Source organism: Anser cygnoides, chromosome 8 (assembly GCF_040182565.1).
Source record: "Anser cygnoides isolate HZ-2024a breed goose chromosome 8, Taihu_goose_T2T_genome, whole genome shotgun sequence".
NCBI lineage: Eukaryota > Metazoa > Chordata > Aves > Anseriformes > Anatidae > Anser > Anser cygnoides.
Genome location: NC_089880.1, coordinates 24,410,507 through 25,335,000, shown reverse-complemented (window position 1 = coordinate 25,335,000; position 924,494 = coordinate 24,410,507). Strand labels below are relative to the sequence as shown.

Sequence of the window (924,494 nt, the reverse complement as noted above, 5' to 3'; positions counted from 1 at the left end):
CCAGGTACCAAGGAATATTTTTCCCAGACCTCACTAAAAGTCCCAGCTGTACACCCCCTGAATTCTTGCAGGAAATCCTGTATTTCCTACTATTTTCTACAGTTTCTTGGAAAACATTCATAGTATCACTGCAGACTATTACCATAGGGATAATAGTGCCTGGCTCACTAGAACAGGGGCACCATACATTGCTTCTTGATGAAAGGACTTACATCACCCAGCTGTCCTTACAGAGAATTAACCAAATAATCTTGCAGGAGGTCATTTAAAATTCCTTCCAATGTGAACAGGAGCAGCAAGCCCGGAGTCCACTCCCGCTGCTTGACAACAGAGAAGCAATTTGGCTTGAAAATAGCTGCAGTAAGAACATCTACACCGTCAAACAGCTGAGCTCCCTGGTTAATTGTCAGATCCTGCTTCTTCACTTGTCCATGGTGCTTTCCCCATGATCCTTTTGGGAGTGGACTAGCTAATTCCTTCAGAGAAATCTCAGTGCATCCTCTGGAAGCAGTTTGTCCCAGCAACTCCTTGTGTTAAGATGTAGGAGCATGCTGTCTGGCTCTCTGAACACTATCACCATGAAACATAGCCCTCATTTCAAGTCCCATGATGTCATACATATCCCTAGTGGGAAATCCCAGCCCCTGTTAGAGGCTATGGCACAGTCTCAAGATATTTCCGTGCAGAACTACCTGAAGTAAGCATACAAATAAATTCTTCTTAAATTTCAAAGCCATAGGGATGTTACATGTGGCTGAGAAGGGATCAAGAGAATATTGTGAAGCATCGGACAAAGCCCACTCACTTTGGAAAAGGCTAGCTTTGAACTTCGTGGATGCAAACTACATTTCTCTAGGTAGAGCCAGGAGCTTCTCCCTGGAGTGGAGGCCTTTAGAAGCAAAGATGTAGCTGACTAAAGGAAAGTTAGTAAGATGGTAATTCCAGCAGTCTTGGTACCCGCTGCGAGATTTCCTGGAAGCATCGCTTCTGACAGTGAACAGATACAAGCTCATTGTTGCATGGACATGCAATAGGATGTTTCACCTGGCATTACACCAGCTGCGAGACAGACAATGCCTGAATCAGCATAATGTTAGATAGGGTCTAACATGATTTGTCTGCTCCATTCCATCATAATAATTGCCTGGACAAAATCCCTTCTCTAAATGTCTTTGAATTAACAGACAGAACTTGCGTCATTTCAGTACTCTACATGATAGGAAATGCCCAGAATGTTTCTGATTTTGAGTGAAGTATTCAAAAGGCACCTGGCTTTTGAAACATGATTGAAAGAACTTCCTTTCAAAACCTGGAAATCATATGAGTATCATAAGTCTGTTTCTGAAGCCTTCCTAGCACACGGATAAGCCAAATAGCCAAATACAATGTGCATGATTCCTCTGCCCTTTTAGAGAAGGCACTGAAGCCTTGGGGGAAGTTAGTTATCTGAAGGAGAGGATGATAGGGTAGAATGGCTCTTTCAGAACTAGTCTAAGACTGTGAATGACAAAAGCTGCATGATAACCTGCACGGTGCTGTAGTCAAAAATGTAGTAGTAACACCCTCCACTATAAATGAGACAGAGGAATTTGGGTAGATTGCTGTCGGGAGGAGGTTTAAGCACTTCTGGCCTCTGGCTGTGCATTGAAGTGTCAACAGTTTGAGTTCGCTTTTAAACACATGCAGGATACCAAAATGTGAACTCTGAACATAAATGTTCTTCAGAATCAAGGAAATAAACATGTATTTCTAGGAGTACCAGAACTAATGAAGCCTGGCTTACCACAGATAAGTGTCTATGGGTAATTGTTTTGCTGTCTAAGAGTAAGCTTGTATTGTAAATTGTCTCACATTACCCAGCCTCTGAGTTCCATGACATTTTCAGCAGTTTGATATTTTTGGAATCTGCACTCCTCTGTTATACTTGTGGTTAAAATAAATCAGCAAATTTTAACGCTGTTGGGATGGGGGGTGGACAGAGAGAAACAGACATATGAGGCATGCAATGGCATGTTTCTCACTTCCTTAGGAAACAATCTTAAAAGATAAAGATGGCAGAGCCCTACCACATTCTGGTGGAGCATAGTTTTAATTGGTGAGTTGCCTGTCAAGAAAATCCCCTTACTAAAGAAAACTTAAAAAAAAAAAAAAAGAGGTTATTGCTATTTTATGAGTCATCTCTATCCAGAACCTGAAACTACACAGCAACTAACACCTTTGTTGGAGGTAGAAAAAGATGAATTACTTTGTAAAATACAAGTCAGATGATGAGGATAAAGTTTTACAGTGGATAATTCCCCTTTTCAACAACAGATTCAGGCAACATTAGTTGTTCTGAGAATGATCTAAGGTTTACCCATCAAGTCACTTCCTGGAGTTAAACATATTAGAGAATCAGAATAGTTAAGGAAAGACTCCTGCACATACTTCCTTAATCTGATTTATGTTCTCTTTATCTAAGACTTCACCTCTTCAAGTCATCTTTTGACTAACCTACTGAAAATACAGAAGACAGAATTTGGAACATTCCTGAAATTGTCAGTGCAAGACACACATCCGTCATTCACCTGGCAACACTTTCCTAGGTAGCATTTTAGGTTGAAAAACAGAACAAACAAACAAACAGAAGAGAAAGTTTTTTGTTGTTGTTATTTTTTATCAGTAAATTAATAGCAAGTTATATATTAGGGGGGTTATAACCTAGCTCAGTGAAATTAGGATGTAACTTAGAGGCCAGACTCTGAATTTGCACATATTTTTAAAGAATTCAATTTCCCCGTCTAAAATTAAAAAAGACATCAGGAGCAGTAAATGATTCCTAACATTGCAAAAGATATCTAAGATTGAAGTGAGCTGTGGATTGCTAAATATTAATTAGTTAAGCACAACAGTAGCTCCATACTCATCTTAATAGTGTTTCTTTCTTTTCATGTTGTTTCATGGTATCTGCCCGAATGCTGGCCATCCACAGGATGACATTTAGAAGACCCTGCCACAGGGTTCTGTCTGATTTTTAAGTCTGTAGTCTTTTAAGACTCTATACTGGGTGAGCCCTTGAATCTTGGGGACTCTTTTGAGCACTTTTGTGACAAAAAGTGTGCTTTCCTATCTCTTCCTCCACATGGTTAAACTGGCTTTCCCCAGTGTCCTGTCCCTGGCACATCTTAACCATTTTCTTTCCTTAATCAAAGGAGGAAGCTCGAGACTGAAAAGAGCACACCAACACAAAAAGGCTTCACAGGGACATTCGGCGCACTTTATCCTTAAATAAAACATAAGGTCACATATTACTAGAAAGGCAATTCACTGCACTGTTTCCTAGGAAGTCCTTGGAACAGTCAGATAATGTGCAAGGGAATAGGACTGGTAGCAGGACAGATGTGCTCCTGCCTTTTATTATTTAATGTCCAAATGATGTTTTGATCAGCCTCTTGAGGAATAACAAGCTTCTGCCAGATTATATTTTCATAGAAACCATCTTCTCCAATTCCCATGTCAGCCAGATCTCTTTGGCAGTCCCTAACTCACAACTTTAGTATCAGCCCCGCTATTTCGTATCAGTAGTGGATCATTTATGTCAATGGCATCTTGGTGCCAGCTCTGCACCAGCATCTGTAGGAATGATACAACAAGGGGGCAGAAGGAAAACAAGATCAGTATTAAACAGACATCATGTGGGCCATATTCAGAGCCTGTGAGCAGCACATTGCTTCCAGTTTAACACCATTCCTCCTGAGTAGTGCCTCCAAGCCACTCCCAAATCGTTAGGGAACAATTGAGACATAAATGGGCAGAGCCCAGTTTTGCAGGTGATAGATGGAAAAAAGAAAAAAGACAACCAACAGGAAAAACAAGGGGGAAACGAGGCCATGGGAAGCTTCTGAAAACTTGTGGGTCAAGTCGGTGACTTTCATTGTGCCTCTGATTGTTGTACCTGCCAGTCTATTACTGTTAAATGCCCTCTCAGCTGTCATTGGAACCATTCTGGTCCAGTCCCAGGGTCAATTCACTCCCTAAGAAAAAGAAAAGACAAAAACAGCCCTGGGGAGACTGAGAAGTAAGTAGGAGCCTGAGTGAGGCACTGACTGATAAGAAAAGACATTCACTCTCTCTGAGCTGGCCGCAGCTCAGAGGTAGGTGGGAGTCTTCAGGGAATTGAGCTGCCCAGCTCATTCCTGAAACCAAAGAAGTCGACTTTGGAATCGGCTTTGCTTGGTGAAAGGACCATCTTTTCACTCTCGCAGAGCATCCTGATTTGGCTTTGTGCCACCGCCACACTTCAAACACAATCAAACTCATTCTCAAACATTTTTCCGTCTCCTCTCCTCTCGGGAAAAGTTCCCAATTGTTCAGCTCGACCTTGCTGTTTTCCTATTCCCCTGGAAAGAGCTTGGGAAAGCAGAAACCATGCACGGCCTTCTGATGAGGTGAGATAACTTTGGTTCCAGGGAGATTTCAACAAAATGCCACAGCTGTATTTGACATTGGTAAAGCTAGGGCAGAAAGCTTTCTGCATTGAATTCTAGCACATGTTTTGGCTGAGATGGGCCTTATCCTAAAGCAGCTGTCCATGTATTTGACTCTGCTGTGAGGCACAATGCTTCAACTGCCTAAATGCATATTTACACAATGTTCACAAATCTGTTATGCTGGAAAAGATTTATCCTTTAATTATCCAACACAGGCAACCACCTTCATTGGGATCCATCCCAAGTTTATTTAAGAGGAGGAAAAAGTTATTAAGAAAATTACCACAGCATTTCTTTTTCTTTTTGAAACCAAGAATTTTTGTATCGATGCATAAACCACAAGAATGATCATCACTCTAATAGTTTCCTGCGGGTGAACTCTTTCAAGTTGAGCTGTCAGTTAGAAGCATGGGTGGGGAGCCCATTTGGAGGAGAAGTGAGAATAATTCCCTTTCACAACACCCCCTGAAGGCAGCCGAAGATCAGAATTACTCTGGGACAACTCACTTCACCCTCCACATGCTGTGGGCAGGTCTCAGCCTTCACTTTCAGCAGTGTCAGCATGTACCGAGGAAAAGTCATTCTTCAGCAGGTTGATACCTCTGGAAATAAATACACGATGTTCTCTGATCTGCAGGTGAACAGGAAACATTACACCACTGGATTTGTGCTGCTGCTCCCAAGTGCTGAATCATTCACGTGACTCACAAAAGGAGGTGTTATGTGGGCAATTCAGTTATAGGAGGGGGTCATAAAGCAATAGTTTTCTACATGTTTTTTTTTTTGTTGTTGTTGTTGCTGTTGTTGATTGTTTGTTTGTTTGTTTTTAATGCAGGTTACATCTCTAACCTAAAATGTGAAGCCCTTTTTAAAACCAGTTTTTTTCTGAGAAGTTCCTAACCATCCAATCTACCAAAGAAGATTTTTTTCATTAAAAAAACAAATATATATATATATATATAACAAAGATTTGATACATTTACAATTACTTTCTGCACTAAAAATGTTAACTGTAGGCAAAGCAATTAATTCGGGGGTGGGGTGGGGTGGGTGGGAGGAGGTTATGTTATTGGAATAGGATATTCACCCTTCATCTTCCAATATGACTAATGATCCTCTTCTGATGAAGGCATTGTATGCTTGGCCCCTTGATAGCCAAAATCTCTTCCAGCAGTGGCCCCATGATCTTCCACTGACCTTGCAATAACTCTCTTCCCCCCACCCCGGCTATTAGAAGTGGCTTCTAATTTTGCCTAGAACTTGCTGTCATTTTTCATTAAAAAACTGTTCATTTTCTTTAAATACTTGCAAAAAAATAAAATATTTTAGTAAGTGTTTTTATTGAAAACCAGTGGCTGATTTTAGGGCTTGGTGATTTTTTATTTTTTTTAAAACATCAAACACACATTTCAGCTTTGAAGATGTTTCAGCATTGGCACTGCTTCTTTTACCTCTGAGATTTTTACAGGAGATCTGGACAGAAATGAACATTTTCTCATGCTTTCACATAAAAAGTAAATGCCAAGTAAATTTCCAAGCCACTGGAAGCTGAGGTACCTGATTTCCAGGTTGCCCAGTTTCAGAGACATCAATGGGACTGATGTTACAGATCGGAAATCAAAGTCCATTTTTTAAGATGTCCACCTGAACTTGCCCTTTTTTTATATTAATGTGGCAATAGTGTTTCCCCACTCTAATTCACAGCATCACTGCACAGCTATCATTGCACTGCTCAGTTGTGTTTGGGAGAGAGATACAAGAGAACAAATGCCCATTAAAAACAAACAAGCAAACAAACAAAACAAATAATGATATATAAACTAAGACAAATCAGAAGGAATGATACAAGGAAACACATGGGAGGGAGCAATATGGTGTTAATGTAAAACAACTTTGTGATTCCGTATTTGTCATTTTTGTGCTGGACTAGGAATTTGTTTTGTGCCGCCTGGGGTCCCATGGTGCTGAGATCCTTTCTGGTGATGGTGTTCACAGTTGTCCTTACTCTCTCTCCACCCGCAAGGCAGCCAAATGCTTCTCCAAAGCACGTGGCATGCATAGTATAGACTGCCTATCCCTGCTCCTTACTCACGGAATAACCTTGAATGAAAAGTCACCCCCTGCCTACACCTTAGCTTCTCAAGGGCTTAATAACGCCTACAGCAAAGGTAAGTCCTGGGGTAGTTGCCAGCAGTTTAAAGGCATTTTGAGATCCTTTGATGGAAGGATGATAGCTGAACCTGCATTTGAAATAAATTCTCAATTGTCTTTTTGCTAACACTTTTTTTTTTTCTACTTTTCTATTCTTTAAGCTGTAAATAGAGCTTTCCTTTTCATCTGTTTAATAAAAAGGAAGAATACAAATCTCTTTGGTAAAAATGCCTTAGTAGTACCACAGTATTTTACTTTAATTAACAATGCAAATTTAAAATAGTCCTAGATTTTGACTCATTAATTAGACTAAAACATTACCATGATTAAATGTAACTTTAATTATTATTGCTGTATAAAAAGTGCTGTTTGGACTTGGTAGAAACAGGAACGGAGATATGAATTGTTTCCTTTATATTAGGACAGGAGTTTTCAGCCTTTTCCCATCTGAGGACCCTGAACAAGTTTCCAGGGAGGATGAATAACATTCAGAAAATTCATGTGGGATCCTGTATCACACAGTATAACTTGATTTTACCCCATTCTTAGAAGTTTCACAGGCTGAAACCCACTGACCTAAATGGTCTTCCCCCACATCCTTCTATGCATGAGCCTCCAGAGTTCAAGCCTGGTCCATGCTATGGAGTGTGACGTTGAGACATCAATTTCTAGTGCTGGTAGGGGACTGAGCTTAGCTTTGACAGGTGAAAACTGTGCAAGAGAGCCCCAGGGCAGCCCCCAGCCTGGAGGCTGCAAAGGCAGTTCAGTCTTTATCACTGGGTATCTCTCTATTGCTTCTGCAGGGATGGTTTTTGAGCTGCAGCTCTCAGAAAGGAGCACCATAGGGAAGGTAGCTGTCAGGAGCTGAAGATGTTAGGTTTTTCATGTTTGTTTTTCTCCTTTCAAGTCAGCAAATCTAAGTTCTTTCTGGGAAATCCTGTCATCTACAGAGAGTGAGACAAAAACAGATCTTTTTCTCGCTAATATCAAGGAAGCATGACAGCCGTGGTCCAATGCTCTGGCATTGGAGCAGACACTGAAGTCTAATTAATTAACAACATGATTGGGATTTACCAGAAAAATCCACTCTCATTGAAAACTGTCAACACAGATTTGCAAAGGAACAATGATGATTACAATTGCAAATACAGCTGGGTGTTACCTCCATGCCCTGAATGCAACTGTTAACATCACTGACTCACTGCCATGACAGCAAACCACTGGGATCCTGTTGTGCTAGGTACTTCCCAAAGGGATGGTACAGATGGTTCCTGCTCTAAAGAGATGGTTTACACTAAAGTCTCCCCCTCTTTGGCTAGACAAATATTCCTTGACCCCAGAGAAAGAACGTACCGGTCCAAGTTCTCGGTGCCCACTGCTTCTGCTACTCCTTCTGCAAACGATTCCAGATATGTGGGTGGACAATGAAGAGAGGTTGTTCTTACTCTTTCTTTGGCCTGAAAGATCATGCTACAGGTGTGATTTTCCCAGACTTCCTGTTTTTCATCCTTCTTGGCAAAGATGTAGTATTTCTGTATTTCTGCTTCATTTCCATGTTGTACCTCCCTTTCTCCCTCAGTCGTGCCTTCTTGCTTTACCGTCACCTCCCTTTGTTTTGGTGTTATTTGTGAACTACCAAGGACATCCTGAGTACCCCAGTGTATAACGTGGGATGAGGGCTTGAACATCTATTGTTAGTGAAGAAGATTAATTAAATTAGAGGAGTTTATTCCTCTGAAAGTGTATTCTGTACCTTTTTACTATCTGGCTGTTCCTGGGGACGGTTGCACTACGAGCACCAGTCAAAATTTATAAACTACCATTTTTTGTTTGTATTTAGAGACGTCTTCAATAGGTACACTCTCTGGGTCATTATCCTCCAACATCATATTTCCTCCTTGACTGCCTAAATTGCAGTTCAGGTTGTTGCATAAGCATCTTGAACTTTACAATTTCCTAAATGATACATGTCACATTCTGTACTCCTTTTTCACTTATCTCTTTTCACCACGGCAAAGCTGTCCACCAAGCAGTTGAAGAAAAGCTACCTCTAGATGACTTGAGATGCCAAGAATTACAGGTTTCCGTTTTAGGAACCTCTGGGTAGAGGGGGTAGATTTCATCTACAGGCTCAGCCACATTTGTTTCTGCTTCTCCCACTCCCTGTAGCCCTTCAGAGTGAGCCCCAGCACATCTCAGACCTAACGTGCATCCTCCATGGGAGATGTTTGGCTGCCTCCAGCAACACCACAAGTCCCTTTCCTCCCTTGTCCTTCTGTTACTCTTCAAGAAGCCGTGGCTCAGCACTTAAAAAAATGCAAGTGCTTCAATGTCATCCACAGTCCAGATACTAACGTTTTGAGATTACAAGCCCACATTATTCTACAGAGCAGCCTAACTCTGCTGGCGTGAAGTCAGTGATAAAACTATCACTGGCTTCCATGGAAGCTAAGTCAGGCCAAAGCAGGGAGCAAGTGCACTTGAAAATTTCACCTGCAAGGTCTTCTGGCCATCAGCAGTATATGGCAGCACTTCAGCCGTGTCTGGTTGCCGTGTGTGAGGCTGGAACTGCTTTCACTCTGACTTGCTTTTTCCGTATAGCTTCCCTCAAAGCAGAGTATTATTCCAGAATTAACGAAAGGTTTTGTAGAAGTTAAAAAAAAAAAAAGCAACAACCAAACAAACAAAATAACCAACCACCAAACCATGAAGAGAAAAAATATTTCACAAATGAATCACAGTGAGGTTGAAACAATAGAAACTTCCATATCAGCTAAATTATGGGAAGCATTCAGTCTAACTGAGGTCTCTTCCCTTAGATGCTGCAGGAGACAGGGGTGTCTGGTTATTGTTAGTGATGAGAAGAGGGTGGGGAAGGGCTGGGAGTCTCCGAGTGCCTCCAGAAAGCATCCAGGATACAAGATCTCTCCAGCAGCCAGTTGTTCCCTGCATGCTCTGCAGGCTGGACAGCATAGCATGCAGACAGCCTTCCCTGGCTTGGGTTCCTTCCAAGATCAAAAATTGAACCCACCTGAGGTAAGCGGACTCACAAATCACCTTATCTTGCGTGACATGACGGACAGATGTTTTCCTGTTATACTGAACTGCACAAATGGGACATGTTTTCCTCCGGTCAGGTTCCCAGGTTAATGCCTGGCACATGGAGCTGCCTGCTTGCCTTTCGCAGGGGGAGGCCAAAGGCAAAGTGCAGACACCACGGGCTTGCCAGCAAGTCAGGGGCTGCAGAAATCAACCAGGAGGTCCCAAAGGTGCTAACAGCATCAAGCCACCGCTGAAAATGTTCTTTGTGCTGTTTCATTTGGGCCATAAAAGATGGAAGCAGGGACACGTACATGAACTACACAACCACAGTATCTGCTCCTTTCCTGTTTCCTGTGATCTGAATTGCCACACTTAATTGAGGAGGACTTCTGAGGCCAGATGGGCACAGCTATGTTCACAGGAGCTGAGATGTCAGTGTCATGACATAACGATGCTTGCAGCTGCTTCTCTGCCCATCCATCGGCTGCCAACCTGGGAGTACTCCCCAGCCCGTGGAGCACAGGGGTTAGTGCTGCACCAGGACAACCTGCTTCAAGGACAGGCAGGAACACATCAGGCCCAGTTTCTGCAGCACGGCAATGGTTGTCTGGCACCCATTCTCCAACCCCCAGTTAGCAAATTGTCTTCTAGAAGCTCAGAAACACACCTGCTACAGTAAAGCAGAAAGGCTTTACATTAATCATTCTGGGGAGCCTTTTTAACTACAGAGGATATTCCCATCAGAGCCTCTAATGTAACAGCTGTATGCTCTCCCTTCTTTTTCTCCTAGGAGACAGCTCTGCTAAGCAATGTTAAATATGTAAATTACTTCTGAATTTAACTCCTCTCTCTTCAGTGACTAAAGATAGCACCTATATAAACAATCTCCTTAAATTTGGTGATGTGTTTGAGTCACATGAGTTGTTCTCCTTCTTTATATTTCATCCCACACCAAAATAATGCAGGACATAAGGAGCTTCCTTGCCCACAGAATTCAAGGTGAAACCTTGGTGATGGTCATGATTTGAGAGCACTCAGCTTCTTCCAGGGTAGGAGCTTTCATTTTGCTTTCTCTATAGATTTATGGTCAGGACTACAAACTGGTAGATCAATGTTATGAAGTTTCTGATGATGAACAAGGGGACTGAACATGCTTCTAACACTTTTATCAAAATTTTGAACAGGCCTTTTATGTTGTCCAGCTTTGTGGGCTCAGCCTAAGCTGTTTTGTTGGACAACCAGAATTGCATGAAATATTGCTCAGTACAGTACAATAGCTGGCACCAGACCAACTGAATAAAACAAGGATTTGCAGAGATACTTTGGTAGTCCTTTACCTATTTTCATATGTAGCACTCCTTGTGTTTCTGCACAAACAGGATTTGCACATACAAACCAGATCTACCAGCACCCATTAACTAGTGATTTGAAGGAAGGATCCCCAAATATTGTAGTATACTGCCATCACAGAGAAAAGATAAATAGAGTAAGAGCAAAATGAATCCTTATTCTTGCTCAAAACGGTTTCCCGATGAAGAGAGACAACATAAAAAGCTGACCTGTATGTAGAGCTTTGTAGAACTTCAGGATGGTGTTACTAGCTTGAACCCAACCACCCCAAAAACTGACAACCTTAATGAAATCATCTCATCTTTATCTACAGAATAACTTCATAAATAAATAAATAAATAAATCAAAATAATAAAAAAAATAATTCCTGTTTAAATTATTGACACGTTGAAAATATTTTTAGGATTTTTCCTTAAGCATATTTTCCAGAGAAAAGAGAGAGTGAAGTTTTTTTTAACTGTCTGATACATTGAGAAAATTCACAGCAGTTCTGAATTTTACATTGGAATTCAATGAGGCATTATGGATTTAAGTAATGTAATTACTGTATTTTATATTCATAGCAAAATTGACAAAGAGGTGTTGCTTAACAGTCTATAGAGATTGAATCACCAAATACTTTTGAAGTATAGCCTGTACTTAGGAAGCACTTGAGTTAACTAAAAAAAATTGCATTGCTAACTTATAAATTCCCAACAAAGTGCATCTTTTGGCTGGATATTGCTGAATTTTCTGGAGATGCTCAGAAGAGATCTCTATTACTTTCAAGTATACAGTACTCTGTTTTAGCTGTGCCATATTCCACTACCGAGCTAAGATTAAAATCTTCGTATGGCAATTTGTAATTTCTGTAGCACACAATAAATTGATTTGCCAGAGAGGGGAAGAAACATGATTCTTAAAATGATAAGATTCATTAAAAATGAAACCGAAATGTCATTTCAAAAAGATCATAAAAGGTAAAACATGCCATTCAAAAAATTGGTCAGGCTCATTACATTTTCTCCTTCCTGAAGAGAATTAAAAAAAGAATCTGATATAAAACAGCTTCTGTTAACCCCATATATTACTATTGTTTAGTGTATAAAAGTTTTCCTTATGGATCAGTGGCAATTATTTTAGAGCAATTATTTGATTTCTTGAGTGGCTGAAACAGAATAATTGTTTTCCTGGGTCCCATATTTAAGATAGCAAGCATGCAAGCAGATAGCGAGCATTTTCAAGGTCAAAATCAGAAGTTGTATTAGCACATTCCTGCTTTCAAGTTAAGCATGTGCTTAAGTGCTGTGCTAGACTGAGACCTGACACCTGTTTAAATCAAAACATAACTCCATTGAACTCAGTAATGTTGTATCTGTACGTAAGCAGTATATGTGAGAAGAAAATGAGACCCATATGGTTTTGAAAAATCATAGCAAAATGTTGAACTAGTGTTGTGGATTAAAAGGAGACCTAAAACTCATAGAAATACTGTTATTTTAGTTGACAGCGCCATACTTATCTGGTATATCCTGGCTGTCTATGATATATTTAAGATTACATAGCCTCATCAATTTATACCAGCTAAGACTTTGACCCTAGAAGTAAATTTTAAGTGTATTATGCGCTCCAGAAATCGAATCTTGAGAATTACACTCCTTTAATCAGGGAAAAGTGACATCATACGCTTATCATTGCACAGCTCAAATTTCAAATGTTGCACTGCTAGCAGCAATCCAACCAAGTGAACAAATAAAAGCTTCAGGACTGAAGACAACATCTGAGAAAACAATGAGGATTCTGCCTATGAAGAAGATGATGGCATTCATTAAATCAACTTTTTCTTTCTAGAAAAAATATACAGAAAGAGATGTTCACACACAAACAGTACAGCGACACTGTGATTGTATAAGTCAAGAAGATAGCTAATGTACCTTGGACTGAGCCTTACAGTCCACGGCTAGATGCTCAATAGGCATTGTATAGCTACACTTCCACGATCTGTTTCTGTCACCCCCATACATACATGTCCTCACTGTCGTTGGAGAGAATTGTGAGAGATAAATATCATTCCTCATACTGCTTATGTTGTACTGTATCTCTTCGAACGACTTTGTGAAGGCCTACTGAGTGGACTAATATATATTTCTTCTTCACAAATGTCTGTTTCTAGATTGACCTATTCAAGGACATAAATAAGCAATAACTAAAGATGAAAAGAGTTGGCCTCGATCCCCAGCTGCTATAGTCTGGCAAAGATCCACAAGCATCCACATAGCTAAGGTAAAGATCTGGAGCTGTCTGGTTTCTTTAAAGATAAGTCCAGAAACTGATTCAGTGAACTGCGAGTGAAAATTTTCTTCTGAAAACAGTGCAGTACTTATAACTCCCATCTCATGCCATGAATGCTGCCACCAAGGAAATATTTAGCACAATTATGTATGCACAATTTCCATTATTTTGCTCTTTTTTATTTAAAAGGAAATTACCAAGTATTCTCAAGATGCTGGGAAAAAAAAAGAAAAAAAAAGAAAAAAAAAAAGACAATGCCCTGCACAGTTGTTTTTTCCAGTGTTCTAGAGCAGTCCTGAGGAACACTTCAGTTTTATTCCCTTGCAGAATGACAGTATGCACATTGTGGGAAGAATCAGCCAAGAGGGCAGTGTGAATACCTGAGGAACATCTCAGACCTGAGAATTAGATGCCTGTCTACCTTACGACTGGGGCCAGTAGAAGAGTGCTACACAAGCTTCTTGAAGAACCAGTATAGGCAGCAAATCTCAATGAGCAAACGTGAAGTCAGCAATATTTTATATCAAGTGAGCAGAGAGATAAACTCTGATACCCCAGAGTGGATTCTGCAGTTACACATCACTGGTGCATCAGTCTGAGTCGTTACTCAGTGGAATACAACAGTACAAACCCCAGAGTACAGTAAATGAAATTATTAGGAGCAAAGATAAAAATGACAGATGTCTCTGCATATGCCAGACAGACGAACTGCTAAAGCCCTGGCTACAAGACATTGTGGAAAATAGGAATTTACACAGCCTCAAGGGGAAAGTGAACAAGCTTATGGAAGAAAAATCCACTGAGGTTACCATCAGCTTGTGCCTGCCTTAGCAAGTTCAATGTGACAGCAGTTAGAGGTCAAGAAAGCATTAGGGAGAGCTATAGTATGCATGCACCCTGTTCTCATACCCTTTGCTAATTCCCTACTTGCCAGCAGTAAAAAGAAGCGCCTTGGTGGCAAGCATATAAAGGCAGTAGATAATGCAGTAGTGACATCGGAACAGAAGCTCTGCTACCTTGGCAATGTGCTGTCTTGGAAAGGCACGACTGCGGAGCACAAGCCAGGGTAGCCCCAAGGAGATGAATGCAGTGTGTCTGGAATGAAGGCGACATCCGACTTCACACAAAAGCAAATGTCTACAACACAGTTGTCATTACTCTTTTGTATGCCTGAAAAGACGGGACAATTTATAGCTGTCATGGCAAGTGTTCTAGTCAATTCTTCACGCACTGCCTCCAAGTCTTGGCTGGTACAGCAGGGCACAATGAGATCGCCACAGCTGAGATCTTGCAGTATTGCCAAATCCTCCTACACTCTTCAAAAAGTCTGGGGCACGTGTCAGTTAACAGCAAATTCAAAGCCACTTCTGATGGCCCACTCTGACAGGTCATAGAGCTGAAAGACTCTGAAGAAATGTTGTCAGCCCCTGCTTAAGCCATGGGGCACAATGCTGACAACCTTGGCTGGGACAGAGGACATCCCGAGTTGTCTCAGGCTAAGAAGATACGGTGCAGTATGAACAGTGATATGGGAAAGCAGGCATAAGAAAGTCTGGACAGCAGGTGTAAGGAAGTCAGAAATCTGCAGTATACACTGCTTTGGTGGATTATGAAACTTCGACTTGTTTCTCACCCAGAAGGCCACTCAATACTTACAAAATGTCATGCAGAGAGGAGATTCTTCCTTGCTGATGTCCTCCACCCTCTGAAGCACTTGCAGTCCAGACAGTCAGTGAGCACAAATCACCATCCTCTTCAGGGACCTGCAGATTGAGTGGTGGGGCCAGCACCGCCACCTGGCAAGGCATGGCTTATGGGAGCAGACATACAGATCCACTAACTCTTCCTGGTAACTCAGTATTCTTATCGTGCAACTTCAGCATTAACATTTACTCCTGAACCCCACTGAATCATTTTATGTGCCAGAATGATCTCTCCAGAAACACCCCTATTTTTCCATCACTCTTGTTGCATACACTTCTTTTTCCTAGTAAATAGATTGGCTTTGAATTTATTTTCTCCACAGAGTTCTTGCTTGCTCTCTCCCTCTTGTGTTATCTTTCTTTCCAGTAACCCATCTCTGTCGTTATCAGTTTTTGGCCAGTCTTCCAGTTAAAGAACAACAGCAAATTTCATGACCAGTAACACACAATGTTCTTGAAAATTTGGTTTTGTTTCATTTAAAATCAGGTCTGCAGGGTAAGAAGATCTATGCTAGTCTCTTTAGTGACACACCAAAAAATATACCTTCATTTTAAAGCTGGCTGTTTTCATTACTCTCCTAGACAGCATTTTAAGCCCAACAATGCCATTCCTCTCCAGGCCAACTTTGCATTGATTAGCTAAGTAGGTTTCGCTGCAAGACACTGTGATTGTATTTGCCCTAAAAAGCAAGTAATGCTTTTAAAAAAATACAAGTTTGCTAGGCAAGATTGACTTTTTATAAACTCATACTGCTTATTTTCATGATTAAAATAAAAGTAAAAATCCAAGGAGACAAGACGCTCCACTTCAGGTATAGCAGCCCCCGAATGGATTACTTGAAAAGCAATTGCAACATTTACACATTTTATTTGGAGTTTGAAGATGGAGTGTGTTGCTCTACTCTGCTGTTTCACCGTGTCCCTTCAAAAGCTTAAGTCTTTTAAGCTATTCCCTAAATATCCTAGGATGCATAATAACTTCTTATCTCTGTATGTTTGCATGTTCCCTTAACAGTTATTGAGGCTTGATCTTTCTAACCTGACTTCACATATTTTTCTTGGAATAAGATTTATTTTTAAAGGGGATCACAATTTCAGCCAACTTTTGCATCATTAACCACCTCCTCCTCTTTATTTATTTATATTTTAATAAGCCACTAATTTCCCAGTCAAGAAACGGGCAGATTTGGCTAAAAGCCAAACTCAAACACAAAGACAACCGTAATAGAAAAAGCTACATGAAAACATTTTTTTAAGAAGGAATAGATAACATTAAACATCAGTTAGAAGCTATGAGCTGCAGGTAACTGATAAAGGGAGCAAAAGATACCAGGAAAATTACTGTTGGCAGAGTGAAAGCCAAAGACAAGTGCTCAAGCAAGAACGTAACAACAGAAATTCTAACTATTACAATTGCCTGTTACTTAACCAGAGAGTGTAGAATTGCTGATAAGAGACGACTGGAAAAGAAGAAATATTCAGCAAGTAGTTTAGCTCTGGGTATGGAATACTTATAAAAGAAGATAGTAACATGGAGAAGGATGTTTCACCTTAGAAACTCTGGTCTACATGGATGCATGAGCTCCTAAATACTTAACCATATGTCATTAGATTATTCACATGTCCTGAAAAGTTGAGAAATTCAAGAGAACCTACACATGTTCAACACAGGGTGAGTTTCTGAAAGAATATACAGTTCTACTCTGCCAATTTTAATCCAGTGAGCCTGGAGCCAGACTGGGCAAGAGAATAGAAAAGTTGATAGACGATTCTGCTGAAAGGCAAATAAAAAATGTACAGCAGAAAATATAACTAATGCCAGCCAAGAAAGTTTTCTGGAAAATAGAGTTTGATATGCAGATATATCAGCTGGATAGCTAGTTGGTAAATGTTATGTGTGAAATCTGGGTATTTATTTGACCATACAATGTACAGCATTCCACATACAAACTGGCATTAAAACATATCAATAAAAGGCAAATTTTAGGCAAAACTTGGAGAGAAGACTTCAGAGGGGACACACAGATGAAATGAAAGGAACTAAAGACATGGCTTTTCCATGACTAGATCAACAGAGGAATGCACAGCCATGTAGAGTAGTGGTTCTCTCTTTTTGTAGTCCTAGTACAGTAACACCAGCTCTTGTGTGAGTAATGAAAATAGATGCCAAAGTTTGGAGAGGCTTTGGGGAAAAAAACATATGTAAAGAAATATAGAAAATAATTCTTAACAATAGACTTAGAGCTTGGCTGGTTATCAGAAAGGATAGAGACAAGTTGATTAGATGAAATAAAAATATCTGCAGCCAGTGAAAACACCACAGGTGAAAGGACTCTTTCAGCCAGCAGAGAAAGGCATAGTTACAGTCTGTGCCTGAAAGGCAGAGCAAGAAACTGAGAAATAAAGGACACATTTTGAGCAGCGAGGATGATTAATTTTAGGACAAACTACCGGGGGAAGTGGTGAATTCTCATACGATTCAGGTCAGCACAAGATGGGATCCATCAGCCACTGACAAGAGATCTGATTAAATCATTTGCAGACCATTTTTGGCATTAAGGTCTCTGCATCACTGAGGAAAACTTGCGTTAAGCCACACCATCTGACCCAATAACCTGCGGCAGGAAAATGTCTCTGGTCAGCTGCACGTTACAGCCCCACTCTTCCTCGCTCCCACTCGCAGAATGGATTGCTCCCTCGTAAAGTGCCCATCCTGGCAACACAGGAGCTTAAGAGATGAACAGAGCTGGCTTTGAATTGAAGGGGAACTCATATACATACCTTACCAGCAGGGAAACACATACTTTACAAGGCAAACCGCACCTAAGATTTTTTTTTTCCTTCCCTCTCTTTTCCAATCAATCAGGCCCTGTAAGTTCGACTCTATATGCACCTCTCTTGCTTTCTGTCAAAGAAAAAAAATCAATTCTAGGTGAATATACAATCTCTTCCATTCAGGACCGGTGCTGGCAAAGCACAGGATGATGGGAATTTGCTGCTGGCATCATAGAGATGGGCTGTGGCCACAGAAATGCAATGAGATCGCCACATGCTGACACCGCTTGGATGCGGTCAAGAGTTTGGGGATTTGGGGTGCCCTGCTCTGAGAAGCAGGGTGCAGCGATCAGGGCTACAGCTCACTCAGGAAGCAGCAGCCACCATGGGAACCCCTGCCTTCTGGGGACGCTGGTCCCGTAACCATCGCTGTCCTACCCTGCCCCAGGCTCGGCCCTTGGCAGCCTGTTCATCACCTTGTCACAAACCGTGTCGCGACAGAACCTGGCCACCCTACAGAGCAGCAGGTCTGGGCAGCCATGAGATGCACAGGTCTTGGGTCCCCAGTGGGAGACTTTTCTGAGCACTGCTCAAAGGCTGAAGGGACAAGATTTTAGACTTGCACGCAATTTGGGCTTTGCCAGATCTGAGCATAGAGACCTTCAGTTTTCAAGTCCGTCAATCCAGTTTCCCATGCCAACTTCATATTCACTGGAGGAAATAAATGAGAAAGAAGGGGTGGGAGAGATGAACTTTGTAACAAGCCACATCAGTGTAGGGAAGCAGGGAAAGGTAAGTAGAGTTTATTTTATCAGCACTACACAGGAAGTCTCAGTACCAAAAATTGCTCTCATCCCAGCCAGCGCTCCATGTTATTTCTGGCACATTTGTAAACTGGTTTGCAAAAACACCCTAGGAGTCCCTCAGCATGCCCTGCCTCTCAGCTCCCTCAGCCTTGAGTGCTTTACTGAAAATGAGGGCTGATCCTGAACAGCCAGGTGGAAGCGTCTCTTGGGGCTGGTGACACTGCAGCCAGCGTAGGCACAGATTCCCGTTGCTAAATCAGAAAAGCTGCCTCTGGGCAGAGGCTGTTCAAGAAGTCAGCTTTGTCACTATTGCTGCCCCAACCAGTGAGATTAAGCTAGCTTAGGTACACAAATATAGAGAACTTGTACCTTCAACTGCAGGACAGCTCTAGTTTAAGGGAAAGGTCCTGAGCAAGACCCCACTGCCTCATTTCCCTGGGAATGATCTGTCACATCCATGCCATATGAGACCTGATTAGGATGCAACGAAGGGTGTTTGTTTAATTTCAATTACTCTCTTTAAAACCAAACCCTGCTCCTGATTTCTAGTGCAAAGGACGCATTTTCAAAGCTCCATTTCTAATTTTGTTTCGAAAAGAACCCGCGAGTTGTTCCCCGAGCTGGTCTCCCTCAGAGGGAGGCTCTCCTCCCTTCGCAGCCTCAGCAGTCCGGTTTCCAGGCACGAAGCTGGAGCAGGGGGGTCAGACTCAGGCCCACGGCTCTGCAGAGACCCATAGAGGGCACCAGACGCTCATTTTTAGTGCTGTGGCCAGGTGCTCGGGCTGCCCGGCCCGGGGGCTGCGCAGGGGGCTGGGGGCTCCCGGGGTGAGCAGTGGGAGCTCCAGGGAGATGGAGCATCCGCACTCCGATCTCACCTGCTGGATCGGTGGGTATGGCCATTTGCTGCCATTTCCAAATGAAACCATAATGTAAGGTCTTGGCTTGATGCGAAATTTCTTTCACAAGTGTCTGATGAAATGGGGAAAAGAATCGGCTGAAACGTTTTCTTTTCCATTTCAAGAATTCAAACAAGAAACAAAACATGCTCAGTGACATGAAAAGTCTCTTTACACGGGAAAATCCGAGCATTTCACTTGGAAAATATCAAAATGATCTGTTCTGAATTCTCTTTTTTTTTTTTTTTTCCTCTTCTATAATAGAAATAAAATTAATTTAGAGTTTGGTGTCACTGAATCTGCCTTTTTCACCAAAAAAAAAAAATCTCTAAATAAAAAAAAATCCAAAAAATCCAAAAATCCAAACATTTCCTCCCCTTCCAGCCACAGTTGTTTCAGATCAGCTCAGGGCAGAGGAAGTATTTCAGTGGCCTTTGGAAAGACCACACTCTGAGAAACCCATTTCACTATTTACCCACCGCCAGTGATAAACAAGAGGTAAATGAACGGGAAGAAAGCGAACCCGCTGCGTGACTCACTATCATGTGAGAAGTGTGCTGTCTGCCATAACCACAAGCCATGGTATATTATCACAATGGTTTATTTAATCTGGGAGTGAACTCTAGATATCATCTAACACATCTGCTCCCATCTTGCGGCCCATGGCTCCTTGTCCTACGGGCAGAGCCTTTCTGAAGCCCATTTCCACAACTGATGGGGCAAACGGGAGCTCGGGCAGCCCCACACCACCGTCAGCCCGATGCACGCTATGATCCAGGGCATCTGTAGCACCTACCAAGGCTGAAATATTACACAGAGAGCTGCACAGAGACTTACCACAACCCAAACATGGATGTAGCTTGTTAGACAGATAGGATCTAGGAAGTAGCTCTCAGTAAACCTAAATACATTTGGGAAAGGGAGGGCAGGAACACCAGGCTCGGAAGCCAGATTATGATCAAAATACCAAGGCAGTTCCTCTCTCTTGGTAACTGTCCAAACTAGAATCCTCAATCCCAGCCCCTCCAAGTCTCTCTGGGTTTGAAATCTGCTTGCTTCTGTGAGTTTCTCAGTTCAGGCTTCTCCCTTGTTTTCAACAACCTTTACTCCCCCTTGCCTCCCATCTTTCAAATGTCTCCTAGCTTCTTGCAGCATGGAGGATGCAACCTTCACAAGCTTTTCATCAACTTTAGTGAGTTGGACTGAGCCTTACATTCCTGCAGCAACTGGAATTTGGGTGCTTTTCTAGCACCAAATATATCTCTATGCCTAGGACAGAGTTTGCTCTGTCTTCTACCCCCCCTCCCCCCCCCCCCCCCCCCCTTTTTTTTTAAGAGATTAGATTATCCTTAAATAATATGTTTTCCAACTGTTTTGTGTGGCAAAACCTCTCTGCTTCCTATTTTATACGTGGTTTACATCCTGTGCATGTGGCTTAAGAGAGCAGCCGTTCAGCTTCAGGGGGTAATTAATCCCCAGCACCGTAATCTGCACAGAGGCATTTAATCTTTCAGGAAAGATGCACCTGAAAGGAACTTTTTGAGAAGCTCAGGGCTGATAGAAACCACTGAGTAAAGCCAACAGCTTAGCCAGAGGCTGGGAACCTCCTTTCTGCTCTGATCAGGTTTCCTCAGCAATTAAATGCGGAGCCATCCAACAGAACTATTTTGTCTAAGGGTGATGAGCAGAAGTCCCTGGGATTCAATTTCAAGATCTTCTCAGAGGTCCCTGTTGCATAACCTTGGTTCTCCCAGGACAGTGTTTGATCCTGCTCCTGCTGCTAGAGGAGGCTTTCTTGGCATCACCTTATTTTGCCCTCATACAAAAGATAAGTTTCCAGATCATGGATCTACAGGGCAGAGACCCTCCCCATCACACAAACTCCAAATTTATGTTGGTTCTTTTGGGTCTGGAAGTGCAACTAAGGCCACGGCAATTTGAAAGGTCTTCAATTATGTAATCACAGAGTGATACATCCTTCACTTCTGCCACCTTACTTTGCACTTAGTTATTCTGGATGCCTTTTTCAGTCTCTCCAGCTTCGGGATGTTCAGACCCTTCCAAGAGAGACAGTTCCAAACCTTCTGCCAGGGATTTCTCTGGAACTTAGGTGATTTTCCAAAGCTATTTCTCATTTGGTTTCCTTGACTTTTCCATTCATTCTGTCCCTCCCTGTCCCCTCCAATAGCTCAACCTTTTTTTGTTTAGAGGGTTGGCTGAGGACAATGGGAAGCAGCACGGTAATCCTGCTCTCAGAACAGCAGGGAACTGGCACTACATCCTCCTCTTATGATGTACGCTCAGGTGCCCAGACAGAAAGCATTAGTATGCCAACAACACTCCCTCCTGTAGCATGTTGTCCAGAGATGTTTTACAGCCATGCAAAACTTAAATTTATGGCTTGTGGGACTTGTCCTCACTGAACTCCCTGCAGGGTCTCCGTGTTGGGACCACTGCACTAAGATAGCCCTCAAAGGAGATAAATCCTTCTTCCACCTCCTTCCCTGTTTCTACCTTTCTGTTTTAGCCTCAAAAAGGAGTTTTCATCTTTTTGCTCATCTACGGACCCTTAAAGCATGGTTGCATGGAGAATGTAGGTGGGTTTGCTTTTCTGATTCGCCCATCCTCAGCACAACCTTTTCTTCCCACCCAGCCCACCAGAAGCACAGCTGCTGCCTTCAAACCAGTGCCATCCAATTGCATTCCCACTGCCCTCATGCCTACATCTCCTCTGGAGCACCTCTGAAGCACTCGGCTCAGTTGGGTACAAGAAATAAAGCTAGGTCCTATCCTTTCAGTAGGGCCGTAGGCCCCTTCAGCCAAGTCATCTCCCCGCTACCTGCAAAGTTACACCACTGCAACCAGCGCCTGGGTAAAACAGCTGCCTTTGCAAGGTCTAGTGCTTCTGCCAGGCACACAGGTGCTGGGACCCCTTCATTTGCAAGAGGTGAGGCTCACAGGTCAGCAGCACACATCAAAAGGACCACATAAAGACCTACATTCAGGGCTATGCTTTCAAACCGAGGAGACAGACAGACAGACAAAAAAGACATTAAGCAGATAATAAGTTTAAGGCAAACATCTCTTGTGAAAATGGCTCCCTGGAAGCCTACAGGCTTTTCCTGCCATTAATGAGGTTTCTGCTCTAAGCTAAGAGATGTCTGTAGTGCATATCACATTAATGTGTTCAGGATAATGGGGCTTTAAATCAGCAACTAGTACTGGACAAGCATGGGATGAGGTCAGTCTTAACAAAACTAAAATTAAATTACATTTGAACTGGTGTCAGATGAAAAGATGTTTTCCACAAAGCTGTTTTTTTTTTTTTTTTTTCTAGGAAAAACAGAAGGGAAAAAAAGCAACCTATGAGTCATCAAGTTGAAATAGGTTATTCACTCATCATGTCCTGCAGCCACATTTTCTCTCCAGTAAAATAGGTTTGAAATTTGGTGTCTTATGAACTACTCAGGAAGATGAGCTCAGTAGGAGGGACAGGAGGGATGAGAGACACTGCCCTCTCAGTCCACTGTTTGCTGCTCTGTCCCACCCGTCTCCAGCCCTGGGTGGCTGCAGTGGCTGCTTGGACATCTTCAGGGACTGGCTGGCGCTGCTTAGTGTTCCCTTCAGTGACTCCCTCTGCACCTCCCTTCTTATGTTTTTGATAAACTTAGTATTTTGCCCCATTCTTTCATTTGTTCTCTCTGTATTTGCTTGGTTTCTCCTCATTATCTGCTTTAGAATCTCTTTGTCGAGTATTGCTATTAGTTTTCGTTTGTTTGTTTGTTTGTTTTTAGGGATGGGTTGATGATATTTCTAAGGGGAAGACAAATGGGAACAATGGATATCTTGGAAAAAAAGACTAAAACAGAGGAAACAGGTAGCAGTGGTTCTTCTGAAAAACTCCAACCTCCAAGGACTTCCTGAGCCAGACGGGGTGGCTTTGTGTTTGATAGCCATTGATAGACTTTTCCCCATGGACTTGTTCAGCCATCCTTTGAACCTCTGTAGGTGTTCAGCAAACATAACTTGCCCCAGCAAGGTGTTCCAGAGCGTAGCTATGAGCTGGCTACTGCCAAAATCGTTACTTAATCTCATATTACACATTGAAAATGTTTACTATCATTATGGTGTCTGAATTGCTGGTAGACTTTCTGATAGATCTAACACACTCATCTAACACACTGATCATCCACTGTCAGTGGATTCCCATATCCTGAACTCTGTTGCAGGGTTTTTCAGGTGAAACATGCCCAAAATGTAGTTACTGAAATCAGCTTTAGTATGACTTTTTTGTTTTTTAATCACATGAAGAGAAATAAACTGTATTTGAAAGAAGAGATACAATTGAATATAGGGTAAGAAATGGTGAGCTTTAAAAATTCGTAGGGTTGTGTGTAAGCCAGCAGGTCTCCACGTATTAGCTGCTCCGAGAAAGCTGTAGGTGCCCTGTTACAGGAGCTGTGCCAGAGCCTGTACAATGGGGAGAAAAAAAGGGGGGGGGGGGGGGAGGGGGGATAAATAGGGCTATATTTAACTAATCAAGTCTCTCCTTATCCTCCCAGTATTGTGAACAGCAGGAAAGCAAACAAGGCAATGTTTAATTGCCTCTCAAATACAGGGGGGAGAGCAAGCCTGAAATTGAGTTTTAGGCAGAAATTTCCACAGCTCTCTCAAGTTTCTTTGCTCGCTGGTAAAAGACACCTTCAGCAGCTCCTCCCCAAAACCCTGTCCCGAGGGACCCCGGGGGAGAACAAAGCCGGGGATTTATCAGCGCTGCCGGGCGGCTCCGCACCAAGGGACCCCCAGGGACCCGCAGCTGGGTGCCGGGCGGCCCCAGGGGGGCGAGAGGGAGCCGGGCAGGCTGGAAAGTAAAAGTCACCTGCAGGGACCGCAAGGCAGAAAGCTTAACCTGAACTCCACCAGGTTTTCATCAGCATTTCCAAAGGGGAGGCAGCAAACTGTGGATTGAAATGTGACATCGCCGGGCAAACGGACTGAACCGCAAAATGAGTAACTTCCTCCGGGAGCTCCCCCGGAGGGACGGGGATTGCTTTAAGGTGCACGGCCTCTGTTATGTAAATTGTCTTGAACCCTAAGAGGTTTTGCAGATTTACATGATAAGTAATTGTTTTCTCCCCCAGCTATTAAGCGCGGTGTGGGGGAGAGAGCTCAGGGCGAGAAGGAAAGCAGAAAGCGGGAGGGAGGCTGCAGGCGAGGAGGATCTTGCAGCAGACTGGTGAAGGAGACTGGAAGTCATTCGGTAAAGGGAGCAAAAGCTGCACTGGGGACAGGGCTGTGCGAAGGGAACCCCAGTGGGTGTAACGTGGGGGCCACCAGGCCCCACCAGCCTCCCAGGGCACCCGGTGCGGAGCCACGGTGCAGTCCAGGACCAAAGCAGAGGGAGCCATGCCTCTCTGAAATACTTCTCCGAAGTTCACAAATCCTGAATTCAGGCAGTTCTAGAGCCAGGGGCAGTGCCTTTGGATTTAAAAGGGCCCCATGGGTTTTTCTTCCAGGAATTTGCCTTTCAGCTTCTATGGCTTCACGTGGCAAGGAGTGCCTTTCCTTAAGGACGCACGTAGCCATGCTGCATTGCAGAGGGGTGTTGCTTCCCCCATGCGCAGCGTTTCGAAAGGATCCTGCCATGCAGGAAGTGTTGTAGGGGTTGTCCAAGGGTACGGATCATATATGGATCCTTTGAGTCTGGATAAGCAATAAAGAGGGGTCGCAGAGACTGCAGGTGTGTGAAGCTCAGGGTCTATGCTCGGGGTGCTCCTCCCGTGAGGAGCAGCAAGTCAGGCTTGGGAGCCTGCAGTGGCACAGGGGCTGAGATGAATACATGAGATAAATGGATGTGGGGAAGCAATGTCATTTCAGTGAGGGGAACGGGAGCTGAAGGCTGACGTGGAAGTGATTTCTGTGAGTCTAAAGGACATTTGCAGTTCTTCCAGGGAAGATTTTTCATCGCTCATTCCTCCAGGTCTTGTCACAACAGAAAGCTTCATTTTCTTCTCAGTGGTGCAACTCCCTTCACATCAACAAAGTTACGTTAATGGAGGCGTGCACAACGAAACCCAGGGCTGGAAGAACAAACCTCCCTCATCATGAGTCCCCTGGTACAGCATGCGAGAAGGCCCTTTCCTTTCAGCCTTGGAGAGGCTATCAAATTGCTTTTAATGTTGCATCTCTCAGTGCTGGGCCACAAGACGTTTGTTTGCTTCAGGTGTCATGGGAGCTGAAAAATCTTTTTGGGGAATGATATTATCCCTCTAAAGCCTTATCTTAAGGGAAACATATGTGATCTTGCAGAGAAGCCTCTCTCGGTTGCGTTTTAACTTACTGGTCTTGTTACAGTGCGACTTCACACCAACAGCACTATGCTGTGGGTCACAGCCATGCGAACCGGGGGGAGAAAGTAACTCGTACACTGCTGACACTGCCGGAGTGGGAACGGGTGGGTTCTGTGCTCTGAGATAGGGCAGAAGAGGTTCAAGTTACTGACAGATTTGGAGAAGCTTTTTAAGTGGGATCTTCAAAGGACATGTTACTTGTCCTAACTCTGATGGTGTCAATGTCACAAAGAGGGCATTGTTTGAGTACTTTCGGTGTCTCACCTTTAATGTCTCTAGCTTCTGCTCCTCCTGTATAAATGTATTTGTCTACCTCACCCATGATTTACTCTAGAGGGAAAACTTTTACTCTATGGAAGGCTCCCATAGTCACTGTGATTATAAAGTCTGTGCTGCATAATCGCACCGAGAAAAAGAGTCTCTCCTGCAATCTAAATGTTCTGATAGAAATTGAATTCATAAATTGTTAGCACGGTTCTGTAATAAACAACTGAATTCATTCATACCTTTATTCTCTCCTTAACTCACAATTGTTATGATTTTCCAATTGTTTGTTCATTTCTTTCTGTGGCAGAACACTATTTTCAAAACGTTTTAAAATTATGGCTGTTTTTACCCATTGTTATCTTATTTCATTCTAATGAAAACTACGATATCAGCAGAAATATGATCATGGCTCACAGGCAAATCTCTGAAGTAAAAATACAATGAACTAATAAAAATGTAAGCATCGCTATCATTTTTCCAGCTCCTTTGGGCACAGTTGTCTCTCCTTGGGATAGGTTTGTACAGCACCTTGCCCAGTCCAGCCTAGAGCTTATCTAAGGTTTGTGGGCATCACTTTTAGACAAATAGCAGTAGAAAAACAAACTCTACTAGCATGAGTTCAGCCCTGCTGCCAAGCAAAAAGCTTCATGAGACCAGCTACTCCTCATCCCTTCTGAACCCGGAGGAAATCCATCGATTACACACTGTATCTCCGAGGTCAGCGGTTTGGGGTTGTTTTGAAGTGAGGGCCTCATCTAAAACAAACTTAGATCAGCACATGCACGTACAGCCTCCCCCCCACACAAACCACATACATCACTTGTGTGATAAAACCCCTTCAAAGCAAGCAGTCCACCGCTCTCAGATAATTTACCCCTGTAAGGAGAGAACAAACAGCATGATAGACACGAGTCACTCTACCACCAGAAGCCTCTAAAATCTTCTGGTGATAAAGGTGGCATGAAAACATGGCTAGAAAGGAAACAGGAGCAGTTAGAAGCATGGGTGTTTTCATGGGAACTGTGGTTAAAGAGAGAACAGGAAACATTAAAAAGCAACAGGGGAAAAATGAGAAGGAAAATTCTGGCCTTTAGTGGATCTGAAGGAGCCTGTAGCATCTCAAGACAAACTCTTCCATCTTCCCCACCTCCTCCCTGAATGTCCTGCTGGAAAGCTGGAGGTGGGGTTTCTGGCAGAGGGGAATGTGTCCTTTACTGGCGCTGCTCAGATCTCCCTTCCTCGTGGCACTCCTGCAGCAGCTGTGGTTTTGCTCACTGGACCTCTGCAGGTAGGAGGAATCTTGTACCCAGTCTGGAAACACCAGTAAGGGATTAAAAAAAAAAAAAAGAAAGAAAAAGAAACCCTCCCCCTGAACTCAGTCAGTGTGCTAGGACTAGAAAAAGAGCTGCTGTTGCCACCACTGTAAAGCACAAATCACTTTTGTTTCTGCCCAGCAACGTCTTACCTCGTCCATCAGCCCAGGCTACTCCCCTGCCTTGACTGCAGCATGACTGGAAACTTCCAGCTAGAGGATTTTTACTTTGTGGGTCAGGTTTCTTCTTGAGGTATTAGGAAAAAAAAAAAAAGGCATTTTTTGCATCTTATGTTCCAAAGTGGCCTGAGTCAGAACAGCCTCCTCAAGCACCCCAGCCCTTCTCTCAGTGCCGAACTGTGGCCCTGCTCCTGGCCCTAGAGATATTAGGGCAAGGCAGTGGTTTGTGCCAGGCTTCTCTGTCCTGACAGATCAGAAAGGTCTCCGTTTTCTTTGTGAATTTGTAAGAGAACATTTTGCCTTGGGATTTCTGGGTCGTTGGTGCAATCCTAAGGCTAAGAACTACTCTAAAAACAACAAAATATGTATTTTTCTGCCTTTCACTTCTAGAAGAAATGAGAAGAGCCCAGTTTAATATGCAAGCCTTGAAGAGGTCAAGTAAAATCTATTCCTTGTACACAATCTAATGCTCTCGCTGTAAATTCAGACTTGTTCATGACCACAACAAAGCCCTTCAATGGTTGAGGAAGATCATTACAGGATTTTCCTTGTTATTACAGCCCAGCAGAGAAAGCGGTTTCAGCACAGCTGACAAGAGTTTCCATCTCACAAACTCTGCAGATGGGCCACAGGCTTCCAAGTGCTGTATCGGGCAGAGATGAATTGGATTAAAGATAATCTGCAATGTGAAATCCTGTTAGAAAAGCCTTTGGGTCTCCACTGCTTCCAGAGCTGAAACTCTCCTGGATTGAAAAAAGGCAGCTGATGTTTGTTTTGACAGCTGCGAGGAGTGAGAGGTGTGTGCGTGCGTGCCAGGGAACAACACATATGGTGGCCATGTGACACGACCCACAACCAGATGAAAGAAAATTGTCCAATATCTCCAGCAGCGTGGTTCAAATTCCACTTCAGCCAAATTGGCGGGCGTGACAAATGCCAGCTAGTCCCTGTTCCCTACACTGATTTAGGAGGCAAAGTACTCCATTTGATCACCTGCGTGCTGTGGTTTTCATCTACTCCTAAAATTTTGGGACACCAAAATAGGGAAAAGCTGCCAGTTGTTAAATCATCTCATTGCTTCTCCAGTTCAAGTTTCTCACTCTTCCTCTTCCCTTTTTAAAAACACTTTTTCTTTCTGAGGAAGGACTCAACCTGTAGCTTCATGGGCATTTCCAAAACTGAGTTAGGAAACTCCTTGTTCACTGCTTTTCCAAGTAGTTCCAGCTTGACTTGCCATCGGTAGGTACCAGGGAGGTGTAAGGACTGTTTTGCTTCCCAGCCTGTTAGTGTAAAACACTGCAGTGTAACCATCTCAGCGAGGGAAGGATCCGGCTTCTCTCAAGGTGCTCATCAAAGAACGGGTGATACAGTTCATGTTGAAAGGAGACCACGTCTCAGTTTGACTACCAAACCTTTCTATGGACAAATTATCCAGGCTGAGCTACTGCAGAGCAACTTTTTGAGGAGCTGGTCTGGTTGCATGTGTCCCAGATCATTCTGGGCAGAAAACTCAACAGAAGGAGCAGTGTATTTAAATGATATAATCACAATATTTTACTCTGAAGATGCTCAAAAACATCTTGACTTTTCCAAAGCTCTACTTCATGGGGACATCAAAAGAAAAACGTTTTTGTGAATTGTCCAGTGGGTAATGTTCTCTCCTTGCCCTGAATGGATCCTGTCCACACAGAAATCACGTGAGTTTCATTTGAGCCCTTAAACTGAATTATTAAATGAGCAGAAAACCACATATAACATATAATTAAATGAAAAATTACCTTTGGTGATCTTGAACCTTTTTCCTAACCATTTTAAATTGGTATTACCAGAAATTTATTCATTCAAGACTGTCCACACAAGCTTTGCACTAAATCCATTAGGATAATTATTACACCTTTAATTCAATCAGCTCGGTGTTGATTGCAGACCAATGACTGCTAAGTGGCTGCAGATAGCCTAGAGTTTTGTCAAAAATGCCATGGCCAGTCCTGCAGTGAGCTTTGCTAGAAAACAAGAGTAGCTTGAAAGCTTGAGCATGAGCAAAGCCCACTGCTTTTCTGGTCAAACTAAAAGTCCTTTCCCCAACTGGCTGCTGAACATCACTTTAACAAGATATGCTTAAGAAAGAAAGACTGTTCCTGACAGTAAATGGGATGGGGGGGTAGGTGGGGGAAGAGGGAGGGAATTACGCATGACTCAACTATTTCCTTGCTACAATTTATTAGATTTTAAATGTGTGCATGTTGTACCCATCAGCCTCTCTGCTGCTATGGAGTCAGTGCCAGAATTATGACAAATGAGATTTTTCTGTTCACTACAAGTTTTATCTGAATTATCTACCATGTTAGAGGTCATGGGTATAACACTTCATTTTTCTCTGTACCACAGATATACTGAAAGTGAATGCCAGATCATGAACTATTTCACAGGCCTGCTGTCATGAACTCATGTGAAAAAAAATGTAATGCACAATTAGCCTTATCTTCAGGAGTTCCCAAGGACGAAGTCCAGTCTACACTGATTTATCTGATCTTTCTTGTGAACTAGAAAAAGGATAGTGTTGGGGCACTGCATTCACCCCACGTGACTGTCTCAGAACAAAAGCAGTATGAAAAGAATGGATAACAGTACCTGTGGAATCGACCCTTAGATGTCTTACAAGAACTGTCCTTTGAAGCAAATTGTCTTCTTCTAAATAATGACTTGGTAAATACAAACCACACGGTGATACCCAGCTGACCCCCAGAGGAGAGGAATCTCTGGCACCCGTGGAGAGGCAGAGTTCTAGGGAAAGCTTTCTTTCTGCAGCTGCTCTTGACCCTAAGATAGCGCTGGAATGGCCAAGCCCACATCTTCCTCTCAAAGACAGTGGTGGTGCCTTTTTGTCGACATTTGGGGTTACAAGAGAACTCCAAAGCACTGAGAAAACAAAGCAAGAACATGCGAAATGTGGGATTATCCCAGATGGTGCACTTTAACTTCAGTTGGCAAAACCACGACCCGAGTCACCTTGTGAGATGGATTGCAGTGCAACTGGATGTATATTATCCGTATTATTGGCCTAATATTTCAAGCTGATCTTCTGCTTACAGTTCACGTCAGCACATAGACTGGCTTATTCAACCTCTTGAAAACATCTTGCAGAGATAAAACACATGTGTATATACTATAATCTTTGGTAAGTCAGTATCTTCTTTTGTGAAACAGTGACGTTTATGGGGGGGGACTGATCATTTTCAGATGTTTTGTTTAATTCAACTGAGCAGTTAGACAGATACTAACAACACAAGAATGGTCCCGAACTTTTTAGAGTCAGAATCCCTTCATCACCCTGGACCAGTCAGTGATCTGCAGTCCTGTGAATGACATTTCGACTTGGAGTTTCATTTTCAGAAATTGAAACTTGGACGTGTCCCCAGTTTTAAAACCTTTTACAACACCGTCCCTTTGAGGAGCTCATGGGATTTGTAATTAAGTGCGATGTCATTCTTTGAGCTAAGCATTATTCTCCCCACACATTTTTTTTTTGTTTTTTTTAAATAGATGTGAACTTGAAGTAGAGACAGGGGCCATGGTAGATGCAAAGCAATGAATTAGGGCAGAAAGAAACACTGGAGACACAGTCATTTGAACATACACCAGCTACATGCAAAGCCTGGTGAATAAAAGCTTCCAGCCCACTGTAATACAACACCTGAAAAACCACTTGATATCCCAGAAGCTGGCCCCACTATGTAACAGGAGATTGCTTGTAAATTTAGAAAAGAAATAGCCAAGCTACTGAACTACCGTGGGAAACTTGCCAGGGCATCACCTTAAGAAAGGCAGCCCTGGCTACTGGGACTGTGGTTGCCTCTCATTAAATGCACGAACAGCTTCTGGAATAGAACATTTCTCTGTAGCATTACTCTGGCAGACTGGAGAGGACAAGCCCTGCTCTCAGCTAGCAGGAACCTGACAGCCATTTTCTGACCATGCTTTCCCTGCTGCTATTTGGAAAGGATCATCCAGGCTTTCCCTTATGGGACACAACTTAGGAAAGCACATCTTTTGTCCACAGCTCTTCCATGTGCGGTTTAAGCATAATTGCAAATCAACCACAAGGAAGACATTAGCAAACATATTATTGGAGAAGGAGAAAGTAAGAGAATATTTTTCTGTTCAACTGTACGGTCCAGAATGCTTTTTGGTTTAAATGGCGTGGGTCTGTTGATTTCAAAAGACTGCAACAAATGGAAAAACTCAGGTGACATCCAGACACCTCAGTCGTGTTGATGACCATCCAGACTTCCACAGGAATCAGGACAACAAGGACTGAAGGTTTTCACTGCTGCACAAACCACCAAGATCAACCACTCTTCCCAGTTGTCCCTAATTACAGTGGAGCAACCTCTTTGATTTCAAGGCCAGGAAGCTACTTCTACTGCAGAATCAGGATGTGGCTGGCTGAGATTAGGGTATGAAAATCTTCACATATAAACTTTGTTTTGATGAATGTCCTATTTTTTTAAAGGACTGAAGCAGAGATTATCATTGCTCAGCAGTCAGATTGTCAAAATATCCCTTTTGCTCTCTTCATCTAAAAAGTTGAGTCAGATTTATAGTGGTGTTTAAATACTTAAAGCTGATGAACATGAAGAATCAGATCTGCCTCCCAACTGCAGACAGATACAGAATAAAATACCAAAAATGGAAGACAGTTAACTGCACTTTTTTTCCACAAGATGAAGTGAGCACTTAGAGCTGTGACTTCCCTGAGCTATTTTGGATGTCTTTCTAAGGATGGGATAAACTGCACTCTAAAAAAGCCCATTTCTCTCTCAGTCCAGTGATGTTTTTCAGAAGCACTGAGACATTTATCTGCTATTGTAGTTGTATGCTTGAACTGCACAAGGATTGCCAATGTGGCATGCTTTATATTTGCTCTCCATTTGAGGACAAAGTCTTTCTTACTAACACCATTTCTTACAGCATTTCAAGGCTTGGCTAATATTCAATATAGATCAATACGTGCAGATCTGGGAGGGTCTATATTGCAGATTCCTTGGAAGTCCTGGCTATTCTGCAAGAAACACACATCAAGTTTTATTCCTTATGGCCTTTACAGATATTGATGGAAATACAGTGTCTTCTGTTAGCTATCAATGACTCAGCTTGGCCTCATCATATGAAGCTATTCAGGAATAGTGAGAAAAGAGGAAGAATGCATTGAACTAATTAAATTGAAAAGTCCAAGTGAGACATAGAGCTAGAAAACTGACAAAAGGATGGAAGAAACAGATCTCAACAGCTTTCAGACACTTTCCTCCCTCTCCTGATGGTTACTTCTTCTTGTACAACATTTGGTCTAAAATCCTGTGCAGTGTTATGGAAGGAGAAAGAATATTTGCTGACTGTCTTGCTTTCCCCTTGCAGAGGGGTGAAGGAGTCTAATGAAATGCTGCAATTATACCAACGGAGTCAGAATTGCACTGTGCTCATTCTTCAAATCTAGACACTACTCTTGAAGACTGTCTGGAAAGGCATTTGCATCTGCATAATGTAGCAAAGCCTGAATGAGGGTTCATGTGTACATTTTATCAGATATTATAGGAAGGCTGGCCAAGCTTTAAGTGTAGGATGTAAAGACACTTTCATGAATTAAAACAAAAATGTTTTATATTTTATATTTTATATAGAAGAGGTGAATGCTGCAGAGCAGCTAATGATTTTGAGGCTTATATAAAATGCAGTAAGAAGCTTTCAAGATCATCTGCTCCTGAAGGTTTTCTGCACCCCCAACAGATGGGTTTGTGACATACGAGCCATTCTCCCTGTCTCTTGCTCTCTTCTTTACCACACTGCCACTTTGGGGAAGGATAGAGGGGAAAAGAAAAAAACAACTGGAAGTCTCTCCACCAAGAGTGATAAAACGTTGCTTTTCCCTTTGTTTCAGGATTTCATTCCCAGAGGTTCTTTCCAGTCTTGGGCAAGCTTGAAAATACTATGATGTTTTCACAGTTTCTCTCATTCATTTTGAGACCCAGAATGGGGTCTGGAGGCAGATTGCTGTGGCAACCTATATAAAATTTTCCTAATTTAAATATGGGTTCTGTGTGTTGGGGGAAGAGCACAACCTACAGTTTTGCGAAGCAAAAAGGCAGCAGGAAAAGTGTGGCTTAAAATTGAACTTCCAAACATGTCCTAGAGGGAAAGGGATATACCATCTCTATGTGTAATGGTGTGGCAGATAAAAACATTTTCTTAAAGGTTATTTCATTAGCTGTGTCTGCCATTGTCTCTCATATTACTCTTTTGTGCAGAGAGGCACACTACCTTTATCACACAGCACAACAAGAGTTAGCTCTTCTCCAGGACACTGGCTTTTGAGACTTCCAGTAATGCAAACACAAATTACAGTGTGGGTGAGATCTCTGTTGCAGTGGCAGCACAGCTGTGACAGAGTTCCCACTGCTTGAGTTTCCCATGAAAAAAAAAAAACACTCTCCAGTCAATGGGACATATTTTGTAGCCTGCCTATCCAAGTCACTCTTTTTTTTTTTTTTTTCCTGAGCTTTTCAGAGCTGGTTCTGTTCTGAACATCCAACAGCAGCAGCAGAACTTTTCTTCACCAGATGACTTTGTTATAACCCAGACAAGCTGCCTCTGTGTTCAGCAGCACGGACAGGATAGAAATGCGTGCCAAGTGGGAGGAGTATGGAAAGTGTGATTTTGTGGTAAAACTCTTGAAAATTGGTTTAGAGGAATCTCATGAAGCTCAAGAACTGAGCATTACTTGAATTTCATCCAAGTGATGGGATCTGGGCTTCTGATCTGGAGTCTGTGAAACACAGCAGAGGAATCTGCTGGACAACAGAGAAATATCCGTCAAGTCTTAGACACAGCACCCCAATCCTGAGAGTTTCTCCAGTCCTCTGCATTTTGATAACTCAGCCAGGACTCCCCTGTTTTCCAGCGGGTCCCACTCCTTTTGTGCACTTCAGTTTCCTTTTCTTGCTCACATCCATGCTAAATGACTAGGAGAGACTAGGAGACTTGGGGAGATCGGCCTTCAGCTCACAGGAGGATGATGACCAGAGGACCTCGGCCCTGAGGCCTGACTGCCAAATCAGTTTGTCAATCATACATGTGCAAGTTCAATCCATGTTAGCATTTGAGGGCAGCAATGTTTCACATGCCAGCACTGGCAAGGCAGAGGAGAGATCCAGCCCAAATAGCCCCAGAGGCAGCAGACAGCCCAGAGGCACACAAGCAATTGGCAACACCCCACGGAAACCAGGAGAAAGGCTTGGCTTGCCTGCATTTGTTGTTTGGGGATGGGGAGGAATCCATATCTGCTTGGATGCAGATAAAAAAGTCTCTTCCCTTCAGGAAGTCAGCTGACACAGCAGGCTTATTAATGTGCGATAAAAGGATTCACAACGCTCTTCCTTCCTTCTCAAAAAGCCCCAACCCCAACAACCCAAATATATCTCCGTGTTGGTGCAAGCCTCCTGATGACTCGAGCTAACAACTCAGAGTAACGCAAAATTCATTTCCAGAGTAGACCCGTTTTCCTCAGAGAGCCCAACAGCCCACGTGGCACCCTTTTCATTCCCTTAAGCGGGTACCCTTGGGGTACATTTCTTTTCCCAGGGCTTATGTTCAAGCAGCTCTGGTCTCCTTGCATCATATGAAGCCCTCTCTAACAGCATCTCTGGCTTCTGTACTGCATCCTGCACCCACCAGCATGGGCAAACCCTTGGAAGTGCTGGAAGCAGACACAACGGCATGAGCTATGTGGTAGCTGCCGGCAAGCCCCAGTGCTTCCTTGGCAGCCAAAGTAGCAGTTTCATCTCTGTTACTCACTTAGCCTACCCTGGAAAATGTTTTAAACGTTGGTGTAGTTACAATTAGTGTTGCCATGTTGGCAAACCCTCCTAGCATCAGCATCAGCATGATTTATGACTTCTGCCCTGAATGAAATAACCCCCACCCAGAGACCAGGTAAAAGCTTTCTGTTAGTCCCGTCTCGGGACGAGGATGGTATCCTATGACTCAAGCTTCTTCTGGGGTGTAAGCAGTCCCAGTGCAGCCGTCCATGTGAGAACTGCTGGGTTATCCAAATTCCTAGCTGTGGCAGGAAACGAGCCAGCGGGACAGCTGCATCTGAAACAGACGGGCTACTTTGAGATGCTTCCCAGTGGGATTCTGAAGGGAGCCACTTCTCTCGCTGAGAAGCTATCCTGTTTTCTGAGAGATCTACTTTGAGTCTTGTGGCTCTTGGCTACAAGACGATTTTGCTGCGAGGCAGACAGGGTTGGGAAAGTCAGCCACTCCCTCAAAGAAGGCTTCTGCTAGTCTAGAAGTATCATTAAAAGTGAAATCACATTCTTAACTTATGCTGGCAAGTGATTAGGGTAGACCCAGCGTGAGGCTGCCAATGGCGATATGTCACAGTAAGCATGAATAGCTTGGGTAGGTTTTATTTCTTTAACAACGCATTGCAACCCATGGGTCATGCGTCTGCCAGACTCCAGCATTTGAATCTGCATCACCGACATCTGAGCAGCCACTGGCTGACATCTGATACTGCTCCACTGAGCTCACTAACTCTGTCTACTTGTCCTGCTGAACTTTTTGTGGCCACTCCATCCATTACAGCTACCCAAAGGGACAGGAAATCAATGCTGGTATCAAGCAAATGCAAATTCTGAGTCAGCCACATGGAGCAAAGGAATCACAGCTTCCAAATATGGCATCAGACACAACGTGGAAGCGGAGAATTGTGGTTAACACAGCTCTGAATATTTCTGGGCATTTTACCCAACACAGCAGGAGCGTCTTCAGATGAATGAACTGGGCTCCTGACACTGTGCGTATAAATTTTCAAGTGGGTTTTACTGTCTCCTTTCTCCAGAGGGAACAAGGGCCACGATAGACACACGCGTACACACACACACACACAAAATCAGTAACAGAAACACACACAGACAGAAGTCCCCAAGATCAGCTTGTTGATGTAAACCATAATAGAAAACACACTTTGGTTTGCAGAAGATCCTCTGGAGACTTTCAAGAAAAAAAATGAAGTATGCACACTTTCTCTCTACTATTTTTAAGCCTTGCTTTCAAATGGATGCTGAAGGTCACCAGAGCTCGCAGGCAGCAGTTTTGACAGATGAGATCTTTAACTGATTGGGAAGAAAAAGGCAGGGTGGGATGTGGCAGCAAAAACATACTGGTATGCCATTGGCACGCCTTCTGAATTGCTCAGTGTCTGTGGTAGGACACTTTGCTTGTGGACCAGCCATCTGGTGGGAGAGTCCTTAGATTTAGGAGGATCTGTCAGATTTCTGGTTGCTCCACGCTTCCTCCTGGGATGAGGAAAGTAGATGTCAACGATCCACGGATGCTTTGTGCAAAAATGTAGCATTCCATTGGTCATACGCATGGAAAAGTCTAGCTGCAGAGGGCAGAGATAAGATTTGAAAATGATACTTAGCAGCTCTGTTAAACTGCCAGCCCCTTCCTCTTCTCCCTCAGGGTCCTTATTTTCTTATAGCTGGGGCTAACAAGAAAGGATTATTGTCAAGATAAAAGAAATGCACAGAATCCAAAGACATTCCCTGTTATTACCAATTTAGGTATTCCAGTCTGCCTGCCTTTCTTGCCTGCCTTTCTCAAAACAAATCCAGAAGGTTGAAAACATGTTCTTGGAGCTGTAAAATCCTAATTTTGGGGACAGTACTAGCAAATCTCTTTTTAGACTATTTCAGTCATTGTCTGGATAATCGGCCTTTGCCATTTTGCATCTTTAGTTCAAATGCCTGTGGAAAATTTGGGAGAAAAAGATGTTCTGCTAAAAAGAGTCACTGATTTCACAAAATGCTTACAGCCACCACCACCACAACAATGGAAATCAGTGATGAAATATGGACTCAAAACCAAACCTTCCAAAGCCCAGGCTAGCATTCTATCATGAAGAATCCTTCCTCATGAACAATCTGATATTCTTTACAACTACCATAAAAGTTAAAAAAATGCAGGAAAATTCCAACCTTCTTTAAAAGTACAGAAGGCAATTTTTTTTTGGTTTTCAGAACCAGATCAAAAAGATTACTCTGTTTGTGATTTAAACACATTGCATTTTTGCAGCCAGCAGTCAAAGCATTAGAATAAGAACATTTCTGTCCTGAATGTCTGTGAATTTACCATCTGCAGAGAGAAAAAGGCTCAGTTGCCTTTCACAGTTCACATACCAATGGCCTGGTTCTGCCTCGAGCTAAATTCCCTTGGATTTCCACCACTGTCCAGTGAGGCCAATACAGTTCCCTAAATATCTATCCAACGTGTAGAAAAGTCAGTCAAAAATGTACTCAGTACAAAAACAAGTCTCCCCTCCCTACAATGCTAAATATTTAACTATTGCCAAGTAGCGAAGGCACACTAAATTCAGAAAGTGTGGATTGGTAAAGCTTCCCTTCACTTGAAAAAAGTTTTATTTTTTCCCCTCTCAAGCTTCATAAAATACATAGAAGATCTTCAGTCTGGAATTTCAAAATCATAATCTTTAACATTTTAATCTTCTTCCAGCAGGTGGAGGTAGATGTGTGCTGGATTTCCTTTGGGAAAACAAGTGAGATATGTAGTTCATAAAGCAACTCTATGTGCACCTAAACAACTGCTTGCAATATTTGATATATGATCTGGTGTTTCCCTTTAGTTACCGCTCGCTTTTGTCTCATTCTCAACACACCTGAAGGAATGAAGAGGAGAAAGTTTTCTGCATTTAGCATGCAAAAGTACCTTTTCTCCCTTGAATCTTCTGGAAACCCTGTGTGTATACAATTAAAAACTCAGCATAACATTGAAAAAGCTCCTATTACTCTTTAGTTTTTGTCTCTTATTTTCAACTTTTTCCACAATCAGAGTTCGGAGATGGAAAGTCAGTATTGTTCTGGACAAGGTTTTTCTTCATAAGTCTTCTGTTTCATAAACAGGGACCAAATGTTTGTGGTAAAAGGAGTTCGATCACATTTGGAAAGCTCCTGTGAAGCCCTTTCTTTATAGCCTGCCTCTCTTTGCCTCACACTTTGCTCTAAATGCTTGTTAGAAGGAAGAGTTTTGGAATATATCCTCCATGTGGATTCCCTCAGACAGACTGTTCTCAGGTCAAGTCCACGAAATTACTGGTGTCTGGACAAATATGAGAGAGGGGTCACAAACCTTGTGGTTCTCAGGGGGAGCTTTCTCTCAACAGACCTCACTGTGTATGGAAGGGCCTCTCTCCACTAATGGCTCAGATGCTCAACTCCAAACATTCCTATCCCACGTTGATCAGATAATGATCTTTAAAAAATTATAACTGCCATCGCAATGGAGGGCAGAGGAAGCTGGAGACTCAAATTCCTGGAGGATTTGTGTTCCAACCTGATGGAATCCCTGGCTTGTCAAAAGGATTAGCGTGAGCCTAACAAGGCTCATCCGCATCTTCTCGTTTGAGCACATTTGGGCCAACGAGGATTTTTCTCATTGGGCTTCATTTGCAGCCCCCTTTTGATAAGGGCTTTCCCTGGAAAGCCTCAGTTGTCAGGGTTAATGGTTTAAGCAGTGTTGATAGATTCTGTTTATGTTGGGTGAGGGGGTTCAGGTGGCCCAGTCTAATGTAAGCTTTCCATCAACTGTAAACAGCAGCTTTTTATGTCAAAGCTGTGTTTCTGCCTTTTGACAAAGCATTAACAGATCTACTGAAAGGAAGAACCTGGGGTGACGACAGTGGGAAGAGCAACGAGGTTTAATAGGTCATTTCCACCACAAATTCTGATAATTTGACAAAGTGGCATGTCTTTTCCGCTGAGGCCCTGCGAAGAGTTCACATCTGCCATATTCTGGCTCCTGTTCCCAGTTCTGCTCCAGGAGCTGTAGGGAACTTTCTGGCAGTGGCCATGGAGCTGGAGGAAAAGCCTCTGCTGTCTCTGCCCAGACTACTGTGCCAATGTGGACTGAGCTGGGGAATTCTGCCTCTGACCGCAGCCTTGTCCTGAAGTATTTGTTTGAAAACAGCTTGGTTGAAATGGGTCCTGCCTGGGAGAATTTTTCTCCTATGGATTCAGAGGAAGATTCGTGCGTGTGGCCTATATGCACAGCTATTCCTAGTCTGTCAGCTCTGTGATGATGACAGGACTAAATTAAGCCTTACTCTATGCCTGTGGTCTGGCATTAAGACATGACACCTTGTCTGGTATCTTCAATATCTGGTCCCACCCAGGAATTAGACAGATCCAAGACTCTTTGGCTTACAAGATCAGGCAGTTATGAGCAGGATTGGCCACTGGCCCAGCACAAGAGCATAAAGAATGTGGAGCTGTATATCATGGGGTGCAGGGATACCATCTTTCCTCTTACATTCCCAACTCTTGTGGCCAGATATGCTGAAAGGGAGCACGCTACAAAGCATGTCCTTTGCTCCAGGAACCCAGATGAAATTGGTCCATGGGCCGAAATGTTGACCCTTGTGCTTACAGATGAAGGATTCAGTTGAAAAGTGCAGTGTAAACGTAGGAGTCCTCCTAGGAGCAGAAGAGAAATGTGGGAAATTAAATTCATGTTCATTCAGAACAAATTAGATAGGCTAGAAGGAGGAAGGTGTCCTCTGGGAATTGTATGGCTAATTTACTGAAGATTTTGTCCTGTAAAGAGACCATCCATGCCCCAAGAAGCTTATGATGAAAATCCACAGCAACAATATTTTCCCTTTTACCTCAGTCACCTGTAAAGGCAAGCACAGTCGTGGTTTAAAGGGGAAGTGTCTGATGATGTTTGTGCAATACACTGACCCCATTTTGCCCAGAGAAGCTGTGGATGCCCCATCCCTGGAAGTGTTCAAAGCCAGGCTGGATGGGGCTTTGGGCAACCTGGTCTAATGGGAGGTGTCCCTGCCCATGGCAGGGGGGTTGGAACTGGATGATCTTTAAGGCCACTTCCAATCCAAACCATCCTGTGATTCTATGATTACTTCTTAGCCTGGGTGCATCTCAGAAGCTTTAACACACTGGGACTCCACTCAAAAGACAAAGACCTTCAAATCCTGTGATGGTATGTGGATAACTTTAGTTGGGACTTGCCACAGCCATGTTTACCAAGGGCACATGTATGTGGCAGAGTAAAAAGGCACTTGGGTCTGCTCGAGATCCTCCTTTCTGTTGTAACAGAAACCTTAGAAGGCAAATGGGCAGCTGTGTGGTGTGTGACACTCTTCTTTTGGATGCAGGTGCGAGGATTAGGGACAAATCAGAGATGGAGGGATTTAACTGAGATCACACAACACAGTCTCACTCACTGCTTGTGATTCCTATGGAGCATACAGGTTCCCAGCAAGGCATCTCCAACATCTGCTCTACCAACAAAGAACCAAGCTGAGACCACCTCCTTTCTTTCTGCAGGGATCTTTTCCATCACTTGCAGGCCTTCAGGATAAGATGGAGCTTATCTTTATAACCACTTATTAATGTCGTCGACTGATGAACTGGCAGGAGAACAATCTGGCGGAGCAGTGAGTCTGCTGAGAAACGACCAGTGGGAGGGCTGGGTGAGACAGCAACGGACTGTAATCAGGCTTGCACCATCTGATTTTGCTTCTCTTATGCTGATGGATTCTTGGCTCAGACCCAGTAACTAGCAGAGGGTAAAGGATGGCAGCTAGCATTTTGGCACAGGAATTAGCAGAGCTATCCCAGGATGGCATTGCAGGATGTCAGAAAACCATCAGCTCAGAGAGGTGCTAGGTGGTAAAAATGTAGCTTACAGGGTTAAGCCATGTTATAATTAACTTGCTTCACAAGTCCAAAACAGCTGAAAAATCCGTTATCTCCATTTATTAGTTTAATCCTTTAATCCACCTTGCTGTCCAATTAGATTAATGAAACTAGAATCCTATTTCCAGCTTGACCTGTGTTATCACACTTACAAAATGGGAATAAAGGAATTTATGTGCCTGGAAGGGGCATGGAGGTTCCTGGGTGAGGACTGCCACACAGTTTATTTTCTGAGGGCTGAATAGCTCATTAGTGACCTGAAGAGCATTGGAGGGCTTGGGGGACTAATCCACTGTTGGAAGACAAGCTGATGTTCACACTATGATGTTGCCTAACAAAAAAATTAATGGTTCAAAGGAGAATTTATTGCTTTGCTCAAGTGCTCCTGAACTCACAGATTTTATTTTTTTTTAAATACATAATGTCTGTGGCCAAATTGCTTTATATATTAAGAAATGGGTCTGCTTGCAAGCAGGATCTGTGATAACTATTTAATGGAAACCAGTGAAATGTTTTGCTGGCATTTCTGTAGGACTTTCCTTAAATTGCTAGAGGTGTTCAGAAGAGTTTTACTGACAAGTGCTGACACTCTTTTTCTCTCTTCTTGGGCCAGATTCTGATCCCATGACTCAATCTCCAGAGTATTTTGACTTCAATAGTTGTCTTGACCGATGAGATTGCTTATGGATAAAGGCCAAGGCTGAGCCACTCCTGACACCAGCGTCTTTTAGAAGTCAGTGGGGTTGAAAGAGTAGCTACTCACTGGAGAAAGACTCTTCTGAAAGGACACTACTACTCCACGCTATGCAGTGCTTGAGGTGCATATGGCTATCTCAGCATTGATCTCAAATTCACTCTATGTGCCAAAGAAAGCTAGGCAGAGAGGCAAAAGTAGTTAAGGCACTCTTCAGGATTTGGGGGACCTTTAATTCTCTCCTCTAAGACAGGTTCCCTGTGTGACCCTAAGGCAGGCCCTCAACCCTGAAGTGTTTCATTTGCCAAAGGGGCAGGGTATCACAGTGTTCCTACACAGGAATGAAGCAAGGAGAAAGTGTTAGCGACCAGGATGTCTTTAATGTGCTGGTGAAGATAAGGTGTCATGGAAGCCATAAGAACTTAGAATCTGTTGAAACAAAGCTTTAGGAATTCACTGTTTTTCTTTATTTCTCTCTCAACATTATCTGCATTAATAGGTTAGGGCACATGTAGAGCACAGTATTTTTCAACTGTCTTTCAACTCCTGCCACTTGTTCTTTGCCCCCAAAGTCCTACTGACAGAAATGAGATACTACATGGTAAATCCACCACAGACCACATTTTTTAGTCATTCTGTACTGTGTGATATCTGAATTTACATGTGTTAGAGACTGATGCTTTGGTGAAAGCCACAGGGACGTGAGGTAACACACTGCTTTCTCATTCTGAAACCATGGTGTGGGAATGACATGAGCTCACCCACCACTTTTGCACTGGGTAAACAGCCTGCAAAAGTATGAAAAAAAGGTGCTTATGATTGTAAAGGATCCTGGGAAAACTTTAAAAAAGCCAGTGTGGTGAGCTCTTTCTAGCCCAGTTTCTGGCAGTCACATTGTTAGAAGATAAACCTTGGCCCTGCAGACTTTTGATTCCCAAACAAGTATTTTCCGGCACAGGAGCTCTTTCACAGAGCCTTATTTGATGGCCCGTAGGCTGTAAAATCATAGAATAATTTAGGCTGGAAGGCACCTTTGGAAGTCTCTTATCCAATCAATGCCACAAGACTTCTGTGGATTTCACCAGGACCTATCTGGAGGAAAAGGAATGATAATACAAGGGAGATAGCTTTGGGAACTGTAATAGCAACATCTTTGATGATTAGGATGGTTTTATTGCTTTTCCTGTTGGGGAAATTAATAAAGGTGTCTTCATAAGGCAGCAACATCCAGTGGGCTGGGAACAAGGAATTAACAGCCAGACCTTGGCTCTGTTTTGAATATACATTCACTTGTAGTATAAGGCTGAATAGAACGATTGTTCTTTTTGAATTGCCTAATGCAAATTCTATCATCATCTTCAGCAGCAGTAACAGAGAGCTTTGTGTAGTGGATAAAACACTTCCCAGGAGTCACGAATCCTGATTCCAGCTCTGACATTGGTTTATTCTGTCACCTCAGACAATTCACTTTACTTCCATGCCCTCTTTTTGCCCTCATCTGCAAAATGTCCTTTGAGATGTACTGATGAAAAACTCTATATGTAAACACAGACAATGCAAGTTATATTAATTGGGCATATACTTACTCCTGCTTGAGTGACTGATGCCTTGATATAAAAATCCTGGGAAACACAACTTTTTCTTGAGACTAAGTCAGGTGAAAGCTGCCAGAGAAGCGGCATTTTTAGCCTTCAGTATGTGTTTATTTGACTTGAAAGATTCTAGGATTAATGCAGCCCAAGCTCGGGGCTTGATCAAGTGAGCAAGTTGTCCCTGCTATCTGTAAAGCAGAAATACATCTTGAAAACTTGACTAGAGCAATGCTTGCCACTTCCAAACACAGAGCTCTGAGCACAGGCCGACTGCAGTCTGTCTGCCGGGCTCATAGTGAGGTGAGGGACAAGCAGCATGTGGCAGCCCAGAAGTAGTTATGAGCAGATAAACTGGGTGATAAGCTTTCTTTTTTATTAAACATTCAGTTTGGCTCAACAAGTAAAATGCCACTGGGGAAAAGCCCTCAGCTCCTACATCTTCAAATATGCAGAGGTTATACTCAGCTCTTCAGAGGAATCCAGGGACGATATGAACTGGTTTCATTTCTGTTTTGGAGCTGATTCTACACAAGGAAGAAGCAAGATCTGTCATTGTGACTGAGTGGGCACAGAAATCCCGGGCACAGAAATGGGAGAGCACCTTTGTCCCGAAACCTCAGCGCTTTCTCTCAAGCCAGACAGACTGTACAGCTGCAGAGCGACTGCACATCAGGTCTAGAACATGCCTTTTCTAGAACATAAAACAGTCATTTCCAGATGGTGGAAGAACAAAGGAGAAAGATCATAATTGGATCTCACAGTTTGCGGTTTTATTTTCTCCCCTCCCTTGGCTCTCTGATGAGAGTCAGCGATTTGAAGAGTTTGTGGGCATAGTTTTCACTGGAGGAGCTTTCATTTCATGGTTCCCCATTTGTGCTCATTGCCAACTTTACAGCTAATTGAAACAAAACTGAGCTTGTAGATTAAATGGCAGCCCCTGAGATTTGTTTCTGCAATTACCAGCCCTCCTCCTAGACAGATTCTAATTCAATAGTGAGTTCCTGGACCCACACGCAGAAAACACTGGGAAAAATCGCGCTGCCTGGGTGACATCAGAGTTAACTCTGTCCAGTCCATTATAGCCCCTGCATTCCTCAACAACAGTAGGTGAGACCCTGGCCTGTTGAAATCTGGGAAATTTGCCACCAGCTTCATATAGTTAGATAGAGGCTAGGATTTCACCTGGGAAGACTGAAGAAACTGTCTGTTCTTGACAGCACAACATTTCCAGCTTTGCAGCTAGCCTTGCAATGGCTTAAATTTTTTGGAGTGCATTTTCCCTCAGTGTGGTCAAAGCTATTCATGCGTTTCATAAAACACATGCTCAGCTTTTAGAGCAGAACCCTTTGCAAGCCCCTAGCAGATACCCTTGTGCCCAGATTGAATTCCCTGGGCGGAAAGAAAAGGGGCTACAAAATGCAGCATTTGCAAAAAGCTTTTTGAAAGTAGTTTCCAGGGGTTAAAAAGAAACCAGTCACCTCTGAACTATTTTCACCAGCAGAGATAATCTGTTGAAATGTATTCACAGATCAGGGAATAAATATGTGGTTAAGCAGATTCATAATGTGATCACTAGGCAAGAACAAAGTTGGCTTTTGCTGGATCTTCTTATTGGCAAACAGAGCTAGAGAGAACGCACACTGACTGGCAATGTTTTCTACTACCATATCCGTTTCCATGGTGTAAAGCAAAATTCATCTGCCAACTCACTGACAAACTTTCTCCACTTCTAATTCAATTGAACCTGCTCTCCTTCCAGACACTGCAGCTGGAGAGTTAACCTGATGGAACAGAGCAGGAACCAGCCATATCTGGTTCTGGATCACCTTTCCTTGCCCCCTTTCAGCTCACCAGCAGGAATGTGAGCAGGGAACAAACCCTAGATTGCTCTAAGTGATGTTACACGCCAAACAGCCCTTGGCTCAGCCCTGGGAAACAGGCAGTTATGATCCAGCTTTTCACTGAACATCAAAGGATATAGTAAAACTGGAATAGGTATAGGAGAGAATGGCTGGAGATCTTCGGTGAGAGAAATCGTTAAATGGCCTAAGTTGCTTGAAGGTGGAAGACAGATATGCTCAAGTTCTATAAAACTACAAGGGGCATGGAGCAAGCTATGAGGGGCGGGCAGTCCTGTGCAGTGCTCCGAGAGCTGCAGGACATCAGCTGGAATCGGCTGGAGGTGGGTTCAGAGCACGAGAAGGGAGACAGGTCCTCATATATCTGCAAACACGGTTAAACTATGGAGCTCTGCCACGTGTCAGCCATTTACATGGGTTCAGAAGGTAGTTAGACAAAAACATGGAAGAAAAATCAATTGCAGGGCTATTAAAACACAGCAGATACCACTTCTGGCTCAGTCTCTGAACCACAATTTTCCAGAGGCTGAGAGAGAACACCCTGAGGAAGTATTTATATCATCTGCCTTGTCTTTATACTTTTTCCTGGACATCTGCTATAAACTACCAGCGCAGACAGGATCCTTAAGGAACTGGGTATAAGAACACAAGAGCTATCACCCTGGGTCAAGCCAAAGATCCTCCCTAGTGGGAAGGAAATCCACCTATAGCTTTAGCCTTTACATGAGGTCGGCTGCCTTAGCATCTCTGTCTTCCTGTCCATCTCCCTTCTGAAGCTGTCTGATTCAAGCAAGCACAGGAGACGGAGAGCTCAGTGGTGCTACACTCCTCCGCTGTGAACAGGCAGAGAGGAACCACAGCTTATCCGCTCTCCCAGGGAGAGAAAGCATGCTCGGCCTAAGCCCTGTTAGACATCAGAGAATTCACGCAGGGTGGGATGTATTGGGAAGGGGGCAACATGTGTTCTGCCCTCACCCAGTGATTGCTTTTGTTGTCAAGTCAGCAGCTGAGGCCTGGTCCCTTTCCCCAATTCAATCCACGCTGGGCCTTCCACATCTCTGCTCCAAAGACCTGTTTATGAAGACAAAAACGGGGACTTGGCGGCTGCCATGCAAATGTCACATTTTATGAGCAAGACAATTGCTCTAAGAAGGGCTTTTTTCTTCTTTTTTTTTTTTTTGGCAGGCTCTCAACCCATGGCCTGGGTCTCCGTGCCCCCCGGCTCCTCCACCACACAGCACAGAAATGGACCCTGCAAATTTCTGTCTGAGGCCAGCCTTGGCAACGCAGCCAACGAGAAGAGAAACAGCCTGTGCTCTAATAAGTAAAATATTTATTTCTTGCTTTGGCTAACATACCCTCTCTCAATAAAATATTTTTCCCAGGAGGAAATCTATGAAAGGGAGGGGGCTCCTTTATTATGTCCCCAAATCACTCTTTTCTGCTCCCCTTCAAAAGCCTCGAAATCAAAGGACATTGTGCTCTGAAGCTTTTTGTTGCCATTCTTGACTTTGTTATCACTAGTTATTACAATCATTACATTGATTACCATTATGAGTTCTCAAGGGGCCCTGGCTAATCAGCACCCCATTCCAGGAAACGCTCTGACAAATCTCTCACAGCATATGCATTCACAAAGCTTGTAGTCGAAAAAGACCAGCTTAAACACTGTTAACCCGTTCCCATGCCAGGGAACTGCAGTACAGAAAACGCAAACTGCAGCTATGCCCAAAGTCTTTGTCAGAGGGAGCAAAGCTCTTAACTCTGGTCCTAAAGAGCAGAGCCTGGTCCTTTTTTGCTGGAGTCTCAGAAGACCATTCTGCCCCAGGAAGAGATCCCGGAGAGATGCTTCACCTGCTGAAGAGTCACTGATGATGTCCTGCACTTTGGCTCACCACTAACCTCACCAGTGCTCCATGTCTCCAGCTCACATGGCAATCTGTAGGATGTAGGGCAGGCCCCAGTGCAGCTGGAGGGTAACTCCAGGTTACAGGCTACCAGGAAAGTCAGCATGTGCTGCCTTTCAAAAGAAGAAAGTTTTGCTGCTCCTGAGACCACCAGCAAAATTTTAATCTCTTTCTGGGTACGTCATCCCCTCCAGTCATGGCAACTGCTCTGTCTTGGTAGTGACATGTTACAGGTGCTTTTTCGCTATCCCAGCCTGTGACTTGTATCAACGCCCTCAAGCTGGGGAAGAGGCAGAAGTCCTGTATCCACCCCATGAAGATTCTGAGCTTTGATGGAGCAGGATTTTGCCTTGTAAAGCTACAGGTATACAGTCAAATTTTGATTCTTACAAAAATGCAGCCATCTACTCAGAAATGAGGCTGTGAAATCTTGCTAACCAAAAGACACATCCTTGACCATCTCGACAAGTTCCTTCCCCCAGTTTTGCTGGCAGGGGATTAACATGAAGAGAAGTAGCAGACACCTCTGCTGTTGTACAGATGCCTCTTCCTCAGAATGCTTTTTGCTCACTGCTTACCTGGATTTCAGGCCAGGCTCACGTGCACTTCCAGATAATTCTTCTTAGCCATCTATCTCGGGATCCTTGTTTCCATAACACCAGAGATCAGTTTTGTTTATATGCTTATAACACCTATGTGAAGACTGCATGAAGCTGTGTTCTCGAGAAAAACACCTGAAACCTCTTTCCTTTACTTGTCTCAGGCTTTCTCTGCAAAGCTATTGCACCTTGGTCTTCCAAATTTCCAAAAGTCAGCTGTGGGACAGTCCAGGAGGCACAGCCGTGATCTGAGCTGGCCCTTATTAGCTTCCCAAAAGTGTAGATGTGACAGACATAGCAGGAACATCTCAACCTTGCAAAAGGTTTCCATGGGGACTCACCTTATTATGTCCCAGAGAATCCAACTCAGTCATAAATCCCTACTGCCCCGCAGCATTATATTTTGTGACAGGAAATCAGCTACAGCTCTCAGATGGCAAACCCCCGCAGATGTCACTTCCTTTGGCTCCATTTGAACTAATGACCTCAATGCAAAGGGATCCACGTTTCCCTCATAATCCGCAGACTCACTCAGGTTCTTCTTCTAGGTCACCAGCCTCGCAGAAACCACAGTGTGGTGGGGAGGAGGAGGGAAGAAGAACAACACACAAAAACAACCCCAGACTCTGTTATAGAACGACAACAGTAAAAGTCACATGGATATCAATGGCAAAAACACACATAAACTGCAACGGAAAGAGAAAAGAAAACCCTATTTGGGATTTTAAAAGAAAAGTTGAGCATGCATACACAATACCCTTTGGCAAAGGAGTCTGGGCCGGAAAGTGTTGCAACTCCAACATGCTGTGCTCAGAGAAGGTGTTAATGGTCCAGCCATCCTGTCGTATTGCACACAAACAGGAGAGGCCCTGCAGAGCTGTAGGGGTCTTTAAGATCCCCACCCAGATGGAAAGAGCAGAGAGAGTTATGTAGGATTAACGCGAGGGAAGAGGAAGGAAAGGGGTGAAGGAAAGGTAATGTCCCAAGCACTAGAGAGCTCTGAGCTAACAAGGCAGGTTTGCTGTGTCTCACACCTTGAAATGGGGATGCTGTGGCTGCCCCTCTCCCACACCTTGGGGTCTGCTTCTCGCACTCACGGCAGGGCGCCAGGGCTCCCCTCCTCTCCGGGACTCTGTGGGCCAGACCTGTGATTTATTGACCAGCTGCATTTAGGGTCACCAGTCCCAAACTCCTCTGAGCTCCCAGTAGGAGCCAGAAGCTTCAGGCACTCTGCTCAGAAGGCACATGCGTGATGTATTTGCAGCTGATGCCTATAGCTGAGGTCTCTTCCTAATGTGGTCGGAGATCCGGGCTCTTACACATGGGGAAAGAGATATTGGAAAGTTTATGACACTAGACTATGCACGTTTCCTTAATAAGAGCTAGCAAAATCTTCACACGTGTCAACCTTCCTGGCCCTACAAGCCACACACCAAAATCGTCACATATCTACAGGCTCCCAGGCACAAAGCTCTGGGTGAAAGCCAGGAGTGTACGTGCTTGTGGTTTGGGAATTTACATGCTGCACGGAATGGGTGGTATCTTCCCCAAAGCCTGCCACCACAAACACAATGGGATACCCAAGAGCTCCTTTGCTTTGCCAGTGATGCTGTAACAAGATCTCATGTCCAGAGAAAAGAATTGGTCATATCCCAGTACAGGCTACAGCCTTCTGAGTGTTAATAGTGAGGGAGAGACGTTATTACTTTGCACAGGACCACAGGGTATAGCTGATTCTTCATTGTCCAAAGGGTTTAATAAAGATTGAAGTTTTCCAAATCGGCCACAGATTAAAAGGGCTTACATGAGGGAGACACTTGATGAAATTCTGCTAGCTAGCCTCTAAAAAAGATCCATTTGTGATAGTATTGAACACTCATGAATCTCTTCTGCAACACATAAAGCCCAGGCATAACCTGCGTAACCAGCTCCTATGAGAGGTATTTCATGTCCAGAATAAAGCACAGCAGACAATTCAGACAGTGAGCTGAACTTCTGGAGAGGCCAGCACTGGCTTTTGCATTTGCAGACATGATTCACCACCACCATCTCCATAAGCATTCTCATCAGAAATGTTTGGAGACCATTTTTAACTGGTCATTCAAGGGGCAGCTCCAGAATTATAATCAACTGCACACTGCTAGGCAAAGTGCTGGACTGTTGAACTCGTGTACAGTTTTCCTGTGGATCAGATCAAATTCCTGATGTAGGAAAAACTATTAGGGCCTCCGTTCTGTTTTCACTTCTGAGAGCTTAACACACATGTTACTGACTTCAACCAAGTGATTTCCAACATATACCTGTGAGAATGCAGGATCAAACCACAATGTGTTATGTTTCAAAATATTTTTTCACAATAAGCTGGTTTGGTGAACTCACTTTTAACCCCTAGAGAGCTGACGGTAATGAGATCATGCAGAGAAAGGATATGGAGTTTCACCCCAATCTCCAGGAGACAACAGGCCATATCCAAAAATCCTCCCTCAAATCAGTAGTACTTTTGGCCATGGAGCAATACCATCTGTGGAGATAATTCAAAGGAAGGAGCAAGGTCAGAATTTCAGCTGTCAGATGAAGATTTGAAGCATACATATCTGGGATGCTGTACGGATACGTTTGCTCCAACATGGGAAGTGCTTTCAGTCTGTGCTTTTCCTAAAGCCTCGCCTCCTGGAGTCTTGTGAATGTCTGAGACATTTTTTCTATAGTCCTTTTTCTCTCCTCTTTCATTTAAAAAAGAAAAGAAGTTCTTTAGAAATATATTTTCTAATAGGAACAGCTTCAAAATGAGTCACGAAGGTGGGTCCACTCTAAATATTGTACTTTGGATAACTCTGCTGTGACTTTTGCTTTAGCAACAGAAAGCATGACAGGTTGATTTGAGGCACGAGCTAGATCAAATCTGAGCTGTATTGCTATAAGGAAATGAGAGTCATAAAAGTGGCTCCCATAAAATCACGCAGCAAATTAGTGCGATCAGAATCCCGATCTTCCAGATCCTAGTCCAACACTGTAGTAACAAATCTGCAAGGGGAAATGTTTGTCCCTGCCCCATCTGCATCACGCCAGGATTTAACTGGTGCATTTAATCCTTCATTTTCAGCACTAACATTTTACATTCAAGAAAAAAAAAAAAAGCGGTGTTTGTCAGTTCTAATTAAATTATATGTTCTATTTTTCTAATTAAATAGCTTAAAAGGAAATAAACTGGAAGAAATATCCTAACAAATGATTTAGAAATATTTCATATGTATCTAAGAAGAGAGCCAAATATAAATTGACAACTTAGTGCAAGAGAACTTCAGTCTGGGTTTTATTGCAATAACAAAAGTGCGTATTTAAAAGCCTTCACACAGAGCATCTATTCAGAAACAAGCCCGAAGACAGTCAGGGAATTAAAAGGAGGATAGTGTTTTGAATTAATCTAGAACATTTTTGCGGATTAGTTTACAAGCACAGAATGCCTCAGGGGGCTAGGGAGAGCGCAGAGCACTGAAGTCAGAGGGATCTGTCTTTTTCCTGTTGCTAGTGATTAGTTCATATCTCTTTGACACCATGTTTACAAGCCCCTAATTGCCTCATTAATACCTCATTATTACTTAGAAAGTGAAGAAGCTTTTAGCTTTGAAGCTGCTTTGCTGCACTTGAAGGCAAATATAGGGTGAATTTTGAACGTGTTGGTACTAATTAAAGTTGAAGTCTGTTTCCTGTTGCTTGTGGGTGGGTGTTAATAGCTTCAAAGAAAAAAATTAGTCTTCAATTTATATTATACGCCTCCTAACTTATACACAGAGGAATAAGAACAAGTAAGAAGCCCATTGCTGCAAACTGGATTTACAAGGGGACACATACCCAAACATCTATTTTCTTTTTGTGCTTTTTACAAGCGGACCAGACTCTATGAGCACTTGTTAACACTGCATTAGAAAGTCTGCAGCAGACTGAAGATGGCCAGTACAGTCCACGCAGATGCAGCACACATCCTCCTGTGCTGTCACACGTGCGCAGGGCACCATAGTTACTTTTTGCACCAGAACGAGAAAAAAGAAACAGATAAACCACTGCATAAAACAGGCCCAGGTTCATCTGTCACCTGCTCAGGATGGTCATCGTTCCCAGGGTGAAGTTTGCTACAAAGCAAAGCCAAAATCAGGCACAAAACGTGCATGCCATGAACTTTCACTTCCAACCATACGTACATATTACATATATATTCAAATATAGTATGTATGTGTACACATAATGCACAGCACATTGCTGCAACCAGTAAGTGCACTTTTTCTGACTTAAGCCTTAATCTGTAAGATCTTTGACCAATTTTCAGTTTTCAAATCACTGTTGAAACACCTATTTCAGCACACAAATTGCAAACAAACCAGTGACCACAACTATGGTTACTAGATTATTGCATAAATGAATACATGAGATGTTTAGAAGCTGACTTGGGCTATAGAGATGCACTGGCTGATAATGATTTTGAGGAATTTTCTTCCAGTTCCAAACAGAAGAGAGACAGAACAGACATTAACCACAACAAAATCATTTCCATGGGAAATTTTTAACAGAAATGTGCTTTCTTTCAATTATCTTGTTTTCAGGGGTCTGGGGGGTGTTGTGTATGGAGGAGGGGGTGAAGGAGAAGGAAAAGATGCCCATTTTTGGTAAAAGCATTCAGTTTTTTAATAAGAATTTTGGACGAGAAAAAGAGTGAAAAATAGCCTTTGCGAAAAGCAAATGGAAAACCCTACATAGACTGAAAGATTTGGATACAAAAATAAAATGTTTTTCATACAAATTAAATTCCCAAAGAGGCATTTTTCACCAGTATTGTTTTTCAGTGGTGGGGGCAGAGGGTGGGCGCAGAAAAAAATCAAGTCGATTAGGTCGAACATTCCCAAACGGAGTAGTCAGGACTTGGCTAACAGTCCCCAAGGCTCAGGATTTAGCCCAAAGGGCTCAGAGTCACCGCTGATTATTGGACCTTCTTCTTGCTACGGGCCCAGGACAGCGGGGTCTTGGCTATCAGCACTCGTAAGGCACAGCTCAGAACAACGCAGCCTCTCACGTTCCCCTCACACCTTGCATCTCCTCTAAGAGGACATAAGTTAATAGAATTCTGACATCATTTCATTTTTATATTAAAAACAATCTACGAATGTCAATGACACTAAATTACATTCTTAACTTGACAGCATCCCTTTACATACAGGACCGTAAAGAATACAAATATGAAACAGGAAATTCACCTAAAATTACTGGTCAGGAACCCAGCCTACAAAACGGCTAAGGGAGGACCCCCTCCTCCTGAATTGTATTTACAATATCTTTGATTTATATCAAACATTTTAAAAAGTATTAAAACAAAAATAATTAAGGCAAGCCAAATCCTTTTCTTGCCAGCACGCAAGGCTTGTCTGACTGGACATATTGAGGCTATCAAAACGTGGTGTGTATTTATAACCTAGCGCTCAGACAACTTGGAACGACAAACGCAAACAGCCACAAAGAAGTCACTTTGTTTGCTTGGCACAAACAAACCCCCAAGATGAAAAGCAGCCTGGCGTTTATTTTGGGCCAAGCTTCCTCATCTGGCAATCCCCGACGTGGCACGAAAAGGGCAGTGTTACCAAAGGACACAAAGCACATGGAGATGCATCACTAGAGCAAACACAGGCCAGGGTGCCAGATCTTGGTATTCCCGCTTCTTCCTTCCCAGAAAGGATGTCACTTTCCCTTCCTTCTCCTCAAAGCACATGGTTTTCGGGCTTTTTTTTTTAAATTTTATTTTTCTTTAAGGACCAGGCTTGTCAGCACGGCCTGTAAAGCTCTAACAGCTATAATTTAAAGCTGAATCGTGTTGATTGAAAACATGGCCAGCATCTGACTGCAGACATGTCTGAAGACTTCCACATGCGTAGCCAAATGAGGACTGGTGAAGACATGGTGAGATTTGCCAAAAATATTAAAGCAAGCTTAGTAGGAGACATGATCCACAACTGTGAAGTGGTAGTAAACAGCCTGGGAAATGCCCGTTCAGAAATCTGGTAGGTTCCCTAAACCAGTGAGCCATGGAGACCCAAGATGCCTGGGAGATACAAGGAAACAAAGAGAGTATGGTAGCAAATCTTTCTCAAGAGGTTTTTCAGAACACCGCATCCAAATCCAAGACTGGAGGAGGAAATCTCAGTATGCTCTGGGTTGATTTGATATTGGTATTTCATTTACCCTTCCACAAACATGGCCAAGGCACAAGAGATGCAACTGAGGAGAACAGGAGGGGAAAAAGAAATCCAGTAGAGGGGTTAGCCAGGGAATATGCAGCTTACAGGATGGATAACACATTTTTGAGGGGCAGCAAGCTCACAACTACCAAAAGGTAATGAACAGTTTGCAGGAGCCCAGGTGCAGTTTGGTTTCGGGAGTGCTGATATATGTTGCCTCAGTTCAAAGCAAGTATCTTACCATCTTCCATGGCTCCTTCAGGGGAGGATCTGGTAAGGCTTGTAGTCCTTATCTCAGCACGGACACTGGGCCTTGAGTCACATTGTCCCATGCATGGGTAGTGGGAAGCTTGGCTGTTTGACGGCATGATGCCTTCATTCTTCTCATACCTTCATTCCCTCAGATAGCTAAAGGCTTTAGAAAGTCTTTATAAAGCCTTAACCTTCTGATGACTTTCAGGATTTAAAAGGAGGGTCTTAGGTGATTTCGGGTACTTCTCTCTCTTGCCACTTAAAAAAAAGCATTTCCCACAGCTCCTTAAACACCGGAATAGATATGTGTGTATTTTTCAGTATACGGATTCAAATCCTTGGTTTCTTTGGCAAAAGGCCATGTACATTCTCATGGATTTGTTATTGCCTGCTATAAATTTACTACTCAGAAAGAATAATATTTCATTTGCTTTATCGTCGGTGCCTCTAAAGAGGGTGAAAATGGATTTAAGTCTTTCATTGGGCACCTTGATGAGGGCAGAGAAGGAACAGAAAAAGAACCATAAAAAGTATGTGTTAAGAGTTGATATAAGGCTCCATCATTTACAATACAGTTGATAAACTTAGGTCTCGTTTGTAATGAGTTACAATGCCAAGAGATTTGTTCTGTAAATTCTGTCCAGAACTTGGCAACACCATTTCTAAGAAGGAAAACAATCTCCTAGGTCTAGTCCGTGTAACCCTGGGGACTTGGGCAATACTTTCCATCTGAATAAGCAGAGGGTTTGATCTTATGTTGGCTCTGATGCTTTTCCGATTTTATACAGAGGAATATGGGCAGCAGGGAGAATTCATCAGCACAGGTGGGAACAGGACCTCGAACTCATGTTCAGTTTACATATTCATGGTACATATAACACAACTTCATGGAGTTAAATCTATCGAGCTAAAGCCATTCCCCAGGCAGCTCTACTTATCCCACGATCCTTTATAGCCTCCACAGTGACCTCGTTTAGAGAACGCAGGGCAGTGATCTTATCTCCCTGTATCAGACCCCGAATGTGGTAGGTTTGGGATGAACAGACCAGGACCCGGACTCAAGCAGGGAGAGATCCAAGCACCCAGAAAAGTGTGCTTGGTTTGGCGTGATGGTGTAGAGTGAAATCAAGGATTCACCCTGTTTGTACTCTGGAGCTTGTCCAGAACTTACGTCCAGACCCAGGCTTGCCTCCATTTATCTAGATGTTAGGCAAGCTTGAAGAGTCTGACCACGTGGCTACCGTTATATTAGTATCTGAGTTATATTAAGTTTATATTACTGAACAAATTTATGACTTGAAAGCCTGACCCTTGTCATTGGGGATCCAAGATGTGGACAGATGAAGCAATTTGCACGAAGTAAAGCAAAGGGTGGGTTACGAAGCTGAGGATCAAAGCACAACTCCTGAATCCCACATGGCTGGCCAGCTCCCAGGGTGATCCTTTCTCCAGTGATTGAAAGATCAGTAAATTACTCTCTAAATGTTTCCAGCATGAACTCTCCAAAACACAGCAAATGGGATTTTTCACACTTTGACTAATGAAAACTTGGCACATGGCATGAAAAATAAAATCCTCACTGCCAGCAGTACATATATATAAAATAATGTTTATTTCTACGGGGCTTGTGAATAAGCAAGACATTTTTCATCTGTGAAAGGCAGTTTCTGTGTGTATGTGTAAGTTAGCAACAACAACAAAAACCGTGACTGATGATCCCAATGAACATTATCCTAGTGAGATTCAGTCATAACTTCTTGCTTCTGAAAAGAAAGTCTCTTTTTTTATTTCACCCTGAAAACTTTTGGGTTTATTGTAGCTATATTTCTCAACTTTTGACAAAAATGTGCACATAACCAGTCCTTTTGTTTCATGTTTACAAAATAGCTATCACCACAGGGCTATGTACCAGGGCGAGGCATTTATAGGTAGAGATTCAATGAAAGGATGTGCCCAGAAAGCACAGCTCAGTTTTTACATTGCCTGCAAGATCTACTTCTACAGGAAAGCAAGGCTATTTCCTGAAAAAGTGGGGATAGCTCATTCTTCTTGACAGCTTCTGATATTTTTCTTAATCTGTTCTTTTTTTCCCCTGTTTTCTTGGTGCTCTCCAGATGACCAGTGCAAACATCACAGATACTAACCTAACTCCTCACACAGGCAGACTGAAAGTGAGTAGCACAAATTGGGAGCAACAATACACTGTAAACACCCTTTCAAAACAAAGTCAGTATTGTCTCTTTGTCTGCTGAAAAGGTTCTGAAAAAAAAAAAACGAAACACTGAAAATCATACCATCTGAGATAAACTGATATTGGTACCCTATTGGCACACGGATAAAAGGTGACCCAGCCACAAACAGTCCTCCAGCTCACAGCTAACATTTGATACTCATAAGGACAGAGCTTAGTAGAGAAGCCCTTGTAGACTTTTTAGGGACTTGCAGAAGTGGGAAAGGTTTACTTTTTCTCAAGTGCAAAGGGATTACTGGGGCTATTGTAAACTTGCTTCAAAGAAACAAAAAAAAAAAAAAGAGTGTTACAGTTCTGCAATATTCAGAAGATATGTAAGAAGAGAGAGGTAAGTTGTGATATGCTTTAGCATAGCATAGCATCAGGTTTTATTTGATTAATTCTTCCCTACAGCTTGTAATGGATATACACAGTGTGATTTCAGGGCAGAAGTAGCTTCAAAGTACAGTCTGAGTATCACAGATTCAAGCAAGCACAGCTGGATCTCAAATATATAAGCCACTTTGAGTTATGCAGGAGGAAGGAAAGGGGAAGATTACTATGATCTGAAATGTTAAAGCTTCTTTCTCGTGATTAAGTGCATTTACATGTTTTACTCAAACCAGCAGAAGCTGTTTCCAGATGGCAGAAAGAATCAAGTAAGGAAATTTTGCCACTCTATGTGTGTGGGTGTACAACACATACATGTCCTGCTCCTCACCTGAAGCTTCACAAAGATAGTGCAAAACCACGGTTGTTGATTTGGATAGAGAACTGGCAGTGTTACAAGAAAAATACAGGTATTGAAAAAGCTCCTGTGGGAGAGGAGAAGGGAGACCGCATGGAGAGGGGTAGGATTGCCTTCTAACAACCACCACCAGCTTTCATCATAAGGGAGGCAGCCAAATTTCTCCTGCAGCAGATGTTCTAGATGACTAGGTACACAGAAGTTAATGCATACTGGCTGTGGTGGCTCCAGTAGCCCATTTATCAGGAAACATTGCCACAGGCTGTGATTTACCCTGGAGAGAATACCATTCCCATGCTGACCCTGCAAATGCACTGCTGCAGTGCTGGCAAACTACAGTGCTGGCAAAGCCTTGGGGACTCTCACCTCTCCCAGGAGTTCTGCCTAAAGCAGAATCTTTCTCCTCCTTAGTCTAGTGATCTCACTATCCTTCTTTAACTTCTTAGGCAAATGTGTTATTCACCATTTTTAGTAGGCTTAGGATAATGTGAAGGTCTCATCAAGTATTTGCGTAAAGGTCCAGAGGAGCAAAAGTACACTTTGTTCTGGACCAGAATTAAAAAACAGTATGAAGATGACCTGATCCAAAAAGACATCTGGTGCCCGTGCAAGAGGCAGCAAGGCAGGATTGCTCCTTTCTATGTTATCTTATAAACAGGTACGGTCTTGACCACTCAGGATTGATCTTGGACTCCAATATACTCTTGGAAGCATTAACTGTTCTTGATTTGAAACAGCAGGGAGTCTGAATGACCCTCCTTTGAAGACATGAAAGCTTCTTAGTGAAACTTGGCAGCTGGAGTCCAGTCACCTTCATGGGGAAATAGTAGACCATCTCTGAGGAACTCCACAGCTCAGGAAGGGAAAATGGCCATTACCTGAACAACTTTCCTAGAACCTGGCCACAGGCCCAGTCTTCTGCTCAGGAAAATGGGGACAGGACATGAAGAAACGACCTGAGCTATAATTGCTGATGCATTAAATCTCCACCACAGGAAATATCAATATATATAATTATATATTATTATATATAGTATATAGTTATATGCACTGTTATATATTGTATTATGATACATACTATATTTTATGCATTTATAATAATATTTCCCATGTGTATATATATATGGGAATTGTATCAGAAAGATGTGGGCACAGGGTTCCTGAAATGAGCTCAATGGCTATCACTGAGCTCTAGCCATAGCCCTCACTCCTAGGTGAGACAGGGATCTGCTTGGGATGATAGCTGTCCCTCTGACCTAATTTTAGTCAGGCTAGATGAGTTCCCTTCTAAACCAACTTGTCTAAGATTCATGAAACCAAGCACACGGACCCATATGGCACTTTGAGATTAGGGAAGTTGAGATCCTGGACGGTTTGTATTGTTAAGCTCACAAAACACTAAGATAAATAATGGAAAATGCTTCAGCTGCTATTTATTTAGGGCAATTTTGCCATGTGACATCAGAAAATATTCCATGGTGGAATTTATTAACATAAAAATGGACTTGGTGAGACTTTGTGATCTATTAAACTTCCAGCTAACGAGACTTTTGTTTATCCAATCGACAGATGGTGTTTTTCTGAACCAGTTATGTTGATTCACAGCACTGAAGTGGTTACTGGAAAAAAAGGACCATGAGTTTAATAAGGAGCAGGCCCATACACAGGCAACAAATATGAGATGTGTTTCACCAGCTCCAAAAGAAAAAACAAAAAGCGGTTTTTAAACCAAATCACCAGAATATTTGCATGCCCACTATGCATGCTCAATGATCCTGGAACAGGAATGCCATGGGTAAACCAGCTATTTCAGACACATGCATCGAGTTAATTGGATTTCCTTGGAATATTCTGCTCTGGGTTAGAAGAATGACAGTCATACATAGACTCCTCCTTCAGAAATGCTGTCTTGGAAGGCTGGTTTATCTGTTTTATAATAAAGACTCATCCCACTTATGAAACTCAGACTTCTCACTAATAAACACTAACAAACATAAAATTATATCAAGGTTGTAGAAAGCAATGGCAATCTAGAAACCAGGAAAAGAAAACAAAGTGAAGGACTATAAAGAGTGGAACCTTTAAAGGACTCTGGAGCAGCTGAATTCCCAATCATTCTACAAAAATGAAGCGATTTGAACTGTTTATGAAATTAAGTGGAGCTTCTGGAACTGCACACTGAAGTATGCTGAACAGGAAGAAAACTCTTTGCTTACTAGGCCTCAAGGAAAAAAAAATCTGTTGTGCTACAGAAAAGAAATACAGCTTTTGCTGTGCAGCAGGGAGCTTACTCCTGCATGGGTAGATGAGTTGCTTTCAGACCTTTCTTTCACCATCTCTCTGACTTAACATGTTTGAGGAATGGAGCAGTAATGCCAGGGCTTAAGGTGCAGACGAAAGGTCTCCAACAGCCAGGATCCACCATGCTTGTAGTAGAAGAATAGCACTAAAGGGCAGGTGTCTTCTGCCTCTACATGCTCAAATCCAGAATATCTTTGGGAGAATAGGGGAAAAAAAGCTGAAAAGCATTTACTGGAGTGTTAATAACACTCACCTACACCATCGTTTTGTGCAAGCGTAGGTGTGTATATATGTGTGCACGTAAGCTCACTGGTATATACAAACACACACACACAGTTTCATATACCTTCCTAGGTGTGTGCGCATGTAATATTATATACATACACAAATTCAGACTAAACTTTATACAGAGGAGAATGCATACCAGAATCTAACACTGCAAAAGGTTTTCTTCAGCATATTTACACGCCTAGTCTCAGGCAGGATGTGGTCTGTCATTGCAGAGGCCACAGCACAAGGTGAGACTTCGCAAAATGTAATACAAGCCATTAATGCTAGTAGGGCTGCAAAATTCATACCTAGTCCTTAGAAGGGAGGATGTTAGGATTGAGAGGGGATTTTCTTCAAGAACTAGGTTGGTTGTTTCTGGGACGCTGAGACAAAAGACGCTGAATTGGACACATGAGGACAAACAGGCACGGAAATATAAGACTGAGTACAATGACTACATCATATTGGTTGCAATATACAGGGGAAAAAAAGATGTAAAACATGTTAAAACAGTTGTGATAATTGAGCAGTTTCGGTGTGACAGCCTTAATAAGTAGAGCGCTGTTCCTCTAGCAACTGCATGTTTTGAATCATGAATTGCACGACTGAACAATGATGTTATACACAAATACAACTGCTACCATCAAAATCAATCTTCAGTGGGAAAATCTGTATTTGCTAGACACATCACAGCACAGGTGTCATGGCAAATAACGGGTCGTGACATGATAGCTAGCAGTGCAACTGCTTTAGGCTTGTTACTTTCTGAGTCCAGGACAGCTACGTATAATGCCACCTGTGCATAGGGCAGCAGAGAAATCTAATTAGGATTCTTACTTGGATCTCAGCAACCTGATCTGACATTGCAGTTAACCCTGCTCTGAGTGAGAGCCAGAGAGCTCACGACATCCTTTACGACATAAATTATTCTATGAACTGCAGCATACAAGAAGAGGGATTCTCATTTGCCATCTCTGGTGGGAGCAGAAGACACCTTCAGCGTCATTCATGGAAAAAGGACAAAGGAAAAGCTGGGTTCTGACTTGCAGTTTTGGTGTAGGACAGCTTTTGGGAGAGCCTGTGGGTCAGCCATTGTCCCTTGTTAAAGGAAAGGACTCAGAAATACAGAGACTGTGCTTTGAAATCCTTCAAAAGAAAGTTCAGCATGGAAGAGACAGAGAAATACAGGTATGGCATAGGCCAACGGTATGAAATATTCCCTGGTAGGAAGGTCAGAGGAGAGGAAGAGACAAAAGGGTAGCTAGCCCTGTAAGGAGCATGTTCTGGTAAAAGTGCTACACCTCCCTGCATGCAAATACCGATCCTTCACAAGCTGTTCCCTCCAAGATCTAATGATCTTTACCTGTTGGAAACTCACTGTAATTACAAGTTCCAATGCCAGTTTCTCATTAACAAAGAAATCTACTATGGGGTTTTGCTCTCAGTGATTAAAGATATTGTTAAAGCCTCCACAAATATTTTTTGTACCCACACTGGCTCGTTATTGAATCTGGCTGTCCTCACTTCCTGTCTCAGTACAACTTACTTGTTAATTTGCTGCCTCACCGCACCCCTGAAGTGGTTGCCTATAAGTGGCTGGTGAAATGATTAATATTTATTTAGGAAAGCTCTTTGAAGATGATACATGACATAAAAATCAGCCAACGCTATTATGCTTCCAAAAAAACAATACTGCTTTTGTAAGATTAAAAGCTTATTCCCCCATTAGATTTCTTGAAGTTTATAAAAACAAAATAACGTAACCTTCCCTTTGCAGTTTATCCCTCTTATCTCTTCACAGTTTTTAATAGTCAGTATTTCCCATCTGATTACTGCTAATCACATTGTTATACTGCTTTTACAGCCTTGGGGTTTATTACAAAGCTTCTCCCTTACTCCATATAGGAACAAAACAGTAGCAGGTAGACAGCAATATCCATTTTCCAAAGATCAGAACCATTATTTAATGTTTTTGTAAATATTTACTTTAGAAGCAGGCTAAACGTTACTTAAGATTCGTTCTAAACTGCTGTGTTTAAAGGAAAAAAAAATCACGAGGACATATGGAACTCATCTGAAGGAGAAAAAAAATGTAACAATTACACAAAAGAATTAATTTCCCTTGCTGTTACCAAAGTGTTATCTTCATAAAAGCTTGTGGCATGCTTTTGAATCTTTGGTTGAACATTGTGATACATATCATGTGGTTTGTGGTCTCTACTTCCTAATGCTTGAAGCTCTGGCTGGAGTTTCCCCAACCTGACTGTCCCACCAAATCGGTACACACCCACATCGCGCTCCCACTGGGATTTCTGCGCCTGTTCTTTTTTTTTTTTCTTCTTTTTTTTTTCCCCTTCTTCTTCTTAGTCATCTTACCCACAAGCAGCATAAATCAAGGCGAGGCTGTGTTTTCACTGCTAGGCAGTTCTTGCAACATCAGGGCTGAGTTCAGGGAAATGGCTGGAAAACTTGCTATACCCCCCCACACCTGCCTTTTGGCTAAAGGAAGATGAGCACAGTGCCAAAGATGTTTGTTTATTCTTGCCCTGGGTGCTTTGATATGTATGTCATTGATGAGGGTAATCGCCCTACCTCACAACGCGGCACCCACGACTGAACAGGGCCTTGCATCGTCTTACAGACCTCTTGGGCGTCTTCTCCAGCGTGTGAGATGTTGGGTCACGTCACTGGAAGTGTTCCTGCCAGATTTCTGATGAGGCCCCTCTGCTGTTCCACTGCTTTGGAAAAGGTTTGGGAAGGATCCCGAAAGGGGACGACCAAGTCATGGCCACTCAGACAGGCAAATGCACCCGTGTCCCATGGGAAGCTGCTGTGAACAAGTGTAGCAGCCCCCCGTGCTATAGTATCATGACAGCATCAAGCTTATAGCTTTTAACAGGCTTGTGGCAGCTTTCTAGGGAAAAACTGCGTACTGTGTTGTGACTGGACTTTTAGCCCTTGTGGCACCACACCTGCTGGGACGCGGATTCATCCAGACATCATCTGAGCCGGGGGCTTGGGCACGTGCAGTGACCACCCAGCACCCTGCATGTCCCTGGGTGGGCTGGAGGCGAGCGCTGAGGCACGTTTGGGAGAAAGGTGGGGCCACCAGAGAGAGAGTCATGGCGTGGGCATGTGCATCTGGGCCCTGCCCTGCCTGTCCTGAGTCGTCACGCCAGCAGCACAAGGGAGACAAACTGGGGGGCCCAGAGGCCCCAGGGTGAGTGGGGCAGGTGCGAGCTTGCTGCTGACAAGATGGCCTCACTGGACCCCATGCCGCAGTGAGGAGGCAGAGGGAGAAGCAGATGCGTATCCATATTTCCACTGTGCTGACTGGTGCTGACGCAGTGGTTAGGAGAGTGCTCCTGAGCTTCTGGAGCCCAAGAGCAGAGTTGTGACGATGCACACATGATGCTGTGAAAGCCTCTCCCCATGCTTGCCTGTGGCTGTGGCTGTTTATGGGCAGCCCCAGCCCTCGGTGTGCCTCTCACACTGTTCAGGAAGCCATGGCTCAGCCAGCCAGGCCTTGGCAGAATCCCTCTCGACTTTGCCCTGAGTTTTGCCACAGCAAGGGCCCTGCCTTGTACCAGCAATTAATATTTTTCATCAAGGAAACCTGGTGGCTTCGATTCTTCTCAATACAGCAAGGAACTTCCCAGTTTGGGGAAGGTTTTAGGCCTGGAGGTGGTGGACAGGCTGGGATCCCATCCCTGAAGCGTGCAGCGCCCTGAGAGGACGCTGAGGCAGCTCCTGCAGGCGGTGGCCGCCAGCCATCATTAGCCTGTCCTCGCCTCAGAAATCCACACAGCTTTAACAGAGACGGGCATTCGGGAGGAGGCTCAAGGTGTAGCTGACGGACTCGAGCGCCTGTGGCAGTGATCTCCAAAGAAAGTTCCAGGCTCAGTGGTCCTGGATGTGACCCCGTCAGCAAGGATCAGCCAGGAGGAGGGCACTTTCTCCTGAGTTGTGACTGGAAGCAGGGCAGATAACCAGTGATAGCACTAGAGCGAATGGCCTCAAGTTGCACCAGGGGAGGTTTAGGTTGGAGATTTGGAGAATTTTTTTCTCAGAAAGAGCAGTCAGGCATTGGAATGGGTTGCCCAGGGAGGTGGTGGAGTCACCGCGCCTGGGGGTGTTCAAGGAGAGGTTGGACCTGGTGCTTAGGGACACGGTTTAGTGGGTGATATTGGTGGTAGAGGGACAGTTGGACCAGATGATATTGCAGGTCTTTTCCAACCTTAATGATTCTATGATTTTATGTCTAACCACCCAAACACCCTTCAGAGAGGTTTTCTTCAGCCCTCCTGAGGTACTGAGGAGACAGCGGATGCCCAGGGTGGCGATGGCAGTGAAGATGGCCGAGGCTGGCTCCGTGTGGTGTCCATGTTCTTGACCTGCCCTCCACCACGACCCTCCTCCAGGCTTTGCTGCCCCTGCCGTGAGAGGTCCCTGGGGAGGGCAGCGCCCCTGAGGAACAGGCACCCCAACCCCTCAGCGCCGAGCAGGGCCACAGCGGCTCTCAGGATCCGGCCCCCCTGTTTGAGCCCTTTGGGGACAATTTGCGGGGCGGCAGCGTCGGAACTCCCCCGAGTGCCGCCCTCGGGCTCTGAGGTGAGCTCAGCGCCACGCAGGTGCCGCCGCAGCGCAGGGGCGGCGGAGGGCAGGTCGCCGCCCTCAGCCCGGTCCCTGCCGCCGCTGCGCTGGGGCGCGATCTCCCCCTGGCGGCGGCCCCGTCCCCGTCCCCGTCCCCGTTCCCGTCCCGGCCGCGGCGGCAGCGGGAGGCGCGGGCGGGCCGGGGCGGCTGCGCGAAACTTTCCTGCGGAGCCCGAGCTTGGCCTCCCCGGCGCGGTGTGCGCCGCCGCCCCGCCGAGCAGCGCCCGCCGGTCCCGGGGCGCCGCGGGAGCGTCTCTTCTTCGCCGCCGAAATTTAAAAAAAAAAAAAAAAAAAAATTTTTTTTTTTTTTTGAGCTATTTCTCCCCCCCCCCCCCCCCCCCCCCCCCCTTCCAACCTCCTCCCGAAGCGGCGGGGAGGGAAGGGAGCTTCTCCGGTCTGCAAAATCAAAGCATGGCGGAGGCTGGCGATGAGAAGCGTCCTGCCCCGAGCATCCAGCGGCTCTGACAAGCCCGGAGCCAGCGCGGGTGGGGGGTGGGAGAGGGCGGGAGGGGGGAGAGCATGGGAGGGAGGGGGCGGCCAGTCCTTCCCCCTGCACTTGTCAGATGCAGATGGGACTGGCAAAGTTTGTTTGAATAAAAAAAAAAAAAAGCCAAAAAAAAAAAAAAGGGGGAAGAGCAGGAGGAGGGGGAGGGAAAAAAAAAAAAAAAAAAAAAAGATCCTAGAAATCCAAAAAGGCTCATCTGGGAAAGGAGAGAGAGGAGAGCGAGAGGAAGCGGGATGCAACTCAACCTGACGCTGATCTGCTTCGTCTTCGGGGGGTTCCTGCCCGACGCCGCGGCCCGGCGGGAGCAGATGGACACGGGGCAGTGCGACCTGCCCCGCTCGGTGAGCCGGGCCGGGCCGGGCCGGGCCGGGCCGGGCCGGGCCGCCGGGGGATGCGCGGGGGGAGCCGCCGCCGGGAGGGCGAGGGGGGCGCGGAGCGGGGGGCGAGCGGGGCCGGGGGGGGACACGCGTGGCCCCGCAGGTGTGGCGCTGCCCCCCGGGTCCCCCCGGCACGGGAGCGCGGCAGCGGCCGGGGGAGGGAGAGGGGAGACGGGGGGACACCCTCGTTGTCGCCACGCCGCTGCCTGCGGCACCCAAGGGTCCCCGCGGGGGTCCGGCGGGGCCGCTCCGTGCTGCTCGTGGTTGTCTGCTCGCCGTGGTTCTCTGCTTGCTGGGAGCTGCGCTGTGGGTTGTGTAGGGAGGTGCACCCCCCTACGCACTGCTCCGTCCCCACGGGCTACCCGTGGGTGGCTTGCCCGTGGGTGGCTGCCACCGGCACTGACCGTCCCCTGCTTTCCTCCCGCCAGCAAGGAGAGCTCAACTCCTTCCTCTGGACCATCCGCCGCGACCCCCCCGCCTATCTCTTCGGCACCATCCACGTGCCCTACACGCGGGTTTGGGACTTCATCCCCGACAACTCCAAGGCCGCCTTCCACGCCAGCTCCAGCGTCTACTTTGAGCTGGACCTCACCGACCCCTACACCATCTCGGGGCTGGCCAGCTGCCAGATGCTGCCCCACGGGGAGAACCTGCAGGACGTGCTGCCCCGCGAGCTCTACCGCCGCCTCAAGCGCCACCTGGACTACATCAAGCTGATGCTGCCCCACTGGATGACCCCGGACCAGCGGGGCAAAGGGCTCTACGCCGACTACCTCTTCAACGCCATCGCCGGCAACTGGGAGCGCAAGAGGCCCGTCTGGGTGATGCTCATGGTGAACTCCTTGACGGAGACCGACATCCGCTCCAGAGGGGTGCCGGTGCTCGATCTCTACCTCGCCCAGGAGGCCGAGAGGATGAAGAAGACGACGGGTGCGGTGGAGAGGGTGGAGGAGCAGTGTCACCCGCTGAACGGGCTCAACTTCTCCCAGGTAAGGAGGCTTCTGGGCCTCGTGGCTTATCCCAGGAGCTGGGAGCCATTCTCCTCAAATTTTTGTCAGTTTACCAGAGCGAAATTGAAGCCTGTTGCAGTGGGGTGGGATGCTCGAAGGCTTCAGCGGCCTTTGCATTTGTCTGTCTGTGCCATCACACTGGTCCATGCTGTGTGAAAAAAAAACTGTGATGTGCACAGTGAGCACTATGAGTTTATCACGTGTATTATTTATTTGAGAGGCAAATGTCCAGGGTGTGAATGTGTGTGTCTGCTGGCTTGTCACTTGTGAGGGACGCCTCTGGTCAGTTTCTGGAGCTGGGTAAAAAGTGCTTTTTTGTTTGTTTGTTTTTAAATAAAGCAGCTCTGTGGTACTTGTCACGAAGGGGATAAAGCATGAACAATGAAAAAAGAAATTCAGCATTGTTCAAATAGATTTAAGTATGTGCAAACTGTTGGTCATCTTTTAGTAGTTACTCTGGGTCAAAACAAACTGACTCGAGTTGTCCTCATGGTCTGGGGGAAATTAAGTGTGTAATCTGCATGGCTTTTTTTTTTTTCATTTTATAACAGGTAAAGTTCAGAAAAAAGAAAAGGATGTAGATTAAGAAAAAAAGTTATTGGTGTAACTGAACTCCAGAATTCTTTCAGTGGATTTAGCTTTAAATAACCAAATACTAAGGCATGAGGTCTATTTCATTTCAGTGGATTAATCAGGAACACAGTCACAGCTATTGACTTTGCTTTGTGAAACTGTTTATGTGAAATCAGATTTACTAGAAATTCAGGAAATGAATGTGTGTGTGGAAGAAAACAAATAATCCAGGGGAAATTTAAGACGGTATCAGTTACTGCTACGATATTTCATTTTTAACCTTCTTTTCGGCGTTAATTTTAGATCAGTTATTTCCAGCTGTATCTTACTGTCCTAGTTTGAGCAAAAAAATTCTTGGTGATGTGTGAGTAAGAATTAAACGATTGATCTTTGGTGTGATTAAAATGTCCTTGGAGTGCCTTCAGACCTTTCTCGCCTGAAGTCTAGTGGGAGCTGTCTTAAGAGCAAAAAGTCTAGCTTTCACTGAGAGTTGGTTCATCTGATGTCCTCTGCTAGAAGACTAACTGCATTCAGACTTCACAGGAGAAGACTGGTCGCATACACTTTTTTTTTCTTCGTGAGGGGTTGTTTTTCAACAAAAATAATAAAAATTAAAAAAGCCCCCTAGACATTTTCATTAGTTAAGATACAGGCAAAACATGGAATTCATTTTTCCTTCTTGTTTTCAAAATGCTTAAGTGCCTGTCCTTGCTATTGAACCGCTTCTTTAAGGTGAGGTAAAAATAATTAACCATTGCAGACCTCTAGTAGCATTTGGTTGTATTAGGTCAAACATGGAAGTTAGAATCGGGCATGTACAAGCACTTGGTTAAAGACGTACCTCTTGGAAGCTTTTTAAATATGAATCATATTACATTCTTTTTCTTTTTAGAGAGAGAGAGAGAAGGAGTGAGAGAGACAGGAAAAGGGACAGAGCACAAAACTCACTGCTGCTCTTACCCTAAGTCTGGTTTTCGCTCAGTCACTACACTCTAAATAGAAGCAAAAATTTCCCCTTCATTTTGCTGCAATAGTAAACTAAAAAAGAGCAGTGTTACCGCCATAGGCAATTAAAGGACAATCATTTCTGCAGAAAGTTTGAGTTGATTAAAAAATACATTTTAATTATTTCAGAGAATTGATATTACTACTTATACACATCAGCATACAGGAGGATTTTTCCTAGATTGAAGGTTTTTCTGGGAACGAGTCCACCAGAACAACATGAGACAAAATTAAATAAAACAAACCAGATATTTATTTTCTTGCTTCCTCTAGATTTCATGCATCCTGACACCTGGCTAGTTGTTTAACAATAGTAATTTGTAATGTTATCACACCGTCTGGCAGTCCTACTGCTTGGTGTATTTCTGTGCTAATTTAGTGGAGTGGATTACTATTGCTAGGTTTCACCTCTTAATTCCAAGTCTTAGAGCCTTCCTTAAGCAACACATAATTAAACCACACTAAAATGGAAATCAGAAATTGAGCAGCTTTTGTCTTGTGGGGTGTTTGCAGTTTGATGAGAACATCTGTGATAAATTACAGTCTCGAATCTGCTAAGGGCATCAGCGGTTTTTACCTGTTTTCAGCATTACTATTACAGGAATACTGCATGTAATTCCAGCATTTGGAGTTCAGGTTTTCAAACTGTGCCTTGCTGAATCATGTCAATGCTTTTGTTCCCTCTGTCCCCAAAGTCCAGTATTTTTGCCCTTAGCAAATTAAAAAAGAAAAAGGCTTTTTTTACTTCCCCTCAAAGGCAGCTTTGTGCTACTGCAAATATTTAATCTGACTACATGCACCAAATCTGTTAATCTGATACCGTGAGGAGGAGGAAATCTAGGAGTGGTGCCGGTGTGGTACTTGGTTTTGATCTGCTCTGAAAGAAAGCGGATACACTTGCATTTTTGACCAAGAACGATCTTTGAAACGTTCTGTGCGTCACTTTGAAATGTTGATTGTCTTAGCCGGATGAAAAGATTAAGGTGGCTCATATAATTGGCTGCTTCCTGGAGAGCTAGCTCTTGCAGGTAAGAGCACAGTGCATTGTTTTGTTTCTCTTATTGTAAGCTCAAAAACTTTGTAGTTTGAGACCATGTTCGCCCTGGAATTTCTGGTCAGTGTTTTGTGCAGCTTTCCCAGACCCACTGCCTTTGCTCTGCCTTCCCACCGCCTGGCTGCACAGCTCTCGGAGCATCCTTGCTTCTCCTGTGGCTCTGGCAGCCGCTGGTGACATAAAATCTATGTGTTGGCCCTAGGTCTTATATAGCTGGTGGCAGGGCTTCTAAGGCACAGCTAAGGGCCGGGATGGGAGCCTGACAACAAGGGAATTCAGATCAGATTTAGGCCAGGTTGAAATTTCACAGCTCCTTTGTTTTCACTGAAGGCAAGACAGAGAAAGCTAAAAAACGCGCAGAGAAGAAGCAGCAGACAACTTTTCTATCTGACAAGACAGAGGTTTATTTACAGAGTGACCAGAAAAGTGCAAAATCAAATGTTCCAGGATGGAGAACAGCTGATAGAGGGATAGAGGGAGTTCAAGGCCTTGTCTGTTTGGGATCCCGGGCAGAGGTAATGCACCAGGACAGGCCACGCGGGCTGGCCCGCGCATCCTTCGAGGCCTAGATTAGGAGAGGGCTTTCACCTCCTCTCTAGGACCCTCTCCCGAGACTGAAATACACTGTTTGGGCCAGGAGGATGCTGAAGGTAACTGCTGTAGCTGCTCAGGTCTGTCAGCATCCTCTTGACAGCCCCTTCCCTTTGCAGAGGGCAGGCACTGGGCTGTGACTGCTGCGGGGGGCTCCTGCTCCTTGCCCCGGCGGTGTTTGTCCTCGGTCTACTGCTCGTCCCCACCAAGAGCCAGCGAGGCCAGCAGCAGCTCCACACAAACTGCTCGTCCTGGGGGAGCTGGGTGTAGCTCTTGTTTCACATCTCAGGCCTACCTCTCAGCAGGGTTCCCAAACTGAGAATGTAAAGGTGTACGTGTCCCTTCCTCCAAGCTGAAAATAAAACCTTTCTCCCATCCCATCACACATTCTCTCACTGCAGGGAGAATCTGCATGCAGCCGTGCCAGATGCCCTTAATCCTAAGCATTGTAAGGGGAATTTGGCGTAGGGATCCGACTTTATCCTGACCGATCTGTCAGGGAAGTTGTTAGGCCAAAGGGGAGCCATGACCAGCCCCTTTTCTCTTCCTCTGGTCGGGGTTTTCTAAGCTGTGACTGAGTATTCTCTGGCCGGTATCATTTCAAACTGCAGGGGGAGATGTTAAATATCAAACCGGTGTTGATTGGATCAGAGACTGCCTCAAAGAAAGAAACCTTAGACTGTGCCAGATTAAACTTCACACTTCACCATTCTTCCCCTTTCATTTCTTTGCCGCCTCATTCTCTGCACAAATAAACCTTGTCTCCCTACTTTCTACCAATGAGACAGCATTCAAGGGGCAGAAATTACTTTGTTAACAAAATCAGTCTTCATTTCCCAGGTCCTGCTGTTCCATCAAACCCTGGGACATGGCAGCTTTGATTACTCTGGTGATAGGATTAGAGGAGGAACAAGTGCTGTTTAATAAAAGGCCAATGGGTGGTCCATCAAGTTTGGTCACTGACAGATCTGCAGTCTTGAAGCTAGACCTTCAATGGCAAAACAGCATGACATCAATATATAGACAGGGCCACGGTTGTGGACTTGCTATTCCATCTCCCCTGTCCCCTCAAAAACATTAAACATTTCTGTAATCCCAAAGCTGAGGTTCTGGGAGCTGACAGGAGCTGGCATAACTCACTTCATGGGGAATTTGCCTGTTTGCATGAATGAAAGATCTAGGCTCCAAGTTTTCAGAACCAGATTAAAGGGCTCAGTTTCAGAGCTAGTTGACTTTTGACAGCCTGTGTAATTTACTTGAGAGAATATTATTGTTTTGTTGTTTTGTTTTGTTTTGTTTTGTTTTATTATTTTATTTTATTTTATTTTATTTTATTTTATTTTATTTGTTAGGAAATGTGGTATTTGCCTAATAAAAATTGTGCCTTTTTGCTTTAAAAAAAATTTCAGTCTTTATCAAAAGGGCAAGATAATCGAAAATCGTTTTCTATCATCCGTTTAGATTGCCGATTATTGTTGGAAGAAATGTTGTTAAAAGGCTTGATTACGCATGCGTGCACATAATTTTCAGCTTGCTGGCTCTAATTTAATTATCACCCCCTTCACCTCTCTCCCCAACCCCAGAGTAAAAAACAAATACAAAAATTCCCCACTAAAATTGCCCTTGGGGTAGAAACTTGTCCAGCAGAAATAGAAATCCCTCCACTAACTTCCTCTGAATACCAGTGGAGCTGCTTTACGTCTGTGCCAGGGAACTGCTGAGGGTGAAACTGTGTAGGTATTAAAACAAAGGTAGTTGCAGCAGCACCTGAAAGGATCAGCAGCTGACGTTTTGTAGGTAAAACTGACTGTACGTGCTGCTCTTTACAGCCGGTTACTGTGCACTTCTTCACCATAGTCCCCTTGAAAGGCTCACCCTGGCGTTTGGGGCCTATGAAGAAAATAGCCAGTCAGTTAATGACGACTCGAGCTGGCAGTTCATCTCTTGTAATCATTGGGTATATAACTGCAGGAGGTGTATATGGAGCAGGTGAGGTATGAGCTCTTCTCTCCCCTGATCCTTCACACCTCCCTTGGTAAGATCCAAGCCCGAGACAGTCCTGCCGGCCTTCCACGAGCAGGCCCGAAGAGATCTTTGCTGGTTGATTTGTTTGCAGAATTATGGGTGCTGCTAGTAAGAGATTTTAGGCAGGAAATGCATCTGTGTAAGGTGGGCTGTGAAAGGAACAACCCCCAGAAAACCATGGCGAACAAGGTGTGTTTGAGGCAGCTGAACGTTACCAACGTATACAAGTCAATTAGCAGGATTTGGGCATTTTTTCCCTGTGCGTGTGGTGAGAGATGAGTTGGGGTCAGAGCATGGTCTGTCTCTCCCCAGCAGCGGGGAGCCCCAAGAAGCACAGGGGGCACCTGGGCACATGTTTTGCTCCCTGGGGGAGATCCACTCCCCAGGCTCTGCTCAGGGAAGTGATCAGAAGAGGATCAATGGCCTGAATCCATCCCTATCATCAGGCACAAATTCTGCTTTCTAACCCCTGTTGTAGGATCTTCCCTGGATAGTTTGTCACCTTCAAACTGTTCCCTCAGTGAGTGCAAAATACACCCCTTTTCAGTAAATGATATTCCTACAACGATGATTTTCTGTTTGTTGTCTGCTCTCGGTTTCTGATGCTCTTGCAAGAGCAGTCAGGATCCTGCCCTGGGCCCAGAGTGCTTTACTTATAAACAGAATGAACCATTGACCTTAAAAACCTCAACTTGAAGTATAGTGCAACCTACAGTCCTCAGAAAGTCTTTAACAGCCTCCCCTCAGCTCCCTGGTGAGTAGCAATCCACGTTATAAAGCCAGCCCACATCATTCAGGCTTGTCGGAGGTTCCTGTATTGAAAAGCCCAGAAATGATCTTAAGCAAGGGCACTCATTCACCTTGCACTCCTGTGGAGACAGAGATCAGTGGCAGGGCTCCTGGCAAAGCATATTTGGAACTTCAGAGGGACATACTGTAAAATAACAGGTTTCCCCTGTGCTGGGCCTTACGCTCCAAAACCATTAATCTCTTCACTGTCGTTAGGAGTTGATGAGACAGGTAAAAAGCAGAAGGAATCAGAGAGTTACTGCTTGAGCCACATGAAATTGGTGTGATTTCTTTCATCTTTTGGTCCTGTTTAAGGAGTTCCCTGAATGCTTGGATAAGGGATTTTAAGATATTGTCCTCAGGGCACATACCATTTAGGATAGTACCAAACCTGAGTTTTTCATCAAGGACCAGTGTTTGGGAACTTCATTTTTTAACTTTCAAGAGTTAACATTAAACATTAGAGGAGCCTTATTTTTCAGGGAAACTTGTCTGCCTCATCCCCACATGCTTTCCCAGGTTCCTATTTCAAACCTATAAACAATTCAGATCCTAGATGCTTCTGGACTTAAAATCCACAAAAAGCACTGCGGGGTGGCCACAAAGCTTCAGTATCTTTCTGAACCTCTCAAATTATTTATGTGTGGAAGTCTCTTAAGACATTTTTTCTGAATATTGCAACAATTTGTGGACCTGACATTCTTTCTATAACCCTTAAAGCATTATGGGTTCCAGCTTGCTTGAGATACCAGAAATTAAACTGGTGCGTACAGAGCTTAAAATTGCAGATAACACTGTTTGAATGTAACATCCCAGTTCTTGGACTGGGAGTGGAACAAGGCTGTACTCTTTGCAGACTGGGAACAGACGTGCAACTAAAACGCATGACTGGTTGTACCCACCGCAACTAGTAATTATGGCATCTCGCTCATCTCCATGGATTTGCTTGCTCTAGTGTTTAAGAGCACAGTATATCTGTCTTGTGTTACTGTTGTTTATTGGATCTAGTTGTCATTTAAATGCACAGACAATTAGAAGTGACACGGTTAATACCTGTATCAGAATCTCGAGCAGGGATTAGTACAGATGACTGCTACTTTTATCACCAGTTATTCCAACAGCAGTGCTTGCCGTTTGACTTTCCAATTTTTAGAGCTTCTGCTGCAAGTCATTTCAGGACTTCTAGCACAATATAAATGAAAGTTGCTAAAAACTGTAAATTAAAACCATGTGTTCAGCATTTTGGGATGGATGTTGTGTGACTTGAGGAGGCTCATTAGCAAAAGTATTTTTAGTTTGAATAAGATCAAAGACCCTAGATTTTCCACTCTGAGGGTCATTTGACATAGGCCTAGACACCCCATTTCTCATCATGCATGGACTCCCATAGCCAGTTTTGCCTGAAGAAATCATCATCCCTGAAATACTGTAATTATATTTATTATCAGTGAGTCACTGCTGATCACCTCTGTCCAGGCACTGCAGCAACAGTGAGTGTTGAAGAGTCCTGCAGATGTCAAAAGGGAGTTTGACTTCTTCAGAATCAGGATTGCAGCCCACACCTGTGGGTAGTTACATGGTGGAAGACCACTGGGTATGAACCAGATCCTATATGTTGCGCTCATTCCAGAGTGTCCCTTGAAGCCAGGGGTAGCAGTGAACCGTTCCCAGAAATTCCTGTTGTCAACAAAGATCGTACAAAAAGAAAGCATCACAATTTCTTCTTTTCCTAGGCTCTGTTAACATGGAAGTTATGGAGCCTTTCAAATATGTTCCAGTCCAGAGGTTCTTCATGCTTGGTTATCCCTACAAAATCACCGAGTCCACCGAGATGCTGATCCAGGCTGCTAAACACAGTTCAGAAAAGCTAGCAATCCAAACACAGCCAAAATGTTAGCTTAACAACACAGTTAAGGGGATAACACTAAATGCTTTATGTTTTCCCCAGCTTCATCAAACTTGCTTTTCTTACCCTAATTCTTGTATTGGGGTACCCACTGGGAGACACGAATATCCCCAATACGGAAAACGGAGAAGGAGCTGCCTCTGTAGAGCAAAGCAAAATTCATCAGGCTCACCTCCTGAGCCAAGGAATGAGAAAAAGGAAACAGAAACCTTCAAGTTATTTTCAAACCTCTTTCCATTTTAATAAAAGTCAACTTATGAGGAACACAGGGAAAATATTTCTTTAAAGTAGGAGCTTCTATGTCTTGAAAGTACCCCCTCAATATTTTAGAGACTTTATTAAATCCAAGGTCTCCATTAGGCTCCCTCACTTTTGTTAACAATCACAATGAAGACTGATTATTCTCTGTACACTTTCTGCCACCACACAAATTTTGCTTTCCTTTGATTTCTTGCAGGCTTTTCCTATTACAGGTGACAGCATAATAGTGATGGGGAATATTTATTTAAATGTGAGACAGAATGCTCCCACTCTAGGAGTTTGCAGAGTCAGCAGAGGGGGGAGAGGGCAAAAGGGTGATTTGAGAAACATGCCCAACTTTTTGAAGGTCTTTGTATTTCTGGCATGTGATTGATTTACCATTTTAGAAATAATCATCGAGATTAATGTTATTCCAGCAGTGAAGTATGATGAGATACATCCCAATGTGTCCCATTGGCTCTATAGCACTGGTAAAATCATCACAGTACTGTTAATTGCAAAAATGTTAAGCCTTACAGCACATGCAGAGCTGGTTCTAATATAGAAAAGACCACTGGGATCCAACTGGGATGCTAACTGGTGGTTTGTTTTCAAGCTCAGGTAATGTTTTATTTCTGGGATATCACAGGAAGAAGAGGGGGCAAGTATGCCAAAGGGTCTCAAAATGATTGTTTTTATGAAAGCTGGCTGTACAAAAAGCCTTTCTTTCTCATAATGACTTTCTTTCCTGATTAGTACAGGAAAAAGCCAGAATGAACATCCTCGAAAAATCTCATTATTTGCTTGCTGAAGGAAATAACTCATTAACACACAGAATTGAGCAAAACTGAGTTTCTAGTACCAAGTTACGGCCAAACTATTTTTAATACAACCAGGCCTTCAAACACTGGGATGCTCTATTGATTGACAGCTGCAAGCAAACTGAAATTCAGTTCCTTTGTCATTTCTCCTTTCAATTTCCAGAACAACAGAAAGATATTTTCTTTCCTCGAGGCTCTGAAAGTCAGGCCGTGAAACCAGGTTATACCATCCTGGAATTATCCTGTTCTTTTGGTGGCAAGGTGAAGTTCAGAGGGTCACAGCAGCAGGTATTCACAGGCATGAAACAGTATTCGACTTTATGGATTGGCTTGTGGCTGTATGCAGACTTGTGCTGACTAGCTTTTTACCCAGCTAATTGTGTGAGGCCAGGGAGGATTTTCTTTATTAACTCAAGTGGCTTGGCTGTGAAATGAGACATACTGTACAGTATATAATTCAGCTCACTTTCAAAGGCATTTTTGTTGAAGCTGGGTATCCAGAGAGACCTGAGCCTTCAACATACATGCATCTGAAACAGAAATTTAATAATTTAAAGTCAGCTTTTACACTGGTTCATGTTCCAGCAAAGGAACAGTGCTTGCTTTAAAAAATACTCTATTTATATCTTAATGCAAGAAGGTTGTTGGTAATAGGTTTTTGTTTGTTTGTTTTGTTTTGTTTTTCTGATGTACCCCTGCCACTTTGATTACTTGCTGTTTGTTAACTAGGGCCAGACAAGTTTGTAAGTGACTTAGTATGTAGACTCTTCAGCAAACTATGGCTCTGAAGTTGAAATGAAACATGGGTACTAACTTCAGTGCTTGATGTACATTCTCAAACCTCCTGAAGTATGAGTGGTTGAGAATCACTTGTGTATCCTTTTGTGTTTTGGGAAGTGCGAACAGCTATAATCTCCCAAAAGGTGTCATATTTTGGCATATTTTGGATGGATTTTGTCATTACTGACAAAGAGATGCCAGTGGAAGATATCCATAGGAATGCAAAACACAATCACCAAAACCCACACAAGATCCCTTATCATGCTCTTTCTAAAGCTGTTGCAGATTCATTTGAATTACACTGGAAAGATTTATCTCTTATTAATGGAGCGCTCTTCATTTTTTAAAATTGAGTTGTTGTGCAACACATCAAGTAACAGTGTCATAACACATCATAAATCAGTTTGTTCTCTGAAGGATTCTAGATGAGTTAATCTAACATCCTGGACACAGTTCATGAGCAGTTAATTTTAGCAGTTCTCTTTGATATATATCAGTTAAAGCAAAGCAACTCCAGCCATTACGGGGAGTCAAAACTGGTTAACGGCAAAGCAAGTACAGACAAAGATTGTTCAGAGATAAAGCCTCTGGCAGATCATTCAAGGAATCTTTGCTTTTTATAGAACAATTGTAGCTCTAATACCAGCAGCGCAGACACTCTGGGACAAAGAGAAAACACACACACACACCAAACCACAGAAGAAAACCACACACACCACTTGGTAGTCGCATCGAACAAGAAAGTCAAGCTAAAGTTCACCAACCCTGACGTAGTTACCAAAGAACTCCATGGCAGGCAATGAGATGGGAAGAAATACCCTAAAAAAGGCATTCAGGAATTATTCCCATTGTTAGGGGGAGAAACTGAGAACTTCTGATTTGAAACACAAAGTCATCCGGCAGCCTGCCAAATGCCATTTATCTCAAGGTCATGCAATAAAAATAACCCAAGAGTTAGCTGTAAAGCAGAGGAGCAGGAGGTAGCTAAACAAAAATAGAGGAAGGGATTCCTCTCTCTTTCCTGTGGATGTTCGGCATGCTACTGACAAGGTTTCAAGGCCTGGCACTTGTAACGAGTCTAAAACGTTAAGAGCAGTAACACACACTCCGAACAGAGAGTATAGTTGACTGGGGCATTGTGGAAGGGACTGCGGTCTGACACCAAGCCACTAAACTGTCACACATTTCTGCAAGAATTAGTCAGGGAGTCTAATTAAAAAGGAAAAGTCAGCCAGAAAAAAATTCTCTTGGAAGTTAAGTCTGAAAGGATTGATCCCTGTTACACAGTAGAGACAACAAGTATATATTTACTGTTCAGATTGGATGGTCATGTGCATTTTCCCCTTCTTCCACTAACCAAAGTATCAGAGCCTTCCTACAATTTTTAAGAGAAAAATAGGCTTAGCAACTGTCAGGTTCTGTAATCCATCATCACTACCAGTCAAGGAAGGAAAGGATGTGCTTTGCAGTGATCTCTTGCACCTGAGAATATAGCTTTGAAAATACCAGTGCAACGCTCCCCGAAAGGCTTGGCAGCCATTCTTCCATTCTCTGGAGCAAAGCTCAGTGTGGTTCCTGTTAAAATAAATAAGACAAGTATGTGGTCCTTGGAGCTCTGGGGCTCTAAACCATATCCCTGTGCTTTGCAAAACTAGGCAAGGTGTGTTTACTACTGGTTTATATAGAAAGGAGTTTTGTGTAGCTAAATAATTCATGAAGATAATTAGGAAGAAAAAAAATAGTTTGTCAATATTTAGCTAATTTATTTGTGATAGAGTTAAGCTTAAAAAGCAGGCTGAGTGAAGTTACCTGTGGTTTCATGTTGAATTGTTGTTGCAATGAAAAAAGTGACCTAAACCTAGTAAGCCGTCAGAAGGACGGTTTTAAACTGAAAGTGTTGTGGTTCATGTATCTCTTGCCTTGTTCAGCCAGCACTGGTAGAGATCACTATACAGAGTCCCATATATCTGTATGGTCTGAGCTCTGGTCCTTCAGAACAGAAAGCAAGCAAGCTGGCAGTCTCGGTAAGACCTAGAAAAACTAATTTTAGCAGGATCCGGGAACCCTGATCATTTTTATATCTACATCTATATCTGTATCTGTATCTATATCTATATACTACAGTTTTATATCTATAGGCTTTACGTAATGAGTTGGAAACTGAAGTATGACCTCAGAAGCAGAAGCATCCCATTATTATGCCTTGGGCTAAGGCTGTGATTTATCTGCCTATAGATTTCTCTTTTCAACTTATTTATTTCTCTTAGAAAAAGGTTACTTGTATGTGGCAGGACTGGAGTCAATGAAATAGTGATGTGAAGGGCCACTTCCAGAAGTCCAGGCTGGTTGCCATCTCCAGAGCCTTGTAGTTCTTCAGGCAAGAGACAGTGGGACACATCTACATCCCTTGGCAAATAGACCATCTCCACCCATCTTTGCACCTCATTTTAGTTCCTACTGAAACTGATTTTCTCAAACCCAAATGTTCTTTAAAAATGGCAGACAGCAAAGAATTGCATCATTAGCAATGACTTTTGTGTTGCAACAACTTTTGTTGAGGGATTATTGTGTTGAAAATCCACAGATTTTGGCACAGGCTGGAGAACTCAGCAGTTCCACTTTGCATGTCCTGCCATCATTCAACAAGCGGACTTTGTTTCTCGACGTCGCAGTAGGGCAGCCAGTTGGCTTCTCCCAACCTCTTTAGGTTTCCAGATGTCATAACAAAATGAGAGAGAGAGACTTAGCCATCTTTCATTTGTTTACGCTGGAGCTGCTAGGCAGAGACCAAGCCACAACACTGCACAGCTTTTCAAAAAGGACTTAATAGGCCTCTCTGTAAACAGATCTAAATATTTGCTCCAGTGACATTTATCGCATCACACGTCTGGCGCGAGTGTTTCGTCCTTGTTTTGCTTGCATGTTTGGATTCTGTTATAAACATTAATGAAGTGCTTGAATACAAATGAATAATCCCCCCCTTCTTCCCACCCTGGAGGGGAGGGGAATAGGAGGGCATGAAGTAATGATAGTTCAACCTTCAACCCGTAATTGTTCAGTACATTTTGATGACAGCTTTCGTTCTCACATGCTTTAAAAGACTTTATTCGGCATGTACATCCATGCTGAAGGCATTGCACCTTTCTTCAAAGGCAGCTGCAGCTGGGGTTGGGCTGGGGGGCAGTTAGCACACAGTACTGTGTAGTTTGATGTTTCGTTGGTCTTAGCAGGTTGCCCCGCTGCTGGGTTGCCAACAGGCAGCATTGTGCCCCATCAGAAGGCATTTAGTAGGGGATATATTTAATATAGTCTTCCCTTGACATCTGTTTTTGGCTATTGGCTGGACAGAATAATGGGCCTGAAACACCTCGAGGTTCATCTACCTCATGCTGGAGAACTGAGGTGCTAGGTGCCTATTTGCTGATCATAAGAGGTCAAAAGGATGAAGTTGTGAAGCATATCAAAGCTTCGCCTCTCAACCTCCTTCAGACTGAGAAAACACTGAATATCTCACTCCTGTGTGGGAGCAGTTACAACACTATTCCTTCTCCTTGTCTAGTTAAAAAAGTCACAATATGTTCCATGCACAAGGAATTAGCAGCACATCCTGCCAGGTCACACAGTACTTTGCTCAGGACCTTGCTGAGCATCTTCAGTTTCCAGAGCTGGCCTTGTAGGAATGGTGGTTTGGTTTGTTTGGAAGCTGGTAGAAAACGAAATTCTGTATTAGCCAGGAGAGTTTCTTCAGAAATCCCTAAACCCATGCAACTAAGCTCTTGGTTCTTTGTTAAGAGCAAAACTGCTGCATTTATTCTGTGGGGCATAAAAAAAGTCGTAAATGCCTAGAAAGTAATCAGGAGTTTATTCTTGAGATGATCTTTAAGAAAAACATCATGCTGTACAAGAAATCTGCGGGTTAGCTGTCTGCAAGAGTACTAAGTGGGAAGGATTTATTTCCCAATAATCAGGCTTTGGGAGGTCAAGATTAGTACCCGAGAAAAAAAAAAAAAAAAAAAAGAGTGCGTTTCCTTCATCTGAATGATTAGGTATAAAATGGGTTAGAAATAGTCCTGCCTTTGGATCAGTATGTATATGTAACCATTCAGTTTGCACATACTTGAGTAGTATTAGAAAGTGCCTGTCAACTCCATTAATTACCAAATTGCTTATTCATCCTATACATTCCTTGCATAAATCCGTATCAACTTGGCCTTTCGTAACAGTATTTGTTTATATGAACCGGAACTCTCGATCCTGAGGAGTCTTAAAACGCCTCTCGAAAGAATTTCTTCGTCCGCCCCTACAGGGACCCAGCCTAAGTGCTATTGAGAGGATGCACTGTGGGGTGATTTACTGGTGGGTGGGTGGGAGCAGTGAAATTGTCTGCAGAGGTGTTCCCTTGTCACCTCTGTCATGTTGGTAGTTAAAATGGAGAACTGATTTTTACAGTCCTCAGCAGCTGTGAAGTGCACACCAGAAAAAGGAAAAGCTGGGGGAAAAGGATAGAAAAAAGAATTTGCTGATACTTTTGTCATCCTCTGCCTGATGTGCCAACACTAATGGAGGCTTTTTTTTTTTTTTTTTTTTTTTTTTTTTTCTGAGTTATAGTCCAGTGCACTCCAGGGTCCCCATCGCTCAAGCATTCTGCTGTTTGCTCATTTGCTGGAACACAAACATGGAAGTGTATTTGGAGCTTGCTGGAGCTTTAAAAAAAAAAAAAAAAAATTAAGGCAAGCTGCCAGATCAGAACCTAATACACAACATATGTTTACAGGGTTATAGTCTCTTGCCATGCCGGCTTTAGCGGCGTTCCAGTATGAAATAGAGTAAATGCCTTCCAAGACCTTTTATCATCCATCGTGCTTATCAAAACAGTAAAAATACTGTTTTTATTTCAGCAAACGTGCCTTTCCTCTTGTCTGAAGCCTTTTGAATTCCCTCCTGCATTTGGGATCAATGGAAGAGCACGCCCTTGGTCTTGTTTATCTAGTTCTCCTCTTCACAAGAGCTCATCTGCCTCGGAGCTGGCCGGGTTCATCCACCAGTTTTGCCAGAGTCCCTGCACGGGACCCCTGGTCTGTAAGGAGAGGATTCTGACTTGTGCGTTTGTAGTGTAAATCATGGCACTCTACGAAGAGTCTGTGAAAAAGAAGGGGTTGTGCAAGTGGAAGGCACAGAGGACTGAAGCGAGGGAGGTGCTTTAAGCTAGCTTGGGTAACCTCAACTTGTCCACATGCAGGGGGTGCCACTGGTTAGCACTTAGTTCAGGCCACAGGCTAGCAAGAATTAGCCAGCAGTGATTCGGTTTACCTTTCGTCACCTTTTTTGTATCTTGAGTATATTGTATCATTATTCAATGTGAACCCCAATTTGCAGCCAGAGTTGTTGATAAACATGTAAATATGTATAAGCCACTTCCAACCCAGGAAAATGAACCAGGCTAGTGCTAGACAGCAGAAAGCCAAACCAGTCCCATCGTCCTGTAAAGAAAAGCTGCTTGCCTCAAACTTCAGCCCTCTCTCCGTGCCTTCAGCACTGCAAGGAGGCTGGTGTTTGGGGTGGCCAGGGCGCCCTGCAAAGCTCTGTGGTTCCCTTCTGGGCTCTGCTACCTGGGCCTTGCACAGTGCTGGTAGCTCCTCGTGAAGCATCGCCCTCTCTCAATCCACGGAAGACAGGAACATAGAGACTGAAATTTTCTGCACTGGAGAGCTGCAGGCTCACACCAAGGGCTCCTGTGACTGCCCCAGATTTAGGGGAGTAACGGACAGTGCTGTGAGCCACAGGGAATGGAAAACAGGGACTGTTATGCCAGGCTGCTGTCACCTCCTGTGGCTGCTCTGCCTGGCGTGCAGCAGAATAGCTGCAAAGCTGCTATAGCAGCGGCTGGATGAGGCCTGCAGAATGGGTGATGAGTAACAGTGCACAGAGCCCCGGAAAATTCAGCTTGAAGTGTCTAAAAGTGCAGTGGCATAAGTCAAAGTCTTTTCTTGATGGGTATATACAGCTCTGAAAGAGCAGCAGCCAAAGCAGCTATAAGCCCATCACTTTTTATTCTCCTGCTCGTTATTCTCGTGTAGGATTTGCCTCACACTATTTACAAAGCATGCTAGACCACCTGAACCCATGGGATCTGCATGCACTCCTCCAGGCTAACCATGGGCTGTGCTAGCATGCTGTATGTCTTAGCAGGAGGCAAGACTCGTCTGGAGCCTCAGACACAATCCCGATGTGGCCCTTTGTGTGCATGCAAGATGGGCAAGATATTAGAGCTATTTATTTTTGGAAAATCCTTTCTTTCTTTCTTTCTTTCTTTCTTTCATTTTTTTTTTTTGAACAGAAACAGTGCTCATGCAATTATTTGTATTTTGAGGAAAAAAATGTTCCTTCAAATGTCTCAATTTCAAACTTGAAGTGAAGCTAGAAAAACCCGAGTCTCATCAGCAAATCAACAGTCTGATGACTGACCCAAATGGACATTTTTGTGCCATTAGTTCATAAAAACACAATCAAGACAGAAAAGACTGAATTCTTAACTTTTAGCTGTGGGTACAATTATTATTCCCTGCTGAACTGTGGAAAGCAACAGAGAGGTGAAAGTCTCTAGGCAGCTTTGAATGAATATGTTAAGAGAGGAGAAAGTTGTTGGGTGCTTCTTTCATGGGAGGTCTCTAACACAACCCAGGATACCTCACTAGCAGGTCATTTGACATAGGGCAACTCTACCTCTACAGCTATGTTCTCTACTGACATTGGTAGAGTTACAGTGGTTTACATCTTATGAGTTGTTCTTGCCCACAGGAAATTTCATGTATATTTTTCATTGGATTTCCAGCAGGTCAGATTACTCCACCTCTGCTAACATTTAGTAGTGTCCTATGCTGTGAGCAGGCATTGTTCTTGAAGTAGTTTTGTATCAAAATGGGAGGCAGGACGTGGCAATTTCACCTCAACATCTTATCAGGGAGGTCTCTTCTAGGTTGTCTTAACTAAAAGCTCATTTCGGAAATAAAAATCACATATATGGAAGCCACATTGACAAAAGTATAAATACAGATGTTGCATCTCTTGCAGCTCCAGGACTTCATTTGTTGTAGCTCAGATGACCCAGATCTCTCACCTTTACCCCCTGACCACAGCCAGGCAGCTAATGGTTTTGTTTTAAGAGAGATTGAAGAGGTTGTAATGGTTTGGACTTTCAGTCCCTCATCTCTGTCTTCGCTCCCCAGAATTCTCTTCTTTCCATCACTAAGGAAATGAGCTACCTGTGTGCTTGGTTCAGCTTTTGAGTCAAACGTTTAGCCTTCTGCCTGCAATTCTTATTTGTCTTTACTGTTTGGTTTTAAAGAAATTTCTGTATCTGTTCCCCACTCTATTTCAGTTATGCATAGTTTTATGTGACTGGTAGGAGCAGAGCAAAGTTTAAAAGACTCAGCCAGTAAAAGTCCATATTGGCTAATTCCTTGAACATGGTGAATGCTGGGACAGTGACGTTTCTTGGACATAGGCTCTGTTTCCTATATTTCGACAGTATTCTAGCTCCTAATCACTTGTTCTGTGCAGAAAGCATTTACTGTATGCTCTGCTGCTGCCCAAGTGCAGTTGTAGGTTGCAGATTATGAGATTTCAGGTTCGGCGTATCAGCATGGGTTTTAGTGCTCCGGTGACACAGCCAAATACTGTTGTTATGATAAAATTCAAAATTCGTCTCCGAAGCACCTCTTCCTAGCGTTGCCTCATGCATTCTCAACTAGCAACGTATTCCTTTGTCTAAGTGACTTCCAGTGTTGGAACTTTTTCATAGCATATTTAAGGTTTTTCTTTACTACTTCCAGATGTAGTCTCCTGTTTTACCATTCTTTGACTCTGTAAATATATTTTCTCTGGTGTTAGTACCGCTCGGTTATTTGGATAGAGCTGTCGTGATGTACAAGATGTCTCTATTAGGAGATTTCTTTATTAAAGAATTTTTGCATAACTACGGACAAACAAACAGGCTTCTCCAGAGACTGGATTTTAGTTTTCTTGTGTTTGTTTACCAACACTCACACCCTTTCTGGGACAGTTCATAGAGACACCTCGTGGCTGTCAGGAGCTCTACAGAGCTCATCGCAGTCACATCAGGCTGATTTATACAAAGCCTTCACATGCAGAGACATATGTGGAAGAGTTACAAGAGAGAAATTATCTAACCTGTGAATTTCTAAGGACTAGAAATGTTTTGAGTTCTGTTTTGATGGAAACAAGTAAGCAAATCTGTTCTAAAGTAGAATTATACCCCCATCACCACCTGAAACAACACAACATATTGTCTGAGTGCAATTAGAACTATCAAAGAAAGTTTTCTATTTAAACCTAAACAAAATTCAGTTAGTTCCTCAAGTCGCATGTCCCAGTTTATCCTCCCACTCTCCCCATTCTGTACAAGTAATGCAGACAGCTCAGGCTGCAAGAATGCAATTTTTTGGTGTGATTCTTAGCTTTTAAGTGAAAAGCCACACTAGTCACTGTGAGAAAAGCAAAAAAACAAGCCCCATTCTCTTCAAACACAAGTCAAGAAGAGTGAATTAGACAGTAAGCTTTATGCAAGAGAAACCCAGACTGACTTCTTTAGGTTTCAGGTCATCCATTAATGTAGATAATTTAAACAAGGGAGTCCTGGTAAGATTGTTCACCAGGCAATAAGTCTTTCAAATGTTAAGTGAGCAAGACTTTGTATCTGCTATCTCCCTGACTTGGCAAAGTATACAGCTTTTCTTCTGTTTGATAGAAACTCTTCCATGAAAGTGGTACTTTCAAGAACAGAAGCCCTTAGAGGAATAAAGTATATAACCAAGTAGTTTTACTGGATGTAATTGCTCTAGATCTGGCTGAATAGAGGCTTTGTGATTTTATTGGTCTTCTATCTTTAGATCCAATTATTCAAAATCATATCATATCATAATCAAATTACAATTATGTGCATATATATGTTGAAAGGACAAGAAGGGAAGTAGAAATAGTCATGAACTGTTTGTCATTTCTGTTACTAATCCATTTCTCATTGAAAACTGAATTTTTTGAAATGTTGGAAACTGTCTTTCCATAACAAAGGAGAATGAAGTCCTTCGTGTTCTTTGCACAAGGCAGAAAGAGTCTTTTCCTGGAGAAATTAGTCTAAAGGTCCAAAGATTCCCTCAAAATTCAGGGGTTAGTTCCTACTCCCAGCTTGAGTAGAGAGGCAAAACAGAAACAAGATGGATAGAGGTATGGAAAGTATGAATTCAGAGCATTTTGATTGTAAGGGTCAATCCCCATCCTCATGAACATATAAACACCAGAACAAGAAGTGCTGGTCCACCTTTAAGATCTCTAGAGCATCTCGGGGGAGTAGGAGAGTGCCTTTACAGAAGATGACAACTCCAAGTCAGTAGAAGGACTTTATAAAAACTTTCTAGCCTTAATCAGAATTTAAGACCACCTAATTGATTAGATCTAGGTGTGTGTGTTGAGCATCATGCTAGAGCTGAGACCATATCCATGTCTAGGGGTACTTCCACACATTTTTTCTAAATGCCCATGCAGACTTCTCAGGTTGGGTGCAGCTAATACTTCTTTCTATTCTGTGAAAAGCATACACTATGTAGGGTAACATTAAGGTCTTCCAAGCATTAAAGCTTAAAAAATTCACCATGTTTACTTCAACTTTCCCTTTCTGAATTGCTTTGACAGCCCTGTGCTTTTCTAACTCGTTTCAGGGAATATCCAGTCTGCCATTGGAATTATTTGAATTGTACAGAAAGAAAGGAGGGCCTGTTTCGCTCCGAATTCCATATATTGTGTCGCTGGAGCTTTTCATGTTCCATAAACAATGCTCTCTTTTTCTAACCCTCTCCCCCTCCTGCTCATAGCCTGACTTTCTATAATTTTCTTGACATGGACAACTCAGCATTTTTGTGAAAAGCTATGACTGATTTTCTGCAGCTTTACAAACAGGAGCTTGCTAGTGATTTCAGGAGGATCAGGTAGTTTGATGCAATCGAGATTGGCTGGAGTCTTTGGAACTTCAAACACGTCTCAGCAGTGCATCTGGTTGTGAGTGATTGTTTTCCCATAAAACATTCACCGTCTCCCATTGGCACGTCTCCTCTCATAACTAAGGAGACATTTGGAAGAAGGTTGGTATTTTTAAATGTCTTCTTAATCCCTGTAGATCTCTATCTGCATGCAAGCTAGTGGCTTCATTTTTCCACACACCGCTTTTTTTTTAGTTAATAATTCAGTTATTATCCAAGTGAAATCCCCAGAGGTACTCAAAGTTGTAGGAGCTCTGGAATTTAAGTTCATTTCAAGCTTCCTATGAATCTTTTAATATTTGAATGGTGTTTCATGGTCTGTCTTTCTTTGGTGACTTATGAAGTTGGATCCCAAGAGAAAAATCACAGCCTAGATAAGTTGCCATGGTAGATATTGCAAAACCAGTAGTGCTTCTGTAGCTCATCAGTGGCTTGATACTTCAGTATTTTTTTTTATTTCTTTACAAAGAAGATGGATAATTTTCCATCTTGCCAACCACACATGGGAAAGATGAATAACCAGGATTTGGGAAGGGTGTCTGATTGGTAACACTGCCATCTGGCTACGCTTACCAGTGCATTTTGCATACCACTTCTGGGATACTTGTGCAGTAGTGAAGGGGTTATTGCAGCATTTGATTTCAACCGTATAAAGGCTTTAAAAGAAGTGCCAAGCTCCTGTAGTCTGGAAGCAGCAACACTGATCATGTGCCATGTCACGAAGGGGGAAAAAAATCCCTTTCAATGTTTGCACTGAACATGAGTGTCACTTTAAAGCTCTAAGTTGCTTTTAAAACTGCCTTGCAGCCCAACTGCTTTGCGGTGGACCTGAAAGGTCTTGGGTTAATGTCATCTAATGCATCCTAATGGGTAGTCTAATTGTAACTGCCATTCCAGCTGTCCCTTGTGTGTTTAACTCATGTAAATGAAAAACACAGCTTTCCAATTTACTCCTCAGCTTGAAATATTATCTTCTCCTTAAGTAATGTGTTTTAATTGCAGAAGCAAGATATATTATATATGGGAAGAGTGGGTGAGAGCATGAAGATCGTATATAAATAGCAAGGCTTCTTAGCTGTTTCTTTTCTTCACCATTGACCTGTCTTCTCTCAGCTGACTGCCGACTAAACAGACACCGAATAGGTGCCCCAGCTGATCGAGAGGGAGGATAAGAGGGCAGGCAGAGATGTGCCTTCAGTATCCCAGCTCCCATCTGCTGCAAGATGTCCGGACAGGTAGAGAGCAACAGCAACATACCGAAGCATGCACATGCCCACTTGATGTCAGTCTGGAGTGACTCTCCTGATTTACAGAGACAGAGAAGATCAAAACCTGGCTTAAAAATTAGGTGGCAGAGGCAGAGACAAAAAAAAAAAAAAAGTCAGCAGACACTCGGAGGCTGGGAAAGGCTGCCAACAAGCATTCCTGCCCTTGCTTACGATTCTCCCCCACATATAACTGGCTGTGTGCATCTCGGAGCAGCCAGCATAGTGATCTATTCATAAAGGGCCAAATTCAGGAACCGACCTGCAAGGCTTGAGTACACTGACTACACACAGGGAAGGTGGAGCGAGGGCTCAGAGGGGCTTCTTGGAGTTGTGCAGGACAAAAATCCCCTTCTTTCCAGCTAGCTGAAAAGCAGGCACACCAGAGGGAAAGACTGGTGTAGTGGTTAGGGGTTTAACCTGGGACTTGGGGCAGCTCTCTAGTCCATCAGAGACTAGGTCAAATTTAACTTCTGGGTTATTTTCTTTCTGTCAGGACAGGGGAAGTACGGCTCAGCTCTCTCTTGGCTTAATATTGGCAGCATTAGGAGAAAACTTACGGTGTGTTGGGCTCACAGCAGGAAAGTGATGGCCTGGGTAAGCAGCCTGGTCACAGCCCATCCCACAAACGGAGGCAGTCCTGTGCAGAGCACCAGCTCCTTGGGCCCCCTGCACCCTCGCAGCACACAAACCAGCTCTAGGCAGGGCTTTGCCTGGTCCTCGGGAGAGGAGACGTGAGGGGTGTAGGCAGAGCTTGGTAGGTTGCTAGCAGCCATTAGAGGATGTGGTTTTCTCAGAGCATTTTGGTTTTCAGTGTTTTGCAGCGAGCAGGTAAAGATTAATACTGTCCTGAAATGGGCTTCTGGCCCTCCTATCACCTGGCCAGCGCTCTCAAAATTGAGACAGGATTATTCCATTTAGTCATTCAGGGAGAGGCGACTAGGCTTGGAAAGCAAAACAAAACCTAACCCCTGTTGGCATTTCACAGTGTGCACCTGGGCTGAGCTTCTTGAGTCATCCAGCCGTCCAAAAAACAGAAGGTACCAGCACTTCCAAACAGACAAGCCGGGGAATGACCTTAAAAGCTCCTGTCTGTGTTTGCATGTCCTTTGACTGGAGCTGGAGGTAGCCAACAGGCAAATCACTGGGTGGTCCTAAAATGGTGGCTGTGGACACAGTGAGGCTGAAGGAGTAACCCAGTGACCTGAGATGCTTCTTGATTGCTCCCATCTGCTGAGAAGAGAGACAGCGTCCTGTCGTCCCACAGGGGTAAGGAGGAATCTGGGAACAAGCCATGGAAGAATTCATGCACCCCCTTCCATTTTATAAACATAAAGGAAGTTAAAAGGAGAAGGATATCAAAACACGAAACATTTCAGGAGATTTTGAATATACTGCTCTGGTTGAAATTGAATTAATGATGAAGACCAGCTGCTGAGTTTTGCACGGACACTTTAAATGAGATAAAAAAACCGAGATGCTGCTTCCACCCCATTTATGTGAGGTAGGAACCACTGTTCCATATCTGCATGGGGAACAGAAGGTGCTCGCCAACAGTGGCTTGTTTGTGCGGACACACAGAGACAGCTTGAGCTGCCCAGGGTCAAAGAGAGGAAGGGGGCAAACTCCTGTCACTTACAGGTTAATAGAGTAAAAGGGAGCAGTGCTTTCATTTTCCCATAATCTGCAGCTGCCTGTGTTTTTGTGACGTAGGTTAGAGCTCTGCAGGGGTGCTCTAATCCAAATATTGCCCCACACTCACTGCAGGCCTGAAATGGAGAAGAGCCAGCGCTGCAGATCTGTGATTTGGTCTTCCCCGTACCTGACTGCTTGGCCTGTCACATGCCTGGTCCCAGCAGGGCACACTGGGAAAGTAGATTTGTAGAGCACATATTGTCATCTAATGACAACTCTTTCTCTATGCCATTTTGCAGGATTGCTTTGAGACCCGGTGTTGCCTTGGTGTAGAGCCCCTGAGGTGGAAAGGGTAGAGGTTGTGAAGGAGACAGGATTCTTCTCCTCCAGATGTGCAGCTAGCTGGCTTAGCTGTCCTGTTCAGGGCAAGGGTTTGTGTTTTTGCATTATGGGTTGTGTGTTCTTTGTCGCCTGTCATCCAAGTCACGCCAAGGGAAAGCTGTTCGCAATGCCACATATTTCTGTGTCTCTTTTCAAGGCCTGGTATATATGTATTCCCATCTGTAATACATACCAAGGCAGAAAGTAATAACATGGAGAGAAGGAGATTTGAGTAAAACTTTGCTATATATGCAGAAACAACACATGGCTTCTGGAATGAGATTTGTCTGGTTTTTAAACTCCTTTGTTAGACATGGAGAAGTGCAGGTAATACCATTGCACTAATAGTTGCAGACAGAGGGGGGAGATTTGTGAATAGTTTGATAACCTGAAATGTGGGCAGGAGAGAGAGACACATTCCTCCTTGTATGCATTTATTTCAAACTATCTGTCTGCCTTTCTTTTTTAAATTCCTGGTGTTAAATACAAATTGATCAGAAGTGCTACGCATCCCCTACAAACCAGTATGGTGAGGAAAAGCAGTCAAAGCCTAAGCACATCCCAGAAACTGCCATACTCTACAGAAGACCCTAACAGCGTATAGCGAGGAAACAGGTACTTTTTTAGAGTTGTAACCTCCAAAATTGACATCCTCTGCACCTTACCAAGACTCCCTTGGGATTTGGGGTTCAGGCGTGCCTGAAGAGGAGGAAAATGCACCTTGTCTAGACACATAATAGCCTTAATTTCTTTGGTCATACTAGTAGCTTTTAGTGGCAACTGTATTGCAGAGGCAGGGAAGGATTTCACTGTGGTGAGAATTTTATAGCTGCAAGTGTGAGGTTTGAGACCATGCACTGTCCTCCTTGGGACCATAGAAGCCCCTAGGGAAGTACTGCACAAGCTCTAGGAGAGAGGCTCAGCCTGAACATTTATAAGCTGTGCTTATAAAAGTTCAGAAAACATAGCCCTGGTCTATGGCATTTCACCATCAGGAGGAGGGGAGTTAAGCCAGTTTCTTCCTTTTTCAGAACTTTAGGCACAAACTGAGGTGAGTCTGTGATCCAAACTGGACTGCCCTTATCCAATATTGAGATCCCTAGCAGGGCCTTCTGAATCACCTGTGGCTTGAAAAGAATGTTTATTGGGAGTTTCAGCCTGTTTTCCTGCTCTGTTCAAGACCTAAAAGAGATAGCAAATCTGATTTCTGTGACTTGTGAGCTGTATTTAGAAGAGATTTTTACATTTGGAGCTCATTCAGGAAATGTTAATTTCTCCTGTTATTAGTTAGTGGTGTGTAATTGGTAACTGGTCACAGTAGGAACACCGCTAATCTGATTAGTGAGCTGTTCCTACAAAGGGACAGAAAGACCACCTGTGAATGACATTTTTTGCATGTGCCTGAAGAGTGCTTCCACTGCCAAAGTCCCTGTTTAGGCCTGGGAACGTTGCTCTTCTCGGATAGCTTCTCTTTGGTCACCTCTTCAGCAAAAGGGCTGTGGATGACCAGATCAGCACCTGAAGAAGCAGTTACCAGTGGTAACATTCCACTGAAAATTTACTTGCTTTAGCTCAGCATTGGCTTGTCCTCTTCTGTGTTTTACCATGCGTTTTAAGATCTCGTTTGTTTGGGAAGAACAGCCAGTCATTGCACTGAGCGGGTGCTTCCTTGCATTTCAGCTGCTGGCTCTCCCCATGCTACGTGCAGGTAGGAGGTCTTACAGGGCCTTATATAGGTTATAGGGCTTTGCTTACAGCAGAGGAAGCTGACTGTTTTTCCCAAGTTCTGTTGGTCAGGGCATTGCAGGTTTAATAAGAGAGATAATCACAAGGCACAAACGCTTCAGAAAGGAATTTCTTTGGTGAAAGATCCTATGTATGTGCACCTGGCTAAGCTGGATTTCTCCACGTGCTCCATACAGAAATAGCTTTCCTTACACTCTGACTGCCTCTGCATTTGTGACCCCCCTCTCTGTGGCTCCAAAGGGTTTCAGACAACCTGGACACTTAGGGGCTACTCTTGCTTCTCTCATATGGTACAACACTTCCCAGCACTTCCCATTTGGCCCTAGTAATAAGACGAAGGCTCTTTGTAAGAGTTTTTTTCCCTAGGTGGCAGTTGCTGTGTAAGACCATGCAGTGACTGGACTCCATGATGCAGGCAGTGCATCCTATTGCGTCTGCACTGGTAGCTTCTACTTAAAAGTACAATCTTGGCGCAGGGTTTGCACACAATATATTTAAGAAATAGCCCACAAGATAGACGGGCTGCTTCAAATGCACGTGTTCATTCAATGTCCTGCATTTCAGATCCCTAGAGTATGTCAGGCTCTGCCAGGCTTTAACTCTGAATGATATGAAATTAAGAAGTCAGTTACTAACAGCTACAGCTTGATCACATCTGTATGCAGAGAAGCACACATGCTGAGGGAAACTGGAAAAACAGAACTACAAAAGAAGCGATTTATCCCGTTTGTTGTTTTCCTCCTTTGGCATGTGAGCACAGCTGGGAACTGTGCTCTGCTGGGTGTTTACAAGGGGGCAGGCAGTTCATGGAAAACCCTCTGCTGAAGGTGAGCAGGGAGTTTGGATCTCAACTCCTCCACTCAGTGTGAGGAGCAGAGCTCGACTGACCTCACAACATGAGAAAATGAGGCTCCATAAGCAATTCTGCTAAGAAGAATGGCAGAAGAAATGAAAGTAAAGGAAGCCTCTTCCGAGAGGGGCAGAATTTCAGTGGCCTGTTTTCTGCTCATTGTTAGAAGATTAACTGCCGGTCATGTTCCCAGTTAGGCACTCTCAGAGCTTATTTGATCCTGGACAACAGGTTTATTTGCCTAATTTATTATTGCTCTTAGACTTTTAAACTCAAATATAAATTAAAAGTTTTTGTTCTGTGCAATTTAAAAGCATGTCCAGGATGGGGGAGCCCAATATTTGGCTTGGCTTCATGTTCTGAGATCTATTTCAAGAGCTTCTGGGCATTAGTAGAATGGTTTTGGAGCTGGTGTTTGTTTTCTGAAGTATTTTGGTACTTAGAGTTTCTGTATTAAAGGTCACTGCCAGCTGTTAAGGACTGAGGAAGAGCAACTGTTGGAAGGAGGCTGCCTGGCAAGGCAGTTGTTGGGGAATAGCTTATGAAACGCGACAAGGTTAGGAGCCTTTTTTGCCATCACAGATAATTTTTGCAGGCATTAGGGATAATATACCTATTTGGAAAGAAACATTTCCAAAGAGGTGGTGAGTGAGCAAACCCTTGTGAGTTACAGCTAAAAAGATCTGCTGATTGTTCCCTAAGACAACTCAGAATGTTGCTGCATCCAAGAAACTGTGAATCCTTCAGTAAGCTTAATAAATGTATAGGGAATGTGAACAGGCTGGCCCTCTGAATGACCTAAGAGAAAGACACCTCCAGCAAAAAAAAAGTTAGTGCAATCCGCACTGACGCAAGAGAAACAAGAATAATATGCTGAATTGAGGTTTGGTACAAAAGGAAAGTGAGCTCCCATTTAAGTTTTATTCTGGTAGTGAAACCGTACTTTTTTCAGAGTTTCCATCATTAAAACAAGGAGGACCTTACTTTGTATTTAATCCTGTCTTGGATGGCAGCATTGTGGGTCTACTGGATCAAATGCTGAGTTAGGACCTAACCAGTTCATCCATGGTTCATCATTGTCCTTGGTGTGCTGGATGACCCAGGGCAATTTCAACTCACAAATTTTGTTGGCTTACTGAAGAACACTGAATTTTTATGGATGGTATTTATATCCCCATTATGTGGGGAGATTGTGGGCAAGGCGATCACAGCTTTGAATCACTTCCACTCAACTGCATCTACCAGATTTGCTAAACTCTTCAGGGTACCATGCCTCTTCTCTCTTCGAAGCTCGTCAAGATATCCTATCCCGCCAAAAAGATATGTTTGGGATGTCAGTTATTGGAATATATTGTTCTTGGCCCACAGGGAGTCTGACACAGCAGCTCTGGCTTAAATATAGCGATCAGCCTGCAAAAGCCAACAAAATCCCACAGACCAAGTGATAACAACTGTTTCACTTTCTTAAAGCTCCCAGTAATCTGGGGGATGAATGAGCTTCGTAGCTGAGAATTGTTCTTAAGTACAATTTACTGGGGTTTGTTTTTTAATAACCATATTTATTACATTTTTTTTTTTAAATAAAGTCTTTTCACAAGATTTGCCAAAGAACATAAAGGTTTGTCATAACGGATCAGATCACTTATCCCTGTAAGTCCGGTACCCCATATCTGCCACTGGTGACTTGGCTCAGCTTGAAAAATCAGCTTGTATAGTACAGCTGAGTGCAGGCGTGGATTTACTGCAGGGCTAAAAGCCTCCTTCCTTCCATCTCCTGCTAGACTGACCGTGGTAGCCTGGTGTTAGCATCCCTTTCTTGAGATTGTCGAGGATGCACTGCCTCTGGTTGGGAAAGGCTCAGGGAAGGCCAGTAATCTCCAGAGGAACACCGAAGGCAGCTTTCTACTGAAAAGGTGTCCTCTGGCCACATCAGCACAATTGGTCCTTTCCCTTCTTTGACATTGTTCAAGGCTTCAAGGGAATTTGATATAGACTGTTTCACACCGTGGCTCAGGTTGTCTGGAGGGTAGAGTGGTGGGAAAGAGAAAAATGAAATCTGAAATGCACTGGGCAGGTCACAACTGTGCATAATAACTGCCAAGAATAATAGGATGGCTCTCGTTCTTTGGGTAATCTACAGGACAAACAGAGATTGACTAAGAACTGCAGCAGTGATCAAAGGCTTTGAGCTGTTTCTGGTGTGGGTTGGTGTCGCAGGTGCTTCCTCTACTTCCCAAATGAAGCTATAGCAGCTAAAAGGAAGTATCACACAAGCTGAAGGGACAACCTCACGCTGCTGTTCCTAAGGTTGCAGAAAGCCCAGAAAGCATTTCTGTGCTAGGATTGTTTTTTTTCCTCACGCGTTACCATTACAGAGCTATGCCATTATGGAAAACTAAGACTGCTGTTCCAGCAAGGGACTATCTAAGTCTGTCTGTCCTGGTGCAGTCAGTGCCATGAATGCCAGTGGGTGAAGGATTGTTGTGAGGGAGGACATGCAGCTGCTCTCTGCTATGAATGGGCCACATAACCTCGGGCAGTGGTGCTCAGTTTTCCTTCTTGTCTTTATCTGTATCCCACCATGCCGCTGCCCGTTGAAGGAGGCAGCTTAGCTTGCCATGCCAGGGAGACGCGGGAGGAGGAAAGAAAAAATGAAAATCCCACATGTATTGGATAGGAAAAAACATCCCAGTTGTGATCTACTGTTGCATGCATAGGTCAGGGAAGGATTACACTGCGGTTGAGGAAGAGGATTGTATCAAGGGACAAGTCCTGTTCCCAGTTCAGCAACAGACTTCCTTTTGGACCCTAACACTTAATTCTTTGTGACTTTGTTTACTCACCTGTCTGAAGGGAATAATACTGCCTACATCAGAGGCACATTGTGCTACTCTTTATGTTGATGCACGTGGTGTTAGTTAGGAACATTAAAATGCTTTGAGATCCATAGAATCTTAAAAATTAAGTATTAATGGCCAGGGCTGATGCTTGAGATTTAATTTCCAGGCACTCACAAGTCAAAGCATCACCTTTTTTTTTCTCATTGTGGAGGGTTACAAAGCGTCCAGTGGACGTAAGGCAATATTGCCCTACTGAGAGCAAGTGCAAATTTTGGACATCCCAACTAAAATCTAGTTTGATTTTTTAAACTTTGTATAGGTTCTAGTTTCCATAGCAATTTATTACGTTACTTTAATTTGATATTTACTTACAAAATGCTCCTTTGAGTTTGTTATTGTTAGCTTGTTAGTGTTAGTTATTTGTTGTCCAGTACCATTCGGTTCCATATGTGGTATTTCAAGCTTTACATTACGTCTCCCTTAGCTTTGGAGAACTAAATTATTTCTGTGCTAGTGAGCTGAAATTTAGAAGGAACTTCAGATTTACTTATTCATCAAGAACCTGTTTTTGTTACAGGCTTCACTAGCTCATGTAAAAATCCTTTAAGGAAGACACCAAACAAGAAAGTCATAGAATCATGGAATATCTTGAGTAGGAGGGGACCCACAAGGGTCATTGAGTCTAACTTCTGTCAAGCATCAATTCCTTAATTCTGCCTGATCTCAAGTTGTCTGACATTGGAGGTCAGCTACAGAATATATTTTTGTTCAGGGGACTTCCTATTGTGTGAAAGGTGCAAGGTTTATAGGCTGTAAAGGTATATATATAAAAAACAACAACAACAAAAAAAAACCAAAACTTTGGGACAGGTTGTCTAAGGTCATTAGGGGGGCTGTAGGTTTAGGGCCACTGATTTAAATACCCTCCATGGGTTTACAGCAGGGAGCGAGCCCTTTGCCCCTAACAGCAGTAGGACATTGAGTTGCAGCCACACCAGCAAAGCTCTGCATCCAGCCGTGCCTTGGGAGCAGCAAGTGCTTCACTCCATCTGCTGGGAGATGGGACACTGGGCTACCCGGCAATTAGGCCAGCCTGTCTTGGGGCCACCAGGCTGATAAAGAAGCCCAGAGCTGGAGAGAAAGCCCTGTTCGTGTCTTCACTGGAGGTGGACAGCTGTGTGGGGCTTACTTGCTATTAAGTGTCATTTCTCTTGCTGTGTTAACCATCGGAGGCCTAAGAAGGCAACGTGTTCCGTTTGCTGTCTCCAAAGATGACTTCCTGATATTTGGCGTTCTGTTACAGAGGTGGTATCTGTAATTTTTGTCCTACTGGATAAAGAACAGGGCATACAGATACTGGGGGGTAGGGTCAGGAATGATGCACTGAAAGGGAAAAAGGGTATATGTGCTTGAAATGGGTATGTTATAAGGCATGATTTGAATCATGTAAAGAGGGGATTAGCTGTAAAAGCTGTAGCAAAAAAAAATAGTTTGAACCTCTGATGTCTTTTTTCACATCCTGGTCTAGAACCTGGGTTTCTTTCTTTACAAATCCTTACTTCTAGGCTAAGCTGTGTAATTTCATTTCGTTTTTCTTATCAGATATCTTTGTGGATGTGCAATCGAGATTTCTGGGGTAACACGTTGTCCCTTTCCTATCCCTCTAGCCAGCCTTGTGGTCTGTAAGCAGGGGTCACCTCTTCTACTTCAGCAGTCTCAGGGGTCTTTGCTGGCACTCACCAGGATACTGCTGGAATTTCATACCACTGTTATCTGTTGCCCGTGGAAAATTAGTCACAGTTTTGCATACTGCCCTTGTATATAAGAGATACTTCCTTGGGAGTGGAGACAGGAAAATGGGGGAGGGATTGTAAGGGAGCGGGGGTCCATCCCTGTGGTGTGCATGTCTGGATGCAGAGGAAAGCGATGAGGGAAGGGGGGGAGGCATAGTTTATTGTGCTAAAGGCAAACAGAGAGGACATTCTGCCGGTGATTATTGACACAAGCCTCAGCAGTCACTCCGGGCTTCCCCTCCGGCTGTGAGTGACGGGCAGAACAGGCCGCTGCCTTGTTCGGCGGGGCCTGCTGCAGACAGGCTCCTGGATCCTCCTAGGGGCGGGGGGACAGGACAGAAAGGCAGGGTCCTTCGGCTGGCCCTCTGGGCAGACATTTTAGAAAGGCTACAACTGTTAAATCAGGGGCATCTTCCCCAAGGAGACGCCTTTGGGTTCTCCTCAAAGCCTGCCATTCTGGTGCTCAAAATTAGAGTTATTTCTGTCAGGGTTGGCCACGTGGGACGCATTCAGCCCGTCACTGTGGTGCCTCGCTCAAGCTCACCTCCATGGCCAGTGCCCTCAGGGCCCGGGTTGCCTCCTGCTCGGCTGATGCTGTTGCTGGTTAGGAGTGACAGAAGTGGGCCTCCAAAGCAGAGCAGCTCATGCACAAGGCAGGAGATGGTTGATCCCTGACGTGCTGCTTTGGTCTGTGATCCGGTCCTGTGCAGGCTGCCTGCAGAGCCACACCTCAAGGGCTGGGCCGACGCAGGGAACCTGAACCGCAGGCATGGACGTAGCACATCCTTGGTGCGTGCTGTGCCTGGACATACAGCCAGAGAGTGCTATTGTGCATTTCATTGTCCTTTGGGTAAGGACCTGGATTTTGGTTCTCAGAAAAGCCCCCTGAACGACCCTGTGTGCCCTGGCAATTTATCTTTGCTATCGTGAGCAGTAAACATCCCGAGGAGGCTGTGTGAAAATCTTACGGTGCCTGGTTAAGGCAGAGCAATCAAAGCACTACAGTGGTCAGCTCTTGCGTTGTTGTAGGACTTTCCCTTGAGTAAATAGCTTCTGCAGACTGGGTGGAAGGCTGTTTAGGCTTTAGATGTACATTCACATATACCTTGAGCAGGAATAAAGTACATAGGGAGATAGGGAAGAATGGGGAATTAAGGAAGTCAAGATAAAGTAAAAAATGTAGGAGAAAGCACTTGCTGTGGCACTGACCAGTGTTCAGGACTGTAGTAATTCCATAGTGCTACAAGAAAGTCATGGCTGGCAAATGAGATGTAGACCAGCTGGAACTTGCAGGAAAGATTTTGCCATTGAGTGGTACTTGGCTGTCTGGGCAGGTATATTTGGAGGTGTGAGGAGCTCTGATTACAGGTCTTTGTGTATGGCAAGGTTCCTACATTCAGAGTTCACAGCCTGGAAGGACCATTGAGTCAGTAAGTCCAACCTCTTATTTATCACAGGTCACTGTATCAGTCCATTATTTCAGTGGAGAAGCCCACAGTGGTTGGGTGGCTGAAGCATATTTTCCAGAGAGATGGCCAGTTTTGATTTTGATGAGATGAAAAGATGATCCACCTTTTCTCTTGGGAACTTGTCTTAATGGTTAATCACACCCTTGTTTTAAAATTTGCACTTATCCTTGTACAGATTTTTCAGGCGTTAGAAGCTATGGGGTGACTTCTTACGGGTACCTCAGACAAGAAAAGGCAGGATGAGGGCAGCTGATGGCATGGAGAACTTCCTCAAAAGTGGAAAAATACAGGCAGCTGCCTTTCAAGGAGAATGGGTCCTTTATTAGAGGTAAACTCTGGCGCTGTCATTTCTGTGAACTTCAGCTGTGTGAGTTAAGACCAATAAATACGTTGCTCTGCCAAGGTCTGAGCTAATTGAGGGCATGCCCAGTGTTTTTAGCTGACCTTGAGGGAACACAAGTCCCTTTCGAGTAGCAGAGTGCTATAGGTATTTGAGATCTGGGGGTAACTGAGGCTTTGCTGTAACCAACTTGGAGCTTGTGAATGTGTTAAAACATCACCCTGAAGCCACAGACATGTGGAGAAAAAACCCATTGTATCAAAGTTGTGGTTAAACAGGACAGTCAGTGAAGGTCAGTGGAATACAAGGCAAATAGTGTGTTCAGGAAAAAACATATTTTCTTGTTGTTTGAAGCCAAGACCAGGGTGTTTGTTTTTGGAGAGGGCCATTTGCAAACAGGGAAGGGCTGCCAGAGATAGGAGAAGCATTTTTGATGCATAGCAGGTGCTCCTCGGACCTGAGCGAAGAAGGAGCCAACTGGGAGGATGTTTTTTTCTGAACATTGTGAACTAAAAGAAGATAAACAAGTTTCTAGGTCTGTAAAAAGTAACAGGAAAACAATGATTGCTGTGCTGGAATAGGTGAAAAGTTTGAGCCACATGATGTGGGGTATTTAGCCGGGGCATCCAGGGGTCGTGCACTGGGAATGTGTGCAGGGAGTTGTGTAATGAGCATGGGACTGATCTTCAGCTGAAAGAAGAAGCTGCAGAGCAAGGATTTTTAGAAGGGCTTCTCTGGGTGTGAGTGTATGGGGTCATAACTTTTCCACCGCATCCTACCCACCAAATAAATTTTGTCTAGTTGAGGGTGCTTCATGCTGCACGGCTTAACAACTGGATTTTTCCTTTCATGGAGAATATCAGTATTTCTAAATAACTTTCCCAACAGGAGCGGGAAGTCAAAATGCTTGCCAAGGAGACAGAAGACTCAATGAAATTAAAATTTCAGGAGAGTTTTGAGTTAGAAAAGTTGCCATTGGAAAGCGTTTAGTGTTTCAACCTAAATAAAATGCTTAGCTTTGTCAGGATAACGTTACTCTTACATGGACATCAATTCCTAATGAAACATGCCAGTGTGCTAGAAACAGTCAATTTTGAACTATTTTAGTTTCAGTGCTGTGGACAGGAAAATAAATTAGAAGAAATGTGATTTGGAAATGTATGTTTTTCCTGCTTGCTTACACTAGGTGAGAATTTGGCTCAGACAGCAGGTCACCGTCTAGTCTTATTGGGGGATTTAGGACTGAATGTCTCAGAGCGCTGGACATATTTGAATTGAGGCCACTTGCAGCCTAAACCTTGAATTCAGTAGTGCTTTGCAGCTGCAGATAAGGATGAGGTCATACGCCAGATTGTGGTCTCCACAATACATCATTACCAGGATAATCACATCTGCAAGAAGGACTGTTAGCGTCATGCATTATTGAATGAGATCAGGTACTTGTATTTCTGAAATAGGTCCAAGACTATGTAATTTGCCTGCTTATTAGTTTCCAGGGTGAAGCTGCCAAGAGACCATTACCAGGAGTTATGTGAATTGACAAGGAAGGCTCAGAGGACAGCTTGAACCCTGTGATGGACAGGCGGAGATTTTGCAGGCAATGGGCTATCAGTCTAGTTTAAAAAAAAATAAATCATAGTCAACAGACATTCAATTTCTGGTATATTTGCTATATCTTTTTCTTTCCTTAATTGCCTGATTTCCAAAGGCAGCTTTCTCTGATACCGACATTGAAGATCAAATCCAACTGGTTTAATTGGATGCTGTTCATTCAAGACAAACAATTTTGGTGCTGAGAGAATTTCATGTTTTAAAATGTCCGCTGCCTGTTGAGCTCTTTGGCATCACTGGGGTATGCCTAGAGGCAGGCCAGCTCACTTTGTCATTCTACACACAGATGCCAGCTCTTCTGACTGTGTTTGTACTGAACAGATGTTGTATAGCCATATTAACTCCACTGCAAGTTTGAGACAATGTGTGATGGCTTTCAGCGTGGTACACCCAGCTATATACTCACAGCCAGCATTTGTTTTGGAGCTGGCTCATGTCTAACAAATTTGGAGCATAAAGGAAGTGCAAGCCCACATCTGCTGCAAAATCCATCTAGACATGCCCTGAGACAACTGGATTTCATAGATTGTGACACTGCACCTGAAAAGTAGGGTTTGGCATTTACTCTTCGTGCCAGGCATACAAAGGATAACAGACCAGAACAAGGAGGCTGCAAATTGGATGCCCAAGCCTAGGCAGTTGAAGCCAGGACTGCCAGAAATGGCTGCTTGTCCTGGTTGTTCCAGCTGCAATGGACAACTTGAATCCTCCTTAGGAAAGTCCTGACTCTTTTTTCAGGCTGATTTCCAGCACTTTTAAATCAGGACTTCTAAGGCATCCTAAAGGGAGCACTTCAAAATGGCTAGACTCTTTCCAGGAATGTAGTCTTAAATCCATTCTGTGTGTCCTAAATGAGTGGTTAGAGCTGCACAAATTCATGGGTTTTATAATCCGTAAAGATGTCTCTGGTTTAGCCTTCTGCATAAATGGTGAACCCTACTGAGGAATTAAGCCTGTAGCTTCTCTTCAAGCTACAGCAGAATGGAAAGACTGACGTCTTGATTTGAAACACTTCACTAGAAAGAGGATACGCCCTGGTTCCAGCGACAGCAGTGATGTCTTTGATCTCCTCCACTTCCTTCTCCTGGCATGTTGCAGTTGTGACATTTGGTGTCTCAACAGTGCCTCAAAGTGCAGGTTTTTGGGTGCTGTTTTGTGGCCGGGGGGAGGGGGTGGCATATGGAACAAATGTTCTGCATTCAGTCGCTCCCCTGGGCTTCAGTGCAGGCTCAGCACACTAGTAGATCTAGACAAAGGAACATGGTATTTCTAAATTCTGGGATTTGAAAAACTATTAAAGTCATTTTCCCACTATAATGTACAAGGATTCTTGAAACAGAAATAAGTTCCTGTCTCTGCCACTTACCCAGAGCTCTAGAGATGCAATCAACCCAGCAGTCGTCCCCTCGCCAGAAATAAAAATATCCATGATGGGGTTTTATTTCCTTCTTCTGGAGACCTGGGATAAGCAACACATGATTTGGTGCTGCTGACATCTGGCAGCATCGTTCCTATTTACTGTAAACACGAGTCATCGCCCATGGAGTATTTTATTGCTTGTGGTTTCCATCTTGTTGTATGCAGCAATTATGCACATGGCGCAATCTTTCCATCTCAATAAAAATGTTTCATTCTCAGCAAGGAACATAAGAATAAACCCAGCAATTCGTATGGGCTACTGTGCTGAGTTAAACGCGATGTGATGGGGAGGGCAGGGTGTTTTTCTCCCACGGGGTCTCTAGGTGGAACCCACGGGCTCGGGGGCAGCAGAGGAGGGCTGGTGTGTGCGGTCGCTTCTCCGGACGGCGGCGGAGTGGGGGCCTCGCAGCCTTGCTTTGTGTCCTTGGCAAAGTGCTGTGCAGCAGGATGCCTCGCGAGTGCTGCTGGAGATGTCCCTTCGCATTAATTGCTATTTCTGTCTTTATAATTTCTTTTTCTGGTTATCCAGGAGCTTAGAGATGTTTTTCGGTGAAGGATTCATGAGAGGATCTTTAAAAGGGACCACAGCCAGGGGAAAGTCGTAAGCATGAGTGGAAAAGCAGTGTTTTAAATTAGCGTTAAAGCTCGGAGGAAGTCACTTAGGCCCAAATCCACAAGTTGATTTGAGACTCTTATTCCTGCTTAGGTATCCTGCTTTCCATTTGGAGCTAGATATCTACAGGTCTTTATGATCAAGCACTTACTCTTCGTTCTTCCCTTGGCTTAATGGGAAACCGAGTACAACATTTGCCTGCTTTGGTGGGAGGTGTAAGTCTGGGGCTCCAGACACCGGAGCTAGTCTTAGCAAGTCACCCAGCCTCTCTACAGTCGCTGGGGAGGGACAGGCTCTCTGGGGTGATTCATCTCCACCAAAGAAAGGTGGCTGAGATACGTGGGAAGCATCGCTCCCCGGTGGTGCCAGCCTCTCTCCATTGGCTGTCAGTGGAGCCTAGCCAAAGAGTTTAGGCTAGGCGCCTAAGTTTTAGACAGCTAATGGTATGGGAGGTGAATTTCACCCCCAGGAACTTTGGGTGGAATTTAGGCTGTCTGAAAATGACAGTTGTGCAAGCAATAATAAACAGTCTGTAGTTCCATGTCTGGAATCTCCTTATAAACAGGGGCATGCAAATCTATTAGATAAAAATCTGAACATTTTTTAATCTCCTGCCCAAACTTGAACAGAATCTTCTCTTGGATTTGATGAGAATCCCCTTCACTCTTCAAACTCTACATATCTCCTGTTCTCACACACAAGGAACCTTCTCCTTGGTTCACAGAGGGATGGGGAAACAGGAGCTGTCAGATCATCTTGTCTCTGGACTTCCCTGACATGGCCAGGACGGTGAGGCTTGGTGCTGGGAACCTTCTGGGAAGAGACGAAGATCACACTCTGGCGTGATTCCTGGCTGTGCTGTTGATCGAAGTGCTCCAGATAAGCTGGCTAAGATGTAGATAAGCACCCCAACTCCCGAGTGCTTATCCAAACCAAACCTTTCAGCATTTATCCACCTTGACTGTACATGACTTTGCCCTTAGCAACGGAGATTACACCCACTTTTTTCTCCTCTGTTTCCAGCAGAGGAGCAAGAACCTACATGACGACAAGTAAAACACCTTAGGCTTTTAGGTTCCCACACCTTTCTTCTTTCTTTTTCAGAAACCAGTCTGTTATGTATTCGTTTCTCATTGTAGTCACTACCTGTGAAACTGCAAATTCTGGTAGAGGTGCTAGGGAACTCATTGCGAAGGTGGGCGCTTCCTAACTCCACTAAAATGGGGTAGGACACTGCATGTGGGTCTCGTTTTCATCAGCATCAGTAACCAATTCCTGGGGACAGGCCTGCAGGCTCATGGCAACAGTGCACGTCTTGTGCACATCTGATGCTCATTGGTTCTTCTGGCTGTCTACAAGGGGGGGAATTTTATTTATTATTATTATTTTGTTTCTTCTTCGTTCCTAACTTGGAATGTTTTGTTGCCCTTGTTTTTTTTTTTCCTTCCTTCCCTTGAGATCCTAAAGATAAGTGAATAGAAATGGCCACGGGTCATGCATTGCTCCATTTGATGTCATAAAAATGCTCAGATGCCTTGTGGCTGTGTTGTGCTCATGCACTCAGTGTAAAACCACCCATTTTACTTAGCGTCAGGAAGAAGTTTTCTCAAAGTTAGTGACAGAAGCCATTCTTTTCCTTTTTCCTTTTTATTTTTTATTTTTAGTGTTTCCAAAGTAGCATGGGGTATATGCCACTTTCTGTGACCACTAGGCATTATCGCCTAACAAATTACCTGTTCTTGCAAAGACCTAGGGTTTCTTCTTTCTGCCTGTAGTGCATTGTATTTTTTTGTGGCTTTTGGTTTTTCAAATTAAAGATTTTAAGTTGTTATAGATTACGTGGAAGTGTTTTGTGGCTTGTGGTGTGTAGAGTTATGTGGAGTCAAGTTTGGTGGACCTTTCTGAATAAAGGTTTTTATACATCGACTGAGAGGGGCTGCATGTGATGAACCAAGAGATTTCTGTGCTCAGGTCTGTGAGTTCTTTGGCTTCTCCATTCATTTGGGTACATGTAGTAAATGTACTGCACTTTCTTTCAAAAACTGCCTTAATCTTTACATTTATGGGGAATTCAAACTGTCCAGAGGTGTGAACTCACCAGGCAGCCTTAGACATTCGTGTTCTCTCATTCCTTATTCATAGATCGAGCAACTCATTGGCAACGGTATAAGAAGCTTCAGTTCTTACCTGGAAGGTCATTTCTGAAAAGAGGCCTTTCTTTTTCCCACGTATCTCTCCCCTCAGCCTTTCAGTTAAGGAGGCCTGGTTCAAGAACACATTTCTTACACAGAAAACTGGAATAGAAGTAGTTATGTTCATAGAAAAAGATAGTTTTATTTATTAACTAGTTAAAATATATTTTCATATTGTATGTGTGGGATATTTTATGTGTATTCTGTGATGAATATTGAAAAGTTTCCATTCTGCATCCCCTTTTTTCTTTCCAATAAATGTTCTGTTTTCAGTCCCTTTTTTGATGGATTGGACAATTCTGATGCAAATGATTTCTTTAATTCCATGAAGTGTTAATTTTTGTCAAAAGCCCACTTTTCATCAAGCATATTTTGATTAAAAACATTTCAGCTATTCCTACTGTCAAGACTCCAGGCACAGATGCTAATTGGTATAAATTGTGGCAAGGCTGTGTATGTACAGCAGCTTATTTCCTGGAATCCTTTGAATGGGCATCAGATGGAAAAAGCCTTTAACCACAGCGATGTGACCTGCATTTGACCATGGTATCTAGAACCAGTGGGTCCATATCCTATGGGTTATCCAAGTTTGGTTATATTTTCTTTTAAAATATTGAAACAGTTTTCTGAGTAAGTGAAAACTCTTGCTGGCAGAATGTGCTGAAATACACACGAATATCAGAATACTGGACGTAAACCTTAAAAATTAAAAGTGCAGTTGAATGCTTCATTTCGCTTTTGCCCAGAACGACAACCAGACATGCAGAGAGAGGTTAAAGAGGGAAGGTACAAAGAGTATTTACAACAACAGCCTAAGAAACATCACAGACAACCCATGTCATGTCACTCTGAACTAGCTTCTGGCTCCCTGCTTACAGCAGGGCTGTAAAGTCAGGGCCTGGTCCAGGTGAGTGTTGGAGATCTCCAGTAGTGAATCCTTTCATGAGTCCATTCCTCCGTGTTTTTAATGTACATTCCAAACCAAAAGAGGTTAAACGATCCCTAATACTCATCCTAACCACACCGAAGCTCTGGCCTCTTTAAGCTGTGACCTCTAAGGGCAATATTTGCAAACAAAACTGTCTGACCAGGGCGGGTGTCGGTAAATGTTAGTGGTTTCTTGGCCTTGCAGACGTTGGCCAGGTCTCTCTCTCAGACAGTTCTGGTTGCAGGAAACTTGCTTGAGTTGCTGTCTTAAGAATGACGGCAAAATGAGAGCATTTGGGAGTCAACAGAGTGGCCCTTCTTCGAGGGATGAGCCTGCAGAAGCCAACACATGCTTGGGGCTGCACATGGAAAATGTCTACGGCACTTGGGCACTTGGGAGGTTGCAGTGAGGGGAACTGGAGCAGCCCTGCCAGACGCTTGTGTGGCTGTGGGTGGGTTGGGGGGGGGATGTCTGACCACCAGCACATGCTGCTGTGTAATGTCTGCATTTACGTGCATGTGTCTTCTCTATGTGGACTTCAGCCTTCAGCCCGGAGTGGTCAGGTTATCCTCAGCTGATGTGTGTGCCTGCCAGCCCCACGGAAATCAGAGGGGAATTTGTCCTTGTATTTTCTATTTTCTTTCCATGGAGTGAGAGCAACACTTTCTTAGGCATAAAATTGAGCATTGAGGATAGCTTGTGCACTCAGAAAAGCTACAAATGGCCTCTGCAAGTGCAGCTGGATGGCGGTCAGAAGGATCTATTTTTACTTGACTTGCATTTGCACAGAGGCATCCATGCACGACTTTCTGTTGTTCCTGAAGTCTTTCAAGCGTATGGTAAATAGAGTTTCAATGGGTTGGAACCTATTGCTTCAGGAAATGTTACAAATTGTTTTTCCACTGCAGTGCATGGAGGGTTTTTCATGCCACCCCCGACATGCAGCGAAATCCAAGTGGTCACCAGAAGGGAGTGGCCAAGAGCGTTTTAGGTGAGGTGAAACCCATCGGGCTTGCAGAGAAAGTCGTAAAGGCATCACAAAACATATCCTAGTGTAGAGAAGCAATGCTCAGAATGCAGTGAAAGCATGTTTCTCTAACTAGATTAGCTTACATCTTGTGGTATATAAAGAAATAAAAATTCCTTAGATTGCAGTGAGCCATGTTTTTCTAGCAAAATAGATTGACTTAAATCTTGCAGCAGGAGGGAAAAAAAAATCCTGCCTGTAAGACACATATTTATTTAGTCCCACTTGCCAGGCTGGATTTTTTTGATGCCTGTGTTGTTTAGTGATAATCTTTGGCTATAGCTGTCTTTGGGGCCCCTTCTTTTTTGGCTAGCTGTTTTTCTTATATGCTTATTGAAGAGAAGTTACCCATAAAACCTGCAGGCAAAACATTTTTCTTTACTGATCACCATTACAACTGTTCTTCATCTCTCTCGAACCTTTGCCTCACAGGAACCTGTCTATTATGTAGGACATCTCTTGACCATGAAACACATGGAGACACAGGAAAAAACATTTTTTCTGCCACATGAAGTGTTCTCACCGATTTTTCCTAGAAAAACTTTGTATCTGTTTTGAGAATGTCTTTCACACAGCACACCCTTCAAGATGTCAAGGTCTTATCCAGTTTTCTTCCCAAATTAAAGAAGTTGATGTATATGGGCAGAGATCCAAGGGTTCCATTGTGTTTTCCATTTATACCGGTTAGCAGATCTCATTTGGTGAGTTGAAAATGTGAGAAATTGAGCTGAATTCCCAGCACAATGAACTGTCATAGGTAGTGCTGATGTGAAGACTGGATGGAAAAGATGGACGGGTTTGCTGCTTACGGGAGACATGCAGAGACGTTGAACAGAAATAAGTTCTCACTTCATGGAAAATCTGAAGTAGGAGATCACAGCATTGAACTTTGATTGTAAATTTGGTGGGGAGTCTAGTGGGCGGAAGGGGAATCCCTCCCTTCTGCTAGACCAAACCATCCATCAGCTTTTGTGGCATCATGCTTGTGGTCTGGGTTTGGAGGAAGGCGGTCAGAGGCCTGTTGGAGAATTAAAGGTTTGGTTCAGATCACGGACTGCCTATTAACTGAGCACTACAGAAATCTTTGCCTTCTCTTCTGAAAAAGCTGATAATCCTCATTGCCTATGATGAGATACTGGATGGAGGACTACTGTTGTGGTATTGTCAGTCAATTCCGTTGTTTTGAGAGGCTAAAAATAGACAACAAAACGAGAAAAAAAGAGTTCTCTCCTGCAGTGGGCATAGACTCAGAAATAATTACCTTCTGGCAAATTGTGGTGCCTCCAAATCCTTCTCTGCAGTTTGTTGAAATCCCATCTTCTGGGAGTCACCTTCGTATAGATGGGGTATGTACTGGATGTTAACTTCTGATGAACATGGTAGGATGTGTAGAGACTATCCAGATTTGTGAAACTCCAGAAAGTAAGCGCTCAACTTGTACGCGAAGTGAAGAGTGGATAGAATAAACCTGGAACAAGGTATCTGTGCGGGTGAAATAGAAAAATCCATCTACCTTGAAAGCCTTCTTGAGACAAATAGAAAGCAGATGGAAGGCGTTTAGAAGAAATTCAGGCTGGCTGAATTGCATTGAGTCAGATAAAAGACTTTACTAAAGAATATATCTTCCACTTAACATAGAGAGGAAGTCCTACAACTCATGTGCGCTTCAAGTGATGACATATGGTTCAAGTATCATGGTCCTCTTCCGAGCAAACAGCACAAAGGCTTGTCACCACCCTGGTGAAGCATTCAGAAGGCTGTGACAGGGCTGAGTCTATTCTCTTGGAAGAGAAAACAGAGCCAAGGACTCTGATGACAGCAGATGAACAGAGATGATTTTGTTTTAAGGAAAACAGCATGTATTTAGAGGCCTTGAACCCCTCAACCGTAAAGGATTTGCCCTTATATTGCATAGATACTTGGCAGATATTTCCAAATATTGACGTCTATCTGTCGTCTCTGAGTTTCACAAAGGAAAAATTGGCCATGTACACCTTCTTCAGATGCCTGTTTCATGGTGTGAAATTGCCTTCTTCATAAACACACGCAGCAAAATAAACCACATCTATGAGGAAATCTTTTATTTTATGGATTGCTTTTGTGAGGCTGTAAAAAGTACATGTCCTCTTGTTACAGCTGAAGTTTAACTCCTCCGAGTATGTGAATTGTTTTGGGGTTCACTGTGACTACCAGCAAGTCTCTTTGTTAAAATAGCAAAGTTTGTGACAGTGGCAAAGTGCTTATGGATAACTGCTTTCAGATTTGAAATGACACCTGTTGGTCTTCAAATTTGAGCCAAATTGTGACAATCATTTCTCACCTCAGTGCAGAAATACAACACATAACATACTCGTTGAGAAATCTCAACTTTTGAAGATAAAATGAGCCCCCCAAACTGCCTGAAAGCAAGCCTCTTCCCCCATTATCCCTGGCCCTAATTACTAAGGAAGAAATTTTAAGTACACACAAGGCAGTTGAGGGTGTGTGTTAGTCACCCAAAAATAAACAGAGAAATTAACTAAAATAAAATGATTCATTATAAATTATTCTCCCAGCTACATTCATAATGATGTGAGAAATATTCCAAATAGTATTAGAAAAGCACTCCCTCCGCCCCTAGTATTTCTGGCACCTCTAGAAACAGCAAGTGCTGAAACTCCCACGTGAGGGATGTTTCCTGTGAGCTGTACTGCCAGATTGTACCTGTATTTTTGGATAAGTATTTGAACATTTGCCTGCTTATGGAAAAAGAGCCTGAAGCCTAAACTTTTCTGAGGGTAGCTGTTACCAGGTGGATCCCCACATTTCTGTGCTGGGGCTGAGCACAGGTAGTTAATAGGAACAAATGCGGAGTAATGCCTAGAAAAGGTGAAATGTGAGCTAAGGCAGGATGAGGCTCTGGAGAACCAAGATCATGTGGTTGCAGCCCTGCTTAACTCCTGGAGATCAGAGTCCTCACATTGATTTGACCTCTGGCTTTTTTAAGGGACAGTGACATCTTCCTTCCCACTGGGCCTTCAGCGATGCGGCATTGCCTGTCACATCAGATCCTTTTACTTGCTCGTTGTAAAAAACAAGACATGCCTCCTTCCTTCCCCAAAAAACAACCCGAAGCCCCCAGCCTGGTAAGTGTCAGGGTCTCCTAAGGTGCTCTGAGTGAGTGTGTGTGTGTGTCTGTGTTACACATGTGTTTAATTCACATATTTTCTACTGGAAGGGATGTGAAAGTGTGAGTTTAGAATTTGAAACAGAACAGTTTGGGGTTATAAAAATTTAGCTTGGCTCAGAAAACCTGTGTGTAAGCAGAGACTTAATTGACTTCTGCTGCCTCCGATGGGTCTCTGCCAGTCATTCAGGCTAGATCGACGGGCTGTCACGTAATCTGTGCACTGGGGGAGTTAGACCAATACTTCCACAAACCGGGCATTTATTCTAGGCATCCCAAGGGACCCCTGGAGGACCAGCCCCCAGGTCTGGAGCCTCTCTTGGGGCGCTGTTTGTGAGAAAGAAATTCACCTGCTCTGCGTCGGTGACTTTGTTGCCGCTGTTTAATTTGCAGGCGTTGCCTTGCCTTGCCTCTTTTTCCTTTTGCTGTTGTGTCTTGCAATCTCTTCTGAAACTGCTAAATAAACACTCTATTGCAATGTTAGAAGTTCCTGAAGAGCAAGCCTACCAAGTGCTCTGGAAGGAGAGGCTCACAGTGCTGCTTGAGGTGGAAAACAGTGCTCAGTAACTTCAAATTGGCTTAAGCAATAAAAAGGAATTCGATGGAGAAGCCTGATGAGTAATCACCATTGAATTCACATGGCAAGTTTTATGATACCCCAGCACTGTTTAGCAATACCTTCCCAGAGTCTTTTTCTGCTTAAGGTGGTCTTCATGTCATCAAACTCTTCAGACCTTCTGGTCCGGCATTAGTGCCGTAAAAATCCTAAATCCCTCCCAGCAGGGAGAGCATGAGAAGTAATTTCAAGACAAACTCTAGGTCTCGTCTGGGCTGTGTATCTGGAGAGGAATCCCTCCAAGTTTACTGAAACAGTTTTGCCATTCACTGAAACACAGCATTCATTGAAAAACAATGTTCCACCAAAACACTGAAGGGGAAGTTTTATTCTGTTTCATTTGTTTAAGACCAGGGATTTGGCCTGGGAGTTTTGTTTATTGAAATATCGAAGGAAAGTCTGTCTGGCCCCATCTTTGTAGTATCTGAACTCTTTCCAAGTTTTTGAGGGTGGGGATGCAAACTCAGTCTTCTCAAGCCCTTTTTAATTTCTCACCCTAAAAATAATATGACAGTATTTTTGCTGTGTCTTCACTGGCATAATGGGGTGTGTTTTTACCCAGTAGTAACTCATACACCGTGGTTACATGCAACAAAAATACATCGGTGCATTGCAGCAGAGTAACTCACCTAGATCAGACAGGGACACGGAGTGTACAGAGCTCAGTATCTCATGGGGAAAAAGGGCAAACAGCCAGATCTTAGTTTAGGGGCCTTCATAGGTAGGTATTGTATATTAACAATCTCAGAGTACATTAATAGAATATCACGATCTGTGGAAAGGTGAAATTTTCATCACTGTTTTTCCATATTGTGGAGGAAAGCCTTAGTTTTTATATAGCATTTGGAAATTGTATGTTGAAAATAAACCATGTATGTGTGAAGAAGTGATCAGAGGGGAGCAGAAGGGTGAACTTCTGTACTTAATCTTGAAAATGGTGAAATCTGATGCCATCTATGACAGCTGGGAATACAGATAACCAAAAAAATCTCATTTTTTCCACTACTCATGAAAGATATGGTATATATTTTTATTTGCTCTAAAATGTTGCTATTTAAATTGAGAAAATGTTTTTAATTTTATCTTTTTAGTTTAAAAAGGGTCTTCTATTTGCTTTTCTTTTAAACTTAATTGATTTATAATGATGAAAGCCCAAAACATTTTAGAAAATTTGTTTTCCATTACTGATTTTAATTGTCATAGTAACATTTTCATGATGTGTGTGTTTTTGCTGAAAATGACCCTTTTCGTTGAAATATTTCAGTGAAAATACTTTGACTGGCATCTCCTTGGCTCATCAGTACTTGTGCCAGATGTAATTTAATGATGGCAAGATTGCTAGATAGCTAAGATATGTGGGGTGGGATCTTTTTTTAAAGCTGTTAGGGAGTTTGTTACTCAACTTCTTTGAAATTAATGAGAAAAATGTGGACTTTGAAAAGCACGAACACCAGTTTCCTTGCGCTTTATTTTGACACTTGGTGGGAGGGATGCAGCCTTCATTTACTTCAATTGGAAAAGTGCTTCCACTGCGTGAAGAGGTTTTCCTGATCCAAAATTAGGCAAGAATAGCCAAAACAGTGTTAGGAAAAGAAAAGTCTTCTTGGTCAAGAAATGAGGAGACATTCACTTCTCCTTTCACTAATTAATAAAGATTTTTAGGTGCGTTACAACAGGGAAATCCTCTCTTGCAAACCTGAATCTCAGGTGAGGTTCCTTAGGGTCCCACGACCCTCTCAGAAAACCTGAGGCCATTTGGAGACAAATGCTGGAAGGAGCTTGACCTGCAGTTGGCCTGGAATGAGTTACCTCTCCAGCTGGAAACTGTACAAAATGGGATGTTTTCATATGGCTAGACATAACCCTAATCCAGAAGGATTGCTTAGGCTAAAATAAGCAACTGGAGATGTGAATGTTTCCTCCAAACCACCTTCCAGTGCTTCCTGAAGCTCATCCATCATTGTTTAGGTGTAACTATTCATAATGCAGTAAATTGGTGATCTTGATGAAGAACAGAGATGGAGTTTGATATAAGTTGATACAATTCCAGTTGGTAGAATTCAGTTTGATTCACTTGACTGAATTTAACCAGAGTTAAACTCCTTTGGAGGTTACAGTGATAAATCAGAGAAATTGATGATCCCAAAGATAGAGTTCCCCAGGTGAAGGAGAGGGAGTAAACCTGACTTGCCCATTGTAGAAGTCAATAAGAGCGAATTTATATTGGGTTGTATCACTCAATCCCTTCTGGTCTGGTGCACAATATTTGTGTGAATATCTACATTGTGAATGAAACAAAAGCCTATCAGCATCTTGATGCGGAGACCAAGCAAATGGTAAATGCAACTACATTTAAAGTGTCACACATCACTGAGGTGAGTGGAGCTGCAGGTGGCAAACAACGCGGTGTAATGGAGGCTGGGCTCAAGCTACATGGGAGCCAGCATAGGAAATGTGGGCTAAAAGCAACAGTCAGGAAATGAATCTGGAAATTATTGTTGAAACAGCCCACTGCAAAGCTGCAGAACAGAAATGGCTGCTGACCTCCTAGGGTAGGTTGTAAGAGCCTGAATGAGTAAGCAGAGGAAAATACCTAGTCTGGAGATCAGAAACTTGTGCTTGCTCTGCCAGATAATTCAAGGACAAGGGGACATTGGATAAAAATGGAAAGGTGATGAAAGAAAACACATCTTCACAGGGTATGTAATTAAAAAGGGGAACCCATTGCTTCAAGGTGTCTTTGAGATCAGGAACTTAGCCGGAAAAAAAAAAAGTAGGCAAAACACAAACCCCCCAAACCTGTGATATTTCCATGGATAACAACAATATCCAGTTTTGTCAGCAGTTCTGCTTCATTGCATAAAGTCACCTCTGACTTGGCAGGGTTAATACTCTCTTCCTATGAGACTGATACTCAAACTCCTTGCTGTTGGCTTTGTTTCTCTGGAAGTGCTGGCACCACCAGGAGTCAGGCACAGAGCGGGACCAGGCTGACTACTGATTTGGTGCAATATCCCTGGGTGATGCTTTTAAGGCATCTGGCTCTCCGTCTATCCCAGTAAGGAACATTGTTAGGACTGGGGCCGCCGGACCACAGACAAGCATTATTGCTCTTGGAAGCAGTTGTCTGGGATAATGAGGTGATAGACAGTCTCCTTGAGGAATGCTTAAAAGATGTTAATCTCACCTAGTGAGAAGGGACTGCAAAACTGTGGCACGTATCACGTAATTAAATAGCTCATTGCTACAGGATATTGTGGAGGCCAAGATTACAGATGGATCTGAGAGGGGAGTAGACATGTTCATGGAAGTCCGTGAGTATCTCCTAGTCCTGATGCGACCTCCAGTTCAGGCAGTCCTTAAAGTGACGATTTCCAGGCACCGGCAGGACATACCATGGAAAGTGACCATTTTCTATGTCACTTTTTCTTTTATGCTCTTTCCCTTTCAGTCAGTATGGAAGACAGAATAGTTAACTAGATGGATGCATACTTTGATTCTTCCTTTGTTTTTATCTTTACGTGCTTAAGAGGACTTAGAAATTCCTGAAGGGCAGATGACTCACGTTGGCAAGGGGCTCAGAAATCAGAGGATAGTCTAAAAACGCTGCGAAGCTGGATGGGAACAAAGCAGACATACTATGCTCAAAGAGTACTTAAGCATATGGAATAAGTTACTGGGGAATGGCAAGCGCTGTAAAGACATTATATTAAGACTTTAAGATGATACTTCAAGGCAATACTTTCTAAGTTCAAGGGACACCTCCATCTCTCTCTTGAGGAGGGGCTTGGGAAAAGAGCAGCCTTTCGGAAAGGAGTAGGATTAAGAAGATTGCTGGGAAATGGCAGGCGGATCGTGCTGGATGCCCTTTCCCTGTTCCTAAAATTTCTACCGTCCTCCTGAGAGGAAGAGAAAATAAACCGAGGAATGGTAATGCTCGGGGTTACATAATCAGGGTCGGAGGCTGCCGACCTTGCCGCTAATGGTTTATGGGCAGCCACAGGCGTCCGCCGCTGCCCCGTGTTTTTGTTACACATTATCTAGCCGTTGCCAAATGACTCTGTCCCAATATGCAGGAAATTACTTGAGAGCTATATTTAGCAAGATGAGCCCATATCTTGATTTGGCTGGAAGCTGAGGCAGATTGAATTAATCTAGGGGAAAGATGGAGCGTGTGGGGTCCCAGCAGAACATTTTCCCCCAAGTTTCCTGAGGTCCTTTGGCCTCCCCAGGGTTTCTGTTGCAGACCAGCCCGAGTGCCATCTCTGTGAAGGCTGAAGAAAGGGGTGGGTTTGTGGGCTCCTGGTGCCTCAAGGAGGCCAGTCCCAGCTGTGCAGTGCACTGGGGACAGCCATGGTGTGAGTGAGTCCTCCTAGGGGACCGCAGGGTGGGCTCCGTCCTCCTGGACGTGGTCGCCCCATCAGGTGTGATGCTTCCCAGCACTCTGCCACCTCCAGCTCCCTGCTCTCATGCTGCTCTGGTTTCTCAGCTTCTTCCTAAACACAGGGATTGGGAGGTCCGTGCTCTGCGTGGTCACCATGCAGATAAAGCCAGCTACACGTCTGGTGCTCCAGGAGCAGGCCTTGTCCCTCCTTGTCCCACCTGCAGGCCCTCGGTCACAGGGCAGGCGGTGTCTCTGGCTCAGCCCCAAGAGAGAAGGCACCCGTGAGGCCTGAAATCTGCACGTGGAAGGTTTCCCCCTGGGTTCCTGCTTCCCCGGGGCCATGCAGGTTGCCTGCCCTTCCTGCTGTTGTCTTCTTGAAGGTGTGTGGGGAGTTGTTTTGCAGCGGGCCTGATTCACAACCCACAAAATCAGATTGGTTTGGGATCAGACCCCGTAAGGGGTTTGTGTTGTGTTGAGGCACACAGGAACACAAAAGAGCGGAGCCTGGTTATTTGCTCAGTAATTAGCAGCTTTGTCCCCTAAGGGAAGACAGATCAGTGCTGGGATGAGTCTCCAGCCGAGCTGCCTGACATTCCCCTGCAGCTACCGTGCGGCAGCCAGGTGTTGCGGTGAGGAGGGATTTTATCAGCACTGCGCCGCATTAGTGGCATTTACTGTGCAGGAAGCTTTCAGGGTGTTACGCTGGATATAGGCTCCTGTGAGGCAAGGAAGGAGATCTCTGGGCTAATGCACAGTCCCAATTTTATTGAACATATTGAGGTGTTTTGTGTGGCCTTCCACACAGTGGCGTGTAGCTGACAGGAGGGAAACAGCAGGACACATACTCAGTGAGACAAGTGCCAGGGAGAAAAGAAAAAGGAAAGCTTCTAGCTTAAAGAGTTACCTTGAAATGTCCCCATTTCTCTCCTGTCTTTTCATGTGTTCATTACAGTCAGTTTTGCTGATCCCTTGGCTGAAAGCAGAAGGTGCTGTGAGGGAGAGGGGCAGTGAAGTGATTGTGCCCTGAGTATGGCAGCAGCAAAGCCCCCGAGGTCTGGGAGGGCACTGTGGGGTTCCCGGATGGTCACAGGCTTCTCTCGTTTTTGTGTAAGTCTTTCTGTGCTGCAGGTCTGAGCTGTTGGGGTTGTGTGAGGTTGTCTTCTTTTGCGGTAGGCTGTAAGTGCGAAAACTTCAGGGAAACTTCAGGGAAACCTGAACTTGGGCGCTTTTGTGGGTTGGGGCTTTCACTACTTTCTTTCTTACCAAATTAATTGGTGAGATTCTTCATAAATGTCCCGTCGTTTTGGCTTCTGACATCTGCCCCTTCTAGCCGGCGGCGCAGAGGCTGCGCAGAGCGGTTGGATCCGTCCGTCCCCTGCAGGAGGCTGCGGCAGTCGGTGCCACCACGGCGCTGGGAGAGCCCACCCTGCGAGGACGCGGGTGGCTGCTGGCATCTGCAGACGCCAGCTCACAGGCAGCCCGCGCTGCCTCCCACCGTCAAAAACATACTCTTGGTTTCGGCAATCATCACCATTCGTCTCTTGTAATTCCGTTTTCCCGAGCACTAAAATTAAATCAGCAGTGACAGAATCTTTATAGCTCAGAAATATTCTGGACGATTTCTAGAGAAGCTGTTTCCAGTTTGGTTATTTATGTTCTTTTATCATGGATTTTATAGTGGGAATGGGGAACTAAACGGCAAAAAAACACATGAAACATGCTAAATGATTTCCTTCTTGAGCCAAACCTACATTTGTGCTAGGCAAAGAGCTGCCGGTCTGCGTGCGCGCCGTTCAGAGCACCCAGACCGTAGCCGGTGCTTCAGCTCGTAGCCACAGTTTGCAGAGAAAAGCCGGCTGGACCCTCGCTGGAGCTCAGCTCTCCTGGCACGTTTTCTTCCTTTGGAGGTTGCCACCATTTGCTGGAGAAAGGTGAACTTTGGCTTTGTTGAATTCAAAGATTTTGATAATTTTCCTCCTCAGAATTTTTGCCATTATCAGCATCCTTCTGAGAAACATTCTTACATCAGTGTTTTATCATATAAAACTGTTCCTTATGTAAAGCCGACTATTCTCAGTGATAAAATCTCTTTACGGTTCCTATCCCGGTTTCAGTCCTAGCCTCTCCATGTTACTGTAACTTTTTATCGTGTGCTATAAATAAATAGTAATCATGTACAGAAGGAGTCCTGATCTCGCGAGGGAGTGTCACGATCTAGCCATGACGATGATGTATTGCCGGCTGAACTGATGACCCCGTTACTGATTGCAATTTTGTGCATGGCTTGGATCAGGGCTAGAGATACAGCCAGCCTGCCTTCCTGCAGGATTCCCAAATTTTCACGTGGCACCGAGCCACGGGACGTACTGTGTGCCTTGGAGGGTGGAGGGACGGAGCGGCTGTAGGGCTGGCTCGGCAGCCAGCATAGGCAGCGATTCCCTGGGTACCCCGCTGCACCCACGATGGAGGGCACTGGGGAGGCGGGTGGTGCTCTGCCCATAGCCTCCTGTTGCGTCCTTTCCTTGTGCCACCATCCCTTTTTTTGTAAGGAGCCCCACCCCCAGCTCATGCTTACGGGAGGTGGATTTTGGGTGCTGTCTGTGGCTCAGGAGCTCAGGCGGGCTGCGGATGCAAGGACTGACCGTGGTGTCTTTCCATTCTCCTTTATAAAGAAGAAAGTGCACCAATGCTGATGATCCTTTTCAGGTTTTCCTCTTGATGATTTTTGCAGCTAAAGCTGATTTTCAGGTCTGTCCTTTTCCTGAGGCCCAAATAGCTATCCCCAAGATATTATAAAGAAATCCTATGCAGCAAACAGCACAGTGCAGGAGGGAGGGAGGGAGAAATAAATAATAATAAAAAAGAATTAAAAGGAGGACCTTTGTCTGCCTTTAATAGTCCAAGTGTTTCCTCAGACATTGCAGGCAGTCTGCCCTTCCTGCAGGATGGCTGGCTGCAGCACAGGAGATAATGGCATATCTTTTTATAGGATGTTACAGACTGTAGGTGGAGAGCCCAGTTCAAAGTGCAGGTCACTGAGCTCCTATAAATCGTCCCTGACATCCCTGATAAAACCTGTGCTCTCCCTTCCTCGTTGCGTCTTCTTTCAGCAAGGGGAAAGGGCTGGTAGTAAAGATATTATGTTTCCACTTCAGTCAATACTTTGATGTTTAAAGCTGTTTAATATTCATTAAAACTGCTCTTCAAATGTAATTGCAAGAATTATGCTTCCCTTTTTACGATTGTCTGTAAACGTTATGGGTCGGGCTGTTAAAACCATGCCCGTGGCAGAGGCGTTCTGGGGAATGGTGCAGCCAGCACAGAGCTCTCCCCCTCTCCTCGCCTGCAGGGAAGCTGGATCAGGCCTGAGGTCCCCCTGCTCCCCTAATAAAGGTCAGATGTATGGGGCAAATAGATTATTTCCTGCGAAAAGCCTTTTTTGAGTTAATGGAGAGTATTTGGAAATCTGCGCCGAGTGTTGTCATCCCCACCCTCCTCTCACACACTCCATTCCTACCAAAAGTTTCCATTTTAATCTTTTCAGAAAGAAACATTTTGATTTCTTGTTTCACCACAAAATTCATTTTGAAATTTGTTGAAAAGTTGTGTGTACCTTCTTGTCTTTAAAAGGGTTTTGTTTAGGGGATGGAAAAACTCTGAGAGATGAAGTGAGACACTTACAATCCCCAAACCAAAACTTTTACATGACTAAAACTAAGAAAACTGGAAGGAATAAAAAAAATGGTCTTTTCTTGGCAACCTAATGCAATATTTCCCATTACTGCTGACTGGGAGTTTTTATAAAAAATCTACTGTTCCCCCACCTTGGAATGAGCTATTGGGTATCTTTGTCAAGATCTTTCTGCAGCTCCTGCAATTGCAGATCTGTCGCCTGAAGAACATCTCTTAAGATCCTTTCATGTCTCGCTACGACAATGCATCTAAGCATTTCACAACGCTTTCATCAGAACACACTTACAGGGAAGTGCTAAAATCTCCATTGTTTGGATGGAAGAATGATGAGAGACTGATTTATCCCATCTAATTTTAGTTACCTAAAAATTAGACATCTTGTCTAAGCTGCTTGTCTGAGGGCTTGTTAGAGGTGATTTTCTCCCACTGTTAGATCTTCTCGCAGGGGCTGTGGAATGTGGGCAGGGAGAATGTTTTTGCCTTTAGGAAATTTCTGAGCCGTATTATCCAGGGAGGCAGAAAAGGCAGGAACGGATGTATTTCTTCTGTGGTAGCATAATGCTCCAAATGTCTTCAGAGATGAGAATTTGGACTTGGTGCTGCATCTGGGAGAAACGCTGCTCCTCTGGCCATCTGCTTTTAGTGGCAATACGGCTAACGAGGCTGGGGAGTCATCGCTGCTGGAAGGGAAGGTAACCTCTTGCTGTCTTCATCCTGGGCTGGGAGACGTTTACTGAGATGACCAAAAGGCCCGAGAGGCTCAGATGGCCCTTTAACTATGGCTACATTTAAGAGAGAAGTTTGCTTACAGATGCGAAAGCTTTGAGACATTTAGCCTCAGCAATTAGAGCAGGTGGCAAGAGCTTTCAGGAGAATATTTCCACCTGTGATGTTAAGCTCCCATTGGGATTTCTTTGCAGTCCGGCTCCTTGCTTCAAGAACTGTCATTCAGCTCCAAACACACTGCAAGAGCTACAAAAGAGCCACTGTCCTCTGCTTAATCCATGGATTGTATGTCTCTATTGGTGCCTGGCTGAAGTATAGTACACACAGCCCTAATAGAAGCAATTAATGTCAATCAAATGATACCTCCTCCCACACACCATTTGAACTAATACAGCCATCTTAATTGCCCAAGTTTCTTTGCTTTCAGAAGTACGCTCCACTTAATGATGCCTTTTCTAACACTGCAAGTCTGTTGCAGCAGTCCTGTTTCAACCAGAAATACTTTTCAGCAACAATTCTCTCTCCCTGCTCCCTTTCAGTCCTTTAACTTTTGCTTCCTTCATCCCCGAGCTATGCACAGACCCGTTGGCTCCAGCCAGTACTAATTTCCTTCGTTGTCCTAGAGAAGCACTCGCATAAAGGCTCTGACATTTGACAGGGTGGTATTGTTCTGGTTGTGTTAGCAAAGCTTCTGAGTTGTACAACAGCGTTTGGAAATGCTCTTCTTAGCAAAGGGAGACGTCCTGAGAAAGGAAAAGCAAATTGGCACGCAAGGAAAGAGCAATTGCTCAGGCACATTAAAGCTGAGGCAAAATGTTTCTTTTTAAAGAGCTTTAAAATAGTCCCTAATGTAAAAGCTTAGCAGCTGCAGCAACACAGAACCTGAATAATTTCCATGTATTTGCTGCAGCAACATGGAGCCCGAATAATTTCCATGTATTTATGTATGTGTGTGCCCACACGTGTGTGTATTTTTTTTCCAATCCGTTGCGCCAGAGCTGCACTGAGTGGCACAACATCACATGCTCTCAGGTTGACGCTGGTTTGTTTGCCACTCAGGTGTGAAGAACAACTCGTTGGGTTATGTCAAGCTGAAGTGGGCCATCTGATTTCAATTCCAGCTCCCAACAATTAATGCCTTACACACTATTTCGGCACAATACCCAGCTTACAGCCTATTATGTTTATCATCAGACCATGAAGTATTAGTTACAGCAAGCCAAAATATGTCAGATACCCCTGGCTTTCTCTAGCATTCTTGAGAGAGAGTTAAAAAGAAAATGTTTGTTCTGTGAGCAGGAAAGTGAAGCTTTGAAACCTTTAAACGCACATGGTCAGCCTGTGAGATCGAGCTTCGATTCTCCTAGCCAAACTGGCTGTAATGGATTTCCAAAAGAAATTAAACTCCAGCACTGAATTAGGAGAAGGAGAATGATGTATTCTGTGCGCTAGATGGAAACAGGTGGACATCTAGGTGTAAGATAGGAATCACAAGGGAAATGGTTCATTCTTTTAAGCACGGGAATGCAGAATTCTCTAGGCAAGAAATAGGTTTCATTGTGTTCTGCGAAAAGGTGGTTATTGTCTTAAAGTATAGGTAGGTAGATGGATATGTTTATATGATTTTAGTGGAATGGGAGGAGGGCAGGTAGGTGATGGGATTCTGCAAGCCCACAGCACAGAAACAGTTCATCATGCCCCTTAAAGCAAGCGTGAAGATCCAAAGCCCTGTCCACCCATTTGCTTGCTGACCTGTCAGTGTGGTGCTGCTGCTGCAGGACCTGAACGCTTCCACGTGCAGGCAATGCAAAGTGCTGCCTGTGTGGGTTCGGGACTCTTTGATGAGATACTGGCACCTGCAGAGCGCCTCCTGAGCTTCCCTTGTACGTGGAGGAGCCCAGATGTGGTAACATCTCTCCACATGCAGCTTTTAATCTCTCTGTCCTTCAAAAAATTAGCTAAGAAGTTGCTTTAAGCAATCTTTTTAAGGAAGCTGAAGACATATATCCTTGAAGTATCCTGTTCTGGATGGGACAAGATAAACCCAAGATGTGCATATATTCACTTTATAAATGTGTATGTTTTAATATCTCCACATATAAGAAAGGAATTAAAAAAAAAATAGAAAAATGACTGGCCCATTCAGTAAGGAAAAGAGAACGTCTAACCAGGGCTAAGTGTTTGTCTTGTCATTTGGTGGAAGTGGAGGAAGATTTCTCAGACGCTATCATGATACTAAGAGTATTAAGAGTTATTTAATAACAGATATTTTAGCAGTAGTGTGGGCAATCCCAGCAATGTGTGTAGGGCACAAAGCTCTCATCACATCAAGAGGATGCTTTGCAAGTAGATGACTGGTAGGAGACTTAAGGAGTTTTACCAGCAGTACACTTCATCTTATCACACAGGTTTTTGTTCCGTCTGTATGTGTAAATAACCTTTGAATAAGCTATTTCTGCTTGGGGGGCTTATGGCTCTTTAACTCAGCTTGATGCGTTCATGCCTGTAGCTGTGGAAGGATCTACCAATCCCCAGTTTTTCACTCAAGGTGGAGGCTATCATCTTGTAAAGAGATTGTGTGCTATGCATCGGGTAATAGATCTCGAATGAGTCATTACCATGAAAAAGTGCTCTCTTGCCGATGTGCTGATTACTGGTGCTGCACAGAAGAAATTCAAGATTCTTGTCTGTGTTTTTTATAATTCCTAAAGTGCTCATCAATTCTATCCTAGCAAACATACACAAGCAGATAAGAGAAATGTTTGTAGGACCAGAACTGAGCCCTTACTGAAACAAAGCTCCTTGTTTCTGCAAAAGTGTATGTTACATTCATGGCAGCAGGGAAGTGTAATCCTCCCTGTATGCCCACAGGAACAGCCCAACTGTAGAATGATGGGGTAGCCGAGGCTGGGAGGCACCTCTGGACGTCACCTAGTCCAGTTCTCCATTCAAATGAAGACCAACTCCAAAGTTAGATGGAAGCTAAGGTTGTTCAGGCTACTCCTTAAGGAGTTCCAAGAATGAAACTGAAGCTTCCTGCATCCTAGTGTGGAGCCCCTCAATTTCACCTCTAGCCCATATTTTGTAAGTGGTTTAAAACAGGAGTTTAAGAACCAGGTTTATCTAGTCTGGGTTATGGGTTGGTAGCATCAGCTATTCACCAGTAAAGGGAGCATTCAGAGAGAGGACACCAAGTCGAAAGAGTGAGTAATAGAAGGAGCAGATGAAAAAATAGGTGTTTCACTTCGAATGCATTAGGAAAAAAGGTTTTAGAGAAAAAGCTGAAGGTTTTAGAAAGGCACCCAAATGCTTTCATTTTATACAGCTGATTACCTAATGCAGTGCTCCAAAGTTCAGGTTTTTACTAGCTGACTAATATCTAAAGACGTTTTCTGCTTGTTTTCTCTGCAAACCTCATGGCACTGACAAGAAATACATTGTCCATATGGGGTGAAGAATGGCATTTAAGTATCGTGTGTTGAAATCCCACTCACTTTTACACATTATGCTTCAAAGCCCTGCTTCCTGGATACAAAAGTAGTTGTGTTTCCAGCAGAAAGTTTACATAGTTTAGCATGAAGTGAAAGCACCAGGGTATGAAGCCAGCCATGTATATAAACCATTAAACAATTTCAGCGCAAAGCTGCACAAAATGTCTATTAAATTTAACAGTACTATTAAAAATCCACATTTAAGCTTTCTTTGTTTCTAGCAAAGAGGCTTTGAAACATGGAAAAGTTGGTTAAAAAATCCCCAACAATAAACAACCCAAACCCAGCCTTTGCCGGGTACTTAATTTCATAGCAAAGACGAAACGTCCTGGTCCCATGCTTCCCAATTGGTCTTGCTCCAATCCTGAGCTGACTTTTAAGTTTTCTGCAGTGTAAATGTTCCCTTTATGAAGTGGGCTATAACCAATGCCCATGGAAGCCTCTCCTAAGGAGGTGTTATTTTAATATATGAAGGGCAGTCATTTCATTTCATAAAGATAGCTTGTTCCGCGGAGGAAATAAACATCACACTTGACAGATGCAGGGACGCTCAAAGATCCTCAGCTCCTTGGGGGCAGGGAAAGGCCTATAAAGCTTTTCTGTATTCCCCGCATTATGGTGCATGGGGCTTTAGATGTCTTCTCTGAAAACCGATTCTGTGGTATTACTGCAACCACCTAATAATTTTATTTTTGCTTTTAAATACTACGCACGAGTGCTGTAGAATGCAAGGAGAAGCTTGATGTAATGTGGAAGAGTGCTGATAGCAAATGGAGAAGGGTCCCTGAGTGACTACACAGCCTTCTCTACATTCGGCAGTAGGGAACTTGCTGGGAACTTGCACCGGCAAAGTGTGAGGCATTCAAAACCAGTTTATGCCTTATCAGTATCTGGGAGCAGCATCTCTGTTGGCAGAGTGCAGGCTGGTGGGCTTCTGCGAAGCTGGATTTTGCTCTCAGCAGTTAGCCTCACCGTCTCTCCCAACGGCACAGGAGTCTGAGATGGTGGATTGGAAAAAAACAACTGCTGCTACAAATTACCCCCTTCTGAAGACGTATTGTCCCAGCATGTTGAGGGTGACTGCCCCTTTCCAATACGGGCACAGATCAGTGTTTTTTCTGATAATTCTTTTTGGATCTTGCATTTGCTCTGGGCTGATCAACAACTCCTTCTGACTCCAGGTCTAGAGGCCAAAAAGCTGGCTTGGCAATGGGAGGGAAGAGTTCAGATGAAAGGGATGGGAAGACTCCTGCCTTATCTGTTAATCCAGTGCTGTATTTGTTATCCAGAAATTACGGGGAGCTGGCTGCTGAGCAGAGGAGAGGCTTATCCACAGCTATTCCAACCGCATTTCTCAACGTCATGTTTGTTGTGCTTGGAAGGAGCTGGCTAGCTCTGTCGTCTCTCTCCTTCACTCCCTCGTCCTGAACATAGTAGCTATACTATATTCTTACTGGAGACCCGTGGCACTTAATGGGGAACCAAATTTGCTTCATTTTTCGCTTGTTTGATGAATGAAGCTGGGGGTGAGGTGATGTGGGGGGAAGCAAGGAGAGAAGAAAATTCACCTTGAGAAAACCCAGGTTTCCTTAGTGATCAAAAAATGTTACGCTGAGGACAACATATTTTGCAGGAAGTTTGACCAAAAAAGGGAAAAATGCTCGGACTTTTTACAGTGCTTACAACCTTTCTGCTCAATGCAAGCAAAGTGTATTGGAGAAAAGAAAACTCTGGAAGAGTGAACTTAGGTAAAATTCCCTCTGTGTCACTGCAGGAACCTATCTGCGTGCCATTCTGTCACTTGGCATCACTGCTGCTTGAATGAATGCAAAAGAGAGAGGCTGTGCTGAAATCCACCATGCTTTCTAAATAGAACTTATGATATAGGAAAACGTCATTTAATTCCCAGGGTAAATAGCTCAGATATGGAGGATTTTTTTTAATTTTATTTTTATTTTTTTGTGGGCAATGTATAACTTCCCTTGTAATAGAAATAATAATTTCATCATTAGCAAATGCTGTTGTTGGCACTCGTTTACCACTGTAGTAATGGTTCTGTGATAAAACAGTTTGTTATTTCTTTCTTTCTTTCTTTCTTTCTTTAATTATTTATTTTTCATGATTCATAATATGTCGTGCACAAGCAATAGATTTTACCAGTAAAGAATGCAGGGGAAATGACGTCTCAAAATAGTGTTGTATGATGTATCCACTAGTGTTGGGGAATTTGTTATGGAAGTGCTGCCATTTTTACCTGCTTGAAGGAAATACCACAAAATTAATTACATAAAGTTTGAATTAGACTTCTGTTTCCTTTTTAAAAGCTAGCAGAAATGGCAGCATCTACTGTGTGTTTTTTTTCCTTGCAAATTTTTATTTCCTCTTTAGATTTTGCTTTTCAAAAGTTTGTGTTTTTATCTAAATTGGTTCAAGCTGTCACCAATATGTATTTGCTTTTGATTTTTTTTTTCACACTGCAATTTTCCCTAAGAAAACAATGCTCATTTCACTGCTGTGCATTTTTCATATAGATACTGCGTGCGTTATATCCCATGCTGTATTTCAGCAGCAGCCAGGCAATACTACCACAGAAAAGTTTCTTCGTGATGGAGGACTTTTTCTGAGTTTGGGAAAAATCTGGGAAGAAACCAGCCAGTGTGATTTGGCAGTTCCGTTCTTTTTGCTTTTGTTCTCCTTGGACTGGATGATGGGTTTCTTACTCACTGGTTTCACTGGGGCTTCTTGTGGGGTACAGTACTACACAACATCAGTAAAATCATGAGAATCTGTCCCTTCCAGTGTGAAGAGTTATTATAAGTCCACTACTCCAGGGGCTAAGAGAATTAGAGAATCTGCTAAATAAGGGCTTTGAAATGCTTTTTCCTACTTATACATACTTGTTTTGAACAGGGAACTAAATTTCCTAGGCTCTGATGATGATGCGAAGGAAGGGAGGTGATGGACAAGCTTTGCTTTCTGGCCCTACCCAGTCTGGAAGTCCTTTGTGGGTTAGGGTTTACACAACCCAAATGGGTCAGGTCTCAGGCATCGCAGCCTGGCTCCGTGGTTAGTCACTCGTAACTGTGAAAAGTGAGGACAACATGGGGGCAGAAAGTTCTCCTTTTGGCCTAGTGGCATGTTTTTAGCACTCCGTGTTTATTTTGCTCAAACATAAACAACAACGCGAGATGTAGGGCACAGTGAAGCAACGCTGGGGGATTTTGTTACTGATGTTCCCGGTGTCAGTCTCTAATCCCTTTCCAACAAAGGCGAGATGATGCAGCAGCAAAATGGCTGCCCGCACTGCGAGAGACACCAGGACCATTCACAGTTGCCGAGACAGTGAAACAGTATTTTGTGGAAGAAAAAAAAAAAAAAAAAAGAAAAAGCTCATTCCTTAATATATGGTCTTATAGGGTAAATATTTATCCAGCCATCTAAAGGCAGGAGTAATCGCTGCAGTTTTCCCTTCACTCAGAGACTGGAGATTTTCCCTGACTGCAGAAAAAAAAAAAAAAAAAGTCCAATTTTGTGTATGTGGAGAAATCAAAGCATTGCCCTTGAAATGGGTTTTTCAGCTGTCTCCTGGGTATTCTGGGGTTAGTTTTCACCACGTGAGGTTCTGAAGTGCATACTCAGAGGTTCAAACACAGGAAAATTGGCTATCACTGCCAGCTCTGTTGGGTGGGGAGAAAGCAGTTCCTTTATAGAAAAAGGGAAAAAAAAAAAAAAAAAAAGGAAAGACTTTCTTCTTCTTCTTCTTCCAAGGGACTATATGAGAATGAGCTGGAAGAAGTCTTGACTTTTATTATATCCTGTAATCAAATTTGAGCATCTTATTTGCTTCTTTTCTCCAAGACCACCCTGGTGGTAACAGTCCGCACACACACAATTTTGGTATGCATAAACCCATAAATTTCATAACAAAATATAGGGGCTGAGGTTGTAGGAGGACTGTAAGGCAGAAGGTGCTGAAATGTAAAGTCTGTGTATGTTTGAAGGGATGTCATTTATTACATACTTCTGCCTATAAAAAAAAAAACAACCTTACTGTTACCACACAGACTGTATAAATATATATTGCCTAATGCAAGATGGTGTGGTGTAAAGATTTTATTGGCATGCAGTAGCTTAGCCTGAGCAGTGAGGGCCTGAGCAAGCTCTGTATCACCTCAGATGTCTGCCAAGAAAACATGTCCTTGGCGTGGGCAAGAAGAACATCCCCAGTGACGCTGCATAGGTGTAAATCTAATGAGGATAATAACCTGTGTGCTTCAGGGCATCAGCCCATTAGTAGCTGCCTGGGATTTGGAAGGAATTTCTCTTCTGGTTGTGTGATTTTGAAGTCACTGATGGTGGGGCACCTCACACTTCTCTCTGAAGCCTCTGCTGTTGGCCGCCGCTGGAAGAGGATGCTGGATCTGACTGACTGGCTGGAAGGGCCCGGCCTGGCAATTCGTGTGTTCCTCCGCAAGTTCTGTGCCGCCACCTGTTTTATGTGGTTTGGGATACATTTGGATGGGGCACTTTGTGCACATCCCTGCAGTGCCAGCTCCTATAAAGCTTCTTTCATAAATGCCTGGAATGATTTAGGCTGGAAGGGAGGATCTGCAGATCTGCAGGCCAGCTCTGCACTCAAAGCAGGGCTGACTTCAAAGTCAGGTCAGGTTGCTCAGGGCCTTGCCCAGTCTAGGCTCTTAAAATCTCCGAGGGTAAGAAGTTTGCTGCTTCTCTGTCTGTTCCACCACGGGGACCTTCCCGCAGCTCTAGCAGGAGTGGCAGGGGCACTTGTAGGCACAATCTTAACCTGGTGGAGGTTCTCTAGACCTCACAGAAGCGTTTGAGAGCACCCTTGGCCCAAATTGTTTCTGGCAAGGTCTGTCTTTCTGCAGTGACCCTGGGAGGAGCACAGATGTCCCCATTAGATTTGAAACCTGTGTAATAGGCAGCAATAGGTGCCTGAAAGCAGTCTCAGCCTGTATGTCCAAATACAAAGTTGTCCAAGGCGAAGGAAATAGTGACAGCTTATGGCGGCGATCTCCTGTAATGTGGTGTTCTGTGCTGGCTGTTAAAAAAGACCCCAAATACTGGAGGAGGCAGTTTCCTGGATTTCTAATGTCATAAAACTCCAATTCCTGTCATTTGTCTGAGTCTTGAAGGCAGCAAGTTGTAGATAGGACTTCAGAACGGACTCACTGTTGTACACCTAAAATCAGTAGAGATTTATCCTATTGAAAACGGCCTTGGATTCCAACAATGTCAGCTGATATTCGAAGCTTGAAAGTTTGATGTGGGCAGTCCTTATTGCAGATGGTAGAAAAATGCAGACTATTACTGTTTCTTAGGGCTGGAGAAACACATTTCAATAAAAACTTGGGAAAAAGCACATCTGTCTGTTAGGTGGCAAGGAAAAAAAAAGTGGGAGGAAATATTAGGAAATTCCATCTGATAGAAAAAAAAAAAAGGCAAAAAAATATGCCAAAATCTTCTAAAAGATTCTGGCAAGAAATCATTGGCAGCTGCTAAAATACCACCAAATTCTAGACTTCACTGATGAAATCTGCTTCCCTGGAACTGCTCTTGGAAAGTCCCTAGCCATGGTGTTCGCCAACAGAAAACAAAAACAGGGGTGATACCACTTGGGGAGAAGAGATCCCAAGATTTTGGATGATATTATTCCATTTCACTCTCCCTGAATTGCTGTTTCTTTCCTTCTCTACTTTATAGACAGAGGCCTAATGGTTACATGCTTCTTCCAGTTTTCTCTATCACAACAAGTCCCAGAGAATTTTGTGAGAATGAGTAAGGTTTTCCTATTCCAGCCTAAAGAGAACTAAAAAATAAAGTCAAGAACAATTCCAAAAAATCACTTTTTATGCCCATCTATGAAGCTTCTCTACATTTTATTAGGAAATCTAATTGAAGTTGCTCCTGCAGGGTAAACCCTCTGCACACCGTCTTATTTACAGAACGCCAGTGGAATAAGTGGAGTGATGGAATCTGGAAAGGTCTCGCTGCAATTCAAAAAGCAACTTTCTCCTTCCTCCCCTACCCCGCCTACCACCGCAGCAGGGGAAAAGTACGGGAGTAAGAAAAACAAAGCTCCTGCGATGCTAAAACTTGCTGCTCTGACACATAAAACATTCTCTATTTTTCTTTGAATTATACCCAAAAAAAAGGGGGAAAAAAAAAAGGAAAAGAACAAAAAGGTTCATGTATAAGTGTGCTGCCCAAATGATGTGCCAAACTGGCATGGGCAGCTTTGGCTCCCCTGGGCTGGGCACGGGCCAGCGGGGCTGTGGCTGGTGCCTGGCGGGCAGTGCCTGGTGCGGGGTGCTCCCTGCTCGCCCCAAGCATTTCTGCCTCAGAAATGGGTAAATTAAATGGGGGGCAGGTCGCTTTTTAGTGTGGGAAGGGGTCTGCTTCTTGAAAGAGGTGGGAAAAAGGGTTGCTTGTCTTAGAAACCCTGGAAAGGAGGATGTTTCAAGAAAAAAAAAAAAAAGGTAGTGTTTCTATTCGGGTACATTTATATAATATTCCCTTTGGAGATGTAGCTTGGTTAACCTCTGTGGGACGAGCTCCCAGCTACAGAAACCTCTCCTCGGGCACACTGGCCAGAGAGCCTCGGCAAACAGCCACCCCCACGTGCTTTGTGGAAGGTGCAAGCAGAGATTTGGGTTTGTGGGGAAACGGGAACACAGCACGCCCAAACAATGACTGCACCAAGAGCTTTGCTTGTTTATTTTACTCTATTTTTTTCTTTTTTTTTCTCTTTTTTTTTTTATTATTATTTTTAAAGGAAAACTCTTCTTTTCCAGTTAACCATATGGAATTAATATTCTCTTCCTCTGTTTGATCCCCAGGCCAGTGCAACTGTGTTTTGCCTCTTGTTTGGAGGGACTGAAATACGGGGTTAAGGTGAATGGGCTCATGTGGTTTCTAACTGGAAGGGTGTTCAGTTCTGTGGCTGAAAATTCTCCTCATTAGAAAAATGTTGCCTGAAGTCTCCAGATTGTCTTGCAGAGCCTCTCTTGATGTTGCTGGTGATCTCTATGGTGTGTAACGTGTGTGCATGTCTACAAGCCATGGTCTTGGTCAAGGAAGCAGCTGGCTGGTGAATCTCCTTCACGACATGAGATGTCCGTGGTCACGTCTAAAAACTAGGACACCTGGGTTGTGTGTGCAGTCCCCCCATGGACATTCTTTGGTGGCCTTGGGTAAATCATCTCTCCTCTGCTATGGGGAGAAAGCCACTGATTTTCCTCATAAAAGTGCTTTGAGATTTAATGATGAACAGCACAATTTGAGATCTAGAAAATGATGATAATAATTGCAACGAGAGTTTAGGTTGGACTTGTCATTGAGGAATTTTAGGGATAGGTCAGCTGGGGAGCGAATACCAAATTTTAACACTATCTGATTTAAATACGAGTTTGCAAGCTGTTAATGAGTGGTGTATCTGTTCAGCCCCTTTTGTCTGGCCTGTCTGTCAGTTATCTGGAGCCTCCTGTAGAGTAGCAGACTGTTGTAATCTCTTTCAGATGCTCCCAGTGTCTGTCTGTCTACATCTTGGCCAGATCACGAGTGGAAAGGGTGTCATCAAAACCAGAATTAAACAACTCAGCAGCCATCCAGTGTCAAGTGCTGGAAATTTGAGGGTGAGAGAAGCTGAGTTTCTGCTCGCTGTGGTGGTTTGTTTGTAAATGCAGAGGGCAAGTTGCTGCTTCTCAGCTGTGATTTGCTAGGTCACAGTGATCTGTGGCTCCAGAAAGCTGTGATGTAAGTAGGATGGGGAAGGAAATATTTTGTCAATTGCTGAAACTGGCCATATGTTGCAATCAGATGTGCAGGAATTAGGAAAACAGGAACAAGGAAACTGTGTACAGCATCAAAGGCAGAGTTGGCTCACACTTGGAAGAGTGGAAGCATGGCCTGTATTGTTTGTTGACTTTCTCCCAGTTTGCGTGCTTGGAGCACTTGAGCTCATGGGCATGTTAAGGGTGTGTTGACACTAGAAGGCAAAACTCACGTCTCGTGGGTGCAGCGAGCCTGTTGGGCAGCTGAGCTATCAGAAATGGGTTTAGAGTGCCTGGAGTCATGGCAAGGATACGTCTGAAAAAAAAAGGTGACGTTTCAATGGATGTTACAGAACCAGGCCTGATACTTGGAGCCATGTGGCTATTGCAGGTTGTTACGGGCTCTCCCCTGGGCACGGCCTGTCTGTACACAGCCACGCGGGGCTCGGTTTGTAGATGCTGAGCAGGCTCCTTATCACCTTTTTGTTCAGTATCAAGCTCTTGTCGTTCTGTCAATGCTTGACCTACAATGAACACGTTTCTACTGGAAGTTATTTTTGGCTGGTTTCTAATTGTCTAGTAAGGCTTGATTTTGTGCTGCAGCCACGCTGTTTCTTTAGTGATTTTTAGCAGATTTTTTCCTCTCGTTTGGTTATTTCTCATACTTAGTGGCCTTATTCTCCCATTATTTTGATGAAAACTGCCTAGGCGTTTAAAAGTTATTGGAGAGCTACTGAGACAGGTAGACCTGAAGGGAGCACGGTTAGATAGGACAAAAGAAATTAGGCTATAAAGAGCATTGAATGAGAAGTTCAAGTTGTCTGAGAAAAAAAGCAACACCACACACTTGCACAAAAAAAATATCTAATACGATTAAAAGTTGGCAAAGAGGTTGACTGTTGACACTAGGCTGATGCAACATCTGTGGACATGTGTTAGGAATACAGGTCCAACATGCACTCCACCTCTCTTTCTACTTATTGATCCACATGTACTATTTCAAACCTCCCTATTTTTCAAAGAGTCTGTAAAAAAGTGTCTTCTCCAAAGAATGGATTTTGTCTTTTGTGGTCATGAGCACACTCTCCGGAGTCCATGGAAGCTTGTGCTCTGGGGCACTGCAGACTGTGTGTTACCAGACGGTCTCCAAATGTTTGCATGGATTGCAAACACCACCCAGAGTCTGTCAGAAATGACCCTGCAAGTAATGTCAGCAGGGAAGGAGCACAACATGCATGAGCTGGATTTACTGCCACTCTTGAAGCTGCCTGAATGATGAAGATGGAGCTGCTAGGTCTCTAAAACCGTGCTCATCAGTGATCTCAGATTGATGGCCATGACTGAAAGCACTGACTGTATTTTCTGAAGTTAAAACAGGAAAAAGTGGGTACGGTGGGGAGAAGGAAGGAAGGGGTATGTGTTGCTTTCAATATTTTTGAATCATCAGTTTTATTTAAGACTAAAAAAAGAGATTTGTATCTATCAAAAGCAGCATTACTGCGCAGCTAGATAATTAACATAATCAGGTACAATTTCAGTATAATTAGCACGCTGTAATTAGAACAGTAGTTAGTATAATAAGAACAAGTATAAAATTAGTACAAAGCTATTTTAGAAAGAGGATCTGTTGTGTTGTTACTTAATCTGACCTGGTCAGTAAAGCTGTTGCTGTCATTTTGTGTTTCGGGTGACTTCTGATGCTTGTGTAGTTGCATGGCAGAGGAACTGGTGGAGGGTGGCAGGGGATGTGACAGAGCTGCTGTTCTCTGCTCTGCAGGCTTTGCCAGAGAGCATGTTGTCCGGGCTAATAATCTTCATGGGAGGATGCCCAAGTGTATAAATTAGCCCTGGGTGGATTAGCAAGATTTTCCTGCCTGCATCCATCAGAGCGCACATTTTGGGGCAGGGTGTATTGTGCTTCTCTGGATAAAAATTGTCCTGGATCCTGTGGTTCTTGTCAGGGATGTGTCGGTTTTCACCAGCCAAAGGCATGATGGCCTTTTGAAACAAGGCTGGACATTCATTATTGGAGAGGTTAAGCTGCATGAGAGCTATTTAATTACAGTCCTGTGATGGCTTCTGCATGCTTTCCCTGGAATTGATTGTACTTTCAGGAAGGTGTGTAAATCAAACAACCGGCACATCAGGCGGGGGGGCTGAGCAGGAGGAATTATTGGATGCCCTCATAAAACTTTAAAAGGCTTGAATGTCAAGTTTAAACTCTTGGGGCCTTAAAACTTGAGTCTCAAGGCACTTCTACCTGCTGTTTCATCACATAAGCTTTTCACTGTTCATGAGCTGCAAACCCAAGATGATTATGACTTCTATTTCCCTGCAGTGTATTTAATTTCCCTTTACTGTTGTCATCATACCCATGTCTGAACCACCTTTCATCTCCTCCTACCACTCATCATCCTTTCAGTTGTAGCCAGTGATGCATAGGCTTTTTAAATAGAGTGTTCCTCGTAGGCTCTTATATCAAAATCTGTTTAACCTCTGGTGCTTTCAAGCTTAAGGCAAAATCACTGCGTATTAGCAGTTCTAATGCGTAACTGCACTCAACAGGAGAGTTAGCAAATCTGCAGCGTGATAGCGCGGCGCGGAGGGGCTAAGCGTGCCGCCAGCTGCGCCTGGCTGCTCGGCCTCACTCGGGCTGCTGGAGCCATGGGTGCCCTCCCGCTGGGTGCTGCGGCCGCCGGGCACCTCCTGTGCCCCCCGGCTGTGGGTGCCCACCCTGGTGGACCAGTCCTAGCGGTGGAAGGGCTGGAGGTGGTCCTGAACCCATCAGGCAGAGTGAGGAAGGCAGTGGGCTCGTCCACCCTAACGCCGCAGACAGGCTTGCTTTCTTTTTCATTTCCTTGCAACGCATTTTTCTGGGGAAACACCAAGTTTCTCATCCTCTGTTGTCCCTGTGTTCTGGGGAGCCCCCTGCATCCTCCCTGCTTGATCTGTGTGCTCTGTCTGTCACCAGTGTGGTTTTAGATGTTGGGCCTCGGCTATAGCATCTGATTGCAAACGCATCATCCAAAATGTTTTACGTGTGCTGTAAGCGATACGGAGATTTGCAGTCAGATAAAAGTAGCAGCATCCACAGCAATGGATTAAACTGGCAATGTAGCGGCCCAAATTTTAATTTTGAGAAATGTTAGGGTCACATGTGGTTGAATCTCCCCTTTTTTTTAGGGTTAGCTGGAGCAAAGCAACAACATGCGACAGTTCCTAATGTCTCTGCCAGGAGCTAGCTCAGGAAAGCTGGGTTGTGTTGCTGTTTCTGTGGCATCTGCAATTTCTTCCTATTAGTTCCTTCCTCACCCCACAAACCAACCCCTGTAGTAGCAGTCTGTAGCAAAACCAACAGAAAGTGCATCTGGGGAGGGGACCCCGAATTCAGCTTTTGCCCCCCCCCCCCAGTTAACTCAGACATTTGTTGGGTCAAAGCAGCAACACCTGTGACAACAGAACTCACAGATGATGGTTCGGTTTAGTAAGTGTTCCACAAAATGCCCACTCAGTGCATGATTCTTCGTTAACACTGAAGTCCAGGGAGAATCCTATCATTTGATCATTACGCAAGAGAGAGAAAAATTCTATGCTAGACCTATACAATGCTCATTTCCTACAGTAAGTGAGCCTCTTGGCTCAGTTTAAGGTTTCTTGCCTATTTCCAGCCCACATATTTATTCTATCAGTCCAGTTTTATAACATGCTAGAAATAATTCACTCAATTTTTTTCAAAGAGTCAGAAACCATTGCTAGGCATTGGATTGCAGAGTATCAGAATGCTTTGCTAATGAGAAATGGGCAAATGAATCTAAGGAAATAACTCCACTTTCCCTGAATATTTCCTCATGCCTGGGACCAAACCCAAAGCCAAACTGAGCCTTACTACTAGGATGGATTTGTGTTTTTCCAATGTTGTTTTTGATTGCTTCTCACATCCCATCCCTGCTTTGGAGCTTGGGTTTGGATAGAAGCACCAGTGCTGAAAGGTTTTGAAATAGTTGTTTCCGTCCTGTCCCTGGCCCAGTCAGCCACAGAATTAGTTAGAAATTTTCGTGGAGCCTCTGAAAATTCATTTTCAGCCATGAACTTTGGGGAAGTCTTTGGATGGCCTGGGAGAGGCTGTGTTCGGGGGCTTTCAAAGCCATCCAGCAAGGTTATCGCTTTGGCAATGCAAACTCTAAACTGGAGATCATGGAGATGCATCTTCATTTGGTTGTATTTCAGCACCGCTGCTAAGGTGCAAGGAATAAAAGGTTGAAGGAAGGTTCCTCATCTCAGCCCATCTTTTTGAGGAGAAAACGGGGTGCTTTGATTCAGCAAAACCTCATCAGTTGTTATGATTTGGTTTTGCAGACCTCAAGCCTCGGAGGTTAGGGTCTGGCTTCTATTATATTCCAACCAGAAAGTTCCTGGAGAAGAGGTACTCTGCTCAAACCGTCTTGAACTTGTCCTAACTTCAGTTTAATCCCAGTAAAACTGTGTAGGATTTGATAGACAAAGGAACTCTTGTAGGATATTTATCATACACACACACGCACACACGAATGTATATATATTGCAGTATTATGAGGCTCTCTTTCATTTGACCACAGTGGTTTCTACTTAGCCACAGAAATCTCATGCATATACTGGCCAGCTCCTATTTTCATTTGTGCTGGGGTGAAATCAAAATCTGCTCTACGTGCATCAGATGCAGGCAGACAGTATGGCAGCACTGTGCCACCAGGGGAGAGCTCTGCGCTGAATTTTGTCCTGTCCCTCTCTAGTCCTTGGTGAGCTGCAGGCTAAAATGGACCAGAACGAGCAAAACGAACACGGCGATTATGTGCTGGCTGTACTGGATGGGAGCAATATTGAGAAATTTAAGCTGCATCCTTATAAATGCTCTTACAGTTTATGCACATGACTAAATTAATAGCAGGCATAACTCTTTCAAAAGTCACTTGACTTTAATTGACATATCAATATAATTGGCAATTATCTTAATTGATATACATGGCATAAATATTGTGCTCTGGAAATCTTCCAGTCTTTCTTTATTAGACTATTAAGCCACAACATATGCAGATTACATGGAAATACCACTGAGGCATTTGTTAAAAGAAATGCCTTTCTTATGTCTCTTTCTTATGTTTTGTATATATATATATATATGTATGTATATATGCAGAAAACAGTTGTAAGGACATACTGAGCATTGTCAATACAGTCTTTTAAACAATTTCAAATGATTCCACTAAAGGGTTTCTACAAGTTTCACACTCTGCTTTTGTGGAAATCAGCTTTCAAGTCAGTCAGGCTAGAGATTAGATCCAAAGATTTAAAACCCCTATAGATCAAAAGCAGATGCTCTTAGAAGACATTTCAGCCAAGACAAGCCGTCTGGGGACATTGTTACAGCGGGAGAAGACAATTTATCATTAAAACATGAAAGCCTCTGTTCAATAATAACCAGATGTATTAAAAAAAAAAAAAGGAAAGAAAAAGAAAAAAGAGAGAAAGAAAAAAATAGGGGTGTCAAGGTCTTGATTCATTTGTCTCCCACTAGAAATCATCTTTATCCCATACTTAGGAAACGAGTGCAGATTCTTTGATGCCAAGACATAATATAAGAAAAATTGAAACATTTCACATTGTAAATCCTTGGCAATTGTCAAGAAAATTTTAATTATATAAAAATCTGTGATGCCGTAGGTAAAGATAAGGAGCAATCAAGTTAAAGAGCAGTTTCCGTGACTTATAATAAAAAGGGGGGAAGATCCAATAGAAGCTTTCAGACTCTTCTCTCTTTATTTGTACTGGTTTTCACCTTTTCCCATCAACTGCTCTTTCACTTTGAGCTAATGCAACTCAGTGATAGTGCTTAGCTTTAACCTAACACTTCCCCTCCAAATATGTCGCGAATTTTATTTAAGCCATCCCCATATAGAAGAGGGATTACTGCGAGCCATAGACATGTAGGGAAACCAAGGCACAGAGAAATGGGATGACTTGTCCCTTAATATGCACCATACTGATAGGAGAGACAGGAAGTGAAATTTTTAAGATTTTGTTTTTCCAGCCTCATTCTCTAACCACTAGAGAGCATCCCTTCCCAGTGAAATAAACGTATAGCTCTGCAAGGCAGGAAATGCATTTGCTGCCAGTATATGGGAAGTGGGAAGTCCTCTTCACTCCCTATGCTTGTTTTACAGGCCATGCTATAAGGGAGTGGGTGTGATTAACAACATTTGTTATAATATATTTAAAATCACTTCCAGGTCTGTGGTTAGATGTTTCAGGCAAAAGTTCTCTGGAGAACAAGTACATCTAAGGACTCCGAGCGAGCAATGTGAAGTCAGGACATGTTCTTTGGCATTGCCACCACGCAGGACGCAGAGCAATCTGCTGAGCTCCCTGAGCCACCCGCGAAGTCAGACGCAAACCTTACGGCTTTTCTCGTTGGAATACAGCGAAACTTTCTGAAAGGCGTGTGACACGCACGTACTGTCAGATAGGTGGGAGGGAACTTGTGGAAACACGTTCAGAATGAAAATTTTGGTCAGTCAAAAGGGGAGAACTGTCCGTCCTCCACAAATCCAGAGGAGAACACACAGCTTCAAGGGTTTTTTTAATACCAGCTCTGAGCCAGGCAGATTTGAACTGAGGTCTCTGATTCCCTAGGTATCCCGAGGGATGAGTTCTCTGTCAATGACTGAGAATAAAACCTTCATCCTGGACTTGGGGAATCTTCCCAATAAAACTGTTGTCAAAACTAATAAAGAAAGAGATTGCCAGGTTGAATAAAAATATGTGAACCTCTTTTGCCTACCACATTCAGTATCTTACATGTGAGGCTGTATAATCGTCTGCTTTCTGTCTAGCTTCTGCTTGTGGTGTCTTGATAGCGGTTTGGAAGAAGGAACCAACCGGTCAGACAGGAGAATGGGATGATTAGCCATTATCGGCAAACGGCAGTATTAGAGAGGGGATGGAAGACAATTCAGAGAACAGCACCTAGACTCTGTCACCAGAAATGTGAAAGATGTAGGACGTGGTGGTGTGTGGATTTCTGCTGCTCATGGAGCACAGAGCACAAGTCACAAGTCTCCTGTCTGGAGGTGGTTTATGGGTTCTGATGGAGCCCTGCTCGTAGGGTTCAAAAACAGGAGATTTTGTCAGGGTGAAAACATTTTCCAGGAAAAGTATAAGGAGACTGTGCCAAGGTCTGGAAAGCATATCAGCATGCCTGCCCTCTAGGAACTGGAAGCCTTTAACAAACTAATTGCATTCCTTTTTCTATAGATGAGAAAAGAAAGACATTACCATCCTCTAGTCCAACAAGAACAGCTCTGGTATAAAGTCTTCAGCTTTCCAGAAAACTCAGCTTGGGTTAGCTGGAGAACTGTCACCATGGAAAAAAAATTAAATTCACTGTATTTTTGTTTCTTCTCTGTGTGCCAAGCACCATTCATTTCAAACAAATCTGTTTACTGTGCTTAGCGTAGTAATGTAGATGTAAAGTATCAGGAAAGCGTGAGATGGATGCCAGCTTTTGACTATGCTGTTGATGTCTCTGAAGGCACATGTGGTGGTTCAGGGAGCAGTGCAGACCTGCGGAGCCCCTGGGGATGACAGCACTTCAGTGACACGTTTGCAACATGCAGCTATTGGCTGAAGGTACAGGGTCTGGTGTTGGGATTTCTGCTGTTCCGAGTGGGGTTCTTCTCCTCTTCATTCAGGAAAAAAATGCTGCGCATCTGCCTTGGAAGGCACATGTTCGTTAGCAGAGCGGGATAAAGGAGAGAAATCAGGCCCAGGGCCAGATTTACAGCACCGCTGTCATCAGAAGGCTGAGCACTGAACTTCTTGTTCTGATTTCACCACAGAAGATCTGACTTAATTGGATCCAGGCTGGGTCTGTACATGGATTTGGAAACCCCAAAAGTCTGTGAGTTCACATCTGGGGTTTCTGCAGGAAAAACTGGAGAGAAGGGGCTCTTCGGCAGCGAGGGGAAGAGAAGATTAAGGAAAACAGACTGACAAAAGGGAATGACGAGTAGAGATGTTTGTCCCTTCATGGCCACATGTTGTTTCTGATGTACCTGTATCTTCTGCACATGTACAAGCTCACCTGTGCTGCTCTTGTGCCGGTGCCCTGCGCAGCCGGTGGTGATCCCAGCGCCTGCTAGTGAGAAGGCAGAGATCCGCCAACATGTGGTTGTTGATGGCCCTGACACTGTGGTTGTTGTAGCTGTGCCTAAACAGAAGTTGCTCAGGGCACACCAAGTGGTTCGTGTGGCCACATACACCATTTACACAGTGTGGGAGATCACACACATAAAAGTTTAGTGCAGAAGTGCACAAGCACAGACTCACACAACCCTCGGGCCTTTTCTGTTAACAATCAGACCCATAAAGTGCATTAAAATAAACCTATTTTTACAGCTCTGCACTGCTGTTCAACCAAGCATTTCAAGAAGCAAACAAAAGCACCCACTACTCTGGAAATATGAGACTTCATTCCTATCCAGGAGCACAAACTGTACTTAGGAGGGAGTTATGAAACCCTGTTTAAGTTCAGATTTGTATTCAGTTTTACATACCTTTGATTCACCTTTCTGTAGGAGGTGTTTTTACTTTTGATAGCTCTATACTTTTGTTGACAAGCCATTTCCAAACAGTTTTTCCTCGGGCTTATGAGAACGTGTGGCAGAAACAAGTGAGTTTTTTTATTTTCCCTTTTTCCAATGTAAATAGAAACAAGAGGACAGCATGTTCAAGCGCAGAGGCCCTTCTTGCCAGCAATTTTCCAGATGCCTACCCACTGGATTACAGAGGGCACGAGAAGCCAGCACCCTTCCCCAGCCCAAAGCACCCGCAACTCCTTCGGTCACAGCCCCTTCACATCTCATCCCTCCTGGTCACACAGCCAGGGACTGAATTTCTCTTCAGGCACCCAAACACTTTGTGGCTGGAGAGCTCCCATTTGCAGCTAGGGCCACCTCATAGCACAGGCTTCAGGATTCAGAGCGTAGCGAGAGGTGACTTTGGGCTGGAGAAGCAGCTATGATCAGAGAGGCATCCTCTGAGTCTCAGTTCCTAGCTCTAACACAAAAAATAGTAATTCTTTATGTCTTCAGAACTGTGTCTTACAGCATCCAGAACAAAAGGGTCTTGATTTTATTCAGAGATCCAAACGCAAAACAAAAGAGCCTTTATAAGAATTGATTGTAAATGTAGAACTGTTTCTTCTTCTTCTACTTTTTCTTTGATTTCCGTGCAATCCTTTCAAATAACATCCCAAATCCTTTTGTGTCTGTTGAGCTAAGTGAGCCACTTATTTTTCCCAAACTGCTTGGCTGTAAGAGCTTTAAATATTGCAACACTTGACATAAAACAAAGATTTTTGCTGATAAGCGTGTGTAATGGTTCAAATCTGTTCCAGCGAGCAAATCTGGTTTCTCAAAGGTAAATGATACAAAAAAACTGGCCTTTGATTAAATATTCCAATCATTGCACGCTAATGGTGCATGAAGCTGTGATTTATCAGCCAAAACAATGTGCTGGAAAATGAACATAATTCATTAAGCTTGAACCAAACTCCACTTGAGCTTTCCACTCACAATAATTCTTAGGAGAGGGAGGCTGGTGTCATGCAGCAGAGGCCTGTTTGGAGCAGACTTCCTCGTTTTTCATTCTGCTCTGCCATTGCGACGAGCTCTTTGCCACCCGAGCCGCGCTCGGCAGAAAGCAAACACCCGAGCATCCTGAGCACAACGCAGCTCTTCCAACCATGAATGAAGACGACAAGGAGTTGTTTTAACTCATGCTGTGCGCAGGCAGAGAGCTAAGCACTACCGCACAGCTTCGGCGGAGCCTGGCATGGCCCTCCTGTGGCTGCCTGCGGGAGGAGGCCCTGGTGGCAGATCCCCTTGCCTTGGCCTCCTGCCTCTGCCTTGCGAGAGCAGCGCTGTGCACGAGGGAGATAATTACGTGTCAGGCCACAACATGTTTATTTTCAGGCACACCGATGTGAGCTGGGGACATGGCTTGATCAGAAGCAGTTTCATGCTCTTTGCTACCTCCGAAGGGTGTTTGACAGGGCTCGAACGCAGGGCTGGAGCTGGTGTGGCTGCTGCTAGCAACACGTGCTGCTCTGTTTTGGGAACATCCTGGGGCTGGCTATCATGGAATAACAAGGGGTTAGGTCTGTTTATTAAAAAAATATGCCTATTTTTTTACTATGCCTTTACTACAAAAGCAGTTGCGGGAAGGAGAGGAGATGATGCCAAACTGATAGTTGGTGTGGCTCCGGAGGTTTGTGATACCGCTGAGGTGTTTGTGCCATTAGATTCAACCCTTAGTGTAAATCAGGGTCAGGAAGCAGTTTAGTCTGTTCCCCATAGTCTCAAAACCTCAAAACCACCGTGATTAAGTTCCTTCTCACCCACTTTGCACATCCAGCCCAACACCGAAGACGTAAACCAGAAGAATTTCCTGCCCTTCACATCACTTTATTTCAGTGTTCGCACACACGGAAGAGAAAATAACAAAATGATTTATAAAGTTTAACCAAAACCGACTTGTCAAGCCCGCGAAGCTTTAAAAGGAGACAAGGGGAGGGGGAGGAAGATATTTTTGGCAAGAGAGGTGTATACAAGCGTGAGGAATTCGCGCCCCGGCTGATAGGTGGTCACGGGGCTGGAGCAGCGGCGGAGCTCACCGGCTGCACTGCCCCAGAGGGCAGCCGGGTCGTTGCTGCTCCGAATGAAGCCAGAAGCCCATTTATGATGGGAAAAGCCCAGAACTGCTTGGGAATGTTGCCTGAAGTGGCGTACGTGTGCTAACATCAAGCTGCGTAGTTGCCGTGTGTTTTGCCCACGTTGCTGCAGCACAGGATTCCCGAACTCCAGCTTGCCCCCTGCCCTCCATGGTCCATCTAGGGCTGAGGAAGCAAACGTGGTGGTGGGGCATCACATCTACTGTGGCTTTTCTGCTCCAGAGCTGGCATGGAGTGTCCTCTTTGTCCAGGCTTGACGGTTTCCATCAGGGATGATGGATTGCCCTGCCTGTAGAAGTAGGTTACACCTGTGGTTAGCTGGCAGGGTGCACGTAGCTGTTCTGGGAAGCTGGCGTGCCACCGCTGCATCAGCTCAATCAGACGCTGGTGTGATTGACTAATTTGCTTCTCCTTTGATCTAGCAGAAAGCACTTGACAATTTTGGAAGAGGAAAGAAAGGAAAAGCCCTCTCACCTCTGCTGCGTTGTGTAAACAGAGCACTGTGGGCTGTGCTGATGGTGTTAGACCATGACCGAGTCCTGCCTCTTGGGAATGGATCAAAGCTGGCCTCTGCGGCTGGAAAAGAAAGCGTGGTGCTAGTCAGGGAGTGGGATGGATGAGCTCCTTGTTCAGCTTGGTTCGGGGAAATCAAAGGATGCTGCAGGCTGTGAAGGCACACCAGCAAATCATTGCTGATTGAGGAGTTCATGGCACTGTAGACTCAAGAAGCACAGGAGGTGGGGAGCGGGTTGTGCTCATGGAAAGCTGAAGGTGTGGCGGTGGATGGCATGTAGCTGTTGTGTGGGCACCGGTGTTCCCCTGCCTGCTGCGTTCCCTCTACTGCTGGCTCTCTTCGAGACTTGAATTAGATCCCAGGGTAAGAGCTGTGATCATAAGATGAGCCTGCTGTTTTTACGGACAAGACCTTTATAAGTGGACAGAGTGCTAAAGAGGGAGGAATGAGCGTAGGGAAAGTGATGATTAAACACCCTGGAGATCTAGGAGTTTTTCCAAGCTCTGGAAAACTCACACTCTCCGTAAGACCTTTGGAAACTCCTGCATCATCTTGGCCCACCTTGAGCAGACTGAGTGCACTTCCTTTCATCCGTTCTTTATTTACATTATCAGATCTTCTGAGCAGATACCATTTTCTGTCAGGGTTTCTACAGTACCTTCCAATAGATACAATGTCGTAGTGAGTTGCTGGCAGAGGCACAGGTCTTCCAAGGTACTCAGGTGCCTAATTCCTTTCTGGTTAGATCAGCTTCTGTTCACTTTGGAGACCTGGGCTTAAGTCACAATGGACCACAAATGATCCTCCTGGCACGCTGCAGACTTTTGCAAAGTAATAAAATATTTTTTTACATTTAAAATCCAAGTGCCTGCATTGCTAACCTCTCAGACACATTTTGATTTATTGGAGGACACAAATTTTAACCTTCAGCTTCCTTCTCAATATTCATTCATTACTTTTTCCATTGTAGTTTACATTCCCTGTTGCTAAAACTAACAAAATGTTCATGTTAACAGAATGCCTTCTCCCTGCTGGGCCCCAAATTAAACATTCCTGGAGAGGCAGGAGGCAGTTGCTTTATTCTGCGTTGCGAATTAACATGTTTGCATAACTTAATGGTCAGTGCATCAGACAGGAATTCCAGAACAGATCAATCTTCAGCGCCGTGTTTGACTTCACGGGCCAAGCATCCTTCCCTCTGTACGGCAGTGCTGCGTGGCCTGCTGGAATGGCCTTGTGGTACGGGGCTATCCATCACTGGCTTTGCGTCTGGTTTCTGTGAGGAAACCACAGAGGAGGAAAATACGTCAAGTGGCCTACTGGAAAGCAGACTTATCACTTTGCAAAGCAGCGTGCAAGTGGCAGCACATCCCATTGAGAAAAATGGCTCCAACTTACGCAGGAGAGGTCTGAATTCTTCCACCTTCAGTGGAAGGACCTTGAGAAACCATCTTTGTTTTCAGCTGTAGCGCTCAGCGCTGCAATACCCCAGCGGAGGGGTCTGGGAAGCTCCACTCTGGTTCTGCCATCTCAGCTGCTGTTGTCTCAGCTGCAGCGTGTGAGCTGCTTTGGAGGAGGAAACCGCCCATGAGCATATTATTTCCTGCCCTGTGCTCTGAAGCATTTTCTTCTTTAAGAAAACATGTCAGGATTCTTCCTAAATGTACTCTTTTTTTTTTTTTTTTTTTTCTTTCTCTCCATTTCCCTTGCCAAGTTGAGGCCCGATCCACTCTCAGTCAGATAAATGGAAAATACTCCCCAAAGGGCAAAGGTCTAAAGGGTGGTTTGGATTTGAAAGAAGAGGAGGGGAGGTTACTGTGCTTACCTTTTTGACTGATGCACAAATTGCACGGAGTAGCAAGTAGCATCACCAATATTTCTGAAATCCTGGGTGGTGCTACCAAGCTCACAAGGTGCTGATTGAAATCATTACTACATACCTCACTATTACTATTTATTTGTTTTAACAAATTGCTGAGGCAATCATGGGCAGAGATCCCAATATCCTAGCTGCTATACAAGCAAAAACCTAAAAAATATAGCACAGAGTGCATAGTCTCTGAGCTAGATTTACACATATTTATTGCCCATGAGCACAGTCTTACCCTACTTCTAGTTTCACTAAAGTCTCTGTGAGGGTGTGACAATGTCGTGGATAATATGTGCAGGGAATATTTGGGTTAGTAATTAAAATATGAACACTCTTAGGATCTGAAGCATATATTCCAATTGATGGAGCCCACACTTCATGTTGCCACATAGATCTACCCAAAAATGCACAACACAATTTTTCCATAAGATTTTGTAGCAATCTGGGAATAGAGAAGGATGATTCCCTGAAGAACTGATAGAGCAGAGTTATTAAATGGCCTCTTTCATTCTTTGCTAGCAGATTTTCTTCAGAAGTTTAGGATTTAAAAAATTTCTGGAACTCACTAAACACACTTTTTGCCCCAGAAATATTCACACTGGTATCTTAGAACTGATAATAACTGCTCCAGAAAAATGCAACATTTTGCAGGATGTTAAGATTTGAAACATTTTTACTAGTTCTACTTCTTAGAAAATTTGCAGTTTTTTTCATATTTATCTTATACCCCCTGCATTATTTCTCACATCGAGCTATTTCTGATCTATCCGTCTCATTCAATTTCATCTTAGTGTCATTTCAGTATTTATTTCCAGCTGGACTTCTCTCACTTTTATCTCTGTGTCCAGTCACCTTTCACAGCCAATCAAGTTAAAATACCAGGCATTTATCACTCTCTGGTAGTATCTTCTTACTGCTTTTTGCTCAACACCTTGTGTTTTTCATATTTAAGGAACAATGGTAGGCTTGGCAGGCAGGCAGTAAACATTCTTCTTTTATTGTTCAAGTCCATTTAAAATCATCGCAATATGCTTAAAGTTGGTTTTTTATGTACATCAAAAAAGAATTAAAGAATATATTGAAATTTACAGGTAGGCAGTGGTCCTGTAAAACTTGCATTGTCCTTAATCAAGCATTGGAGTTGACAGTTTAAGTTAACAAAATCCTCAAATATCCGGGATGTGTCTTTAAAAACCAGATACCCCATTTTCTGAAATTTACTGCAGAGGACTGAATTTTTTTAGTGTATGATCATATATTTTCACTTTGTGTATTTAGGAAATATGAAACGAATACATGTTATCAATGTGTAAGAGCTCTCCAAGTTCTCCTTTTTAATAAATTCCCTCTTATGCTACAAGAAATTGTTTTGTTTGGATGGATAACCACTAACTCCTCTCTGCCATATTGCAAATTATGAAGTGGTTTTGGATGTCTGCTTTCTAAATGAGTGTATCTGATGTAATAAATGCCCAGATGTAACTGTTGTCTTAAGCTGGTCAGATTATTCATTACAAAAAATATTGTTTCGTAACAACATTAATTCTGCTCATAACTGTTCAGTGGACAATTTATGGGAATGCAGGCCGTGCCACAGCTTAATTTATAAACTGTTAGCACATGCTTTTCATTATTTATTAATTTATTATTAGTTGTTTGAATTATCTGATGTAGACTCTATTATTTGATTGGACAACAAAAGTGTGATGAATAGGATCAAAATGAATTGTAAATTCAGATTTGTAATGCAGTAGTGTCAGGCACAAATTTATAGAAAAGGTAAGCTTTGCCTCAGAGGTCATCCATCTGCCCACAGGATGGGTGCATGCAGAAGAAGAACAGGAAAATGGACTTTGCCACTGCACTGCTTTTAGTGTACTGGCAGCCAAGCTTCTTGCCAGTTTTATTTCATGTGAAGAAAAGCTGCAAGACAGAATCACAGAAGACGATGTGTAAGAGAGACAGGAGAGACAAATGAATTAGTTTCTTTGAAAATGTAGTCAAAAGGTATCACAAGACAACTGAAAATATAAACTAACCCTCTGATACCAAATGAGAGATAGAGGATGTTCTTGAAGAGTCCTGGAGGTGAAGAAAATCAATAGCCAAAGAGAAGAAGACGGCAAAATAGAGGCATGGGCACTATCATCAGCATGATGGGTCTCATAGCAACAGTCTGGAGAATTGTTTAACTCAAGCTCTGAAAAAAAAGATGTTGTAATGACTCCAACATGAGATGAAGAGAGAAAGGATTTTTAAATGTGGATGGAAAAGAAGGCCGTGTCTTACAGATACTTTGCTGGGAAAATCTGGAAGACTTTGACTTAAGTTGGATGTGAAGACCTACAGAGATGTCCAGTAGATGAGGACACCCACCCGTACTGTGAGCCTGAAGGATGGGCAGGGGGCATGTTGCTTACAGTGATCAAAGGAAAATGGAGAGGGCCTGAGAGAGAAAGACACCAAGCCTTGTCTAACCATAGTGAGCCTGAAGCTGGTGATTGGGCATCCTTAAGGAAATGCAGGAGAATTGGGCCAGAACTTCTCGTAGCACAAGAAGGAATTACTCTCACCTACAGGACCCATGATTTTCCCTGGAAGGGAGGAGGTGGAACTGGTGTCTTTAGGTTGAATAACATCTATTACAGGTGTTGTACTGACTAGGAGAGGGGAGAGTTTTTCAGGAATTTGGTGAGTCTGGTGGTATAAGGTCAATTTTGTCTTAACTAACGCTGGTCATGTCCTCAGCAGCCATCTGCTTGAATCTGATCTGTAGTGTGTGCATAATGCAGAGGTGTGTGAGGTTGCAAGTTGTGTAGGCTTTCTTTCTCTGTTTACTTTCATCCTATATATAAGTATAGGATGAAATATATATATTCATATACAAGGATGAATGATACGTTAGATTTTGGATGTACACCTTGCAGTGCATACAATGAAAATACAAGTATTTGTCCTAGGAAACAGCACTTGCTTTGGTAGCAGCAATTGGGTTCTTCAGTTTGGAGATGCACATCCAAACCAGCACAGACAGCAAAATATTCATTGTATCTGCTGGTCAGCCAGCAATGCAGGGGAAGGTTCAAGCCATTCAACAATATCTGTCATGAAGCTGCTATTTATTCTTCTTTATTATTCTAAAGTTCCATGTGTTTTTGCTATTCTGTGAATATGCTGGTCTGGCAAAGTTCTTACAGATCCCTAAAAAGGTGACTGTTTTTAGAATTATGTGTTGTTTCTGGTTTCTTTTTTTTTTTTTTTTAATTTTATTTTATTTTTAAATAGCTAGAAATCAATTGATCTTTTTGTAACTGGCAAGCAGGGCTAAAGCATACTTAGAGAAAGCTATATCCCATGGAATTCTTGGCTAGCTTTCTTAAACTGTGGCAGGACATCCTGATGCTATGAAATTACATGGAAAAAAAAGTCTTGGAAGAAAAGGTTGGGATTAGTAGCTTTGTTACTGAATGGATTTGATGAGTTCCTGCTTTGATAGGAACATTATGATGTTGAAAAGTAACAAAATCTTTGAAGAGCTCTGGCAGATTTTGAAATGAAAATTGAATGCAAAACTCTGGAACGCTTTAAAGAATAGGCACTTCATGTTTATTAAGCCCCCTCCATGACTTACAGGTACAGAGCTTGTCTTTACAACAGAAACATCTGGCTTCTTTGCTGTCTTTATTAAATTATTCCAGTGATTCAGGGGGGAAAAATAGCACTGAGAGAAGGGGGAAGTAAAGCAAAAAAAGATACATTTACAGAGAGGGACAGTGAATAATGCCATAATTTCCCTCTAGTTGCACCCCAAATATTGCATGGGGTGAGCCTGACACAAGGGGGAAGGAGAGGGAAAGGGAGAGAGCGGACATCTGGACAAGCAGTTTTTCAGATTACCAGAAATTTGTGACATGTTACTTGGAAAAGATGTAATTAAGATTTATTTATTTTTGAATGCTCTGCTCTTTTGTATTGTTTTAGCACACATGGCATTCATATAAATCAATTATAATAATAATAGCCTATGAATATAGCGTCTCATCCACAGCCCACTGAAGTCTATGTGAGGCTTTCCATTGACTTCACTCGGCACCGAGTCAGGCTGAGAGCCTTTGATCAAGCAGCAACAGCCATCAAATTCCCCCACGTCCCTCTGTGTGGGAGAGGTGGCAGTTCTCATTGCACATTTTGCTGTTGAACACGGCAGGGAAGAGTGCGTGTGGGTGACTGGTGGGGCAGAAGCTTAGCTTTTCGGTCACCTCTCCTTCACCACCGACCTCGCCTGGTTCCCGGTGGACAGGTTTTTGTTGCTGGGCTTCGCAGGTTCATTTGACTGCTGGGAAGCTAAGAGGGTTGTGTCAAGGAAGTCTTCATAGGTGGGTCATGCTGACAAAAGGGAGTGGGAGATACAGAAAAATCTGATGAATCTTTGCTGAGGAAAACACCGCATTCTTAACCTTAACTCCAATCCTGACTCCCAGCTTTGGCATGGCCTAAGGCCAGCCAAAGGCCTGCTGAGGCCTCCTGAGGGCCTGCAGCTTTGGAGGAGCCCAGCAGAACATATGTGCAGTCAAAAAGGATCCAGAAGCCGCCGACAAGCTGAGTTGAGTTACCACCAGAAAGGTCTGGCCACCAGAAACAGTTCTGAAGCAACACACCCAGCTTCCCAGTTGTGCTAAGGGCACATACAGCGTGCTATGGCAGCTCAGCTGACAGGCCATAATTGCTTTCTCTATGAAAGTACATTTGTTTCTGAATGTGTGACCACGTGGAAGATAAACATGGGGACTGGGAAAGCACTGTTACAAAAGCAACATTATATTCTTGGTTTTAGCCAATCGGAAAAGTAATCAACTCATCTTTAGCTCAGCTATGACTTTTATAACTCATTCATTTAGCTACTGTCATTTCCCCAGTAAATGTTTTCTGAATGTAGAACTAGGAAAAAAATCTATTGTTTAAAGCAAACAATTCCATGCCACATTAAACACAGTGGTTTTCTCTTCATTATCTATTGATGAAAAGGGAAAGATGTCTCCCTAAGAAAAATACTATTACATTAACATAAGAAATGATGGTAAAGGAGTAAATCACATTCCCTATGTAACCACATAGCAGAAAAGAGTCCTCATTTCTTAGTGTCTTTCCATTATTAGTGAAATCCAGACTGCTTGGAATTACTTTTAAGCGTATGCATTCATAAGTAGAGTAGAAATAATTCATTTAGTTTTGAACAATTGTGTTCCAAATAAATTCCATTCCATGGAGCTAGTAGTGGCTATTTGGTAAAAGAGACAAAAAAAAAGACAGGCCTTGCTCAGGCTATGGCAATTTGGATTCATTTTCTAAAGGGTAAAGTTATTTTGTGCTCTGTATTTGAGCCTGGAACAAACAAACTCAGACATGTTTAATGGAAAAGATATTACACTAGTAATTTTTACACTATTGATATGCCAGCAAAGCCCTAATCCAATGTCTGTTAATGCTGGTTCATGAGGCTTGGTCGACTCCAGTGGTCTTTGGAGTACACCCAGGACAGTTTTCTTGTACTTGGTAATAATCCTACTGCAGGGTAGAACCTGATAGCCAGAATTCAACAGGAATTTCCTCATTTATTTTCTTAATGTTTGAATCAGAGCGATGTGGTGATACTCACCCCACCCTATGTTAACAATCTCAGGATTTGGTGTCTCATCATTTAGGCTTACCTTATTATGAAAGGGCAACACAGACGCATACAGAGGGCGACTCAGCTCAGCGCTCTCAAGCTGCTGGCTCTGGCTGGCTCTGGCTGGATGCTTCCAGCTCTTGATGCACTGGGATGGAAAGAGCCTGACTGGTGAGATTAGGCAGCTAGCTACGAGACAACCGAAATCAGATCAAATCAACCCCAACTCAGCTGATCACCATGTGGCTGACTAAGAGTGTTCTTAGTGCATAAAAGATTCAGACAAATTACTTGGCACTTGAAGGTCATTGGGAATGTCATAGAGAATCAAAACGATAACTTTAATTTGAATAACCACGAGTGTAATAGAAACAACAACAACAAAAAAGTAATGAATGCAGTACTTTCTGTTTTCATCTAAAAAAGCAACTAGTCGCAAACACATAAGAAGGAGGACAGGACATGGACAAATCTTCAGCATTTACAGATAGTGTGAAATGCTGCCATCCTGAGAATTGTTTTGATTAGTAGCAGTATCAATTTCTGAAATGAGATCAGGGCTCACTGTAGATGGTACAATGTAAGTGCATGGTAAGGGATGTCCCTTACAGAGCATGGAGAGTACTAAACAGAGCTAGTATTAGAAGAAAGCAAAGCTAAGTGACTTGCGAAAGCTTGCTCCATTGTTACTCAGTGAGAGAGCCCAGACTAGGACCCGGCACTCCCTTCACCTTTTCTGCTGCTCTGTTCTCCCGTTTTTGGACAAAATTAAAGAACAGGGATTTCAATCCTAAATGAAATTATTACTTGAAATTGTTATACAGCTTTAAAGAGAAACCTTGACTCATGTTTACAGTAGACACTTATTTGTGTTAGTCTTTGGGATTAATGCATTCTGCTACTCTTTCTTTTCCCTTGAAATCATTTGTGTTGGTTTTGCAAGCATGTACAACTTCTCACTGGCTGGGAGCCATCACCGCTTGGGCTGTGCTCTCCTTATCTCCCCAGCTAGTCAAGTTCAGGCATGATCAGTCTTTATGTGGGAGATCACCAAGGAGAATCCAGGGTGCCAGAGGAGCTGCTGGTGAGGTTTGCGAGGTGGGTTTTCTCCCTCTTGAGTCAGCACGGAAGCTGTGAGTCAGCCCAGTGTTGGGGGGTGGCACATTGCCTTTGCAAGCGAATAATCCACTGGTACTGCTTAATATCAAAAGGATGCCTTAAATTAAAAACAAAACCAAAACAGAACAAAAAAAAAAAGTGTTTTAGTGTTTTAGACTTTGCCTTAAATAAATGCTTTACTGATACTCATCTTAGATGAGCAAGGGAAGACATGATGAAACACAGTGAAATATTGACACTGGAGTAAAGGTCGGTAAAGGTCTGCTCAGTCTCCTTGCTCAGGGCCCTAGGAATACTCAGGGAAAGCAAGACTTGTCTGAAAAATAATGAAGAGAATTGCCCTTTCCACATAAGATGTCATTCAGTAAGCAGTGGAACCAATTGCTGTAGAAAGGTGCCTGGAACATGACATTTAAAGAGGGCTGAAGAGGAGGTCAGTGTGGCCGTACCAAGCTCCAGGGCTGTCACACTGAGGTGCTGCTCAGAGCCATCTGCTTTTGCAGCCAAGATATTCAAGAGCATATGTCTCTGGTGAGAGGTGGAGTTGCAGGCTATTTTAGACTGTGAAGAGGAGGTGCAGGGGTGATCGAATAGCACCCTATAACTATTTGAAAGACAATTACAAAAATGTCAGTGACAAACTGTAAGGAATGCCAGAAGATAAACCAGTGAGCAATAACAAATGACAGCTTGGGAGGCTGAAGTTACACATAAGGAAAAATTTTTCATTAGGAGGGTGGAGGAGCACTGGAAGCACTCCTGGTTACCCAAGCTGTCATGGTATCTCTCTACTTGGAGGCTTTCAAGGCTTGGCTAGACAAAGCTTTGGCTGACCTGACCTAGTGTCAGCATTAGTCTTGCTATGAGTGGGAGGTTGGACCGAAGACTTGTGGAGATCGCTTCCAACCAGCATTTCTGTGATCTTGTGATATCCAGTGTGGAATTTTCTTTAAGTTATGTCATTAAAGGTCGACTCTGGGGGACTTGCCAGTCTCCATTACAAATCCCTTGTCCTGATTTCCCTTCTGCTGGTGTCTTTGATCACCTACGCTGCCAAATCACATCATACTAACTTGCAGCATATCTCAGGCAATGCACCTACATAAAGAGTGTTCTCTGTGCTTGCTGGAAAAATCTTTGCAAAACAAAAAGCATGGGTATGCTTTATGTGGTGCATGCACTGCCTTCTACAAGTCCATTTGTCAGGCCAATAGCCTGAAAAATCATTGTTGGCCCCCAGTTGGCATTATTTATGCCAGCTTTATTTCTAGAGAGGTTGTGAAGTACTTCCTGCATATTTATTTGAATCCTTGGTTACTAGCTTTATCTGACAAAAAGGCAACTCCAGCTTTAACCAGCCCTTGACCACACCATAGGTTACCTAGTACCAGTCCATTATGAAGTCCTGTGGCATGAAAAACCCACACATATTCAGTGAAACTATGAGAAAATAAGGAAGATTTGAGGCTGTATAGTTCTGCCTGCCGTCTCTCATTGCTATTGCCATAGAGACACAGCCATAGTAGGCCCCCATCTGAAGTGCAGCCAGACATATTTTATATAATAAGAAGATATTTTGAAATATTTAGGCAGATAAGTGAAAAGCAAGTGGCAATCTACTCCTTTTATTTTTTTATTTTTTTTTTTGTCAGTGGCTATTTGCTTTCTGGGCTGGAATAATTTACTGTTCATTTTCTGTCCAATAGGAAAGATAAATGAGGGTGAATTCTTCAATGAGCAAAACATACATTTGGAAACATCATTTTAGTATCAAAATGAGATTTCCATAAGACCTTGCTGAATGAAGCTGTAGCAGTATGTCTTGATCCCTCACTAGGAAGAGAAAAACAGCCAGAAATTTCAGGACTAAATCGTCTTATAGTTCATCATCTTCTTTCTTTGTTATTTTTTTGTTTATAGAAGAAGTGAATTTATTGAGCATGGAAAAATACCAGATTGACAGCTCTGGAAAATAAAAACCTCCCTTAATCCAGAGTGCAGATGTGGCACAGTCAGGATTAATGCAAAATACCTCCCTGCTATCCAAAGAAATAATTGCAAGTTGTTTGGCAGAGGATGGATGCTTTACCCTGGTACTTATCCAAGCATGTTTCGGGGGCACCAGTGGCAGGCAGTGCTGCAGTGTAATAGTCAGTTGTGCTGCGAGTTTCTCTGTGCCACTTTTGGTCCCAAGACACTCTGCCAAGAGGAGCGTGAAGTAAAGGAGAGGGGCAGAAGACCAAGTAGGGGAGTTTATGCTTGATAAGAAGTCACTTAAGTCACTGAACAGGCTGTCAGTAATTCACTGCAACAGAAATCATGGGGATCCAGAGTGAAACCGTAGGGCTGGCAGCGTTTGTGGTTTCTGCAGAGACAATCCTACCATGAGCAGGAAGAAGCTGAATTTGCTGTAAGGCTAGGGGCTTGGAGAGCTCAGCTTCCAGCTCGGGGGCTCAACACCCTAATGGTTGTGAGCTGGTTGGCACTGGTTAAACAGGTACGAGGTGGCACCGTCCGGCAGCAAGGCCGCGTGGCCTAGCGCGTGGGCAGGGACGCAGGAGGCCTGGCTCTTCTGGTTTGTTGCACCGCCTCCTGCCTGGCCCTGGGCAGGTCTTTTCACTTGTGCCTCAGCGTTTCTGTCTGTAAAATTAGGGCGTTGACATTCCAGCCTAGAGGAAAAGTGAAATTGCCTTAATCCCAGGAACATACTTCTCTCATAACACAAATCTTGAAGTCCACCTGCTGATGTCTGCTGTCAGTAATACCGCGCTGTCAGTCAAAATGGATGACGGATTGTTCCACCAATACTATACAGCATGACTATATGAGACTTGGCATGCACCCACAAAGCTCCTAAGTCTGTGCCTGACTTGAGGAGTAGGAATTAATGCGTTCTGCAAATGCCACCTGCCCTTGGTATTACCTATGTGCTATGGCTTTGGGTCCAGCATGAATGAGGGGGGTCTTTGCACCTGTACGGACTTGGATATAGTGCACATGGAGAATCCCTCACCTCTGGAGTCAGGGAATTAATGCTTTTAAGAGAGGATCCAGGCTCTTGCCCAATTTTTCCTCTTCACCTAACAAGCCTGTAGCCTGGGGAAAGCTGTAGGTGGTTGTCAGTTGGTTTTGGTGCAGTCAGTCTTTATTTTACATGCTTCAGGGGCACTCTGTTGTGTGGAGGGAAGGTTGTTTGTTTTTATTTTGCATTTTTTCTCTGAAGTATATGACTTTTTCATCAGGGTGAAAATCTGTCAAATGGCCATTTCAGACTGCCTAGAAATTATGAGGCTCTGGAATCTATTAAAGCATAAATGTCAAAAGAAAATTACTGCAGTTTCTCTGGCCTTTCTTGTTTCACTCCTTGATGTTAACTTTCCTTGTTTGCTGATGTGTGCTTTTTATGCAGGGATTAAAGAAAAAAAAACTCTTCTGAAGAAAGATGCTACCATTATTAACTATTTATCCATGTCTGCAATGTGCATGCTCTGTATATGTATATATGTATGTATGTATGTAGGGTTTTTCATCAAGATAAACCGGCTCAGAAAAATGCTGTGGTTAGAAAAAAAGAGGGATGGGGGCGGTGGGGGGAGAGAGAGACCGGATGCCAGAAAACCAGAACTAAATCTTTCTCTTTTTTCACTGTGAATATTTTTGAATTATACTGTAATGCACCATAACAACAAACAACATGTTTTCTTAAATGTAAGTAGATTTGCTATTGAGGAAGTCTGTGCCAAAGCTATTTTTAAGTAACAGATGTCAGGGTCCTGAACAAAACCTGAAGTGTGTATAGCTATTATGAATTACATTTGCATTTAGAGGTGGACTGAAGACAAAGATTGTTAAATTTTACTAGATTGTCTGCGAAAAGTTGCCATTTAGATGACTACGTGGTATGAGATTGGTTATAGCATATGTGCCAGCCCCTTCCAAAGCTTAACCTATAATCCTTGATTTTCTTTTAAAGCACTTTGTACTTCCAATATACAGTTAAAATAAAATTCAAAGGGTCAGATCCTCAGCTGCTGTCAATTGGCATAGCTCACCAGGAGTATTTCTGCTAGCCCTAAGGACACTGGAGAGAGACTTGGTTGCGAGTAGGTGTCATCAGGGGCTGTGGGATGTCCCAGGCAGAGGAAAACAAATGGTACCAGGAGCAAGTACAGGGAGGTAGCGTGTATCCCTTCTACTGAAGTGCTGGAAATAACTTCCATGTCCATAGCAGTCATCAGGAGTTACTGAGGTACACAATATTGGGAAAGCAATCTGTACAGGCAAAATAAAAGAGATCCCAGAGTTTCACTACGTTGTGAACTCTACTTCAGTTTCTGTCGGGGTAGATGTGTTTAGCGTATTACATATTTGAATACAGCACTGGGAAAAGGTGTGGGACAGTCTGGAGGTTCCAGGGATTTAAGAACTGGAAACCTACAATTAATTTTAGTTGAGGAATTACAATGGATTTAGATGTTTTAAGCAGCAAAGAATGAACTAAGGGTTCTGTGCTGTTCTGCAGGACTGGAGTAAGTCCAAGCACAATTTGCTGATGTGAGGGAAGTTATGACAATACCATGCCTGGAAGTACAGGACGGCTTCTCAATTCAGTTCAGCAAAGCCTGGGGGCCTGATGCACTCCTACATGAGAGCTCCCCTGCACTGCGGCGGAGGTGTTGATTATTGTCAGCAGGCTGCGATGCTGTAAGTGAAAATCAGACGTGTTTTACAGGGAACACTAGGAAGGTTGGCAGGAGACCCTTTTTCCATGTTTGCAAATAACATGATGTGAAATTCAGCAGCTTTGTGGCTGTTGAACAGGGCCACAGAGAGTCTATTAGGGCACATGTGTTTCCAAACTTTACCAGTGCCGAAATACCTCCCAGTAGCTGTGTATCAAAGAATAAGGCATTAATTTTCCTGAGCACATGCTATAGCACTGAGCTGCACCAGAAGGGAATTTTGCAGAGTTCAGTTTGGTTGGTGTAAGTCAGCACAAGGGATCACTAAAACCCAGTAAGATAACATCGTGATCCTTAGAAATGAGCTCATTTCAGAGGCTGCAGTGATACCACATCCCAGTGACACCCTTGATCGTCGTCCCTGTTAGGGCATCCATCACTAGCAGATGTGGTATTTTGCCTAGAAGTGTGCAGGACATGTCACATGTTTTATTATTGCCTCATCATGTACGTTATAGGACAAGCTATACAGAAAACTCTGGGGAGAAGATTTAGCAGTTTTAATATATGTACCACACCTTATTGTATGTACTGTCTCACTTGTTTTGTGATCCACCAGCATTTGGTGTGATTACTCTTAGCAATAAAAATCTTCAAGGTCAGGCAGCAGATCCCAGAGCAGGGCTACAGATATGCACCAAAAAAAAAAAAACAAAAACAAAACCAAAACAAAACAAAGAAACTTTTTTTTTTTGCTTTAGCTTTTTGACTGTTGAATGGATGCTGAGATTCTCTGTGCTACTGCCTATCTGGCTTCAAAACTGGGGTGATGGCAGATCCAGTGCTAGATTTCATGAATGGTATTTTTCTTTCTTGGAAGTTCTGTATATTTGCAATATATAGCTGTTTATACATTGGGGTCTTTGGAGTTTTGGAGAAAGTTAGTATTAGTCCTGAGTCTAGAACTGGAGTTGAATCTCTTTAGTACTGCTTCCAGTGAGTTGAGTTAGCTGGAACTAAGGCAAATACCTTCCTTCTTGATTGCTACCAGTGTTGACAATCAAATAAGTAGTTTGGGGGTGAACTCAAAAGGAATTTTTTTTCATATTCTGGATGAAATTAGCCAATAGTAGCTTTAACTCAAACAAAAGATTTTACTTGACTTCAGACCATAACAATTGTAGAGTATTTTGAAAACTCTGTGTATTACTGAGATGTGTTAGTCTGAAAAATCAGATTTTATAATAACTTTTTATGAAAACCTTGTAGAAAAATGTTTTAAATTATTTTCCTTTTTCCATTGAAACACCTTGGTAAATATTTTTTATTATTTTTTAGTGTTAATAATTTAAGTGATGATAATTTAAATTGATTATATGCCATGTTCACAATTTCTCAGATTTCTAAAAAGCAGACACAAAACCAATAAATTATTTCTTTTTTACTAGAAACTACATAAAAGTTTAGCTCAAGAAAATACATTTGTTAAAATGCCTTGCAACACATCGCTTTTAGTTTTTCCTTAGAATGACAAAATTGATTGAGTAGATCTGCGCAAGAGAGTTCATCAACTGGGTTTTCATGAAATCCATGTACCTCTGAACAGCCCAGAGTATGAAGTGGAAGCCAGCTGTATTATCTGGGAAAAATACAGTGTGTACCCTCATTGCAGCTCAAATGGTGCAAGCTGGGGTCATTCCACTTGACCAAGCAACCAAAGGAAAGACACAGATGAGCTGAAGATCTGGCTGCCCATGCTGATGCAGAAGGGAACATTCCTGAGCTATTCCATCAGCTGAAGTTGGGTGAAAAGGAACCTGAGTTTCTCCTCACAAGCTCTCAACAGGAGCTAACAAAAAGGAGGCAAGACCATGCATGGTGAGGTCGGAAGGGATGTCTTCATCCTCTGGGAGGCCCAACAGTGCGGAAGGGGTGGGGGTGGCAGGCCACCACCAGGTCCGGGGTCTCTGAGTGGAGGGGGACGATACGCTGGAGAAGGCAGTCTGGGAGAATGTAATGATAATAGCAGTGCTAGACCTAGGTTTGTGAGAGGAAACAAGAAGATTACCTCACAAAATAAATATTACTTATGCTATTCACTTAAGAAAGGAAAGTTAATGCCTAGGCATCATGCCTAAATATAAGAGATTTATCCTCCTTTTAGAACTGTGCTCCTTCTGCCAGAAGTTCTGCATTATTGCATTATGTTCTCCTGTGGGACTACACCGCCATCTGGTTCAACCTATTGTTCTAAGGACTTCTAAGGCTATGTTTAAGTATCAAACATACGTTCTGTATACAGTTATGCACACAATTATTTATGCGGTTACACACGCACACACACTGTTTATTGAGAAGAGCCGAGGTTTATGATATGTAAGCAATGCCCTACAGGCTGCAGTAAGTGTTCACAAGACTTCCAACCCAAGGCACAATTGTTCCACTTATAAAGAAAATCCCTAGTCAATGTATGTTTTATTATACTGCTGAGGAATGCATTTTCCTTTCCAAATCTGATTCACTTTTACTTACTGTCTATTGAAACATCTCTTTTTTGTAATTCAGAGGGACTTGCAAGACCCTCTGCCAGTAGGACTCTAGTGAAAGCCATCTTGGATAAAGAGGGAGAGGTTGCTGCTATAGTCTTTATCCCAGTATACAATGATAGGAGCTATAGTGAGCATGACTGGAGGTCCTTACCCAAAACAAGCCACCATGGGAGCTGCAGGCCCTTGTGTGGGGATTGATAGAGTTGTGCTTGTCTGCGTGAAAGTCTCTTGCATGGTGGTAGGAATTCCAGGGAGCCTCAAGATGAATCTCATCACTGTGGCAGGATCAGTGGTTTGCTAGCCTTGGTAATAAGTGCTGAAATCAGAGAAGTTTTCGGTATTGAAATGTCCCCTGGAGAACAGCGGGTGCTGATAGGTAATGGAAATGGTGCAGAAGCTCAGGAAACCCAAGTGAAACGGAGAAATTGGCAGTGCCGGGACAGAGTCGTGCAGGTGGCACACCAGCTGATGGAGCCAGATTCTCTGCTCGTGCCATTGATGATCCATCCTGTAAAGCCCTGTCCTGTCCTCCAACTGAGACACCCTGGCCATACATATGAATGCACAACCCCCCAAATTACATCTGATGAGCTGTCCCTGGGCCCCATTCTGTGGGCTGTGCGCCTCACAGGGAGGCTTTACATGCACAGGGGGTCTGCAGGAGGTCGGGATGGATGATCAGCACTCCCCTGAGCTGAGAGTTTCCAATTGACTTTCCCATCCTGATATCCAAGGGCTTTCAGCCACTTATAACTGCACTTTAATTGTTTGTAATTTAGCTGGAGTCGAGGAATTGCAAGTCCACAAGACAAGGAGCTTGTATTTCGGTCCTGGCTGAGGATAGAGTTGCTTGTAGTAGATTAAACCCTCCAGGTGTTGAGTCACTGGGGTGGCCTTTGGAGGTCTGAGTAATGCATGTCCATACCCAGGGCACCCTTCCTGCCTTCAGACTTCCCTTTCTGCTTGGAACTGGTGGTATATGAACATCACCTAGAGCCGGGGTATGTGAACGTCGTCTGCAGCCGGGATGGGAGCGCGCTCATCATCTGCTTGTGCGTGTGTGTGAGTGCAGGCTGGAAAAGCATTGCTCCACTCACAGATGGCCAGGAGGGGAGTAACCACAACGCTGCAGAGAACCTTTTAACACTGTGGGCTAGAGCTTTACAAGCAAAAGAAAACCCCGACGAAAACAAACAGCCCCTGGGCTAATGATCTGCTGCTCATGTTGTGTGAATGAGGGTGTGAGACAAAGAGGCTGGAGAAGGGCAGGGTGGATATAGAGCTGTTCAGCACGCTCTGTAGCTGGGGGTCTTTTTCCTATCATAGCTCAGTCAAGCATAACCTCAGGTTTCAACAGCTGGTTAGCCACATCCATTCCAGTTTTTATTTTATTTTTATTTTTATTGTTATTTTTTAACCAGGAAGGCTGTAGTGATTTCCAGCATGCTGCCTCTCTGCAGAGCCTGTGAGCTTCTTCCGTGTGAAGTGGGGAGGAAGGAGAAACGTACTTGAAAAGAAAAAAAAAGAAAAAAAAAGAGCACTGGTATTGCTGAGGAATGCTCCCCACAATGCTGAAGTTGCATAAGTGGCGTCTTTGTTTCAATCAAAAATCTGCTTTTTGGGTTGAAACAAGGCCACCACTAATAAGGCCAGGAAAAAAATTTCCTAATGGTTCGAAGTGAATTTAGGATTTTGATGGAGCATTTGATTTTGGGTATGGTTCATATAGCTGAAGAAACAGGAATACAGTCCCTCCACAGCAGCCAATACATACAAAAATGCCACAGTGCAGACACAGCCCAGGCACCCTCGCCACATGGCTAATGGATCTGAAGGGGAACCATATTCCTCTGTGAGCAGGGGAAATGATAAAGTGACAGATAAGGGAACTCACAAGGAACGGCGTAAGGTATTTTGCAGCATTTGGGATACATTTTATGGTGAGATGGATTGATTACAGGTGCTGGGTTTTGGCCATACAAGTCCTTGATGGCAGTGAACCAGCCCAGGCTGAATTTGGCTTAGATAGTGCATTATATAATCCTCTGAAGTTTGCACGGAGTATGTTTTCCTATCTGAGGCTTTTTCCTTCATTTCCTTGGTCAGTTCCTGAAACATTCCCTTTTCCCTCTTTTAACATTCATCACTGGTTAGGGAGAAATGGACAGCCTGTGTCCAATGAGCGTGGTGTTTTTTCTGCCCTACATGTCAGTCATATTCAGTGGTTCCAGAGGAGAAGCAGATGAAGCTGTTTGCCACAAAATACAAGTGCTATGTTGTGCACCTCCATGATTCAGCCTAACATCTCTAGCTGTGGACCCATCCTGTAGCCACCCTGCAGGCAGTCCTTTGCCCCCTTGAGTCAACCGTGTCGCCTGTTAACCTAAAGTTGTTTCTCAGAAATGGGCATGTTGCCCCTATTGTGTTTAGTCCATAAGAACGGGGTCAGATCCCACCCAGCCATCAGACAGAAGCTGGTGCTAAACACTCAGCGTGTAAGTGCAGTGATCTTTTCCCACGTGTTTCTGGCCAGTTTGGGGCAGGCAGGCAACTTCCTGACCTGGAGGCTACATCTGCAATGGAGAGCTCGGACCATTCCCAACAGTAAAAAATACTGGACAACTTCACCGTGAAGTGTTTCTGAGTATCCAGAGCTGGCTTTCCCAGCAGCTGCTAGTCAAATTGCACCACCTGAAAGCAGTGAAACCCCAAAGGAACAAATGGAGAGATAGCAGAAAACCACTATCTATCACTTTCACAAGCAACTCACCTTTTCTTCCTGCAGCAAGAGTTTTTTTCTGTCCCAGGTAATTAGATTTGACACATTTTAGCCACGCTAACGTTCAGCTTTCAACACATCTCTCATATTGTGGTCAATTATTTTTCAGCAAGGCAAACACCATCTGCAGTTACACCAGTGCAAATAAAATCACATGGGCCATCAGTTCTCATGCTTCAGGGCATAAGCTCACAACAGTTGAGGTCAGGAAGAAATCACACCGCTCACAGCAGATCGAGGCTTTGACACCTTCTCCTGTAGCATCTGGAAGGGGCGACTGCTGGAAGCGGGGTTACAGCCCTGCTGGGCCAAATCCTGCTCTGATGAAGATCGGGTCTTTACAAGGCTTTTCCATGACAGAGTATTGTTGCACTTACCACTTCGTGTTCGTCCCTCGTGAAACTAAGCCTACGTGATTGGCATTGATTACTTTTCGTTCTTGGCTGAGCGGGCAGTTGCAGCAAGAGCAAGTCACACAGGAAATCTGTGGCAGAGCCAGAAGTAAAAACCCAGCTGCCTTGCCCCACTCCAATGCGAAAGAAGCAAGACCAGTTTTCTGTCTCGCAGAAAAAGCCGTTTTAATGAGAGCAGCCCAGAGGGGGTTGCATGTGTTGCAGATGAATGATTCAATGTGTGTCCCAGTGCACAGATTTTCCTCGACCAAAAAACACAGATTCCATACTTCTTGTTGTTGTGCTTTCTTCTGTGAAGCTTTGTGCACATTTCTGCCTCAGTTTCCCCACCTAATAAAACCTAATGATCTCTCCCTATTTTTGCTCAGCGAATTAAGATCTCTAGTTGAAAACAACTGAAGCTTATTACATCGGTCCTTTTCTTGGGACTGGCATAGTGTGATTGACTTGCTTTATTGCAAGGGAAGAAACTTGCCTCTTCTTCTCTAAGCTTTGTGTCCTGATATATTGTGTCATGGCCAGGGTGAGTGGTGTTTCATCATCGGCCATGCCAGATGGTTTCTCCTTTTGGACAAAGCTGGGTGGACTCATGAGATTTTGCCTACATCTAATTACTGCCCTCGGATGACATTGGAAGATTTCCTTCCCTTAATCATGTTGAAAGGACTTGACAGTCTGTATTATGGCTTTACAAGAACACAAACTTGCGGGGAATTTTATGGATGGAATAAATTTCTTTAAAGGAATGCCAGTTCTCTAGGATACTTGAGATTTGGGGTTTGACTGTGTGTATATTTATTTGTATATATTTATATGGTTCTCTGTTTCCACATGCCTCCCTCTGTGGAATAGTAATGGTTTTGCAGATTCCCTGCTCTCATGACCACCGCGAAATTTTGATGCATTAAACTGCTTGAGCAAGATGCCGATGCCCTCCATCTTCTCCTCTGGGGACGGACTACAAGGAACCTGGGCTTAAGGGGGCAGCCAGCTGGTGTGCTGGTGTGAAGCCATTGCTTCCCCAAGGAGCGGAGGTTACAGGCCTAACAAGCATCCAGCAACAAGAAGTGGATCTAAGAGTTTCTGGGTGGTAATATTAACACTTCGGTAATGGCTTAGAGGAAAGCCCTAAGTCCTCTTGGACCTGGCTTCTGCCTGGTTGAGAAACCACGGAGCTCAGATGAGCGTTGTTCCAGCTGGAACAGAGCCTCCGCAGTGCTCCGTCCTGGGGAGGGAGAGAGGCAAAGGCGAGAAATGAGCCCAGTCAACAGGAAAGACAAGATGGAAATATCAGAAGATTTGAAGAGAAGCATGAACCCTGTTTGCTCTCTGGATACTGCTGAGCTACCCCTTTCACCTTCAGCTGTTCTCAAGAGGAAATGAGAGGGAGTCCAAAGTTGTGCTGGTGCCTTCATAGCAGCTCCCAGAGGGCATCTTCTCACATACAGACACAAAGAGACACATACACATCTCTAGTTCCCTGTCTTGCACACTTCACATACTCAGGAATGTCTTGCAGGATCGTGGTGTCAGCATTTCCAACAAAGACGGTTAATAAGACTGTGCTTGCCAAGCAGTGTGTGCATATAGCTGGGAGAACAAGTTTTTGTTTAAACAGCAAAACAAGCGAATAGGTTCCCCATTCGTTCCCTCCTCCTGTCTGCAATTCAAGTGGACTCCTAGTCCTGGGGTATTATTCCTGGCTGAGAGGGAAAGTTTATATGAGTCCCTTGTTACTGCTCTTGGCAGCTCATCCCACTATTCCTGTAATACTGCAGCACAGGTCTGGCCAGGCAGCAAAATGCAAAAGAAGATGGGAATTTGGGAGAACCAAGAAATGCTTCAGGTCAGGAGCAATGTGCTGTGAGGGGAGATGAAGATGTGGAGATGGGGTGGACAGATGAGCTCGTTCAAGCCTCCAGTTCATGCCCTGAGCTGGGGGGATAAGCTCAGAGCAGGAATAAGACAATAATTGCCTCCTGGAGTGTTTTGCCTGGATAAAATGCTGTGAGGATATCCATTTTCAAATGCAGAAGTTCCTGAAGAGAAAAAAAAGACAGTAGTCAAATTGTTGCCCCTTGGCACAGGACACAAAGTGCTAGGCTTTAGGTACAGCCCAGAAGAGTCGGGTTTGGCCTTGGCGAGGTCTTTCCTAGCAGGACAGGCAGAAGAGATGAGGCAAGATGTAGAGCTTCCACCACAGGAGATTTTTCAGGAGTGATTAGACATGCATCTGTTAAGAACTGTTTGGGCCTAACTGAAAAGAGGGTCTGGACCTTCCCTGGCTTATTTTCTGCAGTTCCATATTAGACCTAAAGATATCTCTGCATTACAGATCCCAGGAGACTAAACTGCACGCTGCAGGCAGGCATCACGGTGACGGTTCCCACAGCAGCAGAAGACTGCTTAGGTGATGCACACCCAGATAACCCTAACGGAGCTTTCTCCACCGTCCCAGACGATTTGGCTGGGACAAGGTGGAGGGAGGTCATTGTATCTGAACACTTGCACAGTGCACACCAGTCAGGCATCAGTTTCTATACCCAGCCTGCAACTCTAATGTAGACAGCTCCTTGTCCACTGTTACAGCCTCTCGTGCTTCCACACACAGGGCAGAGCAAAACTAACCTCTAGGCAATTGTATGCATGTGTACAGGGGGAGGAGATCCTTCCTGGTCTGAAGTCCTGAAACAGAAGGGTTTTGTCATATCCATGCTCTGCAAGCAGGGTGGGGATTAAGACAGAGTGAGTCCAGACAACTCTGTTCTCCTCAGCCCCATTGAAAAGATGAGAAGGGAAATGCAGAAAGTCATTCCAGTTGCCAGAGAGGCTGTGGTGATCATCTAACCTGATGAAGAACTGAAGAGGGTTCAAAATGCACTTTCTCAACAAGTTATTTTTTTTTATATCTTTTTGATCTTAAGTGCAGAAGACAGTAACTCCCTGGTAGCTCAGATTAGTGGCATGTTTCATAAAGAATGCAGACTTGAGACATTTTCTCCCAAAGTGTTAGCCTTGAATCCATGAATCATATTCTCTTTAACTGGCACAATCCAAAATCTCTTCATTGCACTTGTGAAGAATCTGGCCCGGACTTTCGTACCTGTCATATACACGTAGAGTTTCTGCTTTTATATGGTTTAATTTTCAGTTTGTCCTGTGTGAAGCCAGGAGTAAGAACTCGATGATCCCTGTGGGTCCTTTCCAACTTGGAATATTTTGTGATTCTGCGAAATGGGAATGGGATTCTGCAAATTGTGGCAATCACTGAATTTTGAAAGTGTTGCCAGCAGAGGTCTTAAAGCTTTAGTACTTTACCATCCAGGCCTCTGTTCTGTGTCTTTGGGAAGGATGCCTGACATCCTGAACTTCTGTTTTATAAGGGAGGTTTGCTTGGGATTAAGCCTGTGAACTTGTGTGGCTTTCATGGTAATTAATTTTAATACAAGCACCCCTGTGTATTTGCAGAGATGTAAAAATATGGTCGGATCAAAAGCATTTGATTTTGCCTTTGGATGAACGCAGAATCCAGCACTTTAGGGAAAAAAAGAATGCTGGGTGTGCTCTGTGCGATCCAGGTTCCTACAAGATGCAGTGTGAATATTTAGTAGTAAGAAGAAGGGTTTTTCTCTTCTAAATTTCACTCCCATGTAAATGGAATGATTTGAGTTGTTCTAAAGAACAAAAGGATGGGGCATGAAAGGTTAATCCTGTCTTCCGCCCTTCCTGTTCCTGCCCCGCTAGAACAGCCCATGGTGGTACCAGGGCCTGGGCCACACAATGCAGTAGCAGCTAGGTTAGGTCATGCTTGTATTCATTTTATTTTCTGAAACTGTGTTTGTTTCTATCTCTCCTTGATAAAGCTGTGGTTCGTGCCTGACCCCAGGACCTGGGGGGAAACGAGCACTTTGGAAAGGCACTAGTGAGAGGGGCTGGGTTTGAAGCCCTGCCGAACAGCCTGGCCCTTACAACTTGCCGACCTGTGACTTGCAAAGTGGTCTTAGGAGTGCTTGAAGTCGTGATCTTTGTAGGCGTATTCCTTGAAGGAGCCTAGTTTCTATTGTGCATGATCATGCCCTTCTTTTCCACTGCTCTTCCTCCTTTTCCATGGTTTACCTTTGGTCCCTCTTGGGGCAAGACTGTGGGAATACGGGACTGCAGACATCTCCTGCACCACCGTGTCCAGGCTTCTGCTTTCCATGGCAAACAGACTAATTATTTGTTCATGATTGCTATTAAAGGTGTTGCCATCATACAAGTATGTGTGGTATATAATTTTTCAATTAGCAGAATAACGACACTAATGGCAGATGCTGTAACACTATACATACTATAGACAGTAATAACACTACCGACACTACAGTAAGTTAGTTCCCTTGCCGTTCCTCTTAATCAGACCCACACAGACTTCTTGAGGGCAATACTCCAGGGCCTGTCCTCATGGAGTGAGGTTCACATTTGACATGGGATTTTCTCTGTTCTTCCCTCTCCACTCCCACACCCGGGCAAGAGAAATGCGGCAGGTCCCAGATGAGAAAGGAGGGAAGGAACAAATCTGGCTCTCTTCCCCTTCCTCTCTGAAGTCCTGTGTTCCAGGCACCTCAGGCTGAGCTTGGATTTTCCACCCTAAATCCCGTTAAGCCCCTGATCCCCCTCACAGGGAACAGCGATGACACTGTAACCCAGGGCAGCGGAGCGGCAGCTGGGACCTTCAGGCCTGCGGTACTAAATCAAAGGTTTCTTGCTGGGTTTAGGTAATCCAAATGGGCACAGTTCCCTTTTGTTAACCAACAGGCCCGAGGGGACCAAATTGCAATTATTTAACTGAACTAGGAGTACAAAAAGATTTTTAGAAGAAATAATAATAGCCATATTAATAATACACGTGGACAGTATGTCATAAATTAAGGGATTGAATGCCTTTGGAGTGGGGCTCTTGCCCATGTGAAAATTTCCCTTTTGCCTTTTTTCTTCAGAGAATAGCTTGTGCATTTGAAATAAAAATTAAAAGACTTCCTGCTAGGAGAGAAAAGAGTGCAGAAGCCGCAAGAATCCCAGCTACTTCCTCTTGCTGCCGCGTCTGCTAACACCCCGTCTCACTGCTGGCTGGGACTTGAAGCCATCCCTGGAGAAAGCTATGTCCACCCCCATTTAGGAGGTTGTTTTAGGGCACTTCCAAATAAAAAGCCAAATCCTCCATTACTGAAATGCCCTGAGAAGCTGGGGGCGTTGTGCCTGGATGGAGTCCTGTGTCCTACACGTGGTGGTGGGCTCTACCTCCCAGATGAAGGTCACTCAATGAAGGTCAACTCATGCATGTCATATGTCTGATTGCATTCAAGCCACTTGTGGAGGACAGATAAAGTTAGGCTGAATTTGGGAATGTCTGAAGGTAACACTCCAGGAAGTTTAGTTACTCCAAAGCTGAGGCTTAGACACTGGGGGACATCTGCCTCGCTTGGCAGCCAGGCTTCTTACATTGCAAAAATTTCTTGGAGCTGTAACGGGGTATGTGATGGAAGACTGGCATAGTCTACAGCTCCAAAAATCTTTCCATCCCACAAGATACCCATAGCCAACACTGCTTCCAGCTTCCTAATGGATCACTGGGTGGGAAGGATGTCTGTCCAGACAGCTATACTGCACGTGGGTGTATTTGATGTGCTGCCATCGAATGCCTTCTGATCAGAAGCCAGCGGGGGATCTATAATGTAGTTTTGGCTTTACTTTCTAAGGCATCATTAACAACAAATCTGGCTTTTGCTAGAGCTGGACCTGCCTCCAGCTGGATGTGGGAGAAGGCGAGAACGCAGGTGACGATGGTGACAAGACAGAAGTTATTTCAGGACAGACTTCCCTTGGAGCAATTTTTACTCTCTGAAGTGTGTATGTACGGGGGGAGAGAGCTGGTTGTCAGCTACCAACGCAGCTCACTCGGGCTGCAGCCAGGCTAGCTGGAGATGGTCCACATGTAAGGCAGAGGTGGAAATCCCTTCAGCCTTGCAGAAATAGCTCAGTTTGGAAGACATCTCCAGGGCCAACTGAAAGCAGGGCCAGCTTCAAAGTTGCAGCCCCTCTGCGTGCTCCCATGAGCAAGTGGTCATCTGAGTCCATCACAATTAAGTCAGACGTGCTGTCTTTCAGATAGCGGTATGTGCTAGCTCTGCATGTTTGGAGAACAGCGGCTTCAGGAGTGGTCTAAGACACAGCTGGGCTGGCTGGTCCCAGCATCACCTCCGGCAGCGTGGCCGTGCATCAGAGAGGAGGTTATCTGCGGGCTGGAGCAGCTGCAGCTGGAAGGGAAGGAGTGAGCACAGCCATCGGGGCCATCCCTGCCCTCTGGGGGCTGGAGTTAGACCGCCAACACAGAACAAAAACATGGAAGGGGAAAGAAGAGGTCAAGTAACATACACAAAGTCCATGAGGGAGCTGGGAATAGAAAGAACAGGTTTTTGGAGCCAGGACATACATGGTAGGCAAAGTTGCCTCTGGTGCAGCGCACTCTGGGCCGTGCTCTTCTCCTCGAGTGCTCCCCGATGTCCTGCGTCCCTGTGCCAGCTGCAGTTCAAAGCACAGCTTTGTGGCTTCGAGAAATAGGCCTCCAGGGAAAGGTGAGGCATTTCTGCTGGAGAAATCCCATTTTATATCAAAAACGTTTTTCATCTTTTACAGGAAGAGGATAAAAAAAAAAAAGCAGACAAGCAGCCCAAGACCAGGAGGCGTGGGGGAGCATTAGCCAGGGCAGTGCTGGGGCTGGGGCTCAGCAGAAGCAGCTGCTGATGCTGGCTGAGCATGGACACCTCCTGTTGACCTCCCGTGCCTCAGTTTCCCCATCTCTGGAAGCAACTCCCAGGCGTTATTCCTGTGTGTGCTCGCTTAGGCGATGCAGGGCCCTCACATTTTGCGATGTCCGGGGCCTCTCAGATCTCCTGCAGCTCAGACCTTCAGCAGGCCGTGAACACATACATTTGTGTGATCAGAGCAAGAACCGTCCCTCCTGGAAGTGGTTCCCTCATCCCTGCACAGTTCTGCTCATGTCCCTAAAGACAGACAACACCTGAGTTTGCGTAAGGTGGCTGCCTTCCCACACTGTCAGAGGAGAGGGTCCCGTTGGCCTGTCTAAAACATGAGAGCAGGCCCGCAGCAATCCTGACTCTTGGATATCCTCAATATTACCAGAAGACGAGAGACATCAGGCACGTCATCTACAGGGGTAGGAGATGGCAACAAAAGCAGTTAGGCTTTTATTTATTTTTCTCCTAGCCGTGTGCTGTTTTTCTGCAATGCCCCCTGCCTCCCGAAAGCACCGAGCACCTCTCGCTGAGCCCTCTCTGGTGGCTGTGCCCCGAGCGTGGCGCTGAGCAAACACGGGGATCACCGGCGGTGCTCGGTGACCTTCGTTCTGCTTTGACCTGTCAGGCTCGAGATCTCTTTGGTGAAAGTCTGCTATGTGTTAGCAAGTAACTGTTCAAACACAGATGCTGCCTGTGTCAAGGAGGTTTTTTGCTTAGAAAGTACAGACAAATATTGATCCTCTATTGAGCCTGGAGAGCAGGCTTGAGTAGCGCAGTGACATGTGATGGGAGCTGAAAGAGGTCCCACAGCACAGGGATTGAGGATACTAAAGGACCTCTTATTTACCGATCAGGCAAAGCTTGACGTGCATCTAATCCCCCTGGCCAACGTGGTCACGGGGGTTTAGCTTTAACCAATTTCTAATTAAAAGTGTTTACAGATGAGCACTTTATTTACCCAGCATTAATTATAAAGGGCTTTGCACTAGCGAGAAGCAAAAGAGTTTCCTGTCTGCTTTTGCAAAACCCTTGCCGGGACCTCACTTTCCCCAGAAGGTCCATAATAAAGTTATTATAATGACAGTCTTTGTGATGAGATCCTGAGCAGATGGGGGCAGGAAAGGTGGAAGCATTTCCACTACACATGCACCGATTGTCACAGGTTTAGAAGTCCTCTATGACTGCCTTTTTTTTTTTTTCTGCCTGGCCTCTTGCCAGTTGCCATCCAAGGTCTGGGCCCAGAAGTCATTAGTTTAAACCCCAGTGTAATCATTTTTAAGTTAGACATGTGTAAAATGAAAGCGGGGGGATGCTGGCCGCGTTAAGGTGCTCTCTGCAGTCTGTGTGGCTGGAAGCGGGCTGTGTGCTCGGGGGTGGAAAGCAGAGGGAGACACCGGACCCCAGCTCCGTATGTCCGTGTCTGTCCGTAGTGAACAGCAGCCCGCCTCCCAACAGCTCCAATGCAGCCAAACCCTGAGTATTTTTTCACATTTATCTGCTTATTTTGGCTCGAGGAAAAACAATTTTTTTCCTCCACATCATGCCCATTTTGACAAGATTTCTCAGAAGGAGAAAATCCAATTGGGAAATTTTCATTTCAGAGCAATTGTGATTTTTGGTTCTGTAAAAAAAAAAAAACACAACACACAAAAGTTAATTATAAAATGTCAAGTTTAACAAATGTTTCATTTTCTTGGTTATTTTCAGTATATTTTGATCTGTGTTTCTCTACTGGTAGTATTTTATTGTGTCGTAACAGCCTGTAATTCTATACACATTTGTAACGAAAAAATTTCCAGAACTGCTGTTGTTGGGAAATTTTGGTTCATGGGAACGCAGGCCCCGGGATGTTGACATTTCCCACACAAGGCGCAGTTCTGGCAGGTTTTAGCGATAGCCACCACGGCATGCAGGACTGTTAACACAGTGCATGGGAATAAGAGATCAGGTGGCAAGAGCATTACACCAGCCTCAGCCGCCTCCCTCGACAGTGATGTCAGTTGGTTCTTTAAGAAATAAGGGGCTTTGTCAGACCTTTGGTTGCTCTGTCAGATTGTTCGGTGCTTTTTAAAAGTGATTTTTAAGCTTGTAAACAAAAGGTTTCTTTAAAATTCAATAAAGAAACTCCAGATACCTTATCCAAGATCCAATATACAGAAAAAAAAAATGCTAATTCTGGGCATTGCTTGTGTACATGGGTGCTGAATTCAGCTTTCCAGAAGAGCTGCAATGGCACTGTTGTGGTTTAACCCCAGCAGGCAGCACAGCACCACCCGGCTGCTCACTCACTCTCCCCAGGTGGGATGGGGGAGAGTCGAGAGGCAAAAGTGCGAGAACTGATGGGTTGAGATAAGGACGGTTTGCTAGGTAGAGCAAAAGCAGCGTGCTCAAGCACAGACAAGCCAAGAGCCCTCCGCTGCTTCCCATCGGCAGGCAGGTGTTCGGGCACTCCCAGGAAAGCTGGGCTCATCACACAGAATGGTGTCCTGGGGAGACAAACGCCATTGCTCAAAACATCTCTCCTTCCTCCTTCTTTGCCCCGTTTTTACTGTTCCACATGGCACACGCGGTATGGGACATCCCTCTGGCCAGCCTGGGCCAGCTGTCCCAGCTGTGTCCCCTCCCAGCTCCTCGGGCACCCCCAGCCCCTCGCAGGCAGGGCGCTGTGAGAAGCTGGGAAGGCCTTGGCTCTGTGCAAGCACTGCTCTGCAACGACTGAAACATCGGTGTGGTGTCACAAAAAATCCAAAACATGGCATCTTATGAGCTTTTATGCAGAAAATTAACTCTATCCCAGCCAAAACCATGACAGACGTAATGCCCAGATAATCAAACACTTATTCCCATGTGACGGAGGCTTTCAGTGCAGCACTGTGATTCAGACGGCTTCTCTTTAAATTGCTGAGGAGCATTCGCCTTGAGACAGACATTCTGGTAAAGAAGTGTATTTGATCATGAACATGCATTTTAGGAACAGTCTGCAATCTTGGCCTCTTCTGCCTTGCATTTCCTTCGTACCGTGTATACGAGCCTGTTCTTACCACAGTGCAGTGCACAGCCTTGCAGCAGTTGTTTTTAAATCCTCTCGGCGTTACTGCAAAACACCATCCCTTAATGATACGGGAGAAGGAGGGAGGGTCCAGGAGGCATCATTAAAGAACCTCATTAATCTGTGGATCGGAAACCATTTTGGATCGCTGTGTTGCATTCGTTACGGTGTGTGCTAGCTCCTCCTCACGTCCCCATGCCACCAAGGATGCTTTTAGCCAGCGTCCTGCGAGGATGCTTTGGGGTGATCGCGTGCTTCTTCCGTGCCTGCACACATCCCCACCTTGTCTGGCCCGTGGTGAGAGCTCGTGGTATCTGAGACCAGGGCTTTGCCAAGGCTGTTCTTCGCTGTGAATTTGCATAAGGCTTCATTATTCAGTCCTGCAGCTCCCCGGTGATCCTTGGGGTAAAGCCGTGTTCCAGGCTGGTGCCCCGTCTGCAACAAATATGCCTGTGAAAGCCCGATTAATGCCAAATTATACTTAGGGGAAATCTTTACCTTCAGCTATGATATTGTAAATTATTGAATGCTGCAGAGAAATTACCACACAGTCCTTCTAAAAATACCTACCTCTGTCATAGTCATAGAGAGCTTCAAAAGGTTTATTGAGGGGGACTGGGAGATTAATTTCCGTTAAAGATGCAATTTCCATATTAAAAAAAATATATATATATATAATTTAAACGGTGCCATAAAAGCTAAGTTAAAAATAAAGGGGAATCATATGAATTCAGGCCATGTGCTTACTCCAAAGCTTGCTAGACTTTCACCACTGTGAAGCAAGCAAGCAGAGGAGGGACGAGGGATCGGTGGCAGACCGGTGTTTGCTGCGGTTGCGGTGCCGACAAATCCATCACGCTCGCTCCTGACCATCGCTCCGGAGCTGTGTGAGCATCGTGCTGGGTGCAGCACATGCAGACAGTGAGAGGTGGTCCTCATGGGAGGAGGAGACAGCCCAGGGATGGATGGCGGGAGTAGAGATTCAGCTGGAGAGAATTTCTCCTCCAGGCCCTTGGAGTTTCAGCTTTAGGTTCCCTGTGGGCTAACAAGTGCCAAGCTCAAGGTGAAGGGACATGGGTGTGATTTTACCTGGTTGAATCCAGTCCAGCTGCACAAGAAGAGGCAGACATTACTATTTGCGAAGTGAGGACAAGGTGAGCATATCAGTAAGACAGAAAGGTTTTACAGACAAGCAAGACACTGGGAGAAACATAACTTCTCCAAAGCCGGAGAAAGGGGCTGGGGCAGAGCATCTTCTGCACAAGTGCACCTACCTCAGGGCCTTAGGAATTATGTGAATTGCAGTGAATTGCTTGTCTCTTTCAAGAGAATTGCCCATTTGGTGGAAAGCATCCCATGAAAAATATCTCCAGTGTTCCTGGCAGCAGCAGCCGGGTACCATGGGCTATTCCCATGTATTTTCAGCTGCTTTTGTTGTTATTGTTGTTTTCTTTTCTAATCTGACATGGAGGCCCTTTAACCCATGCGAACCTGCAAGTCTTAGAGACTTTCCCCACCAGTTTACAGACTATAAGTAATAGTTTTGTCAGTCCATTGCTATCGGACCTCAGCGACTGAGGGAAAATCCCTTCACATGCAGGTCCTTTATATACCCCAAGTGCTGTCTAAGGCTGGTAGGATTTCCTCGATCACCCTCCACTGCCTCTCCTCCGCCTTCTCACTTGTTACGTGATTTCATTTTAACCAATGATGAAAGACATGAAAGCAGATATGCACAGCAAGATGTAAAGCCCTCCTGTCTGTCAGCATGCCTCCAAAAAACTGACTGTCACAGGAGAACAGACTCTCATCTGTAAAATCTGGTAGCATGGAGTACAGAGAACTGTAACCCGAGAACTGGAAAATTCAGCGTCTTCAAAATTAGGGGCTGGCTTCGGTAGGCAGAGGGATGTTTGGACAGTGGTCCAAGGTTATGTTAACTGGAACGTTTCCTGACGATGGCAGCGTTGAGATTTTGCCATGGCTGAGAACCAGCCTCCTTCCTTCTGCAAAACCAAATTGGAAATTTGAAGGGGATCGTAAGACTTTACGTTCTGACAGCACTTCTTCAGCTCAGACACAACCTAGGCATGGGTAAATGAGACCTCTTGATGTTTGTGCTGTGAGTAGAACTGGATGGCAAATGGATTTTCCAGTTTATTGAGGTTCTGGGAAGCAAGCAAAAGAAATTTTGCTCTGTGTTGGAACAAAAAAGCAGAATTGTTTTGGGTCATTTGAAACATTTTCAATATATTCAAAGCACTTCATTCAGATTTCAACCTCTTATATTTTAATAGAAAGTAGAGTCTATTTTAAAGAATGTAATTTTGCAGAAAGAAACCAAGCTTCTCAGTAGAAGTACAGAAACAGACCATTTAAGTCTTAAAGAACAGTTTCCCTGAATTTTTCCAGTAAAGAAATATTTTTATAATGACTATGATTTTATTTTTAAACCATTTAATTAAAGCAAGAGTTTTTCTAAAGAAAGCTGGACATCCAGTTGATGTCGGCTTTGTCCATTTCTTGTCTTCCCAGGTCACTCCCTTTCTTATCAGATCTAATGCACAACCGGAGCTAAATTTGATCCCTTGGGTTTCCTTTCCTCGCAGCAAACATCCCGTAGAGCCACCATGCTTAAGTGGATCTCCTTAGAGGTTCCTTTTCTCAGGGGACAGCTTTAGCCATTGGTCCATGTCTATTGAAATTCCCTTGTTGGCTTCAGAATATTTTATGATGAAAGTTTAATGAAAACTGATGCATTTCCCTGGAAATTTTCCATATTAACAAATGGGTATTTTCCAACAAAGAACATTTTGTCAAAACACTCCTACCCAGTTGCGCCTGCCTCTTACCTCAATTAGTTTCTTAAGAAACACACACAAACAGCTCATGTATAACTGGATAAAAGAAATTTAATAGTCTAATAAGGGGATAAAATCTGAGAAAGATTAGGAGAAAACAGGGAGATTAGTATTAGTTTAGAACGAGGCGGGGGAACGCGTTCAGAGCTATGTAATCTTGAAGATGTAAGATCTGCACTTCTCTGTGTGCGTGTTTCTGTGCGGGCTGCCACGTTCGATCAGAGAAATCACCCAGGTAGATCAAATTTATGAAGTTGCCCAGTGATGGGTCTGCATTGTAAATAAAGGCAAATTAGCTGGCAGTATGTTAGCACATATTTCACTTGTGTCACAGTGTAATAATGAACCTTGTATCAAAGTCTGCAACACCATCTGAGTTTTATATGCCCCATTTCCTACATGTTTTGAACAGTGGAACCAATTTATAATGTAATGATTTTTCCATACATAATTTCTTTCTTATGATTTCCATAACTTGGAGTTTTTACTGTGACTAGGGCTGAAGGCAGCCTCGTAAAGGATATGAAAAGAAGGCTGGCTAAAGTGTCTCATAAAAAAATAGCTCGAGTGATTTGCTAGTTACTCTCCATGGGTTTGATTGTGCCTTGAATTTTGTACCATGCCAGGAGCCAGCAACCTGCATTTCCAGCCACGCTCGCACTGTGCAGCCTTTCACACCAGGCGCTCGGCATTGCTGCTTGCTGGCCTCCTCTCGCTGGAGAGCAGGAGCCTGGAAAGTGGGGATCCGTGGGCCAGGAGGAAAGGTAGAGCTTGGCTGCCTTTGCTCATTCACTGGCCAAAGGGGAGGAATAGAAATTTTCTCCTGGTTTAAGCCAATCTACGGGTGGGTTGATGAAGTGGCTAGAAAAGCTCCACACAGAGCCAGAAGTGCGACTACATGCCCTGGGCTGAAGCCGAACTCTGTCTCATGTCAAAGACAAAAATAAAAGCATCTGAAGATTAAAAGGGGGTTGGATGTGTTGTTTGCCGTGTCACTGGGCACCATTAGTAGAGGAACCAGACGGTCTGAACCACACTGGCAAACTGGATCGGGCAGGTGAAGAGGTGAGCACAGCTGCCACAGGTGAGCAGGAACAAATCAGGGGATGCCCCTTGACTTATGGGTGAGCTCTTATAGATAAATTTTCTCACCGTCCTAGAAATGGCAGGTTTGGATTCGTTGACTCCTTAATATTCACGAAGTGATGCCAAACAGAGCAAATAGTTTGCTCTATGGAAAAAAATATAGAAACGTGAGGGAACCTACCCGAACATTTGTTTCGGCCATTTCAAGACAAAATTCTTCCAGTGTCCATTTCCAATTGGAAATTAATCATTCAGGAAGAGTTTTAATCTAAGCAAGTTTAGACAAGGAAAACCTTCAACACTGAAGTACTTCATTTTAGGCACGAACAAAAAGGTAGCTTGACCCAAATGAAAAGTTTGCTTATGTTTTAATTTCATTGACCCCCTCCCCTGCCCCTGCTCCATAAATCTCCTCCAAAGCAAGCCTAGGTTGACCCAAAATGCTCATTTCATTTCCACCTCTTTCCAGCAGCAAATTGAAAAAACAGGGCATTATCTGTGAACCCCTGTATCTGCTGCTGCTGCTGCTCCTGAGATCGTGCTGTATATCCACCATCCTCACACACTGCTGTGCTGAAAGGCACCTCTGAGCCCCATATATCAGGGCTTCCTTAAACATTGCAAGTGACCTTTACCCCCCTCGCTATCCTTTCTTCCTGGGTACTTAATCCCTGCACAAGCAAAGTCTGAACTGAAGCCACTCCAAAATTCTGCTTTGGGAACATGTACTGCCTTTATCAAAGCCTTGACCTTCTGCAACACCGAGGGAAACCTTTAATAGAGAGATACTTTCTTTTTCCCACCTGGGAAGAGGTTTAGTTAGACACAGGTGCTTGGTTAGCTGATGCAGGTCTTTTGCCCAGTGCCTCCATCCTTGCACAGAAGGATGCTGAGGGATCAATCAAGTGAACAGAGGGGAGAGGCAGGTGGGGAACAGGGAACACCTGGCCTAAGAAACACCAGCTCCATAAATCTGGGACGTTAAATCCTTTCATCTGTGTACTTTGTAGCTCTGCTGGATCATTTCTACCATGGGCCTAAGGTCAGCTTATTTTTTCTCTTGCTCTTTCATTGTTTGTTTGGTGATCTCCCCAACATACAGTTAAGCTGCAAAAAAAAAAATCAGGGGGTGCCATTTATTTCTCTGTACGATTCCCCAAGTCCTGGTGACTATATATCAGAAGTGTATCCTGCTAGTACTGAAGTCTAATCTTGTCACAGGCAGATAAGGAAACTGTCCATTTAGTACCTCAGATGATGTGGATTTTGGCCACAAATACCACAGAAAACAAAACATAGATATTATGATAGATTGATAGACCAGACCATGTAGTGTTCCCTCCTATTGCTTTCCCCATTTTTGAGTTCCACAGAGTTTCCTTTTGGAAGACTTCATCCTAAGGAATCTCCTCTGCTGGGTTTAGAAATGGATGTGGACAGTGTACTGGTATGAAGCAGGTGCTCCTCCTGATCAATACATCTGCTGGCTGCTAATTACCTCATTTTCCTAGAAATGTATTACTTTCAATCCAGATAAATTAGTATTGTGGGTTCGTGCCACGTGGCTTTTGCCTCAGCTGGATAAATAGCATGAATCATTTTCTTCTTTCAAAGCCTCTCAGCCACTCAGCTCAAAATACCCATTTAATCTGACTTTATAAGTTAATAAATCACTCATGATAATTAAGCATGAGCTCCACCTGCCAGCAGAGCGCTGGGAAGGGCTGGTGCGATGCCGTGTCTCTCGGTATAGTCTGGTCCTGCTCCTCCTGCCTGTGCGCAGCCACAAGCAGCAGCAGAGCTGCCTGGGGAGGGATGGACTTTGCTTCAGCTCTGCCTGAAATACCCTGAGCAAGGGGGCTGAGTGGTGTGGGCAAACACCACCTCTCGTGCCTTGTGGATGCAGAGGTGCCTTACAAACCTTTCAGCACCAGAGCTCTCTCCCCTGGGGAGCTCGGAGCCCAGCCCTGCTGCCTCTGCGGGTGTTAAGAGCAGGGTGATAACTTGCAGGCTGATGACTGGCTGTTAAACGAGGGTGCATCCTCCTGGGGATTAGCAATAGCTGGGGCTGTTTGCCAGAGGAAGAGCAGGTCAGAGACTGTACTCAAGGCAGGAGAGCTCAGGGCTCACGTCCTGGACCCAGAGGGGCCTGGAAGCCTTGCTGTACCTTGGGCTGCGGGGTGGGAGGAAGGGGGCTGTATCCCACCTGGCTTCACCCACTGAGGAGTTAAGGCAGCTGAAAGGACTTCCTCGGGAGGCAGTGAAGAGGAGACACGTACAGTCCACATGCCTCAGACACGCTTAGAATATGTTTCCTTCTACTGACTAGAGGTGGAGCCTGGATGGCTAATCCAGCGTGTCCACACTGTGTTTATGCAGAGCCAAGCTGGGGACATCTGCCCGTAACTCAAAAGCACTCTCACCTGGCAGCATAGCTGTTCTTGGGGATTTAGGATTATGTGTAGGCTTACATATTTTGTAGGTGTTCCAGTCTGAAATCAAGGTGTATTTGCAGAGCCATTCTGAAGCTCTATCACACGCACAGGTTTATTTGGGTATCTGAGCTACTATGATCAGCAAATTTGTCTCCTATATGTTAGCAAAAATGTTTGAATATGTATTTCCCAGGCAAGCCATGCATACCTTAAGCTCTGGTTGCAGCAGCCAGCTTGGTGTCAAACGTGACTTGACTGTCAGTGGCTCTTTGCGTTCTCAAATTCTGCAGTTGTTGTGTCTTTAGCCGTGGGGTTTTGAAAGGGAACATAATCTGTCCTTGAACTTGTATTTTCCATTAAAAAGGTAGTCTGTGCAGTGTAGCATTGGGCAACGGATTATTTATTTTTTAGAGGTGCTCAACATTCAGCTTTGCCCCGAGTCTCTGAAGACTTGAGCAGTAATTGTGGCCGCAATGGCTTGTGCCTCTGGAATTGTCTGCCACTTACTTCCAGCTCCAAAAGCTGTAGGTGCAAAATCATCGGTCACTTTTCAGTCCTGAAGCTTTTCCCCTGATACCACAACTCCCTCGTGCCTACCCTGTGTTTTTTGGCTTTGCTGTGTGCAGAGATTTATACACAGGAAATGGAGAATATGACATTTTGTTTGTGGCTCTGTGTGTGTGTAATATCTTTAATATGAAACTAGTTGCCACTTAATTATACAGGCTAAAGACCTCCATTCAGTGTGTTGTATACAATTTATGAGTCTCAGTTCTCCCAGACACATTACAGCCGTGTGGCAACACCCAGGTGACTAACATTCCTTTTTAATTTAATTTCCTTACATAAATAGCTTCATTAAGGATCAGTTATTTGGGCACAGAAAATAGCAGTGGAGTAGGTAAGGCTAAGCCATTGAATTTAGTGCCCTGCTACTGTTACAGCCGAGAGCAGCACCAGAGCTCAGTGTCGGACTCCTGCTCGACAGCTGCCTTCACCTCTACACCGGGAATCTCTCGGATGAAGGTGGTGGAGTTATTTCAGAGTCAATTCAATGTACAAGGTAGGATTGGAGTTTCTGGGAGAGCAACGCTAAGGAAGTAGTGATAAGGTGATGGAAATGGCCTCAGGTTGCGCCAAGGGAGGTTTAGGTTGGGTATTAGGAGAAATTTCCTTACTGAAAGGGTTGTGTGGCATTGGAACAGGCTGCCCAGGGAAGTGGTTGAGTCGCCATCCCTGGAGGTCTTCAAGAAACATGTAGATGAAGAACTTAATAGCATGGTTTAATGGTGGACTTGTCCATCCTAGGTTAAAGATTGGACTAGTTGATTTTAGAGGTCTTTTCCAACCTGAAACATTCTGTGAAGATGCTTTCAGTGTTATGATTAATTTTGACCCTTTTGTTGGGATGTCCACTTTGTTCATTGATGTCTTATTGATTAAAAAGAAGTTCCCTAGCTTACTAGGTAGGTTCTCATAGCACTTAGAAAATTGATTCCTCTCTTTGATTATACAGATTTAGACCTGGAAACAATGGTAGTCAGCGAGATATTGCTGAACTCCTTGATAAGCTCCCAGTGGTCACCTTGAGGCACTGCTGTGCTTCTCTCTGCCTGCGTGGGGTATAAACGTGGGGCTCACAGGACTCGAGTCCCAGGATTCAGGCAGTGAAGGAGAGAGAAGCGCTGGAAATGGGCTGAGCAGGCAGGTGTCTGTTCATTCTCTGCACCAGAGTTGTGATGCTTACACTGCGTACCTGCTGTCAAAGCATCTGCTCGCTCTGCAACAAAATTCCTAACCGACCACGGACAAATTATCTTCAGACTCTTAAATTATTTTTTCCCTGATAACCACGTTAACTCACTCCTTTCACATGATCAGAAATACTGTTCGCGTATCATAGTAACATAAAGATCATTTCCTGAGGTAGCCAAATTTTTTTTCTCCCCCAAAACCCCAGTTTGCAGGCTCCCAGGTCCTGCCAAAATTGGGAAGAAACATTGCCAGAAAGTTGGCTATGTGGATGGCTTTGGCATTTTCAGGCTATCTCCACAAGATTGTACTGTTAGAAGTATCTTTTAGGAACACAGCAAAATGCAAGGGAAGTTAGATGTTTCCGTAGCTCTTACATGACATTGTGTAATTGTTTGTAAGTGGTATAAACACTCATTGTCCAGGACATAAGCCAAATCTTAGCTGTCCGCAGGTAGGACAGAACACTCTCAGTGGACGTACTGTTATATCATTATCTATTATGCTGAAGCATCTGAGTTTTATTACTCTCGTAGATAGGATATCAGGCTCACAGGGCTGTAGGCCTGAATGTGTGTTGAAGGCATAGCAATGGCTGTTTCTTAAAACACCAGCCAAGTGTAAATCTTACAAAAGCCCTTTCGAGATGGGTGGTCTTGCTCGTTGGACACAGGCTTTCGCTTTTCAGCAGGGAAAGGGTTGAGTGATGATTATCTCTCACTTTTTCCCATTTCTTTTCTTCTAGTGATAAATAAAACGAGTCTTGCTTGAAGTGATTGCTTTTTAATGATGCATGTCAGATGTGAAAGCAGTATCTCTCCTGTTTGAAAAGGGCATGTAATGTAACAAGCTGGCTGAGTCTTGTTCCCAAATCACCACTGTTCAGAAACATTCACCCTATCAGCATGGAAATAAATGAGCTCTCGTTGCCTGCAGAGGCTGGGGAGGCCTTACCTTGTCTGGATATTACCTCCTTGTTCTCTGTGGGGGGAAGAAAGATATAAAATAGCAGACCCCCAACTTTTTTTTTTTGATTGCCAGACGACCTCCAAGTAGAAAATATGTGTGATCCCTGAATACCTGTCCAAGGAATTACATTTCTGTAGGCTCATAACACTATTAATAACTGCACTACCTCCCCGCGGGGTCCCGGCTCTAGTTTGGGTATTGCTGACCTAAAGAATAGGCTGAGTGGTTTGGAGAGAAAAATCTTAGAGGCAGCCGGACCTGTGGAGAAGCCCTGAGTAGGTCTTTTGTGTTGTCTCGAGGTTGTTCACATGAACACAGGGGACTGGGAACTTGCTGCTGTTCATCAGCTTTCCTTGCATGGAAGCTGCTGCCCGCCAGCTGGCCTGCTGCTATGGATGGTGCTGCCACTCCGTGGCAAATACAGGCTAAAATGGGTTAGTCTGGAACTTTCTAGAGGAACATGAAATGCCGCAGCTAAGGAAAGGAGGGGAAGGCTACCCAGGGAGATCGATACCAGGTATGGATGGTGAGCGTGTTGGTTATTTTCCTCAGTAAACTTCCCCAGTGCTGCATGTGGAAGATAAGCCTGGGCTTGATACAAACTGTGAGCTATTTGCAGAGCATGTCATGGAAGATACCGAGTCCAAGAGGCCAAAATGCACCAGCTCCCCCCCCCCTTCATCCTTCAAATTCAGTGCACAACCTCCCAGAAACTCGGATACTTTCCAACGCATTACCCAGTCCAATTTGAAGTGACCCAAGCAGTGAACCAGCACTTCCCCTGGCAGCTTGTTAGGATGTTTTCTCCCTTTATCCAACTCATATTTCCCATTTCTTTATTTCAGCTCATTACTTCCTTTAGCCTGGCTGAGGGCAAATGTGCTTCACCACTAAATAGCCCACAGCAATCATGGCTTCAGTCATGTACCATTAATCCCAGGAGTACAGCAGTACTCGTTCACCCTGCTGCATGCTCCAGGAGACAGTGGATGATTGACACTGGTCATAAATGCTTTATAGTGTTAATTCTTTAACGTCCTGCTAATTTTAATTTGCTCTGTTCATCTTGTGAGGGGTGCAATAACAGATGCTGGGCAGAATACTGCCCCTTGTCCGCTGCCTATCACTGCTGGAAACATGCCTCTCCTATCATAGTTTGCACAGCCTCAAGGCATGGAACAAAAATGAAGGCTATTTTTGTGTAAATAAACACCAAACTGCACAGAGTTCTGCATCTTTGGTGGCCAAGAAAAGGGATCTGTGTATTGGAATCTGCTCTGTGAAGTAGGCATAACCTTTCTCATGCCCCCTTATTATATGCAAGGGTTTTGCCTGGCTACTTAAACCCAACCTCATTTTTGGGAGGCCTTTATGCACTGAAATCCTTTGGTGTTTCAGCTTCAGCCTTTGCCAAGCACTTACACAGGTGGAGCATGTTAAGGCCACGAGCTGAATTGCATGAGATGGTTTTGTACTCGTTGTTACTTAGCTGGAATGTGCTCTCAGTTCCGCAAAAGAAGGTGGTTACATTGGGTTCATCCTTTCCCTCAGAATACAATAAGCACTGACTGCACAAAGTTGCCTTTTTGGTTCATGTACGTTGTCCTGCACATCTGGCAGAGAGTGGGGAGAGCTGCGTAGTTTGGATGGAGTTTGAGGTATGGACGGACCAGTGCAAGCTGGGGTGATCCCAATCCCAGCTGTCACTTTGGGTTTGTACCTCTCCAGGGCTGGCTGCACTGTTTGGTCCTGTCATTTCTTAGCAGCCTGTGACACAGAATTCACGTTTTCACAGCTGTCCGTGCCATACTTCTCGAGCCGATCCCATCAGCATTTCACTCAACACGTCGCTTTTTGCAGGCTCCAAGCCCCTGTCAAAACCACCAGACTTCTGGGAGAGTTTTGAATGAAGCAGTTGGAACTTGCGTTGTTTCCAGTGCAGGCAGTGGTTTGCAGAAAGTTCAGTTCATGGCGGTGTGAGCTGAAATGCGTTGGGCTTGATTTGGGAGGATGAGCACCCCTTAGCGAGCAGTGAGGGCCCTCTGACAGGTTCACAGAGATGCAAATGCAAGTTTGGAATAGCAAGCTGGATAAAGAAATCATTTCACCCGTCTCTGTTTTTGCTTTCAATTTACAACTAATCATAGATTTCCTTTGTATTTTCTAAAATATCCATTTTTAGCCTAATTGCAGACTATAAATCAAACCCTAAAGTAAGCAAGAATGTCTGACTGTCAGCAACTGCAAGGGGGAGATGTGACAGCGAACTGCCCTGTCTATCCAAACTTACATTTAAAAAAAATGTGGAAAGACTCGGGATGTGATGAGAGATGAATTCCACAGGTCACCCTGTACTTTTCTTTCCCTTTGAACAGCATCTTGCAAGCTCCAGGGGTAAAGAAAACATTCTTTAAAAACCAACTGGGGGAAGACAAAAGCAGCAGGCAATGCTGGCTTGTAGCTAATGGGGCTGCACAATTCCAGGGGGTCATTTTGTCACCGTTGCTCCTGCAAAATCTGAAGACGGCTCTGGTATCAGCAGAGAGGGCGATGTCGCTGTTTGCATCACAGCATCCTTTACACTGCGGCCTCTGATGAAAGCAGCAGAAGGCTGTGGAAGTCTTCGTTCCTGAGCCCAGATGGCAGTAAATTGTACTTAGTAAAAGCATGCAAACCAGATACTTACAAACCCGAGGGGAAAGCCATGAAATATTCATGAAGCCTTTTCTTATGAAAGAGGCTTATTCATATATATAAATATATATGTGTGCACACTTTTGAAATCTATTCAAACCAAATAAGACTTTCTTAGTCACCTTGCGTAAAATAGGAAAGCAGATGACTTAGATTCTACCTCCATTATGCAGTCATTAGGAGACTGAAATAGCTCTGGAGAAGGAGCCTCTGGTGCTCTGCTGCCTTCTAAAGATGTGTGCTTTCTTCTGGCCATGTTGGTGTTTTCAGCAGAGAGCTGCTCTGAGGAAAATCACTTGCTGCTACTCAGTGTAGTAAATAAATCAGCCTTTATAATTTATCACCTTCTTTGCAAAAATAATGCATAATTACTCAAAGGTACCAAGGGAAGAAGCTTTTTAGTACCTTGGGAGTGGCAGGGTTTATGTTATGGGGAACAGCCATTCGGTGTTATGCCTTGGCCTGAGCAGCACCACCGCCAGCATCCCTGCCCTCTCCATCCTGCCACGTCGTTCCCAGCGCGTCCTGCCCTGCCCGAGCTGGGGCTGTGCTCTGATTCAGGCTGGTGTCTCCAGGAATCATGGCTGCGCCAGCAGAGTTTGGAAACCCCGCTAGAAAACATGGCCCTAAGTGTGCCCAAGCCACATAGAAGCCTGATTCCTTTGCCAAGATCTTAAACACAGACAGCCATATTCTGTGCTTGTATTGCTAATGCTCGATCTGTCAATAAACAATCCAAGCTTTTCGTCGTCGTCAAAGCCCTTTATAAAAACAAGAAAGAACAAGACAGGGGAGCAAAGAGACTGTAAATAATAAACCGAAGATTATTTTAGGAGTTTTGCTTGATGTCTGAAAATAAGGAGCTCGGAATTAGACTCTTGCTTGCTTTTTAAAGCGAAGTCATCTGATTTAGAAAAAAGCCTTTTATTCTTAGCCTTATTAAAACATACGAGAATGTTTGTGGTTGCCTTTGCCAAGGTGGCTTCGGCATTTTCTTTTCTGGGAAATTTGTAAGCGATGTTTGCCACATGCTCCCCATGTATTACGACAGTGACAGGAACAGCGAATTAGGAAGTGAAATTGCTGTGACATTACTTTAATAGGAGAGAAGCAGCTGATAGTGTTTCTTTTTAATACTGTTCTGTTCCCTTTCTTTGCTCCTGAAATGTCAGGTACCAGAATAACCAAACGGTTGCAGGATGGAAGGTATTATAACCATGTGTATCAACATTTCCCTACTTGATCACAAGCTTAAGGGTCTCTCTTCCCTGTTTGGCATATATTCTAGACTGAAACTAGTTGGCACAGCTTGCCCTTCGCACCTTTATCAGTGGTGGGAATCCCTGTAACGGGAAGAGAGAAGGAGTTTCTGCTCAGAGTAGCTGTGCAGGGTAGGGCAATTTGCCACATCTCCACTTAGCTGAATTTTTTCTTAATCTTTTAGCTTTCTTTCTGGTCCTCATCTTTCTAGACCTCAGCTGGTAAATATTTGTGGAGTTGTTTTAACATGTGCTAGCCAGAGATATGTCAACTTGCTGTCTAATTAATATGTTGTAAATTCTTCAAGAAGAGACCATTTCTTACTGTGTTTGAAGAAAGTTAGCACAATGTTTTCAGTTCCCATGGGAGTTACCCAGCTCGCTGCAGTGAGATGTCTGGCCTGAGACGGTGATTTGGATTCTCTTTCTAACCCATGGACAGAGAGAGGCACCTGGAGAAGATGACTTGCTCCTGCTGCACTTCGATGGGCATTGCTGCTGGCTGGGGTCTCTCCTGGCTCAGGTCAGCTGAGTCAAATCCTGCAGCTAATTTCAAACCCTGCTGTCTCAGGTAGTGGGTTTTATGCTTTTATCTTGTCTTCAGGAGAACGTGTCCTAGGTCAGGCCATCGCGTTGGTCTCGGTTTGCTTGTGAAGGTCTGGCAGATGGAGGCTGTCCCAATGATACGTGATTTCTTGGGCTGGGGAGTAGATACAGCTGCACATTGCAGTGACCTGGTGCTTCCCCTCCAACTCTTGAGCTTCTTTCTCTTAAAATATTGGACTTGATCGGTGTATGTTTTCCTTATAAACTTGCTTTAAACTGGTGGAGGGAGGTGTTGGGTAAAATGAGGTGTGTAGCATTCATGCAGTGGCTTTTCTGGGATGAATGGGTCTGGGGCAAGCAGGAGAACGCAGCTTTGGGTAGTTGTTCTTCACTGGTGTAGCTTCAAGGCAGTGATTTGGGACGTGCCACAGGAGGTGGTGACCGTGGGCTGTTGGGATCCATCTGCTCTGTCTCCTTCCCAGTACAGTTTTCCATTTCCGTGGGAAGTCTTCTTCTCTTTATTTTTTGTTGTTGCTGGAAGAAAAAGGGTCTGAATGAGGAATGTGAAGCTCCTGTAATGTAGGTGTGTGCAATCTGACCTTGATGCAGTTCTGTGTCTATACAAAATTGGACAAGAGCAGAACTGGGGAAGTGCATAGCAAGCTGAGTTTGAGAAGTGCCTTCCTTGCTTCACCAGATGGGATCAAGCCATTAAGGATCATGCCTGATGTGGCTTTGGATCTGTAATTCCTTGCGCACCTCTTCATTAGCTGCCATCAGGTACTTAGGCAGGGCTCTCAATGACCACAGTGATTTCCTTTCCCTCTCCAGGTATTCTTCTGCTCACATTCCAGTCCACAGGGTTAATATGTTCATCATGTTTTATCTATGGCCAAGTTTGGCAGCCAAACATTCGCTCTCACCTGTTTCTTCATTTGTTTCACGTGTGCTCCATTTACAGAGAAAATATCACTGGCAAAAACAAAGTCTGACATCACCGTGCCTGGGGTCTGTTTATTTATCCTTTCATCACCTAGTAAGTATCTAGGACAAACAATATTGAACTGGAAGACATGTACGTACCTTTCATAACCTCTTCATTTTGTTTAAATGCCCCAGCCTTGGGCTGTATTTAACATGAAGCTCTGGGAACTGCATTCATAAACCAGATACTCAGCTGTTGTAAGTTACTGTAGCTGCGTTAAAGTCAGCGATACTGGGCTGATTTATAGTAGCTGACCTGTGCAGGAGCCAAGGAGAACACATATAAATGGCAGACATTCCAATAACTAAATTAAGCATGGGAAAACGCAGGCTGGCTCCTTGGAAAATACTCCTAACCAGAGCTGTAAGTGTTTGGAACAGGTACCCAAGCAAAGTGTTGGAAAGTTTGCCTTTGTGTGTTTTGCAATATGGAAGGGATGGAGCATTTTGAGAGCTAGGAGCTACCCAGAAATATATTAACCAGATGCTGCACATGCCTGGGTAGAGAGCGTAGTAATAAAATGACTTCACTCCTGAGAAAAATGCTTAGATTTAAACCTGGCCATTTCTTGGGTATTTCTGTACCGAGCCACAGCGTTTACTGTGTGCACCTCCCGACACTGCTCGACATAGCACATGGCAGGGTAGAAATAAGACAAAAACTGTCATACCAGGTCTGGACAAAGAGCTGGCCAGTTCAGCTGCCAGTGGTCAGGTGCACGTTTATAGGCAGGTACGCAGCCATCCCCACCTACCTGACTGTGCAGCTCACCACCTCCTCTGATGGAGGCCACACTTGCACTAAATATCACTCGATGGGCTTTTCCTTAAGGTCTAAAATTAAGACATTAATTTGCTTGGCCTCCCGCCACGCCGTGGCACTGTGCTGCAGCACTGCGTTGGAGTGTAGCACATACTGTCTGTGCGGGTGGCCCCTCTCTGACACATCACCCTGCTCAGCTTCAGTTCCCTGGTGGGAGGCAAGAATAAACCTGCTTTCTCCATCTGACATGACATCGTCCACAGTCCCTATTCTGCTGTTTGAAATTCATACAAAGCCACTTGCCCTGATAATGGCAACGTTTCCCCAACAGCCCGTGGTGCATGGTGGTGCCATCTACTCCAGATCCTCACTTCTCTTGCCCTTCATTGCGCTGCTCTGAGTGGAGAGCACGCTTGCTGCAAACCTGCCAGTGCGTGGCTGGAGGGAGCCTTTTCTCATCCCTGTCACCTTTTGCACCTGATGTTTGTCCCATGAGCTGTGCCAGCATCTCCTCCTGCCTCTTCACAACCTCCCGGGGTGTCTTGAAAGAGCGTAGCCCCTTTGGTTTCAGCATAAAACACAGCTGGGCTCTGTCGGGGAGGACTCAGGTTAGATCAGCATTTTTCATTGAAGCATATTCCAATGCCTGGGCGTTCCTGAGCCGTTAACAGTGCCCATCACGCTCTCAGCTTTGCAAGCTGCCACAAATCAGCCTGAAGAGTAGCAAATAACTAGTTAGAGCTGTCAGGCGGCCATGAAATCGGTAAATTCGCTGACCAGCAGGGCTATGCAAAGGTGTTTTGTCTGGCCTTGCCCTCCGCCGCTGTGCTGTTTTCCAAGTGGCATACCATTTTTCATTCCCGCTCTCAACCTGGCAGCATGCAGTCAAGTTCTGTAATAACAAACAGTGAAAAAGGACTGGGCTTTATGAACTTTAGGAAGTAAGGCAGAGAATAAAACATGCTCCATTAACCTGCCAGAAAAGATACATGGAAGACATAGGAACGACTCTTAAACCACCCTGCTAGAACATGAGGATTTTTTTTTTTTTTGCTAAACTGATTTCCTTATGAATTATTTTTTTACTGCATAATAACTACCAAGAAAAGTATGTTTTAGTTATTCACACTGACCTTTTAAACTTCCAAGAGAACTGCATATTTTCTGAGGCCCCATGTAGGGCCTATTAATAATTATGCACTCCCACTGAGCTCCATTGATTAGTTTGGGTCCTATTTCACACTGTAAAATGAAAAAAAAAAAAGTCCCTAGTGTTTGTATATGTTTTTTCTTTTTATGTTCAGCTCTCCTCGGCTATAGATCAAGTTTTGCTGTTAGCACAGATTTCGGCCCGTATCGATGCGTTGCTGTGTCGTGGGCTCTGAAACCCAGAGAAAATGCAAAATCAGATGGCAGGGAGGAGGGCAAAGGGTGTGACCTGTGGTCCAGGAGTGACACTGGGGTTCAGCTGGTGTGATAAGGGGCAATATGAGCGACAGGACTGTGCGTTACTATGCTATGGTCCCACTCATGCCTACGTTTTCATTTCTGCTAGCAAACATTTCTTTGTGAATAAATCTACTTTCTTGGCAATGCTGTGTTAGTACTTTAGTTTCATTAAAGAGCCTGGAAACACCCCAGTGGTTCAGGCTGAGATATATAATACTGCTAACACAGATTTGTTTCATAACCCACAAACTATTAAAAATATTAGTGTCCTCCTGGGAGTTGCCTTTAAAGATTCCCTTTCTCTTTCTCTCTCACTTTCAGAGCTGGGCTAAGACAGCCAGCAATAATGCAAAGCAAGCTCAATTTATTCGGTTAAAAAAATAGATAACACAGTATTTTACTACTTCTGAGCACTTTCTTAGTCTGAATGTTGCTTTGTGTTCCACTTCTTATCCAATGTAAATAGCCATAAAAGAGAGTTGCCGAGACAACATGTGGATATTTCGAAAGGTAGACTTTACCCGTCCAAAGGGAGATGGCTTTTTGTTGGGAGTGAATTTAGTCTGGGACTTTGTAACGGGATATGCTGGTCCCTTCAAGACCGAGCAGGGAACTCCAAGTCCCTTCAAGACTGAACAGATCTGTATGCGTGTTGGGGGTCTGACAAAATCGTAACTGCAGGAAAAGGAACGGTCCCTGGCGGGCAGTCGAGCAGTGACTGGGTCCAGCGTTCAAGGTGAGGCTTTGAGGTGTAGGGGCAGCAGAGGTGTCCGGGAGCCGCAGCCATCAGGGCAATTGGGACCCGTGGGGCTGGAGCAGGGAAGGGAGGCTGGCTCTGGTAGTAGCTTGCTCTCCTTTCAGCCAGGGTTGCTTAGGGATGTGAAGGTGCCGGCACTTTTGCGTTGGTGGGGAGACAGCCGCCAGCTTACGTTTTGCTTTTAGTGCCAGAACTCTGCTGGGGAAAGAGTCTGGAAAGCCAATGGAAGTGCTAACAGGAAGGAAGCTCCAGGTGGCTTTGAGTTTTGTTAATGCACCTTTTGGAGTGTTTGTTTGGACTTTGCCACTGGGCGTCCAGGCAGGAGATGTGATGAGGTTAACAAGGAGCCCAGAGCCCTGGGGGGCAGCGGGGAGCACCCTCCCTCGGCTCCAGAGAGCAGCCAGGATGCCTGGTTCAAAGTCAGCAGAAAAGCCCTGTCCTGGATGGGGCACTCTGAGGACCGTGGTGTCTTCTAAACACATCTCTTGGCATCGACACCTCCTTACTTTGTTCAGTTCCCCTAAATGCTGCCGATTTTGAGAGAAACGGAAGGTGAGCGTGATGTCTGTAGCATTTTCTGTGTCATGGGAAGAGGAGTGCACGTCTCCGCTCTGCTAGTGCTTGCAGCAGCCCCTTGGCCTCTGTGCCTGAGGGTGCTCCCGGTGCTGCTTTTGTCGCATCAGACAGCATCACGGAGGAACTGGAGCATCGCTGCTAGAGACAGGCAGAAGTAACATTCATCCGAAAAGCCTGTATTTCAGGAGGGAAAAGCACATTTCCAGCTTTAATTTGGATGTTCAGTTAAGCAGTGAACGTTAGCTTTCCGCTTCTCTTATCTCCTATGAGAGTCGTAAGTGGGGGGAATTATTATGAAAAGCTCTTCTTATGCTGCTTCTGTTATTTAATGCCCTTCACAATAGCATGAAGAGGACCTGGTAGAGATCAGAGCCTCCCAGCCCACCATCCCCCTGTGTTTTCTGCTACCCTTGTAGCATGGGCTGCTATTATGTAGTTAAGGGCAAGAAAGGGCGCAGAAAAAGCGTGCTCTTTGTTTTACAAAGAGCGAAGGGAAGCACAAAGAGAAGCAATAACTTGTGCAAAGACACGCAGGGAGTCACAGACAGAGCTAGGAACTGTGATGTAGCTCTTTCATCCCAGTCAGTATCTTACCCGCAAAATAATCCAGTTTAGTTCTTCTTAAAAAAGCAAAATTTATAAATATTTGCTTAAATCCCAGCTAGTTTGCATAGCAACCTTATTCAAATAGAAGTTTTTATGTAAGATTGGCAAGTCAGAGCTTGGGATTCTTTTTTCTGGGTCATTTGAAGAAAGTGTGAAGAAACTTCTGAACTGCCGAATCCAAATCTGAACCAAATTTTCCCCCCTTTGAACTCTGCTTATTGCAGACTGTAATAACATTCATCCACATTTCATAGGGTATCCTTGCAGATGGAGGAAATACAGTAGCGCTGTTTGACACAGAAGAAATTAGATTTACGTGAAATTCCCTTTCCCTGTGTCCCTTGCTTTATTTCCAACAGACCTACAGTTAACAATCAGCAGTGTTTCACTTTCAGACAGTGTGGTTTTCATTACAGAGGCTAAGGGAGTTTAAAATATTCTCCGAGCACACAGCACACATAACATCCTACCCCATTTCTTTTGATTTCCCTTTGCGGCACTAGCGTTACAGATGCTGTACAGAACGTGTTAGAGGACACTGCTTTTATTTGCCATCATTACAAGGAGGAAATATATTTAGAGCCATCTGTTCAGAGTCTTTGATTTCAGCTGAATGTAAGACATCTTTGATGAAGAGCTGCTTTTGGAGAAAGGTGGTGTCAAACCCTGGCAGGCAAACAAACCAAGGGAATATGGCATCGCGACATGCCTCCAGCTTAATCGGCAGGTGTGGACAACACAGCTTTACCAGGAGGGGGAATTTAAGCTCTCCCTCCTGTCAGTTACCTTTCCCCAGTTGGAAGTAAGCTCTTTTCAGGTTTCACTTGGGGTCAGCTCCACACGGCGTGGAGGGAGAGGCGAGAAACCTGAACTTGTGTAGTGATTCCATATGTCGGAGGCTTCCGTGAGCGCTCGGCAATCGAGCAGGGAAGGTGCGGTCCCTCCACCTCGCTTTAGGAAGCGTAGGTATCCTTTTGCCAGATCCAGACCCTGAAATAAAGTAGGCACAGCGTTTTTAGAAAGTGAAGTATGCTTTTCCTAGGGATGGGAGTACTTTAGGAGGTGCTATAGAAATTGAGCTGGACAGAGTTGTGTGCCTGTTTCCAAAGGAATGGCGAGCTTTCAAAGACAACACTGGGGATTTTGAGAGGCAGAGAGAATTTTCAAGTATAATCCCTGTCTGTTGGCTTTCAGGTCCATGCTTGGGTGAAATCTAGAAGCAGTTGTTTTCCTCATAGGGGCTGAGATACATTCACACACTGGATTATACCTTGCAAGAGCTTGTTTCCAGAACAGCTCATTAACTGATGCCAACATTTGTAAGGATGAATTATATGGGGTTGCTGAGACCGTAAAAGGTGTGTTGTGACTCTCCTTCTACCCACCTGATCTCTAGGTGGCCATACTATGTCCATAATAGGCCATATTACTATCAACTACTCTCTGCCCTAATGGAAAAGAGTAAAATAAAAGATCTCGGAGATCTAGTGTTTTGTAAATAAAGGTAAAATTGTTTGTTTGTTTGTGTGTTTGTTTCTACACAGTTTAGGAGTGTATCCTTGAAAGAATTTGTCTTAAAGAATTTGCTTTCTACATTTGAGTTCCATAATTATGACAAGCAATAATCAATTTATGTACACTTTTCTTAGGCTGGTATACCACATGCCACAAATATCCTATGATATATGCATCATTGTAGGATTTGATATAATAACATCTTTTTGCTGTGTGAAAACTGTTTATGAGCATGAATTACATAGCTGAAGTCGTATCTCACTTTTACTGGTGTAAATGCATGGTAGCTGCAGGGAGGTGGCTAATGCTGATCTCATTTGTCAATATAAGTAGGATATCAGTCTTTGCAGAAGAATCATCAGAAACATTATCTTTGTCAAAATAGGCCAATGTGGGATAAGAAAAAAATAATTTTCAAAAATTATGTAAATCTAAGACTGTATGTTTAATTGCCAATGGCTGGAAATACTGGAAGCTTCACAGTTCAGACTTTGCAGTGAGTAGGGAGGATCCAGCTCTTCATAAAGCTTTCTTTTACTCTCTAAAGTGCTGATCTCTTATACTGTTGCTTGTAAAAGCAGGGAAATCCTCAATGAAAATTTATTATCATGCTAAACAGTTTGTGGGACACTTCTTAAAAAAAATAAAGGCAATCAAAACACTTCAGAATATATGTATGTATATATATATATGCATACACACACGTGTATGTATAAATCAGCAACATAAGAGCAGAGCAGTGTAGGTTACAGCTTTCCCTGGAAAATCCTCATCAGCAGAATGCCAGGCTGAATTATAGATCAGGGAAGATCCCTGGTGTTCTCTGTACTGAATGCATTATGGTGGAGTTAGTTCATTGACTCTAGTGTCAACACTGGTGACATATTCAATGCAGCTCATTTAAGAAATGCTATCAAAACTTTTTTGGTGGACAGTTGAGTTCTTGACAGTATAGCTTTTTGGTGTTTTCTCTTTTTACCTAAATGTGTCTGTTTTCTGTGAGAAGTTGGATCAATATTGAAAGCCTATTGGCCCAACCTAATATTGTTCATTCCAAGAGACTTTGGTGGGTGGCCAAAGGATTAGAGATATTTCAACAAAAGTGCAATATTTTCCATTAAAAAAATCCCCTATGATTTTCTGGGAAACTCTAGTACTTAGCTTCCCATGTATCTTCTCTTTGTCATCATTGTCAGAAACTAACTGGCATTTCTTGCTGACATTTTTAGAAAAGAATATTTATACTAGAAACAATGCAAATAAAAATAAGTTGGCAGAAACGAGTGACATTTACAGTATGATAGAGTCCTGACATTTTTATGCCACCAGTGGGAATATTCCCTGTTTGATGACTGATTCTGTCGTTCTTCCATCATCCTTGTAGACCTATTCAACTCAACACAAGTGCCCAGCTAGATTCCCGTCTGCTCTCTAGTGAAACTCGTGGCTGAAACGAAGTCTAATGTTGTAGATAATGAGCAATGCTGTTGACCAGCTGTGCTGTGGTGAACCTCGGCCACCACTTTAGTTAGAATAGCAAAATTTGGATCAGAAGTACTGCTCAATACATCACTGATTTTATCTTCCAGCTCAGGGGAATAATTAATTCATAATCTCTGTGGAGTAGGCGCAGAGAAGGTCCTGCAGTACTTTATTACTTGTCGAAGTCCTCTATAGATGAAACTTCTCTTTATGCTGAGCTCTAGCACAAGGCATATGCACTGGTGATGGGTCTTATTCAGAGATCTGAATTTCATTTAGGAAGAAGGATGACAAACTGGAAGCCTTGGGAAAGACTTCAAGATGAGATTCAACACCTGGGTACTTAGTCCATGCCCACGCATTTTATGTTCATAATACAAAATACATGGTTCCTTCTGATTTTGTGTTTCACGTGGCAGGAAGCATTTTGATTTTTCAGAAAGTGTTAAGAATCCTAACTTTATGTGAGTACTCATTGACATCCTTTCAATATTTTTGAAGTTAGTACATTTTTAAGGACATATTAATTACTTTGCTTCTGTTTAAATGTAAACAGCCTTTCCAGTCCAGCAGACTTATGGTTTTCTTGTGGATTTCAATGCAGTTCGTTGGTTAAGAGAGAAAAGACCTTGGCCTGCCCGAGTGTTGCAATTTTTCTGAATTTCTCCCTTGTTTTGAGCAAAGCTATGATGTAAAAAGACTCAACCAAGCCACTGGCCAAGAAAATAAATACATAAAGAGATCTCATGAAACTGTGAAAGAAAAAATACCTCTCAGACTTTGTGCCCATTCATAAACTCTTTTTAAATGGTCTTCCCATGTAAAATATCACATTTTCAAGCAATTACTGTTCATTACCACAACCGGTTTCATTAAGACAGGTTGAGCTACATAAAAAGGTTTGGTTTTGCATTAAAAATAATACCTCTTCCTTCCCCACTGCTCCACAAAAGCTGACTTGTAGCCTGGATACTCAAGATGTGAATACAGTAAGATTAGGATAATGGTGTGGCTGGCAGAGATGGTGAGCATCTAAATCTAAAGTATCCCAGCAACGTTTTGTAGCCTGATCCTGGACTCCAATAGTGCATGCATGCGGGGATTTGTACAAGGCAAGCAGACAAGTGGTGTAGGATCTGCTGTTGTTCCTTCTTGTAATGATTTTATGTAAGAATCAGGGACAACATGGCCTGTTTGATGGGCATAGATGACTCAGAAATGGGTCCTGACCCCATTAGTTAGGCTCGGTTATCTGAGTGCACAGCCATGTGTGGGATAAGGGAAGGGGGAAAGCGCCTTCATTTAGGACAAGACAGAGCATATAGAAGCTGCTCCTCTTACTTGGAAGCATTAAAAGGCTGATAACTGTTCTACAGTCCAGACATTGACTAAGGATGTGTTGTGTGTGTGCTGGGATGGATTGGTAGCAGAGAGGACAAGGTGGTCACCCTGAGTGAAGTTCACCTTCTCCAAATGGAGCTCATTAGAAGAAGCCACACTTCACTACAGCCAACCGCCCTTGTGTTATGATGCAGAAGGTGAGAGTCTAAAGCTGTTGTGACAAAAAAGTTTCCAATGAAAACTTGAGGGTATCTCAAATGCTTGCTATTTTTTTTATTGAGGCGCCCAAATGCTTGCTTATTTCTTCCAAGTACTGCAACTGTTGTAGTGAAAAGATATTACCTCTTCCAACAAAATTTGTCCTGCTTATAAACCCTCCACATAGGTTTGTGGTGTTAAAGAAGATTAATGTTAGCATTATTCTGTTAAGATACAAATAGGTCAACACCAGTGGAATCTGAGAAATGCTGAAAATTGATTGATTAAATTCTGACCAAACAGTTTTCCTTAAAAACAGGGCACATTCATTGATGTTGAGTATGATTCATTGGTTTGTGCTGATTTTGATGGCAAGTGAATGATTTCATATTTCATTTCACTAATGCTCTGGTATAGGCTTACCTTTATTGATTTGCTGTTTTTTGTTGTTTTTTGTTTGTTTGTTTTTTTCATTTTGGCATAAAGTATCTTCTCTATTATACTCTAGAATTAAAATTAAAATAAAAATGAGACATTGTTAGTCTATCAAATGAAAAATAAATAACTTTGCTGTTATAGACATACAGTGCTTACGCAGATTCAAAATGTATTGCTAGTTATTGTGTTTCCTTTTTTTCCCCCTAAGTTTTGCTCCGGGAGAAATTTTGAAAACTTGCCTTTTTTGTTCTCAATTTGGAATGAAGACAGGCTTTGTGCTTGGTCTCCAGCTGAATAGAAATGCTGCTTCCTTGTACTGCAGAGGGAGAGCAAACAATAAAATGATGCTGACATCTCTGGAGAAAACACCCTCCAGGTGAACAGATTTTAAAAGCTGGAAAATCAACATGCTTGGAGCAGGAATCATAATTCAAATCCATTTGGTCTGTGTCTGGTTACAGAACCAGTAAAAACACTTATGTTTTGAAGCAATGGTCTGCCTTTCCCAACCCTTTTGCTCCACTCAGTGCCATGGAAGAGATGAAGAGCTGAGCTGAGGAAGCAGACAGAGGTAAATTCTGGCTCTGCGCTGGTTTGGTGACTGGGAGAGCACTGGCAAACAGTGCTGCACTGATTTTTTGAGGTTAGTTCTTGATCACGAGAGGCTGGACAGGGTTCTGTGAGTAGAAGAAAGGGTCTGAAACAGGTTGGCTGGAGACAGACTCCAACCACATGCCATTTATCCTGTTGTTAGAAGTTTCTGATTTTTTCAGGGCACGTGAAGCTGCTCACTTTGGTGAGACAAGACAGGACACTGACACTTCTCCCATGAGACATTCTTCTCGGCCGGTGAAAGCTAGAAAGAAAAGAGGCCAGCTTCCAAATTCTGAGGCAATGAAAAAGTCAGGATCTGGAGGTGGGGTTGAGACAGTATTGGATCAAAATGATTCAGAAGAGTTGAAGAGTTGATGTTCCTTGGCAGGTGCTGAAAGTTGCAGGGCTTTATTTTCATTTTTCTCTCAAGAGAAACAAGTGCATGTTCAGGCACAGATTTTCAGAGGAATTAGGATTGCTGCTTTTAATCTGCACATTCTCTGAGAAGAAAGAGATGAATAAACTGCAGGTGTCAAACTAGCTAGGGTAGCCAGTTAAGTAGCCATCAGAAAGAAGAACCCCTTTAAAGCCAAATTCTTCTAGCAAACCCAACCGTCTGTTCTGTAAAGCAACCCACAATTCCTAGTACGCTAAATTTTATAGCCCATAGGAAAAAAAGAAACACAAACTCAGGGAACGAGGAATGCCGCAGAAACTGTTTTGTTAGAGGGAGGTTTGACTTCTCTTCCAAGGCAGCGTTCTTGGTTTTGTTGTTTTACTTTCTCTTTTTTTTTTTTTTTTTTTTCTCCTCCTTGTGGTAATGGCACCCTTAGCAGGTTTTGTTTCGTATGTGCCAGGTAGTAATTAAAATTAGGAATGTGGTAATCAGCATCTTAGCCTTGGGTGCTAGAAAGAGATGCAGTAAACAATGCCAAAATTTGTTTCAAAACCAAAGGAGACCGATGGTGAGGACCTGTACTGAGGCACCTTTTGAATTCAGTGGTTCCAGTTGACTCCTGCAGGAAGGAGATGGAAATGTAGCCCAGCATTTCGGTTAAGTCTTGCTGTCTGCTGTGCCATGCGGAAGGCAACAGGTTGCTTGAACTTTGCTGTGACTTGGCCTGAAGTCTTGTGAGTAACAGCTTGTGACAGAGAAAATCATGTCCCTGAGGTCTGTCTGTGGAGATGAACCAAGCCTTGCTACACAGCCCCAGCCCTACAACACACTGTGCAGGCCATTTGGGGCTGTTAAAGCCATTTTTCCTTTAACTCCCTTGCAGTTCAGCAGCGGATGAGGAAACTGTGAGGAGCTTTTGCTTCTTCAGGTAAAAGCTGGACTGACATCAGCTTCACCTCCACCAAGGAGAGGGCAAAGGAAGGAGCACAAACTCCACCCTCCCATCCTGCTAGGCCTCTCCCACCTCCTTGCTGGGAAGTCAGGGGCAGGGACACAGCCATGCAGGCCCAGAATGGCTTCGCACACACCATGCCCCCAGGAAGGCCTACAAAGGGACCAAAATCCTGGTGGTCACCTGTTATAACCCAGCCCCAGCTTGGTCACCCCCTGACTGCTGCTGCACAGGGCCGTGGTGGCCACACAGGCATTGATTTGTGTCTGGCACCGCAGGCTGCCGGCACCTTCTCCTCCTTCCCCCCTGGCTACCACAGGCTCCTCTCCACTGGCCATCACCCCACGTGCAGCCACACAGCCACGGCCCAAAGAGCTGGGATCTGCTCCAGTGGGGCCAGCCAGCACAAAACCCAAACTCTGCTTCTTTACTTGTTTTATTACAGTCCGCAAGAGCGGGCATTGGCTGTGTCAGGAGACTGTGGTCTCTCGGTGGATTGTGTTTGTGGTCGGGCGCTCGGGAGTCCAGATTTCTAGCCCTGGTGCTGCCGTGTGCTCAGTGTGTGGCCTTGGAAAACTCTCCTAGCTCTGCTGCGCAGCAGCTTTTCCTTCTGTCGGGTGGGGAAGTGACACCTGCTTTGCTGAAGGGCCAAACCGCAGCTGGGATAAACAGCGGTGTCTCGCTAATGAGGATAACCTTTTGTACTAGCGGCTCAGAGGAAAGGCATTAAAATAAAGGGTGTTATGTGCAAATCCTGCAGATTCTGTTCCAGGCAAGAAGATGCTGAGCTCACCGGTCATTCTTTGCCAATTATTTCACAATAATGTATATCATAAAATCGCACCAGCTACCAAAAATTAATACATTGGAGTAATTCTTTCAGAGCAAGCTAACTGATAGAGCACGCTTGTGTTTAGCCAGGGGATGCTGCGTGGTGGTGTGGCGTGGAGGGGGACGGAGCTCTGTGGCTCCCCTTCCTCCTTCCGCAGTGCTCAGGAGCTGTGCTTGGAGGTTAATCTGTTTGGTGGGTCCTGATTCTGTCCTGAGCTGATTCTGCTCACTGGGTGCAGGTTTTGTGATGGTGAAAGGCCATAGTCTGACTCCTGCATGTTGGATGTGCTCATTTTAGTATTGTGGAAAATGGTGTCAGTATCTGACTTCGCTCGTTAAGAAAACTCGGAAACTAAACTGTGTTGAGACAGCCTCTGAGCATACTGCTTAATTAGAGACACCATGGTTTAGTTGATGCTATGAGTAGGGCTGCATATGCAGAGAGAGTTGTGTGCCTCAGTTTCCCCAATTACAAAAGGAATGAGGGTATTTTTTTCATTGCACTAAGAAGAGGGAATTAATTACTTTAGCTTAGATCACTGTCTGGGTTAAATCTCTGGATGGAAACCTCTTTCCATCCACGTTACCACTAACAAACCTGTATGACTCTTTTGTCTCTGAGCAGTCGAAGGCAGCTGAAGACCTGAATCCTTGCTGTGAATAGCAGGCATTGCTGATGTCTCTGTAAAGATGGACATCTCAGGTTAGAAACCACGTTGTGGGGTGATTCCTATGTGTGTGCATGTGACTTAGGAAGAAGCCTGCTTCTTTTGCCACAGGCAGGAACTTGGTGAAGCAAAAAGTGGTTCCACCATGTTTTTGTCTGAGAATCTTCAGTGTGTATTGTCCTGTTCCCTGGAGAAGTGGAAGGAGGTCTGAATTGTCCAGGTTCTTATTATATTTGGCTCCCTCCATGCCTGCGGCGGTAACCTCAGCAGAATCCAGCATCAGCTGCTGCAACAGGAGATCTTTGTAAGGTGTGAAGGCATCAAGCTGAAGAAGTATATGGTAAAACAATACCACATGTTGAAAGCACAATAGGAGTAAGTCCATTTTGGCACAGCCTTCCACATGAAATCCTTTTTAATTTCAGTGACGTCACATTCCTAGTCTCAAGGAACCTATAGCAATATTTTCTGTGCCATAAATAAATCCACTTGGGGACTAATAAACTAAACTGTTGCTAATTTGTAATGTGCCACTTTTGCAGCAGTATCCAAAATTCATATGCACTAAGATTCCAGGGATGGAAAGAATGAGGTGGCTTGTCCCTAACCACTGGTTAACTTTTTAAGTTACACTGGTGAGTCGGGTGCAGTTTGGCTTTTAGTGAGGCCCCTGGGGAAGCAAGGCCATCTTAGCTACAGTCTTTAAAAAAAAAAAAAAAAAAAAAAAAGACTATTAAAATAAAAGCATACATATAAATAACATAAAATTCAGGGAAATGATGTCTTTGTGACCGAAGCAGGAACACTTGTGCCATTCAGGGGCCTTACTTGTACTTTTGCCTATCACCACTGATAAGCATGAGCAACCTTGCCTCATTTTATAGGCACAGGCAGGCCTTTATGTGTACAGGGCCTCTCTGCTTAGTGTGACTGTGTGGTTCAAGGGGGTTTTTAGGGGGTCTGGCTGTGAGGGGAGGGGAGGGGAGTGTGACAGATATCTCAGCAGGGCAGGTTGGTGCCCTCAGCGTAGCAGGTAGCAGCTGGTTATTGCTCTCATTGCGAGTGTCCATGTGTATCTTGTTCTCCCCATTTCACTCTGTTGCGATCTGCTTTTGGGGTCTGATCTTAGATTAGGCTGAACTTTTTCCGTTGTAAGAGTAACAGTCCAGAAAAAAACTGAAATGCTACATCTCCGGGGCAGATATGTGTTAGAGGTGTTAAAAGACTGTTTTGATTTTGCCCCTTTTGTTGCCACTGTTGAAGACAGTGATAGATCTCTATTTTGTCACATCTGGAGTGGAAAATGTTGCTCTTTCAACTTTTTGGGCTCGTATCGGCATGAAAGCAAGTATCAAAGGACTGGGATTTCTCTCAGGACACACCACTTTTTTCTGACAGCTCTTTGGATGGTTCATGACTGGGAAGGAGTTCAAAGCAACCTCAGACAGTTGAGTACCCTCTTGTTATCACAAAAACATCAAATCCCTGCATAGCTTTGCCTCCTCTTTAAAAACGGTTTCTGTCCAGGGCTGGCCCCATCCTGCCGTTATGCTGATAATACGTAGCATCTCTCACAGTGAAGTGGCACTCTCTCCCAGGATGAAGCTGATAGATACCCCTGCGCAAGGAAAACCCACATTAAACTAGTAATCAGATACACCAGGAATGTGTTTGCTTTACAGTGGAAAGAAGGATTTGCCTGTTCTCCTCTGAAGGAGTAACAGTCTGCCACAGGCTTCCTATGTGGTTCTAAGCAAACGGGTTAAAGCATGTCTCTCACCCGTGAGAAATGATCCCAGATCATCTTTTCATCCTAATGTTGTCACTAGAAGGGTGCACAGTCAATAATGAACACACTGGGCATAAACCAACAAAGCCCCTCACGGTCTCCTCAGCAGTACTAGCTGGGGCACTGAGCAGAAACACCGACAGTGAAGGTCATGAAACACCGCAGACAAAGCGCCTGACAACCTGAGCTGACAACCCGCACAAAAAGTGCTGGTTTTGTTCTGTTCTTCACTAGATAACAGCTCCCGTCCTGTTAGCGTTTGCCTGGAGCTGTATGGCAGCGCATGGCGGCCCTCCCTGAAGGCCAGGGAAGGCCTTCTCATGGAAGATTTCTCTGCTTCCAGCAGTTCTTCTGCATTTGCATCCATCTGGAAAAACTCTGCCTGTCTCACCTTGTGATGAAGGTCTGTCTTCTCACTTGCGCAGGACCCACCAAATGCGGTGGCCCAGCAGATAAACCAGTATAGGTTTAGGTAGGGCCTAACAGTAAGAAGTATTGTTGAGTGTTTATTGCAGGGTCAGGATCTCTCATATTAATCTTTCCCTTCAGCGCTGGCAACCCACCCGAAAGTAACATCTAGGAGTTCAGGTATACGGGACCTGTGGGAACTCAGAAAGTTGCTGCCTGTCTGCAGAGCTACCCTAACAGGCCCTACAAGCGCTCTTAAATGATGATTAAGTCAAGCTACCTTGTGTGCAGTTGCGCCGGGCTGGGGGTTGGCACGGGGACAGCTATTTACACTTTATCTGACGTGCTAACATCGCAGTAATTCAGCTGTGGTTTGTGTTCTTAGTGCACGAAACTCCTTCCTACCCCATCTCTCCCCAGCATGCTTATAAACTGTAGGGAGACACAAACTACTCTCAACATGAAAATCAACTCGGGGGTGTCCACATCAGCATTTAGTTTGGATCAGGACCTTGCTTTTGCAATGAATCCCCCAGTCTTACCCCCGTTGCACCTTGGTACTTACTGTGGATTCAACAGGCATTCAGTCCATGGGACCAGCCTAGTGCTAAGCCAAAGTAAACCTCCTGAAATGTATATAGTGTTTATTATATCAGGCCCCACTCTCCTGATCCATTCCTGTCGGGCCACACTACTTGCCAATTTAGCCAATTCAGACTCTCATTTTTAACAGCTTCCCCCAGCCCTTCCTCCATCTCACACGTTACAAGAAACCCTTTTCATGCAGTTTCACTGTAGACAATGTGAGCTGGTGCAACTCACAGGAGCAGGATTTACTCACCTGAGTGAAGTCTGTGCAGCTGGCCTATGAGTTACAGAAAATTATCTTTGAGTCTTTCAGCTGTAACCTGGCGTAGGCTGACTTGCACCAATTAAATCTGTTATTACTTTGCTAGCTTTATATTCATGTTCACTCCTGTTTATCAATATATTGTGTGCCAACAGCATTATTGCAAGGCCAGAGGATTATATTATCCAGGCTATCTGAGCTCATCAGGTCTTGCCAGTCTTATAAATCCTTCCTCATTAGTAAAGGATCCCAAGTGATTAGCTAGTATGCGATTGCCAGGGCCAAAGTAAGCCTTCTTTCCCTGACATTATTCAATATACTAAGTGGAGATAGAGTCTTTTTCTTTTCCTTCTTCCATCTTCCTTCTTTCCCTTTCTCTTTCACTTTCCTTTCCTTTTCCCTTTCCCCTTCCCTTTCTCTCTCCCTTTTTTTTTTCCCTCCTGTCTTTTTCCCCCAGCCCTGCCGTCTGGTCTTTGCTGGGCTGGAAAGTCACAGAAGCTGTTTTCTGTCAGTTTGTTGATATCTTCTTCCTCTCCTAGCCTGGCACAGAATCTGCTTTTGTTAGTTTTCCTTTCAGGAATACATGTGCACTTCAGCATGAGGTCTGACAACCTTTACCCTCCAGGCATGACTAATTCCCATTTACAAGACCACTACAAAATCCGTCAGATCAAAAATGTCAGGAAGCCAGGAAAACCCCATCGCGTACGGCCGGCTGGGGCTGGTCCCCCTGTGCTGTGTGACAGAGTGCACTCTGTCGGCCGTGCTTGGGTGCGATAAGGTCAAGTAGAAGTGGCACCTTGAAGGGAAGGGGGACGGAGGGGAGGGAAGGAGGGTTTTGGTTTCGCAAGCAGCCCGTGATGCGTTGTTTAATACCGTGCTCTTCGCAGCCAGACACCGTGGCTGTACTAACAGCCAGGATTAAGGCAATGGTATAAATTGAAAGTAAGGACTTACGAGATGTCTTATGGTGTTGGAAAACCTGAGGTGGAGGCTTTCATGGGGTTGAGTTTGAAAGTAGGAAAACAGCAGTGCAAAGCCCCCAATAAGTTTATTGGAAGTTGCCTTCAAAGTTTTGCCTTTATGTGGTTTAGGAGTGGTGATAGTGATAATCCAGGCTGGTTTTTCAATCTTTTTTTTTTTTTTTTGATACTATCTTTTATAGAAACATGTCTTAGCACTGAGAAGCAGGATGGGGAGAGTGTCCCAAATCCTACTCTGGTTATCTAATCCAACAGCTTATTTTCAGCCAAACTCTCAATGACTTCAGCTTCTGGTGAGGCCAACTCTGAGGGCTCCTGAAAAATCCCTCCCTAAGGCAGAAATCAGTGTTACACTGACAGTCTGTGGTTGAATCTCTTGACATGTTCAGTCATTGCCCAAAAAGCCAGTGCAGATGAAGAGGAATAAAAATGTATGCAGATGTGAGGTCTGAAAGAATGAGAGCGCTCCGTGAGCGAGACCTCAGGAAGCAGGAGGTGGCCTTGAATCAACCACGGAAGAGTTGGAAATGAGGTTTGTGTTTAGCTGCCCAAAGGGAGCTGGAAAAAGGAGTGAGAAAGAGAAGGTCTCGGGAGAGCAAACCCCAGGGAGAAGGCAATATTGAAAATAAATGAAGGATCTCAATTTCTGTTGCAGGCATGACCCTTTGACTTCAGCAGGGCTGTACCAAATAGAATTTGGCTTTATGGACACAACTTGCTTACAAATCTGAGCTGGAGTGCACAAGAGAGGCACATAGGCAGCTGATTCAGCAGCAGCTTTGCTGGCTTTTTCACTTGGAATTGTGTGAGCCCCTTTTCATTTTTCCCCTTTGGATTTCAGGAGGAAAATTTCAACATTGTTAAAACCTTCTCAGTCACATCTCTGAAACCCAAACCTGGTATGAACTACGGGAAGGTGGTTTGTAGAGCTTCTGTTCTAACCTGGAAAGTTCTGAATTCTCTCTGTGTGGGCCTGATCCAAGATCCATAGAAATCAATCTTAGGCTTGCCATATACTTTAATAGAAATTGGACCAAATTGCAAAAGTTTCCTATTCCTCTGGCTGATTTCTATGGATTTTTGCCCACTCAATTTAAAAGAACAATTTATATCATGAAAAACAAACCACTTTCGTTGTGTCTTTCTGTGTTTATATTTTCTTGGTTAATGTTCTTTCCTTACTGTAACTGGCTGAGAAACGGTGACTGTGACTTTTGTATTGTTTTAACGGGACATGAGGAGGAAAAGTGGTTTAAGTACTTGCTGAAGGAAGTTTTATCACTCAGCTTGAAGTTAGAAAGGTTGGTGTTAAAGAAGTCCCACCTGAGCACTCAGAAGAGATGAGATGCCCATCATTTGATGGCCAATTATTATGTGGTGTTTGAGACTTTTAGTCTGGAAAGCAGCTATGCCATGGCAGAAAATACCATGCTAATTGAAGACAGCTCCTGTCCGTGACTGGTTCTTACCACCTCTGTGCATCTCGGTCCTTTGGGACATGGGTTTATGAGGCTGCACCAAGTGACTCATCTCCGTCTTCCTGTTACCCTTTCACAAGAACGAAACTCATTGTGTCTCATTCTCCTCTTACAAAAGGGGATTTATCCAAGCCCACATCCTCTAAGTACAAGCTAAGTCTTTACCACTGGGCAAGAACTTTCTTCCCAGCTCCATTGCAAGTCAATACTGAAGTACATTGGCAGAACTCTTGTATGAATTAGGTCTGGAACAGCAGAAAAATTGTATGGGAGGTTGAGCTGAGGTAATAAGTTTTCATTAGTTGAGTCTGTAAATCTCTGGCATGCAGTATCCTGCAGCCTACTGGGGTTTCCCCAGCCTTCAGCACCATGGGCCTTCAGCACCTATCGCAGCTCTGGGCCACCCGTGCAGGGTTTGAGCTCTGTTGCATGTCAGGATCTGGTTGTGTTACTATGCGTAGGAAGTTTACACAGAAAGTACCACTTGCGAGCAGCCTGCCTGACCATGCTCCACGTTCAGCCTCAGCTGGGAAGCCCAAAAGCTTTGCTTGTGCAGGGCAGAGAGAGGGGAGGCATCAGCTCTCTGGGGTTCTCTCTAGGATGAAGTCCTACGTGGATTCCTTGAGAGCTGAGTTTACTGCTCAGCCTTCCCTTCATGTCATCTCTGCTTTATCACCTTTTTTTGTAGGACTTGGAGGAACATAGTTACCTGGAGACCTGTACCCTGTCCATCAACTTTGTAAGAACAGGTGATAAATTTTGTAGCCTTGAACAAGAAGGCTCCCATACTAACAAAAGATAAAATGCATTCACGTCCCCTCAGGCTTCCAATGCATTATACGCTTTATTTTCTTGGGTGAAGAAATATGGTGGAAATCATCCACTTACTTCACCAAAAAGAAAATTGAAATAAACTTAGGACCGTTTCATCTTTTTTTTTCTCCCTTTTTTTTTTTTTTTGTGCTCTAAACTTTTCTTAGCTAATCAGGCTTGTAGTTAGCAGCTCATTTTGACGGCTTGTACTAATAATTTTGTACAGCTTGCAGGATAAATGTCCACTGATGGAAATGAGAGTGATCCTTTACTTCAGTCTACTGTATGCTGTATGTTTGTACGTAAAAAGAGCGAGATGCCCAGGACTTTCCTTGTCAGCCTTTCGTGGGTTTATGGTTTGGATTTTTTTTTTCCCTCTTAATGTTACTAATTCAGAAGTAATAAATATTTTAGAACAAAGTTGGAGGGACTCATTTAGGGTTAGATCTGACCATAAGCATGTGATGAATGGGCTTCAATTTAAATGCCAGTGGTTGGGGTAGCGGCAGGCGGTGGCTGCCACTCGAATCATGCAACTCTTACACGTTCCAGCCACAGTGGACTGAGTTTAATGAAGCAAATTCAGTAGGGATTTAGCCTGACCTCTGGGATTTCCGAAGCTGCATTTAAGAACCCCAGTTAAGGAGGGAGGAAAGATGTCTGAGTAAACTTGTCTCTCTGAAGGAGATATCTTCATCACCCATAAGAAACTGTTAAAATTGCTCCTTTTCAATTTGTCCCTTTGGTCAATTTTTGTAATGTATAAGCAAAGGCAGCAGGATTCCCTCACAGAGTGTGATCGGTGGAGTGGTATATCTTGGTGTGACTCCATGCACTTGAAAGAGTTACTGCTAGATTATACTAGTGAGAACCTGAAAAAACATCAGCTGTAAATATACAGTATAACTGATGTAAAGGCAAATGTTTGAAAACCTCCAGGATGCTGATTTAGCTTGGCTGTACTTCAGCCAAGCCAGTATTGGTCTGAGATGAGTTTTATTGACATAAAGCTGCTGCAGTGCATGAAGCTACATTTCTGTTTGCTGATAGGCAAGCGAGGAAGTGTGTGCCTCTGAGCAGCAGGCTCTGCTAACGTGTAAGTGGTGGCAATTCTTACGTGAGCCTCTTAAAGGAAATGCTGAGTGCTGCTGGGTTGCATGGACCAGGTCCTTACAAAGGTCTTCTGATTTTAAAGTTTGTCATATTCTTCCTTCAGAAGGATGGAATGGGGCTGCACCGCTGGCTTGGGAGTGTATAAGACTGTTCCCTAGCTGAGGATGTAGTTCAAATATTAATTGCCAAGCTTACTATTATTAATCTATGATTCTTATTAGTTAGTGTGGTATTAACCAACAAAGTGATGGTGCTTAGCAGCAAAAGATCTAGAATGTAGTAACTGGGGATTTAATGCTTGTTAAATCAACTGTTGGAGGAAGCTGAGCAATTCCTGAGACTGGCTTTGCTATTTTCTTTTGAGTGAGCTAGTGTTGGCCTTTTTCAATTGAAAGCCATATAAGTGTTTTGGGAGGTAGGGGGGAATCCAAGAACTGTATATCATTTTAGAAAAAATAAATAGACCCTGTCATCTATTACAACACTGTCACATTGGTTTGCATTTACAACTGAAACGAAATGAGGCTGAAGACTGTTCATTCCTATTATTTTCGCCTGATTTGTTTCTTTCTTTGCTTTCATGTGTGGGTGGGTTTTTAAAGTTTTTGTCTTGCTTCATTTGGCAATTTTGTGTGTGTGTGTCCCACATTCTGATGGGTTGCAGTTCATCTGCAGGCTGCAAGGCTGAAGCCCCCAAGGGTGGGCAGTGTGTAGTTCCTGCTTAGCACTCAAACAGGTAGCAAGTGGGTAGGTTATAATTTAGGGAGGAGGAGAAGGAGAATAAAGATAAATGTTTCAGAAGTTTTCAAAATGTCCAATGACCACAGTTCATACGTAGGAGGAGATGTCCTTCCCTTCCTTCTCCTGCCCTCTTTCTGAATGATTTTGCAGAGTGGCTGTGGGTGAGGCTTAGCTAAACTGAAAGTGTCACAGCCTGGAATGACAATCAAAAGAGATGCATGTTGTTATAAACACTCAATCATTTTCCTTCTTTCTTGTGGAGTTGTTATTAAGCCCAGAGGTTCAGAAGTTCAAAAATATAAAGGAATAATTTGTACAAGAAAAGAAAGGAGTCTATTTCACAAGCCATTGATGCTTCCACTGGGAATTAGCAGTAGCTGTTTGAGTAGCCAGGGTCATACAGAGCAATGATGCATTCTGCTCCCACTTAGGAAACCCCTAATTTTTAACTTTTTAACAGCCACAAGCTTAAGTTTCTGTCAATGAAAAGTGGAGAGAATGTTTGAGGAGCTCTTATTAAAAAAATAAACTTCAAATGATGATTGACTCCCCTTTTATGTCTCTAGAATGGGGCACATAAATCTCAACAGTTTTCTCTTCAATGGCTACTTGTTCTTTTTGGTTGGTGACAACTTTTATTTTAAGCGAGCTCAATTCTTAAATTAACCCTTGTGTTGACTCAAGCCTCCTTGTTTGTCTTTGCTTTGCCTCCCACAGATGGAGAAAAGCTTAGCATATGGTAACAGATCCATTCCCATTTCCTGGTTGACATGAAACGTGGGCATCGGTGTCGCTTGAGGAGGGAGAAACCAGACTTCAAGAATTCTGCTTCCAAAGAAAGCAGAGCTCTCAGTTAGCGAGACTCCCCTTTGAATCTTTGGTGTAGGACTTCTGATAGACAGATGAGCACAAAAGGTTTAACTCATTTGAGAACAGATACTCAAAGTCAGATGTGCACATTCAAACTCCCAGTCCCATTCCATACGGATGGGTTCTGGCGCTCCCTCCTTTGTCATGCTTTTAATAGAAACTGTATGGATACAGCTGTTTTGCAGTCCCTGGATTTTTCCTGTATTTAGAACTAAATCCAACCCTTGAAGCCTGCTAAGGAAATACCTAATATAAAACCCATAAAAATCTCAGGCAGCATCAGCCACTGAACCTACCAGAAGACACATCTGAAAAATCGGTAGAGTAGCAAAAGTGCTGTGCCCACGGGTGTCCATTAGCTAGTGGGTGTCCTTCACAGGTATGCAAGCTCTGGAAGCTGGGCCTGCCTGTGTGTGGCCAGTCAAATTTGGGAGCTCTATCTTATATCTTTCTGTCAGTGACCTGTTACACAGTCCTGGGGCCTAATGCTTATGTCAACATGAGGTTAGGTTTCATGGCATCCTCAGCAGAGCAGGAATGTCCTGGCTTATATTCATCTCCCCAGGAGAGAGAGAGGGTGGGAGAAAAGCATTCAGAAGCTACTGGGCAATCTTCTGCCATTTCTTGACAGGTAGTGATATAAATCAGGGGCTTGAGTGGGACACGAAGGCAAGACCTTGTTGCTCTGTTTAGATCCTTATCACCCATGATTAATTCAGTGCTATAGGTGGAAAGATAAATGTGGCTTCCTGTGATCTTAATTGTTTCCACCAGCCTTTGAACTGACGCATTCATCTGGTAGCATTTAGGTTTGAATACAAAAGACCAAACTATGCCCAAGACCACATGGTGGGCAGCAGAACCAGTTCTCAGGTCTGCTGGTGCCATCTGGAAATCGGTCTCTTGGTTATGCAGTGCAACTGGGGCATGGGGACTTAAGGTAATCCCAAATAGGTGGCTAGGATTATCATATGGAAGCTTTTAGGTGCCAGAGGGTCTGGATTTATTGCAGAGGAGATTGGCAAAAGTGCCGTGGGATGGCTAGGGATGGACCAGAGACTTCATATGATGCTACAGGGATTCCTGCTCTGCCATTCCCAATGCTCATATGACAGGAGAAAACAGTTTGGATTGCTTTTCTTGAGCGACTCCCACTGTAACTGAAACAGTTTCTGTGGATCTTTCGCAGAACTACTAGTTTCTCGCATCAGGAGACCTTCCTCTCCTCCCAAGATTCTTTAATGGATTAGGTCTGCAGTCTTTGCAAGTAACTGACTCATACTTTCATCCATCTACCTTCAGCGCTGTGCACAGGACTTGACTTCACTTCGACATTCTTGCATACAATGGATTCCCATGGTAATAACTTGAAAAATACAATGCTAGCTTTACTCTAACTTTGCTATTTACCTATGGGAAATTCTGAGAACGGCAACAATCCTGATATATTTAGTGGAGGGGGGTGCTTTAAAAGCAGAAAGATCTTTGGCAAATGCAGCCTGCAAGGAACAGAAACAGTTTATTTCAGCTGACAGCTTTGGAGAAAACCAGCATTGCTAAGTTTCAAATTAGTGTGGGTAGACACTAATAAGAAAATTTAGGGCTAGCAATTCAGAGTGAATAGTTTATTGCTTTTTGGTTAATCCCTTTTCAATTTCTATCAGCATAGAAAGAGGAGAACTCTTTCAGTCATTTGTGCCCAAAGCAAAATGTGATGAAAATAGGCAAACTGAAATGTAATTTAGCTCCCTAAAAGCAAAGAGGAGTGTTCACCCCTTCAGGGAAAAAAAAAAAAAAAGTCAGAATTTGCCATTTAAACAAGACTCCATGAAGTCTTTGTTTTAGTAGTGTTTGTATTCTAACACTTTGAATCCAGTAACTTCTGGTTACCAGAGCTCAGTAAGGAATGTTTCCTGGGAAACTTCTTTTGCAATTTATTCAGTTTTCTACCCTGTGTATTAACTGACATTTTTCTCTGATGTACTCATGCTTTGGAGTCATTTAATGAATAATTCCAGACCTACAGCTCATTTCTAAGTGGTCCTGAGCATTTGCCATTCAAAACCCAAGCTAACTTTGTTAGAATTTATTAATCGTATCTCCATATGTGATGAACAATTAAATGTCAAGCATAACTGCTCTTGTACAAAATACAAACGCAAGGCAAAATTTCCTACTAAGAGAGTTAGCAGAGCATGGCTGGAGCAAACTAAGGTGACCAACTTACATCTGCAAAGAACTCGGTCTATAAAACCACCCGAGTGCATTCCCCTTCTTGCCTACTTCAGGGAAGGTAAAAAGATCACTGAACAGGGAAGAAGTGCAGAAAAGCTGCTATCTTCAAAATGAGCTGATTTCTCACAGGTTTGTGGAGGATGACATTTCCTTCTCACTGCATCATCCAATTCCCCTTCCTCAGGGTGATGCAGGCAGCATGTCAGCAGGTGAGGATCAGCACAGCTCTGCTGGCGTCATCAGAACTGTGCTAAATTACACCGGCTGAGTCTCTGGCTCTGCAACCCTGCTCCTAGTTGTTAGGTTTGAGAAGATAAATCAAACCTGGAGGTGGTCCTCAGTGCTACACTTAGTACCACCGCTGCTTTGGGATTCCCTATTGGATGTTTTCCCTACTGTCCTGACACATCTGAGTGGGCTGAAGCCAAGAGCTCCAGAGCCACAGCTGCCCACGATTGTGGAAAAGGCTGCTATTGCTCTATAGTATTCCAGGGCAGCAGCAAAGAGATTTGATTTGGGGATTTGCTTTTTCACCTTAGCACATCCTGGACTTGTCTGAGCTGTGTCCCCATGCGCGATGTCAGCAACACCTGCAGGATTTCTGGGAATCTTCCTGGTGAAGCACAGTTTTAGAGGGAACAACCTGCTGAAAAATGTTTCAGGGGATGGCAGCATGTGCCAACTTACTGCTGTGTGTGGGCAGATTTACAGTGGATCAGTATTAATCAGGCAAGGAAATACAAGGGAGGAGAAAAGGTTTTTTTTCTTTCTTTTTTTTTTTTTTTTCCTCTGCTTTAAGAGTGCGTTACCTGCCCAGAGGAGGGGATACATCTAAGGATCAGGGAGATGTGGCTAAGGGGACAGAAGGTGAATCTGAGGCTTCTCTCTTTACCAGGTATTTCTCTTCTGTCTGAGTGGATGAACCAGAATGGTGCTTGAAAACAGCAGTAACTCTGATATTTATTTATTTTGTATTTACATGGGGAAATAGCCCACCTTCAAGGATATTTGAAGCTTTGCAAAGAATGTTTTTCAAGGTCTTTTCTTACTGGTTAGAAAAAAAAGGAGAAAAAGAAAAAGGAAAAAAACGTTAGCTAAATGAAGTGCTTTCCCCAGAATTTGCCAGTTCACATAAATTTTCACAGCAAGAATGCAACATTTGGCTTTAGCAAAAATCTGTGAAGATTCCGCTTGATTTCTTAACAGCATATCCCCTCCAGTAGCTGGTTTCATAGGCATTCTCTGACTGGAGACTGTTTAGCCTAGACATACAAAGGTTCAAGTAATGTGATCTTTTAGTCCCAAAGGTAATGAAAATATGGTAGTTATAGCTGTCTCTAGAAAGATAACCTCCCATAGTTCATAAACAACAGAATTGCACTGAGGGAGACTTATATTAGTAGAAAATAGTGTCTGAATTTATCATTCTGACCTTGAAAGCTAACAGAGTAGTTTGTTTCAACTAATTATTTTTATAAATTTCTTCTGTCTTGGCAACTTGACTTGCGAATAGATTGCAGTTTCCTTGAACCTATTTATTAGTGGAATTTATTTGCTGAATAACTGATGTAAATAACTCGGTGAATAGAAAGTAATTATTCTTGGCCTTCACTTAGTTTCAAGACAAGCACCTGGCTGCAAGTAGATGATATGAGAAATTCGAGCTGCTGTGATTTGATGGGTAGGTCGCCTTCTTTCCCTGGCTAACTGAATATTGAATAATCTTTACACAACTTGCTGCTTCCAGGCAGGAGTCCTGTAGACTGCAACACAGCTATAGTGCCATACAGTGTGTACTGGAGCCGCCGTGCCATATGGGTAGCAGCAAGTGGCTCTGGTGCATCCTCCTCTACCCCCAGAGAAGGCTTCCCCTATGTGTGGGCTTCCCTGGCTGCCCCGAGCTCTGAAATGACAATTCTTGTCTTTGGGTGCCTCTGATTCTCCATTTTCTCTTTTCTCTCTCCCTCCAAAAGGCAGCTGAAGCGGGAGCTGCTGCATTCATTTCTTGTTAAGCTCATGGACACATCCCACCATTCCCCCTTGTCCTATCATTATCTACATGAGCAAAGAGTCCCTCTCCATCCTTTTTATAAGACCCCTTTAAGTATTGGTAGGCCGCAATGAGGTCTCCCCGGAGCCTTCTCTTCTCCAGACTAAACATCCCCAGCTCTTTCAGCCTTTCTTCATGGGAGAGGTGCTCCAGCCCTCTGATTATCTTTGTGGCCCTCCTCTGGATGTGTTCCAACAGGTCCACATCTTTCTTGCGCTGGGGACCCCGGACCTGGACGCAGCACTCCACGTGGGGCCTCACAAGGGCAGAGCAGAGGGGGACAATCCCCTCCCTCTCCCTGCTGGCCTGGGCCGCAAGCACACACTGCTGGCTCATGTCAAGCTTCTCATCTACCAGAACCCCCAAATCCCTTTCCGCAGGGCTGCTCCCAATAGGTTCTTCTCCCAGTCTGTACTCATGCTTGGGAATCACTGAGAGCATTTTCAAGGGCATGTTTCCTGTTTTCCCTGGCTGCCCAGCGGCAGGCCCGCAGCAGCGGCCTTGCGCAGTGTGGTGGTGCGACCTGAGCCAGGCTGAGCTGAGCCTCCCGCAAGGCGCCTGCCTGTCTTTCCGGCGAGCTAGGGTTGATCACCTCTGGTGCCTTTCTCCAGACTTTGATTAAAATAAGCCTTCGAGAAGTTACCTGTAGGATTTCTGTGGCCATCTATAGTTACCCAGAACTACAGTGGCACCGCTTAGTTGGTTCCCTGCCAGGTGCTCTTTGTGCAGGCTTTTTGCCAAAGGAGGAGGTGGCCTGTGGCATGTGCTGTTCTGCACCCAAAAATCCCTCTAGCTGATGGCAAAAGGATCGGGGAGAACCCTTCCTTCCAGGCCTAAGTACATTTGGGCCAGTGCAACATCTTTAATCACAAAACCCATGCAGCTAGTGCTGGGCCAGGCCCTTTCCTCAGGTACTTCTCAGGCAATGGGCCTGTGATGGGCCGTGCACCCAGCACAGGCTCACTCCCCAGGAGGGGTGACAGAGAGAAGGGCTGGAGCCACTGCCCATGCTCCCCAAGTCATGTACTTTTGGAGGTCTGCATTACCACCCTGAAGCAGATCCAAAGATGTAACTATGAATCTCTCAAAGCAAGGAAGGAAAGAGGGGTTCTCCTGGTGAGGCCACATGGGGTTCTCTGTGCCCCAATAACAGCTCCTGGCACTGGGGACATCCCATTACCTGTCATTATTAATGAAATGGGTTCTCAAGTGAGCAGGCCGTGAGATCAAGTCCTGTGTTTATCAACAGACACAGGGTACCCCATGCTTGTTCACCATTTCCCCCATGTACTGCTGGTGAGGTTGTTTTGCATAATAAAATAAGTTCAAACCTTTTCCTCTGCTGTCCCAGATCTTGATGTGCTTTTTTTCAGTTCTGCCCTGCCGCTGAACTCGCAGGGACACAATCACCTTCAGGGTTAGGAAACATTCCCTTTTCTACAGATGCCAACTTGGTCATGCTCATGTGGAGACTAGGGAACCGAGCCAGTTGTTACCCCAAACAGTCCTTGGCCAGAGGCAGTTAGTTGCTCCATCTGGCTTGCTGGAAAGTGTACCCGTTCCTAAAAGGCAGTCATTTATTCTCCAGCGTGCTGTTATACGTTGAAATTGGCACCTGTTTGTGCTGATACCCAGGGCTGTGAGCAGGAAATTCAGGTCTTTATGTCCCTTTCAGCCCTTCTTGCTGTGGGAGCAGCAGTCTGGAAAGGGGCCGTGCTGGCATCGTGAGGTGTTAAGCTGGGATGGCTGAAGGAGTTAATCTGCTGCCTCACTGTAATATAATAGAAAGAAAAACATGCCTGTGGGGCTAGTCCATTTTACTATGTAGCTTCAGCTGGTAATTAAAAAGAAGCAGTTCAAAATTAAGCAGTAATATGAATAAAACCCCAGATTAAATATACCCAGGACAGGCTGGATTTTCAATGGGTGGATGCATAGCATATCATTAAACCAGTCTTTTAAAAAATAAAAAATAAAAAAAAAAATCTCAGGCTGGCTGCCTAAAACCAGGAGCTCCCAAAGCTTTGCTCTGTCCCATGAGGGCGCCCCTTTCACTGTGGCTCCCGTGCCACCAGGGCACGAGCCGAGCCGTATGCCCTGCTGGGGCATGCTCCCACATTCTTTCTGTTACAGTGGAGACAAAAAAGTAAAATTGAAACCCCAGATGGTCCCATAACAATCTTACTTGTGAGTCAAGAGCGCAAATGTGGTTTTAGGTTCTCGGGAAGGATTTCATGTGCCTCCTTTGAGAGCGGTGATCCCTGAGATGGGGACAATGTGCCCATTTAAGGTGGAGGAAAGTGATCATGGGCAATGCCCTTCGGGTCCCAAGTGCCTTTCCAGGCTTCTATTTCAGAAATGCAACCGCTGAGCAAAGTAGCAGGCTCAGCTGGGCAATCGATGTGACCTTCTGCGTGTCTAGACAGGCAGCTGGCTGCTCCCAAATAAAGCACTGCATCCAAGCACAGTGGTGATTTGGGGGTAACCGAAGGGGGAGCAGGGAGGCGAGAGGGAAGGAGCGATATGAGAAGAGGCACTGTCAGCCACAAGCTCCCCACCTGGCTGGTTTCCAAAAGATGGATGTTGTGTGTCTGAAGAAAGCTCACCCTCTGCTCACCTCATGTCTTACATTCTTTCCCAAACTATCTGTTACTGGACACTTTCGGAGGTGTTGGACTTATCTGGGATGAGTGCTTTCATTTCAGTGACGCCGTGGCACCTCTCCTGGAGCACTGCTCCTGTCCACAAACCTGCTCATTGAACTTTTAGCTCCCACAAAATTCGGTAGTCATGGGGGTGGGATTTCGCTGACATTGAGGTAGCATTTGGGTTTTTGAATACAGTGGTTTGCTAGGAAGTGGTGAGATACTCATAGGACAGGGATCACTGAGCGGAGCCTGGGGCCAAGGCAGGCTTGCAAGGTTGGTGGCACAGGAAGGGACAGAATGGGGACCAAGGGACACACAGGAGCCAGGCTGCAGCTCAGCCCAGGGCATCACCAAGTAGGCAGCAGGGCTCTGTCCGGTTTGTCCTGGGTGAGAATTTATTCTGTGCCTATGGGTTTCTTTTGGTCTGGAGGTGTTTGACAGTTATCATCAGGTATCGCACAGCCCAGCTCCTTTCTCCTCGTAGAGCTGGGTGCGTTCACATCAGGGGAGTGCCTGTTATCTCTCTAATGGTCTTTCTGATGCCTTTATTATCTGAAAATTGAATGAGCCTGTTTAAAATCAAACCCAATTACCAGCTACTCAGCCCTGGAAGAATCGCTATTCCTCTGGCATGGACTGGTGTCAAATGTGTAAAGAAGGGGAAGAAAACAATTTACATCATCAGGGCCACTGACTTGATTCAGAACTGATTTTTTTTTTTTTTTTAGGTTACTAGTAGGAGGGGGCATCAGTTTCATAGGCAGTGTTCTGTTGTCTCGGAGGCTAACAGATTTTTAAGTCCCGGAACTGAATAGTTTAGGTGAGTCCTGGTTAGAAGCCATTTTCTTCTGTGCCACTTTCGGTTCAGCTATAAACAAGAAAAAAAAAAAATTGTCTCCCTTTGAGAGTGCAGTCTCATGCCAGAGGTATGAATTGATTGTGCTGTTGATTTACATTCTTGCTTACAAGATCTAAGACTGCAGCCCAGAAGCCTAACCGGCAGCACTTGGACCTGCAAGTCCTCACTGCCGGGCAGTGAGGTGGCCACTGCCACTTGTTGCACTTCAACCAGGAAAACACTTGCTGAATCAGGCTGCTTGGAGTGTAACTCTTTCATTGCAAATATTTAGCCTTTTGGGTAGGTTCAGCCATCAAAATTCATCTACTGAACTCAGTACAACCTAGGGAATAAAATTTCTCATGTTAATCTGTGCAGGGTCAGGTCCTCAACCAGCAAATTTCTTAAACATAGACCTAAAACCTCGAGGCTTCCGGGATAAGTGGGATTTTAGTCACTTATTTACAAGCCTAACCAAAAAGGTCATATTTAAGAAATTAGATCTATGTAAGAGTACTGGATGCAAGTAAATCCCGCATACAAAATCCACAAAAGCAATACATTTAGACTGCAAATTTAATAGCTGTAATTCTATCCCTTTCAGTGTTTCAGTTTTGATTAAGTTGCAAATCCTTCCTTCTGTTATTTCTTAATCTATTTGCCTAAGCTTGAATTTGGGCATTGACCAAAGCGGAGAGTAATCCTGCCCAGTTACTGCTCCCTCCTGCCACCGATGGAGAAAAAGAACCAAATTGTTCTGTTGTCCCCAACATTTTGGGGATGTTTTGGCCTATTTAATGTGTGACATTTATAGTATATGTATTAGGAATGATAAATTGTTTCTCAAGTGCTATCAGGATGGAAATTAACTGAGCCGGGAGTGTTACTCCACTGTCTTTATTTGTTGTCTTAATTCCCTTGTACAAGGGAAGACCTGTATATAAGAGAACAAACTAGAGCTAACTGACCTGTATCTATCAGGTAACCCACAAAAACCCCGCACAGCTGCTCTCCAGGCTACAAGTAAATTATATACACGCTCAAGCTCTGATGAAGCCAGAAACTTTGTGCAGAAGCAGTAGTATAGTACTGTCAGCCCAGGGAAGGAATGAGAGCTGCTGTCAACCAGGAGAATCCTTCCTGGTCTATGGCAATGGCGTGTTGAAGTCTTGGTGTTGAAGGAGCAGGGGACCCATGCACATTGCACTGTTTTCTGTCAAGGAACTGTTTCAGAGTTTGTTGTTGTTTTGTTTTATGCTTCGATTCAATGAAACACTAAGAAAATAATAAAAAAAAAAATGGCTTTAGCACTTCAAAGTTCATCATGGGAAGTTTGTGTAAAGAGAAAGGTCAAGAGGTTGAAGCTAGTGCTAAGCTCCTAGAAGTCAACTTAAATACTTCCTCGGGACCTTTGTGTGTGCAGGGCTGAAAGCTGGAGCTCTTATCTCCCCGTAGCATTCCCAGCACCAAGAAAATCAGTCATGGTCTCAGGGCTGTGAGCTATTAGCATGAATGCTCTTCACCAGGTCATGCCTGCGTGTCAGCATTACTAACCTGGTAGGATCTGCCATTGTTAGGGGTTTCTCCAGGCACCTTGGTCAGATTCAAACTGTTTTATTAAACTGGTTAATTGGTAGTTTGAAAGGGAGAGAAAAAAGCAGGGTCCTTAGGTCTCCTTGGTCAGTGCCAAGCCACAGACTGTTAACTACTCCTGCCTTTCAGAAGCAATAACTGTGGGTTTGGGGAACATATGGAACCAACTAGCCGAAAGGCTTTTATGAGGAGCTTTAACAGGGGGCACGGTTTTGTGAGCAGAAATTCCAGTGGATGAGTTAATAGTTTCACTTTCCTTAGCTGTCCCTTTATAGGAACAACAACAACAAAGTCAGGCGCGTTCCTCCAGTGGCCCCGGCTGTACAATGTGCCGATGCATCCAGGATTTCTCTTGGACACTGAGAGAGTCCTTTATAGCTCCTCCAGGACCTGTTTTTTTAGAGCTATTTCCTGATGCTGACCTCATTAGGTGAGTTTCACAGCTCACTAATTCCTAGCAACAGTGCAAAAGATTCAAGGAAAGGGGAAACCCGTCTTCTGGAAACCAATGGAACTGAACAGATTTGGGCAAACACTTTTATTGCTTTTCATTAATCTGGAAAATCAGGGACTTGGTTTTTTCTTTCTTTTCTTTTTTTTTTTTTTTTTTCCCTTTTCTCCAGGCCATTATTTTGAACTGAAACAGTATATTTGATTTTCTATTTGAGTATAGAGAATGACAACAACAGAACAAGAATCTCAGAAGAGCAGTATAGCTCAATACTTATGTTGTGGTTTGTTTTGAACCGAGCAGGAGAATGGGCACTTCTTTTCTTGAGTGGCAGTGTGGGTTCTGACGGGATATAGTCACCCAAACGCTTCCAGTAATGCTTACTTAGTATTTGCTTTGTGGTGGCACTTGTCCAAAAGAGAGAGCAAAAGAAAACAATAGTTCCCTGCCCAAGAGATGACATCATAGCATGAAACTTAAGTACTTGTTTTTGTGGTATTGTTATTAATCATGGTTCTATGCAGGGGTCATCCTGTAACTCCAGCTACTGGAGTCATGTGAATGCAGTGTTTATGGTTCAGCCTTCGTAAGTTTAGGAATGGAAAGTGATTTCTCCATCACATAACAATGAAATTTATCTGCACACCAGAGTCTGGTGCAAGAGTTTTCTCAGGGTTTCCTTTCCGTCTCAAGTCTTTTCAATAGCAATTGCACCAGAAGAACACAGATCCTTTTCAGTTTAACGCAAATTTTATTTCTTCTGTTATAACATCTGAATTTGTTTTCTATTTTATTAGCAAAATAGTTCATAAGAATATTTGGGACCACTCAAGTATGTTACTGAAGTATGGTAACAAGGCTTCCTTGTCTTATTTTAAGACGGCCTCTGAGATACCATTGTGGCACCATTTGGGACTGTAGTCAGACAAACCGAAGAGGTGGCCTGAGGAACCTTTCCACTTGGTTAAAAGTCCATAGTATTGCCTCCTAAACAAGGTGATGGGCACAGAGTTGAGCAGTCGTTAGAACTGGGGTAACTATAAATTTTAACAAAATAAACTGAAGTGTCCAAGATCAGTGGGGCCAAGGACCAAAGGTTAAGGCAGTGTGGCAGCACAGGTACTCTTGGGTAGTGGGGAGAACAGATGGCATGAATATAAGAAATGGAGCAGCCTTGTTCACCAAGAAATTAAACCTGAGGACCCTGCCAATCTCCCCCTTCCTGGGCGTACCTTGATTGCAGGTCACCCATAATGCAAGAGCTCTCGCCTTGTCGCAGGTCTGCCTCTGACCTTGCCAGGGAAGAGCTGGTCTGGTACAGACCCCTTATCCATGAGATGGCAATACGCTATGCAAAAGTGCTGCTAAAAAGACTGCCCAGTGGTTCGTGGGGCTGGTGGTACCTGCTTTCTTCAGCAGTAAAGCTGGACCCATGGGTTTGCCATAAGGGCCGAGCTGGTGTCTCCAAACATGCTCATAAAATCTGTGTGTTGAATGCTTCTTTCCAGAGAATGACACCAATTGGGTGAAAAGGCTTCCTCCTGGCAGGGTGAAAAACCCCTCCTGTTGTCCGTGTTTGATCGCTTGCAATTCAGGGCCAGAGACAGCTGCGCAAAAATGGCTTTCAAAGCACGCAGATGTGAGGTTCATAAATTGCGTGAATAAAAATGCACTTTCCCAGAGCCAAACCCTTAACTTCCCATCACTTCCCAGAACAAATACTGTCTGCTGTATTTATTAGGTGGGACTGTGTATGGGCAGTCGTTCTAAGTGTGTTTATTTTGAAGTCATCAGTTGTTCGGTAATCTCAGGCACCTCTGGGAGATTTAACTCAGATAGAGGTTTAGGCTGGAGGTCGTGGGGTCACTGATATTAAGATAGGGAGAAGGAAAGGAAGCAGCATTGTTTTTGTGGCATTATCTGAACAGTAAGGAAAAATAAATGCAGCTTTTAAGATGGCTTTAACCAGACTCTGGGGGAAATAGCCTACAAATCCAGCAGGCAAGTGACTGCTACAAGACCCTGCATCTCTTCAAGTGTGTTTTGGGCCACCCAACCAAAACCCACGGTGATTACAGCGTGATTAAGCAAGACTTCTCTAGAAATCTGCTTAGGTGGCTGAAATTTTGCTTTAGCGTATGCAAGAGCTTCAGTTTCTACTTTCAGCTCCCATCCTAGAATAAAATCTCTCGAGCTGCTTTTTGGGCAGTTGCTTGAACCCAGAGATTAGCTTCCCTGCGGTGTCAGCAGAGTGCCAGAGCTCAGCTGGCCACCAGCACTTCGAGGTCCCATTGCAACACGGGGGCAGTGAGCAAGAACACAAATGTCCTGACACGGGCACTGCCACTAGTGAACTCTGGGGTCCATCTCCTGTGGCAAGCTCTGAATAATTCCTTCTCTCTCATGGTGGTGTCTTTGGTGTCTTATATGAAGTGAACTCACACTGAGGCCTTTTCTGCAACCAGACGCTTATTTTCAAGGAACATGCAGGCAATTTTCTTTAAGACCTCTAACCCTCTGCAAATATGACTGAAATCAGCTAATAGGTTCCAAATTTATTAGGAGGAAACAAAGAGACAGAGGCAGAGCATGAACACAGAGCACTGGTTTCCTCAGGAAGCCAGAGTAACCCCCCAAAAAAAAGGCATTTGGAATAAAGGAAGGATTTGTTTATCATCTCCTTAATATTTTACCATAAAACACTCTGACTTATGCTCAGGGTTCTTCTGGTTGTTTGTATATATATGTGTGTGTGTGTACACATTTTTGTATATAAAAATCCAACAACATCCATTGTTTAAAAAATCAAAAATGAGAAGGATTTTACTAAAAGCATTTTGGGAAAACCTCTACTCTCGGTTTTCCTGTCAAAGTTTTTCTAAGCTTTTATTTTTATTAGTCAAAATGTTTAGAATCCCCAGGAAATCCTGGGATGAACCGTTTCCTCTTTGAGCTGTAGCCCTTAGGGGAAAAAGAGAAAGCTCAGAGCCTTTCAAAGCTTAGAAATTTTTAAGCTGTGTTTTTTTGCATATTTTTTAAATTACAGGAAAACTAAGTTAGGTAGATGCTTAACTTTAGGCGATGGTCCTGGGAAAGTTAGATCTCTTTGTAGAAAAGCCTGAAGAGACCCTTAGATCTGAACAAGGAAATCTCTTAGGCTTGGATCTTAAGAGGGTACCAGTTGCAGAACTGGGGTATAACAGGTTCAGTTGAAAGACCATCTTTATATTGTTAAAAAGTAAATTAAAAAAAACATTTGCTTTCCCTCAAGCAGAATTTGTGTGTGTTAGTTAACATCTAACGGCTTCCTATTAAGAGGCTGTTAATGCCCTGGAGATACTTTTATTTTCTCATTCCTTAAAAAAAAAAAAAAAAAAAGAAAGAAAAGAAAATCTCAGATCATATTTGTTATATACCTGAGGTTTTTCAGAAGTAAATCCAATTGACAGCGTTACAATTCAATATATATGTTCATTTAGCAAAAGGGTAGGTGAAGGGGGAAAGACTAAGGAAGGGAGACTAATAGTGAATTTCCTAAAGTTTCTGGTATTAAAAGTATTAAGAAATTCCCCTGCTACAACAGGGACTTTTTAAGTTTTTAAGATTATGATTTATTTTTTTATTTTTTTTAAATCTTCCAGCTTTATTTGGGCTTTGGATTTGAGCTAGCTGTCAGGAAACAGAGGCAATAGAAGCTTCCTACTTCTGGGACTTTTTCATTCCAATGTCTCTCATGTAGCCAAGTTATGTGCAGAGAGTGCCTAAATGTCCTCAGACCACTTGGCCATGAGTTCCAAGCAGTGTATGTATTGTGAAATTAGACTTTATGAAGAATATCAAGGATCCTATAATAAGGACTTCTATTAGAGAAGGATGGAATTCCCTTCCAGTTGGGAATACCTAAAGATCATTCCTTACTGCTGCGTGCCAGGATGGGTCAACAGACTTCAGGCACATACGAGTTTTTAAAAGTTTAGCCTTTAAGGCTTTGCTTCTTTGATACTTGATATCTTTAACTCCTCTCCTGTTTTTATTGTTTGCATTTCTACAGGTGCTGTTTGCTCTAAACCAAACTCTGCTCCAACATGAAAGTCTCCGAGCAGGTAGTTTGCAGGCCCCGTATACCACTGAAGATCTCATCAAGCATTATAATTGTGGAGACCTGAATGCCGTCATATTCAATCACGACACTTCTCAGGTAAGCAAAATTGTTGTGGATGGGCCAGCTAACTGAGAATAAATCAGTTGTTTTAATAGCAATGGTATTTTCCCTTAAAAGGCAGGAAGAGTTCTCCTACCAAAGCCCCTGATCTAAAATTTCTGCACTGGATACAGTGACCTCTGTTCGTTAAAATGCTTGGCATCTGTTTCTGCCAGATAAACGCATACATAGCTCCCCTCTTACAGGTATCATATGACAACAAAGTGTTTAATTCAGCTGATGAATAGAGGTACAGAGAGGTTAAGAGCCTGGCATAAGGCCTGTCAGGTGCCTATAGCACAGCAAAAAGTAAAACTCCGGTCACAGGGTCATCACTTTATACCCTATCTCCTCTTTTCCCTGTTCCTTTTGATGCCTTGTGTTTTCTTCTCTACATTTGCCTGGTGAGAGACTGGGGTTTCCTTGGTATTCCTCTGGCTCTGGGGAAGTGACTGCCTGGAAAACTTTCCTAGGAATGTGCCTGAAAAAAAGTTAATTATGGATGTTTGTGGGGCTGTTGAATGTGGTCCCCTCATTAAGGGGGGAAAAAAAAGCTTTGTAATATTTGAGCTTATATTTGGAGAGGAAGTGAACCTTATGTAAATACTCTATAAAGTAAATAACTTCTCAAACATGTCATAATTCAATAATTTTGTATGTGTCTCAGGCAGCCCTTCAGTCTCTGTTTATCTTAGTTATCCAGTGCTATTAAAGACTCTCAATGGAGCAGAAATCTGCTTTCAGACTAGTCTGATAGTTCATGGCAAACTCTGGGATTCTCTTTTAATGCTTAGATTCCTCTTTCTTCCTTCCCATTAATTCTATGAAAACTTGGTCTTTGATTGTCTTCTAGTTCTTTTTTTTGATAAATGTCCCGAGGTTCCTGTCTCAGGTGCAACAACTTGCTTAAAGGGGACCTGTATAACCTTTGGCAGTATTGTATACGTTTTGCCAATGAAAATCTACTAAATTATGATAGTGGTTTACCATTAGGAAATGGAAATCAAGGATAATTATGTGACCTCAGGAGAGAACTAAGACAGTGTGAGCTCAGTCTGTCAATCTAGGTGGAGGCCTCTGAGACTTCCTACCTTGCCATTGTTATCTTGAGTTGCACAGGGCTCTGTGAGCCACTTTTTGCTCAGAGAAACAGCTGAGAAAGTGAGGATGGCCCCGTCTGCCTGTAAGACAGCCACCCTCCACAATGTGGATGCTTTCATAGTGGTCTTGTATGCCCCTCTTAGAAGTTCTAGGCAGAAGTGTAAAAGACATCCATTGCAGCTTTTCCATGTCATCTATCACAGAACTAACCTGCCCCTCAACGGGCAGAAAGAGATCAGCTTGGACAATCAGAGGTCCTTAAATTCTAGACAAATGGTCATATCTCCTCTTTTTCCCTAACCCGTTACTATTTTCAAATAGTAGAAAGAGTGGTTGGTGGTAATGAATGGGATCAAATCTCTTTGCTCTCGCAGTGAATCCAGTCCTAGAGAGTGAAGCATTGTTTTAGCATGCCTAAGTAGGACATGGCAGTGTGGTTAACCTGGCAGTACTAAAGGAGAAGTCTGTGTAGCACCAAAGCTGCCAGAGCTATTCTTTCTGGGCAGCCCTGAAAAGAAAAGGGAGGAACCAACTCAGGTAAAAATATGTCTGTAAAGACGTGATGTGTGAGTTGAAAAAGTTAGAGAGCTCAGGACTTTAGAAGATCCTGGAGAAGACAACTAACAATTCCTGTAATGTGAAGGCAAGCACATGAGATAAACACATCATGATTTTGAAGAAACAACTCTTGCAAGATGTGCTAATATATTTGCCATGGATGCAAAGAAAGAAATACTAGTCATGAAATCATGAAGACAGTCCTGACATCTGGATATCTTGTGTCATCTTTTCGTGGCTATCAAACAATGTAATTTTGCCAGCGTTTTTTCTCAGCCTGCGTCCCTGAGACAAGTTATGCCCTTTCACACTGACTGCATTGACTCACAGACATCTGTGATTTGTTGACACAATGTCCTATAACAGACCTGTGTTTTAGACTTGAGAGGCAAAGAACGCTGTAAAAACTTTTTTATCCCTGCAAATTCTTGGATCAAATGTGAGTTTAAAAACAGTGTTAAAGGAAGAAGAAAGAATACATAACCAATGAGAGTTCAAAAAGTGGTGTTAGTCATGGTCCCAGAGTACACACAGTTGATAGAGATTATAACACTTACAGGCCATGGAAAATTAAAATCCCTGTATATATTACTAGTCCCTGAAGAACTCTAAATGTTGTGGAGTATTTTCATCTCATGGGTTGTTGTTTTTAATTTGGTTAAAGAGGTTTTTTGTTTGGTAGTGTTTTTATAAACCAGCTTTATACCATTTATTTTTAATTGCATGCAGAACAAAACAGAAAATTAAAACCTAAAACAACTCTCTATTCAGGTCAACTTTTGCCAGTGGTAATTCCAAAGTTTACTCTATCTGTTTTTTGCAAGGATGATCTCCCTGCCACAAAGTTTTTGCCATTCAGTTATCAAATTTGATTAGCCTGGCTTAAATGTTACATATGAAGCATTCCCCATGGGATCTTTCTTTTCAGCCATTAAGTCTAAGCACAGCGATATATCACGTGCCGAGAGTTTATTGCAGTCCTCATCAGGTGACAAAAATGGTAGGCCTGCAAGTGCACAGTGAAACAGTGCACTTGCACAAGAACAGTGAAAAAATAAATAAACTTTGAATATCCCAAGTTGGATGCATCAATCGCTTGAACTTCTGGGATTGGTATGGGTGCCTGACCTGGAGACAAGAGCATCAAAGTGCTTTTGGAAGGGATGCCCAAAGCACTTCGGAGGTCTGGCAAGTTCTTGCACCTGGTACCATTAACGCAACTTTGAAATACCACATAAAAACAAACAAAAGATCAGAAATAGAGGAGTGTTCATGAGACTCAACGCTTACTTGAATGGTGAGGTCAGAAATTCAGCTCCATACCATGGGACTGTGCAGACCTGCAGAAGGCTGTGACTGTCACTCTTTGAGGGTTCGTTTGAGGGCTGTTTGTAAGGTTACTAGTGCCTGCTGGTTGCCTGAAGGTTAGTGGGAGCTGCAGAACAAAGGTCAGTCTGTCCATCAGTTCCCTCAGTTCAAAGCCGCTATTTTCGGTAACTAACGTGCTGGAAAGTAGGTGGGAAAATCCAGCATCACCCCGGGGACAGTGGGACAGGGAAGAGGAGTATTCGTGTAGTAACTTGCTAAGTTCCTCTAGCATCAATCTTGTGAGACAGAGCATCTTCGGTAGCTGTCTGCAAGATGCTAGATGCCTTTACAGCAAAACTCATCTTGGAGCAGAAAGAAGGAATAGAAATAATAATACTAATATAATTGATCTTCTGTGTTATGGATGACTTTCCTGAGCCTCTTCAGCCTTGCTGAGGGAGTTTGGGAGATCTGTGGTTCCTCAGCGTTGGTCTCATCAGCTTCTGTGGCATCTGGGAGGAGAGAGTAGCCTCTGTGCCTAGGCAGAGTGCTCTGGGGAGGAAAAGTACAGGAACGGGGCGTTTCCTAGACCGAAGCAGGAGTTCAGCCACCGGGTCAGAGGACAGCTCCTTTGGCACCTGGGGAAGGGGATGGGGACCGGGACAGGGACAGGGATGGGGACAAGGACAAAGATAAGGACACGACCGCCCCAGGGAGCTGCTCCCTGCCTTGGGGCTGGGGAGCCAGGCTTAGCCGGGGCGAGGTGTCTGAAATGGGATGTGGGGGCAGGCCCCCAAATCCCTGAAGTTTTCCAGAGAAATCAGCACTGATGAGCACTAAAGAAACTCTTCTCAGTTTTAGTGTTGGTTTTTTTTTTTTTAATATTTTTTTATTTTAATTAAGAACAGTGAAAGTGGGAAACACCTCTGCTTTTCTGTGGTTATATTACATTCCTCATTCCTTTCTCTTTTTCTCTGTCTCTATTCCTTTTTTTTTTTAATTTTGTTTCCAACCACCATTTTTCTGAACATATAAATCCTTATTCAAACTTAATAAAATTTTAAGAGGCTGAGTTTATTCAGTTAGACTGTGACCCAAAAGTGGAGTAGGAAACATCTCTCCTGCTTGTTCAGCCTTCTGCAAACTCTTGGTTCTCTTGTGACTTCTTCAATCAAGAGACTTACGCTGGAGTTTCTGGGCAAAACGTCAACATGATACTGAAGAGAAAATATTCTAAGTTAAAGATAGGATAGGTTTATCGTGATAGGATAGGGCTATCTTGTACCCATTAATTCTGTGATCAATTTTGAGATGTTCAGTTGTTTAAGGACAGTTCTGTAAAGCAGCTTCATCTTTGCCAGTATGGATTTGCCGGTTCTATGTTTCCTTGTATTCTTTTTTATGCTTTATAAAGAGGGGATTACGGGGATATTTTTCCTTTAACCCTTTGCAAAGACTATATGTGTGATCTCCAGCTATAGTTTTTCCTCTGCTGTCCTCGGCCATTCTTCTGACCTAAGGAAGGCTCCTGTCCAGGACAGGGTAGTTTCTCCTCTCTCATTGCTGATCTGGCATACCAGATGCATGTCGCTACACTGCTTTTATTATAGACTGTTTTCTTCAAGCCAGGTCCCACTGCTTGCATACTTGTTATTTGCCTGTCCTGTTCAGGGTTATCAATATAATGCAAGGGTTATACCTGCCATTTATAAAGCATCTTTCATCCAGAGACCTCTTGTGTTTTGTGTCTCTTTTAGAGAATATTGAAATAATTTAGAGAATATTGAAGTAATTGAGTGTATTTCCGTATGAAAATGAACAAATCAAGCTAGACCAGTGAATAATGCAGTTTATATGCTTTCTGTTCACCTGAGTGTAACAATATTCATGTTGCCAGGAGAGGTTGTGTTATTGCTTCATCCTACACAGAAAGGCAGGCTATGCAATGAAGTTGCTTGGTGACCACCCTGGCCTTGCAGGTATGTCTCAACCCCTTTTGGGTGCTGAGGGCTCATTGTGACTCCTTCTTAAAGCTCTGCCCATGATAAACAACTGAGCTTTTTGTATAACTTGCTGGAATTATGTCACCTGTATCTTGAATTGGTTCTGCAGTTCAAAAGGCCAAGGATTCATGCAGAAATACATTGTTTGGGTAGTGGACATTGCCTTTTGAAAAGCATGTGGTGATCCTGATATTAGAGATCCATACGCTAACAGCATGTCAGTACTCAACCTCCCTAAACCACAGAAAAGGTTTAGTTCATCACTTCACAATATACTTGCTGTTCATGAACAGGTTGTGTTATATACCCCTTTAAAAATGTTATTCTGCATTTAAACCTGTCCTTTAAGATTTAAGAGTCCTGATAATTCTAATTATATCATTAATTTGCCCCATTCTCATTTTGGATAAAATATGACTGGATTTTTGGCTCACTCCTCAAATCAATGAAAGCTATCTGTGGAATGCCCCAGCTTCAATAAATTCAGAAACACACAGCTGAAACCATTAGGTAGAGTGTTGAATGATAAGCAGACCTAATTTGTCCAAGGAATGGAGTTTTATCTATGGGAAAGGAAGATAAATCCTTAAACCAAAGGCACAGCTATTGTAACACAACACTTTGGAAGCATCTTATCATTCTCAGCTGTAACAAAGTGCAGACGAACTGGCACAGCTTCTCGTCCTTCCAGGGAAAGTGATTATAGGCTTTTCAGCAAAGCAAGTGCAAGGTTGTCCCAGGCACCAAGTGAGCTGGTCCCAAGAGTTTCTGGGTCCAGGTTGAGGGGTCGGTAACACTTCCACAAGCATAGGTTGCTGGTGAAACTGATGGCAGTCCCAACGTTGCTTGGGTGTTTGGTGACATGCATTCAGATCTGCTTGTGTTCCAAGAGCAAGCGGTGGATGTCTCCCGCCTTCTCTTCTCTTGGCTGTAGTACAGGATGCTCCTGGAGAGATGTTGCTTTCCGATAGTTCAGAAGAGCTCCTGATCAGCTGTGATGGGGTCATTCGTTCTTTCCACTTGCACCTGAGTCACAGCTTCGTGTCTTGGTGTATTGTGAGCATTTGGAAGTAAAAAAGCAGTAAAAAAGGGCGGCCAACATCTTCAGAGTCTAATTTTCATATTATGTCAGAACAGGATTTCAGATTGGAGCAATATTGTATTTTGGCTTATGTATTTTAGAAAATTGGTTACAGATCCAGATTGTGAAAGTCTACTTGTTGATGACAGTGCTGGGGAAAACACTGCAGAGATTATTTTTTTGTGAATAATCTGGAACGTTCCCAGATAATTTCCACGCTACAGGTTTTGAAAATAGGTTCTTGCTTGGAAATTTTCATTGTGTGCTTGCATTTAGCGTTGTCTAACTTGGAAGTTCCTTCTTTCCTCTTTTCTGTTTCCATGGAAAAGGCAATGGGAGAGTGAGAGAAAGCAGGAGAAAAATTGGAACAAGACATTTAAAGGCAAAGATTTTTCTTTCAGAGACTGCTGTGTTACTAGAAAAGAAACATTTGCTTACAGAAAAGGGCTGATTTACATTAAAAACATTTAAGGATTGTTGACTACCTGTATTTCTTAGTAAGGGAATAAACTATGAAAGAGCATGAAACTGACTGGGAAAAACATTTGAAGTTGAAGATGGTAGCATGCTGCTTTCTGTGCACTGCTGTATGTTTGCTGTAAAGCATTTACTGTCCCTTCTTTTAAAAGAGCTGGTTTATGAAGTGTTTCTTGGAAAGACTTCTTCAAGAGAAATGAGAAAGACTTGTTGGTTTTTGAAACAATATCTTGTGAGTTGAATATACAAAATGTTTCTTCCCTCTTTGTGTTTTATCCAGAGGATGTGTTTGTCACCTCATTAAGACAGGGAGGGAAAAATTGGGGGTCAATTTGGTTGTCCCGGCTGACTTAGCAGGATTAGTATCCAGACATTATCTGAAAAGTTGTTATTCTTGAGTACTCCTTGACAGAGCTTTTCCTGGTCCAACACTTACTGTGCAAGAGTGAATAGTGAGCCCAGTAGATCAGGTTCTCCAGTGTAAACTGGTTTTGCTCCCTGATAGTGACTTCAGACCCGGAGCTTCTTTTCTCGAGGGGAGATGATTGCTGATAAGCCCAAAGTCAAGCCATGTACAGTTCTAACCGCTTAGTGGTAAAACAGTTTCAAGGATTTGTCTCTATTTAACTGATCGCACCTAAATTATTCCTTACTTTTTTCCTGATTGGTCCCGATTCCATTCTGAATTGCTTTCTTGGCAATCTTCTGCACCTTTATGTCCTATTCTAGACCTCCTAAACAATCCCAAACTCCCAATCTCACGCTGGTTCAAAAGTCATCATCTTGCCTCTGGTCCAGCTGCTGTTGCGTTATCAACGAGCGTTTCCCTTTTTGTTCCTTGCTAAGATGTGTGAAATTTTGCAAACTGTATCTTTTGGGTCATGCATCCCATGGGTTAAAATCAGGTTGCAAACTTCACGTAAGCATTCAGGCTTTCCCTAGCACCCTACCAAATGTGTATGGGAAGAAACTCATGGCAGAGCCCTGACAATATATGTTCAAGATGAGCAAACCTGAGTTTGTGCCCACTGCTGGCCAGCTGATCTCCCACTGTATAACAGAAGACAAAATGAAAAATACCTTTGGCAAAAGAACTGCAATGCCTTAATAAACCAACCCCCAAAACAAACCTTCTGGCCCCATTTTTTTCACTTTATTGCCCTGCTTTGCCTTTTGATCAGTACCTTTCCTTGGGTGTCATGGCAATATAATAGGTGATGGTTTTAGTGTCAGAATAGAAAAAAAAAAATCTTTGTCAAAGGAAACAAAGCATTTGGAAGGGAAATAGAAAAACGTGAACTTTTCCATATGTTTGCAAGGTCATGAAAGCTGGCCTCAAAAAAATCCCGATGTTAAACGGGTTTTACGTGGGGCAGGAGTTATCAGTCGGTAGTTAAGATTTACCTTCCCCACTGAAACCCAAACCTTTATTTGCATACACTGCAGGCTTGTCATCCTTATTCAATTAATGAGCAGGTCCCTGTAATCTGGTCCTAAATATACACTGCATAGCTGGGTTAAGCTCGCAGAAAGGGGGCCGGGATCATTGTTCTGGCTGTTTTGTTAAGGCTTCTTTAATCAAAACATTCGTTCAGATAGAGGGGCCGGCTGCATATTTTGGCATCGCTACCAAGGGGAGCAGGGACAGGCTTGGGGTGGGGAAGGAGGCTTTGGGGGAGGGGTTGGTGTAGCTTTTTTTTTTTCCCCAAGTGCTTGGAAAGCAACTATTTAGCTGGTGTGGAAAAACAAATAGAAAACATACATGGAGGTCATGACTTTGCAGGGATTTGCTGAAAGTCCTTTTTTAGCAGGGATAAAAGTATCACCCCCCAAGCTGCTTGTGAGGTGCACAACCCATCCCTGTGGCCTTTCTCCTTTTTTTTTTCCCTTTTTTTTCCTTTTTCCCTTTTTTCATTTTTTCCTTTATTCCTTCTTTTTCTACAGTCTACAGTCAGGCCAGCAGTGGCTTCTGAAGCTTTTGTTTCGCCTGCAGATTTTTTTTTGAAGTATCACATGCTATCTTTAGAGAATTCAGCAGTTGTCAGCCTACTTTTTCCCTCTTGGTCTTCTTTGATTTGTAATTTTCCTCCATTTATAAATTTAGATGCTCCTGTGTTTCACGGAGCTGAGCTTGCTAATTTGAAACTCAAAGATCTCCCTTTTGGACACTAAAATTGCCATGCCATGCTAAGTGATACCCAAGCTAGCTTTTAATCGGGTAGGCCAATTACAGAAAGCTTTCTGGCGAGATCTGCAATGCATCTGCAACACATACATGAACTCTGAGCAGTGACGTGGGCGGGCAGGGGTTAGCTCACAGCCAGACATGGCTGCCCTGACCTGGTCCCAAGAAGCAGACTTGCTCTTAAACTGAATCTCCTTATGCTCTTGGTCTTTGTCCTTCAAGTTTTTCCTTCGCTCGCTTCCCTTCCCCTCCATTTTGCATTTTTTCCCCTCCAGCCTCATCCTGGTATTTTCGATGGGCTTCTGGTGCTGCCCTCTGCCCTGCAGTACTGGGTTTGGGAGAGGAGGGGAGGCTCTTCTCCTCTTCCTGCCACTGCTATTGCCAAGGAAAATGGTACAGCCAGGCTGCCTGCACCGCTAGCCTTCTGCCCTTTTTCTTGGCAGCAGATGAAAGCAAGAACACATTGAAAAGAGCAGGGCTGAGCTTGCTGGCTTGCAGGTGTGAGACACCCCGACCTCAGCTGCTGCCCAGCAGCCCGAGCACCCAGCTGCGGGATGGGAACGGGGCTCCTTAACAGTGCAACGCAGCCCTCTGAAAGAGAGGACTGAGAGTAGAAATGCTGAAAAGCGCAGCAACGTATCCAAGTTGCAATGACTCAGAGCCAGAAAATAATTCAGGGTTTGTGAAGCCCCTCTCCTTCAGCTCCCAGTCTGCTAGACCACACTTTCTGCTGAGGGAGAGGCGACTGCCCCTTTGCCTTGCCATTTCTGCTGTTTCCTGCTGTCAGGGCTGTGGGGCACTGCAGGCTCTCACTAAGCCAGGGGACGCAATGGAAAATCCATTCCTGCAGTGGAAATGCTGAGCTGGTCCAAACCCCAGAGCAGTTCCCGAAGGGCTCCCTGGAGCAGGGGTGGCCGCAGTAGGGCAGCATGGTGGGCGAGTGGGTGGGCAAGCGTGGGTGGGAGAAGCTCACCTGCTTTTTGACATGCTCTCAAAACCCCCAGGCCGCTGGCTGAAGAGAGAGTTGTCTCCCGAGAACTGCTCTGCATTCTGCAAAGGCAGGGGGAGCAAAGTTGGATGAGCACGGGTTGGGAATATGTTTAAGCTTTCTGTGATTTCCAGTCAGTCCGAGTCTGTATCCAAGTTTGGTGGCAGGGCATGCTTCTGATAAACCAACTTAGCAGCACAAAATCCACCAAACCAACATACCTATCCTGGCCCTGTCTTCCAAAACTTGCTGGAAGTGCCTATAATACCCTCTTACCTCCCATCATGGGTAGGTGTTTGCTGTGGGAAAGGAGAGATGGGGCTGATTTATCCTGAAAATCTAAGACTTCTTTTACAATCTACTCAGGCTTCTAATACATTACTTCAAATTGTGATGCTTAAAAATCAGAAATTGTCACCTTAAAGCAGCAGGCATTGAAGGACGGGCTAATTGCAACATGCCTGAATCAGACACCATTTTGCAGTCCTGGTTTCCATTTTGCATAACGAACTGGAAGCTCGTCTCCTTGGCAGCTGCCAACTCTGGGCTGAATCAGAAGAGCCAGACACCCGCCCCCTTCTTGGCCAAGGTCTCGATCAGGATGGAAACTCAGGAGTGCTGGAGGAAAACCAGCCGAGTCGGCAGCAGAGTTTGTGACTCCAGCAGCCACGTCCTCCTCGTGGAGACGCTTCTTCTTGCAGCCCATTTACTTTGCTCTATTGGAATTCTTCGTATCAGAGGCTGCAGTAAGTGGATATTGCTCTCCCAGATGCCAGAAGGGTTCATAAATCAGAGAGAAACAGGTGTCTTCCGAGTCCAGGGTAGTATATTTTTCAGCACTGCAATAAAAACCACAATGCCCTGTCAAGGCTGGCTAACAGGAGGGTATCCTCCCTTCATAAACGAGTGATAACTGGAGCTCAGATGTCAGCCTCTGACCCAGCAAGTGCTGGTGTGAATTTAGGGCTGTTCGGTCTCCCGGAGGAGCTGGAGGGTTTCAGGATGCTGCTTTGGCTCTCCGGAAGCCCGTGTAAGCCATGCTGTCAGCTCTTGAGATTCTTATCTCGGGTATTGCTCTAGACCTTATAAAAGTTCCTGACCTGCTGGAACAGGAAAAATCTTGGGAAGCGTGATCCTTTACTTGTCTCCTGGCCTCTGCCCACGTAAAGCTCATAAACCAGGCAGCTAATGATATATAATGGCTATCATGTTAAAAAAAATGGTGGTGGTGGTGTAACAACTGGATAAGGATTACTAGCATGGAGGCTGAGCTGTCTTGTCAGGGAAAGATGGATGGGTTTTGTGTTTAGATGCGGGACTGGAACTTGAGAAGCTGATGGCCTTGCCATGGTCTTCTCTTGTGACTCGGAGTGAGTCTCCTCCCGTTTTCTCTGTCTAGCCTGTGAACTCCCAGGGGAGAGAGGGGCCATAAGGCATTATTATTAAGAGATTTCCATGCAAGGAGTAGTGATGGCACTGTACATGGGGCAGTTTGGAGTTCAATGATGCACATGCCGTGAGGTTGGAAAGCCTTTAGTTGTCTGCTTACTGGGAGACAGGGAGCGATGGGTTTCTTAAGCTGAGAGGGTTGAGCAAGACAGAGGAAGATAATGTCAGGAAAGGCTTCAGGACAGGAAATTTTCTCAGACTATGTGCCTTGAAGCAATCAAACTTCACCTCAGCTGTGGCTTTTATTGTCTAGGGTACAACTGGTGCCTAATGCCAAAAGAGGGAAATCACAGTGCTGTGTGGGCATACGCTGATAAGGAAACTGGTTGCCTCTGTATATTTGAAATCATTCCACTCCTAAACGGGGTTGCTGAGACCACTGTATTATTTTCTGTGGCAGGGATTGATTGGCTTCCCATTTCCCTACCTGAGCTACTTCTCCATCTCTAGCTGAATTGTGGATGAAGGTCACTTCTGCCCGCACACAGGCAGTGTCAGCCCTTTAATCTGATATTGGTGGTACTGATTTTTTGTTGACATAATCCTATTGTTTGAACAGACATTCCAGGAATAGGCTAGCATCACTGGAACAGAATGAGGCTAAAAGGGGTTATTGAAGGAATGGGAAATGGACAGAAATACAACATATAGTAGTAGGAACAAAAACACTATTCCTCCACATCTGATTATGATTTGATACTGGACTGAATAGCAGTTCCACTGTAGCCAGTGGATCCAAAGCAGGGAAAAAAATGTTTTACAAAGTTGAAGGTGCTTATGTGTGTCCAAAAAATTATTTTCAGATCAACATTCACAGCTTTGGCATTGTGCCTCTGCCCAGAAAATTTGTCCAAATATTAAAAAATAGTAAATAAGAAAATGTATTTAAATGTCATCCAGTGTTTATGAAGTTTCAGCCGAACTTTGGCAGTCAGCCCTAACTGTGATAAAAGACCCTGCACCAATATATTTTTCTTTTCTCTTTTTTTTCCCCTTTCTTTCTCTCTGTCTCTGTAGACAAAGCTGACAGCATAGTATAGATCTTGAGATATGGCTGATACATTTTTTCTAAGCTGAAGTATGTTGTTAGCTCTTATGCTAATGATTGCAGCAGAATCCCAGCCTTCTTCCACAAAGTATTTGTGGGAAGAGAGGTTACCGCTAAGCGTCATCTTTGATTTTGGATCTTGCTTGGGGTCCTGTCTTCTACAAGTAGATTCAGCCAGTGCCTTGTATGTAACATCTGTTCTCAGGTCGGAAAGTCTTGCTGTCCCCATTTTACAGATGGGCTTTTGAGAGACAGGAGGAATAATGCCAAATGCTTCAAAGATACTTAGTGGAGGTTAAGTGCTGAGTTTGCTTTGAAGGTCTAAACCCAAATGACAAGTTTGTGATCATGCATGAGATTTGTATTGCCCATGGGAACAGACCCATTTTTTCAGGGTAGTGTCATAACCACTCCACAACCCTTCCTCTTTCTTCTTCCTAAAGCTCCTACTGACTTCAAAGGTGAAGAATTATGGCCCGCATCCCACAGCACTGTGAGCTCGGACATGTGTACAGACCTTTACCCACACATATATTCCATCAGGGATACTGACTCAAGTAAAATTACACAGACTTGGGGGGGCATTTCTGCAAGACTGGGACTTACCCTCTTTTAGTTCTCATATTCTCTCCTTTAACCTCAAAAGCTTGACAAAGAAATGCACGGTGTACCTAATGACACCCAGGGTGACACCTAATGACTAAGTCTGGGGTCCATCTGTACTGCACATTGGAGAGCTGTAGTCCAGGGTAAATATGAATAGAAAAAAGGCAGAGTTCTAGGTGCCTCTGTCAAACAAAATATTCTTCCTTTTCAATAGCTGTGAGTGAAATATATTATTGAGTTTCCATGAGAAATATGTATTTCTGTGTGTGTATGTATATATGTATGTATGAGTTAGCTGGATTCTCAGAAAAGTGCATGGCTTGCAGAGACTGACTACAGAACCTCTTTATCCCTTCTAACATGCATCAACTGCAACGCGAGCCCAGGTGATGGGTCGCACTGTGCTTTTCTGCTGATCCAACTCCTGCTTTCCTAGATGAACAGCAAAGTAAGAAGTTAGGATTTTTCAGCAGTCCCATCATACACCCCACTATACATTTGAGTACTGATAGCAGTAGTCAGCTATTATTGCAGAGATGGTCAGTCCCTTGCCCATTGGCACAGTGAATGTTTCATCCATTCACGCAGTTTGAAATGACAAATACCTACCTTTAAATATTAAAAATAATTTGTACACTGAATTGAAAGAAAAATATTTGATGAAATGGAACAGGGAAGGTGCATCCCTTCGGTGTGTTCATCAGCCTATTCTTTTAAAACAACAAAATTTCTTCCTCCCCTCCCCCCAAAAACATTAAATCCTGACTGCGGTTAAAAGCTTCCTAATTGCATGCGACTGTTTCTTGACTTCCTGATCCCTGTCTGGTAGTTAGGAATCCAAAGGGTTTCTTAAATCAACAGGAGCAGCTGCCTCCTTGAAGCCAGGCATGGTGTATGTCACTGGCTGTGGAAAGGAGCGGCGATACAGGGAGGAGCGGAGGTGATTAATGGGGCCAGTGTCGTAGCTCAGAGTGTGGTTGCACTACTGTGTACGGCCGTACTTACTTCAATCATTTATCTTCTAGCCTCTGCCACACACACGCACAAACATACACAGGCGCGGTCGGTTTTTTGCCAGTGACGGAGCAGTCATTAGAAATACAGGAATGCACAAGGTGCAGAGGGATCTCTAGCTGATGATGTGCCTGTAGGGTTGATACCTTCTTTCCTCTTGTTCTTTGGACAAGCTTTAGAAATGCTGACAAAACCCAGTCCTTTTTCTGAAATTTATCTCTCTGTCCTTAGCAAACTCTTTCCCACAGAAGGAAAATAAAGGAAAGGAGGAAAAAAAGGCAAAAAAAAAGGCAAGGAAATGGCTCCATTTCATGGACTATATTTTAGGTTAGGTAAGGAAGGGAACCGAACTATGAGTTGAATGTGGATGTAGGATTGCAAGTGTAGAATTTGCATGAGCTGAAGCCATTCAATCCCCCGTATTGCAGCTCCTGCCTTGTGCAGGTTGTCCTCACAGGCAGTGCTGTACCTTGCTCTCCCTGAAGCACTGCAGGTGATCCGAGAGCAGGTCCCCATCGGTTCCCAGCCTTCACTTCCCTTCAGCCAAAAACAAGGGAGAACACTTCCCTTACATGGGTGTCGAGCCTTCAGATGTTCCCAGAAAATGTCACCTTCCATTTTGGTCCCCAAGAGCTCCCATGACTCCTGGCTTAGCTACATCATCCCATCAAATACAGGGTACAGAGGAATTGCAAAGTCTTGGCATATCTGTATGGACCAACTGATTTACAGTTTTACCTTGCAGAGGTTATAGCAAGTGTAAAATGGCTACTCATTCCTCAAACATTATTCCTACGGTAATCTCTCACTGCTTTTCACCAGGAATTGAAGCTGCTGCATCCTTTGCTATCGTAGCCAGCGATGTTTTACCCCTCTGACGCCAGCAGGCTTCTCCTGCGTCCCTTTGAGACAAGCACAGGCTCTTGCCAGACAACAAGGCAGCTTCCTTGTGCATTAACAGGAAACTGGTGTCTCCAGTTGGTCTGGCTTAATGGGACTGTTATTATTGAGTGCTGGCAAAGGGCTAAAATGAGAACAAGGTGCAAAGTACTTGCTTGCTGTGAGGACTTTACAATATACATTGGAGAAGCCAAGCCATCCTGGAGAGCCCGGAGGAAGGAGTGACTCAGGCTAATACAATTGAATCCGTAAGGAGGGACGTGCTGTGGGAAATACTGGGAAATACGGTGATTTGGCAAAGCAGGTTGGGGAATCACAGTGTTTGAACCTCAAAGGTCCACCTGGTCCTCCTGGCTGGTGCAGGTAGAGCAGCAGGTTGCTGTCAGCAGCACTGGGGCTCTTGGCTCTGGAGATGTGGTGCCCGTTTCTGGCTCGCCCAGCTGGGTACGGCCCTTGGTGCAAATCCAGGGCAAGGCCTGGACTTGTCCTGCTGAATAATGCATGGTGAGAAATCTCAGCTTCCCCGTCCCCCACACACATCAGAAGAGTTGTAGCTGAGGCTGCAGTGAGAAAGCTTTACGGAGAGCCACTGGGAAGGTGAAGGTTAGTTCTTTCCCTAAGACTTGCTGAAAGCTTCTGGAGAGACAATCTGAGCGAAGAACGTGGGAAGAGACAAAAATCGTTGTGGTAAAATCATGCGGCCACATGGGAGGGTAAGAGGTGGGCTGAAAAAAGAAGACTAAAGGCAGGTTCGAAGAAAATGAGTGCAAGAATCTGGTATATTAGAAAACCAGAGGAAGAATTAAAGCAAAAGAGCCCTTGCATCAAGTACAGCACGCTGCTTGAGGGATGTTCCCCTTATGGACTGCGCATGCAATACCATTACCACTGACTCAGATTAACACTGGAAATCCTGGCAGATTTGCATTCACCTGGGGACTCAGAAACCCGAACTGGGGTTTTGCAGCTTAAGCTGCTTTCCAGTGGTGAGGCAAAGAAAATCACCGGAAGGTGCCTGATCCTGTAAACAGTCATCAGACACTGCCCACCTACAGCACTTGTCGCTGCACTGTAGGCTCCCATGTTCTCACGGCAGACCTTGCGCTCATTGTGTCAAAACAGATCAACTATCCTAAAAATCAGAGACTTCCAGCTTGTCTGTCCTTTATAGCTTGGGTCTTGGCCCTTTTCTGGGTTAGCTGCCCTTGCTAGAACAATCCTAACAATGCTTTGGGTTTTCACCATGCTTCTTTGTGTGTGAACATCTCTCCTTCTAAAAGTAGGGACCAAAGGAGCACTTCTTGTGGCATTGCCTTCCTCTCCCCCAGAACATCAGGAATATTCTAGGGACTTGCGTGTTGCAATTCGTTGTCTTCTCTAGTGAGATCTAATAGCATCTAAAACTGAGGGAAAGGTAAGGAGTTTTACCACATTTACATCTTCCTTTACATCAACATTTCCTACTATTTTAACCATTTGGATTATTAAAAATCAGCATATACAAGCCAAATCTTGCAGCCCTTATTCAAGGTGAAGGCGACTTCAGCTGAGAACAGATTAGAGGACTTGTTCTGTTATTAATTGGCCAATGAACTGGGTTGAACAAGCAGAGAAGAGGTTTTGGTAAGTTACCCAGGTGTAATGCCTAAAAGCTCAGTCTGCTGAAGGAACGGAGAAAAGTCAAAATGAACTTAAGTTCCATTTAGGAAACGTTTGCAGCCTGCTGTTCCCTTCCGAGATGAGGAAAGGTACCAGCTATTCTGAAAAATTGCCTGTTGTTGGGGTTTTTGTTTGTTTGGTGATTTGTATATTTTTTGTAGAATTCCCAGCAAGCTCACATCCTCTGGTGTTTTTTTTTTTCAGCAATGTTCAGATGGCTCAAGTAAGACTAGATTAAAACCTCCAGTGTTTTTGAGATTACTTAACCGTTGTCACATGTCCTTTTTGTAAGCCCATTTTCTTTAACGGAGCTTGGTGCCTCCAGCTGAGCCTGTCTCTCTCTCTCCACTGCAGGTCCCCAACTTCATCAACACGACGCTCCCGCCCCACGAGCAGGTGACGGCTCAGGAGATAGACAGCTACTTCAGACAGGAGCTCATCTACAAGAGGAATGAGAGGATGGGGAAGAGGGTGATGGCACTTCTGAGGGAAAACGCAGACAAGAGCTTCTTCTTTGCCTTTGGAGCAGGTACAGCAGTGCTCTATTTTATTTGGATATCGTGATTAGAAGTAAAGTGGTTTGAATGCTTTGGGGTTCTTCCTCTGGTCATGCAGGAAGCTTTCTCGGGGGATTTGCACAAAGGCTTTTGTCTGTATAAACCTGCTTCTAAAACGAAGTGATTTGCTGCAGGAGGTGGGCCTGGGTCCATCTGAGTTGTGATAAGGCTGTGCTTTCTGTCAGATTGTCTTGGTAGAGCTGTGAAGCTGTTAACACTTCTCACACCTTTGTGTTTGTTCCCTTCCCCACCCAAACCTGTTGGCTTCTTAGGTTGTGTTTGCACCATGGTTGTGTTGCTGGCAGTGGGTGTAGGGTGCCTGAAGGGCCTTTGAATTTGCAAGGTCAGGTACTGGTGGCAGGGAGGCTGGGGGAACGTGAACCTTGCTGTGGCAAGGCACCAGTGTGTGGCTCTGGGTCCTGGGCTGGCATTTCAAACCTTCTGGTGTTTCTGCTCCTTGTGTTTCTTGATGTGACTTAGCTGCTTTGGTGTGTCCCAATAGATTGGATGTTTCTGAGCCTTGCACAAGTGTATGATTTACATGTATAGCTAAATAGCAGCATTTTAAGTCTCTAAGTAACAATCTGATGCATCCCTCTGCCTGTTTTAATTTTCTACATGGAGACTGCAGAAAGAAAATGTCTCTAGAACTTTTGTACATCTGCAACAGCATAGGCAACTGTCCTGTCTCTCTTCTTGTTTACCCTTTCAAATGGAATTCACGTTTCAGTGTGATAAGAGCATAAATAACTGCTCGGGCCCCTGCTCAGCAGAATCCTGAGTGCCGGCTTCAGTGGTTCTTTAAACTGTCCTGACTTCAAGGCAGTTTGAGATTTCCATGCCGAGAACTGATCTGCTCCTCCTGCTCCATCTCGCTAACAATTTCTCATTTTTGACAGAACTTTGCTTCTCGTCCCATGGCTCTCCCTGTGAACTTTGGCAACGACTTGCCTCTTGCTACTCACTTTGGTGGGAATTCTGATTAAGGACTGCAGGCTTTAATACAGATAGATGCATTTTGATGTATTTATTTTTTGAGTGGATCCAGACTGAATTTTCCCAAGCCTATTTAATCTCAAGCTTGCCTGATATTTCTGTATGAGGAGTCTTGCTCATCTGTTTTTACAGTAGGAAAATATGTCATTGTGGTTCTTAATTGGACAGGGACTAACTTTAAAAAAAAAAAAAAAAGTTTGTCTAACCCATGGAGCTAGGTTTATTGGAGATTATAGTACATGATGGGTCTGATGGAGTCTCCAGTTCAGGAAGTCCCTAAGCAGGTAACTCCTGGAGCCAGGGGGACAAACTGGGCATTGCTGTGTGTGGGGTTTGGGTTCCCAACTCCTATCTGCATCTGAGAACAGCTACCCAAAACAGACAGGCAGCTCCACTTCTGAAAGCTGGCTTGTAAAGAGTAAGTCCCATTCTGTCTCTCAGTGCCCATTTTGGCTATGCTGGAAAAAGCTTTGTCACTGGATTGTTTCATTTTTCCAGCACTGACTGTAATAAGACAGAGTAGATGCATGTGGCAGAATTTATTGGAAACAAGGGGTGGGGGAGAGGCTGAGGAAAGCTTTTTGTTTTGGGTGCTTTGTTCCAGCATCCCTTTGGCCTTTCGCACTAAAACAGTCCCTCCCTGCAGGCCATCTGCACTTTAAGTACAATTAATTCCTTCTCTGTTCTCCAGAGTTTTTTCTTCATGCCATAAGTACTGAGGAAAATTATTAATTATTCAATGCCAAAACTTTTATGTGGCCTAAGTGCAAGCAAGTTCATTTTCTCTTATGATTCAAAAGCAGTTTTTGTCCTGAAGGTGTAATTGTAAGAGTGACATTTAAAAAAAAAAAAAAGCATTTTGAAAAGGCATCTTGTATTCTGATATCTACCTCTTGATTTTTAAGGGTTTTTTGTTATGTGCTTTGGACGTGAATTCAAACTGTTTTCTAGGTCCTTGAGGGTTTTTTTTTTTTGTATGTATAAAAAATGGTGTTCTTGATGAAAGTTCAGGCTTTCACATATTCCCATGAACTCTGAAGTGCAAAATTTTAGAAATGCACCTTTGATTAGGACAGGCATGAGAGAACCCTGCTGGAATGTGCTTACTCTTGGAATAGTGCAAGAAGTTATTTCACTTTGTTTGAAAACTGGCGTATTTAAGGCTGATGGGATAGAAAAACAGTAATTAGGGAAAAAATATTCTGGATGAAGTACCCCCAAAAGGTTTTCTTCTTGTGTTAAGCATGATCTTTTTATTAAAACATACATTTTGAGAATATCGGAATTTATATAATTGAATTCTTATTCATTTCGAGGTATATTGGTTTCCAAATTTCATAATTTCAGTCATGGTTTCTGGGAAGGGAAAAATTGGATAAAACTGTGCTGACAAATAAAATTAGGAAAACAAAATGTTTTCCTAAACATGAAATTTTCTCCTGCTACGTGAAAATAACTCTGGAAAAGCTTCAGCAAATGCAGTGTTATGGTCTTGGGCTGCAATAAGGTGACTCACTTGGCCTTGGTGTCATCCTGTAACTCGCAGTACACCTGGGGACAGGGTCCCACTCTGAAAATCACCCTCCAGAGGCAAGGAGCAAGAATGTGGTGTCCCTGTTAAACTCTTGCTGTGTGCCACGTAGAGCTGAGCTGCAGAGACATCAGGGTGCATTGCAGGGGATGTGCTTTAGGGTGTCTGTTTTGTGAGCGAGCACAAGGCTAGGAAACATCGGGCACACAAGTACTGGGGATGAAGAAATTGTAAGGGGAGAGGTACTTGAATATCCAAGAAAGCTGAGATTAAAACAGGTTTTAGATCCATGAGATGAAGTGAAACCTTTTTACTCTGCTGAAAGGTTTTTGCTCCATTCAGAAATATTAAAACAACAACAACAACAATTTGCTCAGTTCTACCTTGAGCTTTTCAGTTTTCTGACTTTATTTTAAATAGAAGGTAGACTTTTCAATAGATTCCCACTTCTACCGTTCCATGGCATTACTCATACTCTAAATACATTGGTACAGGTCAAGCTTTCAATTTATTCCTTTATAAAACACAAGTGAAAATGTCCATTTACTCTTTCCATTTTTACTTCTTTCTCCTCTCCAAGAAAAATACAGGATTTGGGTAAAATGGGACGCAATTCTATACCCAGTTCTGTACACCTCATTCTTCTCCTGCCATGGTTTACCATAGTCTGGCTTAATGTGAAAATTCCGCTGCGCCTATATGCACACTAACTGTACTCTAGTAAAGAAATGGCATTTATTGTTTGTGCAGTTAAATGTTATTTTTCAGGTAACAGGCGTGTTAATTTTTCTCTCTGAATGAGTGAAAGTGGTTAAATAGGGTAATTCTAAACAAAAAAGATTTTTCTGCTTGCTTTTTTGTTTTGAAAATCCATCACGGACTGTCAGGAATTATTGATCAGTGAAGCCCCTCAGCCCTGATATATACATGTGATTAATAAAGGTCCATTTACAGTCAAGAAACAGACACTGCCAAGAGCACATGGGCTGTTAAAAAGAGTTAATATTTTGGCAACTAAGACTATACACATGAAGTCAATGTTTAAGAAAAAATCACTCTGGTTTATTTCATTTTTATGGGCAAATAATTTTCAAGTAACACTTATGATAACAGATGGATAAATTTATGTCTGCAGTTAATTTGAACGATAATTTCCTTAGGATGTTTTACTTAGTTGCATTTCTTTTTCTTTTATGAGAGCTGTCAGTTTTGTAACTGAGAGCTGGATTTATTGCTTCAGAAATTCGGATGCTGCTCTAGTTCATGATGTTTATTAGCAGCCAAGTCAGTAGGCTTTAAGATCTTTTTTGGTGGTTTTTTTTTTTGAAAAAAAAAAAAAAACTTTCTGTGCTGAACTGTAAGCACCATAGTGGCTCCCATGGCAAGGGGGGAATCGAGCTGTCTCGGGGGCTCAGTCCTGTGGCAGAGGACAGTTTGTGTTTTCCCAGCCTGCAAGGTCTGTGCAGCCCCCTCCATCCCTGGTGTGGTGGAAGAGCACGTGTGGGATTTCCACAGCTCCTGGTAAAGTTGGCGTGTACTGCCAGAACTCACCACTTGACAAAAACAGGCCTCTTTGGTTCAGATGTCAATAGAGGTGGCTGAGATTAGGCTTAAATTTCTGAGATGTTCTGTAATAGAAAAGATTGGGGCTCTGCTGATGTCTGCATGATCCCATAAAAACAGAGGAATAATTCTGCTGGTGTTCCTGCTTCAGTGGTTTTGATTGTTCCTATTCAGGAAAGGTGAATTCCTTCCCCATTCTGCTGAGGTTTTTCTCAGACAGTGTTAGGCTGGCAGCATCATTAGTAATGAGTCTGTCATAAACTAAATGGTTAAAAATAATGTTACACATGGTCTCCAAAGTCTTTTGCAAACGCTATCTGGTCAGAATATTAAATGCTATCTGGGATGCAGAAGTGTGTTGCAAGTCTTGTGGCTGTGTTTTCACATGCTGGAGAAGTAATTGCCGAGCTTTTCTAAAGGATGGAGGTGGTGTGAGAGCACAGGGTGAGTGCAAAGCCTCCTGTTCCTAGTCCTCAGCTCCAGCTTTATCACTGCTCTCTACAGAGGTTTCCCAAGAGGAATTTCATCACACCTCATCATAGATACAGAAGATACCAAAGGCAGGGACAGATCCACCATTCATCTTCTAAAATAGAGTGACAAGGTGGCTCAGGTCATGCATGGTCTGGATAACCACTATGACATGCTTATTTTTCTCCGTAAACTAAAGAGAACCTGGGGAGATGGTTACAGGTGATGTAGCTGTCTTGAACGTTAAAATAAATAAAATAATGATGACCATCACTGAGGTGGAAGGTAGTGGATGTTGAATTTGGGTGAGAGGAAAGATGGGGAGAGGTGGGAATCTTTGTTATGGGAAACTACAATTCTGTTCAGTAGTTCCGGAAAGGGAATGAAGTGATGGATACTATACACAGCTTAAACACAAAAAATTAAAATCCAGAGGGCCTTTGTGAAAGCTGTTAGCACCTGCCACAAGATCTGGCACTCAGGTTCACATATGTTACTTGAAAGTGATTTTTCAAAAGAGAAATACCTTGAGCCTGCCATGCAACTGCACACTGAGGACTGGGGATTTACAGACTTTGAATATGCAAATAGGTGTCTTGCACTTCGCGCTGATGAAATATTGCATGCAAATTAGACACAAAGCTGCACCTACTTCTGTGCCATTGGGAACTAACTCGGCCTCACATCAGAGGCCCAGTCCTCCTTTTTCCAGAAATTGTGTAGCTCTTTCCATTCCTGTTCTTCCTCTTGGATCTCTGTAGGACATAGGAGGGGGGGAGGAATAAAAAATAATAATAAAAAAAAAAAAACACCATACACTTGCAGGCTGGAATATAAAGGGACTTTATCCCCAGGGTCAGACATCCTGGTCCAGCACTGATTAGTGGTGCTACTGACATCACTAGTGCAGTTCATCAGCGGGCTGTCTCAGTGGAACAAGAAGTTGGCGACTAGGAGATTGAACTTGGCAAGCCTACAAAAGAGGAAAAAAAGGGTGAATTAACAGTTTGCAGATGCTAGAACTCCCTTTGCTCGTGTTTATTTGGGCATCCAGATGCTTATAGTGAGGTTGGCCTGTTTTTGTGTATGGACTTTTTAATGTTAATTTTTAAGGTAAAGCATCACTTTGCTTTTAAAAATATACTTGCATGCTAATTTTGACCAAAAACATGTAATTGATTTGTTTAAAAGTCTGTATTAAACAGGCAGGGTCTGATTCCCTTTTCAGACACTGTTGTAAATCAGGAGTTACTCCACTGGGGAACCGCTCGTTCCAAGTGCAAATCCAGCCTGTAGCCTTTTTAAAAGAAAAGAAAAAAACAGAACCACACAACTTCAGCAGAACTTTCTGTACATTGATCATGTATCATATGGAGGTTTGGAAGCCTCTGGATATTTTCTTTTCACCTGAAGCTTAAATCGGCACAGAGAAAGAACCTGAGCTAGGGAAGCCAAAATAAACCTGCCTCCACTACCTTATTGTGAAAAGGGAAGTGCCATTGTGAAGGCTGATTCCTGTAATCCTGATCTGAGGAAAAACTCCTGTTGTACAACAAGATATTAATCATAGAAATGCTATACAGCATATGTGATGTTTAGCTATCTTGAGGCTGCTATCACCTGTACCAACAAAGGAAGGTAGGACACCTAGCAAGTGAAAGAACAGATTTATGTCGCTGTGCATGTATTTGCTTGGGTGTCACCACCAAAACTGCTGAGGGAAGTTTGGCCAGCCCTGGACTCCCTCTGGTCTGCTGGAGAATTCCTCATGCTCAGCAGGGAGTCCTGCCTGGCTGCTTCTCATCGTTGCTCCCAATGAAGTAGATTGCAGCCCAAAATCCAGGCCTTCGTGTTTGCTAGTTCCAGGTATTTAAGTAAATGTTAAATGCAAATAAAATAGGCCTTGAAAAGTGCAGTGTATGCATTTACCATCTCTGGCATAATTGTTCCCAGGATGAATGGGAAAACTCGCCTGTACACAGTAGGATTTTGCTTTAAAGAAACGTGTATGTTAATGTCAGGCCCTCTGGGTCCCTGACATTTTCATATCGTATTTATTATTACATCTGTGCCAAGTTCTACTGTATAAGTCTAATTCTGCCTGTCTGTTGTCAAAGAAAAGAAAGCTATATTGGCCCCTTCTGTCCTATAATATAGAGATTTTGGCTATACCCTAGCTGTATTTCTCCTCAAAATTTGAGATGTAAAAATGTAGACATAATTCAGGAAACTCTCTTATTGGAACTGCAAATAATCATGGGAGATTTACACCCAGGCTTAAGCGCTCTGCTGAACAGGAATGGGCTTAAACATGGGATGAAATGTTCTCCCCCCCCCTAGCCATATGCAAGAACTTGCTGTGAATCTATAGGCCACCCTGTAAGCTCTCAGGAGACCAGCAGAGGTCCCATATAATTCTAGATTTCATAGCAGGGGTGTTGAAATCAATATATGGATGCGAGACAGTTCATCACTTTCCATCCCAAAACAGTCTCATCAGAAAGTTCCCAACCAGATCCAGCAGCGCTGTTAGCGAGATCTGTAAAAGTCTGTGTGGAGAACCCCAAGGCTGGCAGCGTTCCTCTTACCACTGAGACTTCTGTGGGATGCTAGTGTGAAAAGGCAAATAGGATGCAGATGGCAAAAGATCCAAGGATCTCGTCTCTGACGTGATTATCCCAGCTGGTAGCACAGATTTAAGATGTTACTGCACCCAAATGCACTTCCAGTCACCCAGCTGTGTGGTGGTGTCCCAGAGCAGCAGGAAATTTGGTGACTCAGCTGCTTAAGTTCAGAACCCTGTATGTTAGCACAAATCCTTCGGTGGTGTCTCCCATTAACACAGACTGACAGGGTTGGTGTGGGTTCATGTTCCCTCCTGCCTGGAGGAGCAGCACTGCCCCCAAGGTGACCTAGGCCACCATGGTTATGTCCCCTAAGGCTCCTCGGTCAGGGCTTCAGGCTGCCAGAGCAGGAGCTGAAAGGGAGACTTGATAGTGAGAGACCAGCTTGTACTGCTGAGCTTCTACAGCTTCAGGGCGTTTCTGATAAGTTTTAGGGGCAAGTTGCAGGAGGACTGTGCATGGAGGAAGTACTGGTGATCATCTTGATGGATTACAAAGACAGGGCATGAATGCTGGCTAGAGTTAGTTGTTCCGCAAAAGATACAGAACTGAAAGCCTTAAAAAGCCTGGCTGTAAATTATGTGGATTTTTTGAGAATTTTTACTGGTATGGAAACTGGGAATGGAAATCTCATTAAAGCGGGCGTTCTTGAGAGAGTTCCAGGATTTCTTGGTCATGGTTATGCCAGGAATACCATCAGAGCAAACTTGCTGAGAAAGGATTTATGGATTTGGGATCAGATCCTATTCTCGCTGAATTAATGGTACTTCTGGAGCTGACATCAAGGTGACTGGCATATGCACCTGGATGAGACAACATTTATTTGTCATTCCAATGCTTTAATCTAGGCTGTTACTTTCACATTACTGGAAAACATCAATACCTTCTGTCTCTTTTTAAGCCTATTAAATTCCTGTTCCATTGTTGTTTTCTCTGGTAGATCACAAGAGACGTGTCAAGGAAAAGAAAATGTGTGTGCAATATACCTCTGCCCAACAAAAATATTTAAACATCAGAAACGTAAAGTGAAGATAGAGTTACTTAGAGAGGCAGAGGGGAAATAATTAGAGTGCCAGCCAGCCAGAAGAGATGTCGTAAACTTCAGTTATTCACCTCTCATAGATGTTGAAAACAAACTCTGCCACTGTTCACCCATTTTATAGTGGCGTGTAGAAAGCAGCAGAGATCTGTGGACAAAATTGGTCTAATGGCAATGACAACTGGGCTCAAGCCCAAGTCCAATAGCTGAGCTGCCATCTAAAACTGGAATAAGATCGGATTCATTCTTGAATCTCAGATCCCTTTCTGCTCTGTGTAATAGATCTAATGAAATGTGAGTCAGGTCTAGACTGATGGGGAGCGAGAAGCAACTCCAATCCATGGAAAATGTTCATCTTTCAGATTTGTAATTAACCTTTTTAAAAACTAAACTTAAGAATATAAAAGGTCTTAACAAGAGTGGAAAACACTGGAGTGCTGGTTTTGGTAGAAGCTTCAGAGCTGTGGCCGCTGCAAGTCCGCAGGTGACTGCCTTGGAGGTAGTGCTGGAGTTCTTGCTATTGGTAGACCAATTTTCTAGAGCTGTGAACTAACTTTAAAAAAAAAAAAAAAGTCTTCAGAACTACCAGTCTTTACTCCTATTGACTTCCAGACAGGCAATGAGAAAGGGGAGGCAGGTGAATAAGCAAAACGTCAGATGAATGAATGTGTTTTGTAACTTTTTCTGTCTCTCTAGAGGTATTCACTGAGACTTACCAAGTACTTTGATTTTGATAAACTGTTTTTCACCAGCCAGTGACCTTTCTGCCAGAGAACTTCCAAACACCTTTTTAATCTAAGTGCTAACACTTTGTTGGAGTTTAGCTTTGGATCTGTCCCTGGCAGAAATGAAGTCTCTGTCACTGTCCAGGAATAATGTTGCAGGACTGAAACCTAGGTGACTTATATCTAAAATAAATAACATGAGTATTTTTAGTATTTTTCTGTAGTTTGTTATGGGAAATACCTTAAATTCTGAGGTTTGCGGACTATTTTAAATTGTATTTATATGCTGAAGGTAATTCGAGAGAAAAATCAAATGCCACCACTGGGTTAACTTGGTATGAAATTCAGCTCCAGTTCTCAGTATTTACACAGAATTCACATTCACTTTGTGTTTTTCCTTAAGGTGTTTGAGGTATAGTGAAACTGCTGTGAGGTTCTTATCACTTAGCGATCTGGTCTGGTTCCAGCTGAAAATTTTGCAGTACCTCTGACTGAGAGGATTGGTTTAAAAGTAACAGAAGTCTGCCAAAGAAATAAAGACTTCATTATTGACATCAATGCTATTTTTAATCTGGTTTCCTACGGAAATGAGGCTTAAGAAATCACGGTGTTTGTGAGTGTCTGCATATAGGTGTGTGTGAATGTCTTTTCCCCCTTGTAAATTTTTAGTCTGTTGGCTGATTATAACCCAAGTTGACAGATGGCTAGAGTCTCCAAGATAAGTTCTTCCATGCGTCACGAAAACAAGTGATTGGATGGAAGAGAAAGAAATTGATGGTGCTCATCCACTGGAAGAGCACAGCGTGAGCTGAACTTTTATTAGACCTCAGAAAATCTCTCAAAATCTCTAAGGGAGGAGGTGAAATCTCTCCATAGTTAATGGCGCTTTATTGGTTCCTCTGCGTGCAGGAGGATGTGGTATGTAGTACGTGTATCAGTCATGGCATGGTATGAGCAGAATAATGATGTTTAGAGTAAATAATTATCTGGAGTATCTCAGGATCCGCATATCTCTGGACTGCACTCTAATGAGCAGTTCATTCTCAAGGCCAGAGCGACATTAGGTAGCAGCTTGGTAAATGTGACCTAGGTATGCCTCCAGGACTCTCTATAAACCTAATGAGTCGTGGGCACTCAAACCGTGCAGCCTCGTTACTGCTAATTGGCTAAGTGTGCCATCAACCATGCCTGAAAATGTTCTTAAGTAGCGAAGGGGTGAAAAGAGCATCAGAAACTCTTACCAGCCCAAGAGGCAGCCTGGGGCAACATTCCTGCGTGCAGAGTTCAGGAACACTTGAAGGTTGTTCCCTTGAGACCTGAAAGGGCTTACTGGCAATCAGGAACAAATTTGAGAAACACAGTAAAGAGTAAACCATGAGCTGTGGGGGGAAGCAGTTTTGCAACCTTAGGTGATCAGAAAGGGGGATAGCTGTTACTCAGCTGTTGGAGAAGATGTGCTGAAAACATGGTGACGAGGACAGTGTTTGAAACCTTTCCAGAGCAAAATACAGATGGGAGTTGGAAAAGTCAAGCCGGAGTTGGTTCTTAATTATTTTTTTCTTTAGATTTCTGAAAATTGTCTAGTATCTTGGTAACAGCGGTAACCGTTAGGGTGGGACGCTCCCTTTTGATCTGTAGGTATCTGAAAGTTCAGCACATCTTCTGTGTAAAATCATCAGGTTCCTCTCACCCGTGAATCCCCATAGGACAAATCCTCCCACTTAGCTCAGATCCATGTTTTAAGACGGAAGGAATTGCCCTCTGGAGACATCTTTCCACTGGCTACAGAGGAAACCTAGAAAACGGACCTCCAACAGATGCCTGCCTTTCTGGTGGGAGGGATTAACTGAACCCTGAGAGCAGGAGTCAAGGATTCAGTGCTCTGTCCTTACCTCCACCTGACCTTGATCAAGCTGCTCGGCAAATTAAGACCTCCCTGAGCAACATTTTGTGTTGCTGCCTATGGAAGAGCCATGTTATTCCTGAGGAAAGTTAGCAAGCAGCTGGCTGGCCCAGGAGTGCTGTCTGTCACTTCTTGGAGAGCGCCTTGGTGTGTGCTGTAGGGGTGAAGAAAGCCCTCTGCCGCTAGCTCTGGAAAACTCACACGGGGCTGGATTTCATCCCCAAGACAGAGGGAGAGCTGTAATCCCCCACAGCACCTAGCAGTACAAAGCTTCCAAGTCTTACTGTGTGATACAGTTGAAGCCCAGTGTTGGCCAACCCTTTCGTTCACTGCTCGGATCCTTTGCTAGCCCTAGCACTCAGCAAACTTTCCACCTTCGAGTGCATAGAAGGGAGACGCAGACATGCAGAGGGGTAAAGCTTCTTTCCTCAACTGTCCTGTCTAGGGAGGGAAAGACACTTCTAGTAGAAGTGCAATCATTCGTAAGCTTGATATCTGCCTGAAACTGGAAAAAAAAAAAAAGAAACAGAACCGCTTTCTATTCATCGAGGGTGGTTATCCTCGTGAGGGACAAAACAAGCAGCCAAAACCAAAAAATGTTTTGACATACCATGTGTTTGTTAGATCTTTGCTGTTTGCTTAAAGCAGCAACTAGGCCAAATGAGTAAGCACTGTCAATGAGAAGCGATTCAGACCTTGAGACCCTTTGCAGCCTTCTGATATGACTTGTCTTACTGCATGCAAGGCCCAGGAGGGGTGGAAATTGGAGGGTGTGTGGGAGGGTTGTTTTTGTTTTTTCTAGTATTATGAAGAGACGTACCAGACAGCGTCCCCCGTGGAGCCTCTCACCAAGTCTGTAGCATTTATCCAGCATCTCCTTGAAACACAAAAAGCTCAGAAGTTGTCTGCCTGAATTTACGCTCACAGTTCAATCATCTCCCACACAATAAAAGCTCCAGTGTTGGCCTGCCTGTAACTCTTGTGCTGTGCGGTGCTCCTGTCAAAAGGGAGCCCTTCCTTCTAGCATTTTTGTTTTTCTTAATACCTGCCAATCACACGGTTTGCCTTTGCCTAAAGTTTGTTGTCTTTGCAGTTGGTCACAGCGTGAGCTACCAAAAACCTTGCTGAGCTTGACGGGATATTCTGTTAGCCTAACCCTAACACATGATCTTGCACCTCCCCAGCACACAAAGGGCCTTTTCACTGGCCTACCACAGCTCGAAGATTTCATTTCATGTGTTACAATTAATCTGTATTTATTGCCACTTATCTTAAATGGCCAACAATATCAAGAGTTTAAAAAGTGCTTTTAATGTCAAACTGGGTCAATTAAAACTGTACTTAAAATATTTGCAAAACTTCTACCCTGAAAATTGCCCCCTCAATCTGCTGTTAAGCAAAATGTTTTAAACAAATACACGCAGTTTGAGGAAACTGACATTTGGTAAAATTCCCCTTGATATTTTAGCAGAATCGAAGATCAATTTCCTTCTATGCTTTTTTTTTTTGTAACAAGGGAAAAATGAATACTATTTCAGATAGTTATGAATATTTGGAAGACATTAAAGCCCTGCTTTCATCAAAACCCTTAAGCATTTCGACTCCTTGTGTTTAAACCTGAGCTTCAAATTGTGGGTCCAAGATTGTTTTTTAAACTGCTTTAGTATTGTGTTCGGACACAGGACTGAAAGCAGTATAACACCTTCATTCCTTTTTGTTATTTAGAGCTGTTGGTACTAGTGTACGTTGAGCTTTGTTGCAAGCTGATAATGCCTAGAAGTCATCACTTTTTTCCATCCCAGAAAAGCTCCTAGTTTTGCCTTGAACTTTTAAAAAGCTCAGTTTGCAGGATGGCCTCATTAAGTCATGTGAAGTAAGTGCTGGTATGGTGCCCCTGAGAATTCTGGACTCAGGCGGTGCGGCCAAGGTTGTGCCGTGTTAGGAGGCTGACATCCGTCACATGGAGAAGTCCTAGGAGGGCCCCCTGGTTAGAGCTTGGTTGTGCTGGACGCAGTAGATGCACAGATTAAGTGAGATCCCAGGCCAGGGGAATGAAATACCGAAACTGAAGGTCTGTCCACGTGGAGCCATTTGGATGTTAAGCTCTGATCCTCAAACGCTTACGCTTTTCCATGAGCAGTGACATTAATGAAGCCTGGTTTCCTATGGTTTTAAGTCATTTGCTTGGATTCCCAGTGGTCTAATAAGGTTTGAACTGCAACTGAGGCGTTTCTGTTAATTAGGGCATTCGTATTATCTTTATGGGTCTCTGATGTCCCTAATAAGGCTCACCCTGCAACTTTTTCTTCCGCAGGAGAGTTCAGTGAGTCTCTGTCCAGTCATCTATTTTCATAAAACATGTAGGAAAGGACTGTCTTGGAGACAGCTTCTCTTCTGTCTAATAGATTTGAAACTTGCCTGTGGGTTCAGAAATATTTCAGGGGAGATCATAAAGACAAAAGCATATATACAGAGGGACAGCAGGATCCCATAAGCCTCATGGTTTTTTGGAAACAAGGTTAAAATTGCCATATTTATCTAGTGTAAATATTGCACAACTTGAAGACACCAAATGGTTTTGATCATTTCTTTAGTAATTTTTTTCTTGTAGAATATATAATTAAACAAATCTGTCTTTCCCAAGTGATCTAAGTCCATTTTTAAAGGTTTAGGGATGGAAACACATCTTGAATTCCTCTTGTGTAAGACATAACATGAGAAAATATTTTTTGCTGCTTGCCACCCATAACAAAGGCATCATTATGTTAGTTTTGAGGAAAGCATTGGTTTTTGGAACCTGTGTTCTAATGAATGCAAAGATACTGGCTTGTAGACATGCTTTCATTGCTCATCAGTTGTTGCCTTTGTTATTTGTTTGTTTTAATTTTAATCTATTAACTGTATCAAGAAGCCAAGTGACACTGACTAATTGTATCCCAAGAAAGACAAATAGCGCAAAGTTAACAGCTTGCAAACAAACCATAGACTGAAATCTGTTCACATAAACTATTTGTTTTCTTAAATGCTTGCATGCAGGAATAGCGCAAGTTTCCCACTGTTGCTGTCATCCTCAGATCACTGAGTTCTGTCAGCCTGGTTTCAGACGTGTGGCACAGAGCCTTACATGGACCTGATTCATTTATGTTCTCCTCTTGGATCTGACAATAATGCCTGTCTCTGGAAAGGATCAGGCTTGAGATCTTTTTGAAGACCATTGCCTTTGGCAGTGTGGAGTAAGATCCTTACAGACTCTTATCCTGGACAAGGAATATTACTTTAGATTGATGTTATTCGCGTCTTTCAGTTACTTAAGGAGCCATTTGGAGATCATATGTTAAAACTCAGAGCTTTTTTGTTCGGAGGTACCAAAGTGCTGTAGCTGGCTTCACAGGAGGTTGGTGATGACAAGCTGAAAAGTGTAACAACAGTGAGGTGAAAACTCTAATTTGGTGTCGCTGTGGAGTACGGGAGGAAACTAGCTGCAGTTTCTCGTGAGATGGACTGGCCTAGTTCTGCACATCTGTTAAGAACATTTGAACCCATAGGGTAATTTCCCTTGAATTTGATGGAAGGTGGAAGTTTCATAGGGTTATGTTCCTATTTGGAAAGAGGTGGCTTTGGCAAGAGGAGGAGGTTTCTGTTAATGTTCCCGGTCAGGAAAAAGCTGTGATGTAAACTCTAACTCACTCCTTACTAGGGATTGGAAAAGGAGCTCATTCTCCAAACAGATCCATAGCAAAACACCTTTCTGCTGGTTTCAGTGATCGGGAAAGAGCTTGTATTTTAATGGCATTTTCTACTGAACTTCCCTGTTCAGGATTCTGCAGGCTTGTCAGATCTTCATCTGTTTCCATTAGATCCAGAGAATGGAATAAGGAGACTTTATGGCCAAATTTTGTCTGTAAAAAGGGAGATATTTGATTGAGTCTCACCAAGGGGTCAGCAGCGGAAAGACTGGATGGAAGCATCCGCTGGGCATAGTCACCAGTCTGAAATTAACAAAATACAAACCCCAGTTGTGTTGAAAATGTCTTCCTGCTGGGTGAGAAAGGGAAATAAATACAGGAAAATAAAACTTGTGTCTTGCAAGCAAAGGGGCTATGTTAAGTGCAGTCTAGTTACAACGCTGGATCCCTGTAACTGTGGGAAAATGTGATGAGACAGTGTACCCAAGCACATTTGTTGTTTCTTGTTAATTCTGCACTGTTGTGCATAAACAGGCAATGATGGATTGTCCTGGAGTTCTATGCATAGTATCGAAGAGAGCTGGATTTAATTGTCCTGCGTTTATTGTACAAAAGGAATGAATTATGAGCCACTTTACAGCATCTCCAGTGAAAGTGATTATCAGCGCTGTTCCTCGCCAGAGATATAACTCTGTCAAGTAGACTCCCTTCTCTCTTAGGTTCTTTGGAAAAAGCCCGTGAATCTGCTGTCTCCTGCCAGTTAAAGCTCAGGGTGAAACACAAAACCAAAAGCTTCCAATAACTACATATTCAGTTCAGATGTTGTAGGAATTTCTTACTCTGTTTTTTTCTTTTCCCCTGTGTGGAAGATCAGTCAGGATTTTTGGAGCAAGCAGCTGAAATAGTGCAGGAAAATGTTTTCCCAGTTGATTGCTCTTTTGATTCTGTAGGTGAGCGGTGTGGTTGAGAACACTTGGCTGTTGGCTTTAATTAGCTTTGACCTGGGCTCATGCACGCTAATAATACAATTGGTCATCATGCCATGGAAAGGCAACCTTCATCCACAGGCACCCAGCCATATCTCATAGCTGTTTTCACGCTGCTCCTCCCTGCAACACTCAGATAACCCCAGAAATAGGTTTAAGCTGAGGCGGATGTATAAAAGGAATGTTATGAGCCCTGCCTCTGAGACTGGACCATAACTCATCTGCAGAGGAGCTGGGAGTTTTGCTCTCTACGTTTTCTATTGACTACTGTGGCATAATAAAGGACAGCGGAATGAATTGTAGGGACCATAACCTCCCTTGCCTTCTAGAAAGGTTGGGGGGGGCACTACTGACCCCAGTGCTGCAGAACAGCAGCTGCAAGGGGCGGTTTTGTCTTAGTGTTTAAGATCTGCAGGAGTTTTTTCACTACACAGTGCGAGCCAGCTCTCTTCAAGGTACTCGCATGCTTTAGGGAGTACGGGTCCTGTCCCCTCTGCTGGGAGGCTTCCTGGGGCTGCAGGCTTCCACCTTGCAAACAAATGCGAGATTCCTGTGTGCTCAGAGATTTTTGTGCCTGGGGATAGCCCAGATAAATTAAACAGCACGTGGATAGACAACAATGTATATGCAATTGTGCAAATTCTTACAAATGGGTGCTTTTCTGTACCCCCTCCATCTGAACAGATTTCACATGAATTTTTGGACAGGTCTGCAGTTGCCAGAAAGTCTGTTCTTGAAAAGAAATAATTAAAGTAAAAATAAAAATGTAAAAGGCTGTCGATCCTAATGGCACTACCAGGTAGCATGTGCAATTTATTTAACTGTGATTCTACAAATGTGTTAGCTCATAGCTGTGGTAACACTCATGGCAGCAGTCCCTGGGCTGAAAACTGTCCCGCTAATTAATAACAGCTAACAACAGAGGTTATACCGCATGTCATAGTGACAGGTCATGAATCAGGAGAGGAGCATATGTGGTCATGTCTTCTGTATGCAGAGAACTATTTTTGAAACAATTCCCTATGTAACTGTACTGATGCCTTTTGGTAAATCAGCTGTTTAATGCGCAAACTAGTGATGATTCCTTCATTTCTTCCACTCTGTCATTCGGTTGATTTGTCTTCAGTCTGCTGACTCCAAGTCAGAACAGTATCAGCTGCAACAAGAAAAATTTTGAAAAAAGGACTTGGAAATTCACCATGTGTTTTGCTGGCTGAAAAGACTGTCCGAATGTTGAGCAGAGAGGCTGGGAGAAGCTGTGGGGTTCGGTGGCTGGCTGAGCCTGCCACGGGGTGGGGAGCTGTGGGTGGCCACTTGTCCATCACCCAGAAGTAGGACAGAGCTTCCCTCGGGAAGAACTGGATGACAGCCTTGGGACAAAATGGGCCCTCACTCCAGAATGCCAGTTCATGGGGACTTCTTTTAGGAAAATAAGGGATCGGTTCTCCAGGGAGGGGTGGGAATCCTCGTAGGATTAATATTTTTATGCAGCGAGACTTCTAACTTTTTCCTTGGCAAATAGCTCTTTGATGGCTTAGATTCGTTTTGAATGTGGGAAACAGAAGTTTGTGTCCAGTCCAGACTCTTAAGTTAATACAGGGAAGTGAGTATTTGCTTTGTGGTTGGAGCAGTTCCTGCAGGAGGAGGACAGCAATGGGTAGAGCATCCCCAAGAAGAGCAGCAGCATATGGGTGGCACCTGTCACAGACGTTTTAATTGCACAGCATTGCTCTTTTTAGGATTCAGTACATGTGGATCCGAGGTCTAGATTTTCAAGTACCCAAAATTGTAAGATAGTTTGTTCTCTTTACTCAAATTGAAGTTAAGTGCTCAGTAACCAGACTGCTGAGGACTGGATTTTCAAAAGGCCGGAGCCCTTAGACAGCACTTCTGAAACCTGGCTGAATTTCAGTGCGTGCCTAGCTTTAGAAAGCTTTTACATCTTCACTGAGCACAAAGGGACAGACTGTCTCGTAAGTTCATGCCTTCATTAGGAGGAACTGAACCCTATTGATTTCAGCATGCATTACGGCTGGATCAGACCTCTTCAGGGAGTGACCTGTTAGCACCGTGCTGAAAGGCACCGCCGGGGCAATGAGGCAGCAACCCCGACAGCAGGGGAATGCAGAATGGCGTGAGGTGAAGATCGGACATCCTCCTCACTGACAGAGGCTTCCCCGTAATAGAAAAGGGGGGAAAAAAGCTTGGTAAGTCAAGTGGCTTGATTCATAAGTGAACTTGCTCTGAAGTAAACACAATGCCGTATGCGTCTCATTTGCCAATGAGATCATCTGTTTCTTTGTTAGGGGGGGAAAAATGTGTTTCCCTTCCAAGTCCAGGGCCACTCAGGCAATTTACATGAACAAATAAAGATGAGGTTTAGCAGCACTAAATAAATAAAATACAACTCTAAGTGGCCACCAAAGAACAGATCTGCTCGAATGGAATAGTGCTGGGACTTGAGCCAGATGGCTGCTGTTTGCCATGCCTGCTTATAATTCCCAATCCAAGCACTGCTCAGATGCTTGTTGCTGAAGTCAAGTTTATGGCTGTAGCAAAACATATATTGGGAGATAAACAAGTTATGCTAGAGATGAACAGCAGGGCAGAGAATATAAAGTAAATCTGTGCTTTAGACATGGTCTTTACAGAAAGTAATTGGGCTCTTGCCAGAGCAGCACGGATCTAAGCTGACTAGGGCAATGAATATTCATCGCTTAGGAGAAGAGGTAGATGGCTTGTTTCTGATATCTTCTGCCAGCTGTATCCTATAGTCACTCAAAGGTATTAAATGAAGTCATTCCTGATTTTCTCCTCTTTGAGATTAGGATCTGGTCACCCCTTAGTTCAGTGCTTCTGACCATGGAACAGGTGTATACAATATCATGGATTCAGTTAACATGTAGAGCCCTAAATGCTGTTGGTTCGTTGCTATTTCCTCATCCAGCTGGTGTGTAGTCTGCTACGCATCAGTTCTCAATGCGATGAGACTTCCCTCCAGCTCAGCTCATGCTGCACGTCTGACAGTTTGGTGCAGAACTGGTCACTGCGACTGGTGCACTGTGACACCCTAGGTCTCTTATCTACAGCTCAGTCCTGAGTGAGACTGCACCCTAACAAATCATCAGTATGTGTAAGATGTTAGCAAAGTACCTCATACCATTTGTGATTCATAGAATTGCTTATGACTTCTGGACTGATGGAGATGCACAAACTGTTTCTGCAATGGATTTATTTCAAATGACTTAGCTACAGATATTTCATCAATAGCTAGCAGAAACGTGCTCCTCCAAAGTTACTTCACCCATCACAGTTCTCCACAGTTCTTTAAGATGCCAGACATGAACCTCTGTCAGCATTTCACTGCCTCCTTTGATAACAGAAGAAACCAATATAATCAGCTTAAATTAGACATCTAATGTGTAGTTAGACATCTAATGCTGAGTGGGATTAATCTCATCAAGACATCTAATCTGAGTTTCTTCTGTGCTGTTATCTCTGACTTTCTTGTTTGAAAAATCACTTTGCAATCTGATTTTTAGATGAAAGGCAATTAGCCACATGCTAAATTCTTCTTTCTGCATCATAGCCAGAGCATTGCTGAGAAACTAGCTCGTGAGTTCTTACGATATATTCTTGCCATGATGGAGCTGCTGTGCTGATAGGCTGGGCTGAGGCTTCTATTAGTTCTTTTATGTGCTTATTTATTTGCGCAGGTTTCAGGAAGAAGTCAGGTTTGACAGCCCTATCAAACCACTATTCAGTTACACACAGAATGTTTAAGTAACTAATTTTAGATCCCATCGTTCTCCTCTTTCCCTCTTTTATTACCTTCCCTGCCCTGTCTCTTTTGTGCCTTCACACCCCAACCCCAATTAAAAAAAAAAAAAAGAAAAGAAAACAAACACCCAGAGCATAAATATAGTATTAGACTGTACACATAAGCTGGAAAGAACCTATACTGTGCCACAGTGCTTATTGGCAAGTACTATTAAACCAATAAAATCTTTCAGAAGTTCAGTTACTATAACATAAATGTAACTGACGTGAAAGTCATGGGCTGTAACCTATGTGCAGAGGGAGAGTTGGATGAGAATATTGATGGGAAACTCAGAACATGATGCTAGAAAGGCAAGTACTTCGCATCCGGATGCATTTGGCCTTTGGGTTTCACATCTGCTATGCTCAAGCATTGCCATGAATGCGTATTTGAATTAGTTACTCCTGTCTGTAGTTCAGCAGATGGGATATACTCATTCAGGGCCTTTTTTTTTTTTTTTAAAAAAAAAAGTGTTTTTTGTATTAGCCCATTATTTTAAATGTGAAGACCTGGAATCATGGTAGCTGACTCCAGGTACTTTAGCACAGTAATTTCATCAAATATCAAGAGATTATAGGCTTTTTCATTTATGTTTCAGGAGTAGGAAGTCTGCCTCTCTGGAGAAAGGCATAACTCTCTCAGGAGATTTATCTCACTCTGTGTCAGTCTCTCTCCATTGACTAGAATAGGGCATAAGTAAAGTGCTATGATTAAAAACCTAAAGTTAGGTGAAGTGAGGGCTGGTAATTGGTGTATCCCAAGGAACTTACAGGGGGACCAAAACAGCATAATTCTTTCTAGTTGACAGATAAGGGACTGTACTAATATGCCCAAAGCAACAACAGAAAGCCTGCGGCCTATTTAGGAACAGATCGTGGGTGTTCTGAAGTCCAGTTCTGGCCTTAACCATTTGCTCACCCCTCCCACTGCACACAGCTGATGTTTTACATCCTCCCTCCCACAAACAAAATATATATTTCTAAGACATTAAGATACGTATATCAACATATACAATAATATAATCTCAGTAAGATATACCTGCACCTCCCTGAAGTTGCAGTACCAGATGGGCATTATTGATACAGTTTTGGGGGGAAAAAAAGCTCATATGGACAACCCAGCTATGGCTGATGTTGGATCAGAAATGAATCCACTGAGGATTACTGAATCCAGAGACATCACCTGGCTCAGGAAGCCTATGAACTGCAAAAGGCTGGAGGCTGTGAGAGTTTAGGGGGAAAGGATCTCTACAGAGCTCTTCTATTTTCTGTGTTCTTCACCAGACATCTGCGTTGGCCATCCACAGTGATGGGAGGATGAGTTGTATGGACCTTTAGTGTGATCCAGTACTATTTCTTTTAGTTTGTTGTGGCAGAAAATAGTTATTGTTTGGTGGGCTTTGCCTAATCCTGACAGACACTTCGCATGTCACAGAAAGCAGCTAAAAGTTGACAACATAACTTGTGCTGTGCCCCGGGGACAGCAAGAAGAGCCTGGGTAGGCTCTTGTAGCCTGCTCAAGGAGCATGAAGCATGAGCTCAAACTCTTGTTCACCTCTCAAATAACTGCACGGACATGAATGCAGTCAAGAATCTAACATGAGCAATCTCGTGGGATGTTGTGATGCTGCTAAATTTAAAAGACAAAAGCTATTTTTAGCATAAACAGTTAAGAGTCCCACAAATCATGTTGAGAGGCATGGTTCTGATTATAGATCTGTAACACATTTGCTGTGATAAAAAACAGAGCTGAGTCAGGTGATCTTGTTAATGCAATATTTGTACACTTGGGTAATAGATGCAGCTGTGGAAAAAAAGTTTAAAAAAAAAATCAGCAGTTTTATTTTACTAGCAATTATTCATTTATAAACTGTAGCAGAGGAGTAGCCAGAATCTGAGGCAAGACCTGCTAGTCTGGAGGTCTTGAAAGACTATAAAATGTGAAACATGTTCCACTCCCAGGACAGATGTCCTTTCCCCCTTTGCTGACTCTCCTCAACACCTGCTGCACTTTAGACATATGCTTACCTTCAACTTGACTTCATTTTGACAGAAACGCTGCTTAAAGTTTAACATATGCTCACGGGCTTTGCTGGATAAAGACAGACTGAGGTGTGTGCCTAAAACTTTTCTTAAGTTGTCCTTCTAACTAATTTCTTTTAAGATTGATAAGAACTTCTGCTATTAGACTTGCTGTTCTTGGTTTTATAAGGAGCTGAGTGTGCTGGGAGATGCTAAAAGTGCAGACCCTGGTCAGCCTGGTGAGTATTTCACATTTCTGATGGGCATTACTGCAGGGACTGCTTTCTTAGCCAGTGCATGTACAGTTGGCTATAGTGGAAGTTCACCTCTCGGCAGACAAGCTCCTGTTGTAAAACAAGACATTTTTACTGGGATGGCCCTGAGCATCTGAATAGGACCCTGTCCACAGTAAGGCTGCATATAGGGCAGGGAAGCTTGACATGGGGTGAGCCAGTATTTGCCCCAGGTCATCGGGCAACAGGGATGCTCACAGGGCTTACCACAACTGTGGATGATAGGACTTCTTACAGCACTGGTTTCCAGATCGATTTGTTCTGGTTTCCCTTGGCTCCAGCCAGCTGTTTCTCCAACTTCAGTATGTGTCTAAACTAACCCCCAGACAAGACTGTGAGCCCTAAGTATTTTGAGTCTGGGGAACATGGAGGGAAAAATACATGTAGAAAAATTTACTTACCTCACCTGCCCGGTCCCCTGTTGGTCTAAGGATTTACAAGAAGCTCTCCTAAGAACAGAGATCCTGGTTTTTGTGCAGCTGAGTTTGAGATCAAACAGGGAGCACTGTTTCAGAACTTGTTTCAGATACTAAATTCAAAGTTTGTTAGGGATTTGGAGGATTTTTCTCTACTGAAGAGTTTTTTGTTTGTTTTCCAAGCTGAAAACAAGATCTGGCAGATAGAACTCCAGGTAATACTGTCATTTGCTTAAAATTAAAATCTTTGCCAGATCAAAAATATGGATGTACTTTGGGAAGGAAGTTCAGTTGGAGGTATTATGTTCCACTAGTGGGATACCAACATGAGCAGTCCTGGTTTGTAACTGTAGAACAATCTTTCATCTTGAGCTGTGTATATGTGATGTTGTAAAATCAAAATTAGTTCACGAGTACACATCAAAAGCTAATTTCATCCTTTTGGGCCCATGAGAAGCCTTTGGCATCTAGGTATCAGTCTCACGTCTTGGCACTTCGTTAGCAGCCACATAGCACTATTTAGTCAGCTGCTCTGAATGAGAGCTGTGCAAAGAGCTGCTCCCTCCTGTGACATGTCCCAGATCAGCTTGTGCCAGACTTGCACAGACTCCCACCATCTCTGCAGCATAGCTTGTTCCTCTGGGCTGGACCTTCTTTGGGCCACTGAGCAATTTCTCAGGAGTTTTTTCAAGTAAATGTGGATATTGGACTTTTTTCTAGATCATTTGTAGATGTGCTTTCTGCCTCTTTCTTTGCCCTGTTGAAAGGGAAGTGTCTCAAACTGAGGTCCAGGTGTGACTTCAGGGCCGTTTGCAGGTTACTCATTGCAGTGCTACTTGTGTGGCCGATGGGCTGCCGATCCCTTCTCAAGCCTGTTGCTTCCCATTCAGTAAACGTGCCTCAGCCTCCATCCTGTGCTCGCTTTCATGTCTGCTTCCCTTGTAATTGGCCTGCAGAGATGTGTGAGGAGCACATAGAGCCCCTTTGGGATGAAGCCTGATAGTTCTGCACTACAGACCGCAGGCAGGAGGCCAGCTCCACCTGAGCTGGAGATCGTGGTTGTCCTCCAGCCAACCTCCTCCTGCCTGGCCTCGGCAGCCAGTGGTGGGGCTTTGGGTGAAAGGAGGTGGAAGGTGGGGTGGACCTACAGCAAGAAGGCAGGGCTCCACGCGGTCGCGGTGTGTCGTTCAGGACTTGGTGGCCCTATGCCAGCGGGCTGTGGCATGGTGCCAAGGGGACACGGCACGGGGCCCGACAGCTCACATCTGCTGAGACAGAACATGAGAATCCACAGTGGAGCCAGCCTCTCCCCCTTCCCATTTCTTCTTCCAAAAAATGGCTAATGTAAATAAATTGTCTGTTCACGTGTGTTTTGGCATCTGAATGGAAACACTTGTCTGTACACCCCCACCAGCCCTGCTCCCTCCCTCCCTCAGCGTTTTTGCTAAATGAGCCTTTCTTGCTCAGCCTCAGCTCAACTTGGAGTTATTCTGTTGGTATTTCCCTCTAGGACTGATAACGAGCCGAAGGAGTGGGCTGTAAAGCTGGTGACATAGACCAGCCCTAATAATGTCCGGAAGCTAAAAGGTCCCTAAGCCCTGAGTGATGCAGCAGATAAACATTCAGCAGGGACTCGGGCTGCCCCAGGCACCCAAAACCTGTGTGTCAGGCTCTGCCACTGGCTCTGCTTGGCCTGTTTTCTGCAGGAGCCCAGGCTTCTTAAAAGCTCCTACCTTGGTGCTAGCAAAAGTATGGCAGTATCCATTGCATAACTTTTCCTAGCTCAAGAACCAGAACGAACTATACCCAGAAATGCCAGTCTACTCACTGGGGCTTTTATATTAACAAAATATTGAAGCAGGGTCCAGCCCTAAGCCGTAGGAGGTCACTATGTAGAATGAACCATCATGATCGCCTACCTCGAACTCCTGCAGGAACGAGACCTTTCTGGTATAGTGTATCTTCCTCTTCAAAATATTTTTTTTTACCAAGACTAAGGGGGGGGGGGAGGCACAAAAATAGAGTTACTTTTCTGTGTCCCATATTCCTCTATCTCTGTGATCCTGTGATTGGTTTTGATATGAGTATCCAAAGGCTGTGGTTACAGGCTGTTCAAAGGTCTGCTCTAGGCCGCTCAGTCCACTGCTGCTGCTTTAAAGAGAGTTGGCTACACTAAAGCTCAAGCCTGAATTGGCAGTCATCACCCATCAGCTTGCTTTCAAACCAAGGGTGGTCTCCTGTCACTTCCAGGTGGGTCAGTTGGAGCTAAATTTCAACTTAATTCTGGCACAGGGTGAGCAACAGAGAGGCTCTTCTGTCAATGCATCTGCCTTAGTAGGGATGTTGAACTTACGAGAATGTTTCCATGGCCAACCTGCTTTTTCTTCCCTTTAAAACTTATCTGTGGGCCTCTGAAGCTTAAAGAACTGTTGGACGTGGAGTATTCATGATTTCTGCTCATGACTTTTTTGATTTCCCCTCTCAACGCGAAGTTTACATGAAAGAATCAGATATGCATGCATGTGTATTTAAGGAGAGAACTTCTTTATGTGATAGTTAGGGCTAAAAGAAAATAAATACTCTTATACTAGAAACAGATGGTAAAAAATATGGTGAGCATAAAAGAGGTCAGTGCTTTTTTCCCCAGCTTTATCACCAGCTGAATCATCATGCTTCTGTGTCTATGGTTTCTGCTTGTCCTGTTTCCATATCATGAAAAATCGTATGATTTTAGTCAGGGTTTTACTTTGTAATATGTACTGGGGAATTCACTGAAACACGAGTTCTGCATGGACATTCTTCACGTGGCTATAACTTAAAAATCTTGTCAGCAAGTTATGGGTGGGGAAAATAACATTTAATAATAGAACTTCATTAATAATACAAAAAGGTTATCGCAGGGAAAAATGCTCATACAAATTCATTTTGACCAGGTCACTTTTTCACTTTGAGTTGTTTTGTACAGACAAGGAGAAGAGAGCTGGTAAAGTCACATATTGCAAAATGCTTCGCATACTTCCAGTTGGAAAAATAAATATTCAGGCAATTACAAGGGCCCTTGTTAAAGGAGGAGATGGAAACAGATTGTCATCCTCCTCATGGCGCATGTTTCCCGTGCTGCGGGATAATCAGCCACTGAGACATCCTTAATCTTTCTGGATTATTTGCAGCTGCACCTGCCTGAACTTTCTCTTGCCTGATTAACATTTGATTAAATCCACTTTTAAAATGCCAGCATGACTGCAGTGCTGGGGGGGGCGCTTGCAGAGATTGTTTTGCTCTCCATCCTGATTGCATCTGAATTAATTATGCGAAGTGCAATGACAGGAACAATATTGATGTAACAGAAGTTTATTAGGTTGATGTGGTCATCCAGACAAGAGGGCTGTGAGCAGCTTCACATGCTTCAGCTGTGGCCTCCCATGAGGAGAAAATGTCATCTCATTATTATTCAGATTGACCTGATTTGGGTAATTTCTTTCTGGGAGTTGAGGTAGTTTTGGAATCTCATTAGCTTACCGACATTTGCATGTGTTAATAGAGTTCTTGCTTGTTTTCAGTCTTCTGTCCCTTCCTCACCATTGCAAATGGAGTTGGGTCAAAGTCTGCGGGGAGGGAAGCAGGGGAGAAAACTCCAGATCTCGTTTTGGCCCTGCAGTGCCGCTTTCTGTTGTGTGAGCCATTACCTGTGCCAGAGGTGAAGAAGCCCTGGTTTGACCATAAGGGCATGTAGCATTTATTTGGTCTGTTGGGTGTTTTCACCTGTATCATGTACGTGATTGCCAGTGCCTCAAGTCTGTCTGAATTTCTGTCCTGTTATATGAAAACACAGGAGCAAATCCTGCCAGGAAACAAACTCTTAAGGACATAATCCACGCTCAAGTGCGGTTATCTGTGGCTGCAGACTTAGTGGGCTCCTTTTTCAGCGGGCTGTGGTGTGATGGAGGGATTAACGGTGAGCTCTGCTATGCCCAGACTTCTGGGGTGAAAAGGGGGCTTTGGGGACAGTGTTTGGCAGCTCCTTGTAGAGTAATCTGGGTAGTGGGAAACTTCGGTGAGTTCCTTACGCACAAATACCTCCACCATGCAACCCAGAAGCAAATGGCCCTGGATCTGGTTACTCTGCCCAGGTCTTCAATGGAGTATGCCACAAGTGCTTTCAGCCTCTGCAAGCTAATAACAAATTGATAAATGCCTGGAATTCTTGAAGAACAGCAGCTTTACAGCAATGTTCTCAGGCATCATGAACATCTGTTTGCTGTGATTTCTTTTTCTTTCACTAACAGATGTTTGTGCATAATTTGCTTACAGAAGTCTGAGCAGATACTTCCATCTTGCTCTGGGATACCTGTCTCTCTCCCACTGGATCCTGTGGCCCGTTGGTTTAAAAGCACAGCTTTCTCTAGAAGCTGCAGAGCAGCTTTCCTATCATACCAGTTGATGTTTTGAACCTGTAACAAATCAGAAAAGGAAAAAATTGCTTTCTTTGAATCCAAGTATTTTTTCCAAATACATAACAAAAACTGTTCTCCCAAAAGTTTTTTTGTTGTTTTCCACTCCCCTTTCTAAAACTAAAAATGAAGGCTGATAACTCATTGAAATAGAGACTTGGGGGAAGATTCTTGGGAAAGCTTTCATGGAGGAAATAAGGAATATATTTAAAATCTTTCTGCTGAAAAATGGCATATTCTGTGGCACGTGTGCCTAAGAATAATGCTGGTGGTTTAAAGAACACTTGGAAAATTCATTTTCAGGCTAGCTGCAGATTCAAGGTTACTTTTATTTTATTTTTGCTTTGCCTCACTGTTTGCTGTGTGCTCATCTTCCTTTCTACAGCAACTCTCTTCCTGCTGCAGCAGACCAGCAGTGCTCTCCCATCATCGCATCCTTACTCAGACAAAAGGTCCTGTGGTGGGAGCTGCTTGGACCTAATTTTACTGAGTGGTGCCCCATTCACTCCTGCAGATCTCCCCAGCGACTGCACATTTGTCTAATGTCTTTCTCAGGAATCTGGTGAACTCCCTGGACCTAGAATCATAGAATCAGGCTGGAGAAGACCTCTAAGATCGTCAAGTCCAAGTTAAAACCAGGACTTTTTAATAATTTCAGAAAGATATTTTGACTAGTTGTTTTTGTTTGTATTGCTTAAGGAGGTTTTCTTGCCTGGCTGTTGGAGGCAGCATGGATGAACAAAAACATCTGGGCTAAAAAAATAAATTGAAATTAAATTAATTATAAGCTAGCTTCAGCGAATTACTGTGGTGTAGCAGAGTAGTGGTAATTAAAAGGCTGCAATGTCCTTACTTTATATGTAAGTTCCTAGTAAAGGAGATGTGCTGTACCTTTCAATCAGTTTTATTAAAGGACTTAAAACTGCAGGGATCCTCCAGCTTTGGCTTGTATTCCGGGGGAGTCCCTGTGGCTGTGCCACCGGAGGAGAGCTCTCGATGGGCTTTTTTAAACTCCTTCCAAGACAGTGGTTGAAAGTCAGTGCAAATGAATGCCGTTATCATCACCACACGTGCAGGATGTTGAAAAGTCGGATTTCTCTTCCAGGGGAAGAAATGTGTTTGTACTCTAAGTTGAATCAAAAAAAAGGAACATTTAAAAGGTTTTGGAACAAAAATTCCAGCCTGCCCCAACATGAGCCTCAGTGGAAACCCTACTGTGTTTCCCCCTTGATGGTGACCAAACACTGCCAAGTAATAAAGATAAGAGATTAGTCATCACGTAAAGGTATGATCTGTGGAATCATTTTGACGTTGATGTTAATATTTCAATAAGGCATGACAGTCAAAAGTAATAAAATGAATGCTATTAGAAAGAAATGATGACAATTCTAACAATACGACAACCTCCAAATCATCAAATCAGAATTTTCTCTTTCAGTAAATCTGTCAAAATTGATATCTTCTGCAAAGTGTTTTGGAGCTGAAACAGCATTTCCCAGCAGAAAAATGTTGCTTAAAATATTCTATAGTTATGCAGATTCAGTGCATGTTATAAAATTAATAGTTGTTTAGGTTTGTAAGAGGAAAACCATGTAGAATTTATTAGCAGAATGTTCTAATGAAGTGCATCTTTTAATCAATGAATTACTGAAATTCTGGCTCAACATCTTTCTCCACCTCCTCTAGCAGCTGAGTGCCAGCTGGGCTGGAAATGCTCTTGTTGATGTAACTGAATGCAGACAGCTAATTTGGTAGTGTTTTAACCTACTTTGTACTCGTCTTTATCTTTACTCCCATTTTTCACATGGCCTCTTGCTACAAGCCATGCACTAGATGGTAGGACAAAGAGAGATCTGACGAACACACTTTGTTTTGTGGGTTTATGAAGTTGAGGAGCTAAAGGATTGTTTTCATTACTAACATCCTGCTGTAGTAAAAAATTCAAATTTAATACATATGACAATTGTTATATTACTTAATCCACTGTTTGTCTTCTAATTTAGCTCGAGTTTGCCTTGTTATTTGGTATGTTAGAGGAAGGCTACAATTTAGCTATTTGGCACACCCTTCTTATCACATGTACTTTAATGTCATATGCTGATGAAGCCTCCAGCTGTAAGACGTTACAGGATAGCAATCTCAGCTTGTCCTTGCTGACTTGGGGAGGATGCATCTGGTGTCAATTTTGTCAGAGCTCACCATCGTGGTTTGGCAGATCTTTTTGCTTACAAGAACACAGGTATACAAGATGCCATGTGCTGAGCTGGGGAGAAGGCTGTTTGGATGCTGGGCTGTGTGCCTGGTGCACAGATTGCAGAATGGGTTCATGCCTTTAGGGACCTCTGGTCCCATGGTGGTGAGCAGCAGCTGTGCTGGTTTTTATGTTATCCAGAAGGGTGCCTGCTGGGGATAGCACTGGAGATCAGCAGAACCAGGTGCTTTAGCCGCCTGGGAGCAGCTCCCAGCAGGGACCTCCCCAGACCCGTGCCCCTACACCATACTTAAGGCAGTGTAAAATGGAGCAAGTTTCATGAGCTGACCGGTACCTTGCATGGGCGACCAGGCACATGGTGCTCAGGGTAGCTGCTTGGCCTGTTTCTGTTTAGCAGTGCGTGTACCCTTTGAGAACAGATCCCTGATGGGAAGTGCTGAACCATAGCTCTTCTCTGGCTTTGGAGCTTTGTGCATCTGACATGACTCAGAGCTTAAGGAAAGCCACCAGACTCTGTGGTAAAGACCAGACATGCAAGCAGCATGTCTGGGGATGTCAGTTCATGAATCTTCTGCAATTCTGGGTTACTGCTTTTTATTAAACTGGATTTTATTAAGCTAGTTCGCCAAACCTAAGAGCAACAGATTTTTCTCTTTCATACTCCAGAAGTCATGAGAAGGTAGAGCCAGGCATTGTGCTACTCCGCCTTTCATCCCAACAGGGTAAATTGGCTTTCCATCAGCAGGACGCCAAAGTGAGGTTTGCTCCGCATGCTTGAGGACAAATCATGCGGAAGCCTTTCCCTGCCAAGCAAGTTCCACAGAAGGATAACTTCTGTGCAAGGTCCCTCTGAGGTTGTTGAGCATCATCTGGTCAGTGCAGAGGCAAGTCTGGATACCGCTGAGAGGAGGAATTGCCACAGAGTAATCTGTGGAATTGTAGGATTTGGGGGTTGATAGGATTTGTGCCTCAGTATCATGAGTTGCTAGAAAGGTTTTGAATGGTACTGACCTTCGGTTCTCATCATTTTGGAGTCTTCTGAATCTCCTGTCTAATTCTAGGCAGGCAAAGTATGGATTCATTGAAGGAAACTGAGCTTGTGGGTCACTATTGCTGGGGCAATAGAGCACCACCCTGACTCAAATCAAATCCAAATCTTGTCTAGTTTTTTCTTGTTTTAGTTAAATACAGGAATATTTGGTAAAATAGTTGTTGAAATTCAGGATAATTGCATAAAGTCACAGATTTTATGGGTTTGTTTTGGTTTTGTGGTGAACAAAATGATTCCAGTGGCATTTTAGGAAGAAAGTCACAGGTGAAGATATGACTATCGGGCTTCCTCTTGTCTTGAGGATAAACAGAATTCAGCCCATCAAAGGCGCGATGTTTGCATGTAGCCTTTTCATTTGTGTGCCACACATGTGATCAATTTAACTGGGGAGGATTTAGGCAGGGTGGGGAGGCCGATGTTTCTTGTGACATGTGGAATGTTAAGCCACAAAAATGCAACCACAAAATCAGCAGATTAGAATTCCCATTTGTAAGGAATAAATAATCATTATGGTGAGATAGTCCATGAGGGATTAACACGGCTGCTTCCAATTCCGTTGTTCGAGGTGCTGTGACACTTCTTTTTTTCAAGCACATACCTCCCTTTTTTTTCATTCTTATTTTCCTTTTATTCTTTTTCGTGGTGAGAATTGTAGTTGTCACGGTGATTTATGGGGATGAATGCCACTTAAATTTGTCTCTGTGTGTACCTCTTTGTTTTTCTTCCTACTAGTGGTTGTGTTATGCACCTGTTGTTCCCCATTGGGGCCCACGTGCTCATGGAACCGATGCTCACGTTGCAGTTGGTTTACTCACAGTTTTACAACACTTGTTAGTTACATCTGATAGATCTGTTCTGGCTTTGTGCCGAAGAGCTGCCTGGCAGCATAAATCATCTTAGCATCGAAGAGAAGAGCACGGTATCTATTTCAAGTTCCCACCCACCAGAGCCTCATAAATCTACACAAATGTTTCGAGAAACAGGTTTGATATTGGCTGGAATGAGCTAATGCTGCAAAGCCCTTCCTAGTCCTGAACTGAGTCTTGGACTCTGACTCCTCCAGGCTTACAGGGTTAACTTAGATTTATAGGCTATGTCTACATCACTCTTAAAAAGCACGCTTCAGAGCAATGCAGAGCATGTTGTCTTTGCAGCTCCACAAGCTTCTCATCCATACGGAGGCCTTCCAGACAGCGTGCCTTGGTGCTGAGTACCTGATGCCTTATTAACCTGATGCTCTGTTAACCTGCTCGGCATATGCAGGCATTTATCTGAACAGGTGTTGACAGCATTCTCAGGCCTTTTCTCAGACTGCAGTGTGTGTGTATCCTTAGTTTGCCCTTTTAGTGCAAAAAGGAGGAAGGGGGCATAGATTGCTTTATTAGAGTAGAATAATGCACGCTGCTGAGAGTGACGCTGGATGCTCTGAATTGCCTCCAGACGAGCCCCCTCCTCCCCTCTCTGGAGAGGAGCTGGCTTTCTCGCTCAGACCTGTAGGAGGTGGTGTGAATGATGATAATCCCTGTATTTGCCTATCTCAGTGCTGTCTGACTTTCAGGGTGCTTGATGAGGGCTTGATGCAGCAAAGCACTTGCTGTGCCTAACTCTGGATGTGTGAGGAATCCCATCGACTCTACTGAAACGAAGTGCTGTGTTTGGCGTGGTGTGTGTTGGTGGGAGTGCGGCTGCACTACCCGAGAAGATTCATGTGATTACACATCCTTTCTGCACGGCTGGTTCCACAGGTCAAATGGGGGCTTCAGGAGTTTCGTGTTGGCTTTAAATGAACTCATTTGTGTTGGCAGCAGTGACTTGCAAGGCAAGATGCATGAGTGGTTACAATATTTTGCTATAAACCTCAAGGACTGGCTTTGGCATTTTCTCTGGCCTTATACTAAAGGCCACTGCCCCTTGTTCCACTTGCAAGTGTGTAGTAGACTCACGAAAACCAGGTGTGATGCCAGAGACTTCACTCCATTTTGCACTTCAGACAGGTGTTTTTTAGTGATGTTAAGCCAAGGAGATCTGGGTGGATCTACAGCATTTGTAAAGGAAAATAGTAGTAGTAGCAAGCCTTTAAATAATGTAGGTCCTGCACCAGACTTGTAGGTTGGAAAAAAAGAGGGAGTAACTGCTGGATCTGAGACTGCGAAACATCTGGAGTCTTCAAGCTTTCTTGAAAAACTATTCGTCCGTCTAAGTTGTATCCCTTGTATTGTTTATGCAAACCTCAGCAAAAGAGAAGGACATGCAGACCATCACTGCTTTGGGATAGCCATGTCACAGAACGAGGGCACTGGTGACCTGCTTTTTAATTGCTCTCTTTTTAGTGGATACACGTAAAGTTTTGACACATTCATAAAAGACAATTTCACCAGTGGCTCATTAAAGTTACGACAGAGGTGTAACCTCTGGTTCAGCAATTCCCTAAAGCAGAGAGAGTGGAAGAATATGGTGAAAAATGTTAATCTGTGATATATGTGTTTTTCTCCTATTTCTTCAAGCATAGAGATACTGGCTAGGTTCTGGGCTAGAGTGGCTGCTGGGGGAAAATGGCTTTCTTGTTGATTTTAAAATATTAAATCCTCTGAGTATCATTTATGTCCTGAAATGTAGTAAAAGAAATGTTGGCTCTCTGTGCTGTAACCTTTCCTATTTACAAACAGATGTGTTACTGCCTTAAATCAGGATTTGGTATAAATTGATCAAAAAACCTTCTTCCAAAATTAGCCTTGCAAAATTCCCATAACAATTGCATGACAGAAAACTGGCCGAGTACCTCTGTGATGCTCCCCAGCCTGTGATTTGGAGAGGTAACTAAATGAAAATGCGACCTGGCTTATTTAAGTGTATAGGACTCTTTCCTTTGCATGCAGTTGTTGCTATGTGAGTGAAGCTGTATCTCTGTCTCTGAGGCCATGAAGTGAATTTTTAGGCTGTGTAGTTAAATACTTCATTACTTAAATATGCATTGTCTTTGGGGAGCACCTTTCTCCTCTCCCCCTCCCTTCTCTAATATACTTCATCATAAACTTCTGCAAAAATGTATAAGTAAATAAAATAATCCAGGTTCCTTTTTCTTAAACAAAAATTTAATTAAATGGAAGTTGGATCCCTTTGGAATACAGAGAAACAGCTTTAAAGACACTCTAGACATTGGCTTTAAGGATTTCCTTCCCTCTTTTTGACTAGCAGAATGCAATCCTAGGATTGTATTTCTCTGCTTCAATGCTAAAAGAAGTCTTAAAAGAAGCCATATTCAAAGGCCTAACCCAGACATTTTATGGGATGTCATACATTTTCAGCTGTTCATAACATAAAAAATAAAATAAAATACTGCAGGTTACTTTATCAAAGAGAAAGCTGATTTGTAATTCCCAAGGTAGAATTATGAAAATACCTTGAGAGCATTACAGGAACAGACATTTATGAGAAGTAATAAAATTAGCTGACTGGAGTACAAATTTGCTGAATGCTTTTGGAGGAGAAAATATGTTCCTTCCCCCATTGCCCAAAGAAATTCAGATGAAAACTGTCAGTTTGAGAGGCCTTTTCTGTGACAAATCAAAGCCATTCTTTAGCAGAGTACTGTTTCTGCAATGTTTCCCTGGGAAGATGATGTAGACCTGATCCTTCTCCCACTGACATAATAGAAAGAGCTAATGGTATCGACAGAAGCAGTGCTGAGTATTAACAGAGCTTTCTGTAGGAGAATGGGGCTGATTCTGGCCATCCTCCATCCCCAGGCTGTTGCTTCGCTGGCTGGGTTGGTGTGAGGGTGAAAAGGGGTGGATAGGAAGGAAGACTTAGCAAGGGGTCAAACACCAAATGGTTTTAAAGACATTGGGGATCTCTCTCCATTTCCCTTTGATAAGCTCTTGCAATGGTTTTTACTTGCTCTGGCAAATTAAATAGATAAAGTACCTTACTTCTCTTTTGAATAAGTCTTATGTCACTTCTGTCTGGGTTGTTCGTTTCTCTGCTAAACTAATTAATCTTTCCAAGTTCATTGCTAATTTTCCTAGCAAAGATATGTGTAACTGCAGTCAGTGCATCTATGTCTTATGCTAAATTGACCAAACTACTTAAATCTCCTTCTGTGAGGCCTGTTTCCTGGTCCTTGAATTATTCTGTTGATCTTCTTTGTATTTGTGGTTTCTTAAGAAAACAAGGCTTATGTGGGTATACTGAAAGTGGATTTATGTGTCTGTCTGCTCCCCTCCCTCCCTCTCCCCATTAACCCTTGACTAATTTCACAAAGACATGAAAAGCATTAAAAATCTTTAGGCTGTGCATGCTACCTGAGAATATACAGCCAGGAAGGGAGGGAAATCCTATTATTGCCCTGCTGAGGGAAAAGCTGGAGCATGTGTGCTCAGCCTCTATTAGACATCCAAAAATCCTACTGGAAACAGCCTGCCAAAACTGGTTTTCTTAAGTTATGCTGCTCGTGATGATGCTTGTTTTCATGGCTGGTCACTGGAGCTATACATAGTGGTCCTCTTTTAGTCTTACTGTATTCGGATACTGGACCAGCCCACCGGGTCTCTGGGCTGTGCTCCTATCTGCATCTAGCCCAGGACAGCAGCACACCAGGAACCTGGGTCTGTGGTCACTGGTGTATGTCCAGACTCGTTGTCTGAGGGCACTAGCCAGTATGCCCTGTCTGCAGAAGTCCTTCTCAGCACTGGCCGTGTTCCTGCATGCCTTGTTTGAAGAGGCAACTCTGTGCGAAGGGCTCTGTCTTCATAATTCACATCGCCGACAGTCTGTCTCGTGCATGTGGACTTCATCGTCAGTGTTTTGAGAACAACTTCCAAATCATGGATGAAAATGTTGACTAGTGCTGGGCTCACTACCAATCCCATTTTTTTTGGCTAGAAAATGCTCCAATCACAGATGATTCTCCATTTACAACTACTTTTCAAAATCTTTCTGGATAGTCAGTTCTGAAGTATTTGAGATTTCCTGTGAATATTGTATAGTTCTAGTTCTGTAACCAGAAGCTTGATCTCTGATCTCCTTTGGATTACTGTTGTAAATTGATTCAGTTTTACCAACTAATGCTGAATAATCTCAGAAAGGATTTATTTTTTTCTTGATATGATTGTTTTCTCTAATGTCATACTGACCACCACAGATGATCTCACTTTTCTAAGTATCTTTTCCATTCAGTGAGTACTCTATCCCATATTCTTCTTTTTTCTATGACTTATTCCAAACCAGTTCATTCAACCAAAGTCAACTGAATGGATTTTTAAAAAAAAAAAAAGACATAAATTTGAATTTTCTTTGTCTCCCCTGTATCCTTAGTACAGTTTGTTTGCTTGCCTGAAGTCTATAGTGCAGTAAATAGCACCGAGAGAAAAAAGAGGATTTGGAATATCAAGTACTTTAACAGTACAAGAAAACTGAAACTTAAATGCATTTCCTTTTCTCAGATATGGATTTAATCTCCATTTCTGAGTCTGTGCCTAATTTATTGCAGAATTCTCTCACATGTTCAATTAAATTGTGAGTGTTTAGCAAAATTGCTTAAGTGAGAGAACATATGCCTTCCGGATACGTATGGTCCCTGGACTGAGTATGATTTCCTTTTTGTCTTCCATTGATTAATCATTTTGTTTTTCCCTCTCCCTAAATCTAGCTAATGAACCAACTTTCCTTAATCCCATGTGAAAATACTGTATGTCCCATCAATAGCATTGTTCATAAATCTTATGTTCCCCTCTAGCTAATAAGAAACAACAGTTGAGATATCCATCATCTCTGCTATGGGTTGGAGCTCTACAGAGCAACAGAAGGAGGCTGGATTACTCCATCTCAACATCTCCTCCAAGCAGTTGTTTACATGAGGCAGAGGTTAAAAATGTGGGCAAGCAAACTTCAGTCTCCATGTACAATTATAAATGATCTTTAAGTTTGACTAGAGAACAGACTACTGTTAGTAACAAACAGTACAAATAAATAACACGGGTTGCACCTCCAGGCACTGACTTTGTCTAATTTCTTTTGTAAACTGGAAAATTTTCATCGAATGCATCCTAGCTTGGCATCATATCCCTTATTTAGACCTCTTGCCATTCTTCCTCAATTTATTGCTCAGCAGATAGGCACTGTTTTTTCACAGTTAGGGCAGCTTCTTCCCCACATCACCCTTTATAAAAACAACTTCTGCATCTTCACAGAAAATATGCTCTCCACCTCCATGTCCCCACAGCACTGGTATGAGAGAGAACATATAAAGGGTTTAGTCCATGAGCAGCTTCTGACTGACAGCAGAACCAAAGTCCTAGAAAAAGACTAATTTCACAGTTCTCTTCAAGAAGAAAAGAAAGGTAGGGAATATCTTCTCTACAAACGGGAAGACACTGAAGGGAGGAAGAACATCTCTGTAGCTCAAAGCAAGCGTTAACAGAAGAAAAAAGGGTATAGATTGGCCAGCAGTGAAGACAGACTGGATGCTCCTTCAGCATTAATTGGCTTAGGGGTAAAAACAGAATGCCTTTAGGAGAAGCACTAGGCAAAACCAGGAGGACATCAGGTTAATTGTGAAGAAGATTGTGTGAAGTCGTGTCTTTGGTAAGACACTTCTGAAATGCTTTCCTGCTCAGATCAAAAAGTCTTCATAGGATTCTCTAATCTTCAGGTCAGCTATAGCTTTTCCACTTCTTTCTCAGTCATCTTCACCTTTCTTTGATGCCTACTTTTGTCAGAAGCAAAAGATGAGTTAGGTGTCATTTTTATTAGTGACATTTCAGCAAAGGAAAATACTGAAAAATAGCTGTTTAGAATCCAGTCAATCCCAATAGCTGTTAGAATCCAGTCAGTCTTCGTATCACTTGAGTCTTTCTGTTAAGTGTGTGTATGCATAAACATACATGCACATTTTACATATGCACACATACCCATATATAAGTCATTTGTATGTGTAAATGATATATATATATATATATCGATGTGCAAAAGCAGTTGTAAGAAGGTTTTCTCCACATTCATATCTTTTGACTCTGCCAATTCCAGGAAAAAAATATAATAATTCTTACTTCCTGCTTATTACTCCATTGCAAATCTCTTAGCATTTGAAAAGCTTTGCTGCTTTCCTCTCAGGCTGAAAGCAATAACAAAGCCTTTCTACAGAGCAGCAAAACATAATCCTAAACTTTTCAGGGAAGGCTTCTGAAGTTCCTAATGTAGCAGTGGGCTTATCCGGTTCTTAGTGTGTTGCTGTTTCTGTTCCTTGGTGTCCTTAAATTATTCCCAATCAGTTTTAGATTTAAGGTGCTCATTATTTCTATTTCTTGATGCACGTTCAGTGCTTTGGATAACTTGCATGATTTTCCTTTACTGTAGAGAGAATTCCTAAAAGTAACCAGATTCAATCCCAGTGCTACTCACACAGCATAATTGTGCTGAAAGTAGAACTAATTCTCTTGCTCCAAAATCTCATTTTGTTTCAATTAAAACTATACAGTTTTGTAGACCCAATTTGGGTCAAGGGTGGCAAAGAAATAATTGAAATACATTGTTTCTCCCATGTTCTGAATCTCAAAAAATCCTAAAATTTTTTTCTGATGCATTCAAAATAAAAACACCTTGATTTTTGTTATTTTTTTAAAAAGAAAATTTCTGAATATTTTAAAAGAGAAAGCTTGAAATTCAGGAACAAAATGTTTATCTTGGAAGCATGCATAATACATTTGGCTGATCCAAAGTAATTTTGCAAATACTGGTTTTGTTTGCCCATGACAAATGCCTTGAATTTTTTTTTTGATTTTTTTATTTATTTTACTGAAATAGTTTCTGAACTGGAACAAGAAGAATCAATGTCTACGTACATTTACATATGCAATGCGTATTGTCTTTCCTCGTAAAAGAAACAACGGGGGATATGACAAATGATTTTTCATTTTTGTCATTGCTGTTTATTATTCTCATTGCTTGGCATGAAGGCCAAATTCTGGTTCATGGCTCCATTACAGTCTGTGTCATACTATGCAGAATGGGAAGTAGATCCTGTGCTAATATGGTTTTGAAGGACTGAAGCCAGAGTGTGTCAGGCTTCATGATGCATTTCAGTCAACTAATTGTGGTTCATTCTGTAGTCACAAGGAAAAGCGTTCAAGATATAACCTACAGTTGTACATATTTCTTGACCTAGAGGCTACAGGAATGAGGCTTTAATGCTGTTTACCACCTTGGGGAACATTAAAATGATGGGACTGGAAGGGCTGTTTAGGTTATAGCAATCTAATTATACCCAGTGGAGAGAGTACCAAAGTGTTCAGAACCAGCTGGTAGGGGAAATCTCCTGTGGATCCAATTGCTTTTTTTTTTTTTTTTCAGTTAAGAAAAAAGCATCTTTAATTAGCTGAGCAACTAAACCCTGCAGTTCTTTATGCAGTTCATACCTACCAAACGCGGGGAGTTTTGTGTTAAGTGGGTATCTTCTGGTGCTTCAGTATCTCAAGAAAAGTCCTCAAGTTGTGTGGGGTTTTCTGGTTCTTGTTTGTTTGTTTGTTTTTGTTTTGCTCTGTAGTTGCCAGCAGCACAGCAGGTACAGATTTACTCCATCTTAACACATGCAGAAGGGCTTTCTGTTGGTCGACATAATGATACCGATTTTAAACTGCAGATTGCTTTATATGATGTGTCTCAAAATATCTGTTTGCTGTTCCTCTCAGAAAACACTTGTTTTTCTTCTCAAATTCTGCTGTGGCAGCTAGTTGGAAAGTGAATGTAAGGTAGGACTCTGCCATAACTGCCTGATTGGTGTTAGATAAGAAAGGAGAAGCCTAAGCCACTGTGCTCTAATGAAAATAGTGAAGCTTGCTGGGGTAACTAGAAGTAAGGAAAAATAATGATTTGTCTCCCCTAGCATGTTAAAGTATTTCTGGTTTGCTTCTGAACCTTATAAAGCTTCATTTGAAAATCTAAGTAACCAAGCTTAGATCTGGGTTTGTTTTCAAATGCTTCCTAGGCTTTTGTTGGGACAACCACTGCATTTTATCGTGTGTTTGTACATGTGCATAGATATAGATACAGATTAAACATCACCAATACCTAGTTCCCCAGGTCACGGCCCGCTTAACAAAATGACTGTTCAATCCGGGAGTGCTTTCTTTAGGATAGGGTTTCTGCCTGTTTTCAAGGTAAGACAGAACATTCAAATATTTATGAATGTTACAACATTCCAGATTTCCTTTCCAGGGCTACTTGAGGCCACTTGAAGAAGTAAATCTGTCGTGGTGATGGAGACAAGCTTCATTTGCACACTTCCTTTCATCTGTTTCCAAACAAATGGTTCATTCACACTTCCTAGGTCAATGGTAGCAACTGTGCTTGGTTTCTCTGTGGATTGAGCGGGACCGATTGTGGTCATTTACATGAATCTGGCCTATTAGTTAGGGAAGGGTTTATACGCTCTAGGTACGTGTTCTCTTTGCTCTTTTCATGTATTTGATACACTCAATTGGACTACTAATAATTGAGACCCTGTGTTTACCCTGGAGTCAGGCAGACTGGGCAATTATCTTCCTTGCACGACTGTTCATCTACAGATCTTTCTCCATTAGAAATTATTCAGGTCTCTTCCCCACTGCAGTCACAAGCTACTGCAGTGGCTAATGAATTCTGATTGCTCTGTATGAGGACAGATTTGAACCTGTGACTTCAAGCTGAGGGATGACCTTTTTAGTGTCTCTCTAGTCCTCTCCCCGCCTGCGCCTTTCATGCTTACATCAGTGCTTTCTCTGTTCCTTAATGAAGTGACAACTCCAACCATTTCATAGTCATTTTTCTCTTGACCTCCCACAGTTGCTGTCAAGTTCAGTTTGACTTTTCTGCAGATGGGGCTCTGTGCCTAGAAATCTCTTTCTAGCCCTAAAACTGAAGTCCCTCAGCTGCCGCTGAGGAAACTTGGCTGGATGCTGGGAAACTCTATCACCACAGGGCTGGAAGGAAACCTTCCTCCCAGCTGTGAAATGAGAGCAGGCTGGTTGTACCTCCTGTCTCAAACTAAGAGCCCGTGTCCTACAGGCCTCACAGCCCAGGAGGAGGGAGGCCAGCTGGAGAGCCAGCATTCCGGTGGGCTCGGGGCCTTGGTGTAGTCCTTCCTGATGAGTAGCTGTCAGTGCCCCTTGCTGTTATGCTTAGCTGGTTCCTTGTTAGCTTTCCTCAGAGGGAGGCTGTGCTATCCTCAGGGAGTTCCGGAGACAGCTTGAGCGGCTGTGGATTTTCATCTCCAGTGCTCATCTGGAAGGCACCTGTTGTGTTGGGCTGAGGAGCTCAGTGGGGTCAGAGGTGGCTGGAAAGCTATGATGGGGCTGGAGAGCAACCCCTGCTGTCTGGTGAAATCCCAGGCGTAGGGAGCTGGCAGCTGAAGCCATGAGGGAAACCCCTATGGGTGTCAATCGTGCAGGCTCCACATCCGATATTTTCCTTGGGGAGGAGGTGACCAACTGTGTGTCCTGTCAGCTTTAATGGGAAGTAAGCAGGTAGATGGTGGAGGGGAGACTGTGCAAGGTCACCTCCTGGCCTGCCTTCTATGGAATCATGTCATTAAAAGCAGTGGTCACCTCTCCCTGGACTTACCTGATGGATGTTACAGCCAGGACTCAGCACTGAAGAGCGCGTTGGGCCTCGCTGCCCAGCCTGATTCCCCAGCTGAGGCACGGAGTAATGTCTTAGCCAAATGTTCGCTCGAGCACACCGTAGCTGCTTAGTTTCTCCTGTGTGAAAGAACTTCCTTCCCTTTAGGGTATTCCCTTGATTTTTGAAAAGTCAAGCAAATATTTAAGAGTGGATTAGAGTCTAGCTCAACGTATCCATCATTCATCATCAATTATCCATGTCATTAATATGATTACACCAGCTCTGGACTTCTCCATGTCTGAATGTATGGAAAGTTAGGAGGGACTAAAGGTAGAAATTTATAGCGAGAAATTTTCCCTCCCCCCTCTTATTTAATGGCACACAGGCTTTGACCTAAAGTGTAATTTTCTGCAACATTTAAGGCAGATAAAGTGTCTTTAGCAGCCAAAGGAAAGCTCAAAGGTAACATTATCTAACTAGCAAACAGATGGAGGATTTAACATTCTTGGTAGCTGAAATTTTGGACTGTGGCCAAACCATGTTAATGGATTTTTTAGCAGTCGTTCTTTTTCTATGAAAGTGCAGGACACAGATTTAAAAAAAAAAAAAAAAAAGTCAAGGAAAACTTCTAGCAATATAGGCAGGAGCAAGGAACGACACCAACTTGATCATGAGCAGTGAGTGCAGAGGGGGAAATAAAAGCTTGTGTTTCAAAAATTGGGGCATGGCCTGTAGCATTCTATTAAGGAAATACAATAGTTCTCCTCAGAAGCCCCAAATCTGTGACTTAATGCAGGAGGCAAGCCTGTTTAATAGTGAGGGCAACTATTGTTGAGTGTTAACCTTGCCTTCATATGACAACTGCAGAGAAAGATGTCTTTGGAGAGCTCTTGTTCCAATGAATTGCAGGAAACAAAGCAAAGTAACCAAACTCCCTGATCCACCAATATGTCCTTGAAAGAGCATTCCAGCTCTTTGTATGCTTGCAGCAAGCCATGATGCTCCCTTATGGTCTCTGGTATTTTGCTGCGTTGCACAGGGCTTTCCCAACTACCACAGCCATAAGCCTTCTTCCTCCATAGCATATTCTGTCAAGGTTTTAAGCATGACAGAGCAGGCCCTGAAAAAGCTATGCAGTGGAGACCACAGGGCTCAAGAGACAAGAATGCTTTCCAGGAATTATTAGTGAAAACTTTCTGGTGTACAGAGGGAAAATGAGGGTGTTTGTGAGCCTTGGGAACCTGGAGTTACCCACCAAGTCCTATCGGTTACTATTATCTGAAAATTGTGGTGGTTTGTTTGTTTGTTTGTTTTAATGTCAGTATTTCATGGCTCTTATCTCAACACTTGTTGACTGAGTTTTGTTGTTATCCTCTACAAAAGATTTCAGTGTCTCTAGCAGGGAACTGGGAAGTATCGTGGCTAAACTGCCTAACGATCGATAGGAATAAAGATGTTAATTCAAGAGGATTCGGTTGAACTGCCAGGCACCTCTACAGAGATCTGGAACCATTCATTTTGCAAAGAAAAGAGGCTGATACTGTAAGGGTGAAAGGCATTTCCTTTGACTAGCCTTGCTCTTTTCCAAACAGAGGTTTGGGAGCAAATGGATGACATTAACACTACAGTGATTACAAAATGCTGAATAAATCATACAGAGGTCTAATTCTACCAGATCTCATTACCACCGGATTGAACTATTCGCTAGCTTGCATGCCTCCAGTGATCTGAGTCAGCACATCAGCTCTGAGCATCCCAGGATTTGGGAACGCTGGAAACAGATTTGGTTCCAAACACTGGCGCTCAAGAGCATTCTTACAAGTCATTTTCCAGCAAGCAAAACCGAAAATATTACAAAGAGAGAGTTGGAGGCCAGCAGAAACTCCAGCTGAGCACTCTGAGCTGCTCCAACGCCAGAGCATCCATCTTTCAAATGTCTAGTGAGATGAATTTCCATCAGGCATTTTCACAACCAGGCCACCAGCAGCGGCCTTGGACTCGGTGTCTCACTCCCCATGGTGCATGGACAGCAGGAACTGTGGTTTAGACCTCACTGAGAAAGCAGGATGGTGAAAATTTGTGAGAGCTAATTAAACGAGACGAGGTTTTGCCTGGCAGGCATTCATGCCAGACACACTACATCCTGGGAAACCGTTTTAGGCTTTGCCATAAAGTTCTTGTGGAGCGAGAGCGGGATGTCTTGCCAGACTTCACTTCAACTATAGTACTGCAGCTTTTCCCTTTGTTTTTCAGAATTAGTGTGGTCATAAATTATCTATTTAGCACAAGGTTAAACACAGGACAATGTGAAGTCTTCATAGATGAAAGGCTCCAGCATAACTAGGGAAGTGGTCGTACATAATGTTATCAGGCTGTGCTTCAGCCGAACATCCCACTCTGCTGTGCAAAGCATGCCCTCTGGGGAGAGCTCAAGATATGACCATTGGTCTTAGGAGGCCTATGTTCATATTTCTGCTCTGCTGCTGCCCTACCTGTTGGTCCTGGGACAAGGTTTTAGCTTCTTCATGCTTCTTCCATATTCCCATTGGTAAATAAGAGCGGTACAGTTCTCTCCTCTGCTGTGAAAATACTGCACTATTGTTTGGGGACCACATCCAGGAGGGCACAGAGGGGCTGAGCAGCAGCGCATTCCTCCTGTGGAGACCTTCCATACCACCACGTGGAGCCAGGGCTTCCCCCTGCCCACCGGCAGCTCCTGGCTCTACCCGGGAGGCTGCAATGTCTTGGGGAATCACTGCAGTGACAAGTGGCAGGTGAAACTGCAGTTGATTTTTTCACTGCGGATCCAGCTTTGCATCCTGAGTGAAGTATTTCAAATAGCGTCATGAATCAAAGACGGGTGAAAGGACAAGCCGTTAGCAGGAATTTGCCTCTGCCCGGACACCCCAGCACACCTGCTCCTTGAGCCCTGGGTTACTACAGAGGAAAAACCACTCTGGCTGTATCATTAAATATAAAAACAGTAGCAGGACATGAGGAGCAGATTATGTTCCTTCAGAGCTCCTGGGGGACAGGTCAGGCTTGCACCAAACCTGGCCCCTGCGTTTGTGCCTGAGGTCTGGAGGTGGGAAATGATGGCATATGTAGTTCTGGTCCATTTCTAATACCGTGTTGGATCTGCGACTTAGGGGGGATTCACATAAGTAATTCCTTGGCTCAGAGCTGAAGGTGCAAAAAGATCTAGCTGATACTGAGGAAAGTTTCCATTGCAGTAGGTAGTAACTGAGCTTTCCAGAGAAATGATGCTAATGCTAGCTGAGACTCTTAGTGTGTGAGATATTACTTAGACAAGATTGGGGTAGCAAGAGAGAGATTGCAGTTACAGGTCTATAATCTGATTATTGATTCTGTACAGATCTGTATTTATCATGTTCTTCAGCTGCCTCCCGCATTTGGAGCTCATCTTGTGTCCATCTTTCTCAATTAGTGTCATAGTTGCCTTAGTTGTTGTATTGTACGGATTCACCTGTTTCTACACCACGTATGATACGATTTAATTAAAGGCAGAGCTAAGGAGAACCTCTTCCAGAGAAAGAAACTTGAACACTTCTGAATACTGGAACACTTCTGAGATGTATTTCAGAGGGAGCAGTGAGCAGGTGTTAGGAAAAGAGAGATGAGTTCTGTGAATAAAATAGTGGACTGGAAAAGCAGTAGCACACAGACATGTTCACTGATTCATTGGAAATTAGAAGCAGATACAACAGTTTGGGGAAAAAGTTCTGCAACAACAAGTCCACCTCTGTGCACAGACACTTAGGGTATTGTTCCCTGGTTCAGGAAGGAGAGGTTTTTGATGTTGTATGCCAGTCCAGACTCATCCAGCCCAGATTTTAGTCTCTTGTGGGTAGACATCAGTCGTAAACACATTGGAAAACCTAGACACTTTTCTTGGAAGGAAACAGTTTTTTTGGGGTGGGTGTGTGTGTTTTTTTTTCTTTTCAACGCACCACAAATTTCAAAGCTGTGTGGTTTGGGCAATAGCCCAGAATTCTTGGTTTTCTATTCTCCTTGTTCATCTTAAAAAGCATAAATATCATATTTCCTCTACAGGAAAATACATACATGCTTATGTATCTGTGTTTATAATACATCTGCATCTCTGTGAACGCAGAATTGTTAATACTATGAGTTTTCAGGATCGAGGTACTGGATGCTGAATACAGCAAAACAGCGTCATGGAAAAGGAGCTTGACACTGGAAACAAAACCGATCCCTGTTGTGCCAGTCCCGTCCTCACATCTTACCCCTGCAGGCTGCCGGCAGCCCCAGTGCCACGGGCTGGCAAGGGGTCTTTAATGTTGTCTGCTAATTGCTGATGGTTGGCGCAGGTTGCAGATGGAAGAACGCCAAGGCAGAGCAAACCAGGTGCTGGGGGAGGCTGCTGGCAGCTCAGGAGAAATTCTCTGCCTTGTGAATCAGCGCTGGCCGTTCCCCCGCGAGCTGTCAGGGGACGATGAGGTCCTCTCCTTCCCGGTGACTCAGGAGCCTTAAGCATGGGTTGCAGTTACTTAAGGATTCAGTAGCATACTTTGCAAAGAGACTCCTTTGCTCTGATCTCGTGGCCAAATTCTTTTCTGGAAAATTGGATGGGATGCGTTTCTCCTGCAATTCCAAATGCACAGAGTATTTATTCCTTGCTACTCCTGTAGCTGTCAGCTAGTCATGGTTAAGGTATGTTGTCTTTTCTGGGATCAGCTCGAAGATTCCCTGAATATATTAGCTATAAAAATAATATTTTTAGAGTATAATAGAAAGGAAACTAGGTTGCTACTGCGTAATAATGTGGTACTCATGATCTTAAAGTGTGCTTGTACGTATTAGTTACTGAAAGATAATTTCATTCCTGTCTACATCTGCAAAAGCAGCATGCTGCAGAAAGTATATCGCAGTTCTACATAATGACTGAAAAAACTGTGGGATCTGATCTCTTATTTAAACATAGTATTTACAGGAAAGCTGTTCTCGAGAAACACACAATTCATTGAATCTCAGTTCTTTCAGCTCAGTTTCCAGCTATCTCTCCTTCTTTGACTGTTTTGACTGTGTTCAGTGCTCAGCCCAGATTTGGGCTTCATCCAAACAGCAGTCAAGTGATCAGAAAGTGGGATCGGTGAGTGATGGGGCAGAGGGTGCCCAAGCATGGGTGTAGTGTAACGCACAAGTGCAATGCAAACACTCTCACTGAGCTCTTGCACTCAGAGGTAGACTTCAGATAACGTGTTGACAGCATCAGTCAAAGAAAAATAACATTCTACCCAGCCCAGTGCATTTCACACTATGTAGAAAATTGCCAAAGGGTTGTGAAAGGCGCTCTCTGTTGAAATAATACGGTGTACATAACCTCTGCTTTCTGCATGCAGTTGCAGTGACACAGGATGAAAGGGATGATAATACCACAAGAAAATCCAACCAACTCTGGATGCAGCAGTAATGATACTGAAAAACAGTGGTTCAATATATTACGTTACTATAGGGTTTTTACTTCCAAGATTATAGTTCAAATCATCTTTCTCACCAGCAAGTTGCATCGCCTGTTGGTTCAGGCCAGGCTGTACACAGCAGTAGTAGTCGTTCAGCAATTGGCTTGTTGAATTTAGGCAGCTTAACAAAACACAAGTATGTTGTAGATTGCCTGCAGACCTGGAAAAATGGTTATCTGTCGGTTCCAAGGTAACTGTGTTTCTGACGAAGCGACAGGGCGTCCTGGAATAGGAACACTCCAAGTTTCATTTATTTTAGTACAGCACCAGGAGATATGGTTGGACTGTGGCTGAGAAACAACCACAACATAAATCATTATAATTAAAATAATAATAATTGTGTAGCCACACATTAAACAGACTTCTGTGAGCAACCCTGCTTATTTCAGTGGGATGGCTTTCTAATTAGCTTGCACTTGTTAAGTAAGGGTCACAGCGTTGGACCCTAATTCCTGTTCATAAACTGCTTTGAGATCTTCTGAGGCTGCACATGAAGTTTTATTGCTATGTATAATTTACGTTCTCTGTTAATCCCTACAGCTATTATTTGCTCACGGGGTGTTCTTGGTTGAAAGCTCCTTGTGCATCAAGCACAGTTCAAGCCAGCTGGCAGTTGGCTTGAGATAACGATACTATGACAGGAAAGCTGACCAGACATTGCCAGAGCTATTAGATGGCACATCTGCCTGCTTTATGCCAGGATCAACACTCTGCTGCAAGTACCGGTCTCTTGCTTGCAAACAGAAACATCTTCCAGTGTAGGTGAAGTGGGTAACAGCTCTTCAGAGAGATGCAGGCAAAACCTAAAGCAATGGCTTCAGTGGGAATCAGGGTGTTTCAGCTATGCTTTGTCTTGTTTGGGTTAGTATCACCACTAAGGGCAGTAATATATGCTAGAAAACGAAAAATGATCGAGTCTGTTTGACAAACCTGAAACCTGAATTTAGCCTAAAGGGAGTTTCCCTCAAACCATTTTGACAGGAATGTTTTAATTGGTTCTGTTTAGCTGTTAGCAATGAGAGCACACAAAGTGTAAGTCATTGAATGAAAGCTGATTTTCCTAGAGAAAAATAGCTGTTTTCTGCTGTTATGCTGATAGCGAGTTCCCAGTTCTGGTTGTTAGAATAATACTGCCGACAGAGAGAAAAAGAGAGAGAGAGAGACAAGGAGGATCATGTTTCATGGGCCATAAACTGGGGCACACTAAAATAATCCTCTCAGATATGGCCAACTGAATATGAATCCACGTAATCTTGAACATACTCTGCGTGAACTCAGAATTAATCATTAGAAAAAATGAACCCATGAATACAGAGCTAGATGTCAGGAGGAATATTTTGTTCTCATGGTGAAATATTCAAGATCAACTTGCGGCATTGTCCTACAAAGAGCGTCGTAAAAACTAACCCAAAAGATGTCATTATGAATTATTTGCTAGGAGCCTGACTATCCCTTGCTCGGTGTATTATGATGCCATGTGGCATTTATTTTCCAAAGAGATTAGGAAGTGCAAAGTCCATCATTAAATAAAGCTCAGCTGGAAAACTGATTTTTTTCATGATAGCAGCCTTGGGCCCTCTAAGACTGATGCTCAGTAATCCACTGAATTTATACTTCAAACAATTTGAAAAGTGATCTTTGGTTTTCATACAGACAAGCCTGAAGGTCTGGTGGGGCTTCTCATCTTGGAAGTAGAGTTGATTATGAGCATTGTGGTGATGGTGGGAAAGGCATCAGTTGCAGTATCTTGAAGTTCATTCCAAAATTCAGTCATCAGTAATTTTATCAATATACAGACATGTAATGGGATAAATATGTCCTTCTGGGAGGAAAGCAGATCATGCTGCTTTTAAAGATGGCATAGCAGGGGCACAGACCTGTTACTTTCCTTACTGTTGCTGAGGAAACCAAGTGACTGTTTCTTGAGAGAAGCAGCCCCAGCATCTCATCTACAACAAAAAATATTTTCAAATTGAGTTTTGATTCCATTTTTCTTTTTTTCAAAAATATGAGGAACTTTGGAGCACTGCAGTAGACATAGATTCCTCAGCCCTTGGTTCATTGCTACTTTGAATGTCTGGGACCACTGTAAAGATCTCTTGACTTATCACCCTCTTTCTGGAGCCCCATGATATACCTCAGAAAGGAATGAGAGACAGGGGAAAGTGAGACTTCTTAATGTGCCTTGGGAATTCACGACAGATCTTGAACCTCTCTAGGAATGTTTTTCTTGTTTCACTCCATTGGGAATTGGCTCTGACATAGTAAAAAACATTTTCAGAACAAGCCTCTTTCATTTTCTTGGCCTCTCTATTGCTCTTGTCACTGACCCAAAGCCTTTTGATATTTTTTTTTTCTTTTGACGTTCTTGAGCTAATTGGCCTCAATGAAAAGTGTTTTGTTTCCTGCAGAAACTTGGCTGTGAGAAAAAGTGTGGAGGTTGGGAGAAAGCTGGGACAGGCCAGTGCCAAAGGGCTTATATAATAGCCCAGAATAGTCAGCCAAAATATAGTGTGAGAGCTTTATAGGTGGAGCTCAGTGGGATGAAAAATACTGCAGGGTTTGGATGCAAAAATGCCAATAGAGCAGGCAATGAATTTCATATTTCAGTCAAGGATGATCCGAGTTTAATCCAACACAGGGAGCAGATAATTACTGAAGTGAAACTACGTGTTTGGCCAAATTCCTGCAGAAATGGTTATTCTCTTATACTTAATAACATGGGGCCTTGTTTAAGCAAGTGTTTTCCATTCATGTTCTGCTCACCTCTAAGTCCGTGTCCTCAGTGCTCTGGAGCTCTGTCATCTTTAAACTAGATGAAAGTCTGGAGAGTGAAGGAGATGCCTTCTAGGCACTTTTCTGTCGATTTCAGTGGACTAATGTTTAGGTTGCACACAAGGTAAGACTTCAGGTGTGGCAGCCAAGAATAAAGAGCTAGGCTGGACAGGTACGCAGCCCCAGAAGTTAATTTGAGCAGTATGAGTTGAATTCAATGGGATTCCCCTTATTAACAGTAAGGGAAGAAGATGGGACATTCTGCGGAGATCTTTCGATCTGCTAAGCACCCATCCTGGGCCACTTGAGTTGGCCTTCGCATGAACCACTTGTCCATGGCTATGGCCTAAACAGCTGGGGAAGTTTCCACCGTCATACTTGGGCTTTACAGCACTGCCTATCTTGAGGAAAAGAGAGAGGCTAAGGGTTGGGAATTCATCCGCATTAACAGAGACCTGTGCTCCATCTGGAGTAGTAGAAATAATTTGTCTTGTTTTGTTGGCTGAACCAGATGATTGAAGGAAAAGTTACATTGTATCAATGATGAACAAAAACTTTTTTTTCCTCATCAGAACACAAGCCTGGAAGAAAACTCAGGTTGTGCAAAATGTTTGTTTAATTTAATGTTCACGGTTATGTTCTTTTTGAAAAGAAATGTACATATATTACATCTCTTTAAAGTATTTCTGAATGCTTTGAAACAAAACCATGGTGTTTTTTTTCTTTTTGGAAACAGCAAAAGACAGTTTCAGTACTCTTAAATTATTCATCATGAACGGTTTTGACCCCAAAATTAAGTTTTAGGTGAATAAATTATAAAATGTAAATGGTCCCTACCCAATGACTGTACAGCTCCTAGCTCCATCACAAGCTCTGCATGGAAGCCTGAGACCCATTCACTCCTCTGTAGGATTGGTACGTATACACAGGCATGCAGCCGGGGCACACGCAGAGGCATAGCTGCACCCTTACTGTAACATTCATCACAGATGAGGGACAGGGAAGATGGGACTGCTGAGTTTATTCTTTAGGGAGCTTTTCTTTTCCAAAAATAAGACCTTAACTGGGGAAGTGGTAACTTTTTTTTTCCCCCTAAAGAAACAGTCAGTGTTATCTTCCCTGTTACTCTAAGTGATTTTTATGTTCTGTCTTTTGTAATCTTTGGGCCAGTGCAATGATGTTTTAAATCACTGTGACTCAGCTAACACGAGCTTTTAACCCATAGTGCTACAAAGCACGCAAGCCCTGACTTATCTCAAGCAAATGACTGCTTCCCCTGAAGTCAGCTCAGGCTGCTGGTGTTATTAAAGTTAAGCAGGATTCTCTGTGTTCAGCCGTGTTCAGGTTTAAACAGTAAGGTGATGACACTTCTCTTTTGTTATTTCTTGGGGCTGTTCTCCTTCCTTCTGGAATGTGTGGTTTAAAAGCAGTCCATCATGTTGCAGACTCTATAAACCGTGGGCTGCTTAATTTGTGTCATTCGTAAGAAAAAAATAAATAAATAAAAACAACCTTCATCATTCTTGGTATTACATCCTGCTCTATTATCCAGAGCATTGACCTTGACCAGCTAATGATAGGTATTTAATACATGTGCGTGTGTGTATATATAGATATAAATATTCATTATGTGAGGTCTGGGAGGTTGGGATCACAACGGAATGTTGGCAGTGCCAAGTTTCGTTCGATGGTTCAGGCCTCCAGCTGTGCCAAGCTCTGGGCTCCCTTAATGTACCATTAAAACAAAATCCAGGCTTTGCTTGAATGTCATCCAGCTTTATTAAGAGAAAGATCAAGCATAATCTTATTAAGCTTGTCACTCAGAAACTGTAAGGGTGCAGCCTTGGTGTGTCTATTCGGTCCACATGTGTGAACAATTTTGCTTCATGATAGTCAAACAGGGGCTGTTATTCTTTAATGAATGCTGTGAATAACAGAGCTACAAATTGGAATGTGAGCTTGGTGATGTGTGTGCACACTTGTGTATTAACAGAACAGAGGCATAGGAATAGATTGTTTGCTTGGATTTTAACATATTCCTCAAGCGCGCTTGAACCCACGTAACCACAATGTTTTTCAAAATCTGTTGTGTATATTTTGCGGTTTCTAAACTTCCATAATAACTCAACTTCTGAACATGACCACCTATCAGAGTGGACATCCATGTCTTGGGGAAAAAAATCAAAGAACAGGACCACTGGATTTCCCTCTTTTTGGTTTCACTAGAAGTCTGTTCACTGGGCCAAAATTATAAAAAGATATTCAGATAAAATGCACTTATCGCTGCTGCTGCTGCTTCTCCTCAATGTTCACAGCTCAGCAGCAGGAGATAACAGTGAAAACCACTAGTGTGTGTTTATACCAGCGTAAAGCCGGAGTAATGCAGTGGTGATTCAAATCAAATATTTCTGCTTGCTCAAAATGTATAAACATGCAGTTTTTCTATATACATACACATTTATACAGGAAAAAAAAAAGCTACACTGAAATAAGTCAGGATGTTTGGCCATGTGGCTGAGAATAGATCTGTGTGGGTGGAATTCACTAAGACAAATAGTAATGGATGGAATGTAGATACACATTTGATGGTCTAATTAGGAATGTATTTGTGATATAAAAATACTCCACAGGCATAACATGTACAAATCAGTACTTCAGGAATACAGCTTTCCTTGATTTTTGGTCAATTAAATTTAACATCTGTGAGCAAGGTACCCTTTGTGCATGGGAATGTGGACGCTTGATGTGACTGCGTGCACAAAGCAGCTTAAAGTGGAAGAATTTGCAGGAGGAAACTCATCACTGTCATGTTGTCATAGGCAGTATCCAAGACAGGTGGCATATGAACTTGGGAGGGATATTGTTTGTATTCATACATTCACAGCTACGAGGGAATCTCTAAATACTGTAGGACTCTTTTTATGCTCTTTTTCTCACTACAGAGATGGTCTCTTTCATAACAGATAGGATTTATTGGCCCCGCCTAGTAGCGGCTCTGTCATTGCTGGCTAGGAACCCCCACTCCTTCCACCATGGGGCCTTTAGCCAAAGGACTGTCCTTCCTTCCCCTTGTGTTTCCCTTTCCTGTTTTTCTTTTAAAGAAAGGAAGAAAAATCACAACCAAAAATTACCTGATTTTCCTCTAAAAATACTGTGGTGGAAATGCCCTATGGAGATCCTTTTTCTAATTTATATGAACATCCCTCAGAGTCAAAGCTGATCTGATCTATCGTTCCCGGCTATAGGTAATCCAGATTTTTGACATTTAGATGGATGAAAAGAGGTACTTTCTGAACCAATTTTCTCTTGTTCTGCAGCTCTAGGCATGCTTTGCACTTCAGAAGAGACAGATTTCCAGATGGAGGTATTCTACATCCCTTCCCTCAATGTGTGTTATCTCAGGGTCTTCCAACATCGTATTAAGCAGCTTAACCAACGCGTGTTGTGCATTCATGCCTTCATTTTCTCCTTAAGGGTAATGGTATGTAAACCCACAAAACAAGGGAGATCAAAACAATATATGTTAGAGCAGGCGCTTAGCAAGCACTAAGCCTTGAGTTTGAGTGGAAGATAGGAAGACCCAATGCTTAGCTCCTGAAATGCCACAGCAGCACTACCTGTACCTGGCAGTGCACCAGTGCCTCAGCCCCAGGGGCCGAGTTTGAAAGTTGTTTTTTTGAGGCTTGTTTCTCCTGCTTTTGCAGAGGGAAAGGCCTTAGTCTACAACCGTAAAGCACCCCTTAAGAAAGCCCAGTTCCTACACTACTGAGGTTCGCTGTGGTAGTGGAAAGACATCAGCTGAATTAAAAGGCTCGGGAAGGTCTTCTAGGGCAAGTTTCCTCTGTGTGGTTGAGCACAGTTTGAAAATTCCTAGACTAATTCAGAGCAAGTAAATGGTCTACATAACACAAAGCTGTTTTCACTGGAGATGCTAGCTCAAACCTTGAAAGCCATGCCCTGTGCTAAACTGCCCTTTCAGCAGAACCAGCTAAAAGCACACAGAGCAAGGCTGTATATAATTGCTTTTAATCGAGGAGCAAGGACAGGCTTGGAAATGTGCTTGCTGTGGTGTTTTCCACAATATGGTAGAAGGAAAAGACTGAATCCAAACTGGAGGGCAGGCTGGATGTGTGGTGCTGAGCAGTGGCACGGCTCAGCACACAGAGCCAGAGGGGAGTCAGCAGGACGGGGGACGCCTATCTGAGCACCACTGAACTGGGGTTTGCGAGCTCTGCTCTGTGGAGGACTTGCCCTCAGGTGGTGGTGGAGACCTCAGCCATGGAGCATGTGTTGCCTCCAGTTGTTTGCACTGGCAGGGCAGCCTCTGAGTGCCACCAGCACTGTACCGGTTAACTCAAAGAAAAGGCTCTTTCCAGGTTTGGGTGACTTCACCTTACCTTATTCACAGCCTGATTTGTGAACTTTCTGGTGTGTTTTTCTGCAACAACAGTGACATCCAGTGGCCAGCTGGGTTTTTCTTGGAAAATGATGAACCATCAATGGTCTTAAAAATGCAAAGTTTTTATATTAAAAAAAAAAAAAAAAAAAAAGATACTGACTGGGAAGGCTAGGCTTTGATGGTATTGAAAAGTTTCCTTTTTGATGTCTGGTAAAATGGCTTCCATTTTCCTATGCAGGGCACTGTGCAAGAAATTGGCTAGAAGGCATTGGTACTTTCTGCTCCTACACAGAGTTTGTCCTTATCCATAAACATCTGAAGGCCAGCATTTTTCTGAGGAATCATTGGTTTTGTGCTATGGCATTACCATGTTTTTCACTTGTGAGACATCGTGGTTCAATGCTGTTGCCACAATACCAGTAAACCACTAGAAAAGGGCTACTGGAAAAGATGAAGAAATCAGTAGTCTGTTAAAATAGTGAGGTCAAAACCAGAAAGAATAATCGAGGATTCATATCCTGTCAACTGGGAGCTTGGTTTTTAGTTTTCAAGCCTGTTTTCAAACCAAAAATGACAGCCTGGCTGTAGTCTTTTTGAATTTTTTTCACAGATTTGTCAGAGCTGTGGACATTACCACCAACAAACTGTCCTGGGTGGTTGAATCTCATGCTACAGCGATGTTATAGATGTTTTAGTTTGGTTTAGAGCTATACCTGTGCAGGCTGTAGATGCTGGGAGGAGCCTAATGATATGATCAGTTGGCAGATTCAGAGCAAGCATACAGAAGTGCTATTCCATATGGTGCGCAATTACATTGCAGACCCATCACCACAGCATATTGTGGAAGTCAAATGTATACGTGAGGCCAAAAAGGGATTAGTCAAATTCAGTAGTCCACCTCTGGCAGTCCTAGAGCCTACAATGATTTACTAGGGTCCTCCCCACTGTTTCCTATGGAGAGCTACTAAGTACTCATGCTTCTGTGGATGGGTTAAATTTCCCAAGCTTTTTTGTATTGGCATTGCCCATTGCAGGGGCACATGAGGGGCACAGGCAAATGCTTCAGTCCTGTCCACATGATTTTCTTCCTACAACTTCCTTGTCCTGGTAAATTGCTCCAGCTCATACAACAACTACCTTTTAGAAAAATAAACACCTAAAAGATGTAGGCTTTGTTGCTTGCTCACAAAGGACCTTTTTCTTGCATTTATACATGCTTAGTATGGTCAGGAAGGGATTCAACTCATCATACCTCAAACCTACAGAGATAATAAGGTATTGTGAGCTACTCATCCACCTCCCTCTGCCCTTTAAAATTGAATCCTTGATATTCCCATGAGCTATTTCCTTAAGAATATGTACTGAAAGGGTTATGAAGAACTGTTGGACCTTCTGTCCGCAGGAAACACTTTTAATGCTGTGTAAGAAAAGCTAGAATATGAAGCAACCCCAAAAGGTCATCAAGTAGAGATCAGCACAGCCCCTGCCTCCCTTGCAAACTCTGGCACAGAAAGGATGGTGAGGGACAGGGCAGAAGAGGGAAGGATGGAGAGAAAGGATGGAAGGGCTCCATGCAGTGCTCAGGAGCTTCTGGGTAGTGGTGGGGCAGCTTGGTGGGCCGTCATATCACGTCTGATAGATGCTGAGGCTAAAGGAGCTGTTTAAACTCATGGTCGATGGAGAGAGAATTGCACAAAGGGCATGCATCCTTCCTAAAACTACTATTTGAGATGGTGAAATGAATTGCTCTGTGGAGGTGCCTGAGCTCTCCAGTGAGACTGACCAACTTGGAGTAGTCACTTCATTAGAAACGTATGAAGAGCAATGAACCCTGTTCTGAGCTCAGTTGTTGCTGTGGTCTGACACGGAGACCAGAAGATGTGCCAGGGAGGTGACCTCACTTCAGTTCTTGCTTATGTTGTTTTTCTTAACCAAAGTGAAACAGCTGGTTTAGGCTTGAAGAGAAAATTGAGTTTTCTGTTGGGTGTTGGCTCTGCAAAGCCACCCTGATGGCACCATGTTGGGTCTGAAAGCAGAGAGCTGTGCCAGCACAGCGCCGGTCCCAAACTGATAAGCTCAGGGAAAAGGATTGTGCCCCATCTTGGGCTGACCCCATTGAGGTCTCTGTGCATCGGGCTTCAGGCTATTTCCAGAGGAGATCTTCCAGTGCATGACATTTATGTGCTTGCAGAATTCATGCCCTCAACAGGAGGGATGCTCAGGAAGGTTAAGCTGAGAGGAAGAATGGAAGGGGGAGAGAGGCATGAGGAGCTTTTATTACACAGAGGAGCAGTAAGAAAGTAGAATTAGGCAGTGGGAGTCTGCCCCTCCTTCAGACTGAGATGCACTGAGCATAGCCTTGCACTGCAGTTCTCCAGGCCTCCCCAGGGAAGCACAAATCTGTGCTCCACTACCCTGCCGTCAGTCTGGAACGACCCCTCAACTTTTGGCCCTCGTCACTCCAGTCCCCACCCGGCTATGGTGTGGCCCTTCTCCAGAGCATGTCCTGTAAGCGCTCACGGGTAGGAGGGGAGAGAGGTGATTACATGCAAGGAAAGAATGGAGAGCCATGGGGGGATTGCTGGACGTCCAAAGTGCTGCACATTTTGGCCTTTTATGTTTTATTGCTTTGCTTCCCGTGACTGTCTGAAAGTGCCTGTGAGTCAGTTCCTCACAACTGCAGAGAATAACAACATCAAACAAGAGAGGGAAATGATTTCTCCATCTGCCTTGGAGAAGTGGTGGCATGATGTAAGGAGGCTATGATGAAAGCCTGCTTTACAAGACCATTGCACATGGTTTGTACAGAAGTATTTTTAAGGCACGCTCCTGCCAAAACATGGGAGGAAGAAAGGCTCATTCCCTGCACCCCCAGCTTTCCTTCCCAGCTTTTTGCGTAATACTGACATTTCAAAGTGCAAAAGCATGTCCTGCAACAGGGGAAAAGGCAGCAATCTGGGGTGACAGACTTCGGGGAAAGGTGGGGTGCAGAGTTCCCAGCTTTTTCTGAGCACTGGGCACTCTCCTCTATGGGGTAACCCTTGGGGTAGCATCAGCAGACCTGCAGGGGATGGTCTGAGTTGGTTGGGTTTTGGTTCACTCACCCATAGGCTCATCTCTCTCAGCATCTATCGTCCATCGTGTTTAGGCACTGTTACTGCCCAGCACTTGCCCCAGAGCACGCCCAGTTCTGTGCTGTATCTTTTAAAGACACTTTCCCTTTGGAAAGCCTAACCTGCAGCTCTCAATTTGCACCTGAATACCAGCCTCCAGGAAGCCTTTGGTAAATCTGGTATGTTTGGGACAGAGGTAGGGATGCATCTGGGATGCTGATGACTATGCTGCATCCTCCATTCCCTGACATGGAGTACAGCCTGATTTGTTTCATGCAGACGTGGGAAGAGGGAACACTGGGGCACTTTCTGGAAAATTTCCTCGCTGGATCTCCACAAGCATGAATTTTTTTTATGTTGACAGTAAAATCTAAAATCCAAATTTTCAGGCAGTCCTTGCAACATACTCATCACTAGATGATTCTATCACCTACCTCATCTGTTAACCAGGTGTCATTTTGTTATGTGCTTGTAAGATGCTTCACAGCAGAAGGATACTCAGGCTGGAGGAAACCCTCAGCTGCATCTAGATCCAAGTTGAAAAAGCAGGATGTGTGTGCAAATCTACCTTTTGCTCCTTGTCAAGGAGTGCTTGAGATAATGATTTGAAGCAATCCTTGTCTCTAGAGTAAAATTTCAGAAAAGTGGTTTAGGAAGACAGAAACAAACCTCTAGCAGTAATAGCAGTCTAAACCATGAGAAAAAGAAGAGTGAAAGACCCACTAGTTATTAGAGGATAATATTCATTAGAAAAGAATGACTTAATGCAAGGATAGAAGCACCTATCGTGTTGGATGCAGAGTGGAGAGGAAATTAAAGTTTGGAAGGTCTGTTTACAAAACTGGTTCTCCATCATGGATGTGGGACATCTGCAATGTCAGGAAATAGTAACGTGGTTCCCCAGTAAATTCATGTCGTTGTCCAGTGACCATTGGTTTGGAGTCAAATGCTGTATGGCAAACCCAGAAAAAATTCCCTGCCTGAACTGTTTGCTGCAGCTCCTTACCGCAGCCTCCTCTTGACGTGTTCATCACTCAGCCTCCAAGAATATTCAGTTGGACCATCGCAGAATAAGAGAAACAGCATACTTCTAGAGGCAACACGCAAAGGAACAAGTAAATATTTGCCCCAGTTGTGAATGTGCAGCTTCTGGTATTTGCATTTTGCCCGCACTAATTCTTGTGAAGTCTAACTGCCATAAACACTCCGGTGGTGCCAAGAGCCTTGAAAATCAGCGTTAAGAGAGAAAGAGGAATAGAGACTGCTGCCTCCTGATTGCAAAGCAGCCTGAGGTCTAAATGGCAACAAAACGTTATACATAACGTCTGATTCACTGTGTGGAGAATGTAAAGAATTGAGACCTCCCGACACAGTTTACATTGGCCCTTTTTATGACTAATTGTGCAGAAAATAGCTCTGCTTGTAGTGTGCATGGAAACAGTTCAGGTTTCTGCTGTGTGTCAGTTAATGGGCTAGCAAGGCTTTTTCAGCACGACTTCAAAGGCTCTGGCAATGGAGGTCCTTTGTGAGGGAATTATCTCCTGCTCCTTTGTACCCCTTTATCCTTCTAAGCTATGGAACAAAGAATCACAAAACGAAGAGATGGAGTAATTTGTAGTAGATCTCTAAACCTAGATAAAATACATAACATTTGCTTAGAAACATTTTTCCTGCTTCTGCCATCAAAACAAATTTGTATTTTTATGTGTAGGAACACCCAAGTTCATTTAACTTCTGAGGGATGCAATCGTATGCTTGGATATGCTATTGATGGGGTCACCAAGATGTCTATGATGGTAAAGGAGAGCTTTAGTTTCTATGGTCAATTAGAAAATGCATAGTTGTGACCGTTAGAGTTGGCTGAGAAGTGTATTTTTCTCCCCACACCCCTTTTGCCCAGCTTATTTCACTAAAAAAGGAAGAAAATGTACCTTTTCAGAAGCACATATACATGTATTAAGGAAATCATGCATGTGGGGTTTTTTTGTTTTTGTTTTTGTTTTTTTTACCTCTTCATAAAAATCAAAGTTGCTTATTCTTTCTTTCTTCCAGTGAAAAATGAAACCTTGGGGAGATAAGAAAACACGTTACATGCATCTGCTTTGTGTAGTTCAAAACACGGTTCTTAATTAAAAAGAAAAAACAGGGATGGAAGATGGCTGATTAATGTTAGCAGCCATGCTGTATAACATGTTCTTCCAGTGTTTCCAGTCTTAGATCCTCTGTCTGAGAAAAAAAAAAGGCACAAGAGACAGGACAAAAATCTTGTCCTCATCAAATTTAACCTAGAAACTCCCACTGCGTGCAGTGAGCCGCTCTAGCCAGTCCTCTGCATTTGTGTTCAAACTCTGAAATGTCTATTCAGCATTGGGCCTTGTCCTCAAGGAAATCTCAGGAGTATTTCCTTATCCTTAGAGGGCAGAAGGACTGCATTGACACCTTTCCTGATAAGCTGGAGCCGGTAACTGAGAGAAAATTTAAAGTGTGTGTGTATATATATATACACACACACACAGACTGCAACCAGTTAACTAGATATTTTGTTCAAACATTTTACTTAAGAGTTCATTGAACGCTTGAGCAGTTTGCCTGGTATCACCGTGAATTTCCTAAGCACAAACGTGCAACGGATTGATGTCACAATATTGAATTTTATTTGCAGGATTTATTTATTTATTTATTTATTTATTAAACTTAAACTGTTAGGAGAGGCTGTACTCAGGTACAGAGTTCCACTTCAAGTCCCTATCTAGAAAATCTTTTCTGTCTGCTATCTCTTCTCCTCTCCTACTTCCATACTTGCATGGAATTCCCAAGGTAGTTGGTGTTCTGACCTCTTGGATCCAGTTTTCATCAGCTGTCATAGTAAATTTGGTTAATACTGCAGGAATATTTTATCCAGGTTTAGACTGAAGAGGAAATAGTGATGCAGAAGTAAGAGCATTCCTCTGTGTCTTTAAGTTATCCGATCTACCTCTGGATGCACAAACTTTTCAATAGTTTTACTTGTTTGTGTGTGGTGAGATTTTTGCCTTTTGGAATGAAATTTCCTGGCCAGGCAGAGAAACCTTTTAAAGTTTTCAGCAGAAGCATATATATGTACACACGTGCACATGTACATATACACATATGAAGTACAGTGTGTGTGTGCATGTATGTATACATAAAATCCGCTGATGATGTATAAAAAAAAAAAAAAAAGTATGGCAATTATTACATATTTGTTTGCACATGTTGGCAGCCAGAGTCAGGGACTTGATGTTTGTCCCTGACCTAATCCATGCTGAACTCACATCTTACCGCACTTTCCTTTCTGGTCCATCTTGTTTCAGCAATGAGCTGCGTTTGAAACTGGTGGCTGCTATATCAAGATAAGTCTTGTTGAACAGGTGTCTACATAATAAATATTGTTATCATGAGCTGTTCCAGTTCTGGAGCATTTGGGGGCTTTGTTGCTGACATATGGCCAAAAGCAAAAATCTGTGCGCATCCAGAACCAGAGTGAAAAACGTGCTGGGCAGTCCATGTTTTCCTCTACCGTCGTGCACAGCAGGTCCCTAGGCCAAGAGGGTTATCAGCTTTCGTCATGGTCTCAACAGAGAAGGCAGGAAAGGAAGGCCAGGAGATATCACCTTTTGGTCCTCATCCATTGCTTGGAAGGGATTCACAGGCTTTGCTCAGGAGCTGACATTCCTGACGGGCCTGCCATTTTGTGGATGAGGAATCAGAGCTATAGCAAGTTACTTTTTTCTGGACTTAAAGCAGTTAAAATTGGATTCTTTTGTACTGTTATAATGTCAAAGATTTGCTGGACCCAGGACAGTTTTTTCCATTAAGAAATCTCTTGGCATTTAGGACTGGTTCAGGGAAAGTAGAGCTCTACTACAGTGAGCATGGACACAGAAACATCTCTGACCTTGACACTTTTGACTTTGATTCCTCAATGTCACTTTGCCAGTGACAGAATCGGGGCCATTGTTTGCTTTGGCCACTGCATAAAAAAACAGGATATGATCAAATCCAGTTAATCACTCACAAATGTCTCGTTTCTCAAATCTCTGAGGGTATGTAACACGTTTTTGGGACTGCTCTCTACTCCTTTGGCTTTTGTTATAAGTAAGTTAGGAGAAAATCAAATTTTGAGTTTTCTTAAAAGGAAGTGGAGGAATCCTGGAACACGTTAGGGCTCTGCAAATGTACGTTTAATCGTTTAAAGAAACGTCTTTTGGCCAAAAGCTCTTACCACTGCTTGCAAGTTGCACTAAAAGCCATACAACTACATCATTCTCACAACTGATGTGAATTAGCGCCCTTGTTGGCAGTGTAAGCAGAAAGACGCAGGCTTAAGGAATACTGGAGACTGAATTACTCTCAAATTCATAGCGACTTTATGCAGTATGGGTGAAGTATCCTAGGGCTGACTGCTCACAGTTGCATAAGCTCCTTACGTAGTGGCATAGAATGGGGAGAGTCTTGGGCATGTCCCACCTGCCTTGTTTTTTTTTCTGTGAAAAATATTTGATTCTGTAGTGGAGATGGGCAGTTTGGCATCTCCTACAGGCACGTACTCTGTGCTCAAGACAAACACTCTCTCTCTAAGCAGCAAGCTTGAAGCAAACCAGAGGAGCGCACTTTTGCATGCTGTAGAACTCACTGCTGCAAGATGTCATGGGGCAAAAAGTAGACAGAGACAGAGGCCTGAGCACATTCATGGTGAATTGCTCTATTCAGAGCTGGCAGCGAGACGTGATGACCTGGGTGTAAATGGGGGTCACCCAGCCATGCAGAGAGAGAAGCTAAAGGACATAATGGGGGAGGATTGTTCTATCCTTTCCCGCTCTCTTTCATTTATATATTTATATATATTTAACGTTTACCGTGGGCCACAGTTGGAGACAGGTTAGTGGGCTACGTGGACTTCAGTGTAACCTGTTAGTGGAGTTCTTGCGTTCTTACTTTGTACCTCAAACCCATCCTGAAAACAATGTGGAATTTTGACAATAAGTTGAAAGCTTTGGAGGGATTACATTGCCTTATTGAGTCTGTACCCAAAGCCCTTTGAGGATTCCCATTGACTCCAGCAGGATTTGGTTCAGACCTCAAGTGTATAGGATTCCCTTAAGTAAACTCTTTCAAGGCCCATACATGCTGCAATACTTACTGGGCTCTTTGTTACTTCTGTGAATAGGAATGCGACCTTTACACTTCTAGCAAAGTGCACTGGTTTACAGGACTAAATCTTCACATTTGGGAAAAGATAAGGATAAGGTTACTATCTCAGCTCCTCCCAGCCCTGCCGTGCAGGTGGCTGAGCGGTTGATGAAGCAATTTCTGAATCGCAGCCATTTTAGGTAGATGAGCACTGAGTGCAGCAGCTTCAGAGCTTCTTCATAAGCAGACATCCATGAATGATGATGGGCAGGGTGGATATCTGGGGCTGTAAGTTGTTCCAGTCCATGAGTCAATGCCCAAGTAATATTCTTTTCACCACTGTAGGGTCATTTGGATATCCACGTTAGAAGGATCTTTAGTCCATGCGTATAGTAAAAATTTCCATGGTAGCAATTTGCAGATTCCTGGACAATCAAGTGCTATTAAAAAAGAATACATTAAGGTTTTGGTTTATACACCCAGTCCCTTGGTCATGTGAGGGTTGGGAGGGGTAAATAAGACAGAAGATCGTATCAGGCTGCATGCTGTCTGTTCCCCTGCTCATTGCCAAAGGCTGCAGTGGGCTCAGTGGTGAATAGTTGAGGTAACTCCAACAAATTGCATAACATGCCTTTCTTGCTTTTGGAGCTAGCCTAGCTTCTGGTAACCTTACCTCCCAAACCTGTTGTTGCAAAAGGAGAAAGTCAAATGAGTGAGAGAAGCAGTTTAATTGACAGTGCTATTTTCTACCTGTATTTTAGGTCACTTCCTGGGTAACAACACTGTGATTGATGTACTGAGACAAGCAGGATTTGAAGTGGAGCACACCCCTCCTGGACAACCAATTGGAAAGTAAGCAGCTGCCTGCAGATTATTAATCACTTTCTTTCCTTTTCTTTTTTTCTCTCCCTTTTTCTGTGACTAAGCAAGATTATTGCATTAGTACAGGAGGTGGATGAGGGGGTGAGGTACCTTCCTTTCCCATGCAAGTTCCAGACAAAAAGTGCATTGTAAAGTATCTGTGGCATGAGTTTGAAAACACAGGGAGCTTCAGTGGCTGTTTTTTTTCACTTGTGAACTTTATTCATATCACAGCTGCTTAAAACTACTAGATCAGAGGCACCACAATTTCTTCCTGTTTTCCAGAAAAATTGTTCTGGTCATTTTCCTCTATAGTTGTTTTGAATTTTTGCCTCCATGGGGTTTTGGTTGCCTCTCCATCGCAGAGCAGTAAAGTGCCACCAACTTCATTCTTCAGGCCTCTCTGTAAGGCTGCTCTTCTTCAGGTGGGATTTCAATTTTGCCTGAAGGACCAGATGTGATGTAGCAGATGCATCTCACACACTCTGGAAAGTGTGCTGGGTAGGTAAAAAATAATTGGATATTCCCCAAGCATCTCCATCCATCTGATCAAGTGTAAAACAGGCAAGAAAGATTGATTACTATGCTCTGGGCAATCTTTGTTAGTATAAGCTAAAATATGTCATGAAATTGTCTTCAAGCAGTGAAACAGATTTTCTTCTTCCCCTAGACTTCTCTTTCTTGGCAATTTAGATGAGGTCTCTTTCTGCTCGAGGTCTAGGAATATCTTAGAAAATAAAACTGGAAGGGATGGCGAGATACCATTTAAGTTTGCAAAGTTAACCTTCCCCTTGCATTCTGCAGACAAAAATTGGCTGAGATTGCTCCATTATAGAATTGTTATCCTCCTTAAGAGAAAGTCTTAGCAGCATGCTCCTGTCCCTGGTGGGGCAGACATGACATGGCCCAAATATGAGATGAGTTTCAGTATGGAGGATTAATTGTGGGGCTAGGAGACCACATCTGAAAAAGCTATATTTCATATACTTGGAAAATCTGTCTGATTCACCCTTGTTTGTGAAATACTCACAATGATTCACACAGAATACAATATGGCTCAAGTGTACATAAGTGTCTTTGACAGAGCATTTATCCTAAATGCTTCTTGGAATATGTTGAGCCATTAAAGTCCAGTCTTAAGTAACAATGGGGGGAGGAGAGGAAGAAAAAAACATCATATACAATGCAGCGCATATATTCAGAGGAGGTTTAAGAAGCACTTGTGACAGAGAGAAACATCAACGTGACACAGGGAAGAGCAGTAAATTCTGTAACTGACTGAAGCTGGAAATTTTGGCTAAAATTAACCAAAATGCCTGTGTCTAAAAATACAACATGACAGAAAGCCCAAACAAGCATTACCAAAACAGCTGAGTTTTGCAGTTCCTGCAGGAATATAGTTCCTACATTTCTGACAGAGAAACTTTCCTTTCAGAGAAGCAGGCACTTTCCGTAGCAATTTTCATTTAGTTGAAAGTATCACCTTCCCATGGAAAGTATTTCAATTGGAAATTGTGAAACTATTAATTTATTGGCTGTTAGCAAATCTTTGAGAGGAGAGAAAGATTCAGTAGCGTGAGAGAGATCCAGGAACAATCTTAGCTCTTTATGGTATTGGGATACGTCTTTATTAAGTCATCACAGGCTTGAAGTAACACGGTGGGGCAGGAAATGTGAAACAATGCTACTACTTAATGTTGACCTACTGGCAATGTGGGGTACCTCCATGTATGCATTCCCCAACCTTGGCAGCAGCATCTCATGTTCATGACGTCTTCCCTAAAATTGTCAGTCCCTGGGGAAAACGTACTTGAAGGCAAGAGGACTTGGGCTGCTGCCTAGAATAATGCATATGCCCTCAACTGAATTATCCTACAGATGGTAGCTTCTGTATCCGGATCCAGAGCAGAGCATTTGGCAGGTTGGTCCCTTTGTCTGGACTAGGGCCCTAATTCTGGTGGTGGCTGTCCTGAACAGTGAACAAACAAAACTTATATTGATGCATATTGTATATATCAACATATATACAGTATTGATGTGCATGTGTTGGGTATGTTGATGTGCATGTGTACTGAACTGAGTTGAGAGAGGGCATATGGCTGTATTCCATAAAGATTAGATGCTCTGTTGATGAACCTGTATGTGTCCCTATGGTCTGATGACCCATGCAGATCGGTCCATCTTAAATGAGAATACAGAAAGAAAAATAAATGGCATGGTAAAGAAATACAGGGTTGTTACTAAATTGCATGGTGCAGAAACAGTAGAAGATTATAGAAAGTTCAAATAAATAGAATTTATATGTCAGGGAAACATCTTGCTGCTTTTAATTAAAAAAGACTCCCAGACTAGCATGTCAGGACTGTGTTTTCACTGTCCTACACCTGGGGCTGCATCCATCAGAAGTGCTTGGAGCTCCCCTTTAGAACAGAGGAGTTTGCTGCAAACCATGCTGTAGCAGATGCATCTTAGAGTAGCCTGCATTTAATGTTTTCTGGGTGAGATGCAAAAGAGCCTAATCAAGCACAGTAATGACAAAATTTGACAGCATATTCTGAAACATGACCAGTTAATTGGTATGATGCTGGTCTTATGTTGTTATTAAGAGTCTTATGGAACCTTGCATCTTTGTCTGTGCTTCTGGTTTTTTGTTTTGTTTTGTTTTTTCTTTTTCTCCTCCTTCCTTTTTAAAAAATGAAATAAAAACATTTGAAAACAGCTAGAAAGGCCCACAAGAGGAACTGTTTTGTAGTAGTGGCTATGCTAAGCATGTGTACACATACAGTAAACAAGTAGAAGCTCAAAAAAAAATGGAGCTGCTTACAAGAAGTTGTTTTATGGATCATAGAGATGCAGGTGTTTTCATCTTCATTCTTGTACAATCATACATGAAAGAGGAAGTCTTTCTCTCCTCTGCTTAAACCCAAAGGGATGGTTCTGCTTTAATTCCAAGTAAGTTGTTTAAGGGAGTCAGGCCCACTTCATTGCGTTCTGGCACTGACAATTGAAGAATTGGATAGTGTGCAGGGAAAATCAGCTGGACTCCAATGGAGAGAATTGGGGGAGTGTGGACAGCACATGGAAAAAAATGCAAGGATTGGGAAAAAATGAAACAGCTGTATGGTTATGTTTTGGCCAAGGGAATTCAAAACAGGATTTTTGTGCACAGATTGTGCCCGGAAAGGCCAAGAGGAACGATTTGAGCTGGCACACAGGACCTTTTGGAAGTAGATCATATTGAAACTAAGGGTGGTTTTGGCTGAATATTTTGGCTGACAGTTAAGTTGCAGGACAATCTTTCTCAGGTTAAGTCAGAAGCCTAGCTACTTGCAACGATGAAAGTAACTACATCCTGGTTACTAGCAGTACTGTCTTGGGGAAAATAAATAAATTATTCTTGTAGATCACAGAATCATGGAATGTTAGGGATTGGAAGAGACCCTGAAAGCTCATTCAGCCCAATCCCCCTGCCGGCCCCCTCCCTCTGTCCGACACTGACAGGACAGGGGCTCCACCGTCCTCTGGGGGCATCCCCCCAGTGCCCTTCTCTCTGGCACACCAGGGGGTTACTCCACCAGGCAATCTCCTGCTCACACGCGCTAGTGCCCCTCAGTCTGTCCTCCTCCTCCCTGAGCTCAGCCACCGTTTGAGCAGCCGTCTCCCTGAGCTCAGCCACCGTTTGAGCAGCCCTTCCCCCTGAGCACAGGCGGTCTCCCTGCTGCCCTCCCCCGGCAGCGGCAAGCTCAGGCGCTCCCTGCAGCCAGAGGCCTGAACAGCCGCGTCCCTGGTGGGCAGGGACTGGGTCGCCACAGTCTTTTTGTCTTTTTTTCTGTTTTTCTCGGCGGAGGGCCCGGGCGCAGTCGCCGTGGCCCTGGCAACGCCCAGTCCCTGTCAGCCCCTCTCGCGGCCCGCTCACGCCGCTGCCCTGGGCCGCCCCTGAGGAGGCCAGGGCCGAGATCCCCCTGAACTCGTGGACGGGCGCCGAGGCGGCTAGCCTCGACTGCTGAGGATAGATCTCTGTTCCTAGAATAGTATTATTGTTGTTGAGATTGAAACGATTAGTAGTTTGAACTTCATTGTTCAATAATAATGAAGCAACGTTACCATAAATAGGTGGGGTAGTCTGGAATTGTGTTTAATCTCTAACACCTTTTTCAGAAAGGACAAAATACATTTTAGAAGGAACTACTGCTATTCCTGTGTATCAGAAAAGCATTGAGAAGAGTTAAACAGGACAAAGACAAAAGCTGTAAATGCCTTCAGTTACGTACAGTTTGGGTAAAGCCAGGATATTCTTGGCTTTCTGCATCTAAGATGCTAAGCACAGGTTGTTAGATGGCTCCTCTTTGAGACAACCAAAGCGATTACTTTGGGTCTTATTTTTCTGTTGTCTAGTGACAACCACAGATTTGATCCAAGCTCTTCCTTTCTTAAGGTGCTGGAGAAAAAGTGAGGCCTTAGCAGTCTAGAAGAGAGAGCTAAGACGTGGAGGGTTTTGGTGGCTCCAGAATCAATGAACTGGCAAAGAAAAGTTCATGTAAAGTACATGTAGCTGGTGCAGAGCTATCAGGAGCTACACTAGCACCTACTGGATTTCTGAAATCTGCTAGCTCCTGTTGATCTGCCTGGTGGCTCTGTGCTGACTTTTCTGAGCCCCTTCTAAAATCCCACTATCTGACTATTGGAAATACCTTCTTTAAAGCTTCATCCCTTTCTGTAAAGGACTCTGTTGTACTCAGCATGCAGAACAATGCTGTAAACACTTCAGAACTTACCCCCACATTGCCTTCATTTGCTTATTTTGTTGCCTGAGGGAAAGCATCCTGAATCTGTTTGCCCGACAACCTTCAACAGCATTCATATTTTCTTCTTATTCTGTTCGCTGTCTTTGTCGTCCCCAAATAAAGGCATTGGAATATGAACAGCTGAATCAGTATCTCATTGCTTTGCCCTGAGATGAAAAAGGGTAGCTTTTAATAGTGGGGCTTCTGCCAGTTGGCTGTCCCTGCCCCTCTCTTTCTTCAGAGAGCAAGGGAAGCTGTCTGCTTGGGGTGGGGAGAGGAGGAGACGGGAGAAAGTTTCCCTTTAGATGGATTCCAGTGAGTCGAGCAGATAAAGGGCCACAGCTGCTTCACATTTAATTGGAAACAGCCAAATTGCGAGATCAATTCAGGAAGCACCTGTGTCCAGTGATGACTCTCTATTGTTACTGAGTTCTCAGAATCAGCTCTGACCTTCTGCCATGCGCCAAGCCTTGACATACTGCACACAGTTTTCTAGGCCAGAAAAACACACGGCGGTGCTCATTTCCATCAGACTGCTCTTTCAGATATTATGCTCAATGCTGCCTTCTTTCAGAATGGGAGAATTCAGGACAGGCTTTTATTTCTGGCCATCTGAGAGTTTATTGCAAACTCTCAGAGCTCTGCTGTAGAAATTAATTAGCCTTCCTCCTTATGGTTGAACTTCCTGGCCCAGTCGAAGCAACATGTCTTTGCTATTGTAGCTTCCTTTCCTTTTTCTGAAGCAAAGCGTTTGCTTGTTCTCCTTTTTTCACAGCATTCTACAGGTGTGACCCTGGCTCCCCAGCATCAGCATTGTCTCATGATGGAAGTGTCTTTCCTCTACTGTAAATGTTTTCTTGTTCCCCATGGGATGAAAGCACACCTGATCCACACAGCAGTGCAGCCTTTTCACTCCATCGGGATCCATGACCTTCAAAAGGTGGTGTGCAGAGCTGGATGGAAAATTTTTGATGTAACTTGCCCCGTAACTCCTACTTAGTAAAAACGCCAGTTCAGCAGACATCAAAGCCCTCAGGCATCTTCCAGCAGTTGCCATGTTTGTTGGGATACCCAAGTGTCTTGTTTGGGGTGCCAGCATGGCAGGGTTCCTCCACTCTCATTCTTCCTGGACCACTTAGCTGTTAATGTTTGGGATACCCTTAGGAGAACATTAAAGTTGTGAAATAAGTAAAGTTTTATTTCTAAAAGAAAGAAGAAAAAATTGTGAGAGCTGTGGCACTTTCATTGGGAACAACTGAATTAATTAAGGAAAAAAAAAAAGACCTGGGGAGATATTAGGCCATTCTGGATCTTGTCTCTTCTGAGACTGGGAAAAATGCACACTTTTTATTTCTGTGGGTGGAATAATCTGCCCATTGGGATGCTGCAATTCTTCTTAATCTTATTGTAAACCTCTGGATCTTTCACTTGATCTGAGCCTGAAGATCACACTCCCTTCACAAGCTTCCTTGCCCTCAGAAGAAAAGCAAACCCATTATTTAGGGGTTTTCTTTGACAGCATAATTTGCAGTAAGTGGTGTATAGGGATTAAATGGGGTTCATCTGCATGCATTGGCAAATTTATTGCCTCATCTAACATTGGAGAATATAACTACTTAATGCTTAAAACATTTAGTCATGAAAATATGCACAGTACATTTTCAAGGGTTTCCCGTGTGCCTTTAGAATATCCTCCTTTGCGATTTAATTTTCTTTGTGTCTATAATTGCCTTACAGCCACAAAGCATAGGGTCTGAGCCAATCAAAGTAACTCGTAGGGGGAAAGAAATTGAAGGAAACCTCCAAGTCATGGTAAAGAAGCAAAGTCAACTTACAAGTTCTCAGCCATAGAAACTTAATTATCCTGTCACTTCCTTCCCATTGTTTAGGGCCAGTGTGTGTGCATGTTCTTTAGGCCATCTTTAAACACTGCCTGCCTTCTGAAAGAGTGGAACTTGCTACAAAAAAATAGTACTTATTTTTACTACTCATCCTGTGAAAGAGCAGGATAATTCACGGTGTTGGTGAAAGAATATGGAAGAGAACTTCTCAGGAATTTTGCTTGACCGTTTTTCCCAGTGGGGCATTCACTTTTCTCTATAGTCAGATTTTATCTTTGGAAAATTTCTAGTTTATTTAGAAAAATATTTTCGTATTCTATATGATTGTATTCCTCGGGAACTTGCACACAGAGCCACTGGGGAACCTTGGCCTGGCTCTGTTGGCTCAGAGGGCAGCTTGCTTGTTGAACTGTCATGAAGCCAGCACTATGGTTCCTAGTTTTTCAGCTGCTCTCCAGCGCGTCGGTTTTAGATCTGGTTCTCATGCTCTATAAACTAATAGTCAACTTAGAAAGCCTTGGAGACTTCAGAAGATCAGAGCTAGTTCTTTATTTCCTAGCCAAATTTTGGAATTCTTGGTTCCAGAGGGAAGTTGATTTTTCATCCTCTTTCTGCATCCAGCCAACTCTGATGCAGATCTGTTCACGCTAACATCGTTAATGTAAGATTAAAATCCTGGTCCGTAGTTGCTAGAGATAAAGCTGATCCAAACTGTACTGATATCAACATCAAGGCTTCCATATGTGCCAGTAGCTTTAGAGCAGGCATCATTAACATGAGATTATAGCTGATCGTCTCCTGTCTTTGGTTGTGAGGTGCCGTGAAAGAAACAGTAGAAAACAGAGAGCTTGCTCACATATTATTATTAGAGTCGATGTAAAAAGACTGGCTTTTCTAGAGGAGTGTCCGTGGGTGTCTTAGCTAGCTGAACTTGTTTGCAGTAGATGTCTGGCTAGTTTTAGATGTTTAATCATTTTGTGAGATGAATTCCCCTCCTATTTGGAGGACTTGGGCTCTGTGTTCAAGTGAGACAATGTCATCAGACTCATTTAAGCCTTTGGAAAAATTGCACCATCCTCTCTCCGGCGTTATATTGAAACGGGGAGATTGTGTGAATTTTCTGTTTGTGTATTCAGCCTGCACTTGTCCTGTGGATTGATGGCCTCCGTCCCAAGTGATATCAATCTGGGCTGAAGTGCAGCTGCACTTTGTAACAGCTCAAGGGGCACAAAGGTATCAAGTGGTATTGTGTGGTTTGAAAGATGTCGTTTATCTAAGGAAGTTTGTGGTCTGTTTGCTGTCACTTTGTCTAGGCAGTGCCGACTTCCCTTACCTTCACTATCATGTTGTCAGGCAAAGAGACCTCACACGTTAGGCCAGATAGCTTTTCCTCTTCCAGAGCTGACTTTTCCTTCAGCCAGGAGGTCTGTGGGTTGTGCTGCCATCAATAGAGCTACTTGATTTAGCATAAGTGTAATTACTTATAATTCTGCTTGAGGGGATCTCTTTCACATGCATGAGTTCCTAAAAATGGAACAGGGCAAGAGAGTAGTCAATGAATTTTTCATTGACACTTTTGCTCAAAATTCCTTCAAGAACACAGTCTTAGGAAAAAAAAAAAAAAAGAAAAAAAAAGTTGGGGATACAGTTTTCTGCATAGCAATACAGTGACAAATTAATTTTACATCTTCCATGAGTGTTCAGCTATTTATAGGGACATGCTTCACAGTCCAAATGGGGTTAGAAGCTCTCCAAAACAAAATTGTGTGACTGGTGACATGGCCGGATAACAACTTGCAGATCTTGTAGCAAGTTTTGAAAGGTACTTACTCTTCTGAATTGCCCCCGCAAGAAGATGGTCATTCTTACATTCACATGAAATGAAATCTTCTGCCGTTTCTTGTCTATTTCAATGCAAAATAGGCTTCTTTTTAATGACTCATGATATCTTAGCCAAGCCAAGTGACTTTACTCTGGCCCTGACCCAACTTTGGGTCTGAAATCTCTGTGTATTACTGTAGGAGAACCATGGTGAAGGATCAGACTAAGAACAATGTGTATCAGCTGCTCCTTCTAGTTAAGTGCTAGGAGCAGGAATGCCAAAGAAGTAAGTTCTTACAACATGACTAGTAAATTAAGAATAGTGAATATATGAAGCACTTGTCAGAGTGAATAACTTAAAAGCCAGAACATATTTTCATGTTGTAATCATTGAGTCATTTTTATTAGAAGTCAAAGTAAATTCCCATGTAATCTGTAATGTCGAGTTTAATTCATGCAGTAAATCATACATTGGGACTACTTTACCCAGCTCCAGATCAGATATACTTCAGAGAAGCTTTCAAGTTTTAAAACTCTTCCACAAGCTAAACTGATCTCCAGAACCTTTGGAGGTTCACCGTTCTCTGGAGCTTGTGCTCCATACAAGTGAATGTCATGCCAATATGTTTCCCATTTCCTGGGAATTAAAGTGCTGTGTTTGATGACTCAGGACTTCCCAAGAAAGCAACTCAATCACTTTGTCTGAAGCAGCCTCCAGTGTCTCAGAGGACATGTCTTCTCATGTGCATGACAGTGATTCATGATTGCAGAGTAGAGGATCAGCTCTCTTATTTTTTTTTTCCTCCCACAAACTTAATTAATAAAACAAATTTGTATTAATGGGTGTTGAAAGACTTTGGCTTTCCACCTACACTCCCAAATGCTCTACATTCCAGGAAGAATGAAAAATGGACCTGTGAAAAGAAACAGGAGGGAGGAAAAACAGGTCAGATGGAGTATATGCATATAGAGGTAATGGGAGTCAGCTGATACAATGGAAGAACATCCTTCATGAAGACAATTTCCTACAATCATGATTGCTAAAAATACAGTGATACGATATTCCAGTTTTAGAATTAATACATGCAAAGATTGGAGTGTCTGACAGGAAATGGATGTTTGGGTCTCAGCCTTGATTTCTTGTTCAGGCTGGTGTTGTGTGGACTGCAGTTGTTGTGCTTGTGTAAAACGGTTGCCACTGCGACAGACCTCTGAGCCTCCAGTCTGTCAGCAGAAGCAACTGGAGGATTTACCCTATTGTGACCACTGTGGACCTGGCAGAGCCCATCTGTCTGCCTCAGCTGTTTTCATCAGCACCAGCAATTAGCCTAAATTTACACCTAGTGCAGCTGTAGCTTCTATTGACCTCAGTGAGACAACAGTTGCTCCAAACGGGCACCAGTGTTTGTGTAAGGAGTAGCACTGGGATATTTCCCCTTTCTTTGCTGTATGGGAAGTCACACCAGCTCACATCTTTGTGAGTGCCACTCTGCAGGTCACAGTTTGCAGAGCAAATAAGACCTAATTTGGTGCTCTCGTTTGTGGATAGTAGTACAATGAATCCTATCTACTGACTCCCATGAAACACATCAACTCAAGGCAAGATTTTCCAACTAACTTGCAGTAACTCAGTGGCAAAGTCATAGAGTCCAAGTGCTTTTGTATCCAGTGCCCCGTCTGGCCACTAGATTTGAATCTCCCACCATCTGATCCCAGCTTCGCATTTCCAAATTGCTCTTGCAGAAATAAAGGCAGTCACAGAAATACTTCTGTTGAGACACCACATCTCTGTTTATGTTTGAAGGGACGATACAAATCTGGAGTCCCCAGCGATCAAAGTGCGCATTCACAGAGATGAGCCCCATGTTGTGTTTGAAGTGAGCGCAGCACTTTGAAACAAGGATGAAGCAGGAATAAATCAGGATGAAGGATGTGGGGCATTAACTACTTTACATGAAATCCCTGCTGGAAAGACATGGCCAGTGTTCCAGCGTTTTCCTTGGAGAGTGCTCAGAAGTTGCATACCAGCTTATTTGTGGAAAGCCAAACAGTTCCCCTATTGTCCTTGATATGAAACACTTCCCAGATAAACACATCCCCCTTCCATTGAGGAAAAACGATACAGCCTGTCCAGAGCTCTAACACAAGGGACTACACTGGGCTGCCGTTCAGCCTCTGTCATGTTGCTGGTTTCTGTTGGCATTGAGCTTTGCTAAAAGCTACAGTTTGTATAAATGCTAGTATCATTAAGAAAAGGCTAAGTTATTGAGTGAGACTGGGATAATCTTCAAGAGCTTAATAACGTTGTGTGCCCGCATCCTTGCGTCTCTGTTCATTATACCCCTGGAATGTAAATCCCAATCCGCACTGGCTAAGCGAGGTTCACATGGATCTCAAATACTTTTGTGGTATTGTCTCCTCCTGATTTCTGAAGGGGAAAGAATACATTGCTAGCTGACAAACTCACGTGGTTCTCTACAAGGAGAGCAGTAAACCTCTGGTGTTGTAGTGGGTTTAGATTGTAACATTGCCTGCATTTGTGGCATTTTAAATCATTGCACAAGGAATTATTCCCAACATCCATGGAGTCTACACATCAAATTCTAGCACTGGGAAGATCCAGAAATCCCTGTGTGAACGTAGGAGAGAAAAAGATTTCTGAAATCAGCAGTTTTAAGAATCAAGGCTGTCTAATGCTAGGGTAGTACTGATGGTGGTACAGTCCAGGTCTGTAGGTGGCTCTTTCTCTGCCTCTCTCATCCGGGCAGATGCAGATTTGAAGGACCGAGTTGTGCCCTAACCTCTGACCCAGCTTTGGGCACACACAGAGTTTTGCTGTGCACCCCTTTTCTTCCTCTGCAGTACCACTCCATTGCTCCAGGAGCAGCAGTCATTCTGCTCATTGACTGACAGTCAGTGGGTGCAAGAGAGCCACAGGATGGTTTTTTACAACCACTTTGCCAATGCAAACCTTGCTTTGCATTTGTGGCACAGCAATCATCTTTCTTCTCTCAGAGGCATGTGATTTCTTGCTAATGTTAAATTAATATTTTGCATGTGTATAAACTTTACGTGTTGATCATGGTTTTTGGTCACATATGAAATGGGAAGTGTAACTTCTATTAACATTTACCAGGCACAGAGGTTTTAAATCCCTGAGGCAATTTTTGAAACATCCCCCTCAAGCAGAAAGGGGATATAGAGTTGAAGCAAAGCAGAGTTAACAGAGTTTTTTATAGTTTGTTTGTTTGTTTTACAAATACAGCCATGAATTTAAGTCAGTTTTTATGTATTCAAGCATTTATTGCTGAATGGTTAACAATTCCCACTCAAATCAGTGAAAGAAAGCAAATGCCATGCATAGGCATGTTTTAAATGAAGTCATGGAGCAGGACACGTTTTATTTTTTATCAGTGGCTGGAAGGCATGTCCTTTGAGGAGAGACTGAGGATGCTTTGTTTGTCTGGTCTGGAGAAAAGAAGACTGGAAATGACAGACCTGATGAAGGCTAGGTGTCGTATGGGTTTTCTCATCATTGGACTGGTATCTAGGAAAGGGCTGAGCTCACACCTGAGCCTTTTCTCAGAAGGTCTTTCTCCTTGCTGCGTATTTTCATACAAATAAGGACATTTAATCTTTTCTGATATCTGTGCTACTTGGGATAATTCTGTTACAACGGGTTGTCGGATAGTTACTGGAGAAGGGAATAGACAGAGGGACAGACAGGCTTACGTGCAGGGTGTCATCATTTGGTTAGGAAACTGAGCTAAAAAGAGCACTGCTTGAGTAGCCTGTGCTTGAGTTCAGAATAAACTTCTCTGTCTCAGAGGGCCCGCTGGGGCAGCCCCAAGTGCTTATTCTCGTTGCAGAGAGATGAGTCAGATGAATCATTCATTCTGCGGTCGTAATTAAAACATCTTGTGTGGGTAACCTCTCAACAACACGAGGGGACAGTTTTGCAGTCCGGCCCACGCTTATCTGTCCGTAATGCTCACAAGGCTCCCAGCAGCTCAGCGTCCCTTAACCTCTGCTGTATTTCTTCTCACTTATCTTCATGTGGGGTGGGGACTTATTCCCATGGGTGGTTGGAAAGCTGGGGCATGACGGGATTTTTAACTCCCTGAGGAAAACTGTGACAGCATAGCTAGTTTAGCATTAGTTAAGCTACTAACCGCTAAACCACTGGGCAATCCCTGCCCTGTTGGGATGTGATGGGCCACGCTCAGGCCTGTCAGGAGAGCTGTAAAACCACTGGCAGCCGTGTGCTGCTCTGAGTAAATACAAGATATATCTTGGCTACTGCAGAATATGACACAGGGGTCATTTGAGTCTCCTTTTCAGTGCCTGAGACTTACCAACACATTCTTGTACAGATGTTTCCTTTGTAGAGCTGCTTCTAGTGAAAGTAGAAGATTTATATGGGGCTTTCCTGTTTCTGGTCTTGGTGTTGGCCGGTGCTTGCTTATCAATCTCACACCTGGGGTATGGAGATACCGCCTATCCAGGACTGATCTGAGCTGCCAGGGCAGACAGCCACAGCAGAAAAAAAAAAAAAAAAAAAAAAGTCAAGGGCTTTCTGTGTCTGATAGCAACACAAATTCAACCCTACTGTGGATAACAGAAACTGGAGTTCCTCTGGGGCCCTTTTATTGAAGGCAACATCCCCAACCTGCGCTGCAAATTCAACACCTAGAGGGGAAGTTAGTCTGAGGCAGGAGGAGTCCTCGCTTATTAAATGGTGAGAGAAAAAATGAAGCCCCTTACAGGTAGAACTAGCAAACAATGACACTCAGTGTGGATTAGGAAGACAGAGGCAGAAGCTGAAGGCAGGTTGCAAGCACAGAAGTGGAACCCTTGTTCCTCCAGACCCTTTGAAAATAAAGTGTATGTCCAGTGCAGGGCCGTGTGGCACAGATGGCCTGATCCCATAAGGCTGGAAGGAGGGGACAGTCTCTATAGACAGATAAGATGGTTCACTTTAATAATATATTAAAAAAAAAAAAAAAGCAATCTTAAATTACAAGATTATTCTGAGAATAAAAGAGTGATTTTGAGGTAAAAAGTCCCCTGTTAGCAAAGGAATATTGGCTTTCCTGTAATGTGAGCTGGGTTGCAGCACCTCCTCAAACCAAACCAGGTTTGGTTGTTCTGAAAATGTTCCAGCTTTCCACAGTGATAAGAGGCTAACATGACTGCTAAAACCGAAGCCAAATGCCAGGCATAGTTTTGATGGGTCTCTGACGTCCGTTAGACTTGTTAAAAGTGATATTACATGCTTTTTGTAGCTAGGCAGTGCAACAAATGCTGGTCTGCGATACCCTCTCAGAGAACTGGCACTTAGATAAAACATTTCCAGGCAAACAAACAAATACACACAGACTAAGCAAACACACACGCACATACAATGGTGGGAGGAGGATTCCTAAGTGACATACAATGCTCTGGGGACAACAAAACAAGTGGTTCTCATTTTCCTGGTGTTTCATTTACTGCCACGTGAGGTTCTCTTCATGGGAGGAGAGCTGGGCTTGATTGCTGGTATTGTGTACGCTCGTGTGTGTGCGTGTGAACAGTTTGTGTAGAAGTTGGGTTTGCTCAAGCTTGTGACAAGAGCCGTTTGTCACATTCACAAAGTGCCCCCAGTGAAGGGGGCCAATCCTCAGCCTAATTATGAGGCCTAATGAGGCCTCAGCCTCAGCCCTGCCAATCCTCAGCCTAATTTACTGCTTTTCACTGCCAAATGAAATCTGTAGACTACATGAAGAGCACCTGAGGGTGCTGATAACTCCCTGTCCAAGGAAGGCAGCTGGCTGAATTCCTCTGCTGAGGCAGCAGAAAGCCCCTGGTAGCCATGCATGGATGTTCCTTCCCTTTCCTCCGTGGGAAGATGAAGGGCACCAGAACACCCACCACTCTCCTTCCCCCTTTTCAGAAGCTCTGTAGAGGACCTAGGAAGGCTGATGTGACTTTCTGGTTTTATTCCTCATCCTGTATGAATTGTGCTGAGCTCTGAATACCTTTTCCGAATACATCTCACAGATGTCAGAAAAAAATTTCCCCTTTTTGGCTTTCATTTCCCAATGAAAGCATTCAGCAATGCCTCTCAGGGTCCTCTCCAAGGATGCAAGCAGCATCCTCTCAATATCAGAACTGGTGTTGGAGAGAAATGATGGAGCTCAGGAAAGCCCCTGCCTTGCAATGCTGCTGCAAGGCACCAGCTCGGGTCACGGAGAGTTTTCCTCTTCTAAGTAGAGCAAGACCTTGGCCCTCATGTTAGTAACTAGCTGGTGAGATTTGCCTGAATTCATTAAAAATCAATTTTTCTTGTGGCCTCAGATATTTCTAGATATTCAAACTGTATTTTAAGATCTAGTCTCATAGGTTTCAATTAACAACCAAAAAAAAATAGAATAAAGAAGCTACTTTTCTTCCCCAAGGCTTCAGCAGCAATATGCATGCTTCATTAACAAAGAATTATAATGAAGAATGGATTTGTCAGGCAGAAATGAGTATTTGATACAAGCAGTTTTATCAGCATGAGCTAATATACAGTGGGAATTCAAGTGAAACCAGGCTAATATATAGAGGCCTTTTGTGAAATCTGTTAACGTTAGATTTGATAAAACAGCGTTAGACGTTAAAGCAAGTGGAGTTTGGAGGAAGAACTCTTCTGCCTTCATTATATTTCAAGGGCTCTGTCCATTACCGTGAAGTAAAAATGCCCACAGACAGGCTGAAATGTTGTCTGAATAGGATTTCTGACAACTGTTTAGTTCTTTTCTTGGAAACACTCAGGCTTTGTGATAAAAATGATGCAGATGGGCTATAACAATATTTTGGAGAAAGGCAGCCTGGCTCCGTGTTCCTTTTTTTAGCTCAGTAGCCATTAATGGCTAAGCAGATCAGATGTTTTACCACGTCAGCTACAGAGAGGAAAAGTGGATTTGGTGTAACAGAGATGTCGGGTCTCTTACAGGCATGATCTTCTTAGGGCTGTTCGGTTCCACACTTCTGCCTGCTGCTCAGTTTAAGTGGTCTATGTCTCTCCTCTTCTAGAGATAGCAGCTGCTTATGTGCCTGCGTTATCTGTTGTCTTGTAATCTAAGAGTCTGTATTGAACAAGGTACTTAAGGAAGACAATTGACATGCTTGTACAGATCTGTGATCCACCCAGTATCTCATCCCTGCTAGAGCCCAGCTTCAAAAACATCAGGAGAAAGTGCGGAAAACAACACCAGGCTACACTGAATAGCCGGTCCCTAATATAAGTCTAAAGTCAGCAAAAATGTACTGAGTTAGGCATTTAGTACTGTGCTTGGTTGATGTCTCTGTAGAGAGTTTATTTTTAAGATGTGATGAGAAATATGTATTCCTGCAGATGTTTCCCTCTCCAGGGGATCCAGCAGAGAAAGGAAATCAGTTTCTGAAGGACAAAATCTGGGAGCAGAATTCGATTTGGATAGCAAGCAAGAAAGATACACAGAATGGTTATGTTTTAACAGTAATTCTATCAAGGAATCAAAAGTGTAGTAGCAAGTTGGGTTTGTTTGTTTGTTTGTTTTTTGTCAATCTGTTGCTTAATATTGAAACCTTGGATGACAAATACTGGGATGGAGCAAATTCATCCTTAATTTTTTTATGCTTAAACAGAAGTTCAGGAATGGTTTGGGAATAACAACACATGAGACAAGAGAGTAGTTTTTGCAACTGAGTCAGCAGACCTGCCTTTATGCTTGTCCATACAGCTCAGTGTCCCAAAAGTTGACCTCGACTGGAGAGGAGCAGACAGCCACAGACATCACGAGTGCGACTGACTTAAAATGAAATTAGGAGAGAGGTGAATTTTGGTGACTATTTCTAGTTTGGTTATGGCAGCTGGGGGAGAAAGAAGGATTTTTTCTAGACCTTTTCTTGTTTTCTTGTCTCTGGGGTCTGAGTTCATAACTGTTGAGATAAGTCATTGGTATTTGGTCATCACTGTCTAGTTTCTAAGACTCTGCCCAAACCATAAGTAAACCGTAGAACCAGAACTGGCCCCAAACCTAAGCCTGAACCAAAACTATGGAAACATCAGAATTAGACCTGAAAAAACTTAATGTTGCAGATTGGGCTGAACTGGATAAAAATGTTATGCTTTGCAAGACCTATTGAATGATGGAATTTAATTTCCAGCACCTGAAAAATCTGCTGTGTATAATTAATATGACATCACCTCAAACTAACATAGAAAGCTCTGAGATTTTATAAAGAGGAAACAGAGATTATATTGCCCGGTAATAAGTCCACCATTCTTCTTTATTAAAGTAATACACGTGTGCTTATTAAAAAGTTAGGTTAAAAAAGAAAGAGTAATATGTTTGCTCTCATTACTAATGGTTTTCAGGAAAAAAAAAAAGTGTAGAATAAAGCTTGAAAATACTCCAGTTTAATAAGAATGCAAGCCTAAAATGTTGTTTTGTGGGGTAATCACATCACTTTAGATTCATCAGAAAAACTGTGTGTTATTGGAAAAATTGGCCAGAAGTTAGGTTTTCTACTCCAGAGACAGTGCTGACACTCCAGTATTTGTTTCTGTCCAAAATCGGGGAGGAAAAGCAGAAATACTGTAAATTCATTGCAAAGTCAGCATGCAAAAATTCATTAGAAGAAGATTAAACATTGCGGTTAATGTTATGTGACAGGTCTTCCAGTGGTACATGGGCATATAGGAATTGTAATTTGAATGCCAGGCCCTTTCTGTCCTCTGTGAAGTGGACTTCCAGAACAAACCAGATTTCCCAGGGCAGCCACGTAGCTACATGATCCCACATTGAACCAGGATGCTGGAGCAGAAAATAGACTGTCTTGAGCTGTGGGACAGGTTCCTCTCCAAGCAGCTTTGAGTACAACTTCCATGAGGCAGTGAGGCTCCAAAGGCAGCAATGTTATGAGTGTTCTGCATAAACCACACTACCTAGGTATAAATAGCTTAACAATTAGCTGGCATGGTGATAGTAAGAGTGTGAAGATTTAGGGAGCAGGGTCTGAAGTGAGGCTATGAGCCCTTCTGTGTGCCATAAGGGCAGAGAAGGATCTTATTTACTTATTAACGTGGGAGATAGAAGCAAGACCGGAGAGTCAGCCCATCCTTCCTCTGTGGGCACAGCCCGTCTTCTGAGGCTGGAGCGCACTGCTCATACATCTTAACGCTAAAGAAGCATGAACAAAGGATGGTTTAGTTCAGGAACTGAACCAAAAAACAGTTGAGAAGGGGGAAATGAGTTCACAGCAAAATGAAAAGGAATATTCTGAGGACGTCTTTGAAAGCAGGGGTTGGGTTTTGTCATTTGTATTTATTAGTTGGGTTTTCCTTTTTAATTGAGATCAATTTTTAAACAAAAAAGGACACTTTGTAGCGTTTAAGTCTTTGAAAACAGAGGACTCAAAAAAAAATCAAAAGCTTTGTTCAGAAAGTGCTGAAATGAAACATTTTGACTTTTCTGAAATAAAAGGCCATTTGAAAATGTGGAAATGGCACATTACAAATGTTTTAGCTCTCTCATTTTTTCAGTAAATTCAACCACTCAAATTGCAAAAAAGTTTACATTTCTTCTGTGCCGCAGATCAGCTCCACTTTTAATGAAATGGAATAGGCAAGAAAACTTCTACACACTTCTTTCATTTTATAGTTTCTCAGACTAGGAAGGAAAACATTAAAATCCATGGGAATAGCTTGACCTCACAAGCTTTTCACTTTGTTTATGCACAGAGTTGAGTATTTGCATTTATATGTTTATACGGAGGACCAAATTCCCTCTCAGACTAAGGTCACAGTTCTTGAAAAGCAGTGGTTCTTCCCAGACAAATACTGTGATGTGGATTTTAAGTCCAGAGATACCATCCAAGTTTTGGGTGGACTGTAATCTAATTTAATTACTTAACCTAATTTAACTGATCGTGAGTTGTAGTAGACTGGTGCAAAAATGAAAACAACTTTGTTTCCAAATTCTGTTAAGAAATGGCAATGCTTTAACTGTAGCATACAGGCCTAAGGCACAGCATACTAAATAAAATAACCTCATTATAATTAAGCCAACCAGAGCTTTTTTTCAGGTGATTGAATAGCCAGGGATTTCACAGGTATTCTGTTTTGCTGTCTCTTGAGCCCAAATTCATCCTCAGCAATTTATGGCACTTGTCTGAATCAGCTCAGATAGGTTAGGACTGCATGGTCACTAAAGGAGAGGGGTGGGCATCTCCAAAGAATCCAGATGCAAATACATAGGATAAATCAGCAGCCTGGGTTTTCACCTTTTTTCCTTTGACTGTAGGGGAAGCATATGGTGATTGATTAAACAATTGGGCTGAACACCTGAAGCAGTATGGGACAAATCTAGTCCTCCGATCTCTTCTTTGGAGTTACTCTCTTTTGCAGTAAGGAATAAATAAATTCACGCTTTTGACGTGAAGGAGGTGAACTCCGTGATGGTACATACTGGTGTCACCTGGTAATGTGAGAGACCATGGCTTAGATCTGTACTGTACATCAACAGTGGGAGGCCCTATAAGCTGTGCTGGGGTGGGTTAGGATTTCTGCCTGGTTTTCTGTTCTCCTTTTGTTTGCTGCTGTCCCAAGAGCTATGGAAATCCGAGTTTCATCCTAGCATGGAAAAGAAAGAAATGTCAAGCTTCTTGTGGGACAGGACATTCTGGTGCCCATCTTGTGGTGGGGATGACTGTTCTCTCTGAGAGATGCGTAAGGAAAAAAAAAAAAAAAAAGCAAGAAGCAGATGTCTCTGTGGCCTGTGGCAAGGGGAGGCAAGATGCTTATGAAGGACTGATGGATTCTTGCTTTGACAAAGACTCCCAAATTGAAATTTATGGGAAAACGTCTATAATAAAATGTTCTTAACTTAGTGCCTGGCTACAGTCCTGGTGCATCCCAAGAACGGTGGCATAAGGATAAAGCTGCCACATCACACATTCCGTGCTATCACCACAGCTTGTCTCTCGAAACAAATTCTTTCCTTGTCTGACAGTCTTGAAAACTGAAGCAAGGAGCAAAGGAAAAAGCTCGGCACCGGCGCCTTACTTTCAAAGTGGATGCAAACCATGGCAGTGTGCTGAACGACGCTTTTCCATTTCTCACAACACAAAGACAAGATGCAAATAACAAATTGGCCAACTTGGGTTTTAAGAGATTCTGCACGTATCCAAGTGAACAAAGATGTTACCGCAAAATCACTGAAAAATAGATGAAAGATTTAGTTGTATGGAAGGTAGCAAAGTGCTTAAAAGCGTTGTCTTGGGGAGTAGGTTCCTTGTTGTTACTGACGAGTGGTTGAAGTGAGTTGGCTGTAAGAGGAGGTGCTTCTGTTGGGGTCTCTGAATGGCATCTCCTATCTCATGAGCTAAAGCGAGGGCAAATCTGTGGCCCTGTGGAGGAGGTGTTCCACTTGGGAGATGGACAAAGCCCTCCGAGCAGATGATGTGAGGGCAGGAGGGGTGCTTGCCTGGCAGGCAGGAAGGCACGTCGGCAATCCCAGGTGGCTTGGGGTTGAGGGGAAGTAGGGCCAGAGCAATTGTGAGCATGGGAATTATGAAAAGAAGCTATTACAGGACTTCATGATGCTCATTTTGTTTTTCCGACCAGATCCCCTCTGTAAGCCTGGCAAATCCTGATGATGAGTCAAATTTCTATAATCAGTGCCAACACAGAGACACTGGAGACCACAAGGCAGAAAGAGAAATGCTGAGACAGTCTAATGGAGCGTACAACTGCCTAATCTACTTGCATGTTTTGTTTTGTTCTTTTAATTCTTGAAAAGAATTAGAAAAGGATGGCAAATCCACCAGAAGTGAAACAAAACCACAGGGGTCTTTGTCTGTTGGATTAAGCATTTTCAAGAATGAATAAGAACAAATGTTTTCCTGTTTTCACTATTTTCTGTTCCATAGGATAAAGCAACTTAGGTTGTTTGCTGAGACTCCCTGGTTTTCTTATTTGAACTTCATGATTTCAGGGAGGTTGTTTTGCAGAACTGTGCTTCCCAGGGAAGGAAATTAAGGTCAGAGATGAGAGAAACCCACCTAAGGGTCTGAAATATTTTTAGTTTCTCAAACACCATCCCATGTGGGAATGATACATTTAAAAATGGGTGGAACCTCGGAGCCTGGAGTTGTATCAAGTTATTCATGAAAAATCTCTGAGATCTTTGTATGGACCAAGATATTTGGGTGGTTTCTCACTCCTTCTTGAGAAAAGGCACTGTGGCCTCACAAAGTGAAAACTAGCTCTGCTTTTCTGTGGCTTTAAAAATAGCTATGTATCTTGAAAAGCTGTCTCAGCAGTAGTGAAGGAGTGAAAAAAAAGTATATTATATCCCCATGGTTTCATCCAGTGCAGCTGTGCTAACAGAGTGCAATGAGACTGAGACCAAAGGAAAGGCATGAAATAGTCCATGAAATCATCAGTGAATCTAACGGTAAAGCTTCATGCAGTGAAGAGATCTATTGCCCAGGTATCCTATTGCAAATATTGGGGGGGTGGGAGGGGGTGTCTTTTTTCGGGGGGGGAAAATCCAGAATAGGAATAAATTCAGGCCCATTTTAAATGTATTAATAAAAATTTTAATTAAATCAGTGGGAAGGTTATCATCTGATAGGAAGTCTACCTTGCTTTGAATTAAAATATCTTTATTCTTACAATGTATTCGGATTAAATGTGCATATTCTGCTGGTTTGAAAATTTTATTTTTACTTTTTGTTAAACGTCTGTAGGATGATGATCGGATTTGGAAACAACTAGCTCTCTAGGTTTTATTAAGTCAATTTCAAAAAACAAATCATTTTTACATGTCTAAAACTTGACGACTGGCTTTTTGTTATTGTCACTGTGTCTGTTTTTTTAGACCATTTTATTTTTCACATGCTGTGTGTGATTTTGTTTTCATTTATTAGGAAGAGTTGTTGAGTCTGCAGATGTTTTTACCAAGGATATTTCACCCCTCTGATTCCCAATATTCTCAAGCTTCAGTGCTTCAACATAGCTTAAAACATATAGATGCAAGCACGCATCAACATATAATCTTCAACAGTCTTTCTTAGGTCTTGGGATAATTATTAGTAGTGCAGGAATAGTGGAACAAATATTGACCAAGTGTAATATGCAGTTGCCACAATGGATATATTCCCTGTGCATCGACTCTAAAGAACAAGTGGTTAGTTTATAACCCTCTTTGGGTTACAACATTTTAACATTTCTTCAATGTTTATTTATTCTCTTCCCAAAGAATGTTCTGAAATATCGAGTTTACAACCTGTGGCTCATGTGATGGCAGTGGAAACAATTAAGCCAGAAGCTTTCAAAGCCACCATTGGGATTTTGATGCCCAAACTCATTAATTTTAATAAGAAGTGAGCTGCCAGTCCTATTAAGTGGTTTCTAAAATCTCAACCCGTAAAAACACCTCTCCACTGATTCCAGTTTACTAGGAGTTCAGAGCAAGATAAACATGTGTAACAAAATAGTAGGTGTTAAAAGGTGGAAAGTATGTGTTCAGATGTCTCTGAAAGCATTCAGGGAACCAAGTGGTGGCCCCAGGCTTTTACTGGCAGATGTGGCCTGATGTGGGGGCTGCTCCTGCCTAGAGCATCTCGAGGAATTACTGATGCGATCTTGCTGCCAACTGATCAGAGCATGAGACATGGTTTTGGTTCCACAAAGCCAGTGGAAACAGAAATTTGGCAGCAGCTCAATTTCAGCTTCAGGTTCTTGCATCTGCTTCATTCTCCTGCCTTCTTACCATGTTTCTGCCCACTGCAGCCTGGTAGCCAGGGTCAGGGCTCTTCACCTTGATGTGCATGTGAGTGGATGGCTTGTAGGAAGATCTGAGTGTTAACACAACACCAAAGAGCAGAGGTATCCAGGGTAGTACCAGCACGATCTATCTTTGGGCAGTAGCAATCAACCTGTATTCCCATTGCTTTGGCATAAGCACAGGAGGAGATGAGGCCAGGGATTTCTGCTGCCCACTGCCAGTGCAGTTGCCCACATGCTGCTTGTGTACGGTTGGTCCAGGCCCTTCCCAGCTGCCCAAACCATCCGGCCAAGTTTGCACCATGTTGTCTTCCAAGCCACGAAGTGGCTGTATTCGCATGTTGATACTTCACTGATCCACCACCATGGTTGGATAAAAATTAAGAGTGTGTCTGCTGTGACCTGAATGAACCCATCCATTGCAAATCTATGAGAGCCTTTCCTTTTACTTGACTCTGGAGATGGTATTGCTACGCAGTCATAAGCACAGTGAAGAAAACATGAAAACTTTGGAGAGCTCCAAGATCTTTCAGAGAAAGTTGCTGCACTGATGAAAACTCATCCTCAACGTGAATCATGGAAGAAAGTCTTACTCGGAAAAAACATCTAGAACCAGTAGATCTCTCTGTGAAATTAAAATAGTGTGTGGAATGAGTGTGAATGAGTTCAAAACTGACTCACTGGAAGTCTGAATGCTTGGAAAAACAGGAAAGTATGGGACTTCTTGGTGTCTGTTATTAATGAAAGCAACATTGGAGAATTTTAGAATTAATTTAAGCAAGTATCTTTCTTTTCTGTCTGTCATATGATCTCTGAAAAAAATCATTAATGTTGGCTACGAGTGACAAAGTTGCTGTAGTTGCCAGTGAGTCTCATAGCAGTGATAATTAATACTCAGTAGCTAGTAAAGATCAAAGGACCTTTAGGTGAAACATGATGCGGTGGAAATAGATATGACCATCCTGAGTGCTATTGTAATGGACATCAAAAATATCGAAAAGAAAAAAGCTGCCATTATTAGTAGTAGATGTGACTTTTTTGGAAGAGAACAAAATGTTCTGTAAATGAAACATGTGGTTTCACTTGCAGCACATTTTGTACATTGTCACCAATGAAGTTTAGGATTTCTTATTACTTTTTCATTAAAATGTCTTACTGGTTTCACTCAGGAGGCAAAGCTTTTCACATGGCTTTAATTGTTTCTGTCATAAAAGTCATAGCATCCATGTAATAGAAATAGTTTCACAGACCACAGCTTCATATTGCCTATTATTTCTCTTCCATTTTCTCTACCTGCAACTCATTGGACCATCCTCTCTTGCAATTAAGACCAAATAGGAACTTCTACTGAAGTTAGAAAAAAAAATCCAGTTGTGTCAGTAGTGCTTTATTAGATTTTTGTTTCAGATATCATAGCTCAAAAATGTAAATTGACGTGGCCACGTATCAAAGAAGAGAGTTTATATTGACTTTTTTTCTAAAATCAGTGAAACTCTAGAAGATGAAATCAATAGAAGGCCTTTTGCTGCAGATTTACGGTCAGATGCAAGAGGTGGTAGTATTTCAAACAGGAGAAGTGAAGAGCTCCGGCAGTATTGTTTCATGACCCAGGAGAGGTCATTTATCCCCTTTCTTTTTTGCCTAACTTCTTGATTATACAAAAAATGCTATAATTTGGACCTCACAAATCCCATCCCAGCAGGCCAGCCATTAGACTGTGCTTCTGTCAGCAGTTTGGGCATTCCCGTCACCAGTCCTAACTCAGATGAACAAATATAATTACTGTTGCAGTCAAAACAATTATTTGTTTCCCACAGATGATATCCAAAGTTGAAAAAAAGAAGGGATCTAATGTTACCTCATTCGTTTAAGTTTTGCTTCTGTTAGGGCATTCATTAGTTGACAATTTGTTTTCCTCAGCGAGTGTCCCAGTTTTGCCATTTAGCCTTCAGACCACTGCGGGAGGTGATGGTAACCCATACAGGAGACTCCAAAACCTATAAGTAGTTAAAATTCAAGAGATCAACAATAGCTTATCATCTGTCTCTTCACCATTTTTCAGATTGGTGTTTACTTGGCAGTTTTCTAGGAAATACGCTGCTATGTTTAGCCACTGCTCCAGAGCAAAGCCTCTCTCCTTGTACACCTCCTTAGCAGCTAGCAGCACCCACCGAGTGGTGTAGTCCTCCGTCTTCACCTTTTCTTAGCACTGTCCCTCACGTGTTCACCAAATGTTTAAATGTGTTTTGCAGTTCAAGGACGACAAAGACAAGTCCAGCCTTGGAAGGGTCCTCAGCAACAGCCCTGCCTGCCCTCCAGCTTTCTGAGCAGGTCCCACTGACGTCTCCTTCCCTGGAGCCCCTGCAGATGGACGAAGAAGACAGCCTGTCTCCTCACCTCCTGTTGCCGGACAGTATCAGCCAGCTGGAAGAGTTTGGCAGGCAGAAGAAATGGCACAAGAAGCAGTACAAACATCATCGCCAGAGGCAATTCAATGACCTCTGGGTTCGGATAGAAGACAGGTGAGTCATAACTTTTATGGCTCTTGTCCTCATCCTGTTGTCTCCTAAATAGTTGCCCTTTACTGATCCCAGCCTTTGTTGATAGACCATAAGAAGGGTTGGAGAACGGCTAAATGGGAGAGATGGAGAGTGAGGTGTTGTTTTTGGAGCATAATGAAAAACTTGGAGGAAGGCTCATAGGAACATTTAATCTAAAGTAGAAAGAACACTAATACTCAGAATATTTAAAATATACAGAAATAAACAGTTACCAGAGTAAAAACAGGAAAAAATGATGAGGGAAAATATTCTTTTTGCCCTACTTCCAGTAATTATTTTCCAATATTTACTGTCAGTTTTCAGCCCAAAGACTGAGCCATTTTCCAGCCATTTAGACTCCTCCTGGGAGTTTTCAAGATTCTGAGATATCTGACAGTCTTCTGTGTTCTGGGGCTGAAATGTTTTAACACCTCAGATTGCTTGAAAACAACAAACTGGGAACTGGCTGCTCACCTGTACATATCATTATTGTCTCTCTGTTGGCATTAATCTTATTCCCATTTTCATAGCACTTAAAGTGCTTTTCCATAGCAATCCAAGTAAGTCAGAGTCTCTCAGAGGCTTCTGCCTTTACTAAGGAAAAACCTCTATGTATTTGCATTCTTTTGTTATTATTATTACTATTCATTCTTTTTAAGGAGCAGTTGCCCCATTTTTATTGTGGTTTGTTGTTTTCTTTTCTTGGGATAAGTGATATAAGGGTTGTTATTTCAGTGGTGTATAAAAATCTTACTGTAATAAGGGTATATCTGATGTTAATGCCAGCTTTGTTAAGAAGAATCAGATCTGTTTTGTTCTCAAAGAGTGTTCAGTGTTGGATCCTCTCTACGGAGGTTGTTTAAGCATGAACTAAAAAGTATTTGGTCCTACATAGTTCATTACCTCAAAAACGAGGGAATTCTGTATATGCCTTCTACCTAGGACATGCCAAATCGTGGTGTCCCACGATGGCCCAGCGTTCCACATGGATGTCTGGGTCAGCTCACCTTACCAGTAATGTAAGTGGGGTGCTTAAACAGTCAGATCTTGCAGGAGCCTGGCAGTTAGCCACATTCCTCCTGCCCCCTTCTCATCTATCCGGAAAGGATATTGGATATTGGGCCTGATAGGGCTATGGAAATGTGCAGCTGGGAGCTTAAAGCAGTGGTGCTTGCATAGCTTTGGCAGACTTTTGTGCCTTTTGTTGTTTTTATTTCAGTAAGAAATATTCCTAGGAAAAGTCTTTAAAAGGGTAGCTCTCCAGGTTACAGTTAAATTATTCACTCTGTGCTCGTGAGAGATTTCATCTGAATCAAAACCTTTTATCCCTTTACTTCCATTTCATTAGGGTGCAGATTGGGATGAGGAAACATAAGTTTCCGCTCCCACCACGCTGGTGATGAACCAGACTCTGTGTGTAGCCTGCTTGCTGAAAGATCCCAGGGAGGTATTAGTGGGAGATCACAGCCCTAGAAATGAGGAAAGGCTGGAATAAGGGAAGTTTGCCTTGGTGCTTTCAGATGGATTTAGTGCTTCTGCAGTTCTGGAGCAACTTCTGGTGTTTTCCTGGAAACAAAACAAAACAAAAACTACAAACTGTTCAGCTAAATCACAGACTCACTACCAGCTCTGGTTTCCCCATAAATTGGATGGGGTCTCAACTGTCATAAACCAGCTGCTGCATATTGTGCTTTTGGCAGTTGTGTTTCATCAGTATTAATTGCAAGCTGGACCTTGCACAAGGCAATAAACAGTGTGTTCTTTCTAACTGGTTCCCTTCTGATTGGCAAGAAAAGAGCAGAAATTTGTGCCTGTCGCCAGACTTTGTAGCACGATCGTTCTTGGGAGGAAACAGGTAGGAAGACTAATAATACGGGCAAAGCACGTGAACTTACGTTGTGTTGCCCCAATAAAGTTCACCAGCACTCAACAGTGAGACTGTTAGCACTCATTTTTGGAGGATAACTGATAGACTGGAAGCTCATACTCTGGCCTGTCCACATATCCATTACACGATTGCATATACTTAAATTGGAGCCCCCCCTCCTGTTTCTGTATGGAACGTCTCTGTGTGGACTGAGCTCCGTGCATCTAGTGTTATCCTGAGCTGTGGCTCAGTCTCTCCTAATGGTTCTTCTTCCACTTTGAGTTTCCTAACTTACCTGTTGTCACCTGAAACTTGACTTTGAGACAAAGTAGAGGGATTTAGGTCATTGTTATGTTTTTGGGGGAGGTAAAAGCTGTATAAAATTCATTGTTTCCATGCAAGGTCTTCAGAATTCAGCTGTCTGAGCCACCTTTCAACCTGAAAAGTCAAAGGGAAATATACAGGTGGAGGACAAATCCAGGCAAATTTAAACCAGATTATTGATTCTTGTATGAACCTCATTGAACTGTGAAATGACCGTGGTTCATACAGCTCTTTTCCAATGCTTTATTGACCGTGGATTACAGGACTTTATGAGCCATGAATTGCAGGGCTTTTATGGACTATGGATCTCTAGGCTATCTCATACACTCCTATGGAAATCTTAAGGTGTTTTTTTAAGCTACCAGCACAGAAACAAAGGAAATGAACACAGGAGAACAATCTTAAAGGAACATCAAAGGTCTGACTCCAACTTATAAAAGCCAGGAAATCCATAATTAATGGTTCCACTAAGACTTCAGCTCACACAGTCTTTCTGGTCTGATCCGAGGTTACAGCTACAATCTGAAATGGCCTCATGAAAAATGAGTCATCATTTAATGTCACATATCATTATTAGTATTTACTTTCAGCTATACCTTGGAGATTGTCCTTTCGTTTTTGTTCTGTCTTAACAGCTGAGGCATTTGAGTTGGCACCCCTGAGTGGACGGTGTTTAGATTTGTGTGTTTGAAGGTTAGTACTGCTGTGGAGGATGAGAAAGCTCCTGCTCTGTCTTCTCCCTGTCTCTGACAGATCTGAGATTTGCTGATCTCCTGGGTAATAGGCTTCACTGAACAATTCAGTGAAGGCTATTAAAAAAGTAAAAAACACTGATGAAATGTGTGGTTTCCTCTCCCATCTGCCTCCTTCCCTCCAAATCTAAACAAGATGAAAAAGCCCTGCCTGGCTACAATTTGTGTTTGAAATTGTTTGTCAAGAACCAAAATGAAATGGAGATTTCAAGTAGCAGGATATTTTTTCTAACTACTTGATTTTGCAGAAAGGCGCAGATCTGAAGTCTGTCATTGGGAGGAATTTGAATGGAGACAATATTAAGACCCTAGCTAGCTCTTGTAGCCAGAAGTCAGTTGGGGCAGCAAGGAGGGGACGCAAAACCCTTGTGCTGTAAGGCTGTAGTCTCGCACACAGAGTATGTTATTGTTTCTGTTGACACTGTGTTAGCTAAGCTTCTCCTTGTAATATATAATTAATTACAGATCATTCACTGGCTTTTCATGAAGAGCTGCTAAGTAAATTGAAAGAACAGAGATGCCTGTGATGTTTCAGAGTAGTGAGCAAAGGCCAAATCAGTGTTGCACCTTTGTTCTAGGTCAGGCAAACAGTTTAAGGTTACAGACAGCCCAAAACAATGGAGAACCTCTCCCAAGAGGAGTAGGAGCATTACAGCTGCCGTGGCCCTCAGTAGGGCGGGAGGGAAGCTCCCTGGGAAAAGGGAGGGAGGGGAGTTAGTAGCTGGGAGGATGCTTCAGGAGGCGTGAGGTTTGGAAGGAATGATGGCAGCTGGAGGATGCAAAAGCGAGAAATGCAGCGATGGGAAGAAAGAATTAGAGAGGGCATCATGGGCAAATCAGAGGTTCACTCCCACTGCCGAGGCAGAGATCTGGGCAAAGACAGCATTGGGGAAGACGCTGAGGATGCACAGATGCTTCACTTGTATAGAAAAGGAATTCAAGGAAGAGAATCAGACAAGAGAAAAAGAGATTCTTGTCCCAGATGTAAGCTTAGCCCTGCAAAACCTGCTATTAATGGGAAATAAAATGAATTCCCCCTGTAATTGGAAATGGCATTTCTCTGATAGCCTAGTGCTGACTGTTCAACCCCAGACGAATGCAATAACATCACAAATATCAATTTCTTCTAGAAGCAACAATTATTTTAGGGGGAAAAAAAGTTATACCAGTGATGGATGAAGGGAGACAATGTGTAATAAACTGCACTGAGTGTGCCTGTGTAGAGTGAACCTTATCAGTTTGGATGGAATTTAAGCACTTAGCCTGTTATCCTTTCTTTCAAGACAATGCAGTGATGGAAAACAGAACTCTGTCAACTCAGACAAACTTTTAATTTCACTTAACTGCATCTGAAAGGTAAATTTCAGTAAATGAATCCAAATTGCTTCCTTTTCACAACACACGGTGCTGAAATACAGTACTTAACTTCATTAAAGAAAAGGCTGCTTTTCTTTAGAGGAGACCTAGACACTTTTGAAGTCTAACAGGTAAATTGTGGTCAGATGATTTCCCTCCATATGGTGGCTTTGAGATAGAAATTTCCATCACTGGGGCCTTGTTTGTTTAAATTACCCTCTCTGCCTCTCTGGTAAGGACACTGCGCAGATTCTGCGTGCCCACTGATGCACATGGGGAGGGGGGTCCCTCCCTCCTCCAGCCTGTCTCCACACACCCAGGCAACCAGTTGCCACCATTGCATTTGCCCCGAGTTCAGCCTAACCTTAGCTAAAGGCCGGGGATTAGGAAGTGCTTTGGGAGCTTTCTGACTTCTCACCGGGTCCCTGTCTCCCAGAGGGGCTGTTCCAGCAGGCAGGAGCAGCGGGAGCAGAGGTGTGCTGAAGTCGCACCTTCCTCTCCCCTTGTCACACCTCATTGCTGTTTGGGGCTTAGCTGTGGTGTGTGGCCCCCTGGCCTTCCTCCAGCACTTCTGTCTGCCGTTTCCTTCACTGTTCTCCCGGCAGGATTTCCGTCTCAGGAAGCTTTCACGATCACAATCCCTATCAGCAACTGCCTTCAGCCTCCAGGGCACGGCATAGAAATACCTACGCATCAGAAAAAACTCGTGGTTTGACAGCTGGGATACGAGACACCTCCATCACGCTGAGTGGTCTCAAAACACCTCCCGGAGGAATTCTCCATCCCAGTTCCTCTGCAGACAGCAGCTTTGTATCTCAAACCAGCCTAAAATCTGCTCCTAGTTTGGCCAGTTTTCAGTGAACTCTGTTGGATATACAGGGGCCAGAAGATGGCATTTTGGCCACTGAAGCGGCATATCCATAGGTCTTTTTCTCTCTCCCCATTGCATTCCTCTCTTGAACTTACCATCATGCTTCTGTGAAAGGCTCCTCAGCTCCTCCTTAGCAGAGAGCAAAGCATGGCCTATATGCTGCATTTTCCCCTCCTTAGTCTCTTTACCGTTTCTATTCAATCCCCTCTAAGATGGGCAGATGGCTTGATGCCTCCTTTACACAAGCGCTGACGTTGGCACCTCTCACCCAGCCCTTCACCCAGCCCGAAGCACTCAAGCCCTCCCGTGGAAGTAAAATAACAGCACAGGATAACTCGGATAGCTTGGTGCAATATAAATAAGAGGCAAATCTCCTGACTGTAACATACGATACAGTGATGACATATCCTTCATCCCTAGATGTTTTCTGTAGAGGCTGCTTGGATTATCAGGTTGGTCAGAGTGCACAGAACGTATTAATTAAAGCTGTGAAACCCGCACTCAGCACAGAATTCTCCTGTGCATCGCAATAACGGATGGGAAATCTTGACATTTGTGTCCAAAACTCTAGCGTCCCCGTGCTAATAGACCCTCCCTGTCAGCAGGCCATGAGTGATAACTTCTTTCCCCTTGTAAAGTCAAGGAATTACTTCGTTATTCTCCAGATGGGGCTGCAAAGATGTGCAGGCACACTTTCACCTGCTAGACCCACAAAAAAGATCTGCATGTTTTACTTTGTTCTGTTGATTTTACGTAGTTGAATGTTGCTGATGTTTGCGTATTTATTTTCACTATTATTTGTCTCATTGCTGATATAAATTATTAATGTGAAGCAGTACGTGTACCCTATTTTAAAGAAAGCTAAAAATGCATAAAACTAAAATCATTAGATATAAAGAACACTGAAGTCTCTTGGAAATAGAGATATGATTGGGATATATATAGATTTCAGTTTTCTTTCATGAAACTAAATTCTTTATTGGTAATGTGTTAGGTATTTTATTTTCATGAAATTTAAATCCATCACAAATATTAAATCCATATTTTTGAAGGCAAGCAAGTAACAAAATTGGAGCACATAAAAGCTAAGATTTTTGAACAGTGAGGTATGCTTCAGCACTGGATATCCAAGAACGCTTTCTGCTCCTTCCTCCTCAATGCTGATTAAGGTTGAAAATACAAGATGTTTTATGGAACCTATTAAGAGATTTCTCTTCTTTCTTGTTTTCTACTTTTTTGGTATATGTTAAATAAAGGTATTCCATATTCCATGTTTATATGTGCCCCATTTTTGTGTACTTCTGACTTGGACGAAACATAGCCCTGCCATAGCACACCCTTTTAAGCCTTTTTAAGCCACTGCATCTGCCTGATGCAGCACAAATAAAATGTTTGCTTAGGATTCAGTTTCAAAAATGAGCAGCTGCTGAGTTACGATAATCTCTTCACTAGCACTTTTCAGTGATGCACATCCCCACTTGTTCCACTGTTTCTCTCAGCCAGCCCAGTCACATTTCCTTACCCACTGCCAGCACTCCTCTTAATCTTGAACAGCCTGTTCACTTTTCAGTTTTGTGATTCTCCATTTTCTGCTTGAATTTTCTTTTTCTCCCATATTTTTTCTACTTGCCCTGTTCAACGGTGGCTATGTGTGGTTGGCATGGGCCCTGGAGGCAGGTACAAAGGGACCCCTCCACCATCGCCATCTATAAATACATTCCCTACATTGCAGTTCTTGATACAAAAAGAGGTTCTCCATCAGCAAGTTTATTTTACCTACAGTTTATTTTGATGTTAATATTAAGCTACCATGATTGAATAGGTTAGGCTCTTCTGAGATTCCCATCCATAACTGCTCCACCATAAATATTAGGTTTCAGGATTGGAGCTATCATACAAAATGTCTCCTGTGCAGAGAATCAAAAAAGCAGTGTGTTTATTCCACTGTAAGAATTAACACTAAATGAGTTTGACTGTCTTCTGTGTTCATGCAAGGCTTTTTCTCCCTCTATTTTTAATCTGTACCAACAGCATATCCCACTGTGGTCTGGTATGCAAGAGCTTTGCTGTGAGGTTTGCAGACACTTGTATTTTTGTGTTGTGAGAACAGAGCATTTGTGTGTTATTGGAGTATGTGTTCTTCAGCATCTGAAAGGGAGTGCAGGCTGTGCATGTAATCCATGCACATGTTTGTTGTTGCCTGTGAATAACCATGTACAGCAAATGGGCTCTGGAAGAAAGCTTGTTCGCAGATGTCGTCATGGCCCTTCCAATTCATAAATATGAGCCTTGACATTTATATTTTCCATATTCAAGGCTTTCACTGGCCAGATGTTCTGAGGATTGTCTCCTTGGAGCTTTTAATTATGGCTCCTCATGGCATATTGTCTATCGCACACACACAAAAGGAAAACTGTCTTTCTGACTCATATCAAACAGATAAGAATAAATGCTGTGGGTACCCTCAGGTAAATGGAAATCTTCTAAACCTGAAATGCACTTTAACACAGCTCTACAAAGCTGTTCTTATTCACTCAGCTGAAAAATAAGTTGTCGGGTTTAACAGGCAAAGAAAATTCAATACACAGTAGCACTTCTTCCCTGCTGTTTGGGTTGGGTGAAGAGTGTGGTTTGTGTTAAACTTGCAAGGCTGACTGCAGCTGCAGATGCTGTAAGAAATGCTGAATATGCTTATGCCCAGGGTGAGCTGGATTTCTTAAACGCAGGAGTGGGTAGTAAAGCACCTGCGCTCCCTAAATTGCAATACTTGATACAAAAAGAAGTTCTCCGTCAGGAAGTGTTGGTTTTTCCCTATTTCCCATCAGTGAGGAAAGCTAATAGAGTTGCAAAAGCTGGGCGTGGGTTGAAGGTGGGACCTCTGAAAGCACAGTGTTTGCTGTGTTAAATGCTGGCTGCCTCTCCTCTCTGACAATACACAGATATGGCAAAGACATCACTGGCCATCTAAAAGCTAGCACAAACCTTCATCTCAAACACTGCAGCCCTGAGCTGAACTTAGGCATTTGAGTGACCTTCGTATCTAGCAGGTATCTAAATACCGAAGAGTGCAGATGTGCTCTTTCTCAAGGTTAAGCTTCAGGCTTAGCAGAGCTAAATAAAATCCGTAACATTGCAGAAATATCTTTTAGGGAAGGCACTTGGTTACCGTAAAGAAAGAGAAGTCTGTTGTTAAAATTCCGGGGAAATACACATGCGAAACTGTCGATGCTAGACCAGAGGAAAAGGTCAAGGGATACAGGATTTATTTTGGGTTCTGCAATTCCCCTTCTGAGTAGTGAGCTTCGTGCCCTGCGAAACTAAGTGAAGCAAAGTATGACAGAGAGGAAGATGACATTATTGTTGTGGTGGGCAGTTGGCTTATAAGAGGGGCTTAACCACAGTTATGCTCTGGTAGTAGGTTTATCTAAGAAGACAGATTCATTGTAGAGTGAAATGGGAGGAAACCTGATTCCCTGCCACTCCCGGCAGTGCTGAAAACCCAGCAGGACCTCAGAGGGCAGCTGTGGTCTACGTCCAGTTACTGGGATGAAGGAGAAGTAGGGTTTATTTAAATTCATATGGTTTTAATGCTATAAAAGCTGGGTTCCTGCAATTATGAAAATGCCAGGCCAAATTCCCATTTCACTCAGATCTCCCCTTTACAATTCGTGAATAACTTAACTGAACAAAGTAAGCATTATACCTGGGGTCTGAGCCCGCCACGCTGGAAAGCAAGGGAGCCAAGCCAATTTCTTGAGAGCTGCTGGATATCAGGGATGCTTCACATAGCGCTACCATGGGGAGGCACGGTGCAGACCGTGCTCACAAAATTCTTTGGCTCCAATCTATGGAGACACTTCAGGGTCCTGGTTATGACACCTGGCAGGGAAAGCTTTTGCGGCCTTTCCAGCCCTTCAGGCCAGCAAGTGGCTTTTTGTGAGTCACCAGTGGCATCTCCAGGCCTTCAGAGGGTTTGGCAGCATTTGTGGAGGAGTTTGTGTTGCATTGGTATCAACGCAGTTGCTTTGCAAGCAGCAGGAAGAATCCCAGCCTTGTGGGCATTGCAGCAACTTAATTTCTTTCACGTTACTGCCTGGTAGATATGCCCTATGAACCTTTTTTTTTTTTTTATTTTTTTGAGAGTGAGTCTGCTGGAAAGAAAAAGAAGGCAGTGCTTTTGTTCAGTGGAACAAGCTTGAATTCAATACTGCTCCAAATAACAGGTTCGAAGATCTGACCCAACCTTAATTATTCTTATTAAGAGAGACTCTGGAAAAATACAAGCAGTGAGGAGGAAAGTGAGCCCAGTGAATTAGAGAGAAAAATGTGATACAGACCAAGCAGAGAGAAAAAAAAAATGTTATATGGAGATGGAAAACGAACAGGGAGAAGGAAAAAGAAAATTAAAATCAAATGGAAAAATGCAGTACGTTGGACATCCATTTAAGCCAGTTTATATTTTGGTTGTTCATTCTGTTCCTTAATACATTGCACAGGCATCTTCTTAGCTGAAATAATTGTGTGTCTTAGAGAACAGTCTTGGAGAAAATACTTAATTTGACAGGATGTTTTAGGTATTTCCCCAGTACTGCCTATTCTAAATCATTTTAAAATCTGGAGGGGAAAGTCGATATCTTTTACAGTGTTTAACAAGAAAGTGACAGGGTCAAATATATACATCTCTATGAACGTATGTGTTCCCCAAGCACATCTAAACAGGCATGGTTAATTCTGTGCATCTGCAAAAAATATCTGAGCCATAGGGCCCACACAGTACCAAACAAACACTTGAGTGCACATAGGAGAGGCCAGACCAAGTCACTCTGTTTCTAATTAATTGAAAGGTTGAGCCCAAGAAATAAAATAGGGATTACGACTTTGGCCACCCCAAAAATTGCAAATTGTTTTGTATGTGGGGCTAGTTTAATGTGAGAGACAGACAAAAGAGAGATATTCTGCTCATGCTTGGGGTTTTGTTCAAAACCACCTGATTGCAGTACCACCAAATGAACCCTTTGCATGTTGTATATCAGCAGATTGCCCCAGAAACATCACAGATTGCATCACTGGCAAGATTTTTACCATTCTAAGATCATCTGTATATTCAAACCTTGATGTTCTTGCTTACTTTGGCTATAAATACTGCAATCATTATCTGTCCAATGACCAGTGGAAGAAATATTTGGTTATTTGAGCCATGATGATGAGTGCCTTAATTGCACATACAAATCAGGTACACAACCAGATGTGTACAGAGGGCGGGGGGGAGTTTGTGGATGTTTTTGAGGCCACATCACTATTCAGGCTCTGGCGAACACATCCTGGCTCAGACGTCTGCGCAGAGCCTGTGAAACAAAGGGCTCCGAGCTATCCCCTGTAAGCAAGGGCCAGGCCCTGGGTAAAACTGGGATGCATTATCCCGGCTCTGTGATTGCCTCGTCCCAGTGCAGAATCACAGGGGGATATTCTTAGGGTATTAGAGAATCATCAAAGCATTTCTTAGAAGGGCAAAGGAAAGAGCTAATGTTGTCATCTCCTGCCTCAGGACCACCCAGACACTCTGCAACAAATCATGGGTCTTCAGCTACAGTATCTTGAATTATTGTTCACAGGGATTTTAAAGAATTTAATTTCTTTTTTCTCCTTTTTTTTTCTTTCTTTTTTTCTTTCTTTCTTTCTTTTTTTTTTTTTTTTTTAAGGATGACATGTAGTTTCCTGACGGGCTGGTTTTAATAAGGTCAAAATCTTTGTTGTTGCCAAATCAGAGAGGAATATAACATCTTTAAGTCATTAGATGGGAATGGGGTAATTACTCAGAGGGTGTGCTTCAAAGGTTATTGGTTTTTACAGCATTCTGTGTATTTACACCACTCTGCAGTTGTCTGAAAAGGAGCTGCGGGCCTGATTCTGCTGCTGCCACGTGTGGGTGCAGGATTTGTGGGTGAGATATTTGCAAGGTTTTCTTGCAGCATTTCAGGGCAGGAGGTTGAATAGGGCCATATGCAGTGTCCTGTAGGGATGGGGGAAACCTAAGCCTGACCACAAGGTACAAAAAAAACTTCCCCACCTGCTGAAAGTTCAGTTCAGAAAAGTGCCTTTGGAGTGCCCCATGCTGGAGATGCTTCTCACCTGCTCTTTCCCTACCTGCTGATCACATGCACATGTCTCTCTTTGCACCGCTCTGTCCTCATGCCCAGGGGACCCACAGGCCGTGGCACTGTGACAGCAAAGTCCCCTCCTCACCTTTCCCCATCTCAGATGCAGCGTTCCCCACGGCCTCCATCCCTTCCCGTCCATCCCTCTCCCCTCCTCTGGCCCCACAGCAGATGAGGCGCTTTGCCCTAGCAGCATGTCCCACCCATGCCTGGAAGGACGCTCTGCCTTTTAGGATGTCTCTGTAGCATTCTGCCTCGATGCGGGTGGATGTCACAACAGGGCCGAATTTGTCATCGCAAAGGTGTTCTGCAGGTGGCCTGGGCCACCCAGACCTGTAAATTGCAGCAAGAGCCTGCAAAACGCTCCACGATCGGTTCGTGCCGGCGGTGTCACGCTGACACCTCAAGGCCTCGTCTCAGATCAGAGTCAGGGGAGGAATAGAAGTGAAGTGCTTTAACGAGGTCTTGACAGTTCATTGATGGGTGATGTGGGGATAAAAACAAAATCTCCCATCTTCCAGCCCCTGGCCCATCCACAGAGGGGGCCAAAACTGGACCAGAGACATCAGAGACATCTTCTTTCTCATAGAGATATGCCGTGGTCCTAACGAAGAGTGGGGCTATCAGAAGATGCACTGCCCTTTGCCTCTTCACGGGGGTTGGAGGCTCCCAAGCACCCACTTTAAATAGGGGAAGAGCTGTCTGTCCATCTCCATCAGAGCCAGGGCCTTGAAATAAGGCTGGATCTGAGCTCCAAGTTGCTCTCAGGTGGGGATATGGTTCCCATTTGCATCTCATCGGAAGGGAGGCTCAGATGGAGAGCGGCAGGTTGTTGAAATGCCCCCGATGTTGTTGCTTGACCCCTTTATCGACAGCGTGGCTGCAGCTGCCTCTCGGTGACTCTCCGGCTGTGCTGCTCACAGGGAGGGTGGATTCTTGCTCTGTGGAAAACAACCAAAGGACTGGGCTCCCAATAACCCCAGGGTAAAGAGAAAATAATAAAGATAAGGCTCTTCCTTGGCTCATCCCGCGTTCTCTGTTGGCCACAAAGCAGTGTGTGAGATTGCTCGCTCAATGAGACATGCAAAGGCAGTTTACTACACTGCTGCGAACGAGTAGTGGCCTCCCCTGGACCAAAATCCAATTCTTTAATCTGATCCAGGTTGGATTTTTCTCCCTTTTTTTTTTTTTTTTTTTTTTTGGATGAACTGAACCTTGCCAAAGCATGAGCCTTTTGGCCTTGATCCCATAATGGGCTTTAGGACGTGCTGAGTTGTAGGTATGTGAAAACTAACCTTGCTGGGAGCACTCGTGCTTGCAGTGCTTAGCGTCCTGCTAGTCTGGGACCAGGAGACTCAGCATCTTGCAGGATTTATCCCTCAGGCTGCAAGAACAGTGTCCATGAGAAAGGCAGCGATTAAGAGAGATATAAAGGTTGGGAAACTGTAGCTTATGCTGATCTAAAGAGTCCCTTCCAGAAACACATTAAATCTTAATCTAAAAATATCAGGAGATGGAGACTTTGCATTCCCTTTGAGAGGTTACAGTAATGGTCTTCACATTTAAAACCTTGTAACATTTCTAGTGTGATATTTTCCCCCCAGCTTACTCTTTTTTCCTTTTGGTTAAACACCTATGTTTTTGTTTTGTTTTGTTTTTCTTTTTTTGTTTTGTTCTGTTTTTTAGAACGGTGGTCAGACTTTTTTCCAGGCAGCTTGTTTACATGCCACAACAGGTTGGTCACAATGCTTTAAGCAGATAGATTTTTCAAATCTTGATTAGTAAGTTTTGGTGACATAAACAAGTCTGGTTAGTTCCAAGAATAATTGTCTTCACTAGCAGGACATTATTTCTGATCAGCAGAAAAATTATGTGATCAACTCCTTTCACATCTGTTTATTAAATGAAAAGGAAAAAAATAGGGCAAAATTTGTTTGAAAAGAAACAGGAAGCATATACTTAATATCACTTAAAAAAATCAGAAGGTTAACATCAAATCACAAATGCAAAACAGCCATTATTGTATTTACTCAAAAAGTTTTCCTTCAGTTTACTAGCTCATTAGGTTTTCAGTTGAAAAATGCATGTTTTCAGGGTTCAATCTATGATGGCACATCATCTTGATAAGCTTCTTTCATCAGATGTTGTATTGTAAGAAAGGCTGTCTGAGTCCACATTTGTTTACATTTATTAAAAATACTTGTCATGTGTTTATATAGCTCCTTTGATCCAGAAAAATCCCCAAATACTTTATAAGTTATGCTTAAAAAGGCTACTTCCTCCGCCCTGAACAGAAACCATGTTGGGACAGAAGGATGGCAGCAGATTAATTGTGCATAGAAATATCACTGTAATTGAGCCAGTGCTCGCTCCTTCAGTGCACCACCAGTTTTCCATCATCTTGAGAACAGTTACTGGGAGTATAAGAGTGGTTTGGGGGCAAAAATCAGTCAAAAAACCATCTTCCTGGAGATTGCAGAGGGGCAGCATGTGAAATAAGTGGCTCCTAATTGGGAGCCAGAGCTTCTCATGCACTTTCTTCTACTTTGCCAATAGAGAAGCAGCGGTGCCTACTGCACAAAGCACGGGGCTGGTAATACCTCAGAGAGACCTACAGATCCCAGTTTGGGGCAGCTCACTTCAGAGAAGATGCAGATCAACCAGGCAGAGTCAGGGGAGAAGAGAAGAAAAGATGGAGGGAGGGCACGTGAGGACTTGCAGAAAAAGGCAGAGGGAATTTTTTGTTTGAATGAGAGAAGGCTGAGGTGAAACGTGGTTAAGTCTTCAAGATACGTGAAAGGCTGATGAGAATAGGAAAGGAATAAAGCTGCCTGTGGGGACAAGAGGAGTCACGAACTTGTGCTGTAGCATGGGATATTTGGTGAAACATTAGGCAGTAATTCTGCATGTCAAGTCTCTCTGCAGAGACTCTTGAATAGCAATCACTGTAGGTTTTTTTTGAGACTGGATTAGACATACACGTCAGGAGGGGCTTAGATCCTGTTCCTGTCTTTGGGACAGATGTGCCAGAAAGTCCCTCTTGGCCCCATCTTCTGTGACCCTGATGCAGTGTCACTTGTGGTCAAATGGGCCCTGCTAATGTGAATAAACCAAGTCACACTAAAACTTTATTTGTGAGTTCCTTGCGAAGTCCTTGCAAACTAAACCAGAGCAGAAATTCCCACAAAGGGCTGTGTGTGTGTTTGTTTTATTTTTCAATTTTAAAATGCTCCCACATCATCAAGGTGCTTCGACATGCCCCCAGCGTAAAGGACTTGACTCATTTAATTGGATTCAGTAGGGTCTGTTCACAAAGCATGTGCCTGGGGCCCCATTTTTTGGGAAAGTTTTACACGTTCTAATGGTGGTAAGACAATGTATGACTAATGCACTGATTTGAAAAACTGCCCTATTATCTGATCAAAAGTACAAGCTCATGAATATGATACCCCAGGTCATTTGGCTAAACGGTACCTGGAGTCTTCCAAATTTTTAAAACAATCCCATACACAGAAGCAAAAAATAGGCATACGAACAGTGGAGCCAGTGGTTGCCTGTTCATCATAGCTCATGAGGAATGTTTTATTAAAGATGTTTTCATCAGACACAAAAACCTCAAACATGGAATATCCTGGGCTGGCAAGAGAAGGTGTGATAATAATTTAGATTATTATCCTCCAGATCCGTGATTCATTTATATTATTCTCTGAGTACATTTCAGGAATGATCAAAACCTCCCTGAGGACAGTGGAAAGTGTCCAGTTGAGTTCAGGGGACTCTGTTTTTGCTTTCATCCGAGGGTCAGTGAGATCCTACGTACAGAGGCAAACGGGCTCAGAGGGAGTTTGGAGACGCCATCTCCTGTCACCCGAGCCACCACTAGGATTAGTTTGTAATCTCACATGGCTCTCTAGACCTCCTCCATAGCCTGCAGGAAGAGAGAGACCCCCAGCCACACTACACACCCTTAGGGACCTACACTGGAATGAGGCAGACCACCTTCTGGAGAGGCTTCTCTCCACGTTTGCTATAGAAACAGCTGAGTTACAAGCTTGAACCAGAGGTTTTATGAGGAGTTTTGTAGCATTTGTTAAAAGGGTCATTCTCTCTAATTATCTCTAAACTACCTTGGTGGTAGGCTAGCGTGCTAAAAGTAGAGCTGCATTTAAGGAAATATATTATATGGCTAAACCAGGATTCCTTTGCTATTAGTATGCCTTGTACACAGGCATGGAAACTCACTGTTATTCCCTCTTAAATCACATAAGGATTTTTTAGTAACAAATAACTCCACCTAACAATATTTGTCCTAACAAAGAAGCGTTTATAGAAATTTAATGTCTTGAAACCAATAAATGACCTCACTGACTGAGAAGAGGGGTCAAAAACTTCTCAGGTCTTTTGACAGGAAACCCTGGATTTTAAGTAAATTGTTTTCTTTTTCTCAAAAATACCTTCTTTTTTTTTTTTCAAGGGAGGAAAGAAAAAACAAAAACAACAAAAAATTTGACAAAATACTTCTGGCAGTTGACTAGAAGATGGAAGCACATCATACAGAAATGCAAACTGTTGATTTAAGGTTTCTTTAGGAATTCCTTAGAGGTAGCTGGCTGATGAATGGGCTCAGTTCCCTGGCCAGCCTGATCTCCTTCCCCAGACATCTCATACAGTACGTCCCCAAGGTGCAGAAAGGCAGTTTGTGCAAGGGACATTTTAGTCTCACTGGCGGATGAAGCCATAGAATGAGTCAGGAGTAGGATATACCCAAAGTGTATGCAAGTCCCGTATGGCACTGTGGCAATAATTTTTAAATTGAAGGTGAAAACCAGACCCTTCTTGCAGTCTGAAATTTAATTTAGGGCTAAATTGCTTATTTCTGTAAGTGACAACCTAAAGAAGATTACAAGCACCTTACCCATACATACTAGGGAAAAGTGGTGCAGGGTAAAAACCCCAAAGCTGTGTACCCGCTATCATCGTTGCTAGATCTGTGCACCACAGTATCACTCAAAAGGATAAATGAGATCCGGATCAAAGGTTGGAGCATGACTGCATTTCTGTTGAAGTACTCAACATGTGTAGTTTTGTCAGAAGTATGCTTTAATGATGCTTTATATTCGCAGTGGGTATGCCATTCATACTTGATGTTACATACGTTACAGGAGCTTGAATAGACAGTACCTAATCTGGCATCATTCTTGCCAGCACTAAATTAACTGCTCAAAAACACCGGACAAATCTGAAACAGCAGCATTAACTTATCCCAGATCTATTCTTTTTATTAAGTGGCTGCAGCAGTTTTGATGCAATAGCACAAGTTCTGAAGCTGTATGCCCTGTATCATCCATTAAAGATATAAACCAACCACTTATTATGGGAATTTAGTTAAGAGCTTTCTCCAGCATGGCTTGATTTCAAATTCTTTATTTACAGCAGTTTGTACCTCTGGAACAAGTACCACTTCTCACTGTCAAGAAATAATGTTGTTTAGATGTATTATCTGCTCTCATTAAGCAATTCCCATGTCTTTAATTATAGACTGCCTTTTCTTTTTGCTCTAATTCATTACACATTAGTTAAGATCACTTCTAGCAACATAACAACTGTCCCACCCAGAAGATGTGGTGACAGTGTAAAGAATGAGGGAAGAACTGAAATGAATTATTCCAAAATCTGGGGTGAAGTGTGACACGCAGCGATTGTCTGTTGCGTTTGATGTTGACCTGCCTGTGCGTTTACCAGTGCCCTCTTCTGGGTGGACTCTGATCTTCTCACGGTTTGTGATTGACTCCATGCTTCTGAGGCGTCCAAGCTAAAAGCTATGACTGATGGTGATGGCGATATGCCATCTTATTATTGCTCAGACAGAAAAAGACAAAAGCATTCACTGCTACTAAATTCTCTTTCTGCACATGAATCCGGAGCAAGGTATTGTTCCTTTTGTCTGATGTTAGGCAATACACAGCCGTTTTTCCTCCAAGGTCAGGATCTCAGATACAGTAGCTAAATAAGTTATAGGACTGCATAGCTTCTTACCCCATAACAAATTACGTGAGGGCCGTTTTAGTAACCCTAAATCCCCTCTATGGAAGATTTAAGAAGTAACGCAGAGAATCTGCAAGTATTAGTGTCACATCTTGTTTTCAGAGGAACTTGTCTTTTTTCTTCTTGCTCCACAGAGGTGCCTTAACTCCAAAATCCACTTTGCACAGTCTGCATGCAGTTATGCTGCTCCATGACAGCTGGTGGATTATGGATCATCTAATACTGGGTGCAAAGGAAGGATTTTATGAAATGGAGATTACAATTTAAAACTTCCTAATCAATTGCAAATGCATCTTTTTGACCTTCATTGTCATGGGAATTGTGATGAATTCCAACGTGCACATTCAAAGCAAAGTACTGACTCAAGCTACAATCAATAAGCAGTCGCACCGCTACTGAGGCAAAGCCACAGCCAGGGAAACTTCACATTGAGTCTGGTTTTGGCAATATGATAGGATCCAAAATGTCTTAAAGCCAAGAAAAGAAAAGAAGCTGCTTGGTCTCCTGTGCTCAAGGTTATCTGTTTTGTAAGGGGATCCCGGGAAATTCTTTATGGTTTTGAGACAGGGGAAGGAAATGTTTTCTGATCCTCCTGGACTTAGTATCCACTCCATGGTGGGTAAGGCATGGCTGTGACACATGCCAAATTTTGAGACCTTTGGTGGCAAGCAATATCTAAGAACATAAGAACTGGGTCATCCTGGTGGATTCTACCAGCAGCCAGAAGCTGAGGGACATCCTGAATCAGATCTGTTTCCAGACCATCACAGTTAGTGTCCCCTGGGGATCTCCCTCCATGTCTAATACATGCAAATAATAATAATAATTGTGATTGTCATGGTTGTTGTTACTACATATAGAATGACAGATCACAGAGCAGAAATAAGGGCTCTCCTGTTTAATTTCCTTCTCTTTTGTTTTCTCGTAGCACCACCACGTTGCCTTCCTATATCAGGATAACCAACGGCTACATCACAGTCAAACCTCCCATTTGGATTTCGAACCGGCTGGATCAGAGACCACACTCAGACCGCCCATCCCAGCCTCAGCCAACGAGCTCAGCTTCAGCCACCATTTTATGGCCATCAATAACTTCTCCTCTCTACGTGGCCATAGCTTCATTTCTTCTGAATCTACTGCAGCCTTCCTGACCACATTAGTATTACGTGCAATCCCTTGGAATAGAGAAGAGAGATAATTTATGAATGAATTGGAGGTTATGACAACATTTGCAGACTGGACCTTCTCAGTGAATCAGTAGTGCCTTCTAGCTGATTTTGTCTCTTTGCCCAGATACGTTTTGAAACTCTAAAGCTTTATTGTAACACTGACTTACATCTTCTTTTTGTAGAAGGATCTTTATTTCCCATAGTGCTATGGGGTTTTGTAAAATATTCATGTTCATATAAAGAAAAAAAAAAAGAAAAAGAAAAAATGTATTTATTCGACTGGTAAACTTATTTTTTCTTGTTGTATATGTTAATAACATCCCTAGTAATCAGTAGTGATGGTGAAACAGATAAATTAATATTGCCTATATTTGTTTTCTAACTGACAATTCTGCAAATGCCTGAACTGACACCAGATGAATGGCTTGTTTCTTTAACCATTACTTTCTACAGCAACTATCCAATAAGTACATTTTGCTGCATTTCTGTATTTTGCTTTTTAAAAAAATTCTCATTAACATAACTTAAACTGAATAAAGCAGATCCTGCTCTCTGTGGCCTATGCCCATTAGAAAAATAGGTGTGCATTCTTAGCTCAAGTCAGCTGCTACAACCTAAAATTTCAGATATTTTTTATATGATTTAGTAAGTCATTAGTCAAAATAACCCTCTAAGATCCCCTGTTGTCTTTAACTCAACTATTTAACTTATGTGGAAATTATCAATTTCCGTCTTTGCCCTGGGCTTAATTCATTATCTAACTCAAGACATCTTTTTCTTAATAAAAGATTTCATTTTAAATCTGGAATTTTCCCACTGGAATTATTTTCTTCTCTCCCTCATCTTAAATAAATACAAGCCCACAACCTTTCCCAGCATAAATGAGACCAGAACTTGGTCTGTTTATAGAGTATAAAGATGCAGTTTCCTGCTAATCTATAGAACTGCTTTGCACCAGTTATTAATGCAAGTAAGCAACCTGCAGGCGGGGAAAAAATGTATAGAAATTCATCATCATCCTGCTAATGTGCTTAGAGATGGTATCTCCATGCTGAATTATGATTTGTCCAAAATTATTTCAAGGCCACAGGAACCAAGCCCCTGTGTCATGGAGATGTGCAAGAACTTTCCTGTTTGTAGACTATGGTGCTTCTGTTGACTATGATGGAAAAATTAAGACAATTTGAATGTAGTGAAAAATTTGCTCACTTTCCAAGCAGCTACTTTTCATTAATCAGATGAACAACATCTGTGGAAAAAAAACAAGTCCATCTTTAAAACTACCATGCTTAATAAGGCATGCTGATTTTTTCCCCAACAAAACAAGATGAAAAATCACTTTTGATACAGAAGTTTCAAACAGAAAATTAATTTTGCTTGAAATAGTCTTTTTTTTTCTTGAAGTCATCTACAAAACAAAAATATGAAATCTGTGATGAAAATATCTTAGTTAAAAAGAAAATTTAAAATTTAATTTTTTTTAACTGTGATGCAAACCTTTTTTTTAATGAAAAAGTAGTGCTTTTTCACCTTGAAAAAATAGCAGATAATGATGGCAATAACAATAATACTGGTAAAAATCCGACTGAAAACAGTCACGTCACTTTCCCAGTGGCCTTGCAGCGTGGTGCTCAGGACTGGAGACAATTCTATGTACTCTTCAAGTCTCCTCAGTGAGAGATGGTTTAGGATTCACGGTTGGTTTGTCATCATACCAGTTAATTCAAGAAAGGAGTTTAGGAAATTGTCAGACTGTAATATGCATATGGTTTTATTTGAAACCATGATAAATATTGAGCTTTTTCACCGTGCATCCCAACCCACTGCTTTGCAAAGGCAAGGGAGAACACAGATGGCTTTTTTGACCTACTGCGCACCATGACCTCCAGCTTTTTTTCTACTTTTGTCAGAAGGATGTGTAGATTTGTGGTCAATTTAAGTGGGTGCAGCAGCCAGTGCTGTAAGCTACCCCTATATTTTAAAGTACAGCAGTTGATAAGGCTGAATGGAAAACTTCGAGCTTTGCCACAAATGTGAGCTTCAAGCACACCCTGTGCATATTTTTATATTGTGTATTTTGGCTAGCAGAAGATTAGAGATGTTAGTTTTGGAGAGAAGCCATTCACCTTGCATAATATTTATTGCACTGGGCTGGATATTGGAAACATATTTTGAGAACTTTCATTTCAGTTTTATTTGCGCTATTACTCTAGAAATGCCTTCATTTGAATATAATAGCTTAACAGACCTTCAAATTCAACCTTAATGCGCTTAAAAAGATTGGTTCTCCTGCTGTATTCAAGACAGAGCTCAGACCTGAATAGTAATGTATTATTCATAAAAAGGGAGCTGAAAATAACATACATAGGCAAATCTTAAGGGTGATGATAAGTTACATAGTAAAAGCAAATAGCCAATGAACCAAAACCCATTGAATTTTATTTGTTATAATCTGATCAAATCCAGAAATGATTCTATGGTACCATCCCAGAAATAATTCCAGGTGTTGGAAAACTTACAGAATAAATAGGCTAGACCATATAAAGATAAGAGAGACAGAAAAGAGCAAAAACAGAAACAGCTTGTCCAGGACCATAAGGAAAACCACCAACAGGACCGAGACTGGGACTTACAGTTTTGTTCCTAACCTGTGGCTTTCTCCAGAGGCCTGTGAGGCTTTTAGGAATATAATGAGCACAGATGTCACCGCACTCACAGCTGTCACCATACCACACAGAACAGTCACTCGGTTTGTCACTAATGAGTTTTTTGTGAATCACTTCTCCATTGGACAGTAATGCTAAATACTTACTAGCTCAGATATCACGCTATGTTTGGATATCACAGTATGTAAATAGCTTGGATATCAACGTATGTTCTGACATATTTGCATTTCTTGGCATTTTGTCTGTAATTCCTGTGAAATGAATGAAGGTTGCTGGAGGTCACCGAATTTCAATTGTGCTCCTGCCCAGTGTTTGTCATTCTGCAGTGCAGGTTTCAAAGCAAGGTGCCTTCTGGGTTTGGAGTCAACACATTTGATTTCTGCCAGCTAAAAGTGTCTAGCGCACCCAGTCCTCTGAGCTTCCTCTGATTAGGGGAGAAGAAACCACTCGTGATAAATTTAAGATTAAATAGCTTCCCGTAGATCCTAGCTCAGGAACCCCATGTGAACAGCTATAGCGCAGTTCACTGACCAAGCATTTCTTTTATTGTTGTCTTTCCTAAGGTGTGACTTAGGGTAACTTTTTTTAATCCTTGGCATGTAAGCATAGCAATAGTAGAAAATGAGACCCTCACTGTGATTGATAGATTATTTATTCATCAGCAATAGCAGCTCAGTATTAATTAATATACACCAGTACTGGTGTGTTTAGCACAGATCTATGCACATCCATTGCAACGGATCATGACTATATTCCACGTGAGTTTAGAGTGTGTATCAGATTTGATGCAAGCTCTTGAAGTAACACTGACTACCGGCTTCATGGGACTTCAGTTTTATTCTGTGGGTTTCTCAGAAAATGGGGAGCCAACTGTTTTGTCTTTCCTAAGGGAAGCTCAGATTCCCATGAAATTGATTCCAGGAGCAGGGGATTTAAAAATAAATGAATAAATTCATGCCCACTATGTAAAATAGCAAACTTGGATGGTACTATTTACCCGTGAGAAACACAATCAAGAGAGTCATGCAATGTGTAGCAATCAAGGACATTTTGTTGTGGTTGAGTCCAAAGCTGAATGAATGCATGATTCATCCTTTCAACTCAGCTACAGTTGACACTGCTGCAGCTCACAGTACCTGTAATGGTAACATTATAAAGGAATGCTAATTATCTGTCAAGCTATTGCCCCAGTAGAATAAAATATCCCATACCACCAGCAATAGAACTAACTTCTGCTGTTTCATTGTTTTAATGCTTTTCTTGCCAGTGTTTAAGTATAGATGCTGTATTAACATGCATTGCCACTTGAAGAACCAGCTAGTAAGTTGGGACAGAAGGTATATTATATTTTATGACTGATGTAGTTCTCTGCAATCCCTCGGGCTATTGAATAATGCAATACCTCTTCTGGAAATAAATGATGAGTGTGATTTATAAATATGCTTTATACAGGTGTCAAAAATCTGCTTTGTTGAACTTCCCTTCCCATTCCTCCAAGCTCCGCTGTGATTTAGGAACACCCAAGGTACAGAGCTGTGTATTTATCTAAGTTCTTCAGTATACAATTGTGGAGAGAGACGGAGGGGCAGGCGGCGGGGAAACGAGAATTTAACCTATGTTTAGTGCATTGATTAGTCAAATGATATGTCCCAATCAGTCATTACCATGTACCACTGTTAGGGAGGAATTTCCTATCATATATTTACATTAGAGAAACCAAAGTGCCAAAGTCATTATCTCAGCATAAATGTTATCATTCCTAACTTTGCTTAGTACCATATTTCTATATTGTATCCAAAAAGCATATGAGCTTGTCATATCTCTGAAGTGATCAATGTTCCATGGAGTGTGTTAGATTTCAGCTTCAATTTAGGCTTTTTTCAGCTTAACTGGAGCAGAAAGCCAATTTCCTAATTTTGAGCGTATGGGTATGTGGGTATGTATGTGTGCGCGCATGAGCGTGTTTTGTCCCAACCCAAATGCAAATTTTCCTGTGACTAACTTTTCAGGAGGTACCTTAATCTAACTAAAACCAGTGAGATCTTTCCAATTAGCAGTCAATACTTTTCTGCCACAGGAATGATCAGCCGCCCTGCAGGCCCATGCTCTCACTGAATTTTAAATTGCATGTTTGTCAGTTTTCAATTCAAATGTATTTCAAATATTTTTTCCTGTTCCGCCTCCTGCTTTTGTGAACTGTTTTGAAGAGTGTAATAAAAAGATGCTTTCTAATATTATTTTGTCAAAATATTTTTGTAGCATAATATATTAATAAAATGTTATTATAAATCCATAGCACAAGAATCTTGTATGTCTGAGTTCTTTCTTTTGCACCACAATCTAGGGAATCACTGAAAAGGGGAATATTCAGTTTGCAGCATTTCCTTTTCCTCAAGACCAACATCTGATGAGGAATTAGTTCTCTGGGAAAGGTTTCTTGTAAAATAATTCAAATAAAAAATAAAATAAAAATTAAAATGGAGCAGTGTCTCCCTTGGGGATGGACCAGAAGCTACCTCTCCACACCAAAGTGCAGAGACACAGAAAGCTGCTCATTTTTCTTGGCATATTCCTTTCTGTTCTTGCATCCAAATCCTGCCTCGCAGCTGACATTGCAGACTTCTTCCTGGTCACAGGATTGTTGCTTGCTTATTAATTAGGTGCTAAATCATTTGCTCTTTAACACACTATTTTGGAGAGGGCTCCACCAGCAAAGCTGGTTTAGAAATATCCACCACAGGAAACACAGTGCAAGTACTTGAGCTACTTTGAACTGAGCTAACTAAGGCACAGGAAGGGATCGCCACTGAAACACCGCGGGGAAGCTCTCTAAAAACATGGTAAAAAAAAGATCCCATTGCCCAAAATACACACCACAATCTCCACCCTGGGTGTCTGAGATGGTCCAGAGAGTCCACATGGTCCAGCCCTGGCCCTAACCGTCCCTGCCCCTGGCCAGCCTCGCACTGCCAGCTATTGCTGGCCCTGACCAGCCCCAGTCTGCCAAATCCTTTTGCTGTTAAGTGTTCTGCTCAGCCACAGGTCTGAAAAGCTGAAAAACCTTCCGTCAGCACAGCCAGATATTGGCTCAGTGGTGCCGTTTGCTTAAGCTTCTCCTTCCCTTGACCCGTCTCTGTACTCTTAGACTGTAATTGCAGCTTTTTACTCTAACGTGAGATTTTCTTGTTTATAGATTTGCACTGGGAAGAGGGGAAGCTGTGATGAGAAAAGTTCAGGGCAGACAGTTTGGGTTTCTTGTGGAATAGCTCGGGATCTGCGCTGCTGTCCAGCAGCCCGTCTCCTTTTTAGATCAGCGCTTTCTGGGACGCTCCAGTTCCCAAATCGCCTGAGTGCCAGCCACGAGAGCTCCCCTCGCTGAAGGAGCTGGGTGTTAAGTTAAATGAAGCCTCAGTGTGACTCCATCTTTCGTTTTGCTCAGCAGTTTCCAGTATTTTTGGCTTGTGAACTCCCAGAAATTTTCCAGAGTGCAGACCACCCCCTGCCCCAACTGACTTGTAATGTACCGAAGTGCCGTCTCTGAGTCGTCTGTTGCAAACGCCGCAGAATTGGGCCAGAGATCCCCAGGGGCCTGGGGACCACAGGCAGGTGTCCCTGAGCCAACGTCCTGCACCCTTCTCTTGACCAGGCTGAGGATGGTCATGGAGAGCTGCACGGTGCAGAAATATCCAAATGCAGTCTGCTGTGACATATATCTCTTGATATGTTTTTTTCCTTTTGATCACTTGGGCTTTAATTAAAAAGCAGAATATTCTTGGTTCTCTCTCTCTGAAAAGCATTTAAGTGGGTGAAAAAGATTCCCAGGAAAGCTTTTGCTTTTGAAGGGGTGGGGAGTCATTTTCTAGCAGAAAACTCAAGCGTAACTTGTGTGTGTGTCTTCTTTTGGTACGCCTTTTTTTTTTTTTGGTTTGATCTGCTTTGCTTTTTTTTTTTTTTGGCTTTCCCTTCTACTCCCAGTATTTATTGACAATTGATCTTATTAACTTACCCTATACTATTAGAGCTTCCCTGCTGCCTATTGCCTGCTGCCTGTTCTTACGAAACTCCTAGAAATTATTATGCTTGAGACCTCCAACCCCATGTAAGCAGTTTTAAGAATTGCTGGCCAAGGTGCAGTTCCAGTAGACAGCGATCACATAACTATCGTCATTCTAGAAACGAGTCTACAATGTGGCTTAAAAGCAAATTTATTGAGGCAACGCATCTGAAGGAAAACACATCATTGCCTGTGCATTTAACCACTACTGAATCAAGGCAGAGATGTTTTTATTGCACCTGATTTGTGGAGGGGCTAAACATACTTTACCAGGCAGGGGGAAAGCTGGCGTTTAGCTTAAAGTTATGGTGGTCTGTGCCTCTAGCTGCAGACTCCAACGAGGACTTTCCCAAAGATGTGCCCACCTATTGCAGCCATGGAAAGGAGCTGTGCAGCATCTCCAGGGGCTTGGCTGGAGCAGAGGGGACTGCTTAGAAATATATGTAATGGTGAGAGCCCAGTTGGATGTACAGATGGAGCCAGAAGAACAGCAAAAATCACAGAGGATCTTCAAAGACAAAAATAACCAGACACCCATAAGTCTGCTGCCAGTAATTGAAACAATAGTAATGGAAAAAATAGCATGTGTATAGCTTGCTAAAGAGCTGGATGGTGGGAATATGATTACTTAATTTCACTGGGGTCTTAAACTGTAAAACACTGAAAGTTTTTATTGAGCATTACAAATTCTGTATTAGCTTTTTTAACAGACTCTTTCTCTCACTTTAAATAGGAGCCCTGTGATATCTCCCAATGCGTTCAGTGAGTTTCAGGCGCTGGGTTTTGGAAGGTCAGACGGCAACAGCAGTGCAAACGCACACGGGGCCTGTCCCACCTGCCCTGGGCTGAAGGTGCCTGGCTGCCAGGTGTGCTCCCCCTGCACCAGCCCATGCCCAAGGATGTGCTTAGTGCCAGTGCAGGAACATCTGGAGAGCTCTGTGGGGCTCAAGCACCAGGACTTGAGGACAATGGGTCAGAGCTCCACGCCTGAGTCCTGGCACTACCACCATATTTTGTGGCTGTAGAAAAAGGAGTAAGGACTCTAAACCCCAACAGGTACAACATCTTTAAGTTAACCTGTGCCTCTGTAACAGCCCATAAACCTAACAAACCACTCTGCCCTTTCTCCGGGTTTAACTCCTGGCAAACTGCATCACGTGTGCAGTGAGAGCCAACGTGCAGGCAGAGGCCTTCCCCTGACTGCAGTGGGCTTTGTGTCAGCTCCTGAACACCTAAGGCATTTAAGCAGCGTGTCCTGCAAGTATAAACACCTTGCTCTAAAGCATGCCAGCACTTTGTTAGGTTAGTCGCCTCTTTTAGGTGAAAACCACCACCCGAAGTACTTCAGTGTATTCCACTTTCACATTTAACATGGATCAGGTTAAACTGGCAGAACAAATTACACAGAGCCAAACCTCCATCGAGCTGATTTTCAGAGGAATGATAACAATAATAACAGCGACAGTGAGTTCATGCTAACAGCCCTCATTCACACCTGGAGCTCCCTGCCTTCCTGGAATGAGAAGCAGTTTGAACAAAGGGACCAAGATAATGTGAGAAAACATCAACAACAGGCCGATAGAGGCAAAGTAAATGAAAGACAGATGTAGAAGGGAAAGTGGGAGCTTTCTGCTTTGATTTGCACAGACCCCATATCTTTATTGTCCTAAGGAATATCAGTTTGTTGTCCTAACGCTATCAGTTCTCCAGTCCTCTTGCATGACTTACGATGCACCTTTTCCTTCTTCATATGAAACCCATTGGTTTTAATTATAATGTGATGGATGCACAGCCCAAGACAGTGCTACGTGGGTGAATTGTTTGAACAGCAGTGCAGTGGGCCCTTTTGCTTTTCAGAGATTTCTGCAGCTGTTTATCTTGGCAAGGGTAGGTTTGTCCCCAGCTTCATCCTGTGTGAAGTCCTTTCCACCCACTCAAGTTAGCCTGTGCATTCACCTCATTTTTAATGGGAGCATTATTATCTTCTACTATGCACTGGCAAAAGCATCTCTCAAAAGGGGAAAAGACAGAAACACACACCTACCCGTCCTTCTTGAACAACTGTCTTCGTTCCCATTGTAGGAAGCGAGCACTTGGAGGAATCTGCCAGGAATTGTTTTTCTCTTAGCAGCAATCCAGACCAGAAGTGGACACAGAGGCTGTGATATCATCGCTCAGACAGAAGGCTCCTCTTGAAGATGCATTAGTTCAGATAATGTGCGCACTGCAAGCACAATAGCTGTGGTTGTGTGGTTGTATGACAGACAAAGCTAGTTGTGTTTCCTGGCTGTGCACTGGCCTAGCATGGCCCTGAGAGCAGGATCCAGCCCACACAATGACCCCATCCTGCTGCTGCATTTTCCTCCAAGGGAAATGCAAATAGTTCATGAAGATCCAAACTTTTTTTTTCTTGGCCCTGCATGTGGCCATGTGTGTTGAGTTGATGAGAGGAAAGAGGGTTGGGTTGGAGACCTCTCTCTCCTGATGTTATGCAGAGCCTGGGGCTAGAGATGGGGCTTGGTTGCCCACCACTGGGGGGCTGATGAAGACACACCATCGCCTGTGCCCTTCCACGTGGCCAAGCGGGCTGCTAGAAAGACATGCAAAGTGAGATCATGATGCACGTGGAGCTGGATGGATGGTGTCTCTTCACAACACTTACCTTCACTTTCCTTGAAACCGCAGCCTTCCTGGGACATCGTCACACAAAAGCAATAACTCTAAGGGAAGAGGGGGGAACACTAAAGCATTGGTGTTCATGGAAGACTCAGACATCAAGACAAAAATGCATACCAGGCTTGGAGACTCTGTAGCAAGCTGCCAGCAACAGGCCCTGCTTGAAAGGAAAGTACCTATCTCAGCACGTAGTCAAGAGGAATGAAAAAACTCCAGTCATTCAGAGGCAGGGAAGAGGAGAAAAACACTCATAAATGTGCTGGTTTATGTTTCTCCTGAACTTTGAAAATAATTTTTCTCTTCTGCCCAGATATTACTCACAGAAGCACATGATACCGTATCTGGGAAAAAAGTTGGGTGGATGGAAATGACCTTTGGGGAGAAGGAGAGAAGGAAGGGAGCAGCCACATATTTCTCTGTGTGCCTTTCTCACCTTGCCCTTTCTCTGAGCCTGAACATATAAATGAAAGAGTTAGGGGAAAAAAATGAACACTTGGGTCTAGCCTAAGGCCAGTGGGAAGCTTTCCACAGCTGTTTGGTGGGTTCAGGGAGCTGACCTCACAGCTCCACAATCTCCCGGTGCTCCCACTCTGCAAGAAGCTTGATTTCTCCCATAGGCACCAGAGAAATGATTTTCAGCATATTTTCCAGTCTCAAAATGAAAGAGAAAAAACTGAGGGACTAATGAAAGTATGCTCATAAATAACACTGAATGGGAAAGGCTACGTTTGCTATGGCTTTAAAAATAAAAAATGCAGTTCTTCCAAGCACTTCTGAAGCCTTGGGTTAGACTTCACAACACCCAGAGGTGTCAGGTGAAGGAACAACCCCAGTCCCACCATAATAAGGTGGGAAAATGAGGTGGACAGGGGATTTTATGACATGCCTGAAATCACAAGGGACAGGTATGGGATCAGGACTCAGAAGGCAGCCTTTCCTCTATGGTACACTGTTCTCAGAAGCATGGCTCATTTATTTCAATTAATACAGCTTTATAAGAGCTCCCCTGCCTCCTTTTTTTGGCATGAACTGCTGCAAAGACAGTGAATTAAAAGCACCAAAGGGCATAATTTTTATTTAGTGTTTAAAGAAGCCATTTCCATAAAAGCAGAATATGTGAAATTTGCCGAGAAGAGTACATTTAGAAATAACCTAAAGAATTAGAACACACACACAAAAAAAAGTCTTAAAAATCTTTTTCTCGGAGCAGGCTGACCTGACAGTTCAGATCTGGAGTGGTCTTTCTATGTAATACCAGTTAAGTGCTTCGACCTGGGACTGGTTGCTGTCACAACATGCACTCAAGCATTGCAGGAGCATGTGTATCATGGGTATCTCTGACCACATGAGATGAAGCATTTTAAAAAGCATAAAGCTAATGCATGTAATCCACTGCCTCATTATTTTCTCTCTTCAAAAACATGCAAGGTGGGATTCAGTTCACCTACCATGTGCTGTCTGAAAGCTTATCACACAAACGTCTTTCATTCAGTGGTGCCACCCCGAATTACTCTTCCTCTAGCCCATTATCTCTACCCTAGGGCATTTGTTTAAGAGGTGCTGATGTGCTTTGTCCCAGCCAGCTTCTGACCTGAGAACAAAATTATGTGTACCGTTTGCAAAGGCACATCACTGTTTGCTTCTTATAAAGTATGTCCAGCTTCAAAATCATTTTTAAAAAGAGCCAAACTTGCCCACGGCTGAGTAATATTCAGTGTTTGTGCAGCTCCAGTGTTTGGCGTGACCTTGCAAAATCTCTCTGACGTGGCCAGGCTGTGTTAGGGCAGAATCTGCCGGGCAAGCTGGGGAGTGGACAAGGTGCAGAATGGGCCATAACCCTCACTTAAAATACTTGCCTTGCAGGGTCTACCTGGAGCTCAACAAAGACAAAACTTGCAGTCTAATCTACAATTAGATCCCCCACGTCGTCTTCCACACAGTATATTTTGGTGGGAATTGCAGCGCTGAGTGGTGCTGAGATATTCAGCAAATGACCTTGTATAGTATATGTAAGGTAAATGTGAGATGGTTCCCTATGAGACAGAATTGTGAAGTTTTTAACTTTGGCTTCGAGTGACTTCTTGTTGAAATGAGTTTTAATACTTTGAGTTCAGAAAGGAAGAAGAAAAAAAAAAAAAGCAACATGGCTTGGCTTTGCATAAAATTTATAATCCCAACTGAAACAATACCATTTTCAGTTTTTTCAATTTTTGCAGTGCCAAAATAATACATCTTTCACTGATAAGTAGCAGAAATGCTGAAATGAGACTGAATGGGGGAAAAAACGACATTTGTACTCCAGATGAAAACGTTTCTAACATTGTTTCACTACTGACTTGCACCTCCCTTCTCTCCCAGCAGCAGCAGACTCCCTGTTTGCCCTAGTTTTGAAGCCAGGAGCTGGATGTTGCTTACCTGTTGTGCAGGCCTCTGGAACTAGAGCACTTTAAGTTCTTCTTTCTGAGCTTGTTAGACCAGTCATTAAGAATAATTGCTAATGGATGGTCTCTATCCAAATCAAACCTGTTGCAATCCTCCCATACTTCAGACTGCTGAAGACCTCAACTCAATTTTCTGTTAGCAAACATCGTCCTGAATGCCATCTCCGTGTGGAGCAAAATGTCACTGCAATGTGATAATTTGATGATGATATTTCTGAAGTGCTGGGCTGCGCAAAGTAATAATCTTTGGTTAAACCATAATCACAGCACTGCAAACCATTGGCTAATCATGGAAACTTCATATTCAGTGTGGTCTTCTGTGCTGTTCCAAGATGTTATGAGAAATGGCCGTAAGCAGGCCAACAGGAATGTATTTATGCTGTTATTCACATCTTGTGGCATGCACACCACATGCCAGAGGTCATCGGATTTTGGTTTGTTTTGAAAAGCAGGGATCATGAGCGAGACTCAGTGCTTGAAGATGAAGAGGTTTGCAGCCCTCTGTCTTCTTCCACTAGGAGAAATGAGGTGCCATGTCCAACTTCATTTAAATAAATTGCACTCTCCTTTACCCATGATTTCTTCCAGGTTGGTGTCATGCCTAGAGAATCATGTAGGGTGGTGCTCCAAGATGCAGGTGCTGCTACCACGTTCTGCAGATACAAAAAGGCTGCCTGACTTGTGCAAGGGCAGCCCATGTCCAGCTCCGCTCTGTCTCTGCGTACCACTGGGCAACACCCCCAGCTCTCAGACACCAACATCCTGGGGACATGGCATCCGCAGACATTCCCTGAAGCAGCATTTTGGCCGGCTGTGCTTCCCCCTGCTTCTCCTCTCTGCTGGGACATGAACACACAAACCCCACCGAGACAGCTCAGCACTGAAGACGCAGCACAGAGAACTACCTCTTGCCTGGGTGGTTCCTGAACAGCTGTTTCAGCTATGACATAACTGCTTTTAAACTTAAATATATATATATATATAAAAACTAGTTCTGAGCTGGAAACATATGGATCATTTCATAAAAAAGCAAGAGCAAGATGTAAGCTGGCCGTGTAGCAGGTAGCGGACACAGCGGAATTGCAGAGTACACACAGCATCCCGTCAGCCCCGTCTTCTGCTCAGCTTTCACTCCTTAGGGGTCCGATCCTGCAGTCCTTTCTCAAGCAATAACCTCATCCGTGCCATCAGGGTCTGCTGTTTCATCTGCTGGTAGCCTGGCTGGAATGTGTTTGCTTTGGGAGTGATTGTGTGCTTTGCTGGTGGGCTGTGAGGACAGATAAAAGGTAGTGCCCAGCTCAGCAGAGCAGTTTCTATTGGGGTGAATGACCTCATTAGTAAAAGATCCCTTTAAAAAGCTGGGTCTTTTGCAAAGCCAATGTAGGTTAGACCTCTTTGGGGCAGGTGGAGTTGAAGCATGACCAGGCTCAGCTCAAACCCGTTTTGTTCTTGTTGTCTGCTGCCCTGTGAAAACATGTTTCTTTCTGATGCCAGTTGGGAAATCCTGAGTGCAAAAATCAGTCAGGCTGGGCCTGGAGGTCTGGAAATCTTACAACACTCAGAGGATGCCTGTCTTGTTCAGACAGTGTTGCTGCAGCAGGTCCCACAGATGCTCTGTGACACTGGCTCTGCACCTGAAATTCTGACAACACCTCCCCCCCCCCCAAAAAAAAAAAAAAAAGACAGAAAAGTCTTGCTGTAAAACCTGATTATTTTCTTACTGATACATGCAAGGAGGAAGGAGGGATTTTGTCAAAAGCAAACATACAAACCAAAATAAATAAATAAATAATCATCATCATCATCATCCTCATCATCATCATCATCCTGTGGGGCTACATCACCAGTTTTCTGGACCACAAGCTTTTCTGTGTCAACTTCCCTCCCTGTGAATGATGACTGGAAGCTCCACCTTGCAAACAGCCCTCTCAATTAAAGGTCTCTCCTTGAATATCATCCCTCCTCTCCTGAGGTCAGGGGGCTGGAGGCATCTCAGGCACGTGAGGGTAGGTGCATGGGCATCTACCACTTCCCTCCTACCTTGTAGAGCAGCTCCCTGGGCAGCAATAGGTGGCCCCTTCCTCCAACCCAGGGACACTGGGGACAATAAAACAGAGCACAATCTGCTGAGTATAAAGTTGTGGTCTAAACCAAGAACTGGTGGTGCGAGTATGTATTGAATACCTACTTTGTAATTAACATCTTTGTGTTAGGAAATAGTAATGACTAAGGGAGCTTGAGAGAAGACTGATGTGAGTCATCTCGACACCTGTGGAAATCCTCCTGCTGGCACTGAGCAGCCTCAGGTTTTTAGGGGCAGACTCATGAGCCAGGCATCCAGCGCTCCGTTAGGAGATGAGCAGGTGAAGAAAGCCTCACACAAGCAGAAGCCCTCAGGAAGGAGCAATTTCAAAAATGCGCTGGGAAATGTTTCAACATCACTAAAAGGATTTGCTTGGAAGTCTTACATCGCTGTCAGGTATCGCAGCTCCAAAAGACACTTAATTAGTCCGCAGTTAAATCACTCTGATTTTAGATTAAGGATTGCACCGTGGAGTTGCTGTCCTGTAGGCTAAATATTGTCACTTAAGGGCGCTCTGGCATCAGAGATCAGAGCAAATGAGTGGCTTGGAAAGGAATTCATGCTAGCTCCAGAGCCAGAGACTGCGTAAAGAGCCACCCCAAGCTGTCCTTTGCAAAATAAGAGAAAATGGGTGATTCTCCAGTCCAAAACCACAGTGCTCCTCAAGCCTAATTCCAGCACGAGGGAACTGGGACACTTTGGGTGCAAGTGGCCAAGGCTGTGCGCAGGAGAGGGGCAGCCCCAGGGGCTGCCGGGCAGCGTGGATCCTTGGTAGGGGACGAAGCTGATGGAGACAGCAAAGTACATGGATCACCAGCCGTGCTGAGCTTGAATCTCCAGCGTGCTGCCCCGCAGAGACCCTTTAGCCTGTACATCTCCTGTTTTTCACTTGCACTGTAATAGAGGGACCTGCTGCAGCTCTCAGACAGCGGCTGTCAGTGTCCGCATCCCCACGTGCTCAGGTCTAGCACTAGGACTGGAGGTCAGACCCAGATGTGATCTGCCCCAAAACCTGTTGCATGTTATTTATCTTTTTGGCTATCAGGGATTGGTGTGATATTCATTTCCCCTATAAACTGTGTGCTCTGTGTAAAGATGGGGCATAGCTGTTGAAACAAATTTGCTTTAAGTTACAGCAGAAGCAACAAATGAAGCACTCCAAATTTATTCCATATAAATGCTGCACCTATACAGTGAAAGTCTTCATTTATCTCTATGCAATTAGATTTGGTTTCCACCTCTTTTACAGGAGCGTTTTAGTCCAGAGAGAAAAATGAAACACATACAACAGCAGGAGGCCACAGTCAGAAACGCTCCCTTCATCCAGGGAAGAAAGGGCTCTTACATTGTGAAAGGGAGCCTCCTGTTGTTTTCCAACTGGCATTTTCTGGCCAGCTGAAAGCTAAAATAACCCTCCTTTTATGCTTGTGATACTGTGATCTAATAGCTAAATGGATTTTAGTACAAAGCATAATTTCCTCCTTTGGTTTCACTTATCACTTAATGGAAAGGCCCCCTAATGTATTGATCACCAAAACATTCTGCTTATATCCCAGAATGGAACTGCTCAATGGAAGTAAAAAACAGATTGCCTTATAGCACTGCACTTATTTAATAACAACAATAATTATTATTATTATTATTATAATATCTTGCGGCCTGAACCTGCCGCATGCTCACAGCATGCATGCAGTTTCAGACGGCCATCAGCAGGAAGGCACAATTAATTTCTGCACGACATACGGTTCGTGTCTCCTCACATTTTGCTGAAAGGCAGGCACTGTTTCCCAGCTCTCCCCACTGCAGCAGAATCACCCCTCTGATGGGGCAACTATTGCAGGTGCAACACCACCGAGATGAGTGAAGGAGAATTGCCTTCTCCTCAGGGCGTTCAAGTAATGCATCTGAAAAGGAAAGCTGCAAGACTGCATGTTTCACTATGGAAAGAAAATACCTTCTTGGATCTAAAATCAAGAACTTTGTGGAAAGAAAAGTCCAGGAAGCTCACTGGGTTCATATCTTCCATTATTGATCCCTATAAAGAAACGTTCCTGCTCTTTGCTTCACTAGTCATGGGAGACTCTTCTGACCAAAGACGGGCATGTGCTTCAGCTTCTTGCTTCACCCAGCACTGATGTTAACAGCCATAAATTAAGATGCCTCTAAAATAATAATAATTAAAATAGGAAAGAAGTAAAACAATTCATTGTTTTGGAAGAAAATATCCCTTGAGCCTAATTAATGAAAGTCAAACAGCATTTGAAAAGCAGGACATTGAAGCTAGCTTGAGCTCACAGAACATTAGCATTGCTCTGGCAAGAGCACAAGTGATTTTCTGATAGATGCTGCAATTTCATAAAACAATACATAAACTAAAAATGCAGTATCACCCTCCCGTTTGTAAACTCCCTGTTACTCTGTCATCTTCTTATTGTTAGCTTTTTAAGTATTGTCTCTCTTAGGTTTTAAATACGTCGTTAGCATGATTTGCCACCAGTCTTTTTGTCTCGAAGAAGAATATTTTTTTCCACCAGAGAGCATAACAAAGCCAATTTTTAATGTGAGGGAATTCAGGCTTCAGCGATAACTCCACACTCCTGATGGTTTAAGTCAAAAAGCAACAGAAAAGCACTTGATACTAGCAGAAGGATAATACCTGAAAACCTGATGTGAGGTGGGAGGTATACAAAAAGAATCCTTGCCTGTGGGGAAAAGTCTCTGAAAAATTTTGTAAAGGATGATGGAGGTGAAACAGCTCTCTCTGCCCTACTCCCACCTCTGAAGCAGGGCACCACCTGCACCTAGAGATGCTCTAAGAAACGAATCTCCTCCAGATCATAAAGTTAGTTTTAATACACGAGAAAAAAACGAGTTGACTTGTCTTGATTGACTGTGGAGCACTCAAAAAAACGGTGTAATTTCTTTCCCTCCCAGCCCAGGAAAACCATAGCAGAGGGCAGGAGCCAGCAGCCTCCCCACGCCTCGCCTGTTCCCTTCACATTTCTCCTTGTAAAACTCCTACTGCCATAGCGCCATCTACAGACAGTTACAGAAATCAGAGATTTTGGTTGCTGCTGAGAAAAGCAGGGCTTAGCGTTGTTTGAAGATTTGTCTCGTTTTATTGCAGTAATAATTGTTGCTGACCAGTACAGCAGCCCTTAATTCTTCACTGTGCTCCAGTGATTTGGTCCCAAGCCCCACTGAGGCCACCTCAGAGGCATCTGCCGGGCTCACGGCTGTCAGGATCAGTCTCATCCTGATTTTGTGGGTTGGGGATCTCAGCGTGGTTAGCTTGTTATTAGCATAAAGGTGCTGACAGAGCACCCACGGTAGCAAACAGCTTCAGACACTTGAAAGTGTGACTCCGGGGACAGTGGTACCTGAACTAGAAAATAATATTGCACTACTGCAATGACTACATTTTCCCTAAAAACAGTGCAGAGAGAGAGAGAGAGAGCAAACACTTGCTACTTGTTCTGATTTTTGAATGTTATTGTATCTCTGTGACAACCTGAAGAATGGCAAGCATTTTGAAGGGTAAAAAAGAGATGGCACACAAGTGCAAATTAAAAATCTGGGCACACTGAAGAGAAAAATAGCACGCTGTCCTTTAACCACCAGCCTTGCAAAGATGAATACAGGTTTCATTCCAGATTTCCAACTGTATCATAGACAGTGCAGGACCTGGGACTTTTGTGCCTTCATTTCCCTGTTATATAGAAACATAACACCGACTCCTCCATTCTTTTTAACCTCTTCTTTTTTGCTTTCAGATCTCTGTGTGGTTGGTCAGTACCTCATCCATGTCTTGCACTATTACAAAAGTAATGAATAATATTAATGAAAAAAATTGCAATTGTCTCTCCTCATAGCAAAGATTTACAGATGTTTTCTTGTACTTCCAGCAGAACAGATTTACAGGCAAAATTAAGCTATTCAGTCAAAGGCAAATTATGGAAACAGGAGACAAAATTGATGATTGTCTTGCAAGCACTAAAACACTTCTTAACCATGAAGCCAAAGGACTCTGATAGCCAAATATCTATTTTTCACTGTAGCTGTGTGTCCCAAGAAGTAAAAGCTAGATTAAACAGAAGGCAACAAAATGCAGATCTCCCTCAATTGCTGTATAAGAACAAAATGTTCATTTTCCGTACATCCCTAAAAGAACTATTATTACCCATGGTCATAAAATTCCCAGTGAAAGGATTTTGAATTGAAAATACATTTTTGGTCATTTGTAAAGAAAAGACAATAACAACATCATCAAAATCCCCCTGACGGGCTGGTTTTGTTGGGAAAAGGCTCATTCTTCTAGAACTGTACCTTGTCTAATAAAAACAGGTCCACAAATGAATATCTGCAAGTTTCTGTAGGTCAGAGTGCACAGGGACATGGTAAAAGCATCTGGAGATGTGATTTTTTAGCCTGGTTGTGACTGTGAGGCTAACGTGGGTGGAGGCTGCTGTAGAGGGGCACCTTGAACATTAAAAGCTGGGCAGTTAAAAGTGAGTGGACGAGTGGACGTAATACTGGAAAATCACTCCCTCAGGAGGCTCTACTAACACTGGTGTTGTGGAGTCCAGCACTAAAAATAAAATAAAATAAAATAAAATAAAATAAAATAAAATAAAATAAAATAAAAAAAATTAAAATTAAAAATTAAATTAAATTAAAAAAAATAAAATAAAATAAAATATAAAAATATCAGAGCTAAAAGGAACAGTAGGGATTTTTTTTTCTTTTCAGCATTTTTGTCATTTTAACTATTTCTTGCAAGTCATCATCAAACAAAATACTCCTTTTCCAAACATCTCTCACTAAAATATGGTGGTACAAACCATCTACTAAGCAGTTACAAAGAACACACAGCAGACTTTAAATTACCATTTGCTTTGGACTATGTGTGTTAAAGTGAGGTAATAAATCACTCTCTAAACAGGTCTGTCTCTGAGACAAAAATTCAAGTCCCTGACATTTGTGTGCATTTATTGACTTTGCTCCAAGTGTGTGCCAGTGACATATGACTACGAGTCCGACAAAATGATACTTCCCCGTGTGCAGACACGTTACCCTCAGAGAATCCTTCCTAAAAAGCAACAGATCTATGGGGCAGATCCCGCTGCTGAATCTCCGCCAGATCAAAGCAAAGACGGATGTGAGGATCTGGCCCTCACGGAGAGTCCGGAGTATGGCTTGGAGATGGATCAGGGGCAGTGATGGGGTGTGGAGAGAGCCTCCTGCCCTGACGCAGGGAGTCTTTGTGGATGAGACGAGCAAACGGTACTGGCCCAGGCAGTCCTCTGGGGTGAAGAGCTCAGGGCTAGGATAAGGGGCCTGGAGAAAGGGGGCAGACGTGCAGCAGACCCACAGGGGGACCATCCCCATCCTGTCTGCTGGTGTGGGGCTGAGTTCTGCTGCTGAGACTTGTCCCACTGCACCGCCGTGGGCAAGGCAGGCTGCAAAGGATTTCTACCATGGCACTGCGCTGATTTGTACCAAGGGCCTGGTGCAGTCATCAGAACGGCTCCCCACAGCACCGGCCCATCCCCTTCCCAGGAAGGTATCCCCCAGCATCAGAGGGGCTGAGACCCTCAAAGGTAAGGAATAAATTCTTCCCACGTGTTTTCTCCAACGCAATGAAATAATGCAGGCCACAGATGTGACGCTCTGCTGTCAGAAAAGTGAGAAGATGGCTGTGTTTTACCATCGGCTCTGAGGTATAATTTCCTGTAATTGTGCAGCGCTTTAGAGGTGCTTGTGAACTTGGGCGGATAGCTCCTAACTAAGTTGATGAATAACCCAGGACTGACTCATCTCCTAAACAGACCGAGCACTGAAGGAGGGAGCGTGCAGAAAGGTTTTGCCTTCCATTAGCAACACTATCCAAACAACTGACCCTCTCCCTGAGAGATTAGTTCACAGCAGGTGAACTGTAATCTGCTCTGATCGGCAGGCAAGGAGAGCATTCATTCCAGCTGCATTGCAGCCCGAGCTTTTCTTCTCTTTTTTTTTTTCCCCACACATTGTGAGCTCCCGACAAAGGGCTCCAGCTATCAGATCAAGCAAACATTTTGCCACTTATTTGCAGAAATGGTTCTGGTCCTGAGTTGGGATGGTAACCAGCTAAAGACTGGCTGATGAGTATTTTTTCCTGGCATCACCTCCAGCGCTTTCTCTGCTGGAAAATGGTCATTTGCTAATGTCCAGAACAATAGGCAAGCTTTTGATCAGGGTCAATTTTGTGCTGAGAAGCTGTTGCCAATTTATGATGTTGAGGATAATCTGCTGGAAACTATTATTTGAACATTACATGGTATTACCATCCATCTGATGCACTCAGTTGCCAATTGAAGGACATTTTCCACAAAACAATCACACCACCTCTAGATTTCTGGTTCAGACCTGCAAGAGAGTCCTAAAAAATACCGTTAAAAGATAAGCTAAATTCCCCAATTTGCCATATATTAGAGCTCACGGACTCATTAGTTTTTATGGCAGTTATATTTCCCTAAAACCAGCAGCAGTAAACTTTTCATTACCTCACAGCTGGTAGCCATCCATCCCTCCTTTCCTGTTTCTTTCTCTCCCTCTTTGGCCAACAATCTTATCACTTCCCTCCTTGTTACCTTGATACCTCTTCTCTGCAGGTATCAGTCAGCCTTTTCTCCCAAGACTGAATACCTGACAAAACCAAGATAGACTCAGAGTCATTGTTCTCAGCTGAGATTTAGTTTGAAGGCGATGGCTTGTATTTTTGGAGTGAGAAAGCTCTTGAGTGTTTGGAAAGTTAGCTGTTTAGGTTTGTGTGTTTTTTTCCTTTCCAGTCTATACCTGCAGGTCTGGTAAAAGGTGTCACCTCTGCTTGCACATACAGCCTTGCTCTCCAATCCCCTTTACTACAGCAGGGGATGTTTACTAGGGTTGGTGCCAGCTGTTGGCCCCAGGAGCTTCTGCAGAGCTTGCGATCCGACGTGGGCCCAGTTTACCAGGCTCGAGTCACGTACGGCTTGAAGAGACATCTCGTGGCCATATCCCATACTGCAAAGAAGTTATTTTGTGCATCCAACACCGCTTGTGTGCAGCGGGGACAGGAAAGGCCTGAGTGTAACCAGTGACAGTGGGCCAAAGAGAGCAGAAGATGCCAAACCACACACCATGCACGTAATTCAGCACCCCGCCATTCTCTCCAGGTGTCTTCAGATAATGGAAACATTGGAGACAGTCGCACATTATGTTCCTGTTTATTTAGCTGGGACTTCTATGTATGTAGGAAAGAAACAGCTCGGTGAGGGACGGCAAAAGTCTGCAAAATCCTGAGACACTGGGAGAAGCCAGAAAGGGAGCAGCTGCTCACTGTCCTTGTGCTCAGGACTCAGAGCCATCAGGTGAACCTTCGGGAGCCATGTTCAAGCAGGAGGAGGAGGAGGCGATTCCTCTGGAGCCTTCCTCCTGGTGTCTCAGAATAAGGAAGCCGAGGGCTGCCCGGAGGAGCCAGGAGATGAGCTAACCCCTCGGCTGCGAGTGGTGAGGCTCTGGTTGCTCTGCGGCTTGTGGCAGCATGTAATGAAAGCCTCGCTGCCCATGGCTCCCTTGCCAGGGACATCTGGCCAGCCTGACCCACAAACGTCCCCTCAGCGCGTCCAGCACTTGGCGTGGGGCAGTCTGTAGCAATGCAAGGCAACAGCGCTGATTCGGGCTTTCAGGAGGGTTCATCCTCTCACTGCAGTCCTTCCTCTCCTGTGTGACCCAGTCATGGGCAAGAAGGACCACAGAGGGTCGGGTGCTGGGGGATGCAGTGCTCAGGTCCCACCCCTGGTTTGCCATGCCCCAGCTGTGTCCCCTTGGGCTGTTAGGACCTGCTGGAGGTCCAGCTCCATCTCTGTCTTGGGAGGACAGGAGGCAGGGGAGCTCTGGCTTCACCTCCTGCAGTCCTTGTTCAGTCCTCGTCCCCACCAGAGCACAGAGAGGCACCCCAAAATGTGTCCAGCCCCAGGTTTGAAGCCCGGTCCCACTGCCCCACACGTGCTGCTGTGTGAGCCATGCCCCAGGCTTTGGGAGATGCACTGCACAGCCCACGGCTCGGAAGGAAAGGGGTTTAAACTAATCTTTGTTGGTTCCTGCTAAATGCTTCCTCCGTGATTAGCACCAGAGGTGATTTTGATAGCAGGATTCATTGTCAAAATAGCTTATAAAACAATTCCATAAAACTGTGTAAATCTTGTGTTGATCTTGCGTTTTACAAGGAGTCTTAAAGCCATATATCCCAGCGCCATTTACAACGTTGTTGCAGGTGTGGGACCAGCCTCAGAAATATAGCTACTACTTAAACTGTGTATTTTATGAGCCTGGGGAAACATCCGTTTGGGCTGTAAAAGGAGCTCTCCAGCCCCCTTGCTGCTTTGTGCGAGAGACCGTGCCACTGCCCATTGGACTTCAGTGCCTCCTGAGGCACAGCCAAGGTGCGGGGACAGGATTCCTTTGTCAGCACACCTTAGCAAAGTTTTCCATTACGTTGAACTTTGGCTTCAGGAGGAGTTGGGCTCCTCAAGCCCAGGTTTCATTGCAGGCTACTGAGCACGTTCAGGCTGCCAGCAGACACGGCGCTGTTTTGCTATGGGCTGCAGCCATCCCTCCAGTGAGGCTTGCAGGCTATTTACTGGTGCTCTGGAGCGCAGGGAAACAGGTGGAAAAGGGAAAAATGAATAGCCCAATCATGTAAATCAGATAACAGAAGGCATTTAAGTCAGCAACATATACTGCAATTACATAATAGGTATTTAATAGGCATCAGGCTGAGTCTGCTGGGGGTAAGGGAAGAGTCAAGTGATATTTCTCCCCTTGAGTTAAAATTTATCGGGATTTTAACCCTGTATTAATGCTCCCTTCTGTAGCAGCCCCTGGCATGTTATATTCTATGGCCTCTGAGCTCTCCTGCAGCTCCCAGCACGACAGTCATGAGATTGTTTATATCATGGGGACTGAGCCCTCATCCCATAGTGTCTACTAAATATAGCAGCCATTAGGCATCAAGCCATCACATACCTCTGCTCTGTGGGGTACATGGGCAACCAGCTGCCTCACTGCACTCCAGAAAACACTGCACTTTTCAGCTGGATACATGGGCTCTCCATTTGTAACCTGGGAGGCAGTGAGATGCCCTTGGGTTCGAGGCTCAGGACTCTAGGTTTGAAGAAGGTTGTGTTCTTTGACATTGGCCAAGCTGCTTTTGCTTCCTTTAAGGTGTGATGAGGCTTTTCCACCTGCATGTGACCTGGAAAGAAAAACATGGGCGAGCTGCAGAGCGGTGCCACCTTTGTGACATGGACTATGGGCAGTCCTCTGCCCCAGTGACCCCACCTTCATGCTCCTCTTTGGATGCCCAGCACCTCCCTTCCCAGCGGATGTGTCTCAGCATCCTCTTATCTCCTGCTCATATTTTCTGTGTAAGACCAAATATTGACACTGTTCAGGAATGCCTCTTGGTGGTGGGCGCATCTCCTAACCTTCAAGATAACCCTTGACCTCTCCCCTGATCCCTGAAATGCACAAGATAAATGCAGGAAAGGATCACAGCAACACGCTTAAAAGATGTTTTACAGCAGTTGGAGGGTTAAGCCCAACATATGACTTCTGTGTTGCAATAGCTCATTCTGAAGGGTCTCAGAGACACAGAGATACAGATGGATGGGTCAGTCTCATATCATCACCCCCCAATGAACTGAGCTCTTCTCTAGCTTCTCAAAGCTCTAATTCATGATGTACCTCAGATTTAACAACAAAGACAATCTCTTCCTATTTTCCTAAAATAAGCCTCTTAAAATAGCTTTCAGCTCTGGAATTTGACAGCATCATAAACCAGTACGGTGCCTGTGACTTGTGATGCCCTGAAGAGACACCAAGCTGCCCACCCTGCCCAGGAGCAGGGCCTCAGGGCACAGACACTGAGCTCGTGCAGACCCTGGCATGAATCATCTCAGCTGCCACAGCAAAATCAGTGCAATCAGGCATCCAATGGTCCTGGAGAGAGTTTGGAGGGGCTGGGATCGTCTGCATGTTTGTTATACGTTTGTACCTGGCACACTAGATTTCTTCCTTAACCAAGTGCTGTTAAGATGCTGTCACAGTTAAATTAATAATACAATGTCATATCAAATGTTTTATGTATTAAATTTAGAACACTAATTAACCATGATAATACTTTAGAGATGAATTTATGAAACCCCATTTCCTGAAACCCACGTGCATGTGGCTTCACCAGAGCTTGATAAAATGCTGGGCTCATGCAACAACTCTCCCTTCAGCCAGGGCACCGAGCTGGGGTCCTTCCTTCTCCCCTGGCTATTTATTTCTAGGGGACAAAAAGGAGTCTGATAGAAGGCTGCTCCACGCACAAACCTGGCTGAAACCTGCCTGAGTGATTAGGCAGGGACTGATAGACAGATGTGGGCAGAGCAATCACGCAACCCCCTGTTTCCTTTGGAAACCAGGCTAAAAATAGGGGACATGCAGTAGAAAACCAGACAGGAAGGCAGGAACGGGTCTATCAATAGCCCCCCACTCCTGCCCTGTTTCCTGCCCATTAGTGTCTCTTGGCAGATGTCAGGTAACCTTTAGAAACCCTCTAAAGAAGCATTCATTTATCAGACACTTCTTAAATTGTGACAGGGATTTGGACCCTACACGTGCGTGAGCATCCCAGAAAAAAAAAAAATAAAAATCTTTGTTTCCATTCTTAATACTGCCACAGACCACCTGCTTATTTCATATTACATTTTTAGCTAAACTACCACGTCACACTGATCCACATCTCCATTCCCTTGGTGCTGCCGTGGCTCTGCCTGCAATCCCAAGCAGAGCAGGGGAGAAAACATCTTTAGCAGCAGTGGTCCTTCCAGGATGTTAAGTGCTTAAATTCTGGGTAAGATCAATTTGCTGTACATACAAGCTTGTCAGCAAGACGTTAATGACGGTGGGTAGGAGAGTACTGTATAGGTTTCAGCATGGCATGTTAGTATGTTCTTTCAGAGGTGAGAAAAAAAGGGGTTTTCGTGGGAGAAATGGATCAGCCCTTCCTTCAGGCGCAGCTGCCGGTGATGGTGTGCGATGCTCACTAGATGGCGAAGGCTGCCTTCCTCCCTGCACGGCGGCCGCCCCGCAAAGCTCCGACTGAAGCAACTGGAGATGCTGCTGGGGATGGAGGAAAGGGCTTGGATCGCCGAGGGGAGATGTAGGGGAGACGTCTGGAGCCTGCTGGGTGCAAAGAGGAAGAGAGGGTATATTAAGGTTCAAAGGCTGGGAAGGTTTTCCTTGAAGAGATGGTGCCGCTTGTTTGGGAACTGCCCCTTGAAACAGATATTTAGGTGAGGTCCCAGATATTGAGGACTGGTGAGGAGAGGCAGAAAGAGAGATACCTGTGTAAGGTTCTCCCGTGGATTTCCTCCAGGCTTCAGGAGTCTCCCTCTCTTTTCACCAGCAGGACCAAGCTGACATGCCAAATAGTCATCCCTCAAATCTATCTAGGGAGGAGACAGGAAGATAGAAATGGTCTGTGGCCATCCCGAGTGCCTGAAGTGCTCTTGGGGCAAAAGACAGCCTAAAAGATGACAGCTATCTAACAGAGATGCTCTGTGGCAGCATCTGTGGGCCACAAGAGGTCTTGCTGCAAGATACCTGCTGCTGTCATGAGCAGAGCCCTGGAAGCAAGCTTCGTGCCACCTTCACAGCACCCTTCCTCCGCTGCCCCAAGGGTGTTGGCAGACACAGGATTGCAATAAGGTGGTCGAGAGGAGTGTGGCAGAGCCTGATTTAACTCCTTACACAGAGGCTGTAGATATTAAAGCCGAAGAAATCTCATGGCTTGCTAGGTTGGAAGACTCAGCTGCCCCAGGGACCTGCAGTCTCTCAGCCACAAGTAAGGAGGCACGAGAGAGGACAATGGTCTATGCAGAATACTTGGCTACAAGCCCAAAGTATTCTGAACAGAAGAAAAGAAATAGAGAGGAAGCTGTAAGCCAAGCAAGACTGTTTTGAAATGGTTCATCTGCACCAGTGAGTCATAAAACAACACAGCAGCTATGAAAGTGAGTTAGAGGAGGGTAATTTCAGCCCTATTTTCAGCAGCTGCCAGCTCACGGCAATGCCCTGTTCTTGCAAGTCATCACTGTTTACCAAGCAAATTTCACACCCTTGTAGCCAGTTTCTTACATCCTCAGCTATCTACGGACAGCTTCTCACCCACAAGTGCCAATATTTTCAGTAACACCAGCCTGAGAGGAGGAAGAAAGCCCTCCACAGACGTCTGCCTTGTCAGATGAAGAAGCACCTGAAGCATGCTCAGCCCTTTTATTTCCAGGCTGCCCACCTGCACTGCTGGCTTTATTTTGGCCACGGCCGGTCTGTAACGCAGCTCCCAAAAGCCACATTTAGGCATAAGCATCACAGGCTTCCTGACAACATTGAGCTGGAAAACCTCAACTCAGCTGTTCTCCTGGGGGATGCTGGCTACCTGGGCCCAGGTGTGTTCAAATTCACTTCTGCTCTGTCTTCCCAGACCATACGAGCACACAGCTGAAATCTGCAGACAGGGGCAGAGTGGGTGTGCGCCCTCAGGGGTACCCAGATCCATCATGAGTGCAGGGTTCATGGAAGGGCAGGGAAAACAGAACCAGCTGGTGCCAGCTCAGGCAGCCAAAATGTAGCTTTACAGGGTGGAACATCACCCTTCACTCCCCATGAGATGCCCTCGTGAGGGTGAGAGCCCGTCCACACAAACTTCTCAGCAGCAACACCAACAAGTCCTCACCTGAGCCTACAGACATGCGCTAACGCACACCAGTGATGTGTGTGATATATGCCCGGACATGGGTATATAGGAGAGCCAACAGGTTTTTTTGAACATTGCTCACAACCATTTGGCACAGAACGAGCCCTGAGGGTAATGTTTAGCAGCCAGAGTTTTTATATTGTTTCCAGGATCCATTATACCCCATCCTACATCTTTTGCAGAATAATGCAAGCAGCCTGCTATTCAGAAACCCAAGGCTGTTCCTTCCCATCTCGCTGGGATATGGAAATACCTGGAAGGTGGTACTGACATTTTTCCTGAAGCTCTTTTCTGTTTAACAGAAGCAAAGTCACGTTGCTGAGAGACCCCTTAGTAACAGGAAGCAGTTGTCCGGTTTAAAGAACCAGCTAGAAAGCAAACAGCTTTGCCTCCTTTTTAAAGCCCCTCAGGACAATATTTACCTTTCTAAAATATCATTGTGCCACGGCTTTGGGACTTTGCTTGACAAACTTGGGGGTCTCTGAGCAGTTCAAAGTGGGCTTGACCTATAGCTGAGCATGGAAAACAGGAACTGCATATAAATAACTAAATTACAGAGAGATCAATTCTCAGTCAACTCATTAGCAATGCCCGGCGTCTTTAAGTGATAACTCCAGTCTCTAAGACCTTTACGTAATTACTTGCACAAGGCACATTTTACCCTTTGGTTCGCAAGTTTCATAAATGAAGGTTAAGTTTACTTAACCACCCAGGATTTACCAGCCATGTTAAAGCATAAAATGCGCATGCTGCCAGGTGTCTCTGCAGAAACTGCCTTGTTGATTCAGAGACTCCAAGGTTAAATGGTGGCTCCTGAGTCCAAGTTAGCTTCCCACAGGGGAGCAGCAGGATCTGCACTGTAACATTGTACCACAGTTCAGCTGAGGTTGATTTAACAAGGCTTGGAGTTAAGATAGCAGTGATTGCAAAAACCTGAATGGAAATCAGGGGTTTGCTGTGCACTGCACTCATAACGGGAATCTTGAGTATGTCACATTATAGTCTGTTTCTGAAAGATGCATTTATGCATTTTTGTTTAACTAGATACCCATTTCTATCCTCCATCTCCCTATACTATTCACACACATACACATCAATAGGGTGCATGTTTATGTAGTCTGCATATGTCTTACTCCACACTGTCCATACAAATTCTCAGCTGATGTAAATCAGCACAGTTGTATTAACGATTTGGCAGGTCATATTAGTTAAAGACCAATTTATTTATTTATTCATTTATTTTTTCAGTGTGTTTGGTTTATACCTATGAGTTTGGTTAACTCCTCTCTGAGAGCATTTTGGGTGTCCTGGCTGTAATCTCCTCCTTTTCACACACATTCAGATTAGCTAAGTTTTTCAGCCACTTTTGGAGCACCCAAAGGTTCCTGGCAGAGGAAGGATCAGTGTATCTGCTCTTCCACTGCCTCCCAGTGGAGTGAGACAGACCACCCCAGTCAAAGGTTTGGTTCTTGTGGCCTTTCAGCCATACCATAACTGATCTGTCACTCAGAGCAACTCACTGGTGTTCTGACAACCCCATTATCACCCTCTGAACCTGGGGAAAGTGCACAAAAGCATATGGTAATGTAACCTGCCACTCCTTTTTACCCTGACCAAACAGTGACTTGCACTCAGTCAGCCTCACAGCAGGAGAAAGCTCAGTTTTCCTCCGTCCCCAAAACTACAGAGAAGGTTCAGGCAGCTGAACCAGAAAAACATTAATTTAATCGTATTCTGTTCAAATTCCCACTGCTATCCTCTTTTTTCTAGAGACCAAAAGAAGATCAGTGAATGAGGGTTCTTTCACTGTGATCCCCCATAAGACTGACTATGCAGGGAGGCCTACAGTCCTAATGCTCCTGCGTGCGAAAAGTTATGTCCAAAAATTTATGTATTAGACATCTTTTGGCAACTACATCCACTAGTTGAATGTCGGAATATCACAGAGAAATTCATATACACCCAGTATTCCTACCAACAATACAGGAAAGTTCTACTGGGTCTTATTTCTGCCTCCACTTTCCCCAAGCATCATGGAGTTGCAGTTATCACTAAAAGAGGATCTCTATCTCCAGGTTTCAAAGTAAATAGATGGCCACCAGAGCAAAACAGGTAGATAGCCACGAAGCCCTGGCTGAAACTTCTCATGGTCAAGGAAAAGAGTCCAAAAGATTTTGATTCAGCTGTAAAACTTGGCTTTGTGACTTAACTAGGGCTATAACCTGTTCTCAAGTGCTGCCATGTTTCTAAGTTATCTGGAAAGGCAGATTTTGAGCCATGATGCAGCCAAATAGTGAGCAGAGTTTGGCCTCTGCTGATCTGGAAATGTAAGCTCTGCTCACACTGAGCTCACTGTTACTTATTTAACATTATATTTAATAATCTATAGTTGTTCCTATTATTGCAATTATAGCCACTGATGAAACACATTACTTATATCTGAACAGGATTATAGCATCTCGCTACCACTGATTAACCACATTTATCAACAGAAACTTGATAAACAGCAGGCAGTTTTCTAGGAGCTGAACTTCTAGTGCAGTCAATGGGGAAAGGTCAGAACATCCACCCTTCACATTTCTGGGTGTTTCTATGCTTCATATTGTTCCCAATGGATTCCTGGTGCAGCCATCATGATCTAGGAGTACAAGCAAGGCAATGTTTGCAAGGGAAGGTAATATTTTTTGTTAGAACACAAATGGTTGGAAAAAGTAGGTCAATCTTTAAAGCATAAGCCCCTCTTCAAGTCTTCCATAATTAACAATCTCTGACAATTCTTGTGAATCAAGTGCAATTTTAAAGTCAGGATGGAAATGGTGCAAAGATTTTGTAAAGGGCTTGACACAATCAGCTATACGTTGCAATAACTATATAGTTTTGGGAAAGTTCAGCCTCTGATCTGACATTTTAGCAGCTAAGAGCTCTGGCTAACAGATCCCACTCTGAATTACTCTCTCGGAGCCTTATCAAAAGGAAATGGAGCCTTTTGAAATCACTGGCATCTGTGGAAGACTGGTTTATCAAATTTCCCCCAGTTCAAGCAGAAAAACTCTGTTTTCCTTTGCTCTTTAACCTCTTATTTTAAATGTCATTTTACTTTGAACTGTCAAAAGAGGCAGTGAGGGAAGCAGCTTGCTTACCATCAGATGGAGGTGAAAACTGAAACTTTACCCGTCCTTAGTGAGCTTATCCACATATCAGTGGCATGCTACACCAGTGTGTTTATTTTTGTGACTAGAGCATATCCCTTAACCTCAAAGATCCGAACATTTCTCTGGAATGTACAGACGTTTCGTATCATTTATTTCCCAGTGGTCTTTCCCCACACCAGTTACACATATGCATACATAAACACACACACTTCTATTCACATTCTCTTGATCACGCTGGCATACACAACCAGACATCAGCTTTATACACACGCACATTCCTATCCATAGCATCAGTCTTATCTAGCCCTCTGTGTAAAATAATTGCACACATTCCTGTATTTAATGTACATATTTACAATGCATATTTGAACATAAATGCTTATGATTTCTGCTGCATTTACTTATACAAGCCTACATGCACAAAAACGTACCCAAACATTTGTGTGAAAATGCACATATATGGAAAACCAAGACTGCAAAGGGCACTGACACACACCACTGAGTCCCATGGCTGCTCAGAACCTTGCTGGATTGCTTCTCTAACCAAAGGAGAGCATTTGGATAGGCTCCAAACAACTTCCATCAGCTGAACATTTCAATTTCACTTACTTCTGTCTTTGTGTCAATTTTAAGAGGAAAACTACCTACTAGAGGTACTGACCAAAATAGCAGGCCAGATTCCACCTCAGAAACCCTATAGCAACTAGGATTCTCTGAAGTTCCTGCATCATTGCTCTAGTATAACTATGTCCCCTTGCCATATTGACCCAGGATCAAATGATTGGACTCCATTTTATCCGCTTGTGCTGTTTACCATGGGCCAGGGTCTTCAGCTGGTGTAAATCAACACAACTCCACCAAAGCCATGAAAAATGAGGTGCGTAAGTTAAGCATCTGTCTCAATGGCTGATGTTTATCTTTGCTCCCATGGCCTCAATTGCACTTAAGATGAACGTAAACCCATGAAAAAGGAGTTTAATGGGACAAAGGTTTTCTACTGATCATCTGCATGCAGCTGAATTTTACCCTATTTGATTGCTAAACCAAGTTTAACAGATACGCATGTTACAAATAATCTGTCATGCTCTTAGGCGCGTTCCACCCCAGGCCACAAAATGTTCACAGTAATTGAAATATACAACCAAATTCCAAGCTAGCATAAATCTCCACTGATGTCAAGTGGTATGGAAATCCATATGATTTGAGGGCTGTAAAAAAAAAAAAAAAAAAAAAGAAAAAAGAAAAGAAAAGAAAAAAGCCTTCTAGTAAGAGACTTACGCAGCTCAATCTGATTAGTCTACCGCAAAGAAGATTAAGAGGTGACTTCACTAGGATGTCCAAGTACAACTGGAAAAAGAAAATACCAGGTACAGAACGGGTCTTTAATCTAGCTGAGAAATGCCTACCGAGATTTGATGTTTGGAAGTAAATGCCAGACAAATTTGAATAAGCGATAAAACATAGATTTTTTTTAACATGGAGTCATCGATCAAAGGATAGGGTGGACTCCATCGTTGAAAGTCTTCAGACCAAGGGCAGATGCTTTTCTTCATGAGATATTTTTGTCTAGCATAGCTAGTCGTGTTCAACACAGTGATAATAATATCAGCTGTTTCAACCTAAAATCATCTAAGGGGCTATGACTATTTATAAGAAGCTAATGAATTAATATCAAGAAGAGCCACTGTAGTATCGACAGGATTAAGTTTACTACAGATTGATTTAACTTCCTCTTGAAAAGCTTGCAGAACTGTGAAGTAAAAAGATAAAGCCTGATAAAATAGAGAGCAGAAAGTCAAACTAATGATCCCTTATCTTCATAATTACTTATTTACTTTAAAGCCTGGTCAATTGGTTCCTGGAGTCACATCAGTTTTAGAGCTGCAAAAATGAATTGTTAATTTCCTTCCAATTATAATGCAGGTAAAGAGATGAGCACTCTCAAGCCCGAAAGAAGAAATAGTACTTATCACACAGAAAGAAACCTGAATCCCATGAAGTGTTCTGTATCTTCCTAAAAATGCATTCCTCTGTAGCAAAATCGCTGGTTTTCAATGGATCCCAACCACCAAGCGCTGTGGTTGCTCCAAGTTAGAGCATTTATCCTAAGAAAGGCCCAGGTGCCAAGTTCATTTTAAAAAAAAGTTTCCAAAAAATGTCTTTGCACCATCTGTTCTCTAGCAGTGGTGCATTCCTCAGGCCGCGATGTCATCAGCTTCTCATTATTATTCTTAACGGTTCTTCTAAGTCAATCAAAATCAAAGACAGAACAACAGATTTGGGGTGTTTGTGCTCTGTTTGCACGCTACGTTGTGCAGGAGGTACATACAGTTATTTGGTTATTTCCATCCATGGCTCTTTGGCAGCAGAGCTTGAATTCAGAACCCCAGCTTGTCAAATAGATTGTGATTATAAATTGTAGATGAAAATCTAAAATTGGGAAGGGGTGGGATTGAAACCAGCTCACTCCAGGCAGCTTTCTAATTTGAGCAATTGATTCAAATCCCACCCAGAACCCCCAGTGCAATGCAGGATCCCTGAGTCTCTCGGGAACCAGTCCCATCCTTTCACTGAAGTCAGTGGGATGCTTTGTTGTGACTCTGCTGGAAGTTTGGGAAGGTTTTAAGCCAGGGATGTCCTGATCCAGGATGCACACTCACCCTTTGCAGTTTGTTACAAGGAAAACTTCGATGCAGAACAAGGGACTGCTGGTGCCGAGACCGTGCATTGGCTGCCTGCACTTCTGGGAGGGGAGATACCTGCAGAGGAAGAAAAGGTTGAGGGAAGCTGTGTTCCAGATGCAGAAATAAAACCCACTTGCCAGCAGCAAAACCCCAAAGTCCAGACCTCACGAACACATTATTGGCTTCCCCGTGGCTCTGCTCAGCTAACAGCTGTGTGAGTAGCTGCTGCTTTATCTGGCCACACTCTTTAACTGTGGTTTACGGAATAAACCTGCAGAGACTGGGTTTAAGCAGCCAGGGTGGAGGTACAGGGCATTTCCCTGGGATTAGCAGCCACCTATGGGATTGGCTGGTGGCACCTCGATGCCAGAGAAGGCTCAGCAGCACTTCTAGGACTGGAGGGAGACAGGAGCCAAACTCCAGCTGGGGGAAGAGGCACTGCCCTAGGAAAAGGCACAGCCCCTGAGGACATTTTTGTGGTATTCACTGGCCCATAGCAGTGATGAATGTTGTTGGATAGAGCCATGACACGAGACCTGATGGACCATGCTTCTAAATGAATACCAAAATGAATAGTCGTGTGCATATTTCCCTAGCAAGCTCAAGCCCAAGGCAGCAGGGCTTCTCCACTATACTGTGCCAGAAAGCAGAAGCAGATAGAAATCACTTCAGAGCAGAGACCATGGTCTGCACTTGGCAAATAGGAGATCTCCAAACACTTAGATGACAACAGTTTGGAGGATAAATGGTCCTACTATTCAAGTCCTTAAACGACTGGAAAGTAGTAATCTAACAAGTGTTTTTATTACAAACTCCTTATTCCTGAGCCCATCAGACAGATAAGCATTGAATACTTTACAACACGTAGCTGAACCGTAGCCCCCTGGGGGATCACCACATGGCAGAAAATAACCTGAAAAGTTTGTGAACCTACAGCAAGGTGCTGCACAAAGCCCATCGCAAACCTTCTTTTAAGAGGTTCAACTCCGATTCAAAGGTTGGCAAACTGTCTGGTTCCCTTCCCTCTCCCCCACTAGTTTGTTTTTGATTATTTTGGACAGGGTTCACAAGAGGAAATAAATATGCCTCATTTCACGAGAGAGGGGAAAAAAAATAACAACATGCTTGATGGTACTTTAAAGAAACTTCTTTTCTTTCCTTTCAAAAACAACAATTCAAGTAAATTAATAGGTCCAGTCTGATGAGTATGAGTCACTTTTGGTACAAACTAACCACAAAAGCTGGAAATCTGTTTTTAAATTTAGAGGAGAAGGCAGAAAAGAAAAAAAAAAATAGAAGAAATAATTTGTGGATTTTTTTTTTGAAGTACACGCTATTACCAGTGATCAGAAGAGAACTATAAGCTGCCAGCATCAGAGATCGTAATGTAACCTTTAAGCCATGGCCAAGCAATAAACAGAACTCTTTAGTGACCAAATAATTACAGAGTTTGAAATCGGAAGATTATAGCGTGTAACTAATGCAGAGAATAAACTCCACTCCACATTTTTTTACAGCTTGATACGCCATTAACTTGAATAGATTTTTTTCTGTCAATTTGCATAGATTAGCCTTCGCAAAATATCTCCCTTACTGACTTCTCAAATTATTATTTTTTTTAAAGCTGTGATCAGTTGCTGTGTCTCTGTCTACCCATACTCTATTTTTTCCTGTATCTTCCACATAGATATCCTCCCCAAAACATAAACTGATTTGCTGTGGATGTGCATGTGTTTCCTATTGACAGCTGTGGGATCCGTGTGGGTGTTTGTCTGTGACTTACAGACACGCACATGCAGACCCATATGCCCTTAGCACTACTACTCTCTTGAAAACTTAAGTTTAAGTGATTTCTCCAATATCATATAGGAAGAGGTATCAGAGACCAAGGGAAAATACAGTTCTCTAAAGCAGCAACCCATTACGTTTGTAAAGAGATGTTTCCTTTCTACAGCCTGGAATGGCTACGACAGAGAAAATTGGGCTCCTAAGGACAACTGTAATGTGCATCCCTGGCTTCAGATCACAGTCGCTTTAGCAACATACCAAAAGACACGCTAGCTCTTCTCTTCTCTGGCTTAGCTCCCATAGATTTCTCCTCCATGTGCACTGGGTCACTAAAGAAGCTGCAGAATGAAGCCTCCAGCTTTTTGCCCAGTCCTAGAACAGGTAAAACTCATAGCCCAGACGTACAACCAGCAAGCTGGTTTTCCTTGGGCTCAGCTACAGCTCCCCTCCAGAACGATTTTCCTTTCTTTCCTGGGTTTTTGGATTCATTTCAAAATCATGCACATCCCCAACAACAACAACCAAAAAACCCTTCCCAACCTCCAAATTCTACAGTTTTAAAGAGAAATAGTATCTGTATACATATATAGTGACTACATACACACACAATACAGCTTTGCAAAGAAATAATCAATGTATGTTGTGAGTACACACACATATATAAATTAGAGACAGGACACAGCATTTTCCCGTGCCTCAGCCCCAGAGACAGCTGATGTATTTGGGCTGAAAGATTATGTAGATAAAACCTGAGGCAGCAGGAGGGTGGGATAATTTAGTCCCAAGGGTTAATTGACTATGAATGATGTTAAGATCACAGCCTAACTAATAGCTTGTAACATGAGCTTTACCTACAAGACACAGTATCTCGTGATGTCACACACATTCCTATATTCCTGCACTATTGCAGTTTCAGTCTTATATGGAATATGGTGCGTGTTTTATGCTGTGCATTGTTTCTTTTATATATGCTACATCTTGTGTGGCATATTCATACGTATTGTGTAAATTTGTACATGAAGAAGACTGGCCCGGTGCTGCTGGCACTGCAGCAGGCGGTGGCTCTGCCCTACTGCCGGCTCAGGACCATTTTCCCAGGCTGCAGAAGGAGATGGGCGATGCAGTTTTCTGCCTTGGTCCCCCGGCTGCATGCAGCTTCCAATTTTCTGAATTTCATCAGTGGGTTAAAACAAAACCCGCGAGAGGATTTCGGCTCTCCTCTGCGTCAGGCAGTGCCGGAGTGGAGAGACACGTGGTTGGTTTTTTGTGTTTGTTTGTTTGTTTTTTCCCCAGGTGGGCAAGCAAAAGCGTAAACGGGATTGCCCGAGACCAGAAAGCAGCCGGGTCCCGGCAGGAGCAGCTTTTTGCTCCCCCCAGACCCACCCAGCCGGCAGCCTGCCTGCCCGGGCTGGAAGAAATAGAAATTTTTGTTCTCCCCCCTCCCGCCCACCAAACCTGTTGCCCAAGGCAAGTGCCCACCGCAGCGCCTGCATTCCCTGTACACCAGCGGCTCCGCGTTTACATCCTTGGGCAAGGAGAAAAGCGGGGGGGGGGGTCCTCGGATTTCTGGTGATTTCGTGATTTTTTACGAGGGGCTGCGGGTTTGCAGCCGACCCCCTTCCCTACAAAAACGTTCGCTTAGCGCTCATCGCCCTGCCCCCAAACCCTTCCCCCGGCGGGGGGACACGGGAGCGGGGGGCCGGGGGGGCACCACCGGGGCTCGGTGCGGGGCTGGCAGCGGCACCTCCTCGGGGAGCCCCGGGGAGCGGGGGGGCGCCGGGAGAGGAGGAGGAGGAGGAAGAGGAGGAGGAGGAAGATGCGCGTTTCGGTGCCCGGCCACCCCGCAGCGCCCCCGGCCGCCCCCGCTGCGTGTCCGCACCCACCCTTCGGGGATCCCTGCAGCCGCTGCGGGTCGCTCGGAGCTACAAACACACGTGCAAGTATCGCTATACATAGGAATTTAGGGCTCTTTTCTGTAAATCTGGACAGTCCCGCGCAGACGGCAGCGTGTTTTAGCCACTCTGCGTGCACACACCGTGTGCGTATGCACCCGGACACGTCTTAAGGCTGTTAAAAATACCTTAAGTTGTGTGCATCGTATACAAACATGGCAATGCTACAAATTCTCATTCTCTGTTCTCATTGAAGAACACAATTCATGTAAGTACGTGTAATAAAATTTATACTTAAATTGAGGATATACATACATTTACTTCGATTTTTTTCTGCAGTATGTAGAACGGTACAGAAAAATTCCGAACGACATGTAATGCGTATATAATGTGCCTCGTACACACGAGGCGTATTTCATCGCCACGACAAATGCATCGTGTAATGAATTACGAATTTGTCATGTGTGTCATGTACAAATACACAGCTACAGCCGTGTGTTTGGGCGCTAAGCGTGTAAGTTACCGGGGAAGGAACAGGGCGAGGTAGGAAGCACAAGCCCCGGGAAGCCATCTATCAAAGAAAACCCACCCTGGGGGACACAAACACGCTGATTTGGTTTCGGAGCCTGGCTGGGCTCGGCGGGAGAAATGCCGCTTGGAAAGCACGGGGCACGGCGGGGCGGGGGGGGCGCACCGCGCCGTCGCCCCCGGCCCCTGGCACAGCTGCCCCGGGGCAGGGAGGGCTGCTCCTCCTCCTCCTCATCATCCTCCTCCTCTTCTCCGCACGTTTGTCCTCGGGAGGAGGACGCGCGACTGCCTGCAAACAAACCACCGCAGCGAAATTAAAATAGAGATGTAACAGAAACAAAAATAAAGGAAAAACCGCGTCGGAGCGGAACCGGCAGCCTCCCTCGGCGGAGCCAGCCCGATCCAAAGCCCCTCCTTGATCGCACTGAAAGAAATGAATCGAGAAAAAATAAATTAACGGTGGCTTTGGCTGACTCGGGGAAAAAAAAAAAAAAAAAAAAAGGTTTTCGACATTTCTGCAAATTATTTTGCGCCAGCCGATGTGATTGTGTAAAAGATCTTTCGGGGTCCAGCCCGCGAACGTCTCCGGCAGCGGCGGGGGCGGGGGGGGGGGGGGGGGGAGGTGGAGGAAGGATAGGAAAATTAAAAAGGTGTGAGAAGGTGCTGCTAGGTAGAAAGAAGGAAGGAAAATAAGAGATGCTAAAAGAGAAAGGAAGAAAAAAATACTCGGCACATTGCTCGAAAGGCAGTGCGAAGGGCTGTGCGGTGGGGAGGGTCGGGGTGATGAGCGGAGCTCCGGGATGATGAGGATTTCGCTAACTGTACGGAAAGGGGGGAAAAAAAAATAATAGGAGGGGGACAGGAGAGAGAAAGAAGGGAAGAAAACTACAAAGCAGGAGGGCTCCGGCTCCAGCTGCGCGCCAGGTGCCGGCGGGCAGGACGCAGCCCTCGGCCCCGCAGCCCGGCTCCGAGCATCCCGGGGAGAGCGCGCCTGCCTTGGATGCCGCTCGCTAACGACCAACATCTTTATTTGCTAATTAGAAGTGCCTGGCGATGCCGGCGCCCCGAGGCTCCGCCGGGAGGGGGGCACGGCCACCCTTCTCCCCCGGGAGACCACCCCGCTCGGGGCTCCCCGCGATGGGTGCCCCCTTCCCATGCACCTGCGGGGGGGGGGGGGGGGGGGGGGGGGCAGCACCCCTCGGGCGCCCGTCCCCGAGCCAGCAGTGTTACCCTGACACCGGGCTCGCGAACCGGGCGTCGCTCTCCATCAAGCCTTAGTTTTAAGCTAACGCGGCGAGATTATTATTATTATTATTTTTTATTTTTTATTTGTTTCATTTTCTTCCCGCCCCGGAGCGGCGCGGTTCCCACGCAGCCGGTGCATTTCCCTCGGCGGGGCGCAGGGGGTGCAGCGGGACCGCACGGCGGGCCGGGCTCAGAAGAGCCGCTGGGGCTTTTACTCCACGTCTCTTTCCTGCTCTTTATTTATTTATTCCTCCTTTTTCCTTTTTTTTTTTTTTTTTTTTCGGCCGTCCCTGGAGCGAGGCGAGCAAAGCCGCCCCAGCAGACGCTTCTCCAGCCGCTCCTGAGCCCTGGCATCCCCTCCTTTTGGAAAGCCGAGATCCACGTTTCCAGCTTGGCAGCCAAATTCCCGGCAGCCCGAAGAAATAAACGCTGGCACCTCCTGCTCCGGGACGGGCGGGTCCCCGCCGCCCCCCCTGGTGAGGGATACCCGTGCTGGAAAGGCAGATTTATTGTCCCTAATCAGCAACTCGTTTAGGTCATTACAAGCCCATTACCGAGGGACCGGGAGGGTGAAGAGAAATTTGGCTACACCTCTTCATGTGAACCAGCGCCTCTGAAAATCGGAGGAGAGGAAAGGGTCCCAGGGAGAGACCCCTGTCATCCCTCTTCTCTAGGAATGCTCCCCCCTTATCCCTTCACCCTCATCTGTTGCCTTCCTTCTGCCTCCTTGAAAGGGGTCCTGCTACATCTGGTACCCCCACCCCTGCCTAGACCCCTTCCAGCACCGTTTGCAGCCAGGGAAATGCATCTTCCCAGCAAGGCCTAGGGAATTAGTCTGTTACAATGGTTTTGGGGGTTTCTTTTATACCACCACCATCCCATTTTACGTCCTTTTCTCCTTATTCCTTTCCCCCGACTGACAATAAAACCACTGAGGATCCAGCGCTGCCCTTGCTGTGGGTAAACTGGGGGTTGCCACGCTCAGGCTTCAGAAGTGCATCCCACCAGGGAGGAATTTGGGGCAGATCGGGTCCACTTGGATCCACACTAGGGATCCAGCTCAGAGGGAAGGAGAGGGGGCAACTCAGCCCCCTGAAAATCAGGGCTCCTACCCCCCACCCCCCCAAAAGGGCCCTGGTGTGGGTGGCATCCTGCAGCATCCCTGGTACCTACCCTGGCCCCCTGGGTACTGGGGGTGTCACCAGCCTCATGGAGCTGGGGGGCTGCACAGATCTCCACTGTGGGGCCAGAGACACCCCTGTCGTCTCCCCCCTCACCCCTTTTACCTCCACCCTGGTAATTATGCAACCTCTCCTGACCCTGCTTTCTATCCCTTTTATCCTGGCCTCAGTGCCTGTTCGCCCAAGCAGGCAGGGCTGAGCCGTTGGAGATTGCTCTGAGGTCCTTCCATCTGGCACTTTCTCTCTGTTCCCCCACTCAATAAATAAAATAAGGGTCACCTTTTTTTTTTTTTTTACTTTTTTTTTCCTACTTTTTTTTTTTTTGGATCACACACCAAGGCCCATCACAAATGAGACCCCCGAGGCTTTGATGCCTGTGTTTGGACACAAGCAATTATCTCTAATTATTGTTTTGCTTTTCAGTTTGCCCAACTTTCCAACAGCCTTGAAAAGAAACTTCAAGGAGGGGGTTCAGCAGACTGAATGAGACATTTCTCCAAGAAAGCCCCTCCCAGAGCCCCCTCTCGCTACCATATTGAGAGAAACAAAATCTTCACAAATGTTTAAGTACAATATGGGTTTGGCAAGGGGGTTTCTTTTCTTTTTCTTTTTCTCTTTCTTTTTTTTTTTTTTTTTGAAGATGATTTCTAAAGACACGGGAACATTTGTACAAATAAGGCGCAGATGGGAGTGGGGCGGGGGAGCACACTGGAGCTGAATATCTGGGAAGGGAGGTGAAATGGTTTTCAGCTGGGAAGGAAGTGGAGAAACAGAGATTAAAACCCCCTTAGACTTTCCCACCACTCATAAATAATACATTAAATTGCACTTATTGCTTTCTGCTCACTGAGAAGCACTGGGCAAAGGCCTTGAGTCCCGCAGAAAATCCTGGGGGAACGGTAGGATCAGGAGGCAGAAATGGGGGAAAAGAGTGATATTTTGGGAAGCTGTCCGAAAGGATGGGAGACTAAAAATAACGTGCCAAGTCTATGCCCATACATGTGGCACACACCTGCGTAGACACACACGGAGCTACATAGGCAGGTTTTCTCCTGCTGGCAACATGCATGAGGACAGCCTTACCTACGCACACTTAGGCACGCAGACGTGCAGCCTGGGCACAAATGTGCTCAGAGAGTGAAACAGATGTATGCACACACAGAGGTACATACAGGGGTGTAAGTGCACAGAGGGGTGGGCTTCGGTGGTACGTGCACATCCGCGGGTCCATCACATCCGTGTGCGCATGCACACAAGGAGGTGGGCAAAAGATGCAGAGGAACAGGCAGATGCACTTGTACCAACAGCCACATCCCCCTGCACCGTACAGATACTTGGTAAGTCACTAAAGCCATCTCAGTAATTCACTTGGTAGCTCACTAAAGTCATTTAAGAGTCAGGAAAGGCACTCTGTAAAGTGATGATCATAACAACTTTGCACCACAGGTTTTCTGCTGAAAATCCCCAGGCTGTGTGTTTTCACTGCTAACCCACCGTTTGTTTAGCAGCCCTTCAGAGCAACCAGAGCAAACTGAGCAAAATACGCACAGCCTGCTAAGAGCCATCTTTGGCTGAAGGACACCGACCTTTTTCTGCAGCTAAAAATTCCTCCGCAAATCAATGCCATCCAGTCATCAGTTCCTCACGAACCGGCCTAATGGGCCATCGCTTCTCCGCCCAAGAAAAGGAAAACGCAGCCCTGCTCCTAACCCGGACCTAATTGCACAGGCCAAGAGTGGCAAAGGTGGGGGAGCCTTTGTTTATTGCTTCCATCCTTTGGCAGTAGCACCGCCGAGAAGTGTTGCTCTAAATATTTGTCTTTCTGCCCGGCTGTCTGTCTGTCAGCATGTATGTCTAGAGAAACACTCCAAGTATAGATACATAAACACGAAGTGATAACCATGTGTAGTTGTACACACAGTGCACAAATACAGCGTATCGCTACATGCATGCATGTGGTATATATATATAAATATACACCAAAATAAACACAGGCATGTATGTCTCTTGGGTATTTTATTTTACCACCCGATTATTAGCAATGGTAGCAGTAATGGACATATTTCTGTAGACCTAGACCAGTAACATAAGAGCATATTATCCTTTTAGGAAAGTAATTAGCATCAGGGATCTGATTCCTTTTGCTACCCTTCTAATTAATTATACTTGGTAATGCCGTCATTAAGAAGAGCGGAGTGTTTGTTCTTTTAATCTCCGTGTAAGGGACATGAGTTGGGAACAAGCTGCTTTGGGGTAGGTTTGCTGCGCTCTTTATTCCACCACTCAGCCCTCCGCTTTTCTTTTCATTTTCTTTTTTTCCAGCCAGAGCCTGCACCCCCCCAAACAAAACAACCCCAAACAACTCCCCCCCGAAACCTCGCTCAAACTCCTCCCCACTCAAAAAAAGGAAAAACTAGGAAACACAGTGAATTAAAGAAGTCTTGACTTAAAAACGACCCATATGTTTCCAAATGCTTTCCAAATGATCCCTTTCTGAATCCGTGTGTTGTGCGCGGGGCGGCGGGCGGGGGGACACCCCGCTACAGATTGCGGCTCTGATCCCGGGGTTTTTTCCTGAGCTCGGGGGCTGTCTGTGACCCTTCTGCCAGGGGTCGGTGCACTCGCCCCGAGGGCGGCTGTCCCCACTGCTCTGGCACAACCGCCGGCCCCGCTCCCACACGTGGGGTCCCGGATCTAAACCGCTAATTGCACGGGTTCACAGATCCTCCAGCGCAGCGCCTCGCCGAAAACCGGCTCCTCGCCGGGCCCGCATCTCTTGGGGACCACACACAAGCACCGCACAGAGCCTTTGTGTGGCAGAAAAAAGGGGACGCATAATAGAAAGGGCGAGAAAGAGAAAAAGAGTTGGTAAACACATTGGCTGCGGTACCTAGAAACCACGGCAGTGCGACAGGTTCCCAAGAGAAGATCAAAAGTTGGCCTTTGGGATAAGCAACTGAGCAAACTCAAGTATGTTTCTATAATGAACTGCACAAAAGCAGCAGAAGGGGCACTGCGCTGGACTCAATGAGCTGCTCATAATGCGCTGATATGTATATTATATAGATATTCCTCTACCTGGCGCCCGTGTCCTGCCCAACATAGGTGTGTGCGTGGGCAAAGTACAGCACATAAATCTGCCATACGCACCGTGCACCAGGCAATCTGTAAATAGATGTGCACCGCAAAGAGTTTTGCATGTATTCATGTCCATGGGGAAACAGAGCCAAAAATTCAGAGCTATACCATGAGAGCTCAGTGCGGGTAAGTATACAACTTTACATCGTAGAGTCGTGTGGGTTTAAGGGCACTGGGTCTGTTCAATAGTGCTGATGAAGCAAAATAAGTGCATATACATCACATATGCTGAAAAAAAAAAAATCTATGCCTTTAAATGCCCACTTTACATAGTCACATAGTTCTGTGTATATATTTCAGTTGCAAAGATGTACAATTGATTCTGGGTGTAGTGTGCACAGATGGCTGTGTGCATATTATTATTGTATATGAGCTACTTTTACTTATCATAGAAAATATCACACTAACACTGCTCAAAAATATTGTATTTTTCACTCAAAAATATATAGTGACAATTTTACTGAGAAGATGGGGTGTGTTTTTGTATTACAAAACTTCAGGAGCCTGAAAGACCATTAATAGTCATTCATCTGTCACCTGACATGACATCTGTCATGTCACTTAGCTTTCCATTAAGAAGAACAGGGAGCAGTTGTATTAAGTTATGTCCCAGCTATCTTCTTAAAAAGAAAAGCCCCCATTTGTTCCAGGAGCTAATACGCTAGTTTCCTTCACTGCTACTCACTGAGGCAGTAAGCATGGATGTGACAGCCAAATGGCTGATATAAATGCACACGGACATTTAAGGTCCAAAAAGAACATAATACAGTGTAATCCCAGTTTAACATTATTTTAAAATAACAGGGAAACACTTGAACTCTCCCTACATAATCATACGAGTTTTGCCCTGGATACGATTACGTGTTTTTCAGGCATGGTTAGCCATATGTCTAAACTGAAATTAGACAAAAACAAACCAGGCAACTTAGCAGTGCCTCGTGCTGAGCTCAGCACTTTTTAAAAGGGACAATATTGAACTCATTCAACTGAAGTGTAGTCATAGCAATTGCTTCATTGAGAGAAATATGTTGTTAGAAAACTAAGTGGGCATAGGAGCTGAGAGTAGTCCATTGCTTTAGAAGGGGAGCACCTGATGTGACCTAATTATTTAGCCTGCAGTATAAGTTACAATCAGTTTGCAACCCATGTGGTAAATCTTTACCTTAATAAGCACTGGTTTCTTAAAAACTTAGACGGTTTCTTCTCTCTCTTAATTCATAGTCTTTCACTAAGAGTATGTCTCCCCTTAACGAAATAACCAGTATGAACTTGTAAAGAAATATGCCAGTGGGGACTGGGAAGGGTCAATCCATGAAAATGTGTGTGGGGAGTATCTGAGCTGGACAGGAAAGAAGAAAATTGGTGTAGAGCTGTTGGTAATAGTCATTTTTTTTGGAAATAGTCATTTTTTAATCATTTTTTGTCATTGTCTGCAGTCTCTTTTGGGGGCTCACAGCTGAGCAGGCTGGTTTAGGGGGCAGCATGTTAAGATGTGCTTTGCATTGCTGATGAGACAATGGCATCAGGCTTCTAACGGAGACTGTCATAGGAATGAGTGCTTAAAGTCATCTCCAGTTTGACTCTCTCATCTTTCTGGAGGACCCACCTCACTCTTGAGTGATTCTAGAAGGAGTCTAACTAACTAACTGACTGATGCTAAGCAGTTTTCACATATTCTGAATCTGCAGGTTCCCAGGCCAATCATTTTAAGCCTCCCGAGGGTGCACCACCTGCTCTCAGATGACTGTTGAAGTCATCTCAAAGTAGCTCCTAGGATCTTCACACTGTGGGCTGAGAACCACAGGGGAAAGATGTCTTCCCCAGAAGATGTGGTCTGCTGTGGCTCTGCAGCAGTCAAAGTTTTCACGCTGCATACCCATAACTAAGCACACTCCTTGCACTTCCAAAGGAAAGGTCATCACCTTTCCTTTAACCACTCCTACAGGGGAGACAAGTTGAGCCAAACGCCAGCAGTGTGTGCAGTGTTACAAAGTCCTCGTCAATAGGCAGCTTGGAAGCCACCTGCAGTCACAGTGCCGTACCATGGCCTCAGCAGAAGCCACCTGAGAAGCATCTTGGCTTTTGGGGACCAGCTTTACGATGAGAAGGACATTTCTCTGTGCCTTCCTGGCTGCACTGTGAGTTGGGTGGAGAGTGAGACCGATGCTTCCCTGGCATCTTTCCTGTGTGGGTTGCTGGGGTTTGTGTGCATTGAACCAGCTGTACTGAAACAAGTAGGCTGGGAAGGAGAAGCTGGGGGAGCAGAGGAACACCTCCAAGTCTCACAGTTGCCACCAGGGATAAGGCTACTCTCATGCCAGCCGTGGAGCTGTCACATGCAGCACTGGTGTCTGTTTATTTACAAGAAAAGAGTCTTTCTGACACCACTATGAGCCTTTCCTTTGGCTGACGGCTGAAGAAAGAGATGGAGCTCAGGCTGCCAAGAAACTTGGGAGGAATTTTAGGAATGTGTCAATTATCTGGAGAGAGTGATTAGCAGTGATTCATAGGGGCTTAGTGTCTCTTCCTCGCTGCTTTCTGGCCACATGACTCGACAGGTGAGTTTGCCCAACTTGTGCTCGTTTTGGCCGCTTGAGCCCGTTTTGCAGCTGATGACTTAAGAGGTGTCATTTCCCCAGCAGTAGCTGGGTGTGAGTTCAGCCTGGGTGTGAGCCGGGTGTGAGTTACAAGCTGAGAGGGAAGATGGAAGTTATTCCAAGTCAACATCCTCCAGAGTCTTTAAATACTTCAGTTCACCTCAGCCCCGCCGAATGCGGTCCCTTCGCTTGGCTATAGCTTTTCTGTCAGCCTCCCACACTCTGCATAAAACCAAACTCCAGCCCTCTGTGTCCTTTAAATTATTTGCCTTTATTGTACAAGCTCCAAGAACAAAGCTAAAGAAAAACAATGAAAATAAACAAATTTTAAACACAACCACATTTCATGCCCATTCCTCAAGCCAAGCTCTTGTTATTCCAGAGAACGGGGCCACAAGTATGAAGGACAAAAAGTGATAAACGAGTTCATCAGACAACCAGTGGATCATGGTTCTTGCTCAAGAAAAAGTAGCTCACAGTGCTCTTTTTAGGTCATAGATACCATGAGACTTCATTAATGACTCACAAAGTGCGCAGAGAGCTTTAACTGAAAACTATTTTCTTTGTGTGCAAAATAAACTGATATTAATGGCTGGAGCAGGAACAAGTTGGCAAGCTATAGGCAGACCACAGTGTGGTCAGCACAAATTACTGTCATTTGCTGGAATAATTGCAGTGGCAACTGTTGCTGTTGTTGCTAAGTGTTGCTTTTTTTTTTTTTTTTTTCTTTTTCCCTGTGTGTCTTTGTGGTGCACACTATTTATGGCCGGATTCTGCCATTCTCGGGGATTCAAGGCTGCCCCCTCTGAGATCTGGATCATCCTGGCTAGGTCTATTCTTAAGGGTGGACAAAACTTAATTCCCCCCAGCTACACTGACTGCCCGAGGCAGGTGACTCTATTCACATCAGATTTTGCGGAGCGTAGGAAGAGATTATGGCTTATTCTGTTGCAATTTAGTGGCTGCACCCCCTAAGTTGGTGGGCAGGAGGGGGTGGACAGTTGTGCAATGTGCCCGGTGCCCTGACACGTGATGGAAGGACACCCTGTGCCACTTGGCAGGCACGTGGCTTGGAACTGCTCTGAGCTTTGCGCAGAGCTGCTGGCTGTCTCCAGCATCCTACTTCGGTCACGTAGGACCTTGGTGTGGGGAGGATTCATGGCATCGTGCTGGGTGTTACCAACTTCCCTAGGGGAGTAGAAATCAGACGAGAAGGTCTAGGGCCAAAGGATCTTTCTCCTTTTACTTCTGTGTCCAAATAAAGGTAACTGAATTGTGCAGGAGCAAAAGCTGATCACCAGAATGGAGTCTTAGCAGAAAGAGTGGAAGAAACACACATCGCAAACCAAGGAAAGGATTAAAGAGACAAGAACGTGTTTTTTTTTTTTTCAGTCACTAGAAGCATTTTAAATATTGTGAACCAGAGAGCTGATTTATTAGCATCCAATTACCCTATGAGAGCAGAACAAAGAGCCGAAGCTGTGCCTGAAGGGAAGGTGATGCTTTCTAACACGGCTAGCCCCAAGCCCCCCCAGAGAAGTGTACCTGATAATTAAAATCAAAGAGGGCCAGGTGCAGCCTGGGCACAAAAGACAGAACAAAGAGGTGAACTGCTCCTTGAGTGAGAAAGTGCACATTTTCCCTGTTGCCTTTGACACAGCCTTGTGCTCTCAAGTGATCTCTAACTTCTGATGTGCCAGGACTCTCCATCACACACTACAGGAATATGGGAGGTGTCACCTTTGAACTCTTCATGCTCATATTTAGGCTCACAATGACACCACTCATAAAGGCTGGATGCTAAGATCCCTTGTTTTATGTACCTCTAAACCTTTCTCAGTCGGGTTACTCCCACTTTGTACTGAGGGTGCCAGATCAGAGTGAGAATAAACCAGGACAGGTCTGAGCTGGGATGTTCCCACTACCTGTCCTGCTTGTGAAAACACAAGGTCAGAAAGACCTGAATTGTCTCTGGGTTTTGGTGGCTGATCCAGACTCAATTCTTTTTTCTGTGTGTGAGAATTTGAAAATTGACAGTATGTTCCACCTCAAAATAATTCAGATGAAAGAGCATCTGAAAACTGTGTCAGGAAAGCACAGCTTCAAAATCTTCAAAATCTTAAGACCAAGCATTATGGCTGAATCTTTATTTTCCATTATTAGTCACAGAATAATGGATGATTTTGACTTTTCATCTGAATTAATGATTCAAAAAATACTAATATCCTGGAAAGTATTGCAGCACATAAAAATCATACCCATCACAAGATAGATCAGAATGGATCAGATCTCTCCTGTTCCTCCAGTATCTGAAATTCCCTTCTCCATTCTCCCTAGAGGATCTGTGTTCTAAACACTGTCGTTTTATCTTCAAATCTATTTCTGCGTGAAAAATATCATTTGAAAACAAAGCAAAACAAGCTTTTGGTGCAAGCCATGCTTTTGGACCCCTGACTTACGCTGAGCCCTCCATTAGGAGCAAGGAGTGAAATGGTTTCTCCGTGCAGGAGATCACAGAGATCTGGCTGCAGCATCCTTCATGATGAATGAGTCTTTTTTGCTCCCTCTTCTTTCTCCTGCTTCCTCACCTACTTTTATCTGCATAAATATTAATACTACAACTCCTAATTAAATCCAGGAATATATTTACCTTCACAGATGAGATACTTAAGCGGCACAAGAGGGGCCTCTTGTTTCCATGAAACTTTGCAGCCTGTAAAATGCAGTGGTTCTTCCCAGGGTTATTGCTGCTCAGTAAATAATGGGAAAAGATGAGGAATATTTCTGAAATAGGTCAAGTACACTCCAAACAGAAACATGCTAATAGGGAGAGATGTAAGAACAATGTCAAATGTCAATGATCACAAAGTAGCTCCCGAATATATATTTACTGAATGCAATGCTTCTCCGCTGAACAGAGTTGACATAATGACATGCTCTTAGTGGAAACTTTCCTAGTTATTTTATCAGAGGTGTTATTATTTTATTTATTTATTTATTTATTTATTTATTACAGACGTGCAGCTAGAAAGTTCCTACTCTCAGAAGACAGACTCTTTGAATAATAATAATACAAGAGAGGCCTGGAAGAGGCTAACAATGCCTGTTTTTCTCAGCGTGGGTTTTATAAAGCCATCAGCTTAGCTCCATTTCTCTCCACACCCAGTGCAACAGTACAGCCTAACTGGTATCGACTAAACCATTGTTTGTGGGAACGTCACATGGGCTGATGCTGAAGTCCAGATAAAACACCCCAACTGCAGCTTCATCGTCCACAGAAACTTATTTCCCTGTCACAATAACATCTAGACTGATTTGACATGAGATTTGATAAACCCACGCTGTCTGGTCCTTATCAGCTGTGCGTATGCAGGCAGTTTGACTGATAATTTGTTTTAATATTCGTGCTGCAAACACTTGCAAAACCGCTTTCAGGGTGGACACCAGTGTATCCATGTCAAACAGGACATACTGAACGGGGTTTTGCAAAAATTTGTCTGGAGCCTGGCAAATCATTGCTCGTGAGCTGGATGATGTGTGATGAAGCAAACCAGGGGGGCTGTTATTTCAGTAAGGCTGTGGGCAAAGTTCAACTTTCGTACTGTCCCTCCCTCTCTTCTATTCTGCTGCTCCTGGCTGATCAAAAGCCGGTGTGACATGTCAAAAAGAAATGCTCAGCATCATGCTGAAATTAATAAGCCAGGGTGTCTTATGCAAGACACATGAGCTAAGCCTGTCCCACCGCTCACTACCAGGAAGGCCTCCGCTGTGTTTATCTTCTGCTGCTGCTTCAAAACTGCCACATCCCACGAGACCAATGGGAAAAAGTATCATGGGATTTGTTTGCTTTGGATGCAGTTCAACTCAAAACCACAAAGATGGCTCCATAACCAACTTTTGATCAGAGCTGATCAAGTCCAGGGATAGGCAGACTTGGAGGGAGGTCTCTGAGAAAAGCATGGAGCAGCTCAAAACCAGAGGAGAGAAGCAGCCGGAAAACTTGGGTCAGAAATCTAGAAAACATTACATAAGAAATGGCTGAAAATGAGTGGGTTTGTTCAGCCTAGAAAAGACAAAGATAACACAGACTAGTAGTCCACAAACACATGAATGAGTAGAGGTAGGTTATAGAGCTTTATGTCTTCTATGGGATGGAGAGAAGGAGTCTTGTTTTGAGTTGCAGCAAGGGGGGGGATGACATTAGACATTACAGGGAAAACTGCTCAAAGGGAAGATAGGGAAGGGCTGGAAGACGTTGCTGAGGGAAGCTGTGGTACCCCTATCACTAATGAGTTTCAAGAAGAGGTTCAATATGCGTGTGCCAGGAATGGATTAGGCCTGACCTTGTAGGCCCTGGATGAGGATAAATTGACACCTTCACAAGGCCGCTTCCCGTGCTGTCTTCTAGGACTTGATAATTTGAGCACATGCAAAATTTGCTGGCCACGCTTCCTCAGACACACTCACGGTTCGGTCCACTAACTGCTGCCTCTGGCGTTTGGAGGAGGCCTCACCCAAAGTCTCGCCGGAAAAGCACCAGGCAGCCCGGTCAGTGTGAGCTCCAATGCACCTCAATGCTCTAAAGATGGCGACACAAATTTATGTGAGGGCGAGCAAACTTCTTACCTTGGTGAATCAATTCTGGGATGGCTGGGGACCGGGACACAATGTGAACCTGGCTCCATATCTGAACTGCCCCCAGCCCCAAGATGTTTACATCCAAACTGTTGGTTGGGGGCCTCCCTGCAACTTTCCCATGTCGGCAGCTATTGTGAAGCGCCGCATGAGGCTTTTTTTTTTGTATGTGTCAGGAAGCCTTTCAGGGATCCTTATTTTATCTAAATAAGGACAAAGAGCTTGTGCAGTGCCAGCGCTGCCCCACTGGAGTCAAAAGGCAGCTCTGCTCAAACGCCAGTGGCGTGAGGCCCGAAGATGTGCAGCTCCAGAGAGGACCCAGGAGGCGACAGCCTGTTCCTGCCAACCAACAACGTGGCTGTTTATCCAAAGGAACAGTGCTCTGTGTGAATGATGATAGGTTTATTTTGCAGTCAGCGTCACAAATTATGGCACTTTTCCATCTATTGTCCTATATGCTAAGTAAACATCATAAACCATTCTGTGCTATGGGCTTCTGAAAATCATAATGCAAGAGTCACCATCAAGGAACAATGAGAGAGCAAACAAGGAAGCCAAACCATATACGTTAGCTTTGTTTTCCATATGGCGGAGTAGTGTATGACTTGGTTTCTCCTGTCATGTCTTTTATGGTGTTTTTTAAAGCTACTATGCTGTGTTATATGGCTCCATTCATAAAATTAAATTGTACAGGACAGGAAATCATTCCCTTTTTCATGATCGTATCATCTAAACCCATGCTGCAGGCGACAGGCAAAAATTACTAGTCCTGATGCATATTTAAGGAGTTTCTTCTGCTGCATGGATCCCACATCAATAAGAACCTCTGCACATGCAACAAGGCAAAAACCCACGGGGTAGACTGAAAAGATTTTTGTGTGTGCGTGTGTGTGGTTTGGTTTAATTTAAAGATGTGCAGATAGAGTTTTCACTCAGCGCGCGGTACTGATTAGTGCAAGGCAGCAAACTTGCCTGGAGATCTTATGGCCCCAGAAATCAAGCTGTGGGCTGGTAGTGATTGGAAAGGTTTAGAGGGTGATGATTTGATAATTTCTTTAGTCCAGAAGCCTGCAGAGAACACACACATGCAAAGTCTGGTCTAGGGCTGCCCGATATCCCAACTGCCCTGAACACAGGTACTGAAGACTGGTCAGTATGGACATACTGACACGGGACAGACCCACCTAGGGGCATCCCAGAGAGGGGTATCTGCAGGCAGCCCCAGGCAATGGCACATGTATTCCAGGCCTGTTTGGTCCATAGGCTCTGGAGGTGCTACAAACAGCTATTTAAAACTAGATAAAATAGATCTTATATGTGCAACAGCAGTTTGAAAATGAGGAGATGAAAGATAATGCCCATCCCTAGATAATAACCCGGTCCTATCTGAGTTTGCATTGATAAATGAGCAAGGCCTAGCTCCTTGTGGCTCTCAGTCACGCCAAACCCTCACGTTGCTCTACTTGCCTAGGATGTGCACGGCACACATGGATTTCAGACACCCCACCAGCATCCAGGCTGAAGCCACATGAACTCAAAATTCATTCCAATGCAAAATTTTCCTTGGGAAGGAGAGACAGCATGTCCAATATTTTTTTATTTAAAAATAAAAATCTCTTCATGTTTTTTCTTACCTGCTGATTCTATCTGTTGGCAAAATACACCACCAGATTAAAATATTGGCTTTTGGAATAGGGTGGTAAATCATAAATGAATGTTGTTTTCAGCATCATAGTAGGGCATTTGGAGGGTTCTGTATGCTTTCCATATCCATGACATGAACACAGCTGTGTACTCACATATGAAAAACAAGTTTTCAGAACTGAACCACAGAGATCATTTATTGTTTGGAGTCCTTTCTCAAGAGAGCTCATTACATTTTATAAAAAAAAAAAAAAAGGAAAAAAAAATCCTTTATATTTCAGCTCTGCTCATTTAATATAACTATGACAGAATACCAAAAATCTGTGGAGCTTTAAATGTAGTATAATATATTACCTTTATACTTTAAAACTATTTCTCTTATGGCTTAGGAATGCTCCAACTCTCTTCTGCAAATATGTACAGCAAATACAGAGTCAATTTTATGTTGCTGTACACTGTACATTGAATATTTCTATATGTGCACAGCTGGAAATATTAATTCTTAAGAGTCTACTTGTGAGCAAATGTACATTAAAGGTCCGTTACACATAATGTATATTTACAAATGCACATCTCTCCTTACCCTGCAAAATACACACAGTTTGATCTTCAGTCATTCATCTACCCGGTATATCCCATTTCCTAAGCTCTTCACTTAACTTCTCCTGCTGTTGACTATCACACCAGGCAGAGCATTCACGGAGCTCGTACTGGGCTGCCCTGGCAGGGAATGGTCCCAGTTCTCTGCTGCAAAGGCATCTGACCTGGTTCTGCAAAAATCACAGGGCACTTCACTCTTTAACCACCTCCCTGGACACGAGCAATGAAGCACTGTCTCTAAACCCTTTCATTCCCTGGGGGTCCACCGAAACCTCTGCTATGCCATGTGTGTTTTGGTGCACTGCACAGTGAAGCCATGCAAATCTGTGTAAGTTGATACAATGATGCTGAAACCCTTCCTGCAGGGTTTGGGCTTGTCACCAGTTAACCCAGCTTCAAAGCCTTATTTAAAGTGAGCACGATTCAGCCCTGAAGTGGAGGGTGGGGGAAGGAGAAAGAAAGAGGGTGGACAGTATTTATCAAAAAATTGTGCTGGGGTGGGAAGTGGAGGGATGGGAAGGGATGCCCAACTTCTTCCCTGGGCATGAGAAATAAAAAGCATTGTGGCAAGTGAGCAAAGCTCCTCTGCATTCCTGCTGTGCCCATCTCCAGAGAGGATAGCAAAGCACAGATGTAGGAGAAGCAGCCAAACCGCCTGGGAGATGGAAAACCCAGCCCCCTGCACCCCCTCCCTCCCTGACTCCCTCCTCATCTATGTTGCTTGGGGGCTGGAAGGATTTTTTCCAGCAGTTTTGCACCCCTGTCCCTGCTGGAAGTCCCAGCCGGGTGCAGGGGCCGGATCCCCATGGCTCTGACAGCTCCGTGCGTGGGCATTCACGCAGCCGGGGTCCCTGCTCTCCAAAACCCAAGCACAACACTGACAGCCGGGTTTTAATCACGCAAGGGCTGATAACCATCAAACGCCGCTAATTTCCAACAAATTATCTAATCCAGATGCTTGCTGGATTTGAGTAAACACTGCACCCAACAGGATCATAAAACAAATAAGCACAAAGCGGTTTAGGGTTTCAGCTCTCGCCTCGCCTAGCCCAGTACCCTCAAATGGGGAAAAATGCAAATCAGGTGATCCTGCGCTTGTGTCTGAAACCAGATCGGTTCCTGGGGGGTCACATGCAAGCCCCCCACATGGTGCGGGTGGGCTGTGGGGTGCTCGGGATAGCTGGTGACAGAGCAAGAAGGGTGAAGCCAGCACTGCTGCAGGCAGAAATAACGACCGAGGCTGGGAGCATGGCGGCCAGGAGGCATTTGTGGTGTGAGTGAGCAGAGGGGCTTTGCAAAAACCTCGGTGGGACCCTGATTCAGCCCCTCTCCCCCTGCCACATGGGGAGTTCAACACCCACAGCATCGCACCGGTGGAGGAGAGCATCTCTGGCTGCTGGCTTTGCACGTACAGGCAGCTGCCTGCAATGTGCCTGCCCGATGCCATTTGGCTAGCTGGCATCGAGCTGCCTCAGAAACCTCCCCAGCTGGCTTTCCAAGGCAGGGAGGTATTTAGAATCCATGTGTTTGGAGAGCCGTGCACACACATGTGAACAGAGGAGCGTGTTTTAGGCAGCGGGAAGCAGTTCGGGAAATGGTTAATAGTTTTTTTCCTGGCTTGAGACAAGAGACAGATCTTGTCTACTGCAGAAGAACATTTAAACTTCAGTTTTGCAAGGGCAAAACTGTGACCTGGAGACAGACAAATATGCATGTATGCACACACACACACAAGGCAGAGAGATATTTTTCCCTTCTTCGGGACCAGACTATTTTCTTGACTGATTCTCCTGTAGGATCACATGCAAGACATTCCTCGAAAGGAAAGACATATTTTCTATAGCCATATAATATTTTGTGAAGTATACATCACAAAATGCCCTTTCTGTAGTGTGTAGGCAGGGTACATGGTGTATATATAAAAATATGCACTACATATGGTGATGGACAGATGCTGTATGAACACACATGAAGTAACCATGCTCTGTCGAGTCCGGGGACTTATTTAAGTAAAGGATTTATTTTACAAATTTCCTTACACATAAACATGCACACACACAAACACACACACACTGGAAACATATGGGATGGAAAACATTCTTTTGCATAAATCTGCAATACTGGATTTAAAGTCACAATTACCCAGAGGTTATGTAAGCTTTGAACAAGGAGGGAAAAAAAAAAAAAACGTAGTATGTCTGAGCAGGCCTTCTGGTGAAGAAGGGGAAATGGCACCTCCCCACTCGCAATGTATTGTCTATTCTGTTTCAAATTGGGAAAAAAAATGTTTTCCCAATTCCATAAACAACACCCATCCTTCTTTCAGCAATTCATGGTGGTCCTAGTTCACAAATGTTCATAAAAAAAAAAAAATAGCCCCAAATATTCAGCTTCCCAACCTTTTTTTCTTCTTTCTTTCTTTCTTTTTTTTTTTTTTTTTTGCCATATGAAGAAATAAACCAGCAGTGTTGCCTGTTCCCAAGAATTTTCCGTCTTCCCCCTTTGCAGCTAAAGCTGATCTCTCCTTGCTGCTTCTCTCCCCTCTGCTCCCCCTCCAGCTCCTTGTATGTATAATCTCCTGCTCCCCTCCAAGTGTGTTATTTGGTTTTGGAATTATATCTATTTACCCGGAGTGGAAGTTGCACAACGGATGTGTTTATGCGAGAAAATTATATCACTGACAAACGCTGATTGGCATGTGGACATTGCAAGAGAAAACTACAGAGGACATTTTCATCAGCTTGGAATAACACAATGATTGTGTTTTCAGCAGAGCTAATGGATCACATACCCCTGCTCACTCTGATAGCTGTTTACACAAAGGACGGCTTCCCAGATGCAGCCAAAAGAAAAAAAAAAAGAAAAAAAAAAAGAAAAAAAAGCTTGGAATAAGAAAACCCACCCCAGCAAACACAGCAATAATAGCAATAATGGGCGATCGGGGATAATCCTGCGGAGGAGGAGGATGGGGCTAATTCTCATTTGCACTAAGATCCCTTCACAGAGGGAAAGGGGCGTTGAAGAGGGTGCAGAGGATGCGGTGCGTGCGGGGCTGGGGGGGACGACCCCTCTCCCCAGCTCATGAGTGCCTCAGGACATGGGTGCCCCCGGTCCCACCTGGCTTCGGCTGGGCTTCAGGAGGCTTCCTCTTCCTGCGGACTTCAGTGAGGTCAGTGCTTGGGGCAGGGAACTTATTTTCTTGCCTTTCAGCAAAGAGCAAGTTGGATTTTTAGCATGGAAAGACAATGATGCTGATCATCTGGTCAGTCTCCGCTCTTGAAAATACTCTCCCCATCTTGAAACAAAAATAAGGGAGAGAAGTGTACGTGGGCACGGGAATCAGAGCCCCCTCCTCACCCAAAAGCCTCCTCCCTTCTCATCATGCACTTGGCCTTCTCTGGAGCTCACCTATTTATCATGCAAATATGTATATCAGGCACAAAGCTCCCAGCCCAGGGAAAACACGTTGCCCACGCTTCCACCACTGTGTCACCAGGGTCTGCCAAATGAGAGCGACAGATAGATACTCATTTTTTTTTCAAACATTGTTTGGAGACCAGATCTGCAACATCCATTTTATCTACCTCCATATTTTCCCTTCCCTTCTAAGAAAAGGTGCCGTTCATCTAAAGATCAAACAGATCAAACAAACGATGTCTCCTTGGAATCCAGACTGCTCATCTACCGCATGCTCCCAATTTCACATCTATTCCTGCCTTTGAGAAATCCAAATCTGCCACATGGTGTCCAGCAAAACCTGCCTGATTTTGCTCTTTATTGCTTTTTGCATGCCTCGGTGTTTAAAGAAGACCCGTCTTTTGAACAGCAGCTCACAATCTGATAATATTTCTCTTTGAAAAGTCAACATACTATCCTTGTTTCGAATTCAATTATACAGCAGGCTTTCTCTCCATGGTATGCAAGCACTGTATTTAGGTTATATTAAATTATGTTTTAATAACATCCACTGGCTTTTTTTATCCACCTCAGTCTTTAAAAGTCTTAGTCCCTCCAAAGGAGGGGGGGAACCAGTTTATTAATGCATCACTTCAGAATTGTTTTTTAATTGGAAACATTTTGCAGAGAAAAGACCATTAATAAAATTCGATTCCAAATCAAACTTCTCTGTGTATGTTATTTTTACTCTGCAGTCAAACGCTTTTATTAGATTTAAAACTTTCACTGTTCTTTTTTATCTCTAGCTGTATAATGTTCTACAATAAAAAAAAAAAAAAGGTCCTAGCGACTCCGAAGTCTGGCAAAATAATATACTTTTTTGGATGTCTGTGTATGTTGCCAATTAGTTTTGCTGTAAATACAGACCTCCATCCATCATCAGTCTCTGGGTGGCTATAAGAGATCTAATTTGTTTCAGATGCCTTGTGCTTTCCGAGCTATTCACCAACTCTGCTGACCTGCTGCGAAGACCAAAAGCTGCAGAAGGATGACTGACAAGGGAAACTGGAGCGAGACCTATCTGCTCAGGGCCTGATCCTGCCTCCCGAACGAGGAAGGAGGCGAGCTCCCCCCCTCCACCCCCCTCCTTTTCTCTCTCTCCTCTTTTCAGAAGCTCGTAGCTTCGGAGAGGAGCGCAAAGGCGTAGGACCCGCGTTAGGGAGGCTATGACAGGGTAATGGAAAACTCTCCTCCTCGATCCCTTCTCCCACCTCCCCTCTCCTCCTTTTACAAGCCGTGCTTCAAACCTCCCGTTCCCCAGGAATTTTACGAATGCCTGAGCCGAGCCAAAATAAACTCGTAAAGAAAAAGTTTCAAAAAAAGGTCACAGACCCATACAGCAAGTGCGAACCGGCAAATATCAAACCTTGGGCCAAGCAGCATGGGGAGGGAGCCCTAGGGCCATATGCAGCCCGGCCACATGCTGTTTGTCCACCCAAAGAGGATTCGATTCCTCGGTTCCCGCGCCCAGCTTTGTGTCCCTCCCCACGGGCATCCCGTCGGCCCTGGGAAGGCACCCATGGAGGTATCAGCACCTCCAAAAAGGAACAAAGTGGGGACAACTGTTCCTTCTGGGACTTTCGTGCTGGGGAGGACCGGATCAGAGCCGCAGGCTTGGGGGCTCATTGCAAATAGCCAGAAATATCCCTCAAAATTGTTTTTCCACAGATAATTGGGATTCCTGTTAAATGCATTGTTTGTGCATGTGTGTGGAACGTGTCTTCTTTTCTACAGAAATAATCCTGACTTGTTAGGGGCAACTTAAAAGAAAAAAAAAAAAAAAAAAGAAAGGAAAAAAATAAAGAATTGGAAAAAAAAAGGTTGCCAGACTGAAAAATGTGACCCTCATACCAGAGAGGCTCAGATCCGCAGTCCCCAAAGGCATGCGGGCAGGGACTGGGTGGGAGCATCCCCAGCCCTCCTGATGTGGTCACGTAGGAGGCAGCTCGAGATGCTGGGATAAGGCATCAAAGGAGGGAGTTTGGCTCAGCAGGATCCGCTCAAGGGTGCTGGAGAAGAGTTCTGGGTGCTGACTATTGTTGCAGTTGCTAAAGCATTTTGCATGTGAAAGCTGCTGGATAACAAACCATGGTAGAAACAGTTCTTCAAGCTGAGGAAGGAGCCACCCTGCAAAGGACAGCAGCTGGGAAAGGAGAGCAAGGCTCTTGCTTCCTTGTGCTCCAGCCCTTCCAGCACAGGCACTTGCACACTCTGCTCAGCCCACACCCAACAGACAGGCTCCTCCACAAAATCCTTTCCCTTGCTTGTTTCTCAGTTCTGCTCCAGAGATGTTTTTGTGATCCACAGCACGCGTGTGCTCAGGATCAGTGTGTACAGATCACCCCCATGGGGTCAAAAGCTTGTCCTAATGCAGAAAGCTCCAGACAGCCATTTGTGAGGCCACGCAGTGAAGCAGATTGGTGAACCGATCCAGCAGAAAATGAATCCTGCTACAAAAGAGCGGGGTTTATGGGTGCATCCACCAGGAGAAGGGTGCACCTGGGAATGAGGAGAAGAAGGAAGTGCTGGGAGGGCTCAAATTAGCATCTTTGCTGAAGTGAAATGAAGTGAAACAAAATGTAATGAAATGAGATAAAAGAAAACAAAACACAAAATTGCACAGAACTAGCTTTGGTGATGCAGAAGGGTCTGTAAGTGTCCTATGGCGTCCGAGGATAAGAAAGCTTTAGGGGAAAAGGATGCAGGTTGCTCCCTGCCCTGGCATCACGTGCCCTGGTAGGGGACATTATCAGAAACCCACCGCTGCTGGCAGCACAAGAAAGGTGGGCATCGTGGGGGGAGCACCTGAGCCCCCAGGACCTGCTGGGACAGCTGGGGATCCTCATGTCCTAACCCACGCCGGCACTGCTGCCATCTGTCCAGGCACACCGTTACAGGCATACTTGTGAAAATGCGATGGCACTTCTCGAAATGAGCATCGCTGTTGCAGTGCTCAGGGAGGGGAAGAAAGTGTTGGGGGATCCCCCTTTTTCTATGGCAGGGCATGCTTCGTTTTCATTGTGTTGGGGGGCGGGAGGGGGCAGAATTACTTTTACTCCAAACCATATGTAGAGCATCAACAAATGCACATCCTGTGAAGTTGGGCGTGTTGCAAGAGGGATTACAACGCAGGCAATTTATAGCAGCTGCCTTAGTAGCCTCTTCTTCCACGCATTATTCTGTCAACATTGTATTTTCCTTGGAAAAACATCTACAGTAGTTTAAATCTCTTTACTGAAAACAGATCTACTACAGGTGCTTTAGAGTTCATCCACGGGATATGAGAAGGTTGAACGTCCCCAAGAAAGGGAAATTTATGTCAGTAATGACTAATTGATTTGCTTGGCTTTAAAATCCCTAATGTATTTTCACATTTTTCCCTCCCTTCTATTTTACAGTGCTAATAAAAGAAGCTACATCATATATTTGTGTTATATGTGGGTTTATTCTGGGAAATCCTTACTTTTGCAATGTGTTTATGTTTTCCCTCATTTCCTTTTACCTTTCCTTTATAAAAGGGCTTGTTTTTATAGCAAATCAATAGGTTAAAGGTGAACATTAATGAAAAAAAAAAGTGTGTTTGGAAAATATATGGTGAAAACAAGGCCAAACTGGAAACCAAATCTTTGTTCACTGGAAATTAAAGACACGCTTTCCCACATTGAAGTGGTCTAAATGCAATATATTGTGGTAGGGCAGAGTAGAACTGCACACTCCACTCCAAAGGCTCCCAAAACCCACCCCCACCCCAAAAGTCTCCAGAAATGTTCTGATCCTCAAAGGGATGAGGCGAAGGGTTAGTGCACCCCTGTTGGGGGTCGTTTATGGAAAAGGTTCCTGCAAGATCCTTTGCAAAAATAAATATTTTTACTAAATCCCTGGAGCTCCTTGCAATTCCCCCTGCTCACAATTATAATTTCCCCATTAGGAAACTTCCTTGAAAAAACCACTTTGGCTCAATAGGAATGTGTTTTTTCAACAAAGCTGAAACATTTTGATTTCAGCCTTTTTCTTTTTCTTTTTTTTTTTTTTACTTTGCTCCACAATCATTCATCACGCTCCAACACAGGGCGTTCAACAACACCAGAATGGCAATGTCACACAGAGGAGTCAAACCTGTTGCTCTGCTTTCATTTGGGAGGAAATATTGTTCCATTCTGAGGGAGGGATAAAATAAAATAAATAAAATAAAATAAAATAAAATAAAATAAAATAAAATAAAATAAAATAAAATAAAATAAAAAAAATAAAATAAAATAAAATAAAATAAAATAAAATAAAATAAAATAAAATAAAATAAAATAAAATAAAAAACTGTGGTGACAGCAAAAAAATTCCCTTAAACTTTGTAATTTGGAAAGTAGCAGAAATTGGTTCTGCCAAGGGTTTTGTTAATGCTGTCACAGTGTGTGCCAGTCTGACCAGACATCCACTTCGACATTTAGACAAGGTCCCTTTCCATGCCTTTCAAGACCACCAGAAAATTTCAACCGAATTTAATGCACAGAGATGGGCGCAGACAGCTTTGGAGGTCTTAGTAGCTCTCCCATGGACTGAAGAGTCCTGTTGGACCAACTCATTTCACTGCACTGTGCCTCAATTTCTATCAGTGCTCTGAGGTGAGCAATGGGAAACACCTTTTACAGCATGTTTTGAGATTTACAAGTGACATTTTATCACGACGTGATACAATGCTCAAAGTATCTGAGCATACCACAGTTTCTGACTTCACACTATTTACAAATTAAAATTACTGAGAAGGCTGTTAATAGTTAAAAGCACTCAATTAGGACTGTAGTCAGCCCCACTAACCAAGCAGAGAACAAAATTATTTACAAAACCACTTGAAAGGACATCAAAAGAAAGAATTCAGTTGCCTTTAAAATAAAATCTTCAGCTCTGTGAAATTCATGACATTCTGCCTAGAAAACTCTCCCTACTAAACACGCATTTTGATTTAAAACGAGAATACTGAAGGGATACTCCATGAATCACTGAAAGCCAGCTAGGAACAGAGGCATTCCTTTAAATTATAAGGAGTAGAGGAAAGACTGGGCTAGGGAACACGAGGTCTCCATATGTCTCTATATGTGTCCATACAGGCTCCTGCACACGATTTATAAACACCCTATGGAGCAGGGAACCTAACTTGCAAGCTGACAAAACCTGTGGAGGTTACAGAATGGATGGTTGCCCATTTCCTCCTGGGATCCTACTGCCAAGATCTTCGGGGATGCAATCTGTTCTAAAATCAATTAATTTTTACAAGGACCACTCCCGCTGAACCTTGCAATATCCATCCTTTGCCACTGTCTAATCGAGTTATTACCCTCAGGTCACGGGAGCTTTGGCACACCAAAGCGTGCACATGGTGGTGTGTGTTGCTGGAAGCTATTATCTCAGGGAGCTCACAGGATACGACAACTTGGGGATGTTGTTTCCACCGAGAACCAGAAATCACTTTCTGGGCTGACTGATGTTTGAAGAGGGGCCATCTGTGCTGCCCAAATTGATGCTGACAACTGTGTTTGATGTCTCTGTCTCAAATAGTAAAGAAAAATCGCTGTTTTGTTTTCTCGACTCTGCATTTTCTAACTTTGTGTCAGTGGAGGATAAGAAGAGAATTGATAGGCTCATACTGCAGGAAAAGAGTTTTTATAAAATACCGGGGAAAAAGAACAGCACTTTTAAACAGGAAGGGTTGCAAAAGCCTGGAATAGGTTGTCTGGAGGGGTGGTGGGATCTCTGAAAGCAAGGCCATTAAGAACAGGTTAAACAAACAACTGTCCAAGAGGTTTAGGCAGAGCTGGTCCGTGCTTGGGGCAGGAGGCGGACAAAGATGACCTCTGATGGCCGTTTCCAACACTATTATCTGTTCTTAATAATGCTTGAATATCCTGTTGTGCTTTAGGTTGAGGGTCTTTCTTACAAGGCGCTTTCTCAAAATGCTGTCCAGAGTTAATTAACTCATACCCAAGAGGCTGGAATGGACATCTGTAAGAGCGTAAGCCCCTACTTCTTCGAGTAAAGAAGCACGCAGGATAGTTGGGACCGGCGATGTGACCCAGGGAGGAATTTTGCTGTCCAAGACCTCACAGCTGCGGGATGGACCCATTGGGCATCCTGCTGGCAATGTTTGCAGGGAGCTGCCCCATGTCCCCGCTTCAGGACTACAACCACACATGGCCTGGAATCAAGGAGCCATCAAACTGGACAAGAGCAGAGGCACTGCCTCAGAAAACAGGAGAGGACTGTCAGAAGAAGCAGTTCAGGAGCAGAAAATCCAGAGGATTATTTTAAGTTACAGTATTAGGTATTAGGCAAGTCAGACTATTAGGTGCATGCTGCTCAGCAGCTTCAGAATCTCTGCTGTGGTAAGCTATTATAAATCACTGGCAAACTGCAATAGTGAATTTATTTGGAGTACTTGTTCTTAAATACCAACGTGTCAGGATTACCTGTTTCATGCTTGAGCCTGTTTATAAAATCATTCTAAAACTGATTACAAAAGCTCTAGAATGATAATGGTTGATATTATGTTTATATTGCAAAAGATTCCACTGTCTGGGCTTAGAGCAGGGAGTACCTGCCTTGGTTTAGTTTAGTGATGTTAGCGTTTCAAGATACCTAAATGTTTTAACCCAGCTTTGGCAGCCATAGGAATTCACCTCAGTTATCTTCAGCTATCTAAAAATTAAGGACGTATTTGAACAGACTCCTCTAGGCTCTCCTCTCAAGCAGGTTTACCTTTCCTTTCTTCATTCCTTCCTACAGCAGATATCTAGCTAGGTGGTATGAAAGAGCCTGTGAAGTCACCACACTCACCATATGGGTTATAGAAGCAGTTGAAATTACATTAGTCATCTAATATCTATACATCTGATGGGAAGTGATAACCTATCCTTGGAAATATTTCTGTATGTTAAATTGATCAGTTTAAAAACCCTTTCCATCTCAGCGCTTTATGTCCGTGACCCAGTGTGATGAGAAATTTGCTGTTTGACTTTCCTAAAGAGATAGAGCCAGAGCTCTGCCTGCTCCAAGCCAGCACCACGTGGTCCTTGCTTTGAGGGGAAATGCTTTCTCCAAGACACCGGAAATCTTTGGTAACAGAAACACGGGGTTTGGGATGTGTTTTCTATCAAATCGAGATATCAGATATGGTTGTTATTATTTAATAATGATAATAGTAACAATTTCTTAGATGTAAAAGTAATACAATAATGATAGGTTTCGTGGAGCATACAAAAAGAAGACTAACAAATATAATCAGTTGCAGAAGGAACTGAAGAAAATCTGGGACATGAAAAGCAGAGTAACAACTGTTTGTGGTGAGCTGGGCTTTCATGATGGGGTTATCACAGCAGCAGCATAAAATGGAAACAGGGTCTACTGTAAAGCTATGTGTCCTCCAGATGGCAACATTGATTGGTATTTCTAAAGGAGTTCAGTAGAAGCAATCTTTCTCCGGGATACCCAGACCAGTCTGACACAAACTTGCTACAGCGCTGTCCTCAAGACCCTGGCCCTTGGCAGGAAAAGGGAACATCTTTGACAATATTCGTGACACTAAAAAGGGGGAGCAAAAGTATGAGCCTTGAAAAATGGCTGAAAAATGATGGAAATCAATACAAAGTCTTCAGATTCAGGCAGATTATTTCTAGGAAACAAAACATCATTTATGACATGACTATCTGACAAAGGACAAAGAAAGATTTTAACCACAAAAAAAAAAAAATCCCAAAGAAGAGATGAAGACCATTAAAGACGAGAAATGACAGTGATCTTAAAGACGTTTGAGTGTCTTCTAAAATCAGTGTATTTCCATTAGGATTTTGAGTCACCAGGGCTGCTGGTGTGAAGACATTTCTCATTTTGCAACAGCAACTTAACCTCTAAGTCTAGAACTGCCAACTGATGGACGTGACAGTGACACCTAGGACTGCAACAGTAATGGTATTTAGTGTCCTTCTGAGGCTTGTCATCGAGGATTTCATAATCATACAGAAAGGAGATAGGAGGATGAATTGTAGTGAAATATGAGACTTGCATGCACTTGTCATGAACAAATTGTAGTCACTGAGCTGAAGACAGGTGAAAATAAAGAAATAGGATAAGCTCCTTTGCTTTTATTAGCTTTACTAAGGTATCATTTCCTTTCCAGTACACGGCAGGTGAAGTTGCACTGCAACCACATGACACAAATTCTGCCTGGATTTTGTGATCTGAAAGGCATCGTTGTCATCTCCTGACATCCTGCTCCTACAATGGCCTTGGTGCAAGGAGAGATAAAGGTCAAAAGCCACGTTAGCAGAGATTTACAGCCAAATGGCAGGCTGGTGAAAACGCTCAGCTCAGGTGACTGCGAAGGAGTGTCACTCAGCGGGCTGAGAGAAATCAGTCTCTGTTTCTGGGTTGGAAGAGGTGATTCATATTGGTTCAAATCTTCCATACTATTGCCATTTAGAGAGCAAATAAAAAATAAACTCTATCAGTTTCTTACACAGTCTCCCTCTCTCCCTTCCTTCTTCTTTCTCTGATTAGTTCATATTAAAAATGCCTTGAGGTTTCTGTGACTCATCTGTCCTCTCTAATAATGTTGGCTATTAATGAAGGGTTTCCTGGAAAACAGAAGAGTTCAAAGTTTCAAAAATCCCTTTTTCCATTGAAGTTTAATTTTTAGAATATTTTTTTACTTTCAGCAAGAATGAGACTGAAAGTCAGAGAACATTTTCCATTAAGATCTGCAGAAAAAAACTTCCTTTACTTTCTGAAAGAGGACTGCAGGGCTTGAAAGCAGCCTCTGCTTTCACCACTGCTGCCAGAACAAGAGTTAACATCTTCTACTTCCCTCCTCTGCCTTACATTAGGTGTAAAAACCACCGAGTTCCCAATTTCTGGGCACAGATGAGCCACTGATCCATTTTTACTTCCTTTCACCTACCCAAGCTACTTGTGATAGTCATATTCCAGTCCGCACTTGTTCCAAAGTACTCCATATACTTGGCCCTACAGAAGGAGATGACCTCTTTGTCTGATGGAGTTCTGTCTGGAATAATACTGTCTGGAATAATTTTGTCCAGGGAAGGGTTAAGACCACGGTTAATGACTTTATTTATCCTTTTAGCTCTCTAAGGTGATGAAATTTCTTCATTTTTTGCACTCTGCTTCCCATATATTTTCCATACTGAAAGGCTCACCAACAGCTTTTGTAGCAGCCCAGGCATGAATTCAGCCTATAATTTCTATTTGTTTATTTATTTGTTTGTCTGTTTTTACAGGTCAGTCCTGTTCCCAGTGCCATGAACAGAACAAACTGAAATCACATACAATTAGGACCTTGGTTCCTTTGTCCATCAAAAATCACAGACCTACAATGTATTATTTTTTTTGAAGAAATATAATTTTGGTAATGGAAAAAAATAGGGCAAAAACATTTGCAAAAAATATCTTCAGACAAACTTTTGAAAAATCAAGCCATACACTTAATGAACACTGGGAACGGTTGCAGAAAGTTTTTTTTCATTAATTAAATTTTCATTGAAAACCACCCAGCCAAATGTGCTGGCTTGGAGCCATTCTTCTCCACAAGCAATTTTGTCACCAGGGCGGGCCCGAACCAAGTCACGGGTTACATGTGGCACCTTCGCCCACCACCATCACAATCTGTGCTCCAGTGGTGGGAGGGCAAGATCTGTTTCTTCTGCCTGTGTCGTCCTCGCCAAAATTAAAACAGCATGATTTAAACCAGCAGTAGCTGACTCGCTGAGATATGCTCTGGGATTGTAGATGGGAAATGATGCAGTGATCCTTCCTTATTTATTTTCTTGGTAAGAGCAAGGCAGCCTTTAAAATGTGACTGATGTGTTTGCGAGCTAATGCCCGGCTATTAGAAGGGGATCGCTGTCCTTTTGGGAAGCACACGTAGCAAAAGACCCTTCTGATGAAGCCGCAAAGCTAAAATGTTAATCAGATGAATTCTACCTCTATGGCTCTGGAGTAAGAGGTTAACAAAACACTTTCTGTGCCAAGAAGCTGTAAAATAAGCTTCATTTTAGATGTGATAGGGGAATATCTTCTTACTAATTGTACCAAGGTGTCTGCTGAATTAGCTGAGATATGATATATCAGCAGTCGCTGTAAAACCTCTGTGTGAAAACATCTAATCGAGTCAAAGAAACTAGCACTGGAATAGACCTCAAGGCAGATCAGCTGTGCCTAAACCTAAACCAGGCTCAGCAACGTCCAGTCACACGATCCATCCCCTGACCCCATGGAGAAGAGCTCTGACTGCATTTGTTCCTATTTACTCCTGCCCGGTCAGACATCCAGCAGCGGGCTCACTCGCAGCCCAGAGTTACCCGCTCCCAGCTGCATGCACTGCCGCTAATATTGGTACAGAGGTGAAGCTGAGACTGAAACCCCATGATGACTTTACCTTTCCCTAGTCTCTGTTCTAAAAACCATACAGTGAGAACCAGATGGAAATACCATCATACCTGTTCTGCCGGTGAGCATGAAATAGCACAATTATTCCAGCAATTGTCCCATTGAGATATTGTGACCTGTCTGCAAAGCCAAGAGAGCGATGAAAGATTCAGACAAAGCATGGTTTCTCTATAACCCCAGACAGATGCAGTCATGAGGTCCTTAGCAAGGTGCCTTCCACAGGGGGTCCAGATAGCACCCTGGCTTAGATCTCCTCCCACTTTCCTTTAACCATGTTATAGTATGACTTATTGGTCATATTCATGTTATATCTTCAAAATTTGGCTCTGCTTTGGGAGAGTGGGTGGGCCTTAATTTTTTCCTCTGCAAATAAAGGATCATTTCCAATATTCTGCATCTCTCTTAGCAGAAGCAATTTCATAGAGGTAGGTTGTTCTAAAATATGTTTTTTTGTTTTGTTTTGTTGTTTTTTTTCCCCCTCAGGCACCAGTAATATGAGGCAATTTATATGACCAGTGGAAGCCAACACTGATTTTCAGTAATTTCTCCTGATTATGTTTATCAATAGGTATCTCTCAGCAAAATGCCAAATCTTGCGAACATGTTTGGAAAGTCAAATATGTTTGTGTAATACAAACCTATGTCATGTCAGGAATTAGTTTGACTAATAGGGCTTTAATTAAATCCTTGTGGGGTCTTGGTGTGAAGAATAGACCCAGCTTCCAAAAAATTTAATTTATAAGATAAATTCACAAATATATCCATCTAATAAATCTGTCCTACATCCAATATTTGTCATAGAAATAACAACAGGACAGATAATTTATTAGACTATTTCCTATTGCATTATAATGACTATGCTCGATACTTTAAACATATTCTTCAGAGCACTGGAATGATGGAGGCTATAGCTAATGAAGATAAAGACTTCCAGGGTGCATTGATCCAGGGGAGACACACTTAGAGTAACTTCCAGACCTACATGTAATCACAGAAATATTTCCCTAGAGAACACAAATTATAGATGACTCTAAGGTAATATCCAACTGCCACTGGAGATACTTTGCAGAAACCACAACAGGAAATGTTTATTTTCTCAACCCTAATAACCTTTTCAATACAAATTATTTTGGACTTTTAAGAAAATTCCATTAATTTCCAATTAATTTTTTTCCTGCAAGATGCTTCACATTTATATACATATCAATATTTTTCTCCACTGCCTTTTTTAAAGTCAGCTCCTTGATTTCTTACTTACACGGCTGTTGTGTACGAAATAAAATGTTACCTAAACCGTCTCCGTTTCTCTTCCCTCAGAGAACAGCATGCTTGCAATACAGATGAGCACAGCAAAAGGTCATTTTTGCCCTGGTGTAAATACATGGGAATCTTAGTAACAGAGAACAGAACAGAAGTGGCGGGTCTAAAATGTAGTCCCAGCAATCCAAAATAACATTCTGGTATTTGTAAACAGTCTGCAGAGTTAGATTTGTCCCTAATCGATTGAGGTACCATTCACCCTTCAATTTCAGAAAGCTCAGAGGAAATATGCCCTTGCAGCCCTTCCTCCCGCACTATGTCTGCTCAGAACACCCTCTTCCTTCCTCCAGCAGAAGAAACCCCAGGTTTTGCATTCTTTACAGTCTATTTCTTTTATTTAGTACCGATAATAACATTAACATTAGTTTTTCATACCTCACAAACCAGTTGCAGGTAAATCTAGCGAGAGACCATATGTCTGGCATGGAAACTGCACAGCCTTCCTGCTGATGTGAACCGATGGATGGCTTCACTTAATTTAGGCTAAGGGGGAGGAAAAGGAGTGAAAGACAACAGCTGAGGAAGGAGGTGGGTTACGTTTTGATCAAGCTTGCTGGAAGGTTCTTGAAGGCTCAGAAGTATTTGATTTATTTCTAATTGTATCAAGTAAAGTTCAGCTCTTAGAGCTTTCTCAGCATTGCTCCTGCTCAGTACGCAGCCACTGCTCCTCAGCCTTTGGGACTTGTGTCTGGGGTCAGGCTGCTGCTCTGACTCCAAAGGCTACTGAGATGAACTCTAGATAGCCAGCTTCTCAAGAGTTTGAATAACAAAACGTATAAAAAAAAAAAAAAGAAAGAGACAGCTTGGGTATGCTGATGATTTTCAGAGGAAAATCTGATTTGCAACCTGTGGTTTGGCTTTGAGCATTTTGTGTGCATGGATTTCATAATGGTGGAAATGAGGCAGTTAGCAGCCTTGGCTGGAACCATCCCGCTCTGGACAGACACGCTCCTGGGAAGTCTCACACCTCCCTAGTCCAAACACCTCTGCTCCAAAACTCTTTGCATGGGATTGCAGGAAGAGATCTTTGGGCAACAGACTCAACTACTGAATCCTAAGGAGTTTTTTGAAGAACAAGATAAGGCTACTTTCCTGCTGGTTTAGAAAGCCTACTGTGCCTGAGGACTTGTTTTCATCCCAAATCCACAAGCAAAGTGGGCACTTGTTTTTTTCACGTGTTTTCACATGCATCGTGCACTAAGCCCCCAGCACTGCAAAGAGTGATATTTCTCTATCACACCATTTCACTTCTTGCTGCAAAGTACATCTATCTCCATGTAAGAATGGAAGAGCAAAAAGTGATCAAGTCCCCCACAACTGCAAAAGTGATGGAAATGGAGGATATATGGTATTTCTGCTCCTGTTTCCCCTCTCATAAACACAAAGAAAGCTGCAAAACATTTTCCCCAAACTTGTAACAAGCTCAAAATAAGCTGCAGAGAAGACCAAAAGCCACAAATTGCAACATAAACCAGGAGGAGAGCAGGAAAGATTACAGGCGCTGGGATGTCTTGGGGTCCTGCACAAAGCAAGGGAATTTGCTAGGTGCTAACTCCCAGGCGATACCCAGCACCGGGCTGTGCTGTGTGCTGCAGCTGAGGACAAAGAGGCGACAGGTCCCTGCCTCTGTCATCTGATGAAAAACGTATGCCTGACCCTAAGCCCAATGATTTAAAGCTGGTCATGTGAGCACGACTCCTTGAGGAGGCTCCAGAGGAATTGCTAACACCAGCTGGAGCGCCAACACAACCAGCTCAACCTCCTGCCTCTGGCTGTGGCCACTTTCCAGTGCTTCACAAGAAGGCAAAGAAAACTCTCGGAAGCCAAGTTACGTAACATTTACACAATATTATAAACTAACACAGTTCTGGTTTGTTTTTCTGTTCCCATGAACATGATATGACTCAATGGAAACTACTCTGCAGGAAATAGGCACATTTTGAATCCTAAGCTTCCAGAAATAAGATACCACTCAAAGGAATTTGGAAGCGGCGTACCTGTTGCAGGGATGATCCCAGGTCACAAATTAGAGCTGAAGAAAATAGAGTTTGGAAACAGTTGGGGGAAAAAAAAATCAATAACTCTGCATCTGGCCCAACTGTTGTAATCATGGTAGCTCTGGACTGAGCCAGGTCATACGTATACATAAGTCATATGTCAGTATAACAAAAATCATTGTGACCTTCAAATAATACAGAAAAAATCTATAGTGTGACTCTATGAGTCCTTTTAAATGTTTGTACCAGCATTTTCTAAGTCTCCTTTCATCTGCTAATTGTAATCTACAGTGGTGTTTGAAATCTGCCTCTGAATTTTAGGGTGTGAAGCCAACTTGAATGCTGTCTCCCCATCAGCTCTCCTGACAAGGATAAAGAAGGACAAAATGTTATGCAGACTTGTTGATAGAGGTGAAACTCAGTGGTTGCCAAAGATGGTTTCTGGAAACAGTGCAAACCCTCCACAGAAACCTTACTGGCATGCAAGACAATCTTTGCTTTTTACTAGTAGGCCCAAAACTAACATTTTCATAATAATTTTCCAGTATCAAAGTGATAGTTTTTATCCAAGACAGCTGAATACTACAGAACTGTGTAACAACAATTCAGTGCCAAACATATGCTATGTATATATTTTAACACCTTTGATAATAATAAAAAATGCATGTTCCTAGCAGTTTTCTCAACTTTCATTCAATAACAACATCCTCAAGTTGATGCTTTTTGTTTTCCTTTCATATTATTACAAACCTGTGTTTAATTCTCAGTGCCAGTTTGGCTTTTTAACCTCTCTTTCTACATTCCACTAGTAATGTCTGATTAAGAAATTAGCCTTTCAAGTGCTATAAAAAAATCCAAGAAATACAGTAACACAATACCATGGAAAACTGATATAATCTTTTCAAAACTATAAAAATTGGTCACCCGGAGGAACATCTGCATGGTAAAAATTTTAAACAAACTGGAAGGGAATCAGATAGCTCATAAAGAACCGAGCGGCTAGAAGAGTCATCGGTCGTTTACATATTTTGCTGTCATCCTGACTTGGAGAAGACTATCATTTTGAAGCATGTTTCTTCAGTTTTAGTTACCAGCATCTGGAATGAATTCCAGGATGGAACACTGAAAGTTTTTAAAAGGAAACTCAACCTTACAATAATTATTCCTTAAATCATTAATATGGTGAAAATGCCAGATGTAAAAATATGAACAAAATAAAATAAAATATGCTCCTAGGTATCAGTCAAATCCCTAATGTACATCTGTCTGTTTTCTCAGTTCATTAATATCTGTTGTAGTCTCAGATATTTTCTTTTATGTAAAAATTTCCACTTGCTTGTTATGTCTTCTGTCTTGCATTAGAGTTATTGCCCTAACTCTGGCTGTGTACATTGTGGAGCCGTGGATCTACTGTAATGCAGGCTTCCCTCCAGCAGAAAATATCAGTGTGTTTGTCTTCTGTCCATCAGCATGGGAAACATTTGGACTGGTGGGTAACCAAAAGGGACCCCATCCTGAAAGAGAGGTTTCACAATGACCTCAGGGCTTTGTCAGCATGGAGCTCCTCACAAGATCCGGGTTTCATTCATGGGCACAAGATATTACACAGAGAGACCTAGCTGTGAGGGACTTGCAGAGCACCAAGGCGTGGCAGTTCAGTCTGCACCTTCACGCCCTATTCACACTTTCAAAGCAGAGGGATGAAAGCAGCAGAGGGAGGCAAGGGCGACGCTGTAGATTGATACAAACTATTTGATGCTCCATTCATTTCAGGATGACAACCCAAACCATTAGGCCAAAATCTATTTATTTATTTATTTTTTATCCACTTGAAGTACAGTAGCATTACTGTACAGACCAGTAAAGTTGTATTTAAATCATTTAGGAGGACCAATTTCATTGAAAGCTCCTGGAACACCTAGCTGGACCCTACCAAAGCCCCAGTCATTCACTCATTTGCACTAATGTCCTCCCTCCTTCCACAAAGGAGATGCCTCCTCAGAGCTCCACTGAGCACTCCAAGTGCCACTTAGCAGTTTTGCAGATTAATGCTCGTCTGAATGTTACTAATTTGGCCAGGCGACTATATAATGAGATGCTTACAAAGTTTATTCATCACTAAAAATAAATGTTAAGCATCTGGTTTGCAGGCTATTCCCATGTGCCATTCAGGTCTGCATGCTGGAGAACCAGATGGAGCTGGAGGGAGACCAATCACAGCACAGAGGGATTACATGTCTGAAAACCATGGTTAACTTAAATAAGCAAGTTGCCATCCCTCCATAAATCCTGCATCTACCACCAGATGTGTGACAAGACTATTGCACAGGGCTTTCTAGCCCAGGCTCCCCTGCTCTGGGGTGGCAGAGGAGAACGCAGATCATTTATGGCAAGGGACAGCTCTCCCTTGAAAACAGCCCGCTTGTCAGCAAAGCTACTCTCTGTTGGTGACCACCTGAAAATAAAGCCTGGATGACTCACAAAGCAGAAAACCATCAAACGGTGGGGGCTACACTGTGCTAGGTGAACCGTCCTTCTGTCCCCAGCAGAGGTGGAAATGACTCATCCCCCGCTAAGCCTGGGGCAAGTTTCTCTCTGCCATGTTAACCAAATGTAAAGTGGGTTTCTCAAGATGTTTTTTGCAGTGAAGCCATAGGTGATGTTTGCTTTCAAGCCCTGATTTAAGTACACAGAGTAGCACTAGATGTAAACAAAGACATTGTCTCTACTGAAAGCATTTACTAGCCTGTGTAAGTGCTGCCAGAGAAGGTTGAGCTGACAGCTGGATACTCCTATTTTCCTTTTCTCTTACTGTGTGATGCTGTGCAAGAAGAAGCACTTTTCTGGTGTCATAGGTTTCACATTAACTGGGAAAGTAAGGTTAGAAGATTCAAGGTCCCCAGGATCCCAGGAGAAAGGAGGTCATTCCTCATCCAAGAGAAGAGAGGAGGAAGGGAAACAACCCAATTCAGCATTAGCAGAAAGAAGGAACAAGCTGGGTTTTGCCAGAGCTGGATGAATCAATTCCTCTAGATAGGAGGTATATTATAATGTAATATAATATAATATAGTATAATAATAACAATAAATAAAGGAGCTAATTTCGTGTTCTCCTCAAAGAACAAGTTCTCTAAGGAAGCAACACCACGCAGAAGCAGAACTGATGGAGACTTTAGAGAGAAGGTAATTTTTCAACAGTTATGGTTTGTCCCTAGAAAGGAGCACAGGATGAGAAGTTCATATCTGGACTCCAGGCACCCCAAAATTCAGGGTTTTCAGATTCTGGGGTTTTGGTATTCAGTACCTTACACTGCTAGGGAAACATAATAAGGTACGCTGCTTCCAGGAACCACAGAGTGCAAGTAAACTAGGTGGATGAGATCATTAGCACAAGAAAAATATTTCTTTCCTCTGAAATCAGAAATCAGTTAAGCTGTTTAAGTGTAAGAAAAAAAACGCATCTCCCACTCTTTAAATCGGCTGTGAATCTTTTAGCTACTGCTATCTGAACATTGTGTCTCACTCTGCCATGTTTACCAGTTTGCCTTGAAATACCAAATGTCAGGATGGACAGAGTAAGATTTTCGACTTGTCTGATACCCCCAGATACCAATAATCTCAGGAGAAACTGCAGCACAGAAGAAGTCCACAGTGCCCCAAACCTTGGACGAGAGTTAATCCAGCTAGCAGACACAAAGCTGCAGGAAACAGGACTTATGAAGCCACACCGCTCACCATGCAGGCTGTCTGCTGCACAGTCCAGACTTCCTTTCCTGCTTGCTGCCACCCCCTGACACGGCAGAGTCCTTGATGTGGGGTGGAGAGGGCCAGAAAGAGCTGCAAGGGGCTGCAGCGGATGTGATCCACGCTTGTCTGCGTGATAGTAAGCAGAGACACAACAGAGCGTCAGGAAGGGTGGTTTTGTGGTCGTGTGGTTCGCCCACGGCCCAGATAATCAGTCTCCACCATAACGTTTTTGCTTTATCGGAAGCAAGTGCTTTAATGTGGCTGTGGCTCAGGCCCCCATCTGTGGTGATAACGCATTAAGGGGACGCTGTGCTGATGGGAGCCACATAGGTGTGATGCATGGGGACATGGACAGGCAGACAGACAGGCTGATGATCTCATGAAACTTCACTGATTTAGAGCCAGGTTAGATGAAAGGGGATGGATTATGGACAGTTGAAGCAAAGCTGGAGAACATATTGGAAGGTTTAATGGCACTGGATCAAAACTGACCATCTCGGGAGGGGAAGGAGCTTCTACATGTTTGGTATAAATACTGCCGCTGGCTAACTTGAAGTAGTGGAGACCTCTTCTGATATCACTCAGCACAGGAGGAGAAGCCAGGCCATGTCCAAAAGCACTCCGTATCCTGGGCATACTGAGGGGACCGTATGAAAATCATATCTAAGCCAAGGGCATGCTAGTAAGATATCCCAGAAAAAAATCCAGCTGTTCAAGGGCTCAGGACACCCCCATGGCATTCTTCTTTACAGAAGGCCTGACGCCAGAACTGAGACCTCTGCTCCAAGGTTTTGGGACTACTTGGAATCACTGAAGTGAAGGAGAAAGCAAACGATAAGAGTCATTGGGTGAGGACTGCACAACAGTGCAGTTGGGACAGTTTTACAGAAGGTCAGATTGCTCCTAGCAAAAATATTTTGTGGGTGGCATGAAACTAGTCCTGCTGGCTAGTGTCCATTTTTACTGGCAGAACTATCACTTATTATCACCTGTGATTTTTTTTTCATTTTTTTTTTCAGTTATGATTTATGGGTTAAGTTTAAAAAATCATAACTAATAAATTTTACCCACTGCTATTTCTGGATCCCTGAAATACAGTTTGGGGGTTCTAGCTACAGGGAAGTTTTGAGATATGACTCTTGTCTTTTAGTCCAAAGGAAAGCGATTGCTCAGAGTCAGAGTCTTGTGTCCAGTACCTAACAAATGGAAGGGGAACAGAAGTGAGACAGAGCACATTCCACAGCCTGGTATGTTTAAGGAAAGGGGTATAGCTTTCACTCTCCCGCTGTTAGACAATAATGCGCTGACTGAAAATGTCAAGCTTCAGTTTAAACAAAATAAAAGACTGGAGGGCCCAGGGCAGAGAATTTAAACACATATTAATTAGGGCTGGTAATACTCTGACATTTGCTGGATTTTTAATAAACTGATGAATATTTCTCCTTCATATTTTAGTGACATGAAATCTTTGCAGCACAATTAATTTCAACGAGTTTTGGTCAAAGGGTGTGGAAGGAAAATGAACATACAACATCATAGACTTGAAACAGAAGTACTCTTTGAGTAACGAGGAAACTCATTGCCCTCTGCATGAGAAAATTGCAGCTCGGGACCTTGAGAGGAATTTATTTACTTGCAGGATATGATTTATTTAAATACAAATAATGATACGAAAAGAAGAGGAAGACAGAGAGAAAATATTAATAAAGCTCCCTTAAGAGTACAACACAGCAGAATGAAAGACAACCCCAAATGTGGAAGTGCAACACAAACTTATGTTAGCATGAAGTCTTAGGTTCCTATGTTCATAAACAGCAAACAGGAAGAAAGAACATTTTCTGGAAGACACTGAAGATTCAGTTGTTATTATAGTAATGAGCACCAGAGCAACATCTCTTGACTAGTTTATAATCCCTTCTGTAGCACTCATGCAAGTTTAAGGTTCAGGAGGTTCCTGCACTTAAACAGAGCAATAACACTTCCACACAACTGGACATTGGATATTGGAGGTTTTCCTAAGTGCTCCCAACCTCTTTGGCACAGTTCCTCCTTTCTCTTTTGCTAGCTACAACGGTGTTTCTTTATGTGATGAGGGGCTTTATAGACTAGGTCCCTGTTGTGCAAGCTATGGTTGCACTCAAGAAGCACAAGTCTAGCCCAGGGCCATCTGGGAAGTTCAGTCATGACTTATAGCTCAGCACAAAATGGCACAGCAATAACATCAGCCACTGCACTGGCACAAATTGAGATACAGCACACAACTAGTGTCTGAAGAAAAGCAACTGGACAAATGCTACCTCTGCACCACTTAATGTGTTACAGAACACGTAGTCCATCACAGCGATCCTGAAACAAATCACATACACATGAGCATGCTCTCTTCCTACTAGTAAGTGAAATTTGTATGCATGTGGGGGTCTTAGCTTTGCTAAGAGAAACCCTAGGGTGCAGTTATCACAGAAAGAAATGGACTGAGAATGTATATACTGTAATAAAGAGATTTTTTGTAGCATTTAAAATGTTAGCTCTTACACTAAGCACAGGGTGTTCAAATCCTACACATAAAGACATTCAAGCAGAGAGTAGAGGTGGACATCCTCTTTCCAGATTTTAGTGAAATTTTATATTTTTAAAATACAGCACTCACATTTCTTCACATTTTTTTCAGTCTATGAATCTACAAAGTTTTGAAATTAAAAACTGAAAACCTTGAAATCTAAGTAAACTGCTGTTTAACAAAAAGTGGAACATTTTTCAAATAAACATTAAAAATGATTTATTTTTACAGTCACTTGGCTTCAAAATGACAGAAAGTGGTTCTGTGTTAGGTTGTGGCTATTATTGTTATTCCTATTATTATTATTATGCTCTCGTTATCGCCAGAATCAATGACATACTGGTATTCACTAAATCCTAAGATTGTCCATCAGAGACCGTCTTGGTTTTGGCTGGGCTAGAGTTAATTTTCTTCCTAGTAGTTGGTGTGGAGCTGTGTTTTGGATTTAGGATGAGAATAATGCTGATAACAGACTGATGTTTTAGCAGAGCACTGCTTGCACAGACCCAAGGCCTTTCCAGCTTCTCGCACCGCCCTGCCAGCGAGGGGCTGGGTGTGCTCAAGGAGCTACTGCAGCTACTGAAACATCAGGAAGACCCATATGCTGGGTATCTTACTGATGTTAATTTGAAAGATTGTCCTTGCCTCAAGCAAATCCTAATTTACTTTTGCACTCAGGAGAACACTGAACAGAAATAGTTGCTTAGCACAGGAACTGGATTGTCACAGATTCCTGATGTCACAAAATACAGTAAAATCCAGTCCATCATCATCAAGAGTAACACAGGAGACCTGAGATGCCCCAGGCAAGCTCAAAACACCACTGCAACTTGGCAAGAAGCAGATCCTGACCTAAACAATTTGCAGATTAGATAGGCACAGGAACTTGTGGGATGAGAAAAAAGAGAAAGGAAAACACTCATTCACTCTTAAAGATCATGAGGTTAAGAAATTTCAGCAACGAGCTAGCAGAGCATGGCATAGTGGAAGAGTTTCTCAAAGTCACAGCAGATCCCCCAAATTCCGGCCTAGAGGTAGAACTACAAGAGCATCCTTTGCAGACAGCACAGTGTGCGTCTGAGAAGAAAGGGCTCCAAGAGAGTTACTACAAGGTTAAGTAGGTAGTACTAACTAGGATGGCATTTAAGTAGCATGGCTTAATGAACTACCGCCACCCACCTGGATTATGGTCACTGATTGTATGGATGTTCTTGCAGAAACTGGGAGGTTTTGCACCTGTGCTCCTTCCAGTGGAGGAAGATAGAGAGGAGACCTGTTTGCCTTTACCCCACTGGAACTTGCTGCTCAGGATTGTGATGTCAACAGTATTGATTTTAATTATTAATACATCAGGCTGGGAGCTGCAGCAGGTCAGACGTGCTGTGGGGTGCCTCTGGGGAAGGGTTTGCTGCCCCAAGCTGTGTGGGCAGCGTCAACCTCTGCCACTCCAGCCACCCTGGGCAGGGAGCCCCTCAGTCCTAACCTGCGCCCCAGCTCCTCTGGGGCTGCTGGCAGCTCCCCAAGTCCCCATACACGTTGGAGATCACCATCTTCCAGACACTGGAGATCATGCCCATAACCCTGATGTTTTCTGAGGCACACAAGAAGGAAGTTGAGGAACGTCTGGTGTTCGGAGCTCATGGAGCTGTGTTTCCCCTCTTGCTCTGTGCAGTCATGGTGTGGGGGCAACATAAGCTCTGCAGGTGAGGAATGAAGATGGTTCCTGGCCAAAACAGCTTCCCTGCCTGGGGACAGTGCTCTTATGATCAGGGGCATCATTTAAGTTTCACCTAGCCCCCACAACTCCACGGAGGATACGCAAATAAACTCCTTTCAGCTCAGTTGGGCATTAACAGCATAAATCATGGCACACAGACTACAGTGCTCCTACTTCCACTTCAAATGAAGTCTTAAACTATGGGCAAAATATGACAGATTTGTAGGCAGTTTCTTAGGGATGGAAGTACTGCGAGGGATTCGTTACACTACGGGCTGACTACTGATACCTGAGTTTCGCAGAATGAATTGGGTTTCCAGAAGGAGCTTAGGATGAAATATGTGGTGAAGGAGCAGTACAGGCTGCAGAACTCACGGCAACCCTGGAGAGACAAATATGAAGTGTAAATTACTGAGGCCAGCAATGACCATGGAAAGAATAGAGAGCTGGGAAATACTGGAGTATTGGATCCCAAATACGAAGAGTTGAGTTCCTCCATTTCCTTTCTAGGGCAGCTCTCCTTATAACCTGTGCAGCTCAAGAGATAAGCTCCCTGTGATTGATGTTGGTGATTTTGGCATTAGATTTATAGCCTGTTTTACCGGAATGGGAGTCTGGAGACCTGGATTCTTGTATCTCAGTGCTATTGATTTCCTGCACAACCTCAGTGAGTCATACAGACCTGCCTTTTCAACTGGCAGCCTGAAGTTTGGTGAACAACCCCATGGCCAGCCCCACTGCGAATCCCTCCTACAACCTAAAAAAAACACTCTGTAAGCTGTGAAGTTAGCTTCAATTCTGTGAACCTCAGTTTCCTAAAATGTTGCTAACGTTATTATCTTTCCACAAGGTCCTTTCAGGTGTTCAGTTTATAAATAAAATACAAATACAGAGATAGGGAAGGTATGAAAAAGCAACCCAGATAAAAGCATTGCCTGAAAACTGCACTACCTTCTCAGCAAGTAGAGCTCTGTCAAAATATGATCCTGTAAAGACTAGGGCCTGCTAAAGTTTTGCAAAACAGAGGGTAAAGGAAATAATTGTTTTTCCTACCTCCCCTCCAATACTTTAGACAACCAACCCTACAGACACCTGATAGGAAAGAGAATAAATAAGTTGATCTGCTGATAGTCAGAAACAGAAAACAGCAACCCCAGAGGATTATCTAGAACTACCCCGAATAATCCCACAGAAAAATAAAATTTAAAAAAGGCTTATAAATACTTGTTAATCATTCTGCACATGTCATCTTATAATCTTGGGGCAGCTTACAATGTCTGCTTAGGGAGCAGCAGATCCAACATTTCTGAAGAGCAGACTAAGTTAGATGACTAAATATGATACTTTTTGATGAATTTTGAGCACCCACTTTGGAGTTCTTGGCCCAGAACTGATTCCTTTTGAGAACTAGTCCTTTGATCTTGCTGCTAGACAAAATAATTAAAGGAACTGAAATGCAATCAAAGTTTCTTTCCAGCTAAAAAATACAATAATATTAATAATAAAACATACTTGGACATCTTTTGTTGGACTCTTCAGATAAAACATCACATAGAAAAAAGATATGGTGTCTCTTGAGCTTATGCCATCAGCTCCTTTCTTCTAAGGTTACATGTGAAGCTGCTCAGATCTTCTATTGGGAGGGACAAAAAATGGAAGTATAAGGTAACCCTGGGGGGAATGCTTGTCTTTGAACCAGAGATATTCCTCTCTAAGGACCGCTACCTAAAATTCTATTTTCCTACCAAATGTCCCCACTGGGGGATTTTGCATTGAAAGCCTCCCCTGTCTGGAAAGAGGGTTGTTGTTTTTTTTGTTGTTGTTGTTGTTTTTTCAGACACAGATCTGGTAATTTGCTTCATTTTTCTTGATTTGGTGCTGGTCAGTCTGCTTGATGGCACCATTTTAGTGACAAAGATGATCTACCTGGAGGTTTTGTGGATAGAGAAAAGGTCTGTGTCACGAGGCTGAGGAAAGATTTGATGAGTTCCTCCTAGCTCCTTCCACCTGGTCAGGGGGTTCAGGACTAGATCAGAACAGCCCAGTGGTACTTTGTCTCCTCCTCAGAGAGGAAGGAGAGCAGCAGACTGGGTGAGGGGTTTTACTTCAGGTCCAAAGGTGCCAGCTGAAGCTTTACTTGGATTGTATGCTACAAGCTTTCCCAAATTAAGCCACTGGGAAAGACACACGGTTGTTTGGAGCGAGAAGTCAAAAACAGATGTGACATGGCAACTTCAGTCACCTCTCTGGAGAGCTGGGGTTCCTCAGGTAGGCTACGTGACTTGTAAGGATTGAAAGAGTCACCTTCAGCAGTGAATTTTGATATCCACAGAGCAAAGGCTGAACGACGTCCAAAATGCTACCAACAATCTTACTTTGTCTCTTCATTTAAGCTAGTTTTGTGTCCTCTTATTGTAAACCAGTGTTCATAAACTGGTGCCTGAAAGTCCTGATTAAAAAAAAAAAAAAGATTTACCTTACCTAAAAGTGCACTGTTTTTATCCTTCATGCTCACCTTCTACTATGAGGAATCTTTATTCCCCCCCCACTTCTTATTCTTTTGCTCCCCTTCTCTTCCCTCCAGTCTCACGTTTTGAGATCCTGACAAGGTAGGAAGGCAGAAAACTGGATTTCCTCGTCACTGAGCCAATTAAAATGGCTATTTTGGTGATGCTCCCAGCCTCAGATATGTTGCCAGCATGAAGGCAAACCCAGTGTGACCACACACTCTGTGTGAGCCCTGGTCTGGCTTTGAAACCCTTTGGAGCAAGCAAATCTCACTCCTTGCAAGCGTTTCATACAACATTCTTTCATTTTACATTTTGTTCTGTGGAAGTACATTTGTTATTAATCACCGGCTTGCACATTAGTGCAGTGTTTTCTAACAGTTAAACCAGATATTCCATCCTAGCAACTCAAATTAATATTTGTTTGAATAATCTATTTAAGATGATGTCTGGCCAACAGTGTGGTCTGGCTGGCAGCACTCTGCTCTCCCAAGCGGACGTTTTCATTTGGTTTGTTCCATATTTTCTTCCTCTGCTCTTATTTTATATCATCCCCCAAAATCTTCCACTCAAATTGCTTTCTCTAGCAGTGGTTCCTCTTGCATTCAGTGCATGTAGGTCAAAGTACCTTTTTCACTGCGTGTCCTAATTGTTTTGGACAGATGGCTCAGCTGAAACCAAATATTTTTGAGGAACTTATTTTTATGGAGTTCTTTTGTGTTACTTAATATTCAAGTTTAGATATGTATTTGGAGTGCAAAATACATGATATATGAAACAAAATATGTGGTTTGCATGCCTATATGTGCATCCATATTTGTTCTATTATTCTTCAGCTTGGACATTGACTGTGAAATAAATCTGGCCACTGATTATACATACCATTGTACTTATATTGTTTTAAGGATTGTCTTCCACAGGATCAAAGTCCTGCTAACTCAATTACTTTCTACTACGATAAAAATGATGAAAAAACTTCAGAATAATCAGACACTTTTGGGGGGATGGATATAAATTCTCTTTTTTTTGAAAGACTTGGAGTTTGAAGCCAACTTTCACAGTTCAGGCTTCTCTCTAGAAAATACAAATGAGCAGCAATTCATGTCCAGTAGCAATTTCTCCACTGAAGCATACTCAGACTCTGGCCCAAAGTCCTTCTGTGTTCTGGGAAAGTATGAAGCTTTTCTGGCTTGGGTTTGCCCCAGACTGCTTTGGAAAGCAAAATTTTTGGAACTGTTCATTTTCGGAATGTTACACTGGTAAAAATTCACTTTGACAACACCCCTCTGAGGTACGGGGATCAATGTAATGTGCTCTGACTTCACAAGATGCTGAGAACACAACCTGTGCTGTGGGAATCAACTTTGCCCTGTCAGCTCTGGTCCAGGCCCACAGAGGATAAATGCATGGAAAGAGGCAAGAGCATGAACTGGCAGCAGAGCTGGGACAAGTTCTCCAGACCTCAGTATTTTTCAGCCCCTAAGGCACTATATGTCTTGTGGGGTATTACTGCTTCTCTTTACTTGAGTGTGTTTTCAGAAATCTATTTAAATCTATGGTGTTTGCAGAAAAATAGCTGTGAATGACTGCTTCCCAATTAAATGTGTACTATTAATATCCTATATCATATGTTAATTATTATATTATTATATAATTATTATACCATATCATGGTATATACCATGATTTTTAATTAATTTTAATTAAATTTAATTAATTTAAATTTAATTAATTTTAATTAATATACCATATCATATGTTTTCCCAATCCAAAGAAGCATTTTTTCACTGAGATTAAGAGACTCTTCCTTTGTCAAAAGAACTAATTGTTTTCTTCTCTAGCTTCAAAACAGTGGATAAATAACAACGTCCAGTCTAAGAATTACCTCCTCAAACAAGGGAAATCAAGAATTATTCTCCTAACCCATTTAAAAAATATATTCAATTTAGATAAATGAATAAGTTTTCCTGAAAATCTATGTTTAAACTGATAGCCACAACAAATTCCAAGAGGAAGTTTCACAAATCTTAACATCACAGATGATTTCTCTTCATTTTATCTTTCAAAAAAGTGAGAATCCTGGAACTGATATGCATTCAAGTCCTTGTTTCATTTAATTTATTCTTATAATCATTAATGGAAGAAAACGGCAGAAGCCAGAAAAGTAATCTGACTTTCTGTTGTATAACAGTTGCCCTATCACATTTCAGACTGGGTTATTTATTCTTGGTGAAGCAGACTGTAGTGTATATCTATCATACACGTATTTACAGTAGCCTATGATTACACTCATCCAACACATGCTGTATCTTGGTTGCAACTAATACTTCTTTTTATGATTATAAAGTAAAGGGCATTAATAAACTGGTGAGATCCCTGCGGAGGTCATATGACCATCTCTTCAAAAAGTCCACTGCCACGTTCTCCCAGTTACTCCAGACAAAGCCAAGGTTTGAGTTTGACAACCGAGGTACATGCAGTGCTCCACTTTATGTCCACATCTCCTAAAAGCTCCGTGCACACTTGGCACAGGGAACTCTGAGCTACCGTCTTCTGGGTGTTCCTCGACAGGAAGATGTTGCCTCGGGAACGCACATTTTGCCCTTTTAGGTGCCTTATGGGTCCTTTGTTGCATATATGCATATATCATCCCAGAAGAAGTCACTTCAGGCTCTCTGATAATAATATCACACTGGAAATATTCTTTCCTACCTGAGGCAACACTAATCCCACCATGACATATTTCCATCTCAAAGTCGAGCCAGATAAAAAGATTTTGACCCGAACAAAGATACCCGTCTTTGACACAGAAGCCAAAGCTAACCACGAAAATCCACACCACAGGTGTGAATCATTACTAAAGGACCACAGTATTCACATAACTGAATGAGACGTCATTCTCTTCAAACTGACGAACCTTCAACAATTTCTGTACATCCATGAAATTTTCACTCAATCAAAAATGATAATAGCATGTGGAGCAAAACAGTAGCCCCTAATTCCTGTCTCAGGCAAGATATTTCTCCTGAAGGCCAGACAAGCTGGGAGGTTCCACCAGGTATTGATAGGCTGGCAGACCACTGAACACATAACACCTTTACAGGTACATATTTTACATAAAGGAGAGATTTTTAAACATGTGCAATATCTTTTCATGTATAGCTGTTGGTAGGATGTAACAATTTTATCATTTGGGGCTTAGGCGTATGACCTTGTCTTTGGTCTTGAGATTTGTCCAGGACAAACACTTTCTATCTGCTCACTTCTGAAATCGAAAAGAGTTTTCAGCTAATCTTTGTATAAACATGTTGCAGTCAAATTTGTTTGGAACAAAAGCCAGTATACTATACTTTAAAAGCTCTTTTTGTCAATGACCTTGGTGTGAGAGCAATATGCTCCATTGCTATTTTTTCTCCTCTATTGTTTGCCTTGAAAAGCAGCTGGTCCTTTATGAATATCTCCCTATTTGACTCAAAAGCAGAGTATTTTAACTCCCTTCAGGAGTTATTGTAACTCCTCTTCTAGCAGACTCTTCCCTTGACCTCACTCCCACCCTCACCACTTACAGAAGATTTCCAGAAAGGTCAGAATGGAGATTTGCAAAATAATTGGTGGAAGATTTTCATTCTGCATCACTAGATGGCAATTTCTAATTATTGTTGTGGCCAAGTCATACACAGAACTGACTGATCTCATCAGAAACTATCACTGATTTATGAAATTAAATAAAGGTGGCAGAAGGAGGAAGGAAGAATATTTCTGTGAAAATCTAGAGGATGTTTCTTTGGTGCTCTAGTTTGTTTTTAATAAAAACTTTGGAAAGAAGGCACGGGGTAACTGTTCCCATTTTTTGTACTAACTCTGAAAAGTTCCTGCATTTGTTAAAACCATCTCTAGCACTAAGCCCTTGTAGCTCCCGTGTAAGTCCCTGGGAACTGCAAGCCCTTCCAGGACTGAACCCTCCAAATGCTGGCTCGCTGTAACTCACTTCACATTCAGCCAATTCCCGAGTCTTTATCCAGGTTTTACTCAGCCTTTACTCAATCAAAGCTCCCACTTAGGGGCAGTAAATAAGGACTTTAGGAACTGGCCCAATGGATAGGTTCCACAGCCTGCAAGACAACTATTATTAAGCGTGGGCGTTAGTCAGCAATAAGCCCTCCTCCACCTCTTAAACTTTTGGTGTTCCCACAAGGAAAGCTATTGAAAGCCTGTGCTTTGTAAGTTCAATTCCCTTTGCTGGCTTATAACACAGCTGCTATATATTATCTTATACATTTGACCACAAAGGTGCATTCTATAGGCAAGATTCATCCACTCCTGCCATCCCTTTTTATTCATTCACCGCTTTTCAGTGTAATGTTTGGGGACCCTGTTCTCAGCCACTTGTACATTTCAGCACTTGAAACACACCAAGAGGGACAATCGCTTGACTGATATCTCCATCTTAGTATCTATACCCGTCTCTCTGTTTCTCTAGCTTTCTACCCAAGCCATTGTGTGCGCCAATTGTGCTATCATAAAGCAGAGTGTTGGGCTGTTTTGTGATGATGAAGAACCATGCAATCACAAGCTTTATTGCATACCATCCCATCCAGTGACCCCTGTTCTTATCATGAGAGCCCATTCAAGGGGAAATTACACCAGACTTCAACGGGGAAAGTGTCCCTCTGTTTCCAGGCTATTCAGGACAAAAGGTGAGAACCACAGAACAAGCCTCTTCTGCTTTAATTGTGAAATGTTTCAAGCAATTGGAGGGGGGGAGGCGGGAGGAGGGGTAAGGGGGATGGGGAGGGAGGGAAAAAAAACAAAAAAAGAAAAACTCTATTGAGATCAGGTGGTCCCATTTCCCAGAGATAAACAAGTTCAATAATATACTGGTCAACAGAGTTACCCTATCTTCAACAGGCTTTTGTTTTTTAAAAAAGGACTAAAATAACCACTTGGAAATGTTAAACCAAGGCATGGCATTTTAATATGAAAATGGAGGCCTAGTATATTTTTGGTCCCTCTGACAACGATTGCCCTCAATTAGATCACTTATACTCAGTAAATTGGTTGCTGCAAGGGGTTTATGATCATAAAAATAATTCATACATGGCAAGTTGCTTTCAAACCTGTTCTTTTTTGTTGTTGTTGGTAGTGTTTTTTCTCTGCTTTTTGCTTATTGCCATAGTAACGACAAGTGCATATTTTGGCTTGCTTCCAAAATAATATTCAAGAATGTTCTTTTCGTCCGTTTTTAAGAGGAATCATTATGAATATTTGAATTATATTTTCCAATTAGGTGAACTGAAGTGTTTTCCAGCAACTCTGTTTTTTTCCCCTCATTTATAGAAAACGTGAAATTTTTATTACACCAAGGACTTTCAAGACAATAGCTACAGAGACTATTTTTCAGTACTGTTTGTAATATCTCATTCAGAGCTAATTTTTAATGGACCGAGTTCCATGGGGATTTGTTTGCAAATTTCATCAACTTGAGTTCCTGCTTCATTTGCTGAAATGCAGTACTTGGAATTGACCCAGCGAGCAGGAACACTCTTGTTCCTTTTAAAACATTACTGTATATTACAATAAACAGTGACTGGTTATCAAAAATAAAATGCTTGATTGTCTAGAGATTTAGAGCACACATTTTGTCTTGGATGAACTGTCGAGTTAGACTCACCACTGACACGGCTTAAACAAACACATATATTTTATTTTAAGCCTTGTGTTTCTTCAGAAGCCAATAGGATATGCTCACTTCAGAACATAAAAGCAATTTCACGAGGAAATGCTTCTGTGATGTACACATCATTTTGTGTCTAGCTATCTTTACTAAAAAGCATAGCTGAATAAATCTCAGTACCTTCTCTCTGTCCTTACAAAACATTACTATTACCACTCATTTAGAGTCTCCAACAATATCGGTGTCTTGACCTTTTTTCTAGCATAGTTTCATATTTTCTCCTCTCACATACTCTTTTTTATTTGCCCTGGTAAAACTCTCATTGTCCCTGTTCCTGTGTGGATGAAAGTGAATCCTTTTACCCACGCTTTCACCCTCCTTCAGCAGTAAAGTGTCTATCAGTTGAGATGGAATCCCAAGTGGCCAAATCATTAGTGATTGATTCGCTTCTGTCTCTGAACTCTAGAAAAACATCTGGTGTTGGGCTTTTTGCTAGTGGGCAGCAATGGCCATTTCAGGTGAAGAGAATAAATACAAAATAGAAGGAAGCATTCATGAACACAGGAGCTTATTTTAGCAGAGCCTGTTCCTGGTGAGTCTGTTGCAGACACCCAGGATTTGCTAAAGTGGCAGAGATGCTGGTCAATGGAAATCAACATTTGCAAACACTCCAGGCTAAAAATGTTGGGACTTGTTGGAAAATTTATGTATTTTCCACCTCTGACAGTATAAACATGGTCAACATGCTGTATACTTCTTCACAGGGGTAGAAATGCCCTCACACATGAAACTCATACAAGACCCTTTTCCAAAACAGGCTGCAGGTGGAAAAGGTCCTGGAACTTCTGAAGTATCATCCAGGGCCTCTCAACTTCCCTTCCCATCTCGGCCTTGATATATTATTGAGTCACACTTGAAAGCTTTTGAAACTCTGAAAAGCCAGATCTACTCATCATTGTTTGTGCCTTGTAGAAGCATCTTGTCCCAAGAAACCGCTGAGATGAAAAGTAGCAGAAATGTCAAAAGCATAAAGCAGCGTTTATGTGGCACTAGGGGAGGGAGAGGGAGCAGAGGAGGGTGATGCAGTGAAGGGGAGCGTGAGCAGCAAAGGAGTTTTACACCAAAGCGTGATGGGCTCTTTGCAAACAAAGGTGAAGGTCTGGGTCTGCTGAGTTCCTCCGATTTCAGACTGCAGTGAATTAGACCGACAAGCTCTGTTTTGTAGAGGTTCAGCTAGCCAGGCAAACAAACCAAAACACTGTGCTGTATCCATCCACTCTTTCCCTACAGCATGAAACAAGCAATTAAAAAAGAAAAACTACTTAGACATGTTTGATCAGAAAGCACTTAAGCAACACAGAAGGAATCTGCAGCTTTTGATATTACATTAATACACTAATATCTTAATCCTTTACCAGTGACAGACTACACATTTAAATCCCTAATGGGACCTGGTTTCCAAATTACATTATTTAATGTTTATTCAGTGAATAATCCAAATAGTATTTAACACCACTGAAGAAAAAACACACACACCCCCTGGGCGGATTGTCTGCTTTTCCTTTGCTTCGTAATTACCCAACCAAGGGCCCTATTAAATAACTCCATTTTTTATGATCTTAAAGCGAAACAAACCCTCTATTTGAATGTTCCACAGAAGAAACACTTCAGGCACATATGCAGTCCAGCTCCACATCCATGTCAAAAAATTTTCCAACGATCAAGACCGTTTAGGTCTATTTGGGGATTTTCTAGCCAGAACGATTTACTACTAAAGGGCCTGATCCAGGCCCCACCCTAGAAAGAAAATGAAAGCAAGAGCCAAGAGAGCATCAAATAAATAGAAATGGCTCATGAATGAAATCTGTGTGTGGAAGAGGGGAAGTTAATAGCCTGTAACATTATAACGTAGTTAAGGCACTTTCAATAGGATTTGTGCCACCCAGCTGTGGACACGGCCGGCAGGGCTGTAATCACCCAAAAACACTCTCGCTCTTCACCGCGGTGGGAGCTCAGTCTGCCATGAGGCTAAGGGAGGCCTCTGCGTGACAGGGCTGGTGACAGCCTCACCCACACCCCACTGCTGTGCACCAAAGGGATGGAATCGCCCAGTCTTTTGGGGAAGGTTGGTCCACATTCAGCAGAAGTCACTTGTTTCCCTAGGGAAAAGTGCTTTTTGCTGCTAGTGAACAGAATACAACCCCTTAGTAGTCAAAGATGAGCCAGTCTTCATTTCTAAGGGGAATGTGTTTTCTTGACCCACTTGCTCCTTGGGTAGAGGAAATCACCACTGACATACGATACGTGCAAAAACAGATGCTCCTGTTGCGGTCCCCACATTTTCATGCCTCTCCTTCAAACCTGTCTTAAATAAAGGCCAGTTTTGTTGTTGTTGTTGTTTCATGGAACATCTCTAATTGAAACCTTCAGTCTTTGATATATAAATCAGCTCGAGTAGATTCTGAAGCTGTGAGTTAAAAAGTGTGTGTGGAAGTGGAGTAAAGTTGGGAAAACGAAGGAAAAGTATTTTTGCCCCTTTTGTGGAGTGAAGAATAACTTGGGGATTTATTTATAACATTCTAAGAAAAACAAGGCTTTTTGAAGAGATCTTGGCTCAGATCTGTTTTATATTTGTCACAAATAGCCAATGGTGCTTGAATCCAGCATTTAACTGTTTCAATCTGCGTAGTTTAAAAAATACCCAGCACAATTCCAGATACACATGTTTTGACATCAGAGCTCCCAGTAATCTGTCAACATTTCCATTAAGGAGCCCTACTTGGAGAGCTGGACATATCAACAATTCCAAGAGCATATGGCTTGCAATAAAGGCGCACATGTTACTGCCATTTGGGATGTAAAGGGATAAACGCAGGGATGCACAGATAGACAGGCAGACAGCTCCTCCTAGTAAGCCAGCAGAGCGATGCTCTTTCTGTACCAGATCATGACCGGCTTTCTCCTAAAAGAGCAGGAGCGGAGTGAAGAGACCCGTGGTGGGTTCACATCCTTTCCTTTATGATTCACAGCCCAGCAAAGTACCAAATGCATGGCAGAGGGACGTGGTTGGTTTTCCCCTGTTAATTCACAGCCGGGGAAGGAGGGGTTAGTGAGACGTTTCCCACCCCACACACCAGCACAGGGGCTTTCAGGGGGACACTGATCTAGAGACTGCATCATAAGTGCAGAAACCTAGAGAGTGCAAGAGCATCTGCTCTCAGCATGAGACATTGAACTTTCCTACCTTAATAATAAAGGGAGATTTTCCCCCAGCATTACTGTTTGCATTTTTGAGACATTATCGGTTAAAGGAATTTTCTTGAGATGAAGACAAATGTCCCCAAAATTCATACTTTTGAGAGGGCTTGAGTATTGGTTTGTGAGTGGGTTTTTGTGTTTTTATTTTTTGACTCTTGACCATAGGGTGTATTACCAGAGGCAAAGAGAAGAAGAAATAACACCTGATTTCTTTACCTACAGAGCAGGGAACCTCAGTTATTAATGAGATACAAGAGGTGACATTTATATAGGCCTCACTGTAACAGAGCCCCTCATAATCACCAGTGGACTCCATCCTACTTTTACACGAAGCAGTGGATATTCATCCTTACTACACCGAGAGGGAACACAAGCACTGGTGAAGTGACGCCCCCAGGGATGCCCCAGCCAGGCTGAGAACCTGCCCCACACCTCCTGCACCCAGCTCCAGCCTGCACTGCTTCGGGCAGCACGGCGTCGCACCGGGTGATGCTGGAAGCCAACACAGGGTGGTGTGGGCATCACAAAAGGGAGAGAGAAGACAAAATGCTCTGCACGTTCTGAAATCTGAATTTACCGGCAGGGTCAGGGAGCTATTTTACTTGCTGCCACTGTGAACTCCGGGAATGGAATCAATTAGTATTAGTTTAAAACATCATCTGTTTCAGTTTAACAGAAAGCTTCTGTTCAATGAAATACAGGATTGGTAAATGAAAAAAATAAAAGTTGATCTGATTTTAGTAACTCCTAAGGTACTATGTTAGGTGTGTCAGAGGTATATCATACATCTGCCACAAATGCGTATGACAATACATTACTCTTGCTGTTCTTCACCTCTTCAGATAAGGAGATCCTAGTAAGTCGTGCACGAGCACAAATCACAAATCTGCACTAAGAAAGATGTTTCACCAGCAGCTGAGCAGATGTGTGACTGAGCATTTTCTCCAATTATAGGTAATAACACAAATAATTTTAAATGTATGTTTGCCCAGTTAATTTAAAATCATCTTTAAAATGACATTGGAAGGATTTCTTTCCATCCACAATCTCTATCTTTAGAAAAAAACACTATATATGCTTTTTTTTTTTTTTTTACCCTAGAATTTTACAATTTATGGAAAAGGATTCATTATAGATCTGCAGAATATGACAATTTTCCAATGCAATTAACTTGCTCCAAGTAATATTGCATTTGTTTTAACAAAAGGTTTTTCAAGTACTATCATACTTTCCAATTCACAATAGTTCTAAAATACTTCAGTTCCTCGTGGGCACCACCAACGTACTCCTCATCTAAACATCTTACGAGGCAAACAGCATACACTACTTTATAGGTAAAACAGGAGTGAAACACCTGGACTTATGTCACCCAAAACAGGTGATGGCAACGCTGCTGGCTCTGTGCAAATATTTTTAGTCTGTTAGTTAAACAATGCCCCATAAAGTAAGGGAGAGAAAAGCAGAGACAAGTTGGGTTTCTATCAGAGAGGACAACCAAGCCCTCAGCAGCGTGATAAAGAGCTGGTGGACCTGGAGAGGAAAGGTCAGTGTGGGCATCCTGCAGACACCCAGCACAGTCAGCGAGTCAGCAGAAAAAGCCCCGGAGAGGGCTACGGAGGGAGTGTGGGGTGAGACGAAACAGCTGCTGGACTTCCTAACTGCTGGAAAATGGCATCACAGCCTGAAGAAGCAAGGAAATGCAAAAGTGGAAACTTATATTTTTACATGGTGATAATGATTTTAGCATCTGCATGACGTGCATGAGCCAAGGCCAGGATCCCTCCTCGCTTAAATCGCTTAAAGTTCTGTTCTGACTGAAAGTAATAATCTGTTTGCTTTTATTGCTGCCTTATAAACTTTCCATCCGCATCTACTGATGAAATGAAGTGGCACTGGGACTGTCAAATAAATTCTTCAAGGAGGGTGGGAAGTTTGGGTTTGATGAGGCAGAGCAGCAGTAGCACATTGCAAATGTGAAGTCCAGAAGAGGATGCTCATTGTTCTTTGGGGCTTCCAAGGTTTTCCAAGCTTGGAAAACCAACCCTGAAGCATGACTAGCAGCTTCCTGCTAGATGTTTGCTAGGCCACCAGTAGACCTCATTGAAGGAAGACCGCTTTAAGTGGGGAGCTGAGACCTCCAGTGATGAAGTATTAAGGAGCTATTCCCTTTCCAGATGGTGTAACTGATGCTGATTAGCCCAAATTATGTCACGCAGCGAATGGTATCAACCCATGCTGTGTACACCATCTCGTATTGCGAGACAACAATGAGGAGAGGAGAACGAGACAATGGAGGCCACGGGAGTCTGGTACACGGCAAGGTCACAAGGTACAGAATGGAACAGGAAAATAGATATTTTCAGCATGCATTTTCCTTTGATGGAGATCTGCTTTGCTTCTGTGCTGAGGGAGAGAATGACACGGCATCCTCCTGGGTTAAACACGCTGCAAGGTAACTGGGAAAGCAGAGATGCGGTCCCACTTCTTTCAATGTTGTTACCCGCTGCTAATCTTTCTAATAATTTTTTCAGATTTCATAATAAATTTTAATAAAATTTTTAATAAATGCAGACCAAACCTATCCTGGACCTGTCCAACACCACACAAAACTCAGTCTGTATTTACAGAAGTGGGAATTTGTATTCTCCACATTAGCTCATCTATTTTGCTATTCTCCAAAATAACCTAGTTCACACTTATAACATGAATGACTGAGAAAAGTTGTTGTTTTTCTTTTTTTAAAAACAAAAGGAGTGTTTTTCACAATTCTCAGTATTTCCTACAGAACAAAAAGATCAATTTAAGTTCTTCCAAATCTATCTGAATGGATAAGTGGGGAGACAAAGAGGAAATCAAGCTCTGAGACTAAAGATGGTCTGATTGCTCTAGGGGTGAGGACATATGTATTTATGTGTATTTAGGTCTGTTGTTTATCATGGGAATACATTGTGCGGGAGCACAAATCTGGAATATAGGGGGGGAAATAGGAGAAACAACAGAATAAAATAAATGATCCCCTTGGGCATGGATCTGAAATGACTGACTTGGTTCATCTCTGCATGAAATTACTATGATTGCATTATTGTTTAGATTTCTAATGTATTCCACTGGAAAGCCTTCAAGTATTTAATTTGAACTCTAGTCCTGCAGGGACCAGTTGGTCCATTAGACACTGAATATGTAGCGGAGAATATCAAATACGTTGTTCATCAACATAGCCAAAGGGAAAACAATACTTGGTTTATTCCAACAAAAAGAAACCCTTGATGCTTATGATTTTAAAGGTCTTATTTTTTAATCCCTCTCCTAGAGCAGAACTGATGAATGTGTGATAACTGACAAATGCAAGAACAGTGCAAAACTGGGGCATTCACAAATCACAGGGTGTTTAGGGAGAAATCCCCTGCCTTTGATTAACATGGTCCTGAATCACCCAGGCTGTCAGTATAAACTTCAGCTTCCAACAAGCCTAAAATATTAAAGATGATTTTAGACATAATAACCTCATTCCCCATGTCTTGCACCAAATCCACACGCAGTCATTAGAGCACTACTTGCTGCGTTCCCATGAAAAACCATAACATTGACCGAGGTTAAATTAATCCATTTGTCAGCATCTGCTGACCTGTGCACCTGCGTTGGAGTTTGTAACAAAATCCTAAACTAGCATCACTGAGCTTCAGGTTCTGGCAAAAATGGCTTGCAGAGTCCATGCTACACTTCTTGAGACTTCCCCGGGGGATGTGACTCAGTGGAGAGATGGATGGATACTTAGAGAAATGTAGCCTGATCAGTTTAACTAGAAATTTCAGAAGATCAAGTTCCCCAAGAGATTTCCTCTCTTGTTAAAATATGTTTTATCATTTGTTCCTATTAAAGCCTGTGTTTGATTTGCCACAAAAAAGCCACTGTAGCATAAGCGGTGCTCAGAGAACAAAGCAGCACAGACGGTATTAAAAAGAAGGAAAGAAAACAAAGCCAAATATTTGAATGAGACTGTTTTAAATACCACCAAAATTGTAACACGACAGCCAAATTCATACATGAGGTTGAAGAAAGGGGGAGCTAATTTCCTCCAGAAAAAAACTGCTGTCCTTCCTTTATATTATGTTATCCTGACTTTTTTCATTCACAAGTGTTCCTGAACACTGTATACACACATAAGTGTTCATATTCCAAATATTCCTCTTAAAAAATTGTGTGTGGGAGGACATTGTGGACATGAGGCTGGAGCAATACCACAGTGAAAATAAGATTCAGGCCTACTAAGGCATCAGAGTGCTGAAAGTCCTGGGCACAGGCTTTCACTTCTGCCCTTTTCCTGGACTCCGACTGTTATAGAAGTGACCTGAGATCTTTTGGGGATGGATAGACAATAGTGATGAAATGACCTGGAGACTAAAGAAATGTAAGGAATTCCCTCTGTCTAGCATATCAAGAAGTTCAAAAGTTGCCACAGTCTCAGTGGCTAAGCAGCAGAAATGTCAGGTGTTAAAATATTTTTTTAAAGAAAATGAGAAAGGCGTAAGAACCACCAAAGGCTTGGTATGAGGTCCAAGATAACTCAAAGAGAATCCGCATACATATTTGACACACTGGGTTATTTTCCATCAGACTAAAATAGCAAGAGAAATTCTATATTCTCATTTTTTTAAAAGTTCATATTAAAACCTGTATCAAAACTGTGATAAAAATATGGGCTGCATATATTCATCCACTAGAAAATGCACATCCACGACAATTTATTTTTTAACACATATTTGCCAGAATTGTTGAGCTTTTGATCAAAACAAACCATATAATATATGACATGGCAACAATGTAAAATGAGCCAGATGAGAAGCTGGAGATTCATAGATTTTCTCCAAAGGGTTTGCAGAAGGTAACTCAAATAATCAAGTCCCCCTCCAGTAAGATTAAATTTAATATCCGTTTTCTGCACTTTTCTTACAGGCATTATAGGGGCCAACATTAACAATGGTTAAAAATGAAGCAATGTAATCCTTTTTTTCTTCTTAAAAAAAAAAAAAATCTAGGAACTCTGAATGTGTTGTTTGATGTGACATAAAGTTTAATATTTTCTAATTCCATCACACCTCCATATCAATAAAGGTTTTTAATAGGTAGGAACAAGTAAGGGACGGGTTTCCATAGAGGTGAAAAGAAAAGAGCAGTAGACTAGACCCAAAGTTGTCTCCTGAGCCTATCATTGGCATTTTTAAGCCAAGAGATCTCATACAATATCTGACAAGGAAAGAAGGTTTATCCTCTATAAATTTCCTGGAAATCTTAATCTACAAGTATAGGAACTGCAAGGAAGAGTGAATTTACCTGCTACTGAACCTGGCTTGGATGTGCTCAGGAGGCTTTGCTGCTATAACACGACTGCCTGCGAGCCTCCGCATGATGGCACCTGGGGCAGGCTCTCAGCATATAAAGCACATCAACACACCACCAAAAATCGAGAAAGCAGTAATAACAGTCAAGCAGAAAAACAGGACTTTCCTTAGAAAGCTGAAGTGATAGATGTTCAAGAAAAAAAAAATAAAAAATCTAGTAATGCTTCTTGTTAAAACTGGTCAAAGACAGTTAGTGCTATCACACTTGCTGGGAGAGATGGTTCTCTGGAAGCTGTTTTGTTGTGCTTTTTTTCTTTTTAATTATATTTTGGAGAAACCAAAACAGTTGAAGTTATGATAAAATTAAAAAACCCAATTTCAACAATTTTTAATAAAATTCCTCTATTTTTTTGTTTTGCAGGGAACAACATTTCTCCTTTTTAAATATATCTTATCATTAGATAATAAGCAATAAGCAGAATATATTTTTTTTTAAATTAAACAACACGTTTTATTATTTTTCCCTTACGTTTAGAATAAGATAAAAAGTGACAGGTAGGTCAAAAAGGATTTAGAAACCTACTTTAGTGAGAAATTTGAAAGTTGAGGAGTTCTTTGTAAGCAGAATAAAGCCAAATTTGGAGTTTCTTTTCTTTTTTTTTTTTTTTTTTTTTTCTTTGCCAGGCAGAAGACCTGTTCTCTGCAGAGCACCAGGAGTCACAAATAATTAACATTCTGATCAAGCTGTCCTGCTAAAAATCCAATCCCTCCATCATATCTGAATCATTAACAGGCCACCCAAGGAAGCGAAAGAAAACTGGAACTTGACTTTCTAAGGATATTTCCGTTATTCCTGGTGGTCTCTGCCATTCTTAGGGTCTCATTTTTGCTAAGCAAACAAACTGGCATGAAAAGAAAAGCTTTTCTCATCCATAGATCGATTAGATTAGATCATATCAGATCCCTGTCGGTCAGCTGAAACCTATAGGGTGCTTTTACTCTTGGCCAGCTACGACTGCAGCTGATGAATGTTAGTACCGAAAAGATGACAAAAAAAGATCAATAAAAGCTTTTCTCTCTTCCTCTGCTTAAATATATTCAGTCACACGGAGGAGAACACAAATACATACGGCAATATAATTATTTAAAACAAATATTTCTGCCATCGGACATTTTCCTTAGAGACGTAGGAACTTTTCTATAAAAAGTGTGATTTCTATTAATTTCCCTTGAAAATAAAATCGTGGCGACAAAAAAAAAAAAAAGTCTGCCCTTATGGAATGTCTTTAATTTTACATTACTTTTTCCATCTGTATTCTTTCTATGGAAGTAAACCTCAATTCCAAGATGTTTTTTAAGATTTACATGTTTATTTCATTTTGTTTAATATCCTAATCGGTTCACAGTAACTTTGACCACACACACATATACAGTGCTCCCAGCTGGTTGAATGTGGTGAGCCAAGCCAACGATACTGTCAAGAATACAGCCCTACAGCTGAAAACCTCGCAAAATTATAAACAAGACCCTTAAAATTATGAACTTAGCATCTCGCGCCAGCAAGCAGGATGATAATGTCGTTTTGCAGGGAAACAAGCTAAAAGCAGTTCCCTGCTCTTTACTACTTTGAAGGTTAGGGGAAAGGGAAAACTGGCATATAAATACCATCGATGTACAGGCTTTCTCCTGATTTGGCCCAACGTTGTGGTTTCCAGAAGCAGGTCTGAGGATGCTGTGTTTTCCTTGTAGGTATGCGAATGACACAAGTTAACATCTGAGTGAACCCTTCCAGCCTGTCAACCCTCTTTCTCTCTCTCTCTTTTTTTTTTTTTTTTTTTTTTGGCAGTTAATTCATTATCTTTTGCCGCTCCCTTCATTGTAAAGCCCAAAACAAACAAACCCGAGGGTTTGTCTGCAGCCTTCAGAGCTGCTTTCGGAAAAACCACGGGGAGAAATCTGGGGCAAGGATCTTCAAAAGTGTTGAAATAAAAACTAAAAACAAACCAAAGCAAACAAACAAACAAAAACATTTCCCTGAAGGCATTTGGTGTGTCCTGGTCCCTGCCATGCTCCCTGCGAGGAAACCCAGAGTAAAGGGGAAGGTGTTAGGTGGAAACGGAAAAAAAAAAATGAAAAGAAAAAATGAAAGAAAAAGGATTTTCAAACCCCCTTTTCCCAGGGAATGCCCTGGGACTGAGCCTGACCATGGAGGGACAGATGGAAACACACAGCCTGTGTCTGCGAGCAGCCCGGGCTCTCCGTGGTACGTGGATGCTCTTTATGGAGACCTCGATGAGCAAGGGCGAGATCAGAGGGTGCAAAGATCAAATACGCCCGTGATCGGAACGAGATAACGGTGGGAGGACACAGAGGCGCTCTGTGCTGGCCGCGGCGCTGCTCTCCTTGCTCTGCCCGTGCAGCTAATCAAAAGCCGAGCCGCGCTGCGCTACGAGGCTTGTTATCAAGATTTCACATCTGGCCCGCACATCTTAATTTAATGATGATACGGCAGCATCCCCTCTCCGCTGCGCAGCCCAAATTATCGCATTGCTTTCTGAGGACATAAATCTCATTTAGATGTTGTTCCCCTTCAGGGAGTTTTACAGGCCAGATAGCAGGAAAAAGATATCCACCAGGATGCGCATGGGGAACTTCGTACGCGGGCAGAGCCTGCAAAGCCGCCCGTCCCCGACAGACACCGCAGCTTTGCATGCTTAGTACCTTTCCCTTCACTCTCCTCGCCAGTCCCTCCCAGGGTATAAGCTGGCAGAAGGCCATGGGAGTTGATGTGCACCAGCTGGGAATGTGGTCCGTCTCGTGCAGACCCCCCTCAAACCACCCGCCTGCCACTTCAACTCACTCCTATTTCTTAGGTGTTTTTTTTTTTTTTTTCTTTTTCTTTTCTTTCTTTTTTTTGGTGGGATTTTATTTTATTTTTTCAATAGAGACATTGCAGGAAAAATCCTGTTCCTGCTTAGTGGAGACCTCCTCTATTTCATGCTCCTCTCCAGGCACCAGGCAGAGGTGAGCATACGTGGGAGGCCGGTGGGACTGGCCCACGGCGGAGGAAGAGCGGAGAACATCCCGAGACATCCCATAACAACATCTGCGTCCTGCCACCCTCATTCGGTGCTTGCCCCCACTTCGCAGGAAAACCAGCGTTCTGGGTCTGTGAGTAAAATCAATAATGGGGAAGAAATTCCCAGCGCCGTAACAGGGACAGTGGTGTCCGCAGCCCCATTCTTTCTCGAAACTGTGTTATTATGGGATGGAGTGTTAAGGATCTGTCAGCATTTCTATTACAAACCTCAGTCTTTAGAGGTTTATAAACGCAGCCATTTAAAATAACACTGCATTAAAAAGTAGGTATGTGAGTTGTCAGCAGTGGTGTTTCTGTTTTCTTTAAGATGGTTTAAAGACGTTTTAGCAGATTATTAGCCTTAGAGAGGTCAAAAATAATCAGAGGTGGTTTTTCGGCTACATTTTTGGCTACCTCTGGATAAATAATGGTTTAATTTGAAAAACATTGAGTACATAATATGAACTGTCTTTAAGCAACAACAACAAAAAAAGGAAAAGCCTCAGTTAACGGCCATGCCATTTATGTTTCAGAAACAGCTCCTGCACATGCACAGTGAATGCTCAATTTTTATAACTTTCCCTGTGATGTGGGTAATGCGATACAACAATAGTGACATTGACAGGGCAGTTTTTCCCATGTCCTAAACTCACATCACTACCCCACGTCACCTCCGGCAGACAGGCCACCCCCGAACAGGCGCTGGCCTCATACAAGACGCTCAGGATGGGGCTCCAGGAGCTCAAGGACAGGGTAGGAGAGCACCTCACACCCTCCTATCTCACCCCAACATCCACCAGCTGATGCTGAACAGCTCTGACCCTGTTTTGCAGCCCTGGATAGACCAGGATGGGTCAGGAGATGAGATGATGCCCTGCCTGGTGCTACCAGCACCAGCACCTTCTCCTACACAAGGAAGCCCAAGTTATGGCCAGCTCACCACCGGCAGCATGGACACAGGATAAAATAGAAGATATTTTGACCTTCATCTAGCTGGGCTTTTGGACTATCTCATCTTAGCTGCGCAAGAAGCACACCTAAGTTCATGGTCAGAACATTTATGGTTTAGGACAGGCCGCTGCTGTGGACCACAACCAGATGAGGACACAACCTGGACACTTCGCAGTCTATGAAACTAAGAGGGAAAAGACTGGATAAGGAGGGCAAAACTGCCTCAAAAACTGCCTGTGTGTCATTAAATGCTGTTACCAGCAAAAAGTAAAAATGGCATTTTTTTCTTTCCCTCCATGAAGAAAATTGCAGGCCTGATATTTTGTTACAGCAATAATTGCCCCTGAGATTGGCTTGCAATTATTTTTGTGAGGCTGACCTTCCAAAGTGAAATGGCATGAACAGCACAGCATCCATTGGCCCAGGTAACAGCCAGCTTAACAGCTTCTAATTATTTCCCATCAACTCTTGATCTTCTTTACTTGATTGTTGCTTCAAAGTATTTCAGCAAAGAGAAGATGGCCTCAGCACTCTCTATTTATCTCAGTGTCTTGGGGAAAGTTTTGGAGAGCTTTCCCCAGGCAGAGAGCAGAGATGGCCTGTGTTGCCTGAAACACATTTTTAACTAACAAAGCAATGGCTTGAGTGCAAAACTTATGATATTACTCAGACAAGACATTTGGGGTTTTCTGACGCTTAATTTTAATGCTTTTGCTAGAAAATCTATTTATTTTTTAAAGATCATACATAGAAACTTGCTAAAAATCTTGACTCTGGACTGTTTACTTTAGAATAGTTATATCAATTTAAAACCTGGAGTGTGGTTATTTTATTCTGGAATAAATAAACAGATTTGAAGCTGGATAAGAATAAATGTAATCAATATTACATTATGGACATTGTCTGCTTCTCCTACCCTTCACTTTGCAGAATCCAACTCTCAAGAAGGATGTGACGATGAACCCTCTGCCTGCAAACAGCAAGTGTTGCTGCTCCCTCAGGTCTTCTTCTGAGATCCCACCACTTTCTCTAGCCCTTCCATCCTTAGAGCTCACCAAACCCACTCTTGAAAGGGCCAGATGATATTGCCTCTTCCACCAGCTCCAGACACATGCTGGTTGCTGCCGTGATTCTCATCTCTGCTGCCCCTTCCTCTCCCATATCTTCTTTCTATAGTCTATTCCTTTGCTCTCTCTAGCCTGCTATATATACATTTATATAAAAAAATCTGATGTAGGCAGCCAAGATTACATTGCTTCTTCTATTTCTGTAGCTGTATTTCCGTGAGCCTGCAACCCAAAAGGCAGCGGGAGGCAATGCCTTAAATATGCCTCTGCAGCACGGAGGCCTCGCCGTGACTCAGCTCCAGAAGCTGTTCTAGCTTTGCTCTCCTTTTCTCTTTCCTTTCCATAAGTGCTTGTCTTTGGGACTTGGTTTTGCTTTCTCTTTCCTGAAAGTGGGACTGAACTCCAGCAATAGCAGTAGCAGAAACAGCGCTGATCTGCCTTTGTTAAAACAACTTCTTTTTGCAGGAAAGGCAGTTCCGCCATCTCTAACACTATTCGAACATGGTCAGAAAAGGGTTTCTTCAGGAAAACTGGTTGGTATTAAGGAAGCTCATTCAAGCGAGGGCCTTAATATTTTGCATTCAAGATTCTTTCATGTCTTTTATTCTGCTTTCTGGAGTCAGAGATCTTTGTATTCAAAGCCCCAAATGTTATTTATAGCGCTTTATGGAGACAGACCCATCAGCATGCCGGCTCTCCAGACCCCTTCATCCGATTTTCGTTAGCACTGCACCGCAAGCCCACAACATTTAGCAAATGAGAAACTGAGATGCAGAGGCACAACAGCACTGCTCCAAAACGAGCCCGTGCCTTCCCAAATCCCACACACGCATCCCAGCCGCTAGTGTCGCCGTCCTCCCTTGGAGGAACTATGGGGTTTTTTGTTAGCAAAAGGCCCATTGTGCTACCTCCTTGCACTCATCCACAGCATCTTCCCACCCACTGCTGCAGTTGATTTTTATTTATTTATTTATTTTTGCACTTTATTGCTCTGCAAAAGCAGAATTTGAGGCGGTGACTTCACTTCGTGCTGGTATCCAGGGCCACCTCCTTGCCCTTTCCGGACAAGGAAAACAGTAAGGATGACAAATGCTGTGGCAGGCGATGAGTAAGGGCTCTCATACCTTCACCCCACTAATTTCTCTCTGTCGCAAGACTTTGGACAAATTTTGTTCCCTCCCTGGTGAATCTCCTGCTCAGACCTCGGAGGAGCTCTTGCCTCTCTCCCCTGACCCTGCACACAGCCACCACAGGCGCTGGATCAACCCCAGACCACAATCCACGGCCCACCTTGTGCAAGTGGATACATTTTGTATTTAATACCACGGTAAATTAAAAAATGGCAGACCACATCAAGCTTTTATTTCACATACAATAAAAGGTTTCCTCAGCCATAAAAAAATGGGCAACGAGAGTGGGAAGAGGCCACCGCGCAACAAATTCCTGCCTTGCAGTCTTGAGAATTTGAGGGGGCGGGCTGGGGGGAGATTTGCCAGTTAATAAAATGTCGTGTATGAATTATACTTCAGGACTGGCCCTAAACGTGAACCAGACGCGGGCTGGTGTGCTGGGATCACCATGCCAGCACAGTGCAGGGGAACGGCCAGTCCTGCACGAACTCGCACGCGCGCTTATCTCCGTGCTTTAAGCTCCTCCTGTCCCCGCTCAAACAGCGATGGACATGTGTGAGCGTTCACATGCTGAAGGACTTAGCTTACAAAGAGCGCTTTGTTCTGCAAAGGTTGCCTACGCTGGAGGAAATACTAAAACAATACGAAACATCACAACTGTTTATCCTCTCGGCTAAAAAAAAAAAAAAAAAAAAAAAAGAATGATGCAAGCACCTAAATATATTTGCCTTGTAAACCTATTTATTTTGTCCCACTTCTTTTTTTTTTTGTGACAGACTGGATGCTGATATTAATAAATTTCCATACCCCAAATTCTCACACATCAGTAGCAGAAAATCCACTGGCTTAAACCTGGATTGCCTCTCCTCTAAGGTGAAACCAAAACTGATTTTAGAATGACCACAGTGACGATACTGCCTTCATAACAACTCAGGCGTTAGGTCCCCTAACCAAATAAAACATTTATGTGCTCTACGTGCTACTCTCACCACTCAGTGCCCGGCAGCCCCAGGAGGGTGACAGTAAGCGATGCACAGCCCTCACCCCATGCTCCTGGCAGTGCAGGCATAAAACCCACAATGGGTAGCAAATGACCCACGGTTAAGTCTATAGAAAAAATAAAACAACCCACGTCGAGATGAGAAGCAGTGTTTTCCATCCCCAGCAGCCCAGATTCATCTTTACCATGCTACACTTGCCCACCGCGCACAACAGTCTGCCTTATAGAGCTTTTTGGCTCAGCTGCGGTCGCCTTCCCGACCTACACACGGGACAGCCCCAGCAAAGCCCGGTGGCTCCGGCAGCCCCGTTTCCCTTCCCTGCGGTGCTCCAGGGCTGCACCAAGCCCCCGTGTCGTTTTTATCCTGCTCGCCGCAGCAGAAGGGGGACGTTTACAGCCGTGCTTTGCAAACGAGACGTCATGAGCACGCCGCGCCGAGGACTCCCACCACTTCCACACCACATACCTCCCATGCAGCCAGCCCGATAAATCCATCAGGGGAAAAATAAAAAAAAAATAAAAATTTTAAAAAAAAAGGGGTGGGGGGTGGGAACAGGATATTTTAATTGACTTGACACTAAATTCCACTCCCCGCGTTGAATCAACCAAGCATTAAATTCATGTGTCTAGTATGGTATGTGCAGATGTGTCAGGGTGCACATGGAAGTGTTTCCACTCATTCGCTGAGCTGTTGTTTTTTTTGTTGTTGTTGAATAATGTGAAACTCATTAAAGGAAAGACCAACAGAATTTGATAACACGATGCAACAGCTATCTAAGTGTTTTGAACAACCCCAATAATTTCAGGTGAGAAATCTGACTTTTCTGCACTTCTTCCTAATATTCACTAGAGGTACAGTATTTCCAGGGGTGTAACTGAGGGATTATTTTATTTTATTTTTGAGAATGTTACTGTATTAACATGTTCATTTAGCTTGTTTTTGCTTGGTTTCGTTTGTTTTTTACACAATAAAAAATGTGAAGTTGAAAAAATTTCAGTATTTGTTCTATTTTTTATTTTAAATAAGAGGCTTGGTAATGCTGAAACAAAATATTTTTTTCAGATAAGAAGTGTGTTTGTTTCTAACTTAGAATATTTTCTATTTAAAATTATATCTAATAATCAGTAAAACTGAAAGGAAAGGCCTCAAAATGCTTTAAATAATTTTTTTTTAGTTAAGGAGATGAAGCCCTTTCTTCAGATTTTTTTGGTACGTGTGAAAATATGAGATTTCAATGAGAAAATGCATAACATCTTGGAAAACTGTGCCAACAGCATTCGCAGGAGAGGGGAACCACAGCTCGATCGCGTCTGCTCTGAAGTGGGAGAGGGCCCAGCTCCCTGCTGGCACGCTCCTAGCAAAGCGAGGGGCGTTAGGTGGGAGAGGACACGTCCTGCGGAAAGAAAATGGTCTCTTCTCCCCGTAGGCAGCCCAGCAGAGGATGCAGCCCCACACTTTTCAAGCGATTCCCATCAAAAAAACGGCTGCAGGAGCCAGTGGGGCTTCGTGGCTGCCGCGTCCTTCTCCAGAGCTGGGATTTTTACAGACCGGGCTTTGTACTGAAACGAAAGCAGCGAGTCCCTTTTGGGCCACAGAAGTCCCTGAAGTCATCGCATTCACCCGCACGAGGCTGATGAGCTCTAAGCGGTTCCTTTCTCCAATATATATACGTGTTTTAAATAAGATTTGAAGTGGGAGGAGGGGGGCAGAAAGCCGCTCTGCTGCCCGTCCGTCCCCGCGCTGGGGCTGTGGAGCGAGGGAGGGCGGCGAGAGCAGCAGGCACCGGGACCAGCGTATTGTTATCTAAGTCACACGCAGCAAACAGCATCCCATATTTCCCTTGAATCCAAAATGATCTACCACAGCAATTTTCATTACTCCAAGAAAAAGAGAGAGAGAGAGAGAGAGAGAGGGAAAAAAAAAAAAAGACATTACTTCTCTGAATTACACGCCACTTTCATAATTCTCCCTGAAGTACCACACAGGGACTGTGTTGAAGGGAGGAAAATGAAAACAGCTGTGGAGGTTTTGGGTTACACTGCAGTTCAGTGCTGCCTTTGGCCCTTGCCCACCAGTGCAGTTTGTTCTAATCCTGGTCGTGAATGTCCGTATTTGTTACTGCTCGCTAAGGCGAGGCTTCTGCCTCGTGGAATAATAAAAACCGTTGTGCGCTTATCTGCTAAGCTGCCTCAACAGTTGCAAAAAGTCACCCAGTCAGCAACGCGGGCGCTGGGGCTGTCACTCAGGGCGCTGCCACAGCACCAGCTGGGACAGGGATGGGGCCGGTGGCCGCGGGGCTGGGGGCACTCGGTGCTGCCCGTGACCCCCTGGCTGGCACGGCCCCTGTGCCCCTGCACTCTCCTTCGACTCCCTTTTTCTTTCTTTTTTTTTTTTTTTCATATCTGGTATGTATGCCTCAAAACAAAGAAGGTGTCTCCATCGGTAAAACTGGCTCCTAAAATAGGGCACATCATTTTTGGAAGGGATTTTGGCTCTTATATTCAGATTTTGACAAATATGAGGCAGCTCTGCTGAAAGCAAGAAATTTAGAGCCGTAATTTGGAGCCAGGAGCCCCTCCTGTCCTCACTCTCTGCCCACCATATCGGCCTGGTCTCCCCTCTGTCCTCTGTCCTCCTCTGCCTCCAGGTCCTCTGCGCTGCCATACTATTTCCTGCCGCTGTGCTCCTATTTTCTCCCTAATCCCTGACTTCCCCCACACTCTCCAAATAGTTCTCCTCAGCCTCGGCTTTATTAACTTAAGCTGTTTATTCTTCTGCCACTAGAAAGTAATTCTGCGCCTTCCCTTTTCCTCTCCTCCCTGCGTCCCCTGTCTTCCTCCCACCCCGTCCCCAACCCCACTGCATGCTGAGAAACCATTCGCCCCTTTGGAGAACTGTGAATTTTTTTTCCCCGACGCGTTTGGGAAAGAAAAGTTGTGGGGGGGCTCCTGGCACCTCCCCACCGGAGGATCCGGTCTGGTTTTAATTTAGATAGTTAAAAATTGCAGCCCCGCTGGAGTCTGGAAGAGGAGCGTGTGTGCGTCGCTGCGTGTGTGGTTATATAGGCGCGCATTGTTTTTGTCTGTATGGAAATAGGGTGACATGTTTATTGCGTGTGTGCACGCGTGTTGTTTTTGCCTATGTGGGAATGGCGCGGCGCGTTGCCTGCAAGCTGCGTGCGGCTGCGTCGTGAGCCGGACGTTTCCACGCGTACGGGAACGTCCGAGGGAGCTGTCGTCTGTGAAACGTGCCACGTAGCCGGCTTCTCCCCCAAACCCACGGAACGTCCCACAGGAACCCCAAAAACCTCCCCCAGGAAAGCCGGCTCCAGATTTACGTATAAAAAGACATACATGGGGTTACGTATGTATGCATGCACGCCTACAAAGTTTTCCATGTAGCCCTCCATGCGTGCCTGTGGGAAGCACCTTGCTGAGATCCTGAGGCAGCGTGGAGGGGAGCCCAGGTAATGCCTCTGCCTCTAATGCACTTCCCTTCCTCTCCGGCTCCCAGCAGAAGTGACTTATTACAGGAGCTTATAAAAATTCCCCCAAAGAATAATTGCAAAATGAAACAAATTGCGCTAAGTGGTGGCCAAGAGCTTCAGTGGGGACGGAGGCCGGGAGGCCGGCTGGGAACCTCGTCTCTTCTCCGCCTCCCCGCGGCTGCGACAAGCCCTGTGGCAGGGGCAATGCAATCCGAGCACACGGTTAGGAGGCAATTAATTGTGCCTCCACCGAAGGGGAGATGAAGTCAGCAACTGCTTTTGCTGCTGGGCTCATCACGGAGCCCACAGTTTGATGGGCACCCACAAGCCTGCTCCTGTCGCTTCGCCATCCATCCATCTAAACAGTTCCTGATGGATGCGCAGCTGCGGCCACCAGCCCCTCTTGGGCCACCTTGGCAAACCCCAGCTCCTTCGTGCTGTTTGTCTCCGTGCTCTTGGGAATTGCCGAAGGAAAAAAATTCCCTGTAGCATTAACCAGTATTTTTGGCCTCTGCACAACAGCTGACCCAGGAGAAGATATTCATGTGAGACAAAAAAAAAAAAAAAGACAAAAAAAATAAATAAAAAATAAAACAACCCAGCACATTCCCTGCCCCTTTCCCTCCTCCTCCCCCAAAATAAAATAAAATAATCACACAAGTGATGAAAAATGGGCCATGTGTAAAGAACAGCAGACCCCAGAGGCAGCTCAGGATTGAACTCCCTATTTATACATGGTTTTACATTATTATTTACTACAGTAATCAATGTAAAAACACTGCCTACCCTAGCAACCCCTGTGTCATATGGTGTGTATACATCACCTCTGGGAAGCAGGTCAGCTCTATAAAGAAAATCAGCCATATTTAACGTGAAACTCTGTAGTTTTTACTATGTTTTGAAAAATGTTTTACAACATGTAGAAATGCTTCCATAAAAGCAGACTTATTAATCCCAGTTTTAAGCTGTCTTTTAAAGTGTAGTTTTCTTACACAAATATTTTCCTTGTCTCCCCACTGCTCCCCCCTTTTGAATAACGTTATGAGAAGGAACCAGACCGGGAAGGCGGTCCAGCACCAGTCACCTCCACGGACTGCCAGATTCCCCCTAGAAGATGTGTTACGGGGGGGGGACAGGTCTTTTGCACGGTACTGCTGCCCACCCCGGAGCAAGGATCCCTCCTGGGTGCCGTCTGCCATGGGGGCTATCTGCAGGATTTCACATGTTTGCTTATGCTTTTCCCAAGGCTCAAAGTCTTTGCACCAAATGTGAGGCTCTCAGCTGAGAAGCTTGAGTTGGGAACCTAACTGGGCCCCTTTCCCCACAAGAGAGGACTACAGACAGCTCTGGTCTGAATTGCCCTCTGTGGAGGAGCTTGTCCCTTATTAATGCTGGAAAGAACCTAGAGCAATTACGTGCCTCATTTAGGAATGAGATGTAAACGAGCCTCGCTGCTGGGTACCTGCCACCACACATCCCCTGCAGCCCCAGGAGGGCTGCCCAGCACGCCCTGCCCGCAGCCCGGACACCGCTGAGCTCCCTGCCGTCGAGCTGGAGGCACCACGGGTCCAACCATGCAAAGCCAAACATCATGCCACAGGTCCAACCCTTGTCTGCACGGGGCTGCCGTGAAATTTCAATTCAGTCCTTTGCTCGTGGAGAGGAGCAGAGAGACCCCAGGAATGCCCCAGGAGAGCACTGGTCCCAAAGCAGAGGGTGGGGGCACTGCGGCAGGTGGGGCACAGCGCAGCCCAGCAGCTCCCCACACGCCTGCCCTGGGAAGGGGCTGGGATGCAGGGGGGGAGCGCTGCAAGCAGCACAGCCGAGCCCCTGCTCCTCCTGCAGCCTGACCACGGGAGCAAAGACACACAAGGGAAGTCTGTTTTTCACAAGTTCATTACTTGAATCTGCCCAGTAACGTCTCTGAGGAGCACGGCATATCAGAAAACTACTATACATATAACATTGTATATAAATATACAATAACTATACATATAACTATAACTATATAATGATGGTTCTGGATTATTGCTTTAGCGATAACTAATATAATAAAAAACAAACAAAAAAAATGTTTTCACATTTACATCAGGCATAGCTTAATAAAAAACAGCTCTCAGATAAGATAAGCTGCCTCCTCTTCACCCCCAATTTCTAATCCTCAGAGCACACCCTTTTGAGTAACAGCCCATTTCACAGATGGCAAAACTGAGAGAGGGAGGACTTGGCAGCTTGCCCGAGGTCACACGTTTCTCTAAAGCCTACCAGCTGGTGTTCAGAAGCGTCACATCTTTGCACTGAGGACTGGGTGCAGCGATGTTTTTAAGATGGGGGGCAGGAGTGCCGGTCCAACTCCACGCATGCTTGCCACTGCCCTCCTGCCTGTAATAAGCTTGACTGCTCGGAGCAGGGGACGCTGTTTGTCTTTCCCCCAGCGCGACCCCGCTCCGCAGCCTCTCTCGCGTGTCCTTCATTGGACCCAGATTTCCACCCCGCCTGCTGTTTTTCCAGCAGTAGCATTTTGGCTCCTGGCAGACTGGAGAGACGTTTCTGTCGGCAGCTCAGGAATTCCCTTTGTGTCTTTCCTGAGCTTAGGCTCACCTTGATGCTAGTCTCTGACCCCTCTTTAATGCAGAGGAATGTGTGAAAAATTTATTCCCCTTTTCATTAAGAACTCATTTAAATTCACCAAAAGGTGACCCAGCTCCCTCCTCTGTGGATATATTGTTCTCCGAGAAGCCGTTTTATTTCTGACTTTGAGTTCAACAGAAAAGTGAGATCTTGCTTCCACCGATCCAATACTTTAATTCTTTGGCATCAGCTATGAATAAAACAGTGAGGAGACACGTTTGAGGTACGTTTCCCATGCTCATAAACAGTCTGACCAGCTACGAGGAAAGGAGGAAATACTGCATGTCCCTGGGCGTAGTGTCCTCCTTTTAGCTTACTTAATTAGCAACTGTGGTAAGAATGGGAATCTGATTTTCCATTAAAAACTTAGAAAAATATTTGTTTTGTTTATTTGTTTCTCACAACACGCAAAGTGAAAGCCAAAACCCGTCATTTCTACTCTGGTTTGTTTTGGTTTTTTTTGACAAGTGAAAAATCGACAATCCTAGACTTGAAGTGTTTTGGGGGCTGCTCCGGAAAAGGTGCCAATGAAAATAACGTCATTCTTTGTGCAAAACTTCATCCAGTTAAAAATAAAAACAAAAAGAAAAAAAAGGGGGGGGTGGGGAGAGAAGCCATTTTTCATCCAAAAAGCACTTTGGAAAATCAAAACCCAATTGTCGACTCACTTTATTCTCAATCTGATTCTTATTAATGGCCCTTAATCTCCGGCGCGCTCGGGGCTGGACGCGCCGCAGCAGGGATGTGCGGGGCTGGGTGCAGCACAACGTGTCTGGGGGGCAGCAAGGACCCCTCACCTTCAACAATATTAGGGGCAGAGGCAGCAAGGGGTCTGTCCGGGCAGAGATACCCGCGGCAATGCTCCAGCAAGCACCCTGATTGCCCGAGAGCTGCCGATGGCCCCGGCGTGCCGGATGGAGCCGCCTGCCCAGCGCAAGCCGCAGCCAGCTGCAGTTTTCTTTATTTGTGTCACTTGTGTATTTGGTTTGCAGAGGGGGGAGGAAAAGGCCCTAATACAATTTATTTTTTAAATGAACCTATTTAAAGCTATGGATGCCGACTTTTCAGTAGTCTTCTGGGGGCTGTTACAAAGGGGCCCTGGTTGAAATCTATCTGAAGGGAGTTAACCACAGCCCTTTGCTCACACATGTGGTATAACGTAGGCTCTTTATTGCTTTTCTTTACTCCCCCCCCACCCCCCCTCCCCACACACACACGTTTAAGATACGCAGAGTAGAGCTTTTCTAAATATCTTACAAGTGTGTTTGTGTGTATGCTGGATTTATGGCAGAGCGGGGAGCGTACTCCTGCCCTCAATTAAGGAAGCCCGTGAGCAAACGGGACTCAGCTCCAAGCTCCACGCCAGAGCCAAGAGGGAGCTGCTGGAGGAGGGTGTAACACAGCCTGGTGACACTGGGAGATGACAAGTGCCCCAGTCTCTCTGGGAGAACAAGCTCGTGCCCCAGGATTTCAGGAGCGAGGGATCCCCAGACCCACACGTGTCCCTCCAGAGAGAGAGAAGCTGATCCAACCCTCCAGACTAAAGCTTGGTCCTGCAAACGGGCACAGCTTGTGTTCATCTGCTCCAACTTTTGGGCAGCCAGAGGAGGCCAACAGCCTGGGAGCATGGTCACCTGAGACGTCCTCTGGGGTCAGAGGCTGGAAATAGCTCCCTCAGGATCAAAGCTTCAGACCATGCCCAAAACAACTAGCAGAGGTGTCTCTGCCTCTCCGCTGCCTGGGCTCAGGCTGGGTGTCTCCAAGCCCAGCTGCACGTCCTCCTCTCCCCCGGGCTCTGCTGCGATGGCAGGGCTTTGGGATATGAGTGTGATGAGCCAGACATCATTTATCACAGCCAGAGCTGGTGTGCCGGGGGGAGGAATATTCAGACCACCTACCACGGCACCTAAGACAGATGTAGGTGTCAGCAATGACATCTGCGTTCAAGAGGGATGAGCAGCTCAGGCACCTACCAGCTGGTGATGCCAGACTCTGGCTCCCTAAGCACAGGGAAGAGGCAGAGAGCCGTGCTTCAGTCATGCAATAATCATGCAAAAATCGTGAGCTGTCACACCTATTTCACCCCCCTGACCACCAAGAGGAGCCAGGAGTCAGCATCGCTGGATCACAGACCAACTGAGCATCTCCTTCCTGCCAAACCAGGTGTCCTGAAATGGTCTTAGACCTACTCCAGCCGCCCTTCAGCTTAGTGTCAAGATTTACAGTGGTTTTCAATAGCAGCCTTTTCGGATGCCTGAAGACGTCAAGCACCGAGTGGTGGCACAAAGGGACAGAAGCTCAGCTGGGGCAGATAAGCCCCAACTGGCTGAAATCTCCAGTTGAAGACTTGGCCCAAAGTTGGCACCCCAATGTTTAAGATTCCACAAACTGCAAATCCAACCCCAGTTTTAACTCTGTGGTGTCTTGCTTTGTTTTGTTTTGTTTAAGTCTTGCTTTGCTGCTCTAATGTGCTTTTAACGTTGTTTCTTTGCTGGTATGCATGTTATATTAGCACACATGCACACGCGTACCCTGTATACACAGAAAGTCTATAAAACAGGGCACTCGTATAATTTTAAAATAGACAAATCAGTTTAAAGCATTAAAGCAAATCTGGTAAAAGAAAATCTCTCCTGGGTTGACATTTTGTTTGCCAAGTTTTAGCTTGGAATGAATTTTTATGACTGAGTTATAAACCCTCGAAAATAGAGGTTTATAATGGAAATCTTGACAAATCCTTAACACAGGCCCCATTGTAACATATTCTGTACATATCCCATTGATCTATGGTAATAACAAGTTTTATATAAAACATTTTAACCATGGGAGCGACGTGGTTATCTTCAGGCTTCCAAAAATATTTTTCAAATAAATAGGTGGCTTTTTCTTTTGGGCAAAATCAAGGAATTGAACATCGAAAATGACATCTAAATATTCATCTGGATTTAAGAAAAAAAAAATCACAATAATCCAGAACCCATGATGTTTCTTTGGCTGAAACACAGCCACTGACTAAGCAGCAACTCCACTCTGATACAACTCTCAGTGCGGGATGGGGTATTAGCCATGAGCAACAGAAATGACTTTCTTAGAGGATTAGCTGTTGGTCTGAAAAAATAAGCAACTTAATAAGCAAGCTATTCCCTGATCAGGGGAGCTGATAAAGCTGGGATTCAAAGGATTTGTCCCCAAACCTTCGTCTCTCCTACAAGACGCCCGCTGCCTTGGCCCTGCCAGCTCCCTGCCCGGTCCCCAGCCATGCACAGACGGACAGCACAGGGACCGACTCGTAACTTCTTTCCCTTCTCAGGCCCACTGAGCACCACGAGGCTTAAAAGAAGAAAACATTTCCTGCAAGTTGAAGGGCGGTTCAAGCATGTCTCTCCCCAGCACCTTCCACCATCAAACCTGCAGTGAAGCACCACGCTTGATCCTGGACACACAGCCCCCAGAGCGTCCCTCTAGACTCCAAACCACGAGAGTGTCTGGATGGGCAGCCTCCCTGGGAGTGGGGATTTCTAAAACACAGGTTTCCTAATATCTGAAAATTTTGCAGTCTTCACTGTTTAACCTGATGTAATTCTTGTCAGATAAGGAAGGTCAGGTTCACAGATAGGAAACTGAGACATGATTACGAGGAGCTAGGGGTACTTCAGTGTCTTCAAAGATAGCTAGAAACTGAACTGGACATGCGATCAAGATGCTATAAGCTTTTTATGAACTGCAGTGCTATGGGCTTATTTGCTTTACGGTGACATATTTTGTCTAAGTGAGATGATTCAGAAAACCTGAAACAACAGGGATGAGTCGCTGCCTGGATGTACTTGTCTCTCTTTTCCTGATTACAGAGGATCCTGAACAAGCAACTTTTGTAAGTCTCCTCAGTAATCCGAATGGCTTATCTTGGCAAAACCAGAAATTGGACTTACACCTCTACCACCCTAGGCAACCCTGGAACAACCTCAATTACAACCAACCAGAGGACAAAAACTGGCATTGAGTGTGCATAAATGGGCATGCAAAACACAGCTGCTTCTATGCAAACCAAGATGTGCGCCCATGGAGAAGTACCGCTGCCGAAGGTCTGATTTGCTCTCATAGATAAAAGCACTTTCCTTTTCGTGCAGTCTGCCCAGACTGTAGGTCTGAATTCCTGCACTTGCATCCAAGGGAGCAACCCATTTCCATCTCTGATGCATTCCTCTTGCTTCCATTGAAACCGATTACTACACTGCTGCTTTAGCATGAACATAAATTTTTCCAACTTAACATGTTGCTTTAGGACTCAGTTCCACTCAACAGTAGACTTCCATATGTGCTGTAATGTTTGTGTTTCTAAGCAATGCCTCGGCAACCACATCAGGGTTGCCGAAATACGAAAACGAAAAGCCTGCTTTTTAATTTTCTTTTTCTGGTGATCTCAGTTGGAAACTCGAAATAAAAGAAGGTGGTCTATCTTCCCCAGAAGAAATGTAGCCCATAGGGCCTACCTGCTGTTAACACACACCAAAAACATTTTGGTGGCATGTGTGTATTAAAAAAAAAATACACATATACTATGCTGGGATTAGTACGGAAGAAGAAATGTTAATTTGCTGACACGTGAGAGGCATAGCAAAATACCTTGTCCTTGTGGAAAATGCCAGCAGGTGTTGTCTAGGGATGTTTTTTGTTGTTTTCTTTTTTGTCTTTTTAAATGCCAGAGTATTTCCACACACACAGCCCTGGCAGCATCCTTTTGCATATTTTGCTGAACGGTTGACAAATTAGCTGCATAAACTTGCATGAATTCCATTCATCAGCTATTTATGAGCAAGCAATAGTTTATTCAGATGCCTTGACCAGAGAGGATAATAGCTGTGCTTTTTTTTTTTTTTTTTTTTTTTTTTTTAAGGGCAAGATCTAAATCTCAATGAAGTCTATAGAGAAATGCAGAGGTTTTTAGGATCATTATGAAAATCTGGTCTGACACATACTATAGAATTTCAGTCAGCTACCCCTGTAGTGAGCCCTAGAATTTATGCTCGACTAAAGACCCCATTATTTTGCTAGGCTTTGAGAATCAAGCATTTATGCCTTCGTTCTAGAAAGCATTTAAACACATGCTTAAGTCCCTCCCTAGTCAATAAAAGCACTTAAACACATACTTTGTTCCTGCTGAAGTCAACTGCATGTTGACACAGCAAGTAGCTTGCTGGGTAGAGCAGACTGCTAACGGGGAGCCTTGGTGAGCTGCGTTTCTGGACGCCGAAGCTTAAAACTGGGGATACATTACTTCATTTTTATAGTGATCAAACCAGGGACTTTCCATCCCATGTGATGTTTGAGGATGTTAAGATTTGGTCTTGCATGGAGCTGGGGTGCAAAGTCAAAACCCACGAGGGCCATTTTATTTTTAGATATATATATATAAACAAAGCACAAATGTTCTCAGCCATTTCATGTCACTCTTAACAGTGTGCCTTGGCCAGGCCAGAGGAAGTCTGCTCAACGCTCCTGTTCAGCCTCTGTTGGGAGGTGTCTATATGCGATGCAGCCCAAGCCCATGCCAAAGCCACCAGCCCTCCCCACTGCAGGGACACAAACCCACCACGGAACGGGCACCCAGCTCCTGTGACACCTCCTTACACAACGCCAAGCTGCTCTGGTGGAAAATACCTCCCCTGGTTCCCTCGATACCAAACCACGGGCTTCTCGCCGTCGAGCAGACCACCCTAAGGCAAAGCACCAGTTCTCTCCCCGCAGCAGCTCCCCGGCCCCTCAGCTGCCCCCACCGCCCCCAGCAGCTGCTCTGCGCCTCGGTGATGCCGCAGGATGTGCTGGCCGCCTCTGCCTTTCCTCTCCCCCGCTTAGGAATTTATTCTAACCTCAGTGAAGTGGTTAGGGGTGCTTAAGAGCCAGCTATGGCTCATTAGAAGTGGTGCTGGGCTGTGGGAGCACGGAAGGTGCCTGGAGGCGCTATGGCAGGTTTAATGGCATTTTGCTCCCCCACAGATACTCCATGAATTCAAGGGGGCAGCAAGACCTAGAAAGCAGCAGCCGTTTCTTTTCCCTCATCCACAGCAATGGGTGATGCCTTCCCTCTGAGGCCCAGCAGCCACAGCCCAAACCCGAAATGCTGCTCTGTGCCCCAGCTCCTGCTCCCCAACACCCACGTGCAGGGCAAGCAGGGCTCGCCCTGCCCACGGCACACGGCAAAGCCCCGTAGAAATGGAAGTCACTGCAATTATAGCTTGCCTGAACATATGGTCTCAAAGCTCTTTCAGCGTGTAGCATGCATGAATATGTATCGTAACTAGATGTCACTGCTTCAGTTACATAATCCTGTGCAAACATATATTTAAGAAGGACCCAACATCCTCTCTTTTTTAAGGGGCTTTAGCAGTGATTAATTCTCTGAGCTTATTAATCACAACATGTGTTAGTGTTTGATAAATTGCCCAAAAGTTGCATTAGCTAATAAGTATAAGAACAAAACGAAATAGTTTCATCTGTTTTTATAATAAGACAAAGAGCATCATGGGAGCATACACGGTGGTCATGAATAAAAGAGAAACATTCATTTATGATAATTGGTTTCAGCTCCCCGTTTGGCTGGTTCTTGTGACCTAAATGTATCCAGTTGTTTCCTTTCTTTCCCGTTGGTTTTTGGGTCACTCCTAATGGTTTAATTCAACAAAAAATGTCTACCATTTCCTGTAACCTCTGTCTTTTTTCATTCCTCCTTCCAAAATGTTTTTTTTCTGTGCAGCATCTAGAGAAATCTCCCTCTCTCTCTCTCTCTGTTTCCTTCCAAGTGAACAAAGTCAATATTGTTGACAGAGAAAAGGTTTAACTCCAGGCAAAAGAAAAAAAAAAAAGTAATAGTCATTTATTTGTCTCCACTTTTGAGTTCACAAGGGTTTTTTGTTTGATCCTGGCGGTCAAGACTTTGACACGGAACATGCCCCCTCTGACCATGAACAATTTATGGAGGGAGAAAGAGACAAAAATCCTCATTCATGTTTAAGAAAGCAAAGGAAATGGCTGTAGATTAATATTTGTGCATTTGTAGCAAAATTTCTGATAGGTCTGTAACACATTCAACCACCCTGGTTGAGAAACACAAGAGGCAAAACTCAGCCCTGGAGAGTTGAGTTTTGTTACTCTTGGACACCTTTCAAAACATCAGCCCTCATTCTGCTTTTCTTAGGGCAGCTTTTTATTCCAGCAGAGAGTGAAAAATATTGCATGGCATTTGCAAGGACGAGGCACATGCTGGCCGGGTTACCTCGAAGCACAAACAGAGAGTGCTTGCCGTGTTCTCGCATCTGCCCTCATGCCTGATGCTCCCCAAATACCACAGAGTGGTTTTACATCTCCTATTCATTCTGCTCAAAGCAACGAGCAATGAATTTTCTAGCACAATGTCCTGAGTTTTGGCTGCTGGGCGATGTGGTGCAGCACAGTACTGGGGAGCCAGAAGGCTGTTAGCACCTGGTAGAGATATCCTAACATGTGCCATCAGAAGTCCCTGCTCTGTTACATTCACCACATTTAAGCTATTTGGGCTGAAATTCTCCTTTGCCAGGTGTCTGCCTCCAGCAGAATTTTCTAGGAAATTGCAGGGAGGGTGGGAGAGAGGAAGGGCTGGCGGCTTTCCAAAACAAGATTAGAGAAAAGTGCTTAGTCGATGTAAAAACAAATTCTAACAATTATTTTTTGGAGACTCTCTCACGCCTCCATCCTCTGGAAAGGGGACTGGAAATTTGGTGTCACCCTGGGAATGGGGATGTGCCTTTTGCATCCAAATTTGGCAAAGTTAAAAGCCTTTGAAAACATCCCGCTAAAGATTTATTAGCTTTTGGGAGAGAAACCTCTACAGATTCTGCTTGCCTTGATCTTGCTCCATTTTGGGGCTTCTGGGGCTTGCTCAGGACTTTCCTTGCTATGACTCCCTTCTTGGCTGCTGGACACGGCTGCGGCTCTGGGCACAAGAAGAGAGAGCCAGAAAGCTGTCGCCTTGGCCCCTGGGTTCTCCATAGTCCCCTGCTGCCCAAATCACATGAAGGGAAAAGCAACAGGACTGCAAATTAAGAGAAATGGGGGAAGGACCACAGAGAAAAATGTCTTCAGGAGAAACTGGGTCCAGGAGGACGCTTACTGCTACATCAGGAAATGGGGACCAGGCAGAAAAATGAGGCAGGATGATCTGGCAATGATACATAATAAAAGCACAGATAAAACAAATGCACAAAGAAGTGGATGAAGGCCACCGTTATGGCCTTAATTCCAGTGTTTCAAGGCTCCTGAGTTTCAGTCTTACATTTCTCAAGCGTTACTGTCTGCATCTGCTATCACTTCTGAGCAGCCAGAGTCCTCCACCAGACCAGGACAGCAAAGTACTTCGCTGTTACATCGACCACCCTTTGAAATAGCTGACAAGCTAAAAAATCACGCAGGAAGATATAATGAGAGGGCAGAGAGTCAGTCCAGAAAATGGCATGATTTTGAGCACGCAGATGGCATGCACAAGGTGTACTGAACACTGCAGCAGTAAATCAAAATCTGCTCTCGAAACACTCACTGCTGTTATCCAGAGACTCTCTGGCTGGAAATCAGTTCCCCACAAAATCATGCGATTAACATAAATAGTCATGTGATTTTAACCATACAATATCTAGGAAATTTTTAGCCCTCAAGAATTGCCGTTCCTTTCAACTCTGAGCAGATGTAATTCCCGTTTCCAGTTATCGAAACCCACCGTCCCAATTGGATTACGCAGATCAGAGGCTTTCAGAAAAAATAAATAAATAAATAAATCCAGCCTGAAGAAACTCCAGCTAAAACATGGGCATCACCAACACTTTGTAAACTACCCATGCTCATTCCTAAGCCTACATAGAGGCCAGGAGTGTAAATAGGTTCAAGACACAAGGGCACGCGTTCAGAGGATAGCTCCAGCTTCAGCTCATAAATACAGAGGTTCAAGCACAAATTGCATCACGAGCACTTGCTGGAGGATGCTTCGGGAGAGATCTTATGCTGTATTTGCCCTGTTCCTGGGGTGCACTGAAGACTACTGCTGGCAGCTGGGTGCGGACCACACGGACCTCTCCATCCGGGCAGTTCTCTGTCCTTCTGCAGGGCTGCTTACTGCAGCAGCAGCCAGCACTGCAAACCCCATGTGCTCCCCTACGAGCAGAGCAAGGCTTGTGACTGCAGGAAGAGCAGCACGTGGAAGGGCCAGAAATCTGCTTTCACGTCAGAAAACCCACTGTCTAGACAAGAGATCAGGAATTATCTTAGATTCCAAGCAGTGATAGTTGACCAAGGGGAAAGGAGGGAAAAGGGGAAAGGTTTTATTAACAAAGATGATGATCCTTTTGGGGTTTGTCATACAAATAAGAGGAAACTATACTATTTCATTGTCTTGGTGCTCCTAAAGACTCATTGCAGCAGGTTTTTTTCCTCATCCTGCACTTTTCTATCAAGGAAAATCTGTCCATTTTATTATCATATGCAGTCCAAGTGCCAACATTTTCAAAGGAGACAGGCTTGTTACTGCCCGAGACACCTGCTTTGTGTCTATTTGCATTAGTCATGGCTGAAAACATAATTTAAGGGAACTGTGCATCTCTGACTATGACAGGCACTTACTTCTTCTTGCATCTCCTCAACAGCTTCAGAAAATTGTTTTTCTCTACCCTTATCAAACTAGAGCAGGTGGAGAAACCAACTTTTATGGTGACCACACAAAAACACCTGTACCCCAGGCCTTCTGACCAAACGGACTGAGTAGCTTAGTGGGGAAAGCCCACACACTGTTGGATACTCATCCTATCTGTGGATAAGCTTAACATCCAGAAAAAAAAAAAAAAGTGTGATATTATAAGTTTTCAATAATCTCCAAAACAATACACCATAATCACTTCATATACCTAGTTTCACTTCTAAAAATTGTTGAGCACAAGCCTGCAATGAGATGAGCCCCTCCACTCATCCATCACTTGTAAAGACGTCAAAACATTAATGGGAGTCTCTGATCTTCTCTCCTTTGCCTTACCCCTCTCCTCACCCTCCTCCACAGTCACATCTCAGAGATCTTGGGACATGCTTTGTCAACCCAGCTGACAAACACCAAGCACACAGATCAATCAGTTTTTCGTTTGAATTTTCTGCCAAATGATATTTTAAAATCCCTGAAAACTCTGCTTTTGTGAAAAATCACACTGCTTAGAGCAGGACAGAGTATTAAAATTCACGTTTTTCTCCTTTGCGGAGCTACTGGTGAAGTCAATACTCAGAAACAAAACCATTTGGTTGGACAAATGCATCTCTAGTTGTTTTTGCAGGTGGCAGATTAATTAATACTGGGTGCCTGTGTTGAAGACTGTGGAAATCTTGCACTGTTCTCTTTGTTTCCAGATCTGCCTGACAATGATATCCACAGCTGCTCCAGAAATATAAAGACATATCTTACCAATACTCCCTGATTCAATATATCCCAATTATCTCAAAAATACTTAGAGATGATCTAGAATTTTATGGAAAAATAGGAGTTACAGTCAGTTTTGCATTATACATTATCTCTGCTACCTGTTTCTGATGAGCACTTTTTTTTTTTTTTTTTTTTTTTTGTAGGGGGACTTTTAAACAAATTCCTGCTGCACTTCCCTCTCCCAAGGTGCTGGTACAAGCTTTTCCACCCAAGCTGAACCGACTGTGAAATAAAAATGTCCTCTCCTTCCTGAGATTTGAAGATTTAGACCACTGTCAATAAGAGGTGGGCTGGATCTCTGCCTGCATGGGCTCTGCACAGTAACTTACATCTTCTGCCTATTTTACAAACAAAACCTTCAGCTGGGCATTTGCCCAGTGCACATGGTAATAGCTGTGCCACATTTCAGTGTCATCGCATCAGCCACGTGCTCTTGCAATGGTTCCATTTCATGATATCCTACATTTCCTCCCATTTTGCTAGCTGTTACACCTAATACAAGATACCTCCAATCTAAAAAGAAGAAAAAGTGACTTTTACATGAAGAGTTGAACACCTCAACCATATTCTTTTTATTTTCACCATTTGATGATCCTGCCTCTTCCCTGTGCCTCCCAGCTCACTACTGAAGGGTGTGTTAGCACGTGCATTTACAACGTGATGGAATTTATCCATCACATTGGTGTTGCATATGAGAATAGGAATTGCTTGCCTTGCGAACCATGCGAAGGACTTTGTTGTCATTAAGACAGTGCAAGACATGACCTGGTGGGGAAAACCCAACCCTCCTCCGGGTGCCCAGTCTCGTCCTTCTATCAGGGGCTGCAGCTTAAGGGGTCTTTTAGAAGAAAGGGAGAAAAACTCTTCACCAAGGCCTGTAGCGATAGGACAAGGAATAATGGTTTCAAACTGAAAGAAGTTAGACTTAGATCAGATATTAGAAAGAAATTTTTACCACAAGGGTGGTGAGGCACTGAAACGGGTTGCCCAAGGAGGTTGTTGATGTCCCTTCCTTAGAAGTGTTCAAAGCCAGGTTGGATGGGAATTTGGGCAACCTGAGCTGGTGGAAGGACTCTGCAGGAGAGCCCGTGCCCAGCTCCCTGAGCTGGCTGCAGGTGCAGCACCAGGGCTCAACCCAGAAACAGAGCTGAGCGGAGGGCAAAGTGCCAGTCCTGCTTCTTTACAGGTTTTGTTCTAAAGGTCTGCAATTTTTTGCCCTTCAGTCCAGCCAGGAGGACAGCAGTATCAGCAGCTGGCTGTGCATGAAGCAATTGAGATTAGCACAGCACGAGCTACCAAGCTATTCCAATGCCCTACAGGTGCTGGGCGAGAAGCAGAAGTGACATCCTCGGTGGCATTTTGCTGCCCTACCAACCTCAGGTCAGACTTAAAACCCTAGTCTAAATACCAATGATAAAGCAAAAGCCTTTGCCAAAAACAAGGCAGGACATTCCTGCCAGAATATATGTTAAAGAAAGACACATAATTATTTTTTAGAGTTGCTGGCACAGTGCTTTCAGGAAACCTTTCCCTTTAAACACTAAAATTAAACAAACACATGAAACGCAGGGAGAAATGTAATTACTTTATAGCTTGACTTTGGTCTATTGCCTTGGGTATCCAGTTCCTTTTCTTACTGATGTGGAAACTCAAATTCCCCCCTTACAGTGTCATTAATTCCTTGGCCTGGGGAGCCCAGCCTTCCTGCTGCATCGTGCACCAGGAAATCCCAGCCGCCCGCACCTTGCTCCCAGAGCTGTGGCTCTGCAGGTGATGGGGGATCTCCCGCCCCTCTCTGATTGAAACAATCAGTTTGACAAAAAGAAACAAACAAAAAATAATAATAAAAAAGCACAATTATAGACACAGGCAAAGATCTAGCTCCTCTGACCCCTTGTCCTCACAAAGCTCCCCTTGCCTGCCAAAAATAATGACAAGGGGTGTCTATTTCTGCTTGCCTTTCTCCTAAGAAAAACACCTTCCCTCTGCCTCCTCATCCCCCCTGCTGCTCTTCCCCCTGCACGCAGTTGGGACCGGCTGAGGTTGGCGCTAAATGGACGCCCGTTCCTAAAACACAGCCGGGATGCTGGCCAAAGGCTGTCGAGAGTCCCGCTGACGTGGGTGAGCGCGGGTGCCTCCCGCAGACCTCCCTCCCCAGCTCCGGCACCCTGCAGACAAAGCAAATAGCCCAAAGGAGCCCCGTGGGAGGAGAAGCATCTCGCCCAGACTCACCTTCCCGCTGCCCCGCGTCCTCGCACGTGGATGAAATCCTCACCACCACGTGCCAGCCCGACCGGGCGGCCGCCCTGACTCCTTCCCCTTGCTCAAGCTGGGGCAGCTGCTCCCGAAAAAGCCTTTCCTAGGCACTGCGCAGATCCTCCCAGCTCCCTTCCGAGAGAAACCGTTTTGAGGTCGGTCCTGGAAGCAGACCGGTAGCAGCCTGCCCATTGCAAGCTGTCATGTAATTTAGGAGGAACCGAGACGGACTGTGTGAGTATATATACCACGGTGACACACGCGCGCACACACACGCTGAATGTGCCTGGCATCCGAAGCAGCCGATGCTGGATTTATCCCTTCCCTTTTTGCCAGTGACTGACATAAGTGCCGGGAACTCTTGGTGGAAAACTGCTTATGAGCTTTGGGACCGATCCAAACCCCACTGAAGACAAAGGAAAGACTTGCGATTGCCTCGGAGCTGGCTTGGGATCAGTCCCATTATCTCTGCCCAGAGAGCAGCACGCAAACAAAGCAGGCAGGCGCTGGGGCACGGTAAGCCTGTGCCCAGAGGCCCCTCCTCAGCTAGGACACGGAGAAGCAGCCAGGCACATCTGAGCCTTCTTAAGACGTTTATCCAAAACCTTCCTGGGAGAGGAGGCTGGGGACTGTGCGTGGCCGACACAGCCACCTCCGGCCTGGGGGGAGTTGGCACCCGGCTTTCTCTGCTATCAGCCATGCTCAGCCTCCCGAGCCAGACTTAAACCGTGCCAGTCATCCACGGGCTGAGAGCCTTCATCCATCAGACACCGCTGGCTCGGGTGCTCCAGCCCTGAACACACCCGTGTATCCCAAAGGACACAAGGATCCCCATGAGCTCACTCTATATTCCAACCAGATATCAGAAGAGTTATGTTTGCAGACTCCCTCCCACCTAAAATCCACAAAACCATTTGTTTTGTCAGCAATTAGGCAGCAATTTGCATTCTTCCTAGGAGGCAGCCTGAAAAATGGTTTGACACCATTTTATTCCACTGCCTCTAGCAGTACTACCTTCCTCCCCACTTACTAATAAATAATAAATAACTGTTAAGTCATGACTTTAAGACATTTGTTGTAACAACACAAGGCTTTTTTTTTTTTTTTCTCATGTGGAGAATAACTGGGAACCATGAACCGCACCAAACCTACCCAAGCAAAGTGCAAAACTAGCCTCCATCCTAGGAGTACAGAGTTGAGGATTCATGACCCTTACTTTGTTGAGTTTAGGCTACACAACATTTGTAGCCATAGAACTATTTCCACTGGAAATAAGGGGTATTGTTTTGTTTTGGTTTGGTTGTTATTTCTTGGGTTTTGATTATTTTTTTAAAACCAACACCCTTCTACTAGTGACAATCCCTAGCATGGGTATTGTTATATCATGACAGCTTTTCTTGGGAAGCTGGTACAAAGCCTCCTTGCACCCCAAGTTTAGAAACACATGTGAATTCCCACATTTTAACAGACTACCATGTGTCAGCTGAATGACAATAAACAGCAATGTGTGTGTCCTTCAGATGAGATGAGCACGAGCCAGAACGACCGACTCTCAGCTCTTTCTGCTGAGGCTGATGCTGTGGTCTGGCTTACATCTGGGATGGGCCGAGGGCCGGCACACGAGCACCTGGGCTCAGTGGTGGCTTGGGAGGTAAGTCCAGCTTAAACCACATTCAGGTACCCAGAGAGAGGCAAATCTAAGCAACAGAGACGCTCTTACAAGTTTCAAAGCCTTCTGGCATTTTTGTGTACCCAAATTCTGAAAATCACAGCTAGCACTGAAAGTCCTGAGCTCAAAACATGCAGCACTGAGCTACTTTTCAATCCTGGCCTGAACTGCAGCCTTGCATAAGCATAAGGCTGTAGGATTTCCCACCCCTTGTCCAAAGAAGTAGAGAATAGAAAGTGGGGATTTAATGGGAAATAAGTTAAACCTCATAGCATGCAAAATGAATTCCCTAACCAGAAGGGTCTTGCCACATCCTCTGTATGGTGTCACGGCTTGAAAATATGCCTTGTTTTCTAAGCTCATTTATTTGCTAGGAAAACCCAGCAACTAAAATATGTCTTAAAGAAATCCCTAGAAAGGCATCTGCAAACAGTTGCACTGAAACTTCAATTGCTGCTGAACGTAATTCACGGCAGAGCGAAACCCTGGAATCTCTGCGAGTGTGGGGTACAAATAGCTCAAGGAGGTGTTTGGTACGAAGGAAATGGTGATGCTTCCTCCATTTCCCATGAATATCATATGCACAGCTCCAGCCATATGTTGTGTTGAATCTGCCACATTCTTCGGTGGTGGGCACAGATGTGGACAGATCTGACAGATCAGGGTCTTAGGGTCACACAGGAGTAAATTGGGGGCAGATGATTTGAGAGTCACAGCTTATTTTTAGAAAAAAAAAAAAAAAAACGAGAGAGAACAGAAAAAAAAAATTGCCAAGAATCATTTCTACCATGTGTCTGAACAAGAAAAGCATTTATCTCACTTACTAAAAACAAAGAAGAGTTTCTCTCAAATAAGGAGTTTGTTTTGAGAGGCTAACAAAGATTTTTCTATGCACTCTATAGATCACAGGTGCTTCAGAAAATATACTTTGCCATGTATTTCCATGCTTCATTACTGGGTATTATTTTCAGATGGTCTCCAACAATGTTCCATCTCTGCAGGCACAATAGCAATTTAACAAATCAGCAAAGTTTCTCCTCAATTGCCTGACTTTCAATATCCTCTGCTTGTTCTTCTGATTAGTGTTATTTTGCTTGCAAGTGAACTGTGGATGATAAAAGACATTAAGGAAGTGGAAAAACCTTTCCTGAGAATAGAATCACTACTGGAAGGTGGAACTAAAAACAAGGAAAATGAAAATCAATGCTAATCCAAACCCTTTAGATCACTAAAATATTACAAAAATGTAGCAGACACTTTTATTCTGCATATCTCCTATTTACATGAACAGGAGTACGTTGCAAACACCCTCTGTGCCTCCTGCTGTATGACGTTTAACTGCAGAGAATGAGGATGCAGTGTCACGTTACTTCATCAGTCCCACAAACTGCACTGCTGAACATTTATTCGTACACTGTGAGGCTCTGCAAAACTAAGGAAGAACTCAAACCCAAGGCCAAACGGCATTTGCCAAAGAAGCAAAAGGAGTGTTTCACAACACCGCCTGCCATTGAGCACAGAGATGTCCCTTTCCAAGGCTGCTTTGAGAAGGAAGACAGAAGAAAACCCTGGAACAAAGAAGGTGGCTAGGACAAATGCTGATGGCAGGACTGTCCCCGCCAGCCCCACCACCTGCCTCTTTGCACAGTGCTTGAGGCCAGTCATTTACAGTGGATTTTTTCCAGGCCATCAGCTCAAATTACTGATGGCCAGCCTGGGACACTTTTATTTGCATCAAGTCGAAGCTTGACCTGGAATGTGCCATGGGTGCAAGTATCCCAAGCAAGGCCCCAGACGTGCTGGAAAATGCTCAGAGAACAATGACACCCCTTTGCTCCCCATGCTGAAACAGGGGGAAGCTGCTGCTGAAAGCATAGCTGGAGCTTTTCCATTTCCTCTTACGAGTCACTGAGGAGTTCTAGGTGTGATCAGTCTTCTTTTTTATTTTTTTATTTTTTATTTTTTCCCCTATGTTTTTCCTTTCTGTTTGGCTAAGAGTAAAAGGCCTGGGTTGACTCTATCATTGTCCCTGGGCCTCGAGGTTTCTTGCAGGCTGTTTCTGGGTCTTTGGAGAGGTCACACCAACTGGCAGAGGATTCAGATGGGACTTGAGCTGTGTGATGCTACGCCAAAACTGTATGAAGTGTAGCTTAGTGATTAACTTCTTGGAACAGGGATCAGAAAGCCCATCTTTTTGGGTAAATACGGACTTTTCAGCGCAGCCATCCTCACTCTGGGCAACGTGTGTCACTGAAATCCTTTTGCCAGATTGCTAGCGATCTACCACCTGGGCACAGTGCTGGAAAGGGTGGGAGATGGGGGAAGGGAAGGTGGTATTTTGCTGCTCCCATCCTTTGGGACCTCCTTGAGCTCATCAGAGCTGTGTTTTGCTCTAGCGCCTAGCACAGCAGCCCAGCCAGGACTGCCAGAAGAGCCAAGGGAGAAGCTGAGGTGCTTTGGGAGAAGCAGTCACTTCAAACTTGTTTTTCTGTCTATGGGATTCATTTTTAGCAAGGGGAATTCCCTAACACAGGTAAGCACAGAAGGTTCTGTGAAAGGAACAGGAGCAGATACCCAGTGGGAGCAAGAGGTGGGACCATCACTTCCAGAGGAAAGGCAAGATCATACTGGATTAACCAGACACTACACTGGAATATGTACCTATAACTTAGTGATTTAGGGCAATTCCCATTAGGCAAACAGACAATCAGGGACTGGACGTTGCCTTTCTGGAAACATTTTTACCCCTTGCAGGGGGATTGTGGAGACTGGATACCTGTGGATCAGAGCAGCACCATCAGGCAATGGCAGCGTGGCACAGCAACAACACACCAGGCTGCCATAGCTCTGGGGACAGACCTAGGGAGCTGGGGTCCATGCATCCCTACCATCCCCTGCCAGCAGAGCTGCTTCCCAGGAGCCAGGAGTTCAAACCAATCTGAGACACTGGGAGGAAGGTTGTTCTTTGTTGGTGGTTTTTTTCTCCCTGACCACTGGTTTCAGCCATTTCTGTCTACCTGTCAGTTGTTTCGCAGCACATCAAATAAGCCAGGTTCCCCAGAAACTCCTCTGTCAGTGATTTTTCTCCTCCAGTTGAAAAATAAACTACCAGTACTAAAATGCATCACCTGTTGGCAGAAGGAGCGGTAACGTTTTATCCACCATCACCTCCCCTTGTGTTCATATCTGATCACTTCCGTACCTGTGCAAATAACATCACAAAATAGGAGTTTTTGCAAGATAGTTCAGCTCCCAGTGCTGTCATAAACTCCTTCTGAGGCCTTGAAAAAGTTGTGCTACTTCAGTAAGTCTCAGTCTAGGTCAATCTGCTGCTTAGGAAAAAAAAAAAAAATCTCTGCCTTGCAGGGCTATTCAAAGCTTAAACGAACATTTGCAAAGCTCTAGGAGAAATGGGGTGAAGGGTGCTTTCAGAGACACAAAACATTATCATCATAAAGTGTAATCTTGATGGTTTTTATGGGCAAGCATCAGCTTCCAGCAGTAATCTTTAAAGCAACGTCCATTATCCAGAAAATCGGCTTTCAGCTAATGGCCTGTTACAAGTCACACTTGGTAAAACTTCATGCCTTTCTTCCTTTTTTTCCCTAAGAGCACTTGGAAATCCCATGACAGCTGCCTGTGAGAAACAACGGATCCTGGCTGGCTGCTGGCGCAGAGCAGAACAGAGAGATGAGGAGCACACGCCTGCAGAGCTTTCCTCTGCACACCAGGAAAATCTCCAGCCCGAGCACCCCGAACACCTCGAGATGCCTCCCCAGGGCGCAGAGCTCACCCAGAGCTGCATCTGCCCCAGTGCACAGTGCTGGTTTGGAGACAGATGCTCCGCATTAGGGCTCTGGATGGAGACGAGGATCTGATTCGGATGCCTCCTTGCTAGGAAAGTTGGGCAGCAAAAAGCAGAAGGGGGTGGTGTTCTCCTAAATGGATTTCTCCCAATTGAGACTCCCAGAGGTTATGCCAAAGGGCCTGAGCCAGGGCGTCTGGAGGTGGGGATGAAACCCCACATGGTCAGGCTGTGCCCCTCAGCACCCTCGATGCACGTCCTACTTCTCTTTCCAGAGATGGTGCTCTCCCTGCTGAGCAGGTCCACGAGGGTCCCAACAAGGTCCAAGAGGAGCAGAAAGCACCAGATCTGCCTCCACCCTCAGTCGTTCAGCACCCACCTCCTGCCCTGCCGCCAAGCTTCTGTGGGCAGCAGCCCCTCTCCCCCTGCCACCTGGAAATGCTCCGTTTCATGGGGAAATGCTCCACTCCCCACCACGGCCACCTGCCTGGGCTCTCTCCTGGACACGTGGGCACAGACTGACCTGGGGGACCTTCCCCACGTGGGCCATCACACAGAGATATCTGTGCTATCTGTACCATCAAATGTTGACGAGGGACAGCAAGCAATGGTCATTGGTACAGAGGAGCACCAAACCATGAATCAGATGGTGGTCAGGGCACAGAAATAACTCCTTGTTTGTCTTGGAGATCCAGGCCTTCTCCTGGAAGAGTGAAGAGCTACTATTCACTGCCACCAACGCGTGAAGCCAAGAAAGCAGTTTGCAACTTGAACTCAGCAGCATATAAAGGCAGAAAGGAAGAGCAAAGAAGACTATGTAATCACTGGGAGGTTATGCCTAGGACCTTTAAACTGTCCTTCCTTGCCCTGCTGCACTCGGCCCTCTGCAGGTGGAGAGTGCCGCTGGCACCATGAGAACCCTCGTCACGGGGAACCTCGTCATCCAGCAGGCAGAGGTGTCAGAGCCACGTCTCTTGACGTTCTTCTTTCTTGGCAAAAAATATGGATAAGATGGAAATAGGTGGCTTGAATGAAAAAAAAAAAAAATTACTATTCATTTTAATCTTTTTTTTTTGTCATGTTATGTCATGCTGCCAAAAATGTTGCCAAAAATGTTAAGTTTGTTAATGTTATGTTATGTCATGCTGCCAAAAATGTTAAGTTTCTAGAACCTGGTCATTTTAAGGTTTTGGTTGCCAAAACCAATGGAAGCAAAGGGTGCTTTTCAGCTTTCAAAAACCAAAGTCTCACAAAGAAAAATGAAAATTGTCACTGCAGATTTTTCCTTTTTATTTACTTTGCTAGAAATAACGTTCTAATGAAAAAGTGATAAAAATTAAAAACAATAGTTGTGCAGTTGCTCACCCAACCTTTTCATGTATATTCTGGATCTATCTGAGCAAAATGCAGCAGAAATAAAAATCTTACTCATACCATGACAGGTCTTTCTATTTTTCTGAAAGTTTATGGCACCACTGTGGGGCCGGCTTTGTTTTTAAACAAGCAACAGCTAAACCCGGGTTTGAAGCCAGCTGAGACAATCTCAGAGGAAACGCCACCACTTTTTTAAAGTGCTATTCTGCTTCCTCCCTCTGAGCTTGGATTTAATGTCTTTTTTATGATACCAAAGAGTGAAGTACTTCCATTTATTCTAATGACAAGCAAAGACATGGCTGGAGAGCGAAGGTAACATGGTTTCTTCCCTGTTCTCCCAAGGATTACTTGGAGAGTTTTGCTCCATAGCTCCAGGCTCTCTGCAGCAGCAGCAGGGTGAGGACACCCACCCAGCTGCCACGTGGAAACCCATACTCAGTGTCAGAGTAGATCTGAAGGTCAAAAATTAAAAGCATTTTCCAGATTGCCTCCTGTTCCCAGCTGCAGCATCCCTGGGCCCTAATCTCCAAACCTACTCCCTCATAAAATTTGCAAGCAGACTATGAACCGATGGGGAGCTGCAGTGAGACCTCCTAATCCCAGCTCCCAGTTGCGATGTAAACCAGTGTCTACCATGGCTGCTGGCTGACACTGGAAAAACAAAACGGGAGGGAGAGACTTGAGACATTTCCAGCTTTTGTCTGGGCCAGGTAGCCCCAGCTGCTTTGTGCAAACTCTGAGCCTCCAGGACTCAGTCTAGGGTCTTGGTGGGAAGGGAGCAGAGAGCAAAAGCAGCAGTGGTGTATGACTGCCATGAGGAGCAAGGCCCTGCCATCTGTTTTGCCCAAGAAACTAAGGAGAAGAGAGGAAAAATAGCCAACAGTTTTTATACAAGGAATAACTAAGCAAACCACAGGCTGGAAAAGACATGCACAAGGCGGAGATAAGATTTAGTTGTACAAAACCTTGTGACTGGGTAAGGATCATGTGTTCTTGATCCCTTCCAACACAAAATTGGGGTTGCTGGAGGGGCACCAAAAAACCTAGCCTGTGGCAGGTTCAAAACCAATGCAAGCGAATGGCTAGTTCAAATGCAACCTGGAATTAAACTGTGGGACTCTTTGCCACTGGATTTGTAACTAGAAGATGATACAGGTTGAAGGGAAGGCTGCGCAAGTTCAAGAAAAACAAACAAACAACAACAAAAACAACCAACCAAAGCCAAACAAACACTAAGGTTCATTAAAAAAATTAAACACCTCCTCTAGCTCAGGAAGTCCTTGGAGAGTAGCTGGGGGATGGACAATATTTGGAAATCTCCTGCTTGTCTGGCACCTTTCCTCTTCTGATTGTACCCACTTGCAGCCTCAGTCAGAGACAAGATCCTGGATTAGCCAGACAGTCAGGGTGGCCACTTCTACGTGCTGAGACCAAAATCTGTGAAACGTCCCATGGAAGCCTGCCCGGGCCTCACCTGCCCTCACTCCTGGACATCCTCCCGCCACCTCCAGAGAAGCTGCCCAGCTCCAAACAAAGGGTGAGGGAGAGCTGAAGTGCTGAAGACGTACAGCTGCCACGACTGCTGCTCTGGCAAACACAGACCTGCACAGAGGCAGCTACCAGTTTCCTGACAGCTTCACAAACAACAAGCCATATAAAACTAATCAAACCGACCATTGAACTTTACCCATAGTAGAAAGAGATCTTTTTTCTTTTTTCTTTTTTTTTCTTTTTTTTTTTTTTTTTGAAAAGGCAGCACAAAAACAAGCTTGGATGTGAGGAAGACACCCAGTCCCTAGGAGCACTGTCTGCCAGAAAACTCTGCACAGCCACACACAGCCCTGCCCCTCCAGAGCCCTTCCAAGTCCTAGACTCCGCCGTGAAACTGTGCAGGACCGCACTGAGGACCATGAGGATTAAGGTTCTCACTGTGTATGGGTTGGAGGGAAGAAGCCGATGAGATGAAAAGTTTCGACTTGATTCCAGTTTTGAGGTTTCCGATTGCAATTACGAGCCGGGATTAGCAGCCCTACAGCAGACCACCACCGCAATCCTCCCCGAGAATCTCCAATGCCGTTTTTAGCTGTGCATGATTATCCTACTGCTACCCGGCTCCGGGTCCCAGTGCTTTCCCCAAACTCCCATTCCTGCGGCCCAGAAAAGACTTCCTAACACTCCTGAATTCAGCTCTGATCTGGGTGTCTCACACTTCGCCAGCACGTGGGAAGAGGAGCAGCCACCTATACATGACACAGCTCGCAACGGGGCTCAGCCGGGGAAGGCGTATAAAACGATATTAGCAACAACTCGGTAGAAAGGAGCCATGTTGGTGTCATTTAACACAATGAAAAGCGTAATTGGTTACAGCTGACAAACACAGAATTGCATTAAACAGAACATTGGATGCTGGGCCATGGTTTACATCAAATTGTCAATCTCAATACGGCAGTCCCCTAAAGAAGCCGCTTTTTCTGTAAACCCTCAGGAAACATAGCAAATCATGGCAACATGTTTATAGTCCTCAAATGCCACACAAGGAACCTGATATGTATCTTTTATGGCGGGATATACTGGAGGGCGTTTCAGCGCGTCCATACTCATTTTCCAAATACATTGCACAGCTTTGTTAAGCCTTCCTGAATCTCCGAGATCTACTTTTAGATGAAGCTGTGCAGTGGGCAATCCTCAAGGCCAAACTCACTCAATAAAAGTGAGATCATGTGATTTATCTCTACGTTGTTTTCTCTCTTAGAGCCCGGCAATTAAGGTCGGAAACGGCAGTGACGACGCAGATCTGTGCAGCCTGCCCCTGAACCTCGCTGACTGCTGTTGCCATATAACCTGATGGCTGCTCTTAGACTTTGGCACTAATTTGCAACCAGAGTGGAAGGACAACATTATTTATGTCCAAACAAATGTTTGTTTCTGAGCTTACAGTGGCTGGAATTCAAGTCATTCCAAGATAGCTACTAACCATCAGTCCTGACCCCAAATCTTACTGGTGTTTGCTCAAAGTAGGTAATATAATTAGGCTGAAGGGAAAGAGTGCTTTATGGGTGGTTTGGCTAACGTTCAGATGGCCTTTGCCAAGTCACTTCTCTGCCTGCTCAGCAGTGCTGAGCGTAGGGCACTGGGGCTGCTGGCCATCTCTTTGAGGTTCCTTACACAACAGGCCCTTTGGGAAGGGGCAGGTTTGTGCAGTGTCCAGCAAAACCAAGACCATGAAAAGGCAGGGAGAGAGACACACACGTTAAACAAAGAAAGCACCTCCAAAACAGGCAAAAGCAACTTTTGTTTGGGAAGATGCACGGGGTCCCGGTGCAATTAGAACACACCCTGCCATACTGGGAGCTTCATGAGTGGCAGAACTTGTGAAGCCTGGTGTCCCGGGAGGTTTGTCGTTTAGATTCTCCAGTGTCTAACACTTCAACTGAGCTCAAGCCACAGCTCTTTCAGGGGAATCTAACCAAGGCTGTTTCCTTCATCCAGCTTTGGATTTCCATGAATCTGGTAAAAAGTTAGTCTTTTTAAGTCCTCCAACTCTCTGTCAGTTTTTCCACCAATCTGACAAACAGGTCAATGGAAATAAAGACAGACAAATAGATAGCGTAAGGAAAAGAAAACAAAAAACTCAGTACACAGAGTTTAATCTTCAACTTCAGAAGAAGAGAATTACTTAGAATTACATAGCAGGAAAAAAAAATTAAAAATTGAATGAGCTCTTTAAAATGACAATCCAAATTACCCACTATGTAGATGACCTACTATTGACATACCTTCAAGGTTTCTTGATAAGGAACTACAACACAAGAGAGGTCTTTACAGCAGGATGGCAGCACCCTGAATTCGTTGGCAGTCTGGGTTTACTACTCTGAGTACTTCAACAGCCTTGCAGAAAATAGCTTTGAGCTAACTTTATTAAAGAACAAACAAGAAGAAGAGTCAACAAAACTGTTCTCTAAGTTTTAAATAGCAGGAGGAGAGGAAGCTTTATTGCTTTATGCTACTACATTACACAGATACAACAACAGCTGTCAACAATAATATTATCTGTATTACAGCAGAGATCCCAACTGAGACTAAGGTCTCATTGTGCTGGACACTTGTTTTAAAAAAAAAAAAAGAAAAAAGGAAAAGAAAAAAAGCGCTCTGTGAAACCATCCCTGCCCCAAAGAAACTTAAGGCTAAATAGGATAGAAGGAAGAAGGGGTGAAAAATTATATGCACCTTTAAAGGATAAATGACTTGCCAGCGGTTGCAATAAGATGTCTGTGGCAGTCCAACGCCATCCAAATCCAGTAGCAGACTTTCCTTTAAATCAACCCTAACAGCATTACAATTGGATCTCACTTGTAATCTAAATGGAGAAATCAGAAACGGATATGGTTGTTCTTTGTTTTATTTTGTTTTATTTTGTCTTGTTGTGGGGGGGTGTTGTTTTTGGTTTTGGTTTTGTGTGTGTGTGTGTGTGTGTGTGTGTGTGTTTTAAGAGCAATCTTATTTAGTCCATGCCATATTTTGCTTACGACTGTAAATTCTTCACAAAATGGGTCCTTTGTGTCTAATTTTCTCCACTTAACCTAGAGGCTGCATTTTTGGGTGCTGTGCCAGACACAAACTTGTTCCAGCAACTGGGCACCCCCCTTCTTCCTAATGCTCCTTTGCATGCTCAAGGCTAACAAATCTGCAAATCTGCTCCACTCCCGCTCCCTCCTCTGCATCTGCAGGAGATACAGGGACATTTAACACAACTGACACGCTCCTGACTCGCTGATGATGATGGGAGGCTCCTGAACGAAAGTTCTCCCACAGCCCTGTAACACAACGTGTTGGTTGAATGCTTAAACTCATGTGGTTAGCAAGAGTCAACATGATAATTTGGTGTTCGTCAGAATTACCACGGTTGGATTACCCGTTTTTCAGCTTCTCCGGTTCTAAGCCGTCTTAGTGGCCTTGATTCATAAAAGACACAGATCTACCCATTTCAAATTGCCCCTTCATGTAAATACTGTCAGTACAAATAAAGTAATTACCGTCAAACCATCTGAAAATGATCAACACACTTCACTACGAAGTAAGTAGAGTGAAGTCCATAATAAGATAGTAATTTGCACCTTTTTTTTTTAATTTGAGGAAAAATTCACTTTCTTCGGTGCATAAGTTAAGCATGGAACATATTATTTAATCCTAATGCAAATCACACCAGCAGGAAATGTCGTAAAGAAAAAAGTAATCTTCTGAAGGAAAAATAAATTATCGACCACGTTAAGAAGGAAAGAAACATTCTCGAATAATTTCTCTCTTTGTTGGTATTGGCTGGCAGCATAATCCTTCCAAGTAAATTGTAATTTCCAAATTAGATTATACATTATGTCATATTAGTTTTATATTAGAAAAACAAACTGACTTAAAGGAAAAATGCCAAAGTCGACTTGCCTGGCAATGTAAAAATTTTGCTTTTCTACTGTGAAATGTTTAACTTTTTTTTTTTTTTAACAAGTTTTACAGCAAACATAAAACCTAAATTAAGGCAAGATATTTACTTTACCTGACCAAGCCCTGTTTGAAACGTAAATAGGAAAAGGAAGACCGAGCATTTTCAGGATACCATATAACCATAGCAACAACTATCTCTGTGTATAAATACATACAGATACTGGCATGGAAATTTATGAGTTATGCCTCAATTTGTTGGAGGTATGTATTCAAAAATATAAGCACCTATTTCACTCAAAAATAACTTACATTTAGAGAGCGTTAAATCTCAACAGGTCAAGTGATCTAAAGTCTGGAAATGCCAGAATTAAGAATGTCTGTGTAACTTTTGCACAGCTCCTTGGATGGCTATGTTATGCCAGAGTCCTTAAATACATCATCCTCTATTTGTGTTTTATTTCACACAGCCCCTGCTTTGGCCACCGGTCAGGATGGACGGTGTTTGATGGATTATTCATTGTGTCTTTATAATCTTCAAAAACTGATGCTTGGCCCAACCCCTGCATAAGAGGCACTGCATCCTTGCTTTTCACATGGTTAACCTATATCACAGAAAACCTTAAAATACTGCTATAATGCTTTAGCTTCAGTGTATATCAAATGAGGTCAACAATGCAGAAGCATGTGATGACCTAGAAACAAGGCCTAATGGCATCAGGGTATGAAGAAAGCAAGGTAGGTACAGGGCTGCAGAGGAAATGAGACTGAAGATGTTTCCTATCACCAGCACACATGAATTCCTGACAGCAACAAGTGGCAGAACGTTTTTGAGACAACCATCCACATGTGAACAAGGAAATTATATTATTTCTGCATCACCTGCTAACTGTCCCAGGAGCAAAGGTGTGTTATCGTCTCTACAAACTTTCAGTAAGATTAGACAGTTAAAAAACAAAGTGTAAAAACAGTCAATTAATCCCGGGTGCTGCAGGAACCATAAACCCACAGGCCTGCCTCTCCAAGCAGCTGGCTGCAGTTGCTCAGGAAGATATTCCACCTGAGCGACACCCTTCGCCTCCTCACCCGTGCTTCTCTCCCCTTCTGACACAAGGCTGGCTGCCTCCTTATTCTCTCCCTTTGCAGCTCAGTGTGGGGTACCAGCACACAGTGTAGACAACTGCGGTCTTAGGCCCAAAGGTAGACTAACTACAGAAAAACTCCGGCTTGGACATTGAGTAAGCTTAGGGAAGCTGGACACAGTCAAAGCAAGGATCTTAATGAGGAAGCTGGGTAGATTCCTGACAACTCTTCCACAAGGATAAATTCCTGAGTAAGTTTTAACATGTGCTTTCTTACATACATATACACAGACAATTTGCTGAAAGCAGTTACTACTCACTAAGAAGTTCTGAAGTTTAAAGAAAAAAAGAAATTGCTTTTATTCTCTTTTTTTTTTTTTTTTTTACAATGCAAATCTTCTGTTCTCTTATGGCATTTCCAAGTGCAGATCAGCCGATAAAAATAAATGCTTTGGTATTAATTAGAGAAAATGAGAGGTAGAGCGCATACAGTATGTCTTTACACATAAAAAGGGAAAGTAATCTGCAAAAGAGGAAGGAGATGTAAGAAAGGAAGAAAGATCTGTGCATCCCAGTCTAGCAGACTGACAGCATCTATGGACCCTGACAACAATTACTTTGAAATTGTGTGTTTGGTATCCCAAAGTTACCTTTGTTGCTAGACTTTTCCCAAATCAACCACAATTGAAAACTGACCTTCCTGTGCCCTGAGGAAATAACTGGACACAGAAGCATCTTAAATGTTAAAAAAGAGAGAGAGAAAAATTTGGCCTCTAAAGACCATTTTGAACTCAAGTTTGAAATGAACTGACAGAGAGGTTTAAATGCAAGTTCTCACTTCATCTTAGCTACAGTCCCGTTACCCACATAACATATTATAAAATACAACAGGGTGGGTTTAGCACTAATATATTTTTATATTGTCAGAGCTACAGCAACATTGCCATCATAAAACACAGACAGATACACAGACATGTCTGTCTCACTTCCTGCTAAGGCTGCACTTACAAGTTTTTTAAAAGGAGCCAAGAGGTTATTATTAGATGTAATAATGTGGTGGTGAACATGAGAACTATGAGGTACAAACCATTACAAAGCCCTTAGTAAAAGGTAGCTCTAAGCCTTGATTCTACACAACATGCTGGCTTCCATAATATTTTATAATCTTTTTTAAAACATCTATTTATCATCTGCTAATCCTTAACAAACTCTTCTAAGTAGGTTTGTCATAAGCAACACACACATAATCATGGGATTTTGTGTGAGAATATCACCCTAGTCACAGTGTCGATTGTAGTCTAAAGCAAGCAAGGAGCCAAGTTGCATAGCCTCACTTCCTTTGTATATTTGACCACATTGGATGTAGATGTCATGGCACACCAGCTTGGAGACTATTCCAGATTGTCTTATTGTGCCAAACTCCAATGATGTATACATCCCCGTTAGTCTTGCCCAATCACATACGTTCATGGTTTACATTTAGATGGCTAGAAATGGTTTACTAAGTTGTAACCCCATGATCATGTCAAGTTTCACGGTGGGCCACAGATATCAGTTTTGGCTAAACCTCATCATAGTGATGTACAAACCCAGCTAGAGTTCATAGGTTATTTGGTGTGGTTCTGATCTTAATCAGCTTCGCCCATCTCATATTCATGTAGCCATCCTAAACGGCTCACCTAGAGCAACAGAGAAGGACTTCACAGAACAATGAAAATAAATGTTATTTTTGCATTTTCTCTTTTCCATCATAACTGAAAAGAAGAGAGTTGATGAATACACAAGCCTGCAAGATGGTTTATGTCTTGATTCCATACTCAATTAGCCCATGGGACTTCCTCTCCCATGATAACATCAGATTCAAGAGTCCCTCTGAATTTGAAAAAAAGGATGACATACTGACAGGAAAAAAAAAAAAAAAATTCTTCCACGATGTAGCAAATGCATAAACACAAAAAATATAATCCTTCAATCTTCTGTAAATCAATAAACAATTATGTGAGCAAGAAATTTCCTTCACTGACATCTCGAAACAGAATTATCCACTGTGGATTTTTTTTTTAACTCTACCCCCTTTATTGGCCCCAGTCAAAGAAAGTACTAAATGAGTAGTGACTGACATGGTGGATCCTTCTAACCCACCCTCTCTCATGCAGGAAATCAGTATTTGGTTTTGATGTGAAGAATCTTTACGTGTTTTCCTTCCAAGACCTGACCCCAGATATTCCTTTCTCTGATGACATTCCCAGAGAGACAATGGATGTGAGATCTGTTTTTCGCACATTCATCAAAATGTCTTTTTTTATCTTTTCTTTTCTCTTTCCCTTTTTAGACAGAGCTCACAAGGATTTTGCCCAAGGACCAAGATCAGGTTCTAAACTCCATACTCAGAGCACAGCCCTTCACAAAACCTTTTGTGACACGAAATGCAAACGGTGGCAGGGAGGGTGGGGGGAGGAGAATAAAAGCAACAATTCTGAACACCAAAGGCTCTCACAATGTTCATAAAACAGCAGTTTCAAGAGAGTCAGAGTCCCAGCCAAGAGAGACAAGACACACACATACACATACATACACAATGAGTCCAGGAGACCATGTCCAGAATGATATAATTGGCTTGCAGGCACACTTCAATCATTCCTTCATTTTGAAGACTGCCATTATTTAGCTTAATAGGAACTCAAAGAAAGGAAGGCGGAAGTTAAATGAAGTAACCTCCCACCCAGCCCTGATGTATTATACTGGTTTCCTTTATGCCGGCTCATTTGTACCTATAGAAACTGTTCTCAATGACACAGAGACCAGGGATTATTATCAATAAAGAACCTGACTTGATCATAGTCACCCATTACCATGAATGCTACTCAACAGCTTCTTCTATTTAAGAAAAAATCCTTTTTTAACGTAATATTTGTTGTCAGTGAATTCCACTGGAAATACATATACTGCAAACATCTGCTTTTAAGCACAGCTACAGCCTTTGTGCCGTGATTTCAGAGGAAGCCTGAAAGGCTCAGTCCAAGATTGTTATCTGGGGACACGTTATTTAAATGAAGATCTTTAATACACCATGTCAGAAGGCCATCTTCAGCTGTGTGGTTCCAGGGAAGTGGAGGCACTGCACTGTGAAGAATTTGGCTCCTTACCTACATAAAATAAACAGTTTCAATGCCTGTAGGTCTCAAAAATAGTAGTAAGGGTTTTTTTTTTTAATAATCCTCAGTCTGGTGTTTCAATAGCTAGACTACACATTGCATCTCCCTGTACGTATAATACAGCTGCTTTATGTTGGCCTTCTAACTGTTCATTATTTTTGTTTTTATAATAAGAAATGTATGGAAACAAATGATCCTTTCAAAGTGCCGATCTGTTAAAAGAAATAACAAACAATCCCAAAGCCACAGAGACTCTTCTATTGGCACAAGAATGGTGGCTCTTAGTCATTTCAGGCCCCAAATGAGATAACACTTTGAAACAACATTCATTAATGTTTGAAATCCCAATACAGAGCAATTTAATTCAACCAGCTTTGTTCTTTAGAAGAAACCTAAAGGGGAAGGAGGGAAGGGTAAAAAGACAGCTTAAGTCATATAAACTTCCACCAAAGAACAAATCAAAACATCTGAGGTTCATTCAATAGGGCTAACTGGCCTCAGCAAGAAGAAGACAAACAAAGAAGCATTGTATTGTTCCACAGAGTGAGGTTTTTCCAGGAACATCCAGTCAAATGCTTTCCAAGCGAACACCATGCAGCTGAGAGTAGGTGGATTTGAAACAGTGAAAGATCAATAAAATCCAGCTTTCCATTTCACAGGAAGTTGACTTAAAACAGTAACGTACTTGTCCGTAGCATGTAAAACAGAAAGGCCACACAGAGGCTGGGCGTCAGATTACTGCTTGATGTGTCTTAATAACATGGCAAATACATAATGAACATCTTCCTTACCCCACCCTGAAAGCCTCAAGAGCCAAAGAGTCCAAGCTTTTCAAGCAAATGAACGTGGATAATCCCTGATAAAAGGCAAAATTCAACCGCATTTTCCAAAAGAACAAATGATCCCATTTCCCCCATCCACCCTGCAAAGAGCTATTTAAATCTGCACTCTGTCACCCTGTCTTAACTCCCCAGGGCTCAGATGTGTGGGGAGCAGAGGCAGGTCAGTAATGAGGAACGTTACTGATGGTGTCCTGACTCACCAGAAGAGCAGTGGGTGGAGAGGGCATCCAGTGCGAAACCAAGCAGATTCTGCTGGTCTTGGATGTCTACTGTTTTACTTTTTGCGTGATCCCTTCTTCCTGGAGTTGTGAGTGGAAATCTGAATAAAAAGCCCTGGTTCAAATGATCTGTGCACGCACCCACATTTGGACCAGCAATGTGACAAGGAGAAGACAAGATCTTAAGTAGCTCCTGCCTGGGGAATAATTAAATAGATAATGACTTCTCAGATTGGAAGAGATGACTGAGATGGGGTGTGGTGGAGGTCTCTGGGACCCTGAGTAATCTGGCCACAGCAAGCAGGAATAGTTTGTTCTCTCTCCTTTCCAGCACAAGGCCTAGGAAGCAGAGAAGGAGGTAGCAAAGAGCAGACTGAGAACATAGGAAAGTAAACAGCTCTTTCCCCAGTACCTGGTGAAGCTAAGGAAGTCCTCGCTTGGGATATTATGAAATGTATAACGGTTCAAAAAGTAATCAAACATTAATCTGGAGGAGAAAAAAAAAAAAAAACTACTTAAATACAAAACACCACCTGTGTCTGATGTGCCTTTGAGGGGTAAAATGCTGAAGAACAATGCTGAAAAAATGTCACCAGATGCTTGCCTTGTGGTTGTAGTTTTCCTCTTGTGTACCCTGTTGATCACCATCAATGGCAGAGTAATGGGTTAGAGAGACCTTTGGCATTACCCAGTGTAACTGATCTTGCATTATGTGAACTACCACATCAACCGCCTGTGTGTGTTCCTAGCCCGCAGCAAACATGAGGTAATTTGGATTAATTTAACCCACCCAGAAGGAGGGTTAAGTTAGGCTGAATTGTCTCACATTTGCCAATGACCAAAACACATATGCACGAAGTTATCTCAAGCTAGCCACCAGGAGCCAAGGTAGTGCCAAGCCCCATGGGACTGACTCTGCATGTTACAGAGTCTGGCCCCAGAGGATGAGTTCATCTCTAGATCTGCTCGTCTGTCTGAGCATCCCACAGATCCTACCAAGCTGACAACATTTCAGCCACAATCTGATCTCTGGGGTTTGTTTTCCAGCCAAGACACCACAGAGATAACCCAGTTGGTTCTGACAAAGCTCTGACTGGTTCTTGTCTTAGGTGCACCGCTGGTTTGGGACATAAAGATTTTCCCAGAGAGGTAAAAGCAAAAATCAGAAGAAACAATTCAGTTCTGCCTTGTTGGCTGGGCAAATCCATCAGCTTTCCAGGTCTATTCCCAGGTTAATGTTTACAGATCTCAGCTCTGGCACCAGGCTCAGTCAGCCTAACCTATCGTTTCTTTACGAACACTCAGCATCGTTCCAGTGATTTCTCAAGGACATATTGCTACCCCAGCTTTCCAGGTTTACTGCATGTGTAAATGTTTTTGCTTTTGAGGGATTAATCACACCATCTCCAGAACTTCAGGGCATCTTTTTTTTCTTGCTCTGGTAACACTGCTGCAAGGAATCTATGCTGACGTCTATAGCCTCCCACAGGAATGCCGCTGTGGGAGCATCTGCAAGTGATTAATAACTGGGAAAGAGGCGAGATGAAAAGGTTCCAGTTGGTGATGAGGCTCCTTTGGACACTTCTGGGGTGTCAGAGCTTTTATGATGATACTCAGTCTTCTTATCACCATTTGCTTGCCTTTCCACAATACGGACGTGAAGAACAGCCTGGAAGCATGAGTGGGAAAGATCAGCAGCCCCAGGGCAAGATGAAGTGACTGATCCTTCTGTGTCAACAGCCAGGTCTGCAAAACCTTGCCTGTAAGTCTCATGGATCTTCTTAATGGTAAGGGGAACCAGATGCTCATTAGTCAAAGATGTGGCGGATGTTCAACCAATAGTGCACTGGTTGAGCTTTTAACCTGTGGGTTTGTCTGTCTGCAAAATGGCAATGGGACCCTCTAGCAGGGCTGGGGGAGTTAGCGATTCCGGCTCAGATGGATTTGTGCAAACTTCTTGCAAGATTACTTGACTCCTTAGTTCTCCAAGTCAGATTTGATCCTCACCTGGGGGCAACAGAGCAGTTCAGCTGGCTAACATGGAACCAGGCTAACTTACACCAGAGGAGGTGGTGAGGGATTGAAATAAAGCCAGCATTTAAAAAATCTGAGTTTCTCATAAAGATGGATCCTCCAAGGCCTCTGTGGAGGGAATTTCCACTGACTTCAACACACAAGGAGAGCTTAGAGGAGCAGACCCCTGAACCTAGGTCAAAGCAATGAACGATACCCAGTTCTGCTGCGAACGACATAAATCAGCCACATTCATTCCAAACTAGGCCCTGCAGCATGACCCTTAACCAACCTTTCAGTGAACCTGAGATATGGTTTTCAAATTTGTAATGAAACCTGAAACTAAGTGATTTTCACCTGGTTCTGGCTTTCACAGAAAACATTTCTCAGCAAGCTTTATTTCCAAGGTGTGATCCCCTAATTTCTTTGTTAAATTCAACCAGTTCTTTGAACCAGGAGAGCCAAAGAGTAACATGATGATAATTACCTGAACTACATTAAACTTCATGTAAGAATATGAGCTCATCAAAGTGGATGCGTTCCATGGTGTTCGCCAAGGAATTTTCAAGACACTTCATTTCAAAACCACATGCCTCCAAAAAATTAAAAGGATAAAACCTATATTGAATTTTCCTCCAACAGTTTCCACAACCAATAACACCACTGAGAGGTTTTCTGGGGCAGGAAGCATCGAGGGAAGATAACAGCAGTTAGTGCAGCACTCAATGAACGTGAGAGCTAGTCCCATCAGGATGGTGCTGGCCTGCAGAAGGGCTTCCATGCCATAGGAACGCCACGACGTGGAGTAGGTTCTGCACCATTAACGTGGGCAGCTCTATTTCAGATTGTCTGCTAGCAAAGACTCCCAAAAGGTCAGAGGACCTTTTGGGAAAATGTACGTTTTGAAATGTACCTTCTGATGCCTGAGCCATACATCAGCTGAATTACCACTGAGGTTGCTCATATCTTTGGGCACGGGTGCATTGACAGCCACAGGAGAGCAATGATGCTCAGGAACTCTCGAAGCTTTGTGTCCCTCTTGCTTTGCAAATATTTGCTCAGCAGAGACGATCCAGTCAACCAGCCTTTGAAACAAGGATCCATGCGTGTTTTCTTTCACACTCGATTTCTAGTCAGGTAGCATTGCCTCATGTTTGATAATACCCTTGTTATAAAGGATACTAACCCATGATTTACTCTGTGAAAAGCATAATGCTAACTGAAAATAGCCTAGGAAGGATATAGCGTCATACCTAACACTACATTAAATGCAAACTGAGAACCTGATATATTTTAGGAAAATTCAGCACACTCTAGACTAATAAACATTTTACAATATTATTGCACATGTTCATTTCACTTTGTACAAATAATCATTCCCTTCACATCTAATAAGTCTGCTTGACACATTTGTGGCCTTATAAAAACACCTTCAAGGGTCTTGTTTTGAGGCATTGATCATTTATTTATACAAAGCTCAAAGACAATGACTAATGATTTTGGTGGTATAAAAGTCTTCAACTGTGATCTTTGTCTTGCTGTTTGTTATCTCAGAACTGTAAAATAATTTAAAGGAGATTTTATTTTAATGAATGAAAAATGGCTTTTTTTTTTTCTCTGGCAGCAGCATCAAATCAATCAAGGAGAAGGAAAAGACCAGACCTGTTTGCCTTTTAGTGTATTTCCAGGGCTGGAAATAGAGTGCACTTGCAATTCTGAGACCTTATTTGCAGTTTGTGCTGCCCACACAATTGACGGAGGTGCCAGAGGCTGGGAAGGCATGAACTGAAAATCAGGCCTCCAAACTTCACCCGTGGGGACATTTGGGGTAGACTTCACCCACTCTCCAGGGACAGAGTTTGGTCTAACCTCACCATAAAACATAAATAACTGATGCTGGTGAATTAGAAGAGTATCAAATCTGTAAGTGTAAATGGGCTCATAAAGCTGGACACCTTGAAGATGATTTGCCTTTCTAACCTCCCTCCTCACTGCAATACCACCTTCCTCCTTGCCTCTGGAAGCAAATCCCAGCTGCCCATCTCTGGTGGGCCAGCTCTCTAAGGAACGCAAATGGAGTCAGCATCTTATGCACGCATGAAATCACGTGGATTTAGGGTGGCAAGTACACTGATCTGCAGAAATGACTGCTCCATGGTATGCTGTGACACAGCAGTCCTGTGCTGACAGAAGGGAACAGCCACTGAACGTGGCATTGCTTTTCTAGGCTTTTTTTTAGCAAGCCACTAAAATGACAACGTTTTCATTAAACTCATGATAGCTGATCTATGCTCCAGAGTTAACCAAAAGCAGAACCTCCACTCGTTATGACCTCAGATACATGTAAATTCAAATGAGGTGCCAGGGAAATATGATAGAAATAGAAGAATTATAAGCACTTACGTAACAATACAAGCATTCTGAACCTTGGTTTACAATTAAAATGGATATATAATTAACTGTATTTTACTGGGCCCAGATTATGTTCAAAGCATACTGAAGTAGATTAGCAGATTTATGGAAACACATGTTAACTAGTTGTACGAGACCAGGTTCCCCCCCAGCCAACTCTCCATCATGCTTTGTTGTCACTGCATTTAACATCGCATGATACCCTATAGCACAATACAAAAATTAAATGCCAGAAAATAAAACAGCTGCTAATCTTGGGAGATCTCTGAAAAAATCCATGTCCTCTGTTTAAGATATTGCACAAGGTTCACGTTGCTGTTAACTCAGTTTTCACTTTCTCCCAGCCCTGGCAGCCCTAGCCAACTGCTCCAGGTACACCTCCATGGGGTAAGACGGCACTACCCTAAAATGAGATTAATAGTTAGGAAGAAAACTCCCTTTACAAAGATGTCCCTGTGGATATCCCGAAGGCTGCACGTGTGTTCAGCCTGGGTCCTGTTGTGGTGTTCTTGGAGGGAGTCCCAGTGAGAGCGCTTGGTCCATGCTGGCACCAGCTGGGACTGCTCTAGGGGATGCTGCCTGAGGATCTGGTCCCTCGAAACCCCTCATCTCATGCATTTACAAAGACTCACAAGCACATTCTAGCAAATCACTGTGGATCTGCAGCTCTCAAGGACCTGCTCTCACTGTGTTTATTCAGCCTTCTTTTTTGTGCTTGTACCCACTTTCATTTCTATTGGAAATTTACCAGAAAATGTACAAAACCCTTAAATCATACTAAAACCCATTAAACCTGAGATTAATTTAGTCTTAAAGGTTAGCTCCATTTTCTTACCACTATTTCTGTCTGCAATCTGTCTTCATCAGACACTAATTAATAAGCAGACACAGCTTTGGAAAACTGCCTTTAATCTTAGGAAAGTGTAAATACTCATGGTTACTAATGTAAAATCTCACTACACAATTCATCAGTAGATTGGAACATATAATTTTCCTTTATAACAGCTTACTGATTTAGAGGACTAAAAGCACAGGTGAAGCTGAAAAGAAATATTACTTTAGAAGTTTAAAGCATTTCGCTTTATTTTTTCCTCTCTGCAGTGCCAAAGCAGTTGTATTTTCCTAAGATGTTTTCATTTTTTTCCTCAGGCGACGGGGTTAGATCCTCCTGTGATTTACACCAAGAGCCTTTGCTTGAAGTCAGGGTTTGTTGCTCCTGATTTACAATGGTGAAAGTCATTTGGGGATTAACCCTGTCCAGAGCTGTGTGCAGAAAGGGGGGTCTGTGACAACTAGGAGGTAAAATATTGCTCTCCAAATTATATTTTTAATGATCACTTCCCTTCATAATGATGCAAGATTATATATTGACTGTGGAGAGCTATTTATATGCCATGACTAAGATATGTTTTCATCAAACATTTTTTTCTCATGCTTAGAACTAATTTGTATTTGATTAAAGGTTTTCTACGCATTTACAGGAAAAGATTATTCACGTTGAATTGCTTTTCTCAACAAAACAAAACAAAAAGCTCGCGAGTACTGCCAAAATAGTGGTTTTAAATACAACTCTTTTTACTCTGTGCATCACAGTAGGGATTTCTTAATCAATGCCACGTTGGCTAGCGCAGATACGCTTGCGGCTGGGCTAGGCCAGAGCAGCAGCCCAGCAGCAGCAGATGACAGACAGCAATCCCTCATTGCAACTGCGTCCTTTACCTGGACCAGAAATTGTCTTTTGTGGGGCACAGCAAGAGCCACAGATCCACAGCATCTAAATTGGAAGACGTCTTAGTATATATCTCATTGGCAAAATGTAGGAAAAATTATTCTTATATCATTCCTGACCTGTATTGAAGACCCACAGTGGTGGCCACTCCACTTCTTCACCAAGCAAGCTATTTTGACAGGTACTAGCTTTGTGTCTCATTCTGCATTTTCTTGGGAAAATAATCTGTGCTGGTTTATCAAACCACATCTGATCGGCTGCAGAGAATGGAATAGTTTCTTTCTCCCTTCAAAATAACGAAGATTCATGGAGCTAAAAAGGGGCTCACTCAAATCTGCCTTTCCAGACCATCCAGAAAACATCACTGCACTCTGCCACCCATAACAGACTGATAAATTATAGACTTATCTCTGCAAAGAGCCTTCAGGGAGTCGGGGGTAAATCCCAAATCACTCGCACGCACACTGCCTTCAGTACCTGACCGAGCGCTGGGGCCCAGATCCATCTGCTTTCCATCATTTTTTCCCAAGAAACTGGGGAAAATGGGATTCATCTCAGCTGACCCCAGCCACCAAAAACAGAGGTGTCTAATTCAAACTGGTCATTTGTCCCCTACAATAGACACTGGAGAGACATATGTCCCTCCCAGCAACTTTGGTACTTACCTTTGGATAATAAGGATCACCCTGAGGAGGTGCAGTCTCTCCCATTGACTCCAGGGGAAACCTGGACTAACCAAGACCAGATGCCTCCAATTAACGTGTCTCTAAATATACGAGACCATTCTCACTGCAAACCCTTCTGTGCCTCAGTTCCTCAGACAACTGAATCTCCACGAAGACCAGAACAGTTTAGAAAAGCAAAACATCCAAAGCAGCGATGCACCCGTAAACCAAAGGGCATCACATAATGGCGAGTCCATGCAAAAAAAAAACAAAACAAAACAAAACGACAAAATGTAGGCAAACCCCATCATTTCTTCACCTCCTGCTTTCCCATTCTTTTTTTCTCTTCCCACTATCTCTATCATCACTCCTGCTTTGTGCTGAAGCAAAGCCACAATATGTTGAGCACATGGGGAAGAATTCTCTGCAGCAGCATTAAGAAAAAAAAAAAAAAGAAATAAAAAGGAAAAAATCCTCTGAAAAACGTTTTAGTTATTAAGACACTCGGATTTTTCAATATAAATAAATTTATTCGTGAGAGCACTTAAGACAAGTTCTAAGGTTAACAAACACTGCACTATGCAACTCACAGCTGCGACAAATATTTAAGAAATCTGATACAGCATGCCTAAAAATTATTCATTTGCAGGCCTCGTTGCTTTTGAAGATCAACTGTTTTATTTGTAATTTTTGACATTTTCCTTCTTTTCCTGTTTGGCCTGTGAATTTGAAAGGGTTGTAAACACGTACTCCAGCTCTCTGCCTGAGGCGCTGGGCTGTTGTCAGAATGCCAAAAAGGAAAAGGAAGCTGATAGGTCCTTTGGTACATACCGATATGAAGGGCTTGTAAAGATAGTATTTGTTTGTTTTTTTTGATCTGACTTTGAATCTGGCTGTAGTACCTACCCTTCAGGGAAAAGCAACTTTTAAATAAATGCTTCAAGATTGTGCAAACATTTCAGTAGTTTCGGAGTCCTGGTGTTCTGGGTCAGGGAAGGAAGAAAATACATGTCAGTCAATAGAGATGGAAACGATAAAAAATGGTTAGAGCTACAGTCATAATTTTCCCTGTGCCAGGTGACGGGTTCTTTTGGCTGCTGCATCACTCGCTGCTGCACTCATGTGCGTTTTGGCCAGCCTATAAAATGCACTGTGGATTTTCTACATGCGCACACACGCGCTTGGAAACAGATTAAAAATGTGGTTCTTTCAAACTCATTATCCTTTAGGACCATAAAGATCTGCTAAAGTTGCAGGGAAAAAAAAATACAAGCTTGCTAGTTTTTCTGTTTGTCCTCCGAGAACTTAGGAAACACAATCTCTTTTCATCTCTTCATTTAATAACCATGTTTCTGCATTTTTTTTAAATCCATTACTTGCTACCTAGCACCCGAGGACCCCATTATGCTGTGACGTGAGGAACAAGCAGGCAAGTTGCACCAGTGCACGAAGCCGTGCAGGGGGCTGCACGAGCTGCTCCCGCTCGCCTTGAGAGCTGATAAGCTGGAGGGCCAAAGAGCAGGAGGAGGAACAGAAGGAAGTGAAATGGCTCGTTCAAGGCCACAGAGCAAATCAGTAATGAATCTGGGAACACAAGCTACATCTTCTGGCCCTTTATCATAGCAGAGTAAATCAGCTTTTTCTCATTTGCCTTCTGTACTTCTCTCCACTAACTCCTAAATATTTCAGCAGATTGCAATGAATGTTTACAGAGAAGTATATTCTTCAAGGCAAAAAAGTTGTTTCTTGCCTAAGGGGTGGCTAGGGCAGCTGGAAGGGCCGGGGTCTGGAGGACTGGGAGCTGCAGGACTCGCTGCCCTGGGAGCACAGAGCCCAGCCCAAGGGCATGCAGCGAGGAACTGGCGCTGACAGAGGCACTTGGGCAAACACAAGTCCTAAGTCGACACGAAGCCAGGCACCAGGTCCTCATTCACCCAAATTGATTTGGTTTTTAAGTGGAAGATCTGGAGGCAGTGGTGCTCAGGGTCAGCTCGTACTAGGGTTGAAACACTCCCGATCTACTGGTGTTTAGTCACATTAATAACGCACTTTTCCCAAGGGACAACCAGCCCTGCAAAGCCTGAGATGCTCCACAACCAAGGCGCTGGGGCACATTTCTCCCCGTTGGCAGTCTCTGCGCGTGAACATACCAGAGACTTGGGCAAGGAGAGGGAGAGAAAGAAGAAAAAGAGGAGAGGACAGTTTGTGCATCCAGAGCATTTTTCCCTGGCTGGGACTTGCCAGCCCTACAAGCCCAACGCTGGCCGTGAAATTCAAAGCAGCCCAGGTTGTTCTGCTACTGCCGGACCACCAGGCCAGCTCCGCGGTGTGCTCCAAGGGAATCTTTCCACCCAATAAAACCCTCAGGCCGCTATTCCTCGGATGCTTGGCAGTGCGCTGCTGTCACGTTTTCATGGCAAGAGCAGCCTGTGGGAGGTGGGATCCCAAGCGGAGACAGTTATGAGGCTGTCAGGCATTTGTGGCACAAGCTGGGGTAGGGTTTTGTTATCCGGCGTCTCGCAGGGTAACGTGTCCTCTCCTCGGCCTCTAAGTGCCCCACAGAAAGCACCGCTCCGTTTTCCCCTCCTCGCCCCCGCCGCTGCGCATCCATCCCACCAGTGGCTGGGGTTTGGGGGAATTTGTCTCCAAATGGGAACCAGATTGGAAAACGGATTAGCAGGAATAAGATAAAGAATTAAACTCAATCAGCAGGCGACCGCGTTTTTAAAAGGCACAGATGCACGCGATTAGCTTGCAGCATGTGTTCAAGTCAGATCCCAACATCAGAGATGGGCTGGGAGAAAACCTCAAATCCCCCAAGAGCCCACCGGGGCCCTGGAGCCATGCCTGGGAAGCGAGGGGACTCAGACAGCCCTTCGGCTCCCCGTCCCCCCGACCTGTCCCCTTCGGTCCCCCTGGGGGGAGAGGGCATCGCTTGCTGCACGCTCGCGGCAGCTGGCAACCATTTCCATGCCCCCAGCGTGGGCTGCGGGACGCGGGCTGAAGTGGAGAAGTTCGAACAAAGCTAATCCCAATATCACAGTGCCTGAATATTCCCAGGCCGCGTTTGGGAGGGGCGAGGGGGAGAAATCGCTTTTTTTTCTCCTCCGCACCCAGGTCACAGAGTGAGTCAGGGGTCAGGGAACAGGGGTGATGCTCCTGCTCCACCCGCTCCCCAAGCAAGGCCAAGGAGGGTGAGAAAAGTTCAGAACAGGCTTCCCACCTCCAGCTGGAGGAGGCAATGGACGTTTCACTGTGCCGAGAGACACTCCAGCGTCTCCTGGCCTCACACTTACTTAAGACCCATCCGAAAAGTAAATATTACTAAGAGACAGAACAGCATCTGCACACTATCAAGTTTTCCTGGATCTCAGGCAGCCGTTGGGTTCACCAGCATCAGGGGGTGGTTTTCTACTGGGGAGACAGGGATGGGGTGGGGAGAAAGTGAGGGGAGGGAGGAGGAAGGGATTGAGTTCGGTAGAAGGAGAGCTCTGATTTTTGGGAAGCCCTTTTTCACTGGCAGAGCCTCACCATCAAGTTCTTGTTGCTTCGACATTCGATACAGGTTCATGAGTTCAGAAGGAAAACATGAAACCAGAAAGGGCCAAATTCTGACCCCAAGCAGGCAGGGAAAGCACTGGCCCAGCCCAGGGAGTGCTGTAATTTAGCAGCCAGACCACCCTATCGTTCCTAGAACAATAAAATAATCTTACTTCTATAGGACTAAATCCCGAGCCCAGCATGGCTCCTTCCAATTGGTGACAGCAGAGTCAAGCTGTGTGGTTTGCAGTGCCATTAGCCAGGGAGCTCTGAGCAGTTTGCAAATATTAATTCAGAGGCAAAAAAAAAAGCCAGCCGTGAGAGAGGGGACATTTCTTTCACTGCTCCTTGCAGCGGGGCAAGCAGAGGTCAAAGAAGAACCGGATTTCATGTGTACACCACCAGGCTTTCTGCTGGACCTCACCTGGGCAATGCCCAAGCAGCCGTGGGAATTGCCGGGGTCAGAGTCTCAATTGTCTCATGTCCCTGGCCATGGTCGAGAGCCACCTGTCTGAAAGGACAACACGAAGAGAAATCCCCTGGAAATGGTAAGTGTGGGACCATTTACCTGCAGGATGGGTTCACCCTGCTCTGGAGCAGGATTTCAGCAAAGGATGGTTTCATCCAATGCGTCTGGCCATAGGGCAGGTGTGAACAAGGGTATTACCCCAGTAAGTTACAGCCCTCCATCGGACATGAGGCAACTGGCGAATTTGTCACAGCTTTGCCATGTCTGGTTATGTGACATGAATCCTCCCCTCAAAGGCTTTTTAGTGTCCTTTCATGAGGTCTGCGTGACAGGGCCAGTTCCGGTGGATTTTGAGTCCAGAGGCTGACCTCCAACACATCTTTACCCATGGAGGGAGATGTCCTCTCAACAGTTTTTAACCAGTTAGCATAAGCAGACATTGCTGGGCATGTTTTAAAGAAATGCTGAACCAAGTCAGATGAGTTACATCCCAAAGGTGCCCATCTCTTCCCACCAAGAGAAGTGGTGCTGACTAACTACACAGACCCGCTTTTTCCTGTAGCCAAGACAGAGGTGAATCACACCCTAAATTCCTGTGAGTTTTCTAAAAGTTTTCTTGGAGAACAGAGAGGTTCCCTGAGAGGTTAGGGCTCAGCCCCTAGCAGAGCCAGGTCCCATATTTGTGGTCTTCTTGCCTCTTCAGTTCACCTAGTCAACCCTCAACAACAGAGAGTCCCAAACACGGATGGCCCCTCTCAACCTCCCCGACATGACCAGGCCAGGGGTGAGCTGCCCCTCTTCTTTCCTCCCCAGCTCCCAGCCCCATCTCACCCCCAGGGGGAATCTTCCACCTTCTGGAGCCCACACGGTCACTCCAGCCCCAGCTGGTCAAATCCAAGAAAAAGATTTGTTTAAGCTTTTTCCAGCACGTATTTTACTGCAGACATTGCTTTTAATAAAGGCTGCACCACAATCCTTTTCATAATGGCACCAAGCAATCTAGCAATATCCTCATGCACTTAGAGAGTGAGTTAATGAAGGAATAGGTTAATTGAAATCGACTTCAGTGCTGCGCACGAGCGGTTGAGCTGAAACGTGGCATAAAATAGAAATGAAAAGAAAACCCAGCTTCTCAAACCAGCCTGTAGCTTTCTGGCCATACACAGAAAAGAATTATTATTTCTTCTTCGTCTTCTAATATGTTCGACAGTAAAACCACCAATAATATGAAAATAAATTACACCTGGGGCAACCTTATATTGCACTAACAGTCTGGCTCTGATTAGCCTTGCCTTTATCATGCATGCATCGTATTAGTCCGTTTCAAAGAATTCACGGAGAAATTCATACTTCGACCTTAAAACAGAGAGTAAAAACACAGCTGAATTTAATTACCCGCTGACCGCATGCACTGGGTTAGGTAATAAAATATAGAAGCAGTAAGATATGTAATGCTTTATTAAGCTATCTCAGATACAAGAGCATGCCTGGCAATTATGCCTGAAGGCTACTGAAGGCTACTCAGAATCTCCTGCGGACCACCCAAAGAGAGCTAAACAGAACCTGGTTCTCACCGCACAGCGAGGACATCCATAAATAACACAGCTATATGCAGGCGAGGTGCCTCCTTGCTCCTATCTCCCTTTAAATCCATATGTTTATCAAACACACATTGCCCTGGCATCAGCCTATTCTTCTCTGCCTTGCTCAAGACACGGGTTTTTAACGCTTACCCGGCGCGCTCTTAAGCCCAGCTTAGGCCACAAGTTTATGAACATTTAAATAAAACAGTCAAAAATTAAATGCAGCCCAGGAATGGCTGGATGAGAAAGGAAAAGCCAAGCCTGCCTCCCCTCCTCATTCCTCAAAGGAAACCTTGGCTGCAATTAAAATGGACAGAGGAGACGGGAGCCAGCCTGCAGAGCCACTCTGCAGATAAAGAAAATGTTTCAGAGCACATGCCAGCGAGAGGGCTGAGCGGGGAGGAGAGAGAGGAGAAAACAAACCCTATCTTAATTCCAAAATTAACAGTTTAAAGGATTCCAGTAAGAGGCACGAGCTGCAAATACTGGTCTGACCAGATCAGTGCGTTCAGGCAGTAATTTTTGAATTACTCTAAACTAACATCAGCCCTTTTTATGTGCTTCACCCGACCTTCTGCTGCCCGTAACATGTAAATTTATGCTAGTAAAAGGGAGCTATACAACGAATAATGAAAAGGTTGTGATAAACAGAGAAAAAAAAAGAAGAAAAAAAAAGTCCATCGAAGGATACATTGCCAAGGAATTGTACAATAAACTGGATAACCCAAGTTTATAAAGAGATTCACATTTTCGGGCCCCCATCCAGGCAAGGGGCCCAGGTTGCAGGTTTCCAGGGGGAAAGACAGCTGTCTGTCCTCTGCTCCCACATCACTCCCACCCCGTGGTGCTGCGGGGTGCCACCGAGAGCTGGTCACCCCAAATCACCGCCAGAGCTGGCAGGCGGCAGGACCGGCGGAGGAAAGGAAGAGCTGGGATGGGATCGGCAGAGATGGAGGCAGATTCCCTGGCTGGAGGGGAGTCTGAATCAAAACCTCACGTTCAGACTTTTTCTGGTGACCACCCCTTTTTCTCTTCTTCCATTTCCCTTCTCAGTTGTTGTTGGCTTAGACTACAGACAAGTTTAGGGTAGGAACACTTTTGCGTGTGGCTGTGCCATCCCTGGAGACACCACACTTGGTTGGAGTCTGCAGGCTGTATATAAATATAATCACTGCCATAAGAATCAAATTAGAGAGGGATCCAATATTCACATCTAGCCCCTCTCACTCGTAACCAGCTGAACCCAACTCACAGATCCCAGAAAATTTCCACCTCTGGCAGTCTTCTCCCCCATACTTGCCATGGAGGTCCACTCCTCTTTTCCTGTGACGGGAAATCTATTTCTTTGTGTATTTAAGTTCGGGTTTTAGCTTTTTTTCTTTTTAATAGAAGAATCAGTCCAAAGCAAAGGCTAAAATTTGAATCAAATCTTCCCAGAAAAAAAAAAAAAAGTAAAAAGAAATAACCAAAGAAAGAAAAACCAACCCCAAGTTTGGGTCACTTTTTCCTTTCCCACATTCCCTGGCTCCTGTTCATTTGTTGCTCTTCTGCATTTCGAGCTATCTGGCCAGGATCAGAGGCAGACTTTCTTAAACATATTGTGGTGTGAAAGGCAGCTCTGGAAGGATTTCTGGCCCCCACTCTCAGTGCGGGATGAGTTGGAAATCTCCAGGTAGAGCTGATTCTCAAAGACTTCCACAGCAATGCTGGAGGGGAATAAAGACCTCTGGAAAATGGCCATACTCACATCTCCAGGAGCTTGTGAACTCTCATGGCAAAGGGGAACTGAGCAGCAGCTTCATCAAATTGACATCTCTCTCGCTGGAAGGTTATTTACACGGATCACGGTTTGATCTGCAAAGCCCTTTAGCAGTGCTGGCTGACAAGTCTCCTACTCCATGCAGCGCTTTTCCCACCTTCGAGCTGGACAAACAGGGAGCAATCGAGTACCTTGCCTGCTGCTGGTGGAGAAGAGGAGCCAGGCACTCAGATCCTAACCGCTGTTCGCACCAGAGTCTGGGAGTTTCCTGGGGCTCTACATTTACCATAGGTTTCCTGAAATCTGTCCACAGAGTTTCAGAGTGGGGGGCTCAGAGATAAAAAAACAGAACCTTGTATGCCAGATCAGGAATTCTTGCAGACAACGCCTGCACGGAGCGCCCTTGCAACAGGCAGTGGGGGAGCCCTGCTTGTTCACATTCTCTTTATAAACAGTTGTTTATTTTATTATCTTTATTTGAAACAGATTATGCAGCAGAAGACTTCTGGAAAAATCTTTTCCATCTGACTACTATTTTTGGCAACATACGGTACGGGATAAAAATGCGCTTGCTCGTGTTTGTTTATTTGTCTTCATCCCAAAGGCTGCGAATGGGGAGAAGGATGTATTAGATGTAACTTTGGAGAGAGCCTGCAACTGCTGGTGCAAAAAGGGCTCAGGTGCAAATCAAAAGCCTTCACCCGGGGCTGTCTGTGGGCCACTTACAGCAAGACAGAATTAATCTTTCTTTGAGAATTCATTTTTCCTTCTATATCTGGTCCTTTCTGAGCTTTTCCTAGAAAAAGAGTTCAGGAAACACAGCACTGAAGCTAACAATCCCTATTACCAGCTCTAAATGAGAGGCTCCTGCTGCAAGAAGAAGACAACTGTGATCCTCATAAGGGAACCAGAAATAAAGGGTGAAAAAAACATCTTGAGAACTGCCTCCCTATGATACACCTAACGCTGCAGTGGATTCCTCTATTGAATTAAAGGCATTACCACTTTTTTTCTAAAGAAATTACCCAAAACAGCTATAAAAAGCAGTACAAGATGATAGTCAGTGGGTCAGATTTTTAGTCGATTAAAAGCTCTGATTCACCTCTGATATCAGAAGTCAGTGAGTCACAGGACAGATTCATTAATTTCAAGAGAGGCTAGAGAATTTTATGGATGATGTAATAAAATGAGGTGTAATAACACCAAAATGCAACTATCCACTTCTCTGCATATGCAAGAAACTTCAATGAAAATTAAAGGTGGAGGTCACTTTGTTTAAATGTACGGGTTATTTTTGTTAATGCCTTGATTACTGAGGGCGGATTTTTTTCCTGCTTACTAGTAATTTTCCCACACATACGAAATCTTTCATTTCCATTCCAACAGAAACGATAAAGAAAAGAAACGGGAAGAAAAGACATTTTAGAACAGAAATGGGGAAATATTGCTCGAAGTAGAAACCATCCTTTGAAATTTGTATTGAGAGGCGAACAAGAAATTATTTCCTGTCAAAAAAACATTTATACAGAGAAAACACCCAAAACCTCAGGCTTTTCCTTCCCATGTACAAATAACTACTGAACCTGTCTTCATGATGTAGCCTTTCTTTATGGGACATGAACACACGCATTCGTAAGCCGTCAACAAGGCTTTCACACAACCTGCAGTGCCCGTAACGTCTCTATAAAATTTTCACTTAAACATTGTTCATTGATCTGCTTGTAAACTTCCCAAACAGCACGTCGCCTAATTAATCATTTTTATACTAGATGCAATTGTGTGTTTAAGCTGCAGAATGGTTTGCTGTGGCTAATCACATCCATGCACTGAGCAAAGACGGAGCTGTTTGACAATTGAATATGAAGCTTTAATTATTCTATTCAGAAACAAAGTTTTCATTAGAGGATCCCAGAGCAGCTGGTTACTGTAATGATGTCCCTAGTGGAATTACAAACAGGATGAAAAGGGTTGGACAATGTTATTTGACTTACAGCATCGCGATGTTCATTTTGAAAGCCATGAAGAGTTGGACAAGATTCTTTAAGCTTTCTGTTGCTGGTGCCAAAACCCAGCTGGAGTGTGTTTTCACGACACTCTCCACTTCCTATTGTTTTGCAAAATGCTTTTTCCACCTTCTTGAAAGGACTCTGAAAACAATACACCTCTGAGAGTGAAGATTTTCTGCTAGGAGGAGCTACTGAGCTGAGCACAGACTAGATGTCCTCTCTAGCTCCCGGCTGTCTATGTCTGCATGGAAATACAGTGCATGCGGTTTCGCTCTCCCACTTCCATACCCACTTAGGGAGCAGATGTAATGGGAGAACGTGACACTACCATTAACACTACCCGTTACGGCACGTGTTCCCCTGGATGCAACCCTACCTGAGTCAAATTCAAACGTGGATATTAACTGTTCAAAGATGTGGGTGCAGGGCCATGAGGAAGTCCTCGGTGTGAGCTGGACTGGTTCCAACCCCACATCAAGGACTGGCCTAATGACTGAACGCCTACCTGGGAGAAAGAGAAAGGAGTGAGGGAAGAGCCTGTTACTCCTTGCACCTGCCCTGTTTTCCATACCAATAAGAAAGCCTCCAGCCCTTTGTGACCAGACCAGGGGCTGGGAAACTTTGCCAGCAACTCTCCATAGCTGCAAGGACACAAACGGGGAAGTGAAGGAAGGAAAAATAGAAAAGCAGGCTGTCATTGGGGCTGATATATGAAAGCCCCCTACCAGAACATCTCTTTGTGGTCAAAAATCCACCCACTACAGAGCCTAACAGCAATCACAACCAACAACAACTGGACAGCAAACACCAAAAGATGGAACATGTTGGGATTGACCCTTCCTGTGGTGGCTACTGGCAACTAGGTAGGACATCACATTTAACAGTCACCAGTAGACCCATTCTTCATTCACCCATTTTGATCCCCATCCTCATTCCATCTGCTATCTAGGTCTGTACAACACCCTGCAGCAATGAGTCTCACGGGTTCTCTCCTGTGCAAAGTTGCAGTCACTTTTTGTTTTAGCCTGCACCCAACCAGTCCAGCAGCTGTCCTCCTAGCTCCAAAACTGAGAGAAACAGCAAGGAGTCATTCCTCATTCCTCTTCTCCATCCTGTTCAAGATTTTGTTACCCTAATCCAAACCATGCAACATTTCTCTTCCTCTCCAGGCATTCTTTCTCTATACGTGAAGAGTCCTAGAAATCCCAGGATTCTGTTAAGAAATCAGGTAAGAGTGTACAATAAGAAGTTGGAAGAGGAAAAAAAAGAACGAGGTAAACTTCCCACACAATTGCATTAAAATTAGGACTTCCAGTGAGGCACCACCAGCTTCCAGAGAAATCTTCCCAATGCCACCATAAGCACTATTCCCCCTGAGAAATTTATCTCGGTTTGTCCCAGTATCTTCCTTTGTAGCAAAGGTGATGAAAAATTAAGTTATTCCCTCCCTTAACATGTGCCCATCTTTTGTGGGGCTGGTCCCACAGGACAGGGAGGAGGAAAGAGGTTAGGGTGTCAGTGCACCAACATAAACTCTCATAAAAATCCATTTTCCTGCAGGGAAAAAAAAAAAAAACACTTTTTTTTTTTTTTTTGCACAACCCCCTAAGCCATACGTGCTAGTGTCCAGAATTAGGCCCGGAATATAACATCTCTATTGAATTCTCTCCTCCCTTGCTGCCCTCCCTCCAGGATTTCCCTAACCAGTTCAGGCTGTGGAGGTAAAAGTCCAAAGTCTGTTAGTAACGTCCCAAATGTAAGCCCACCATGAGAAGAAAAAAAAAAGGGGGGGGGGGGGGGGGGAATGCTCATGAAGACATATATCCTGCTGAGCCACCAGAGAAGCTCCAGGAACATCAAAAACAGAACCAACTCTAGTGAGTTCTGATGTGGTTTCAATTTTGGATTCTGTCATTGGGAAAGTAATCAGGTCAATCAGAAATGTGGTGGAAACCCAGCTGAGAACATGAATTACTGCACATTCTGGACCACCCAAGACTAGAAAAGAAAAAAAAAAAGGGGAAAAAAAAAAAGCCCTATATCCTAGTAATACTATAGCTTTTATCATTAGGGGTAGAATTATAGTTGCAGTGAAACTATGGAAACAATACAGGGTTGTAAATGCTTCCCGTTGAAATCTACATTTATTTTTTAGTGTGTGTCCTATTGCTGTGTAAAACTACTGCAAAAGTTCAGTTGGGGCTGAGGGCTGGGGGTCACATCCTCAACGGATGCAAATGTGGAACAGCTCCAGCGCTGGAGGACTCAGCCCTTTGTTGAATTAAGTTCCAGCTAGAGACTGATTTTTTTTCCTCCTCAGTTTATAGAAAAATCTATTTGGGGCATTTGTGTGAGTGAGTGGATGTGATTTCTTCTTCGAGGATGTTTGGAAATGAGAAACTGAAGCACTAGAGAGGTCTCAAGATTTGTTAGTGTCCCTTTCCTCCACCCCCCCTCATGCAGCTGTGAAAATAGTCTAGCTGGAACAAACATGTGGATTAAAATGGAGATATTTCACAAGTACAACTTCTGTACCCGGGCACCGCTCACCAGTCACACTGAACTCACTATAGCCATGGTGTAACAGGGATAAAGGGAGCGAATGAAGGAGAAAACTCCTTCGAGGCTTGGAGGGGGCCAGCAAATACTCTCTACTGCTTACAGGTTCAGTGCAATCTCACAAAACAACTGGCCTGTCCTTCAGGTGAGGAGAAATGGGAACAATCCCACTGTTGCAGCAGAGCCAGATGCGGATCTGGCCCAGCTGAGGCCAGAAGCACTCAGAGAACAAGGAACGTGAGATGTCTGAAATGCAAAGGGCAAGTCAAAATCTGCATCCTAGGAAGCCACATTCCAGGCACTGACAGCAGCCAGGGAAGTCTAAAACTGCCACCTTCAATCTGGCCTCCGCTAAAAGAGGCCAAGGTATGTAATCTGGAGAGCGTTTGAAGATAGACAAGCCAAAAACAGAGACTTCCTTTCACCCTCTTCAATTAAATCTGAAGAGCTAGGAAACCAGAAGTTTTTTTACATTGAGGACGGTCAAACACTGGAGTAGGTTTGCCAGAAAGACTGAGGAGTCTCCATGCCTGGAGATACTCAAAGCTCAGCTGGACAATGTCCTAAGCTACCTGCTCTAGTTCACCCTGCTTTGAACACGGTGGTTGGAGTAGATGTTCTCCAGAGGTGCCCTCCAACCTCAACCGCTGGGTGTGAGAACTTTGCCTCGGTCATACCCCAGCCTGAAATAGGCTGAAGAGCTCCCTCCTCTTGGGGACATGGCCAAGAAAATTCTCGGAGGGCAGAGACTGGCCAGCCAGCAGCCTTCAGGCTGCATGGATGGGCAAGGACATGCAAATCCCCCGCTGCACAACGTCAGTAACACGGGACCACAAACACTGCAGCCTACAAGCTCCAGCTAGATGCAGCCTGCATAGCTCCGAGGACAGAAATATGTGGATTATTTTTTTTTTTTCTTCTGTCCGTTTTTAGACAGGAACGTGGGGTACTGAGCAGCAGGGTCATGCTCTCTTCCTCCTGTGGTCTGCCTCAATCTAAACACTGGCCGCAGTGGAGTCCAAGGCACGTTCTGCTATGGTAATAAAAAGATCATGGTCATTTCAAAAGCAATTAAGCCCTCGTAATCGATTGTGCCGTTACCGCAGCCATCCTTGCCCTTGAAGCACACACCCGAGTGGAGAGGAATTGACAGCCATTTTCACATGCCCTGCATGCCACTCTAAAGGCTTCTCTTTCTATTTCTGGCTAGCCATATCCCAAAAGACTTCCAAAACCAAAATGTTATAAAAGCAAATCCCTAAGAGGGGGATGCTTTTACTGCCTCCTCACTGTCACAGAAAATGAGAGGGAGAAGACCACAGTGGTTCTAGTCATCCATAGCAAGGATAACTAGATTATCAGGGGAGAATTATGGCCCTGTGGCCTGGACCAGCCACCAGTAAAGCTGGGCTCTGATCCCATGGCAGGGCAAATCCTCTCAAGGTTCATCATCCATCTTTCACAGGGGTGGTGCATGCGAGGGGCTGTCATCTCATGGCACCTTCACAGTCACTTCCAGGCAAATGGAAGCGTGCTCCTCCCATGCTTGGTGCTGAGCAGATGCTCTGCGACTTGGTGCTGAGTCGGTGGTAGCACACAAGACCTCCTGTTCAGACCTGACCCAGAAGCCTAGAGGTTTCTTACTGAACAGGTAACATGGCCAACCGAAACCTGCTGAATTCAGCTGGAAAGCTATAAGGTTGGCATCAAGAGTGCAAGGCATATTTGTATTCCTTTGTGAGAAAGAATATACCTGCCAGGTGTCCTTGCTGCCTTCCTCTATTTCGCAGCCCATGAGACACCACCTCTGAGACTCAAGTCGGGTCTCAGTAGATCACCTTCCTCACCAAGCAGTCAGTGTCTGTCCTCCCCCAGCTTTCCCTGGCTGTATTTAAATCCATGATCCTCTGTCTGAACCCTAATGGGTGTGGACAACAGATTATTTCTTGCCACTGCAGCAGCGTTAACATGTTGGTAGGCTTGTATCTTAACTATTTTTTTCTTTTTCTTTACCTTATTTTTTGTGTGAGCACACCTTGGCTGACTCAAATTTTGTTTGTGCTGGACTCTCAATCCCAGATTTTTTTTTCTGCAGAGCTACTGTCTTGGATACCTTTTATATTCATGCAGCTGATTTCTCCTACCAAATTTCACCCTTTACCAAAATTCCTCCTCTCAAATCATGCTTTGCCAAGCTCATTTATGTCCTATACCTACTCCCACCAACTCTTCAGGGACACGTTCAAAATTAACAGAGAAGCTCTCCTTTCGTCATCCCAGGTGGTAAGAGAACAATTACAGAGCAACGAGCGCAGGACACAGTCCTCAAGATCCCCCAAGCTGTAGCATGGAAATTTGATAATGAAATTAGGATAATTACTCCCTGAATATTATCTTCAGCCAGCCTTACAGCCTTTCTAGAGAAGATTTGTCTCAGCAAGGCTTTCCTAGCTCAGTTATGAGGCAACAAAGCTCCTGTTTTCTTTCAAAGCCTTCTGAAAATGATAGTCAATACAACAGTCTTAGCCTTAAATTACTATGTATACATACATACATATATGTATCTAAATAAAATAATCAGAGAGTGAATGAAAGCTTGCTGGCAGCCTGAGGCTTCCCTCTGACCAGATGTACCCAGTTCATTTCCAGTAAAATTCCATGAAAGCCGCTGGCATCCCACTGGGATGTGCTAGGCCCGTACTAAGTTGCTAAAATAACATGGAAGATTTGCGTGCATTCTGCTGTGATCTATCGCTTCTCACTTTTTTTTTTTTAATAGTCAGTACAGTATCAAAGCACGACACGACAGTATGGAAACGCAGGGTCACAGGGCAGCTTGCTCCTGCTCAGCATCCTCAACCTGCTGTGCTGGGTCCCTGTAGGCTCAGCTGACACGCTTGGAAATTTCTTGGCCTCATCCTGCACCATCCGCACTGAGAACAAGCTGGTGTGTTATAAGCAGAAGGGCCTGGGGAAAAGCCTGACTCAAAATCTCCAGTCCAAATGCACCCAAAATTTTTGTGAAATCTCCCCGGAGACTGACATCCAAACTGCGTAACTCCGGTCCTGCTTTTGATCCCTGCTCCCTTGTGACGAGCAGGGGACACGAGCACAACACCAGCTAAGTGCAAAGCGGAGCTGGCTGCCCTCGTGAAATGTCTCTGCCTAGGACTCTGTCATCTCCTCCCACTCATTCATGCCCTCCATCCTGCAGCCTCATCATCCCAGACCCCTAATCACTTGATGCACACGCTATCCATAAATTAGGAGACATCACATTGTTATTTGGGGCACTGAACAAGATTACTGTGCAATTACACCAACGAGCCACCTTTATCTCCAGGCTTGAAATCATGCCTTTACTTAAAACACTTTAAATCAATAAAATTATACTGTAGCTGTCGACAGTACATACAGTTTTGCTTACTGCAATGACCCCCATTATGTTCAACGGGAGATATGTTTCTGCCTGATTCAAGCACAGCAAACAGACTTCAAGTAATGACAAATGTCAAGTGGTTTCAGGAGGAAGTAATTATAAATCATTCATGACACCCTGCTATGTCCTAGCTGTCGGTTGGCTTAGTCCTCCTGATTAGTGCTAATTTGCATATGACTCAGACCAGTGCATCAGTGATGGAGACCCCTCCGGAGAAAGGAAGGTACCCTGGAGCACAAAGGCAGGTGGGTTGGTTATGGTGGGAGAAATGCTGCAGAAGGGTGAGAGAGGTGCATAAAATCCTGGGTGACGTGGAGAAAGTGCAGAATAAAGGAACAGAAGAATGTTCACACGGTGTGTAGCGGAGCTGCGGAACTTCCCCCTGCCAGAGACTGCACAGACAAAAGCTTTCTGCGGGCTTCAGCTTCGTCTCCAGGGCCAAAATCGGAGCAAAAGACGGAGACAGAAGGTTGGACTTCTCTTTCTTCACAACAGCAGAGGAATAGGATGCAGACAGGTATCATCTGTAGCCTGGCTTCATGGCTGAAGGCACCACAGGTGCAGCGTTGACAGCACTACTCACCTCCATGGGAGCAGAAAGCAATCAGCTCCCAGGTCTGGGTGTGATAGAAAAAGTGAGGACCGGCCTCGGGGAAGATGTGGCTGGCTGTACGGCTGCCACAGCGATGGGAGGCAGAGGACCTGCTCCCCAGGAAGCAGCCTTCAGCCCCAAGCCATACATATGACACAGACCCAGAGCAGGACTCGGGCAGGCACTTCCAAAGGACAGGGCAGGGAACCCAACTCTACCCCAAGAGGCTGAGACTCTCTCCAGCCGTATTACATTGTCTTGGGAGGTGCAGGAAATTTGCAAGCAGCTCTGAGTAAAGGGGGATTGTCTGACGCAGTGACAGAGCCCTGATTTAACAGGCTGCTAATTAACTTCATGCATTTGAAATTAGGCGAATGCTGAGCATCCCTGTTGAATCAGGGCCTACACACAGCTCTGAGATAGCTTAAGCCTGAAGAAGTAGGCTGGAAACATCTAACAACAAGAGGATTTCCCATGATAAATCTGGTACTTCCTGCTTCTGGCTGTGCTGGGTTTACCACACAAATAGTCTTTCTCACAGTCCTTCGGCGCTGCTCATTCCATTCTCAGCTGGGCTCCAGACGCACAGAGGTGCAGGGAGAGGAAAATAATGAGACAAAGTTGGGACAGGCAAACCTCGTGGTGCTGGAGGCTTTTCAAGGCTCTCAGACGCTTTGGTGGGTTTGCAAACTGGGATAAGATTGGGAACCACTTTTTTTTTTTCCTGTAATTTAAAATGCATGCTCTCCTTCGTGTACCACCAAGGGTGGCTCGGATATTAAAGGCACAAACTTTTTTGGGGGGTGGGGAGAGTCTCTGCTATGCCTGCGGGAGAGGAGAAACCTGGACCACCTACCCTTAGCTGGGTAGTCAGAGGATATTGCCTACAGTCCATTCCCTGCCTTTTCTTCCCATGCTACTGCTCCCACTCTGGTGCCCATCTGCCATCATAGCATCCCCATAGCCGCTCTGTGCAAACATTCCTTGTTTTCAAAAACAGGAATGATCCTAGAGTTGTAACACTCACACCCAGATCTGGAAATGATCTGGATTTCCCCCAAAGCCTGGCATCCCGTTTCAGGTCCATTGTATACACAATGACCGTAGTGGAGCCCAAATTAGACCCTTGATGTAAGCTCCAGTCTCACAGAGTGCCAGTGGTTTTGGCACTGTTTCCCAGTTCAAATTCATCTTCTGCTTATGCTGCTCCCAGATCCAAAAGATTTTTCTTTATGCTTTTACACAGCCGCATCCATACACGAGTTTCATCCCTTAATCCTGCACCAAATTCACCTTAAATGATTCCTTCTCTTGTTTGTGACTCATCCAATATTTTTCAACAGCAGTGACTGTCCCTGTCTTACTAACTCTCTTCGCAGGCACTGTCTCGGCGCTCCCCACAGCTCAGTCCGTCTAGCTCTTTAAACATGACCTGCTGCTCTCTGAAGCCTGACTCGTTGGTACCTTTGTACAACACCGAGAAGTCAGTGCTTGTTGTACTCATGCCTACAGAGGGCTGCCACTCCAGGCTGGATGGGAGGTCTTAAAACAGCTATTTTGTTCCCTGCCTTTGGCACTGTGTTAAGAGCTTGGATCTCATCTGCTGCTATCACCTTAAGGTCACTTTGAGGCATATTGTGTTTCCAGCCCACCCACCCCCCACCACCTCTAATTGCACGAGTTAAGATTGCTTTCAATTTTAATTTCCTTCCTTTTGATGGTTTCATACCACTCTTAACATGACTTGAACATGGGTCAGGGTTTTTTGTTGCCTTTTTTTTTTTTTTAGGCTTCTTCTGAACATCTCTGCTGACCAGTTATTGATTTAACCCACATTCACAACGTACAGCTAAGAAAGTGAGACTAAATGATTGAGCGTTCATTAGAAACAGATCAAGAAGAGACTATGTTAACATCCCCCTGACTGCTGCTTATACCCTCACATCTGGCCACTAAGTGCCTCTATAAATCAAATATGGCATAAAAGGATGAGGAAAGCTGTAGGGTTGCAGCAGGCAAACACTGTCTCTGCTCCTCCGCCGGTTTATCTCAAAGGAGTCCGAACGCAGCCAAGCTAGCGCCGGCTTTGTTGACTTTCTGCTGGTGCAAATATCTCCCTGCCTTCTCCTCAGCACCCCTTCAAATGATCCCTTCCCAAACCCACAGCCACCCTGCTGGGGGCCCCCCAGCACGGGCAGACACACCTAAAACAAAAAGCACGGCCCAGGCTAATCAGGGAATGGCTCGGGTTGGAAGGGACCTCGAAGATCTCCCAACTCCAACCCCTGAATGGTGAACTGTGCAAGGTGGAAATAATATTCTCACTCTCTGTACAAATATATACAGACAGTACTGCTCTTCTTGCTCAGCATCAGAGGAAAACCTTCCCGTAATTGCCTCCTATGGCTCCCTAACACCACTCCCTGCATCAGTTCTTCTGGTGTCTTCAGCATCTGCAGCACTGCTCCAAAGAGCACCAGGAAGCCTGATGTTGGGCTGAACATCCCACCAAAGCTGCCCGCAAAACACACAGTGTCCCCACGTCTGACCACGCACCCCAAATGGAGATCTGGCATCTGTTTTGTCCAACACTACCACCAGACTACGTAGCCAGCTGAAATGAAGGACTAACCCCCAGCCTTCAGTTACAGGTTACTGTCCCATGTTAGGGCTATAAATTCTTTGACCAATTAGATAGATAGCTATGAAGTTAAACTGGATGCTCACTTCCACCTCAGTATAACATTTTGTACCTGATCCCTGTTATTAGAAGGAACAAATCTCTTCACTAATACTTTTTTATAGGTATTAAGACATTCGAGGACTCTATTCTCAATTTTCTACCAGTGTAACCCAGATCAGATTTGAACCATTGTAACCCCAGAGGCTTTTTGTTTACCAGAATTTTTGTCAAAGAAACATGATATTGAGATACAAAAGAAACCCTGAGCTTGCATTTTCAACCTTAACTTATATGGGTCCAGGCCAATTCAGAGAATTTATAAAGAGTGTAAAACCCCCTGCCTCGATTTCCCTGCACACAAGTCTCTTGAAAATCACTGACCCAAAATGTAAGTCTGGCTCCTGTTTTCCTGTTTGTTTTTGTTTGGTTGGTTTGGTTTTTGTTTTCCTTTTGTTTGTTTGTTTGTTTTGTTGTTTTATTGTTGTTGTTGTTTTGTTTTGGGGTTTTATGTTTATTTTGTGGAAAGCCCTGTTTCTCCCTGATCATTTTGGTGATGTTTTCTCCACAGAACTCAAGTATTTCTAATTCTTTTCCAGCATCTTCACTCTCCAATCGACTGTGCTGCCGGACGCTTCCCTAGCTGGGTCCCTGTTAGTACTGCCTGAGGGCCGTGCATGGCTGGACCTGCTCTCACGGAGTCCATCCTGGCTGCTGTGGTAGCTCAGAGCAGGGACGGTGCCCCTGGGGCTGAGCTGGCTGCCTGGCTGAGGCTGTATTCCTTACAAATGTGCTCCCTGAGCCTGACACCAGGGCAGCAAGGGCAAAGCCACGAGGAGCCAGGAGCTCCTTAGTGACAGCTGAGACTTGCTGCAGACCCAGGAAGGCAGACAGCTAGAGCAAGGCCATGAAATAAGGTTAAAAGCTGCCCTTAATATAAATTTTTTCTTTATATTTATTTATATATTTATATAAATATATATATATTTATTTATATATAATTTTGATATATATATATCAACTAATATAAAAATATAATTTTATTGAAAGAGTGACCTAAATTAGTAAGAACCAGCAACTGCGTTCTTGCATTGCCACCCGTCCTACAAGCACTTCTTTCCCCTTGCCTCATCCTGAGCCCGTGTTCCCCCAGCTGCTGCCTGTGCCGGGGGTCCGAGCAGCCGGGACACCGCCGGCAGAGGCAGGGTCCCCACTCCCAAGGCTGGCTGGGGACACGGGGCCAGCAGCCGGCAGCGCAGGCTGGCAAAGGCAATACCAGAGCAGCAGGGGAAACTGGCCACAGCCAGAAAAGCATTTGCCAAACGCCACCCAGCTAGCCTGGGTAAAGAAGGAAAAGAAACCGTAGCCCAGTCCCCTCCACAGGGCAAAATCCCAGGGCTTCGGTAAGCCCCTTGCAGCCGGATTCGCAGCCCCTGCGGAGCTCGAGCACGGCGGCACACAGGGACAGGGGGTGCCGGGAGGATTTGTGGTCTGATTCTGTGGACACCATTTCGAGAGCAATCCCATGTCAGAACAACGCAATGCAAGCAAATTTATGGAGGGCTCGTTGCCTCCCCCCACAGAAATGAAGAGGGGGAGAGAGAAAGAGAGAAGGAAACTTCTCTGTGCTCCTACTGATTAACCACAATGCAAACTTCATAAACGTGCTCCTGACCTCCACCACAACGCGCAGACTTGAGTCATTCCAATAAAAGAGGAAATGACACTTTGCCACAACATTACTAAGTCCACATCCCATAAAACCATTCAGGGAAGGAAGAAAAAAAAAAAAAGAGAGAGAGAGAGAGAGAAAGAAAGAAAGAAAAAGAAAAGAGAGAGCGAAAAGCAAGAGTAAAGCCAGGCAATTATCTGTTATTAACCCAGCCCTGAGTGGTATCACATTGCTCCTAAAAATAATGACAGAGCAACAAAGCTTGTTTGTGTCTCCTGTGTCCTTTGTGGGTTCCTCATTATTCTAATGAGCTGCTAGAAAATGCACTTCGGTTCCATCCCCGTCGGTTATTTCACTGATCACCCTGCTTTCATTTCCACCTGGCACCGCAAGATGTTTTACAATTAACACTTTGATCCTTGCTTTTTCTTCTTTTTTTTTTTTTTTCCCTTCTCCAGCTAGCCCAGGGATGAAGGCAGACACCCACTTCGGGAGGAGCTGGCAAAGCCCTTGGACCAGGCTGCACCCACGTCCCGTCCGCACGTGGTGCCCGCCACGCATCCCTCTCTTCGTGGGGACCAGGCTGGGCAGGGTGACAAAGCGTGAGCCTCCTCCAGTGATGGACGCAGCCCCACGGGCAGTACCAAAAAGAAACCAGGAAGAATTTAAGAATAGATCGGCGTAATGCCTGCCACGTGGGTTCGGGAGCAAAATATGGAAGGGATGGAGGAGGGCCGAAAGGCAGCCGTTGCACAAGCAAACACGCTGTGGCTTGGTTGGTTTTTTTCTGTCGCAGTGAGTCACGCTGCGCGCTGCAAGTCAGTGACCACCTTTCAGCATGTGGAGAAAACAAAATTTAAGGGAAATCTTGTTTGGTTCAACGAACTTCCCTCGCCACCCTGTAGCCCACCCTTTACAGACATTACTCAAGCTGACCGTCCCTCCAAGCAGGGGTGCGTGCTCAGCCAACGCCATCCTGGAGCCCACCCTCTGCTCTGGGGGTGTCAGCTCCGCAATGAATTCCCCTGGGCTGAGAGCATCTTTGCCCAGGAGCATCCCTCGTTTGGGTGCAGAACCGGACCGCGGTGGGGTGCCATATATTCAGTATTTAGTACCAGCTACTTCTGCCGGAGGTCGGGAACGGAGCTGCACAGCACCCAGGGGGCTGACAGCTGCAGAGCGGGGATGCACAGAGAGATGAACCTCAGCCTCCACCAGCTGAAGCCCACGTAGAAGGCTGACACATTTCAAGATCTGAGTAGTGGTCTTCAAGGAAATTTGGGCTATTAAATGCTCTTTTTGTCCTTTCTTCAATAGACAGTACTTTCTCACGATTGAGTTACCTCCTTTCCCACAAAAGTGCTGTTTTACCTCTTTTTTATTAAAAAAAATTGGAAAAGATACCAAAATTGCTACAGAAGGAGTTTGTATGTCCCAAACACCCAAGTCTTTAAAGAATTTGGAAGGGTTTCTTGTTTCGCTTGTTGCTGGTTTTGTTCAGAAAAACATAGAAAGCAGTATAAGCAGCATTTAAAGAAAACAATTTCAGCCCCTCTAGAAAGTATTTGAAAAAAATTGTAGCTTTTTTTTTTTTTTTCAGGAAAATAGATTTCTGGCTAGCCTGAATATTAGCACTGGTCATAAAAGTATTGACAAAGGGCATTTTATCAAAGACTTTCTTGACACTTCACAGTTCTGAAAATGTAGTCTGATAGGAAATTCCACGTTTTAGCTCTTTGGGGACAATTCAGGACTTCAAAATATTTATTCCTTGCTATTTTATTGAGAAAATGTTGATTCTTCCAACACTTGAGTTAGAGCATAACTTTACTACAGTTGTATCTGAATGAGGGTATTTACGAGGGTAAACTCATGCACACACACTCGTGTTTACAGGGTCGGGGCTTCCGGTAACTTGCTGACATTCTGCACAACCTATAGTGCTGTACAATGCTCGCTTTATGTACACCAGACTTTGACCTTATTCATCAAAATACCCTTCTGACTTTGCTCCAAGAGCTTTTATGTTCTTTGAAAACAATAAAAATTCCCTTTTATGACATTACAACTTTAATTTCAAAGTGTGATGAGTGAACGTGGTGTTGTTCTGCTTATTAAGGCACAACAAGCTCGTATGCTGCGGCTCTAATTATTTTTACTTTGGGTTTACATAACCCTGATACGACAAGCAGCTCGGGGTCCAAAGTGCAGCGCCAGGACACACGCGATCTCAAACCCCGCCTTCCAAAATGGACGATGACTTTGACCTCTGCAGCCATAACCCACTGGAGCAATTCCTACCCTGCCAGGGCTCCTTTGCTCTGCAAAGCCACCAGCTCTGGGGCACGAGGTGCTTTTCCACCGGTCCTCGGGTCCCGCAGTCACGGGAACGCAGGCATCACAGTTCCAGCTCTGTTAAAACATGACTTTTTATTCCCCATGGATGCAACGGAGGCTTTGAAATACAATAGCCCAGCGGCGCAAAGGCAACGGATACCAAAATGTCTTTTGGGGCAAGGGGCTGATACTGAGCTCTCAATTCCCACAGTCATCAGTGCAGAGCAGGGAAGAGCGAAAAAGAGCCTGGGGCTCCGTTCAGCCCAATGCAAAGCTCTTTGCTCCTTGAATATTAACACAGATTTGCTCACGGTGTTGTTTCTTGGGGTTTTTTGTGTGCTTTTTTTTTTTTTGCCTTAAAAATATTCTAATACAAAAAAAAAGAAAAAAGTGCAGATTGTCATTATGAAAAACCACACACGCACACAAACATTAAGCATTAAGCTACCCAGACGTTCTAGCTCAAATTTTAAGCATGTAAGTAACCTCCCCGGTACAAGAGTTCGAACAATGCCGATTCAGTTCCAAGGCCAAAGCTGCGTTAGTAATGGCTTGCTGGCACCGCTCGCGAGCCTACCTTCCTCAACTGGCAAAAGGGATGCTTCCGCTGGGATAATTTATACCAGTTTCCCTAAGGAAATCCACTGTAACTGCAAAAGTGCAGTTTTGCCAGGAAAAGCTATAACATTTACGCAGCATTTGCCAACATATATATATATTTCAAAAAATTTATGAAAAGCCGTGCCTCACTGCAATGCTGTTCCACTGACAATGATTTGGCTTGAAGCGCCGAGTGGAGATACAAAAGGCATTATTATACGAGACTGGGGACTGGCTCCAAGCTCTGTAGAAGTAATTGAAGATAGGAAATGCTGAAAGGCAAACTCAAAGCATGTACACAATCCAGGAAAATGTTGCAAACCGCTTCTTTGAACAATGGAAGAAACTCAGTCCTGAACTAGGTCCTCAGCTGGTTATGAGCTGGCACAGCTCCACTGTGGTACATCAGTGCAAACATAGCCCTGAAAATTTCCTGTTTTCAGGTGTGCATCTCTGGGGAGCTGTTGGTTTTTTTTTTTTTTAATTTGGAGGGAGGCTACCTGCCACCTCTGGGCTCTCCTGCAGTATCTTCAGCTGCTGCAAGCAAAAAGGAGGTTCAAGGCTACTGGGACCTCAAATATGGTCAAATGAAGTCAAGATGTGGCCCCAAAGAGGGCATCTCTTTGCACGTGAGGATGACCTTTAGCTTGGATCCCCTCGGTGTGAGTGTAAAAAGAACAAGAGAATGGACAAGAGGGAAGGAAGTAGTCACGTTGGAGGGGATAGATGGTGAACAGAAATTCAGAGGGGAAAAAGGAGATGGAAACAAAAAACAAAGGGTGAAAAACGAGGCAGATGAAGAAATAGGAATCAGAGGTGGAGGAGGGAGAAGAGGAGGGATGGGCAGTGATAAAGGGAGCGGGGTTAAAATGAGTAAACAGAGAAGGCATAAAGAGAAGGGTTCGGGTTAAAGGAGCAATTGCCCTCTGGCAAACATACTGCAGTGTAAATGGAAACACGTATGTCAACAAGGAGAGCCCAGAGATGGGCTGAAGAGGAAGCAGCTTACGTGACACGAGCTTCTGCCAGGAACCACGGCAGCTTTCTCCCTCCACGCCAGCACCGCCCCAAGTCACCCCCTTCCTGCAGAGGCTGGTGCCCCCCCTTCGGGCAGGGCACTGGCAGAGGGGTGCCCCAAACCCAGCCGTGGCCCAAGGTATGCCCAGAGAGGCACCCCGGGTAAAGAAACTCTTGTGTATGCTAAGGATTCAGCCTCTTCTGTTGATGGGATCTGTGCGTGCTGGTTTCTGTGGCCAGCTGCACAGAGGGAATTGCAATGGCTTGGTATTTATCCTCTGATGCCTCTTCCTTACCCAGCAGCATACAGCACAAGTCCAGGGCATGGCTCAACCCATCACGTCAGGGTCACCACTGACCTGAGCAATACCTCACTGCAGTGCATTTACTCCTGCTCCTGCCTAACAGCCCACATCAGCAGAAACACATTTATCCCAAAATTAGGCCAGCTGTAAGCAGAGCGTTACACCATCTTGAAGACCCAGCTGGGCTGCGGAGATGATGTATTGGTACAGACAAGCTCTTAGACTACTGCGCAGTTAATCTGTGCATCATCAAGGTATTGACAGCAGATCTATTAACTGCTAAGGAGGTTACTGTGGAGAAGCTGACATATGGTTACTTCTACAGCACTAAACTCCTTACGGGGGCGTGTTTAATACACAGCACATCGTGTGTTGTAGGTGGCTGTTCCCAACAACCATTCATCTTTCTTCGCTTGTGCTGCTGTGACTTCCCTTTGAAGTGTTAAGAAACACTTTTCAGATATCCTCCATCGCTTTGTTGAGTACAAGATGTGTGACCGGGATCATTAATGCCTTTATGCAGAGGCCTTTTTGTCTATTAAAAATACCCTTCAAACATGTGGGATCCAACTCTTCGCATTAAGTCAAGCCTGAAGATGTTACAGAGATGGAGGGCTTCCCATAGCTATAAACTGAGTAGATAGATGGAAGTTCAGTCACAGGCACTGAATCTTTCTGACATTTTAACATTTTCTACTCCAGAACACATGACAATCCTTCAAACAACCATGTTGTTTTATTTTTACAAGGACACCAATTAGCCTGTGTTGTTTAGATTGGTAATACTTGCCATGTATAAACTTTCTTAGCACATGGCAAGTGAAAACAAATAACTTCCATCAGATATGCATTTTCTATGTCAAGAGGGCAAAGGAAAATTAAGTGGCATTTCTGTAATAAACTGCCTCTAGACTTCCTTCCCAGAATCTGGGGAGAAACTTTCAAAGGTAGAAGCACAAATGTACATAGTGGCCCCAGAGTTATTCTCCAGTGGGTACTTTCTCCAAGCGAGTTGTGTTGTTGTAGCTGTGATGGTCCGAAAATAGAGGAACGAGGTTTCTAGACAATCTTTTCCTAGATCAGCTGATATAGCTAAAGAAAACAAGCTTTGGGCACACAGAGTTTTATAAATTCTATTCACATGAAGAATTCTATTCTTTCCTCGCAAAGCCTTGATGCCAGCTCTTGAGGCTCTCCAGCCACCGAGGTTTGACAACAGCTTTGCTTTTTTCCGTGGTACAAACTGCCCTCCTGAGAGGGTGGCCTAGCTCTTCTCAGGACCTGGGTTCAATTCCCTTTTGTCACAAGCCACTTGTAAGGTTTGTGGAAAGCAGCATGACAGCTCTAAACATCCATTTCTCCATCAGCTACAAAGCAGGCTGGGAGCACTCCTACCCCAGCCAAGTAAGAGGGAGGCAGCAGCACAGAGCGGGCTGGGAGCAGATAAACCACGGTGCCGTAACTGGCACAGCTGGGGATGGGCCTCCTCTCGTGTACGCTGAGAGCTCTAAAATGATGTACCTGGACCGCTCCGGTCTTCCAGGCCACAGCAGCCGTCGTCTCAGCTACCTGAAGTGTTCTGCTTAAGATGCAGATGTCTCACCAGGCTGCTGAGGGAGCCCAAGAGGAGGAACAGAAAAGATGCCTTAAGGGGGACCAAGTTGCAGCCCTCATAGTTTTAATGGGATTTTATCTCAGCCCTGAAGTTTCATCCTGCTGCTCTGGAGCTTGTTGATCAACTTAAATGCACTGCTGCACCGGGATACAAGGATGTGTCTCCTTCCTACACCACAGCATAGCCAAGGAAATAATTTCCTTGATCTGATCTTAAAGATCAGAGAGAACTAAATTATTCAGGAAAAGACTAGCATTGCTGGATTTTAAGGCAACAGGTATACTGCAAACTGCTATGAAAGAGAAGCTGGGGAGCTGGGCAGCCACTGAATAACCAAGGACTCTAGCACTCACATCTGTACATGTCATTTTTAAATAGACCATTTTCTGAGCACAAGATATTGGTCTCTTTTTAGAAATGTTAATGTGTTGTGCTACAGAACTCTTTCAAAGACAGATGCACAGAGCTGTTTGTTCAGTGTCCTTAAGCCAAACAAACAGTTGCATACTGTTACCTTCAATATAAGTCTCTCTTCTTAAGACTCTGGCCAAGAAAAATATTATCCTAGCTAGTTTGTTATGAAAATGTTTGAATAAAAGCAGCAACATCAATAACTTATGTAAAAACTTCAACCTTTAATCAGCTGAGCTTTAATAAGGTTTGAGATAACAGCACAAGCATTTTGCCAAGAGTATAAAATAATCATAAAATATTATAATTGATGTGCTGTTCTGGTTTATTACATCTCACAAACTAGATAGTTGATTGCATGGAAGAAAACATCTTGGACCTTATGTTAACATATTGTAATAATTAATAGCCATTATTTGCATTTGAGGAATTTGTGATTTTTTTTTCTTTCAACAGCTTGTACAAATTTGGCTAAAGACTCAAACCTCTCTGAAATCAAACAAAACTATTTATGGTGCAGAGATTTGGCCCACAGTGTTTTGAAAGAAGTGAAGATGGCAGAGCTTAATGCCTCCTCAAATGAAACCCTCAAAATAGAAGGGAAAAAAAAAAAAAGAAAAAGAAAAAAAAAAGCCCCAAACTGCAAATAAACCCTTGACAATAAGTTACACCAAGTTGTTTCCTTTTTGGAAGGTAGTGAGCTGCAAATAATTGCTAATAAAAGGTTCACTGTGTTTGGTGAATACAAATCTTTATTTAGTGGCTGCAGAGCAAGTCTTTTTCTTGCTCTCTTGACAGTTTAACTACACGCCAACAATATTTGCTTAAAGTCTTTGGCTCCATTAATCTCAAACCCTGCTATGCAGATTGCCAAAGCTGATGACAAACCCCAGTTAGCATGGATCATCTACTTGCCCATGACAGTATTTTTCCCATGACATTAAAAGGATGTTTTTTTCCCCCCAAAGAGGGCACAAGTCTACTGGTTCTCCAGAAGGCTTGAAAGGATAAGTCTGTGGCTTAAGGTGAGTGATCGAGATAGCTGGGGACTACACGGAAACAAGGAGGAGGAAGAATACCCTTGCACTCTAATTGGCTTTTTTGTTTGCTCACAGTTGCTTCTAATATGGACAGATCTCCATAGGAAAACACAAAATTAGCACCTGTTAGGACAACTTAACCTTCAGAGAGAAAAGCAAACATCCTTGGGTTGTCAGGATTTTGAAACAAAGGTTACAAAGGAGGTGATTTTTATCTGGATTATTTTAACCCCTTCTTACAACGCACTGCAACTCATTAAGGAAGGTCTTAATGAGTTCTTCTGAAATACTGTACATGAAGCAGCACCACAAAATGCGATACTAATTAACCACAGCTGCACACCCCAAACATCAGATGGGGAAAGCATGTGCATGTTGAACTCATTATCAAGGGAAACTGAGGCACGGTAAGTAACTGCTTCCCCTGTGTCCCCTTCATGTCTCGCAAAGCCGTCACCATTCTGAGTCCCACAGCTTACTGGAAAAGAGCTTGAAAGCTCTCTGCTGTGGTTGTTTTCAGTCACCCTCACTGAGGGAAGGCAAATGGGGCTGGTCCATTACTGTTTGGGCAGTCGGAGGAACAGTACAGGAACAGGGGATAGGGAGCGGTAGGGGACAGGGAGAGGTGCCCCGGCCTCTCTCAGACATCCCGACCCCACAGTACTTATCCTGGCCACTTTCTCCTCTCAAGCCCCGCTGGGAAGCAGGCATTAGCAGTGCCCTTCCTCCAGGCCAGGGAGGGCAGCACCACCCAGAAGACGACCGCCTTCCTCTGCCCAACGTCCAGCTTGAGATCACAGTGGGGTGCAAGGACACTTTGTGCCCGCTCACCCTGAGCAGCACCCAGCTCAGCTGCCTCCCCCGGCAGGAAGGGCATCTCGCAGACTTCTCGCTTTCTTTGCTTCCTTGCAAAGAGCCGAAAGATTTAAAAACAAGCCCATGAACTACAAGGCAGTTCTGAGTCCTCCCTCCTGATTGACCAGCAGGTGTTTCGGCTGACACCGCGGCGGCCCTGGCCGTAACCATGTCTCCCATCCCAGCTCCCACACACAGATACCAAAATGCAGAATTTGGAGGGAAATGCAAGAGATTTAGTGGAAAATCAGGGGGGGGAAAAAATAAAAGTGCTTCCAAGTGAAAGCAGCGGTATTCAGCTGTGGCTCTGGACAATACAAGCGGAGTACGTATTATGTACACCTGGCTAACAATAACATCACCTCCACCACCCAGCCTGGGGCTTGTTCTTGATAGACGACGACTTGTTTAAGCTAAGGGCCTCGGTGAAACTATTCAAATGTGAAAGCAGAAAGCCTTCACAGAACTCTGCAGGACGGTGACCTCCGTAAGTAAATTGAACTCAAGTGATTGTAAACGAGCTAACATCTTTCACTTTGCACTGCCTCCTGTTCCTCTCCAACACAGGCACCAACCTCTCTCGCACTGGAATCTTCCACTTCTCTATCAAAACCACAAGCATCTCCCAATTTTTCTACACTTTAACCCCAAAGGGGTTCACACTGTAGCTAACAGCCTCTGAGAGGACCGTAATAAAAACCGAGCGAGCCTTTGTTCCGACTGCAGATTAAAGGGAACAATCTGCAGTACAAATGTAAAATAGCTTTCCTCTGAGTTTTCTTTCCTCCCCCCGTTTTGAATAATCGGTATCTGCATGCGAAGGTTCAATGTCACCAAACATGAAGCTTGTGTACAAAAGCAGTGATCCTTGACTAAAGCACAGCATACTTAACAGCTCAAAAGCAATTGTTGTAAAACTTGATGGAATTGTGCCTGGCAATCGTATTTTATTGTCGTTTGTATAGGGACGCTTCAACATTTTCTGGGCGCTTTTTTTTTTTTTTTTTTTGCCTTAGGGAAGTGATGGATATTTGATGAAGAAACTTGAGCTCAGGAGTTCACGGCCATATTTACTGTTTTCTCCAGAACGTACATACCTTACACAAAATACAACCCAGGTGTTGAGAAGAGAAACATTTTCCATTTATTGAGGTAAAAATATAGCCCAAGGTCATATAAATGATCGTCACTGAAGTTTGCACAGACTATGGAGCAACAGATAAAGGTCCAGTTTGACACAGCACTGAATATTCCTGTGCTTTGTACCACGTTGAACCCAAAATCTTTACAAGAGTAAAGGTACAAAGGAAAAGAGAAAAAAGGGTCCTGCAGACAGAATTCCCCTGGGGTGTGGGAAGCCCTGGACTCCTTCCTTTCCACAGCCTGAATCAGAGCAGAGATTTAACTTTCCATCCCTCTTCACCCCAGGAAGGAGCCTTCACCGCCTCACTGCCCTCTCCCCCTGCCTCTCCACGGCAGGCACGGAGCCTTTTTGCCAGCTGGGTGGGTTACACACATCCCATCTTCACTCCCTGCTGTCCAAGGGACAGAAATATGCAGGAACGGGAAAGGGCAAAGACAAAAGGCATACAGTTCTTAAAAACCTTCACACAGCAGCACTCAGAAGGGCTGTTTCCTTCTGGTAAGTGGTTTGGGGATGGCCCGGGGTACCTGCATTGCTCCGCCTGAGGCGCAAACAAGCATTCAGGAGCAGGTGGCTACAGCTCTGCAGGCTGGCTGGGAAAGGAGTCCCAGGAAAGCAGCGTTTTGCTGTTGAAGCCCCGGTCTCCAGATGGGGTCAAACACAGCTGGGGAGGCAGCACCTCGCGGCAGGGGGGCTTCTCCCGCGAGCCAGAGTGCTGCGGAAGGGACCCCCCTGGAAAGCACGCCTCGCGCATCCTCCTGCCTCCGCTCAGTGTGCTCGGGAGCATATGGCACATCCACAGCCAGCAGGTTTTAATAGCATAGCTTGTTGTTTTGTTTTGTTTTAATGCTGGAATCTTGATCTGGACACCAGCTGTTTATGCACATGAAGGTTTAAAACAGCACTTCTGGCACTGGGAGCAACCACGCAGTGTGTTTCTTTGCCTTAGCAGGAAGGACATATACATATAGGTGACCAGCTGAGGTAGTTAAATAAAGAGACAAAGTGAAATATACGACCAGAAAGCATTATCTCTCTGCCAAGCACCAACCGCAAGCCAGGACTGTCACATGTCTGGGTTGTCCTTCATGCGCTCCTTTTTTAACCCCTGAAAATGGTAATCTGGTCCTAACATCACAACGTCAGGAACCTCAGAACGTCCCTCAGCCTGAGGAGATAAGCAAATTTATTTCCTCTCAAGTGCATATGCACTAATCAATGTGATCCATGTGCATACGTTCTGTGCACCATAAATCGTGCACAGCCAGTACCTGTCAGCCATAGCCATACACATGGGTGTTTCTGTGCAGGATTTTCTGCATGGAGGGAAACCTTAGCACTCAGTAAGTCACAGCCACACAGCTGGAAGGGATCTCCAGACATCCAGTCCCTTCCACTGCAGCATCCCTGTTGTCTCCACATCCTCACCCCCAAGCCTCTTGTGGTTAGATTAAAGAAAAAAATAGAAAAACTTCTGGCTTTAGCAATAAGAAAGATAAAACAGAAATGCCAAGACCCCCCATCCTAACTGTCAGGGGTGCCCACGGGAGCAGTGGTTCCTGGTGCCCAGTACTACGGGCACTCGCAGTACTCACCCAGTGCTCAGATCACTCCCATCTCCGTGCCTCCCAGGCAGAGACGCAGCTCCCCCCAGGTGCCAAAAACGGGGTCCAGCTGCATTATGTAGAGTGAGCACGTGCATGTGTACACACAGATACTCGTATATTTATGTGCGCACACACCTATATATATATATATATATATATATATAAAATAAAAGTCCCAAAGGCTTTCAGGGGAGGGAGGAAGAGGGAAATCCCTCTTTTAATCTGGACTTAAATGGGAAGACCTGGTTTGCACTGGAAGTGAGATTTCAGAAACGTAAGGAATGAATGGTCTGCTTTGTATCCGCAGCTTTGATATATCAGTTCCTTCAGTGACAGACTTGTTAATCTTTCCAATGTTGCTTTTTCAAAAAAGACAAACACAGTGGATAAATGCGAAGGGCCAACCACATCCCCTCCCATAGGAAGTCTCGCCACATGGGCAATTCTTCCAAGTAAAGAAAACAGCCCACTTTATTTACAGGGTAAATCATTTTGACTTATCTTGCAGGGGTTTGCTCATAGCAAACTGACAGTTTCCCCCTGTTGCACAGTAAATGGCTGACGGGGAAAATGTTTTCCTTCCCACCATGTAGAAACAACCAGCCAGAAGGGAGGAGGGGTCGGGGACTTCATTTTTCTAATACTCCATTAATGTTCTCCTGGCTGACAACCACTGCAAAGGCCTGAACTCACCACTCCAGGCAGCTTGAGCAAGAAACCTGAATCTCTACAGGGAGTTTGAGCTAAGTACATTGACTCGAGTTAGAACTTTTGGTCTTACAGGGTAAGGTAACCATTAGAACTATTTCCAAGTAAGTGGCATTACTCGAGGAAAAAAATAGTACCCAAAGTTTCTCCTTTTTTTTCTTGTTTAAATCCTTGCTCTCAAAAAAAAAAAATCTTTATTACCTGAAATGACAGGACAGCAGGGATAGGAACTTTTAAAGGTGTGATATTCCCAAGCAGATTCAATGATTTCTTATACAGTTTTTCCTACTGTGATCCGCTAATCATGACTGAATCAATCCACATTTTTTAAAAAATATTTTTAAAATAGAAAAGCAAATCTGGATATGACGCAAATTGGTATGTTTTTGCAGATAAAGTTTGCAGCTCAGGGAATTAAGGCCAAGCTTTCTTCTGTGCAAGTCCATGAGGTCTTAAGACACCACCTTCCAACAGCCCACTTCACCTGCTCCTATCTGACTTACAGCAGCAGCTATCCCGAGTCTTCAAACACGACCCTGCAAGCACATTTTCCTTGTACTGTCTCATAAAACGAAACACAAGTGATAAAAGGACTAAAAACCTGCAGACGGGTGTGCATTTCTTACCATGCCTCATCTTTGCATGGCACCTATCACTGCCAGGTGAGCAACAACAGAGATGCCGAGAGCCCTAGTGTTGTCCCAGAAGGGTACAGGGAGAGATGGACAGATCAGAGGAGTGCTGAGATGTGCTTGCTTTGGGACAGAAAGAGGAAAGCATTTCTCCTGCCACACTTGCGTCCTCGCATCTGTGTAAGCCACTCCATAGTCTTTGTTAATGATCTTATTGGAATAAATTGGGATGAACTGCAAGTGCAAAAGTGAGCCTTAATGATTTCAACAGTGATTGCAACAGGACACATATGCTTAAGTGCTGTCCACAATAGCAAACTCAAAAAAAAAACCACACACCTAAAATGGCTGTCATTACACAAACACTATAGAGAAATCCACCAAGAAGTTTAGATGCCCTACGCGTGCACAAAGACAGCAGGAGTGGCATTTTGCAATCTTAAATACAGCAGGTTAAGAAGTGTGCATGTTCCACATTCCCAATAATGTCTTATTTAAGAGAGACATCAATCAAGGCTAGACCTCAGGCAAAATCCACATAATTGCGGTGATTTATACCTTTTGACACTCTGGTCTGCTGACACTGGAAAGACAATGTGCATCTGACTTTGCTGCAAATATTCACTAACACATTTTTCTGCTTTTTTCAGTTAGAAATATGAAAACATATGTTCTGATTTATAAACTGCAGGTCAAACATGCAGGTGTTAATGGCTTTTTCCCTGAGATTTCCAACTCCAGACAGGCCTGTGTATGAACAGCCAATTAAAAAAATAGAAAATAGCACAGCATAATGGTGTTCCCATCATCTCATAGTAACAAAATAGCACAGTGAAATTAGAAACACAGACCTTTCCACCAGGACTCAACCTCCAGGTAAGAAAACAACTTTGGATCCTGCTCGAATCCAACAAATACTTCTGCTTTGACCTTAAATGGTGTGATTTACTGTAATAATAAATATTTTAAAGACCCTTCCAATTTAAATGACTAAGAGTTGAAAGTTTTCACTAGTACAGTTAGTTGAATGATTAAAAGTAACTGTAACCCTGCTCGTACTAATGAAGGCTGCGCAAAGGCTCAGCTTGCTTAATAGGTACATTTTTCCCTTTTTGTTTTTCCTTCGTTGTTCTAATATCCCCTTTGGGTCCCATCTGCACAGGTAAATTTATGATGTTGAGGATTACCCTGAAACACAGGCTCTATCTGCACTGGGCTGGGAGCCCAGGCAGGTAAATGCAGACATATCACAGGACCTGGTGCAGCCCAGCTGCCCTGCGCCCAGTCACCAGCATCATGCCCAAGGACATGCGTGGGTTAGGGCCTCACCGCTGCTCGTCCACAAGCAAAAAGGCACAATATGAGAAAATTGGTATAGTAAAAGCACCAGGGCCAGGACTCACGCTCTGATTCCCATCTGTGGTTCCATGAAAAACAAGCACCGCAGGTGCCTTCTAAGTTACAGCCAAAAAGACGGTGACCAAGGGCAGCTCAGCTCCCCTCTTCTCAGGTGAAGCTAATTTTGGAAGACTGAGCTGCTCCTTACTGCATTCTTTGCTCACTGGAGAGGAAAGCCATGTTTTTTCAACCAAGATGCCACAGCAAAACCCTCCATTGGGAAATTTTAGGTTTTCAGGTCCACATACATGTTACAGGGTGCGACACATGAATATCTTTGCCTGCAAGCTCAAGACTTCAAATCAATGTTCAGCACGTGGCGCACCCACAACTCTGTGTGGGAAGCTGCTCTGCTGTCCCCAAGACTGTGCATCACCCTGAAGCTGCTTTGGGTCAACACTGCCCCACAGCACAGCAGAAGATGCAATGCCTGCAGATGTGAAGGAATTGCAGAAGCACAAGTGCGTTGGCTGAAAAGGGGTTCTGGAATTTGCCCGGCCCCACCTCCCACCTGTAACAGGGTTATCGCCAACACCACAGCAGGTCACCCTTGCTGAGCCTTACATGGCTCTGAGGATGGTGATCCCACAGCCTTCCCAGGCACCTACTCCAGCACCACACCACCCTGAGTGTGGCACCCCGAGTGAAGAAACTTATCCTAATATTCAAGAGAGGTAAGACAAGACCCATACATCCAGATGTGTAAGTAGAGCAGGAGAAATACTACTAAAACTGAACATTTGGTGATCAGGTTGATTTTTCATTTCAGCAGGTGGTTCACATCACAAACTCACAACTGCTTGGTAGGGTTTTTATTTTGTTTTGTTTTTAAAGGTTGGGTAGCCCTTTGGTTAACACAGGCTGAGAAACATTGCCCGAAACGGTCTGAAAGAAATCCATGCACAGTTTCTTCCTTTTTTATAGAGTATTTCCCCATCAGGTAACATAACTTATAATTAAGCCAAAGATTTGTGAAGACAGCAAGGCAATATTGCCTCGAGACCACAGAATTGTTGAAAATTGTTTTTTTTAATGGGGATTCAAAGTGGTTTTGCATCATTTGGAATATATAAATCAGCTACATATTTTCAAAAAATTAACTGGCCACATAATTCCCACCAAGTATAGCTTCTAGCAACAGCATTATGAAGAAAACACCAACGTTTGCAAACCCAGTAAAAACATGTTATATGTGGTAGAAACTACAACCAAAGAAAGCTAGAGTACATCCTTTAAAAACATTCCAGGCATCTTTCTTTTTCATGCCATGAGAGATGATTTTTCTATTTCTTGTGAGGCACTCTGCTGTTTTGCTTGCAATTCCTAAGGGAACGGTGACCTCATGAAGAAAAACAACCAGGACAGAATTAGCCTGTATTTATATATTAATAGCTTTACCTCCAGCAGTAGCAGATACAATTCTGAGTCAAAAATCATAATTTGTGAGTGTTTGGATAGCAGTGTTCCTGCGAAGTTGTGGTAGCAGGAATCGTCGGGGAAGGCAGGATTGCGGTTCCCAATCGCTGCGTTTATTAACGATTGGATCTGAAAATTAAGGGCCTACTCCAAAAGCTACGAAAGCCAAGAAGATCCTTCGCATTCCCTGGATTTTATATCAAACCTTAAACACATACTGGAGTCGCAGCACAGCGGGGGACGCAGAAAGGGAATGCGAGACAGCAAAGCTCTTCCAACGCAAGCTCTCGCAGCGGCGATAGCTAACGGGGTGGTGCTGGCTCGGGAGAGCTGGGTGTCAAAAAGTCCCCTCCCCAGCACTGCCATTCCCCGCCAGGGTCACCCCAGCAGGTGACCGATCCCTGTGCCCTCCCTGCCTGGTGAGGTGCCGGTTCCCTCGGCCTCCCTCCCCAAAATGCCCCTCCTGGGTTGGGAGAGGGAGCCTCCGCCCCGAGGGCCTGGGAGGCGGTGAAAAACGATACGGACCGAACGGCAAAACCAATATTTGGTCAGGCCGAGGGGGGACTATCGATTCTTTTCTCATGATATCCGTGTCTCCTGCACTTCCTGCTTCTCCGGGGCACTGGAAACTCAAGTCCCTCCTAGACCAAGGGTGGCCAGGCTTTGACTCTGCAACATCTGTGCCTCACAAGAAGTTCACGTGTGGTCCCCGGGGCCGACGCTCGTCCACATGAGTGGCAGCAGGGCCACGCTGGCACAAGGGCTACCGGGTAGGCTGGGAGGAAGGGGACCAGCGGGAGATGCTGAGGGCAACCTCACCGGGTCAATGCAGGAGAGCACCACGTGGAGCTGCTGCCGCCTCCTGCCTCTGCCTTCTTCCTCACAGCCCTGTGGCTGCACCAAGGTTTTAGCCTTTAATTTTTCATTCAGTCTCCCCCACATCCATTTTCTCCATTTTTTTTTCATTCATTTTCTCTTGCTCCCTGTCCCAAAGGTCTCATTGTTTTGGGCAGGGACAGCCACAGGGCCCACACAACGTGCCGTTCATGTGGGGGTCCAGGAAAGGTTCCCAATCCATGCATCCAGGGCCCAGCCCACATCCAGGTGAGAGTTGGGTACCCAACAGCCCTCATCCTCGTTCCTTATTTCCACAGGAGATGGAGACTCAGGGACAAACTGCGACACTCGTCACAAGTTGGTACAGGCACAGCCAAGAGCGAGGTCTGTACTCCTGTGAAGCACATTCACCATTTCCTCACGTTTCTCCCAGTTTCTCCACCACTGAGGGCCTTGTCACAGGGAGCCATGGCCAACACGATGGCCAGCAATGGGGACAGCACGTCCAAAGGGAAATAAAACTGCACCGCTGTGACTAGATATAATCATCTTATCATCTCAAACTCTGGCAGCCCTTTTCCAGAAAAGTTGCTATTTTAAGTCCCCTCTTCCTTTGAGAAAGCTAGGCTCTCCCCAAACACTACCCCAGATGAAGAAACCCGCCAGATGCCTTGAACTCCAGGATGGAGAGCAACCAGTGAAACTTTGAACTTCTCACTGGAGCAAGGAGGCAGTGAAATGGCTCCCCACACACGTACCTGCCGCTCAGCATCCACAGACCCAACCCACACTGAATAGCCATGAGCAGATATCGCAACAACTGCGGCCACCAAAGCACCACAAGCTGTCCTCTCCAGGACAAGCAAAGCGGGAATTCCCACATCACTGAGTTCACCCAGGGTTTGAGCCCACAAGAAAACCAAAGCTCCTTGGCTGTCCACATATTGTTCCTGCTGATTCCTTTTCTTGTTCAAACTGGGAACATGGAAAGCCCTCTAATCCCACTCATTCGCACAATCCACATACAGGAGGCAACAGCCCTGCTGGAGCTGGCTTCTGCTTCATTATCTCCGAAGGCATCCCCAGGCTTTGCGGGCTCTTGGCCTCTCTCACACTGTTCGGTCCTCAGCGCTACCCCAGCCAGAAGAGCCCAATGGAGGTGGAAAAAAGCCTGAACCCAGCCTTGCTGAAGCACAATGAGAGAAAGACATGGGAAAGCAAAGGTCACCAGTGCTGGACAAAATGCATTAATGGAAATGTGGGCCCTGCAGCAAGAGACTCGCCTAGGAAAAGCACAACCACGATGGCCCATTGCTGAGGGCACCAGGTGGCACTCAGATGCCACGGTGCCAAGGACAAGGTGACCCAGTGCACAGCTCTGCCTCAAAATAAAATCAGCAGGCACCTGAGCGAGAGCTGCTCTCATCAGTGCTCACAAGAATATGAATAAATCACCACCATGAATGCTTTTTTTCAGGTTGCATCTGGCAAAAAGTGCCTCACAAGGGTTTGGGAGAGTCTATAGGGAAAGCACTCAGCCCTCAAAGACAAATACACAGCGGAGTTGGCTAGGTGGTGGCTGTCCTTGTTAAACTTCACAGAAAAACACAACTTGTGCAAACCAAATTCCCTTGCTAACCTCTTCCCCTTGTTGAAATATTAAACAAAAATAACTTCTCTTTTTATCTTTGAGCCAGCAGGACAAATTCATCATTAATAGAACTTCACTGAAGTCAACAGGGATCTATCTGAGATGAAGTAATGAATTTGACCTATTGTGTCCTGCGTCCTTATGTTCTAGATAATAACTACGTTGTACAGGCTTTTAATCAAAGGAATCTGAAAACCTGGCCAAAATGGCTTGCTTTCTTCCACCCAGTGCTGCTATCTGTACTTTCATATTACTTTCTCTTTATGCAATTTTTGAAACCTGGTATTTTCAGCTAATTTAATCACTATTTTTTCCCCCCCATAAGAATATTGTTTAAATTGTAACAAGACTTTCATAAAATACTTGCATTGAAGCAGAAAATAGGAAGTCCAAAAAATCTTAAAACGTTCAACGTTTTCATCAGTGCTCACAAAAGAAGCACTGTGGGTGTTCTTGGGCACGCACACTTGTTAGCACGACCCCAGCTGAAGGATGCCTCGTCTCACCCCAGGACCACCCTGGAAAACGCAGGGATGGAAGCAAAAAGGAGCAGCAGTGCTCCAGCAGAGCTCCTGCGGAGTGCAAGCTCCTCACGAGGCAGGACATGAAGAACTCCAGGAGGAAGAGTTTCTCCTGGAGGAACGTGAAGATGATGGAAGAGCAGCTACCGACGTCAGCGTTGCGTGGAAGACGCCTTTTGTGCATCGCGTTGTACTGCCTGCCGGCTGAGGAGGGCCTGGCCCGCACTAACACATCACGTGTGCTCTGACAGCGAGCCGGGGTGAAGCAGGGTGTCAGGGTAAAGCAGAGGATAATAAAATCACTTTAGATTTATTCCTCTAAATTGGAAACTTCATGCTTACACCTGACTAAATCATCAGCCTGAAACTTTAGCTCGACTCCCACAGAAAAAGTATGAAACCTTATCCCATCTTTGTTTAACAAAGGCCAATCAAGCTCGCCTAATGAATTCTACAGATGGAGGCGACGCGACTCCTTTGGCCAGTTTAATTCTGTGGGGCTTCATCAAACCAACCTCCACCGTACCCATCTTTCAGCGGCCGAGGAGCCCGGCAGGGACGTTTCTGCAATTGCAGCCGGGATACCCCACACCAGCTGGGCATCAGCCACAGCCTCCATAAATCCCACAAATATCAAGGAAAAGGCACGAGTGGCCAGCCAGCTGCTGAGATGGAAGCACTCAGCTCCACTGCCCAGCGGGCACGGGAGGCAGGGCACCGCTGCACCACAAGCCTCACCACTCGCCAAGTGCAAAAGGACTTCTTTTTAAAAAAAAAAAGAAAAAAAAAAAAGCCCAGCATAAGGAGCTGGTTAAAAAACAATAAATCAGTGGTGAAATGTGGATAACAACCTTCTCTGTAAAATCAACATGGATTGTGTTCCTGCAGAGAGCTGTCTGACAGGCTGGTTGAAGCCTGACTGCTTGCAGCCAGATTTCCCCTGTTCTTTTTTTTTTTTTTTTTTAAAAAAAAAAAGGCTGGAGGAGTATCTTGGATCAGAGGGAGGCAAGGAGGTCTCTTCCTTTTGTACATGGTTTCATTGAAAATCAATAAGCACAGTCCCAACCTGAGTATAACTTCAGACATCATTCATGACTCTTCAGGATCTTGTTCTCCCCCTGCTCTTCCTTTTAAACGCACCCACCAGAGGGAATAGTGGTGGGGAGGCAAACCCTTGCTCCAAAACCAACGTGCACCGATCCTTCTCGACAGGTAGGAATCCAACCCAAGGACGAGCAAGTCCTCGGGGAGCTGGGGTCGGCTGAGGTAGAGCCCAGCCCTGCAGGAAACGGCAGGAGAGAAACCATATGGAGCGTGGAGGTGCTACGGATTAATATATGAATTCCTGCAAATTTTTTTTTTTTTTTTTTTTACCCCAGAGGAGAGGGCATCAAAAATAAAATGTACATTTTTCCCTCCATTCTTGTTTTAGCACAACATTTTCTGTTAAGTCCCATTTTAAAAAAAATGAAAATAAAAATTGCTTTGCCACACATTTTCCCTCCAGCACACTCCTCAGGCTGGCTAAATTGGGTGATTAAAATATAGGAAGGCCTCCAGATTCCCCTCAGGACTGTTTTTAATATCTGTAAAACTGCCACTTTGTCTTGCCAAGGTAAACACCATCGCATGCGGTTCAAAGGTGAGCAAGCCTAAATGTTTCCCTTCGCCTGAAAGGAATCTGCCTGGGGACCCGCGGGCCGTGCCGGAGGGGGACGCGCCGAGCCCGGCCGCAGCGCGGTGGCCGGAGAGGCATCTGTGTACACAACGCTAACTTCTCCCACACAAATACTAAAAATTTCTCATTAAAAATTATTGCTGTGTCAACATGCGAGGCCACCAGCCCCCAGTCTGGAAAAGGCGTTCTGGTTTTTTCTTCTCTTTTGCTGGGAAACCGGCGGCAGGGAGGGGGGGAAGAGGGATGGGACGTGAGACCGGAGTCATCTGCTGCTGACTTTGGATCTCTGCGCTCTCCCCTGTCACTCAAGTTGAGATTTCCAACTGTTCCACTTCATCTATTTTAGTTCCTTGCTACCCAGATATTTCCCTCTCCTCCTTAGCTGCCTATCGCGGAGCTTTATATGTACCTCCCGTGGCCGCGCCGCTTGGCGTTACTTTAAATGGAAATGCAATTTTAAGCGATCTTGTTGTTGTAGCGCCTACGGCGCCTTCAGAGCAAAAGATTTGCTGTTATCCAGACAAATCCACACAGATGCTGCTGTAAATCTGAGCGTGCTCAACCCATCCACGATCCGTTCGACGGGTGGCCAGGAATTCATAGCAAAACAGCGCAGGGACCGAATATTTTTCCGGAGCCAGCAAGGCGAAATTTGCATCCAAGCTCTGCCAGGGCAGGCTCCTAACTCTGCCCCCACCACACCGGACATTTTGCTCTGACGCACCAGAATAAAGTTTCAAAATACACTTTGTTATCAAGCGAGGTGAAGGAGGGGAAGATACCCAGAGGAATGAAAATATGGGATGGGGTGGGGAGGAGAGGGCAGGGAGCCAGCTGCGCGCTGTATGAGCGAGCAGCCGCCCGTGCTCGGAGCATCCTTCCCAGGGGAGGGCTCGGTGGCGGCTCCGGGCGCCCCGCTCTCCAGCACGATGCCGTGATGCATGCGGGTCTGTGCCGAGCCGACATGAAATACAGCAACATGCAATTAACCTGATGTAATGCTATATATCAATAAGTTAAAAAAAACAACAACTTGCTTTGAGGTCAGGCACCCACACACGCAACTCAAACAGTGGAGACCTAATCCAAATTTATTAGAGTTTGCAACAGCTGGACTTATGCCTCTAATACCTTTTAAGTGCCTCTTTTAACAGTGAACTGAGTGTGTCTTTCATTAAGGTGGAGTTGAAAGTATGTTAAGTTCATAAGCATGAAAATAGCCATTTAGTTCTCTTGGAGATTAATTCTGCCTTCAGTTTACTCTCATCGAACCCCATTAATGTTTGGGATTTGGTCTTTAGTGTCCCATTTGCATAAGCTCTGTTTATTATAAGGCCTCTTGATAATATGAAAGTATTAAAATATTTCTTTCCCAAAATATATAGGCATTAATCTTGGAATCCTCCTAATGTCCTCAATTTGCCATCAAATCCCACAACAGGAACAAATGGGCTTTCTAATCAGCAATCTTTTCTCGCTTATAGGCCCTGATCCAACAAGCTTTTAAGCAAACAATTTACTTTAAGCAATGAGTAGTCATAGTGGAACCAATGGAACAGCTCGTGTGTTATGATGGATTGGGGCCATAGAAAATTGCCTTGATGAAAATGTCAATGCTCCCAAGAGCTGGTGAAAATATATTTTTATTATAAACACACAGAGGAACTGTTTTGACCTGAACATTATGGGGAACAAGCTTTGAACCAATGCTTTTTCACGGTCAGACCTAAACAGAAATTGAACACCGCCAGGCTTGGATGACAGTTTAAAAAGGCAGTCCAGAGCCAGATTGATGTTTGTATATAATGAAATTTAGTATTGATGTGATATGGACACTGTCCAGCCTCTAAGACTTGTTAGGGCAATGTACAGAATACGTGGAGGAGATAAAAATCAAAGGAGCACAAGGAAAGTAAGTCTCAACACTAAGAGGAAACATTGTTTTGAGAAGCTATTTTGCTGAAAACATTTTGAAGATAAGCTACAGTCAGATATAAAATACAGAAGTGACTGTGATGTCCAGGCACCCTGCACAAACATCTATCATGCACAAGTTTAAGTCAGCAAATCGAAGCTGGGCTATCAACCAGATGTGAGATAGTAACTGGAAAGGGGCTCACCAGAAGAGCCTTTGCAAAAATGTCCTTTTGTCCCCATACCCACGCATGCCCAGGAGCAGCAGGTAGCACATGGCTGGTGGGTGAGGGCATCTCCATCTCCCCTGCCCATAGGCAACTTCGAACACGGTGCCCTCCTACTGCCAGACGAGGTGGTAACACCAACAGCATCTAAACCCCTGAGATCGGCACAGAGTTAATCCCCACGGCAGCAGACAGGGAATTGTCCCTTTCCTTTGAAGAACACCACATGCCCACCTACGTGCTGGATTTCCATGGCACTGCCTGCTCTGTGAGCACCAGGGCTTCCTTCCACCAGAAGGGTAACTGCACGCAGGTCAGAGGGCTGATGACAGCCCCGACTGGCCCTGCTCACTAATACCTGAGGGACAGCACAGTTGTCCTTCACCTCTGAGGTTCACCTTTCACCACGTAGGGTTTGATGCCCATGAAGGGGAAGAAGGACAGGTATCAAGCCAAAACGAGGAACCTTACGGGGAAAAAAAAAAAGAAAAAAACAGGTCTTAAAAGCATAAGGGAGACAAGCTCTTCTGGGAAGGAGCAGAGATCTTCATAGACTAGCCAAAAATGTCTTAAAGTAGCCCAGACTTGCTGCTTTTTTGGAGCGCATCCCTTGCAAGTTCTGAAAGACACCTTTGCACTGACGGCTTCTGAAGTTTTCTATGCAAAGAAGGCAAACTGAACGGGACTCCAGGGAACAAAACCATCCACGACTCCTCACGCCTCCACAAAAAGGAGTCACACCACTGTAGGGATGAGGCAGCATGTCAAAGGTACACCAGGAACTGAAGGCTTTGGGGAGACCAAGAGGCCTCCAGGTGGGTTAAAAAATAAAAGGAAAATTCAACATCAGACATCACTGACTCAAACGCGATGCAGCCTCCACCCTTCCATGTCGGTGAGCTTCCAACATCGAGGACGTGTCAGGGGAAGAATCGCTCCACTCCCAGCTTGTTTTTCCCAGTTCTCACTGACCAGGCCCAGCCGCCGGCAGGACGCAGGGTTTGGCGTGCCGTGGCCTGATCCGGCAAGAGCACGCTAGGTTTGCACCTAGAGGAGTGGGAAATCGTTCTTTTTGCTATGCCCTGTCTGTGCCTCTGCACTGGATGCTTTGGATATGGAAAGCTGCTGGACCAGGGGAAAATGGGCGGAAAGCCAGCAAGGAACGGGCAGTGCATCAGCCCCAGAGCCACATCCCGGCTGCAAATCAAGTGTGCCCACAGGTTGTGGGGTTGCAAAAGCAGGGGAGGGAGCTTGTTTTGCTTTGCTTTTCTTAGTAAACCACAGGGCTATTTCCTAGCACTTTATCCCAGGAATGACAGGCAGGGCCAGGGCTGCCGGGTGCCCAGGAAGAGGCTGCCAAGTCCCGAGGATCACCATTGCTAATTGGCTCCTCTGAAACGAGCGTGACAGAGCCACATTTTCTCACCCGCGGGTTTCGGGGTTATATTTAACCGGCCAAGGCAGAATTAAATGTCAGCCTGGCTGGAAGGGGAAAAAACAAAACAAAACAAACAACAACAAACAAAGTGAGAACTTGTCATTAAGCCGGGGGGGGGGCTCAGCGCTAAGCGCGCTGCGGACAGTGCCCACACGCAGGGCTGGCAGGAGCAGGCAGCCCTGATGGCAAGGAGGGACCGAGGGATTCAGCCCTTTAAAAACAAATACTTTAGATGCAGGTCGTTTATTTTGAGGTGTAAGAAACGCAGCACGCTGGGCGGGGAGGATCCGGGTGCTGGGGAACATTATCCCTTCTGATTTCTCTGCTGGATGTTCCTACCCTGCTAATTTGACTACAGCCACAGACTTCCATATACAGCACCACTGAGGGTAGGTGGGGTGCTCAGCACAAAGGGGATGGGGTGGCAGGAAGAAACAGGGACAAAAACCTCGCTGAATACATCTGAGGCCACTCCAAGTCCTCCACTCCGCTGGAGGATGCTTGAAAGCCAGTATGGGCTTCACCCATCTGGATACAGAGAAGGAGATGTTTGCCCCCTGCCAAGCCAGAGCGCAGGACACTTGCAGGGAGACAAGGCACGGAGATACAAAAGCACACCTAACTGCTCTGGCTGCTCCTCACTTGCTTTGTTGAGGGATAAGAGGTCTGTCACTGTGCTGTGCATGCTGCAAACCACATAACATTGAACTTTCTGAGGTCAGGTTTACGTGGGCAAGACCAGGGCTACAGCCAGGGAGAGGCACAGCCCCAGGTCACACTGGGCATTGCCAACTTCCTCCCACCCCAAAAGCAGCACAGCTGTGTGCCCCATCCAGGGCCATGGGCAAGGGAAAAGAGCAGAATCATGGGGAGCAGTCAGAGATCTTGAACCGTGGAAGAGTGACAGCTTTACATGCATTAGCTAATAAGAAAATAAAATCAAGAGAACAGAGGTCTTCATTAGGATTAGGACCAAGAGGTCCTAGCTTTGCATTACAAGAAATTTTCATTCCCTTCCTCCTCTCCACCAGAAAATACTGTTTAATCCAGGTAGTCTTTTCCTCTTCCTGCCCCCAAGCAAGAGAAAATGTCAAATTTTAGAAAAGCAGAACTCCTTCAGGAAAACAAAAGTATCGCTTCCCAAAAAAACAAAATGCAAGGTTTTGCTTTCCAGTTTGAAGCAAAATATTCCAGACCAAACTGCTCTTTTGAGTTTAAAATCATGTTTTTCAAGTCAAAATGGATACTGCAAATGGAATCATTTGTTTTGAGACAGTTTAACCTCTTCAGAGAAGAATGACAAATTTAAACTTTTTGGCACTACTGAGTCAGAACTTCTTACTCAGGAGAGACTGGTTATTTTGGCTTTTTCCTCTTAACTGGGGACCAAAAATCTTGAAAACTCAACAAAATGTTGACACATCCAAATTTCCCTCAGGCTGGCAGGTCCATCTTCTAACCATCCCTTCATAAACGAAGATGGAAATATTAAGCCTGAGCTCATATGTCTACGGGCTTATTTTCTTTAGCTCCCATCTTTAAAATCTGGAGACCATAAATAGGCTGGGTTTTTTTCCTCCAGACTGCAACACAGCCTTTTAAACCAAACATTTGTAATCGTCACAGCTGTAATAAGTACAACGTTTCTTCAAAGGAATAACATTGGACTGTGGTTTCCAGTATTGCTCCGTTGTCTGTTGCGAAATCTCCTCACCATAAATTAATTTGATTCTATTATCTTTCTGATACAATCTGCTTTCTGACAGATCGTTTTTATCTTGGCTCATTCCTGCTTCTTATTGACAGCCCAGAGCACTGTTGAAGAGATGTGAGTTATTAATGTTGACAAGGTTTGTAACCAAATATCTTTTATCCAGCAACTTATCCTTTGTAATGTTTTTATTTCCCCTTCTCTGGCTACTTTAAGAGGCTAAACAGCAAAAATCAAACAAGCCATACAGCTAGACTTTCCTGGAACCATTTTCAGCTCTTTCTGGAACATCTTTCTACATCCACCGAGGATGTTATGGTATAAGGTGTTATTCATATTGGACAAAACTACTAAAACAATAACATACTGAAGGTTAAGTACAGTGCAATCCTGTTGGAAATCCAAGCACTGGATCAAACACAAGTTCATATTTTTACCAAGTGACGTAAGCCTGTAATGCCAACCAACAAGAGAAGCGGGGAGGAAAATTAACAGGACAGCTTATGCGCTGTCCAAGCTTCAGATGATACCTCCCAGCTCACCACAGAATAGGAGAGCAAAAACCATTGCAAACAGACTCAGTCCATTAAGTCGGAGGTGCTTGGCTGGAGCTCTAAAAATTACGCACATATCTGCCTCCTGCACGCCTGACATGCTGGGGCAGAGCAGGGGGCTGAGCACGTCTTCTCCATCCTGTTTTACCGCTATCCTCAAAGCCCCCTTCAATTCTTCGTATGATTAATTTTGCTTTAAATGCCTATTAAACATATTCCTGAAAACATTAAAATTGCGCACGGAACACAAGAGAAGAATTAAACTGTCACTTCTCTCCCTTTGCACCTTCTCTGCTGAAGCAAATAAATTCCAGGCACCGCAACTTCAGCAGCGGTGACTGCAGTTATACCAGGGACAGAGGATAAAACACCTCTAAATCGATGTAATTCTCTATTCAGTTTCCCCGCAAAAGCATTTTACAGCCACCCTGGGTTCACACTGCACAAGATACCAGGATTTACGATTGGGATTTCAGCAAATCTAACTTCTAATGAATAGGAAAGGACGTGTAGGGAGCATGGCCCCCACCAGCCCCCCTGCGGTTTCCTATCTCTCCTTTCAAGGTGCATTGTGCCAGAGGCAGCAGAGGGACCAGGTGTCCAGGACTGGCTCAGATAGTTCCGGTTCTGTTCTGAGACTATTCCTGCATCCAGAAATAAAGCCTCAACAGTCCCACGTTTCCACCTCAAGCAGGAGATTTTCCCACCGGTCCTGCGGGCACTGTTGGCAATGCCCCTCTCCCGACAGCACAGCAGGGGAGGACCTCGCCTCCTGCCTTTCTCTCAGGAATTTGCTGCACCCGGGGCTGACAAATCCCCGTGCTGACATTTACAGATGGGGACTGTTTTCCCCAGGTCTGCTGGTTTATTTTGACCGGCTTCCACCTTCTTATCTTACCTCCCAAACCATCAGGCCCTGTTTCTTGGTATCTTTAGCAGTAGGCTCTTAAAGCTCAGGCGGCTTGCCTTCCAGTAAACTTAATAGTACCTTTCCCAATTATCTGGAGCCCTCGAGAGCTCCTTGTTATTACTGGAGTGTTTTTCATTAACAGTGCTGGTTCCAGGCTGCAGGAGGATGGAGTTCAGCACAGGAGTCGAACTGTTCTGGACAGAGTGAATGAGAAACCCTGTAACACAATTAGAAGTACCCACAGGGTAACGTATAACTTTACTGTCAAGCCCTGAAATAACACGGCCAGCTAATGAAATAACAAAATAAACTTTGTTTTAATTAAAATTAAGAACATTTTTATCTCTCTCATTTTAGTCTTAAATGGGGGCAGTTCAAAAGTCATGATAGAACAAATGGAAAAAAACACTTGCAAAGTGAGGGGCAAGAGGTGAGGGCGACGTGACGGGCTTAGGATTGACCTGTGCCAGACTCCTGGTGGGATCTTTGTATGAAAGCAGCCTACAGTGGATGCAGGTGAAGTGGATTCCTAAGAAGGATCCCAACCTTAAAAAAAAAAACAGGGATGTCCTCGTGGGCCCACCCTGCTTCCAGATTCAGACTGAGGGGAGGAGATGCCCCCATCACAGGTCTGCAATTCAAGCCACAGGGCCTGAACTGCTCAGAAGCCACCCAGACCCAAGAAGCATGACAGGACCATGTCGTCCACTTTAACCTTTGACTGCTCATCAGGAGACGCAGCACAATGCTACAGCCAGGCTGGATGGGGCAGGGCAGGAATCTCCAGGACATCCAACCCCTCCTGGGCTAACCAGCTGCAGCCTTTCTGAGGCAAGCGCAAGCCACCACGGGCTCTGCCTCGTGACACCCCGGTCCCTTGTGCCTGGGGACAGTAAGCTCTGCTCCCTGCAGGGGGTTTGGTTTGTGACAACGAGTTGTCTTCACCCTTCAGCAGCAGCCTGCTGGCTGGCAGCGCTCCCAGGGCACCAGCCGCCGACAATGCACCCTGGGCTGGTGCCACCCCACAACCCGCGGTGCTGAAGGCAGGCCGGGCCCCTTATCCTCACGCTGGCTTCTGCGAGCACACTGCTGGATGCTCCCAGCTCAGGCTGTGCCGAAGGCAGGTGGGATGAGCCTGAATTCTCACTCCCCATACAGCATCCCAGTGCCCACAGCACAGACACTCACACCAACAGCAGGCACAGGCTCCTCCACAGCACCCAAAATAAATCTGAGTGCATGGCTTTGCTACTCCAGACCCCCTTAAAGTCAAATACTGTTTCACAGTAGTCCTTATCCTCGTCTCTCCTGCTCTTCCTCCTACAACTGATTTTCTTAACCATTCTCAAAAGCCTTGAAGGGGCACAGATGTATGCTGCAGGAGGGACGCCGCTGCGCTCCCTGCACTTGCCATGGCTGTTTGGCACAGCAATGAGCCTGCCTCAAGACAGCCTAACCAAACAAGGTGTGTTATAGAGGCTTTACGCACACAAGTGGGGAAAAGGGAGAGGTGGTACAAATAATAAACTTTCCTTTTACATATATACATAAACAGACATTCTGGCAAAAGGTATTGGGGCAAAAAATGTTCCATGCTTGACCTGTTTTAATGAACAATGGAAGTATGCAGAGAGCTAGACTATATGATCAGAGTCTGATGAAAAGCAGAAATCACCCAGGGGAAACAAATCCTCTTGGTTGAGATCCCAGTTTTCTCTCAGGTCTCCAACAGATTTTCAGCAGTTTCAATATAACCTTTTCAAAAACCAGTTTGATGTCTAGTCTTGCTGCAAATGAGACGCGAGGAACTTTCTGGTCTCTTAATGCTCTGCGTATGTGCATATCACCAGTACATCCACCACAGATACGGATGAGCGCCTCCACACAGGACACAAGTGCCAATGTAATTCCAGAACGAGTCAACACCTTTTTTAATGCATCCATCTCGTTCTAAAATTCTGCATAACCTCTGGACCACCACATCTATTCATTGCCTCCAGACTTCCCTAGCCAATTCTGTGTGCACAAAATGAATTGGGAAAGACAGATCAGAACTAAGTTGTAAGTTTGGTAGGGCAGGGCTATCGGCTGATTGGGCTTTCCCTGCTCACAGCCCCATTCCCCCAGTCTGTCCTTAAGCCCAGTGGAAGCACAGGTAAATAGGAAGTCATGCTACATCCTCACACCCCCACGTTAACATGAGTGAGCAGTACCGGTGGGCGCTCAGTGGAGAGCGTTGGAGGATGGTTCAGAAGACAGGTGGCTCCTCAGCCCACGGAGATAGTCAGGCCCCTCAGATCCAACAGATCTGCCACCCAACTCCCTGATTTCTCAGGCAACGGTCCTTAAACCACCTGCCCAAACCAGGAACCAGCTCACCGCTGTGAGACATCTGCCATTTCCCAAAGAAACAGGCAGGATCAGTAGCTTGTTCTCGAGGTCACAAAATGCAGAATATGGAAGACAAAATCCTGTACCAAAGAGGAAACATCCAAAGCCGAGGAGCGTGGAATCAGCTCTCCCTCCCTTGCTTACTGCAGAGAGGCTCACTTGCTCTGAAAGGGACCCACAAGACGGGCAGCCTTCTTTGGTCAGGAGTTTAATTAACCTTTGGATCAAAAAAGGTTGATCAACCACTGTATCCAAACCCCAAGACCTTCAAGTTACTGGGAAATCTGTCAACAACCAGGTGGAACTGGGACACGCAGCTGTGGTGGGGTCTTTATGCCAGACTCAAAATTACAGATTAATTTTTCTTCAAGATCTAACCTCCAGAAGACCTAAGCTACCACACGATGCAAATGAAGGATACTTCTAAAGTGACCAGTGTAGGTGCCTTGAACTGTGACGTGAGCAAAGATCTCTAAGGCTCTTTGATACTGCAGCCAAATTGCTTTCTGATTAAAAACAGCTCAAATTTGCTTACACATGTCTGTCTAGAGACTCTTTGTGGAAAGTGTATGCTGTCTATGACAAATATTAGATGTCTATTACAAGGAAAGAGACTTCCAAAGTCAGAGCAGGAAAGATTAAGGGAAGAGGTGTGAAAGCAAAAGAACAGAGGAATGGGAATGAAAACCTCAGAAGCAAACTCAGGATGTCAAGAAATAAATGATGTAAAAATAACACACGGGAGGTCAATCGCCAGTGATACAGTTCACAGTTCAAAACCTGCATATCTTAAACAATCTTAAACTGATTCAATCCAATAAAAGCAACAATTCTCATTATACACTTACTATAGGGAAGTATTATTTCAGCATTGGCTTACAAATTGTCTCCCTCTTTCTCTCTCAAACTCATCACAGTCCTAATACAAGTAAATCTCTGTGCATGAAATATGAACCACTGGCAGCTCTAAGACTCGCTTTTCATCCCAAGCCTAATGGGCAAAGCACAGTGATTTCATTTCACGAGCTTTTCCAGCTGAGCTCAGAGTCGATCACTTGCCAGAGCCTGACTCTTGCAAACAGCCTGCCGGAGCCGCTGAACTCATGGATCCAAATCCATCAATGGTGCAACTCCAGCTAACCCGAGAGTTTAGGCCAGAGATCAGTTTGTTCCAAAGCATTAAAAAGGAGAAGGATATGTCTTCTGAGACCCGTGATTACAGGACATTGTCATAACACTTAAAAAGTTATGGTATGATAATTAAAAGCTGTCAAAATATATGTATGGCCCTGCCTGCACTTTGCTTGGATGTGCACAAGAAGCCAAAAAGTTCATTTATGACAAGGGAAACCTCACCAGAGCTCTGCAGCCCCATGCCAAAGTGAAGCGGCTCTCCAGCCCAGCGGGACAGGCCTTCAGGTGGAGTCCGTGCTCCTGCCCCTCTCCAGCAGGAGATTCCCAGACCTTCAGCAGAGCTTAGCAGTGCTCCCAGGCTCAGTCACTCCTTCCAATTCCTGAACCAAAACATACAGCTCTCATCTTAAACAGCATCAGTACTTGGTGTCCCTCTCCAGGAAGGGAGATCTTGTAGCTCAAAGGACCTCGGAGAACTAATTCAGGCAAAAAAAATAAGCAAAGAGCCTATAGAGCTTCACAGATGCAAGATTTCCCCTATACCCAAGGGAAATGAGGTACCAAGTATTTAAACACATTTGCTACTGAGTTACAGCCATTGCCAAGACGAGGAACGCACACCTATTGAAAGGCTAAAAGCTGTTATACAGGAATCAGGAGTTACGCAGGAGTGAATCACCAGTGTGTCCCAGGGTGAGTTCCCACCACTGAGTACACGTTTAAACAGAAATCTGGACCTCCAGTTACTTTCTCATTTCAAGAACGTTTTGAACCTTTTGGAATTTCCTTCCTGCAATAGGAAAGAGACAAGGCTACGGCAAGAGAGATGTGCCAGTCCTTGTCCCCTCCGCAGAAAGCAGGTCCTGGCCCCACGGTGATCACAGCTGCTGGTCTGCAGACACCACAAAACATCCCATGGCAAACCCCTACACCCCTCCCAGAGAGATGTCTGGAGCCCCCCCACAGCCCAATTTCAGGTCTCAGCCAAAGGGCTGTTGGACGGAGTCATTCCCCACAGAAATCACAGGGAACACAAAGTTTACTCTAAAAGCTTCATTACTGACAGAGCTGTAATTTCCAAATGGGGTTAGTGGGACAGCAGCAGGTAAATGGGCTGTCCAAAAGCTCTCACAGTGCTTTGTTTAAGTGCTTTGTTGGATCTGGATACAAAGGAATTAAAGGATGAAAAGTAACGACAACACTACAAAACATATTAGAAGAATTTAAATCCTTGGCAAAAGTATTTGGGTTCCCATTGTGTTTGATAATATATCACAAAACGTCGGCAAAAGCATTATATTATAGTCTGTGAAAATAACATTTTGCAAAGCAATACCTCATCACTGCTTTCTGCCCAACTAGGCTAGAACCACCAGCTACAAGAAAATCTGAAACGACGGCAAGCTAAGTGCATTAACTGGGAAATAAGGAGGTGTTGTATTGCTCAGCAGAGCAATGATTATTAAAATTCAAGTCACAAAGATTGTACTGTGAAACCAACAGGCAAGAACTTTCCACTGTTACTGTAGGAATACTGTCATGATATTCAAGACGATACTCTGTTATTTCGTTTTCAGCCAGTTATGCAGAACAACATTTGGGTGGGTCTAGGGAAGCAATATTTGTTCCCAGAAGAGCTACATGCAGTATTTATTGACTGTTCAGCTAGGTAGCTCTCCAGTTATTTACCTTTTAGCAGAGAGCTGGCAGGAGCTAGCACTCAAAGACAGCAGGACTTGTGGCAAGGTTCCTGTTAAGCTGAATAATGGGAGGAAATAAAATTAAGCCCAGAAATACATCAGAATAAAAACAATATGATGGGGGGGGGGGGGGGGGGAGTAAGACTTCAATGTCAGAGTGTAGCACCCTGACCTGAGATAATCTTAGCCAAAAGAGCAGTGCTAACAACCACGTCACATGCCCTGTTTGCTCTACAGCAATCATTAATAGGGGTGAGCCTGGGAGAATAGAGAGGTGGGACAGAGCTTCTCACATCCTTTGGACTCTGGGTTGCCACAACAGCTCTGGCTGCAAGCTTGAACTGCTCTGATTTCCAGTTGCTTTCTGTGGGGATGTTTCGCCCTGTCCTCCACAGAGGAAATCCTGCAGGGGGAGAGGACACCTCCTGGAAGGCCACAGTGGGCATGAAGATGCAGTAAAACCCTGTGAGGAGCTAGGACATCCCTGGGAAGCACCAGGTTCAGAGCCCCGGCAGCTCCCTGCCCGCAGACACTCGGGGATGCTCGCAGGCACAATGGGGTAAGTGCAGAGCGGTCCCTGCTCGCATCCCCCGGCCAGCAGCTTGTGGGTTTGCCATGGTCACCCATAGGACAAACAGGAGAAAAATGCTCAACTTGTTAAAGCGAGGGGCAGCTGGAAAACATCCTCGACTTCAGGACACTTGATCTACCAGCTATTCTTATTCCTCCCTCTTTGTTTCACCTAAATTCCTAATCCTGTTCTTGAAATGGCAGAAGACAAAAAAAGTGATGGCAAACTGCACATTTTTACGAATCTCTGCTGAACTTGGCAGCAGGCCCTGGATGTCCTCAGAACACTCAAAATTTAGGGCCTGAACCAATTCCCACTGGAACCTTTCCATTCATTCAGCAGCAGATGGATCGGGATGGTCAGCACAAGGGCTGGCAGGGGAGGGCACCAGGGAGGGCAGCTGCCAGCTGGGATGCCTGGGTTGCATTCCCAGCCCTGTCCCCAAACTCACAGCCCAGCAAGCCCCTTCTTCTTCCCGCAGCTCTTTCCCATTCATCCCCTCTTTGAAAACAGCCTTCAGCCACTCTAGCTGCTGCAGCTCTGCCCAAAATTCACTCCTTTCCAAAAGGGTTTCCCCTCCCACCCAATCTCACAGACCAGAGACAAAGCCTGGGAAAGCCCAGCCCAGAAGGGAACATTTCGGAGAGGTACGAATATGTGAGAGCTGGGTGGGGAGGCTGCTTGGGCTTCACCCAAAAATCAGGCTGCCTGGGTAACTACATCCCATTCGGCACCCCAAACTCCTGGAAAAACCTCTTCACTTCTCCGGGATGCTCACAGCGGGAAGGTGGGAGGCAGCTTAAGCATTAACAGCTTGTGCTACGGGATCGGGGCCTCCATCGAGGTCAACGAGGCTCTTTATTCCTGGAACAGCTCCAGTCCTGGCCGCCCCTGAAACCCGGGAACATAGCCACCTTTGCCCCACCTTCCCGGGCTGCGCCAAGCCCGGGCTGGCCACCACCCAGGTTTGGGGCCACCAATTCTCATTTTTAAGTAAGAGGGGAGAAGAGAGAAACCAAGAGATGGAAAGGTCAGGTGCCTTCGCCAAGGCTACACGGCGCATCGGTGGTGGAGCTGGCATTAGCGCGCAGGAGCGCCTGTTTTCTACGCCAGTGCTAAAACATCCAGACCACCCTGCTGCCTCCGAGACCACACCGCCTCTGTGAAATGTGTGGAAATTCGCAGGCATTTTCCCTGATTTTTACAGGGATTTTTTTTTGTTGTTGTTCCACACTTGGCTTACAGCTGTTTGCCAAAATCAAATTGCTGAGGTGTTTCTGTCTCTTTAAAACTTCATAAACAGACACTTGGACAAAAACCATCAGTGCATCGCAGCTGCGGTGGGGGATTTGGTTTAGCTGTGGTGGGCTGGAAGTGAGAAACCCAACCCGAGATGCAGCCCCGTCCCTCTGCCCTCCCGGGCAGGGGCTCACGGCCACACACAACCCTGCAGGCATCACCCGCGGCCCCTTCACCTGGCAGGAGAGGTGCACCAGAAAACCAGACTGTCCTTCCATTCTTCCCAACAAATAAAACATTTTCTGCAGTGACCATTTTACTCCTTAATTCCAAAGGAAAAGGTCAGCAAACATTTAGGTTCCCGCCTTCCAGTGCTACCTGCCTCCGCTGCAGTTAGCTATCTGTAATTCAGCAGGACCCCAGTGCCTCTCCTGGACCCTTGCGTTTCCCTACAGACCGAGCCCAGGGCACATCAGGTGCATCAGGGGAAAGCTATCCAAGGCTTACCCAGGCAGAGCAACACTGCAAGCGAAGCACGTGGAGATGCTGTGGCTATTTTTAAGTCCTTTAAAAAAAAAGCAATCAATGCCTCTGCAACTTGCCACACAGCAAACAAAAGGTTAAGCAAACAAACCCCAAGCGATGTCTCAGGCTTGCCAGATGCAAAAAAGCTTTCAGCCAGTGACATTTCTCCTTCCCCAGCTGTAGGTTCATATTTTTAACGTCAGATCGCAAAAATAATAAAAAAAAAAAAGCAGGGGGAGAAGGAAAAAAAGCAAACATTTAGCTCACAACTGGATGGGAAATGAACTGGAAGCCCATGTTTGTGTATATTTCTCCCTGGCAAAGAAGCCAGCTGGTATGTGCAAGGTCTTGAAAACCTGTCCTGACATCGGCAGAAGTGTGACCAGCAATACCTCTCCTGTGCCGGCTCATGCGTTTTCTCCTATCTCACTTCATCTCTCACTAAGCTCAAGCGAGCCCGCGCTATTGCAGATTTATCGCCATCTGAAAAACATTAAATATCTCAGGGTTTCAAATATTTGCAGACAGCTGAAGAAGTGGCTGTGATGGAACTGTCTCTTTCTGGCATAAAGCTATCAATTTTCCGTGAAAGCCGAGGCCCGGATTTTTTATTTTATTTTATTTTTTTTTTACCCCTGGTAAAACACTGTAACAAATGACTTATTCCCCTTTTAGCAAATGCGAGGGAAGCAGGCGGTCATTATTACCAAATGTGTGCACACACAAGTAACTAAGGGAAAATAAATCCCATTTGAAGGTTAATTAACTAAGGCAGGGTCACAGCTTGACAATCTGCCCTCAGCAAAGGGAAGCACAACATCACCGGCTCTACGAAGCAGAGCTGTAATGAATTGTGACTTGGGGCTTGTCTATGCAGGGCATTACCACAGTGCGAGCTACGGGCTGAATGTACAGCCCTCGCTCCACATTTATGGCATTAGGCGCTTTGCGCAGACTAATTAGGAACTAGTTTACCTCGTTCACCTTGTGACAAATGCTGCTTTTGCACAGAAGCCCACAAGAGCCCCATCAACTCCTCGTTTTTTGCCAGCACCTCTGGCTTTGCACGGCAATGAGCAATTCCAAACTGAGGAGCGAGGGAGGGAGAGGCTGGGGAAAACATGCTCAGCCCCAGCACATGAGCAAGAGCTGGGGCTTGAGCATCCCCAAAGGCCCCCAGAAAGCCCCTGGGTTTGGACATAAATAAGTTTGCAACAATGGGCACATCTGGTTCTTGGGAGAAGGCTGAGGTTGAAGCTATGGAGAAGCCTGGACGCATTTGTCATCACAGCTTGTCCTCCAGTTTGCTCCCCAGCCCATCCCTGCACGTGGCTGCAGTGCCTCTTGCAGCCCCCAGTGCCCAACAGAGCAGGAAAACCCGTAGTGGTTTAGCCAAGGAGGCTGCAGACGGCCAGAGCAGTGGTGGAGAGAGGGCCTCTGAGGAGCTTTGGGGGGGGGGGGAGCCGAGCTGAGCACCACCTAGGTCTCTTCTAAAGGGATTTCTGAAGAGGACCAGCTGGCTCATTTTCATTTTGCCTGGCTTCTCAGCCAAGCTGAAGGGCACCAAGCCAACCCAAGGCCACCTCGGTGCTGAACAAACACACCCACCGCAGAGGTTTTGTGCAGGTCAGCTGTTCTGCTTGCTCCCCATTGCCAGGTGGCGATCACGGAGGGATTACGGGGTCAGCAGGCTGTGCCAGGCAACAGCCAGAAGAGGGTACAAGAGTCGGAGCTGGTACGTGGTGACACCAGGCTGAGGGTGACAGAACCACGCTCCTGCACACTGGGTGACAGCTCGCTACCCGTCCAAAGCAAAAGTCCTTCAAGGTTGCTTCACAAATGCAGTCACACCTGCAAAACTAGTAAAGGCACCACATGCCAGAAGTGCTGGGGAAGGTCAAATATGCCATCAGTGGTTAAAAAAATTCTTTAGGCATTTGGGCCTTTTGAGGCAGCAGACAGACAGGAGGGCTCATGGGCTGGGATCTCCTGCCAGCCCCTACAGAAAGTCCTTTCACCTCCTTGTGCTTCCTTTTCCCTGTAATAGAAGACAGCAGGTGACCTCCTCTGGGGGAAGATTTTACAAGGATTAGGGGGTAGCCAAGCTCTGATAAGAAGCTGCTCAAACCACGGCTTCCTCAGTGAAGCAGTGCTACTTTCACACCTTCTTTTCCCCACATGCCAGAGAGGATGGTTGAGTTTCAGGGCACATCCACAAGGTGCAGAACATTTTCTTTCCAACAGGGTCTCCAACAGAGTGAAGCAGGCCGGCCAGTTGGGGGACACGCCATGCAGTGGGCTAAAAGCTCCCCCTTTTGGGGAGAGCCCTTTGGAGACAGCTCCAGCACAAGGATGCTGTATTTGGCAGACACTTTTCTGTGCTAAAACCCAAGATTAGCAGCCATTTCTGCTCTTATCTCTCACCTACCTGCAGAGCTAATGAAAGGGGTTTCACTATTAGCATTCAATCACGCTCCACCCCTTGGGACTTGGAAGTCCACTACCTCCTGTCTGTGACAGCAGGTTTTCATTTGCCAATTTATCTCGTTCTGATTTTCCTCTTCCCAAACCGTGGGTTTCTTAAAGTTTCCAAGACAGCTGCTTCACTGAAGAGGAAGTGCTTAAAGCCAGCTCGGCTACAAGGTGAGCACTGCTGAAAGCACAAGTCAACTGGTGAAAAGACCAGCTTCTCCCTAGTGGCCCAGAACCCAAAAGACGGAGATAAAACCATCAGAGAAACTGCTGAAACAAGAAACAGGCACACAGGCCACCAAAAGACAGAGCAGACCCCAAGAGGCACTAAGCAAAACCAGATGGAAATCTCAGCTGAGCCATCAAGAGACGCGTTCCTACCCGACGCCTGCCCGCGTGCTCCCCCAGCACCTTGTAGCAGTCCCCCCCTTTCAGCACGGACACCCCAAGTGACCTGCCCACAGCGATCACACCGCGCAAGCAATTCAGCTAACATCTCCCAAGCCCTACGTGACCCTTCTATTTTCCATCCTCTGCATTGCTTTTTCTTTCCCCTTCCCCCTTTCCTTCAACTTCTATGCATAAATATCCTTCCATATGCGCTCTTAACCCATCTATAATCTCAGACTTTCCTTTCACCTACTCCTCTCTATCTCAGCACTGAAGAATCAAGCATTCAAATCTTTCATGATATTTGCAAAGAACCACCAGCACTGGTTAGTTCCCTGTGAAATCAATTACAAAATGATCTTCCACCACGACCCGTCAGATGGGTCCTTTCACCAAGATGCACAAGAAATTCAGGGGGAGGAGAAACACCGCTGGGAAGAGAACAGTCTGAGTTTTTAGTGTTATTTTCAATGGCCTTTTTCAAAGAACAGATTCGCATTCACCACTGGATATACAGATTACACCCCCACGAAAACGTAGATGGCCCCTTCTCTACAGAAAACCTGGCGAGTAAATAGGTATAAAGCTACATACTCTGCAGGCTGGTCCATGATGTCACAGCCTGCCAATGTGCGCATAATCTCATATGTTTACCTACTAAAATATAAATAATATTTTATGTAGGAGTCCGTTTATGGGGCAGTGTTTATGCAGAAATGGAAGAGTCTTTTCTACAGGAGAGAGGGGAGGTTAAAAGGGCTGCATTGCTGCACTGATTTACAGGCTGCCTGATTTAATTAATATTTGAATATGATTATTTTGGGGGCTGTGGGTGGTCGTTCACAAGGGAATGAAAATATCATCATCTGAAATCTCTTCATTTATTTCATATGTTCACGTAATTGTGTATGAAACTCAAATACACGAAACTGCCACATTAACATTCTTTTTAGGTACGTTTGTACTGCACCTATACAAAAACCACCACAAGAAACAGGAGAAAAAAAAAAGCTTTATTCCTCAACCTGCAAGGTCAAGGCTGCTACATCCATTACTCGGACACAAGTTTTGGGGGAACAAAGAGGTTTAGCAGCCTCCTCCACCGCAGGGAGGAAAGTGGCTTCCACCAATGCTGTCCCAAGCATGAGGCTCCCCTCCCTCACGCCCCCACCCTCCTCATATTTCTATGCTATGTGTGCTCATATAGTCTCATTCTTATTTTAAGAGCATTAATATATACATTTGAAAACCCAAACCATTAAAAAGTAGTTGGCTCGGACTTTTACTGGAACACGTGCACAAATATGTTGTTTGGATATTTTTATGGCCATTAACTTTTCCATATATAACCCAGACCTCCCATTAGGTGTTGTGAACTGGATCGCCTCTTTACTTGCCAAGTTATATTTCAATTAAATTAAAGTCACCTTTGGTCCTAATGAACTCTTGTTGTTTGCCTAATGCCATGATTAATTCCAGCTGCAAGAACTGGTATTAGCCTGGGTGGGTACATAGCTGAAGATGCTGATTCTCCTCTGATACTTACGGGTGCTGGAGAAGGCTCCATAACTCATTACTGGGTGTATTACTGTTCAGACAGTAAGCAGAGTTGATTTGTGTCCCCAGAAAGATGGTCACAATAGGAAGGACTTCAGCACCTGCCCGCAGCCCGTGGTGCTGCAGAAACTGTGATTCACCCTAGATGTGTTCCTGCAGTTAGAAACCGAGCACATTTCTTTGGGCACTGGTGGCCATCTCCTTTCTTCCAAGACACAGAAGAGAGGCAGCCCAAAGACCTTGAACAGCTACATGGTGAAAAGCAACCTCACCTGGGGAATAACACGGCCAGGAAGGATTGCAGCCTCTATTTACACCTGGTGGTGATCTCAATGCCACTAGAGTGGTCTTAGATCCTCAGGAGATGCAGACATGAGAAACTCAGCTGGGAGCTAAACACCAGCTATGGGCCAAGACCTCAGCTTTCTCAAAAGGATGCTGCCTTGGAGCTTTATCAGGACCCAGGCTTCTGGTGACCCAGCACTTAAGAGCAGAGGTCCATTCAAGCGCAGAATCTTTCTGAAGAAATTCCTATGGGGTAAAGATTTCTGTGACCAACAGACATGGATGAGCTTGTCCATCATGAGCGCATCTAATCCGCTTTTCACCCCACTCAAACTTATGGTCACCTTGACATCAGGAGGCAGAGTCCCACCACTTTATTACCTGTGGTTTAACAAAGGCAGGTGCCTGCCAGGGCACAGCATGGTGCTGGAGGAGCTTTGTCAGCCATTGCATGAGATCCTAAGAGAAGATTGTAGTGACCTAAAAAGGTTTGGGCTTTTTTATCATTATTTCACAGCTTACAGATTAATTTATTTGTGGTCAATCATTTTTCCAACTCCCTTCCCATCCCTCCTCCATTTATTAAGGCCATAGAAATTGCTTCAGTATTCAAAAATATCACTAGATTGTCAGGCCTTTTCTTTTATTAGTGCCAGTGGCAATCTGTCACCATGACCCTGCTTAACAACTTGCTTCACACCTTCCCAGCTAGCTTAAGCTCTCCCTAATCCTAGTTGCAGTTCTCCAGAGAAGAGGGGGAACTCAGCAAATCTGGCACCACAAGCCCAGAAAACAACACACAGTTCAGACTCCATTCAGAGACAGAACAGGATAAGAACAGACGGGATCTCAGATATCTGAAAATTTCTGCCTTCTTCTCATAAGCATCATTACAGAAGAAAAAAAAAAAAAGGTTGTTGCCAGAACCCTGTTTCAGGATTGTATCTGGATGAGATGATACCTGCTGCTGACATCCAAGGCAGTCCTTCCTTGACAATCAGCCCACAGGATCAATTCTTACGAGAATTCTCCTGTGTTTAAGCCCAGATAAATCAGGAATATCTCAAGCTGAATGGAGCTTAAGATAGAGGGGAGAATAAGGCCTATGATTTTAGAGGGGCTGGGTTAGAGGAAACAAATATACATTAGTCAAAGTTTCAGAACTGTCTTACTTCATTCGGCATTTCAATGCAAATCACAGTCTAAGTACAACAAAAAATAGTTGTGTAATCATCATAGTTCCCATGATTTCCCTGGCATCTGCCTCACCTAAACCAGGACTGCATTTGAGCAAGAGCAAAAAGACAGAGCCAAACCATATTACATATAACTCTGAAGAAAAAAAAAAAGAGGTTCAATAGGATTCAGACAAACCCAAGAATAACCATTACATTGTGGAAAGTATTTGCCATTAAAACATTTTTCATTAAAAGTGGCATTTCTGAGACTTCTATCCTGCTGAAAAGCAATACCAGCCTCACGTCAGAAAGTCTGTAAGAAAAATTTCCATTGCTATAATTAACTTCTCTGTTGAGGTTGCATTGTTCCCCTTTTGCAGAAAAGCTCAGCAAAATTTCCATGGATTGAAGGCAGCCAAAAAGGTGTCCTGCCCCATTTTTAGGAGGAACTTGTGGTCGGCAAGACATCTAGGAGAGCTTTAAGCTATACAGAAGATGCAGAGCAAACAAGTTCATCTACCCCACTGAAACCAGATGAGACTAAGCTCTGTAGGTTAGCTTCGATGCTGGAGCAGCTAAAAAGTACTCTTCTGGCCAACAGCTGCCACAGGACCACAGCAGAGTCAGAGAAATAATGCAAGAACCTGGCTTGTACAGTATGTTCTTTCTCCCGATACATTTTTGTCTGCAAGCTTCATTACTGAACTGCAAAGTAAGATGTGAAGAGCCTACAGAATGAAGAGAGACCTCTGGAGGGGAACTAAAAGAAAACCCCAAGATGTTCAAGCAAACCAGACCCCCACAGCAGCCAGTGCTAACCCAGCATGTTTTTAACCCTGCCAGTACTCCAGCAGAGACACTCATCCATGGATTGGTGCCATATAAGCCCAGAACCAAGGAGCCCTCAGTCAGAGCACCAGGCAGGAGGCAGTGGGGAGCATCGGTCTTGGCTCATCAACAACCCAGCTCCTGCCAGATACATTGGGCATCATTACAGGGGAAAGTTTTATTACTCCGATATTTGAAGGAAAAGAGCAAAATAAACCACTCTGGTTATTAAAACACCCCCAGTTCTTAGGAATCGATCCCAAATGTAAACTCCCCTTTTTCAGATAGATGCAGCCCTGAATGAGGCCCCAATATCTGCTTTCGGGTTACTAAGTCATTTGAATCATTAGACCAGCCACTACAAGACCCTGTCTCACATGGCATGTGACTGTGAAGCTTTGTGTTGCATTTCAGGGACGTGAAGGGGGAAGCAAGACCCTCCAGAGTAACACCTACAACAGAACCCAACTCCTGCACTGAGCCCAGTAACGTCCAACTGACATCTAAGGAAACATGCATTCTGTCTTTAAGACTAAAGATGAAGACTCCACCATTTCCCTTTGCAGCTTGTTCCTTGTTAGTTTAAAAAAAAAAAGGAATGTGCTATAGTTTTACTTTGAGTTGGTTTGCTAACCAGCCATTGTTTTTCTTTTTTTTTTTTCCCCCCATTTCAGGAAAATTAAGAATTTTTCTCTGGGTGATGGCACTTCACATACTAAGTCATATCAAGCTCTTCTTCCTAAGTTGAGGATATTTAACTCTTTTCAACCTTGTGAGCTAACTCTAAAGTCACTGATGCAATAGTTCTGTTGATTTCTCCATTTCCTCTAAAAATATTGAACACATTCTCCCACTTCTACCCCTTGATCTTTCATTATTATAGAACTGCTGTGAATTGTGTGGGGAGGGTGCAGAAGCAAAGGAGAGAAAGAAAGCAAGCCTAGTTAACATCTCTCAAGAGGAAAGCAAACAGAATTCTCCTGTGCTATGAACATGGAAATACATGTCAGCCCCAGGACTTTGTGCCAGCTAAACACCACAAACAGCTCAGAAACAGATGTATCTTGTACATATTCTTGCCCAGAAAATCATTAGATTGGGGAATGAGACACAGCTTGGCACAAGGACACGGGAGTTGTAAAGGTTGCAATGATAATGATTTCACTAGATTCATTGCTCAGGAAAGCCTTATTTCCTTTTGCCGTAGCAAAATTTTCTTACATTTCAGGAAACGGGTCAGAAACAGCCCTGCCGTTTAAGCTGGATATTTCCAGGATGCAGCTCTGTAGCTGACATGCCAGAGAGCTGGTCAAGAGATGACAAAGCAGTTGGTCTTGTTCCCAGCAGAAGACATCCTGCCCAGATACAAGGCATCATCTCAGCTCTTCCGCTCCAAAACCAAGCACACCAGAAATATGCTGATACCCACTCCGCCAGCCCCTATACCAGATCTAATGCTGCCTTCTGCATCAAAGCAAAGCAAACTTGAGTAGCATCCATTTTTGTGGGCTCTGGTCTCCAAGATCCAGTACTGAAGTTGCCAGAGATTCTCTTTATAAAAGCAGTGTCCTGTTTTGCTTCTGAGTCTTGGCCCAGCAAAACTTGATCTTTGGCACATCTGCCCTCTCTCTGCCACTTAAATATCACTGACACATGTAATTAACACCAGGTCAAACATACCACTCTAGCATTTTACAGAGTCTGGTTTCAGCTGCTGTACTGAAGCTCCTAGATTGGGCCAAAGATGGGTAACTGACACCAGGACAAAGAAGGGTCAAGAAATAACTGCAGAAAGATTTTTACCCAATCAGTGAGGATTTTAATCCATGTTTTAGCATCTAACTAAACGACAAGGAGGTTGTTAGGAACACTGTCTAGTAGCGTACAACTTGTTTACACAAAAAAATAAATGCCTCCTTATAATATATAATAAAATACAACTTAGCCCTAAATGATCCCCCAACCCATCTAGAAACCAGGCCTAGATCTGAACAGTTATGATCCTGGCAGTCTGCCAAAGAGACAAATCAGTCAAAAAAAATCAATTTCAGATTTCTTCCAGGCCTAAGTGTATCCCACTGAAATATCTCTGTTCGAGCCCATGCAGAAGGAAGAATTCCCAGAAATCAGACGCTGCAAGCACATCCTTCTCCAAGAAGAAAGGGAATATTTTCAACATAGTTTCACAGAGTTATAGGACCCAGCTTGCTGAGTTAGTGTTTGATTACAATCCTAGCTACACATGATCTTCACAGCTCATTCACCACCCCCTGAGAAATACCTGCAGCAAATCAGCCCACCTGTCCTAAGACAACATGGCTGGGTAAGAAACAGAAAATCAGACTTGAGAAACACTTCTCCCACCCTGGACCACCTGGACCAGACCCACATACGTTGCTCAAAAGGTTTCTTCCATGTGAAGCCTCAGATTCTGCTGCCTTACTGATCCCATAAGCCTACCTTAGTAAATGGGACAACTTAGCAGACAACCCAGTAAATGTATCTAGTCCCTTATCTCCAGAAGGCCTCCAAATGCCATGCTTAAAGGCCCAGACAACAAAACAAAATAACATTTATTTGCAGCAAAGAATCCACTTTCCAATAAGTAGTTTGGATGAAAACACACTTCAAAACACTTAAAAATACTTTGACACTATAAGTAGAAGTGACTGCCATCCATATCACATCAGTGCTCCGTTCTAGGAGGCCCGTTCATTAGACAGGGAGAATGTTAGCCCTAAGCAGTATTGCAAAGAACTCAGCCAGAATGAATTTGTAAAACAATACAGGAAATCGAGGAACAAATATGAACATGGCAATGTTGTGTGAAGCACCACAAAGCAATAAAAATAAATATATTTCAACAATCAGCTTCACCTTTAGACTCATCTCTACAAGAACAGTAAGTATTTCTCACTTGTGAGTCCATGACAACTGGAGGTTTTCCCAAGCTTTCCTGAAGACAGCGCTGTTCAAGATGGACTTTTTTTCTGCCTTGGCTTTAGGACCTCACTGGTGTTATCAGACACTGTTTGCCCCCAGTAAGCACCCTCCAGGTGGAGGCAAGCTATCTGGCTGCCTACCAGAGCTGTTAGAGCTTCTTCTTTTCATTTGAAATAAAGCATTCTTACCTTGTAATCCAGGTGCAAGCTTACAGCCAGACATCGCAGCCTTGTTTGACCATGAATCCCATCCGCTGGCACCCCAGGGAATCTGGCAGAAGCCAAAACAGAGCCAGGTTGCAAGCTCCCCAAGATGCTCCACTCCACCCAGGTCCCAGTCACCCAACAGTCACTAACATCTTTCTAAAGCAAGTCCTGGTGGGTACGTGAAACATGGACTGCCCTGGTAATGGAGGCTTAAAAGCTGCAGCCAATATCTTTGGAAACAGGTAGACGAGTCCTGGGCAGGTTCTTCTCTTTCTCAAATGACATCCCAGATGGAGTGTCCTCCTAGAGATGGGGGTTGACACTTCAGGCAGATTCTGTTAGCTAACACTTTTCACCTGGGATACTCATAACTAAGCCTAAAATGGATCTGCTGGCAGTGCTCACCCCTTGCTGTCATATTGCTGGCACCTGGCCCTACCCTTGAGCAATAAAGCAGACAAAAGAAAAGTGAAAATTATGGGATGAACTCTAGGAGTAGCAATAGGCTCCTGCTAAAGTTTCAGACCCCTCATTTGCAAATCAATTCTGGCTGACAGTATGGCAACTGGACCACAAAAGTCTTCCTTCTCCAAGAAAAAGAAAAATTACAGCCTCATTCCCATTGCTTTTTTTTTCTGATGTTCAGCACTAAAAGCTTTACCCAGACTATAACTATTTCATCACTGACTTACTTCACAGGAGGTTTGGAGGATCATCAGGAAAAAAAGGCAAGCCTCTTCAGCAACATCTCTCCATTGCTCTGCCTAAAAAAAATAGATATTGGAGTTTTAAAAAGGTAATGGAAGGATTTCTGAGCATGCAAGGTGAATTCAATAGAAAAAAAACAGTACAATTAAAGATATTTGGCCAAATCTTAATTTAAAAAGTCCCATTTCACCAAAACACAATTTTTTTCATCCTATATATTTCACAAAGTAACAGTATTTATTCTCAAAGAAAAGAAAAAAAAAAACTTTTATAAATACTTTGATCAAGCAGACTAGGGGAGAGGGGCTAGTTTTCTGATGTTACCTTTTTTCTTCTCTTTCCCCTACCATTTTAGTACAGAGAAAGAAAGTACTGGTTATACGCAAAAAGTACAGCTCATGCCTTCCCCTCCCTGTCCCCCATTAAAAATAGCTCCAGAAAGTGAATAAAACATTTTTTCCTTCCACAAAAAAGAATAAAATTTTCCAAAACAAATTTAAAATTAAAGCAACCCCCAGCCAGCTTCACATACTCATTATTAACCTGTCTCTCTCTGCAATTAGGGCTCCACATTTAAAACTCCTCTGACAGAGGCATAACAAACCAACATTAAGCTCGTTTATTGTTATTGCTCACTCAAAATTTCTGCTTTCCAGCTAAAACACCAGCCTGGATTCTCAGCCTCAGAAGAGCTAGACCCAAGGTCAGGATCCCTAATCTCAAAACCTCCTTTAACTTTACAATCAACAAATCCAGCATTTGTGAATGTTACAGATTATTTTCCAAGCTGTGGAGGGAGATTTCTTTCGTAATTGGAGAACAAGGAGAAGAAAACCTCGCACGGGATTTGCCACCAACCTAAATTTCCTATTCCTCCCCCTCCGAGCAGGACACACACCTCCTTCCCCTCCCACTGTCCCACACCTTGTACTGCAGCAAACCAGTGCCTGCTGTACGTAACGGGCTATTTATAGGAAAGCCCCCTGTGGGTGGGGTCTGTTGTGACTTAGTGAGGTCTATTGTAACTTAGTGGGGTCTGTCATGACAGAGTGGGCCTAACACATACACACACATACACAGCTACATGGAGGGTGGCCACCAAGCTGTGCTAGGTAATGTCAGGGGCACTGCTGCCTCGGCTTTAGAGCAGTGCTGATTTGCAGGGCTTGGGTTCGTTAAATAATCTGTAGGTACGTGGTCCAAATTAGTCACACCTACTGCTTTCTGTGTGAGAGTCAAAGCCAGGCTGGATGCCGGCAAATTGCTCAGCGCTTCGCCGCAGCGCTTGGCCCAACTGCTGCCTCCCGCTTAGGGGCGGCCTGAGCTGATGGTTTGGCTGGGACGTTTGTCTCGACAGCGCTCAAGGAATAGAGGACTCCAGGCCAACTCCTGCAGCAATTAAAGGCTTCGGTATTATGCCCGGTGGGATCCATGCTAAAAGTTCTGCAGAGCCTCGTCCAAGCGCTGGTCTAGGAAAGCGGGAGAGAAATTCCCCTGTCACAGTCTGCAGACGCTCGGGTTTAGTTCGTGACGGCTGCAGATTTATCAGAATAGATGGTAAGAGCCGAACCTACCTGGCTGGAGTCGCCATTCCCTGCTGAGCTCCTCAGCACGCGGAGTTTAAACCAGGTTGGCCTCAAGCCTCCTGGAAGCGAGCGTGGAAATTGCTCCGTGGCGGCTGAGGCCTAGCCAGGCCTTGGGCAGGCTCTGTGTGGTGTCTGTGGGGCTTTCCACCCAGAAGGGATACGTGAGAGCTATGCTTATCGGTGTCTGCCTCCACCCTGCCACACCTCACTGAACAATTTTGTCTTCCCAATAACACGGGTCTGCCTCCTCTGTCCCCAGAAGCACAGACCAGATATGAAGGCCGAAGGACCAAGAGGTCAAAGGGTCTCCTTCAGCTCCACCTCCTGGAGGCTCTCCTGGACAACCCCGGGGGAACAGCCCGAGCAGCCTCTCCTTCTGGTGTCCCAGCACATCTCAGCTCAGGCACCAACGGGGTTTCCAGGTGAATGCTCCTGAGGAAGCAAATCCTCCAGCCCACCCTCCACTTTGTGAAATAAAAGCCTGCAAAAACAGGCATCTACTGCCAACATTCATTTCTGTACATTGTCCCTTCCCTAGGTTGTTTGGAAAAGCCACTTTTCTCCACAGCTCCCTCGTAAGCATTGCATCCCTCTGAAGGCCACGTCCAGTCCAAGCTAATTATTTCCCTTCTATGTCAATGTTAAGCTTTAACAGGGCCCAGCACAGCTCACTGCCGCTGGAGCTGGAGGAAAACAAGGATGCCTTTTGGCGCTTGCTCTCTGCGTGATCTCAGAGCGGTGAAGATGCCGCGGGAGACACAGCCCGTGTGGAGCGTGCGAGGAGGTGTGGGCAGCGGGGAGCGGGGTTGGGGTGGGCAGCAGAAACCAGGGGGTACGTGCACGGCTTGGTGTCCAGCTGCCACCACGGCACCTTTGGAAGCAGCTCTCTGAGCCTCGAGCCAGCTTTGTTTTACAAGCGTGAGGTCTTCCTTGTGTTATTTCAGGCACCATTTGCTGAGGCACAGCTGGGGTCCAAATAGCTGTATTTACAACCAAATGCAAATCCGCCGAGCCTCGCTGCACACAGGCACTGCACACACATCTACTGGAGTGTGGTGGGAGGAGAAACGGGTCGGTGACTCACTCCCCGATTTGCATTGCTTAATGTGGGACATGTGTGCCGCAGCAGCATCTGTGCCTCCCTCCCCAGCGCATCCACCCTGCCTGCAGACACACGACAGCTCTGCTGGCTTCTGGTGGCTCTCACAGGAGAAGATCAGAGGGTTCATTTGAGGCCGTCTAGACTATTTAAAACATACTACTCCGTTCCTTTATGTTACAGCAGCTTAGGAAATGCTGCTGCCCCATCCCTTCGCAGCACGGCAGCTGTGGGCTTAGGAGCTCGAACATGGCTTGAAAGCATTGCATCAACTTCACTGGCTTCCCTCAGGTCTCTATCTCTGCTTGCTTCACACTGATCAAAGCCAAAGGAGGGAAGAACAGCACTAACAGTTTGGAAATGCTGGATATTCCTCCAGTTTCCACATGACCGCTTTGGACTTGTCTTCTTGGTTTTCATAACTCTCCATGGACTCAACCATTGGTTTCATTCCTCAGTGCTTGGCCTCTCCCCCCCTGCCCCACGACTCCTTGCAGCCAGGGGTCACTGGAGCTGCCGAGCCTCCCCGGGACCCCATCCCCATTCCCAACCCATGAGTCACTTCCCCTCATCAAACCTCACCTTTCAACATTCATTTGTCATCTGCTTATGATCTTCACTCTATCTCCACAGGGCTTTCTACCAGGCACCATTCAGCCACAGCCCGTTGGTCCAGACAGGAGCGATGCTTCTGGTTTCAGCAGGAAACAGGGGGGAGAAGACACCACACAAATGCACAGGGCTCAATCTCCCCTCCATGCAACCTGGCACAAGTTCTTGCGGAGATGGGCTGTCCTGCACCAGCTGAAAACCCAAACCATGTTGCAGGTGGCGTGAGCTTTCTCTTCTCTCAAGACAACACCATTGCTCAATGATCAAAAGTTGATTGGAAATGGAAACAAATCCACCTGGAAAAAAAAAATCAAACTTTTTTCCACCTCACGTGCTTTGAAACTCTCCCCTTTTCTATGATTTTCATCATTAATTGAAGTTATTGTTATTTTAGGAAACCTTTTGAAACGTGCCTTTTGGTGAGAACATGTAGGGTCTGGCCAATAAAAGAATTACTACCAGGATTTCAAATGCATAGTAAAAAATCACTTCTAATTTCATTAAAAAATACAATAATATAATTAATATTAAAATAGTTTAATAAAATTTAATTTTAAAATAGCTTTAAAAAAAACATTTTTTTTTGTATGTAAAACACCATAGACCTTCAGGTCATCATGCTACGTGCTGCAGCGTGGGATTTTTGCCACTCTCAGCCCCTGGCAAGCAGCACCAAAGGGACTTCTCATCTGTGGAGTCCGTTTGGACCGCCTGGCTCAGTGGGCTGTGCTGGACACATCCCCTCTGGCTTTGTCTCATTTGAAGTTCTGACTCTCATGTGGTTTGTGCTCAGCAAAGCAACCCGTATTCTTCTTTCCCTGCGTGGAATATGAATGGCAAAATCCTCTGTGAACGCAGTGGATGTTCAACCAAAGTGAGCAAAAGCATGACCAGCCCTGGGATTTTAGTGTGTGTAATAAGCCGTACTTAGAGTCAGAGCAGAAGTAGTCCAACAGATGTTTTTGCTCCTTCCAAACCCTCATGGGGTCTCTTCCAAAGGCCCCAGGCTCCAGCCAGCCATCTCCACCAGCCATCTCTTCCAATAGGCCAGAGACACCTGTAGGAACTCACGCAGCAAGGATTGTCTACCTGCACACACCCCAGGATATAAGAACTTCCTCCTTAATTTATGCCACCTCCTGACTGTGAGCTCAGCCCCCACAGGTGCTGCCCAGGGCCGTTTGTATGAGCCGGGAGCTACGGCACACGCATGACCTGCAGCACAGCCTCACATGGCCACCAGCCCAGGCCCTTGACCAAAAAACCTAGGCTATGTTGGTGTCTTGAGCCGCTTCTCTGTGGCTCTCAGGCACCTCCATTTTCCCCTCCTCCTTACTACACCGAGTCTCCCCAAAAGCACCTTCCTTCATACAAAGCCCAAGCCTTTGCCAGGGTTCGGTTTGATGACCACAGTTGGGATCCTTCATCACCTCCAGCTTGGAGGATGCCGGTGAGGAAAGTGAGATCCCTGCCAGGGACATGGGACTGCCCAGCTAGGGATGCTCCTCTCGGTCCCTGGAGATGGGGGACAGGGACACGGGGACACACGGGGAACTTGTGGCCAAGGGGATTGGACAGGGCCTGGGAGAGTGCCCCATGGCCCGCCCCGAGCACGTCTGCCCCGTCCCCACCTCAGCAAGCCGGAGATGAATTACTGGGGACAGCTGAGACAGGAGGCAAATGGCATTGCGCTGAAGCCGAACAAGGCCTGTGACTGCGCGCTGTGGGATCCTAAATATTTTGAGAGCAAAGGTCAGGAGAACAGGACACTCCTCAGCGGTGATTTTCCTCCCGCCCCCGCCAGGCTGCAATGCCTGGAATGACCTCGGGCATCGGCCAGAGCCAGCGATGGGGCACCAGGGCTGGTGGTACCCACGGGCAGGCCCTCAACCTCCACTGCCAGCACCCAAAACGACGCCCATATGTATTTATGATGGTCTCGATGTCATGCAGCACGAAGCCAGAAGAAAAGCACCCTCCGGCCCGGCCGCACCCTCAGCAGGACACGGTGGGAGCCGATCCGCCCCGCCACGTCCCTGCGGCCTGCTGGCCAGGCCTCCGGCCACTGCCAAAATAAACACTCGGGCACGGCGGCGCTGACATTTGCTGTCCGCCAACAGGCGCTGGGCGAAGGAGGCGGCCGTGGTATTTTTTGCAGGCCGGTCACGAGGTGGGAGGCAAGCTGCTCGGCACGGGGCGTCCGGGATGACAGCCGTCCCCGTGACTTTGTGGCCGTCCCCAGCACACTGCTGGCCACCTCCACACAGCCCACGGTCCCCTCCGTGACACACGTGATGGCACCAGGTGTCTCCATGGGGCTGAACATCTTTTGCCAGGTTTGCCCTCCTCATGCTGGCATCTTCAAGGGAGCTGGCAGCTCCTGCTGGCTCTTTGTGTGCTTGGGAGGCAAAAAAGCATCTTGGGGGTGATTAAAGGGATGAAGAAGTTGATGCTGGGAGCCCCAGGGGCCCTGCGGAGGATGGGAAGGATCGGTCGATCAGCTCAGCAAGCAAAGTTTCTCTGCAGATTTGCTGAGCTGTCGGGCAGATGAGCGAGGCCAGCTGGGCGGAGGGGAGGCAGGCCTGTCACTCCTTGTCTGTGTGGACGTCACCCTGCGAGCAGCCTCACGGCTCCTGCCCTCCCCCGGAGGCCGGAGGAGATGTGCAAGCAGAGGATGCCAAGGCGCTCACATCCCAGCCAGCTGCACCGTCAGATGTCTGATGGAGAATAGGGGACATCGCAGGGGACAGGGAGAGGTTCCGACAAGGACACCCACCCCAGGGTGCCGGCTGAAGCCGCAGCCTTTCTCCTGCGTCCCAGTTCCCTACCCCCATCCTGGCTGGGGATTTGGGAGTCAGGTAAGATCTGCTGGTGGAGCGCCAGCATCCCCGGGGATTTCCCCCGGAGGGATGGCTGGGGACACAGGGGAGTCCCCGGGAATGCGGTGCCAGTCGATTTTGTTCTGGGAGAGAAGCCAGAGCTGAGCACAGCTGCCGAAACACGGGCTTTCCTCACGAGCAGGCTGCTGTCCCACTGCCCCTGCCCGCTGCCAGGGGGAGATTTGCCACATCCGCCTCACACCTCAAAACCCCGCATGTCAGGGAGAGGCACCAAACCACCCTGCCCCAGTCCCAAATGCCCAGGGTTTAGTTACCCAGATAATTCAGCTTGGTGTGAAATCAAGGGGGTTATTTTGTAGTTATTGCACCAGACAGGTTAAGGCATCCAGAAAGAACTTCTTCAGCGCCTTCTTGTTATCCATCAAAGTCAGGGGGCTGCACATTTTTGAGCTGAACTGAGCATGAAACAAGTTACACCGACGACTTAAAAAGCACATCCTTCCCTTGACACTCAGAGAGCACTACAGAAGTGGCCAGGACTCTCGGGGTGCAAAAGGGAAACTGAGGCACGGAGCAGCAAAGCATCACCCCAGGAACCCAGCACACCTCCGCACCCCAGCCCCAGGATCACCCCAAATCCCCCTCGGCATGGCTGGGCAGCGCCCATCCTGTCCCCAGCTCCTGTCCCTGGGGGGGCACAGGCGAAGAGGGCTGGGGGCACCGAGGGCACAGCCCTGGCACGCAGCGGCGTGGGCGAACGCCTTGAAGCCGCTGGATGCTTCTCACAGCTGCAGAACAAATTCAATAACAATAATACGAGCGATGCCTTTTTAATAGGCGCGGGGTGAAAAGAACCCAGCGAGTCAATATTTGTGGACGAAAACAAAATAAGCCAAGCTGTTAGCGCAGAGGAATGCAAGGGAGGCCGGGATGCGGCCGGGGTAATTATTATTTCATCTGCCAGAGAGCCGTGGTCCTGCCCGGACGCGGGGCAGGGGAGAGGCGAGGGCAGGCAGCAGGGGCAGAAAAGAGCAAATGTTTTCACTGCGGCAGCAGCAGGCGTGCGGCTGGGGATGGATGGCTCAGCGCTCCGTCTGCCGGAGGTTTAGCACTGCCCTGGCCCAAGTATTTAATGTCAGCGGCTGGAATGTGCTTAACACAACATTTTACAAGGGAACATTAGTCAAGCATCTGCACTGACAGAGCGGGGCAACGATAAGGAGCCGGCGCATGGGAGCTGCGGGGAGACGGCTCTGGTTTCAGGCTCGGGGAGGGAGCGCTGTGACGGAGGGCAGGGCTGCAGAGCTGGTGCTGAGGGGGCACAGCGTGGGACACAGAGCCCCCAGATCGGTTTGTCCCTCCTGCCAGGCATCGTATGGGGTGGCAGTGCCACGCCAACAGTGGGGGTCCAGCTTCTTTCACCTGCCAGGTACCGCATTTGCTGCCTCAAGTTGCATGGGCTGAGAGCCCTCCTCCAAACCACCTGCAAGGTGGGATTTGGGGAAAACTGTCCCAAAACTGTCCCCTGCCACTCTGTAGCCCTTGTTTGCAGGTGTAACAGCTTTCGGCTGCCCCTGGGTTCTAGGTGCAGGCAGGCGCTTTGTGCAGCTCAGGCTTTGTTCCTCTGCAGCAGGGGCTCTCCAGACCCGAGGCAGCACAAGAGCAGTGAAGCCAGCCCCGGCACGGGAGTGTCCGTCCCTAAGCAGCAAGAGGGAGATGTGCCACAGCCTGGAAGTCTCCCAGAAACTGGGTTCGGGAACCATTAGTCAGCTTTGCCTGAGACCTGAAAATGGCACCACCCTCCATCTATTCCTGGAGCTATCCCTGTTCATTAGCCTTCTTGGCCCCCAGGCTTAAAAAAATCCCCCGGTGTCATGACTCCTTAATAAGATGTCATCTTCAGCCATGACAAACACGAGCGCTTGGTAAATAATAGCCCTGCCACGTAATGTCACGCCTCTCCCATCTGCCGGAGCGATGGCTGTGCCTCTCTCACCTGCCGCCCGCTCCCGGCTGCTCCTCCACGCCAGCCAAGCCAGCGCTGCCTGGCCACGGCTCAGCCACCCGCCGCCTCCTCGGCCCCCTGGGCAGCTGCTGGGCTCGGTCCGGGGGCAGGCGGGGGCTCGGGGGGCTCTGCCGGGGAGGAAATGTGCTTCGACACAGCTTGGTGCTGGCACCCGCACGGGGAGAGGGTGAGCGTGCATCCTGCAGCCACAGGGCTTCCTCTCCTTCTCTTCCATCCTCTTTTTTTCTCTTCTCTTTTTTCTTTTTCTCCTCCTTTGTTTTCTTTTTCTTCCTATCTTCCTTTCCTTTCCTTTCCTTTCCTTTCCTTTCCTTTCCTTTCCTTTCCTTTCCTTTCCTTTCCTTTCCTTTCCTTTCCTTTCCTTTCCTTTCCTTTCCTTTCCTTTCCTTTCCTTTCCTTTCCTTTCCTTTCCTTTCCTTTCCTTTCCTTTCCTTTCCTTTCCTTTCCTTTCCTTTCCTTTCCTTTCCTTTCCTTTCCTTTCCTTTCCTTTCCTTTCCTTTCCTTTCCTTTCCTTTCCTTTCCTTTCCTTTCCTTTCCTTTCCTTTCCTTTCCTTTCCTTTCCTTTCCTTTCCTTTCCTTTCCTTTCCTTTCCTTTCCTTTCCTTTCCTTTCCTTGCTGCCTGCAGCCCTGTTTGCAGCACAGTCTCTCTGCTCTCTCTGCAACCCCATTTCCAAAACCTTCCCAAGCATCACTTCAGAACCAAGCTGCAAGATTTGAACAAGCTGTCCCTGGCAATCTGAGGACGGAGTTCCCCTTCTCCCCCCATCCCCTCCCACCAGAGGCCGTTAACCCCTTTGTGCCTCAGTTTACCCACCTGCAAACCTGTCCCAATGACCCAGAGCAGACCTGCTGCCGCGGGACTGGGCTTTCCACACTGGTCAGCTGTTGGCGCTTAACTCCTGTTCCCCAAAAACCTGTGTCCTCTGAGCCACGGAGAGGAGACACTGCTACACCACTATTAAAAAACCAACATGCACTGATCGAAGCTGTCTCTAGGCAGGGGAAGGATTTCAGGACGCATCATGCCCTCAGCCAGAAGTGACTGGAGACGCTGCCTCTACGAGATGTCTTTTTTTACCCCTCCCTTTCCTGTGGAACTTGGGTTACACCAAGTGCGTAAGGGGCAGCGGGACATGGCATTGCTTCTTGCCGTGAAAACTAATAGGGCCGAGGCTGCTTTCATCGGGAGTGTAATCAGAGCCCTGGATAATGTTTTAAAAGGCACAGCAGCTTCAAGTGCAAGCAGGGATTTATTAGTGAAAATGAAACCAGGCTCAAGCCTTTGCAAGCCTTATTTTAAGAGCCTGGATGAGAAGGGAGCGGGCTGACGGGGCGGCTTCGCCCCCGGGTTGCCGGTACAGCCTCGGCTGCCCCACTTGGCCTCGCTGGGCTTCAGCTCTGCACCCGCACAGGGCGAGAAGATCCCCCCCTGCTGCTGGGGGCATGCTTCTGTAAAAAGAAAGGGTCACTTCCAACCTCTGCAGCCCCTTTGGGGTCCCAGCAGGACCCAACGGGGTGGCCAAGGGGTCCCAAGGATCCCACAGGCTGAGGGAGCAGCCCTGGGACTTTCTGCAGCTCCAGCATCACCACTACCTCTCTTTTGGAGAGAGGAGGAAACTCGCGAAGAAGCGAGCAGCTTTGCATAAAGCCTATAGGAGCAGCTTTCCCGGCCTCAGGTGCCCCTGCCATCTGCGCACATAAGAAACCCTTCATAAGGTTCTCATTTCCTCTTTACCTTTTTTATATAGCCCATAATAAGATGCCTAATTTTAATGGACTGTATGGATCTCGGTAGCAGGGAAAGGCTCCAGCATAGAGGCTTTAACCCTCAGTTTCGTCACGATCGGCAGCTTGGCACGGCAGGTGCTGGTAGGGTTCCTGCGGCCACCTCCACCCAGGCCCTCTCTGGCTGCCGGGAGATGCTCAGCGTAGGTGTCCTGTGTAGCGCTGACGGGAACTAGCTCCTCTCCCTCAAATGACTATGAAAAAGCGCAAGAAAAATTGCAAATACATTGCCAAATCGGGGGCATGGGGTGTGTTGGGATGCAGGGGGAGCTGGGCTTGTTTGGCCAGAGGAGAGGAAGACGTGACCCCGGGTGACTCCAGGCGGGCTCCTGGCAGGGCACCAGGCCAGGTGTGGATGTGTGTGTTTCGATCCATGGTGCAGAGGCAGGGCAGAGCCCAGCCCAGCCTGGAAGTGGTGCTGGCGTCCCTTGCGTGGGGCACAGCTCCCCTGGGACACCAGCAGCCCGGCTGGGACCGCAGCGCACGGGAGCTGGTGGTTACTGCAGAGGAGGGGGAGCAAAGCCAGGCAGCAAAGAGGCAAGGAGCACGTGTCAGGGGATCTGTTCTGCCTTCCGACAGCTCCCTTCTCCCGGAGCTCCTGGACAGGAGACAAAACGTGATTTCTTGCTCCTTCCACTCAAAGGCGGCTGTGAAAGTCTGATTTATGCTGAACGCTCTGGAAAAGAAAAAAGCTTGGCTGTGGAACCAAGCACAGCTCCCAGCCAGGAAAACCTTGTATGGGATCAACACGTTTTAACCATGCAAATTGAATTTGGGTCCAAACAGAGCCCTGTTTCATGACTTCTGCCTCTCCCTTCCTCGCTGCATGGGGCCAGGCTACCTCTTCCCCAGACAAGCCCCCACGTCCACTCCCTGGGGCAGGGACACACAGGGATGCTGCGGACAACTCCTTTTGTCTTTTTTCTTTTCTTTCCTTTTCCAAGGTGCAGCCAAACATGTCACAGCTCCATCTTTCACCGAGATGATTTCCAGCTGCTGAAATGCACTGGATGAGGTCCACCTGCCTGGGAGCTTGTCACTGAGCAAGGTCTTGTTCTGTGCGACCCCAGCAGCACGGAGCAGTGCACCCAGGGAGCTCAGGAGGCCCAGGACCCGGTGTCCCTGCCAGGACCATCCCTGAAGCACATCCCCACCTATCTGGCTCACAAGGCAGGTACAGCACGGCCTGAACAAGCCCCCGATGCCCCTTGACATCCACCAGCATTCGAGGTGCACAGCGATAGAAGGCGAGGCAACGAACACAAGCTGCAGATGGAAAAGATTTGTAGACAGAGGGACTGGAGAGGTGGGCATCTCCCTCCCTGGAGACATTTGGAACTTGGCTGCACAAACCCCTGGGCAAACTGACCCTAGCTGGCTCTGCTTTGAGGGCTGGTGGACCAGAGACCTTCAGCGGTTCCTTCCAACCTAAATCCTCCTGTGCTCTACACCCACGGCACTGAGATGCTCTTTCATCATCTAGAGTTCTACAAGCCTGCCCAGGTATCCTTCCTGCTTCTAAATCAGCAGGATCCTAATCTTCCCTCGTGATTTTATTCCTTAATTCATTTACCATAATCCCGTAGTATACGGCTGGAGGAAAAGGAAACGACGCAGCAAAGCAAACAGAGAAATGCAAGCAGTGCCCCTGAGAATAGTATATTACTCCTCTTCTTTCCTGTTTGCCTTCCTGCCGTTCCGCTTCCATGAGCATTTGTGGGATTTCATCCAAAGCTCCAGTATCTCCTCTCCAGCCGTGGCTGGTGACGGATGCTTAGAAAGAAAACATCAGGAACGGTGAGCCCAGAGCAATCCTTTCCCTGCTGCACCCTGCCAGCCGCTGCCAGACGTGGCTTCAAGGGCATCTGGCGCTACAGGCCACCTCGTGTGCTTGGTGGTTACCCAGAGAGCCGTCCTCCACCGCCGGCTGGAAGCCCCATCCCAACCCACCTCTGTTTTGGGGCTGAGAAGCTGCTGGTGGAGTGAGAGGCACAGCAGAGTGAGTTTTATGGCGTGCCCCGGGGAAAGGCATTTCCCTTCCCCCTGTGAAGTGGGCTGCGTGCTGGAAAGGGACCAGCATCACCTGGAGCTCTGTGCGCTGCTGCGGGCGCGGAGCCCGAGGGGTTTGTGCCTATTCTCCCTGTCCTCTTTTTTTTCCCTGTGCCCCTGGTCCCACCCTGATCTCGGGAATTCACTAAGAAAAGCCATCTCGGAGGTAAAACCCAAACCCCTTCCCCTGACAGGCAGCGCTGGGATGCGTCTCGGCAGCGCGGTGACTCAGCCCGAGCCATTGTTCGCCCGCACAAGTGCCACGCGTCTTCGCCGCGCGTGTTCAAGTTGAAGAGCCCTTTGTGGGCAATTTATCCCCCAGCCAGAATGGGAGCGTTTTACACTTTGCTCTCCCATTGTGCTGCCGGCAGAGAGCTCCGCACATGCACACGCGTGTACACACACACACACACACACACGCGCGGGGCAGAGCCTGCAGGAGCAGCAGCCGCAGCCAGCACCCCGCTGCCGGGCGAAAGCGTTGCGCCCTGGGCTGGCAAGGGTGCCGTGGGGCGCTGAGCACCCTGGGCCTGGATCAGGGTGCGGGGGGACAGGGCGTGGGCACGCATGGTGAAGGGAGGCTGTGACACGCAGGGAGCCCTGGTTCTGGGGGGGATGACGGGGGCGCTCCAGGTGAGTGCTTGGTCCGAACCCGCGTGTGTCCCCGCCGCTCGGCCGCAGTCGTGTGTGCCGACAGAGTGAGCTGAAGTGAAGCTTGGCGGAGGAAAACAAACCCCACGCATGCTCACCGCCACAGCCCACTGGTGAAGCACGTGGTGGCCGTGGGAATCCCCCCCCCCGTGGCCTTTTTGGGTACACGGAGCTCACAGGGGAGCAGAGCCGGGGATGCCTCCGTGCCCCGGCTCTGACACGCGGGGCTGGCTTAGACCTCGGTGGCGCTTTGAGAAGAGGTAGAAATATGTATTTCCCCAATAATCTGAACACTTCGGCAAATGTTTTCCCTCAGTGGGACGTAGCTGTGGAATCTGGGGACCGTGGCTGTTGCCAGCCGATCTGAGAGCAGAGCGTGGGAAGCCAGGCCAAGTGCAACAACTGCCAGGACGAGAAAGGGATCTGGAGGGGTTCAGGGGTAGGGGAGGATTTTTTAATTTCTTCGTCTCTTTGGTGTAGTTTCTTTATGAATATTTACATGTCAGAACCAGCAAAGCACACCTCCAGATCACACACGGGATCTTTTCCTCCTCACTCGGGCAGCCGACCATGCAGGCCTGGCAATTGTGCAAACCAAGAGGTGTGCCAAGCCGACGGGAAGGAGAAAAAACTCCGGCTCTTTGAAACACGTGTCCTAACGGGGGGGTTCGCCTCTGCCCTGCATTTGATGCTCCCAGCTCCAGGCCACCCTGGGCCACCCATTGTCACCTGCACCGCCACCCCCACTGCCGCCTTCCTGTTCCTCCTTTCTAATGCATTTGTAAGGTTTCAGCCCAAAGTTTCGAGGCTCTCAGTTTAGGATTAAACGCTGCGTTCCCATCGCCGGTGCTTGGTGAGGGGATGGGGGGAGCTCGGGACAGCAAAGGGCTCGGCCACCCGGCCCCTGCGCCCAGCCTGGCGTTGCCCCAGCAGCCCAAACCCCGGTGCCAGCCCTGCCTGGGGGCCCCCAATCTCCCAGGAGATTTGGCGAGGCGATGTGGGTGCCTCAGCTCGCAGCGAGGACAGAGAGCAACGCGGGGCTGCGGGAGGTAACGGGAGCCAGGAGGTCTTCCCGACTGCTCCGAGGGCAGAGCCGGGCCCTTCAAATGAAAGCCCTTGAGGGAAAAGAGAGGATCTTCCCTCGAGTGTCAGGCGCGTTTCAGCACCTTATAAATGCTGACGTCCTCCCTGCTGGCTGCGTCCTCAGCCCTGCACAGAGCTGAGCACCGCAGCTGGACTTGGCCAGGGGAAGGCAGGATCCAGCCTCAGGTGTGCGTGTGGCTTCAGAGCCTCCTCCTGCTGCCCTCAGCCGACGTCTGCTGATGGGGACACGCAGGGGATGCGGCCGGCCCAGAGCAGCACAGCCCCAGGTTAACCCTGGCCCTTGCTCAAAGCTGCCAGGAGCAGCAGAGCATAGGAAAGGGGACGGGGTGTCCCCGGCGGCCAGTGACCCCCATGGATCGGGGGGGGACTTAGGGCTGGTCTCACCTTCACCAAGAAACAGGAGGATTTTAGCAGCACCACCACCTCCTGCCAGCTGGGCTCACGGCTAGTAAAAGCGTCTGTGTTTAGAAAGGGAGTAAATAGAAAGCTCCTCGGGCTATTTGGCACACGGATCGGGGAGAGGGGGTGAGCGCAGGCGTCTTCCTGAGCAGCCCCAATACCTCCGGCCTCCCCGGGGGGGCCTGGGAAGGAGAGGCGCTTGCTGGTGGTTGCGGTGCACGTCCAGGCTGCATCCCCTGCCCTGCTCAGCCCTCCTGGCTCCTGGCACCTGCCAAGGGCAGGGGGGCTCGGGGGGGGTTAAACCTGGCTGAGTTCTCCCAACCTGCCGGCGAAACACCTGGGGCCGGTGCTGCAGGTTTCCACCGGGACCCAAGTCCGCCTTTCCCCTGGGCCCACCCCCCTTTTAAAGCCAGGGGATGTCCCAAAAGGCGTGCGAAGTCTGGGGGCTGCTGGACTGATCCCTTCCATCCCGGGAAGGAAAGGGGCATCGCGGGAGGGAGGCGAGGGGAGTCAGATCCCACCCGGGGATCCTTTTGGATACCCCCGGGGTGGCTTTTGGGGTGGGCCCAGCAGAGATCCCAAAACGGGGGGTGCCGGAGGGTGGCAGTGGGTGGTGGGACGTGACTCAGGGGGCGCAGACCGTAACAATTCCGGGGGGGGAGGGGCATGCACTGAGACTGAGCCCCCTGCCCATTCCCAGGGACTGAGGGTGGGCAGTGGTGCTGGAAGGATTTGGAAAGGGGGGGGGGGATCGCCGCCCCTGCGCCCTGATTCCTCCTTCCCAATATTACCGACAGGTCAGGTTACACCAAACAAATGGGGAAGCAGGGCAAAACCGGGGGGAAAATACTGACTCCGATTGAGGGAGAAAATAAAAAAAAAAAAAAAGAAAAAAAAAAAGAAAAACGGAGCGGGGAGCAAGGAGGGAGATTTTATAGCCCTGTGCCAGTGCCCCTGGCAGAGCGATCAGCTGGGGACGGGGTTTGGGGTCGCTGCTCCCCGCTCCGGGCGCGGGGGTTTCTTAGGGCAAGTCTGCAAAAGCCATTAGGACTTTTGCGCCGGGGCACTAGAAAAGCAACGCAGACACCACTCACTTTTCTAAATAAACATTAGTCTTAAAAAGTTTGCACTGCTGACCCCCGCAGCTCTGATTACTTGTAATTCTCTGAACCATATTTTAAGACTTCAAACTCCTTTTTTTTTCCCTTTTTTTTTTTTTTTTCTGCTGGGGAGGGGGGAGAGCATTTGGTCGGTTCCTGCCCGCGCCCGTGCCACAGATGTGCTGCTGGTGCTGCGTGCTCCGGGGGCGGGGGTCCTCCCGTTTTCTTTTTTTCTTCTTCTTTTTTTTTTTTCTCTTCTTTTTTTTTTTTCTTTATTTTGGAGGGATTGAGACCGCCTTCGCGATGCGGCTGCGGCGATGCTGAGCCCTCCTCGGGCTCCCCGGGAGGCGGGCGGGCTGCGGCCCCATCCCCGCCGGGCTGCGCCCCCCCCCGGGCCGCCCCCAAAACCCCCCCGGCACCTTTCCTGCCCCCTTTCCCCATAGCCCCGAAGCAGCCGCATCTCCTCGGCGCGGCGGAGGCAGCTGCAGCGAGGTATCATCAGCCTAATTGGAAGGGGTCACATGTTAAACCCTCGCTGTTGTTCGCGGTAATGTAGCTGTGTCCCTCGGTTGCACATTTCCTGATTTCTCTCAAACCAACCCATTGTCACAAGGTTCACTCCGCGAGGAGTGATCCGATGGGTTGCCACGGCAACTATAATGACATTAAAATAGAGGCGGCCACCGCCGCGGCGAGCAGCGGGGATGCGGCGCCCCCGGGGGCTCCTCTCCGCATCCCTCGACCCCCCCACCCCCCCAAAAAAAAAAATTAAAAAAAAATAAAAAAAATGGGAGCAGCCCCGGCAAAAAAAAATAAATAAATAAATAACCCGCAGCGCTCCGGATGCTCCGGCCCCGAAAATCGCGGCGGTAACCAGCTGCCCCCGCCTGCCAGCAGAGCCGGGAGGGTGCCCCGGGTTCCGCTCAGCCTTCCCCTGGAAAGCGGCTGAATTAAAGCAAAATGAACCCGGCCGGAGCAAGGCGAAAAGGGCAAAGAAAATGGTACTCGGGGTTGTAATTTTTTTTTATTATTTTTTTTTTTTCTGTGAGCAGAGCAAACGGTGCAAACGTGCCGGTTACAAAGCCCCCGCGCGGCACCTGCGGGTTGGGCGCTGGGCGCCCTTCCTTCGGCACTGAAACCCCGCTTTCTGCAACTTCTGTTTCAGGGAAACGATCCTTTCCGATCGTTTTGCACCGCTCAGTTTCCCTTCGCCGCTTTCGCCCCGTTTTTTTCCCCTCGAAACCGGGCCGAGGGGAGCTGTTCAAAGAAGGTCCCGCGATCCCAGCCGGCACGAGTCACCCCCAGGTCCCCAAAATCTTCAATTTCCCGGCTGCTCCTTCCCCGGCGCGTAACCCAGCGCTGCGCCGAGGGGGCTGCGAGACAGGAGAGGGGAAATTCTGGGAAGAGCAGCTCCAACATCGCCTGCTTCTGGCGGGTGGTCCCGGGGCGGGTGTTTGGCGTGGAGGAGGATGCTCTGCTCCTCTGCTCCTCTTCCCTCCCCGGGATTTCAGCGCCGCTCCCCAGCCCCGAGCGTTTTTCCCCCGGGCAGGACGAAGGGAGAAGAGGGGAGAGCTCCGCTCCGACCTGCGCTTTCATTCCCTCCGCCGACATGTGCCTGGCACCTGCCTGCGGTCGGGGTGGGAGGGGGCAAAACCCACCTCCGGGCAGCCCCCCGGGTTAGCGGGGGGGAGGTTTGGGGCCGCTATTTGCTTTTGCGGGTTTTATTTTCCGGGGTGGTTTACTCTGCCCCCGAAATCCGCAGCGTGCCCTTAGCTGGCAAGGAAAGGGGAAAAAAAAAAAAAAGGAAAAAAAGGGAAAAAAAAAAAAAGGGGGGGGGGTCGGAGGGGGTGGATTTGAGCGCAAACCGCCCCGGAGCCGTCGGGGCTGAGACCCCGAGAGGGGCTGCGGGGCCCGGAGCTCGGGGGATGCGGGCTCCGGGGGCGCACCGCTCTCCCCCCGGCTCCTTGGGGGCTGCAGCCAGCCCCGGAGCTGCCTCCCTGGGCCAGAAATGGGCCAGAAACCCCCTCACGACCACCCGCCCCCCCCAGCTGGAGGGCCGTCAGAAAGGTCCCTCCGAAGCGATCCTCTTGGCACAGGCTCATTGAAAGAGACACACGGAGCGGGAGCGTGCCCGAGGGGAGGTGTGAGCCCTGCGTGGCAGGGGAAAAATGAAAATAAAATCGAATTAAGGAGGTGAAAGAGAGAAGGTGGGAAACGAATTTATCCGCCTTGCGGAAACGTGTCGGGCTTCCTCGGAGCAACTGCAGAAGGGAGGCCTTTCCACCAGGGTGGATAAATTTACTCGTGTCCCACATGACTGAGGGTGGGGGGACCTGGGAGGGGGGGTAGAGAAAGGTCATGGGACTGGGATTTGGGTTGTAAGTCACAGAGGAGACGTGGATTTCTGTGCCGGGATCCGCGTTAGGTGACTCGGGTTTTGCAAGAGAAACAATTAAACCAAAAAAAAAAAAAAAAAAAGGAGGGAGGGGGAGCGGGAAAGGGCATTTTAAAATAACCCCGGGAAAATCTCGGGGGCTCAGCCGTGGGAAGGTGCCTTTGGGAGCCGCAGCTCCGGGAGCCCAGGGAAGGGGCTGGGCCCCCCCCCACGCCAGCCAGGGCCGGCCGCGGGTGCTCGGCGCTGCTCACGGCCCCCCCGGCCCGACCGAGCCGCGCTGCCCCCGCCGCTTCTCGCCCCCGTCCTCCTGTCCCCTTGTCCCTTTGTCCCCTTGTCCCCGCCGGGCGGCCCAGGCAGCGCGGGGAGCGTGAGCTCCGCGGGGGCAGGACCCTGGCACTGTTGGCCCCATCCCCAGATGGGGAATTTTTCCCTTCTCCACCGATTTTGTTTAAACTTAAAGCGGCGGTGGCGGCACCCCCCGTCCCCCCCCGGACCCGGCACGCCTGGGGTCTGTCCCGCAGCGGCCGAGCAGCGCCCGTGGGTGTCTCGGGGACACCGAGCGCGGAGCTGGCACCGCGTTCCCCACACCCGGGGATTTGACCCCCCCGTTCCCTCTGCCCAAGGGCTGATGGGGGGCAGCGGGTGGGCGAAATGCGAAGCCCACCCCCGGTCCCGCTCCGGGCAGGGCGCAGCGCTGCTCCCTGGCAGCCCCGCGGGGCAGGATCCGGCCGCCGGGGACCACGGGGGAGGCTGAGCCCGAAGCGCAGAGGCCACCCGGGTTCCCCGAGCTGAAACGAGATCGAAAGAGATCGATCGCTTCCTCCGGTCCCCATCGAACAGGCACCGGCTCCTCGGAAAGGAGGCGAGGGGCCGGGTACAGCCACCCCGGGGGGACTTTTTCTCTCCCCAGATAATCTCGTCCGGGGGAAAATAAAAATAAATAAAAAAAAAAAATCCCACGGATTTTGCAGAGAGTCCAGCTGGAAATAAGCACGGTCCTGTGCCCAGCACAAGACTGACTGCTGATGAGTGATTTTGGTGGGGAAATGCTGGGATCACTCAGGTTAGATGGAATTTTCGAGGAGTCTCTGCTCGCCTTCTTCCGCGGGAAAAATAAAATGAAAATAAAAAAATGAAAGAAAAAAAAGGAAAAAAAAAAGTGGAATTTCGGGGAATTTTGCGGGAATGAAAGGAATCGCCGCTGTTGGCTTAACACGTTTAAAATCCCCGGCACTAACGAATGAGGAATGTAATTTCACTTAAATGGCGAGTTAAAGCGGGGAAATCGAAATCTGATCGAAACGGACAGCGGCTGCCCCAAAAAGCGCTTCCCTGCCGCCCTCCTCCTCGGAGCCCGAACCTCGTTATCCAGCAACGACCGGGGACGGGGAGAAAAAGCAGCAAACGAGTAATTAGAAGTACCGTGATGCGCCGACACGGAGCCTCCCCTGTAGGAACAGGGACGCCCAAACTCATCGCAACGCTTTCGGCTCCCACCCGACCCCTCGGCGGGGAGACCGCAGGTTTGCATTCGGTTTTTCGCGACCTGCTTTGGCACCCAGAGAGGAACATTGATTTATTAATCACTCCACGCACCCACACGGGGTTGGGCAGCGAGGTGTCCGCCGGGTCGTGGCTGGAAAAGGCCGTCGGGGCCGCGCTCCGGGCTGCCTGGGGCCGCCTGCCCGGCGGAGCCGAGCCGGGCCGGGCCGGGCCGGGCCGGGAGAACCCGATGCCGGGCAGCGGGAGGGCGCGCCCCCGGCTCTGCCCCGGGGGACCGTCCACCCGAGGGGAACATTAGGATGTGAACGATGAGGAAGGGTTGGAAACGTGCGATCAGACCCTGCCGGGAGCGGGGTTTTTGCCCCGTCCCGGATCGCAGTGTCACCTGTTGCTGCCAAGGGCTTGGGGAACCGGGGTGCGCCTTGTTTAACAGCGAAACGCGATCTGGTGGCAGAGGAGCCGCCGTGGGTCTGGTGCTGCCCGCAGCCCCCAGCGGCCCCCCATGGGCGCTCTCCCGGCCCGGGGACGCTGCCTCTTGCCCCCCCCTGCTCCCCCCCGTCTGTACAAGGAGCCACGGGCCGGTAAAAGGGGAAGGACAGAGCCCACGGGGAGGCTGCACCCGCACGGGAAAGCCCCGCAAAGGCGGCGTGGGGGGCAGCGCGGGTGGGAGGGAGAGCCGCGGGTGGGCTGGGGCGCGGGCGGCGGAGGTGAGGGCTGGGGACCCCAACAGAGCTTCGGAGGTCGCTTTTTTGGGGGAAGCAGGAGACACCTGGGACTTCTCCAGGGCTGTTTCCGCTGCGTGTGGCCTGATGGCAAAAGCTGTTTGGGCTGAGGTTGGTTGGGCACTTATGCCCCGGGGGGGTCCGGCAGCCCCGGCCAGGGTGCTGGGCTCTGGGCAGGAGCTGGGCCACAATCCTGCAGGGTAGGGGAACCGCGGGGCCCGGGGGGTCCTCGCCGCTCTCTCCCCGGGGAAGAGGGGAGACCCCCCCGGTGCGGCCGGGTGGGCGATCCCCGGGGTCCGACGGGAGGGGGACAGAGCTGGAAAAACCCTGCGGAGAGCAGCAAAGCAGCTCCCAGTGACGCCGAGATGAAGCGGGAGAGACTGGAGAGACAGAGAAAGAGGCAGATAAAAGCAAAGAGGGAAAGAGAGAGGAAAGAAAAATAGAGAGAGGTAAGGAGGAAAAGAGGGAGAAAAGGTGATAAACAGGAAAACAGAGGGAAGAAGAGAGAGAAGCAAGAGAGGAGAGAGAAAGTGAGAGATAGAGAAAGGGAAAAAAGAAATAGAGCAATAGGGCGAAAGAGAAAACAAAGTGAGAGAGAAGGAAAGAGAGAAGGAAAGAGAAAGAGAGAAAGAAAGAGAAAGAAAGGAGAGAAAAAAAGAAAGGAAAAAAAGAGAGAGAGGAAAAGAGAGAAAGAGAGAAAGAGAGAGAGAGAAAGAAAGACAAAAAGAGAGAGAAAGAGAGATAGAAAGAGAGATAGAGAAAGAAAGAAAGAAAGAAAGAAAGAAAGAAAGAAAGAAAGAAAGAAAGAAAGAAAGAAAGAAAGAAAGAAAGAAAGAAAGAAAGAAAGAAAGAAAGAAAGAAAGAAAGAAAAAGAGAAAAAGAGAAAAAGAAACGGAGAGAGAAAAAAATTGAAAGAAAAAAAAAAACCCTAGAGGACAAGAAAGTGGAAAGAGGAGGAAGAAAGAGAAGAGCGGTGCCCCCGGTGCGGGCTCTCCCGGCCGCGGCCGCCCCACGCAGCGGCCCCGGCAGCGGCCCCTGGGCCGAGGGGCAGCCGGAGGGGCGAGCGCGGGGCCCTTCCCCACCGCAGGCATCTCCGGGCGCGTTCCGAAAGCTCGGACTTCATTTCCAGGGCAATTTTGCTGAGGGCCGAGTCGGCTGCGACAGCTTCTCCCTCCCTCCCCGTGCTGGAAACCGGGATTTTTCTTAAAAACCTCGTTTCTCTACTTTCTGAGCCGGGAAAGGAAAGAAACGAAAGGGAGACGGGGAGGGGAAGAAGATGCTGGTTGCAGCTATTTTCCACAGTTAGGAGGGGGGAAAGTGTTTTCAGGTCGGACACCGGGGCACGGGGAGACTGGGCGTTATTATTAAATCTTAAATCCACCGTGAAAACGAGAGCTTCTCCGCAGTAGCAGCGAAACGGCCAGGCCGGCAACGGAGAAAGCACCGAGCTAGGGGATGAGATGCTCTTGAGACTTAAAGGTAGTTTCCATAATCCAGGTTCATTTATTTTCATTCGGGGCTGCGAGGAACTCGAAAGAGAAAACCAAAAAAGCTACCGGGGAAAGGAATAAGAACTTGACCTTCCCCAGTTCTCCCCATCGGCAGTGATGGAGAGCAGAAGGCGCCAGGGGAGGAGGCAGGGGGCGAGGACCGGGCCGGGGTCCCGGCACCCCGCAGCCCGCACCCGGCGGCTCGGAGCCGCCCCGCTCGGCTCAACACGGGCTCGGCTGAGCGAAAAGAGAAAAAGAAATTGTCCCCCGTCCCGGCGGGGATATTCCGGGACTGGATAGTTGCTTGTTTTTTTTTCTGCCCAGATAATGAGAGGAGAACCCGCTGATTTTTCCGCCCAGCCGTGCCCGCTGCTCCGTCTGCGCACACACGGAGAGCTGCGGCGGGACGGACACGCACAGAGCACCGCGGTTTCGTTACAAGCCCTTCGTCGGACGCACAGAAAGGAGAGGGGGCACATTAAAAAAATACATAAATAAATTCCTCGGATGTACGAGCAAGGCCGGCGAGAAAAGGGGTTGGGAGCCGCAGCCCCCCCAATCCCTGCTCGGGAACAGCGAGAAGGGGAGAAGGGAAAAACCCAAACCGGCGGCAAAGGATCGGGCCCTGCGGCCGGTGCGGGGCCGCCGGCGGCCCGGCTTCGCTCGGGTTTTTCACGGGCAAATATCCACCGAAAGCAACAGCAAGAACCGGAGGGATTCGCCTGCATCCTCCGGAGGGGAGGGAAGGGAAATGCCAGGTCGCCTTTTTGGCCAGGGACCCCCAAAGCAGCGACTGCAAGAGCTAATTATTTTCCTTTCAGTGCTCGGTTATTGCTGGTGTCCTCCACGCCTCCCCCAGTAAATAAATAAAACCCTCCTTTAGGCAGCGAGGCGTGAAAAATGATCCTCGCTGAACGCTTAAAAATAATGTCCCGTGAAGATCGGAGCTGCGGAGCCAGCCAGCCCCGTAATTAGGAGCCATTATCCGGCCTGCCTCGCCGAGGCAATATTTCCCCTGCACAACCTTAGCCGAGCCCGGCGAAGAGTTCCCGGCCCCCCAGGAGCCGTCCCGGGCCCTTTCCTGCCGCCCCCGGCTCCGGGGGGGAGCGGATTTTGGGGAATTCCCACCGATCCCCCCCCCTCCCCGGCTCCCCACTCATCGCAGATATTTGCAGGCGGCGGCGTTTTGTCAGGGAGGGGGGCACGCAACGAGCTCGGGTGCTTTTAGGGGAATTTAGGGGGGGGGTGAAAAATAAACTGAAATCAAAACACCGCCTAAAGTCAGAGCCGCTTGGGGATGTTCCCCACCACCAGCAAACAACGGCGCCGGCGCTTGCAGATCCCCCGCAGGCCCGGCAGAGCCGAGCCGAGCCGAGCCCGGGGGGGTCCTCCCGGGGGTCTCCCGGTTCGGGGGGAGATGCCCCTGGACCCCCCCCCCCAGCTCAGCGCCCACCCCGGCCGGCGCCCGCGGCTCCCAAGCCCGCGAATGGCTCCGCAGCGGCGGCACCCGGGGAAGGTGTCCCAGCCCCAAAACCACCGAGCCCCCTCCCCGTCCGTGTGGGGCAGGGGGGGGATCTCCGGGGAAACAGCGGTTCCCTGCCGAGAGACCCCCCCCCACACACACCCCCCGCTCCTCCAAAAGACGAGACCACCGGCTTGGAGGACCCCTGCTTGGGCGAGCCGCGGAGTTTGGTGCCCGCGGGCGCCGGCTGCGATTTCTTAGCCCATTCCTCGCATCCCCCGGCTCGTCTTCCTCCCGCACACGCTCAGCGAACAAATCAGCCCCCCCCCCAAAAAAAAAAATGAAGGGGGGGAAAAAAAAAAATCGCTACTTTATATTAAAATGTGCCGCCCCCCCCCCCCCCCCCCCCTCCAGCCGCACTGCAACCACCCAGGCTCAGCGCACATCGCTTTCTTCCCTCGGCTCCCGTCTCCTCAAAGCAGGCTCGGTTATTAAAGGAGGCTGAACAAAGATAGCCGAGAGCAGCTATCAGCGCATTTTAACTTCATCAAAGACTTCGGGGGAGAGGGAGAGGAGGGGTCTGGCACCTTCCAGTAATGAGCTTGTCAGGAACACCCCTGCCAGAGCAATTGAACAATTTGCGCGCAGCAAAAGAAAAGGAGCCGGGAGGGAGGGAGGAAGGGGAAATGCTACAAAAGCCCCTTCAATTTCCAACCATGTGCTTGGCAATCTGGAAAATAGATTCATTGGCCTCCTCTTTTCTCCCATGTCGAGTCTTGTAGCCCCTTTTGTAGGAGCTGGACATGAAAGGGAGACAACCAAGTGCCGGACACGAAGATCGCTTTTCAAAAGCAAATGTGTGTGAAGCGGAGATGTGAGACCGCTCGCTGCGGGGAGGCGGCACGCTCGGGAACAACATCAACAAACTGCGCGGAGCTTCGGGGTGGCACAGACAGGGGCAGGAAGGGGGGAGAAAAAAGGAGGGGGAGAGAGAGAGAGAGAAAAGCAACGCCGCCCCCACACACCCCCCCAACCGGCGCACACCGCCCGGCTCCTGCCTGCGCCCGGCGGGCCCCGCACCGAGCCCCGCACCGAGCCCCGCACCGGCTCCGTGCCCCCGCTGCCCGCCTCGGCCGGCTCCGCTTTGCTCTGCCTCCTCCTCCTCCAGCTCGCTCGCTGCTGGGGCTGAAAGGCCTCGTATTCGTTAGCTCGGGGTCCCTGCCAACAGCCAAACCGAACAGCGTTTGGTCCCTGTAAATAAATAAAAATAAAAAAAAAAAAAAAGGAGGGGGGGCGCTTAAAGATGTTTATTTACTCTGCAAAGTCGTTGCAAAATTTAGGCGGAGATCAGGTTGCATTCGGTCATTCAAACGCTGCGGGCCCGAGGGGGACGTGTGTGCACGGCGGGGGGGGGGGGAACCCTCCAACTCCTTTTCTCCTGGGTCAACTTTTCCAAAGGAGCCAAAAGCACGCGGAGCGGGGAGAGAGGGGCCAGCCACCTTCCTCCGGCCCCCACCGCCTCCCCCGGCCAAGGCATGGAAAGGAGCAGGGCTTTAGCGAGCAGCGGCGCGATGTGGGGGGGGGGGGGACACCAAAAACCGACCAAAGAAACAAAACCAAATCCAAAATCTTAGGGGGGGCCCTTCCCTCGCCGCCCGTGGAGAGGGACCCAAAGCGGGGACCCCCCCCCCCCCTCCGGCAGCCGGAGCAGCGAAACTCGCTGAATTTCGCCAAAGCCTGGGAGCCCCTCGCTTCCCCGAGGCCCGAGCGGGGCTCTGGGCTCTCAGCGTGACAAAGGACATCGCAAAGAACCATTGGGATTTTTTTTTCTTTTTTCTTTTCATTTTTTTTTTTTTAACCAGGTCACAAACATTTATTAATTTACACCACCGGCGGACAAAATTCTGTTGCCTTTTCCACATCAAATTATTCACAGATTCTCTCAATAAAATAAGATATGACGGATGCACAACCAGTGAAGAGTAAACTGGACTCCGCTCATTAGCTCCCGAATAATCTATATACAAATAATTACCGATACACCAAAAACCCACGCGTGGAGGGGGTGGGAAAAAGGGGATTAAAAAAAAACAGTACGGGAATTCTCCTAACTTCCTGACGGATCAGATTTTTTTAAACGTGCATTTGAATGTCTCATTGAAAAAAAAAAAAAAAAAAACACGCAGTCCTGAGTTTCACCGACTTTTCTTTTCCTTAAAAGTAAAGAAACCCTAAACAGTGCCTTTTAAAACCAAAGCTTCAAAGAAACTGCAAAATAAGATGGAGCCGTTCAAACATTTTCCTTGAGAGAAGGGGCGAGAGGGACACCGCCGGCAAAGCCGCCCGCGAGAGGGGCCGGGGGCACCGAAAGCGGGCACGTCCCAAAGTCCCCCCGCGGGCTGCATCTGGGGACCCGGCGGAAAAGCCCCGCAGCTCTCAAAGAAAATATTTCAGACCCTAAAACCGTTCCTTTCTCACCCCCCAGACCCCTTTTTCCCCTCCCTCCCCCCCCGCAAGACGTTGCTCGCCCAGGTCCCAGCTTATGTTACGGCCGCTTTCGGAATACGCTTTGGCGCTTGCGGGATGAAATATTGTTATTTTCCCCCTCCCGGTTTTCCTTTTTCATTTTTCTTTCTCTTTTTTTTTTTTTTTTTCCCCTCCGAGGAAAGAGACACAAACTGATCTGGATGCCACAGAGCCTGGAAATAAAGTTTTTTTTTAAAAAAAAAAAAAAAAGAGGAAATATTTCCTACCTTAAAACACAACAGGAGGAGGTTGGGGGAAAGGGGGAGAGCGGGGCAGAGGGAAGGGGAGAAGATCGGAGAGGAGAGCCGGGCAGGGGCCGTTTGGTTTGCGCCTCTCCCCCCCCCAACCCCCCCCCCCCCACCACCTCCTCCTCCCCTTCCCCTCTCCTGGCCGGAGCCCGCTTTAAAAATGACAGCTGCTAAGGTTTGTGATTTTACTGGAAAAGTTCTGCGCGGGCTGCAGGAGCGGCTCGTGTGCCAGGCCGACCTGGGGCTGCGCCGGGGCCAAGGCGGGGCTGAGCATGGCCAGGACCGGCGCCGGGGGGCCCGCCTGGCCCGCGGGGTAGGGCGCGGCGGGCGCGGCGCTGGGGTTGGTGCTGGGCGGCGGGGGCACGGCCCCCCCGATGATGTTGTCTATGGAAAAAGAGGGCCGGGAGGGGTTGCCGTTGCCTCCGCCGCCGCCGCCGCCGCCGCCGCCGCCGGCAGCGGGCGAGGGGTCCGGCTTGAGGGTCTGCAGCAGGGCGGCGGGCAGGGCGGTGGGGCTGAGCTGGGGGTGGTAGAAGGATTTCCTGCAGTTCAGCTCGCCGCCCAGGAAGGAGGGCAGCCCCGAGGCGGCGGAGAAGACGGAGGCGGCGGGAGGCGGCGGAGCCGGTAACGGGCAGTGCGGCGCCGGGAAGGGGAAAGCCCCCGGGGCGCCGCCGCCGGCGGGGTGGTGGTGGTGGGGCGGGGGGTAGCCCTGCAGCTGCAGGCCGTAGTTGTAGCCGTAGTGTCCGTAGGCGAAACCGGGCAGGAAAGCGGCGGGGTCGGCGGCCCCGGCCCGCAGCAGCAGCTCGGGGTGCGGCGGGTGCAGCTGCTGCTGCCGCTTGAAGCGCTTCCTCCGGCGCAGGAAGCTGCCGTTGTCGAACATGTCGGCGGACTCGGGGTCCAGCGTCCAGTAGTTGCCCTTGCCCGGGTTGCCGGGCTCCCGGGGGATCTTGACGAAGCAGTCGTTGAGCGAGAGGTTGTGGCGGATGCTGTTCTGCCAGGCGGGGAACTTCTCCCGGTAGTAGGGGAAGCGGCCGCTGATGAACTCGCAGATCTCGCTCAGCGTCAGCCGCTTCTTGGGGCTCTGCAGGATGGCCATGGTGATGAGGGCGATGTACGAGTAGGGCGGCTTCACCAGCGGGTTCTTCCCCCCGCCGCCGCCGCCGCCGCCTCCTCCGCTGCCTCCCCCGCCGCCTCCCCCTCCGCCGCCGCCGCCGCCGGCCGTCGCCTTGTCCCCGGGCGCGGTGCCGCGGGCGCACGCCGGCTCCGAGCCGCCGGCGGGGGACAGCCGCTCCGGGGACCCCCCCGTGCGCCCCTTGGCGGCCCCGCTCCGCGGCAGGGCGAGCCCCAGCGGATCGCCCTCGTCCTCCTCGTCGTCCTCCTCGTCGTCTTCCTCGTCGTCGTCCTCCTCGTCCTCCTCGTCCTCGCTGTACTTGCCCCCGTCCTGGGGCGGGCCCACCACGTCGATGTCCGCGTCCTCCACCTCGGAGAGCGGCTCTTCCTCCGGGGAGCGCTCGGACATGATCCCGCAGCAGCTGCCGCCGCCGCCTCCTCCGCTGCTGCTGCCCAAAGTCATTGTTGGGAGGCCGGGGAGGGAGGCCGGGCTCCCCCCCCCACCTAGCGGCGGTTCCCGGGATGGGCCCGGGGCCGTGCCGGAGGGGCTGAGGCCGCCGCCGGGACTCCGAGCCCCGCTTCGCCGCCGCTCCGAGCCCCGCTCGGCCGCGCCGCTGCTGCTGGCGGGGCCCCGGCACGGCTGCGGGGTGGTGGCTGCCGAGGGAGGGGCGGCCGGGGGGGGGGGGGGGAGGACGGGACGCGGGGCAGGGGGAGGAGGGACGGGCCGGGACGCCCGGGGGCCGGGCAGGGAGCTGGAGAGCGGCGGTAATAAATAATAGCGATAATGATGATAAAGGGAGAGAGGGAGAGACGGGGGAAAAGAGGGGGGGGGAAATAATCTGTGCGTGTGTAAAGTGTGGGGGGGGGGGCGTTGGGTCTTTGGGAGGGGTGGGGGGGGACGGAGGGAGGGGAGGGGGGCGGGGGAAAAGGGAGGGGGGAGGGCAGAAGTTGGGAAGGCGGCTCCCCCCCTCCCCACCCCTCCCGAGCCGGGACCCGGTGGAAACGCTCCCACTCTGCGCCTCCTGCGAGCGGCTCCCCAGGCCTTTATAGGGCCGCCCCGGCATCACGTGGAGCCCCCAGCCCCGGGGGGGGGCCGCGAGGGGCTCCCGGCCCGGCCCGGCCCCCCCCCCCCCCCCCCGGTGGGGATGCTTTCGAGGAAAGGCGCTGCCCGCCCCCCCGGGACCCCGGTCACGGCCGGCCGGGATAGGGGGTGTGGGACGTAGAGCCCCCCCCGCCCCGCACCTCCAGCCGTGCCGGAGGCTCGCAGGGTCCTTTAGGGCCGCCTCCCTCCCTCCTTCGCCCCCCGACGGCCGCCCGGCCCCGGGGCTGGGGGCTGCGCCGGCGGGCCCCTCTGGGGGGACCCCGAATGAATGTGGGGGTCCCCGCTCCCCTTCTCCTCGGTCTGACGTCAGAGACACGTCAGAGCCACGTCACCGGGCAGCCAGCACGCCGCCTCCCCCGGGGGGGTCCCGCGGGCTGCCCCCCGCCGCAGGGCTGCCGGGGCCCGGCAGGTGCGAGGAGCAGCCCCCGGCGACCTCTCGCCCCGGGCGGTAGCCACGGGTGCCCGCAGGGTGCTGGGACAGTGCCCGAGCCCCGCATCCCCTCCCGACGGGGCTCCCCGACCCCGTGCCGCTGTCCCCCCCCCAGGCACCCCGGGGGAGGGCAATCCCCCCCCCATCCTCCTCCTCCTCCTCCTCCCCGGCCTCCAAAAGCCTCTCCGCTGCCTCCCTGCCTCCGCTCGCCCCGAGCTGCAGCATCCCCCCGACTACAAGGCCCCGGGGGACACGGCCGCTGTCACCCACCCCTCGGCCCGGGGGGGGGGGGGAGCCGTGCCAGCCTCCTGTCCCCATCTCGCACGGGTTTTTGCTCGGAGAGGCTCTGCGAGCACGGAGCCCCGCTGCTTTTTCTGGGGTCTCCCTCCCCCGGATTTGGGGGATGCGCGGGGAGGGAGGGAGGGAGGGGACAGGGATGCCAAAAAGGGGATGCCAAAAAGTCCTTCAGGTGCCACACGGGTGTCACACGGGAGGAGGCCGGGTGGGTGCTCCGTTCTGCTCCTTCTTCCTGCCAGCAGCAACTGGCAGCTCCGTTCAGCCCTTGCAGCCGGGGGGCTGGTGGATGGGGGGGGGGGTCTGTGCGGCTCCCCCCCCCCCCCCAAGGCCGCGCTCAGCACTGTGAGAATCTGCGGTGATGGATTGCCAGGCGCTGCTGTTAACAGGTGCGAGCATTTGGTGATAAAATCTCCAGCACTAATACCGGGGAGCCGGGCCAAACAGCTGCGCGGCCCCGCTTCCAAACGCCGGTCACAATTACTCAAAGCCTAACGACTCGGTGCGCCGGGGAACCCCCGCGAGCGGGCACCCGCACCCCTCCCGCACCCCTCCCGCTCCGGAGCCGCGGCCCCGGCCGCATCCTCCTCCCTCGCTGCGATCGGGCCAGGATTTCCCTGAACGGACGGAGAAAGCGGTGAAGAAGCGGGCGAAGCGGGCCGGGGGAGCTTTCCCGAGCCCTTTCACTTCTATACCCTTCTCCTGCCGACAACCTGCACACGCGCCCCCCTCTCCTCTCCTCTCCACGCGTGTGTACAAGCGGCTCTGTTCATTCTCCCTCGGCCGGCACGGAGAAACGCCCCGGCTCCTCTCCATCTCTCCGACGGTCGCTGCTCAGCCTCCCCGTTAGGCAGCCCGGCGGCGAGGCGATGGGAAGAACAAATGGGAGAGGGGAGGGAAAAGAGCCGAGCCCGTTTCCATTTTTATTAAGTAAAATAATAGTTATGACTCCCCTACATAAACGAAAGTGTCATAAAAAATTCCGAAGCAGCTGCCAGAGATTTCGACCACACACACACACGAACGGGCGATTGAATTTCCACTCGGTGCCTTTCGGCGCGGAAAGGAGCCGCCGGGAGCTGCGCCTTGTGCCTCTGCGAGGGGAGCGCAGGGGACAGCAAAGGGACCAGAGGCTGGGGGCAGCAAAGGGACCGGCGGCGGGGGACTCGGGCACCGGGGACAGCGGCACCGCCACCCCCGTGCCCCTCAGGGTGGCTGCCACCAAAGCGCCCTGCCCCGAGGCCGGCCCCGCCGGGAAAGAGGGGCTCGAAGCGAAACAAACGGGTGGGGGGGGTGGGGGGGCTGTGCCGGGTCCCCCCCGCACCCTGCCCCGTCCCCATCCCCTCCCGGGAGGGCAGCGCCGGGAGCAGCCCCCGGGAAATGGGGGCTCGGGGGGAGCCGTGCGCCCCTGGGCGCCTCCGCATCCACCCTCGGCACCCGGAGCCCGAAAGTCCTCGTGGGGCCGGGGGGGGGGGGGGGGGGCATTAAAGGGCGGATTTTGGGGGGGGGGGATGCCACCGGTGCCTTGCACCGCTCCCCCCGGGCCGCCCCCCTCCGGCTGGGCGCATCCCGAGCCGCCGCCGCTCGGGGAGCAGCGCGTCCCCAGCAGCCGCTCCTGAGCCTATTTGGGCGTTTTTATAGGGGAAATGTCGCCCCAGCTGAGGTGGGGGGGCGTGGGGGGGGGGGGGGGGCAAAGGGAAGCGACAGCGGCAGAGCCCCCGTGCCCCCATCTGCCTGCGGCTTCTGCCCGCCGACTCGCCCCTAGCTTCGGCTTTGTCCCGCAAGATCGGCTGCGGGAAGGAATCAAAACGAGAAAAAGCACCGAAAACCCAACGGCCCGGAAACGGTTTGGGAAAGGGGACCCCCGGGGTGAGCCCAAGCGGCCGCTCGGGTCCCGCAGGCGGCCGCACGCTGCGGGCCGCGCCGCCGCCCCCACGGCCGGCCGCGGGTACCGGGGCCAGCTCCAAGCCCGGCTCCGTACGCGGGGTGCGGAGCGACGTGGGCTCCCGAAACGGCCCCGCGACCGACCGGTCCGAAAAGATGGGCTTTGTCACCTCCCCCCCGCCCCGCTCCCAGCCACGCAGGGTTTTTTTTTCCTTAGCGTTTGTCCCTGAGGCGGGTTTTTAATTTTTTTTATTTTTTTTTTTCTGCGCTCCTCTCCGGGACGTTTCGTTACGGGCAGCCTCCCGCCCGCCCCCCTGCCGCCCTAACCCGGCTCTGCCGTACATCCCACGGGGAGCTGTGCCGCCCGAAGTGCCCGGCGGGGCGGACGGTCTCCAAAAAGTCTCAGTAGCGAAAAAAAAATAAATAAAATAAAAAAGACGGGGGGGGGTGTGGGGGGAGGAGCGTCAGCCGAACAGCATTTTAATTCTAACCTTTAAACGGACTTTTCGCTGCCTGTCCCACCTGTCTCTCGGAGGTATTCCTATACCCTCCACCTCCCTCGGGCGGGGGGCTCCGGGCCGGCCGCAGCCTCCCCAAGGGCTCCCCGTGCCCCCCCCGGGGGCTCCACGCCGCCCCCGAGCCCGGAGCCCCCCGCGGGCTGCTTTTCCCCCACCCCGACGAGGCACTGATTTATTTTTTTTTCCCCACGGGGAAAACCTCGGTCCCTGCCCGCCCACCTGCTTTTTGCCCGAGGCTGGAGGGCAGGGCAGGGAGAAAGATGCCGCCGTCCCGGCCGGAGCAGCCCCCGGAGCTGGGGTTTATCAGGAGCAGGGCCCCCGGCCCCGCACCCTGCCCCCAGATCCTGGCGGAGGACCGGTTGGGTTTGCAGGGCAGACCCGTTCTTGTTTCCTCTGCCTTTTCTTTCCTTTCTTTCCTTTTCCTCTCAAGTCGTTTATGCTGATGAGAACCGCATCCCCAAGTCCCCCAAGGCTCCGTGATGGATTTTCTGTATTACCTCGTTATCAAGCTCGGCTGACCTCTAACTTCTCTGAGAACACGAACAAGACGGACCTGCTGCTGCCTGGGCTGCCCCAGGGGGCTCTTTTTCCACTTATGTGATTTCCTTTGATATTATTTCTCTTCTTTCCATATCCAAGGCTCAGACCTTCAGTGCTCCCTGCAGCTCAGCCTCCTTTTTTGCCAGCCCCTTATTGCCAGCTCCCAGTTTGCAGGGCTCGGTCGGCTCGCCAGGAGCTCCTGGCGCAGGAAGGTGGCCGGGGACGGTGGTGCCAGGTAGCGCAAGGTGCACAAAACTCCCAGTTCGGAGACCACCGATGTCAAGTACCTACAGCTGCCCCTGCAGTGCTCAGATGTCGGGTATCTCCGTTTCATTGACTTGCATTTTCAAGCCCAGATGTCCCAAAATCCACGCCAAAAAAAAGGCCTGGATTTCAGGTGAAGGCTTCCCCAGGTGCCCCCATGTGCAGGGCTGAGCGTCCTCATCACACACACGCACACAAACACACACATATTTTTAGGTACTGGGATCTGAGTTTAGGACCTCAGCTTTGGACTTGCAGTCCAACAACGCTGCCTGCTGCTCCGTATTCGTTACCGATCCCATCCCACATGGACCTGAAGCCCACCAGGCAAGCCCGCATGCAGCTTAACTGATTAACCCTGGCTTGGCGTAAGCTTTTTCTTCATGCTGTTCTTCAGCAATCTGACATGAAAAGGGACGGATACACACACACACTTCCATGACTCAGAGGAAGGCAGTGATTTCAAGCCGTAAAGCACCAGGTGCGCTTTTGAGACTCACCAAATCCAGCTCTCCTGGTTGCCATAAAAAACACATTAGCCAAAGGCTGATGCATGTGGAAGGCAATTATGCTCTGGCACATGGCAACATGTACAGAACAGCCTGGTAACAGTGCCTACCACACGAGGGAAAATATCCCTGTGAAAACAAGCCTGCTAAATCACTTCATTCTTCCCTGAATCCCCTGAAAATAAAAGGGAGGATTTTTTGGGGGGGAGGGAGATCCGTGAGGGAGGGAATCACGTTTCCCAAACGTAGGCGCACCGTGCAAGACCTGATGTAAATGACTGGGTTCACGCAGACGTAGTAAGCTCTGAGGAGGGCTCCTAGTCCAGGTTTCCACGCCAGCACCTGACCATGCCAGAAGTGCTCAGGTAGCCCCTGCTGCTGAGTCCTCTGCAGTCAGCAGCCCCAGTGCCCACCTCACCCACACGGGTCCACAAAAGCCCACTTGTGCCTTGAACACCAGCTGAGGACCCTCAACATGGGGACAGGAGCGGGCGGGGAGAAGGTCTTCAAAGGAGAAAATTACTGAGAAGGTGGAAAATTACTGAAACGTGGCTTGACTGGGAGAAAAAATGCTTGACTCCTTTTTTTATTATTTTTTTCCTGCACGGAGTAAATGGCTGAGGATTGCCTTCTTTGTGGCTGGAAGCATCCAGCACTTTCCAGAAGGGGATGAGTTTGGGGTGAATCTTGTAAAATATTAGTCCTGCACACGCATGCTGATATCTACAGATGCGCCTGCAAAGAGGCTTGTGGATACATTTTGCCTCTTGACTTCAAATAAAACCGTGCTTCTGTCGGCTGGCAGCTGTGATGTTCCTACCGCACAGGAGTAATGCCCAGGGTCCCTTTCCTCTACTCCCCCCTTGGGAAGGAGCTGAATAAACAGCTGGAAAAAGTCTGTGGCCTGAAGGCTGATGAGGGAGGGGAAGTATCTCACTGTCTCACCTGACGCCATGCAGAGAAGCAGAGGCAGAGCCAAACGCCCTAACCCCTGGCCCCTCATCCAGCAGGGCACAACCAGGTAGAAAAGAGGCCGTGCAGGTGGTGGGCGTTTCATCTGGGCCAAACGCCATCAAGCGAAAATACCAAGCTGGGAAGCACCAACACAGCCCCGGCTGAAGGTCTGCAGTGGGGTGAATCCCAGCCTGGCTCCAGCACCTCCACACCTCTAGCTCTGGCAACCAAAGCTAAGCCTTGCTTTGCTGTGGGACTTCGTGGCAGCGCCGGTGTGGCCGCAAGGGGCAGTTCTCCAGCCCTATAAAATAGGTGCGCAGCAGGTAAAAGGGACGCGCCGGATAAAAGGGACATGCAAGAAACCCACCCCTGGCATTCTGGGGTGTGAGCTTCTCCTGCACTTTTCTCTAAACCACCAGAAGCAACTGGTGCCCTGAGCTGCACAGAGGATGCGAGAGGGGAAGCCTGGCAACACGCAGATTAAAATTAATCCGGCCGCTCTGGGGGCGTCGAAGCTTCACACGAGGAAGCCGCGCTGCTCGGGTGGAAGATGCAGCACCAGGGGGTGCGGGAGGAAGAGCAGGGCTGCTGTTTCACATCTGGGTTTGCAGTTCTTGGGAAGACCCGATCCGTACGGGACGGACGTGCAGCGTCACCCAGCCAGCCGCATCCCACTGACGCTTACTTCGAAATTCCTTTTTTTATTATTATTTTTTATTACAGTTCTCCAGGTGCCTAGACCCTGAGATCTAACTGCATTAGGAGGGCAGGAGGTGTCGGGGCACCCTGTCTGCTCCCTGCTGCAGGGGGACGCGGGCAGGCTGAGCGCTGTGCCCGCGCCTTTTTACTCCCCAGCAGGCTGCCGGGGGCTTCCTTCCCTCCCAGCGCAGAGATAAGCGTGCCACCTAGAGGAAATCCCCTTCACTGCCAGCACTGGCAGCCGAAAATTATCCAATAAAGAATAATTAACCTCTGGCATGGGAGAAAATCCTCCTCCCGTGCCCTGCAGCAGCTCCGGGCGGCCGCACAGGCACGTTGCGGAGGGATGGCGATGCACCGAGGGGCCCCGGCGAGCGCTGCAGGGCCAGCCCACGGCTTCCCGTACCCCGTGCTCTCTGCCATCCCTGCCTCTGAGAAACGGGCTGCATGTACCGCAGGGCGAGGGGATCACGTATGTATCATATAATGCCCTCCAGTGGCAGCCAGCAGCAGTCCCAAGCCCACGGGTGGCGGTGCCCGAGCTGCAGGAGAAGGGGGACGGTGGCGGCGTCACCTCCTGGCCCAGCAGCTCCCACCCCGTGGGGCCCGGGCACTGCTGGGGATGGAGCTCTGACCCCACGCAGGGCAGATCCACATCTGCACATCGTTCCCAAGGAAAAAAATCTCCTTGGTGCTTAACTTGCCAGGCTGGCCACGGGCACCCTCACCGACCCATCAGGCGCCCGCGGGGCTGGGAGATGCGACGCGGGAGCAGGCGGGGCAGCAGGTGCCACAGACCTGGTGTCCTCTGTGATTTTTCCCTGCACCTCCCCTGCCCGCGCTGCTCCTCACCACCTCGTGGCCGCCGTCCCGCTGCCGCTGTCCCCGCGGCCGGGCGCAGTGCTCGTACGGCGTGAAGGGCTTCACGGCACCGCGCGGGAAGCTCGCGCGCTTTGCAGGCCTCTTATTTCCTGCCGTGGCTGAGAGGAGCCTAGTTGTAATAAAACTCTGGGCTCCGATCCTACAAACACTTATGCCTAAGCTTAACTCTAAGCACGTGAGCCGTCAAAGGGGACTATTCATGTGCTTAAAATTTAAGCATGTGCTTAAGCGTCTGCAGGCCTGGAGTCTGTCAGCGCGGGGATTTGTGCGCTAAGCCCATATTCTGGGTCATTATCCTTTTCATGTCTTCTCTGGCATTTCAGAAGATGCTTCAAAGGGGAATTTTCAGGTTCTTCAATAAACTTTGCCTTCCCAAGCAGCCTGGATTCTTGCCTATTCTATGGGGCGATTCTCCTCCGCTGCACCCCCTCCCCCTGTCAGCGATAATCCTGTGCTATTTCATGCTTGGCCAGACAATTAAGCCCTCTTGCTGCTTGGCTCTGTCTTTGTTATGTATAATTGTTCCAAATAATTAGCCACTATTGCACGCTACTCCGAAACTACTTTGTATTGCAATTATACTTAGAGGGCGAGCATCAGCTGAGGGAGAACCCAAGCAGCAGACAGCCTGGAAAAGAAAGGGCTGGGGGGAGATGGATGCGTGCCTAAAGCAGCACCGCAGGACAGCCGAGGGTCGGGAACAGATAAATGGTGCTTGGGGATGGTCCACAGCTGGGGAGGTCTGGCCAGGAGAGCGGAGGGTGGGCTGTGGGACCTCGTCCCGGGTGTCACCTGGCTGCCACCTCGTGGTGCTGGCTCTGGTGCAGCAGGTAACGCTGCGGTGACCGCCTTGGCCATCTCTGTGCGACGGGAATGCAAAGCTGCTCCGGGATGTGTTCGGGGGCTGGCAGCAAAACGGTCCCTAAATGTGTCCGTGGGTAGTTCTGGGGGGTGAAACGTGTGGTTCCCAAGGGTTCGGCAGCCTTCTCTTTGCTTGCCAGCAAGCTCGTCGCACAGTGGACAAGCGCCAGATAGGATGCTCAGAAGAGTTACCTCTCTACATGAAGCATCTTTTTTTAAATGAAAATGCGGTGGTGCAGCACGGTCACCCTGTTATTACTCCGTCTCTGGTATTTCAAGCAGGGAATGTCTGGGAAGGATATAACCAGGCACCTGGCTTGGTGTGAGCTGTGCTGGTCAGTTAATTCCTCTGCCGAAACCTGGGGCCTGCCCCGAGCAGGGGCACTTCAGCAGCCCCAGTGCACAGACTGTGAAATAAACGGCCCTGGACGCTGTCCCCAAAGCTTGTCGGTGTTACACCACCTGTGCTCGGGCTCTGACGCTTTGCTGCCCAACCTCAGCCTTCCTTGTCGGGTGCTGCAAGAGCCAGGCCAGCCACCCACACCCTCTGCATGGCTCATTTCAAACAGCCTGCGACAAGGTGCAGACAAGTGCTCCTTCACCCCTGCCCCCTCATCTTCCCCGAAGAGCCCGATTTACTGCTGTATTTCCACTCCTATCCCTATTTTTCCTCCAGGGGGGCAGCCAGCCCATCCAGTTCTCTATCCCGTCCCCAGCAACGTCCCGCAGCGAATGCTTAGGAAAAGGGTAAAGGAGAGTGTATCCGGGGAAATCCTTTCTCAGCTTTGGTGTTCGGTGCTGTGGGGGTTCCCCAACCCGCCGTGTTTAGCGGTGACCCTCCCCGAGCAAACCCCATCCCCTCCTGGTCCCGGCCGTGCCCCAAGCCCCTGTCCCGACTAGGACAGCCCCCAGAGGGCCACAGGCGGAGCCCCCCCGTGTCCCCCTGCCCATTGTGGGGACGACGGCGACGATCCGGGTGCCCCCCTGAGCTCCCCACCCTCCGGTCGCCGGCCGGGAGCGGCTTCCCAGGGCTTTCCACTGGAGGTCAGTGTTGGCCCGAGCACGGCGCCTGCCGCCCCGGCCACCTCGCCCCTGCCACGGCGGGTGACAGACCCCCCCCCCCCCCGCCCCCCCAGCCCGTGCCGTGCCCCCTGTCTGTCCCCTGTCCTGTTTCGGTACGATTTCGCCATCGGCCGGCGGAGCCCACCTCTGCCGGTCCCGCGGCACCCATCGCCCCATCGCCGGGTGGCCCTAACGGCTCGGTCCTGACCTTTTGGTCCCTTTTGGGGACCGAAGCTGCTGGCCGTCTCCGAGTGGTGTGCGCGCAGGACAGAGCGTCGCAGGGAATAAAACCTCCTGTCCTTCTGACCTACAATTCCCAGCACTGGGACTGCCAGCGGACACCTGGCAGCACCCAGCCAAAACCCGACCCCACCGGAGGGACCCACGGGTCCTCCAGGAAACGTGCTTCTAAAATTTCAGCTCATGCGTTTGTATGCACCCAAGTGGAAAAACGCTATTAGCAGGTTGGGAATAGCGTCTGAAAAGAGCACTCGGCGTTGCTTGTTTTAACTTGCGGGGAAGCAGCAGGAATTTGGGGCACGCACGAGGCGAGCAGAACGCCGCCGTACGCAGGCACCCCCGGCAGCCTGGCCGGACCTCCCCGGGCAGGTTTCCGAGAGAAAAACTGCTTTAGCTGTCAAAGGGGCAGCAAACCTCAGTTACGTGGCTCCCAGCATCCAGGCTGAGCGACCTGAATCCTGCCCAATTTCCACGGCATCCTTCGATGAGCCACCTGCGGCACGTTTGAGCCCAAAGCACCACACTCCTTCCACGACGGCGAAGAGCAGAGTTTAGTCTCTGGCTTTTTGGAGTAAGATGGGGACGGTTCTGACTGCCACGACTTAATATCACCTGAACTCCCTGGCTGCTGCTAAATAAAGAGGAGGGGGATTTCAAAGGAGACTTGGTTTCACAGCCAAAATCTGGGTGATAATTGCTCCTGTTTCATTCAAATCCCTCTTATTCACCAAGCAGGGACACTGAAAAGACACTAAAACAGACAAAGGACGCAGGTATAAACTTTACAAAGCTTAAAACTACTCTGTCCCAGCAAGGCTTATGCTTTACATGACACTTTAATCCTACTCATTTGCTAGATTCACCCTAACTGTAAACAAAGCTTTGAAACGAAAGCTTAAAAGCCTAGCTGGGATACATTAAGTTAACCAAGAAGACACTCTTAAGGCATTAGTTTAATGACGATCCCAATACGAGTGCCAGAGGTTTGTGCATGCGGGGATTAATATCTGCAGGGAGAAGAAGAAAAGGGGTTTGTTCCCTGTGCTTTCAGCCTCTTTGGCAACACAGGGCCCGCAGCGAGGGCGGCTGCCTGCTGCCTGCTGCCTGCTGCCTGCGGGCGCTCAGACAGCCTGAGCTCGAGCTAAAACCCAGCAGCACGGAAATCCCTTTCCTACACTCGCCGCTCACCCTGCAAGGCTCTGGGGGGACCGGGTCAGAGCAGGGGGCCAGATATCCTAGCACCGAGCCCAGGGAGCTTCAGCATCACCTGCCCACCCCCGCCACCCAGCACCCATTGCCTTTAGCGCAGGAGCCAGGCCGTGCCCCGCTGCAGCCCCCGCTGCGCGCCGCAAGCCCCCCAGCTCCCAGCCCGCCGAGGCCGGAGGGAAGCCGGCGGACCCAGCACCTCGGCACGTGTCTGCTTTTGCCTGTAAAACACTGCAGGATTGGGCCCCGAGAGTGACTGTGAGCCACAACAAGCGTCCTTCCTACCGGCTGTCCTCGCAAGCGTGATTTCAGCATCCCCACTGCCCGCGCAGACAGACTGCGGCTCGTACAGGACAGCACTTCGCAGGCTTTCCATCGGTGAAACATCTCTACCCATAGGTATCTTTCATAGAAAGCAGTATTTTTGGGGGATAAGTTTTCTCACCCAGCCCTTTCCCAGCAGGGCTATCAGTAAGGGAGAAGCAGGAAGCTGCTGCTGGGAGCAGCGTGGGAGCTGAAAAGGAGGAACCAGAGGGAGCAGGAGCAGACCAGAGCCGGGAGGTTTTTACAGACAGGTGAAGCCCCGGTTTTAAGGAGACCAAGAGAAGAAAAGCATCTTCCTCCCTCCCCTTCCACCCTGACCCCGCAGTTTTTACAACGCACATGGAAAAAAAGGAATGAAAAGGCACAAGCAAGAGCTCCCACCTTGTGGGCAAAAGCCGACCCGTGGGGTTCCCACCCCGACATTGCCCCGCACACAGCTTTTGGTCACAGACATCGGCCGGGGGACGAGATGCTCGGGTCTGCACCGCCACCCCGGTGACACCCAGCTCCTCCTTAAGGACTGTGGGAACCGCTCTGCTTCAGAGGACCCCGGAGTGACGGGGAGAAATCCGTTGTTTTTACCTGGAGGGTGTTTAGACAAGAAAAGCTGAACCCAGCGGCGGGGAGTCCTGCCTCCTACCTGGCTGAGCACTCTGGCTGGACGGTCCTATAAATAAAGAGCACCAGGCTGGGCCGTGAACAGGTTGGGTTTTTAATCGATTTTGTGATTAGGAAGGAAAGCTACGATCTCCTAACCTGGTGTGCTAAACCGGAGGTTTACCTGCGGGGGATTTCTGGGAGGGAAGACACGTTCCCTGCTGCACAGATGGAAACCATCGGGTCCAGTAAGAACAGCACGGGCAAACCCCACAGCTCCCTTGTGATGACTGCATCCATCGCACAGCTCGGCCATGGTTAGCTCCCATTCGCTTTTTTAAAAATCATAGTAAAATAGCTTTAAAAAGCATCACTAAAACCGTAGGATGAGGCGGTGTCGGACAGCAGCACGAGTCTGCCTTCCACCAGTCACAGGAGGAATGGATTTCCTCCAGGAAAGGCCTGGCTGGGGCCAGAGGAACAGCAGCGCTGGACACGTTGGAAGGAAAAGCTTTATTTTAAAAAAGTCCTTTCTAACAATAAAAGTGAATTTTAAAAATAGTAAAAAGAAGTAGTCAGGGTGAGTTTTTTCTTTTTTTTCTTTTTTTTTTTTTCCTACGGGGGAACGAAAGGGTAAGCATCTTAAATATTCATTTAAAATCCAGTGAGTTGCTTTAGTAGTAGGATTTTTTTTTTTTTTGGTAGCTCATTCCAGTTATGGAGGAGGCACCCAGGGAAGAGAGAAAAAGCCTCGTTTTGGGACATTTTCTGCTCCCCGGGTTCCTGCCTGTCCCACCACGCTCCGAGCTCCTGGGCGAGCTCTGCCTCACCCCGGGGTGCTGCGGGGTGCCCCACTCCACCCAGGTGCAGCCGGGTGAGAAACAGACACCCCCGGGCACGGAAAGCATCACTGCCAGGAGGGAACGCGGCAGCAAAATACATCCCCTTCTCTCCAGTTAAAAATCAGCTGGAAAAGAGAGGATTTTGCCCCCCTGCACCGTGCACGTGGCTTTGTGTCCATACGCAGCCAAAGACCAGGACCCCCCCCACCCCACCCAGCCGATCCCACCACGGGGCAGTGTCCGTGTGTCCGGCCGTGCCCACGGCCACCTCGGGGCACCCGTCCGTGCCCCCCCAGCCCCATCACATGTACCGCTCGAGGCCGGCGGGGAAATTGGGCTGCCTGACGTAGGCGTTGCTGGAGCCGAACTGGCCGAGGGGCGACGAGGCGGGGAGCCCCAGGAGCTGCTCGCCGTGCTCGGCGCAGGCTGTGGGGCGCATGGCGGGCAGGGCCAGCCTGTTGGGAGCCCCGTAGAGCTGCGGGCTGCCGGGCGAATAGCCGCCCTGCCCCACGGGCAGGTGGGGAGGCGAGGCGGCGTAGGGGTAAGGCAAGGCGTTGGGGCCAGGCCGGCCCAGCAAGCCGGGGCTGACGGGCTGAGGCTGGAAGCACGGAGGCTCGGAGGCGCCGGCGGAGCAGCTGGGGGCAAGCTCGGCCCCGGATAAACCCAACGAGGGGTGGCCCAGCTCAGCGGGCGGCGAGGGCTGCAGGGCCTGCTGCCCGCTGATGAGGCTGTCGATGCTGAACATCCTGGGGTGCTGAGCCTGCGGGGCCGCTCCGGCCCCGTAAGGATGGAAAACGGCACCGGAGAGCTGGGGGCCGTAGCCGGGCGAGCAGAGGGCGTTGGGGTAGGGCGCAGCGGGCGCCACGGGGCGGGCGGCGGGCGGCGGGGTGAAGGCGCTGGAGTTCTGCATGTAGCCGGGGTAGGTGGTGATGTCGGTGCGCTTGAAGCGCTTCCTTCGCCGCAGGAAGCTGCCGTTGTCGAACATGTCCTCGGCCGCCGGGTCCAGCGTCCAGTAGTTGCCCTTGCCGGGGTGGCCGGGCTCGCGGGGGATCTTGACGAAGCAGTCGTTGAGGGTGAGGTTGTGGCGGATGCTGTTCTGCCACTTCTTGGGGTTCTCCCGGTAGAAGGGGAAGCGCTCGGTGATGAACTTGTAGATGCCCCCCAGGGTGAGCTTCCTCTCGGCGGCGTTGGCGATGGCCATGGCGATGAGGGCAATGTAGGAGTAGGGGGGCTTGCCCCGCTGCACCGGCCGCTTTCGCCGGCGACCCCCGGCCGGTGGCGGCGGCTCCTCGGGGGGCAGCGGCGGAGGAAGGGGAGCTGGGGGGCTGCCCCCGCCGCCCCTCGGCTCCGGCTTCACCGGGGGCGCCTGGCAGGAGGGGGGCGACCCCCGGGGGGGCCCGGGGGAGCCGGGGCTGGCGGCGGGGCTGGGGGCCGGCAGCGTGCACATGCCTCGCAGGCAGGGGAAGCCGGCCGCGGTCATATACGGCCGGAGGGACGGGGGTAAGGGGGGGGGGGCACGGGAGAAAGAGCCCCCCCCGAGGGATGGGGGAGAGGGAGGGGAAGGGGAAAGGGGGCAGGCGCCGCGGCAGCTCCCGGTGATGGGGAGCCGGGCCCCGAGCTGCCTTGCAATATATAGGGCGGCCGCCCCCCTGCCCACCCCCGGGGGCGTGCGGAACCCGGGCCGGCCCAGCCGAGCCCTCCGCTGGGGGGGGGGGGGTAGGGGGGGAGCCCGGGACCTGTCTCCCACGGGCAAATCCCCCCGGCCCCTCGCCGGGGATGTCTCGGGCAGCGAGGCCCCCGGGGGGGGAAACCCGCTCCCGAGCGGGCTGCGCGATCCGCCCGGGCGCTCGCTCGGTTTCCAGCTCCTCCGTTTTCCGAGCAGGGGGGAAATTAAAGCGAGCCCCGCCGGGCAAACCCAGGGCGAGTTTTATCCCGCGGCCGGCCGCCAGCAGGGGAGCAGGTAAGCCTGCCCCCCGGCCCCCCCGCTGCCCAAATTTCGTTGAGTTTTTCCCTGGGAGAAGCGCTCCGAGGCGGCCGGGACGCAGCGACGGAGAGAGCCGGGGCTGCTCTGCCCCAGCCCCCCCGGTTTGTTACTGTGCAGCCTCCTGGGTAAGGAAACCAAGCTGTTATTTGATATTTGATTTTATTTCCCCGTGGGAGAGTGGAAAGGGATGCGCAGAGCTCGGGGCTGCCCGCAGGTACGAGGGACGCGGGGCAGGGACGGCGTTTTGGGGGCGGGCAGGGGAAAAAGGGGTCTCTCGGTCAGCGAGGCTGAAGGTAGCACTCAGGAAGCCCTGCTGGGCGTCAGACGGTGGCAGACCCCTCCTGTCCTGTGAGTAGTAAAAATCACAGCCTTCAACTTTGTGACTTGGTTAAAAGTATTTCCGAGAAGACGGCAGGACAAAGCCTTGTTCCACAGAGGCAGGTAGATGTGGCTGGGATTGCACCATCATCTTCCTCTCTTGTTTGAACTAAAAAGCCACCAAGCTTTTTAAAATAAGATTCCCCATCCCATCTTCTTTAAGCATCTCCTCGCAGTTTTATTTTACAGTCCAAGCAAGAACTCATTGCCCCGTTTATTTCCCACCGTCACTCATTCCCTCGCTTGTGCCTGCATCTGGTTTTGTTCTTATTTTCTCTGCAGACCTTCCTGGTTCATCTTCTGCCCTCCTCGGGGCTCAGGCAGGGCAGCGTGGGGTCTGGCAGAGCTGTGCTGGTCCAGTCCCGGTCAGCTACTGGGCGTGCTGGGGTAAACTGCCTCAGTTTCCCTTCTGCCAACTGAGGGCAAGAACAGGGGCAGGGGGAGTATTCAGCATACAGAAGTGTGCCTTTCTCCAGAGCTTGGTTTTTCTTAGACAGAAGGCAGCTCTTCAGCGGGGGAAGCAAACCGAGAGCACGGCAGGGACCCTTCATTCCCTTGGGAGAAGGAGGGAAAATGACAGACTCCTACTGCTCCGGGAGCGTCCATTTAATGTGAGCGTGTATCTGAGCATTGGGCACTTCGTGACCTACAGCCTGAGGATCTGACTTGCCCAGTCGTGGAGAAGGTGAGAACCCCATGAAGGTGAAGGGAGGCACTAGAGACCATGCCGTGAAGAACAAAGAAAATTACCCCCGGGGGCTGAGGGGGGATGGAAACCTTCAGTTTTGCAGGCATGATTTTTTTTTTAATGCAGACAAAGATTTTTAAGTAGAGTGATTTAGCAAGAAGCAGTTCGGGAGGGAAAAAAGTTAAGGAGTGTAAAGGAGGAACAGCTTTTCTCATTTAGTCCCACAAGCAATCATATTACTTTTTTTTTTTTTTAAGTGGTCTAAACGTCAGAAGAAGAATGGGAAAATGAAAACCCGACAGTGGCTGGGTCTGGAGCTACCTGCGACCACACAAAGGAAAAGAGGTCTTGTCTGGGCAGCAGGATATGAAGGCTCACCAGGTAAAGGGGTCCTGGTCTGAGGCCCTGCTCCCGTGTAACACTGCGCACCGCGGGAGAAGCCCTGGCCCTGTCTCGGGGCTGGCCGAGGCTCCAGGTGGTGAGCAGCTACCTGAAAGCTGCTGGGAGCGTTCAGACGGCTCCCAGCTTCGCGGGGGTAGGAGCCGGGTGGCGGAGTGGTTTTGACAGACGGACAGAGCAGCAGGACAGAGGTGGGCAGGAACCAGACCGAGCCCTATTGCTGAACGAGGAAAGCCAAACCAGACAGACACTAATTCCCACATGTTTTCTCACTCCAGGTGCTCTTTCTGCCCCAGATATTTTACAAAAAGCTGGAAGGTTACCATAAAAACGGCTTCCACAAGCGAGACCTGTCTCTCTCTTTAAAACAAGGCAACGCAGAAGGAGTAAATCACGTTTGCTAAGTATGTGCAAGCTTTGCCAGCACCTGCTGCCTTCCACATCGGTTCATCCTGAGCACACAGAACAGCTTAAACTGCTTGTTTACCTCCAGAAATTGCTTTAGAGGACGGGTGAGCTTGCTTCTCTCGGCTACCTTTGTGCGCCGGCACGCGGCTGCTAGCAGGAGCTTGAAACCACTTGTCTGTGCGAGCAACAGCGAGGAGAGGCAGCAGCACTCCGTGGCGCGAAATTTCTGGGTAGCCCAAATCCCCCCAGCGTATAATGGGGTAAGCCAGGAGGGGCAGATGACTTTGTGCCTGGCACTGCTCTGTCGCTTGGCACTGTAACGGGACCCTGGGGAAGGGGTGAGCCTGCCCCGAAATACCCCAACCAAATGCACGTGGATGTCCTGTGCTGGAAGGCACACAGGTACCAGCTGTGCTCTTCTCCCAGACACAAGAAGGAGACGACTACGGCAAATGAGCACTTCTCGTGAACTAACTCAGTCACCAGCGTCTTTGTAGGTAACGGCGCAGCAACACCCAGGCAAAGTCATTTCCTCACTAACGGCATAGGTATGGTATAGGTAAAGCATTTACCAAACTGGGGAAAAACTTCTAAAGAACGGAACTTGTAAACCCTTCTTCACCCTCGTGGTGAAGTTTTTTTCACTCCAACTATTTAAGATTTTCTAGTCAGAATTAAATTTCAAATAAAAACTGAAGCTTTCTTTCAATCCTAGTGAAATAAAGGGTGTGAAAGGAAAAAAAACAACTGCTTCCTTCTTGTTGTCTGTTTACAAAACAATAATATTCTTAAGAGAAGTATCTGTTTAAACTTGAGGGAAGATATAAAAGATTCTAAAAGCCTTGAGACATTGAAAACCACGATCAGGAGCAAAGCTTGGTTTGGAGTTTTAGAGATTTGGCTTCTACAAACTTTGGTGCTTTTATTGGTTGTTATTTCAAGAGAAACAAAGATCTGTGATAATCAATATTTAATTTTCCTGGAAAAAGGGAAATGCCCCAGCTCCACGTCTCATGGCCAAAACCCAAGCCAAAGAAGGGGGCAGGCAGGAGGGTCAGGCTGGGCTGTGCCTTGCCCTGGTGGCTCCGCTGCCTTTCCCGGTGCCCTCAGTCAAAAGGGGCGGTGGAACAAACCGTGACACAAATTCATGAGGACAACCCCTGCAAGAGCAGATCTTTACAAGGAACCTTGGTCTCAAACTTTCCAGCCATGTCCTTAAGAGCCACCTCTTCCCAGCAGAACCCAGGTTTCTCCGGAGGACGCGAGGTAGGCGATTAAAGCTCAGCGCCCTGCAGGGCTGTTCTGCGAGGCTCACACAGAGCTGTAGTGTTTTCACCACGTCAACAAGCACCGGGCCCATGGGAGAACCTGGCCCACCAGGTCTGCCGAAAGCCTCTGCAAACCCACCTGAGGAAGGTGGGAACAAGAGCGGAGCAGGCAGAACACAGCCCAGCCACAGGCACCGAACGGGGAGCAGGTTTCTTGCACTGCCCCACTACCTCCCCCTCCCTGGCCCCACAGCCGGGAGCCCTGCTGCTGCCCCAGCGCTCACCGGCTGCCATGCAATAGGCGAATTTGCTGTACAGACCACCTGCATCCCACCCCAAACCCACCAAGGCTTGCATTTTTCAGTCAAGTCAAGGGGCTGACGCCCAAACGCTGCACAACAGGGCTCCCAGGCAAGCATTTCACTACAGAAGTTTCCTTTTCCCTCATCCTTCCATTACCCTCCCGTAACTGCTGGACTGATTAGCTGCAAGCCCAGGCAGACAGGTAAAATCCCACCTTGCTAGCTCACTGCCGATTCTTTTTCCTCTGTTTAATGCTCCTGCCAGGAGCGATTCCATTCACTCCAAACACAATAAGCCTTTTCCCTCCCCTTAGGCCAGAAGCACACCTCTGTCGTGGAAAATTTCCCTGTCTTATACCTCCGATCCGATCTGCCTGCAGCCAGCCTGGCAGGTTGGCTTTTTTTCACGTTGCTTAAAATGCTTTTGAAACAAAAGCCCTTTAATCCCTCCTGGCTGGGCCAGGCACCTCTGTCAGTCCCCTCCTGGTAGCGGAGGAGGAGGGGTCTCAGCTGGAGGTGCAGGGTGCCCAGGAGCTGGTGGCTGGAAGCTGGGTAGGACATCGGGGACGGAGCTGGGAGCATTTCCCAGCAAGGGTGCAGAGCTGAGGCCTCACATCGATGATGATCTGGGGGGAAGAAGAGCAGAGATCCTCCCAGCCAGTCCCATATGCTTGCCTGGAGAAGGGTCTCAAAGGCCCACAGGGCTGATGGGGAGCCAAGGGCTGGTAGCCAAGCACGAGACCTCTGCTGGGCATCCTAAAGCCGAGCAAGAGAAGGGGCAAGTCCAGGAGCAAGGCACCTGTCTGCATATTCCCCAGGCACTGAGGAGGTGGCCTGGCCACTTCCCAGCCTTTCTGCCCCAAATGGGGACATCTCACCATGTGTCTGTTCTGCTGCAGAAAATGGCTGGCTGGGGGGCTCAGGTTGTGGAGACCTCGGATGCCTTTGACAGCACTCCACAGATGTCCAGTGACTAAAATTTCATGCAGTGACTTCAACGTGCGTATGGTGAAGGAAGAGGGTCTCCAGCCACAACAGGCCCATGTTCATCACGTAATTTCCTCATGATGAGGGAAGAGAGGTGATTCAGACTCAGATCAGACTGGACAGCCATGAATCACAGCGCTGTCACACACTGCTCCCAGCCAAAGCTAGCCCTGCCCTCTGCTACCTGGGGCTGGCAGAAGCAAGCCAGAAATCTTTTTATTTTGGGGGCCCACAAAGATTCAATCAACCCCTTCCCACCTGCCACTTCCAAAGCACTTGTGGGCACTGGGGTCCTCCAGCTGAGACGGGAATCCCTGTGTCACAGCAGTGTTGGATGCAGGTGGGCAGCTGGCACCCAAACCCAGATCTGGGCTGCTTCTGTCAGCGCCGAGTGCCTGGGGAGAGCTGCTGCGGTTCGCCCATCACCTCTAGCTCTGGGGTAGCTGCTCTGGAGGCCCACACCACGCCGCTTCTGCTCCTGCCCCAGCCCTGTCCCACTGGGTGACGGGGCTGTGGTGGATACAGCTGCATCCCGGCTCGCCAAGTTGTGGGCTTTGCCGAATTGCTTCTGCTTGGGTGAGAAAGGGGTGATGTCAGGCAGCCTCAGCCTCTTTGCTGGAGCTCCAAGCTCACACCTCATTCTGGTGGCTTTCTGCCTTCATGCCTGCTGCTCCACAACCCGCTTTTCCTGCTCCCGATCCTCATCCCATGCACTCTGACTCAGGGCACTGCTTTGCCCAGCTGGCGTCAGGAAATCCCCTTGGCCCACGCAGGGTTGGCACCCAGGCCAGTTCCGAGGCCTCCTTCCCAGGGCTGCCAATCGTGTTTTCGTCACAGGTTTCTCCAAGGGGGAAGGACTTGTTCACATCTCATTGTTCTTCCCTCACGCTGCGGTGGAGGAGGTCCGATTGCAAAGAACAGCGTCAGCACTGCGACCCTCCGCGCGCAGCCCACAGGGCAAAGGCAGGCCTCGCACTGCTGGCGGTGCTGAAAGCAGACGGATGGCAAAAGCTCCCCGGTCCTTTTTAAGCCGGCCTCAAGAATTTGGCTGCCTGAGCAACCAGCCCAAGGAGTTTTGGGTCCGGGATTGCCAGGAACACAGCCCAGTGCTGCCCAGACCCCTCGGAGGGGGGTCTGCACCCTCCGGCGGCAGGCAGTGGGCACAGCAGACGCCGGAGCCATCGCCAAGTGCTCTCGTGGGCCACCAGCCGAGAGCTGGCATCGGGCTAATTGCATCAAAATTCATTAGGTTACTTACTGCCTGTGTTCCCAAGTGGCTGGAGAAGGACACCAGCAAGCGACGACAAGTGCCATGGCAGCGGGCGCCACCTCCCCACGGCCAGTGCCAGGACTTCAGGGAGGCTCTGCCTCCTTCCCCGCTGTTTTTCCCCTCCGTACTCTCCAGTTACCAACTTGGCAGCCCCACACACAGCAACCGCACCGACAGGACCCAGATAGGACCCAAAGTCACCATTAACCTCGTATATACACATCCGGGGAGCTCCCCCTCAAACCATTTGAGGAACGGGACGGGAAAGATTCTCAAGATTTAGGAAACCAGCGGAGAACATTTTTTCAGGTGGAACACCTTTGCGCAGCTACACAGAAGAAACGCACCACAACCAGGACGGGTTGACGGCTGCTGGCCATCGCTCAACAGCACCACTTGGAGAAGAAGGATCAGAAACACGAGAGGAAAGCTTGGATTTATGCCCGAGGCTCCAGCACCGTGCCTGCTCCCTCCAACCTGCTGCAGCATCATCTCCATCACCTCCCCATATTGAAAATGGAGATAATGTCCACCACCTGCCTCGCTGGTGCATTAACCCCTACAGACAAAGGGATGCGCTCAGAGCACGGAGAGCATCACTGCCCGATGCCAGCACCCCTGAACGACACCCAAATTTTGGGCAGCCTGGATGAGGACTTCGGGTAGCAGCAGCAGAGCACGGCGAGGCATTGCTTGCCAGCCCACACCAAGAGAAAAGCAGCAGCAGCCACATCACCATCGGCCTGGGTTTCACGTGTCACTGATCAACTCAGGTTTTAATTACGCCCCAATATCCCCCTGTCTCCTGAAACACAAAGCTGTCAGCCAGGCAGCTCCTGCCAGCCCAAGCTTCATAAAGAGCAGCCAGTGACCACGGCAGCCCAACCCTCGAGCCAGATGCTAACAGCTTTGGACAAGTGTGGGATTTTTACACCCCTATCTGCGGGGAAATCTGATGTTTAGTGCCCTGACTGCGAGCAGGTCACCCTTAAACCCCTGAACATCCCAGGCAAAAATAAAAAAAAAAAAAGGAAAAAGAAAAAAAAGAAAAAAAAAGCAGCGCCGGAGGGGAATTGTACTGGCTCTAATCCCTTCTGCCATTCTGCATATTCATGGAACATTGTCATAACACATCAGCGGGACAAAAGGTCTGTCGGCACCTCCTCCTCATGCCTTTGATAAAGCACGAGACAAATGCTGAGTAAACACTTGGAATCCATTCACTGCCCCATTCTCATCGGGATGAGAAAGTCCTCCTCTTTCTTGCAGGCCCAGAGCTGCTCAGCCTAATAAAGTACGGCCCACGGGCTGTGAAAAGAGAGGCCTATGGATGATGAAAACATGGATTATCTCATTTCACCCTCCTTGTATCAGACCCTGCTCACATTCTCAGTGCACTTGGCCTGACACGCAATTACACACGGGAAAAAAAAATATTTAAAAAAAAAAAAGCCGGGGGGAGAGGGTATTTGGAGAACAGGGGAACTGTCCGTAAAATTTCACAGATGACCTTTCCCTAGTGGGAAAGCGATTTGTTCCTGCCCCGTGACCCAGCCCAGCCATTGCCAGGACTTTTCACATCGACATCAGCATTTTCCTAAACGACGCAGCTCTGGACGAGAGAAGAGAGAACACCTAAAACGGAGGTTTGCAGGTCACTTCAAGGCCCTGAGAGCCCAGAAAGCCCATGGGATGCTGCCAAACACTACGGCTAGGGCACGAGATGTCCCCTGCTTGAAGCCAACCAGCTCCAACACCTACACGAGCATGGAGCCACCGCTGCTCTCACCCCACAGGCAGGCTGAGGGACCAAAGCCACCTCTGCAGACGACCGATAACCCCCAGAAATCAGCAAGGAGAGGCTCCTTACCTTTAGATGACTTGGCCAAGGTTACTCAGGACATCAGTTGCCAAAATCTCCACTGTGCGTTTCCAATGCCGACGGCAGCTGCCTCCATTGCCCAAATTTCTGGAGGCTTGAGCTAAAAACTCCTGCAATAAAACAACAACAAAAAAGCTTTAATAACCTCAAACAAGGCAAGGAACTGGCTGTTTTGAAGGTAATCATCTGGAAGAAATATTTTCCATTTAAATGCCATTCTTTATTTGGAAGAATATGGGCAGTTTTCAATGTGAAAGTTATCTTCAGAAATAGTAGGTGGGGAATGAACACCATAACACAAATATGCCCATAACAGAAACAAGAAATGGATTATGAATTGCTGTCAAATGACCAAGAAACAACAGATGCACTGCTGCTTAACGAGGGTCTCTTCTCTTTTTAAGAAGTGCCTTGTATACCTGCCCGCTCCCTGAAGGATGAGGGAGCTGGTTGTAAACAGCGTGTTCAACACTTTTGTCTCTGCAAAACCCTGAAGTTCATTGGTCCTGCAGACAACAGGTAAAAAAAAAAAACCTACCAGCAGTTATCCCTTGGCCTGGCACATTACCCGTGAACGCTGCAATTCAATTTTTTACGCATTTTACAAGGTGTTTGTTACCAAACACCTCGGAGGACTCGCAAGTCACTCGCTGGAACGGGTGGCGAAGCCCGGAGCCAACAGCTCCCGATGCCATACGAAGAAATTCGCCAGTGGTGCTGTGCCCAGATCCTCCGAGATTACTTAGTCACATAACTCCCAGTCATTTCCAAATGATCTCAACCGTCCTTGGGAGCTGAGCCTCGGAGCTCAGCGCCGGGCGTTTCTCACCGGCAGAAGGCTCTGGGCAGCTCCTCTGCCTGCCCTGCCAGGGCCCCAGCCTGCAGGGCTTTGGGGCTCTGAATTCAACCACGCTGCTGCTCAGCATGGGGTCTGAGCCTGCCAAAATAGCCAGTAATCTCCTTTTCTTCCTGGGATCCACCATCAGGTGTTGCCGCCGTGTCTGGCAAACAAGTCACCCAGGGTTTGTGCCCAACCCCGGCTGCCCCGAGGATGCTCGGTGCTTTGCAGGGCAGGACGCTTCATCTGTCTTACTTCTTAAACCATGCGATCTGGCTCCGCCACCCTCAAGAGCTCCCAGCCCCAGGACAGGGTCAGAATTTGGCCCTGAAGATCAATGGGGATTTATTTATTATTTTTTTTTTCTCCATCCATCGAGGCAGGTTTGGTACCTGCCACATCCTGTCAGCAGCGCTGGGGTTAGCGCATCAGGCCTCAAATCGACAACGTTCCTCTGAAAACCCGATAAGTAATTGGGGGATCTGCTAATAGGGCTTGTCAAAATCAATTGGGGTTAAACACCTTTAGCTACAATAACAGCCACCTGACCCCGGGCTCCAGAAACCGCTGCTCAGAGGAACCCTTGGGGGTTACTCCTGGCTTCCCACCGCTTTGGGGCAGATAAAAGAGCAGACGATGCAGGGCTGGGTAATCCGTTCAGCCCGGTGCACCGAAGTGACAGCTCCCAGAGTTTCTGGGGAGCTGATCCCTGCTGGGAATCGCGCTCAGGGGGAGGAATCTGCCCGGCCAGATCTGGGCGACCAGAGTTTTCTTAAATTCAATTGCCTGAAGGAGAAGGCAAATAGCATTTAAGCGCAGGAAAGCGCCTTAAAACCACATCGTTGATACAATGGCGATACAGCCCACTCCGCCGACGCCTGAAATGATAATATTTTTTTTCTTAAATAAATAGCTGGGCGGCGCGAGCCCGGCCCCCCGGCGCAGGGAGGCTGCAGCGGCCACGCTTCCGAAGGGCTCCACGCCGGGCTCACTGCTGAGGCTGGGCCAGCTCCAGACGGACACACAGCGGTGCCCACGCCGTGCTGAGCACCTCAGATCCCCCCCCAGGGGGTCCCACAGCACAAGTGACGTGTTTTCAGCCTCGCAGCTCCCTGCAGCCCACGTGTCAGATCTGCTGTACTCCAGCTCCTGCCCGCGGCTCCTGCCAGCGCTGGATGAACCAAGGGGGGTGATGGCTCCCGGATAAACCAGCACAGCTCAGGCATGCCAGCAATATGGAATAAAAGGGCTCGTTCTGGCCTGCGCGAGTTTATGGGAACACCAGGACACCCGCACTGTCACCAGCGATCGGCTCCCGGTTTCCCCTCTGGGTCTCGCTGAGCCCAGCCAGAAGCTTCTGCTCTGAGAAGCTGTGGGGTCCCAGCAGAGGAGGTTGAGCTTTTGGGGGGATCCCGGAGGGGAATCACACAGCTAAAATGCAAACCTGTGAGAGATCTGCTTGTGACAACCCACACCGCAGCTCCGGGAAGCCTGGCACCTGCTTTCCAACACCCTCACTTGTGTTTTCCCACCCTCCCAAGCACCACGATGCCCCAGCCTCCGAAGCACAGGAACAGCCACCTCTTCGTGCGCTTCACAAAGATAACCATCACCCATGAGTTCTCCAGTATCTACCACGTGTCAGAGGCACAAACGTCCCTACAGGACAAGCAGTGGCATGGATTCAGCCCAAAGAGCAGCTGAGGAAAGCCTGGGGAAGAGCAGGGACATGGCCTCAGGAGGGACATGGGGAAAAGCAGCACTCGTTCCTCCCCAGGGATGGGATGCAGCCTCGACTACCCATGCACATTGAGTGTTAGTGGTCTACCAGCCCAAAGAAAGAAAATCAAGTGCTCTCCCCGCATCCAGGATCATCTCTGCTGCAGCCCAAGGATGCTGCTGGCCTGCACAGAGCAGCACTGGAGGCTGCAGGGCGAATGAAATCAATCTGCTGGGATGGCTTCCTTCCCTGGGTGACATCCAAAGGGACCCTACCCTGCCCCTTTCACCTGGGCTCATTTTTTCACCAAAAAACCAAGAGATATTAAACAAAGGAAACTCAGAGCAAGCTGAAAGACTCCACATGGCTCCCCTCCAGCCCTGCCCTCGGGAACCCGATGTCTAAGGCAAGCCTAAAACAACTGTCATCGGCCGGGGGGCGCCTTGTCCCGCGGAGCAGCGGCTGGTGCCACCGAGGAGGCATTCAGTCTAAATTAACTCTAGCCCTAATACCTGAGCAAACATTTTCAGCTCGAGACTTCATATCCCTGGACATGTCTGCTGTCTCCCAGGTGAATCCCCAGATAAACAAGGTCACCTCAGCTCTAATGCGGCCGTAAAAGGCTGTCAGTCAGCCCAGGGGGTCTGCTCGCAAGGTCAAAGGAGTTCTGAAAGGCGCTGGGGCCAGACCTGCCCCGCCACTCATCTTAAGTGCAGGAAGGTTTGTTTTCTCCTTACAATGCCAGGTATCCCAAATTTAGGATTAGATGTCAGCCACCACAACGTCGCTCTTTCAAAAGCAATAAGAAAATAAACACGTGCACCCACACACCCCCGGCTAATTCCACGTGCTGCGCCCGCCCGCAGCTGGCAGGTGAAGAGACCTGCCCCTCGGGGAGGGAGAGCGAGGATGGTCCCACACACTGAGTTCCCCGCACAAAAGCACCCCCAAAAGCAGCATCCCTCAGCCAAAATACACGCTTACGGTACCTCCACCAGAATAATCCACTGCTGAAAAGCCACTTTGTCCAGGGAGGCAAGGGTGCTGCCCCCAGCCTGCGCAGCATCCTTGGGGGCACGTGTGAAACAAAAGGATCATCTCCCAGTCCCACTGGCAGCCACTGCTCCTTCAGCACTGGGGCCAGTTTCCCTCTCTACATCCTTTCTCCCATTTAAATTCTCCCCATTTTTGAGCAGGTGACGCTCTGGGAACAAGGACCAAACCGAGCTGCCCCCCAGCCTCCATCACGAGCTCACTTGAGTTTTGGCCCCCCATCAGCTCCTGTGTTAACTGGCTTTGCCCTTCGCCTTCCTAACAGCTAGAAGCAGCACAGGTCAGTTCGTGGCCAGTTTACCCCTTTTGGGGTGGAACCGACATCGTTCTTCAACAGCCCTCCCCCTCTCCCTGGGTGTTTAGCTTTCTTAAGGGATTTTTGGCAACTCCCAGCAGCCCCTTGCATCGCAGCCAGGGGAGCGGGGCAGGTCGCCCGCTGCGTGATCAGCTGCCCATGCCCTGGGACCTCCTAGGAGCCAGCGGCACTGGGCGGTGTCAAACCAGACCCATGGAAATGTGATACGAGAGTCTCTGGATCCATCTAAGCAATGCTTTACAGACACAAAAATATAATTGGGGGTGAATGTGCAGGAGAATCCATCTCTCACATCGCCCTTTTCCTGGCCCACACAGCAGTGCCTGCAGCGAAGAGCAGGGGGGTTTCAGCCTCTCTCGGGAGGGAAGAATGGGGAGCAGGAGCTGCCCTGGCCCCTTGGAAAGAAAAAGAAAGACAAATGAGCTCCTTGGAGGGGGAATTATTTGACTACACACAAAGAGGTGAACCTGAAGAGACTTGTGCCAGGAATGCCTGCAGCGAGACAGGCTGCTGACTGACAGCAGCACCCTCCCTCCGTGGCAGGCAGTGCAGCAGAGAGCAGGAGAGATGTGATCTTCTCCATACCTAACATGCCCGTTCACTGGGGGAGGAGTGGTGTCCTCGTCCTCAGCCTGCTGTTCAGCTTGCCTTGTCATGCTCCAGCCATCTACGGACACAAATGTACCAGGAGGACTTTGCTGCAGCATCTCAAAGATGTTTCTCAACCTCCAGCCCCACCAGAAGAGTGCAGCCCTAAGCAACCTCAGCAGGAGTGCCCCAAGCCCCACAGAGGACCCAGCCCATGGCCCCATGGCATTAAAGAGGCAGGTAACCTCTGCCTCTTTGGCATCTTTGCTCCCCAAGGTTGTCAAAACAGCCTCTACACCTGCAGAACATCTCTAGGTTTGGTCCTAAGTGGCTATTTCAACACAGCGCACGCACAACTGAGGAAAGCATCTCAGCCACCGAGTGATTTATGGGGAGAAATCATCCGAGTGGGTGAATATTCAGGTGTGACTGTACAAAGCCGCGGCTCTCAAGTCAAACCAGATTAAGAAATTGCCATCCTTGAGGCCCGCAGCTCTGTGTTCACTGCTGCAGCCCCAGAAGGGATCGGTTTCTAACCTGGACCATGTGGTTGTTCAGCTAACCACACAGCCTGATGAAACAGTCACAACTGCACAGCATAGGGGATGGTGAACTGTGGCAGAGCTGGAAGCAGCTGGGTCAGGAATGGCTTTTTTCAGCCAAAGCAAGTGAATTGTCATTGTACTTTAACAAAACTGAGCTGACACCATCAGCTGTCTGTCCTGGAGCAAACTTCCCAAGTGATATCTCCTGGTGAAAGAAACCTCCAGCAAGCAAATAGACAACAAAACCCGAATGAACACTAGGGATGACAATCCCTCATAGGCAAGGCTACAGCATTTCCCCAGAAAGCTTCTCCTCCATGCTGCCCATCACAGGAACGTTCCACAGCCAGTTGGACAACCATAATATCCTAAATCCACAACCATAATATCCTAAATCACCACCACCCCAAAGAAAAATAAAAAATAAAATTCAAGGCAAATAAATCATTTCAAAACAAAGAAACAAGTCACTGTCCTTAAACATCCTCAATATTTCAAACTTAACTTTGTTTCGACATTCCTAAAACAGTGTTTTTTCCAACAATTAAACCATTAGTCTTTTTCAGATCCATTCAGGACTCTATGTAGATACATTTATCTGCCTGAGCTCAAAGCCAAGGAGCAAGCAGGCATTTCTTTTTCCTGCTCCTAAAAGACAATACTGTCACAGCATTCACTGCAACTTCCCTCCCAGGCTATGAATGCATTCAGACATTAGGCTTTCCTCACATTGCAACTCAGCCTAAAATACGATTCTCAGTTTTATCCCATGACATCATGCTCTGAAGATCCCCAAAAAACCCACCCATCTAACTAAAAATCACTCCTCACTGAGGGCTGCGAGAAATTCTCTCTCCCAGGTTGCCCCAGAGAGGTCTCAGGAGCTGCTGTCACCAGCTCCCTGCTCAGCTGTAGATGGTCACATCCGCTGCAGGACAGGAACAGTCCTCCCGGCCACCTGCTTTTCATCCTAATTTTAAGGTTAAACTGTTCTTGAAGTCTATAGGGTGATAGTCTGCCAGGCACCGGGATGCAGGGGCTGAGTTGGACGCACGCCTGTCTCTGTGCCCCTGGGCTTGGCAATGGTAACCTCTCCCACTGCCTCATCCCCGCTTGTCCATCAGAGCCCTTACTCATTCCTCCGGCATCTTACGTGTAGGGGCGGCTCCTTCCTCGCCTCTCTTCATTTCTCCACTCTTCGTGAGTTTCGGCTGAACCAAGATCCCCTCTCCAACAAAGGCGCTGGAGCTCATCCTGATACACTGCAGCGGTAGGGAAGCTTTGGCCAAGGACCAATTCCCTTCCCTTTCCCCAAAGATGTCATCCCCATCGCAGAGCATAGCGTGATGGATGTTTTCACCACTATCAACAAACGCAACACACAATGCAACACAAATGTGCTCACAGTTTAGAGAGCGTGTTCCTCCCCTCCCCTTCTGCCTTGCCTGCTGGAATTCAGAGATGGCCAACAACTATTAAACACATCAATATAAATGTTAGTAGATTGCTTCTAATAGGAAACAAAAATGTTTTGAGCAAAGCTAATTGCCGGGAAATAAGGTCGTTCCAATATTTCAGCGGGGGGTTATAAATCTCTTGGTTCCTGCCTCCTCCCAGCGTTAAGGTTTTACAGATGTTGCTGTCAGAAGGAGAAGAATGATTTCAGATGCTTGCTTCCACTTCACATTAAAAAAAAAATTTACATGCATGCAGTAAATTGCATGGCGAATTTTCTTTCTTCAAGGAAAACACTCAAATCACAGCAAACAAATTATAGAAAATCTGCATTGGGACTCCTAAAACCCTGTAATGGTACAAAATGCTCAACGCATCAACAACTGTCAAACTTTAACACATAATTCAACTCGGCCAGTCGCATTGACTAACAAAATGCTTCTTCCAGTCCTCTGCTTCTTCTCACCCCTCTCCCCCAGCAAGTCTGTGTGTGCTGGGGGCACAGAGGGACCCAGCCCCATGGAGAGGTTAGGAGCCAGTGCTGGTCCTTTCTGGGCTGGAAGAGGAGGAGAAGGCACTGGGCAGCCATGGAAGAGAGCTGTTTTTTTGCAAAACATCAATCTAGATCCACATCAAAACATTCAAGAGGACAGAGAGAAGGAAGAAGTCATGAGAGGAAGGTTAGGGAAGAAGAGAGCGTCCATCTTTGCACAGGCTGCTCAGGGGAGCTAGCCATGTGCTTGGGAAAGAGTCACCTGTTGGCCCCATCCACCAAAGGGCTCACCCGGCACCCTTCCCCTCGCACAGAAAGGCCGCGGAGCTCCTGGGAGCCCCACAGAGCCCAAAGCAGGCACCAGTCAGACGAGGACCTGAGCAGGCCTCAGAGGCCCGGGCCCAGCACTGCCACGGCAGGAGCCATGTTGGCTCACGTTGTGGCAGAGATGTGCACATACGAACCCATCGATTTGCTTGGTTTCAGTTCCCTGAAGCTCATTTTGATGCTGCTGGTTGCCACCGCCACATGCTGCAGTACGATAATGTGGCCTTTATCCCAGCCCAGTGCAATCATTTCATTCTCCTTTAACTTCACTTACCTGGAACTCCTCAACGCCACCCGAAGGGCAGGAGGGCTCTGCCCCCTCCCCGTGCCCACCACCTGCCCTGGGGCTCAGGGGCATCTCTCTGAGGCACCAGGCTTGCCCCGAACACTTCTAACACAAGCCAAGGGGCCAGGACATCTCACAAGAGGCACACTTTATTTTTCCAACCCAGCAGAAGCCGTGCCTCCCCTGCTGAGATGCCTGGAGCCAGTTCTGAAGACCGTGGGCCTGTTCCAGATTTACACTATTTTTCCTCAAGCTCAGAGATCGCTGCCGAGCTATCTCTCATCCGGCTTTTGGCACCTTGTTGTATTTTGAGCTGCAGTCATACCCTCCAAACCCCACATTCAGGGAAGGGAGCATCCAGTTCAGCTCCCTTTGCAATCTCAGGACAGCAGCACGACTTCCCCAACCATGGCGGGGTTACTGCTTGGATCCGATTTCAACAAAACCCACATGGCACCCTTAAAAAAAAAAGAAAAATAAACCAAGCCAGAAATAACTAGCTGGGACAGGAGAGCTGATGTCCAGCGTTTCTCTTATTTAAGCAGAGGGAATGAGCAGAGGGAATCGAGTCTCCCAGGAGACGAGCACGGGTGAAGGAGCAGGCCCGTGCCCACTTTATTGCTCCTGGCACAGCGCTGAGCTGTGGGGAGGCGGGGGTCACACGGGGCTGTATTCATGCAGCCCACGTAGCTGTGCTTCTCAGTCCCTGCCACACGGCTGGGGGCCGCCTTTCAGCCAGCTGCACCTGGGACCGAGAGCTGCGTTTGGAGAAGAGAAAAATGCCAGGACAGCCCGAGGCCAGACCGGCCCGTTCAAGGGCAGATGCCAGCACAGGGTCCCCACGAAGCAATTCAGCCCCCGGGAAGCCCAGGCCCCGTTCCAGGTCCCCACACAGAAACCACAGGGCTGCCAGGTGTGCACCCTGGGGTGCCCATTTTGGGACGGCTCCTCAGCCCCAACCATAAATACCAGTCCCGACCGCGCGGTCCCCAGCGGCTCGCTGCGTTCTTCCAGAGGCCGTGCCAAGACAAGCCGACGTGAGGCTCCGTAATCGGCAGTTTGTTGGTCCCCTGGGGCCAGTGAAAGCCCAGATTAGACTTTACAGCTGACTCAAATGCACAAGCAACCGGGATCTGCTCAGGCCACAAGCGACTATGGAATGATTTAGGAGATGGGCCCTTGGAGCTGCCAATTATTTATCTAGTTGATGACTCAGACAAGCAGTTTTACTGGCCAAGCCATGGGGAAAAACATATGGAACTAATCAGGTTGCGCTGAAAAGAAAAGATCAAATTAATATAAAGTAAATTGAACGACGCACACGATAGCAAACCTGATTTTCCTTCCAAATAGGCACCGTGTCTAAAGACTTTTTTGTTGCTTATTATTCCTTTTGCTTTTAAAAGGCAACACATGGCAGCAGAAGTCCTTTCCGCAAGCACAACAAAACATAATCTCTTCACAAAGAAAAACAATGGCTGTTTATTCAGCAGGTCCCTTCTAGTCATGACATCGCCATCTTAAAATAAGAATGTCATTGAGAGAAATAATATACCAACACATTTTTGTGATTACCCCGGAAATACACTAACTTCAGTGTTAAACCAATATAAATGTGTTGATGAGCCAGCTTTGCACTAACAGGTACCCTGAGCTGTTGCCTGTTAAAGAAGACTAAGGAGGAGACAGGGTGCTGCGGTAGTTTAAGGTTAACTGAGAGATTCGGGGTCCCCTCTCTTTCATGCCCCAGGACACCTGGGTGCCCTTGGGAAAGTCACTTCAGCTCAACCAGCAGGAGCCAGATGCCAAAGTCCTACAGAGATGCAATATTTGGGATCTTGTGGGCTTTGGGACCACCTCACCACACAGCAAGGTCTGGAGCCCTCTGCTCACCCAGCCAAGTGAGCATATACAGATGAAAAAGAAAAAAGTTTTTCTTAAAAATCACAGGTTTTGCTGAAATTTCCTTTCCTGACAGATATCACCACTCCTCGGGATGCCGTCCTAGAGACTCCCACCCACATCGCTGCCTCCTCCTTGGCACACAGCCCCAGATAACATCAGGCCAAGGCTGCCCTGTTCTCCCCAGGCCAGCAAACCAGATTTTCTGAGTGACCTGCCTAGGTCACCTCTCATCAGCCTCATTGCTCTTCCTCTCCGCAAGTCGCCAGGTATTGTCCGGAGCCAGACAGTCCCCCCCCTTCACATTTTCACCCAAATCCTGACCACGGCAATACCGGAGCCATCCGTTTCACACACCCTCCAGGGATTTACCCCCCTCCTTATGGCATCAGCTCGCTCTGAAACCTGCTCTTCCATCCTGCCCTTCCTGTTTGTGTTTTCTTCCCCACCGCTACCCTTTGATTGATTTGTTTAAAGACATCAAGCGGGCCATGGTCTGAGGCCAAAAAAGACCAGCACAGCTCAGCAGGTAGAGGTCCCAGCTACAAGAGTTTATTTCATCCCTGGCAGAGGACTTACCCCACCTGAGATGCACGGCTTGCATCACAGCAACCCAATGCTCTCAGACACGCCACTGCTGGTCCATCCCCATAATCTTCCTAGCAGCTGAGCTTTTATTACTTGTGATGAGTATTTCCGGCAGTTTCACAGCTGTGCTTCCTATCGGAGAGCAGCAAGAGACCACTTTCCACCACCATCCGGCCCGCGGCAATGAGGGGCGACCCTGGGGCTCCTCCTGTCCACGGAGCAAGAGGGGACCCGCAGCCACCCCAGTGCCCATCGTCCCTCCCCTCCCTGCCAAACGGTGCCCATTTTAAGAGACTACAGTGGCCTCAACGGGCATATTCACAGACTTACAGCCTCTCCTTCCTCCCCTGCTTCCCCTACAACAACCCTCTTGTGAGGAAAGTGCCTTCACCTGAATCATAAAGCAGAGGAGACCAGGCCAATACTGAAGACAGTGGGAGAGAACACACCTTAAAATAGAGCAATGACCTCATGCAGATTCCCAGAGACTTTTTGCTTTTATTAAGCAAGAGAGACAAGCAGCATTCAGGCCGACTTAAAAGATTGAGCAGCATGATGACAGCTCCCATTTCAGGGGAGAAAGGCAGAGGGAGAGGGGATTTGGATCCAGACTAAATCCTTGCGGCAGGTACCCATCAGCACGCACCCAAAGGTCACACAGGGGAGGCAGCTCCTTTAAATAATAGGACAGCTTGGGGCTTTTTTCACCTTTGGAAACATTTTTTATTTATTTTGGCTGTGCTTCACCCCTGAAGACCTCATGGGATGCTTCTAGCATCACCCCTAAAGGAGCAGGTTGGGGGACTGCTGGTGTCTATACGTGCAGGCAGAGTTGTGCAGGGCCCAGAAGACGGTCCCACGTCCCCAGGGAACCTGTCCCCCAAACAGGGGCTCACCCCTACAATGCACAGCCCACTACTGCCAGTCCACCGGTGCCCTGTCCCCATGTTTACCCCTCCTTTCCCCTTGCTGTTCCTGCCTGCCACAGGCACCTTTGGGGGGACACCTAATGGTGTCCTGGGAAGCGTTCCCAGGTAGGGCACAGTGAGGGGGCCGGAGCTGGAGGGAGTCGGTTTGCTTTTGTGTTCTGCTGGTTTTGGGTCCCCTCTCCCCGTTTACGTGAAGCTCCTAAAAACAAGAGATGACATGAAAATCTGAGTCTGCTTTAAAAATAATAATTAAAAAATAAAAAAAAAAATAAAAAAAACCTTTTCTACTCCTTGTGGTTATTGGACAGAGACAAACAAACCAAAAAAAAAGGGGGCGGGGAGTAGGGAATCAGAAAGCAAAGACAAAACCAAGCCCCAACTGATTTCTAACCTAATTTTGTGTTCTCGCAGTGCCTGGCAGGCTTCTCAGTCACGCTGACTTTGTGGCACTGGAGTCCCCTCGAGTGCCACCACGCTCCTCGGCCAGCCGGGGCCTTTGGGGCGCTCGCTGCGTGGGAAAGGGGATCCCCAGGCAGCACAGGCAGCCCATACCCGCTGCAGATTTCTGCCCTAACGGACCCAAGTTTTATACTCCCACAACACCCAACAAAACACAAGGAAAGAACTCGGCCATGCCTTCCTGGCACTGCATATCCCCCGAGCACCTTGCCTCTGCACAGCCCAGCGGCACCGAGAGCTTCACCCACAAGCAAAGCAAAGCAAAGCAAAGCAGTGATAACCAAACCCAGAGTGCTCACCTCTGCTCCTTGCCTAGATCCCAAAGCACGGGCTACAGGAACAGTGCTGCCCTACCAGGACACCAAATCCTGGCCTCCCATTTGCAATTTCACACTACCTGCAGGGAACCCTGTTAGCAAGTCCCTGTCCTCACCGCAGAGCCCTGGGCACCTGGGCTGGTTTCCCTGCTGGAAGCAATTACAGCAATTAGTAGCTCATCAGGGTTACCCTGCCTTTGCACCAAGGACAAACCTGTGGGCTTTTCCCAAAGATCTTACTCTTTTGGGGCCCTTCAGCATCTCCTTGGCTGTTTTGGGGGGGCTCTCACCTCCCCACTTTTATCCCTTTCTTTTCCCCAGAGCTCATATTTTTATGGGACCGTGCAGTTCAGAGAGGGGACAGCAGGATAGATAAGGAAGGAGTTAATTAATTGCTCATGATGGAAAAGTGACAACAAAGCTAATGAAGGCTCTTAATATGCCTCCTGTCTACCGTGGTTAGCTGCTGTGGTGACCCCGTGCATACCCAGAAGGCAGAAACCTACCTGCTCTCCCCCCAGGACTCAAAATTTCTGTCACACTGACAGTTAATGGATGAGTCATTTTTCAACTAATTTTCAAAACGAAGGTTATCACCTTTTCTTATTATTATTAAGGTCATTTGTGCCTTATTTTAATTAAGTGATGTTCTTATTAACTTTTAAAAACACGTGTTATCTGAAGCACAATTATCTAGCTTTTCATTCTGCAGCAGAGCTGGACACAAGTACTGAGGGATGTCACATCCCACAAGGGGAAGGAGAATCCCAAGCCGGTTTTGGTTCTGACCCTGCCTGCAATTGTGTCAACTTGTTCTCGAGGCAATTCTCTTCCAACACGAAGCAGTGCCCTAAGACAACTGCACTGACGGGTCCTAAAGCAGGCTCATCCTGAAACTGCAGCGTGGGGCAGCGATGGCAGGATGGTCAGCAGGTCCTGAGCTATTCTTTAAAGGAGCAAACTAGCCTGCACATCCCCATCAGAGCCCTTTGGAAGGAATGATAGAATGGAAGGGCATCTAGATTTTGCCAAGAACTACCAATCAACAGCCAAAACAGTGCAGGTTTGGGCTGTGTAGCTTGACATTTTGCTCTAAAGTTGCCCTGTGGAAGGGAACCAGGTGCTTAGCACTCGGCTTTTCCCAGCAGCTTCACCTCTGGTGCTCCCCGTGCCAGCCCAGGCCAGCTCTCACCTTGGAGAGAAGTCTCTCCATCACCCCGGGATGGAGACACCAGGAACACACAGCTCCCGGGGCACCAGGCATGTGACTCCTTCGCTCACGGAAAGATCTCACCCAAGCCAAGCTCGAGAATTTGCCTAGTTGGTTCAGGACTGGAATGACAAACCTATAACGAACGTAGCGGCACAGAACATCCGCAATAATTAAATTGGCACCATCTAGTTTTTCTCATTAGATGCAATTAAATAAACTGACAAAAAAAGCCTGATGTTCATTGTTGCCAAGTTACCAATACAGCAGATCTCTCTGCGACAAAAAGATATCCCAAAATATGTTTCCTTATGGGATTTTTTTTAAGTTACACTATTAGGAAAAAAAAAAAAAAAAAAGCTTTTTAATAAAACTAGATCTTTCAGTGCACGGGAAATACCGCGCAGCCTATGAACGACACTTGCAATCCGCGTCCTCTTCTCGGTGAACCTTGCACCCCTCCTTGTGGCACATTTAAGCAATTGCCTTGCGAGCAAAATCCTACCTCCAGGAGGCTGTGGGGCCGCTTCCCAAAAAAGCTAAGCTGAACGCCCGAGACAGGCTTTCAAGTCTGGCTCCAAGCATCTTCTTCTCCAGGTTGTGAATGTCTACGAGCTGGAGATATAAACAACTCTCCCTCTCACTAAGAGTCAAATATAAGCATGTTTCAAACATAATTAAACTGGAGGGTGTAGATGTGTGTGACACATTGGAACAGTTAAACTACCCAATCTTAATGTTTGTTTAAAGGTTACTTTTGGATGAAAGCTGGTTATAGAATAAATAACAGATGCTGAAGGCATCCATTATGTATTTTTGCAATTAGCAGAAAATCTTGGTACTTTTCTTAAAGAACATACATAATTTTGTGGGATGTTTATTGCTGGAAGCAATCTGCTCTTGCTGGCAGGAACAGCATCCAAGAGACCAGGGAAGCTTCACAAGAAGTCGCACATGGTGAGCCAAATGCAGGGCTTGCTTCAGGAACAGCATTTCAAATGCCGAGCTCTGTGTCACAAGGAAGCGGTCAAATGCACTTTTCTTTCCGCAGAAAATTTTAAATGAAAAAGAATACGGTAAAATTATCCCTGTGTCTATTTTCCATGGACATTCTGATTAGCCAGCAAAAATGTGGCTGCTGATTACACTTTCATTTGAGAAATGGATCCAGGATGTTTCATGACATTGTTGTCTCCTGTGCCCAAGGGCTCCTCTAACGGTCCAGCAACCATCTCCCCTCTTGGGGTAGGGAGGTACTTTGCTGTTGGGAAAATTTATCCATCTAAGATGAGCAGCCTGGAAAGAAAAATGGAAGTAGACAAGCCACTACAACACCCAGAGAACATCTCCCTCCCAAAGGAAATGTGTGTGTGTGTGGAGTACGAGGTGGGGCCAGCAGCTGAACTTTGTTCTGTGCCAGTCCTCCCCTGAAAAAAAAGCACTGATGATTTCCATCATAGCAAACATAACCACAGGAGGTATTCGGATGACAAGAGGTATTTGGGTTAGAACATATCATTGGAATATTTGGTAATCACAGCGGGGGACTTCAGCTGGATCTCGCTTCGAAGACAACAGTGGCAATGCCCCAAGCAGCAACCTGAAGAGACAGCTCCACGAAGAGGCCACCACGCGTTAGATAGATCCTCCAAGTACCTTGATGGTTTCTGGTAGTCCCTGAAGACCCCCATGATAGATTGAGCTTCATTCCTAAAACCTGATCCAACTGAGAAGTTATCCCAAAATACCTTTTCACGCCTCGCAGCACTAAATGAAAATGTGTGCTGAGCACAGTTTAGCTTTGTGCAAGCAGATCCGCTTCATCAGATACCATCTCCATATACCATCGTATATCATCATACTTACCCTGAGAGTTGCCCAGCAATCCCGCAGTCTTTGCTGTTTCTTACCATAAAGGAACTGCATTGTGCTAAAAAGCCCTCCAGAATAAAACAGATAATATCTTTTGGGATGGCGCCTTGCATTTTCCAAGAGTTGTCTCGCTGCAGCGGGCTATTACATGAAACTAAACCAAACCCTCCTATTTGTAAATTAGAAAGAAAAAGCACAACTCAAACTGTTATTTGGTTTAGTATTGAATGTTTTGCACAGTACTTAAGGAGCATTTTAGACAAAAGCAAGCTTTCTGCCAAATATTTGAGGGGGAAGAGAAAATTTCTCTTTTGCTGTCTGAATACAGTTATAAACCAGGATGACAAAATAGCCTGGCACCGCTGCTCGCAGTGAAATGAACTGTGCATCTAGCTCTTCACAAGAATGGCTCAGTTTGTCTTCATTCTGCCCATTTTAGCTTCTACAGCTTTACTCCGAGGGCAAATTCCTGCCCCTGTAACTCCTGAAATTCAAGGTGGCAGAGAACAAGCGGAGACAGCCAACTTCAAGGCAGCAAGTGCATTTGTATGAATTTCTATCCAGCATAATTGTGAAAAGATGAGCGAGAGTAAATCCAAGCATCGCTGCCGCGCAGAACAGATAGGTATCTAAAGCCAAAGTCTGATTAGTGAAGCAGAATTGACTGAGCTTCCTTAAGTATCTTTACTCCCCTCCTCAATCATCTCACTTGCTCCCATCGAAGCATGACAGGTCACTGCTGTTCAGTGTCTACTGACTGAGGTTTTTTTCATGCAACTGCTGCTAAGCACTGTGCTGAAGCAAGACGGGCACATCTGATCTCACAGGAGAAAAGAACGCAGGTACTACAAAGATTTTCTATAGTTAAAAAATAGCACAACATGCTTTATTATCAGTTTTGTAACAGATTATGTACCAAGCTCACTGGCAGAAACAGCAGTAGGCTGACGGTACTTAAAGATTTTGCTTCTTTTGCAAGGAACAGAGATTGGTAAGAGCACCCTTTCGCCATCCCAAAGAGTATCTGCAATTCAGAAAGGTAAGGAAAAGACATTAAAAGGCAGAAAGCAAAGAGGATAGAGAATACTTCAGCTGCGCAGATTAACAGACTCAATAAAGACATCTATTGTTACCAACAAATACTCTACAGACCACAGGCTGAAAACCACCATCTTAAACTAAGCAATCCATGAAAAATAGCTGAGAGCAGCAGGATTAAATTCATCTATGCTCCCATATCTCCGCTGGAAGATTTGTAAAGGTCTGCAGATCAAAAGAGGGCGAGAGCTGCTGCTCTATGAAATCCAAAGTCTTAATATTTTTGTTGCTGTCTCCTTTGTTACCCGATTAGCTGAATCATCTTTGCATCGTCTTGCAGTTTTCACTATTAGCCAGCCGTTACTCCGGGGATCTCAGGACTTCAGCAAGCACACAGCCTCTAAGCGCTGCACCTCGAAGGAGTAATCTGCTGTGCTCTTCTTCACAGTGTCAGCCCCACCTGAGCAGAAGGCCAACTGAGCAGCCCCAGATCGCAGCTTTCAAAGACATCTGCTTCACAACAGGGACCGAACTGGTACTGAACTTCAAACTAAGCAGGAAAGTAACCCACTAAGCTGTAGCTTTCCTAACTGCTGGCAGCTTCAAAATTGCCAACAGATAACGACAGTTGGCAGCTACAGCCTGATTTTTTTTTCTCATTTTAACTCGCCCATTCTCCTCAATTCAGCCTGGGCAGCAGCACACGGCTTTCCCTGCTGTTTTGCATAAGATCTTGGAATTCCCTCACAAACCACCTCTTTTTATTAAGGACAAATGTTGTCAGTGGGGAACATCTTATACTGCGGCAATCCTCTACTCCATGCTTGCAGTCTTCTCTATACCAGTCTCTTCTGCCCCACTCCCCTGACAAATCAGCACCTTTCTGGCAGGGATTTTCAGTTCAACTCTCCTACCTATGGGAGAGGAAAGCTTGCTTTGGGACAAGCTACCAGAGTCTAACCCCTTGTCAGTCTGTCCCCTAGGAGACTCCACATCCTCAGAGTAAGCTTTCAGCAGCAGTTTTTAAAATAACATTTGGTTACACAGTTTTACCGGCAGAAAGATACCTACACCGCTGGAAAAATTCCCCGCTTTTCCCCTTCCTTTCAGGCCAGCTGTGCAAATCTTTCCAGAGTAAGGTTTCAAGTTCAACATGTTGTTTACTGGAAACCTACATGTGAATAAACAACTCATTTGTGACAAATTTCTCTGTGAAATATAAAGACCTAAATAAGCATGGCAACCTCTCAATTTTTTTTGTTTGTCTTCTAAAAAAACAGTATGCTGCGCCAATCCTGCTTCCACCGATATCCAAACCAGTTTTCAGTTTTGTCTGTCCTGAAGGGCAATCATGACCAGTGTCCAAAAGCAAGTTCTCAACTGATGCATCTAGACTAAAGTACCCTAAATGGAAGAAAAGCTCCTTTAAGAACAGTCTCCAGCAAAGCACATAGACTTGTGAAGCAGAGGAGCAGAAAAGCATCCAAGAAGTCAGTGATTGAGCAAGGAAGCATGGGAAATCAAGAAATTTATCTCTAACAGTAGCTACACAATAGGATCATGTTTCCTGGTCCACTTCCCAAGTCCCATTTCTTTCACAGATGTTCCAAACAAATTACTACTGCAGAACTGTAAGAATAGAGTAACTTGACAAACCAATATAATCAAGAAAAGGTCAAGAAATCAAGAAAGATTAGGCAAATGCCTGCAGAGTTCTCATGTCTTCAGGACTTCTGTTTTGATGCTGAAGGTGAACCTTTATAGATGTATCTGTGTGTTTGTCCATGCAAGCTGTATGAAGTGTACACATATTTTAGCATTGTTATAAGGGATGCTTTTCATAAATATGTACAGTGAAATTAAGCCAAGCACTCCTATTAAGCCACAGAACAAAGTTTATTCGATCTTCTCAAATTCTGTGTACAGTTTTGCTGCTAAGTGGGCACAACACATTGGCATATTACCTTTAATCTTCATTTCAATTTTAAATCCAACTTGAAAGATTTCGTAACATTTAATGGCATCTTCAATAAATAAAAGGACAAAAATATCTAGTCTTTGTACAGACACATTACAATCCACTCCAAATTCAGTATTGCCAAAACATTGTCTTTAAAAAAAGAACAAAAAAACAACTTGCTCTAAAGGGTTTTTTGTTTGTTTTAGCACTTAAATACATAGAAAAGTATATGATGAGAGAAAACAGATACTCTATCCTCAGCAGAACTTTTAAGAGCCAGTAACTTAGAAACAAAAGATAACTAAATCTCTAAGGAGATTAAAGAATCCTGCTTGAAGTCTTGAAAAAAGTCCTGATTTTAGCCTTCATATCAGAAGTGTAGTTTCACTGGTTCCTATCCTATGTCAGCATACTTATACAATAAGGATTACATTCCATGATTTACTTACTTATTTTAAAGGAAAATTCATAAAGCAAAAGCATTAGCCTCCCATACTAACAAAAGTAATCGTGGTCCATATATTCTGCAATAGTAAACAGGTATTTGTGCTCAGTCCTTTGTTTGAACTACCACCATACTGGAAGAGATCCTGTAGTTTACCCTCTATTTCTGTATCCACCTCTTGCCCAGTCCAACAGCAGCAAGAACCTCAGTAAAATGAGCATTCATGCAAATACAAACCTGCCTGCACACATCAGATCACAGGATGAGGACCAACAAAACTGATTCTAATTAGAAGCTAGGCTTAATTTAAAGCTTTCTTTAAATATAGAAAGTCATCAGTAAAGAAAAGCTGAATCCCCAGATTTTCAAACTGCAATTCCCTGTAATTTGCAGCACATCACAAACCAATGACAATGTCAGTTAATGTAGCAAGAAGAATCCTATCACTAAAATTAGTTAAATCACCCATCCTCAAGCCTTCTTGGGGCTTCTTCAGTGAAAGCTTAGGGTGTGCAAGGAATGCATGGTTGGGCCCCTATGCATGCTAGTCTTATGGGGGGAGGTTACTTTAAACAAAAGGTAGAATTACACCACATCTGTACAAACACTTAAAATACCGTTTTTTCAGCTAGTTATCTGCTTCTCCCAACTATTATTGCTGCTGACTATACTAATGCAAGAGAATGTAATAAAGCAGGACCCAATCTGTTTAAGAGAATGGGACTTTTTCTGCAGATATTTTCCCTTCAGCTGACCATGTAATAACAAAAGTGCAATCATTTACAATCTTTTCAAAACAACAACTATTAAAATTATATAATTTTAGGGAAACAAATTCATAAGTTTAACCATAAAAATATTTCCCCAAGTAATAAACCTTAAAGCATTCAGTAACACAGTATTTCAGTAATTATAATACAGGAAATCCCTTCCACTTGTTACAAAAGACAGAACTATTGGAAGATTTTGCTTAATGTACACTATTTAAGAGTTTTGCACCTTGTGAAGGTCATGCCATAATTAAGAACTAAACTATCATTCAAAATAAATGAGAATGGAAAACTGATCTGACTTTGAAATGATATTCTCAACTTTTTGGAAACGAAGACAAGGCAAAGCCCAGGGCCGTGTCATCCAGACAGTCAAGAACTTACAAGACAGTTTACACCCAGAATCATAAGACAGCACCACTTTCCATAAACTACTCTGTATGTCTATTGCTGAACAGCATATTAAATAGTTTGGTGAGAACTGCTAAAACAGATTCTCATAACAACTGTAGTTTTACTTACAGAATACACGTTTGGGGGCAACAGGGAACTCTGTGACAAAAATCATACTCTGAAAAAATGTCTCCTCAAATTGGTCCAAGCATCCGAAATAAACAAGGGCACACAGGTCCCTCATTGCTAAATACTGCTGTTTAGTTGATCCTTAACAAAAATAGGTGCATGACAATAAGGAATAAGAAGGGCCGCCCATGACAGGCACAGAACTGTGACAGAATAGTCTCTTCAGAGATGTTTTAACTATGATTTTGCCACATGAGCAACTGAACTTATACTAATGGAGAACCCTGAAACTGATATACTATAGCCACAAGAAATTACTTCCTATTAAAAAAACAGATCCATTTGTAATTAACTGCTTCTTCAATCATCATTCAATATGTGAAAAACAATAAAAAACCTTTTAAAACAATTACAAAGAGTGGACTGCAGTAGCAGCTATTCAAGCAAGATTCAAGCACAAGTTTAAATGAACTTTCAAGCTGGGAATTAGCCTTCTTTGTCAAAAATTTGTACAACTTTCTCAAAAACCTAAAAAGAGAGAGATTAAAACATTATTAAGTTTATGAAGTGTTAGGTAAACAGTCACTTCAAGTTAATCCAGCACACAATAATTGATAGTATTTAAAGATGTTTTTCTTAGAATTTTCAGTGATTCTTCAATAGAAAAATTGGCATCAACTCCAGGAAAGTGGGACATAAGAACAATAATAAATAGTTCAGAAAAGCAAAATCTCATGAAAGTGCTAAAGACAAGAAACTGTTGAACACAGAAACAATGAAAATCATTTTAGTCCAGCTCATGTTCAAGCAGAACAAATTGATTTCTTAGTTATTCCTATCTCAATCAGTTCTTTACAAGTCAAAACGAAAGTTCCACAACCTCCTTCAGTAATAAACATCACTGCCTAATTAGCTTCACTAACCATACATACATCCAAGAAGAATGCCATAAATATGTAGCCTGCCACTGCCATCCCCATGTTTTCAGGCTTATATACTTACTTCATCAACAGATTTAGAGGCATCCACTTTTCTGACTTTTCCCATTCTCTCATATAAGTCTATTATAGGCTTAGTAGACTGCAGATATGTATGAATTCTAGGAGAAAGCAAAGAATGTATTTATTTACATAATAAAATTAAAACAGAAGAAAACTGAAAAGTTTGAATATAGTACCTTTTTTCCAGACTCTCCCGATTATCATCACTTCTACCACTGCTCTTGCCTCTTTCAAGACAGCGACCAATACATATCTACAAAAGATATCAAAAGGATGATCATAACTGTGAACACAATGTGCTTACCTGAAAAGTAGGAGCAAAAAAATAAATAAATAAATCATGAATTAGTAACAAATCTAGATAGTCCAGACACAAAACACTGTCCAGATCTGATTATGTAAGCCAGACTTCACATAGGGAAGTAAGATTATTCCATAGAAAAAGGATGACAGCTTTACGCTTCACCAGTTTAAGATGGGAGTTCTTAAAATGGAATTAGGGTCAGTGGAAGCAAAAGCAACATCAAGTTCTGTGGTGTGACTAAGCCTCCAACTTGAGGCATTTAAAGAAAGTGATCTGATTTTCAAGGATGTGTTCTGATCTGAAAAGCAGAGTGTCAAACTAGACTATGGATATACGCTTGTACTGAAAACTGTGTATTCTCTCAAGAATTTATGTAAGATGACACATTAATTTATTCAAAGTTATACTATTCTTATTTGGTATTTCCATAATAAGTTTTTTTAAAAAGCAATGTCTAAGTAAAAATTATAAAACTATACTTAAAAGCTGCCCGTTGAACTGTAAGTTTTGAAGCCTAAAGTTAAGTAAGCAATGCTGACACGTGTACCCCTCATGAGTATATTTACCTTACGCATGCAAGAGGACAACAGTTAAGTGATTTTTTTTTCCCCTACAAAGTACATCTATAGTAAAAATTAGAACCTCAAAATTAACACACCCCCAGTGAAAGTTTTCACTTAACCTTTTATTTTCTTTATTAAGCAGAAAAATAGACCCACACTTGTTGAGACTAAAAAACTTTGCAACTAAGAAAAAAATTAATAACATTTCTCAGAAAACTGGAGAAAAGGTGGGAAGCCAGATTAAGATGTTATTTTACTATCAGTTTTTATCCCTCAAGGGCACTGTCATATTAAAAAGACAGCATATCATGGCATTTGTTAAATTAATATAATGTATCATTGTCAAAATGCCCTTATAATCTAATGACTTGCTGAATAAAATTTTGATTATGAGGTATCCTACAGCACAGCTCACAACTATGAAAATTAAGACTTACGCTGTCGGCACTTTAGAATTAAAGCAAACATTGCTACCAAACAAGTAGTCTGAAATCTTTAAGAGTAAACAGAGCAATGTTTTCAGAACATGAATCAAATGATTGTTTAATATATTTAAAGCTTTTATAAACTCTCAAGAATGCAATTCTTTGAAGCGCTTCTTCAATAAAATTTATTTGCACACAATTATACCAAGTGTAATTATTCACTTGCTATTGCAAAAGCCTGCAGCTCGTCATCTGCAGAAAAAAGTTGCCAAAAAATGCTTGAAACTCACAAATCAAGTTTTCCTTCTACTCCAACACTAGTCCCTTAGTACTGACAGATTCACTACCCAACTGAGTTTTATCGTTCTTCTTCAGCGAACCTCGCAATATAGCAAGAAAAGAAGTTAGGCTAACACACTTCATTACCTCGTTGTCGCAATCAAAAAACAGAACAAAAGAAACATCCGCCTTTCCATCCATAGTCTTATTCCAGCCTTGAAGATTATCTTCATTTCTGGGAAACCCATCAATCAAGAACTTGTTCTTCTGGGAATTAGCAGCCATTGTTTGATCCATAGCCTGCCAGAAGAGAATTCAATTCAAGATCCCTCGCATGTGCAATTATTTTATCAACTTGCTCAACCATCCCCAAAGTGTTCATATGGCAAATTAATAAGTATTTCTCTTAGAATTATTGTAGATTTACAGAGTATGTTTTTTGTTCCACCTTCAATATGTTCTATTTATTTTGCTGATGCAACAATAGAGCCTCCTTTCAAACTGAATACACCAGTTCATAAAGCTCAAAATCTCAAACTTTTAAAGCTGGGCTTGTTTGTTATATTCTGCAATATTGTGTAACAGCACATACCAGTGTAAGATGCCAAACTGTCCCTGGTCTAGAATTAAGTCTAATGGAAAAACCTCCAGAGAAATTTAGTTGCATGAGCAACAGAAGCTTTTTCTGTCACAAAGGAGATACTCTGATTATTTTCCTGGACATCTAACAAGGATGAACACTGGAGCTTTTCCTTACACAGGAACACTAGCAGGTGCTCTTCTCCTTTCCTTCACCTGGCTGTCTATTTTGGTAAAACTTACAGAAACTTAATACCTTTAATGCCTTCACCCTACACTCTCATATGACTGATCTGACCAGTAAGTCCTAAAGCGTGCTAAGGGAAGTGAGAAATACAGATCTTCATTCGTTTCCCTAGAAGAACCCAAAAAGAAAATTTAAACTCTCACAGATCCCTAGGTATCAGAGGCTATCACCTCCTGCCGTCCAGCCAGCCAGCAGCACGAGTAATTGCTGAGAGAAGCACAGCACGCAATGGGCACCTGCATGTCTGCTATTCCATACTGCTCATACTACGCTGGAGAATGGGCAATTCTTTAAGAATACTGCCACTGCTTTGTCACTTAGCCTGCAAGAGCGAGCTAGAAAGGAAATAGCCCTTTCCTTACCCTCTTCAACAAGCTGATTGTTATTTCAACCGGTACGATTTCCCCCTCCTTAATGTAGTTCTCAATGAGTTCTCCATACTGTGAGCCCGGCCTTTTTCGTTCGTCTCGAAGGAGGTCGCCAGCAGAAAGGTGCGTGTAGCCGTATTTCTGAAACATGCAGAAAACAGGCAGGTTCCCTTGAATTAGTACACACGCAAAGTTACATCAGTCAACAGTATCAGCCACATTTATCCTTGTATTACAACAGAAAAATATCGGAAATAGCAGCTTGCTAGTGGCAGATCTATTCCGTCTTCAGGATGCACTGAAAGCACAGCAAGAGAGATTCTTGGGCTAAACGGTCAAGAGGGCCTTGGTCAGATATTCACATCCTGTTTTCAAAGGTAACGTCCCGTTTGGAAACGAGAAAGACTCAAAGTGCCCGAGGCACTTCTTGAAACATTACACTGTGCATGAGACATTTAACAAGCATGAGACTTGATAGAAGCTACACCCCATCCTACACAATTCCAGTACCTCACTTCTCCACTCAGTAAAGCCAGATCTGACCTACTGACTGATAGCCTCTTCAAAATTTTAGGACAGTGTCTTCCATTGCTAGGTTCACACAACAGGTAAAACAAAAAACAAACACATGAACCAATTCCTGCCTCTCTGCAGCTGCAGGCATGCTTTAAGCACAGCAGTGTCCTTATTTTCTAGCTGCAATTCTGACAGCAACTTCCTCTGCCTTGGTTGGACCACTTAGAAGTAACAGCGCAGGTGCACAGATCCCTTGAACCAACAGAAACCACTGCTGCAAGCAAACAGTCCTACCCACACGCTGCTCCAAACCCAGCCCTGCACACCTGCCCCGTGTTCATCTTTCCCCAGGAAGGAGGTGACCAAAACTCAGAGGGCTGCCCTTGGGGGAGGCTCAGACGCGGGCTGTGAGCAGATTCATCAATCCATGGGAGATCTTAGCAAAGAGAAACATGTTGTTATAAGGGAAAATTCATATCACAAAACAGTCATTTGCTCAGCTCATTTAACATCACAAGAAAACTAACCAAGTGTACTCCTTGAACAAATATCGTCCTTAAAAACAGATGTAAAGACATCTCCTTAATGAATACTTAAGCTAAACAGGCAATAAAGGCACCTCCTTGGCGATTACCTAAGCTATCTATACACCCAAGACAGAGTACACCTATACATACTTGCCCTGAAGTTTTTGCTACGAAACAAAAGCAGCAGCAAATTACTTCAGGGTTATCAGCTCGGCTGCAGCAACATCTGAAGCAAATTTCAAAAATGGTGCCTGAGCAGCATAATAATGTGACTAAATGCTTTCTCAGGCTGTGAACTTGGGATTTAAAAACTTGGCTACTGGACTAAGTACAACAGAAATATTACACAACCCACTAAGTGGCTTTAAAAACATTTCAGTTGCTTTCCAATTTCACCCACAAAAGCGTGGAAAGTTAGTTCTGCATAGTCATAATTTAAGAAGGGATATAATTACCTAAATCTCCAAAACTCTACACATCTGGAAAGAAAAGGAAACAAGATTTCGCTTTAAGTAACTGTGAAGAAAAACCTCCACAAATATCTTCTGTAAGCTCTCTGTACTCCTGCTTTCATGTGCATTGCATTTGGACATGCCTATTTAACTGCAAATCTACATATTAACTATGGACTACAGAAGCCGTAAACCCGAGTAAATCTTTTCTCTTAAGCAAGAAACCTTACTCTGCTGAACCCCAAATTAACATGCAGTTCCTGGTAAAGTTAAAGAAAGATGATGTTTTTCACATTAAATTTCTACGAAGAAGAAAACAGGAGGAAAAATATAATCCCTTCTGTTTTAGAGGATTACCAAACCATTTAATTTTCCTTGGCATGTCCCTTTTCATGCATGAAAAGAAACTCGAGTCAGACAATTTTTGGAATTCTCCGTCCTTTGCAGCAGCAAACTAAATTATTTTTTAACGGCTGAACAGGAAAGTAAAAGATAGAAGTGTTTTAAAGTGCTGTTGTATAAATAGAGTTGTTTTAGATAATGGTAAATTGTATTCTGGAGTAACCTTCAGAACGGATTAACCAGGCAATAAGGAAAACAAACTTCTCCTTCAGTGGCAAAACATCTATTTGTTAACTGCACCGAGAGCAAGAGCCAAAGACAACATGTCAGTTTAAACAACGCAAACAGGAACAGAGGAAGGCCTGACTGCGAGTCTATACACAGCAGGCTTCGGGGACGTGGTGCTCATGCTGCTCTTGCCAGTTTTAATTAAGCCATGTGCCCAGGACACAAAGTTTTCTTTCATCTTCGGCGAGACAAACCCTCAGCAAGCGTCCTGAAGCAGACAAAACCTGAACTTCCCCAAGAGCTCGCAAAAGAGGCTGTAATGTTACTGCACCACCGGGCTAAACGCTCTCACGCCTTGCAAGTTTGCCTTGTGCCAGCAGGACTTTCCAGCAGCGCCGAGTCCATCACGATGCAATCCCCAGGATGGAACCTGTTGCAACCACTTCTCTGAAATCAGAAAGAGGACTGTGACTTCCAAACAATGAAAAAGCAGTTCCTCCAATTCTCCCAAAAGAATGCATACATTCTTTGAGAATAGATCCATAACATTAGCTGATGGCTGAAAGGTCAACTTAAAATGTCAAACAGGTTAAACAAACAAAAAAAATAAATACCTGGATGCCATGCATCTAAGATCCAGACAGATTTCTAGACCGTGGAGTGCAAAAAAGAAGATATACAATTAACTATTCTAAAACATATTTCACAGATAGTTTTCCACCATGCTAGCTGACAGGCACGCTTTTCTAGAAGAAAATCAGCAAACAGCTACCGTACAAGTTGCTCTCATTGTTTTCAAAACTGTTTTCACATTTGGAGAACCACAATCCCAGTATCTTAACAGAAAATCTGTTCTCAGTGTAGATATCTTCCTCCTTTGCTTTCAAAAAGCAAAGTGAAGTGGAAAGGCAAGTTCAAGTTTCTAGCAATCCCACGTGAGAGGTGTTACTTAGAACAGCTCTGGCTGTGCCACATCTCCGAATTAAACCCCAAGCCTGCCGCCTCTCCAGAACGCCCTTTTCTTCCCTGTACCACTGCCACTTGATCGTCCGTCTGCCAGCCAGGATCCGCAACTTCCGCCTGCAGACAGCACAAGCCTTACGTATTGTGTTTGCTGAAAGTAGATTCGCATGAACTGCAAACGAGAGCAGAGAACTCATATCCGTGCCACGCCTGAATACGGCCAAGTTCAGCCTGGCCGTTCCCTCAGCGCAGTAGGAAAGGACTGGCAGCGTGCATCAGCTGCTGCTGGGGCACGAGATTTGCTTCCGATTCAGCCCCGTGTGGTCCAGCAACACACCTCTCCGCTACGCAGTTTGAAAGTTCCTTGAGTACGCAGAAGCCAAGAAAAAAAGCAAGAGCAACACAACTTACTGCTTTGGCCTTGAATCCTATCTCAGCTTATCGTTGCTAATCTGCAAATGAAAGTCAAAGGGCTGAACAAATAAAATACAAGCTTTTATTGCCCTACTTCTGGCCTGTCAGATCTTCTAGCAACTTTCGGTTGCTTCGTAAGGTTGCTCATTTTCTCAGATACACTCTTCAAGAACTAGTAAAGAAATAAAAATAGAACCGCGTGAAGCATGCAGCCTTCATGGTCTGGGGTTTTGTGTTTGTTTTGTTTAAACCTAAAAAAGTTTTGTCTGCCCCGTTGGCAATTTGCACATAGAAACAGAACTTTGAGGTATAAATCATAATGCAGTAGCAGCCCTTCTGTCTGCATATTCCAGTAAAAAAAAAAATTAAAATCCCTAGTTAGAGATATGTTCTTGCTTCTGGGGAAAACAAAACAAAGCACAAGGCAAAACAAAACAAGAAGCACAAAACCCACACTAACAAAACAAAACACACAAAGGAGATCCCACTGATAGCGCCTCCGGGGGAGCGGGGGGCAAACAGAACACCCCAGTGCTTCAGGAACGCAGAGCTTAACAAAAGACACCCAGGATGTCTGGGAAAGTCCTAAGTTCAGTGCCCAGTGAGCGAGCCTGGGTTCTGTAAAATGGAAGCATATAGGGAATAATTTATTATTTTTTTTTTGAGGGGGGTTAAACAATCTCTCACCATGTTTCACAACAGCGCCCCAATTCAGAAATATGAACTGACATTCCAGCAAACAATTATGAGAACTTAGAGCTAACTGGACTACCAGTACTTGGCACTCTTGGAAGAGATTTCAGAAACCGAGTTTAAAGCAAACAACTTTGAAAACACTTTTATTTCAAGAAAGTTAATGCTGTCTCTCAGCGGACTTCCAGAGGACAATTAACACATGACAGCAAAAACTAAATCTGCTGCTTCCAGAGGAGTGTTTATGATACATTGAGTTCTTTGCAGTTTTCTTCTCCCCAGAGAATCCCTACCATATATCCCAAAACAACTTAGCACCTTTTTCCTCTTGGATAGTAATTTAGGATCTTACAAAAAGAAGAGGCTCAGCATCCCACCTTGTGGGCTGAATTTTAAACACAAATATCCAGCTTAGGGCTGCGGTGGAAATTAATTACATTTTGCGCATGCAGGCAGGGATGTCTTGCATACCCCAAATCCCTGCGGAGTCACCTTGCCAAAAAAACAAAGAAACAACAACAAAAACGGCTGACGTCTTGCTTGAAATAAAGCAAGATTATTTAGTTATTCTTTTTTTCCCCCCCTCCCAAAAGATCTTTATGTTTCAGGCAAAGGTTGTAAAGATTTAAAGCTTAAGTTGATGAAATCGTATTCTGTGCAGATTTGAGGATTGGGGTATTTTCCCTTGACTGTACCATAACCATTTCACTAGCAAAGTTCAAAAGTCAGTAATAAAGCATTCATTTTGGCCTATACCCACATAATAACCCCACAAAAGATAAACACTGTGGAAAGCGTGAAGGTTGTATCTCAAGAACGTGCACTCAGATGCCACCATCCAGCTACCTGCTCCAACATCCTGCCCCGCACAGAGAGCTCTGCAACGGCCCAGGCGATGCCAAACGCTACCTCACCCAGCCGTGGAAGGCTGCAGGAGTTAATCCGCACGGCGGGGAGAGAGCAGGAACTTAAGAGGGAATTCTGCTTCATCCCCTCCTACATAGAAGGAATCGGTCCAGAGCAGCATTTCTACCGAATTTACATTTCGGTGACAACTCTGCGAGCCTAGGGAATAGACACGCAACTCTTCCCTCCCTATCGGAGGAAACCAGCCTCGTTCAGCTGTCTCTTCAAACCTTATCTGCAAAGATAAAGAAACCTAATCACTTACCTGCTGTTCCCTTTTGTACACTGTGTCAATACCCATTTTCACTCGTTATTACAAATTCCTCCCTCAAATGACTTCCCCGTTTTAGTCCAAACTTGATACGAATACACGCCTCGTCCATAACGAGGGACTGCAACCTGAGCAGGCATGATTCAGGCTGGTACTTTGGAAATACGCATTTCACCTGCAATGATTGATGGCCATCTCCCTTCTCTGGGAAGGCAAAACAGTCAGCAAAACAATTACGACACTTTTTTGAGAAATCGTTCCCAGGTAGTACATAATGCCAGCTCCACAAACCACCTACAGTTGCTTGTGGTTTTGAATAAAGACATTCGAAGCTAAAATCATACAGGGTCGCGCCTCAGCAAAGCGAGGCTTCTCCACGTGGCGTGCTCCGTCCCAGATCTCCAGCACATATAGCAACTGAGAAGTATTTATAGCTCATACTGACTTTTTGTTGAGCACAAACTTCAGGTTTAGAGCAAGATACGGGATCAGATTCGTTCCTAGTGTAAACTAATATTAATCAGTCCATTTATACAAGGATGAATGAGGTTTATTATTACTTAGCTGCAGCCCCTTTTCTCTGCAGCAAGCTGCCAACGGGGTTTAAAATCCAAACAAAAACACACTTTCAACCTAAAGGCAGCACTGAGTGCATAAAGGCCATTCAACTGCCTGCGTTAGGGCTCTCTGGGGGGCTGTGAGGGCCAGGCCAAGGGTATGAGCTTAAAAAAAATCTGGTGCTCAACAGTACCTCGATTGCGTTTCATCCATACTTCCCTGTTCACGCTCTCTCTTTCTGAAGTTTTCCAGCAGGCTCCCCCGAGCCCAGCCCTCACCGGAGCCACCTCAGACCTTCCCTCCCTCAAGGCTTAGCCAGCGACAGCCACAAAGTTGCTCAAGGGAGCGGGAGAGCCAGACACCGCTGTCAGCAGCCCCTCATGCTTCCTGCAGTCAGCCCACTGCAAGGCCGTCAGTAACTTCTTTCCATGCAGCAAACAGGACTAGCAGAATTAAAGCGAGTTCCCATTTATTAGCTTTTGGGCTTCTCTTTCTAGGCTTAGAAAGAAAATAAATACAGCACAATTAAATGTGCTGCAAATGTACAAGCAAAATTAATTTTCCATTTTAGCTGCAACTACAGTTAGAGTAGCAGTGATTCATTTGAATCCTTCCTCCTGAAGTGGTCTTTATCCAATTACGTTAGCCTACCAAGCCGAAGGCATTTATACTTCTGAACACAGGGCAGAAGCCACAGGAGGTTCTTCAGCCCTGAGGCTACGCTAATGGTTTGGCGAAAGCCATTAATGACAGCCTACAAAATTTCCCTACAGTTTAAGCTCATTTGTTTGCTGCGTACCAGGGACTGAATTTGACCTTACCAAAATGGCTTTATGAGCACTACGAACCTTTCATCCCACCACTTAATTTAAGGAATAAGCCAGTTTGAAGGGCCTGTAATTTGAGGTTAAAATCCTTCAGAACTAAAGTCATAATGGCATTTTTCAGTCTGCACCAAATTTGCCTAACCGAGTTATATGCACCAAGGACTGGGATGTGATAGCAGCATGAAGAAACTGCAACAGCACTGCCAGGGCATCGCCAGAACTGAAGACGCATTAAATGTGCCTGCGCCAGGACTTGCGGTTGGGTGCTTTGTCCTTTTTCCCTCCCCAGTCAACAGATTCAGAAACATGGGCATTACTACAGTTCTCAGTCATTTTTTTTTCATTGGGGCACAGACAGACGTTGATCCTTCACGGCTTTCCGTGAAAAAAATAAAATGCAAGTGCTGAGGGAACAAAAATGTCTCACAGCCAACAGGCACACGTCCGGAAGCATTAACTACTTCTGTAATTACCCACCTGAACGCTACGCAATTACAATCTGATTGTTTGTTTTTTAGGAGGAGAATATTGCACTGTGCAAGAGTCACCCTTTCCTCTTCAGTATTTGCCCTACCTCAGAGGACTGTAAAAACCTATTTGGAAAAACAGAAACGTGCAGAGCAGAGCCGAACGCCTTGTCATCCCGTGCCACCAGCTTTGGGCTCTTTGAAATAAAAGGAGAACGAGGTTAACTTCTGGCGAGCCAGGACACGTTCTGACCTCTACCATAGTGTAGCACTGAACAAAATTTCAGCCTAACGCTGTTCCTCGGGCGCTGCCGGAGGTGGCAGAGGGACACAAGGCCAACCCCCAGCCACGTCTCGCCGAGCCCAGCACCACAGCCCCGGCCTCAGCAGCCAGCCCAGCCCGCCCTCAAGAGTTGGGGGGGGCAGCCTACAACCCCCAGCATGCCCCGCGGCCGAACCCGCAGGAGCCCCCCGCTGCCGCGCCCCGGGGCATGCTGGGAAGTGTAGTCCCCCCCTCCCCCAGAGCCCACCGCCCTCACCTCCACGATGCGAGCGCACTGCGTCCCCTTGCCCGCCCCGGGCCCGCCGAGGACGAAGACGACGACGGGCTTCATGAGGAGGAGGAGGCGGCGGCGGCGGAGCAGCAGCAGGACAGCGGCGGCGGGGCAGCGACTGAGCAGAGAGCGGCGGCAGCCGAGACCGGGGGCGGCTGAGGGCGGGCTGCGGGCGGTGTGAGGCTGAGGCGGAGCCGGCGCTGAGGTGGCCCCGCCGCGGGGAAAACGCTTCCGGGCGCCTCACCGCGCCGCAGCACCCGGCGTGCCCCGCGCGGCCCGAGCTGCCGGTAGCCGCCGGTGGGGGCAGCAGGCCGCGCTCCGCTAGGCCCGGCCCCCAACATGGCGCCCGCCTCTCGTCGCCGTGGCAACGCCGCCGCGCCGCACCGCGCATGCGCGCTCGCCCCGACCGTTTCTTAGCCCGTTTTTTAAATCCCCCCCTCCCTGCGCGCGCGCGCTGGCGGTTGGCTCCGCAGGGGGCGCGCCGCGATTGGGAGGGAGACGGCGCCGTCCCATTGGCTCGCTGAGGGCGGCGGGGGCGGGATTGCGACCGGTTCTGCCTCCCGATTGGCTGGCGGCGGGGCGGGGCGGGCGCGGGGCGAGCGGCGGGAGCGGCGGCGTCTCCCCTCAGGCAGCGCCCTCAGGGCCGCCGGCGGACCCCGGCCCCCAGGTACCTCGGGGAGCCCCGCGGGGACGGGCCTCTGCGCCCCGCTCCCCCGGGAAAACAGCGGGGGGCTGCGGGGAAGCGCCCCCGTGGGAGGGCGGGAGGGTGTGTGCTGAGGGGCTGCCCTGGAGTAGGGAAGGTCGCCCCCTGAGGAAGCCCTCGGCCGGGGCTTTTTTTCTGAATAATGCTTTTTTTTTTTTTCAGAAGCCTTCAAAGCTTAAACAGTTCGGGTGCTGACTTTAAACACTGAGCAAAGCAGTGTATTTGGAAGCTGATCTAGTGCTAAGTTTGCTAAAGTGTGCTACGGAAGTTTCTAACAGCTTACCCCTTTCCTTCCCTGCGCTATACCTACAGCAGATTTGTTTCCTGACCTTTATCTGCGAGCTCGTGTTTTGCCTACTTTCTGAGATTACACGAAGGAACTGTCTAACGGGAAACAAAAGTTCTGTGTTGACTTTGTAGTTCACATCCTTGATAACTTCCTAGGGCAAGGTTTGCACTCTGATTTGGGCTTGACAGAGAAAAAAAAAAAAAAGCTTACGTATCCGATTTGTTCTTTTTCTTAACGAGTTACTCATTTGCTCTGTCTGAAAAATACTGTTTGAAAATGGGGTTGAACTTGGTACTTTCCTTTTTGTCTTTGCCATCTTCTCAGCTTTGTCGCAGAAAGGATGGTCCCCTTCAGCTTCCCTCTGTCGAAGTACGCGCTTTGGGACCCGGTCCCCATGGGTGACACCATGGGTTCACATATTGCCTATTACAGGTATGAACAGGCCTTTTTAGGCGTCAGGTGGCTAACATAAGAATTATGTGATTCAAAGCTTCATCTTAGCTTCTGAGTCTAGCGTATAAAAGACACAAAGGAGAAAGAGACAATCAGTGTGTTTGTAATAAGCTTACAGGATTTTTCTTTGAAAAGATTTAAGTGTTTCTCTTTCTGTGGGGTAATTGCAGTCAGGTGGGTTGGAGGTACCTTCGCCTAAACTAACCTACAATTGCTTTCTGTTCGCTTCCTACATGGAAAGGTGTAGAAGTAACTGCATGCTTGTAGCTTTCTTTAACCTGCTTTTCCGTATCTCTAAATATCCAAAGGAAGGTATTTTTTGGCAAACCGAATGCAGATAGCATGCTTCAAGTAAAACTTGAAGCTAAGCGTTTTGCTTGCTTCAGAAATCAGGGTTCAAATACCAAAAGTTTTGATTCTTTTTTTTTTGGCTAAAATGAGTCTGGAGGCAAATCTGAAGCACTTGTGAATTTGTAGGGCAGGGTATTCCAAACCTGACTTTTAAATTTAACAGAGAGCAAAAATTGATCTTTATTACCTAGGATAATTTTCATACAGATATATCTACACTAAGATTTTCAATATTCATGCAAGTATATGAAGATCATTGTGACCGGAGAAGGACATAAAACATTTACTTTATATATGGCTTATCTTGATAAAAAGGTGGGCAGCCCTTACACACAGGTCAGAGCAGCCTCCACATCTCCTTTCCACATAGTGCTTCATGAGTTTAAATTAAAATCCCCAAGTTTTAGCAAATTTTAAAATTAATTACTTTAATTTTTATGAAGGCACTTAACTTAGCTAATCTTGATAAGAGGATGTGAGTCATCTTCACAGTATTCACATAAATCAGTAGCTTCTCTTTGAACTTTCTCCAAGTCAATATCAGATAAGCTATGATAAGTTAGAATAGTGTTGCTGTATTTACTAACCCAGATTCCAAACTTTTTACTGTTTTACCTTTTTTTAATAAATAGTGATTTTATGGTTACCTAATTCTTCTCCTTACATTGCTGTGTCTTCGAGCTCAGGCTGCTACTGCTTTTAGCATCCACGTCAAATACTGGGCTAAAAGGATAGGATGCCCTGTCAAAGTTAGTTAAACTATGTTGTTTATTTACTCTTTAAATTTATGAAACTTGAGTTCTGTGTTTTAGCCTTAATGTTTCTAACTTGTACACCTTATATTAAAATAATTAACTTGCATGCATCTTAGTCCTATAACAGTGTTGCTCTTCAGCTGAAAAGGCTCTTCTCTCTGCTTGTTATTTATTCTCCAGGGGAAAAAATTGTTTCCACTCTGACCTTAGCTTGCAGGATTAATCAAGCCAAAATATTTTTGTTAAGATAATCATATAAAGCATTCTGTGAATCTGCTCCAGTTAAAGTGTATTCTTGAACGTGAATTATTGGAGTGATGCACAGAACAAGAGATAAAATCCCATGAATATTTTATGTAATATTACTAACTTTTATCTTTTTGCTGTTTAGAGCTTTGGGCTGCTTCTGTATATTTCCTTTTTAAAGGAGGATAAAAGATCTGTAAGCTAGTGCAATAAAGCGCGTTAAAATAATTTGTGCCTTAAACTTGCTTGTTGTCTCTCTTTAGAAATCCAAAATTATTTCTGATGGAGAAAACCTTGCGACTTGCCTATCGCCATGCTAAGCAGAGTGAAAAGAAATTATTTGCCTGTTTTTTACTTGGGACTCTTGCAGTAGATGAAGGTAACTTTAAATATCAAGTAGACAGCCAATAGCAGTTGGTTGAATAAGCCTTTATCAAGGAGCCTGAGTTGTTGCTCTTGGACTCTAACTTTTTGTTTATTTTCAAGATGGGGAAGGCATAAAGCTAACAATAGACCGTTTTGACCCTGGCCGAGAAGTTGCTGGTGGATCGGGCAAAGTTCCAACTGCATCTCTTCCTGGAGACTTTTTGATTCGGTGCACAGTTAATGCCTGGGGACCTTCTTCAGACAGCATCATAGTCCATAGCGCTGAAGATATCAGCTTGGCTTTTAAGGTAGGCAGCTGCTGGCAGCTTTTGGATTCCTTAATAAACTGCCATCTAGGCAGGAGATTGGACTATGCACAGGGCTTAATTTCCAACCCCACCAATTTAAAATAAAACTGGAGAAGTATTGCCTGGAGGAAGACTACTTAGTTGGTGATGTGAAAAGAGCTACTTGAGTGTCATTGAAAAGCGCATTGAAAACTACTCAGAATCAGTGGTCTTCACAGAAGTTCAGGGATTATGCTCTCTTAATCTTCAACTAAAATCTTGCTGTCTCACCATAAGTTTTCAGCTGGTCTGACCATGAAAAAGAGCAAGATGACTGTGATAGCAACACACTTGCTTAAACAAGAAAGAACAGCTTTTTCTTTCTAATCTGTCACGAGTGAGTTGCGGTATTTGCATTAAAGTTCATTAAAAGCATTGCTAAGCAAGTGACTTGAAAGAAAATCTGTAAAGTCTGCGTAGGCTGGTAGGTACAGCTGAAATGTGTAAACTATTCTGTATTCTGTGGATAGATAATCCAGCAAATACACCTTCCATTTCTGTAATCATTTGCCTGTAGTTATTGCAGTGATACATACATTCAACTATGTATTTTATCATACAAATAGTACTTTACATCAGTTTTCTCACAGTGATACATCCATGTGTTAAAATACAAATTTCTTGAATGCAAGTAGGAAAGCTTCAATGGTCCAATTTGAGCCTTCTAGTTGCTGTTAATTTATTAATTTTTATACAATTTAAGTAACCCCAGGTTTCTGAATATGTTATAAAGCAATGCTAGCAAATGCATTTAAGATGTGTTTAATTTCAAATATATTTTACATTATTATTCATTACGTTCAATATAGCCATGAGCTTTGGAGGCATGGCTTATCTTTTTTTATATGGTGCCTACTGCAGCACTAGCTGTGGTGAATAATTTGACTTCTTACTGCAGTAAAAATGGAATCATTGAAGTAATATGAAGACAACTTTGTGTACCTTAATTTTTTTTTTCTTTCCCCTACTTGTAGGATCTGCAGCACAGCCTGTGCAGTAAAGATTCACTGGATCTGTCTAAACTGCTCACTATTAGAGCTCACATTGTTTTCACAGAAAACCTGGATAATCTAAATTTTAGTTTTCATTGGGCTTCTATTACTGCAGCAAATATCTTGGAATACACCCCTGTGAAGTCTGTCCCAATTATTCCCACAGCCCTAGCAAGAAATTTGAATGGTCCTATGAATATCGCACAAGTGCAAGGAACTTACAAATGCGGGTAAGTAAAGGATGATGCTCAGACTCCTTAAGTGGCCTGCCTGGTTGTTGTATGCCTTAAAACAGGGAGGTAGGAGACATCTTAGTGCTTTGCTTTTTAATAAAGTAACTGATGTGAAAAGAACATGATTTCTGGTACCTAGAAAAACAGTACATTAAAAACAAGCAGGGAATGGTATCGGGTAAAAACCTTAAGTTGTTCAAGTAGGAGTTCTTGCTTTTGACCTCAGTAGAAGCACCTTCCTGCTGAGGCAGGCTGAGGCATGTCTAGTCAACAAAACAGCTACAAACAGCATCTAGCTTGTGTAACGATGTCAGTGCTGGCCCTAGAACGCACATCAGATGAATGTGAACAAAAGCTCTTTGTGTTAACCATGCTTATAAAGATGGTGTTGGGGAATAGTCATTCTGGCTGGTAACTGCTTTAATAGGATGAATGAAGCACAGAACAGGAAAATAATCTGAAGCAACTGAATGCCATTTTATTTGGTGAGAGACCTTATGAATGCCTTTCTGAAAGTTACTCAGATTTAACATGACTTGCACTTCTAGATTCATTACCAGAATATTAAGCAAATGTGCTTGATAATTTTTTGATTGACACAGGGAATTAGTAAAAAGCAGTACGTATGGAGAATGGTTTATTTATTTATTTTTTTCTCAGACTTCCTTCTTGCAACACTTTCTAAACTTTCATCATTCTTTTCAGGATTTTTCTGAAAGACTGACTTGCAAAATATTAATACTACTAATGGTGATGATAATAAAACAAACAACAACAACAAAAAACACAACTTCTGCTTTGTTTCAGCTACCTTACTATGGACCAGACAAGAAAACTACTTCTGCTGCTTGAGTCTGATCCGAAGGCATACGCTCTGCCATTAGTTGGAGTGTAAGTGTTGATTAATAAACATAGATGTGTATATATCTATTAACACACATCTATTAATATATTAATACACATAATGGTTTGGGAGGTATTTGAGGGAATACATAGCGGAAACTTGCTAGTGTAGCAGTCTCTAATCGGATATTTCTTCTTACTTTTAGTTGGCTGAGTGGAGTTACTCATATCGGTAGTCCTCAAGTTTGGGCATGCTGCCTGCGATATTTATTCAGTTCTTCAATTCAAGAAAGGCAAGTCACTTGTCTGCAAAACATAGAAACTATGGGCTGCCTAAAAATGTATCCCCCAGAAATGTGTGGTAAATCGGTTCAAGGATATTTGGGGGAATTCTGCGATGTGTGTGTTGTGTAGGAGGTGGGTCTGTCTGCTTTAGTTGTTCTTCCTGGTTTTGACTTCTGCCTCAAATCTCTTGAAAGCTATAACTGAAGCGTTAGTGAGCTGGGCCAATATCCCAATGAAAGAAGGTGGTAAATATTTACTGTCATTAAGGTCACTGCATTTTTCAGTTTAAATAAGATCTGGCAAGCAGGAAACACTTACATAAGGAGTGGTGTGTTTAGTTGTTGGGTTTTTTTTTTTGAACTTTTCTTATGGGCGCTTTTTGGCATGTGGTTTCTCCCCGCTTGTATCTCACCGACACATTGAAGCACACAGATTTGCAGCTAGTTCTGTCTTGTAATGACTTCCTGCTAAGTAGTCTATTTTTGTAGTTTTTTGCATTCTGATTTTTTCCAGTGTCAAGTTAGTAAATAATCATCCCTCATTTTCTAAATCTTCTCACCTGTAATATTTGCCAAGTTCTTTATATGGAAGCTGGAAGGAGGGAGTTCAGGTCTTTATAGTTTTAAAATGCTCTTCTGGTAAATAAAATTTTAGAACAAGCAGTATATGTGTAAGAATTTCTTATGCTTTTATTCATAGTTGCTTTTAAATTACAAAATGAAAACACATTTGGTGAACAGATGTTTGTAATTACAGAATAGACTTCTTTTCCTTAAGCAATTTAAATACACACAAATGCAGATAAGACCCCAATTAGATTTGGTAGTCAAGTTAGATACTTGACTCTCATTAACTTTTACTGATTCTATCTTGGAAGTGGATTAGGTTGATTTGATGAACCATGCAAAGAGAATTAACCTCTGTAGGCTAACTGTTCAATCTGTACATCATATATTTTTAACTCTTAAGTTGAAAGAATCGTTTTAAAGTTGTATGTGAATGTGCTTTTTGAGCATCTTGTTCTTACTGCTTTCTCTGTCCCAGATAAAAGTGAAAAAAAAAATTGTTCTGAAAGCAGTAGTTCCTTTTCCTGGAAATGCACGTTGTTTTCTTTATCCTTAATCTTACTTCTGTGCTAATATTGACTGTTGTGTCTCACTGTTCCCTATCTATATAAAAACAAAAAAACACCTTCAGTATACCTTTTCTTCAAAAAATCTGTTTTTAATATTAATGAGCATTTTTGGAATTCTGAGGAATAATGCATGCTACATGTCTTTATAATCTCTTCTATTGAATTATGAAAAAAAATCACTATAATTTTTATGATGTTTTCTTCTATACTATTATTGAAGTCTTCTAGGAGTTTATTTAAAGTACTATGTGATCCTGAAGGGTTGAACTAGAAAGTAGAAAAATTATTCCCACTATTTCTGTACTTTGCTTTAATTCTTGCATATGGCATCAGTCATAAGTCCCTCTGTTCTGTCTGTGGCTCAGTATCACCCAAAATACAGTAAGTCACCACACTGGTTAATTGTTCAATTATTTGCCCAATATATTGAGAAACTAATGGTCGTCTTCCTGTTTTTTTTTTTTTTTTTTACATATGTACTTTTTTCTGTTTTAGGGTTTTCTCAGAATCTGGGAGGTTTCTTGTTGTGCTTTATTCATTGACACACAAAGACCCAGAGTTTTATGAGTGTGTTCCATGCCGCGGACAGACTGAATTAGGGTTTCAGCTCTTGACTTGCAGTGAAACCGTACACCTCTTTAAAGTAAGTGGCTTGGCTTCTTACTGCATCATGGTAGTTTAAAAAAATCAACTTTAGTGTAAGTACTTAAAGGAGGAGTCACTATAATGTGACCCAAATGAAACTGCAGTGTTTAAAAATGATGTAGCTGTTTAAAGTTAGATGTGTTTGTTTTTTTTTTTTCAGTGATTTATTGTAATTTGTGTCTCAGAGTGAAAGCACCACCCAAGTCAGGAACTGCACACTTTTCCAGTGGCATTTAAGAGTCTGTCTTTTAAAACATAGCATGCTGTGTTGGAATTTGCTAGTGTTCTTTCTTATTATGATTCTGATTGGCTATAGCATTTGTTAATCTGGTATACTGTGCTGGATGCTTCCACTGACTGCTATGGGTGATGCATATTTGTATTTCCTTTCTGGAGAGCAAAGCTAGGAATGCAAAATGGAGTTCAGTGGCTGCTAACCTGCAGAGCTCTTCCTGTGATGCAGTAACAAAGCAGAAGCAATTCCATCTTTTTGCAAAGTAACTGTTTGAAAGAATGTGATACAGAGCCTGGGGGATATTTAAAAGGTTTGCAGAAATCCTAGGAATCTCATTTCTTTAAATGTTTTCCTGGGTGCATGCAGAACCTGAAGCCGAGTTGTTCATTTGCTCAGTATGTGCTTCTGGGTTCTGTTAGAGAAGCAGTTAATGTAACGTGTCCTGTGCTGTTCTACTGTGTGCTTTCTCCAGAAAAAGCTTTCTGCAGATGGCAAAGCTTTAGCAACACAGCCTTGCTTCTGTTGTCTCCAGGATTTTCCTAGCTGTATGTGAATAAGCATAGAGCAGTTACTGTTTCTTATGATGGTGAAGACTTGTGGAAGAGCATCTAAGCAGTTACAGCAAGGAAGCATCTGCTCATGGCTATAATTAGGCTAACTACTTTACAGAGTAGCAGGGGGAACAGTGTTAAACAGGAAGGGAAGCTGCCTGCCTCCTTGTAGTGGTAAAAGAATTGAGAAATGAAAGTAAAGGCCGAGCAACAAATAATCAGATATAAACTTCCTTAAAACTATGTCTTTGGGAATAATCAAAAGTTGGAATTTGCACGCTTCACAAATACATAAAATTCCATTTCAGAGTGTTGAACCTTCGGACAAGATCCCTATCCAGTTTGAGTTGAGTGCAGAAAACCAAAATGCAGAAACTGAGTTCTTCAGCAGAATCTGCAAGAAACTTCCTATTAGAAGGTAAATCTTTCAGATGTCAGCTATGCACAAAACTGAGATACTTTTCAGATGAGATTTTTTGATCTCTGCTGTGCAGGATGGCAGGCGAGCTCTGACTACAGTGATGATCTTGCATTAAAATCTGAATAGGCTTGTGTTTATTCCTAGAGTTCATGTTCAAGTAAGATGGTTAAGCTGACCCTATAGCCAGAGAAAAATACTAATAGTGCTACTCTTCTTACTAGTGGTTGTAATTAATACAGTGGATATTTCTACAAATGTTTCTTTACTGATGGAGCTTAGTATTTTCACTGTATTAAGTTTTCTGTGTCCTTTGATCCAAATCTCTAGCTGAAATCTACTTAAGTTGGTAAAAATTTGGTTTTGCTTCTGACTTTTCAGAGCTGAAACCTAGATATGTTGAAACTTAGATTTTTGGGAACCTGACGTATCCATCAAATTTTTGGTTATCTGTGGCTGATTGAAGACAGCCTTCAATCTCCTTTAAACAATCTTTGCTTTAGCACTTTCTATCTTTCTAACATAAATCAGTGCTTCACTGTTAGAATGTCACTTAAATACTGTGGAGAGATGTGGAGAGAGAGGATTAGTACCTTTTTTTATTGCCCAAAAGCAGCAGATGTATTTTCATTGCTTGGTCCCAGAGCTGTTTTCTGTTTTCCATATGAACTCCCTGGCTAACCAGGGAGGCGTAACTATTTCTAGGAAAAAATGTTGCTGATATTTCACTGTAGACTGCACAATGACAAATATGAAGATTCATATTAGTGCTGCCATATCAGACAAGCAAAGGTTTTCTGTTTGACTAATGGTGTTTGTTAGTCCTCCCCACAGTTGTTCACCCAGTAAGCTGTCAGCAAGTGATCATGACTCCGGTGTAGAAGATGAGGATTTATCCCCGAGACCCATTCCAAGTCCACACCCAGTGAGTCAACAGGTAACTAAGTAAACAATTGCTCTAGGCTTCTCAGATTTTAGATGTGATACTTCAAGCACTGAAGCTAGTTGTAAGGGGGTCAGAGAATGTAAAGCTTCTGCCTCAGATTGCTAGCAGGGGGAAAACAGAACTGAAGAAGTGGACTGAGATTCTTAGCTCTGTCTGTAGTCAACCTGCCTTTGTGCCAGGGCTAGAGATGCCAATTCCTGCATATGCTAGCATTTGGGAACGAAGATAGTAGGTTCTACTCAAGGAGTCTCTCTAATATTATATGGAATAGCCATGGTGTCTGAGGTAAAGAAGGGTGCTGCAAACTTCCTTTCTTGTATATTTCTGGGTAAAAAACAAACAAAAAAAATTAACTCGAGTGTGTACAAATATAATGAAATACCTGCAACAGAACATGTCTGGTAATCCACAACTGTCATGTCCTTCTTGACCTCCTAGTGGGGGCTGTTATGTACCGAGTCTAACAATAATAAGAGGGAATATGTAGCCTATCTCTGGAAGGGGAAGGATTTATACTGCAGATTGATACAGAGCTTTTGTTTCATAGACACGGCTGTTATGCCATATGAAAGCAATACTGTTGTATGAAAATGATCCTGGATATCTTTCTTTTTTCTATATCTGGATTCTCTAATCTTTAAAAAGGTATTTCATATATAGTTGATTTGGAGCTAGTAACAGTCAAATACTGGTTCTAAATGGAAACACCATCTTGGAGAAACACTAGGAAAATTCTGCATGCGAAGAGCAGGATGCTCACTTTAAAATGCTGTCTTAAACTTGCCTGTGTAATTGTCCTCAGGTTACCAGGATCTTTCCTTCAGTTCCTGAACTGTCCCTTGTTTTGGATGGGAGCTTCATGGAATCAGGACAGTTGCCTGAGCCTGTGGGGACTTCAAGTGCGAAAAGTCTACCTCGAGCGCTACATCAGCCTATTAAAAAGAAATGGTGCTTGGGATCTATGTATTACCCCACCCAGTACTCTGATGACAAACAAAACTTGCCTGATAATATAGGAGATCCCTCTTCGAGGCAATTACCAAACCATTTAAATCAGAAAATTCCACCTTCAAGGCCTTCCAGGGGAAAGCAAGCTCAGCTACAGCAGCAGTTGCACTGTAAGAATGCCTGTCCTCAATCAAGAAAAAGTTCTGGATCTTCTCCTTCAACCCCTTGTAGTGGGCCTTCCCCAGATGCATCTGAGCACCAACCCAGAAGGCCACCACAAAGGCTTGCGTTAAATGCCGATGGAGTTGCACAACAGGGAGAGCCTCCAGTTCGAAGAACCTCGGTGTCCAATTCCAGGCAACTTCCTGCTGTTACACAGCCAGTCCTCTACAATTCTGCTTTTCCGCCGCAGAGCTGCAGAAGACCACCAGAACTGCAGATGCCAGTTCAAGTTCCACCTTGCTGTCCGACCAGCGCGTGCAACTGTCAGTTTCCTGCTTCCATCCAGTATAATCCAATGAACTCATGGCAAGGAATTGGTAAAATGAGCCCCAAGCATGGAGCAGAAGTCCCGTCGGAGATGGCTCAGCAAAATCCATGTACAGTGCTCCATCAAAATATCATTTGTCCGAATATTTGCTGCAATCCAGGATATACCACAAGTAACCCCATAAGCGTGGGATATCATGGGAAAATGGGCAACTGTTCTCTTGAAAATAGCTTGTCACATGGGATAAGACCGCCTTCAAGTGCAAGCCCCTCTAGTCCACAGTTTTGTGGAGCCCACTCACCATGCCTACACCTGCCTGCTTCTAAAGCAGGATCAGATAATGGGATGATGGGATTATCTCCAGATGCTTACCGGGTTCTTACAGAACAAGACAGACAACTCAAATTACTTCAAGCTCAGGTTTGTTGAAATGGCTGCCTTCTCCTCTGCCCTTTTAGTGGTTATGCTTTGATAGTTCCCCTGCCAGAGGAATTAAACTAAATGTCCTCGTGAGGACGAGAAAGCTTGTCATACCGTGTCCAGTTTGGGGGTGGAATTAGCTCTGCTAATTGATGTCACTTAAAACAATGGAAAATTTTGACTTTGCTAATTAAGCTTTGTATTTATTTTTATCATAATTCCAAAATACGAAGGTTTGTTTTCCTTTCAGCAGACTTCTGTAATGCAAATGGATATGACTTCTATATAAATACTTTTATTTATATATATATATATGCTTTTCTATATTAAAAGTTTGTGTATATATGCGTGTGTGTATCCAGGCTAGAGACAGACTGTAGACTTTGGCATGAATGTAAGCATACAGGTAAAACAGAGAACATTGTCATATGTTACTTTACCCACCTTTCAAGCCTACAGCTTCCTGAGTTGTTGAGGCCCTTGATTAGAAAACTTTAATAGTCTGTTTGCAGCAAACTGGCAGGATTCATCAGGTGTTTGTTGCTGGGCTGGAAAATTGGGTTTTACTGAACTCACTAAATTTTGTTGTGATACCAAGTCAAGTTCCTTGAAAGTACCTACCTCGAGTTACACTTCTGCAGGGTGTGATTTAGGACTGAAGAGCCAATATTTGAATTCTGCTGGTGATGAATGATGGGAATAGTACAATTCTAGGCAATACACATTTTTCCTGCTTAAACTAGAAAATTGAAACTGAAATCTGCTATGGGTATAGTTCCTGCTTGTAAAATCAAGCTCTCAAAGCATGGATTGTGCATGAGGGAGGGAAACCACTCCATATGGTATAAATGCCTTGGAGCTGTGAATTAATCAACAGGGTGGATAGAAATACTAGAGTAAAGATTGCCTGGGCAACCCTAATTTTATCATTTAAGTGCTCATATTTGTGATTTAATACAAAGCTGGTTTAACACAGTATAGGGACAGTTGGCATATTAAAAGCTTGGCTGGTAAGTGAGTAATAGGCTTTATATATGAATGAAGGGGACTGAAAATACTTCCAACAAGTGTGCTGTAAATAAGCTTTCCTCAAGTTTTCTTGGTGTAGGTCTGCCAGCATGCATAAAACCTCTTATTTGCTAGTGCTGCCAGTGTCAAAAATGATGTTTTGATTTATGCTGCACGCACGGCTGAGGACTGGGATGTTAATCAGACTTCTGTGGCAAGGCAGCCTGGATTTGAATCCAGACCTTAGAGGATCCAGGTTTAATAATTCATTTCTGCCACTTTATTATATTTTCCTGTACAAATGATACCATTCTGATAACTGTTACAGATCCAACGCTTATTGGAAGCACAGGCTCGTCAGGCTTGTTCCTCCGAAACAGCCGCGTCTAGCAATGCTCAGCAGCCTGAGAAGCAAGGGGAACTTGTTACTATGGAAACTCAGCCCTCACCAGGTTTGCCCATGAGAAAAAGTGTGAGCATTGCTGTGAGCACAGGTAACACTTTATTCCTTAAGAACAGACTGGCATTGCTTTTTCTGGATGTTTCTGTGATTTTTCTCTGTACAAAGAAGGGAATGTATTGCGGAAATGTTGAACGTTGGCAAACGTACACCTAGATACCAAAACCAGCCGAGTTTGTTTTGTTTTGTTTGTGTTTGTGAGTTTAGGCTGGAGTTACTTTAGTCTTTGGGCTGCAAAGACAGTGATTTCCATCACTGGAGGAGTTATTTTTCCAACAGCTTTAGCAAGGTCTTGTATTTTTAATTATGACTTGTTGTAAGAAAATATCCGCGTCTTTTTTTTTAATATTAATATACTATTCTGAAAAGTAGTAACTATTATCCTATCTGCTGTTCTATTAAATATAGTATTGATACCATGCTTTCTGTAACTCATGCAGGTCTACGCGTGGAGGGGAGACTGCATTCTTTTTAATTTTAGCAAATTACGCAGGTGTAACTGTAAGGTTACATATTAATGTATTGGTTCCAGTTTAATCCATAGAAAAAAAATTTGGTTATTGTGGTAATTTGGTAAATTTTCAAACAGGTTCAAGGGCAGTACATTAAAACACTTTAATACAACCATTTATTTTCTTCAAGTACGCTTTAGGAGCATACTTTGTAATGTAGCACTTGAACAATGCTTTGGCAACTCCTAGCTGTTCTAAACCTTAAATCACTTTTAAAATGGTGAAAAAAAATTCAATGTGAGCAAATGATTCCTCTAGCTTTACAAAACCAAACGGTTTCAAAAGATTGTAATGACTTTCCTAAATGGGTAAAAATCTTATTCTTCTCTTCTAGGTGCTAGCTTATTTTGGGATGCACCCTCAGAAAAACAGGATGACTCCATACCACAAGGAAAGAAAGAGGATGCAGAGATTTCTAAGGAAGACATAAACATTTCAATTAATGCTGAGCAAGATGCAAGTAACACAAGTATTGCTTCTTCTTTAAAGGTGGTTGACATGCCCAGCTTTGTAGACAGTATTCATCTTGTGGAAGAAGGAGCTAATCAGAATACTCTCCAGTAAGTAACCAGAAATATCTCATGTTCACATAAGCTGAACTACCTTGCAGAAGTTACTACTTTTTATATTTTTTCATAATTCTTTTGTGAGAATTATGAAAATGATCACCTGACTTCAGTTGTGTTCTTTACCTTCTTTGTTTTTTTAATTATGCTTTGAATTGTACAGCTTGCCGAAACAGTTGTCTGTAGAGTTTGCATTTATCAGTCATACACATTTAGCTGGCTTACCTATCAGCAAGAGCTGATGGCAAAAGCCTTTAGCTTGGAAAAGCACGTACGGTGCTGGCAGCGTTCCCTTTCTTACCTTAACTCCTGAGCAGAAAGGGGACACTGCTGTAGTTATTTGCTTTCCTACAGTGACTTTTCAGCATTCAGAACCATTTCAGTTCTGAGGGGCTTATATGACTGATTACGATATGTCCTCTGAATTTCTCTACATTTTGCAGCTAATTACATTGCGCATGCAAGTGCCACGTTCATTGATATTAACTACATTATTGTTAAGGTCAGATTCTTCAAGTAGCAATAACTAATCTCAGTCTAATTTGGAAAGAGATTTTAGAAATATTTTTGGTTATCTGTATGGATGTTACTTTTACACAGGGAACAGCTCAACAATTTGACACTTAATAATCTAACGTTCCCTGAGTATAAAAAGTCAAAGGAGGGGGAATATCCTTCCAGTTAAATTAGGTTTCTAAAATAATCCTATTGGGAAAGATGGATGATAATTAGGCCAAAATTTAAATATTCGTAGTCCTTGAATACAATATTATCTACAAATATGTAACACTACCAGTAATGTTACTGATTCGAATTGCTCTTTTGAATATCATATTTTAAAGAAATGCCATCTGAAGTTTCTCTTCAACTTGGATACATAAACCTGGGAAATTGTTGTGTAAGTGTCTTATAGTAAGAACACAGAGTGTCACTCAGATTTCTCTGAAGAGGAGGGGGACATTTTGGGGACTGACAAATAATTGTTAGTATAAGAGTAACTGATAACCTACATTGACTATCTAGTATGTCACGTGATTTAAATCTTATCGCTTTCAGCACAGGCAATGGATCGTTCGGGTTCTGAAATTCCATTATCTTACACCCGTCTCTTGAGGAGGGACGGGTAGGGGAAGGAGGGTCACTTAACGATCTCTTTGGGATGATAGTACTGTTGAAGTGTCTGGTCTCAAACGGTTTGTGCAACGTACACACAGATAGCAGAGGATGCAGAGCATCGTTTAACTCATTTTAGAATATTTACCCTTTTTATCTGAAAACTTCAGGGCAGATTATGATTTCTTTCACATTTGTTATAGAGAAACATTTCAACTAGGGGGTTGTTTTCAGTTTGTGATATTTGGTCTGCATTCTGTATGTGTGTACTTGTAACCGTCTTTGAGAAATTCTTCCAGTGTGGTCTTCAAATTTCAACAGGACTTCTTTCTAAAACCAAGGTGAGTAAATGGTAACAAAAGATACCTTCTGAATAAGTCATATTTCAGAACATATGGAAAATATGACTCATAACGGCCTTAAGTGTCCACAAAGATATTGAAAATGTAAGACTAACTCCAAAATTTTAGTGACTTATTTTATCTGCTTTAAGGTCAAGTCAGTGTCATTGAGTTTTACCAAATCCAGAGAAGCCAATGCTGTTTGCAAAATCATCATTTGAAAAGCTATTGAGGCTGTTGTAGTCTTACCCTGCAGGCTGTGTTTCTTCGGTCCTCAAAAGGCTTCTGCTCCTTTCTGCAGTCATTTTATTTCAAAGTCTCAGGCAGAAGACAACCAAGAAATGTTAGACTCGCTCTCCAGTGGTCTGTTTTCTCCTTTTCTGGTATTCATGGATAGGCACCAGTAGCGATGACTTTTGTTTTCCATTTCAAATAAATATATCTACTTATGTCAATGGTCTCTTTCAGAAATGAAAATGTTTCCCAAGCACTTGTTCACAATTCATCCTTACAAGAAAGCGCTAGCATGTGCTTACAGGAAGAGCCAACAGAGGGAGCCAGCAACCATGTGGTGGTAACAAGTGAGCAAAACCTAGAGCCACCCACCTCCTTGTTGCCCCTGCATCCATCAGAGGATCAGAAGCTCTACCAGGACTTGCTGGTAATTCATTTAAATTTCATATTCAGATCTGAATGCAACAGTTGCAACAACACACTGCTGAAGTCATGACGTGGTATTGGCATGACTGAAAACCACATGCAATTTTCAAGTTCAAATGATATGCTCTACAGAAAAGTTCCAAGTTTGCAGGTCTTCCTTTTAAGACCTAAATGGCTATTCCTCATTCTTCTGTGCATACATGGAGTACTGTCTACTGCCTAATATATAATTCTGTAGTTATAAGATGGTATCAGTTAACTTTCCCCAATTAGCACCCTTTAAAATAGCATAGCACTTTACCTTCAAGTCTCTTAAAGGATGGAGGCTTTAATCTTGAAGCAGAATGTCGTGTTTAAATTCAGTACAGACTCTCACAGAAAGCTTGAAATGTAAGGTAGCACAGTGTTCCTGTACACCGATGTGACTTTACGTGATTGCATCTGAACTGAATCTGAGTTTGGCTTGTCTGTCAGAACAAGCTGTTAACCCATCTAGTTGTATGGTAAGTTACAAAAGAACAAAACAATTTTCTTTCACGACAGCTCCAGCATGTCATGATAATTTTGGCAATGTGGTCCCTTCCCTGCTCCCTTTTTTCTCTAGGGCCAAGTCAACCATCTCTTAAAGTCCTCAGAAGAGCAAGGTCACTTGCCAGTAAAAACAGGATTTGTTAGCGATGGTCCTAAGTATCAGAGTGTTGATGATGCAACAGAACAGGACTCCGAGGCTGACATGGGAGCGGTGGATAAAGAGAGCGTGATTAGTGCTACGCTCAAGCAACTGAGGAGTCTTGGAGTGACAATTGAATCGCCCAGCAAAATGAAGAAAAACACACACAAAGTGGAGAATGCCAGGTAAAATACCAGTTATTTTGAGTAGTAGCTTCTAGATCCAACCACAAATGAAGATTGGCTTAGTGAGTGAAGAAGGGACTGTGTTCACTGCCAGTGGGGATTTGTTTGCAAGCTTGATCTGCATTTCCTGCACAAAGATGAAACACTAACCCATGCTATGGGTATTTCAGATAGCTTTAAGAGGTCTGTTAGCAAATTCAGTTTAGCTACGTGTAACTCAAGTAGCTCTAGTGCATGCAGTATGTGCATGCAGTAGCACACAATAGAGTATTACAGAGAGGCATTGGTTAAACTTGGGAGGCGGAATGGTTAGCAGCTATAGTTATTTTTTTGTCACTACTTCTTAACCCTTGTCTTGAATTTCACCATTATAAGTTATGATAGCAATTTCACTTCCTTATATAATCAAAACTGGTTCTGTCCTAATCACTTCTGTAAGCACTTTGAATTGAAACAGAGGGAGGCTGCAGTGGCTGGCCAGGGAAGCAGCCTTCGTGGAAACAGAAGGAGGAACAAAATGGAACAGAACAGAATAGTTTCAGTTACAACAGACCTTCCAAGATTGAATCCAACTGTCAGGTTACGTCAGGGCTGACCCAAAGTTAAAACGTCATTAAGAACATTATTTCTGAAGAAGTGGGTTTGAGGCATGGATCTTGTTCATGTAGCTGGGATAGGGCTGACTGCCTGATACGCCTTCAGTTTCATCCTTATTGTCTTCTTGATACTAGTATACAAGTGTTAGGTAAACCAAAACTGTCTCCTAATTAATCTTCTCTTCAGCTGTGTATCAAAAGCTATTTCCAGTCATAGAGTTTCTGAGTGCTTTTCTCTCATTATCACTTGAATTTCATCAGATGCTTCGCCAGAATTTCTGTGCTACCTTCTTGGCTGCAGAGTCTGTTGGTGTCCTTTTAATGTCAACAATATGCTGATAAGTGAACCTGTAAGACAAAATGAGAATTCTTGAATTTTTTTCTTCAAAGTTGGGTCAGGGAGTGGGGTTCTTCTTTCTGCCATGTTGATGGCTGATAAGTAATTCTGAGGAAAGGTCTCCAGCTCAGCAGAGAGAGAAACAACAGTGAAGCTCCATAGCCTGATTTGTGGTGGTGCATTTGGGTCAAGAATTTACTCTCCCTAAGCAAACTTCATAATTAGTGCTCAGTGAAATAGCAAGATTCTTTATGTGAGAAAAGTGGATATATTAACTTCCTCTATGAAGCATGTACTAAATGGAGTAGTTTATAACCACTACCAGTGTGCTAGAGCCTGTCCTGTCTTTAAACTAAACACTTAATGTGTATAAAGAATTATTGAAGCAAGTGGATGAATGAACGTGTCTCTTACTGAAGGATGTCTTCAAAAGCTAGAACCTTGTCGTGCTTTGGAAAAGACAAGATGTCCTTGGTGTCTCTGGTACTGGGCTTATCTTATATTGAGATAAAAATTTGGGGTTGGATGGGAACATGTAGTCTTAGGGTCAGAGGCTTGTAATTTCTCATTCACTGGTGAAAGTTGACAATAGCTCAAATCTGCTTTAAAAAACAAAATCAGCTCTGAAATCAGCTAGAGGTTGGTTCTTCCTGGTAGCAGGGTTGTGGTCGGTATTGAATCAGAAGGGAATATCATCAGTTCTCCGAGACAGTGGCTGAACGCTGTCAGCGTGACTGGATGGAGAGCTGCTCTGCAGGACGTGCAGAATGTCTGGCCTCAGCACTGAGCAGTCTGCTCAAGCTGTGTTGCCCAGGAGGAAGGAGAAATCAACGCAGGGAGCAAAATGAAATTATCAGGTTATACTGTGAAATGCATACTTCTTTCCCTGTAAAGCTAAACTAACTTTTTGCTGCTTTATTTCAGCATCCTAGCATGCATAAATCCTGAAGCGGTGATTCCTGGACTAAATTACATGTCATTTGCCAACGTCAGCATGTATGGCTTAACTCCTAACGTGGTCGATCTGAGCATGGAAGCAAACGCTATAGCACTCAAGTATCTCAGTGAAAATCAGTTGTCTAGACTTTCTCTCAGTCGCTCAGGCCCAAATCCTCCTGCTGATTTCTCTTTCCAAGACGGCTCGCATTCAAATATGGACAAGAGCATGGTGGGCCTTAGCCTAATTTCACCAAACAACATGTCCTTTGCGACCAAGAAGTACATGAAACGATACGGACTGATACAGGGCAATGACAGTAGTGAAGATGAAGAGGAATTGCACGTTCAAGGTGGCAGCTGTGGCGCTGACAAAAGTGAAAACGTGCTGCACAACAACTGTACCCCTGTGTTGGATGGCTTCAACCACTGGACTGAATTATCCAAAAGAATAGATGAAGGACTCCCTGCTCATCTGAGAAGTCGCAGCAGAGAGTTAACTGCTAATGCTCCTCTGCCAGAATTAAACAGTCCTATGTTAAGAAACATTACAAACGATTTTTTTCCTCCCAGAGCAGAACAAGCAAATGAAAACTCAGTTGAGATTTTGAAGGATTTAAAATCAAACCACAAATTGTTACCTGGGAAGGTTGAATTCACTGAACGACCTGGCAGGAAATATGAAGGAGATATTAAAGTTTTCCCTGGAAATCTGCATACTTCAGCCCTTGGAACATTAAACCAGTCACACAGCATGAACTCTGTTGGCACCATTCTTGATGTAAAACAACTCAGGCAACTGCCAAAGTTGTTCTGAACATCTCCAGAGATAACTGGCAGATGCTGTTTCAAATCTTAAGTGGGAACCCTCTGTAAAAGACTACAGGAAACCAAGGATTAAGCTATCTTTTATGAGGTCGCTTTGTTGTAGCAACATTAAAATGTGCAGAACTGAGCTTTTGGTCCAGTTTGAGAGCCACCTCTAGATGCCTGGTCGAGTCAGTGCTGGTCAGCGTTGAAGTATGTTTGCACTCGTGTTTACAGTTAAGCATAATTTTAAAGTATCCAGGAGGTGAATTGACTTGAAGCCTTAATGAAGCTTTAATAATGATGCTTATCTAAATGCTCTATTGTCGAATTTTTTAAATACTGACTTTTACCTGTTTGTGCTGACTGTGAGCCATCGCTATGGTATGGCGGAGCAGGGGCAGCAGAGCTAAAGCACTAACTTCTAGAAGTCTGCTGAAACGTTCGGATTACTGTGTGGGGGTTGCGCTGGGTGGGAAGGGAAATATAACCATGGTTTTACTTTGCATAAAGTTCTTTTGAATTCAGGCAGGGAGGCACATGTAACAGACTCTGTATCATGAAATCTTATAAGGAAATTGGGGAGAAACTAGCACTTTCATAACTTTTGTGATTTTTTTTTTCTGAATGAATGTTTTCTATTTATTTAATAACTACGTATTGTTCATAAAGGTCAAAGATTTCATTAAAAAAATAAAAAATCTCCCGTTGTTTGGTGTAGCCTTCATTTAAGACGTTTGCTAATTCTTAGTCACTGTTCAGAATGACTAACAAAGTATGAGGATGTCACCTGGTAATAACTCTTCAGGAATCCCAATATTAGATGGGAGGGTAAGCAAATAAATAAATTGTTCCTCATTAACACACAGATTAGTCTGAAAGCTTTACAGTGTATTATTGGGATTGCTATTATGGGACGATGGAAATTGAGGAGTTCAGCTATTGGTTTTCTGTTCAGACTTGGACTTTTGTACAAATTTTTAGGTGTAGTAGATGCTTCTGGGCTTGTGGTGTCGGTTGTGTTCCTACTGGTGCAGGAAGCCCCAGGTGCCCAGCGCTGGCTTTGACAGCTCCGCTTCCTCTGGCAAGTCCTAAGGACGTGGCTCCACCAGCGTCACTGCAGCGAAACGCGGCTCCCTTCTGACCTCCTGGTCTTGGAAATGAGGCCCTGGCGGTGGAAGTTGCAATTTATTCCAGTTCCCACCATCCGTAACGGGGAGGACGGAGCCGAATGACATAGTGCCATCTGTTTTCTCCCTGGCTGCGGTGCATCAACACACTTCGGGCTTAATGGGAGTCTGAACAAACTTTGTTTTAATGATGGCATTGTCTCAACACAAGTTCAGCCCACGGTGCTGACCTCGTCTTTCCTGCTCAAAGGGTGTTAAAGCAGAAATTAAAGCAACCCCTGCCAAAGTCCCAGGCTTTTCCCTTTCAGAGCTGAAGGACTGGGGTGGCTCTGTTAGCTTACGGTATGTTTGATTATAGACTAACTGCTAATTAATTTATTACAGTAAGAGTTCCAGCATCTACCACCTCATGGGCCTTTGTGGGCTAAGAATCAGGCTTGAATAAAGCTACTATTTTTTTTTTGGAGCAAAGCTGAGCTGCCTGGACCTAAAGAGGAAGGCGGCAGCTTCATGCTGTGTCAGAGTTTCTCTCCTCGCAGCAGCCTCTTCCATCACCAAGAATATTTGCTTCCTTTCAGGAAAGCTGCTACTACTTTTCCGTGCCGGGAAGAAGAGAGGCTTTCCCACTCCGAAGTGCTAGCGGGTCGGGCACGAGCTTACAATCTGGCAGCCTGGTTTCTGCTGAAGTAGCCAAAAAATAGTTAATGTTTTTGGACATTCCACTGGGATGAATGAGGCAATTCATACCTCTGAGCTATTGTTGTAGGGTTTTGTTCTTTGTTTCCTATTGTAAAATGTCTGGAAACACAGGAAGATGACAGTTGTATTGGTTAATATTTTGAAGACTTTCTTCAAATGCTTGCGGGCTAGGAGCAATTTGAAAACAAAAGCCTAACTGCTTGCACGCAGCTCGGGACGAGGGTGTGGTATTAGATGAAGTTACGCAAATCATGCGTGATCCTGGACAGCGAGCCGAGCTATTGAAACGTTCAGTTACTGACCGAAAAAAAGAAACCACCTTTCCCTAAAACCGCTTTTCCTTTCGTGGTGTAGGGCTGGGAGATTTGGGGATGCCTGATGCCTTCTTCCCAAAGCACCCGCTGCGGCTCCGGGGGTAAACGCCTGGAGAGTCGGGTCTGGGTTTGCTCTGAGCCTGGGGAGGTGCAGCGGGGAGGGGGCAGCCCCTCAGAGCTGCCTCGCTGGCCTTTCCCCTGTTGTTTCCAGCTCCCCTTCATCACAACGAAAGCAAAACCTCTCCAGCTCTTGCTCCGCGGCTCCCGGCCCTGCTCGGAGCTCGGCAGGTGCCGGGGGGCTCGGGGAAGGGGGGGGGGGGGGACCGGGGGGGGGCTCCGCTCGCAGCCGGGCCGGGGGAGGGGATGGCCCCCCGGGTCTGGGGGCCCAGAAGATGCTCGGCTTCCTAATCTGCGCGGCCCAGCCCCGGCTGTTCTATCTTTAACACTTCCTGTTGGTTAGAGGAGCCGGCTTGCAAATGCTCGTGTTTCCTGGCTGGAGGCACGGCGGGCTCCCCGGCTGTCGTGACCGACCCTGCCCGGCCGCCTCACGCACCGTGCCGGCAGCGTGGCGGCTCCCCGTATCGTGACGGCTCCCCCGTATATCGTGACAGCTCCCCCCCACACACACACACACATATCGTGACGGCTGCCCCCGGGGGCCGCTACCCGAGCTCTTCCCGGGGGGGGGCTGGGGGGGGAGCCGGGGCGAAACCTCTCCCACGGCCGCATCCAGAGCGGGAGGCTGAGGGGAAGGAGTGAAAGGAAGAAAAACAGCCCCGCGATTTCCCGCACCCCCCCGGCCGGGGCCGTGCAGGTGGCGGGCACACAATAGCGACCCCGCCGCCCCCGGCCCCGCCGCCCCCTTCGCCGGCCGCCGGCAGGTGCGGCCGCTGCGGGCTCCGGCCCCGGGGTCCCCGCAGAAGGGATCGGGGCCCTTCCCGTTACGCCTCAGTCCCCGGTCCCGGCCCCCCCGTTCCTCATTTTCAGCGATTTCGTTGATTTTCCGCCGCCCGCCTCCCCCAGCGCACCGAGAGCCGCCCGTCCCCGACGGGGCGCGCTGCCGGTGCCGAGCCCCGCGCACCCCCAGGGCTCCTTTCCCCCTTCCCCGAGCCCTTCTCCTCCGGGCTTGGCACAACTCCCCGCCGCTCACATCCCAAATTTCCCAAGGCCGGGCTCCCCCCGGCTTCCCCGTCCCCTCCTCCCCAGCATTAAGAAGGAGCCGGCCCCAATTTTCGCGAAGACACCGAGGGGAGGAAGGTGGGGACGGGGCCACTGCTCTCCGAAACATCTCCTCTCCGCGTGCTTTATTTACCTCCTCTCGTCCCAGAGCAGCCCACACCCCTTCCCTCTCTCTCTCAGCATCTCCAACAATTTATTTTGGCTCATTAAATTTAATTAAGAACGGAGTAGGTGTTCCATATTTAATCAAAAAAAAAAATATGCAGGGGCATAATAACCTCCAAGAGGACTAAAATAAAGAATTGCTATTCAGATGCGGGCAGGCACAGCGCAATTTTTTATTACTCCTCTTTTTTTTTTTTTTTTTTCCCAGTGTCTTTTTAAGAGCATCTAAGCACACACACATAAAAAGCTAGAAGGCATGCATTCCGGAGTTATTCCTATGCATATCCCTGCAATAATTTTCCGCTTTCCTTCGATAAAATTGCCAAATAATAATGAATCATTTCATAAATAATGGGTTTAGAAGCTTATCAGGGCAGGCGGGCCACTGCTGGGGTTTTATCTCTCTCGGCCACATTGCAGTAGTGTTCCGCTCTCCATACTAAATAGGAAACTGGACGTGATGTGGAATTAGAGCCTACCCAGCTGAAGCCACCCAACACTTACTACAAATATAGCCGCGACGCGTAGGCCACAAAATGGCTCCACTCACTTTTCCCAATGAAAAGCAAATGGTGAGTGGGGAGGGATCCGGCCCTACAGCGGGGCCGGGGCCGCTTGGGAAGGGTTGGGGTTTTGGGGGGGTTTATTTTTTGGGGTGCTTGGGGGCTTCTGCGCCGTGCCAAGGACGGGCGAGGGGGGAGGAAAAAAAAAAAAAAAGAAAAGCTCGGCTTTTCCGCGGTTGTGTGTAATTTTTTTTATCGTTTTGTTCTTCTTTGATGCGGGTGGGTGAGGAGAGCAGCACGCCGTCCCTGTGAAATTGGGGTGCCAGCCCCCCGCGCCCCCCCGGCTGCCGCAGCAGGGAGCGGGGGCTCCGCACCCCCCGGGCCCGCCGCCCCCGGCCTCTCGGGGGGGGCCCGGCCGACGGATGGGGCCTTTCCCCTTCTCCCCCCCAGCCCGTTCCCTTTTCCCCCTCCGTTTTGGGGTGATTTCCCCCAAAGGGCAGAGGGAGAGGTGCGTCGCGGGGCTGGAAATTTCCTGCCGATCCGCGGCTGGAAAACAAAAGGAGTTTGAAGAGCAGAAACGAGCGGGCGGGGAATTAATGCCCCCCCCCCCCGCCCGGCTCCATTTTCTCGATGCAATTCCACCCAAACGAACGCAAAACACCGGATTTTTTTTACCGTTATTTTTATTTTTTATTTATTTATTGCTTTTTTTCCGATTTCGTTGTTAACGAAAACGGGAGGAGAGGCCACCGGGCTGGTTTTATTTCGTTGCTTAACGAAAGGAAAAGCTCCCTGCTCGCCATCCCGGTGCCGGGGCGGGGGGGGGGAACGGCGCTCGCCTTCCTGTTGATCCGCAGCGGGGAACGGGGCCGGGCCGGGCGGGGAGCGCGGCCGCTCCCGGTCCCTATCCCGGTCCTTGTCCCCGTCCCGGTCCCTGTCCCTGTCCCCCCGCACCTGCCACCCGCCGCTCCTTGCGAGCCCACCGGCATAAAACCACCCCCGGCCCCCTTTGGGATTTCCTCCTGGGGAAAGCGGGCTCTCAACGTGTCCGAAAACCCACCCAATTCATCCCAAATATCGTGCTTATTTTTCCTCCCTTTTTATATTACATGTATTTTATTTCTTTTTAATTTTATTTCTTATTTTTCCCCGCCGAGGCCGGGTGCGGGTGCCCGCCCGGGGGTGCCGTCCCCTCCCTGCACCCCTCTCCCCGCCGGGCTCCGGCGCTCCCCCGACGCCACGAGATCCACCCTCTCCTCTTTTTCTCCCCCCCCCCTTCCTTTCTCTTCCTCCCAGGATTTAGCAGTTTTATCCCGATGCGGGTGTCCTTCCTCTCTGTAAAGTCGTAAGTACCTTGAGGTGGGAGGAGTAAATTCAGCCTGACACCGAGAGCGCTTTTGTTGAAACAGGAGAGACTTGCGGTGTCCCTACTTAAATATGACACATGTGAGTAATCTCTTCCCATACAATATCGGAATAGGCAATTAGATTTTCTTTCGAGAGGGCTGGCGGGGAGGGGGCTGGAGGGAAGGCAGAAAGCTCGTGCTTTGCGTTGGTATTTATTTTTTTTATTTTTTTGGAGATGGAGAGATAGGGAGGGGAAAAAAAAAAATGTTTTCTCTCTCAATTGGGGTTGAATCAGCCCAAAAGAAACGAAAAAATAATAATGCCCCACGCCAAAGCTGCAGGGAGGTCGGGGACGGGACGCGCGGTGCCGCAGCCCGGCGAAACCCGTTATTTATGGGGGAAAAAACCCAACGAGGAGGGTGGGGGGGGGGGAAGCAGCGCGGAACCGGTCGCGATATGGCTCCCCGCCCTCGGCTCGGGGTGCCCTGTCGCGACAGGAGTCGTTGGAGGGGCGGCAGCAGACAATGCCGGGGGGGGGGGGGGGGGAAGGCAGCTCCTCGCAGGGCGCCTGGCCCCTTCCTCCTTCCTGCCTCCCCGGCCAGGGGGGATTCGCTCCCCGCTGCCTGCCCTTAACCCGCTCCCCCCAAAAATCGCCACGCCAGCTTTGTTTCCGTCTTCAAAATGAACGATTATTTAAAAAAAAATAAAAAGAGACGGGGAAAAAAAATAAATAAATAAGGAGATGCCGCCGCGCAGGCCGGGCCGCGGTGTGTCCGGCCCTAGGGGCAGAGCCTGCGGGCAGAAATCCCCCCAAAAGGCAAAAATCCCCCCAGAAGGCAAAAATCCCCCCAAAATGGAGGGGCCGAGTCTCCCACCGCCCGGCTTGGCCGCGCAGCTCCCCAGCCCTGTGCCCCCCCCCCGGGCGGGGCCCCCTCGGCGCGGGGCGGCGCGGATCTGGGAGGCGGGGGGGGGGTGGTGGTGATGGGACCCGATTATGGGGTTTTTGGGGGGCAAAGGGGGGGTCCTGGGGTGCGTGCGGGGCCGGGGCGCTCCGTGACGTCAGAGCCGTGCATCGCTGCGTGGGGCCGGGGCGCTCCGTGACGTCAGAGCACAGCATCCTTGCGCGCCGTCGGGGCGGGATTGGGGTACCCCCCCTTTTCCCCTCGCCCCCCCCTTTTTCCCCTGTCCTCCCCCCTTTTCCCTTCCCTTTTCCCCTTGTGCTCCCCTTTCCCCTTGCCCTCCTCCATTTTTCCCTTGACCCTCCTTTTTTTTCCCTTGACTCCCCCTTTCCCCTTGCCCCTCCTTTTTCCCCAAGTCCCCCCCTATTTTCCTTTACCCCCCCGCCCCCCGGGGCCGCTCTCACCGCCGCCTCTCCCCGCAGGACGATGGACAGGCCGCCCGCCCCGCCGCCCCCCAGTGACCCCCGCGATGCCCGCCCCCCCCGGCGGCACGACTCGGAAGCGGAGCCCACGAGCGAGCCCGACGGCAGCCGGGGGGGCATGGAGGCGCCGCCGGAGCCCCAGCTGCTGCTCAACGGGGCGGCCAAGGAGGCGGGCCGGCCCTCCCCCGGGCCCCCCGCCGCCGCCGCCGTGCCCGTCATCGAGCTGGTGCGCCGGGGGGGCTCCCTGGACATAAAAAGCCGGGAGGCGGCGGGGGAGGCGATGCAGAGAGCGCCGGGCTCCGAGCCGTGCCGAGCCGCCGAAGCCGCCTGCGAAGCCCGCATGGTGCAGCTGAGCCCCCCCGCGCTCCCGCTGCAGCCCCCCGGCAGGGCCATGCTCTACAACCTGGGGCAGCCGCTGGGAGCCATCGGCAGGTCCGTGCCCCCCCCTGCTTGCACCCCTATTTCCCCTCCGGGGGGGTCCCACGCAGCGGTTCCCCGAGGGGAGCCCCCCCCCCAGGGCCGTGGGGCTGGGGAGGGAGGGAGGGAGGGAGGGATGGAGAAAGGGAAGGGGGGGGGCTCGGCTTAGTCATCGCGGGTTTGCATGTTGGTAACTTCGCAAGAAAGGGGGGAAAAAAAAATCTAAACGAAAAACTGTCGTTCCTAGAAAAGGAAAAAAAAAAAAAAATCCACGGCAGAAATACCGCAGGCAGAGCAGATATTCGGGGGGGGGAGGAAAGGGGTCTGCCGCTGCTTTCAAGAGCTGGGGTGCCCCCCGGGGATAAATGCGGGGCACAGAGACCTGTCCCAGGGGTAGGGGGTCACGGGGGAACCCCCTTCCCCCCCCCGCCACCCGGCGACACGCGGGTGCGCCCCGACGGGGCGTACGGCCCCGGCTGCTGGGGGGCTCCGAGCAGCGAGCCCCCTGCCCGGCTGCGTGTCCCGGGGCCGTGCGGCTCCGTGCAGCCCCCTCCTGGCTCCTCACGCCCCGGGCTGGGCTTCGTGAGCCCCGGGCATCCCCCGGGGACAGGGAGCTGCTGGTTTTCTCCACCGCCTTCTCTGCCTCTCGTTTGCAGCGGGTTTTTCGGCGAGCCGGACTCCTTCTCCATGTACGGCAGCAACCGGGTGAAGAGGAGGCCCTCGCCCTACGAGATGGAGATCACCGACGGTGAGCACCGGGGGGGCCGCTCCTGGCTGGGGGGAGCAGCGGCTGGACGGGGGGGGTCCCCGCAGGGTGCCCCCTGCCCCGGGTAAGGCTCCGCGCAGAGCCCGGGGCTGGCGACCCGGCAGCAGCGTGTGCCGCGGGGGTTTCATTCAGCAGAGAGTTCCAGCCTGTGGTTAATTACCCTGGTTAATTACCCCCCCTGCCCCGCAGGATCGCTTTGAGGCTCAATCCGAAGGGCGCCGCTGCGCTTGTCTTTGTGCGGGGGCTGGATCGGGCCATCGCAGTGCCGGGCTCTGCTCGCAAAGCCTTTCAGACACCAGCCTTCAAAAGGCAGAGCTCAGCGAGGTCTGAGCTGCCCCCAGACTGCCGGGGAGCAGAGGGGTAAGGGGCGCAGGGTCAGCACCGCATTTGTCCCGTAGCTGCCGGCACCGCGCTGCAGCCCGCTGCGGTCCCCTGCCCGGTCCTGGGTGGTCCCAAGGAGTGGGGATCCCCTTTGTGCTGGGGGGAAGGCAGCAGGGGAAAGGCAGGGCAGGATCTGGCCACCTGGGCTGGGCAGCCAGCGGGGCTTGCAGTAGCTCACGCGGAGCAGGAGGACACATGCACACAAGGATGCTTGCACAAACGGGCTGAGCGTGGGAGGCTGACACGTCCACCTGCCTGCGGGTCGCCTTCTCTCTAGCAAATGTAAATGCTGCGTGCCAGCAGCCAGACAACTCCCTGTCCTTCCCTCCAGCTCCCTGTCCCCTTCTTCCCAATCCAAAATTAGATGTATAATCCACACCGCTCTGAAATAACACGGTGTGGAACGATGGGTTCGCTGCGTTATCTGCATTCGTCACTGTTTCTGTCCCCTTCCCACTTTCCTCTTCCATCTGTTCAGCACATTCAATCCGTCTGTCCAGGGACAGGGGCTGTGTCCCCAGGTGGGCGCTTGGCCCCGCACCACAACCTCGTTTTGTCGGGGTTTGGGCAGAGGCTGAGTGCTTGCGGTGAGGTCCCTCAAATCCTGGTGCCTGCTTCGCCCTTCGGTGCCGTTATTAAATTAGGTGTTAAGGGACTGCAGAGATGTTTGGTTGTAACCGAGCTGTGGGCTCTGTGCTCACCAGGTAACTCAGCTCTATAGTTTGGGCCCGATCCTGCAGGTTCTGGCTCGTTGATTTGCAGCGAGGAGCTTTTGGTGCTGAGCATGTGGGGAATGGGGACAGCAGTGTGCAGTGACCGTGCCACTCTTACAAAATAGATCTACGCAGAGGCATAAATGTAAAAAAAACCCTATCTGCAAGAATATTCTGTAGCTTTGGAAGCTCATCTTTATGCTATTTTTTCTCAGATTTGTAATTGCAATTAAAAAAAGCATCGATCGATCAATCAATTGGAACAAAATCCAAGCAGAAATTCTCAGCCAACTGCTTGGATTAATTACGAGGCAAGCTCCTTTATGATAAATGAATCTCTTCCTTATTATTACAGCTATGAGGCATTTTAAATTTCTGCACTGCTTGACACGCTTTGACCAAAGTCTGCGCTCTTTTTAAAATACGTGTTTAATTCAGTTACTGGCCTTGATGTGGGATCAAAAATTGTGGTGGTGTCAGGATTTCTGTTAGAGTCTCGAGCTTGTTCCGAGTGCCCCCGGATGAAAATGAACAGGTCTTCTGCCTCACTTCAAAATTTTATGAACAGAAGCCTCTTAGCAGGCAGCTTTCAGTGAATGAGATGCAGGTTTGATGCCTGTGAAGACTGAGATTTTTAGAAAATTAACAATACCATATTTTTTTTTCTTATATTCTATGTGCCTAAAAATATTTTAAGCTGCATCTCCTTCTAGATCCAAGGCTGTTTGCTTGGTTTTGTCTGGGAAGAGCGTTGAAGTGTAGGCGTTGTTGCGTCACGGTAGGAGATGGCAGCAAGTCGAGCTGGGTGCTGCAGGTGGTCAAGGTCCCCTCGCTCCCCACCACCTTCCCCATCACCCTGGGGCACAGAGGGCAAGAGACTTCTCCCTTCCCTGAGCTCTTGCATGTTAATTCATTTGAAAATCATTTATGTGCTGCTTGAGAGGGGAAAATTGGCTTTACTAAGGCATGAGACCAGGATCTGAGTGGCTGGAGACGAGTTTCTCCCTGCCGCCTGCCTCTGCAGTCTGTGGGGACTTCCCTGCTCCTCCTGAGCAGGCAGCAAGGAGAAGGGAGTCCTTTGGGTGCCTGCACGTTGGAGAAGCTGACAGATTTAGCCTCCTTGGATGAGTGTCCCCATGCAAACCCTATGGCCAGGAGCATTTCATGTGACTGGAGGGGAGCAGCTGGACAAATGTCTCAAAGGGCTACGGGGCAGAGACCTTAGGGCACGGCCATCGATGGGTTGTTTGCAAGCCTTTGCTTCATACTTTGGGATGATTTTCTTTGTCTGTCATGCTTCCTACTCCGACAGTGGCTTCTGCCATGGTCTTTCTTCCATAGTTTGTAGAGATTGCTGTGTCCTTCCGCTGTCAGCGTGCCCTGGAGGTGAGGATGGAGATGGATTATGGTAGTTTATCTTACATGTGCTGGTTTATGTGGACCCAAGGATCTGCAGTCCCGAGTTATGGCGTTGCTACTCCTGTAGCACCGTACTGTTGGGCTGATTTTTGCTTTGGGTTTCCCCTAGCGTGGAGGCAATGCCTAGGTCATGCCAGCAGGAATTACCCTGATGAGCTGAAAGGAGAATTGACGTTTTGTGCATCCATCCTGTGTTACATGTTCCCTCAGCAATATTGCAGTGAAATTCACATGTAACTGAGCCAAATTGAGACCCCTGGCAATCGAGGGTCCCTTCTCCAATTAGTGTCTGATAGGGAGCCCTCGCCCTGCGGTGCAGCTGTACAGAGACAGCAGGTGGTCCTTGGGTCAGCTGTAAAACTCTTCGTCTTCCACCGTTGCATCATCCTTGCAGCAAGGGCACTGCTTTCACTGTGTGACATTGGGTCGAATCCTGCCACCCCACCGCACGAACCAGCCGGAGGGCTGGTGGCATCTCCATGGTCTCTGCCAGCCCTGGGTCCTGGTGGCATCAGGGGCAGGAGGGGAATCTCTGGATCTTAGTCCCGTTAAAGCTTCTGCTCCTGCTGATCCCTCTGTCCCACCAGCATGTCCTTAAGAGACTTTTGAGATGGAAAATAAAACCATATGGTGACTTAGCCTTTTAATAGGGCTTTTGTTGCTGAAATACCCTGAAAATATGCCAGCTTTCTGCGCAGGTCATGGCCTGAGCCTTTCTCCTTGGAGAGCTAAATTTAGGCTTCTCAGAAGGCATCTAAAAAGATGCGACTCAACTTTTCCCTTCCACTGGACTGAACAAAGTTATGGCTATTGTGCCTCCTCAGGTAGCTGCCAGTTAGCTGGAAACTCCCACCTTGCTGCCTTGCTGATGTGACTAAAATAAATTGGTTAATTTGGGAAACAGCAACTTATTCACTGAAGTATTTAATGACTTGGTAAGGGTCAATCCTAATTCTGCACCGTTGCGATTGCAGGTCCTCACACGAAAGTGGTTCGCCGCATCTTTACCAACAGCAGGGAGAGGTGGAGACAGCAGAACGTGAACGGAGCCTTCGCCGAGCTTCGCAAGCTCATCCCCACTCACCCGCCTGACAAAAAACTGAGCAAGAACGAAATTCTGCGCCTGGCCATGAAATACATCAACTTCCTGGCCAAGCTGCTCAACGACCAGGAGGAAGAAGGAAACCAAAGGGGCAAAGGGAACAAAGACTCGGGGATAGTCCAGGAAGACCTCCTGCAGGATATGTTGTCTCCTAACTCCAGCTGTGGAAGTTCTTTAGATGGCGCGGCGAGCCCGGACAGCTTCACGGAAGAGCACGAGGCGCTGGACTCGAAGCACACGCGGGGCCTGCACCACGCCATCCTCCCCGTAGAAGGCAACGCGCAGCGGTGATGACCCCCACGGCGCTCCCCGAGCGCGAAGGGGGAGGCGAGACCCGGGCGGGTGGGATTCGGGATGCTCTGCCCCGGGGCTCGGGCTCCCCGTCGTCCCGGCCCAGGACGGGGTGGGCGGCGCGTTGGCCGAGAGCAAGACCCAACGGGACGGACGCTCGGCGTTTAGGTACGGGACCGTACGAAGAAGCAAAGCATTGAAGTCGTCTTCGTTGTACATATCGCTCGTGGCGTGACTCTGAGGAGGGGAGGGCGACGCGGCCAGTGCCTCTCCAGCACTTCGAGGGTTTTTCAGATCGCTTGATGGCCACTTAAGCAGTCACCCAGCTGGGACAGGAGACACCGAACTCCTCTTTCTCTCCAGCCGAGGCCACGGACGTGACTCCGGAGGCCACAGGGAGCTGCGGGCACTGCCGCCTTTCCCCAGGAGCGCATGCGGCTTCTCGGAGCCGGGGCCACGGGGGCCTCTTGTCCGAGAGCTTTGACTGTACCTTTTTAAAGAGGTGAAAAATGCCCTCAGCAAAAGAACTATTAAAAGGATTGAGACTTTTTATTTTTCTCCTCTTCTTCTTTTTATTTTTTTTTCTCTTCCTTTCCCTTCTGCCCAACTCTGGATTGTTTGGGGTGTTGTATTTATGACGTGGGATTACTTCTGTTTAATGCCGCCACGCAGTATCCACTGAACAAAAGGTACATAGGTGTTCTCTGCTCTCCACCGCCCTCCACGTCCCCGATCCCTGTGCTGGTAACGCAGCAGGCGAGGTCCCGAGGTGGTCTCCTTGAGCTTCCCTGGCGCTTTTTGTAGGGCAGAGCTCCTCTTGAGGAAGATGAATTTCAGGACTGGTAAGGAGAGAAAACATCCCATTGAACCAGGGACTTTTTTGAATTGAAAAAAGCCGAGGGAATCAACGATGCACCAGCAGCGTGCATGTACATAGGGTTGTAAAAGGGTTTTGGTGGTATGGTATGCTTTGAATTTTTTGGTTTTGTTGTGTGAAAGTGATGGTCATGCACCCGTGCCGGTGCCCGCAGGCTGGGCGCAAGGAGGCATTAGGAGGCCCTTGCCTGGGTGAGGCTGTTAGGAGGCCGCAGCCTCCCCGAATTTCCTTGCATAGGGTGAGTGCTAACAGCACCGTTGGGGTTAGGCTACATCCCAAGAGCTTAGGTGGCTGCAGAACTGAGGGTCGTGATGGACCCGATCCTCTGATCCCTGCCCCGGGTGGGTACTTGGGAAGCAGAGGCCAGGCACCGGTGCTGCGGGGTGCCCCCCTCTCAGCCCAATCTCTCCCTGTGCTCCAAGGCCCAGAAATTGCCACGTTACAGTAAAACAAACACACACATCCTCTGTAAGGGAAACAGCCCTTTGAGCAGGGATGCTTTCCATCACACTAATTCCTTCTCAGAGGCGCTGAGGTACAAGGGAACACAGGATTTGTGCGTGTGCCTGCCAGCATGCTCACATCGTAGCCTGGTTGTTTCTATCCCTGCTTGTTTTTAGGGTTTCTTTGTAAATAATAAGCATCGGGCTGACTTTTCCCAGCGTGGGGCAAGCACGTTAGTTGGGATGTGTTCCCCACCAAGGGCTCCAAGCTCAAAAAGAGGTTTCCAGCATAGCCCCAAATCCTCAGAAACTGGCAGTTTCCCACCTCTTATATTGGGGGAAAAGGAGGAAAATGCCCTCCTGTGTCCAGACCACCCATGCCAGGGGGTGCTGGAGCGATGCTGAGCAGTTACCGGTGTCCCTGGTACTGGGGCAGGAGAGGAGGGCAGCGGGGATGGACAGGGGACCCAGGGGCTGGCAAAGGTGCCCTGGGGCACCGCCACCAGCACCGGCCCCCTGGGAAGGGAGAGGGATGCTGTCACACGGGTCAAGCAGTTGTTCTCAGTTTTCAGCCTTTAAAATAACCCTGGGTCTTACTTTTTCTTGAACTGTTACAAGAAAAATCACCGACGCACCGAAATTCTTCATTCCCCACAATTTTATTTTATTTTTTTCTCCCTTTTCGGTAGCCGAACAGTTGACAAAATGGTACAACCTCCTCGACACCCGCACGCACACCCACCCGCACGCACGCCTGCCTCCAACCTCGTAGCAGGGCGCGCCGTAGTCCTCCCGGGGTATGTACAGTCGTACTTTAATTGTGATTTGAATGGTACATTTCCTCCACCCATCTCCCCTCCTGCCTGCTTCATGTCTTGGTGTGTGGAACATCGCCACGTTTCTGTTTGAGACGGCACTTTCGGTCAATGTCGTACCGTGTGATTGAATTCTCTCCTTACCATGATTTTTCTTCCAGCCCCGTCCCTCTCTCTGCCGCCCTCCCCTTGGGTTTCTGCATTTTTTCTGCAGAAACGAAGTGACCAGACCTGGTACCCTGATTCTCAACCCACTGTGGATGTGCTATTTAGAAAACACATTTGTTGTAATGTGTCTGTATATATAAATATATATATATAATGAATATATCGAGAATATTTCTAAATAAAGTTTTACAAAGCAGCCTCCACTCGCTCTCCTCTCTCCCCGCTCCTTGCTCTCACCCACCGGTATTTCAGCTCCGTGCGTTACAGGACAGCCCATGCCCGGCCACCAAAAGCCATCTGTGGCCAGCAAAGCCCTTGCAAAACAATTTACCCGTCCCAACAGGGCAGGAGGCCGGGGCGGGCGGCAGGAAGGAAGACGCGCTGTGGAGCAATCCCCTGCCGCGGGCCGAGCGGGCACACTGGGACTGCTGCGAGTTATTTGCAGGTCCCCGAAAGTCCCCAGCTGGTGGCCTTGTCCCTCTTTTGGGGCTGGGGCTGCTGGGGGCAACGCTGATTTTTCAGCCCCCAGCAGTGTTTGGCCATGTCTTAATAGGTGGTGACAGCAATTCCTCTTTTTCAAAGAAACAAACAAAAACAAAACAGAAAACAAGAAGTGCTTGTCACAGCCATGTGCAGAAATGCTAAAAAACTGGTGAGCTGGTGACATTAATCATATGTATATATATAATATTTATAGGGCTACCTGGTGCATTGAAGATGCATGTGCAGCTGCAGCACGCCGTGACCAGCACAGCTCCTGTGACAAGGAGCAGGTGAACAAAACCAGTTCTGGTATTTCTTGGCTTTAATTTCCATGACTTCTGGAGTCACAAACTATTTCCACGTGCTCTTTTAGAGCATCCCTCACGTTTTCAAAGCATCCCCCGGAGCCGAGCTGCTACAAAGCCCGGCAGGCTCAGCACAGCCCCTTGGTGGGCGCGGGGCCGGGCGTTGGGCTGCAGCAGGGTGCTTATCTGCTGTCGTCCCATCACCGCTGCACACATGCATTAACCCCCATCCTGAAAGGAGCCGATAGCCCTCACACCGTTTATCTCTCCCTCCCACGTCCCAGCCTGCTCCCTCCCTCCTGCCGCCAGGACAGGTCTCCCTCCACCTCCGCCTTCTGCTTATTTTTTTTAATGAAAACAGCCCGCTGGGTCACGCAGCCCTCGCCGGCAGCACACTGTTTAGCTCGGGATGCACACACTCAAGGTGAGGGTTTAAAACCACCCCTTGCACACATACATTTAATATAGGGCTCTACAAAAAGGGCTGGGGGGGGCCGATGCCGCCCACTCACCAACGTGTGTTGCTCCTGACGGATCCCCCTCTGAAAGCCGCTTTTGCTCCTGTCTTCTGATGGAAAATGTAATTCTTTTTCCATCAATCGGTAATTTTTGTTTTACAAAGGTGTTGCTTTGCAAGTGGTGATGAGCACTGCCCTGCCTCCAATATTTTCCAAAATGACCGGGGTCTCCCCACCTCCTGCGTGAATTTGGTGTTGGAACCCCACTGTCCTTCTTGTTCAGATATAAGGAAGAAGAAAACAACCTGGTTTTATCCTTTTTTTATTATTATTTGTTTGTTTGTTTGTTTTTTTAGGGCCAAGTCTTGCACAAAAATGATGTCTGCAGAGATGGGGGCGATTTTGTGGGTGACTTTGCCCCCGGCCGGTTGGGGCATGTGGACGAGCCTGGGGCTCATTGCTTTGGCCACCAGATGCAGCTAGCTGGTTACACACCGCTTCAGAAGTGATGGGGATTTTGGTCTGCCTCGTGCCGTGGGGAATTTTCAGGCAAAAAGTGGTTTCCTCATAAACCAGAAGCGAGTGCATTTAAAGGCATTGTGCTCAGGCACATTTCTAATGTGATGTGTGAGCTCCCAGTGGCAGAAAATCCCCCTGACACTGCGCTCGTGAGGTGGCTGGGGCACAGATGAAACTGGGGAGAGAGAGAGGATGGGAAAGTGGCACCAGTTAGATAAAATCGAATTAAAATTGAGAGAAAGAGAGAGAGAAGGTGGGAGAGTCATGCTTTTTACAGCCAGTGAGACATGAAAATTTGTGCCTTTTGTCACCAAAAATTTGAGCTTTTATTTTCCAGCCTCGTTATCTGGTCTTAATTACAGCCTTTTTGGAAAAGCCATGCACCAGGGCAGCCCGAAAAGGGAACAGCACCGCCAAAAAAAAGAGCAAGCACCTGCTTTATAAAGCGGCTTCCCACGTTAGTCGATTAAAATATGCTCACAGGAACGCCGGGACCCACATGTTCCCACCCGTGCAGGCGATGAGAATGCTTCGCCCCCTTCATCACCGCGGGCATCGACAAGAGGAGGCAGTAATTTATGGCCGGCGGGGCTGCTCAATGCGCTGCTCCTCCCGTGGGGCTGCCAGGGCTCGGCCCCACCGGCGACGGGCTCGGCCCCGGCGTTCCCACCACCACACAAAGGCTGCAGGTGCCCAGGGGACACGGTGCTGTCACGGGTGGCTCGGAGATGAGCCCGGCATACGCAGCGAGGATGTTCGTCCTCCTCCCGTCCCTTTTCTGCATCCCCGGTTGTCCTGCCTCTCCTCCTGCTGCTTGCTTCCCAGTTTTTCCACTTTTACACCTAAATATTGCTTTGGGTTTGCTGAGTTTCCCCCCCCACAGGACAAGGCTCAGGGTGACGGCCAACCCCAAAAGGGCTGGAGGCGGCTGGGGAAAGATGGGGATGCTCCAAGACGCACAGTGGGACCTTGCAGCACGGGTCCAGCCGTCACCTTCAGATTCATCCCCCCTTGCACACGTTCATTTTCCCCTGCTCCCGGAGCTATTCTGAGACGCCCCAGTGACCTTTCCGGGGAACAATTTACTATTGTGTTTGGGTGAAGCCCGGCCTCTATTTTTACACTCTGTTTTGCTGATGCGGGCGAAGGGAGCGAGACGGGAATCCAGCAGGAAATGGGAGGGAGCGTCTGGAGCGCAGGGAAATCTGCTCGGGCCCTTTGAAGTGCCGGGACCAGGGTTAGGGCCGAGCCGGGGCGGCGAGACCCCAAGAGGTTTTTGCTCCCCTCCCTCCGTCCAGCCCCGCACGGCGTTGGGAGCAGTGGCAGCGCTACGGGAGATGGGAGCAGGCCGCGCCACGGAGGGGTTTTGGCAGAAAGAGGCCGGAGAAGTGGCGGTGGGCTGACAGCGCGTGAGCGGTGGAAAGCGAAAGGAGCGTGGCATCGCCTCGCGAGGTGGCTGCTGGAACAATGGGAGGAGGTGGCTTCCAGACGGGCCGGCGAGAGGCGCGGGGATTTGCCGGGAAGGCCACGGCAGAGGCACGAGGCACGGGGACGGGGCTGCCGGTGCTGAGCATCCCTGATGGTGCTGTGTGAGACGCGGAGGCGACGAGGCCTCGTGCACGGTGCAGCCGAGCTGGGAGCCACCAAAACGCAGCACCCTGAGGCGGGCTGGGCGCCTGGGGGCCCCAAAACTGCCCCGGCTGCCCCGTGTCAGGGGCGCAGAGGGGCTGGGGGGCACCAAGCTGCTCGGGGCTGGCCTGAAGGCCCCCGAAACCAGATCTAGAGCCTCTGGGATTAACCAGAGGGAGCCGCCAAGCCCTCCCCACGTCCCACCACGCGAGCACGGGGACGGACCCGGCCGCCCGCCGGCAGGGGGCGCTGCGGGGCCGGCACGGGGCTGCCGGGCTCCTCCCGCGGGCTGCCCCCCCCCGGCCCCTGCCCCTTCCCCTTTTGCCATTGCCGCCTTCTTTCCCCCTTTTCTTTTCCTTTTTTTTTTTCCCTTGTTTTTTTTCCCTATTTTCCCTTTCCCCATTTCCCCATTATTTTCCCATTTCCTATATGTCCTCATCCCTTTCCCCCATTTTCCATTTTCCCTATTATCCCCTTTACCTTTTTCCTATTTACCCTATTTTCCCTTTTCCCTTTTCCCTATTTACCTTATTTTCCATTTTTCTTTTTCCCTTTTCCCCGTTTTCCCTTTTCCCTATTTAACCTATTTTCCCTTTTTCCTATTTCCACTGTTCTCCCTTTTTCCTGTTTCCCCTATTCTCCCCTTTCCCATTTCCATTCCCTTTTTCCCTTCCTTTTTTTCCCCCCGTTTTCCCTTCCCTTCCATTCCCTTTTCCTTTCCCTTTTCCTTTCCCTTTTCCCTTCCCTTTCCCTTTTCCATTTTCCCTTCCCTTTTCCCTTCCCTTTTTCCTTCCCTATTCTCTCTTCCCTTCCCTTTCCCTCCTCTCCTCTCCGCTGTGCTTTTGGCAGCACCCTGGGAAGGCTTGTCGTGCTTCCAGGTGGAAGCTGCAGTGGCTGTGTCAATGCCCTGCTATTAACCCACTTTAATTAATCGCCCTCCCAGCCGTGGAAATGGCCTCTTCTCCTCCATCCCAGGCGAAGGCATCTCCCAGGAGCCTTCACCTTTTGTCCTTGAGCCTTTCTGGGGCTGCGTTAGAGGGCAGGGCTGTTCCCAGCACCGGGAGCAGGAGGTGACGTGGTTTTCCCCATCTCCACTACCTGCACCTGTTTGCTTGGGTCGCAGCCAGAAAACTGACTTCATATGTTTGATTTTTTTTTTTTTTTTGCTTGATTTTGCAGCCAGCCAAATGCTCCTGCCTGCTGCAGAACCCAGGGTGGATCAGCCGGGCCAAATCCTGCCCCTGTGTTATGGTAATCGCGGCTTGCCACCCAGCAGATGCGGGCTGCTGAAATAATAAGGCTGTTCAGCAGACACGGAGGAGGAGAGGGGAGCTTTTGTCTGGCACTTGCCGGGGTTGGAGTACACTTGTCGAGCAACAACTGGAGCTCGTTGAAAAGAAGTGGAGGTTATTAGATGCGTTTCGCTCGCTGCCGATGGCCCCGTTATTTTTTCCCTTCGGATGCCAGGAGGAGGCTCTGGTGGTGGGAAGGAGGAGGAGAGAGATGCCACCTGAAAACGTGCTTCTTTTGAAGATAATGAGGGAAATAAATTGGGCTGGTGGCAGCTGGCAGGGCTCTGGCAGCTCAGACCCCATGTTTCAAGGATGCTCTATCTTCCCCAGGGTAACTGGGGACAGGAAAATGATCGGATGGGTTGTGTGTCTGTCCATCCATCCCACTATCTGCCCCACTATCTCCCTCTCTGTCTCGATGCACATCTCTCCAGCCCCCTCCCTCTGGTCTGAAAAAAAGGCAGCGATCCCCTTCAGAAGCCAGGAATAAAACAAATATCTTCTCTCCCCAATTCAGGTAGCTCCTCATAAATCTTCCCAGATTCAGCCCGGTCTCCTAGGACTCCTGGGGCAGTCGGGAACCTATTTAATCAGCCTGGACGATCAGCGCGGTTTGTCGCTCTCCGATTGCCGAAAGGCCCTTTGAACCCTTTGTGTCTTTATTGAATTATCCCCGCATCCCCTGGCGATTTAACCAGGCTGGCCTATTCTGTACGCTGCCTCCCGGGTTAATAACCCACCGAAGTCTCACTGCAAGCGCAGAGGGACGGGGAGCATCGCTGCCCCTCTGCCAAGCCGCTTATCGCCGCATCTTCCCATGCCTCCTGGCTGGGCGCTCCCACGCGCTGCGCATCTCCATGAAAAGACACAAAATGGCACGGCCAGCGAGGAGGGCTTGGAGCCAGCACGAAGGGCATCCCGGGGAAAGGCCTGCCTGGTGCCGGGAGAAGAAAAGTAAAGCTTCTGGGGACCCTCAAAGGGAGCTGCGGTGGGAAAAATCACAAGTCCCCTTGGGTGCAGGGATCATCTTTAGCACATTTTAGTGCATTGTCATTTTTAGCTGAAAAGGACCCAGACGTCCTGGGTAGCCAGGTGGTATCTCTGCTGAGGGATGCTGGCTTCTGGCAGAGGTTTCCTGTGCTGGCCCAGCCCTTGGGAGCGTGGGGCTCAGTGCTGCTCAGGATCTGGCCTCCTGGAAGCAAACTGAGCTCTGTCCAAATCCAGGAGCACTCCTTCCACCAGCTTGGACTGGTTCTCAACCAGAGAAATGCTGAAGTGTCCCCTTCAACAGACAGGTCTCTCTCTTAGGCTGCACTGAAGATTTGCTGGGGATGGTTTCTGCCTGCCCCAGTGTCCCCAGCAGCCTCCCAGCCACCGATCGTGGTGAGGAGCAGCCAGACCTTCACCTTGTCTCCTCCCAGCTCTGGCCACGGGGGCCGGTGATCTCCTTCCGAAGGGTGCTGCTCGCCAGGCACCACAACTTAGTATGGACCACCATCAAAACAGGAGAAGCAACCTAATCTACGAGTGCATTAGGGTGTCAGAAAACAATAATCCAAGAAGGAAACACATTATCTGGCCTTGTTACTTTACAAAGTAATTTAAATTAATTTTTCCCTAGAGTGGTTAGGGAGCACTGCAACTTGCCCTTGTCTATTCTCTCCGGCTAATGAAGCTTTACCAGAGACTGCTCGTGAATTCCTATTAAGACCTCATCTTAGAGGTTACAGGGCAAAGCAATTTCTGCTCCCGGGAAAGATGCCTATGAATTCGTAATTGTAAGTCCGTGTTTGATAGGGATTAGCATCTGAAAGGGGTAGAGTGGTGGGTAGCAGAGAAAACATTATTTCAATTAGCAGAAGAAAAGCAACTTAACATCTGATTATAGTTTACACTTCTAATTTTCTCCCAGTCTGGCATCTGGGATAATTATTTCCTGAAGCCATCCGCACCCACCAAGCCAGCCAACTCTTTCCTTCTTCTCCTCGTGGTCATCTTGGTTGCGAGTGACATGGGAATGGCTGAGGAGTTGGGTCTTTTCTTTCTGCTCTTCTCCCAGTCAATGGCCGGACTCCTGGCATTTGGGGATGGAGGGGAGGCCCCTGTGCAAGCCAGGCTGAAAGGAGATGCGGTGTTCCTCTTCACACTGAGGAGGTGCAGGACACGGAGGATGGGGCTTTGCTCAATGGCCATGCTCACGGGCAGGGTGGTGGCCAGCAGCATGGCGTGGGGCTGGGGCCTGGCACTCCCGGCTGCAAAACCACGCGACTTGGAAAGCTTATGGGGAGCCCTGGGGAGGGAGCGCAGGTTCACACCCTTCCCTCTTCATCTGGCAAATAAAGAGGGAAGGTGTCCTTTGAGGGATACATTTCTGCACTCAGAAAATGCCTCTGATCATCCAATTTCTCCCCAGCTTACAAAGGCGGGTGCCAGTTGGTCTGCGGGACCTGGCCCTTGCAATAACCCATGGTCCTGCTCCTTTTTTCTGGCCGATTGGCCTCCTGTTTCCTAATGATGATGCAATCAGCTTTCAGATGGGAGATTCCTCGTGAGGAGGCTTGTTATTTAAGGAAGATCATGAAATCCATCCTTAACGAAAGGACAGGAGAAAACCCTTCCACCAAGTTACACTGGAGGCCGAGATTATCATTTTTATGGGTTTCCAATCTTTCCTGCCTCATGCCTTATCAGCCAATGCAGCTGGAGGCTTCAAAAACCCTCCCAGCTTGCTGCTGATTTTATGGGACGAAGATTAGAGATGATCAGATAGTGAATTATTCATTCCACTTGATATCGCTGGGCAGGAGGGAATATCCAAGCACGACCCAGCTCCCTTCTCCCTCCCTGAGCACCTCGTGGCGGGATCCCGGCTATCTGCCGCCCCGGCAGCGCGGCAGCCGCGCTCTGAAATTATCAGGGGTGCACAAAGATGAGGGGGAATCGATAATGTGGGCCCTTCCAGCAGCAGTGTGGGAGACCAGAGGCACGGTGGGGTGGATCGGGCGGTTGTTTTCTTAGCCTAAAGTCTCCAGCTTGAAGGGATGAGGTTATTGGGGATGTTTTCAGCTGGCACTGAGCCTCCTTTACTCTGTGGGTCCAGGAGCTCTCAGAGGGCAAATCCTGGCAGCTGTGTGCAAACGGGCAGCTGGGGAGAGGAGGGAGCCAGATTTGTATTGGATATAAGGGAGAAATTTTTCGTGATGGGGGTGGCGAGGCACTGGAACAGCTGCCCAGAGAAGCTGCGGATGCCCCATCACTAGAAGTGTTCAGCGCTGGGTTGGATGGGGCTTGGAGCAACCTGGTCTGGTGGGAGACATCCCTGCCCATGGCAGCGGGGAGGAGTGGGTGGGCTTTAAGGGCAGACATCGGGGTCTGCCTGGCTCTGCTTGCACAAGCTGGCCGCCAGGTTGGTCCGCCACCGAGTAACCGGCCGATGAAATAGCTCACTCATTGCGGGAGGCGAGTCCTGCCGACAGCGCCTTGCCTGACCCTGCCCAGGAGGCCAGGCAGCACAGAAGGAGGGGGGAAATCCACAAAACCCCCCTGCAAGGGTCGGTCTCGCCCCCCCCCCGACTGAAGGCTTGCACTTGGAGCCATGCTGTCTGCAGCGGGGTTTGCACCAGGTGCTCCACCTGAGATCTGGAAGTCAGTGGCGATGGGAAATGGGCGAGTTCTGGGGCAGGCTGGGAATATTTTTTGATGGAAAATGTCAAAAAATTACCAAACAATTAAAAAATTTGGGGTTTGTTTGTTTGCTTGTTTTCCTTTTGTTTTTGGAGCAACCACTTAAGCATAAATTCATCGTTTTGTTTTTTAAAGGAAAAAAGGGGTCTTTTCTAAAGAAAAGGGGCTGTTCAGGCTTGCTCTTACCTATTTTGTTTCTTAATTTGTTTGTCTCTTTCTGATGAAGTGGGAGGAGATGGGGAGGATGAAGGAGGGAAGGAAGGAGGGAGGGAGGAAGGAAGTGAAGGAGAAAGACAAATAACCTCCATCCAAACACGGAGCCCCACAAACGTTTTTGAAGAGGAACTGGCATCTGCGCTCTGAGCCATATCACCCAGGAACACATTTTAGGCTCAGGAATGCGCTCAGAGCAAATGTTAATTTTGGCTTAAAAAAAAGACGTTATTTCTTTGGGGAAAAAAAAAAAAGTCAAATTTTGGAGGAGATCAGCATAAATCCCGAAATACCAAGACCTGGCTTTGCGGGAGGCTTGTTGTATGGGCAGCGGCTCACAGGAGGCCCTCGGAGAGAGCTGGGCTGGGGCTGGCTCCAGCCAGGCTTTGGCTGAGCACTGCCGGAGGGATTGCTCCTTCTGTGCCTCAGTTTCCCCCATCTGTAAAATGGGCCCATAGGGGTTTGACCAACCACATCTATGTGCTGTTGAGAGCATACATGCGAGGGCTGGTGAGATTCCCAAAGCGCTGCCGTGGGAACTTGCAGCTCCTTGTCTCTGCACATCGTGTGCTTCCGCTGCCAGAATCATAAAGGGACAAAGCAGGAGGAAAATTATTTGCTGAGATTTCTGACTTGGCCCCTGCACTAAGCCCACCGCCACTAAAGCTGCTGGCAGTTTCTCATCCCCCCGGGGCAGACTCAGCGATATGCAACCCTGCAGGTGCCACGGTGCTTTGAGCCACAATCGTGCACCTCTGGCCACAACAGTGCATACCTCCCTAATGGCTGCCATGCGTTAAGCAGATGCCTTGGAGCACAGGTAAGCTTTGAGATAAGCAGAGGAATGATTCCCTGGCCTCACGACCAAGGACAGAACAAGAACACTTCCTTAAGTTTCTTATAAATGGGGGAACGCGTGACGGTAAAGTGGTTTTTGCTCCTAAGGAGGGAGCTGATAGCAAGACCCCTGCCTAGCAGCCCTGCCTTCATCTCCTGGCCTGCCATGCCCCCCAGCTTAGGAGACATCCCTACCCTTGGAAAATCCCCCTGCAATCCCTGGGGCTGGGCTGGGCAGGGATGATGAGAAGATGTCGTGGAGTAAGGGTGGAGGAGAAACCACCACCATAGGGAAACCCCACCAGCTCTGTTGTGACTGCAGGGTGGGTAGCAATTAGCAGGGGGTGTCTCAGGCACTGAATTTTCTCAAGGCAGCGGCAGGACTGGGTGCTCTAGGGCTTCTGCTGGTAAGGGCTTCTGCTCCAGACAGAAGCCTGGAGAAGCCCTTTTTTTTTTTTTTTTTTTTTTTTCCCCAGGGTTTTGCTAAGAGACAAGCGACAAGCAGTCAGCAGTGATCACAATCTCTGCACGTTTCCCCGGAATGGGAGACACACCAGCAAGTCCTTGGGAAACCAAAGTTCACTCTCATTATTATTTCTTCGTAAGCCAACTCATCCCTTTTGATTCACAGCAGGATTGCTTTCACGGGACCTCGCTATGGGCAGGTCCCGGTTATCCCACGTCCTTCCCAGGTGCGCGGGGACAGCCCCCGCCTCGGAGAGTCCCTCCCTTGCTTGTTGCAAGAAAAGTCAGCAGGGTGAGGAGGAGGCTTACCCGCGCTGCGCGTGGGGATCGGGGCATGGCAAGGTGCCCAAAGGAACGGTGAGAGAGCTGGGAGCTGGCCTGCGAGCCAGCTCCAGCCCATTTCCAGCATAAATAACGTTGGTTTTAGGTCCAGGGGGAAGAGGAGGAATGGAGAGGGGAAATCCTGCACGGGGAGGCGTGCAGGCACGGAGCGGGATGCTCACACCCTGCTCGTGGGAGGGCTGGGAGATGCGGCGAGAGGAACGACGACGACACCGCTGGCTCCCAGTTCCAAAATTCCCTTGGGGTGTAACCGAGGTTGAGCAGCCACGAAGCCAAGCAGCTTCAGCTCTTCCTGCAGGCTGACCTGTCAGCTGCCCAAGGCCTGGTGTGCTGGGGAGCTGCTGGGCTCCTGCGCCAGCCCCAGCCCCAGCCCCAGCCCCAGCCCCGCGCCTTCCCACCCGCAGCAGCAGCCATGCCGCGCTTCATCGTGTGTTTCTCTCTCTTCTGGTGTCGGAAGAAATTTGGGAAGAGTCCCAAAGGCTCAATAAAACGAGCGCTGCGTTCGTGGTGCTTGACAGCCTCCCCATTTAACAAGGCGTGGGATAGGGGAGGCAGCAATCAGCTGCTTTAATAAAGGGAGGCTTCTAAACCGCAGATGTGTTTTCCTAGGTTGTTTATGGCACTTGATGAAAAGAACAGAAGCGTTTCTCTCTCTTTGCACCCCTCTTTCCCGGGCTGAGCAGCAAAACGAGGGGGTCCACGTCGGGACGCGGCGGCTCCCCTGGCCCCCCAGCCCCAGGAGGGTGGTTGGGGGTCCCGGGCAGGGCCCTGCTCGGTGGCAGGGTGGGAAGGGGGCACTGGGGGAGAGGGGAGCCGGGTGTGGGGGGGGTCTCAGCTCCCAGCTTGCAGCTCTCAGCCCGCATGCCCCAGGCGTGATCGGCAGAGATTTGCGCGGCTCGGGGCGGTGCTGCTTCCTCCTGCGCCCATGCAAATGTCAGCGGGGAGGCTCGGCTCCCTTCCAAGCCCCGAGGGGAACGTCAGGTTCAAGTCGCCTTGCCCCCAAATTCCCCGGCAGCCTTGGCTCTTGGGCGGCAAAAAAAAAAAAAAAAAAGATAAAAAAAAAAAAAGCCACCACCTCCGCCCCCCCCCCCCCTCCTCCCAGCCCTCCCCTTCCCGGGGCAGGGGATTGAATAGCCAGGTGTGAGCATCAGCCTCCCTGTTAATGAGTTTGATAATTTACCCGGCTCATTCCTGCGGGAGGGAGGGCGCCGAGCGCAGCGCGGCTCTTCCCCGGCGAGCAGGGGCCGCTCCGCACCGCCCCGCACCGCAGCCCCGCACCGTCCCCGCACCGTCTCCGCACCATGCCGGCCCTGGGGCTCGTCGCCCTCGGGCTCCTCCTGGCGCTGGAGCCCGCAAGCTGCCAGGAAGGTAAGAGCCGGCAGCCCCCGCTGCTGCCCCGCGCCCGGGGAAACTGAGGCACGGGGAGCGGGGGGCGCGCCGGGGAGGCTGCGGGGGCAGGGGTCAGCCCCCGGAGAGCTTCCCGGGGATGGGAAAAGCGCCTCAGGAATAGGAAAAATCCCTTTAGGGGGTTCATGGGCTCGCTGCTCGCTTCACCTGGCTCTGGAGGTGCCTGCTCGCAGGGTTAGGCGGCGATAGAGCGGCTCTGATTTATCCCCGCAGCACCGTGCGCTCGGAGGCGAGCAGTGTGTCGTCTTAAGGCTTTTATTTATCTATTTATTTATTTATTTATTTTTTACTTTCTTCTCGCTCTCGGCCCCGGGAAAGCGTTGCGCTGGGTTGCTTTTCCTTCTCATTCCGAGGGCTCGCAGGTTTTCCTGTACTTCTGATCGCTGGTGAGGTGGCAGGGGGGAGACATTTCCCTCTGCAAACTGGGCTTCCGTTCCCTTCCTGGAGGCTTCAGAGAGAAACTTCCTATTGCTATGACATTATTTTCATGAAAGGCAGGGAAGGACTTGTCTGACACTACAAATAATCAGGAGTAATTAAAACCAATCTGGCCCTGCCAAAGCGCTGGAAAATTCCCTCCCCCTTTCTCCTCCTGATGCCCCAGCCTTGACCGCTCTTCCTGTATTTGTTTACCAACTTGCGAAGGATTTAACAGCGTGGGGTCTCCACCGTCAGCAGGATTGAAAGTTTTGCTGTTGCTTTGAGAGGAAAAAAAGCCTTTAATGAGGACTCAGAGCCTGGCACAACTTTCTCAGTCACAGCAAAACTCAGAGAACAGCCGATGCTTTCCGAGCACTCAGGGAAGATGCACCAGAAGTTGTCTGTGTGCCTAAAGACAAGACTTTGAGAATGGAAATGGAGTTACAGTGTGCACCAGGGCTTATTTTGGCATCGATGCTTTCCTCGATCTCAGCTGGAGCTGCAGAGGGATGGGCACACGCCTGTCAGGGAGCGCAGAGGCTGCGCCCCACGTTGGTTATTTGGCTGGGGAGCTCTTGCTCACTGCGGGACAACCCACCATTGCCACGGGGCAGAAGAGAGAGGAGGCGGTGGGGCTGTCCAGGGAGGGATGTCCCTCTTAAAAAATTGTCAGGGAAGGCAAGTGAGAGTCATCCGCCCTGCCTGCCATCCCTCCCAGGCCAAAGTGTGTGCTCCAGCCCGCGGCGGTGCCAGGCAGGGCTGCCATCTATGCGCTCACTCCCTGATAAGATCTCACCAACCCCTGGGCGCAGACACTTGTCTCTGCCTGATTCCCAGCCCTTCTTCTGTATGGATGCGTGCAGCCCCTGTCCCACGGGGATATTTCAGCCTGCAGCAGCGGTGCCTGCCCTTCCCGCTGCCAGCCCTGCTTGGTTTTGGTCCCCTTGGAGGGGCCACAGGCGAGCAGCACGTGCTGCTTGGCCCCAGGGCTCACCCGCATTGCCGGGCTCTCTGCCTCTGCTTTGGTTTAGGCTCAAGAAGGAGCAAGGTCAGGGGCCCGTCCCAGCCCTTGTTGCCCCAGCTCTGTGCATCCCCTGCTCAGGTTTACGTCCTGGCTCCTCACCTCCCCTGACAGCCGGGCTCCACCAGGCTGCTCGAAGCCACAATAGTTTGATTTTGGTTTGCCGTTTGTCCCTTCAGCTTTGGATGCTCTGAAGTCTCATGGAAACAGCTGTCTGAGTGAGATTTCACTTGCAAAAGCTCTAATTCCTGAACATAGCTGATTGGAAGATGTTTCCGATGTTTTATCTCCTCACCTTCTCTGCTAGAAGACTATGAGAAGGAAACTTGGAGATCTGGGTCACTGCTGAATTCACAAAATCTCAGAATAGCTGAGGTGGGAAGAGGCCTCTGGGGGTCACCTGCTCCAACCCCTGCTCAGGCAGGGCCACCCAGAGCAGGGTGCCCAGGACCAGGTCCAGATTTGAAGATCTCCGAGGAGACCCCACAACCTCTCTGGGCAGCCTCACCTGCCCAGCACAGAAGAGTTTCGTGATGGTCAGATAGAAATTCAAACCCAGGCTGACCTTGAACTTCCTTAACCCCAGCAGCAAACTCATCCTGGGCTGGACCTGGACCTCCCTTCCTGGGCTCGGACTGGAAACCATGGCCTCAGCAGGAAAAATAAAACACAAATAATAAATAAATCTGGCCGAGAAAACAGACAAGGACAGAGCGAGGGAGGAAACAAAGCCGGTCAGGCCTCGGGGTGGGGGTAAAAGGTATCTTTGGGGCTGTTTGACAGGGCAGGAGCATCTCCTGCCCACCAGACTGTGCAGGTGAGGACTGAGCCCTGCTCTTCCCCCCGCCACCATCCCCACGCCACGGGCACCAGCAGCCCAGGGATTTGAGGGGGCTGCAGGCAAAGCACGCTGCTGACACAAGAGGGAATTTCCGCCTGAATTCCTCCCAGCTGAGTTTTGGCCCCGGGACCTTGCAGTAAACACGCTGCGGTGCCTGTGCGGGGAGGGAGGCGGCCGAGAGCCGCTGCTGGGGCTGCTGTCACCCCCTGCTCCGCCGCGGGGTCACCGCTCCCCAAAACCTGCAGGCGGTGAGCCAGCGGCCTCCCGAAACACAGTACGGGTGGGAGAGTTTGGGTCTGTATTTATATTTTTTTAAATAAAAGCCCCTTGTGATAAGTATTCAAGGAGCTGGGGGTCTTTGTCACCGTCTCCCCCAGAGCGGAGCCGGGAGGTGAGATGGCAGCCGGCAGCAGAGGCGGCGTGTAGCTGCCTGGATGATTGGTTTGCAAACACAGGTTGCACAGCGCGCCTTTATTGCCCCCGGTGAGGGCTGTTTGCAGCTTAGAGCAGAGATTTGCCTGGACAAAGTGTTCAGCCAGCACGAGGCTCCGGTGTCAGGCTGAAGCGGCCGTGCTGGGGCTGGGGACGCGGTGGCAGAGGCTGTGACGTGGGGGGAGCGCTTGGGGCTGGCTGCCTCCAGCGGCCCCATCCACGCGTGCCAGGGCTTCCTTCATGGGCAAGGAGCTGAGGAAGAAGGAAAGCCTTGCTTGATTGAAGCAGTAATTAAGTCCTGAAGGGATGTGTCTGCGCTGACCAGCTCTGCTTTTGGTGCTGGTGCTGATACCCAGGACGGGTTCGGGAACGTCTGGGTGCTCCGCTGTGGAGAAGCAAGGAGCAGCCGCCCCAGGCAGCACTGAGACAAGGGCTCCTCCTCTTTCTGTCCTGCCCCGGAGTTTCTCCTGTTTGCAGGAACACGTCTCATCACAGCCGTCCCACCCGCGGCCAGGTCACCGCTCGGGCATGGCTACAGAAAAATGAGGCCTTGTTCTCCCGACGCTCCTGCGGGCGCACGTGTTGAGCCAGACTCCACGTGAGCAGCACCAGCGTGAGACGAGGCGCTGCAGGTCAGCACTGCAGCTGCTCCTGGTCCTCCTCCAGGAGCTCCACGTGCCCGCAGGCAGCTCGGCCAAAGGCAGCGTTACCCCATGAAAGAGGCTGGAGGCAGGGGGGCTCGGCCATGTCCCCCAGGGTGACGGGGATGCCGCAGCTCCCCGCCGCCAGCCCCGCCTGGCTTCTGTGCCGTTGGCTGTTGCTCTGAACCGCTCGGCCTTCAATTTCCCGTCGTAAATCAGTTTGCTGCTCTGGAAACTTGCTGAAGGGCGGATTTTACCCAAATCCACGGTGGCAGCGGTTTGCTGCGAGAGTGACAGCGGAATTTTACAACCTCCCTGCTGTCACTTATCACCCCGGGCGGCGCTTGGAAAACAAGCCGGGAGCAATGCCTGCGGCGTGTGTGCTCTGAGCTGTTTGTTGGAACCCCTCTGCCCGCTTTCCCCCACTATTTTGGGCAAATACCCTCCTGCTGCGCTGTGCCACCAGTCCCAGGGGCATCTGCATCCCCCCTTTGCTCTCTGTACATGCATGGGCATACACAAGAGCTCCCAGGTCTGTGTGCCTCATGTCAGCACAGGCAGACACGTAGGCAGCAACGTGCTCTGCTCAGCTTCGTAGGGCTGAACTCGTGGCTGGACATTGATGGAGAAGCTCAGCTCGGCAGGCAAAGCACACGATTACATTTCATATCACTTCTGTCCTTTTTTTTTTTTCTTTTCCCTGCAGCCAGGGGTAAACTCCAGCCGTGGTCGCAAGGTGTCATCGCAGTGGTGGTGTTCCTGGTCCTGGTGGCGATCGTCTTTGTGGTCAACAGGTTCTGGTGTAACAAGAAGAAGTGAGTGCTGGGGCCAGGGATGCTCGGGCTGGCAGGGGATGCACCCAGCGCCTCTGTCACTGTGCTGGTGCTGGCAGCACTGTGATCATGGCACAAAACCAAGCATTTTGGGGGGTGAAAACAAGCCCAATACATTTTAATTGGTGAAGCAGACTGAGCCAAGGCAGGAGAGGAGCCGGCAGCAGAGCGAGGCGGCCGAGCAGCCCCAGCCCCGGGGCAGCGATGTGGACTTGACCCGTGGCGGAGGCGGCGCGGGGCTGGCACCTCTTGCTCGCTGCATGCTGAGCTCGCTCAGCTGACCCGTGTGCCTTGCTCGGTTGCAGGAACTCGATCTTGAACCCGAGCCCAAAGTCGACAAGGGACAAGGACTGAACGTGCCCTGCAGCCTGCGTCCCGGTGGGCTTGGCACCAGTCCCTGCCGCCCTGCGTCCCCCCTGTGCCCGTCAGCCCACGCCAGGCTGCTCCTTCCCAGCCTGGAGGGCCCAGCGGCAGGGCTGGGGACAGCTGGGGCTGGCAGATTCACGAATCCGGCCTCTCTTCCGAAGGGACAGCAGCAGCGCAGTGGCTGGGTGCGCTGCCAGCTCTGCACTGCCGCCTTGGCAGCAGCTACGGGCTCGAGCTACCGCCTGCTCAAGGCTGTTCCTTGGGAAAGGCTGGGGAATCGCCCGTGGGCAGGCACCAGGGAGGCAGCAAGGGGTGAACCCGCAGGCTCCAGGCTGGGGCTGAGCACCCATTTGCTGTGGGACGGCTCCTTGGGGGAGCCGTGCAGCCTCACAGCCAGGAGGAAGATGCTCAGCCCTGCACTCACGGGGACGTGCACTCACGGGGACGTGCACTCACGGGGACGTGCACTCACGGGGACGTGCACTCACGGGGACGTGCACTCACGCATGCACACGCCCTTCTGCGCCAGGGCTCGGGCGGAGGCACAGCCCCCGCTTATCTGCCTGTGTCGCTTCTGACTGCGGGTGATTATTTTGCAACGGATTACACAGAAGGCAACTGGAAAAACCAGTCGGCGGGAGAAAACAACCCCGCGTGTGACAGATACTGTGACCCCGGTGCTGGGAGCACCCAGTGGGGCTTGTGGCTGGGGTTCCCCGGCAGTGCTTCCACCCCGAGAGGCAAACGTGAGCAGCATCTCTTGGCACTCAGGGTATGGGTGCAGCCCTGCAAATCCACCCGGGTGGCTCAGCCTCTGCTGTCCCACATCCTTCTGGGATGCCGTCAGGGCCACCCAGGGCCATGGGTTTGGCTGAAGGTCCCACATCATCCCCATGGCCTCTGAGCTGCAAGAGAAAGGGGGTCACAGTTGTGCCCTCCTCTCTGCCGTCGCCACCAGGAGCCGCTCTCCCCTTGCCCTGCGCTAACAGGCTCTTTCCTCTCCCCCTGCAGGGATAACGTTGAGTCAGGGGTGACCACAGCGGGCAAGGAGGAGGCTGTCACATACAACAGCCACGAAGGGAGATACGTGAGCACCGCAAACGACTTCAGGTGAGGGACGCGCTCAGGACCCCTCCCTGTGGCTCGTGGGCTCACGCAGAGCCATGGCCTCTGTCCTGCTCCGGGTCTCCCGCCCCATGCACCTGGTTGTTGGGGCTTTTACCCTCCGCAGGAGGAAGCAGAAGGTGGTGAAGGACAGCAGGGCATGTCCTGCGCACCATCTCCTGGGGCTGCTGCAGCACAGCCTCACCCAGCCGTGGTTTTGGAGGTGCTGGCCATAGCCCTGGGGCGAGCTAACAGCCTGTGCTTCTCCCCCCAACCCAGGTCCAAGGAGAGCAAGCACGCCTACGAGAACACGCTGGAGCCGGAGGAGAGGGTGGTGACCACCGCCATGTAGCACCGGCTGTCCCTCTGTCCTCTCCTTTCTCCACCCCTCGCCCTGCCTCCCGCTGGTGTGACGGGACCCTCCGCCCCGACGTCCCCCCGCACGGAGCCTGCCCCAGCCCCGCCATCTCCAGCCCTTTCTCGTCCCCACGTCCCGGCTGCAGGACCTGCTGCTCTGCCCCCCTGCCAGCCCCACCGGAGCGCTGCGGGGCTGTCACCTCCCCAGCCCTGCTTGGCCAGGCTGATGTCCCCCATCCCCTGGACCACGGGGACGCTGACCTGATCCGGACATGCATGGGGGTCCTTGTGGGGTGTGTGGGACCCCCCTTTTTCCCCCCCCCCACATCCCCAGCTGCCCTCTGGGAAGCTGCGGATCGAAAACCCGCTCTCGTCTCACCATGTCGCCCTCCTTTATACGAGCAAAGGCCCTACAGCACGCGTTTTCATTTCAGAACAAATCTCCTCCCCTGTACATATCTTCCCTGCCAGCAATAAAGAGGATTGCTGTGCATGCGGGGTCATTTCCCTGATCACCCGGAGGCCTTTCTGGCATCTCGCAGTGCTCCCAGCCTTCGGGCAGTTTGGGGAAGGAGGTGCAGGGTGGGAAGGGTGCTCAGACAGGGGCCAGCACCCCTGTGATCCCCCAGGTAGGATCTGTTCCTTATTTCCTAGCTGAGATGAAGCCAAAAACACTTTTTTCCTGTGCTGATGTGTCAACAGAGGAGAGAAAAAGGAGATGGACTTTTATTTTGCTGGGTGTTTGTGCCACCCCAAGTGGAGAAGGGCTGCAGGGGAGGCAAGCATCACCCCCTGTTATTCCCTAGGTGGGGAAACTGAGGCACGGATCCAGCCCCGCGCTTCCCAGCGCTGCTTGGCAGGAGGAGGGCAGCACCCCCTGAATCCCACCGTCCACAGGGTGCAGACCTGCAGCAAACTGGGAACCATTTCCAGGGCTGAAGGCTGCGCACAAAGCAATCGCTCCCCCCGCGTTGCCAGGCAGTGGCTGTGGGGCTGCTCCGGGCTGTCCAGCCTCTCCCCCCGGGGGCTGTTTGTTCATTAACCCGGCTCCCTCCTGCCGAAGGGATGGGGTTTTCTGCAGAAGGGATGGCGTCTGGGAAGCGCTCACAGGGGTGCCATCGCTTCCAAGCGGCGGCATTTTACAGATTGACGCCGGGACCCGTTAACATCTTGGCCTTCAATGGGCAATCACTTGTGCTAGCAGCTTGCAGGATGCTCCCTCTGATCAACGGGGAAAGGGTTAAGAGGCTCTGTCCTTAAGGCCAGCCAGGCTGTCCCCTGCTCCTCCACACCTGCAGGTGACCTTAACAGCCCCAAACCCTCCCGGTGCGGGCGCCCTTCAGCGCAGGCAGGTTTCCCTGCTAGGCAGGGGCTTGCAAAACGCCCTGTTTTCCTGCAGCACCAAAACCTGCTGGCTCTTCCCCAGAGTGAACCTGAAGAGTCCCAATGGGGAGCTCAGCCCGGAAAGGTCCCCTGGGAGCGCCGTGGGATGGAGCAGGGCTGGAGCTGGTGATGCCACGCGTGTGCTGCTGAGCACTGCAAGCTCCTGCCCCGTGGCCGAGGCCTCCCACAGGTGACACTCGATGTCCCTGCAGGGTGGGGACGCAGAAATCCAGGCATGGTACAAACCGGGAGCGTCCTCGTGACAGGCCCACCCTGAGAGGAATCTCCCTGCAGAACATCACGCAGAGAAACCTTTCGAAAAATGCCCTCCGGAGCCGGCGTTGAGAAATCACAGCTCGCATGAAGAAACCACGCGGGGTGGAAAATCGGCCAGAGGAGCTGGGGGGGGGGCAAACCCCACGGTGCAGCCTTCTGGTGGCAGCTAGGGGCTGGGTCCTGGGATTTTGGGGTGTGACAGACCTGCTGCTTTCATGTCCCAGGGGCTGGGGAAGGCTCTGGGCATTGAAAAACCAGGCACTGCCCCGTGCCTGGGGACTTGCCTGGGGGTACAGACACGGGGCTGGAAGTGAGCCCCCCCCCCAGCTCGCCCCCTAGTCAAGGCTGCTCCCCTGGCTTTTCTTTCATGGGTGCCAAACTGCGTGGCTTTGACAAACAAGATCCCCAGGGTTCACCGGTAATGATTTGCTCAGCAGAATTTGCCAAGGATTAGTCATTTTGCCTGCCCGCTGCGTCAGCACTCCGGCTTGCGGCTGGGGGGGTGTGGCGAGAGGATGGGCACCCATTAATTTTTACCTCCCGGTTGCAAAAGAAGTTATAAACAGCATCCTTATAATGAGTAACGAGCTCGTTCCCTGCCTCGTGCACACCCCGAATGAGCCATCCCCGGGTTTGGGGCAGGTGATGCGGGGCCGGTGCTCAGCTGCTCAGAATCCCCTGCCCCTCGTGGCCGTGGGTGCTCCAGGAGAGGGATGGGGCTTTCGGACAAGGCCGAGCAGCCTCAAAAGAACAAAAAGGGAAGGAGCAGAAATGAAATTTATTGTTGGAAAAATCTTAATTAGATTTTAAGCCCCAAAGGGAGAAAAGTGAGGTATTATCTGACACTGCTAATGAGTGTTAAGGGTCTATTGTTGGATTTCTTGTTTACCTTTCTGTGCTGGCTGATACGGCCTGGATCCTCGCCTGTACTGCCATAATTAGGATATCTCATCTCTCGCTGATAGGGCTGGGGATGCTGCTTAAAGCACAACGCTGCCTCATCCCTCCCTGGCAGAAGAGCATGGTTGGGAAGACAACTTCTCCAGGTGTCCCAGCACCCACCCCATCGACCCCGTGAGCTGAGGCTGCCCTCCGGGGCCACCAGCAGCACCTGATGTGCCCCAGGTGATTCCCTGATCTCCCTGAGGTTAGCGAGGCTCTCCACCTGCACAGGTTTAAGATGTTTCTGCTCCAGCAGTGACCACAACCCTGGAGCAGCGTGGGCAGGGGGAGACCCACCCCGTCCCTTGGTGCCCACGCACAGCCCGATGGGGAGAGCTGCACGAAACCACCAGCAGAGGAAGGTCAGTTTTGCTTAATCCGGAGGACATGCGAATTATTGCAAGGTGGTTTCATTAAGGACTTGCTGTGTGCAGGTGAACGGCTGCTGGAAGGAAGGTCAGCTCCGGCCTTGACCCCATGCAGCACAGCCTGGGGCTTACATGCTGCTATCGGGCTCCCCAGCACCCAGGCGACGGGATTTGGACCTGCAGAGGCAAAAAGGGAGCCTGGCACCCCCGAGGGGAGTGGGGGGATGCTGGCAGAGGCTGTGGGCATGCGGAGGGGACTGTCACGGCCCCTTGGGATGGAGCCCAGTGGCACCAGAGCGGCCGGTCCAGGTGGAGCTGGGAGAGCAGGATGGATGTGTGTGGGCAAGGGGGCTGCGAAGTTTTTGGTCTCGATTCAAGCCCCTGAAAGCCAGAAGTAAAATACCATCCATTGTTGGTTTATACACCCGTAGTAGCCAAACAAACATCCCCGGAGCCGGTCCTTATCACTTTATTACACCTGCTAGAGTGAATAGATTAAAGAGGACGGGGGAGGGGGGAGAAAGCAGAAGAATCCAGCAGAAAAACCGGGTTTTGGGATTGTTAATTATTCTCTGGGGTCTCTAATCTTTAACTGGCAAACAGCATCACTAACTGTCTTAAAGCCCCTCCTGGAACATCCTGATAATAAGCCATCTGCATGAAGGCACCCCGTTATCTGCCCTCCTCCAGCCGTCTGTGACATGGCTGGAGTGGGAGATAATGAATGTGCGGCGTGTAATAACGACACGTCATTCATGATTATCGGCCTGATACCCAACCTTTTAGCTCCATTGTTTGTGCTTCAAGAAAAAAAAAAAAAAAAAAAAAAAGGGAAAGAAAGAAAAAGGGAAAGAAGAAAAGGGGGATTTTAGGTGCTGCGTGCGCAGCCTGGGGTCTCCGAAGCGTCTCCGTGCCAAAGGGGCTGGCTCTGGAGGCATCTCCCCAAGGGTTTGTGGTACCCTGCAAGGAATCGCCCGGCCATTGGCAGCTGCTGTAGCTATGGTGATGGAGGGAGCGAGATGAGGCAGTGCAGAAATGTCACCGCCCGGCAGGGAGGCGTTTTGGGGCCAAGGCTTGGCGATGAGGTCCCCGTCACCCGGCGCTGCCGGCTCCTCGTGGTGCTTTTGGTGCCCTCGGAGCCGTTCAGGCTCCTCAGTGGAGGTTATCTCACACTGCTTGACACGCTGCTGTCCAGATGCTGCGAGCATTTAAAGGCAGGAGGGACGTTTGAGTCACCTCGTTTGATCGGGATAAGCTGAAATTTAGGATTTTCTGCTGGTTGTGACAGCCCCGTGATGCGGTGGCAGGGTGACACCTTCCCCCAGAGCCTGGGTCCTCGTGCAGACAAATAGCACACCTGGGTTAAGTGTGCTTCTGTCCAGGCTGGGACTCTGAAATGTGTGGTTCTGGCTCCTTCAGTTATTGTCAGCACCGCCTGGAGCAATGACTTGGGTTTTGCATCAAAAGTTGAATTAATTCTGCCTCTTTCCTGAGCAGATTTCCTACCGCTTTTCTTCCAGGGAAGGTGTCTGATGGACGTGGTTGGGGTTCAGCTGTTCAGAAGAGCCAGAAGGAGCCTGGCAAGCCAAACAGGCGGTCAGGGGGGTGATCCTGGGCAGCTCATCACCTCTGTGGGGGTGCTGCAGGGACATCCTGGAGTGCCAGCTAGTTTCCTTCCCAACCAAGGAGCCTGGGCCGGGTCTCTCTGGCCGGCTGCTCCCCAGGCTCACTGCCTGGATGGCCAGCAGGCCAGCAGGGCTGCGAGGCACATTTCTTGTTCCCTCACCCGTGACTGAATTGTCTGACGTGCAAGGAAGGTGGCAGAGCAAAAACCAGCAAATTGTTCCCGTGCAAACAAACCATGTGTGCCCTGCAAACAACCGCCCAGCCCCAGCAGTCAGACCCTCGGGGATCGGGGATTTTATCCTTTCAAACAGCTGCTTAGTGGGGCGTCTAGTAGAGAAGAGGAACCCTGCCTCCAGCTGCCTTGCACAATAAACACCAGCCACTCCTTGCGAGGGGATGCGCAGCATCCCAGCCCTTTAGACGATGTCCCAACGAAGGTCCGGATCCTGCCCTTGAGCCCCCCCGTGCCTCAGTTTCCCCCACTGCCCGCTGAGTGTGGGGCAGTGGCAGCTCTCCCTGACCCCCAGCCCTAATCCTCCGCCAACCCCGCCCCGAGCCCCCAGAGGGCACAGGCGGCGCATCCGAAGCCAAGGTGGAGGAAAAAAGGAGGATTTGGGGTTTCCGCATCTCCCACTGCCACCTAGCGATGCAGCGCGGCCCCGCGGCTCCCCAGGAGCTGGGCACGGCCCCTGTCCCCACGGCGGGGACACCCTTCTGTCCCCGTGCTCCAGCTCGCCACCACCTCCACCCCTCCGGGCCCAGCAGCACGGCTCCCCGGTGCCGGCTTTTTGTCTTTCACTCGTGCGCTGAGCCGCCAGTTCTCAGCCTCTGCAGGGAAGGCTTTGGGACCGACCCTTCTCCCACCTGGGATGGATTTTGCAAGCCCATTTGGCCATCGCCGTCACTGCTTGGGGGGGGATTTTCGTTCCGCTGCATTCAAAGCCGGGTTGTTGCGGTTATTGCCTTGCCGCGAGACACTGACATGCTCCAGGGCGAGGGCTTGGTGACCCGTGGTGTGGGATGGGTGTGAGCGGCCTTCTCGGGGACTAAAAACCTCCTCGGCAGCCTTTGTGGCTTGGGAAAACACAATGGCAGGGCTGCACCCTCCTGGGCTGTGGGGCAGGGGCAGAGCAAGGGGCACAGCCCTGCCTCTGCCTGCCGGCCTCGTCCTGCCCCCATGTGTGAAGGGAGCACCTCGGCACGGCTTTCTTCTCGTCTGGGGGAGGACAAGGCTAAGCACACACAGATTTGAGTGTTTTCTCCAGGTTATCCGGCTCCTGAGCACCCTCAGCTCCAGGAAGTTCAGCGTGCGGTCAGAAAAACCTGCTGGCCCGCGTGTCTGCGGTGCCCGGCACGAGGCCAGCCCGCAGCCCGTCAGGGGATGGTTTCTCCCTGAGCTTCATCTGGAGTGATCCTGGGCTGCAGGGAGGAGCTCTGCTTCCCAGCACACCCAGGCTGGGGGGGACACGGTGCTGGGGCGGCAGGCAGGCTTTAGGGACGTGAGCATCCGCCCCGTTCCAGCGGGTAGCAGGCAACAGTGCAGACACATGGGTGGGTGATGGAAACCCCAAGGAGAAGGCAAGGAAATGAGGAGGACACAGAGGATCCTTGGGGAGATGAAGGCTAACTCAGCCATGATGCAAAACCCCCCTCAGCAGCGCTGTTCCCCGTGCAAAGAGAGGACCTGAACCCGCTGGGTGCAAGGGGTTAAGTGTTGGGGTCGGTGTGGGTGAGGAACACGGTGGCCAGGGAGGGTCTGTGGGGGGGGACCCTGGGGGTCAGGAAGGCCGCAGGGCGGCTTGGTCGGCCAGGGGACGTCTCCAGGTGGAGGGCGGTCCTTGAGAAACTGCTGGTGGTACCCCAGAGGGTCAGCGAATCTTCTTCAGGTGCAGGTGGATGCTGCTGCTGGACTTGAGGACGAGCTGTGCTTTCAGTACAGGAGGCCTGGACAGGTTGGGGAGCAGTTCAAAGCGGAGCAGGGTCAGGGCCACGGCCACCTTCATCTCGCTCATGGCAAACTGCTGCCCGATGCAGTTCCTGGGGAGAGGATGACAAAGGCTCCGGGTGAGGCCTTCATCCCTGACCAGCCCCGAGCTGGGCTCAGCCCCGGTGTGAGGTTTTTGGGGTGGTGCCTTTGGGGTATCCATCTGCTGAGGGTTCCAGTGACACATCTTATCTAGGAACCCCCTTGTGCCACCCCAAAATGCATCCAGCTCTGGGGTGGGGTATTGCTGGTTTTTATTAATAAGCATTGAAAAAGTTATGAGATTAGAGAATTGGGGCTTTCTCCACTAGAAAGAGCTGTACGGATCCAGCTCAAAACCCAGAGACCTCAGACAGGTCATTTCTGGCTCTGTGTGAAGTATCTCCTCTTGCAAGTTACTGAGACCTATCTCTTGAAATGGCAGGGGAACCACAACGACTTGGAGATCCAGCTTGGCTTTGATGTGTGCTGGGTATTTACCCCTAAACCTCTAAAAGCCCCTCTTCCCAGTGCAGACAACAGAAACTGTAAATACCTCCACAAATCCACAGAAGTGTGTGAAGCCCTACAGTGACCACAGAGCCTCGGGTGCGGGAAATGCTCTGGAGCTGATGGAGCTTGGTGGAGATACTGTTAAGGAGCTGGCCAAGCTGACCTGGCTCATGGGCGCTGGGGGATTAGCCTGAGGGGCAGAGCTCTGGGTGAGGTGTCCCACACAAAGCAGCCTGTGGGGAAGGAGCGGGATGGAGGTTGAGGTTTTCACACCTGTATCCAGCAGAGAAGGGCAGGAAGGCGTGGGAGTGCCTCTGTGCTGAGTTCTCAGGAGAAAACCTCAGGGGATCGTACACCTGCGGGAGCAACAAGGGCCGCGTGGTCGGCATTGGCCCTAGCACGAGCAGCGCCAAGTTCTCCCTGGTCCCCAACTTTGCATTTAGATATGGACTGTTGGAATGAGAGGCAAACAAAACAAAACAAAAACCCCAACAAAACAACTACAATTGGCAGGAAGGCACAGGCTGCCTTGTTCAAGAGGAGTGGATGTCTGGGCTCAGAGATCACCTCCTCTTCCTGCTATAAAGGTAACATACCTCAGGGTCTTCCCACACGTCCTGGTTCCTGTGAATAGCAAATACGTCCAACACAACTTGGCAGCCTGGAAGCGATAAAAAAACTCTCGCCACCTCAGAGCAAAGACACAGGGAAGTGTTTGTGAGATTCCCTCCCTTCCCGGACTCTGCAGGGGCTGTGGCAGGAGATCTGGCAGAGACATTTCCCAGCCCGTTCAGGTGGATCAAACCCTGAAACCCTCCCATGGAAGAAATAATGGCCTCAAAGCTGAGCCCCACTCTGGTACCAGTGGATTTACTTTTACTCTTGGCCAGGATCAGCACTCTGCACATCCCCTGGGGCTCTGTGAACTCCCTGGAGCAGGTGCTGGGACCTTTTCCAGCCACCCTTCCAGGCACACTGTGGCAGTGAGCTGTGGTGGCCCTGCAAGGCCTCCTGGAGAGAGAAGACAGGCTGGAAGCCTCTTGTGATGGACAGCAGCATGAAGGATGAACAAACCCAACGGACCTGCAGGTAAGCTGCGCCCATCAGAGAATGTGACAGGTGTAGAGAGCTGTCGGGACAAGAGAGGAACCGGTGGGAAGAGGCGCAGGCTCTCCTTGATGCACATCGTGGTGTATGTCATCTTCCCCAGGTCCTCCCTGAAAGCAAACCACGGGGTCAGGCTGCGTTTGGGTGGCACCACTGGGGACACCAGCGGCCGTGGCTTGTCCTGCACACCGGGTGGTCTGGACTTTTGTGTCTTCCATCTCCCACTGGAATTTCTCCTTTCCCTATTCCTCCATTTGCTGCCAGCTTTGCTACGTGAGAAACAGAATGCACCAGTGCAGATACAGTATAACGTGGATGTTAGTGAGATTTCTTCTCAGAATAAGTGGAATGAGCTCAGAGCAAAGAAACCAGGAGTACTAGCTCACCACTCAATGGTGTCTCGGTCCCCCAGGATCCCCTGGATCTCCTCCCGGCACTGTTGCTGGTACTGCGGATGCAACGCCAGGCAGTACAAGAGCCAGGAGATCCCACTGGCTGTGGTGTCATGACCCTCAAACATGAACGTGTCCACCTCAGCACGCAGGTCCTCATCGGATAGCCCAACGCCATTCACGTCCTAACAAAGAGAAGAATATATCATCCTCAAGCTCTCATTAATTGGACTTGCCCATTTGGATATAGAAACAACCCTGGATGTTGATGAAGAAGGGCCTGATTTGGCTTCTCCTGTATCTCCCTGTACATCAGGAACTAAAGCAGCAGAAAATATATCCCATAAATGTGAGAACAGAGATGCTGGCTGCCAACTCTGCAATCATCAGAACAACAGAGTTGGGCTTTGGTGGGATACCAGATCCCAGCCCTTCAGGATGCCCTATTTGTTCTCCTGCCGGGGTCCCTGCTACATTTTTCAGTAATTTGCTTTGTTCAACTTTAGTTTAAGCACAAAAGAAAGCAGTAGCTCCAGAAAGAAGAGTGAGCACAGAGTGGGTCTCCTGGACACCAAATGGCAGCTCCCGTCCAGAGCATCTGAAGACATCTGTGGAGGCATAACTACAGAAGGCAAGAAACAAAACCTCTTGAGAGGACTACAGCCAAGGTGGCCTTCCTGTGACCTTTCCAAAGATCTCTCTTCTCAGGTTTCTGACAGCTCACATCATTTAAAATGTTAATGTGCTCAATGACAATGAAGAAGGAAGATGAAATTCTGAGCTGTTTATGCTCAGTCACTGCACCTCACACCTTGGTGTTACCTTTCCTTTCAATCTGCCTTTCCCCAAGCTAGGAAATGGGGAGCGGGGGAGCTGTTGCCAGTAACTCCAGCCCAAACTGGTGAGCTCCCTGCTGATGCATCGCTGGTGCCGCAGAAATGAGGTCCTTGGTGTCTGACAGGATTATTTCAAACATTCACCTTGGTACAAAAAAGAATGTCCAGAAAATCCAGGTGTCTCTTCTTCTGGATGTTGTGAAGTTCCTTGTCACTGGTGAGCAATAACTTTCTTTCTTTTATTACTTTATCTGCACAGAAGAATGAGCAATCCATTAGATGCGTCCTGCTGTCCAGAGAGAGCATATACCATACTGGGTCAGTGGCTTAGACCCTGTTTAATGCCTAACCCTCTGGTCAGTGCCTGCCTAAGGCCCCCTCTGAGCTCCAGCTGCAAGTGGGTGAGAAGTTTACCTGGGAGAGAAAGAGGGAGAAATACCTGTGTGGGCATAGGCCAGCTTGCAGGCATGCTGAAACTTGCGGCCTTGGCGAGTCCAGCCGTAGAAGGCATCTCTGTAAGGTAAAGCCTGTATTCTCTTGCTTATGAGGCAGCTCAGTTCATAAACAGCTCTGATGTAATAGTCTGAGTTGCTGTGAGAGACCAAGGTTAAAGTTGGTGTTGGCAATTGAGTGGGGCAAACAGGAGCGCTTGTTCTCCCAGAATTTGGAGGTTCATGCACTGACCTCTGAGTCTGGCAGTCGGTGTTAGAGCTGAAGGCACACTTCATGATGTTGTCTAGCGTCATCAAGCTGATGTCTTGAAAGAGCTCCACTGACTTCGTCTGTGTGCTGGTCTTTTCCCATTTATCCTAGTGGTGGAGAAAGCACACAGAGGGACGGACTTCCACAGCGGACTCAGCCACAGTACAATCAGGTCATATTTCACTATCCCTGCTTCTTCCCAGATCCACACTGCTAAGCTAATTACTTTATTTTCTCCAACAAAGGGCCTAGTTCAATGCATATTCTGTGAATTTAATCAAGCTATTCTGTGCGTTTCTTTTTCCAAGTTTACTGTTCCTGGGCTAGGAAGGGATATTCTAGCACTTGATTTTACTGGAAAGCAGATGAAAGAGAGAATAAGTGCAACAGCCAGAGGAAGGTGGAGGGAGAAATTTCAGAACTTCAAAAATCCCCCCAAAATTCAATGAAATTCTAGGAACAATCTAAGTCCAGTCTCTTTCCTTCCTTCATCCCCACACCTAATTATTTTCACTGGTGTACAGTTAGAAGCTAAAAGTGTCAGGAATGATGATTCTCACCAGCATCACGTTGACTGAGTCGGACATCAGGGCCACGTAAGATTTCAGCAAGTCATAATGAAACGCAGGAGTGAGCAGCTTCCGATGCTGAGACCACTTGGTTCCATTCAGGGTCAACAGCCCCTGCCCTGGAGACACCAAAAGTAGCAGTCAGCTACTCCAGACTTCGAAGACTACAGGCTCTTTTGGTTGAGGAGCAGGCTAACATGAAAAGTCTGAAAGGAGAAGGATTTGGTGGTGGAACCTTTTCTCCAGCCTCCCTGAGGCTGTGAGCTCTTTGGATGGAGGAGAAGCATGTCCGTGTGTCCTGCACCAACAGCTGTGCACGCCCAATTTGCTCTGAAACCGGCTCTCTGCCAAAGCCGTGGTAGCGAAGGCACAGGGCTTGCTCGCTTGGTTTTTCTGCCCCAAATTTTGCTGGACACACTGGCTTGCACAGGCCAGGGTGTGTGATCTGAGGCAAAGCCAGACAATATGCAATGCGGGCAACTCCGGTGCTAGTGCTTGCACAAACCAACCCTCCCGTTTGGGAGCTCTGGTTTTAGGATGGAAGAAAGTGAAATGAAGGCAGATGAAGGAGAATAATGAAAGGAGCAGCTTGGTTGAAAGGGATAATGGAAGAAAATTACTTACCAATCCAGGGAGCTAAGTATTTATAGGGTATATTAGACTTTGGATCTGTGAAACAAAATAAAGACCAGAGCAGTATAAGCATCTAATGAATGCATTATAACAAAAATAAATTCAGGATAAATTGCCGCTAGAGTCCCTCCTCTTAGTCACAATGTAGAAACCTGGGATGGGCCGGTGGTTTGAGAAGGTGAGCAAAGAAGGAATTCCAATAGCTGTGAAGGAAGCCAGCAGAAGGGATGGCTCCCGGCAAGTTTCCCATGATTTTGTTGGTAGGGAAGTGTGGAGGACGGGACAGGACTTCTCCAAACCAGGTGAAGACACTTACCACCTCGGACGAGTATGTTCTTGGCATATTCAGGATGGTGGATTACCAGGATAGGCAGCACCATTCCAAACCATCTGGGAAAGGCGTAGGGGTATTGTTGTCTCCATGACACCATCAAAGGTAACAATTTTTTGCCATTTATCTGCAATGACAGTTAATTAGGCAGAAAAAGAGGGGCATGCCTGGGAGGGCAGAGGCAAAACCTGCCCTCCCACAGAAAGCACATGCCAGGTGTCCTCTCCTGGGAAGCAGAGAGTGGTGGACGTGACATGGGGGCTTTCTACGCTGCAGGTGGAGGAGAGGTTGGCTGTGGCAAGGGGAAGTGTTGAGATGGCCACGCTCCATGGTGCCAAAGTGGGACCCAGCTGTAGCCGAGCTGTGTTAGGACAGCCTGGTGTTGGAGTGACTTGGTGTCACGCTGGGGAGCTACAGCTGGCATGGGCAATGCGAGGGTGCCCAGTGTCTGCTCAGGGGGACCAACGCTGCTACTGCTACAGACCTGTTCCTCAGTCTGGCTGTACAAGCTGGGCGTGCAAGGTGAAAGCAGAAACATCCTCAGAAGGATGAAAGTGGCTGTGACAAAATGCCCTGCTCACATGGCCATTTCCTCTTAAGTGGGTATGGGGGGAGAAACTCTTGTTGGTAGAAGATTTAATGCAGAAGAGAGACGTGGTTGCTCACTCTTAAGTAACTTCTTGGAAGTCCCAGACATCATCTAATGGCATGTTTAAATACACGATCAAAACCAACATGTCTCTCTCTTTTTTTTTTTTTTTTTTTTTAATAATAATAAGGCATATTTCACATCTAGTCACATTTTCTGCCTGCCCTGCAAAAGTCTTGTCACTCCCTGTACAAGGAGATCTTCTCCTTAGGAAGGGGTGTGAGTAGGGGACATGGCACACGCCACCTTCACCCCCACTCGCATCCTAACGGATGCCTTGTGCAGTTTTTGGGACAAAGCCACCCCGGCTGAGCCCAGCTCTGTCCTTACCAGATGGTTGTGGCCGTAGAGCCAGTGTCTGGGGGGACCAGGGAATGCCTCCAGGGCTTTGATGAGCTTCTTCCTCTCCCGGTAGATCCTGAGCACCTTCGGTAGCACGAAGATGACACCTAACACCACAAGCAGCTGCAAAACAACAGCAGAAGGTCTGGCTATGCTGTCCAGCAGAGACACCAAGCTGGCTCAGCATCCAATGTGCTGACACTGCCCTCCTCTCCCTATTCTTCTGCTCCTCCTGTGCCCGGGCCTAATGGGGGGCTAGGTGCAGGAAAAGCCCTCTCCCTCTGCCTCTGCTGGAGCTGAGCCTGGCAAAGTGCTGCTGGTGTGAAGTCTGGGTGAGATTTATAGCATCAGAAGTGTCCTGGTAAGCGATGCGTCATCTTGGCCCATAACCAAATTTCCTGCTTTTCCTATTCACCCTTTTACCTGCTTCCAACAACCTGTGGATGGAGGCAGCTTGCTAGCAAACAGCCCATAAATATTTACTTTGTCTGAAGTCTGTTACATCCCAGCAGTGAGTGAAAGTGCTTGCAGCCAGCACAGGGCTCCACCTCTGCTGCGTTTGCCCGTGCCCAGCTGGCCAAAGCCACGTTCAGGTCTGATAGCCCTTCCTCTGACTACATGAAGTGAGGAGCAAACAGGCCACTTCTGTCCGACACACACGTGCTGGACTGATCCAGCCACACTCAGCTGTAAAAACAGTGCCCTTAGTGACTGTAACATCACACAGCACTGCTGGACTATAGGCAGGGGAATGGGCAAAACCCGACCAGCACACAAGGCTTCGTGGCCCTGTTCTCCAAGGGGCCCAGTCACAGACAAGCCAGGATACAAAATTATTGCTCAGAAGAATTATCACTCAATAGGTAAGCCGAGGAGTTAGAGAGCAGCAGAGCAGTAAAAAGGGCTGCAGCGAGACTGAGGGACATCTAACCTGGTAGGAAGGGGTGATGGTATGGTGATCTTCACTCCTGTCCTGGTGGGTCCTCCTTCTGTCTGCAGGGCAGGTGGGGGACTTGGGCTGGAAGCCCACCACGTTTGGCTGGTTTTCAGGCATATTGCAAAGAGAAGGATCCCAAGATGGGCTGAAATCATTTCCTGCTTGGGTGCCTGGATCTCTACGACCAGGGTCTTCTGAAGCGTGGACACTTTCCTTTAGCTTTCAGTCTAAATTAGACCACAGCCAATTGAAGCCCGTGTTTTCTGCTGGTAGAGTGTTTTTACTGCAAAAAAACTCCTGTTTGTCTGGTGTTCATTGTCCAGACGTGTCCTTTTTATAGTGGCAGAGACCTGGAGATCATTGGCTGAAATGAATCTGCACAACTCCAGTGAAAACATTTAAACTCTGTAGACGGAAAGTTTATATGGAAATACCTTACAAGACCCATGAATTACCTGACTCTGTGACAGTGACTGAAGGTTAGTGAACTGAGAAACTTTTCCCTCAGCTGGCTTGTGGCATATTTGTTAATTAATGATTGCAAAGACAGAGCCCTGGGTACAGGCTTTTATATTACAGTCCTAGGCAGATTTGAAGTGTCCAGCAGCTGTGAACCCACGCGAGGGCTGGTGGGTATGTTGCTCGGCTGTTGCACATGAAAGCAGGCTGAAGTTCACCATGTGCTGGTTTGGGTGTAGCATGGGAAAGTGCCCGGCCATGAAAGCTGGACTCATCCTATGTGATGATCCTTTTTTTTTTTTCTTTCTTCTTTTCTTTTCATGGACGGGTAAACTAGTGCACAGAGCAGGAAGACTCAGCCTAACTCCCTGCTGGTCTTCGTAGAAAAAGTGATTGCGTGAGTTCCTCAGCTGGGATAGGATGACCAAGCCAACATTACAGCTCTCCACATGGCACTGGGCTTTTGTTAGCATGGCAGGAAGATGCGTTGCAAAGAGATGATGATAACAGCTGATAATCTTTTGTATCTCCACAGACTTGGGTGCTTCTACTGCTTGAGCACTGTCCTACCACATTGCTTCAGCCCCCCACTGTGACCGTCCCCCTGAACTGGACCCCCATAACCCACACTAAGATGGTGCCTCTGGTTGTTCAGGCTAGGAGGAAGAGGAAGATGGGGGTATATCCCCCATCTGGCTTTTGTCACCCTGACTTCTTCCCCACACCATTGCTAACATGCTGCATCGTTTGGCCCAGAGCCTAGTAAATCATTAGAACCACATCAGCCAACAATTTTGAAATTTAAAGAAGACACAGGGACTCCTTGTAAGGCAAAGATGTGGATTAAGCTATTGTCTTGGAGAACTCCCCTGGCAGGCACAGAACAGAGTTAATTTTTCACACACTTGGCCAGCTTCCTGATGCTGAGTGCATCTTGTTATGCCAAGCTGGCTGAATCCATGCAAAAGTTCAGAGCAGAGTGAAAAGTTGTTCAGGAGGCAGGAGATTGGAGTCTGTCAGACCAAGCATTAGGGAAGGATTCCTTAGGGAATGATTTGTCTGCAGCCCTAGCAGGAGAGACCCAGTTTGCCTTGACAACTTTACACTCCTGAGCAGGAGTTCTCGACTCCAGGGACCTCATGGCTATGGAAGATGTAGGAGACACATCTCCTTCCCTTTTCTGCACAGCACCCACTATGATCATCCTCCACCATCTGCAGTGGTGTGATTAACAGGCAATTAGGTGAGGAGGCAGCATGGGCTGGTTGTCCAGCTGGCTGGGAAGCAGGCAGGTTGCTTCGGGGCTCCTGCTGATGCTTCTTGACTACCAAGGAGGTGAAAAAGGAGGAAGAGGCAGCACGTGGAGCCACTTTTGGGATGTCTGAGCCACATCAATGGCTCTGCAAGCTGCCTTCAAATGTGGGTCTGAAGGATGTGAGGAGAGTAATGTTACCATGAGCTTCTCTCATCAGATGGGATCACAGAGAGGTGAAGACAGGTCTGTCATCATGCTTGGGATTAACCTTGAAGTTCAAGTGGTGCATGCTGCAAGAGACCCCATTGCCAATCTACATGGTGTTATGCCCTCTGTTCGACAGCTGTCCTTCTTTCCTCCAGATGTTTTAAACTCTCACCGAGCCCTAAAAAGGTTTTCATATTTGTTCAGAGAGCCCCTCTAGGGAACAGTCCGCCACCAACGAGCCTCTCCTCTGGCCTTGCCTGTGACTGTGGAGGGGAGGGAGGAGAAGGAGAGCTCCATGGGGCTGAGGACTTGGGGACAGTGGCTTCTGTGGGTCATTTGTACTGAAAACCTCAACACGCTCATATATTGCTCATATAAGCTGGGTGCCTTGCCAGGGCCACATAAAGGACAGAGGGAGGGATGGGAGCTGAGCTTTTGGCTGGCACCAATGGAGCTGTTTTGGGGTGCCCTACCGCATTACCAGACTGACAGATCTGGACCTGCCCGGCAGATTTCAGCAATCACCCACAAAATGGAGCAGAAATCCCCCAAGACCCACAGGTGGAGGGGCCTGGCTGGAGAGTCTCTACACTTGTATAACTACACAGACATTCTCATTGCTGACAAAGTCCCCGGACAATAGGTTTCATTATGGGTTACCAGGCAGGGTGGATTTTTACCCATCTGGCTCCCCGGTAGTTATTTAATAACCAGTATCAACTTCTGGGCATGGAGTCAAGGATATATGGGTTGGTCAAGTGAGATGTAGTGCTTTGAGCCGATAGGGAAGGAAGAAAGGGCCTGGAAGAAGAGTGTCTAAAGCCACATTTAGGGGGATTAGGAAGAAGAATCTGAGCTTGGGTGACAGCAAAAGCCTCCCTCTGCAGGGGGCTGGCCTAACCCAGCCTCCAGCCTCTGCATTTTTTGTTTCACCAGTGGAGGGGTGTAAAACACTTTTATCACAGACTCCAGAGGTTTGGGGCCTGCTTTGAATGTTTGGTCTGATACTCTTCAGCACATCCTGGGGAAGATAACACAGGGAGTTTTTGCAGGGTAAGAAACTGTGGAAGTTCAAAAGCGAAAGTGAGGTGGCCAAGGAGCAACAGGCAGAGAGAAGTGAAAGGGGACAGCACAGGCCTGGTCATCGTCAAGGACTGAGGCAAGGCCAGCCATGGCCTGCTGAACACCAGCAAGGCCTACGGCCCTGCTGCTCCCACACGTCCCAGCTGAGGGACCTCGGAAAGAAAATCTCAGCTGGAAAAGCACCTGCAGGTGCCTCCTGATAGCCCGAGAGGTCTGGGTGGGTTGGCAAGGTGAACAGGGGCTTGGCTTCACCTTCTGGGCATCTGAGGCTAGCAAAGCTACAGCTGGTTGCTAAAGGGTGCTTGGGAGGTTGTCAAGCATTTGCAAAGAGCCTCTCTACTTTTAGCTTTGTGCTGTGTATGCCTGCTTAATGGCAGTGTATACCAAGAGAGGTCATGCCATAAACTTAAAAAAAATAATGTTACACCAAGGATCTACCATCCTGTACCACAGCCATCGACACATACAATAGTTGTTTTCAGGGTCTTGGGAGTCTCCCCACTTAATTTAGACACCTAAAGAGAAGAAAGGGAGGTTCTTTCTCAATGGCTGGACACATACTGTTAGCAGTCATTGCAGAAGGACTGGTTTGCCAAGCAGATGAAATTTAGGTGGCAAATTGGTACTTTGCCCCAGAGCTCGACCTTGCAGCAGCTGCTTTCCTGGGTGTGCCTGTGTTTATTTGGATAGGAAGAAGAGTCCAAGCCATCTGTCCCTGTGTGTTCCTGCAACGCTTAGTGCTGAGAGATGAAATGTGGTTGTAATGCCAAGAAAAATAATGTTTCAGGCTTCCTAACACATGATATATGAGGAAATCATGGCAAGAGCCCAGCAAGTGTCGCAGAGTAATGTGAGCTGCCTGGATCCCATCTGACCACACACATCTCCAGAGTGAATTTATATCTGGAAGCATTTAATGCAGCTGTCTTACCAGTATGTTGCAATACTTATTTAATTTACAGGTTGCTCCCAGTGCAATATCCCGGTGGGGTTTAGATGTCGATTGCTGGTAGCACCTGATAATGGGTTTGCCCAGTGAGCAGCATGTGTCCTGTGCAGGGATTGTGTTCCCCAGGGATGTGAGCAAGCCACTGTCACTGCTGGATCTGCCAGCCCTGGTGTGCTTGGCAGGGAGCGAGAAGGTGACACCACCAGGCCGCTGTGAGTTATTGAAAAGCTGGGGCTGCTGCTGTTTAGCTGTGGCAATGAAAGAAATCCAAGATCTTTTTAACCAAAATGAATACTTACCCTGCTGCACCCAGCAGAGCCTCTTTATGAACTCTTGATAAATTAGTTATCTGATGGCCTGAATCAGGCGGCCCAAGGTCAGCTCATCATCTTTGCAATTACCCTTTTGGCAGCAAGTAGAGAAGGATTAAAAAATGAAGTAACCTCTCTGCATCTAGTACTTAACTGTCTTTATCGGTCTGGGTTGCACATCCCATGTGACCAGGTCTTTTCTTTACTCTGAAGTGTCTTAATACCTAGCAGAGGAAAGGTAACTGGGAGGAGAGACACCCTCAGAAATGGCATTCGGGAAAGATCTGGCACTAGGACCGAGTTGTCCCAGCAGCCTCAACCCGAGTCTCCAGTTCCAAAGCAGGGCAGCCACTGAAGATGTGGGATGCAGGATATGGGATGTGGGATGAGGGATGTGGGATGCAGGGCAGTGTGAGAAGCTGGAAAGGCCTTGGTTCTGTGCAAGCACAACTCTGCAACTACTGAAACATCAGTGTGCTGTTAACATTATTCTCATCCTAAATCCAAAACACAGCACCATACCAACTACTAGGAGGAAAATTTACTCTAGCCCAGCTGAAACCAGGACACCATGCCAAGAAGCCATGGGCCCAAGGCAGGGAGAAAGGCGGCAATGCTGCAGAACACCTTTCCTCTTCCTCTTCAGATAGGGAGAGGCAGATTTTTAGCGAGTCCTAAAAGTCCCGAGTGACTGAACAGGGCGAAGGCAGGAGCAGGTCGGCCACGAGCATGTATGTCAGCTGGGAACGCAGCAGAGCAGCCTTTCCTCTACCCCCAGGTCAGCCCATGCCCAAAAGACAGGCAGACCAGAGTTGTCCTGCTGCGGCCCTACACCACAGCACATCCATTGCTCTCTTTGGGCATTCAGACTGCTGCAAAAATGGTGACCTGCTCTTAAAAGCTCTGAAAATGGGGATTTCCAGGCAACCTATGTCAGTGCTCAAGAAACTTCAGTGGTTGCTTTGTGATATGTAATCTGTGTGTAACCAAATGCAATTTAGCAGAGGACATTTATTTACGTGAGGACCATTGTGACAACATCCCCTAATTGATCCCCATTTACCTACTCCCATTCAGCGGGTGCACTGAGTTCAGCCTCGTGCTCTTGCTAATCTGATGTTCTTGCTTTCATTTTTCACTTCTGCATGCCAAGGTTCATCCACGTGATGGCATTTTTTTAAAATCTTATCATGAAACAAAACTGAATCCAATAAAGAGATGTATGTTGTTTGCTTCTGGTGACCAGCTATTTTGATAAAAAAAAATTCTCACATTACACTTTAGAATATGAAGGCAAGGTATATTTTGGAGTAAATGTAGTTGCCTTTATGCTTGAATAGAGTTGAAGGACAGTGTCTTAATTCATCTAGTGAAAGGAGGTGCAAGGGAAAATTTTTAGAGAAATATTTGTATTTATGTATCCAAGTTTGGTGTCTGTGTTGATTACAACAGCTGGATATTATTGATTCATGTTACCTTTATAGCCTTCTATGTCTTCAAAATACCTTTTTGGAGAGGCTGCAGCCCCACCAGTTGTTTCCCTTCATGGTTTTGTGCAGTAGCTATGCCTGCTCTTCTGCTTTGTGTGTCCTTACAGAGCCACATCCTGATCATTTGAGCAGTTCTTCCAATTTATCAAGATAATTCTGAATCCTAATACCACATCTGTTTTCTGAACTACTGGGAAAAATCTTGTTTTAGTCACTTTGGCAGTTTTTGCACCAGAGGTGGTTTATTCTGTGGAGCCCATGGGAGGAGATTGTGGGGCAGCTGGTGTGACCAAGCTGGTGAACATCAGCAATACAAAGCAATGCAGTGGCTGGTACAGGAATTACTGGTTTATTAATGCAAAAATTACAGCCTATTTTGCAGTTTGAGCAGAAGTTCGGGGCCCAAACTATAATCAGTGCATTGAGTGTAATCAGGCATTGAGCAGGAAAAGAGAGGCGAGGTCTGCCCCAAGCTGACCTGCAGGCACTGGGGAGGTGCGGGCACCGAGGTGACCATGGGGACACGTTCAGCTGCTGGCAGCAGCGCAGGAATGAGGAATTCTCATCCCCAAAGCCTGCTGTGCACCTTTTGTCCCAGGGAAGCATTGTTTTCTTCTCCACTCGGTCCCTCCTGCTGCCTCTCAGGCCATTTCCCAGCATCAGTGGATTTTCTTTAAGTGCAGGTGAATGCCGTTCTTGGAGTGAAGGATGATCTGAGGTATCTTCATGGGGGGATTGGCTGGGTCAGGGGACAGCTCGAAGCGGAGCAGGGTCAGGGCCAGGGCCACTTTCAACTCGTTCATGGCAAACTGCTGCCCGATGCAGTTCCTGGGATAAAGCGGTGGAGCTCAGCCTCTGGGCACAGCAAGCACCCAGGGGACGTGAGCAGGGGACAGCTGGGGGAACCGGAGAGAGGGGCCCCTGGCACAGGCTCCGTTGGGCTGAGCCACCCCCAGGAATGCACGTTTCCTCTCCCCACTTCTCTTCCAAAGTCCAGTACTTTACCTGATTCCAGCAGCAAAAGGCAGAAAGGCATGAGAGTGCCTGCCAGACGTGTTCTCCAGAGAAAACCGCAAAGGGTCAAACACCTGGATGTGAAGTATTGACAGCAAGAAAAAAATCACTTATTTAAGGAGCAAAGGTACTGACTGGTATCCTTGGAAATGCTACACCCCATAATTTCTGAACAACCCCATTGGAGAGAGGATGCATTTCAAGATGGACTGACACTCATACACCAGACCCCCATGTTTTCCACAGAGCTGTGCAATGGTGTTGCTGAGACAAATCACACACAGCAATGATTACAGCCAAGGAGCTGTGACGCACGGGTGTGATTCAATTCACCACCTATAAGCCGAGCAAAACCATCTTTTTGTCTGTTAACTCGAGAAGCTTTCTGGAGCACTTCCATCTTCCTGGTGGTGCTGCACCCTGTGAAGAGGTGCTAACGCTGCTGTGTGACCACGCCATGCGACGACGACCAGAGCCTGAAACATGGCAGCTGCTTCTCAGCATCCCAAAGGTGCTGAGCAAAGACGTGCAGCAGCAAGAGTGCCCTGCTGTCCTAACGCACAGAGCGGGAGTTCAAAGAGGTGCAGCATACGGTGGGAAAGTTATTAGAAAGGCACTCCAAGACTTACCAAAGGATCTTTCCATACCATGGGGTTTCGGTGAATGGCATAAATGCTGATCGCGACGACGCAGCCTGTAAAGCAGTCGAGGAGGAGAAAAGGGCTCAGTGGCAAAGGCCAAATGATTTTACTACTGTGATGTCAAGCGGACATGGGACACACAAACCTTCTGGCAGGGTGCGTCCGTCGTGGAAGGTGATGGGTTTGTTGAGCTGCCGGGACACGCCGGGGACCGGCGGGTAAAGGCGAAGGCTCTCCTTGATGCACATGGTGCTGTAAGTCATCTTCCCCAGGTCCTCCCTGCAGAGACAGGGTAATTAGAGCCGCTTGCTCCCTCCCACTGCCCCCTTGCGATGGATGGGGTGCACAGTATCCAGCCACGGGCTGCTGCAAGCTGGGGACCCCACCACCTCTGAACAACTTTAAGCTTTCAACAAGCACAACATGACAGTGAGACACAAAAAGCCATGACTACAACGTGCGTTCAGCAACATGAAAAATCAGTCCCTTTGCATTCCAGGGATGTAAGAATGACTGTAATGGGGAAAATGTCATCAGATGGGGAAATGTTCACAAATGTTCACTTACCACTGAAGTGTCTCCCGGTCGCCCAGGATGCCCTGGATCTCCTCCCTGCAGCGCGCCTGGTGCTCGGGGTGCAGTGCCAGGCAGTACAAGAGCCAGGAGATCCCGCTGGCCGTCGTGTCATGCCCCTCGAACATGAACGTGTCCACCTCAGCACGCAGGTCCTCATCAGACAGGCTAGCTCCATTCTCGTCCTAGCAGCCCAGAGAGAGCTTCAGTGGCCCCCCAGGAGGGGACACTGCAATCTTTCAGCTATTGATGCATGAGTGATGATGGCTTTGGGATACGCATGTCCAAATAAATCTCTGTTTAGACTGAATCAAGGCCCCTTTTCATTTGTAAATCCCTTTGCCCCCTTATATTAAGACTGTGAAATCCCTCTTGGGGTTGAGCTCCCCAGCAGGCACTGCCAACATCTCAGTGGCTGAGCGCCAGGTCACCTCAGCCCCTCCTCAGCTGGGCAGGACCAGGTATGGTGTTTTCAGCTGATCTAATGGCTCGTGTGGCCCTGAGTACCTCTGGGGGTTTGTGGCACCCCCACAGGGGCTGGATTTTGCACTCTGTGGCCCTGCCTGCTGCTGCGTGTCCTCCTCAGCCAAGATGAGCTGTGCAGCCATCACCACTCACCTTGGCACAGAGCAGAATGTCCAGGAAGTCCAAATGCCTCTTCTTCTGGATCTTCTCAAATTCCCGTTCATCTTTAAGGGACTCCTTCCGCTCGTGGATCACCTTGTCTGAGCGAGGAAGAGTGGAAGGTTCAGCAGGGGCAGGAGATGCTGAGCCTGGAAATCACCTCCTGAATGCAAAGCTCACCCAAGGGGATGTCTCCTACCAGTTCCTGATGCATTTGACACATGTATTTCTGCATCCCACATCGTTTTGCTTTTTCAGGAGCATGACAACAAATGACGTGCACATTGCCATCAGCCACAGTAGCAGATCCTTTTCTGCACAATTCTTTGCCCACCACAGACCCCTTGGTCTGTCCTACCCACCCCTCCTGCACTGAAATCATGCCTGGCCTGGAGAGGAAAATCATTCCTGCCAGCAGTGTTGCCTGCAGTGCTCATCCCTCCATCTCGCCAGTGTCTGGTCATGTAACAGGAGTGTTCCCAGAGGAGAATCCCTCAGAGCCCTCTCTTAGCCCGGTTTAATAACCCAGGAGCTGTCAGACCCCTTGCTTCATGCTGGACACAAGCCGTTGCTGCAAGCTGCTGCTCTCAGTGGATGCTCACAGGATCACTGCATGGGCAAGGAGGTAACTCACCTAGGGACTCATGGGGGTACCTAATTCTCAGCTCTGGATGGGTTTTTTTTGGGCCAGAGGCCGGAGCAGTGCCAGTAGATGTGGCAGATGCAGCGCCTGGGCCATGCCTGCCACCTGGAAAGCTCTTCTGGCCACCACCTGCCCTGCACAAAAGCTTTGGGAGCTGATGAAGACGGGCCATACCTGTGTGGTCATGAGCGAGCTGGCAGACCTTCCTGAACCGGAATCCATGGGGGCTGAGCCAGTAAATGAAGTCGTTGTGGTAGGGGAAGATGCGGAGCCGCTGGTGCACCATCTGGCACAGGTCGTAGACAGCCTGGATGTAGGTGTTTTTCCTGGGAAGCGGGGAAGAGAATTACACCACTGCATGTGCTGGGATGGGCAATAATACCAGCCTGAAGCCCTCGCCACCTGCAGCCTCCCCAGGGTTCATGAGCAGTGACTAACCAAGTATTTAAGGGATAATGGCATCAGAAAGACTTCCTTAAGCCTAGAAGGCTGCTGCACTTCTACTTAGCAAGTGCTTGCCCAAGTGATTTGAGTCTGAGTGATCAAAGTGGATCTGGGAGAATCAGAACAAGGAATTTGCCTGCTTCCCCTTTGAGCTGCAGACTTTCCGCCAGGGCTCGGGGCAGCCAGCACTGACCTGTTGGTCTGGCAGTTGCTCTGATAGCTGAAGGCACATTTCATGATGCTATCAAGAGTCATCAAGCTGACATGCTCGAAGAGCTCCACTGGTTTCCCAACTTTGACCAGCTTTTCCCATTTATCCTAGGGGGCAAAGGAGACAAGAATGAGAAGACAAGGGGCAGTCCTGCAAGGTCTGCATGCACCCTCCCATTAGGCGAGTGCTTGGCCTTGGGTATGTCCCAGAGGAATGGAACAGAGAAAAACTGCTGTCAAAATCCCAGCAAGGGGAAGACAGCACCTGGCCTGATTTATCTCAAGCTGCTATGCACTGATCTGACGGACCCAAAAGCTGAGAAAAGGAGGAGAGAGAGGAGCACAGATGCACTTGAGCTCTCAGCGTGAAACCAGGCTGGGAAATAGGGCTTGCATATAGTTTTATGTCTTTGGTAAAGATTGCCACCTGGTGGCGTGGCCTGACACGGCACTTTGCACTGCCTGCAAGTGCAAAAACTGCACGAACTGCACCACAGTGCATTGCAAAAGCTTTCCTGGCTCTGCAGCCCCCGAACCCTGGCTGCTCCCTCGGCTGGCAGGAGGGAGGACAGCAGGGAGCCGCATGGAGCTGCTGGGGGAGAGCCTGGGCAAAGCCCCGTGAGCTGCTCTGGGGAGGCTGGGTGGAGAGGGATGAGAAGGAGCAGAGCTGCACCAGATCCTGCCTGTCCACGGGCAGCTGTGCACAAAGCCTCCAATCCCTCACCCCTAACTCACCCTGGTTTCTATCATGCCCAGCACCGAGGGATGAAAGGACACTGCATCGCTGTGCATCGGGCAAGCCAGGGACTGCAGTCTGGCCGAGGGTAGGATGACAAAAAATCACAGCCTTTAACCTCAGGTCACGGTGTAGCTATGCCCCAACCGTTATATTTTAGGGATTTGTTGTGAAACTTTATTTACTTTGGTTTTTCATTTACAAAAGTGCCTTCGACACCATCCCTACCAGCATCACGTTGGTAGACTCTGCCATCAGGGCTACGTAAGGCTTCAGGACGTCGTAATGAAACCCCGGCGTCAGGAGCTTTCGATGTTGGTGCCATTTTGGCCCGTGTAAGATCAGCAACCCTTTCCCTAGGGAAACACAGGCAGCACATGTTTCCGTAGGCACAAACAGAACGGTTTTAACCTGTCTATGGACACAGCCCAGCTAAACGTGCTAAAAAGTAATAATTTCAGAAAGCTTTTTGACATAACTGCATCAAGGAACAAGTGCAGTGCTGCTAATTTATAATGTGTTCTCAACTAACTTCAGGATCATTCCTGGAAGGCAAAGCCCTGGGAATACTTACCGATCCACGGGATAAGGTGTTTATAGCTGATGTTATCCTTGGGATCTGTAAAAAAAAAAAAAGAGAGAAAAAGGAAAGAAAGAGGAAAGAAAATGGTAAGCATTTCACCAGCATCAATCTACCAGTTCGCACCTGAAGGCTGGCCCCGGGGTACCACTTCTGGTTGGTGTGAGACAGAACTGGTGGCAGCCTTGCAGAACTGATCGCTATTTCATGGCAAAACAACACTGTTGGGCCCAGTTATGAAAAACTGTATAAAAGCAGATTTTCGGAGTGGAATAAACAAGAATATTGGTAGTCCAAAGTTGAACGGATACGCTGTAGGATAAATGATTAACCCTCCCAGACAGCGCTGTCTAGCACCTCTCTCTCTCCATATGCACCAAACCAACGGCTCCGCAGGGTGACCGTGGGTCTGAGCCAACACCAAAGCTCCGAGTTGTCCTCTCCTCGCTGTGATCAGGCACCAAGAAGATGACTTTTTAAGGAGCACTTGAGGAAGTTAGATTTGTTGGCATGTTTCAGGTGGTTTTGAGGGCCCCTGGTCCCTTGCAGCCCTTGGTGGGACACAGAGCTGTGTGCCTGGAGCATGCAGGACAGGGCACGCAGGAGCCAAATATCTCCGTGTCTTTGGATGATTTCTGCAAAGCAACTTATTTGTGAAATCCTGCCTTGCTGTGAATTGTCATCCTGGCACGGGACAGCTGCAGTCCGTGACTGCTGCCCCACAGCTGGGTGCATCGTCTCTTACCTCCTCTGGCAAACAGAGCCTTGGCATAGTCGGGATCGGTGACAACCAGGAATGCCGAGAAGCTCCCAAACCAGAGAGGGTGGGCATACAGGTACTTCTGTGACCAGACCTCTACCTTGTCCAGCGCCTCTTCCTCTTTGAGAAACTGCAGTTGTGGAAAAGTGAAAAGAGAAAGAATGCCCAGATTCGGTGAAAAAAATAAAATCTCCTAAGCCACCGTCTTAAAAAGCTCAAGGTTAACCTGCACCACAAAACTATCACCAGCAAGGGGTGGTTCTCCCTCCAGGCTTGCCCAGCACGAGAAGCAGTCGTGCTTGTTACTTTTAAACATCATATAAAGTAATTCTTCCTTATCAATTAATCCTAGCCATGGGGAACACCCTTATGGGCAGGTGCGCGCTGCCTATCTGCGCATGCATGTTTGGTGCTCTTTTTCCGTGGCCGCTCCAAAGATTTACCCCAGACAGCACCTGGGTTTTGTGGCAGGAAAGGACATTCTTGCTTGCATATTGCTGAGCAATTAGCACCCAGGAGTAATGAGAAAATACAGCAGCACTTTTATGGCAGCCAACTGCATTGCTGCTGTGCCTGCTCTGGGGCAGCAATGCCTTCTCACTGGGAAAGCTGCATGCTGCTTCCTCCAGCCAGTCACGTGGAGAAGGCCAGTGTCCAGGTAAAACCCAAAGAATGAGTCCAAAGTCAACAAGGGAGCGTGTAAAGGAGGGGATGCTGGTCGTTAATGTCCAATCAAGATTTCATTGATTACCACGGATTTAATTTAATCTGCAATGGAAAGCCAGTGCTCCCAGAAAAGATGCTGATGAGCAACACGTGAACACTATCACCTATAGCAGTGGCACTGGATGGTTCATTCTTTCAAAGTGATCATTGTTTTATTGCTTTTTACAGCCGGTTGTGTTGTACATTAAACAGGCAATAACCAATGAACTGGTTAGATGGCTTGATGGAAATGTCCAGGGTCGCCGGCAGGGAAGAAAAAGATCAAAGAAGCAAAACATGCACAAGTTTCTTTAAACAAAAGCTGCTCTGACAATCTTGCCAGTCCACCCACAGACCTAGTCCGGCTGTGACACTAAGCAGAGGGAAGGGTTTTGGTGAGCTAGGGCTGAAACAGCAGCTGCTGCCTTGACCAAGCTGAAAGTTTAATTACACCTGCCGTGCAATTAATTTGATACGGTGTAGAAATTAGCCACAACGTCACCTTATTTACTGAGTCGAGGGAATGTTTGCTCGATTACTTTAGAGCTGACTTACCTTGGCTCAGCTTTTTGTTCAACAAGCATTTCTCAGGCCGCGGTGGTTGGTGCTCAGTTAGCCACCCACCCAGCCTCGTCCCGGGGAGACACAGCGGGCGTCTGCTCCGTGGGGCCAGTCCCAGCTCACCCCCAGCCAAACCCCAGCTCAAGATTTAGCACTTACTAAAGAGAATCATACATTTCTCCAGTTTCAGGGGGCCAGTTTTCCTCCTAAAGGCAGCAGTCCTCCCCAGAGCCCATCTGCCAGCCTATACCTTGGGCAACATCAGCAAGGGGACTTGGCACGGTGCCTTCAGACACCTGAGCAAGTGACAGTCCCTTGGACACAGCTGCTTGGGTTTCCTCCTGTCGTGCGATCAGAGAAAGCATAAACATGCTGGCAGTAACCGGGACAGCAGTAAGCCTCACTGTGCTCAGCTTTCCAGGGGTGGCAGAAGTCCTAATGCCGCAAGTCTTTGCACCTAGCCTACTGTCTGGAGCATCGGCACCCAGTTTGATCCACGCTACTGCGACAAATCCTTGCGCTGGCAGAGAGTGGAGCGAGTTCTGTGAAAGGAGAGATTGCCCCCAAGGTGAACCACCTCTGCCGGCCGTGCAGAGGGGGTTAAAGTCCTGCAGGTTGCAGAGGAACGTCAACCGTCAGCTCCTGCTTCTTAACCAGATATGAGGCGTGCATGTTTGGTGCGCTTTTAAAAAAAAAAAACACAAAACACAACAGCACTTCTATTTCTTCCTCCCTTGGGTGCTTTAAAAGACAAGTATAACCCCTGCTTGGTTCTAAGGAAGAAAGGTAATAGCCCGATCTCACGCCGAAATGCAAGATTTGGAATGGATCCAACGTTAAAAGCATCTGGGAAGAGGCGCCTAAAGGCGTTTTTAATGACCACGCGCTGATAGCGAATGAAGCACAGGAAACACAGGAGCTGAAATCTGACCACTAAGCTGCACTAACACAGCTTAGTCAAAAATAGGCTTGCTCTCCTCCAGCGGGTGCTAAAACAGGCGAGATGCACACAGAAGGCTGCTGAGGGACTGACGGCCCTCCTGGACCGTGGGCAGCTCCCCTGCAGTTCCCAAAAATTGTGACCATGGGGAAGCGCAGCCAGGCCCTGGTACTCTGGGTTTTCGCCAGGTCATGCCACTTCAGCGAGACAGAAGGGCTCTGCGCCGCCTCTCCTGACGCTAATTTCTACCAAGTGACTTGGATAAGCAGAGGCTAACACCTGAGAATGCTTCAAAACAAACAGCGATGCATTCCCAGGAGAACTACCTGAGGCACCGTAAGTATATTTGAGATACTGAACTGAACCAAAACTGGCACTTCATTACTTTATATCGATGGAATAGGAAATTCCGGTGTTCTCCCCGAATGCAGCTGCCAGACATCCCGTTAGCTCCTCCTCTAGGTGTCTGTAGATTTTGTACTCGGCATGTGCCTAGGGCATTTACAGCTTCCTCACTGGCTCAGTGAACTGTTGGTTTTTAGTGAATTTAGCAGCACTTAATCAGTAAAACTAACAGGAATCCTTCCTCAACAAAGTAGAAGCTTGTCAAAGGTAAAAGGTTACTTTAGTCCAAGGTAAAGTTGAACTGTGAACAACCTAGCAATGACGGGAGAGAGTGATCAGCACAAGGGAGTCAAGTCCCATCTCAGTAGAAACTGGCACAGCTGAGAAACTGGTGAACACACTTCATTAACTGCAGTTTTAAAGTCTAATTGGCAGCACAACAAAACCCCGAACTGGCCTGTCTTCACATTCACGTTGCCAAAAGCCTAACTGTCCTGCCCAGCACAGCAAAACTGGGGCTGCCGCGGCGCGGACGGGGTCTCGCCGAGGTCCTGCCTCCGGCAGAACTTCTCCGCCACATTTTCCAACTATTTTTTTGGGGTGTCAGTTATTTAATGTGCCATAGATTGGGTCAGGGTGGGGAATCAGCAGAGGCCAGGAGAGGTCAGGGTGATTTTAGAAATGCAGAATCAATCCCAGGATCACAGAACGGGTTGGGGTGGAAGGGACCTTAAAGACCACCTGCTTCCAGCCCCCCGCCGCGGCCAGGGATGCCACCCGCCAGATCCACTTGCCCGAAGCTCCATCCAGCCTGGCCCTGAAGGCTTCCGGCAAGAATTAAAAAGCTCTTCCACCTTAACATGAATTAAAAACCTTTTCATATCGGGCAGCCACGCTGCACCTCGCGGAGCTGCCGGGAAGCTGCACCGTGCTCACGCGCTGACCCGTGTGGGCGAGCACGCATCTTGGGATCACTCGCACACGCCACAGGCGCTTATAACGGCACTTTTTGTGCCCACGGGCGTGTCCGGCCGTGGGTTTAACCCTTCCTTACGAGGACAGCCGTGGGTTTAACCCTTCCTTATGAGGACACCTCGCGTTACTGCCTCATGCCCCCCCCCCGGCCAGCCGCCGCCTCCTTCCCCCCGCGTTTTGCCGGCACCGCAGCGTGCGGCTCTCCCCGGGCGCCTCTCCCTGCGCTCCCCACGCGTGTCCCCCCCCCCCGTCCCCACGCGGGGTCACCTCCCGGCCGCCCCCCGTTCCTCCCGCAGCCCCCATTGCCTCCCCCCATCCCCCCGGGGGGCCGGCGCCCACCCGCGTTTTCCCCCCACCTCGTGGACGTGCCCGAGCAGCCAGTGCGTGGGGTGCCCGGGGAAGGCGGCCAGAGCCCGGAGCAGCTCCCTCCGCCGGTGGTAGAGCTGGATGGCCTTCAGCAGCACGCACGTCAGGCAGAAAACGGCGGCCAAGTGCAGCACCCGGGCCACATCCACGCCCAGCCAGGTCGCCTTCATCCCCCGCCGGCCCGAAACCCAGGCAAGCCGCTCGCCGCGGCTCCGGGCGGGTAGCGGAGTCCTTGTCCCCGCCGGCAGCCAATGCAGGGCGGGGAGGCAGGGCCGGGAGGCCGAGTGGAGGCCAAATCACGGCACAGCTTGTTGGGAACGGAGCTGCCAGCCCCGGGAGATGCCGCCCGCCCCGAGCCCCCCCGCCCGCCGGTACCGGCGGCGAGCCCCGGGCTGGGCTGGGGGGGAGCGGGGGCTGCGGGGTGCCCGCGGGTCCCGCGCTGCTGCGGGGAGCTGCTGGGACGTGGGGGCATAAAATAAAGGGATGTGGGGCTAAGCGGCCACGCACAGCCGGGTTTGTGCCAGGGAAATGCAGGGGGTGCGTCTGGCAAAAATTGAGGCTGGGCGGGGGGGGGAATCAGGGCTTCGCTCCGCGGAGATGCGCTTGAGCGCTGTGTGAGCAGAGGCACACTGTGAAGGTACAGCTTAAAGCTGGCTGGGACAAAATTTGAAGATGTGGCCTCCACAGCGAGCAGGGAGTCCGGCCACGGGACTGGTACTGGGTATAAAACAGCCCCAAAAGCCACAGGTTGAGGGATGTGTGAGGCAGGGTGGCTGGGTGTTCCCCGAGGCGAGGGACTTGGGGACTGGTGCAACCAGGCTGTGGGGACAGAAAGTGTGTCCCTTCATGGGGACAAATCCATGGCACCGGGTGCTGGCCGATGGACGCACAGGAGGTGTTTGGGGAGCCCCAGGCTCTCCTTTGCCATGCAGCTGCACAGTGTTGGGCATGGTGAAGACCATGGGGCTGGTCCTGAGGGCTTGTAGGGGCAGGCTCAAGGAAGCCAGCACACACTCTGGGGACATGAGGTGCTTCCTCGTACTGCCCTGGGGCTCTCAGACATCTCTTTGCCTCCCTACTGTGCAGGGATGAGGTTTAGGTTGGAAATTTGGAGAATTTTCTTCTCAGAAAGAGTAGTCAGGCATTGGGACGGGTTGCCTGGGATAGTGGTGAAGGCACCATCCTTGGGGGTATTCAAGGAAAGGTTGGACCTGGTGCTTAGGGACATGGTTTAGTGGGTGATATTGGTGGTAGAGGGATGGTTGGACCAGATGATCTTGGAGGTCTTTTCCAACCTTAATGTTTCTATGGCAGGTGTTACTCTCAGACTGGGGCTGCAGGCGGGTTTAGCACGTGTGACTTTGAAACTGGGGCTGAGGCCAGGTGCGAGCTGCAGGAGGAGCCACGGAGACGCCACCTGGTTTGTGCTCTTCGATTAAACCACTTTTAATCATCTCCTCAACCGTGCCCTTCGATTAAACCACTTTTATTCACCTCAGCTGTTTCTCAGGCCCGCTCCTGCAGAGGGCAGAGGTTTTGCGTTGAACCGGGTCAATACTTAAGGGTGACCACAAGCCCCACCTGCAGAGGAGGTCACGCATGTAGGGGATCCCCCACTTATAGGGAGACCCCACACGTACGGGAGCCCCCACTTGTAGGGGAAAGAAGAGGCGGCCCCCCTCAGCAGCGCCGCCCCGTCAGCGGCGGGTCTCGAACCCGGGCCCCTCCCTCAGCGGGCTCCCCTCCGAGCGGCGGGCGGGGCGGCCCCGCGCCGCCCAATGGGAGCGCGTCTTGCTGGCGGGTGGGGGGCGCGGCGGGGCGGCAGAGCGAGCAGCCATGGCGCGGGCGGGGCGGGCGGCGGCGCGGCGGGGCAGCCCCGGCGCCACCAGTAGCACCGGTACCGCCGCCACCAGCCGCCCCGCACAGCTCCTGTAGCCGCGGCGGGGGCCCCGCGGAGCTGGCGAGCCGGGGCTCGGCGGCGGCAGGCGGCGGCGGCGGCGGCGGCGGGGGGGCTCAGCAGGCGGTGGCCGCCCCGCCGCCCAAGAGGATGAAGAAGCGCAAGGAGCTGAACGCCCTGCTGGGGCTGGCCGCCGACGGGCGCCGCAAGAAGGCCGCCAAGAAGGGCTCCGGGCACCGGCTGCTGCGCACCGAGCCCCCCGCTTCCGACTCGGAGTCGAGCTCCCCCGAGGAGGAGGAGGAGGAGCTGGGGGGGGCGCGGGGCCGCTTCGCCAAGTGAGGGCTGGGGGGGTATGGGGGGATGTGGGGGGGGTGCGGGGCTCTCCCCGGTCTGCCCTGGTGGGGTCGGGGTGTGTGGTGTGAGGGGTGGCGGCGGGGGGGGCGTTTCAGCGAGGTGGCTAAAGTTGAATGTGCTGGGGGTGCTGTCTGTCTCCCTGTGCACCCTCACTTAGAAAACTTCCCCCTTAACTCCTGTCAAGCAAAGCCTGCGTGCCCTTCCCCTCCTCTGACAGATCAGCATTTTAAGTAAAACTTTTCTAGATACTCTTGAATACTCACCGTCAGTTTTCTTTCTCTTACCCAGGGGAGACTATCTGCGATGCTGCAAACTCTGTTACCCGTTATGCGCTTTTGTCATTCTTGCTGCCTGCGTGGTGGCTTGTGTTGGCTTGGTCTGGATGCAGGTAGCTCTCAAGGAGGATCTGGATGTGATAAAAGAGAAATTTCGAACTAGTAAGTATGCGTTCCTATGCTATTTCACATTTGCTTTCGGCAGTAGGAAAAGCTGTAGTTGCCTGCCTGCTTATTCAGAGCAGGAAGACACTAAGACAAACCCTCTGTGACTTTGAAGAGTCCTCTGAACCAAAAATAACGAGGCTGAGCGAATCTAAGGCAGGCATTATGTATTCCTGCCTGCTTGGTACCTCCTGAGGAGCAGGAGTGCTGGATTCGGTGGGACTTTGCTTGTACGTACACTTCTGAAATTCGAGACTTTGGGCTTGGGAGTGCTCCCTTCCAAAGCCACAGTTTAAAACGAAATACAAACTTTTGAAAAGCCCTGTAAAAGTAGTCTGGGCAGTTTTGATGCTTCTTTTCAAATAATATTAATGGAAAGTGATGTTCCCATCCTGAGCTTGTTTAAAAGCCTCTAATACTTGCGGTTGTGCTACTGCGATTTAAATGTTTTTTAGGTATTATGTTTTTTTTGTATATCTTTGGGATGTTTATCTGGCTTTCATTGGCCAAGCTTTGTTCAACTTTTTTGTCTTGTTGGATGTGGCGTGGGGTTGTATCATGTTGAATACTTTGAAATACAGAGTTAACATGAAGCATTTTGCTTGGAGGTCTCAGGTTTCCTCTGTGCATGTAAGATTTTAGTCCTAAAACAACTGCTGCAGTGCAGAGGTGTGACAAATAATAGGACTCGCGTGCAACGTGCTTTTGGGTCTCTATAGCATACCTCTGGATACAGGGTACATTTTGGTGACTTATTTTAGTGGTGTTTAAAATCGTGTATATCGAAAAAGGCGAGGATAAGCTGAGGAGCTGTGTGAAGGGAACAGATGATAGTGAATCCTGAACTTTCCTGTAGTCTGTGGATGCTTCAGGAGGGTTAAGTAGGTATGGTTTGCCTGAAGAGCATCATTGTTGACTGCAGATTTTGTCCTGTGGCTTTGGCCTTAATTTTGGATATATATATATATATATATTTTTGCTTAGGACATGAAAAAGACATTAAAAATAAGGCCAGAGAGTTCTTGAAATTGATCTGAAAAGTACGAGGGCGCTAGGGCTGGAGGTAGGCAGAGGGCTTGATCCGCTAGTAGTGGAAGGAGACACTGAGGAAGCGTTTGCTGTTCTTTGAGGAGCTCTCTGCTGTTGGTGTCCTGGGCTTCCTGTTAGGGCGTGTAACGTTGCTGCCAGGTGGGGAGTAGCTGCGCTGCTAACCAGCTGTCTGCTGAGTTGAAATCTTCTGGCAGGCTACAAGAGAAGGCACTGCTTGTTAGGTCAGCTTTTTAGACTAACTGACACCGAAGCCCTAAAACTAGGCTTAACTGGAGTGCCCAGTTACAGGCACTGCGATGTGGCTCTGAACTTGCTGAGCAGCTCTGCAGCGCCTGTTTTCGTCTAGTTCTGGGCAAGCCACCTGCTGCTCTTCATGGACTGATCTAATTTAAGCAATAGTATCTACTGGCACTGAAAAGTCTGGTGTGATGACACTTGTTGGCTTTGGTGCAGTTAAGTTTCATCACTCCTGTTCTACAGACTTCTTTGTTAAAGAGTTGTTCGCTTGGAGCGCGCTCTCTGACAACCACAGATGGACTTGTTGTCTCCTTACTAGCTGTGATAGAAAACCAGTGCGTCTAATCCTCTGTGTGGTAATAAAATAGTCCCCTACTTCCCTGTTACTGCAATAGCATGCCTAGGAGCTGGACGAGAGTCACGTTGTGAGAGACAGCTTTAAAAACAATATTGACAACAACCAAAAACAGACAGCAAGGATAACCTGGTCCCAAAAGGTAAATTCTACTTTGGTGGAACAGGTGGGTGGAAGGAGGAACAAAGGTGCACGGATCAGTCCTTTGGCTGCTCTGGAAAAAGTCTTCCTCCTCTGAAGGTTCATTGATTTTTGTCTTTTTTTCCCTGGAAGAGCAGATTCCCATGGTGGTACTTGTTCTGCCATCCTTTGAACCAACTATGGTATGAGAGCGTTTTTAAAAATAAGACTTGTGTCTCTAGTACGTTCGGGGTGGGGAGAAGTCATTGTAGTGTTGCCAATTAGTAAGGGTGCTAAGAACGCATATAGTATTTAACCCTCTAGCACTGCAGAAAACTCTTAAGTGGGGTCTTGCTGTACACCGTGAGAGTGGCAAAACAGGCAGTAATCTGTCTGCAAGGGGCTCTGAAGTCTGGGGAGGAGACATCCTGAGTCTGACAGACTGAGTGCGTACATGAAGGTATGCAAACGCATGATCAGCTCTGAGTCTGTTTTGGATGAAATGTACTTCTTAGGGTCTTACTTAACCAGAAGTGTTATTTGGGTCTTGAGTGATCGGTACAGATTACTGCATACCTATAAGTGACTTTAGAATTTGTTTTAAGTGGCTTCTAGAAAACACATGGGTTTCCAGTTCTCTTTAGTCAACTCCTGCATGGGCCAAAAGCACTTCTGAAGGGCAACTCCTCTGGCCCTGTGGGTCATACGTGGGAATTTATTGTTGGAGCTGCCGGATGCACACCATGTAGGTAGCGCTGCTCTCGGCAGTGTGGGGTCTGAAAGCTGGCAGTTTGCTGGGGAGCACTGCAGCATTCCTTCGCAGAGCAGAGGTGCGGGCTTTGGAGAGCCCTGTCACCGCCATCTCAAAACCTTTGCTCACTTGTTCCTCATACCTAGGGATTTAGGATTGCTTAATAGCACTTGCAGCTAAACAGCTTAGTCACTGCAGACCTGGAAGAGCTGCATTTCTCAGGCTCACGAGAACTGGTGAGAGCCACGTTTTCCCCCTTCTGTAGTACCGAGTGCAGTAAGAACTGACTTTATTTCCAAGGCACTTTTTTATCGATTTGTTTACCAACAGATGTTGGCGTGTAAGCATACGCATTTTTTTCAGTTGCCTTTCTGTCACATGGAAGAACTGTAATCACGTTAATCTCTTTGGACTTCACTTCATCGTCAGCAGCCTCTTTGTAGGCTTGAAAAGGGCATCGAGGTTCGTTTCGCATGCCTGCTTTGCCCTGGTACTTTTGGCACTTCTTATTTACGTTTCTGTTACTATCTGGTGTCCCCCCTGTGAAAGTAATGCAAAGTAACTGCACTGAAAAAAGACCTGCTGAGGCTTGCTGGAGTGACAGTGCTGTTGCAAAGTGTTAAATTTAGTACGGTCTTTCTGGATTCTGTCTGCAGACGTTTGTACTCCTAAAAACAAAAATGAGCTGTTCCCAACAAATGCTGAAACCAGAAGTGGCAATAAGCTCCTGCAGAAACTGGTAATGCTGCCTTTGGCTGTTGTAGACCTTGTTGCTTGTAATTTGTTTCTTGCTTATTCAACATCGTTTCCCTGGACTTCTGTTGATTAAATTTAATTTTTTTTCTTTCTTTAGTGGAATCTAATCAAAAGACGTCATTCCAAGAAATTCCTAAACTCAATGAAGATTTGGTGCAGAAGCAAAAGCAGCTAGAACAAATTGAGACTGGAGAACTGGGGCTAAGTAAAATTTGGATAAATATCACGGAGATCAATAAACAGGTGAGAAGAATCACTTTAATTTTATCTTTACAGAAAAAGTAAACCTGCAAGCAGAAAAAAAGCTTGAGTGCCTATGTAACTAAGTGCAGTGGTGAGCGGTTCTCCAAGGACTTCTGTGACCAGGTGCCAAATGTTATTTTGAAAGTTGAAGTAACGTATTCTTCTTAAACAAAAGGAGGTAGAACGTCCAGTTGGACTGGAGACTTGTTGCAAAAAGGAAGAATTATGCAACTGGTGGGAAGGCTTGAGGAGGAATTTCAGGAAACCTAAGAACTGTGCAGTTCTTATTTTCTTGCCAAATAACCGTGATGTTTACGAAAAGAGATTTGACACTTCAAATCTAAGGAGAGTATCTGCAAATGTTTCATGTGCATGGAGTGAAGTTAGCCCGAATCAGTGCGAGTTCATGCTGCTACAAAGGAGCTACAAAGCAGTGCTACAAAGCACTGACGTCTCGTGAATGTAAAATCTGCTAATACACACTTGGAACCTGAGCTGGTGTAAATCTTAGCTCTGTTTACTGTGATAGAACTAAGCCACTTAACGGAAAGCTGTTTCCTCAGCTGATGTATTAGCTCATGCTTCAAACAAAGCATGCAGCAAGGCTCTTACTGAAATTCTTGTCTTGGAGGGTAAAAATTCATACCTGCTCACAGTTAGTGGTATCCAGAGGTACGTGTGGGGCGGCCCTCTCTGATGCTGGGACTTTGGATTAAGTTTTAAAGACAGTTGAGGTGCCTGCTTGGATTGGTTTATTTGCAGTCCCATGCGGCGGTTGAGTGCACTTAAATACGTTTGAAAACTTGACTTGCTTTCTTTAGCACAATATATGTTATTCACAGTTGTTTAGGTGCCTCATTGGACTTTTTTAAAAGGCAATTATTATCTGCACCTGGATGTTAAAACCACTCGGGACATGGTTCCTGCTGGCCCTCAAGTTACTTCAGGGTCTGGTTCCAGTCTCAGCCAGAACTCAGTTATTGTTTTTTTCCGTGAATTGTTGGGATACACTGCTGGGAATTATTTCAGCCAATATTCACAGCTGTGGAGCTAGAGACTCTGTAGGCCAGCTGGTCAAGGTTGGCCTGTTATAGAACTAGGATCTTGCCCCTTTTCTCAGCTTGCAAGACAACTTTAATTTTTAACTAGAAGAAAGTGTGTTTTATCTGTTCTACTTTCTCACTGTCAAGTGTGAGAAGAATGATTCTTCATTTGTTTCAACTGTTGTTGGCTGCAAACTGATCTTAAAGTGCTATTAGTAATTAATGACCAGCTCGTAGGTGTTTGTAATTTGACAGCCTCTTGTGTGGGATGAAAAATTAAGACTTGTAAAATCACTTGTAATCTGGGTAAGAGAGTTGACAGAAACCACTTCTGCAGCAGAAGGTTTGAGTGATATGTGCAAATTCTTTGCCTGTCACTCATTTAGAGAAGTTGCATGGCTTTACTGGGTTTTGCTGGGCAGGTTTGTGATTGCTAAATGCAGAACTAGATGTCTGCTTCCTCTACGTAAAGGTTTCTTGTGCAAGATAAAAACAACAAAAAAAACTTCCTTGGGCAACAACCTGTCCACAAGGGTTGAGTATAAAACGGGCAGGCGGTACACTATGTTTTTCATTGTTTAAAAAAAATTTGCTTCTCCTCCAAGAAGCAGGAGATTTTTTAATATAGCCTTAAGCAGGACCTCTATCCTAGAGACAAGGGTGTTTTTGTGTGTGTATATGTACGTATCTTTTTCTTGTGTCTTATGTTTTGGTGTTACAAATTAAGCCATTAGTATTGGGAAAGGTCAGAATCAGGATTATGTTGGCTGATTGTAAATATTCCTCTTTGTTTTTAGATTTCCCTATTGACCTCAACAGTAAATCATCTCAAAACCAACATAAAGTCCGCTTCTGATCTGATTTATCTTCCTGTCACGGTAGAGAAACTTCAGAAGGCAAGTACTGTACATGTGGCTATCGCTGAATGCGTTGTGTAGTGCTGTGCTGCAGCAGGGCTGTTGGGGACAGCAGTAACAACGGGAGCTACATGAATTGCGTGTGTGAAACAGTGGCTTCTCTGTTGTTTTTAAATCGTGTTTCACATACTTCAGATAGAGTATGGTCCTAAGGTAATGTATGGCAGACTTTTTTATTGTTATTTTTTAAATAAAGAAGGATTTGGCTCTCCCTTTTCGGAGATTCACCTGTTTCTGGTTGTATTATGTTCTCACTTCTTTACCTTGGAGGTTGCTAATCTTCCTAATCTCATTTAAGACGCTTGCAAAAAGTCTGTCTGCAGCTTTACGGTGGTGGTTGCAAATAGGAAGTTAGACTTTTTTTTTTAAATAAGAAATAAATAGAAATTCATTGCTTTCTGGAAACAGTCCTGATAATGAGCAATACAGTACTACATCTGTCTCTGCGTTTGTGGTCTTGAGGCAGGCAGAAGGGAGCAGTGTGCCTGGAACAGTAGTGTGGGAGCTTTCTTGGTGTTCAGCAGTTCAGTGCTTGCACAGTAAAACATACATTGTACTGAGATGTTTTTTTTTTGACAATTCCTTGGAAGACGTGCCCAAATGGCTGACGCAGGCTTACTTATGAAGTGACCTCTGTTAATACAGTGTCTTACTGTCTGCCTTAGCTGAGCCCTCTTTTCCAAAGAACTGGCCTGTTCATTTTGGTAAAAAGAAAGGTTTGTTGAAACTTTCCCAGGTCTTCCATGGCAGTTCTGTTATTTAGAAATAAATATTTATATCGGGCTAACACCTAATGTCAGTCCAGTGCTCCTTGTAGCTTTTACGGGTTTCCACTTCTCCTCATTTCCTATCCCTACAAAGTTCATGCATAATCAACAAGCTGGTCATATGCAAAATAATTAGTGTGGTTTGGCTGGTCAGTTCTGCTAGGAGTTCTTTTTCTGGGGGGAATATAAAGCTGTTTCTAATCTGCTGGTAGGAGCATGCTGGATTTTCACTGCGTTATGTCAGAAGTCGTAAAGAAGTACTTGAAGTCTAGAACCCGCACCTAATTTATTTATGTAATAACCTTGGTGTGATCTTGTTGCCTTTACTACAGTACTGTCAGGACAAACTGTTAGGGCCAACAAGTTTCAGCTCGCAGTGAGCTCCCGAACAGCAGGGCTTCTTGTTGAAATAAGCCCGCGTTTGGTCACACTTTGTGGAAAATCAAAGACCTTGCATACAGTGCTGGGAACTTTCAGGGTTCCTTTCAGTCTCTGCTGTTGAATTGAAGTAAGGTGCTAGATGTGGCATCTGTTTCCTCTTCTCTCTTGGTGCCACCTTTGCTTGCATGTACGTTTCAGAAGGTTGATGGTATAAAAACAGAGCTGGAATCCTTCTAGGAAGTATGTTTTGAGCATAGAAAAACTATTCTGAAGTTTAAATACAACAATTTTAATGTTTTTTTTTCAGTGTCATGTTAATGAAGAGCAATAGTTTTCAAAGCTCAGACTTCTTTTAGACCTCTGGCTGTGTGCATGCTGCAGTACCTTCTGTCAGACGGGAGAACTTAGTGGGTATAGGTGGGTGGCCTGGTTTTTGATAGGTCTAGAGAAAACGTCTTGCTCAACTATCTGTTGCAATCCCCTGTATTTGGAATCACCTGCCTTTTTTTTTTTTTTTGAAGGAAGGGCTGCTATTGGAATTAAATTTATTTTTTTAAGCCCTCTTTCATCAAATCATCCTGCAAACAGGGAGCTGCTTGCTGATCTTAGTCCTGAAGGGTTACTGAGGGAGTTGCTCATGAGCAGGGGCTTGTGTTCTGACTGATGAAAGGTGCTAAGAGTGTTCTGAGGTCCTCCAAGGCAGGGAGATTGTTCAGACTTGCAAAAAGAAAGAAGTGGAGGATGGTTTGTGTGGATATCATTTGGATATACTCTGGGTAGCCGTGGTGTCACTCATGTGCCATAAGGACTTGTGAATGTAATGGGCTCATAGGGAGAGGGGATTTTTAGATGGGTTTTATTTGTTTTGATCATTGAAGAAAGTATTCAAAATGGAATGAGAAGCATAGGGGAGAGCTCTGTCCTATTACATCAGTGTTTGTGTCCTATCTGACACTTTGACTCTGCTATGGAACTATGCCATCAGCTAGTAAAACATCAGTGCAGCTTTTCAGAATGGTTTCTGAAGTCTGGATGTAGGGGGAGTGCAAATAGGTGACGGGGGAATGAGAGTGCAGTAGTCAGAAGCAGAGGTGGCTGTCACAGCATGCTGGCTGTACCTGTGGAATTCATGCGGGCTTTCCTGATGCTTCAGAGCTGTTCTTTCATTTAAAAAAAAAGCAGTACTTGGAAATCTAGACAACAGCCTTTGGCAGACCAGTTTTGCAGCACGACGTGTCTGACAGGTAGGCCTTGAAGTCAATTAAGGCAGGGTAAATAGATGATGTCAGCATCCTTGTGTTTAATACAAATACTCTACGCAGAGAGGAAGACAGATTTCTTCATCTCAGGACTTTTTTAATGCCAGAACCTTTGCATTGCTCTGGGAGTAGTAAGCCTGTAATTTTGGTCATCTAGCTTAAGCTGTCATGGTATAGGGGGTGTGTGCATTTTATTGGCCCTGAGATGCCCTGGGTATGGTTTGCTGTTTTGCCTGTGAAGGAAGTTCTGCATCCTCCAAGCTCGACTGCCTGTTTTTGTGGCAGCCTGCCTGCTGTTTCGTTAACAAAACACTGTGTTTAGCAAATGGAAACGTTGGAACAATGCAGTTGAGGCAGGCTGAGATTTTTGTCTTACTCTTTTCTTCCAGACTGTGGCGAACATAGGTAGCACTCTTACCAGCGTTTCTCATGATGTTGAAAACATACAGACAGCTATTGAAGAATACAAGAAATCCATAGAAGTACTCCAGAATGAAGTGGTAAGAAAATGCGCTGATTGAACTCTGTGTAAAGTTTACCTGCCTAATATAAAACAAGCCTAAGAACTCTTAAGTTCTTGTTCTACATCTTTGAAACACTTTCTAGGTCTCAGTAGGTGCAGGCCGATGCATTAATATACTGACCTTGTTATCCTGCGTAGCATCTCCTACGTGGTCCCAAGTATGTGTTTTCCTAGAGCCAGAATAGTTGCTTCCTACTGTATTTTCTGTCCTGCAGATTTTTACTTGCTGCTACACAAATGTGGAGCCTTGGGAATCTTTCCTGCTGTGTGATACAGAGTACTGCTTATGGTGTAACTCTCTGCACCATGTCTTAAGAATGGTATGGTGAAAGTGTCGAGAAAATTGAATTAAGGATGTGTGTGAGAATAAAATTACTGACCATATTTACCAGAAACTGTTCGCTGTATTTACACTGACCTCTCTTGCTTGGGAAGTGGAAATTTTCTAGTGGAAAAAGAGTCAACAAATATTTTTTCAGTTAGAATGCAATACAGCATTACTTTGAATAATTCCTTTTTCTCCTGCAAATATTCTCATTAGACGCCTTTTGAAACTTAATTTAGTTAGTGGGTACTGCAGAAACTTTATAGGTGTAGCCTGTGTAGCAGTGGTGAAATGTGTCTCATAAGACTGTGTTAAAGGAGAATACCTAGTTGGAGTGTTTAATAACAAACAAAAACAACCCCAAACCCATACTTGGATCCTCAGTGTTTGAAACAGAAAACTGTGTTAGTCTGGTTAAGATACTGCTTGCACGAGTGACACTAATTATAACAAAACATCCTTACCTACATTCTGCCAGTTCTTAAAAGCTTCGTATTTTCTAAGAGCTTTTGGTAACATAATTTTCTGCTTCTTTCCTTAGAAGGAATTGAAACAGCTAACTTCATTTCCTTCCACTGTTCTGCCAAGGACTGAGAGAAATCAGACAGAAAATTGCAAACAGGTATTTTTCTCCCTTGCGTATTGAATATTGGTACAAGTGGTACTTAACGTTTTTGTGTGTTTTACAATATTGTAGCGTAAAAAAGTATGGTTTTATGAAGGCAAAATACAGATGGCATAATTCAAAACCAAGTGTAAGATAATTTTACTGTAGTTTGTTCCTGTGCATGTGCAAACACGAAAGTATTCTAGCCTGAGAGTACCTTTTTTCTTTTGGTGTGTTTTAACTGGGTGAGGAGTAGAACGTCTGAAATGGAATATCAAACAAGTTACAGTGTACTTTGCTCATGTAAATTTAAATGATTTAAAGGCTTTTTATTGAACGGATTTTATGGCAGGTACTTGCCAATCTGAGCAAATCTGGGAGTGGCATGTGTTGAGTCACCCTCAATGTAATGAAGTGTGGAAAGTGGGGATTAAAAAAATAAAAAGGTGATTAGCCAAAATGGCCTGTAATGGAATTACTGCATTTATTTGTATTTAATACAATTATTATATTCCTCAAACTGAATCTTATGTATAAATACCAGCTTCTTAGAGTGACCCTCTGGCTACCCAGAGTATATCCAAAAATAATTGGTGTAGTTACCAGGCTTGCTCTGGAAAACTAGATGAATAGGCTTTGTGTGTTTGCTGGCACAGCTGAATTGATTACATTAGCAACAAAGCAGTTAGCCCTGAGGAAAATCTCAGTTTCAAACTTTGAAAGCTGGAATAACTTTCTGGAAGCTTCCAGTTGAATGTTTTCAGCATTTCTGTGGAGAGCCAACCTGAAGCCTTCCTGGTTAAACTGAGTCAGTCACCATGTTGTTAATAGCAAGAGCGCTGCAGAAGCGAAGTAAACTGCCGTGTTCTGACTTTTTTATATTTCAGGAAAGCCAGTCACTCCATGCAGCTTTGGAGGAGCTAAATAATTCTGTAGTGGCGTACCAGAAGTTGAATGATATCAAGCTTCTAAATGTGGATTCAGCCATCGGTAACCTCAGCCGGAGGGTTACGCTGTTGGAAAACTCTCCCGTTGCTGTGAATAAACTGGACAAAAGAGACAACTTGTCTACCAGTGTGGTAAGCGTGACTGTGGGTGTCTACTAATTTCAGTTCTTTCTACGCAGGGCATTTGTAGCTTTTTAAGGCCCAACTAAAGAAGTGAGAGTAAAACTTGAGAGGCTTAGGATTTCATTTAAAAAAGCTGGAATTTGATTATCTGATCAGAAATATGTAACTTAATGACCACTTCAAAGAAACTCCTATCTTCTTCCCTTCAGAATCTGCAGAAGAATGTCCTAAACATTTTGATGTTTAAGACTTAGTTGCTTAATGGGATGGGATTCCCAAACCTCTTAAACTATGTTTGGGCAAGCCTCTCCGGCATATAGGGCATCTGTCAAGACCACCAGGAAGTTAGGTGGGCTTCTGGATTGTTCATCTGTACTTAAATGCTCAAAAAAGCATTTAAATATGTTCACAGATCTTTCCAATGCCTTCTGTAGGCTGTGCTGAGTCCAGACTCTATGAACATGTTTTGTATACTGAACAGCAAGAAACATGCTGACACTGCTGTGGTAAATTATATCATTCACTGTCTTGATATTTATTCTAGCTTGTACTTGTCCTGTTTTTATCCTGCTTTGTGCCTGGCATATTTGAAGGAAAGAAACTTTATTACAGAAAATTAATGTAAATTAAAAATAAGTACGTGTGTACACTCAGCTCTCCTCCATTTTCACTCTAGGGGAATGATACAACTACCTCTCTAAAAGTGGAAAATGAAGATCAACTAGATAATGAAACACATTCAAATAAAGAACTGAAGGTAAAGTAAGGAAACGCAAACTATACTGGGTTAGTAAACCCCGTCATTGTCTTAACATCATGTTTTAAATGAGACTTGAGAAAAGATCTGCAAGTAGGCTTATCTGACCCAGTTTCTTTTAAAAGTACAGTGTAGAAGGACAGTTTACCCACCCCATTTTGGGGACAGGACGTGAATTAGGATGGAAGAAAAGTTGTGATAAAGTTTTGTTGTTCTGACTATGGGATAACACAGCAGAGCTGCTGTAATATCCTTTCGTGCAGCTGAAAGTCTTTCAGACCATGGTCCAGTGCAGTGAGGGACTTTGGCAGCTGGCTCAGTTTGAGTTCCCATTGTCATGCCCTCAGCAAAGCTGTCCCAGCTATTGTAGGTTCACTTCGTAAATGGTGTTATGACATTTTTCCGTGTGTAAAAACTTTCTTGGGCTATGTTTATCCTTAATAAATATAGTGCATCATAGGGGAAATCATGAAAGGGTGAGAGGACGGAATTCAAGAAGACTGTGCAGTGCTGCCCAGGCCTGCACAGTCCCTGTTTGTCCTCTAACTTCAGAGCTGTAGCCTCAGGAGCTAACAGCCAAAATTTGACTTAGAGAAACTTTGTAGTAGTGGAGTCCACATATTGATGAAAGTCTTCTCTCAGTAATGACCGAATAACTGACTGTGAGCAAGTTTAACAGACTTAACTGAACGGCCAAGTTGTGGGTTAGGGATGAGGGGTAGTGCTAAAGTTACTTTGCACATTCTGGCAAGGAGGCAGATGAGTGAACTGACTACGCTGTCATGTCAGGCTTGGATTGATGTGAACGCAACCTGTAATCTGTAATTTTATCATAAAAGAGCAGAAGAGATCCAGACTAAAAAATGTGATGGTTGACAGTGATATAGTAATTCCTACCTGAAAGTAGTCAATGCTGCAAACAAACATTTGAAACAATTATGTAATTCAATTAATGTATAAATGTTCATTCCAAGGACATTTGTTGACTTTCTGTATTATCATTTGTGAGTATCTTACTCATTTGTATAAGAAATATAGAAATGTCACGTTATTTTGAAATTGGTGTCTGCAAAATACTTGCCTACTTCTTGGGTTGAGGTACTGATTCTATTTCTTCTTATAGAATGTGTGAATTTACTCCTGAAGTTTCTCCACCGCTTTTTTTGAAAATGATAGTGATCAAGTTTTTAAATGATTAGGTCATTCAAAAGTACTTGGATGTTTTAAGTGAATTCTTGTTCTGATCTCCTCTGTCTATTGAAGAGGGTGCTTTTTAAGAAAATTATTTTCAACATGTGCAGGAACCAGGAACCAGAGATTCTCAGGTATTAAAACTAAGAGAGAAGCTTCAGCTGATCAGTGCTCTCACAAGCAAGCCAGAAGATGACCGTCCCATTGAGGCATCAAAGAATGGTAAGAATGTTGTGCAAGAGTAATCCATAAAGGTTAAGGTTCCTGGTGTAATTAAAAGAATAAGTAATGAAGGTGAATAAGTTATACAGCTTTCCTAAGATTTTTGGTGAAGATGAGTTCAGTCAGGCAGAAAACGGGTCTAAGACGTAGAAAATGACATGTGAATACAAAAGTTTCCTTAGCAACTTTCCAGCAGTTGCTGTTATGGAAGTAGACAATGATACATCCCCAGAGAAGGGAGGAGATGGTAAAAGCAGCTCAGGTGGGCTGATACAGATTGAATTACTAAAGTTTGTTCATTGCTTTCAGAATAGGAAGTAGAAAGCATTTGCCAGCCAGTCATTCTGTGTTTGAGGTTTACAAATATACATCCACGAGTACAGCGTGAAAGGTTAAAGCTGTATAACTGTCCAAAAATAAGCCTTCATTCCTTCTGTTCTTCTACTTTTGGTAAAAGTGGATAACACTACTATATCCTGAAACAATTTTGCACTATTCTTAGCCCATATAGCATGTGTGATGTAAAAAATCTTTGAATTAGTTCTACTGGCTTTTTCCTGTTTGTTTCTGCTGACTAATTCTGTGGAAATAATAAGACTAACAGAAATTGTTTTGCAACAGTTGAAAGTAGTTCGAGTACTACGGCAAAGCCCACAGACCTTTCAAGGCTGACTTCAAGGTCAGCTGATGACAACACAGAGAAGAATGGACAGCTGAGACATCTGTCCTTGCCAGAAATTTCCAGCATAGAAGGTGTGTGCTTTCTAGGCTGACCTTTTCTTTTTGTAAATATTTCATGCGAATGTTCAGGGGACATTAAGTGTAGCTGGAATTATGTTAGTGTCTGGACAATCTGTGAGAAGTTCGGTCAAGTTGAAAAGGTTGAAAACCACAGATTTAACAGAGAGAAAAGAATAGCATATAAAAGAAATGGGGATTTAAACAGGCGCGTGCATTAAGGTCAGTGATGTGTTCTGTGTGCCAAAGTATTGTGCCAAGTGCCCAACAGATTGGGAGAGTAGTCAAGGGCAGAGCTAGGGTGCTGAAGGAAAACGAAGTAGGTGTGAATGTGCACGTTGTTTTCTTTTTCCTCTTCGATTCTTTTTTTTTTCTCCCTTTAAGAGAATGCTGCCTGGTGGAATGAATGGCTTCTGGATCTTGCTGTTCAATCTCTTCAGCTACTGAAAGGGCATTGCTTTGCTTCAGGAAATGAATAGGCACTTTTCCCTTTATATGATCCGTGCTGTTGGTATAGCAACAGTCATTCAGAGCTTGCTTTTGTGGAAGATAACTGCATCTCTGTGCAGTGGGTAATGGTAGAATGGGCTATTAGATGTGGCTAGAAATGGGGATTTTTTTTAAAAGACTTATTGTAATTTAATTCAGAAATGTTGATGTTCGTGCTTTTTACTTCTGAACTGTTACTGACGCTTATGACAATACAGAAGGCAAGCTGTGTATTTGGGGATGTTTTACTTAATTACTAGGTAGTAACACATAATGCAGTAAAACTGGAAGAGTAACTTACACAGTATTCCTGTGTACTTCAAAGAATTACTTCTAAATCATTGTTCTCTTTGCAGATCTTCAGAATTTGTTTGAAAAAGCACCTGAAGATGCTGACGGAAAACTGTCTTTTGAAGATCTTCAAAAGCTGCTTGGCTCTATAGCCCAGGATTCAGAGATCTTTAAGAAATTTGACACAGATGGAGATGAGAAATACTCATTACAAGAACTGAGACTAGCTTTAGGTATATAGGAGATACATATATTTAGAAATGTGATATTGATGGACGCTACTGTAGCTAAAGGAAACTACGGGATATGAAAAAAACTATCTGCACTTTCCCAGTGTTTTACTGATCTTTGGAGTGAAATTACTGTACACATTGCCACCTTTTTTTTTCTTTTATTGAAAACAAATTACAAGTTTAGATGTCGACAGGACATAATATTGGGACTGTTAAAATCCAGAAAATTCCCACACTTGTTTAGATGCATTTGTTGGTCATTCTTTCCGAGGGAGTTCTTGTTTTTAATTTAAAATACAAAAATAAAACTATGGTTTTATATTTCACTGAAATTTGCCTTAAATTAGAGAGTTGCACTTTATGTAAAGCAGAAAGAGATCTGTCTTGTAAAGATGGGCTTTCTCTGCTTGTAAATATTTGAAATAGAGTAAATTATGCATATTTAAGGGGAGGTTTGTGTCAGGGGCTGCGTTGGTAGTAAACTTTATAATGGGAGATTTGGCTAAAAGGCGTAGTTGAGAGCTTTAACTAAAATTCTAGTTTTGACTAAGTATATCCATGAATGAGTTTGGACTCAGGCGGAGGAAGGAAGGAGTGGTAAACTATGTCCATCTATAGCAGGACTTACTTTTAGAGGGAAGAGTTGAATGTGTTTTTCTATCGTGAGCCTACAGGAGCAATTGCCTACCAAGTGCTTGGGTTTTCACTCCAGCATTCTTTTAGCTTTGCTGTATTGCATCCAGATTACATTTTGTGAGATGAGCCTATCTTTTTTTTGTTTGTTTGTTTGTTTTTAAAAAAAAAAAAAAAGCTACTGAATAACAGATACCTAAGAGGTAAAAGTCTGCAATGCAGCCTGCTGAGTAGCACCTGAACAGTTCATACCCCTGCACGCTGTGCAGGGAGCAGTCAGAGGTGTGTTGAGTCTCGCTGACTGGTCACCAGAGATCTTGTGAATGAGGTTGCCAATGCTGCTGGCTTCTTCCACCCGCTGTTGGTGGGGTCACTGATGAAGAGCCCTGAGTAAGGCTCCTTGTCAGTAGGATTGTGAGTAGGTGGGAGCGGCCTGGAGTAGAACTTGTGGGTTGTTTTCTGTCTAATGTGCATGTGATTGCTTCTTGGTACCTAACTTTTGTCTTTGTCAAAAAAGGATGTACAAGGCAGGACAGGATTGTATAATCACATCAGTGCTCTCTACTGATGAGTGCTTTTTAAATGAGGTTTCACTAGGATAGAGGAATTTCAAGGTGTGTTTATACTAGTGGATGTAAACACTGTGTTTATAACCTTCTTGAATGTAAAAAGAAAAAATAAAATGGAGAAGGGATTCTTTTGCAGGCCAGGTAAGAGCCACATCAGGTGATTTTGCTCACAGTATCACTGATCTTGTTGGGAGTCTTTTTGCATGATTAGTGAATTGAAATTACCCACCTCACAGAAACATCAGTTTATGTGGAAGTCAGTTGATAACTGTTGAATTTTGTGTAACTTTGGATTGGATGTTTATAGTTTTATTAATAATTGTATTCTGGAAGTGTGTATCAGTGAAGGAATGCGCAAAATGAAACCCTTTTATTCATTGCTTAGGCTTCTTTCACTGTTGCTCTTCTGTCCTATTTGGGTAATGCAGACGTGACCCGCTAAGGAGATGCTTTTGATGTGACATTTTAAAACACAGTATTTAAAAACAAATTAAAACCAACCAACCTTGGCTTTATGAGGACAAGAAGCTAATATCTGCTTCTTGCAGCTTCCCATACTCTTTTATACACTTATATATAATTCCTTAACCAAATAATAAAAAAAAAAGCAATAAAATGTAACCGTTCTGGTATTTTATTTGTACATAGTGTATCATAGCCATATGCCAGAGTTTGCAAAATATTTTTGGAAATTTGATTTGTATGAAAACTACCTTAAATTATAAGGGATTATTGTGCTGCCGTGCGAATCTACCAGTGTTTTGTTTTGATACAGTCTGCTTTACTTTTGGAAGGCTTTTCAACAGCAATAGTGAAATTTGTCAGCTGAGCTTGTCTTGAGAATAGCGTGTGCTGCTCCAGACACTGGTGTCTTGTGTACGTGGCCAGGGAACTGAGTCGCAATTGATAAGCAATTGGCATTCAGGCACAGCTGTTCAGTGGTGCTGCTTAACTTGCATGTCAAGAGCATGGTCAGTTGCTAATTGCTGTAGTCACTGCAGTGTAGGATGGACTTGTGCTTTGAGTTTAATGAACCATGACCATCCGGGAGTGCAGCAGTAGCTTTTGCTCGACCTAGACTAGCCGGCAGCTCTTTGTTGCAGCCTCAGAGCGTGGTGCCGTGATCCCTTCAGGTTTTCTGCCATGTCTCCAGTCTCCATCCCGCATGCTTCTCGCTGCAGGATTCTCTGCTCTCGTGTGTTTGTGCTGCAGGTGGCAGAGGGCACAGAAGTCAGGGACAAAGAACGCACCTGTCTGGATCTGTGCTGGCAGTGAGGAGCTGGTGGGACGTTTGTGGCTTCACGTTGTGGTCCTAGGAGCCCCAAAACCTTTGGCCTGCCCTTGGGTAGCAAGTGCTGGAGGGACAAGGTCTGAAATCAAGAGGTGACGTGATGGCAGTGGGCACGTTAGGGATAATTTAGGACTCGGGGGAGTGAGCAGGAGACGTGACTTGGTGTTGGATGGTCTGAGAGGATCATGGTGCTGTCACGAGCGTGTCCCCGTCCCTGGCACAAGGCATGGCGAGGGACGAGGCCAGCGCGGTGCTGAGGGACAGGCTGCTCGCAGGTGACAGCAGGAGCGCGGTGACGCTCCTGAGATGCTCTGTGACGCTCGGTGTCATTTCCAGCTTGTAATCTTTCTATATTTTCGGTGACTCCTGTGTCGGGACCACTTTGTATCTTCACTTTGCCAAGTTTCGCTGCTGCCCTGTACCCGTTTCGGAAACGTGTAGCGGCTTTACGGGTCCGCGCGAGCTGGCTGAACCCCCACACCCGTTACCGTGTGCCGCGGCTTTGATTTACCTCAATAAAAGCTCGTTTTTAGCCTGCGTGTCTCTCTCCCGGCTTCTGTGGCGCTGCTCCTCGGCGGAACGGAACGGCACGGCTCGGCATGGCGGGGCGGGCGGAGCCGTGCGGCGGGCGGACCGGGCCGGGCCGGGGAGCCATGGCGGGGCCGCTGCTGCAGGCCTGGGGGCTGGGGCTGGGCCGGGGGGCGGCCCTGAGGAGCCGTGCTGCCCTCCGGCCCCTCGGGCTGCTGGCTCCGCCGAGCCGGGAGGCGGCGGGGACGGGGCCCCGGGACGGCCCCGGGGAGGCGGCGTTGGAGGAGAACCCCTTCTACGGGAAGTATCGCCACAAGATCCAGGAGCTGCGCAGGTGGCTCGGGGCAGGGGGCGGCGGGTTTGGGGGGAGAAAAAGGAAGAATGGGGGTGCTGGGGGAGGATGGGGGTCTGGGGTCTGTGAGGAGAGGGAGGCTGCGGGTGGGAGACGCGAGGGAGGTCGTGGCCGGCGAAGGGTGCAGGGGGAGCCCGGCCTGAAGGGGCTCGGTGCACTAAGAGCCAGGTTAAGTTAGAGCCTGCCCTGCCATCCCCTTGTCACCTCTGTTTTGTGGGGCCACACGGTCTCTACATGCCTGGAGGCTGCTGTCTGTCTGCCTTGGGGCACCTTCGTGCCCTTAGTCTGGCGGTAGGGGTAGGCTGAAAGGCATTTAGTTTAGCCTCGTGCCCCGCTAACTAAACAAAATAACTTCAGGCCAAGTGCTGCCTTGAAATTCCCTTATGTCGTTGCCACCAAGTAGAGGAGAGGATCCTACCCCAACGTAATCAATTCGCTAAGGGACGATTTTGCTAACACAGCAGCAGAAGAAACTAAAACAGGTTAACTGTACGGTCAGTACCACAGGAAACGCTTTAAAAGGCCAAATGGCGTTAATCACTTGGCACTATTAACGGTCTCTGCTCTGATTCAGAGCCAGTCCAGATGTATTTGAATCCCGTATGGAAAAAAGAAATGAAGTGAAAAAGCAGCCAGTGGGATACTCCAAGCAAGCTGAGTTTGTCAGATGTATGGAAGAAAAGGCAAGCCCAATTTTTTTGTAATTTGCACGCACTGGAGCTATAATTCTGTCATTTATGTAGTATCAGCATAAAGCTACAAACATACGGCGTTCTTGCTGGTATGGAGCCCCAGAATTTTACACTCTAGTGGCTAAAAACATAATTCTGTATTCCAGCATGTTATTGAGCTATTTTTCCATGCAGTAGACTCGGAGCTTGAGGGCTTTATTTAAGTGTTTAATTCGTTCCAGATTAGTTTGGCCAGATGGAGTGACGTCAGCTTGCATTTATCATTCTGTAGTGAATTTAAAAGAAATAAAATTCAACAATATCAGATCCCAAATGAATAATAATTTCCTTTAACTAATCCTTTCTGACCTTGTAATTCATAATTCACATTAAGTTACTACTTAACCTTTCCTCATCAATAACTTACTATAGTAAAATGCACTGCAGCAATGTTTAAGTATCTTAAATTTGAGCTTATACGTGGAAGATTTTGTCAGCAGGCATGATATGCATGGCAGGAAAGGCAAATAAATGTTACTAAAGTGTCAGCTATAAAAATTAAAGAAGGATGTTTTTTTCTAGGCAGAAGGCTTGGGCACAAAGACATCAAAGGGAGGATTCACACGGGATAAGGTAATGGAAATGAACCAAAGCGTTAAAGGATGTGCTAGAAAATAAAGGATGGATGTTAATTTGTAGTGTTACCATCGGTACTTTGCCCAAGAGCTTTTTGACGTACAAGTAATGTTTCTTATGCTGCACTTCATAATAATACTTTCATTTACTGTTGGGATTATGTTCAAGTCTTAAACCTCTTTGCACTCTGGGTTTTTATTATCAAGTCCTTTCTCTCAGATATACTGGAAGTTCCTGCTAGTTAGAGAATCTGAAAGCTTGCAGTAATACATCGAAAGGGTTAAGCTGCCTCTGCAATGTTTAAATATATTTCCAGCATTCAGCCAGTAGAGGGACAAGAGGATGGTTTTATTCTCTTCAACATTCCTGTATTTTAGCAATCTTTGTAAAGCTGCCAACAAAACATGTGTTTGAGATGGTCGAAGAGGAACAGCTTACAGCTCATCTTTCAGCTGCAGTAGAGACCTGCAGAACTGGAGCAAAGTGTGTTCTATGTCCTGACAGAATCTTTTATATTCTGCTTCAATGTATGAATCCACTTTTCAGTGTGTTATACTTAACTATTTACTAGTTTCTATGGCAATTAAGAGAACTAAGATGCATTGTAAATTGAATTAAGTTCCTCTAGCTTGATTTTGTTCTCTGTAGTTGCATCCATCCATTCATTCTAGATTCTCACTTGAATCAGAGAACTGTTACCATGCCAGATTCCTTATGCTCTCTCTTGCAGACACTTGATTCGATTCTTAATGTGGAGATGGTGAAAGAAAAATCAGCAGAGGAAATAAAACAGGTGACGGATTTAAATAGACTGAACTTTGTTCCATATCTATGCTTAATAATAATTTATGTGGGAGAATGGAAATTTTACTTAAAATAAGACTGAAAAATAAAACATGGCTATGGCAGTATGTTTATAAGAAGCACATTCACATGCATGTTGAAAGTAGAAGGTATTTTTCTCTGTATAGGGAAGTCCACCTAGAATGTACCCCCATGATAATAGTCAGTTTACATTTGCACTTGATCACTCAGAAACTCTCTGCTGTAACTTACTGCTGCCATTTAATGTGTAGCTGTTTAATTGGCATCAGCAAGATCCTGTCAGGTTTGAAGACAGGTAGAGGGAAATCCTGGCAGTAGCTCGTACAGATTTTGCTGTGTCTGTTTTGCAGGAATTAAAACAAAGCTTTTGCAGTCTTTTATCTTCGTTTGTATTATCTGTCATTCAGGAGCCTTTGTACTCATACTAAAGATAGTTGGGGTTAGAAGGAGGTCGGTGTGTTTGTTTCAAGGACAATGTGAATCAAGTTATTCTCCCTAATATCCTTTTATTTTGTACTGCATTCTCTTTTGTCTGGTTATAAATAATTTCTGTTCCATAGTTCTGATGTTGCTTGAGTTGGGTCTGGTAGTTTTTTCCTAATCAAATTGTATGCCAAGAAACTTTAAGTAGGCATGCTCATTTATGGGCAGCAACACGTACAAAGGAGCCTTCTGGCAGGACTTAGAGCAAAAGCCTTGATGCTTTCCTGACAGCTTGAGAACATTATAGAAGCGATTGTGTTCTGCAGGGAATGATGTGGGACCAGTTGTAGCAGGGAGTGGATTCAGTAACTTATTTTCTTTTGAGTTTCCCCGTTTCATTGTTTAAACATTTTACTGATAATTCTCATTAGTCGTGTAGGACTAGTCAATTTATTAAGGACTTCATATGAGCTTTTATGTAGGTATTGCCATCCAGCTGTGTTGAAAGACTGTCTGCTGTTAAAAATGCTTTGCGTGTTCTTTGTTCAAAATAAAACCAAAGAACCTGCAGACATTGTTGGCGTGATTGTTGTGAAGAATATAAGAAGTGGTTCTTATAGCTAGTAGATCTTGAGCCACCTCTGAGTGCGCTGCTTTTTTCTGTCATCTAATTGAAATCTGTCATTTGGTACAAGTACTCTGCAATGTTAGAAGTGTGTTGCATTAGCAGGAAAGTCACTCAGGCTTAACTGAAAAATGATCCCTCAAAGTGCGTACAAAGATTTGTTCGCAAATGGAATTCTTCTTAAAGCATTTAACGTTACTGGTGGATGCTTGATTTTTAATGGTAGATTTCCTTTGTTTCCTACAGATTTGGAATCAGTACTTTTCTGCAAAAGATACAGTTTATGCTGTTATTCCTGTAAGTAGTTTCTCTGTAGTTACATTCTCTGAAGGTCAGCTTGCAAAGCTTTCCTTTCTGTTGTGGTTTAACCCAGCAGGCAGCTCAGCACCACACAGCCATTTGCTCGCACCCCCCTCCCAGTGGGACGGGGGAGAGAATCAGGGGGAGAAAAGAGTAAAAGCTTATGGGTTGAGATAAAGACCCAGATTAGTAAGGACAGAATTAATATTAGGACAGAATTAATAGGACAGAAAGGGAAGAAAATCGTAATAATACATACAAAGCAAGTAATGCACAATGCAATTGCTTACCACACAATGCCCAGCCAGTCCCTACGCAGCAGTCGTTCCCTCCCCATTTTTACTGTTCCACATGGCACACACGGTATGGGACATCCCTCTGGCCAGCCTGGGCCAGCTGTCCCAGCTGTGTCCCCTCCCAGCTCCTCGGGCACCCCCAGCCCCTCGCAGGCAGGGCGCTGTGAGAAGCTGGGAAGGCCTTGGCTCTGTGCAAGCACTGCTCTGCAACGACTGAAACATCGGTGTGGTATCAGCATTCTCATCCTAAATCCAAAATACAGCACTGCACCAGCTCTATCCTAGCCCAAAACAGGACAATTTCTAATTGTGATTCTGATCACAATCATTGAATGAAGGAATCATTGAAAGAAAATGGGAGTTCAAGAAAAAAGTCTCTCTCCAGAATGAGGGATCTTAGTGCCTGGAATAAAGGCTTTTGATCCAAAAATGTTTAACCTTTTTTTTCCTCCCATCAGTTGGTCTCAAAGCTAGTGCTTCTTTCTGCGCACCCGCCCTGAATTTCCAGACATTTTTTATTTAGAATATCCAATATTTGTTGCAGGGGCCTAGTATCTGTATTTTCAGATTTTTTTTCTCAGAATTGCTCTTTTCTTTGCCCTCTTCCCTGCAGTACAGGCAGCTAACTTGTATGTTTAATGTGGCAGTGTGAGAGCACTTGTCTAACAAACTTGCACTTGGTTAATTCTTTGATTTAATTCCTTACATTTAAAATCATTGGCAGCACTCTTTCATTGAGGTTGCATGGTGCTTCCTGTGATAAGATCATATTTCTTATCCCTGATAAATTTACCAGATGTTAATTGCTGTTATTCTGCATGAAACCTTAGCCTGGATTGGGATTTCTTTTTATTCTTCTCTTCAGAATCTTTATGTGATCCTGATTTTTAGATCTGGCTTTTCACAACTGGGTTTTGAGTTAAGGTGGTGTGGGCCTTTCATTAGCAGGGCTGGCATTGTTTTTTGGTGTGCTGCTTTAGGGAAGCTTTGGAAATTTTTTAAAGCTTTAATGCAAACCAGATCCTAGGCACACTGGGAGGTAGTTTGTGGTGTTATCGAGGGGGGGGAAAAAGCTGGCTCCAGCCAGAAGTTTTTTGTTGGCTGGAAGAAAAGCTTTGCATAATTCTCAAACGCTCAAAAGCATACATGAAGGAATTTTGTGTTGGTAAATGACATATGCTTTATTTCCTGAACACCACAGAGTAGGTATTAATATATGGTGCTGGCAAGAAAAGAACAGGCAAAAGATGTAGGGGAACATGGAGAGGATATGTGAATGAGATTGCCAGGTTTCATCAGGGATGACTTAAATATGTTTGTGGTTTTCACATAAAACTATTCAGTAAGTATGTTATTTGAATAAATATCCCGCTGCATTTTAATACTGAAGAACAGATGACTGTGATGTAAAATCCATAATTTGCGGCCAGGGATGTGTCATCTCATGCAGCTGTTGATGCCAAATGATGCAGTAGAGCTATTACTGAAAGAGGTTTTAACGTAAGCCTAAAGTGTGGGCCCCCACCTCCAACGAGTAAAGCTTTGGATTCAAGGAGTTTCCTGCTGCCTCTTGCAGAAAGCATTGTTAAAATGGGGTACCCATGACATTTAGGTAGCTGAGAACTAACAGAATCTTCTGTGCCTTCATTGTTACCTGTTCCCACAGTGAGGCCTCCTGTAAGGAGAAGTTGTGCCCTGTAAAGGTTAATGAGACGATTCTGAATAACTGTGCATCCACGTTTGTGTTGTGAAACATGAATTTCTTTCTCCTTCCCCAAAGGCAGAGAAGTTCGATTTGATATGGAAGAGAGCCCAGAAATGTCCATCGGTACGTACGGCCGAGATTCACGGTGCCTTGATGTATAGCTGTAATACATTTCTCCTGTCTGAAGCCTAATTCATAAACTTTTGACCCTCCTGCGTTCAGATGCATTGTATCAGCTCAATTAGTAAAATCCAAGTGTTGAAATATTTGTCTTAGTGTTCAGATAAAAGCAACAGCTATCCAGGTGTATCGAACAGGTTGATCAAGAGATCAGATATCTAGATATAAGAGGGGTAGAGCTCAGATAGGTGAGCACAGAATCTCCCAGGGAATGATTTAGCTACATCCCTCCAGTTTCCTTCAGTTGATGTCTTGTGGTTAAGTCTCTTCCATGCAGCGAGGTGAAGAGCCAGACCTTTTAGGCCAGCTTCACTAATGTTCCTGTATATCTTTCATTGTTGCTTAAAGCATCCTCGTTTTAACCCGGAGGAACCGTTGTGAGCTATAGGCTATGTGTCACCATTGCATTACGTTGCATGTATGTGGAGAAAGTGAGTTCTCTTGTCTTACGGTTGAAGTGCATAAAATACTGAGGATCCCTAAGGCTGAGGTTCACAGTTTCTCATGGGGCTTGGGTGGATTTGTGGTAAACTTTAATTGGAAAACTGAATTTCAATTAGAAAATGTGTGAATGAGCATGCTGTTGCTTTAAAGAAGTTAAACTGCGAAAGACAAGAACAGCTAACAAGATAAAGAATACGTTTCTGCTGGTTTGTTCCATGTGCTGCTGGATTAGTATTGTTTCCTGTTGAAAGTAGTGTGATTTTAGAGTAATCTGTGCACTGAAGCATGGACTCTGTGCAAATTGCACATTGCTAAGACAAATGAAATCCTTCACTGGTTTATAAAATCAAAAGGTAGCTAGACGTCATGGTGTTGAGAAGTGCTTTTTTACATCTAAATGGGAAACTTCACCAGATTGATGACTTGATCCTGGGTATTCCATTTGCCAAGCTCAAATATGTCTGGCTTCCTAAGCTATTTGGAGCTTGGGAAGTTGTTTATGGTTTTAAGTGCATTTCTGTACAGTCCATCGGCATTTAGTCAGGTGTTCTGCTTGTTTTTCTGCTCCCACATTGTCCTCCTTCCTGGTGCGGGAAGATGGCATGTGAGCAAGTCCTGTACAGGACTGAGAACTCTGAATGTTCCTCATCTTACATTTGGCCATTTCTGTTGTTAATTTATTTTAGAAGCGAGCTAACAGATCAGAGTCTGAATATTCTCTACAGTCCTTTCCTTAGTTTCATGTAACACTATAAAAATATGTCCCAACGTTGAGGATTTCCTAATGAGATAATACCAATAAGGTAATGCCTGCTCTGAAGATTAATGACCTCTGCTCATCCACAAAGCAGCAGTGCAGGCTGTTCTGTGTTGGTCTGATGTGAAATTTGAGCCTTGGGGCTGTGGTTATCAGATTGGAGTCACTCTCCCGGGTCATGAAGTCTGGTTCCTGCTGTCCTATCATTCTTAGTAAAGCAGAGAGACCCTTTTTTCTGGTGCCTTCCTCACTAAGGAGTTTATGCTGAAGGCCAGTATGACATGGGTATTCGTGCTCATTATTTTTATGAAAAGGAGAATTATTTATCACTTCTCTGCAGTTTCTGTACGCTTTGCCAAGAAAAGAAGGCTACGAGTTCTTTGTGGGGCAGTGGTCAGGAACGGAATTGCACTTTACTTCTCTAATAAATGTTCAGGTAAGTAGTTATCATAAAAAAGTTGAAAATGGATTAGGATCCAAAAATATATAATGTCAGAATATTACAATATATAATTGCTAAATAATTTAATGAACAGATTTTCTAGCTTAACTTGAAAATAATTCTCAGTGAAAAACTGCCCTGAATTATGGGCATTCAGTAAGTTTATGAGTACTAAATGTCTCTTTGAAGAAGAATAAGGTAGAATTCAAGCAGTCTCAAAATAGAAAAGCCAAATGTTTTAGAGCTGTTTGCACAGACTACTTAGAATACCAGTAGATGCTGTGAAATGAAATCTCTTTTCTAGAAGTTGCAGGTTATTTTAGATGTAAAATGGATTCTAGTTAAGAACTCCAACCTGACCCTGCAAATCACTTGTTTTCTGTAAATACCAGGAATAACAAACTATTAATTAGAACTGACCCTTAAGCCCTGAAAAATAATTGTCTCCGTAGCAGTTAATACTGAAAAGTTTTATAATTAAGCCTCAAAATCTGCAATAAAGCTGAAGTTCTGTATGGGATACCAACAGATTTCTTTACTTCCTTCAGACCCAAGGTGAATCTGCTCCGAGCCAGCTGGTCTTGTACCATTATCCTGAGCTGCAGAAGGAAAAAGGAATAGTACTAATGACAGCAGAAATGGACTCCAAGTTCTTGGTGAGAGAAATCTAATCATTGGCTTCCTTCATTTTATGCTGCCGTTCCTCTTATAGTTTTGAATTAAAAACTAAGTCTTGAGAAGAAGCTTTCCCAAACAGTGATCATGTTAGATTTCTTTAATTTAATCTATTTAGTAATCTAGGGAAAGCTAGAAGGAAATCAGCAGTCAGACTGTCTGGTGTTTGCAGCTCGTACATACTTTTTTTCTTATTCTTTGTATTACAGTTTATTGTTGTAAAGCATAAGCAAAATTTAGAAATGCTTCTGGTCTTCTTGCTAATGGAAGCAAATTTAAATGAAAGTGGTTGCTACCTGCCAACTAGTTGAAACAATGTTTTGAAACTTCATACTGACGGGCAAAGCAAGAGACATCCAGAGCTTTGTGTTAAGTTTCTGTGTGTCTTTGCTCTTTTCCCAGCGTGTGGGTGTACTGTTATTTGCATATCTGTAATATTATAGTGCTAGGACTAATGGCACTAGGGATTATACCGGTGGAACAAGACGATAATTAAAATATCCCACCTCTAATTGACCCGCTTACACCACTTCCGAAACCATGTGGTAATGCATTTGCCCTGTTGTATCTCGGAGTAGACAATCAAATTTTGCGACACGAGTCAACCATAGGAGGAGAAAGATGTGACTTTGGTAAATCTCCAGTGCCTTAGAGTGGGTAGGAGTCATGACAGATAGGGTGTATCTTTGACCTCTGAGGTGTATGCTCAGCAGGAGAATAGTTTGTAGGCACGGTGCTCAGGTGCCTGAGTAGGTCAGGAACAAGAGGGAGATGGTTTTGTGAAGAGATCTGCAAAACGAGGTTGACTTTCAGCCCCTAAATAGTCTTTTTCAATGGGAAACAACAAAACCCAATGTTAACAAATCCTTTATTTACACTTGCAGGTGGTCCATGAAGCCCAGTGCTTGGCGAATCAGGTGCAGCTTTTCTATGCGACGGATCGTTCTGAGACCTATGAATTAGTGGAGACCTTCAACCACAGATCTAACGAATTTAAATACATGTCAGTTATAGCAGAGCTTGAGCAAAGCGGACTTGGGAAAGCACTGAGACCTAGTCAGGTTTCTGACAAGTCATAGAGACTGCATGTGAAGCAAACCAGGAGCAGTCAAAGGGTTTCTTAGCTGGTTCCTGTCTCTTCCATTCCGTGGAGTTGGACTGGCTACAGGAGGGGTCTGGAGACATCGTGGGAGTGTGATTGTCAAGCCCGCCTGGCACTGATACAAGCTGAGGACGTGGGTCACTTGAGCAGCGGTAACGAGTTGCCCAACCGGAGCACTGCACTTCAGTGTAACGTTGTCAGAAGGAGCTGTTTTCCCTTCCTGTAACTTAGCTGCTGCACGCTGTGTTTTTGAGATCTGAAATAAAATGTCAGAACGGGAGCTGTATCGTGGAGTGTATTGACATCACCAGAGAGATAACAATCGGTGTTTCTTCTCAGTAAAGGCATTTTAAATGCCCTCTGCCATTATAATTGCATGGTCTAGTGCTTTTTAATTTGTGTGGAATTTATACAGACTTGTCTGTCAAGAAAAGAGAATGGGTCTGATGGTCTAAAACAGATTCCTCTTTGTTACCTTGTGTGTGAGGTTCCGCATACAGATGTATAATGCGGCCTGCGTGTTTTTTCAGGACTAAAGAACAGAATGATTTAGATTTGTTTTGGGAATGTTGTGCTTCTTAATTGATATATCCATTTCATCCTGTTGCTGGGTTTCTATCTTAGAGTTGTTTTTCTTGAGGAATAGGGTATTATAAACATGGTTTTATTTTTGTATATTTTTGAGTAGCATAGAGGAATTGTGTGCTTTATAGCATGTTTTTTCCTCAGACTGGCATCTACTCAGCCAGCTCTACAAATGGTATGTAAAGGGACAAAAATAGCTCCTGTTTCTGTATCAGGAACAGCACTACCTATAATAAAAGCAAGATGAAATGGTATAATAACAGAGCTAGAGCCACCGACCAGTTCTTCAATTGCTAAATGACAACTCATGAAAAAAATGCATTAGTGTGAGTATGCACAGCCACTTTGATGTGTTCATAGCAGTGTTTGTAGGAACCTGGCTTTACAGACTGCAGCGGGGTGGTTTTTTTTTTAACCTGCTTTCAGCAGAAGAACCCCAAAGAATTTGTGCTTTGAGCTCCTCTTGTTTTCCTTCCCAGCAGAGGCAGACAGGCCTCTGGGGGCAAGGGCAGGCTGTGCAGGGATCATCAACGTGTCACCACTGCATGAGTAGGTAAATAAACAGAAGACAACCAGGAGCAATGCTGAAATACCTTCCCTATCCACATCACATCACTGACACAAACTTGGCGTTAGCACTAGTTATCCGTCATGTCCAGACCACATTACACCTTTCCACCAGCCTGTTGAAGCTGGTAAGCATTTCCTTCTTTGCCTAAGAAACAGGGACAAGGAGAAGCAACTTGTCTGTCAGAAAAAGACCAATCTTGGGGGCAGGCCTGGTAATAGTTTTATTTTTATGCTATCCTTAACCATGACCTGATACAGGTTTGCTTAATTACAAAGTGCCTTTACACAATCTGTTTGCTAGTGTAATTGCAGGACCCTGTTGCTGTAATACTCTCACACCGTATTTTCTGAGCCCCTTCCTTGGACATGAACAACGTTCAGCTAAGCACTGAAGGCGGATGATAAGGTTTTACTGATGAGATCTGTTTAACAGTGATTTTTGTGTGTTAGGTATGAACTCTTGTCTGTTAAAAGATGTTTCTAGGAGAGGTCCATCTTCTGGGGCTGTGCTGCAAGGAGATGGTTTTGTTCTCTGGTATTGCCTTTGTTTCTGATTGGGTTGGGTCTGAGAAAGTGTGTACAGCAGGGCAGTAATCAGGGGAGGTGTGGATAGGGCTGTTAGAAGCTGAACAGCCCATCACCTTTATTAAAGGGCCTTTCTACTTCTATTTTACAGCATTCGTGCTCCATTTATAATTTTCCCTTAGCTGAAATAAGGGCAGTTCTGATTCATTATTCACTTCTTGCTTTGAAGAAGTCAAAGTTGCTGTATTCATTTTTAATACAGCTATAATACAACATCCCTGGATGAGTAATTGCTAACAGGAGTGAAATTCAAGGCCTTCAGATCTACACCTGAGCCTCTTTCTGAGCTTAAAAGACCAAAGTCTCCAGTATAAGGCTGGAGTCACTACCTGTAATTTGTAAGCCATGGGGTGATGAGCCACAAGCTAGTACCTTCTCCAGGGGTTTAAGACAGACAAAAATGGTACAATATAGAGGAGGAAACATTTCGTGCATTGCATGCACTGGATGTATTTTTGAGTAAGACCCTACCTGAAAAGGCAAAGTTGATCATACCACTTGCACCCATTTTGTGAAGAGAATGGGGTGAGTGCGTTTTCTGGCCCTAGAAGAGATGGAATTAACTGATGGAGAGAGCAAGTGCTTTTCTTCAGGTATTTTCGTGTGCCTTGGAGAGTACCTCATTATCTGTTTCTGCGTTGTGTCTATCCAAACTAGAAGAGCCAAGAGCTCACTAGGTTTGTATGTGCATGTGTGTACAGTGGTTGGAAGACTGCCGAAGGCTTACAGGGCTGAAAGTCGCACGACCTGGGAGATATTCCCAGCTCTTCCACTGATGCAGCCTTGGCAGGGGCTGGCCACAGGCATAGACCCCCTGCCCCTCTGCAGCTCGGTGCATGGCAGCTACTCCGGGTCTAAGCCACTAAAACTCACGTAGGGTTTGTCGGACACTTGTTCTTAGGGTGTGTGATGAGCCTAAGAGCTGCTGGAATAAATCTTTTGGTCGTAGTTTGGGTAACCGTGAGACACTGTGCTGTACAGCCGCTAGAGGGAAGATGTCCCTTCGCTCTGAGCTACCAGCGCACAGGTTACAAAGCTTGTCTGCTCAACTTTGTTAACTCGGGGTGGGTTTTGTGCTAGAAAGACACAGATGCCAAGGCTGCTCCTGTGTGAGCAAGCAGCGAGAGAATGCAGTGGGATGTGTTGAGTCACACCAAAGGATCCCCTACCCCTGGGAAGGATGCAAGACCCCAGTAACTCCAGCACCAGTTTTCTGAGTCGTTTTGCTGATTTCCAGCCACTTGTGGGCCAGGGTCTTCCTGAGCTGGGTGCGTCTCTCTCTTCAGTAGCCCTCAGGTGGGCGTGTTTGTGGAGGAGAAACCCAAACCTCCTCGGGGCCCTGTGTAGACCAGTCCCTGCAGCAGGGAGACTGCGGCTGAGCCGGGTGCCGCACGAACCGTGACCTCTCCTTGGTGCCACCTGCATTCGGGGTGTGACAGCAGTTCCTCTTTGGAGCAGTGGAGCCGGTTTTGTAGCCAGAGGCTCTTAGCTATCAGTATCTCGAAACCAGGGCTTGCCCCCACCCCTGTCACCCCAGGGAGATGTGCCCCACATCACCGGGAAAGCCGGAGGCCGTCCCGCTCCCCAGGGACGCACCCTGCCACCTCGAAGGCGGCTGTCGAGGAAGTGCAGACTGAACAACGTTCCTACCCTTGTTTAAAATGCTGAGCCCAGTGCTTTTTCATCTGTGTCTGTTTCTTCCTGTGCTTGGCAAACTAAGATTAGAGCCCCGGAGAAGAGCGAGGCTGTGGGCCCTTCGCAGGAAGTCCCCGCGCGCTATCTCTGAGTGTCTGAAGGACTCCGCCGGGGCAGCTTGCTCTTCCTGGCGCTGCACAGCCCACGCAAACTTCTCTGGAGAAGTCCTCTGCCTCTGGAAAGAGACAGAGCAACCCCTTATCCCTTTTGCGATCGCTGGGGCGCGTTGTGCCTTGAACCATGTGAATCCCCGCGGTGGTGCTGGGCCTCTTTCCGTGACCGCCTGCGAGGTCTGGCAGAGCCATCCAAAGCTCCGGGCCTGCTTCCTTCCCCTCCCCGATAACCTCAGCCATGCACCTGCCTTCAGGAGCTGGACCAGAACAGCCTCTTCCTTCCTCCGGGGCGGACAAATGCCCTCCTCGCAGCGACACGGCCCCCTCCTGCCCCAAGCCCGCAGCTGGGACCGCGCGTGGCTCCGCTGCCTCCCTGCTCTGGGGGGCTTCCGAAACCCGCGGCCTCGCGCGGGCTGGCTGCTTTCACCATGGGTTCCCTCCGAGGTCTTTGCTATCCATCCAAGCCCCTCAGCTTTAGATTTGAGCACGCTTGCTAGCATTTTATTTGAAAGGTTCCTCCTGGCTAGGCACCAGCTGCCGGGGGCTGTGTCTGCCCCAGCCTCCCGGTCACGAGGTCCCAGGGTGTTTTGGGGTTTCCTGCATCATTTGGGGACAAGCACGGACTCAGTGCCTGCCGGTTCCCTGGGGAGGAGGAGAGCAGCGTGGCACAAACCCTGCCAGGACTCCTGCTGCAGCGGGGGACAGAGAGCAAGTGGTGCCGGGGATGTGTCCCCAAGTGCCGGTGGCTCTGCTGGGCAGGAGGGTTTGTCCCTGCCAGCTCACCCCACCCCACCGGGGGAAAATGCACCTCATGGCACTCAGCAAAAGGAAAAAATACAAGATTTTGCCATTGCATGAGCTCGGTAAAGCAAGAGGCAGGGCTGGTTCACCAGCTACCAGGAGGAGCCTGCCCAGCTGATTTTGATGGTGTCACTTTAACCCCAAACCACTGGCCCTGACCACGAGAGCACTTGCCCTGCCTCCATGAAGCATCCCACGGGTACTGGAGAGGGCACAAATGCAGAGCAGAGCTTTTGGGGTTGTGGCTGTTGTATTGGATGAGCTGACAGAGAGATCTGACAGCTCTCTTGTTTTGGGTTTAATCATTGGGGGTTATATTTTCCCCTTTGCAAGGCTGTGGTGCCCCATGGTTCCCTCCAACCCCGGCTCTAAGTGTGCAGGTCGTCTCACCTCCTGATTTTACCTTTTCTGCGCAAACACGCTGCAGCTGCAACACCTCAGCGGCCTCGCTTTGCAATGGGTGCCAGCTCCGTGGACCCAGCTGGGGCCAGATCCCAAGCACAGGTGGGTCCTGCATGTCCTCGGTGTGTCCCCACCCCATCACCTGGCCACAGTGCGCCCTTCAGCCACGTCCCTGCTGGCTGATCAGGGACACGTGCCATCACCCGGTAGGTGACTTTATTTTTAAGGACTGTCTCTGAACCTCGTGGCTCCAGGGCAAACCCTGGCATCACCCACAGCTGCGAAGCCACGGGGAAGGAGGCTGGATCCCACAGAGATGCATCCTGCCACGTGCACGCTCTGCATGGGATCAGAAGGTAAATCCCCAGGAGCAGCAGGCAAAGCCCCCATCCTAAACCCTCCCCCTTCACGAAAACATCCACAGCGCCAGGATCCTCCCATCTTATGTCAGCAGCAGCAGCAGGAGCATCCCAGAGCGGGGAGAAACCCTATTAGTGCCATTTCCCCCCCCCCAAAAAAAAAGTAAAGAAAAAAAAAACAGCAAACAAACAAACAAAAAACCCAATTGCTGTAGTACATGGAAAATGTAATTGAAAATACAATTTGAGAGCACCTGCAAAACCTGCATCTCAGCGGGGACCCAGCGCTGCTCCCCGGGGAGGGCGAGGGGAGCCGGGATGGGGAGCTGGGACACCAGCACCGCTCAGCTGCCTCCTGCCCCGCTCAAACACCCGCCGGCTTCACGCAGGACGTGTGCTGGGTGTTTTATATCCCCGTCCAGGCAGCCGGAGCCGAAGCCAGCCGTGCTCCTCCCGCAGCCCTGGCCGTGCCAAGCCGTCCCACGCTGCTCCCGCGGTGCCCACCGCGCTGGCTCGAGCGGCACTGAAACATCTCAAGGCGCTTCATAACTTGCCCCATCTCTTAAACCAACAAAAGTAAGTCTCGTCTGAAGCCAAAGGCTTTTTTTTTGCCTTTTGTTTCTGCTTCTTCTTTCGTTTCTCTTTCTTTTTATTTTCTTTTTATTTTTTTTTCTTGGGAGGCGCCCAGCTTGTCCCGGCGCTTTCCCCTTTGGCGGATTTTGGGGGTGCAAAGCAGGGAGGGATGTGCCCGCGCGTGTGTGTGCACACGTGCGTGGATGTGTGTGCACGCGTGTGCGCTGCTCGGCGTGCCGGGGGGGCCGCGGGGCCCGGGGACAGCTGCGGCTCGGCAGGGTCAGGATGTGACATCAGCGGCGGCACAAAAACCCTCGGCACCGCTTTCTGACACGAAAGCTCGGCCAACGTCGGCGTGCGGCCGCTCCTCCCGCCGTGGGGCATCCCGGCGGGCGCTGGGCTTTTGTTTTGAAACAGTTAATTTATTTATTTTTTATTTATTTTTTAATTTTTTTTTTCCCTAGTAAGGGCAGCAAGCGCAGCGGGCTCGTGTGCTGGCGGCTGGGCGTGCCGGGGATGAGGTGAGTGCTGGGCTGGGGAAAGGAGCAGCACCAACGTCCCGCTGCTGTGGCCCCCCACATCCCCGAGGATGCTCCTGGGGTGCTTCCAAGGCAGGTTGGGCAAACGCTGGGGAGAAACGAGCCCCCCCTCCGCCCGGCTGGGACACGGGAGCCTGCGGAGACTCTTCCCCACGCTGCCGGTGTCTCAGCTGGGCTGTGAGTGTGTGAATACCGAGGGATCCTGTGCCTGGGGTGCGGGAGGGTGCGGGGCTGGGGAGCCGTGCAGGAGCCTGGAGGTGTGCGGGGCACGGGTGGGGCCCCCGGTGCGGGTGGTCACCCCGCAGCCCGGTGGGGACGGTCCTGGAGGTGGCTTTGTCCGTGTCCGAGGGAGGGCAGGGGCAGCTGGGGCAGAGCGAGCGGTGAGGATGCGCTTCCAGCCGCTGGCTTGTGTCCCACGGGAGTTCCTGGCGTTTGGGATTGTGGCTCTGATGGTGGGGGGATTGCCCCTGGGTGCTGCAGGGAGCCTATCTGCAGGGCTCCGAGCAAGTCACTGGTGCCCACAGAGAGACCCAGCCCCAGGAGCGAGGTACCCCCAGACAGCATCACCCCAAAACAAGCTGGATGTGCCACCTGCAGCACAGAGAGATGGGGCTTTGGTTTTCTGGGGTCGGGGACACAGAGGGAACAGCGAGGCTGGTCTGGGGGCGAGCAGAGGTATGAGTGGCTCTGTTCCTGGAAACCACATTGGTTTTCACGAGGTGGGGATTTCCGAGAGTCAGCAGAGCTGACGGAAGTACCAGCACAGAGAGCAGAGCCCTGCTGCCTTTGGGAGTTGGTCCCTTCGAAAACGGGTGCTAGGGACTGCCCCAAATGATGCTCGTGCCTCTCACAGGGCTCAGCAGCACCAGGAGCTGTGCCCGGTGTTTGGGGCTGGTGGGACACTGCCTCCAGCCCCCAGCTCTCCACAGCCCTGTCTGGCGTGCTGGTCCTCGATCCCCTTCCCGGCATCTTGTCTTGGCTCGTTTCCTGGAATTTTCCAGCGTTTGGGTTATATTTGGGATCGGCAGCCAATAACCCCGTTTCTCACGGACGGCCCAGCTGGGGCTTGGCTCCAGCAGGAAGCCCAGGGAGAGGGAGCGGGGCCAGAGGCCTGAGACCGTGCCCCCAGCACCTTCCTCCAGCACTCCCCCTCCTTTAAAACCAGGCGTGGCCATGGGGAAAGCTGCAGAACCTCCTTGGGGAGCACCGCCTGCCCTTGGCCCCTAGCTGGATGGGGTCTGAGCTGCCTGCAGGGAGAGGGATGCTCGGGGGGAGCCAGCTTGGCCTTTGGGGCCTTTCTGGTGCACCTCCAAGTTTACCACAAAGAAACCCCAGCTGCAGGTGCTCCAGGACAGGTTGAGCTTTGCAACAGGGCTTCTGCGGTGCTCACAGCGAGCTGTGGGGTCAGGATCCAGACAGTAACACAGCCTTGAGCAGCGAAAAGCCAGCGGAGCCCTTTTGCCAGCAGGCAGCTGGTCACACCGGCCGTCTGGAGGCCATCTGGGGGCTCGGGCTGGTGTCTGGGCCAAGGCCAGCCCCGGCACGCGGGGAAGTGGCAGGAGGGGAATTTTTGTGCTGTTGGGAAGGGGAGAAGGGAATCCCCGTCAGCAGGGGAGGAGAAGCCAGCACCGGAGCGGCCTAACGCCAAAATCCACCAGGGGAAGCAGAGGGGGGACGTGGAGCCGGCAGGTTTTATGGGAGCCCCGCTACGTGGGGCTCGGTCGGCTCAGGGCCTCTTGGAGGCTGCTGCCGAGCGGCCCTGCGGTTTCGGATGCCTGTGTGCGTGTGTAAGCGTCTCGGGCCGCATCCAGGGCTGGCGCAGGCACCAGGCCCGCTGCCAGCTGGAGGTGCCGCTGTCGGCGCCTTCCTCCTCCTTGTTATTACCGACCCAGGTCAGAAATAAGCATTACTGCGTCCCAGGGGCACTCGCAAAGAGCTTTCCCCCTCCCCGAAGCCAAGCCTTTGACTTTACAGCCCTAAATGTAACGGGAGGGAAGGGAAATGAGTTTTGAAAGTGGGGAAACTGAGGCAGGGAGCACGGCACCGTCCCCACCAGAGCCCAGTCCTCGTCTGTCAGCACAGAGAGCGGCGCTGCCCCGACTGCTCCCCCCCGGGGGTTTTGGGATTTGAGCTGGTTTGGGGTCAGAGATGCCGGCCTGCACTGGTGGCCTTGCTCGGAGCACGGGATTGTTTGCGGTGGGCAGAGGAAGCTCCCCTCCCTTCTGTTTTGCTTTTTTTTTCCCCCTTTTGTTTTGCCAGTTTCTAAACAGACCGTTCAGTGTTGTTCTTAATTTAAAACAAAGCCTTTGTCTGGCAGTGCTCTTCTGTGGTTTTCAAGTGATTTAAAGAAAAAAAAAAAAAGAAAAAAAGTATCCTCCCCAAATCCGAAACTAAGGGCTGATCCTGACCCTGAACTTGCTTCCCCCCCATCCAGTTCATTTCCTTTCTCCTCTGGCCCTGCCAGCCCTCTAGGAAACCAGGTTTTTGCACGTCCCAGCCTGCTGCAGCCCCACGGCCCTGCCGCACCCCTGCAGCTTAACCCTGCACCGACTTGGCTCTCGCTAAACCCCACGGGTTTCTCTCCTGCCGCCGGTAAAATCAGGGGCACGACTGAAACCAGCAGCCTTTGGAGCAGCGGAAGGGTTTCGCTGGGTGTAAAACCAGCCCCTGCAAAAAACGAGGCCATTTCGGGCAGGCAGATGGGGCAAGCACCGAGGGTGCTGCAGCGCCACGGCGGGCACGCAGCGGCAGGGACATGGGGGGCACGGGTCCACCACCGAAACCCCGAGCGTCTTGCTCTGGAGGATTTGCAGACGCTTCAGGACGGGGCATGCGGGTGCCGGCACCGCCCTGCTGTGGGAATCGCAGGGCGGCCAAGCGGGGACGCAGCCGTGCCCGGGGTGCCCGGGGGGAAGCTTTGATTTTGCGCGTGGGAACTGTGGGCTGCCCGGCACCACGCCAGGCCCCCTGGGCACCGGCGGCAGCGGGACGCGCACCGTCATGTTGCGGGAAGCCGCTGCCTCGGCCTGCTGGGGCACGGCTTTAGGATCTCCCCAAGCGGGCATCCCGTTCGCGCTGCCTCGCGCTCCGCTGCTCCAGGTTGAAGGCAGGGACTGGGAAAACCTGGTCCTGCAAGCGCCGCTGACGACATGAGTCCACGGCCACTTCCAACAAACTGCTTCTTTCCCCAGTGTCCCCACTGAAGGGCTGTACTGGGTGTTTAAAGCCCCGGCCCTGGCCTCCCCGCAGCTCCCTCCCTGTGCCTCTCGTGTCTTTTCCTGCCCGCCGAGCAGTGGAAGCCTTGGAGCGAGGTTGGGAAAGAAGCCGGCTCTTGGCCCGCCGCCTCTCCCTGCTCCTTTCAGTCGTAAATCCCAGGATGTGCTGTTGGCTTTGCGTTAAATCGGATTTCTGGAGAACACTTTTCTCCCTGATTCCGGTAAGGATTCACGAGGCCTTTTAATGACTCGGTAATTCAGTAGCGATGCTGGCAAGGATCCTGAGCAAACCCGCCCGCGTTACCCAGCTGTGCCCAGCTGCCTGCGAGGTCGGGAAGGGGGCTGCTCCCAGCGCTTGGGCAGCGGCACGTAGTGCTCCCTCATTGCTGCCCATCTCCAACAGATGCACAGCAGGAGAACCCCCAGCAGGTGCTGAGCAGGGTTCTTGCCCTGTTTTTATTTATTTATTTATTTATTTATTTATTTTTATTAGGCATGGGGCTTGTGTGGGGGAAAAATCACCTGCAGACACCCTGGTGTTAAGCCGTTGCATGATGGCGTGGGGCAAAAATCATCTAAAAACACAAGTTTCAGGACTGGGTACAGCAGGGTACGGCGTGGCTTGGTATGCCAGCGTGCCACAAGCTCTGTGATGGTGGCAGAGCATCGCTGCATGTGGGGGAAAGGCTGCAGCTCGTCCCCACCAGCCGCCGCAGCACCGGTGGCACCCACAGCAGGGCTTTCCCCTTGCAGCCGTGTGGCTGCGGTGTAGAAAGCCCCGCAGGGCAGATCCTGCACGCAGGGATGTCCCCAGGGTGGGCTCTGTGTGGAGCACAGGGCGTCCCTTGCAAGACAGATGGCTGATCTCTGCTGGGTTAAATAGGATTTGCCTGCGGCTCGGGACTGAGTTTACAAAACATTGAGTTTATACAGCAAGCTTTTGGCTAAAAGATGTCTTTTTAATGCTGAATGTGCATCTAAGCCTTGCTTGGACACCATTCCCTCCTGCTCGTGACTTTGGGTAAGTCACTTCCCCTTTCCGTGAACAATATTTATATTTTTAACTCTTTCTCCACCTCCTCCTCTCTGGGGGAGGCCGTCTGGGGATTTTTCCCTCCCCAAGCCCCAGCAAACCATTTAGCATGCTGGAGCCTCCTGTTAACAACCCCGGCGAGGAGCGCAGGGAACTCCAGGCAGACCCACGAGTGCTTTTCAGCCCGTCCAGGACACTCCGGAGCAGACGGGATTTCCAGCGGAGCTTCAGGAAGGAAAAAAGGGAAACACTGCAGACCTGCTCCGTGCTGGCAACCCCAGGCCGGCAGGAAGGGATGAGCTCAGAGTGGTGACTTCCAGACCTCGTCCCCTGTCCCCGGGGTGCTGCGAGGCTGGAGAAGCGTGGGGAGCTGTGGGAGCACCAGCTCCCGCACGCATTGTGTGCCGGGACGGCCGCATCCTGGCACCGGCGCGCTCGGCTGCCGTTTGTTTCCCTTCTTCGGATGCGGGTTTTGTTCTTCCGAACAAACACACGGGGCTGAACAACAACAAAAATCCCCCCTCTTCCCGTTGAGCCGGGCGCTGGGGCTGTGTGAACCAGCAGCCAGCTGCAGTCGCAGCGTTGTCCACAGGGAGCTATTTTTGTGAGCTGAGAAATCCCTGGGAAAGAGGCACGTCTCCTTTGCCAGGAGGGGATAAAAGATGCCAGGTTGGGGCTGCTGGGGCCGGTGAACCCCGCTGATATCACACTTTTTGTATGATTGCAATATTTACAGATAAAGGCCCGGAGATAAGAGGCTGGCTGGCTCCTCACTGCTGCTGCTGTGGGGCCAGCAGCATCCCGGTGCTAGCTCGTCCCTGCGAGGTGCACACACACACACAGCTCTGTGCATGACAAAAATCTGTGTCCTTCTCCTCCCAGAAACCTCCATCCCTGAAGATCCGTGGCTTTGACTCGGCAGCCCTCACCCTGGCCGGCCCAGCCCATGATGGCACTGTGTCTCAAGCAAGTCTTCAACAAAGACAAAACGTTTCGCCCCCGCAAGAAGTTTGAGCCCGGCACCCAGCGCTTCGAGCTCTACAAGAAAGCCCAGGCCTCCCTCAAGTCCGGGCTGGACCTGAAGACGGTGGTTCAGCTGCCTCCCGGCGAGAGCATCAACGACTGGATCGCCGTGCACGTGGTGGACTTCTTCAACCGCATCAACCTCATCTACGGCACCATGTCGGAGTACTGCACGGAGAGGAGCTGCCCCATCATGTCGGGCGGGCTCAAGTACGAGTACAGGTGGCAGGACGATAGCAAATACAAGAAGCCGACCAAGCTGTCGGCCCCGCAGTACATGTGTATGCTGATGGACTGGATCGAGATGCTCATCAACAACGAGGACATCTTCCCCACCAGGATAGGTGAGTGTGCCGTGGTTCTTCACAGAAGGGCTCTGCTTGTAACCAGTGCGGGTTCCCGAACTGTCACCGCAAACCTCCAGGTGTTGCTGAACCTTGCGATCCCAAGAGCTTGGGGTTCCTCGTTCTGTTCACAGGGGTTGTGGAAAAAATATTCTCTTCTTCCGTGCTTTTATGTTTTTCCATCTATTCTGCAGTTCTGAGAAATGAGGGCTGGTAGGTTGTCTGCTCCCTCACCTGTCCTCAAGGAGCTGAGCAGCGAGGCTGCTTGGAGCTGGTCAGCCCCCCCCCCGCACCACCTTGTCCATTTTGTCTTGATGGACGAGCTCCAGTTCTTTCTGGTTTTCTAAGCAGGTTCACGCTCCCAAGGTCTGGCCTTTGTCCTGCCTTGCTGCGTCACTTCTCAGCTCCTTTCCACCTCTGCTAATTCATCCCAGCCCTGATGATACATCTCATCATCTGCCTTCCCAGCTGCCAAACCCCTGCATACGATGCATCCCTGCAAAAAGTTTGGCCTTAAGAGCTTGCAGCAGCTGCCAAAGGCAAAAACAGCATGCGAAATAACCCCTCTGCTGCTGACCTGCTGTGTTTGGCGGCTGATAGTGGCCCTGCTGCTGAGCTGCTTTCTCGTTGTTTGGGGAGATGTGCAGGGGCTGGAGCTGGTGTGCTGGCCGCTGGGTGCTGGTGAAGCACAGCTACCACCTCTCCCCTTCATTAAGGGGCTGCTCTGGTTGTTTCCTGCCATTTTCAAGGAGCAGAAAGGGCCTATAAATAAACTCTTGCCCTGTCAGTGTTCAAGAGGCACTTGGATAATGTCTTTAATAACATGCTTCAGCTTTTGGTTAGCCCTGAAGTGGTCAGGCAGTTGGACGCGATGATCTTTGTAGGTCCCTTCCCACTGAACTTTTCTGCTCTGCTCTGTCCCACGGGATCTATTCTTTCACTGGGTCATTTGCACTGGATCTGGCTGCCAGAGTCTCAGTTGCTGCCCAGGAGAGGTTGCTTTCCAGAAAAAATTGAAAGGAAGCCTTAGGGATCTTAGGGGGAAATGCAGGGCTTTGCAAGTCTGTTTCCCCAAACAGCATAGCCAACGGAGCTGGATGAAACCACTGCAGTTGGGCTTAGGATTTTTATTGATATGCTGAAAAAGCCCTGGAAACATTGAAGAAAATGGTCCGTGTGGGATTTCTGGCTGCCACTAATTCTCACAGCCCCGTTTGGCTGTACTGGAGCATCTAGGCACGTGCTGCTGCTTTTTTTGGGGAAAGCCTCTGCCCCTCTGGGCTATGAGGCTTGGAGGGGTGACAGCTCTGTGCAAGCAGGAGAGAGGCAGCATGCGGAGGCTTGGCCTGCCAAAATCTTAATTTCAGCCTTGTAGGATGGGGCGCCCGGTCTGACCCAGCTGCACGGGCTCTGCCTGCAGTTAGGGCGCTACAACTGCCCTTTGGGGGTCTCCTTCTCCCTCTCCATCACCTGAAGCCCGGATAAGCACGGTGTGCTGGGGTGGTGCTGGAGCCCTGTGCCAGAGGACAGGCGCCTGACCTCAGCTGAACTCCCGCTTTATGGTGGCATGCAGCGGGGAGGGACATGGGGCTTGGGGACACTACCCCAAGCACACGGCAGCTTTCCATCCGGGTCCACCCATGCCATCTGTAAGGCAGCTGTCCCAGGACAAGGATTTCCCAGCTATGGCCACCAGACTGCAGACAAAGCAGACTTTTTTTTTTTTTTTGAAAGAGCAAGTGTTACCCAAACTTGCTAACGATGCCTGTGGCTAACCTCAGCACCCCTGCCCAACAAAAGCTACAAAACCCGAAGCAGCGCGTGATTCAGCGGGGCTGGATCATGGCTGTACTGGCAGCGAGGGGAGAGGCTCTTCGTGGGTCAGAGTCGGGGACTCCTTCATCCTGGGCTTGGAAATTGGAGGAGATGGTGAGGGTGGAGGAGATGCTGCATCTTCCCTGTCCACAGGGAAATCTACCCGCGGGGCTCAGTCCCACTGAAAGGCTTTGCTGTATAAATCCTCCCTCTGGAAGGAAACCTGTCTGTCCGCCGGTCACGATGAGACAGTTTCCTGGCTGGGGTGAGCCTGGCTGCTATAAATCACCTACAGCTCTCCCAGACGACCCGTATCAGTTAACATGCGCTCAGTGCTCTGTTTCCGCTCTCCCAACCAACGTAGCTGGCCTGGAAAAAAAAAAAGAAAAAACATTTAAATGCCGAATAAGCATTGTTCCCATGCAGGAATTAGAATAAGTGATTCTACAGGCTTATTTTTACCAGCTGGTAAAATTATGTCGGTTGATTTCTTCATGAGCGAATTACCACCAGGAAAATATCAGCCCCTCCCGGTCATCGCTCTGCCCCGCGGTGCCTGCTGAGAGCTGGGGAAATCACATTTTTTGTTTCACCGAGAGCCTGCCCATGGTGAAAACCCAAACTCGGAGGGTTTGCAGGGCCACCCGTCCCATGCCCACACTGCCCCGTGTGCTGAAACGTCTCTGTTTTTAAAGCAGTGTGGACGTGGGGTTTGGACCAAAAGCAGCGGCGGCAGCGCCTGCGCCCTCTGCCAGGTCTGCCCGCGGCTGCCAGGAGCATCGCTCGCAGGAGGCCCTGGAGCTGTTCTTGGAAAGCTCTTCCAAGCTCAACCCTGCCATTCAAGCTTATTCCCAAAGCAACGACAAAAAGCAGAGAAAACTTGATGCATAATTATCCCGTCCTTTCTCCCCGTAACAACAGGAGAAAAATGTTCAGAATTCAGCTAATTGTTGCAGTTTTCTCAGCTAGCTATTTTTTACATAATTTGCCTTTTATTTTCTGCCTTCTTTCTTCCAAAATTAATGCCACAGCAGCTTGCAGCTGCCATCGTGCTGTTAGTTTCAAAGGAGCTTTAAAGACTTATTTTTAGGAAAAGATGAATCACTGAACCATCCAGCGGCCAAAATGGATTTTAGCAATAATATTAACAACGATAATCCATCACGTAGTTCACTGAATTACTGCTTTTGGAGAGGAAAAAGTACGACTGCCAAGAAGCAGAATAGTTTCACATTACTGATTCATCATGAAAAAATGAAATTGGCTGGTGCACAAGGGCTGGGGACGGGAGAGATGGCAGGAAGGATCCAAGACCCATCCGCCTCCCCTTCCTGTGAGCGCAGGCGCTTTGTTACCTCTCGTTTTCATTTCCTTTTCCTCGCGGTCCCACATGGCTTCCTTACGTTTTGAAGCAATCAGCGCGGAGGGTGGAAAACAGGCTCCTCGGAGCGTTGAATCACATCGTGGGGTTTCAAGGAAAACATCCAAGAATAACTGAAGATGCTGGTTCGTGGCGGGGCGGCGAGTCACACCGCTCGCCAGCGCCCCGGCTGCGCCGCAGCGATGAAACCGTACCTGCCGCTGAATTTACAGCCCTTGTCCTGCCTTCCAGCGCGTGTGATGCTTCCCATTTCCCCGCTCGGCTCCTGCTAGGACCGTTTCTGCTTGGGAGAGGCGATGATACTGGCCGCTGGCTGGCGGGTCAGTGGCTGGGCGGTGGCTGGGGTCGCAGCCGGAGGAGAGGAGCCGGTGTCGCGTGTAAATGCTTTTCCTGACATCCTGGCGTGCTGGTGTGCGCGAGCAAGAGGGGGGACGTGGGGAGAAGGAGCCAGAACCAGACACTCAAAATTCCCGGACCCAAAGGACCAAAGCAGGCGGTGGTGTCACGACGTGGTGGGGTGAGAGGTGACCTGCTGAAGTCCACAGGTGACAGCCAGCCACCCCGGCAGCCTGGCCGTGCCCGGAGAGGACAGCCTCACACTGACACCTTGTGCTGGACACAAGCAAGAGCAGCCCAGCTTCACGTCCCAGGAGCTGGTGGTGCTGCTGGTCTCATGGGAAACCACAGCGGTGGGGCAGCCCAGAAGGGTGCCTTGAGCTCTTGGCAGCTCGATGCTGTCTCTCCAGGCATCATTCGGAGCATGATAGCTCAACAGCTCCCAGAGTTGCTGTCAGCCACAGGATTTATGCTGAACCTCTGTTCCCTGATGCAAGAGATGCTTTTGGAGAACCCAGGTTGTAGCTGGATGCGTCTGCCCCTCCAGCTCTCTTCAGCATGTGCACGAAGACGTTGCCGGCAGCTGGTTTGTAGGGCAAGACGGTTCCTGGCTAACCTCAGGACAAAGGCAGAGGAAAGCCACTCACCACAACCTGCCAGCTCTGGAGGTGGATCCTCCAACAGCAGTATCAGGACCACAGACACTGTTCAGAACAGCCTGTATTTCCCAGCTGGGTTCTGGGAATCTACATTCATCAGAAATTACTCGCTCTGATGGATTTCTCTTTATTAAAATAAATATTTCTTGACTGGTTCCTCAAAGGTGCTCCGCAGGGGCCACCCTAATGGCTTGTCTCTGGCCCCAGCTGGGTGATTAGGGCTTTTATTTGCTTGGCAAATTCTCACTCAGTGCAAAAAGCCCCAATGAAGCCTTTGCTAAAGCACGGCACCCTTCCTGACGGCAGGGAAGCCCAGAGGTCTGCTCCCTGGTCCCTGCCTCAGCAGACAGCAGGCAGGGAGAGCTCCACGGTCACAGGGTGAGGGCAGAAGCAGATCCCCACGCTGGTGGCATGGGGGAGGCCCGCGGGTACCTTGCCAGATGGAAGCGTCTCTCCCAGAAAGCCCTACAGGACCTATTAGCATCCTAATGGGTGATGCCAAAGACCCTGCTGGGTTCGCACTGCTGCAGGATGCTGACGGTTACGCAGGGCAGTGGCCGTGAGCCAGTCTCAGAGCACCTCTCCACGTCCAGGTGAGGCTGTGCCGAGACGTGTGCCCCCCTCAGGAGGCAGCCGAGCCACCCACCCATGGCCTGAGCTCCCAACTTCTGCCCCCTGCACGAAGCAAAGCGGGGCTGGGCTGAGGGTGATGCTGGTCCTGACCAAATTCCCTTTCTGCCCCGAGTGCTGGGACCCTGGCCATTGATAAAACAGGCTCCAGGCGCGAACAGATCCTTTACATTTGCCACCCCTGGAGGAGAGGGGCACGGCACTGCTGCTGGCAAACAAAACTGCCAGGAGCCGGTGGGAAAAAGAAGTTAATTGCCTAGCAGGGCTGATGAGGAAGACTCAAATTACCATTTTAATTTTTTTTTAGCCGAGAGATTTGCTGATGCTATCCGCAACGTCATGCCTGAGCTGGCCACGGTTGAGCAGAGATTATTTGGAAAGATTTTTAAGAGGTTAAGTGCTGTATTAGTAAGAAGCTAAGGGAGGAGGTAGGTACAGCTGCGGGAAGGGAGGATTTTATTTTGCTTCTTGCAGATTTGCATTGAATTACTCAGGGGAGAGGAAGAACCGTCAAGAAAACAAATCACGATTGTTTCATTTTCCACCTTCCAAAAAAATATTTGCAGGGGTTTCAAAAGCCAGGTTTCCTTTAGAGATTTGCTTGCTGACACCTCTGAGATTTTCACTGTGATATTAGTGTGTTTAGGCAAGGGTGGAAACGTAGAGTAAGAAATTGTGTCCTTGTGCAGGACAAGGCTAAAAGCATAGAGTAAAGTGTGGTGGGTCCAGTTCCTGGACGGCTCAGTAGGGAGCATCATACAGGCGCAATAACATGGCTACGTAAGGATTGCCGAGACGGGCATTTCTGTTCCTGATTTAATGACACAATTGTTCGAAACAAGACTCAGGAGGAAAGCTGGAACCCCACCTGTTTCTGTTGATGCATCAGAAGTGATGTTTGAGGGCGTGTGGAGGTAGAAGGATAGCACAACCCATGGTTTTGGTTCTGAGGAGCAGGGAAGGTTTCTGTCCTGCCGAGAGGAGGTTTTGTTCTGTTCGTAGACTCGGGTAAAGACATTTGTGCTGTGCTGGGCTTGCTCAGGTTTGTACGGAAAGGGCAGGACAGAGGGATCCAGACAGGGAAAGATGTGGCCTCCGACACTGGATGAGAAATTTTCTCTCCTAGGGAAAATCCCCAGATTGCCAGAATAAGCCTGCAGAAAATTGCTAGTTGGGCAATGAGGAAATTGGGCAAGGGAGAAAGCTGGATGGCACACTGCCCCGCTGGAGCTGTCACCTTGACATTGGCCAAGGGAGTCTTTCACCCGTGGCTGCCTGTTAAGCATGGCAGCAACATTTACACTCTAGCTATTGTTTTGTTCTGTTTTTCTGGTGGTGTTTTTTTTTTTTCTCCTTTTTTTTTCCTTTTTTTCCAGAAATGGTCAAATGGCTTCCAACTTGCTTCTGCTTTGCAGGTGTCCCCTTCCCCAAGCAGTTCCAGCAGGTTTGCACTAAGATCCTCACCCGCCTCTTCCGTGTCTTTGTCCATGTCTACATCCATCACTTTGACAGCATCATCAACATGGGTGCCGAGGCTCACGTCAACACCTGCTACAAGCACTTTTACTACTTCATCAGGGAGTTCAGCCTGGTCGACCATCGGGAGCTGGAGCCTTTGGTAAGGATGCCCCAGGGACAGGGAAGCAGAGGGGGTGAGGGCGGCGTGGGTTGGATGCAGCCCTGGTAAATTCAGGGGGGGCCGGGCTCTGCCCCCTGCAGTCACACTCTCTGGGCTCTTTCAGCCACCCTAGCCCAGAAGCACACCTATGTTTTTTGTCTCTGCACCACCACAACAGGCTGTCCCTCTGTAGTCTTGGTAGCTCTAACGAAATTTGCACGCCAAAGTGTTGCCAGGCACTTGTGTGCACGTGGCCTTCTGGGGTCAGATCTGAGCCCAGATCTCCTCTCCGCAGTCTTGAGTGTTCCTGTTGGGGTGTAAGGTCCTTGCCTGACCTCCGAGTGCGAATTACAACGAGGCTGGAGGAAGGTGAGGCCCGGCAGGGCACGCAGCTCCAGACAGCAGCTATCCAGGCCAAACGAGAGAGGCCTTGCTGGAGCTCCAGGATCTGCTGCAGCCTCCCTGGGGAAGCACTTCGCCAGGCAGAGACCTTGGAAAAAGCAGAGCTGGGGCACCAGAGGAAGAGCTAGACAGGCCCGGCACATAAACCAGAAAATGTACATAGTTTTGTAACAGAAGCAAGTGTGTCACAGGCAAAGTCAATGTGGGCTGACCTAGAGAGGATGTGTCGCGATGGGGAGAAGAATTAATAGGGAGCCCAGTAGTCAGCACACAGTGATAAAGGACAGGCTGCAGAAAAGGCTGAACCCAGCACTGGAGAGCCAGGGAAGACCAAGAGGATCCAATTCCAGAGAGACCAAAGAGCTAAGAAAAGTCACAACATGAATTGCTTGTTCAGGAGCACCAGGGGTGCCCCTGCCTTCCAAGCACTTTAACTCCTTTTCTGCTTTCTTTAGTCTCAGTCAATTCACCTCTTCTGCTCTAATTTCAGTTTGGGAGTGGGGATCATGATCCAACCAGGGGAGACCTGAATGACAACAGCATCCACATTAATTACTTGGTGTCGTTTGATTGTGATCTATATTATCAAATGGCCCTCGGCTCCAGAAAATGGCAGCTCAGTGTCACTGTGTCCCGTGTCCTTCTTCCTCCCCAGCACTCCTCATGACAAACTTCGTTAGCATTGATACACAGCCCGTAATGGTGTCATCTCCTTTGACTGATGCTGCCTAATGTAAATAATTAGCACTAATAGCCAAAGCAAGAGGCTGGCATCGCTAAATAGCCTTTCAATGCCAGTGACTCACATGCAGCATGTGATGATTTATGGGTCTGGATGAATTGAAGATGAATAGATTTTCCAGCGTGATGCAACCAGGGTTAAACTACAAGGAAATGAGGCGCATTTCTCTCTGGTCTGTCTTGTTTCTTGGTGTGCCCATTGCCTGGTAAGTGTTGCTGGTATCCAAGCCCTGCGGGAGGCTCAGGCACCCAGGAGACCTCCTTCCCCCAGGCGATGCCTGGCTGTAGGCGTGAGCGAGTGACCTGCAGCCAGAGGATGGCTGTGCCCTGGACGCAGTGCTGTGTTGGGGACAGAGGGACAAGCTCCTGCAGCTTATGGGCAACTTTCGAGGACTGAAAGCAGTCCTTCTGATCACCCTGTTACCCCAGGGAGGCTGAAACTGGGCATTGGTCCCAAACTCTCAGTGGGTTAGGACACTTCTCTCTGCTGCACGCAGGGAAAAAGTGCACTTACTGCTGCACTTGGATGGCCAGAAAACACCAGGAGACCAAAGAGGACAAGATCAGGCTTCTGTAACAATTCCTTCCCCCCAAGGCACAATATCAGGCAGTCTCTTCACTGGGTTGTGTGAAGGCGTTCCTGGACACCCGACCAGGCCACCCAGTTCTTTGGGTGTGCAGGGGCTGGTGCCTCCACCGGTCTGGTTGCAGTGCAGCAGCACGGTGAGGACGCACAGATCCCAACACCAACCTCTGCAGTACTTCCCACTTGGCCCCAGCCCACTTTCCCATTGCAAATCTCTCTCTCCAGTGGCTTGCTTTGCTCCTTCTCCTTCTCACCGGGCTGCACCACAGCTGTTGCCCTGCCCCTGGGTGTTTTTCAATCTTGAAGGACTCCTCAGCTGGTTTGACACACAGGCGAGGACAGACAGCACGTTGCATCTGCCTTCAGCTTAGGTGAAGAAGGCAGGGTCTTGTTTTTGCAAGATCTCAAGGGTTGCAGAAAGGTGATCATCTCTCAGTCGGGGTAAGATGAACTGTCCTCGAGAGGCTGAGTCCCTCCTGACTGCCTCATGAGCCCGGACAACTGACCTCACCTTGCACTTTGATGGCCAGTTAGCCCACACGAATCCCATGGGAGAGGAGAGTCCTTTTCCCTGCACGTGGCTGTGGAGGGCCACCAAGCACATGGGCACTCGGAGGGAGCAGGACAGCAGGTCTGAGTGCTGTACTATGGCTGCAGCTTCCCAGATGTGGGTTTTCTTGTGCAGAGCCCCAGTTTGGAGATTTAGGATGACGAGGAAAGAAAAATCAGCATCTCATCAGCCAGAGAATGTCCAGTTAGGCTCACGTAGCTTGAAAAAAAAATACAGAGATTATGGGATGAAGGAGTTTTTGGTTTCAAAGACTGCCTCTGCCTGAATTTCCCTTTGCTGTCTCAATCAAACTTTTGTCAAGCTTCTTTAGGAAGTGATTTCATAGCAGCAAATTGTGGGAGCCAAAAACGAGATAGATCTTTTGCAAAGGCAGAACGACAGGCAGTGATTCACTCTTAGCAAAGGCCAAATGGAGAAATGCGGGGCTGAGGGAAGCTGTGCACTTGAGGGAAGAGGCGGCAGGTCACGGCACGGGGCAGCAGTGCTGGCAGAGCCCCAGCTGGTCACGTACCAAGGCAGGGCACTGGGGATTTCCAGGGGGTGATGGCTGCAGAGAAACACTCTCTTTGCCACTCTCACTCAGTGGATTTTAAAAACAAAGCTCACAGCACTGAAGAGCAGAGATTACATCTTCTGCCCCCTCGGTTAGATCACTAAAGGGCCTTTTGCAGGGTTACCCAAGAGTCATCCCACTTTCCTAGTTCTAGGAAACTAGTTTCCTAGTTGCATCCTTCCTTCTCCGCAGACCAGTCAGGTCTATTTTGGGAGTACATTTTAAAATGCGAAAACATTTATCTGGGGTACGTGGGGGATCTGCGTGCACGTGCAGATTCACAGACTGTGACCCTGTGGCCCAGAGAGAATCACAGACTTCCCTGCTATTAATTGTACTCCTTAAGGCAAGGACAACTACGGCCTTCCACCAGCTGAAAGGTGGGAACCCTCCCAATGCAGCTAGCACTATATGATGCCGTCCTGGCTAAAATCCCCAATCTGTTAGCCTAAACAGAGCTTGCTCTTGTCATCTTGTCCCTCCCTGCGTCCAGCGCTGATGGCTCAGGCCTAGGATTTGAAGATGAAGCATTTGGCAAGTGACAAGAGTGGTGACAATGAGAGGAGGGGACTCTGGCTGCGGATGCTTGGGCCTGAGTGGCTGATGGAGGAGCTGATGAAACCGGGGAGCCCTGCTTCTGTGTCTTAGGGGCACCACAAAGCAGTAGACCCCTGAGAGGGACATCAAGCAAACAGCACTGAAGGCAGGAGACAGGAGTTGCCAGGAGGTTTTCCGTGGCCCTCTGCTATTAGAGTTCATTTGCATTACAGTGTGGGATCCCTTGCCAAAGCCACAGGTCCTTTGGTGAGCTGCTGTCACCTCCTGGAGCCAGAGCCACCACTCGCAGGAGCAGCTCTGTGTCCTGAGGCTCTGGGAGCAGCACCGCCCGCTCTGCCTGCTCCCAGCCGAGTCAGCAGCAGGACACCTGCCAAACTGCCTTGTATTGTCACTATGGTGTAAGCTGTCTTTGCACTTACCGGTTCTCTCTTTTCTCCCCCCTCCCCTTCAATGCAGAAAGAAATGACAGAACGAATTTGCCACTGAGGCGATCTCGGCGGACGAACCCAGCCAGCTCGCTCGGCACCCGACGGGACAAGTGTGCTGGGGGACCCCTGCCCAAGGACTTGCTCTGGGAGTCTCAGCTGAACTATGAACACTGCAGAAGAGCCTCTTCAGGCCAGAGCTGAATCCCAAGCTTGCTAAACATCTCTGAACATATACATTTTTTAAATTTTAACAGATTCCAGTCTGTCTTACGGCTACTGTCTTAGAAAGCCACGGACTTCTGGAGAATGAGGCAAGTTGGGTTGACTGATACACACTCTGGTCTCTAGGAACCAATCCCATGTGTGATAACATTTCTTCAGCTAACTTTCCTCTTGTTTTGTCCTCAGCTACATTATCTTCAAATGTTTTGTTAGTGATACCTGCCCTGCAAGCAGGTATGACCTTGGCTAGTGAATCGTGCCTGTTGCCTTGCCCAGATGCAGTGGGTTTGTCGTAACATCTGAGATCAGCTCTGCAAAGTTGGTGAGGTCTGATCGCAGCTGACTTCATGAGGTTAGCTGCCAATGTCCTGTTTTTAATCATGAGCTGTGAATGTCTCTCTTTGTGACCTAATCCATGCTTTACCAAAGGGATCTTTTTCTCTTTTTTTTTTTTTTTTTTCCCTTTTTTTTTTTTTCCTTTTCTTTTTTTCCCCCAGGAACTTTTCATGCTTGGCAGCGGGGATGTCATGACTAATAGCAAGGTGGCCCCATGACAAAAGGAAGTGAATTGGCGACTTTCCATTGTGATCAGCACAGTCCACACAAGTATTTTCTGTACTTAGAAACTGTGATACAAAGTGAGGGAAATAAACGTGCCAGAAAACAAACAGTATTTCCTGACATGTTGTCTTGTCTCAAAGAAGCAGGTGCTAGCTACAGAAATTGTCTTTCCATTGTCCAACCCTATAGCACAGAAAAACAGGTGGGGAGGGACTTTAAGAGACATCTAATCTACCCTGATCTTCCAAAAATGCAAGATCAGTTCCCCTTAAGCCTTTCTGACTAGAGTTTCTCTAGCCTGAAAAAGAAAGCATACCATTGCTACCTGGTCTGTGCCCCTGTTCCCCTGAAAGGCATCAAACCTCAAAACTTCCCTGCTTGCAGTGCCTGTTAACTAGCGTTGCATTCCCTGTGACATTTTCTTTTGACAAGAGTTGAAGTCTTTTTTTTAATTATTTTTTATTTTTTATTTTTTTTTTACAATTTTGAGGGAGTTAAATTGTCTGAGCCACGGCGTTTTTATCTTTGTCATTCCTGGCCTTTTTCTGGGAAAGTTTTGTACACCAGACCCAGCTGATATTTATAACCAGGGCTTTGCCCATTTTGGGGGGAGGAAGGGGATGTGGCTAGAAAATGTAAATATTTAAGCCAACACTAAAGTGCACAAGTGCATTTTTAGTGCTCAGAGCACTTATTTTGTTGTGAAAATCTATTTTTTTTAGTCTTGTGTACCAGATGTATATTTTTACATGGAAATAAAATGGAGCAAAATGGACACAAAACGACCTGATAAATCATTCCAGTATTTTCACTGTATAATAATAATTGAAAGTCCAAACATTTTTGTTCTGTTACTAATTAAAGAAACATGAACAAGCCTTGTGTGCTTCACTCTTCCCTAATTCCTCTGCAGTAAGACATCATGAAAAAGCACCCAGGATAACTTGAAGAGTGGATTTCCCCCAAGAGCTGCAGCAGTGATGAAGATCAGAGCCACATCGAGACCTCAGCAACTGGCAGCTTCGCAAAAAGTTGTGCATGATGGAGAAACTCTGTAACTGGCTGCTGAATACTGGTTTGGGGCTCAGCCACCAGCAGCAGAGCCTTAGTGCGTGATGTAAATGCCATGAGGGGTCTGCTGAAAAAGGACTGATGAAAGTTCTTAAGTATTTGAACATCTCTGTAGTGGCTCTGGCCACTGTTTTCCACTGATCATGCAGAAAATTTCAGATCTTGGTGTTTTCCCACAGCCTGCATCTCAGGAAGTGGCTTGGTATAGGCTAGTGTTCCTGGTCTGCATCCTCCCCTTGCAGTTTTTTCATCAGCATACCACCTGAAGGTATTTTTCCAGTGATGCACAGCAGTGAGTTTGGCTCACTGCTTTTTCCACGGGTATGTGGTTCCTGGGCCATAAGAAGGGAAGAAATGGCCACCACACCAGTGAGGCTGGGACATGGGGTGGTGGTAGGGGGTTGTTGGGCACAATGGCATCTCCTGTGTTAATGCGAGGGGCTGGAAGGTCCTAGCGTGGATGGTCATAACAAACATGACGTGATCTGGTCTGAGATACTCTGAGTGAAAGCTTGTAATCTGTAAGAGAAGACTTGGGAAGAGAGTAAAAGGAGCCAAGGAGAAGCTGTTATGTCAAAGCGTTAAAAATCTGTCCACACTGGGAGGTAACCATGAAGCCACTGGGGATTAGAAAGGGGTAAGGAGGGTTAATGACACGAGATCCATTCTTGGATGGCTTTCCTGGAGGTCGGGGAGATGCTGATTCCAGCAGAGTTTCGCAACTAGAGGCAAGTCTCTCTCTCTTGAATGCGTGCAGTTTTTCCCTTCTGGCAGCTGATGGCTTTGTTAGCACAGCCCGGTCAGCTGGATTCCCTCATGCGGGTCAGGGAAGGACAAATGACTCACAAGGGTCGAGAAAACCTTGAAGCCAGAGTGTGGCATTCAGCTCCCCGCTGAAAAGAGACCCTGAGTCAGAGCTGAAATGCCAGCGGTGCGTGGGGGACTACTGCACGTCTGCGCTGATGTAGAACATCATAGCAACAGCAAATGAGGTCTCCTACATGAGAGAGTCTCTTCCTGTAGAGGTGGCTGAGGAAAAAAAATAAAAATAAATAAAAAAGAAGGAAGCATGGTCTGGAGGGCAGAGGATCCCTGATTCCTCAACATACATGATTATTCAGCCTGTGTTAGAAGGAGAAGCTTCACTGCCATATGGGAAACCCTCCGAAAGCTATTTTATTACTACCTTTAACGAAGCTGTACCCCCTGGGAATAGCCATACTGTAACAGACCCATCTTTTGTCATTTAATATTTTATATCCACCGGGCCAGTTGCCAATTGCTTTGGGCTATGCCCTAACGACGGAGTGAGGGAAGCGTTTTGCCGTCGTTCACGTGGCTGTCAGGTGAGTGTATGTAAGAGCTGGCAGTCTCAGGACAACTCCCTGTAGGCACCCTGGGCTGGAGGCCAGGACCAGCACTGCACTCGTGGTCTTCCTCCCTTGGCTCTTACTCATCTTGCAGCTTTCCAGCAGTGCTAGGATTCTCCACGCTTACATGCACTGGAGGGAATAAGAGCTGAGACGTACACAAGTCTCTGTGTCTCCAGCAGCTGTTCAGGGGCCTAGCATTCGGGATAGCACGTGGCTTGTGCTTCCCCTCGCTCTCCCAGGTTGGACAGCCTAGGAAATGGACTGGAAGGATTTGTAAAGGGGGTCTTTACAAAGATTTCTTGCTGGGTCTGGCAGCAAGGCGAGGAGCTGTAGAGGATGAAAAGCACAGCGTGCAGCATGAAGCCAAGAGTACTGCCAGCCCGGTGCTACTGCAGGGGAGGTGAAAACATGAGTTTCCAGGGTATTTCTAGTCACCGTGTCTTTATTTTTTTTTATTTGTTTTATTAGCAAACAGGTAACTTGATCCTTCATCTCCGAAAGGTCTGCAAGGGAGGAAAGAGGTGACAGACCAAAAACCTGAGTGGCCATGTAAACCCTTCCCAAGTGTCTAATACAGCTTGTGTTGCAAGCTTGCAGACACTGTAATTTGCTTGATATCTCCCTTCCCTTTTCATCTGGCAGCCCTATTTCCCTTCGGCCATCAGACAGTGTGTCTTAAAAGCCACTGTGCAGTGCACAGCTGTATGGCCTGGGGCAGATGGGGAGTTGGGGGGTATGCAGTAACAATCCAATGATTGGCTTGTAGAGTGGGGACAAGCATTTTTCTCGTTTCCAGCAAGTTTGATTTGCTGGTGTCCAGCAGACCATACATTTTCCAGATCCCATGTTACTTTGGCTTCCTGTTAAATTGAGTCAGTTCAGGACCTCTGTCCCATCGGGCAGTGGACTGGCACCTTGTGAAGGTGTGAGTAGTCCTCGTGGGTCTGGTTATAGGAAAAGCAAGTTTCACCCCGGCAATCACAAACATCCACACCAACAATTTTAATTCACACCACCTACACCATGCTACACGTGAATCATAAGGTTTCCTGAAAAAAACGGGACTTTTTTTTTTTTTTCCCTGTAAAGAAGGGCTGTTCACAACAAAAGAGTGACACAGCAGTTTGATCCTGGCAAATGTGATTGCATAAGCCATTCTCTGGGTTTAATCACCTAAATGAGAAGTATAATTTTCAGAGAAACGGAGCCTGTACAGCTTCCTTGAACAGCAGAGGGAATGGTACATGCTCCGTGCCCTGAAAACCAGACTAGACTAGATTGAAGGTGCTTAAATATAGATTTAGGTGCTTGGCTGTGGGCAGATAAGAGAGGGATAATTCTAGTCAAGGCTTAAAATCATTTTTGCAGTAAAACATAGGCCAAACTACTGTGATCCAATTGTAACATGGATAAATCAAAACTAGCTTTGGTAATTATTTCTTATTTGCCTAACAGCCAGCATAGATGTCTCCTTATCTTCTCTGCTGTGTGCTGCATGGGTAAAAAGCAGACATGTAATTGAAAAGGTATTAAAAATAAAAGGAAAAGTCATGTGGAAGAGCTACTTATTTTACTGTGGTTAATACATGAATTACACTGCTTGAGAAGGTGCTTTCTTCTTCACTTCTCACAGGACTTTGCCCTGAAATATAAGCATAACCATTTCTTAGAAATGCCATGCCTATTCTATTAAAAACCAAGAAAATGAGAACCTGAAGCCTTTTTTTACAGCTTTATACCAGGCCGGATTGAAACTTAAGACTTGTCCTCTAGTTAAATGTGCTGTGCAGCTGGGTTACCTTGCAAGTAACAAAGGGGACAGAAAAAACAAGGATTCAACATATACAACTTGCTTTGAGAATGGATGCCTACTTTTACAGACATAAAAAGCTGTGTTTTGTTAAGAGCCTTTTAACCCAGCGGAGAAAGATGTGACAAGAAACAGCAGATGGGAATTACAATCCAGTTGAATTATATTTGAAAATAACCTACACGTGTTTGACATCTCCTCTGAGCATAGACAGTCCTTGATGCTGAGAGTGTGAATGTGCTTGCAGGGACTTGAGCTACTCTTCCAGACTACTCTTCAATTCTGTTCAAGGAATACATGGGAAGATGTTGAGGCATAACTCCTGAATCCCTCAAGGATAAAAGGTTTCAAAGTGTTGTGGAAATAGGTGATCAGCTAGTGGGGAGAGAAGACTACTAATGCCCTCCTGTAATGGAGATGGTTGAGGAGCATTCTCAGCCAAGATAAGCCTCCAGAGATCCAGGTGGGGAACTGCTGCCAGGAGTGGCTTAGCTGTGGATAAATCTTCACCTGGGTTTGCCTCTTAGATATCAGAGCACTGCATAAGCACACACACTGCTGCATCCTTAGGAAACCAAGCTTCAATACTTCTGCTGTTTGCAGGACAATGTGTCCTTTCATGCTGGTGTGGTGAGGAGAACAAAACGCCTTCATCCTGTGAGAGGATATCGCAAAGATGCCATTGAGCTTCATTACTCTCCATCCTGTCCTGGGACCTTCAGGTTTCAGCTGTCTGAGGCACTGCTCTTTTGCTTCTCGGCTGTTTCTTTTGAACCCATGTGAGAAGCCTTCTAAAACCGCGGTGTATTCTCCTGGCCCCCTTGACAGAGAAGACAGCACGGGCATGTAGCGTGTGTCTTAACTTGCCTTACACTTGCTGAGCTTGTGACTTTGAGAGTTGTGGGTACTAAGCTGCATGAACAGCTTGAAAACATACTGTGCTGGGATGCTCATGAATTAAAGCTGTGATTCACTGATAGAGCTGAATTCGGTGTTTCTCTTGAGCCATTTTAACAACAGCCAGCACTAGCAGGACTCAATAGCTTTGTGTGAAAAAAGTTATTGGTCCTGTATTTGGCAGCAGAGATGACGGTCTTGGGTCAGTATAACCAAAAGAGGTTGCTCTCCTCACATGGCATCTTGGAGATGGTTTCCTACCCTCTGGGGGTCGGAAAGGCTATATATCTTCTTGCCATGCATTTTCCTACAAGCTCTTGCCATGTGGCAGATATCATCCCTTTTGAAATGTGGTATCAGATTGTATGTGAGCTCCTAGTTCTCTGCAAATGCAAAATAAAATGGGATAGGTCTCCCAGTGAAGCTAGTATCTCTACATGCCTTTGAAATTCTATGGAGAAGATAGGATATTGCAAACGAGGGAGTAGTATCGCACAGGAGTTCATGTTGGACCTGATTTTATTTTTTTATTTAGTACAGACTCTAAATTTCCAAGTTTACATCTTTTTATTTAGTTTATTACAATGAGTAGAGGATTGAAATGTCACCCAAATGGGGAATGACCTTTCAAAATGTCAGTCTGCGTTGACATGGAAAAAAACTCTTCTTTGCCAGGGATACTTCTCAGCCTTACAGTGGGAAATAGCACTAATAAAAAGGCTCGGGAAGATAGAGGTAACACCTGAGAAGCAGATCTGAGCTTCTCTCCATAAAACTGAAAGAAGGGCCAAAGCAAGATTGCTGTTATTAGAGAGGCTTTTTTCGCTTGCTGCTCTTGTGCAGAGCTACTGCCTTGTGTTTCTGCTGAGAAGAAAACCTGATTGTTTTTCCAATCAAACATATTTAATGGTGATATAAATAGCAAATGTAAAAAGGGATAAAGCTGGCAAAATTAAAAACCTCACGCCATAGTACTTATTTAAAAAAAGAAGAAAAAACATCTGAGTAGCACTTTTCTCTTGCATTGCTGCCCCTTTTCTGTAGTTGTATGGGCCATAAATGAGATTGATCTTTCACTGGCATAAAAAAAAAGAGGGGGGGGGGCAGCAGTTCTGGGGAAGTAAGGAACTGGCTGGAGGAAATAACGCTTCTAGCTAAACTATTCAAGAGAATGTGAAAAAATGAAAAAATCCTAACATAGAAAGACTGTTGTTTATCCCCAAAGGGGTGTGAGCAAATGAAGCTAGAATACAGATAAGATTTTGAGGAGTTGTTTGCGTCTGGCAACTGCAGGGGCAGTTCAAGTGTACAGCAATGATTTTGCAAAGTCCCTTTGAAATTCTAGCCTACCATAAGGCTTTCATTCTGTGCTTCCCAGAGTTATTAGGTTTATCCCTAGCTCCTGGTTGTTATAACTGTACATTTTCCTTACGTTCGTCTTAGTCTGATCTGCTTCAAGGTGTATCTGGCTTGCTGGGTGTCAGGAGGCAAAACCCCAACCCCTCTGCTCTAGCCATGCTGTTCCAAAGGCAAACAAAGAAGAACCTTTCTGCTTGTTGCCTGAGAGACTGCTGAGATATGCAGGCCCGTAACTTGAACCTGAGGCTAAACTGAAAACCTGTGAAAAATCAATGGCCTATGTAAGATGCTTGTGGGGAGCACAGGACAAAGAAAGTAGGCAAGGAAATGAACTTAGACAACAGAGTTTCAACTCTGTGGGAAAGCTGAAACAAAACAAAAAATCCCAAATAAAGAAGTTTCTAGAAAGTTATTGTTATCATCCCTCCTGTGCCCTAACACTTCATAAGAGCAAATATTTGGTGGAGCCCTAACACATGAAGCCTCTCTGGCATTCTTGAATTCACTAAAGTGTTTCCTGTGAAGGTATTGTCTTAGCAACATGCTGAATGTTGTTTCATTGCTCATTCCTGTTTTTCCACCACCAGTTCTTGGTATGACTGTTACACAGTCATGAGTGGTCCAGATCCACCTTGCGGTCGTCCTGGAGGAGCTGTAACAGGGCTGTAAATTGGGTCTTCTCATTACTGAACGCACTTCAGGGAAGACATGTCTACCGCCCCAGCCACCTTCTCATGATGTCTCGGCTGATCTGGCTGGAAAAGAACATGCTTGCCCAGAGCTGAGACATGTGGAGAATGGCTGGCTCTCCCCTCAGCTTGGGCACTGATGACACGGGCACTGGGGCCGCAGGGGAACGGATGGCAGGGATGTAACTGAGTGTCCCCCTCACCTCCAGGCCAGGTGAGGGGCCATGGCACAAGATTGCGGCCACCTCACCTCAGCCCAGGAGGGCGAAGCAGCTGCGCAACATGGCAGCCACCTCCCCCTCAGGCTACACCTGAGGGCCCCCACAAAACCCTCCTGACCCTGCGGGCGCTCTCCTGCCGCCATGAGGACACGCTCAAGCGCACACCCTCCCTCAGAAACCACCTCAAGCCTCAAATTGGCCGGCAGCAGCCCGCATCCCCCCTCCCCTAGCTGTGAGGGGCACAACCCCCGCGGGCCAGCGCTGCGCCTGCGCCCGGCCCCTTCCCCTCAGCGGGCGGGCCGGCGGCGCAGCGCCGCCCCCGCCGCGGGAGGCTGCCGGCCGCCATGGAGGTGAGGGCGGCGCGGACGCGGCCGGGCGCTGCCCGCAGCGCGGACCGGCTGAGGGGAGGAAGGCGCGGGAGGGGAAGGCTGAGGGACGAGCGGTCCCTGCCCGCCAGAGCCGGCGCGGTTCTCCGGTTCTCCTCCCCGCTGTGCGTCCCGCTTGTGGCACGGAGCGTGAGGAGGGGGAGATGCAGAGAGCCCCGCGGGGTGCCAGCCGCGGAGCCCGGCCGGGGATGGCAGGAGGGCGGTGGGGCGCCCGCTGCTCCCCGCGAGCCGCGGGGGTCCGGGCCCTTTCTCTCCCCGGGAGTCGCTTGGGAGCGGGCTGTTGCTCGGAGATGCTCCTTCCCCAGGGCTTAAACTGCTGTGTTCCCTGCGTAGGGCTTCTAACAAAGTGTGGCAGGGCTGTGAGCTCCTCCGATGGCTGCTCTCTGGCAAGGATGTCTCTGGAGGGAGAACGGATAAAGGCAAATAAGCTGTTCTTAGATCGGGATGATCACAAGGAGTCCTCTAGTTCTTGTCTTTTTCCTCTGTCTTACAATGCCGAGAACTGTGAGCCCCTAGGAACACTGAAAACCTCATTTTAACCTGTGTTTTACCTCCGTTGTATCTGTTGTTCTCACTGGGGTGACCTTGTGAAGCAGTTAGAGTGGTCACCGGGCAGTAATACGGCCCCCGTGGCAACTCTGCTGCTGGCTTCAGCGCTGTGCGTGATAGCCAAAAGTTAGCTCGTTCCCCTGACGGTGTTGGCACTTGTTTGCAAAGTGTCAGGTTTGTTTAAAGATAAACCACCAATTGGGGTGTTTTTTTTCCCTTCTTTTATGAGCTCACTGCATATAAAAAATCGTTTTTTTTTTTTCCCCCATACAGAGTAACGCGCCACGGTTTGCTTGGAAGGTCTGGCATATGCTCGGGTAACTTCGAAGGTATACAGTTTGGCTTCTTTTCCAAACAAAGCCGCTCTCCATGCCTTCCAGATGCTGGATGGAAGCAAGACAAAATACGCCAGTGGAGCTGAACCTCTTCCACTGCGGTCCCAAAGGTAATTTTTTATGCTATTGGCAGCCTTCTGTTTAAAGTGGATTTGGGTGCCTTGGACACTCGAGAGTCTCTTGAAGTTGGGTATTGTCAACCGTAATGTTATTTCATGATATGAATGCTGCAGAATTATTCTTTAATGCTTTCAAAGATTTTATTTAGTTATGTGAGGAATTTCCTTCCACCTTCTGGTACCTTTCCTGGTAGGAAGACGTTAAAACAGACTAAAAATAATTAATTTGTGATATCCAGTGTGAAAATTCAGTGAGTTCGACGACTATTAATTTTAGGTGAAAGTAGAGCGGAGCCTACTCTTGTTTCAGACTCTAAAAACACTTTTTAGTTAATTATCCTCTCCAGAAAAGGCTGCTTGATAGTAGGGGAGTGAGTATTTTGCGTAGTCTTTTTTCTAGTGCGAAAAAGTCCTTATCTGATCAGTTGTGAGGTGTTGAGTAATAGCAGGAAATGCTTGCCTTGCGTTTGTACAAAATGGAAAGCTGTCTTCTAAGAAGTTACTCTCTTTGGCTTACGCTTGAAAACTAGCAAGGGAGCTGAGTGGGGTTAGAGGAGCTAATTGGTGATGCAGAGAGAGTCCTCTGAGAGTTCTTGATGCCATCAGACGTGGAAGAGGGTAAGCAGCTTACTGTTTCGTAAGTGGCCCTCAGAACTTACTTGCCCTATATATCTCCTTAATTTAAAACTGCTCTAGGGGTTAGAGAAGCTTTGAGTAGTTCAGTCAAAGTACTATTACAAGGACTTTTCTCATTTAGAATATGTATGATCTGGAGTTTAAAATAATTTTGCAGCTAAATTTCTTCCGCACTGTGATAGAAGCTGTTAAATATGAATTGTCTGTCAGCCGTCAGTAGCATTAACTATCTTGTTTGGCTGTGCTGCTCTATGTGGAAGGAAGGAGGATGGTCTTTAGTGCTCTAACCAGTGTGTATGTTATGTTGTCCCGGGCAAAGCTTACCATTTATGTTTACTCGTTAGTCTGATGAAATATTATGACTTATTATATCCTTTTATCCACGCGGCTGCCTCAGAGGCAGGTTGTTCTAGAACAAGCAGCAGAAAAGATTACAGTGCATTTTAAAGCCAACTTAAGATTGATTTGCTGTCCTCCCCTATTAACTTATTGCAGGGTCAGCCTTATATCCCCATGTATCTGTCCAGTGGGATAATATGTTTTTTCTGTTACTCTGACCGACAGCTAATGCTTTTAAAGAAATGCACGTGTCTCTATTGTAGACACAGACAGATCTCATCAGAAGACCTCTTTTCTACAGAATGAGTGCTAAAATGTGCTATTTTTTCCCCACAGGAGGGGGGAAAGGAATGCTCTCCGTTCCATTAAGGTTCTCCTTCCTCCCCCAGTAATGGTGAAATAATAAATTAGGGTAGAAGGAAACTATATGAAGTAACATTGTGCTATCCTGCAAAGTGAGATCCACCCATTGCTGGAGGGTTTCACTCAGAACCTCGGAAACCCCATGCGTAGTTGGCAAGGGAAGTGCTTAACTGAGAGCACGAAGTGTTAGGCTCTGCAACTTGCATGCGCAGAAGATAAGGTGACTCTGGTCTTCCGAAAGCGAGACAGAAAGGAATCACAAAGAGAAGGATGGAGACAGAGAAAAAGGTTGCTGTAATCCTTCAGACTGAAGGATTTTAGAAGGGTAGTGTGAGCTGTAACTGCGTGTAGGTGGTACAGTAATGCCTGCAGTAAGGCAAAACTTAGAAGTTTTCTCAGATTTGCTCTTTCATGAAATCAGATCACTCAGGCTTCCTGTGGACTTCAGGGTGTTCGTTTTAAAATGTTAATGCTCCTGTATGTTATTGAGAAGGCGTTGGGATGTTTTTAAGTTCCTCCTTTGTCATGGAGAATTCAGATTGATGACTTAAATTACATTAAAAGTTTTCGAGTGGGTGATACAAGAAGCTAACTTTGATAGCTAAGAATGAACTATGGCAAACTACTATAGAGATGAATGACCTGTAGGAATGCTTACTACTGAGAGTTTGAAATGAATATTCTTTCTTAATGCACGAATATTAACGAATATTAAAATAACCTGCCTCTTGATTTGACACAGGGCTGTCCTAAAGAATTGGGCATCCTTCCTCTTCAAACTGTACCTCTTGACCTGTAATGTTACAAGCACCATTAATCACTATGTAATCACTTCATAAAGGTGTCTTTGAATTTTTTTTCTGAGCTTCCTGGAGCTGGCCAGGTCTTGGCAGGATCAGCACCTGCTGAGTCAGACGTGCTTCATTATGAACGACGTCTAGAGGAATCAGTGTTGCAGGGGAAGGGAATGTCCAAGAATGACGTGAGGAACTGAATTGGCAGGAAAATGTAACTGAAGTCTGTTTCCATTCAGTTTCTTTGCCCAAAATGCTGGATGCTTGAAACTTTAAAGCGGGTTAACTTTTTTTTTAAAGAGTTTTGAGTACACACTTTCACATTTGAAGTCTGAGAGTGACAGGTGTGTCATGCTTGTGGAATCAAGGAACTTACTCATGGCTGTTTTATTGAATCTGTCAGTAACTGGTTGAACGTGTAAACATTGACTTTGAAAAGGAGTGTTTATTAACAGAGGAGCTGGGTGCTGTTCAGAAGGTGCAGACTTGTCTGTTATTCAGTTAGTCAACGTAATATTTTCAAATCTCAATTGGAGAAGCTTCATCAGGGACCTCAGTGGGCTTTTATTTGGCCTGAAAAAAAAGTCTTTGTAGTATCGGTGGGATCATAATATTTTTGTAACTGCGTCTGCTTTAGGTACCATCTCAGTGGTCTGAAAGCATCTTGAGCCAGCACATCAACTTTGAATTTTTCTTTGTTGAATTCAGGGCTTCGGCCATCCTCTGTGAATCCGCAGAAGACCGCCAATTCTTTCCTTCAGATGGCGTTACTTGAAAATCGCTGTCCTGCTTGCCACTTTCTATGAGTGAAGTCAGTACTAGTGGTATCTGTTCTCAGCATCTTGCACAGCTGAATGTCGTCTTACTTGTGTATCTGATCTATTGGAGATCTATCTATCTATTTGGCTGCTTTCACAAGACAAATTTTAAGATAGGTGTTAACTTGGTTACCACAGGGACTATTACAGCTGTAGCTGTGGTGCTGGGTCTTGAGAGACTGTTGATGTAGGTTAGGAGTGTGATCCTTCTTGTCCATTAAGAGTAATTCTGTATTTTATTCCTAAAGCTGTTATAGTTCTCCGAAGTTATAACAGCAAGAACTAATAAACACCACAAATCCCTCCGCTGTTTTTGCAAGACTAACAAGGGGGTCTATTCTTCAGCCGAAATTGTCTGGAGCACTGGAAATAATGCTGTTTTGCATTCTGTACGTATGGCTTATAAATTTTTTAATGCGGGGGTGTGCACTTGCTGTGTTCCCATGTAGCCCAGCACAATAGGTTCTTGCAATCTCTTGAGACTCTGGGCACTACCCTAACGTATATAACAATATTTCTGTGATTTTTGAATGTGTGACTGTGTTCCTTTTCAGCTACAGAACAGCCCGGCTCAAGCAAGACCCAGTTCTGAAGCAGGTGGTAGTGCTTGGACTCTCTGCTTAAGCTGCTTCCTCTCTTTGAATTCAAACGCACAAACAAGGTATCTGCTTCTTAATAGAACAAGGCATCCGCATTGTGTTCTTCAAATGCTTCCTGGACATGCGTATGCTTGGTTTTAAAATACACCCTTCCTTCCTTTGGGAAAGCAGATTAGAATGAGAGAGGAGTTACTTTTGGACAGTGGATTTTGGCATGTTTGTGTATGGAGTTTTCGGAAGCAAGATGAAAGGTAATGGATGCAGTGAAACTTGTGATTTCTTTTTTGTTGTTCTTCACTTGTCATCATTTGTGAGTCTTCCTTACGATAAGTGCTTTTGTTCATCCTTTTGAACATAGCTGTAGATGCCACAATTGCGAAAGGAAAAGGCTGTAACTATCGCCTTCCCACACAAGGCTCTGAATAATGCGTATGTTAAATATTACCTCAACACTGAATGATGATGATAACAACATGCAGGACTTCAACAAGGTTGCAGTTAAGACAAACTTACTCTTTTTTTCTTTTCCTCGCAGTATGGATTTTGCTGGGTTGTGTTATCCTGTGAGCAGTAATCCTGACCTGTCTGGAAGAGAAGGACAGATCGGAATTTGAACTGTTGCCTATTTCTTCAGCTTTTGTCAGGCTGTCAGTTGGACTGTAGTCTCTTAGAGAGCAGTTTGACTCTCTTATGGTTGAGAGGGATGTGAGAAGTGTTCTTTATCAAAGGTTCGACTAGTCCGCTCTAAACGCCAAATGCTGTTCCACTCTCACCTCCCAGCACTCAGCCAGAATAGATTACAAGGTGGGTGGACAGGTTGGTTTGTTGGAAGCAGGGGTTCAACGCTTCGGGCCACGTTGTGAAATGACCTTTAAATGACAGAGTGAAGTGTTCCTCTCCGACCTGATGTATCTGTGGGCTGTTCCCCTCCAGAGCAGTTCGTCCAGTCTGAGCTTTCTGTCTGGCAGGGTGAGTTTCCTGAGAGCACCAAGTGTCCTTGTCACAAGAGGTAGTCATGCAGCATGCAAAGCACCCGAGCGGTGCTTGGATGGCTGAGGCACGCTGTCTTCCAGTGTCATCAGAAACTCTGTGGTATACGGTCACAGAAACACGTTGCTCTGAAAGCTTGAAGGACTCCTAAAGCGTTTGCCCGATTTAAAAGGAATTTTTTTGTCATTCCAGTCGTTAAGCTTAGGACTAGTACCTTACAACAAACTGAATAATGAGAAGCTACGATATCTTTAAAGGAAAAGCTGTTTTGACAGAGAAGTAAACTACACAATGATGTGAAATAGCAGAACGGAAGGGTAAAAAAAAAAAATCTAATTAGCAAACATTTCATGCATGTCTGATAGCACATTTGGTCTAGACTATAGGTTAAAAACATCAGCTTTTCAGTAATTTGGTTTCTGTAAAGATGACTATTGAACTTCCTGGTTTCAAGGAAGCGGTTCGCTGTAATTTAGGAATTGAGTCAGACTAAAGGGAATTGAAATAATGCAGTGAGCTATTAAACACCAATGTAAATACCATAGCCAACTGGCAGGGTACAGGAGATGGTCGTGTAGAAAGATGTCAGTTTTGCTAAGGGGCAGGATTTGTCTCTTGGTTTTTTCCTTGTTTCTAGTTTCCTTTAAAAGTTCTGAATCAATTTAACATTTGAAATGCAATAGAACCTCTCTAGGTATGACTTAATGACCAGACCCTTGACGAGTCAATAAAATGACTTGTTTAACACTTTCTGGAGATCGAGCACCTCCTTCAAGAAGACCAGCTCTTAACTCTGAGCAGCTTCATGTGTGTGGTTTTGATCCCAGCTCAGAATAATTTCTAATACAGGATGAATTGAAGTCAGCGAGAGCTGGGACTTGCTGTCAAAGGCTAGCTTTAACTTTATGTTAAAAGTAAAGCTGTATAAACATCAGTTTGAGTTAAAAACCTGTTTCTTCAGAAGTAGGTAAAATGTATGCCTGTATATTTCTTATTGTGTTTCAGGACTTGCATTTGTCTTCCATTGTGATGATCTCTTAGTGCGTTCTGCTTAAGACTTGAAAATTAGGATTTACTGTTGTCTTGAATAGATGATTGTGGCTTTGAGTGATGCATTTTCAAGTGTCTCAGTAAGAGAGAGGGCTTTCAAAATAGCACGTCTGTTTGAGACAGCGTATAAGTTCTAAGTGACTTTCATAAGAGCTATTACTGACAGATATTGACAAGAAAAGCCCTTTTTCTTTGCTTTGTTGTATTTCATGTATTGGTAGATTGTTGTGTAATATTTTCTGCCTCAGAATTTCTGTGTTGTAAGAGTACCTTGGAAACAGTGAAAGGTAGAAAAACAGTTACGAAGTTAAAGAAAAAAAAATATTCAAAAAGGCTCTCTGTTAAAGGAGAATTGCCACAAAAATTGTTGTTTTTAGGGCTTGCTCTGGTGTCATTGCCAGTGTTTTCATAATTATACTACTTCTGGGGATTTAGTTTTTTCTGTAATACAAGATCTTTATTAGTGAATTTAGAAATCCCACTGGCTATATAACATTTTAGCAGTGCTTCGCTACTGCCATAAAGAATTTGAGCCATGATTTTCAACTGTTAGCACCAACTTGGCAGGATATTACTGAAGTTATGGAGAAATGCTTGTGTGAGTGCCCTGTGGAATCATTTCTTTTTGGAGATGGGTTAGCTGTATGAAGGAGCCTCTGTCAGCGAAGGTGTATGGCGCTGCTTTTTCTTAGGCCTTCTGTAATTATAAGAGGCTGTTTTTTCTTTTTCTGCCACATTATCTTGCATCAGTGAATTGTTACCTCTGACTAAGCTGTTGTAATATCTGCAGCTGGTAATGCAAGAAAAAGAAAAATCTAGATGCTACAAACACTGCTCATTTTGGAGCATAAGTTATCCGCTGATCTCAGGTTTAGAAAGGGACATCATGGTCCTATGAGAAATGTGTTGCTGGCCTGTTGTCAGCGTGAACTGACCTAGATTGCTCCTCTGACCTGGTAAGTCCTGCGGTTGCTTTGTTTTGCTGGTTTGTTTGAGATGTAATTAAACAAAACCCTTCCCGTTCCCCACCTTCCTTCTGTTTGGGAGCTCACTTTTTTTTTTTTTAAGCTGACTTGAAAAGGTCTGTAGAACAGTAGCACAGCTGAACGCCTGGCACCCTTAGGAGGGCTGAACATCCTGTCTTCAGCCTTCCAACCTGGGCTGTTCAACAATTCAGGGCATGCGTTATGTTAAGGGCAGCTCTTGGTGGTTGTTGGTGAGGTTGTTCCTGTGCTTTGCTTTAGTGTGCTGCGAGAGGAAAATTCACAACAGATTCATAATTATTTTCCTTCTGTGCTTACATTTTTTTTATCAAGCCTACCAAAAGCTGATAATCAGCACCCAAATTGTCTTTTTAGCTTTCCTCTGTTGTTTTGGGGGAGAGATGTCAGCCTGTGACGAAGAAGCAGGGAGACTGTTGGATAGCTTAAGGACATAAATGCGTGAGTGTGTGTTCATTTTTCTCCTGAAGTAATCAATTGTGTGTTAAAGGCGCCTTTATGTTCTGCCACACAGAGATGGTCAGCAGTCAGCCTCTTCCCATAGCTGACGGTGGGAAAAGAAAAAAGAAAAAAAGAACCCGAGCCACAGATCATGTCCCTGGGAAATTTGAAGGTTGGTGGCAATTTCTGAGCTTTTAATTATAACGGTCCATCTTCTCTCTGTTGTTCACAATTTTAATAGCTAAACGTTACTTTTTGGCGAACATTATAAGTCAACATTTCTGTATTTCTTTATCTGCAATGTTTTAGTCTTTGGTCACTTTTTTTTTCTGGTAGGTGTGAAATCTATGCATCCAATTCATGCTTGATTTTTTTAATAGGAACACTGTTTTGACTGACTAGATGTGAGCACAAATACTGACGTTGTCAGTAGAATACAGTTCAGTGAGACAAAACTTGGTCAGTACAAAACTTCTTAGTGGGTAGGTAGCATTTTAAGGTAGATAGCAAATCACGATTGTAGCTGTCCTCTGGAGTTAAGCCTTAAAATTTTAATTATACTCAAAACACTGTATCTGCAAATAAATCTTGTGTGGTAGGCATTTTCTGATCAAGGAGTGAAATGCCTTCTGCATGAACAAAATCAGTTCTGAGTTTTAAATGAAGACAGGGAAGGTGGATGCGATCCTAGCAGTCGGTGAGATAAAATGTTGCCTGTACGAACAAACTTGTAATTTTGCTGCTGGGATGAGGTAAATCTGCTTTAAATTTGCTTGGAACTTGAGGAGGGGAAAAAAAGTGAAAAATGAAGCATACTTAAGTCTGGCACATCTACTTTCATACTGCATAAATCTATTTTCTGTCTTCATTGCCAAGGGAATTTTCTCAGTTGCTGTCATGTGACGGATGCTCATCAGATAAATAGCTCATCTTGATGTTATTCACTGAAATGCTTTGGCTAATGTGTCCTGTCTGCTGGATTTCTTTGACAGATTTGTACAAGCTGACTGCTGAGCTTCTTGGTGAGGGAGCATATGCAAAAGTTCAGGGTGCTGTCAGCCTCCAAACTGGGAAAGAATATGCAGTAAAAGTAAGTACAGATTAAAAGCAGCGTCACTTCTTCCTGTAACGTGTTTTTTTCATTCCTAGTATCTCAGTGAAAACCTTTAATAGAGTGTGTAATAGCAAAAGCTTTTAGAAAATTCTTGATGCTTGAAATGAGCCTGCTTTATAACCATTGATAGATCTGTCATTCTGAGTCTTGTGCCTCTGGAGTAAACTGGAATATCTGCTGCAGATAAAAGTCCCAGACAGTAAATGATGGTGTAACGGTTTGATCTCGGGGCTTGCTTTTCTATCCTGTTCCGATTTGATTGTAGTCCTACCTGTTTTTATCTCGTCTTATGTCAGAAGAGGCAGAGTCATTATCTAGGATGGCCTACCAAGTAATGCAGGCTCTTGAGAATGATGCTGTCTGAACAGCAAATATTTTTTATGTAAAACTGTATTTTATTTTTTGATAAGGGTGAATTTTCTGTAATGCTATTATATTGGTTGTTAGGGCTCATTTACAGATTTGTGATTGTCATGAGTCTCCCCATTTAATTAAAAGCACAAGTAGTAATAGAAAAACTTTATGCTTGATTCTTCTGCAAAAAACATAGTCACAAAATTTTAATCTTCTTTGAAAACCTCGTCCTGAAGATGCTATAACTTTGTTTGTGAAATTGTTGAAGTCTATAGTCTGAAATAAACAGCTACTTTTTGAGTTAGGCAGGTTCAGATACTGGAGAGATCTGGCTGTAAAAATGATAAATCGATCCCAAATAGGGGTGGTGGGAGTATTTGCAGTAATGTCATGAGCTTTCAGTTCACGTAGCAGTCTTTCAGTCTCAGCCTCTGCGGAAAGCCCTTGTCCTTGCCCTCTTTCATTCTGAGGAGTGTGTGAAGGCAGGTGACTTCTGATGGCAGTGCAGAAGGGCTTTGAGGTTCCGTGTATATCTGCTTTAATACATTAGGTCCTGCTGCTGGATCTCTGTGAAATTTGCAGCATGAACCAATGTCTCTTTCTGCAGCAAATTTACTATTTTTTAGTTAAATGCCTATAACGATGAATGTCGTCTTTTTCACTGTTCAGTGTCTGTTATGACTCAAATCTATTTTTGCTAGAACTTAAAAGGATATCCTTTTCTGCACTTCAGAGTTAAAAATGATGCAAGAAAAAGCTTCTGGTAACTGCTCAGTTACTGTGGTAACATGTGGATTTAGTTCCTTTCTTCTCTTCCTGTTCTCATTTCTCCTGGGCTTTGAATATTTTCCAAGACACTGCTGACACTGTCAGTAGATGACAGAGGAGAAGTTCAACAGACAGACAAATGTGGAGTATCTCTCTCTGGTGGACGTAGATCAGATTCAGGTTCTAGATCAGTTATCCAATTCTAGACCCATGTGTGCAGTTGCTGCAGTAATTTTTCAAATACGAGCTCTGTCTCTTTCCACAGATCATTGAAAAAAATGCTGGCCACAGTAGGAGTCGGGTTTTTCGTGAAATAGAAACACTGTACCAGTGCCAGGGTAACAAGTAAGTATAGAGTTTCCGGTTTATTTAAAGTATCTTGAGGTTTTTATTTTTTTATTTTTAATTTAAACCTCTTTCTATGCGATCTGGTTAGGAACTTTGCAGTAGTCTCCTTAAAACCAGTTGAAATTTAGACTTGACCTGCTCAAAATGAGAATTTCCTCTTACCTGGGAAGTTTAGGGAAAAGTCTACAAATTAAGTCATATAACTCGATCAACATCCATGTCAGTGTAGTCTGACTGTGCTTCAATGATGTATGGCTTTTGTCCAAATAAGGAATTAACACTTTGGTGCTTCCCCTGTGATTTCACCATTGGCAAAAGCCAATCTGGTTAAAGCTGCTGTTGAATGCAACAGTCTTGCCCTTCCTTTCTTAATGTGTGTTTTTTCCCCCTCTTTGTGTCAGTCCTTCTGCTTTTGCACAGGAACTCTTAGATGAGCTAAAAGCTAATTTAGTTTTCATTTGGATGAGTGTGCTGACTTCACACAGCCAGAGGATAAAGCAAATTTAAAGCTGCCACTCAAGTCCGAAAAGGAGGGAGAGCCTGTGCCGCCAGTGGCAGCATGCTCTGTGACCAGTTTAAGCCAATTCTGAAACTACTCCTTTAGATGTCTTTGTTCTGTAATTGTTAGAATACATACTGCAGCTGTTATCTGTAGTACAGTTGTGTAGCTCACATTAAACTTTTATTTTTTATTGTGATGCTTAAAGGTAATCTAAAAACAAGCTTGTTTACCCAAGTCATGGGTTTAAGTTGTGCTATGGAAGAAGCAGATTAATATTCGTTCTGTGCACGGTTAAGAGCATAAGGTCATCCAGTGCATAACTGATTTTAAAATTGCAGTTCTCATGAGCACATGCATAATTCAGATTTTGTATTTTCTATAAGTTTTAAAGAAATCTAACTTCAAGGTTGGACGTTCTGAAGGCAACCTGGGGTATATGTGTTGCACTGCAAAGACTGTATGCTAGCGAAACAGAAGTTAGTCTAAAAATGGCAAGTTGTGAACCAAACTTAATGTCATGCTGACAGATGCCTGTCTCCTCCAATCCCTGTGTGTTCTGCCTTGTGATTTCCAGAGAGAAAGAATGCCAATTTAATTATTTTTTTGCTCTTGCCTTCAGCACAAACGCACTCTTCCAAGTGACTGAATACAGCCTATTATCATCAGTTATCTTCCCCTCAATAGAGCAGTAGCAGAAGTCATTCACAATCCTGTCTGATGAAAATTTTGGTGCTTGGCCTGTTTACACTGCTTAAACTTCAGTGTGAATTGGAAATGTGATTTTAATGCTACAGACAACCAAAGCAACTTGTGTAATTAATACTTTTATTTTTGGCTACTTCTGGCACTTCCTGATTATCCATAGTGAAACCCTTCATTGCTCTCTTTATGCTGTGCTTCATTCTTGTATTTTTTTTTAAAGGAACATCTTGGAATTAATAGAATTTTTTGAAGATGATGCAAGATACTACCTTGTCTTTGAGAAGCTGCGAGGAGGTACTGTACAGTAACTGTGCCTTTGCTCATTGAGTCATGTTGTCCTGTTTGTGTCAGTGTTTTAAAGGAAAATGAAGAGCTTGCTGTAAATGGTTGACAATTTAACACAAAGAAGCATCAGAGTATGTACAAAGCTTAAATTATGGCCATTCTTTAGAGATACCTGTGTTTGCAAAAAAAGAAAATAGCATATGGATGGTTGTGGTTGTGCTGTTGCAATCCCTTATAACTAAGTGATGGAAAAACCAGCTCTACTAAAGCAGAGCTGTGCTCAGTGTACCTTCAGGCAAGGTACCTTTTTGACAGCAAAAGTGTTAAAATTTAGCTTAGTATACTGAACTTGCACAATTTAGTAGTGTTCCTCTTTTTTTCTCTGAAGTGGATTTTGGGAGATGCTGGATGACACTTCAGTTTCTGAGGAATGCTGAAGAGGTGGTAACAACCATGGCAGGAGTGCCCTACTGTTGTTTCTGTTTGTAGGATTTTTCTGTGAGTGCTGAGTATAAGGTCTGTATAATATGTTTTCATTGATATAATTCTTACCTGAGGGAGTCTGGAACATCAGCTGTATTCAGAAGGTTTATTCTGAAGTAAACCTGCTTAGTGAAATGAGCACGTCAGGTGGCTCAGACCTGTTTTCTGCAAAATCTGTGGGCACATTCAAGAACTGTTACTACTTCCTAAGGCTGTAAAGAACAACTATACCAGGAAAATCCTTCGAACTCTGTGCCCTTACGAAATCTCTGTTAAGCTCAAAAGTGGTGTCATCAGCAAGGGAAGCCTTGTGTCTTTGAGATCTGATAATCCGATCCAGATTGGCCTTCCTCCGGGCATCTAAAACACTATTTCAAAGCACATCTGAAGAGTTTTTTCGTCCATCCTTTGTTCTGTCTGTCTCTGCCAGCAAACATCTTTCCTTTTTCCTGTCTGATTCCTCACTGTGGAGGAGTGGCGGCAGCACTGATGGCATAAGGATAAGACATCTCACAGACAGAGTATGGCAGGTTTCCTTCCACATCTAGAATTTAAGATTAAAAATGAAATCACCTGAGATATAAAATGTTTACTGTATTCAGAGCTAATCACGAATGTCAGTTACTTCTTGAAATTTTCTGCCTGATTGCTGTCATAAACGTAGCTCTCTGGGTAAGAAAATGGAAGACAGTAGTAAGGCTATTTAATGTGGTTGGATCTCTGTGGATTACGTGTAGGTAGATCTTAAAGACTTTTTTTTAATGTTTTGAGAAGATTGATGGAATTCACTTAAAGGCAGGTTTTTATCCTTATATTTATTCTTTCTTAAAGAGATACCAATGGTGCTCTGACCAAGTTACCAGTCTTTCAGTATGCTCATAGCTGAGTTCTTTTCAGATGTCACACCCCTGGGCAAATTTTGCCTGAAGTTACTGTGTGAGCCTTACCTTGATGTTAGTGGGAATTGGATATTTAAAGGTAGAATGTCTATTCATTTTGATGGTGTTGAGACAAAAAGTAACCTTTCTAAATGGTTTCTCTCTGGCCCTGTTCATACTGAGGTCAGTTTTCCTTCTACTGCAGACCAGTAATGGCAGTTGTATTTTACCCCTCTATTCACAGTATTTTCTCAGCTCAAGCAGCATTTGTACTAAGGTTTCTCTTCCACCTGTTACTCTTGCAGGCTCCATCCTGGCCCATATCCAAAAGCGGAAGCACTTCAACGAACGAGAAGCTAGCAAAGTAGTGCGAGATATTGCCTCAGCTCTAGATTTTCTTCATACAAAAGGTAAGAGAAGGCCGTCTCCATTTTCACTAGTGGATATTGTGCATTTAGGATATGAAACTCGTTTTATCTGTAAGTGGCCAGCTTTAACTTAGCTAGCACTTCTGTTTCCAGCCATGTCAGATGACTTATGACTTATAATGTTTTCCTCTATATTTTCATAATGTGTTAAGATGGTATAGCCTTTTGAAGAATAAAAGTTAAATGAGCAACCAGGGAGAATTACCATTAGGGTTGAACTCTTTGCTCATTCATGTTACCTAAGTCACATGTAAAGATTACTCAAAAGGGAGCTGATTTTCTTTTTAATTTCCTCCTCTTTCAGATCTACAGGGATGCTTTTCTGTGTTTACCCTGAGTTTCTGCTGGTTACAAGTCCTCTGTATTAGCTTTTGGTCTCCACGTTTGGGTCCCTACTGTTGAGTGAGGGACCTACAAGTGAACCATAGTCCTTGTTTGGAGGTGTTCTCATTTCATTAGGGATATGCTCAGATTTAAAAGTAGTTGTGTTTGTGAAGAGTTCTTTTGCTTTAAAATGTTTTCCTCCTGGTTTTTCTACTTTGGAGTACTCTTGTTTCATTTCAAAATGTCTGTGTGCATTGTGGTCATCTTAGGGTATGTGTTCAAGTGGGATGTGGTAGATATATGTCCAGATATCTGGTGCTGCATAGATTAAGCAGATTTACTTAATGTTTGCTTTCATTTCATTACAGTGACTACCTCTGAATAAAATGACGTATAATTGAAGGCTATGTTTATTGTTTATTTTGATAAACTCTGTTTATTTTGCCATTTTTATTAGACAGGTTTTACAGGTCGTCAGCAGGTCTGCTTGCTGTCTAAATTGTTGAATACTGGCTTCAGTTCAATAAAATATTTAGTTGTAGGCTTTACTTTAAAGTCACAGGACTGCTCGCATGCTTGAGGAATTGGAATCACAGTATTTATACTTTGATAGGTTGAACCTGTCAAAAAGAGAGGCGTAGTAATGCATAAGGAATAAAGTGGTAGAACTGAGGAATATGGATCTTGTCGCATGTTATGACTATGATAGCAGAAGTTAATTTCAATGTGGGGAAAAAACTTCATTTAGATTAGGAATTTTGGTAATCTCTGTAGCCTGGAGTTTTAAACCTGTAGAAAATGTAGTCTTTGAACACCCATGTTTAGAAGATTTTGACTTTGAGTTATAGGGTGAATAAGAAACAGGAAACTTAGGTCGGACGTGTGGAGAAACGGATATTCAGTGCTTTAGTGCTATAAGAGGCAGCGTAACAACTGAAAGTCTAGGAATGCTGTTCAAGCATGCTTAACATCTACTCAGCTAGTATCTTCTTGCACTTCTCTCAGAGCATTTGGTTTTGATTCCCCATTCCCCCAAACAAAAGGGGTGTGATTCATTAAAATGGCTTTAGAGCAGCAATATACTTTCTTTCTTGCCAGTTGCTGTGAATTGCTACAGTGGGGATGTCTTGCAGAATCAGCTGCTGCAACATGCCCTTTCATTTTATTGTTCTCTTTATGGTTCTTCCGTGTCACATTAAAATAATTAGTAAGTAGCATACAGAACACTAAAGTAAACAGGAAATTAAAGCAGTTTTATTGCACAGCTTAGCAGTGAAGTGCTACAGCTAGATGCTTTAAAAAAATAATAAAAATTTGAATGAGGACAACTCATTCTTTTGCTAGTAGTAGTTTAAAACTCAGCTGGATGATAATACTGCCTTACACCCACTTGGGGTATGTGTGCTTTATTGCTAATAATCCACTGGAGGAGTGTTTAAAGGCAGTTGTTTTCTTTTCTCAGCTCTGTGTGTGACCGCAAAATAAAACCTTATATAATCAGACATTTGAATTCAAACTCTAATACAAAAAAGCGCTGTTAGATTTCATATTGCAAGCCAAGCTAACTGCTGGGAGTTCTTCAGCCTTGCTGTAAATGTCAGCATGGGCCATCCTGATGGATGTTTGTCGTGTTTCCCCTCTTCCATGCACAAACAATGTGAACTGCATCATTATGAAAGCTGATTCCTTTGATCAGTTCTATGCTATGATACTAATGTTGTATTTTAAGTCATGTCTTGTGGTTTGTGCTGAAGAAGATGGGAACCTTAACTAGAAATTGGTGGGATACCTTGCTACAATACTTACCTCATGCTATAGTGTAGTAGCAACTGTGCTTGGAGTAGCAGGTTTTTTAAGCAAGACTAGAGTGCAGTTAACAGCCAAATTGCTCATTTGATTTTATTTTTGCTGCTCATTTTCTTCTGCCTTCCGATCTTGTTTGATTGTATTAAGTGGAGAACTTCCAGCAATGTGTGTTTAGGCAATTGAAGAACCGCTTTGACCACAAAGAACCACCATTGCCTGTGAATTGTGCAGATGAATACTTTGTGTTTCCCAGCTGGGTCTGCCTTTTGTGGTAGCCATTGAATGAATTAAGGAGCCCTTTGGTTGTTCTCCTTTAGCCTTTTCTTCTGCATCTCACACCAAAACCTTTAGTTTTATTTTTGCCTCAGAAATCGATATGTAGCTGTACGTGGCTGTTAAAGGGGTTATATTTTCATCTGGGAGCTCAGTGTTTTCTTCTGGGAAGTGCTTCTCAGGTTCTGTCTGTACTGGTAGGAGGTCAGTAAGTTATCAAATGATCCCTCTGGAAGGAAGGACCTTCCTGTAGAAGGTACAGAAATCTCTTGACTAAATTGTGCACACAAGAAAACTTTCCTACAGGTCAAGTCATCTTAATAAGCTATTTTTAATTAGCATAGATATACTTTTAGGGTAAGCCAAAATGTTCCAGTGTTACCAGGTTCTTATTTGCTTGATTGACACTTACGTACTTTTAAGGGTGATAAAGGCATAGCAGGATGCAATGGTTACTTTTTACAAATAAGCATTGCAATTCAGTTATTTGCTCTATCATTACAGGATGTGTGTGTGTGTGTAAACTCAGGCCTAGAATATTTTCCGCACCACTTTCTAATACAGAGAAGTAATGAGAAGTAACACAGGAGAGTGTTTTCTGTAACAAACATTTGTGCTCTTGTTTAGGTATTGCTCACAGGGATCTGAAGCCTGAAAACATCCTGTGCGAATCTCCAGAAAAGGTGCTATTCTGGTCTTTTAACTTTCTAAAGTCTATTTTTTTAACTTAGTTTCCAAATTCAGTGCTTGCATTCTGTCTGTTCTCTTCTTGAAGACTTCCGAATCAATTAGTGAATCTCAACTAAATTTAACACAAATAAGCCTGATAGATGCTGAGTTCTTCTGTGAGCTGTAAAAATGCGAGCATCTGGCTAGATGGTAAAAAGCCAGCTGTTTTCAGAGCGGGCATGGCAATTACAGCTTAGCATCATCTGTACTGAGGCAGTACCCAGATGGACAAGCAACATCTGCATTCCTGTTGGTCACGTTATGTATAGTTCCCAAACTGCTCCAGTGTGGAGCCAACCAAGTAGAAAAACAAGGTAACAGGGTTAGATGGTGGGATGTGGGAGCAGCTGGGGCAGATGAGGTAAATGCAAGGGGTAGAATATACCTGTAAGAGAGTGGGTTTCACTAGTCCTGCTGCTGCAGAACATCTTGCCTTCTATCCTGAGTTTTTCCTTGTGGTGCTGTGTTCACACATACTGCATTAATCCTAGTCTTCTGAATCTTTTAATGTTTTAGGTATCACCAGTAAAAATATGTGACTTTGATCTTGGTAGTGGAGTGAAGCTGAATAGTGCATGTACTCCAATCACTACTCCAGAATTAACAACGCCGGTAAGAGACCTATTTTGGCTTCGTGCTTCTCCCATTCCCCCATAAAACAATTTTTGTATCTCCAGAGGAGAGCTTGCAAAAGCGTTACTACGTCTACACCGAGTGGTGTGGATAGTTCATTTAAAACAGGCATATGTAAAGAAAGGAGAATGCTTAAAAAAAAACAAAACCACCACCACTGACAACAACAAAAACCACCTTTGAGTTTTGTCTTGATTCAACCCTCCCTTTGAAAATTTGCTTGAATTTGGCTTTCTAGTGTGGATCGGCAGAATACATGGCACCCGAAGTGGTTGAAGTCTTCACGGAGGAGGCCACGTTCTATGACAAGCGGTGTGATCTTTGGAGCCTGGGAGTGATTCTGTACATCATGCTCAGTGGTTACCCCCCTTTTGTGGGCAACTGTGGCACAGACTGTGGCTGGGACAGAGGAGAAGTCTGCAGAGTTTGCCAGGTGACTGCATGTACTGGGCACGCTTGAGGGAGTGCACTTTGCCTCATGAATGTAGGGTGTAAGACTAGCCGTAATGCCAGCACCGAAGGGTTGTGTGTGTAACGGAACCAGATACGTGGGGAGATAAGCCATTGCTGAGAATTAATGCCAGTATGGCTTTAAACTAAAGGAGGGGAGATGTAGATTAGAGGTTAGGAGGAAATTCTTCACTCACAGGGTGGTGAGGCACTGGAGCAGGTTGCCCAGAGGTGGATGTTGAGCTCCAGGAGAGTCTCCATCCAGGGCCTGAGTGTATTCTTTCTTAAAACTGAGTACATTGACTTCGCTGCTTCCGTGGGGGGAGAGAGTTGTCAGCAGTCAGTGTATCACGGCCGTCTGAGGATGTGCTGAGTCACTGTGGAGCTGCCTTTCACTCTCCATTGGCTCAGTAAGAAGACTGCATGGTTTCAGCTATCACCCACCATGTTAGGTGGATACATTTGAGTAAGAAGAAAGCCACCCGAGAAGACATCTGGTTGCATTCTAGTTGCCATTTAAATTAATTTTTCTCTTTTCCCAGAACAAGCTTTTTGAGAGCATTCAGGAAGGCAAGTATGAATTTCCTGACAAGGACTGGTCACATATATCCTCCGAGGCCAAAGATCTCATCTCAAAGTTGTTGGTTCGTGATGCCAAAGAGCGACTTAGTGCTGCTCAAGTTCTGCAGCATTCATGGGTTCAAGGAGTACGTATTCCCAGTTACCATTTTTAAGGGTTATTTTCTTCATGAGTCGTAAACAAGCTGCTCCCTCCCTCTAAACATTTAGTAAAGATATTGCATGCTTTAATGCTCATATTTTGATTAAATTATTTCCAGTGGCTTTATTCTTCCTGAAGCTCTGTGTGGTAAATATTTGGATGACTCTGTCAAGCTTTAAGTATTTTTTTTAATTATCGCTTTATGTGTTTTAAATGGCTGTCTTGTGGATACCAGGCACTGCAGCGCACACATTATGATGTTACTTTTTAATACAGTAATGCAGAACACTACTAGATGTGGTTTTGAAAGAACATCAGTATCACCTTTTGCTTTAGTTCCCAGTTCAGGAAAGAACAGATATATCCTGTGGAGAGCTTCCCAAGCTTCAGTGTTATACCTGCAAACGGTGGAATCTTCTTGTGAGGGGAAAGATGGCTTAGGAATATGTCAACAGTGATTTGTAAACCCAGAGCAAAGTAGTTAATATGCAGTATCCATTAGTTGTAAATCTGGGGGAGTCGCATGATTTTTAATCATTAGAAACTTGGTTCCCAGCTACTAACACATAACCAACTTTTCTTAACTGCTTCTTCTAGGAAGCTCCTGAAAGGGGATTACCTACCCCTCAAGTTCTTCAAAGGTAATCTTTTTTTCTTAATATCTATTGATGTCTATAAGCCTGGTCAAGAATTGTTACTGAATGAATGGGGAGAGATAGGAGGTGACAAATCAGGGATAAGATCCCTGGTTAATGGTGCTACTTCATAAATGTGGCAGCACTCATTTTGTTAAGAGCATCAGAAATATTAAAGCTGTGATTTTTCTTTATAATCTGATCTTGCTTGTTTGTGGGAAAGGCATTTCCTGTGGAGCATGGCTAATCTTAGACTGGAAATAATGATGGTTTTGGCAGTTTGCTGCCCAGGAGGGGGAAAGAGGCATAAAGGCATGTGTTATCCAAAGAGTCTACATTTTGATGGGTGAATAATCATCATATGTGCAGACTCGCATCTGACTTCCATTGAAGTTGGTGGTAATCACAGTAGCAATTTAACTGTGAGCAGGGCAAGATTCATTTAAAGCGGATGGCAGAGTTTGTATGCCAGAGGGTCTGAGTCACACATCTGTTTCTATTACCACGTCTGCTGCTGGTGATTCCAGGTTCTTCATGCCCTCAGAAATGCGTTTCCTGAAGCCAGGTGTGCAATTTTAGTGGGACTGCAGTTCTCTGAAGAAAGACAGCATTGCCCCGCATGCTTGTCCTTTTTTAATGTGTAGAAACTGAAGCACGGTGTCTCAGGTGGCTACCTGGCTTTACAGGGGGAGTCCTTGGCAGACTGAGGACTAGAGCTGTAGCTGGTTGCAAAGTCTGTGTGTTTTTTGTTATGTATTGCTGGCTGTCACAACAAGGAGAGATGCAAGCATTAACTGGTCATTTTGCCTGCTCTGTCAGTATTTTGATAAGAGAAAGAAAACTGCCTGGAAATGCATGTTCTTCTCTGAGGGTAACCAGCTCAAGTGACTCTTTGCATGTGTTGTAACTGCTTTCTCCTTTTCCCTCGAAAGGAACAGCAGCACAAAAGACCTGACGCTTTTTGCTGCTGAGGCTATAGCCCTTAACCGCCAGTTGTCTCAACACGAGAACGAGCTCAGCGCAGAGCAGGAGAGCGTTGCCCATGCTGTGTGCTCCATGAAGCTTTCTCCTCCATCCAAATCCCGCCTCGCCAAGCGCAGAGCACTGACGCACGCCACCAAAAACAGTGACTTTCAGCCAGTTCCCCATAAAGCCTTTTAAACTTCCTTCCTGTTATGGATTGGCAAGATCAGCCTGTTTTCTTACGTGGATTTTCGGTACTGGTAAAAGCATCTCTGCTTCTGGCTCTGATTAGAAGCTTGCTCTTGTGATGTGCTTTGTGACTTTAAGGGGATAGCTTTTTATGGGAGTGTTTTTGCCTGTCAGATTTGGTGCATTAAGATAATTTAACTGATCTTTTTAAGCTAGAGAAGATGGGTTTGCTGCTGTATTATCTGAGGTGATAAATCACAAACCTTTCATATTTTCTTCTTAGAAGAACACACTTTAAATTTCAAACTTGAAAACATTGGGAGGAGAAATACTTTCTTGCTTTGCCTGGCAGAGCATAAAGTTTACATATCTATGGCTGCACTCTTTGCTGGCAGATCTTGCAAGGTGCTGCTGTTAGTGTCAGCAGCAGGGACTGTTTTCAACCAACAGTGCCCTACTCTCTATCTGTAGACTCAGGAAATGAAGGTGACTGGATGGATCTCTGTCTCCATACCTTCAGTGGGCTTAAATTTTATGTGGATGATACTGCAAAGGTGCGTGGGTCTCTTGGGCTTGCACAGATAAGGAGGAATTTGTTGCTTTTTTATCCTATTGGTAGTTTGTATCAGCATATGGGACAAATGTTGGGGGTATTTTATTCTTTTTCTGATGTCTTGTTCTTAACTACAGTGTACTTCATATCATCCCAGTTCTTTTTGTCCAGTGCCCCCTTCTCTTACAGTTATACTCTCAAGTCTGATAACTGAAGTATAACAGACAAGTTCATATTTAATGTCTGTGTTTTTTCTGTGTTAATGCTATCCTCAGTTATACCTTCCTTTCTGGAAACTCATATTCCTTCAAATCCTTTTGTATGTGTTACCTGGAGTTAATGTGAATGGACAAGCTTGAGTGAACTTTGGTGTGTGAATAATTTAGGATTATCAAATGCAAAGGTACGTTTGTGCAAAAACAGTGCTGTAGCTGTGGCATTCTGCCTCCTTTAGTCACCTCAGGCTGGGTGGCTAGATTTCAGGCTCCAGCTTCAGTACTGTGATGCACCGGGGTCGGGAGTAATTTGGATGGGTACTGGCTGAAAAGCTGAGGATTTTGAGTGACCAAGGTGAGGTGTCCATTGAGAAGGACGTGGCTGTGGAGCACTTTCAGAAGCATAAGCTGTGATAATTGGGCTAGATGCCTGACATGATGCACCTTAACCTTGCCAGCCATTGCTGAAAACATTTGCTGGGGCATCGTGCGTGGGTGGAGAGGGATAGGAGGAGGGCCCCCAGTGCCAGCACTCACAAGGTGAATGAGAAGGAGTGAAGTGGCTGATCCAACACGTGCTTGGAAATAGAGAAGTCAAGGCTGAATGTCTTTGCATGGGCTGTTCAGAGCAGTTTTACATTATATTTTATCAGTGTGCGTACAAGCTATTTTTATACAACATGCTGTATTTTGTGACTAATATTAAAGTTGTTCTTATTTAAAAGATTTTATACATTGTGCCAGTGGATGGATTATGAAATGTATTTTGCTTTGTTTTTATTAAAATATTTTAAGTTATGGATTTAACAACTTTGATGGTTTTTGTGTGTTTTTTGCTCTTGATTTATTGATGATACAAAATTAGGAATTACTTGCTTAATTCTCTGCATTGCTGGGTTTAAGACACATTCTGAAGATCAAGTATACTTTTCACTTCTGTGACTCTTGTTTTCTTCGTCTCTGGAGCTCTTGTGATCTCAGCTTTGTTTGGCTGTGATCCTTCTGACCTTCATAAGAGATCAGATAACTGAGGGCCAGTGAGCTTAGGAACTCCTCTGCCCAGTTACATTTTGTGTTTTTCCCTTTTGATTTGTGTAAGCAAAAATACTAAAGTTTGTCCAGGAGTGGTGGTGCGATGCAAAATACTCTTGTATGGAGCCCTGAAGCCCATCAGGCTCCTGAACCTGAAGCACGAGCGTTAGCATGGAGCTGTGAAGTGGGGACATTAACTGTGCTGAACAGGTCTGGTAATAACTTGGTAAGTGGTCCTTTGTGGGCTCTGCTCTGCACCTGGTGCTACTCACTGCTGGTAGAGGTAGCCCCAGAGAGAGTGAGTTGGTTCAAAAACCGAAGCTGCTGTGCTTGGGTGACCTGTTATGAGCCCTTGTTCCCCTTTCTAAAACCCATCATGGAAAGTGAATCCCATGTGTGTGAATGCACACGGAGGAAAAAACTTGCTTGCTGGCCAGATTCTCTTTCCTTTTACAAAAGAGAGCATGGGAGAAGAGGTTGAAATGTCCAAAGAGAACATTAGTTTGGGGATATTTTTGCCATTGCCTTTGGCTAGTGGAATTGCCCTGTATAGAGGAGACTCCTCATCCCTTCACAGCCGCAGAAAGGCAGGTCTGAGTGATACCGTTTCCAGGCGAGCAAGTGCTCCTCTGGGCTTGAAGCCTTCTGTGTGAAGAGAACGCTTCAGCTATTGATGTGTGCTGTGCAAAGGATTTTAAGCACTGGTGTGTGAAATGCTGGAAGTGCTGAGCCTCTCGCCTGATGGCTTGCAGCCCCATCTGGCTCTTGTGGTGCTCTCAGCTGCCTTGGATGCTGCCAGCAGCCGCCTCCACGTGTGACCTGTATTAGAGCATCCTTGCTCCCCGCTGGTACGTACTTGCAAACTCATCTGTTCAGGGCTTGAAACTAAGATACTGGACTTCGTACTGAAGAGCTAGAATCTGGTCATGCTTTTCCTTCAAGACATTAATCTCTGGCAGAGAGGGAGGCAAACAGCTGGTAGCAGTACATGCCAGAGCTGTGTAATGGTAGGAACTAAGAAAACCTCCCCAAACAGGAGAGAGGTGTTGATTCGTGCCGATTGTTCTATTGGCAGATGTAAACTAGCTTTGGCTGCTTCTTGCAGAGCAGTTTTTAAGGTTCTTTGGAGGTTTATGGCTAGTAGTCCATAACCAAGATTGGGTGGAGAAGGCTGTTTTGCCCTAGAGGCAGTCAGTATGAGAGGTGGGATGCAGTGCTGCTGGTGTGTCCCTGCCTGGCTCACCTGCAACAATCAGCTCAGCTGGTCTGTGTCAAACACTGGGTTTTGTTTCCTCTTCTAGAAGTCTGAACAGAATGGGAATCCCAAACCCTACAGCAGGCTCTGCATTTGGGCTCACCTTCCTTCCAAAGGCAGTCTTCTCACCATGTTCTGATCAGGTGCTTTAGTTCAGGTGCTTTAAAACCACCTGCTTCTTGTTCCTTCTTCCCCTGGTACGAGGGGTAGCACAGAGCACAGGAGGCCTTGTAGTGATACATGATACAAAAATGACTTCTCAGTAGTATTGATCTTACATCTCTTTGCCTCAAACTGAGAATCAAACTCAGATTCAGCTGCTGGTCTAACAGGGCCCCCCCCTTGTGGCAGGGGCTTCTTTCCCCTCTGATCTTTATCTTTCAATTACAGTTGAGATTTCTTTAGGCTTTATATCCCCAGAAGGCCCAATTAGGTAGACCTTTACGATGCTTTTTCCATTTCAGTGGGGGAATGGCACTTGTTTCTAGGTGGAAGTCACAAATTCAGAGTCTCGGTGATCTGTCCTTTTGAAATGGTCTTTCAAATAGGTTTGCTATTGTCACCTGAACTTGTGTTCAGGCCTCCTACAGAACGTGCCTGCATCTCATCGCTGAATCGCACCGTCTCAGAAAGGGCTGAGTCTCTGTGCAACACTATTTTGGTTACTGGCGATAAAGCAGGCAGTTTGTGTGGGCTACCTGGCCTAAGAAAAATGAAAGGGGCTGCAGAGAACTTCTCTTTGGTGGGGAAATGGGGCAGATAAGGAAAAAAGAGACTTCAAGCATTCGTAAACCTGTTCTGACCAGCAAGGAAAGCAGCAAAGCTGCTGCTCTTTATTGTTGACTAAGAAGGCCCCCAGTAAAAATCCCCTTCCCTGTGCTTTTACAGCAAGGTGGGTGAGCAAACTGCTGGGGAGGTAGTGGCATGATTAAGGGGCTTCGTTTTGAACAACCAAATGGCAGCCAGGCAGCACTAGTCTCAGGGTACCCTCCTTTTGTCCCCTCAGCATCTGGTGGTACAGAACGCTTTGCAGGATTTTGCTGACCTTTGTGTGAAACATTTCATAAAGCACATTCAGCCTTGTGCTTGCCAGTGTGTTTTGGAAACCTTGCTCTATTGCTGGTTGCATAAAAGGAAGCTCCTGTTTGTCTTTTTGTGATATTTTCTCCTCCTCTCTCCTCCTTCCTCATGTGCTCTTTGGATCTTTTATCAGAGATGGAAATTGCTGGTTTTTATATACGTGTGTATATATTTTTTTAGGGCTGTGGGTGGGCTGGCTCTCAAGGTAGAGAGCAGCTTGGTTAATTTTCAAGACTAATAATTTTTCTTTGGGCCACTCCAGTGGCAGCAACAGGCTTCAAATTTGGCTTCCATGGAAACACACTGCCATGGAAACTGAGAGGCCTGACAATCCTGAAGAAATATTTGCTTGTATCCTTCCTTCCCTCCTTGTTCCATTTCCCATGCGATGTGTGTGTGTTTGGTTACTCCTGCCAGATTCGATCAGCGCGTTCAAAATGCTCCGAGCACAGAAATGCAATTCTCTCGAATGAAAACAAAACAAAAAACTTGTAAAAGCAATGGTGGCATTTCGCTGGCATTGTTTGCACAAAAAGCTATTGCGAGTCTGGAGGGAGATGTCACCGAGCCACGATTTCTCTTCCAGTGGGAAAAAGCCCTGCAAGAAATGCTTCAGCTCCTAGATTATTTTGTGGGGACTGGCTGGAATGGGCTGCTCAGGGAAGCGGGCCCTGCACCCAGTCAAACATAATGGGATGCTGAGGACGGTGAGAATTGACTCATGCAGTGGTTAAGAGAGAGCAGCAGTGCTCTGCTGGGTCCCTTCCAGCTGGTTAATTTGATGCTGTGTCTTCAGCTGCTGCCTGTCACAGCTGCTTTCACACCGAGATTAGTTAGCGAGGTTTGGCAGGGTGACAAGCAGCCACAGTTCATCAGCTTTGCTTCAGGGTGGAGTGGGAGGGAAGGGGGAATGGGCCCTTCCGAAATGCTTTGCTAAGGAAGAAGTAGGGCAAGGGCTGTGTGTGGCAGAGAGCAAGCAAAGGAGCTGGGAGCCTGATGTTTTCTGTTACATCGACAGCAAAGCTCATAACCTAATTTGGTCCTCCGTCAGATCAAAATCCTATGGCAAGTTATTAGACAACACTGTCACGGGGGAAGTCGGGTATGGATCGTGTCTCCCCCACCATTCCCTCACCCTAAATCACCCTGGACTTCATTCAGAGACTGCTTCTGGTCAGCTGCATTGAGAGCCGTGGTGCTTTCTTTTAGCTCCAGGCTGCTTGTGAGGAAAGCAGAGTTGCTTCATGTATTTCCTGCTCCGTTTTCTTTTTTTTTTTTTTTTTTTTTTTAGTTTAGCTCCCCAGTTTCACTGGTTTGCATACAGGTGTTTGCCTTGCAGCAGGTTTAGATCCACTTGTTTAGCCAGGGGGTCTCCAGCAGAGTATCGTGGCTTCTCCAGGCTGTTGAGAAATGAAATGGAGAGAGAACTCATGGAGCTATGTGCAGGAGGAAAGCAAAGACTAACACAGGTTGGCGAATTGGGAACGTGGGGCTAAGTCCCGTGCTCCTTGGTCAGAGAGCTGTTTTGTAGGAACAATTTCAATATGAACTGTTGCAGCCTTAAAGGAGCTACAATGGGCAATAACAGGTGTACCTATGGCTCCCTGCAGTAATGTTTTGCATGGTTTAATTGCAGCCTGTTTGACCAGTACCCAAGGCTGTTGCTGTGCTTTTCATTTTGTATTAGGAATAAGAATTGCATTTGAGAGTGCCACCTGCAAGCTTTGGGAATGCAAGAGCTGCAGCATCCTTTTGTTATGAGCAGAAAGCGCTGTTTGGTGGAGACCTGTTTGGATGGTCCTGTTTGTCATCAAGCTTTGTTGGCCTTTTTGCTGGTGTTACCAACGATCAGGCTTCTTAGAATCAAAGAAACACAAGGCTGGAAAGGACCTACAAGATCATCTAGTCCAACCATCCTCCTATCACCAATAATACCCACTAAGCTACTAAATCATATCTCGATTCTGATATGCTTCTGGTGATGCTGAATGAAACAGCTTGGCTTTCAGCTCTTGGAGAGGGGAGCTGAATGGAAGCAAGAGGTTGCACTGATCGAAGACCACCAGTGGTGCTGCAGAGGGATGGGCACAGAAGGCCACATTCAGCACTATTCAGCTGTGAGGAGGCACTGTGGCATGATCCAGGAACTGGATTTCTTGTGATGTCATGCATGCATATTGTGTTTTGTTTCTGTGATGTTATCCATGGAACGTGCTGCTTTTGGAGAAAAATGCATGTCCCTGCCATGACTGGTACCAAATTTCCATCTGCCTTTGGCAAGGATTGGTCCCGCAGTGGCTAGCTTTCTCCTATACTACCCCTCACTACAGACAATTCCCTTTATGTCCCATGTGTCCTCCCATGAAAGCAGCTGGATGCAGCTTTCCTAGTGTCCTGTCTTAGAACTGTCTCACCATGATACGATGCTCTGTCTTGCCATTTCCCTGCTTTTTCATCAGAGCAAAATGCTTTCCTTCACATCTCTCTCTACAGGTGCTCTCAGCTTCATCGCAATACAGGAAGAGGCATCTATAAAACTTGCCCCTGTTCTGAGCAGTTTGCTTCGTTTCACTTGAAACTGGAAGAGGCTCCATCTCCTATGGGGAAATATCATGAGGGCCCTCCGGGGTTTGGCTATCCCATTTCTTTTCATTTGAAGTCTAAACCACTTGGGCAGCTTTGCAAGCCATCATCCTGCTATTCATGCCAAAAAAAGCTACGGTAGCATCCAATTTCCCCATGCAGTCTCATCGCAGAAAACCAGCAGTGATCTCTGTTCTAGCAACTTGAATACAGCCCTGGGGCTTGGGCTGAAAATGCAGAACAGTCTGTCTGATCCTGAACCCGGTGAACAGTCCCAGCTCCCAGCCCCGTCTGCAAGCAGAAAGTTGTCCATGTTACTTCTCCCTCTCCCTGAGAACTCAGCTACATTCCTGCAACTGTTTCTGTCTGAATTCTAGGGCTGGCAAGAGTTATGGCCGTGTAAAATTAATTATTTACTAATATAACAGCCTGCAACTTTGGGGAAAAATAAATGGCATAATAAAGGAACCCCTCAGAATAGGGAAAAGATAGAGAGGAAAAGGGTAAGAAATTGTTTGCAAATATCCCATGTCCAGAATGGAGAGAGATGTCACTTAAATTCCTTTTTTTTTTCTTTTTCTTTTTTAATCATTGCCATTTTCCTCTTGCTATTTTCGGCAAATTTAATTTCTTAGCATTTTCATTCTCTGCTGCCCTGTTTTTCTTTCTCCTGTCTCGGGTGGAACTGAGCATTTGGGGGAGGGAAGGAGGCAGCTTTGAGTTCTTTGCTTTTTGTGTCCAGCTTTTCTCCTGTCTTGCTTTGTCCCAGACACCTGTGAGTCTTTCAGAACTGGAATCCTCTTTGGCATATAAATAAGGTCTGCAGTGGTCAGGAGCTGCAGTTATGAATTTATAAGGGAAGTGATCAGATTAATTGAGCAGCAGTGGGAGCGTTCAATTACACTGACTTTGAATTAATTACCCTTTGTCAGACCATGTCAGCACACTTCCCAATGCTGAAAGCAATGTTTGAGATCTGTGGAGCAGAGAGTCCTTTGCCTTAACAAATGGCAAATCCAAACGTGCCTCAAGACTAACAGTTTCTTCCCTGTCTTCTTCTGTCATTCAAGTATTTTAAGCCATTTTAGAAAATTTGCTTCTGATTCTAAAAAATTGGGTTGGGGAGGACTTTTAGGAAATCAAATGGCAACTTGTACTGGTCCTTTCAACACAGATATATCAGCTATCCCCAGTATAGACCAATGCAGTCATTTAAAAGTGATCCTGTTAGTATTTTCTTCCTGGGCTTTCTTTTCACACACAGTGTCCCAAAGGATGATCAATCTAGAGGGTCTCCAGGGAAGACAGTAAGCTGGCACTGAAGCTGCTCCAAGAAGACTTGTTCCATCTGTTCAGCCCGTGTCTCATGGCTTCCCTGGAGCACTTTGCAGGTCTGGAAGTAGCGTATGCTCTGTAGCTCAATTTGCCTGCTGGAAATCAGGGCTACTTGCCTTTCCCCCTCTGAGTGCAATGTAAAGATGTCATGAGAGGTCTGGGCTTTTGAGAGGAGAGCCTGAATGGAACATCTTCCAGTGTAAATATCTCTACCATGTTCTAAACATTATCCCTGGTAATCACATTCCTCCTCAGCCTTTGTATGTCCAGGTAAATACACTTGAGCTCTTTCGGTGGGAAAATCTCCTGATCCTGACTCCAGCCACATGTGCTGTACGTGCTAGCACCGGTGCTTTCCTGCTCCCCAGAAATGTTTCACCTGATTGTGTTAAGATTGCTCTGTTGTCTAGGTATTTGCAGCCACTACCTCGCTTCGGTATACCCAGTCCTTTCCTCTCCCCTGGGAACAGTAGATTGGAGGTCAAGTCTTTAGCACTTAGAGCAAAAATTCTAATTGCTCCCTAATGACATTCCTGCCTGCTGTTGCATTTCAGCCCTGTTACATTACTGAGGTTGTCATCATCCTGTTTCTGATGTTCTGGTCCTCTTCTGTTGATTATACTGAGCCATCACATAGATCTCACTGCCTGACTTCTCCTTCTGTCTTGGTCACCAAGTAAAAAACAATGTAGTTGCTTAATGGATTTGATGGTTGCCACTTTCTCCTCATTTGTTAGATCCTCTTCTATCAGTGCAACCGTGGCATAAAAATTTTTGGCCCCGTGCAAATCCCTCTGCTAGGAAGCTAGCGTGACTGAAGTTACTTTTTATCGGAGCTGTATAGCTAATCTCTTCACAAATATACGCAAAATCTACTTGGGCAGTGTTTCTGGGTGAAAGAACGAACGTGCCTGGGAACAAATGAGTGGGTGGTAGCCTGCCACATGAGCTGCGCTGTTTTCTCAGGCTCTGCAGCAGCTAAAGGACACACTTCCTAGATCTCCAGATTCAGGTTTTATCTTCCTAGTGCCATGTGACAATTAAAATAAGCAGATACCTGCAGTTTATAACGCTTCAAAATTACTCGATGCCTTTTGCTTTAGCACAGGAGCTATACGGCTGTAAGTAAAATCTTGTGTATGTGTTTCTCTTCTGTCTTCTTCCCCATTTCTGAGTAATTTTTGGCATAGCCCAACTGATATCTAAATCCCACAAACCCTGTTTGTGAACCCTTCAGGTGACACCGTTTCTCTCCCTGCCCATGCTTCTTCTGGAGTTTAGGCAAGTGAAGGGATTGTCCCGTTCTGCTCTGTGTTGGTGCAGCCTCACCTCAAGCACTCTGGGCAGTTTTGGGCACCACAAAATAAAAATAAAAAAATCTATAAAACTATTAGAGAGCATCCAAAAGGAGGGCTATGAATATGGTGAAGGGTCTAAAGGGGAAGACGTATGGCGAGCAGCTTGAGGTCCCTTGGTTTGTTCAGCCCCGAGCAGGCCGAGGGGAGGCCTCATGGCGGCCTGCAGCTCCCTCACGAGGGGAGCGGAGGGGCAGGCGCTGAGCTCTGCTCTCTGGGGACAGCGACAGGACCCGAGGGAACGGCATGGAGCTGGGACAGGGGAGGGTCAGGCTGGGGGTTAGGGAAAGGCTCTGCACCCAGAGGGTGGTCGGGCACTGGGACAGGCTCCCCAGGGCAGTGGGCACAGCACCCAGCCTGCTGGAGTTGAAGAAGCATTTGGACAACGCTCTCAGACAGATGGTCTGATTTTTGGGCATGCTGTATGGAGCCAGGAGTTGGACGTGATGATCCTCGTGGCTCCCTTCCAACTCAGGATATTTTATGCTTCTCTTCTCTGCAGTCCAGTCTGCCTGTGGACTCCTCTAGCGAAGGACTTTGTACCATCTTCTTGAGGTTTCTCCAAGATACCAACTCTCTTTTACCTCACATTCAGGTGAAATCTCTCACCAGAGGCTGTGTCCTTAGTCACTTCCCTCTGCTATTAAGATTCAGATACTGTTTTTCCCACTCCTATGCAGTTCCCCAGAAATATGGGGTCCTCAAGATTTTGCCTGTGGCCAACTTTGTGTCTGAATCAAGCGCTTCCCTTTTGCTTTTCAGGTTAAGTGAAAACAGAAACCAGACAATCCTGACTTTCCCATCAGGGTTTTGTTCCAGTATGTTTTGTTAAAGGAACAAACAAGCTGCCATATATCAACTCCTCTTGCCATTGGCATATGCAAGGCAACTCACTCCTCTCTCATGGGCTGTTAAGCTCTTCTGAATTACATGGTATTTATTGCGCGATAAGAACACACACACAACCTGTTACTGGGGATCCTCATGGTGAGTTATTTGCATGCTTAAAGCCTGTGGCTGAATGTGGAAGTTCTCCAACACCACCAGTTATTCACAAGCTGCACATAAACAGATCCCTTAAATTACGGCTTTGGAAATACTCCCTGATTGAGCTTCTTCATTATCAGTTCCAAATTGCAACAATACAGTACAGTATCTGGATTATGAATGCCAGATTCTGGCTGCTTTTGTGCTGCCTTTCCACCTTGCCTAAGTTCCTTAAATGGGCTTAATTCTACAATTGAGCTTCAAGGAATGCTGCCAAACTTTCCCAATAGCACCAAAGCCAATAAACTTCACTTTCTTCCCCACTCCTTTTGTAGCTTTTTTTTTTCTTGTCATGTATTTTTTTTTCTTCTGTTGAATAATTCAGCTAATAGGCTGGCGCTTGAGTGCTTTAGAGCTGTGTTCCCTAATGAGGGAAGTAGCTTGCCAACTTTTTATCTTTCCAGTCATTTGACTGCAAACCCAACATCGTTAACAAATCACCATGGAATAGCTGTGGAAATACAGAACAAAATGTTGTTGTCTTAGCTTAAGTGGGCAAGGAATTAAAAGTAAACAGAATGAAAGAAACCCAAGCCCTGCACAGGAAAATATGGAAGTGAAATGTGTATTGAAGGAAAGGATGATAATAGAAATCTTTCTAACCTCACTTTATTTCTTGCAATATCTGCAAACAGAAAAAGGTATATGGGAGAAAGAACGTTAACTCTCCCAAGAGACAGCTGCATTAATTCAGAAGAGAGGTGTAGGTGTGTCTGTTGACAGCTCTGCTTCTTTCGATGTTTATGTGAATAAAGGTTTCTGTATAGTGTTTTTTTCTTTGTTAACTTCATTTTTTTTAAAATCTGAATGTTTTACAGTCCATATGATACAGACAGGATTTGAAAAGTCAGTGTGATGCCTTTTTGCACATTGCTTAATCCCCTTTAAAATTGCATTAAGATCATATTGTGTTTGTTCAGATCAAGATTCCCACTGACATGTTTCAGATGAATGTTTAGTCCTTGGCCCTTCTTGCATTTTTTTCTTTCCTGGATCCCTGTCTCTTCTTACTAGAGCAGAGATCAGCAGCTCTTGGTGCCTGAATGGTCCCACCGGGTCTCCAGGCAGGTGAGGACATGTTCAAGATCTCATCTCCTTTGCAGTATGTCAGTGTTCTCATCTTGGGAATCAGACAGAAATGCAAGCTGGGTGAGAAGAAGGAACCTAGCTAAAATAATGTGTCCCCATATGCACACAGTAAGGGTCGTTAGATCATGTTCAGGGTCCACTTTACATTAGCATAAATGATGCTCTGGGAGCAGGTCCATAAACTCAGGATGAATCTCCTTTTGGTGGTAGATGCTAAATATGTAGCTGAAGTACTGCCAAAGAGTAGTACGTGAACATCGTGTCGGCAGCAAATGCTCTTTGCATTTATGTCAGATAAGTGCTAAAAGCTCTTATCACACTATGCAGAAGTGAAAATGTTAGCACAGTGTCCTATTACATGCAGAGAGCATAGGAGCCAGCAAAGCACAAACAGACATAAAGGCTTGGGAATAGACTATTTCCCCCCCAACAAAGAGAGATACCTACAAAGATGCTGGTCAGGATGTCCAACAGACTTCTACCTCTTAGGAATATGATGGCGAATTCCTTTCAGAACTGGCTGGATATCAAATAGTGTCTAGTTCTTAACATGTGTGCCTAAGGAATTGCTACTTTCTTGTTAAGCAGCAGTTTAGTTGTAGGGAGAGTGCAAACAATGTCAACATCTCAGGTTTTGAAGCAAAGATGTTCATAATGAGAACAGTCAAAATATGAGAAAATAAATAGAGTTTTTCACCCAGAGATATCAATGCCATTCACATTTCAGGGATGAGGAAACAGAGACTTGGGAAGCTTGCCCAAGACCAGGGCTCTCATCTTGAATCCCTGCCCAGTGAAATTCTGCAGCTGAACTAAAATTACGCTGAGTTCTGCATGAGTTTAACATCGCTATCTTAACTGTGTGACATCATTTTCTATAACACAGGGAAGATGATCATCTTCAGTCTTGGAGGCCAAATTCTCAGCAGCAGATGTGAGATGGGATGCTTAATGCCCTAGGAAGTCATATCTCAAATATACTGACTTTAAAATGTGCATCTAAAAGCCTCACATACGGGAAGGGTCCCTGTTGTGCTAGATGCTGTACAAAGACAGCTCCAAGAGATTGTCCTGATCCCAGAAAGTGTGTTTTCTGATTTCTTTCCTGTTTTCCCTGTGTCGCCTGCATTTCCACAAAGCACAGAGAGCTGAACTGAATGGCAGATCTGGGCAAAATCTGGCAGTTCTGAATTGAGCTAAACTGGTTTAATTGGAAACTAAAATCCCACTCATCTGGCCTGTAATTGCTATTAAAGGATCCTTTGAAGATGGATGTTTAGGGAGCTACACCAAATTAGAGCAGTTAAAGATCTGACTTAGTGTTTGTAGTCAAAGCCTGGGGAAGTGCCGTTGAGATGAACAAAAATGATGATGGTAGAAAAGACAAAATGAATGATTGAGATATCTCATGGAGCGTTGCTCAAAATGGGTCCTCAGGGAATGCTGATTTGCAACTGTTGCTTCTGAAAGGCGGATCCCCTTTTGTTTGCACAGAAATATCACTGAACACCCTCTTTCTGCCTCTTGCTTGTTTATAATCTATCTTCTGTTTCCTATCAGTCTTGCTTGTTTCTTGGTCCATCCTTCATCTACTGGTGGCAGGAGCTAAAATACCCTTCTGCTTTGCATAGCAGGGATGTGTGTGTGATACGAAGCCAGATGGCTGCTGAGATGAGCAATTGAGAGTGTCTGCACGTTATTAATTGCAGCTGCTGTTTTTGCAGTTGGAGGTGATGGTAAGGATCCCAGCAGCAGCTGGAAACATATGGACAAAGGGATTTGGGGTGGTGGCATGTGATTAATATCCACTGGGTTGGGGTTTGTGTCTCCTGCCAGACAGTGGGATCATAGGAATGGGTTTATTTGAGCCTGCACTAAAAGGTGGTGGTCAGGAGCATATTTTGACGCACCAGTGTGATCCCTTTGTGCTTGGTTGGAGCTGAATTCATTTTCATTGTTTCTTGCTCTTCCTCCTTTGTTTTCCTCTTACAGCTGCATTGCATTACTAAAAATACTTAAAAACATATCATTTACTGAGCTGCTTCCTCTGCTTGTTCTGTTCCGGGCACAAACATCCATCTCTCTCTGAATACCTATCTCATCTGCCTAAATTAAGTCACTGCTTCAAAGCAGAACTTCACCTTTAGGGAACAGCTTCTGTAATTCTAGCTTGTCTCCTCCTGTGCTAATGAGAGATCTGGCACTCCAGTTGAGGGCCTAGTTTGGTAATCGCTGAAGGGAAGGGTTGCTAATCCCATCATCCCCTAAATTGGAGGTTGGAGCACCTTGGCTTCTTTTTGAGAATTAAAAGGGCTGTTTTGGGTCAGGCTAAATCTTGTCTGACTCTGCAGCCTGTTTCTGTCAGCCAGAAGGAGATGCAGAAGAAAAATAAGTAATTAGTATACTTTCCCAGCCTGTAACCCCCAGCCTCCAGCAATCAGCAGCTTAGGGACTTCATGAACTGGAGGCGTGTCATGCAGTCAGCAGAAGGCAGAGATGCATCCTTTTGTAAAGCTTAAGTAAGGCTTGATATTCCTTGCTTTCTTCCTGATTTACTCATGACACAATACTCCTACAGCCTCATGGCTCAGGAGGTGGGCTAAACTTTAGATGAAGTTGTTCTTGATTCAAGATGTTTCATGGTCTTTTTCTGTAGGTGATGAGTTTTGCTGCATGGTGTCTCCTGAAGATGCTAGTTTGCAAGCTCTCTTCTGAATTTTCCTTCTGGAAAGCAGCAGTACCAGAATTTGGTGTTCTGGCTGTGACCTCTGCATGGAAAATACGGGTCTCCTAGTAGAAGGAACTAGAAATAAACCCCCCCGAAATGAATCCCTGTAAAAGAACCCTTTGAAGAAGCGAAGTTGACATAAAACAATTCAGCTCTGTTGATGACGCCGTGAAAACTGTCCCGCTTCGGAGCCAGAGAGGGTCTGGCTTGTTACATTTGGAAGCCTGTGGTGATGACAGTGGCCTAAGGCGGGAAGCTGACCGGTGACCATGCAGGTAGTTGAATCCCTTGGGAACGTTTGAGATTTTCCATCTGTCCATATCTGACATTAAGGAATATCTGCCACACCAGCTCTGTCTGTGAGGGTTTTTGTGCCTTAGGCCGTGCACACCTCTCTGCTCAGAGCCTCAGGCTTTTTGATATCTGCAGTTCAAGGGTTTTCAAATGGGGAGGGCAGTGGGGTGTCCTGATTTTGGCCTGTTTGCACTTTCTTTTCGGCTTCCTGCCCTGAGGATGGGAAGCAGTGGTTGCCAGCCACGTGGTAAACTGAGAAAGGGAGATCTCGTGCGTTTCTTTTCCTGAGGTATGTGACTTTGATACGGTGATGTTACTGTGTCAAGAACATGTTGTTGCCTGATCTATGGTTTTTATGATGTTATCAAGGCTTTTGTATTTGGCCACAATTTTTGTATCTCCCTGTACTTCTCCTCCAGAAAAGCCTCCTTCAGCTCTCAGGGGAAGGAGAATGAGGTGACTTGCAGTTTGGGATGGGATAAAGTCTTCCTCCAAATGCAAGGTATAGAAGCTATACACTTTCCCTTCCCATAGGACAGTGATAGGTGAGTAAAACCCAACAAGATGACTCAGTTGCACTCAGCTTGATGGTTGTGCACAGAGGTCTCTATATTCTTTGTATGTCTGAAATCAAGTCCAACTTGATTCTACTTCTTTAAAAAATATATTCCCACATAAAAACAATTTATTTTTTTCACACATTTAGCCACAGCCACGTATGCAATTACGTATATTTGCTGTGCATGTGTTCGCACATACAATTGCTCTAATTCTGAGCATGGCTATTTCCTATCTGATGTGATCTGACTACAGCAAAAATTAAAATAAAGATTAGATTAGTTGCCATGGTAACAGCTACCCCTGCCTCATATGACGCACAGATTCTGTGAAGCGAAGGAGCACATATCAATTTACACTCTTAATTTTTGGGGACATGCAGGGTTCAGCTCTTCCCAGGAGGTCCTCTGATGACACCAAGTGATATCTCAGTTTCCATTCAGCAGGCTTATCCTCTTCGACTTTCTTAATTCACAAGAGCTTCAGAGCTGTTGCCACCATCTCTTGGTAGAAGCAATCTCATCTTCATTTTAGTTTCTTTCTTAAGCAAATGAGCTGAAAGACAATGAAAAAAGTCTGGTATGGGGGATAAGGAGGCTGTGAGAGACGCACTAGTTAAACATGCAAAAGAGAGTAACTGTCAGATTTGCTGGGCTGTCTTGGTTCATTTGTTTTCATGATGTACGTCAAGGTTTTAAATGTTTCCGCCTTGTATTGAAGAAAAGGAAACAGTCTCGAGTAGCTGTAGTCAATCTAGTGGTGTCTTGTGGTGTAAGATCTCACTCGTTACATCTCCCAGCTATCAGATCTTTTAAGGTGTAGGATGAGACAAATTATCAGGTCTGCAGGAATAGAGCACATGAAGAGATAATACACTTGACTGCAGTTAATGATTACTACTACGTGTCTGTGTACATTACAGGGATAATACGTCTTTCTGATTCTTGCCCATTGGGCACACATCCATGTCATCTTGCAGACTGCCTCCTTGTTCCCTTCTCAGAATTTATTCCACAGCTATCACCAGTCTCAAAGTTGCATCTTACAGTACAACATCCCACATCATTTCTTATTCACCCCGTTCCCTGCCACTTTTTGTCTACTTCTCCCAAAGAAAGTCCCCAGCTCCAGAAGAACCTGCTTACCTTGAGTACATTGAATACCTAGCTAACTATAGACCGAAAAAAACATGGACTTTGGAAATGGAAAATAAGGTTAATCACCCTTTCCCTCTGTGTTTAACTTGTAAAAATTAATTTCTCTCCTCCACCCATGACAGAGAGATCTCCCTGCTGATCTGTGTAGCAGTTCATGAACTTGCCTGACAGCAAACCCCAGACCTCACAACTGGAAGCACAGCTCGGGGTTTCTTGCCTTCTTCTCCAGCAACGCGCACTTCAGTGCGTGCTTGTCCAGTTCAGGGAGCTTCAACCAGCCTGGAGCTTCTCACCAGCGTGGTTAGGACTGGATTCACTGGATCTAAATAGACTCTTTCTAAAGCTGGGACAAAGAGCCACAGGCTCTCATCAAACACCAAATCCTATGTCGTCTCGAGTTTCTCATGGCAAAACCATCAGAAAGAGCTTGCTTTGTGGCAGCGGCTTAATGTGCTGGAAGAGGACAAACATCCCAGCTCATGCTGGAAAGACACTGGTGTAGTGTGAGGCATCAGTGCTGTCACAGCTGTAAGAACAAATATATTATGACTGCTAATTATATTAATTAAAGTAGTGCTGTTGTTTATGTGAATGTTTATGGAGAGGAATACAGATTTTTTTCCCATTGTTTTACTCTCAGATAGAAGCTGGAGGTCTGCAAGGGGCTGAGTCTGCAATACGTGACCATGCATGCTGTGATTCCTGAAATATAACAATACATAATATATAAAAATATATTTTAAAAATGTATACACTGAAAGCTATATTCTTCTTTTTCAGACTGATTCCCTTCAGATTTTAACGTTTGAAATATGTTTGCTTTCTCTAGCATCCCTAACTTGAACCATGACAACAGACACGTGTCCTGGAAACTCTCTGTGCCTCATTTTACCTCCAGTTTCAAGAAAGGAAATAAAACAACTGTTTTTCCTGTGTCCTTGCTTTTTGTGGTACATCCCGTATTCAGGACCTTAGCTTTTGTACTCACATAGCCTATTGCTATGGGATTGTCACTATTCCAGCCTGACTGTAACAAATCAGCATCTGTACTAAAGATGTGCTCCTCTGTGTGGTTCTGGAAGAGTCTTGGACTGTGAAGAACCTCTCTAGCTCCAAGGATGAACAGGGCTGTTCACCGAGCTCGCTCAGTCCCTGCTTGGCTCTAACCCACATGCAGTTCCTGGGGAGCACTGCGATGCGTTTCCTGGCTCTCAGCTTTCTGGTACTTTCATAAAGCTCTCACTCTGCTGTTTTGTTCTCTTTTCCTCCTTTCCAGACTCTGGCACCCCAGTGCTAGCAGCCAACACGAGGCACCAGCTCTGAAGGGGCAAGGTCCTTCCTTCCGCAGAGCTCTTGCTGTGGCTGGGAGAGGGCAGCTGCTGGCAGCGTAAGTGGGAGGAACGGGCTGTCTCTCAACACAAGTGCTCTATTTCTGGTCCGTTAAGGACTCTGCAATAATGCGGAGTTCTGGATGTCTCCTTGTGGGGGCTGCAGGAAGCATTCATTGTCTTTCCTGCTCTATGGCTTGTGACCAAAGCAGCTATCGTGGGATGGCGACGGTAAGAAATGCAGGAGTACCTGTGCCGGCTTTTGTCTCGTATTAATGCAGTCTCCTTGGTTATGTTAGCAGTGAGCGTTCGCAGAAGAGTCCCAGTCTGGCCTTGCTAAACGTCCTCATTTTCTAACTAGATTCACTTGACAGTAGCCAAGTGTTGCCCTTCCTTCAGCAAGCTAATTTCTTCCTCTCTGCTTAGCAGCCTGCTTTTTCAAAAACTTGTGTAACCACAGCCGCCCTCCCAAATTGGCTATGACTCCCATAAGCAGTTACAGAGCCACATCCACTCCTGCTCTGAGCATCCTGAAACTTAAGGCAAAAGGGGTGGAACAAGTACAGGGGCTTTCTAGCAAGCCCTGAAATAAAATGCCTCTTTGTTAAAATGTCACTTGTAAAATTAGCAAAAACTGATGCAGAAAGGAAGATAGGTGTGCTCTGTGTGGGACAGCAATGCTCCTGTTTGCCTCTTCAGCACCTGACCTTGGCATCATTGCTGCATCTTTGTCCCATTAGATTAAGAAAACCTGTCCAGCTCCCTTCCATCTTGTGAGTTAAGGAAGAGTGGAAATAATAGATTTTAGAACTGGAGAGGGCTTTGAGAAGAGTGTCCTGCTGCCCCAAAGTGAGCTTTGTACATTAATAGGATCGGTGCATGCATTTTTATAAGTTGTTAGATACAATAACTGCATTTTGTCTTTACAAGCTATAGATTGAGATAAATCTATGCTCTTTTGGTATATGTTTCACTACAGATGTTATCAGCATGATCTGGATGAGGGAGACTGGTGGAAAAAAGAGCAATTCAGTCCTCAGCCCTACAACAATATTGTGGTGTGATCCCAAACACACCACTTCATCTCAACATGCTCCAAATCCCTTCTGTAAAAGGGGGCCAGAAGGATTTCTCTTGTGGCACATCCCAGTGGCCTGCCAGCATCCTTTGTCTGGGCTCGATCCTGCTGTGAAGAGCTGATGCATTTGTGCTGAGCACAGTGGGACCCCAGTTGTTCCCACCGCAGTGGGTCTGCAAGCCCTAAATGTGGGATGCAGACATTCACAATGCTCTTACGAAGCAAAGGAGCAGGTGGCAAAAGATTTTAGTTATCCTACATGTTATTTTACCCTGCCCATTGCTATGTTTCCTACAGCAGTAGTGGTTTGCAGTGTCTGGAGGACAGTGCAGGCCTAATCTGGCCTGGTTTGAACAGCATTCAGCTTTCCCTTTTTTTGGTGCTCTTCAGTGGCCCAAAGATTTGAGTCTCTCCATCTTTCCACCTGATACTTTTCCAAGCAAATGTAATCTAATGCTTACAGTGGGCTTTCTCAGGCACAATGTGTTGTGCTTCCTTCCTAGTACAAGCTGTCTCTGTTGGCTCTGAACTGCAATAACAACCATCTTTAATCATCTCTCTCATTCAGCACATAATAGGCAGCTTAACCACAGAAGATGAACTTGAGAATTTTCCTAGCCCACGTCTGGTATGATCCCAGGCTGGTTTCTATTTCCTATCCCTTTGTAATAATTAGTTGGTGGTGAAACCCGAGGAGAAGTTGTCTGGCCTCACAGAGCTGATGTTTGCTTCCTCTGACAGATGAAAACAGGAGGAGAGTGGGTGAAAAACACCGGGTCACACTGCTCTCACAAGACTTACAGAGAGAAACAGCAGCTAATATTCATCCTGAAATAATCACTTGGAAAGTCTGAGCTTCCCGGCGGGGATGTATCAGCTATAATCCTGGGAAGAGTTCCTGTCTATTAATCAGTGACCAAACGGTCCAGCGCAGCAGGTGATGATTATCCACTTCCATCATCTTCTGCTTTCTAGTGCCAGGTCTTCCCCAAAAAATATCACGAAGCCTTCCTCACCCAAGTGGTATATTTTCCCAGACAGACTTGCTTTGCTCTTGCAGCCCAGAAGATATGGGACGGTGGTGACTACATGTGGAGTGGAGGAAGGAGACCCGTGCTGGGTTAAAGAAGGCTGTGTGTGTGAAGGCTGTTGGTGTAAAGGCCTTGCATGTGGGCCACGTGTTTCCTTTCCCGCTTTGTTTTCTGTGGGTACACCTCTGGGTGAGCTGAACAGCGTGGTGTTTGACAGAAATTGCTTCTGGAACTGGTGTTTGTCCCCGGCCGGACCCAGAAGACCTGCGTAAGTGCCTCACGCAGCAGGGCTGGGTACATTAACTCGGCGGGCGATGGGGCCCTGCAGTGCTGGCACCACAGGGCTCTGCTCCAAACAGAAGCAAAAAGAGCCACAGAGAGCATTTTGAGAAGGGTCTAAAATACAGCATGCCTGGCAGTAATGCTACCTACCCAAGCAAATCTTGCAGAAAGCAAAGGAAGACAGGAGAAAGTTGGATCTTGGGGTGATTTTGCAAACTGAAGACATCCTCATGTGCTTCCCCGCTGAATGAATTGCCCCCAGGTGTTTAACTCCTAACATTTCTGGGTGTCCACAGCTGCTCTGCAGGGCAAATAAGGCTTTAGCTGGTGTTAGAAGCTGATACCTCGTTCTGGATTCCTCTCCTAAATGAACTGAAAGCTGTTCTGCTCTATGTCTTGCCACTTTCCTTCTGTAACAAAACATCTAAGCAGGCAAATATCCTTTGTAATTTATGTTTGGGAATTGTAGGTGTCCTTAAGTATGTAAACAGGCTAAAAAAATCCATTTTTTCTGCAGGATGTAGTTGTGTTTTTGTGTGAGCTAGGTGCTGTCAGGCCAGCTGCTCTGGGATGTCAGCGCATTTTGCAGTCACTCCATTTTTTTTAGTAGCTGCAGCAGGCTTTGGGGATCCATGACTCTGGCCTGGCACACCGCACAGGCCCCAGGCTCTGTGGGATCTCTGTAGTGGCTCCAAGGCCTCTGCTGGGAGCTCAGCCCTGCTTAATCCATATTGCAGCAGGCTATGGGACCGGGTGCTAGTCCCTGGTCAATCTAGGAGCAACAGATCTGCCACGCTGCAAACACAGCAGAGAGAGTGCCACAGCTCCCTGCCTCAAAATGTGGACTCTCCAGTGTGGGTTGGTCTTTCTGGCTTCCTTCATGAGTTCCCAGTATGATCTATGCCTGTATTATTCCTGAGGTCTTTCATACATAGATATATACATAGGTGTGCATAATGTCCTCATTACGCTGTGATTTTTTTTCTTTTAATGCTGTTGTTGTAAGGAGCTTAAAGTGTTACAGGACAGAAGCAGGACACAATTTATGTTTAGTATTTTCTCAGTGAAATCAGCAGCTTTCCTGGCTGCGTCCCCAGTCTTGATGTTGATATGTTTCTCTCTGCTCCGGGATAAAAGCAGCACCTGCATAATAACCAGCTCTGAGATGGTATCTTCTGGGCAGCTCGTTTAACAAATTATAGGTTGAGCAAATTAAAAGCAAATGGGAAAGGAACAATAACAAGCAGAAGATGTGTTTGCTGGCACTTTCACTAAGAGGTCAGGGCATTTAATTCTTGAGTAGCTCTATAAGAAGCTGCCAACTATTTTTCTCCATCCTTTACATTGACTTTCTTTCCATCATTTTGGCTGGATGCCTCGCAGGGCTGGATGCAGCTGTGGCGTTGGCAGGCACCTGGTGCACCGTGAGGAGGAGGCTCAGAGCATCACCTCTGCTACTCCCCACCACAAACCAGCACAGCAAACCTGACCCTGGCAATTCCCTCTCCCTTGGGATGACCAGAAACCAATTGCTCTGATAACTTACTTGCATAGCTCGAAGTCCTACAGAGATTTCTGACACCCTAAAAGACCCTTATCTTCCCCAGTTTTCCCCTCCTGCCTGCTGTGGAGAACAGGGAGAGCTTCCAGTCCACCCCAGATCCTGTCTTCTGTAACTGAGCCTCAGCATTGAGAGAATAAAACTTTGCAGCAGACCCATCAATTCCTGTGTAATGTTTCCTCTGAATCCTCCTGGATTATACAGCAGGTTTTATTAATGCTTTCTAACAAAAATGTCACTTGTGATATAACTAGATAGCCAAGCACTATCTGGAGGAATTTAATTGCATTAATTTTTTTATTTTTATTTCTCCCGCAGACAAGTCCTGCTTTCTTCTGCTACTCCCTCCTGACACAAACGCTTCTGCTGCTTGAGGATTAGAGACAGCTTTATGTTGCCTATAAAATGGGCTTGATGTCAGCTCAGTCCCTTGGCTGCCTTTTCTGTTTCTCTGGTCATTCAGATGACTGGAGACTTGGAGCAAGGTGCACAGCAGGAGAGTTTGTGGCTGAGCAGATGAGCTAAAGAGGCTCAAAATGTAATTAATTGTGTTTTGCGGAAGGGGTGAGCAAAGTGCAGAGAGGCTGTGTCATATGTAAGGTGCTACGTGACACCCAAACCATCAATAACACCTAACACGAGTTACTGAAGGTTGAAGAGCTCAGGGCTGGGGCAGCACAATCCAGCTCTGCTGGGTGATTCCTGGAGGAAACAAATGAATAAACTGGACATGAAAGACCAGGAAAGAGCACTCAGGCTGAGCCAAGGGGTGAACCGTTTCTTTAGTCGCAAGGATATTGCTGTTCCCAGAAGACAAATGGCCACACCTGAAATAGTCATGGATTTCCAGGCATTGATCCAGGTTGCTTGTGGATCTCAAGCCAGGAAAATAGGCTTGAATGGTTAAAAGGTATAAATTACTTTAAATTAATCATTGATTTAGTCCGCCTCCCCAGAAGCTGGATTCCATGTCATTGAATCAGGAATAAGTTCCCATTGCACACAGAACTGTAAGAGAAATGCTCGTATTCAGTATTTCTGCCTCTTGTTCTTTCTGTGAGGCATCTACCATTTCCCGCTGAGATGAGTAGGTGTTGTGCAGTCCCCGGCAGCGAGCAGAAAATCTCCAAGGGCAGTACAAATGCGTTTTCAACCCTCCCAGCATCAATTACACCCATTCAGAAAAGCAGAGGAGCCAACAGATTTCTCCCAGGTGCGATAGGGGTGGGGGGAGTGTTTCCCTCTGATCTGTACAAAATGGGGTTAAACGTGACAAACACCCAGCTGAGCCTGCCACCCTCCTGCACCCAGGGGTGCTGAGAGCAAAGGGACAGGGCTCACCCTGTAGCTGGTTTCAGCGGCGTTCCCTGGGAGGGAAATTCACTGCTGCGGCGTAAATTACAGGATCAGCTCCTCCTGGGTGAGCTGATGGTAAAAGCCTGGAGACAGAGAAGATGTGGGGCTTGTAAGGAGAAGAGAGAGGCTCTAGAGAAGATGCTCCAGCTGGCTGATGAGCTGTTTCACTGGTGTTGGCTTCTGCTGTAGCAGCCCGACAGCTGGGTAGGAGAGGGGGCGGGCTGCGGGCACTTACAGGAGGTACCCCCAATAATTTCATTATTTGGAGGAAATATCAGGAGAAAGATAACAGCAAGGTGATGCCTAGAAACCTTGCTAAGGGAGAGGTGATGGACACACTTAATTACTTAGCTGGTGACAGATGCAGCAAGTCATCAAGTCACTGCGTGTAATGGGTAGCAGTTGTGAGTGGGCTCCTTCCAGCATTGGCTGTGAAGGGAAAACACGTTAGCTGGAACCTCTCCCCGAGGTATTTAATGAGGTGTTCCTCATTAGCTGGATCTGGAGAGCTGGCTCCATGCACGCACTCAGCCTGCTCTGATTGTGCAGCAAACTGATGGACACAGCCCAGTTCCTAACTGGAAGGGGATGGGAACATGTGTGGTTAGCGGCTGCGGCTTAGCCGAGGGCTGCTGAGAGGTGATGCTGTCTGTTGGTCACACGTGAACAGCTTTCCCAGATCCCGAGAAGAGCTGAGAAATCCAGATCTGCAGGGAATGCAGGGATGCCTGTTAAGAAATGGGTTGCTTTGGTGGAGTTAAACTCCCTGCTGGCTGGGCAGAGGCTGCGTGGCCAGGCTGCAGTTAGCAGCAGTGTGAATGAGCAGTAAGTAGAAGCCCTGGTGCCCAATCCCTCTCTGTGAGGTGGGGAAAATCCAATTCTCATCTGACTAGACAGCAGGGGAAATGCTTCCATACCCCCTGCAACCACCTATCCTTTTAAAATTAAATAAATGAGCATACATGAGAACATGGTGGGGGGAACCTTGTGGTTAGAGGAGGCCATTTTCCTCCTTTCAAACCATCACAGAAATGCCAGTCCAAGTTCTCACCAGTTGGGATTGTTTGTCTTTCTCTTCCTTAATCGTGTTGTCTGCATCTCAGGCTTTTCAGAAAACAGCTTGTGAGTTCAGCCTGTATCCAGCATGCTGTGGCATCTTTGGGGCAGTCTCTCTCTTGCTGGGCCACAGAAAACTGTTGCAGCTCAGCCCTGGCTTTATTAGTCCTGCAGATCCTTGCCCAGCACCTTGCTGCGTTGCTCACCACCTCCCCCAGCCCCAGCAGTGCCAGCCAGGCTTCCTCTCCCTGCCTCTGCTGCCTGCCCTCAGCCCGAGCTGCTGCTCTGCTTACGGCACAGTTTGATCCTCCAGGTGTTGGATACACATGCTGTTTTTTCCTATTTTCTTATAAAAGAGGTGAATAATTCTAGACACTGCTTCTATTGCCTGAGGAATAGGCAAACCGTGACTCCTCGCACAGACAGGTTAAGTGTCCTTGCTCCTTTTTTACAAACGATTTAGTGAGGAAAACAGCAAAGCCCTTATCTTCTGCAGGCCGTTGAGGGATTGAGTGCTCAGCTGGCGGCTGTGGGTCCCCTGGGCAGTGGGGTGGGATGCTCACAGCAGCCTCATGGTTGTGTTGTGTCTCTGGTTGACACAACCCCCCCAAAATACCTCTCCCTGTGCCTCCCAGACTGTGGGGCAGCAAGAAGGGTAGGGGAGGCAGGTCATGATTGTCGTCTTGGGATGAGCCTCAGCTGATCTAGTCTCCGTGCCTCAGTTTCCTGCTCTGCCAAATGTGCACATTACCATCCCCCTTCTTCTCTACCTTCCTGCCTACTTCCTTGCGGTAACATCCATGATATATTACTATTAGATTATGTCAATGATATATTACTTGAAGCAATATCCATAATTTGAACCAATGTCCATAACATCTATTTGAGATAACGGCTGTGTGTTTAGGCAGCACCTCACAATATCAGTCGTTGATCCCTGTAGAAGGATAGAAGGAGTGTGGTGAAATATAAGCGACTCTTACAAAAAGCATATTGATGTGGTGGTGGATAGGGTGATGAAGAAGGGGTGTCCAGCTCTGCCCCAATCTGTGTTACCGGAGGGTCCATCAGGAAAATGTTCCTGTAAACCAACATCCCCTGTAATGACACTTGGGTTTTCTCAGCTCCACGAGTCTTCTTAAAAGACTATGTGAAATTTAATTAGAATTTCACATTATCATGGTGTTGATGACAGGTGAATCCTGTGCTTAATCTCTTACTTGGTCTTAATCAGCCTGCTGGGTGGAGGGGGAGTTAGAAGGGTCTTGATGATGGTTGGTTTTCCCTACATGTGCACTGTCTGTGTGTGGGATGGGGAAAGGGAAACAGCACAATTTCAGTGACTCTTAAAACTAATTAACATTAAAACCTGTCTACAAAAAAGATGCCTTTCTGTAGCTGCTGTCCTACCCAGTGAGTAATGCCTCCCCTTATCTGCTGGCAGAGCTACAGGCTGCTGGTGCTCCTCTAGGTGTTACTGCTCTGGGTTTGCCTACTCCCCCACCTGCTGACTTGGCATGTCCCTGCAGCGTTGTGTGCTCCAGAGGGGAGATGTGTCTCCTAATTCACTGATTTACGGATTGCATCCGTCTGTGGACAGTATGGCGAAGCAGAAGCATCTGTTGCGTGCTAATTTCTTAAAGGAAAACATTGGGTTGTGTGGAGGGCAAACACTGGTGACTGCTCTTGGCAGGAGATGAAACTTGCTTGTCTTGGGGTTCTTCACTTCTCCCTTCGATTACTGTAAATAAAACTTTGCAAAGATTGTGAGATTGCACTGCTGCTCTCTGCTGAGGGTCCTATCCAAACCTAATGGATTAATCACGTATGAACTACCAGAGTTTTCATGACACCTCACTATGATGGCATCTTTTCCTCCTTTGGATCATGCTCTTGAAGGCAGAGAGATGTCTATCGCAAACACCTAATCTCAAACCCATGAGGAGCAGTTGTTCTGTATAGACCAGTGGGTAGTTACAGGATCTGATGTGGGGTGTGTGCATGCCTACATGTGCCGTAAGCAAACACAGCACTTCTGATCTGTTGTGTCTGGGAGCTGGATGTGTCGGGACAGCAGATACTTTGAGGGAGGGGAGAGCCTCTTCTCTGTATCTGGTGGTGACACCGGGTTGGTGCTGTAGGAGCTGAGAGGCAGAAAGATTGAGTGTGTTATGAGACGGGCTCTGCGGCAGAGCTAATGGGTTGGAGTCAAGTGTTTTGACCAGATGCTTCCCCAGGCTCTGTGTAAGATAAAACTTGTGCAGACACCATGATGCTAGGAAATGTTTGACGTGATGACCTTATAATCACTTCATTTAAGGATGTGATTAATGATCTGTGCTTTGCCATGTTGTAACGTGATAGCCCATATGGAGTCTGCGGACATCTGCTCTCTACCAGAGGGTAAATATTCACGAGGCAGCATCCTACAGACCTTGTTCACAGCTCGCTGAAGTCACTGCAGCAGCTTTCATGAGGCGATGTGGGTTCTGCCTAAAGTACAAAAGGATCCAAATGGTCATTTTTTTAATGCACTCCGCTGTTAAGGAGGCAGGATACCCACTGAAAAGGTTTCTAGACTTTCACACAAGACAAATAAGGGCTCCCAACTGTGACCTTTAATTTTCACAGACGTCTTGTTTATTCTGCTGCTCTGAGGAGTTAAGGGCTCACCTTGTGAACCTTTCCGTTGTTGTACAGCAGATTGAGCTGTGAGGGACCCAAGAGTTTTTGCAAGCTAGAAGAACTTACAACAGATCATACCTGTGTCCAAGGTGTAAGACATTTTGAAGGGACATTAACTGCTTTTCAGCACCGGCTGTGTTTCCAGCTCTTAATCATCATCGTGTTGCTGTGGAAAGCCTCAGCCCTTGGTTGAAGAACATCGGGTGAAAAACAAGAGCAGTAGCGCCTTAAGCAGTGATGGACTGATCAAGGGCATGTCTTCTTCAGAGAGAAACACCATCTGGTGATAATGTTGAATCTGACATTCCTCAAAGCTAGATTTTCCAGGAAATGAAACTGGCTGGAGTATTGTGATTTATGCTGCTGGTAATTAGTGGCTCTTGCGCTCTGGCATGCTGCAAGTTGACCATCCGGTGGATGTAACAGGCACAAATTAAATCTCCTCTTGTTGGCCCACATAGCTACATTAAATCTGTTTCAAAGGGGATTCGGGCCCCATATACAGGGACAGCTTGATCAGGAAAACCACTGAAAATAATAAAATTGTTAGGGTGTGGAAAGCTATAATCTGTCATTTTACCCACAGTAACTAGCTCGGCCTGCCTTCACTGGGAAATAGATTATGATGGTTTAAATCAGCAGGTTGGGTGCTTTTCCCTGTAAGGATGAGTGAAATGAACATATTTGCACCTCATGCAGGCTGAGAGCATGCTTTGCAGTCAGCTCTGGTATTGCCTGAGGCTCAACCAGGCAGTGGTATCTGCTCAGAAAAGGAAACTTCTTCATGATCAAAAGCCCAGTTCACCACTGATTTGTGACATCGGCTAAATCCCATCCTTGGAAGCATCATTAAATTCACATAAGACATACTCCCAACAGAAAAGCATAATGCTTTTGGAAGGGCAGTTCCTTGTTCATGTGATGTTTCGTGCATGGGGCCTGACTCTGCCCCCCCCGTACATCATTGTTTTTTTTTTGTGGTGCTACCTTGGTTTTACGTGGTGAAAGCAGTAACCACAGAAAGTTATCTTAAGGCTTGTGAGCAGTCACACTGAAACCAGTAAGCCAATGTAGATACCAATAATAATAATAAATAAATAAACAACAAATAAACAAACATAAAACCCACCACGTTTAAGTGCTTTGCTGGATCAGGACCTCACTATCATGACTCCTACTCCCTCAAGGCTGTTAACTATCCTGGCAGCCCAAATGCAAATTAAATGTATTTGTGTCTTCTTGGAGATGAAGGGGAAGATAAAACCAAATATAATATGTAATATATAATGTATAATATATAATGCATCCTCTGATTTCAGTTTGAGGAGCCAACAGCCCTTTGACTAAACTCTCTACCAGCATTTCTTGTAAAGAAGCCGTAACACTGAGGTCTCTGGACTGTGGGGTAGAGCTGCAGCTGGGCATGCTGTGCATTTTTCTGTCTTTCAGACAGACTCTCCTTTGGCCTGGTCTGGCTGGTAGAGAGGCCCACGACGTGACAGAGGAGAACAAACTGGATGTCTGTGAGCTGGGAGAATAAAGCCACATAACTTCAGGCCTGCTCTTCAAATGAAGCTCCTTGCTAATTAGTTTGTCAGTGGGAGCCTTTGAGAATTAAACACAGGAGACATAATCTCTCTGCAAGGTAATTAAAATTATTTGCCCCTTGCTGATAACTGACCTGCTAATTTCCTCCTGTTTGAGAAAGCTTCATGAAAAATTACTGTACTGTTTGTGTAACAGGACAACTGCTTGCACAGATGTTTCCCCAACAAATAGGGACACAAGGACACTGCTAATTTTCTTCAGCTCTCAGTATTTTCAGAGGGCTTCTTAGGAAGGAGAAACTTGTTTGAATATCTAGAAGACTTTCATTTGTTTGTGTGAGGAGGAATAGTGTTCTCTAGATTGTTTAAAAAAAAATGCAGTGGAAGTAGGTCATCTGAGCAGAGGATGGATGCGAAGCTTTAATGAGACTGGAAGTCGGGCTGGTGGTACCAGCTGACTGTCTAGCTGAGATGCCCAGCTCTCTCCAGGGCCCAGCCTGAAGAGAAAAAAAGGTATTATTATGCTATATTCTCCAGACGGACAAGCCACTGCCAAACTGGGAGTCTGTAGCACAACAGGAATTTGAATCTACTTCTGGAGTCCTAAATGAAGCACTTAGATTGCATTAGCATTCAAACGCTTGGGATGAGGGGCAAAGACAAGCATGAGGCCCCTGCTCTGAAGGGCTGTGGGCAAGCATAGGGATGGGAGCATCTGGGAACAGCGGGCCCAGATGCTTTAGGTCATGAAGACAGCGGTATACATGATGAGACAGCTCCTGGGAGAGCAGAGTAGAAGTATGAGCTATCCCTGCTGAGATGCAGTGAGTACGCTGGATATTGCTGGTGCCCTGAGGGAGACTGCATCAGGTGTGGCTGCTGAGGCTCTCCTGTAAGAGAAGCCAGTTTGGGTCCACATTCAGAAACAATAAAATCTTTATCCCTGACACGAGAACAGTCATATGGGACCAGACCCCAAAATCTACCTTACCTATTGTTCTGCCTCAGCAGCTGCCGATAGCAGAGGCTTAGAGTACGAGGACCAAGCTGAGGGTAAGCTCTCCCCTGTGGGCCATTCCCAGTGGTCAGAAACATAGGGACCTTGTGAGCCAGGAGGTGCAGCTGGTCCGTTGTGTTCGTCAGGTCCAGTTGTGGCTGCCTGCAGGGTCTGAGCACATTAATGTTGTTGTACTCCGTGGCAGAGTCCTGCGATTTTTAATCACACGCTGTACAAGGAGCTGTCTCCTTTGTGGGCTTAAATCTCCTGCACAGTAATTTCACAGCTGTCTCTGAAAATGACAAATACTAATTTCTTTTTTGCCGCCTCCTTTCTGTACATGATGTTATAGATAGGTAAACACTGCTGCAGAAATCGGTCTTGCCCTCTTCTGGATTGCCAGAGCACCAAGCCATTAGGTAGAGCTGGATCCTGTTATCGTGCAAACCTTCAGACGGATGTAGTGGCATTTACAATTGGTGTGGAGCAACAGCAGATTCAGCCTGGTGCTTCCTTCCCTTAAGAGGCAATTAAAATGTGAATGCACAGAGAGGTGCCTGTTTCGGAGACCTCATGAAAACCTGCAGGGGAGTGTTTCTGTGGTGACCTTTGTCTAATGATCTTGCTGGACTATAAACTTGCAGGCTTTCTCAGGCTCTTGCAAACTCTCCTTGTGTGGGCCTGAGTCAGGAAACAGCACTGAAGGCTGCTGCTTTTTGCTTCTGTTGTGCTCAGGAATTGGGCAGTTGGCATGGGGTTGGTCTCATAGGGTCAGATGCTGTCCATGCACTTTCCTTCCACTGTTAGCCCCTGCTAAAATTCCCTATGAAACCACAGATCCCATATCCTTCCCATATGTTTTCAGTTAGAAGCAGGCAAATTTTGCCTCTCATTTGGACATTTCTGACTTAAGCTAATTTTTGAATTCAGCATCAAATGGGAATGAGCAGCTTCTCCAGAGGAAAGAGCCTACTGTCAGCGGAGGGTTGGGATTTTGCCTCTGAGGATGGCAGAGCTTCCCCCTTTCTCGTAAGTTTGAAGTTAGGAGCTACCAGTCTGGCAAAGCCCTCTTGGCAAATCATGAATGCTTGTGAGCTATCAAATCTCTGCAAGGCAGTGAATCTATTCTGAATTATACCAGTGGGAAATCTAGCCTTTAATTTTAGTTCTTGAATTAGCAGTTGTTTTAATCACATGAATGCAGCCTGCCAGGTTGTCAGGGCCACATATGCGGAATTCAGAACTGTTGTTTCAGTGGAGCCCTAAATATGTAACGTTTCAGCAAAGCCTTCCCTTTTTTATTGGGTTTATGGACCATTAAGTTGAAAGTGTGATGGAGAGTCGTGCGACAGCCAATGGTAAGCTGGAGCGGGAGCAGCCTGCTTCATCACTGCCTTGTGCAATTAGGGAACAGCTCACAGGTCATTTGGTATTAATTGACCCCATTAGGAGCTTGAGCACTTTATGAATGCTATTATACAACATGATAGCAGGGGACTCAAATCAATGACCCTGGCGGTCCCTTTCCATCTGACAGCCTCTCTTGAACAGATCTGGCTTATAGGGCCGATCCCGTTGAGCATCGTGGAGCCACACCAGGAGTTCAGCCACTCCAGTTTCTACCCAGCAACAGTCAGCAAACACCAAACGCCAGTTCTGCTGCACGTGGGACTCTCTCTCAGATGTGCTACGTGGAGATTTTCTCCAGAAAGCCCAACCAATGGTGTACTCTTCTATCACTTTTCTGATAGGGATGAATATGCTGAGCCATTTTGAACCTTATGTTACAGGGCCAGAGATTCCTTAGAGGTGACACTGCATCTCTGGAAGGGTCTGAAATGAGATTTGCCTGTTATTTCTTTCCAGAAGCTCAGGCAGTCACGTGTCTGATCAGTGCTGCTTTTCTGATACCCTCCTGCCCTCTTGCCCATGTTCTAGTTTGCTGTAGCTAAGGAGGAAGCTTGGTTTTTGCCTGAATTTTTATGCTGACCTGCGAGGTGAAATGCAATATGTTGCAGTAGAAGATGCTGCCGTATTGAGTGCTTGGGCTGGAGTAGTGCCTGGAGAATAGAGAGGAGAAGTAAGTGTTCATTCCTCTTCAGAGATTTCTCCTTTGACCTTTGTTTTTCTCCATCTCTGTGCTACCTTTTTTCCCTCTCTCTCTAGAGAGCATGAAAGCAATCATTTTAAAAAGGGGCGAATGATTCATGTTCGATCAGCTCCAGCCTGCTCCGTATAGGATTCTTCCGCAGTGAGCCAGAGAAGAGCCTCCGTTGAGTTGTTGCTGGCAACATCCCGGCTAGTCACAGCCGTGTGGCCATGGAGAGCAGATGAGGGCATGCGAGCGTCTGCGCTGCCTAAGCCGAGGAAGGATGACCTATACTCTGTTCGGCACACAGCTCGCAGCTTGCCTCCTTTCCTCCGGGCACCAGCTCTGCCGTCAGACAGCAGCTGGCTGCTCAGTGTGGGAGCAAAGATCTCGGCTGTGCTTGCATCAGGGTCTAGCATCAGGGAAAATTTTTAGAGGGATGCCAGCAGCACCTTTGAGCGTACCTGAGATCCGATTGCTGGGGTAGATTTACATCTAAGTTTTTTTTTTTTCTTTTCTTTTCTTTTTTTTCCTTTTTTTTTTTTTTTCTTTTTTTCTTTTTTTTTCCTTTTTTTCTTTTTTTTTTTTTTTTTATTTCTGAACTCTCCAGCTCTCACGCCCTGAGCACGTCCACCCCTCGGAGGTCCTGCCTCAGCAGCAGCCCCCCAGCCCGCAGTTACTCCAGCATCCCTCGGGGCGCTGTTTTTTTCATTCCATTTCCAGCTCTCGCCCCCAGCCCCTCACCACCCTGCCAGCAGCGGCTGAGAGCCCCCTGCCCCCGTGCTCTTCACCCTCGGAGGCCAATTCCCGGCCGGGGGCGTCCCCACTTTTTGACACCCCCCCCGCGGTACCGCGGCTTTGTTCTGCGCAGCGGTCGGGGGGGGGGCTCGGGGCTGCCCCTAGCGGAGGCCGCCCGGGGGCTTCTTCTGCCGGGGAAGGGGCTGCTGTGCCTCGGGCACCCCAGGGGGGCGGGAGCTGCAGCCTGGAAGTAGAAAAGGAGGACTAAAAAAGAAGGCGGGGGGAGAGGCTGCGAGCCTGCCGGGCGGCGCTGGCCGCCGCAGGGAGGAAGAGGAGGCAGGGGAGGATGCGATGCTGCGGCTGAGCCCCGCCGGAGGAGGAGGAGGAGGAGGACAGCATCCTCCGAGGGGAAGGAGGGAAGAGGGCAGGAGGAGGCTGAGCTCGCCCGGAGCCTGCTGAGCCCTCCGGGGGGGCTCTGCTGGCACCCGAGGAAAGTTTCCCGAAGAGAGGGAAGGCGGCATGTGAGAGCCTCGGGCACCGCAGAGCCGGCGCTGCAGGGGACACCCGGGGCGCCCGCTCCCTCCGGCTCCAGCCCAGGTAAGCATCCCCCCTCCCAGGCACCCAGGCTCCCCCTGGCCCTGCCGGGGACTTTCCCGGAGCTCTGCCCGGGGAAAAGTCCGACGTTTCTCCCCCAAAAAACTGCCTGCGGCTCTGTATGGGAGCCTGGCTGGGCGCCGGGGTGGTGGGAGCTGCCTGGCTGCAGTTGCTGCTTGCTGCTCGCTGGGGTTTTTTTTCCGTGGTGCCATCGCACCCCTGGGAAGGAGGCTTGCTGACGGGCTTCAAATATTTTGGTTGTTCTGCTCTGGTGAAACGATGCGGATGGGTGACAGCTCGATCCCCCCCGCTACAACTATGAGGGGAGCGCAGTTAGCGGTGGGTGATCCTGGTGCTGCTGGCGTGGCTTAAGGGATGCTCCTAAAATGCTGGCTGGGTATGTCAGCACGTCCTCGGAGCTCTAGGAACTCTCAGAGCTAGGAATAAGTCTCTGTTTGGCCCCTGAAAATACAGGGAGGGGTGAATATTCCCCTGGAAGGAATCGCTGTGTCCTCTGGATTGCCATTACTCGGGTTTGGATATACAGCTTTTTTTCTTTTTTCTTTTTTTTCCCCCTTGACACTAATGCATTTCTAGATGAAACGTTTGGGGAAAAAAAAAAAACTAGATTCTAGCTGATAAAAAAAGAACCTGTTTCACACAGCTCAAAGAAAACTTTTCCCTCCCCTAATGAAAAGGAAACTTGTCATTTTGGACAGGATGATTTGGCTGGAAGGAAAGTTGCTCATTTCTGAGCTGGTTAACTTGGTAAAAGTGGAAGCAGGAAGGTAAAAGTTGCCTGGTATCAACAGTGGGAAGAGCCCCCCACTTGTGAATTCCAATGACTGCATGGGGGATGGAGAGGGACCCCTCTCCCCACAGCATCAGCCCGTGCTCTAGGAGATGACAGGCTTCAGGAGAATTACGATGCTTCTGTCGTATGTGGCAATCAATGTTAGGATGGGCTTTGTGTTCCAGGGTCTTATTGCTTAGAGGACGGTGTGAGGCATCCTGTGACTTCAGTTGGTTTTTGCTTTACCCTCTCCTGCTCTGCTGGCTTTCTCATCCCCGTTTCCTCCGGTTTCCCAGTGTTTTGGAATCCCCTCGGTGTACAAGCCCCAGAACTGCTCGCGCCGTTTAAATGAGATCTTAACCCCTGCCTCTGTTTCTGACCACTCCAACTAGCTCTGTGTGATGGTTCTGGGTACGTCTCCATACAAGTAACACAAACGAGTGGGATTTGGCTCTCTGTGCTTTGCTTTGATGCTATCCCAGTGTGCCTGGTGGCTTGGTCCCCCAGTCACCCCCATGTGCTTTTATTCCTCACCCAAGTGTGCATGGCACAAATGCTTGAATTCACATTTTTACAGCTCCACTCTGGGCTGTGTCATGGCTCTTGTGCTAGACCTGGCCCTTTGAACTTACAGAATCCAGGTTTGACAACCACAGATGCAGCACCAGAAGCCCAGATTATTTTTTTTTTCTTTTTCCTTTTTTCCCACACTGCCTGCTCTGGTCTCTGACCTTTTGTGCAGGCTGCTACTGATGTGTTCCCAGACGCCCATCCCAATGGGCCTCCTAGAGTGATGGCTTCTGGCAAGCTACCCATCACCGCTTCCACTGCAGCGGTCCATCTCCAAACTTCCCGTCTTCCCTCGTCCCCTGCCAGCAGGCAGGTATCTGCCAGCGCCTGGCCAGCCCCTCGGCACAGCCCCAGAGCTCTCTGCCTGTCCTAGGCTGACCCGAGGAGGCACCGCTGCCTGCGCCAGCCCAGCTGCAGGGTGAAGGGTTTCCATCCTTCTCCAGCGTGTGCCATGTCCCTATTTCTGTACTGTAGATATGATCCCCTCCCTCCTTCTGGGAAGTGGCTATGAATGCCTGGGAAAAGCTGATGGTAGCAGCACCCACCCAGAACCTGCTGGAGTGAACTGTCCTTGGGACAGGCTGCCCTGATTTGTTATCGGTAATGGTGCCTGAACAAGCCTCCTTGTCTTCCCCTGTTACATCCTGGGGTGATACGGGGAGGATTTTACCCCAGCTTAACCCCCTGCCCTCCTGGTGATAACCAAGAGTGGTGGCAGACAGGGAAAAAGAGCTACCGGGGTCTGTGCTGGCTGTTATCACCGCAGCCTTGAAAGCATCCAGAAACCAGCACGGTCCCCTTGGAGTAATTGCAGGTGACAGATGTGATGGGTGCCGGGTTGAAGCTCCTCTGGAAAATCTCAGTGGGAATGTGCCCTCTGGTCTCTGGCTTGCCTAGGAGCAGAGGCAGCCGGTGTGTTTGTTCATCCCGTTAGGGCTCGGCCCACGATAGCTGCCTGGCTCCCCAGGAGCAGGGATTCTTGCAGGGTGGAAGCTGAGGAGTCAGGAGGGAGCAAACCTTACAGAAAAAAATCCGTGATGTGATTTAACGTGTGTGTGCGTTTAACCAGAAGCTGTCTTGCTGCTGTTCCAGGGCTGGTGAAAGAAACAGAATCAGGGTTCCAGCTCACATCAGCGTGCCAAGGTTCCCAGGCAGAATAAAAGGACACTGCTGGAAAAACATCCGTATTGTTAGCCCGGCTAATGGAGAAAATGCCCTTTCTCTCCTGCACATTGTCTGTTCTGAAAAAATCTTTGCCTGCAGAGAGGCTTCCCTAGGCAGACATCCCCAGATGAGGAAGAACTGAATCCTTCAGTGCGCCCGTGCCTGTCAGCTCCAGCTGATGTCTCACTCAACAGAAACTTCACTGGAAGTTCACTGCTGCACTTCATTCAGGTCTGAACAAAAGCCTGAGCAAAGGCAATGAGATGTGACACTGGAGAGAGCAGCAGAGAGAGCTTTGCCTCAGCTGGAGGTATGGGAAAATTTTATACCCTGGGAAGCATGTTGGAAACGGCCGGCTGATCCCACTGGTGTGTTTCAGGGTGATGGGTGAGGGGGTTTTATTTTTTTTTTCTGTTGTTGTTGATGATGTTAATTTAGTGGCTGCAGTGTTAATAGCACAACAGTGATTTTTGGCTCTTCCAGTAGAAATCTGCACAGTATCAGTTTTCCCCTTATGAAATATTCCACAACAGAGGCGGGAAGAAGCTAGGGAGCCAGGCAGGGGAGTACGAGAGAGCAGACTGCTGTTGTTTGCAGTCAGGCTGGGGAGAGAATTGCTCTCCTGCCTGTAAAATCAAAGGCATCACCAGTAAACTGCTGGCAATTTGGCTTCTGGCAATTTGGCTTCCCAGCGAAGTTCAGTGAACACAAAGCCAGCTCTGATCACATCCAATAACCTCTGCCGTGGACAAGTTGCTCTGGTCGGCCAGGGCTATGTGGCTTAGGACGGGTAGGTCCCCACATGGGACCTCTCCCAGACCTGTCTGCTTGTGCAGGAGCTTTGCACAAGTTTGGTTTTACACCTGCTGAGGCAGACAGGCTTCCTTGCCCCTTCTGTGTGATCTCCTGTGATCACAGCCAGCGTGGTGTGATGCGTGTGATCCATATTGTCTGGGCCATGACTAGCGCTGCGAGACCAGCTGCTGCCCGAATGGACAACAAATACAGCTAAAGAAGCTGTATTTTAAGGGAAGAGTGGGTGGAGCAGAGTCAAGAGAAGTAGGCAGCAGGTCCCAAGCCTGTGTGAACCACGTCTGAGCTGATGATGTGGGTCTGCCTGCTCAGCCACACAGCTGCCGTGCTCTGCTGAGGCTCGGCCTGGAGGCAGAGCCAAGGTCTAGGCCCCAGGGCATTGCGTGCTCAGATTCAGTCATGCTGCATCCATCTGGATGGCTAAAGGCATTGAATGCACTGACCTCAGTGCTTCAGCCTGACCTGGCTGCGTGTGACCAAGGCCTGGGAGAGCCCAGACTTGAGAGCAGGCCTGAATTTTCACTTACCTTTTGGTACCAGCAGACTTGGAGAAAATGCTGGTCACCTTGGATGGTGGTGGACAGTCGCCTTTGGCATGTTGCTCTAACAGCCGCATATTCTTCTCTTCTCCAGGGATTTCAAGGTAGCAGGAGACCAGCAGTAGCCTTCTCAGCACAGTGTGTGCCCTGCGAGGACTGAGGTGACCTCTGAGACTCGCCTCAACATGTTCAGCGAAAAGAGCAGCGCCTCTTTGACCCAGAAACCCATCCAGAAGAAGACACGACCTCAGGGCCTCCCCTCCCCTGCTCTCTGCTGCGCCTGTGGACTTTGCATCATGCTGGCAGGGATCAACATCACGTTAGTGGGAGCGTTTGCGTTTGGGACCTTCCTGCCCGTGAACAACCCCCCCATCATCATTGGACCCATCTTGCTGGTGGTGGCCTTCACCTTCTTTGGGGCCTGCTGCATCTGCAGCCGGAGGCCACCAGCTCACGGGGCCAGAAAATCCAAGCCGGGATCCAACATTGGTCTCATCAAACCTGGCAACACGGCCTTTGAAATTGAAACGAGCGAGCACACGGTGCAGGACACCACCGCGGTCCAGCTGAGCCCCACCAACTCCCCCATCTCCTCGAAGAAGTCCACGCCGGTGCACGAGAGCACGAAGACTTGCAAGCTCTTCACCATGGAGGGCAATGGGCCCGTGGCCAAGTACACGACAGGAGGAGAGGCGATACAGCTCAACTTGCCCAGGGACCTGGCCGCATCCTAAACCCGGGCAGAGCTTTTACCAGCAGCCAGCCAGATGCTGCAACGGGTGGGCTGGAGTCTGAGGCTGAGGTGCTTGTGGAAAGCCAGCAGGCAGGCTTCTCTGAATCAATTTAAGGAAGAGGGATGCCCCAGCCAGAAAACACCGGATTTTTGCTGAAAGGAACGTGCCCGTTACTTGGCTTCACAAAGAAAATTGCTAATGATGTTGCTGTGAAAGGATGAACTGAAAAGTTCCTGGGAAAAGACCGGCTTTTTGGGGAGCAGAGTGGAAGAGTTCTCCTCCTGAATTAATTTGTCTAGCAGAAGGTGGAAATGCGGTGGCTGAAGGAGGGGCTACACGGGGTGCTGACAAATGACAGCGCATTTTTTTTTTCCAGAAGTGAAGCAAGTCTTGAATGTAATGGAAGCAGGAATGCAGTAAATTATAGCTTGCTGCCACTCAGTCACAAGAAGATTTCAGCATTTTAGAGCCAGGCTTTTTGGCAGTAGGGACAAAATATCTGTGTTTACTGTTTGAAAAAGCAATGTGAAACAATCTCCCCTCCTCTGAAAATCCTTGCCCCATTTCTCCTTCAGTTGGGTGACTTTACCATCTGTGATAAGAGACGATTAATCACAGGGATTGCGATTAGCACTGGCATTTTCCTCTTGTTTTAATCATGCTGGGCTGCAGAAGTGCTGCTGGGAGGTCAGCCAGGCCAAACCCTTGGGGACAAGCTCCTGGGGTAACTGGAGGCTGAGAGAGCCTGCAAATGAAATCTTTGGGCAATGATTATATCCTGAGTGCTGGGGGGAGGCATCTTTCTTTCCATCATTTTATGGAAGGCTGGACTGGGACACATCAGCTTGGGGCAGGGGGCAAATAGTTGTATGGGTTTCAGTATAGCTGTGCTGGAAGGTGCTGACTGTATCTCCTTTCCTGACGTGCCTGCCTGACCCATTGCACAGTGGGCAATCAGTATGGAACTCCTTGCTGCAGGAAACCAGCTGCTAAAGGCGCTCCTGGGATTGCGAAGCAATGGGATGAGTTTGCAGAAGAGAATTCCTGAAGAGCTGTTCAAGGCAAAGGCAGCAGGATAAAACACAGGTGTTGCTTGCCCAGAGTGCTCTCCCAGCCTCCAACCAAGGCACTATTGCTTGGGAGTTTCCTGAGCTGGAAGTGGTGCCTGTATTTAGTAGCCCTGAATTGATTTTTTTTTCTTCTTTTACTCCTTGAGTGTTTGTCAGCTTTTATCATTTGTGCTCCTGCAGCATGGAGTTGTACAGCTTAATGAGAGGCCATAAAGGTCCCTGCCCTTGTTTTATTTTCAGCCTGCACCCTACTAATTCTCCTTGATACCCCAAGCTCCCAAATTAGACAGGCCAGCAAACAGCCCATGCCTCCCCACACCACTCAGGTTTTCTGGGGCCTTTGTCACGTTTCTTTCCGTCATCTATTTCCAGTGGTACTTCACATCTCCAGTAGACAGAGAGAGGTAATGCTTCCCAGCTTGGCCAGCACCCCATTCAGCCCAGCATCAGCACCTTGCCAGGCTGAGGACATCTCAGCCCCGAGGCTTTAACCAGCAGATGGGTGTAAGGAGAGGTGGGAGGGATGAAAAGGGAGATGGCTGATATGTTGGGTTAAGGGATGGCACCTGGGCACATGGAGGGGCTGGCCAGAAGAGCCATGCTGCTGTACAGGTCATGCACGGGGTGTGCTGGTTGTCTGGGGAGCTGCTGGGGAGCTGATGGCCCTTTCATGATCTCGGGGAGGATGAGGTTGAATTTCATGCCTGATGAGAGGGAAGAAAAACTCTGGCTTGAATGCTGCAACAGTTTGCTGCCTTGAACAACTGCTTCTACACCGGAGAATGACTTGTGACACCAGTGTGATTTTAGCAGGGCTGCTCTGCTGGCTGGAAGGGGCAGGAGCAGGCCCAGGAGAGGGACTTGTCTCTGGAAGATGTGGGTTCAAGTCTATGCTACAGCCTCCAGGTCCTGGGCAAATGGTTTAATCGTACTGCTGCTCAGCTGCCTGCCTGTGCAGGAGAGAAAATAACTGCTCCCAGCTCCACAGAGCCGCTTTGAAGATGAGCACATTGCCAAGCAGCACGGCTCGTATCAGCACACCTGAATCTGGAGGCTGCTTGAAGGTGGACGAGTCTGTGTGGTCTGATCTCTGCGTGATCCCCTTTAGAGCTCATTTTCATGGGCAATCTCCGCTTCCAGCACCAGCTCCCCTTTGGCACGTGGGAACTGCTGCACTGAACAAAAGGCTCCTGTGAGTTTTGCCTGCTGGTGATTGCTCTAGCAATTAAACAGAACAGGTTGCTGGTCTGTGTTTGGCTCCCAGCTGCTGGCTCACCAGCCTTTTGGAATAGCTCACAACACCCTGGAAGTCCTTTGGAGGCATTGCCCTTGTGAATACAGGTATTGCTGCAATTTTCTTTGAGTGCTTGGAGGCAAAAAGTAGTAAGATCGAGTGGTAACCATACGAATTAACCCTCTGCTTACTGAAGGCTTGAAAACTAAGTCTGGAGTACATGTACTAGAATGACTCCTTGTGACAACTGCACCACGAAACGCTACCAGTGATGGGTCATACAGTGACAATAAAACACAAGGCTCCTTTGGCAGGAACGGTGGCAGATGCAGGACACTGAGGGCCACCGAAGACCTCAGAGCGATTCTCCCTTGCACTGTGGCATCAGACAGCCCTGGGACCTGGCACATGCCGTGCTGCACACACAGGCCTCCTTAATTCTGGTGTTGCTCTGGGACCTGACACCCTTGGGACCCAGAAGACAATAAGAGGCAAGGACAGCGCCCGGGCGAGCAGAGGTATAGGACCAGCGGGACGGCGATGCCCTGGCGTGGTGGGTCTATGCCGAGCTGTGACCCTGACCGGCGCAGGAACATCTGCTGCCTTCCTCCTGAAGCATAACTGCCCTGCTTTTTCCTTTTTCTGTCTTTTGGGATTTCCATGTCTCTCTGTCTGTCTGCCTCTGTGATCGGCCGTGACTGATGTTGTGAATCTCGTGCCTTCTTGTGTCTTGAAACGAGGAGAGTTTCTTGTGCTCCGAGTCAGAGTTTCTGGTGTGAGTCTTTTTTTTTTTTTTTTTAATTAATATTTATATGTGTGCCATGTGGAATTTAGAAAAGACAGACCCATTAAAAGAATTGCACTCGACGAGCATTGGGCCTGCCTGCTCTTTCGATCTACAGCTGCATTCTCCCTTTCCACAAGGCCGTGTGTGTATTCCCCACAACTGGCTGTATTCATTTGGCCTCGTGCTCCACACTCACTTGATTTTCTAGCCAGCACAAGTAACTGCAAGGAAAAAAATTCCTTAAAAGTTAATGTTACCTGTTCTGAACTCAGCTTCTCTGGCAGTGTAAGAGTGGGCCAGGTTATTTTAGCTGATCCTGTCCAGTCCTGGGTATGGGTGTTGTTTCGTTTGTGGTGTGGGAAAGGGTAGAAGCTGTATCTGTGCATGTCTGGGTGTAGGACTGGTGCCATCACGTTTCTGGGCTCCTTCTGGGCTTAGCCCAACATGGGCTCTTGGAGATGAGGCAAGGAGAGAGCACAGCAAGAATAAAGAGGATTTGAGAGCCTTGCAAATTCGCCCTGTCAAAGGGCTTCTCTCCAATGTGCAGCCAAGTGATCTGAAACGAGAGGAAATCTCTCCATGCCAGGCAGCCTGGCTGGTTAAAGGCCTGGGAAATGAGCTGGCTAAGACGGCTGCACTGTCAATGTGTGTCAAATGAGAAGCCGCTCCCTTCAGAAAGGATTTCTTCTGGCCTTTGGAAAGAACTTCCCAGAAGGGCTTTTCTCTTTTAAAAGTGGGAGCAGAGAAAAAGCGCAGGGGGGTTTACTGAGCTTCTGCTGCTGCTCTCCTAAACCTGCCCCTGGCCCGTTCCTGCAGCAGCACCTGCCCAGCACCGACCCCGACCATGAGCTTCTCTGTCACACCTAGAAGAATAAAGCAGAAATGTAACATGGAATCTAACTAGCTTTTTCTGGTTCTCAGCCTAAATTTATACAATGATAGAATATCCCAAGTTGGAAGGGACCCACAAGAATCATTGAGTCCAACTCCAATTTATTCATGACTGGTTTATTGCCTGTTATCCTTGTGCCAGTGATGTCTTCACACTGAGATCCCTCTAGGCAACTTCTACCCCCGAAATATTTTATATTTGTTGCAGATTTCCAGGAGCCCACAGCAAACTTACAAACCTGCCAGGTCCCTCTTGGGCAAGAATTAGGATGTTTTTTTCCTGGGCAAGTACTGTAAGAGGAAAAAAAATCAATGAAAATGCAGAAATATCCATGAAAAATATGAAGTCTCCATGTGCAAAGTCCCTCTTAAATATGTAACTGAGCTTTTATGCCGTTAGTCTGCAGTGAGCCCATAGCAAATGTGCTCAACTTAGAGGCTGAAAGGCTGCTTTTCTCCAGCTGCCAGATGCTGTCAGCATCCATGGGAGAGACCCTCAGACACAGGCAACTGCCCCGCTGCAGCGTGCTTTTGCAGAGGCTTTCTAAAACTCCTGACTATCACACTGATGGCCCCAAAAAGCTCCTTGCGTGGCATGGCCTCAGAGAAACAACTGCCCATGTTCCCAGGATGATACAAAACCACAGTGGGATGCTCATCCTCCTCCTCTGCAGCACCCTCTCCAGAAGGACCAAGGACACAGAGCATCTCCCCCGGTGCTGTCCTACACCACCTGCTCCCTCACACCTCCTAGGAAAGCTGCGAGTTTGATGTTTTTCATTTTATTCTTGATTTAAACATCTCAGAGCCTGTTTGCCATGTAGTGGTAGTGGCTTGTTTGGGGCTTCTGCTGTCCCACTGCCACCCCTGTGGAGCCCCAGTGAGGAAGGGACCAGGGCTCAGGCTGCAGAAGACAGCTGGGCCATCGGGGTTAGTCAGTGAGGATTGTTCCTTACAGGCTTGTTTCCACAGCTCTGTTCAGTCTAATTTACAACGTCTGTGGAGAGGAGATTTTGCCGTTTCCATCAGCAGATCTCCTGCTACTTGCAATCACAGTCAGCCTCTCGCTGTGGGACCTGCACACGCTGACATGGCTTTGAATTCTCAGAGCACAGAGGGTGTCAGGGCTGGCAGGGCAGATTACATTTTTCAGGGCATCCTTGAATATAAAGAGTCCGCAGGAGTTTTTCCAGGGAGCAAATTTTCATCAGAAAAAAAAAAAATGATTTCTTGAAATTGGCCTGCCCTGAGAAGACACTGGCTTGTGATGCTTTTGCCAGGTAAAAAATAGCCCGGGTTCCAGATGAAATTTCTGATCCAGACACTTGAGAATTTCTCTACTACCCAATCCTCTAGGCAACCCCTAAAATAAGATAGTGCCGGGCTCTGCCTCCACATGAGGACCAAACTTCTAGGGCAGCTTTGGGGCTGCGGTCCCTTCCCAGACCCCCTGCTCCCATCAGGTTCCAAGAGCCAGATCTCTCTCCACCCATGCTTTTACTGAGCCGTGCCTCCAGGGACCTGTATACACTTCCAGTGCCATCGCAGGGGGCTTCTCCTGCTGAAATCTTTGCCTGGGTTTCTGGCGTTAACCCGCTGTGCCGGGGAACAGAGCTTTGCACGCAGCTCTCTGGCCTGGTGCCAGAGGCGTATCTGACGAAGTTTGCTATAAAGTCGGGGAAATTATTTCTTTTGCTGGCACACGAGGCAGAAAAGACGCTTCTCTTGGAGACAAATCCTCCTCCGTTGTTATCTCGGTATGAGAAATCGGGATGATCTGTGGTTTATCTCCTTATATCCAGCTGAGCCAGGCAAACACGATGCTGGAGGTGGGAGCTGTTCCCCCCTCTCCCTCCACCAGCAGCCGGAGCTTTATCCAGCTGGGGGGGCCACATCCAACCCTCAGTCAAAGGCTGTGGAGTCCCTCGTTCAGGTCAGCAAACTCCGAGATGCTGGGGAAGGGACGCAGGGACAAGCTCTCACTGCAGGAGATGCAGAAACAATCCTGCTCGTTTTGTTTTCCTGGCGTGCTGCATTTCTCCGGCACAACACTGAATTTCCCCAGAGCTCCGAGCCACATATATTTTCATGCGGCCTCATTAAAAACATGACTTTGAGTCTTAAACTCGCATTTGTTCTAAAGAGGAGCTGTCTGCTGGGAGAGTTAATTCCTCTGACTGAAGTCACCTCCCTGGAAGTGCTGCTGTTGTCTTCGATTTCATGGCTGAGATGATTACTCTTTTCCAACACCCAAGAATAACAAGATTAGGGAATTTGTGGCAATGAAGGCAAGGAGGAGGGATTGGCTAAAAAAAGAGAAGATAAATTGAATTTTCCTTTTAAAAGAAAAGGAGATGGCTATTTCGGGGAAAGTTTTGTTTTGGGGAAATAATAGCAGGGAAAGCTATGCCAAAGCCAAGTCAGGTGAAAGCTGTCAGGTGCTTTGTCATGTTCTGTTCATCTACAGTGCTTCATGACTCTTAGGTATGTCGTTTATAGCTAATTTGGGAAATATTAAACCCAGTCCCAAGAACTAGAAAGCAATGAAAAAATGAGCGTGAAATTGGCAGAAATTCATGTGAAATGCATCACTGGTGTAATGTAGGTGTGCTGCAGCTGAATGACAGCCAACCTCTGCTCCTCAGGTCCAGGCAGGGCTTTTTTGGGGGAAGAAGATGTGCAGCAGTGTGCTGGGGTTTTGGGGTAAAACTATCTGGAAGGTGAGTGCAGCCACTGCGGAAAACCAGTTCAAAGGGTTTGGGCCATGCTTGGACGTGACTGTGCTGGAGACAGCAGCACCCGGAGGTGGCAGTTAGCATCCATCGTCAGCGAGGGGCTGGGCGTCCCTCTGGTACCGTGCGAGGGCAAAGGAAACCCAGGGAAGTGGGTCAAAAATGAGGCATTTTCTGGATGATCTGGGAAAGTTGGAGGAGGGGGTCAGGAGGAAGACAGCAGCTTGCTGGTGTGGGGCTGCAGGAGGAGGCTGAAGCCGTGGATGCTGAGAGTTTGCAAATCTGGAATGGGGATATTCTGAAACATGGGTGATTTGCTGCACAGGTGGCACATATCTGTGTGTGTGTGTGCACATCACACCGGTGCTGTCACATCCCAAAGGAGCCCCAGGCTGCCTTTCCCCTGCGGGGCAGGGCAGGAGATGCCCCCCGGGAGGGACAACCGCCGAAGGGAAAAAGGCTCCTCTCCCTTGACACCAGCAGCACTTCAGCAGGGCTAACGCTGGCACCATCATTAGGCTTAATGCTTCTGTTATTTGTGCTGTCAATTCTCTTAATGGCGCTGCAGCAGCATGGAGTGGGGTGAGTCACAGCCGTAATTATTAACCAGGCTCTGGCGCTGAGCAGGCAGCCGAGGTGCGACTCCGCAACAGCGCTGGTTGACGCGGATGGAGCACATTTGTTAATGAGCAGGTGCAAAGTGCGTTCACCGGGGAGAGAAAGGGAGAAAGACCAGCTGGAGTGAGGTATTTTGCCTCGTTATCCCCCTGAAATACATAACTGCAGGTGGAGGCAGAGGATGGTGCCAGGGGCTCACATCGTCCTCCCGGCATCCCCGTGGTTTTAAGAGCCCTTCGGACACAGGCCCCTGAGGTTTTGTGACATGGGAAAATGGCCGGGAGCTGGGGCCTGAGAGCCTGAGCAGGAACAAGCAGCAACGGGGTGGGAGAAGGGAGTCAGCGCTCCCGTCTTCGAGCAGCAGCCGCCTGGAACAGCAATTACGGGCCCTGCCGAGCCAGCGCGGCTCCGGGCGGGCCAGGAGACCTGACGCGACCGCTTGGCATTTTGCAGGCACGGATCTTTGTCAGGAAAAGAGCAGAGCCTGGAGTGATAAGGGCAGAGATTTCTCTTCTTTTACGCTCCGCGAGGCAGCGCTGGAGGAGGGCGGCGGTGACGGGATCGAGGTTCATCCGTACCCTGCTGGGAGCGACAGCGTGACGGACGGACTGACACGATGAAAGGAGCAGAGCTGGCAGGCAGCACCCCGACGGGTGACACAGCCCTCCCCAGCCCTCCCCGAGCCTGCTTTGTGGGGTCGGGAGGCAAAATCAAGGGGAGCTTCTGCTGCCGGCCGGGCAGAAGGAGGAGGCTCAAGGGCTCTGCCTGCCATTTGCAGCCTTCCACCCTTAAACAAAGCCACTCAAAACCCTCTAATAGCCTTCAATCATTTTCCAATTAATTCCCCTCGCTCCAGAGCCTTGTTTAAGGCTTATGGGCTTGAATCTATTTCCACAAAGACCATTTGCTGCTCCAGAAGGTGGAAATTAGGAGGTAGCAATGAGAAAAAAGAGCGGTCTTGAGAGTGCACTGCTCACTTTGGGTGCTGTACTAAGCACGGGGGGTAAATCACCATTAAGGTCTGTATAGCTCTGTCCCCAGGGGATACAGCTATAATTTAGTGTCTGCCCAGCTCCCAGCTTCAGCTTGTCCCTTTATTTGCAGATGGGCTAACCTGGGGCTGATCCTGCCCCGGCTGCACCAACAAATAAGAAAAAGAAGAAGAAACTCAGAGGCCGACTTCAAAATAACAAAGTTTAGCAGTCCGTGAGTAGGAAGAGATACAGGTTTGCTTCTTTGGTTTGCTAATTTAAGTCATTTGCTCCCAGCTTCCAGGGGATGTGTATATTCCCCGTGCTGGACTCTTGTAGTTTCTTCTGCCTCTTTCCTGCCCTTGCTGAAAAAACAACCACTGAAATTCTTGCAGAAAATAAAAAAAATGTAGTTGAAACCAAGAACTTCTGCCAAAATATTATTGCCAAGGAGCCAACATACTCTAACAGGGCCAGCTTAAGTGAAAATTTCTTGTCAGGCTCTGAATGGGGCTTCCCATTTCAGCTTCACAGCCTATTGGTATTGCAGTAGTAACTGTACTCCTAAATGGCAATGGATCTGTACAGGCTCCTCAGATTGTTTCCGCTCAGACTGATGCCTCCAGCTCCCCCAGAAGGCAAGTTCCACAGCAGCAAATAAATAAATAAATAAAAATAAAAACTCTATATTCTTGGCTCTAATTAACTCCCCGCAGCAAGAGCCACTTGGGTCGTAATGGGCGAGTGGCTTTCAGCTACGCTGTTTATCAGCTCCCTGGATGTAATCAGAGGCAGTTTGATCCGATTAGATGGCAGCAGCACAGGGCAGTGCCATACATCCTGCAGGCAGCAGCACTCAGGAGGAGGAGGAGATGCAATGCTGAGAAAGTGCTACCTACCCCTCGGGATATAACGTCATCCTCCCTTCAGTTCCCATGACTAAGGGGAAAGTTCTTAATGCCTCAAAAAGCTCTTCAGTGGCTACCAAGGGCTGAGCCTTTAACTTTGCTGCGTGCCATGTGGGCTATCCCAACATCTCTTCCAGCCTGCTTTAAGGTGCTGAGATACTTTAACGTGCCCATCCGTGCTGCTCTGCAGCTGCTCTCCTGCAGCCACAGGGGCTTCCTGCTTTACTGCCTCCATGTGCACCACCAGGGCATCCTGGTGCTCTCTGTCCCCTCGGCCGCTTCTGGTACTTCTGCTCAATACACACGTGGAAGGATGCTGGTGGTTTCACTTCTTACAAGGATGTAAAAGATGCCCATGATTTGCTGCAGACAGCTATTAAAAGAAAAGAAGACTTGCACTGCCTCAGCTAAACTTATGCAACTTCCCCTCTTCTGGCAAAATAAATAAATAAATAAATAAATAGGCCACCTGCCTTATATCTCAGTTTTGGCTTGGAGGGGCTGTCTCCATCCCACCTCGTGCTGTTGGGCCCTGTGCAAGCACGTCCCCGTGCAGGCAGGCTGGCCCTCCCCGGAGCCGCCTGGTTAATGCAGGATCCATCTACTTCTTTTTTATGAATTTGTGTATTCTTCAGCAGACAGGCTGTGAGTTACTGCCTGATCCATTTTTTCTGTTCAGCAGGTTACAAGGGTTAAACAGAAAAGAATATGCAAAATGAAAGGTGACTTTCCGCTCGGGCACTGCTGAAGATTGGGAACGCAAGGCAGAAAGGCAAGAGCTTTTACATCAGTGCATGCAAAGCTTTATGTCCATCAGGAGTGCAGTCTGCCTGAGTGAGGAGGTGCCTGAAACAAGTGGCTTGTGCTTGATGGGTGTCAGAGATCCGACCCTGAGCAAACAGAAGCTGCCAGATAGGACCAGAACGAGGAGACACTGGGTGCTGCTGGAGGTGCGCTGGAGAAGAGGCAGTGGGCACAGCAGAGGGGCTGGGGTTGGGATCGTGGCTGGGGATTTCCGGAAGCCTGGAAATAATGTGACTGAGGAACTGTCATGCTGATGGCTTCTCTGGAGTCTTTTCTGCTGCCTGCGATATATCAGATGGAGAGGGTACCCAGAGAGGACCGGAGGGAAGGACGGATGCTGTGATGCTGCTGTGGCAGCTCTCCCAGAGAGGGCAAAGCAGCAACGTGTTGGTGTTTGACAGGAAGAGCCAGCACTGAACACGGGGCTCATTTCCCACCAAATTGCTGCTTTTCCCTTGAAAAGCCCAAATTTTTGCTGCCAGCTGAGCTTGGGCATGTCCCCATGTGTCACCTTCTCTCCTCTGTATCTGCTTCCTTCTCCCCTGCCCAGAGCTCTGGGGACCAGCAGTGAGCCAGAGCTGCTCTCTCACACACTTATTATTATTATTTTTTCCTTTTTCTCTTTCAGCTGGATCAGCCAGTCTAATAAAAGATATTGCCTCTCCCTGTAAACCTTTCCTCTAGAGACTTAACCACGCCGAGGTTGCTATAACAACTCCCGAGCCCTTACCAGCGAGAAGCGGAGGGAAGAGGTGCTGGGAAGACCGGGAGGGAGCTCAGCAGAGAGCCCCCGACACGTTATCCCTGCGAGGGGCAGGATGCTGTGAAATGGCAAAGAACCACGGCCAAGGAGTATTTCGGGGGGAGGAGGAGAGCTGCCTTCAAGCCCCGCTCCTGCTAGGGGTTTGCCACGGGACCCTCCCCACCGTGCACACGGGGCAGGTCTCCTGGGTGGAAACTTGCCTCGTTTGGGTGAAAAACCACACGCGGCTCCTGCACAGAGCTGCACGGGCTTGGCACTGCTGGGCTTCACCTCCCCAGCTCCTGGGGGCTCGCTCACAGGGCTGAAATTCCCACCCCGTTCCCATCAGAGTGGCTGTGGGTGCCATGTGCCCCTCTGTCAGCAGCTGGATGGGGAAGGTCCCACCCTCCCACCGAAGCAGCAGGTGAGGGCTGCCGTGCTTTATTTTGGGCTGAAAATAGCCGGGAAAGGCTCAGGTGAGGGAGAGGAGGGGGAAACTGCCAGCAGGAGCATGCTCGTGCTGGGAAATACTAACGTATAAGCAGGCAAAAAGTGGCAGGGAGCTTATCCAGGGTAGCTATAGATACCTACAGGCAGAGCACTCATCTCCAGCCTTTTCTGTTCTTTTCAGCTGATTGCAAATGCCACAGTGAAGCTCTTCTAACTCTATCAGCTAGGGGTTTATTCGAACCAAATCTTCATTTTTCCCTCCCCAGTTATGGATTAGAGGCTCTGAATTGTTAAACAGCTGAGGATTGCCAAGAATAGGGGGTTTGTTAAGCATCCTGAGAGCTGGGCATTAGAGAAAGTTAAATTATTATTCTCGGATCCACTGCAGAGCTGAATATTTATGGCTCAATCTCGTTTTGCAGAGTCTCATCATTTCTTATGTCAACTGTACTTTATAGAAATGTCCACAGGGAAGGAATTGACTTTTGTCTCAGGCCCAAACTAAACAAGCTCAGGCAGTGATTATTTGGGGTTTGAAACAGTCGGATAATTTAGTCTCAACATCTATTGATCTCCTTCTGCACTGGAATCCTATGGCTAAACATCTGCAAGGCAATTAATAGCCTCGAGTACAAATTCATTACCAATTTATCAATAGGTGCTGAGTTTTAGACTGAGAAAAAAATTGTTTTTTAATCTGCTTACTTTGAGGTAAAAAAAAAAAATTAAATAATAATGCAGCTTCACACAGCTGAAGGTAAATCTGAGGCCATGAGAAAGCTGCTCCCTGCTGCTGGCGCGGCTTGGAAAGCCAACCCCCTTCAACCCAAGTGGTGCCCGACAGGGGCAGAAGGGGGGAAATCTTTCAACAGAAATACTGACACTTCCATCAAAAAAAAAAAAAAGCCAACAGATTTTTAAATTAAAAATAATAATAAAAAAAAAGGTTACAAATTGAAAACTTTCACCCCAGAAGCCACCAGCGACGTCCAGCACTGCCGCCCCTGGCCTCTGCCCTGCTCTGCAGGCAGCTGCTCTCGACAGCCTCAGAAGTGATTCCCGGACCGTGTAATTAATTGTCACAATCTGTTAATGAGGTTTCCAGTGTGCTCTGTGGGCCATCTGGACAAAAGATGATTTGCGAGGATGACTGCAATGTGTCCCTGCCTTTTATATTCGATAATGATTAAACATAGACTAATTACTTGGGGGGACAACCCGGTTACGAAGAGCCGGGGCTCGCAGAGATGGATCTAGCATCAGTCAGTAGGAAAATCTATACCTGTATGGCAAGCCAGAGCCCACTGTAGGCTTGTTTGGGGCATGCTGGCCCAGGCAAAACCTGAGGAGCACCGGGGATGCTGAGATGCAGGGAGGCTGCAGGACCAGCCCACTGGGTGCTTTGCCCTTGCCAGCAGCTCCCCAGGATCTCCCCTGCCAAAATTTGGCCCATACTTCACCGCCGTGGCTGGAAATCTATAAGGCAGAAGATTTTCAGGTTTTTTACGAGCATTGCAGTCCATCACCTCTTAATATAATAACTGCCAGGTGTCTGGGAGATCATTTTAGTGGAGACAAGAAGTATTCCTGCAAGGGGGGAAAAATGGTGAGAAGAGACAGTACCACATGAATCCAGAGAAATGTCTTCTCTTGCCCCCCCCCCTTCCCTCAGCCCCCAAATAATGTGATATTCAGCTCATCCCCATTCGTCAGAGCTCATTTCCCTTGCAAGGAAATAAAAAGTGCTCAGCTCCAATTTATGCAGCAGGGGGATACGTGAGTGTCTGGAATGGAATCAGCTCAGTCAATCATGTGCAATGTAAACCCTCTGTGAAAATACCCCAGATCCACTTTGCAAAATGACTCCATTAAATGACAAAACTATATGCATGCACTCATAAGGAAGTAAGAGATTAAACAAAGACCTAGAGCTTATAATCATTACTGCTCTAGGGTACAAATAAAATGTGGTGATAGAAGCCTGCCTGATACGTATTTTAGCAGTTTTTGCAGGTTTTTCCCAATTCCCTTTCCTAGTCAGTATTTCAAATTTGTTTGTACGCAGAATGATTACAAAAAAAAAGCATCCTTTTCTACTTACCAGTGCAAGTGTAGGCTGTCAGAGGAGGCATCTGCATCCATTGGCCACCTGAGAACAATTGGCTGCAGAATGATGGGACCCCAAATACCATCTATTTATTGCCTCTAAACAACAAGGCTTCTTCGAAAAGATCTGAGCTGAGCAACCTTGCTTCCACTGGTAAACACTCCAGTTTAGTTGTTATATGTAAAAGTTATTGTTGCTATTGTTTTAATGCCAAAATATTTAGCTGCAGAGGAAAAGTCGCAGCAGACCTTTGGCAGACCAGGCCAGGGTACTGCTGCTTGCCAGCAGTAAGGACATTCACTGGCCTGAACCATGGTCTTGAGGCCTTTAGATTAGTGAGATTTCTGTGGACTCAGTGCCTCCAGGAACATCAGCTTTGTGTTAAACAGCACCTGCAGGGAGTGAAGCAAATGCAGTTGCTTCTGCACACCTCAGGCTCCGGCTTTGCCTCCCTCGTTCACCAGGTGCCAGCCTCTGCCATGTAGAGTGCCCAAACGTGAATGATGTACAGCAAATACGTGCTTTACACTTGTATACACCACAGCTCTAATGCCTATTTTTTACCCCCCTAATTATCTCCAGGCTTGCTATTAAAGCAATAGGGATGCTTAATATGGGGTTTGATAGTTCTTTAAGGGGTCGAGACATCTGAAATGAGCACCCTTCCCTGTGGAACCAGCACTTTGAGCTCATTGCTGTTTCTTCCCACTTCGCTGAGAATGAACGGTGTTTTATTTATAGGCAAGACACAAAGCTGAAGGCCCAGGATAAGAAGCTGCCTGCACCAGAGACAGAAATAATATCTGTGATTGACCTAAATGTTCAAGGCAACCGCTGACAGCCCAAACACAGCACAAGAGCGGAGCCTTTGACAAATAGATGGAAAGAAATTTATACCCAAGGCTGTAAGAGCAGACCTTGGGGGAAAAAAAAAAATAACCCTCAGCCTTTCAGCAGCAATCACTGAAGGTGCACAACCAAATTGCTTCCTGCTGTTATGCCAACCTCCCTGAGCAGGGGGAGAGCCTCCAGAATGAAGCCCATGCCTTGACAATTGGCAAACACAGGAGGAGAGCCCAAGCTGGCATTTTTGTTCTTGAATTTTGCATGGGCCAGCACCTGCTCAGAAATATCCTGTGTCACAGCAACAGGAGGCTAATAAAAGAAGAAAAACACCTGTGCATTAAGTGAAAGGTTTGCAAGGGGTCTGTAGTTTGGATCATGGCTGGCTGAAGCAGATCCCAAGCTTTGGTTCCTGTGGGCAAGGGCTGGCTTTAATATCAGGATGCACGTGGGGACAGTGCCTCAAAATCCTCTTGCAGCAGCAAGACGCTGCTGGAGGAACCTTTCTGGAGGCAAGCTAGTCAACAGCAATGCCGATCTGGGGACATCTGGGGCTTTCTGGGCTCACAGACCAGCCCTGGAGCTCATTCATTGCCCATTGCCCTCCCTTGGCCCTTGAATCCTTCCCCACCTTTGGCAAAAAGCAGAAGCCTCTGCTGAAAACCCCAAGCCAGGATGCAAAATGTCGTGGGAAAAGAGCAGAGATGCTGGAAAGCAGCTGGGGAGCTTTGCTGGGCTGTGATGTGATGGCTGCGGTCGTGGAAAAGACCCTGGGGTTCAATAGGGTCCCCCAGAGATAAAGTCAGCCCTGGCTCAGAGCTGGTGGGGCAACCCAGGGCTTGTAAGAAACATCTCTCCTTGCAGAGCACAAGGAAATGGGGCGGTGCTCATTTTCTGCATTACCAGATGAGGCTGGTAGGTGTCACCAGCAATTAATACAACTGCAAATAGAAGGAGATGCACGTTCATTTTTCTGCGCCGAGCACTCACAGGTGGGCCGGGCTGTGTATTCTTGGCACTGCACAACGCTGGGGGGAAATCTGGGTGTCGCACAAGCCAGTTTAGGCTCGTGGTGTAGAGATGGCTGCCTCGTCTTCTGCTCCATAACAAAGTTTGTTGTCCACAGCTTAGATTTGGCTGAGGCTGACAGCCCAGTTAAAGGACAGGAGGGGGGGAAAAGGAAAAGGTGGCAATCAGCTTTGGCTGGCTGAAGGCAGCTGTGAGACCACAGCCTTCCCTCCGGGCAGGAGCATGCTCCTCCTCAGCACCCTGCTGCAAACCGAGGGGACAACGCAGCACAGGGCTGTGCAGAGCCTTTGGTGCTGAGCATCCTCGTCATGGGCATCCAGTAAGGATTCCTTTTCCCCTCCTCATCCGCATGGTCTTTTTTTTTTTTTTCTTTTCTCCCCATGACATCTCACAGGCTTGGACTTCTGGAGCCTGTGCTCCGAGCCATGGTTATTGCGCACAATTTCCCCCCTCAACCGCTCTGGCAAGTAATAGAATTATCCTCCCTCCCTGGCTCGTCGGCCAGCTTTAATTCAGTGATAAATCTTTGCTCCATGGAAGGAGAAGGGCAAGAAAGGGGGGAAGGAGCCAGATAGCCACAAACAGGGAGCTGATAAATGCTAATGAATTTACAGGAATTACACCAATCCTTTAGCAGAAGCCAGAGAGCAACAGAGACCCATGCAATCACTGCATCTGACCATAATAAATAATTCAGAAGACAGGAAATTTGCCCTTTGCCACAATTGTTTACATTTGGCAGAAACAACAACAAACCAAGGTAAACACTTCGCTTGGCTGCAGGTGGAGGAACATGCTGTGACCCCAATCCAGCTGGAAACCTGGCGAGCACTTTTCCAGGGCTGGGCTGAGCCATTGCACGCCTCAGGAGATGCATCGAGTCCTGCCATGGTCGTGTTTTGCAACACCCCCAGACCCAGCCGACACATTTTATATATATATAAATATATATATATGCATATATATATGTATATTTTTTTTCTTTCCCCAAGTCAGTGCAGCAAAAAAGGGCTGCTGGCTTTTGCCTGCCTCTTGCAGAGATTTAGGCAGCAGAGGGAGCTCGCTGCCCTGACATGAACAATTTCTCACCAATTTTGCTTGTCCTCCGAGCAGGTACAGACTGCGGGATGGAAGGCTGCAAAGCCATCCATCTGTGGGTCGGGTGTGTAAAATCTGCTGGATATTCTCAGTTTGGGTAGATCCTACCCGTCCCCATATTAAATGGCTATTTCTTGTGATGCGGTTGTGCTGCCTACAAATGTAATGAGCCTGAGAGTCGCTGCCCCAGAGCATCTTTCACGGCTGGACCTCAAGGAGGTTGGCTGCCCAAATACCTGGCCACTGGGATTTTGAAGGGAGCTGCTCTCCACAGAGAGGTTTGCAAAGGGCAAGAACAACCTAGATATTTTTATTTATTTATTTATTGTATCTGGTAATCACAAAAAAAGCTTCAGGTTGAAAGGAAAGATAATAAGTTATTTGGCTTTCAGTATTTTGAAAGGCTTTCCTAATATAACTTATTTTTCCCACACTTTGATACTTTGATATTAACTTCAGGATGCAAGAAGCATAAGAAGGCAGTTTTCCTTTTTTATTATTATTATTATTTTATATTTAATCCGTTTTTCTCTTTAACTCATCTACATTGGGTGAGTTAAAACCGACCTCAATTCGTACTGTTTTCAGTATCACTGAATGCACATTTGTGTTTCCCCCACCCCTACCAGCACGCAGCCATCAGGATTTCAGGCAAAGAGTTCCTGGCAGCTGCACTTCTCCAAACTAACATGATTTCTGAGCAGTCCCTGGACAACGCAGTAGATGGCACTCCAGATATGATATTCTGGGCCTAAAACTCCACTCCTGAAGTTAAACTAAAATTAAAAACCTGGAAAAGTTCAGAAAAGCTTTAAGCCTCTTAATTTAAATACAGATGCTGAATGTCTGGGAGAAATTCCTGACACTTGAAGCTGCTTTTCCCACCTTGTTCAATAAGAAAGGTCTCTTCCCCGAGTTATCAGCACAGTTTGAGTGTGGGATCCCTGAAGTAGCAGGTAGCTAAACACGGAGAGATTTGGGGAAAGCTGGGGAGAAAAGGGCATGGCTGATTTTATTATCATTAATAAAAACTAATCCTTCTCTCAAAAAACTTCTCACCCAGCAAGGACCCAGTATAAAGCTCAGTGGAAAAATGGCATTGGATGCGGGTGCTTTTCTGTGTCAGGGCTGGTATTTCCAGCTGAGGCTTGGTTTCAGGGGAAGAAGTACCATGTCCCTGACCTATTTTCTATTGCCACATGCAGGAGTCTTCTGAGCATCTCAGCATTAGACAGCCACAGAGGCTGCAGGTCTGTCCCAGCGACACCATCGTGGAAATGCAATAGGAGGCACTGCTAACAACAGAGGTCAGATAAAAATAAGCAAATTATGTTCAATTGATTCTTAAGTCCTGCTGAGCAGCTGGAAGGATCATTTGGGTGTCAGGAGTCATACCACGCAGAGAAGCGGCAAGACCCAGAGTCTCTGGAGTCAAGATGGAGCTGCAAGATCTTGCTCCCATTACAAGTGCCTCTCCAGAAATCCTACCTTTTAAGTTATTTTTCCCCATGAAGTGCAGTGTTATTCACATTCTTCCTGCAATGTATGTCAAAAGAGAGTCTCTATCCTGCATTTCTGGGGGACAAGAGTTAAAACTACTTACAGACATTCTTTAGAAAGTGGGACATCAGGATTTCTTTTAACAAACTATCCGTTTTTAATTAAAACAAAAAGCATTGTGTAACTTCTGTTTTTAGTCTGTTACTAAACTCTTTGATCTCAGGGGAAAAAAATGACTGATAGCATGATGACTTATTTCTCTGTATTTATTTAGCGTTTCTCTTGTCTGATGTAACCCTAAAGTAATAAATACACCAGGCAACAGGCATGAAATCATCCCCTACAAAACTAAGGTTCTCTGCAGGTGAATTTGGCCCACATAAAGATCTCCATGAAGCAGTACGTGCTCCCTTGGTCCTCATTCAGGCTGCATTTTGGGGAACGCTTTTAAAAATCTGATCTGTTTTGAGACAGCTTTGAGGTTAGAGGCACCCACATCCCAGTGTAAGGCCATGGGAGAAAAGTTGTGGGAAGAGCCTTCCACACACCTTGAGCTCCAGGCTTGTTACCACCAGTGGCCAGACACTTTCCTTCTGTTTCACATAGCTCAGAATGTGGCATGAAAACTGCATATAGTGCAGTTATATATATATATATATATATCACATGTGCATGCTCACACCTGTCACAGTGCTATCATTGTCAATGTTTCAACACACTGAGACTTTCAGGTGCGATCAATCAATGTTTCCATGGAGGTGTTGTCCAGGGGAACATTTATTCCTGGCTTTTTGTGGGTTACAGAAAGAAAAACTCCATGCCTCCACATATCTGTCCAAAATGGGAGCTGCTAAGTTATCAGGAGAACGTACCAGCAACCTTGCTGCAAAGGCTACGTGCAACCTTCAGGTCTGTTCATGCCTTAGCATGCCGAAGATAGGGTGGATTATAAATGTATGTTCTTCACAACACCTCTCCGTGCATGTCAGTGGCAAAGGCAATAACAAGACATTTTATATTCTGCAGGTTACGTCCTACTTCAGTGACCCAGGTGCGAGAAACCTGATATTAAGTAAGCTGGGGAACTTGTGTTTCTCTCTTAATGGGATTCTGGCTGTCATTAATCCTTTACTGAGATGTGTGTTACCAGAAGAAGGCATGTGCAATCAGCAAGACTGATGTGCTGGTTTTTGGATGAACTATGCTCAGTTGCCATGGTGTGGAAGGCCCTGCTGGGTTAAATTCCCACAGCCGAGCCAAAGCAAGAAGCCACCCCACAGAGAATTGTCACACAGAGGGGAAAGAGATGGGTGCCCAGATCATCTGGCTGGGGCACAGAGGCACAAGCACGTAGGGCGGATGGCCAGCGATGGCCAAACATTGCTGGCTGTGCTGCAACAGGGCTTGGAGCTCTGCAGCAGAGCTACGTGGAGAAGTCCTGCTGTGTGATTCATTCCTCTCTGTAGCTTTCAGAAAATCAGGATCCCCAGATGTAAGAAGTGAATATTATTAGTTTTATTTACTGGGCAGAAAGCCACAGTGAAATTGTTCCTGTGCTGCAGGTCGCGAGCAGTTGGGACAGCAAGAGCCAGGCGGTGTGCAGTGGGGCAGATAGAGCAGGCTGCCTGTAGAGGTTGTGGAGCCTCCCTCCTTGGAGACCTTCAGATCTGGACGTGTTCCTGTCCTCACCCCTTTAATCCACATCTCACAAGGGTTGCTTGAGACCTTCAAAAGCTTCTGTACAGCACCATAGCTGCTGGAAAAGCATCGACATTCAGGAGGGCACCATTTGCACTGAGAGATACTTACTTCTTTGTTGTGTGCAGGGGCAGAGAGTAATTAAATCAAACCCACAGCAAAATTCCCAGGCAGAGACTCACCAGTCCCAAACACATGGTTATCACAGGGAATTTAGGAATTTAGGGAAACATACCTGAAATAAGATGATAAACCTACATATCCCGCATAAAGGTCCTGAATACAAATAAAATAATTTGTTGAAATTCTGCTCCAGCACTCATCTCTTTTAGCCACTGCAAACATTTAACTTCTAAAAAAAAAATGAGACAGGAAAAATTAATAGGATTTAAAAAAAAAACAACTTTAAGTACTTAAAGAGCAGCTTACAATCAATTAAAGACCTCATAAACACAAGAAAATAAACAACATCAAAAACTTCCTGCATATTATAAAATGATTTGCCATAGCATGGCTTGCGTGAAGAGATTAGATATGCTTTGCAGCATAAAACATTATTCTGTAAAGGCATTATGTTTCAGCAAACACACCACGCTAATTGTATTAGTGGAAGTTCAGGTGAAGCATAATTCCTGGATTAGAAAATCGAAGACACAGGTTAAACAGTATGTGTTGGTCAGGCTGCTTGAAATTTGCTGGCAGATCTTAAACAGGATTTTTTTCTTTTACATTGATTACGTTATTGATATTTTTTTTATTGTTACAGTCAGGATCTGTTTTTAAAAGGTACTAAAATTGTAAGCAACTTTTACTAAATATAACGAACGGAGTATGTTATGTATAAAAAAGAAGGAAATATATTTCATAGTTATTTCAGATATTTAACAAAACCAACTAATTATAAAGTTGGAAACAGTTCCTAAAATTGCTGTTACTCGAGAAATATTCCCTACACTGGCAAACTGTTCTAATCCACTAAAATATTTCTCAGACCTGAAAATAATTAACCCATACTACAGGATACATACGCAGAAGATCAACGGTGAAACCACTGAGGATATATTTTTGACCAACAATGATACGATCCACATCTAAATGCTGGAGCCAGGCAGTGCACTGTCCGGGTCGGTGAATTTTTCCAGCAGTCTTGGGGGGCATTTCACACACACGCAGAGGGTGAGGGTTTGCATGTGCTGGCACTTAGAGCTTCTGGTAGAGATGGCATTACCAGCCAATAACTTTATAAAAGAAAGCACCTGCTGCCCTCCTATAGCCAAACTTCAGTTCAGAGCTTCTCAGATGGAGGAGGAATAAATATCTACAAACAGGGTGAAATCATCTGGTTTTATTAAGTTGGAAATACTGAATATGGGATGCAAAGAAGAAATTCATCCTGCTTTTCCCAACCCGATTTTTGGACAGGCAGCACATGCACAGAAACAACACTGAGCATCCCTGACAAAAAAAAATAAAAAATAAAAAATGACTTTGTCTTGTCACAGTGATCCTGATCTGCTTTTTTGTGACAGGAACCTACAATAAATTAAAAAAAAAAAAAAAAAAAGATCAAACATAAGAAAGAGAAGAAAAATGGCAGTCACCCTGGGAGGAAGCTTCCTAGCATATGATAAATTGGAAAACGGACATACAGAACATACCGACATACATTTTTAATGGCCCAATTGCTCAATTAATTCTTTCCCTTTTCCCGTTTTAATGTGAAAATCGTCATAATTCCTCCCAGATTAGTATAGATACAGGCCGACAGTCTCTCCTGCTCAAGGTATTTGCAGGACATAATTCATTCATAAAGCCATAATGCACTCATCTATCATCTGAAATATTTTTTTCTTTTTTTTTTCTTTCTTTTTTTTTCCTTTTCCTTTCCCCCTCTCCCGTTTGTGCTTGGGGCTCTCGCTGAGTCTCTGGGCACTGATGTATTAGCTGGCATATGCAAGCTATGAATTATCAACTGAAAGGAGTCAATTATCCACTCTAAAAATGAGTGTCTGGGCACCAATAGCCTGAGGGGCCTTTTTTGTATTTACGAAATGATTTCATGGCAAGTAGAGGTGTGTGTGGAGGGGGATCGAGGGGGGGGAGAGAAGGGAAAGGTTTTTTTTTTTTTTTTTTCCTTGTGTCCACCCGTTAACCAGAGCAAGGCAAGGAAAAAAAAAAAAAAAAGAACATTTTGAACTTTTAATGCAATAATCCATTTTTATATACACAGACTTTTCTGAGTGATTTCAGCTAGCTGGAAACGAGACTCGCCTGGTGGCCATATTGCCTGGGCTTCTCCTCCTCTATCTGGTCTCAGCTCAGCCTTCAATCAAAGCCGGAGCCCAGGCTGACTTCAGCTGCTAATAGACTGGATAGGAAATGGGATATTGGATAGTTTCGTGGTCCCCAGTCACTGGCCGTGTGCCTTGTCATCTCTGCAGACATTGATTTCTCCCTCCTTCCCAGCCACCCCCTGCTCTGCTAAGGGGCTGCGGCCTACCAAGAGGCCACGCCGCAGCAGCAGGCCCCGCGCTGAGTTACGCTTAGGGAAATGAGGTCATTAGACGGAATTATGGCGCGTTTTGATAGCTTGGTAATAGGTTTTAATGATGGAATTTAACACAGGACCCCCACTAGGGACAAGGCTGATATACATCCAGACAGGTCACTTAATAAACCTCCACTCGGCGCTTGAGTTGAGGAATTTAGGAGGCTCTGAAAACACAGTCCTTCCTAGGCAAGCCAATGCATCACTGGCAAGAAGTCTCTTTGGAAGGCTTTTTATTGTTATTTTTGAGGTGTTTGATTGACTTAAAACATGTCATTCTTTTAAATACACACATTTGTTTTACCAGACATTTTTGACGAGGATTTCTTCAGGTGGCAGATGTTTTTGTTAGACCTGAACGGACCGTTGTGCTCTTGGATGCTAAAGAGCTCCTCTGATGGTGCAGTAAATTGTTTGGAAGTTTGAAGAGCTTAGCTGGCCTTTAATGTATTTGGTACTGACAGGTAAATTGCAGGTTAAGTGCAAAAGCAGCATTAGCAGAGGAGTTCTGGCTTCCACAAATCTACCTTGGCCTCTAATCTGAATACAAAAGGAAGGAAGGAATTAAATTTGACCCCTTGAATATGCTGTTCACTCAATCCCAGACTTATTTAGTAAGCTCCTCTAAGATGCTTTCTGTTTGTTCTGGCCTCATCTCAAGCAGGTACAAGAACGCTCACAAAAGAGGGCTCTTGATAGCAAGCAGAGTGGATCAAAGCCAGAGCTATTGCTTTGTGCGTCCCAACAATACAGAAGGGATAGGTTTGAGGCTCTTTTGAAGGACAGTTCATTTAATTTGCTCTCCACAGGCTCTAATACCATGATACCTGCTGCAGATCTGCACTATCCCCAAGCACGGGAGTCCCATGAGAGCCAACAAGCTGTGTGCCAAATGGCAGGTCATTTATGTGCTACATCTGTTCTCAAATCAAGCTCAGTGAAGGTGTCTATAGCTGTGATTCCCTACGCAGGGGGGTGACATTTGAAGTTTGCCATCGATGGATTTCACAGCAATGTATTGATGAGCAAAGGACAATGGGATTGAGCCATGGAGATGATACATGGCTTGTGGCTATATGGTTTGGTGTTACTCCTGTGTTAACAACTGCAATGTCCTTTATACATTGAGAAGGAGGGTGTGAAATAGGAGAGGTGAGAAGAAAGGGTCTAGCAGTTGGGGACAGTCTCCCCAAACTTGAAAGGTGGAGATTTTATTGACTGCTCCACCGTCACATAGAATCATAGAATCATTCAGGTTGGAAAAGACCTCCAAGATCACCTGGTCCAACCATTCCCCTACCGCCAGTGTGACCCACTAAACCATGTCCCTAAGCACCACGTCCAAACTTTCCTTGAACACCCTCAGGGACGGTGACTCGACCACCTCCCTGGGCAACCCGTTCCAATGCCTGACTGCTCTTTCTGAGAAGAAATGTCTCCTAATTGTTTTAATTGTTGAAGAGTAGTGCTCTTTGTTCAATTCTTTGTTTTAATTTTTGAAGAGTAGGGGCATGACTTTTCCATTTTTCCACTCACCAGGGACATCGTCCAAATGCCAGGACTTTTCAACTATGATGGAGAGAGGCTTGGCAACTACATTAGCCATTTCCCTCAGGATCCTGGGATTGATGTCATCAGGTCCCATAGACTTGTACCTGTTCAGATTCATCAGGTGGTCTCAAACCTGCTCTTCTCTTACAGTGGGTAGGACTTTGATCCCCCAGCCTCCATCTACAGGTTCAGGGAATGAATGAAAGACTTGGGAAGCCCGTCTACCAGTGCAGACAGAGGCAAATAAGTTGCTGAATACCTCAGCCTTCTCCATGTCTGTCGTTACCAATTACTCAGATATAGAAACTCACTCCTAAACTCACTGGAAAAAGGAGGAGGGTTGGGGAGGCTGAGGGCCCTTTTTCTGGGGCTGGCTCCCCTGGGCCATTTGGCTTGCCAGAGAGAAAGGCTGCCCCTTGGCCACAGGGACTGCCCTGCACCTCCCATCCTGTGCCCTAAATCACATTTATCTATTTTGGATTGGTCAGCTGAGGTGTATGTTCCAAAAGCAACCATGTGATGTTTGTCTTCCTAAATGGTCTGTATATGTCATAGACAAGGAGATAGGCTCTTCCAGATGGTACTTCAGAGCCTGAGCAGGATTCTATCCATCAGTGTCAATGAGAAATGCCTCCATGGTGTTTGATGTCCAGTTTAATTAATTTCTAGTCTTCCTTGACAACCAAGGAGGCTGGTATCATGAAAGCCTGTGGTGAGCTGAGCCAAGTGATCATGGGGAGAAAGGACACTGGCTCATCTTCTCAGAGGATGTTTGTTACCCCCAAGAGTTCATGATGTATCATAGAGGTGGGAACAAGTGTCACCTCTAGGCACGGCAGTTCATGGTGTGGTGCTGTGTCTTGGTTTTAGGCTAATGTAATGGGCAGAGCTGAGGGTGCCTCACCCATCCCACCAGTCATGGCATACCCCTTCTGGGAAAGGGTCCAGGCAAACTGAGGAACAGCATCTTTCACATCATGGCTGGGAGATATGGTGAAGTTCAGATCCGCAGGGAAAGCCCTTCTTTCATGGCTGTTTTGAATTAACTGAATTTGGCTTTGTCTCTCTTGTTGTTACCACCTGCTAGCAAACCCCACCACAGCAGAGACCTTGATCTTCCCTCTAGTTTAACCTTTATCATCTTCTTTTCTCCCAGTTTTCTTGAACAAAGGTGTCATAAGTGATTTGCCAGTTTGGATGATATTTGCTCTAAGTGTGAACTCTGGGCTGTAGAAAGCTGTCTGTTTAATTTTGAAATCCCTGATGAAGCTAAGGAACAAGGCCTGGAACAAAGAAGAAACTGCCACTTTTTGGCAAGAGCGTGCTGATTTACAAAGGGCATCCTTCAATTATTTAAGGAGCAGTCAGTAGTGCCATAACTTTAAGTATGAATCAAGTGGCATGACTGAAAAATTTGTCACAGTGTGTTAGATCAATGGTAATTACCTTACTGACATGAGTACTGTTATTATTTTACAGGGCTGCAAACAGGATCATGGACGTGAGGAAACACAAACTGCACTGTGATCAATACTCTCTGAAATATGACTCTCTGTGGCCCAAAATGGAGTTTTCGAGCCAGGCAAACCATTATAGGCTGATTCTCTCTCTGCCTTTAGATGGATACCCTGAAGTAAAACACAGCAGCAATTGGTCAACTTGTTTCTGGCTTTGAACAGGCAAATAGTCACTTATTATTTTTAAGGACAACTGTGTGCAAATAAAAAGTCTGTGCAGCCAAACTCCGGATGAAGAGAGAGCTGTGGAGGGTGTGTGTGGAAGGAGGGCTCTTGCTCATGCTCTGCGTATTGTTTAAAACCCAAGACTAACCTCTCTGCAGCAATGCATGTTTAATGTCAAAGGTTTTCGGGTTCTTCCTTACCTCTGATTTTGAAGGGCACTCCTGATAGCATGGCATCCCAGATGGTGGAGGTAGGATCTGAAGCTGCCACCTCCTGCCAACACAGGCCACGAAGGGTGGCACTTCCATTGACTGAGGACACTGTGTGTGGCATATCTCTGAAGGTGCTTTGCACAGCTGCCCATTGGACAAACCGTGTATGTGACCATCAGTGTACAAATCCAGGAATGTGCCTGAACTGTGGTGCTTATTTGGGACTGCTTCTTAATGTAGTGCCCACAGTCTTGCTGAACAAACTATTTAGATATTCTCCCCAGGCAGCTTCTAGTAGAAAGGATGGACTTGCCAAACCAGTAACTGAGAGCTTGCTCAGCTTACATGGAGGAAACAAAGAGTGCTCGGCAAGAGACAAAATGGGCACTCATGGGACAGACCTGGGATGTTTGTCAAGGCAAGCAGGGGATAGGCCATAAATCAGCAAATACATCTCCCAAGTTGGAGAGTGGCTAAATTGGGACCATATACACCAATGGAGAAGGAAAGGATGAGGGAAGGTGACCCAAAAAATCAATCAGAGGTACCCACTAAATGTGTACAAAGCACAATGTCACCCTCTGAAGAGGTGGAGAAGGAAAGTCCAATGATGAAGGCCACCAGCAGAATGTGGGAATCTCTCACAGAACGTGGGAATATTACATCTAACCCAGGGCTTTCAACCACACTCCTCACCCTATAATATGAGCTGATGGGAATCTGATAACAAATGAATATACAAAACTCCAAGTTTCAATGCTTTGAATAAATCAAAGAGCAAAACAATGAAGTATACAGGGGAGACAGCTGTTCCTATGCTGCCCAATGTCTAAAAGATCATCTATAAGACAATGAAAAATAAGAAAATAGAGAGGTCTGCTTGGGAATATCTGAATTTCTGGCATTCCTACTCTTCTTTGCTGTTAGGAACACATAGTCTTGGCCTTTTTAGCAGGAAGGTTAAAGCATGTTTTTGGGTTTGTTAGTGCTGTTTTGTCACCTTGTTCTATCTTTTTTGAATTCCAGACTGCCATATGGAATGAATTGAGTCCATCTCATTGATGTTTTATTTTTGAGTGTGTGTGTGTGTGTTGAGAAGATGAAACAGTTGAATGGCACATGATGCTAAGACATTACCTGATTGGAAACAAATGTTGAGTGCAGTAAGAAGCAGCAAAAATGAGCAGTGTCTCTTGTGAGGTGAATAGTTCAGAAGTGGCTATGTATTATTTTGGAAAGGGTCACAAATTAAGGTGTAAATTCATGTACACCTTAAGTTGTGACCTCATAAAAATGATCAATGGTTAATGGTGCAGATAACAGGATTCATAAGGGAAATTTATTGGCCACTTTTGTGAAATAAATATGTTTATACCATACCAGTGGGAAATAAAAACACATCAATAAATCATGTAATATCTACAACTATACTAATAGCATGAGTAGCTGTAGGTATAACCAACATTTTTAGACCTGCAGACACCCCCTCTGGCGTGGTAGAAATATAATACATGATAGCAGCAAAATGTACTTCCGTAAGAGACAGCCATGGATATCCCACTTGTGAGTTATCTGGGCAGGCACCCCTCATGAATTATAGTCCCCCCTCAAAACATGAACCATGGAACAGAAAAATAGATATTCTATGGCCATACAATATGGGTCAAATACAAAAGCACTGTGGCAGAACAGTGTAATGTGACTATCTCTTCAAAGCAAGGTGATCCCTCTGCCAGCATGCAGGAGCGCCTAGGCAGTGGTACTCACTTCTCTCCTGAGTTTGCATCATTTTTTATTCTCAGCTGGCTACTAGCTAAGATAAAATTCAAGGTAGGTTCATGCATGGTGTCCTACAAAAACATATCCTGACTGTGTAGGATTCTCTGCACTCTGATGGGGTGGAAGTTCATTTTTCCTGGGAGTCCACAGAAAATTCCCCCATGTCCCAAGGAGCTGTGAGGTTTGCTGGCCCTGCCTTCACCTTTGACAAGAGCTCCCAGTGGTGATGTTCCTATTCCAGGAGCAAATCGCAGCCTGCCCTGCCTCCTGTGCCCACAAGCCCAGAGTGTCCTATTTGCATTAAAGACCAACAAAGCAGGTTGCTCAGTCAAGCCTCCTATATATATGAAACACATTCTCTGGTTTCAGGCTGGGAGCGCAATGTCCTCATGACTCATCTACAGAGCCCTCCTGAGGTCCCCACCTCAGCTTAATCTACCAAGTGGCTCTCTCAAGGCATCTCCTAAGCCAAATGCCATTGAAATCCATGAAAAAAATTGCATTGCCTTCCACAGACTTTGGAACAGACCCATTTGATGAGTTCAGGTCTCTGGTGCCATATTGTTATAACTGTCCCCAATACCAAATTCATTTAGAATCAGATCAAACCAAAGACATCTCACAGTTACCTGCAATTTTCAGCTACTATTAACTTTTGTTATGGGGGTGATCTATTCATGCTGCAATGTGACATGTAAAGGTATGCTGCACCGTGGGGTGGAGAGATGTAGAATAAAACCAAGAAAATGTAACCTAAATTGTTTGGTTTGTGTGAATTTGGGAGGCCATTATTCAAACACCAGCATGCTTGACTTCATGAAGGAAAAAAAAAAGACCTTTTTCCACTAGCAGAAAATAACAAATTGTCCTTGTGTTTCTTACATACTTTCATCTAAGCTTCTCCCTTAAAAAAAAAAAAAGTAGTAGTTATGAATTTGTTTTCCAAATGTATTTTTCATTGAGTATTTTATCATCTTTAGTCCAACAAAATTTTCTTTAAAAACAACACATTATTGTGTCAGAAGGGGAGGAGGGTAAGAATACACCAGGGAGCCTTTTAAAAATGTTTAAGTATTAATTTATTTCATGATGAATTTTCCACTGTCATTTTCTTAATAGCATGCACATGAAATAATCATGTCTTAAAATGCTCAGTAATTGAAGGACATTTTCATTTCCTGATTACTGAGGGAATCCTGCTTTGAACCTTTATGACTTAAGGATGTAAGCACCAGGCTCTCTTCTTCTTCTTCTTCTTTTTTATCTTTTAATTTATGTATTTCTTCCCTTTGCTAGTCTGCTGAAATGATTTCACTCTGTGAAAATTTTCACACGCATGGAAGATCACCTTTCCTTTTGGATGGGAATGAATCTTGCCATGTCCGTCACTGAAGCAGAGTGCTTCAGTCCTACAGTACCCTGTAGGATTTGCAACTTTTATTTCTTGCATTTTGGTTTACAGGGGTTCTGGGGGTCACTTATAGGAAGGTTGGTAAGAGGGGCGGCTTCAGCCACTGGATTTCGTCTGAAGCAGGTGACAGCTCTGCCTTGTCCTGTCCTGATGGGATGCTAGGACATGCTGATCTGCTGCATCCCATCAGAACAGCCCCAGCGTCTGCCCATGGGGTTGTGGCCACTTGGGTCTGTCTCAGGAGGCAAAGCCAGGTCGGAGCCCTCTTTCCCAGCCTGTTTTGGCTCTCTGTTGCCCAAGGTCCCACACTGATGGGGTGAGCCATCAGCCTGGGCGGATCAGCTGGGTGCAGGAGATGTGTTGGAGTGCATCAGTGAGACACACACTGGCCCATATGGCTCTCATCTAGCCCCTGCACACCCGTGGAGCTGAAAAGAAGCAGATCAGACATGAAAATGATGAGCGCAACCCCCTGCACCCTGTCCCACCCACCTCCCCATGGCTAATAACCAAATCCAGCTCCTGGAAGCCTCTTTGCACCTACAGCTCAAGTGGCTTTTGGGGGCTGTAGGGAAATGAATGACCATCGTGACTCTAGAGAGGGGAAACTGAGGCACAAGAACGGGGCTGACCTATCCCACTCACTCACCAGCAGCAGGACTGGAGGTAGTGGGGCTGGTGGGAGGTTTTGCGAGCCCACAGTTTAGGGGTTTTCCTAGGGCTTGGCCACCATCCCCACATAGCTCCCTGCACCCCAAATTCACCTATCCCCTTGCACCAGCGGCAGAGGAGGAAAGACGGGGGAGGCAGGGGAAGCTCCACTCGCTGAGAAGAAAAGGAAGATTTATTAGTGTTTATCCAGAAATACCAGCTAGCCTACTGCTGATCCAACTGAGCCCAGCGGGCTGCAGATTGGGGATTTGCACCGAGCCCGTTCTGCATGGGGCCATTCATCAAACCCAGCCACGGCGGTGCCGGCGGGGAGCGCGGTGCCCTGGGGGGCTGGGGGTGTGCAGAGGCAGGGGGGTGCCGCTGGTCCTGGCCCCCACGGCTCACACCCCACGAGCATCCTCGGTGCTGTGCTGCCTCTGTCTCTCTCTCGCACGCTCCCTCTCTCCGGCTGGCTCCGGACCGCGCCGTGCAATCATTTTTCTCTCTTGGACTCGCTGAAGCAAGCGAGACATGTCAGCGCCTGATGAAACCCCATTTTCACTGATTAGCTCCCTTAAAAATATTTCATTTATCAGTGCCAAGATTTAAGTACTTCCCACTTGCAGGCAGCCAAGTGTGTCTTGTTGACTATGTAGCACGTCCATTTACATCGGCGCTGACAACGTTACAGCAAGTGCTAATGTCCCCGCTCCCCCCGGCCGCCTCTCCCCCAGCCTCTCCAGGCTGGCGAAGCTTAGACCTGTTTTATTTCAGACCTGTCCTCCTCATCTGTGGGAAGAAAACGAGGAGGGAGGGAAGGAGGGGGGGATAAAGAGACACCTCTGATGTGTGTCTCTCTTTTCTACAGGAGTCATTTGCAAAGACATAAATTTCAATTTCCTCCTCCCCCGTTCTATTATTACCTGGGCCTCAAACAAGTTTTACACTCATTTATTCCCAAATAGAAATGCAATTCCCTCAGCAAATGATACCTAGCTAGAACTCCATTTGTGTTCCACCAAGAAGACTTATTTTCATCTTCTTTACTTTTCCCCACTTTTTTTTAACACCTTCATTTGCATGTCACTCTTTGGGATGGTCACCCCACTCCCTCAGGGGCACATAAAAGAGACAAACCATTTCACTTTCCTTCCCATCACCTTACCAAAGGTTTCTGGTGTTTGGGGACCGTCTAGCTGCAGGAGGAGATTTGGGGCATGCATTTTTGTCTGTGATTGACAAAAAAGGTGGAATATGGGGGCAGGGTCGGACAGAAGAGGGCTGTCAGGTTTGTGAGCTCTTTAAGACAGGATAGCAGCATTAAAAGCTGCCCTGTTTGGCATGGGTTGAAATGAACGGGCTGAATTTCCAAGTGAACATCGAGGCTGAAATAAATAGAACCAAGGCCAGCTCCATTTTTCAGGTTTGCTGATAGAGTGCGTTAAATGAAATATATAATTTTGGAGCCCCATCTCTGGTGGGAGGCAGCGTTTAGATGAGGACTTAAGTGTTCATAACCACCCCAAAACTGAGCAAGAACAATGAGAATGGGAAAAAAAAAAAAAAAGCTGACTTTGTGGAAATGGGAAAGTCCAGTGTGTAAGGAAAATTTAGCAAAATTTAGCAAGAAGGAGGAGGGTTGGTGGCTTCAAAAAATACTTATAATTTCTGTGAACCAATTCACCCACTGCCCGGTGATGTGTTTCATACTGCTTTTTGATCCAGCATCTGTTGTTTAAGTACAGGTCAATAGATTGCCCATAAAGCTTCATGTCAACAGAAATACAAAGCAAGTTCACAGCTCCTGTGAACTGATCGCTAAACATTGGTCAGCTCTTGAATGAAGAATGTCCTGTTGTAACTTACGGGAAACAAACCCAGACCTGGGATATGGGGTTGGTTTGAACAAAATATTTCTTGGGGGACTAACGAGCCGGGTGTGAATAGTAAGAACCAGAGAGCTGGAGAGTTTTCTGTCAATTCTGTAACCAGGTCTCTGAGGTAAGTGTCAAGCCCCTGGACAGGACCTCATGCTGGAGGGTCTCTGGCTGTCCGGCTGGAAGAAGGAAGTTTGCTGTCACCAGATCATCACCTCCATGACCCCTTTGGGACTTGGAGCCTCACATCTGGAGAGGTTATCCAAGATCTTGTTAGAGACCAGATCCCAGACCTGTGCTCTCTCCTTCTCTCTCTTAACAGGGCAGCGAACCCAGCAGTCTCCCTGGGACAGCACACATCACCTGCATGGGGTGTCCTAGGGGTTGCAGCACCCAGCTCGGATGATGCTCTAGATGTCCCTGCAGCAAGTCTGGGGGTGACAACGCCTAATTTCACCCTGAAGCCATTTGCTGACTGAGACGCTTGTTACCTGACTTTGAAGCTGGAGACACTCCACTGCTATCAGGATGTTACCCCAAAGTAAAATCCCGTACAAACAAGGGCCAGATGTGGGTTATTCAGAATATTCCCTGTGAACAAGTGAGCTGCCGAGGAAATCCAACTCCTGCTTGTGCCAAGGCAGTGGCTGGGCTGTGAATCCACCTTTGGCTCTGGCTCTGTTTTCTGCTACCCACCAGCTCAGCAAACTTACACAAGAGCAAAGCTTGTTTACTGAACACCTTCTGGAGCAAGTCTTATTCAGTTTCTATTTTTCTTCTATAACTGATGGTGCAAGACCTAAATCCTAGTGCCACTGTTTGTAGAAACATCAGATACGTATTCTTTAAGAAATGAATAAAGAAAACTAGCCATCCTTTAGCTTCCCTTCTCTAGCACTAGATTTCCCATCCCAAGATTAAGAGCCTAGGAAATATTAAAGGCTAGACGTTAAGGAGATTCCTTTCATTGGCTCATTGGCGTCCTGACATTTCCACTGAAAACAGAGCGCTCTCATAGAAGAGAACAGAAAATGCCCAAGCCAACGCAGCAGGAGTCTGAAAACCAATATAGTCCTATGCCTTTTGACATGTTGCAAGTGACATAGTCAGCTACTTCCCTAATACAGGATAATTTTGCTCTATCTGCAAGAACGTATGGGGGAAACATTGCACGTAGCACTGAATTGGCTTCATGCTGGCTCGGCATGGAGAGAGAGCTCTGTATGGGGGGTCTCGTCCTCAGGCACCAGAAAGGGGCTCAGGGGACATAAGGATTTCTGTGGAGAAGATTCTTGGCTTTTGAGAGAGGGAGCTGCCCTTGCTGTGCTCATGGGCCTGACTGGGAGCGTTGGGTGGAGTGCTGGTGGAGAGGGCAGTAAGACAAGGGGAGGCTCGCGGGAAGAGGTAACATCTTTTGTTAGACAAACTGTAGTCCTATATGCCTGGAAAGGTGTTTCTTTTCCCCAGTAATCTCAGCTGAGCTCAGAATTGGGCTGCCCTCATTCTGCAGACCAGTCTCCTCCGGCTTTTCTGTGATTTATTGAAATTTTCTGTGTGGAAGTTGCATGTGATGGATTAAGCAGCCTCAAGCCGAAACCGAGGCTGGAAACAGGGAGAAACAGGAAGGCCAAAGGTGCGTGGGATTTGCTTCTCCACACCTGCTGCTGGTCGCTGACCCAAACCAAAGTCCTTGTGAGAAGTTCTGGAACGAGTCTTCAGGAACTGAAATTCCCCGTGTAGGCCGTGGTCCTGGGAATTGCCTTGATCCCAGCAGCCTGGGAAGGGAGCAGGAGAATGGGGCCAGACAGCTCGGCCCCACGCACCAGGGATCAAGTGCAGGCAAGGTGCCTTCTGCTTCAGGCAGCACAAAGGTAACACCTGGCTGTGTGCTGGGCCAGCACAAAGAGATCCGAGGCTGCCAGCAGAGACAGAGGGGCTGCAGGGGTAAGGGAGAACCTGCCGCTTGGGTGGGGAAAGGCAGAGAAGTCGTCTCCATCCCCCCTGTCACTCACAGAACAACTGGCCTTGCAGCCTGTAAGGGGGGAAGTAGGTAGCTTTAATGTAGTTTTGCACCTCTTAGCTTGTCTGCTTGTTTTCCAGCTCCCTCAGAAGTCATGATGTTTAGTGTGACACATTTATTTACTAAGCTAGTAAGCACAGAAATGAGCTGTGTGGCAGCTCCATTGAGCACAATGCTAATAATTGACAGGGCAGTCCAGATTGTGAAACAGAGGTGAACAGAATGGATTTTGTCAGATATTAAACTTGACCACAGATGGAGGTGGCTATTTTATTAGTAAGCTCTGAAGGGGAAATGCCACGCACCCACATTTACGCTGCTATAACACTCCTGGCTTTACCTTCTATGAATCTTATTTTTCATCTGCAGATCTGAAAGAGCTTTACAAAGAAATCACACCGAGGAGCAGAAGCCAGGTTGCTTAACTCCTAGATCAACATGCAATCTGTCGAACCGCGCTTGTCAAACACTTCAGCATTCTTGTCTTTCTTGGCCACACACGACAGTCCGAATCACAGGTATGATGCCAAGCATTTTGTACTGAGAGGTGGAGTTGCTCCTGGTCTTGGAGGTTTTGGTGAAAGTTAAAACAAGGTTGAATGGAGCCCTTGAAAATTATAGGAACCGAGATTTAGCTAATCTGTACTGAATCCCGGTGGGATCTGGGGGACTGCTGTATTCTTCCTTAGTTTTTATTATTTTTCTCTTCCTTAAAGCTTAAAACCCAAAATAAGCACTTTCTCTTCTTTTGGTCCCCCTCCTCCTGAAATCCATAATGCTATAATTAAAATGTCATACTGAGACCACTCAATATTTATCAACAGTCAGATGCTGGCAGGTACAGTGAGGGATCCAGATCCAAAGCTCGGGTAACGTGGCACAGCTAATGGGGGTTACTGAATCTATGCTAGGAAACAGTTTGGCCTGGGGTTTCAGATTTTCTTGTCCATTTCTGAATATATAAAGGCCAGTTCAAAAATGCATTTTCCAAAACTTTTCTGTGAGCATTAATTTGAAAAAGACCAATAAAAAATCCCTGATATTTCATGAAAGCCGTATAGCTGTAGTTTCCTCCTGTAGGAGGGAAGTACAGTTTCATTTACAGCATCCGTCCTTTAAATGGGGAATAATGCTTATCTTCATCTGTTTTATTTATCTTATCACTGTTGTCAACTCATACTTGCAAATTGTGGCTCAGTATTTGTTGTTCATCCAACCATTCCACTTAGGCAAAATGCCTCTTAATATACTCCATAAAGAAACTTTACCCATTTGGCTCATGGTGCTGTTAATTTGCATATCATTACCATCTCATTAGGTCTATGGCTCTGATCAAATACTTCCACTGCCCTGATACTCCGTGCTGGAAATCCACAGGCTTTCATTTATGCTCTGTATCTCAGAAATGCCCTTTTTTTTGGTCTTTATTTTTTCTGTTTTGCTTCATTTTTTTGTCAGAAGAATTAGTGGAGAAAAAGTATATCCAAGGCCAGAGAAGTCAGAACTTCTTGCTCACAGGGACAGTAAAGAGGGATAAAAGCATCAAGAAAGACAGAAAGAGAGGAAAATGTGTCTGATAATGATGTGTGGCACCTTTGAATTAAGATTTAGGAAAGCACCAGCCAAATGAAATCTTAATCTTTTGGACCTCATTTTCCTTTGAGGGTCATTCCTTCTTCCACTAATGGAACGATCCAGAGGTAGTATTTTGGCTCAGATATCCTTAAAAAAATTAATAATGCAACTGGTCAGTGACTCAAAGCAAATACAGTTGTGCCAGCCAAGGTTGGCAGCCAGTATTGCCGCTAGTGAACAAGTGCTCTTATTTAAAATATTTGTAGTCATTTAATTCTTTGTGTCTCTGGTGATCATGTGCAAGTGATTCACACTGCAGTCTGTCCCTGAAGAGCCTGGCGTGATCATAATTCAAACAGATCTATTACCTTTTAGCTCTCCAAATGTAATTATAATGCAATTAATTAGGTACTCTCAGTTGATTCTGGGTTTCTTCCTGCAATCTCAGTCTATTGCCCTATGAAACTAATGGCTGTGGGTCGTTAAGAGCATTCGCTATTTGTGCTGATTCTTCAGCAGAGGCTAATAAAGTTAGGCACGTATTTGGTAGTCTGTGTGAAGAAGCTATCCTAGCATTTTATTCACATGACATTCAAACAAATTTTGCATCCCATTTGGGCTCTCTGTGATTTGATTTTATTCTCTCTTCTAAGCAAAACACTTTTCTCGGAAGTCATAATAGGTTAAGAAAAAAAAAAAATCTGTTCCATTACGCTGCGTCGGTCGCTTAATAAAACAGGCTCTGTCCCCATTAACCACGCCTCAAAGACAAAAGCCCCAAGCTCTGGTGGAAGAGCAGCGTGTGTAGCTGAAGGTACAGAAGGGAGGTAGGCAATTTCTGCTGCAGCTAGAAGGAAAAAGTAAGCCCCCATCCCACCTGGGGAGGTGACCTGGTTAAGTAACAGAAAGAGGAGCAAATAAATAAATAAATAAAAGGAAAAGGTATAGGAAAGAAGGTATTAAAACTTTCTCTTCCTTCTTTGCTTTCTCTGTCAAAGCATTGAGGCATCCTCACCAAAACCCAGGAGGAACCCAAACCAAGCCTCCAGGACTGGTGTGTCTACAGCCACGAGGAGGTGATTGTATTCCTCAGGAGCTGGATGGTCACAAGCACTCACTGTCAGACAGATGGCCCTGCCCTAGTTAAGCTCCCTTCAAGCCCCCTGTCTCACCAGGTCCCACCCAAGTCCAGCAAAATGCCTCAGTTAACAGCTCCAGGTGCTGCAGAGTGGCCTTGCAGCTCACAGAGGAGTTTGGTTCGAGACAAGGACAAGCAGGGTGCCTGAACTACACCGTGTCTCCGTGGGCTTGCATACTGTAATCCTATAAATACATCAATGCACGTCTGTAACCCCAGTCTGCAGGCCCCTGGGAATGGGTCTTCTTGCAGCATTTGTGCATAAATGGTGTGTGGATGCAAATGGAGGAGTCATGTAGCAGCTTAGCTCTGCCTGTGACATTGGCCAGGTCACTTTGTCCCTAAAGCTGTGATCCATCTTTGTTACGTATTCTTCTTGCAAATAACCATCTCTCATTAGACATGGCACTGTGATGCTCTGATTTTTACCTGAAGTTTCTAAAGGTTGCAGAATAGAAATCATGATCATTAAAATGCTCTAGTTTTCATTGAGGGCTCTCAGTAAGATCACTGATTAATCATAAAGCATCCCACACTGAGCTCCATCCAACCACAACTTTCTGGTCACATCGTAGTTTTAGCTGAGAAGTGGTGGTCCTGGGTTAAAATCAGGGACATATTCTGTGGTGTCTGAGACACACACCTGAAGATGGGAACATTGATCATAATTAAACCATGAGAATCGGAGGAAGCCATTTCCAAGAAAAATACTCTTTATAAAGTTTTCTCTTCTCTTCTCTTCTCTTCTCTTCTCTTCTCTTCTCTTCTCTTCTCTTCTCTTCTCTTCTCTTCTCTTTCTTCTTTTCTTTTTTTTTCTTTTCTTTTCTTTTCTTTTCTTTTCTTTTCTTTTCTTTTCTTTTCTTTTCTTTTCTTTTCTTTTCTTTTCTTTTCTTTTCTTTTCTTTTCTTTTCTTTTCTTTTCTTTTCTTTTCTTTTCTTTTCTTTTCTTTTCTTTTCTTTTCTTTTCTTTTCTTTTCTTTTCTTTTCTTTTTCTTTTCTTTTCTTTTCTTTTCTTTTCTTTTCTTTTCTTTTCTTTTCTTTTCTTTTCTTTTCTTTTCTTTTCTTTTCTTTTCTTTTCTTTTCTTTTCTTTTCTTTTCTTTTCTTTTCTTTTCTTTTCTTTTCTTTTCTTTTCTTTTCTTTTCTTTTCTTTTCTTTTTTTTCCCTCAAAATGCCGTGAAAAAGACCTTTCAAAAGTGGGCGGAGGAGGAGGGCAGCAAAAGATAGCTCTGAGGTACATTTCAATCTGCATGGTTCAGGAAGGAAGGAATTTTCAATCTCCTCTCTATCATTTTCGATATCATTAATCCTGAACACTCCATTTTCCATGCTCGCCCGCCCAGGCCCGGAGAGTGAGCGACACATAAAGTGACACATATTCATCACTTGGCATTCGGCGCCGTGAAGGCTGTAATATAATATTAGTGTTGTGTTATCACTGTGTCTCTCTCGCCAGCCTCGGCTGCGGCGACGGTAGATGACATGAATCGATCACCTGTGACATTTTTGATTTGGTGTCACTTTCCCTATTTCTGCCATTTGTTTTGGCAGTTAAGAGGTAATTGTGTGACATTAGCATGGAAAGACTCACTTTCCTGACCCCTCTTCCCAAGCAGGAAGAGGGGGATGAATCGCTTTTGTCTTGTTGCATGGGTTCAGAGGGGCTTGTGAGAGACATGGTAGAGGCTGCAGACTCCTGTACCCTTCGCTAAAGCCAGCAGGGCTGTGATGTCTAAGCCAGGGATGTCTGTCCCATGGGATGCTGCCAAACCACTCTCCTGAAGCACGGAGAAGGTGGTAGTGCAAGACAGCAGCAAGCTGTGGGTCCTTGCTCTGCCGGAGTTTTCCCCAGGTGACTTTGGGTGCACTGAGTCCTCCCTGGGACGAAGACAGCAGCCCCCTGGGCGGTCACTGCTTGCTGAAGCAGCGCAGAGGATCCCTGCTCAGGCTGGAGCTGGGGGATGAATTGGGCTGAACTCACAGTGAGACCATTACAGTGAGTGTTTGCAAAAGTTAATGTTTTGCACCAAATCCTTAGCTCTCGCCAGTCACCAAAACCATCAGCATGGATGTCAAAACAGCTGCCAGTAAAACAGCAGGGATCTCTGTTTTAATGCACCTTCTCACAGCAGATAGGGTGGATTTGTAATACCCACACATGCTCACTTGTTACCGGGAATCCTTCATTAATTTAGGGAATGGGGGAGAATTTTTTGTAATTGTCCTTAGGGAGCTTTCTTACAACTTCTGCTGAAGCAACTTGTACCAGCCACTGTTGGAGACGAACACCTCTCCCAGCTGGCTGATCTGCTCCCCGAGGATGACTTTATGCTGCCGTGCTCCCCATGCTGTCAGTCCCTGCCCGCTCTCAGGGACAAGCCAGGATCGTATCGCGGCAATTTCACAAGCGGCTGCTCGGCGGCTGCTGGGACAGAAGCCAGGCAGGGACCAGAGCCACAGCGGGGACCTGGTCCCCAGCCAGCCCCCGGCACAGCGTGCGCCCTGTGCAGGGCTGGAGGACGTCGGCTGCTGGGGAACCCCGGCTGGTTGCCCCTGCTCTCCGTGGGTGCCTCCTGCCAGCTGGACCCGATAACCTGGGCAGGAGACAAATTGTTCCCCGTGTCAATTTTCCATTTAAAATGCAAACTAGATTTGACAGAGTAAACCGAATAAAGATTTGGATCGGATAATCCAGTAAAAGCTAATTACTAAAACAAAATGAGACACTGAGACGCAATCTCCCTCCTCCCTTCTCTAACGAGGTTCATTTGATGAGTTCTCTGCCTCGAGTATTAGCACTTTCTATCAAGAAACACAAGCTATTAACTCCTTTTAACAATTTATGATGTTCAATAAACTGATTAGGAGCCCATGGTACATAATTTAAAACCATTTGGATGTCCTATGGCCATTAAAGGGAAAGCAATGAGTCTGAACAACCCTGCTAATTAGAGGTCTTGATGACTCCTGATTAGAAATCCTAATTAGGTGTCCTAAGTAAATCTTTTCTTGTTTTTTAAATTTATTGTCTTCATCTCTTCACCTTGTTTATGAGATGATTTTAGGAAAGTTAAAATCAGACCTTCCCTAAACTAAAATTCATTTAGCCAAGTGGAGTAAGGTTCACAAAAAATGCCTTAACACCAGCCACTACGTACTCTGTGTTTGATTTTATTCTGGAGTCTAAAACTAGTTATAGGTTTGGTGGGATGGCTTTCTTTCTCATCTCTTTTATTCTCCAACTTATTGCATCTTACTGAGAAGCCAAAAAGTGCCATTTCAAAAATTGTATTTTTCCCCACCCCAGTATTTTTTATCCAAATTTGAAGCTCTCCTAGAATGTTAAAATAGAAATGAGTGAATGAAAGTAAAAATTTCAAATTCCCATATTGGTTCAAACACTTTCTGTGTTTCCTTTTTAATTTTTTTTTTGAAAGCATGACTTTTGTATGCTATTTTCATTGCTGAATCAAAATTTGCTCTTTTTCTTATTACTTTTTGAATCAATACCACTATAATAGCGTTATCTGAAAACCTAAAATCAAGGGTTTGTTTCTGGTGCAAAATTAGGGACTAACAGCAATCTGCACCTGGCAGCTCAGCCCTCATGTCCCTCCTTTGGAAAGGGTCTTAAATGTTTCATTCTCCTCCCTCCTAAAACTCTGCCCTTCATTTCTGCTCTAAATTCAATTGCTTCATCTTCCAGCCACAAGGCTTTTTTCATCTTTTGTCTGCTAGATTAAAAAGCTATCTGCTACCAGAACTCGGCTTCCTGGGCAGGTCTTTATAGATGAAAATCAACTCCCCACCTTATGGCAAGGGTGGGGATGGCCAGCAGAATGGCCATCCCAAATGCAGCCCCAGAGAAAGCTGATCTGAGACAAAGGGCTGTCATTTGTGTTTGTTTGGCACATTAGCCAATGGTGTCTCCATTCCTGAGTTATAAATATCATCATAGCATGATTGGGAAGGCAAAATCTTCTTTTAGGATGTAATGTTCCATCGTGTACAAAGCCATCATGTGAGCATTAATCTGAAGCTTTGCCCTTGAGTTGTGTTTGCCATTAATTTCACTTTCAGTAATACTTAGCACGGGAATGCACAGGTGTAATCAGCATGATCTCTTTTGGGGGTGATCCACAGGGGAATATTTGACCTTTGCTTCTTTTTAATACCCAGCGGAAAGAGGCTCCCTTTCTTCCAGGGAGCTGAGCTGTTCATTTGCTATCTCGATCTGGGATTTAGCAGGATTCAAAGCTGATTAGGTTGGAAAGCATATGGGCGATGAAAGGCATTTTATGTAATGGGTTTACATGTCCCTTTTGGTAAACAAGCAACCACACTCTCCACTCTGAAGAGTTAATATTTTTAATGCTCATTATTTTTAGTGTCTATTTTTGCCACTGTGGGATATTTTTCCCCCCAAGGTGTTTATGCTGTGGGTCTCTGGCCAATGGGTCTCTCCAGGCAAATCAGCATCAATGACATTTCCTTTTCTCTGAGAGACGAAAAGAAAAGAGCTTCATTGGGAACAACAGTCAGTTGTGAATAACTGAACTGAAATGTTCCCCCCTCCACATTTTTTTTAATTTATTAAAGCAGTTTGGCAAAATTGATATGAAGTCCTTCTGCACAAGTCCTTCAAAATCTGTACCTTCTCTGAGAAAAATAAAAAAATAAAAAAAATCTATCTTAGTTTAGATTCTACACTTCATGATTGCAATAGACATAATTCAGTATTGATGGCAGATTGAAGAATTTAGTCCTGTAAATTGGCCTACGTGATGAAGTCCCTTACAGCCAATAAGGCTGGGGGCCTATTGCTAAAACCAACCCCTTCCTTAGTGTTCAGTCTTGTCCTTTAACAGGTGTGGTACAATTTTTGTTCTCTGTAAAACACCAGGGTCAAGGTGACGAGCACAGAATCACTGAGACGTGTGGGGAACAATTGTTCTTTCAGACACATGATTTATGAAGTATCTGACTAATGTGGTCATGGGAGCCCGGGAGGAAGGATAGGAAGCTGGTAAGAAGCACTCAGCTCCCCTCTCGCAGCCCATATTTGCATCCCATACCCACGGTAGCATTCATCTCACTTGATTGTAGCTGTTTAAAATTTAGGTATTTCATTTAAGCTGGTTGTCAAGGTTCTTTCCCAATTCAGTGGGGAGATCAGCACCAGCAGACGAAGATTCATCCCTCCTCTATCTGACACTACCACTAGATAACCTACCCCGTGATCACAGGAGATGCCCAGACACCTCACCTCTAAATAGTTAGATGAGACGAATCCCCACGCATCAAATTAACCTGTATTGTTCCACCGACACAGACACATCCAACCTTCCCATTAAACACAGGTCAGCTCACGTTGTCTCTGAACAGCCTGTGGGGCAGAAGAGCAGAGCTGAACTTGCACCAGAAGCTCTCATCCAGACTTCTCATACGTCTACAAGGCCAGACGCCGTCTCGTCCCATGTGTTCAGGCCTGGACACATGACAGGGTCATCCCAGCCTTCCTACTGATCCCTGGGATGGCATCAGGGGAAAGAATTCTGCCAGGTTCTGACATTAGCAGCATCTGATCTGATTGAAAGCTTTTACCTCTAATTTAGAGGAGGAAATGCCCTTGCTATAGCTACTACAAAATAGAAATAATGGCCTTTAATTAGCAATCGGGTTTGACCTCTTTCTGCTTGGAAAATGGCCGCTGATTTTAATTGGAGTCCCAGGCATTGCCCTGACATCCCGGCCCCAAACCTTGCCACTGCCATGAGCACAGTATAAAGATCTAAGCAGGTCCCATTCTCTGCATGCGGCTCAGCAGCTCTCCCTGTTATATTCTTCATCTCCAACAAGTCCTGATTTTTGACGTACCTAAGATGAATATTCAAGGTTTTAGCCCAATTTACATATCTGTAATCCGGCAGTGAGAATAAAAGGTTGTCAGGCAAAATAAATGTGTGTCTCAAGGTCAGACCTGGTTGAAACCGATAATGGTGCTTAACAGCCTATGCCGTGCCTTTGCAATGATCAGCATTGCTCTAATTGACAAATTAGCTGTCCATATGGGCTCAGAGGCAATCATACATCCATAAATCCCAATAAATACAAACATAATCTGATCTAAGTTGGATCAGCCAAATAAGTTAAAGCTAGATTTAACACCTTAAATGATTGCATTTAAGGAAAATCACTGTTAGACAAGATTCGGGAGCACTGGAGCCATATATGCAGAATGGAGGCCACCTGGGAGGCCACCAGGGAGGCCACCAGGGCTCAGCCATGCCCTGGGTCCCCCTCCCTTGTCTCCTGGCTGACCGGCGTGGGACTGCGGCCGTGGGTTCGGCTATGCACCGAGTGGGGGGTCGTGCAGCACAGGTCCCGCCCCCAGTAATTTGCATGTTGAGGTTGCTATTGGATGGGAGGAATGTCAGTCTCTGCCCTGGCAGGCAGGATTGGGTGGAGGCTGATCGTCCTGCAGGCCCTGCTGTTGGTAGGGGATTAACTGGGGCAAGAAGCGAAGCTGGAGGAACTGCAGGATTTAACACCTTCGGGCTGGGCAAAATGAGCCAAAATTTGTCCTGCTGCCGAGGGTGAGGATGCCCGCTGGGATATGTGCTGAGGACTGATCATGAAAGTCCTTGTGCTGCTTTTCTGCATTTCCTGATAAAGAGGCTGGTGCAGTCAGCTCATCTGTGCGTGTGTGCTCATCCAGCTTTTCCTCAGCAACTTCCCCCCTTTCCCTCCCCAAAACCTCCTCTGAATCCATTGGCAATGTCAACCACATTGAGCAGAAATGTTTTTTCCTACAGAGCTGGGAAGTTTCTACATTATATATATATATTTTTATTTTCATTTTTATTTTTATTTTAAATTCTGGTAGAGCAGAAAGACCTTGGCAGTTCTTGCAGGATGGAAGAGCTGGTACCTTATTAAACATCCCCGGCCCTGCACAGGTGAGTGGCATTGCAGAGATCTCACCTTCCAAACAAACTTCACAGTTTGTGCTCCAACAGGGGTTCCCAGGACTTCTGGGTGCAGGCAGATTTCTTAAGCCACCTGCAGATCTGTGCCCCAGGAGAAGCAAGGCTGCTGGTTACCTTCTGATAGGACCAAAAATTGTGGTCCCCCTGAAGGCTGAGGATGCTCATGATCTTGCTGAAGGCATTCAGAAGAGCAGCAAACCCTTCAGAGCGGCACTACCTCCCTGCACACTTGCCCACCTGGCGTTACCCAAGGGTCTGACGCACAGGGTGAAACCTTCATTCTTCTGCAGGCCAAATTCAGCTCAAGACAGTTTCAGCAAAAAGGGGATAGCCCCTGATAGCCCCTGCTGTCTACTTCAACCATTCCTGTGTGCATTTCCTGCCATTCTGTCCCCTCTCCTATGGGACACAAAATACTTTGACTTTTACTGTTTTGCAGACTTTGAAACCAGGGTAGAGATCAGAACTCCAGCAGGTGCAATGGCTGTGGGAACATGGAGACACTGATCAAAATAAAAATAGTGAACAGCAGGAGATGGGAGGTTCATATCTCCAAGTGCCTCCTTCAAGGCCTGCTTAAGTAGCCTTAGGGGCTGAACTTCTTGGTGCCAACCCCCTGACTTCAAGTGACTTTGGATCAAGTTCCGAATTAAGCAGTAAATCACGCTGCTCATCCTAGGCACAGGATGGGAGTTACAGGAGTTTGACAGTGATTTATGAGAGATTTGACCCAGGGCCTGTATGCTCACCTCGAAATATAACTCTCATCCTTCTATGTTGTCAATGTGTGAAAAGAAACTGATGTCTCCTGCTTTGCTGCCAGATCTGGAGACTGGTGCAGCAGGTTTGGAGGTATTGTTTTGCTCTGTTGTGCCCTAAAAAGATTTCCAGATTTTCAATGGGTAAAGTGGCAATTTACTCCTGCACTCTGCTACCCACCTCTCAGGTACACACAGACACCAGTGCATGTTATCCACACACCAAATACATCAAGGCTTACACTATTCCATGCGCGAATAAAAATGACTGCACCATTTTATACATAATTTCTTCTTTCGGTGATTGGATTCCAAGCTCAGTATGCAAGCATTTCAAAGATATGAAAACATATAAGATTCAGGGAGGTTCTTGGTTTTCCTTGTGCTCATACACCCTGGCAAGGCATCTGAAACTGCACTTGCACCTCTACACAATGGCAAGAAGCTTGGTGACAGCAAATAAGGGATGTTCGTTCACTGGTTTCTCCAGTACAAGAAGTAGAGGTAACCAAATGACACTAACAAACGGTGATCCAAAACAAACTCTGAGCACGTAAATAAGCTATGAGCCTCCTTGATAAGGAATATTTCAGATGTTAAAGGTCTGCATTCATTCAAAATGCAACTGAACAAGTTCATAGAAGAAAAAACACTGAGGGATGTTCAGTTCCAAGATACCACCACTGGCTCTCTATGTCTGAACAGGAAAGTGCCAAAGGTTTTTCAGGGAAAGTGTCCAAGGTTTTTCTGGGAAAGTGTCCCCTGTCCTTCCCTACACTCTTCTTTTGGGGCACGTTCAGAGTTAGGATCAAAATTGTTTCCAGCAGACATTTGGTCTGTCCCTGTATGGCCATTCTTGTGGGCTTAGGCCTTTTTGTTCATGGGGAAATAATACAATATGGGTGTTATCCTGTTGATGTTTATTTGGTCCGTCCGTTGACAAAAAAGCCTTCTGATATGCTTCCAAGGTGTCAGCACACATGGCCTTCTCCTGGATACAGCTGTAACTCAGCAGCTGCTATTGGGTAACCCCATTGCTCTGTTCTGTTGCTTACTGCTTGCATCCAATAGGGTCAGCCTAGTGCAGCAGCTTTCTATACTCTGCGATTAGATTAAGGGATTATTGATGATGATTCCCTAAGCAAACACAGACTGAAGCTCTCCTAGCAACAGGCTGCTAAGCCCAGGTTCCATGTTTCAATTCCTCAAATTCCATTAGAAGAGATTCTTACAGTTTAAGGCATAAAGTGTTTGTTTTTCTAGCCCTAATGTGGATTATTAAACCATGGGCATGCTGTAACTATGATTGGAATTACCATCCTTTAGATACACTTTTCTGGGCTCACTGTCACAAACTTCCTGCCCTTTAGATCTTTCAGTCTGGAAGAGAAATACAAAGATCAGAAAAGAAAGTATAAATCTGTGGATGTATGTGCATGCACATACAAAGCTCTTTCCCCTATCCCAGTCCTTTTTCTCTGTTTCCATGTGTGGAAAATTCATTGTCAGATGGGTTTGAAGGCCTAACTCCCATTGACTAAAACGGGCTTTGGCAGAGGCTGGCAGAGAAGACAAAGAAAAGAAGCTCTGCAGTTGATGGAGTGGAGGACGAGAACAGAAAAAAAGTAGCCAGGAGACATATGGCAAGAGCATAAAGAGACACAGAGAGACAGGATAAAGCTATGGGGTTTAAGGACGGCTTCAAGCTTGCCTATCATAAACACCTCTTATGAAATGACCCTTTTAAATTACCCATTAGCTGATCCTCCCAGCCACTTTCAGGCTTTCAGTGAGCATTAGGGCATAGTGTTGCATGGAAGGATGTGAGGTCTGGGCCTCAGCCCAGGTATAAATCTCCCTAAAGTCGGATCAGTCTCAGGCTCAACTGAGAGCCTTCAGAGCACTATAGTTATTTTTGCCATTTCAAGGAGATTTTAGCAAACAACACTGGAAATCTTCTCGTGAAAGAAGGGCTCCAGGTCCTTCAATACCATGAGTGCACCCACTGTGATCTGTAGGTAAACACAGAGCCAGAAATACCAGCCCTCCACTTGGCTAGCTGCTTCAAAATCCTGACAACTCCAGCCAAAGAAGGGGACAGATACTGCGGTGGCAGAAAACATCCTCCACCAACGACTGGAGACACCTCTCCACAAAGGAAGGGTTTGCTATGAGAGCAGATTTCATGGGGTAGCTCTCAAACTTGTTTGCACAGTGCTTCAGTTCATTCAGTCCCATCCCCAGGCTCACAGGACCCTGAGTGTGGGCAAGAGTGGCTAAAAACTGTCCCTGCATCAAGCCCAGCTGTGATTGCCACAAAAACCTAATTTCCTAATGTGATGAGGAAGAATGGGGCTCTCCATCAGCTTCTGTAGGAGGACCATTGATGGGGTCAGATCTCAGCACACCTGGGGGAGTGGGGCCACCAGCCTGGGGGTGCTCACTACAAGAACATCAGGTGGGACCAAGGTTTCAGCACAGGACATCTTCGTTTCCATGTTACAGCCCCTGTACTTCCATTTTGACCACTGAGTGCATGGGGAGTGGGGCAGGGGAGAAAGGCTAGTAGAGGAAAAAATTCAAATCCGTAGGGATTGTAAGTAATAAAAGGCTGCAGCGGATTTGTCACACTATTTCATTCCTTACTATATTGAATTGTCTCAGTAGAGAGGGACATAAAGTGAACTACAGATTCAAATACCTCTGAATTCTGGAAATATTTGGTGATAACTCTAATTCTTCATTTCTCATTATTACATCTACTAAGAGAAGAGACATGCATTTTAATTCCCATCCCAAGCTGTGTTTTTAAATATTTCTGTGTGAAATGAAGAGAACTGATCCAAAACTTTTAATTATCTACAATTAACAATAATATCTTCTCTATAAATTCTATTAAAAATAAATAAAACACACCATATATAAATACTTTCTTAGAAATCTTTCGGCCCATGAATATTAAGACCTATAGGTGCAGAAGCTCCCCATATAGTACAGCTGTGCTGATTCTCAAGGTTATGTGCATTTTCTGTGCTGGAAGGCAAGGGTTTAACTAAAATCAGTAGGAATTAGAAATAGAGGAAATTCAGAGGCTTTTTTATATTAAACTCAAAGCCTTTCCCAAAGCTAAGTGTTTCAGGTCAGCTGGAATTTGACTGAACTCATTTTTGGATTTGAAAGTGATCTTAGAAACCAAAGCCTTAGTGGGGAGCGATTTACCAATGAAATACTCAGTTCTGCTCAATATTCTTAGTAATAATAATAAAAATAATAAAACTATTTTTTTTTTTTTTTTTTGAGTGTCATTAGAAGTCAGATTTCTTATTACCTGTCCTGAGTCTAACCTCATAAACCCAGCTGTGTTCGCAGCCTGCATCATGTTGCTGAAGGAAAACCCGAAAAATATGAAAAATATTACAAAATGAGGGTGATATTTCCTAAAAGCACGACTATCATCCCTTGCAATGTAACGGGGCTCAGGCAAGTGAAACGTAAAAAATAAAACTACAAAATAAACAAATGAAAAAAAAATCTGAAAAGCAAAAGGAGTAAAGAAATACAGAAAACTTGAAAAGCTAAAACTAAATGGTCTCTTTCAATGATCATCAGATCTATATTAGCAGTAACTTGTGAAATCCTTTTCTGCTTGACTCTTTGGGCAAAAAGCTGGGCCTGATCCTGACTCTGGGTCAAGTCACTCGGACAGGGAGCGAGCTGGGAGTGGGGGTAAGTGCAGGCTGGCACTTAATGGACGTGGCCCAACGCCCTTCTCTTTGGAGGCAAATAAACAAAGTTTCCTTTATTTACACAAGGCTTTAAATAAAAGCTTGGTTTTCATGGCACCGCTTTTGAAAAGAAAAGCTCCTGAAAGATTTTATTTTTCTACAGGAAAGCACAAGGAATGTGCTTATTTAGCTGAGATAAAATGATAATTCCTAAGAAATCATTGTGGATTAGGGAGCGAAGCGATTAGAGAGAGAGAGAGATGGTATATTTATGAATGTGTGCATAGCCCCACTGGTTAAAGGGGTATTAATCCCTCTTAGTCTGCAAAAGGACCTTCAGACTGCTCAAGCAAGCAGGGCTTAGGCACTGCAAGCTTCCTAGAAAGTCCTAAATCTTCACATTAGCTCCCTGCGTTTCCTCATCTTAAAGTCTAAGCCGTTTTCTAAAGGATACTTCCATAAACAAGCCCCCTCAGAATCTGCAAGGATTTGGAAATCCGGATTGGTGAAATTTTTTAAATCCAGGGTCCAAGTGGATAGAAGAAGATTAGGTTGCACTTTAAAAGGCCACCTTTAAAGAGACAGTGCTGTCCTAGATCATTATTTAGGCTGAACTGAAAAAGAAAATGAAAGAGAGAGGTAAAGAAAAGAAGACAAAAGAGGAGACAAAAGGAAAAAGGGCTTGCATGAGAGATCCCAGCTGGCTCAGTGTCCTACATGGTCCCAGAGCTATTCAGGGGAAGAAAAGGTGTGCACCTCTGCCCAGAACACTGCTGCATTTCTTGCACGGTGTTCAGGCTGCTCCACCACTCCCCGTCCTCGCTCCGCTGGGGCTGCCGGCTGCTGCCAAATTGCACCTGGGACTGGCCGCCTGTGGCATACAATGTGCGCGGCAGGAACAGCAGTCTGAATCGGCAAACTGGCACGGGATTCCTCAGGGTGACTGGGGGCATCTTAGAGGGAGATCTTGGGTGATTTCCACTACAGTTCATTGCCCATTGGAGGCTCATAGGGCCCTCTCTTGCTGTCCCTCCTATCACCATAAAAACGTTTGTGGTCATGGGTGTTGCTGCACAGAACAATGAATCTACACAGGAAACAAGTTCAGCAGAAGACAAGAAACCCTGGCTTATTCTTCTCACTCTCCAGGACTGTTTTTCACCAGATCTCCACCCAATTTGATTCATGGTCCTGGTTATTCCACCAGAATAGCTGAAGAGCAGAGAAGCCCTTGCTTGCCTGCCCACTTTACCTTAACCAAGGGAAAAATAAACTCTGTTAAAACAAGGCAACCTCTCCTTCATTGAATCAGAATAACATAGTATATGAAATGAGATTGTTTAGTGTATCTGTGACTTTTTTTTTTTTTTTTTAATTAGGAAAAGGAACAGATTTGTTGTGAAGGCAAAAGAAAGGGATTCAGAAGGCTTCAGCTCATGCTCTAGACCTGCTACAATGTCTCTGTGGAATCCCAGACTTATCTGCACCCCAAAATCGGAATGAGGGTGGCAGTTTTCTTTCCTCCCATTTTTGGGAATCTACTCCAGTGCTAACACTGAACTTCCTAGGGCAGGAGTCTACCTACATGCGCAGCACCGAACAGAGCCAGGGCTGTGACACTCAGCAGCGCTCAGTGCTGCTGAGCACGGATAAACACTGATCAGCAGCCAGCTCTCTCCATAGCCAAGGATGATTTATAATCACGCCACCTTCCTTTCCCCAGTGAGCAGATCCGTAGAGGGGTCCTTCCTGTGAGCAGATCCACTGCCTTAAAGGACTCGTACAAGGACCTGGATTTTGTGAATTTAAGCATTTTCTCCCTACCAGAGAAAATTTGCAGAGCCATGGAAATCTTTAAAGTATTCCAACAAGTCTGGTATCACTTTACAGACTAATGCTAATGAGATCATAAGCAATTGACCAGAAACAAATAAATAATTCAAAATCTACTGCAAGTGTGAAAAGTATTTAAATGTTATTGATAAACTAATCTACAGGCTCCATTAGCAATTCAGTCACACAGCACCTGTATTGATTGGCAAATTTAAGCACACGCACAAAAACAAACCCCAAAAATATGGCAAGAAAAAGCTAGCCTGTCTAGCAGTGCTTTAGCAAGCAACTTCATTAACATTTGGGAGTTTACGGTGTCATTTACTGTGGCAGTTTTCTTGCCTTGCTGTTATATAGACTGTAGCAATTTCCTGATTGCTATGGCTATGGAGCAGCTTTAACGAAGCTTATATATTTATTTGTAAAATGGATTAAAATGATTTGGTCGTTTTAAAGCATCTACATGTAGCTGAACTAGCTAGTGCCACATCACTACCCTCCAAAATCTGCTTTGGGTGTATGAACAGCATTGTTTCCTGGTGTCCTGGCTTGTTCAGCCCTTTCCCTCACTGCTGGAAGCGTAACATGTTGGATTTCCTGCTGAAATAACTTTTTGTGTTACCTATATAGGTGAAGGACTGAATGACTCTTGGACCCTGCAGGACTAGCATGGGCTTGGGTGGTGCTGGCGCAGGTCCGTGCTCAGATGGACTCTGGTGCTGAGCTGCGAGTGCAGGTGAAGCCCTTAGGAAGGGCTCAGCAGCCAGCCACATCCCCACAGGACTACTCAGTGAACCAAACCTCTTCCATCCACCCCAGGAAGCAAAAAATCTGCTTCACACACCATCCTCTGCACCCTACCACAGGGCCCATGCACCTCCAGCACCCAGCCTCCCACAGCCCCAAGCCCCTCATTTTCAGCTTTTCCCACTTAGAGCAGCTCCCAGCCATGAGATGGACCAAGATCTTCCCTTCTCCTTCCAAGAGAAGGTGAGGGCTGGTGGTCCATCAACTGCAGGCGAGCAGAGGTGGGGGCTGAATGAAAAGCAGCCCTTTAGATGGGGAAGGATTGGTTTGTATTTATTTTTTTTTTTTACCACGCTAATTGCTTCACACACCAATCTCTTTAACCCAAGGAGCATTTTGCAGCATCGGCTTCATTCCTAAAGACATTGTCGAAGGCTGGAAAAAAGCATCCGGCTCAGCGGTGGTGCTGACAGATGATATTTGCAGCTGGGCCTCTGTCTCCTCAACCCACCCTTAGGCTCAGCCAGACCTGCCAAAGCTCCCTTCTTTGCTCTTTCCCGCTGTCACCCAGCAGCCCGCATCAGGGCAATTACCAAAACAAATCAATCTTCTCTTGACAGTTCATTTACACTGAATTAATTTGGAATTAGAAACCGTTATTGCAATTGGCAGCTCGTGATATTCCCAATACAACGCGGAATCTGCAGGGAAAACAACTCTAGACCCGGGCGTTTGAATTGAAAAGGACAGTTCTTCCTGATTGAGATATAAAACCAAAAAGGCTTTTTTTTTTTTTTTTTTTTTTTTGGCCCAAGTTCGCATTGTTTTTAGCCTGCTAGCAGCAAACTGGACCCGTGATACCTTAAAATTTCTCTTACAGTGGCATGTTTCTTTCTCAAACAGAGCAGTATTTCTAATGCATAGGGATAAGATTCCTGATGCTTAATTTGCACCTTTTACAGCACTTTGGAGCCCACAGTGCAGGGACACGTAGGAAGGGACAGTTTAAGGAACTGAGACACGGAGAGGCTAAGCAGTGAATTTGCCTGATCTAGCCTTCCCCTCTGAGGCCTGCAGTCTGGGCTGCTTCTCTTTAACATCAAAATGCCCCTCTTTCCTTCTTAAAAAAATAACAATGCGTTATGTAAAGAAAATATGTTTTCCAGTAGATATTTTGGAATTCTAAGGTAGATTACACAACATCACAGGCCTTGATTCGCCCCCTCAATGCATTTATTTACATCCCTGCTTGAAGGGATTTGGCCCACTATCTCCCACCTGCTGTGAGGCCTTCTACAGCCCTCTCCGATCCATACCACCACCATCACCACAGTGTTTTGTTTGGGGTTTTGGGAGTCCTTCCCAGGCGGACACTGTGGGTAGGGGTGGCCGAGGAACACCTCTGGGGCCTGTGGGGGGCACGGAGCTGCTCAGCCACGGTTCAGTGGGGATGCTGCCAGGAGGCCCTGCAGCACGTCCCGTCAGCACCTGGGAGTTTCAGCGTTGCAAAACTGACACACCAAAAGATTTAAGGAGCACCCAGGGTCAAGCAGGAGCTGGGTGGTGGTTTGGAGGCTTTACAGCAGGACTGAAGGGCTTAACATGGTAATTGAGAACTTATGTCCCTTCGTGGGGCTAATCCCTGATCTGTTTCCCACTCTATCTTTGCTAGGGCTGAGCATGCACCAGATTTCTTGGTTTCTGTTGGTTATTCTCTAATTCTGGTATGTCCCTCTGCTCTGAAACAGAGTGGGAATGTGTCCCATGAAGGGAAAGGAAGAGGAAAAACAATTATGTGTGGCTTAATATATTTGGTTCCTGCCGCATTTTATTGCCCCGTCCTGCAGCACCCCAGATGGATGTATTTGTACCAGGTGCCCAGGCCCTGCAGCCAGTTCTTGCACAGAAATCTCTGTTGTACCCCAATAGTTCCTTCATGGTGATGGCTTGAGGAGTGGGAGCCAGAAATCACCAGCAACCTTTCTTGGCAAATGTTTAATTTAAATGTTTAAATATTGAAGTATCTCTATGTAATTTATCCCTGGTAGAATTACATTTTATCCTTGTTGCTAGCTGCTACAGAAATCTCCATGAAGAATTCCTGTGCCTTTTGTGAATTCCTTCTGATCTCTCTAAGACAAAATAAAATAAAATAAAATAAAATAAAATAAAATAAAATAAAATAAAATAAAATAAAAAAAATTCAAATTAAATTGTCCAGTACTGGGGCCTACCCCTTTATATAGTAAAGAAAGAAAGGTGCAGGCAAGCAGAAAGGTGTCTCTGCAACCCTGTTGATCTCAAGAAGCTTGAATTGCTTTCTCTCCATTTTACTGGGGCACACAATTTGAAAAACAAAAACAAAACCTCTTTCCATTTGCGTGGTCTGTCATCAACACATAACGCACCCACACCAAATCACCTCTGCACACTGCTGCTATCTCAGCTCACTCTCTGAGCAGACACAATGTTCAGCAAAGCAATATCATCCCCCAACTTGGTCTACTGAGTAAAGGTGCATCTGGGTGGAATTTACCATTGTTTGGAGGTTGTTGGATCACAGGGTGGCTGGATCAGACCCAGTCCCCAGGAGCTCTGGTTGGCCAAACTTTTCTCCAAATCTCCATCCCTGAATGAACTCAGGGAACCAACCCTGAGTATATTTGTGTCAACTGTATGACCATTTTAAGTGTACACCACAATTGCACACCCTCTGCACCCATGGGTGCTGGCAGCTTTCATTGGAGGGTTCCTCTGATGACCTGCTGCAGAGCCACAGAGCTGAGCAGCATCCCAGCATCCCAACCCACCCCATCAACTCACCATGCACAGCCCTAATAACGTGATGCACCTCATTCTGCCACACACTGGAGGTCCGTGCATTTACACCAGCCTCCAGGCAGGGGAAAGGAGTGCAGGATCAGGCCCCAGAAGCCTACAGATACCTCCAGCAGTGTCTCTCTGTGCTTTGGAATCTCACATTTTGTGCCTACATCCAACATGCTAGAACTAGGTAGTAAATTTGGGTGAAATGATTACAAATACCCCAGGCATGGCTCATGCCCCAGATGCAGGGTATATTTGCACTTTTGCTTAAATTTCTCCCTGCTCCAGGGTAGCAATGTTTAACTCTCTCTGTCTTTGATGGGATCTAAGCAGATTTCAGCAGACGCCCAAATGCTGTCTTTAATAGAGATGCTTTGCTGAATAGGGTGGTTGAAAAGCTTCTGCTTTACACCAGCAGAGGATCCGTGCAGTAGACTATCAGGGAAATAGCTAATCACAACAATGCCGAATTAAGCTATTTAAATTGCCTACAGAATGCCAGTGGGTCCATATGCTTTTTTTCTTGGTAAAAGTCCTCTTTGTTATTATTCTGATGACCAACTTGTGCTGCTTTGCTTTCTCATTTTTAGTCAGTCCACAAATTCCCTGAGCTATACAATTTATGGTTTTATCACCAGCTCCTAAGCTTTGCTACCCCGTCTCTCCTGCATCTCAAATACTTCTCCCCTTTAAATAAACCTGCTTCATTTTTTTTTTCATAACTTTCCAAAGCAGATAAAAAATTCTTGAATTTCTGAAACATGCAAACTGATCACTGTGGCATTAAGAAATCTTAAGAAGACTTATTTTAAGGGGTTTTATTAGGGAAATTCCTGCTCTTTAAGATATCTGTACGGTTGTCAAAAGCAGTCACTTTTGCAGATGTTGGGGCTTTTCTTACACTAATCTCCGAGGAAAGCCTGAGCCTCAGAGATCACTTAGCAATTTTTAGATTTAAGGAGATGAGAAGAAAAAGCCAGGGAGCTGGTCCCTCTTAGGGTCAAGTCTTATTTGAATTCAGAGATCTCTTCGTCTAACATGCAACAGTTTCGTTAAGATGACGGCTAATTAATGCAAGATGACTTCAAGAGATTGCATTGAAAAAAAAAGAAAAAGAAAGTGTAACCTAAAGAAAAACCAAGCCCAGCCCCTCCCTGAGGAAAAACAACACCACAAAACTCTGTTTCCAGTGGGTCACAAGCAGCAAACTATCACCAATGACTAGTCTGCAAAAACTATACCATCCCCAGATAAAGGATGGGATGGATATAAAATGTTTTGTATAGGCACCAGCTCCTGGCTATTTCTCACTGGTCAGGCTGCTATCTGTCCGTCAATCACAGTAATGCAGCCCTTCATTTTGTCTCTAGACGCACAAGAATTAGGCAGCCCTCCTAATTTTGGATCTCTATTAGCTCTGTATTTCTAATTTGGCAAGTCTCTAACACCTTTTTAAGCTTGAGGAGCACTAAGCCAGCTCTGTTCTTCTTTAATCACGTCAGCTTATTTCTGATTTCCAGAAATTACAAGGAACACGGCGAGGGGAAAGGCCAGGGTCTGGCATAAACATGCAGCCCCGTGCTGTCCCTGCCCCTCTCACCCCACCAAAACCTCTGTCTTCGCTCCATCAGAAGGTCTGGGCCTCCAAGTGGAAGCCACCCAAGCAATCGAAGGCAGCACCTCTCCTCTCCGATCCAAAGCCATACCCAATGTGCTTGATACTCGAGGCGCTTGGGAATAGCTGCTCCCGATCCAATCCCTGCAAACAGACGAGCTGCTCAGACTGTCAGATAGCTTGCTAACCCCAGCCTCCTCCTCCTCCTTTTTTTTTTTTTTCCTTTTTAAAGCAACGCAAATTAAAGGAAACGTGTTTCCATTTGGTATCCCTCTGCAAATTAGCCACAGTTCCTGAACATTACTGTTATTAGCTATTTTTCTTCCTTTTTTTCTTCTTACTCTATCCAACCCAGTTATTTAAAGCAGAATAATAACACATACATATGCATAATAACTGCATATATGTGTATGTGTAACAACTAAAACCAATCCCAAACTATGCCCAAATGTATATTTCTCCCTGTCTCATAAGTCCTTTAATATCTGATTAATGTCTATTTTACTCCTTCCCCCAGAGTATTTAGCATGTGCCTCACTGTATAAATCTGCATATATTTTGCAGATCTAGCAGAAGAACTGAAAAAAACCTCTCTTGGTTTGATGAGAAGGCTCGCTCAAAGCCAGGACAGAGGATGGGAGGAATTCTGCAATAGAAGGTAGTGACATGTCCACGTCTGGGGTGCAACCTAAAAATGAATTAATTATAATTCATAAGCGTATGAATGTGCTGGTGTAACACTGACATACATGTTCAGTGTTCTTTCACTTGCAGCAGGGCAAGAACAGTACTTCCCAGTGCAGAAGCAGCTGGAGTATATGGAAACAGCAATTTCTGAGGTCGGTCCTGATACAGCGTGGTGGAATTTGCACAGCGATACCCTGCTACGTGATCCAGCGATTTCACGGGGAGGGAAGGAGCACTCAGACGGGTGGGCTGACATGTGGAGTAACACATATCTGTGTGTCTACAGTACACAATGGTCTGCAGGGAACTGGATTTTCTCTGGGGGCTGCTGTTCGCAGCATAGATCTCAAAAAAGAAGCTCTGATCTTTGTGCTACTGATATTTTCAGTGGCAGCCTTTCATTATATGATTTGTTCCTTTCAGTACTCTTGGTCTGGTTCTCCTCTGCCTCAGTTTGAAAGGGCCTGATCCAGTGCTCCTGGATCAGACGAGAGAGGAAGACTGCTCCTGACCTCCCCAGGCCTTTGCACCTCTAGGCTTTTTCCCCAGCCAATTAGCCAGTTTGTGCTATAGAGAAACGAGCAGCTATGCTGAACATTTCTTCACCCATTTGACTAGCTTGTGTAACAACTCTGCAAGGCCAGCAATGGCCAAAAACGTACACAATGAAAAAAGCAAACCAGGTATGAAATAGCATCCACACTTGAGCCAGGAGTACAACAAAGAGCTGAGTTGCTGTTAGTATTTCTGGTAATAATTAATGGTCATATGGTAGCAAAAAGTCTTGGTTGATTTATTTTATTTTATTTTATTTTATTTTATTTTATTTTATTTTATTTTATTTTATTTTATTTTATTTTATTTTATTTTATTTTATTTTATTTTATTTTATTTTATTTTTATTTTATTTTATATTTTTTATTTTATTTTATATTTTTTTTTATTTTATTTTATACTCATAATAGAATTGTGATGGCCACAGTATTTAAAGCCATCCTTACAGAAATTTCTTCAAAACTGGGGGACTCTGGAGTCACCATCTCTGGGAATGTGGATGCTCTTATTAGCAACATTTAGTGGTGTCTGATGGATCTGGCCTCATCAAAACTGCAAAGCAGTTTCACATTTCATTTGCTTTATGACTGGAGACATCTCTGGACTACTGGCCTTTCCTGCAAAAACTTGGTGTACAGAGGGGTTTTTTCAATCAGATGTTAACAGGTGATCAAAACTGAATCTGTATGAATGAAGGAAAAAATCCTAGGAGGTATCGATGGTGGTAATTATTTCAGCCTTCTTTACCACTAAGGATGAGAGGTGAATCAAAATGAGCTGAAATGTTATCACTTACAGCTTCACACAGGACAAGCAGCAGTTTGGATGAGACCTGGAATCAGTCTCCCCGTATAAAAGGTTTGGAAGATTAAAACGAGCTTGAGTTCAGAAAGAGTACACGTGTTTAAGAAAACCTTCAATCCTAGAAATATATTTTGTTTGCATGTGATAACATACTTAAATACACAAATACACAAATTGGTGCTCCATCAGTGCAATTTCACAGATTGTTAAATCTGACCCTGCAGTAAAAAATTAAAGTGAATATCTCAAAAATTGTATTTAACAGCAAACTCCTATCTGTGCTCACAACTGAAGATGTTCCACTGCACCAGTAAATGTTAGAGGTAAAGTCAGTTACTTTGGGTATTTCTTAAAATTGTAGGCATTTTACTGTGAGTGGCTTCAAGGATCTTCCCGATGCCCTCATCATCCTAATGCTCTTGTGAGGGTGGACTGTAGATACTCCAGAGGTCGCTGGGAAACTACAGCTGCAAACATTCATGTTTTCTGAGTCATGTATAATAATATAACAATCTTTATAGCAATTACAAGATTATTTTAACTACTTTTTTTTTTTTTTTTTAAGGCTGGTTTGGATACCTTTGTGTTTGTTTCTCAGCTGTACATGTCATACATGACGCCTGTAAATTCATTTTTATACAAATGCTAAACAAGATTCCTCTGCCTCCTGGGCTGATGAATTTCCACCCCCCAAAGTGGGAAATCCTGATTGTCTCCATCACAAGTTACAGCTGGCTGCTGCTGTTCTGCAGGTATCTCTTCCGAGGGCAGCACAAACCCTGGTATCAGGGCTTTTCACTGATCATCATGGTCAAACTCCAGAACGCTCCAGCCATCAGTAGAAGAAGCTCCACTACTCAGCAGGTCCTTTTCTTCAAAGGACTGAACTCTTTGCAAACATCTGTCTCTAGGTCCCCACAACCCTTCTGCCAAAAGTCTGCAATCATTTTTATTTTTAATGAAGGGCAAGGAACAGTCTAGGAAATCTCCTCAGACACCACAAATCTCTTAACCAGCAAATTTCTTCTGGCATTACTTAAAATCTTTATCCTTTTAATAAATAAACTAATAAAAACAAGCAAAGAAAATAAACCCCTGGAGGTGAGAGAGGTGAAAGGAGGTGATGGAAGCTCGTTTTACCTGTCACTGCGCCAGGCTGGGTGTTAATGAAGCTGAAGCCACACAGAACATCTAATAGATGTACAGAGATAAAATGAAAGGAGAGAGCACAGTGCTGTCAGTTCATCTCCGAGCCAGGATAAATATTAACATTATCAGACTACTGTGAAAAATCCCAGAGAGGGATTACAACCAGAGATTCTTTAGAAGAAGCAGAAAAAAGAAAAAAGAAAAAAAAAAGAGAGAGATAAATGGACGCCTTTCTGAACGCTCAGGAGCCGGTGAGTAACACTTTCTCTCAACACATTGTCATGCTCTTTCACAGAGCAAATAGGGCTTTCATTTCACAGCCTCTTCTCCCTACTCAAGGGCCATGGGTAGATCCTGGAAAGAAAGAGGATTTTGGAAACCTGTCAAGTGGCAGGAGGGGTTTTCAATTGGTGTTTGAAAAAGGACTCGGTGAAATCTGATCTGGTGTTATCACAAGCACCACTTTCCTTCCCAGCCCCTGCACCCACTCATTCTCGTTCTCCTTCCTCCAAGTTCTCCTCTCAAAGGGAATTTCAGGAGAAGTATGCGGGGTGTCAGTGTCAGGTTTTGTCATGGCCTTCAAGACTGAATAAACATGGGCTGAGGACCACGGGTGATGCACTCCAGCAGCAATCCAGAGGCTTTCAGAGGCGGAGGGTAAGGTCCTCACCCCATGTACTGGAGGACCCCACAGTGCTCCCACCCGGAGCAATGCTGGGAAGCTCTGGAGGTTCCCCAGCTCCTCAGCTGCAGGCCACGCTGCAGCCTAACCAGCTCCCCACCTCCAGCCCTGGTCCCAGAGCTGTGTTTTCTCTGTTTCTGCAGGGAAACCTGCTTCTCTCAGCCACCTTGCTGCACTTCACCAGATCTGCTAGCACAACCCTTCCCGAAACTAGGCTGGGAACCAGGTAACCAATAGGGTCCAGATTAAAATTCACCCTTCTCCTTAACCTCAGAAAATTATCAACCTAGATCATATCAAGTTAGGAAAAAAAAAAAAAAAGGAAAAAAAAAGGAAGACAGTTCTTAAATTTTATGATAAACCCACAGTGACACAAACAAAAACTCAAAACTATTCAGCAAGTGAGCACCCAGAACATAGGTGAGCACCCAGGAGGTATATCAGCATTTGTGCCAGCTACCAACAAAGCACAGAATGGCATCTGTAGCACGACAGCACTGACTGGGTTTCCTCATCTCTGGAAAAGGAATGACTGTGAGGGAGGTGATAAAGATAAAATGGGAAGAGGAAGGTAAACAGAGAATGGTTATTCACTTTCTCTCCCAGTACAAGAACTGGCAGGCAGCTGCTGAAAAGTGCAAGTGGCAGCTCAGACCAGCTGGAAAAGGAAAAAAAAATCACCTTAAATCTGTTTAATCTGTGGAGCTCCTTGGCACTGGATACAGTGAATGATCAAAGACAAATAGAGAAATTAACTGAGAAAATAAATCCATTCTGGTTACATGGGGAATCCCCTGACCATGCACCTGGGGCTTGGGAGAGAGTATTCTGGTGAGGGATCACTGCGAGTTTATTGTGCTACACTCATTCACCAGTTGGCCACAGCTGGAGAAAGGATGCTGACTTGGATGAGCCTCTGGATAGATACTGGATACTTTTACTGGCATTTGAAATGATTGGTGGAAATGGTACTGCCATTTAACTAGTAAGTAACTAGTATCTACTAAGCACTAGTAGATAACCTGCTTGTGTCTGCAGCCCTGCAAAAGTCCAGGTCCCTCAGCAGTACTATCTGACTGATACTACAGCAAATGTTCAGCTCAGGTGGGCAACTGGAGCCCAGCTCCCTCTCCCTGCAAATCCCCGGCTGGCAACACGCTCCCCACTGATAACGGGGGATCTGGGTTTCCAGCAGCCTCACACTGATCGCTAATCTGAGCAAAGACCGAGGGCTGATTTTCATAAGTGCTGAGTGCAGACAGCCCCTGCTTAAGCCAAAAGGAGCTGTGAGCCTTCGTCATCCTGGGGAACTGGGCTGAACCATCCAAATCTGCTCTGCTCGGAAGCCCTGCATGACTACAGAGCCTGCCTCTGCCCATTTGGTGCCTGGCTGTGACTGGGGAGCTGGGCTGTGCACGGAGCCCTGGGGACAGGGACACCCCAGGGGCTGGCAGGAGCTTGCCACCCACCTCCAGGAGCGGTGGCAGAATGAAGCTGGTAAATCCTATTTGGATGAACATCCAGTGGAAAGGGGGCTTTTTAGCAAAGGAGGGCTTGGTGGTCATGGGGACCTGCTTTGGGCCCCCACAGATGGGGAAGAAAGGTTGTCCTGAGGGTGTAGCATGAAGGAAGCCCATTCCCCATCAGGAAAAAGGAAAACATTCCCCCTCATTTGGCTTAGCATTATCCCCACAGCACCAGCTTCTCTCCCTCACCTCCAAGCCTCCCTCGTGCTCCTCCCATGGAGGAGGGGCTGACGGCGTGCTTAAAAAATCCCCTCCTTCTGTATTTACTTCGTAACTCAAATGCCAGGAGACGGTCGACAGCTGGCTTAAATCTCTGCAGCTCAGGAGATCAGCCACCCCCCCCCCCTACTTTTCTAATAAAAATTAATTTATTATGATCCAGAGAGTTGAAATTAATCTGCCTCCGGAGAGGCTGTGTCTGGCGAGGCCTGGTGAGGAGGGAGGCAGAGGGCTCCGGAGGGCACATTAACAGTATTGTTGTGCCTAATGTTGTGTGGCCGCAACATCTGCTAATTTAATGCACGAGCAGCCAGCTGTCTCCGACAGCTCCTAACAAGAAGTGGGCAGTGGGGAGAGGGGGAGGTTTGCAGGAGGATGGAGGCTCAGGGGGCTGGGCTGCTCGCCAAGCCCCCCTCCCTGTGTAACAGCAGAGTGTGCTGATGGGCCCATGACTAAATCCATGGGGGATCATCCTGGCACGGAGCTGCTTGTTGGTCAGATCTCGCTGTGGGTGACAGGAGAAGTAGACAGGAGGTGCTGAATCCCCTCACGAGATGAGCTGCTCTAAGAGTGAGTCCAGCCTCTGCTCCTCATCACACTCAGCGATACCTCCATCCATCCCGGGTCTCCATCTTCCAGTAAAGGCTGACTCCATGCCTCCCATGGCCAGGGGATCCAGCACCCACTGGGAGGTAGCAGTCTTTGGAGAAGAAGCCAAAGCTGGGCAGCAACTCTGATTTCCACTGGGAAATGGAGAAAGCCCTAGAGGAGTGAAGATCAGGGCAAAGAAGCCACGGCACGTTCCCTGATGTCCTAGGCACAGCCGTGGGTTGTTGCATAGGACACCTTGGGACAGGTCTCCTTGCATCAGCTGCTCTGAAGCAACTGCCTGGGGATGGTTTAGAGGCTTTTACCCTCAAAAAACAGATGACAAATCAAAGCTGCTTGCTGTGCTGTGGAGGAGGAATCAGTGTTCATCTAGTGTTCAAGGCCAGGCTGGATGGGCTTTGGGCAACCCGATGTACAGGAAGGTGTGTCACTTCCAACCCAGACCATTCTGTGAGTCCACCTGCCATAGGAAACAACCCAACAGTAGCTCCAAAGGAAGAGTGGATGGGAGAATCCAGGGTTACAAGACCCCAAACAATCAGAATATACATTCCCATAGGGTGAAACCCTATAGGGAAACGAGATTCTTGGTCCTTAAAACTACTGGGACGCCCCCATGTCTTTTGGGCTGAACAATCTGAGGGCCGTGGCAGATCCTGCCTCCAGACAAACCAATGACAACACAAACAGGGTGGGAAGAGATACTGCATTGGGCTAAAAGACTATGGTAAACCTCTTAGGGAAGGGAATGAAATGATTTTTCTCAAATAACCAACATAAGGATTTGAAAATGAACATCTCTTAGTATTAATTTAATTAAAGCAGCATGCTGCCGTTACTTATAAAGCTAGAAGAATCAGTCTGTTTAATGGGTTCTCAGCTAATCAAAAATTAATTAAGCGTTTAGTGGGGATTCCAAATCCCTGAATTGGATTTAAAGAAGCCTGTTTCCATGTCTTTTTCAAGTGTTGCTTGTTTTACTATAACAGGAGACGTGTTTGATTGTGCAGACCTCCCATTATCCCTGGCTTGCAGGTGATCAGCCTTGAAATTCATTCTTGTTAGTTGATAGCTGCTCCGTTCCCCGAAATGACTGTGACAGAGCATCACTAAGTCTCTGCCAGCCCTAAAAGAGGGCTCAGAGCTTTGCTTTGAGCACTGTGCTTCACGTCTCCTTGCTAGTTCTCAGGTGATAAGGAGCAAGCGGCAAAACGGGGCTGAGAAGGGGGAAGGCTCCCCCTTATTTCTGAGGCTGCTGGTCATGCAGCAGGGAGCATCAGTGCAGTAGATGGTGACCCTTTCTCCACGCCTCTGCCTGCCCTCCTGCTTGTAGATGCTCTACTTCCTTCTCTGTCAGTGAATATTGCCGATGGCAGCCTTATTCCCTTCTCTCAGGTCCCTTCTCACCACTGCACAGCACCTACCTGTGAGGGATGGAGTCCGCTTGCACCCAGGCAACAGCCACCTATCCTGAGTTTGAACGGATGAAGATGACTTTCATCAGCAGCGTGTCCCAGAGACACCCTTCACCCAGTCCCTTCTCTCTCTCCCCTCTCCCCCTGCCCACCAACCACGCAATCCCCCCCGCCTCAACCCAGGAAAACACCCCAGGCAGCGGATTCAGCTGAAAAGCGGTGCATCCATTAGCAATAACAAAAAATAAAAATAAAAAATAATGACGTCTGAATAGCTGTTGCTTCTCCAAGCCCTTTCCCAGTGAGACCCATGGTGTGCAGGAGGGAATGCTGCTGCACCAGGAGATGTGACAGTGCCAGCCTGCACCCTGAGACGGGAACCACGGCCCCAGCCTGCAGCTGCAGACAGCTCCGCTTGCCTTTCATCTCTGGAGATCTTTTTTAGCTATTCAGCACGCTGACAACGTAAATAATACCAATAATAATAATAATAATAAAATTGCATCAAGTGTCAGACAGGATGCAAAATTTCCCTGCCTCTTTTTTTGGCATGGGGCTAAGGGGTGGAAACTTAATAATGCTCTACCTGAACCCCTTAAAGCACAACATCTTTGAAGTAGCAAACTGGCAAATACACTCAATCAATTATAAATGAAATAATCTTCTTAAAATATTAGAGATTTGGGTGCTAAGCAATACTGGAAGATTATGGAGAGAAAATCAGTTTTAGAGCTTCCTAAAGTGACAGAAAGAGAATAATCGGAAGAAATGGTGAGAAGTTTAAAACGATTATGTAGATTTGTGTCAGTGAAAATGTCCCAGCAATCCTTAGCCGATCTCTCGTACGCTGGAAATAGATTATGTTCAATCCTTTCTTAAAGGGGCAGGTTTCTTTCAAGTGTGGGGGTGGCTTTATTTTTATTTTCTATTTTTCTAAGGACCTTTGCATTATTTTTAACCTCCAAATGAGGCTGGGCCCAAGGGCACGGTCGTGTTTCTTTGCTTTGCTGTGCTCTCTGTGGACGCACTGGAGCCTGGGTGCATTGCCTGGCTTGCTGATGGGGCTGGTGAGCCTGTCCCCACCTCATGGTGTGACACCCAGCAGGAGCAGCCACCAGCTGGAGGTGCCACCATCCAGCCTGAGGCACCCTCAGGAGCACTCGGTTCTGCTCCTGATCGGGCCAGGCAGATCTGGAGAGATCTCACTGAAAACAATTGTTCTTCCCACTGTAAAACGCCTCTGAAATCAAGATCGTTACAGGGAACAAACACCATTTGGTGGCCCTGGAAAAAAATGAGATGTTCAAGGTTGAGCAAGACTCATTCCCTGTCTTTCTTTAAATCTGGCTTTCTGTGGCTCCCCAAAACACCAGCAGCACAAAAAGAGGAGAGCAGAAAGTCAGGAAGGGGAGCAGGGGTACACCAGGGGCAACTGGACCCTGTTTTTGATACAGGGAAGTTATGGAGAGTTTGTGCAGCATTTCCTTCTGTCGCTGTTGTGATTAGATCCTGCCTGATCCTTTACTGGCTCTGCATTTAGTATTTACAGTCTCGGTGCAGATTGTTGGAATAATTTCTGGAGTTTACCCTTCACACACACATACGATTTGAACACAACCTGCAGACATATCCCCGCACAAAAGACCACCCAACCTGGAACATCGGGGCTGCTGCTAAAGAGCAAAACACAAATACAGAAAGCAAAGTACAAATAGATGGAGGGGTTGGTGAGAGCTTTCGTTGAGAGAGAGCACAGGGCAGGAGGCTGTCTCCAGGGAGAAGGAGATGTAATGCAGGTAATCTTCAGAGAGGATTTGCCTGGAGAAATGGAGGCTTGAGAGCAGAGATCCCTGGAGTCGAGCAGGGCTGGAAGAGGAAGTTCAGATCTGGTTTTGCCAAAAGCCATCCTGGAGATGGGCCCGCCAAAGAGCACCCAGGCTCTCTAAGAAGGTGTTGCTGCTTTCACTTAAGGCCCACACACCAGTTCATCTCTGAAGCTGTGGATATTTTCTATAGGGGAAAAATAGAGCCTTTTTTTCTGAATCAGATACTTTCAATCACACACCAAAAAAATTGGCAAAGTGTTTTTTTTTTTGTTGTTGTTTTGTTTTTTTACTTTAATGAGAAAAATCCTTTATTCTTATGTTTAGGCTTTTCCCCCCTCACCTGCTCATTGCTTTCCCTGACATTTTTGACCTTCCTTCTTTTCCTGAGGGTCCAAGTGAAAAATAAAAAATAAAAAGAAAGAAAAAAATTCCCAAATCAAGACCTTTCCTAGAGGTGCTTGCAAAATATATAAGTGAGCACAAACCCCAGGATTTTTCAAAGGTCCTATTTTTCAGCAGCTCTGAGCACTGGAGGTTTTTTTCTTTGGATTTAGGGGGACCTAGGGGTCATTCCAAGATCTGGCCACTCTCCTGTGCTGCTCAGCCCCAGACATCTCCACTGATGCTGTGGTCTCCCCATCTACAACAGCTTCAGGGATTCAGACAGCCAGAAATAGCAGCCCTTACCTGCTGCTGGCAGAGGGGTAGGCAGAATTAGCTAATGTTTGTAAAGCTCTTAGCAGATGACAGTGCTGTTGTGTGGTACTAGTCCCATATTATAGCTGTGTGCTGCTTGATCGTCAGGCATGGAATCAATTTTTGAATAATGGATATTAAAAACGTCAACTATGACACCCAGCCATAATGCCTGCTGCACGCTGAGTGCCTGTATATTGTTTCACACACTTAATATACAGTGGAGGCTCTGTAATTACTCCTTGCTAATCCCCACACTTCATAATCTGCCCTTACGTACAAAACCTGGCCGCCTCTTCCCACCTCTCCACAAAGATTTCAGAGCGTGAGCTGCACCTAGCTGTCACTGTGCTAAGACATCACTATTTTTTCCCCAAAAATATTGTGAATTACCAAGCAAAGATTTGCCAATTGCACGTATCCAGATCCCTAAACCTGCTCTCAGCGTGCATCTGTTCCTGGCCGTCACTTAGCATCAGCAGGATGGAACGATTTTTCTGCCCAGAGAGAGAAAGGCAGGGCTTCCTTTGCAGAGACCCTCAGATAAATGCTGCCAGAAAAGCTGCACAAAGGAAATATGTTTATTTGCAGCATAAGCTCTGGGAAACGCGGCCACCAAGGGCTCAGCCTCAGATATAGCAATCTGAAAATTGAACTCTGGGTCCAAGCAAATCTAGGCAAGTTGTCTTGACTTTGGCTGTAGTCACTTGGGTGTTGAGCCAACCTCTGCTGTCAGTTTTTACTGCAGGTCCATAGAGATTCACCCTGCTTCTGCTGGTCCCCTCCATCGATGTACGAGGGCACACTGGGTTTAGCAGGGAAGTAACCATGAATACTCCCCAGCCGGGAAAGAAGCAGCAGCTTATCACCAGCAGAAATTGTTTGAAACAGCCCTTCCAGCTGAGTAGAGGGGCCCAAAACAGCCAAACTAAGCTTCAGATAGAGCTTGATGAGATGATGGGAGAGACCATGGAATAATTTATTTGAGTAGGGACTTTTGAGCCTCTAGCACAGCCTCTTGCTCCAAAGAGGGCCAACTTTGAGGTCAGACCCAACTTCAGTGTTGGATCGGGCTGCCCAGAGCCTCGCCTGGCTGAGCTTTGTCACCAGGCATGGAGAGCCCACAGCTTCTCTGGCCTTTCACAGTGTCGACAACAGACTGCACAACGTGGTGCCTGTGCACAAGGAAAGATGCCCAAGAAGCCAGGAGGTCCCAGCCTGTACCTCTGTGCGGTTCCTTCTCCTTCAGAAGCCCAAACCACTGGTGGCCAGCACAGGAGCATGGCTTTTCAGAAGCCCTTTCCAGCCAGCTGGTGCACGTGGACTTCCTACAACAAACTCTGCTGGCCTCACAGAGCAAGGCAATGAAGAGACCCACATCATTTGCTGTGCTGTGCCAGAACCACTGTGTGGCCAGATTCTGGCTTCCAGCTAGACCTCAGACACCGTGACATCCTTGCTCATGACATGGAGCACCATGTAGGGGGAGATGCTCCTGGAGACAGCTTCAAGAGCTGCAGTAACAAAAGGGACATCCTGATAATAAGACAGAATGGAGAGATCTTCCCTTGGATGCTGGCTGGATTTTAACCCTCAAGGTCCGCCTCAGACAACACCCTACTCCTTGAAAGTATTAGGACTCAAGATGAGGTCAGAGAAGCCACTGGACCCTGGTATAAAACCCAACCTGGTTTTAGAAATAACCTGTGCACGTCATTCACAGTAACACCACAGAGACATGACCTCTGTCTCAAAGCAGGGGAATAGTGGTGTTTATCTACAATAATAGAGAGGTAAACTGGGGCACACAGCAGTGGAGAAAGAACCATAAGCCAGACCTGAGGCCTCAGTACTTCATCTACAACCTGCCCCCTTTTCATTTTAGTGGAGTTGCTTAGATTTTCATGTAGTATCCACAGCAAACCAGGTATGGAGTAGGGCACCAGCATGCTGCATGTTGAAAGAGGCATTGTCCAAGTGTTTCCCATTCCCCAGCCAGACTGACAGTGCTCAGAGAATGGAGAAACCTTCTGCTTGCAAGAAAGTCACAGTATGAGGAGATAAAACGTGTCTGCAAGCCTGTGCACAGTGTGCCGTTTCTGCACGTCCTCTGCCCTCTGTGCTCAGCCTCCCCAGCAGGAAAGTGACTTAGGGAGACAGCCCAGAGCCACACAGGCTGATGCCACGGGTCTTGGCTCTTGGCTGAGGGCCCGGCTCACTTTATTTGCCGCCCGGAGCTGCGGAAGCAGGCTGACGCCCACCCGCTCCAGATTAACGGAGCGGGTCAGCCGGCAAGGTGGGCAGCACGGCCGCCAGGAATGACTCCCAGCCCCGAGCTCGATTATTGCTTAACTTCCCTGCCAGGCCTCCAGGTCCTGCTGTGCTAAATCATTCCCCATCGATCCGTTCCCATTATAAAGCTCCCGTCTGCCCCGTGAGGGTGCGACTTCGTGCGACTCGACTTCCAGCGCAATTGAGCTCGGGCCCTAAAAATCAATACTGCAGCAACCCAAGGATCAGAGGCCAATGAGGTCTTTAACAAACGTGTCTGGTGCTCTTGACTTGAGTAGGCTTCAGCCTACTTTGAGGTCCTTTCTGATCCATCATGGGTTTGTTCAAGTTGTCATAAAGCAAATTTGCAGGCATTGATCCAGGCAGAATGAAGTTGTGAATATCAGATGGGGGAAGGAGGGGGGAGAATAACCCTAGAGAAAGAGTTTTAATAGCTTATAGGCAACACATGTCTGAGCCAGAGGAAAGCAAATTAGGAAAATGCAAACGAAATAAGCTTTTTCTATTTTTTTTCCCCAACCTTTCTTCCCTCTGGAGATGGAAGCTGCATCGGCTCTCAAGAAAAAACAAGAGGAAACAATAAATATTATTAACTATAACATGGGGCTGGTTTTCTTTGTAATGGATGAGGGCCATGTGGGTGTATATACTTGAGATGTTAACTGTAGAGCATGTTATTTAAGGATAACTTATATATATATAGAAAATAACAGGCCAGATCCTTCTCTGACATGAAACCATGTGGCTCTGCTGAAGCCAATTCAGCTCCTGCCAGCAGACAGGACCTAGGGAAACTCATTTCAGAGCAAAATAACCAAAGAGGGAGGAAAGTTGCTTTCCATAAAATGCGATTCTGATGACAAATGACCCAACCGCCTGCAAAATGTATTAACGAGGCTTCACTATACAACAAATTGCACAAAAGCCAATTGAATTTAATATAAGGCTCATTCATCTCCCTGGCTTTTTGTTACTTTTAAATCAGCTCCAAATCTTTTCAAAACTCATTAAATGAAGCATAATCAAAATTCACATTTCTGTACCTTTTAAGTCCAAACTAGGACCCCAGGAGCACCCCCTGCCATCTCCCCCACAACCCTTGCCCTGTCATTTGCTGCCCGGCCTGCCGTGATATTCGAGACAGGTCCCAGATATAACTGCTGGGGCAAATGGCAGTCCTGATGCCAGCCTCCAAGGGAAGAGCCATCCCTTTTCAGCCCCAGGAGGAGCCAGCCAGCATCCCAATATTCAGCCATGAGTTGGTATTTTGGGTGGTCCTGGATGGCTCTGCACCCATCGTGCCCCCAGCTCCCCGGTCGTTCCTGGGTGCAATTCAAAGCTGGTGCAGTGCAGCATCACGAGTCTGCTCCATCCTCTCGCTCGATCTCTGACTAGCAGCCTCTGCCTGCCGGCAGCTTTCCCTGTCACTCAAGATTTGTCCCTTAAGAAGTCCCAGTGAAACTACCCTCGGGTTCAGTAGTCACTGGTTAGGCCCAGAAATCCCAGTCCAAGGAAGCATTTTGGCTTTTCTGACATCACTCACTGTGGCTGAGTGGTGACAGGATTGTCCCTTTTGCCAGAAAACCAATGATTTCATTTGTTCCTGCCAGTCCAAACTGTAATGAAAACAAAAAGCCTTGGAATTTTTCATGCTGCTCTTCCCTACCAAATAAAAGTGAGCTGAGCTGCATGAAATTAAGTTTCATTTCCAATTTTGTTCACTTTCTTCACAACATATTTTTGTTCTGATGTTTATTTTAAGCCTAAACATCAAAACAGTCTATTTGGTCTCTTGCGTGTATGAGACCAAAACAGTTTCCCCCTCAACCAGTTCTCCACTGAAAGCCTTGCTCATCTCATATCAACATTATCTGGCCAAAATAAGAAAGAAATTTCCAGCTGGGTGCATTTACATCTCGAAACACCTGGCCCTTCCCAGGGAAGTCAATAGGGCAGCTCTGCTATTTTGGCATCTCTCTGGAGCAGGGCCATGCCACCCGTGCCCTCCCCAGGTCTGTTGCATTTTGTGGAGATGAAGGAGAGAACGAGAGCCCCGTTCCTGACAAACAGAGAGAATTAAAGCTTGCTTTCACCACCCTTGATCCATTTGTCTGAACACATCCCTCTCAAACGCATCCCCCTTTAGAGCCATCTTTCCTCTATTCAAATTGCTCCTTAATTCCTCCTTTCAGAGTGCGCCTGACTACAGGCTTTTCCCCATATCCATCAGTTCTCACGCTCACCGTAATGGTGTGCAGGAACGTTTGCAGATATTACCGCTGCTTCCGTGTTACGCTGCCTCCACCTTGTACTCGTTGCTCCATCCCCATCTATTGCTTTGCCCCGCTGCCCGTCTGAGAGCGGCTGCACACACTTCTGCAAAGCGTTATCTCATTATTTCAATTCTATCTGCTAAAGCGTTTGGAGAGACGGTGTATTAAAGACACTATATAAAAATAAATTGAATCGAGAGGAAATCTATATACCTAAAGTTGTAAAAAGGAATAGTCTCCGGTGATGACTCCATTTCCAGCGACGGCTTTGTAACAAGCTGGAGCCCATCTCCCAGCTGAATTTTAAATAGATCTGTTCAGATTGGAAGAGCTGGCCAGGCTTGCAGGGCTGGGGGCTGTGTGATGGAGCGCAGGGGCTTGGGAAGCTGTGAGCAGGGGGCACAGGGAGCAGGGAACCAGTGCAGCAGCCCCCGACTGCCAACACAGCTTGTCCAGCTCTACCGGGAGCTGCGAAGACGGATGTCCTGCCTCTCCATTACCTTTTTCCTTGCCATTATTTCCAAATCTGTCATTCCCTTCATCCCCATGGCAGATCCACAGTGCAAAGCCTGGTGGCTGTCCCCATGTTGGTCCTTGGGGCATGGAAATAGAGCCCAGCCTCCCTCTCTTTGCAGCCTGGATGCAAGAGTGCAAGGCAAGAGCCTGGGCTTTGGGCTGGAGAAGTGGCCTGGCAGAGGAGAGCTCTGCTGGGCTGCTGAACAGAGAGGTCCCAGCAAGGGGAGGCAGTAAAAGACAGCTCTACCTGTAAAATGTGTGACAGAGCTGACAAACCCACCCCAGAAATGTTGGGACTTGGTTACTGGAGCCTTGAAGTCTCATCTTCATCCTGAGGAACCTGTAAGATACAGAAAGAGGAAGGCTTTGCCCCACTGGTTTGTCCTTGTCCTCATAACACCCAGATCTCCACTGGTATGTGATGGGGAAGGAAAAAGCATGCCATGCACTTGTGTACCGCCAGAATAGGCCAAGTCACGGTCCGGGCACTTCACAGGATGGGTTGCGATCCATGTCCCTAATTAATTCATTGTTTGTCTATTTGGGGCAAGGCCTCAGCTGAGATGACGTCTTTTTCAAGTTAAAAAAAGAAGAGAAAGAAAGGAAGTCTGACGTACGTCACAGGCCCCTCCACCCCTCCTGACTCAAAGAGTTCTCAGTTTTCTATTTCTCCTTTTGCAAGTTTTAATGTCAGCATTTGAGCAAGCTGAGGGAAACACTCGCCTCCCAGGAATTCACATTGAAGTGTTAAGAACTGAAGCAACATTTTACAACACACTTGAACCAAGGTAGTGACGTCTCTTTCTCTGTTCATGAAGATTGTTTTGCATTTTTTCTCTCAGTCCTGGTTCGGAATCATGTCCCGAAACAAACATTCCCAGCTGGAAGAAATATTCCTCCAGCCTTGCACGATGGCCGCCAGCACCCCAAATAATGCCGCTGGAGGAAGAGGATGGATCCACAGCAAACCACAGGGTGTTCCCAGCACCTGACACTACCTGCAGCCCTGACAAGCAGTGACTTGAGAGGTGTCCCCAGCACCATTTACTCTCTTTCTTCCCAGGACCTGAAGCTTGGTGCTAAAAATGCATTTACCATTTTTTGACTTGCTCAGGAAACACCTGGCTGTTACCTGCATCCCGGGAACAGCCCAGACCGGTGGCTTTGCTCTGGTGGTGGAATTCAGATCCTTGGACTGATCAGCACTCCTGTGCTTTAACAGAAATATTAAATCTTCCAAGCTGCAGTGAGGGAACCAGAGAGGCAGCCTGTAAAGTGGCAAAGCATAGCTCCCAGAAAAGCAGCTTTTCAGGTCTGGATCACAGCTATCGCCAAATAATAATAGCAATAGTCAACTAAATGTCTGAGGGAATTTCTCCTCCCCATATTCCTCCTTTTCCAGCTCATTATTTCTTCATAAGGCTCATTACTAGCAGGTCTGAGACTCAGGCACTGACCCACGAAGGCCTGGAGGGAGGAAAGCTTTGAGATGCTGTCAGCCCCAGCTGCATCGATCGAAGAGAGAGGCAGAGAGGCGAGCAAGGTGGCATCCGAAGGGACGGGTTTCCTGGGAAGTTGGAGGCAGCAGGATAAGGCTCCGCTAGCACGTGCCCAGCTCTGGCACAGCCTCAGCATTTCAGCTTCATGGGAAATCTAATTTTTTGGTATGCCAGAACCTGAATCCAAAGGGAATTTTTCAAAAATCTCAACAGAAAAACTTTAAGAAAATGATGTTCCACAAACAGCAATGGTCTTCTATGGCCATTCAGCCATTCAGGACAGGTTCTGCCCCTACTGAAGCCTATTTATATCAGGGCTGTTGTGCTCTGTTCCCATCCCACCCTATGTGTCCATGCCTTCCTGTCCTTTTCCTCACGCTCCTGGTGTCTGACAGGTTGTGTCAGTTCAAGGAACTGGACTGGATGAAAACTAAACTGGGAGGGTGAAAAAGGAAAAGAAAAAAAAGAGAGAGACACAAAAGTGAAAATTTTTCAAAAGCAAAAGATACTTTCATTTGGTAATATCACTGTGTTTAACTGCTTTGCTTGTCTTTTGGATTCCTCCTCTTCCCTCCACCACAAGCCTCTCCCCGTGCTTGCCTTCAGTCTCCCTGGAGGCACCACATCCTTCAGGACAAGGCAGAAGGTCCTTATAGGAGTCCACACATCCCACAGCACTGGGTTTTCTGTCAGTTCCCCACCAGCCAGGCCTTCCTTCTGAGAGCTTATTCCAGCAAAAACACATTCATGGCAATACAGGGTGGAAGAGAAGGAAGGACTTAGGGAAATGTTTCATCCTTTTCTCTTAGTGAATTTTTACATGAATTTTGTGCGTGCAAAAATGAAAATGAAACCTAAGTGCATGAATCTGATGGTCTGTTCATCCACCAAATCCATGCAAGTTTTCTCTCTGGTTTCTGCTTCTCCTTGTTACTTCAGCTGTGTGGGGAGCAGCCAAGCCCAAGGATGATGCTCAAGCCCTTTGGCACCATGAGCCCTGGACCCAACTCTGAAAATGAATGACTCTGCAAGCGCAAGACCAATTCTGTGCCCTGAGCTGGGACACTGGCATTTTAAGGACTCTTTTGAGGATTTGAAACCTACCAGAGGACAGCAATGATGGCATCCTGTTTGCATCCATACTTTTGTGAGGGCTGAAAATAAATATTCTCACCCTGGTTTTAATAGTGGCTTCTTAAAGATTTTCTGCTGGAGCCTCCGCTTCTTTCCCCAGTTTCCCTATAGACCCCTTACCCCATTTCCTTGTTTGAATCTCCTCCTTGCAATGTGCCCCTGCTTGCCTGTTTCGATCTGTGATTTGGCTCTCCCTGCAGCGGAGGCTGTATCTGCTCCTTTGCATTCAGCAGCACACCGCAGCACTGCTCGCATCTGAATTCTGATTTTGCTATCAAGTGAAGGGCAACTCTTAACAGAGCTGGCAGCTGAGTAAGCCTTTCTACAGCAAACTCTTGGGAGGGAATATTATCTCCTACTTGTGTGTGAAATGCCTCGGAGAAGGGACCACACCAGGTTTCTGGAAAAACACCGTAATAAATAACATGCCTGATGGTCACAACAGGCGAGCGAGGACATACGACATAATCAGGGGATAATAAAGAATCTCACCAGGCTTTCAGGAACGTGGGGCTCGCAGAGACACAGAGCAACAACCCGGCGCCACTGCCGGGCTCGCTCCTCGCTGCCAGGAGTGAAACCACTGAGAGGTGGCTTGCGAAAGCCTCGGATATATTCACCGGGGAGAAAATTACCTGTCAGAGGAATGATAAAGCCACGGTGTGCTTTGCTACTGGAATCCATTTGTTCTGACTGGTGACGGGGAAGAGTTCAGACTCCGTCAGACTAAGTCTGTTGCCGCTGAAAGGATGGACACAGAGGGAAGTATTAAAGCGTAGCGTCCACGTTCAGAACATGGTGAGATGTGTTATTGAATAGATATTTTTTCTGAGTATTCAATCTTATGTATTTCTATACTCAAGGTTAAATCCACACATGCTCCTGCAAGCCTGAACTTGCAAGAGGCATGAGCTTTGTAGGGAGTGACACGATATCTTGGTGTGGCTATGCTGTGCACAAAAACCAAACCATCAGCAGGCATCATTTCTGCCAGAGGAAATTGGGGTAAATCACTCCTGTTTGTACCCTGCCCAAGACAGCTGTATTTGCTGCTGACATGTTTTCACAGGCAGTTGGTTTGGTTTCACAGTGTGGGACATGTACTCACAGAAGTTAGGGTGGATGGTGCTTTAACAAGTCATTTGTTCCCACATTTCTCCCCTGCTATAGCCAGTGATGTAGTGCTGATGGATTTTGCCTATTTTTGATCTAGACACTGTTGAATTAGGAGGAACGTAGCAAGAGGATTGAGGGAAGTCATCATCCCTTCGGCTCAGCCTTGGTGAGGCCACTGCTGGAAATCCAGGCGCACCTCCAAAGTTATGAAATCCTTACCTAATCCACCCCCCTGGATGCTAATAAAGTGCTTGGGGACCATTTGCAGACCCCATGGTGGCTATATGTAGGCACTCTTCCATCAGCCTATAGCTGTCAGTGGCCCCTTCCTCCCAGCTAATGAACTGTCTGAAGGTGAGGGGTAAAATGAAAGCTTCATATCCCACGTACATGATTGGAAAAAAGCAGTGGGAAAATAAAAGTCAAGGCAAAACTCTTCAGAGCAGGCACTAGGAGAAAAATGATAATGTTATTATCATTCTTCCACATGAGAAGAGTGACAGAGGAAGACCTCTCTCCCCACCCGTCTGGGAGCTGTCTGGATTTCCCAGCAAGGTCGTGGCAATAAGCAACCAGCTGATTGAAATGCCACATCTCAGCCAACCAGGAGAATAAGCGGACTTTCTATCAGGATTCTTCACAACAGAGCACTCATTGTGATAAATGAACTGGAGAACATGACAAATGAATATAACCTACCAGTGTGCATGGATTCATCAGCTCAGAGAAAGCATCTGACAGAGAGGGAGGGAGGGATAAGACTCCACACAGGGGGCTTTGCTAGGAAGAGGCACACAGGAAGGTCACAGTGAGCTCCTAGGAAGCACATGGACTGGAAAGGAGACCTCTGCTAAGTGCCTCTGCAGGGATGGCCACAAGGCCATGAGGACAACAAAGGAGTCCCCTGGGATGGGGCCTCCCAAAGCTTGTGCTGGGCAGAAGGGAACTGCACGTCTTCAATGAGAGATCCTTGAGGTCTAACCTTGACTCCCTGATGTTCACAAAGTGACCGGGTCAACAAAGATGGGGTGGTTCTTCAGCAGGCATAGACGTATGAAAAAACCCAGCAACAATCCTACATGATCCAGTGTCCTCCAAGGGAAAATCTGGGCAGACAGGACCTTCATCCGTGGATGTACCCTTGTACCTCTTCTCCCCAGTTTCCCAGGTGCTGCAGACAGGATCACGGTCTGTGGCTCCTTCGTCTGGTACGAAGCACTTCTTAATCCAGAAGACAAAGTCAAAACAACATCCAGGGATTGGCAGCTGAAGTCAGCAAGGTTCAACCCCGAAAGCTCATGCAAATCACCAGCAGTCAGGGTAATTAGCCATTGAAATGGGTTACTAAGCTCTGTAAGGAGTTCTTCATCACTCATTTTCTCTATCACTCATTTTCTTCATCACTCACAGTCAGGAAATCAAGTCTGGGGCCTTTCTAAAAAACACAGCCAAGCTTGGCCAACAAACGCTGTGAAAAATTAAGGAAGGAGGGGGAAGTCTCTTTTATGGGGTGGCCATAGAAAATCGCAGCAGGCCTTGCTGGCTCTTTCAGTGTGATGCTGCTGGCTCCCTTTATGCTGTTCTGCAGTGTCCAGACGACAAATGGAGACAGCATGGAGTCAAATTCAACAGGAGAGCAAGAGGCATTGAATTTGCATCTCCTTCCAGGACTGAATTTTTGTGTAATGTCTGTGTTTTACAAAGAAATTCAAATTCATATCACTGCAGTTCTTAGAGTGATTTTTTTCCCCTTATGATGTAAAAATAGCCTGCAATGAGTCTTTGTTTAAAGCCACGGAGTTAATTTTCTATAATAATTGTTAACAGTTGGAGTTTTTCTTTCTTCAAGCTCAAGGGAGAAGCATGGACAGATTTATTAATGGTGTCCCCCAACGTGATTGATGGGCTGTCGAACAGGGAAACTTCACACCTGAAAAAGCTTGAAACAAGAACACTTATACCAAAAATAACGTCTGTGCCTGGTACCTCTGCAAGTCTCTCTGCAGCGACGTGTGGCCTGGCCTTCCCAGGGGCTTCCCTGCCCAGCAGCTCCTCCATCGGCTCAGTGCTGTGCTCCGTTCTTCCGTTGCTGGAGAGCTGGATACGCTCGTGGCATCACCAACACAGTGATGGATGAAGGGAGAGAAGAGAGATCATCTCTGGAAAGAGTGAGCAGACAGACAAGAGACTCCCTCTCAGGGTAATTATCATAGAAGATTTTCCTCCAGCACAAGTGTCCATCACAGCAAATGGGACTCACGCACAGTTTCCACATGCATGCTTAGTGGTTCGTGGATGAATCTTAATTCTTGGGCACATCCCTTCCACTCTCTTAGGTAACAGGTAACAGGATGAACTTTTCACAGGGCTGCACTGATGCTCTCACGGGACACTAGCGAGCCCTCCCGTGCACCAGGAGAGCACAAATGTCTCTAGAGGAACCCAGGATAATAACTGAAAGGCACAAGACCTCGTGAGCTTTCCTAAATGAAGAAGCACTGGCAACCATCTCAGCGTGCAAGAGGAGTGGGGAAAAACTCAGGCCTTAGCCACTGATCACAACTTCTGCTCCGACGACAAAAATAATCTGTTTTAATAATCTTAATAATCTTCCCCCAGTATCCTTTGTCCATATGGCTGGTAATTTGGCTGCTTAGGAAAGAATTATAAAAAAAAAATCCTCAAATAGGGATCTGATGGCTTAGCTCAGATAATCAAAGCAATTTTATGGAGAGAAACCCTACCAGGCCACTTAGCCTGGTAGGTGAACGTCCTTCCCACGGGGTCCTGCTGAAGAGCAGGGCCAGAGCAGTCCCCACGTGCAACTGTGTCCCCTTCCCCAGCCTCCTGCCCCAGGGGCACTTTTCTCCTTGCTTCATTTCTCCTCCTGCTTATTAAGACTGCATTTTTCTCTGGGAGCGTGACTGTCACTTGCATTGAATTTACACCCTGCCCAGCAGGTGGGGATCGCGACTGGGGTAGACCCTTCCCATGTTGTGCCAACAGCAAAGTACAGAAGTCTCCTGCAGGCTCTTCCAATGTCTTAAATGGGATGTCACAAATATTTCCTCCCATCTTTGCCTTTGGCATAGGACGTGGGTGAGGAGGGGGCCGATCCAGCATCCTTCTGGTGCAAACCAGTGCAGCACTCTGACTGCTGGCGGGACCCCCATCTGACCAGAGGGCCTGGCTGAGGCAGCTGGCATTGCTGAAAGGGAACAGCTCCTATCTCATCTATTTTTATTTCTGAAGATTCATCCTAATCAAACTAGTGTCTCCTTAACAGTACTGAGTCCCAAAAAGCAACACTGACTCCCAAAAAGCAATACCAGAGTGCAAGTAGGACTTGTACATAAAGCAGGGGCTGCGGGACCCTTGCCCGCTGGTGGTCTGCAATGGGCTTTTAATTTATTTAACCATTGGTAAACAGATGTAATCAACATAACCTTCCCCATCTCCTTTGGCACCACATCAGAGCCACAGGCAAGCTCCGCTGGGGACCGGCCGTCACATTGGGATGAGGCTGCGAAGCCTCGAGGTTATGAGACCACTGCTGTGAGTTTTGCCCAAATCTTTACATGCCCAGTTGGTCTCAGCAAGACACCATTAACTTACAGAGGAAGAAGAAAGGAGCCCCATCTGGAGCTTAGAAAGCACAAATCTGCCATTCTCTCTTCGCAGGCTGGGGCCGTCTGAACAGAAGGTAAAGGTTGCAGGGAGATGCTTTCATAGGGAACAATGCATGGGAAACACAGGGACAATACGCTTTTCTCTTTCCACTCCCCCCCCCAAACTATTTCTCTGCAAGAGCAGGTACCTAAAATCGAGGCCAAAGAAAGCTGTAAGTTAGGAGCACCAGCCCTGGTTTCAACAATTCTTCCCACGCTCCTCTCTGGGCTAATAAATATTTTGCAATATTGCACCAGTGCAGGGTTACCAAATCCTCTGATCAAGGAAAATAAAACATACCTGCGCACTGATTTAATATTGCAGCAGCCAAAACCATAAAACACGTCAGCAACAGTCACTGCAGGTAGTGAACTGCATAGTCTTGCTCTTAGGGGAGCTCCAGGTGCAGGATTTCAGAGGATTTTAGAGACGCAGGCTGCCAGCAATGCTGAAATCTCGGTGTTTTCTTTCCCTTACAGAAGCTCTCCAAACTGACAATAGAGCGACTTGTCTCCTCTGCTTTGAATAAATCAGAAAACGAAGTTATTTTCCTCTTTTTTACTTCACCTATTTGTGAACCTCTGAGTTCTGCACTGATTTTTTAAGCATGAAAATTTGCCAGTCACTTCAGAGAACAAATCGGGCCCTGCAAGTCCTTTTTCTCCTGCTCAGCACGTCTGAGGGATGGTTGCCCGAGATGTGTAACAGCTGCTTTGATTCCTAATAGGAGAATAAAATTTCCTGGCCAGAAGAAGATGCCCTGATTTCCTCGGTTGCTCTAAATCCGTTCCTTGGACCGGCTTAAGAAGTTTCTGCTGCTCCATCACCCCATGCTGATCAGCAGATTGATCCGTGCTGAAATCTGTCCTCAAAAAAAAAAAAAAAAAAAAAAAAAAGCAAGGAGAAGGGCATTTTTAAGCTGTATTGTTTTGCTCACTGAGATAACAGCAGTGCCCCAGTGCTTGACAGGGCAGGCAGGGAGGAAGACGTCAGCTTCTCACGCTAACACGGTGCTTGAGAAGAGGTTTCATTGAACAACGATGTGTGACTGATACTGCTTGTGTTTCTGCAGGTGTATTCCATTTTTTTTGTGGCTGATTATTCCCTCTGAATATCCCTCCTTTAGCTGCAATTTTAGGTAGCAAGGAGTTGCCATATTCTGGCTCGCATCTCTGATCGCAGCCAGGAACCAGCACCAGCGACGTTAACAGAAGGTGCAATAACGCTGCCTGATGGCAAATGATCCATGACTCCACGGAAATATCCTAGCACCTGGAGATCAGTTCAAACCCTGGAGCATGAGGTCTCATCTCCCTTGCAAATAACTCAGAAGCACTAACTGTGGACATTGAGGGTAACTGTGTAAATGTCCAGGTGCTGGCACGAGAGACGTATTCAGCTCTTCCTTTTAATAACACGTTGCATGAGGGGAAAATACTGCTACTGATTCTGATTTTTTTCCCCAAATTCTGACATATTCTTTGTTGATGAGCTATAATTAATATTACTCTGTTAAAATCTCACTGTTAAAATCTCACAATGCTTTCCAGATAAGTATTGTTATTCTGAATTTACAGCATGGGAAACCGAGGTGACAGCCAGCCAGCAACGTGCACGCAGCCAGCAAGCACGTCGCCAGACCAACGCACTGAATCGTGGGCTGTGCTGCTTCCCTCCCCTGCAAACAACCCCAGCATGCCCAACGTAACGGTGAATAAAAGCTGGGCTGCTGTGTGCTGTGGTTCACCAGAAGAACAGAGGAATTCAGTGATGATGCAGAAAGAAACGGAAAGTCCGGTTGCGCATCCAGGAGGGGAGAGAGACCAAAGGGGAAAGGATAATCAGATGGAAAAAAAATCTGAAAGCAAATGCTTTTTAATTATCATCGTTTCAAGGGAGCACAGAATGACTCCACATGGTCCCTCATGGTTGTAGAGAATGACCCAGGTCGGGGCAGAGGGCAAACCCAGGGTCAGATTCTTATTGAAAGTGAAAATTGTTCTTATTGTGCTTAACACCAGCTTTAGGAATATTAAAGAACAATTTGGGTTTTGTCAGTTAATACACTGTGGCCTGTGGTTAATGTGGCACTAAGATAGATTTTTCTTTTTTTTAAAGGCTATTAATCTAGCACGATTTTAAAGAGCTCAGCAAATATGATATGAGTCTAACATACTCCATCTAGAAATTACCACCAGCCTCACTCGCTGGTACAAAAATAATGGTGCTGATCGACAGGTCGTGTTCACCCACTGCAGAGACGTTACAAAGACTCGAGGCAGATCAGCTCCCAGACTCATATTTATTTAAAGACACCCTGGTTTTCCTTACTTTCACATCACTGGAAGATGTGCAAGGGCTCTCTCAAAGCCCCCAGCCCTCAGCCTCTCTCAGGTCCACGCTCACCGTCCTGACCATTTTTCTGACAATAGCAGATGGCCTTATCAATGGTGCTGCCTCCCCCTAGAAAGCCTGCGTCGTTACCCAGGGCAGCACTTTTCCCACAAAATGCACTTAGATGGGTGGATGAGGGCATGAACAAACTCAGGACCTCACAGCTTCGTGTTGGTAAGTTTTGATTCCTGGACACGAGCCACATCAGTCTTGAGGAGCAGACCACGCAGCTTCACTTACCAATGAGGAAATAAATAATAATAATTAAAAAAAAAGGAAGCAACAACCCAGTGTAATAGAGAAGGAAACCACTGTGACACAGGACTCGATCTTCACAAGGGTGCACTGACAGAGGTTTGGGCTTGAAATTTTGTCAGACTGTCAGTCCTCAGGAGAGAGGAGGCTGGAATCTCAGCTAGGGAATCCTCCTGAGGCTGTGCAACACAGTTTGGCACCAGTTCCGTTCGTAAAAACACCAAAACCTGGCCATGGGCTGCATTTTTTTCTTTTTCTAACATTTCTTTTCTCCTCTTCCCAGTAGCACCCAGCCCGGACACTTGAACTCCCTCAGCTGGGGATCACACCGAAACTAGAGAGTCGGTGTTGCTGGGAGCATCGATCCTTTTTTCCTTCCCATCTGGCTTTACTGCCCGATTTTTATTGCTCCTGCTTTCTGCAGGACACACATCTCCTTATGGCACATCCGAATGGCCTTTGAAATAAAGGAATGAGACCTCTCAGCCAGCAAAAACCTGTAAATAAACAGTTTGGGCTGGCAATCAATGGGCAATCTCTCTAAGCCGTGGGATTGTTCAGTTAGATTAAGCCTTTCTAATGAATTCCTCATTGAGCCACTGAACAGAAATGAAGCCTTGTTAGCTCATTATCTTTCTAATTAACCCATTCTAAACCTGCTCCTTCCCCACCAGGAGGTAGCTGTGCTGTTTGGGTTTCACACTGAGGTTTATCAATGACCCCCTGAGAGCCTTTTGTATCAGTAACGGAGATTTATTTGAAATGACTGAGGAAGGCAGCTTCCAGTTTATTCCCTCTGCCAGATGAAGGTCCGAATACTGTGTTATCCTCGGGCTACAATTTCCCAAGGACAAGCCATGTGTTGTGAGCATCTCCAAGCCCCTTTCTGCAGTGATGAATGCTCCCCCCCTGCCCTCGTTTGCATGCAGATCGCTGGGCTCGTTAAGCTGACGAAGGGGCCTGCCCTGCCTAATGGGGGCACAGGGGCCGCACTGGGTCTGCCTGCGGATAGCAAGAGTATTTCACCCCTGGCATTGGCTGCTCTTGGCTGATTTTGTGTTTGCAGCCAGGGTCCATTTCCAGGCAAGCACAGCAACATGTCTAATGGATGGAGGGTCCTCCTGCCGATTACAGGGAGCAGCAATCCCGTTATTTGGGACGTTTTGAAGCAGACAGGGCTTTCTCTCCTTTCTCCCTCCTGTTTGGCAGCATCTCTCCCCTTGGGGCTCTCCCTTGCCTTTGCTCCCATTTCAGGACCTGGCTGACAACCCTTCCTGTTGGGTACCCAATCCACGAGCACCCCTTTGTGAGTGATACAGCACTCAGGGCAGCCCGGATCCTTCATCCTCATCCCCCAAAGGAGCAAGAGAGGCAGAAGAATGCCTCCTCCCTCTCCAGCCATTTCTGCATCTCCACAGCACACGCAGGACCTGTTCAGGAGCCTGTGTCCTTGCTACCTTCAGCCTTCAGCCCAGCCTAGGGGGCACAACCCAAGGCACGAGCCTCCCTGAGCATCACCAGCCTGCAGCCCGGGGACCAGCATTGCCTCTGCTTCCTCCCACACCTCCATCACTTTTTCCACCTTTGCCTGGATCTTCTACTAAATGGCACTGGCTAACCTGCCACAGGCTCAGAAATACAGATTTCAGTCCCAAGCCAAAGCCGGGCACATTATGAATTGCCCGGTGGAGGTTTTATTGTCAGTAGAGTGAGGCCAGCCTGAATGCTACCCTTAGGGTGGCACTGGAAAGCTTTTTGAAACAAATAAAACAAATAAATTCTTTAGATTCCCATTCCTTCTGTTACTTCCAATTCTGTTTTTTCCCCTTACCTTCCTCCTGCAAACCCTACCCAGCCCGAGGGAGCTGCGACCCCAATGCACCCCGCGAGATCCACTCAGATCCTGCCTCCAAGAGCAACATTTTAACAACCCACCAGCCGGGGATCTCTAAATCTCTCCCAGGAAAGGAGGCAGTGAGGATATAAACAAAAATATGCTTTGCCTAATTGTTTCTTACGTCGTCACGAGCAATTGGAAACGGCTCCTAGGGCAATATCCATTATATTTTGTAACAAAGGATTCTAAATGAAGGAAGCCCAGGCGGAACAGCAGAGAGTCAGAGCTAGAGACCAGCCTGGCATATAAATCTGTGCCAATCTCCCCCCTCTGCCAACCCCAAATGCTCCCGCAAGACCTGGAAACTGGCACAGCAAGAAAGAAATTCCAGCACGTGCCATGCTGGGATCTCTGTTTCTCGGGATACCCGGGGGCTGGAGGAAGATGCCGCAGTCGCCCGCCTGCCCCTTCAGCCAGCCTCGCTGCCAGGTTCACGTCCCGCATGTCCCCAGTGGGCTTTTGTAATCTCAAGATTTATTTTATAACAACTTCATGTCATCTGCAGCTTCTTCACAAGGTGTTAGTATTGGAAGGAGATACAGGTGTTAAAGTATAAAAAAAAAATCATCAAAATCTGCCTAAACCTGCCTTAATATTTTCACTCCCAAACATTTAAAGTCCCATCAATGTCATGATATTCTTCCATTCTTTAAAGAATAAAGATGTATTTAAAGTTATCAATAATCTCCTGGGTCTCAAGCCATTAGAGCACCCATTTCTCTCCATGACACTGCTTGCTAGAAGCCTCCTTGCTCTGTGAAATCAGAAAACCATAGATGTTTGGATGTCTCCAGGGTGTGGGACTTGAATAAGGGTTGCAACTATTGGGGCAGTGGTAAGATGCAGTGTCGCCATGCCGTGCCATGCCACATCGGGCTCTCTGTCCTTGTCTGGGACCTCGCACTGATCCTGCTCACCCTGGAATGGCACCGTGCAGACCCCTTGCCTGAGGGCACCACAGCTGATTTCAGCTGGTTTTTGCTCCTCTGGGGGATGAGACAAGCTCTGAGGAGCACACAGGGCTTAGGAGACCAAGAAGGTGACCCTAAACCTCCAAAATCAGGGGAAAATTAGTTCTTTATGGGCAGTTCCAGCTTCCTTTCCACCTCCTTTACTCTAGGTTGGGTAGAAACAGCATTTAGTCAGTGGAGGCATATTATCGACCTCTATCTATTTTTTCTGGTTCTATCTCTATTGTTCTATCTCAGATTATTGACGTCTATCTATTTTTTTTCTGGTTCTGGTTAACCCTTTTGCAAAGGACAACACCCCGCTCAGCTTGGCTCTGCATGTCACTCAGACAACAAGTATTGTTATTTCTGTGCAAGGAACAAACTAACGAAATGCAACACCAAACCCAAAAGCCGTGACAGCCCAAGGAAACCAGCACCACTCTGACAGCATTTACCTCCCTTGTCCTCTTCCCCCACTGCCTCCTCCGCCTGCAGTTCCCCCCACGCTGCCCCTCCAGACACGTCCAGAGGGATCTTTAAAACTCTATAAAAAACATAAGAAGCTGTTTTCGACTATTAAGAGAGACTGTTGATAACACAGTTCCAATAAAAAAAAAGTCTATATATGTGCTTTCTACAGCTTCCCTCGGCAAATAATTCATTTCTTCCTGCATTATATTTCATGGTAACCTAGAGACTCAATATGTTCTGGATTACTGCATCCATTTCTGTTTCTGCTCTAATGGCCCACCGGAGTATGAACCTTCCAACCAGAGTCCCCTAAATCTGGTGACTGGGGAGCTAGCTGTACTTTCTTGTTTTCCACTTGATAACTAGCCCCTTCCAGCATTGCTTTTATGGCAGTAATCTTCCTAGGCTGGTTGCAGATTGCTTGTCCTGCTTTTTTCTTTTTTTTTGGCTTGCTTGCTTTTTTTTTTTTTTCTCTTGTCCTCCAGCCACAGGAGCCAATGGTCACTACGGACTATCCATCACGTTGTTTTTTATGTCAAGCTGGAGTTTCCTGGGTCTGTTTACTCCTTCTCCCCCCCCCCCCCCCCCCCCATCCAAATACCACTGCAGTCTGGCAAGCGCTTGTGTCAGCCCCTGACACGCAGGGGAATGGACCTGAGGTTGGCAATGCCTCTCGATAGTGAGGGATCTCCTGGGTTTCATTTTATGCTGGGTGCTGCTCGCAGGACAGCTTCCATCACACCCCTTTTGTGTGGGCAGCAATGTGGGCTGGGACCCAGGCACGTGCACAATCCTCTAGCTCGTTTTCTCTTTCTTCATGGCTCGGAAGGAGAGATCAGATGGAAAACGTCAGTGCTGTGGAAGGGAGTAAATTAGGGCCCAGGAAACCAGCCTGCATTAAAATAAGGGCTAAAATTTAATTTACCCTTCAAGCTCAAATCTGAATACATACTTAGATTTAAAATGTGTAGGTAAAACAATTTGTCCCCAAATATGAGACAAACTTATCAGAAAATTAACCTAAAATGATGGAGCGTACAATTCCTTTCCCATAATAATTCGGATCTGTAACAGGTTTACTCAGTGTTAAGGCTGCATCTGGACTTGACTTCTCCAGTCTCCTGGTGCTGGCATTTTTCCTCTTCAGGACACTTGCACTAGAAGAGTTTTCTCCTCTGTTGAATTATGCCTCTGAGAGAGCGGCAGAGAACCAGCTAAACTTTTCATAGCCTCGCTCATCTGTCTGCAGATTTGCCTCCAGGTCCTGCCGAGTGAGAGGTGTGACAAAGGCCATTGTTCAGCTCTTCCCAAGGCCAATTCCTAGGGCTAGGCTGATCTTAGCATCCGTGCCATGTTTACAACTTCCATTTTCTAGAACAGGTTGAGTTCATTGGCATTAAAAACTCTCTATAGTGCATCAATCTTAATCCAATTTCAAAAGGCAAGGCCAGCAACTGTGTTAAAGGGATTAACTCTTATTAAATATAGTGTATTTGAGTAAGCCCTAAGGGAAGGACTCCAGTTGCTCCTGTATATGTGCATGGAGGCAGTCGCACCAAGTTACATCGTAAGGACATGGCAGTAAGCTCAAGCAATAAATTACATCATTTTACAGGAAAATGATTTTTAAAGTATGAAGGAAATTGGAAAGCAGTGTCCTGACCAGGCTTTGTAAACAGCAAGTGTCAGACCCTTCATCTGCTGCGAATCAACGTGGCAGGAAAAATGCAGGTGAGAAGCTAACCTGCCACAGCTGAGGAAACTCTTCTCCAGGTCTCACAGCAGAACGAGTCCAGAAGATACAACTCTGGGCTAGTAGGGGCAATGGAAAGGGGGGCAACAGTGTCCTCCAAACCTTTGGTTTAGCTGGGTAATAAGAACCAAACAAAAGTGTTGTCCAAAGCAACCAAGGCAAATGGATTTCAAATGTGGGAAGAAAACACCAAGATTTTCTACCTACCTCCCCAAAAGGACTATCGTTAACTGTGGGAAACTGATGCAGAGAGCATTACATCGTCCCACTGCACTCCATCAGCGAGCGGACCAGGATGGCAGAGTGTCAGTAATTCCCTTCAGATCCTCTGTCAGTCACTACAGAGGCACAAACCTCCCGACCAGGAGATTCCCCTGAGCTCTCTGGGGATGGAAAATAAATTCTGTTGATTTAGAGGCAATTTAACATTGACTAAGAAGACTTGGCGAGCTCAAATGTGTGAAATCCCCCCGTACCCACCCCTCGTGGGGCAGGCAGTACCCAGGAACAACACTTAGTACCTCTAAAACAACGGGGCATTTGAGCCCAACTAACAAATCCTAGCTTATTCTTTCCTAGTGGGAGCGACAGAGGATAAATGCATTTGTAAATATTTTAACCTAGCTAACAACTGCTGCCAGGGAGTTTCCAAAATCAGGGCCCTGGAGAATGACCTTAATTCTGATTCAAAAAAAGATTGCAGATTAAAGAGGACCTTGTCATCGGCTATTCCCTGTAATTAGTTTAATATGATCAGCTCTCCATGATAACGAAAGACAGCATCTGAGCTGCCCAGAGAGAAACTTCCAGTGGATAATAAATCCTGACAGATTTCAACCAGATGGCTTTACCAGACTGCAACATTGCAAGTGATTTTTGAAGCTCAAACATTAGTGCTTATTACTTAGGATCAGGCAATAGCCGGGAGAGAGCTGCAAATGGTTCCAGCTGGGGATTAAAGGCAAATAAAACATATGGATAAAGACTTTGATTAAGGGGTAAAAGATCATTTTTTCAAATGACTTTCACTGAGCGCCCAGGGCCTTGGGAGCTTGACACAACCCTCTTTGGGCTGGGGCTTCCCCTCCATGGGTGGGCTAATGGCAGAGCATCCTGGATGATGCACCCCAACTGTAGGGGGCTGTGATTTCCCCCTTCACAGAAAACATCTCCAATTCCCGCCAGCGGATCAGATCAGCCGTGGGTCACAGCCTCTGCCTGTCAGTATCTGAGACACTGCCTGGCAGAGATGCAGAGGGCCCATGCAGTCTCCGCAGTGATGTCCCTTTGCTTCCCACCTTGCAAGGCTGGAGATCCATGAGGACAACGCTGTATCACCTTAGGATTGTTTCAAGGATACGATTGCCATTGGAAACAGCCTGGAGGTTTGAGGCAAGCAGCAGAAAAAAAATAAAAAAGAACAAAAAAAGTATACGTCCCTAACTCTGAAACCTGGGGAAGGAGATCAGCCATATTTGCTGGGCACAACCACTGAGGGCTTAGCAAGGCTGATCCAAGCAGGAGACAAACCCACCTGGACCAGTGGAGAGACGGAGGCACCGGGAGATGCACAGTTAATACGAAGGCAGGTGTTCTCCCCTAGCTCAGCCTCAATTTAATACAAATCTCTAACTTTTAAGACCATAAGATATCACAGCCCACGGGGACAGGCACCCTGGTAGCACCAGGACTGGTTCCTGGCCAGGAGAATCCAACTGCTTCCCTTCTATGGGGATCTTTGGGAACACATGCTGCTGATGACCACATCCTCCCAACAAACCCCCAGACCAGGTGAAGAAGACACCCCAGGGAGAGGAACAAACCCCCGAGCTAGCACCGAGCCTGCAGGTGTGTTTGCATCGTCCCCTCCTGCCCACCTCGCAGGGGACAGCCCAGCCAGCAGGGTACACGCCTGGGGCATCCAGACGGACGTGGGGAGGAGGAGCGACGCCCCAGCAAGCTATTTTTCCCTGCCTGAGTTCAAAGATACATTTCAGCTGTCTACTTACTGCTCCAGTCGGGTGAAAGCTCCTGGTGTCTGAAGGGGCTTTCTTGCTTCTCTTGGCATTATGGCCAAAATATCATTAAGACTCCTGTAGCTGGAACTGAGCTGTCAGTAAGAGAGAGAACTTGACTGAAGGCATTTTTGCAACCAAGGGATTTTAATTTTTCCCCCTTCTTCTGCCTTATCCAAGAGAAAGAAATATAACAACAACAACCAAAAAAAAAAAAAGCCAAGACAGGGATTTTTCAGCTAAATTTATTTCTTCCAGCCTTTGCCGCAATGGGGATGTGTTTGGGTTTGCTGCTTGCTTGCTTTTTGCAGGGTTTTTATGAGATATTCACATCTAATGTTAAGAAAACCAATAGGGAGCAGAAAAGCCTGAAGAAGAGAGCTGGATGCTCTGGGATCTGAAACCTGGGGCTGAAACTCTGTGCCCTGTCACTTTGTTAGGGTGAACAACAGAAGTAATATCACCATAATGGTGATATAGTGAAGCCTATATATTTCAGCCAGGTTAATACAGACGAAAAAGGAGTGGATTTCATGATCTTTTTAAGTATCTCAGCATGCTGAAAAATTGCGTTAAGCCTCAAAATGTTCTCGCCAGGTTGTTCAGTTCCTTTCTCCATAGCTTGGACTCTAAACTCCAGAGGTTAAAAAAAAAAAAAAAAAAGCAAAATGTCACACATTTCCTTTCTAGTTTTCAGGCTTTAAAATGATACATAGGTCCCCTCCTGTGGCTTGATTAAATGTAAAAGCAGAGTCTAGCACCGCCACATGACTTCTGGACCTGGAGATTTTAGGCTGGAGAATGCATGGGATTGCTGGCCAGGCTCTAGGCTTTGCCAACTTATTTTTCAGAGAACAGATTGATTGCCAGCAATGAGCTCAAACTGTCTATTCCCGCATCCCACCACTTCTTCCTGAACAGGCAAAAAATGTAGGGTCGAATCTCTAGCTAGGGACAAAATTCCTTTACTCCCAGCCACTACCCTGCTTTTGAAAACAAATGAGATGGCCCCAGCCCACTGGATGCTTTTTGGGATAAGCTTTACCCAAAGAAACGTCTTTTTTTTTTTAGTACAGATCAAACCCCTAAGACTGAGCCCCAGTGCAAATTCCTTGATGCTTGTTTGACTTCATTAGCACAAAAGCAAATGAAGGCGCTTTCCCCATTGTCCTGCTCCAGTGGAAGAGCACTGAAAAGGCAAAGCACCGGTGACCTGTGGAAACTCTCCCAGGCTGCTCCATTCAAGGGACAGAAAACATCCCAGTACCTCCACAGCTCTGAGCTGAGCTCTCCTGAGCCCCTGGTACCTGCCAATTCCCCACAGTCGTTTTGGGAAAGGCAGAGCCCACAGCTGAGGACTGCATCCTCTGGGACTTATGACAATTGCAGCTTGCCCAAAGGCCAACAGGACGAGAAACATTTTGTAAAAAAAAATAAAAATAAAAAATAAAATAATCCAGTTACTGCCTTTCAAAAGGTTTGTTCCATCTGACACCTGATCTTCTGGACCTGATTGCTGGCTGCCAGCCCTGACCCATGGGCTCATCCTTGTCCTGCAGCATTGGGATGGGATGGGATGGGATGGGATGGGATGGGATGGGATGGGATGGGATGGGATGGGATGGGATGGGATGGGATGGGATGGGATGGGATGGGATGGGATGGTTGTGTGAGTGCCGCTTGTTCCAGGGGGAGTTCTGGGGTTGAAAGTGTTGAAGTTACCCATAGAGCATCCTCCTCCTTCACTGGGGTTTCCCTACTCCAAAATATCAGCAGGTGACATGAGATGCTGCCAAATCAGCCCATTGCTGAGTGGTCACCTGCTGTGTGGGCCAAAGCAAAGACTGCTTACAAAAAAAAAAAACCAGCCCTGTGCCACAACACATTGTTACCTGGAGGAAAACCATTGCTGTCTGGCTCTGCATAGGAAAAAAAAAAAAAAAAAAAGCAGGGCAGCCAAAATCTCCTTGCACAAACCAGGATGGGGGCTCCTCTCAGCATCCACCATGGGCCACCTCCACCACTGTCCCTGCCCCTCCACAACAACACAGTCCCTCTGAAAGGAGCCATGAAAAGATACCACCTCGCTTTGGGAGGAAGAAAAGAAACCGGCTTAGCTGTGGAAGGAAAGACAGCTACTATTTGCTATTCAAATCAGGAGGCATTTCTGGGCACAGGTCAATGAAAAAGGGAAACTTTCAGGCTGAAAGGATATGGACTTTGGAGATTTTCGTTGAGAAATGGTGTTTACTGGTTTCATACGCCATCAGCGTGCAAATACACCCCGTGACGCCGGGCAGACATCAAAAGGGCCCTTTCTGTGTGGCTAAGCAGAGGAAAGCCGGGTGTCCCGGGGGAGCTTAGCAAAGATTATACACGTCTCTTTGGTCAAGGACAAAGCTCCTGCGCTCGGGCACTTTGGGTGCTTGCTCCTCCTTGCAGACATTGAATGAATCAGGTGCATCTGGTGGGTACCAGTGTGGTGCCACACCAGCAGGTAGAGCATCCTGGTGGCCATCAAGGGGTTTCCTCAAAGGTGATGATGGCCACGACCCCGTAGGCATCAGCGCAAGCAGCAAATGCAGGCAGCAGCAGCAAGGAGGGATTTGGGGCTGCCCTGGGAGCTGGGTTCGTGGAGATGCTCCGAGCTCCTCAGGCAGGACCGCTCCCATCTGACAGTGATCAACCAACACGTGGCAAGAACATGTCGCGCTCAACAACCTTCCACAAAGGGAAAACATCCAAGGAATCTGCCCAGCCTTTTCCCAGGGCGCTGAGCATCAAAAGTGCCTCGTTTCAGCCAGTCGCCACGTGGGGGGCAGTTTCCTCATTTCGTTTAACTTCTGCTTTTATGTGATGTCAGGACATTCCCGCGGCTGCAGCTCTGTTTCACACCCTGTTCGTGCCGTATGCAGCATTTACTCGCGGCCTTTGACGTCACGGCGCCCAAATTATCGCGGGTAGTTTTGACTTCCCATTGAGATTTGTACCAGAGCACATTGCAAAGTGGTGGAATTCCCGCGGGGCAGAAATACATTTTTGTGCTCGAGGGAAGGAGCTGTGACCAGAAAAGTCCCCGTCCCTGCTCTGGGGTGGGGAGACAGCATGGTGCCAGCGGGCGGGCACCTGTGCATCCTTTCCTCTCAGGTGAGCTGCGCAGAGGGGGCAAAGCCAGAGCCAGAGCAATTTCTCCCCCTTCTCACATCAGCAAGGTGTTCAGGCTGCACCAAATGTGATCAAAAACTGTGGATGTAGATTTGTTCTTCTTCTCAGGAGCAAAGTGGGAATAAGGATGAAACCATGCTGCTGCCACAACCCCAGTCTTTATCTTCCTCTTCCCCATGCAGATTGCTGGATGCCAGGCCAGATGCTGAAGAAGACCCCAAAATCATGCCAATCGCAGATATATCAACCAGAGGAAGAAGTCAGTGGGTTCAGGTGATTTCCCACAGCACCCCTGCAGCACTTCACCACTGCTCCCCAAGCCCAGCATTTCCCTGCACCTAAAACCAAGCAGCACTAAACCACACACACCCTGAGACCCCAAACCAAGCTCTAACCCTTCTCCTATCTCCTAAAGAGATTAAAAAAAAAAAAAAAAAGGAGAAAAAGTCAAGATTTGGTTCAGCTTTGCAATCAAAGCTTGGTGTAAATGCTCAAGAGCTCAATTACTCCTTGCTACCATATTACACACACCCACCCTTAAATTAATAAGGAACTATCTTTAATGCAGTCAAAGTGGCTCCAGATGTGAGCCACTTCCACAGCCTATTACCAGCATCGTGTTTGTTTTTCGATATTGACTGTGTGTGTAATATAATCCTTGTTTATGATAATTGATTTTCCTTGGGCTGCCTTCCTGGGAATAATATGCACACTTTTTAACTCTCTTTTTAAAGATCAAATGGCATTTAGGACTGGTGATTTGAATCTGAGTTGGTCAGAGCATTTAATACAATAAGAGTGAGCTTAAAGGAAAGCAGTTAAACCCTGGATATTTTTCTTATTGCATAGCCTGAAAACCCTTGAATTGAGAGGGAAGTTTGCATCTATTTTCTTGTCGTCTATTTTAAAAGCTGTCAGAGTTGGTTAGTCTCTCTTAAAATTAGTCCTTTGGATCATCTTCTTACTAAAAACAAAATCTGAGCTTTTTTTTTTTTTTTTTTCTTAAAGCGATAGCGGATTAGGGCAAGAAGCTTTGTTTAGCTAAAGCGAGGGATTAGAGGAGATTTGCCCCCATAAAGTTGTGGTTTGATGGTGCTTTTATCCCTGGATGTTGCTAAAGCTGTGTTGCTTCAGGATTAGGAGCATACAAAGAGTCTCCTTGTGCTGTTTCACAGCCAAGAGAAAGAACAGGGGGGGGGAGCGGGAGAGACAGGGGAACACATGCAGCAGAATTGGGAATTCCTTGGTCACACAGATCTGAAGTTTAAACCCCCTGACACAAACGTTGCCGGACACGTCGTGCATGCGAGATGGCCAGACCTGGTGGGAACGGTGAACGGCGGGGCGGAGGGGCCGCGGGCTGCGGGACCGCCTGAATGCCACCTCCCGGCCTCCCGGCGGGGCTTTCCGCCCAGAACGAGGAAAATTCAGCCCGAGCTGGCAAGCGAAGAGCGAGGAGAAGGCAAGATTTCAACGTGGTTTGGGCAGCAGTTCTCCCAGAAGAAGGTCAGAGTAGGGGAAGCGAATGTTTCCTTGTCCGAACGCTGGCCAGCGTTCAATGGGATGGAGGTGCCCATCCTGCCAACCTCTGGGAGATGTTCGCACCTTGGCACGTGCCCAAGCAATGTCCCCACCATGTCCTGAAGAGCCAGGTCCTGGGGACAGCCCTGCCCTACGTCTGAGATGCTGGAGAAGGAGTGGAAAAGCCCTAGGAAACAACATCCCCCCGCGCTTCTGAGCTGGGCTGCCAAAGCAAGGACACATCCTCAGGCAGTGCAGCACACCCCACCCTCCAAAAAGCTGAAGTTTTATACACACGGAAGATCTCCCTTTACCGAAATGAAAACCCAAAGGAGCTTTTCACCTGCCAACCACCCTGTGTGACAAAATTATTTCAAAAGCAGGAGCAAGTTGTATTAAAAGGAACAACTCAAATGCAGTAAAATTCACAAAAGGCAACCTACTTCTGTCCTGCAGCAATCTGTGTGATTCCCCCTGCTTTTTATTTATTCTGGGGCACATGGGGCTTGTGTAGAAGCTGTGCGTGCACGGGGAGCACCTCACTCCATGCACCTGCTGTGCGTGCCCCCACATCGTTGTGCTGGCAAGAAGGAAGATGCCATTTGATCAGGTCTGAGTTCAGAAAAGTCACCTAGAAACACACATGACACCTTCTGGAGGTGAAAGTCTCCCAGTGACACCGAGCCAGCGTGCTCCCATGTGGCAGAAATACAGCTCTCCTAACGCGGTGCTCTGTTGGGAAATGCACCTTAATTTTAATTTTCTTTTCCTTGACTTGTGAATG

At 45.9% G+C, this 924,494-nt stretch overlaps 15 protein-coding genes and 5 long non-coding RNA genes across 51 annotated transcripts; 14 read left to right on the top strand and 6 right to left on the bottom strand.

The window, feature by feature from the left end:
* Positions 1-65,028: 65,028 nt before the first annotated feature.
* On the top strand, positions 65,029-343,530 carry TRABD2B (TraB domain containing 2B). Of its 4 annotated transcripts, none has more exons than XM_067001943.1 (7): positions 65,029-65,540; positions 66,005-66,565; positions 220,670-220,816; positions 237,551-237,725; positions 299,838-299,928; positions 324,434-324,703; positions 329,626-334,071. In XM_067001943.1, exons 1-7 carry the CDS (start codon positions 65,433-65,435, stop codon positions 329,879-329,881), a joined length of 1,608 nt encoding a protein of 535 aa, XP_066858044.1. In that variant the 5' UTR covers positions 65,029-65,432; the 3' UTR covers positions 329,882-334,071. The 4 variants fall into 4 exon arrangements, with proteins under 4 accessions (XP_066858044.1, XP_066858046.1, XP_066858047.1 ...); XM_067001944.1 differs by lacking the exon at positions 329,626-334,071 and adding an exon at positions 343,020-343,530 and having other exon boundaries at positions 65,334-65,540; XM_067001946.1 differs by lacking the exons at positions 324,434-324,703; positions 329,626-334,071 and adding an exon at positions 305,497-309,255 and having other exon boundaries at positions 65,327-65,540.
* Positions 343,531-349,135: 5,605 nt separating this feature from the next.
* Positions 349,136-361,782, bottom strand: LOC136791413 (uncharacterized). 2 transcript variants are annotated; one of them, XR_010833420.1, is made up of 4 exons: positions 355,072-361,782; positions 352,643-352,698; positions 352,025-352,204; positions 349,136-350,488 (listed from the first exon to the last, which is right to left on the bottom strand). It is a non-coding gene; the product is annotated as an uncharacterized lncRNA (long non-coding RNA). The 2 variants fall into 2 exon arrangements; XR_010833419.1 differs by having other exon boundaries at positions 352,025-352,698.
* A 112-nt stretch (positions 361,783-361,894) lies between these two features.
* On the bottom strand, positions 361,895-579,917 carry FOXD2 (forkhead box D2). 4 transcript variants are annotated; one of them, XR_010833056.1, is made up of 7 exons: positions 554,116-554,774; positions 552,526-552,597; positions 551,816-551,897; positions 375,819-375,917; positions 366,541-368,430; positions 366,226-366,454; positions 361,895-365,847 (listed from the first exon to the last, which is right to left on the bottom strand). XR_010833056.1 is itself a non-coding variant. In XM_067001166.1 (7 exons), exon 1 carries the CDS (start codon positions 579,703-579,705, stop codon positions 578,290-578,292), a length of 1,416 nt encoding a protein of 471 aa, XP_066857267.1. In that variant the 5' UTR covers positions 579,706-579,917; the 3' UTR covers positions 365,904-366,454; positions 366,541-368,430; positions 375,819-375,917; positions 551,816-551,897; positions 552,526-552,597; positions 555,809-556,134; positions 578,115-578,289. The 4 variants fall into 4 exon arrangements, 1 of the variants encoding a protein (XP_066857267.1); XR_010833057.1 differs by lacking the exon at positions 554,116-554,774 and adding an exon at positions 553,440-553,525; XR_010833055.1 differs by lacking the exon at positions 554,116-554,774 and adding an exon at positions 553,400-553,500.
* On the top strand, positions 444,465-446,249 carry LOC136791381 (uncharacterized). The gene is made up of 2 exons (XR_010833276.1): positions 444,465-445,143; positions 445,613-446,249. It is a non-coding gene; the product is annotated as an uncharacterized lncRNA (long non-coding RNA).
* Positions 553,568-555,996, top strand: LOC136791320 (uncharacterized). The gene is made up of 4 exons (XR_010833061.1): positions 553,568-553,653; positions 554,387-554,549; positions 554,774-554,911; positions 555,860-555,996. It is a non-coding gene; the product is annotated as an uncharacterized lncRNA (long non-coding RNA).
* Positions 578,617-597,163, top strand: LOC136791319 (uncharacterized). 3 transcript variants are annotated; one of them, XR_010833058.1, is made up of 4 exons: positions 578,617-578,756; positions 595,306-595,497; positions 595,758-595,881; positions 596,178-597,163. It is a non-coding gene; the product is annotated as an uncharacterized lncRNA (long non-coding RNA). The 3 variants fall into 3 exon arrangements; XR_010833059.1 differs by having other exon boundaries at positions 578,619-578,756; positions 595,310-595,497; XR_010833060.1 differs by lacking the exon at positions 595,306-595,497 and having other exon boundaries at positions 578,638-578,756.
* On the bottom strand, positions 592,049-595,031 carry FOXE3 (forkhead box E3). The gene has a single exon (XM_048059073.2). It carries the CDS (start codon positions 593,928-593,930, stop codon positions 592,752-592,754), a length of 1,179 nt encoding a protein of 392 aa, XP_047915030.1. The 5' UTR covers positions 593,931-595,031; the 3' UTR covers positions 592,049-592,751.
* A 4,841-nt stretch (positions 597,164-602,004) lies between the features above and the next one.
* CMPK1 (cytidine/uridine monophosphate kinase 1) lies at positions 602,005-633,381 on the bottom strand. 4 transcript variants are annotated; one of them, XM_067001167.1, is made up of 7 exons: positions 626,258-626,842; positions 625,410-625,556; positions 624,369-624,521; positions 622,827-622,903; positions 622,652-622,748; positions 619,024-619,123; positions 617,806-617,938 (listed from the first exon to the last, which is right to left on the bottom strand). In XM_067001167.1, exons 1-7 carry the CDS (start codon positions 626,270-626,272, stop codon positions 617,823-617,825), a joined length of 705 nt encoding a protein of 234 aa, XP_066857268.1. In that variant the 5' UTR covers positions 626,273-626,842; the 3' UTR covers positions 617,806-617,822. The 4 variants fall into 4 exon arrangements, with proteins under 4 accessions (XP_066857269.1, XP_066857268.1, XP_047915032.1 ...); XM_048059075.2 differs by lacking the exon at positions 626,258-626,842 and adding an exon at positions 633,119-633,381 and having other exon boundaries at positions 617,808-617,938; XM_067001168.1 differs by lacking the exons at positions 617,806-617,938; positions 619,024-619,123; positions 626,258-626,842 and adding exons at positions 602,005-602,126; positions 633,119-633,381.
* Positions 633,382-633,597: 216 nt separating this feature from the next.
* STIL (STIL centriolar assembly protein) lies at positions 633,598-653,678 on the top strand. Of its 3 annotated transcripts, none has more exons than XM_048059071.2 (16): positions 633,598-633,800; positions 634,450-634,557; positions 636,194-636,309; positions 636,417-636,604; positions 637,618-637,865; positions 638,676-638,759; positions 638,918-639,004; positions 640,627-640,774; positions 641,871-641,980; positions 642,815-642,917; positions 643,729-644,784; positions 646,121-646,286; positions 647,099-647,324; positions 649,253-649,445; positions 650,049-650,299; positions 652,157-653,678. In XM_048059071.2, exons 2-16 carry the CDS (start codon positions 634,466-634,468, stop codon positions 652,983-652,985), a joined length of 3,897 nt encoding a protein of 1,298 aa, XP_047915028.1. In that variant the 5' UTR covers positions 633,598-633,800; positions 634,450-634,465; the 3' UTR covers positions 652,986-653,678. The 3 variants fall into 3 exon arrangements, with proteins under 3 accessions (XP_047915028.1, XP_047915027.1, XP_013031855.2); XM_048059070.2 differs by having other exon boundaries at positions 642,803-642,917; XM_013176401.3 differs by lacking the exon at positions 633,598-633,800 and adding an exon at positions 633,921-634,286 and having other exon boundaries at positions 642,803-642,917.
* A 3,203-nt stretch (positions 653,679-656,881) lies between these two features.
* TAL1 (TAL bHLH transcription factor 1, erythroid differentiation factor) lies at positions 656,882-665,334 on the top strand. Of its 2 annotated transcripts, XM_067001748.1 has the most exons (5): positions 656,882-657,034; positions 658,262-658,411; positions 659,694-660,125; positions 660,767-660,858; positions 664,364-665,334. In XM_067001748.1, coding segments are annotated over exons 2-5 (945 nt in total). In that variant the 5' UTR covers positions 656,882-657,034; positions 658,262-658,409; the 3' UTR covers positions 664,783-665,334. The 2 variants fall into 2 exon arrangements, with proteins under 2 accessions (XP_066857849.1, XP_047915219.2); XM_048059262.2 differs by lacking the exon at positions 658,262-658,411 and having other exon boundaries at positions 656,888-657,034.
* Positions 665,335-667,028: 1,694 nt separating this feature from the next.
* LOC136791387 (uncharacterized) lies at positions 667,029-673,097 on the top strand. Its single transcript, XM_067001632.1, has 3 exons — positions 667,029-667,033; positions 670,445-671,549; positions 671,659-673,097. The coding sequence occupies exons 1-2, from the start codon at positions 667,029-667,031 to the stop codon at positions 671,394-671,396; spliced, it is 957 nt and encodes a 318-aa protein (XP_066857733.1). The 3' UTR covers positions 671,397-671,549; positions 671,659-673,097.
* Positions 673,098-678,470: 5,373 nt separating this feature from the next.
* PDZK1IP1 (PDZK1 interacting protein 1) lies at positions 678,471-685,225 on the top strand. Its single transcript, XM_048059224.2, has 4 exons — positions 678,471-678,680; positions 682,781-682,889; positions 684,285-684,383; positions 684,657-685,225. Exons 1-4 carry the CDS (start codon positions 678,614-678,616, stop codon positions 684,727-684,729), a joined length of 348 nt encoding a protein of 115 aa, XP_047915181.1. The 5' UTR covers positions 678,471-678,613; the 3' UTR covers positions 684,730-685,225.
* Positions 685,226-691,101: 5,876 nt separating this feature from the next.
* On the bottom strand, positions 691,102-698,651 carry LOC106032913 (cytochrome P450 4B1-like). Of its 3 annotated transcripts, none has more exons than XM_048059222.2 (13): positions 698,298-698,651; positions 697,355-697,489; positions 696,361-696,502; positions 696,036-696,080; positions 695,403-695,530; positions 694,825-694,949; positions 694,580-694,731; positions 694,285-694,391; positions 693,299-693,489; positions 692,889-693,022; positions 692,402-692,466; positions 692,079-692,161; positions 691,102-691,366 (listed from the first exon to the last, which is right to left on the bottom strand). In XM_048059222.2, exons 1-13 carry the CDS (start codon positions 698,418-698,420, stop codon positions 691,198-691,200), a joined length of 1,599 nt encoding a protein of 532 aa, XP_047915179.1. In that variant the 5' UTR covers positions 698,421-698,651; the 3' UTR covers positions 691,102-691,197. The 3 variants fall into 3 exon arrangements, 2 of the variants coding, with proteins under 2 accessions (XP_047915179.1, XP_066857844.1); XR_010833374.1 differs by having other exon boundaries at positions 691,238-691,366; positions 692,079-692,255; XM_067001743.1 differs by lacking the exon at positions 692,079-692,161 and having other exon boundaries at positions 691,154-691,366.
* Positions 698,652-704,378: 5,727 nt separating this feature from the next.
* On the bottom strand, positions 704,379-714,457 carry LOC106032947 (cytochrome P450 4B1). Its single transcript, XM_048059223.2, has 12 exons — positions 714,165-714,457; positions 710,268-710,412; positions 709,517-709,561; positions 709,171-709,298; positions 708,190-708,314; positions 707,727-707,878; positions 706,904-707,010; positions 706,280-706,470; positions 705,858-705,991; positions 705,701-705,765; positions 705,063-705,145; positions 704,379-704,885 (listed from the first exon to the last, which is right to left on the bottom strand). The coding sequence occupies exons 1-12, from the start codon at positions 714,342-714,344 to the stop codon at positions 704,717-704,719; spliced, it is 1,524 nt and encodes a 507-aa protein (XP_047915180.1). The 5' UTR covers positions 714,345-714,457; the 3' UTR covers positions 704,379-704,716.
* A 1,611-nt stretch (positions 714,458-716,068) lies between these two features.
* Positions 716,069-734,220, top strand: EFCAB14 (EF-hand calcium binding domain 14). 3 transcript variants are annotated; one of them, XM_067001746.1, is made up of 11 exons: positions 716,069-716,406; positions 716,714-716,862; positions 720,232-720,377; positions 722,218-722,316; positions 725,134-725,244; positions 726,137-726,214; positions 727,087-727,278; positions 727,946-728,026; positions 729,328-729,439; positions 730,058-730,192; positions 731,023-734,220. In XM_067001746.1, the coding sequence occupies exons 1-11, from the start codon at positions 716,222-716,224 to the stop codon at positions 731,196-731,198; spliced, it is 1,464 nt and encodes a 487-aa protein (XP_066857847.1). In that variant the 5' UTR covers positions 716,069-716,221; the 3' UTR covers positions 731,199-734,220. The 3 variants fall into 3 exon arrangements, with proteins under 3 accessions (XP_066857847.1, XP_066857846.1, XP_066857845.1); XM_067001745.1 differs by having other exon boundaries at positions 726,134-726,214; positions 730,061-730,192; XM_067001744.1 differs by having other exon boundaries at positions 726,134-726,214.
* Positions 734,221-734,280: 60 nt separating this feature from the next.
* On the top strand, positions 734,281-743,924 carry ATPAF1 (ATP synthase mitochondrial F1 complex assembly factor 1). The gene is made up of 9 exons (XM_048058986.2): positions 734,281-734,545; positions 735,138-735,246; positions 735,817-735,867; positions 736,601-736,663; positions 737,990-738,040; positions 740,120-740,167; positions 741,766-741,861; positions 742,416-742,523; positions 743,427-743,924. Exons 1-9 carry the CDS (start codon positions 734,283-734,285, stop codon positions 743,619-743,621), a joined length of 984 nt encoding a protein of 327 aa, XP_047914943.2. The 5' UTR covers positions 734,281-734,282; the 3' UTR covers positions 743,622-743,924.
* A 5,250-nt stretch (positions 743,925-749,174) lies between these two features.
* MOB3C (MOB kinase activator 3C) lies at positions 749,175-770,550 on the top strand. Of its 8 annotated transcripts, none has more exons than XM_048058981.2 (5): positions 749,175-749,330; positions 749,792-749,848; positions 754,997-755,481; positions 761,679-761,920; positions 765,788-767,420. In XM_048058981.2, exons 3-5 carry the CDS (start codon positions 755,061-755,063, stop codon positions 765,815-765,817), a joined length of 693 nt encoding a protein of 230 aa, XP_047914938.1. In that variant the 5' UTR covers positions 749,175-749,330; positions 749,792-749,848; positions 754,997-755,060; the 3' UTR covers positions 765,818-767,420. The 8 variants fall into 8 exon arrangements, 5 of the variants coding, with proteins under 5 accessions (XP_047914938.1, XP_066857850.1, XP_047914941.1 ...); XR_007161449.2 differs by lacking the exon at positions 749,175-749,330 and adding an exon at positions 767,456-770,550 and having other exon boundaries at positions 749,680-749,848; positions 765,788-766,333; XR_010833375.1 differs by lacking the exon at positions 749,175-749,330 and having other exon boundaries at positions 749,680-749,848; positions 765,788-766,070; positions 766,168-767,420.
* Positions 770,551-774,173: 3,623 nt separating this feature from the next.
* On the top strand, positions 774,174-796,268 carry MKNK1 (MAPK interacting serine/threonine kinase 1). 4 transcript variants are annotated; one of them, XM_048058976.2, is made up of 15 exons: positions 774,174-774,312; positions 775,171-775,342; positions 778,856-778,962; positions 779,072-779,151; positions 782,456-782,554; positions 783,375-783,472; positions 784,884-784,963; positions 786,391-786,464; positions 788,122-788,226; positions 791,275-791,330; positions 791,893-791,988; positions 792,248-792,442; positions 793,002-793,166; positions 793,778-793,821; positions 794,748-796,268. In XM_048058976.2, the coding sequence occupies exons 4-15, from the start codon at positions 779,115-779,117 to the stop codon at positions 794,974-794,976; spliced, it is 1,278 nt and encodes a 425-aa protein (XP_047914933.1). In that variant the 5' UTR covers positions 774,174-774,312; positions 775,171-775,342; positions 778,856-778,962; positions 779,072-779,114; the 3' UTR covers positions 794,977-796,268. The 4 variants fall into 4 exon arrangements, with proteins under 4 accessions (XP_047914933.1, XP_066857848.1, XP_047914934.1 ...); XM_067001747.1 differs by lacking the exon at positions 779,072-779,151 and adding an exon at positions 778,550-778,690; XM_048058977.2 differs by lacking the exon at positions 779,072-779,151.
* Positions 796,269-808,769: 12,501 nt separating this feature from the next.
* Positions 808,770-814,006, top strand: LOC106033044 (uncharacterized). The gene is made up of 3 exons (XR_007161445.2): positions 808,770-809,030; positions 809,168-809,514; positions 811,371-814,006. It is a non-coding gene; the product is annotated as an uncharacterized lncRNA (long non-coding RNA).
* Positions 814,007-826,821: 12,815 nt separating this feature from the next.
* On the top strand, positions 826,822-835,373 carry TMEM275 (transmembrane protein 275). 3 transcript variants are annotated; one of them, XM_048059274.2, is made up of 3 exons: positions 826,822-827,593; positions 830,046-830,485; positions 831,564-835,373. In XM_048059274.2, the coding sequence occupies exon 3, from the start codon at positions 831,655-831,657 to the stop codon at positions 832,201-832,203; it is 549 nt and encodes a 182-aa protein (XP_047915231.1). In that variant the 5' UTR covers positions 826,822-827,593; positions 830,046-830,485; positions 831,564-831,654; the 3' UTR covers positions 832,204-835,373. The 3 variants fall into 3 exon arrangements, with proteins under 3 accessions (XP_047915231.1, XP_047915232.1, XP_047915230.1); XM_048059273.2 differs by having other exon boundaries at positions 826,827-827,593; positions 830,046-830,427; positions 831,564-835,372; XM_048059275.2 differs by lacking the exon at positions 830,046-830,485.
* The last annotated feature ends 89,121 nt before the right edge of the window (positions 835,374-924,494 follow it).

What these genes read in the sequence shown, in the direction of transcription:
- TRABD2B (XM_067001943.1), top strand. Translation starts at nt 65,433, where the DNA reads ATGCAACTCAACCTGACGCTGATCTGCTTCGTCTTCGGGGGGTTCCTG. An exon ending in CCTGGACAACCAATTGGAAA is followed by an intron (nt 299,929 to 324,433) that starts GTAAGCAGCTGC and finishes TGTGTTTTGCAG; the next exon opens with TTCAAGGACGACAAAGACAA. An exon ending in TGGGTTCGGATAGAAGACAG is followed by an intron (nt 324,704 to 329,625) that starts GTGAGTCATAAC and finishes TTCTCCCGGCAG; the next exon opens with GATTTCCGTCTCAGGAAGCT.
- PDZK1IP1 (XM_048059224.2), top strand. Translation starts at nt 678,614, where the DNA reads ATGCCGGCCCTGGGGCTCGTCGCCCTCGGGCTCCTCCTGGCGCTGGAG. An exon ending in GCCCGCAAGCTGCCAGGAAG is followed by an intron (nt 678,681 to 682,780) that starts GTAAGAGCCGGC and finishes TTTTCCCTGCAG; the next exon opens with CCAGGGGTAAACTCCAGCCG. An exon ending in AGCACCGCAAACGACTTCAG is followed by an intron (nt 684,384 to 684,656) that starts GTGAGGGACGCG and finishes CCCCCAACCCAG; the next exon opens with GTCCAAGGAGAGCAAGCACG.
- MKNK1 (XM_048058974.2), top strand. Translation starts at nt 775,267, where the DNA reads ATGCCTTCCAGATGCTGGATGGAAGCAAGACAAAATACGCCAGTGGAG. An exon ending in CTCCAGAATTAACAACGCCG is followed by an intron (nt 791,989 to 792,247) that starts GTAAGAGACCTA and finishes TTGGCTTTCTAG; the next exon opens with TGTGGATCGGCAGAATACAT. An exon ending in AGCATTCATGGGTTCAAGGA is followed by an intron (nt 793,167 to 793,777) that starts GTACGTATTCCC and finishes TGCTTCTTCTAG; the next exon opens with GAAGCTCCTGAAAGGGGATT.
- ATPAF1 (XM_048058986.2), top strand. Translation starts at nt 734,283, where the DNA reads ATGGCGGGGCGGGCGGAGCCGTGCGGCGGGCGGACCGGGCCGGGCCGG. An exon ending in GAGCCCAGAAATGTCCATCG is followed by an intron (nt 740,168 to 741,765) that starts GTACGTACGGCC and finishes ACTTCTCTGCAG; the next exon opens with TTTCTGTACGCTTTGCCAAG. An exon ending in CTTCTCTAATAAATGTTCAG is followed by an intron (nt 741,862 to 742,415) that starts GTAAGTAGTTAT and finishes TACTTCCTTCAG; the next exon opens with ACCCAAGGTGAATCTGCTCC.
- TAL1 (XM_048059262.2), top strand. An exon ending in CCGCTGGGAGCCATCGGCAG is followed by an intron (nt 660,126 to 660,766) that starts GTCCGTGCCCCC and finishes TCTCGTTTGCAG; the next exon opens with CGGGTTTTTCGGCGAGCCGG. An exon ending in CGAGATGGAGATCACCGACG is followed by an intron (nt 660,859 to 664,363) that starts GTGAGCACCGGG and finishes TTGCGATTGCAG; the next exon opens with GTCCTCACACGAAAGTGGTT.
- FOXE3 (XM_048059073.2), bottom strand. Translation starts at nt 593,930, where the DNA reads ATGACCGCGGCCGGCTTCCCCTGCCTGCGAGGCATGTGCACGCTGCCG.
- MOB3C (XM_048058981.2), top strand. Translation starts at nt 755,061, where the DNA reads ATGATGGCACTGTGTCTCAAGCAAGTCTTCAACAAAGACAAAACGTTT. An exon ending in CATCTTCCCCACCAGGATAG is followed by an intron (nt 755,482 to 761,678) that starts GTGAGTGTGCCG and finishes CTTTTTTTCCAG; the next exon opens with AAATGGTCAAATGGCTTCCA. An exon ending in ATCGGGAGCTGGAGCCTTTG is followed by an intron (nt 761,921 to 765,787) that starts GTAAGGATGCCC and finishes CCTTCAATGCAG; the next exon opens with AAAGAAATGACAGAACGAAT.
- LOC106032913 (XM_048059222.2), bottom strand. Translation starts at nt 698,420, where the DNA reads ATGCCTGAAAACCAGCCAAACGTGGTGGGCTTCCAGCCCAAGTCCCCC. An exon ending in TCTACGGCCACAACCATCTG is followed by an intron (nt 696,503 to 697,354) that starts GTAAGGACAGAG and finishes CTGTCATTGCAG; the next exon opens with ATAAATGGCAAAAAATTGTT. An exon ending in GAACATACTCGTCCGAGGTG is followed by an intron (nt 696,081 to 696,360) that starts GTAAGTGTCTTC and finishes TTTGTTTCACAG; the next exon opens with ATCCAAAGTCTAATATACCC.
- TMEM275 (XM_048059275.2), top strand. Translation starts at nt 831,655, where the DNA reads ATGTTCAGCGAAAAGAGCAGCGCCTCTTTGACCCAGAAACCCATCCAG.
- EFCAB14 (XM_067001744.1), top strand. Translation starts at nt 716,222, where the DNA reads ATGAAGAAGCGCAAGGAGCTGAACGCCCTGCTGGGGCTGGCCGCCGAC. An exon ending in AAGTACTCCAGAATGAAGTG is followed by an intron (nt 725,245 to 726,133) that starts GTAAGAAAATGC and finishes TTCTTTCCTTAG; the next exon opens with AAGGAATTGAAACAGCTAAC. An exon ending in CATTGAGGCATCAAAGAATG is followed by an intron (nt 729,440 to 730,057) that starts GTAAGAATGTTG and finishes ATTGTTTTGCAA; the next exon opens with CAGTTGAAAGTAGTTCGAGT.
- LOC106032947 (XM_048059223.2), bottom strand. Translation starts at nt 714,344, where the DNA reads ATGAAGGCGACCTGGCTGGGCGTGGATGTGGCCCGGGTGCTGCACTTG. An exon ending in TGCTCGGGCACGTCCACGAG is followed by an intron (nt 710,413 to 714,164) that starts GTGGGGGGAAAA and finishes CCACAACTGCAG; the next exon opens with TTTCTCAAAGAGGAAGAGGC. An exon ending in ACACCTTATCCCGTGGATCG is followed by an intron (nt 709,299 to 709,516) that starts GTAAGTATTCCC and finishes GTGTTTCCCTAG; the next exon opens with GGAAAGGGTTGCTGATCTTA.
- STIL (XM_048059070.2), top strand. Translation starts at nt 634,466, where the DNA reads ATGGTCCCCTTCAGCTTCCCTCTGTCGAAGTACGCGCTTTGGGACCCG. An exon ending in GACTCTTGCAGTAGATGAAG is followed by an intron (nt 636,310 to 636,416) that starts GTAACTTTAAAT and finishes TTTATTTTCAAG; the next exon opens with ATGGGGAAGGCATAAAGCTA. An exon ending in AAACCGTACACCTCTTTAAA is followed by an intron (nt 640,775 to 641,870) that starts GTAAGTGGCTTG and finishes ATTCCATTTCAG; the next exon opens with AGTGTTGAACCTTCGGACAA.
- FOXD2 (XM_067001166.1), bottom strand. Translation starts at nt 579,705, where the DNA reads ATGACTTTGGGCAGCAGCAGCGGAGGAGGCGGCGGCGGCAGCTGCTGC.
- CMPK1 (XM_048059075.2), bottom strand. Translation starts at nt 633,193, where the DNA reads ATGAAGCCCGTCGTCGTCTTCGTCCTCGGCGGGCCCGGGGCGGGCAAG. An exon ending in CAATCAGCTTGTTGAAGAGG is followed by an intron (nt 624,522 to 625,409) that starts GTAAGGAAAGGG and finishes CTCTTCTGGCAG; the next exon opens with GCTATGGATCAAACAATGGC. An exon ending in CGGGGAATTTTTCCAGCGGT is followed by an intron (nt 617,939 to 619,023) that starts GTAGGTATCTTT and finishes TCTGAATTGCAG; the next exon opens with ATACTCTTTGGGATGGCGAA.